The following is a 1,058,902-nucleotide window of genomic DNA, read 5'->3' on the forward strand; positions in this document are numbered from 1 at the left end:
AAATGGCCCTGGCTAAGGCAAACAAGTGCTTAAATCACTGCAGCTTGGTCTCTGCCAGGAAATTAAATATGTAAAATCTTCAGTATTATCATCCTTATATTCACATGCTGAGGCTGTATCATTTGATACAGCAGGGTTTTATGTCCTAAGGGTCACTCTCGGCACTGTGGTTCTTCCAATGGAGCCGTAATTTTGTACCTTTCAGCATAAAGTTATATAAAGATCTGTGTATTCTCCTGGAACTGTACTATTCCCAGCACCTTGATGCTTGTCTTTGGAGTGCTGTGGGTGAATCCTTACATGGATACAGGTAATTAGAGCTGGACCCAGAGACACACGTCCATACTGCGTTTTGCAAGTGTTAAAGGTCTTGACTTGGCTGTCATGCTACTGCTAAAGAAAAATTTTGAAATAATATTTCATATGTTCCCTTCCTGGGGGGTGGGAGGGGTAGGGAGAGAGAGAGAGAGGGAAATGGAACACTGAATATGCAGCTTGCCCACTGGTTCTTTCACTGGCAGTAATTCCTCCATGGAAGTGCTCAGTAATGTGTGTGAAGCCCAGAGTGTCTAGGAGCAGTAGCAGGGTGAACCGAGGTTAGGAGAGATCATTTTAATTGACCAAAGTTTATATGAATAAAAGCTTGGATTCTTCTCACCTGATTTTAAGTGCAAAATTTAGTATTTCAGGTAGTGAAATGTACATCCTAACCACCCTCTGTAACTGATGGAGAGAGATGGGCACCTCCATATCTTTGGAGTCGTTTAAAGGGAGGTGAATCCAGCCTGGATATCCATTGTGTCTCCTCTTTTTTCTCCCTCTAATTTCTCCACAGTTGCTTCCTTTCCCCCTTCTCCCCATGTCAAAATTTTAATGTACCTCAAACTATTGCAGGAGCTGACCTTTTGCCACTTTTTTTCTTCTTGGCTAACAGTCAACAGTGCGGATATTTTCCTATGGGTGCTTTAGTTCACCTGGAGTAATGGGTGTCAGTAGCTGGACTCATTTATGTAACAGTTATAGGATAGTACAATTTCTTGGAGGAATGAGGACTCTTCTGGTATATTTTTAAATATGTCCAGAAGATACCTGGACCCATCTTACTGCTATTCTTGACAGTTCAAACTTACTTTGCTTATTGCCTTCTTTGTCTGGCAGTAGACAAAGCTGAGACATTGCTAAAAAAGGACACCATGCTAAATTCAATCCCTGCTTAAGATTGAAGGCTACCTGGATTTGCTTTTGAAAACCACCACTGCAGTATACAAAAGGGCAATCATTACAACTCAGGGCTAAGTTGAGCACATATTGTGAAATCCTCCAAAATACTGTGAAATCTATTGAATTCATATTGCACATGACATCTCTAAATCTACCCTCACAAGCTCAAACAACTCACAAAAGTCTGCTTTTTTTAGCCTAACCAGTAACAAATTCCTACTGCTCTATATGGCCTATGCACACCTGAAGAGGAAGAATGGTTTTTTTCTGAGCCTAAAATGTGTCTCTCAGATCGTAGCTCAAGAACAGTACTTCTATACAGCTAGAACCTCTTGATTTTTGCAGCTAAATTGCAAAGTTAGATTCCTTATGATCTAGTAATTATTCTAACTAATAAAAATTTCTCAATTTAAAGAGACAAGAGATCCAGAAAGGCTCTATATTAAAGTCTACCTGTCTGAACAAATAAGTTTCTCACTGATGACCACAGAATACAGTAGGGAGATCAGCCTCATTTATGGATCAAGTATAAAACTCAAAACTGGTGGAAAATTCAGATTTTTATTCCTTATTCTAGTACTCTTAGCCCTGTGAATTCAACAGCCTACCTCACATCAGGTTCTGTTTATATTTTGTCTTCTTTTCTTTCAGTGTTTTTTAAGTTACACATTTTAACTAACTTGATTTTTAAGAGATCTTTTAACAGGCATCTCAATCTCCCTGTTCCCCTGGAGACAAGAAACGAGTGGCACAGAATCACCATATTTTCCTTTTCCTCTGTTTTACATCTGTCCCATACCAACTTGGATCTCTCTCCTAATGTTGGAAATACTGTTACATTGCCTAGAACTGTAGAATTGTGTGAGCTATTAAGATGGTCTCCGTTTTGTCCCAAATATATCCTGAAATTGCAGTATGAAATGTAGAAGGTATAAAAGCCTCAGTGAGCTCATCATCCAAAACAAACATACCAGCCACATGCCTCCAACTATGGTGACTTGATGGGTAAAGTCATTTATCCCCAGAGTCCTTCTGGGCTACATTGATTGTATCACTTTCAATATCTCTTATTTGGTTACAGGTGACTCCAGAGATTTCTCTCTCTACGTTGCCTAGCTTTGTCAATTCCAATTTATCTAGATATTCTTTTACCTTTTTTCTCAATAGCAAAGGTTTGTGATCGATAGTAAGCCTTATACAAGAACTAGAAACCATTGCTAAACCTTCTTTCTTGTGTTACCTATTACCCCTTTGGGTCTACAGGGGAGTGCTATCAAGCAGCTTGACTAGTTGGCAGGTACCATCTATACCCACCAATTACTTGGCATTCTCCCTTCCTTCCTAGCAGTGGCTTTATTCAATGTAGGGTTCCTTTTTTATTTCTTCTCTCACTTTGTCCCCTTTATGTATTTGGGAAAATTGAAAGGTGTCTCTCAGTATCTGGGGAACAGGCCACTGGCAATTTAACCACTGGAGATTACCTTGTTTTTCATTCCTACAGAAATTCAAATATGAACCCTACCTGCTGCACCCACTTGGTTTCAAAAACTGGTTTCTTCTTGTTCCTTTTACACTGTATGACTCAGAAATCCTATGAAGAATCAACAGATAAATTATCCCTTGAATTCTCTCAGAGTCTGAAATTGCTATGGCTAGCAAATCTTTTCATTAGCCACATATATGTTCAATATACTCTAGTGCATTCAATCATTCCAAAAGTTCCAATTTTGGATCAGATGTAATAAGAATAAGCCAGGGAAATCAAAAAGATGAACTCCCTGTGGTACACACTCGCATTCATGCACACAAATTCAGTTGAGCAGCTAAAACATTGTTCTGTAAAATTTGGTGCTCCAGAAGATATATAGGATCATAGAATCATACAATATGCTGAGTTGGAAGGGACTAATATGGATCAGAGTGTCCAACTTCTGGTCTTGTGCAGGACACCCCAATAATCTCACCGTGTGCCTGAGAGCATTGTCCGAACGCTTCCTGAACTCTGTCAGGATTGGCGCTGTGACCACTTCCCTGGGGAGGCTGTTCCAGTGCCCAGCCACCCTCTGGGTGAAACACTTTTTCCTGATATCCAACTTAACCCTCCCCCCAGCTCAGCTTCATGCTGTTTCCTTGAGTCACCACAGAGCAGAGATCAGCGCCTGCCCCTCCTCTTCCCCTCACAAGGAAGTTGTAACTGCAATGAGGTCTCCTCTCAGTGTCCTCCTCGCACGGCTTTCTCTCAAGGCCCTTCGCTGTCTTCATTGCCCTCCTTTGGAAAGTCCTAAATAGCTTAATGTCTTTTTTATTTTACAGTGACCAGAACTGAAACATTACTCAAGGTGAGGCAGCACCAGTGTAGAGTAGAGCAGGAGAATCAAAACTTAAATTTCTTTAAAATGTGAACTTTGCTTGTTATTTTGACACTAATGAATGAGTCTCTTCAGATCAAGATGTCATAAAACCATTGAGATTTTACTAAAATTTTGTCAGTTTAACTTTTCAAAAGTGAGCTAAATCGAGAAAGAAAAGTTCTGATGTGAAGGGAAATAAAACAAGTATTACACACTTTAACTTCAGCCTTTACAAAAAAAAAAAAAAATGCAATCAAACAAAACAATACAAAAAACCAAACCAACCAAACAAAACCCCAACACAAAACAAGCAGGAAAAAAAACCACAAAAAAAACCCAAAAAAACCCACAACAAAGCAAAACAAAAAAACCCCAACCAAACAAAAAAAAGCTCACCACCAAATGTGCAATTTCTACTTCACACTTACTTCCTATACACATGCACATTATGCTCCTAATCTTGACCTCATTTCAGGTAGGTAAATATTTCAGGGGGAAAAAAAAAGTATTATTATTGTTGCATAGATATAAATACGAAGCTAGGGGAGAAGTGGGAAATGAAAGGGCTTCCACCCACTGTGGTTTGGAGATCCAGTTGCTGGATTTCCTTTGGGAGATGTGTAGCACTCAACCACATATGAGGTAATAAAGGAGATGCTGGTGAGACCGAGCTGCTATCCAGCACTGGTTGTTAGATTGTTTGTCCTTCACACATTTAAAATAGAAAATGTAAACCACTTTCTTTCTGCCAGCCTTAACCACTGATCAATACCGACAGTTTCTTATAAGCAATGCTGTCATGGAGGAAGTGCAATATTCCTTCTCCCAGAGCAGTTACACTTCATGAAGAAAAAAAGAAAAAAAAAATTGAAGGTATGTGTTCATGCATGAATGTGGGCAAGACACATGAAAAAAAAAAAGGGAAAAAAACCTCCCAAACATTAACTGTGTTCCAGTCATGAAAAGATTCAGGTTATGATAACTTCCCACCATAAAACCAGAACTAATAAGCCTGTTTGTTTGTTCTTTCTCCAGTCACTGGAAATCAGTGCAATAATTTCTGTGAAGTCTTTTCCCACCTCTCTTCCTTTGACTGATGGGTCTGGTACTGTAAGATGCTGACTCTTCTCCGGTCACAAATGATGGTCCTTTCAATCTCCAGTGAAGTTCTTAGTACCTGGCATGCTTGACTTTTATTTACCCACTTCTGTTTTATTACCACCTCTGGGAATGGAGCCCAAAGAGTTGCAAGTGCTGACACCTTCATCAGCAGGACATAGATAGATTAAAAGCCATCAGTGACAAAATACACATAAATACCTGTCATGATTTCCAAATGTGTTCTAATTCTGGGCAAATTGAGACAATTTGAATTTGCCCTTTAATGAAAAATGCTTGGAAAAGGACATCTGACATGATCTGTCCAAAGGAATATTCCATACATTAGAATGCTCTGTGTATGAACTGGGGTAAGTTGTCTGGGAAGGGTCAATCACTGCTTGGGCATCAGACAGTGGGTGGTGAGAAATTGTATTGGGCATCACTTGTCTTTCTTTGGGTTTATTCCTCTCTTTTTATTTTTATTACTATTATAATAGCAATTATTATTCCCATCATCATTTTATTTTACTTTGTTTCATTATTAAACTGTTCTTATCTCAACCCATGAGTTTTACTCTTTTTCTGATTCTCCTCACCAGGGAGCAGGGACGAGAGTGAGCAAGATACTCAGTGGTACTTATTGGCTATCTGGGGTTAAATCATAACACTGCCATAGAAGAAATTTAGAAGCCTGAACCCCTGTTTGTTGTATGTAGTTCTTCATCACAGCGATGTCTTGGATCTGAAATTTTCTCATTTGGTTTTCCTGACTCTAGACCTGACAAACTGTTTTAGCTAAAGATTCCAAGTGAATATTCCCTGCAGTTTGTAGATAAAGCTCCCGAGGTCAGACCATGATTATCCAGAAAACAGAAGAAATTAGATACCTTCAGGAGCTCTGTAGCCATTTCAAGGATTTTTACGTGTCTGGGAATTTTGGACAAAAGGTGAAAGGAAAGTTGCTGGGCAAACATTCTTGAACAGAAGGACAGATAAAAAAACCACATCAGTCTTTGGGACAGCACTGAGTAAAACAACTGATTAATGACTTAAAGCCCGTATAGCCTTCAGAAAAGCATGTAATATGTTGAAGTTTATTGCTTAAACCTTTCACTGAATTCATGAAGTGTTCTAGTCACCATACCACTTTTTTTGCTGCTGTTTCAGCTGGGTTAAGTCATTAGTCACTTTGCACAAATGTGATGACACATCTTACAGAACAATTAAGAATTAGGAATCCATTTTCAAGTTCTATATTGATCCTCAGTCTATTAATTATAATATTAACTAAGGTTAAAATTAGAAAGCAAATGAGTATCACTTCTTGCTTTAGGACTTAGAAGTGTAGCATAGAAATCTGATATCTAGAGATTATTTCCTTCCACCCACTATAGCAAAAACCAGAGGGCAAGTATGTTGATAATTTAGGTAGCTCAGCTGAGCTACCAAAAGTCAGATGGAAGGACTTATTATTCATCTGTGACTAGAGTGTACTGGGAAAAGAATGTTTAATACCTTACAGGATCAGTGTCATCAGTTCTGAGAAGGGGGATGAAGCCAAGGAAGTTGGGTTTCTTCACTCCAAGTCACTTTTTCTGCTCCCCAGTGGGAAGAGAAATAGCCTTTGCAAGCCACTGAAGAGCTAGAGGCTGATTTATTTTGTCTCTCTCTTCCCCCCCCCTCCCCCCCCCGCCACAGTTAAAGTACAAATAAAATATCCAGGATAAGTGATTGGGTTCTGTTATCAGTGGAAAATTTCAATAACTGGTAAGCTGTCCAGTGAAACATGAATTTGCCACAGGGAAAAACTGCCGATCAGTAACGAACTATAGTTGTCACTCAACAAAAATGTTCTATAAAGACTCCAGTGAACTCTGAACATGGAATAATCTTATAGTTCTTATTTGATTTGGTTATTTTTCCCCCTCAAATTTCACTCAAGACTCAAAACTGAAATATATTCTTTCCCCTCAAACAAAAGAGCAGATTCATTAAGAGCACGAGGGATGACATGCTCAAAATATGACACTGCATCTTCACTCTCTGAACTGTGCATATGTACTGTGGCTTCTGGTAGTCTGAACGCTTGCGGTGAAATCATAGAATCATAGAATCATAAAGGTTGGAAAAGACCCCAAAGACCATCAAGTCCAACCTTTGACCAAACATCACCTTGTCAACTAAGCCATTACACTGAATGCCACATCCAGTCATTTCTTGAACAATTCATTTCTTGAACAAGTGGTGATGGTGACTTCACCACTTCCCTGGGCAGTTGCTTCCAATGCTCAACCACTGTTTCAGTGAAGAAATTCCTCCTCATGTCCATCCTGAACCTCCCCTGGTGCACCTTAAGACCAAGGGTTTAAGTCCTATCATAAGCTTATGTCCTCTTGTCCTATAATTTGTTGCCTTGGAGAAAAGCCTGACCCCCACCTGGCTACAACTTCCTTTCATGTATTTTTAGAGAGTGATAAGATTCCCTCTGAGCCTCCTTTTCTCCAGGCTGAACAACCTCAGCTCCCTCAGCCACTCCTCATAAGGTGATGATATAGGTACCAGCTTTTAGACGTCACAGAAAGTGCAGTTCCAAACTGAGAGTTCTTACCTTTCCCCCTAAAAAGCTACATTGGATCTGACCCAGACATTCCTCATTGACCTTTGAGTGACACAAGCATCAGTAGCCATGCTTAGACAAACAGTTCTGGCACCAGATTCAGAGTTGAAAGTACTAAGAGAAAATCCACCCTGAGGACCCTATCAGGGTTTAGGCATGACCTAAACATCAGGAAGTATCACAAAATAGATGCCCTGAGCTAGTGTGGCAAGCAAGACTACCTAAGTCCATGAAACTCAAACCAGAAAAGACAGATTTTGGTTTTTCAGGATCCTAATAAAAGCTAAATAACTACTGCATACCTAAGGTTCACCTGAGAGATAGCTCTTGGTGTTAGTGTACTTTATGTATATATCTGCAAGTGCATAAAAAACAGTGATTGACAAACAGTCTGGAAGGGGAATGATAATGCAATGCAAGATTATGTTTTACAGGTAAACAGTTTCTTTTTTTCTCTCTGATTGAAGGGTGTCAATTTGCCTTTTTTGGTTTGATCTTAATTTAATGTGATAGCTAGAAGTGGAGATAACAGAAAAACATTTTGGCTAGTTTGTTGACTAATGAAAAATACAATTCAGTATAAGCTTATTCACTGTAATTTTGGATAAACCTAGAGTGTGTCTCTTTCTCTTCTTTTTCCTTCCTTCCTTCCTCCCTCACTGCCTTCCTCACTCCTTTCCTCCCTTCCTTCCTTCCTTCCGTCCTTCCTTCCTTCCTTCCTTTCTTCCCTCCTACCTTCCTTCCTTCCATAATTTAAAAAACAATTATAAGTGACTAACTCAAATATTTTTCAAAATAGTGATGGTGATGTGAAAAAAAAAACAGTATGAGTCCAGGTACCCTCTGCTGTCAGGTTAGGTTCTCTGGAAAAATGAGGATTCCCGAATTCAAAACTGCATTTATTCATTGAATGAAATCACTAGTACCTACTTCTTTTCTGAATGTCTTCAAATGTGATTAGTGGAGCCCCTCCTTTAGGTTCCTGTTAGTGTTAGTGAGCAACAATTAAAGAAAACTTTAATTTCCTTCAGATTTTTGGAAGAGAAATACAGCCCACAGCTTCTATCCTTCTGCTGCATGGGCATTGGATCAAACTCACAGATAGTATGAGGAACTGGGACATGGTTGTCTTCCAGAGAGACACTGAACAGAGTGAAGGTGGTGACATATCTGATATGTGACTTCAAAGCTCATCAATTTTCTGATTAAATTTCAGAAACAGGAGGAACAGGCTGGAAGGGGCTTTTAAAACTGCTGTCAACAGGGGTAGAGAACAAGGTCTCAAGTTGCACCAGTGGAGGTTCAGGTTGGACATCAGTAAGAATTCTGCACTGAAAGGGTGGTCTGGCATTGGAAGGGGCTGCCCAGGGAGGTGGTGGAGTTACCATCCCTGGAGGTGTTCAAGAAATGACTGGATGGGGCACTCAGTGCTATGGTTTAGTTAACAAGGTGTGGTCAGTCAAAGGTTGGAGTCGATCCTGGAGGTCTTTTCCAGCCTAAATGACTCTGTGATTCTGTGTTTCTATGGCATATTGCTCTGTTACAACCAGTTGTCTAACATATGATCTGGGTGTCCAGCTGCCTTTACAAGTCAGGGTCACAACTGAGTATTGAGTACTGAAGAACTTGCGCTGCAGAGCACAGAATACTGAGTTCTGCTGCAGCTGTTTGCGTGGATTTCTATGGCAATCCCAAATTTGTTACACCATTTCTAAAATTTAAGGATCGCATCTGGAAAAGCATGCTCAAGGAACTTATCTAGGGCATCATCCTCTTAAAAGTTAACTTTACTGTGTCCAATGAATGAAATACTGAACAGCAGGTATATTATTTTTAAAAGGCATATAAAACAATAGCGAAGCACCGCCTGATTATATTACAGTATCTATCTTCTCATGTATCAGCAAAAACTAGCACTGAAGTATACCTAATTATCATATTTACAGTGGTACAGGTAGTAAAACAGTTATGTTTTGCATTGCTCAGGATGTTCAGGGTTGAAATAGATAAACTATGTGGGAGATTAGTAATAGGTAATTATTCTCTACTTACATATTCAGCTTCATATTTCTAAATTAAGGTAAGTGGAAAAAGCTTATAAAATATTCAGGGCTCTTTTATCTTTCCTCCTCCCTCTTATTAGAAACTGTGCATGAATTTGCATAGAATAAACTGAGCCCATAAATCATAGCAGAAACTGCAAGAACGCTCTTTGTAAGTTATAATTTAAGGTTAACTGTAGCACATTTTGCTTACTGTATTATTAATGACTTTAGTTCACTCATGACAAGATTACATACTAAAAATTGTTGGTAGACAAAACTCCAGTTCATAATCAATTTGCTTCCTAATGTTAGAAAGCCACTCACCGTGTTTTTATACTTCTAAAGAAGAAACCACCAGGCAGAAAGTTTATCAGGCAATGTTTTACATTGGTCCTGTTCTTCAGTAATTCTGATGCAACTGATCAGGAGATTTAGGTCCAAAACCTCACATGGAGCTTGAACTGTGTCCCTGTGACACATGGCAGCCTCGGAAATGACTACTGACTCCTGTGGTCTAGAACTTATGGCTATGCCTACAAGGAAAATTCTAGCAGAAACACCTGGACAGCTTCAGAGCATGGTGTTTAGTGTGCTACTTCTGCTTCCCATCCTAATCTTCTATGCTGAACAGGCATTAACCAGATAATCTCAGAACCACATTCGTTTACTTTACACATATTCACACCCCATGTTCTGTTCTATCTGCTAAGAGAAATCACTGGTACCTAGGCAATAATTAGTTCACTCCCGTATTCACTACTATCCTATAATTAAATACCTGCTGAAATCTAGAAATTGTTGTGTTTAACACTTCTTGTGCTTGACCATTACTAATAAATGTCAGATATTTACAAGAGTTGGACCATTAGTAACACATGCATCTGTTTGAAGCCTACGTAACAGCATGACTTTCCTTTCTTCATATTGTGGAACCCTGTCAAAGGATTTCTGTAACATTAATTTGGTAATTTAGTACATCATCATAGGATCTTCTTGGCCGGTTACACTGTTTACAATTGATGATTCTAAAAATACTGCATTTGACTTTCAGAGAATCAAAGAGGTAGTTTCTAACGACTACCTCCATGGTTTTCCAAGATCCACAATGAAAGACCAGGCTACCAGGTAGGCTAAATAAAAACCTAGTGAACACAAAAAAATATATAATCCTATTATTCTTATTTAGGGCTAACTTTCAGATAGCAAGATCTTTGGCATAGTACAATTTGTCTCACTTTTTTTTGGTGGTTTATTGTTGTTGTTGTGCTGGTGGTGCTGGTGGTTGTTGTTGTCATCGTTGTTGTCTTGCATTGTCAGCAATGCAAGAATTTGTCCTTGATACCATCCAAAAGAACAGCTTCCTGACATCAATCAAAATACTGTTTTTCTCCCTTGAATTTTGCAGAAACTATCCACTTTGTTTGACAAACCTGAAAGAAAAGGATAAATGGCATTCTTCCTTTGAAGATAGTTTCAATATCAAATAAATATTAACACTTAAAGTCCTTGAACCACAAATATTTTTCTTGTCAAATTTGTTTTAAACATAATATCAGAAGATTATCTTCTTTGGAAAATGCACACTAATAAAAATTAGCTTTTTATTTATTGTACAATCTTTTTCTACAATCCTAAAAAATACAAATGAGTTTTTATACTTTCTCCCCTCCTTTTCATTCTGATTTTTACTTTTCTTATTAGGAACAGTTAGGATTCAGATGAAATTTCTTTGTTAAGTACATTTTTGAAAATAAATGTTGCAAATGTCACATTGTGATGTCCTCAAACTGAAAATTTCTTCCTTCTAGATAAGAAATTACTTTTATTCAAAAATTAAGTGAAATATTACAGAAAAGAACTGAAGGTCAAGACAAAACATTAATGTTTAAATAGTTTGACAGACACAAGACCTTTTTGCCTTCACATTTTGAATAAAGAAAAGAGCTCTCAAAATGCTGACTTTTCAATAGTACTCGGAACAGGAAATATTTCAATAGTTTTCATTTTACAATTTTTTATGTAATACAAAAATTGTTGATAATCTCTTATTTACCCAGAGTAATATTTTCTTCTAAAAATTGATTTGTATAATTGGATTGGTTTAGTTTCTCAATGTCTTTAATCCTATATTCCCACAAATTTTCTGTATCTTTCTGGCATAAGAAAAGCAAAGTAACCAAATCAAACCAGATGTCTTCAAAATTCATAATTCTTTAAAGTGAACATAGGATTTTAGGTCATACCACTGTAGTCTCAAGAAAATAAATAAATAAGTGAAAGCTTTCATCAATTACACAGAAAAACGTAATATAACCTCCCACTAAAATAAAAATCATCACTGACCTGCAGACAAGTTGTTTAATGTTTGTAACGCAGAAAACGGACATCAAAGAATCAATTACACCGCAAGTAGATTGGAAATTGTAATATCTTTAATGTCTACATTCCAGAGGGAAAAAAAATGGTCCCGTGAATAAGATAAGTGTCCTTCATACTACACAAATTGAGTTGCAGGACTTTTTTTTTTAAGTGTCCTGTTTTTCAGAGAACAGATTTATTTTACAGGCGTGTGCTTGGGTTACTTAATAAGACAATATTTTTATACAATCTTTTTTAACACCGAAAGTGTGATGAAATGGGAAATTCAAAAGCATTCTGATGGCAAATCATCATTGCTCTTGTAAGGTGACACATTGTTTTACTTGTTCCTGATTAGCCCTCATTGTACCTCCCATTAATGGTAACCTCTTCTGCAATCACTGCTCTGTAGAGTAAAGACAGGTAAAGAACCTTTCGCAGTACTAATTAGAATGGGGTAGTTCTTAAAATATTCCAGCCCTGATATACAGGCAATCACTGGTGCATCTTGAACTGTGCATTAATCCCAGAATATGGTAGGTTGTTTACAGGCAGATACTGGCCTTTGAGGTAGCATTTGAACAAAATCAGCATAAAATGAGAATAAAGCAAACTGTATTCTTTCATACAAAGTGTTACCCATTTCTAAAGAGTAAAGTGAGATAGGATTGCATTTATAATGGAATGTGTGCATAAGAGTAATGTTGATCTATGTCAAATAAAAACACAGAAAATGGCAGAAATTTGGTTTCCAGACCTATTTATTAAATTGCTCCATAAACTAAACTCTCCTGCATCTGTTGCAAGACGGCAAGATTATTACAAAAAGAACTACATTGCCAGACCTTTCTTAGTACTGTGAAGAATGAAAGATTTCCTTATTTTCTCCTCTTTCCTGCCCTTAGAAAAAATCCTAATTTGGTCAAAAAATTCAGTATATTAATTAGAAATCTAAAAGTAATTATATAGTGGATTTTTCTGTAATCTTTCAAATACAAATATTTGTTGAAGGTATTTTTTTTTTTGAAAAATGTTCATAAGGCAATAATAAAAATAGTTTCTAATGTACAGATAATGTTTTGAGGCAGGTCTACTCAGAACGTCTTCAACTCTCTCTCTTCCTCACTCTCATCACTATGATTAATTGTGTAATAATAATGTGTAATAATATAAGCACAAATCACACAGTGAATAATAAAGGTGCTATATTATTGAATAGTTTAGCTGAACACTTACAGTCTGAGAAGAAGGAAGAGCTGTATTTTCTTTTCTTTAACAAAGTGTTCAGTGTTTGAGGCTCTGGGCTCAGATCTAGGTAGACAGACATGTAGAACAAGCTGGCAGAGCTTCAGCAGTCCAAAATGGCCACATTGTTTTATTCTTGCATTAATAATTGAAAGGTACAAGTGGACCTGAGAGTTAATAAGCTGAGGAAACTTTCGAACTAGGCATTACTAAATGGATTGGTTAATATAAGAAATATTTCAACCTTTCCTCCAGCAATGAACGTAACTCGCAATCAATCTTTTGATTCTGAGGTGTGTCTCACCACCATCCTCATGAATATGGGCCTCCGAGTGCTTTACTTTATCAGGAAAAAAGCAATACTGAAATAAGGTAACAGCGTCAGTTGTCAGGAGTCTTACCCAAAAGAATGACACATTACCAATCACGCTTTGTGAAAAGTCCATGACAGGACACCAGCAGCTATGCACATATCAGCGGTTTCCCTGTATATGGGGAATATTTATTAAATCTATATTTCATGTACATACACTCGCCTCCTTGTTTGTCAAAGTGGATTTACGAGTGATGGTTTATTCAGTCTGGAGAATTTAGGTTTTGGAAAGGAAAATGAGTTGAAAAACCTCTTTAGCATTACAGGAAAATATAAATTTAGGACACTCAGAGCTATTGCAGTGGTATATATCCTGCCTTTGGTCTTCTTCTCTCAAGTGAATTTACTGTGGCCCATTATGTGACAGTTGTAGCAACTAAATTACAGTAGCTCTCCATTAAATAACAAAGATATGATTAGTAGTGTACTTTACATTCTCAAGGCAGTTTTCTAACCCCCTAAGTGGATAATTGTCAGCTATTGCTTTCAAACAGTGAGCCTTGCATGACTTTATTAAAAGTTTCTGAGATTCAAAACATTAAGAAGGTAATAGCAACGTATAGAGGAGTGGTATATATACACCTCTGGTATAAGGAGGGACAAAATTCAGAAAAAGATAGGGACGTGTCAGGCTTCTAAGAAAGTCACATGTGTACCTTCTTTTTCAAGTGCCTCGTCCTTCAGATATCTGTGGAAGGACCAAAATTTTAGCTGAAAATCTTGTTTATATTATTCCTCTCTTTTCTCACTAGAATTCTCTCAGAATCTTGCCAACCAGCAAGTAATACCATCTATTCTTAAGTAGCTGATTTGAATTGAACACACATATAGTTTATGGGAACATAAGAGACCTGAAGACAAGAAGCAAAGATGGCAATTCATTAGATAACTTCATCCTAACATGGTAAATTATCAATGATATATCCACAAATATCATTATAAACAGAAATGGGTGTCCATATGCAGAAACACCTGATGTTGCAGACTGGCTCCTGGACATGCACTGGCCTTGACTACACAGCCTACTTTGTGATCTCCAAATCTATAGAGTGAAAGTATTTTTCAGTAGTCATTAAGAAGTTTCTATATTTTTTCCTTTTTTTTTCTTTTAAGATAGTAACTTAAACACATTCTCTCATTTTCTCTTTCATTTCGCTTTCATTCCTCCCTATAAGTTATTGTTTCTGTGCTGGAAACAATTCTTTTTGCAATCCCTCTTTGTGCTCTCTTTCTGCCTTTTGTAATATTTTACTGGCAGATCTCTTAGACATTACTACTCTTTTTTGCAAAGTAGCTTTCCAAACCATGGTCCCTCATAAGAACACAGCTGACAGTATTAGAGGTATTAGGTATTCAGGGATTCAACAAAACCAGAAGGAAATAACTTGCTGTTGTATATTTGTCTACTTAGATTAAAGGGAATTTCATGTTAACTATTCATGTCACAAGTACTCTAAGCTATCCCTCTATGTATCACAGAATCCCAGAATGGGTAAATTTGGAAGGGATAACAGTGGGTCATCTGATCCAGCCTCGCTGCTCAAGCAGGGTCATCCCAGAGCACGTGGCACGGGATTGTGTCCAGAGGGTCCTTGAACACCTCCAGTGAGGGAGACTCCACACCCTCTCTGGACAATCTGTTCCTGTGTGTGGTCAACTGAACAGTGAAGAAAGTGGAACCTCCTGTGCATCAGTTTCTGCCCGTTGCCTCTCACCTAATTCCTCAGCACCACTGAGAAGAGCCGGGTTGCAACGACTTGGTATCTTCCCTTCAGACTTGCAGACAGTAGTGAGGTCCCCTCTCAGCTGTCACTTCTCAAGACTGAACAGCCCAGACTCTCTCAGCCTTTCCTTGAAAGAGAGATGCTCCAGTCCCTTAGTGATCTTTGTTGCCCTTCACTGGATCCACTCCAAGAGCTCCACATCTCTCTTCTCCTGAAGAGCCCAGAATTGGACACAGTATCTATGTGTCTTAGCACACTTGATTGAATAAAACAAGCTTTTCTTCACTCAATCCCTTTGTTACTTGCTGGACTTTGAAATCTGTGTTAAATTCTAATTAACTATGTTTATGCTTTTCTTCTCCCTGATGTAATGAAAAGACAGGGTGATCTTGATTCCTTTCATTTTTTTTCTTGTAAGAAAAAAGTCTGTTGTGCACTATAAAATTATTATTCCTCAACCGTAAGAAACTATCACCCCCTGCTGTTACATATGAATACGTGGAACTCATTTACAGCTCAGTCATGGTCAGAAGTTGCATCAGGGAGATATGCACAATCATAAAATTATATAATCGCAGAGGCTGGAAATTACCTGAGTAGTTCAGCTCAAAGCAAGTCCAATTAAAACAGAGTATTCCAGGAATTATTTGTCGAAATTTTAAGTGTCTCCAAGGATGTAGCTCCGTGAACATTTCTTACTTGTCCATTGCCCCTCTACCTTCCACTGTACACCTCCAAGAACAGTCTGGTTTCAATTTCCCTACAGCCTCCCACTAGGTAGTTGCAGATGACCTGATCTACAGATCTCCCCTTAGCCTTCTCTAAAGCCTGAGTAATCACAGGTCCATAAGTTTTCCATCCTCATGAGGTTACTATTACCAGTAAAATTAGAATAAACATAATAGGAGGAAGTCAGCAAGAGAGGTAGGAGAGGTAGGAGAAAGATTTTTTTTTTTTTATTCCGAGTTTCTTCCATCCAAAATAGTCCTAAAAAGAGGTGATGATACATAGCATTCAGGTTGTAGAGTTTTAATCAATACTTGACTATACAAGAATGGGACAAGGGGCAAAGGGAATTATTTTTTTAGTATCATATAACAAATTTGAACTGTATGACTGCTTTCACTGCTGCAATATCCTCTGTACTAGAAATTTTTATTCAAGAGAATTGTTTTGGCATGGTGAGATCATAATAATTTTAGACATGGATCAAGAAACAGTGGCTTCAAAATATCCATTTATGGAAACTGTCTTTTACAGACTTGCAAAGAACATGCTCCATTTCAGAAAAACAGCAGGCCTACTGAATTGATAGAGAACTCATTTCTCTCTGAAAATTACTATGTTATCCATTAAAAGTCCAGACTTTGCCAGTGTTTCTTTGGTAAATCTGCTGGAGGAAGATATTTGTGTGTGTATGAATATAAGTATTTTAAAACTTATTTGTCTGACAGCTGAAAGACCAAAAAACAGGATGAAGAGAGGATGCAAATATTATCGTGTAGGTAACCAGTAAACAATGACTCATTATTTCATACAATGGAAAAAAGAACCAATGGAATGACTATAAAGCCAACTGAAAACAATTTTAAAAAAGTCATTAAAATTAAGAAATTCACTGCCATATTATGGTGTGGTAGCTAAAATCAAAAATGTATGGAGCAAATTTGTGAAGGATAAAGACATTACTGGCTATTGAGTTAGTCACCTTGAGAAGTTTGTCAGAAGAATGATAGAAACTGAAATGTTATTAGAGGAAAACATTAATTCTATATTTGCTCTGTCTTTTACAATCTTTCTGATTAGATTTCCTTTTTCTTTTTAATGGTGGTCATTTTCAGAAACCAGCTACCGGTCTAGAAGGGCCCTTGATTTAATGTTGGGATGATATAACTGAAAGCCTGCCACCTCTGGACTTTGCTGGGAAAATGTATCCCTGTTTTGCAGTCTGTGATCATGAAGACCATTTGTTGTCCTGTAGACCCCTCAGGATGCTGAGGTATGGTGATGAACAGTACTGCATGCTGGCAGGAGACATCACACAGGGGTATTATATTGACAGCCACTTACAAACTTGGACAAGCATATGCCATATTCTCTCTGAGCATTGTGGTCATGAGATTGAGGGAATTCTTGCTTATAGTGCCCTCAGATTACACTGAAACACTAAATTGTATTATATGTTGTGTGATCTGCATGTCCAGGTTAATAAAGGAAAAAAAGGAAAAAAATGCAGAGCTCACCTTGTGAAGAATGAGCACGTCGACATGAGAAACCCATGACTTCTTTTACTCACTGAACTTATACATGCAACTAACAGGCTGGTGTGTATTTTGCTCACTCCTGCTAAGCTTCATGCATGTATAAAACCCTTACACTCGGTAAGCCTAATGAAAACATGCAGAAAACTCTGAAGAGAGTCAAGTTTCTGAGACAGAGGCTCAGTTGCTTAGAGTACGGTGCCAATACATGCTCTAACCAAGGCCACAGGTTCAATCCCTGTACGAGACATTCATTAAGAGTTGGTCCCTTCCAATTCAAAAATATTTAGTGAAATCTGTGAAATTTTGTTCCCTGTTAACCCCAACCAAATGTGGCCTCAGTTCTCTTCATAGTAGGTAGAATCAAAGTAAGTACTACCTGAATTTGAATGCTCAGGGTTTCCTATCTAAAATGTGGATTTTTAAAAAAGAAAATTAACCTTGCTGAGCATCATTACATGACAGAGTTACTAAGAAACTCTCCGGAGTCCAACATTCATGATTTATGAATCTATCTGAGTTCAGACACCTGGAAAATAAAAAGCATCATGGTTAGGTCTTGTACAGTTTGCTAGTACATTAGTTATAATATTGTTGTCATTGAGAACCACATGTGTAGTTATGCTGTGGAAATAATACTTATTTCTACCAGCCAATTTAATTCAAATCGTATGTATCAGTAAAATCTCATGTATTATATCATAGAAAAAGGTGCAACAAAATTCTGGCATAACTCTTTGGCTAAGAAAGACTACCTATAAACATACAAAATTTAATTTGACAGCAAACAAAAAGTCTACCATATCCAAAATATGAATTCTTTTCTATTTTCACTGTTATTTCTCATGCCATTGTTATCACAGCTGTATCTAAGAACCTTTCAGTGAAAGGTTCAGCACATTGTTATCACCTTAATTTTCTCGTTTTATATATGTGCAAAGCTTATGGTAAATTATAAGGCAGACCTTGGTCTAAGTAGTAGACAACATAAGATGAAAACATGTCAAGGAGCAGGCTCACAACCAAATAGTCGGGACAAATGTGGGATAGTGCTTCTGCCTGTATCATGACCCTGAATTTACTGAAAATTGCCCCTTGTCAATAACAGCTGAAACATTAGGTTTTGTCTGCACATTTCTTAACATACTACAGAAAGTCAGACAGTATGGCAGGCCTTGGTCCTTGGAAAACCTGCATCAAGTACATGGGCAATGTAGAGTATGTTGTCATTCCCAGGTACATAATGTTGTCATTTATAAATATTTAAGGAAAAGAAGATTTTTAACTTTTAATAAGTGCTGGGAGTAAACCAGATTTTTGCATGTCTGAAGGATCTACCAGAAACACTGAACTACTGATTTACCTTACATGAACTGTCTGCCAAAGGGCAGACAGTTCCTGGGATACTTCTCTCTTCAAAGTATTTTCTTCTGATACCTACATGTGTTCTAACCTTCAGTCATCAAAACAGCCACATTTCAAACAGGGGCCACAATGAACTGTAGTAGAGAAAAAATACTCAAGTCAACTTTTTGCAAGTTACTTCAGTACTCTAACTTCTGTGGGACATCAAAATGGGTAATGACAACAATATGCTATGACAAAAATGTTCAGAAGTTGTTTTTTTTTCATATAAATTAAAATAGGAATAAAAGCACTTTTAATAAGAATATGTTCAAAAGTCAGGTCTGGATATTGTTGTAAACTATTTTTTTCAAATTTTTTGTTCATTTACATTTGGACCTAGTTCATTCTACCATCTGTTCTGTGAAAATGTTTCGTAGAAAAATTATTGTGATGCAGATGAACCTCACTGAAAACCTTCATTCTGTAAAGTTTTAGTTTATATCGATTACTTTTGAACCCATCTTCGCTTTTCTTATAGATTTTCAACCATTCTCTTTGGTGATGCTTTCAGTCTTTCCTGAGGAGTTCAAACTGGAACACTTGCGGACAAAGAAATATTGCCCTTGATTTCTCTATTTGAGCAGGGTTTGTGCAAATCTAAATAAGTACCCTTTTCTGCTCCGCAGAAATTTTTGAAATTGCATAAGACGTAAATTTGGAAATGTTACTCATTTACAGGCTAGTGTTTGCTATATTTTCAACACAAAAGTCACGAGTTCCCAGGAAACGCCACAGAATTACTGAGTACTCAAGCCTTTGAATCTCATCAAAGCACACAAGCACATAAGTGATCATTCTTGCATTTAAAAGTTGATCAAAAAACATAGCAAAGATGATAAATACGTCTGAAAAAGCAGTACTTGCATTGATTATCCATCATTTGCATCACAATCATGGGCAAATTTCACACCTCTATCCACTTTTGAATTTTAGTTAATTGCACCATCTATTTAAGTTCTGGCAATATTATCTGTGAGATGAATTTGCCCTAAAAACAACATCTGTAAAGAAAGGGAAAACAGAGTTGATGGCAATCCTCATGATTTTCTGGAACAACTTTTGTCCTCATATTTGTGTAAACCAATAGGAGATGTGAATGCCTATAGTGTATTAAACCATGTTCCAGCAAAATTTGTGTTCAAAGGACTCACAGTACTTCTGAGACTGTGTGTGCCATGGGCCTCCTTGTGTGCTCAGTGTGCAGATGCTCTGAGCTTAATTCAGTCCTAACAAAAGAACCCTGGAACTTGTGCTCAAGCTACAACTGTTTACACTTCCAGCTTCACTATATCTAGTTCAAGCCTTAAATGTCAGCCAAGATGGCAGCTATTACGTAAGTGGGGATTGAAACAAAGACCTTTTAGAATCAAAAGCATAGTCTTTACAATGCTGAATAAATCAAGCTTTTTAGGAGAACCTTGAATGTACATAATTATACAGTGATCCATATAATTATTTGGCACCATGCTAGAGGGGAGAATTGCATTCCCAACTGCATGTTTGTCCCTTTATAACAAGGTGGAGATGAAACTTTACAAAAAATTCCCTACTCTTTTCCTTTTCTTCATTAAAGTTATAGCTTTTATGATTCACCTTAGGTAAGTGTCTCCCTTTTTTCTACAAATTATCCCTAAAGAGGTCTCAATATTTTCATAAAATACTGTTCCTACTGGATATGGAAAATTTTGTTTGTCCATTTTCCATTCCAAATGTCATTGTCTAGCAATTAATGAATTTTCCCTAAGAAATACAATTTGCAGTTAGAAATATAACACTAAAATACTGAGATCTTTCACTGTGATAAGTTTCTTGCACAAAAGAGATCAGTTCTCAATAGAACAAGACTCTGGATGAAATGATCCATTTAAGCCAAGTGTTAACAGAACAACATAAGCCTATGCAGACTGATTAATTTCCAATCAAATTACAAATCTCAGTCTTGGTCTGTAACAAGGTTCAATTAATTAATTGATTTTGTGCATCTGAGCACTTCCAACCTGGATGTCCATATATTTAGGACAGGAAGTGTTGGGATGAATGTGTCACTCACACTTTCCCTTAAGATGTAAAAAAAACTATTTTCTTTGGGTTGTGTTTTTTTTTTAATTATTTGGTTTAGAATCTACCACAGAGAGACATTTTAGGTGCTATCATAATCCATATATTGCAGCTTTTTTCCTATGTAATATTCTGTTTAGATCTAACTCTAATTTCCTTACATATGTAGACAAATCAAAAGAGATAACAGAATGATAGAATCATAGAATGATAGAATCATAGAATGGCTTGGCTTGGAAGAGACATTAAAGATTGTTTAGTTCCAACCTGCTTTCCATGAACAGGGGTACCTTCCACCAGACCCGGTTGCTCAAAGACCCTCCAACCTGGCCTTGAACACTTGCAGTGATGGAGCATAAACAGCTGTTCTGGGCAACCTGTGTCAGTGCCTCAGCACCCTCACAGTAAATATTTTCTTCCTAATATCTAATCTAAACTTACTCTCTTTCAGTTTAAAGCCATTATCCCTTGTTCTTTGACTCCATGTCCTTGTAGAAAGTCCCTCTCCATCTCTCTTGTATGTCCCTTTAGGAACTGGAAGGTGATATAAGGTCTCCTAGAACCTTCCTCTTATCCAGCCTGTACAATCCCAACTCTCTCATCCTGTCTCCATAGCAGAGGTCATCCAGCTCTCTGAGTAGCTTTGTGGGCTACTCTGAGCTCACTCTAACAGGTTCACATCATCCTTTCACTGAGGTTCCTTCTCTCTAGAGCAGCAACCAATCACACTGCTTGGTATCATTTCCAAACTTGCTGAGAGTGCACTCAATCTCATTGTCCTTGTCCCTGACAGAGATGTAAAATAATACTGGTCCCGATATTGACCACCAAGGAATGCCCTTGAAATACTGTACTCCTCTTCATGGGAGAGAAAGTTTTGTTCAGACACTGTGAACTCCTTAAATTGAAATGTTTCACGAAAGCTCAACAAGTCATAGTTTGTTTGCTCCTGATAACAGATTTGCTGAGTTTTTAAATTCCAAAATTAGATGACCTAAACCAATAGACAAACAAATCTCCCCCCTATTCCTTTTTACAGAAGAAAAAAGACAGGTTAGCTGGATAATAGGAGGTCTGCTTTCAGCAGCATTGCATACGTTTCAACATCATCCCCTCCCTTAAACATCCTTATAAATCCCAATAGGCCTTTCTCTCATAACCTGTCCTCATACTTCCAACACGTTAAGGACTCCAGAGTAGCCACGGCAAGGTGGAAGAAGAGATTTCTCAAGATTCAGAGATATTCACACAGGTCTTCCAGCTTGATCTCAGTTCTCTGTACATACCTCTTCATTGCTAGGAAACATCATGTATTACAAATTGAGCAAAATGTTTACTCAGTCCTAATCATGAGTGTGAGTCAATGACTGAGGTCTCCAAATAAATCAATAGTGCTGGAATAGGCAAGCACCCCCTTCTGGGTAGATAGTCCAGGACAGTGAAAGCAAAGATGAAGGAGCCTTTATTGGTTCCCTTTCCGGCATGAAAAATCAAATGCAATTTGTCCATATTAGTGGGCTTAGTCTCTTTCTGATTATCTGGTGCCACAAAGATGTGACCCATGCCTATGCCTCTGATTTTTAATAAACACATTTGCTGGGTCCAATAGTTTGGCAATTTGTACAGAAAATTAAATGTAATTTGCCCTGAATGCCACTGGTTTCTCAGATAGTTCAAAACAACATCAGGCAATTCAGCAAATAACTACAACATCTCTGAAACCAAATCAGGCTGGAAACCAGATTTCCTTGCTGGAGCCCTCAGCTGCCTGCTTCAAATCGAGGTTCTCCTCTGCCTACAATTTCTATAGATGCCTACTCATCCTCTTCAGCCTTCCTCCACATTCCTCCTCCATGTCCTATTATTCCCTTTCTCCCTTACCACTCTTTCTTAGAAATGCTCAGTGTAAAGGGTCTGATGCAATGATAAATGAGCTTGTTTTTCCCATTGAGATCAAGGATGTTGGTGCAGACTCTCCAGCAAGTGTTCCCATGAAGGTCTACATGTGCTCTCTCAGGTCTGTGCCTACCCTTCCCTCTCTCTCCCCCTTCATTCATAGAGGTACCAACAGACCTAGGATACTTGCAACTTTTAGTGATCTGTCCTGAGAGACTAATAAAGAAATGAAAGTTGTGGTTTTGTTTTGGGGGTTTTTTTTGGCTTTTTACCATTTGCCAGTTCATTCTTCCCCCTTACGGACCAGTAAGGGACACGGATGGCTCCTAACTCTTCCAGTTAGCTTAAATAGCCAGTGGGAGCCTTTGGGGTTCTCAAAGAGGCTTCCTCTAGGCTTCTCAGTCCCATCCCCAAATAAAGTTAAAAAAAATTTGAAATATTATATGGAAAGTTTTCTCTAAAGAATCCCAGGTTCATGTGGGACAACTGTGAACCCTGCTCTCCTATTCCTGTCTCTATTTTTTTTCTTCCCTTTTTCCTTCTTTTCCCCTCAGAACCTTCTCCCCCCCCTTTCTTTCCTTTGTTTCTCTTCTTCATCTGCCATCTGCTCCTGTCTTACCTTTTTGTTTTTACCCTTCTCTGGCAATACAGATATCACCCCAGCCACTCCAAGAGCCATTCACTATTGTGCCAAATGGGGGTTGTTTCTCTGGCCACTGTTGTAGTAGCTTTCTTCTGCAATTTAAAGAGAAATTATGACAAAGATATAAACATTCAAATTAAATTTAAAAAGAGTATCTCAGAGAACAGGTATATTTTAATTTAAAGTAATAATAGAGCTAAATTCTCCTTAAATGTGGAATAGGAACCCCACAAGATTTCTGTAGAACAGAATAGATGGGGAGGAAATAAAAAAGACATCCCACCCTTTTTCTAGGTTATTTTTTTTTTCCTATAATTACCAATAACCCACTATTAGGCTTCAAGGACAAAAATAACTCTTAGGCTGTCTAGATATCAGATCAGAACTAGTCTTTTTCCCCCTGGCAGCAGTTTGGAGAGATGATTCCTTACAGCACCTGAAGTCTATAATTGTCAGATCACTCATTCCCATGGAGAAGTCCAGGCAGGTGGTATCTGCCCTGTGATTATTTCTCTTCCTTTTTTTTTTTTTTTTTACCTGGTTTCTGCAACATCCCCAAGCATCAGATGTGGTACAGTGGAATATCTGTAGTTTTGGGAGGGAAAGAGAAGGGTATTGCAATGGGTTAACTCTATCTAAGCTGGTGCAAACAATGCCAACTTCAACATCTAAACTCTCATTTCCAAACAGATGCTTGTGTGGGGTTTGTGATGTGTAGAGGCCCTAGGTGGGAGATGGGTCCCCATGTGCGAGGTGCTGTACAAACACATTAAATTCCCTGACTGGAAGATCTTACAGTGTAAGTAAAGAAGACCAGGGAGAGGCTGGAGGGTAGAGGCAGAATGAGTACAATCTTTGTTTTACAGCAAACAGCTAAATTAAATGGTGTCCCCAGTGGGCTGAAAGAAATCTAAGGTAGAAATGGACATTGAACATCGATTACCTGAACCTCAGTGTTTTGCTCATAAAGCAGTTTAGTCTTCAGGCAAAATCTGGCCGCAGGTTTGATCTTTCAATAACATTCTTTACTTTCTTATCATTTTCAGAAGCAATGGGCTTTCACACTGATGCATTGTAAGGTAGACCAGGCACAAAGGAAGAGCAATTCTCTGCCCATTCATATGCAGCCATCTCTTGTGCAGAGCACAGCAGGTATATAACAGCTACCTAGCCATACTGCCGACAATAAAGAAGACAGTGTTTAGCAGATACCTGGGTAGAATGACTAGCAGGTGGGGTCTAACCTTCATTCTTGAACAGAAGTGTTATCAGATTTTTAATGATCACAGAGCAGGCAAAGGACATACACAGATTCCCTCTCTCTTTTTCTCTGTATGCATCTGTGTGTGGGTATAAGATCATGTCTGTCTCTTGCAGTTGGGCCATGCCTAGGAGTGTAGAATAAGTTATCCACTAATAGAGAATAGTAAAAAGCTCCTTAAGATAAAAAGATAACAGTCTGTGACTTTTCTTTCTCTCTCTTTCTTTTTTTCTTTTTTTTTTAAGCAAAAGAAAAAAGGGGGTTCTATTCTCAGCTTTCCTGTCGAAGATGGGTGATTTGTCTCGTAATTGTGTTCGCTGACTGCAGCAGATGGATTCATTACTAGGGATGGTCAGAAATCTTTCAACACAATATGTTTTTGTGTGTGTGTGAAAATGATGAATCATCAAAACTGAAACTTTTCATGAAGATACAGCAGTGCCCAGGAAACTTTTCTCACAGAAGTTTTCTCAGCTCCCGACTGCGGCTTGCCATTAAAACCAAAAAAAAAGCAAAAGCTTCTCATCTTGGGATAGCCCAGAAGACAGGATATGTGGCCACTGAGGTTTTGAGTTTCCTTTCTGGTTATTCTGAACTGACTCCTTTCTGATGTGTGTTAGTTACTTTACCATCAAATCATTCAGCACATTTCTTTATATATCTGTGTATACATAAAGAAAAGTAAACAGAGTTTTAACTAGCTGAATTGAGAGATAGTGGTATGCTGAACACTATTAAGTGAATCCAGGTCATGTACCCTGTTAGAGCCACCATATGCCTTTTTGGAGTCAGAAAAGCTTTTGCTATCTTCGGAGGGAACAGCTTGCTCTTTGCGGACCCTTCCTCCCAAATTCACCAGATCCTGTTTGTTTTGTTTCAACAGAAATTACCAAAATAATCTAGAGGGACTAGTGCTCAAGGAAAAGTCTTGAAGGCAAAGTCACTTAGCTCATGACCGCAGCCGAAGAGTAACATTTTACAAGGAAAGGAGGTCATGAGCCTAGTTATCTGCTCATGTTTATACCCCGTAAAGACTTTTCCCCTCTGAGTATTTGTTTAACTTGTATATAAACCATTGCTGATTGTACTGCTGCCTTTGGGATCCAATCTTATGCATGACTTACCCTGCGCATAAAGAAGTTTGTCTTGGACCTCCTTAGCAAATGTTCAGTCTAGACTCTAATCAGCACAGAGAGAGAGACACTTCCAACAGGAGCTACAGCCAGCAAGAGGCCTATTTGGAAGACAGACAGGACACCAAATGCCTCTTTTAAATAGGGCAAGGCAGCTTGCTAATGGGCAGGAATTTGGCCCTGAGGTTTCGGCATATGACAGTCATGTAAATGCAATCCCGCTGTAGCAATGGGAAGAGAAAATCAATAACACTGTCATATCAGTGGGAACAATATTAGGGAACAAATAAAGGACAACTGTGCAGCAAAACATTTAACTGGGATTTATGTGAAGCAGAGAGGAAAGGAAGAGAAGGGAAAGATGTCGAAATTTATTTCCTAAAAGTAGCATGGGGGTCAATAAAAAGGTATCTTTGTAATGGAATAAGAGCAAGAAGATGCCAACAAAGTTTTCATCAAAGGTGAGATAAAGCTCACCAAAGCAAAGGAATAGTCCCAAATTACTACAGAGGTCCATTCTAGCTATCCATTAGCAGCCCTACCTCTTCTATTATTTCTTCCAGACCAGTCCTAGTGCAGTTGAGTATTTTCCACTGCTAGACTCTTTCACTCCTTCTGCAGTGACTTGTTTCTTACTTAGAAATATTTTCACTTTAACGAAAAGCAACCCTTAAACTTATAGCCATGAAATCTCCTTGCAGGACATCTGACAGGTACCATTTCTTCTCCAGGCAATTCATAATGTATAAATTGTAGCATATTGATTGTCTACATTGATTAACACATTGCAGTTCACAAAGGTGCACCTGTCTGTTACCTTGTCTAAGGTGAATAAATTATATTAATATTTGGTAATTTGAATTGCAAATAAGATTTTACTCCCATCCAGTTAACTTCTGCTCCTTTCTACTGGTTTCTTGAGACATTGAAAAAAAGTATATTCAGTGCATCATGACAGTTATAGGTCCATTTGTTAGTCATTTAAACTAGCTTTTTCAACCTTCTTTTAAATTCAAAGAACATCTTAAAAATGTGTAAGACATCTTACAAAGAGTTCTTACAATAGTTTTCATCTTAAAAAGAAATAAAAAATAGGTTAAATTGTGAATGTTTGATTATTGCTCCCTTATAACATCTTGTTTGTTTTCTTGCTTACATGTATGTGCATGTTTATATAATGTAATGATAAAAAATGTGAGGTTTTCATAGCCCATCCTTTTGATGTTTTATGAATCAGCTCAGAAAACAGACAGAGAAACACTGACTTACTGTTTATCTTTTACTGTAAAGTCAGCACAGGACTCATCACCCCCCCTTCACCCTAAGGTATATTTTTATAGCTATATCCAAATTTAAATGTCATGAGGTATTTGGCTTTCATCCATGTTTTCTTTGTGCTATCCCCTTTATAGTTAAGGGTGCCATCTAAAACCTGATTCTCTTCCATCAATTTATGTATTTATTTTGGCAGAAACTTATTAGTATACTGTGTCAGGACAAAACTTTGCACTATTAGATCACTTCTTATTTCCATTTTTAATAGTTCCCGTTAGACAGACTCTGAACTAATTAGCCAAGCATCCTGTTTCCTATTTTCAGAAATGGTTGAATAATAGCTGAAGCCCTACTAGAACAATTAAGTAGTAAGAAAAATACTGTGTTAAGATTGGCAACAGAATAGCTGCCATAAATCACTACAATAATGGCTTGCAGCTCACAATGTTTAAGTAGATAAAAAATTAACCCATGTTATTTTGTATGGTCTTTTTGTATGGTCTACAAAAAGACATATCCCAGATTAAAAACAAAAAGAAGGAAAAAGTCTATGTAATGTATATGAAGCCATTCCAGTTTTGTTCATTGGGAGGAAGAGGGGGGCATTTAGTCTTTATTGTGACATAAATCGATTTTCATTGCGTTTATATTACTTATAAATGTATGGCTTAAATACTAGTGAAAATTATTAAATACAGGCTTCTTAACCTAATCTTTAAAACCCTTGAAGTGTTTTGTTCCCTTTGATTGCAACACAGACACTTGGTGCCTAAGTCACTTCAAAGTCACGGATCATAGGAGTGTGATTCAGTTGCCCAAACACTGATCTCTTGCATTAGATATCCTAAATTATCCCACCTCCATTCAGCTACTGCTAGAAAATGAATTAAAGGGTGTTAGACATCCCTATTCAGGCAACTGATTTTCGCTGCTAGTAATTTTCATTCCTTTTCAGAACTTAATTCAGCACTTAGTTATAACATTTCTAACATCCAGAATGATAGAAGCTGCCAAAAGACGGTTGTGATTTTTTGTTTGTTTGTTTTCTTCAACTTTTTCTTCAACAAGTAAAACGTGTAATACATAATTTGGCCAACACAACCTTTGCCTTCGCATTCTGAGACATTACTTTGGTAAGATAATCAATAGAATGGAGAAAGTCCATATGATGGATTGAGTCATTAAGGATGACAAGTAGCCAAAAGAAAATCCAAAATAATTTTTTGTGAATTCTCAAATAACTTCCCCCCACTACTGGAATTTCATAATTCCCAAACAGTGAAAAACTAACAAAAATAAAATCAACACTTTTTATTGAATAATAAAAGGTATTCTAAATTCTCCATCAGTGTGGGAAAGTGTTAGTGGTTGAAATGGGTTCTTCTGGATATAGAAGTTTTCCTAGGAGGAATTTCCATAGGAGAATTAAAGTAACAAGCTGACACTGGCAAATAGGAAAAAAACATGGCCTTTTTTGAAAAGTTTTGGAAAATAAAGTAGAGCCATAGAATATCTCAAATGTTAAGGGACCCATAAGGATCATCAAGTCCAGCTTCCTGGACTTGATTCCTGAAGGGAGGCAGTGGAAGGAGAGTTGCTGATCTGCTTTCTCTCATGATCAGCGATTGCACATGGAAATGGAATGAAAGTGCATCAGGGGAAGTTCAGATTGGACGTTAGAAAAAGGTTCTTCACTGAGAGGGTCGTCAATCACTGGAACAGGCTTCCCAGGAAAGTGGTCATGTCACCAAGCCTGTCAGAGTTCAAGGAGCATCTGATTTTTCATTTTGCAATCCAGATCCCTCAAAGGGGCTTTTAATGTATTGGTATTTTAATGTATTTGCTTTTTCTTACTGTCTTTATGTCCTCCAAAATTCCTTACCACTACCTAACAAAGTCAAATACTTGATTTATAATATCAAATATATATTAAAGTTCATACTTTCTGTTTTCAGTTTCAGAAAATAAATTGAAAAAAATCTTAAAGAATATGTCCTCTGCAAAAAATAAGTGGAGGAAAATGGTATTTTCTAAAAATCTATAGCAATCTTTTAGCTTTTATTTTTAACTTTTACTAACTGAATTATTGATTTACCCCAGCCATCTAAGATTAGATTTTTGTACAATGAGCAAGAGAACGGTAAAATTTGGTTCCTGAAAATACATAATATCTTGCTTTACTTACCTCCATTACTACTTTGAATTTAGTTAACATTGTAATGAAACCAGTAATATGCTTAAAGCGATGGGACTAAATAATGGTATATTTATAAAAATAATGGAACTACTTGATTACTTAATGCTAAGAACCTCTACATTTAAAAATGTGGTCATACTATCTAACTAAGCACCAGCAAGAGATATAATATCTTTAAATATCTTTTACTCTAGAAATAGTATCATCATATTAACTACATCTCTGCATTGACATGCCATTAAAAAGCACCTTAGGACTTATTTCTAAAACCTAGAAAACCTAGGTTTTCTTTAATTTGTTTTTCTTCCTTGGTCTCTTTGTAAATTACAAGATTCTTCAAAAGAAGCAAGCATGAAAAATCCTTTAAAGAAATTCAGGTTTCAGGGTACATGATAACATAGCTAATCCCCTGATCTTCAAAAACATTCCCTGCAGGAATTTTGAACACAGCGCTGCGCTACAGTGGGGAAGGGGGGGGAGGGGGGGGGGGAAGAAGAGAGAATTCTTTTGTTCGCTTATTTGTTTGTTTGTAATTAAGAAGGTCGGATGTGCCGGCCGCGCCGCCGCCTCTATAAGCGCGGGCGCCGGGCAGGCGCGGGAGCTGCTGCTCCGTCGCTCCCGTCCGATCCCAGCCGGTCGCGCCCCGTCCCGTCAGGAGCACGTTCCAGAGCCCCGCACGCTGCCTCTGCTCGGCGCTGCCTCCCCTCTCCTGCGCCCCCGCCGCCTCGGCCTCCCGCCTGCCGCCGCCCCTCGGGTAACAGAGGGCAGCCCGCCCGCCCCGGGGGCGCCGCCCCGCACAGGGACTCTCTCCTGCACGCCATGGGTTGGGCAGTTCTACCTGCTTTGCTTCCGCGGTTCCTCAGCCGGTACCTGCAGCCGGTGAGCGATGGCTTGCAGGGGAAGGAGCAGGAGGGCACTCTGTGAGCCTAGGGAGCCCGGCTCTGGGCTGCCCTGCAGCAGTGGCACATCCAGCTCCTGCTGCTCTTGGCCCTCTGGTTTAGCCGCAGAAGAGCAGCCGACAGGAGAGCCCTTGAAGAGGAAAGGAGGAGGAAGAGGAAGTGGAGGTGGAGGAACTGGAGGAGGCTGTCTATCCCGATCAAGAGCACCCTCAGGAAGATGTTCAGAGGGATGAAGAAAATCTGGGGCTACATGAAGGAAATCAAGAAGAAGGTGGCAAGGGCAATAAAACCCTAATCAGAATCCTAGCCCTATCCCTAAACTTTAATCCTAACCCTAGGCCTAATCCACCCCATAACCATATTCATAAGATTTGCAAGAAGAACAGAATGATGCTGAGAGGAAGGCAATTCAGACCAGAAACTGACTCAAATCTCCCCCAAAAATGCCCCTAAACTGCTCTTCCTTCTCCTGTGGCCAAGGAGTCCGGCAGACAGCTTCTTTCTTTGCTGTTTTTAGGGTTTGTTGTCCTGCAGCGACCTCACAGTCGAGGTAGGAGACCTGCTGCACAGCTCTTAGTACTCAACCAATCTGAGACAGTTTAGCATGTTAACAGTTCACCCAATACATATTATTTTGGATTTTCTTTCTCATGCGAGGATTTTCTCATTCAAAAGCGAACAGTGATTAACTTTCAGGGCTCCAGGGCAGGCAGAAGAAAGCATCCTCCAGATCTAGGACAGCAAACTATTTTAGCTCTGGTGTCAATTTAGCCAGCAGTGTACATGGATCTGCCACTACGGGGTGCAAGCCCCCAGCCATCTCATTTATTGGTCTAAGATCTTGCACTATTTTATACTTCCCATCAGGTTCCTTTAGGGGTTCCCTGGTGGTCTGGTGGTTAGGATGCGGCGCTCTCACCACCGCAGCCCAGGTTCAATTCCCGGTCAGGGAACCCCTCCGGGCAGATTGAGCTTGTTTAGCCCTGTAAGGCCATCCATCTAAGACAAGGTCACTCTAAACAAACCTATGTCCTGAGGACCTCGCTGCCACCGTCCGAGCTCACTCAGCCCCGGCAGATGAACCTCAGGATTAAAGGGTGGGCTCAGTTCAGTGCACACTGTGTCTCACCTAAAAAAATCCACCGCGCAGGCTCGAAGGGTAAAGACCTTTCCCAAATCTTCGTTCACGAAGACTGGCCACAACAACAACAATTAAGAAAGACTTTTGTTTCTGTCCAAGCTGTAAAGCATTCTACTCACTCTGAAAATCGTATTAGAGAAATAATACACTTCAGTCCTGATTTATAACTCCCAGTTATGCCAGGACTCACCCTTGCATATATATTGGGTTTTATACTCAAAACATTCCTGTTGGACTCTGTCTTAGTCTGGCTCTTGTCTCTTCTCACACTGTGCTCTTGAAACACCTCTGCCCCAGCTTTCAGCATAAAGTTATTGTGAGACTCTTTTTGGGTACCTCAGCAGCAACCTGAAGCAAACTTTGCCTGCCTGCTCCAGTCACCATGGCATAGAAATGAGCATAAATGAGGATGTACTAAAGTCATTCTGAAGAGAAACTAGAGTCAGAATTTAAGCTTGGGTTTGGAGACGAAAGGCTGGTGAACTAACACATTGTGCTTGCCCGCCTGCTAGGAGACAATAACTTTCCCAAAACTTGCCCGATGCAGCCAAAAAAACAATGACATAGAAGCAGACGTGTTTGTTTCTTATCCACAGGGATCCTATTGCTGCAAGCTCCACAGTGTTTTGGGCTCTAGCTCTACTCATCAAACCATTGCTCTTGCTCCACGCGCCAAGCAGCTTACAGAAGGCAATTAAGTGTTGCATAGGCATTTGACTGTAAACAATTATGGAACTCAATGTCCTGTAGCTCAGAGGGGGGAAAAAAGCCTCCTACACTGCCTGAGCTGATAATCAATGACTTTGACAGTGGAGAACTCTGGCTCTGAAAGACAAACAAAGCTGTTTGAACAATCACCCCATCACCATATTCCACCACAAACTGTCTTCAATCAGGAGATTATTTCTTTTACAGGGTCTGGCAGTCAGTGAGATCCAAAATGCCAGGAAAGAACTGGCACAGACTTTTGACTGTTCAGCTTGACCACTGCAGTCTCTGTGCATTCAAAAAGGCATGTCGTGCTGTGGGCTCTTCTGAAGCTGACGGTGAGAGCCGAGCCACGGCGGGAGGCAAGAGAATGAGAGATGCGGCATTATTTGGACAGCCCACGAGGCTGGAATGTGCTGCACAGTGCACCAAAGATGGGATCCAGGCAGTTAAGCTTTGAGCAACATGGAAGCCTCATGTCAAGGAAAGGGAGCCTCAAAAAGCAGACTGGCAATCTGCGGAGTTTGGTAACGGCACAGAGTTCATGCTGAGAGCTTTGTCGGGGAAAGTGATGATGCATCATTTGACACAAGATGTTCAGTCAAAGCATAAAAAAAAAATCTCTTCATTAAACATCATGATGTCTTAGGAGCTCACAGCAGAGGTCCTTTTGCTCCGACATGAAGTGATCTCCTGGGTCAGACCAAATGCATTATTTGGTCTCTTTCGAAAACCTAATATATAACATGATACAACCTAACTGTAAACATTATAGTTACCAGATATGAATTTCTGTAAGTATTGCTTACCACATTTCAAAATGTTATTCTTATCACTTGGCCACAGACACTCATCTTTCACTTAAACTGAATGATCAAGTGTAATCTCTGGGGAGAAAAGAAAACTCTGTCATTACCTTACGGGTGAAAAATCCTGTGTTGCTTTTACTTAGAAATCATAAGTAACACCTTAATACTGGGCAGATGGTGTTAGTCCTTCCTTCAGATGAGAAAGGGAATCCAGTGATGGTATCTCAGACATCCATGTAGGTCCAGATTTACCTTTAACATCTAAAATTCTGTGACCGATACAGTAACCTCACCACAAGACGATCCAATCCATCCTAAAGCAGATATGCACCTAAAATGGAATGAGTCACATTTCTGTCATTTATTCTTACAATCTATAAAAGAATAAATAAGTAAATAAATAAACAAATAAATGAAGAGACTAGGTGACTAAAGCTGAAGGAGTTGAATAGCCTCCATAGTGATTAATATAAAGTCCTGAGAAGTCATTCAACAAATAACAACTGGACTCTGTGAACTGGCAGGAAATCAAGTCAATGCCAGTGCCTGAAGAGAAGCTTGGGATGAGATATTGGCTCCTGATGAGATCTGTGCTCCCCAGAATTCAGCAACACTGCCATTTACTTCAGCAAGGACAACTTTTCATGGAACCTCTCATCTTCCAGACCTAACCTATTAAAAGCTAAACAGATATTCATATCAAATCACCAAAGGCAGAAAAGGTGTTCTTGGGGTCAGAATGTGGGGTCATTTGGGAGCAAGGGGCAGGAATCAGCAGGAGGAGATCAGGGTAGGAGCAGGACATGATGTGAGGCACACGGTGAAGGAGGTGACCCAAGCTGTGAGGAGACACTGACCTTCAGTATATAGTGATGGCTGTTCCCAACCTTTCTCACCTCCTACCCCTCCCACGGATGCCTAGATCAAACACATCTGTGCCTCCTCTGGAATATACCCCTTCAACGTCTCCTTCCTCTCTTTATTTTTTTTAATGATTTTTCTTAACTTTTTTTAGATAGACAAATTGGAAAAGCAAAGAAGAGGAAAGGAAATGAGGAATAGGAAAATGTGTTATTGTTGAAGAAAGGGTCTCTGCTTTCAAAGATTTTTGTAAATATGAAGGTCACAAGCACACTTCAGACAGGAGAGAACTAAGTGAAATAAGGGAATAGGACAAGCATGGTCAGAATTGAAGCAGAGTTTTCAAGATCATCATGATGGTTCCTGATCATAAAAGATGAACATATAGTTTAGATGTTCAGGAGGAATGATTTTAGGACCACATTAAGGTTATCTTTAATTCCTGATGTAAAATTAAGCAAAGGATTTCATCAAGTTCATATTGCAAGTTCTTGCTCAGATCCTGATCTAGCACAAAATGGCATAGAACAGTATTACAATGACCTCAGTCAGCTGCATTTCTGTCCCAAGATTAGAAAATCAAAGTTGCATTTACTAGATGGAAAATTCTATTTTGAGAACTGTGATCTTGTAAAATACTTGAAAGAGAAAATGAGAATCAGTCATAGCTCATCAGCAGAATATGGGATCCAATGAGATGTTATGTTGCAGAGGAACAATATGATCCTTAAACACAAAAATGAAAATGTATCAGATGGGAGAAAGGAATCATTTTATTAGTTTGTACTTGGTATTGATATGACCATTTTGGGAAAACTGTCCAGTCTTTGTATCCACAGATGAGAAAACATATTGGAAAAGACTGGAAAGAGTTCAGAAAAGTTTCATAGGAATTATTACAGGTTTGAAAACACTGTGCAATGAAGTACTGCATGCTCTATTTAATTTTTCAAAAGGAAGATAAAGGTGTAACTAGACATGGTCTATAAATATCCATCGAAAGAATAAAAATGTGATAATAGAAGTTTCTCTTGAAAAGATCCAGTGGTTAGGGATTGAAACTTGGCAAACTGATTCTGCAAAGAAATATTCACTTTAGCAAAAGTGGTAGAAAACAGTAGAATGACTGGTCAAGAACCATAGTAGGTTTTTCATCATCTGGCACTTTCAAATAAGGAAATAAAGTTTCTGTTTGCTTGTAGACTGTATCATATGATCACAGAAATAAAACTGTAATTTCTTCATAAAAGTAATGTCTTTATCTGAAGTGCAGATAAAAATTAAACTACAATTAACTTATTCTAATATCAGAAATTTTGTGTTTTATCTAAGATAGCCATGTAAAAAGAGTTTTCTGCATATTCAGTGAAAAAAGACTAACACTTTCAGGTGGCTATTCACTCCATTTTCTTCAGACAGGGATCTTTGGTCAAAAGTATCACCCTCCAAAGGTACTTAGATTGTACAAGGAGTTTGTAGGTAAGAGTTTTCTGAACGAACATAGTTATCAACAGTTAGTCTTATCTGTAGTCTATCTTCTAGTCAAAACCAGACCTGGCATTTCTAAGGCATAATTCAACTTGCCCTAAGGAGAACTTCTAAGCAGGGTCAAGGAATTTTTTCCATAAAAATGCCTATTTATTGTACTGAATTGAAAGTGCTATTATTCCAGTTGCAGATCTTGTAGTCTCTTACAGTTTTAGTTGTATGAGGTGAATCCCATCCTAAATTAATACAATGATTTCTCATGGCCTTTAGGCTAACAGGAAATTCTATGAATAATTAAGCATTCAGATATAACAGTGATAGTCAATTTTACAATATTCGTGAAGATTCCTAGCTGGAACGCAAAGAAAAAGTGTTGGTCTCTCTGCCTCATTTAAATTTTGCTGAGTAACTGACATTTTCCTATGGCAGTTCTATTTTGTCATTGAGGGGAACTTTATTTTAAAGGACCAGGTCATGACTTTGGGTTATATTGCTTCATAGTAGGCAATCTCAGTTCTACCCAAAATACTTTATGTGTCTGAGGTCAGACTTGTAGACACCTCATTAGCACCTTCTTAATTTAAAGATGTCAAAACCCCATAGGTAAGATGAGACTTGGCATGGATAAAAGGAAACTTAATAAAGATTTAGCAATCATGTTATTGTCTCACACCTTTCATTCTATTACCCTAAGAACAGCCCTTGGTACCGTAAATCATATACCTATTTTGACTAAAAGGCACTGCATGATGAGTTGTGAGACTTATAAAAATCTAGTCAATATTAGAGGAAGTGTCTGAATGATAGACAGAGAGACAAAGTATAATCTTCATGATTCCCTGATGAAACATACACTGAGGCTTAACCTAATCCCTGAAGGAATGACAGCAAAAATAAGGTGAAAGACCAATTAGCCTTCTCCCACACTAATCCCCGGTTAGAGCAGCTTATTCTTTTTTATACTTGTAGAGACATTCAAAGTACCATGGAAAATCAAAATTGTACTGGCCATACCTTTTCTTCAGAATAATTTTGCTACAATAGCAGATGAGTCCTTGCTACCCATAGGTTTGTCACATGCCAGAGTTAAAAGATTTCTGATCCTATTGGAAGATTTGGTAGTGATAAGTCAAGAAGATAAGCCAGGCATGAAAATTAACCCTGGGTAGAATGATTTTAAGTTGATTCTATTCAAATTAAATGAAAGGATGAAAGTAGGTCTGTAACTAAGGTTTTCAGTAATAAAGGACAAAAGGAAATTAGGCAGAAAGTCAGCTGGGTGGAACAGATCCAGAACATGAATATAAAAAAGGTCTGTATATTTTCTTTTTTCAACATAGGAAAACTACTGAGAATTTCTGCCACAAGTAAAAACTAAACTCGAATAAAATGTTGCTAGACTATACTGAATAAAAAAAATTGTAACAGAAAAATCAGTAAGGAAAGAACAACTAATAAGAAATAGAAACCAAAAACACTTATAGCAAAATTATTTTGGACATTGAAAGGCCAGTACTCTTGAAGTGGTTCAAGACTCATTAGCAAGAGGGCAATATACACAAAATGAAAGAGACAAATATTAAGGCAAAAAATTATCATCCTTCAATAATGAATATATATTTTAGTTGTCAGGGGAAATTAAAATATTCAAGCAGCACTGAAGAAGAGAACTAGAATAAATATAAAACCAAAACTGTTTAAATGTATTTCAACCATATATTTTACCAATTCAACCTAATTCTGTGGAGGAAATAATGTATTCTAATTTAAAAAATAACAAAATGGCAGAGAGAAAAATCAACCTAGCAAGCACAAAAACCCCTCGCTTCTATAAATTCCAGTTCACATCAGAACAAATAACTTGAGGAAAACAAGATAATCAACTATCTGTGTCTGAATCTTCAATATCTTATGATATATTTAAGTTTAATTTATGATTATCATGAAGTCTGACATAACAAATTTTAATATGAGTGGTTTGTTTATTTTTTTCAGTGAAAATTCATAAAAGAACTTGCAACATTTGCATCATTTTTTGAGGTATGACATCTTTTTTAAACTTTATATTTGCCACATACCTCTTTGTAATAGAACTTTATTTAAAAAAATCTGTTTCAAAAAGAAAAGTTCATTAACAATGGATCCTAGGTAGCTTCAACTTCTATACTGTTTGAGGAGAAGCATAATCTACATAGAATTCTTTTTAATCTTTTTCATGTGTTGAATACTGACTAAATAATAAAGTTAAAACTGCCTCGGTCAAACAATATTTCAGTTAATAAATGCATCTAAATGAATTATGTTATTGTAATAATCTGTTATTCCTCACAGGAGAAAACAAACAAGACATACCACAGCATGTTCTTTCTTTGTGAGAAGAACCAGGACATCATGGCATTCATGTGATTGCAAGAACATCTTCAAGCTGGGGACAGACTAGAAGAGAATGAGAGTATGTGGTACCCAAACAACAGTGCCTGTAGTAATGACAATAACCCTACAGGCTTGGATTGTTTATGATTTGGAGTAAAAATACCTTAATGAACAGATGACATTTTTAACATATAATTCATTCTTGAAACTAGAAATCAATTCTGGAAGTGGGAAGGAAATAGTAACGCAGCCCAGCTAGGCAAGACGGGGAAGTCCACTCAGGGTTCAACACAGGTTGTAGGTTGTGAAGGAGTGAAAAACTTCATTAAAATGGCTCCCCCTTTTATAGGGGAGCTCAGAGAACTTTCTAGGGTATTACAAACAGGAGGAGGAGTTGGTAGAAAGAGGGGTAACCATTGGGTACGAAACACAAGGGGAGGGATTACAATAGGATATGGATGAGAGGAGAGGGGTGGAACTCTTGTAGGAACAAACCATTGTAAAAACAAGGATAAGAAGGTACCATTAAAACATGAACACTGGCATTAACTGGTCGTTTTACTCCGTTAAGTCTGTCTTAATTAAATAAGTCCATTTTTTCAAATACAATCCTCTTCTTCTGCAGCTTCCTTCAGGGCCACAGTCCATCGCTGGTAGGCTTCCTCTTCTCTTTCTTCTGTGTCCTCACCCATAAAATAGAAAACTCATCCCACCCTTAAGCAGATGCTTGAAACTGATAAAACAAGTTATCTCTCAAAATGTGCATTTCAGTCATCAATTGAACACACAGCCTAGAGGACTGATGTTAAACCTCCAGAAGATGTTAAACCTCCAGAATGGCAAAGGCAGTTGAGCTGAATGTCACTCCCATCTTCTGATTTTGAACAGTAAACCTCTAAGTAAACTTTCAAAATTTAAAATTAAATAACCATGGAAACTATTAAAGACACAAGGAAACTCAACAAGCTGTCTTGAAAAGCATGTTGTTGCATATCGTTGCTGCTTGAAAGATATTACTCTGCCCTCAAAAAAGTTCTACATTTGTTTGTGATACCAAAGTAGCGTGAATAGAGTGTCTTTCTGGTGCCTTAAACTTACTATTTCATCACATCTAAAGATCTCCGAGATTTCTATTACAAAAAATCTGTGATGAAAAATTCTTCCAGATTTGCTTCTCTAGGTTTTAATGGCAATACCTAAGCGCATACCTAAATTTGAAGTACACAGAAATTGCACAGACTTAAGATACAGTTTACTGTTTTCCCTGACTGGTACCTTAAACAGCAGCCTCAAAAGGTAAAACTCCATGAGACAAATTTAGTAGGTGTTAAGACTCCACCTCTGAAGACAACCTTACAGCTATTTTTCAATACAACAGCAAAAATCAGGCATCTTTAAAATTTATATCACACTTTCTCTTTGCCTCTGTTTTCCAACAGTAATTGCCACTAGATCAGTCACAAAATTGAGATGGCAGTGAGAACATCAACACAGATAGAATGTCCATTCATTGAGTCAGGGTATTTATGGATAGCACAAAATCATGTGGATGAAACTGTGGTAGCTGTGTACAGGATTTCTGGCACTGGTAGAAGCAGACTGGTGTGGAACTGCAGAGAAGAACTGCTGGGAGGAACTCCTGGTGGCCCCTTGCTACACCTTGAAGCTCAAAGCTAAACCAACTTAGATTGAGTTTTTCAATATCTTGTTGAGAATCTGTCTCAAATAACCTTATCACTCTCTACAGCTCCCAGAAGGGAGGTTGTAGCCAGGTGGGTACCTGTCCCTTCTCCCAGGCAACTGGCAGTAGGACAAGGACACATTCTCAAGCTGCAACAGGGGAGGTTCAGGTTAGACATTAGAAAGAAGTTCTTCACAGAAAGGGTGATTGGGTATTGGAATGGGCTGCCCAGGGAGGTGGAGTCACCATCCCTTGAAGCATTCAAGGAAAGAGTGGATGTGGCACTCGATGCCATGGTCTAGCTGACAAGGTGGTGTTGATTCATAGGTTGGACTTGATGATCTTAGAGGTCTTTTCCAACCTGGTTGATTCTATGATTTTGTGAAATCTAGCAAAGATTTTAATATCCACAAGTACATGAATTCCAAAAGTCTTGTTGAGTCTCCATTGAGAAACTACTAGGGAAAAAATAAAAATTAGAAGAAAATTAATAGAAAAAAATGCATAGCAAAGACGAAGGCCATTAGAACTCCTACTGGCTCTAAGGTGTCCAAATGGTTGCAGTAAATCTTGATCCCACTATGATCCTTGATATTTGAAATATACAAGACTTATTTCAAACACTGATTCACCCCTAAAGTACATCTATCAGTTTTTGACTCACTGTATGTGTAGTCAAAGTGGGTCACTGTTCTAACACCAGACCTTATAATGATGTACTGAGTCTGGCAGGAATGGAACTTAATTTTCTTCATAGGAGTCCCTATGATGATGTGTTGTGAATTTTTGGCTGGAACAGTGTTGATAACCCACAAATGATTTGTGTATTGATGAACAGTGCTTGCACATCAAGGCTGTTTGCCTTCTGCCCCCCCCCCCCCCCCCCCAGGAAGTAGTTTAGGGATGGGCAAGAACTTGGAGGGCTAAACAGACACAACAGTTGACCTGAATTGACCAAAAGTACATTCCATGCTATATCACGCTCCATGATTCAAAGTTGAAATGTGAGAGTCAGTGTCTTCCAAGGTCACTGTTGCTCAGAGGTAGTGAGAGATGGTGATGAATTGCCTTTGCATCACTGCTGATGGGTTTTATGCCTCTCTTTTCTTCATTTGTTAAGGTATCCGTATCTGAATCAATGAGTTTTCTCACTCTTCCTTTTCCTGTTTTCTTTCCTGTCCCACCATGGGGGTAGGACTGAGTGAGCAGCTGTGTGGATGCTTAGTTTTCATCTGAGCTGAATCCTCCACAAATGACCAGAAAACAGGACAGAACAGCAGCATGGAAGAATTGCCTTTTTTTTTTTTCCCTTCTTTATAAATATTTCTCTACCATCACATCCCTACTTGTCCAGATGAGTTTTACCACTCCCTCCATATAATATTGCTTTTACTTGATTCACACTCAGACACCTTAATTATGTTAAGGATCTCAAACACAGCCATACACTTTTTTATTCATATGTGTGCTATTTGAGTTTATAAATTTAATTCTTTGTGTTCAAGTTTTACACAGCAATTTCCTTAAGGAGAAAAAAGTGAAGAGTTGGTGTTATATATGAAACAGACAGGTAGGGTTTCACTCAAGGGAACACCTCCTCTAACGATTATAATTTATAAAACAAAATATCCTGAGTATGACACTAGTCAATTTAGTCTGATATAAAACAGGGCCTGTGTTTTCTTTCCTTTATATTTTTATGATACATAATGTCTTTATAATTTCCACCACTCACATCAAAGCTGCCAACTGCTGAGTGTCTAAATAAGTAGCATGCAAAGAAAATGAATGAATTGCTAAATGTCCCATTACGTCCATGGAGAATATCCTTACATTTGGAGTCAGGAATCTTAAAATTGAACTACAAATGAATGGTTTTCACTCCAGTGGAGTCAGGGTTTTGTCAGCGGCAATTCTATTATACTCTGTGTTTGAAAGGAAAGAGAAAAACAGAGACAGAGAGAGGAATGAATAAAACCAAACCCACAGAAACCTATTGCAATACCTCAACGCCAGCACTGAATGACAATTACTTCAAGAGAAAGAGAGAAAAATAAATTTGGTAGAACATGATGCATCCAGAAGTACGCTGTCTCAAAGGGATGGGAATTTTTGGGTTCTGTATATTCCACCTAGGAGTTGGGATATAGGAAGATGAGAATTTTTAACATTTCTGTTGTTTAATGAGGAATGTTTATCTGTTAATGCCTACACATGGCTGAATTCTTAGGCACTATAACTATGACTGTTAGATGAAATAATGCTCAGAAAGTCTCTCACGTGTGTCTGGCCATATTAGCGAGATATTAGGACTCTCTCTGGTCCAGTTTTGGTTCATAATAGATAACACATTGCCAAAACCAGGGACCATTTTAGGATATAGAAGTGCCCGCTCCCAGTAACTACTCCAGGTGCATTCACCCTTCTTAGAAGCTTAGTGAATTCCTCAGCATAGACACAAATATATTTTGCTACTTGACCCTAATGACCAGAAATGTTCCTAGTCCCTTTTAATTTCTCAGTATAGATATATTCTTAATGATTGTCATAAATTAGATGCTAAGAATAAAGTAAAATGGCCTAGACATAATTATCTACTGTCATTTGAGATGCCCTTGGGTGTCCCTTTTGGTTGCCAGTCCAAAAGAACAGAAGGATTTTGCCTACCTATAGACTGTGTCACATCTGCCAACCACACAGCATCTCAAATGACGTTACACACTTACATGTCTAGGCAACTAGATTGAGTAGTAAGGGTGAGTTTCAGCTCCAGATTCAGAAGGATACATATGGCAATGATGGTAAATTAATTCTTGTTGCAGTCAATGGTAATTCAGTCAATGCACTGAAAAATCCTAAGGGAAAAAAAACAACAATGTGGCTGTCTACTTTAGAGAAAGGTGTACATGTTGACCATAATCCCCTTCGACTCTAATGGGATCTCAGATAGTCAGCTCACATATGACACCTACAATGGAGATACCTACCTCTAACTGATGGAATCCTACGTGGTTAACACAACATCACCAGGAATGCTGTCATTACTAATCAAGGGCCAAACAGGCAGTGGAAGAAATAGTTTTCATAGGAAGAAAACAAGACCAGATTTCCAGATCTTTTGTTCTAGTTAAAAAGACTTTCCTCTCTATGAGACAAAGTCAGCATTAACCTGTCAAATTGTGATTGAAATTATTTAGTCCTGTCACACTCTATCACTGTTGGGATGAATGTTACCAAAAAAAGGCAAGAGGAAAGAACAGTTTTTTCTCCTTGGACATAAACGAGTATCTTACCACAATACCTGGAGAAAATCCCTCAATGTATTATGTTACAGTAAGTAACTATCCAATGGGTGAAAAAAAATTAAGTCTTAAATTATAATTCATGAAGTAAAACCAGGATGTCATGTTGTGTTAGGATACCCTGGGATATTATGTCTTATACAGTGTATATTAATGTGAATTGACAAAAGAAAACACTCATTGATTTATGTCACTAATTTTAGGACATGATGTTTTTTGGTTTTGCTGCTGCTCTTGTTTTTACTATTATTGTTACTGTTATTGTTATATTATCCTTGATCTATTACTGCCTTTTTTCACACCAAGATTTGACAGGTGGATAATGAATATTGTCTATTGTGCCATTACTATGATTAGGTGTGAATAGCAGTCGTTCTGCTATTGACTCATTTCTGCTATTGACAAGCTAATTCTGAATTTTTTTTTAGCTTATCAAGATATATTGTCAGCTGAAGTATATGTGTCTTGTGGTTAGCAAGCTGATCTTTTACTAAAACTGTAGGATCCAGATCATTAGTTCACCAGTCAATGCATATGGCATGTTTTATTCTATGCAATTATGCACTATGTTAGCATTCTAAGTCGTCAGTTGTGATCAAGGATGAGCGAGCCCCATACAAAGCAAACACCTTGGAATAATCCTGTCATCTTCAACTAGCCAGCAGCCTGTGTAGTCAAGGTGAAGTGACAAGCCATGTGTTCATTACCTAATCCAGCCTAACCTTCTAAGTTCCCTCTATAGTGGCTCCAGAGAACATTTCTTCCCACTTGTAACAGACACTTGTCTTTTGCTGAGGTGACTTAATTCTCTGTAGCTGTCCATGTCTCTCCAGTGAATGCAGAAAGAACCTGTTTAAATTCTTAGGGTGATTATAGGAGGTTTTGTGTTGGAACGGACCTCAAGTGGCCATTCTGTTCGAATTCTTGTTCAAAGCAGAGTCAGACAAGTTTCCTAGGGCTTCCATGAAAATCTTTGAGGATGAAGATTGCGCAGCCTTTTTGCCCAACCGTCTTGTCAACCTCAAGACTGCTGTCAATATCATACAGTATGATAGATATGTAAGAGGTATCCCTTAACATTTATAACTAAATGTGTTATTGACAATTTATAAAAATAAGGCATCTTAGTGAGCCACTCAAGTTTTGCTGGTTTGGCTTTTTTTTATATTTTTAGGTATGGGGGTTTTTTGATTTTTATTTTTTTTCTTTTTCTTCAGTATTGGCTATATTAACATAGGATATACTACTGCTGAAGTTCCAGCTTCTATGTAAAGCACATTTAGGGCAAAAAAGTCTTATTAAAGTGTATAGTAAAATATATAGTGAGCCAAGAGTTTTCAGTTTACAGGGCAAATTATTGTCCCTGTAAATGAAAAAGTAACCTCCAGTGGGCAATAATGCCTGAAGCTGAATTATATCCACTTTTTCATCCCATAAGTCAATAGCTTTCCACTATAAACATCAGCTCTAGTCAATATGATATGCTGCATACTGATATATTGACTAATGGTACTATTAAAAGCTCACAAAATGTCAGGAGCTGGAAATTTCTCATGCATATAGTTCTGCATTTCAGTAGATAAGGGTGCTCTATGTAACTTATAAATCCATGCCCAGTTGGGAACAGTCTTTGTAATACTCCCCTTTGTGTTATCCGTAAGGATGCACAAGTTCCCCAATGTCTCCATTCCCTCGTTTTTTTTTTTTTTCCTTCTTTTTGTAAAATAGACTTTCTTATTCTGTAAAAGAAGTCATCCAGAAAATTCTGTGTTGCAAGGTAACCAAAAGAGGTAACATACAATTATTCTTTCTCTTCTTCATATAAAACATGACATAGAGTGAAGTTTTTCTTTTTGTCTCCTAGAGTGAAGACACTGAGTCATATCTCCTTTGCTGACAGAGTGTCTCTGAAGAATGAATTTAGATGGCAGGTAAATGAAAAGCAACCTCCTAAGTTTTCAAGCTGTATTTGTTTAAGAAGTAATGCTCAAGGTCAAAGGTAACTTACGGGCTTTAGCGAAGAGCTGGGAAGACCCTTTTGGCCTGCGGAACACCTAGAGATCATTACCTCCAACCATTCATTTGTCCCAAAAAGATGCCTTATGTCAAGGTCATCTTTCTGTCTAAGGCAGAACAGAAACAAAATGTATGGTCAAGTAATTTACATTTACTTTGATCCAAAAATTTCTAGAGAAGTAAAATATTTTCTTCATTTTTGGTGGTTTTGTTGGGTTTTTAAAGCTTTCCAAAATTAACAAAAGACATGGATGCACAGAAACCAATTGAATTGACAAGAAAATTCATATACATACATGACTCAGGTGTTTTCAGTGCTTAGTAGATTTTTTGGCATATGAGGGTCCTATTTGCACCTACAATTGTATTAACAGTGTGAGTAAATTAGGAATGAAAATGCACATGCATTTGTGAACCTGGTCTGAAGTACCTGACAGTTTGTCAATCACTGTTCCAACATCTTGCAGTCTTGTTAGTCAGACAGATCATTTGAATTTTGTTCAGCTATACAAATGCCACTTTTCATCTCACTAGTGGCTGCTCACCATGCGTGTCATATGACATCATCTGTTGACAGTCTGAAAAGTCCTTCAGGATTAAGAACAGCAAGCAGAGGAACAGTGATGTTGGTTGTGTTATTAACCAGATGTGTTTTTCAAGAGAAATAACTAAAAGGTGTAAGCTAATAATGGCATTCTCATGAAAAAAAATGAGCTCATTTCTCATTTTTAGAATGTATTATTTCTCATTTTTAGAATGTATTTCTTTTCTCCAGTTGTTTCTATTGCAGGTTGGAAAACATTTCTGTGTGTGTTTTTAGTTCTGTCACTTTTCCTGCAAGCAGGTCATTTTTCCCTTTCATGGAAAACATATTTTTAATAGCATTTATTTATTAGAGTACAAGATTTTCATGCAAGCCAAGGACCTAGGAGCATGTACCATTTCAGAAACCTACATACACCATGTCTATTCTGACAAACCTGTGTTAGAAGATCTTTATCCTGTGCTTCTTGTGCATTGACAAATTAACTTTAACAGACACCCAAGAGGGAATAGCAGTTCACCACAGAAGTTTTAAATTGGATGATCAGTGTCTTGGAATGTTTAACAGAAATAGCAGCAGTCAGGAGAAAAAGGTTTTATCCCTATGACACATTCAGCATTTTTGGCACCCCACTTACAGAGCGTGGTTCAGCATGGAAATGCATGACCATGGAGGATTTTGGGAAACACCATTTACTTTCAGTACTCAGCTGACAGAGAATAATGAGAAGGTGGAGAGTAAGAACTATAAATCCTACTGCTCTGAAGACTTTTTCTAAATTCAAAGACTTTCAGGTTTAGATGAATATTTTTAAGCACTGATTTTTGTCCCTTTTGATTTTAAATGTATCTATTCCACTTATGAAAAGTTAAAATGTTTACGAAAAGAGAATCGTCTCAACTTCTTTTTAAAAAAACAGCTTAATTATAAATCCAGTTTTCTATCAAAGAGAGATTAGATAGAAATTTTTCAATCTAACCTATAAATAGCCATGATTTATACTGATGCATTTAACCTCACTTTATTAGTTGAAAAAAATAGGTATAATGATAATTATTGCTATTCTCACAGGAGCTGTGAGCATGAATGGACGTTCTTTAAGTATGCTAAGATGTGAAATGACGGATAATGGATGTGTCTAAAGTATCCTTTCTTTGGGTTATACCTGCCAAAGGCAAATGCAACAATGGGAATTACTACATACAATATCTCATTTTGGTATCAAACTTTTCTTATCAGCATGGTTTATAAAATAATTATCATAGACTTTAATTTTATTACCCAAGAAATATATTAAAAATGTAGATCTTTTATAATTTCTTCAATTAACAGTAGACACTTCTTGATTACTTTCTAATTAAATCATTTCACTCCAAGACTTGGTAATTACAACAAGAAGTTATTAAAATTAGAAAACATTTGCTAACTCAGTACTTTTGATTATTAAGCCTTTATCGCTTAATATCGCCAAACAGTCTATGAAGATATATGAGGTTGGAAACTGAATTTAATGTATTCAGCTATGATAATTAACCACAGGTGTTCCAAACAATGCAATGCCTCTTTCCTGTCAGATAGTTTCCTATGAAATCTATTGTTTCTGTCACTGAACTGATTTTTCATCTTATTAAGGTATCTGTCTATTGACAACATATTATTGTTCCTATTACAGAGAAGAATACTCTTGATACTATTCCATTCATCTGGAAGATATAGCAATGAATAATATAATTTATATGAATAATGAACAATATAATTCATATTAATCGGTCTCTATGTAGGATAAAACACACCATACATATTTACATACAATTTTCAAGTATAGTGTGTCCCCATGTACATGAAAAGGAGTCAACAAACAATGTGCTTAATAAGAGAGAATTCTGTTCAAGGACAGCATAATTAAAAAAAAAAAATTGCACTGAAGTAGAAGGAATATCTAGTATTCAATGTGCTCAGAGAAAAGAAGGGTCAGCAGCTTTCCAAAATCTCAAAGAAAGAAAGGGATGGAAGAAAGAGAAGGCAAAGAAAGGACAAGGTTTGGGAAGGTTTGGGAAGGGAAGGTTTGGGAAGGGAAGGGAAGGTTTGGGAAGGGAAGGGAAGGTTTGGGAAGGGAAGGTTTGGGAAGGGAAGGGGAAGGGAAGGTTTGGGAAGGTTTGGGAAGGTTTGGGAAGGTTTGGGAAGGTTTGGGAAGGGAAGGTTTGGGAAGGTTTGGGAAGGTTTGGGAAGGTTTGGGAAGTTTTGGGAAGGGAAGGTTTGGGAAGGGAAGGGAAGGGAAGGGAGGGGAAGGAAATTATAATATAAACAGCTTATATGCAACAACTTAACAATCATTTGACATGGCTGAAGAGCTGAGGTGACCCAGGACTGTCTCACATGGGAGTCTCCACTAAAAATGGGGAGAAATCTTCACTCTACAACAATAGATAAAATTTCCTACTGGAAATAGAGGACCAAGGAAACACCTTGGATTTTTAAGGCTACTGGCATCTTTCTAGATAAATTCTTCACAATCTAACTGAGCTTCAAAACGAAAACTCTTATTTCGACCATCATTGAAGTTGTTTGCAGTTAAATACTCTCAAGCTGGTAGGCTGATGGAAATGTTAAGTGAAGGAGTTAGCCACACATAAAGAGTTAGACTTGGATTAATCCTGCTAATTTGTGAAGCATCTGAGGGCTTTTAAGTTGGAATATAGTTGCCTTCAGCTCCCTGTCTAGTCAATGAAGAGAGATAACTCCCTTCACTAGTTAACTGAGATCAGAGGAAGGCTGAATTAACCTCCAGAGAAATTAAGCTCCTGCTTTTAACATCGCAGAGTATTTTGTATGATTATAACCAGTCAGGTGCTTAGGGAACAATGAATCTAGGCCTTTGTGAGTGTGCTCCTCAGTGTTTGGTTAGACAGCTTGGACAGGTCCTTCATTTTTATTTTTTTTTCTTTTCTTTTTTCCTCCCTTGGACAGCAAACATTGGAATCTGCTTGTGTTCAAAATTAAGAATCTTTCAGGATTTCAGGCAGCTCCTCTTTCCTTTCTATCATCATCTGATAAAGAAAGTCATCAAAGAAATTAAGTAATAGCAAATTTGGAAACAACCATTAAAAAAAAAAAAGAAGGAGATTCATAAATACTTCTGTTTACCAGAATTTTGAATACAAACCTCTGAGTGAATATAATCTGAACCAATGCACTTTTTTAAAACTATTTGAAAATCTTAGTGTAATTGGTTTAACTTTCTCATATTCATAGAGCATCAGCAAGTATTATCTGCCTTTTCTTATGGACCTCAATAAAAAGTCATAAGGCTTAATTAATGTGGATCATTTTAAGAACCTTAGATTAAAAGTGATATCTAAGTGAAAAAGCACTGCCATTAATGTTTATGTTCAATGCTTTGCAAGCTTGCCAGATGGCTTTATTTATTTTTTTATTTACTTATTTTTATAGGGAATTAGTCATAACAAAGAAAGTAAATAAATGCTGGCATTATGGCTATTTCTATATGACACAGATTTTACATCATTTCACCTAATGATCAGAATTCTTAAATGACCCTGCCATTACACAGTGTCCTTATGATACCTGTTTTCCAACAATCATCTTTACAGCCTCACCTAATGCTGAATTCTTCTACCCCTGTAACAGACCTCTGCAAACATGGCTCAGTAGTTTCCATTCTTTATTGTCCAGTATTAATTCCAGACCATTTATAAGCTGTTCTGCAGCAGAGCTTTGATAACTTCAGCAGAGTCACTCTAGCTAGGAAGTAACTGCGTGTTTCTGACGGCTACCCATAAGAATCCACAGAAAATCAACTCCAATTTTTTGCCTACTTGTGCATCATCAGTAGCAATCTTGCCCTAAGCAATAAAAGAATAAAAATATTTGAAAGTATGATAAATGGAGGACAAAACATCATATGTGAACTTCCTGTAAAAGAAAATCCAGTGTTGCTTTTATTTTTTGTTGTTTTTTTCTCCCCAAAACATCCAATTTGCCACACATTTTATGTCTCTTTCATTATGAAGCAAGAGCTTTCCCTGTCCACCATGTTTTAGAGGTTTTCCATAGCAGTAAGATATTGCCGAACAAAAATGTCAATGAATAAATCCCTTATTTGCACCTCTCTTACCACAAGGACACTGGACATTGGAGTGGGTCCAGTGGAGGCCACCAAGACAATCACAAAGATGGAGCAACTCTCCCACATGGAAAAGCTGAGAGAACTGGGTTTGTTCAATCTTGGAAAAAAAAGGCTTTGAGGTCACCTAATTGCAGCCTTCTGATTCGGAAGAGAGACTACAAGCAAGTTGGAGGACTTTTTACAAAAACATGTAGTAACAGAACAAGAGGGAACGGATTCAAACTGAGAGTAGGTTTATATTGGATATTATGAAGAAATTCTTTACTGTGAGGGCAGTGAGGCATTGGAACAGGTTGCCCAGAGAAGCTGTGGCTGCCCTGTCCCTGAAAGTGTTGAAGGCCAGGTTGGACAGCACTTGGACCAACGTGGTCTAGTGGAATATATCCCTGTCCATGGCAGGGGGCTTGGAACTATGTGATCTTTAAGGTCCCTTCCAACTCAGACCATTCTATGATATTATGATTCCATGATTCTATGAAACTAAATCCTTCCTTTTTGAACTAAAATATTGCTGAATTCACAGAATGAACCTTTCCTGTTCTGACATAATTTAACTGATAATGTTGGTGCCCTTACTACCTGAAAATTCAAAAGACATTTGATATTTCTGAAAGAAGGTATGGACTTGTCCTTAAAGAGGAACACTCACTTTCCTATACATAGGCATTCAGGACTTCCCCTTCCTTTCCTTTTAGCTGAAATTTCATGTGGGAGACTGAGCCTGAAAATCACACTTACTTTTAGTATGACCCAGCGATCCCATTGGCTCCCATGGGGTCAGATCTCTACAGCTACTTCAAGAGAAGGGCTTCTGGATCATTTACTAGAGCACAAATCTTGCTTCCTACTTGCCACCTCTCCACTTTAACTATCTCTCTACTAACAGGTAATCTCTTTCAGAATGGCTTGCTTGGCCTAAGATTATATTCTTATTGAGATTCACCTTTATCTTGCAGAGAGGTGACTCCTTTGATTTCAACATAATCAGACATATTGTAAGGTCTTGCTGGGCATGCATGTTCATAGCTCTTGTTTGAATTAGGGCTTTGAAGTTTCACCAGAAGATTGAGATTTGAGTCCAGGAAAAAGTGGTAGGCCTCATGAGATGGATTTTATACACCATCAAACTCATAACAACACTGAACTAAGAAATTATGGAGAAAAAGACAGTATGTAAGAGAATTATTTGACAATTAAGACAATAATTAAGAGAAACACTTTCTAACTTACTCTTTTGAAGGAACAGCTTGCTCAATCCTTTGCAGATATAAGAAATGGAGTCAAAAGTTGGACTCGATGATCTTGGAAGTCTTTTCCAACCTAAGTGATTCTGTGATTCAGTGAAAAAAAAAAAAACAAAAAAAAAAAGAAAAAAGAAAAAAAAAAGAAAAAAAGAAAAAAAAAAGAGAAAAGAAAAAAAAGAAAAAAGAAAAAAAAAAAGAAAAAAAGAAGAAAAGAAGATCTAGAACAGGGGAAAATCTGGGTTCTTATGTATGTGACATCGATTTTCCACAGCCATCCATATACACATTACACCACACAGCATTACACCATGTTACCCTTGTTTCAAAGATGCCCTTAAAAATCTGAAGTGTCTCTTGCTTAAAAATATCAAATCCCTGCTGAGATGCACTTAATGTGTTGCACCTGTCTATAAATACTCTTCCCTGCTCACCACTTTTTGCAGGCAGATGCTCCCTTGTATGATTATTGGAACTGATAGGAAATTTTTCAACATTTGTTGACATTGCTGTCAGAAAAGACTGATTCATTGAAACAAAAACTTTTCTCAGAAATTCAGCATATTTGGTGAATCCTAGCTATGTCAGGAAATAGTCACAGCTGCCCCATAAAATCCAATATTCCAATAATGATGGGAGACTCATGTTCAAATGTCTAGTCTGCTTATTTCCAAAAACAGACTGTTTCTCCCACATTAAATGAGGGCTTCACACACAGTATGCTGCAGTGTTAGGTCCTTCCAGTTGACTGTACTTGAGGAACTGAAAATATTCATCAGCTAGAATGTATGGCTGTTTGCTATCCAGTTCTTATCATGAGTGACTCTCAGGACAGAACTTCTAAACCTTATATTTTGCAGTCAATTGTTCTAGTATAATATGCTGAAAAAATGAACAATAAGTAAAATTATGCCCTGGGTCCTAACCTCAGGCTCTGTTTTTAACAACACCTGTAAAATCAATTTAATTTCTTCAAATTTACACAAATGTAATTGACAACAGAACTCAGCCTTTTATCTCTCCATGTATCATCGCTCTCAGTACTCCCCAAGTGCTAGTGCCACCACACTGCTACTGAGGATAGATCATCAGGGTGAAATGAATTTCTTCGCGATTTATTACACGATCCTGATGAAATACAACTCTCTGGTAAAGACATGGACCTTCCTTTCAGAGCCACAGATCTCAGCTGTGCTGCTGTGGTCTCCACACATTCATCAGCCTAAATTATTTGATACAATTTAATTAGTCTAATCAAAAGGCCCAGCATTTCTTGTAACTGCTCAAAAAGAGGAAAGGAAAAAAATCAGTGCTTTGTTTACTTACAATGTTGCTCCCGACGCATGAAGACACACCAAAATAACTGCTGTTTATTTTACAAGATGGAAAAAATATTGAACGCCCTCTGGTCATAGAAGCCATTTTCTTTTGGGATTACAAGTGCAGAGATGAATTAGGTACACTTAGGATCAATATCTGTTTCTCTTCTCGGCTCAAGATGGGATTTGTCAAAATTCGAGAGCAGCTTCTATTGAGTGTCAGCTACAAATCCTTCCAGTACTGAGTCATATACTCATTGAAAGTTGAAATATAAATGGCAAAGGGCTTTTTCAGCTACAATGTCTGAGGTCAGAATAGTAGATCACCTTTCTTCCTTCTTTTTAATGAGCTTTGGTTTGATGAAGTGACCTTGCAGGTCTGGAATGTAAGGACGTAAAGGGTCTTTACAACCTCTGACTATGTCAGGTTCCATGTAGCAACAGCTCCAGGAAGCAAAAGCACAACACAGTATAATGGAGCATTGATAACTGAAAGATACAGCACATACTGAGAGGATTTTAATTGAATCTTGAATGTGGTCTGAATGCAAGGGGAAGAAATAGCTATGGCTACCAGGTTTCAGCATGGTCAACAAGTGTTAACCAGCTGCATGACATACCTGGACACAGCATATGAAAAATGAGGGGGTGCTGCACTGCTGAGAATGTTAATGTCTATGGGAACACCCTCCTCTTTAGATGAGATGGGGTCCTAATACAGGAATCTTGAAAACAGATCATGCTCCAACAACTATTTGAAAACTGAAACAACCTCTGAACAGAACCAGGACAAAGAATCAAAAAGACTCATCCTTCCCGATTGGATTTTGCTGTGTAGTTTGGAAAAATTTATCTTTCCTAGAAGAACAAAACGCTCCCAGATTCCGCTTTACTACAGAATGTTGATCTGGCCATTGGCTTCTTGGCCAGGGTAAAAGTAGTAAGAACAAAGAAATGTAATCTAGACTCAAGTTTGGTTTTTTTGTTGTTTTGTTGATGTCATTGTTGTTTTTGTTTGTTTGTGGGGTTTGTTTGGGTTTTTTTTGGTTGGTGGTTTTTTTTTGTTTGTTGTTTTGTTGTTGTTTGGTTTTGTTAGTTCGTTTTTTAAATAAAATAAAATAATAATAATAATAATAATGATAAAAAAATTACTCAATTCCTTAGAAGTTTGAAAAGTTTCCAGTTTGTTTTGCTTTCTTTGGGATGTGTGTTCAATACTGACTTTATAAGAATTCCCTTTGGCGTTAAATATCTTTGTATGAGGGTGATCAGCTGCTATAAGGAGGGTGAGTCTGTAAAATAAGAGGTCGTTATGTAGATGGATAGACACAGACAATTTTTTAAGGGCACATATAACCATCAGGTTATGTATCCTAATATGCTGCAGAACACCATAAAATTCACCCAGTTCTGTCTGCAGATGAAGGGACAGAAAGATATTTCCCTGTAGTATCACTTTGCATGACTGAAGCAAATGCTGAATTACCTTTTCCACTTAGGATGATTGGATTCATACCTGGGACATCTGTGTGGCAGATGAGGCACTCTGTTTCAGAGGAGGCTGAGTTTTCAGCAAGTGTACTACATTGGTGCACCTCTAATTGTCAAAAACATTGAGTCTGTGTCTTATTTATGCATTATTACCTCAAAGAAATTAACTAAGGAATTTGGATTGAAGGACCTGATTCTTTTTGTTAAGTGGCAAAAATACTGTATAATTAATATTGAAGCCAATAACAAAGCAAAACTAGGCTTCTCATCCTTGAAACTTCACTGACTGGAAAAATTAGCCTTCTCTCCCTCTTGCTCACTCTCCCTCTCTTTTCTTCTCTCCGGTTTTTTTTTTTTAATTATAACTTGCTGAAGCACTCGATAATACCCTTTAATCTCCTTTAATAACTACCCTATCCTAGATTTTTCTAAGCATTCTTTTGCACAGCATCCACAAATCCAAGAATGAATTGCTGTTAAGATTGACTGACTGACTGATCTCTGAGCTCTGCCAATTTACTGATCCATGGCTTGTTCCTGTGGTTCCTTGTGTTCATTGTAGACTGAAGGATGGGAAGGGAATGGGGAAAGGCAGTTATTCTCTCCTGTAGAGCCGCCACCTGTACTCAGCTCATCTGACTCAGCCTTGTGAGTTGACAATAGCACTTTAAGGAGCCCACTGAAGTGAAAGGCAGGTTGACCTTGCAATGTCCAGAGATAGCAGAGTCATTTTTGCGTCTCCATAAAGGTATAGAGCAAGATAATGGAGACAGAGTGATAAAATAACTGACTTTATGGCCGTGGAGTTCTCTGACTACAATTTGCCTCCCTATATATCAAGAGGTGCTTGAATTAAAAAAGAAAGAAGTGGTATTTTTACATCTTTCCTCACTTTCATTCTTTCTGATTACTCATCTTAGTTAAAGTGTCTCTGAATAAGCAATGAGTAAGATAGAGAGTACTGGTTTTAATACATTTTGATTCTACATTTTGTCGATCAAATTAGTCAATATCTATTGTTGGTCATATTTCCTTAATTCGTTATCTCTATCCCATTTATTGTATAATTTTCTTAGATGTTTTATAAGACAGACATTTCCTCTCAAGGACCTCACTAAGTTTTCTTCCATTTTTGGTTACTGTGCTTACTAGGTAGAACCTTCTTATGAAACCATCCAAAACAGAACCCTACTAAAAATGATCCATATACAAAATTCTGCCCATAGATGTACTACAGTTGTTAGTTGCTAGCAATCCTGTAATCTACAACATTTTTGGATCTGATTCAATTCTGAGTTCTGCCTTGAAAATGCAGCAGGAAAATGGTGACATAATGAATGCAAGTAGTTAATATCTGCCATAAAGTTTGATTTGCAAAAAATGTATGACAAGTGGCTCAAGACAGAGAAGCAGGCATGCTAGAATCAAGATACTATGATATATGCAGATGGTCCAAATAGGTGGATTTTCTTCAATTTCCTGCTTATGATCTCCAATAAAAAGAACTTTGTTTAAAGCATTGAGTGAATAACAGGAGAACAGAGCATGAAGATGTAAGAGAGGTATCTGAGCTGACAAATCCTGTTCCTGAATATCAAATGCAATTACACCTTATAATACAATTATACATTTATTAGATCCCTCTTTAAAATTAGTCCATTTTCCACACTCATTTCTTCTATTATTATCATGCTATTCCAGAATATTTCTTTTCTTGTTGTTAGAGCATTTTATAACCAGATTAAAAATATGCATGGTCAGTGAATCTTTTTTTTTCCTAAGCAAAGGAAATGTGATTTTTTTTTTTTATTCAGGAATTTCAACAGTCAGTTGACATTTACGTAGATAGGTAGATAAAGACATAAGACTGTACACAGGACAGAACAAAACCAAACAACCGCCCCCTCCTCCCCAAAACTCTGCTCCCATATTGTCTCAGAAAATTACAACAGTCATGATAGAACATTTATATTTCACAACTCTGGTCATGTGTCCCTTCATTCTTTGCCAGATTGTTTCTCTGGTTAAGTCAAATGATATTTGGCACTGGGATATTCAGTACTTTCAATTATATATTATGAAGTTAAGTTAGTTGCCAAACAATTTTTTTTTCTGTAGTCCATAAAATGTTAAAAGCATGTTCAAAAATTATATCCAGATCTGTAGGTGCAAGGTGAAAAGTAAACCACATGAGAATGGGGACAGCTCTCTAGGAAACAGATAAAGTTAGCCTGCTTGGTAATCAGAAGCAAAAATGAAGAAAACGAGACTGAGTTGGTATATCTCAAGTATTTGACCAATCCCAACAGATTTGGGAATAAGTTTGTCATCGTAGTTCTGCCTTGGAACACATCTGCCTTGAGCTGAGTCCAAGCTGAGTTTAAGCCAGTCACAAAACTGACAAAGAATTATGATACCTATTTAGCGATGTTTAAAAGATGTGTCAAGTTAAGAGGTTCTAAATTAGGAACTTCATCAGCTTAGATTTTTTCTGGAGTCAGTAGAAGAGGAAAAGATGCTCCATAGACTCACTGAGCACACCTGAGATTTGAGGGACCTGCAGCTTTTGGATATTTTTTTCCATTTGACCAAAACAGGAAACAATGACAATTGTTCTTATTTGACCACCTAAAATTAAGAAACCAAAGCATATAGAGAAGTGGTTTTGTTCACTGTTGGTTTTCTTAGGAAATATTTTTTTCAAAGATGTGTGAGATATAGACATGTGCAAATGTTTAAGGGCATAAACATCTACGGAATAGAATCTTATGAATAAGCAGAAAGATCCTTCACCTTTTCAATAACAACGGATCTCCACCAAATTCAGAAAAAAAATCCATATGTAACTTAAAATTTATATTAGAAGTATACAGGAATGAGATGATTTCAATTTTTCATCAGGGAATTTTGTTTCTGATCATGGACTAAATGAAAAAGATTAAAAATCAAAGTATTTCAAGGCCTTGAAAAAAATTCAGAAGTTTGCAAAGGATCAGATCAAAACAACAAAAATTTCCAAACATAGTCAGAAAATTCAGGGAACCAGGCAAAGAGGCATGGGATTTCCAAACAAAGAGAGAAATAAACTAAATCAAACAAACAAGTAAAAAAACCCTCTTAATACGTTAAACAAAATCCTGAGAGTTCATTAAAGAACAATGCAGTACAACTGAGAGGTGTAGAATTCATATACAATTGCTTCATGACTTTTGTGAAGTGATTGATTATACGGATAACTAATGACAAAGAAAACTATTAGATTCAAAACTTAAGCATAACCTTGAATATTACTTAGAAGTGGTCAACCTATTACAGAACAAAAAATCTTACTTCATTTATGTATACTTTATAATTACATTTCAAGGAAGTTTTTGGGGCATCTACCTATGTGAACCATAGTGTGAACAGAATTTCAGTGCCAAAGAAACACCATTTCAAACCAGAAAACTTAAAAAATTCTTAGTATGAAGAAAAAAAATATTTTACTAATTCTCAACTATCTTAATAAAAATGTCTAATGAACTATCTTAAAATATATATAACTGTTGGTGGTACAAGATTATATTATTGAATAGAAGGCAAAGGATGATTTGTCTTTAAGTACGCTTTTTGATGTCAGTCCACAAACATTTGCTAGCCCATTTCTCAAATTTTGAGAAATTTCTCAGTTATGAATTTTCCCATCTTGAAAAGCAGTCACATTATTTTACATTATTATGATTAAAACCAAGCAGGCTATACAATGCCTGTAGATTTGCTCTCACTTCACTGTGTCAGCTATATCGCTGACTTTGGAATCTTTTAATATTTTCTAATATTGAATAACTGAATATTAATAACTATAGTAAATGGCATAGAACAAAACAACATATCAATAATAAAGTTGGGGATTCCTTTAAAAAGTGTTAATTCTACCACAAACAATAGCATTTGAGAAACAGGAATTGTGTGAGTCAAGAAAACTGAATTCAAATTTTTGCATAGGTGGAAGGCATGGGCTCCACTAACTTCTATCCTAGACCAAAAGAAAGGAGACAGATTTATTTCCTTACTTTTATTGTGGTGTGTTAATGGACAAGCTGCTTCACTGGCTCAGTTCTCTCTCTGGTTGATTATATTCAGACTGGCATTCTTCAAGGACATGCATCAATTCTGTATCTGCACAATGCCACCCTGAATCCAGTCATGGGCTTTTAGAAATGACTGAAATATAGATAGTAAGGAAAAAAAGGAGACTTACATCTCAACTGTAGTGGAGTGGGTTTAGTGTTCTGCAATGCTTGACTGCCTTATTATTAATTAACAAACAGCAGCACTATGTTCCTTCTTTCTTTTCCCCTCCTTGATATGAGTTGCAGCATGAAGGCAGCTCCTATACCAAAACCACTTTTTAATTTCATGGTATAAATTGGGGTTTTTACGCTAGTTAGCAATAAATAAACAAAGACTTTCTGAATGATTGAAATGGAATTCTGAAGGAAAAAGCAACAGATAATTAGACTTCTATATCACTAATTATTATTGGTGGCTTGAACAAAATTATATTTCTGGCCTATAGAATTTCTAATCAGTAAAGTCACAGCATCATAATATGATCTCTTCAAACAGATTTATTTTTCAGATGACTGGTTCCTAATGCCATTTGGGCATTGCACAATTCTGCAATGGTTGGTTATATTTGTCTCCTGCCTTTAAATATATTGTTTACTATTTTTACAAATTATTATTTGTAGCATGATAATGAATAGAAACTGTCATCGTATGTTAAGGGTGCAGCACACCAGGAATTATACTAAAGGAGAGTTAAATCCTGTCCCTGATGCAGATGTTGCAATTTAAGAAAATTATATAACATTTAGATATACTACAAGCCCTCATGTCTAAGCCATGCTTACCTATTATACTTATTCCATATATTTGTAAATGTCTGTGAAAAATAATCAAAGCAAGAAACTTGGGCTGGGGGGCGTTTTTGCACCCAACAACAAAGTAAAGAAATTGCACCTGGGAGGTCTCTAGTTAGTGATGCAAACATGGTTTCATCATGGTTAACACTAGACAGTCAAGGCTTTTAATTTAAAAGCCTGGTTACCACAGACGATGAATCAACCTTGAGGAGTGTCCATGAACTGCTAGGTCTTTTCTAAATGTGAGTGATTCAACAGAAAAGGAGCATGTAACGTTCTCCCTTATGTTGTTCACTTAGATGTAAACATGGAAAAACATCGTATCAAAATCATCCTTCATATTAAAGATTAATAGAGTTTATAAAGGTCAGTCAAAAAGCTAAATGTGGTTTGTGTCCCTTGATAATGCAGTTCAGCCCATTTTAGTTACAACTGAAAACTCAAAGTTTCCCACCTGGAAACTCAAAGTTTTCACTTGATTTTGATAAAAGAGAAAGCTGTTTAATCTTCAGTATGAACCTCTGTTATGAATGTGGTGATCAGTGTAACCAGAGACCACTGAGACGAATAAATAGGAAAATAGGATAGCTAGATAATAAATTTTGAGATGGTGACTAATGATAGGAAAATGGGATGACTAGCTTATAAATTTTGAGATGATGAAAGATGTTATGCCTTGGGATGACAAATATTTTGAATGTAAAGCTTGTGTACTTAAGCATATATGGATATTACAAGCATCCTTTTTTTTTTTTTTCAGCTCCATTCAGGACTGTTAAAGAAATGAAGAGCCAACACCAAATTAGGGTGAAATGGTGAGTGACAGATAGGTGGCAAGACACGGGTATGTTAGCAGGTGGTGGCGTCCTTTCAATCACATCTAATGAGACTGTGGTGTTCCTTGCTAAAAAGTGGTACAAATGGAAAAAAGATAACACAAATTGAAAGACTTAGGCTAAATACATAAAATATACACTTAGATCTTTCAGCTAAAGGCCACATCTGTGAATACAGAATTCTCTCAAAATGCTGGAGATTAGGAGACTTTTGAGCAAGTTTTCTACGAGCTGGAAGAGTATGAGAGAGTATCAGATATAGCGACCTGTTCCTGTGTTCTTCCCTAGGCATTTGCTTTTGGTCACTCACAGAGAAAACACATTGGCCAAGCTGACTGCTGATTCAATCCAGTCATGTTATCTCTATGTTTCTGTGGTCTGAGGCTGCATGGGGTGAAAGAGGGGAGCAGAGCAAAGCTGAGTGCACCTGGGGCATGAACAAACCCTTTTACTGAGAGGTGCCAGTAAGAAGATGGAAATGTGTCCATGTGGGAGTGTACTGCTGTGCCCAAAGTGAAGTAGCATAGAGGGGCTTCATGTCTCAAAACCTGTGGCATGGAGGTCCCATCAGGTGGAAAAGCCAGCACTTGCAGCAGTGCAGCAGATGTCATAAATACACATTGCAGACTCTGAAACCTTTCTGGAGAGCTTCATCAGAACAGAAGCAAGTGCTGCCAGCCATTCCCATACAAATGACTGTACCTGGCTGGGCTACAGTATACTAAACAACTGCAGAAAGCAACAAATCACCAGTCTGTTTGTGACAGGTCATCCCAGCTAAATCAAGTTGTCATTTATTTTTGACTTGCTCTTGCCCCAGGATCAGTAGCTGTTTCTTTCAGGTTGAGAATGGAGCAATTTGAAAGTGCAAAAGCCTATTAGAAAAAATGGCATGAAGGGTTAGTTATAGCAGTGGCGGTTGCACTTTGTCATCTGTAGTTAACCCTTTTGCCCCAGGGCTTCAGAGACTTTCTGTATGGTTCACAGGTCACTCAGAAGCTTTGCTGCAAGTAAGCATTTAAAGGTGAAACCTGGGAGCAAAGCTGCCATCAAGGCACGGGGGGTGGGGGGGGGGGGAGGTGTCTGTGTGTGTGGCAGAGGGGAGTGTTAATCCAGATAATATTGTAAATTAAAAGGAGCTCCCTAGAGGGAAAAAAAAATAAAATTTCTTGTTGTGTTTGGTAGCATAAAATGCCAATCAGTTAGGGGACATAGACACTTTCAAACAGTGTTTCAGTTGTTTCAGTTAGATTCCCTGCATCACTACTGCCTTTTGTAGTCTTATACAAGCCAGAGACCTCTGCTGAATCCTGAGATCAGTTGTATCAGGGGCTACGATAAAAAAAAAAAAAAAAAAAAAGGCAAAAATTATTTGTATGAAGTTTTTGTCAATTCTTCAGAAACAAGAGAAGGCAAGAGGAAGTGAAATGGTTTGTTCTGTAAGGAAACCAAACAACTCTTCTGTGGAGAGGAGGTTTAGATTAAATATTAGGAAGGAATTCTTTACTGTGAAGGTGGTGAGGCACTGGAATAGGTTGCCCTAAGAAGCTGTGGGTGCTCCACTCCCAGAAGTGTTTGAGGCCAGGCTAGATGAGGACTTGAAGCAACCCAGTCTAAAGGAAAGTGCTCTTGCCCAGAGGGGTTGGAACAAGATGATCTTTACGGTCACTTCCAACCCAAACTATTCTGTTTGAGGCCAGGCTAGATGAGATCCAGACTCAACCCAGTCTAAAGGAAAGTGCTCTTGCCCAGAGGGGTTGGAACAAGATGATCTTTACGGTCACTTCCAACCCAAACTATTCTGGGGTTCTATGATTCTATGATCCAGACTCATATCCAGAAAACCAGTGCCTGACATCTATATATAGAGCCAAGTGTTTAATGGAAAGGTTACTGAAACTGTGGCTTCAGTTTTGATTTAAACTAGGCTTTCTGCAGAACATACTGTTTATCTGCTGTGCTTCTTGTTCTGATTGCTTTTCTGAATACTTTAAAGATTGGCTATATTTGGCATATACCAATGGTAAGATTAGGTGAAAGATTTCCATCATTTTCTCATTACTGAACTAAAGATACCCAGTAAGACCTGTTTGTCCATTTGGATCAATGTGGTTGAAATAGCAGGATTGAGGAAGAAATTAAGTGTTTTCCTCATATGATCTGCTAGGCACTGAGCTGGCATTGATATGTGGATCTGTAATGCCAGCCTCAAGAAAAAAAAAAAGATTTTTGTGCATTTACCTGTCAAGATGGTATGTGTATTTCAGATATATAATAAGACTGAATAAAACAGTTCCTACTACTATACTATTTGGTTATTCAAACATTTCTGCAAAAGCACATGTCAGAAGGGCTTACCTTAACAGCGTTAGAATCACAGAATCATAGAATCAACTGGGTTGAAAAGACCTCCAAGATCATCAAGTCCAACCCTGGCTCCAACCCTGCCACGGTTACCAGACTATGGCACTGAGTGGCACATCCAGTCTCATTTCAAAAACTTCCAGAGATGGTGAATCCATCACCTCCCTGGGCCGTCCATTCCAATGTCTGATTACTCTCTCTGTAAAAAATTTCTTCCTAATATTCAACCTAAACTTCCCCTGGCAGAGCTTAAGACTGAACTCTCTTGTCCTACTGCTCATTGCCTGGGAGAAGAGACCAACCCCCACCTGGCTACAACCTCCTGTCAGGGAGTTGCAGAGACTGATGAGGTCTCTCCTGAGCCTCCTCTTCTCCAGGCTGAACAACCCCAGCTCCCTCAGCCTCTCCTCATAGGACCTGTGCTCCAGTCCCTTCACCAGCCTTGTTGCTCTTCCCTGGACTTGCTCCAGCACTTCAATATCCTTCCTGAACCGAGGGGCCCAGAACTGGACACAGCACTCCAGGTGTGGCCTCACCAGTGCTGAGTACAGGGCAAGAATCACTTCCCTGGACCTGCTGGCCACACTGTTCCTGATCCAGGCCAGGATGCCATTGGCCTTCTTGGCCACCTGGGCACACTCTGGCTCATGTTCAGCTTTCTGTCAATCCAAACTCCCAGGTCCCTTTCTACCTGGCTGCTCTCCAGCCACTCTGTGCCCAGCCTGTGGCACTGCATGGGGTTGTTGTGGCCAAAGTGCAGGACCCGGCACTTGGTCTTGTTGAACCTCATCCCATCAAAATCAACCCAACTCTCCAGTCTGTCCAAGTCCTTCTGAAGAGCCCTTCTACCTTCCAACAGATCAACACTGCCCCCTACTTGGTGTCATCTGCAGATGTTAATATGTTATTCTCTGTTACAGGATGCAGCCATTCCAAAAGCAGAGTCAGAATAATTACAAATTTACCCATGGTCGGTGTTGTGGAGTTTTTTGCCTTTCTTTTTTCTTTTTATTCAGGCTTCTTTGTGACACATAAACATGTAGAGTTCTACCTCTTACTCTGTTAGCCTGAGATATTGGTAATATCTTGGATATCCTAATCTGAAGAACTAAAACATTTCCTTCTCTATCTCCTACTGTTTCCCTGAGATCATGAATGCCTATACTGTGACAGTGCAAGTGTCTATATTGTTCCCCTTATGGCCTCAGTAAAACTTTGCTATAGCCTTTTTTTTGCCTTTCCACTTGGCTCTTCTAAATTTCCTTAGGTATCTTAAGTTTACTTTCAAAATAAAACAAGGCTGACAGATTTGGACTCATCTCTGATATCATGAGGAAGCAATAGGAGATAGAAAAGAACCTCTGACAATTCAGAACGAAGATTTTTTTTTGTTGCAAGCTTGATAATGTTGTGAGCTCAACCTTGGTCTCTCCTGAATTGTTAAACTGTGAAAAGCAACTTAGCTAAATGGGCAGTGAATGAGGGCAGCTGGATGCACAGTGCAAGCAAAGTGAAAACTATCAATCACCATCTATTACTCCACTCCTGGTATTTGAGCAGTGTTTCAGATGTTCTGGAGAGATTAGCTCAGAATAAGTAAATGCCAAAATGGAAACTGTCTACACATATCCATCCAGTGTGTCAGCCAAGCTAATCACACTGTGCTTTATAGACTGACCACTTCGGTCCCAGCTCTATCAGGGATCTCTCAGACATAAGTTTAGCAAGGTAGATGAAACTGGCTTGTCTTAGTTGAAAGTTCCATATCCTTCAAGCAAGTTGTCATGCAGATACAGAATGAAGATATCTGACTTGGAGATTTGACCTTCTAAACAGGCAAAGTAAATGAGAAGCTATGAAGATTTCCTGCAATCATTCCATGGATTATGTCTTGATTTCTAATACTTCATGGATCACAGGTTGAGAAGGACTGAGCTAGCTTAACAAGAAAGCTGTCATCTAAAGCAAAACTTGAGCCATGAGCCCACTCTCTGGATTTCACACATGATTAGAGGTGATATCCTCAGGCCTTAAAGTCAATTCCCGGTCATTTTACAGAACATTTTCAGTAAACAGTTCCTGATTCTTCATATTTTGTAGCTTTGAAGAATATTTTACTGGAGTAAATGGGACCTTCTCTCTGAAAAATCACTGCAATATTCCAGCTCAGCATAACAGGTTTTCACTCCATCCTGTTCAAAAGAACTAAAATGATACCTGGTTGCTCTGACCTCTTCTAGAGCAGGGGTCCTTTGGATCTCTCATTCAGTGAGGAATGGTCAGTCACTGTAATCATAGAATCATAGAATCATAGAATCATAGAATCATAGAATCGATTGGGTTGGAAAAGACCTCCGAGATCATCGAGTCCAACCCTTGGTCCAAATCCAGTCCATTTACTAGATCATGGTACTCAGTGCCACGTCCAATCTGCGTTTAAAAATCTCCAGGGATGGTGAATCCACCACCTCTCTGGGCAGCCCATTCCAACATGTAAACATAAAACAGAGGCAGCATGGAAACTATGAGTTCTCCTCATCTTGAGTATCATGCAATTGACACACAGTAGGCAGAGGAGTCACAAAAGGCCAAAGGGAAATGTCACTTGCTAGGGCATGTTTTCTCCTGCTGAAGAGACACCATGTACAGGCAATGACAGTGACAACTCTTAGCAGGGAAAATGTCAATGACTAAATGGTATCCCCAGGAGTGCAGGAGAGCCCCCCTGTGCTCAGGTGAGATTCACTTCTCATTCTCAAATAGAAAACAGCAGCAGTAGAAGAGAGACCGTCAGTTGAAGCAGATGCTGCAAAAATAGTCTTGGAGGCAGAGAGCAAGAGAGATGGTGGTGTAACGTAAGACCTGAGAGGATGCCAGGGGTAGAAGAGTCGCAACATTACAGCAGAAATGATAAAGAAAAGGAAGCAACTATATACTAGCAGAAGAATGACACAGGTGTAAGAGAAGCTGCAGTGAGACAGATTTAGTTGCAAGTATTCAAAAGACATAAAAAGAAATAATCACTGAAAGCAGAAAGCTACAGCCATGAAAAAGGGGGAGATTTTCCTCCTCATAAAGAAGAGAAGGCATTATGTGATGTAGAAGATGGAGGAACTGAACCAGAAGAAGAGAAGAAAAAAGCAGTCAGTGAAAAAGCAGGACCACGCCTGCACAGGTGGCCACTTCGGGGAATTGTTCATGTTCTTCTTTTTCTCTAAATAATCATAACAATCACACTCATGATGTGAAGCATGAGTTCATAATTACTATCCAACAACACCTGTAAAGGAATATGTGACAGCAAGGAGAACCCTCAAGCTGTATTTTAGCAACACATGTGCTTAAGTCTTCCAGCCTTTATCAAACTTCCTTTGCAAATGACTCTGATATTCAATCCTTTAAAAGATGGGGAAAATGAAGCATGAGAAGCAGGAATGCAACTGGTTCAAAGTCAGAAGTTTTTGAGTAAAAACAAGGAAAAAAAAAGATAGATTATCTAAGTCCAAAGTCTACAGAAAACCTATATGCATCTCATAAGAGAATCAACAAAGAACAGAATACAAAGAGGAAAAACTATGGTCTTTAAAATATTGCTCATAACCCATCCTTTGTTAAGGGTTAATAGGGTGTCAGTATTTCCTCACAGTTGTTTTGTTGTCTAAACCTTTAAACTACAGAGTTTTGAAAAGCTGAGGGCAAGCACAGCTGTGAAATGTAACTGGACTTCTGAGGCCCTGATGAGGCCAGTCTCTGGATATTCAGAGCAACGCAAAAACAAAAAGAGAAATTAGTGACTTTGTCTTCCATTTCAGGTTGGTCTTATTCGCTGAATGTTGATGCTTGACAATCACTCTGGATGATTTCTGTACCGCACTGCTGTATGAGATATCACATTTCATTACTTTCCTCCCAGCCAGTCACTCTCCATAAGTGTAAGCATTTTTACCAGGTGAACACCATTCTAGAGCAGTGTCCTTACCTGCAGGAGGGCTATGGAGATGCAGGACAGGGGAAGGAGGTTCAAGGTCGGGTGACTCAGTGCTGACACGTGGCAAAGCCAGAGCTTTTCTCTGTGCCAAAGCAATACCTGCTGATTCTATTCCATGCCACTCAGATTCCGAAGACTCCAAACTGGTAGTCAAACCACATCACATATGCAGATAACACGTGCGTGCATTCTGCATGTGCCCAGACACACACACCCCTTCACAAACACGCAGGGTTAAAAACCACATGAATCAGCAAGGGGATGAACTGAATGCATGACACAAGGCACCAAGAAATGAGGGGCTGTGCTTACATTAGCTTCGAGCTACTGAGCCAGATGCCTTTTGTATCACACTGGTTTAACATTGCTAAATGCTATTGCTCACAATGTAGTCATGTTTATTACAGTTGACTAGTCAAAATTAGTAGGGAAGTAGGCACACCAGCATTAGAGCTGTTTAAAAAATATAAGGCAATAATATTTGAAGGAAAAGTTGAAGTTTTAATAATCTAGAGATTTATACATATTTGTTCTCTATTGATTTTTAATTTCTTTTCCCATTCAGTTTTTTAATATATTTTTCCTTAGTGTTGTATACACTTCCTGAAAATTCTTTTTCTCACTGGTGTTATTTGGTTTTGGCTGTCGGCTTCTGAGTGAGAAGCCTAAAACCTATTGAGGGGCAAGAACAACCCGGTATTGCCATCTTGCAGTATATTGTGGCTCTCATTCTTTTAGAAGAGGACCACACAATAGGGACCAAAGATCCCATAGGCTTACTTTCAGGTGTTATGGCGGTATATATAGGGGAAATAAGTTCTTCCTGAAATCTAATTATCATATTGGTTTTGAGAAACTTCCAGAGGACAGTTTAGCCTTGGCAAAAAATCATCTAGAGGAAGCCTCAAGACAGGTAGGCCCTGGAAATGAACAGTGCGTACAGACAAAGGAAGGTCTAAGAAGAAACAGGAAAATAATTTCTTGAGTATCCTGATAAAACTATGTAGAGTTTGTTGAAACCCAAGAAACCACAGACAATTGAAGAACTGAAAATAAGTCTTCTGTCCCCCTCGAGAGAAAGCACTTATCCTACAAAGAAACAGGTTTGCTGACACAAACCAGATAAAACTCTAAATCAGAACTGGGAAGTTGTTGTGTGTTTCTCTGCTCACTATAAGAACCCAAGCTTGTGCCTCACTCAAGCTTATGCTTCTCTTTTTTCATGTTTAGATATTTCTTTTTTCTTTTTTTGCCTATTATTTTGACAAACTGTATTATTTCTCCGCCTCTGATTTGTGTGAAGCAGATCTGGGAAGAGATAGAAACACCCCACACTTCTCAAGATATTCTGTGCACTTGAAATCTCTTGGTCAGTTTTAGAGAGCAGTGATGTTTGAAAGAGAGATTACACTCATGCATTCAAATCCTCACAGATTTCAGTGAATTAAAAAAAACTAGGTTGTGTCTGGAGTCCCTAAACACGTATGAATCCCTACATAGTATCTTTCATTCTCCTAAACACTTGATTGCATCCATGCTACACATTTACACACCTAATTATGTGCACAAACAGGTACAGACTCATAAGTGATTTCTTTGGTAAACACATAGACAATATACAAAAATGCTGTAGTATACAGCACATGACAATGGTTCTAGGTGAAACCAAGTCAGAATTTAATTATTTATTTAATAATCAGTGAGAGCCATGAATACATGGAAAGGCAATCTTATCCCAGGTAAGAAAAATGACGTTTTCAAAATGCTCCAAAAATTGGTTGAATCTAAGTTCAATTATTTTTTAAGATACATTTTAATGCATTAACTTACATCTCAAAAGGCAAACTGCTTAAACCAGCTCCCCCAACTTAGGATTTTTGTTTTGTTTTGGCTTTCGTTTGTTTGTTTGCATTTTTTTGTTTAAGAAACAGCATATGTTTTAGCTGTTAAGCATTTTTCCCAATTTTGGCTTTCAAGCTGAGAGACTTCTATGTCTTGAATGCATTCCTTTTTATAGATGACTTTATTTATGACAAACTGGTATTTTCAGAAAACAATTTTTTAAAACTGACAATTCTCTGAGCCTTTCCTTTAACTGACAACTTTCAGGACTCTATGAATAAAGTTAAATAACTTTTGTTATTTTTATTTATAGCTAAGAATATCAGAATATTTGTTTTCTAATATGCAGCTACTCTGGGAAAACAAATATTTTGTGACAACATTTCCAAATTTAAGCAATGTAAATGGTTAAACAAGATTATTGACAAAGTGATAGAAAGTAAGCAAAGATCTTCAGGGCAAAATTAGCCAGTTGGGACAGCTGGAATTTCTTTCAGCATATTTTTCTGAAATGAAAAACACCGATTTCTCCAAATCACAACTTACTATGAAAACATATCACTTCAGCAGAACTTCAGGCTGGTCCAGGATGGGATCTGCAATAATGAATGACAGCTCCTTGCATAGATGGTTCAGTGCATCAGCTTTCTGGAGCTGATAAAATCCATCTCAAGCCCCTGCTCTGTCATATGCCAACACAAACTAGAATGAGGTTCCCTTTCTTCTTGGGCAGACACAATACCAGGCATAGAGTTCCTTTGCCACAATAACTTAAAATATATTCAGAAGACTCAGAAGATCAGAGGTAGAGCTAGAATTTGAATATCTTTCTTTCAGTCAGAGAGCTGGGTACCCACTAACAAACTATGGCTTGCAAGAGAGAGGCATCCAGTCTGTGGTAGTACCCTTGGCTCCCTCTGGCATCAAGGGGAAGACTGCCTGTAGCACAGGCAAGCATCTCTGATGGTTCAACAATGCCACCTAATAAAGCAACCAGAAAGTGCTAGACTACTTGAGAAGAGATGCCTCATTTAGCTGATGATAGCTGAGGTTAATTTTATCCTTGGTTTTCACTATTCTGAAGAAAATGACACCAAATCCTCGCTGGAGGTTCAGAAGGTTGTGGGTTTTTCTTCTTCATCTTCTTATTGTGTATCATCTCATTTTTCAGCAGCAGTGAATGCACAGAAAGGCTTAGCACACCAGAAAGTGCAACTCAGTGCCTCTTGCTCTTCAGCACCCATCATGTTACCCTATGAGATATAAATATGTGACCTTATTTTGAAAGGAAAATCCTTCCTAGCTGCTTTTCAGCTCCATCACTTATGCGTTATAGACTTTCTACTCAATTGCAGCATAATCTCATAGGAATTTATTATGCATCCTGTATATAAAACAGTATGTACCCTCTACAGAGAACATCAAAAAGTAGTTAATAGAGATGTTAAATTATTATTGGTTGAAAGGAGCTGATGCCCTAGAGTAATCAGATTCTCTCTTTCTCTCTCTCGCTTCATATACTATATATAATATATACAATTAATAGTGCACATATATCAGTCTCCAAATAGATCTCTATAAAGTGTGCTTGAATGTTGGAGGAACTGACGTATTAAACGTGTGGAACCAAGCAAAGATGCCACAATAAGGCACATTACAAATACTAGCAAATGTATTGATGGATAAGGCAAAGGAGACACTGTGAGTCCCAAGGATAAAAAAAAAAATAAAAAAAGCTTTATGTTTTTTCCTGCTCTCGCCATTTATTTGTGGGGGAAGACAGTAAAGGTGCTACTGACTGGAATGAATAGCTGCGCTGGTATTTATTAATGGTCAGGAGAAAATGTCAAATGCTTATACTGAACTAATTACTTATTGCCAAAGATCAGGAGAAGGTGTAATATGGAACTTACTACACAATGATTAGATTAATTGAGATGAGATTTAATTAGAATTGTGGTCTCTCAGATAAGGCTCTGAAATAGGAACCAGGAAACTTGTTCCATGCTATGGGTATATTATGAACCATTGCCTAAATTCATTCATCCCAATTTCTGATGTCCTCCTCAGAGTCTAATCACTTATTTTGGAGATTTGACTCTTTCCATGTCAGCAACATCTCAAACAAGTCTAGTACTTTAAAATAATGCTTGCTTTCGTAGTAAGTGATTCTTAAGTATCACCAGTAACAATTAGAGCAACTGGTGAAATCTAAATACTAAATACAGATTTATAAGTGTTTCATTAAGAGGTAATTTAAAATTTGAGAATTAAATTAGATTAATCCAAAATGTAAGATGTAGGACAGTGGAAAATGGAAGATAATGATTAGACTACATGATCTTAGAGACCTCTTTCAACCTTAATAACTCTGTGATTCAAAAATAACACATTAAATACCTATATATCTATATATTCTTAATGAGGAGAAAATAATGTAATCCAGTCAAACTTGGGTATCTGGATCCCTGATCATGCATTGGTCTGTAGCAAGATGTACATTTGCTTGGGGTGTTTCACGGCTTCCTTCTAAATTATCTGGGTCTACCTCATCCCCATGTAAATCATGTTGTTGTCATGAAGAAACACCCTGACAAGAAGAAAAATTATCTCACGGAAGATTTCCTATCTGCGTCATTCAGGAGTTACAAAAGGAAACTCAAATAGCAAGCTTGGACTCAAGTGACATGTTTGTGCTAACGAAGTCTGCCAAGGATATCCTGATGAATGACCAAGCACTGTGTTCTATATTGAATCTTGAAGTGGAAAAGTGTGCTTCAAGGCTCCCATCTTAGCTGACATAGTTAGTAACTTTCAGTGAGCAGATCTCTGAAAGACCTCCTAAAAATCCCTCTTGTAACTTTAAGCACGGTGTGGACTGCACTGAGGAGACCTGGCAGATCTCCAACAAGAACATGGTTTCTTAACATCTGGGAGAAATTAAAAATCTTCAAAAGCTGTTGTAACAGGCCTGAAGGAGAAAAAGGGGTGACAAGCTGGGGAAAATCATCCTCTTGTGTTCTTCCTATAGACTGGATATGATTACTACTGGGCTCCCAGGGGTAATGCCCAAGGTATGGATAGCAGAGCAACACTGAATACACATCCCAAATGACCCTCATTGTCCTTGATGTTATCATGTCATAAGATGGTATCACACAGCACAGCAACAAAGCAATCCTGATCCCTCTCCCTGCTCTGAGAAAGACCATCACAAGGAGTGCATGTTGCATACGCAGGAATATACACAAGGTTAGGTACCACAACCACATGAACAGACTAAGTGACATTGTGACCAGTAGCTCCTCACCTAATACAGCAAATCCTTAGATCAGATCTGCCTCCAACCCTCCCTGGGCACATCTGTCATTGTCTCAACCCTTCATGAGCAGCACTGGGTGCCAATGAATGCTGTTGTAATTTAGGAATGGTGTTCTTCAGTTTAGTGCTGTCATTAAACCACACTGCCTCTCACTCCCCCATCCCCCACCAATTGGAAGCACAAAAGGCAAAGATCACAGGTTGAGATAAGAACAACAATATTAATAATAGAAGTATAAGACAAAGGCACAACTTACAGAAAGCCCTCCGCAATAAACAAATACCTCTTCCCTGCCACATTTTCTCCCGACCAAAAGGAATGTCTCTCTTCTGGGAACCAAGAGAGAGTCCCATTCCCCTGACTCTGGAAATTATGTGAGGTGGTATCGAATTACATTAGGGTCCAGGCCATGCCTCAACCTAGCTAGTGCAAAAAATTAACCCTGTCCTGGCCAAGACCAGGACATCTCCAAAGCACAAATTTAATACTAGAAGACGAGCAGACAATGACTCACAATACACCCAATGCCTCTTCCTTTTAAAAAAACTCCAAATTTCACCTTTAATTTGGACTGAACATCCCAGTTCAAACCATATTAATAATTCATGTTGAAGACTGATAAAAGGTGGATTGATCTCATCTATCTTAAGACTTATACAATGCAGATATCCACGATTGACCGCATAGAAAGAACTAGGCATGAAGTGAAACACATTTAGTAAAAGCTTGTCTGCATGTACTAATAAGGCAATAAGGTTAAACAATAAACTCAGCTGCAGATGTCTACCTTGAAAACTTCTTAATGCATCCTGTGTTCTGTATCAAATGAGACTTTGTTCAAATGGCTTTGCCCAAAACAACTGAAGTCTGTTTAATTGGTGACAGTTCCACCTATCGTCATTTTGCAAGATATTAATTTAAAAAGCAAAACAAAAACAACTCTTGAAGATTTGAGCATTGCTAAAAATTCTGAATCATATTAGACTGCTGTTTTGTTGTGGTTTTTTCTTTTGTATATGTAACATATGTTTGGTGTCTTTAAACACAATTACTTTTGTATAATAAAAGTGTTGATTTGATGATGCAACGTTTTCTGCAAGTGTGTTTAAGACAGTTTATGTTTTCATAAGTTGCAATGAAACTCAATTATGTATGTGTAATAAGGCTCTTGATTGTTACACTTCTACTTTTCTGTATAATGAAGCCAGCAATTAGAATTTGGTTGCTCTATGTCATAGGAAAACACACTTGTTTTGTAGACAAAAGATCTTAATGAGCATCTTTAAAAAAAAAAAAGTGTTCCAAAAAAAGGTCAATAACTCAAACATGTAATCAGATTTCTTAACAAAAAGGATTTGTTCCCTGACAATAAAAAAAGATAACTCTAAGGGGCTAACGGTTGAGATTACATAAATGAACTTTTTTCCTACGGAAAGAGAAATTAATGAGAAAATATTTCACCGTTAAAGTTATTGCCTTTACATTGTTAACTTACATCTGTAAAATGTGTTATCTTGACTGCAGGTAAATGCACACAGTTTGGATGGTAATAAGCCCTAATCACACTTATTAGCAGATGCACCCACATTAGTGTTTTACTTCAGACCAGAAGTGTGCTTCTGAAGCAAATTTCCCAATTGTCTTCATTTACCATGCCTTGGTCTGCATTACGTGGCAGTCTTTGAGCGTGCACATTGTATTCCTTCTAGATTAAATTAGACCAGAAGATATATTCCAGGAGATCTTCAGATGCATTTTATTGGCAGCCTGCATGTTCAGGCTATGGCTGACCCTAAGCAAACACTCTTGAAGTGTCTGTAGTGTGGCAGTCAGGTGCTAAACACCATCTCTGTTCCTTACACATTAAATTTCTTTCATACACCCTACTAGACGTAACGGATAAAGATAATATCAAGGAGCTGATTTACAATTTTCCAGTGACTCCCCCCACTAGATGTTTATTTTTAATTCTTAGCCTTTTAGTGTAGGACTATAGAGTCAAACTGAGTCCAAATCAACCTGTTGCAACCGGTGGCTTTCTTGTACCATTAGCGCTACCTGTGCCCATTTATGGATGCTGTGATAGCAACGAACAATGGAAGCTGAGCAATGACTGGCACAGAGGAAGCAGGGTTGGGAAAAGAGACTAGTCATCTTGGAGTGCAGTGTGTAAGACAATAGAAGAGGTAGATCTCACTGAGTGTAATTATAGTTATCTGAATCTGATAAACACTAATCCAATTCTCTTAGGGTTTTTTACAGCCAAGTAGAGAAATATTTTAGTGTATGAGATGGACTGTGACAAAAGAGTTTCTTTTTCTTTCCATTGACTACAAGGGAGCATAGATGAACAGAACAGATGGAAATGCTTATGCTTAGACACATGAATGTTGTGTCTGGCCATTACCAAAGCAGAAAAAAGCCACGAGGATTTTCAATTTCTGGTGAAAGAAAGGGAACTCTAAACTGAGAAGTCTGACACGTAAGTGCCCACTGGAAAGACAGAAGGCAGAAACAGTCAATGGTGAATCTTCATTTGACTTTAAAGGAACTCATGTTTTACTATTCACCTTAACACAAAGAGTACAACTAAAATGTTGTCAATGCACTTCATCATGGTATCACAGTCACACGCAGTCAATGTGACTTCAGAAGTGCATACAACAACAGGGTCTCGAGGGATATACATGGTCATTTGGATCTACTTAATAGCAGCTAGAAATGACCAAGTATTTTACAGGTGGAATACCTGTCAAAAATCTGCTTTAAAATGTTTTTGTTCCTTTGAATAATAATAAAAAACATTTTTAAAAAAAATTTTTTAAAAAAATCAGTGTTACTGATATCGCAAGGGTTTTTGTCTGATTGATCTCATATCCATACTTTACAGGCAAAAAAAATGAAATCACAGTATTGTAAATGTATTTCACTACAGCTTAATTTGTCTTTCAAAAACAATTTTTTTTAGAGCTTAATAAAAATATCAATAAAAATATACCCTAGCTTAGGGTTGTCTTTGGGGCTTTTTTCAGTCTGTGAAATGCAAATTACTTCAAAATCCTGAATTAACTGATTTTAAATAATTTCCCCTATTTTTAAGTAGTTTTATGATTGTGCTTGCATTTAATTATGGTCCAAGAGGAACAAGCATTCTAATTATACTATTTTCCTTAGAAACATTGCTGAACCCACTCTTTTTCTATAAAGGCCAAGTGCTTTGATCTTCTTTTTTTTATTTTTTTTTCATATCACACTACAGTGCCTGACATAACCATCCAGGGTGGGCGTGTGACGTCACACTTTGTCTCCTTTGTGCTTGATAGAAGACCAAAAATAGCACAAAGGAAACCCCAAATGCTTGGAAACTGTGGTGTATTTATTCTTCCTTTTCAGGTTTTATGAACATGCATGTGAGATTACACCGACTACCACACTGAGAGCGTTGGTAAAGTGGTACCTTGCAACAGAGAGAGAGGTGAGGCTGGAGGAGTGGAGGGTGAGTTTTTTTTCACCCTGTGTTGCCAAAATTTTTGGCAACATAAGGCAGACCTCAGGTAATTCCACAAAACAAGATGTTAGTGTATCACAGGCAGGTAGCCCAAGATAGCTGTAGCTACCTCAGGGAAGCATAGCTGTGAATCTTATGGATCTCATGTACCAAAACCATGCTCTGGGGCCAGGGTAGGTGCCTGCGTTATTGTTATTTGAACTGACTAAATAAACCTGATCATGTCTGCATGTGTGCAGCAACTGACCCACCATATGGCAGTGTCATCACAACCTTAAACAGGTGTCTGGGCTTGAGTAAATCTAATTTGGGTCCAATCCAAAAGATATTTTGGAAGCATACGCATGTGTTAAACTGCTTAATCCCTTCACACACATCCACACACATGAAGAACACAGATTTCTTTGCCATAGTTTTTACATGATGAGCACAGAACATTATGCACTGGTTTTAAATACAGTGCCTGCCTGCTCTTTCTCAAATAAATGCAAGAAACATATTTTAGTTGTTGTTTTCTTTCTCTTGGTTCATCGTCTTCTTCATTTTTTTTTCCTTCCCTACCATCTGGGTTTCCACAATTAGAGATAGGATTCATCTCAACTAACCTTCGCTGTCTGAAAGGTGAATGGCCTAAAATAATCACCTAGGGTCTCTCTGCAGTGAGCAGAGAAAAACAGACAGCTCCAAGTAGTGATTTGTCCCAACTTAAGCCAGATGTCTGACACAGGCAGGACAAATCAGTCTCTGAGGTGCCCGTTTCTCTCCTCTGAATATAAACAGGGTCTGGTTATCTGCTTTGGACCAAGTATGTAATTTTTAGGCAACTCAAAGTAGGTGAAATAAATCCCGTCCTCAGCAACTTATGATGCTGTTGCATATTATTCTTTACACACCAGAGTAAAGTACTTATGTGAAATGGACTTCTTGTATAGGAATTCTTCTAAAAAGGAAAGTTAACATTTAGTAATAAAGAAAACTGAACAGTGAATGCAGAGATTTAAAATTAAATTGCAAGATTAATTGTCAGTGACTATAAGACTTCCTGTTTGACTCAGCAATACAATTACATAGCTGCAGCTAAACACTTTACACCTGGAAACATACATGCTTTTTTATCATCAAAAAAATTCCATTTTCCATTTCTGTGCACTTGGCCAATTAGATATATAATGATAGTAACATACAATGTAAATATTACAAGCAGATTCTCATTAAAGAAATATCATGACAATATATTTTTTAAAAATTGCATACATATTTTGTAAAAGTAATATTTTTAAAAGACAGTTTGAAGTTAGGTCACATGAAAAAATAATGTAATTATAGCCTTTCATAGTGGAAGGGACATGGTAAAATAAGAATTAATATGAAAAATTATTCCTTTTAAAAATTACTCCGTATTTCTGAGAAACAGCTCCTGAAGTACTGTAATAATAAATTGCTGTTCAGAGCAGTATATGTTTAAAAATGGTCTTCTAAATGTGCAATACTTGAATGCAGAAGACATCATTAAAATTTCACATGTATTATGCTAAGAGAATACTACCAAGCTGCAAACTTAAGTACTCAAAAATCAGTATTCTTTGTTTCGTAAAAAAGAAAAAAAAAAAGCTTACATAGACTAAACCATTTTGTAATAATAAATGCTCAGTCCTGAATCAATGACAGAGCTTCTGCCTGTTATATCAGTGTATAAACTGATCAATCAGGTAATAAACCCCACAGCTAAAAAACAGTCAAAATGTTCATCACATCTTCCTCTAATACATGAAATTTTTGCTTATAGTAAGAAGGATTTAGGGGGGAAGGATTATAAGGGAAGAGTAGGAGGAAGAGGAGGCTGAAGGGAAAGATAATGAGTTTATATTCCTCTCAAAGAGTTTTCATTGAAACATTACCTCTGAACCTTTCCTTTCAAAGTGTCTCTCATGTTGGGGTTTTTTTGTATTGGTTTAAAAAAAACAAAAGCACAAGTGTACTACACCACTTTACCAATATACATGACCTAAATGTGTTTCTGCCCATTGACTGTAGGGAAGTCCTGAACCAGCCACCTCATATATAAACATCTGTATTTTGTGAGATGAATTGCACTCTCTCTCCTGGCACTAATGATATTCTGACGGTTCATTAATGGTAGCAAAGGACTAAGTCACTGCAGTGAACTGAGGGTTATAAAAGTCTGCAGATGCTTCCAGTTCTGAGAGCCAATCACAGGAGGATTTAGAAACTCTCCCCAATACACGGACATCTATGCTCGTCCATTCGCAACTAACTACCTCAAATAAGACACCAGATGCCTTGAACAGCCATGAGCAGCAGCTTCCTTTCTGTGAGGTATAAAAATGAAATGAACAGCTGGGGTAAGTTTCTGTTTAATGAAACATTTTACATTTTTTAAGTATCCTTCCCCAATTCTACGTATAAATTTCCCTCCTATCTCATCCAGAAAAAGGGAAAATGCTTCCCAATCCTATACACCCCTGGTGCAACACTTCAGAAATTAAATAATGATACCCTCCAATAAGTAAGTGAATGGATAAACAAACTTCCAAGTCTTATAACAAGTGGTTGCACCACTAAGTAAAGGCCAAATGCTCCTTAAGGAATAATTTCAGGTAAAACTGTGTCATATCATACATATTTTACCTTTTCATCCACTATTCAATATTATAGAGAAGCTCCTCTGTTTCCTGATGCCTTGATTTTCAGGGCATGATGAAGTGGCGAAACGCGTCTATCTATGTTTTGCGGGGGGTTTTAAGTCAATTTAAGAGGTCTGAGTGCTTGTGTCCGAATCAGTCCAAGGTTTGTCTCCGCAGAGCACACAGGCATGTGCTTCAGAGCTGCTGACTTCAATAAGAACTGCCCGCTTGTTCTCGGCTCTTATTGAAGCCACTGGCTCTGAAGCACACACCTGTGTGTTTGGTGAATCAATGACTTGTGGGGACCCAGCCCTTCCCCAGAGGCGCTAGGTATTTCACCTCTTGTAGACTCTAGTGGGAGCAGGATGGTAATTTGCCACAGGAAACATGAAGAAGGTGAAAGTATGTTTTACCTCTCAGAGTCCTGTTAAACTACTGTGAATTTTATCTCCTTCAGCTCCTGAAACTGTGGTTGCTTCAGACATCTGCCAGTTTGTGGCAACTGCATTTGGACCGTGCATGCAGTTCCCTTATGGCCCCGTGACCTGTAAAATATGACATGTGATAGAACCATCAAGAATGCAAAGCCTCAGGAGAGATTCTGCATGCTCGTGTGTGTGTCTGGGCATTTATTGCCAGTGTACGTGTGTGAGCTCATTTTTATGCATGTCTATGTCTTAGTGTTCTCTAGCACCTTCCTTCTTGGGCTGTTTAAATTAGTATCTGATTTTCAAGAGCACTGAATTTATTGGAAAGAATTGCTAAAGAAGAAAGCTGGAAAAATAATGCTCAGAACACTAACAGCAGAAATTACCTCGTCTCACTTAAGGATATAATGGCCGCAGGGAGAATTATTTTATAATTATTTCAGACTAATGTTAATGTTTAAAAATTAGTATTTTAATGGAAATGTTTGATCCTGATGAAGCACAGAAATTGGCTCTGTCTTTTAAGTTGCCTTGCTCACACACCTCACATACAGACAGTAGACAGGCAGCATAATCCTCTCTGGGCCTTCAGGTACAAAACAAATCATTATAGTTTTCCCATGTATGCCAAGGTTAAATAAACACCTGTAATGCTCGGTAGCTTCAGCTTCTCCGTACACTGTATTAGTGGCAGCTTTCCTTAAGGATTTCACTAAGCATATGTCTACCCAGTAAAATGGAGACAAGATTTCAGAACAGATTGCCTTTGGCCTACTTGATATAGGTAAAGATAATAGCAGTGGCATGTTGACACAGGCTAGGAAAACTCAAAAGCACCCACCAAAGGCCCTGGGTAAATATTCAGGCTCCTAGTCCTCACGAGCAGACAGGATGCCGATCAGCGAGGACTGACAGGTCACAACTGACACAGGTTAGGGAAAGGCAGTCTAGGAAGTGCTACAGAACTCCGAAAGTTTGTGACCAAGGAAGGACAGTGAGGTTCATCAGCTTTGATACTGGCTTTCCTTTGTTCCTCAATTTAGCCGTGTAATCGCTTTGTATCTTTTCTTACTTTCACCTGGTCTGTCTGGTGGACTGCAGACTCTCCAGGGCAGTGGCTGCTGCTTTTGGTGCAGTTGTATTCCTTTTGCAGACATCATTGAAAGGTCAGCTCTAGCTTGGAAATTAATGGTAAAGGTTGATAGATTTATTGACAGTACAGTCTGTAAGCCTTTTTTTTTTTTTCTATTTGAGGTCCGATACCATCTTATCTATTTGTATGATTTTCTCTTCTTTGCAATATCCAAGGACTCTCTAATCATGCAGATACACAATCCTACAACAAGTTGTTTAGTTAGAGAGGCCAAAATATTATCATCAAGGCCTGCCTGGAATGTTTCTTCTCCCATGCATTTCAATAGAAAACTTTCTGTTCATTTCCAGGAATCACTGCTTCAGAGTCACTGCCTTCGTATTCAAATCTTTTCCATTTATACCTTTTACCCCCTTATAGCCATTTTTAACACCTACCCCAAACTGCCCTGCAGGCTTACCTGTTTCAAGACTGTCAGAAGACATTTGAACATGAAGGCTGATTTTTTTTTCCTTGTCACTGGCAGAAGATTTTTTTTTTTAAGAGAAGATTATTTGGGGAAAGGTACAAAAGAAGATAGATGCTACACAAATTAAAACTAAACTGCAATTGCTTGCTTTCCTAGTGGAGTAGTGTCCCAATGGAGGTAGGTAGCAGTAGTAGTGTTCATCAGAGTACAAAGGAACAAAGATTCCATAAAGAAAGAGTCACAACACAATTGTCATACCAGGTATTTAAAAGCACTGATACAGCTCCAGTGACTTCATTAAAGCAATAATCACTTACATCACCTAAAGGTCTGGTCCCCAGGGGAAATTGTCAGATTAATTATCCAATGGTGTTTTTCAGTCTCCCTCTCAATGTACTGGCCAGCAAAGATCAGCCTGCATAGTTTATCTCCTTTTTATTTACCTTGGTTCTGGTAGTATTGCCTAATTTAATGATTGAGTTGTTAAATTTTCCTGATTGGGCTGTATCTTCCTCTGATTTAGTGACGCCCTTCTTGAGTGCAGTTGTTGCACACTTTGCTGATTGAGATGCATAATTTAATTTAATAAATGGAGAGAGTTTACTATCATTTTTGCATATTTTATTATTAGGGAAGATTCATAGTTTTGAGCACTGGTTTATTCATTCCCCTTATTTATTTATTTTTGGCAAAACCAGCTGCACAGACAACGCTTGTTCAGCTGCAAAACTCCGCTGACCAAGCTCTACAATTCAGGAATTGAACTTTTGAATCTATTCCTTATTAAGGTGCATATTCTAGCAGTAGAAATTCCAGATGCTTTTTGCTTCAGCAGCCAGGGCTTATGTGTTAAGCTGTTGACAAATCTGTTGGGGATATCATTTGTTTTAAGACCACTAAAGTGCATTTTCTATAGTTTCAGCTACGGTTTTAGATTCTTTGATAAAGCAAATAAAGATGCAATCAGTTTCTTTGTAAATCTTCCTATTTTGCATATAGTAAGTGGCACAAGCTTTCCATAAGCAGCAGCTTCAATCTTTGAAGAATCATTTATCCTACTATTTGAAAGAAAACCTAAGCATTTTGCTATCTTAGATTCTGAAGACACAGCAGGTTGGAAATACTGTAATTCCTGTTCAGTTTATTTTGCATAATATATTGGGGGAAAAACAAGCTTGAAACTGGACTGGCAAATGCAGAATGTAATAGCTATATAAACAGTGATAATAGGCGGCTCAATCAGCAAAGAATGCAGCATGATTATGTATAAAATTTCATCCACTAAAGTTCACAGCGTGATCAGGAAAGGAGGCAGCCAATCAACAGAGCATAGAGCTCTACTGGGAATGAATATGTTTTGAAAACTCAGCTACCCAGAATATTCAATGGGATCAGCAAAGTTCTAAAAGGGGGCATTTGAAGATAATAATGGATATGGCATTATTAGTGAGTAGAATGACAACCCCTTAGCATGTCTGTTTCCGGTAGTGTGTTTAAAAGAATTTAAGTATTAGATTCCTGGGAATACAAGTTAATATTGTGCACGTCACTAATGGTGAGAGCCCTTGGCAGGACCAGTATAAAAATCTGCTACTGTTACGTGCTGAAGAATTCACTTCATTACATCCCTACTGTGTTTTAACTCTGTTCGTATTTGCAAAGGCTACCATCTTGACCAGTACCCTGAGAACTGAGCAAAGAACTAAAAAAAGGCGTGTATGAGACTTATTTTTTTTCTCTGTGAAGCAATAACAAGTTTATTGTCCTTGAGGAAAGGACACTCAGAAAAATTGCTAGCAGTTATCTGTATGTTACACAAGGTGCATCAGTCCCATTGAATGCTCAAAGCCTTGTCTGGCTCACAAAGCACATTTCTCACAGCATCAAAATTTCCATCTAGCTTGTAGTGTACGTAATTTGTTCAGAATATATGCCCAGATGATCTGGAGATGAACTGCGGGGACTACCAACATGGATGTCAGCTTGTATGCATACCCCAACACCCTAAGAAGCAGAAAGTCTAGAAATTTATTCCATATGGGCCACTCACTGACCACTGCAATCGTGGCTTTGACACACCATGAGATTGAAAATATCACTCTTTTCCGAGTTTCCTTTCATCTTTCTCTTTTTAATGTGAAAAGGAGGTATCGTAAACAACTTTCTGAGTACCCCAGGACACTGCTAGTCAGTGCCATCAGGTCTGCATCTGGAAGAACAGCTTCACACAGTCTAAATGTGTGACTTCATGCATGATATGTGGCAATATCCAGCTTCTTGTCTGCAACACAGCAGAGGAGAAGAAATTGAAGAGCCGAGGGTAGAAAGGTACCACAGCAAAAAATTCAGCTTTCATTTTTTGATAATTATTCAGACTGTAGATAAACCATGCCCTGTGGCTGACTTCAAAGCAGATTCCTTCCGGTGCAGGCTGAGACCAACAAAGCCTATTTGCTTAGAGATAAAGCTAAAGCAGTGCTTCTGAATTGAGGATGACTCTCCCTGTTTGCAGAACAGAGGTGCTTAGTCTCAGAGACATTTCACAGGCTGGGATGATGTGGAAATATTGAGGATGAATTTACATTAGCAAACAGAGTGATGTGACTTCAGTAGATATGCAGAATCAACTGCTGCTGAGGGCCCAATATCTACACTATATATCTTTTCAGAATTTTTTAATTCATACTAGCCCCAGGGTGCTCCCACAAGCACAAGGACAGAAGCATATTAGCTATTTTATTAAAGTTCATCACTGAGATCAGTTTTGTCAATAGAAGATCCCATTCAAACACTTCAAATTCACTTTGTCCAATTAATAATTGAAAAGATCAGAAGGTCCCTTCAGAAATACACTCCTGTTCCAAGCTGAATTGTCAAGGTAGGCACGCCCTGAGCCATGTCAGGTTCTTGGGCTTTTCGGTCAGCTAGAGCATGGAGCTCAGTTTCTCTCCTTTACACAGCAAGATTTCCAAAATACAAATGCTCTGGGCTGACATAATCAAAGGGCTCAGTACAAGCTAAGTTCTGTGTGGCTGGGGAGCAACTTCATTGAAAGTGATCTGGGAACAACAAGCAAAATATGCTTCAAAAGTGTGCCGCTGCAGCAACAAAGGCAAATCAAATCCTGGGCTGCATCTACAGGTAAAAAAAAGAGATACGGACGTATCGAACCACTCCACTTAGCCCACTTATGGCTGCCTCTGATCCAGCTTTGATCCTTACAGCTAGAAAAAGTTGTGGACAGACTGGTGAGGTTCCACTGAAGACCCACAAAGATGATCTAAAGGACTGGAGGAGCTGTCCCATGAGATGAGTGAAAAATTTAGGTCTTTTCACACTAGAGAAGAGAAGGCTCAGGAGCAACCTCGTCACTGTGTGCCTGACCATAAGGAATAGCTAGAAAGAGGACGGAGACTTCCTGTTCCCAAAGATTCATATGGAAAAGAAAAGGGGCAATGGGAACAAGTTGACCAGAAGTAGTTGCATCTTGATGTAATGAACGATGCAAGAAATTTTTTTATAGTGAGGGCAACCATTCAGAACAACCTCCACACTGACATGGTAAAACCCACATCAATGAAGGTTTTCAAGATGCAATTGGACAGGGTGCTAGATAATCTTATCTAGGCTCCCTTTCCCACAGAAGGTAGAATCAGATCATCTTTGGAGGTCCCTTCCAACCTGGGTTGTTGTAGGATTCCATGATTCTATGATGTTATGTGTGTTCATATATATATATATATATATATATATATATATGAATATGAGTATGAAATATTTACCTTCCCTTAAAAAAATAAATGCTTACATATATGTTATTTCCCAGCCCTTTCCATAGCCACCCCCACATTACCAGCAAACTGACTCTGAAAAGAGTTGACTCACATGTAGGCAGCACCAAAGAAGCCCAACACTTGCTGTAGTAATAGACTGTTATGTATCACAAGATATTGAGCCTGAGGTGAGAATTACTGGCTAAAATTCCGTGACAGGCACTAGGCAAGAGGTCAGAGCACATAATCATAATGTTCCCTTCCGGCCTTAAAATCTATTAATCTAAGGATTTCATTCTACTGGGTATTGAGCACAATTTGCTGCAACAAATACTGAATTCAATTCACCCAGGTCACACAGGAAAACAGTTGTTTTTAAGATTATACTTAGAAAAATTTTGCACATAGTATCAGATGAGTTCATGTACTAAAGAAAGGACCACAGCAATCTTTTCTCACCTTTTGCTTGGATCAGCATACTTTTTAAATCACTGAGAAATTTCAGTGACTTCAAAGGCTTGATGTTTTAAAAAGAAGAATCACTTGTTAAGCAAATAAATGTACACTGAACCTCTCAGGTTGATTTTTTTTGTTGTAGTTCTTTTTGTTTGTTTTTTGTTGTTTTGTTTTTTATTTCTGTGTTACTGAAAGGTCTGATAAAAGATAAGATTCTTTTCATCCCATTGTTTTTAACAATATGTTTGGTTATATCTGACTGTACTGAAAAACAGTTTAATCTTAAAATTATCACCATACAATATGAATAAAAGATATGCTAAATGGATTAAGACCTGGCTAACTGTCAGGTCTCAAAATGCAGTACTTAATGTTATATGATCCCAGGATTTAGGAGGGAGCTGTTTCTAATGTGGCTTAGTAACTGGTGTAGCATTATTCAATGTTTTCATCAATAAGTAAATAAGAAATCACTACAGCTAAAATCTGCAGATGGCACAGAGATTGACAGGATGACAACTAATGATAGGGACAGGAAAATCACCTGGCTATCTCATAAAATGGCAGTCATATAAAAATAAGTATCACTGTAACATGACTATACTTTGAAAAGGAAGGTCTAAAATGTCTTTACTTTCTTTAGAAAGAAAATCCTACACTTTGAAAAATTGAAACTCAGTGTTAAGGAAACCAGAATCGTTGCACACTCAACCAAGGAGTCACATTCATCCCACCCAAGCCTTTAACCTCTAGGACTTTGCAGGATAAGTACTAATCAATTTATTTCCTTTATATCTTTACACTTATAATGAATTCCCACGTTGATTTAAAAAAAAAAAAAAGAATGCAATATGCCTACATAAACTTTCATTCTGTGTCCAAATTGAGAAATAAGGAGTAGAGACTGGAAAATGATGATGTTTTCTGTAAATGTTACTGGTGAGACTAGAGGCATCACAGTCCTGAGAAATGTTTGGCTTAACCCCATCTGGCAACCAAGCCCCCCACAGCCATTTCCTCACTCCCCCACCAGCAGCATGGGGTAGAGAATCAGAAAAGTAAAAGTGGGAAAACTCAGGGATTGAGATAAAGACAGTCTCATAGGCTAAGAAAAAACCACATGTGCAAGCAAAGTGAAACAAGGAACTCATCCCAAGGGCAGGCAGGTGTTCAGTCATCCCCAGGAAAGCAGGGTTCCATCACGCATAACAGTGGCTTGGGAAGACAAACACCATCACTCTGAATGTCCCCCATTCCTTCTTCTTCCCTCAGCTTTGTAAGCTGAGGATGATATCTCATGGGCTGAAACATCCCTGTGGTCAGTGGGAGTCACCTGTCCCAGCTGTGTCCCTTCCGAAAGCCTTGAGAACTCCCAGCCCCCTCACTGGCAGGGCCCTGGTGCTGTGTAAGTGCTGCTCAGCAATAACAGAAACATCTCTCTGTTATCAACACTCTTTCCTGCTCAATCCAAAACACAGCCCCATACCAGCTACTATAAAGAAAATTAATTCTACCCCAGCAAAACCAGCACAGAAATAAAGTTGCTGACATAAAGCAAATTATAAAGAAGTCTTAAAAATTATCATAAGGTTTCCAATACGTTCTTAATGAAGGATTAAAATAAATCAATTCACTTAATTTTCTGAAATGAAAGCCAGAAGGTGACTAGATTACAACATAGGTAGGACAAGGTAGGATATGTAGTTTCATCTAATGCAATATGACAGAACAAGCAGAAATGATTGGACACATTCAAACTGGTAGACAATCAAATTTGTAGGAAGGTACAACTTTTTAATAGCTGGGGTCACAAACTATTGGAACAAATTACCCAAGTAAGTAATAGACTCCCCGTGTTTTGATGTCTTCAGAAGTAGTATGGATGCCTTTTGGGAAGGAATGTAATCAAATACATTGAATCCAATGCTGAGTAACTCTGTGACACTTAATAAATTGTGATGTGGAACTATCCACAGTAAGAGTGAATGTGAGTGTCCCTTCTGGCTTTATCATCTTTGCATGCATTATTTTGTATTATAATGGATGTCCCACAGGATTGTTGGCTGGAATTCTACTCTCCTTTTTATGATAGAAGGACATGCTGCAGACTAACTTTAAAAATAATAATAATAATAAAAGGAATTTAAGTCCTAATATTCCTTTTATTTCCACTTTCTCCATCCGTATCCTTCACAGCCATAATGGGACACATCTAGGTGTGTGTTACCACAAGATAACTCTCATCTTGGGTCATTGAAGGCGCTCCTCTTTGCCTTGTGTTTCACACTTCCCCAAAGGTATGCGTTATCTCAGTATAACACATGCCTTGTCGTGTCTTATTTCTCAGTTCCAGAAGAGACCTTGAAATTAAATAAATAAGTCACCAAACAGTATAAATGAGTCACCAAACAGGGAGGAATTGAAAGGGTATTTTCCCCCCAGTGTTTCTTTCTGTTTGAGTGTGGGTGTGGGGGGGTGTGTGGGCGTTATGTGTTCTCATGTGTGTGTGATGTATGACTTTTGGACTTCTTCAGGGGAGAGGAAGGGAGAAAACTCTGGAAGAAAGAGAGAATTAAGAATCGAAAGCACAGAGATAAAAAAATAAATGTTGGAACAGCAGCACAACTTAGCTATGTTGTTACATAGCAACAACATAGGTTTGTGATAATAGGTTCTGATGAAAGAGTCCCAAAATTATTATTAACACATTTGCACAGGCACACAAACTAACAAAAACATACATGAAGCAGGGGGGGTGGGGGAAGAACAAGTAAATGAAGTGAGAACAACCAACACTTGCCTAGAAAAGAAGTGCATCAAAACCTGGAAGCAGAAGAAAATAGAGATTTCAGAAATAGCCTGATTAGGAAATGCAAGCAGAAAACACATATTTACAGAATGTCACCTTCTCCCCTCTTTTCATATGTTGTGTTCCAATTGTGACAATAAGACAGACTGGATCATACACGTGAGTGAGGGGCAGCAGGGAGGTATTGCAGTGACAGTTGAAACATTTTTACATGGGTGAAAAAAAGAAGGCCAGAAACATATCTGCAGCTCATTTCTTCACAGTCTTTACTTCTTAAACTGGTTAGGGATGCCTTCTGTGGTCCTGTCAAAGGACGGTTGGCAGAAATGACTGCTATCTAGGAAGAAAATGTCTATCCAAATAATTAATTGAAAATACCAGAATTGTTTTCATGGTTGGTTTTTGTGGGTTTTTTCATCCATGACTCAGCCACTAACAGACTCAGGTCAGTAAATCAAGCTCTCCATATCACAAGGCTCATCAGCACTCACCAATAGGGTGTGATGAGGACAGCCTTGGGCTACTGTTGCCCATGACAGCTTCAGAGTTGGGACTAATCTTGCTGTATGAACAGAAGTCTGCATTCCAACTGCAAAGTTGAGCACCAGGACACATGGATTGGGGTGCAAAGCCACACTGATACAGATAGCCTGTTTCTGGATCCAGCTGTGCATCTTCACAAATTCCTAGGATGCACAACCTGAAGGAATCAATTTGGGGAGCATGTTGATATTGTTTTGAATGGGCAGTTGTACCAACTAGTAAACTCTTGGGAACTACAGAAGACAAAGTTTTTATGGAGGAGTGGAAGCTGCCATTTGTTCCCTATCAAGAAGTGTAATCGAGTTGGAAAGACCACTGAGTTGGACCTTTAACTACACAGCATCATTCTACTCTTCAGACTGGCAAACACAAATCCAATCCCATGTTTATGAAGCATCTTGGCTTAGGTTGGGAGGGACCTTAAAGTTCATCTAGTATCTCAGCTCACCCTGGAGTACCGTTTTGGAGCAAAGTCCATTGTTTTTTTTTAATGTTTGTGAAATGCTTAGAGTAAGGCAATCTCGGCCCACAAGTATTATTCCTTGAGTATTGGTGACAACTTACATCTCTTTAAAACTAGTCTACTGAGAAGCTACATTTTCTTTTGCAAGCATGAACAGGTGACCATGATGAAGAAAGAAGGGCTAGTCTTTTGCTTCTAAGACCAGTCCCCATCTCAGACTCATGGCAGTGAAGAAACTCTTTCTCCCCTACTTCATCTGAGATCAAATGACACATAGGTAGGTGTCAGGGTCCTGAGCCATCCACAGGTCTTGCTATCCCTGACCAGCCCCGCTGGGTGTCCTAGAGGGAGTGATCTAGGACACTTCTAAAAGGTCAATTTATGACAAAAGCTATGAGCAACCATTTACCTCATGAACTTCCAACCCTGTTGCTGACATCACTCAGTGTGACTTGATACAGCATTGATTTCATGCATGATTTATGTCAGCATAAGCCACTGTTTTCACTGAGAACACTCACCATGTCCTCATCCACCCCCTCCTACAACCTAATGCAAACCTTTGTGTCACCACACTAGAAATCAAGTCAAGGTAATTTTTTGGTTTAAGGTAAGCAAACAAAATACATCTGTTAGATCTATCTCTCCATGGCACCGTAGGAGTTTTTTCTTCAGAGCTAAAGAGGGGGAGACAAAGGAGCAGGAAAGAAAGGCTTTGAAGAGTGTGTCTGCTTTTTTCTCCACATCAATATTGTCCTGACAGAATGATAAATTATACACAAATCTGCAGTTTAAGTCAGCCCTGGTGTCCACATACAGCTAACAGCAGCTTCACGTGTGACCAAACACACAACCGTGTTCCTACAGACCAGCTGTATGTCTGTCAAAGCTGTGGTCAACAAGAATTTGCTGTTGCCACAGGGGAAAACATAATAATATTTGTCAGCTAGATCCACCAGAAAAACAGGATAGCAAATGGCTGCACTGAACGCAATATTTGGACGTAGAAAGCTATAATGGATAATGAGATCTAATGCAAAGCTTACTAGAGGTAATAAGGTGCCTTTTCACACGTCTCTGTTGGCTTTTGATTGTGAACAAGCATATCCCCTGCGTATTAACTGCTCTTTTCTAACTAGCACATAGCTGCACAGATCAGCTCGCAGATGAGTTCATTTTCTGGATCTTGGCTGCAGGTATAGCACTTCTGGGTACAAATCACCTGGTTCCTGCAGATGAAGAGTTCAGATGTCAGGGCTGTAGAGGAAAATGCCATCCATTTCAGGCTCCTCACGAGTTACCATAAGCGCAAGAACTAGAGGTATAGAATAAAAAAAAAAAAAAAAAAAAGACTTGTAGTCTGGGAGGTTTCCTAGCATTGGTGGAAAAGCGCTCGCTTCGGGCCATTGTAGACCAATAAACAGTTCATTTTTTCATTGTTCTAATTAATTTAATTAAGTTAACTTCCAAGGTGTGTTAAGAAGCAATGCCTTGGGTGATTAACTGTTCCCATATCAAGGTGTTTTCACAAACACATTTACCTTGATTAGTGTACACATTATTATGTAATTAAATACCTCACACAGAGGAATTTATTAGTGCCTCCTTGTCTCCTAACAAATAAAGCAGCCCTTGAAATTCTCTCTGAAAAGAGCTCTCCTAAGCTGGGTGAGAAGGACAAGCAGAAATGTGTGGAGAGAAAGATAATCATGGATTCATCATGCAAGTAGGTCCCTCACTGTCTCAGCAAGGCTCTGCATCTCTGTTTTTACAAGGACTGTGAATGTCTGCCTGGGTCTCCTGGAAACTTTCTGGATAATTAACCCACTTTTTATAGATCTAGTGGGCGTTTTTTTGACCAGCAGAATCATCACTGTCCCAGTTCAGTGGGACAAATTTTCTATGCAAAGCTTAATGCAGCTAAATAGAAAACCTCAATTTAAATTATTTACTTAAGAACATTCCAAATATGAAAAAAAAAATTACAAAGGAAACTTAAACAGTGTTTAAGAGCTCTTCCTACAGAACTTAGTGAGAGGAGTGAGGTGGCCTACCTTGGCCAGTTTCACTGAGAGTTTGCTCCTACTTTCTTTCATTTGTAGCCTACAATCATTCTAACTACAGTTCTAGACTTAAACATGTGCCTAAATATTTTGTTGAACTGAGGCCAAGGTTACTCCCATTGGCTTCAGCAAAGATTAGTGAATGAAGCTGAGATTAGTCTTTGCCCTATCTGCAGGCTGTACCTGCTATTTTATTAGGCGTGACCACAATATTTCAGCATTCTCTGCTGGGTTTGTCAGTAGATCATGAATTGCACTCACCATCTGATGAAGCAATAAGATTTGCTTTATGCCTCATTGGTCACTTTCCCGAGCATTAAAGCTTAGAATGAACAAAACTTGGATGGTTTGAAGGTTCAGTTTAGAGATTCGCCCAAACTTTATAAAAATGTATTTTGCAACTCTTGTGACTGTAAAATAAACGAGAAATTTTCATTAAATTTTGGTATTACTAATTATTTATTCCAGATCAGCGAAGCAGTTGGAACAAAAATTCTTCTAGGCAAGTAAAATATGATTATCAGGTTCCCTGTAGACCAGAAATTTAGTGCTAGAGTAGCAAGGTAGAAATTCAGTATCATTACCCCAGTTTATCTGTGAGAAGGGAATTTCAGACCTATATGAATAGTTCATATAATTTTCCTATACTATGAAAGTCCCTCTTGAGCTAAATTTTGAAGTCTAAGTTGCTGCCATTATAATCTTTATATGAATCTCATCTAGAATGAATACAATCTCTCTAGTTTTCTTCCCTCCTCCCCCCTATAAATAAAAGTGATTCTAGTTCCACATCAGTGTATCTTACTCTGACAAAAGACAGAAACAGAATATGTGTTCTTTCCAGTGTTTAAATGCTCAAATTTATTATTATTGGTTTTAGTCATTATCTATAATTCCTTTAAATACTAAAATATAAAAAAAAAATAAATAAAATTCCACGAAGTGGAAAATTGAAGAAATGTAGGAAATGAAGAGCAGGGTTAGACATCTGGCCAACTCCCTAGTAAGTAGAAGAAAGAACAGTTTGGATGACAGTCTAAAAAATGTTTACATTGCTTAGTGCTTGCAGTAGTGTTTGAAATTTCAAGACCTCTGATCCCTCCAACATTCTCTTACACAACCTGCTTCTAAAGCCAGGAATTTGCCAGTCTTGACTACACAATACCTGAAATGTGGGCACTGCCCTTTCATGACCTAATGTTGGCTGTGCCTGAGAGAAGTCAGCCAGCCATCCCCTCCATCCCCTTCCTGACCTCATGTCAGATTCAGCACATTGGTGACCACAAAGTGAATCTCATCAATTTACCTCTCTGACCAAAAATCAAACATTTAGGGTTTTTCTTTTTCCTGAAATTATTTTCAGCCAGAGCATTGAACTGCATCATCTCACTCCATGGTTGCATGATTTCTGGAACTCATATAAGGTAATAGCAGGAGATCACAGTCAGGAGCAGGGGATGGTTGAGATCACTCTTAGCCTGTAGCACAGTGTTAGATCAGTTCAGGCCAAGTGGAAAGAGGAATGTAACCTCCTGAAGCACTGTGTGCACCAGTAATCAAGACTGGTTTTTGAGGTGCAGGAGATGTGAGTCCCTACTCCCCACAGCACGGAAGGAACACTGAAAAAAGTCTTGCATTTTCTGGAAAAGTGCTCTCCCTAGCAGGTTTTGAGCACCAGCTCTGCCTCTAATGAGAAAAATGTGATGCAGATTCCTAATTATTGGAGCATTTCTAAGCTCCAAATACCAGCTTTCAAGATTTCAAGTCCCAAATTACAATAAGAACCTATGCAGAAGAGAGCACTGTAAATGCACTCCACTCTTTCACATATAATTAGCTAGTTACATATTCTGATGCTTAGGACTTGGCTATTTTGACTCCCTGTCTAGGACTAAGAATAATTTAAGGAGAAAAAAAAAAGAAGAAACAAACCCCTTTTTCTCCTATGCAGTGAGTATAGCAACTATGCTTCTGAGCCAGCACTCCAATTCTTGGAATTCAGTGGGCTTACATACCTTAATATTTTTCAGGACATTTTGTCCCAGAGGAAAAAAAAAGAAATCAATTCTCCAGTGTATAAGCTTTAAACAAGTAAGGCCCAGCTTTCATTCTGTGGTAAGTATAGGTCCTGGCTCACAATGGTGATGTAGTCCAGAACGATCCCTTTGAGTTGCCATTGGAATACAAATAATAAGGCTTACTGATTAACCTACTTGCTGACAGACACAAAAAGCCTGACTGAGTTAAAAGCACTCAAAAGCTTTTAACAGCCCTCCTTGTGTGCCTACCATTCCCCTTCCTCAAATCACATGCATGAAAGCCAATACAGGAACCAACAGGATCTTGTTTTCCATTCAGCTCTTAGAGTGTAATGTACTACTTGGAAAAAAACAAGTATTAGGGTACTCTAATATACAAGCATCACCACCCCTTTTAGAGAGGATGAATTAGGTGACATTTTCTGGGAATCTGGAAAATACTCCTGAATGCCAAGTGAATCAATGTTGAAATAAGAACAAATACAATCCCTACAAATGGGACAAGAGCTATCAGGTCTGTGGCAGTGAGAGAGAATTATGTTTGCCTGGGGCCAGCTCCTCAGGGAGTGAAGATTGATTCTTTATGATTGATGACTCGGCACTTGAATGCCAAGTCATCAATTCCCTGTGTTCATGGCATTGACTGCATCAAGATAACTTTTCCCTCGTGCCTAAGCATGGATATGGACCTCGCCTGGAGCGCAGCCTCAGAGGGCTCAGGTACAGAACCTGAGTTTGTTGCTTTAAATTAGAGACAGACAAAAAACTCCAAGTGCCTGGCTGCAAGAAACAGACAGCACTGAAAAATTAAGTGGGAACGGTGCAGGGAAAGCTTGGCTACCCCTTCACTGTATCACATTCAGATTATATATCCTAAAATGAATAGGCTTACATCATGCAGTTATTTACTCTGAAATGCAAAATATTTATTTTTTGGTTTGTCGGCAGTACTTCCAGCCTTTCTCTAGGAGAGCTGGATGCTCATGCCCCTGCAACATTGTAATCTCTGCAGCTCATGGCAGAGGAAAGTGGTAACCACAAATACGTACTTTTATCTGTATGTCTGATGGGGTGTTGTAAAATGCGCCTGTCCTATGGGTCTTGACAGGTATTGACAAGTTTTGAAAAACATACACAAAATAACCTATCCACTGATAAAGGAGGGACTCTGATTTTATTGTCAAAGAGCCTCTAAAAAAGAAACACAATAAAAACCCCACTTTATGTTTGGAAGAAAGTCCATTCCTTGTCTCATTTGCTCTGTCCCTAAAGTCCAAGCAAAGAAGTTAAGTGTCTAAGAAAAACTTAGGATAGCCTTGATTAACCCTCCCCCGACTGCTGTAGTGTTTTAAAGGATATCTCCAGCTGCTTTAAACTAGCCACTAAAATTTCCCCATCAGGGAAGGATCCACAGCTGACATAAAGGCCCCCAGGCTGGGGGCCATGTCAGTGATGTAGAAAGGAGGAGGAAGTAGAGCAGGACTGTGATGCCTCTCAGCTGAATTCAGGATGACAAAAATATTCAATCAGGGTATGTTAGATGAACTGTCTGGATGTTCTTTCACAGACTTCAGAATGTTTAAGCTTGGACAAGCCACCAACAGAGAAGGGAAAGAACTCCTCTGATGTAAAGTCACCCTTCAGTCTCACTTTCACGGGAAACCATCCCAGGTTTTTGTTTTCTTTTTTTTTTTTTTTTTTTTTTTTTTTTTTTTTTTTTTTTTTTTTTTTTTTTTTTTTTTTTTTTTTTTTTTTTTATTTGGCTACCTTTAATCCTGAAGAAACATAATGCTGTTTTCACTAGGTGTGTGGAAAAGTTTTGGTTCCTTTTCATTTGGTTGGTTGGTTGGTTGGTCTGGTTTTGTTGGTTTGTTTGGTTTTTTAATAACACAGTTTTAAGAACTCAGACTTTGAAAGCATTCCTTCCAAATTCAGATTGAGTTTTACAAATGATTGCATGAAAAAATAAGAAAACATCCTTATTTGGAACTTTCCCCCACCCTTTTCATTCTTTATTTGTAGCAGGACTAATGTATGATGCATTTGAAGTGTTAAAAATTCCTCAAAAAGTAATTAGAAACTTCAAAACCTCACAAATCTTACTAGTACTGTTTTTATTTTGGTCTAAAACAAAGCAAAATTTAAACAGAAAAGCAAATACTCTCTTCCACTTCCCCCAGACAAAATACCTGGTGACTCAGACTGGTCAGAAAGGCAGAGGAGTGGCAACAATAATAAAAAAATTATGGTGCAGATGCCAACTGTAGCCACGTGTAAAAACATGTTGTTCCTTCACATGTTTACTAACAATCCATGATCACTATTGCTTAATGTTTGTCGAGTGATTCCTCTTCCTTGATTAACAGTTAATAATGCTGATGTCAAAACCAGTTACAAGGGAGCATTTGTAATGCCAGCTTATTAATGTTTCGGGACATACAATATTACAATCATCCTTTTAATCACATCACACTGCATTTGTCCTATTCAAAAGCAAGGAGTTGCTTCACACCTCCTGCTAGAATCTTTTTGGCTCAGAGGTTATGTGCCATATGCAAAAGGGTCTATGTATAGAAATAGATGTGGGCTATTTCCAGCCTTCCCTCAAGCCTAGGTTGTTTGATTTCTACTCCTGGCTTATAAATATATGATGTGTTGTATGTTTAAGCTGCTTTCAAACTTGTTTTTAAGTGGAAAATACTTGAGGATGAAAAGCTGAGAGTTACATGGTGTGTTTTCCTCTACAAAGGAATAAAAGTGGTGATACCTTTTGAAGGTTGTGAAACCGCTGTTAATGATTTTCCATGAACTTTTGATGTAATGATAGAAGGAAAAAATACAGCATTATACTAAAAAGAGATGACCCGGTTCAGAAAAAATGTGGCCAGACAACCAAATCTATAGTCATCCACAGCCTGGCCATTCATACTAAACAAACCCAGCCCAGTTCCTTGTGAAACGTACAAACTTCATTTTCCCTGGATTGGACCCTCGCTGCCAATAAATCACCATAGATTTTTTTAATTTAATTATGCTATTTTTTGGAAACTCTAAAAGACTGTGAGGTCCCTTCTACTACCATTGCAAGGACATGATTTTTATTTTATATGTACATAACATTTATGTTACACGTCAGGTCTTGTGTTTGTTAAAGCAAGCTGTGTACATAACGAGCTTTACACAGGTAGACTGAGACATGGAGGTGCTTAGATATGTATAGAAACATGCACACAGGTATTTCAGCCCACAGAAAGTTCAGTTTCTTTGTTGGTTTGTAAGCATCCAGAAGTTTCAGAAGCTTGGACACATGCACAAAGTCTTGATCATCAAGTCCTAAAACTTCATTGCCAGGAGAGGCAAAGAGTCAAAGCTTCACTCTGTGCTTGTCTGATTTTTTACACACTTTCACAAAACAGATGTGGTTGGCCTGGGGTAGACTTGATGCTTTAGGCTAACAGGACTTTCTGTTTGACTCTGTATAAGGAAAATTTCCTAAGGAAAAGGTCATCCTGAAAAAAGCAATGGCCTTAGTGTATGCACAGATGCTCCCAGCTCCACTTTCCTAGTGGTTTTAGTACAAGTCACTAAGAGTCTTTGTCAATTTGTTGACAATTTTAATTACAACAAGACTTGATTATAACTACTTTGCAGACTCTGTTCAACGCTTCTCTTCATTAACATCTTATCAGCAGCATAATTGCAGGCTGGAGTGAACTCACAATGCTTTTTACCTTCTTCAAAGTTTCATTCAAAATGTGAACACAACATCCAATTCAGCCCTGTGAAGCTCAAGGAGACAACGTTCCTTCAAGCATTTTGTCAATCTGCTGTTAAAACAATAAACCTGAGCATGCACCTTTTGAACTGTCAAGATCATATAAGAATCATAATGGTAAAAGCACTTCACTGATTTAAATAATGGGATTCTTTTCCAGCACTTTAGCAACTGTATTTGCAATGGGAAAAGGGACTGAGTTATCTATTTCCTGGAAGATGACACAATTCAAAATTTTCTTGTTTCAAAAAATTTTTGGCCTCGAACTGTGTCAGGGGAGGTTCAGACTGGACATCAGGAAGAATTTCTTCACTGAAAGTGTGGTCAGGCATTGGAATTGGCTGCCCAGGGAGGTGGTGGAATCACCATCCAAAAAAGTGTTCAAGAAATGACTGGATGTGGCACTTTGTGCCATGGTCTAGTTAACAAGGGGGTGATCTGTCAAAGGTGGGACTAGATGATCTTGGAGGTCTTTACCAATGTTAAGGATTCTGTGACTCTATTCTACGATTCCGATTGGAGTGGAGATCAAACACAGTAAAAGTTTAGAAATCAAAAAAGTACATTTTCTTTTCTGACAATCTACAATAATAATAATAATAATTAAAAAAATTCTGTGGGCCAGTCAGGTCCTTTTTCCCCCTCCATTTAAAGTAAATTGTTTCACTTGTCTTAATGACAATATGTATTACCATTGTGTCCTTGCAGCATGCACATCTTGTTCTTCAAAACTACATTGGAGGATACCAAGCCTGGCTTGTTCTGAGTAAAGAGGACAGGACTGAATCTCACAAGCACAGTTCTTCTCTGAATGCCATGATGGCAAGTGACAGCATAATCTGTAGCTCTAATGTGCAACCATCATGGAGGAAACATCTTCTCTCCCAGTGTCTGGAGGCATGTGTCATCCTGAAGGATGTGTCAGGTTTTTTAATTTCTATCAGCAACACAGAAAGGAGAGAAGAAAAACTGTGGATCTTCCCTGTCACAGCCTCCCCAAGAAGAGGTGTTGACCCACCCTGACTTGTACCCAGATGCCGTGTCAAGAGTTCACCCTGTTTGACAAGCAGGGAGATGTTGTGATGACAACAATTTAACAACAAATAGTGAAGTTATGACCTATGATTTTTCTATTCAAATACAAAGAGTTCTAGCTAGAGAAGAAGGAGTCAAGCAACACTCTCCTCTTTCCTTCATTGTTTCAACCACTTTGTCTACCCAGGTCTGGTATTCCTCTATCAAAAAGTCAGATTCTGCTTCAGGATGTTTATTTATCATGTAGTAATTAAGTATATGTCTACCTAACTGCACTTAAGGTCACTTCTTACCAATTTAATTACAAAAGAAAGTTAATCACATTCAGGCTCTCCCAAGGTTTTTTTTAGGTTTTTGGTTTTTTTTTTTACTTCAATCATTTTTCCTCTGTGTTCAAAATTAATAAGTGCTAGCTAAAGAAAAAAAAACAAACTAGATTGACACCACACAGTCTGTTATTCCTCTATTCATTGAACAGGCACAGTGTGAACAAGATAAATTTTTTCACCCAGGTATCCTTTGTTGGAACTTTATTTATAAAAATAAATTTTATGTGTACATATTTTGGGGTCATTAGATATTGTAGTGCTTACCCACACTGCTCCCAGACTCAGGTGTGAATACCAAAATTCCTCCTAAAAAATCATTAAACAAGCTGAAAATTGTGAGAACGTACTGACACTTTACTGGTTCTCTCTGGTGGATTTGGTTTTGGGTTGTTTGGTTTTTTTCAGGATTCTTTTCTTACCATGTCCATAAACTTAATTTTGCAGCCACAGGGACTACAAATTACCTAAGAAAAGACAGACGTATAACCAGACATTATCCAAAACATGTATCCTCAAGAAAGCAGACATTTAAAGAGAAAAAATTATCACGAAAAAGGAACTGAAATCATGAGAGTTCACAATCAACTTGCAGAGTACAAGTAGGGAACTTCACACAGTAATTCATGTGCGGTACCTAATAAACATGTCATCTGAGACAAATGTCTTATCCATGTCTTCTGAGACAAATGCCTTATCCTGACTGAACAGTGGGTTTGCCCACAGATAAATCCATTGGAACCCATAGCCCTGAGTCACATCCACATGGCCTGGAGGTATCAGACCTTCCAGATCACTGCCATTTTTCACAGCTTCTTGGATTGTTACTGAGGATGCCAGTCTGGAAAGGTTTCATTTCTTATTTCTGCTTGGGATGCTTTCCCTTCTAGAAGGACAGGCACACACAATCTCTTTTCGTCTAGGTGAACCTTTTAAAGAGGAAATTTCCCAGCAAGATAGCCCTGGTTTTTTGTATCTTGCATGTTAATGCACAGATGTTTGAACCAGATCTTTTTTTTCCTCTGGATAAGAAGGACGTAAAATATTAGTGAAAATCCATTTATAAACTCTTCCTTCCTACCTCCTTGGAGAGCTGCTCTAAGTCTTTTCTTCCACTACAGAGCATTGTGTGTGAAGGTGACAAAATACCACTTTTAAATCTGCCCTCCAGGGTCCTTTTGTCCTCCATGTTCAAACAATAAAAATATAGAAGGAGAAAAAGAAAGGAGGAAAAGCAAAGATGAATAAGACAAAAAAAAAAAAAAAAAAAAAAAAACCAAACCAAAAACAACTAAGCAAAATAATGTGCTTAGAAAACACCCTCTAAAAAGCCTTTATATTGTATAAGGAGCTTCTGTTTCGGATAAGCTGTTTTGACACAAATGCACTGCAAAGTCACCTATACCTTTTAAGTAGAAAACATCCCGCCTTTCTTAAGTAGATAATTTGTTCTGGTCAGTATTGTCACACCTAACAATCATTTCAATAACAAAATAACTGACCAACATCCAGATTTTTCATTACTACAGTTACTTGGCCAGTTGTTAGTACCCTATTAGTCAGATAATAACAATACTGTGAATAACCTTAATAAATATTCTACACAATTGTGGCAGTTCTGAATAAAATAGCAAAGGAAAAAAATTCAATGAAAAGAAGGACAAAATATCCCAGTTGCTGAATCCTGAGCTATGACTGTGTGCTCTGCATTTGAAACTTCATCAAAAAGCAACAGGCATGGATCCAGGGGGGGAAAAAAGATATATAAGCTATAAGAAATATCAAAGGACACCTTTGTTGGTGGAAGATTTTTCATTATATCTTGACATTACAGAAGGCAGGATGGTGATCAGTAAAAATGAGTACAAGTATGAAACAAATAGAAAAGTCAATGAACACATAGAATGCATCAGGTATATTCAATAGATCATCAGCAAAGGAAATCAAAATGCAGCCCAGAGTATTTTCAACTCTCTGTCAGTCCATTTATGTATATATCTATTTATCCAAACATTATTCAACCAGAACAGGAAGGTCAAGAAGCCCAGCAGATTTAAAAGGGAATCTGTTGAATATACAGGGGTGTATTAGTCACATGTGTAGTCACCAGTGGTGGACAGATGGACCCAGTGAACTTGTTGGTCACTTTATCTCCTTTTGTCTCTGTTTCCTATGGTACATGTAAGTTCCTAAGAAATGCCTGATAGCACTAAACTCATTTTACTCAGTATATCCAAATACCTATGTCCATATCAGGATATAGCATCCAATCACTGCTTGAGATAATGAGTCTCTTAGACTGTAGGCTCTTGAATGATCAAACACACCACTAATTATAGAATTAACCGCTGGGATAAAACCCCAATGATTTCCCAAATGTCTAAAAAAATTGTTTTAAAGGAGAAGGAAAAAAGTTTGCAACTTGTGGGAAAGCAGATGAGAAAACAGGTCTATGTGCTAAATGGAGGTCCTCAGATCTCCATAATGCATGTTGATTTTTTTTTTTATATTAACTATTTCAAATTGGGAAATATTTCATTAGAAATCTTCCCATTTACTCTGCTTTTATATTTGTGCCACAGACAGCATAAAAAGTGGAGTAAAGTCTTAACCAGCAAAAAATAGGTAAATAAAGTCTCCTGAGATGACCATCCATTTCTGAAAGCCCTTCATAATGGTGAATGCCTGTGAAATGCACTGTAAGAGGAAAATTGCTCATTTAATCTCCACCTCTGCTTCAGACAACATTCTTGTTGAAGGTGTCAATGAAGAGTTAGTAGAGAAAATTGAAATTCATAAAGAACTTGAAAATCTTTTCCAAGATTCCTCAAATGTTTGCTAGGTTGCTTTGAGTTGGTCTTTGCCTATTGCTATACAACTGGTAGAAAGAGAAATGTGATTACCTTCTTGTTTCCCAAAGAGTAAGAAAATGTCCTGTCCTTATGAATGAATAGAGTTTATATAAATATAATCTGCAGTCACAGCTATATAAATTTAGGTCAGTGATTAGGTTGAGCCTGTCACTCACTGCAGAAGTATTTTCTCCTGTTTCTCTCTTACCCTTTTTTAACCACCCCTTAGTGTGGGTTTGAATTTCCTGTTACAAGTTTCCTGGATCAGTTAAATCCATGTTACCTGCACAGGAATTAAGAGTTCAAACCATTCTCCATGTCCCCTTCTTCCCCCACACTTGACAACTCTTGTCTGGAAAGCCTTCGTTTCCTTGATTCCCAGCTGGTATCAGAGATGGAGCAGAACAACGTGATCTCAGGGACCATCAGTCATCCCTGGTTAAAGCTGCAGCCCTGACATGACAGGCCTGGAGGTTTTTTCTTTTTTTCCTGTTAGTTTACCATGCTGAGTATGACTCAGTATTTTCTGCTGATGGTTCATCCTTGTCCTCCTGCCACACCAGGGAGCTTTTACCATCCATCTATCTCTAAAAAATACTTGCAAACAGAAAAGCATCAGGGTGCACATGACCCGAAGAATGCCAAACTGTGGTGTGACTATACTCTTCAACTCACTCAGCACTCCAGCCAGAGACATTTGTGAGGAGGTGTGTGTGATAATTATTATAGATTCCAACAGCAAGGATTGAAGCAGGTGCCACACAGCCTGAGATGGAGGTGTCTTCACAGCTGGAGCAAAAGAAGTAGTCACTTGACACGAGGTGGGCTACAAAATACCTGCTGCACAATGGGACATCCTAGTGCAGTGCTAGCGCATAAGATAAAAAAACAGGTTAAAGAAACCAATTTGTCTCTTTTGATAAATAATGAAAAATTGTTTTCTTTCCAAAGCTTTCCAATTATATTAAGCTAAGGTATTATTAATAATTTAATGAACTCTCCCCTATCCCTCCTGTCTCAGATGAATTGGAGAGTCTGACATCTCCAGACAAAAAACATCACTTTATCTTTAAAGAAACAACCCATATAACATACACAACAATCTTTCCTCGTTCACTTTCCTGTGAATGAGTAGTAATAAATTCATAATATTTTTTTTAATTTCTAGATTACTCCAGCTTCAGTCTAGTGGTTTGTACAATTTTGTCCCAATATACCAAGATCTCCTTAGGAGACTCAGTAATGATGTCTGTAAAAAAGAAGCTTCATTGATCATATCTGGACTGTGAGAATGAAACATAAAACGAACTACTCTATCCCTTTGCCAACACACACCAGTCAATGAAAAGTCTTGACTAGCTCATGAAAAGCAGTCTTCTGGGAGGTTATTTCCGTCTCATTTTTGGCCAGAGGTTTAGAAGAGTTATTTTTGTGCTATTGTTTTGAGAGTATTTGATACCAATACATAAAATTACTACTCTCCTATATGTTTTATTAGCAGATATTGTATTCAGACAGTTATAAGCACTAAAGAAAAATATATCATGCTGGATCCAGCTCAGTAGAGGTGAGGCTGTTACAGTTCAGCCAGCAGCAAGGATGAGGATGTATTCCCAGTGGATAGAAACATGCAGAGCACACACATACCCCACATTTATGTACCTATATACATATATATCTGGCCACATGGATCACAGACACTCAAAGCACTCACTCAAACACAGACAGCACCAACAGCTTCATCCTGCTTCCCTCACTTACCGAGGAGTACCAAGGTCCACTAGTGAGAACGTGTGGATATGTACATATGAACAGGGTGACTCTTGAAAACAACTGGCCTCAGACAGTCCTTCTGCCCAGTAGCTGTCCCTGGCTCCCAGTTCCCCAGCTACTGGCACCTGGACATATAAACCAGTCAGGTCACAGCCCTACACCAGTTGCTGCTACAGGCTATCACCACACACAGCTGGCTGGGATTCCTTCTCCTGGTCCCACGGCTGATGCCCCTGTGCAACTTCATCTACTCGTTCTCCCAACTGCTTGATGCTCTCTGGCACTCTCAACCTCACCCATACACCCACACCTGCTTCAGCTGCTGTCCATTGGACAGACTGGTCCACCCATGGTCTGATTCCAGCTTCTGGGCTCAAATCCCCTGTACACAGGCACACAGCATGGGCAGCTCTCCTTCAGGAGAGAGAAAAGAACTTAACAAGAATAAATAAATCGGTTGGTCCTTTTCAGAGATAAGGGGCTACACTGTATATATAAAGACCTTGAAGAGGCGGTCTGTGTGTTCCCAGAGGTTATCAGAGTGCCCTTCTGGCTATCACACAAAGTCGTAACTTGGCTGAGGCTCATACAAGGCTGTGTACAAAATACGAATTATTGATCCTTGAATTTCTAGATGCTGTTTGATGCCCTGGTAATGCTGAGGAATTGGTGTAGATCATCTGCTTGTGTTTGTATGGTTGTTTTACAGCCCTTTTTTAATTTATGTTGGAGTCCCATTCTGCCTTCAGACAAGTATCTCTCTAGGGGTGCATTCTGCCCTAAGTTACGCCACTAATGAGTTTTGTGGACTTGACAGTGCTAGGTTAAAGCTTTGACCTTAATGATGATCTTAATGGTCTTTTCCAACCAAAATGATTCTATGATTCTAAGAAAACAGGACAGATTGAGCTTCAGGCACAAGGCACAGTCAGACAAGTGCATTGACCAGTAAATTATTTACATGTGACCAGCCATTTTTTAGACTCTAATTCCTCCTTTTTCCTGAACTTTTTCCCTTCCTAAATCACCTAATCTCTAGATATCTCATAACAAGTCCAGTGTAATCCCAAAGTACTTTTCCTCTACATTCTATATCGTGTCCCACACATTTGGGCAGAAACTCTCTCTTTGTCTGGAAGTTGATCCCAAGACCTGCTCCTGATGGCTTGTGGTGATGGGTGTCACACCAGTACAGTGGAGCAAAGGCTTTATTTGGACAGCTGGGTGTCAAAGGGGCAGACAGAGTGTTGGAAATCCTTGATCTGGGTCCCTGTCTGGCAGTGTACTCCTGTGCTCCTCTGGGCCTGTGGAAATGAATGTTTAATGGATTGATGGACCCTGTGATGGGCATGGAAGTAACCTGGAAGCGTATCATTTTGGTTCCCCCACCTGCTATGCTCTCTCTGTGCTACTATGTGGGGGCCTGCAAAAGATCTTTTGTCATATAACCTAAAAATAACTGCTAAACCTAAGCCTCTGTAACTGAAATTGTCCCAGCATTGTGTTTACCTCCAGTTGTGGGTGAGATCTGTTTTTTTTCCTTCTAATTTTTGAACTCGTACAACAATGTTCATTATGACAACAGGAAACAAAAATACTACGATTTTTTTTCCCCCTCTGAATTACAAGTTGATCTGTTTTGGAAAAGATTAAATGCATCCATGATTTTGTCAAACTATGGATAAAATCTGGTGATCACAGAACATTCCCTTAACAGTAACCTATCTTCTTCTGGACAGCAAAGATTTCCCCAATATGGCAAATTCACATACATTTAAAAATGTCAGTCTTTACAGGTTGCATGGAAATAGATTCTTGCTGTCAAATACCTTAATCATTTTCTTTTTCTGTTGGGCAGGGTCTAGTCTGAACCTGAAATGCATTCTATTTTTTGTTACCTGGACTACAGTGAACTTAGTTTTGGATATGTTATCCAAACAGGGAAATGGTCTGTCTTCACTGTTTAGTAACTTTCTATTTATTTTAAAACACTGCGGAGAAATAAAAAGTCTCTGGTTGAACTCAGGGTGAGCTAGACCCAGAACTGGGTGATACACTTTGTCAAACAGAATGGACGGAATAAACCTGAGCCAGCTTTTGAATACCAAGTGGATAGGGAGTTGGAGCTGATAAGGCACGGTGCCCCTTAGAGTGGATTGGGACCAGGAATGAGGTAGATGAAGATCACTAAAATTTCAGCATGACTGAAGAAAACAAACGATAGGGGATGTGAGCTGTAAAAAGTTACAACAAGGATGCAGAAGAAACAGAAGACAGGGCCTCTCCAAGAAAAAAAAAAAAACCAAACAAACAAAAACAGAGCCGCAGGGACATGGAGCATACAAATATACTGTCATTTCTACTTTTGTCTGAGTTTCTGCTGGATTCACTGTGAGTCCATTCTTCACATATGTTTTCTTGCCCTCAGCTGTAAACGTCAAGATGAGACAGTCTGAGACTGTAGGCAAAAGAGAAAACCAACAGGTCGGCAGGGGCCAGAGATATGCTTATGCCATACCTGACAAAGAAGGAAGTTGGCATTATTTTTATCAGGGTTTTGGGGTTTTTTTTTCAGCTTAAAAAGTCTGCCTGGATGTCATGAGAAGGCCAAGGGTGAGAATTTCTCTTTAGTTCAAGGCCTTAAGAATCTCTGGTTCATTTTGTTCAAAATGCTGGATATATCCTGGTGGTTAGACAGGATTGTGAAGCTAAAAAAAAAAAATCCTATCCTTATCTTTTGTAAAAGGACATAGGGAGTTAAGGCAAGATGCTGACCTGTTTCTGAGATCAGGATTATACCTTGTGTGTGCTGCAAATGAAGATTTGAACTCCTCAGGTGTGGTCACTAATGGTTTCTATCTCGTTTTCTGGTGCCTGAATTCAGGCCCTGGTGTCTGATATGTAAAGGTGTGTGTTGCGTCAGAACAGTAATAAAGGAGAGGGGAACTGTGCACTCAGCATGTAAAGTATTACATGAAGAAAAAGTCCTGGTTGAGGGAGTAATTCAGTTCACTCAACTTAATGCACAGAACAACATCCCTGTACCCTCTCTCATGAACTGTTGAAGAATCTTTTTCTGGAGAGGACTCTCTCCTTCCAGAGGTGAGATGGGCTTGATAGCTCTGTGAGAAAACACTAATGCTGGAAGCTGGGTGACTGGAGCCCTCTTGCCTGTAGTGTGGATGTGTTACAGGAATAATTCAGGTCACATTACAAGGACCACCAGACTACCCCATAGGGCTGATAAAACCTCTCTGCTTGGAAGAGGGTTTAAAGACTATGTGCTAGATAACAGCTGGGGTCACAGGCATTGGGATGCATCCACAGTGTGGAGGGCTCTACCTGAGCTCGTCAAAGTCTCTTTATAGTCAAGGGAGAGAAGTACTTCTCCTTGGGGGGCAATTCATTTCACTCTAAAACACAGATTTAAAATGGGTCACCTCTTAAAACACCTCTTTCTTCTCTCTCTTTAGAGGGGAAGCCTGGAGCAGCTAGCTCAGATGTAAACATATACGTGTGGGATCCCTGCAAGGATGTGAGGTGAATCCTATGGTTGGTAATCAACGGTGGGAAAGCACATACAGGATCATTATGTACAAAATGAGACCTATTCAACCTGAGTGTTGAATGAGGCAGGACACCCATGGAGTGAACAACATGTCTTCATGTAATTAAAAGTGGTTTCATAATCAACAGCCACAATGAGAGAAAAGGTAAATAGCACTGGCAACCTTATTTCTGATAGTTACTGATGCCTGAGTGCTTGGCTTTATAAATTCCATAAGCAGTCTCTATGTATACATGTATATGTATTTAATAATGCAAATACTTAAAATTTTTGTTCAAATTTATCTCTGCATTTGTCATAAGTGAGATCCTTCCATGTAAAGAAGGCTAATTCTATTTTCATCCATACATTTATGACAGTTTCCCCTGACCGAAGAACTGATCTAGTTTCTGCTTTTTTTAAGTAACAGCAACATATAAAGTGAATCAATATTTCCACAGTTATGCTGATGCACCTCCACTTATAATTGCTGACAAGATCCAAAACTAAGTGACAGTCTCATGGTGAATGAGATAATTTTTCTTTTCTGTTTTCCTGAGCTTCTTCTTGCCTATTTGACTTAAAAATAAGTTCATACTGAGTGTAGTAAAACCAACTTTCACTTGTATTGGAAAGCTGACTGACTATAAGCAGTGCAACTTCTGAATGGGAGATATTGTAGTTAATACTAGCTTGAGATGAAGGAAAGAAGACATTTTCTTGCCAAAGGACTAAGAGAGTTGGATACAGTTATGAAACAACTGTTTGGTACATCTGCCTTGATGAGTTTTAGAAATAAAAAAACTGGAAGTTCTTCAAAGCCCCCAAAACTGAAGGAATGTTATTTAATGCTTCCAAGCAGCCCTAGGCAGAAAGAGATTGGCACTTAAATGTCTCCCTGCAGGACCCTATGCAATGTATTTTACATGTTGTTTCTCAAAGTCATGAATCTCATGGACCTAGGGACAGACTATTTGGTCCCTGGCTTTCACTTGACTTCTGCACACAGAGGACTACACGGTACCAATTTACACTACGTGCTGTTGGCTTCATTTAATATAGAGTTGTACTCTGGAATGTGACAGGGAAGAGGCCTTAGTCTAAAAGAGGGGCACTAACCTACCCTATAGCTACACACTGTGTTTTTACAGTCCAGATCTTAATCTTGTCTCCAGTATTTTTATAAAAAGAGAGTTACTAATTTCAGCCCAAAGTCCAAAGATTATCATTGCTCAAGGGTGTTCCACAAACAAATTAATGCTAGATATTTCTTTGAAAGCTTCTGGCTGCAGAAAAATAAAAACACTAGCAGAATTGGGTCATGCCACTGGTAAGAGATGTCCTGACTTTGTATACCTGAACATCTGACAGTAGGTGAGAGATACAGGGAGGACTGTCTCTCATGTCTGAGAGGTTGTTCCCATCAAAGGGATAATGATGGGTGGTACTGCTATCAACTCGATTAAAATTCTAAATTAAAGACTAACTCCCATTGAAGCTCCAGTCTTCCATTTCTAGCCACAAGGCAGTACTAATCATAGAGGACATGGCTGGAGGAATACTTACTCGACTTGGAGGAAGAGGGAATAGTAGCAGTAATGGTGGCCAGAGGAGTGCTTTGCTTTTCCCGATTTGCACAGAGAAGAGGAAGTCAAATCTTTAAAAATACTTCAAATACATTGTCATCCTTCATGAACAATGCTCGCAGAAAAATGCAGCAAGATCCTGCTGAAAATGACATATAACATCACCCTGCATTTTCCTGCATGTGAGACAGATCCCTTATAACCTTGCCTGTCTATGTTGGTTTAATCACTGAAGTATTCCAATGAGTTCAGTCTAGAGAGCTTCCCCATTGAAGAATCTTATGGTTTTGTCTACTGGCATCACATCTGCTGCAACATGAAATTGCACTCGTCTAAGTATGGCTTTTAAAGGCAATTCACAGTATTGCTCCTGCTCAGAGTCTGTGCTAGTGCTATGTAAGACAAAAACTCTCCTAGATCCTTGGTCTAATGCCAATTTACTTCAAACTACCAGTTTATTTCTCACAATTAAATTGTCCATTCAGCAGGTCTTTGCATTGTGCTCTGAATAATTTCTCCAAATCCTCTATTATGATTAATTTACTCTGAAAAAAATAAAACACAGAAATAAGGGGGAGGAAAAAAAAGGAGAATACAAAAAACCCCAAACCAAACAAAACAAAAAACCCGACCTGTTTTCTTTCTCATAGGCTCCATTCGAAAGTACTCCAATGTACTTTTTTTCACATTCCCCCTCACACCCAACAAAAACAGGTAACAGGTTTTATTGACTTCGATGTGAAGCTTTAGCACTCTTTAGATTCTCCTGAAAAACTTTCTGCTGTGCTGAAAAAGTGCTGAAAATTAATGATGAATTCTACGTTCAGTTTTGTTAAACATGGTCACACCTAGGTCTGTCTTATTCTGTGAAAGAAAGAATTGGAAAACAGGAAGTGTAGAAGCTTTTGTAAAAGATGCCCTAATAGATCTGTGTTTTGTCATCTGGACTCTTCCTTCTCTGATGAATAGTAGATTATTTAGAGAAAGTAGCAAGAAAAGCTACACTGGTAAGGCAGGGAAAGAAAAGTTCCCTAACAGCCTTCAGAGTTTAAGTTTAAAAAGGATAGTCTGACCATTTGCTCTCCTTTCCACTTTCATTCTTGCCAGAGTTGCTGCCGGTGTATATCTATGGTACCTCATTAATGGAAATGAAAAATGACAAGTTTTGATCCCAGTAAGGTCCAGGGGAAAACCATTCATCTAGTTCAATTAACTCAGGAATTCAAGTTACACCTTTTGAGTATGAAATCCAAAACTATCCTTTGCTCTGAATATAGCATTCTCAACAAAGCACAGTCTGGATGAGTGAGGACAGGAGAAAATAAGCTTCATGCTGTCTGTTTTGAATGTGATAGGTTAAATTCTCAGAGATGCTGCACATCTACAGCTCCCTTTGAGGTCTCCATAGCAAAAAGTTATCCTACTAAATGTCTAGCTTCTTCTAGTTTCCAGGATTTGGATCTTTCGTTCTATTTCAGAGAATCTGTGTTGGTAATGGCAGCTTGCATTCTGCTGAAAGGGAGAAAGCTAGTGTTTAAGCCTAGAAGCCTCAATGAGAGATGGTTTTTTTTGACTTGGTGTATGCAAAGTAAGATGTGAGATATGAGGATGGGTGTACACATGTACAAATATTATGAAAATGGGATCAGTATACTCTCAGATCCCTTTCATTTTGTCTAATTTTTTGTAGGTTTTTAGCTACATCCGTAATATAAAATTATCTTTTTTTTTAAATTCACGCCCCCCCTTCCTCCCACTGGGACATTTAGTGTCAACTGCTGTGTTGGATGCATCTTGGTGTTATGTATTTCATTGAAATTCTCTTAGTGTGAATTCTTATTCCCTTATCTAGGATAGAATTTTCCAAGAAGGACTTCTCTGAAGTACTTTTCAGTGATTCACTCTCACATTCTCTATCAGCAGTTTATCCAGTTTCCAGAAATGTTGGGCAGAGAAGTGGAACCACGAAAATTCACTCATGGACAATTTGTTGCTGTTGCTGTTGTTATTTTTGCCTAAGATTCTATTAGAGTTAAATTTGCTATGACAGCTGGAGGTCTAATCTTTTGGATATAAACGGCCAGATTTGAATATAACTACTGTAAAGAGGGAGGCGAAAATACAAATCTGAGGGTTAAATCTCTGATGGTGTATCTTATCTCAGTGGCTGAATGCATCTATAGTAGCTCTGTGAAAATTGTTTCATTTTCCTTGTTAATCAAAAAACAAACAGACAAAAAACTGTGATGATGGGGAATTGAATGCTGAAATGATTGCCTTATAAAATAATAATAAAAAAGCAAGGGGAAGAGCTCCCGTGTTCCTATTAAAATCACAGGTTTAAAACAATGCCAGGATTTTTTCAGGGCAGCCACATTTGCAATTCCAGATTTTGCTTGGTATGATGATGTGAGAAGCTCACTATTAAATGAAGCTCCCTATTCTTACATTCTGCATGCTTGATTAGAAAGGTCTATCACGGTACCTAAAGCCTCTTCGTAAATATATAAAGCATTTTTGCTGATGAAAGTTCAGTAATTATTCAGTTCTTTCCAAGGAAAACTTAAAGCAGAAAATATAGTGTCAGCATCTCACGCTTTTCAAAGATTTTGCATGTTCCTTTTTTTTTTTTTAAATAGCCACCCCAGCTCAGCACTGTCATTAAGTGAGATTGGAGGGAAAAAAAAGCAAAATCTTTTTTCTCTCTGTCCTTTTACTCAACGGTTTGGATAGATCACAGGAGTGACTTACCCTCTCTCTTTATGACAGGACAATGATGGAGGGCTCTTTAAATCCCCCTGCTTCTGGAAGAAAGCAAGATAGTGAAACAATAAGGTAAATAGAAATTACCTAAGCCAAAATATCAGAAGAGTGAAAAGATATTCCTTTTTATATTACATTTACCAAAGATCAGGGTAACTGATGGATTGAAATTGCTAGTATATCTTACCATGATACATCAAAGTATTTAGGATGTGTGAGATCATTAAATGTAACTAGTTTTAGTGAAGTCAATGGAACTATTAAGATAGTCCTGCTAGTTCAGACGGTTGAAAATATGTCCCTCAGTAGTTTGCTAGACTGAGTAATGTATGTTATGATAAATGAAAGAAAATGTCTAGGGAGAGGAAGATAGATGAGGCATAAATAGCAAATGTAAGAAAAATATAAAATATATACATATCTGAAATTTTTCTGAGCCTGACTCTTCCTCTGTTTTAGGTAGTCATTTCATTTACCCTGCCTCTCATGTGAAAACAAGGATAATAATTTTCCCATAATTTTACAATCAGGACTTTGTCAGGATAAAATCTCTTAAAGTCCAGATGCCATATTTATAAGATACCACATTTCTGTTGTATTTGTGATTTTCTTTTTACCTGACAATATTCTCTTTCATTTTGTTGTTCTGTTTAAAATGACAGATTCCCAAAATGATCATCATTGTCTCATATATGTTTCTTTTTGATATTTCTTAAGTGTTGCACATTATTTTCATTGTAAAATCCTTGAAATTGCATCATGTTCCAAATATAATGAATGGCACATTCTGAGTTTCAAAAGTTCTGTTCTTAATGTAGTACTTTAAGTTAGTAATCAGTCTATTTTGAATATACCGTGCCTACAGTACATATGAATATGCTAATCAGCTAAACGTAATAGTTCTCATTTGTATTAATGCAAATTAGGTGGCTGTACTTTCCACCAAATATTTTCCTCAGTATTTATTAGAGAAATCAAAATCTCTTTCCACCCATAATAAGTTCTAATATTTCATCTTAACACTTTAAAGGGCGTGTTCTATTTTAGCTTAATCTAATTTCATTGAACAAAATTGCATCTAAAGGCAATATAAAGTTACAATTTGTTCCATGTCAAATAATAAAAATGGCCTTTAAATTTTACATGAATTTGACCTTTTGGTTTGTGCATTTCAATTAAACCTCTCTCATAATCCAAATGGTATAACACACTTCATGTTCATTTGGTCTTGTATAGAGGTATCCAGCTGTATTCCTGCTGCCTCCTTCCCTGTAGCTATTGGCCTTTCTTAACCCCCAGACTCAACTTACTCCCATGAAGGAAGGTTGAAAGTTCTTCTGCTTATTCAAACAAGCCTTGCATGCATCTTGCTCTAACTGGAGTCAGAATTGAAGACATGTGGGATAGGATGTGTTCAGCTTTCCGAAAGGATTAGGGAATGGTGAACACTCACAAAAATCTGGTCTTGTTATTTACGAGGTTGCCTGTGGACCCCGAATCAGGAGCTGTTGGTTAACAACTTCAAGTTACCTTACTGAGCCCCAGGAGAGTCCTAGAGTTGAGATGTAGTCCAAAGAGACAATTTGTAAGAACTATGTAGAGCAACCACCTGTGTCATTCTAAGCACAGCAGCATGCCAGACCATGCCAAGGTCTCTTATGATCTTTGCCCATATAAATTTTGTTATTAATGGCAAAAATATTTTTGGTGTTAGTAACTTTCCTTTTTTTTTCATGAGAGAATTATAGGAAGGTGCCTTTTTATATCACCCTTCAGAATTATATTAATTTTATGTCAGGATCACACCAGCCATTCTCTTCTGAAGTAGAAAAATAAAAGTAACTTCACCATCAGTATTCAGAATGTTTCCAGAGTGCTAATGCCCTGCATGATGAAGGGCAAGACCTGAGCTGAAGGTAGCTCTCACCATCCTCAACACACGTGAAATACAACTTTGATGGGGGGACCATGACTGCTATATCTAACTCTGCACTTTCCAGTCTCTCCCCATCCTCATGTGCGACTTGTCTGATAAGGCCAAGACCAGCTATTATCCAGTGTTTATTCAGTGCCTAATTGCACAGTGGAGCCCCACACCTGATTGGCCCATAGGCACTGTTGTAATTAACATGATTAATAATATACGTTCTGCAGAGAAACAGCTGAGAGTGGTTTCCAAAGCTGGAAGCCTTGAACTTCTTTTGCAGCTTTAAATGTACTTTTAGACTCAATGGCTTGAAAACAACTCATTCAGTGTTCAGCAGAACTAACGAAGCCTGGTTTTCACTGGCTTTGTGTCTCGTGGTTAGACTGTGCCATGTGTCAGGGAAGGTGCAAACCCTGATCCTGTGGCTGAGATGTTCAAAAATGCATTTTTCTATGTGATCTCTTTCTAGTCTAATGAGAGTGGGCTCGCACTGCAGCCTGTCTTTAGCGGCCGTGCTCACAGAGTGTTTCTCTGCTACTCAGATGCCTCTTTTCTGAAGCTCATAGTAATTTAATATCCTTGACACCTCCAACCCTCAGCTAAATTTGATTGAAATGAGCTAATCAGTCTGTAAAGTGAGACAGACAGACAAATAGGCAGAGACGTGTGTGCTCTTTGACCATGATAAGCCTCATTTCCTTCAGAAACCAGGGTGAAAAGAATAAAATCCATGATGCTTTCGGTTTAATTTTGCCTTTTTTTTTTTTTCTTTCCCAGGGCAAACTAAGCCCAGCATTAAAAGCAGAGCAACCCCGATGTCAGATTTCAAGGAAAAAGAATGGGGTAAGCTATTCTGGGGAGGGGGAGAAAGAAAAGGAGACTTTGTTCCTGGGGTATTTTTTAGGGTTTTTTTCTTTTTTCTTTGTTTTTTTTTATATAACTGCAGTAGAAATCAAACTCCAGAGCTTTAATGGAAAAAAATCTCACATTTTTTTTCTAGGAAGAAGGAGAAGATGGGAGAGAGGAGAGGGAAAAAAAAAAAGCTAAGCGACTGTCAGATCAGCTCAGGATCTCCATTAGAATGCAGAGTGCTCCAGAGTAATTACAAAACAGCTGTAATGGAAAATTGGTAGTCAAACCCATTTTCCACCAACTAGAACGGTGAATGGGCTCCATTATGTTCCTAATTCTCATTAACTTAATTTGCATAGGAAACAATGAAGGAATACCTAATGAGTTAGACTCAGCTAGCAGCAGATCGATACCCCTGTGAACAGGGGTTCGACCCATAATTACAGGACATGTGGCAAAGCCAGAATGTTTCTCCTCTTACATAGGGGAGATGGAAAGGCTGGCCTCGCTGTTGTTATTTATTTAAAGCCTGGAAATGTGGTGCCTGCAGGGGTGGGAATTTGTTGCTGTTTGGAGGTGGTGGGGAGGGAGGGAGGGTTAGTATTTTTTCTTTCTCACTTTGTTCTGAGGCTTTTAGGAAGAAATGTATTATTCCACTTTCTCTGATACTTTAAAGAGGCACATTCTTAAAACCTGTTCTTGTGTCCAAAGTTTAATAGCTGGGATGCACTGATGCTGTACACTGAAGATTGCAGCCAGCACACTCACTGCATGTGGTCCAGGCCAAATAAAACCTGGATAAATACACATCATGTGTCATCATGCCCCAGACTTTTGAGCCCAGCCAAAAGGCAGAGCCTATTCACCTGGGCTCAGCTCTGTGCAAACGCAATCATGCAGTATTAGAGGACCAACAGATGTAAATACCGCTGGCTCAGGGTGCGTGTGTGTCTCTTTGCAGTGTAATCCGGGGAAGGTCTGTGTTCAATTCCCGTTCTTGGCAGCGTGACTGTATTTGCAGTCTTGGACATGAGCGTTCAGCTCTCTGGCCTTTAACTCCTGCATGTGGAACAAGGATAGCAAATCCCTGCTCTGATTTAGACCCTAAGCTGTCCAGGGAAGGGCCTGGATAATACAAAAATTAAGGTAACCGGAATGAGGAATATTTTCTCTGACAAGTAAAGACTGTGAGCAAGCTGGGATGCTGCTGCTTCTGTAAGTTAGGACAATTTTTCTGTTTTTCCTGATTTGCCAATCCTGTACCACAATAGCTAGATTATGCATATAGATATCAATACAGTTACTTGAAATGGTTGAATCTCTCCCAATGGTCTCACAGTTTAATTTAGTCTCTATTGTTCTTTCTGAGTGAAATTTCCCTTGTGAAGAAGACTTCTGAAAAAAAAAAAAAAAAGAGAAATTCCAAAAACAGCATTATGTGAGTCCTCAAAAGAGTTTTAAATTAATGTTACCATATTTTTGTATGTACTGCAGCTGTGCAGTCCTCACAATGCCAGAGGGAACACGCCATGGCAGATTCTGTAAGAAATGCACAAAAAGAAAAAGTGCCTGCTTAATGAGCTCACAATCCACCCAGATCAGGAAAACAGAGGAAATAGACCTATTCCCCTTTTAAAAGATAGAGGCCTGAGTCACTAGATGATTCATTTACAAGTCCAATGTCAGACTCAATCCCAGGTTGATGATTTATTACTGTAACATCTTTCACATATTATATTAGTAAAATTTAAAGGATGCATGGATTTTTGGTGTCCCATTGTGCTAAACTTTTTCCTTATGATATAAGAGGAAGAGGTGGCACTATGAAGGCACTATACTGTGAAGATATACTCTAGCTGCAGGAAGCTCTAGCAGATACTCTGTTCATAGGAGCTAAAGAAATCTTCGGGCTCATGTCAAGACTGTAAGTAAAGTTTGGATGTTGGAATAAACTTTTAGATTAAAAATGATTGCTTCGTAGGGTGGGTGCATGATTGTACAGTTGTGAGGTCTTCAGAGAAGGCAATAAATGGGAATAACTGGGAAAGTAGCTTCCTTAGATAATGTGTTACATGATGGAAAAGGGTAACAGGTTTGCTCTCCATGGGGTGGGGAGCATCTGCAGACTCAAAGGAGCAGGAGGTGACCAGTGGCTTCTGCTCTGTTTTCCCATGGCAGGGGTCAGCAGGTGGCACTCACACACAGCCTCAGGAGGTGCCAATGCCACTGGAGTAGTGGCAAGTTTCTCTTTTTAGAAATGCTGCATCATTCTTAGATCTTTGCTGCAGTTCCTTTGTGGGAAGCTGTGGCAAACAGCTCAGGAAGGAGTTTTTTTTCTGTCATAGCATTTCTGACTTAACACAGAATTGCACTTGGGGAAGTGGTTTGAAGTTCCCGAAAGCCGGATGGTCCAAACTCTGATTTGATCATTTTTGTTATACAAGTAACATATGTAATATCAATACATTATAAAGCTGAACCCTTCCATGGAGTCATGGATTTCTCCTTCAGCAGAAGACTAGCTGCAAGACTGAGATATCTGCCAGCAGTGAGAAGTAGCACTGTTCAAGTTTAATCAATCCCTTAAAAAAACTCTTAATTTTTTTCTTTACAAATTAATATTATTGTCCAATTTCCCATCTGTTTTAAAATAGAGAATCTTCTTGGAAGTCGCCAGTATTTTTTTCCCAATTTAAGAGCTGGTCATATGTGGTGACTGTAAGTTTTTAGCTGGGTCAAGAGAATACAACACTGCTCTGGGCCTCTAGAGAGCTGAGGTTCATCTCCTGTGTAATTGACTTAGTGAGGCTCCTTGGCTAACTTATTTTGTCATTCTTTGCTCCCCTTCTCCTTTCCAATTTTTTTCATCTTTTCTGTTCAGATGCTTCATGTTTTCATTCATCCTTACTTTATCTTATTTCACCGCAGCAAATAGAAAAATAATCATGATAATTTAAAATACATTATTCTAGGTTTTGAGTCAGGACAAAAGCCTTTTATGCAGCTTTAGACAGTTAGCTTTGATTTGAAGGAACTCTAAGCAATCACTACAGTTAAAAAGTTTATGAAAACCACAACACAAATCTTTTGTAAGACAAAGCCCTGAATTCACCCTTCACTGGTTAAACTAAATACAGGATCAATCGCTAGTACTTGCAAATTTCATCCTGAAATATCATTGCTTTGTATGACTAGTCGCATTTGTTTAATTAAAGTAACATATCTGTACAGTAAATAGCCTGTGATCAGGCAGTAACATAATACTGTACAAGCACAGCAGTAATTGGATAATGTAATGGAATGCATGGTGGTTTTTTTTAAAGAAAATATAATGAGATTTCATTATTTTATACACACAGGTAATTAGTTCTTAGAAATACTGGGAGAGCATATTATCTGCAGGTTTGAACTATCAGCAACTATTTTATACAGCCCAACTGAAAAGGTAAAAATGTTCTGGTTTAAATCTCTTGAAACTTAAACTAAAATGAGGCCAATATGAAATTAAGGCACTAGTAAAAGCTAAAATTATTCAGTTCAGCTCAGGCCATCTGCCATGATGACTGCCAAGGTTGTGAGTGAATTTGTGTGGGTGACAGCATGTTTCCCACTGCCTGAGTAGCACTGCACACAACTGAAAGCCATCACCCATCCAGATCACTGTGCATGAGCTTCCTCTGCTTTGGACTTTCCAGATTAACTTCTTTTTAAGCCTATTCACCAAATGTGTCACAGTTTTGTAGACACCTCCCATAAGCAGATGTTTTAAAACCAGGTCTTTGTGGTAATATGAATATGGTAGAAGAGTACAACCACCTGAAGTGCTTGTATCACTGATCAAAGGTTTGTCAATGTGTTATCCAGCACATGACAACCAAGCTGTGTAATTAGCATAGTTAGATGGGGGACCTGCTTGTCACAGGATGTCATGGAAGTCAGAAGCTCCCATGCATTCAAGGAAAAACAAATAATGGAAAACAGTTCAAGTAAGAGAGACTGAAGATGTAGAAAACACTTTGTATTCAGGATGCCATTCAGGAGGCTAGGAGATCATACAGAAGAAACATAGATAGATAGATAGATACCTTATTCTTTTCTTTTCTTACACTTATCCTTAGGCCCCCACTATTGGCAGCACTCAAAATTTGGGGCTGACAGATCTTAACTCTGATCTAGTACTTTATTATTTTTAAGACTAGTTGGGTAAAATCTTACTTGAAAAAAATCTTGGTAAAAAAATCTTGGGGAAAATCAGACTGGTTAGAGTTTGTTTCCTGGATTTGGCTCAGCTTCCCTTTGCCACACAGCAAAGGCAGCATCCTCAGCCACTGTCAGGTTGTTTAATTTGCACTAAGACCTATTTTGAGTGTCTGTCTTCTACTCTGAGCAAAACACCTGATGGCTCAAACGGAGACTCTGTAAAAGAAAAGTGTCAGCTTCTGGTCTGGAGCTGCAATCAGTTCAAGCCTGCTTCTGGACTAATATTGAATCTCTGTTCCTCACTTTTGGGAAATGAATGCTGTTCCCTTTCTGTTACAATCACGTCCTGATAGGGTAGAGCGCGGAGGGAGATAAAACACTAACACGGGTTAACATTCACAGAGTTAAGTAGCCAGGATCAGAAGTCAGGGGATGCAACTGCCTGCATTGTGTCCTGAAAACAATCCATCTCCCTGCTCAGACACTCCTGATGTTTAATTGATACATTTCCGCCTTCCCCTTCGTTGTTAATATTTAAGCAGGTGAGCACAGCGGGCAATGGGCTGCTTGCAGTAGCCAGGTGGCCCTGTCAGCAGCCTGCTGCACTGATCACCTTGCCTGAAATTTGCATTGCTTTTGTTCTTCTCCTCTGAATGTGCACCAACAGCCCCAATTTGAAAATGCAAACAAACAAACATACATGAAAACTTTCTCTGAAGGAAGCCTAACCCCCTTGAAGAAAGTTCCGCAGGGCCATCACTAGATTCTTTTATTCTTCTCTCTATATTTTTTTTCCCCTCTGCCTTTTTGTTTGGCTTTCACTCTTATTCTCAGTATTGCTTTCTTTCCTTTGTACTTTGATGTTTCTTTGGGGACGTGAGGAAGAAAAGCAACAACAAAACAAAACAAAACAAAAAGACTCTAAGGCATTTACAGTTTGTTTTCACATTGACTGCACCTGCCAAAAAACATGGGGGAGCGTGGAAAATGAGGGGAAGAAATATAACCGAGGAATCCAGAGGCGGGAAGATTGGGAGTACAGGGAACGATTATCCTTCTCTAGGGCCTCTGCCCTGGGAGCACAGACTTCCAATCATCCAGGGTGAAAGATGCCCTCCCTGACTTACTGGCTGGATCATTTGCTCCTCCCCCATCCCACTCTGGCTCTTTTCCAGAGCAGCAACCAGGTTGCAGGCAACTGATATATTTGCTCTTGTCTAAAGGACAGCTGGTTCAGGCTAAGAGCCTCCAGCGCTCAATGGTCAGCTGCTTGGTGCAGAGTTAGATTAATGAAAGTAGCCTGTGGTTAGTCTTTGCCCAGTTATCTCTAAAGTACCTGGGTCCAAATTCTCCATCATATAATACTTAGGCCCATAAGAGTCTGTCCTAAGCCTATCTGCTAGTACTATACCTCGACAGTACGGTTTTGGACATTGTGAACAGGTCTGAGCTCAAGTCCTCTGCTAGAAGCAGTGTCATTTTTTACAGATTTTTTAAATATTGAACGGGTTAAGAATGTACCCAAAAGCGTATTTGATCCAGGCAGTTTTGCTAGGATCTCTTCTTTGGCAGCCTAGGTAAAATGGAAAGATTGGCCTGAAGCTTTCTCAAATCGTTGGACTTTCTCAGTTCATTCACGAACACCTCTGAGAAATTCTGGGCACAAATGTAACATTTCCATGAATGAAACAATGTATTGTCTTGAAGCTAGTACAGTCATCCACAACTGAGGAGATCTGAATTTAAATCACTATAAACACACAGGGAACTGTGATCCAGCTACTGTCGTTACAGCAAACTTACAGTTACCAGACTTATAAGAGCATTGTAGGGAAGAAGGTGGCAATCATTCCAACAATCCAGAATTGGGCACCTGTTTTCCTGAGAAAGGCAGCTTTAAATAGACTGATTAGTTTACAAGCAACCTGCTCTGGGAACACGTACTCAAATATTCATCTTTCTTTACATATTCATTTAAACTTATTAAACTCTGTACCCTCAATGCATGCTGCAGTTTGATGTAAAACTGGTCCTGCTGTGTTCATCCTTCCAGAGATTGTATCCTTTGAAGTTCTAGAGCCCTGCAGGGAGTTAGAATTATTTTCAAAGACTTACAGAGCCTGAGATCTCCTGGTATCAAGGGTAAGTACTGTCCAAAGACCTGAGCATACTCTGGGTTATAGGCAGCTAGTCCTATTTCTTTTTCTGCTGTGATTTACCAAGTATCCTGGTGAGTCCTTGCCCTGACTGATCTAATGATGTGAAAGTAATTGTCTTTATGAATTTACTCATTGGTTTAGGGTTGGTTTGGGTTTTTTTGTGATTACATATAGCTTACTATTTAGCAAAAGATGTTCCTAATATTCCTGTCCTTGTTTGGCATAAGACACAGCTTAAAAAATATTGTCCTACCCAATTCTGGAGATCTACAAGGAGATAAAGACAGTTAAAGTCACCCATCTCTTCTTGTGGAATGCCAGATCATGACAAAGATGTTCCCATGGGTGTGTGAAAGTATATAAACCTAGATCAACCAAAATGGGAGAGGTTTTGGATTGAAAAAATGTCATTTGTAAAAATCTCAAGTTTTAATTTTCTGCCATATTTCTTCACTTTGCGACACAGAGCTTATACTGTTAAGGAGTTGGACAGAATTAGCAGAGGTGTTCTGACCTCTGTGGTTCCCTTGATGGTAGTTGAGAAGTAGATGGAAAGGGGCAGGAATTAGCAACCTGTTAGTGGGAGAGAGGACTGGAGTGGGATAAAGGAATGTCACAGAAATTTCACAGAATATTCTAAGCTGGAAGGCACCCATCATCGAGTCCAACTCTTAAGTGAACAGCCCATACAGGAATGTCCTCTGGTAATGCTGAGCTCGAGGAAACAGCTTTCAGAAAAGATGTTTGATCAATCCTCACACACTCTCCTATACTTCTGAATCTTCTGAAGAAATTTCTTTTCACAAGAAAGTAGAAAAATTTCTATGAGAAACAGACATCATCTAACTAAGAATATCAACTGAACTGAACATTCCCAGCTTTCTTATTAGTCAGGGATGACAACAGTGTATCAAGCCCTTCAGTACAAAAATCATTGTGATTTTATGTGTTTACTGTGCTTATACCAGAGACCTCCACATCTGAACTGCAAAACATCACTTTCACCACAGATCTATTTTATAAATCAGGCACTGGACAATAAAAGGTTCTTTTGTATTCCTTTTATTGCATCTTTCTGCATTCTCTAGTTCTTTGTATGAAGGCAATTTTGCCTGCACTATGTGCTTTGTCTACAATGAAGCGTCTTCCCCCATTCTTACATTGGGCTGCAGAAGGCATTTAAATAGCCCCATTTCTTTGACAAACAAAGAAAAGAAATAATAAACAGCAAGTGATTTATTTATATGGACAAAATGATTTGATGTTGTTCCTTGTTGACAGACTGATCTGGCCAGAATTACATTCTATTGATAAAACTGTGAAGGAATGCCATTCATCGACCACATGAAGTTAAGGGGTTGGGGAAAATGAATTTGTCCATAGAATTTTCTTTCCCAAGCTGTCAGATGTTTCTGGAGACTTGAACAGCCTTGTGTTCACAGTTGCGTTCACATCTATTTTATCTTTATTTATTTAACCATTTTGTCCTTACCGGCAGACATTTCTGTAAATGTAACAAAATTTGAACAGGCTGTTTTAGCAGTTAGCTACCAATATCTAATATTTGAGATTTTTGTCTTGGTGGATCTCCAGAATATTTTACACTTTCCCAATAACTAAATAAGTAAATCTCTAAAGAACACAGTAGTGATTTTTTGAAATGATGAAAGATTTCCTTTTTCATACACCAGAATACACAGTTTAAAGACTTGTGACCAGTTGCTTCTACAATAGGTTCTCCATGCATACTACAGTTATCCATGTCCCATGTGATTCTTATAGTTACTTTGCTGTCCTGAAAACAAACTGAAAGCCAAAAGACCTCCTCGCCCAGAACAAGAGACACAAATGCATTTCAAGAGGGTGGGAAACTCAAACAAGACTTAGTATCTGAAATCATTCATTATATTTATTTGCTCCTTTTCTCTACTTCTCTCTTGGGCTCTGTTCATGATCCTTCAGTAAAACATTTAGTCTCACAAACACACACACTCAGGGACCTGTCATTTTTAAATAAGGGGCCTACAGAGAAAGGAAAGTAGTTTTAATTTAGATCTGTCTTAACCAGAATTAAACCAAGCTTTAGATCCCATGTGGTGGTATAAGTTTGACATTTGCTTCTTGCTTTTTTCCAAGCTAGCGAGCACAAATGTGCTTCCTCTATAAAGTAACAGAAAAGCTAAGATTGAATGTAATTAAAATAAAATACAACAATATTAAAATAATATTAAAGGAAGGAAATGTAGTGCATAAACTAGTCATTAACCCCAGCATCCTCAATAGATTTAAATTTGAGTAACTGCTGGTTGATTTGCCTACTTATAATTCCCACTCTAGTTTTAGCTGGATATTATATTCTTTTTCATTCATTAAAGCTTTGCAGCTGCTTCCCACTCCAGTGAGGGGTGCACTGTCGTGCCGAAGGGAATGGTTCCTAGACAGAAAGAAGTTTTCAGTCCTTTGGGAGTTTCTACAATGATTCCAAAGGGGCCTAGGATTTTTACCCATAGGCTCATATCTATGCTATAGATTAACCTGGCATATTGCATCTAAATTCTCCTGAATCCTAATGAAGTCAGTTAAGTGAACTGTTAGTGTAAATAACTGCACAGACTATCAGAATATCCTGAAGCTGGATCTTTTACAACTATGACCCAAATTTGGATCCTGACACTGCATTACTGGCCTTTCCTCTCCACTGTGTGTGTATATACATAGATGTATATACGTGTATGTACATATAGCCTAGTAAGACATAATAAAATGTTTTAGGATGAAAGGTTCTGGATAACATGTAGTCATAAGATGTTATTTATGCAGTTTCCTTGGAGGAAGATTAATTGGGCTGAGGTATGTACACTAATGCATGAGTCAGCTGTGGTATCATCACTGCAGATACATGGCTGATTCAGATGATTTAAAACACACAGCCATACTACAAAGCAGCTCAGGACAGGAAGTTAAGAATGATTTCAAAGCCAGCAGATACTGCAGAAGAAATCTGAGCTGGTAGAATATAATTACACCAGTCAGCATGTTGTCCAGGCAAGTGAATGAATATTCTCCTTTCTGTGTGAGAGCCAGAGGCTTCTTTCAAATATCCATAACTCCAAGTTTAGACATGATTATGAGGATACTTTGGATTTAATATTGATTTAGAGAGCACAAGATATTGGATGCAGTCCTGCAAAGTAAATCTTAGGACCTGACAATCCCAGTAAAGGCTCTAGTCACCTGAGTGAGTTCTGAAACCTAGTCCTGCAGCTGCCTTCCTGCTCTGCAAGCTGTGCACCACCAATTATGGCACTTGACACAGTTACAGCACTTCCAGAAATGTATCAGTAGCCCACCAACCTCCAGAAGTTCAAGGACAGGGGCTCATAAGTATGAAGTGCCTCAATCACTTATCATAAAAACTGTACAATTAAATGGACAAGGCAGAAAAAGAAATTTTAACCCCCACCTTGGAGCAGGGACCATACAGAACTGTCAGGAGTCTATAAATGTGCTTCTGGATTCACCAGCCATTGGTAGAGCAGAGACAAAACCTGTGGCTCCAGAGTTCCTGGTGGTTTAGTTATAAAAGCATCCTTCCCTGACTTAATCAAGCAGCACATTTAACGAATTTAGCTGAAAAACCTCTCATGAGTCTGCAGTTTGAATAGTCGGGAGAATCCACCACGGGAGAGGGTGGGGATGGAGTTACAGGGAGGGGTGCAAAATGCATAATGGAGGTCAAAGACCAGCCCAAGGACCAGCCCTCCCAGCTACTTGTCTATAAAGTTGTCGCATCCCTTTTATTTATTCCTTGAGTTAACCAGAAGGCACTGGTATTCTTTTCTCCTCCCATCACACACCTTGTCGCCAGCCCCTTCTTGCTCCATTTCATGCCCAATCAATATTATTTGACAACATACAGGTCAGCAATGATGGCAGTTATATCAACAGCATGGAAATTACAAAAGAAACTATTGTTTGTCTTGAAATTAGGGGCTACTGAAATCAATAGTACATTTGAAAATTGATATCGATCACTCTGTGTGTGTGTGTGTGTGTGTGTGTATTTGCATGTTTATGTATAGGAAGAATTTTGGGGGTTAACTCCTCTTTCAGCTACATAATTTCTGTTTCTTTTTGACAAAGCCAATGAAATCAACCTAAAAATTATACATATACGAATCTTTTTGAAGCAATTGAAAGGAGAACAATATTGACATCTCATAATTGGATTTCCCCACTTATAATGGTAACAGCCACTGGTTTTGTGATTATTTTCCAGGGCTTGGGTGTTGGTTTATTGTTTTCGAGGTTTGCTCTGGGTTTTGTTTTATTTATTTAAAGGTTTCTATTCAAGTCATATCAAGGAGAGGGGAGGAATAATGTCTGCAAATGCCATTTGGATCAAACAAGCCAAGAATAGTAATAGTTATTGTTCGGCATGTTTGAGAGCTATTGTGTGACAAATAGATTTGGAGTCATCATTTGTTTAAAAAGGCAGTAAATGAAACTTTATGAGATAGGGACAGAGTAACGACACAAAATTACCCATCCAGAACTCCTGATGGTGATCAGTAAAATGAAATAGATTAACTGTTTGTTTTTCCCCCCTCCAAGACACCAAGAAAATAAGATGCAATCAAAAATATTTGTTATCCTTGACCCACAGTGAACCAAAAAATTGCATAGTAGTGGCTCATGACAGCAGAGTTTGATGGCTAATGATTGGATAACCAGAAGCAGATGAGAACATAACAAAAGGCCAACCAAGTATTGTCACAGTAACAACAAGGGTTTTTTGATGAGAAAAATTATACAGGTGTGAAGTATGACTGTTGTCTCCTGTTATATGCTAATCCTATGCTTCATGATTTCTTCTAACTACCTGAAAGGACAAGGTAAATGTTTTCTCTTCATCTTTTTCTCCACCTTTGTCTAATGAATAATTTGGTTTGTTCACCTTCTCTGAACTTCAGCTACAAATTATAAGCGAGAGCATTTCTATGAAACCTGTGAATGGTGCTGAAGTACCTCTTGGTTGTTTTACTTTTATGAGATGGATGTAAAACTCAGGGCTGGATCTGGGGACATGAACCTTTCCCCAGGAAAGTTACCAGACACAAAAGAATCCTGTTTGTTTTTTTGTTTTCTCTAATACTTCTTGTCTTCACTGGGTTTTTTGGGTGATCAGAGAAAGGAAACTGAACAAAGGATTAGTTTTAGAAGTCCTTGAAGAGGACTTGTTCTGTCTCAATTTCTTCCATCACTGAAAATTGAAAGATAACATAGAACATGAGGCTCATACAATATCTTGTGCATCAGATTATTTGAAATTATAAAGTTTTCCACAGACTGTGGGCAGAACCTCTGCACTTTCACTGGCAGGTCAAATATTGCACTGTTGTGCAAATGATATGGAGACAGACTCTTTACAGGGGAGATTACGGCAAATCAAGGTGATTGCCTTCATCTTTCCTTAGTTTGTCTTTTTGCTTAATTTCTCTGCTTTTCTTCTATCAATTGTCACTGTATGGAATTTCAAGAACTCAGTTATTTTTCTTGGAAATTCCACAAATGCTGTTTTCTAGCTGTTATTTAAAGCTACCTCTCAAATCCACACAAAAATAAATAAACAAATAAATAAACAAGAAAATAAATAAATAAAAGCCAAACCAACGAAACAAAAATCTACATTCCATCATTATTACTCGTACAATTGATCTGTTAGACCTATTTTGAGAGAAATGTGTTTACTTATATTTTAATTATCAAGACAATTCTTCACACAGATGATGTAAATATTGTTATTTATTGATTACGTGGCATGTGTCACCAGCCTGGAAGCATTTTCCCCTGAATTATAAAGTACTTGGCCAAATTTTGATCCCTCTTACACCACCTTTACATTACAGATCCCCAGACGGAAGACACTATAAAAAGAGTTCTAAGTTTGAAGAACATTCATTTGAACATTGACAGACAGCAAGAAGACTCTTTTCCAGGCCGTGGGCCAAACTGTGCTATGAAACTCACTGTTCCAAGCCTAGTGTAACTCCCCTGAGTCATCACCACTCTCAATATTTCGAGTCCCAACCTTTTCCCTGTAGGTCTATCTGCTCCTTAGCCTAATGAATCCTTTTCTAGCTTTTCTTTGCCTTCCTCGATAATCCCAAATCCTCACCCTTTCCCCTCAGTTCAAAATAAAACCGTGAGAAGTATTCCTTAATTTGAACAAATGTCCATTTCCTTCAAAATTAGATCCCCATTTAATTATATAAATGCAATAATTTCAGTTCACCAAAATTGCTGCAAATATTTTTGCTAATAAGAAATCTGACCCATAGATAAATTTAATAATGTTGAAAACATATTTTACTGAAAAACCAAGAAAATGTTTTTTTGGCAATCTACTTCAAATGTGTTGTATTGACCTGCTTCATTCAGCAATTCACAGTTTGCATCTTTTTCTATCCCTGTACGGTTTTTCTACAAAACAACTTCGTTCATCTTGAAGCTCGATGTTTATTCTAAAATTTCTCCTGAAAGATAAGTGGACATTCCTAGAGTCTGCTTTTTAGTTAAATCCTAATTGAAATGTGAAGACGCATCAGTCTTGGAAACTTGGAAGATGAAGTAGAAGGAGATAAATTCTAACAAAATCTTACATGGCTGCAGGAGTTTAAAAACTTTTTTTTTTTTTTTTTTTTTTTTTTTTTAGGAAATCAAGAAAACTTAATCTTCAAGTTTTTTCCTTTCAAACTTCTGATCTTGCAGATTTAGGAACTCCTGATGTACTTGGCAACAGGTTGGCGTACTCTAGCACTTACAGACTAAAAGGTCAACCTCTACCCTGAAACGGTTCTCCAAGTCCTCCTGGTTGTCAAATTATTGTTTCTCAATAAGCTCTTCTTTTTTGGTGTCCTCCCTTTGGAGCACACAATGGTGGCAGGGATCTCCCTAGATGGGAGATCAGCTGAGATTTGATATCTACATTATCACTTAGCTGGGCCAGAGCTGTTAAATAAATCCCACATCTAGGACTTTCTGTGACATACAGCAAGGGAATTCTGTCTTTTGGATTTGCAATTGTAACTTATGACAGAGACATTTTCCTGCCATATCCTGAAGAAATATACTTGCTCTAATAGGAGATATAACCTACTTACATAAATTTCATATATATTACTTATGGATTTTAATGTCAGTAAAAATCAGTGTTACATTACTGTTCATTATAACACATTTTATTTAATATTGTATCCCAAACAGTGAACTGGGGAAGTCTAATCACCATAAAAAGTATACCTAAATGAAATCTGGAAAAATAAAAAAGGAAGATTGAGCCAGGTAATGGAGGTAGTCTAGGAGTTTTTGATAGATTGATATTTTTTATTATGATGATTTTATTTTATTTTAGCTTGAAGAATTCAAGCTATAGAAAAATAATGGAGCATAATCCAACTTCCAAATAATAACAATAATGATAAAAATAAAAACTATGTGGGAGAAGTGGAGAACAAAACTGTTCAGCAGAAATGAGCGAGCAGCAGATTGGAAGTATGAACAAACCTGTCCAATGTCATAGCATGCCAATTTCTTGAAGAAGACAGATGGTAGAATTTTCTTTTACTGCATTCTACAGAAATACACAATAAAGCAAAATGCACCTCCTTCCTCTCCATCCTCTAGCAGGTCATTACTAGATTTCTTGAGACAGTACACCGATCCTCCCTTGGTTTTCCTTGACTTATTTTATTTTACATCATTTATCTTATTTTCCATATTTCTTTTTCTCCTCCGTCTTTTAGTGCCAGAATGTTCGTGTTTTAATTCTGTTCCCTGATATTAGAGCTTTATATATATATATATATATTTTAAAAAAGATTTGCTTTTTAATGAAAATTTTCATAAAAATGGTGAACATCAACATCTGTGGAAAGAGTTTTAATTTTTAATGTGGTCCACTCTTATATTTTCTTATTCCAGAGGCTATAGATTCTCTTTGGCAATAACTAACTTAGTGACATACCCACATTATCAATCTTTTATTATTTTTCTTCTCAGATGGCTTTACACATATGCATTTAATAAAACTCACCTGTATGGTGATGCTCTGTCACCAGCCATCACAGAGCTCCCCTGAGGGGACAGACAGGGAATGGCCACATTAATGAGAAACACTGTCTGGGAACATTCACAGACACTAGAAGATGATTACTGATACTACTAAATAGTACAGTTCCAGATATGGTTTAGGGTTATGACAATTATCAGCCTCCAAAGCTATTCCTTGGCATGATTTCGGCAAACAGTATGGGTCCGGGACTGTTCTTAGTAGGCACTTAAAATCCTGTTTTAAAAGCAAAGAAATTGCTATATTATGGATGAGAGCCATTCCATGACTTTCATTCATTAAGGAATGGACGAATAAGTGTTTAATTTACCTCTAATGACATTTTCTAAAGAGAGTTGTGAAGCATCTTCACACAGAAAACTGTGGGATATACCCACAAATGCCCTGAGGTGAGAATGGAGAATGAGGGAACAATTGCATGTATGTTTAGAACCAGTTCATATCCTCAAATGAGTGATACTGTGCTTCCACTTCTGTTGAGTGGAAAACACACTTTCATTTTGTTCTTCATGCTCTTTCTCAATTTTGTCTTTTTTCTACCTTCAAAAAGTAAGATTTTTCAGGGCAGGGACTATTTTTCACTGTGTTTATGACTAACTATTAGCACAAAACACCATATCTCTATAGTAGCTAAAGGAGTTATGACAATTCTCATTAACCTACAGACTTTCAACTTGATGTCTCATTTCCAAAACCATGGAATTATTAATACAAATAAAATGATCTTTCTAAAGATATTTATGGAAAGGCCTACATTAACGCTCAGCTTCTCATTCTTTGTCTTGTTTGGTAAGAAAACACCATCCTTCTCAAAAATATTTGCTAGACTACTCAATGGTTAATTTGAAGAGCTTTATAACTCCTTCTAATAACAAAATAGCTCTTCAAGATGGATTGCCAGCTCCTTCTTTCTGTCAAATAGTAAGAACCTAACAAAAATGCAGAGAAAAAGGGGACAGATAACACTTTTGCTGAAGGATTTCCAAGAAAATAATGCTGGTAAACTAGTTTTGGGAGAATGAATGAAGCATAGTGGTACAACAAACACATTAAAAAGTTGCCACACAAACAGAGATATATTTTATTTGTTTGTTTCTCTCCTTCTGGTGTCATCCGTGGCCTGTCCGTAGGCAAAGAGACTGACACTTGTAATATCCTCCCTCTCAAGCCGTCTGTCGGCTGGGAAATAATGAAGAGAATTGAGCTTGTTTCAGCAGAGATCAAGATTTCTAATGGGAAACTGGTGATGGAGATTGTCTGAGTGCTTGTGCCCTGAGCATGGATGAGTTAGTCAATGTCAAAACATAAACCATCACTCAGGGAATGAGGTATAAGCATGTTTGGCTCCACAGCTGCACGCTGTGTTGGGAAAACTCCATCATGGGCTATGCTTTTGTAATTATTATTTATTTTTAAAGGTAGCATTTTCTTTTGTAAATGTTCAATGACACAAGACATCATGTTAGGTATAGAAGTCTTGCTCACCATTTTGACATGTGAGGGTTATACAGGAGCCCCATAGGGACTTTTTTTCTTTTCTGCATATTATGTGTGCAATATGTAGTGGTGTTTGTTAACACAAGTTGTGGTCAGCTGGAGATTTGTTATAAGCCTTAAAAAAAAAAAAAAGAAAATAGATTAGGCTACTGCTAAAAAGGTTGAAATTCCATAAGCATAAAATAAACATGATTACACATTATTTCTCTTTCCTTGGGCTGCTTTTTCTGCAGAGACTGAAAGTTGTTTGGAACCAGAATCACTTCTTATGAGTTTGCACAGTGTCAGCAAGTGAGACTTTAATCTGACCTGTAGTCTCCAAATTCTGGTGTAATATATGTAAGTACATATATTACATATAAGTAATGTAAGTACATATGTAAGTACATGTAAGTACATGTAAGTACGTGTAAGTACATATGCAAGTAATATATCACTGGTCATTACTGAGAAAAAGAGATAGACAATCTTCTCTCGCAAATGGCTTAAGTAGTTGATCCTGCCTTGGGGAAAGAACTACATGGATTATACACCCTCTTAAGATCCTTATTAATGCTGTTTTTCTGTGATTGCATCTAATACATACTCTGTGGCCATTAAGACATTTAGAATCTAAAGTGGGACTTCTCCTTTAGAATAAAGGGAAGAGGGGATAAGTCCACATGAAAAAAAAAACACAAAAAAACCAAAAAAAAACCCCAAAACAAACAAACAAACCAAACTAAAACAAACCAAATCTTTATTTCTGAATTGGTTTAATTAAAAAAAAAAAAATCTTCCTGAGTCAGATGTTGTTCAGAAGCAGCCTTTTGGATTGCTGGATTGGATCTGTTTCCAATTGTACATCTATTGTTCTTTATTCCATTGAATATGTTACAGATATAAAATTCACTTGCTGTGTGCTTGGGTGGGGAGGTATGTGTCAGAAAGGGGAAACATGCTCATTTTTTGAAGGGAGTAGTAATACCTAAAAGCTTCTATAAGTCACTAATGCCACTGCCATAATTACAGAGATGATTCTGTCTATGTTCTTTCACTGGTTTCCTCATGTACTTTGCTTAGGTGTACTGCAGGTTTTCCATGGTTTCCAGGTGGCATTTCTCCAGTTTTACACCAAGCTGAAGACATAATATTTGATCTGCAGCAACCACCTATTGCTTTCCAGTTTTGTGTGAAGACCAATACATTTTCTTTTAAATTATCTAGTCAGAATTATACAGTGATGAACTGACTTCTGCTTAACCAGTAGAAGGGAGAATTAGAAGAATAAATATAAAAACTTAAAAGCTTGTCCAGATCTACTTAAGCTCTTGCTTCACCACTTAGATGAGTTAGAGGCCTCTATTTCTAAGTTACAGGAGAAAAAGAGTTGTTCTCTATTCTACAAGAAAATAGAGGAGACGTGGTGGGTCAACCACACAGAGAACATGTTCTCTCTTAAATATCAAACTCCTTGAGAATAATTTTTCTCAAAGAACCATCCTCCATGTCTGAGCTTTCACTACCCCAAAATCACAGAATGGGTCAGATTGGAAGGGACCACAGTGGGTTCATGTGGTGCAACCTCCGTGCTCAAGCAGGGCCATCCTAGAGCACATGGCACAGGATTGTGTCCAGAGTTCTTGATTATCGCCAGTGAGGGAGACTGTACAACCTCTCTGGAGAATCTGTTCCTGTGCTTGGAAGAGATTTCCTTGCACACAGGAAAGAAGTTTTTCCTCATATTCATTTGGAACTGCCTGTGCATCAGTTTCTGCCTGTTGCCTCTTGTCCCATTGTTAAGTAAAGCTTGTTCCATCGTCTTGACGCTCTCTCTTCAGATATGGATAGACTCTTCTTGAGACTGAACCTGCCCAGCTCCCTCAGCCTTTCCTCATAAGACAAATGCTCCAGTCCCCTAACCACCTTTGTAGCTCTTCACTGGATCAGCCCCAGGAGTTTCATGTCTCTCTTGTACTGCGGAGTGCAGAACTGGACACATCACTCTAGACAGGGCCTCACTATGCCCTCCATAATAACAAAATTCTTGGTTGCAAGTCCAAGACGTGAAATCTTCTTTTTTACTAGGACAGTCTGTTGTGTTGGTCAGACCATCAGATGACCTTGCACTGTCTTGGGTCACTACTCTGTGCTGTTTGGTATCTGAACTCAGCTTTTCCTACTGGCTTTTGAGCTCTGATTCTGCATCTGCAGATAAAGCATCTCTCTTAGCTTTAGCTCAGAAAACTTGCATAACAGTGCACACTATGAGCTATGGTTATACAGTCAGAACACCCTCCTCCTTGTGATCAGGCACTTCTCTGTCCTCCAGAAGAGATAAAGGACATCTCCTACAAAAATTTAAAATATACCTCATGAAATTGTCGTATGTTAATTGACCTCTTCAGATACTGATCTGCACTCTGGATTATTACAAAAACTACGACACTTTCTTTATCAGCACCCTCCAGTGTAACCTTTTGACTATGAAGTCCAGAAATGTGTGAGGTCTTTATATTTATTTATTTGTCTTTTGTGTCCATTTAGCAGATGTTCTTCTTAAGTACAATTCCTCACTTTCAGGGACTTCTTACTGCACAGGGTCTGAAAGCTCAACCACAACTCCTATAGGAAAAGACTTACATTCTCTTCTGTCCTTTTTGGATTGCTGGAAACTCTCTCATCCTTCGCTTAATAATAAATAATTGCAATAATTAGTATTATTAATAATGCAGGATCTCAGAGGGCATAAGCACTGGTAAAACAGAGCATCCAAAAGATTTCTGTGAGCATAGAAATGCCCCCCCAAGGAAATAAAGTAATCAAAGGGAAATATCTTGAAGCCAATGTAACTTTGGGAGAAATGTGGTGTTTCTAATATGCTTTTGGTGCTCTATGGAGCAACAAAAAATATTCCCATTAATTATTATAACTGTTGAATATTTGTTAGGCACTAAAACTACAGTCAGGGTAATGAATGATTTTTAATTTTCAAAGCTTTAGGATGCTTAAGTGAAAAGAGTTTGCTGGATTTCAGTCAGTCTCAGACTGAAGAGGTTACAGAGCACAAACACAGCACAGTGAACACTTCTTTCCACAGTACTATCTATAAACTGTGGACCAAATAAGACTGAGCAATTAATTTTCTCTTTTTTGTTGCCTGCCAGGAATACTTCAGCGTGGAACTCATTCTGTCCAGAATATCAGTGTCCAGACTATTTTGAGCATCTGAGTATAATTGGTAAGCTTTGGGCATCTATTCAATGAATAGATGAATTTCATCCAATAGAAGCAGGTATGAAATTCTACTTTCAAGGTCAAATCAAGAATTTTTGGAAAACATCCCAGAAGAAAACTACCCTGCTAGTCCAGAGATTACCCAGAATTTCATGTTCATATGGCCTCCCAGGTCTTTCCAGTGGTTACAGGCCTTCACTACCGTTTGTAAGACAGAAAAAAATGTACCCCAGAGGGGAACACATATTTCAGACCTAAATAGATTTAACAGAGAGACTACAGGCTGCCAAGGGATTATCACAGATTACCTCCAGTTTCATGAAGGCATGGAAAGACAGAGAAAAACCCTGAGTACATCTTGGAGCATAAAATAACTCTGACAGAAAGGACAAGGGAGGGAGCAACCTTCTGGATTGTGGTGAGGAACACAAGTGTGTTGCTCTTCCTGTTGAACTAGTCACCATCATGGCTCACAAATCAAGGCTGGAATTTGGAAAACTCCACAGCAAATGAATCTCCTATCTTTTAAGGTAAATAATCCAATTTCATTATGTACTTCTTGAATTGCCTCCCAAACTCTTCTGAACAAGACAAAGAGAGTGTTTTTATAAGCAAATGTGATTTTTCTGTTCATTGATGAACAGTACCCTTTAGTACCCCAGCCCCTTCATTCTTTGATCTCATACTGCATCCATGAATCTTAACCCCATTCTACTTTTCCCCTCCTCTGACCTCCTAGGAAGAGGTTTTTTTAAAGTAAAAACTCCTGTTTCAGCTGGCAAAGTGGTAACACTGGGCCTGATTGTCAGCCTTTCTGGGCTGGTGAGGTTTTTATGAAATTAGACATATTTGTCTTGATGTTTAGTAGAGAGCATGAAATTCAAATCTGAGTGTTTGGCATTCCACAGGCCAGCGCTTTAATATTCAATGACATAACTTCATTGCAGTTTTGACAACACTATATAGGAGTTGTGCTTACCATTGAAAATTAAAGCCACTGAAAGAGTTGACAACAGCAGAATTGTGAATGCTTCCAGGCTCCTGAAGTGATTGTTATTCCAGTTTGTCTAGAAGTGCTTATTGTGTTTGTAATACCGTCAGTTCCACTTAAGGGCTACTTGAAGTCAATGCAATACGGGTAAGTATTACAGAAATCTTTCTTTCTTCCTGAACATTTATAACTCTGTGGCTCATTTGCGTTTTCATTTGCCCATATGTTTATTGATTAGATTTTTTTTTTTCTTGAAATCTTACCCAGGATTAGTGTTTATATCTGTCTGTCCTATCTACCGAGATTCTTATCTGGTCCTTGTCTCCATCATATTTTAGCACCTCAGAATCACTCACAGGCTTTTATCTTCAGCTCTGAGGGAGGGAAGTGCTGTCTGTGTTCCAGAAATTGGAGATTTGTATGCAAGCCCACGAATTATGAAAACTCTCTATTCTAATTTCCTGTACATGATAGTTACACAGACTGCTCTTGCTATGGTTTCTGCAGTGAAAAGGGATTGTGTGCTGAGCATCCAACCTCTGTTCAAAAACCAATAGCAGTTGAAAACATTGTAAAAATCAACCTCCAAATCATAATAATTTCGAAGTAATACAACTATAGAGCTACAAAATTGATATGCATAAAAGTCAGGGAATTAAGAATTTTGCTTTTCTCAGTGACTTTAACATGCACATCACAAAGCAAAATTGTTCAGATTTACTCTGCTGATCTCATTTCGTCATATTGTATCTTGTAAGATCTCTTTGTCGATATGCAGAGCCAAGCTTAAATTTATTTTTAACCAACTTGAGGTATGTGAAACATCTCACCTTATCTCCATGCTCAGTGCAGAGCTTTGCTGACAGAACTTATTTCTCAAGAATGGCATTAAGACTCAACCCATGATCCTTTTAGTCTTACAAGCCTGAATCTTTCTTAGAAATTAATCTGAAATGCAATTTTCTTATTTTCATTAACTCTTCCTCCTGCAGGCCTGGAGACCCTTGAGGGCAGTGGTCAAATACCATTGAATATGACAGTTAACCAGAGTCTTCTATTAGGCAAGGTGGAACTTTCAATTGACTTGCACATATTCTGGCTTCTGATTTTGAATGTTAAAGCTTTCTCTAACTTAATTTAAACTGTTTAAAAATTCAGTGAAAATTTTTACTTCACTTAATGTAGTATGATACTCTGTCTGACTTTGTTGCAATAATATAAACATTTAAACAGTGAAATAAAAGAAATAAGCAATGAATATTCACACTAATGAGGAAAAATTATTAATACTCATAAAATTTGTGAAATACATTGAAATAAATTTATATGAACCAAATTCTGGTTGCACAGTCAGTACCACAGGAATGTAGAGAGTTTCTGTTCACAAAATGCAGGTATTAAATCAGAAATTTGCTTTCATTATATATTGAATTAAAATGGAATTAAGTTTCCTTTTCCTGATCCTCATATTAGGCTAGAAGATTCATATTCTGCACATCAACTGAAATTAGCTTTTTTTAAGATAGGAATGTTCTTTCCCTTTCCATCACACATTTATTCACTGTCAATTTACCCCCAGATACTCTTGTGTCCACAATATCTTTTAAGCGAATAATTTCTTCTTCCTCCCTGATGTTTATTTCCCTTTCCCCACGCTCCCAGGCATTCCAGAAAGCATCTAGATTTCTTCTCATCCTTCAAGTCATTCTTGAAGTCTTTCTCGGTTACACACTTATGCAAGTTTTGGGGAAGATTTCATATCACTAGTGATTTATTCAGTGCAAGTCACTTACCCAGTGATGATATCAATGGAAGAAACACCAAGTTCAATAATGGATTCAACCCAGGTTGGCAGCACTGTCCAAGATAAAACCTATAGATCACTGCACACATCCCTCTACTGAGTCTTGGCAGAACCTAGGTGAGCCATCTTAGATATATCATTTAAATGTAAAAAGCCTAGGTGAAATTCTGCCCTGTTCTCCCTGAAGACCACAGATGACTGTACATCCTTTTCCATTAATTGACTATATTTGGATGTTCCATATGAACAAAAGTAGATCATGCATAACAGAGGAATACAGGGCCCGTTCATCTGGCTCAGAACAAGAGTTAATGGTACAGTGCTCTGTCTCCCATGACAAGAAGCTTGACTGCCTCAAAAAAAACATCATAGGCATCAACACGGACAGAAAATAATAATAAATAAAAAAGAAAAGCAAACAAATAAAGCCGCAAACCCAAATAATAATAAAAAAAGGCTGTTACAGGTTACTGAATAACCTGCCCCCAGGACTATTCTTTTGTAAAGCCTTAAAGATGGTCATTGGTAAATACTTACTATAATTCTTTGTATTCATCTTGTCTGAGCATCTTTCTCATATTTTGAGTAATGACACCCTCTAGGAGAAACAGGCTATCCAGCCTTGTGGCCTTAATATTTCCATTTTTTTCTATTTCTAGTCCTTTTATTCCTTTGCTTAAGAAGCTACTATCTTGTTACTTGCTGCAGATGATCTCCTTGCCAAGATTTTTTTTTTCCCAAACATTGAATTGTTTGTGCACAAGCAAAGCATCTGAAATGGTCTTCAGGCATGAAAAGCACTTGCAATTCCCCAGCCACAGATAACTCAAACCATGAGATTTTAAACCATTTTGTCAAGAAAAAATAAGCCGAAAACTGTTCAGCTCAGAAAGTGAGGTGCATTTCAGCCTAGAGAAATCTTACCCATGCCTAAAAGTTTTCAAACTGCTAAAGATGCTAAGGCTACCCTGTAAGGGTCTTAGTTGGAGTTTAACCAGACAGTGCTCTCGTGAGGGGCACTGGAACTCTCTGCAGCAAATGATCAAGTTCAGAGCAGCTGGACATTTCTAGGCTCGTGAATATCCCTCTGCAGACTTCAAAAGCCCGGAAGCCTCAGAAACCTTGTGTTTTCAATCAATTTCTTTCCAAAAACATTTTAACAGAAAGTGGACACTAATTTCTCTTGTTGATGTAAGAGTTGCTCACATGGCTTTCACTTTCTTTTTCTCTGTCAATCTCTTCCCGGTGGTTCTACTGAATTATTTTAAATTCTTCTGATAAAAGCCTATGAAAACTCATTCCGCAGGTTGAGGGTTTTTTCTCCTGTTCAGAGACATAAAATGGTTGTAGTGTAGAAAAAGGATTCAGGCTTACATCTGGAGAGCTGGGTCCGATTCTGGGCTCCCCAGTTCAGAGGCACGGGCATATTGAAGCAAGTCTAGCAAAGGTTCACAATGATGATGAGGGATCTGGAGCACTTTATATATGAAGAGAAGCTGAGAGAGCTAGAACTGTTCATCCAGGAGGGGGAAAGGCTCGCAGAGATTTTATATCGATGTGCATAAATACTTCAGAAGAGACAGGAAAGAAGTCCCAGTAAACAGCACAAGAGGCAATGGTCACAAATCAAAACACAGGAGATTCTGTTCAATTCAAACGAATACAAAAAACTTTTTAACTGTGAGAGTAGCCAAACACTGCAACAAGTTACCCAGAGAGGTTAGAGAATCTCCATTCTTGAAGATGCTGGACTTACAAATGGATATGGTCCTGAGCAGCCTGCTTGAGGTGATCCTGCTGAGATGTGGGAAGGACTAGAGGAATGCCAGAGGTGCCTCCCAATCTCACCTGTTTTGTAACTTTATGATTGTTTCCTGCTTTGAATACTTAACATGTGCAGAGAGGAAATAGGTTTCAGTCTGCTTTTCTTTCCTGGGATAATGCTGTTATTCCTCCCGAATGGTTGATTCTGTCTTTGGACATTCATCTCTGTTCAGAAACATGGTGGCCCCAAGCTGGCAAATCCCAATTAGTTAACTTTTTCCTATGTGACTGTGCTGACAGTTTTTCTTCCTCAAAATCGTATTGTCAACATATCTTTCCTTATTTTTTTTTAGTTCTTCTTTAAATCAGCTTTAGATTCCTATGCTAATCAGCATTTTAGACTTAGTTCTTGTGTAGGACTTGATACTATCTGCTGCTTTTAAGCCTGAGTCATGTCAGTATTAATGATTCCTTCTCATTAGTCCACATAAGGTATGCAAGATTTGGTTCAACTTAAAAATCTGAAATAAATCCTAAATGGTTCAGGAAAGTCTTATGAATTAGCAGAATATATTTCATGAGTAAAGGCTGAGTAAATGTTTAGTGAATATGAGAAGTCATCCAGGAACATCTGAGCAGTCTTACAGTTTCAGACTGTTCTCACAGGAGCTACTTGTCATGAATTCTAGTCAGCAAGATTGCATTTGTATTTCATGTTGGTACATGCATGGTGCTTATCGAAGAAAAAGATCACTCTTCTGACACCAATCTCCAAGGCTTTGGTTTCCTGTCCAAACACTGACATGTTGACAGATATAAAGCTCCCCATTTCTCAGGTAATATTGTTCTGATCATGATGGTTTTGACGAAATTCCATCTTTATCCCCAATCCATTTTATTTTTTATCATGGCGATCGCTTCCTAGTTTCCCTCAGATTACTTAGTAGCTCAACATCAATAGACAGTGGTACTAAAGGGAATACACTTTAGTGCTTGTACAAAGACCATCCATCATGGAGAGATGGATTTGGGTATTTTTATAGGATTCTCCTCCATGGTTGGCTGAGTGCTGTTCTGCTGCTGTCTAACATGGAGGGATTATAGGTGTCTCTCTGTTGTACCTGCTGCTTTCATATTGCAAAGCAGGGGGGTTATTAATAGCGATTGTTTTCAGCTGGAGCTTTTAAAGCTTGTAATACCAAGACATAGGATTGAAAGTTATTAAATGAACTGCCAGTGCTGCAGCAGAGATGATAGTGTCTAGCTCTGGGCACTTTATTCCTCAGTTTCTTCTCTTTTTCCTGGGTAAGCAGACTTTATGTTGAATGCTTTTTCACCACAGCGCTCTCCTTTAGCAGATTGCTTTCTATATGTATGTTTCCAAACAATGCTAATCTTCCCTTAATTCCTTTTTTGACCTTTCACCATCTTTAATTCTCTGACAAATTATACACCTTGCATCAGGCTCTTCATCATCTTCCAGTTCACTCAGCCTGTCTTGTACATGACAGCTTTCTAAGGGGGTTGTCACCCTGAACTTCTTGCCTAGGGTTATTATCTGGAGATATTACTGTATCCTAGAACTTCTTGTCCCTTGCTTTCCTTTTTCCTCACATAAAGACCTCAGTATCAAGTTTTACTGATGAACACAGGATGAGAAATCTTCACTTTATTTATGCCATGATGGGCTCAGAACTAATTAGAAATGAGGTCTTGGGATGATAAAAGATAGTGCTAAGAAAGTATCATCTCACCTATAGTTAAATTTAGGAATGCAACAGAGCAAAAAGCACTGCAAGTCTGCAGCACCCCTACACACAATGCTGTGTGCAGTTCTACTTTTCCTCATCTCTTAGAGCAAATAAGAGAACTGGAGAGGATATGGAAAAAAAAGGCAACAAGAAAGACCACAGGTATAAAACAGTATCCATGCATGAAACTCTGCAGCCTAGATAAAGACATGACTGAAAGACCATATGATAAGTGTCTATGAAAACAATGTTTACTGTATCTTTCAAAATAAGCTAAGGCATGAAATGAAACTAGCAGGTGGGAATTTAGAAAAATTTTGAACAAAATGAACAAAAGGAAGTACTTCTTGGAGTTTCTTGCCATAGGATGTTGGGTATGCTAAAATTCCTATGGGTTTAAAAAAGAGAGAGAATAAGCTGAAAATCTGTTGGGAGTTATTACGCCCAAAGGTACTGGCCTTGGACCAGGAAAAGCCTGAAACAAGAAGTCCTCAGGGAATATTTAGGAAAAATAACATTAGATGCTTGTGCTCTTCTCATGCAACATTTTTCTCCCTGAAGCTCTTCAGCGGAACTGGTCAGAAAAAGATGTTTAAAACCAAATTCCATTAGAAATCTTTTTTCAATAGAAATACTCTTTGTATGTGCATATGCATGTACATCTGTATGAAATACTGCTGAAAATTTTTGCTCGAAGTACCTTAGGAGAAATTTTGAGTAGTACATTTTCTGTTTGAATGTCATAATAGATTATTTAAATTTAATATCCCAAAATGCAGTTGAACAAAAAATTATTTCATATGGAATACCCAAATGCACAGATAATCAGAATTAAGTTTTTTTAAAAAGTTTTGACAGATTTGAAGCAAGTATGTTTATGTGTGTTTCTAGGGGGGCATTCTTGAAAGTTTTTTTCAGGTCTTGTATTGATATCATATGGCACTGTTTCTCCTCAATAGCATTTTGTATACTGAAGACTTTACACTTGTTTCTGCATCAAAAAAATATTATTACCATATAATCTAGCAGACAGAGATCATAAGGACCTCACATTATTAAAATATTTCCGTTTCTCTCCCAGGGTAGGATTATTATCTGCAGTTACACTGTCTAGTGACTTTCTTCCATCTCTAGGTTTAAAAATCCGAGCAAATGAGTTTACTGAAAAAAAATAAAATAAAATAAAATAAGGCATAACACTGCTAAAACTATTTTTATGTAACTTTTTTTTTCCTGCCCGAAAATGCCATTTAAGTAAAACCAAAATGTTTCTGGAATGTGCTAATTTCAATAAAATTCTCCATGGAAATTTTTCTAAGCAGTTCCAGGTGGTAGGGATAGCTGTGTTTACTGTGCTTCTGACATTTCCTTCTGTAACTATTCTCTTTCACGTGAAATTCTGGTCTACATTTTGTTCTAAAATAAAATAAAACAAAAATACAAACAAAAAATCCCCAACCAACCAACCATCCAACCAAAACACATCCAAAAAAAAAAAAAAAAAAAAGATAGTGTTTAAGACTCAGAACCTTTCTGAAAATTCCATTTTTTGGTGAGTTCTACATATCACTTAAAGAATAAAGTATATTTATTAATGCTTTCCTTTTGCTTGATTATAAAGCACGATGAGATGAATTGCTTAACTGGTACAAATATGGGTGGCACATCCACCCATGAAAATTCCTTTCCAAAGGGTTTCATTCTCCCTATCACTGCCAGCTCTGTACAGAAAACAAAGTCTTTCTTATTTGTTTTTATCATTTTTGAGCTTATTCTTTCTAAATGAATTCATTTCACCTTTGCCTCTCCTACAGTTTGCCATGCTGTGAACCAGGTTTGCTGGAACCTCTGATGAGCCAGACCAGAGTCTCAGGTTAGACAACATTGCTTGAAGAGATTCCCAGACAACACTCAAGCACCTCTTCGACCTCTGAGCTTTGAATGTTTTTCTGTGCTCAAGAAAGTCCATGAAAAAAAACCAAAAACCAAGGTATCAGAGATTATATGGGTACAGACTGTAGATTATGCTAGGAAAGAAGATACAATTATAGACTGAGACCCCAGAGAGTCTGGCTTAACATGGAGAGAGATACCTCCACGTGAACAGAGACTAAGTAAGCCTGCGTTACAAACTGACTCTTTCTCTGATCCTCTGCAAAGCTTCATGGAAATTACATCTCTCCCCTTTCAAAAAAAAAAAAAAAGAAAAAAAATAAAATGGGTGCTGAGAGGAGAAGATAAAGTTTAAACAAAGATGTATCTGCAGTTACAGAATCACAGGACACAGGCCTAGCTGCACTCAAGGGAGGATGAGCAATGCAGTCTGGCACTGACACTGTCTAATCTCTTCCCCAAAAGATCCTGAGCAACAAAGTTTCATGACATTGAGCCTCCATCACAAGAAGTAATGACCTGACTTTCACTGAATGATCGTATCCCCATTCCCTTTCCTTTCCGATCCTTCATGTGAGATGGGGAAATGCTGTTAGCCTTGCTTTAGAGGAGACAGTGAAAAAATAAATGTTTTGGCCAACATCACACAGGAAGGAAGAGCAGAAAGCTGAAACCATTTTGCCTAAATGCCACTCTCTGATTCTCCTGTTCTTTCACAACTCTCTCTGCTTCTGAAACCTGACTATTATTATTACATTTCCTTCTTGCCTGCTGCTTTCAGTCCCTGTCATGGATAGAAGCATTTCACTTTTTTCCATTTGGGCATCCTCCCCAGGTTCCTGTGCGGATGCCCAGTGCCACAGCCCAGAGGGATCAGCAGAGCCGGAGCTCAGCCCTGTGATCAGCTGGAATACACCAAACCACACAAACCAGCCTAAGAATCAACTCTGATTTCTCTCCAACCTTCAGCTGAGGAATTCAGAGAAAGATGAAGTATCAGGATGGGGGCAAGGGGGAAAGGTGAGGCATTTTGTCATTAACAATATAGCCTCACTTATCACTTACAACTGGAAGAGCAGATAGCAGTTATTAAAAGATGTACCATTAGTACAAAAGCTCATTACCACGCTGTAATCCTTGTAAGCATTTGTGACTGATACCAATGAAGTTGGCAGTGTGTAGAGGGGTTTTTTTTCTTTTTTTTTTCCTCTTTTTTTTTCTCCTTTCTATTTTTTGTTAAATATAACTGGGATTGAGAAAGGAATCAGAGACTCAGGGATTGAAATACGCTTAGAGAAAATCCTGGTTTCAGCTTCATTAAAGAGAATGTTTATGGATCTATAAAAGGGCTGAGGAGTCATGTGTGAATATTTTCCATCCTCCATTAAAAGGACTAAATTTCCCTTTCTTATATGAGGTAACATCATCTAGAATAGTCCTTCTCACATTTTATTTTTTAAATATCTGACTTAACTTCTCCAACCACATTTGTCTCTTAGGTCCCAACTCTTTTCACTTCCTACCTGTTATTATGATGCTTTTCCTTCACCCATTTCCCCATATTCTTTCTTCTCATTTGAAAGAGAGTTTGCCATCTTAAAAAACAATTCTCAATACAAACCAGGGCACGTTTCCATGCATCTGACAAATTTACCTTGGAAACTGCTATTCTACTCTGTTGACCATTGAACCTCCTCTGACCTATGGTTTATTTCCAGCCATACCACTAACCTCCATTTTAACTGTTGGCAAATTATTTCATTTTTCTGTGCATTTCAGCGCCTCAGGAAAGCCAGGATAAGAACATTTCCTTGTTTTATGAAGTTCTCTAAGAAATAGACAAGAAAAAGCTATAAAAACCTAAGTAGTACTACTGGTAGTAATAATAACAATCATAATGGAGCTAAAATGAGCCTGTGTTCCAAACTTTGATGTTTTTTTTTTTCCTTGAAAATATCATTACAGAAATGGAAGGAGAAATAATGATAGAAAGGAAAATATATTTTGTTTTACTAACCCAGAAAAATAGATCTCCATGAGATTGGCTACCCAAAGCAATATTTTGTTCAGTCCAAGAGAGTATAGGTGGCAGTTAGCATTCAGACACCTGGATTTAGGTGTTACAAAAATGAACAGAAACATCATATATGCAAGTTTTATCTGCACATAAGTCACCTGGAAAATAGAGATCTCTTGGTTTCAAGGATTCCTCTGCACTGTAATTTAAGATCAATGGGTCAATTAAGTAAAATCACCTTGATTCAGGATGAAAAATAAAAATGCTGAGTTTTTTCCATTCTGAAGACACATACAGGACTGAGAAGGGAGAGACTCTATGACTTATACCCAACTACTTGCAGCTTGTTTCTCCTGTCTTCAGGAAAAAAAATGCATTTTCGTGGTTATGCACAAGTAAACTCCAAGGGAATATTTAATTCATGTCACCTTAATGGGTAGAAACACTCTTTGTGAGCTTGAATTTCAAACAAATAGTTGAGACCGCAAGGCTGCCAACACCTGACTGAAAGGCTGAAAGGCCACCACGGGTGAATTTTGGATGCAGATATAAATCTCATTAAATGTATTGATGTATTAAAGCTAATGTTTTGGCCAAAAAATATCCTTCAGGCTCAGCAAAAACAGGAAACAAACTGTTCTTTGTAGTATAACAGCTGGATTGTGTCAACGGCCTGAAACTAGAGTACTTGACAGGTTAGGTGATATGTAAAATGGAGGCTTGCCTGTACGTAAAAACAGTACCAAAAGCTACCAAAATCTATAGTACTCTTAAAACAGAAAGAAATAACCAAGAGGCTGTGAGAGTGAGCTCAAAAAAAGGCAGAAAGGGTCAGTGCTTCTTGCACAGAGAATGTCCCAGTGTGATGGACATACAGTTTGACAAATGCAACTGACTTTTATTTCTGATCCAATATTGCTTTAGGCACTGTATGCAAATAGTCTTCTCCAAGACTTTACCTGGCTGTGATCCCTGAGGTCTCAGCTCAGTCAGGGATAGCACTGTCAGTCCCCAAAGGCTGCCTAGCCCTGGAGGCAGGGTGTGAGAGGTGAGATGTGTGCTCAACTCCGATTTGTCCCCACCTGGCAGTACTGACAGATTCACCTCGGAGAAGATCCCACCCTGGGGAAAATCTCCAGTGCTCCAACAACACCAGCACTGGTCACTGCTGAAGGAAAATAAATGGCTTCAAAAGAGACATCATTGGGCAGGAATTCAGATACCCCTTGACACAGAGAAAAGCTTGGGGGCAAGCCACTGTGCTGTCCTTGTTTCCCAGCCTGGTAGGTGTGCTCACAGAACCCCGAGAGCTGTCATGTATCATCCTACCTTCCCTACACAGATGGCTCAGTAGCCCTTTCTGCCTTATCATCAGATCCCACAGCTCATACTTCTAATAATTTCTACAAGAGCCCTTCTCCTTCCTTCCCCTCAGTCTTTCCCTTCCTCCCCTCATTCCTCTGAATGATTCATGTTGAAGTTAGAAGGATTAAACAATATGTTATCTCAAATGCTGGTAATAGCTTCAGGTTAAAACCATGCAAGAGGCAAGAGGCACCTTGTTGCTTAAGTTATGCAGAGACCAGAGGCTCTGGAGCAATAGAATCTTTTTGCAGACTTTTATCATACCCACTCCTATAATGTATTATAAATCATTGCCTTCCCACTCAGCATCCTGGAGTCACCAATATTCAACAGCATGCTTTTCTTTTCCTGGAAATAAATTAATATATATTTTTAAAAAAATACTGACTGGATTTACTGTTTGGAAAAGTGAGCATTTGAGAAATGGTGTGAATGGATGTCTTGTGAATTCATACACAGCTCCAAAGTCCTTTCACCACCCTGTTGTCTGCTACAGTCCAGCTTCCTTCCCAATTCTTGCTTTTGGAGGCTATGTCATTCACCCCAGTACTGCTTTATTCTTTATTATTCTGCTCTTTTTCATCATTTCCCTTCAACCCTGTCAAAGCATTTGAAGTCAAAGCCTAATTCAAAGTCTAGTGAAGCCTACCGAGACTAATAGCAGTTTTTCATTTGATTTAAGTGGACTTTTGATATGGTCTTCAGTGCTGATTCAGAGGGACCTGGAAAAGCACAGGAAGTGGACCCATGGAAATTTCATGAGGTTTAACAGTACCAAGTGCAAGGTGCTACACTGGGGTCAGGGCAACCCCCAGTACCAACACAGGCTGGGGGATGAACAGATCAAGAGCAGCCCTGCTGAGAAGGACTTGGGGTGCTGGTGGGTGAGAGGCTGGACATGACCCAGCCATGTGCACTCACAGCCCAGAAACCAATCCTGTCCTGGGCTGCATCCAAAGCAGGATGGGCAGGAGGTGAGGGAGGGGATTCTGCCCCTCTGCTCTGCTGTGGTGAGACCCCACCTGGAGCACTGCATCCAACTCTGGGGTCCCCAGGGCAGGAAGGACATCAACCTGTTGGAGTAAGTCCAGAGGAGGGCACAAAGATAATTAGAGGGTTGAGAGTATTGGATTTATCCATTCTGGAGGGGACAAGGCTTCAGGGAAACCTAATTGCAGCCATCCAGTACCTGAAGGGAGCCCACAAGAAAGATGGAGAGGGGCTATTTAGAAGAGCATGGAGTGACAGGACAAGAGGAAATGGCTCTGAACCAAAAAAGAGCAGGTTTAGACTAGGTTTTGGGAAGAAATTCTTTCTGTGAGGGTGGAGAGGCCCTGGCAAACACTGCCCAGGGAAGTTGTGGATGTCCATCCCTGAGAGTGTCCAAGGCCAGGCTGGATGGAACTCTGAGTAACCTGGTCTAGTGGAAGGTGTCCCTGTCCACAGAAGGGGAGTTGGAACTAGTTAATCTTTAAGATTTATTCCAACTGAGGCCATTCTTTGATTCTGTGATACCCCTAACTATTTTTCCAGCACCCTTTATAACTTTTTTGCTTATACTTAGAACTCTTTAACTCCTGTGAGCTTTTTTAGTGGTCATGAAGCTTGTTCGTCATTGCTGAACCTCATTTTTAGTTCTTGATGAATCTACAACTCATGGAATCTGGGCAAAATCTATCGACATTTTCATTATTAACTTGTGCAAAACAGGTAAAAGATTTATAGATTTCTCTTTTTTAAACACTCCAAAAAAAGTGTACTGTTTTTAGTTCAACCCCATAATAATCTGAAGATTACTGCCTAGCAATGTTTATTTGTGGTGGTTTTTTTTTTCTTATGAATCCAATTAGTTTTGGGATTTTTGGTAGTTTAAACATGTTAGGTCAAATTTTCATCTTTTTTTCCCCCCTACAAACTTCTTCTGAAAAGATAAATAATGGTAGTACACAGAGGAAATAATTCTTAGAGTTTATATTCTGAGATAAATTTCAAAACTCCTGGAAATCTCATGAGATGGTGCTGACATTAAACTGTCAATATTCAGTCCATGTAAAGACAGTTGAGCAAGTTTGAATATAGACTACTTAAGAAAACCAGGTTGTGAGTCATTTTAAGCACACACAAAAAAATATCTTCCATATTTTGAAATACTGACTAGCACTTGACAGTACATAGTCTTAGTCCATGGTCAGTTTTCCTTCCCTCTATGGTCAGAGACGTCTACATTAATAGTGCAAACACTGCAAGTGTTGTGCTAAGTACTGTTGAAAGAGGAAGGAATTGGAGACTTTCAGTCTCAGACAGGTTCACTGTTGTGCCAGGTTAGAAGACCTATCTGAGTTAGACCTGTTTATTTCACAAATTCAGCATACAAGGAGTGTTTATCAAGCCTCACATAGTAGAAGGAGGAATATTTGTTAACCATTCCTTGGTGAAAATCAGTTGTTTCCAGTGTCTGAGACAGATCTCTGTAGAGGTATACACATAGTGCTGTCTTAAACTGCTTCAGGATTTCTTTGCATGATAAAACTACCCAGTCACCTTGTTCTGTCCCAAGATCCAGTTCCATTACTGGGTTCTATTACTTCTCTGTTACAAGGCAAAGGACAAGAAAAACAGGAGGGGGCAAATGTCTGCAACTAAAAAAATTAATTACCATTTACCAACCTGGTAAACTGTGGCATTAATTTGAGGGTTATCATAGTTTTTAACTTTGGGTAATGCCCTTGGGCCTACCTATTCCTGTTTAATTTTTTTTATATTTATCTTCTTTAGATGATTAACTACCCTATATCCCCCCAAATCTAAGAGAGAGACAAAGAGAAATCTCTGGAAAATGATCAGGATCTGGACTGGATTCTCAAGTCCTGGCATTGCCTCTGAGGAAAACCTGGGAAAATCCCACTCCTCACATGGACACTTCCTCAAAGTGGATGGATCCCCTGTGCTGCTTCATAGTGCCTCCATTTGCCTCTCTGAAATAGACTGCCCAGCTCCGGCCTGTGCTGATTAGTGCTCGGGGACCCTGACAGCACCAGGGGTGGGATGATTTGGTGTTTCTGCAACACCATTCTGCAATTCCCCTGCTGTTCTACCTTCCCCCAGTGTTTTCTACAGTGTTTTGTTGGAGTTTGTTTTGAAAGTGTTATTGCATGCAGTGCTGAGAATGGATTATCCCTTGTTATGAATTTATACAGCACCCTAAGGGTCCCTTGATTTGTACTGTAGAGTTTCTCATGAATAGATCTCAGCTGGGACCTGAGAGCTATGAAGTGAGGCCGAGCGGTTCGCTCTCTTCTAGATGAACTGTGAGCAGGGGACTCAATGATATACAGAGAGAAAGGCTCACTGCTGAGGGGAAGACTTGCAGGAGTCTCTTCTTAAGATACCAGCCAAGAAAGTACTCAAAACGTAATATGTATTCCTAGCCTTTTCCTTTGAGCAAATAACCACCCCCCCAGAAAAACCCACAAAAGAAACAACAACAAACACAAAACAAAACAAAACAAACAGAAAACACCAAAAAACCAAAACAACCCCTCCCAAAAAAAATTCAAAAAAATAAAAAAAACAAAACCAACCAAAAAACCCAACTAACCAAACAAAAAAACCCAAAACAACCAACAACAACAACAACAACAACAACAAAAACCAAGCTAAAACCAAACCAAAAACAAACAAAAAAAGGAACAAAAAAAACCCCCAAACCCAATCAACCAAACAACAACAACAACAACAACCAAAAAAACAAAAAAAAACAAAAACAAAAACACCATCATAACTCTGCAAACTAGCCTGTAAAGTTAAGGAATTAGAAACCTCCTATAGCAAGCTCAAATAGCAGCCAGCTGCTCCCATTCTATATATACATGCTCACCAACATATAACCAAGGAGTATGGTTGACTGGGTGACCTCGAAGATCAGAGGGAGCCTGTGGCTGGGAAGATGATACAATAGGTCATGGTAGAGACTTGGACCTGCTTCCTCCCTATGTGACGACCCCAAAAGGACTAAACCCATTCTAGTGAGCCACAGCCTAACTGCAAGATAGAAAGCCCTGAAAAGTAAAGGTCGTCTGTTTGGACTCTTCCACACAAAGTTTAAGTCACACGTTTCCTGAATACAAACTACTGAAAGTTTATTCTCCAAAGACATGCCCTAAGTGCTATATATGAAACCAGTGTTGCACTGGGAGTCAGGGAAGTGAGTTCTTCTCCCTGAGACTACTCTGTGTGTAACACTATGTCCTTATTTACTCTCTGACTCCACTGTCTAACAGGTCTCTAAACTCTTGAGGACATGGGCTGTCTCTGCCTCACAGCTGAGCTCAGTTGTCTTCTTTGGATATTGATTTTTCTGTAGGCATTACTTGCTATCGTCTCACAGAGAAATGGAGATGCAGAAGGCTAAAACTGGTATATAATTCCCTGAAAAATGACTGCTCGGTGAGACTAAAGTCATGCTTTCTTCAGCAGCTGCTAAGTAGCATAGGAAAGACAGCGGCACCTCTCAGCAAAGTCTTCCTAGTGATAGATTTTGATAGTTTAGAAATATGAGACTAAGAATGTCATACTGTAATAGCCAACCCTGAGTGCAAAAAGCTTTGCTAATAAAAGGACCAAGTTAAAAATACAAAGAAAAACTGAGAGTGGAATTTAGGTTTGGGGAGTTTTTTGGGGGTTTTTTTGAGATTTTTTGTTTGTTTGGTTGTTTGTTTACGTAATTTCTAATTATGTAGAGATTTCTGCCAGCACTTGAAGGGAGATCATATTTCATCATACTGGTAGTCAGCATAGCTGGCAAAGACCAAGTTCCCTCCTTCTCCAGGAAGAAAGGAATTCACAAAACAATTTGGAGAAAGAGCAAGAAACTGAGTTCAAATCTCTGATAATTGAGATGCTATATAGCAATCCAACTACACGGATTCTATCAGTTCTCTATCAATTTGGTCATCCTGCTCTCGAAAAAATGACAGAAGTGTTTGTTTCTGAAATGACTTTTGATGAATGCTGGGGAGCTTAATAAAGAAAAAAACAAATCTTGGTGATGCATTAGAATGAGAGTGTCAGGCCCATGTGTTGAATATATTCTGGCACAAATATTATCCTCACTAATGATGCTTCCATGAAAACATAAAGATCAAGGAAAGGAAAAGGAATAACAACATCTTTCATTGTGTTTCTGTGTGTCTGATAAAGTCATTAGGGAAAACATGAAAATGGCTTTTTGATGCTGATGCTGCATAAACATGTTTTCTGAAGGAAAATGTTTTCACATTATCCTAAGAGGTGAAAAAAAGGAGAGATTAAACTCCCAGGCTTCCTACACTGAGGGGTGATTTTCCTTAGCCCCACTGACAGAGGGGAGAATGGCTCAGATAAATGACAATAAGGGTGGATAAAGGGGTGCAATCATCCTCTCTGTCTGGAGGAAATACAGAGAAGGAACAGAATAGGGCACAAAGATCAGGGGAAAGCAGAGCTCGTGAAAAAAGCTACAGGGAAGCTAGGCAGCTGGGCATTTTACCTTGGGAGATTACCTGAACAGTAAAGGTTGAACAAGAATATCCTCATAAGGCTGGTACATCAGAGAACTTGCTTCAGTTCCTGGAACTTACACAAAGATACCTACAAAGATACCTTTCCTCTACTGGGAAAGGCTGGGTTCTAACCCACACCTTCCATTTTACATATGGAATCCATGCAGGCATGTACTGGGGTCAGGGTCTGAAGTTTCCCTGTAAGGGAACTTCCAAGAATGTTATGTTCTCTCAGACCAAGCTCTCACAAGGCACGCTGGCCAAACAGAAAATATGCAGTAGGGACTAAATGCCCTGTAACCCATCCTTTCTGAGCATGTCCTGAGCTCAGACCTTTTCAGTCAGTTTATGTGCTTTGAGTTCAAGTTATAGAGACAAACTGGTAGTGGGAAGACCAACTGCCTGACACTACTGAGACAGCAGTTCTACATGAGACCAGTACTTAAGGTTATATAGACTTCCTCTTGCTTTATATATCTGATCTTTTGTTATTCTGTGACACAAACTGATACCATGGCTTCTGGAACGTGGAATAAATTTGCAGGATAGTTATTACTTTGTGCAGTTTTTCTGTGCTGAGAATATTTTGTTTTGTGCTGCAACTTTCTGATTCATTCTAATTACAGATTACAGAATATTCTGAGTTGGAAGGGAGCCATGAGGGTTTTTAAGTCCAGCTCTTAAGTCAATGCCCCATACAGGGATTGAACCCCCAACCTTGGCATTATTAGCACCAGGCTTTAACCAGCTGAGCTAATGCATGTACGACGAATAAGGCATTTTGGCACAACTCCATGGAATGGATTCATCCCCTCGTTTTGACTCTATAGCTTGCATGTTTAATGCATTGTGGATGCAATAGCTGAGTCCTATAATGCTGTACCTCTTATTGTCGTAAATTAGATTATACCACACCATGAAACATATGTACTATTTCTTATTTTACGTCTACTGTGCTTAGACATTGCTTGGAGAATCTTTGGACCTCACTAGAAATGCTGAAATTATGAGACTTCACAGTGAAAAGGCTAACAGATTTAAAAGGTTTGCTATTTACGGAAATTTACTACCAAATCTGGATACACACACCCTCTCCAAAACAAAATAAAAAAATGGGTGAAAATTGATTTTCATATTTCAGTAAGTTGGCCTAAAATTCTATTAGAGTGAGTAACCCCAGGGACAAGCAAAAAACCCTGGCTATCAAAGCATTGGTTGGCCAATTAAACTCAACCAGATACTTTTTGTTTGCCTGCAAGAATGAGATGTGGGTGAGGTGAGCTTGAAGGAACTCTTTTAGGGGATTCTAAAAGAGTTGATCTCATTAACTTTTCCATGGGGGACAGAAGTTTTCTGTGTTATGTTATCTGATGCCCACAGTCCATGCCAGAAGTAACCTCTGTGCCACCTGCAGCTAGCAGGCTCTTTAGATCTTTAAAAGCACAAATTAGCTCTGTCACATTATAGGGGACTCTAGGAACAACTTTTCTTTAAAGGTATTTTAGTCTTCACTGTTTTTTTCTTTTTTTTTTTTTTCTTTCCTCCGAATCAAGCCTCAGCTTCCTCTCTTTTCTTCTTTTTTTTTTTTTTTTTCTCATCTTTAACCTCTTTCCTTTGCCTCTTTTTTTTTTTCTTCAACCTCATTTCGAAGGTCTGACAGCTTAGATCTGTAATGGGTTTTCCTGCTGGACAGCTTTATAATTGGGACTGCAGAGTTCTGAAAGCATGCCAGATGTGTCGTCATCAAACAGCAAAGTCCTCATTAGAGCCCAAGTTGTAAGTGCATGTGTATGTTTTCAGAGGAACTTTCCCATTAATGGCTAGTAGGTGTCCAGGAGCAAAGATCATTGTCTCTTTTGTAGATGGCCTTTATATAAAGGATTTTACCTCATGAAGTGAAATATTTTCTTTTGTCCCACTGTGTTTTCCCTTGTAATGGGGACTTGTCTATGTCATTTGGCTGCTGAAGTGGTGCTTGATATGACAAGAAACCACTCTCCAAATGCTAATTGCCCTTGGGTTGCATTATTTATGCAGGAGAAGCAAAAGTGGGATGTTCCACTAGTTTTTTTTCCTCGTGTTTCTTCAATTCTTCAACATGATAGCTTTCCCTTTACATTGGACATGGCTGAGTTCTAACATTTATCCAAAAAAAAAAGATTAATTTTCTTTTATTTTTAAAGACAGAAGCAGGGGTTCATAATGGTGACTTATTTGACAATACCTCAATCTATAGTCTTCATCAAACTCAAGTTTCATTTTTGTAAATTATTTAAAATCTCCACATCTTAATATGTTAGTGAGAAGATAAGCACAACTATATTAGTCTGCCCTTTGGAGCTGTTTTGAGAATAAGATATTATATATAAGGTAAAGTTCCTTCAATGGCAAAATATTTTTAGGTACCAGTCATTAAATATTTCTGTGGAAGAACTATAGTAGATAGGTGTCTAGAGAGAAGCCAAAGGAAGTGATCAGCTATTTTTTGGTGGGGTTCCTTTTCCTCTTTTAATATAATACAGAGATTTTAAAAGAAAACTAGCAGAATGTCCTCTACCAACCTTTCTTTCTTTCTTGAAGAAAATGCTTGTCAAAACTGCATGCTTGTGTGAAAATCTATCAATTCTAATAAAATTTCATTATGAAGAAATCCGAGAAGATTGTTCTGATGAGCTTGTAATAGAACAGAATGTTCAGATGTTTCCATTTCAGTACAGCCTTTTCTGTATCATTTTAAAGCTGCTCATAGTGTATAAAATCAAACATGAGCATTACAGTGAATCATTTCACTTTCTTTGAAAAAGAAAGTTTCAAATAAAAATCATTATTATTTTATTTCAGACTCGCATTCCCAAGTAAATTTCACATTTCTCCTATTATTATTATCCAGCTAAAAAGAGTGAAAATTATGGGAATAATGTAATTTTCTGTGAAACAGAAAATACATTTGCAGCCAGGTTCTACTTTTAAAAGTAAATTGGTCAAACCATGAGTGAGCAATTTTGTAGACACATGAAGTGAGGTTTATGTCATCTACTGTTAGACATGAACAGTTCTAAGAAAGTATCTAGACTATGTGATTCATGGAAAAAAACAGGTGTCACCAGAGGATTTATCTTATCTTAGCATGGGATGAAGTTATCATGACAGAAAGCTCACCACTCTCCTATAGTTAAATATATAGAGAGTTATATATTCTGGCTTTTTTCAGCAAAAAAATATCAAGAAAGGATTATAGTGAGAAATATTTATTTTTAATAACGATACAGGACAGGAAGGGTTCTGGGTGTTTTATTTTGGTCCTTTTCTTGTTGTAATTTTTCTCAGAACTTGAGATGGTTTATGTTATTTGTATTCCTTAGTACCCAGTTCTGCTGTTCTGGACCAGACCCCAAACTCTGCCTGATGTAATATAACAGAAGTCTGACTGCTGTTATCCTATCATTACAAGTTTCAGAAATCTCAGCTAGATTTAGTTTTATCATTTAGTACATGTTAAACAGAAATGAAAATGCCCGTGCTGTCCTCAGCCAACAGAGTAGAGGGAACAGGACGATTTCCCAATGTACAACAGGACGTGTCATTCACTCCTCCCACATGATTTTGATTCTGATCTCGACTGTAATAAGACAGAACTTCTCTGTAATGATTTTGGATTCACACAATAGCAAATAGGACCTATCAAATAGAAACTATCTATGCTTATTAATAAAAGCATATGTTTGATTCACAAAAGTGAAAGATATGGTCCATTGCTCTTTTTGTCTTTGTCCTTACTCTCTTTTCTTCTCTACTCTGTCCTTTCTGTCTCCCTTTTCCTCAATCCAGTTGTGATTTACTTCATTATAATTATATGTTGTCCTCTGACTACTAATAATTCCAACATCCTGTCCAGCCATGCAACAGTAATTATTAGCTATAAAGTGTTGCTCAAAACAAGGACAAACAGACTGTCTTTCCTTTTTTTTTTAAAGCTGTTTTTGAAGGCATTCTTGGTAATGATGCCTTTGCCTCATCCCCCAAGGAAACTAACAAAAAAAGAAAAGAATAAAACAAATGCCTACACAAAGGAAGAATGAGAATATAAAGAGGAAATTCAATACTGTGTATTAACTCACAAAGAGAAACAGTGAGTAAAGTGCTGGGCTTATCATTGACTGGAATGAAAAAAGATTACCCAACAAATCTATCCCTTCTGTTGATGCAGAGCTTTTCGTAGACTTGCACCAGAAATTAATCTGGACCTAAAAGTTTACTTGTATAAGAGAAGCACTAAAATAAAAACCAACAAACCACTTCAGAGTGGGATTATTTCTTTATTTTATGCATACATAAATGCAAAGATTAAAAAACTCGCATTATATTTACTCTTACAAATTTACATTTGTTGTAAGGAGTTTCACTTTTTTTCTTTCCATTCGGCTTAGAAGTTCAGATCTTAGTGATAGGGCAAGTGTCCAAAAAGCTTTACAGATTTAATTCTTTTAGAAAAACAGGTCCTTTTAATAATTCTAAAAGACTTTTCAAATTTGTCCCCCAGTGCCAAAATGGATTGATCCACAGGTCTGTGGTTAAAAATATCAAAACATGAGAGATTTCTTAAAACGAATTATTGAGAGCTTAATCTCAACTCCATTGAAAACAGTGGCAAATCTCCCAGTCACTTCAAATGTTTTTCCCCAAGCACCTTAGAAACTGTGACAGAACTCTGTGTGACGATATTTTGGAATACTTGAATCCATCAGACTATGTATCCTCTCTGTAATACTGACAATTAGTGGATGCCCAGGTAAGATAAACATATAGTGGCATTTAGTCAGAATACTCTTTCAGTTTCCAATGCAAACTACAATTTGCAGTACAGAGATTTCTAAGATAAGGGATGGCCTTTTTATGTTAGACTTGATGGCTTTTTCTTTCACGAAGGGCTTTTTATGAACCCATACAGATATTTAATCTTCAAATGTTCCTGCAGCAGGGAGTTCAACAACTCATCAGGCTTTTAGTCTTTACAATCAGAATACCCTTGATTTGTTAGATTTGTGTTTGCTTTTTAATGATTGAATTTGATGTCCTCTATTTTCTGTGTTGAAAAAAAGGTCATCAAATGTAATCTGTAGAGCATAAAGTCTGAAAATCTTCTTCTTGACCTCCATGTCCTTTGGATCGGGCTGGTAATAATTTCTGCTAGAGTATCTCAGAAGAGGTCCAGCATTATTATACAACAGAAAGCTCAATACTTGCCATTCGTTGTTTCTAAGACTGACTCTTCAATTAGAGAGAAGCAGACACCAGTTGATGAACAGTACTATGCTTAGACAAGCGAAGGTTCAGGACAGATTGGCTACAGCAGCTCTGAGATGGTGGAGTCAGGACCACGAGAGGATGTAAAAAAGAAAACAGCAGGATCACAAGCTTGGGCATTAGGTCAGCAGATTTTGACCTGTTCAGGAATCTGCTTGAAAAGATCCCAGGGGACACAGCCGTGGAGTCAAAATGTGTCCAGGAAAGCTGGTTTCAAAGACCACCTCCTCCAAGCACTAAAATAGTTCATTTCAACAAGCAAGAAGCCAAGAAAAGGCATCAGGAGGCCTGAATGGGTGCAAAATATCTTGGCAAAACTTAAGATACAAAAATCAAATGTACAAGAAGTTGATGCAGGTTTATGTGACCTCGGAGGACTGTAGAAACTGAGTTCATATTAATGGTGTTAGGAAAGGGCACTCAGTGGCATTGGCTCCTGCAGGAGACATGAAGAACAAAAAGAAAGCATTTTTCATCAATGAAAACAGGATTTATAGAACATTTAAGCCTGCTTCTGGATGGCATAGGAGATTTGCAATGTGGTGAAAGTTGAGGTACTCAACACTTTATTTGCCTTGGTCTTTACCAGTGAGATTTAACACTAGGACTTCCCAGGCCCGTGAGGTAACCTCAGCAACAGTGGAAAAGTCTGAGCAAGGAAGACTTACTCTTGGTGGAGAAGGATCAGCTTAAGGCATATTTTAATAGACCGGGCATACACAAGAACATGTGACCTGATGGGATGCACCCACAAATGTTGAGGATCCTTAAAGAGTGAGACTACTTTAAAATAATCTTTGAATTGTCATGGCAATTGGGGGAGGTTCCTGAGGAAGCAAACATTACCCTTATCATCAGGAAAGACAGTCAGGAGGATCTGAGGAATTGAAGGCTGCTCATGTTATATCTATGATGGGGAGATGATGGGGGAAATAAACAGGGAGCCAAATACACCAAGGATAAGGAGGTGATTGGAAGTAGTCAGTATGGACTTACAAAGGGGCAATCATGCCTGACAAACCTGATAACCATCTATGACGAAAAGAATAGTTATGTGGACAAGGACAGAGCTGAGAAACTTGTTTCTTCTTGACTGTGTCAAGGCTCATGACACAGCCTCCCATCGACAAACTGATGAAATATGGGACAGTTAATTAGACATTGGGGTGGGCTGAAAACTGCTTAACTTCAGTTCTCAAAGAATTTGTGATCAGCAAAATCCACAGAGGTCACTTACTTGTGGTATATCCCAAGGGTCTATAATGAGGGCCAATACTACTTAAAATCTATATTAGTGAATTGACTGCTGGGAAAATGTACCCTCAGCAAGTTTACATGATAGGCAATGGGCACAAATGGATATACAGGAAATTCCATTTAAGCGTAAAGAAAACTTATAATATGAGTGTGATCAAACATGACAATAAAATGCTTAGAGAAGAAGTTGTATAGTCTCTATCTATGGACGTACTCAAAATCTCTCTGGACCTGGTCTGACCCTGATTTGATCAGAGAGCTGGACTGGGCAATCTCTAGAGATTCCTGACAATCTCAGCTGTTTTGTGATTGAGTTAAGTTTCCAAGTGAGTATGGGTTTGTGTTACCTTTTTTTTTCTACCCATCTCAGACATAGGTTAAGGGGCTGGGCAGGGAATAAACAGCCCACATGATATGCTCTGGAGTGTTATTAATCCCCAGTTCATAAATGTTAATGACTTTCCTGCTCATGGCTAATCCAGACAGAGAAAAGTGGTTCTGAGATTAGAAGATAAATCCTTGCCTTCATGGCAAGCCCAAAGGATTCTGAAGCATTTGGGAAAATGACATGTTAACATCAACACCAATTCTGCATCAGGATGCACCAGCACAGATTTATGTTCCTGAGAGGCATCCCATTTATCACATGTGTGCTGCAAAATCCCTCTTTGCATAGGTTTTTCCACGAAAGTTCAAGCTGTGTTAGGGTTGAGAATACAAAGAGGAAAAATATCAAGAGAGATTCTGTAAGGTGAAATGACAGATTCCTCCTGTACCTGTTCTCTCACCACTTGTTTCATATCCTTTCACTTGTTACTTTGTCAGTGTGGGCTATATTCTTGCAGCCCCTCTGACAGCCCTTCGCGTGGACAGCTTTGGAAGGTACAGGCTTCTTTGAGCAACCTGAGAAGAATAACTTCAGGAAAACAAGTGTGTTTCTGCTTACATCTGAATAGACATTTAAGTAAATAGACCTAAATAGAGGTAGCTTTAACTAAGGAAAGTTAAAATTTCCAAACAGTTCATGCAGAAAGAGGGGAAGAAGTGGAGAAATATCAGAACGTACGTCAGAATGGTGCACATTCAATCTAAAATGACATATATGCATGTACATATTTTTGTATGTATATCTAGAAATACATGCACATACATATAAATATGCACATGTATGTATATAGAGAAAGAAGAGACATGCCATGTAAACATTTCCAAGTGTTACAATTAATGCCTATTCAGGCTACTACTATGCGGGTTTGTATATTTTTGAGGATTAGAGATCAAGTTTTTCAATGCCTTCAAATTTTACCTTCTCCCATTTCTGTCAAAGGGTTGAAAGTTATGCTGGGAAAAAGGAAAAAATATAAGAAATCACCACAGCAAAATAAAGCTATCCTAAACATCTGAAGTGCCCAGGCCCAAGAACTGGTATCACAGGACAGGCTTTGGTTTGCCACACTGCAATTTAAGGAAAATATTTTGTCATAATAATAAGAGGGGTCAAATTCTTGTGCCAATGGCTGTGTCTTCAAAATGTTTATCAATACAACCCTCAGGAAATGTTTAGCGTTGTTTCTGCTTTTGAGCTGCCAGCTAATGCCAACATTTCCTTTTTTAAATATTTATACATGAGCTTCAAGGGAACCAGGGTTGATGATGAGTAAGGATCATGCAGGAATCATGGAATCATAGAATTTTTTGAGTTGGAAGGGACCTTAGAGATCATATAGCTCCAAACCTTCTGCCATGGGCAAAGGTAGCTTCCAGGCTGCTCAGAATCACAGAACCTGTGCTTGAACACTTCCAGTTATGGGGGTCCACAACTTCTCTGGGATCTGGAAATGTTTCATGTTTAACGAAACTAGAACAGAAACTGAGGCTGCTTTCTGCAGAATGCAACAAGTAGATCAGTTTTAGCTTTCCAGATAGCCTTACAAATGAGTGTTTCCAATAACCAAAGCTCACTACACCCCATCTTTTCTCTTTCTACGTATGAAAATATTGTTGGATATAACATGAAAGGTTGGTCAAAAATATAAATAAAAAAAGGATTCCTAATCATAAATACCCATGTACTTTTTAAATTTTAGAACATATTTTGCACTATAGAAGCATCACAGTCAGAGCCACTACTCTTTTGTATGTTACAATATTCAGTTAGAAATTGAAATGCTTAAAAAACAAATATCTGGAACGGCTCAATCCTGGAGGCATTCCCAGTCCTTGTAGCAAACTGAGGTTCATCTGAACCTGGTATAGCCAACACTAACAGTATGTTAAGAGAATATCCCAAACATGTGTATTCTAGTCTGTCTGGAGCAGAAGCTAAAATGTAAAGAAAATTCATAAAGGTCTCAAGGAAAAAACATGTTTCTTGCAGGGCTCAGAACATGCAAGCAAAAACGAACAAGCAAGCAAAGCAAACAAGCAAACAGATAATTTTTCAAGTATAGTAGGAGTAGAAGAGATCTGAAGAGTGGGATATTTCCGTTACTAAAGAGTGATTAAAAAAAAAAATGACAATAAGGATGCAAAAAAAGATACATTTTCTATGAAAAGTTACCTTTCACATTTGAAAGTGGCAATGTGAACTTCTTGCAGCAGATGAGGTCAATAAAGCACTTTTCAGTCTCATGACTAGGCTTCGCGAACGAAGATTTGGGTACTTTTCAGTCTAGTAGCAACCAAAAAAGACAAAGAAACATTATTTCTGGGCATAGACATTTACAAATTGAGGGGCTGAAATTCTCATCTCAGGAACTTGAGTACAGGCTTTAAGTGCCTATCTTCCTGTTAATGTGAATTCGTAATAGTTTTTTCTAAAAAAAAAAAAAAAAAAGGCAAAACAAAAACAACATAGTGTTCTAGAAAAATAACAATTTTGTTCCATTACATTAAAAAAACAGTTTGATGTCAATTCTGGGTGAGACAATGGAAAATTTCACAAGGCACTCAGCAAATAGAAAACTCAAGTGGTAGAATATAATCAAAACCAATAATAATAATAAAGGGGTTTTATTGAAAATAGGTTCCATAAAGCAAACCTGGTTGCATGTTTGGAGGTGCTTAAAGGTTACTTGATAAAAATAATTCTGTTACTATGCTATACATTACAGTATTTCAGCACACCATTTTGATTAAAAATATGTGCTTCTGAGTATCAGCAAAGCACACACAGTTCTCTTGACTAACCTACCAGCTGTGAAAAAAATTGTTATCAATAAAGAATCACCAGTGAATACTAGCAGTTTAGAAAAAAAGGTTTTATACTCATCAACATTTTAAACAGGGAACTAGAAGGAAATATAAAGTTATTACTGCTGAAATATGCAGATGACAGAAAATATTTGTCCTTCCCTTAGTTGGTTGAGGGATAAATATTAGCAATATCCAAGCAGCCATGCAAAGGAATCTGTGTTTTTTAGTAAACTGGTCTCTGCTACACATGATAATTAGTTTTGCTGTGTTTGGTACTCTAAATGAAATAATATGTCTGGGAACAACCGATGCACCCCAGACACAGAATGCTGGAAACAGAAGATTTTGGTTAAGTGTTAACATTGTAGGTGTAATGATGATTTTAAGAGAGGACCTGATAGAAGTTTGTGTGTTCCTGGGCTGCATAAAAAGGAAGAATCAGGAAGGAATGAAGAAAATTTTTCATTTCAGCATTCAGCGTTCAGAGGACTGAGAGTGGAATACAATTTTGGCATCTGCATGAATAAAAATAAGGAGTTTATTTAAAAAAATGAGCTGGGTGCAGAAAAGAGCCATGGAAGTGATTTCAGGTCCAGACAAAATGCTTCACAGAGAGAGACTTAAAGAGCTCAATCTGTTTAGCCTATTAAAATGAAGACTGAGAGGTGACTGCAGTACAGTGTATCAGTACCTTCACAGGGGAAGAACACTGGGTATTAATGGGCTCTTTAATCTAGTGGGGAAAGGCGCATCAAGAACTAATGGCTGGGAGCTGAAGCCAGACAAATTCAAATTAGAAATTAGGCACAACGGAGGAGATGATTAACCAGCATCACAAACTACTGAGGGAAACAGTGTTTTCTCCATTGCTCGATATCTTCAAAATCAGAAAAGAGTTCTCTTTTTCAGATCTGTTTTGGCTGAAGTTTTATTTCTTAAGGAAAGGCATAGCTCAGCCCAGCTTTGTGCATTTTTGAGGAGGTACAGGTGGGTGGGAGAGCTCTCTTGAGATGCACTGAGATGACAAAAAGCTGAGTGAATGTAGTTAGCACAGCGATGGCTATGAGCTAATGAATCTGGTCCCTTTATTAAAACTTCAGTCTCAAGAGTCTTTTTTGCTTTCCAGTTGGCACAAGAAAACACAGCTTGTTCTTTTCTTATGTGAAGCACCCAACGAAAATATCCTTTCTTGTAAATAAGGATATGTTTCATAACCTTAAAGAGATACAATATTAACATACTTTGTCCTGGTGCAGAATCAAAAATTTAGTTTTGGGATTTACAGTTCATAGAGATCAGCCTTCCAATTTTAAGGATCAATATTTTACTTTAAATATATATGTATGTATAAGTAATTGAGTTCTAGATCTCCTTTCCGAGTTTTGTTTGTTTTCTGTTTTGTTCATTTTTAATGGAATTCAGGTAAAAAAAGTGGAACACAAAACGCGTAGGAACTCAAAAAAGAAATTTGAACAGATAAATAAAATGTGACCTGTGCTGCTTTTGAATAAAAGGACTGTGGTCATTTTCTCAACCAGTTATTCTAAGAATCTTATGTACCATGCACAAGTGTGGCATGAGTATTAATATGCAGCTAGACACTTGCTACTTTTCTCCTTACAAGCAGACACTTCACAGAAGTTAAGACATGTACTCGGTGTACCAGCCTGGAAGACACCAGGAATGATGATTATACAGATTATGCCTCCTTCTTTATTTCCAAATGTCTCTGTTTGTTCTTTGTTCTTTTTTTTGTCCTTAGAAACATGATGGTGAGGAAGATAGTTACCATGTCAAATAAGAACTATAGTTCACGTATATCAACACTGCACCTCTGTCTTTTGGAAAGATTTCTTTATTCTGGTGATCCTGCACTGCGAGTGTTTCCTTTTTTTTTTTTTTTTTTTTTGCAGATACCCCAGAGTTCTGTGTAGCCCTTCAGAAAGATGCATAGATGGGAAAACAAGAACCATCTGAAGTCCAAAGGCAAATTCATGGTCCTGTATCTGGAGAAGAACCCTGTTCACCCCGTGCACCAGCATAGGCTGGGGGCCGACCTGCTGGGAAGAAAAGAAGAAAAGCTGCTAAGAAAGGCACGGTGTCCTGGTGGACAACAGGCTGTCATGATCCAGCAGTGTGTCCTTGTGGACAAGAAGGCCAGTCATATCCTGGGGTGCATTAGGAAGAGCATTGCCAGCAGGTTCAGGGAGGTGATCCTGCCCCTCTGCTCATCCCTGTTTCATCCCAGGTGAGGCCTCACCTGGGGCATTGTGTCCAGACCTGGATGTCTTGGCACAAGTGAAACACGGAGCTCCTGGAGTGACTCCAGTGGATGGATACAAGGATGATGAGTGGACTGGAGCACCTCTGTTGTGAGGAAAGGCTGAGAGCACTGGACATGTTCAGCCTCAAGAAGAGATGACTGACAAGGAACCCTGTCAAAGTCTGTCAGTGTATGCAAAGAGGGACTAGAGGCTGAACTAGGCTCTGCTCAGGGGTGCTCAGCAACAGGACAAGAGGCAACAGGCAGGAACTGATACCCAGGAAGTTCTACCTGGATATGAGGAAGAACTTTCCTGTGCGGTGACCGCACACTGGAACAGATTGCCCAGAGGGGGTGTGGAGTCCCCCTCAATGGAGATATTCCAGAACCATCTGGACACAATCCTGTAATGTGCTCTGGGATAACCCACTGTGGTCCCTTCCAACCTCACCCATTTTATGATGCTACGAGAAAGCACAAGCCTGTTCTTAGTATCTAGATTTGGTATTTTCAGTGTGGTCACTATACAGCATCTTCCAGTAGATCTGGTTTGTTTGTTTTGTTTGTTTGTTTGTTTGTTTTTAAAAGGACAATATAAAGAAGTAGAAATAAATGAATACATGCTTCAACTTTACATTTATTTCTTTGTGTGTATTTAAAGAAGAAATGCATTCCTGTTCAAAAGTTGCTTAAAAATTCATTCAGCGTAGTTGTGATTTAGTCCAGCTGCTTAATTATTTTTTTTAGAAGTGCTCACTGTTTATGGTTGCCATTTCAATGAAAGGTAGCATTTATTACATTTCAGATATGTGGACAAGCAAAGTGTTAATGAGTCTGAGTTTGTTTTTTTTTTCCCCTTCTCGCTGCATTAGAAAGGATTCTGATTGCAGAATGGCCTTTTAAGATAAATAACACATTTTCCCTATTTTTTTTACCAGAATTCATGGTAAGTCATTTGAAACAATTGATGTCAAGGTTATAAAGAAATGATAAACAAGAGATCATGATAGGAATATGATTATGGCTGGAGTCCCCAGTTTGGTCTCACTCTCGTCTGAGCTATACCCAGACCAAACACTCACAATGCAGTGGTGACACTAAAGACTTTACAGATGAAGTAGAATTTCTTATTGCTAGACCTTATCAAAAGGCCAATTTCTACATGAACAAATCTTTGATTAAAAAGGTTTTGGATCAGGATTTCAATAAGAATTTACAATTAGCAACTTACTTTTGTGAAAAGCCTTTTGTCATGTCATTATTTTTTACCTTGCCTGAACGCCAGGTATTCACTAGGCCTGTACCCAATCTCCCTCCGGAGGGAAAGGGGAGGAGGAAAGGGGCAGAAGAAGGGAAAAAATAAGAAAACAGAAACTACCAAGAAAAGCGGATTTATATGTACACAGAGAGAAAAAAAATTATAAAACTATACACATAGAGAAGAACTAATAACAAAGACTACTTCCCCACAACAAACACTCTTTTCCCCCAAAGAAGTGGCCCATCCACCACTGTGCAGCTGCCTGGAAGAGAAGAAGGACCTTAAATCCTTCACATCTTTTATATCTGAGCTGATGTAACATAGTATGGAATATCTTATTGGTAAAATATAAATCAGGTGAACTATCCTAGGTCTGCTTCCCTTTCAGAGAGGGTAAAAAACCCATTACACATGTGGAGAATATATTTTCAAAAGACTAAAGCTTAGACTAAAGGGGTAAAAAAAAATGTAAAGGGTGATAGATGCTATCAACATTTTTTGCTTAGTTTTATTCAAATGTCTCATGATTTTCAGTAACACTGGAAAATACTTGAATAAGTTTCTCCTTGTTTCTAGCCTGTTTCACTTTATAAGTCCTCAGGGATGGTTTTCCAAGCAGTAAGGCAAACTCAGTGTGTTCCACAAAAATGAACTCATTTAAGCCTGAGAACTTCTACCTGAGATTATTTGTCCTGCACCAACTTGATGTAAAACTTTTTGAATTGACCCAAAAAGAACATGATGAAAAATTTATGCTGTTCAGTAAAACTTTGTCTAGAATTTACTATTTTACACCTCTTCCAATTAAATAAGAGAAAGTTTTATGATAGCATTAGTATTTTATTTTCTAAGTTTTTTTTTTTTTCATTTTGGCACATCATTCACTGTGCAGAGAACAAAAGCATCAAAGAACAGTCTATGTAAGTGAATGTGGAATTGCATCTATTAAACTTAAATTTTATCTAGAAAATATCAGAAAATATTTTTAAAAATAAATTAATTACAATAATTTGATAATATTTCTTTTACGAAGATTGAACTTTATTGGCAGTAGCAGTTATTATAAGAGAACCTCTGGAAGGGGCAGGTTGGACAGTGGAAAGATGTCCGCTGTTAGGGATTGTGCAACCCTGGATCTTATCATACAGGAAGTTGGAGGAGTCTCTATCCCTGGATGCTTTCAAGATCAGGCAGGTGAAGACAAGCCTGGCCTAATACAATGCTGGAAACCGTTTTACTTCAAATAGGCAGCTGGACTAGAGACTTCAAAAGATGCCTTCCAACCAATATGTTCTATAAGTAGCTAAATAATTGCAACATGTAACGGATCGCTTCTTTTTTTTCAAACTAAATCTGTTGATCAAGGCCTACTAAGTGATCTGAAATGTGTCATAAGAACACTATAATTTGTGCATTAAAGACTCTAAGCTCTTTTAATTCAGTACTCCATCACTTATGTTGCTTTATAGAAAGCATAAATATTTTTTATGAACAATTATTAATAATCTGGAATTAGAAGGAATTTCTGAGCCCAATAAAAAAACTTTTTATAGAATCATCGAGTGATTTAGGTTGGAAAAGACCTTTAAGGTCATTGTGTCCAACTGTAAGCCCAGCACTTCAAGTCCACCACTATGTTATGTCCCTAAGTCCCACATCTGTATGATGACACTTCCCTGGGCAGGCTGTTCCAACACTTGACAACCCTTTTGATGAACAGCTGTTTCCCTGACATCCAATCTAAACCTTCCCTGACTCAACTTGAGGCTATTTCCTCTCGTCCTATTACTTGTTACTTTTACGTGTGTTTGTTTTATTTTATTTTGGTATTATGAAAAAAAAAAATCGTCATCTGAATAAAAATAAAGTTTTAGTGCTGATTTTATTATGATACCATATTTTGACGTATTTTAGAACAAAACATTATGGCTTTCCATTTCCAAAATATCATTTCTGTAATTCCTTTGAAAGATTAATCCTCTCCTTCCTGCTGCGTCTTCAAATGAAAGAAAAAATTTAACTTTTTTATTTGAATATTTTCTTCAGTTTTCCATTTGTGGTTCTTTTCATTCTGTGTATACACATTTGAATGAAAATAAATTAAAATAATGAAAACAGTTTCATAGTGATATGTTTTCTTCCTTTCTAACTGTGTAGCTTTCTATTTCAACCTTCAAGTAAAAAGAAAAAAAAAAGGGTACACTTTTAGTAATCAGTTCCTTATTGCAAAATCCAAAACACTACCTGTTGACCTAAATCTTTTGAAAACTAATTTCTTTACTAGACTGACATGGAATGTGTCCTTAAAGCTTCTGCATCCACCTTCTAGAAAAAAAGAAAGATGGTACTTTTCTGGTACAGTCTTTCGAAATTTATACATTTAGAATGCTTAATATTATATAGAGTTATTTCTAATTTACAGCATTATGACTCTCCTAAATACAGTGCTTTTATTGTGATTTACACCACTGTTGCTGAACTCTGAATCACAACCATGTCTATATTTATGGTTTACACAATCCCTTTGGTTGTATGTAATTTTTACAGTTGAATAAAAATAGCAAATCCCTACTTAAAGGACCTTATCATCATAGATCCTTAATTACAACTATGTTAAAGTAACCTCTATGGTGGCCCACGAGCCAAAGCAACAATAAATAAAAAGGACTGTAAAGTGAGTAGCTCCTTCCAAAGGGAAATGTCAGCCTGCACATGGAAATGTCACCAGTGCAATAACATTTCCTGCTGCAGCACAGGGCACTGAGTGGGAATGGAGCAGAAAGAGGAGCTGGTGCCTTGGTAAAAGGTGTGCATGGTGAGAGGCTGTGGACAGACAGACAGAGCTCTCTGTCCACTGGGCAAAGGAGGAGAATCTACCAGGTGGATAATCAGAGCTTCCCAAGGAGGAAGTGGACTGTCAGACTGAGTCAAACTGTTGATTTTGGGCTTGACCCCTGGCTACTGCATCAGTTTGACACTGATGCCCTGCTTAAAGAATTATTTATTTTAACTTGAACACTACACAGTCTTATCTGGAAGCAGAAGAGCTTTTCTTCCACCAGATGTGTTCCTGTTTTAGCAGCAGCTGGCATAATGCTGTCAATCAAAAGGGAAGGGACATACCAGAACTTTACAAACCTCTGTCTTCTGGTTTAGGTGATCACATATGATTTTGTCTGGTAGGATGAGAACACAGTGGCAGACAGCAGCTGTCCTACAGAAAGTATTGTATACCAAAGAAAAAAAAAAATGGAGGAAGTTACCTCATTTTTCTCCAATCTATCTGCAGTATTTTGTTTCTTTCTAAAACCCTGCTTCCATCCCCTTTAAACCTTAAACTGGATTATGTTTTGCTCTGGATTTCGTTTGATTTTTCCCAGACACACGGGATGCGCACACAACCCTTTAGTCCTGGGTTTGAAGAACCACACCCTGGGCCAGACAGGTTCCCACTTTTGCTTCTCATGCATCTGCCTCTTGGGATGCTGGATCTCTAATTCCTTGTTATTTTTGTTGCAGAAAGAGGTCTTCTTGCTTCATTTGTTGAGTCTGAAAGACCATGCCTAACACAGTGTCTGGCTTTAATGAACTCAGTGATTATCTCTGTTCTGAGAGCAGCTGTAAGAGCTCTTGGTGCAGTAATACCAGTGCACAGACCACTCAGACCTGAAGGAAAAGGGAATCTGCTGATTCTAAGCGTTCATTAAGTTTTGTACCTGCAAAAAGCAGTAATAAGGCAGGTGAAATTTAGGGAACCATCTATGATATGAACTGAAACGTACTCAGCCACAACCCTAGGAAAGACTGTTAGTTTAGCTAGTAGGGGGAATGGATTTCCAGGCTGAAGATATGAATTTGCATAGTGAAACATAAATTGTATTGCATTATACACTACATATAAATGAGAACACCCCCAACCTCCACTCAACTACATAAGACATATGATTCCCTCCGCATATGGCTTTAGCAGTGAGTGTGAAAAGGTTTGCTGGGACTTTCTTTCCTTTTCTTCCACCAGCTGAACCCATTCAAAAGCAAAATGAGAATCAGACTCTGTGCTTAAGGGGAAATCAAATGGGAAATCAAACCAAGCAAATGCCTCTGGTCCTACCCCTCCACTCTGTGCCACATCATATTACTAAAAGATCCAGCCTTCTGTCTCAGAAGAATTCATCTTTTGATGTTTCTCATAGATGATATCTGCTGCCAATGGCCTTTACCAATTTTAACTGTCAGACTTCTAACCTGGAAGAAAGGGCTTCATTTTCCCAGCAGAGGTGAAACTTTTTCTTTTCTTCCTCCTCCTCCTTTCATCCCTAGCTCCTTTGCATCTTTTCAATTTACAGAATGCTTTGGGATCATTCTGGGAGAAAAACTCCATGCAGTATAACCATATTAGCTTGTAAAGCAAACAGAAAAAAATGGCCTCTTGGTCATAAACAAGCTGTCTGCAAATTTCTCGTATGCTATCTATGCACTGGATCTTATTCAGGACTGCAAGATGTGGTGGTTTGTTTTATACTGATGGGCACTGTTGCCAGGGATTCCATCCCAATATGGATGTTTGTAATACACATCGTGTGTCAGTCTCTTCAGTCAGTTGTTGGTAATAGAGTTTGAAAGGCATATAGTGACAGTACAAATGCATATGTTATATCTGAGTATTTTGTTAGAAGGATGATGGGTCCTGGCTGCTTAGGATGCTACATGGACTCCCATGCAACTTGCATTTTTACCAACTCTGTCTCCCAAACTGGAAACTCGAACAAGCCATACTGGGCTCCCTTTATTGCCAGTTGAGTGAAATCTGGAAGGCAATTCATCTGATCTCGCTTTTAACTTTATCTTAGAATGGGATGGACTTGTCTATGTATTTCTTTCCACTGACTATGAGAGCAAGCCTCAGGTGATAAGCCTGACAATTGGAACTCAATGCGATTGCTTAAACTTAGGCTCTGTGCTATTCTAGCCAACCTCTGGTTTCTGCGGAGCAGTATTCCCTTGATACTATGTGGTATCTGCCAGCCCTTTTAACTGTCTCAGTCTAGAACGTTTCAAGTGTTACTACTTCTGCATGAGCAGCTGGAAGTCCTAGGACAAGCTCAGTGCTAGGGGATTTTTTTAGTAGACAACAAACAGGCAACCTGTGTGACTTGAATTGTGGTAGGGTATGACATCTGACCTCCAGTGGCTGATGGCTTTAGACATCTCTCTAACATCCTGTACCACACACGCCAGCTCTGTGTGGGCATCTCCAAAGTGCAAGGACACTTCAAATGTTTTCAGATTTCTATTTTCAGGCGACTGACTCAAGCCACTATATGTCTAAATTTAGGTATTTACATATGAGCTAGGTGTCTAAGCTTAAAGATCTATTGGTTGACCAGATATAGACATTTGCTTCATCTCTTTCTAAACCACTAATTGTATTGACTAGACCTCTACTCTCTTTAATGGGTACTTGGGCATTTATCTCGCATGCGGACATCTAAAATTAGATGTCTTAATCCCTGAGCCTAATCACACCACTAACTTTTAGATTCCTAATTAAGATAAATTAATTGAAAACTACAGGACCTTTGCACCATTTTTGAGCCTTCTTATGCTTTCATTTGCCCTTAGTTGGAAAGTATAGCTGACCATACTGCTTTCTTCTTTGATGAAGAAATTCCTGCGCTATTCCTGCTTTAATGAATTGTAGGAATTAATATACATATATATATGTATATATATATATTAAAACAATCAGAAAATGTTCCTGGACTTCCTTGAAAAAAACATATACAGGGAGATTTGCTTTGTCATTCTGAATGGTTATGAAATATCAACCAAAACTTCAAAATATGGATTGCTCCGTTTTTTCTTCAGCGGTGACTAAGTGTGTCAGGGGAGGTTTACGTCAGATATTAGGAAAAAGTTCTTCACCCAAAGGGTGATTGGGCTCTTCAACAGTCTCCCCAGCAAAGAGTTCAGGGTGCTGAGCTTGTCAGAGTTCAGAAAGCATTTGGACAATGCTCTCAGAGACATGATGTGATTCTTGGGATTATCCTGCACAGGGCCAGGAGTTGGACTTGATGATCCTTTTGGGTCCCTTCCAACTCAGGATATTCCATGATTCTATGATTCTATTTAGAGATAGCTACTGGAGTGCCTCATTTTCTCCACCCAGACAATGGTACTGGCCAGATCTGACCAAGGATTTGAGCAACCTTACTACCAGATGTGCATACCAACACTTAGAAATCTTGTTAAGCTTGAGCAATAGCATCTGAATAAGACCTGCTTTGGCTAATCTGTCATGAGGGGTGAGTAAAGCAGTGTTCAGCTTTTTGCAGTTGCCAATGTAGACTTTATCTTGTTGAAAGTGTTTGCTCACGCTTTGGGGTTTTTTTAAGTTTTGGTTTTGTTGTGGTTTTTTAACTTAATTATTGCCGTGTTATTGGGGATTTTGTTTTTGTTTATTGTTGGATTTTTTGGGGGTTTGGTTGTTTTTTTAAGAAATACCCAGAGATCATTTGTTTTCTTGTTAAATAAAGGATATACAAAAGTTTGATTATCAGCTAGAGATAAGTTTGGTGAAGTTGAAAGACTGTAACTACCACATGAATACTAAAAATTTACAGGAAGCAGAACATGTACAGGAGAAGATAGGATGGAACACTCAAAAAGTATTTGAAAGATTGCATGAGAACTGAAAGTGCTCATTCTTTCCTAATTAAAGGCAATATGTAGTTTCCCTGCAGAAAATGTTCTCTGAATATTGGTGGTGTCAAAACCAAACAATGTTTATCTTGCTGTTTTTTTCAGAAATATGTGATTTGATTTCTTCAAAATGTAACATATTTTCCATTTCAACAGCTGTGGAGGCTACTGAGCATATTTGTTTCAATTTTACATGAAAGAAACTGAGACAGAGAGAGACAAACCAAAAAGGTATTTAACCTTCTACTTTCTTCTGAAATCATCATATACAAATACCTTCAGAGACGTAGCTATAAGGTTTAAAAGCAATACTCAGAGTACTCACTTTCACATCATAATGGCCAAAAATCAATTTCGTTGTTTCTATGCTGGCTGTTGAGCAGGGAGAGCTCCTGGTTCTCATGTCAGAAGCTCTGTGGGAACTGGTCAAGAGTCACCTATCACCTGTAGACATTTTTAAGGATGCACCTTCATTATAAAAATGGTTCACTCCTTGCCTTGGGACCTAACCCCCCCGGTTAATAGAGTCATAGGAATGGTTTGGGTTGGAAAGATCATCTCATTCCAAACCCTTGCCAAGGGAAAGGACACCTTCCACTAGACCAGGTTGCTCCAAGCCCATCCAATGTGGCCTTGAACACTTAGAGGGACGGGTCATCCACAGTTTTTCTGGGCAACCTGTGCCAGGGCCTCACCAACCTCACAGGGAAGAATTTCTTCCTAATGTGTAATTTAACCAGCCCTCATCACACTGAGTATACAATAGTTTGGTAGTACATGGAGGGATATGAAAGGTCTCTTTCCAGGATATTCAAAAATGTTATTGGGAGGATGCCAAACAGCAGAGGACTAAAACTGATGCACATAAAGTTCAGCTGCCCTCTACTTGCCACAGTCCCAGTTCTCAAAAGCAGAATGATGCTGTACCCTTCTAGGTTTCATTGCAAGTGATACACTTAATGGTCACAGACATACCTCTACAGAAAATACAGGCATAAATAAGTCTGTACCAATTAGCTGAGGGTCTGGTTTTGTTGGAGAGTTTTGCTTTTGTTTATCCTTGTTATGGACCATAACTTCTTTTGAAGTTGTACCTTGGTTTACAGAGAAGTGAGAGGCATTTCATGTGTAGAAATTGTTTCAAGAAGTTCATGTATGTGATGCACCTGATTGCACTCCAGTGCCTCAGGCCAAGCAACTCATGGTTTTCCTGTACTTTCTGAGGTCAGGCATCATGGAAATCTGCAGTGAGATTTGTGAGGCTCTAAGCTTAGACAATCCCTTGAAAACAGCTTCCTGGAATTTAAGGTTTTAAGTTCATTCAAAGCCCCATTTGGACACTGAAATAAACACTCTGGACCACATCTCAAGTGCTTTGTTCAAGGTCGTCTTAGAGGAGTTCAATGGATCTTGGAAATGAGCCCAGATCTCTGCTTAACTCTAGCCATAGATCCATCCATTTTCATTCCATAGCAGCATAATAGGGATTTGGAAAACTACTCTAAAACCTTGAGAACTGAATAGATATCAAAATCCTTCTATATGCATTTGGAACCATCCCACAGATTTCGTGGAGGACTATATTCTTTCTTATAACAAATTGAATTGCTAAATACCTATAGAAATCTCTCATTACTTGTTAAAGTAAGTACAGCTTTCTCATAAATATTGTAGAGATACATGCAGAGGGTTAAAAGCGACAGCTCAGTGGTCTGGAATTAAATCTGTTGCAGGTATATAATTTAGTGTGACGTTAATTGGGTAGTGGGGAAGCATAAATGAGGAACACAATGCGTATACATTGGAATTTTTTGTTAAAGATGGAACTCTGCTAGTGCTAACCTCAGCAGCCCAAAATCAAAGAGGGCAGGGAGGAGGGGGGAGAAGGAAAAAAAAAAACAAACAGCAAAACCCACAAAATACCAAACCCCACAGCAACACACAAAACAGTGTACAACCAAACAATTGTGTCTTGTTTCTTTGGGAAGAAGTTTAAATTAGCTACCGAGGATTGAGATTTTCAGCTAAAAGAGATGAGTTTAGCTCTGAAATTGTAGGTTTAGCTGATTCTAAGTCGCTGCAAATCAGCTCATCCTTGTAGCTATGAGCTCTCCTGATCTGGGACAAGTGGAGGGCAGCTGAACTTTATGTGCATCAGTTGTGGTCCTCTGTTGTTTGCCAGCCGAGGAAAACACGTGCAAACCTGCTGGTACTCAGATGAGTAAGCAAGGAAGTCTTCACGACCAATATTCAGTGATACACTCCAGCCTGTTGTAGTGATACACTGTGTCATAAGGGACAAATAGTGATACATAATGTCATAAATTGCCTCCTGTGTTTCGTTTCATCTCAGGGGAGCCCAGACACTCTTGTCCTTCTTTTATTATTATTTTTTTCTTTCCATGCCCCTACTCCCACAAGGCAACCCTTAAAAGCTGTGGATGTTAACAGGAGCTACTCCATTCCATCCAATCACAGGCTTTATCAAGCTCATCACAGACAGAAAGCCTTCACTTCATATTTATTCCTATTTTTGCAGTTTCAAGCTTGCTCAGTTGTGGTTTCATTTACCAATGAGTTTGTTAAAATGCAAGTAGCCCTTTTTTTGTTGCAAGATCAGTTTTTTCTCTTAAATGTTTTTGTCCATGAGCTCTGTTCAGGCTGTTTTGGGGCCTGGAAATGCATCACATTGGTTATGTGGTTAATTCTTAGCATTTTCATTATGAGACTGAGTCCAGTGGTGGCAAGCATCAGTACCAGAGCTATTTGTGCTACTTTACAGTCACTGAGAGTCCACATGGCTCACTGAGGTGTTTCTGGTCTGGTGTACCAGGAATTTCTCTCATGATATTCATCACTCAGCACTCTTCAATTTTCCCATTGACATGGTTTAACCCCAGCCAGCCACTAAGCCCCAGCAGCTGCTCTCTCACTCCCTCATCAGTGGGAGCAGGGAAAGAATCAGAAGAGTAAAAGCTGGAAAACTCATGGGTTGAGATAAAGACAGTTTAATAAAGAAAGCAAAAGCCATGCACATAAGCAAAGCAAAGAAAGAATTAATTCACTGCTTCCCATGGGCACGCAGGAGTTCAGACATCTCCAGGAAAACAAGGCCCCTTCACGTGTGATAATGACCTGGGAAGACAAATGTTATCACTCCAGACATTCCCCCGTCCTCCTTCTTCCCCCAGCTTTATATACTGAGCATGACGTCATGTGGTCTGGAAGATCCCCTTGGTCATCTGGTGCCACCTGTCCCAACTGTGTCTCCTCCCAGCCTCCCATGCACCTCCAGCCTCCTCACCAGTGTGGCAATACAAAAAGCAGAAAAGGCTTTGGCTCTTTGTAAGCCCTGCTCAAAACCCACAAAAACGTCTCTGTGTTACATCCCTGTGTTCAGCACAAATCCCAAACACATCCCCATACCAGCTACCATGAAGAAAATTCACCTTACACCAGCACACCCATTCTCTGTTTCACAGTCTTTGACTAACCAATATTGAGTTGTAGTAAATATGTGATGCATAGGTTAAACTTGTCAGAGTGGGTGAGATCTTATGGGAATTGAAGTGTCAAAGGAAACCTAGTAACCAGGTACCCCAGGTCATGTGAGGATCATAAGGAACATACACTTCAGTCTCCTCCTCCTGTCTCAGGAAAGCTTGTTTTAGCCACTTAAATCACATGAACATGATGTTAACAGAACATCTACTTCAAATGGAAAAAAAAAAAGGTATAAAATCCTTCCCACCATTGTATGATATCCTTACCTAGCTGGATCCCTGAACCACAAGAAACCAAAAGATACAAAACATGGAATTTGCTGCTGGAAAAGAGCAGAATATATTAAAAATATTGCTAGTGCCATAAGTCTCTTCTGCCCTGATGGTGTGTTATTCCTGGCCTAGGACAGATCTTCCTACGCTGTCTGTACTTCTCTGTCTTTATCTCTCACTCTGTTTTTTTAAGTCCTTAGAGACAGAATGCTCTGGTTTGATTATTCAATTGGGTATTCACGCACCGACCTGGATGATTAAGTCATTTCACCCATCTGCTGTGCCTCTGGGTTCTTCCTCGACTGTTATGTTCAGGCTAGGATCTGTCTCATGCATAATGGCTACTGCTCTGGGACCTTGGTCTCTGCTAGGGATGTTAAATGATGCTACAACACAGGCACTAAGTGTGCCTGCAGTTAGGCACAGGTAATCTTACACTGGAAAATAGGTAAAAGAATAAATTCAATACCTTACCATATTAATTTGCACAGTTGCAGTTTTGGAGATTAGTCTTAAATTATTTTGAATTGCAAATCTAACTGTCCTTTAATTATGATTACGACCTCTACTTTGTGGCACACAGTTCAATCTATACAGCCACAGTCTTCGGTAAATTACTATAATGTTGCTCTAGATGATGCACCATAGCACAGAGCCTTGCCCCATATCTGTAGACAAAGACATGCATGCACATTTTGACTTGCAACAACCTCCTAATAATACAGATTTATTCTCCTTTGGTTTTGCTTTTTTGGCTTCCCTTCCTTCCCCATATAGGGTAGCAAGGACTCAGTGACTCTAGAAGAAATCTGTAGAGTATGTTAATTTCTGTGGAACTTAGGCAGCCTCATAAGTCTTAGAGATTAATAAGAATCTGGGAAGTATCTATCTTCTGGTGATGCTTTCATTTGCGCAGTAATAAAGCTCGCCTTTCTTGTTTAATAAAAACAATGAGGAAACAAATGGGTGTGCAGGCATTGGAACTTTTGAGGAATTAATTCAAAAGCACGAAGGAAAGTTTTTTATCATGCTGTAAGCACCAGAAAGGTGAAAATTACTCTTCCCTGGAGCTCTTACCCTCTGTGTGCCTTATCTTCAAGTTACACCAAATTTAAGGAAAAATCCTCAGAAAGTGCTAAGTGTCTCTTAGAAAGTGTTGATCATTTTCCTGAAAGGTGGTGGGCACATTTCGCTGAGACCATCAGGAGCCCAGGAGAGTTTTGCGTAATTCACTTTCTTCCCTTGCCCACTGGAACAATTTCCTGGTAGAACATGGAATCTCCATCCAAGTGATGTTTCTGTGGAAATTTTCAAATCACTAACAAATTTCCAGCTTTTCTCTTTTCTTTTTTTTTTTTTTTTAATTTTAATTCTTTTTTTGGTTTTGGAGAGATGGTCGGGATTTTGCCTGGTTGTTCCCTTTATCCTCTCTCCCCCCACCCAAAGGTTCTTGTCAATTTAATTTTCTGTGCAGACAGGCAATTGATGGAAGCAGGAGCCTTGCAACAGGCAGGGGGCCAGGGGCTGAGCACCCAGCTCCCACCCAGCTCCCAGTCTCCCTGCAGCTCCAGCTGCCAGGGAGGCACAAGCCCAAGTTGCTTAGCATCCCCACATCTCCTACAACTCTGGCTGCCAGAGAGCTGGAACAGAGTGAGAACTTGTAAAAGCAATTTGCTTACCCCTCCAAAAAAGAACTTTGTAAGTTATGTCAGTTTTATTTCATTTAGGCATCAGGATTTAAGAAAAAAAAAAAAAAGTGTTTCAAAACTTTGTTTTCCCTAGACACACTTATATTAAAAAGAGCTTTGATGCCTGAAGAACTGTGCCCCTTTGACAGCTGGAGATACACACTGAGACAGTCCTGTGGTCAAGAACTGCCTGAGTCTCTCTGCAGCCACCAGTTCCCATGTTCTGTCTCAGGATGAGCACAACTGCCTACAGTGCCCAGACTCAGTACCAGGAATGAAAGGATGGTGCAGCAGTTACTTACTGAGGGTCCTGAACCTCCCTGTATTGCTGCTACGGCACTTGGTGGTCTAAGGAAATGCTCCTATCCTTGTGTTCCTACAGGGGGAATTTCTCTTAAAGCATACTGACCAATCTGATACTTGCCCTACTTCAAGCAAGGCATTATTTTCACCACTTATAGCCCACATAGATGGAATTGTAATATACAGAAGGTTGTTGCTTGATAGGTGCTGCATGCAGACATTAGTCTTTCCGGTTCAAGGATGGACTGGATGCTTGGGTTCTTCTCTCAGTGGCAGGTCATATAATCTCCCTGTCCCTGTCCCTGAAGTGAAATTTGTCTAAGTGGCAGTAAAAATTCCTGTTTATCTCACTTCAACAACCTGAGAAATAAATTCATTGGGATATTATTCTTCCCTGCAGCAGCTTCATCCAGCCTTATTCCGAATACCTAAAAAGATTACTTGATGGGCAGGCCTGTCCTGTGAGTTGCTGAGATTTGTTCTTATATGTTTTTCCAGCTGGATCCCATGTTACCTGCAGTCTTTATCCTCCACATAATTCGTGTTGTGGCACCTTTAAGGATGACCCAGCTTTGTCCGGGTGGAGAACATGCATAGTTCTTTACACTGGTAGGAACATAGTTTCAGTCAGGAGGTTGTACCTTTCCTTCTCTTCTGCAGTTGATACTGTGGCACAGGTGTGGGTCAGGATATTATGTTTGTAATCATATTACAGTGGACCTGTTTGGGCCCTGACTTTAACCCTCACTTAATAAAAATGTGTTCTAGCCACAGGCTATGAGATCTCATGACTAGTAAAGGTAGGGACCTTTGCAATGCAATAAAACAGGGAAGAAATATTGTGAGATATAGTACAGTTTCTGCTCTCCCCCTCCCATCTTCTTGCACCCTGAAGTGAAACCTTTGTTTTAGAAATAAACACTTTGGGACTTAAATCAGTTTTTCTTTAATCAAGTACAGTTTTTATATATTCTTAAATAAAATACTACTTAAAACGGGTAATTTTACATGAAGTGGGAGAGAGATAGTGCAAGAACCTACAGTATATCAGACAGAATTAGTTTTTCATGCTATAAGATGTAAACAAATCTATTTAATTAGAACATCTTGTTCTTATTGCATTCAGAGTCATTTTTTTACACAGGAAGAAAGAAAAAAAAGGTTTGGCAGCAAATTTCTGCAATACAAAAAAAAAAATAAATCTGAACTATGCATCTCCCTCACTAAAACAGATGTTTTTTCTGCACATTGTTGTTTGAATTGGGATGTTAAAGTCAAAGCCCCATCACAAACACGATCCCTGGACCAAGTACACTCATTCATAGAGGTCAGCTTTGATTTGACACCCTTCCTTTCTATTTCATCAGTGGAGATATAAGATGAATAGTCATAAAGGGAGAAGCTGGTCCTTCAAGTAACTTGTTTAGGTCATGTATACCAAGACCAGACTCCATTCCTGGGACTTCCTGCCTACACCAAGGCCATGAGATTTCTGTGCCTGCTCACTTCTGGGGCAATCTGTCAGAGTTTCACCATTATTTCATATGTGTAACCCAGAAACATTAATGAATTTCCCCTCTTTCCAGTTGTTTTCTCTACTTTATAAGGTAAAATGAAATCTGGAACAGTAACAGGAGGAAAAAGTGAGGCTGTGTGCTCAAGGGCTTTATTCAACCCCATAAACTCTAAGATCACCTTTCTCTTTCCTCACTGGAAGCCGTGCAAGGAGCCCAGTTGGCTATACAGGCTCATTAGTCACAACAGAAAGGCAGCACAAGGTCCCACAGTGACAAGCTGCCACCTAAATCTAGGTAATGTGCTGTGCTAAAATGCTGTACACTGGCTTGCAGCAAGATCTCAGTTCCTTGCTAATGTTTCCTTTTCTCTCTGAATTCCAGACCTGGATTTACCACCTTTGTGGCCCATCTTTTCCTGGATCCACATTTTAAAATGTGTAGCTTCCTGGCCACACATTTCCAAAGCCTCAAATGGGCAGTAGAGGCACACAAAAGTTACCTGGGAATATTATGCCAAATGCCAGACCTCTAGATCCGGTCACCTCATGGAGACTCTGAGGCCAACGCAGAGGTAGGCTTAGCTCTCCTCTGTGCATAGTAGCCAGAGGATACTGGTAGGATACAGTCCTACCAGATTGATACTACAAGAAAGATTCCTTGATTGTGTCGTGTTAGAAAGGTCTTATGGTGAGATCTTGGCAAAAAGCAAGGAGAGCTTTACTTCCTGAATAGTAGGAGCTCTGAGACAGTGTTCATCTGGGAGTTTTCCTGAGCTTCATGAGTGGCAGCTGCACACATGAATTTGGGCTGTTCTTAAGACAATGTCATGTTTGCTATGCCAATACAGCTGCCCAATAAAGACCACAAATGCTGCATGCTGTGGCTATGATTAATGGTGGGTAACAGTAATATTCTTCAAAAAAGAAGATAAATCCAAATTCAGGCAGGAACTGAAATCGTACCTTGGTAAAGTGCAACCAGACCAAAGTCATGAAATAATCATTTTCACTGGAATTAATCAGGGCTACAAAATCTCTCTCTCATTTTAATCAGATCCCTCAGGTCCTCTTTGTACCCTGTATTTTCATATAAAATATGAATTTTCCCAGTCCTTCCCTCTTACATGATGACCATTCAAACTTACCCATAAGAGTCTGAAGAATGCAGTGATCTCACCACGGGTCTGAGTGGGGCTGCACAATGCAGTCAAGGAAGCGTGGCTTCATCCCATAATGCCATCTGTTCTCTCTCCTAGTACACCAGACAGTCACGCTGCATCCTGGTGCCATAAGTCTGTGGAAGTAGGTTAAATAGAACTTTAGCAACTGTTCCTCTCTTGTCCAGAGACCTGCTGTGCCTCCTGGAACAAATATGTTTGTCTTTGTGGAAGGTGTCCCTTTTCATGGCAGTGGAGTTGGAACAGGATAATACTTAAGGTCCGTTTAAACCCGTCCTATATGACTTCTTTTTTCTCCTCCCACCTTTCCTCTGACCTACTCATTTATATGACCAGTTCTTCAGGACAACCTGTTTCATTTCACATCGATGTCCAGTGGGCCCCAATCTCATCTGAACTGTCTAGACATGACAGTTGCCTGTAATCACAATAATCACACTGAAAGCAAAATGCCAATATTTTTGCACCAATGTGAGGACTGTTTTGTATTCCTCTGGCTTTGTCCCCTACATTAATGATGCTGAGAGGCAAAACAAAAAGCCGATCTTCTTACCATTGTTAAATGTTAGTAACGACTTTTAAACAATTGTCAGCGAACTTAAGTGCTTGTGTAAGTGAGGAATTAATTGTCCCGACTTAATAAATATCTCAGGCACTGGTACACCACTTATGGGCAAACTGTCACTGATGTCTGGCCTCAAAAGTCTCCATCTGGAGAAGCAGCCAAGCAGCACGCAATGACACTCCTGTCTGAGCTATCCTCCTCGCTCTTGCCCAGGAACCACAGCTCACTTTGTTACTCCTTCACTCTACTCTCTGTAATCCACCTCTCTCCTCCCCCATTCCTATCCCAGTAACGTTTTTTTTCCCCTGGTTGCATCATATCCATCCCAAAAAATTCTGTCCACGTCCTTCTTAACACCTGCCCTTTTTTTTTTTTCCTGTTTCCTCCATCAGATAAATCTTCCAGGAAACACAACCACAGCACTCCTCTGTGCATCAAGACCAGAAGAGATTTACAGGATCAACATGATGTGGTCTAAAAACACATAATGCCCAGATGCTGTCCCAGTAGAAATGCTGTGTGCAGTTCTGGGCTCCTCAGTACAAGACAAGGAGCTACTGGAGAGGGTCCAGCAGAGGCCACAAAGTTGGTGAGAGGTTTGGAGTATCTCTCTTATGAGGAGAGGCTGGGGGAGATGGGCCTGTTTAGTCTGGAGAAGACTGAGAGGGGATCTCAATAATGAGTATAAATATCTTAAAGACGTGTGCCAAGTGGATGGTGACAGACCCTTTTCAGTGGTGCCCAGCGACAGGATGAGGAGAAATGACCATAAACTAAAACACAAGTAGTCCCACCTCAACATGAGGAAGAACTTCTTTACACTGAGGGTGACAGAGTGCTGGAACACGGTGCTCAGGGAGATCATGGAGTCTCCCTCTCTGGAGACGTTCAAAACTCACCTGGATGTATTCCTGTGTCACATGCTGTAGGTGACCCTGCCTCAGCAGAGGGTTTGAACTAGATGATCTCCAAATGTCCCTTCCAACCATAAAAATTCTGTGATTATGTGATTCTGTGAAATAGAAATCAGTGTGAGCTTATGATGAAATTTCTGACATGAATAGCACATCCTATTACTAAAGTCATGCAGCATAATAACATAATAATGTCACTAGAAAATGATGCCCCTATGTTAGATTATTCCCATTTGTGTGCCCTTTCCAAGCTCTGGAAAAGTAAATAAATGTTGTTACATCTGTTTCACAGGTCTCTACCTGTGAAACTTTGGTGTAGAAAGATTATTTTTTCCAGATTTATAAAAGATGCTTTATGGCAGAACAGAGACATTAATTCAGTTCTTTTTGCATCTTGATCACTGGTCTTTATTTCCTCTCTCTCTGTGATTTCTAGTCTCTAAATTTTCATTAGTTCCTAGGAGGTAAGATTATTTTGTGAGAAAAAAGATTGGTGTCTTTACTGGCTCTGTGAGAAACATGGTTTAGTCAGATGATTTTCAAAACAAATCCCAAATGCCTTCCAGAGACTTATTACTCTCCCTATGGTCTTCCTTCTGAGTATTTACCTCAGAAAACAAAAACCACTCATTTGCTCTTCTCGGTGGTCTCTTCAATCCTTCCCCCATGCTGCCCCTTCTACTTGGACCACATCCCTGAAATTGTTCTGTTGTCCCCTAACTATCCATCCATGCAAATATCTGCATTACCCCCAAGCAAGAAAATTTCTTTTCTTACAAGTGCAACAAGAAATAAAACCCAAATCTGAACAAAAACAATGGCCCTTTCCTACCGTGATGTGCAAAATACTTTCCTGAGGCTGGTATCAGCTCCCTCCATTTAAGAGACGCTCATTTGCAGTCACTTGCCTATTCATAGTGGATGGGCAGTGAGCAGAGCCAGGGCTCCCTGTCACCAAGATGGATAGACAGATGGCAGGGACAAAAGTGATCACATTTGGTCTGAGCCAGGGGTGCCATTTTTAAGGTCAGGTCTTCATCTTGTAGTGGTCAGGAGGAGGCATGTGATGATGATGATGATGACAGTACATTTGGAATGATACTGCTATTTGCTTATCATGGCTTTTGCACAGGAGGCACCAATTTTAGCAAACACAGGAGGAAAGCAATTGAGTTAGCCCTGCAGCAGGATCTGAGGATCTTCTTATCTGCATGGGTGACTCTCTTTTTACCCACTGCATATCAGAATTTAGGTACAAAAACAAAAGCAGTTTTCTTCCCTGGGGAAACAATGAGTACTTCTCAGATCTCACTGAATTTCTTTCCATCTCTTTTTGGGAAGAACCACCTGTATTTTCATCAGATTTACCTGCCAGTTTCTGCATTAATCAGAATGGCTGGATCCTTCCCTGATGCTTATCCCAGTGTCACAGACCTTTCATAGAAGTGGATTTGTTTGGAAGTTTTCCATGAACCTCAGATGATTGGGCATAGTTTTCCCTGGCTAAACTGAACACATAACAAAAATTACTTCTTCGCTCTTCTTCCCCATCTGCAACTCTGTGCAGACAGATGCTAGACCACTAAAACCTTCTTCAGGTAGTGAAACCTGATGCAGGTACTCAAAACATACGCATGATGTGTCGGTTTACCTTCAATTGAGATTCAGAGTATAAACAAGTTCTAAATATCTCCAACAAGTGCAAAGACCAGAATATAATTAGTTTTAACTTTACCAACAAGCCTAGAGCAGGGCATTAGAGCCCAGTGCATCTTCCTCATTAACTGGAGACTAAAACATGACTCAAACCAGAAAAAACATATTTATTTACAAGTTGGAGATATGCTTTAAATAGGAAATTAAAAGCCAATAGCCACATAATCTTATAAGAATAAATGAGCAGAAAGACTGATAAAAACAAAAGAAAAATAAAATTTCTCGCAGCTGTATTTCACATATGACCTCTTCAGAATATGGTTAAGAAATAAAAACAAACAAAACCCTTCCTTCTGGTATATGCTATGTACTTGTAAATAGCTTGGATCAGTGCTATGCTAACTCACTGCAAAACATGGATTTCTGTGCATGTATATTTAGCTTTAAATATTGGAAGTCAGGTTCAGCAATGCGATGTCAGGAAAAGAACGTCTTTCCAGAATTGGAATTAAATAAACTTATTGTGGTCCTGATGTGATCCTGGTGCTATGACAGCATAGAATATATTGAAATTGGAAATGGCCAAAATGTTGTGTGGCCTCTTTATAGCACAGGGTAAAGAAGGGAAAATAAAACACACTGTCTCTACTTCATTTTGTGCACATCCATCCCAATTACTTGTTTTACTGGACAGGTACCTGCAGTCTCTCTGTCTGACTGTCAGGACTAAAAGAGGAAAGAGGAACACCAGCCTGCTCAGGTAATACACAATCTCTTACTATGCCAGGCCTCACTTCTGTAGCTCATTGGAAGTGGAATAAAAGCAAGAACATACTTGGTGTGCTTGTAGTTGATCTGGAATTCCTTCCCTTGCTCTTCTGCAAGACACAAAGTGTAAACAAGACAGTGGACTGAGTCCATCTCTGCCTCCTTCGTGTAGAAGAGCACAATCCATTTTCTTCTAGTACAAGTCTATTCCCTTAGGTTGTGAGATTCTTTTTGTGAGAACTCCCCTTACCTGTGCCATACTGCCTGTAGCCCAATAGGCATATACTGACAGAAACCCAGAGCGACAGAATTGTCAAATACCAAACTGCTAGGTGCTGCATTTCCTTCTCTTCATCCTTCTTCTCTAGTGAATGGCTTCTCTCAATGATTTCCACTATAGGTCCTCCTACGTTCTTGGGCTTCACTGGGCATCACAACAATTTCTCCAAGGCAGGACAAGACCCTCTGGATGTGTGTTGTCATGACCACATGAGGAACAACTAGGGGAGTCCATTGACTCCACTCCAGTTGCTGAGGGAACAGTGGTGTTACCAGTGAGGTCAGCCTCACTTGATGCCTGGTGGTACCTGGCCCCGTGTGCATCTTGGCTACCACCTCCTGGTGGGAAAATGTTTTTATATGGAACAAAAACCGCTTCCTGGGGAGAGCATTATTGTCTCCTTGGACAAAGTCCAGTACCGGAGGAGGCTGCAGTTTATCAGCTCTGTCCTCACCACTCCACTCAAAGTGTCTGTGCCGTCAGGGGGATTGATGGAGTTGGGAAAGCCCCCAAAACCATATAACTTGACATTAAAGAGAGGTTGTGAAGCTCTAGCAACCAAAGAGTACCGTTCAGGGAGACATGCAGAGAAAACTACTCTGTCTCTTTGGTGAATGACTTTTATCGTGAAGCTGCACAAAGCCATTACTGAAGAAAGGCACAAATTTGCAGGAGCTTGGAGGGGGGAGGAAAGGAAAAAGAACCAACAACAATAAAAATAAGACACATGCTGCTCCCTTTTCTCTTCAGAGGCTTTTGGAGAAACTCCTGAGGACCAGAGGCAGCTGCAGAGATGTTGTAAGGAGGGAAACAGTGCACAGAACCCTCCTTTAATTTGACTCAGAGTGAGCACTGCAGTGGACAGTATCCTTGGGGTAGGAATATACATCCCACCCCAATAAAGTCCCCTTCATAACCCCTCCAAGAGTCCCTGTATTACAAATCAGTTTATTCTATCTGACTTAGGGCAGACAGCAAGGAGTGGAGGCAGCTGGGAACTCACGGCAGCTAATCCAGTGACTTGCAACATGGGCTCTTTTCTGAACTCTGAAATTATAAGCAGAGGCTGGTACTTGGTGAGCTTGATAGAACTGTGATTGGCTTGCTAACCATGTAAGAGTTTGCAGGCTGCTCAGGTCTACATTGGAGTGCTGCAACTCCAGCAGGTGGGTCTTGTACACCCTTCACCATGGGCAGCCTCGCATGCAGAGACTCACTGTCAAGACCATTGTGGTGCAGTGGTGTGGGTGAAAAGGGGAACTTTTTTTACTTACTGCATAAATAGAATCAAGGAAAATATAATGTAATATAAATAAAAACAAATGGCTCAGTCAACTCATCTTTAATGCTTTCCTGTGTGACATCTATTTTGTCTAATGGAATACGACTTTCATACACCAACTGGATATTTAACCTTGGCCAAAAGTTATGATGTACATTACAATACACTTTTATTATGTTACACTCTATTGTTGTTGTTTTTTTAATCTATTGCTAAGCCCTTAACAGTATGTCTGTGTCAATGAAACCCATCTGTCAAAAGCACAGTAGGGACATTATTATGTAAATGTAGTTGGGTCTTCCTTTTGTGGAATTGGGGGCAGGAATTTAATATATTGTCCTAATATTCCAGCCAGAGGGGGAAAAAATGTTTATGAAAAAGCTTTTTTTTTTTTTAAAGTAAGGAAAAAAGTCTAGTTGAATTTGGCTTTTAAAAAGTCAGATCTTTCTCTTCGTCCTTACCAGTCACATCTTTAGCACTAATGATACAGTTTCTAATAAAAAATAAAATAAAATACATGAGAGACTTTTTAAGTGCACCAGGAGACAGATAGATCATTAATATCAGCACTGCTATCTTTTCTATATTACACTCATATTTCAATAACCCACATTTTGGAGTTATTTTTTTTTTTAACAGGTGCCGTTTTGGATTATTTCTTTATTAGGGTTTGTTATAAAATATGCACAAAGATATGTAGATTTCTGGGGGAGGCGTGGGTGAGGAGGAGATTATTTATTACAGTTCTTAAATATCAGCCAAAATCTATCCATCTAAATTGTCCTGTCTTAGAAGCATTCTGTCATTATTTGCAAAATTAAGACATTTTGCCCTGTTCAGAAAAGGGGTTAAAACTGAAATAGCCACTATGGGAAATGAAATATCTACACAGCTCTCCCCTGGGCAAGCTCCCAACCTGAGGAGCAGGCTCCAGGAGGTTTGTCCCAATGTGATGCATGAAATGAAGTGTGTGTAGCTCTCTAAATCCAGATTACCAGCTGATTTCCTCCCCTAAATTTGAAGGCACCATCTGTTGAAATCACGACAGCCTCCACTGTGAGGATCTCTGAGATAGGAAAGTGTTGTCATCTCCTTTTTTGCAGATGGGGTGCTGAGGAGCAGAACAGCTGAGTGTGTGTTTGCACAAAAAAATTAAGGCATATTCACAGCATAAGGAAAGGCACACGCATGCTGGCTACATTTCCTTAGCACAGGTAATGGCAACAAGGAGCACATGACAGCATAAGGGCTATCATGGAGAACAAGTATTTATGGCCCTCTCACGTTCTGGATCATCTCTTGGATCCTGAGTCTTTCCTCCTGTTCAATGAGTTTGGCTGAAAGCTCCTCCTGTTTGGGGATCCTTTCTAATTTTTTTTTGCAAGGGAAAATGTGAGAACAGCCTGATTTGTTGAGAGACCTTTCCAAAGCTCATAGATGGCATTGTGGGGCAGTACAATGGGAAGTACAATGGGAAGTAGTAACATCAATAATGAGGCTATGCCTATCCCATAGGAATCAACCAGGAATTTAAGTGTCCGGTTCCAACACTGTAACCAAAAAAAAAAGTGATTTCATAACATCTTTCTTGTTTGATAAAAAAGCTTTTAAAGTGCATGATAAAAACCCTTTTGTTTGATACATTCACATGGGCATGAGAAAGACCAGGTTTTCCCCATCCACAGTAGACTCAAGCATCAGGTACCACCCAAGAAAAAAGCACCCTTTTACCCAGGCAAGCTCCAGGAGGAAACATCCATCACTGATCCCAATGGGCCACTGCATGAAAAGAAATGTAACAAACACTGATGATGTTAGTACCTGATGCTATTTTTGGCAGAAAAGTGAAAACATTCGACTTTGGAAATACTCTTCTAAGTCCAGAGATCTTGGAGCTCTTGGAAGGATCTTGTTTGATAATACAAATGCCACAGGATGACTATATGTGTTCCTAGACTTGGTCAAAAATGACTCGGTCTTGGGGATAGTAAATAGTTGAATGTCTGTTTCACATCTCAGTCACGTTCAATAGGCATCCTCAAAGCATTTGACAGATTCTACTGCCAGAGAAAGCTCTCTTTCATCCAGAGGTACAGCAAAGAAAGAGTTCACACAGGAATACAGTAACTAACTTTTAAGCCCTCAGTCTTTTTGAAGTGATTTGAAGCAATTTCTTTTCCTTTCCTGAAGCACGGACTAGGGTAATTGGAGATAGGTGGGATACCTGGTGTCCATGGTGGAAATATGTGATACCTTAGGGACTGAGAAAATCATAGAGAAAAATGGAAACCTTTCATTGTAGACCATGTTCCCATTTGTGAAGTTATTGTGTGGACAGGAATTTTATCTCAGTATTTGCATATTATGGTTCACAGAAATGGCAAAGTCATCATGTTCAGCTAGGTGGGCCCAGGTGTCAGGTCTTGAGTGTGCATTCAGTCTTCCATTTAAAATATGATACTGTGAAACACAGCCTTCCTGTGAGTGGTTGTATCTGGCAGTGAGTATCAAGGCTCTGGTTTAGACTGATGAGCTCAAAGAATCACCAAAAGGTTTGTGCTGGAAGGCACCTTTAAGGTTATTTAGTCCAACAATACACCAGCAAGGTGTTCCCTGTGAAACAGACTTTAAAAACCTTATCAGCCCGTCCTCTCTCCTCTGTGCTGCTGCTGCATGTCATACTCTCTGCCAAGGGAAGGTGAAGCTTAGTGCTGAATTAGGATAAACATAATGACTGAGTTTAATTGGGCAGCATACAGTGGAGACAAACATAGTGACTTTTCCTCATCCATAACTAAGTCTCGCTGCACTCAGCCACTAACATACTGAACTTGATCAGCAGAGCTAATTTTAATTAGCTGATTGAGCAGACTTAATGCATTCTTCAGCTCCTACTGCTCCCAGCTGCCTGCTGAAGGAGGTGCACTGAGTACAGGTCCTATCTCAGAAGGGTCAGCTCAGAAGGGAGCTGTATCAAGAGAGGAAAGATAACCAGCACTGCTCCTTTTGCATGCCTTCCTCTCCTGCTTTCCACAGACACCTACTTCTTCAGATATATCTTAATTTAAAGTTTAATCAAATTTTCTTTTAACATCTAAGTCCTTACGTGACATTAATATCTCTAAAGACTGAAATCCAGATCTATAGATATCTCCCAGTCTAAAAATACTTATCCACTGTTAGTCCAAAAAGTTAAATAACTATTAATTCTCCTTATTAATTCTCCTGGTATTGAACCGGGCTGTAGAGTTGCATTGTGTGGAGGAGGATGTGAAACACTGTCACGTGCCACTCATGGCACAGCACAAGGCAGAGAAGATAAAGTGTACTTTTTTAGCAGTGGGAAGACTCTGAACACTTGCTTGTGAATCTTTTAAAACTCTGAGCTAATTGACTGGGGCCCCCTTGGCAGGTGACAGTGAAAGAAATGGCAAGGGTGAGAGGATCCCTTTAGTACTACTGAAGTTGGTAAGAAAAATGGATTATATTCTAGGGTTTGTGGCTTTTCTTTGCTGATTTTTTTTTTCTGAAAAAGTTTTACAACCTTCTAAAAGTAAAGATCTGGAATTTTTTTTTATTTAGGATTTCACTTGTGTGTTTTGTATGAGTCACAAGTTCCACAGGTTTTGTGGAATTTTTCATGTGTTCATTCTCTTTAATTGGCTAAATTGTCTGATTGATCTACATTTCCCATTGGAGCTTCTACATGCTAAAAAGAGATACTTAGGCAAAAGACAGGGGGCAGTTGTCCCACAGATTTATTATCGGTGAATGAAAATTCAATGTTTTATTTGGAAAGAAGACTTCTGTAAAATATTACATTGAGATACATTAATAATACTTGTTTATTATTATGTATATGTATATTAATTTTTTTAACCACTGACAGCCAGCAACTTTGCTGCTTATCCTACATCTCAGATGGGAAATCTTATGTAAGACATTAGAGATCCAATGGTGAAAAAATTACTTTGATGACCATCTCAACTTTTCAGTGGGTCATTTCTCCACCTAAGTGCCTTTTGCACACCAAAGTAAGTGCCCTTATCCACAGGATGGAGCATAGTGCTGTCCTGAGGAACCAAGAGACGCCTTATCAGCAGCAGTCAGCAGGGAGGGATGGTGGAGAGGCTTCACCCTATGGCACGTGAAATTGTCTGGGCTGCAAAGGGTGCCTCAGGCACTTTCATGTTTACACGTGGGAGAGAAAGGATGGTGCTGCCTCAGTCTGGGGAGAGGGGACAGCTGCTCTGGGTTGGCAGCAGATAGGTGGCAGATTGAGAGGCGGATCGGTCCGTGGGGAAAGGAGCCCATCCCCAGTGGTCCTGTCTTTCAGGCCTTTGAAGATTTTTCCATACCCGAGTGAGCTGCAGCAGCCAGCCGCTGCTGGGTGTCCCAGAAGCCTCCTGTCAGTGCAGATCTTGATGACAGCAACTGCACATCTTTTTAAGCACTTCTGAGGCACATAGGCCATAAGGAGGTGGTACAGGGACAGTGCTGGAAGCAGAGATCAGCTTTCATAAGGTCAGCTGTGCTCTGTGATTGGCAGGGTGGCAGCTTCTGATCAATAACTGCAAGGGATTATTGATCCAGCCACCAATCTCAACTCTTAATTACTGATATTAAATGTCAGAAACTTTCAGACTTTAAGTCATATGACTGTAATCTCTTATTCCAGAAGCTCTGAGGTGGCAAGCTGTCATCAAACTTTGTGTGGCAAGGGTGTGCTCTCAGCTGCACATTTGGAGTGATGGAGCTGGCTTTGGTACGTCTGCTCTGGGTTTGCTTGGTGCGAGGGAGATTGCTGTTTGACTCATTGCATCTTTCTCCTGCATGTCACTCAAAACTAAAGAAGAATACAAAAGAAGAGCCCTCTTCTCCCACTAGCAGAAGCTGGAGTTCTCTATCCAGTGAAATCCTTTCCTTAAGCACCTCAAAAGTCAGGAACTGAAGCCTTCCTTGATAGCCCTATATAAATATATGCATGTATAAAGAGAGACAAAGCAGGTGTGCATTTCAATAGGTATTACTCTTATGTATGTATTATCAAGAAAAAGAAAATAAGTCACCATCATGCTTTATATGGACAGGTACATATCTGCTCACACAAGTTAAATGTGCGGGAGTGCTACACAGATACTGTTATAGTCTCTAGTAACTGCTTAAGTTGTCTTTCTGATGCTTAGTAGAGGTTCAAATCTTTTTCCTGGTCATATAGTTTCTTGCCTTCTAGGTCCGGTACTGTGAGAAATACTGAGAATTCATGTGCATTTTCCACTCTGCATGTCATTTGCAGACTTTAAACAATCATAGAATCTTTTAGGCTGGAGAAAACCTTTGAGATCAAGCTCAGCCATAAATCCAGCAATACCAAGTTCACCACATCCTAGAACAGTGTCTGTGTAGTTAGGAGTTTTCTCCCCCTTTTTAATTACTTTGTGTTTATCAGCATTGAATTTCACCTGCCATTTTGTTGCCCTGTCATTCAGCATCATGAGATCTGTGTTTCTGGGTGTCAGATTTATTTTTATTACTCTGACTATCTCAGTGCCATCAACAGATTTTGTCTTCATTGCAACAGAAAGGATCCCTGTGGGACTTGCTTGGTCACTTATCTCCAATACAAAATCTGACCATTTATTCTTATATTTCACATCTAGTTCTTTAGGCAGTTATTAACCCAAGAAAAGTATTTCATATTTCTTTCTGTAATAACCTAGATTTTTACAAGCCTTTGGTAAGGGACTTTTCAAAAATCCAAGTGTGTTTTTATCCATATGCTTGCTGACTCTTTAAAAGCACTATAATAAATTTTGTAAGGGATAACTACCTCCTATAAAAATTGTGTTGCCTCTTTCACATTACATTATATCCATCTACTTGTCTACCAGTTCTGTTCTTGATTACAGTTACTTCCAATTAACTTGACACTGTGTCACACTTGCTGGTTCGTAGTTCCCCATTTCTCAAACTGAAAAGAAAATCCCTGATAAAAAGAGTTCCTGTTTAGCAAGAACTAATCGTCAAACTAAAGATGACTATGGAGTACTCTTGACTACTGATAACACTTGTGAGTCTAGAAGGAAGAATTATTTCAAGTTCCTGGGTATAACTTCATTTTACTTAAAGTTTTTCAGGCTATTTATAATCTGAAGAAATTATTAAAGGTAGAAGCTAAATGTTAATATCTGTCTCTCTGGATGGTGAATCAGGGTGGATTCCCTTCATTCTTAAACTGGATTCTTTGTCTTGTCATAATTAAAAAAAAAAAAAAAAGAAAAATGGATGATTCTTTGCTATGATAATTTCATTCTCAGAAAAGGAGACTTACATTAAAAGCAAAAAAGTACACAAACTGAGTACTTCAGTCTCCAGCATATTTCTCTATAAAGGGTTTTTGAGAGATATTACCCCTTGGAGAGTCAGCTGACTCTTCAGGGAATCAAGTACTCTATTATCAAAATTAGTAGCAGACAAGTAATACTGTATCACAGGTAATTAAAATAATTTACAGATGGGCAAAATTCATTAAAGGGTTGGTGAATCCTATTTGGTGTATCATGGAGAACCGAAGCAATTTTTAAGTGAGCAAATATGACTAATCTTAAATAAATCCTATGAAACCAAAGAAAGCCTTTAAGTCAGTTAATCAAAAGAAGCCAGTCAAGCAGTTGTCTTGAGGCAGGCAAATCAATGAATATCAAGAACCTTAAATCTGTATTAAATCCCATTACTTATCTTTGTTTACCAAATTTTAGCCTCAATGCCCTCTCCAGGACAGGAATATATATTCTGAAAAAGCTGGCTTTCAAGAGTAGAACTTCTCAGCCATGTACATGACAGTAGCATTTCCACATCCCAGTAAAATTGTTCAAAGAGAATTTAAATTAAGTTCTGTGGCAAAGCTTTCCAGCTGCACATCACCTCTGTAAATGTCATCTCAGTGATGTCATCACATGGTAGGAATAATGCTGAGTTATTGAATACTGCTGTTTTATGTTGAGTTGTACTGTCTTTTGTTCTCAGTCCTTGTTCTTAGGTCTCTGGTTGCTGAAAACTCCCAGGAGTGAACTGGAAGAGCTGTTGGCCATACTATAAAGCTGAGCAGTAGGAGAGCTGCCTCTTTATTTTAGAGGCTTTTATAACCTTCTCTCTTACTTTAGGCAGGGAAAAATGTACATTTCTTTCAGGTTTGACTGGATTTAAAATCAGCTCCTCTCATCTACTCCTTAAAACCGCCATGGCTTTAGAAACATAGTTCAGGACTGTGCAGTCAATTTAATGCATATGTAGGACACTTACAACTAGCTTTTGTATGTATGTGTATCTGGTAAGAATGACTCAGAGTTCCTTTCAAGGCAACTTTTTGCATTTATTCGAGTCACTTAGTTTCATGAGGCTCAATACGAGCTGAAATTCTGCTTCCAGTAAATTGCAGTTAACTTCCCTTTTATAAAAGAGTAAGGGAACAGTCTAACACTTCTCATAAGAGTCTTTTAAGACTTGGTTTTCAGTGGGCTTTCCAAACTGAATGACCATGTAGGAACATTGCTATTTACCTTAGTAACCCCTGTGAACAAGCTTGAGCTCTTTTTTCCTTTGTTTTTCCCAGTTGGTAAGAAAAGCTACAGCTATAACATCAGTTGGAAGCAAGAAGAGTGGTTCGACTTTTCTGCTAAGTTGTCAGAACACATAAGATTTCTGTTAAAATACACTGATCCTAAATGAATAAGCAGCACTAAGAAGGAACACTACATTTTGTTCAGTAGAGCAACTATGCAACACACTTCTGCTGTGTCTGAACAATGGGCATAAGAAGCTCTCTTCTTCTTCAACCTAATCTTCAGCATAGATATACCTTAATTAGTACATTCAGTGATAAATAACAAATACATGGTCTTACTGAAGTATTCATCTGATACTGTGTACAATACATAATAGCATTCATTCTCATATTTCAAAGGTTTCCTGTTAAATAACCAGTCAAATTTCACAACTCCATGAGGCCAGATAAGGCTTCTGTAGGTTTCATAAGTAAAGATGATGAAACTAAACTTTACATGTTCCTAAATTTGTTTTCCTTCTGAAAACACAAGCTGAGCAGTCTCTCATTTCTCTGAGAGAAACAAATAAGCCTTTGAAGGCTGTTAAATAAAGCTAATGTCTCTGCAAGCTTAGTTGTTTTGGATAGCTGGACACAGTCTCCCCTCAGAAAGAACCCTGTGAGGATATCAGCCTTTTCCTGCTGACTTGCGGGAATGTTCACCTCACTTGTCTTCAGTTGGGTGGATTTTGGATCTCATTGGAATCGTCAGTTAAGATGCCCCCTATGTCAGATAGGTACTTGCAGAAGACTGTGCTTTGGTTGGCTTCATGTCATGTGCCAAACATTTAGATGACAAATGTTACAAGGGACAAAAACATCCTGTACTCATTGTAGGGGGAGCCTGTGAGGCTAGTTTACATTAGACTCCTTTCTCATGCATAGCGAAAATGTAGTAAAATTAATCCCAGTTTTATTTTACAATAACTGACTCAGTGACTGCTACATGAACAAACTAAAATATGATATTTACAGATAGATGTCTCAGAAGAATTTTACTATTTCATGGTTATCAGGAGATCAAAACAAAAAGCATCCATAAGAATAAAACACAAGTAATACAGAAGTAATCACCTTCTCTTTTAGAGCCTTTTGGAGCTATAAATGTATGTTTCTTAAGGTTCAAAGGCTTAGATCATTTTTAGAAGAAAACACATTCAATAAGAAATCATCAGGAAGTTTTGATTTTATTTCAACTAGAAGTTTTTTTATAGTGTGGAATGAGATCTGTTTGTGATATATTCTGTTAACATACTCTTACATTCCTCTTTGCTCTTTACATTTTTGAAAGTCAAGATTCTTTCTAAAGCATATTTTATAAAAATCTGTTTTTGTGAGATTATGATAATGTCTATACCAGCTGGATGTCTAGTACAAGGAGTCTTGTTCTTTGAGGAGACATTCATGTTAGTAGCTTGATTCTTGACCAAATGGTTCTTAGTTTTACAACTGCATTGCATTTACAACTTTATAATTATGAACTCTTATTAAATATTCTATACAAATCACGAAATGTAATGATTATATCAATTCCAGTTTAAGCTCTAGTTTAAATCTACTAAAAAGATGTTAATGATTTTCTTTTTGAAAGTTTTTTTTCCTAATTGCTATAAAATATTGAATGTTTATAAATATATTGCCAAGTATAGTTGAAAACAGTGAAAGCTAAAATATATTATAATTATACAAGCTGATTTTCAGCCTTCATATAATACTGGCTGTTCTGTAGCCTCTGGTATTATCCTCCTTTAACTTGTACAGCCTATTCTTGTATGAAAGTAAAGGACCAGTGTAGACTATTTTTAATTAGCTTGAATATTTGAATAGCCTGAATATTTTAGTAAAATACACACCCAGATACTTTTAAATCTATTTTAAACATAGGAGATTTAAAACAATTACAAAGCTATCTTAAAATTTTCCAGCAAGCTACTAACCACCCAGAGTAAATTCTGCTAAGATGTTTCAATGCTGTCTAGAGGTATTCAAGGATCAGCAGTGACTGCACTCCCCCTCTAGTATTCTGTTGTGGACTTGCATGTCTCAATGCCCTTTAGTACTGGGTTTAAATTCATTAAGCACAACTGGGAAAATGGAAACACAATGAGAGACAATGACTTGACAAATGGAACCTGGAGGCAAACCCAGAAATTTCCTCAGGACTGCCCCCATGTCTTGATGACAAAGATAGGTTAAATGTTTTGCATGGGGTCATGAAAAAAAGTCCATGATGGATATAGATGTTACAGCACAGGTCTGTAGAAATACAGATTTACTGGTTCAACAGTGCAGTTATTTGTTTCCCCAGTACTGGGCAAAGAGCTCTGAGTCCTTCAGACACAGCAATAAAGCAGTGTCTTCCAGCCTGTAAGATTTAGACATTTTACTTATTTAGATACCTACTCAAAAGCAAGGAAAAATTACATTTTATGTTTTCTGACAGTTGAAAATTTTCATGTGTTCTTCCCTTTGGATTGAATTAAACATATACTGAAAGGAATTAGAATATCTTGGAGATCTGAAGGTGGTGTTTTTCTTTTTGGGTAGAAAGATGGAATTGTGGTAGCTAGAGGGGAGAAAGAACACTAAAACTTTGTGTTTCTTTGTTTGTATAAAAAAGACTGTCATTTAAAAAAATCAATTTTTTTTTTTTTATGTTTTCAATGTCTGACTCAAAGAAAGAGCCACCAGTGCATATGGGAACTTAAACAGATATGCCACCAATAATGATATTCCTGGAAATACCTTTTCCTCTTGTATATATGTACCTGATATTATCTGAAGCATTCGAAAATGTGTTTGTGTACAGCAGCACTATAATAGGATTTTGTGAATTGTTCTTATCTAAGCCTTATATATGCATCCAGAGGGAAAACTTTACTTTAACCAGGTACATTATCAGAAAATAACAATCTGGGGCATAAACATCCCAAGTGTGCACCTTTTTTATGATGTCAAACAGAGCAAACAATACACATATTTTCCCATTATTTTATGTTTGATTTTTTTTCATTGTTATTATTATGTTAAGCCACCTGTGTTGGATTTGTAAATGGGCTATGACTGTTACACTGTGGCATCTGCTTTTCCAAACAAGCCTCTCCTGATAATGGTGCCCAGCAGTGCAGGTCATGAAGTGGCAATGGGGGATGAAAAAAAGGGTATGTCTTTGTCAGTGGCCACAGGTTTCACCTCTGGCTGATTTACATGAATGCAAGAAGCAATTCAACACAAGAGAGCTTTTTTCAAAAAGATATTTCCAATGGGAGAAGATGAATACAATCCCCTAAGCCGTCCAAAATTAGGATCAGAGAGAATACTGAAGGCTCTAAAGGTAATGATTCTTTCTGTTAAAAGTTGCATTCCTGCAAGAACAATGCACAGGAAACTAGAAGAAACAGGAATCAGCAACATGAGTAGACAAATGTAACATTCTTTCTATGCTTGCTATGTTCAGGGAACTTTTTTTTTCTCTGGCTTTGGCACTTCTCCACTGCAGTGTTACGTGCCATAGAAGACAAGCTGAGCACGTTTTCATCAAAATAAAGTTTGAAGAACTGCAGTGCAAGGGACAGAAAAACCGATCTAACTACTAAGATGAGAGAAAGACACTTATTTTACAGAACTTATGGATAAGCAATTATCATTTTCTTGGTGACAGTTCCTGTGTTTATCAGTTTTCCACCCAAAATTGGATTAGAGGCAAAGCAGGTTCATTACAGTCAACCCTTTAAAAAAATGATTTCTGTGAGTTCCAGAAACCAGATGCTAGAATCTTCTTGATCCAGATGATCAAGAAGAAAGGAGATAGAGACAGAAAGGAGATACAGAGAGGTGTGAATGGCCAAAAGTGGAAAGGATTCCATCAAGATCATCATAAATATAGCTTTTCACTTAACATTCTTGCTACAAAAAAACTTACACTTGACTTGAACCACAACTGTCACAGCCCCACTGTAACATTGCTTTTCATCAGCTGTAGAGGTAAGTTTCCCACTTTTCAGACTGAGGGCAGGTTGAACTCTTCTGCAAACCCAAGGGGTAAATTTAGTGTAAGAAATAAAGTAGATGTAAGATTCTCCATGTTTGAGAGAGCATACTTGTTTTTCCATACAGCTGAAGCAAGTATAGACTCCATGTCACACGTTCAGAAGGTACCTATTTCACTGCATGATAAGATTGTTTATACTCACTCACTCTTTACACTCATGAAAATTAACAGGATCCATTGAGGCTGAGGTGGTGAAAGCCATACATTCTCTGCACAGGATACTCTTCCACTTTAGTGTCCTTAGTCAGCTTGACTGCAACTGATATTTTACTTTTTGGTTGGTCTTTCATTTTCGACTTGGCATGGTAAGTTCCTGGTGAAATCGCCACCTTATCACAGCAGTTCCCATGCTAGAAGTTATCAGCTGGGAGAAAGATGCTTAGTATTCCTCCTCTCCCTTTGCAGTGGAACATTTGGAAATCACGGTGAAGTAACTGCATGTGGACTGCTAAGCAGTAATTTGACACCTTTACACCCTGCAAATACAGGGGTAGTTGGAGATGGTTGTCGAACTCCCATGATTGCTCAGTCCTGAGGCCAAGAAAAAAAAAAACACATGCAGGTAATTTATTACTTTTCATTGCTTGCATTTTCCTGAAGGGAAACTTTTATTCCCACATGCTGGTTTTAGGTAATTACCACATCTTCCTGTTCAAAAGAGGAGTTAAAACTTATCGTGTGGTGCTGTCTAGAAATGAAATCCTTTGCATTTGATGAGATGGACTGCAGTTGAACAGCCCTCAAAGCATGATGATAATACCTGGCATGAATCATTAGCTCTGGAGAGTAGAACCACCTTGAGAACTTCCACTGCATGTTAATAAGTCTTCTGTAGTCTATAAAGGAGTTTGGCTACCACAGGTTTTGATTCTATGACCCACATTCATAGCACAGTAGCATCAATGTCTCCATCCATTGACTTCTGTAACACTACTTTCCTAAGTAATTGTTATCCAAACTGGATAAAATCTTTAGAGTATGATCAGTGGTTTGTGAAGCTACTAAGTGCTTTGCAGTGGAGTTATAATACAGCTAAGACAAATGATGTAACCAAGATATCTATTTATATTTAAAAGTGATACTGTAAATAGTTAGAATTCTGTTTAATACATCGCAAAGTTAGGTAACATGAAAAACAACCTGATAACAGGTAGGCTTTCAAATCCACTAGGTGCATTTGAATATTGCATCCTCAATGTCCGTCTCTCTTACAGGACTTTACATGAGAGTACAAATATATAGGACTTAAAAAAGATTTGCTCTGAATAAAAAGACTAATAAAATAAAAGCTTACTGATTTTCTTTTTTAGCTATTCTTTCTTTTTCGTTTTAATCTTTATTTGACACTTTATTAGAAGTCTAGACCTTAGAATTTCAACCCCTGGTTAATCACCACTTAATCATTTGGCATACATTGAATACACATCTCTTCTCCATTGGTTTTCCCCCTATAATACTCTCCTGATTAAGCATTAGGCATGACTGTGTTTTCCCAATCATATCCCTAATTTAGGTGTGGTCAATCCACCTTCTAAAATAATGCCAAGTACAGATACTAGAGAAAACTACATGGAAACACGTCACTCTTGAAGCAGATGCAATCCTAAACTGCATTGTGAGCTCCAGAGCAAGGATACAGGAACGAACCACGGATAACTGAGTGTCTGATCTTGCTCACAGCATCACTTACATGACTGAAAGCCTCTAAACTTCAAGAAGTTTCTTTGTACCATGATTCATCTGGTGACTGAGGTAGATAAATTGGGAAGCTCTGTGAAACCATGTGAAGTTTCAAAATCCCACAATTGTATCTTGGAGTAATTGTTCACAAATATGTGTTTGGTCCACAATTAATAGATGGATGTTAAGAATCATGTTTTCCCACAGCACTGCAGAAGTAGTGCTGGAATCAGTTTTCCTTCCACCTAGCTTTTATTGCCTTGTCTACATGGCACTTCTCTCTCCTGTGAATTTCAGAATTAATTTCAGCAGCGATATGTGATTGGGGATGTAGGAAATCTTTGAGCCAAGATGGATGCTTGACATAATGAGTCGTGCAGCGACACCATGGAACTCGTCAACTGTGATCATCACTGGGGTGCTGAGAGCAGCCTGAGAGTTTGGGATATTTTCTGTAAACACACACATCTTTATTTTTCCATGTGTTTCACAAACCCGTATGGTGGAAGGCTTTTCACACTTTTAGCCTGCAGACTTTTATTGAGTGTGGAAGCAGAGTTTATAAATAGGATTTCTTCTCTTTTTTCTTTTAATGCCATTTAGATCTCATTTTAACAGAGTTTATAAACAAGCTACATTTGTTCTTTTTATTGGCTCAAGAGAACAGCTGTCTATCAAGCATTCCTGTTTACATGATCTTCTATGATAAGCCAGGCTTAGAGACCTTCTGTGGGTTATCAGGAGCTGTTATATAAATAACAGCATATTGGATGAAATCTGTGATATTATTTCATGTGCATTTTCTTCCCCTACACTGAAGTTCTCTTGAAGGCAGTGGTCCAGAACAAGATCTAATCACCTCTAAAATGTCTACAAAGTCCTTTTTACAGGTCCTATGTTAGGTCCTGGCAGACAGTGCCCCAGGGTTGCACAGATCATATGCTGGCTATCTGTAGAGGACTGAATTTCAGCCATAATGAATTAAGTGATTTCTTTCTTCAAAAATCAGGAGATGTTTGACAGAAAAGCTAAAAAAAACAGAGTGCCAAAGTGGGAGGTCTGTGCTGTCAAGAGGTGTCAAACTGACAGAGCTGGAGACCTAAACCTTCTGTTCCCCTACAGGGAAAAACAGATTTGAAACCACGTCACATACTAGAAGCACTGGCAATGGAAGCATTCATGTATGTTACCCACAATATAGAGGCACCAGATGCAGAGACGTGAGGAGATTTTAGTTGCCATCTCAATTCCAGCCTCAACTTTAAAGATCTGGAGTTTAGTTCCCCGGAACTTTGTCCAATACTGTATCTTTTATTTCGGTAACACTCTCCAACGCTCATCTCCAGTGCTCATTCAAATACAAGATTTTGGTTCCAAAGCAGTTGAAGATTCTACTTTCCATTGCCCAAACATTTTCCAATTATACAAATCAAGTAAAACTTTCAGCACATGTTTAAATCCATCTTTCAGAAGTAGTAAATGTTCAAATTCCTAAGGGCACAGCCCAAGATAAACATATGTTTAACCAACATCCTGACTCGGTTGTTGTCCTGCATGTAGGGGCTCAATGAAAAATAAAAAAAGAAATCGTAATTGTAACCCTGACTTTGGACCAGGATTTTATTGAAATATTTATAAATACAGACATGATGGTATTTAATTATTTAAGAAACAAACGGGTTGTTGAAATTTCACAGGGACATAAGGTCCTTGGACTTGTACAAGCGAGAAACTTGGCCCACTTTTCTGTGACTAATATATACAGTGTAGAATGAGAGAAAGGGGAAGGAAAAGCCATTTTCTTTCATAACAGGAACATACAATATTAAGAAAACTGAAAACTACATTTCTAAAATTGTTTCCATTTCAGAGTTCTTCTGCCTATGGAGAATCAATATGCCAGAAGAGCATAGCCTTAAACGTTAATATTACAGAATAAAATTTGTTTTTGACGGATTGATGGGCACATTTTCTTAAGGCCAAGAAATAATGAATACAGCCTTTTTTTCCTGATACTCTATCTTTCCCCTCTCCCTGCACAGATGATGTAGAGAATAATAGGATACCACTTGCCTGTATACAGAAACATCTGTTATTAGGCACCAAGAGGCTTCACTAGGATGCATGTCTTCACCCCCATATATCCAATTGTAACAGCAATGGAAAATCAGAATACAGAAAAATGCTGTTGTTTGCATTACTGCAGCTTCAGAGACCCAGTCATTCAAGAAAGGTTGGCTGATGTAATGGTGGCTAATAATTCCCAAAGGATTTTACTCTGCCCTAACTACACAGTCCCTAAGCATGTTGAGTTTAAAAGCAAATCTGTGTACACCCTGATTTCAACACACAGTTTTACATCATGTCACACTTGCTTTTCTTTCTGAATCAGCAATAACTAGCAAGTGCCTCCCTAGTAATTCTGATCTTACATACGGATCGAGCTTGAAAGATAATAATGTAGATATTGTTCTGACATTCTGTGGGTCTTTGCAGGGAGACAGCATGGACCCACTTTTCTAGGGCATTTCTAAATTCTTATGGCTCTGAGAGGTGCTTCCAGGGTCACTGGCTATGTATTTAATTAGAATTTCAAACTGAGTGTGTTTCACTGTCAGACACATTATTATTCACTTTTACACTTAGAGAGGGGTAAATGATTCCACAAATTCCTTCTTTTCCTTCCCATCTCTCTCCCACTTTATAATGTTGTATTTGGTACCCAAAGTCAAATCCCAGCATCCTTCAGAGGGAGAAAAAAACACTAGACCCAAGTAAAAAGAGCTTTTCTCAAGGTTGTTTTCCTATTCAAACATATTTTTACGGAGGTGCTTGGTTATGTGGAAAAGACAATTCTGCTCTCTTTTGGATAAGCCAAACTGCAGAAAGACATGATGTTAGCACATTATCATATGCAGTTTTACTCCATTATGACATCAGACTTCAGGAGAATTCAGAGAAAAGGTTTACTTTTCATTGCATGTCGCCTTATGACAACTCATTTTAGTTTTATCAGATTTTTAAACTGAGAGTAGGGAAGAGCATTGTTAGTCTGGTTCAATGGAAAACTATGGAGGCTCTGTCACAACTCCCTCCAGCATCTTCAGTTTTATACAGCCACTCTGACAGAGTCAAAATCAGTGGAAAAAATAAAATGGAAGAAAAAACCCTTCCTAAAACAAAAGTTAAAGTCGGTGTAAGAGTTCAGTTAGAAATCAGAATTGTGCAAGTCCACAACAACTTTGCCATCCCCTGAGATCCTTGGCAGCTTATCTAGCATCTCCCAGGATTTGTGCTCGCAAGTACAGAGCAGTCATTGATTGCATTTTATTATTGTATTCTGAGTGCTGACTGAAGGGCTGCATTAGTGCGGCAGACAATGAAACCTGACTCACCCAAAACTTACAATTGCCTTCAATGAGGTTAAAGATATCACCACAAAACTGTTTGTGTTAAGTTGCTGCTGAAAAGACCCAGGCCTTTGGCAAACTCTGAGGCGCTGTCTTGTGCATGGAACAGAGAAGGAACTTACCCTTAAGTCCCAAAGAGCTTACAAAAGAAAGCTTCCTTAAGGAGACTACAAGCTAAAACTTAATGCTGCAGTATTACATGTTGATTCGCAACAATATCAGCATTTGCACATTGTAATATGACTTAGGGATATGTTATTGATTTTCTTTCCCAACCATCCAGAAATCGACAGTTCTACTAAGATTCCTCTGTCTTCCATATGTTGTACAGCAAATCGTTGTACCTTTAGAGAACCAATCCTTTCTTATTTCTTTTTAGGTTATTGCAGCCTCCAGCCTGTGCCAGGTGCGTCCTAAAGAACAAAGCTTAGGAAATAGCTTTGAGATGTAGGTAAAAGCTCATTATCATGATATTTTTTTTCATTCTTCTTTATATTGAACTGTGCCTTTCAACTAGTGTAAATCAACAGAGTTAACAACTTGCACCAAAACTGGTCCTTTGTGAAACTTTTTCAAACTTTCTTTTCTCCCTGTTTTGAGTGGAGGAAGACAGAGGTTCACTGGTTGGTTGTTTAATGAAATTATCTTTGTTCATTTTTTCTTTTCGTTTTTTTTTTCCTCTAGACTAAACAGATGCTTTGTAGCTAAAAATACAGTATAATACATCACCATTCAAAGTCTTCTGAAATATATCTGTTCTTATTTAATTTTCTCTAAAACCATAAAGGTCCCAAATAATTTAAAGGAATCATATCTGAATCGCACCCAGAAATTGGGAATGAAATTTAAGTGGATGTCTTTGTGAGTCTTTCTATTTCTATCTATTTTGACTGAAGTTTGGAAACTCAGTACTAAAATATCTCCTACTCCCTATAAACTTCCTCCCTTTGGGCCCTTTGTGGACAGATCTTTTAGCTAAATGGCTATTTAGTGAGCACAATTTTGGCTTTCAATCTGTCTATTGTTAACAGTTGCTCCTTTTCCCTCCAGCTCATAATGCATTTTCTGTATCCCTGTCCTGGTTTTGTCTGGGATAACCTGGTTTCAGATAGGACAACTCTGTAGGCTCATCACACACTGAAATATAGATAATGATCAAATCAGAGTTTCTTCTAGCCTTGAAAATTAATTAAAAAGTAGATTATTACCTTTTTCCTTCTTACCCCAAAACATATAAGCACAGAGTACATCTTAATTAAAAAGTCTTAGCAATCAAGAACATTCCTACTGTCAGCTAGTTGGTACAGATGGAGTTAAAGCAGTTTCTAATTCAGAAACCCGAGGATCTCATATATCTATACACGTAGTTATTTATTTGCTTACTTATTACTGTATTTCTAAGAATCTTTACATACACATGAATTTCTTTGGGGGAAAATGTTACTCTTATGTAAAAGAAAAGTCTGGAAATCATTTCATCTAACTTCTGATATCAAGATTTATTCTATGACCTTTAATAAATCAAATCTTGATGTCTCAGTTTCCCCACTGGTAAGATTTTTATTAATAATGACCCTTGATATCATTTATGTAGTTCAGAACAGGGTGGTGAAAGTGAAGGCCTGGTCCCAACAACTTTTACTTCAGTAAGTAGCACTTACTCCTGAGAAACGTTTTATAAACCTCCATAGAGATTACTCAGCTGAGAAGTTTGTGTGAATAAGTATCACTTCTTTAATATCTGTCAACCTTTTCAATTCTTGAGGTTTAATGTGGCATTTAAATGAAAATTGTGTTTTCTTTATGAAGGTCTCATTTTAGCCCAGCATGCCTCATGACAACCCAAATAATTTAGTACCCTCTTCTAAGATGGAAGAGCTGTGATAGTTTTATGTCTCTTGGCTATGGTTTAGATACTTTTTATTTGGAGGTGGGGTGGGGAAGGACTTATTGTCTATGTGTCATTTTTACCAGCATGAGTTTTGCACCTTCAAGAAAAGACTCAAGCTGACCCATGACATTCCCAGCTAAGATAGATAGCAAGAGTCTTTCCAAAATCTAACTGCTATACAGTCAGATCCATGCAAAATTACTCATTCTTTATTGCAGTGGCATGCAAGATTGTTACCAGAGCTATGACAGTGTCCACAACAAAGGATGCACTCCAGATCTCTTTATCAGTGAGGGCAAAACCAGCAAAAATTAAAAGTCTAAGAAATATTCTTACCATTTCCTGGCTATTTTCAGGACTTCAGAAGGTCTCCCTTTTCACTCCAGGAATGAAACAAATTGTTCTTTAACATTTGAACAATGAAAACTCAGAAATTGTGACACATTTTTCTGTTTCAAAAAATGCATGTCTCAACAGCTTTTTCAAAATACATAGCAGAGGGGTTTTGATGTAGGTTCTTCCCACAAGTTCAGAACACTTTCTGTGGATAGCTCTGTAGGCATTTCAGGGAGAATTCTTGACTTCCTAGTGGGACAAATCTGTTTTTCTCTGTCACTGTGTAAATGCTGAAATCTTTATTAGGTGCAATGCAGTGAAGATTCAAGGTATGAGTCTCAAGCATTTTAATTTGATAAACTCATGTGCTAATTTTGCTCATAAAATTATCCAGAAGTTCCCTAATTATTATTTTGTAGTACTTTATCCATTATTTCAGTGCAGTTTTCCACTGGGCCTAGGAGGTGATAACTACCATGGTCATTCTTTTTCTTTTCTTCTTTTCAAAAATCAAAATTATACTCATTTTCTGCCCTTTCAGTTACCTCCCCAGATTTCCTATTACTTTTACAAAGTATTTTTCTTGGGTAAAATTAAACCAATTACTGTTGATCTTGACAAGTAATGACACATGCCCTATGAACTAGTAGCTCTTTCTGCGCTCTGAAAGTACACACCAAGAGCAAAGGTGTTTTATTTGCTCTTTTAATACTTCTTTTTCCACGAAATAGAAAACTACCATGCTTCTTGATATACCAGAAACCTCTTTTGCTGAACTTTCAGTATGACTTTCTATCAGACTGTGCTCATTACTAGTAAATTGTAGAGCTAGATATTTTGAACTTTTACAATTTTTTTTTCCCCTAAAATTCTTTACCCAGTAAGGATCTTAAGCACCTTCTTAACTTTAATCGCAGTAATGCTAGTATTGGTATAATGCTATCTTACAGACATAATTCTATATTAATATCATACACATATCTAGATGCTTTCTGAAGCTGAATTTGGTCACTTTGCCATATCACAATAAGTTAACCCAATATTTACCATCAAAGCAACCTGATCCAGTTGCAGTTTTCCCTGCTCACTGGAGGGGGATTGGACTAGGTGGCCTCTAAAAGGTCCATTCCAACTCAAACTATTCTGTGATTTTATTATCCTATTAAATCACACAACTATTTTTGCTTTTCATCATGACCTGTCTGGTCCATGGTGACAGGGCTGGGCTGAGCTTATGGGTGTAGGGGGAAGGATCAGGCTCAGAGAGAGTAACCAGTACCAGTCACAGCCCCAGCACTACCAGGCAGGACCTTGGGGACAGGATGGAATATCAGTACATGGTCTGAGATGCTGCAGCACAAGAACCATTTATACACTGAATCATCATGAAGGAAAATAATTTCTTGTTTCCAGAATGGGCGAAGTCACACTTTTCTTCCCTTCTGTATTTTCAAACCGAAATAAAACTTTTATTTTCTAAAAAGCTTCTTTGGTCATTTCAAGTAAGTTAAGAGATATGAAAACAAACCAAACTGGTCTTTTGTTTATTTCCAAGGGGTTTTGCTGGTTTTGGTTTTATTTTTTGGTTGATTTGTTGGTTGGTTGGTTTTTTTCAGTGATGAAAAGAAAGATCTTTTTGGGTCTACCAACCAAGTGAAAAATCAATTAGTTACACAGATCTGTCTATTTGTTAGGATTAGCCATCAAACAATGCATGCATTTTGTTAGTTAGTTTTTCCTCATAATAGGACATATCATGGAATACAATAGCATTGGAATTTTGTTAACACCTGTCCAGACAGAGTAGAATTTTTAGCACAATTCTTCAATGTGCAGACAAAAATAAGTGTAATAAAAGAGAAGAGGAGAAGAAGGAGAAGCAAGTCCATAAAGACATATATATAGCTTTTAAAAAAAAATTGTTGAAAGATAATCCTAAAAAATTCAGGACTCAGTTCTTTCTACATGAAACCTCAAGGTGAAACTCCATTTGACCTCCTTATTTAGTGAAATTCTGTTTGTCCACTTTCAAATTCAAGTTCTCACACCTTAGCTGGACTAATTTTTTTTCCTTCCCCTGACAAGGAGCCAATTAAAGGCTAAAGAATATCACATTATCTTCAGACAGGACTTGCCCAAGAATTCTGTATGATCTTTCTCTGTCCCCCTTCTTCTAATAACTACAAATGCATTCTCAAAACCTTTTTTCTTTTCTCTAGAATACTTTTAAGTTACAGCCTGTTAAGCATTTTAGGGTCCATATCTTGAAATAACCACCAAATACAGAATTAGTCCCAGTTATGTACATGAGTTTACAAGGTGAAAAGGTAATAGCATGTGGGCAAACCATGAGCTGCTATGAAGTAGCCCAGCTCCACTGAATTCAGCACAAGAGTTTCTGGTTATAACAGAGAGGATCTCATGCAAAGTCTTCTCTGCTGGGAGGCACTCAATAAGAGAAACCTACAAATAAAATGCATATTTAGGAGTACACTAAGGAAGGCAGCCTACAGATCAAATCAGATTTAAAAAAAAAATCCTATCACCGATGCCACCTGAGCTGTTCACTGTGCAAATATAACAACCGATGCACAGGGAAGTTGCCAAGGAAGAAAAGGAAGCACAACTTCTCATGAAAGCTGCCTTGGACTAGTTAATATTCATCAGGAAAGGTCAAGGCCTTAAACAGAAGGCTTATTTCAGGAAATTGTATTGAATAACAAGAGTCAGAATAGCCCAGAAATGTTGAACTTGGAATTCAAGGGTCAAGGTTTCCAACACCTGAAATTTCACGTGACTGGATGTTCAGATGTTAGATTGTTTTCGAATTGCTCTAAATTTTCTGGTTTTTTAGTCCGTGCACATAATCCTAAGAAATGGCATGTCTGAAAGACATATTAATAATTACCAGAATTCCATTGTATTATTAATTTATTTAGTGCTGATGGACTGAGGTAAAGACAGTCAAGGAGCAGTGATTGGCAGGAATAAACCAGTTCCACTGAATGGCGACAGGGAGGATTTTACTGAAGGAAATGGCAGTGAAACCCATCCTAACAAATAACCAAGCTGAGTTGACTTAAACACTTATAATGCCAGTGTCTGTGATAAGCAATGGAAACATTAATATAAAATGCTTCACCATAAATGAATACGGTAGAGTTCAGAATGATATATTGCAGCACAGCCATTCCTAGCATGGTATGTTTTTAAAGTGATGTTTATAAACGTTATTATTTTGGTAACAATAGGGTGAAAAAAGAACAGAACAGCAAAAATTGTTATCTGCTAAGAGGAACTGCAATAGCAAAATTTCCTGATAAGAACCTACATAAGGATTTAGCCACAGTGAGAGAACAACTGTGCTCAGATACAAATGCAGTAACTAGAAACATGGTTGTAGCTTGTTCATTTCTAATCCTAGCTGTATGTTACAGTCAGATGGTGAAAGCAGTCATTTCATGAAATAACTGAAATTTTCAGATATTTCATGAAATGACCAACATTATGGCTGTTCTACTACACTCTTAGACTGTTTCACTCCATCATTAAATTAAATGACTGGTGTTATTGTGAAAGTCACATTGGTGTGATTTTTATCCTTATATTTAGGCACCTGAACTTGGATGTACAGGTCAATTTAGTCTCTCACAGTCATTGAAGAAAAGGTGGCATGTTCAGTTGATAACCCAGCTGACCTGCCTCAGCTACCTGGTTTGGGACTAAATGAATCACCCTTTGCATATACAGCTCTCACTTTCATTTAATTATAAAAGGAGTTGAAGGTGATAGGTTTGGACAAAGATGTTTACCCATTCATTAATCCTCATGTCTCCTAGTCACTGTATTTCTTCGTATTATGGATGCTCACAACTGCTGTGGAAAGTATTTCTGTAATGACGTGCTCTTGGAGACATTCATTTTTCCTTCTGTGCTCTTTGCCGCAGGACACCCAAATGCTTTGGATCTATTTGTTCCCTCCTTTTGGCTTACATTTCCCTTTCCCAGTGTGCCATGTGGCCTACAGGGTAAAATTAGAATTGTATTCTTTTTTTTTGTTTTGATCAGAACAAATAACATGGTACATCTTTCTTTACCCAGTCTGGGACATTTATTAAAACTCTCCACAGTCAGGGCTTTCCTACAGTCCCTAGACTTAAAAATTTGCCCCTGTTGTGACAGTCAAATTCTAGTGACAGATGAGCATGTTAAATGCCTTTATTGCCTTGAAGAAATTCTGTCTCATATTCCTAGTAAATGCAGCATTTGTTGGTCCTTCTCCTTCCAGACCAGAAAAGACTAAGAGCCTGTCTTTCTAACTGCTTCCCTGGGAAGTGAAAAGTTCTATCTTCAGACAGCCATGATGAAGTGGTACCATTCACAGGGAAGACAATATTAGTTGAAGTATGGATGTGGTGAATGTCCATGAAGCTATATGACAGGTTCACTCTTTCCTAAAGAGAATCTGAGAGGCGCCAAGGGATTCTGCACATCAGATTAGGAATGTCCAATATGGTTCTGAAAGAACTGAGAGCCAGGAAACTACATCTAAAAACAACTTTCCTGGCTGCGAGTACATACGGTAGCAGGGGAAGTGCAGCTGTGGACTTTTTGGGACCTAGGAGGAGGGAAAAGCAGGTGCCAGCAACACAAAGGAGACCCTGATTCTCCAAGAGACTTACCATATCCCCCGAAATTATTAAAAAAGCAGTCCTCATCCCAGGGAAAAGCATAATTTAAATCTATAGGCTTGAGGTTTTGCATGAGGTCAAAGATCACTTCCCAGTTTGAGTCTTTCAGGTTTTCTAGGCTGTGATATATGAATAGAGTAAATATTAGTTACTACCTCATCTGCATATGAAACCCAGAGCATGATAGAAGGCACTGACCTTCACATCTGTTCATGTAAGTGGGTGCTCTGAATTTCTTAGGAACAGACTTTTCTAGTATGTACTCCTGAAACTTCTTTTGGCTCTGTGTTATTACATGGAAGAACAGTTGAAAAGATAAGAAGGACTTGGTTGTGGAGATCTATTGCCCTTCCTGCATAAAACTTTGCCACAAAGTCACACTCCAGAGGGGAGTAGGGGAGAGTTATAATGACATAATGAGAGGCCAGATGAGACTATTAGGGTATGTCACTACTCTTAAATGGAAACTGGAGAGTGAAACCTAGTGAATACTGGTCACTGAAGGGATATGTTTCTCACTTACCACACTTTAAATTATTTTACCAGATATAGGTTGTTATCATGAATATGTGCAGATATTTCAGAGCAATTTTGAACTGCTGGAGTACGTATCCATGTCAGCAAGCAACAGGTCTTGATAATCAAGTAGTCCAGCAGTCCCACTGAACACACTGCCCACAAAAGGTGAAGAAACAACTCAAAGTCACCTGACAGAAGTCACGCAATTCTGAGAAAAAGCACAAGCCCTTTGTGTTTTTTCCTAAGTGTGGTCCCAAAAGGTTCCTCCTTTCCATAGTCAAAATTTTAAAAAGAAATTGCCTTCTGATTTGGTCCTTTTTTCTTTTACAGTTCATCTTGAGAGAGAAATGTTTAGTTAAAACATCCTTTACAGACTTCATGGCTATGAAATAGTTGAGAGACTTGTCCTGTACTTCTGTAAAACTAGACATTTGAGAAAAGTTGAAATGTTGGATAACAAATGAGAATGTGATTCCAGACAAGAAACACAAATTGTCTCCCTGGTGTTGCTCCTAATGAAGTGAGAAACTTTAGCATTTGCTTGTTTTCACATCACGCACATATTTCACTAAATATTTCCCTTCTAAGTCCGTTTTTTTCACTTGAGTTTTCTAGGGCTTTTTTAAAGGCTCAACTAGTCTATTTAGAAAATAGCTCATGAAAGGATTAAACTGTAATTCACAGAGTTTGGTTTTTATTTATTTTACGTAATACTTTGAATCTTCCTGAGAGGTAAGTTTGTTGGTTTTGGTTTGGGTTACTTTAGAGAAAAAGTTAGTTTGTTTTTTGGGTTTTTTTTAATGTATTATTTAATTTGACCAATACTTTAATTTTATTTTGTTATGGACAGATTTCAACCATACGAATTTATAGTTATTTTCATGGTTATTATGGTTTTCAGTAAAGCATATACAATTAGACCTTTGCGTCAGTACCCATGCTGCCAGATAATTTGATTTGTGAACTCCAGCTTCAATATTTGTTGAGTATCGTCACGAATGGATTGTGAGATTTTTTCCCTTAATTTCTAATCAGAATTTCAGTCTCTGTAACCTGTGTCCACTACCTCTTGTCCTTTCCGTGTCTACCTCCAAAACCAGACTGGCTCCATCACGTTTTTAACTACCTAATGTGTATTTAATGGTATTTACTTATTCTGCTTTTCTTAAAATTGAATAAAACCAGCTCTCTCAGTTTCTCCTTCTGTCTCATGGTTGGGCACCTATACATCTTGTACCCTCTAGCTGTCTGTTGGACAAGCTTGAGTATCTCCCTCATACAGGGCAGATGTAGTACTCCAGGTTTGGTTTCAGTGGTATTGAATGGAATATAATAATAACTTCTTTCAACCTGCTGCCAATGGGCCTGCTAACGCATCCCAGTGTGTGGTTGCCAATCACCTCTGTAAGGACGCACTACTGGCTCATGTTCATCGTGGTGTCTACCAGGGACCCCCAAATCTATTCTGCACAGCTGTTCCCAAGGCAGTCAGTGCCCAGCTGGTGGGACACTGCAGAAGCTCTTGACCTACACAAAACCACCCCAATCTTGACAGCATTTGGTGGCCCCACACACCAAAATCCACAAACACCCTGCAAAGGAAATGGCTACACCTCTTTCAGCCTAATGAGCAATGTACATCCATCAGATCAGGGCAAAGACAGAGTAGTGGAAGGTGTATTCCTTTAAGGCACAGTTGCTTCAGGGTGAAATGAATTGAGGATAACAATTTCCTTCACAAGAATCTAAAACTTTAATATTGAGCTTCATTCACAATGGTAGAGACAGAGATTCAGTGAACTGGGATTGTGAGAATGATTTGTCTCAAAATAAACTGCAGACGTGGCAAAACAGTTGTGCATTTCCATGTGTTAATGAAATGCAATTATATATTTGAACTTAAAAGATGTACTATATAGGAATTTGTTTAAAACTATTAGAAACTGTGAAGGATAGTAAGAGTACTTGCTTGTTTTGCCCAAGCTTACAAAATCCTTAGTTATACTCAGATCTCCTCAATGGGCAGAAGAATAAATCTTCACTAGCAACTAATTAAGCTATCTTGAAAAATAATTCCAAAGGTATATCTATTTAACGAATGTTGGTATAGTCTTGCTAACTTTCGGGTAACCCAGAAGTTACATGATGACCCTCTCTGGAACTAAACAGGTGACCATCCATACCAATACAAAACCAAAATGAATCACTGGAAATCTTTAAAACACAAGATAAGGATCTCATATTCTTCTTATAAAAGCTTAAAGTCTAAAACGAGGATTTAAATTAAGAAACAAGATTGTGTAATCTCTACCTAAAGTAAACACGGAGAGAGATGTGACCCTCTCCAGAGGGTGTTGTGTGAATTGCTGAATGATGGTCTCGGGATATCCAGAGAGTGAGTAATCATGGGTGACAGAGCCTCTGAGACATGTCATTTACACGCAGAAATATCAGATAAAGAACATTCTTATCTTCTGTAGTTGACAGAAACAGGATGTATTTAGTATGTGTTATGACTGTATCTGTCATAAATAAAGAATCATAGTATAATTTGGGTTGGGAGGGACCTTTAAAGGTCATCTAATCCAAAACCCTACAGTAAGCAGGGGCATCTTCAACTGGATCAGCTTGCTCAAAGCCAAGTCCAGCCTGACCTAAAATGTTTTCATATATGGGGCATCGACCACATCTTTGGGCAACCTGTGCCAGTGTTTTACTACTCATGGTAAAAAACTTCTTCCGTATATCTAATCTAAAGCTACCCTCTTATTTTAAAACCATGACTCCATGTCCTGTTACTATGGGATCTACTAATAAATCTGTCCCCATCTTTATTATAAATATTTTAAGTACTGAAAGGTTGTTATAACCTCTCACTCCAGCCTTCTCTTCTCCAGGCTACACAATCCCAATTACTTCAGCCTTTCCTCACAGCAGAGGTGCTCCATCGCATCTTTGTGGCCTCCTCTGGACCCACTCCAACACATCCATGCCCTTCCTATGTTGGGGTAGATATTGACAAGTTGCTTAAAATGAAGCTTTAGGAAAAAAGGTTGATTTAATTTACAGTTCAATTTAAAGTAACATAGGAAGAATTCTCATGGCATTGTAATGTCCCTTTCCAGTCTCGATGGAACAAAAATTTGATATTTGTTTTGTAATATGGTTTTTATATTGCAATAATATTTTATCTTAGATGCTAATGTATAGACATGATTTTAATGACTTAATTAATGGAGGAACTTCATTATTTTGTTAAAGGAAAAACTTTTGAGATGAAATAATATTTCTCCTAATAAACATTTTTGGTGTATTTTATACAGTTAAGAAAAAAATAACTTCATCATCTCAGAAACTGTTGATGAAATGGAATGTGCCTCTTTTTCACACCTCTAGGTTATTTATTACACTATTCTTCATTCAAGATCTGGTACTTATTTTCAGCTGAAACTTTCATTGTTGTGATCGTTGATTACTCATACCAATTATTGCTGTTCTTCTGGTTGTACTCCATTTGAAAGCATAGGCAGAGCAAGCAAATGCATTATTACCTATTATGACATTTATTATGATTATTTATATGTGTAGGGAATATATGCAGAGTATTATTCATATGGTAATTAGATGGTTCCAGAATCTTGATATTTGCTACCTTTGATATCAGGCTACAACAGTTTCCCCATTTTATATATTAGAGATGGAAGGAAATAATAATTAAAAATCTTGCCCAAGGTTAAAGAGAGAAAATGAATTGGAGCAGGGACACAGAATCTTCTGGCTCTAATTGTTTCTGGAGCAATATGTTTGATTGGATTATTGAGACTAAATAGAACTAAGACTCATATAAAGAAAAGGTCGCAGTAGTAGATATTTGGCTTAGTTCTGCAGCCATATCACCAAAATAGATTGTCTTCTACATCACCAAAATCAGTTTAGGAAAATATTTGTCTGAAATCCAGAAGGGCTGAAAACATCAGTAAATACAGAATGGCCAGTTCTCAGAGAGTTTTCCAGACAATTTCTTTGGTTTGGAGGTTTGGTAGGTTTGCTTTTCCTTAAAATAAACTGAAATTGTTAAATCTGAGAGTGATGAAAGAGACTTGCCAGTATTGAAGATAATGGGGAAAGATTACATAAGTTGGTTTCCAGAAAGCCCTCTCATATGTTCATAATTATCTAGGATCCATATTCCCACAATGAAAGAACAGGGGGTTGATGAGCTATTCATGCCATTATATGTCAAACATTTGGAAGTGCTCTCTCATTCTCCTCAAAGACTGGGTCTGACTTTACTAGGTTAAATTAGGAGAAATGAACCCTGCTATACAGTCTAGTTCTGGGCTTGAAGCTATAAACAGGTCACCAGTGGTGAAAGAAATGGAACTTGGAGCTGACTGAAATCAAGCTTAAGGACAACAAAGATGTCAAAGACCAAATATCTAACATACAGAAAACATATTATGTACGGTAAACTGGGATGTAATATAAAGATGCAAACAAAGAAAAAAGAGCAATGTGTATAAGGATGTTAAAAATACAAAAACAGCCTATGCCAATTCCCTCAAAAAGGAGGAATAATGAAGAAAAAAATTAACATCGTATTTTTCCCATTTGTGAATTTGGAATAGTGAATGACCTGGTCCAATGTTCCTTTGCTTGAGGAAGATCGGTGGTGTAGGATCCAGAGTGACAGTGGAAGGGGGACCATAATGCTTGTGAAAGGGGTATGTACTACTGTGTGTGTAACATCTATATCTGATTTGCTGTATTACTGAGACTTTTTTCTCGTTAAAAAATATCCTTTATTTTCCTTTTCTGTAATAAATAAATCTGAACTGTCTGGTTTTACCATTATGATTTCAATTTTATTAATAATGAATTCTTGACTTCACGTATTCACCGTGTTTCCCTTTAGCACATAACGAGATTTTAAACATAATAAAAAGCTTAAAATTTTAACAGAAAAACAAGTTCCCATTTGACTAGTTTTCATAAAAGGGCTTCAAGAAGCAGCCAGGATGAACAGTAATGTTTGTTTTGTCTCATCTCATCTTTATTTCTTAGTGGAATTTACCACTAGCAAGCAAAAAGAATTTCTTCTGATCACAGTCAGTTACTCTGAAAAATATGTTTTATTACTTTTGAAAAAACCCACTTAAATGAAGGGAATTATAAAATCATTTTTGCAGGAGTCTTTGGATAATAAATTGTCAAGTCTTAAATATCATCAGATTCTTTTATCTGAGTTTATCTTGTCGGATGGATCAGAATGCTGTAATCAATCACTCAGCTTAGTCATAAAATGGCTTCATCATACATGTGTATTCTCTTCAAAATCAAGTTGTAACATTTGCACATAATAACTTATTGGGTTGCAAGGTTAGTCCAAGCCTGTGTTCGATATTATCTGACATTTTATTGGCTACTACACAAACTTTTGCCTAATACAGTCATTTTACTTAGAAATTTAATTGAAAGGTTGCCTGTAATAAAGCATTTTTTTTTTTTTTAATGTAGGAAGAGTAATGTAAAACTACTTGATGCATGGGAGGAAGAGGGGAGACAGTAAAATGTGGGAGAAAATGAAGGAGAAAAAAGGAAATGCTCATTCTAATGAGAAATGGAGTTTGAAGAGCAAGCTTCATAAGGATGAATTCATTCCCTAAGGGAGCTTAGTCTGCATTTGGTGCCTGGATCAGCACACCTTCCTAGATGAAAGGTATAAATCACACAGTTATGTGATGGATGATGTTTATTTAGAACGAGGCTTGTTAAAGAGGTGCTTAGCAGGAAACAGGCATCTTCTTTCGGGGAATGAGGTCTTGATGCAAGCATTTAGAGAACACGGAAAGGAAGGCAGGAAGCATGGGCTGGTAGGGGAAAACCTCAGCAGAGAATAAAAAAGGGCCATCCTCAACTTGTGACTATCTGGCCTTTGTCAGAGGAATATGACAAAGAGGCCCCCACGGGAGGTTTCAGACAAGCAATGGATCTAGTTTACATGTGAAACTCATGTTAACCTGCTTCATTTCAAAGGAATGAGGCTTTACAAAAAACTGAAATAAAACTCTACTTAAAAAACTACTTGATGTGTGGGATGATGAACATGCAAGAGGCAACAATCTAAATAGCAATATAATAACAACTAAACCTCATGTTTTCTCACATAGGTGCATTTTTTTTTCTTTCCATGTCTTAGAGGTCTACAACTGTTGAAGAAACCTTTACAAAGTCTTATTTTTAAAAAACTTTTCCTATCTATTCCCAGTTATACCTCTAGGATAGAAGGGAGACACACTCATTCGGAAGGGAGACAGTTCCAAAGAGAAGAAAAAGAAACACTTTCTGAATTTCCCTTATATTTGACATTGAATGAATATTCTAATACAAGTATATGTCAGTAAGGTATTGTGAAAAGCACACTAAAGAATGAATAAGCATGGACATTATTATTAAAGCTAGGTCTGTGGCCCCTAAGTTTACGTATAGGCATCTAACAGAGAATAGTAGTACATTTCTGGGGGAAAAAAAAACACAACAAAAAAAAGTCCCTAACTTCTAGAAGTGCTTCATCCTCATTATTGCTTGGTGGAAACTTCCTGAGGAATGATATTCCCTCAAGAGGTGATGATTCATGAAATATAAATATTTTATGAGAGCTGTTGAATTTTGACAGTCGTGTTGGAATCTAAGACTGGATTCCACTAAAAAAAATTGTCTTCTCTTTGGTCAGTGTCTCTCTCCATTTTCTCCATTAGTTGGCTGTGGGGATTGCTGAGATCCCACTGTGACTCTTTATTTAGAAGAGAAGACAGAAAATTCGGAAGCTATTGGATCTTCAGTTCCTAAATACCTTGGCCCCTCCTCATCTCACTACTTATCAAAAGTGATTTTCCATTTTAATGTGCAGGATAAGAGAAACAAAAAACTTGTGGAGCCTCTGTACAGCCACCCTCCCAAGAGCTTCCAGTATTCATACCTTCAGGATGGCTCTTCTGGTGGGTTTCCTGAGGACCATGACATTTTTTCTTTTACACAAAGAATTTGAAATGTGAGGTTCTCCTTCAGTTCATAACAAAGTCAGCTATTCTGAAATATCAAAGCCCTTTGTGAATTGGAATGACCTTTCCCTGGTTAGCTCCTGCCCTTTAGCAATGGGTGTTGCTGGTTGCTCGAAATTCACATACATGGCCATTTTTTGCAAAAAAGGCTATGAGAGGGCAAACTTTCTCCAAAAGGTCTTTAACTTAAAAAAGTCAACCCCAGGCATGAAAAAAAGAGAACCAGTTCTGCAGGCTATTCACCTCTTGGCCTCTTTACTGAAATTGCCAACAAGGAGAGGAGCTGCAATGAAGACTATTCATTTATCTCTGAAAATAATGTTGAATATCTGTCACTGCTTTGGGAAATGATTGACCTGATAATGATAGGTTTTATATCAGCAGGTCCTAGAGTGCCATTCTCAAAGTCACTATATGGGGTTTGAAAATTGACTTCTTAATGGTGACAATCCTGTGGAACGGAATGGAATTGCATTGCAGATGAATTTTCTGATGCAAGTGCATTGTCTTTTCTCTGCCCAGACTGATGCCCATGTGCTAAGTATGTTGCCAAGAGCAAAACTTTAGGGGAATTACAGTGCAATGACATTACACTGAGCCATATACCTTTAATGTAGTGAAATAATTTACTCTTAAGCATTTTCTTTTGACGGTGAATATAGTTCTTATTAAAAAAAAAAACAAAAAAAAAACAACCAAACATAGTTAACAAGAGAGTTATATTTAAATTTACGAGTATATAGTTTAGCCTTAAGAAAAAAAAATCTGAATTTGCCTCTTGTTTTTAAGTTTCATCACAGTCAAAGTTTCCTTCCAGAGAAGCATCTCACAAAGGTCAATAGAAATTACTGGGGATTAAGGATGGAATTTTCAAACGTGATTACTGCTGGCCTAAGTCTGATCTCACTGGCTTCAATGAACTACCATTAACTTTACTGTGAATACAGCTAGTCAAATGTCAAGAGCTTCTTGGAAACCCAGTATGAGTGACGTGTTATTCAGTTGACAGTGAGTCAAGAACAGAGTACAGGACCCTGAAAATATGTTATTTCCTCTCCTGTCCTCTTTCTTTTCTATGAAGTGTGGATATTAATTTCTTGGAAACATATAAATGTAATCGTAGCAAACAAATACGCAAACACAAAAAGAGGAAAAAAACCAAAGTGAATGAAATTCAGTGGCTGGGGAAAAAGGGGTTAACAAGGACAAATATAGATAAAAGTAAACAAATACAAATCCAATGAGATATTGCCTTGGAAAATTGCTACCTAATTTATTTCCTCATTAGCATTTTTGAAACTTAACTAGGCCCAATTTCCTAGTAAACAAGAAAAATGAATTGCAGATCCCAACTCTGTTTATGTTCAATTTCTATGCTGTGTTTTGTTCCCCCTGAATTAAAGGAAAAAATCTATCTTGTTTGCTCTTGAATTAATATTATAATCAGTGCAACTTTCCATGGTGTTTGCAGTTTGTCACTACTATTTATCAGATACAGTATGATGACACCTAAAGAACAACCAAGAGAGGATTTCCATTATGATAGGCAACACTGAGATACTACCCAGTCCCTTCTTTCCTATTTAAATGGTTCATTTTTAATAAGTAAAGAAGACAATACTCTTAGGTGCAGGAGAGAAGAATACATATCACACAGAAGTTAAGAAAATAATATCATGATTTGTAGACTTCAAACTATTCTTATATTTGTGGGCAACTTTGAACTGAAAATAGAAATTTTTCAACAATTTTCTAGGGAAATTAAGTCCTTGAGGTCAAAACCCATGAAAGTTAGATTTTTAATCTCTGCACAAGTAGATTTTGAATCCATTAACCAATTTCAGAAAAAAATCCAGAGGGATAGAAGCAACAAAACCCACCAAGTTTCTATACATTTAAAGAAACTGTTGGCCCAAACACAAAAAGGAAGCACTGAAAACGAAATCCTACTAACAGCTCTCATTAAATACCGGGGAATTCACACCAGGAAAGTTATAAAGCAGTAGCCTTTATCAAAACTACTCCTCTTGAAGCATCTTTAGTTGACCAATGTATGTATTCAATGATGGTAATTAAACAAATACGAACCTCTTCAGTCATTGACTTTATCACTCTTCACATACTGCATAGAGATTGAATAGGAATTCAGGAGGGACTTACCCATGGACAGGTAGACACCTCCATCTCTGTAGCTCTAAGGACCTCACTCCACTGTCAGTGCACAGCTATAGGAACCTATAGGATGTCCCTGACATCTAAAATATGATCAAGCAATCATATCCTCAGCCTGTGTGGATGAGTAATTTGGAGAAGCCCAAATTGTAGAAAACAGACATCAATGTAATAAATCCTTTTTGCCTATTATTTCATGCTCTATAAAGCAGGGTTGGCATATGAACTCAGAGTGTCTGGTTGTACTAATACAAGGTGGTGTAAAAAGAAAAAAAGTGTTATTTAGTTTCAGCAAGTGGGCATTCTTCTGACAGTTGTCTTTGCACAGAGAGTCAGGAGGAGGAATAGCTGCATCTTTATCCAGCAGGAAGAGAGAACCTGTTCAGCAATCCTGACTGGAAAAGTAAGACTGTGCTTTGTACATGGAATCATAGAATCACAAAATTATAGAATGGCCTGGATTAGAACGGACCTTAAAGATCCTCTCACTCCAACCTTTCACTAGACCAGGTTGCTCTGGCTCCCATCCAACCTGGACTTGAGCACTCCTAGAGATGGGGTACCCACACCTTCTTTGGGCAACCTGTTCTGGTACCTCACCAACTCCACAGTAAAGAGTTTTGTCTTTACATATAAACTAAACTTCTTCACTTTCAGTTTGAAGCCTTTCCTCCTTGTTCTGTTTCTACACGCCCTTGTAGAAAGTTCCTGTTCACCTTTCTTGTAGGGTCCCTTTAGGTACCGGAAGGCCACAATTAGGTCACTCTGATGCCTTTTCTATTCCAGGCTGAACAATCCTAATTTCCTCAGCCTTTCCTTATCACATATCCTGTTTTGTTCCCATATCAGTCATAAACATTTTTCATTTGTCTGGATACTTCACTTAAGGAGTACCACATACAAACTGAAGTTTGTACAGAGCAGATGATCCTACACCAGTTAGGACAGCATGTTAGTACGAACCTGTCCTTAAACAGCTGCTGGGGTCTATAATGTTTACTTATGTTGTAGCTTTATGTATGGTCCTGCATAGGTGAGTACATGTATATACATCTAAATTAGTAAATTACACTATATTTTCCAATTAAATCAGCTACACCAGCTTCTGATGCACAAAATCTAGTCCTTTTAACGTCTGATCTTTGGGCTGAGATTCAGCCATGCTGAAAATAATTCTCAGTATGAGACTACTGTTCTCTGATAGCTGTGGATGTTGTCTAGGGTAACTGCACTGCTAGCATGGGTGCCTTAGTACCTAGTGCATGGCAGTATGACACTGTTCTAGAGAGAAAGAAGGTTGTGTGTTAAATTGCTCTGGATTCCTGGGTACGTTTGGCTTGTTTGCTTTAGTACAACATGTATTTCCTCACCTGTGTAGCTAATCTGTTTCTCCTGTCATGGCATATTTTTTTTCTCCAATCAAATCTACTAGACCAAATTACTATAAGCACTGCAAAAATACATTTTATGTAAAAAAAAAAATCAGAATAGGTTCAGTCTTATTGCTGAACTGTTGCACATTAAATGTGGAGAAATTAATTTCCATAACAATTAATTTTACTAAATATAAATGGAATTCTGTTCCAAACATTTCAAAGCAAATATGTTTGGGTTTTTTTCTGGTTTTTTTTTTGGCATAACACAACCATTTATTCTACCAAATATAGCAAGTCTGCTTACAAGCACTCATTCCCTATATGATTCACTTACACAGGCATTAGCCTGTCTAGAAACTTTCATCTAAACATGTAAAAGCACTGAAAAATATCAGGTAATGACTTATAATTGCTACTTCTGATGGGCTATGGATTTTGTGTGATTAATTTTGTTCATCCTCACCAATCTCACATCTTTATTAGGACACTTTCGTTGCATATTTTCTTTCAGGCTGCAAATTCTGTGGAATAGAAATTGTATCATTTGATTTATTTTTACAGCATCTAACATAATGTGATACTAAATATGTCTGTATATAATCAGTGCTGTATCAGCGTTACTAATAAATAATAAAATCCCTGTGAGATTATTATCCACTGCTCAGGTAAAGAAGCGTTGAAATAAGTAAGTAGGCAACCACCCTGGGCTCCTCTACAAATCAAGGGCAGAAACAACCTTCCAAGCCAAAGTAGATTAAGATTCACTTCCAAGGCATGACAAAAGGATGTGTGTCTTTAAAAACACTGTTAAAAGGTTGACCTCATCCCCTGCATGTAACCAAGGGTGAGTTTCACAGCAGAACACTTCAGCTGACTTAAAATTTAGGTGTGTAATTTTCCTGTATAGTGGAGAGTGAGCAAAACCCACCTCCCAAAATAAATTCCTCCCAGCTCTCTCTCCTTGATGACTTGAGGGAATCAAGACAGCTCAGAAACTTCTGGATGTTAGGGCTCAACTCGCATGCACTGACATCTGATGATCCAAGGTATCCATGCTGGGCTGACAGATAGCATCCAGATGCCTTCTGTCTTGCAGTGTGAACCCAGAGATCAGGATCCTTTTCCAGGGAGAACCAGTGTATTTTGGAGAGTAATCAAGCTCTGCCTGAAGTAGGCATGGCATTTAATCAGAGGAATCCCTCTGTGGAGTCCCACAATTTTAGCAACTGGAGCTCAGAAAGCCAGCTCGTATGTAGACACTTACCCTGCAGTTAACTAAAATTAGGTGAAATGAATCCCAAATTCATAATTTTTAAATAGCTGTAGTTATATTAAATGCAAATGAGCCACTGAGCAGGGATCTGAAGTAATTTCTGATCAAAGATTCCAGAGTTGGGCTGGAAGATGATGGCTGCTAAAGTTCAGGAACAAGCTGTAAGAGGAAACTGGGGACCTCACACACGACTTAAAATGGTGCAAGCAGACACTTCCAATAGATGTGCCTCAAATCTATTTGACGGAAGGTATTTGGGGAGTATAAAACCTTTATGCTGGCACCAGAATTATGCAAAGAGGACTGGCTGATATTTTGCATATTTTTGTCTTTTTTTGAGAACTGTGTATCAGATTTCCACGCTTGAAAATGGTTTACTAATTGTAGAAAGGAACTCTTTGTGCTTAAAAATCTGATATGTTCCTTGCTCCGAAGAGCATAAGGTAGAGATCTGGATCAAGACATATTTAAAGAGACTATTTTTAAAGAAGACTGAGAAAGACTGTCAGACTGACAGGGCCTTGAATATGTTCCATCCCTATGGAATAAAGTATTGAGAAGAAAAAAACTGTAATACACATACATGAGAAAAAAACATATACATAATTAAGTGATATGATGAGGAACATTAGGAAGAGCCATGGTGCCATTCAGAATACTAGTTTGATGAAGTCAAATAAAGAGGAGAGGAAGACAGCATTTGTATGTCCCTCAAGGAAAAAAGTTCTGTTTTAGGCCAGTTGTCTGTAAACAAAAATATATTTTCAGTTAAAACTAGCTAAAAAAATAAGCAAACACTGTTCATGGGTAATTTAAATGGTTGGGAGTGGTTTTGTTTCCTATTTTCTTTTCCTGAACCATAATTAAGATAAAAATGTTGAGGTGTACACTTGCAAGTATGGGTTTCAGTAAACTGAAAAAAAAACCAAAAAAAACCAAAAACCAAACCAAACGAACAAATCCCCACCCCCCAAAAAAATAACCATTTCCAGGAAAGGAAAAAAAAAAAAAAAAAAAAAAAAAGAGGTAATTTTCATCCCAAAAGATTTGTGGGGTTTTGGTTTGGGCTTTGTTTTCAAATAAAACTTGCCTCCAAAGTTTAGTCTTGCCCTAAGAACAAGAAATGGTGAGTACCTGTAAATGGCCTAGATTTGTGGTTTAAACACAAACAATGAGAACTCCCGATTTCCTCCTCAGTTGTTCACCCTGACTTCGAATACCTTGAAAAGGAGCAATCCCTTTCAAGAAAGCCATAAAGGCTGCGGGTCTAGTTGTCTTATTTATGTAAATCGCTATGACGCTTTCTAACTTCAGTGGAATTATGACCATCAACATCAGCTGAAGATTTGGATAAACTGAACCTAAAGTATACGTGCTTGGTAATCCAAAGTTGTGACTGCCTTTCTTTCAGTGTAAGGTTAAACAGCTTTGTGCTGTAAAGGATCACTAGAGGCTCTGACACCTAGTCCAAATCTGGGGAACTAGATATTTGAATGGCTAGTCTACTGGAGATTACTGCTGTTGTTCCACGCCAGTAAAGTAGTTGCCTATAACTGCAAAACCAAGTAATGTCACATCTTGGGCCTACAGAAAAAATGTACAACTATAGGTGAACTTCTACAAATGTTTCCAAGATGCAGAGAGTAGGAAATGTGCCTTAACTACTACACTTGGCCCCGTGTTCTGCTGTGACTGCTGCTATACAAATTAAAAAAAGGCGAATGAGAAATGAAGTCATAAGAACAGATGTAGCCAAAAAAAGAGACATTTCACAAGTCTTAATTACAGTTAAAAATATTTCTATCATTCCCGAGTGAAGAATTCCTGCATCACTAAGATATAATTTTAGTCGTCTTATACCTACACTAACAGAACAGCAGTTCCTGACTATCTAAAGGTAGCAGAAGCCATGTTTTCCTAATTCTGGGGTTGTTTTTTTCCCCCACCAAATACAGTTGAAATAATAACAAAGCAGCCTCATTCCACCTCTACAACCCAGCAGCAAATCTAAATCCATCAGGGTGACAATAGGATTAAACTGTGGGCACTGCTTGCTTGTTAGTCTTCTCCCTTAAATAACTTCCATGTGAGATGGGAAATTAATGTTGCAATAAGTTGGTTCCTGTTGTGGGCCCAACAATAGAGCCTGCAATCCTCTTACCGTGGAGCATTACTTTTGCCTGTATGTCAGCTGGCTAAACTGTTCAGTCACCTTTTGTCTCCATAGGAGCACAATGTGCTGGTTGATTTGCCAAGTCCCAAATCCTATATTTAATAAAATTCCTTAATGTAATTTGAAAAATAAAAGTATGACTCTCCCTGAATACCATTAAAAAAAATTGAAGGGGAGGGGAGAGAAACAGGGGCACAAGCTCACATACAGATATTTTCACATTCATACCCCAAAGACTCAAGCTGTGTCTTTAGGAAGAAGGAGGCATGGACAGAAAGAAATACATTAATTGGACCATCTCAGGAGTAGGTCTTAAGTTATCACGGCTTATCTTCTTCCACTGCTTTCTCCTTGCTGTGATTTGAGACCATTTATTTGCTGCAGAGCTACATTAGCTCTGAAGACCAGTGGAGCAAGAGGACAGAGCCAGGTCTATTACTTTTCCTAACTAAACAGATATTCCTACACCTAAACCCAGCTGTATTGGGTTTTACATGTTCCTAGCTACCAAATCCAAGCCTGAATACATCCAATATGTTTAAGTCTATGACTAAGCCTAAGTCTTCATGAGGAAAAGGACCATACTGATGGAATAGTCTAGGATCTTGTACAGTTGAACCTTTGTTAGTCTTCAAACAGCTACCCGAAACAGGAGTAGTTGTCAATTCACATATGTTCCATGGGCTTACCAGACCTGATGGATTCATGTGTTGTAACTGAAACCTGTATTACTACAGCTTAATTTCTGCCAGTGTGAACAGCAGAGACTGGGGAGTCAGATCTGGAGGTTTTCAATCACTTTTTGGAGGTGTTTCTTTCTCTCTTTCTTTCTTCAGTGACAACAGAAGTCCACAGAACCTGCATTTCTAGTTTAGATGCCCTAAATTGGGCGGAGCACAGGATCCCTGCCATTTAAAATTCTTCAAAGCAATGTTGTCAGAATGCCTGCCTGGTGAGGAAAATTATATCTTTCAAAATGCTTAAAAATATTTTATTTTCTAGCAAATTTCATGTGATGAGGAAAACAAATGAAACATGACTATTATCCACTGGTGGTAGTCCAGGCTGGCAGTGAGGACATTAATCGAAGAAGTGCCAGGATAATTAAAAAAGACTTCAAAGCACTGGCTCAGTCAGTTCAGGGGACAGGAGCACAGGTGATATTTCCCTCAGTTCCTGTACTGTCTGTGATGGATGAGGAGTTAAATAAAGAGTGGAGTAAAAAAGCCCAGCTCCTCAACAGATGGCTAAAGGATTGGTGCCACCGTCAAAATTTTGGTTTCTTTGACCATGGGGCAAACTCCATGGTACCTAGTTTCTTAAAATCAGAGGGGATTCATCTTTCTAGGAAGAAGAAGAGGACTGTAGCCCATAAGTTAGCGAGGCTGATCAGGAGGGCTTTAAACTAGGTTTGAAGGGGAAAGGGGTTGAAACCAGGCTCTCCAGTGATCAGCCTAAGGATGGAAAGCCTGAGTTAAGAATTAAATCAACAGCCCACCTGAAGTGCATGTACACTAATGCACGCAGTATGGGTAACAAACAAGAGGAACTGGAAGCCATTGTGCAGCAGGAAGGCTATGATGTAGTCGCCATCACAGAAACGTGGTGGGATGACTCGCATGACTGGAGTGTTGCCATGGATGGTTACAAGCTCTTCAGAAAGAACAGGCAGGGTAGGAGAGGTGGAGGGGTGGTTTTATATGTTAGAGAGTCTCTTGACTCTGTTGAACTTGAGAACAGCAATGATAAGATTGAGTGCCTGTGGACCAGAATCAGGGGGAAGACCAACAAGGCCGACATCATCGTAGGTGTCTGTTACAGACCGCCCTACCAGGATGACGAAGGGGATGAAATATTCTACAAGCAGCTGGCGGATGTCTCGAAATCGTCAGCCCTTGTCCTTGTGGGTGACTTTAACCTGCCGGATATCTGCTGGGAGCTCAATACTGCAGAGAAGAGGCAGTCCAGGAATTTCTTGGAGTGTATAGAGGACAATTTCCTTCATCAACTGGTAAATGAACCTACCAGGGGTAAGGCCCTGCTAGACCTGCTGTTTGCAAACAGAGAAGGGCTGATGGGAGATGTAGTGGTTGAAGGCCGCCTGGGAAATAGTGACCATGAAATAATAGAATTTTCAATACTCAGAGATTCAAGGAGAAACAACAATAAAACCTCTACGCTGGACTTCTGGAGGGCAGATTTTGACCTATTCAGAAGTCTAGTCCGGAGCATACCCTGGGAAACAACCCTTGAAAACAAGGGGGTCCAGGAGGGATGGATGTGCTTCAAGCAGGAAGTTTTGAGTGCACAGGAACAGGCCGTACCGGTGTGCCGAAAGGCAAGCTGGAGGGGAAGACAACCAGCTTGGTTAAACAGGGAGATTCTGAAGGAAATCAGGGATAAAAAGAGAGTTTACCGACTGTGGAAGAAAGGGCTGGCTACTTACGAAGAATTCAGGAAGACAGCTAGATCATGCAGAAAGAAAATCAGGGATACAAAAGCGCAATTTGAAGTTAAATTAGCCACTTCTGTTAGGGATAACAAAAAGTCCTTCTATAAATACATTAATAACAAAAGGAGGGGCAAAGAAAACCTCCATTCTTTGAGGGACCTGGAGGGAAACATAGTTAATAGAGATGAGGAGAAGGTTGAGGTACTTAACACCTACTTTGCCTCAGTTTTTACCAGTAGGACAGGTGGCCCTCAAGGCAACTGGCCTCTGGAGCTGGTAGACAGAGATAGGAAACCAAATAGTCCCCTTGTATTCCAGGAGGAAATAGTGACTTACTGAGTCATCTGGATCCTCACAAGTCTATGGGACCAGACGGGATCCATCCTAGGGTAATGAGAGAGCTGGCAGAAGAGCTTGCCAAGCCGCTCTCCATCATCTTCCAACAATCCTGGCTCACTGGGGAGGTCCCATATGGCTGGAAGTTGGCAAATATCACCCCAATCCATAAAAAAGGCTGCAAGGCTGACCCTGGTAACTACAGGCCTGTCAGCCTGACCTCGGTGCCTGGCAGAGTTATGGAGCAGATTATCCTGTGTGAAATCACACAGCAGCTACAGGATGGACTAGGGATCAGACCCAGCCAACATGGGTTTAGGAAGGGCAGATCCTGTTTGACCAACCTGATCTCCTTTTACGATCAGGTGACCTGCCTGGTGGATGAGGGAAAGGCTGTGGATGTGTCTACCTGGACTTCAGCAAAGCCTTTGACACTGTCTCCCATAGCATACTCCTGGAAAAGCTGGCAGCCCACAGCTTGGACAGGGGCACTCTGTGCTGGGCCAGGAACAGGCTCGAGGGCCGGGCCCAGAGAGTGGTGGTGAACGGAGCTGCATCCAGCTGGCAGCCGGTCACCAGTGGTGTTCCCCAAGGGTCAGTGCTGGGCCCAGTCCTTTTTAACATCTTTACCGATGATTTAGATGAGGGGATTGAGTCCATCATCAGCAAATTTGCAGATGACACCAAGTTGGGAGGGAGTGTCGACCTGCCGGAAGGTAGGAGGGCTCTGCAGAGGGATCTGGATAGACTGAAGAGATGGGCTGACTCCAATGGAATGAAGTTCAACAAGGCCAAGTACCGGGTCCTGCACTTTGGCCACAACAACCCCCTGCAGCGCTACAGGCTGGGGACAGAGTGGCTGGAGAGCAGCCAGGTGGAAAGGGACCTGGGGGTACTGATTGACAGGAGGTTGAACATGAGCCAGCAGTGTGCCCAGGTGGCCAAGAAGGCCAATGGCATCCTGGCCTGGATCAGGAACAGTGTGGCCAGCAGGAGCAGGGAAGTGATCCTTCCCCTGTACTCTGCATTGGTGAGGCCACACCTTGAGTATTGTGTCCAGTTCTGGGCCCCTCAGTTCAGGAAGGACATGGAGGGGCTGGAGCAGGTCCAGGGAAGAGCAATGAGGCTGGTGAAGGGACTTGAGCACAAGTCCTATGAGGAGAGGCTGAGGGAGCTGGGGTTGTTTAGTCTGGAGAAGGTTTAGAGGCGACCTCATCACTCTCTTCAACTACCTGAAGGGAGGTTATAGCCAGGTGGGGGTTGGTCTCTTCTCCCAGACAACCAACAATAGGACAAGGGGACATGGGCTCAAGCTCTACCAGGGGAGGTTTAGGTTAGATGTTAGGAAGAAATTCCTTACAGAGAGGGTTATCAGGCATTGGAACGGCCTACCCAGAGAGGTGGTGGATTCACCATCCCTGGAGGTTTTTACAAAGAGATTGGACGTGGCCCTTAGTGCCATGATATAGTAATTGGAGTTGGATCAGGGGTTGGACTTGATGATCTTGGAGGTCTTTTCCAACCCAATCTATTCTATGATTCTATGATTCTATGATTCTATGATAATAATGGTGACAAAGTGTACTGTAGTAAAATATGGGATATTATATGGGATAACCCACATGGGATATTTCTTTTAAAATTTCAAAATACTTTAAAAAAACCATTGGTTTAGTGTATTAAAAAAGTCATATATAGTTTTACTTAGTACAGTAAAACATTTAGACTGACCTTCACTTTGTTCAATTTTTTTTCCCCCAGGGAATTTAATTTTGAAGCAACATGTTTATTATTTGTTCTAAAGGGTTTTTTTTATTGTTATTTTATGAATGGAAAAAGGAAAATCACAGATTTAGATTTTCCTATCATACAGGGAAATCTCTCTCTCCAGGTCCATCATCGTCCTGCCACTTTTCAGTAGAAAATTAATTTGGTACCCTCAGTTTGCCTCCCATGGGGCAAAAGGAATGTTTAGAACTGTCTCAGCACACAACAAGGAGGATGGAGGGTATTTTCAACTGTAAAATTCTGAGGTTTACTTGTGTTCCAACAAACTCCTTGAAAACCCCATATCCAGAACTGGGCACCATGGGTCTGCTCCTGCTCACACAGGTGACAAAAATTCTCCTGAATTTACAGTCAGGATGCAGAAAAGAGACAGATGAGAAAAGACCAGGGCACGTGGGCAAGGCAGGAGCAAGGGTAAGAGAGAAAAGAGCTACATTTCAGCTGGAAAATGGTGAGATTTTATTGATGATTGCATGACCAGTACAGTTACAAATCCTATGTCCTCGTCCGAGGCCATCACTTCAAGTTAGACCTCATGGGACAGGAGGAAATCTCAGGCTGTCTCCGTCCCATGCTAGAGATAAATAGATGACTACAATACTGAATTTACTTCAGCAAGAAAAAGCAAATGCATGTAATTTATTATACAGAGGGCATGAGGAATGCAGGCAGCATTGTCATGTTTTAAATACGGACAGAAGCTAAGCCCCACACAGCCACTCACTTACTACCCTACCTTGTAATGGGGATGGGGAGGGAATGGAAAGAGTAAAAGTGAGAAGACTCATGAGGTGAAGACAGGTAAAGCAAAAGCCACACACATAAGCAAAGCAAAGCAAGGAATTAATCCAACACTTCCCATCAGTTGGCAGGTGCTCAGCCATCCCCAGGAAAGCAGGACTCCATCATGCATAACGGTGACTTGGGAAGACAAACATCATTACTCCAAACTTCCCCCCCTTCCCTCCATCTACTTCTTTGTAGGTTGAGAATGTTGCTATGAGGTAGGTAATATCCCTGTGGTCACTTGAGATCAGTTGTCTCAGCTGTGTCTCCTCCCATCCTCTTGTGCACCCCCAGACCCCTCTCTGGTGGGGTGGGGTAAGAAGCAGAAAAATGCTTGACTCAGCGCAAGCACTGCCCAGCAACAATGACAACAGCTCTGTATTATCCCCATTGTCTCAGCAAAAAATCCAAAACACAGCCTCATAGTAGATACTATGAATAAAATTAAGTCCACCCCAGACAAAACCAGCACATGCATGAATCTCAGCCCAAAGTGCAGGAGACAATTTCCAATGTGAATAAACAGAAGGTTTCTGGAGCAGAGATGCATTCTCAAAGTGACTTTATAAAAGCTTTCTCCACACTCCAGTCTTCTCCCCCATTCAGCAGCCTCCTTGAGATCTCATGTATCATTGTTTTGTGCACACCGCTTTCCATGAGATGAGTTTAATAGCATTATAAAAGTCACATTGTGCACAAATTGGGAACTTCAGCACCTCAGTAACTGCTCTGATGCATACACACTTGCAAAGTTTTCAAAGCAGAAATGTTGAAGGCACTTCAAGGCACAAAAACATCCTTGGGTAAATTACTTCCTATTAGTATGTCACATATATCTTATATATGACTCTGGTTTCATGAAGTGACAGCCGCGCTTGACAATAAAACTTTGCACTCTTTTTTATTTATATTTTTCCTGATTTTTTTTGATTTCTTCCAAGTATATAATGTCTGATGCTAAACCACTCATCTTCCTGCTACCAGTGAGACCAACGCTGCCTACTTTACTTACCAATAAGCTGGAGCATTTCCACCTCACACCTCTGCCTGAAATATCAAGCAATTCTAATCACTGCTGGTTATCTCAGACAACAGAAAGAAACACGGATAGTTTTAAAAGGTGGGTAGGTTGCAAGTCCTGTGACCCATTTAATATTAAAAGGGGAAAACATGAAAGAAAAGCTGAGTATTTAAAAAAGAGATGTTTCCTTGTCTGGATAAATTCCACCTCAGATCACAGAACATCACCCTTTCTCCAAACTCATGAAGCTGTACAGCAATAACAAAATTACCAAGCCTTCCCTTCCACCTATAAAAAAGGAAAAGAGAGGCATAGCTGCTACCCATATGAATCCCTCAAAGTGTCTGCAACCCTCCCCCTTTACAGATAGTGATTCCAGAGTGAGTAATTTGGTTCTCAATTTTTTAATGAAGAGTCTGATCTCTTTTTTTTGTTGTTGTTGCGTTTTTATGTTTCCACATAATGGGACACTGAAATTGAAAAATCAGTTTAAGTTCAGGTTTACAATCTATTTCACTTCCTCATCTCCAATTACAATTTTGGAATATTTTGTTGTTTGCATTTAAGACATCATATAGAGATATTTAACACTTCAGATCTAGAAGGTTAAATGACACTTTTAATGTATGGTTAAAAAAGTTTAGAAATTCATAAAACTAGGAAAAAATAATTCAATTTTTTCCACTTTTCTGCCCCATGTTGCATTTATACATCACTTTGAAACAGAGAAATCACATCTCTTTAACAAGTTCTGATCATTTTGATAGCCCTGGTTTAATTTCCGTTAGAGCATATTTCTGAAATTTTATGGCTGAGAGAAAGATGGAGTAGATATAGCTAAATTACAGAAAACAGCAAGTATTAAACATATTAATCCTGAACTAAATTTACAGTGTCCATTTAACTAAGCTACAAACACTATGTTTACAACTATGACAAAACTTTTCTAAATGGTTCTCTTTCCAGTCAGATTTCTTAATGTGGTCACAGCTGGCCAGAGGAGTGTCAGTGGAGATGAAGGTGGGAAGGGGAAGATCAGTGATTAGCAAGGTTTTTTGAATCTTTCAAAAAACATTCAGACCTTCAAAAAAACATTCAAGTCTGAATCTAGGATTGAACTTCATGATTAAGTTTCATTTCCAAATGTACCTTTTCCATAAAACCCTGTAGTTTTGTCCACATTAAAAAACTTACAATAATTCATACTAATATTGAAAAAAAATAACCACAAAAAAACCAAAAGCAATCACTACCTTCAATATCATCACAAAGGAGATATCTTTTAGGTATGCAAGTTTTCTATTTTGAAATGGCAGTTTTAGTACTTTAAAATACTAACAAGATTAAAAACCATTAGTAGTCCTTCAAATAATTTAGTTTAATTTAGAATTACTGACTTATAATGATTTAAAAGAACTTTTTTTTTTTATTTTAGGAAGCAGAAAGATATTCGAACCCAGAAAAAACCTGTTGGAGTTTTATTTTTTCAAGATTATATGACATCATAAATCATATATAAACCAAATATCTGAAGCATAAATCTCCCGTTAGACACACTGGACAATGTAATTTCCTTCATTTAAGCTTCAAAGATTTAATTGTTACTCTTTTACAAGAATTTTAGTTCTGATTTAGGTAGTGACTGTCTAAATAAATCTTGCATAAATTGTTGGGAAAATCTTTGTTTGAAGGAAGGTAGAAAGACACATAAAGAAGAAAAAGAGGATTGAATAAAAAGAGAGAAGGAAGTCAAAAAGGGAAAGAGAGGAAGGAAGGTAGGAAGGAAGGAAAAAAGAAATGAAGAAAGGAAGAAAGAAAAGAAGAAAGGAAGGAAGGAAAAAAGAAATGAAGAAAGAAATGAAGAAAGAAAAGAAGGAAGGAAGGAAGGAAAAAAGAAATGAAGAAAGAAATGAAGAAAGAAAGAAAGAAAGGAAGGAAGAAAGAAAAGAAAAAAAGAAAGAAGGAAAGAAAGAAAGAAAGAAGGAAAGAAAGAAAGAAAGAAAGAAAGAGAAAGAAAGAAAGAAAAGAAAGAAAGAAAGAAAGAAGTAAAGAAAGAAAGAAAGAAAGAAGGAAAGAAAGAAAGAAAGAAAGAAAGAAAGAAAGAAAGAAAGAAAGAAAAGAAAGAAAGAAAAAGAAAGAGAGAAAAGAAAGAATCTCAGAGACAAGGCTGAATCCAGGGGGATTGCAATGGACTATAAGGCTAAACCTCATCAGAAAAAGCTTTATTCCCAAAGGGAGTTGCATTGAAAGGGAATAATTGACTACAGAACAGAAAGAACTGATTCATATTCTTTGAAGTCAAATCAAATTCCTCATCCTGAAAACTTCCTTTCAGAGATTAAGGGCCAAGTTTTCTTCTGCATTCTGTGAAGCACAATAAATTACCCTAGTATGAGTGAGAGGAAAACCCGTCTACAGGCATTTGATTCTTAGATCAAGGAAGCAGAATATTTTTATATGCATTGATTATTCTGTTCACCATTTCACTGTAGGAAATCTCTATATGACAATTCCTAATCTCTATTTTTCAGCATATTTATTCCTATATTCTCAAAAAAGAATTATTGCTCATTCAAATAACACCTCAAGGAGTGTGGCCATCAGGGTTAGTTAGGTCTGGGTCTTTCTTACTCTCTCTTCTGATAAGAAAATTGTAATTTTTTAAATGACTCTTTTATATCAAGACAGTGTGAGTTGTTTCTAAGAACAGCAGAAGGAATGCAGAAGTGCACTCGACACCCAGAGTGGAAAGTATTATGATTTATACAATGGCTCTTTCTTATTTCAGGAATTTGTTCCTGCAATCATGGTGTGGCAGCTTATAAAAAAAATCTCCTGTCTTCAGTACAATAAACACTTTGTAGTATGAAATCTGTCTTTACTGAGGACAGTTCCTTCTTTCGCATGAAGTCTTTTCACTAATTGGCTCAGGGTGTTTAATAGTCACCAGCTTGCCTTCCCAGAATTTGTAAAGTGAGGTTCAAGGCTCTGAATTCGATGTAAAAAAGAGGAGTAAAGAAGAGAGGACAAATAAAACAAATAAATGTTTTCCTTCCAGCAGCAAAAGGATAGATGTGGTGGTGACAGTAATCTTCCTCTATGAGCACAGATAGCTATATAGGGATGGTCACTATCAAAAAGGAGTTGGTTATATATCCTTGAAGCAAGGCAGAGTCTTACCTACCTTAACCTTGCACAATTTTTCCTGTGCTGACTTCATCAGGGCATCCAGTGGTATGGCACACTGCTCTCTGTACAAGCACGCCAAAATCTGGGCCGACACATCACAAGAAAAAAGGGACAACAGCTGTCTTAAGTAAAGCCAGAACCACATTACCAAGCTTGGGTCTTTGGGAAATTCAGTCCTTTTCCTACTGTTTGTGTGGCCTTTGACAATACAAGTTCACCTTTGCAAAAGACATTTTGCGACAGACAGTTCAGATTGCTGTCCTTTAAATCCAGACATTACAACCAGCTGGAAGTCTGCAGTGACCTCTTCCATGGTAGAGCAGAATAAATCAGTGACAAAGTGTTAGTATCACTGCAAGAACAAAAGAGATCCCTCCCTTCTAGAGCCTGTGAGTATTTTAACCTCTTTAGATGAGATTCTTGTTACCTTACATGGTCCTCTAAAAGGTAGACATCTAAGTCTAAGCCAGCCATTTATGATTCCTTAAGACTCAAGAGAAAGAAACACGAACCTACAAAAGGGCAGTTCACCTCATCCTAAAATAGCCTTTGGGAATGAGTCAGCAGTACTGCCCTCTGCATTACCCATATCTGTCCTTTGGCTATAATGGATGGTGAGGGCACCTCATACCTGTAAATTTTAGACACTGGATTTATATTTGAGGACTCACACTTTCTTTATGGTACTCTAGTTTTCATTCCTGCAGAATTATGCATCAAAGACAGGAAATGATGGAGGCCACATATTCAAGTCTTACCTCTTAGAAGTACTTGGCTAGGTAACGTAACCACAATATGAGTTGAGAACTGATTTGAATGGAGAAAAGACTTATGTTGGTCACCTTAGTTATTATGGAAAAAATGTACCATAAACATAAAGCAACAATATCAATCTCACTTTTATGTACACACACACACACACACACACACACAAAGAAAAGGAAACAAGGTAAATTTGGTCTCAATCTACGTAGATGGATAATAAGACTTTCAATTATTGTTGCATTATTTGTTAGTATGTGGATGAAAGATTAGGTGACAATATGCAAAATATATTTTCTGCATATTATAATATTTAGTAATGTCATTTGATTTTTTATATGTTTCATTAAATTGTTTTGTGGCTTTATTATCTACCCAGATGCACAGCTCAGAAATACAATTATTCAGATTTAGAAGCAATAAAATTTGGCATGCATTTACTTGTATTCAGAATTCCTGCACGTTAAAGAGAAATTACTGCATTCTTCCCACATAGCTCTGTTCTCATGCCTTCGCTGAACCATTCATTAGATGGAGCACATTATAGAAAACACACCATTTATGTTAAGGAACCCTCTGATAACAGATGTATTTGTACAAAGCAAATATTTCAATATATCATAGCCTTTTGATCATGACTATAATAGAAGCAAACCTATACACATTTTCTGTAATGCATATCTCTGTTATATGGTTATTGAGGGGGGGAAAAATGAGTGCTATAGATTATATGTTGTAAGAAAAGGCACCTGCAGACAGGGGCTGACAATCCTTTGAAAACATTATTGAATACAATAAAAATTGTTCCATTTTATAATAAATGTTTTGAGGTTGCATTAAAAGGCACGTCTCCTAGCTGAAGCACAGGGAGTTTTCCTGTAGACAAGTTGCTCCTACTTAGTTCTGCCTTTGCTACGTTTCATAAATCAAGCACTAGAATACAAGACACAATGTCCTGAAGTTGTCCCCTGTAGTTGCGACTGAGTCTGTTTATGATGGATAGCAGGGCAGAGAGTAAGTCTGTGGTCATGTCCTAATAGGGGCGGTTCCATCAATGGTGTCCACTGTGCTCTGTGAGGCCACACACAGGACCTTGGGTCCCTGCTTGGACCTCAGGAAATGATCCCGGCCAAAAGCATCCTGGATGCTTTTGTATGCTTTTTTGTAAAAGTCCCATCCATCCCAGATGGATGCTGTCTGTAGTACAGACCTTCTGGGCTGGAGTGAGTTGTAACTACTTATGAATATACAAATAAATATAATAAGGGGAGAGTGTTATAGCTCAGTGTGCATCCCTTCCCTTTCACTCCACCTTTCAACAGGAGCTGTAGTTCCACCATTGTGTAAGCACTTTCCTCCACCAGTCTGTTGCCTCTTACAACATCCCCACAACCTGGTGGAAGAGCACTAATTAACACTCCCATTTGCTGCCCAAGAGGAAATGGGAGAATGTTCAATGATAGGGTGACTCTCTATTCTGTCACCAGTATGGACTGGCAGTTCCATACTGGATCAGGTAACCCTGCCTCGTCTCTGCTCACTCTCAGTGTCAGTGACATTCTGAGGGACAAAAATCAACATTTTACATTTCAGGGAATCCGCAAAGGCAGTGTCACAGGCTACATTGAGGAGCCCAAGGCCTTTGGTCCCTCATTTATGCTATCAGGACTGTAACATAATTGGTGCTGCTTCAGATGGATACCTTGAAGTTGCATGTGTCTCATGGACTCAGATGCCTCCCATTTCTACCCACCCACCACACAGGCAAACTTTATCTTGTAAGTCTGCGTAAGAGAAGAGACAAGAACAACTTAATCAGGTGTAATTCAAGCTTTTCACAACTGAGGCACAACATGGTCATCTCCATGGGACAATCCCTAGTGATGTGGGAAGTACATGGAGCATCAGAAACTGAGGATACAAGAATTTTTCCTTTTTTTCTACTACTTTCTTCTAAAAGCAGAGGGGCCTGCAAGCAAAAATATTGGTCTGAATATTTCTGCTTTACAAAAGCCACAGATCTCATCCTTTTCTTTTTCTGCTGGAATTAATAAAATGTAGAATAGCATTTTATTTTTTAAATTAATAACTTCTACTTCAATGTTTCTGACTATGGTATAAGAGCTTTATTACATAAATTAAATCAGTATAATCTTTTTTGCCTAAATTTACACACATAATACGGATAACTTTACTTCCTCTTTCTGCAGAGGTATAGAATTTTTATTCTTTTATCCTAATAGATAGAATTTCAAGCAATTATGTTGTTTATATTTCATAGACTAAACTCTACTTATTTTTTTATGTTAATTTCGAATAACTCTATTGACTTAACAGAGTTACACTGGATTTACATTACTACAAATGGTAGTACATGCTAGCCCTTAAATGATTATGGGGATTTTGGATTACCCAATGGATTTGGAAAACCACATTCAATAATTTTGCTAAAAATGTCTTTATTCCTGAGGCCATTTAATATTTATGCACTTGTTTCAAACTTGTTTCTAAAGAGTACAATGATTTATTATGAACCAACACTTGCACAATAAGCTATAATAAAACAGCTATTTAGGTTTGCTTATGTTTACCACAAAATCAGTTCAAGGCATCTGAGAAGCTTCCTGGGTTAAAATAAAGTATGTCTAATATAATGGAGAAATGTGACTTGATATAACTCACAAGCTTGTAGGACAGAGAGCTAGCTGCCTTGACAGATGCCAGTGGATATTCTTTGACCATCATATTTTCCCTTCCTAGGCCTTCTCTGTTAATCTTCTCACTCCAAATACATTATCTTTTGAATCTGGGGATAAGTCTTACCAACAGTGAAGAAGCAGCAATCACCTTCTGTCTCTCGGCACACAGTTGAGTTATTTTACTTGAGGGGTAATGTTCTGGGTCCTTCTAAGGTGTAAGTTAAACAGATGCCTGTCATTTATGCCTTTCAATTTGTACCTTACAATCTTTCTTTTATTATTTTGGAAAAAAAAATTCTGAATAGCTTTTAATTTCTGCAAACCATGAATAACCTCTTTGAATATCTCTGCAGTTAACTTGGACAAGCACATTATCTCAAGGGAGAAGAAGCCTACACTGAGGTCATTGAACCTTCTTCCACTTCCACTGGATAATTGAGTAAGGGCTGAATGAGACCCTTAACAGAGCCAGGGGTAGAGAACAGAAAAATTTAGGAATATTTTATTTTATTTTAAATACTCTGAACCTAAATTATACAGATTCAGAAAAATATCCTATTGATCACTGACATTTAAACCAAAGGCACTGAAATCCAAGAAATCCCAGATTTCAGATGTCTCTCCTTTCTGACAAAAGCAGCTTTTTAGTAACCACAGATGCCTTTGATTTAATTTTTCACCATCTTTTATCCGCCCTATTTTGTTCTCCATCAAGAAAGAAAGATTAGTCATCACTCTATCAACAACACAAAAAAATGGCTAAAATAGAGGTCTGATATATGTATGTCAGCTGTTGTTATTCTTGTTGCAAGTCAAAAGAATGCAATTTCCACAAGTTTGCTTCGACTCATAAGATCTCATGCTCAGAGATACAGCTGGGCTTTTCAAAGCTACATCATGGCATAAGCCTTGTCACTATCATAAGAGGAGAAACATCGCACGAATCGTCAACACCTGCATTATGGATACCCACTTCCTTCCCTTTGACGACACCAACAAGACCCAAAACTGGCTCAACTTTCAGAAGGAGGTGATGTGGTTCTGCTGTAGGTGTTTGAGACAGAGAGAAATCAAGGGGAGAAACTCTCCACCTTCAGTCTATGCAGTAAGGCCACATGATCATAAGCTTGAAGCGTGTATGTATATATATATATATATACACACACACATATATATATGTCTATAAGTTAGTATTTCTGAATTTCTGTACTGTTGAGAGGGAAGAATTAGCAGGGCCCTATATGTATGGTTAACCTACAACACTTGCAAGATTCTTACTTCCCTTTCTTGATGCATACCACATGAACTACACTTTTTGTTTTTCACCATGGAAGCATTTACAATATTAAAGAGTAAAAAACAAAAACCAACGAGCAAAAAAAAGCATCATCCTTTCTTCAAGGTTTTCTACTTTCGATGATGTCACACAAGCAAAAGATTTATCATTTAGCAGAAATGCTTACTACATGGCAATTGTCACATTCTTGGGGAAAAAAGAAAAAAGAAACATAGGAGACCAACACAACTGTGGAAATGCATGAAGGAACAGAGCAGTTCTCAGAACACAGAAGAACTTTGAGGCCATTGCAGTCCTCAGGAAACAGAGTTTTTTGTTAAAGAGGAGACCAAAAGAAAAGCCAGTGTAGCCTTATTGCCATGACTGCTCAAGTGAGTAAATGGGGATGTTCAGGAGAATGAAATATCTCCTGTTTATAGGTGTTTGTAAATTGGACAGAGATGCAAAAACAAAGTGTCCTCCTATCCTTAAAGAGAAAAAATCAGATTAAAATAGGGAAAAAGAAAGGTTAGTTTTAATGCTAAATATTTTCTGCTTAAGAAGCAAGAACTTTTTGTCATGCATCTACAAAAGCCATACATCCCCACACGTTCAGGATATTGGTGGCATTATTTCCACACTCTGGCATTTAGGTTAGTTTCAACCCCTGACCCAGTTCCCTATAAACAAGTCACACTGTGGACAGCATAGAGGTTTGCATAGCTAGTTGTGATAGCTCTGCCATGGGAGGCCAGAACACCATAACTGAAGGCTTTGGGCAGCCTCAAACAATCTTGAACATGAAAATAAATACATTATTTCATTCAACATGTATTTAACTGAATTGCATAAGTCATCACTAGTCATTCTGCAGCAAAAGAAAGGGAAAATGCACAGTTGAGCAATACAGAAAGCTGTCCACCAGTCTGTCTATCCAAATCAGTGACAGGCAGAGAAGGCAACTGGATTCTAACATGCTACAAGTCTCAGGGAAGAACTGCAGACAGAACACATACTCTGAGGCACATGGTGTGACCCTTGGGGATGATCCTGTGCAGGGCTAAGAGTTGGACTCGGAGATCCTTGTGGGTCCCTTCTAACTCAGCATATTCTGTGATTCTGTTGTTCATAAGGGTACAGCCATAACATGCTCTAAGTGTGAAAGGCAGATGCTCAGGAGGGACATCTTTTACAGCAGCATGGTGAAAACTAAAAGTGAGCAGCACAGCATTCCAATGGTGCACTTAAATGGAGAGTAATGCTTTAGTCCGTGCATAAAGATGTAGCAAACAGCATATATTTATTTATAAGACACAGCCACTTCCATCTAGACCATACACCACATGCAACCATCTCATGACCTTCTTTCATCATGCTGGAAATCTTTGGGGGTTTGATATGATTTGCAAGCTAAAACTAAACTCTGCAGACAGCTGAAAGTTCAGTCCCTCTCTCTCAAACATCTACTGAAAGTGTGAAGGAACATAGTGCAGAGGTTTTCTCTGAGCTTGTTCTTTGATTTAGCACAAACAAATGCCTGAAAAAATTCATACTGTACTTGCTAAACAACAACTCTGAAAGAGAAATTGCACATCTCGGGAGGTAAAACATAATATCCCAGTCCTGGTGAGACACTACTAGGATGAGCAAGGTGGCTATGCTGTGTGGTGACAAGCATGTAGGATAAAAGTAACTAGTCCAGACTGTTTCCATTTTTTCTCCTTCATGACTGGACCCAGATATTGCAACTAATTATGGGGATCTACAAAGGCCAGTTAAGAATTGAAATGCCTAAGAGAAAGACCTATTCAAAAAAAAGCTAGACAAATATAAATTGACATTTAAGAAGCTGTCAAGAATTGCTATACATGGGGCAAATATAAGTCCAGTCCAAGCCAAAAAAAATCCAATGTCAGTGACTCAGAGAAAAAAAAAAGAAAAGGTTCTCTGGAACAAAGCTGACATAGGACTGATTATGCTGACAGGAAAAAAAATGTACTTGTTCTAGAATATTATTCTCACTTCCCTGAGAGCTTACCAGGAGACATAATGGCTAAATAGGTAATCAGACATGCCAAATCTATTTTTGCTAAATATAGTATACCTGCAATCAAAAAGTCTGACAGTGGGCTATAGTTTAGTAATTTACTGATGGGAATTAGTTGTCTCAAGCAGTAAAGAGGCCCCAAGTGTCCATCCTGTGGTTTAATGAAGTTGCATCCTTAGAACCACAGAATCACATAATTGTTTATATTGAAAAACACATTTAAGAACATGGAGAACAACCATTAACTCAGCACTGCCAACTCCATTGCTAAACCTAAGCGTTACACTACATGTCTTTTAAATAGCTACAGGGACAGTGACTCAACCACTTCTCTGGGCAGCCTATTCCAAAGCTTGAAATTTTTTCCGTAAAGAAATTTTTCCTAATATCTAATCTAAACCTCCTCTGGTACACCTTGAAGCCATTTCCTCTTGTCCTGTTGCTTGTTACTTGCTAGAAGAGACCAAACCCCACCTGGCTACAACCTCCTTTCAGGTACTTTTAGAGAGGGATAAGGTCATCCTGAACCTCCTTGTCTCCAAGCTGAACACCTACAACTCCCTCAGCTGTTCCTCATCAGACTTGTGCTCCAGACCCTTCTCCAGCTCCATTGTCCTTCTCTGAACTTGACCCAGCACCTCAATGTCTTTCTTGTTGTGAGGGCCCAGAACTGAACACAGCACTCAAGGTGGGGACTCACCAGTGCCCAGTACAGAGGGACAGTCACTGCCCTGGTCCTGCTGCCCACACTGTTGCTGACACAGGCCAGGGGCCATTGACCTTCTTGCCCACCTGGGCTCACTCTGGCTCATGTTCAGCCACTGCCATCCAGCACTCCCAGGTCCTTTCGCACCAAGCAGCTTTTCAGCCCCTCTGCCCCCAGCCTGGAGCACTGCAGGGGGTTGTTGTGACCCAAGGGCAGGACCTGGCACTTGGCCTTGCTGAGTCTCATAGGATTGGCCTCAGCCCATTGATCCAGCCTGTCCAGATCCCTCTGCAGAGCCCTCCTACCTTCCAGCAGATCAACACTCCCACCCAGCTTGGTATCATCTGCAAAGTGACTGAGGGTGCACTTGATAACCTCATCCAGATCACCAGGTCTGGCCCCAGCACTGAGCCCTGGGGAACACTGCTTAAGCACATGATAATGATCTGCTTCTACAGGTCTAAGATTTCATTCTGTAAGAATGTCCAGCCTTCCTGGACTCCTTTGACCCTCAGGACTGCCTCCCAGGGGAGTCCCTCAACCAGCCTCCTAAGCTGGCCAAAGTCTGCCCTCCAGAAGTCCAAGGTGGCAATGTTGATGGCCCCATCTTCTCACTTCTCCAAGAATCAAAAACCATATAATTTCTTGATTGCTATGCCCAAGGTAGCCTCCAACCATCACATCACTCTGGCTGCCTAACCAACCTAGTAGCCTTTTATGAGGAAGTGGCTACATAAGTGGACAAGGGAAGGGCTATAAATGTCATTTATCTGGACTTGTGTAAAGCCTTTGACGTGGTCTCCCACATCATCTTTCTCTCTAAATTGGAATGGATTTGATGGGTAAACTGTTAGATGGATAAGGAATTGGATGGGCAGTTACACTATTTGGTACGGGATGAGCTCGAAGCTTTGGCCCAGTCCTAGAGATCTGACATCACTGGTGTCAGTAAAACCTGGTGGTCCTGTGATTGGAGTTCCTTGTTGGATGATTAAAGGCTCTTTAGGAGGGATAGACAAGGCACAAGAGGCAGAGACATTGTATGCAGTGGAAGGCCTGGAATGCATGTAGCTCACAGTTGTCAAGGGCACAGTTGAAAGCCTCTGAGTAAGAATCAAGGGACAAAGAAATAATGCAGATGCCATCATGGGAGTCCACTATAGACTTTCTAGCCAGGACAATGTCCATGAGATCCTCATGCAGTTTAACAAGACAAAGGGCAAGGAGCTACACCTGCATCGGGGCAACCCCCAGTAACAATCCAGGCTGGGAGATGGACAGACTGAGAGCAGCCCTGGTGAGGAGGACTCGGGATGTTGGTGGATGAGAGGCTGGACATGACCTGGCCATGTGCACTCACAGCCCGGAAACCAATCCTGTCCTGGGCTGCATCCAAAGCAAGGTGGGCAGCAGGTGAGGGAGGGGATTCTGCCCCTCTGCTCTGCTCTGGTGAGACCCACCCAGAGCACTGCATCCAGCTCTGGGGTCTCAGAACAGGAAAGACATCAAACCTGTTGGAGCGAGTCCAGAGGAGGACACCAAGACTAATAGAGAGGTGGAGCACCTTTTGTATGAGGAAAGGCTGAGAAAACTGGTGTAGTGGGTTGGCTTTTGGGTTTTTTAGGCCTTCCTTAGCAACAAGGTCAGAAATCTAAGGAAGTATTCCATATCATCCTTTAGTGTAACACAGCATATAAATAAGGAGGAGATAAGAGAGCTCGCTCTCATCTCTTGCAGTGGCTGAAGGTGACAGGTCTCTCTGCAGACGGTCTTTGCTTGTATAGGTCAAGGCCTGCCTGCTCAGACCTGCCCTTGTCTCTGGTCCTTTCTGGAGGCATGGAGTTGGTTGGTGCTTCACACAGTTCTGTTGTCTCATTCAGGGGAGTATTTAATTTGTTTTTTTTTATTTGTTTGTTTGCTAGCTCTCTATTAGCAGTATATATTTGGAGGGTATTTGTTTTTAGTTTTTTATCCCTGTTTCCCCCTCGCTTTTTGGTTTTTTCCCCCCCTCAGGAGCTCCCTACTGTGCGTACAATATATTCAAATTGTAAATATAATTGTAAATATATGTAAATATATATACTTGATATAATCCCGTTTTCGTTCAGACTTCTTTGGTTTTTCTGTGGTTCGTTTTTTTTTTCCCTCGCTTGAGAGAGCGGGAGGGGGGAGGAGACAGCTCGGACTTGGTAAGAGAGCCAGGCCAAACTTACACAACTAGGTGTGTTCAGCCTTGTATAAAAGAAGGCATCACTGGGGAGACCTTACTATGGCCTTCCTGTACCTGAAAGGAACCTGCAAGGAAGATGGAGAGGGGCTTTTTACAAGGGCATGTAGAGAAAGGACAAGGGGGAATGGCTTCAAACTGAAAGAGAGTAGGTTTGGATTGGATATTGGGAAGAAATTCTTTACTGTGAGGGTGGTGAGGCTTCACCAGGGGAACAGGTTCCCCCTAGAGGGAGAACAGGTTGCCTAGAGAAGCTGTGTCTGCCCCATCCCTGGGAGTGTTCAAGACCAGGTTGGATGAAGCTCTGAGCAAGGTAGTATAGTGGAAGATATCCCTGCCCATGGCAGAGGGTTGAAACTAGGTGATCTTTAAGGTCCCTTCCAGCCTAGTCCATTCTATGGTTCTCGTTGTTATCTGCCTTGGCCTTCTCCCTGATTCTTACCCATAAAGTCTCAACCATCATTAAGCTCTACACAATCAAAACACTCCTTAACATACATGACTACTCCACCACCTCTCCTTCTGTGCCTCCTGAAGAGCTTAAAGCCATCCATTGCAACACTCAGTGGTTCAAGATGTCCAACTATGTTTTCTTCCTGTTTTTTCCCTCAGTATTCCCTGGTGTAGGAAGGATAGAGGAGAACACTACTTATGCTCCAGATCCCTTAACCAGTCTTCCTGAGGCCCTGAAGTATCTCTTGATTGCCTACATGCTTCTTATTGGAACTTCACTGCTGCCCACCTAGAACATCGGTAGCAGATAATGACATGAGATCTGCATCAGGGCAGGAAACTTTCCCATCACATTGTTACCCAGGCCCAAAGGAGGCAGCAGTCTTCCCTAAGGAATGGCTCCAGTCTGCACACTGGGCCTTCTGTTCCCTTGAGAAGGGGTCTCCTATGACAATGACCCATCCTATTTCTTTATGGAGCAATTTTGGTGAAGGACACAGGTCAATTTAACCTTGGGGACACGTCTGTGTTGGAGGAACCATCATCCTTCTTGTTGTTGGATTCCACTGGCAGAACCTCACACCTGTTGGCCCAGTGCACCTGGAGAAGTGGGGCAATCATGGACACACCTGCTGTGCTGAGCAGGAACCTATTCTCATTGTTCTCTGCCCATTAAGTCACTGTGTTTAATCTGGTGGGGAGAGGACAGGGACATGTGTCCTTTCTGTCTGTCAGACCTGTCCCAGGGAAGGCAGGATGTGATTCCAGTCTCTCTCTCATTCTCTAATACTCCTCAAACTACTCCTCTCCTCCTAGAGTGCTGTCACTAAACAGAGGAGCCTCTCTGTCTTTGTAACCTCCCACTGGCATAAGAGCAGGGACCACCCTGCAGCTGGCAGAGTGTTTCCCCCAGAGCTCTGCTTTGGCAGCTGCTTCAGTCAGAATGGATGTACAACTCAGAGAGTTCACATCTTTCTGCTGTGTGGAGACCATTGTTCCCTGGCTGAGCTCACAGGGCTGCAGTGCTCTTCTTGCATGCCCTTCTGCACAAACTGCCACCCAAACTACAGTGCCATGCCCTGACTGCTGTGTCATGCCCTGTTTTCCCACCCTGCTGGTGTCACTCTTGGTGTTTAGAACTCTCTAAAGTCTTTTTTCATAAGTTCAGGGGCTTGGCCACTATTGCTACTGACCCCATTTGGGTCATGTCATCCACTGTCACATGGTCTGTGGGCTTCCAGCTCTCTCGGCTCCACCTCAGCTTTCCCCAATTCGGGAAACTCTGTTGTGCCCTACACTAGAGTGCTCTGCTGCCAATCCTGACAGGACCAGAGCTGCTCACCTCAGCAGCCTTGGGAAGACTGAGCAGAAGACAGGTGCAGACAAAGAGGACATGGGAAAGAGGCAAAATAAAAAGGACATTTTGCCAAAGAAACCATCGCATGACCAGAAAACAGCAAAGAAAGGTATACCCAAAATTGTTGCTCACCCGGGCAGTTGGATCAGGTACCTCAGAGCAGCAGTGGCACATGTTAAAGTACTCAGTCCTGGACATTAGAGAAGACTGGTAAAAATAACATAAGTGAACAAGCACAGTTTCAAAGTACTGATAAAAGTCCCAATACTACCGATATCTAGGGGAAACTCTGTAATTTAAGCAACTAGAGAGGCATCAGTTATTTTAAAATTGTTAATAAATTAAATATGATAGTTACAGATATCTGTGACTGCATGCTATTTGCCCACATTTTATAAATTTGGGGTTGATTTCTTTTTTTTGTCTGTAACAGTAAAGCAGAACAAATGTTGGGAACTGCACCTTTCAATGGCAAACACGGGGATCGATTTATACCATCTCAGACACCTAAAATCGGGACCAAAATCTACTTTAGATAAGTTCCATTTCTGGCTAATGCAGAGAAACAGACACCTTCATGGAGTGCTTTTCCACACCTCAAGTCAGGAATCCAACCCTGGGAAAAGATTTTTCTCTCTCTGTGTCTCCATCTCTCCACGAGTTATACAGGGAATGGTGATGGGAAGTCAGGCCTAAGTGTCTTAACTGTGTGACATTTAGAATCAGGGTCACTGAATCCTGCCCTCAGCCTCAAGGATAACACTTGACTAACAGTGTCCATAGTAGGGAGCTGTTTTCAGCCAGGATTTCACACAAAGTTTTTTGATCACTTCACCAAGGACTCCTTCATGCTACACGAGTCAGCTCTATCACCCTTTTGTGACATTGGATCGATTTCCTTGAGAGTCTCTACTACAGTTAGTTTCAAGGTCCCAAGTTAATTTTCTTGCTATTTCCATTTCCACACCCCTTAAGAGTCCTCCTTTGCAGCAAACCAAAACCCAGGGAACAAAACCAGGGACAGGACATCTGCATTTCCCTTGGGTTTCATCTGTTCCCTCATGCATGTGGCTATTGGCTACAACTCTGTGCATATGAGATCAGATTGCTTTGCATAGTGTCTACCTCAGCACTAACACTCAGATCTGCACCTTTCCTTGTCCTCCGAAATGCAAACACCAGGGCACTCTCGAAAGGCAACTGGGTGGCTGCTGGGGCTGGAGAGAACGGCCTGGATTTCTGCATCCCATTTTGAATCTACTCCATGGTAGATAGCAAACAAGCATTGCTACCATCTGATGGTTGCTTGGGGAAGTGAGTTTAGATGCTGCAAATGTTCATCTCAGGGAAAAAAAAAAACACCACTCTCGGTTGCATCAAGAAGCACCGTGCTGGCAGCTTTCTGGCTTGCAACAAGAAAGCTTCACAGAACTTATGTTTTATTTCTAGCTCCTCTCACACGACTCTAAGGAAAACAGGCAGCATTGATGACTAGAACTGAAAACTGGAGTCTTTTATATAATTAAATACTCATGTGAAGGACAGAGGTGTATTTTTAACTTAGTCAGATATTTTGCTCCTGGGGAGCTTAAAAAAGCATTATATTAAAATGTTGGTTTAACAAAAAGGTGTCATTATTTTCATAAACCATCTTAATTTGGGGGGGGAGAGTGGGGAAGCACAAAAAAATCCCTTTTATTTCCTTTAAAAACATTTTTTTTAAAATTACCTTTCTTTTCAGTGCTTGAATAGATCAGTAGTTACATTACAACTCTTCAATGGCAAATGCTACATAGTGAGAAACTGAGGCAGTGGGATATTAAAGTTTAAAATCACAGGTACTATATGGAAAAATACCTACACCTGCCCTTACAGTGTGGCTCACCTTATACTGCATTTTGCATGTTCAAAATCCAGCTATGGTGAATTCATCTGTCACTGAAGACTCAGCATTTTCATCAATTAAAATAATTGCCTTTCTTGCACAGATTGTCTGTCCATAATGGGTTTCTGCCCCCCACCATAGCATCCATCCTCAGACCCTTCTTGTCTTCTTGTCCCACACCTCATTCAGTTTTAATTAGATGCATCAGCTAGTCCAGTCCACTTTTAGTTTCCCTCCTTTCCCTCTAATCAGTACCTAACTGCAGTTTCTTTTTCCGTTTTCACTACTTCTTCTCTGTTTCCTTCCTCAAAAATTTCTTGTCCTGAGCTGTTTCCAACATTCTCAAGCCAGATTTCTCTTTCTTATATGTGCAGCAAGCAATTTCCTCATCTTCTCCAACTCGACTCACTTGAGGAGAAGAGGAAGGATGTATACCAGGGAAAGCACAGGAGAGACGTTGCATTCAGGTACCGAAATGGTGAGTTCACAGCCCACCACTCAAACAGCAGTTGGAGCTGAAATTGAATTAAGCAGCTGAAATTTAAGATATCTCTTGGAGCTCAGTGAGCTTGTGAATTTTAGAGGCCTGTACATAAGTCAAGTCCTGGTGGCAACAAGTGACCCACTGAGATCTTGAATCTTTACTGCAGCTTATCAGAGCTTTAGAGCTTAATTAATAAAATATTACCAGAAATTTGTAGATAGGATAAGAAATATATTTTTCTCTAGTCGTATTCTCTGAAACAAAAAAAGCTAATGATTTTGAGTTTGGTTTGGTTTGCTGTTTTCTGTTGTTGTTTTTCAATTGTTGGTATGTTGTTTGTTTGCTTCTTTGTTTGCTTTCCCTAAGAGGATGAGTAAGCATCCAAGAGGTCAGAGCTGCAAGAAACTGGATAGAAGGCCATATAATGGGAAGTGTATGAACTTTAGGAGGAAACAGGGCAACTAGAGCTGCTTATCAGGGAGGAAAAGACCTATTTTTTTTGAGGTGACAAGACCTGAAAACATCTAGTGAATCTGTTATCTGGACTACTATCTGCTTTACAAAATGCCAAACTCTCTACTTAAGGAACATTTAAAGTTGCAAATTGTCATCGTTTGCGCAGTGTACAAATCACACAGTTTAAAAATCCTACCTATTGGAAGAGCAGAGACTTCCACATTGCCCACAAAATAGACGAATGCATGAGTCATGCTAGCTATCAAGAAATGGACATTTAAAGTGGTGCTACACTAAGAAACCAATTTTTGTATTTATTTCTCATCCTGATATTGGTACCTAAGTATGCACTGCAAAATAAGAAATGCCTGCAGCATAAATTCATTGTAAAATTAATATGTATGGGAAATCTCATTTAAGGTAAACTGGCATGTATTTTTTATACACATAATGATTTGTTCCTGAAGCAAATGCGTTTGTTTATGAGTTAAACAGAAAAAGGTGTAGTCATTCCTTTGCTTTTCTGTATCTAGATCTTTGCACATAATCTGAAAAGTGTCACTGTTTCATAGTTTGTTACAGAGTGGTTGTTCTTGCCATAATTGTATTTATGCATCTTATAATTTTTTTTTTTTTTTGTACCATTGTGCAGTTTTAAATTCTTCTCTCCTTATGAGCTCTGGAAATCTTCTTCTTCGTGTTAAAGTGAGAGGAAATTTTGACAAAAGAAAGCTTAATGACTTACCCATAGTGACACAGGCAGCACAGAAGGCAGCTGAACAGGGTTTTCTGTGTAATCTGCGACGAGGACAACACTTGTTCTCAATCCATAAGTCCTAGAAATAAAATATTTGCCCACTGGCTGGGCTCTACGTTTTTCAGGAATGTAGCAATGCCCTCACCTACTAAATGTGGCATAGCTTGGAGCCTTAGATGGAAAAACTAGAACCACTGTGCTGAAACCTACAGTTATTAAGCAGACTAAAACATAGCTCCTGAAGTCCTTGCATCTGACAGAAAGATCCATCACTACAGGTGTCATATGCTATAGTGCCATCTCTAAACTACTGTCAGACGGCAGAGGGTGACATACAGAGTTGTAGACAATTAAGGCTAACTATGAAATCACTCCTATTTACATCGATGTGTGAGACAGGAGTTAAAAAAAGAAATCCTAATGAGAAAATAACAGAATGGAATAATATGGACGTACATATGTTGCTACATGGTTAAGCTATAACTGTCCTCCAAAAGAAAAGTTAAAAGAACTGGTGTAGTTTGCCTAGAAAAGAAAGGACTAGTGGGTGCAAGGTAATGGTTCTTCAGTTCAAGAGTTGCCAAGGCAAGTGTGATGAATTATTTCTCAGAGTCACTCTGGACAGGAAAAGAGGGCACACACTTAAATTACAACAAAGATTTAAATTAGACACTAGTAATATGTTCTCCTGATGGAGAATAGTTAAGAAGCTGAGTAAACTGTTTGGGAAGCTTGTAACATCTCCATTTCTGGAGGTTCTTTAAAACACAGTGAACTGTCAGGCCCAAAACATTCTAATCCTGAGTTATCTCCCATGTCTTACTAACCAGAGTTGAATTTTGTTTCTTCTTAAACAGAAACCCTCCATAACATACAGAACCAGGAGATAAGTGTATGATCTAGTAAACTGAAGACCTAATTTGGAAAATATTCATGAGAATTCAAGGCTAGGATATTTGAGGCAAAAATAGAACCATTCTCTTCAATGATTTATAAGACTGCTTTAGAGAGACAGGGAAGAACATGCACAGTGATGTAGTGAGTGAAAACAAAAGTAATTTTTAACATGTTGCATTTTCAAGAGTAGCGGCACCATTTGCCCTCCTGAATTTTGTATTAGTACTTCCATGAGCTCTCCTGATCTGCACAGATGTGACTTTGGTGGGCCTGGGAAAGGCATGACCTCGGTTATTCCCTTGACCTAGAAATGTCAGGGTTAATCTGTTCTTCCACTTTATATATGGGTTGCCTGCCCTCCTTCCTGGGAGTGTTTGAAGACAAACACTAAGCAACCATGATCTAATCACTAAGCTTTCAATTCAAAACTCTCAGCTGCTGTCTTACCCTCTATTTGCCAAACTCATGAGTTTTCATAGATGTTAAGTCTTGCTTTGATTTTTGCCTACTGCATCAACCCCCTCAAATTAAGGGTTACTATTTCACGAGACTAAAATAACCCCATAGGGCATATGTCTCCAGTAACATAGCACAAACAAAATAGTAACCCTCTTCTACTTGCCTAATAAAAGAAATAGAATCACCTGGGCACATCACTGTAAGATGATTATGACCTACTAGGTAATAACAATTAGATGATGCCTCATTCTACATAAACCAGTTAAAAAGTTTTGTTGATTTTTTTTTAATCCTAAACTACTGCTGTGAACCTCCACCTAGGTTGCTTCTTCTCTAGAAGTTGATAGCCCTGTGTCTTGGAAATAATGGGAACCCTCTAAATATTCAAACAACTGATAATTAAATTTCCTCATTGTAGATGCACAGAGGGAACCTCTGAGTTTTCTGAAACTGTTTGCTAAAGGACCTTCAGCTTTTTGGGAGGACATAACACCAGCCATAAGTATGTGTGAACATCTCTACCATAGCTCCCAGAAACCTTACAAGTGGTCATAAAATACCTGTTTCAAGTCTGGGATTGAAACAGGTCTTCTGTCAAATGTTGATTCAAATGGTTTGAAAAACCAGACTGGAAGAAAATGATTTCTGCTGGTTCTGTCCCCCGGGATTTCACACATTTTTTTGTTGAGCCTATTTTCTCTACAAAAATGTGTGACTTTCTATGAGTCAAAATAGACTCAAAATGGGCCTATTTGGACATTTGAAATAATTCTTGATGAGGGCTAGAAAGGAGAGGAACATTGGGGGATATGTAGTTGCTTTGTTATAGATGTTAAATCTCAGTGCCAGTTGTGACTCTGCAGCACTCACTCTCATGTCTTTGGCCCATTTTTCTTCAGTGGTCAGTTAGATGTATTGTCCCTTTAACCTTCCTTATCTTTACCTGAGTTTTCTCCCTCGTTTTTCATGAGTCCTACAGTAGACTCCAGAACCTCAGAGGGATCAATAACTTTGGAAACCCTCTCACTCTCCCCCACAGCTCTCAGACATCTGTCTTTGGTCAGCAGTTCTCCACGACTGAGTTCCATCTCATCTCATTTTCTACAACCTTGTAATTCATCAAATATTATTTATTTGTTTTACTGCTGTGGTCAGGTTCAACCTAGAGAAGATCTTCACTGAGCTGTATGAACCGTGTAGGAGAGTTTCTGTTGCTGGAAAATTTATAGTCAAAAGAGACAAATAGTGAGGGAAACACAGTATTTTTGTCATATTTTACTGAGGTTGAGTGGGAACGTCAAACTATTGCCTTCTGTTCACACAGCAAATCTCTGGTGTTTTAAAATACTCTGAGTCCCTGCCTAGACTACAAAATCACCTTCCATTTCATCAAGGTTTTTGTATTATGCAAGTTACATATATTTAGAAGACATTGATATTTTAGAAGTTCCGATTCATTCTCAACCTTTAACTTTAAACAGATTTATTTGTTGGGTGTTTGTTTTTGGTTTTGGTTTGTTTGTCTGTTTATTTTTTTTCATTTTCCAAAATCGTTTGCTTTGATTTCATGTCGTGGAAAATAAAATCTATTATCACCTTTGCGTAACATTTGGTCTGTGTTCTTAATTTAGCAGTTTTCTCTGTGCATTGGCCACTAGAGGGTAGCACAAACAGCCTCCTGGAGCGAAGGTCCAAGTACCCCCAGGAAGACCACGGGGGACAGGAGAAGTGCATCAGGGTGGTGAAGCAGCAGTGAAGGGGTTCTGAAACAGAACAGCAAAGTTCACTCCTTGCCTCTGCTCAACTCAGCAGCGAAGCCACCTCTGAACTGACTGGATCATGGATGATCATTCCCATTAACCAAACCTAAGTGTGAGTTGGGGGAGGTAAGGAACGGTACTTACGAATATATATTAATGATTTGCAGCAGAGATTGGTTTTGTCTAAATGAGAATCTGTATATATTTAACCCTTTGAGCAGCAGACATATGGATCTGCATGAGAGTGCGCAGGACACTAATTGTAATGTTACAGGAACAGACTCTGGATAAATTCCAAGGTGGTGGAATTAATAAGTGCTACATTGAAAAAAAAAAAACCACATAAAATAAGTAGGTGTAACAGCAGTGTGTCTCTGTAAATTCCTATGTACAATAGCCCAGATTCTCTGAATTGTTCAGAAATCTTACTCCTACCAATAACATTTTGGCTTGTAAGTCACATAACTGCCACTTGACTTTGCCTTGAGAAATTCATTATATTTCAATCCAAGATCTTCACTGGATGAAAGGTTTACTAGCCTACATACCCCAGGCCTCGAGCATAACTTAAGACTGAGAAGAAAGGCAGGGGATAGAAGCTCTGTAGACAAACTAAATTTCATGTGCAGATAATAAGAAATAGGTCAGACCCGGTGTAAAAATTTTCTCCCCCCTAATGAAAATGAAAAATAATAAACTGTAATATCCAAGCTAGGATTCTGTCTACAGTGGCTGTCCAGATCAGAAAAGAGGGTGGAGAAGTCAAGTCAAAGAGAGTGAAAACACAGAAGAGCTGTTGTGCACGCTGACCTCCAGGTATCATGTAACTGCTGTACAAAAGTACAGAACACAGCAGCAAAATACTTTAGGAGTGATCCAGTACAGAACAGGATGCAACAGCTGAGGAAGGCCTATTATAAAGCAATTTTCATAAAGTCTCTACAGTAGGCCAAGGAACAGAGAAAAAAAAAAAAAAAAGATAAGAACAACAGACGGGAAAATTATATAACGGGTTGTAGATCATCAGTGACTTTTTCTTCTTCTCAGCAGCAATGAATCTGGTAGTAAAATCAGCAGAAAAGCAGTGTACAGGTCCTCTGATGGCAAGAATAAAGCAGACCCAGGGGAAAACCTAAATGGACAATAATTGCAGGTTATTATATACTGTGCTACAATACAGTGGAAAGCTGGTCAGCTATTAGCAAGTTTAAAAAGAATAATCAAGAGGACAGCGAAGAGAGTTTACAATCTTTCACATACAACAAGAGAAAGGTAAGGCTTTGGAGATGAGAGATGTGGAAAGAAACCAGTGATATGATGCACCAGGATTATATCTCCACTGATGAGGAAGGAATTTGTCAGAGTTTCTAAATATAATTAAAAATCACATGTAATCTACCATACTTTAACCATTTCATCCTTTGACTGTCCTTATGCCTGTCCCAAACTGGCAGCTAACAAACAATTTGGTGAAAAGCTGAAAGAAGAGGACAGAAAGAACAGGAAAAGTACATTTTAGGTTCAACACAAGTAGCTACAATATTTTCTCAGCAGAAATCTTCAACAGGGTATTTCTATATCTAATAGAATATTCCCTTTTAGCTTCTAAGTGGATTTCACAGAGATTGTCCTGGAGGGCCCATTTATTTACCTATTTCAAACACTTTGAGAAAAATTCAGTTTCTTCAACATAGACATCCACTCTCATGGCAAGAGCAGTGGGACATCCTACTCTGTCCTGGAAGTCCTGGAAGTCCATATATATCTTCCGTAACCACATGTCTTAGCTTACGCAGGGCATCCGAGTGATCACTGGATACTTGTGTTCAGACAACTTCATCCCATCCCCAGGTACATGGTTGCTGTGAGTTCAGTGGAAAATGACAAGCTGTTCCTGAAGGTGACTCACATCTCCAGCAGCCTCAATTGCCTTCTGCAGATGTCCATCCTTCTGCCTCTAACTTTCGTATCCTTGAATAAACCAAACTTCTTGGTTTCCTCAGGCAGGTGTCATAGTTAAGTGGGATGAGTCCGGACTGAGTGCCTCCCAGTCCTCAACGTATTTATCCTACCAACGTTCCTGTGAAGGAAAGAGATGCTATAATTCTTCCCTGACATATGGGTAGCAGAAACAGTCACGTAGAGAGTTCGTGCTTGAGAAGAAGATTGAGTTTCCATCTCCTAGATTGTAGCTGTTGAATTGTCCCCTCTTATGTTGTTAGAATTGGTTGCCTCCACAGCAGGCACGGATTTAAAAACAATATTACTATTAATTAGATTTTGCTGCATTCATTTATTTTAACACTGAAGATTATTTGTAACTTTTTTTTAGTGCGTCTTTGTCAAGTCTTTTATTTTTCTTTGACATATCTTGATTCAGTTGTGACATTAGGGAAGAAAAAAGGGAGACAAGCCCAACTTTTCTGCTGATTATTTCAACTCCCACTACACAGCAGATGACTGAGAAATCCTAAAGATGAGTCAGAGGGTAAATAGGAAGTGTGGAGAGATTGTCTTATATTAATGGGTGTGCTGAAAAAATATCTGAAAAGAAACCAAACCAAACCAAACCAACCAAACAAAAAGATATTCACGTTTCTAGATGAGTTGTCTTTAAAGGTTTTTCTCAATCACTAAAAGCATCAGTACATCTTCATGTGAAAGAGAAAAAAATTTGGGGAGTTGTATTTTTCTTGATTAATTTGAGTCAAAGACTGGAGAAAGAATTAAATCACTAAAATGTAATTCAGGAGAAACTTACATCACAAGGTATCATAGCTCAGTTTTAACTATGGCATTGCCACTAATGCAAGCTTAAGATAATACTTAGTTGGAGATCTGCAAGGGAAACACAGATGACTCAGGAAATGGGAATAAGTCAGTAAAAGACCACTTTCCTTTTCCACTTCATGCCAGTTACCAAGTAGGGCTCTGCTGAGGTCATGAAGGATACTGTGATCTTGCAGATGCCTTCCTTCAAAAGAGATATCAAAATCCAGTCCTGACCACTGGTGGTCACTGAAGTTCTCAGAGCCAAGTACAAACAGAATAATCTCATATACCCTCCATGATGCATTACCAGTGATGGGGAGGCTTTTCTTTGACCTCCAGGTCTAAAACCTTGCTGGGTTTCTTGATGTTGTTAAACAAACACTGTTCTCAACAATCTGTGGCCTCTTAGGACCACAATTTTACATTCTGTCTGTGAAAGACATTGCACTGCATTTCTGTGCTATTCATTCAACACAGAGAACTAAGCAGTGGAGATTTTCCAAAGGATCTGTCATGCGAAACGTGATGTTTTGTATACAAAATTCAAACATTTCAAGACATGCCTTTTAGATAATTCACAGTAATAGTTTAGTAAAAAATTTTAGCCCAGACTCAGATGCACAGAGTAGTGCACGAGAAATATTATATTATTCATGGGAAATAGGGACACAATATGTAGATTGCCAAAATGCTTTTTGCCAAGAGAGTGTTTTTCATCAGTGAATACCTGCAAGGGCCTGGGAGAGGCTAGGAAGTGGGAAACTATGGAAATGTACTGCTGCCAACTGTGGAAGCACGGGAGGATTTTGTTGGCTACGTAGTGTGATATTATGAAGCAAAGTCTCGGAGATCTTACTCCCAGATGATTGCTTGCAGAATGGCTTGGGTGTAAGCATTTAGCCTACCTGGCCTCTGGAGAGAATCGCTGTCGTGTGCTATTTTGCATGGATGTTTTCCAAGTCTTCTTTCAGCACTGCCTTGTCACATGCTGTGAGTTTTTGAATTATCCACTCCAAATAGGACAGGAACACCTTTCCCTTTACCTTCTACTGGATTCAAAGGAGTTTTGCTTGGGTGGGGACTGGTAAGATAAACTGATAAAAAGACTGGATAACTAGATTAGGGCAAATAGGATATAATTGATAATGACAGTGAATGAGAAGGCTGGCAACAGGACAGGGATAACAAGATTTATTGGGAAAACCAAATGTGAATTGAAATGTTTTTTGGCTTCCAAATGAGTTAAAACAAAAAAACGGGACACAAAGCTATGCCTTGAGAAAACCAAACTCTTGGGCCCAAGATAAAAGAAGAAGGGAGAAAGAGAAGAAATGATTGTTAATAGACTTGATAAAAGAGAGAAAAAGAAAGAAATCAAACCAAAACCAACTCACAGCTTAACAGGGGAGTAGGAGAATGAGATGAAATGATGACTGCTGAGTAGGAAAGGAAGAAGTGGAGCAAATCCTTTTGCTTGGGTTTGAGGCCAAGCTATGGAAACCAGGTGAATACCAGGCTTCATTATCTGCATTTTCTCTTGACCACAGTCATGCTGAAAGTGAGGAATATATATGGCGATATTGTTCATGTGTTTGTCTAATGGGAAAGCAAAAGCATAAAATGTAGCTTTCTTCTTCATCTCTGCATCTTGCAGGTCACCTGAGTCCAGTGGTTACTGAGCAAGAACAGCTGATTTCAGCTTCCTTAGCACACAGAAAAGATACCAGGCTGCAACATGTGCTTTATATGTGCTTGTCATTTTTTAGGTTGAGAAAAGTCTGTTGTCCTGTAGACCCTTTTACAAAGGTGACTATTACTTGTTTCCTCTTCCAGAGGGGAAATACATGATGGTGGTACCTGTTTTGTAGGGAGAATTATTTAAGCATAGGAATAAGGTGAGCTGGAAAAGAAAGAAGATAAATCTTCTTATTAATCAAGCCATATTGCTAAGGAAAACAAAACAAAACAAATGCCTAACAATAAATATTTCCTCACCAATCAGATTTCTTCAAGGCCTTCTACAAGCTCATGAAATGAGTTTTTTGGGTTTGGATTTCGGTGGTTGGTTTGTGTTTTGTTTTGGGTTTTTTTTCCTGCTTCACCTGTTGGTCTAATATATCTTCCTCTGGTTCTAGTGTTACAGGGAAGACCAGAAAACTGGAGTCCAAGATGAGTCACATCATACATTTAGATGGAGATTTTTCACAGGCTGAGGGGGTGGGCACAGGATCACAGTCTGGAGACAAACAGTGATATTCCATGTGCTATTATTTGGCCTTAAAAAAGACAGCGGCTTTATATTGTTTCCTTGAAAGACTCTGTGTGGGGGAGTGAAGCAAGGGAGAAATAAATCTCCTTATGATTCATTTCATCTAGCTCATGAAACACAAAGCAAAGTGGCCCACAGCTACCCCAGAGATCAGAACCAAAGAGTCAGTCCAAATCATCAGACTCCAGGTGTGAGACAACAGGCAATATTGCCTTGTCCTTTTACTGAGACTGTTTCTCTGGCATCTCTCACCAGTGCTAAACACATAAGGAGAAAGATAATAAAGAGCCCAAGTGGAGGGAAATAATGAAGACTTGTGAGGTTTTGTTCAGTTGCAACAATCTCGCATGTTTATTAATAGAAGGTCATCATGTATAAATATATAATTTGAGCTGGATATGGGTGGCATCTCTTTAATTATCTGTAGAAAGAGGGTATTCATTATGTAGATAGTAAAGGAACATCATTCACCAGAAAAGCGACAGAAAATTTCAAGCAAAGAAAGGCATGAACTGATATTTTTCCCTGTCTCTTGCTTGTCATTATGAGTCATTTCTACAGAGTCTCTCTGTGTATGTGCAAGCGTGTATATATTTTTACACATAAAACCATAATATCTGTATGACTTATATAAAATCATGTGTGCGCTTCCTTGGTAACTCCAAAGGCAGGCAGGAGCTGGAAATTCTGTTAAAAAAAAAAAGAAAAAGAAAAGTTAAATGAATACAGAGCTGACCCGGCTCAGTGTGCAGTGACTGAGGGTAAAATAGAATTTGGTTTCACAAATTGAACTTCCTTTCATAGCCAATGTGTCCTAAAGTGCTTTACATACAGTACAATGAGAGTGATGCCGGGAGTAGAGGCAAACACAGCAGTCATTGTAGGCACAAAAATAGCTCACATGTAGCCTTCTATATTAGAATCTGTTTCAGCAGGAGAATGCTCGTCTTGGGAACATTATTAACTCTAGATGTATCTGTTTCCTTGTTGCCAAGGGATGTTGAACTTCTCCCTGGACAGCCTCTGAGAGGATGGCTTCAAGAGTGTCACACCTTCCATTCTCTTTAAAAAACCACGCTATTATCGCATCCAAGTCCTCACATTTGACAGTGCATTTATGACTGTACCAGTCTTTGCTTTCTTTTCCTCCATCTTGGACCTTGTCTGAGACTGCACACGATTCCAGACTGTTATTCAATCAGAAGACTGGATAAGGGCCAACAACAGCATTACATTCAGCCTTTTGCATTCATTGTATGCATTGAGTTATATTGCAGAAGAGTGTTTCATTGTTTCTAAGATTCCCAGTCACCTCAGTCCACCATCATGCAAGTTATCTCCCAGGAAATTACTATGTCCAGGGAAACTGCTATTTGTTATATGGTATTTATACACTATAGTCACCTTTCCTCTGTGCATTTTTGACTGATTTCTGAACTTGGAACTGAAACTTTCCCACCTGGTTTTAGGAATTCACGTGAGCTAGTGACTACTCGTGAGTTTTTCCATGTTAATCTCTGTGTTTGTTAAAGGGATAAAAGCATCTCCACCTGCTAATTTTGACTAGACAGGAATAAAATGTCATCCAGAGATTCAATTGGAGGTTCACCTCTCTGCTTTTGGGGTCTGGTATGGGCCAAAATCTAAATTCATCAATTTGAAAAAAAACCAGAATGACTCTTCATTACTGAGTCTGTCACTCAGTGCAAATGGGAAACTGGAGGTCAGCATAGATAGATGAAGTCACTACTGTGAGCAGCACTAGATTCAGGAGTGAAACTAAGTTCTTATTCACATCCCTTCCTTCCAGCACAATGCAAATGTCAGAACCTTGGAAAGTCTACTGAATGCTTTAGGGTTCGGTTTAAGCCGAAATATATAAAGACTGCATCCAAACTGACTACCAAATACTTACTTATTTTGTTCCTTTCATTAAATCATCATTATTTTAATGCCCTGATTGCTCAAATCAGGGGGATCTGAAAAAATCACACAATAGTTTCCATCCAGACTGCGTGTCTCACTTTCCTTTCCATGGAAACCATGGTACAGGAGCCTTGATGCAGTCCTGAATCTCATCCTAATATGAGCTCAGGGACAGAGAAACACTGTTGGGTCTACAAGCTGTTCTGTACTCAGTTAAGTTTGGGAACTAACACTACTCAACCTGACCCCAACTTATATGTAAATGCACTTTATAAAAAAGTGTCTTCCAGTTACATGAGCTTAAGGACAAGAAGAATATGATCCTATTAATATCACCACAGTAATTAAAACCATTGAAATCTATATGTGGTAGAAATGTCTGTCCCAGAATACCAAGGCCAATATTAGGGTACACACTGAGATTGTTTGGCTGATGTACTGTTTTATCAGAAGGCACAATGCTCTCCTGAGCTCACCTGACGTTATTGAGTTTTGATTTCCAAGCCTTCAACATGTTCTATGGCAAGTATAGCAAAATCAAATGAAACATGATGGCTGGGGATGATTTGGCATATAATCTGTTGCTGACCAAATTAAGTGCTTTGAAAGAAAGGAAAGGGGATGTGACAGCCAAAAGAGTTCTTTAAAATGTATACTTATGTATTTGATGTGTACATTTGAGAGACCATAATAAAGAACTCTTTGCAGCTTTCAGTGCTTAAAACACTTGAGATGAATCTTTGTGCCTTGAAACCAAGAGGCATGGTGTAGGATATGGTGTTTTTTTGTCTTATGTGTTTAGGCAGTTTCACCCTCACTTAGTTCTTATTTTCATAAAAAATAGAACAGAGGTTTTCAACAACAACAATGGTTCTTATTTGTTTGGCACGAAAGAGCAGATCCTTACCTGATATGGACTAAGATATTTTACACCATCTTTAAAACAGAATTGCATTTATATGAAAGAGCTCTTGCTTTTAGATTAAAAAGCTGTGGTTTTTCTGGGATGGGCTGTGAAACCTGATCTAGATTTCCTATAAACCTCAGTAGAGGCAAAGACAGAGGGAACTGACTTCTTTGGGCAGCAGTATTTGCTCCTTTGGAAAGGAAATTCCTTGTTGAATACAGTCATCAAAAATCGTATCTACATCTTCAGTAAAGCAAAAACTACCGTGGATTCTGAAACCCAGGTCAGTTCACTTTCTGTAATGGAAACTCACAAGACACCAGCAAGGCTCTTGCCTTAATTTGAGCTCTTGAAGTGACTGTGGAAGACAACTTAGGCTTTCAGGCTCTTCCAGACTGATTGGATCACATATTGGTAGGAGAATCTTCCTCAAACCTGAGACTCACATGCTATTTGGAGTTACAGATATTCAACTGAATGAGCTGTGTGGTTGCAAAAAAATAAAAAAAAAAAAGATCACCTAGAGATAGACATCTCTTAGCTAAAAATGTTTCATCTCATAACAACTGAACCCCAAAGATACAAAATATGTTGCTATGTGCAAGATTGTGACCTCATTACATGACATTTTTCAACCACCTAAAATCTTTAAAGTAGATGATTTCCCCATGATCCTGATTCTTCAAGGGGTTAGAATTCTCTTACATGCATTTCTAAGGAAGCTGGCTTCCAACTGTATGTGAAGCTAATGTTGGCATATCTTAAGTCTCAATGTCAAAATATGCATGTAAATACATGTAGAAACTTCTCTGTTCATCTTATGTACTTTTTCAGTGTAGACAAGTTCACAAAGGTCATGACATCTTTACATTCATCCCATTATTTCCTGTCACAACATAGTAGATGATAGAGCTAGAAGGTTTCCATGAGGAGCCACTGCAGATGGAGCTGGAACATTTAGTTCAGATTCCTTGATTAATTCAAGACTGTGGAATTACGACAAGGTTCAGAGACCTGTTACTCCATTATGGACTGTGGGAACGCTTACGTATTTTTTGCCACTTCTCCCCATGCACAACCTCTTTGACTCAATGCTTTTACCCCTCCAAGCTCTTGAATCTAGTTTCCTTAAGTGCCTGTTCAGAGCTTCTCCAGAAAGGCAGCAGTTGCCTTACCCACCCAGTTCTTTTCTGATAACCTCTGCATTTCTTATCCCAACTCATTTCCTCATCACGACTTTTCTAGTTCTTCCTGGAAGCTGTAGTTCTTTTACCTTCTTCTGCCTTCACCGTGAGTTAGAGCTTTCCCTTCACCCCTGCATTCCCTCTTAGTTTCTCTCTCTTCCCCCCTCCTTTATTAGTCCCTCTTTTGAACTTTTCTAAACATTTTTCTCATCTGTTACCTCCTAGAGATCTGGCACTTCTACTTTCTGTATTCAAATCTACCATTTCCTCTTCAGCTAAAGGTCTGGAGGGATGAACAGCCCTCAATAACACCTATATTTCAGCATCAACTGCAGAGGTACCTGGGGCTCCTAGATTAAATGGATACATGCAGAAAGCACAAAAGATGAAAAATTTTCTGTTCTAATTTCAGGTCCAGCACAACCCACCAGCTGGAAATACAGGAAGAGACCTCTTCACCCTCGTATTGCAGTCAATGGAACAAATAGAGTTTGAATCTTTGTATTACACTGTCATTTGTACTATAACTATTACTTTTAGAACATAGGAAGGTACATGCAATGCACAATTTTCCTGAGATACTGGAAGGGTGTCTGAGAGAAAACCAGCTCCCAGGTGTAAAAGTAATTTTAAAGTGATGAAGACCCTACACTTTCCCAGAGAATGCACGTTTGGGTTAAGACACAGTAGACAGATGACCTCTGATTTTGTTCCATAAACTTATTAATGTGAGCTTGGCTCAGCATTTACCTAAAACCATAAGTATGCTCTCTCTTTGCTTTTGGAGCCTTGAACAGTTTGACTATCCTTGTTTATTTCCTTTGCTGTCCCCATCTGCACGTCTAGCCTTTAGAAGACAGACCACTCTATGGGTGATTTACTATCCTGTACATAAACAGACAAAATATATATATATATATATATATGTATAAGTTTAAAACAGTATAGGAACAGGTCTAAGTTTTATTACATTCATAAATTCTAGGATGGATTTAGAAATTTGGCTGTTAAGGAAACTGAACATATTTGCAACATCAGTAACAAATAATGCAGGTAGAGATATCATCTATCAGACAGGAAAGAACTGATATATTTGTAAAATATGTAGACAAACAGACAGAAAGGGAGCGAAACAGACAGAGAGACAGACAGAGAGAAAGAAAAAAAAATTCTTTAAAGATACTATGAAGTTATTATAAGAGAAAGCTGATAAGGACCATTTTTGCACATTTTGGCTGTAGAGTATCCTCTTTCTCTGTCTACAGTATTTCCACACATGTGCATGTGTGGATGCACTCACACGTGGTCTCACAGCCCCCAAACACACACACACACAGAGTCAACACTTGATCCCATGCCATGCATTTGTCAGAATGAGGCACGTGAAACCAGCAGCATTAATGCTGGACCTTGACTGTCATTCCCTCTGGCTACTTGGAGAATAAAATAGGAAAAGAATGTGGGTGTTTTTTTTTTAAACAAATATTCATCTATGCACACAAATAAAGTACTGAGACTGTACCTACAACATACATTGCTCAGAATGAGACTGGGTACATCTTCAGAAGTAAAACATGCCATGGGATATCACAGTCCTCTGAATCTGAGCACTGCCTTTGCCATTTTTTCCCCTGAGGCTCTAAAAGTCCATGTGAAAAGTGACCAGTGACTTGGGATACTAACGTCACATGCCTAATCTCCATGCTTCATTCTCTCTAAAGTTCAGCAAACATCTGCATGCCCAAATACGAATTAGCTGCTTAAGTCTTTTTCAGAGTTGGGCCTGATTTTCCGAGAATATGCACTGACTGTGACTACAATTCTGGGAAGACAACACTCTCCAAAAGCTGGCTTAAAATCCATCTTTAACCTTGTTAAATTAAGTTAAAGTCCCCAAATCCCAAACTGGATATATATTTAAAAAAAAAAAAAAGAGTGGGGGGGAGGGTTTTTTTTCCTTGCACACAAGCCCTAATTAAAAGGAAATTATTCTGGTTGCAAAGACAAGCACTTAAATATTAAGAGCTCCCAGAATTGAGGTTACGTGCACAACCTGGATTTTCCTTTGTTGTACAGATGCATTCTAATTCAGACTTTAATTACATGATCATTCACAGAGTAGATGGCATGTGCAGTGCTGTTTGTTGACTGTAGAGGACCGGGGGACTCTGCCTCACATTTCAAATACACAGAAGAGTGGAATTTTAGGGACAAATATTCTCTCAGACCATACCTCCAGTTCTTTTAACTCATCCTCCTCTCAGATCCACCCCTTCTCACTCTGTATTTCCTCTCTCTGTTCCAGTCCTGTGTCTGATTTCATTTTTTGGTTTTTTTTGTTTTTTTTTTTCTTGATTTGTCTCTTTTATCTTGCCTCAGTCTTTCAGTGGTCAGTTCCTGAGTTTACCAGCCTCAGAGCTCTCAGATCCTCTGCGTTTTACCAGAGTTTATTTTTAAATGTTTTCTTACATCACATTCAGTATTTTAACCCTTCTCTTTTCCTCATTATTGTACCACAGACAGTTGCCCTTTAGATTTGTCTCCCTTCCCATTTCTCTCCATTTTCCCAGATTCCTCCTACTGAGAAGCAGACTGCTGTGTCTCAGCACAACCTTTCCTCCAAAGCTCTCTGTGGCTAACTGGGTCAATGCAAATAAATAACTGGAGAATTCTTTAACCCTGGGTCCAAATGGCATGGCACCAAGAACCCATATGGCTAAATGCTCTTTTCCATAAAAAACACATTATCCTTGCCTGTAGTGCCTATTGAAAACTCCATGATGGTCTGTGATGACCTCCAAGCTGCACCCAGAAGGTGCCTAGGAGGCTAATGAGGACCAAACCCATGTCAAAGACTGTGCTAAGACAATTAATGCTTTTCTCAAACTTATACTCTGAACCTGGATCATTTCATGGTGCAGATACTATCTTTGAGTCTGAACTTCAGCTTGTTCCCCATTTGTGTCTCTTCTGAATCCTTTACAGTGATACACCAACCTCCTTGTTTTTCCAGCTTGCCTGAATTTCCCCCCAGCTGTTTTGTTTTAGTTTCTGCTCTAGTCTCACTGTTGAATCTCCCTGTCGGCCCCTGAAAGCACAGGGAAAACAGACTCCCTGCTTTTGTTTCAGGTATCCAGATTCTAATTTTTCCTGGCCTGTCCCGGCCCTGTGCTACAATGACAGGAATAACTCTTGTCTGCTGTAGCAAACCCGGTGAGAGCCGAGTCACTGGGGAATCTGGTTTTGGAAATCTGCATCTCTAGTGAGCATGTGAGAACTGCCATTTTCCCAAGGCTTTTAATTGGCCGCTTTGGGGCAGATTTTCCCAGAGATAGCAAAAAAACTTGAGAAAGAGCTTCACCTCCTGACAACTCTTAGTATCATGCTGTAAAGCATGGGGACAGGGGAGCTTTACAAACATCTCATCTGACTTAATTCAAACCAGTTCTCCTATGGGTTGTTCTCAAGGATTGACAAATAGTTCCAGATGAAATTTTCATGAAATAATTAAATACTTTGAACTGGATACTGGCGCCCAACTTAGAGTTTCAGCCAAAACACACAAAGTTTATCAATGCTGAACAGGATTTTATTATAGGAAGACTCAAGCAGCCTTTGTAATTGGTGGTGCTACCCGCTCCTAGTAAACCGCAATCTCCCTTCCTCACAGGGGCGCTGTGAGCATTAATTTGTTATTGATTGCACAATGATTTGATGATGAAAAGGTCCATATTAACATGAAGCATTATTGTCCCTACAATGCAAGCTTGCTTGCTTTCATTACTCATTATGTACAGGGACATACCTATTATGAAAAGGGATGTGGAGATAATAAACTTGATATTCTTTTCAAAGGACTAATACAGCATGTTTACAGTGTTTACAGCACAGGTAATAGGAATATTCTGGAGACCTCTGTTTAAATAGCAGAATCCATTGAGTGGAGTGTAGTGATGTATGTGCGTGCATCTGCACAAATCCTGTCTCTAAACACACATCAGAACACATGAATACACACTCTCTTCTATTTTTCTGTCCTGTTTTAACCCTGGGTTTCTATGCAGTCTTCACTTTGCCACCTCAAACACACCAGTGCTATTTAATAACAAAATGACTCCATAAACAAACTCTTTTTTTAAAACACTGATACCTTTTGTTGCCTATATCCTACAATCCTGTGCTAAACTCCTTTGGATACAAATAATTTTTCATTTCTCTCCTCAATCAACCTTCTTGATTCTAACTAAGGCAGAGGAGGAAAAAAAAAAGCAAACGACAACAACAAAAACTAAAACAAACAAACAAAGAAAAAACCAACCACACTGATTCAGGCATTAATTCAGGAACCAATCTTGCAAATGTTCACATGGGTAATCCTTCCTCAGATGAATAATCCTTCTGACCACAACAGACTGATTAACAGCAATGTAGATTAAGGTTTTCAGGATCGGGCCCATCCCCTGATGCCTGGGTTCTCACCCGAAGTTTAGTGGGTGATAGTCCCTCTCCTTTTGTTTGATGTATTAGGGGCCCACATGCAGCTCTCAATTATTTCATTTGATTACGTAGCTAATGTGTCCTGATCCTGTCAGCACTCCCTGCAAAGCCTAACAGGCTGAAGTAAACAATTCCAGCTGAGTTACAAGACTTGGCAGGATCGGGCCCTTTCATAGAACCTGAAAGCTATATCTGAATTGTGATTAGAATGTGTGTCTTTGCTATTAACAGTCTCATGTCACTTCAAGAAAAGTCTTAATAAAATAAGCTAGCAGAAAATCTGTAAATATATGAGCTGATATAGCTAGCTAGATCTGAAGAAGAATAGACTGCTATTTAAAAAAAAAAATCACACATATTGTTTATTTACTTGAAGCAAAACTTGCCTGCTATTTAGTTTATCTATTTAAGAATAAAATTCACACTTTTTTTTTGTCTTTTTGGAACAAAACTTGCCTGCAATTCTTTTTACGTGTTACAGCCACCGATGGGTTTGTGTGCTATGGGTCCAGGAGTTTGAAGTTCAGCAGAAGAATCCCCCTCCAGCAACCTTTCAGCCTATTCCTGCCTTTCTTCTTTACTTGCTCGTTTCCCGGAGAATGAAGACAGTCAGGACTGATGTATCACTGTGCCCCCCTTGCCTGCACCAAACGGTGTTCATTAAAAACTTGCTGCTAGCAAGGGCCTGATCCAGCCCTCCTGGAAGTCATTGGAAAGCTGTGTATTGACGTCATGGGGACGAGGAGCATACTAATGCATGCGAGTACCTTTACTTAATGCGGGCAGTCCTGTTAACAACACCGAAGTTGTTCACAGGATTAACAGCAATCAATCAAGCCCTTTGAAAGGCACATTAAAAGCCAAAGCCTGGTCTGCAAACCCTTTTTCATAGGAGGTGAGTGTATACCTGTGGCTGATCCTGCTGCATCCTTCTGCCCCTGGCCTGGCCATGTCAGTGCATTTTCCCAGCTGTGCTGATTTGGGGTAATATTTCTTCCGAAGGGGTAAAAATTGCTGGCAATCTACCCCCAAAATAAATAGTGTTTATGTTCTGAACAAAACAAACCAAACAAAAACACATAAACAAACCAAAACCTGAAAGACACTCACCGGAGTGAGAAGCAGGAGAAAATGGGGCTGCAAATGGTTTTGGAAGGGGACTGTTTTTTTCCCTGCAAGTAGGTACATTAAACAAAAAAAAAAAAAAAAAAAAAAAAAAAAAAGAAAAGTGCTTTCTTTGCTTTATTTTGGTTCCAAAGAGATAAATAATTTTTATTCTCTGGGAGAAACTGAAGCCTGATACAAAAGACCTTATTCTTACAAAATTTCTGTGGACTTCTTTGCTTATGGATTGCTGAACTGGACCCACTGTGATTACACAGGGAACATTTCTCACTTGGGAACTGTTCAGCAAAGGCTGGTTTATAGATAACAATTTCACTCCTCCTTTGCCTCTATCTTTTTAAAATCCACTACAGCCCCTTGTACATGTGTAAAGGTGCTTATGGGGTATAGCTTATTTCCACCCACAGCAGCAGCTGTGTTCATCTCCGAGCCCTTGTAGCAATATTTGTGTCTGTATTATTTCATCCTGCCACCCCTCACAGCTGTGCCTGTGCACCAGGGGGCTGTACTTGAACAGCATCCATTTCTAAATGACTATACTTACAGCGCTGTGAAAACAGGGCGTGGACCAGCTCAAAGTTTCAAAAAATAGAGATTGTTATAAAAGGGACACCCGCACTGAGCAGCAAAATTACTTTTTCTACCGTGCTATTCTTTTAATTGGCTTTCGTTTGGGATAAGCTATGATTGCAGGCAGAGTGGCCTGCTCGTGGACAGGGTGTTAACAGAGCTATCCCTGGGATGGATCAGTGCCGGATGCTGTTTCACTTTTCGCTGTAGTGGATATTCCCTCTTTAAAAAAAAAAGGTCTTTCTTTCACTGAGTCCTCCTAGCTCTATCATGGGTGTGGTTTTAGGGATCAGAAAGAGTGGATATTAGGATTGTTGATGTTGGTGTGTGTAGGGGGGCAACTGAAAGACTTTGTTTCATGTGGGTTTTGTTGTTGTTGTCATTCTTCTATCACAGTCCAAGGCACAAGGCAGGATTTGAAAACAAGTGAGTCACAGGGCTGGGAATTCGGGAGTGGGGCTGTCTTGAGAAGGGTTTTACCCTCCCAGCAGCTCCTGGGCTGTCAGATCTCCGCGTCTGTAGCCTTTAAAGGTTGCAGGTGGGGTGTGCGCCCAGGAAAGGAAGACGGACAAACTCTGCCCCCTCCCTCCAGCGCCGCTTGGACCCCAACACACTGCACGCCTGGCCAGGCGGCAGACAATGCGCGGTGCCTGCCACCAGCCCGGCACCCGGCGGCCGACGGCCGCTGCTGCCCGTCAGCGCCGGGAGATGTTTAGAGAGCGGTAAAAGGCGGCGCAGGGTGCCGGGGGCTCCGCATGAGTGTCGCCCCCAGGTGCGGACCCCGGGGAGGTGGGACGGGGAGGCTCCGCGGGGCCGGGCCCGTCCCGCCCCCCGCCCGCAGCGCTCCCCCCGCCGGGAGCGGCGGCAGCCCCGGGGAGGGGCACAGCCCCGCCGCCCCCCCGATCCACCCCCGCTCCTCTCCTGGCAGGGCACGGGAGCACTTTCAGGCACAGGAGTAGTTGGAATAGCCGAGCCACCTTCATTGGGGTGATTTTCTTTATTTATTTTCTTTCTTTATTTTTTTTTAAAGGGAGGCGGATGGGGGCGTGGGGGGGGGGGGGGGGGGGAATTGGTAGGATACTGCCTTGCCTCTCTGTTATTAAAAAAAAGCCAAATAAAGTGAAAAAAGTGGTAAAGCTTGCTCCTTTTTTTGTTTGTTTGTTTGTTTTTGAAACAGAAATTAAATATATATATATATATATATACATAAATTCCGATCAATAAAAGGAGCAGGAAGGTTTGAAATTTTAAACTAATAACCTCCTTTCCTCCGCGGCTGGCCCTTCCGTTTACAGTCACACGTGCTACCTGCGCTCCCGGGGGACGGGTGCCTGGGGTAGGGGGATCCCGCTCCCAGCCCGCCCCCCAAGCCCCCCTTCCCAACTCCCCGGGGCCGCCGCCGCCTCTGCCGCGGGGATCAGCCGGCGGCGCCGGGAACAATGGCCGGGTGGCCCCGAGGGGCCGAGGGGCTGCGGGGGGTTGCGGGCAGCCCCCTGGATACGGGGGGATAGTCGGGGGTCCGGTGGATGCAGCCTGGCCGGGAGGGGAGCGGGGGTTCAGGCCAGGTAACTCGTAGGCTGCTCCGAGCTCGCCTGCTGGTGTTTTTGCGAGCTTCATCCCCGCACAGCTTGCGCGGCAAGGCAGAGGAACGGGAGAAAAGGAAAACCGGGGGGGGGGGGGGGGGAAAAGGAACGAAAAAATTGCTCTGAGCACACGCAGAGCTTTGTTTTGTTACTGTCCGGATTACTGTTATTATTATTTGGGGGAGAAGGGGGAGTTGTGTCCTTAATCCGAGGCTCCCTGCCCTCCCCACCTCCAGATGCTATGAAAGAGCTGATTTCGTCTCCACCATACAGTACACTTTGTCTAGAGAGCATTGTTCGGACAAGCAACTCCCGATCACTGATGACTACAAAATGCGATTTATGTTTCCATCAGAGACAGACAGAATATCCTGATGGCTTGAAAGTCGGGCAAGAAAATCTTATCTAATCAATCCTTTTCCAATATACAAACGCACACACACACGCACATCACACACAGCCCGTATAGGAGATAACGCCCGCACTGACTGTACGTAAAATAAATATCAGCAGCAGGAAAATTAACAACAGTCATCTCGATATTTTTGTCTCCCTCCGAAGAGCTACAATAATATAGTTTGCGCTTTCCTAGCTTGATGTCATCATCAGCGGCATAATCTATTGAAAAAAAAAGCTTAAAGAGCATGCATTTTTTTTAGATGCAACAAGAACAGATATAGTAAAGAGAGCTTGTAACATCACAATCACAACAACAACAGCAAAAACAACCTCTAAGCCCGGGGATTCATCCTTATCTGAACTGCTTTTATTATCATTTGAGAAATTATAACAAGAGTAAATAATAAGTAAGAGACAACATAATAATAGAAAGAAGTCAGAACACCTTGGGTTTGTTTTTTTTTCCCCTCTCAAATAAAAAGGCAGATTACCCGATGATCACTGAAATTATAAGGACAGCGATTGATCGGAGGGCTTGCAAAGGAAAAGGAAAAAAAAAATCATCATCATTGGTCCTAAAAACGCAACCGTTCCCCTTTGCTCACTTGGCACAATAGAAATTGACTGTCTCTCAAAGAGCCATGCGCCTAGTGCTATTTATAGCCAGGGGCTGTGTTGGAAGATACCATTAAGCTTTTGTCGGGCAGACAGACAGGGGGGTGGTTGGATGGGAGGAGGGGGTTTAGCCAGAGTAGAGGCAAAAGCAATCCCCCACCCCTAGCCTCCCTTCCCAGTACACACACACATCCACACACTCACACCCCACCCCCTAGTCTGGCTGGGAATTTGAACCGATCCAGCCTGTTTAAACGGAAAGGACACAGATCTTCAATGTAAAAAAAAAATCAGATCAGACCCAGAGAGAGAGAGAGAGAGAGAGACAGAGAGGGAGGAGTGTGTGTGTGTGTGAGTGTGTGTGTGTGTGTGTGTGAAAGAGGGAGAGGGAGCGAGAGAGCGAGAGAGAGGGAGAGAGAGGGAGAGAGAGAGGGAGGGAGAGAGAAAAGAAGAGGGGGAAAAAAAGGAAAGAAGATTTTCTCTATGTATATAAAGATGGCCACGTTAGCAAACGGACAACCAGACAATACCAGCCTGAGTAGCAATCACAGCAACCCCAGCACCAACGGGCATATGAACGGATTAAACCATAGTCCCGGAAACCCATCCACCATCCCAATGAAGGACCACGATGCCATTAAGCTCTTTATTGGGCAGATCCCCCGTAACCTGGACGAGAAAGACCTCAAACCGCTCTTCGAGGAGTTCGGGAAGATCTATGAACTGACGGTGCTGAAGGACAGGTTCACTGGCATGCACAAAGGTGAGTTACCTCCTGAACTTTCCCGAGAGAGATCAGGAGAGGAAGGCAGGCTCCCTCTCCCTCCCTGACTCTCTCTTTCTCTCTTTCTTTCCTTTCAATTTCATTTCATTTTATTTCATTTTTGGTTGGCCCGGGGGCGGAGGCGGCAGGCTGGGGGGGCAGGGAAAGAAATAATAGACCCATCCTGGGAAGAGAAGAGCGAGAGGCAGGGCAGGGAGTCAGTTTCCTTTGGCTTATTTATTAGTATTTTTATTTCTTTCCCCGCTTTTTTGAGGGGTGAGAGGCTGCTCCCGGGGAGCGCCGGGCGAGCGGCGGCGCGGGCGCGGGGCCGACGGCAGCTGTCCGCGGTGCTGAAGCGGGAGCGGGTGCTCAGTATTTACCTTCGGGAGCCGCTCATCATCAGCCCAGGGGTGTGTGTGTCCGTCTGTCTGTCCCTGGGTTTGCTGGGAACCTCTATTTTACAACTGTTCTGCATCCGGCACCAGCGCCTTTCCTTTTTCTTTCTTTTCTTTTTTTCTTTTTTTTTTTTCTTTTTTTTTTTTTCTTTGATAATACTTATTTTTGCTACTGTTACAATTATTATTTGTAGTCCTCTAAAAAGCAAGAGGTGGAGGAGAGTGAGTTGCTCCGGGGGGTTATTTCATTTTGGCTCTATTCAGCATGGAAACAGGGATATAAACAACAATAAAGAAACCCATCTCAAGCGGGGCAGGGGTGTGTGCACAAAATCCCGAGATGTGTGTGTGTGTTTGAGAAGGCAAGCCAGTAGGGACAGGTGGCAGTTTAGTTCCAGAGGGGAGAAGTCCCTGAGCAGGCATATTCCAAGCACTACTTTAATGCGCCCAAAGTCCATCCCGGGAACTTTTTAGGTTTTCTTTAAAGGCAGCGGAGATGTACCCCCCAAGCCATGCCTCACTCGCTCCATCCCTGCCCGCTCATTTCCTTGCTTAGCTTAGGCTCTCCGGAGGTGCATTTCAGATTAGATGGTGCTACGTTTTGGGGGGTGGGGGAGGGTGTGTGTGATGGGGGAGAGATGCTTGGATCCTCGGGTAGGAAAGTAGGACTCTCAGGGAGGAAGTTGAAGGTAATTTGCATGGTAGCCCCGCTTAGAAGCAGGAGAGACCAGGGAGTGATATGACCCACCTTATTAACTTATATTCTGTATATGTGTGTGTGTGTGTGTGTTTATTTATGATATAGATATTTATTTTAAAAAAAGAAAAGGGAAAAGAAAAAAATTGCATCAGAAGTGATTGGGGTGTGACTCCAGATATAGTGCAGGAGGAGAAAGCGTTTCGCACGGGGCTACGAGGAGAGTGGAAGTTGCATCTTTAACAGGACAGCTTCAGTACCAGTATCTAGTCCAGCCTGGTAGACTCCTGGCAGTGACAGTCACGGGTAATGGCATTACTGGCTTCCCAGCTTTCCAGATGCCTTGGCGAGTTGTAAATCTTGAACTTAACGGCATGTTTAGCAGGCATCTCTTCCCCCTTCCCACTCACTCCCCTCCTCGCTTCCAGTCTCAGGAAATGTGAGTGAAAATATACCCTGACAGTGCAAAGTATCAGTTTTACACAGGCTAGAGAAAATGTTCAGGGCTCAGGGACCAGGTACTCAATCTAAGTTATAGGATATTTCTTCCATCCTTTCTTGCCGGTCGCTCCAAACACCACTCTCATATTTAAAATGATCAGTGTAGCTCTTTCGAACCTTGCTTTCTTTCCAGACTAGCTTCCTAGAAACCACATCAAGGTCTGATTGGCATCATTTAAACATGACACCCATACTATAATAATTATTCATAATAAAAGTAAAAATAATAGTAAGAAGTGCAGGGAAGGAAAGGTCCTGGGAGATTTTGTCTGATAGTGATAGTAGACACTGAGCTCGTGTGTGTGTACATGTGTTTTCAAAAAATCATCTAAAGCTTCTGTAAAATAAAAATAACAGCAGTAAAAGCTACACTGAGGAGAAACACTCAACATACTGTAGAGGAAATCTTTGAGCTAACATCTAGATAAAGTATTTTTTTTTTTTAGTGCTGGTGGGAGGTTATTCTGATTTGTTGATGAGATTTTATTCTTTTGTTATGTTTTATCTTAAAGCTGAAATTAATCAATCTATGCGCTAACTTTAATTTCTGTGTCATAGATGTGAATTCTCCTTCTTTCAGTTCAGTTCTGCTTTTACTGTATGTCTGTATTCACAGAGACAAACTCAAGAAGGGAGAGAGAGAGGGAGAGAGAGAGAGAGAGAGTAGAGAGAGGGATCATTTATCTTGCTTGGATGTGTTTAACACATATCCCTGAATTAAGCAAGATACTAACTTCATTTCCCTCATTTCATTTCTGTTCTAAAGCTGCAACCTAGAAAAAAAGCCAGGTGGGGAATCTTGTCACTTCATCAAACCAGATTGCATGAGTTCATCTCAAAACAAACAGTCATTTTTAACCTCCTAGAAGTTTTGGACTTTGGAAAGAAAAATGATGATGATGATTGTTATTTTGCAGGCTAGGGTTTGAGCAAAGCTTCAACAGACACCGAGTTGCCAGCATTTCAGAGATCGGTTTTATTTAGTACATCCGAGAAGAGTTTGAACTCCTTTCTAGCGATGTTGCTGATTTATTAGCTAATCCTGATAAAAATGTGCCTCTGGCTACCTGGAAAAAAATTACTTTCTTACCGGTAGTGATTAATTACTATTAAGTCAAAAAGCGTGATGGGGCTTTGAAGGATGAGGATTGTGTTTGGGTTTTTTTTTCTATTATTTTATTTCATTTTATTTCATTTTTAGTCTATTTTTTTCTCTTTTCCCTTCTGTGAATGCAGTCATGTGAAGCATTGTATTCACTCAGATCTCCTTATTTTGGCTTTGCTTTGCAGGCATAGGTGAAGAATTGCATAAAGATAGTCCAACTTGGCTCACAGGGGTAGGTTGGCAATACAAAACCCCAAGATGCTTTCCATAAGAGATGCATAATGCTTATACATTAATTGATCCATCACTCTCAGTTTATTTCATTCCTAATTCAGGGGATGAAGCTGTAGCAGTGGCATACTCTGAAGGGTTAATAGTAGGCTGTAGTTTATTTAAGTGTAAGGAGAGCAAACCTTGGGTGTGGAGGGGGAGAAAGTAGGTTTGTGCTGGGAGGAGGGAAGAGACAGAAATTAGCTTAAAGTAAAAACCCAGCAACCAGAGTAATTTCAGGTGTAAATCCATTGAAACGAGAGCAAAGGATGTGTATTCTTGAAAATATTATGAAGAGATCCTATTGCGGTGCCCCTGTATAGAAGGAGGAAATTGAAAATTAAGAACCTGAAGACAAAGTACGTGACTCTGCCCCCCTCCAAGAAAAACTATCACAAAAGGAGAGTGAAGTTCCAGGTTCTTTCACCAGCAGCTCTGGCTGATACCAGTACAGATACCAGGGAAGAGGCAGGGGATTATGATTCTCTTGCAGATACGCAAAGAGAGAAAGGGTACGGGGGAAGCAGCATGTGGGGAAAGGCGGGAAAGGCTTGCCAGATCCCCGAGAAAATAAGCTTTCATGGCACGAGCGTAGCTGCTGCATATTTCCCCCATCCTCATTTCTCTCCACACGGGGCAGGAACAGGCTCCTGCTGTGGTACTTTGCTCTAGTGTTGGGAAGAGGCTGTGTGCTGAGATCCACGGGCAGAAATCTGCTGGGGCTGAGCTGACCCACCCACACACACACATATACGCACACACATGCACGGAGTTAGCTAATCACACTTTAACAATTTAGCAAGACATTCATTCATAACTTCCCCCATCTTATCTAGCAGTGGAGTATGCTTAAAGGCTGAGTTACTGGGAGACATAAAGGTTAGTGCTCTCAGGACAGCCATATTATAATGCATTATCTTTGAAATCATTTAAGGCCAATTTAAGTGGTATTTAGTATAATATTTATGAATTAATGTAATCTAAATATAGGACTGTCCCCATAGGTTTAAACAGTCTTTTCTATTGAAGCTTGCTTGTACCCAAGGCCTGGAAAGTGTTTTAATTTAAAACACACAGGTCTCCATAATATTCTATTTAGGAAGTCAGAAGAGATCAGTATCCCACACTTAACTGAGATTTACTCAAACACACACGGGAGAGCGCACTTAAAGAGTGGAGATAGTGAGCAGTGGGAAAGCATGAGTCTTGCGCAGACTTGAGAGCAACAGCATTGTTTCAACCCTTTTCTAGGGGTGGAAAAAGCACAACCCCCCCAAACCCTTCTTGAAATCCACTACTGCAGTCCTATGGTTAGGATGTTTTTCCTACCTGACCCAAAACTCACTCCGCAAGCATTCAAGGCAGCTAGAAAAATACAGTATGAAGAGAATAGTTTAGTTCTTTCACTGCTTTGCCTTCTCAAAAGTATAAATAATTTTGAAATTTAAGACACCTCTGGGGTAGGGAAACAAGTCTTCCATTCATTATATTCTGTTCTGTTTGATTACAAAGATAGATGATAGAAAAATTAAAACCTTATTAAGTCTGAGATGTTTATGAAGGTTTTGGGTATGTCAGAAATTCAAAGGTGCAGTGAAAATGAGTATTCAGTTAAGATGATGTATTTGTATATATGTAGAAATGTATATATTTGTGTGTGTATACATACAGAAAAAGAGATGTATACACATTCATGTGTATAGCCTTTGGGAAATGGAAATTTAGTTGAAAAGAAGCACAACGCAATACAGGTGCTGAATAAACTCCTCCATAATTGAAACATAAGACTTGCCTGGCTGAAAGCAACACATACAGCATTTAGTATGGTAGTAAACCAAACAAGTTTTAGGGAGGTAAACGCACAAATAAACTGGAATAAAGCAGAGGAGACTTTATGCCTTAGGTCTAAAAAACAACCCCTTAAAACAATCAAAATGCAATTGGACAGCTTGATGGAAGAGAGGAAAAAAGCAACCCCCTGTACATTAAAATCTCCTGTAGAGATGAGTGTCTATGTGTTTTGATAATGTCAAACAGATAGCTCATATTGCTTCATAAATCAGAAGGGTATATGTTAACTCTTTTTTTCAGGGGTCTGGACATGGATTCTGGTTTCTAAAAGCAGCTGCAGCCAGTTATGATGCTGTTGTTACGGTTGTGTCAGCATTTCCAATACAAACTCCAATTTTCTGGAATCTCTTGCTTGGCTGTTAAGTTTTGCACTGAAAGCTGTTCTTCAGCTAGCCCCACCACCATATCAACTAATCATCCTTACAAGATGGATTTGTTTAAAAGTTTCACTGATGTGGAGAAAAGAACGAAATTAAAGTTTGTGTTTCTAGTGCTTTTGTTTCTTCTCTTACATTTCTCCAGGTCAGACTTATATTTTCTACACTTTCATGGATTGCAACTGTTTTTGTCCCTCAATATGTTCACATACTGGTGCCTTTGGGCATTTTATGGAACAAAAAAATAGGGACTTATTTTTTTCTTAAAAAAATTAATGAGCAACAAAAATAAAATTCCAAATTATTTACTTGGCCCTACCAAGGTTTTAATTAAAGAGTGATTCAGAAACTTACTAATTTCTGAAATATAACAATAGAAGGAGGGAACAGTTTGGTTTAGTTTTATGTTATTTTTTTTCCTACACCCAGCCAGAAAAGATCGGGAATTTCAGCACTGAAGTAGAGGGAAGAACTGAGGATCCTTGTCACCTTGGATGAAAAGCATGGTTCATCTGGTCCTGTATGCCACGTCGGCTGGTGGCCAGTGTCACAGACAGGGCTTTCTTTAGCTGAGGATTCCAATTGCATAGCATAATAAAAGCCAGGCAGCTGACGGAATAGTCTTTTGAAGGAAATTGTCAGAAACACCTGGAAATTTCATCTGAGTAGAAAGTGAGCGAGATCGCAGAAAGTGTCTTGTGCTCAACCGAAAAGTGGATTGTACCTGTCAAGGAGGGCAGGCAGAGGACTCTCTGCTCATGGTGGTCAAGAGCAAGGGATTGAAGGGGTTGGGTGGCCAAGGAGGGTCTCCCCTAGCCCTAAGAGCTGGAAACACGTAGCCACATTTCTCAGCAAGACATCAGGGTGTTTTTTATCATGCATACCCTGTGCGCGAGCATACCAGCCGCACTGACCCGACAGACCATAACGACACTAAAGGAGCTGTTACCGTCCCTCCCGTCAATCAAGTGTGAACCGAGGCGGGTTTATGCGACAGACAGTAATGGTTCCAAGGGAGAAAAAGTGGGGGAGATGATCTGGGCTGTTGGACCGCTTACCTGCATTTAAAGTAGAGAAAAAGCCTCAGATGCCCAAAGACTCATATAGGGATTGGCTATAGACTTAAAGTAATATTCCAAAAAAGCAGGAGACTGCGGAGCTCAACATGACCTGTCCATCAAGTGCTGTCTGGTTTCTGCCCTGTAAGCGTTTACACTAAGCAAGTGAGGTGTTAAGGGAACTAAGTTGAATCCCGACCTCAAGAAATAGGCTGGTGTTTCATTAAACCCTGCATCACCTTTACTTTGGGAGTGAAGGCCTGTTACCTGCTTGCTGGGCAGAACTCGGTGAGAATTTTGCCATCACTTTGGTGGGTTCATGTTTGGAAATCCTGGTACAGGCTTGCACTTACTCAGTGTTTCGCATTCCCTCTAAAATTCTGGATTGTGGATTTACATAGCAACCCACAACACTTGCAGCTAATGCCACTAATTTCTGTGCCTCTTGGCTTGTTCTTTAACTTAGCTTTCTCTCTGTAAGTGAAACTAAAATTAAAACAAATCTGAGGAACTGCCAAAAGCCCGATCTCCGCTGCATTTCTCACTCACTTAAATGCTCCACCGATGCTCATATGACTGTTGCCGGGGTTTGTCATGGTGGACTGACCCTTGTGTATTAAAATCTGCTGCAGAAGAGGGGAAAAATAATAACCATGGTGAGTAAAAATTATGGTTTTCTTCCACCACTGCTCCACTGAGTGTGCTGGGGTATATGTTGCAAGGGCCTCTCTCTCTGTCTACCTCCTTGAGATGCATCGTTGCATTTTGGGGATCGCAGGATCTATTGAGTCACTTTGTCTGTGCTGCATTGCTTGGTGTGGGCTCTAGTCAGGATGTCACCACAGAGATTGCATTTGTTTGCTTTTGTCCCTGTGAGCCACAGCCTGAATGCATATACAGGTGAATGCAGCTTTTAATGTGCATTCATTATATCCAACTGACATCCCCTTGAAGGAAGAGAGGGCTTATTATTGTCGCTCCTTAAAATAAAGATGGATGAGAGCTCTAAACCTCTCAAATAAAGTGCCTGACCATACGTAGAAGCTAAAAATAAATCATATACGGCCATCTATTCCATGTAAATGAATGGCAAGACATATAGATATAGACATTGTGTTAAGTTTGTCAAGCTGAAGCAGCCAAAAATATTGATCAAGGCAAGGGGGAAAAATTGATAATGAACTGGACTCCAAGAAGACTTTAATTGACAGTGACTTCTGTGAACCAGCTTTGGACAGTATATATAAACTGACCACGATGTAACTTTATTGCAATGCACTCTCCTGTAATTAATTGTCACCTTTGTTAAGACTGGCTACAGATCAAAGGTTTAAAGATACTTAACAGGTTCTTAGTAACAAACCCTTCAGATGCATTAGAAATATCCGACAGCTCAGCCAATGAGGCATGCAGATTTCGATCTACCTCACCCTTATCTGTTTATTTCTACCTCCTTTGTTGAACACAGACAGTCATTGTTTAACATTAACTATTTCATAGATGACTTTGTTGGCAATGTTGATTCCTCCAGGGTTGTATGGCTGAAGGGACGTTCACTGTCAGGTCTTTCAAAGTACTTTGCCGACACAAAGTTGCTTACGGTTTGGTAGACCACGGTGCAGTGCAGATACAGTTTGTAACACAGGCTGTTCTCATCCCTTTCTGTGGTTGAGGTGTGTAATTTCCTTATTTAAATCTGGAAAACACAAGAAGAACATAAAAACTTAAAAAAAAAAAACCATAAAAAAACATAGAGAAAAAGTTGAAAAGTGTAGCGGAGTATGAACTTTTATGTGCTAAGTGCATATGCAGTGATATAGAAGTGTGCCTGACATATTTGTATATCACATACATGCAATCATTTATTTTATATGTGTGTTAATGAAAACATGCATTTAGTACAGACAAGCTAATATAGGTCTGTAAATAATTCCTTTCTAAAAGACAGTACAGAAATCATATTCTTACGTGGAAGTGGCAGGTGACTAACAGGGTATTCCTGAATTATATGTAGAGTTTAATATGATACGTAACCATTTGTTCATTATACTAATTTAATGATATAGTCACACTTAATTAATTCATCTCTGGTTTATTTGTACATTGTATCTGAGTCTCCAAAATATTTTAGAGGCAACCAGGCTGCCTCCCCAGTGCACTGGGGCAGACAACTCTGGACATGAAGCTTCTTCAAACAGAATAAAAACGGCGCTTTGCAGACAGAGTTGGTCTGATGAGATCTGACTGTATATTTGGCCTGTTTCTAATTCAAATGCCTGTGTATATACTACACAGAGACTGTGTATGCATGCATGTATCGAAAAGGCAGACTTGCATTTGCACATAGTTCCTCTCCTTTCCAGTCCCAAAGGATAGATTCACATCACATAATATGCATCACTCACTGCAAACGCACACAAATATCTTTGTCGGATTCGGTAGCTTCTTGCAGGTAGATGTATAAAGCAGCATCAGCCTAATAATATCCCTATAAAACAGTGCTTCCTTCCTAGGATCCAGGGGGATGAAGGTTGTCAGAAGATCAAAAGATATATCACAGTGTGCTTGTTGAAATCCCCTGATTATGTTTCCTCTCTATAATGCTCTAATTCACTATTTGATCAATTGTAAAAGGCCCAATGCTTTAGGAGGGACAAAAAAAGTATTAGGTTACCAGATGCTTCAGGGTGAGTGAAAATCACACCTAAAATTATATGTAGCAATACAGTAATGAGCTTATCAATACTTCTTTGAGGAATCTGACAGCCCTATATGAGAGATTCAGTTCTGTGAGCAAAGGTCACAATATGGGTATTGCTTATTAAGGCTACTGATAGCCTAGTTGACCAATCTAACCAGAGCTTGTATAATGTACCTGCTGTTAACAGGCAGGGAGGAGAACTATGAAGAATTTACAGAATTGTCCACATGTAATATTAATAATATTGATTGATTCTAATAATATAATAAGGTAAAGATGCACTTCTTTGAAATGATATATGGAGGAAGCAGGGGGAGAGGGAGATACTTTTCCTGAGCAGATTGAATTGGTTTGCACCTCTCTGAAAGCTAAACTAGAGAAAACTCAGTTTTCTTGCCTGAGCTCTGTTTCTTGTCCATTATTTCTCCTGAGCCAGGCAGAAACTTGATTCCTCTTTCTCTAGGATCGGGTCTTTGCCTGGCAGGGGCACAGAAGGGACCTGAGAAACTTCCAGGAGCATTTTTGTCAACAAGTTCAGTCCACATCAAAACAGTATTAGTCCTAGAGAGCTCTTTTTCAACACAGAATTGCAATAAAGTGTTTGATTTTTTTCCCCACACCTTTTGTCAGCATTTAAGGGATGGGGGGAAAAACAGGGTGGAAGTAATATATATTCTGTGATACGTAAAATGTATAATTGACAAGAAAGGACTTTGCAGAGCAGCTACACACCTGCCCAAAATCCTGGTGAAGTCTTCAGAAAAACTCTATCTTGCCTGCAGCAGTGTTTGGATTGGGCCTGAATTTACGGGCAGTTCTGCAAGATGCCGCTGGTTGAAGCAGGAGCGGCCAATAGTACGTGATGCCTTAAGGTTGTTGCTCACCTAAAACCAGATACACAGACCTGAATACTTCTGAATTTCTTAACTACTCCCTCTTCAACAATAGGCTGCCTTATCTAGGTAAGCTAGTTCACTCCTGCTATACCATTCAGCTTCAAATGTCTCGTTCCAGTGTCCGTATGGTAGTTTCAAGATGGTTTGCATTTCATTACGCTTTTTTTTTTTCAGTTTACAGGGCAAGTGTTTTTCTTTTGTGAGCATTTAATTGCTTTTAAACACGATTTATTTGATCGTATTCCATCTTCAATAATACATGGATGAGGATGCAATTTTTCACCCTCTTTTATATTGTTATTCAATTATGTTATTCTGTGGGATTTGTTCTGGTTTGTGCATTCGGACGGAGCCTGGCCATTTTTTTACTTTACTTTCCTTCTTCCTATCTTTTTTTTTATTTATATGGTTCTATTTTTTTTTTTCCTTTTAGAAAAAGAAATCTCATTCAAGATACTGGCAGTAAATGAGAAAAGTAGGAGTGGAAGTGAGGAATGGGCAAGACAAGCAACAAAAATGCTTTGGCAAAGTCTTTAAAAGCATACCATTGCTTCATGTTTATTTGCAAGAGGGGATGCAGTCATTTTTGATACCAAAGAAAAGAGTATCTTAGAAATTATTTAGCTCCAGGTTTAGTCACTGACAGAGAAGGGAGAAAAAAAAGTGAGGCAACCCACAGAAGCACTGGCAGGAAAAGATCTTGCACATAAAGATCTTGCAGAAGAGAAGGGTGCTAGAGTGGTGCTAGTTTTTACATTCTACTATGGATTAGGGAAAGCTAACAACAAATTAAACAAACAAATAAATAAACAAGAAACACAAGTGTTGCCCTTCCTTGTGAATTATTTGTAATGGTTAATACACCTCAGAGCTGCTCCTTTTAAATTGCTGCCTGTGCCTGCAGCTTCATTCAAAGGAAGGGCATTATCTGGTGGGTGAGGGCGGGCGGTTAGGATGCCTCGGTTCTAATCACAGCGTGGATAATTACTCACCAACACTCTCTGATGGAGTCACTTAAGCTCGGTGCCTTCAGGCCTGATCTGAAACCTGTTGAATCAATGGAAAGATTCTCATTGGCTCCAGTGAGCTATTGATCTTTCATTTCCCCAACTGCAATATTAGTCCAGTCAGAGTTTATTTTATTTTATTTATTTTTTTGTTGGTTTTTTTTAGGTGGGAGAAGTTAATGGCATAAATTTGACATTTACTTTTTTCTACTTAAAGGTTTTAGTGTATCTCTGATGGTAAATGTATTACATCAGTCCCTTTCAGTGTAGACCCAGAATATATGCTTTCAAAAAACACTCAGTGAAGACACGGAAAATTAGCTTTGCTCATTTCACTTATAAATACATATTTGTCCCAGTTCTGCTAAGAAAGGGTCAATGGCAATTTTGTCAATTTTATTTTTGTGAGTAGGATTCAGCATCTGTGTACAGGAATATCATCATTCACTGATTCAGGATCTTGATTTGTATTTTTTTTCCTTCTTTTAGTGAATCACATACATACTCTTCATTGTTATGGCAACTGAGGGAGCTTCAAAGCAAGGATTTGATGAAGGGCTACATCCCACCTTTCTTCTTTAAGGCTTGATCCAAACTTGTTTGCAGCATGATTTGGATCAAACTGAAGGTACCTGCCTTCACGGGGTCAGTAAAAAGAGCAAGTTCCCTCTAGACAAGTGTTCTTCTGCCCTCACTACGGGCAGATGGAATTGGCAGTCGTCACCCATTTGCTGAGTACCGACCCAACACTCTCTGAAGTCAATAGTTAGACTCTGACCCAGCCTCACAAACAAGACAGACACTGTGTGAATCCTTAAACAGTGATGTGAATATCCCTGACTTTGGCAGAGCAAGGTAGTCCAGAAGGTAGCTTTCACTGCTGCTACCCAAGGTGTAGGTTATTGTGCGGAATAAACAATATACCACTGTCCTCAGGTATCCAGCCACAACAAACTTAATTTAGTAACATTTTCATTAAAGAGGAGGGTTTCAGGTTATCTCCTGCAGCGAAGATCTGACAAACAAATGAATCAGGCTCCTTGTTTGTTTGTTTGTTTGTTTTAATTATTATTTGAGTTATAGTTTTACTTAGTTCATCGATAGCAATGTATGTGGGATTTTTTTGTTTGTTTGTTTGAGGTCTTTTTTTGGTGTTTCCACCCCATCTGTGCTTATGTCTTTTATGAAATAAATGGAGAAGCTGGAGTGTGCATGTGGTTATGTGTGTGTGTAGAGTCGATTATCTAACCCCTAGTCTATTTGAAATCATCACAGTGCACTCAAGTCAATGATATTCTGTCAAAGGTGGAGAGGAAGCGTGCGTGCAGTGTGAGTGCGTGAACGTGATGCTGTTTGATTGCCTGAAATCCAACTAAGTCTCAGTTTCAAAGGCCCGGGGGCAGCAGAGAAAGTATTTGTTTGTTTAATTATTTATATATTTACTTAGCTTTACTGACAGTGTTTGCAGATTGGGGGGGGGGGGAGAGGAAAAAGCTGAAGAAGGAATGTTGGGTTCTTGTTTGGAGGGGAATGTGTGTTGTATTAGCCTCAATCTGTTCTCCTATATAACGTCTGCTTTGTGGTGTTGAATGATCATTTGTTACTGACCGGCTCATTGAAAAAGGCCAGATAGGTGCTGGTAGAATTAGATTTCGCGAGTTTATTCATAAAAGGAGTTGCACAATAGGTGTGTCACTCCCCTGTCTTTTCCCCTATACCGCTCCAGGGACAGGACTTCTGGCAGCAGCCTCTTAATTCAAAAAGAAATAGCTGAGCCACCAGCAAACTCAGTGACCCTGCTCCGTGCTGCCTGACAAAAGGCACAGGTCCAATGACCAGGTGAGCCCCCCATTCCTCTGGTTCAGGTCTCCATCCTTGTCCTCTGCACTTGCTGTTCAAGTGCAGCACCCAGGCTCTCACTGGCTGGGCTTCCATCCAGGACTAGTTCTTCACCCTCTCTTCCCAGCCTTCCTTATCTGGTTGCAGGTACAGGTGTGGGTGTGTGGACCAAAGGCTCAGATCCACCGCTGGGATCAGGTCCGTTCCCCAGGTGCCGCTCCAGGCTCACTGCCGATTTCCCACAATGTCCTTCTCTGCCTAGCTGTGCTCATGAGTCATTTATTTTCCATAGCCTACCTCTGCTGCTGCAGACCTCTTTCCTTGGCTCTCACCGTTGCTGTTCACACCACTCTTCCCTTGTTTCGGCTCTGCCCTCGCGCCATCGCTGGCTGTCACCCCTGTGGAGAGCACTTCACCAGTTCATGTTGCGAGTCACCACTTGGATTCTCTCAGACCACGTTAGCTGTCTCTCCTCTCCTTTCCCAGCTCTTTTCTAAACAGGTTTTGGGAAACGGAAACCATACTGTCCAAATATCTTCAGAAAGCAAAACAGCTCCGAGTAGCAGCAGAAAGACTCTCACTCACAAAATATGCACAAACACAGATACACAAACAGATATATTTCTGCACATAGACAGAAGAAGTGGGCTTTTTTTCCCCTCTTTTGAGGTTCAAAGGTCGATGTCGTCTTTCAAAGATAAAAAAAAAAAATAATGCTGTAAGTCTGTAATTTCGCCAAGGCGATTGCACCTCTTTATTTTTTAACATTTCTTGTTTCATTAAATCAGCAGCTGATTTCTCACACCTGAACAAAAATCCTACATACATTTTCCTTTGCGTTCTTCAAACCATGATCTTATTCATAACTACTCCTGGCAGTCCATTCTGGGACTACAGTTCACCTTCTTGCAAAAATATTTTTCCCTGCTGTTTTGAAACATAACTACCTCTCACTTCCAGGACCCCTCTCTAGCAACCCCAAATCAAAGCAAGAAGACAAAATAAGCCTTTGATGTGGTGCTGCATCAGAGTCTTCTTCATTCAAAGGTAGGTAGGAAGGGATTAGAAGCCTATTTCTAGCCCAGTCCTCTTACTAACCTTCCGTATCCTGCCAGATCCCTTTCCTAGACCTTGTTCTTCCTCAGTTTGCTATGTGTAAAGAAGAATTTGTGTTATCCAGCTTTGCAAAGAGCTTTGTGTGTGTTTAAGGCAGAAGTCATGCTGTAGCTTTAGCGGTGATGGTCTAAGGTTATAAATGAGAAAACATTTGTAAGGAGAGGTAATATCTTTTATTAGTCCAGCTGATACAGCTGAGGAAAAAAAAGACAGATTTCCTTGCATGCCTGAAAGTTTGTCTATTTTTTTTTCCAACTGTATCAGTTGGTCCAATAAAAGATATTACCTCTCCCAGCAATTCTTGTCTCATTTCAGGTATAAAGCATGTAGGCTGATTATTTAGGCCTGGTGTTTTTCTGTGTTGAGGAATTAGACATGTCCTCACCCAGCTGGCCAGGCAAAAAGCATCCCAGGTTGGTGTCCCCGTCTTTCACCTTCTATGATCAGCATCAGTGGCCATCTCACAGGTTTCGAAGGTGCAGAGAAACTCTGACAGGCCCTGTTTTCTGATCCTGAAGATGTCCTTTCTTTTCTGTTGTTCTGCTCCCTTCCAAAGCACCACATGCCCTCTCCTCACCCCTATGACTGTGATTTATTTATAAAATTGCTGCATGTATATGTGCGTGTATATGTGTGTGGGCAACCACACAAACATCCCCAAGCTGCCGAGCAAGCTGATGAGCATTTTCTAATGTATTTAGTAAGTAATAATGCAAACCACAAGCAAAAAGTACAGCAAGAAGAACAGGTAAAATTAAGCCAGGGAATACGTTGGAAGGAAGGGACTTTTTTCCACAGCTGTGAATAAATTGCAGCCCCCTCCATGGCTGGGAGAAGCATTTGGGCTTTTTTAGTTTGATTCATTTTCATTGTTGAAAATACTGGGCAACTGAAAAGAATCCAGAAGCAGGTAGCAGGTTTTCAGACACGGCAAAATCTGACTCGTATGCATAAGGCAGCGGTAGTCAGAGGACCGCTATTACTTATGCTTGGCTTTACTACCAGGGAAAGCGTCGGATCATCTATTCAGATCAGGATAGTCAGCTATGCCAAAGGTTTAATCAAATATTAAACATGGTCAGTAAACTTAAACCAATGTTAGACGTGCGGGAGTTCTGCTCCTTTTCAAGCAAGCACTCCAAGAGGGGAAAGTTTTCTTCTGTCTCTCTCTGATTGAGATCTTTTGCGGCTGGAGGGATTCTTTTTTCGTACAGGGATCCACACTCCTGTAAGTCTAGGTAAAAGATGTGCATGTGGGTGTTCTCATGTGTGTTTCTTGCCCTGTTAAGTTGTTTTTTTCCCCACAAGTCCATATCTTTCTCGCTCAGATCATTTCCCATACGCTGCTAATTGTTCACCCCATACATTTTGCTGTCCATCTGTCCCTCTCCAAATACAGTATTTTCTCTCTTGCACTCCCTCTCATCATCTGTTCAACAGAATTAGAAAGGTACGTGCATGTAGATGTTTGCATGTGCGTATTTGCAAACCCGTGCAGGTAAATGCGTGTGTCTGGCTGCTTATTGATAAATAATACACTTAGAAAGACACATCTGCCTCCTTCTTATGTACATTTGGGCTGTATTTACACCCTCCAGCCCTTATTTATTCTGGCTGAGGACAGCCAGAGGTAGAACATTTTGCAGGGAGTTATGGTTTACGATGATACCTCTCCCTTCTATTATTCATTCTCTCTGATTTTTATCTAATCTCTCTTTGATTGTCCTGGTGCAGCTTAAGAGACAAAGTGAATTTTTATTACATCATCAATATAATCTCCAGCTAATCAGCATCTGTGTGCATTACCATGCCCCCTTTGGCTTTTCATCTGTGTCCATAAATAATAAAAATAAGGGCCGGTTTTTGTGTGCGTGTGTGTGTTTTTGTGTGTGTGTGTTGGTATCAGGAGGAGAGTCCCAGCTGCACTTTTTCATTTCAGCCAGCTTGTTTTAGCAACATTGGACCCAGATTTGTGCAGATTGTCTTGACTATTGCCCAGATTAATTTCCTGGTGCCTAATGCTTAAATCATGGAAACAATTAAAGCGGACGAATCCATACAAATCTCGCAGCAACTGAACTTTACTGTTAACTTGTACACACATTTCCATGGTGTTACAGGCCCAGTGCCAGTGGAGTGTGACATAGGTAATGTATACCCCTACATGGGTGTTCAACCTCTAAATCTTTAGCGTGTACTTGATACACTTTCTTGGGTAGAAAGGATAGTACATTGCATGTCTTTGAACGGGAAGCTCGGAGACCAGATTTTTGGCTTTTGATTGCTGATATTTTTCCACAGCTTGCTGTGTAGCACTTAGCCTGCCACTCAGGTCCACAAATTTTGCAGAGTTGAGCTCCTATACATTTTTTTCTCCTCCCTTTCCAGCTCTGGAAGAACAATGAGGATAATACCTCCCCATAAAGTAAGACTTCTGCCGTACTTTGAAATTCTCATTCTCTGTACAGATGCATTGTGAATTTTAAACAGAATCATTCTGCTTTCTCTTTAAAATACCCTGATTTGGCAGAGCAAGGCAATGGCAGTGCCTCTCTGTTAAGCAGGCAGATTTCAGATTGGCTTCCCAGTGGCTTAGGGTGATACTCGCATCCGATACACAAACTGCAACGCTTGCGTCCCACTCTGCAGTGCCAGGATTAGTCCTTTACATGTTGTCCAAGACTGATCACAAACACTGTGCCAGAGTTCAATTAGATCCAACAAAGTCTTCAATGAAAAAAAGGCACATACACTTATGGACAAATTTCAGACCGATAAACTAAAGAGCAGCGAACCCTTTGGGAAAGAGCCTGGCCCTCTTCCAGATGAAATGTAGTTATGGTATAGAGCCGTCCATCTAGCAAAGTGTGCGCTTAATTCATATTGTGGAAAGCCTCCCAGAACGCAATAGGTTCTTAAAGTTGAGCAGGTGCTTAAATGCTTTGCTGGATCTGTGGAAATCTGCAGTTCAGATGAAATAATTAAGCGTAGGGGTGTTACAGAATCCAAGTGAAAAGCATAATTCTGTGACTCAGAAATACACTCCTTCATAGCCGTGACAGAACACTGAAATAATGAAAGAAACACTCTGTACCTTGAACACCTTGCAGTGAGGATCAGGTGGAGACCCCTCCTGTATTTCAAAATATTTCCTTTCTGAATTCTTTTTTCATGGACAGATTCTGATTAGATTTGGCTTGGGAATGGGATTTGCTCTGAGCAAACAGAAATACAGAATATTTTCAGTTCTCATCTTCTGTTTTCTTTTTTTATACCAAACCCTTTTCCCTGGCCCCTCCAGCTCCACTCCCTGTTTTGACAAACCAGCTCATTTATCAGATGGGAAAAGAAGATGGGGGGAACAGAAATATTTTTGGTTGCTTCTGTTTTGCATGATATAATCCCCCTCTCCGCTTAGCACCTCCGTAAATAGGAGTTCCAATCTGAAATTGGTCACAGTTTATCAAACTCAGAATGAGACCAGATTGGGTCCTGAGTCTCTATCAACCATGTAATAAAGAGACCAGAGTTTTACACTTCAGGAAGATAAAGCTGACACTTCATGTAATGTCTTCTTATTTTCCTGGATCCATTTTCTTTTTTTTTTTTTTTTTTTTCGTTTTTAATTTTTGACATTTTTGACATTATTTGCATGTGTACCACTACGTCTCTCTTTGTTGTTTCACTATTTATTTATGTCACCTTACCCCTTCTTACACCCTTTTTTTTGCCCAGATTCCCCAAACCCAGTGGCTAAATCCCCTGAGCAGGTATGAAACGAACATAATTCCTGGATAAAAATCTACCTTGAAGGATGAAGAGCATCCCCCGTTTGTAACTGGAAGCCATGAAAAAGAACACATCACTTATCTGAATTTGCTGTTCATCCAAGCACTGTTTATGGAGATTTACAGTACCTTGCCTGTGCAAAGAGCTCTATTGCATGGTGTCTGCTGGAGGATTTTAGGTAGCAGTATTAGCTGTGGTATTAAAAATGCATCGAAAGGCACGGGGTGGGAGATTAGTTGGATAGAAAGACCCATGAATGAAGGGTTAATTGCATTCAAAGAGGCCATCGTATGGAGCAGAAGAGGCAATAGGTTTCTTTTCTTCAAAATTTACTAAATAGCTGGAAACATGGTTTAATGAATTTTAATGGGATCTCTCTGAATCCTATGCATATTGCATCTGCTGACTGTAGGAAGTCAAAGTATTGTTGAAAGGGAGAGTATTGCCCTACTTTAGGTTTCACAGTTCTGTATTTAAAAAAAATATTCTGCAACAAGCACTTTATTCAATATATATTTTTCTCCTTATTTAATTCCAGTCCCCCCCCTCCCTTCATTGCAAGTGAGAAAGACTTTCGGGATCTGTGAGCCCTCAATGCCATAGATTATTCCTCTGTTATGTAACACGTGCTTTACATTTATTGAGCCATCTTGTGCTGTCAAGATAAAGGAGGCCTTAGTATTTTTCCTTGCTTAGGAACCATTGATGAAGACATGGTGATAAGTTCTCCTCTCGGTTATATCCATGTAAATCTAGAGGAACCGACTCCCATGAATTTCTTCCAGGATTACTGTGATATAATGAGACTGAGATTTGGCCCAGTCTGGTGGGAAAAGGAAAGGAGAGAAGGTGTTGGAGTTCTCTTTCTACCTTTGGAGTGTGTATGGGTTGGGATGGGATCTTGTGCTGTGCAACTCATTTCCACAGAAGCTCCAGCAGAGGCAGCAGAAAAGCCAATCTATTTGACTTCGATGCAACACAAGCCCAATATTCATTCACACTCTAGAAAGAGCAGGTGTAAATGGCAGTATGGCGGAAATCTTGACTGCAACATTTTCATAATGCTGATTTGCAGTGAGCCAGCATCACCTTCAGCCTTGAAATCAAAGGGAAACTGAGGCAGGGCACGCAGTGAATTTATCTCAGAGCAGCTGTGTCTGGATCCAGCACGTATTTTTTATGTCTGTCTTCTCTACACTGAGGTTTCCTATTGCCTTGGTAACTTGAATTTTCTCTGTCACTCTTTCTCAAAATGCCAGGCACCCTCTCAGACAGCTGATAGGATAAGGCTGCCCTACTTTTCATTAACCTGGGGCCCAGTTCTCCTTTGGGGTGCAGAGAGAATTGCTGAGACCCTCAGAAAAGAAGCTTTGAGGTTCCCTCGAAGCCAGCAGGAACTGACAGGGCTTGACATTTCGCACGATTGTGTTTAGGTCTGTGGAAGGAGAAAACTGCACCGCTTTAACTGCAGCAACATGATGGGGATGACAAAACTTCTGTGTTAGAGACATTACAATACCTGTATAGAAATGGTTACACTGACATATAAATACACACACATACACACACACAAATAGCAGAAGGAAAGTAAAAGCATGCTGGTATTAGGCATTTTTAAATCAATATGGCTGTGCCCACCCCCCGGGAGTCTACTGGGATAATATTTTCTGCGACAAGGTGGTGTTACACTGGCTCTGCAGATCCAGAGGGTGTCCCAGCACAGGAGCCAGACCTTCCTAAAAGCAGATGCAACCTTAGATCTGGATTTGCAGTGAGACTTTCCAGACTGAGAACAGCAGGAGGACTTTGCACCCAGGCTTTTGTGAAGAAGAAAGACAGGTATTTAAATGCACTTCTGCAGGACTTGAGACTGGCATGACTTTATAGTACAGAGTTGGTGTTGCTTTTGCCCCTTGTCTCCCCTCCCTCCCTCATGTATTTCAGATCTTTCCCTACTTATAAGCAGGCAGTGTGATGCTTGCTTTAATGGCACAGATAAGTTAGTTGTGCAACTTGGAACACCAGCCTTACACCACCTATCCTCCCTTTGATCTGGAATCAAAACAAAAGACGCCAGCATCACAACGATCCTTTGCCAGGTAATGGTTACTTTGTGCGCATTGCCTTAATTCAGCTGCAAGGAGCTCTCATCTCTTTGTATCGTGCCCAGATCTGCACTCGTCTTAATACTTTATCAATGTGCCAGCAAGCTGCTTCTATTGTGGATACAGCTGTGCAGAAGCTGTCAGCAGTTTTAAGTAAAGCATTAAACAATACTTCAGGTGACAGAAAATTGTTATTTCCTTACCCCTTCTCCAATTCTTCCCCCTTCTCCTCCCTCACCAAGCCTAGACGATGAAGCCCTTTTTTTTTTTTCTTTTTTCTTTTTTTCCCTGGTGGGACCCGTTTTCTCTCTAAGAGGTGGAGAAAAAGAGGCACAGAAATCCTTTAGAGAACCTGCAGTCTAAATGAACCTCACGAGCGAATGGCTTGTCTTGATGGCTCATTCCCCCTCTGTTCCAGGCTAGCTGCTGGGGTGAGCCCAGAAAAGCCATCCACCTCACCCAGGCCCTGCCACAGGCAGAGCCTGTAATTCACAGCCCTATCTAGACTTTTAACATGCAGTGTTGTTGAGAATTGGGAGTTAGGAGACATAGCATTTTTTTTTTCCTAGCTCAGCTGTTGGTTTACTCTGTAGACGCTGAGCAAGTAATTTCTAGAGAAAAATTAAAACTGGCTGTCACTTTTTTTAGTGCCTACTTGTTTTGTATGCTTGTTGTGTACATGCCTTGGGGAAGGGGGTCCCTACCGCAATTGGTGTTTCAAGCTGGACACTGTAAATTTGGGATTGATTTAAAAACCTCAGGATACTTAACTTGTTGGCATTGTCTTTCTGATCTTTGCTTTACAAAACTGGATAAATAAAACTTCCACATAAAGAACTTCGAGATTTTCTGAAAAGTTAGCATTTGACAGTCACTTGAAGTATCAGGGATCAGGCCTTGTTGGAATAGCACATACTGTGTAAACAGATATTTCCTAACAGGCAGTGCTTTGCCAGATTCTTGCTAAAAGGAGTTTAGCTTGTTCTGGTGAATAATAATCAAGCCACCCCATTTTTTTTTTTAAATTTTTTTTTTTTTTTTTTTTTTTGCTTCTTTTTCCTCTTCTCCAGAAGGGGTTAGTTCGGAGGCACCAACGCCTGGCAACAAAGCTTACTCCTTGTATGTTGCCTTCAGACCGACCCACTCCTAATAAATCAACTCCGGTTTGATACAGGCAGGACCAAGGTCAGGCTCGCTTGACTCTAGCTGTCTCTTCCGCACACCAGATACAATGCTGCCACGTTGTGGCTCCTTCCTATCTGTTCTGCCGCACGCACTCGCCCAGCGCTCGCATCCTGCAAGAGAGCATCCCGACTTTTTCCCCGGGGAGGGCTGTTGACTCTCCAGCTCTCTCGCTGCCTGCTCAGGGATGCCATCCAACCCCACTTGCTGCCACAACCGCCAGAGAACGAAAAAGACCCCCCTGCCAGCGATCATCAGTTATAAGCCCCTTGCGCACCCTCATAGTTTGTCTCCTGTGGTGGCAAGTGTTTACAACAAAGACTCTCTGAGTTGGAAGGGAGGGTGTAGGACTGCCAAGCTTAATTTCTCAGATAGACACCACCTGTTTTATGTTTTACCCCACTCTCCAGATTCTTATAGAGGTGGCTGATGTTTTTGGTGTGAGGAAAATATACTCAGGCCACTCTTTTCCTAAACATCCCTTCTCTTTATAATCTGACAAGTTCTTGATTCTCTTTATTTTTTCTGACATTGCTTTTTTCTTATTTCCTTCCTGTCTTTGAGAAAAAGAAAAACATATACACACAAAAACACAACAGGGCAGGAAATTAAACCTTTGCACAAAGATGCTTTGGTAAGATGCTGGCTTTTCACTCATTTATTTTAACTGATTTTTTTTATAGAGGAGAAGAGAGCAAGGGATGTCACAGAGAGGGCAACTGAGTAGAGGAAAGAAAGTCTTTTAATTTATTTGGAGATCTCAGTCACTGGCTTCTGGTTTTTTCTCTACACACATGAGAAAACCAAAAAAGCTTTAAACCCACCAGCAACACTCACATGAATGAAACGCCAGGTGGAACTGCTCCCATTTTCCTGATACGATAAGGATAATGGCTTCCTCCTGGTGAGATTCTCCCCACATCATCCTGGTTAAACAAGTCTTAGCTGTGTTGCAACACGACTAAGCATTCCAAGGTTCCTTTTAATTCAGTATATTAATCAATTGCTTTATACCAAAAAGTTGTTTCAAAATAAGGCCATGACAGTCCCTTCAAATCTGTCTTGCTCTTTTAGGGGGATATAAACCATTACAGCCAGGAAGCACTGGATGTCTCTGGTTACCTGTTTGTTCTCGGTGCTCCACAGACAGCATAGTTTGCCTCCGTGCAGTGAATCCTCAGAGGGGATCTGCCCCTTGAAGATATTGAGATCCAAAGAGCAGGAGGGCAGTACCACAAGTTTAGGAATTTATACTTAAAAAAAAAAAAAAAAGAATTATATCAAATATAGTTGCTATTTCAGAGGAAAATGTGCCCCAGACAGGAAGATTCCAGTGCTCGTCCATAGCAGTGTCTTAGTCTTCCTGGAAACAGGCTTAGATTTTGAGGCTGGCTTTTCATGTTCAAGTGCAATAAGAAACAGCTACTAATGAAGGATACACCTTCAGTTCTCACGCTGTGCAAACACTGCCATACACCTGCTGGTGTACCTGGTTTAAACAGTTTCTTATTCACAAAGATTCCATAACCATGAAAACACCGTGATCTTTGTGGTTCATTGGTTCTGTGTTCCTACTGGCGTGGAGGACCATGCATTGCCTGCTCTTACTGCAGCCTTAGGGTGCAGAATGCTGTTATCGGTACAGCAAACTTAGTGAGGAACAGGAGGAGGTGGCATAAAGGGGTGGTTTAGAAGCCAGAGTAGTGGAACTGTGACTCCCATCCCCAGAGACCTGTTTAAAGTCGGGATACTTGTAAATCTGACTGAAACAAGGGAACGTGAGTCTATTCCAGGGCAACATTTACTGGGATGTTTTGCTGTTTCAAGACCCAAGTGCTTATTTATGTATCTTTTGTCAGGAACAAAGTTCTGTGACTCAGTTTCCTGGACTGAAAAGTTAGCAATAATCCCATGTGTGGAAAGACAGGATGCATAGCCTAGTTCACATTTGTAAAATAATTGTGATGTTTTGAGGAAGGGTCACTAGAAGGGCTGAATAACTGAAAAGGCCACGGGAAATCAATGCACAGTAAAAGACACGGTGTTTGCTGATGTTTTTTAAAGCACAAGAGAACATTAACAAATAGATATTTTTTTAATTGTAGTTTAGCTCTCAGTATTTTAGGGTTATTTTTTGCAATTGTGATCACATTTGTACTATATTTTTTCGGCAACAGCTGAGATCAGAAGTGCCATGTGCTAGATGCTGTAGAGATGCATACAGACCTGCCATGTTCCAAATGGACACAAACAAGCACACATCCAGCAGAAGGAAAGAAGTACCAGATCATGATCAAATAGGTTTGGTTCCTAACCCTGAGTTGCACCAAGATTAAGACTCAGATCCTTAAAGGCACTTAGAGCCCAACTCCCATTAAAATCAATGGGTGTTAGATACCTAAATAGCTTTATGGATCCAAGCATAAATAACTTATCCAAGGGCAGAGCAGCAATCTACAGCTGGGTTGGGAATTAAACAGAGATTATACAAGTCCCAGTCTGATTTCTTAATCACAAAATCATCTTTTCTCTCCATATTTTGTGCAATAAATTCCTGGCGTTCACATCCCAACATGGATACATAATGCCTACTTCATCAAATCACTGGAAACCTGCAGTGACAAAAATGGTTTTCCTCAAACCAAGCCCAACTGCAGACACACCAGTACACTTTGTCTGTACTTGGGGTTGGCTTCTGCTCTCTCTTACACCATGGAAGCTTCCATGGCCTTCAGATTTGCCTTCCTACGTTTGCACCCAGGTGACAGAGAGCAGAATCCAACACCAGCACTACAAGTTCAAACATTTTTCACCCGGCTCTAGGGAGGGGATGGATTAGACAAACTGAACTTTCTGAAAAGATCAATATGGAACATCTCTTTCAATTACTCTCCAAGGCACTAAGCCTGTGAAGTCGGTTATGATGCATTTATAAATCTTTCCAGGAGGGGCTGTCTGACATCCTCCTCTCCCACCTTTACTCCCTGCAAGTAATCCCTTATTGCCTGGGATGGGCTGGCAGGGCAATGTTATTTACTACGACTGGCAGGGAAGGATCAGGCCTGAGTCTTTCAGAATCAGGACAGATGGGGACCTTTTCCATCTCCCTTCCCCAGGCACTAACATTCACATAATCAGAGAGGAAGCTACAGAACAACAGGAGGGGCCACATCCAAACCTTGTGAAAGCTCTGCAAAGTCACTGGAACCAGAAGACATTGCAGAAGCTGAACATGTGCGTTATACTCTCCAAAAAGACCACAGCCCTGATGGATTACTAGCTGGGATGCAATTATATAGGGGAATGGAGTGGGGGAGCCCTTATGCCAACACAGCTCCTTTGATTCAAGGAACAGGTTTAAAGCCTACCCAAAAAGTTATGCTGAAGGTTGATTTAAGTTCAGTCAAATCCTACAAGCCTGCTGGTTCCTGTCTGATACTTCAGAGCTGAAGTGAGGATTTGGAGCACACAGTGAGAGTTTTCTAAAGGACCCTGAGTCACTACACGGTAGCTACGGTTTTCTGTGCATTTACTTGCCAGGATGACAGGAAACCTGCCAGTTAAAAGAGCATCAGGGTCACTTGAGATGCAATCTGTGTCCCTAATTCTCCATCTCCAAACACCCCTGCTGAAGATCAGGCTGTCTAAAGTTTTATCTTACTTTCTTCCTTGGTGTCTGCTTAGGACCTTCTCTAGAGGCATCAGCTGAAAAACAGTAACAGGCTTGGGCAGCCAAGGCTGAGAGTGTTTAATACATATAAGCTGTTTAGACGTTGCTTCAACAAGGCTGCAGGATTAATTCATATTAATTTCCATCTTTCAAATCCTACTTTGGACCAGGCCTAAAGACACCGCTGCTGGGAGAACTGCCTACACTCCTGTGAGGCTGTTTGTTTCCTGTAGGGTGCAATGAGACGGCTTTTGGGGTGCACAGAGGATGAGCTCATATCTCCTCTTAGGGTGAGAGAAAACCCACGTGATGGTGTATAGAGAGGAAATAAATGCAGGGCAGCTCAGCCTCCTCTCTGCATTAAATGTACCTCTTGCTGCATGTGGCGTGGTGGCATCTTGGGATTGCCTTGGCTCTAGGCTAAAATGTGTCACCTTTGCTGGGGCTGAGAGTCCCACTGTGCTGCGTGACACACAGACGGGGGACAAAGAGACACCTCCAGCCTCAAGGTCCTGGAATGCCAGGCAGGGGACGAAAGACAGCAGATGGATACCAGCAGACAGGGGAAGTGTGAGTTGATGCTGAGACATTATTCGACAACGTGGCTGGCAGCCATCCCACCAACCCAGCCGCTTCAAGTTCCCGAGCAAGAGCCAGGAGCGAGAAGGGGCTCGGCAGCAGCTGAGGGGTTTTGGCTAATTAACCCAGCAAATGTGATAGTCATCCTGGGATATCTCCCACCAGGTCCTTTCTTGACCTTTTAACTCTTCCTTACCCCAGCTTGAGAAATGTCAGGAGGGAGGTAAGTCCTTGGATTTTGACTGCTTTTAGAGCAATGTTGGGGAGACTCCTGGCCTAGAACGGTCCGCTTTACTGGTGTATCTTCACAGAGCAGACACCTCTGCAGCCCTTGACCCCTGCTTTTAAGGAATCAGGAGTTGCAGATGCGGGCAGAGAAAAAGGGGGAGTTGGCATTGTGTGAGAAATGCTGCAAACATGTCTGGTAAAAGCGTTCTCCTCCGTTTCTTTCCTTCGAGATGACCAAATCCTCAGCAGCTTCCTCAGGGGGAAGCTCTTGATATTTCACCCACAGGATTTGACCCTGTGAGGATAGCCAGGAGGGACTTTTAGGCTCCAGTGTGGCATCTTTTCCTCACCATGCCTGAGGAGGCCGTGGCAGGCCAGAAGATGCCCTTGCTGCCTCTGGGTGGGAATAACGTTGTGGGACAGCAGCAGGGAAGACATTTCAGGAGCAGCTGCGGATGATGCCGAGGAAAACTGCCCATAACCTGATCCTAAATGCAGGATCAGGCTGCAGTGAGGTTGAAAAGGACCTGGCATCCTCGGTGACAGCATTCAGTGTAAGTGCCAGTCTTATTTTAACCCAGTTGGTGCTGTTAGTAAGGTGATGTATAGACAGCAAGGAAAATTTGCACACAGTGGCTGCATGGGAATTGACTCTTTTGGAGTGAAATTCCTAGCGTGAGGTAGTCTTGGTATATGTTATGAAGAATTAATATTTATAGACAATCTTTGCTGGAAATTTCTACATGGAGATACATTTGCATTTTTGGAAAAGAACTTTATATGAACTTTTTTCCCTTTATCACTAAGTAGAAATAACTTGTTGATACAGAGCATATAATATGAAAGAGTGACTTCTGTCACATTTACAGATGCTTGAGCAAAATGAATGCAATAGATGTATTTTTACATTGTAGTGGTTACATTATCTAGAAAAAACAGAAACATGCACATGACTACATTAAAGATTTAGGGCTCTATCCTGCACCATTTAAGTCAATGGGAGTTTTTCACTGATTTTAATGGAAGTTAGATAGAGGCTCATATGCCAAAGTAATGCAGTTGCTAAGGAATAAATATCGACACAGGTGGGTCAATATATTGGTGTCTTTTAAGTGCTAAAACTGTACTTTGAGATACCCATTGCATTTTTTATTTTTTTTTTTTTTTTTGCATATTCATTGTAACTGCAGTGCAGCCATCCTGCTGCTAAGGAGCAGGACATGGTGGGTACCAGTATTCATTGTGTAGTAGTGACACCTTCAGGTTACTACCAAAACCAGTCCCCTCTGTGCAAGGTGCTGCACATGTACGTGTGGGGAAAGAAATCTTTAGTGAGAGATTTGATGACTTGACCAAGGATGTAGGGTACAGTAGTGATGGAGGTTGTTGTGAAAGTCAGGGACTGCAGCTCCAGGGAGAAATTAGGACTGCACAGAGTTAATCAAGTCTTGCTTGGAAGGTTTGGGATATTTTTCACCAGTGGGAATAAAAAAAAATTAAAAAAACCCCCTATGTTAAGCTCAAAAATTAATTTATTTTCTATGGAAAAAAATCCCAGAACCTTCAAATTTATATTTTTTTTTAACACATCCATGTTGGGACATCTTCTATATTTTTCATAAAAAACAATAACAAAAACTAGTCACAACTATTTAAGAAATTATTCCCACAAATAAACTTTTTTTAAGATATTAAAAGGAAATGTTTTGACTTTATCTTTTTTATGTTCTGCTTGAAAAAACTTGCCAAATTTCCTCCAAATCTGCGAACAGCTTTCCTTCTTGCTAAGCTATTTTTCCTCTACAAATATCAGCTGACAAAAAAAATCGTGCAAGTCTAGTCATCAAGCTAACAGTCTGCTCTCAGTCTCTCCAAACTAAGCAAAAAGTATACAAAACAGAAAAGAAATTAAGAAAGAGCCAAAGAGGCCAGAACAAAAGCAAAAAGGCTTTCTTCTCTTAAAGCATCAGCTTGGAGTACGGCGATATTATTCCAAGATGCACAAGAACCACTAGAAACAGCCACCTCCATATGAACAGAGAGAGTGCTGTACTCTGACTCCATCTAATACATGAGATTTATAAGTGCTTCAGCTCCCCAGAGGCACTCAGGCATATTGCTATATATAGGACTGTTCCCAGATTACAGAATGCCTTCCCTTGACTGTAGCATTTTCAGACCACAGGGATTCTTTTGCTTCTTTTTATTTTCTTTTAAAATCAGCCCACTCCAAGCTGTTTCCCTTTGTTTGCTCCACCACCAGTGTTAATCATTGCATGGAAATGGGTTCAATGTCCGGTTCAAAACCAATCCTAGGCAAATATAGATAAACAGCCTCTCCCAGGAAGCGACAATATTTGTGCGGCACATAATGTGGACAATAGATTTGTTTTCTGAACGAGTTAGCTGGAAAATCAGTCAGGGCTCTGCGTCACATTGAGCTGTGTCTCCACTGAGGCCAGGGCTGGGCAGCAGCGGGGGCTGTAGATGCTGAGCTCGGAGCTGATGGAGGTCCACAGGGGTGGCTGGCATCACCCACGGAGGGTGTGATACGGTCCCAGCTCCCAGTTCCCACTCGGGATATTTAGCTCGGGAAGTCTTTGGTTTAATCAGAAGCGTTCACAGGGCCAGCAACCATCATCCCTGGAGGAATGGGAATTGGACAGGGACAGCTACTGTTCACATATGGCATGTGGTTTTACACCTTTTTGGGGAAGACGTGGACAGATCCTGCCAGAGTGCTGAGTTCCTCCTGTGCGGATCTGGTTTTCCTTTCCCTTTGAACTATGGGGAAATTAGTCTCTTTGCCCTTCCTCACTCTGAAACTGGTGTGTGATTTCATACATCTCTACTTCTGCAATCACTGGCCCCTCCTCCATTTCTTACTTCTTTTTTTTTTGTGTGTGCTTTCCTTCCCTGTCATTATTTTTGTCCAACAGCTATTTGTTCAGTAATCTCCCCCAAGAGATTAGCACACTAATAGGCAGTCAACAAAACAAGAAAGAAAGAAAGACACAGTACTTAAAGGATGAATACTTGGGAGAGAGCATCAGTCTTTTGATGTCCTGATTCCAGTCGGGTTTATTTGCTATATATATGTCTATAATAACTATACATCTTCGTACAGCTGTCCTACTGCTCAAACAAAGATTTCTGACTGCCTTGCAAACCTTATACCTCTCCTTTGCTTGCAGGGAGGGGGAAAACAACAACATTCCTAGTACCCAAAGGGTTACCTTGACACAGAGCAACCCACATATTTAGGGCAGCAGGATGGCTTAGCTGCAAAGTCAGTCCACCCATTACACACGTTTTCCTGCCCTCTGTACCAGCAGCCCATGTCCTGAAAATGTCTCCACACCTTCCGCTTTAACCCCATGGTTGTTCCCGTTCCCATTTGAGGAGTCCATGTCTCCTGATTGTTGGATAAATAACAGGGTGCAGAAACAGGGTCCCATCTCCAAACACCGACGTCGCATTTCGCTCAGTCATGGCCGATTAAAAGAATATCATCCGATCTTTAGTGACTCTACTGTGCTGAGTGGATAACAGCCAGGCATTTAATACAGACGCGGGAAAAGGCAGGGGAGTTCAGGAGGGAAAAGATGGCTGCAACTGTGTCACGTTTTGCAGCACGGTCTGAGAAGAGCTGCAAGTACACTTCTCAAAGAAAGTTTGGTTTTCCAGGCGTGTTCCTTCTTTGGTGGTTGCTCTAGCTTTGCTTTTCCTCAGACAAATTCTTCTTGTAAACTGGCAGTGAAAACTTACTTAGGACTGCATTAGAGGCTCTTGAAAACACCCTTTTTTTCTTCCCTGGAAATTGATACCACACACTTGGGCGATTTTATTTTTTTTAACAGATTGGTAGGCATTCTTTTCATTTCCCCCTTGTGATTTTATACAGAACACTTTTTCAAGCAGATCTTTTTGCACCCCTCCAAAGCAGTCAATGAAACCATTTGCGTGCATACAATTAAGCAGAAAGAGAGGGGGAGAAAAAAAAGCTACAGCTACAACAACCTAATAATTTCATCTGAAAAAATCCTCCAGATTGTTAATATTCTGAAGTAACAAATCCTTTTGAATAGAACTTCAAAAAGTCATGCGTGCCTCTAACAATCATTTTACATGCACACAAATTTGGAACATATGGAAGCTAATAATTTTAAAGTTAGAATAGCATCACGCATTCTACCTCCAGTTTTCCCTGATCCTGCACAGCTGAAGCTGGTAGGAGCTTTATTATTGACTTTGTCGAGCAAATGATAAAGTAGTTAGCGAGGTGCAGCCTCATTTGAGTCAAATGGATGCCCCTCCTGATTCTGACAACGTGTAACATAAAAAAGTCCCACCTAAGATACTCCAATATCCAGAAAACACAGAAGGAGAATATGGGAACCTGTATTTGAAGAGTAAAAATGCCAGAGGGTGGATCAGGAAGAGTAAATCTCAAATCTTTACAGTAATATAGGTATCTTAAGTATCCAATATCCTACGAGTCCCCTCAGAAGATCAGAGTGACATAGTTATACCCTGTGATTCCCAGTGTACACAGAAGAGGGAGTTGCTATTAGAATTTGGAAGGCCATGGAGTTGCGACTTTTGGTTTCAAAGGAAACAAGAAATTGGGGTTTGAATATAATAGGGCTTTATTGCCAGCTCTGACGCATTCAGAAAAAAAGAAGAGATCATCCAAAATTTTAATGCTGGATTAAAAATCTTTAGATAAAATACGTTCTATCACTTGAGCTCAAAAGAGTAAATTGGGAGGTTTATAATTGTTGTTTTGCAGTATTTCAAGCTTCAAGATTCAGATTTTCTTTGTTAACACATAGGCTGAAAAATGTACATTTGAAAAAAAAGAAAAGTTGAGATTCTCATATATTTTCACATGTTCTGGAGCTAGTTGTGAGGAAGCACAGCAAAGCACACCAGAACTTGGAGAAACTAAAAGAGACAACAATACCAAAAAAATGTAAAAATATTTTCTTTGAGTACTCACATAGGGCATACAGTTATTTGCATGGTCAAGTCTCAAAATCATCCTTTAAATTTTGCTTGGCTTGCTATTCATTCTCATTCACCTCCTCCTGGAGTCCAGTGAACACAGGGATCAGCTTTATAAACAAAGCTTCCATCCTTGAGGATTGCTTAGAAAATCTTTTCAGCATTAAAGATGTAACGGGAAAAAGAAAGAAACAGGAAAGAAAAGCATTACTTACTTAAGAACATAAGTACAGTCACACTGATTCAAAGATATGAAGCACACAATGCCACTCTGCACCCAGCAGTGGCCACAAACACCTGCCCAGAGAATAGTGAGAAGAGGGCAAGTGTATACAATACCTCCCTCAGACATTCTCCCAGGCTCTCACCATTTTCAGCCCAAGGGATTTCCAAAGCCTGATGCTGTTCACTTCTTCACATAATGAACTATAATGAGAAACTTCATCACTGTGCAGATCCAATCCACAGTTCTTGAAAACCCAGCACTGTAGGTACATGACATATTCCATTTATGTCTGTGCACCTGGTCAATAAAGAGAAGAAAAATAATTCAGAGGGCACAATAAAGCCTTGAGCAGAGTCTTCTGGAAACACCTAGGAGAAAATACCAGCCCAGAGACCTGTCTGGAGTACACAAGGTTTTAATATGTTTTTAAGGACTAGCCATAAGGATGTATAGCATTTATATAAGAAAAAGAACTATCACATAATTCTTTGATGAAACGGTACATCTGGAACCAGATTAATGTCTGCAATAAAAGCTGAATACATGTAAAACTCACATTTAAAGTTTCACTCTAAGCTTCAGGCTCAGCTAGATTAGAAGTAAAGTTCATACAATCTTTCAGATGAGCCTGAGGTTTGAAAGAAACGGGAAGGACTTTTGCTTTTGGAACACTGTCCTGCGGTGAGTCTTTAACTTGGAACCAGCTATCAGTCCTCAAAAAAACTTGAGAAAGCATGACTGGAGAGACCAGCAAATGATTTTTTTTTTCTTATTTTTATCATGCCTTTACAACATTTCCCAAATGAAAGGTTGGGGTATTAATAGTAGTGACCAAATTTACCAGCGCTTCTGTAACAGATATTTAGACCATATAATATCCTACAAGGAAAGAATAATTTCTATGGTTACCTTAAACAAACTGCTTGTTCAAAACTTTAATTCCCACTTTGTGCCTGTGAACAATGCAATAACGTCCTCTTACTTTTTTGTGTTTTCTGGCCCAGGCCAACATCAAAGTCAGCAGTATGAAATTAAGAAGTGCTTTGGGTTTCTATTCAAACCACTTTGTATTCCAAAGCCAAGCCCCTGCCTCCCCTCATCCCAGGTAGACATTTGCATCCTTTAAATGATCTTGTTTGTTCTGTGTGTCGGAATATAGTTATCTGAATATTAATTATGGTTTTAGTGAAGTTCATCGGTTGAGTGCAGGAATTGAGAATTCTTCCTTCAGTTGCAGCCACCTGCTTAGATTTCTGTGTTTATCTGCTTCACTGAGTTTAAATCAGTTTCTGTAAGTGAAAGTCTGTTGCTTTGAGCAGATGTTAATGCTCAGAAATGGTGTACAGTCTGCCATTAGCATATGTAGCATAATGCTAATAAATAGAGGCATGTACCACCCTTGAAGGTGATTCTGATTTCAATAGAGAAATCTTCCCCCCATCCTACCAGCCCCTTTCCTTAGGGAAGCCTCTGGCGTATACAGCTGTTATAAGTGAGGGATCTTCTTCCCACCCCCAGAAAGACCTTAGCAAATGGTCCATTCTGTTTATGCTACATTTGGATGATTAATGATACTGTATAGTGTAACTAAATTGTACTGCTATTATCATCAGGTCACTGCTGACAATTAGATATATCATCTCTGGGGTTCATATACAGATAACAATTTTAACTATGTGGATAACTAAAGGTTTGATGGTGTCCTAATGTTAATGTAAATGTTACCACATATTGGAAGTCAGTAATGCACCATATACAGGGATTGTGTTACACAACAGCAGCCACAGGGTAGCTGAAGGTGGTGAGATGCTTGCAATAGTGGTTTTCTACTTTATCCTCCTTGTTAATTTTTTTCCCTTCCCTAAGGATTTGGAATAATCCATCTGTAAAACATGACAACCACTTAGGCTCAAAGGGACCCAGCAGCTTTCAAAGCAAAAACTGTAATCAAACTGATTTGGGATGTCTTGGGTTTTGGGGGAGGAAGGAGTTCAGTTACCTCTGTGTTCTCCTGGCTTCCTGCTCAGTGCAGTGCTCGGAGCTCCAATACTAAAACAGAGCCACTGGAAGAAAAGTTATTGTTTGAGCATGGCCAGCTTAGCCATGAGAAGGAGAAAATCTGAGAAAATCAGGTCCTGAAAGTGTCTTTGTGTCTTGTCTCGAGAGCAGATCAGTGTTCCTAATCCTGACAGCTGCAAGTAACCATTTGAGAGAGAGGTCATATTAAGTAGAGATGAAAAATTTGAGAAAGGACTTATTGCGGAAATGCAACATTACAGCTTCTGGCTAAAGTTGAAAGTATATTGAAAAGGTTTGGAGGAGCAAGAATTCAAACTGAGCAAAGCCTCTGCCCCTTTTATTGTCCATCCATCAATAACTGGTACATGTCATGTTAGGGCACAGACTAGAAATTAATTTTCTCGCTAATATTAAGAAACTTTATTGCACCAACCCTTATCTTCATAAATCCCGATATATACCAAGAGCAAAGAACATGGAAGTCACTGCAATAATACCAGCAGAAAACTGGAGCATGATAAAAATCAGCTTTACAGGCCTTGCATTTCCATGAGTCTAATTCCCATTTCATAGGGAGGAAAACACAGCAGTCTGCACTCAAAAAAGAAGAGAATCATTGGATCAGAGCCCCCAGCTGATTTATACTCACAATTTCCTTCTCAGATAGCAGCAGTGGATGTGAAAAGCCAAGACTACCAGTAATTCTGTTCTCCTCCCGGCATGAGAAAGGAAAGATTTTCCTAAACTCAAGAAATTACTGGAGTCAGATTCATTGGACAGTGGTTATTTTTAAGTGGTTTGAGCTACCCGTTTCCATCATTTCAGGTGGGTGATATATTCCATTCTCCACAGAGGAAGACTTTAGAAAGGAGAGAGGTTTTGCAGAGAAATAAAGATGCAAGCCTGAGTTCCCAATTCAGTGACTATTGCACACCTTGTCTGCTAATTAAATAATGTGTTCTTAAATTAAAAAAAAACAAACCATACCAAGAATGAAAAAAAAAAAAAGAGAAAAACAAACAAACGAACAAAAAATCAACAACAACAACAAAAAAGGCAAATCCACAAAAGAAGAAACAATTACAAATGCAAGATAATGATGGCTCGTCCTCTTAGGGAGCTGAGCTGCAGGAGCAGATCTCTTGTTGGTAAATTTTTACAGATACTCAGAACCCGATTAAAAAAAAAAAAGCAGATCCCAAAGTACCCAGGAATGTGCTATATGAACAAGTGGAGCCTTGTGATATTAGTTTCCTACTAATCATCACAGATCAGAGCATCATTTAACATGACAGGCTGCACCTCCTGGACAAGGGATTAATCTTCTAGTCAGTGTTTGTGTCTGTGGGCAGAGGTTCCAATATCTGTGGGTCTCAGTGCAAAAAAGCAAATTCCTCCCTCCATTCCAAGCACACCTCTGCTGTAAAATCAGTCCATTCAACAATTGAAGGGTCAGAAAATAAGGACTGAATTATACCAATTCATTTTTATTCCACTGATGTTCCCTCACCCACTCTTTGCACTTATAGATCCACAACTAGTGGAGAAGGCCAGAAACAGGACAGGATAAAGCTAAACCCAAAAAGTGCTGCTGTTCTAGACTAGCATAAGACACATCTTGAAGCTGGAGGGCAGAGGAGGGACGAGGAAGTAGAGCAGCAAGAGAAAGGGAGAACAGAGAAAGGAAAAGAGAATTAGAGACAGAGCAAACAAGATTAAGTTTGATCTGACTTATTGGATGTACACTCGGAAAGCAAAAGGCGGGGAGAGGAAGGGCAGGGAGAGAGAACATGAACTGCAAGTTCTCTCCTGAGGCTCCATGCAATGCTTTTGTCAGAGACTCTCTGAGGCTGGTGCCACTTTGGATGATGTGTAGCTTTAATGAAAGAAGGAGGGGGGCAGGAGCGAAGGGAAAAAGAAAAAGTGACTGAGACTCTCTGTCTCTTCCTTGGTCTCTGTTTCAGAGACCTATTGGCCATAACTCTTACAGGGCAAATAACAAGCGTTCCCCATCCAAATGTAAGCACATTGGCACTTAATCCTATTTTATAAAGGTTATAGTTTTACATAAATCACTCGCTCTAAATGCACTTTAGTCATCCTCTTCATGTTAAGTTTCCCTTTAAGCCTAACTAGGCAAGGAGGATTTCTCCCACTGGCCCTCTGGACATGACGCCACCAAGATTGAACTATGCTCTCCATCTTTAATATCCCTGGAGGGATTCGTCTATAATGATGTCAGGGGCTAAGCATATTCCCTTGCCAGGGCGGGGGAATTAAATCTGTCCTTCCCCTGTCTCACTCAGGTCCAGCACAGCTAAAAACAAGTTGTTTGGAGAGCAGAGAAAACTGGTGATGTTTCACATTTGATGTCTCGCTCTTCAAGCAGATTCCCTAATGTCTACTAAAGGGTGAGCTTAGTAGCCTTTTCTTCAGTGATTTCACTATCAGCCAAACCATTAATGAAGTTTATAACAGTCTCTGAGACCTCTCCTCTCTGTCATATCATGCTGAATTTGCCCAGTGAGTTTCAGGGTTACGTTGGAAGGACAGGCTGACAGAGCCACCCTTAGACAGGCAGACAGCATAGATGCTTGAAAAAGCACATTTCACTAAGAAATCAGGTTAAAAGATAACAGTGGCATAATTGCTGCAATTCATCTGTTATGTGTTGTCACATAGAGGTACCCCCAATGAGAAAGGAACATTCCAGCTCCTACAGAATTTCTTAATGAGTTCTGTGTTTGTTTCATAGAAGGGTATGTGGAGTGTTGAATCATCAAGCACCCAAGGAACTTCATGAGCTTGGACCAAGTTAGGTACAATGATTTTAGTAAACTCAGAGCAGATGTACAGTTCTCCAGCTCCTGCCTTTGTTTTTTGTAGTCCATCAGGACAAACTGCCATAGACACTGGAGTTTCATGTGGCCAAAACAGAACTTGAGATCTTTCAGCTAACATGGTTGAGCCACCTCTGTGGTTTTTAACCAAGGTATCTTTGAGTTAAATGTCTCTTCTCTACTCAGATTACCCATTTTTGTAGCTTTTCTTTCAGTTTAGTCACTCAGATTTTCAACCTAGTCAAGTTATTTGAGGTTGAATATATTCAGAAATCATTGGATTGGAATAGTGGATAGCCAGAGACAGTAACACCACCATCATGGGCCTTGTCTTCTGAAAACTAATCTAAAAATACACTCTCTTTGCATGGAGAGAACGCAAGTGAGTAACATCAACTGACAGGAAGGTTGCCCCACTCAAGCTACCTTGATCTCTTTCTACAGATCAATCTCTCTCTTTGGTAGTCTGCAAAGGATAGAAGGCACCCTGAATTTCTTGTAAGCAAACCAGAAATCTTCTTTTGTTTTCCACTAATACAGAGTTTACCTAGCCTTTGTGTTCAAGAAATGATTAGTCATGTATGGATCTAAATGAGTGCCTCTGTCTAGCATTAGAAAAGAAGCTGATGCAAAAGGAAGCAGGTCTTTTGATCTTACTGGCCTTACATCAGCCAAGAGATGGTTTATATGACTTCCAGTCAACTGATGCAAAGCCAAGAGTCATTGAACTAAATTCCCAGTGTCTGATTCAAGACACGACTGTAAATGGATGATGTCCCACTGAAATCCATGCTGTTTAACTCTCCACACCAATCCTTTGTCTCTTCACACCAGCTCTGATTCTAGCTCCAAGCTGACATCACCAACACACGGTCCATCCTAACAGAAAGTTAAGGACATATAGGAGATTAAAACTCCTCTGCAGAGAGCAATGTCACACCTATGCAATCCTTAAGCCCCCTATGTCAGACTCAGCTTAAATAACTACATAAGCCTAAGCAGGGAGAAATGAATTTCACCCACAAACAAGATGAAGAGAAATTCTACTTGCCAGTCAGTGACGATTCATGCATTAGCAAATTCACAGGAAGTTCAAAGCTGCCTAGTTCTGTCACCAGCTTTGCACAGCTGGGAGAAACTCCATTTCCTTGCAATAGTAATGACATTTTACTACAAGAGTAAGAATAAATTTGTTTTCTATCAGACAACCAATAGAAATAATTCATAAGTTTGCCTTATGCAATATGGTGTAGTTTGGAAAGCTCAGCTGCAATCAGTGCCCCACAGTGCAAGGTGCTGTTCATTCTTTAACAAAAACACAAGCCAAAAGAAACAGAAGAGAGGAAGTCATACACTCAAGGCCGTGCAGCAACTCAGCAGCCAAGTGAAAAAATGAACTTAAGTTTTTTGATCACCAGCCCAGTGTTCCTTATGCTGCACCATTCCCTGTGCCATCAGTGAGGTCAGAAAGAGTTTTATACCCTTACGCACTTTAGACAATCATCATGCAAGAGTGCCTCACAACCTACGTTCCTATCTTGCCCCTCGAAAGTAAAAACTGCTTTTGTGCCCAGTTACATGAGAGGAATTGAGATATATGAAAAAGCCAGAGCTAGAGCCGTAAATAAATAAAAATACCTAAACCATCATTTGTGGCGCTTATGTCCCAACCTTAAAGCCCCTCAGTTTCCACTCAACCCCAAAAACATCTATTCCATCAGCATAAAAACACCTTCTCTACATATCCATATTTTGGAACAGAGCCCAGACCTGAAGTCTCCTCTGAGTCGCATAAATGCCCTTACCAGAGCATCGGTTTCTCAAATCTCTGGTCCAGAATTAAGACACAAGAAGCAACAAACATCTTTATCTCCTGTTAATGCAGCATCCAAAGCACCATCTTGGTTCTTCTTGGTGTACAGTGTTTGTTTTGGGAACAGCAGTAGCTGTCACATCAAATCACCACCACGAACTTGGTGGGACGCTCACTCACCCGTACTGGTCCAGAGAGCCACCTCCTGCACCAGCATCCCCCAGCTGTGCTCAGCACATGCAGGTCAGCTGTCTGCCCTCCTCTATTCCTGAGATCCCCAAGCAAAACCACTCTCTCTACACACACACACAGACACACACACACACACACACACACACACACACACACACACAAGACAAATGTTTATCCAAAACATTTAGGGCATTGGGTTTTCTGAGAATTCTCTGTTAAAATCTCCTTGGCACTAAAAACCAGCCTAGGTCATGGAAACACAAAGCTCGTAGTTTCTCTAACAGTTGACAGAAAAAAAAACCAACATTGCTTCTTTGCAGAGAAAAACAGGCTGGGGCCAAGGACAAAGAATCAAGTTGCTGTTTTCTAAAACATTGATTTGAACCTGCCTTACACTTAAAGCAAAGCAGAAAGACAATAAATCCTAAGACAGAATCAGCAAAAAACACAAGATATCTTAAAACTTACGGAGTTTTATAGTAAATCTAAACTACTTACATTAATATCTTCCTGCTGAAACAGCCTAGGAGGATTTTTCTCCTCAAGGGGATGCCAGAGTCACCAAGGTTAGCTTATCCCCCCCCCTCCCTGCAAACATCTCTGGAAAGTATCACAGCTGGAAGGTTGACGTAGATTTGAGACAGACACACACGCTGGACTGCTCATGCAAGAGACCCCACGCCGTTATAGTGACAGTCACACCTGCTCCATCCTTCCATGTGCAAGCCCAGACTGCTTCTGAACCACGTGGAACTGCTTCCATGTTTGGCTGCACAGCCACAGCCCAGAGCCACAAGGCAGGGCAGAGCAGTACATATGCTGTCTGGAAAACAAAGCAACAAAAACACAATGTCATCAGTGAAAAGCAGGAGGCTCTTCAGCACTGCTGAAAGGTGAGTGACAAAAGAGTCTTCTTCTTCCTTCCCCATATGCCAGAACAACATTGGTTCTCTCAATACAAAACCAGTAGGAAAGAAATATCTGTTTTGTGCAGTCACAGAACAAACACTAGGTTTAGAAAACACTGTCCACATGCTGTCAACAGATATTTTATGTCCATGCTCCTAAGCACTAAACATTTACATATCCTAAACACTATCCATTACATAATTCCCCCAGACCAGGTGTCCTCAGCCTTTGGAGTCAACACCTTTCCTTTTGTCTTGCTGTCTTAGGACTTTCTACTGTTTCCCCTAAAGCCCACCAACTCAGTTCCCAAAAATTGCTTTTCTCCCTGTCATGACGAGGAGCAACAACACAGGGTTAAGAGAAAAAGGGGTTCTTTCGTGTAGTTAGGAGAGGGGATACACCTATTTTGCTCACAAATTAAGGTGGGTTTTGGCAGGCTCCTCTGCAAAACTCTACTGCAGTTCCTGACAGCTCTCCAGGCTAAAGTGCCTGGAGAGGAGGTGCCATGGGGTCAGGAGCTCATTGCAAGATCAGACCTGGTTCCCATTCACTGCATTTGTCATGCAGGTTCTCAGCTAGTGTGAATTGGCATTGCTTTACCAAAGTCAATAAACCTACAGCTGAAATGTTAGTTGTAAAACCATTTTGATTTTCCTGAACTTTGTCCTTTTTAGAGCTATTCTACATGAATTGATGAACTATACACAAGTGAGGGTGCTGTAGAGTTGCATCTAAAAAGATATTTAGATATCAAACCTGCTGTTGAAATTCATTTGAAGATATATACCTGACTCTGGTTTTGAATTTGGCTCTTAGTTATTAAAGAGTAAATGCTTCCTGTTTCTTCATCTGTGAACAGAAGTTTATATGCTACCTAGAATGTAGTAGTCTAACTTTTTTCTTTCAGGAAGAATAGGAACTTTCCTCTGTGAGTAATTCCTTTACTGCTAAGGGAGGTATAAGCTCTGAAATTTACTTTCAACAGAAGCAAACACCACAACAGAAAAGTTAGTAAGTGGAAGAAGTATGTGCTGTTTTACTTACAGTAGTGTTTAAAAAGGCTTGGTTCCTGGAGTAGCCCCTTCCTGTCCACAACCCTTTAACACTCTCTATGTAAAAAAGTAGCAGAGGTTTTAGAAAACTGTACCAAAAATGTTGTCTCAGTAAGCCCTGCTTATAAGCTTAACAGACGTGCTTTCTCTGTGAGTCTTTCTTAGCTTTGTCACTATTGAAGTATCTATTTTTATTTCTTGGGGGGGGGGGGATAATCAAAACCCACTTAGAAAAAAAAAACAAACCACACCAATACCAAGACAACAAACCTCAAATCCTTTTCCTTCATTTATTGTATTAGAAGTAATAGCAATCATAGCAAATGCCTCCTGAGCACACTTAAAAATAATCTTTCCAATACTTATTAATTGTTTATATTTAATTTCCCCTGAAGACACTTGGAAAAGCAATTTACTCAAAAAGCAGGAGCACACAAGTTCAGGACAACACCAGAAGCATCACATAACAGCATCTACACAAGCCCCAGTGTCCTCTCTTTTTATCATTTCTTTCCCTCAGGCTGTATCTTGTTAAGGTTTCCCCTCAATGAGAGTTCTTTCTAGCCTGCCTTTTTGGGGGGATAACCCCTTAATCCAAGGAGTAGAAGCATTGTAAAGGACCAAGAGTCCATTTGCAGTAGGTAATAGACTGCTAAATCTCTTTGTTTCAGATTGTGAGTATCCTTAATTCTTGTTTGTAAGCCTTGAGTCGGATTGTGTGTTCTCAAACAAAGCTAGTTATGCCTTTCTCCCCCCCCTTCTTTAAAGCTTAGTAGTTATGTTTTTCTTTCCTAGCTGATTTTTTTTCTTCTGAAAATTGTTCCAACCTGCCTCCCTAACAAATCATCTGGAAGCAGACCAGATATGGAGGGGTTTTGTCTCCTGAAAGCTATAGATAGACCTGCTCTTGCACAGTTGCTTGAAAGTAATTCTCATTAATATAATATGTTAAATCCTGATCTCAAGAAGACTTTGATGTGTAGGCTTAGGAGATGTTCAGGATGGGATCTATCCATTAAGAAGGGCTTGCTTGGGACAATGAGTTTGTGTATTAGGGCCCAGAGCTGTTAGTTTAAACACAGGTAATAAGATGAGGTTATTCCTGGATGTAAGGCTATATATAGTACCACCTTTGCAGGCTTATGTTTTCATCTGAGCAACTGTCTTACTCCTAAATCCCTATGCCCCATTCCTGCACAGTTCTGGGGCATGGTTTTATCCCTCTAGGATGTTAATAAGCCTCACTGGCAAGGAAGAGAGCATTAGTCTTTGATGGGTAGGTAGATTAAATATGCACGCATAATAGTAAATATTTATTTAGGTACCTGAGCTATTCTGATTAATGGCTGCATTTTTCTTTTAAACGATTTGAGTACTTTTTAATGGCAATTAATTAGTATTTATGGCATGATTATTTAATTTATTTCACTCTTCTGCTGCTACTACTGTCAGGGAAGCTGGAAACTTCAGGTTTTTACAGTTTTTTCAGGTTGGTAAATATTAGAGTTTGCTTCTGTCTTCTGTGTGCCTGGGGATGCACAAACCAGCATGTCTCTGCTCTATTTCCTGGCACTTATTTACCAGCAGCAGAACTACCATCCAGGGAAATAGGGCTCTGATCCTGCAAGCACTTCATGAAGTTTTTTAACTTTAAGTACACAAATAAACTTGTTGTGGTCAGCAGTGGCATAAGGATTACATGCATAAGTTTCCAGAACTGGGACCTCTAGGTCTCTCTAGTGACCTGCTTAGCTTGCAGCAATAGCAGGGCAGCTCTCAAAGGACCGTGCACAGAGATACCCAATGCCATAATCTGGCTCTGTAGGTCCGATGTAAGTAGTAGCAATATGATTTATTTTTGGCCCTGATTATTGAAGTGCAAGGAAAATAAACAAAGGTTTCATGAAAAAGAACACAAAACCTCCTTCTCTACCAGGGGTGTCCACTGCAGAAGCTGTGAGCAAAGAGGGTATAGCAATGTGCATCTCCTTGCTTTGGACTGCCAGGTCAGCTGCAGTGATGCATCTCTTGGTCCTACCATCACTGTGCAGGGACCTTATCTTGGCTGAACCCAGGAAAAATCTCTATGTTATCCTTACAGAAACCTACTGACTTGAAAAACCACTATAACTTCTAATTTGGGTAAAGTCCTAGAAGTTGTATGGACTTTGCTGTTGGTCACATAAGCAGTTTGAATTCTCCTTTGGCTTGATGCACGCTTCGGCATCTTGATTTTTTTTTTTCTCCTGAGGCATGTGGGTTTGTAAATGAAACTAATACTGTAGTAAATCAAAACTTTGGAGCTTCCAGTCCTATTCCAGATTTGTCTGAGACAATTTCAGAGATGTGGGGCTCCTGAGCTGATCTGGGTACAGAAACCGCTGGCAGTGATAAGAAAACTTTGTCGCCTCACAAAGATTAAGGAGGGGCTCAGCACCTTGTCTGGATCAGGCAGGGTTGGAAGCTATCAACAGAGAGTCAGTTGATGGGAGAGGTCCTAATGAAGCAGTGGGTGAGACAATTAGCGGCAAGGGATAAATCTTACACAGACGGTTCTCTTATTCTCTCATCCCCCACACTCTCCTCCCTCGACAGCCCTGAGTCAAAGCAAAGCAAACAGATGGGGAAAAATACAATTAGTTGCAGAGCCACCAGAAATCCAAACAATATTCCATCACGGGTTCTAGGCCAGCACACTAATTTATCGAGTGCACGGTGCTATTGGAAGTGGCCCGGTGTGCTAACTCGGCAATAGATCATGATAAAAAATGTAAGTGATCCGTTATCGCCAGGTTAATGCGCTTTACTATGCAATTCTGCTAGCTCGACAGAAACATCATTACATAATGATAATGATGCTCTGCAAACAGAAGCTGGAGGAGGGGGAGGAGGGAAAAGAGACCTCAGGTTCCAGGATATTGCAGAAATTCCCGGGCAGAGAAAAGGGCTGCATTTCCAATTCATTTAAAAATAAAAATAGGAAACTGAAGTGAGTCAAATCTCAAAAAGCAAAGATGTTAAGGAATCATTAGTTCAAAGTAATGAATGCTTTTTTTTCCAGTTCATCTGCCTGATTAGGAGTGTTGATAACCATGAAATTCACCAGATATTTGCTATTGTTTCATTTCTCAAGAGCTGACAGGGCTGTTCAGATCTGGATGCACTTTGCTGATAATGTGGATGAATCAAAAAAACTCTCTTCCCGCCTGGCACATGGGCTCTTGCAAGCTTGAAAGAGAGTCTGATGGTAGCAGGCAGGAGGGAGGGAGGGAGAGGAAGAGCAAATTGCACACAGCGCCTGGGACATGGATGCAGGGAGAGCACATCAGTGTGCACAAGTGCGAGAGGCAGAGCTGGGCAGGATGTTGGACACCAAGATAGCGAGAGGAACGGGGAGAGAGGCAAAAATAAAGCACATGGAGGGTGTGTGAGTTGAGGGTGAGGAGTACATACAGGCAGTGCCCCGGGTGAGGAGTTCCTGAGGGTGGGGAGGAATGTGTGTGTGATGGAAAGCGAGCACACTGCCTGCTGTGAAGGCGCAGTGTAGTGAGTGACGTGGGTGATGCTCGTGACACAGCCGTGATGACAGGGGATGGGAGGGCGAGAAGTCATTGCATGGGCAGGGCCTAAGAGAGAAATTCTCCTGCCCCTTGATGCCTCCTTCATTGAGCCCTGTGTGTGGGACACAGACCTGGTCTCTCACAAGCTGCACTGCTTTACCCCCATCTTGCTCTGCTTCTGAATGTGACGTGTTTGTCTCTGGTGCTGTGGAAAGCTCTTGCAGTTGGTGTGCTTGCATGGGTATTTTTAGCAGGTGCTTTGCATTATAAATCCTGCCAGCTTTAACATTGCTGGGTAGACTTGGTATGATTTACCTTTGGTTTAGCAAGAAATAGGAGCTGACTCAGGGATTAAGGCGTGTCAAGTCAACACAAATAAAAAATAAAGCAGGGGAGGATTAGTCAGAGATGAATGCAACACGGGAGCTGCGTGTTAATTGTGGGAACAGTGTAAGGAAAGAAGAAATAAAACCTCCTTTATTTACCCCCTGCTTCTCTGAAGACACAGCCTGTCTTGGGGTCAGTATTGACAACACATCCTGTTGACATGAATCTCTGTAGTTTGCAGAGGTTGCAGCCCTTCCTGTGGAACATTTTCATTATAGCCCAGGTTTTGGAGTGGCATCTCTTAGATTAGGAAGTTCCTGCTTTGCTTCCTACACAGCAGGCAGGGTGGCAGCCCTCAGCTACATCTCGTGGCTTGCAGCTGCTCTGTGATGTGGCTGTGAGCAGAGGCTGGCTGCTGACAGGATGAATTGGGAGATGCCTGATTTGACACAGATTTCATTCTCTGGCTGCAGGATTTCCCTTACAGGCTACAAACAACTTAACCATACTGGGAAGTGGAATTTCTGAAGCATTCAAACTCTTCATGCAAACCTGTTGTGAGAGGCAGGATGCTCTTAGGTAAACCTAGATGTTATTAAATATAGGTTCCTGTGACTTTAGTGAAAGGTGAGCAGTGACTTGGCAGGACTGAAAAATCTGTGGAAAAAGGGATTGGCGTTTTCTAGCCAATCCCTATTCCTTTTGTGAAAGTAAAAAGACCCCAAAGGTTTCAGCACCTGAACAAATTATAAAACTTCTGTCTTCTCTGAGAGTGAAGTGAGTTATTCTGTTCAGACTGCTGGGGTTGGTGCCTTTGCCTGTGGTAAAGGCTCAGTGTTGAATCCTTCAATGACTTAAGGGTAAGCTACCTTACATTGTTATTCCCATTCAGCACTGCCCATATACACACATGGACTTTACAGTGAAGCCAGTATCACACGCTTTTTGTGTTGCCCTGTTAATATCCCACAGTTCATGGCCAGCATCAGGCTTTGACCAGAAGACAGCAGAAGTAAAGATGGCTCAGTAGTTTTTTGACACATGACATGCACACATGGACATAGACACATTCTCTCTCAAGGTAGTGTAAAATTTGTGATAAATTGTTTAGATTAGTTATGCTTCAAATTCCCAATCAAAATTAGATGTGTTTTATTCTAGTCACAGCAATTTCACACACACAAAAAGAATATCCCACTGTTCCTGACACTGTAGTCTGGCAGCAGACCCTGATAAGGATTGACTGGAGGCAGGAAGGGGCTGAGGTGTGCAAAATGCATAGAAGTCAGCACAGGACAGTAGCTTTGGATCTCTTCACTGCCATTGTGGTAGCCCAGGAATGATATTGCCTCACACTGCACGTGCAGAATCCCAGCAAGCAACAGGCTGGAAATTAGATCTTGCTGCTAGACTTCTCAACTTCTGTGAATACAGAAGCTTAAGATGCTCTGTACCAGATTATATCATGGAGTGGGTATCTGTGAATTGGGATTATGTGAATATTGGGCCAGAACACTCAGGGTACTGCTTCAAAATACTCCTTCCATCAGGTCTGGGCTTCTAAATTCTGTGTGGGAGTGTGGTGGCACTGTACAGGTTTGAGGTAGACACATAGTGTTAAGGACAGCTGGAATCCCTTCTATTAAGTCATTTAATCCCTCTCCTAGGCTAAATACAACCCTCCTGTCTTGAGTAATCACCTCTCTGGTGGTATGTGTGAGCCTAAGGGAAGGCATTGCTGTGATTCCATAAGAGAGTACATTTTTAAAATTCGTCTTCTTTAAGAAGAGCAAAGAAAGAGTGGAAACACTTGACATTTCTCCCCACCATGATGTCATGAAGAGGAGACAGGAAGGAGGGACAATGATAGTGCCAATGGAATATGAAGCCCCATCATTATACTTGAAGACTAAACCAATGAAAATCTCAGTCATACAAAATGCTTTATATCTGATTTTTCGCTGTAAATGTCACATAAAGAAAGGATCTCTGATATTTCAAGGAGCAGCAAAGTCTGTGATGACATGCTGGTATCAAGATTTGCATATTTATTATAGATAAGCTGTCAAAATGTATGTTGTCAATTTCACCTTATACTCAGAATTTAATGATGCACATAAAGGACAGAAAATCTTTAATATTAATATTAATATGATTTTAGATTATAAGACTTCATTGTGGATATCAATCACCTAACCCTTAAGGACGTGTCACTCAAGTTGATAGAGTTTATAGAAAATTAATGTGATCCATTCTATAAGATCTATTGCAGAATGGGGGGCTCAGAAGGTGGTACAGGGAGTAGGGTTGGCCATTCTTAGTCTGCATTATTTTTGTAGGTATGTTCATCTCTTTGAAGAGATTAACTCTCCCTGACCCGGGGCTTAATTGTTGTCTTTCCTGTAAGTGTTGAGGCGTTGTGCAACCTGTAACCTGTCAGGAGAATTTGCTGATGGCCCTGTGTCAGGTCAGTGCCTGCATAAGGAGATTGCATTTCATCAACAAGAGGTGCTCTTGGAGAAATATTTTACTTCCACTTGCTATTTAGCTACTCACACTAGCTTTAAAGGGGGTGGGTATTACAGCTTCCCAGAATCTGAATGGGAAGGGAACACAGGAAAGTAGTTGAGAGGTGTAAACTACTCCTATGATTGATATTGCTGGATAGGACCTGTAAAAAGAGGGTTGAGGCTGTCAAGTTTCTTAAATTTGATTGTTCTGATGTTCTGCTGAAATCACCCCAATATTTAGAGAAAAGTTTTAAAAATAGTCATAGGCCTTGATAGGGGTTATTTTCAGTATTTTCTTCCTCATGTTAAAAAAGGGTCATTTGTTTAAGACACTACCAAATCAACTTTCTTACACCTTCTTTGCATGGTCAGAAGCTTCCAGACAGAATTCAGAGAGAAATACGGAGGTTTGGATGTAGAGTGTCTGTTGCTGCAGTCCATTACCTACAACATCTGACACCAGCAGCTCCAGTGGAGTTCACATACAGGACCCTCAGGAGCAGACAAAACTTGGACCAGACAGCAACAACTAAATCTGTTTTCCTTTGAGCAGGGAGGCTGAACAGGACCATTGCCAGCTCTCTCTAGCAACTCTTGCATTATAGGAAAAAATAATTTGTGGGTGAACAGATTCAGGATCCGTTTCAAGCACTGTCACAGCTTGGGTAAAATCTATATACCCTAACAATGGTGACCCTTCGTGTGTGTAGCTCTGCCATCCTTCCCTTCCTTTACAAGCCTTATGTTGAGATTGCAGCTGTGCTGGGACACAGCTCTCTTTCATCACAAGTATACACAACACCTGGGTGTAGCCACACAATCTTAAGTTGCCAGTGACTCTGTAGCACATCTGATCATCTCCCCAGCCCTCACCTCCCTTGACCTTGGTTCCCAAGGAGGAAAGTGTTAAGCCTGATAATGAAACCATGTCTTCAGCTTGCTGTAGTGTTTCTGGGTCAAGAAGAAGTCGTCCAACTTTAGAAATTATCTGTTTTGTTGGGATTTTGTTTGAATTAAGTAACTGAAACTACCTCTGTTTGGGACTTTAGGAAGCAAAACACCTGATATCTACCTTTTGCATTGTCTTGTAAGCTGTGCATTTTTAGGGACACCTAAATTTATAAGAAGCTGTCTCTGGGCTGTGATATCATGGGGTGGGATGGGTGAGAAAGAAGTGGAAACTATCATCCTAAGATTCTCACCAGCGGAGAGAATGTGAAAGTTCAAGCATGAGATGAAGATGACGTGAATCTCTTTCCCCTATCCACTTCATAATACCTCCAGAAAACAGGTAGGGGAGCTCATATTTAGCACATGAAAGTACCAGGAAACCCTGGCGACATGGACTGGATCGATGTAGTTAGTTACTGCTGAAGTTTATACTCATACATACTCCTCTTATCTCTGAAAAAGACAGTATGCACAGGCTCGATAAATAAATAAAAAAAGGCATGTGAGAATGAGGAGGAGGGCAAAAGCGGCCTAAAATATCTGTAGCAGCAGTGCTTTAAAAACACCATCCTTCCACCATGGATTTTAACGGAGCTGAGTTCCTCCAGATCTTGTGCTAGCAGCTTGGTTTCTATCCCATATTGGAGCGGGGATGGAGAGATTGCATTGCTTCTTGATTGTATAAATTAATGGGCAAACACCCTGAGCATGTTTTCTTATCTTAAATAATACCAAAAATTCACTAGTACAACTTTCTCTGCACGTTGGTAAAATGCTGACTTGGGAGATCTTTCTCAACATGTTTATGCCTCTAGAGCAACTGTGAAAATGATAAATTCCAAAACCTGTTCTATTTTGATTGCTATTTACCTCTTTTTTTTTCTCCCCTTCTCTTCCCCCTCCCTACCTCTCTTCTCCTGCTTGCATATTTAGGACACTTACTCATCTGTGTAACTGTCTCATCAATTTCCTGTAGGCCTCCTGCATAGTAGTAGAAGCAATGAAATAACCTAATCAGCCAAACACGTGTGCTCTTTCTTGCCTTGTGCATTTTCTCCTAGTTGTATCTGTTTATCTCCTTGTCTCCAATATCTGCTTTTATCTATTAGTATGTCTTCTTTCCCATGTTTTATCCGTTAATACCTCTTGTTCAGCTGAGGATAAACTCAGTAATAATTGCACTATAAAATGAAGAGTACACTACATGTCTCTTATTGCTCAGGGGTCTGTTAATTGGAATTTATAAAGTTCAATAAACAGTAATCCAATAAGACCTAAACTCTTATTCATTTATCTTAGAGGTAATATCCAGGCTGCCAGCAGCAAGCTGGAAGTGGCTGAGCCACAAGCCTTGGTCACACATGCAGAATGGATTTGTCTTTTTAGCTCTCTGTAGTAGGTACCTGCAACTGTGAGTATCCCAGCAACCATGTCACCTTGGTGGAGTCTTAATGGTGGGAGATGTTTTTCCCCCTCTATGGGAAGCTTTGAAGAAATGTGGCAATAAGCAACTCGTACAAACCAGAAGGTAATAATGTTTTCCCTCGCATTTGGGCCTGTCTAGCAGATCCATGTGGAGGTAGTCAATCCTGTGACTTTCAGGCATTTTCCCTTTTTTTTTCAGCTGGACACTGCTGATCTAAAATACCATTCTACCCCACCCCTTTGAATTCTAGCTTTTAACCTTTAGCCAGCTAGTAGTGGTGTCTGCTCCACTCTCCTCCTTTACTCTGGCCTAAAGCACTGTTTATGAGTCACACTGGACATCACTGGCTCATTTTCAACTCAGCCTATGCTTTAAGGGAGGGCGAGAGCATGAAGCAGCTCTCTGACATTTCTTGGTACTGTGTAGAGAGTTCTCTGACAACAAGTACTAAGTTTTCTGCAATCCACTGTAGTGGCAACGAGTAGTGGAGTCCAGAAGACATAAATCAGGTCCTGTCCCTAAAGAAGTCTGGGAAAGCAATGCAGATGTGGGGTGAGACAGGGTCATGTTTCGAGGCCTCTTGTTGACTAGCATGGGGCTGATTGAATAGCCCTGAGTTTGGGTAGCAAACAATTAAGTGTTCCGTAATACAATCCCTGCAGATTGTTGTACCAAATATATCTCAGTGATAATGCAACTTAAATAGCAATGTATTGACTGGACAGACTAAACAGATAACATGATACCTGATTACTGGATCAGTTTGGGAGCAAAAAGCAATAGGACCTGAAAGTGATTTACACAGCTTTTTTGAGGAGCAGTACCACTGTGTGTTTGCTGCTAGCTGAAAGAGAGACTGCGTAAAAACAATTTGTGAAAAAATAGACTTTCATCCGATTTTCAGTCTCTTTTTTTTCTTTCTTTTAACCCTATGATAAGTTTGGGCTTTTAAGCTAAGTTCAATAAAACTAAATGTATTAGTTCGAAACCATCTCTGAAAATAATATTCCAGTATTTCAGTGTTTCCCAGGAAGCCCCACAGAAACCTTTCCAGGATGCAGCAGTGTCTTTACTCCTGTTAAATAGTTGCTGTAGATCTGACAGAAGATGTCTCATTGTTTCTTAACTCTTCTGCACCCTACCAGCCCCTTCATGAACAAAATGAGACTAATACTATTGGCTCCTCTTATCAGAAATACCCACATTGCTTCTGCATTTTACCCGGATTTTCAAAAAGTAGTTTGATCTTGGTTATGTGGCATTTTTACCTTTGCTTCCTGAAGCTGGAGTTTCCCTGGAGACTTTTTACTGATACCTATTTGTATCTTGCCATATGATACGAGCATCCTTCTAAGATTTTGAAGCAATGATATTATGGCAATGGTTTCTACATCATTGACTATGCACTAGTTTCTGCATCATTGCCTATCTGCAGCATGATGGGGTTGGTAGACATTTCCCATCTCAAAGTGACTAGGCAAATGTTCAGATAACTCCACTCAAGGAAATTTTTTAAAGTCTAAGGTTGCTACTTTGGAGTCAGCAAATCTTTGAGATGCGGATAGCAGAGGTTAGGAGAGTATACTAGGAAAAGAACATACGTATTTGTTCTGTTCTTGTGCTTTTTCACTTAATAGCCATTACTGACCACTGCCAGAGACAGGATACTGGGATAAATAGATGCTGGGCCTGACCCAGCAGGCTGTGGTTACAAACAGCCCTCCTGAGACCCCTCTCTCTGCATTCACTGGCTGCATAAATAACTTTGGACCATCACAGTCTGTTCTGAGAGCCTCAGCCATGTATCTAAAGTGACGTGGAAGGAATCTCTGTCTCTGCATTTATTCTAGTCGACTAAAAACTAAAACCATAATGGTGAACGGCAAATGCTCTCCAAACCCCAGAAGTGATGTTAGGCAGGGCAGGATATTTGCTTTGTCTCCTTTTGGTGATGAAAAACTATTTACTGAGGAAGACTAGACGTGTATAACCCTTAGTTCATCAGTGGGCAACTGCAACAATATATTTGATCCTTTCATACTTCGGTGTTGTAACAGCTTAATATTAGGTGTTAGAACAACATATGCCCCTGATTTAAGAGTATTCACCTTTTTTAAGGCTGTGGGAAAAAAATCACAGGCTCTGTGATAAGGAGAGAAAAGGGACCTCAATTTTAGCAGCTTTAGTACAGAAATAGACAAAAACCCTACCCTTGATTCAAAGCTTCAAAAGTGTAAAGTGAAGTCTCGTTATGACCTGTTCTGTCAAATGAAGAACAGTGGTTTCTCAGAGGTAATATCCTCATATATTATCATGCTTAAAAACAGGCAACGTCATAAACTTTTTGAAGCACCTAACATACTACAGAAGCTGCTCAGGCTGGTAAAGTCACTAGTTAACATCCCTAAATCACGTAAAGCTGGAAGTGCTATATTCTTTCCTGATGGGCTCAAGGTGACCTGCCATTCTCACTATAAACCGGATTTTTAATTTATTTTTTATTTAGAAGGGGAAATACATCTACTCTGGGGTGCTGCATAGCAGCTTTTTAACTATGTTGGGGCACTTTTCCTTAGCTGGTAAATAAGGACATCTGGCCTGACCAGAATAAAAACTGAAGAATTTGCTGGTAACCGTGATTGCAATATTGACATCATTTTCAGTAATAGAGGCACGTGCCTTTGTTTCCAGATTCCCTCATAACCAGGATGCATTGGTTTAGTCCAAACACAGGTAAGCACCATAGTACCTTCTGCAGATTTTACAGGTGCAGCAACAGATTGAATGCTATTCTTTTGAGGAGGGCAATAGTATTTGAAAAGCCAGGGGCAATGCTGGCCCTCTGTGGGCTGCCAAATCTTTTCTCAAAGACAGTACTTCCAGGAATAGACATTGAAATCTCTGTAGCTTATTTTTAAATAGGTGTTCAAAGTTAAATTTTTAATGCTCTATGTAGGAACCTAAGTGTGTGGCCAGGCTTTCAGAGACATCAAACACACAGCAGATCCCACTGAAATCAATGGTGGCATCTTTGTGCTCAGCAGTTCTGAAATTCCATAACAGTTTCAGAGGGAGTGTTGATTTCTCATTCCCAGAACACGTCATGGAAAAATATATCTAGACCAGGATCATATGGAGCTCAGTGTTTTTAACAGGAGCTTCTCTCCTGTTTGATCTACTCTGGCCACACTGTGGTTTGTACCAATCCACCCCTCAAACCCTCCTCCCTCTCTGAGTCTCAGTGCTGCTTCACTGACCACATCAAGGGTTCACTTTATTCCTATAGAAGTCTTTTCCAGTCTGGTTAATGTCACTTAGCGTTTGGCTACAGTGTTTATTTTGAATCAGATTAATTAGGTTTTCCATGACTGGTGTGTTAAGAGCTTCTTGATTCATGTGTTCTGAATATTGTCTCTGGACGTGTTTTGTGGATAGTCTTTAGAAATGCTCGTTCTGTGGTGGTGTTTGTTGCTAATTGCTGTGATTTGTTGAAACATGGGACAGTTGACTGATATCACTGTTAGCTAGGGCAGACAGAAAAATAGTAGATTTTATTCTGAGGTCAGAAAAAAACAGGAAACAAATGCATTGGAAGTTCTAACCAGACTTTCTCTGTGTACCAAATAATTACTTTGGAAGGTATTTAAACAAAAGGAACGTTTTGAAAACCAAACAAAAAATTTGTTTATGTTTTAGAAATAATAAACAAACTTACCAAAGAAACATATCTCTTTCCTGCAGCTATTTAATGGTGAAAGGTGTCTTTAAGCACCTACTTAAAGGTGCTTTAGAGGTGTACAATACATGAAAATGTCATTGTTTTTCAAACTCCCTTAGTAAAAATGAATTGTCAACAAGTTTAAGTATAACATCATTTCTAAAAACTCCAATGACTCCCAATGACTTCTAAAACTGTGCAGATAAAACTGTAGATCATGGCAACCCTGTTGCTCTCTGCTAAACTTAAATGAATATGTAAGAAGTCCCCTATTCCCCCTCCTATTAAGAATGCCTTCCCTTGAAGATACAGACTGTTTCTAGTGGCAATTTTTCCTTGTACTGATCAGATTGTCAAAACTGTGCCTAAAGATGAGGTTTGTGTCCAAAAATGTGTTCATCTCCATTCCCGAGAGGAATCTACTTCTCTGGCGTGTTTTGTCTCCATAGATCAGTTGTGCCCTTAATATCTGAAAACTGATGGCTTCTGATTGAAGGTTTTGGATTATAATCTGGATTATAGTGAGAGAAATTGGTGGGAAAAGTGCTGTTTATGAAGCACTGGGATGAAGAGTGGGGCTTTCTTCCAAATACTAAGGAAAGCAAACCTTATATTTTCCAGCTGCTGGTAGTCATAGAGGTTATGTTCATAATATAATAGATACAGAAATGGAGTTGGATATCCGAAGAGTCCAGAATTTCAACTTGGCAGATTGCTATGTATTAGTAGCTTTTTAATTTTGGTCATATTGTTGTCGGCTTGATGTATGTAAATTTGATAGTGTGCATCTTTCACACTCTCTGCTAGTTCACGGCTGCTGCCAGTGTGGTCAGGGTGACAGACTGTCATGATGTTCTGGGATAGATGCTTTTGTGGAGTTGGTGTTTCTCTAGCCTGTCAGCAATTCTTGGGGTTCCTGGTCTTGGCATCTTGCCCAGGCTCAGTCTTTTTTTACTGTTAAAATATCATTTTTGTTCAGAGATGTGTGCATACACCAGCCATTGTTTGGAGACTGTTTTGTCTGAACTGTGTTGTGTGAGGGCTGATCAAATTTGAGCAAGCCTAAATTCTTTTATAGGTGCTGCTTCTCACAGTGGGAAAAAGTCTTTTCTTCCCCCTTTGGTAGTCAGAACAAAAAACGTTTAATGATTCAGGACTTTCACACCAGCAGATACAGAGCAAGAAAAAGAATCATAGAATTGTAGAGTGGTTTGAGTTGAGAGGGACTCTTAAAATTCATATATTCTAACCACCCTACAATAAGCAGGGACATCGTCAACTGGATCAGTTTGTTCAGAGCCCTGTCCAATCCCATCATGGATGTTTCCAGGGATGCAGCATCCACCACCTCTTTGGGCAACCTATCCCAGTGCTTTACGACCATCATTTAAAAAATTTTTTTTCTTATGCCTCATCTAAATCTGCCTTCTTTTGGTTTAAAACCATGACCCTTTGTCCTTTCACAGCAGCCCCTACTAAAAAAGTTTCTCCCCATCTTTCTAGTAGGCCCCTGTCAAGTACTGAAAGGCCACAATAAGGTCTGGAAAGCAGGAATCCTGTCCTTTACTTCATATTATAAAAGTTACGCTGGCCTGCAAATTTATCCTGATTGTTCTTCCTCCTCCTCTTCTACACACTCCCTCTATTGTTATCAGGTACATATGGCATATACAATCTACTGTTCAGGTAAGGGTGGTCACACTGGATCACACAGTAAATGTCACCAGTGCTTTGTGGGGTTTTGACTCTGGAAGACATTCCAACGGTAGGATTTATGGATGTACTGGGAATATGGGGCCAGCACCCTTTCCTTTGCCATGGCTGCACACCTGCATGAAACTTACCCTACCAGAACCCAGATAATCTGCAACTCAAATCTCTTTTGTGTATCTGAAACAAATTGTGCTGGCCATTTGCCATGCAGTGAAATCACACAGTTTTTCATTACACTCTCAGAAGCCTTAATTAGTGAATAAGGCAGCTGTATGCTCTCAAAAATACATCTATCAGTACAAACTGCTGCCTGATGGTCCAAAAGAAAACATGCCAACATTCATTTCTTGCTTTCTCTTCTCTTAGAGCTCATGGGCAGGTAACCAGGGGGAGGGGTACCACTGAGGATTTTGTTACCTTTGTAATTTATGTTTATTCCCAATTAAGAAGAAAAGACAAAATGCATCTTTAAATTGTCTGTCTCATTAGAATTATCTGTCTCTGCGTGAAATTATAGTCCTTTCTGTCTCTCTAGTTATTCACCTGGTACCTTTTAACTCCTAGTTTTGTGGGCACTGCCTGCTTAGAGGAGAAGCTTTTTGATCTTTGCCTATTAGTTCCACAGTGCTGTTTGTCAGTGTAGAGAAAAAAGAATGCTTGTCTTGAGATATCTTAAGGAGAGCAAGGTTCTAGGGTGACCCTTACATGTCACAGGTAATTGACCAGAATGTACTGTTTTTCTAAAAAGGGACAAGAATTTTATAAAAAGTTGGCATGTGTCTCTTCACATAACTCTTGGTCTTTTTTTATTGACAAAATTGGCCCTGGGGACATGTACAGGCAATATTTCTTCGCCTGGAACTTTTGCTGGAATTTCTTCTTCGTTTTTACAGCAAACTTAGAAATGAGCTTGTGAAGTTTTTTTCATTAGACTGGGGGGAAAATAGCTCCCTCACCCATCTCCAAAGCTTTTCTAATAGAAAATTTCTACCAGCTTTGCATTGGAGCTGCTGAAGCATCACTGAGGTTCTGCACTCTCAAATTCCCTGTGGGACAGTGAAATGCAATGCTTGTTTTACAGAGGGGAGAAGAAAACAGACCTGTCACCTAGGAAGCTTTTGGTGAGGATGGGAATTGAACCCACATCGTTCACACAAGCAGGCACATGGTGTTGATCTCATGGAGTGATTGGCACAGCTTCAAGGAGGGAGAGGGATAGTTTAGGATGGAATCAAGGGGATGCAAGTTCACATTGATTCCTCTCATCTCCCTTATCTAGGAAACTGCCTAATGATGCAAACTTGCAGAAAGTGACAGAAAGCCCAAGGGAGAGGTATGGAAGTGGTAGAACTATTTCAAAATTTTCCGTAAAGAACCGGAAGGGTGGTGAGAAATCAGTCATGTTGAGAGTATTTTGTGTTATTTGTACTATTTTCTACAGCAGTTGTTGAAACATCCTGCTTGAGAGGCAGGGGGAGAAAACTCTTTTTTCTGAGTCAGGGGTTGATGTGTGGTAGAACAATGAAGTCTGACCTTCCCGCCTGTCTGCACCTGATATGTACTTATTCACTCTCTTTCTTTCTTCTTTTTGCATCCTTAGAAGATCCAACTACCTCTGCTTCATATCTCATTCAGATCAGTTCTGATCCATCTTCAACAAATTTCTAGTCTTAATCTTGTTCTCCTGCGTCTGTCTCAATATACAATTCAAGTGTGAGGCAGAGGCCCATCTAGACACTATCTGGGGCTTCTGCAGAAGACTCAAGGATCAATGTATGAGTCTAGCTTAGCCTGAGCTGGTGGAATGTCTCAGCTAGTCTGCACCTCAGGTTTTCTGTTCCTTTTGGAGATTTGTAGTTGGAAAAATATAGACTGAAAGAGTGCTAGTAACAAAAGAAAGTTCAGCTTTTTTCTTTCTTTTCGCTTGTATTAAGTGTGTACTCCTAGCAACTTTTAACTCTCAGTTACAGATCCTGGGAAATCTAATGTTCTTTTGTAGCACAGTGTGGGCAGAAAGACATCAAGTAACTTCAGGTGAACAAAACGTCCCATCTTTCTGCTTTTTGGACTGTATTGTGATGTTTTTTGATGTGGTTGGATGCTATGAACAAAGACCTTTGGTAGTCAACAGGACTCATAAATAGAGGGCACTGCTAATTGTGGTGTTCTTACCATTGAAATAAATAGTAGAATGAATTCCATGCATCTGAACTTCTCAGTGGGAAAGAAATACAGCCTTCTGTCCCTTAGCAGACTGGTAGCATCTCTCAGGTGTTACATTCCTGCTTGGAGGTCTTCAGTGGTGCGGGGAGGAGATACGCAAGAAGACTTTTCAGACTTCTATTTTGCCTGCAGATTTGATCCTCCTCCTGCCTGAAAAGGAGGCAATGTATAATAACAGAGTTATTCATGATGGCAGTAATACTATTAATGGCTGCCTTAATAGCCTGCGGGAAATGAGTGGGAGTAGGTATCTTACTATTTATGGTGAGCAGAGGGACACCATGAAGAAGCCTTTGACAGCTCCAGTGGTTTCTGCGGTTTGTGTTGTCCATGGTGTGTTTATCTGACCTCAAAATGCACTTTGGCTGGGGCAAGAGCTGATGGAAATGTGTCGCCTTCTACAAAGGAGGGCGAGGGAGGGCAAGATGGACAGGGAACTGATGTTGAGGAAGGTGGGTTTTCATACACCTCTTTGTTACCCCTCTTTTGGTTTACCTTGGCCAAGTCACTTCACGGTCCTCCAAGTATCTGTCATCCTATTAGCAGGTGGAGTAAAGATATTGACCGTAAATGCTTTGAGGTTTACTCATGAAAATAATTTCCAAGATCATGATGAGATTAACATGGTAGATTGGGAGCTACAGCTTCCTGTACCCCTCTGCTGGGTAAACAGGATGCAGTTCTCTCAGGCTGTCAATCCAGTAGCTGTCACTTGTCAGAAGCACTAAATTCAGATGCAAAATGTATAATTGCAGAAGAAGTTGAATGTACCAGGGTCAAAAGAAGGGGGTGGTGGGAAAATGAGATAAGTTGTTTATGTAGAGAGGGAAGGTACGCGTGTGGGGGGAAGTGTTTGGTGAACTTCGCAGACCGCATCTTCTGAGGGATGGAATCACTTTGCATGAAGATTCCAACTGCTAGCTTCTAGCAAAAAGCATTAGCTGCAAAAGAAGCCAAACCATATATTATGGAGCAGCACTTTCTGTAATTTTTTTTGAGGAACACATTTGTAAACACATCTAAAATTAGCGTTCAGCATCAGAACAATGAGTACTAGCTCTTCATATTTTTTGCTCTCAGATTTTGATGTTTTTTCCCCTCTCCAGATCATAATATAAGTGTGTGTGTATATAATTTATTTATATTTTTAAAAGGAACTTTCTATATTTCCATCTGTTCCAATTAGACTGAATGGAACAGCTTTTGTAAGTAAATGGAGAGAGGGGGAGGAAGAGAATGGAGTAAAGGGAAGAAAACTGCTTAAAAGACAAACCTTGAATGGAAGGAGAGAAAACATTTGTTGCTTAGCACCAAGATGAAAAATATTATCTTCTCTCTACAAAAATCAGGAAGCAAAATTCTTTTTCCCCCTCCTTCACCTTCCTTTCTCCCTTGAAGCACTTCCAGTCACTAGCAAGGAATATGGATTAAGAGAGTACACAGGGTCACACAAGCCTGGACATAGAAGAGCCTGGACATAGCATTGCTTCTGTGGCAGATGGTATTTTCCTAAATAGAGAATGTCTTTGGGGTCAGAACAGACCCTACATCAACTCTTCGTGTTTTGAGTGAGCTTATACAAACCAAGGAGAGGGAAGATCTTGGTCATCTTGGACACGATGACCTCCAGAATTCCCTTCTAGCCTCTGCTATTCTGTTACTCAAGGTGGTCATCAGCATGCATACTTTGGTTTTGACAGGGTTTAGTTTTGCTTTCTGTCCTGGTGACTTGCCCTGCGGAAATTTCCCACCAGAAACTCTAATTTCATGGTGAAGTATCTAAAAATTAGTCAGTCCACTTGGTTTGTTAAGTGATGATGAGAATAGACCAAGAGTACTGCAAAAGGATGAATGTTTTCTCAAACTTTTTCTTCTGTGTGATTTTTCTTTTTTTTACTAAATGTAATGCTTTTGAGTTGTTCTGATTAAAAACATGTATTTCTTTTTCTCCAGGCTTTTTGGTTGCTTTGTAACTTCACTTACAGGTGAACTGAGGTTTCTAAAGCTAGTAGAAGCTTCTCTGCATTTGTTCCTCTGAACCCTTTTTTTGAGGGTCTCAGCTTGAAGCTGAGCTACGAGCAGGGATGGAGACTGCTCTCATCCTGTTTCTCTCCTGGGATCCTGCCTCGAAGTGTGGTACTTGGAAGGTGCACCCATGCTAGATCCTCCATGCAACCAAGTGTGAAGCCCATCCAGGCTGTTCAAGCCCTTGTCACTCCGAGAGAGTGACCAGGACTTCTCTAATGGCTCAAAGTTGTATGTAGGTGGGAACCCATGTGGGTTTTAGGTTCATAACCCCCTCCTTCCTCTTCTCCCTCTTCCCATGTCAGTGTTTTGTTGCCATGGAGACAGTAATTACTCCAGGAGCTTTCTAGACTCTGCTGAAGCTCCCATCAGTCTCGCCTCCCACCTGGGGAGCTTCTGACATTGAGTTAAAGGTCAAGTCCTCATGTAAATGTTTTCCTTTCCAAAATGAAATATTTTACCTATTTTGGGTGACTGTGGCAGCAGCACAGAAAACAATTTGTCAAATCACTTACAAAGCCAGAGCCGGGACACTTAAATTCTATTCCCTTCAGGTACGTGGGAGTAGGGGTGGAAATGAACAGCCTCGTAAGTCATATTTTAGTCCAAGTTGAACGCTTGTTTTTCCCCCACCAAACACTGCACATGTGCTTTGCCATTCTCTTCCATCCCCCTCCTTCCAGCTTTTCAGAGCTTCTTGTTCTCATTACTTTGTTGTTTGCTCTCCTGCCTACACATAAAAGCTGGGATGAAATAATTTTTATTGACGTTAGTCATAGGCTGACACAGTCCTAGAAAGGATCCCCTGGGTCACTGAGTCTGTCCCCCCTGCTACTGCAGCAGGCAACCTCGTAATTTAATTCCTTTCATAAACTACCTGTTAAAAGCCACAATAATCCCTTTTTAAGTGACTGTGAGGAAGGTGGGGGAAGGAAAAAAACTCATCCCCTTATGTTTCTTGCATAGGGGGCAAAGAGATGGAGATGTGTTGTAAGAGCACTTAGAATAAGAAGCTAGGAGATGTGGATTTCTTGGTTTCCTTTCCCCAATGCAGTCACCTGCTTGGAGGTGTTACCCATGAGTGTCAGATCAGACAGGAGCAATGAACATCTGGTGTTGACACAACAGTCTTCTCTCAAGAGAAGACCAGTTTAAGATCCTGCTCTGACATTCTTCTTCTGCTTCTGGCTTTTTCTTGGAGTCTTCTTAAGTAACCCCAGACAAAGAATTTCCTTGACAAGGTCCTCACTGTCAGTCCATCCATGCTGCAGATTACCTGCAGCTTTCCAGGAAGGCCAAAGTAGAAATAAGCGAGTTTGTGATGGCTCCTTCAGAAGGAAAAGCTCTGCTGAGCAGTCCTCCGTCCAAGCTGCTGCCTGTGCTCTGCGCCGCTGGCACGAGTGACACAGAGGTCGACTGTGCTCTTGTCAGAGGCAGAATGGAAAGCAGCAAGTGTAATTTATGGAGGCTTGGCATGCAGTTAAGTGTAAAGTGATGGAGAGTGTGGTGGATCACTGCACTGGTGCACTTGACTTGTGCATCAGGCACATATCTATGCAAGTTCACGTTCAGTTCAAAGACAGTCCTGAAAGCATAAAAAATGGCAGCACTCCCTGCTACAGCATTGTCAGTGTCAGAGGATGCCATGAGGTTTTGCTCTTGATACCTTTCTGAGCTTCTCAGCAAAGCACACAGCTGTAATTAGTTGACAAGCTGGTTGTGAGGAAATTCTGGGCTTTTATAATACCCTTGCGTTTCGCTGAAACCCTTGATCCTCAAGTGTTTTACAAAACTCTGCACACACATAGAGGAGACCTTTAGCCTTGGCACTGACATTCAGCCAGTGCTGAGGTGATGTGCAGCAGGTGGGTGAACAAGCAGCAGTGCTGCCCAGCAGCAGCAGTGGGTGCTGGCGAAAAAAGCAGTAGTACACCAAAGCGGTTGAGGAGTTTTCGGTAGGCTGCTTGGGTGAGGTTGAGAACATGTCTGAGTGAATGGCATTTCCTCAGAAAACAATGGAAGGACCTTTCACAGTATGTTACTGCATTGTTTCTAAACCAACGAGTTGAGCTAGGAAGCTTGCAATCAAGCAAGGTAATTCTGGAGAATCAAGTGTACTTGGATAGTTTCTTTGAGAGAGTGACTCAAAGAACAGAGGGCCTTTTTTAACACCTAGAGCTCAGAATCCAGTGTAAACTCAGACGGTGAAGTTGACCTGATGGAGAAAACAACAACCCGTAAGCAGATCAAGGCTGAACTGTAGAGACAGCAACTTAACTCTGGTTGAGTATAAAATGTACGGGACTGGACCCCTAAAAGGATAACTCTTTAAGCAGATTTTTTTTTCTGTGAGACAAATGCCTGATTTAAACTTTTTTCTTCTCATTGTGGGACTGTTTACCCTGGAACACTGCAGCTTTCAGAATGGTCGTGAGCACACATCTGAAAATCCACACTTTGTATCTATTTGTTCTGAGAGTAAGTAGATATGGTAGAAAATGATGTGAAAGAGAGTCTGTCTTGAAGTGATAATGTGGTCTGGCCTACTGACAACCTGCTGTCAAGAAGAGCTTCCGTTACCTCAGGTCAGGGTTTGCTGGTCCTGTCAAGTGCTGTTCTTAGCAGTCAAGGACAAATGCTGACCTCAGGCTTCTCTTTCTCCCTGATTTTTTTAAGACCTTTGATCTATCAAGGTAGGACATGGATGCAGTAGCTATTGATTCGTATTCACACAAACTCAACCACTTGGGTGATCTTCAGTGAGTTCTGCAGTTAACACTATATCTTGATTTTCCCATTTAGCAAGCAAAGATAATGTCTTATTTTACTAGCAAGATCTGAGGAAAGGAAAAAGACCTTAGGTATGAACAAATATTTCCGTTGACTTGTATTACTGATGGAGAGCATCTTTTACCTCGGTGGAGAAGGCAGAAAGGTGGGTTTAACCCCTGAAGGTTTAGCCCCAGCATTGGCTGAAAGGCCTGAGCAATGCTGCTGCGGAGTGAAGCCGCTTCTTGGTACGTCAATCCAACACTGTGGGGAGGCAGGCACTGAGGTGGATTGCAACTTGCCTAGATCCAAAAGATGTAATCAGCAGCATTTCTGGCTTGGAGATGTTTGAGTTCCCAGAACTGCAGCCTGAAACTTTGGTCTCTCCCAAAACACAGTGTAAAGTCATTGGGCTGGACACAATATTAAACTCTCCTGCTTCACAAACTGTGATCCTCTCTGTGGTGTGGAGCCACAGTGCAGCACAGCAGCAGGCTGCTGTGTAGTAAATTCATTGTGTATTGTGCAAGGGACCATTAGTTAGCTTATTATTAATACATGTGTGGGCTTTAATATACTGGTACTGTATCTGTCAGCATCTCTACCAGGTTTGCTTTTGTCCTTTGTGTTTTCCCAAAACAAGCTTATACAATTAGTTTCTTCTTGTTTCCTAAATTATTTTTGCTGTTCCTAATTATTTCACACTCCATATAAAAGAATTATTGGGGTGGATAATGGGAGGCAAGGGATCATCTCGCCATTGCACTGCAGGCAGTGTGACGTTAAGGCAATTTGGATTTTTTTTTTTTGTACTTGTTTATATTTGGTTGGCTGCTTAAGACATAGGGGATATTTGGGATCGGATTTTGGAGGTCACAGGGTCGCTTTTCTGTTCAGAAGAAGAGGTCTACCAGATTCCTGTTGGTCTTTATGCCCAAGAAGGACGTTTGTTGAAAGAGGTTTAGACTGAATCACTCTCGGTTCATTCAGAGATTAGTGTTCTTGCCTGAGTATGTGGAGTTATTGTTTATTTCTCTGATTTCTTTTTGTGTACATACAATACTCCTCTCTTCCCATGTTTGGATATGTGTAAGTAGCATCCCCAAACATCCATAGCTATTTTCATCATGGACAGAATAAAAGACAGGATTCCGTTAAGATTGTCTTCTCATCCTCATGCAGATAGTGGAGAAGAAATGTGTAGGGAAGATGTGAATGAGATGAAGTTTACAGCTGGGCAGTTAAAATAATTCACATTTTTGATTGTTGAGAAGGCAGTCAGCCCCTTGAGTACTGGTTGACTGAGTCTGAACAGGCCAAATATTTCTTATTTCTTAAATGCTGGTGCAACCATCAGCCATCCTGGTTGGGATTCAGCATGCAGACCAGCAATGGAGATAGTTTGGAGAGCTTGTGTACAGAGTGCACTGCTGAACTGGAGATAGTGCCTCTTGCCCATCTAGGGTAGTGATCCATGTCCCTCACCAAGCATACCTGTGCTTGAAAATTTCTACCAGAACTGGAGTAGCAGCTGCGCTGTCCAAAGCTCTAGGGTAAACAGGGCCTCTAGTATACTCATTGCCAAGTCATGCTTGGATTGCGGTGGTTAAATGCTCAAACACCATCTGCTTATATACTTTTGCTGCCTTCCACAGAGCAGCACCCTTGCTAACGTTTGCTTTCTGCTAGAGACGAAGCATGTTTGCCTGTTCTTCCTCAGGTTGAACTAGAGCAAACACATCCATTTATTTTCCAACACAAAGATCCTTGCTTAAAATTTGAAGGTTTTTTTTCCTCGATGGACCTTTCCCTTCCAGTGATCACATCCTGCCTTCCTCCTGTCTAATCTCATGCAGCAAGACCCCTGAAAAAAATGTAATCACTGGGAGGTGAGTTCTGAATTGGGGTTCGTGAAGAGCTGGGGATGAAACTAAAGAAGGAGAAACCCTGTAATGAACATTATAGAGGATAGGGAGAACATACAAACTAATTCTGATAAATATGTTTCTCTTGGGGGGAAAAAAAAGCTTTTTTTTTTTTTTTTTTTTTTTTTTTGTGCTGAGTTGGGAGGTCTTTAAAGGGGGAGATGTAGTTTATCTGACTATTTATACCATAACTAAAGGCTATGGGCATCAGTTCCCCACTAGCAAGGGGTGGGCTGGGCTGGGTAGCAGGGCCCTCCCATTGCAAATGTCAATAAAACTCTTGTATTCTCAGTGTGAATGAGTCCTTGCTAAGGTGGAAGGGAACACCACAGGAAAAACAAGGGCATAAGCAGCCAAAACCTCTCTAAATAGAATATTTGTCAGTTTTCCATGAGGCACTAGTGGGTTTTTAAGCTCTTCCAAGCTTTGAACAAATTAAGACTGAGTGTAAAGTGTAGATATATTTATATTTGTTCCATCTCTTTTGGGTAAGTTGAGGATCTAGAGGAAGAGTCATCAATTCAAAGCATGTTCCATTAGAAACTTCTTGGGATTAGATCAGGTTAATGAAAGGAATAAATAGGGCTCTGACATGTTGTTTGGTTTTACAGGACTGTATTGTTTTATGATGTTTTATGAGAAGCACTTATACTACTCTTCGGGCAAGAGATTATTGTGCCTTTTATAAAAACTAAAAGAAAACCCACTTCTCTTTCTTTTTCTCTCTGTTGCTAAGTAGATGCTATGTTTGTGCACAGTCATTTCCCAGTAGAAATGTTATGTTCTGGAGCACTGCCTAGAAAGAAATGGCTTCAGAGCAGAGATTTCACAAGCAAAAGTGAGGTGGGACGTACCCAAATCATGAACACCCCAAAAAATCTTGGAGTAAATAAGTTGTCTTAGAAATAAGATGAATGAGCAGAGTCCCAGAGGAATACACCCAAACTCCAAAAGAACCCCCTTGGACTCCATTCTGATATATTGCTCTGATAACATTTTCTGCTTCTTTCGTATCTCAACAAACAATCGAAAACATTTTCCTGGCACCAAACCTCTGGCTGCGCAGAGAACATCTGAGGCAATGTCAGTGTTCAATTTGAATGGGTTAAGCTCAAGCTCTGGAAGTTTAAAATGCCTACATTCAAGAGCTGGTACTTTAGTCTTTCAGCATCCTGGTTAAAACGGGAGTTGATCTTTTGATTTGTTTTAAGGGTTTGGAGATTGTCATCCCAAATCAACAGGAGTACTTGCTAAGCTGCTTTGTCTCTGACTTCATACTATTCTGTTAGGGTTTTAATCTTTTCTGTAGGATTTTAAATGAAAACACAGTTAAAGTGTAAAACTGCATCCTAAGCTCCATCCTTTCTTGCTACTTTACTCTCCAGCTCAGCTGCTCCCTCCCAGTTTTCATATGCAGTGACACCAGTATTCTAGATAGTGTCATTTCCATTTGTAATATCCTTTCCCTTCCCCTGTGATGACAATCCCCAAGCGTTTGGTTTAACTTTCTAATCCTTCCAGCTCTTGGAGATGCACAGGACTTACTATTCCCTTGCAGATGAGAGGCAGAGCTGAAGAACAAAGCAGTGTGCTCAGAACCACAGACAGCTTGGGGTATGCACAGCCTTGAAGAGAGTCCTCTTGTAACCTTGGCTCCATCCGAGGCTCTAGGTTGTACTTGCAGGCTGTCACTGGTTTTGTGATATGGACAAATGTCTGTTAGGCCAGTGTGACTCACTTATGCTTGTAACCTAATGAAGCTTTGAGTACAGACCTTTCCTCAGAGGCAAAAGGCCAATGCACTCGCCTATGAAGTCTCTTCTCATTCACCTTTAATATTTTGTTGTTAATGGATCATGCTAAAAAGGATTAGCCATTTCAATTTACATTCTGCTGCTTTCTGCATTTAACATTCTCGCTGAAAGTGATGAATTATTGACTATTTAAATGTGACTACAAACAGTCTGAAAGAGAAGGTCTGCTTTACCATTTGCAATGCTGAACTCATACAGCACAGGTTAAGGTTTCACTTTCTCTTTTTAGTTACCCATTGGTGGGCTGCCTTCCCAGCTTTCACCTACTGTCCCAGTACCCCAAGCTGGTGTGCTGTCTGGTGTTTAACAGTCTAAGAAGAGGCCCCAGGGTTAAATATTGTTAAGCATGTGAAATTTAACCTATATTATTGATATTGGGTTCAGACCAAAGTGTCTGCAAAGTGGCTTAAAAGGAAGAGTTCATTATAGAATAAAGCACTTTGGCAGAAGACCAAATCCACATGCCCTTAAAATTGCTCTTGATTCCCCCTTCTTATTTAAATGTACGTAATTACAGAATCGGCCACTGTTCAGAAACCAAGATCTGTCCTTTGAAAACAAGCTGGAAGAGATCCTGGAGCAAGATGGGGTGCCATTACCTAGGACTTGATGCACTATCTCTCAAGCAGCTTTAGCAATGCAGTGTAGCTAAGAGATCACCATTTTTTCTGGGCCTGGAATAGTCTTATAGTGACAGAGTGCACGCATGAAGGCAACAGTGAGTGCAGAGGCTTCAGGCAACAGTTTTTATAGACTACAGGGATGTTCCAGATTTTCCCTGAAGAAAAGAAGGATTCATCCTTACCTTGCTCCTGCAAATCTCCTGCAAGGCATTTGTCCTTGGCCACGTCAGAGCTTAGAGGTGAATCATACAGCTCCAAGGTGAAAACCAAGATACTTGTTTCTTCTTGTTGGATTATTTTGGGGTGGGAAGGGAATCAGGAGACTAGGCATTGGTTTCCAAGGTTACAAGTTCTGGAGAATGGTAGAATTTCCTGATGACTGTCCAGTTCTTGCTTATAGATGATAATGGTGGAGGAACTGGGCAACCTCATCTTGCTGTGATTACATAGTGTGTTTACCATGTGATAGACAGTTTTTGTAACTTTGACATGCATCTCTCTTGCATGTTTCTTTATCTGGAGATGGGCAAAGAAGAGGGAAAACTTTTCAAGTGATCAAACTGAGAAAGCTCTAAACCATTTTCTATCAAGCCACTTTAAAATTTTTCCTTTCCCAGTTCTATTTCCATAATTGTTCTCTAGGCTCTGTACCATGAGAAGCTGTCCATATCTGGAAAGCAGCCTCCAAAAGGAAACCAAGGAAACCCCAACTGAAACAGGAAAACTGAAACAATTCTATAAAATAGGTTGCAGAAACCCCAAGATAAAAGTGAGAGGCAGGCACGTGTTGGTGCCGTAGGCAAGCTTTTACCCTCCGATATATTCAGCCATTTGAAAATAAAACAATTTTCCCAGAGTAGTTAGTCAGAAGAGCATGAAATGGCTAGGTATTTGGTGAACTCTGAGCACTCAGCCTTGTCCATTCTTATCTTCACAAGTGTACACGAGAAATACAAACTCCTGGTTAGAGGAGAAGGTAATGTCAACACAACCATACCCATCTGTTGGTTGAGTGTGACCCAACAGCACCAAGCATGGAACTTCTGGCTCCTCTTTCTGCCTGTGATATTTATGATTTGAGTCTTTCAACAGCTTTGGAGAACTTTTCAATTTTTTTTTTGCTAAAAGGCACTATATAAGTGCTAAGCATTACTGTTTCAGTACAATATTGCATATCTGTCTTTCTCCATGCATTTATATGCCTGGAGTGTCTTGAGTATAAATCCACAGGCATACAATATTACATAGTACTGTTAACAATAATCATGTAGATTTTTACAGGACTCTTTTTGTCTAAGGAGAACAAAACACTTAGAGCTTCTCTCACGCACATAAAAACCTGACATAGAAAGTTAGAAAAGTGTTGACAGAGTTTGAAACAACTCTATTCCATCTCTGTCAAGGTTTCTTTTAAGTTAAAGAAAAAATCTTCAGTGAAGGCTAATAATGTTTTTTGAAACCCACTGCAATCCCATGTTCTAAATACAACAAAATATAACGAAGTATTTGAAAAAGTGCACTGTTATGTTCAGATTCCATTAATGTTTTAAACCATCATTTTGATGTAGTGTTGCATCATCTGAAATCAGTGGGCCCATTGTACTAGTTACTAAAGAAAATAAATTCTAAATATATGTAAATGGAAGAGACAAGGAAAAACCAGCCAGAGACATTGCTCAAAGCGTGAAGTGATGTGGGAGTGCTTATTGAAATAGATAAATGACAGAAACTGCTCCTGTTGCTGCATGTTTGTGTTTAGTCCTAACAGTAACAAGCAACAGTTAAAAATGAAGGCAAGAATTATCTACGTGAATGCATTTTTTTTCATTAAGAGGAATTAGATCTGTTGGAGGAGGGACATCATTATTTTCAAGAGACACGCTGGCAGAAATGACTCAGTTCTGCAAATTTTCTTTTACTGCTTGTTGTTTTTAAAAAAAAAAAAACTAAGTTCTTTTGGTAATCAGGGACTTATTTTAAGAATTTTTACAGTTGTAAGAAAGGAAAAATGACAGACCTTCAAATCGTTCTGGGCCTTTCAGACTATGAAGCGTGATTTCTTAGCATATGGCTAGAGGAAGAGGGTCTGGATGTGCTCTGGAAAATAATTTTCCACAAGCAGTTGCCAACTCTGCAAAAGGACTTCCTGAACAGGGATTGAAAAGACGCTTCTGATTCCACGCAGGGCATTCTCTTTAATGGAAATGTCTAACTTGCTGCAGTAAACCTTGAAGTCCCCATGAAAAATTTGTGGAGGAGAGAAAGAAAGCCGAAGGACTGGCGTAGTGCTGCAGGAAGAGGCTGGCACTGAGGGTAGGTGACATGAGAAGTCCTGTGGCTCTGCCAGGTGGTGCCCTGGAAATAGCGAGAAGTCCAGCTCCTGTCATGCTCTTGAGTACTGCTGAGCTGGGAGAGAAGCATTGCAGATGAACTCAACCAGACCTTGTAATTTAACTGCCTTCCCTCTTTTTCAGCCTTGCTTTCTGTCTTGAGGAACTCCAGCCGTGAGAAGAACTCTTGACAGTTGATGTGAATAGTTTCCTTCTTCTTTTGGAAGGAAGACACACAAAAGTAGTTCCTAGCTTCCAACCCCATACAGTGCTTGTGCCTGGGAAAGAAAGCTGTCTTCCCTCTCTTCTGGACAAAATCTCAGTTCTGGATTCAGTTTAGTTCATTCAGTGTGAACTTAGTGTGAATTGAATTCAGTTCGTTCAGTGTGAATTCAATTCCGTGAAATTCACTCTTTGTGAAAGTGAATGTAAGAGAGAACTTTCTTGCATAGAATACGACAGGCAGTAGTGGAATTTAACTGTTCTTTTCCTTATGAAAGTGACCATAACTTTTTCTTGTTCTTATAGATGGAGTCTTGAAAGCAAAGTAATGATGTTGCAAGGCCCACTAATGGCATGCAAACGGCAATGGGGCAATAAAATTGCTGGAGTAGCAATTTGAGCAGTATGACTCTTATGACAAGGAATTTGCCTATAAAATTAAACCTAAAGAAAATAAATATAATTGTCCGAGGAGGAGTGGAGTGACATTTGAAAATAAGTCAAAAATAAGTGTACCCGCCTTCATTTGTGGGCAGCTGTGGGGGCTCTTCAGGTCTTGCTTAGCCACAACACAGGTTGTGTGGACATTCACATCCAGAAACAGAAGAAAGGTTTCTTTTGTGGTTTTCTGGCACATGAGAAGTTAAGAATATCCCTGGGGTCCAGTGATTGACATCATCAAATACACTTGCTGTTCAGAAGCTCTTGTCTGTCTCAGGCCTGTTTGGCAGCAGAGCCAAAGGTCAGAGAGAAATTAATCTGCTGTAAATGAAACTAAATGGATTGCAGGGTGCTGTTTGTGACAAGAGTAAGTGGTGGAAGACTTCAGCATGCAAAGGGCTGCAATTTAGACCTTGCCAGTGAACTGGGTCATTCATCTTTCCCATGTAAAGTGAGGTGAACCTAATCTTTCCAACAAAACAAGGATAACAAGCAAGATGGGTGTTTTTAGCAATTTAACCCTAGGGCAGCTACTATCTAAATAACTAACTATTAATGCACCTCTCCTGCCCCCTATCAAAAGACAGAAAAAGAATAATGCTCATATGAAAAAAGATAGTTAATTGTTGTCGTTCTAGATATCTCAGTTCTGACTGAACCCCTGGTAATCTGTTCTTTGTTCTCTAAAATTACTTGATGCTTGAGTGGCAATTATATCTGAGACGTGCTGTGGACCAGTGCTGAATGATGAAAAATCCAGGTGCTGCACCCTGATGGGTGATTTTGGATGGGGCAATCTGTTTCTGTCATACCATTATGGGACCTGGTGCAGGGATCCCTCAAATCTTTGTCCATTGGCTGATGTCATAGCCTGCTTCATGCAACCCTCCTGGAGTCCCGAGCTCTTCTTATTCCCTGTCTCCCTCTTCAGTATTTTATTTAGTCCTCTGAAAAGCAATTAAGACACATGTTGATATAAGAAGAAGCTTTGTGTTCAAGTTATCTGAATGTGCTCCCGGGTATGCACATGCCTCTTAACATGAAGAAAGCGCTGATTCTGGTTGAGATTTCTAGGTATTAGAAGGTATAAGTAAACTCCTCTTGCAAGGAAGTGAAATAAATGGGTGTACTTGTAGGGGAGCTAGCTTACTATTGAGAAACATATAATGATCCCAGCTTCTGTGGCAGCTGAGCCAAAATGTGTTTGTATATAAATGAATGTATATCTCAGTGCTTAGATACTCGAGTGATGGATGCTCTGGGAGAAGATAAAGTAGCCAGGAAGGTATGAATAAATGTCTCACCAGGGCCTATCAATAGGCAGTGACTGCTGCTGACATGCTGTGTCTCAGTGGGCAAACTGTAAGGGTTTTAAGTAAAAACAATTATTGAATATATGATGTCTAAGTCTATTAGTTGTATGCTATTATTGACTGATGTTAGATTAAAAAGCATGTCCTTATTACTCTCTCCTGTCATTAACTTGCCAGAAAAGGTCAGTCAAGAAGTATATTATTACTAAATTGTAGACTCACACATTTGTAGCTGCAGCAGGAATAAAGCCACGGAGGACTAGAGCCAAACTTTGGGCAGGCCCAGAGCCTAGTTTTGTTCTCACTCCGCACACCTTGTAACAAGACCAGCTGCTCCCCATCCAGATACACTGTTGCTTTGTCTATATTCTGTGCTGAAAACAAGAGGATTTGTATTACTGTAGCTTTTCCTTAAATGCCTCAGGGTACCTCTGCACTGTGTAAGGAAGCTGGATCTAAGCCCGCACTCGAGTTCCAACCTGCTGGCCATCAGTGCAAGGCGTGTGGAAGCCCATGGTGTGCTTGATCTAAGGGACAGAAGGAAAAGAAAGGGAATAAAGGCTTTGTGCTCAAAGTGTATATTTATCTGTGTCATGGAGGGACCAGTCTGCTGTGTCTGGCCTGTCTCGTTCTGTTATTTAATGTTTCCTGCAGCCATGGTGGTTGATCCACACCAAACAGTGGAGAAGATGCTGCCAAATCCTTCCTGAAAGAGCCTGACATCTGCTGCTGCAAAGCAGATGGGATCTGTAAGCAACCTGTCCTAAATCAACTTTCTGTCAGTGGACATCAGGAATCAAAGCCTCAAGCCAGAACACGGAAGGGTAGAGAGTGGGCAGGAAAGGAACTGGCCATCAACCTTTTTGCCAATCATCATGAGGGCAAATCCATAGTTTTGGTGACAAAGCATCCTCGTATCTTCTCTGATTTCAGTGGCAGCTATTCTGAAATGCCTGAACTTAAGTGCATGAACTCCCTCCACAAAAACAGTATTGAGCTAAATACCATACCACTTTGCAATGGCTTAAGTATTTGGATGTCTTTACTTGGTGTTTCATGTCACTGACATAAAATTGTATGATTGGGGGTTTATCTGACTTCATTTATTCCTTTTCTAAAGATTCCTCGGAATGGTCCTTCATCTGCTCAAGACTTAACACTAAGGTTTCAGAAAAAATCAGGCTCAGAGGTGAAAATGGAAATTATTCTTCGTCCACAATGTGGACTTACGGATGTAACAGCGGGTTACTGTTGCAGACGAAAAAAAATTTGCACTAAAATGAAGCTTTCTTTTGAGATTTTTGGTCCCTTTGCCTCCTGCCTTGGATAGAAATATTCATCACAGTCTTTTGATATAGAGAAAGGCTCCTTACAAACTTCAAATTTGTGACTCTTCTTTCAGGAAAAATGTCATTGTTTGGGCCTTGCACCTTCTTCCCTCTCTTTCCCTACTCCCAAATAGCCTTCCTGAAATCATCTGGGTTAGTATATATTTTTATTCTTGGACTCTTGCATGCCTAAGGGAATTGAGTCACAAATGACTTGTGTTCACAAAATTGGTGGAATAAAGCCCAAGCTTTAAAGATGCAGCTTGGCAGCTTTTAAAAGGGCATAAGTAAAGGCATAAAACATTGGGTGAAGTTTCCAGAGTGATTTGTGAAAGCGATTTCTAAATGAGTTAGGAAAATTTAAAGAAGATTCTGACATTCATTGTTTGTCTCCTAAAGATACAGAATGATGAGCCATTACACATACATTTAGGCATCTTTAAGCCTGCTTCAGAGTATATGTTATTCTGTTTGAGGAAGAACAGGGAGGAGGGGGGGTGCCTGTGTGTGTGTGTGTGTGATTCCAGAACAGGCTCATCTTTAAAGTAAAACTCGTGAATGTTGTGTGGTAGAAGTAAGAGGGAGCTAGGAAAAGACTTTGGCACTATAGTGTGAGGGAAGGAAGGAGTTGTTTGCTCTTCATGAAGGAGTTTATATGTTCAAGAACTATTTAGGTATATGAAAGTATCAGTTCTGTTAGAATAAAGACCAAGTAAAAGAGCATACAGACAAAAATAAAAGAGATTTGGTTGATCTGATGAATGAAAGCTGGTCATGCATCCTGTGAACTAAGAGGACAGGTTTTACAAAGGAAACCACCCCTGTTTCTTTACATGTAAAACCAAAGCACGGGGGACAAGGTGTGCAGACATTAATGTCTACCAGAGGATCATTCTTACTACTTTACATCCATCCTACTCTCTGAGGTTCCCTCCAACACGTCTGTATCTCTTTAGGTCTCAAAGCTTCTCTTTTTGACAACTTTGGAAAAAAGTTAAGTTTTTGAAGCTGCTTTTAAGGATTTTTATCTCTTTTAAACATCCTATCTCTAGTCTGCTATGTTTCAGAAGTGTCGCACCAAATCCTGAAGCGAATATTGAGAACACCAAGCTCTGCATAATGCAGGTGCCCAGGAGAGCAGTAGGCAGGCTGGTTGCTATAACAGCTTGTAGCTGTAGAACATCTTCCATTTCAGAAAAGATCCCAAATCTCTTTATGGACTCAGTTGAGAGAAGGTAAAATGCACTACGGACAAGTTGGGAAAAGCTGAAAGAGGCAAAATACCGGGTTTAACTTGGTATCTAGGATAAACAGCCCTGACCTACTAAGTACCCTATATGCACAGATGAGAAAGGTAGTCAGAGTTTTTCTGCTTTTTTCTAAACATTTTTTCAACATGTGTGAAGTGGGGATAGCGATTTCTCCCTTTTCAGTGGCACTGGTGCAGAAGAGGAACTAAAATTGCAAAAGAGTTTTTGCAACACGGCTAGAAACTCCTATGGTTTAGGAAGTTTAATGCACTGTTCTAGTCAGCTATTGTGCTTCTGTATAGAGGATACTCAAGTCAGAGATGAGAATTGACACCCTGGACCAGGTCTGTGCAGCCTATTTTTCTTCTGGAAATGACAGAAATGTGGAGGACTGTCCCTATGGCTTTAATAGTCATGATGAAGTGATCTAATTTGGGAAACATGGGCAGGAGACATTATTGGAGTGGTCAGACAAAAACCTACTGTGAATTGTTTGGTGAATCTAAGACACCCTTAAGATCTCTCAAGACACCAGCGGTACTTGCTCTATATTCTTATCAGAAAATAATTTCCCTTGCAGTGTGAGACTGCTTTGCATATCAAGACTGATCTTTCCTGGGAACTTTATCAGTTATCTTAAGGAAAAAATAATGGCTAATAACACTGCTGTTGGGGTAATCCTGGGACAGCTTTAACTTTGCAGAAGTGTAGCATAAGGCTTCTTTATTGAAAAAGGAGGAGTGGTTACATTTTAAATCTTCTCCACCTGCCACCCTAATACTCAATAGGATTCAGACTGAGGCAATTTATATTGCATTATGATTCCAAAATATAGATTCTTTTCATTTCTAGTGGTTTCTAGGGATGGATCGGACAAAAAATGTTAAATGCTTTACGTATTCTGCGCATTTTGGTGGCTGCTTGGCTGAGCTGACCTCCCAGGCTCCATTTCATAGTAATTGGTGTGAATTGACAGTTCTGTGATTCACCTACAACTGCTAGGCAGTCAAGAGTGCTGCTTTCAGTTTGTAGAGTTGAACAGAAAATATGGTTTGCATGACTAATATGTTTATCTAGATGTGTTATCTCTTGCAGCAAAAGTTACAAATGCATGGACTGATTTTTATTAAATATCAAAATCATTTTCTGCTTATATATTTATTTATCAAAATAGTGGAGTACTTTGCCCGAGCTTCCAGTAGAAATAATCTTTCCCTTCTTCCCCCCACCTTTATTTCAACAACAAATTTCCAAGTTTCTTATTTCCCACCATCTATAAAGATTTCTAGGGGCTTTCCCCCCCCTCTCTTTTTTTTCTTGTATTTTCAGTAGTAGATGTTCGCTTTCAATGTAAGTTCAAACCTATGCTTTTTGGAAAACATAAGCCAGTCCTGTTTTAGAATAAGGTGTTCTCTGTGATGCCTGGTAAATCACTGCACTGCAGCTGAGGATTTGGATTGACAGGATTTGGCCTGGAACACAGGACTGGGGGAAAATCCTGGCTCATCAGGATCTGTTCCCTACTGTTGCAGACAACCACATCACATAATCCCTTTCATAAGTTTATCGAGCCTCATCTTTAAACTAATTAGGTCGTTTGCTCTCACTATCCTTGTTGGAAAGCAGTTCCAGAGCATCGCTCCTCTGATGGTTAGAAACCTTTTTCTAATTCCCAAATCAAATTTATTCATGGTCAATTTATACTTATTTGTCCTTGTGCAACATTGTCCTTTATTTTAAATGCTTCTTTTCTCCTTGATATTTACTGTGGGGATGTAGCTAGCAATCCTATCTATGCGGGGCTTTTTTCCATTTTGCTAGACAGACAGAGCAGGCTCTTATTTCTTGCAGGAAACAGGGATTTGGTAACATCTCTCTGGCTCCAGGTTTTGTAATCCACCTATTGGAATACAGGTGTGGGGAATGCTACCCCCTCTTCCCGAAAGCCTTGTTAATGTCCATGGTGTTCTTTTCCCAGATTTTGAACATTCTTCTTGCCACAGGCCTTTTTACTAACTGCTGGAGGCAGCATTAGAACAACACACTGAGATTAAGCCACTGTCCTTTCCATAGTGCACCTGAAGGAAAGGATGTGAACAGATCTTAAGTGACCAGATTGGGACACCCTTAGATGTGCATTTCAAAGTGTCACAACATATCCTGTCACGTAATGCTCACTAGATGACCACTGACTTGCTACCTTTCCAAAGAGTCTCTGACCTTGCAAAGACCTAGATGAATCTTGAATGCTGACCAAAACCAGAACAAGCAGCAACTGCGAGTTGCTCTGTCTTACCCTTCCACTCACAAAGTGATACGCAGTGAGAAACCATGTGTAAGAGGGAAGACTGACGTCTTGTAGTTCCTCCTGGTATGGGACGTGAGCTGCAAGTAAAGCCTTTACAAGGGGAGTTCTTCTGGGGACACAAAGTTCCATGAGTTTGCAGGAATCATAGCCAAAGGGGCAGTGATATGGCTGCAGGGCATTCACTCAAAAACCGTGAAAGTCTTAGACATGGAAATGCAGAGTGGATGAAAGACTTTGTGGTTACCTGGCTGTACTCCATGGAGGCCAAAGACAAGAGGTAGTGTAAAAGTCATTATCTGCAAAGATCAGCCCCCAGTCCAGCATGTCAGCAGGTTGTCAATGAAGAGGGCTTTTCAGCTGGACAGATCTGTCCACGAATTATCAAATGTCATGTTAACGTACTGCTACATTAAATCGCACAAGCTATAGATGCTAAGTGTTATCTGTTCAGTTCTTAAATTTAGTAAGGCATTTAAAACTGAAGAATGCATCTACAAAACATGTCCTTATCATCTTTAGGCATGAAATTCTTTAAGCTTGCTTCTTGAGAAAGCAACTCTGAAATATTTTTGTAGAGAGAGGAGAGGAAAAAAAATGAAGTACTGCACAAGTAGAGTCTGAGTGGTGTGAAGAAGGGCTGTATGCATGTTGGGAGTTGGGAGGAAGATGTGGCCCTTTCAGAGATATTCAACATTTAGGCTGTTTAATAGCTGGACAAGAAGTTTCTTCTTTCCATTCTTCTGCCCCTTTCCTAAGGTAAGAATTCCTCCTGCCTCGGCTATAGCATAACATTCTGCATATCCTGACAAACTTAATCTGCTGCAATTAAATCTTATTGTATAATATCACATGTTTCGGTTCAGATGGAGAATTACTTCAGTTGTACTGGAGAAGGTGGCTGCATGCATTTATTTTGATGAGGCTGCTGATCTGCTGGGATTTGTACAAGTATGGAACAAAGACAGTCCAGTGACAGAAGCTAGAGTACAAAGACTGGGAAAATAGTCATATAACTGGCATCTTCTATAAGGCACACATATATTAGTATAGTTTTGCTCCAGGGGCAATTTAAATTCTGATATTTCTTGGCTTCTAATTTGCATTAAGAAAGGGAAAAAAAAAAAACAAACCACAAAATCTTGTATTTTCACTCTTAAAAATGTAAGGAGCATGCAGAGATTTTATAGCCCTTGGCTGGGGGGGGGGGGGGGGGGGGGGGGGTTGGGGATGGGGGGAATATGGAGAGGGGTAAGGAAGAGAAGTATATGTAAACTTTCTTTTTTTTCTGGGCATTGGAGAAATATTATTTAGCATTCCTGCAGGTATTATCCTATTACCATGCAGAAGGTATTATCATGAGAAATTTGGTTTATCAGCAGAGGTAGACTAGAGAAGAAACTCTGTGATAAATTAGTTCCCTATTGAGCAATGCTGCTTTAGTGGAACCAAAATATTTAAGAAATGCTTCAACTCAAAGCTTCTGCCAACTGATGTGCTTGGGTCTTGAAAGATTCCCTGATTGTCTGTAAATGAGTTGGTAAGATACTGGGAGCCCTGTAGGACACTTCTAAACCTATAACCTTTTGATTTGTCTTTTGGACTGCTCCATAAAATCAGATTATAGGTGGTCCTGGAAGAAGGCTCTTATGATGAATGTTTTTAAGACTGGAACTTGCTAGGCAGAAGTCTTCTACTTTTCCTATAAAACTTACTATAAATCAGAAGAAAACCCTCCAAAGAAACAAACAAGTACCTTTAAATCTGTTTACAGGAAAACACACAAACTGAAATTTTAAAATGTAGCAAAAGGCCGTGGAAAATGGGAGATTCAGTTTCATCAAGTGATTACTGTATATGCAGAGATCACATTTGGACCAGAAGTCCCCGAGCCACAAGGCTGGAAACTGAGAAGAATACCCAGAGGGGGCATGATGCACATCCTCTCCTCGTACTTGTTTCATAGCATCTACTTCTGCCTCCATTGGAGACAGGATATTGTAGGAGATGGACTTTGTCTGATCTGGTACCATCATCCTTATATAATGTTTTAGTCCACTACTTTTGAAGACAGCAGTAGTTGTTGTTTGGGATTTTTAAACTCATTAAGCTCTACTCTCCTACTTTCTGACATCAGCAGGGATTCTCCAGCGTGTTTAGCCTCCCAGAGATGCTCAGCAGCTGGCTAACTATTTTTAGCTTTCCTGGTAGAAAAAAAAAATAATAAAGTGTAACCACATCTCTAGTGTGTGTCTGCTCCCAGTTATCCACTATGCACTGATACACTGACTGGCAACAGGGAAAGTTTTGGTAGGTCACTGTGTTCATGAGGTAGCCTGGAAAGTTTCTTTCGTCCATCTTTTAATGTCTTGGTCAAAATGGCTTCCAATTGTCTCTTTTAAGGAGACTGCTCCACAGAGTGAACACTTTCACACCAGGAACTGTTTGCTGGCACTGTGTTAGTACAGACATGCTTTTCTATTCATTTGTGGTTTAGAGTTTCTCCAATCTATATTAAATCGGTGGAGAAAGAAATACCAATCAAGGTGCCATATTAAACTAAAAAAAAAAAAAAAAGGACGAAATCCCAGTAAAATTATAATAGATCATTTTATGATTGATTCTCATTTTTTCCCAAAAAAATTTATCCTCGTAAAACAAAAACAATCCACCACTCAGAAAACACTGGTGGGTGGCTGGCTGCTCAGCTCTGTCCAATCCCTTGAAAATTACTGACAATTGCCCAGGGATGGATTGTGTTTTAATGAAAATTTTATCCCACTCAGTTGACATTCTGATTTGTTTTCACCAAGAAAGGTTATTTAAACTGGTTTCTTAAAACAAAAAATGTGCTTTTTCTTTGGTTAGGCAGTGTATTAAACTTTTGGATACAATCATTAAAGTTAGAAATAGGGAGAAAGGGAAAAAATGAAGGCCCTTTGAATGTATTTGCTCTTGGATCAGTATTAACTTTTGTTTATGGTTTCAAGTCACTTAAGTAATAAAAGTTCCATGAAGGACTGATTTTCTCTAATGGCTGGGAGAGACAGTTAGTAATGTTTACTTTTACCTTCTGTAGGGTCATAAACTTCCATCTTATAGCTTGCAATTGTCCTAAATGGCATAAGAATCTGTGGTTGTGATACTGTTGCAGGGTTGCAAGAATTTCTCTTTATGCCTTATAGCAGAGTAGGGAGACAAAAACTTTATAAAGCAGTCAGATGGGAGAGTGACAGGAAAGGTGCTGGAAAATTACTGACTTAAAAGTTTTCACTGGGAGGGCTCCCTGCTCCCCATGTTGATTTAACTCCTCTGCCTTTTCCCTCCCTGCCTTTTCTATGCCCCTGCCTCCAACACACACAGACAAAGACACCCCTCAATCGTATTTAAGGAATTATTCCATACTATCCCTGAACTTATAGGATCCAGAAAGCCTTAGCTTATGTGGTCATACATGTAAACTTTAATAAAAATTCAATTAAATATATTCTCAACTAATAGATTGGTTACACGCAAAAGCCACTTTGAGGCTGTGCGGGAGGGGCGAACACCAATATTCAGAACAGTTAGGAAGCTTTCCCAAAGCTCAGACTAAACATTCTGATGTAGAATTTTATGTTGTTGCCCCTAGTTATTGTTCTCAGATATCAGCTCAAACAAACTTTCTCCATTCTTTGTGTTTACACCTTCAAGTCTTGTAGCTGATTATCATCTATCCCCCTGAGTCATCATTTACCCAAATTATACATATCTGGTTCTCTTAATTTTCTCTCATAAGTCAGTCCTCCCAGTCCATTATGAATTTCTATTACTCATCTCTGAAATCCGTTTTTCCTTTTCCTTTTTTTCCTTCCACGTGTTTCTGAACACTTTTAGGCGATTAGAGTTGACGGGATCATTTCAGATCTGGGTTTTCTATTGACACCAAAGGAGGGAGGTGTCTTTGGTCTGGAAGAGACATACACAGTATTGTATGTGATATTGTCCACTATCATCTGAAAGTGTCTTTTGACATTACTGCCTTTGAGCTTCACCTGTCCTGTTGAGCATTTGCCTCTGTGGCTATTCTTTACCTTCATTTTAAGAACTGAATCATTCAAGGTGCTAGGTAAGGCTAATCCTCCCTGGTAGGGATCCAGGTGACTGACCATGGTATTAAGGGGCTCAGCACCCTCCAGGATGTGTTGCAACTTATTCTCCCTTCCTCTTGATGTATGAAGTCTTCTTTGCTGTAGTTTAAATTTAAGATCAGAACTTCTGCTTTGCTAGATGGTTCTTCCATCTTGATACAATTGACACTTCCTGACTAACAAGTTCCTCCTGCCAGCACTCAGTGTTTTGTGGTCTACACTGATCTTCCAGTCTAATACAAGTTCAGTTCTAAAAGCAAAACTTTCTGCTATGAGCTACTTCAAAGGTTTAACCAAAACAATTTACAACATACTCAGCCTTCACTAATTTTTAAGTTGATTAACAAAAAATGTGATCAAAATACCTGTTTGATATTTAACTACTACACACTTTTCTTTGTGTTCTCTACTCATCAGGAAATTGTACCTCATTTACTTCACCCTGACAAGAGCCCTTCTTAAACCCAGTGCACTGAAGCTTTGTAAATTGCACAGATCTTGTTTTAATTAATTTCACTGTTTCTTTTTTCACTTCAAGGATTACATCTCTTATGTCTTTTGTAAAAATTTGAAGTTTTAGGCTAAAATTCACCGAGTTTGTTTTCAACTTGTTACTGAGGAACAGTAACAAGTAGTGGATGGGAAAATGCACCTGGACGCAAGGGACCGTAGTGTTTTCCTAATCTACCATTTTGGGATAATCTACTGGGGATGTAATGTATTTATGGGTCTACACAGGAATATGTCCACATTTAAGAACAGCAGGCTTATGGGTGTTCATAGCTCCAGGTAGAGTCTTGGGAGGTTTTTGTTTCAAGTTTGACCTTTAATACAAACTCTTTTTGTGGCTTTGGATAGGTGGTTAAATCTTTTTTCAGTCTCCACATGCCTTGTCTGGTTCCTAAATAATTAAAGTAAGCTTGTACCATGCAATGATGTCTCAGCTTGGAGCTTTTGCCAGGCAGTCAATGGAGACCCTTGTTCTTGGGACATACGTCTCTTCCTTTGTGCTGTAACTGATTAATAGGAACTTTGAGAGAAGTTTTCCGTCTTTCTCCTGCCATGCTTCCAGAGCACCTCAATTCACCTTGCTTTCTCTCTCATGCACACACAGAGAGTATGTCTTGAGGTTCTCAGCCCTAAGCAGATAGAGGTCTGTTGATTAGGAAGTTTACATCATCTCTGGCAGCTTGCAGAAGATCTTGGTCCTACTTCATGCCATTCCACTACCTATGCTCAAAGAACGAGCCAAATTGAGAAAGAAGGATAAGGAGGAAGAAATAGGCAGTAAGAGACAATATTTGTTTGCTCCCAACATCTCCTAGAGGATAGAAGCAGCCATTCAAAGTCAAAACATATGGAAAACAGCATCTGGTTATGGGAGCTTGGATGTTAATTGTTCTGACAGATGAAATTTGTCTCCAGAAATCTCATGAAGCCAGCTGGTATTGTAGAGTTTTCTCTGGCTCATATTGTGACTCTTACAAGTTTCTGGAGTCTTCCAGTCTCAGGGTGATCATCTTGTAGGAGCAGCTGCTGCTTAAAGATTTTCATTTCTATATCAGCTGGAATCAGGAAATATATTCTTTGGGGGGTTGGATTTGTTTTGTAACACAAAAATCCTAAGGTGACTTCAGAAGCACTTACCTGAATTCAAACTTAACAAGACCCTGTGAAACCTAGCAAAGAGTTTCTAATGTTGTCCTGTTTATGGCTCTTGCATACGAAGTGAGCAGAAAAACTTGATCATAAGTAGTAGATGAGTACTGAGGTTGATTTTGAGAGGCGTCTGAAAAGTTCCAGTCTGAATCTGAATTTCCTGAATTGGACAAATTTGGTAAGAGCAATAACTGGCAAACTTGGTAAGAGCAATAACTTTAGAGAGATATTTGCAATAGTCTGTTTCTGAATGGGCTAGGAGTTGTCTAATAATAGCTCTTTTCTGCACTTGTTTCAGTGCCTTTTGCTCTCAACCTTGAGCTGGAAATGTCAGAAGTCTATATTGACATATGTGCTCTGCCTGAGAGAAGAAAGAATATGAGGTTGTTTAGAGAGCGAACGAGTCTGTATTTAGAACAAGTTACATGTTTCTGAGATAAAAGCATAAATAACTAATCATTTGATGATGCTATCAACAAGATGTTTACTGCACGACCCTAACATTTCTTAAGGGTGAAAATACCAACTTTTCTTATGTAAAAATATGAACACATTTCCCGCACATAGACTTAATGTCATTTTCCAAGAAATGTCTGTTCCTCACCCTAGTGAAAGATAATGAGCAGTAAAAAAATAAAATAAAAAAAAAAATAACCGCAAATCACTCTATATAGATGCAGAAAATCAAGACCTGGACAAAGTTGTACGTGGCAGAACAGTCTAATTAGTCTAGAGATGGTTTTGTTTTAGCTTTATTTTGCTAAGATTCAAGACATTCAAAGTGATTGTTGTTTAACAGTAACATAACCTCTGGAGACTAGTTGAACATTCTTGAAGATGTCTCCCCAAAAGAAGTGAATAAAAAATCAAAACAAAAATGAAGAAGAGGAAAAGTTTCTGAAACAGCTAAATGTTTTAGAAAATCCACTGAGTTATTCATATGCTGCTAACAATAGAAAGAACTCAAAAGGCAGGACCCAGAACAGCAGGTACAGAGTCTAATTAATGCATGTACTCTAAGGAGGTTTAACCCATAACTGTCTGAATGCAGGAGGTACTGTTTCAACAGAAGGATTATTTCTAGGTATATACTTGACTTTAACTAGTGAATCACGAGACCAAAAGAAACCCCCAACTTCTATATTTTTTTTCTTTATCACCACACTGGAAACAAGAAATCTTGAGGGTTTCAAGCTTTTTTTCCCTGAGGCTTCAATGTAAAATGGGTAACACAAATATGCTGGAATTTCTTTGAAGTAATAGGTAGGTTGAAGCAAGTCAATTTAGAGGTGGTCAGGATATAACTTAAACTGGATGTCTTGGTGTCTCTTTAGGGAGTAGAAGCTGGAACCTACTTATTCTCATCCTTACTTGAGTGATCTCTAGATCTCTAGAGTTTTTGCATGACTTTCTCATCAGTGACAGAGTTTTGAAATATTGGGAACACTGTTGCTTGGTCTGGAAAACCAACTGATTATTATTTTCACCTTAATGTCAATCTTTTTATATTTTAAAATCAAAAGCACTCCCTAACTGTTTGAGGGGTAGGGCCTGAAGGCATACACCTCTCTTTTCAACATGGAGTCTACAGGTAGCAGGCAACAAATGAGAAACTGAAGTGAGGCTGGTCTGTTTAAAACTAAATTTTCTACTGTAATTTAAAGAATTTAATATTTGTAGGCCTTCCTGGGCATGCCAGGACTCTCTGTGGTAGACAACTACCTTAACCAGTAATCTACATTCTGTTTTGTTTGATGTGGGGTCTATTCTTTGACCACTTGTTGTGTGTATGGAAATTAGACATCTGTTCTTGGAAGTAAAATGTTCTGGGTGGTTGGTTAGACTTGCAGAAACTTGAGAAGTGGATCTTCAGTTGACTTGGACTCAGATGATTAAAATTATCCCAGAAATTTCAGGATCAAATTTAAAGCTGAAACACTGACAGTTGTGGAGAACAGGACCTGGTATGTGGTATGTCTAATCAATAGTTCATTCTACACCTAATTTTGAGTGTACCAGTAAGAAAAAGATGGTTCAAAGCAGCCTGCAAGGAACTTTCAAGACCGCAGGAGAAACTCATCTATGTGTGAATCAGAGCCAGAAACTGTTCCCTCAACCTGGGGAAGAAAGTTTGACAGATAAAAAGCTTTCCAGTTTTACAGTAGTATGGAGGCAAGGAAACTGTGGTGCTACTTAAAAAATAGACATGAAGGCTTGGGGGTCTGCCAGTGACAATGTGCTCTCCTGTGTCAAAGCCCTGCACTCAAGATCCTCTTTGCCTGATTCAGATGGGAGCCTGGACTACTGACTGTCCTGGAGTAAGTTACTCTTGCTGTAGGATCTGATCAAAAATTATATCAGAGGGCTGAGAAACACTTCTTGGTGAACTATTTCACTGAAAATTTCTATGAGAAATTTTGACTTTTAAAAACTACTGCTTTCATTAAAAACCTAAAAATCAGGATGAAACCATTGTCTGTTTTGTTGGAATACTTACATACACCAGTAGTTACCCCAGTCTGTCTGCTGTTTGCCTGGACACTGCTAAATATAATTAAACACCGTTTAGTCTGAGGAAAGACTCTGATTCGGACTGTGCATATGAATGTCTCATTTTGAACTATCATAAATGCATTTTTAAGTGAGCTACTATTCTGTAAATATGGTTAACTTCTGCATTTGCAGATTTGGCCCTTTAATTTGTTTTTTATATTGGTTCATGGGTGTACACAAGTGGGCCTTATGTGTGCTTTAAGACACAAAACCTTATCAAGTTATCTATAACAGGAATATTACAGCACCATAATAGTTAATGGAAAATAGCATAAGAGGAAAAAGAAAATTAACATTCCACACAGCAGGGCATTTCGGATGTTAATCTGCCTTGCAATATAATTGACAGGGAAGCTGATATCTGGGAAGATTTTTATTCCTATCTTTTTCTCTAAACAGTTAGTGTTCAGTTGTTGTGCAGCAGGGGAGATGGAGAAAAAGAAAGTTCTAGCCAAGTGAATGTTCTTTACCAGCAAAGATGTTAACTTTTGTCAGAAGGTAGTTAATCATTGAGAGAGAAACAGATGAAGAAATTGGATAAAACATTTCCAGTTCCAAAAGTCTTTATTGATTGTGTCTCCCTCAAGAAAATTCAGCTCAATCTCTGAAACCCTCAAGTGATTAAACCTTGGGCAGTCCACTGTAGACAGAGCAAATGAGAATTGTTTCAAAACCAGACATGTAGAGCTAGGATAGTTAAAGCGAGAAAAGATTTCTTTTTCACTTTGAAATCCTAGCTGGGAGACGTAACCTGAGATGTTGATTTTAAGGCAAGAATTTTCTTAAGTACCACAGTCTTGCTCTGTGTAACAGATCTCTGAATTTTGAAGCAATGAACTGTTTTATTTTCAGAGAATGAGCTCTCTTAAACACAAATCCAGAGTCTGGAAAATGGGGGACAGATTTCTGGTCCATCACAGATAACTTGTATACCTTGTTCTAATTTTTCCAAAGGTAGTTAGGGTACAGAGAGATTGAAGCATCACTAAATGAGATGCTAAGACCTGTTAACAGTTGAAAGTTCCTTTTTTTTCTCAGAGATGTGATGTTTTTGCTCTCAAACCATCTCCTCTAGAAGACTGTAGCTATTCTTAAATTGGAGTATGACCATTAGCATGTGATTCAAGGTATGCAATTTTCAGTATACAGCATGAAGGTCCTGGATAATTATGCTTGAATTACAGCTTGCTTTCTGGAAGTCCATAGTGTGCTGCTGAAGTAAAGCCCTTAGTTTCTCTGCTTTGGGGGTTTAGGATGTGGGGTGCATCAAAGACCTGTAACAAATGTGGATAGAGCCTTCCCAAATCTTTGTTCGCGAAGCCTAGTCATGACATGACATCAAAGACAGTAGGAAAAGGTCCCACAGTAGAAGACACTATGAGCTGATATCTGTTCTTTCTTGTGTTACACAAGAGTTTCTTTTCACTAGTTTATGTGCTGTACAGAAGTCTAACATAAAACAACACAGGAAGGCAAATTTAGGAAATCCACTGTTAAAGTCAAATAACATTTTTGTAACTAAAAAAAAGAAGGTATTTGACTCAAAGAAGAAAAGTCAACAAAAACCTGACAGCCTTGTGAAAGTTTTATCTTTTCCTGGGCAGTGATTCTGATTTTAGTTACACTTACAAGTATTGGACGGGTTGTAGTTTCAGAAGTTAGCACCTGTCAGCTGAGCTGTGATAATTGGTTGAGTGCATACTTTATAGTCACAAAAGTTTGTGAATCAAAAACTGGCTTAGATCACTTGAGTCAGCCTTCTCAAAACCTATGGTTATCCTAATTGTTCTGGATTATCTTGGCTGAGGTCAGCATCTGAGCCAAGGATTCTTCCAAGAGAGACAATGGACTACGGTTCAAATCATGAACCTAATTTCACATTGGTGTAATTACATAGCTGTGCTGAGTTTCATGTAAGTTCTTCCCTTGACTGGATTCACACCCCTGAGCTGAGAATCTGCTTTAGCTCTCAGATTTCATGCAAGAGTTTTAAAGCACCTATCAAACTTCCTAATTTTCCCCCATAAAGCCAAAGAGTAAACATAGGCTTAAGAAGGTTAAGGGATCATTCCCCAGAATCTGTTGAAGTATATATCCATTAGTTTTAAACAAGACCTTTTCATACCTTTTTTGGACAGACAGCAAACATCTGGAAATTGTCATGGTTATAGACTTACTCTTAGACTATGCCTCTAGATCTAGGTGTATGGAATATCTAAAGTCATGCTTTGTGTGAGGTTATGTTGTTCCAATAAAATCATAAGGTGTCACTGAAACAAATCATACAAAGAAAAGGTCATAAGTCTTCAATTTAAAAAATGGGCAAAAAATTGTGTCAGGATACCTGTGGCTGTCTGCCAGAATAAAACAAGAAAGGGTAAAAAAGCCTTTAATTAGAGTAATTCGTTAGATCTTCGGTACGCACCATCTTCATCCCCCACCATATATATAACAAGGAATAATTATGGTACAGATAACACATGTACTTGTGGTAGTTGAGAGGCTAAAGGTGCCAAGTGGAACCTAATCTTGGGAAAATGCAACCTTGACGCTAAAAGCCTGTACCTTAAAAGGTGGTGCATGGATCTTACACCAAGTGTAAAGGATAAATATTTCCAGAGGCTTATTCGTCTCCTACAGGCAAAGTCAAATGAATGTCTTATCGATGACGACAAGATTACTAATTTTAAATAATTAAATATGAATTAGGTGACCAGGGCCTTTTAACTGCTTTAAAGAAGATGAGAGTCAAGTGTTTCGCTTAAGTGATAAGCACAGAGGTATCAAGTAGAAAGACTCTGTTTTCACTTGTACCAGGACAAATGGAGTACTAGTGGGGTGAAGTAATTCATACAATCATAGATAGGACTTGAAAGACTACCTAGTTCCAACCTCCCTACCATGGACAGAGACACCTTCCATTAGACCAAGGCACCACGCCACATCCAACCTGGCCTTGAACATTTCCAGGGATGAGGCATCCACAACTTCTTTGGGCAACCTGTTCCAGTGCCTCATCACCTGCACAGCAGAGAATTTCTTCCAAATATCTGATCTAAATTTACCCTCTTAAGTTTGAAGCCATTCCCCCTTGTTCTGACATTACACAACCTTGTAAAAAGTCCCTCTCCAACTCTCTTGTAGCTTCTTAGGTAAGATGTCCCCAGAGCTTTCTTTTCTCCAAGCTGAACAAACTCAAGTCTCTCAGCCTGTCTTCACAGGAGAGTTGCTCCAGCTCCTCTGACAACCTTCATGGTTTCCCCTGGGCTCTCTCCAGAAGCTCCATGTCCTTCATCCTTCTCATAAGGGCTGCTCTCAATCCATTCCCTGCCCAGTCTCTATTTGTGTTGGGTTTGTCCCAACCCAGGTAAAGTTCTTTGCACTTGGTTTTGTTGAACTTCACAAGATTTACATGGTATTTACCACCCCTCAAGCCTGTCAAAGCCCCTCTGGGTGTCATCCCTTCCCTCGAGTGTCGACTGCACCACAAACTGGGTTTCTTGTTGGTAAACTTGCTGAGGGTGCCTTCAATCCCACTGTCCATGTCACCAGCAAAGGTGTTAAAGAGTAGTAGTCCAAATACAAAACCCTGAGGAATGTCACTCATCACTGCTCTCCACTTGGACATCAAGCCACTGACAGCAACCCTCCAAGTGAGACCATCCAGCTAATTCCTCTGGTCCATCCCTCAAATCCACGTCTCTCCATTTTAGAGACGTGTTGGAAAGAACAGTGTCAAATACTTTGCACAAATCCACGTAGATGTTGTCAGTTTCTCTGCCCTTTCCCATCAGTGTTGTAACCCCGTCAGAGAAGGCTACCAAATTTGTAAGGCACAATTTGCCATTTGTCAAGCCATGTTGGCTGTTACCAATCACATCCTTTTTTCCATGTGCCTTAGTGTGTTTTCCAGGAGGCTCTGCTCCATGGTCTTGCAGATATGGTCTGTAGTTGCATGGGTCTTCCTCCTTTCCCTTTTTAAAAACATGGATTTTTTTCCCTTTTTTAGTCAGTGGTAACTTCACTGGTCTGCCGATCTCAAGTATGATGGATAGGGGCTTAGCCACTTCACCTGCCAGTTCCCTCTGGACCCACAGATGCATCTCATCAGGTTCTACAGGCCTGTACATCTTCAAGTTCTTTAGATGGTCTCAAATCTGATCTTCTGCTGCAGTGGGTTTTTCTCCATTCTCCCGGTCCCTGACTTTGCTTTCTGCAACTCAGGTGGTTTCAGAATTATTCTGTTCAGTTCACAACATGTCCCCTGACTGCTTTGCTTCCTAGGCTCGTGCAAAATCTGGAGACTTACTGTGGAGCTGAAGTTGCTGTACCCACGACTATTATCCATCTGTATTCCATACAATTATTATTTGTACTCTTGAATTCTCTGGAGATAAAATTAAAATACAGCTTTTGTAATTTTTTTTTCCATCTCAAGCTTTTGTTTTTGTTTCCCCCTTCTCTTTAACAACCTTGTTTCCCAGGAGACCACTTGATATGTTTTCATGTTTCCAAGAGACTGCAGTTCAATAGGTTGAGAGTTAATTGGCAGCTGGGAGTTTCCAGATGTTTATATGCTTACCCAAAAAGCTGTCCACTGGTAGTAAATGAACAGCTGGAAAAACAATCCAAAAAAACATCTTTTAGCTGATTGACATATGTCTGGAAAACATGACATGTTTGAGAGAAATGGAATTGAAATTAGGAACAACTAAGAGCAAGTCCTTCATTATCAATAATTAGTCAATTAGATTTTTTGTTCAAATTCAGGAATAATTCACAAGCACTGCACTGACTCAGTCCTTACCACACATAGAAGTAGATGACAGAAATAATGCATAGGCTTTACACTAACTTTCCTTAGGAGATGTTTTGAGAAATGTTCATTATACAGCTGAACATTGGCAATTCAAAGGGGCTGGATGGTGAAAATTATTTATAATGCAATATGAAGTCTTTCACCCAAAAATCATGTTCACATCCAACTCAAACAGCTGATGGCAAGTGAGCTGTTAAGTTGAGCTATTTAAGAGCTTACTATCAAATACTTTTTTTCCCAGTGAAATAAGTGGTTCTGTACACAATCATAAGTTTCAGCAGGGAAAATTGATTGTTCTGAAATTGTTTTCCATCTGGGAAATCAAAATGAAAAAAAAAAAAAAAAAAAAAAAACAACCAACCAACCAACCAACCAAACAAAAAACCACAACCAAACCACTTTTTCCACCAGCTTCTTTTCTCTGTAAAAGCCAGTATATCTGCTCCATATGATATTATTTCTGGACTCAGTTGTTGAGTGTGTTGTATGCTGTAGTGTTCAGCTGAGCGTCCAGTGGTCTGTTCTTTAAGCAACAGTCTCCAGGAAGGAAGAGCCCTTTGGAGGGGCCATATGGACTCACATTGATAGAGGTAACCTAGGAAAAGTAACACTTGAAAGAGGTTCTACAGTTGTCATTCCATTAAATACAATACAAAGGACAGATCAATTATTTTGATGTTTTGGGGGTGAATGGGGGGAGTGGGCGGGGCAGGGTGGTTCAAGAAATAGTATTGCCTTTCATCCTAATGCAAAAGGAGCTGAAATATAGAAATACTTGCAGGACCAAATAATAGATATGTATTGTTTTATTAGAGACCACACTTTTCTGAAAAATACTATTTTAACTGATGGCTAATGCCATCAGGATATGTGCCTTAGAGAACAATTTTGTGGTAAGTAAATGGAAGACAAAAAATACGCATGAACTCTCTTTTTCAAGTTCAAGACCAGTTATGAACATTAAGCTCTACTTTATTCCGTTTGGCTACAGTTAGGATGGAACCTCTTACTGTCTCTAGGCAACAAGGTCTTACTTACAATAAATGAGATATTATTTTTCATTAAAATATCACTTTTTGCCCAACAAGAGTGGGACAGATTGTCATATATGTGCATGATGTATGAATGGGAAGTGACAATGAAACACTTCAACATTTGACCCTGGAAAGCAGGGTGGCTTTTTTGCCTGACCATATAAAAGGGTCGATTCCTTTTCCATTTCAGCATCTTTTTGTCCATAACACCGTGTTTGGGAAATCAGTGATGCTTGGACACATTCCACTAAGCATTGTTTCTAGAAGTTTGGCACTTCTACCACTTTCACCAACATGTTTGGAGAGGACTTAGTGGAGCTTTCTCCCTGATAAGAACTTGCCTCCGTACACACGCAGTGTGGATCTTGGAAGGGAAATTTGCTCCTTCAGAGCAGAGTCGTCTTCTGTCTACTCAGTCTGAATTACAGTCATGATACTGTAGGAGTTGCAGGACATTGTTAACCTGAACTGTCATCATGGCCATCACAATGAGGAGAAAAATACAGCTATCGTTATGGAATAGTGCATAGTTTATCTCTGTAGCAGCGTGCTATAATGTGCTTAATTAGACTGTATCAGCTGCTCCACGTCTGCTACTAAAGGGAGACTTTCTTATTGTGTCTAGTAAACAGAGAGCTCTCAGCCTGTGATTTAGCACTGAAATTAATTTAAGCATAGTTTCCCATTTGATTATTGAGCTATGGGTGACTTTTAAGGATCCTTTTCAATCCATTACTTTTGCTTGCTGCAAACTCTCTGCCACTCTTTCTTTGCTTTCTTTGGTAGATACAGACTAACTGAAAACTCACCCACTTAAAGGGAAAGAAATACAACATAATTCCAAGTCGAGTATGCAAACTTTTGCTTCTGCTCAGTCTCCTTCCTTGACTGTCACCTTCTGCTTCTGTCTCTCAATTACTGAAACAATGTGATTGGCTTGAATATGCTGAAAGTAACAAGGCCTCCAGAAAGTAATACAGTGTAAGAAATAGTGAAAAAAATTGTTCTTTTTTTTTTCATGCCAAAATGTATCTTTTTTGTGAGAGTAGTAGGGTGACTTCCACAAGACAATCTTTGAAAAAAAATAATGTATATTTGTAAGAAAAAAAATCTCCCTAGTCTCTCGTATGTACTAATCTATTAAAAGAATTGTAAGGAAGAAAAGAACAAGTGTGTATTTCTTCAGTAATGTTATCTAAGGAACCAGCTTGGGAAAAACAGTGGACAAAATGTCACAGTGGTAATCAAAGCTGAAAAGTTCATAGTATACTGTTTACTCACCTGTTACATACTTTATATGTGCATGGGGAGAAGGTGAGTGGGTCAAAATGAGATTATGGAACTTGTTTCTTTCTTTGGTAGTCTTTCTGTACTCGTGTTGCTCTTGAAAGGTACCCGCAGCTTGAGGGACATGCTGCCTGAACCTTGAAAGATAGGATTCCTCCATTTCAAGGAGCTGGAGAGGTGGCAGACATTCTGAAGTAATTTCAGAGAAAATGTCCTCTGCATAACAAGCACTTTTTTTGCTGCAGGGACTGGCAAGTTTTCAGTATACTGCAGTAAGAAGAAATAATTTGATCACATCAGGCTCACAACTGGAGTGAGACATTGCAACATCAACCAGTTTTATGAGAAGGCAAACATGTGTGGGGAGAGAAGGCAGAGCAGGGCCCTACCTTGACATGTTCTTGGCCTTTGTAGTTAATAAGACAATTTTTGGAAGAATCAAGGACACAATCCATTGGAGCATCTCTGAAGTGCTAATGATCTGTGTGTCAGGGAGGTTTTGGACTGGTTGCTTGGGCTGTGCTGTAATTGTGTGTAAGGGTGGGAGCCAGAGAGCAGTAGCTAGCACAGGGTGGAAGCCTTCTGGTGAGATGCAAATAGGGCAACTACTTGTGGGTGCAAGCCAGGCTAAACAATAGAAGTACTCTTCTGCAGTAGAAAGCTCCAAGCCCTTCTATACCCTCTACTGAAAATACTTGATACAAAAGGAGGGCATGAGACCTTCAACATGATATGGCAATAAAGTGCTTATTCCCAGTGCTGCTGCTGGAGCAGGAGCAGGATCTCATGCCCCACCTTACCATTACATGGAATCTTTGAGATCCTTAATTCTGTGCATCCTTCTGTCTCTGGCACTTAAATATGTGTTCAAAGAACAAGCAGTCCTAGGTACACTGTTGCTCACAGGCCTCAGAGGAAGCAATGATAGCTTCATTTCGTGATTCTTGATTACTCCCTTGCTAAGGAGAGATTTTTATGATTGATTTACTGGGAATGGTATGATGACAGGAAAATGGTTTGTTCTACATCTCAATTTTAAATGGATCTTCTCTGAAGCAGTGCTGTTACTGAGGTTATGCTTTTTTGTTTACAGGCTGTGCCTTCCTAACATACTGCGAAAGGGAGTCTGCTCTAAAGGCCCAGAGTGCACTGCATGAACAGAAGACACTGCCGGGGGTGAGTCCAGAATGATAACATTTTTTTTTTTTTTTAATCTAAAATGATTTACATATGGAGTTCTCATCTCAGATTTGGAAGCATAATGTCTCTGTTTGTTTGGATGATTCACTATTTGCATTGGGCTAATAAAATCAAGATACCACCAACCCACCCAAATGGTTTCCATGCACGAAAAAAATAAAAGGATTTTTGCTTTTATTGGTAGTCAGGAAAACAGTAATTAACTGGTTATGGGCTGGGTCCTACCAGCCTTACTCAGCTGAGGAAAGTCTTTAGGATTCTGACCACTACAATGAAACATTAGAAGTGCTCACCAGGTATTTCTTCATATTATTTTTCTTCTCTGAAGCAAGGTGTGACTGCAGGAAATCAAGAAACAGATCACATTATTGAGTTATCACAAAATGAAAACATATTCCTGATGACAAAGTGGTTTGACTCAGTTACTTTAGTATTCAAGCAGCTGTAGCAGATTGGAAAGGCGGTGAGACAAGGAGAAAAGAGAGAGAGGAAAGACGAACACAGGATAATGAGGAAAATTATTCACATGAGCAAGATCTAAGGTTCAGACAACACAAGCAAAGCTAAAAATAGAATCAGCATTATGTGGGGAAGACCTGCCCTGCTGGGATGGGTTTCTAGTTTAGCAGTTACCCGGCGGAGGGGAGCAGAGAGAGAGAGACTATTTAGATTCAACAAACGTACGTGGATTGGGAACAGCCAAGTCCTTCTGTAGCTAGAATAGGGCTGATTTCTCAATGACACAAAAGTCAGTGATCAAGTAATTAAGAGGGGGATCCTGAGGGTTCCAGGTTGCATCTAAAATGAGAGGAAATCTATCCAAAAGTCTGACCTTATTAGTTGGTGTTGAATGACTGAATCGTGCGTAACCATAACCTTTCCATCAGACCTGAGGCACATCCCTTGTTCTATGGTGCTGAAGAAAGTGTTGACTCTGCTCTGCTTGTTTCCATCATCCCAAGTCTATTTACCTATCTCTAAGACACCTTGCCAGTATGAAGATACCCACGCACTTGCTCATCTACATCTATCTTTGCTTAAAAGACCATACCTTATGTAAATATATACGTACTTCATTCCCTAAAAATATTTCTGTCAGCTGACGACTCCCTCTGAATAATTTTTTTTCATAGAAACTCCTTAGCAGCAGATTGAAAGTAACTTCAGTCTTGTTGGGGTTTAGGTTTTTCTTCCCCCTACGCCCCTATGATGTTTTCTTTTTACTCCTGTCTTTTCTGAATGATAGAACTGGATGTTCGAAAAATGAAAATGTGTTGAGTAAGGATATTTCAGGTTACATTTTAACTAATTTTTTTTTTAAATATGCTTGAAATCAAATATGTATTTATCAAAACTAGATATAGACATGTGTCATGTATTTAAAGAGATTAAATGAAATTCCAAATGTTTCCACTAAGACTGTTTGCTCTTCTCATTAGGAACTAGACCACTCACTTGCAGATGGAACCCTTATTTTCTCTGTGAGGCTAAAATCCCATCTTGAATTTGTATGATGCAAATATCTTCAAGAAGACAGTGAGATTGAAGGCTCATAGTTGGGAGGGAGGGCAAGTGATGTTTAGGATTTTTTTTTTCCTTTTTAGTTCTTTATAGGTCCACAGTTCTGAATGTCAATCTGTGTTTTAGGGACTTCAAATCACAAAAGTCTTAAAGTCAAAACTGTCATCTTGGGCAGTAGCAAAATTCGACCAGCTTTTGCTTTACGATCAAAACTTCCTGCAGAGGCTACAGTGATTGATTCCAGACTACAGGGAAACAATTTCTTTGGTTTGTGTAGTTTCTATTACATATACACCGTACTGACTTTAGAGGCTTTTTTTTTGTTTTCTTTTACACTTTCAGGAGACACATCAGGATCTGATAGAATCAGGAACAGTGAATCTTCTGTCTAAAATAGCAACCAGGTTTTTGAGAGTTCTGAACACTGAATTCTCCCTTCCCTTTCATTTCCAGTTCTATTTGTCTCAGGATAAAGGTTTACTTTCCACCAACAAACCCTCTGCATGCAGCTTTCTGCCAAGTTTCTGAACTCATCTTCTGAATGATGTCACTGTAGTTTATTTAAGGAAACCAGTCTTGTCTCTTGATAAACTATCATGCCTGGATACTGTTTTATAGTTCCTATGTGAGTAGCAGGGAATTATTTATTACTTACCTGTCTGTTCTTGATAACATGCGCCAACAATATCAACCATAGTTCATCAACATAAAATAAAAAGCACTTTTAAGGTCAGGGGTCTAAGTCCTCATTCACGTGAGTTCACGAATGACATATATATAATATCTTCTCTTGAGACTCCACTGCCTATGACACAAACAGCATTGAGGAGGTATCAAAAATAATTAACAGGCCTGGAAAAGGAAAAAGTAAATAGTACTAGAGTAAGCTATTCTTTCCCATCCCCCAGATAACAGTACATTTTCCTGCTCTTGCAATATTGCTGTTTGTGTTCTTTGTATTACAAAACACGGAAATGAGTCATTTTAAATAATATTCACATGAATGTTAATGTATGGAAATGGTGAGGCATGAGGAGTTTTTGTCCAGATTCAGACGCCTTGCCTCTTAGCTATGTATCACTTTGTTTTTAGTGGAGTGGCTACATGCACATATTTTACAGTAATTACTTTCTGGATGTGCTTTGTAAGATGACAGAAATATGTTTCACATATTTCTATGTTATATGTGGGGCATAAACTCATCTTGTGGAATAATCAAAAGACTTCCAAGCAGGTATGTGTTGATTAATAAAGTCTTTATGGCACTTTGTTTTTGGGTGGGAAGGAATCATGATAGATATTTTGAAGCAACTAGAATGGAATGTAAAACATAAAATTATCAGTTAGATCCTTTTCATCTGAATGACTGAATTAGGCTCTTTTGGACAGCTTGAAATTGTTTTGCCTAAAACAGAAGGTTAATGTAGCAGAGTACGTATGTGTGTGTAAAGAGCTCTTTGTAAGTTTTGGACAATCCAAATTCTAGCGTTTACTTGTGATTGTTTATTTTACAAATAATAGACTAGCTGGATGATGAAGTATATTAGTTCTTTAATAATTTATAGAAATGCTTTGATGTTGCAGTAATTACATTAAAGGTCACATATCAAAGGTAATTTGGTTGAGCAGCTGTGATGGTTTCTCAGAAGCAATCAATATTGCTGTCCATGGCGCTGATTTCACCAAGGGGACTGCCAGATTAAAGGAGGCTTATTACCAGACAGACAGACACCGGGGAAATCAAGAACAGATTGGAGAGATGCACTATTCTCTTTCCTCACCTATAATTAACACTGTTCGCCATAATCTGTGCTAATCCCTCATAGTGGGAAACCACCTTGGGTTGTTTTGTTTTGTTTTTGTTTTTTTTCCAAGAATTATAAAAAGTGAATCAGGCAAGGAAAAGTAATTTGGGGGAGCAGGAGAGAGAAAGTAGAAAAAGTAAAAGTTGATTCACCCCGGGGATTTCTGATGCTGATATATGCCTCAATGACAAAATGTGATAACAAAAACACAGCCTTATGGTCTTGGTGAAAGCATGGGGAGGGGGGAAAGTGATCTAGACAATGACAGTGCAACGTATGGGAGAATTATCTGCCTGCAGATTTGGTATAATATTATCTATTTGCCCCACAAAGCTCCACAGGAAATGAAGTCAGGGAAATAAAATTATGTTTTAAGTGTAGTCATTTTGGTTACAAATTATAGTGAAGCGAACTTTTTCTCCCCTTTCTTTTTTTCTTTCTGCAGTGAATGGCAGAGGATAATGCTGAGAAATGTAATTACGCTATCAAGATCTACTTTTATTTATAGCACAAATAAACTGAGCTCATGTATGATAAGCACAGCAGCAGTTTTTTTTCCTCTAGTTCTTTGTGGCTCTCTCAGGCAATGGGAGTGAACAGTCCATGTATACTTGGTTGGAGGCACTGTCTCTTTGCATAATGTTAAAACATTCTTGTAAGACTTGCAAAGAATAACTATGAAATTAAGTAGCTAAGAAACTGTTAACCTCAGCAATCTGCGGGGCTTATTCTGTCTGGGAAATAGACTGTGTTTTCTTGCTGTATCTGTTCCTCTTGAAAGGGAGAGTGGTACTTCTGGTATGCTAAATTTCTCAGTGCGTAACATAATTAGTCTTCTTCCTAACTGTTCTGATATCCTTTGTCTCTTCTGCCATCTAGAAAAAACACATTCTGTTTTATTCACTGTATGCAAAAATAAGCATCTCTAACATTAGAAGACAGGTAAGCTCATAAAACTCATATTAAACTGCTTTTAAAACAAACAAACCAAAAAATAAAAACCCCTCTCTAACTGAAATAAAGTTGCCCTTAGTTTAAAAAAAAAAAAAAAAAAAAAAAAAAGAAAGTTTTTCTATGTTACTGGTCATATCTGGCTCAAAATTTTACGTATATGTAAGGAAAGACCTGAACGTGGATGGGAGGGGGGAGAATGCCTTGCAAAGACTAGCCTCTCTTAAAACCTTGTAATAAGGCTTAAATGAGACATAAGTGTCATCTGGACTTCAGAAGTTCTACACATATAACATTGATTTCACTGTTCAAGCAGACTTTGAAATTTTACGATCTTATTGCCCTTTTTTTTTTTTTAAATGTTCCAAAGCTTTTTTCCAAAAGCTTGTTAGGAAACCATTAAACCACATATCACCCTGCATGCTGTATTATGCCAAAATTGGTATTATATTCCCTCAACTTCCCGTTTCAAAAGTTGTCTCTACTGATGTAAATTGCAATTTGGTCAGCAGTGGTAGGCTGGATGGGTTCCATTGATTAAAGTAGCCTGCTGAACACACAGCCTGCTCACCATGCCCTTTAGATTTTGAAAGAAAACACATTTAATTGTTCCCTTGGGAGAAACATGTCTGTTTTCTGAAGTTAAAAATGAAGATGAAAAGGAATAAAAACAGATTTGAGGGAAGAGACTTGCAAAAAAAAAAAAAAAAAAAAAAAAAAAAAAAAAAAAAAAAAAAAAAAAACCAAAAAAACCACCAACAAGAAACTAAATAAACCAACCAAAGAGACAAAAAATCCCAAACCAAAACAAAAAAGCCCCCAACTAGTCCTGTAGAAATTATCCAGAAATTGTCTCTAAAATCTTTGGATGTCAATGTCATGGTTAAAGAGACTTCTTTTATTTTTTTTTTACACCTTATTTCCTACTTCCTATTGACCAGCAAGTAAAGGGCCTTTTGGATCTTGCTTTGGGTTAAGGAGGGAGAGGAGAGGGAGAGGAAGCTATATGCACTTTCCATTTACTAAAAAACCCTGTAGTTTGACAGTGCTGTTCTGTTCACCAGATGAGATGAAACACCTGGGTCCTATCTGCTTGGTAAACATTAAAGTTCCATTTCACTAGTTAAAGATTGGCTTCTGTATCCCTATAAGGCAGCCTCTAGAATACAAAGTAAACTCTTTCTTTGCTGCCCAGTCCAAAGAGCTTTGAAGAAAAAGAATACAGTTCCAGCATCCTGACAGAACCAGTGTGTTGGATGCCTGCTGTTATCTCAGCTGAGACTGGTGTATTCATCACCTTTGTGAGGGTTAACCAAGCTCAGCTTGATATGCAAAATGGGAACGGGGCTTCTCAGCCCTGAGATTTGGTGGCATCTGAAAAATAATGCACAAAAAAATAAATTATAAAGGTAGCATTGTCTTGTCTTTTTAATTTGACAGCTTTTGGGTCTCTAAGGATGATTTCCAAGTTATTCAACAAAAGCTTTTGCTGGACCTTCATTTGCTTTATGTGTTATTCAATGACAACTTTTCTCTCTGACGTGTCTGCCATAGGAGGATCAATCTAATTTTATGTACAACTGTAAAGATGAATGATAAGTAGAAAGGATTCAGGCAAGTACAAGCTGAATAAATTATAAAGGGCAAATGATGACAGGGCTGGGGGTCCCAAGAGACAGTGATATGATAACAGAAACTAAAGACGAATTTATGATGGATGTAGTTAGCATGTACTGAGGCTGTTAATTCTTCAGGGTAGTTTTACAACTTCTTGTGATTGGAGCAATCAAAGTATTTCATTTTAAAGAGATGCTGTATATTTTCACTTGTCTGTTCTGCATATTTGTATGTATGTCCTCATTCACATGCATAGCAGTAAACTCCCATAGGCTAGTCAAGCTTACCTCCCATCAAAGGACCTCTATTCTCCAAACCATAATGCCACTGTTTATGCATAAATAAATAGATAATGTATAACAATTTGAGGGCAAAGCTGGATCTTAGGAAAAAAAAAAGTTTGCATTTTCATAGAACGCAGCAATCAAATTTTTTTACACCCTGCAAGCAGCTGAGCACCTTCAGCTACCTTCAAAGCCAAGCCTAGAGACTGAGTTAGCTCACAGATCCCTGATGAAAAATGCTATATAACAAGTTTCAGGTAGGTCAAATTTTGGGCTTAAGCTGCTTTAAGAGCAGCTGATGCAGCATCATAAAGTTAGAAGCAAATCTGATCTCAGAGCAGTTCTTGATTGCATTTCATTCATACTCTTATTTCTAACTCTTGTTCCTTATTATTAAGGATATTTGCATGAAAATGATCTTTTCTCCTTCCTCTGAAGAGTTATCTCTTGTCTGTGAGTAATGCTTACTCTGGCCTACATTTGTGAATGCCATGGCTTGATTCTGACTTCATTTACACAAGTGTAAATCAGCAGTGATCTGATCGAGGTCAAGGGATTTATATGGCGTAGGAAAGAGCAGACTCAGCTATATTTATCACTGCTGAAATGATGTCATCGTGAAAAGTACCATAGCTCTAAATGAGGAAACATATTTTTACCAAGAATCTTTGCATGCGAATATATGATCTCACAGAACTCTGAGCGTCCCTGACACCTGCTGGGCCATTCAATAGCTCCCATGGGCTTTTTACTAGAGAGAGGTCCCAGTTCTAAACTGTAGGAATTAAAGGTGGTTCAACATTAGATACTAATGAACCCTAAGCACTTCTATTCCAAGTTGCATAGCCCTACTGATTCAGCAGTGATGGGATACCGGGAATAACTTGCAAGCAACAAGCCTCGTCTCATCATCCCATGTTCCCAGTCACAAAGAGATAGAGGAAGAGGACAGGCACCCTTTAACACTTCATTCTTTCAGTCATATGGATGATAGAGTGTAACATTACCTAGTCCAGGAGTCATTGTTCATAGGCTAACCTTTCCACAAACACCCACTTCCCACGTTTGCACTACATAGTAATGGAGAATCATGTACTGGTTGTGATCTGTAGCACAAGGCCTATGTAAGCTTTTAGCAAAGCACTTAGTCAAAAATCCTGTATAACTACGGGATTTGGATTTCTACCTATGTAGATGGTGATATGCCCATCTATACTGTAGGTTTGCCAGGGACAGCTGTACTGCTCTCAGCCTACACTGGTGTAAGCTCTCTGTCCTACGTTTCTCATGCAGTGTATGCATACCTTAAAATCATTCAGATACTCAGTGACAAGAAAGTAATTTTTTTTTAAGTACAAAGGTTGAAGGCCACACACAAGAGTGATGGACGTATGTATACCTACCACCGAGATAATTATCGTTGAACCCCACAGACCCATGTCTTGGTCTAATTTAATTTAAATAGCACATATAATAGCAATGAAAACATGAAAACATGGGCTTGAATGCTGTGGAGCAACTACATTCCCTGACTGCAATTCCTAGAGGGTGTTTATGTAGTAAGGACTTGAATCTTGCCTGAAACATTATTTCTGTTAGTGCTACTTATGCTATGTAGGTTAAGAACATCTACGGATGCTGAAAACATTTCAGTTGCAGAGTAGACAGGCTGCAAGCCTTACTGTGTGAAATCCAGACACTGGCTGCAGATCTTTAAAAAAAAAAAAAAATTAAAAAGCTGTGTTTCCTATATTAAATAATCTAAAAGCATGATTCACGCATTAAACTTGAAACTGTTCTTTAAGTGAAGAACACCTTTTAAAGAACTATCTCAGCTGGAATGCTTTTGGGAGTGGCAAAAACTGTCCTGTCTCTCCACTTACGGATAACTTCTGATAGGACTTGACGTGATGTAACCCATTTAGCTTCTGTGTTTCCCTTCTGCTGCACTCTTACTTTGGCAGGGAGAAAGTGGTGGGGATCGACTGACCATGAGATTGCACTATCAGTTCAGGCAAGCAGGTATCTTAAGTGACTTTGCTCTGTTGAGTAGCTGCAGTGAGAGACTTACAGTGGCACCACATGTATGAGTTGCTGCACTTGGCAGGTTCCCAGCAATGTCAAATCTCTCTGATTAGTTTCTGTAAGTACAAGGACAAAATTAAGCCTAACCTATTTTTCAAAGAAGAAATGTGCATTTCCCATTTTTCTCTTTAATGGGAACTTCTTATATCTTGTTTCCCATACTTTTTCTCCCCTCCCCTTCCCACCATGTCATCCCTTTTAAAAAAAAAAAATCTTGTTAAAATACAATTTCTTGTAAAAACATGTGCCTTCTAATTTCTTTGATTTCTCTAACATATTTCAACCTTGATATGCATTCATTTTCAGCACCAAATGAATCCTGTCGTGCTAAGGTAGTTGTTCCCTTTCTTTCCCCTTAGGTGTGGTAAACTACAGTCCTCGAAGCCTCTGCTACTTTCTAGTGTGTATTTTCTTTGGCATGTTGTGAAAAATGACTGTTTTGATCACTGGCAGGTTTTGGCAGAGCAAGTCTTGTCCAGCTATAACTAATCCATTCCAAGTTTAGGTTGCTCCTTCAAACAGATGAAGAAAATTTATTTTCTCTTGTTCTTAGAACGACTCAGTAATTTCTATGCTAGTGCAGTGACTTTGCATGGTAAATACGTAACTGATAAGACATGCTGGCATGAGTTTCTTATTTCATTTATAGCTTTGATCACTGGAAGAGCATTTTGTTTTCAGGATGGTAAAACTGGAATCAGTTTTTTTCGGTCTTTTTATTTACGGTTAGCTTACTGTCAAGGTCTTCCTTGGTAAATATCTGAGATGTTGCTTCTGTCCTTTGCATTACTTTGTAGTGTCCTTTCTCAATAAAGTCACACTAGTGTCTCATGTCTGGCTGAACATCATTTTCTCCTTTTCTCCTCCATCCCATCTTATCCTGCACGTCTTTCCTTGCCATTTCTTATCTCCCTTGTAGATTTGCTGGAGACATTAGCCTATGTTCCTGTAATGCCTACTTGGTGAAATGAGTTGAGATTACAGCTGCTGAGGAGGAGCACCTTACTTCCCGTATATTTTTCCCAGACAAAAGTAGAGACTTAACTTGCTGATCCTGTTCACATTTTGTGGCGCCACACACATACAGACTGCAGAGTTGGCTTGTTCTAAATCTGATGTCTCTGAAAATTATGAGGCTTGGTGTATATAAGTTTTTCAATGTACATTTGTGTTGCCTAAGAGAAACAAGGCAGCCAGGAGAGGGTTGTACATGCTATGTTCTCTTGTCTATTCTTCCTTAGAGCAACTGGGGAGGGACTAGGGATTGATTTCTGTGTCCCTGCTTATCCTGCACAGGGGAAGGGAGGTGGGATGTATACAGGGGGGCAAACCTTGCAGGATAGCTGTTTTGGTGGTAGCAGCCTCCTACTCCCACCTTGTTATTTTTTCTGCTACTGCACCTTCACGTTGCTTGACATGACACATGCTTTCACCTGGGCGGGGAGAAGCTAAGACACTCCCGGGGAAGCTGGGCATGTGTCACTAGCATTCAACAAACACAGGGTTTCTGAGAAGATCCTGAGAAAATGCTTGCATCTGTGGGCTTTGTATGTTTTTTCTGGAAACTATAGTACAGGCTTTACAAATGTGGATATACTACAAAGAGTAAAATACAGATGTGACTCCCTTCAAAGGTAGTGTCTCCTGTCCCAGTCGAGGTCCCAAATTTATCTATATTGCTACGTGTTTCTCTTTTATTTTTATTCTATTAAGCCTTAAATCTTTTCCATCAGCACTCTGAACCCAAGCTGCCATAGCACAATGGTAATGCCTCTAAAGTGAGCCTGTCCAAACTAATTTAGCCGTCCTTGTTGAGTGAAGTGCAACAATTAAGCAGACAGCACAAATGGGTCCATATAAATCGAGTATTTACAATTATTCCGGTTTGGATAATCTAATGTGATATTCACTGTGAAGCTGAAAAATATGTTTTCCAGTGAGGAGGGGCTCTTATTCAGCACTCTTGTTGGCTGGATGTAAAGTCGAAGTAACTCCATGGGCTCTTGCGGAGTTTAAGCTTCTTTACATCAGTGCAGCTCAAATGAGAATCTCATCCTCTTTCTTTAGATGCTCTGTGAAGCTGCCTCCCTTCAGCTGTGCTTGCACTTTGGAGACACAACCAGGGAAGCTGGAAGGTCATTTTTTTTTTTTTCTTTCCCTTGGCCAGGGTTGAGTTGCGAACTCACTCACTTTGGGGAATCCAGCTTCCTTTGAGCACCTCTTCCCTCTCCAGCACTGAAACACTGACTGACAACTTGAGTTACTTTCCAGAGCTGGCATTGCTGCTGGCTTTCTGCATAGCATTGGATCAGACCCCCTCATTACTGGTGCCTCTCTTTCTTGGTAATAGCACCTTATGGCTGTGTCCTGCCTTTCCACTAATTTCAGCTGAAAACTCTAGCAATCCCAGTTGAAAGGCAGAGGATTTATGCCAGCAGAACTATGTTAAAAGGCAGATTGCTGCTACTTTCTGCTTCATTTCTTTTCAGGAAACATTGCTCCTCCTTCCCTCCTCCTGGTCCCTGCCTCTGCTCAAGCAACACACTGTGTTGCTGGGCAATTTTCACCAACTTAATCACATTTGGGCCCAGTGTTTTTCCTGCAGACCCTTGAGTGTGCAGTGCTTAGGCCTTGGTTATTAGTTTACACAATAAATGAAGCCCATTAGAGGAGGATAATCAGGGCTTGGAGAAGGCCACCTCACTCGTTATCTGAGGAGGTTATGTTAAGCCTCTGTAGTTATTAATCATACTTTCCCATGCAGATAGCTGAAGATTAAGAGTCACATTTATCCTCTTTGCTCCTCATTCTTTCACACTGATGTGCAAATGCTCCTTATAATCGTTATTATGATTGTTCATAGCCCATCCAGGCAGCCAGTCAGCTCCTGAGATGTCACTTGAAGTCTTGCACCTATCCGTGGTGGCCTGATGATACAGATCAGGGCCACTGGAGGTCTCTCCGTTTATAACTTGAAAAACATCCTTGAGAGTCCTAGAAAGTCTCTGCTAGCTATTATTGAATTGCAGTGTCTTGTCCAGAGGCCAAGAGAATTTTGAACAGAAGCCGACACTATTATAAGAGCCAAGTTTAACAGCAACCCTCTTGATTTCACTTGCTTTGCTTTTTAATACCAGCTCTAACCTTGAACTTTGACTAAGATGATATGCTACCTTGTGGTTTTTTGAAATCTAGCCTAGTGCCCTTCTAATCAGCACAAATGACCCTTTTTCCATTTTTAAAGCACTTAAGTCAACTGAGAGAAAAACAGATCTGTACCAGGTGGACTCAACATTGTTTAAAAAAATTGAAGCATTTCTTCCACCAGAGAAAATTATTTTTCAATTTTTTTTTTCCCCTTAGAAATATTTTCAGGGTTTTTTCTGTCTCTGTTATCACACTCACACAAAACAACTCCCCGGAAAATCTTAATCAAAACCCGGGTACTTGGGGAAAAGAGTTGAAGTCTTTTCTCCAATGACTTAAGTTGTAGAGCATTTGCTTCAATAAAATTACAGTTAAAGCAACAGTTAGCAACCAGCTCCATTCAGCATATAGAGACTGCACAACCCTTCAATTGCAGATCACATCAGTGTACAATTACTTTCATCTCCTTGCACGCCCATTACTTTTCTTTGTATCTACTACCAACTTTACAGAAAACTGTTTTTCCTGTGAGTGGGTTTAGCTTCTGAAGCAGTAGCCATGTCAGTGATAAACAGAAATCTTAAACCAGGGAGTCCACAGCATCTATCATGCAAATTACAAATCACCTGTTCATCCAGTTGCTAAAACCTAGATGTACTCTGAACCTGGAGTGTGAGTTACTATATATGTAAGTTTCTGTATCATAAAATTACTTTCCAGCCTGTCAGGAAAGTCAATGTTTCCAGAATGAACACTTCGCGTCATTTCTCCTTTGACTGAAGCAAATAGAACTCCAAAGCCTCATTTCTCCTTAAGTCTAAGCGAATCTGTTTCCCTCACACTTGGAATGATAACACTAATAGGCAATGCTTATCTTTCACAAATGCTGTGCTCAAATACTGATTCTGCATATCTAGGGGAAATCAACACCACTGTCTTGACTTGGAGGTGTACTAGTCTCTGTTATTCTGTTATTCATATCTGGTGTTTCCTTCTTTTTTTTTTTTTTTTTTTTTTTTGGTATTTTTGTCCTAACCTATACAGTGTGCTTGGTAATGTATAAGACTCTTGCCAGGGATTTATGCTTTTGGATTTAGTTTTGGGTGTTTTTTTTTTTGTTAGTTTGGTTTTTTTATTATTTATTTTTAATGAAAGTATTTTCTCTAGAAAATGTCAATTTGAGACCTTTCCATTTGAGGGATCATGGTGGGTTTGGTCATGCATTTATTTGAGACTGAGTTTTGGATCTGATAGAAAATTCTTGCTGAATTGAAAAGGCCAGAAAAGCAGAAATCAACCCAAACAGGCAGGCATGACATTTGCTTGACATACGGAGCTTCCCTGATACAAATCCCTGCCTTACCTAATTCAAACTAAAAAGTGAACAGGCGCAGGCTTTTCCCTGCCCTCCACAGTTAAATTTCCTGCTCACCCGGTTCTTGGCTGTTTGAAGATATTTGCACATGTGCTTCCTTTATTTTCTTCTCCCCTCCCTCTATTTTACAGAAATGCTAAGTAATTTACTGGAAATGCTAAGGACTTTTTTGAGTGGATGAAGATTTTGATATGGGTCATTGAGGCACAATATCAGACGTGGCTGATTTTAAGATGAGTATATAGGTTCTTGACATGTTGTAATGAGAGTGGACCAGGCATACAGACTGGGAGTTTGCTGTACCTGACCTCAGGTTTCATTAAGATGTTGGCAGCTCCTCAGTTGTCTTTCTAAAAACTGGTCTCCTTTGTCTTCCATTAAGTGGGAAAGTGAGGCTGTGAGAAAGTGTACAGAGAAAATACCTGTGATAAAGTGTAGTTTTGAGGGCTGAACTAGAACCAGGGTTTTAGAAATCTAGATTCAATACTTGCCCGTGGGACAGAAGTCAATGAACTCACCTTTGCCTGTATATCCTACCTACAAAATGGAGCTAATTAACCTTCCCCTGGTGTTATCTTTTTGATTAGTAGACATTTAGAGTTCTCCAGAGTAGGATTTTTCCTTTCATATGCATCTGTGTTTTCGTACAGTGCTTAGCAGTGACAGCTCCTGCTTTTGACTACAGTGTCCTAGACATTCCTGTGATGCTGACAAAGGATGATAACTGTTGGGAGGGAAAAGCTTTCTTCCAATGTAAGGTGATGGCTCAGGATGATTCTTGCCTTTCAGAAAGGGGCTGCCTCTCTTCTCTTGCTCATGATTGACCTGAAAATAAATAAGGGAAGAGTGACATCCTTACTATTGCTTTTTTTTTTCTTCTTTTTATTTAAATTTTCTCTTAGACTCATGCTGTACTTGTCCATACTGTGTTTGACATCTCTAATAAAATTTGGGTCAGATATACTTTTCAATAAAAAGAGGCATCCTACAAACAGTCCCATGCTTACGTTAGGATCATGTCAAGAATAATAGAGACTATTGTCATTGCAGTGAACCTCTGCATTGTATTAAGTATTCCTCACTTCTCTCCTCTCTGCTTCTCTCCAAAACATAATACAAGATGCCCATCGTGTTCTACCACATCTCTCCAAAGGGCGCAGAAAGGGAAGTTGGTTAGCAGGGAGCAAAGCTCCCTAAGTTACTCTAGCATCAATAAGCACGGGGAAAAAGTGAAGCATTTGCCTTGCCTTGCTCGATCGTATGTCTCCTCTTGCCTTATGTGAGTGAGACTTCCATGAAGAAAGAAAGTTTTTTGTCGAGGCAAATTTCAGGTTTTTCTTGTTATTCCTCATGGTTTTTTGTTGTTGGTTGTTGTTGTTGTTTTTCTGTGAATGAATAGTGTCCTGGAGAGAGATGAGGGAATCACATGTTGGCACATGAAAGAGATGGTCCTAGGCGACTTCCTTTCAGTATTATCTGCTCAAGGTCTCCCCTGCTGCTCAAAGGTCCACAAATTTCAGACTCCTGTATATAGAAGGGGTCCTATCTTTTGTCTTAGCACTGAGATTCCCTGCTATGTCTGTACGCTGTCCACCCACATAAGAAAAATTCATGTGATACCCAAACCTGCACCAACCTCTGACCTGTTTACATCTGGGGATGGCTCTTGGCCTCAATTGCCTCATACATCTTGGCCTGATAGCATTAAATCAACACCCACAGCAGTGTGATGGCTTTGTATACCACCTTTTTGTTTATCATCTGTTTCTAGCCCTCAGGAACACTTTCTACACTGAGCCTCAGTCAAACCTCTTCCAATTCAGATGAGACAATGGGAAATAAAGAGAAGGGACCACTGATTTCATTTCACTCAGATCTCACAAAAGGCTCTGAAGACAGAAGCTGCTCTGATATGCTTTTGTTGGACATTTTCTGCCCCCGAATAGTAGTTTCTGGGTTAGATGGTGAAATCTAGTTTCCCCCAAAGTGCAACACCTGCTCTCCTCTGTACAAAACCCGTTTTCACTTGACCAGTGTATCAAGAATTCAGTGTAATCTGCTTGGCACTGAACACCTTCCCTTTCTGTCTCTCCTCTCCCTTCTTTTTCCAAAGCCTAGTGACATCCTTTGCTATATTTGAGGTGCTAGCATAGATCAAAGTCCTCCCAGGATCAAACGACGTGCTGCATACAATCCTTACGGTTACAAACAAGGTCTTTCACTGACAGAAACACGTTTCTGTGCTGCATTTTCAGCAGCCTATCAGACTTGATTCAAGGGTAGCTTTTGATTTCACAAGGAAAATCTCTTCTGCCCTTCCCCCTCAGTTCTTCAGAAGGAGGAGGAGGGGAAAAACACTCAGTTTGTCTGGAAGAAAAAGGAAAAGGGCTTTCTTGAAATTTGGAGAGAGATTTAATATTCCCATGCTATCTACTTTATTTGCTGTATCAAGCAGAAGACAGGGAACTTTAACGAAGGATGAATGTATCTAATACAAAAAAGCAAGAATGAGAGGACTGAGACACTTGCCTGAGTGTCTCTTACGTCATTCTGATGGTATTTTTTAGTATCTTGTAGTCTTCACTTCCCAAAAAGATTCTTCCTGTTCAAATATCCCTTCAATAAGACCTTTGATGTTTGAAGTGACAGGTGGGTCCAGGATATGTTTTGAAAGTTGGATAAATGATTCTCATTACAGGATACTAGTTACTATGGGCAACTATTTCCTGTGAGTCTTTTCTTTGTACAGCTTCAAGCAAACCTTCAAAGGAGATGAAGTAAAAATATAAGTATTAATGTACAGTTTTCTGACTAGCTTGTATCTTTTGTATTCTATCTCTTGGGGGTTCTGAAAAGCTTTCTGAAAATTTAAGTGACGTAGAGGCTGAAAATTGAATGCAAATACTAATTTTGCAAATCCCATTTGTAGAGGTTCTCTTTAGTTTCCAGTACTCTGAAAACACACTTTGCTGCACAACTTGGGGTCTTGTTGTGGTTTTTTTCTTTTTTTTCCAGAACACTTGATAAAAATCCCTTTTATATTATTTTCAAAAGACAATTTTGTTTGGACCTTGGAAGAAAACCCAACAATATATTATCTTTGCCAGTTCTTATACAGTCAGAAAAATGCAAAAGTAAGGAGTGTAAAAAATAAATAATACACCTCTCCACACTAATGGAAGAAAAATCTATATTTTTGCTAGGGAAAATAATTGCTGATTAATATTTCTGAACGAATATATTCCATAATTCACATTCTATTATTAAAAAATCAATCAATAGAGAGCTCTTTTTAATAATTAAGTTCAGGAATGTTACTGTTTACTCATAGTGTTTCTGAGTTTGGAGCTGTTCTGGTTCATCTTGAATCATAGCAATGGAAAGAAGCACTTACTTATAAGAGGTATACGGATGAAACATATTGCTTTCAAGAAGAAAATTAGAAATCCTCCCTTGATGCTCACTTCATCAGGGTCTGTTTATTTGCCAGAAGAGTCTTAGTTGCATTCCTAGCTGATATTTCTTCTCTAATTTTGAGCATCCACTCTTCTTAGGTTACAAGTAGCTGGCTCACAGGTCCTCAGAAGATATGAAAAAATGTCGAGGACACATACTTTGAAAAACTGTTTTTCAGGAAGCAGAAACACGAACCCATTTCAATCTGTGATTACCCATTATGGGATCACACAGTCGCTGGCTTGCCTCAATGGCCTCTCTTCTGGAGAGCATGCAGGGTAAACAACTGTTAATTTCCTTGCTACATAAAGTGTATTTTCTGTCTTATCTGAAAAGAGGAGGTGCTAGTTTCCCTCTGAAGAGTTTCTTTGTTTATTGGTTTGCAGGAGACAATCAGGAGAGAAAGGTCTCTAATCACCACATGTTCAAGTGAGATGCAGTGTGCCTTTCTTTCCCACAGTTAATTACTTCAAATTCTTTCCTCACAAAGAAAAATATGCTAAGATCTAAGTTTCTTTAGCAAGAAAAATCCCCACTGATCATTACAGATAGCTGGTGTGGTAAGTCCGATGTGTAGCAGCACAGCACAGAGAAAAGGGTCAAATAATTATGAATTCACACAATGGAATGAAAGTTCAAACCTCCACAAAGCATGAAATGGTTACACAGAACAAATAGAAGTGTGTACCTATGCATTTTAATATGAGGAAATGTGCGTAATACATGGGAGGCATTGAAAGATTTGTTGTGGATTCTGACAAGTTCGCTGAAAATCTAACAAATTTTCAAATCCATTCTGCAGGTAATTATCCACCTCTGAATCCAAATCTCATCTCCTTGCCTATCTTCAAAGAAATAAATTCAAAATGAAGCCCAGGAAAAAAAAGTTTCATGGGAAATATGCTGGGGTTAAATGGAGTTAAAATTTGACTTTTTTTGAAAGGAATGCATTCATAGTTTTTCAAATTCTCTATGAAAATGAGCATTATAGAAATCTTCAAAAGTACACTGAAGAAATTTCATGTAATGAAAACAGCTTCATTTAAATGAAAATACTGGTGTAATTCTGATTAAGATTTAAATTTATGAAAAATAAGTAAAATAATCATTTTAGAGTAATTTAAAAGAATGATTTTAAAGTGACTTGAAAGAAAAGGAGGACCTCGCTAAACTGGAATACATCATGAAGTGCTCAAACAACTTTCAGTGAGGAAGGGCAAGATGCTAGCAGAAAGCGATTCATAAAATCCTGTTGCATTAAGCTCTCTAGATTATGACCTGTAGGGTGTGGACCAGCTCAGCACAGTCCTCAAAGGGCCGGCACAGGAAGCGTTGACAGCTTTTCTCCACAGGCTTATTAATCACCACAGGCAAACCTTTCCACTGGCCAGACCTAAAGCTGCTCTGCACAACTGAGGTTGCTGAGACATCTTTCTCACTAGCTGCCCATTTCCTTGATAAGGCTTAGGATGCTTGGCTGGGTGAACTATTTCATAGTGCTTAACTTTGGTCCCTGAGCATTCACAGAGTGCTTCAGGTGATTCAGGGCTGTGACCTCCGTGCTTGGTCTGGTCGTGACACCAGCCTTGGCTGTGTATGCAGTGATGTGAGGGACCACTTCTGCCTGGGGTAGGCGGGGAGCCACATGAGCATGCTGGAGCGTGTGAGATCTACTACAGAGTGATGATACATCCAGTAGCATATGGCCTGTGTGTACACATCTGCTCGCCACTGACTCACCGATGCCTCTGCAACCAGCACTCACGTGTCTGGGAGAGGTCCCCTCTCCGTGTGGTGAAGTCCTACTGTTGTTTATTTGATGTCATCCTGGGAGTCCATGGGTTTAAGCAGTTGTGTAGAAAAAAACTAGAGGCCTTAGGAAGCTGGAGTTAAAGCACAGTTTTGCTTTTCCAAAGGGAAGACAATGAGGAGGCTCTTCAGGCCTCTTACTCTCTGACTGGTTTGGATCTCTCTCTCTGTGGATTAGTCAATTACAAATGACTCACTTCTGTGCAGAGAATCCAACTTGGTACTAGGGGGGAGGGATGAAGTTGATTGCATTTTCTGGCAGTAGGTGGGTAGATTTTTCTTATATATGTGTTCAGTAACTGTTTTGTTCTGCTCCCTTTGGAACCAGTGAAAAATCTTCATCTGGATTCCCTGAAAGTAGATTTAAGTCAATGACACAACAAACCCCTCTCTTCATGTGAACTATCCATAATGTCCATTCTCAGCATGTGTGGGAGGAGGTGGAACGGGGTTTAGTGAGCGAACAGTAGAGCTCTTTTATTTTCAAGGACATTGTTTTTCTTATACTGGGAAGCTGGTGGGAGTTGTGCAGTGAGTAGGTGAATACAATTCTCAGAGGCTGGTTTGGTAGTGGCAGACGTGCAAGTTAAACTGGAAAATGCAGTCATGTGATTTGACTTTTAGATTAAGCTGAAGCAGGAGAGATCCTCTGGCATTGCAGTGTTTTTTTGTGAGCCTCTTCATCCAGATATTACCCTTACCTATCTCAATACCTCTCTCCCTGGGATTTGGTACTTTAGGTACTTTAGGTACAGCTAACCTAAAGTCCGTTATAGACATCCAAGGCCATCCTACGGTTTGCTGGGTGTATTCAGCATTAGCTTTTTCCCATGGGTCACTAACCCTTTTATAATGTAGAGAGACCTGATGCGTGATCCCACAGGGTCCTCTACGGAGCTGGAGTGGACAGGGTGAAGGAGATTATTACCCGTTGGTTTTGCAGCCTTACCTGAATGTCCCCAAACTCTCTTTGTGCATGAGCAGCTGGGTGGTTCGAGTTATTTAAATTGCTGATTTGTACAAACCAGAATAATCTGACCCTGAAAGCAAGATTACTGCCTCCCTGTAGCGTAGAGAGATGCCCAGGTGACTGTGGCACTGCTGTCCTGGGCTGGGTAGGGCTTTATAGTTCAGATGCTCATCTGTAGCTAGGCTGGCTAGAAGCTGCTCACCTTAGAGACCACAGATATCTGGATAGGCTTTTACTATAGTTTACTTCTCCAGAGCAGGTATTAACACTTTGAACTCTAGTTCTCAGACTTAATAACTCACGTTGACAGATGGTAGTGTTTCTTTTGGCGATGCCTGTCTGTATTTCCCGGGTGTCCTTCTGTGGGGAGGGGAAAGCAGGGAGCAATGTGGACATAGTATTTATTTCAAGTACCTATACAAAGGCTATCTGGAAATGAAAGATTCAAGCCAGACTTTCAAGAGAGTACTGGAAATAAAGCACTGGGACTTCAGCATTTCTTCTCTTGCTTGGCAATATAAAACTGACCATTCCTGTTCTGCAGTAAGTAGAAACAGTCAACCTATCCACTAATTTGGCTCCCAGTGATCCTGGGAGGGAATGCAACCCTATTCTGGGACTTCAGGTTTCGAGTTTGTTCCTAGGTTAACTATTAGAAATACAGACTATATTGGACAAAACACTTTGCCTTTCTGAGACTTGGGCTTTCACCCGTAAAAGGAAAACAAAGCTCTTGAACTCTTTTGTAAAAGTGGTGTAGAAAAATCATGTCTTTATTAGCCGGTCCACTGCTCCCCCTGCACAGGAAAAATCACATTATTTTTTCTTAACCATTTCACTATTGTCAGATGCTGGCAAGAACTGCTAAAACACCAAGTGTTTTTCCACCTCTTGGCTTTTAAAAACTTTAAGCCCTTAAAATAAATTCGAAAAACACCAACAAAGCAAAAACCTGAATTTATCATCACCTGGTAGGTCTGGATAGGGCTATTCATGAGAACAATCCAAAGGCCTTCACCTTGACTTCCCAACATAGTTTGATGTGATTTTAATCTGATTATTAGACTCTTGATACATCTTGCAAGCTTGTAAAAGACACATTGCTGGCAGAAACATTTTCGTTACTGGGGAAACTTTTTGTTGTTGTTGATGTATGTGTTGCCTGCCATAAATACTCATCTGAGAGCCAAAGGTCATTTGGTAGCTGCTTAGCAGCTTCACTTTCTGAAATGAAACTCGAGTGTGTTGGATCTGCAGCAGAAAGCTGGGGGTGTAATATAGATGAGGGAAGATCTGTTCCTTAGCATTGCAGCAGCCAGATTATTTTCTGGCTGCTTTTCTTTTTATTTTTTTTTAATCTTGATGTTGTGTTTTGTTGTTTTTCACTTTGTTCTCTGTTCTTCTTTAACGTTCAAGTTCCAGTATGAAGTACAGAAGGGATAGCCTTGCTAACCAAACCCTGAGTGTTTATTTACAGGTCTACACAGCACAGCCTGTGGCATTAAGGGTGCACTCCCAATGCCATGACCTTCTCCTGTACTAGCCCAGGGGATTTATCTGCAGAGCAGCAGATGCAAATTTGGGCTTGTTTTCTAGGCTAACCAGAACGATTTGGTAACCAAGGGCAGTGGGTAATCAAGCCTTGACTTAGGAATTTCATTATGTGTGCAGAAACAAGGCTGAAGATAAAGCTGAGATTCTGGCTTACACTTGGTGCACAACTTAAATGCACCTAAACAAACAAAAAAAAACAACCAACCAAAAACCACAAAAACACAAACAAACAAAAAACCCACCAAAATAAAAACAAATTAAAAAAAAATCTGTTTAACCCCATCTCCATTCAGTTTTCTGTTTATTTTTGTAAAGTCTACCTTAGTAGTTGCCAGTTTCTGCTAGGGTTTGCAATAGTTTTAAAAACTTCTGTGACCAACGAGACACAGTAAGTCAGATTGGGTGATATAACAGCAAGTGGTCACTCTAAATTTCTTTCTTTATTTTATTTGGGGCACCGGCTTGTGTCTCTCTAGATCTCTGAAATAGCCTCATACAGGATCATCTTGTTTCTGAACCTTCCACAATCTTGATTTGGTGTCAATACTGGGGCAAAAAAATTGGCACTGTTGTAGCCAACAGACCTGTTTGACCGTGGTGCGTAAATGGCATTCACTGCAACTGTAGAGGGACTCATTCATATGTATGTGTATGTGTCTATATATATAAATGAACAAAAACAAAACCCCAAAAAGCCTTAAATCTGTCATTTAGAGCAGGTTTTCACTAAAAATTCTTGAGAAGTTAGCAGTTTTGGTCATGAAAACAGGTGCAGTCAATGGTAGAGAGGGAGCTGCCAGAATAACTGCAGTTCCTGGCTACAGAACCAACATCTGCCATCTTCCAGGGTAAGTGGCCTGTGATGAGAAGCTACCTGTGTGCAGGATTTGTAGTACAGGCCAGATCTCTGTTAAGATTATTACTGCATTCTTTCCTGTTTAAAACACAAGACACTGCCAAATCTTATGAGCAGAGATGAAGGAAAAATAAGTAGACAAAACTTTTTATTCTCCTGGAAAGCACTGAAATGTTTTCTGAAACAATATTGCTTTCATCATATTTCTTATTATGATGGTGTCTCAGATTCATGACAGTAGTTTGACCACGATATTCTGTTTATTCTGTTTTGATGACATCTGGGATTACAAAACAAGTAAGTAAACCTGCTCTGAAACTGGTAGAACGCTTTCCCCTAAAATTGCATCTAATCACTGGATAATATGCAGTAATACTTCTTCTGTTAAAGTATCAGTTCTCTCTTCACAGGAGAGAAATATGCTTCAAAGCCTTGAAGTGTGTGTTAAATGGAGTGGTGTTTTTCTGGCCAGCCCTGGTTATGTGTGGTCACACAGATGCTCTCCAGCAGACTGACACTGCCAGGCAATTGTTGGTGCAGCTTGTGTGCTGCACACCTAAGCCATTGAACACAGGAAAAACTTCTCTGCTTGTAGGTGACCTACAATGACCCAAGCTGGCACAGTGATGCTGTTGGACAACTGGTGTCATCCAGTTACTAGAGCAACTATCAATCTGAACTGCTTTCTTTGTAGCATAACCCATAAGCTGTGCCTAGTTTTCTGGTTGTGTGAGGAAATTTACCACAACAGCAATTACTGTATTATGAAAAGAAAGGGTATGCCTGAGTGATAAAGTCACATTTTGTGCCCATGGTTATGTTTCGTCTTCCCTAATTTCAGCCTAACAAAGGTTAAATGTTTAAGGTTTTTTTTCTTACAGCCATTGCAGAGCAGTAGTTGAGTGTGGCTAGTCATCTCACCTTTTCTTTTTCATTGAACAGAAAGTGATCCAATGGTTAGGACTGCCTGGGTAATGCTAGGTGAAACTGCTCTGACAGCATGACTTGTGAATTAAATCTGATCCCCTGGACCTAAGCAAATCAGTAGCCAGTTCTCCAAAATGAAGCCAGTCAGAAAGTAGGTTTTCATCCTATTAACCCACATACTTAGAAGATTTAGCATTATGCAGCCTGTTATAAGCTCTTCACTGTTTTTATTAAACTATTTATCTGAGGTAACTTCATATTTTCTTTTAGGATAAACTGCAGATAATGCAATGTGCTTGTTTTAATTTGCAAGGTTAACTGATCTAATTATCTGAGGGTGTTTATTTAAATCCTTTTGAGCACTAGGCCTTTGCAGGTGGCTGCTTTGTTTTCCACCAACAGGAAATCTCTTAAAATGAGATGATATAGCTCAGTGGGTCTTCTTGTATAAAGGATTTTCTAATAATGTATGAATTTATTAAAGACAAAGATAAATAGAAGGCTTATTTACATTAAACAAATTCACTAAGGACCTATTTTTTCTTCAAACTTAGGAGAATAAATGACATCTACCTTTACTGTGCTAAAGGATTATCCATTTTCTACAACAATGTTAGACATCAGCATGTGGGTCAGACTTTTTGACAAACATTTCCTTTCTCATGTTGAGCAAGCTCTTCAGTGTTTGTGAGTTAATACTTTTGCAAGTCTCTGAATTCTGAAAACTTGGATACTTCATCAGCTCAGGAAGGAGCATCACAGTTCTAAACTTCTGATTCAGGTTGAAGGAGTACAACCTTTGCGCTGTTCTGTTTCTATATGCCCAGTAATTTAAAGAGAAGAAACATACTCCTACAGATATCTAGATAACATTTCAGCAAAATTGAAATAAAGGGAATATCTTTTTTTCTTTTACTCCTTACTCACACAGTGATGACAATATCCTCTTCTAGCTTTTACAAGATCACATGAAACCACAAGCCTTGTAGTTAAGTTCTCATCTTCTTTTCTTGCCTTTCATACACCTGAGTTCTTAAATGCTGAAGAGACTCCCACAATAGTTAACTTAGACATTCTAGCATGCTACTGTTTGCTGTATCTAGCTGAAGGAGTTAATCTGCATGGAGTGCCATCTGGGGAGGCTTGTCAGCTCAGGTGCTGCATGAATATGGCCAGATTCCCTTCAAATCAGAGAGAGCTCCACCCCCACATCCCTTTGTGTTTATGTTTAAACTTAAGGATTAGTTTGAACAGAGCTAGCTTGTGCCAGCCTGCTCTTGATGTTGTAGGGTCACCAGGGTTCTTGGATTTTATAGGACCAGATGATTTCATTTGTGCTGCAGAAAGCTTTCTCCTGGTAACTGTTCGTAGAGTCTGAATACTCCCCGTATTAATGAATTACCATGTTGCTCCTATCAGCTCACAAAGCCACCTTTGATAAACAGACTCATTTGCTCTGTTTCCTGACCAAGCGTTAGCTCGGTGGCTGAGCACATCCATCTTATCTTTTGGGAGCTTTGTCCACTACAGCAGAGCTGATTCTTGCTTCAGTTAAGCACCTGCCAGTGATAAACAGAAAAGAGACAGGTGCTAATCTCCCCGGGTCTGCCACTCCCCAGGGGAAAGAGCCCATTTGGTCACAGATATGAATTGCTGATGGATCACTCTATGATGCCACATCTCACCATAAAGGGAATTGGCTGAAGCCCTTCCCCTATTTGAGATGTTTTTAAAGCTTGGCTGGCTGGGGCTCTGCAGAATATGCTGCAGCAACAGTCATGTTTTGGCTAGCATGTAAAATAGCACTGGTTTCAGACGGAGTTGTGTATATGGAAGGGCTTACTTTTGCTGATCCTGCTTATGCTCCAGCCGGTCTTTTATAGGCTGTCAAAACACAGAGCCAAACTGAAGTGTTTCCTTGGATTATATGTGGTCTTTACTTGAGCAGAGCCTGCACTAAGTGAGCAAAATCTAAATAAGGCTGTCAAGGCTTTGACCTAGAGTATTTACTCACACGAGTCCCGGTGAGAATTGCAGGCTTTGTTCGGTGCAAATGTAAGCGTTTCAGTGCGTTCTCCTGTGCTCTGACAAAGTTAATTGTCTAATCTTGACACCAAGTGCCCTGTACTTTTTTAAGAGGTTTATGCATGAGACTAATTATGTGCTGTTAATTTGGCTGCTAGCAGCTTTCTGCTTTTAACATCCATTTGATTTGGGAACCAAACAGGGTGGCATTTGCATGTAACTAGTGCAAGAGCTGGATGCCTAAAGACAAAGGCAGCATATAACAGTGGAGCACTTGGAAAGAGGAGGAAAGTGTTGATTCCCTCAACCTTTGTCCTGGTGACCAGAAATACCAGGATGCAAGTGTGCTGCATAGAAAAATTTTGCCAGTGTATACATAATCTATTTGTGTAGATAAACTATACAAGGGAAGATTAGCATTTTTTCGTAAAAACATTCAAGTGCAAGGAAAGAGAATCTTGGTGCAAGGGAGGAGCAGGGAGGCTTAGGTAGGGACAGACTAGTTCCATCAGCATACTTGAAATTCCAGTTGCATCTAATGCACTGGAGGTACCTTTAAACTTAGTAATATCTTGGCATTCAAACTTTGAAATGAGACACGCTTGTGAGTTATCTAAATTCTTGAGGACGTGCTAGTCTGTCAAAGCTAAGGTGTCTCAAAAACTGAGCAGAGCCCTTGCACAGCTTTGGGAGACATTCAGTCCTATTTTTCATCCTCCCAGTTTTCATCAGACCTTCCAGTGCCTGCAAGTAAAAGGGAGAAAAGTCGCTTTAAACTCACTGTGCTTTTTGTTGTCCCTCTAGAAAATGCTGTGGAAAGCTAATCAACTATGTACCATAGGACCTTTACTGTGCTGTTTTCCCAAAGTAGATTCTCAAAGGTATAATGAAGAAATGACAAGGCACTTACAAAATTTCATAAATTAAAAAAAAAGAAAAAAGGTGGGGGAGGCAAACTGTTGTGGGAATCAGATTAATATGACAGAAATTTGTAGGTGTTTGGGATGGGGGGATGGTCTGAGCTCCTACTGAGTTACAATCATGCTTTTCATGTCATTTCTACCTGGAGTGTAACATTATGTCAAAGATCTTAAGACAACATTGTACTAATATAATACCTCAGGAGTGGAGGAAGGTGGCTATTCAGATGCTTTTATTTCAGCAGTGTTTGAGTAGATCAGAGCATTTGTAATTATTTGCGATCAGGAGCCACACAAATATGCATTAAGATTTTGCCAGGACAGTTTGATTTGCAGTTTGGGAGTTGGCAGACTGTGGGCTGTCCCATCACGTAACATTGATGGGTTTGGAAATGGTGAACCTTGATCTTGGGCTTCCAGTTCCCAGGGGCTCAGAGCTCTGCTCCAAAACCAGTGTTGTTCTCAGTGTGATGTAGCTCTGAGATAGCTGGTCTTTGTTATCAACCTCAGGCCTTCAGACAACAGGCCAAGACCTTTCTGAAACCCAAAGAACCAAAAGAAAGCAGGCTTCTCTGCAAAGAAAATGGTAAAAAGAATTTCTTAGGAGCTACTCTGACACTGTTGCCCTGATTGTTATGAGGACCTGTGACTGTGGAGTCTCTGAAATGACTACTCTTTGCATGGCAATTTCCCATCTGACATAGAAATCAGGTTGTCAACAGGCCTGGTTTTGATTAGAAGAGGAAAAAAAACCCAAAGAAATCTAGGTGATCCAGGTGTCACTAGTAAGGTATTAGGATCCCAAATTTTTAGTTAAATCTAGGGACCAAGAGCTGAAGAATATTTTTCTTCCCTCTGAGACGCTGTAGTGTCTTAAGGCTGAAAAGTTACCAGTTCCAACGCTGAGGAGTTATCACCACAGACCTGGGAGCTCTTTCAAGTCTGTAGGTGTACCTTTACCTAAGCAGAGGGGTAAAATAAATGCATATGTTGATGGATGCATAGCCAGTAAGTTTTGGTCTGTTGTTTTTTATTTTTCAAAGGAGCAAGTGCTGAATGAAGTCGGAAAGCAACAAAATGAGGAGGCTTAATTTCTGAAGATAGCTGTGCTGGGCAGGAGAAGAGCATAAGAGGGGGGCAGCTGGTACCTTGTGCTGAGAGGAAGAACAAAGAGGAGGCTCTGTGGAGGACAGAGGATAGTGAGCCTGCTCAAGCTGAGTGGGAGGCAGCAGGAGGAGGAAAGTTCACTGCCTGCTTAATTGCAGGGGGTGCCACAGTCCCACTGTGTACACAAAACCCTGTCAATAGCACTGAGGTGCCAGCCTGTTAATTAATGATTTACTTACACTGACCCTTAACCCTGAGGCAAATAAGGGGGATTTGTTTTGCTTCTATTAACTCCTCAGCTTGCTGAGCAGAGGCCCTTTAGTCCCCAGCATCACATGGCCACACAGGAGCTATGTGTGTCCTTTATTGTGAGAGGGTCCAGCTTGTGACAGAGGGGAAGGACTTCTCATGGGCTTCAGTAAAATAACAGTGTTCTGGGTCTTCTTTTCCCCGTGTTTAACCTAAAAGTGCATGTCGATGCAGCAGTGTGGGGGGTGGTAAAGGAAATGTATACAACAGTGTCTGCAGATCCGAATGTAATTTTCTAGCAGTAGAAATGGGGATAGAAGTCCCTCTACATCCTCAGGGGCACCTGCTGTAATTATCACACTCAGTTTGACCAAATGGCTTCCAGCAGAGCCTGGAGTCTGACCTGTGACTAGTGTCAAAACCAGCTTTCAGCCACAGCAATGTCTTCCTGTATGACCATGACCAAATCCCCTAGCCTCAAGCCCACATCAAGATTTAGGTCTCCAAGTCCCATGCCACAGGAAATGAAGATCTAAGTAAGCATTGGGAAAGCAAGAGAAACAGCACTGATCTCTCCTTCCCCTGAGTAGTAGGAGGATAAATACATTACAGAATGTAAAGAGCTTGATACTATGGAAATAAGAATTCTATAAGTTACTTAGTTCACACACATGCAACTCCCAGAGGGCGTAACTAGGGTTGTTCTGGTTTTTTAGTATTATTGCTTCAGGCATTACACCTGAAAATGCCAGATGTACTTAAATCAAGTCTGATGGTGTCACTGCATAGTAATAGTGTTTTATCAGGGGGATGAACTGGTCTGCTTTCTCTCTCAAGAGCGTTTGGAAGAGTATGATACAGAGTGGATTGGAAGGCAGATGGGTTCCTCTCTACTGGAGAATTACATTTTTATTAAAGTAGCTCGTTGTTGCTTCAGTGGAGGGCCAGTGGCGGCTGCTGTGATCAATAGAACTGTGCTTTTTATGTAAGATTTACTCTTGCTTGTCCCAGTTTTGCCGAGAATGTTCAGCTTGCAATCGATAACGAGCTGTGATGACAAAGTAGCTCGTTTCAATTGAATTTGATATCATTAAAAATGTTAAAAAAACTATTGTCTCTTCCACCTTTTTATAGAGAAAAGCTTTTCGGTGAGAAAATTTGGTACTGTCCTTGCAGCCCAGCAGGGTGAGAATAACCAGCCGTCCGTCTCACCCTTGACAGTGATGGTCTAGGGTTAGCATGGCTGAATTCAGAATCTTGTAGCACCACATTCAGGTTGGGTTGTGGCTGTAATTTCCCAGGGCCTATTACATCCCAACTACTGAGCTGTGCAGCAGCCTCCCTGTACTGCTTAATTTTCCTTCCCAGAAGAAAAAGACATTTTATTTTCAAATGAAAAACGTTTCTAGAAGGGGCAGGGGGTGGGTTGGGGGTGGAAAAATAATATCTCTTTGGTTTCGGGTGTTCTTCCCCTGTTCACACAGATTTTGTAGTTGAAAATTATTTCCTATAAGTTTTAAAAATACTTTATACTCTGAAAGAGGAGCCTAATGTTGAGGGGAGAAGATTCCTGATGGTGGGCTAGAATGTGACACCAGGCAGGTCACAAAGTAAGCTTAGCTAATACTGCTCTTACTTCTGGAATCAGGATTCTTTTGACCATTGATATTAGGAGTCTTGTAGTTAGAAAAGTAGCGTTATGATAACTTTAAACTCTGGAAGGTAACTGCTGCTATAGATCTCGTAATTTTCCATTTTCAAAGTCAGAACGTATTAAGCAAATATCCCTCTGGTGCCCAGAATGGGTGATTATCTTTCATTCTGACTTGAAGGAACCCTGATGCAGGGACTAACTTGCTCAAACTTTTGGAGAGCAGCCAGTTCTTCTGACTCTGACTGGAGCACAGTTGCATTTACTGGGTTAGTCTTGTGCCTTTCAGCTTGTTTAATTTCCTAATAAGTTCCTCTTCTTGGGTGAGGGAGTGAAATGACTTCTAGCTCTTCCAGGAAGTGGTATCATCCCCGGCCCATTGTGGTTCAGGTCATAGTGATGCAGCACGGAGGGATCCCAGCAGTAACTTTCCGCATCAAAATAAATGGCTGCAGAATTTAATTTAACTGGGAAGTGTTCCGAGCTGCAGATTTGAATTTTTCTCTCCAGTCTCCAGAGTTGTTTCTGTATTTAGAACACCTGGTATATACCAGGGAAAGCAGTCCTTAGAAATAAGCTTCCAACTGTTGGGGCTTTTTTGTTTTGTTTTGGGGTTTGTTTGGTTTTTTTTTTTTCTTTGTTCTGCATCCTGCTTTGAAAGCCCCCCTGCACCCAGAATGTGTTCCCAGCAGAAGAAACAAGCATTTTAACACCACAGCCAGGCAGGGAGAGATATGTGTGGTTGCAGGAGTGTCTGGTGCTTCCTCCCAGGTGAATCTGTTTGGTTAAGTATCTTCTCAGAGCAGGTGGTCCTCCTCAGAGAACTCCCCAGTAAGGGGCTGCAAAAGCAGAATAAGATGAAGGGGAACAGGATGAAATTCACAAAGGTCCAAACCATCTTGCTACCACCAGTTGGTACAGGAGAATACGCTTTTCAGATGGGCTTAGAGGTGGATAGAGCTGAAGGCTGACAAATGAGCTTGGAGACCCTGCTCTGTGCTTGGAGAAGGGGGAAGGAGGGATGAAGCAACTGTAGACCAAGCTGACAGACGGACTTTGTGTTGGTTGCTAGGCAAAGGCAACTCATGCCTGAGCCAGCAAACCTCAACCTCTCCTGAGGAGCGCCAGGGCTGAGGATGAAGGTTGCTGCTATTCCAGTGCCGAGGAACACTTTCTTTTGTTAAGAGCATGGTCCTGCTTTATTTGTTTCCCCTCCAGCTGCTGGGCATCGACAGCAAGCTTAACTCTGCCATATGTGGAGAGAATTCCTCGCTGCACCCTGCTTCACATCTTTTGGTTTTCTCTGTTATAATTTCATAACCTCAGCAACAAACTTCTCCCCCTCCTCCCTCTTTATTCCCCCTCTCTCCTCCTCCCCTTACTCCAGTGGTTTATGAGTTTTGTGCTCTGTGGCCTATTAAAGTTCAGTTCCCAGCCAGTAAAAATGAGGAATTGGTTCCTGCCATTCCACGCAAGGAGTTTTAATGCACTCGGTCTCCTGGAAGCCTAAATGCAATAGTTTTGTATCGGTGATAGTTGTGTAACATAAAGCCTTAATAAAGGTTTATAAGTGAAGGGATATGAAATGGTGCATATGGAGTTCAGCTCTGTCTGTGGCTCTATTGGGGAGTTAAACAAGGGAGAATGTGTTTTCAGAGGAGCTGGGGGGTACGTGATGTGTACAAACATCCACTGCTCTGATTCTCCCCAACCCAGCTGTATTGTCTCCTTCCTGTGACAACAAACTCCCAGTCCTCTGAACCTTGCAGGAAGGAAATGTGAAGCACTGGCCTGAAGAGCCACGATTGGTTTAGTCATATGGGTTTCCAGGGAGGACTCCTGTGTCTCATTCTGAGCTGGAGAACAGTCCTCTGCTGTCCGTCTGTCCAGAGTATTTGGAGCAGCACTTCCCTCCACAAGTTCTCCCTGGACTTGTGTGCAGGGAAGGTGCCATATGTAGAGTTAGCAGCTAGAGGGGCACCCTCTCGCTCTGCACCATACTCAATGATTCCCTTGGGCTGAAAAGTTGGGTTTTGCTTCCACTTCACCTTTTGCTTGATCTTTTGGCTGTGATCCTTGAAAAGCTACTCTCTGTCACTTCCTTTTGCTGCCACCTCCTTTTGCTGCCTTACCTTTTTTGGGCTGTAAGCTCTTCAAGATGCTGTCTGCCCCTGTGCAGCCCCTAGCACAGTCTTTCTTCAGTGGTCAGTGAGACACCTAACACACATATTTAATATTTAATAGTCTTGTGGGACTCAGATGGGAAATACAGAGCCAGCCTTCTACCCCTCTCTCATCTTTTCCCCTCTTACAGGGATGGTGCCACATGCAGTTATAACTGGCCTGCCCCTATCAACTGATAAAACACAAGCTTTTTATAAGCTTTCCCATCAAAAGTCCTGAAAGTAGGTGCATGGGAATGCATATAGTAGGGTTTGAGGGGTGCCCTTTGGCTGCCTTGTGGTACGAATACCTGAAGGTATTTTTCGTGGCTTTGTTCTTTAGCAGAGCAGCAAATCTTTTCCTCTTCTTTTTATTGAAATGCCTCATAAACATGAGCTTTTAAAGGGAAGGAGATGACAGGTTTTTGACATATAGGGAGTTTGGGTGTCTTCCCCCTCAGATCTCTAAACAAATGGAAACAAAAACATGAGAATGTATTTTCTTCTCAGTCAGACTTATGTTCTTAATATTTTAAGGTTTAACTTTCTGGAACTCTTAATGGTGGCAAGAAAGCCACTGTAATTTATTTTGCTGTTGCTGTTTTTCCCTGATCTCTAGACCCAGCCCCATTCCCTGTCACCCCAAATTCAGCTCTCAGTACAGGTTCCATTTTTGTGAAAAGGAGGAGACACATGTAGTTTACTTGAAAGACATACAGAAAAGTTTTTATGACTTTGAAGGAATTTTATTGTCTAGGTTTGGTTTCTTTTTTCCTCAATACTGTTTTTGCAATCATTTCACAACTTCAGAAATTTAAATTCAGATCTAATTGTAACTGATTTTATTGTCAATTTTTAATATACACATTTTCAGGCTTAGATCGCAAAACCAATAACGTTTAAATATATGTATGAGGTTTTGGGTTTGGTTTTGGTTTTGTTTTGTTTTGTTTTGTGTTGTTTTTAACGGGTTGTGCAAAATAAATACCTGAAAATGGTACATGAGGGATCTGCAGTCTAGTTCTTAATATTGCAATAAAAATGCAGGAAGGGTTTAACTAAGAATGACAGTGAACTGTCCTAAGTGATTAGAAATGGTGCTTCTGCAAGGCCTGAATTCCCCATAAATGTATTAAAGGATATTAACCATAAAGCCTAAAAGTGATGGATGAATATTGCAATGAACTTTTTCATTGCTGATCAGGTTAATAGATGGGGTGAAGAAGAAGGCTAGTATGAGGCCTTCTAAAGGTCCTCAGGAGTTATTGCAGAGGACAAAAAGCAGAGAGATGAAATAGAGAAAATAGATATGGATAATAACTGCTTCTGAACAGGTGTAGTTTTCTCCTGTGCAACAGAGGTGACAGAATAATAGCAAGTGATAACTAAATTGGTGTTTCAGTAATTGCAAAGTCTTGGTCCATGTCTTAGCATCCTGCTGCTGTCCTTGGGTTACTCTGATGAGAGGACAGAGTAGTCTTACATGAATGTACTTGTCTAATGATCAAACCCACTAAAAGAACATGGGGTTTTGTGAATGTTGATAGGCTGCCTCATGTGCTGTCCACCTGCAACCAGCACAGGACTGCTTTAGCTCACTTAGTTTCATCTCTGGACTTGCCCTGAATTACACAATTTGTCTTACTGTGTTTCTCAGCCTGAAACTTGATGTCCAAAAGAGGTTCAATCATTCATTGACCAATTTTGTCTGATGAATGTGTTTTTTTGGCTTGCCATAAACAACGTTTCCAGGGACACCATACATAGACTGGTGTGTGGTACCCACAGAAAAGGTGGTGACTTTAATATTGTGCCCAAGTTCATTTCCACTCTTTCAGCAAACTTCCTATTCAGCCTAGAACAAAATACTTTGTTTTACATTCAGAAGAATATCTGAGATGAGCAGCTCACATTGAAATCAATATAGTTGAATTGTAAATACAAGCTCTAGTTCCCACTTCATTTCCATGTATGTAAAATGGTGAGAATAGTAACCTCTACATCACAGAGCAGGAGGACAAAATACATTAAATACTGAAAGCAGCTCAAACGCCGTATGGGAAAGCACAGAAGCACCAAGTTGCAAATAGTTCAGACTAAAATGCCAGCAGGAAGAACAACTTCAGCATTGGAAGTAAGTCATCAGGGTATCTGCAAAGGGAAAAAAAAAAAAGTGCTTGAAAGAATCCCCTGAACAAATTAAATCTTGAGGCCTAAAGACAAAGGGAGAGAGAATTAATTTTTCTACAGATATGAAATGTTCTGAATCAGATAAGTCTTGTCATTAGAAAAGGCACTAAGCAGCAAATGTCTGGATAATACCGCCAGCTCCAAGCTTCTCTTGGAACCTCTAAATACATTAAATCCATAAAACTAAATGAAAGCAGCTGCAGTTTTATAGAAATAAAAGGCTCTCATATTAAAAAGCTAAGAGCTTATGAAATGAAAGAAAAAATAATAATAAAATTAGAATGGGGGAGGAGGAGAGTGAGAGAGAAGTGAAAGTTAGAAACATAGGTTCCTAGGAAAGGATGATGCAGAAAGCTCTAAGTTAATATGTGAGAATCCTTCTGAGACAAAATAACACGCATTCGGTGCTCAGTAAAAAAGAATAATAATTTTTTTTATCGAAATATTTTTTGGCTTTAAAGAGAAGTTCTAGTGTAAAAACGTCATCTTGCAATAAAACCCTTTTAGAGCATTGTGCCCTCTGAAAATTTGGGGGAGGCCCAGAGGGATTATCCTTTTTCTCATTTCTGCTTCAGTTTTCTGAACTGCAGCATTTTGACTTTCCACTTTGAAACGTTATTCTTCCTCTTTTTTAAGTTACAAAAAAAAGATAAGTCTTTTTGTCCCCCTTTTCCTTAAACTCATCAATGCATAGAAATAGCCAAGCACATTTTGCGAGAAATTTTTCTCTTTCTTCTTTTTATGGGAAATGGAAACAAGGTTTCTGTCCAGCAGTAATTCCTCGTGTCTTATGCATCCTTGAGGTTCTGAGAAGAGAATGAAACTGGAGGTGGGGGAATAGTGCGTGCAAAAATAACTTTCATTTGTATGCAAATTTGCTTTCATTAGGATTTTCAGTTCTTCTTTCTTAGATGTATTGCAGCAGTGTTTGGAGGCCTACTGTACAAACACATGAATTCTTCATTGCTAACATCCTTCTGTGCAAGAGCTGTTGAGCCACTTCTGTGTGATTTAAGCAGGACTGCCACTTGTTGTGTGTTGGTTGACTTTTGCAGAGCTGTTGGGGGAGATTCATGCCCAGTTTCCAGTGTTTGAAAGTCAACTGTCCATGGACCCAATGGGCTGTCTTGGACTCATTTTATAGCCAGAAAAGGGAAGGGCACCTTCAGAGACCTATTGCCCTTGGCGTGTTGGTCTGCATTACCTAAAAAAGAAATCTAAGCTGATTAACTCAAACTTGAAGTCAAAGCTTAGACCACTGACTCCCACTCTGATTCCCGAATGGGCTGAAACCACTCTGAGATGGATGTTTACTGATGAAGTAGCTCACCACAGTGAGCTACTTTGCCACCTACTCAGGAAAACAGACATGTGAGCTAGACAAATTAAAGCGTCCTTGATATGTGGTGATTTAGATATGTCTTCTCCTATTTGGATTGTTTTATTTCTTAATTTTAAGACATGGGAAGAATGAAGAGGGCAAAGCTGGTTCAACATTTTATTTATAGGAATAATTACTTTTGTAAGGTATTTGAAGGAAAAACAAAGAATTATTTAATTCTCACAAAGAGAAAGGCAAGAGTTGAGAAAATGAGACTTCAATGAATGCATATCAAACCAGCTGCCCTTAAGCAGAGAGTATGGACTAGTAGTTAGAACTGACCTAAGTTCTCTTCCTAACTGTGTCACTGGTTTGATAAAAGATGATAGGTGAAACATCCTTCTCCCATCAGTCATCTCACTTGAATAAAAGAAATAAAAGCTCAGATGTTATCAACAATGATTTCACGCACCAGACTCATTGACATTAATGATGCCTTACATATGTTAAAAAATAATGATGGTAATGCTCTGAAATCTTAAACTGGATGCTAGTTCTCAGCACAACAAAGTATTTTAAGTGCCACCATCCTTTAAATTCCTGTACTTTTTCACTCTTTGCCTTGTTCTGATGTGTCAAGCCTGTGGAGCAATGTTGTTTCCTAGTCCTTTTGCCTTGGCAGGAAGACACAAAGGCCAGGGAAAGTTGTGTGATTTATTCTAATTTCCCTTAGAACCTCTCTCCTGTTACGCTGAAACTCCAAGAGGGCAAATGCTGCCATCCAGGAAGGCAAAGCTTGTCAGGCGTTACCATGACAACCTGAGTGTAATTAAGGCCTGCTTCAGCTGCTAACAGCTGTGTGCATTTTATCTGTCTTGAAGATTATATATATATATATATACACATACATAGATAAATATATATCTACATGCAAGCTTACTGTGACGTCTGCATTTATCTAGCCGTACATAAACCCACACCTAAATTGCTGCCCCTGTACATGTCCATATTAATTGAGTTGGATATAGAAATTTGCAAAGCCCTTGCTGTTCTGAAGGATGCTGAAGTACCAGATCTTCTCTATTGCCTTTCCTTTCACAACCACCCATTTTAATGAAGTGTGGAAAAAAATATTCGCAGCCAAATAAAAGGGACCCCTGCTCCAGGGTTAGAGTTTCCAGCATCTTTTCAGGTTAGTGATAGAGACTGTAATTTTCATTTCTATTAAGGAGGAAATAGAAGCTGTTTCCTAGCATTAAATGTCTCTTGCAAACGCATCAAGTTCTGAAATAAGTCATTTAACCTTCAGGTAACTCTTCCTGTCTTACTGCAGGAAGCCATCCTCACATACGCTGCTTCTGCACTTGGAATAGTAAGTTTGTACTGTGGTGGGTCTTGATGCTGCTGCTTGGAGTCTTCAGGCTAGATGTGGAACTTCTGCATGTCAGAGCAAAGTCAGTGCTGCTCTGCCTGGTAAAGATCCGAGGTCCTTGGTGCAGTGTTCATTAGTTGTTGCATGTAGTCAGCTCACTGGAGAGGGAATGGGATCTTCACGAATGGATTTTCAGACCACTCAAAAACAGATACCAGACTGTGGCTGATGTCCCTTGGTAGCCAACAGGGATAAGAACCTTCTGAGAGCTACCTACAGCAGACAAGTTCACTGTCAGCTGAGAGGTCAGTGGCTTTCTCTTCCTGTGCAAGAGGCTGCATTGGGTCTGCTTGAAAGACCTTTCATTGTGTCGCTGTGAGTTACAGAACTGAGCATTAATAGGCAACTTTCAGCTGGTTATGCTGAAGGTAAACATGGTTGCTATGAGTTTGGCTCCTAAAGAATGTGGGGTTTTGTGAGATGCCACACGTAACTTGTCTGAGTCTGGGAATATATTAGACTCCCACACAAGTTTAGCTACACATCTTTTCTAGCAAAGGATTTTAACTCTTCGTGGAACCAGAAGTAATACAGTAAAGCATAGAAAACATAATAATTAATGTTCTTCTCTGATATCTGTATAAAGTGACACAGATAACACCAGTTTTGGTGGGAAACAATGGTCAAGGGCGTAAAGTCTCCCATTTGTGGAAAATAAAGAAAGATGAGGAGGTAAAAAAATTAAGAACTGCTCTCGGGAAACATGATTCACAAGGTAAATGCAGCGTAATAAGGCAAAGATGTTATTCCAAATTCAGTAAGCTGTGGACATATTTTCTAAGAGCTAGGTGGTTTGTTTGGGTTTTTTTTAATGTCCTCTAGGTTTGCACCTGCCATACACCATGCAAATGTGGATGTCCAGAGAGTGTTTGGCTGGCCTTTGTGGTTTTTTATTTGAAATTATAGTAGTCTGTGCTGGTGAATACAGCTGTGTTCTCCTGCTCTTTTCCTTTGTATCTGTGAAATTATAGATGCCAAGGGATCCTGTGAACTTTCTGTTTTGGGAAGGAATCACATTGTGATCTGCATTTTTGGGAATGCAGAATTTCCCCTGAGTAAGTGAGTGGGGTTATGTCCCTGAATGCTTTTTTGCCTGGGGGACAAGGTGGATGGAGGCTGGAGGCAGAGAAAGCAGCTGTATGTGATTATGTCCATAAGGTCCTGTGTCTAAGGCATGGTTCTCAGAGGCCAGATAACTCTCTGCAGCTCTGTTTTTGAATGCCTGGCTGTGGAAAGGCAAAGTCATCTGGTACCACTTTGCCTGAAATTCCTTGTCTCAATCCTGCACTCTCAACTGATCTCCTCAGTCACAGTGCTCCTGTTTCCATCATAAGCGATCGTGTCAGGAAAGTCAGGGGTTTTTTCTACAGGAAGAAAATTTGACATGATCATAAGACTTTATAAAATAAGTTAGAGGCTTTGATAAAAGATGCTTAATAATCCACTGAGAATACGTTGCATATGTGTGCATACACACTAGGTATCTCTAATTTTTATGTGGTCAGGCTTGGATAGGACAGTGCCCACATCCTAGGCACAGGTATCCTGCCTTGGGCACTGATAGGGGTTTAGCTAAAACTGCAAGATAAATTGGGAGTGGTGTCCTGTGAGTTAGCCTAAATCCAGAGAAACTAGAACAACCCAAATGCCATTCTGTACCTTTAGCAGGGGTCTGAACGGTTCCTCAGAGAAAAAATACATTCAGCATTTCATGGTATTTATTTGAGGGAAGTGCTGTTCAGGGAGAGGGGTGAGAGGAAGCTTTTAAACAAAAGAAATGGAATTTCATGAAGACATTTAAGAAGAGAAAATAAGTCAGAATGGTGGGAAGATTGGGGTGAAAGGGAGTAGGAAACCTTTGCCAAGGATGGAGCTTGTCATTAGAGGAATTTATATTGGTTCTGATTTGAGGAATTCTGTGAATGATCAAAATATATTCTGCTCCTCCCAGCCCCTTCCCCAAAAAAGCCTCACCAAACCAAACAAAAAGCTGATTATGAAAACTGTTCATTTTTGTTGAAATGATTCCAAACTCAAGATGTCAAAGAATGATTTTCAGATCCAACTCTTACATGTGAATAGCTCCAATTCCTAATTTCAAGTTGGCATATGCTTTATCAGACTGGAAAATCCATCTTTGAATGGAAGCGGAAGAAATAATAAACTGGTAATTGGGATAATATGATACCAAGATTAGCTTCCTACATAGCTGCAATGCCTCAAGTCATTTTCTTGAGACTGTGATATACCCAGTTATATCCACATTTATTTTGTCTTGATATATGTATATGATGTACTTGAATCCCTTGCTCATGTTTTTATAGCTGGGTAGCCATTTTGTGAACTGTAAAGCAAATGCCCTTAAAGGAAAACATCAGCACCACTATTTTTTTTGTGTATGCAATTTTTGGGTTTGTGCTGCCCTTCTCCTACCCCACAAGAGATGATGCCATGAGGAAGATGTTTCGCCGGCAGTTTGTGTGGAGAGAGAGAGAAGGTGAGGATGGGGTGTGCAAGGGACAGAGAGGTCAAATATTTACAGAACTAGGTCACATTTTCCAAGCTCAACTTCTGGATAGCAATCATAAAGAAAAAACTCATTCCTTCAGAAACCAGAATGTGCCCTGAATAAGGAGGAGTCGGTAAGAAAATGAAAAACATGCTTATCACACAGTCAAAGGATCTACTTGGAACTGGGAGATTCAGCAGTTTAAATGTGCCTTTGGACTGTAAATAGACCCAAAACCCTATCTACCAGTCAAACAGATTCCAGTCCTTTTTAACATAAGATTTGCTTTAATTACGAAAGCATATTACCATTTATCACCGCACTCTAATCCCTAACCATACACCTCCTTAGCCTCTCTTATCCGGTAACTTTACTTAGCCTATCTTAACTGATATAAATCTACATCTACATATCAAACATATTCATGAACCTCTGTCAAAAAAAAAAAAAAAAAGAGAAAAAGCAAACACCCCCTTCCCCCCGAGTGCAGGATTAAGCCAGCAGTGGTGTGCCTGTGCTTTTAATGCTCAGACTTACTCTGCTGCTGCTGAAGCTGCAGCTCCACCAGAGGTGCCTCTGTCCCACAACAAGGGACGGTCTCCCTGCCAGTCTTGCACGCTGGCCCATAAATCTCCTTTTTTTTTTTTCTCAGTGTGTAGGTGTTTGGTGTCACGGTGCTTTACGCATCTCCTCAGTTGCTGCTGAAGCTGCCTGAGGTCTGCGGCTACGGATCAGGGTTTTGATGTTGGTTTGCCTGTCTGTACACTTCGCTAATTAGAATAACAAAACTGGTAGCAAATCTTCAGGCATCAGCCATGCATTGCATCAATTAAAAACATCAAAAACAAAGTCTCTCCTGGTTCCTCTCCTTTCCACTTGATCTCTAACTCCATGGGATGATGTAAGTGTTTCCCTAAGTCCTTCTCCTAATTACTGTGTTCCTTCTTTTCTCTGTGAGCTTCCTTGCAGCCCCAATTCTCTCATGACATTTTATTTGCTTGCCCTTTCTTTTGCTGCTAGGGGACACTACTACTCTAATAGGGGAAAATATGCATTTGCTGAGCTTACATACTCTGACAGAAATGTAAGCATATGATTTTTAACTAACTTTGTCTTCTTGTTTAATTTGATGCTGACTTTTTAAATTTTCTTTAAAATATCAACTCTTGCAGCATTTCTTCCAAAGGATGGATAAGTTATCTCAGTTGCATGCAGGGTATTCTAGACACAAAAGTTTGAGTGAGATGAGCTCATACATTCTATTGGATAAATAGAGCAAATAGGTTTATATCTTAGGACATTGACAAAACATGATTGTATGGAATTTGGATAAAACACACTTAACATTAGCTTTGACAGAGCTTGGATTCGGCTTTGAACTCTGCACATTTAAACTCACTTCTCATGTTTAACTGATGCAGAAATATAATCTGCTTGGAGGAAGACTGAGACACTGCCCTAAATTTTTTCTTAGGCAGCTTAGTACGTGCAAAACAAAGCAGAGGGAGATGTCTCACTCTAAACATAATTCTTTGTGCAGAGTCTGAAAAATGAGATCATGGTATAAAGAGGCTACTTCCATACTGATGTAATTTCCTTATAGTCTTCTAATATAATTGTTTATTTTTCTTAGATTTCTTAAAAATAGTAAGAGTGCACTGAATATTTCAGATGATCCATAAATCGCACTGAAGCTATTTTGATCTTGTCATCTCACTTTGTCCAGCTTGAATTATATTTTGACACATGGTGAAAAAAAAACACTGCTGAGTAGAATTCAGCACCCAGTATACGGGCATAAACATAATCAACCCCACACACAAATATGAGATGACCCAAAATTCAGACCATCAATACCTTGGGGTTTTTTCCTCCTCATTTAATCTCTCTTTTGTTTTTATTTTGTGTACAAGTTTTTCCTCCTGACAATGACAATTGGGATGGAAAATTTCATGACAGAGGCTCACCATCATCATCTCCTTTTTGCTGACTCGGGCAGTTCAGAGAAGCATCTCAAACACAAGAATGTTTCTGAACCTGAACTCTCAGCCTTTTGTGCCTCACTTTTCAGTCTCCTTGCTCTGCTTTCAAAATGTTTGTTTGCTTGGCATTACCTTAAAACCTACCTTCACTGAGACTTCTTTTTAAATCTCCCTATCCCGTGACAGTGATGCACCTGTTTCCCTTTCCTCCTTCCTCTCACTCTCTTTATCTGTGAACACTTAGAGCTGCTGTTGGGGGAGTGACTTGTACCAGGGCAAACTGCATTTAATTCAAGTCACTCCTTATACCTACAGAGCTGCCTTCCTGCTGTTCAGCATATGTTATGCATCCCCTCACCGTGCCTGGTCCGTCCGCCTTGGCAATTTAATTCAAGTTGCACAGCGTCATGCTTAGAGTCTCCAGTTTACTCTCAAGTGTCAGCCAAGATGGCTGCTGTCATATTCACTTAAACATCCCATGTAGATGAGCCCTTTGTATGACAGGAGAAGGGATTTGGTGGGTCAAAACCGGCACGAACCAGGAGACACAGCATTTCCTATTTCTAGCTGAGCTATCCTGACATTTCTGACCAGACTTCACATGCCACAAAGGACTGACTGCAACACGCACTTTCTTGGTGAGCCTCTTTTTAGTGAATTATTTCTCTTCAGAGAAGTTGTGGGGTTTTGGTGTGTTGATACATGGTACTTGCAGTCAGCCCAAAGTAGAGCTGTGCCTTGAAGATTTTGGAGGATTCTTTATTCAAAATATCTAGAAGTGAAGCAAAAATCCCCAAAGATTGCAGGCCTTATAAACAAAGCACTGGGGACCAGAAAAGGCAAAATGTGAGCAGTGTTAGTGCATCTGACAACATGTAGCAGGATGCCTATTCTTGCATTCTTTGGTTAAATCAACCCAAAGTTACTGTCTAGAAGGAGAATAAAAGAAGGGGGGAAGGGGGAGAGATAGAGGATGAAGGTGGATAGGGAACAGGGGGAAAGAAAGAAAAAGAAAAATCAATTGAAGCTGAGTGAGATTTTGTTTGCCAAGTTTCCAGCTGCTGCTCAGAGTGAATTTTTATGGCCAAGTTATAAACCTTTGAAAATAGGAGTTTCTAATGGAAATGCTGACAGACCCTTTATATGGTGACATTAACACTGGCCGCTCTGCAATTGTCCTTGCCTTCTTTTATTTATTTTCCTCTCTTTGTCCTTAAGGTCCTATCACACTTACTGTGATCCTAGTGAAGAAACAAAGAGAGGGAGGTCAAAATCCCTTAGAAACAGGAACTCTTTGTAAGCTGATGAAGCAGGTTGGGGAAGGGTGATTTGACTGTGTGAGGACAGAAATGCTGCAAGTTATTGTACCCTCCCACCCCAAAGCCTTTTGTGATGCAAAATAGTGTTCAATCTCTCAATATATATTGCTTTATCTTTCTTCTTTTTTTTTTCTACTCCCAGTAGCTAAATGTCTTGTGAATGGTGTTCCTCCTCACAGCCAATTAATGAGGTAATTTTTTACACTAATAACAAAAGTTAGCTTGAGAGGAGGGGAAAAAAAAGGGAATCATACATTGCATTTTCCTTTTGGTGTTTTGTGTGTGTTCCAAATATTCAAGCATCTTTCTTAGCTGAAATTAAGTGGTCTTGTAGGGGGAAAATAGTCGTTCCTACCTGTTTATTGAGTAACTCGATTATATTCCTACAAGTTTTGGATTTACTTGAGAAAGTTTAAATTTCCTTGTGTCTAAATGGCCTTCAGATGAGCCTCAAGCTGTATTTCTGAAGGAAGCAGTCACCTCTGGTTTGCAGAAAAAAGAGTGGTCAGGAATATGACCTTGTCCATATTTGCTGCCACAAGCTTTTCCTTCGCATATGCAGGTTGGGATGTGGAGCATCCACTGACCAGCAGAAAACACAGTGAACTCTCTGTGGAGCCCACAAAGGGGTTAACAACCCTGAGGGCACTTGGGAACTCTGCAAAAGATGTGAAATCCTCAGGAAGGAAAGGGAGGAGAGGATGTGTAAGGAGGGAAACAGAATTCAGTCTTGGCCCTCTCATTTCCTTCTGCTGCCCCTTTGACTCACCAGACAAAAAAGGCAAGTTTCTGCATTATGTGAGATTTAGCCTGGTCTTATTATTCTTGGAGAAGTTAAGCATAAAGAAGTTCTCTGATTAGAGAGGAGGAAAAATATCTCTGATCTTACCTTTTAAATCCTGTTGCTCACCTTTTCTGGCCCTTGCTGATTTGACTTTCCATCAGCAAGCTGTTGTGTACACCAGTGCCTTGGCGGGTATGAGGAATCAGGATGTCACATTTGTAATGAGAGGTTTCTTATAAACTCCAGGCCATATGCAACTGCCTTGCATGCAAAGGCACTTCCCTGCTGTGGCGGGGGGGGTCCCAGGCTGGTCCCAGAGTGAGAGAGGCAAGCGTTCAGTCGAAGGATGAACATATGTAGTATCTCTTAAGTATCCTCAGTGAGAAAGGTGATGACGCCTCCTCCCAAGGGATGACGGATACTTCTCTCCAGCGAGGCAGCATGTTTGCCTGGTGGCACAACTCTCTAAAACCTGTGTGTCTGTACTTCAGGGTTTGTGCCCTGACTGGAGCTGTATGCACCTGCAGAGCATTTGGCCATCATTGGATTTAATAGATCTCAGTCATGCCTCCCTGCACTCCCCAGAAGGTGGAAGTCAAATACATGCCGCATGCTTCAGTGCTCTTCAAACACATGTTTAGCATCTTAACTTTATTTCTTGGTTTCCATTTTGATGGTACACAAAGGGTTTGATGTTTTCATTGTTATACACAGTAGCTTAATTTTTTTCCTTGTAGCCTCTGGGCTGTTGCACCACTGTTATGAGATCCCTCCTAGGAACAGCAGGGCAGAAATGTTCTTTGTTATGTGCTTGAATTTAACTTTCTTCCCCACCCTCCCTTCACTCCCCTCACAGTTTCATTTGCCTCTCTGGTTTTAATTAGCCTTGCTTTTCCAATTAACATCTCGGTCTGCTGCAGTGAGGCCAAAGAAGGGAACCAGAAAGGCATGGCAAGAACCCCCTTTTCTGAGAAAGACTCATGGCTGAGGCTTGGAGACTGAATTTTCCCAAGGTGGAGCTGCATTGACTGATTCTTAATAAAAGGAGAATTTGGGGCCCAGTGGCACTGTGGGTTTGTAACAGGCATTGTTCCTTGAAAATATTAAGCTCAGTAGGAAGCACATTCCCCCTTGGCCTCTTCTAGTCTCAGGTAGTGATATGGAAACTATCATCATATTTGGACCCCTTGCAACCTGTCCCTAGGTGGTAATGCTTTATGAATACCACTGAGCAAGCAAAAAGAAGAAAGGAAAAAAAAATAAAATAAAAGATTAAAAGCAAAACCTTTTGGCTTGTCCCCCAGCACAATCAGCTTGGTATTTTCATTAAAACAAAACCCAAAAATTTGGGGCTGAACAAATCCCTTAATTGGGACTTAAAGATTTTTTTTCAGATATTTATTGAAAGTATCAAACTGCTGTTAGTGTGACACCTTTTTCCTCTCTAGCATGACACTTGCTTCGGATGATGCGAGTCTGGGTTTACCTCCCTGGTAGCACCACTCCTGTAAATGTCCAGCAAATAGTGGGACACAGGCATGGTTGCAGTGTGGTGTCCTGGTCTAGCAAACCTCCCAAAGTGGTTCCCCTGGTCCCAGACCTTCCATAATGACCCCGTCCTTTCATAAGTGGTCACAGCAGGTCACAATCAGGGGAAAAGGAACCTGGATCATGTTTGTTCCCTGCAGGGAAAGGTGGTGATAGTGACTTCCTGGAAGTGATCTTCTGTCCAGCTTTCCTTTCTCTGTCCAGACTGTGCTCCCTGGCTGTAACAGTGTAGCTCTTTTAGGAAGAAATATAGCTGGGTGCTGATCTGCAGCCACGAAGTCCTTCATCCTAGTGTGTCTTAGCAGGAATCAAAGCTTTTCAGGAAAGAAATTTAGGCAGAAATTATATACGTGAATGTTTGTATTCAGAGTGGGTATTTTTGCATGCAAGTGCTATTTCTAGATAAATACAGTCTTTTTAGAATATCCCTTTCTAGAGAATATCTTTTGGTCTGATACAGCCAATATCTACTCATTGGCACAACCAAAGTGTGAAAAATGACTTTGATCAGGATGAAGAATCTACCTAAATAAGGACAAATTAACATTGCATAGAACACTTTTCCACTGGTGTTCTTGGGCAGAATAAACTATCAGAGCTTTAATTTTTTCTCTCTGTCCCCCTTCCTGTCTCTGCTCATTTTCCTAGCTGTGATCATGCATCCTTAATTCCATTCAGATTTCTTTCCTCTGAGAAGATGGTATTAAATTAATAGCTTTGCTGGAAATACAAAAAAGAACGTAGCCAATACATAAAGTACCTGGAGAATTAGCACTTTGCTGAAGAAATTAATAATTACAACAATATGAATCTCATTGCTTTGCCCAGCCCACCAAGAAATTAACAAGTCTCTTACCCTCTAGAGATAAAAATCTTATTTTAATCTGTCAGGAATACACTTTTGTTGCTTTTGCAATATCAATGTCAATGCTGGGGTGGGGGGTGGGGTAGAAGACCCTACATAATGGAATGGAATTTTAATCTAAATATTTGATCACATCATTCTCTGCTGAGATTTTATTTTTCTTTATGTTACTTCTAACAGTTTATTTTTCCCTCTTCTCAGTAGGATTGTGTAGGTTTAGTCACACTTCCAGAACAACTCTCTTTTAGATCCTGGATTCAGCCCTGGAAGGGTTATTATTAATAGTGATGTTTCTCAGTAAACTTGCCTCCCAAGGTTGCTCTAACCAAGATTGTTTAGAAAACTCCACTGGGATACTTGTAAGGGACACCTTGGGTCTAATGTACTAGTGTTTAATGGACAAATCTATTTAGGTCCCTGTGTTAATATAAAACTGTTTTGTTAGTTGTGAAGCAGGCACAAAGCACTACTAATAACAGCTGTGAAACAGAGCTAATTTGGGCATCAGTGGCCACCTGAATACTGGAAATTCGGGACGCTCTTAAAACCTCTCTGTTCTTGATGAGTAAAATTGGATTGATGTAAATTTCATTATTAAAACAGAAATGCTAACTTCCCATGAAATTTCCTTTTCTCTTCTTTGAAAGCAAAAATTACATTTTGCTAGAGAGGAAAGCACAATTTGACAGCTAGAGAGAAGAATATTCCCTGCTTTTCCATGACTTGTGTGGGAAGGCTTATCCCAGGCTGGTCTTGTAATTCAAAAGGATTTGGAGCCTGTACTAATGCGATGATGACAATATTGGTGCTATTAATTTTGTATTTCGCTCTGCCTTATCCTGCCATGCTGCAGCTGTAGGACTGCACAGACTTGGCTCCTGCTCTGTTGGGACAAGATGATCTCCCCAGCTCATGGGGGTACTTATTTTCCCTAGTAAAGTGTTGCGGTGACCAGAGCTGCAGCAGAAGCGGGGAGTCAGTGGAGATTTCTGAGCAAAGAGAGGCATTTTGTACCTTCAGCCCTGCAGGTTGCAATGTGGGATGAAATTGCCTCAGAGTCCAGCCAGCTCCCTGGCTTGCCTTGGTGTGACAAAGAGAAAGGAGGTTACTGAGAGTAGGGAGGAAGGGATAAGAGAAACACCAAACCATGACCTGGCCACTTTATTCCTACCCCAGGTTTTCTTCTATCCAGCTCTTTTTAAAATCACATTTCCTACCACAGGTCACAAAAACGGTCTTTGTCCTTTTCTTCCCACATTGAGTAATACCGTGGCTCTGGATTTCCTACTCGCAAGACTAAATACTCAAATGCTTGGTTCTGTTTCAGGATTTGGCTCAAGGGTTGCTTTGTGAGCACTATGGCAGGGAAAGTAACGACCCCATTTGGAGAGAAAGTGTGGGGTAAAAAAATAGAGGGTGTTTTTTATGAAATACTTCTGAAAGAAACCTTGTAGAAGGGCAACAAGTTTTAGATGATTTGGCATTTTTTTCTCTGGGACAACTGGATGGAGAAAAGTTTTTGAATAATGGGGAACTAGAGAACACTGGAATGTTGATGGTGTATAGGCGTTGGGTGGCAACACAGGCAAGATACAACACAAAGAGCAAAAGGTCAGCTGACCAGTGCACCCTCTGTTTCTTCACTGCTGTGCTTTTAAAGGATGCATTGCTTTGGTTTTTCTTTCTGCACTGTGTGGTGGGTAATGCCCACTTGTTGTGTGCTGCCCTGGTAACCTGTGTGCATCAGTGTAGCTTGCTGGGCTGTGACCCTGTGAATATCACTTTCAGTGGCATGGGTCCACCCTGTTGCTTTTGCCTCTATGGTGCCTTATAGGCTCTCCTGTAACTGACAGGTGCACTTCTCTGGGGACTTATTTGTCAACCTGGAATTTCCCTTCCTCTGCTTTAGCAAAAACCTATCGACACGATTAGCATGGGGACTGCTGATTCACCAAGTGGGAAACAAGAGGAGAATGTTTATTTGCTAATATCAGACGTCAGTTCAAAGTAGTCTTTGACCCTTGATCAGGTCTCAGGAAATGAAGCTAAGTGATACCTCGTCCAGTTTACTTTGACAAAAGAAGCAAAACATTTTTATAAACTATATAGAGGTTTAAAAACAAACAAATAAATAAACAAACAAAAACAAAACCCAAACAAAAACAAAACATGGAGAACCCTTCTACCTGGTGACAATTGGTAGCAAGGAATCTCCACGTATTGTCTCTTTGAAGATATCTTCATACATCTTTGTGACTTTTCACTTAAAACACTAACCTAATCCCTTTCAATTTTCAAGGAGAATTGAAAGAGGATATGAAAAAAACCACCACCAAAACAGCAGAAAGCCTTAATGCCAACAGACGGGTAAAAAGTGTATAAATTACACTGCCAAAAGACCTTACTGATGGCAAGTTGGTATTTCCCTGACAAAATAATATGAAAGGTGTTTCATTTGTGGGATAAATTAATTGTTGGCAGCATGAAAAATCCATAGTGTATAACAGAATCCACCAACCCTTTCCTCGGTTGGATTTTAAATCACATAAATCACAACGAACAAAAGTATTGTGGGCTTTTAATGGTGGCTAAACTAAGATTTTTACAGAGCTGATTACAATTTTCATGATATCTGTTCTTTATATAAACTGGATGAGAGTGGATGTGTTCTAAAGTCTGAGGCAGAAGATGACTGAAGTGTCTCCCTAAAACCCCTCTGAATTTTGTGGATACATTAAATTGTTGCCTAAAGTAGAGTCTTAATCAGTTGTTGGTGCAAATGCCTGGTGAACAGCCACCAGTTGATCCAAACCTCACTGATGTTAGCAGGGATCTTCCTATTACCTTCAGTGGCTTTGCACACAGGTCCCAGGGATGTTTTTTGGAAGAGCTAAACAAATCCCTTTATGGATTGTTGTCTCCCATGTAAAAATCTGTTTGGTCCCAGTAGATTTCCTCAAAGTACTTGAAATGTTGCTGATCTTGTGAGTGTATTTTGCCTTCTGCTTCCACTCCTACCTCTCTGGCATCTGGCACCTTCAAACAGTTACAGCAGAGGGTTCACACAGCTGTGAATGGCCCATGAAAGCAAGCAGCTTGGGATTTTCCTTCCCAGCTTAAAACCCACACAAAGGGACTAGCAAAAAAGGATCTCAGGGTCAATTTCCAGCTGAGGATCGTGTTCGTCTCTTGGAGAGCATTACTCCCGTGTCATTTTTCGTGTCTCTGGTCATCCATGTGTACTCCTGTCTTCTTGCCTTCCTGTGCTACCCATGAATGTGCAGCCCTTAAGTGGGAGTTTGGTCATGGTGCTCCCAGAGCAGAATCTCTCACCGCAGTAAGGGGAATGGAAGAGGTGTTGGGTAGATACACAGTGGCAGAAGTTCAGATAAATGAATCCTTGTCTGCTACACTTCCCTCCTAAATTTCCTTACTAGCATCCTGGTGAGCTGAGTCTCCATTTCTAGTCTGATGATAGAAACAGATGATCTTTTAATGGTTCCAGTGGTGGGAATGTTGTTCCCTTGTCTTCCAATGAGGAGTTTAGAAACCGACAGGTAATTAGCAGGAGCAGCTGTTCATATGAATAGACCTATGTCCAGGTTTCCCCTCTTCAACTGTTATGCTCTGTGGAAACAAGGAAAAATTATATCAGTGCAAGGGCAACTTCATTTCAAGTTCTTTTTCCTCTCCTCCATCACTTCGAGTAGTTCCAACAATACTGCTGTGGTGGCAAGTACTGTTTAAAGCTGAGACCTGCAAAAGAATGAGACCTTTGACATTTGTGTCAAAGGATGCGGAATTTATCCATTTTGCTATACTATATGGCACCTACATGCTTTTTCATCTCTTACTTGAAATCTAGAATTATGAAATTTCAGTTTGCAAGTGTTTTTGTCCAGAAAGTACAACTGAATGGGTTAAAACAATCTGTTGCATAGACAGCTCTAAATAGAAGAAGATAAAAGTAAATTTTTAAGAGTTCTTTGGGGGGGATTTTCTGCTTTGGTGTCTTCTATGTCAACATTTTGTGCGGCGGGTGGGAAAGGAAAGAAATACGCTAGAGGCTTCAGTATAAATTAAGACGTGCTTCCCAAATCATTAAAGGGAACTGTTAATATTCACAGACACTTCTAGGGGTCAGTTCAGCCTACCTAGGATCTGAATTGCCATCTGGCTATGCCAATCTCTGCTCATTCAATATATAGTGAACTTAGGGACTAGACTCCTAATACTAAGATGCTGTTTCCAATTCTGTATTAATATTCTACTCAGATGTGGAAGATTGTACTTCCATTAGAATCGTCTAATTCAGAGGGTGGTTTTTTTAATGTGTGCTGTTGCCTTGTCAAAACGAGTTCTACTGGTGATGTAGTAATTCAGGTTGTAAAGTTATGCATCAATAATTGCTGCTGGGTTCAGTGCGAGTCAGGACCCTACAGGGTTTAGTGTCTCATGAATGTACTGAGATGTCCTTTGCCTTTGAGATTTTTCCAGTTTGGGAAAGGGGTAGAGAGGGGTGGCAGAGAAGTGGGGTAAAGGAAGGCTTGTTCACCAGTAACTGTAGTACAGCTGTGAAGAGAACAGGTGATTCAGTCTTGTGTTTTTGACTGCTGGTTCCTGATTCACTCAAGCTGAGGTGTCAGGTTAGAAGCTAATCTCCTTCAGTTCACTCTGCAGTCAATGAAATCTCTTGAAGCGTTTCTGAAGGACAGGTTACTTAAGAGCCTGAAGTTAATGAGATAAATTGAACAGTTGGTGCCCCTTTAAGTTGCTGTCAGTTCTGCCCATTGAAATCTCCAACATGCTTTTGGTACGGCAGCATGACAAATCCTAGGCAACAGTAATGATGACTTTAGTCTCTCCAACACCAGTTAGCCAATATAATATAAAAGTGTTAGTACTAGGGGTTTTTGGGTTAGTTCTTTTGGTTAGATATGCAATTTCTCTAGCTGCAAGAAGTGCTCCATGCAAGAAGAGCTCCATCAATAGCTCTGGAAACCATACTCGGTTTTGTTAATTGGATCCTCTCTGTTTTCTAAATTAAGGGAGAAATGCTGGAGCTAAGGAAGAGGCTGAAGCACCCCTTTTCCCTATTCACTCTGCAGCACTTCTGCAGCTGCAACCATTGTTTTTCCAAGTAATTTCCAGGAACGCAGACAAAGGAGATTACGTGAGCACTACAGTGGCCTCTCTGAAGGGGCAGTGTGATTAAATATGTTGATTAGAAATTTGCTGCTAACCTCTGATAGCAGTTGCATGGGCCAAAGAGAAAAGTCAGCTGTAGGTGAAAAAAGCCGCCTTTTAAGAAGAATTGCAGGCACATTTCTGTCAAATACTTACAGGAGTATAACATAACTAACAAATGAGAAATGAGCTAAGAAGTTTTCTAGATAAGAGATTTACCATATAAAAAACACATGTGTGAATTTACATGTTCTGTGTCTATTCTGTTCCTGGACATTGTGGTAGCCCCTGCCTACTGTGCTGCTGACTACAGATGCTCAAATACATCGGTTGTCCTAGCCATGAGCAAATTTTTGACCTTCATATCTTCTGATCCACCTAGCAATATGGTCATTCTGGCAAACTGTAAAGGAGCTCAGTTTTTTCTTGGAGAGGAATATCTTTTTTACACTAAAGTGTATATTTAGAGTTTTATACTGTCCACTGCAGGAACATCGCTTATAAAGAACTGAGGTGAAGAACTAAGGGTCCCTGCAGCATTTGCAGAACACAATTAGATAGTCAACATGGAAGGGCTTCTCTCCTTGCAGCATATAAAGGATGACAGAGGAAGAAGTCTGGCTGGTGTACTTTTGCTCTTATGAAGCACAATATTTGTACATTTTCTGGAATTGGTAAAATCTAGAAACAGGTACATATTTTCAAAAGTCTCATTGGCAAGAGTTTAGACTATTTGTATTGCTTAGGTGTCATGATCGGTTGTACTTGTGGTTTTGTAAGCATTCAGTAGGAAATAATACTCTGATGCTTTCTTTTTTTTTTTTTCTTTTTAGTATATAGACAAATTCTACAGCAGCATGGTAAGGGAAACATTTTGAACATAATGTACTCTTCTGGCGTTGCCTCATTTTTCCTTCATGTTTATCTTCTCCTGATTTTGTACCTTGGACTCAAATTTCGAGCTATTCAGGCATCATGAATGTGTTTGCATGCTGGGGTTCTAGAATGAGCCAGAGGGCTGGGCGAGCTAACATATTATGCACAATAAATTTCCTCACATTATCTAGAGAAAACCTGTGATGATGCCAAGATTTTGAATATTATTTTCCCATGTCCCAGTGATTTAAGAGCAGAGTTGGACACTTCTGTTAAATTTTTAGGCCAAGAATTGTGTGGGAGATTAACTAATTTGGGTAAAATTTTATGCTTATTTTGGATAATAATGAGATATGAAATATGATACTAGGATGTCCATCTTGACAGAATATCACAATTTTCTGGCACTAGGTGGCCTCTATCTCAACAGAAATTTTACCATTCAACTAACTACCTGTGAATAAAAGATGCTTCACTAGGTCAACAGAACAGATCATAAGCTTTTGAACAAGACCAGACTAAGTTTGGTCCCTTGGGTTGCTGAATAATTGAGCAGACAGATGTGACAAAAATTGACAAAACACAACTTTTGAGGCTGTTGTCACTTTTGTTACACTGCACAGGAAAAGAGTGTTTTACATGAAGAGTTTTACAGAGAGAAGTACAGAAATTTTTATTTCTCCATGTGTTCCATTAGCAACAGTATTTTTTTTCTTTCGATTCGTTGTGGAACACCTACAGGCTCAATCCTTCTCCAGTGTGTCCCCACTGAAACCGGGAATTAAGCTGTCCTCCACAAGATAAACCCCGTTTGTCATGGCAGGTCTGTATGTGGCACTTTGAACTGTTGTGTATGGCCAGAGGCTCTTCTGTCTTGAAAGGAAGTGGATTTCCATCTTAGGCATGCAGAGTCTTTTTCATCCTAGACAGGACTCCTTGCTTTAGCGATGCCTTGACTTTTCCTGTTGCTGTATGTCTGCACTCCCAATGCTGCTTCCTAGTGCTTCACAGGCAAGGACGGGAACAGCCATGGTTACATATAATGCTACCAGTGGGGCTCAAGAGCTTCAAAGGCATTTAGAAAATATGCCAGGCCTAGAAGATCAGCGTGTACAATAACAAAAGAAGTGGATAAATGCACAAGAGTGTATAGGAGTCAGAAGACTACAGTGTCAGGATTCAGGAGCTGGCAATGTATGCAGCTCAACCAGTTAACCAGTATAGCCCATTATTTTGCTTTAAATTGTCATCCATTTTTCTTACTCATTTTTTAAATCTATTTACTTTCTATATTTTTCATTTTTTGTAAACAAATGAGTAAAATCAGAGCCAATATCATTATAGTGCAGAGGTCAAGAAGCTACACCTTCAAAAATAACGAGGATACTTTTTGATTCTTTCTTAAGTTTGATTTTATGAGAACATGAGTCTTAAACTTTTTGTATTGCAGCGCTATTTACCATTCTTGCCTTTTTTCCAATCCGTTGAACTGAGTGGCCAAGTTTCTCTCTCTCTCTCTCTTTTTTTTTTTCTTTTTCAGGAGTAAGCCCTCTCAAATGTATTCAGTTCTTACAAATTTAATGAAAATAAGGCTGTGGATAGAGGAGGGAAAGCCTGATTTCCACTGAGTTGAGATTAAGCACATTATTTTAACAGCAGAGAAAGCAAAGTGGGAGGGAGACTGGAAAAATTAATGTTCTGTAGTTCCACCACTGGTTCACCTAGTTGCAGAATTCCTAGCAATCTGCTCCTTCAGAAGCCTAATATTATTTAAAAACATAAAAAAATGGGGGGGGGGGGGGGGTTGAGTAGAAGGATGAGTAAAAGAACTGTATCAAAATTTTGGACAGAATTGGAGACATAATGTATCCATACTAGGGAAGAAATTGTACATATAACTTGAACAAAGTTCACTGAGGTCCCATCCAACCAATAGGAGCTGCTTGGTCCTTTTGCATCCCATACCTTTACAGAGAGCAGATCTGCTGATCTGACCTGAGTACAAGATATCTTTCACCACTGCTGCAGCAGGACTGCCAGGATATAGCTGCCATCAACAGAGACATCCATCCAATCCTTACTGGTAAATTGGAGCAGAGATCACATGCTTTTTCAGGCTAATGATGATATAAGGGTGTACAATCCACGGGTTGCCACTGCAGCAGCTCCAGGCAAGCACAGCCTCTGCTACTGAAAAAAGAGGGAGGAAGGAAATTTTCAAAATTCACCTAGTCTTTTCCCATCATAAGTGATCTTTCTCCTCCAGTGGCTTCACAGGTAATATCAAAGCCAAGTACTGCTGCCACTGAGACTTGGTAAACCTGCCATAGCACAGCTCAGTTTTCACTCAGTTACCTGGGCCTCTCATAGGTATAGTCAAAAGTGGGAAAATGTCTTGCAGTGGTCTGAATGCCTCTTTGTCCCTCAGCTCTCTGTCCAAGCAATGTAGCATCAATCTAGACAGAAAATCAACCTTTTAAACAAAAAAGAAGTAAAACCTGCAGAAGGATTTTTTTTTATCAGTGCTCTTACTACTTGGAGGAAAAGCATTTGTCTGAATTATGGCGCTGTAAGTCTCCTTTTCAAAGAGCTCTCTGAATATATTTGTGTTTTCCTTTCAGATGCTCATTGCTGAAAGTTAAGAAATCCCCAATAAACAGCAGTATTTATTTATTAAGTTATAGGTGTGAATGTGAAGAATAAAATGAATATTTAATGTACAGGAGCTCTTGCTTAATATATGTGGAATTGATTCTTTTTTTATTATTATTCTTGTCATAATGATCACTGCTTATTTCACATTGAAATCTGCTTCTGATGATTAGTTCTAAACAGACACTTTTTCTGTGATTAGCATCATTGGACATATCATTACAGGCAATCAAAGATTTTGATCTTAAATACTTTTTGATAATAAATTTGATGTTTTATTGAGTGTTATTGGCAGTGTGATAGATGCAGGAGACAAATTCTGCATTGTATATCATCAGGGAAAACATGGACTAAATAACTTAGCACAAAAAATATTTACTATTCAGAAAAAAACAAACAGCTATATTCAGAGGAAAAGTCTTTCTAACTAGTTCTTCTGTAATGTGCAATTTAGGATTGACATGCCATCTAATCTATAACAGTGGATTACACCACCTTCCTTACTGCTGCATTCAAATATTGAGCCTAGTTTGAAGTATTGATTCAGCTGCCTTCAGTCACTAGAAATATGACAGTTTATACCAGCTATCTGGTTAGTAATGTTTCCATAAAGTGATACATTTAAAAGATACACGCTTAAAAATAGTACTTTAATTTTTGCTTGCTTCTTAAAAAGACCATCATAGTTGTCATTAAATGAAAATAAAGTGTTCTAGTTCTGAAGGACAAGGTTTATAATTTTTTCTGCTGCCGTTGATCGGGTCAGATGTAGAGTCCTGGTGCAGCTGATACTCTTGTTACAGCCAACATTGTGGATGTCTTCATTTTGTTTGGATTTTTAAACAATCTTGCTCAAGGAAACTTTGCATAACGGGACCTGTATCCCATCATTGTGCAAGTTCACATCTGGGCTCTCACATTGAGGGGCTGATCTGTTTAAAAGCTCCCGTGTGTCAAAGCAGAGGAGAGAAATAGAAACACTAGGAATTATTCATACAGAGACAATGAGATTTCAAGGCAAAAAAAAAAAAAAATTCTGTCTTAATTTTTTGCACTGCGAAGTGGAGGCCAAGATGATCTTCCCACCAACAGATACACTGCCTGCACATGGCTTGTTTCTTCTGTAGTTCTTCTGGCATCATGTCTTGCTTCAAGCTTTGCTCCATCCCACTCCACTGAAGATAACCCAGAGACTGACGGATAGAGACATCACTGAAGGGAAAATCTCCCTGGGGGTCACACCGTGCTAATACCACATAAATAACAAAATCAAACCCAAACTTGTTAGTGGGTAGGTCACCCAGCCAACCCTTTTAAGATGACTTCTTGGTGCTAGGTGGAAAAGAATATGAATCAACAGGCAGGACAGAGACCCTGTTGCTGCTGAATGACTCATCCTGGGAGTGAACTGTCTTCATTAGCATAGTGTCACCCATTTGCTTTCCTCTGCAGAGCGAAAGGGCTTCACTTTCCTCCTTTTCTCACATAACCTTTTTCAAAGTTATTGTAGAAAACCGTTTGGAGATCCAGCACCTCTGCTGCTTGCTCGCTCTTTTTTCCTTTTTTTTTTTTTAATTTGACAATAAATGCTATTTTAAACCAGAATCTTTGTAGTCTGCTGGTTCTCTATTCTATTTAATTTCCTATGTCAGGGCTACATTATGACATTCTAATCAGGTTCCCACATCACACCCATTGCTGTTGAAGTGATTTTTATTTATTGTTTTTTTTTCCCTTCTCTCTTGTGCCCTCCTTCATAAGAAGGACGTTGGGGCTATCTGGGAAATGAAATGACTCACTCACTGAGAAATCCATTTGTGTCTTACAGGAAGGACAAAACAGATTTGCTTGGTTCCTTGCAGACTGTGAGGGCAAACCTTCCTGGTGGCTTTCCAGTGTCTTCTCTTGTGTTTCTAGCCCAGGAAACAAATAATCTGGGAAATTGCCTTTTCTAACTTTGTTTGGGTGTTTTCTCTCATATCTGTTTCTATGAGGTTACTTCCTACAGAAGGAGCACAGAGAGAGAACGCGGTAAGGGGTTGATGATAGAAAGGTAGGATGTAGACTTGGACAGAATCTGGAAAGATTACCCAGTCCATCTTTCTTATTCCAAAGAGGGATCAATTGTTCTTTTCTGCAGAATCTGAACAGGAGGATTTGTTGAATTCTGTGAGGCTGAATTTCTGTCCTGACTATTATCTAATCCCAACATGTGAGATTAAAATTGATAGCTCTAAAGATGAGAAATACATATGTGAGGAATGAAGCTTTTAGCTGTATTGATCAAACTACCAGTTTTATATGAGAATTAGTTGGTATTTAATCTATCTAGCAGCATATATAAAAATTACAACCTAAGGTTTTTAATACTTACAAAAAAAGTTGGGAGGGGAAGCTTGGGGAGATATAAATCAATGGGATAAACTGTAATTAGCTTTTTTTCTGATAGATTATAGTTCCTTTCCCGAAAAAGAACTCAGTACAGTCACTATATATATTTAAATTGCATTAACTATCCTAAGAGCTGTAAAATACCTGGAGCATGGGAGATGTCTAATATAATAAAGAAAATAGTAAGTAACAATATATAACTAGAAGCTAGTGTTGAATTTTTATGGGTCATGTTGTTTATAGGCTTATAACAGTGGCACTTTTTTGGAGCACGTACTAAGGAATACCTAACTAAGAATCAAGGAAAATACTCTGTCAGAAGATTTGCATGGGTCCTTTTCTTTTATAAACTCTAGTTTTTAACCATGTACTAATATGGTAGCCTTCTCATAAAATTTCAGGTAAAAAAAAGTAAAAATAAAAGAAAACTTTTCTCAAAATATACTTTTTTCGTGTTTAATAGATTATATACCAAGTATAAAGGACTAGAGATAATAACATAAATTAAAAAAAAAAAAATTGAACATTCCAGAAACATTGAATTCTATATTTCCATTACTATTTGTCATGACTTGTAAGTTCTAACAGCTGAGACTTGTTGTAACAGAAACTGCATTTTACTGGCAACTGAAACTGCGGCCAAAGAGAACATGAACATACAACTGGAGAATAAAGTTTGGGAGAAAGTTTTTGGCATTGATCAAGATGACATCTTTTGGATGGTGGGGGTTTTTTCATACACTTTCTTCATCACTAACATTTTCAAGGCTGTGCTAAAGAAAGCTCAGGCCAGTCTATAACAACCACCTTCAGCACACGTGCTCGCTAGTTTCGTAACTGCGGGTTGGCTTACTGACTTGTCCCTCATCTTCATTGCCACATTTATTTGGCTTCAGATCCTGAAAACCTTTTTCTTCGGTTCAAAGGGACTTTATCAGAATACCTATATGTGACTTGGTCTCATACCCATACCTATTTGAGGTGCATTCAGTAACACTTCTTTAAATCCTGGTACAGTCATAAAATCTTCCAAGAAGATTGCAGTTTAGCTCATCACCTTCTAATGGATGCCTTGTCCAGCCACTGAAGCAAAGAAAACACACATACTGTTCTGAAATACACCTTGGATTTGCTGTGCTTCTAGTCATCAAACATTAGCACCAAATGTTTGCAATTAGACTGCCTATTGTAGAAACTCAAGAGTTCTTTGAATATAGAGCAACAAATTGCTCCGAAATGATAGTAGACATTATCCCCCTGTAGGAGAGATCCTATTTTCAGTGACATGCTAGCTTAATTCTGTTTTACAGCTGCTGTGCAGAAGAAAAAAAAAAATGATGCTGGGTTTCAGTGCAATTCTGGGCATTTGGCTGTTGGTCTGCATCATGGTAAAGTTTAATTTACCCCCACTGCTGCCTTTTTTTCTTATGACAATGCATCCATCAGGACTTTCAGGTTAATTTAGGGATCTGCCTGCTTACACGTTTCTTATGAACCTCAATCAAGACATCAAATCATCTTCAAAAGTAGAAAAATCCTGGAAGCACTTAAGATGTAATCAAAATAAACACCTTTATGACCAAAAGGAGGAGGGAAAAGGTGAATGGCAGATGAGAATAGGCAGAGGGAAGTTTACATCTTTGTACTTTCCTTATGGTCCAGTGGACAGAATTTTAATTCCGCAAAGATCCAAGCCAACTCTGTTAATTTCCCTGGCTACAGCAGACATCCTACAGGACTTTAGAAGTTATTTAGCTTCTCTGTGGCTTTGTTCCTCTTCCTGTTTGCTTGCTTTTAAGGAGTAAATTGCTGATAGTAAGATACTCATTATTAGTGTCAGGGTAATAGGTAGGAATTGAACAGATGATCTGAGAGTGGTGACTTACCCCAGGGTGGTATGACAAGCCCTGACCAGTGCAGGAGTAATGCCAAGTCCTGTGAATGTTGGTGGCTTCCCAGTGACCCTTTCTGCTTGCTATGCTGTGCTGATTGACAGGAGAAAATTGGCACATTGGTTGATGTGCTTCAGGATTGGCTGGCTTATGTACACATACCACCACAAACGAATCAATTTGAAATATTTCTTGTTGTTGCTATCACTTGGATCTTGACGCAGCAGTGGGTGAAGACACTGAATATAAACATGGAATGAAAAATGTTGGGCAAGAATATCTGGTCTGAAAATTGACCTTGGTCTTGGAGAGTAATCCTGTTTGGTGCTCAGTGTGTTCATCTCCCCACCAGCTTCACCAGAATACGAGCAAGCTGTGTACCTTGAAGGATCACCCTCCTTAATTCGTATTTTAGCCTTTGGCAATGCATTAATTAAATGAGGATAATGCTTACTTTCCCCTTGAGGATATTGTGAGACTTGGTGTAGAGAGATATTTTGAGCCCTTCTCATGAAAGACACTGCACAGAGTAAATGCCAAGCGTTATGCACCTCTTGAGAATTAAAAGGTCACCCACTGAAGACCAGGCTAAATTCCCATTGATTTTGATGAGAACTCAGGGAGGAGACCAGAAAAGCAATCCCAAGGGCATGGACTGATCCTTCTGGCCTAGTCAGTACTGGGATCATGTAAGCTTTGATACTATATGGAACTAAATAATTCACTTCTTCCTTAATTTCACCATCATTAATTTAGCCTATCTTGAAGAGAAGCAATAGGTCAGTTGGATGGGGGGTAAGGAAGCCACATGGAACAGGCAAGGAGGAATTAATTAGGTATGCTGCTGGCAGTGTGCTGCTACCTTCTGTGGAAGCCACAATGCTTAGAGCTATGGAACTATGAGGGAATGAAAAATAAAGGGCTTTAGATTTACGATTCCCGCTCTTATGTGTTCTTGCCGTTGTTCATATGGATTAGGACTTAAGTTCAAACATTCCCTGTAGAAATGAGGGTTTGCTGACTTAGAACAAACAGCATTAGGAATACAGGTTAGGCAAACCCAGAGATATTCAGGTTCATCTTAAGTTTCAGCTGGAGTTGGTCTGAAGTGCTATATTTAATTTTTTTATTCTGGTGCAGAAATATTTGTAGGATGAACAGAAACTGTGGAGTCTATATTGTCAGTGTTTTTTCAGTGCTGTTTTGGGGGAGAAATTCAAACTAGACCTAACACTCAAACATTTTTATAATTCCTTTTCCTTGTCTGTTTCTATTTCTAGCTTCTTCCAAGATCTTTCCTTCCTACTGTTTCCAGTTTATTTCAGAATCTCCCACTGGACAGTGTTAGTGTTGAGAAGTCCAGGCATACCAGAGTGACAAATTCCTTCTTGAGCATCCATCTGACCAAGATGATGAAACTGGTATCTTGGTATCCAGCACTGAGGCAGTGCATAGAGGTCAATAATAAAGGCATCTCCATCCAAGTTAGACTTTACATAAACATAGCATGTGACATAGAAGCTGTAAGAGTTATATTAGTCAGATGAGGGGAAAATAAAATAATTAAATATAAGGTTAAAGGTAAGAAGTAGAAAAAAAGTTAAGAATGACAGACAAACAGAGCGTTGGCCTTTGTTGCATGGGAATCAGGCAGATGTGTTTCTATGGAGGTGGATAACTCCTCTGTTTGAACAGTCTACAACTACCACAGGGAACAGGAAGTTTCAATATACAGAAAAAGAGCTGCAGAAAGCTATTGAGATGTGAAACTGGCCAGCAAAGGTGTTAAGCACAAGGGTGGTATTTACTGTTGTTGTGCTATCCCAGTCTGTGTAGGTTGTGAAGATGATATTAGACAAGCATTCATGAATTACTGAATATTAATACTTCCTTCTGGATCAGTTGATCTTTTGGGATTCCTCACAGCTCTATTCACTAGCTTAAGAAACAGCAAGACTGATTTGACACCTGAACTTTGAACAAAAAAAGAGGAAGAAGGAAATATTCTGTACCTAGTAATAACATTGTACTTTTTGAGCTGGTCTGGAACCAAAGTCCAGACTTAAAATCACATAATAGCTGAAAATATGACTTTTAGCCTAAGTGCACAGTTTCTTTCTCATCTGGGGCCAACACTGTCCCCAGGGCTGTTTGATTTTGTTCTGCTTGATCCTGAGTACCAATTCCTCATTTTTCATAAATCCAAAAGACAGAGAAACAGATCATAAGGAAGGTGAATCCCATGTTCCAGGAAGCTAAATGGCTAGAAGGGATCATGAATTGTAAAACCACTCTCTAGTTATCCCACTGCTGAAATGACTTCTTTCCACTTCTCACCCTGCCTTGCACCTGTTCTGACCATGAATTTTGGGCCCATCCCAGCCTGTGTAGACACCAAATCAGCAGGAGCTAATTTCTTTCTCTCCACATCAGGCAAAACATTCACTGGTGTCATTAAACAGGGAGCCTCTTTCTGCAGCATCCCTCCTCTGGAAAGAGCCTTCTGATTTCTGCTTTGGGGAATGCATTAATGATGCCGATAGGGAACTCACTTGCAGGTTATTTCTTGCAGCATACAAGGATTTTACTCTATCAAAGGGTTTCTGGCTGTCTCTTAGGGCCCAGGCAGCATTGCTGCTCTAATTCCGGGGCCTGGTTTTCATTTAGTTTTTTTACTACTTCTACCCTGGTGTGACTCTACTGACCTGCAGAGGCTTTTCTCTGCTTCGTGATGGAGTAGCAGATTGTAGTTCACTCAGAGATCCAGAATTCACTCTTTCCTTCCTTTCTGTATCAGTTGTGATGGCCAGATGTTGATCTTGGTTTCATCACCTGAAATAACTGTGTGTACACCTGTTAAATATATTTAGGGACAAGACACCTTGGAGCTTGTCTGTATGAAGGGGCTCAAATGTCACCACTGAGCAGCTCTGGTTGTGAAGGGTCGTGCTAAAATTTTTGGTTGTGTGCGGTTTCCAATTTCACCACCTCAGCTGCAAAACTTCTCCTCTGGGGTCCTGGCTTAAAAGCTTTTTCTACAAAAGAAGGATGAGAGGGTGATATGGGCATATGTGCAAAAGCACCAGGTTTTGGGTGAGAATCTTGATAAAGCAAGGACATCACTTTAAATCAATTCATCTTTTGCACAAGATTCCTGAAAACTCTCTTACCTGACAAAACAAAACCAAAATTTTCTTCTAGCACATGCTATTTGATGTGAGGAGCTCCATTCCAAACACTTATTTGCTCAGAAGCTGATTTAGAAGTTGTGAGACCCGGCACCTAATCCCACATCCAAAGTGCTGTCACACCTATGAGGTTATTAGAACCCCGTGCCTCAGTTTCCCCAGTTACAAAAGGGAAATAGTTACCATTTTCCTATGCAAAATACCTTGGCGATTAGGCAAATTGCATAATAGAAAACGCCTGAAGTCCGTATGCTGTTAATAGGAGATTATTCTCCATATTACTTCAGATTCTCAGAAGCTAATTCAAAGTAGTAGGGTGTGTGTTAAGAAGGAAAGCAGTAAGAGCATTTATGAAAAAGATGAGCAGGCTTAAGGTAACTTTACCTGAAAAGCTGTCGTAAGCATAAGGGGTGGCTTGAATTGAATGACAGAGCTGTGAGTATGTTTATTTGTAGAAGTAAATGTAAAACATCTGTTGGACCCGTGTATTTAAACCTCCTGGGAGCCTCTTTGAAGCTATATCCCTCTGTGTCTACGCCTTTCCTTTTTCCAGGTTGGTGACTAAAGATGAAAAGAAATCAAAATATGCCTAAAACAATCTCACATGCCGATCAGGATGTGGTGTTTCAGGCGCTTGTTCAGATTGTAAGACTTATTTATGGTTTATTTTGTCACCAGCGATCTCCAATAAAAACCCTGGCCTTTTATCGCACACTTGGTTCTTGTTATATCCTAGGCAATTAGACAGCAGATCCCGGTATTGAACACACATTCCTTCACCAGCTATCTAAAATTAAAGGTAATCATAAAGACATTACGGAACACATCTAGATTTCCTTTATTACGACATTAATAAGACATTATGCATCGCACCCCATTTGATTAGCATATGGTGCCTCAGAGCAAATCAGTTAACACTGATGCATCTATTAAAGTGTCCAAGCAATATTCTGCATCTCCTAAGTGATGCACGATAAATATACCGCTGTGTGGCTGCCCTCACCCAGGCTCTTTGAGTCTGACACAGCTGTAAATCTCCGGTGATGAGCTGGATGTGGTGCTGATGCAACACTAGGATGCCATCACAAGGTTTGGAGGGCCCTTGCCAGAAAGAGGGAAGAAACCTAGGGGCAGATTTAAAGCCTGTGTAACCCAGCTAAGCTCTACTTAAAAGCAAAATTCTTTTAAACTATGAGTTTAGTGAGTGAAGAGTGAGTAAGGCTTTAGCCCTCCAAGACATTGTTGTTAAACTAACTTGTTTTATTGCATCCCAATAACCATGTAAGCATAGTTCTCTCATAAAATTAGTGATGTATCTCAGTGCCTTCCTCTGCAACTGTACACGTGAATCAGTTTCAAAACATTTCTCATATCCTTTGTTAGGGAATTATGGGGGACTAGTGCACATATTGTCCTGATCCTTATTACAGTCTATAAAAGCTGAAATAAATATATTCACTTTAAGTTTCGACAAATTTGAGTTTTGCCCTGTGACTCAGTGGTCAGAGATTTGGAGTGACTTCTCCTGCTCTTGGACTAAAATTCTTACTGCCTGATTCTGTCCTTTTACATTTTAAAATATGCTTTTATTTAGATTTTTTTTCCCCTGTTCTGTAATTCAGAATTTCTATTATTAATTTTGTATGATATTAGAGACATGCAGGAAGTATTACAAAAAATTCAATTTACCTTTAAAAAGTTATATTATTGTGGTAAAAAAGGAAACAAGAATGCTACTCTTTTTAGAGTTTAACAAATTTAATGATATTTAAGAAACAGAATAAATGCTAGTTTTTTTTGTTTGGGGGTTTGGTTTGGTTTTTTTTAGAAGTTCAGCCACAATCCCCAGCAAATACTAGTGGATAGTGTTCACATAACTTAACTGTAAGATTAAAGCAAACAATAAATAAATTATCTTTGTTTCCAGGATGGGAAAACTGCATCACAGGATAAGATACATGACATAACAGAGTAACAGTAATAGCCTGGATATTAAATACATAGTCTTGTTTGCCCTACATAAGGTCTCTGTGCATCTTTTTCTAGAGATTGTCTCTTGCTGAGCAGCTCCTATTGTTCACAGAGATATTCTGCCTGCAAGACTTGTCGCTTACTCTGTATAGTAAAGTAGGAGCTAAACACTTGAAACATTTTCTCTTTCACTATAACTTTCAGGCACTTCAGGAACATAAAGGACCATTTTTAAGTGTGGCACATCCTGTTTCTTTAAAAGAACAAGTCAAAATCTCTGATGTGCTTTTGAACTTCCCCAAATTTCACACCATGTTTTTTTTATTTGATGACTTTTACGCTGAGACAAGTTGAGGGAAGGTTGCCTGAGGTCAGCTGAATCAGACAGGAGTAAGCAGAACTATTTCTTGGCTAGTCTGTAGGGAGAGAATCACCCTGATAAGAGAGTTAGCCATGTGTGACCACCAGGCCCTTCTGTTCTGAGCTGACAACTGCCTGTCTTCCTCAGAATCAGCTTCTGTAATTTTTATTTTTTTTTTAGAGCAATAATAACCTTTCCTGCAGTGCTAACATGAATGATTTTTTTTTTCTATTATTGGTTTTTAAAATTAAATCCCTACTGGCAAGCAAGAAATATCAACTGGGAAAAGTTCAGTAAACTGTGAGTGCTGCAAATACTAGAGATACCCGTGAGTGTAGAGGCCACAGTCAAATAGGGAAGAAAGGCGAAGGTGAGAGTTAAGAACAGAGGAAGAAAAAGTAGGTACTTCAGTTTGATGAGAATCATCTGAGTTTCTCTTGATGTCGCCGCAGTTCTGCCTTCCACTGGTGTCTTTCATCAGCAGAGCTCCAAGTTGAGCCTCTTGTGCACTCCTGGAATTGCGGGCACGTAGCAAAGTTTTTAGAGCAGGGACAGTCTCAGTGTGTGGCACATGCTGTACATGCATTTTTTCTTGAACCCAGACTAAAAATGCACCTATTCAGACACATATACAAGAAGCCCATTCTTGGGCTTATCAAACCCTTTGGTTTTTCACAATATAAAGCTTGTGTTTAGCTTGAAGAAAGATAGAAAAAAAAGAAAATGCCTTTTTTATAGAAAGCTGTAAACTGCAAAGTATTTATTCAAGAGACAAGAGCTGTTCCCAAGAGCTATTCCAGTTTCTTTTAGAGCTGTCTCTGTGTTTCTCTTTGTGTGGAAGCATTTTAATATTTGTCCCCTTCTTTTTACTTTTAAATATAATGTAAGTGGATCTGTGACAGTTTGAACTCTTTGCTTACATTTTCCCTGACTGAAAGGGCTGCAGGAATATAAGATAAAATTTAGAGGCATGGGTCATGGTTTGATAAAACACGTTTCAAGAATTGCTGCTACAGGAATGTTACAGCTGAGATTTTCACAGCTAGTAAAATGTAATCTCAAATGTTTTTGCTTGCTTTGCCCAATAAGAAATTCATCAAAATGGGGTTAGATCCTAATTTAAAAAGCTAAAAAAGATGATTGTCAGAAGTGAGTTCAAGATGGGATGGGTTATTTCCCCACACCACTCACCCTCCCATTACATCTTCAACATGAGATCAGGTGAAGCATCTCAGCTACCCACTCCTCTCCTCTGCTAGTGCTGCTGCCATGGCACAGCCCTCGGTAAAGCTGTGTATTAATTCACTCAGGCTCTTCAAGACTTTTATTCCTCCATGGGTCACAAACCTTCAGGTCTAAGGGTGTTTGCAGCCTGTTTGCACCTATTAGTTTTTTTCCTGACGGTGTTATGCACGAGCAGCCCTGTGATCAGCGGTGCCCACCTTCTTTACTCTGTCCATTTAGATGCCCAGAGGCTCCTCTGATGAGGCTGTTTGTATTTGTGTGTAACTTCTCCAGCTACAGAGGTATCAGTGCCATCAGGGTTGTAAAATGGACACTGATGGTGGGCAATAGCGGACAAGGTTTTAGCTGCAGGGTGGTGTGGTGGGGGGAGAATGTGGTGTGGTAAAGAATGGGAGCCTGGACTTCTGATTCTTTGCTCTGGCACTGATTTCTCTGAAACTATGAGCAATTTGTTTTACCTTTGAATCCTCCTTTCTCTGAATCACAGTGCTTACCTGCTTTGAGGTCTAATCAAGGAAGCTGTGCAAGTGCCAGATACCGTATAAAAGCAAGAGGCAATTATTAAAAGTGGGCTTTGACTTTTTAAAGGTAGGATAACAGATGCTGGGTAATAAATCTCATTAACGATGATAAGGAAATTGTCTTACTTTTGAACACTGATGGTGTTTGTTTCCTAACTTTTGTTACTGTTTAATGCTTATTCTGGTTTCACTGTTTGTTTTCCAAAAGTGCTGGAAACAATCAGACGACACAATAAGTTATTTTTTTCCCCCAGGGTGTCCTACCACTTTCAGATCTGTGTTTGTGTTTAGAAATTATTGAAGCATATTGTTTTGATATGGCTTTAAGCAAAATGCTTGGCTTTCAAGTCTAACCAATGCTGAGATCTGAAATCTGTTGAGCAAAGTTTCAGGTTTTTTTAACGCAGTTTTGCAGTTTGGAATTTATACGAGATGTTTCACTGACCTAACATATTTGTCCTTATAGGTATATGCGTGTATGCTTGCCTACTGACAAAAATTATTGACTTAATAGGTTCTGATTTGTCTCTCTCAAATTGGGATGGGAAAAAAATGTCTCTTGTTTGCTCATGATGGGAAATCTGCTTCCTGTCCACTTATGTCAACAGCTCTGAATGTGGAGCTGCAAATCCATCTTGGACTTGACTGTTGTCAGAAGTTTTTCTGCAGTTAAAATGTTGCAGCATTGCACTTGGTTCCACATGAGGAGAATCAGATGTGCTTTAGGACTTATTTTGCTCTGCTATTGAATGTGCCTCAGCTCTTCAAGTTCAAAATGGTTTTGTATTTAAAGGTAGCTGCTGCACTTGACTCACCCACTGTTCTTCGTGGATGAATTCTATCCTGCAATGAGCAGAGGGACAGGAAATAAAGATCTAAGCTTGGGTCATCTTTTTTGTCTTGGAATGATGGATAAAGGGTTCACATTGAGATTAAAAAAAAAAAGCAACATAAAATAAGCAGAGCATAAAACACTTGCTTGAGAAGGAGATAAAAGTTTCAGTGATAAATTAAGCATCTACCTCAGTTTCCCTTTCTACATAATTCGGAAAATTTCACAGAAATGCTTCATGACATGCTTCAAAGAAGGAAGACAGCTCTGCACAATGGAGAAATATCCTTACTAAGGGTCATGAGAAACACTAATCATCAGAAAAAGTCCAGTGAAACAGAGGTTTGGGAGCATTTCTTTTGTTTTGAAAAAAAAAAAAACAAAACAAAACAAAACAAAAAGGTGTTGTTCTTGCAGAGGAAAAACTGTGACAAATAGACATGCAGGTGGTGTACTCATGTAGTCCTGGGCTTGTTGGAGATGCTGACCCACCCAGACATGAGCACATCTATCTGTCAGGCAGCTCCTCTCTGAGAAGTGTCCTGTGCTGATTCCCTGACTCATATTGTAAAGAGAGAGGGAGACCGGCCTCGTGCTTAGGATTTTATGATGGAGCGTAAATCAGGTCTGCCTGTACTTGACCAAGGTTGAAACCCACAGTGCTGCATGGTAATTAGATTTTTAAAAGATTTTTTTTTCCCTCTGGTTTATTTATATAGCAGTAATTACCTCCAGCACACAGTCAGAGTGACTGCTTGTCTTTCATGACCATACTTTTACCCTTTCATTTGACTGTCCTGTGCTTCTGTGGCTAATATAGAGCTTCATTCATTATCCCTGAGCCCCTTCCCCTGCCAGCCCTTGCACAGTGGCACAGCGGGGAGCACAAGGTTATTCTGTGGCAGCTTAAGTGGGAGTGGACATGAAGAGCTGAGCAGAGACATCTCCATCAGCACTGAGCCGGCAAGATTGCTCCCACACCTTCCTCAGAGTCATGGCATTCACAGGGGGAACAGGGCTTGCCTGAGGGCTAAGAGCCCATGTACCTCTTCTTGCTTATGTTTCCGGTGATTCTTGCATCCTTGGCCCTTTCTGGGGAAACTTAGCAGCTGTGCAGAAACACTCCTTAAAAAACGTCTCATTTTCCAGCAGTTCTTATAACAGAATCACTAGGGTTGGAAAAGACCTTTAAGATCACCAAGTCCAACCCAGTGCTGTCAATCCCACCGCTAATCCATGTCCACAAGTGCCATCTCTACATGGCTTTTAAATCCCTACAGAGCTGGTGACACCACCACTGCCCTGGACAGCTTATTTCAGTGCTTGACAACATTTCCAACAAAGAATTTTTCTAAATATCCAATCTGAACCTCCCCTGGCACATCTATCTCTCTCTTTGCCTCTCTTCTCCTTCTATCTCTTCCCACCTCCCCTTCCCATGAAATAACTTTTGAACTTGCTGCTGGATTTGAATTGAATTTGACAACACTTGCTTTATTGCTTTATAAAAGATATTTAGTTCTTACACATTTCATCTTAGTATGAGAGAGAGGATCCACGAGTTAGCTTCCTACAGAAAAAACAAACCCTTACTGTTTCAGCCTGGCTCCTGGCAGGACCTGGGGCCCCCGGAGAGAGCAGCCCAGGCTGGAGCAGATTTGCTGCCAGGACTTGTGAGCCTGTGTGGGACCCACACCGGAGCAGCCTGTTCCTGAAGAACCACACCGCTGTGGAAGGGATCCACACTGGGCCAGTTCATGGGAGTCTGTCTCCTGTTTGAGGAATGCCACGCTTGAGCAGCTGAAAAGTGTGAGGAGTTCAACACCTTTGGTGGAAGGAGCAGCAGAGGCAGCATGTGACGAACTGACTGCAGCTCCTATTCCCAGTCCTCCTGCACCGTCTGGGGGGGAGGAGGAGAGAATCATGAGTGATATTGAGCCCAGGAAGAAGAGAGGGGTGGAGGGAAGGTGTTTTAAGATCTGGTTTAATTTCTCCTTATCCCAGTCTGATTTGATTGGTAATAAATTAAACTAATTCCCCCAAGTCAAGTCCATTTTTGCTTGAGACAGTAACTGGTGAGTTATCTCTCTCTGACCTTATTTCAACCCATGAGCCTTTTGTTATATTTTGTCTCTTGTGTCCAGCTGAGGAGAGGAGTGACAGAGCAGCTTTGGTGGGCACTGGACATCCAGCCAGGGTGAACCCACCACGGCCTAACCTCTATGTGGCTGCAGTTTGGGAAGGTGATTCCCATGTGAGTCAGTTTTCCTGATGCCATAGGAGGATCTTAAAACCAGAGTCACTCTGCTAGACCAGTGTTTGAGATAGAAAGAACTGAAGTGGATGCCTGCTACAGCTCTGTGTGGCCACGCTCAGCCTGACAGGATGCAGAGGGATACTGTCTTTTCTCTGGAGGCTCTCAAGAGCTCTGGGTGTTCCTAGTTATTGTTGCTTAATGTACAACAGCTTGCTCCTAGCCCAGCAGAAGCATGGGGTTTCCTGGAGATATCTTTGTAGGAGTTGTCAGAAGTCTTCAAGTAAAACAGCTATGAAATGGAGCATTTTCAGTACAGGAACAAGGGAGAAGGAGCATGCTCAGCCACAAGAGGTGGTGATGCTGCCATCAGGCCACTGCAGTCAGGCAAACAAATGCAAGTCCCTTTACAGTGTGAAGAAAAATAGGTTTTAAGAGCATCACCATCCTCCCCAAAAGCAAACAATGTTGGCGAGTCAATAAATGATGGAGTTCATAAAGTGCCATTTACTTTCCCTTCTGTCTGCAGCAGTAAATTCAGATCAGACTCTCAGTAGCTGTCTGGCCTCACAGGGGTCTTGATTTCTTTTTGAGAACCATGGATGACAGTTGCTTTTCTTCCTCAAGCTGTCAAGAAGGAGCTGATATGGCTGTCAGAGGCACAGTGCATTTGATGTAAGCAGCATTTCTGTTTCCACCTTGCAATTGTAAACATAGCTGTTAACATTTGAATTCAGCCCATATCTGATAATTACAGTAACACTGAGCTGGAATTCTCTTTCCATGAAAATTTTCACTGTTTACAGAGTTTTCTATCAAGATCTTGAGTGAACAGGATCTGTCTGTAGCTATTTCTCAAGTCCTGGCTTCTAGTAGAGAGGGTCAATGAGTGGTCTACATCTGGAGGTAGGAGGCAGAGAGAGCACTGCTAAAAGGTGCTGGTGGCAGCATCTAGGCCTGTAATCTTTAAATATACTGACCAGCTGCCATCAAGTCTTCATGTCATTTGTTTGACCCATGAGCTCAGCTCCTTCAAAACCACCATAGCCACCCCCCTGGACCTTTCAAGGCTAGCGAATCATGTGTTTCTGCTGGCAGAATTAGAGCACTTGGAGCTTAGGAAGAACCAGGTCAAGAATTATAGAAGTATAGAATCATTTGGGTTGGAAGGGACCTTAAAGATCATCCAGTTCCAATGCCCCTATTATGGGTAGAAACACCTTTCACAAGAACAGATTTCTCAAAGCCCCATCCAGCCTAGCCTTGAACACTCCCAGGGATGGTGTACCCACAGCTTCTCTGGACAACCTGTGCCAATATTTCACCACCTTCATAGTAGAGGATTTTTTTCTCTTTTTCAGAATAAATCTATTCTCCCTTGTCCTGTCACTACATAGCCTTGTAAGAAGTCCCTCCCCAGCTTTCTTCTAAGCCCCCTGCAGATATTGAAACATGGTAATAAGGTCAGCCCAGAGCCTTCTCTTCTCCAGGTTGAACAGCCCAGACTCTCTCAGACAATCTTTGTAGGAAAGCTCCACCTGTCTGATCATCTTTCATGTCTCTTCTGGAGTCACTTCAACAGGTCAATGTCCTTCCTCTGCTGGGGGTCTCAGAACTGGACAGAGTGCTCCAGGTGCGGTGTCACCAGAGTGGAGTCAAGAGTTCCTTTTCTGTCTTACTCAAACTTCTCTCTTTCACCCCCTGCTATGGCATGAGATGCATGGCTCTCAGCACACCACAGACCTGTCCCAATACTACTTTCCAACAGTGACTACAGGCTGTGCTGGTTTTTTGGGGTTTTGTTTTGTTTTCTTGAGGTGCTAAAAGTGTGCAACTTCAGTGTGTGCAATTTGAGTTCCCAGTGTTATTTTTTTACCCTCTGTAAGATAGCGTTTCACATTACCATTCTTCTGCAAAAAGCCATTTTTAACAACTGCAGGTCAGGAGTCTGTTTTTCCTTCCCAGCCTCAGCCCACTGGGATTTTCATGATAACATTTAGTTTCAGAGCTATGTGCTCTATGGAGAAATGTGATTCAAGAGCTGCCCTTCCTGAACTGTGTCCTTAAAGTAGAAGCAAACCTTTTATAAAGCCAGGTGTTCCAGGAGGGGGAAAGGTTTGTATGTGTGTGAATGAGTTTATGTGTATATATAGGGGTCAGCCTTACGAACAAAAATTTTGCTCTGTTTCCTCAGATGACTTCTGATTTCCAAGTGCTGTACAAATCTTGGTCCCTGGTCCTTTTTCTGCAGAACCAATCTGTAAGCAGTGAGGGGAAGCAGTGACCTTTGGTAGCTGGAAACATTGGATCAGGGTGTAGGTGTAGAGAGAGTGAAACACACACTGTTCCACGTGGGACTGGCGGTCATTCCTACACCCTGGTAGACTTCTGCCTGTTTCAATGTCAGGGTCTCACCTTGTCCCTGCCTCGGCAGGGCTACACAACTGTGAAGGGACTGAGGATGGAAAGCAGTTGACTCCTAGATATGCTGAGGTACTCTCCAAATCATGCAACCTGGACTGTTACTCATCCAGTTTTCTTTGCTCTCTCAGTCCAAATGTGTGTTGTCCCTCTTTTGTTTGGTTGCTGGGGTTTTTTTGTTTGTTTGCTTCTTTGGTTTTTTGCTAGTCTCCTCCTTTCTACAGATTTTCCTTGTATGTGTAGTTTTTTTTAAAGCCAATTTGTTTCCTGTGCATCCTCCATCTGCCCCCCTAGTGAGGAGTTGGACCTATTCCCTTTTCACCCACAGATTCTGCTTCCCGTCGTCATTTGGTGTGCCAGTGTGTTTTAGGGTTCGTTTTAATTATCATTAGTGTCCTGAAATGACCTACACACATAAGCTGCTTTGCATTCCTGAAAGCTGGTGTGGAGTAATGCCTGGTCGGCTCCTCTCAGGCTGGGTAGGAGATCTGTGACTGATCACGGCTCAGCTCCTCGCCTCCCTCTCTGCCCTCCACCCACCCGCCTGCACCCAGGGGATCCTGCACAGAGCCGCCTTCCCTTGTCACCCCACAGCTGATTGAAAACCTTGCTCCATGGATTAAGACACAAAAGTCCTAAGTGAATTAAATTGCTCGGTCTCAGCTCTTTCCTTCGATGAGAGATTTCGGAGAACAAAAGCCTCTGTAGGTTTTCTTTTCACATGGTTCAGCACAATTGGGGCATCTTGCTCTGAACAAAAGAGATGTGAAGCCGAAGGGAAATTGCAGGGCTGGTTGTTGGACCCTGTCCTCCACCCTCCCCTTCCTGCTCTGCACCAAGTGCAAAGAGCTGAGGACGTGCTCCAGGATTATACATAATGTGGATCTGTGTGGGAGTCTTTTTTCCTGCACCTTGGCCTGAAGGTACAGAGGGTCCAGGACTGCCCTGGCCCGACGTGTGTATTCCCTGTCCCTACTATCCCTCGAATTAAAGACAGATGATTTTCACATCATTCCTGCCCTGGCAACATTAATCTGATGTGGCTTTCACAGCTTTAGTTGCAAATCCAATCACTTGATGGATGGGAATGTTTACCCACCCCAAATCTCAACTTTCCTGCCTTCCCCGCCTCCTAACTAGTGTCAGCCAAGTCAGCAAGATCTCTGTCTATAAAATATACCAAGCAAGCTGCAACTTTGCAGTCTTACTGAGATTTATGGACAGGCTTAAATGATAGGGATTTTTTTTTGTTTTTGTCCTTTTAGGCTTTTATAAACAAACGTTTTCCATGAGTAGCTTTGTTTTTCTGAGGGCCATGTCAAGCCAGTTCAGCTGATGCAGAGACCTTGCCCACCTTTCACAGCCACTCTAATTATAATGAGAATTGTGGGAAACAAAGAGGTGAATTTCATTTTCTGAAGCATGGAATAAAATTCTTGCAAATTACTTTGAAAACTTTAATCTCCTTTTCCTTGTCAAACCAAGAGAGAATTTGAATATTAGACAATATTGAGGCAGGTGTGTTGGGACAAAACAACAAAAAAATAACAAAATAAGCAGGCAGATCTTGATCTGTTTAGGCTGTAATAGGACTGTAGAGGGTTGAGCATTATTTCTTTTACTACTGACCTCCTCATGAGTATCTCAAATATTCTCCCTCTCTTAGCAAGTCAAGCAGTGCAATGTTTATTTGTGTTTGCACTTGGATGTCAATCTGTGCGACTGCACGATGTGTGGGGCAGAAGTATTGGTCATGACAGTACGCAAAGATTGATGTCACACAGAGTAATTAATCAAGGCCTTTGTAACCTCTTTTATTAGACAGAATGGGTCATACTGTCATGTCTAGTCCCTCTCTCCAACAGCCACAGGGATTTGGTAGCATCCTCCCTATGCTACCTAACCACTGTCCATAAAGCATTGGCTCTTCAATGCATGAGTATCCTCTTTATAATCTTTCTATACTCCCCTCTGTGACTTTCCTTGAAAGGACAATGTCAAGATAAAAATCAAATATTTACACTTGTAGGTGTAGACAAATCCTTTCTGTGTTACTTATAATGCTTCAGATTATGAAATTGTACATAATTTCAAACCTCTAATTGACCTGCCATCATTTAGGCTATTTACTTTATTTCTTGTGGTGCTCATAGCTTGGACAGTTCAGAGGAGGATATGGGAAGACAGATTTTGTGCATAAGTTAGGTGTCTTTAGTCCTCCTTTAGGCAGGAGGAACCTTTACATCAGGTGATAACACTGAAAGGAGCAAACTGACATCAGTTGTGAGTAAGCACAGTGCAGAATCACCTCCCTGAAAATGTTATCTTGTTTCTCTGGTCTCTCATTAAAGAACTACACAGTATAATTTGAGGAAATTTTTCATGTAAGTACTATCCTGAAAAACCTGGCTGCTAAGGTTTCATATTGATCCTTGATGTGCCTTTACTGAGAGAAATGCAGTTGATCGTGAGGATGTGAGCCACGTGCCCTGAAAGCTTCATTTGTGGGAGCAGTAAAGTCAAATGGACGATCTCTGTTGATTTCAGTGTTATCTCCCAAGCTTTATATTGGCCTGTGTTACTGGGTAATTCTGCTAATCCAAAGGATGAAAGGACGTTACTGGTCAGAGACTGTGTCCTCTATGATAGACATTGTAAGGCCCTTCATTTTTAGACATCACTGCTGAAGGATGGCCTTATGCCTGTGTGCTTCAGAGGTATGATACAGAAACTAACATGTTTCTACATTCTGCAAACCAATTTCTGGTAAACATATACAAGTCCCTTTGAGAGATCTTGGCTTAAATTTAACATCAAATCAGTTTTTCCTTGTCTTGGAACTTAATCACTCCCGCTGAAATTTTCTGGGGAGAGACTGAGAAGGGCAAAGTGAAGGCGAAAAACAAAACCCTTCAACCTTTCCAAAGGGTTGGGAGGTCAGAGGCCCTTTCGTATAAAACAAACCCAGCAATTTTCAGCAGGTATGTTCAGCAAGCACCCAGGGTGCTTGGTGACTGTGCACATCATTTATAGCACTCTCTGAAGACAGTGCTGTTGAATGATGAACATGGATAGACTCAAGCCTTCTGAGAGATCCAAGAACACTCGTGGGGTGCCGCAGCCTTTTTCTTAGGGCTAGACATTGCTGTTTGTTGGAATGGACAGGTGGCTACATTTACATCATTCACTCGTACAACAGTCACCCTTTTGGTCACCTCTAAGGACTGACTGATTGTCACCCTGGGGTGACACAGTGCAGTTTGGAGCGCCAGGAATGCAGCTAAGGGAGCATTTTGCCTACATCAGGCAGAGACGAGCTGCTTACAGCTTGCTCCACTGGACTATAGGAGAATTTGTGACAACAAATACTCCTGGCCTAGAGCTCACCATACACATAGGATTTAAGCAGAGCTTAGTGACTAATCACAATATATTTCACTGATAGTAGTTACTGTTAAAATGATTATTTTTACCTTCTGTCTAATGGCCATTGAGAGGTAGGCTGTGCACTGCACATGACAAGGTGTAAGTTAATGACTGTCATTTCAATTGCTTTTAATAGATATTGTGAAGATTTTAGTATGTTCCTTTTTCTTTCTAGTGTCTTTTCTCAAAGGCGGTAGGGTGACAATATTCAGATGTGACCGTCACTGCCCATGGTAGTAAATCCGTGATGGAGCCTTGATTACAATCCATCTCTTCAAATTTGTTGCCTGGTTCTCTAACTAGCTGACAGACAGAGTGGTATCAGCTGCAAGCATCAGATCGGATGGTGTGGGTATTACTTGTATCTTTGCTTCTGCTTTGCTTGGTGGCTTTGGCTGAGTCCATGATTTTGTCTGTTCCTGTGTTTCATCACTGGAGGATAAAACCTCTCATCTGCATGTTTTATTGTTGCAGGCTTTATATTCCAGTGACCAAACACATCAAAACACTAAAAGTCTTGTGCCTGCTGCTACAGTGGTGGGAACCTAAGAAGCTTTTGAGGGCAGATGTTTCTATTTTACTGATCTTTTTAACCAGTTTATTTCACAGATCAAGTCCTTACCTAACCAGTTGACTTCCTGGCAATTTGGGTACCAAACTGGTGTGCCAAAAGAGGAGTTTTCCATGGTAAAGTCTCACAAATAAAAGGAAAACAAGTGGCTTTTGCCAAATGGACTACTGAAATGAAAAGCATCATTTTGTTTCACTATGGATGTTCAGAAAGGGTAAAGATAAGGGGAGAGAAAACATAGTTAAAAATCTCAATCAGTGTGTAGTGGGTATGGACAGCTGAAGAGTTAAGTGACAGAGCCTTATTCACTCATATGAATTAATAATTGATTCAGTAACAAATCACTAATGTTGCAGTAGTCATGGTGAATAAGATAATAAATGTGTCCTGTCCAGGGAATGCAATGTTGTTAGAATTCATCTGAAATTATTCATAAATGTGCTACTTTTCCCCATCTCCAACTACTGCTAGTTTAGCTTTTCTTTTTAATCTTCCTAAGCTGTCACATTAGATGGTGGAGCTAGTCACATTCTATATACAGTGGAATATTAAGGAGAACTGTGGAGACATTATGTCAAATTTCAATAGATAATAGACACAAATTGAGAAACAAAGTGCCTCCATTCCTTTTTGTGCTCCTCGTCTAGCTTAATAAATAAATAAAATAGAAGCCCAAAGGCTATTTAATAGCTTTTGCATGTGACCCCTGCAGATTTTTTGCCTCCCTCCCTCTCTTTCTGTTTGTGGAAGGAGCTCCAAGGACTTCTGTAGTCTTTCAGTGAGATGTGCAGACTTCTGACTGAAGGGTCAAGGTATCTGGTATCTGACCTGCAGAGAAGATTCACAGTCCCTACACACCAGTGTGAAATGCCACCACAGGTCCTTGTCCCACTTCGCCAGGGCACTTTGGGGGGATGGGTGACAAGTGAGGGCTTGTAGTGGCATCTGGGACATTGGGAAAAAGGTTTTAGGGGTGGAGAATCACTCAGTGATCCACAAAGGAGAAGGTGAGGCAGATGGAGCAAGCTTGCAGAGGATGAGAAGTGCTTATGAGTTTCATGGCTTAGATGATGTGAAGAACAAAAATTCTCTAGCTTATCAGGGAAAATGACACCAAGGACTAACACCTGCAAAAGGAAGCAAGACAAAAATTATGAGTAAGGTGTGCTTTTTTTTTGTAATCAGTGAGTGTAATTGAACTTTGTCATTGCTTCAGATGGGTGAATTTTTCATTGCTTGAAGTTTTCGAATCAACATTTGGATGGCTTCCTAGAAAAGATGCTTTAGCCAAGAGCAAGGTGTTCAGTAAGTGAGTGGAAATTGTGGTGAGTGATGTCAGCGAGGTGAGAGAGAGAAATCTGTCCTTAAACTCTTTGAACACAATCTTTAAATACATCTGGAAAATGGCAACAGTATGAAACAAAAACCATCAGTGTAAAAATGAAGAATGCTGGAGAAATAGTCAAAGTGGTCAAACAGTGCAAAGAATAAAGATAGGAAACATGAACACAGGGCTAATGGCAAGCCTTAACGTCTGGAAATAAGGATAAGGATAATTTTCAGAACAACAGAGGGATAAGTGGTAAAACATAGGAGATTTCATATTAAAAGTGAGGAAAATTTGAGGAATTCACATGTCTACAATGTTTAGAACTAGTTTGAATTACAGTGGACAGCTTTGAACGGGAATGTAGGTCAGGAAGTCTTCAGTCCTGTTCTGTTCACATTTTTGCTACACTGACAGCACATCCCTCTGAGTCAGACAGATGACTAGGACTCAGTTAAGGAACAGAGACATCACCAAAGGATTGGTCAAAATTCTTGGAATACTGTGCCGAGAAAGAGAGGGGAGCACGGAAGAAATAAGTGAGTTCTTTAGAGAGGGATCTCTGCTCTCCCTAGTTTGATAGGCATACTTTGCTCATCTACAGCAATTCCATCCAAAATTCTAAAACTTGTTGCAAATTCATCTTTCTGTGCTGTCCCCAGATATTAGTAATTTTGACTCTGACCTCCTGTTGAGGTGTAGCTTGCACCAGGAGACTCTTGCTACAGTGCAGCAACAGGGCAACCCATCCCTGTCTGGAGATACAGCAGCCAGAGTGGGTTTATCCATACAGCGTGTGATTCCCCAGGCTGGATGCCAACCAGGATGACGTTGTCAGATCGCTTGTTTTCAAGAAACGCTGCCATGGGGGCCACAGTGATCACACAGTAAGAGGACCTCCCACCTCTGCCTCCCCATCCCCAGCTCCCTGGGTGCTACCAGGGAACACGAAAGCTCAGCAGAAGGAGCATCACTCCTCCTGTAATCACACAGGATGAGACATGCTGTCTCTGCCTCCCCCCCCAGGTTACCTAACCGGCGTGAGCTGTACGTGCCTCTCTGGGATTGATGTCACAGCAAGGCGTAGGGGGCTGGGGTTGTGCCACATGGCAAATCACATGCGGTGTATCTGTCTCCACGTCCTCCTCCAAACAGATCCGTGTTTACTCGCGCTCTGCAGCACACTACTCCTCTGTAAAAATGAAGCACAACTCACTGGGATGCCCAGGGCTTGGGGGACCAGGGTTCACACGTGTGTGTGCACGTGCCCCTGGATGGATATGCATGTATGTATGTGGACAGGCTGCATCAGACAGTGCTCTTCTCCTCCCTCGTTGTTTTAGTATCAGATTAGGGTCATGCTCTGCTCCTGAGGCTATGAGATCCCTTTAAGTGAAGCCTGAGCTCTTCTCCACACAGCAAGAGGGACAAATAAGGTGAGAATGGAGCTGGAGGGGAGTGGAGAGGACCAGAGTCCTTGGCTGGCTATTCGTCCTGTCTGCTTGTCCTCCCTCCACTTCTACATTCCCTCTTTCTCCTGCCACCCAGCCCTCCCCCTCCCTCCATACACATACACTCCTTTTATTCTCAGTAAGTTATTAAAAATGTAGACATCACTGGCTCCCAGGGTCAATATGTTGTTTTTAAATTTAAACATGAATTTCCATTTCATTGAGCCTTCAGGCCTAATGAGATGTGCTTTGACAGGAGCAGCTAGCTGGAAAAGGCATGATTGAGGGGCGAGCCAATAATATTAACTCACAGCAGAGTGTGCACACACAGCGCTGGAGCCACGAGCCTTGATTCGCTACTATCCAGGGCTCCGGATACAGCAGGCAAGGATTTCTGCTGCAGGCCCTGCAGTGAAATGTCAAATGCATTTAACCATCTGTGAGCTCTGCTTGCTAGGGCTGGCCCAAGTTGGACAACCAGAATGGAGTTTCTTTCAGCTGGGATGACAGACAGGGCCAGGAGGGCTCTGGAAGTTGGACTTGTCAGTTTAGAGGGCATCAGTTAAAACAAAGGGAAGAGCATAAAGCTGTGGAGAAGGGACTGGGATGAGACTTGGAAGATGTAGGCTTCCACTGACTTACTGCATGACCTGGGCAGAGCACTCCATCTTTCAAGAAAGATCAGAAAAGGGTGTTTGCATATCCTGGAGTTGGAGGTCTGTCCTTTCCCTGTATGGTTAGTAGGGAGTGCCACATTCTGCCTGGGGAAAGCTTTCAGAGCAGAAACTTGGTGATGTTTCCTGTGGAGATCATGATTTGTCCAGCCAAGTTTGTACAAAGTGTGTGTGGGAGTCTCAGGACTGCACTCTGGGAAGAGATAGCAACCCTAACTCCATTTCCACAGGGAAGACAAACTCCCTGTCAATTATAAGGTGGCTCATCCCTCTAGCACATTCCGAGTGCTAAGGGACTGTGGAGTCCTCAGCCTGGCTGTGTCACCAAATAAACTTGTCGCCACAAATGACATTTTCCCTTATTTCTGAAAGACAGCTCATTGGAGAATGGCCATTACAGACAGTACCTCTTACCCACTCCAAACCCCATGTTTTATTATTCCTAAGATGTGTAAGACCATAGATGTGGCAGAGCAGCAAGGCATGCTTGAGGATACAGTGAGCACTCATGCAACATGAGTGAGGTAGGTCTGATTTTGCCAGCTTTCTAGCAGAAAAATCATCAGTTGGAAAGAGTGAGGAAAGGACACCAAAAATGAAAAAGAGAATTATTCGTGAGTTGTCTCCAAATAAGGATTAGTGACCATGTTTTATCAGAGCTGTGTCTGGGAGAAATTAAGTATTTGACCTTTCTAGGTTTTTATGAGGACACTTTTTTTCCCCCCTGAAAATACTGATTTAGCATTGATAAATTAAAAGGGAGAGGTGAAGAAGAAAATCAAGTTTTGGGAAAAATAAAGTATTTTGATTTTCAATGAAAAATTGATGTTTCCCATAGACTCAATCCAATTAAAATGCTACTTTTTCAATCTTTCTTTTTCTTTATCTGAGTATATAGGAAAATCCATTTCCCAGCCAGACCTAATCCAGACCCCTGGTGACTAAAATTACTTAGAAGGTCTCCGTCAGGTGTGATTTGTAGGGCTTCCTGGGTTTTGTTGATCCAGAATTAAAATTGAGAAGAGTCTTTCTCATGATACCTTATTGGGTTTGTTCCTGCTGAAATCCACAACAGCAGATGATGATCTTTGTGTGCACGTTTATGAAACATGAGCAAGAAATGCAGCATGATATTAAATGAAAAGTAAATCAGAGTAATAATTAATAATAAAGGCTGCTGAATATTCCGAATCTTTGAAAAGGGTTGTTTTTCCCCCCTGGATCCAGTGAGCACTCACTCGTATGAATAACATTACATGCATGAGTAATCCCTTTGAACTCAATGAAACCCAAGTTAAGTATGTGCAGGAGACCCACGCAGGATGGGGACCAGGAGCTTTAGCACTGAGCTAAGGGAAGCTGTAGTGCTATGTTTGTACTGTTGCTCAATTGCAAAGCAGATGTAAATAGTAGGTCTCCCCAGTTCTAGTCTGTTTGGGCTTGGCTTGAAAAGATTCCCTTTTGGTACCTAAACCCTTCTGGACTCATGCATTTCTGGCCTTTAAAATGTGATATTTAGCTTTCAGAAAGCAAATAACAACCACTGTACACTTTTTTACACCTTCCTCCTGAGATTCTTCCAAAGCACTTTTGACAACATTAACTGTTGAGACCTGACGACTCCTCTGTTGAGGATAGCATTTCAAATTTGCCATTTCTCCTTCTCCCCTTCTCTGTTTCTGAACATAGTTTTCATTTTCTTGATGATATTTGGACCTTCCACAAAGCTTCACCTGCTAGAAACATGATTCTAGAAGTAGATGAGTTTCCATCTCACATCTTTTCTGGAAATAAATTTCCAACCTGTACACACTTATAATTAAGGAAAAAAGGCATAATTTATAAAAATCCTACATTTGGGAGGAAGCAGTTCAGTATGTCTTAATGTTTGTTTTTGGGAGTCCTGGGTGCTCAATTCTGATTTTATAGACAACTAGGTAGATAAAGGTGAAGTCTAATTTAGTGCATTGTGCCCGATATCACATAAATCATCAGTGTTAGAAGCAAGAGTAAGAAACCCAGAGTATCAAATCCATTGCTTTATGTCCCGCCTGACACTTGTAGTAGCAGAGACGCAAACTGCAGCAGCTGAGAAGGGTGTGAGGATTTGCTGCCTTAACATGTAGAACATTATCCATAAGCTGAGTTTCATGAGTCAGCTTTTCGGAGAGCAATAACTTACAGTAATAAACAGGGGAAGAACACCAAGTTTGTGTGGGTAAATTTGGTTTTAAAGTGAATGATGTACTTCATGGTAATCAGGTACAGTTGTGATTTGAACCCTTTAAAGCCTGTGAAATATGTTCCCTGTTGGATGATTCCAGCTTTTTTTTTTTCCTATCTTTTATTTTCAGTGGTTTTTTTTCCTTTCTCCCTCCCCTTCCCTCTAGCTTCAGCCGTCTTTAAGGACAGGTACCTCAGTGGGGTATTGTGCATTGCCACTACAGAAAAAGAGAATAGAGAGTGCAGCATGGAGAGGAAGAATTCAAATTTCCCCATTCATTATTGATTTTTGTGAGTTACAGAGGGAAGCTGCTGTGGCCTCTATATGGAGGCTGTAGGTGGGAAAGACGGAAAATGATAAAGCAGATTCAGGAACAGCAGTTCCATGTAAATTTCTACCCATCCTTGTGTCTTTCTGCTCAGTGGAGTCTTGGAGCGAATTCAGGCTTTTCATGTTCACAGAGAATTGGAAGCTTAGATCTCTGACCTTTTTAAAATCCATTTTGAGACTCATCTTTCAGAGATTTAAACAAAAGATTTTGACCTAAAGGGCCATTGTTTTACACTTTCTGATAGAGGGGATAAGAAATACTGAGAGGAAGGAGGGGAGAAACAGAGATTATCTGAAGCGGGACCTGCTGATTCTGGTGGTAATTTTTCAAGCAGGAGAGGGAGGGAGAGACCTGCAAAAGATGCAAGCTGCTGCTTTAAACCTATAGCAGGGAATGTGGCAAGAACATTTGGGGTACAGACAGATCCACTGTTGGGATAATACAGTTTTCCCTACTATAGTCAAGCTCAGCATTAGAGGAAAAGGATCCTCCTAATTCATTATTGCCATCATAATCAACTGCTTTTATTGCTTTTATATTTAGAACCTGAAAAAATATCTCAAATAGCAGAACTTCAGAGAGGGATAAGGTGTGTGATCCAACCACTGGGCATCATGGGGGCTGAGACCTCTCAGTATCTTAGCTTGAAATCTTCACTCCTGACGGTAATTTTTTTTTTTCTTGAAATTCATTCAACTTGAAAATTGGTAGTAACTATGAAAAGGTATCCCTCCAAGTTTTCTTTAGTTTCCTTCTCTCTCATTTTTCTTTCAAATATGTATGTTGCTGTTTGGAGCAGATTTTGTGTTGCATTTTGGCAAACAGACACGATTAAATTCTTCACACCCCTTCTTTTTCCTACTGACCTACCCAAATATCAACCCACTCAAAGAATTAAAAATGGAAATATGATGATAGGGAATCCTCCACAGTTGGTAACTTTGGGAGGGGATGTGTCATTTCCCTGCTCACTCTAGGTGGACCTTCGTGATACAGAAATGTGATATCACTGGAGTTTCATCTCTGCTCTTCCTCTTCTGAAGGAAACATCAGTGGGTGTAGAGAGAGGAGGCATCTGACACACCAGACGTAAGGGGGAGGAAGAATTTGCTCCTTAGTGATACTGTATGTAAGGGGCTTACCTCAGACTTCAGAAAAGGCTAGAGCTCTGCCTCCTCTTGCTCTTGCTTGCTCAGCTGCGGTAGCCTGTACACATGCAAGGATATTCAGCAAACATTCATGCTGCCTCTATTTGTAGGGTAGTCTGTTGGGAAGAATGGATTGAGGCAAACCTCCATTTTGCCTGGATTTGAGCTATGTTTTTGGTCTTGTTTCCAAAGAAAACACAGCTTATTCATTCACACAGTCCACCCACATCTGTTTGTTCACCTGCTTCCGCGCTACCCCCGTTTCCATCTGCACTCCCCCATGATATTTTTTAACCTATCAGCTGGTTTCAACAACATTTAAAACACCCTGAAAGTTTTTATGAGAGTTGCAGTTCCAGTAGTTGTGCAAAAATTGGCAGAGAAAAGGGGTACCAATGCACTTCCCTTCTGAGGATGCGGTGGGCAGAGCTCAGCCAGGGCAGCAGCTCCAATCTGCACCCCTGTACCAGCCAATGCAGCTGGCATGTGTTGTACCCTGCACCAGCCACAGAGCTCACAGGTTTTTGGACACAGTGGAGGAGGCTGGGTTGTCGAGATGGGAGAGCATGGGAGGCCTAAGATACAAATCTGTAGCAAGCCAAGCTTCATTAGCTTGGCTTCATACTTTGAGAAAGCAATTATTATTTCCAAAGCTGTCACGGTGTATGGAGGATGTGCTACTTAGCTTAGAAAAATGCCATGTCCTTGAAAAATACCAGTGTCATTGAAAGATCCAGGATAGGTACAGTCAGTCCTGACCACTTGGAGATAAAAGGATGAAAATTTAGCTAGGAACCAGCAAAGCAGTAACTTTGGGATAGCTTGGAGTAGAGACACTAAGACATAAGTATAAAGTGGAAGTTCCTCTGTTGAAAAGAAGAAATCTTCCCCAACCAATAAGCAAAATGTTGAACTAAATGCTTCAAGATATTGTGAAGATCAAGAGGCATTCCTGGAATGGAAGGTTTAAATAATTAAATAAATAAGAACACCAGGAGTATTCATTCTAGGCAAATTTCCAGAGAAGGTGCCTATGGTGACTCTCAGGTGTGGTTACCCGCCTAAAATATTTCTGAGAAATTTCCATAACTCTGATTTCCCAAGGATAAAAGGCTCTGGCCAGGAGGGAATGATTTGTTCTTTCTTCTTCTTTATCCACAAACATCTCCTAATTACTGTCTGAAATAGGTACTGGACTTGAGGAGTCATTAGCTGCATCTAACGCTACTGCATTCATTATTTCATCCTCATTTGTTGGGTATTCTGAGTGCTTCTAAGGGAAGGATGGAGTTTGAAACAAGATTCATTGGGAAAGAGCCATGGACAGATTGACAAAGCTGCTGTGGGATGGGAAACTGTTAATTGTAGCAGATTTATGATGACCTTTATAAACGGGCATTGGAACCTTGAATTCAATGAGGAAGCCATTAACCCTTTTGCAGACACTAAAAAATAATGTCACAGGGTATTTTAAATATGCAAGATTCTTCCTCCTGATGACATACTTTCCTTTGGGTCTGATCTGAAAAGCTTTAAATTCTCCCAGGGTCTAAGCTTCAAATAATAGAGAAGCGTGCAGGGAAAGAAGCTACTTTCACACTTCATAAAAGCAGGACATCTTTCCACCAGGGAGCCAGCAGGCAAGGTCCCAGCAGGACCTGAAAAGGTGTGTTTAAAACAGAAGTGAGACAGGTTAAGAAAAAACTGCAGTGATTACCACAGGGTCAAGTGTATAATAATCTGCTTATTGCAATAGTGACATCGACAGAGTTTCACTGATTTAGTCTGTCTGTGGTTCCACGCAGTTATTTCTTTGTGAAAACAAGAAAAATCTGATCATACAATTTTCTCACATTATAAAATATGTCAATACTCCAAAGTTATCTGAAATGTTAATGTTTTGGGAAAATGTGAAACATTTTACTTAAGAAAGGCAACTTGATAAGAATAGTAGCAGATTTCCTTAGGATTTGATGGCAACCGTAGTCTTCAGTATGCTGAGACTGTTAAAATTTTGGGGAGAGAGTGAAAATTTTTACTTCCCTAATGTGTGAATGGGGACACTGAGGAAATGAAGGTTGAAAGCACTTCCTAGGAGAGGTCTATGGTGAATTTCTGAGGGAAAAAGAAAAGCTTTTGCTGAGTTTAGAGTCTCCTATATCACTGTTGTAGCTAAATATAATTTTCTTTTCAAATTCAAGATGAAATTTTTTCGATTAAAACTCAAGGGGAGTGACTTGCAACTTGCTGCACAGTGATGAAGAACTACCAAGTAACTGTTGAGCAATATCCTGAGAGGCTTTGCATCACTGGAAGGAAAGGTGCCAACTGTTGTGTCACCTTTGTGCAGGATGGTGTTCACAGCTCCTTATAAGCTTTGAACTGATGCTTTCCGTTGAAAGCCCAGAGCTTCTCCAGGTACCCTTTGAAATCAGGATGACTTTTATTCCTGTGTCACGAAGTGCTTCACCCTGCCCTTGGGAACACACTGCTGGTGTGAAAAGTGCAGATGTTGTCTGGACCAGATGAAGGAAAGATAATAAAACCTGTTCCAGACAGCATAGATTGTATGACCTTATACAAACAGTTTTTCCTTATTTCCAGGGTAAATATATCTGCTATGAGGGTCTGTGTTGGTCACTTTTCTGATAGGAAGAACAGATTTTGGCTAATATCCATTGCTCTCCTGAACAACAACTCCACTTCAATGAAACTCTGCTTTCAACACATAGGACACAAAAAGTGTTCTCTGTCCTTGCAGGAAGGAGCAGGAGGGATAATTTTCCCCATTTAGGTTCTGGAGTTAGGATAACTGCTTTACCCTGGGATGTCTGATCAGTCACTTGGATGTCTTTGCTTCCACAGCTGCCCACAGAGGTGGTGGTGGAAAAGGAGAGAACAGTAGAGAATAAGCCTCTTCCAGCTTCTGTTCCTTTCCTTACTTTCCCCAGATACCATCTAGGTCACCTTGATGTAGTTGCTGGACATGTGCACAGGGACAGAGAAAGGTCAAGGCACAGAGTGGACTGCCTGGAGCTCCCCCAAAGCATGTCAGAGGAGACAGGTCTTTTCTTGTTCCAATCTTAGATACAAATATGGCTTGTCCATTGTAAGCAGAATGTTCCAACAACTCTGTGGTGCTGGGGCAAGCATCTGGCGTGTAAATGAAAATAGAGGCAGTAGTGTGGGACATTGAAGGAACAAGAACTTGTCATGAACACAAAAAGAATGACAGTTACTTTTATCTATTTGTCTTCATTTCAGTGGATTCTCCTTCACCCGTTCCCACCCTCCTCCAATCCCTTTCTTTTGGGTGAATAGCAGTTTTTGAACAATCTGATAGTAGTTGCCAGCTCAGCTCCTTTGCTTTTGAGTTGTATTTATTACTCATTTCCTGATTTCTTACAAAGTAGTTCTGCTGCCTCTGAGCAAAGAGGTCTCTTTTCTACAAGGAAAGGAAGAAGAAACACAGTGAAGACTTTTCTCAAATCTGGAAGAGGAAGAAGATTCTCCCTTGCCTTGTTGCTCTCTCTGACCTTCTTTCCAACTGTCGAGCAAATTAAAATCAGTTTTTTCTACCTATCCATCCCTTCTTGCTTTCTAGATCAGCTCTACATTGCAGATAATCATTATCAAGAAAACCCTAGTATAGTGTACTTGTTGGTAGGGATCTTGAAAATTTGTCTGTTCAGCTGCAAGGCAGGGCCAGACGTATCTAATTGATGCATAATTATAACCTACTTGGTTTTCAAAACTGCTGCTGCTGAAGCTTAGGTGGACTTAAGAAGGACTGGCTTCAGCATTCACAGTTGCCTGCTCAGGAATGCCTTGGCCAGACCCACAGTCTCCTTGGCTCAGGCTAATAGATATTAACCCTACTACTCTGGATTTTGGTTCCGATTCTTGACCTGTTTGTTTTTGGTAGCTGGCCTGCTCTGAGAGGACCTGGATGTGCCCATTAGTGGAGCGGGCCCTGGGACTCCAGAGAGCACAGTGCACAATGGGTTCTCCACTGGATGTTGTAGTGAGGGGGCTTTTAACCACCGTGACAAAAATGCTGGAGAAGCAGTCCCCAAGTGAGAGGTTTTGGGACTGCAGATAAGGAGGACAGCAGTGGAAATGTGTGGGAACTTCAGATGTAAAGAGTAGTGTGAACTGTGGGTGCAAGTCTGTGATGACTGCCTGGGAGAGGGCAGAAACATACGGGCCCCAAGAGGGACCTGACTGTCTTGATCAGTGGGAAATTTAACCTATCTGCACAAATAAATCCACTCTTTGTCCTGTGGCATGTGTTTCTGAGTGTATTTGAGCCCCTACAAAGTCCACATGTGAGCCAAGGAGGAATAGAGAGGGAGGCACAGAAGCACAGGTCATTCATTTACCTTTCACTCTGCCCTCTCTCATATGTTTGATTTAGCTCCAATAAAAACTACAGAGGTAAGATCTGACTTTTTACTTGCAAAACTGCTGAATTACAAAGATGGTGAATGGCTTAATATTACCACACAGTGACTGAGACACGAACGAATCCAAGCGTCCTGACTTCCCCAGCTCTTCATGATTTTCACCCTGTTCTCTCCCTTTCTGCAAAGTGGTTGTGCACTAAAGAGCATGGGAACCGCTGTGTTTTATATTCACTGAATTTAGCTTTTAAATTTGGTCTGGTAGACCTTTCTCCTGAGCACCTGCAATTTACAGTCCCTCCTCTCCACATTTAATTGTGTTTGTAAATACTCAGTATATCTTTTTGGTGGAAAAATAAAAGTGCAAAGGATGTGTTACAGGGCAGATTTGTAAACTAAATCTTTCTTCTGCAAAAAAGAGATAAAGGGGAGGAGTCCTTTGGTATTTTATTTCCTGCACAATTAAAAGGCTCTCATACTGCTGTAAATAAAACTCCAGTAACCATAGTCAGCTGGCACCATGTGGAAATCATTGATTTTCAAGCTGAACAAAACTGTCCTTTTGTACACCTCTGCCATTTGTTGGCACTGAGCCGAAACAGTTTGAGAGTGTGTGGAGTGGCAGCTGGCTCTTTGCTTTGTGCCTTGCCTGTATAGCACCCAACACAGAGATTTTCTGACTCAAAAAGAATATTTTGAGGACGTTGTAATGGTGAAAATATATAATTATGTGTTGGGTGGTAGGTCATTACTGTGCTGACTGCATTTGTTCCTTAAGCAGCCTGAGAGAAGCCAGTATATCCCAATAGCTAAGAAAGGATTTGCACGCCTGGCTGAGAATCTCAGTGCTTTATCTGCTCTAGTGAACCAAGCCTGCAGCTCCCTAAAATGCAGAGAAATGCAGTCACTCAGGACCTTTTCCTTTGTCACTGAGTTGCACAGTCTTAGACCAGAAGGGTATTTAAGTGGAGAAGGTGGGGACAGAGCCTAAGTCTGATTGTTCCCTAAAATAGTGTGCTCATTAGTTCCTATTAGTCCCTAGATCACCTTTTCTTTCTTTTTTTCTTTTTTTTTTTTTCTTTGAGTCAGATATTGGTGAAAATATTATGTTCTCTGTTACATCAATGTTTGCAGATTTTGATTATAAACATATAAATATAAGCATATTTTTCAGACTTTTTTAAATTTATTTTTGGTGTGTGTGGCTGGGAGGGAAAAAATATCAATGACTTGTATAAAACTAGTACGGCTTTATTTTCACATGAAGTTGCAGAGTGCCATTTCCTGTCTGCTGAATCTCTTGATGGAGGAACCAGCCTCCAGCACACCTGCCCTATGGGCTATGGAGAGATCCTTGCACAGTGTCAGTAGCAGGTCTGTGACACATAAAGTGGAAAGTGGCTCATCCTATTTTTTTCATTTTTGGCATCTTCTCACCAGTAAGATGTGGGCGAACTGAAGGAAGTTCAGACAAGAGCCACAAAAATGATGAAAAGCCTGTGAGGAGTTGACTTACGAGGAGAGATTAAAAGAACCAAATATGTGTGGCTTGGCTAAGGAATGACTGGGGGGGCGGGGGGGGGGAGGGAGGGTAGGTGATATTTATCTTCATATATTTACAAGGATGTAAATTCCAAGGCAGAAGATGAACTGCTTATGACAGTACAAAGGGAGATTTACTAGGAGTTGTAGTAGGAAATTAAGCAAAGGAAATTTTCTGAATATCAGGAGAATTTTGTTAAGGGTGAGATAACAAGGATAAATATTTATATAGTGTTTTAACAGTGAGAAGGGGCAAATGGTGACACAATGATTCCTGTACCCAGTGTCTCAAGGCAACAGGGAAACATCACTTTACACCCCATATTGCTATTTGATAAAAGGTTTAGGGCAGAAAAGGGAAAGCTTTCCCTCGAATATGTGAATTAGAGATGGCTAAAATTCTTGTCTAAGAGTAACTGGCTTTGGTACTCTGGCTGCACAGCTTGGCGAGACTTTGAACACTTTGTGGTCAAATGTTCGATAAGCCAGCTGTTGATCACCTATTGCTAACATTTCTAAAGACAAACAGACTGGTAGAACTTTTTCCTGGGTAGCTCAAGCACAAGATGTGGCTGCCTTCTTGCAGCAGGGGCTTATATTCAGAATAACATCGGAAAACACGATGTTTACTTGGTAAATAAACTGCATCGAATATCTCTGCTTTCCAGCCTGGGATCTATTAACTTCACAGCTCTATATTACTGCCTTCTGAACTTAACAGGAATTTTCTAACAGCAGCCCAAGGAAAGACATCTGCTTAGTAGGGTGGTGGTAAGCCGGCACTTGAGATCCTGGAGGCGGGAATACCAGAACGTGCTTTGCAAGAGACAATTCCATACAAATCTGGTAGGATCAAGTAGTGTGGAAAGCATCGGTGTCTTCTGTGTCTCATATCAATTACAGTGACCCCCATCTGATGCCCACAAAACCCACACAGGAATCTTTCACTTGCTTTTGTCAAATCATGGGGAATCCCAAAAATCTTCCAAACTTTACTCACTCTTCTAGAGAAAGATTTCACACAATTCAAAGCAAAAGCAGAGTACATCTCTCTCTCCTTTTTTTTTTAATGCAGTGTTCAGTGTCTGGGACACAAAAAAAGTATTGTCAGATGTGTAAATGCAAATTTAATGAGCGTGTAAAAAAATTCCCTCAAATCAATGCAAAAATATTCCACAGTGTAGTCATTTTGATTAAAAAAAAAAAAAAAAAGGAAGGGGGTGGAGGAGGTTGCCTGAAATAAGCAAAATTTCAGGCTAATGGGAATCTCATTCATTATTTAATCCACTCCTTATCTGAAATGTACAAAAATTGGAATCTAATATGGCGTATGTATGTTGTTGTCTTAGCAAAAAGACAGGGGCAAAGGCCTGCAATTTCATTTAATATATTAAAACCTACTGCAGGCTTTGAGCCAGATTAATAACTCTAGCGAGCTAGAAAATCCCAATATATATTTTTTTCTAGCTCCATGCATGATGCAGCTTGATTCATAAGCAGCTCTACTGCTGGGCTTTATTAAATACCAATAAAATATCTCTTCTGTTGCGAAAGCCCACAAGGTGACAGAAAGAGGAGAAGCAACTGTCTTTGCTAGTTAAAATGTATTTTCTTTGGCTTCCTCCTCCTTAACTCAGCCCCCAAGTCCCTGGTCCCTAGAATATTTATACTGTCATAACCCTGTGCATAGAATCCAGAGGGACAGACTGAAAGGAAAGAATTTGTTCCCGATCACTGGGGCACGCTTGTGCAAAAGACCCTGCAGTATTCCTACCCTCAAATGGACACGAGTCAATTTTATGCCCACTCAGGAGAAGAGTTTAAGCAGCCCAGTAGGCTTCCTTACAGTCTGGGACAGCTGTTTTGTGGCTGATTTAAGTGCGTTACCCAACAGCTCACTGGCAGCTCTGTCACTAAACCTGGGCTGGTGCCTTGTTTGCCAGGTGGTATGTTTGAATCCCAGTCTTGGAAAGTAAGAACAGTGTCAGGAAACTCAAAATCACCAGGCTGGTTTAAACACCATGAGACTGAAACTGAAAAGTATATAAGAGAGACCCTATATAATTTTAAGGTGGCTTTTCAAGCCTGTCCCCGCACATGCAGTGACAGCAAAACAAAGCATTTAGGAGAAAAAAGAAAATCAAAATCACATGAACAACATAGTACCATCTATAAATTGCAACAATAGTTTGGGAAATCAGTCCTTTTTTGGACAACACTGAAAAAGAAGGATTTACTCATGCACTTATAACCTTGTCCTAAATCTAGGCTTCTGTATACACAATATTCAAGTCCAAGTTCTTGGGGTCTGTATTGGAGTAAGTGGATAGGGCTTCCCAGAGAGTCAAATTGGATCCTATTACAACCCTTTGCTTTCATATCTTATAAAGACATTAAAAAACACATGAGTATGCCTGGACTTTAACAGCGGTGATCCCTTGTGTGACATCAGCAAAAATCCGGGAACACCAATCATTTTCATGGAGGTAGACCTGCTGAAGTAGATACATAGGAGTCAGATCCTTCTCTGGAGAGGTTAAGATAGAAGTAGGCAAGGGAATTAGTGGAGAAAGTGGAGAAAGATATTACCTGTTTTGCAGTGAGTAAAGCTGGACTGATATAGAACAGGGGAGAGGATACCTGCAAAAGCACTATGGAGGAAGAAGATGCCCTCTTCTTAAAGGCTTTTTTAAGCCATCACTTTATCTTTCTAAAACAAACAGAAGAATAAGATCTTATTTAACTTATTTCTCTGGAGAAAATGGAGCTTTACATGTACTGGAACAGGATAAAAAAACTTACTCAATTTAATTTCCCACCTATTTTTTTGTTCTCTTTTTTTTTTTTTAGATCTTAGATGACCAAAGGGGGTTGTTTTGTTTTAATTAAAGGAAGAAGAAAAACGGGGACTTCAGTTAGTGCTTCAGGTTTTCAGATATCTGGCGGTGAAATAAGAAAGTAGTGGATTTTATTGCTGAGGCTGTTTTTAGGGTGGGAAATTAGTGCAAAGTTATTTTTGAATCTACATTACTAACTTGATGGATTTTTCCACTCACTCCTGGCACAGACCCAAGGATTCCAGTCCTGACTGCACTGAACTGATGGAAGGGATGTCCAAAGGGACCAAGGACAAGGGCATGGCACAGGAGGAGGGTTGGTTTTCTGTCTGTGTCTGTGAGGTGTATGTTGTCCTCCTCGTTGGGGGCTACCACAGCACTGCTCTGGTGTCATTGCAGCGTCTCTACTGTGCTGCAAGGAACAGTAGGGGAGTGGATACCCTGGAGAAATTTAAGGCTGGCGTGGGCTACTCCAGTCGTACTTCACAGCTGGGCCAGTCCTCAGGACTGTTGTTGTTGTTGGCTCGTTAAAGTGTATGCTGCCATGGGCGCAGGAGGTATGATTTGAAGGTAAAAGACCTGGACTACTAAGTGCTTACCACATGCAAAATGAAAAGATGGTCCTTGACCTGAACTGCTCGGAGATGTGAACGCCTGAGAGAGGCCAGAGCAAACAGATGGAGGGAGAGCAAGGTAATATAGAGCGGATTATGATTTGGTTGGGAAGTTGCAGTGATAGCACACTGGCTGCCTCGTGGGTGTTGAGTGGTTTGGAAGTGTCACTGCAAAGGTGAGTTTCAAGGAGGGATGACGAGGCGGACTCTGTAGTAGATGCCTCTGATGTTGGCAGGACTTTCACATCCCTGGTACACAAAGGTCTCTGGACAGTAGAAACAGCTGACATAGCTTTGGGGTTAAGCCAACACTATCATGCTGTTAGGATGTTTATCTGAACCAACCGTCGCAAAAGGCTCTCCCATGCCTACCTCAATATTAGGTACTCAGAGGATTTTGAGGACAGAGCACATCATTTATCCTGACCTTCTGGATGTAATAGAGGCCACGGGATTACAGTGATTCCTGCACCAGGCCCCAGTCACTTGGGCTGAATCACGGCCGCTCTCAGGCATGCAAATCTAATAGAGAGCCTTGAGGGGAGATGGTCTCTCACTTTTATAGGGCCTGTGTACATGTTTGCACAGCATGTGAAATATAGTAAGCGTATATTTATGTGGGCGGGGTTTTTTTTTTTATTTTTTTTTTTTGTTTGCTTGTTTGTTTTTATTGTGGTTTTTTTTGATTGTTAGATGGGTTTAGGGGCCTTTCTGAAAAGCTCAGAGGTTTTGAGCACAATTGTGTACTGCAGAGGCAGCAACTGTAGGCTAATTTGAAAAATTCACACTGGACACTGGGCTTAGATGTGCCCTTTAAATGATGGTCAGTGACCCAGGAAGAATTTCCTGAGTGCAGGAGGACCTCAGCGGAATTGTTTCATGTCTGCAACTGTGTGGCTAAGCAGTTTAAATGGAAATAGTACTAAGGGTATATTGTTTTCCTTTGGCTTGCATTTAATGTGGTTATCCTGTACTTCAAATGCTCATGATTTTACATGAACTTTCATTCAGCAGAAACATTTACAAACGTCTAAAATATTTAAGTAATATTTCAAATACTTCTTTTAATTTTTTGATAGTTTTTCCCCCTTTTTTTTTTGCCTCAAATGCCCTGTTATTTCTTTCTTTTTCATTTCCGTTATATAGTCCTCCACATTTAAAGAATCCACAGATAACAAAGTTGGCTGTGAACTTAAGCAATGAGATTTTAGCTAAAGGAACAGGATTCAGGAGATGTTTTTTTCCTGTGCCACAATATTGCTTTAGAACCCTGATGGGACATGAGAACTTTATGAAAAAGAGCAGTTAGGGAGAGGGGAAGTATTTGGGTTCACAAATTCATTAGCTATTGTTTGGCTATATGCAGTGAATTGGGGGGGAATGAGTTTTCTTCTGGAAACAGTGTTGAATACAACAGAGTCCTAATCATTTATTGACACTCTAAATGCAAGTGGAAAATAAAAAATGACTATAAATCATAGGAGAATTTAAATAATCCCCAGAAATGATGGTGCTCATCCATTACAACTCCTTTTCTCTGTTGAGATCATGCCTGACTACTTTGTAAGCTCTGAGTATACAGTCCAAAACCACAGTTTCAGGGCCTGCTAAGAAATTGTGTTAGCACTAGGACAGAAAATTGATTAGTCCGTTTTCTCTGTTCCAACTTAAGAGAAGAGTGAAGCAGTAAATAGCGTTAATGCTGAAAAGTGAATTAGATTTCTAACACTGTTTCTGCTTTAATAGTTTTTTCCATTTGCTAATAGCCCAGATAATAGCAACTGCCCTTCAATAACACGTGTTGGTTTGTTTGTATCTTTCTTCTGACAGCATCTTTTTAAAACAACATGTTACAGCTCATTCATGAAATAGTTATCAATTCTGTCCTTGTTTGTTTCTCCAGGCAAGCTAAGTATGTCCTTGTTAACACTGGCTGTCGGGCATTGTGTACCTGCAGGCTGTGCTTAGCTCCCGCCTTTTAACCGTCTCTCAATCAATTAAAATTGCAGATACAAATTTCGGGTGCTTTGGAATAGGGCTTTCAAACCCAAATGCCGATTTCACACTTTGTTGGGAAGCAGAGCTGCACAGACATCCCTTGAACGCCAAAGATGCTGAGCCAGATTGGAGTCTGAGGTCTCCAAGCAGGATTGTTTTGGTATCACCTTTTCCAGAGCTGCTATCTTATTTATCTCAAATTCCTCCTTAAACATACTTTAACCAGACATGTTGTTCTCATCAATTCTGGTTTTCTTATCTACTCATTGCCATATCTAAACGCTTTTCAATATTGTCTAAACCAGTAGGGCTATTATGTCACCTGTAGCTAGTATTCTCTATCATCATCTCCTAACAGAGCAAGTGGGGTGATGTTCTAGTAGCGTTTCTCTTGTTTCTTTTGCAATCCATGTGCTGCTCCATGTGACCATTTGAAGGAGCAGGTTAAATTTGTTCTAAGAAATTGATGTGTCCAGAGTGCTCCTTTGTTCCTGTGTTTGTTCTGAAATACTATATTTGTCTTGAAAATTATGGTTCCTGGTTAAGTATCGCATATGGAGAAAAAGTCTGTTGAGCTTTCAGAGCCTGTCAAATACAGTCCATAATGTACAGCATTAGGACTCTTCCACATGCATAGTCTGTGCCTTTGAGGTGTTTCCCACGTGTCCTTTGATGATTAAGTGACAATTTGTGATTTGGTGTTGCCTAGCAAGCTCTTTTTCATTCATTGTGCCAGACTTTGCAACCCACCCCATTCTGCTTTATCCAAGCATTTCAATGACTAAATTGTTAGGAAACTAGGGCAGAGACCATTTACTTTGGGGTGTCTATTCAGTAGTTTTCCCAAGTATTTAATCTCAGATTGGCGACTGTAAAGCTACAGTAATTTGTAATTGCAATTACTGAGTGGTGACAGTTAAATGGTATGTAATAAGAGCCTTTTAGCTACATACTGAGTTTTATCCTAGTTTATCACTGACATTTCATTCAAAGAAAAAAAATCTCAAAAAGTTTAAGTTTTGTAGATACAGTCAGCTAGACCAGAAATATTTGCAGAGGTGTGCTAGTCATTTAGTTCTGTCATGTTACAGTTGGTAAAATACATCTTTAGTTACAAAATATTCTCTTAATGTATTAAGTAGTTCAAATACTTATGAGTTTGGTGGGGGGTTTTTTGGTTTTTTTTGGTTTTGTTTTTTTTTTTTGGTTTTGGGAGTTTTTTTGTTTGTTTCGGCTTTTGTTTTTTTAACTTGGAATTGCTATTGATTTGAATCTCAGAATATATGTCTGGCCTTTTTGTTAAATGAAATATCCTAGTTTGAATTTGTATCCTTAAAAAAAAAATTAATTACATTGGTATGGAGGAATTATTTGATTAGTGTGTCCTCAAATCCATTTAAATAGCCAAATTCCTTGTTCTGCAACAGTGTGCAAAGTCTGTACCTAATCCCTAGGTGAGAGAACTCACAATTATCTAGGTGGAAAAGATCCCTTGCCACGTATCCCTGGGAAGCACTCCTCTCCCCGTGGCTGTAATGACAGTTGTGATTGCTCGGCATTTTGTAAGAGTGGCTAATGCTCCCAGCACACACAATTCTCACTTAACAGAAGCTTTGACTTTCTGGTACTTTTACCCTTTTCAGATTTGTACTTTTTCCTTTGATTGAAACTTTTCGGAGCTGGGAAGCAAAGGCTGCTGCTGCAGGGATGCCTGATTCTTTTGTCCCCAAATGAGCCATCCATCCCTTCTGTGTTCTGCAGGGAAGCAAGTAGAGCTTGGCAAGAAGATGAGCATTAGAAAAAGTTTCTGGAGTGAAAGTGGAATGTTTGATAAATTACAGGCCAGTGTATTATTTGTTGTACTGTGATTGTGATTAGTCCAGACATCACCCTGGTTTTTTCTGAGGTTATTTCTTTGAGATTAAGCAAAGCATAATAGTGTGATGGAGTTGAAGTTTATAAGGGAAGAGGTTAGAACATTCATTAAACTTTTCTGTATTTATCTCACTCTTCTTGCAAGACAATTTCTTTTAAAGCCAAAGCCAGATAGTTGAATGAAAAATGACCCATCTCCTTAGTTCTCCTATCCACCACTTTTCATGAAAATTGACCTCTCCATTAGATCAACTAATCAGTGGAGCATAACCGAGGTTTAATGGCCGTCAAAGGGAAAACCAATTTAGTTTCAGCTGCTTTGACATGAGTGCATCTGCAGGACTTTGAGCAGACTGATCAGATGGGGTTTTTTTCTCGTTGTTGTGCCAAGTCTTTGCTGAATTTCAAGTAAAGATCTCTCACAACTGTCCCTTTACTTTGTGCTAAAAGTAAGTTACGGGGTGTTTCACAAGAGGTTCTGTCAAAGCCTGGACCTTACATGTATGCATGAGGATTATCATGTCACCCTCTTGGGGTACGGAGAAGGGACGTAGCCTTTCTTCAGGCTGCAGGAAGTCTTGCATTTCTTTTCAAATGTCAAAGAGGCATCAGCAACCATAATGAAACAACTTTCTCAAAGTATTGAAAGTATTGTCTTATATATACATAAACCATTTCTATCACAGAGTATATTCTAGAGTTACATAAGGTGTTTCACATGTGGCAATTACAGTGTACGTTATTTATTTATTTATTTAGCTAGCTCTATGTCATAGTTCCTCCCTATCAAAACTGACCTTTCCTAATGGATCCAGTCTTGAGTGTATCTGAGAGCTGCAATAATATGATAGGGGGAGGTGGTGGCTGGTTTTTTGGCTTTTTTTTTTGGTAGACCAGAGTTAATACTTAGATGTGGACCCAAGAAGAAGATTTGACAACCTCGAGATTGGCAAAATATGGGTAGATCCAGCTGATTGGTATTGTATTTTCCTGTGGGGTTTTGTTCAGCACTTGTCATGAGTAAGCTGAATATACCCTAACCTACATCTCCACGCCCCTGTAAGGTTTCAGTACAAAGTACTTCTTAATTCATATTAACCTCAATTTATAAGAGTTCCTGGTTGGTTTTCTTTCTTCTTTGCTCCTTCTACTGTAGCATCTCCTTCAGCTTACGAATGTGTTCTTCAACTTCATTGGCCTTGAGACAGGGTACAGGCTAAAAACTAAAAAAAGGTTTTATAGTTCATTTGAGACCCAGAGTAAACATGTTTCCCATTCTTGTTCCAGAGATATTTGTGTCTCTCTAGACTCTGATCTAGTGGAACTCATTGCTATATGAGTACAGTCAATGAGAATAATTTTTATAGGCTTTAAGCACAGAAAAGAAGAGAAAAATGCATGTAGAAACTAGTAAATAGGGGGGGAAAAAAGGAAACATATTAAGACAGAGTAATGCAAAGCTTTCAAAAGCATGAATTAAACCAACCTTTCAATGATTAGGCATTAGGATGAAAGTTTCCATGGGAACATATTATCTCATCAGTCTCTACTTCAGTGTTCCTTGTGTCCTCGATTGAAACAGCTGGAACCAGCTAAATTATTCCATTTTGTTTGTTCTCCATTGTATGAAACTTTTTTCTTTCTATGTTTCAACTGCAATACCAAAAAGTCAGTGTCTCTTTTTCTTCTCCTCCTTCTTTCTTGGCCAATGAATCTTTAATTATTTATACAAGTGGAATATCTCCAAATGAAGTGAGGGAGAGAAAAAGGAAGGGAGTAAAATGGAGAGAAATTGTTTTAGCTTTGCTGGTGTGGAGCTGATGCCAGTCTTGAAATAAATATCAGCCTTTTTGGACTTGATTATTTACCAGTTAGAAAAAAAAAAAAAAAAGAAGAGAAAAATCATGAACCTCTGATAAATAATTCAGGCTCCTCCATCTGTGAAAATGTTAGATTTGGCCTAATTTTTCTTATAAACAAAGACCATCATCTGCTCCAGAAAATAAAATCTGCAGAATTCAGGTTCTGAAGGGGCATTTTTTCCCTGCCAAGATCTGATATATTTTTCCCCACACACATGCAATTAAAAAGCCAAACCAGGAAATTATAACAGAAAATCAGGCAAGCTATCTTTCATCCCTGTTCTGGTAAAATGTCAGTCGCTTAGGGCTATGTTGTTGAAACACAGGTCAACAAGAAAGGAGTTGTTCAGCTTTGCCACGTTCTGCTATCTAGTGCCTAAGTCCCTTTGGCAGAGTTTGTTAGATACCTGATGCTGGTCTGGGAAGGAGAATCCATCGTGAAAGGTTGAGATGGAGCTTGAAGAAGGACAAGTAGCTCCACTTTGTCCTGTATCCTGTGTTGCACAGAATCGACATCCCTTTCAAATTTAAAATCCTTATGATGAATCATTTTAGTTATCCTGCCTCTCCCAGGATTTTTTTTCTTTAGAACAGTAGAGAAATGCCTGGGTGCAAGTATATATTATTATTTGCAGGTCACCTGAAATTAATAGAGACCAGGTGCAGCATTGAGTAGTTTCTGGGACAGAGGTTTCAGGTGGGAAAGAGCTGAGGATTAGGACAGCCTGAGGTTGAGGGACCTTATCATGGGTCAGTTTATAACCAAGAAATGGCTGAAGACTCATCTTCTGTATTCTACATCTAGAGTAGAAGTTGGACTGCAATGGCACGTGGCTGACTTTTCCAGGATTCAAGAGATCTGTGTGCTCAAGGGTGGGTAAATTCCAGGGGAACAGCCTGCAGGAAGCTGAGTTGGGAATGGAAGAAAGGTGTGCCAGGTTGTAGACCTTGATATATAATCTAGGAAACAGTGTTCAGATATAAATCTATAGACTTCAGATGGACAGGAAAGTTGCAAGGAAGGGAGCCTTGGTCCGCTGTTTAGCAAAATGCAGTAAGAAAAAATGGGTGAGGAAACTCTGGCATTGGGTACAAAATGTAGGGTCATGCTGGTAAATGTATCAACCCATGGCAAATCCTTCCTTACATTTGACTTCTTCCTTTGATTTCACAGAGGTTTGGGGGAGTGAAAAAACCTACACCAAGCCAAATTTGATCACAGCTTGTTTGGCAATTATTGTATTCATGTATGTGTGAAATTTCTGATGGGAACATCTCAGGGAGAGTTTGTGGCTAAATTATCATCATTTCTCTCCTAAAACTCTAAAAATGTTAATGAGGGTTGGTGTAAAACCTTGTAACTTCAAAATTAGATTAGTCCAATAGAAATGACCTGAAAGTGAGGTCTCTGACAGACAAACCAGAAAGCTCATGAGAGCAGAAGAGTGGCAGTGGTGAGCTGAGCTTTGCAACATCAGAATCAAATGCAGCTATCTAGCTCTGTCAGACAGGTGGGATATCTATCTACGCACACACATTTCTACTTAATAGTAAACATAAGTGACATAGAGGAAGAATCCATCAGAATCATAAAGTGTTTAGGGAAAAGAGAAAACAAAACTGAACAAAAGCAACAGGCTTCTCTTCTGGATTCCAATTTAAAAATAAATAAATAAAAGTCATATTATGAAATGAAATTTAAAGAGATATGGACTCTTGGAGTGCATCCAGCTTGGTGGACAGTGCTGAGTGTTGACATTACTTTAGAGGCAAAAAAAGAAAGTTACCATTTCTGATATATTTTTGATGCCTTTATGAATTAGCATTTCCAGTACAGACTGGAGACAAACGGTGATATCCAAAGGCCAGGCTGCTGAGGTCAGATGGAGTAAAGTGGTTGTGGCTGAGCACCAGGATGCCAGAAGGTCCTGAGGCTCACCCAAAGGAGCAACAGGCAGTGCGGAGGTGGAAAAAGAGAAGCCAAGAAGTGGAGATAGGGAAGGATAAGCAGGATTATTTGGTGGTGTTCATCCAGGTCTGCAGTTTCCACAGCTTTCCCTAGACAGCAGGTTAGCCTCTGCACTCCCCTCCTGCCCCGTGGAGGTGCAGTGAGCACTGTCTGGAGTTGCTGTACCATGAGAGGAAAGTGTTTATGTCACGTGGGTTAGAGCAACAAACCTGACTGAATTCCCCAAAGGGAACTGCACTTTCTGAGGCTTTCAGTGACCTGTTGGGAACATATTTTTTCCTATTCTCTTTCCTTCCAATGTTCCTCACAATCTGAACAGCATTTTAAAGAGCACTGGGCAGACTGCAGAAGCTTTCCTCAGGGTGTCCCTTCCACCAGAGCAGAGCAGCAACTACACTTGTTTCTTTGATAGGGTGAGAGGATTGAATGGAGACCTGCCATCCCCTTCCCTTGCCGAGCCAGACCCAGTCGTGCAGGGAAGAAAGAAAATGAAACTCGCTTTTGGGATCAGGGGAGTAAGATGGGAATAACTCCTCTTCACAGTTATTTCCAGCCCGAGATTAGCTAATTTCTGAACGATGACGCTCCATTAGACATTGGGGAATCGGGCTGTCCAGCTCTGCACTGCCAGAGCATCAGTCCTTTCACAACGATCAACCTACTTTTAATTCATCAGCAGACAAATCCCGGGGAACAGCTCTGTGTACACGCTTATATGTGTGTGCGAGATAGTTATGAAAGACCTGTCTTTGACCTCCTCACTTTCAGCAGAAGGTTATTGTCTTAAATAGCACATCCAGTTCGCAATTCCCTTTGATCCTCTGAAACTTCAGCTCAGCCACCTGATATAATTTTCATCCCCCTCTCCAACTCCTTGCAATCCCTCCTCCCCATCCACCTCCCCCCCAAACATTCGAAGACATTATAGCAGGAACTAATTTTGTCTGGACTATTATTAGATCATGAGATCAGGGCAACATAGAGGTCGTAAAATGTTTCATTCTCTCAGAATGGCCATCGTGCCCCTATCAGGTACCATAACGTTAGGTTTGCTTATTGTGCAGATTGCTTGAGTTGCAAATTGCACATTATCCAGCTTAAACACCTGGCATTTACATTCATTATAACCCTGACACCCCCCCTTTATGGCCTCCCGTGAGGGTCTTCCAATTGGTCAGAAGCGCAAATGAATGTTTTATGATTATGATGAATAATGTGAGGGGTTGTGGAGGAAAAAAAAAAAAAGGAAAAAGAAGAGAAAGGAAAAAAAAACAAGAATGAGATGTAGGCAGAAGAAGGACTTTATAGAGCGCTGTGACAATGCAGAGCTTTTTGTCAGAGACATGTAGTGATCTCTGTGGCTGGAAAAGGACTCGACGTAGCTGAATGGAGCTAAACCAGAAAAAAGTAGTTTTCAGAAAGGGATAAAGATGTGTCTTTGCTGAAAGAAGGTAAAGGTGTTGGAGTCCTGGCACTAAACAAAGATTTGGAGGGAGTGGGGTTCTGTTCCTGGTGGTGTTTCTTGTTTCTCAGTGATTTCAGGTCAATACCTGCATGTATTTCCATGCCTCAGTTTCCTCTTAAGCACACATCAGGAGTGGGTTTGGCACACTCTTCTCCTCCTCTCCTGCCCCCACCCAATCTCAGGGTGAGGACTATTGCACTGAAATAGTCCCTTCTCCACCATTTCCAGGCTTCATGCTTTCCCTAAGTAAAGGCACTCAGAGACTTGCTGGTAACTTGAGTCAGATCTAGATGCAGTTTTGAGATGGGTGACTGTAACATCCAAATCAAGAGCTATTCTTTCAGTGTTTTCCTGCCTCATTTGCTGGCGTGGAGAAGGGTCATAGCTTTGAATTAGGAAGCTGCAAACTAAATGTATGAAGCCATTTACTGCACTACTTCTTGGGTATTTGGCTTTTTATTGCCTCCTCCGTTTCTGCTGTCAGTGGCTGCTGGGCCAACTCTATCTCAAGAAGTCATGCTGCATTTTGAACTTGGGTGTTATATTTTCTATTTTATATCTCAGACAAGACCTAGTTCAACTCCCCTAATGCTGTTATGCCTCAAGACTGTTTTCCAAGGGGCAGCAGAAAGTGGACAAAGTTTATCTCTTGCCTCTGAGGCCATCTTCAAAGTTGAGGTGCCCTGACTATAATTTTTTTTGCAGGGAAGATGTAGCTATTTTGCCATTGACTTCAGTGGAGCCAGAACTTCGGGGTTTATTTCATAGGCTGTGGTCAGACAGAAAAGTTGGAAAAAACAGGCTCTCTCTTGTGGGTCTTTCTTAGCCTAACAAGAACCTGGAAATTGCCTCTGGGTTTGCTAGTGCCATGCCTTCCCTCAGGAGGCACACAGAGATCATTCCAGGATGCTCCAAACAGGGAGGAAGGAAAAAAAAAAAAAAAAAGAAAACCAACTGGAAAAAAAACAAACCTAAACAAAAAGTCTAAATGAGACTCTATGTCTCCAGAGATTGTTTCTGTGTCTTAAATGATTTTAATTAATAAATAAATAAATGGGATTGAAAGTTGCCCGGGAGAGAGACTGAGGTTCTGAGATATTTTTAACCCCTCGCTCTTCCCACCCGCACACCAGCCCCCCCGCCAATGTTGTTTTGCTTCATCTCTGAGCAGGATCTGCTGGTTGCTGGGTGCTCTTGTGTGTGTCTCAGTCTGGACTAATGAGACTTTAGCGTGATGGAAAGCTCACAGCAAGGGCAAAGATAGATTTGACTGCTGCTTTCAGGGCTTGTGTGCATTGCAGGGTACCAGCTGGGCTAGGAAGGGTGATTTTAAAGGTTGGTTTTGTTACAGCCTCACAATTTAGAAACAATCATGCAGCATACTGATAATGAGAATTTTTAAATGCAGTCTTGGGGTCTGCACAAAACTGAACTGGTCAAATGGCAAATTGCTCTGTCTTGCTTTCTCTCACTTTGTCTGTCATAGTTCGCTTGTTTATGATGTGAACTGAGCTTAAGGAAGACACCTACCCAACCTAAATCCACACAAACTTTAGAAGACTGAAGAGGAAGAAGAAAAGACAGGAATATATGCCAGACTAGCATGACATTCAGAATGGCTAGAAAAGGCACTGCTGGAGAGTCTTCTACCTGAGCTCTCTGCCCAATATAGCAGAGAGAAACATGTAGGGCAATGGGATAGATGTGGGCTGTTGTCCCTTACAAAGGACACGTATTTGTCAGTAGTCCTGTAGTCTACTGGTATGTAACCCAGGATCTCTCTGACTAAAACATAAATCTTCCTTGATTGTAGTGGAGGGTTCATCTCATTAACAGAAGCAGAAGTGGGCTCATAAGCCCAGACGGTGATTGAATCAGCAAGGAAGCTCAGTGCCAAGTCTTAGATGATTGTCAGCATATTGCAGTCTTCAAATCTATGCATGCTTTAATTTTTCAGAATAGTCTTTTAATTGAATTATCAGCCATTGATGAAAACATACCCTTTGCCTACCACAGGTGTAATGAGACCAATTCCACAGTACTCTTGACGTATCGTTTCTTATGGCAAAGTCCTACAAGACTCAATAGGAGTGAAATCATCAGGATTTTATAGAAACAACTCTGAGAGGCATATAATCCATTTGATAACGTTTTGATCTCATGGATAGATAGCTGTGATTGTTTCGATACCTCCTAAAGATTTTTCTAAGATCATATTCAATTCAATCCTATAGATGTGTGCACATCTCTCCTATATCCCTAGACAGTATGGATATCTGTTATACTCAAGATAGCTATGTAAGCAAAAAAGATTAATCCAAGGGAGGAGGGTACCTTGTGTGTTCACCAGTTACTGCAAAATTATTCTTCTGTAACTGAATCTTGTTAGAAGTGCTTGATTGAGCCAAGTGTCTGTTTCTACCTCTGCTCTGGGTGTTACAGGACAAGCACTAAAATCCACATAAGGGGTAAGTACAGAATAAACTGAGTTTCTTCTCAACTTTGTTCCCATGTGGTTGACTTATACCTAGAAGCAAGAGGGTTATTTCCCTAGCATTTCTTATTCAAGACAGTGCAACTGTGGATGTTCTCATTATGCATATAAATGTCTAATCCTATTTGGAATTATGGTAAGGTCTTGACTTTCGTGGAACCTTGTGGCAATTTGTTGCACAGGGTAATTATGCAGTGTAGTTAAAAAATAAATAAAAATCTTTTGTCTGCTTCATATTCATTCTCCTTTTAGTATACTGAGACTCTCTCTCAAACTGGTTATATATGCATATATATTTTATGCAGGATTTTCACAGAAAGACTGCTGATCAGGACAATGGCTTCTTGGAAGAATGAGGATTGTGCTTTCTGATCTCAGGAATCTGTTTCCAGACACCTGTTTCTTCAGATTTTGGGAATACTTGTTTGTTTGCCTGAATATCACTACTTCATTAAAAAATATATATATTTAGGAGCACACTCAGTTTATGTAACGTGATCCTGGAGCTGCAGGTTGTGATTAAGCAGAAAAAACAGGTGAAAAGGACGTGAAAGAATAAACAAAAGGGGATGCTGCTGGGCAGTCTATCTTGGAACATGATGGGTCTTCCATCAGTAGAGGACGTTCACATGAAAATTGGACTGTATTTTAAAATGTGCCGTATGCTAGACAAAATAGAGGGACATGATGCAGAAACTGTTGTGTAAGACTAAGAGAAGATTTTGTATATGAGGTCAGACTAAACCTCACAGTGCCTCCTTGTATTCCTAGAGTCTCTGAATCTGGTAGAAATGGGGAAAAATTATTTGTTTACGATTTTTAATTCATTTTGTTAGACCAATTTTATATTCACCTCTTGTTCCAAGTTCTTGAGCTGGTTTTGTCCCAGTTGTTATCGGCTTGGAAATTTACTGGTCGGTTAGGTTTTTTTGGGTCATACAACATTATTTTAAATAAAAGTGTTGCAGAAGTTGTTGTTGAGAATGTATTCCCCTTGAACTGAGTAGGATGTTATCAAATTTTAAGTTTTCTATAGAAAATGAGTCAATAAACCTCATGTTATAAAATAGAAATTAAAATCCTTTCAGGAGGAGTTTTCACTATTCTTATACGACATGAGAAACTTGGTGTGAATCTCTTTTGAATTTTATGATGTGGCTCAAAATATTTAGAGATGGCTGATAGTTTCCTGTTAAATTCTAACGAGTGGAGAAATGAGACAAAGATGGAGCCAGTGGAAGGAAGTGGAGGTCTTTTGCCTTCAGTGATTTATGTTAGCTGACGTCTTCCATTATAATTCAAATTTGCAATTTCCTCTTAATTGTTTTATAGAATCATTACCTTCAGAGTACCTTTTTCATGTCTATGTGTAGGGCAATTCACTGACTCCAGTCCTCTCTTTAAAGTTTGCCCTTTCTTAGTTATACTGTTCCTTCACTTTATCTGATTCCCATCTTGGTATCTGTGAGGGGCTGATGTTGTGTGAAGCTACAGGAACAGCACAAAGTTGCCACTCATAAAACGATTTTCAAACATGAGAAACAGAGCATTCAATTTTCCTGTCCAGAGCTGCATCCTTAAGTTGGCATTGATAAATCTGCTCTTTATTTGGTGTCACCGAAGCCAAGTCCAGAAAGATTTCCTGATGCTTCTGGATCTCTCCCTCTCCATCTGTGTGGTGGACAGACCTCTTCCTGCTGCGAACCATGAAAGTGCTGCACCACAGATGCTGGGTACTGGAGCACATCTGGTGATGAAAACCTGCTCCAGTGAGTGGGGCTGGGACACTTAATGCCAGCTGAGGGACAGCAGTGAATGGTGGACCTTGTTGGGACTTGTATTTTGGACACACTCAGGTCTTTTCCCCCAGGATTTCTTAGTATCCTCTTATTTCCTTCTCCCTTCCAAAAAAAAAAAAAAATATCCCAAACTACCAGAATGATGGTCTGTCTCACTCTGTCCTCCTCCTCCTCCTCCTTTCCCAACTAGATCATGCTGTGAGTCTGCAAAAGTTTAGCAATAATTAGTGCCGACCTCTAGCTGCTCACTGCTTGCTGGGAATCCGGGTTGTCAGCTCCGCCTGTCAGAGGGCTGTGAGGAAATGAAGCATTGGGAGGCACAGAGATGTGGGAAGGAGGAGGAGAGATGTCCCCGCGCTACAAAGCACATTGCTATTAAAGTGTCAGTTTTTTGGTTTACTGTTGCAGTTTGTGTGAAGAGTTTATGGATCAGCAGATAACAGTAATTATCACAGAGACTTTTCTGCTAAAGTCTAATCTAACCTTTTATAGTTTTGTACCACAGGGCCTCCTTCTCCTCACCCCCTCTTATTTTTTAAGAGCTTATTGGGTGATTTTATTATTTTATTTTTATTTTTTATGGCCTTTAAATCATCAAAGTTGACATCAGACACCTTCACACAAAAAAAGGATGCATAGATTAATTGAACGAGGGGGAGGATGGTAGGGTTTTATTAATAATACCAATCTAGAGAGTTTATTGTAGCAAAACCCAGGAAGATATTAACTGTATTAAAGCGAAAGAGAGGGGGGAGTAGAGAAGAGTGAAAAAAAATCTCAGAAATGTTAGTCAAGGTGAGATGTTGTCCTGAAATTTAAAACTCTTGAAAATTTATTGAATAACATTCAAGCCTTGCAAATACTGGTCCCAATCCAGAATCCTTCTGTCAAAGGCAATGCCTTTACTCTCACTTCAGGAACAGAATGGGGGGACTTGTTCAAAAAGTGGCGGTGAGGAAAAATTTAAAAAAAAAATCATTACTAACATTGCTTGGAAGGATTGAAAAACTACCACAATGTAACTTTTTACCAGTTCTATTTTCTTTAAAAAAAAAAAGGAAACTGTTTGAGATGGAAGTGTTGCAAACATTGCTGAGGTGTCTTGTGCTTTTATTTTGCTGAAATACAATTTTTCAATGAAAATACCTGATACACTTATAAAACATGACGTGTCATTTTAACAGAGGCACAACGACTTTCTTTATTTTTATTGCTGCCAACACAGAGTTTGCTGTGCAAGCATTATAAAGAGGTCCTGATGGGGTTAAACTCTCACTTTATAATAAGTTTCCCCCCCACCCCGCCTCTCTCACTCTCTCTTGTCACTCCCACTTTTCCAGAAGAAAAGAAGGAAAGGAGAAATATCTCCAGAAACCAATAACGCAAGAGACAAGGGGTGCATTTCCTTTCCCCGCCCTTTGTGTTTTCCTTCAAAACACTTCAGAGCTGTCAGCATGGGATTTTATTTTCTTTGTTCACCATTTCATAATATGGTAAAAATCATCCCCAAAAGGAGTACTTATTTTGGTTTGTTTTGACTATAGGTGTATGTTTTTGACAAGATCTTGATTCACAATTGTAATAGGGGTGGTTTGAAGACAACATACCAATAATCAGAGCCCCAGTACCGTAGGCACTATTCGAACATCTAGGAGGAGGTGAGCACTGCCCTAAAGAGCTTTCAAATTCAACAGGGAAGACTTGAAAAATTTCATTTTGAAGTGGAAAGTTGAGGCACAATGGGCGAGACACCTGGTCAAGTGTTGGTGCAGCATAAATGGGACTGACCATCCTAAAGATGGTCATGCTAAAGATGGTCAGTGCAGAGCATGATCCATAACTGTGTGAAACTCTTCAGACGTCAGAGCAAACCACAGCCCAGCTTTACCAGCCCTTTAGGACCCTGGAGTTTCTAGTCTTTTGGCAAACCATTGCACTTTCTGATCCCATTTCTGAACAGGCATCTGATGGTCATAGGGATTGGAGCAACATCTTTTGCATGCAAGATTTTAAGCTCTTCCATTCACATACAAGTTTCTTTTTTCTATGATGCTGCCAACATAGACAGCTTAGGGCTGGGGGCAACTGCTTGCTATTTCGGTGGGGAAAAGGAGAGATAACCCAATATGAGCCACACAGTCACAGACTCCCTGTAAGAAAAAACAGTAATTAATGAATTATACAGAGGGAACTATGAGTGCAAGGAAGCCTGGTGTGATAGTAACCAAGTCTTATTTAGCTAAAAGGTTTCCACATGCAACAGAAAGAATTAATTTTCTTAGCCATTGCCATCCACCAGCACAAAGACCTTTAGTGTGGTTGGTTAGGAGAAGCTAAAGACAAACCAAAGCATTATTAATACATCTGTTTGTCTAATGAAAAGTTACTAGGCAGGAGAGAGGCACAAATCATTATGGATCAATTTAACTTCAGCCAAAAATATGCAGTGTTATTAATTTCAGAATTTGAGCTAACATGAGCATTTTAAATACAGTGGAGTGCCAGGGCTGCCTTCTCACTGGCCTAGCCTTTAAGGAATTACAGTATTTCCTCTGCCAGTCTAAGAAGCAGTCATAATAGAGGATCCATCCAGTCTACAGCTCTGTATATCCAGATTTACTATGAATGACTGAGACTATGGTGAGATATATAATTTTTTTGTATGTGTGTTTCTTCACATGAATTGGCATTCCTTCTACTGATGGAGGACATATCTGGGTGAGCTTTTGTCTCTGTTGTGCCATGTATTTGAATCATGTCTGACTTAATTTAGGCATTTACTATTCCAAATCAAGTTTTCTCTATGAAAATGCCAAAACACCCTTGAGGGTTAAATTGTTTTGCACTTAAGGTACTAACCTGAGATTTGGGAGATCTGGTCCCCCTCTGTCACACTTCCTCCTTTATATTTGTTCTTGGATCCTGTTTGTAAAATAAGGGGATATTTCGGTACAGATGTCTTTGGATTTTAGTACACTAAAGAGCAAGGTTTATTTTGACAGCGTAACTCCATACAGCAACTCAGGCAGGTTCTCATGTTTTGTTTTGTATCTACGAAGGGCAGGTAGAATTTCAAGTCTCCAGAGATGTCCTGTTGGGGTACAAAGTACCAACTGATGTCTAACTTCCTGCAGGGACATCAAGGAACAGTCCTGAAAAGGCAATACCAAGACAAGATCTAGGCTACCATGTAGGGAAAAGCACCCTTTAAATTTATTTATTGTTTATTATTTATTTAAGTTTATTTATTGTTAGAGGAAAATAATGGCATTGGACCGCAGTCACTTTTCAGACGTGGAGGGTGTGGGTACACACAGGCTTGGTGCAGAAACCCATCGCTGTCCTGCCATGTCCTGCTCATCAATGGGGAATGTCCTCAACATACCAGCCTTCTGCTGGTGCTCAGCACAAGGATGAACTCACCTTGGAGGAATATTAGACGCCTGGATGCCAGGTATATCTCTAGTTTATCAATATTAAAAACAAACAAAAAAACAAACACCCCCCCCCCCCAAAAAAAACCAAACAAAAAGAAAAACCCACACCTAAAAAACCACAAACCAATACATACAACAAAATATCCCCCAAATTTTCACCTTCTTCCTTAAAGTGTATAAGACCAGTCCTCTTCAGCCTAAAACGACAGAGGAACGGCAGGAACAGTGAACATGAAAAGTAACAGTTCACTTAGCAAGAGAGCAGGCTCCTGGTGTTCGAGGTCTCTGAGAAGCCTCTGTCAAATGGCAGATGTTGCACTGGTGATCAGGCTTTCCTCTTGTTGGATTTAGCACAGTCAGAGGATTTCGACTGTTCTAGTCAACTGTGAAAGCAAAGTTTCCTTTTTTTTTGTTTTGTTGTAAATCTGAGAGGGAGAGAGGAAAATAAAATGCCCATCTTCGAGATACAGAGAAGTGCAGTTTTATTTATGTCATAATGGGAAATATTTTCATCTTGCAGATCCTTCTCTGGATGCCTCTGATTTTGACATTGTTTTTATAATCTCTATCCCTTTCCTTTGCCCCTCAGCAATATTCACTCTAGTTTATCTAAGCCCTTCTTCAGTCACCTGAATATATGTTTTAAAATTGAATTTCTTCCACAGAAGTAGCCCTATTATATTTTCTCTAAAAACTGGAAGGAAATTGCTTCCAAGAGGGTATATGGCAGCTTGGATTGCAAAGGCTACTGGCATCTTCTTTCTCGAGCTCCACAATATGTAGCCAGAGATGCCCTTATTGCTAGTGATCTTTTCATTTCTGAAATTAACCATGTAACCAAAGGCAGCAGCTCATTTCATGGCTTTGCTGGGAAGCAAAGGAGCCAGGGACAGATATCCAGGCATTTTTACTTTGGCTGCAAATTGATTTTAGCTCTTGCTCTGGAGTTTGCAGCTGGCCTTTGGCATCTGGAATAGCATTTGCTGAGGAGTATCCAGCAAAAATTAAGGGCTGTAAAAACTTTGTTTTGGACGTTCTCTCTGCAGGAGTGAATTTTACTTCCAGAAAGTGCAAAGGAGGGGTGGGAGGTTGACTTCTCAGACCTCTTGGTACTTCCTCCAGAGCCCCTTGCAACTCTCTCAGCTCCCAGGAGCAGCCTTTTGGGGGTTCATACTTTTAACCTCTCTTTAGAGTTAGGAATGACAGAGCTGCCTAGACATCATATTAGAGGCGTGGCATAAATGCTTTTTATTCATGGTTTGACACTCAAAGGCCACCCAAAGGCCTTAGGTTTGGTGATTGCAGACCTCAGAAGACCTATGAAGGTGTCTGAGCTTAAACACTCTGGTTTTGAAAGTTCTGTCCTAAGAGATTTAATGAAAGTGATGCTGCCATCTTGTTGATGGAAGCAGAGACAAAACCTAGGAATCTGGCTCTCCAGATGCCTGCCTTAAACATCAGTTACATTCTCTCTCCTGCTATACTACAGCAGATTATGGTAGCCTACAGGGTTATGGAAAAGTGCAGGGATTTCTGCTGAATTTGGCTAAGAGGAATTACACCTTTGGAAATCCAGTATATTTAGCATGGTTTTTTTTTCACATTTTAGGAAATTAGTTTCTTTGAATGTTGAGATGGGACAGTAGAAAAGCAAGCTAAAAAATCAGAATCATTTTTAAATAAAAAAATCCATCACCAAAAGGTCCACATCAGCTCTGTTTCCCACTGCCCTGAGGAATCTGCAAAGTGATCTCAGCTGTTAAATGTTAAAAGCAGGGAGATGTCAGCCCTATAATAAGCATCTCTCCTCTCATTGTCAGCTCTCTTCTCTGGCCACAGCAGAAGCCATGAAGCACCTTTCTGGGCAGGAGGAAGTATAATTTTCTATATATAAACATAGTGGTTCAGGAACCTCCCTCTGCAGTGGCATTTAGGAGCTGGAAGCCCCTTTAGATAGCAGTGCCTCTAAGGACCATTCAGTCTGTAAGCAGCAAACAAACTAGTTAACTCTTGCCTTTGTATTCTCTGGCATTCCATCTAACACTCTCCTTTACACCTGCAGCAGGGAGAGCACTGAGAAATGGTTGCCTTCATCCTGCTTTTTCTGCCGCTGCTCATACATGTGTTATCCCTTCTAAACCTGGTATGAACCATAACTTGCTCTGTCACAGTGTCCAAAAGCTCGTAGATTCCTCCAAGACTGGTCTTTTTACTGACTCCAGAGCTTCGTTTGGCCATTGTTACCTCATACAGAGGCAGATTCAATGCTTTCCAACTGATAAACCTCACAAGTTTTATCTAACTAAGCTCAGCCTTCTGCCTCCACCCCCACCAGCCCTTCCTGCAAGTTTCCACTGAGAAACAGAGAATTCTTGCTGTGAACGTTATTGGTGCCAGTAAGCTGGTTAATTCCTGGTGGCTGCAGTTCCCTGTTTCAGTTTGAAGACCACTTGAAAATACTAGAGAATCTGCGAATATCCTGAAAAAGAACAGGTCTGTTCCAGTTTGCTTAGATAAACAAAGTTATTTGAATTCTTTTCTGTCAGGCTAAAATTTTCTAGAGACAGATTTCATTAAAAGGAAAAAAGAAAAAAAAAAGGAAAAAAATTCTTGTTTTAGTCTAACGTATCTTTTTGTAACCATAGTACACTGAAGAAAAAGGCTTTTCCATCACTCCACACCTCTTGATTAGTTTGGATTATCAATACATCCTGATTATCTACATGGAATTGCTTCAAGAATTATCAGAGGTGACATTAAATTGATTAATCTACTAAAGCTTTTCTTGCAATTAGATTCATCCCATTTCCAATTACCTAAGCACTTGCCTGTTTTTTTTTCTGTGGTGGACGAGGAATCACTGAGATGTTCTCATACACTGGGTGTACTTTTCCCCCCTTTGCAGAGGAGTTTGTCTCAGAAATAGAAAATCACAATTCAGTGCTGTGTCTCCAACAGTGAGAGGTCACTGCTTCCAGACCTTTCAATGAGAGGGGCAGAGTTGAAAAAAATACCTGCTCCAAGTCAAAGTTGTAGAACACAGGCAAAGTTATCTTTTGACAAATCCAATTTCCCTATGGTCTTTTTGGTAATTTCCACTTGGAAAATGTACTAGTCTCTGGCCTATCCAGAGCAATGTTTTAAAGATGGTCACTGCTGCTTCATACTAGAGAGGTTCTGTGTTTGACTTGCTGGTTTACATTGCAGGAGATTTCTGGCTGATCCCAGGACAGTGATTCCATGTGAATCACCCCTTTCTGACTCTGTGCCATCTATAAAACACAGATAACAACTTTTCTCATGTACCCACACTTTTATCTGGTCCTTCTTGACAGTAAGCCTTTTGACTTCAGAGGAGCTGTACTGATTTACACCAACAGAGAGTACGCCTTGGAAAAGTTTTTGCCCTGTTTTCCAGCTCCGTGGGTTAAGAACATGCCAAGTTTCCCTGAAATTAGAGATGTGGGTGACTAGTTGGCTGTGTAAGAGTGGACTTCTTGTGAGATGCCCATCTCAAAGGGGGAAGAGCAAGCTGTTTTTCCACAACCCCATGCTGTGTATAAAACAGGACTCGATAGAGTGAGATGCTTATCAGCTGCAGTGAAAGAAGAGGAAGAGCAGTGGAAGCAGTAGGAGGGAATCTTCACAACAGCTTTAAAAGAAACACATTTGAAATACAATGAAAGGTCTCATTGGGCTGTAAAAAAATAGAGAAAGGGAGAGAAAACAGCAACCAACCCTGCTGTTGTATTGTCTTGTTAACAGTGTGTCACCGAATTTAGCAGAGGGAAGTTTCTCCCACACATCTCTCCTCACACAACCGCAACTGTCACAACCTCCCGAGCTCTGAAGCACAGCTTTGATCCTGTGCAGCTCTGCCCCAGTTCTGCAGCACACAGAAAGGAGAAGAAAGGGGAATCACCTAGCAGATTTTCTGGGGGAACGAAGGACACCGTTGCCAAGACAGGGTTAATTACCATGACAACAGCACTTCCCCAACATCTTTCCTGCCTCTGTCAGAAGGGCCCCCCCTCCTCGTGTCCTCCTCCCCTCGCTGCATGTGTTGTGTTAATCTAATTTGTTCAGCTCAGTGGCTAAACAAATAACTGCAAACCTGGTGCTCATTCAGATGCATGGCGAGAGGGGGCAGCTCTCCGAAATGATATTTACTTGCTTATCTGATGATACACAAGTTGTGTAAGAAAGGACAAGGCCTGGGAAGGGAGCAGACGGAGAGCAAGGTGAGATAAAAGTGAAGGGGCTCCCTAAGTGCCGACTGATTTGTGACTGTGTCCTGCTGCGGTTGGGCAGATTGTACTGAGCAAAGTTGGTCATCGGAGCGTGATGTGGAAAGGCTGTAGAGGAAATCTACTTCCAAGGATTTCCACTGAAGTCCCAGCAGCGATTGACAAAACTGCTAGAGAAAAGGAAAAAGGTTTCCTGGGATCACTGGGTCACAGAACAGAACTTGTAACAAAATCTGCTCCAGGCAAGACCTGGGCCTCTGAGCAACTTTTTGAGATTTGTGACCCAAAGAAGTGTTTGGCCTTTTCAGTTTATTTTCTGGTTTACTAATTCCACTTGTGACTATTAAACCTGTTTCCCTCTTTTTAGGTACTTTTTGAGTTCTCAGAAATCCTCAGGAATGCTCAGTCTTTCAGAACTGTCATTTGGTTGGCATAAATTTTGAGAATTTTCAATGAAATTTCTTCCCATAATGTCTTCTTCGCCTTGATTTCCAGAGGACATACATTCTTAGATTTAGTTCCGAAAATCAGAAATAAGCTCCTGGAGCCCAGCCCACATGGCCCAAACAGCCTGTGACCATATGCCTTACACTATGTGCATCTTTTCTGAAGTGTTAATGTTCTCTTTGGGGTGGAGCAGATCCCTCCCAGGAAGTGAGGCAGAGGGAGCACACAGGGGAGGGGTGCCAGGTATGGAATTGGGCACCTACATGCAAAAGTTGTCTTGCAAATTGCTGAGTGCCTTGAGCATTTGTTGCCAGTGTGGAGGGTGCAAGTACCTCCTCTTCTTTCTAAGCCACTCCTTTATATTTATTTTTGCCAATGAACATGAATTTGTTCATCAATCCAATAGAAACAGTGATATTTCCAACCAAACTGGTGAGCCATAATTGCAACCAGGCCATCCTCAGATTTCAAATGATTTTTCCAGTATGTTTGTGCTCCCTGGATTCACAACAATCTGAGGGACAAGGGAACAAAGCCCTGCTCTACAACCTCTCCCTCACCTACCTGCACTTTCTGAGCATCTGATTCTCCTGCTAACACAGCCTATTATACTCAGGATGAGCATTGACTGGGGTCCCAACAGTTGTTACAGCACTGTGTTATGTATTACTAGCAATAAATAGCAGACCACTGCAGCTAAATGCTAAATATGTTTTGTTTTCCTTAGTTTCACTAAGCAGAAGATACACCTATCAGGTCAGGTCTGTCCAGACCTGTAAGAAAGGACTTTCTTAATTTAATGTTAATGTGAAGTCTGCTGCAGTTAAAAATGATGCCTTGTTAGAAACACTGCACATTCAAGTAAAATCCAATGCTTCTCTGAGGACTGACATGTCCACACAGTTACACTAGTCTTATATTTTAAAAACAAGATGATCTACTCCCTGTCATATTTTGAGGGAAATTAACAAACCACAATGTTGGGCTTGGAATGGTTGATTTTTTAGTGCTTGTGGTTTGGTTGGTTTTTTTCCTGCCAGAATTACAGCTGTGTTCTCTGAGACCCTACTTTGTTTGAAGGTAGGTCTCTTTTCTGAGGAAAGAACCTGAGATGATACTTCAGCAGTTCTCCTTTCTTTCTTTCAGCTGTTTCATGTTTTGTTTTTATTCTCTCCTCTTTCAATATTTCTCCAATCATGTCAGATTTGGGGAAGATATGAAAACTTCCTCTGCAAATCTCCTGCTCCCCTTCCTTCTTTGCAGCATGGGATTTTGCCATCTCTGGCTTCATAGAGAGAGAGAGGTGACCAAAACATCAACATGCTAATCTCAGAGCCCCAGGCCATTTTTCTTACTGTTGCTAAAGAACACAGCCCCACTGGCTGTGCCCTGAAGCTCTTATAGCAAGGAACTGAATTTTGATACTCTCTTTCCCTCTCTTGCCCTTTTTTTCCCTGCCTTATTTTATAATTATATTTATTTGAAATTGAATTTTAAAGGTTCAGTCCCTAAAGGCAGTGAGATGTAATTTCTGGTGGATATTAAAACTGTATAAAACTGCTCATATATCCCCTCATGAAGAACAGCTGGTATTCAGAGAGGAGGAGAGAGAAAGAGACTGACTCTAACCGTCTTGCCAGCTATGCAAAAACCCAATAATAATAAATAAAAAGTTATTATTTTCCCTTGAAAAAAATAAAGCTGAGGTTACATGAAGCATAAATGTTTGCTGTTTAGATTAGAAACAGATATTCAACCATATAATTTAAAGTATTGCCATTAAATTCAGTGCCTTGATGTTGCCTTGTGCTGGTGAAAGGTCTTGCATGGAACAGCTCAAGCTGTTACTGTCTGAGAGTGCAGGATAAGGGGCAACCATGAAAACTGGGGCCTCACTGTACTGTGTACAGTGGAATCCAAGGCCACATTATTATCCAGGGTCCATATTCTGATGCCTGTATTTTTAGTTCATCTCTTTCTCAAAGAAGTATTGAAACAAAAGGGTGCAGATAAAAGTGTTAACCTGCATGTATGAGACAATAAGGCCTAGGGTTTACACTCATGCACACAGAGACAAAACAGACAAGAACAAGAAATACTGGGATACAGATTAATCAGTGGTGGTGTTCATTTGATCAAGGTAGATTAGGTCCATACGGTGTAGGCTTCTATTTCTCATTTCCCTTCATAGATAATGGAGAAGTGAGAAGGACAGATGGTGAGTTTTAGGGCATGACTCACATTGGCCTTGAGCAGATACCAGTGTTTAGTTGGACAAATTACACTCCAGACTGGTGTGGCTCTTGATTCCATCCCCAGTGGCTGTGAAGAGAGCCATGGATGAGACCTGCACAGGTTGTGCACTCTTATTGCTGACAGGTAGTTACATTGGCTAATACAGCCAGTGACCTGCTCAGTGTTTCAGTGGCAGAGACAAGAAAGGAGCTCAAATCTCTTGACTTTGAATCTTGTGTTTATCCTTCACCTGCTTCAACAACAGGGAAATTATTTTTCTGATTTGGAGTGGTGGTTATAACATTTTATCTCATATAGATGCATAGCTTTGGCTTTTTTTGTCCCCATTTCTGTTGCTTTTCAGTTAAATTAATGAGATTCATTTTGCACTGAGAAAGCAATAGAAAAACAACAGTGGCCTCTGCAGCCAAATACCCCATTAGTGTGAGGGCTGAAACATCTCCACTGGCCCTACCGGGCCAGGGGGCCACGAGTGTGACTTGGAAAGGACAGATTCCTAGAGGGCTGTGCAGATGTCTACTCGCCTGATCAATAATTCATTAGGTACAATTTGTAAATAAATGAGTGGAAAATATCCTTTCTTTTCTTCTAATCATTCCAACTAATCTGCTGATCCAGAGAACAGACAGCTTGATAGGGAATGTTATCTCACACTTCTTGTGTAGGAGGAAGAGGTCAGGCTTCTTTTTCAAGCCTCACCTCACGGACTTTGGATGGATTTTGGCCCAGAAGGTATCGCTTGAGCCATTCATCACCAACTTTAGCCTGATTTCCTTGACAAAGTGCTCCCCAAATCACTGTCCTGAGCATCTCACCATTTATTTTTAATATCTCAGCTCTTTACTCTTCTACAGAGGCCTGTAGAAATATCATATTCAATCCAGTGCAGCCATGGGAGAAGTGGAAAATTCAAACATGGTGAAGGAACAACCTTTTCAGTGTAGTGGATGAGGGTGTTCTCTGCCACTAATCCACTCTATAGCCATAGTCACATCTCTTAACTCCTTTTTCACCTTTCCCTTGCGTCATCTATTTTGACTATATTTTCTTGTACAGAACAGCTCAGCTACCACTACCAGCATGATATTGCAAATACAATCTGCCCCGTGTTACCCAGGAATGTATGAATCCCTTCCTCCTCCACATATACATGTATTTCCTGCTGAAAATGTCAATATTCTGCAGAAACCCAGTCTGTTTTTAGACCAGTCTGGTAGGATTTCACTACTGTAGGACAAAAGACAGGTTGGATAAAGAGGAACTTTTTGGCTCTCCAGCCAACAATCTCTAGAAGGAAGGTAAAAGCAAGACTTCTGTAGCTCCATGTTGAAGAAAAATGCTCAGCTTTTGGACATTAAGGTGACAGTCCCAACTGAGACCAGAGGAGAGGAGTAGGATCTGAGTAAGATGTTCTTCCTGACATTTGTGTGATTACTTTTTCCGCAAAAGATCTATAACAGAGCACAACCCTGTTTTTTTGGCACGTAAATAATTCTGGCCTACCAGTGCTATTCCTTGCCCTGCCTTACAAGGAGGGCAATGAATTAATTCCACAGTGGTAGTGTCTCTCTAACCTGATGCAGAACCGTAGAATCATTTAGGTTGGAAAAGACCTTTTTAAGATCAAACTCAACCATTAACACAGCACTTCCAAGTCCACCACAAAACCATGTCCCTAAGCCCCTTATTTACCCATCACAGCTATAAACAGCAGCCTGTGACATGCTTCACCCCTTTCTAGTCCCCTATGAGAGCTGGTTTCCTCCTCCATCGTTGCAGTCAGACTGGAAGTTGAAAGGAAGTGTGAAACCTCATATCTCATCCCCTGCTACCAAACAGTAAGACTGAACAGTATACAACGTTCTTGTATTTAAATATCTGTGTGTATTTCCATGCACATGAGCAAATGTACAGTGGCACAGACAAGGCACCATTTGCCCTTTGTATTCCAGTCACCTGACCTTCTTTTTCATTCCACTGATCTAGAAACACATAATATTATTTAATTAGAAATACATTTTTATCATCAACAATAATACTAAAAATATCAACTTGCTTCTTTATTCCCTTTGTTTTCTTGGAAAAGTTAAACTGTAAATTAAGTCCGATTTAGCTTTTCTGAGAAATTTTGCCACGGTGAAGATCTTGCAGTGACCTAAAGTAGCTCGCTCTGGTTTGAACTCTGCAGCCCCCAGTAGAAAATGTTTAATTACCTTCATTTTGCCAAAAGCCGATCTGTTTATCCTGCAGTTCTTGGAGATCTCTTGGACTCCCTCTGGTGGCTCATCTACCACGATGTGAAAGGAAGGGAAAAGAAAAGTTGTTTACTCGGTGCTTTACATCTGGGTGCTTTTTGTGCTACCGCTGTGGCTTGCATTAATCTCTCTTACTATTTCCTAGGGCTGTGTCATCCTCCCTCTGCCTAGTGATTTTCAGTCAAAATTCAGAAAGGGCGTGATCAGCTCAAGGTATTTTAATGCCTGGTTAGTGGAAATAACAAACCTAATCCTCAATTCCCCGTGGCATTAAAAAATAAAGAAATAAATGTCAACATGCACATGAATGCCCAGATGTTTGCATCAGTGCCTGGGGAAATCAGCTGGATAGTAAAGCTGTAAGGCAGGACTCAGGTTATTCCTGCACTACACAATCTCCTACTTACTGCCATTGTCCACAGCAGGATACTCCTGTGGTTTAAAACCCAAATGAAGAGTGTTATCCATGTACTCAGAGAATCTGGGAATTCATCTTGAATAATGATACAGGCAAACATACTTTTCTTTAATTTTGTTTTGCTGAAAGGAACTTTCTTCATGAAAACAAAAAACACTAGTGATATTTACAGCACAGCTGTTTTGCTTTGTTTGATACTTTCCCTTCCAAATTTTTAAGTCAGCTCTTTCTTTTCGTTGTTGTTGTTTTTGTTGTTGTTATCTTGGTTTGATGGTTTTGTGGTTTGTTTTTTTTTTTTTCTGGTTAGTTTTACATGAAACTGGATGCAGTTTTCTGTCGAACCCATCCTGTGTTGTGCAGCAGCTCAGATTCTGGTGAATCTGGCTTAGATCTGCATTTAAAGTCAGTGTACTCAGAGAGATATTAAAATATTCTGGTGATACATTCTTGTTTTTAGTTCTGATAATGCCAGTTCAATCTTATCCATGGTATGAGCCTTTACACAACTCAGAAACTAGGATAAGTTTCCTTGGCACAAACGCAGATGCAACAGTAAATCTGTTCAGGGTACGGGGATGGCCAAAGACTCCCTACATGAGCTCAATGAGCCCCTAAACTGACTGGAGTAGCTTCACCTGCATCACAGCAGGAATCAGGGATCTTCTACTTGTAGTGTTGCCCACAGAATTCTGCAGCACAAACAAAGCCTTTTCCACTTCCCCACTCAAGCTGAGTTTCAGGAACAGGGTTTGTTTAAATGTCTAAAAGACAGATATTTACATCTGAGCTGATTATCTCCACCCCTTCTGGGGTCAGTGGAGGGAATGAATAGCCTGTCTGTCCTTAAAATAATCATCTTAAATACTTGGTTCCAATGACAATCCATTCAAAATGATTTATCTGTAATGGGAAGACTATCTCAAATTCAAATATCAAATGTTTGGATGTCAGAGTATCTCAGAGGGGCCAAATGCTTATATTTAGGGAAAAAAAGTGACTTTTGCTTTCCAGTTCAGGATGAAGTGGAAAGTGTAAAATATATTTTTTATTAAATCTGCTCTATATCAACAGAATTTTACATTATATGATGCGTTGTCACCTAAGAGTATGAGTTGGTAAAATCACAAGTGTTCAGGGAAAACATTGTGAAGGAGGAGATATGCTCAGAATGAGCTTCCTTGACTGACCATTTAGCATGTCTGTGACAACACCTTAAGTGCTGAGAAAGGAAAGAGATACTCACACAATAAATGACACTTGCAGCACCTTGATTAAGTGCTATGAAAGAAGTCAGACTGGGCACTTGATTTTACATATATGTATAATTGAGAGATATATTTTTTTTTTTTCACTACAATAAGTACTTAGAGGTGTGGACTTTGCATATTGCCACCAATATACAAGTCCATTTGGCCCAAGGAATCTTTAACCTATTTTGTTACAGTAGTGTAATTTTTTTTTATATTTTCCTTTTCCAAAAAGAGGAAAATAAACACTCTGCAAATAAAAGTTCACATATATTTTAAGTAGTCCCTTTTGAGATCAAAACTGTGCAAAATACTTCATGGAAGGTATTGGGAGATACAGCAATGGCTCAACAGAACTTGTTGTCCAGAAGCTGCAGCCATGTTGTGTTCTTGCAGGGAATACTGTCTTCCTTCATTAGAGAAGCTCCTGAAATAGTTCTCCATTAATGTACTTTGGCCTGGTTTCATAGAAGTCAGTGCCATTGCACTGATTTATACATCTAATAATCATTCCATTGTCTATGAAGAAGATGACTCCTTATGGGCCTGAAGCTCCTGAAGACAGGGGACTTCAGAGGACTTATAAGCAGGCCCTTGTTAAGGTGCAGCTCATTATAAGCAGAGATGGAAATACCCAGTTCTCATTTCACATGAGCAGAAGCATAACTGGGACAAGGATTGAGGTTCTCACCATCGACTACTGATGCTGGTCATCTGGTGCCCCTTTCTTCTAACACAACAAATTCTACAGCAGGGTTTCTCCTCTTGTGGGGAATAACCTCACCCCAGGTCAGGGAAAGAATGCTAGAGGGAGAGTGGAGAGTCAAGCCCCACATTTGTAATCTCCAGACAGAGAAATGCATTTCTGTGTAACACAGAGTGGGCCATTAAACCGCTGGAGTCAGCTGCAAGTGCTGCTTGCAGCAGTTCCTGGTCACTGGCCAGTTGGTGGATTAAGAATGGCCAGTGTGACATGCTGTTTGCCACATACAAGGCTCCTTCCCCCACAGAGGGAAAGCCAGGGAACAAACCTAGTTCCCTGTACCAAATATCTGCATAACAATCAAACAGATCTATGGAAATGCCAAAATTGCACATGCAGATCCCTGGGAGCAGGCCTGGGGAGCGGAGGAGCAGCCACCCTCTCCGCCCTACTGTCTGCTACAAGGCAGACCTTGTCTGGTGAATTTTAAAGCATCTGCTGCCTTCGGAGAGGGAGACGTGAGAGGATTATTTTTCCCCATTTTCATTTGCTTTTAGGTTTCTCTTGAAGGCACTGGAAAAGTGCCTTGATACTCACTGTTGAGGCGTTGTTAGAGATTTCCCCCATGGCATGTGCCAGTTGTTTTTACATACCTGTCTGTTAACACAATGCAGGGAATCTCTTTGGTGGCTCAGGCTGAATCAAGAATGAAGACCCCAGTCTTTTCCTGCATAGTTATCAGAAAACAGATGGTGGGCAAAATACTTCTATGTGCACAGAGTTCTGCTTGTTCTGCTGATTGAGGGATACAGAGGACACTTTTTCAATCTGGGACTTACTGACTTAAACTCTGTTACCAGACAGTCAAAATAATTATCAAAATGGTCCATTCTATCTTGAAACACAACACCTAGGACCCATAGCTTGAGGATATCAGAGATGTAAGATCACAGCACAGTCTTTGTTGAAGATGACTAAGGTCATTCTTTATCAGATTTTCTTTGTGCAGTTTTGCATCCTTACTCCAACTGAGCTTAAAATGATCCCTCTCTCCCTTTCCTTTTCAGCCACCAAAAGCCTTACATCTTCCCTAGTCTAGTCAGATCTCACTGGAGTCAGTCTTTTAACAGATCTCAATTACAAGTCTTTAAGAAATACCCACAAAGTGACATGGTCATGGCCTTAAGCTATCTTCCATGCATTTCATTACACCTACTATCACGGAGAGAATTTCATGGATCTCCAGATACCTTTAGGATGATCATCAGTACTGGTTCAGGCACACAATTAATGTGGGATATTTAGAAGTATTTAATTGCATCTTTGGGGAACTGTTTATGTGTATCCCATATGTTCCCAGTCAAAGCAGACTTCACCTTCCCCAGCCAAAGTTCTTGTCCCTCTGAGTTGTATTTGAGTGCCAAGAACCACAAGCCGTCCAGCATGTCAGGTAGCTCAGATAAATGGAAACTATGGGTGGAAACTGTGTGATTCAATCCCTGAAGATGAAAGAGTCAGGACTTTCCTAAGGATCCCTGTACTCTGGTGAATTAGGGGTACAGGCTCGAGCACTGACAAGAAGGTGACTCTGCTTGAGCAGAGGAGTTGGACAAGATGACATTCAGAGTTCCCTTCCAACCTTAACTATCCTGTGATTCTGTGGCAAGGGTCTGTCCATGCTATTTTGCTGTTAGCATGCCCCTTGCTATGTTTTGTGTCCATGCTTATTATCACTCTGCCGTCATCCCCAGGTACAGTCTAAGGGATGACACAGATTGTTTCAGGCAAGTGGGACTCAGTCCATTCATTTTTGGGAAGAAGGTAGAAAGTTTAACTACACATGTGCAAGGATTTCATGTTTGCAAGGTCAAAGAACAGTCCATGGCCTTGTTTAGTTTATTAACGTAGATATATGGGAGCCCAGAAAAGTAGGTTTGAAAGATTTCCACTGGCTTATTTCTCCCTAAACCCAGGAATTCAGATTGCAAAGAGGTGCAGGCAGGGGCACAGCCTCGTGGTCAGGAGCATGAAGTCATAGAATGTGAGCCTTGGGTTGCACATAGGCTGTGTCTCCTCAAGGGATGTAGACAAAGTACAGCTCAAGCCAGACAGCCTTTACTATTTTCAAAGCTCATTTCAAGGGATCTGGGGAGAAGGAAATTGTCCTGTAACATACCTTGCAAGGGTAACTGGAGCTGGAGACCTCCTGCGTGCCTGTGCACAGGAGGGCAGAGGAGAGGTTTGTGGGGTGTTTGGACTTCTGCTCCTGAAGCACGCAGCCATAACTCAGCTTCTCTCCCCTGTGCATCTCTGTCACTCTTCACATGCAGATAGAAGCCTGTTCATCCACCGTGTGCCCTTCTTTCTCTCTTTCTGGTGCAAACATATGTGCATTTACATGCTCTGCTTTTTCTGCATCCTCCTCACAGCCCCTGCCCTCTCTCCCACCCACACGCTATAAAAATCTGCCACTGATCCAGTTAGTAAAAGGTGAATCTTTCCTGCCATCTGGGTGTTCAGTGGCACAGATTCTCTTGGCCTGCCTACACACACTTGCAGGCGCGTTACGCCCTCCTCTTTCCCCTTCCTCTTTCTCTCCCCCTCCCACGAGCTGGCAGCAAAAACAAAAGGGAAATCTTCAAAACCACTATGTCAGCTGCCTGTGTCAGTGTGGGTTGAGAGGACGGATCACAGCGCACTCATCTCCCAGTAGACAAAGGGGACTGTATTTCAATAAATTTACATACTACAGAAGACTGTGTAAGAGATTGCTTTGGGGAGCTCTCTGCCGAGTTGCTTTGGGGACGCCGAGCCCTTGACTTGCTCAGGAAGGGTTTGATGCCACCTGCTCTAAAACTCTCATGTTCTCCACATCCTTTTAATTTCAATACCAGTGTCCGTTGTTTGCTTCACAGCATAGTTTTGTTTTCTCCCAGTTTGAACGAAAGGCTGTTTATTTATAGATCTGGAAATGTTGGCTCTGGGCTTGCTCTCAGGGAAGAGCAGTGTTAGCTTTCCTCTGGGTAGATCCTGTACACACCTTGCTCCTGACCTGCTTGGGTCTCACTGAAAAATCAAGACCTATCTTGAGTGGATCACTCAACATCTCTGCCTTCCTTTAATTTTTTGCTTCTATTCTGGTTAAATACAGTAGAAATATTCTAACTTAGGAGAGCAATCTGGGAAAAATATAAGGTGTCACTGAAAATAGCATTTATGTGTTCATTTCACTTTTCTTGAACATTATGTATAATTTTTTCCTGTGAAAAGATAATATTGAAACACTTTTGCAACTGGCTGTTCAGTACCGATTACATCTTTTTGTTCAGAGAAGAAGAAGAAATTTTCCTTAGACATTTCTGCATTTAAGCATTTCTGAATTGCGTATTTTCACAAGACATGAGCAGTGGTTGCCTTTTTTTTCTTTTTTCTTGGCTTCAAGAGAAGGGGCAGCTGTAGAAATAGCAAAATTGCCTGTGTTTTCTGAATCCCTGTGCACCTCATGAAACATTACTTCCACTAGGACCTTAGCTGGACTGATCATAGGCCTAAATGCCATCCCACAACAGCACAAAACATAGGGACTGCCTTCCAGATAGTTGCTGCTATTGCTTATTGGAGGAGGTTGGTGTTTTTCCGGACCTATTGCACTTATCACCTCCAGATGGCACAGAGAAGACCATGACTGCGCAGTCTGATGAAGTGTAACTCACCTTTAGGCATAAGATATTCCTTTTCCATGTTCCTATGAGCTCAGACTGATGTCATGAAAAGCCATCCTACCATACTCCTCAAAGAGAGGAAGATTATCTTCACCTAGCGACACTCTTGGAATTTAGAGCTGGGAGTAGAAGGCTGGTTTAAGGAACATAAGGAAAGAGAGGAGCTCATCAACATTTCGTACGCCCGCTGCTGATATGAAAGTGGCTTCAAACTCCCTCTTAGGCATGAGTTTCCTGTGTGAGAGGCCAATAAGCCTCCCTGTGGCTCAATATCCAGTCTAAACAATGAGGATACAGCCCACAGTGGAGCAGAGAAGCAACAGTGCATGGATGCTGGTGACATGTGCCATGAGAAATGGGATGGGTGTATTGCTAAGAGTGGACAAAACAGGGGTTTTATCCAGTAGTAAAGTACCACATGAAACACACCTCCGAAAAGTAGTAGCAACCTGCTGCTTCAGTGTTTACGTGGCTCTGGAAGTGCATCATGTACCCAATCCATGGAAGGGCAAGGCCTGGAGCAAGAGGCTCTGAACCAGGTCATTTTAACACTTCCTGACAGAGGAGCATTCATTTAATGCAGAGAGAGAACAGCTGAGCAGCTGAGTTTAGAGAGAAACACCGTAATCTATTACAGGGCTTGGGCCACCATTGATCAATATGGCAAAGTCAATAATAGCTTTTGATTCCAGCATATTAGGCTGACTGTCAGATTCATGTTTATTAGAAGTTTTTACAAATAAGTCAGGCTTGAAGGAAAGAGAATATGAGTCAAAACTCCAGGTGGAAGGCTGATTTTCTTTTTTTTTTTTTCCCCTCAGGGTTACTGTAGAATCATGGAATCATAGAATGATTTAGGTTGGAAGGGACCTTAAATGCCATCTAATTCTAACACCCTGACATGCTGCACAGCTTTTTAAGGAGGGGGAAAAAAACTACCATTCCATACACAGAATAAAAAGCAAGTAAAATCCATTTGATTCAAGTTTTCAGTTAAGGAGAATGAAGATTATCTGAGGGTTAAATTTGTAATGACCAAAGCCTGATATCTAATTGTTTCCCCCTGAAAATTCCATCTCTGTAAATAAGTCAATGCCATTGGTGCCTCAAACTCTTCTTGAAAAGAAAGAAATAAAAGCCCAAAATACTTTAGGCATTCCACATAACATCAAAGAGAAGTTATAACTGTAACATGAATTTATTTTAAATTTCCAGAAAACATGAGGACTGTTATATAAATAAAACAATTAAAACAATACAGTATGTTTTAAAAGAAGAAATCTAGAATCCTTTTTAGATCCATCTCATATGTTACTACCTCTTAGTTTTAAACCAATGAATTTAGAATATTTTGACTGAAAAAAATGTTGTGAAAACACTAAATATATAAATACTTCAGTTATTACAGATATTATACTGGCAGGGGAAAGTGGAAGAATGAAGGTAAAAATATAGAACTGCTTGAATTTAATCTCCTCTATCTTTTTTAATCAAACATGTCCCAAAATACTTCCTGAGAGTTAAACAATACCAGTACAGAGACAGTGAATAAGAGAGAAAGGGAAATTAAAAGGTATAAGGAAAGGAAAGAAAACAGCTATAATAGAAACTAATGGGAATAGACAAGAAAAAAAGGGAGTTTTTGCCTGATGTCAGGAAATATGGAATATAGAAACAAGGCCTGAACACAGCAGTGACAAGATTGTTTTAGAGGCACACACAGAAGGTCTGTCTTGGATGAAATTAGAGCGATAGGAGCTAACAGAGACAAACGAGATTTGTATGATTGGTAGAGAAACACACACAGCAGCACTTCGATTTTAGTTCTTATTTTTTAATCATCAACAGAGGTCAGCAAAATTAAATCTCTCCATTGCAAGGAAAAGGCTCTTGAACGAACAAAGGGGTGAAACAAACCTACTGGAGAGCAAGTAAGTCTGTGCGCCAAAGTTCAGCCTTGAAGGAATATGTAAGAAGAGCTACTTTCGTCCTTATCTAAGTCTCCTCTGAGACGTTAGTGCATCCAATGCATTTTAAAATTTGATGGATTTCTGTGGTCCTTATCTTCTTTGTTCTGCTGGTGCTTTGCCCTTCTGCTTTCCTTTGATCACTGCTTAGGATCAGTTTTGTGTAACGCTACTGGGGCAGAGTGTGTTGGCCGCCTTGCTAGCCGATGACCCAGCAAGAGTGGTACAAGGACACTACATAGAGAAGAGTTTTTCAAGAGATGCTGGGTGAACAGGTTTATCATAATTTATGAACTCACAGAGAAGGGAGCTTTGAAATCTTCCTGTATCCAGCCCTTCAGTATGTAACTCACTAGGTTTATACATGTTGGTAGGCTCACGCATTTTGGTAAGATCTGACAGGCCTGGAGCTCAAATGGCATCCCAGAATAAAAACAACAGGCTCTCGCTATACGTCAGTGGTGGTTTTAGTCAAGGACCAAAGCCTGTTTGGAGTAACATTATCAAACTGCTCTTTCATTCTTAAGATGGAGAATGGCTTCCACCAGTACACATCAGCAATGCCTGATTTCACTGCTGGATTCTGTAACGTTTTTACACGCAAAACTTCTGCAAGACTGAGAAGTGAAAACCCGGGAAGTTTCTAAACTGCTGATTTCAGACACGAGAGTACAGCCAGGGGAAAGATCACTCTGTAATTGCCATGGGTTTATACACTTTCCCCAAACATCTGTTACAGGTCACTGTCAGAAACAGGTTATTTTGTTACAGACTTTTAGTCTGACTCAGGATGACAGTTTTTACGTTCTGATTAATAGCATTAATCCAACATCACCAACAACTCCTATAAATCCTCTTACCTGTTCTTCAGCTCTTACCTACAGAACCCCAAGAATGGGAACACTACAAAGAAAATTCTCCTTTTCCTTGCAGTGGGTATCTCTAAATCCAATCCAGTCTACCAGGTTTATCATTCATTCTTCTTTAAGCCTTGCCCTTATCTCTTGTCATTCCCCCTCTCTGATCCAGAGCATTTTGTGAAAGGATAGATGGTTGAAAACTAGAGTGAGGGCCAAGATGGTTGTCATTCCATCAGCAGAGGAGTACAGAGAGGTTTACATAGCACCACAGTACATTGTGTTTTCATTCCCATATTGTCATCATTCAACAGAGGGTAGCTTCCCCCCTTTTTTTTTTCTCCAAAGAAAACAGAGACATTATTTTTCAGCCTGCCAAACACATGTACTAAAGACAGGAAAGAAAACATGTTCATAACCCTACAATGCTTGGAAGGGTATAACACATATTTTCATACTGGAATAAAACCTAAGTTTGCATCTAAGGCTTATTGCTGTACCTATACCAGGATGTTTTCAAGCATGTATCTTGTGGGCGCAAAACTGTGTTCTGTAGCACTGGTGAGGCAAAGTGGATTAGTGCATTTTATTGTCTTGTGACTAAAAAAAAAATCATTCTATACATTTAATGTACATACATGAACTTGAAGCCAAATCCTTCCAGAGTTAGTCTTTCAAAATGATTAACAGGACTAGGTCAGTTTCTACATTGTGCTGTAAAACGAGATCTGGTGCTTCTTTTCCTTGTTTTAGTTGCAATTCTTTTCTATCTGATATTTTAGTGGAAAGAAGGAATATGAAGTTTTTGGTGGTTTTCTTCCTGATGCTGATGGGTTTGGTTGGTATACGTTCATATGACCTTTCTTCTTTTCTCCAAGTTCTATAGCCATCTACATGCAGAATGGCCTTTTTAGAGCATTTCTTGTGTGTTTAGCGCGACTGAGTCTCTGTTTAAGGTCCCCAACTACTAGCCTACAGGCAAGAATGAGAGGGAGAGAGAGAGAGTCCTTCTTTGTGGTAACTAACTCTTTACATAATGAGCCCTTTGCAAATTCTCCTTGCATACTTACCGACACCCCTGCAGTTACTTAAATGGGCATTATTGGTCACTAGGTCCCAAGGTCATTCAACAGAATGGGGTTGTTAAAAATAGGAATGAGGGTTCAAGGCACAGGGTCAAGAGAGATTAATTGAAAAATCTTCCGCAGGCCTGACATCATCTGTGGAATGGCAGTGCCCAGACACCTCCAGCTGCTGTTGCGTTTCTTGCGAATGTAAATGAATGGCTTCTTTTGTGGCAGTGGGGTGGTTTCCAGGCTGGGTTGTTCATTTTCTTTATGTTCTTTGCCTTTCATTTTATTTTTTCTTTCTTCCAGTTCATCTTCTTAAGTAGTCTTCTTCTCAGTGCCTTTTAGTCTTCCTTCCTGCCTTGTCCCCAGCTGTAACCTTTCAGCTTGTTGGACAGAGGCAATTAAACATAAAGTTCTGATCAGCTTTGTGAAATCAGGATCCAGAGTAGAGGAAATGGTGTTTCTTTTACCACCCAACTTCGTGAAAGGGATGTCTTAGCAGACAGTTCACCATCACTGACACTTGAAAAAAGATTTCACAAATCAAAGTGCATTACTTTTCTTGCAGACAGAATTGCTCACATTTGGAGGTGGGTGAGTATTGCTTTTCTTCAACCTATGTAAGACATCAAAAGTGTTTGCCTAAAAGGCTCTGTAAATCTATTCCTTCTTTAGTCAGCACTCATCCCTACTCTAACCTCCTGAGCTCTACTAGATCACGGCAAAAAATGAGTTCTGAAGGGAGTTCACATAGGTCACTAGAATCCCACCTTTGAGAACTAACCACAAACGAAATCATGGAAAGTTTAGATGTTTTGAGGAGGGTATCTTCTTTAGGGTGCCACAACTGGGGATTCATGGACAAATGTGTGTAATTAATACAAATCTGACCTAATTGCCTAAACTCTGTAGACAGAGAGTGGAGAGAAATAGGCAATTCCAGAGAGTGATTCTCCTGACATCTACATTTGAATTAAATGGATCGTTCTCTAGAATTGACTATTTCTCATGGGTTGTGAAGGTGACCTAGATGACTATCTCAGATGTAAATGCCAATACTGTAGATGACTAAATCTGTACCGATGATTCTGCTCCCAGCGTTCTGATGAAGATATGCCAGTACTGAATTGCTTCTGGCTATTTATGCCTTAGAAGAGCCTGAGATCAGGACTTGCATGCCAAGAGAACGCCCCTTCCCAATGTTGTTTTTTTGGTGACGAAACAAGACAAGCAAAAGAACATGCCCATTCAACGAATGTGTCCTAATTTATGCATCTTGCCCATGGTAACCTTGAAATTTTGGTACAGAATTGGTAATAAGACTGAAGTGTCCTCAGTCGTATTCCAGTACCTTACCCTTAAAATCAACTATTTTCAGAACATGTTATTTTCAGAGTTTGAAGTTAGAATAATTTAAATTTGAGGCTTCTCACAGAGCTGGACAGATTTTATACCACGATGGCTTTAAGAAGTGTTGAATTTATTCCTTTTCTGGTCAGAGAAGAGCTTTACCAGGGCAGAAGTCACAACACAAATGCCAAGTTCCCATCTAATTAGGGTATGGTTCTCAATCTGCCAGTCACAACTTTTATCAGTCACCTTCTCCTGCTCCGATCTGCTGTGGAGGATCACTTCTCTCTCTCTTTCTTCTTTAAAGGAAAAAATATTATTAGGCTTTGAGGGCTCAAAACTGTTGCTGCCTGCACATCGCTAAAAATAATATAAATCAGTGCCGAGGGACCACTTGTATTTTGGCTGCATGAGGAACTTTAACAGCAAAAGGAAAAGGGGAAAACTCATCAGTGCATAGATCTCAAAAACTAGGATGCTGTGTCTGCAGCCTTTCAGAAAGTTCAGAAACCCATTAAAAACTTTATTTTTTATTTTATTTCTTTTGGTTTTTTCTCTCTGGTAAGTTATTCAGCCTTAACACAGTTCTCATTCACACTTTTCACCAGGCTTGTAATATAGCAAACAGGATCATCTCAAAATGATTGCTCCTCTAGAAACAGGTATGAAAAAATTGCAGGAAGAGATGCAGGTTTTAATTCTGCTTTAGACTCTGATTTCATACTTAAAGCTTACAATCACAGGTATAGGCAGCAGTGGTACACCAGCCAAGAGTAGGTGCTGGAGGGATAAGTTGTGGTAATCATCATCTAAAGAGGAATACCAGAAAGGCAGCTTGAGGAGTGATAGAGAGGCAGAAGGAAGTCAGGCAACATCACCAGGACATGAAGAGTTAAACAGAGGTCCATTTGCTTCAGACTTGACCTCTTCAACTTTCTGCATTTTATCCATATCTGATGTGGCCTATGAAATTCACCTGGAAGAGCTGAACAGCTCTTCCAGGCATCTTCTTTATAGACTCATTTGTAAACACACATTTAAAAATTTCACACTGTTAATGATTCCCTTGATAAGCTGCTTGCTGAGGCAGCAGAGGATATTTAATGAATTTGAAATATTCCTCTATCCACCTCCATCCTCTTCCTCAGATGAAATATTGGCATTCAGGATCAGATCTGACCCACAATTTGGATCTATTAGAGCGAACTGTTGAACCAAGTTCTCCCCTGTGACAATACCAAATGAAGCAGAGGAATGAATATGTTTAACATGAACACGTCCATCTAGCCATTAAAGCACAGAAGATATTCTCTCACACATAAGCTTGAGATGCAGAAACAGTGATAAAAGCTAAACAATCCTTGAAGGCTAGATAGCAAAAAAATGGAATGATCAAGAAAAATACTCAGGTTGTCCCAACACCCTGCCCTGTGTCTTACCTACAAGACAGGCTTACTGACTGGATTTAGAGATCAAAGCCACTCACAGAGCTTCTTAGGGCTGTCTTAACCACACTTCTTAAATATCTTTTCTCATGGCTCATCCCTCCTTCATCCTTTTTTTTATTCAAACACACAGATCGTAAATCTGTTTAAGTAACATGATAATGACCAAAGGAATGGTTATGATGTCACTAAAATGAGCTATATATAACCAACCTAGTGTATTATTGGTGGCAGACAAGACAAGAAGATGGGAGAAAAGAGAGGGAGGGAAAGTGCTTGGAGTTAAATACAGATGTTTATTAGCTTCCTGCACAGAGTCACTACTTGAAAGGTAACAGATCGGTTTCCTTGCAGTTCTTCTGCCCCTTCACCTTCTGTTGCTGATGTATTAGAAGTTTAATTTTGATAGCAGAAGTATTCCCCCCATGCCCCCTTTGGTTTACACTAGAGATCTGCGCTGTCTGATCTGTTTCACTGACATAGCACTATGGAGATGCTGCTAAGAGATATTAAAGTCAGGTATTATCAGCTCGATGGCGTAATATTATTTTCATCTCATCCTCAATAGATTGTCCCATAGTGACATGCTGCCAATGTGAAATGAATGAATGGACCTGGAGAGGTTCATTGCACAGCAAGCACAGGAAATTAAATAAATAAAGGGGAGAGAAATCCAATGTTAAGTAGGAACAGGGAGACAGGATTTGGGAAGGTTGCATTTGCTGTTCTGCTAGAAATTGACCTAGTGATGGCACAGGGTTGGGTTTGTGTCTGGAGGACGTATGGCAGGAGTTTAAATTCTTCTTGACTAATGGAAATGGTTTGGTTTCATGGATAAATTAAGGAGAGAAAAGTAATAGCCCTGCTCCTGCTGTAAACTACCACTTGAAAGATCTGAGTTTGGTTCAAGGGAAAGCCTATGAAACCCTACACACAATCCTCCAAGCACTGAAGGATTGTACCAAACACCAAATCACCAATGTTTAAAATGTGGGGTATCATTGAATGTACTAAGCTGATATGTGGGAGATAAAGGTGGGTATATGCTGCAGTCTTTCTTCATTCCTTGAACAGTTCATGTAACCTGTTTTCCCTTTTTTCCTCATTTCACTCTCTCTCATTTGGGTTTAAACCTTGGTTCCTTCCCTGATGAGACTGAAATTTCTTAATGTTTGCCAGACATTTCCAAACTTTATAGGGCACTACACCCTTATACACACAGGTAGGGTCTGACCAAATGGTGGGAGGGGGGCAATTGTTGGTAAGGCACAGGCCGATCAGCTCATCTGAAGGTTGATCATGATAATTGTGTTTTCTCAACCTGTTTCACCGGAAAAATTATGTAGTACTGCCATGGAGATTCTTAAGTAGCTCTGACTTAATCTAAAACTGTAAATTTGGCTTCAAGGGGCAGGATCACAGTCTGTGTCTGTCCTTCAACTTTTGAACTCAGATGATTTCAGATATATTAAGAAGTGGGGGTAAAAAGATTCAAATACATTCTGTTCTAACATGAATTTTGGAAACGGGTAGAATGGTGGGTGAAAGGAACTCCCACTGCTTCCAGTGAAGAAATAGCTAATTGATGTTCTCCTGTATTAGACATCAGAGAATCCAGTCACAAGAAACCCATTGGCAAACAGTTCTCATTATTTTCATAAAGCCTGAAATTACTTGTTCCTGTTAAGGAACTAGGTTCAAATATTGAGGAAGGCGCTTCCAGCTCTATCTGTTATACCAGTAAACTGAAGTATACCACAGAAAATTAACAGCATTAACAATAAACCTTCTGCTAATGACCAGCAGCATAGGCAACTAATTTTATGGGCCTCTAGGCAGCACCTCAAACTGGCTTTACATATGTACTTGATTGAGCTTTGTGATGGATTTAGGCTGAAGAATCTCACTTCAAAGTATTTCTAACCTTTCTTTCCTCTCTCTGTGTGCTGCTTCATCTCTCTTGGTACCATTCACACAGATCACTGGAGAGAGTTGTCCATGGTTCAGGTTGCTACACTCAGCCAGGATCAATGCAAGCCAGTCCCATTTCCCTTGTTTTTACGGTCCAGTCTGTGCATCTGCTGTCCTCAGTTGGAAACACTTGTCTATCTTCACACCCTAGACTTGTTGCTTTGACTGAAACCTGTCAGAATTAAAACATTAAAGATGGAGCCTGCACCCAGTGAAACGCCAGTTGGTGCTTCACGCAGGTATTAAGCTCCATCAACCAGGCAGGGAAAACAGCAGAGGAAGGACCAACTTGCTTGATTAGGTCTCGATGAGCTACTCTACGAGCTTCAGAAAAGAAAACCTTACTCTTGTAACTCATCTAAATTAAAGTAAACAAACAACACAGTGTTCAAGTCCACACACACTTTTGCATCCTGGTTCTGTTCAGATAATTAAGATTCATATTTTCACTTTGTCATAGCTGTATAACCAGTGAATATTGCAGACTGCTCCCTGAGTCCCACAAGAAACTGATACCCACTTCCATTTGATGGGTGGAGACAAAGTAGAGACAGAAGCAAAGCTGCCTGTGCTCTATTGCATGAGGATGATGTCCTGAGTCACAAACATTTGGGCTTATAAAAGGACCAGTTAGATGTAAAATTTTCTTTAGTCTTATAGCAACATCCTTCAGTTGCTTTCAAATAAGGTGTGTTTAAAAAGTAAAATGAGTGGAGCCTCAAAATAGCTAGAGGATCTCTTAGCTGTCCCATAGAGGTGTTTATTCCTTTCCATCTATTTCCACAGCAGGTCAGTTTTGTTTCCAAGAGCCTAGATTTGACTGCAATGAAAGCATTCTACCCAATGACAGATTTTTTTGAGGATTCAACATGTTTTAACAGTTGTTTAGAGTAATATTAAGATCTCTCATATTTATTGACCACTAGGGGAAGGGTGGAGGAGGTAAATTCACCCACATGAGAGAGATTGAGTACTGACCAGTGGCTCACTGTATTTGTCTACGTGGCAGGAAAGCCTTTGCCTGCTCTTTTCTTCATTTGCTGAAGAACAATTTGAATCTGTGACCTCAGTCTTCCTAAATGAGTCCCCCAATGACAGAATTTTCATGCCTGCACCCATTTTCCCTACAAATGCTTCATTATTTATACAAGATAAAACTCTTTGAACTGTAAGGACTGACAGGTTAAGGTATACAGGATGTTAAAGCCTTGGGCAAAAGTTTCTGTTTTGTCTGTTATCTAGGTTTGAACCCAGGAATCTCACGAGTACCTTAACCATCTGTCTGTTCAAGGTCTCTCTGCCCGCCATCCATTTATTCTGGAATGAATAAAAGCAAACTAGACATCAGACACCAAATATAAAAATCCCAGGGGATATAAAAGTAAAACAATACCTGACTGATTTTAGCCATTTGTGTTTTTCTTATTTATGTTATTCAGGGGGGTGGAAGTAGGACCTGTTTGCCTTTTAATTGATCTTATTGACAGAAAATTAAAACTGTTGTTGAATTCTGTAATAAATCCTTTAAAATGCATGTACATATTTTGCCTTTCAGAATACACACGAGGTTTAATAATTTATATCTATAGAATTGGCTTTATTTGTGGTAAACTCTTCAAACTTTAAAGGACTTTTTCTTAAATCAAATAGTTGAAACCGTTAAATTTTATAAATATTTTCCATAAGGTTAAAGGACAGGGTAGACTTGCCAAAGGGAGCTATTTTTGTTCTCCTAGAGATGGTCCAAAATAAGAAGGACTAGAATAAGACTCTGTCACTGTTCATTTTTGTTGCCTGCTGCATTATTGATGCAGGGATGGAGAAGAGTAAGAAGTGGTGAGTTAAACAGGGATGTATCAGTTGGTCCTGATCTCTTACAGCCTGTCTTTCTGTCTAGGACTTTCAGCATCAGTCACACACTTTCAAAGAGTTTTAGAGCTCTATTCAAGGACAACTTACCACTGGATAATTAAAAAAAAAAATACCACCACTATTCAGCACTTTTAGTAGACTTCTGGAGTCACAGTAGTTCTAGGAAGTCATTGGATAAATTGAATTATGTTTCATCTTGCAGACGAAGCAAATACATATTTTCATGCTGACAAAACCAGTGACAATTGGTGATCTGCTGGTGCCCAAAGTACCACCTCTATCTCCAGAGTGAGAAATCTTCTAGGGCTTGGGAACCTCAGAGGAGGTAACGATTGCAAACACTTTGACCTTCATCCCAGTAAGGTGAGATGTCCAGATAACTGGCTTGGGAAAACTGAAGATCATTACTTGGGTCTGTACAGAAACAGAGGAGAGTCCCACACTTCACAGGGGAGTCCCACACTTCACAGGGCATGAGGAATTGAAATTCAGTGCATCTTTGAAAGAAAGCATCCATAGAGAAAAAAAAGAAAGAAAGAAAGCAAAACAGAAACCCCTCAACAGTCACTTCTCCAAAAAGACTTTCTTGACAAGGTGAATTGGATGTTGGTAAAGCTGGATGAGGGTGGTTTGAAGAAGAGTCTGCTGCCAGTTGTTGATCATCTGATGGAGCTGATGGGAACACTGGCTGAGCCTCTGCCCTCGTTGTGTTCATTAGCATTCACACCATTCACTGGCCACCCCCTTGCACCAAAGACATTTTCTGAGCTTGCTAATTTTCATGAAAGCAAGTGGGGTCACTTTCCACCTTTTTTCCTCATCTCGACAAGGCTTGTCCCCTAGAGAGCTGAGAAGAAAGGCGCTTTCTTGTTGTCATCTGTGCAATTATCAGCTTTGAACACGATGGCAATTTGTTGTTGTTGTTGATTTCCTTTGTTATGCAAATGTACCAACTCATTCTCTGAGTGCTTTTTTCCCCCACACAGCATAAAAAGGAATATTACACATTTAATTTCATGTTATCATTTGTTTCCCTCTGAGATTTCCTCCAGCCATTTTTTTGTCTTCTTCAGAAGGCTAGTGGGAGCTAAGCAGTGGCATTTTGAATTCTGACTTTGTCACTTCTATTTACTTTTTATCATAAAGGGGTATTGTCAATAGGTCTTATGTGGCTCCTATAAAACCCATTTAGGAATTTAAATCTCCACTAAAACACAGAATTTATGCTTCCTTTTATGATTTATGAGTAGAAGACTAAATTCTGCTTTTAATAGTCTTCCCATTTATATTCAAAGCAATCAGCTTACATGCTGCACGAGCCTTAAAGTTGTTAGTGCACAACTAAAGAGAATAAAAGCAGGAGGATGTAGAGAGAGGCCTAAGCCAGGAAGTTCAGAATAGAATTCAAATGAGGACTTCTCCAGGGCTTTAAGATGCTGTAACTCTCTGACTCTTATTATGGTTCAACTCCTCTATGCATCCTGTATATCACCCTTTGGGAAGAAAAGCAATATTTGAAATCAAGAAGAAGGAATCTTTTTTTTTTCTTTCTTTTTTTTTTTTTTTTGATCACATAACCAAACCTCAACTGATTCACTCACAAGTCTAAATCACTCAAGAAGCTGCACGCTTCTCTGACTCAGTTGTTCAAAACTTACCGGTCTGTACAGCTAAGGTGGAAAGTAGTCAAAACCAGACTTTTTTATGACATCTGTTCCTACTCATTTTCAGACAAATTTAGTAGTTTTAGTATTTACTTTTTTTTTTGAATCAAAGTGAGTAATAACATTGGCAATACTTGGCTGTAATAATGCTTACGATAAATGAAATAGACTGACTAGTACTTAGGTGTTTTCAGGTTTTTTGATTCATTTCATTTCTTTCCTCTGAATTTTGAGAAAGAGTAAGTGGAACAGGACAAAACTCTTACCTCGTCTGGCCAATTAATGGTAATTTGTACCTATCGATAACTGCAGATTCATATCTCTTGATTTACGTATTTGGAAGGCTATTTGTCGGATGTCAGTTTAATTTGTCTTCTTTTTGATCTCACTGGAATAAATCTAAAAGTCTTCAAATAAATTAATGACTCTGGAGTAACACTATCCTAACAAAAATTATATTGTGTCTAAGACATGCCTAAAATATCCCATATCTCTTAAGGGTTAGAGTATTAACCTAAATTTTTCCAGCATCCTGACATCCTTTGCTCTGATGTTATCATCATTGCATGCAGAGCAATCTCACAGACTGTACATCAAAAATGGGGCCCAGAAGTTATCTATTTATTACAGAATACCTTTTGCTGATGAACTCTGTTGCAAATGATTTTATGCCCGGTGGGTTTTAAAGGAGTTCTCACAGATCATTATTGAGGTTCTGAGGAATGAATATGAGAAAGAATGCATCAAAACGTGGCCAGCTGAAAAATATCTCCTACTATAAGTATTAGTATGTCTATTGATGAGCATTGTAGTGTGTATAGAAAGCTTTGTCTTTACTATAGATTTAGCAACATGCTATGCTGGAGCTGAAATAGGTTTCTTGATGAAACTGCGGTGAATTCAGTCAGCATACATAACAGCCTGGTCTGTCTCCCAGTCTGAAGTATGCAGAGCAGAAGCATGCAGCAAGATAGTTCCCTAAGTTCCTTTTAAACTCTCTGCGTTTCAGGCCCTTCCAAGAAAATAGTCAAAACCTACATATGGAACACCATGTGGGTAGCCAGGTTCCCTTGTGCTACTTACCAGTAATTGCACCATCCTGTTTGAGTTTTACTCTTAAGAGTGAGCAACAAAGCCTGTGGTGAAACTAATGTATTATTTCATTCACAGCCTTTTATGTGTTTGTTTAAGGTGGGTTTGGGGGTTTTGTTTGTTTGTTTGGGATTTTTTTCTTGTGTTTGGGTTTTGGGCTTTTGTTTTTTTTATTGTCTTCCTGGGAAGATATGATAGAATTCAGAGTGCTACCTAGCTACCTATATTTTTCCGTACAGAACTTCTAGTGCTGTGAATGTAGACCACAAGAGGCTTGGAGGTATTCTCCTTCCTTAGGCATAGCAATGGTTTGTGTGTGTCAGGTGAACCAGACTTGGATATCGGGAGAAACAAATGCAAGGCATGGACTGAGCACAGTGGCCAGTCTAAATCCTTGAGGGCAGCCCATAACGAAGTTGCCTCATAAAAAGAAGGGTATAATGGAGAGTGCCTGTATAGTTTGGCTAGCACAGGCTCAGAGCACTTCTTGTTTCCACTGATTCCAACTGTTTACAGGCTTCCACTTGAGGGATAGGTGTCTTGGGCCACTCAGCCTTTCATTAGCAGTGACAGATGGCAGAGACTGTCCACTTTCTGGATTTAAAAGGGAAGTAGAATTACTACATGCATACAAAAGGGCTAAATCTCTAATTCTGCTGCTTGCTGAACGTCTTTCACTGGGATTATGCCAAGGATGACTTTCACCTAAGTACAAAACTTTAAGAGATCCTAACTTACTGTGTCCATTGCTCTGCAGAGCTAATTCAGGCCCTTCTCCATACCTGCAGTGGAACAAGGATGGGGCTTACTAATTCCAGGACTCACAAAGCAGTAGATGAGGTCAGAATTTTACCCATTTCTCATTCCCAGTCATGTGCTGGGTACCAAAAATAGGTCATAACTGTTACCATCAATTTAGAAAGAAGATTTTTCTAACAGGGTAGCTAGGACTTACTTCCCTGGTGAATCTCTGCTTTGGATCTATATGCTCACTCTTCCAATTATGAGTGCTATGATAAAATGTCTTCACAAAGGACAACCTATTTCCATAGCATCAGTCAGTATCATTTAAACTCCAGTGCCCTTGCTGACTAGGTTTATAAAAATGACAGCTACAGGTCATCCCAAACTCTTGGATCAGAAGAAGCAGCTGACTCTGTGAACGGCCATTTTTTTTCTTATATTATGCTCAGAGGTATAAACAAAGCCCCTTTTGAAATATTCATACCACTGGCCCACCTGGGGTATAAAATATCCAGAAGGTAAATAATGAGCTAAGGTTTCACAAAATATATCCTCAGCCAGAATGGATCACACTAGTTTCTTACAAAGTCCCAGAAAAATAACTTCCTTAAACTTATTCCTGCTTTGGATAACAATGTGTTTTCAGGAGCAGGGGAAGTGGCTCAGTGTCCCAGGAGAGTGTAAATCTTTGACCCTGGAGATATCATATTTTAATGAAATACAACAATGAAATATTTTCCATATAGACCTCAGTTAGTACTCACACAGATTGGAGCTGGCCCAGTGCAAATCATCTCTAGGCTGTGTTGAGTTGCTTTACCATGTTGCTGACCTTGGCTTGTATCCCCTAATTTTCACTATAGCTATTTAGCTTGGAGTAAACTCTTGACCAACCATTGTTTACATGACTTTTTTTTTCAGGATTGGCATGTGCAGGGCCTGACATAGAATAGGTCATGGAAATTGTCTACCATCAACGTAGCACACATACACAAGGAAAACGAGAAATGCCCATGGAATCAAACCAATTGTTCATCAGTCCCTGTGTTCAGTCTTCAGCAGAAGCAGTAAGAGATCCTACTCAAGGAGAGTGAGCAAAACAAGTCACTGTCTGCAAACTATTCCTTTTGTGCTCCCACACCTCATCCTATTGGTCTCTATTTTACAGACTACTGCCTGTGAGCAACTAGTCCCTTTATAAACCAGCTGATATTGTCCTTCCACACAATCTCCTGCAGTAGCAAATTCCAGAGGTTCGCAACTTACTGCATAAAGAAGATTTTCTTTTTGGCAGTTTTAAACAAATCTACTGCTACTTTCATTTTTCCTCATTTCTTTTATTGCATGACCTGTTGAAATACATTTCCATGTTCAACTCATCCAGTGCTTTCACCTTTTGTAAACCTCTGCGATATTGCACCTCGGATTCCTGAATTGTCCCAGTCCTTCAATTTCCCCTCAGGAGGCAGCCACCGTATGACCCTGATCATTGTACTTGCCCTTCATTGTACCTTCCTTAACTTCAGTGTGTCTGTCTTGAGATGTGGAAGGCAGAAAAACACACAGTGTTCAAGATGTGGGTGCACCGTACCTTTAGAGAGAGGCAAAATTATGTATCCTGTCTCGTTATTGATACCTTCGTGATGGTGCCTGGTACCTCATTGGCTTTTTTCAGCTGACACTGCTCATTGAGTCAAATGTTTCAAACACCTGTCCACATGAAGCCAAGATTTCTTACCTGAACTAGAGCTGCCAGTTTCATGTTCAGCATTGTGAACCATCAGTGATTGTTTAGGGTTTTTTCACTTGCATTACTTTAGGTTTATCCACATTGGAGCTTATTTGTCAACCATGCGTACACTTTTATGCAGCTCCTAGTCAACACAAAAGTGATTATCATATCTACAAAGTTGGATATTCCTCTGCTTATTTTTTTACCAGATCATGGACAAAGACATTGAATAAAATTGCTTCCAGGACCAATCCCTATTGATTTGTCTCTTGAAAAGTCTCTTCTCTTTAATATTCCTTGCCTTTCATCCATGTGTTTACAGTCACCCTGCTAGAAATTCAGCAGGTTATTGAGGTGGGGTTTCCCTTCACAGGATCCGTGTTCCCCAACAGAAAATATAATTCATGTACTGTATGATTTTATTGTTTATTATAGACTCTGTCATCTTTCAAGGGATGGAAGTCAGACTCACCAGTCTGCAGTTCCTAAGATTCTCCCTGGAGTCCTATACACTCTGAGCGAGGTCAATCTTTGATTAGAAGTTATAGCCTGTCAGTATTGGTTTTGATAGCTGTGTTAGGAATCTCCTCCCATGGACTTTCTTGCACAGTTAGCCCCCGAAGTACAGTGAGAGAAATGTGCTTCCATTTGAAGAAAACTGACATTTTACTCTCCCCCAGTTTTTTTGAATGAGTGAAATAAAAAGGTAATGCTGATTTTGTCATTAAAAATACAGTGAAACAAATGTAGCTTTGTGTCATGCAAAAGGTAGGGGGAGGGGCACCACAAAAAAATATACAAAAAGTGCTTTCTCTCACTACAGTAGAATATCATGCAAAAATTTGCTCACGGGGTGTTTCTTTGGCTTTGTAGAATAAGGGTGTCATTCCTTATTCTGTTTCTGCTTTAGAAATAGCATATCTAGGACTTTCAGACTCTTAACACAAAAAAACATCTCTGTAATAAGCAGATGTGAAATATGAATGACTCTTTTCAACTGATTACTACTACAGGCATAAAGAGCTAGGACAGTCCAGCAAGACTGAGATATACCAGTCCTTTCCTAAGTATCTCATTTTGCTGATTCAAATGTCTCTGTAGTCAGGGTTGTTTGAACAGAATCAAATTTACTTGTAATGAGCCATATAGTGATTCTCTTGTCTTTTTTTTTCCCTTTTCTTTTCCTCTTGTCTTCACATTAATTTCTGAAAAAAAGTACATCTGATTTTGTAATGAGCCAAGCAACTGTTTCTCAATTACACCAAATTTTACTGCTCCTCAGTTGATGTTTAGAGGCATGGCAACTTCAATATCATCAAAGGTCTACCTCACCAAAAAAAAATCATAATAATTCTTCACCAGTTTAATGAAATTTTCAATATAAAATTGCTCAATGGATACTTGAGTAAGGAATACTTTCTACCAAATTCTTACAGTTGCTTCTAGAATACCATAGATCCGTGGCAATGAAATCCAAATTGCCCACAACAGTAAACTGACGATTGCCGCACACGTCTAAGTCCTGTTTTATAAGTTTCCTCTTTCTAATGCATCTTTTTTTAATGTATGATTTCAAAAGTGTGCTACGACTAGCAAGTGGTGCATGCATCTTTGGACATGAATAGAGCAGCAGTCGGATATGGGCGGTCCAAGGAGAGCAGTGCTGAACTAGGAACTACTTTATTGTGAATTATTAAAAAAAAAACAAAAAAGAAAGAAAAAAGAAAAAAAAAAAAAGGGCGATATTTGTTCTTTCTTTTGGTTTTCCTGTAACCTGTGTCCTTTCTACAGCAACTGTTTCGGGTCTCTTTATTTCTTAGACCCTCTCTGACTAACCGTCACTCAGTATGTGTCTTTCCCAGCCAGCTCATTCCAGTTTCTAAATCTCTCTCTGTCCTGCCCTCAACCCCCTGCCGCGATATTTCCATATGTATGAAGGACACAACTTTATTCCTATAGTTTCTCTCTTTCTTGTGCTTTTTGAGAATCTGGACTGGGAACTTTATTCCTTGCTGAGGGACTTCAAAGCACCGTGAGATGTTTATATATGAGCCAAGACTCTTGCGCTCAAATACTTGAGAAATGTGTATGTGAAGGAAGACGGGAGAAAATCCAATACGGTTACAGACCATAAAGAAAATGTCATCATATGGGAAAAGATCTCAACATGTCTTTGATTCATGTCAAGCTCGGTAGAAACAACAGATATTATATAGTTAAGTTTCTGTGCATGAGAGGCCATAGGGATTGATGTCCCAGTTCCTGCAGCTCGAGGAGAATCCATGCAGATCAGTCTGTACTTATAAGAACTGTTCCATCATTTAGCGATGACCATCAGTGGTGACAGTCACAGATTACTTTCTTCTCTCTCCATCAGGTATCTCTATCCTGAGCAAAATGAGTTTTCTTCTTGAAGCCAAAGTGTGAGACGTGTTAGTTACAGACAGGGTTGTCTTGCACCTTTGAATTTCCTGTTTAAGTTGGAAGGAAACATTGCCAGCAACCCCAGCAACTTATGCTAGTAATGTTCATAGCCACCCACCTTCATTACACTTTACTTTCCTTCTGTTTTTCCCAATATTTAAATTATTTTCTATGTTAAAAGGGAGGGGTATAAGAACCAGGCATTCCCATTTTTTCCTAGCAGTATGACGACCTACTCTCTGACATTGAAGATCAAGGCAATATGCTCTGGGCTGCAGAATCTTCCCAAACACCAACAGCCATTCATCATCTGTCCTGTGGCAGAAGCACTGGCATGAATCTCCACATCTGGCTGAATGTGGTGCCTCATTCAGTTCTGCTGGGTCTTAAATTGGTTTTCAACACATCTTTGTGAATCATGGGCAGCTAGAGAATCAAAAGTTTCTGTTGGAAACACCAAGGCAAAGAAACCCGAGTTTCACATAATTTTTGTTTATTTATTGGAAGACTAAATTCAGGAGAGACCCAAGTACTATAAATTGCAACCTAAGACATGTTTGAAAATAGTTTATCCTACCTTCCTCATGGCCTCTTCCCTTTCTGAGACTAAATGGGACTTGGTGACCAACATCAGTATCTCTGTTGCTCTTGGTAGAAATTAAAATCCTGTGAAGCTGCCACAGTGAAAGATATTTGTCAGCGAAAATACAGTATAAGAATACAAGTTTTTGCTGTTCCTGGACACAAAGCCCACTCAGCTGTCACGGGAGTAACCAGTGCAATGAAATTCATCTCCCTCAGAATAAGCTGAATAATGAGAGACCAGATTCCTGTGAATTCTTTACATTAAGAGTTTGGTATGACCTGTCAGAGCTCAGATGGTGCTTTCAGTGCAGCTGAGTTCACCTGGCTTTTCAGTGCTAAGACACTTTCCAGAATATGACAGGAACTTTCACCATCACAGCCTGGCTTCAGACATTCCCTGTGGATGTCTGTCACCTCCCTCTATGACCATACAGGCTCTACTTAAGATCTTTGCAGTGATGACAGTGCTGATGACCATTTTGACCTTTCTTAAGCTATTCATTCTTCCTTTCAGAGTTCCTTTTCCCTCTTTTTACCAGAGTGGTTATTTTTTTGGTTTAATTATACTAATGTTGTGCAGCCTATCAATTACCCAGAGATGGGTCCTTTAGAGAACAATATGAGAACAAGAGTTTGCAGCAAACCCTTTGTTGTAGAAAGAGGTACAAAATTCAAAACAAAATTCCCAGAGGAACTGTCAATGTGACAATTTGCACTTCCCCTACAACTCAAGAAGCTGCATCTTCTTGAGGCAGATAATGGCTAGAGAAACTGTGATCTTTGTGCACATTTTCTTTGCCAAATACATATTGGAGACAGTCCTTACAGCAGACAAACACTGTGGTTTATAAGCACTACAGAGAGGGAGGTGATCAGGAGCTGACAAGGGTGTGGACCATGCTTAAGTTTCTGTCTGACTTGTCAAAATACAGAAGGAGAAATGAGATGTCATTGTGTGAGCCTTGATTAACATTGAAGGAGAAAATGGTAGCGCTTCTAAGCAATTTTGATTGCTTTGACTTTTACCGCTAGAATGGAGACCCATTTAGGGTGAAGTTTCTGAGGAGATTTTCAGCATTTTGAACTCCTCATCGAACTGGAAACAGCCTAGAGCAGGGAATTCCCTTGGTGGTCTGGTGCTTGGATTCAAAGCATAGACAAGAGAGGCAAAGATCCCAAAAGTCTACATGTAATGGAGGCAAGAGGAGAGGCTGGGAAATCAATGCTAGTAAAGGGGCCTCAGAGCTGAGTATGAAAATGTTTGTTGTGAGTGTGAAGATCTCAACTGGTAGTCTTTAGTCTAAGACTTTTTCTTCTTTTTGTTATCCAACCCTAGATCTCTTTGCTCTACTCCCCTATACACTGCTTGAAATTTCTCATGGAAAACCACTTCTTTGGCTGCAGTGATATCGCACCGGCATAGCTGGGGGAGAAAGGACGGGAGCACAAGAAGACCAAAGGCAGACACTTTTATCCCCTTTCTGCCCCCATCTCTACATTCCCAGAAGTACTTTTTTCCAGGTCCAGTGATATTTATGCTGGGGCTGATGTACAACAACCTCTGAGAGGTCAAAAGAATGTTGCCGTTTACAGCAGTAAAAACACAATGATTGTCTGCTCCCAGACACGCAGTTTTTCTAGAAGTTCGGCTTTTCTCTTAAGCTATTAACTTTACATGGGGAATGTAGAAGCACAGAATAAACATCTTCAAGTGGGATGTGCCACAGAAAATACTAAGTCTCAGACTTCTCTGCCTCATATCCTCCTGTGCAAGGAAGAAGGTAAATCATAAAAGAGTAATGACGAACAACTTGAATTGGGATATGAGGTGGGTAGTGAAGTGAAACCTTCTGTTAATTTGAGGAAACATTGCGAGACCTCACCTAGCAAAGTTCCCATTTACTTTGCTGACTCCAGCAGGTACTTCCCAAAGTTTGAATCTTACATATTCAGGGCAGACCAGACACTTTCAAACCTTAAAACAATCTCCTTCATGTAGCAAAAAACTGCATGACAACTTAAAGCATTCTCATGCACTCTGAGAGTGCCCCAATATTTTCTGACAGCTGACAAACTAAAAAGGACGAGGCTGTCAAATGCAAAGAATGGGTCCCCTCCTTTTGGCTTCTGTCCCTCTGGTCTATTCAATTAGGATTGATCAAGCTGTGTCAAAGGTCCCTTCTCTGTTTCAGTGGTCACCAAGAGCTTTCATGATGACTAATGATAGGCTATCCTTAAAAAGAAAGGGGGAAAAAACAGAAAGGGTAATAGAAGGGTTTCTTTTTTCCTTTCTTTCTCCTATCCTTGTGTTTCAGTTAGGCACACTACCTTTATGGCACACTAGATGAAATTAATATATTTGTAATTGTCCAACCATATACCAGGCCCCTTTGCCTTCCAGCATCTGCCTCTCAAACAAAAACTATCACTCATTCAATCAAAAAGATGAGGTGGAGGATAAATGTTCTTCATCCTCTGGAAGATATGGAAAATATTTGAATTCAAATATGGATAGCAAGTGGAAACTGGGTAGCATTGCCAAGAAGAAACTTATACATTTCTTGGATGTCTTACATACCTTTAAGAAATGTTGGACTCTTCCACCCCTGGTACCAGAATCGACTTGTAGCAGGACATGGCCCCATTCTCCTCCAGCAGTTTCCATATGTGTTCATATCTCCCCTAAAGACAACTTTTTATGCCCTGTTTGCCTGTTTAATGATAACATTAAGGTTCCATTTACACTCAAAGGTAGATGTCATACTCTGCTTTGGAAGTGGATGTTAAGATTTTGGTCCACAGCAGCTATTTCCAGATTTTTATCATCTGTCAATCCTAAAACTGAATGTGAGTTGCAACGGATATTTCCTAGACGCTAAATTAGACCAGCACCGGAAAGACAGAATGATCTGTGCCAAAGAGTTTAGATGAAGGTGATGGGATGACACTATGAACAGAATATGAATTTATGAAGAAAATTCTTATTATTGCAATAGCAATATAAAAATTGCATCTATCTCATTATCCTCGAAACTAGACAAGGAATGCCAGCTTCCATCAAAGGCTTCCAGCACACATTAATTATTACAAAATTTAGGTCTCTATGTAGTTACAAATCCTTATTTATTTTTAAGGTTTAATTTTCTCTTAAAGCTAAAATATATAAAAGAAAGGAATGGGGAGATCTTAAGAGATTTGAAAAGCTAATAAAGCCTGAGAGCCAAAATCTGTTAGAGTAACACAGGTCTAGGGATTTTCCTTTCAAGTTCACACCGAACTTCCTGATTTTCACAACCCTATTCATATCTAGTATAAGTCTTTGGAAATTTCTACTTGGTCTTTAAAAATTATTTTTTTACCTGGGCATCTCAGTGAGTTCCAGTCACAACATGCCAGAAGGTGATCAGAACTGAGTATCACACTTCTAAAGATGCCTGACCTGGTGTTTGTGTTCTGCCACATAAACTGCTTCTTAGGATTGGAACCAGTGAATTTCTTGGTGTGCTCATGTTGAAATGTTAGAGATAAAAAATTCTTAAAATTCTGTTGTTTCTTTTCACAGATGGTTATGACACTTACTGTTGGTTGGTTTTTTTCCTACTCTGACCTGAAAGAAGAATCAATCATTTATTGCCAGAAAGTTTTATCAGATTTATGAATCCTTTTGTAATACTTAATAGTTTTCCAAAAGGATAGGAGGTGGTGAATTCTCATCTTCCAGTTAAACTCAGGGGTCACCCCCTTTTGCCTTTCCTTGAAGCCTTTGAAAATATGCTCCTAGATGCAAAAAAATACACTAATGTCAGAAACATAAATGAAATTTAAATACTGAGGTTGCACAGTATTTTGATTCTGTAACAACACAACACCGCATTTATCTTGAGCTTTTGCACTGAAGGATCCTAAACCATGATGCAAAGACTACAACTTTAGTCCTCAGTGCCTTGAAGCAGCAACTGAACAGTTGTTCAGCCAATAAGAAACTGAGGCAGACACAGGTTGAATTAATCCAGGTTCACAGACAGTCATGGAGGGTCCTGGCAATTTCGACAAATAAAAAGCTACAGGAATCACATGCAGAGAGGTCCTGGGAAGGTGAGAGGAAGAGACAGCTACCTAATTACTTACACAGATTATCACTTAAATCACTTATTATATGTGTTACTGGACCCCCAGAAGTCATCATCTGAGAAGATGCCATACCTGCGCATGGACAGAGTAGAGACCCTGTCTCACAGAGCATGCACTCTAAATCACTGGCTACTGATGCTGAAATGTAGCTCACTGGCATAAAATGAAGTCACAAATTCCAAGCTGATAAGATTTTCTGCCATTATTGACATTAACTCTCACGGAAACAGAACTGCCAGCCCCACCAGCAGGAGCTGTGGAGGTGGTGTTGCAAGACAAACAGGTTTTGGGAGCAGCAAAAAGTCATGGAGTAAGGGAAAAGAGGAGGAGGAGAAGATGGTGGCAGGGAGGTCCAGCTTAAAAAGCAAAAAGTGGGGAACAACATGTCCAAACGCACAAACAGATGAGGAGTGGGAGGGGAAGCAGAGAGAGAGGGGAAGGAGTTGAGCACAATTACATGATCACAAACAATATTTTTGCCACTGAAGAAGTCACCACCACCCTGGTGAGACACAGCAGCCAGCCAGACATACTATTATCGCACAGCAGACACCAAGGAAAAAGTCTGAGATGAAGGCACGTGTACAACCCTGTGATGGTGACTTGATACATAATGCACTGGCTTCTTGGTTCATGACCTTGTGGCCAGTCCTCAGAAGGAAGACTATATGCAGTAATAAAAGAGTCTTCAATCTAAGGGAACAAACATTGCAAGAAACAGAGACCAAAAGTTGAAATTAGATAAATGGATTTTTCTTTTTTAAGCAGATTATAATTGCCTGTTGAAAATCAACTGGTGTATTTTATATTAGTTTCTTAAAAAAGAGTAGAGTGCTCTTTCAGAAGACAAATTTCAGCTTAAAAAGTCATTGTAGTTAATAAAGATCTAATAGGGAAATTCAGTGCCCAGTGCTATGTAGAGGGTCAGACAAAAGCAGTGATAGAGAACTGTTGGCATTGGTGTTATGCCTGGCTCTGAGGGAGGCCTGGACTGACACCAGCTGGTCTGTGCTGCCATGCTTTAAGTAACTTTGGCAAGAGGCAACCTGAAACATTTACAGTTGCAGTTGAAGGATCTAGAGGTCTTCAGAATTTCTGAATGAATGCATTTACTTTCTGGAAACATAAGTATAATGTTTTGGTCAGGGTTCTTTTGGAAGGCTGTGGAAAGAGGAGCAGGCTTTAACAACAGACCAACATCTGTAAAACATATATCCAAATCCAATGCATTTGCAATTATAACAGGGACATCCTATCTGAAGGTTTAAATTACATTTATGTCTCTGTTACATGATTGTCTAGAAAGATTGATTTCTTGCTACAGCCAGTATTGTGGGGTAACTCTAGGGTTCATTTTGCCAAAATAAATAAAGAAATAAAGAAAAATTACTTCCTAGCTTTTGTGGCAGCTAACACTTCTTGGCTAGGCTTAGCTTTCCATTTCTGTATGTCATGGATCTGCACTCTGAATAATGTCAAATGACTTTAAAATATACATCAGAAAACTGCAGATCTGTTAAGATTTCTAATCTTTACTGGTGAGAATCAACTTTTCATTGCACACAGAGAAACCAATTCCCATCTCCTCTCCCTCCAGAAATTAGAATGTACAGTGGAAAGGCTCCAAGTCGCTGCTGTTTAATGGCAAATTGGCTTGGGGCACCAGCAGTACTAGTTCTAAAATCATTAAGTGAGCTGCCACCAATACATCTTTCACAGTCAAGCTGTAGATAAATGGATGGTGAGATTGTCAAAGATGGAATTCAAAGTTACCAATGAGTCCTATCCTCATTTTCTTATTTTGTTTCAAATAATATTATTTCCTATTATTCCCTTCAAGTAGATGTATTTTTTTCAAGGTGGAAGACAAAGGGCTGTGGTAGGAGAAAGCAGAGAATAATTTTCCTCTCTAAAACAATCAACCTCTCTCCCTACTCCCCTTTCCCCAAGACCAAACTCCATTAGTAGTTTGCTTTGATAGGAAGGGGTAAGATTTGTAAAAGCTTCTGGGATGAGGAGGAAGGAGACGAGAAAGGAAGAAAAATGATGCGTGTTTTTGTTGAGGGGAGGGCAGCATGGCCGAGACACTTGTGGCTCCGACAATATTGATCCTGAGGCAAAGGTACCCCTCAGAATTCCCAGGTTACAAATGAACATGTCTTTCCCCATCCTCATGCCCCATTAATCGAAACAAGCTCTCTTCTTGAATCACAGCTTTGCTTCTGCTTCAGGTCAGTAAAAAACATTGACAGAGGGTCGGGAAAAATCCATATCATGGGAAGTGACTTTTCTTCAGCTGCTGTGGATCACAGTCCAAGAAAGATGAGCACATTTTGTGAATGAGTGGTACACGAACTGATGAGTCTCCACATCTGTGATGGCGTGGTTTGATGACAGTGTCTGTTAGAGGGTTTTCATGCAAATTGTGTATTTGATGTTGTAGAAACCACATTAAAGGGTGTCTCCTCTCCTGAAAAGACTGTTTCCTAAAAGATACACAGAGGAATGAAAGGGAGAAATTCAGAGAAAGCATCGCTTTAGGTGTCTTTCTTATCTTTCTATGGAACTAAACTAGGTTTTCTCTTTACTAAAGAGGCTGAGAGAGTTATATACCAAAAATTACCTGTATTTCTGAGATATCACCAATTTTGGGAAGGAATAAATGTTCTTCATGGAGGTACAGATCCCTCTTTATTGATTAGAGTGTTGCCTTTAATGACTAGCTTAAAGGTTAAGCTTAAAATCTGAATAGCTTAGATGAGACACTCTTTCCTGTCTTCGCTGAATTTTACAAGAGAGAAAGCCAACCGCCTCAGTTTGTTTCCCCCCAAGGAGGTTCATAGCAAGAGAGTCACTGGTGATTTCACGCGAAAAATAACTGCACCTATGGCATTTTGTTACTCTAGGAGGGAATTTCATGACCAAACATATGGGTGAAATTGCACTATGCATGAGTCACAGGCGTAGAAGATAAATATCTGAGACTGCCAACAGAGTGGTCATTTCATGCCCTTACAGATATTAACTCCCACCATAGTTAAAGTCATTGCCTGCATAGAAACACTGTTTATTGGCAGGAAACATGTGGAAAATCTGAGTCATTTTACAGACTCCCGACATATGTAGGGTCCATGAGGGATGGCAGAGTTATAAAAGATGAGGCACCTCCAGCACAAGACATTTTTTATACCATGCACTGCATATCACAGGTTCTCAGCATCATCCAGAAATCTCTGATGGCGATTTGTGACTTGTTTGAAAGGGTTTCTTATTTAATGCAGCAAAAAGTTTTCCAGTCTTCTCTAAAGTCCGGTATATTTCTGATTGAAACTGTTCCAAAGAGGTATCCAGCTTCTCTGGAATATGACGATAAAGTGTCAGGTGGCTTTTTGCATAATCTTTTGTTATAAGTCTTTGGGATATTTAATATTTACTCCGCATGGTTTTATTCTTTTTTAGTTTATTGTTAATGGTTACACTCAATGATATTAAGGGTCTTTTCCAGCCTAAATTATTCTATGATTTCATTTTAATACTGCTCTTATGATTAATTGCAAAAGGATGTTATTAGAGTGCAGATTCACCCTTTTCTTCTTTACCTGTGTCAGGGAAACAAGTGACTTTTCCTTTACTAGAAGATAAAATTATGATGAATGTAATATAAGGAATAATTGAATTAGTGTCATAACAGCAGCACAGATTTCAATTAGAAAAAAATATTTCCATCGCGATAAAGTTCTGGCCATAAATTTCAGAAATCATACATTTTTGTAGCCTTATATTTCTTTGCTCGTGGGATGTCTGTCACTGAGAACCTTAGTATGACTGTAGAAATGAAAGGCTTCTCTTTATTGAAGAACAAAGGGGGAAGGAAAAAACCTGTCCTGTAAAGGAGATACCATTTTTAGGAATCAAGTTAAAACATAACAGCTGCCTTGCTTCCCAAGCATGCAGCTGTTCAGGTGTTAAGCTGGCAGACACAGAACTGGTACTCTGGGTGGTCACTTAGAGAAGATCTGGAAGGACTGGACCCCCGTAGCACACCATTGCCACTGTACAAACACACCATACAGCCCTGGCATTGCTAGGAATAAGTGTTGCTAGTACCTCTTATTAGTGTTTATTATCATAACTACTCATTGTATTGCCCATTATGTTAATGAATTAGAACAACAGACCTAAATGTTTGTTGTTGTATAAAGCTCATTAGTCTCTGAGAGGGAACTCAATGCAACATGAAGGTTGAGGAGCTGGGTTGCAGGAATATTACCAATTAAGTCCTATATGAACATGCAATTAGGTAGGATGACATGCTTGATTTACGTTGCTTTATGGCTAAGCTGGATAAACAGCGTATTGCTGAAGACGGGCAACCTGCTCCCCCTTTGCTCATCCCCACCCTGCTAGAACCTATTCTAATGTTTCCAGTGGGAGCACAGCACACAAGAACGGCTGGGCAAGGTTATCGGTGCCATCCTGAAGCGCATTTAACTCTCTGCTGGGCTAAAAGGGTGGGGGCAGCATGTGTTCACGTTATGGCACTTCTTAGTTTAGTTGCTCACCCCTTTCTCACTGATTTTTGGTCTTCATAGGATGTCTTTCTTCAGTACCTCGTGCAAGCCTGCGGTGGTAGTTTTACAAATGGCTTTATGTCACATCATACTTCTTCAAATAGGGAACTGGACTTAATTTAGATTTCTCTATCAGTTCTTTTCTTCTCTGAGAACACACACAGGTATTTATTATGCGGTACATAGTACAGCTTACACCACTGTGCATCATTCACACACCTTTATGGTGCATCAGCGTACACCAAGGGTTGTGATTCTTGTGAAACATCACTCTGCCTTAACTTTTTTTTCCCTAAATATGTACTTACATCATTATACACATTTATCGCAACTGAGGGGAGGTGCAATTGAAAGGCACTTTCAGAAGTTGTCACCTCCAGCTTCTCAGCCATAAATTGTTACCTCCCAACTGAGACTTGGTAACTGATCATATGAGCGCTTCTAATTGTTTCAGACCAAGGTGAAACTTCAATAATGAATTAAACTATGGAATCAGCAACCATTAAATAGCGGCATGTTGATGCCTTTTTTTTTTTTTTTTTTCCCAGTGTAAGGCATTTTATTTCCAAAATTAGAGGTTACATGTACAGGTAGAAACCCAACGGGAGCCAGGAGACTGCTAGTGAAAGACACAGGCAGCTGATCAGCAGTATCTTGCTTCTGTGTGAGGCACCTGTCTCTCACAAATGTATCTTTCAAAAAGCCACGTCTCCCCAGTCTTCTGGCTTACTCTGTGCCATCTTTGGCACCTGCACAATCAGTTGTTGACCTCTGTTTTCAATGACGCTGGCTTGGCACTGAAATAAAGCCGGAGCTACACAGAGGGCTTGATTTTGCATCTCTTTTTCTAGCTGATCTTGCTAGCAAGTAATGTGTTGCAACGTGCTAGGACATTTGTTGTGCGCATATCTAGTGTCTCAAAAATCAAGTTTACTCTCAGCATTGTACTGACCAGAACAATATAAATGTGCTGTGAGTCAGCTTTGTTATGAGAATAGGGAACTACACACCTTTTGCCCCTAACTATTCCTGTGTGCAAAATAGTAATGCACCATTTGCTGTTTCAGCTGTGTAGCAGCCTTTTGCATCCTGTATTTTTGCTAATACTGGGATAGAGGAGTCAAAGTCCAGTCCTGTTCTAAATTGTTGATGAATATTACAGCCTTCTCATAGTCTTTTTCCCTATTCAGCATGGAGAATTGTGCAGCTTCCACCATTGCATTGCTTTAAAGTTCAAAGTTCTATCATTTCTGCTGAAAAGTACTTAAAATAATAACAACCTTGAATTCATCAGTGGAGAAATCAGTCTGCAGGTAGCAATCTGGTTGGAATTGAAGTGAATACTGAAAAGAAACCTGAGAGGAGCAATATGTCAGTTTTCAGTGGAAGGGAGAAGTGGCTGGTAAGGGGAGATCAGGAAGATCAGAAGAATGATTCACTGGACACATACACACAAACAAACAAAAATCAAACCCAGCCCCTTAAATTTAAAAGAGAGGGAGGACCTACAGTCAGGGAAAGAGTTGAAAAGAAACAGGTAGTCCTGATGTAATGGTATGTTCATAGAGTCTCTTCCGGGCTCTTTCAGGGTGCCTGCAGGCAGAGAAGGAGGACCTGACAGGAAACTGCTGTACAGATTTTGCCTTCATTTGACACTAAGAGTATGGCTGGGGGGGATTTCTAAAGAAGATTTTGTTACTGTCCCACCTGTTGCTTTCCTAAATATCTTACCTGAGCATGTACTTGTTGATGAATGGTTTCACATTATCAATTTTGGAACCTAGTGTTCTCAACAGGCTACATTTCCCCAGACATCCACATTCAGGATGTCTCAGCCCCATCCTGAAGGACCTATCTTTAACATTGTGATTATCTAGTTGTCTTCTCTCCCACAGTCCCCCTGGGGCTTTGACAAGAGTGCAAAGTGATGTGAATTGTTAGGAGCAGAGGTGACTCAAGCGCTCTCCATTAGAAACTTTCCCATCTTCCTCCAGACAGGTCACTTCAATATTCCCATAGACTCTGCTAGTCACTTCAATCTGGATTCAAACAAATAATTCATGATTGCAAGCTTCGTAACAAGTGTGAAATATTCCAAGATCCCTTGCACTTTCCTCCATTTTACAAAGAAGCTTTCTAATGAAAAAAGACAGAAATAGAGACACTATTCTCCAATACTTCATGCAAAGGAGCGATGAAAGGTGAGAGGAAGGGTTATTGGTAGGAATGAAAAAGGAACTATGTTTTATTTATTTGTTTTATTTTCCATCTCCACGGAGGCTTTGCTGGAAGGATTGTTCCAATCTGACCCTGTAGATGCTAGATCAACTGTCCTATTCCATCTGCCTGCATTGGTTTTCCTTGATTGAATGGACTGAAGGTGAGAAACCTCTAATGTGAGCTGATGAAAGTGGAGCTGGCATTCCATAGCAATGGGATAAAGCTGGCAGGTCTGATTTTTCAAACTTGTCTGAAAACATCATTCCACTTTGTCTCATTTTTAACCTTCAGTTTCAAAGATGGGGTAAAGGCAAAGAGGAAGGGGTAAAGATACTTAAGTGCTACTTCTGAACAGTGATCTTCACATGCATAAACTCTTTGGAGGTCATTTACTTTTAGAAACTTTAAAAATCGGAATTTGTCTTCTACACTCTTACACGCAGATAAAGAAAGAGGAAAACTTAAAAAAATAAAATTTAAAAAAAACGTTGTCCCCCACCCCTGGCACTTTTGAAAGACATTGCACTGTGTCTCTGTAAAGGGGCAGAAATTTACCATCACCTTTGTTTCCAGATGTCATTCATGGGAGCTTATAAAATTGCCTTTGTCAGCTGTAATTTTTTTGCCATTTTTCCTTAGAGTTTGTTCGTTACTTGAAGCTTCTGCAAAATTTAGATCTTACTTTTTTGTCATACTAACAAACAATCCTAAACCAATATGTGATCCACAAGGATGTCTCTGTTGTAGGAGCTCTCCCTAGTTTTCTGGGACAAGGGCTCTAAGAAAGACATGAGTAAGACCAATTTGGAATGGAGTTGAGCTGTTTGCAATGTCTGGTTAATTATCAGGGGGTAGGAGGAGTAGGATAATCATTGCCACGTGCTTCCTAGAAAATTTGATATGAAAGAGAAGTGAATGAAAAAGGGTGCCAAGAGAGTCCTGAATATTAAAACTGATGCAGCAGCCTTTGAACTCTAAGGTTGCCTGTTTTCTGGAGATCAGGATCATTTGAGTTAAAGGTGGATATCAGATGGATTTGTGGCTTAGTCTCAACCCATCTATCTTTAGACAACTACCCGAGAAACTTATACTGGTTGCCTAATAACCCTAGTCTGTTAAAGGTTAAAAAGTCTGTTAAAGGGGTTAAATTCCAGAGGAAATACAGCCACTTGATATTTAAATTGCTTATTTTTTCTCCACTGACTACAGTGATAGCTCAGGATGGCTGCATTCTGAGCTTCAGTATCTTAGTTAAATATTTGAAGTTACATGGAAGGATCTGGGCCACTGTGTCCCATCACATCACTCTTGAACCTAGATGGATTTTATCCTGATTGTAATTCAGAACCAAGACCATTTCCAAATCACAAATCTGCACAAACTGCATGGCAAAGCACAGGGTGTAATTTGTGAGCTGAGCTGAACAGCAGGATCCTCTGTGATATCCACCAGTGAGGTGAGAGTACCTTTCAGTCACGGGACAAATACACTGGTGGTGAAGTAGAACAGCTTAGAAAGGAAAGGTCGTCTTCTTCAAAACCAAACTAACGGCGAACAAACTCACTGCCTTAATGCATACCGATTAAAAGGAAATCAGGATGGGTAATTAACTCCTCTCTCAAGTGTTTGTACAATTCACTTTCCCTCTGCTACATTTCCTGAGCACTCCTGGTGCTAAGCTCTGAAGATGTTGAATAATGACTTAGACCACTGAGTTAAAAGTTTATTTTCTTAAAAGATCTGTTCTCCCATTCAATCCATTTCACACATTGCCCTCCACCAAGCAGAACAATAAAATGAACTATAACCATAAATCCACGGGTGTTTTAAGGTAACCCATTCATAGTTTCTCAGCCTAACAATATGAGTCAGCCTGCAGCACCGGGGGAGATGTTAAATTTATGTTGTTAAATTTTCACTCTTACCTCTATGGTTTCTCTGAATCCTCCATTCTCTATTTAATACAGCCTACTAATCTGTTTTCTGTTTATTTTCAAACGCAGGCCTTCTGCCTCCTACCCCATTCAGCATCCCGCCCACCTCCCCTCCCCCTCTGACTTTCTCAGAGCAAACAGCGCATTCAGATCGAACCAGATTGACAGGTGTGTGACAGATGGATGGACAGAAAACTGGATCGGTCCAAACTCCTTGGCACTTGAAAAATTGACAACACAACCAAAGCAGCGTAACGGGGAGAGATAGATTGGCAAATGGAATAAATGGTCCCCGGAAAGTTTGTGATTAATCTTTGCCCTGTCAAGTAATGGCCTGATAATGCAGGAATTTAATGGGAACGACTTCTGCTAGTTCAGAGGCATCCATTAGTGTGGAGTAAAGCAGGAGACAGTAATAGGCATTGTTCCTTTTCTTAGCCTTTGCAAATGAGAGGAGATTATTAAGGCTGTACCATCTGCACCCCAGCTCCACTCTCCCAAATGACAAATTCACACCTTTCCACTCTTCTGTTCACAAGAGGTGACACTCATGAGTTTGCAGCTCCCCTCCTGGAAATATTCGGTCTTGTTTGATCTGTTACACACTTCTCCTCTCCAGCATGAACTCCGAACTACCTAATGAAGTTGGAACAGGAAGAGACAGACTGTGTTAACTAACAGGCTTATACTTTTCAGAAAGTGATCTGTTCTCAGATCACTTGCCTTGAAAAAATGAGGTCTTCCTATCTTTGTGCATCATTTAGCTCTGCCTCAGTTTCCTTAAGTATAGTAAGGCTGCTCTTTAGAAATAGGGCACTGTGGAGAATTCTGCTAGGTAAGTCCAGAAGGAAAATTTTGGGTCTAAACAAATGCTAGTGTTGCCTCAGGTCTAAATTGTGGCTTGAATGCTAGAGGTGTTGGTTTGTAGCATGCCATCTTAAGGGTAGGTCTGATTAAGGTGAGATCACGTGTCCATCTATCCTGATATTCTGTTTTTAAAAACAGTTGTGGGGACATAACATAAGAGTAGACAATGATTTTTCAACTGAAATTAATGTCATAAGAACTTCCTGTTCTGAAGTCATTCAGCTCAGTAGATTGTCCTGTGTATTTGTTTGATCTGTCTTTTTGAACTTTTCTGAACTTTGTTAGTTGCCTCAGCATCTCCTGCAACAAGTGATTTAATTCTGTACCACTTGAGGGGGAAAAAAAGTAGCTCTTACTTTCAACATGCTTGTCTGCTCACTTCATTAGCTTCAAGTATTCCAAGCAGGTGGTGGCACTTTTGTCTCCAGCCCTTCAATTCCAGCTAGGGGCTTATTGCACAAGATGTCAAGAGGGGAGGAAAAGGAGTTGTTGGGCAAAGGATCCCAAGAAAAGAGCAGGCAGATGTGTTGTGTCGGTGGGGTGGTGTTTACTCTCCAAGAAGCCTGGTACAGACTGAGATACCCCAGGCCTAACTGACATGAATAACTGAGTCACCTTCACGTTGGCAAGGAGGGGACTGGCTGGGGAGTGAGAGGGGAGCCCAAGTGCTCAGTCACATCAGTGCAGCTGTAGCACTGGGGGAGGGAGGATGCAGGGGGGCGGAAGAAGCTCATTATGACTGATAAATAGAGGGCTCCTGTTGTCAGCAATGTCATTGTGTTCACCTTTTTTTACAGTCCCCTCTTTCCAGCTGTGTAATTAATTAATGGATTGGAAGTGCTTAGTTTCCAGTGATCTACAGGTTGACCTTGCACCTTCCCCTGCTTGTCTGCAACTGTTGTCAGTAGGTCCAGCTTTCACCAAAGACATCTCCCTTTCTAACCATCTCTACATTGGTTATCCTCGGGATAGCAACAGTCAGTACTCAACTTTCCTCCCCATGCTTGCTTTCACAGTGCTAAGAAAGCAGCATCCTTCTTTTTTGCTAGCATTTTTACATTGTCTTTGCACTAGGATAAATGTTGGCACAAGGTGCAGGTCCTCATGAGCCAAAGGGTAGAATTAAGATCACAAGCATTTTACCTCCTGGAAGGAGGGATGATCATATCATTGGATTTCAGGCTGCTCAAAATAATGCATGCAATTCAAACTAGATTTTATGGTTCTTCTGCAGACAGTGATGAGAAAGGTGCCTCCATTCTCACACCTACTGCAGGTAACTGTCTCAGAATAGGACAAATCTCTTCCAAGAGAGGTGTTTTTCCTTATTTAAGCTAGGAAATCTATAGACAACTAGTTTAAATTAAATATTTTGTGTTCAAGGTAGCTAAAATTAGGTGAGACGTCTTTCATCCTCATTATCTCTGCCTTACACTTATAAATGAGATGAGTAGTTGCAATTCTTCACCTCTCATTTGTATCTTTAAGCATATGTGTAAAGTAAAGGCATATAATGCTACAGCAGTTAACCAGAAAATTACAGTTTTTAATGGGAACTGAAGAACTTGTACCAACAGGGACTTCATGGCTTCAGTCCATAACAGAACTCTTGCTTTTTGCAGTGTGTGAATAAAATATCATGAGCTTTACAAACAACACCATGAATGAAAGTCTGGGTAAGTACACTTGGTGACCTCGCTGGCAAATCTGCCTGACAATTTCCCAAAACAGACTTGGGCTATTGATCAAGTTGGCTGAAAGGGATCTTTTCACCTCAGGGTCTCCGGACTACATTTGACTTAGGGCAGTTAGGAGCAAAAGTGTCTGTTATCAAATGATAAGAGCAAGCTGAAGGTCTCAACCTAGTCTCTAGAGAAATAAGTCGAGGGTATGGAGATCTCAATCAATTTAAGTTATACTAGGGATGGCTGACTAGGTTCACATCACAAAACCAGTCTTCTCTTGGTTTTAGGACTGAATACATAGGAATACAGTGATTTAATCTCCCAGTCTGACATCAGATTGGAAGGTCTGAAAGACCATTAGAAAATCTATCCAGTTTATTGCTTCAATGTTTCAGCTTCTCTGTAAAAACAATTTTTTTTAACTAAACAGTCCCAACACTTACAGTCTAAAGCATTTAGCTGTCTTAATATTAAGTACATTAACTAATTCAAGACTCTATTCCCCAACCTCGCCTTCTCCAAGAGGAAATGTGCCATACATAGGAGCATATCTAATCAAGTTCCATGAATGTAACTGTAAGTACTAGGTCAGTCACTTACTACTCTAGTATAGAGCTGTCATGATTACCTACAGGCTTTGTCACCTAAGCAAAACCCCAGTTTTTCTAAGAAGAGCTTTACTGGCTTAGACTAAAACTCCATCTCATCCAGCAACTTCTTCTCCGACACTGACCATAAGTAAATGCTCAAATAAAGGTGTAAAAGGAAGGCAAACATATTCTGCTACACAGCGTCAGGACTCTTGCAGCAAATTCAGGCTCAGACAATTTTTGAGGGGAGACCTTTGCAGTTAGGAGCATTTCTTGAACCCTTCATAGTTTTTGGACTTATGCAGGTATTTTATAGCTGTGTCTAGAAGCAAAGTGATTCCTAAATACTGTATGAAGAATCAACTTCCTTTCTATATTTTGAGCCTACTATGTGCTGATTCTATACAACTAAATTTAAAGAGAAAACTAATTTTTTAAGGAAAGTCTTCCTTCTCCTTTTCTCTCTCTCTCTCCCTCTTTTTCTCTCTCGATTCCTCTCCTCCTTAGAAAGATGGTCTTCCCCTTACCCCTCCCCTCACTTGCCCCATTTCACTTCCCCCCCCTCTTCCCCCTCCCATCAATCTGTGAACTACAGGGAAATCCAACTCAGAAGAAAACCCGAGCCATAGAAAACACAAATCAGTCCACAGGAGAAAACAATCAGAACTCTAAAGCCAGTTTCTGAGACCAATTTCATTATGGTGCTGCCTTCTTTGCAGCCTGCAATTATGGTGCAATTATGGGATTTCGGGGGAAAGCATCTGGCAGCGGTTTCTCTCATACCCGCTCCATTCTCTCTCTGCACTGTTCTCTGCAATCTGAGTTAGATGCTGTTTGTATTCCTCCTCTTCAAATGTGCATCAGCATTTCAAATGAAACTTTGGACCACCGCCGTGGCAGCCTTTTAAAAGGATACAGCACGAGATTCCTCTGTCTCCTTTCCTCCGCTGGAGAGCAAAGGCAAACCAGAAGAGGGATATTAATGTGCAAATTAGCGCAACCTGACTGGCTCCAGATTGCTACTTAGAATTTGCATATTAATAAATGTTTTTGTGACAGCATTTAGCAGATCAAGAAGGGCAGAGATTAAAAAAAGCCAACAAGATTTTTAAGCTTTTCCTTTATATTCCCTTCTCCTCACACTCCCAGCCTCCTGTATATATCTATATCTCCTTATACCATATCCATATGTGCTTAGGCTGCATATCTATAGGTCAATGCATGTAAATCTGCCCAGCTCTTGACAGATGTGAGATTTGCAGAACTGCCCTGCGTGAAGTTAGACAAACAGTCCTGTGCTGGAAGAAGTGCAGGCAGCTTTGCCTGTGTGTATATTTGAACGAGTGTGTTTTATACACACGCACGCAGAGTTAGAAAGATAGATGTAGGACCTGGACAGTCTCCCTCCCCCATCCCCCTTTCAAATCTTTTTCCAACAGGCGCTTTTATCCCATTCAGCTGAATAAATTGGGACTCTTGAAACTGTGATCTTGACAGATGTGAGCTTTTTTTCTGAGCTGCATTTGGAAAAAGATAGATAGTGAAAACCTCCAGGGCATTTGGGCTTAGTGGAGCCAGTGAAAAGGGTTATTTCCAAGCGTGCTGAATAATGCATCCTTCTGAATTCCTTAGTTCTCTCTTTCTGTCCTCCTTTCTGTCTTTCGCTCTCTCTTCCTTTAAATGCTTTGTGGATGAAATGTTGAATACCCTCCCAGAGTTCTTCCACCACCACAGGAAAGTTGCGATCAAAATCTTACTGAGCAACGGGCTTTTAAAGTGTCTCATGTCTCATGTCTGGTGGTCAGAAAAAGAGGGTGAGAAAATGAAGGTATAAATAAACAGAGCAACTTACACATACATAACTGGTGAATTAAAGATATATTCCACATTTCAGTTAATTAGTTGTCACATCAGTCTTAAGCAGTGAAACTGGCTGATAGCCAGGCTTTTTTTTTTTTTTTTTTTTTTTTTTTTTTTTTTTTTTTTTTTTTTTTTCAGAAATCTCTGTGTCAAGAACATATGTTCAAAGAGACTCTCACCCCTATTAGATTTGTCTTCCTAGCTTACTTTTCTTTATTATGGAAAAAAGAAAAACAACTGCAAAATGAGAAGCAACTTGAAATGATCTCATTGTCAACCCTTTTCTTTGTTCTCCACAATTTTCTTAATACTTTCCCAGTTGGAATTTTGTGCTGGTTGGTCAAGGCAGGATTACAGTTTGGAGTGAGGAGAAACTCACTTTCAAATTAAACTGAATCAAAATGTACAATTTTTATGTGAAACAAAGAAAAAGATGTAACTTCTTTCAGGGTAAATCTGAAATGCTTTGTTCTTGCCTTGCTTCATACAGGGCAGAAGATGGAAAGTTAAGTAATTATCGTTTTGGATTTTATTTCCTAATTATACCTATTTTTGCCTCTTTCTTATTTTTTTTTCCACAAAGGCATTTTGAAAAGAAAAGCCCAATTTCCAAACCCAAAGGTTTTGTTTTTTCCTTTGGCATTTCCACCATGAAGCACTTTGTCTCTGACTGCATTGAAATGCAGTGTTTTGACATTTTGCTATGTGGATGTCGGGCTAAGTGTCTTGCCTGAAACCACAGAGGGAATTAAAACCACATCTCTTGAGCCTTCGGTTAGCCCTTAACCACTGGACCATCTTTTCTCCTAGAAACCCTCAGGAATTTTTGAGTAAAAGTGAACCCATGGACAACAACATGGAGAGGGACTCGTCCTTTTATCAGAGGCTCATGACCAGAGACGACCCCAAGCGATCTGTGGAGAGGAGAGGAGTAGGCACGTACCCCCCATGCTGGAGCTGGCATCATCTGTCTTCTTACTATGCCTGCACTATAAAAACAAAGATTTAAGAGAAGCACAACAGTGGCACACACACCCCCTTGGGCCACACATCAGTGAGTTTGCTGGCGAGAGCAAAGCTGCCGTGTCTCTGCAATGTTTTTGTCAGGATTATCTGACTCCCAGTCAAGGTGCAAACAAACCTGAGGTCTTCTGTCAATAACACTGTGTGAGTTGAGAATTCTCAATGTCTTCTGAAAGAAAGTTTGGGAGCTCTTAAAAAAAATAAATCTGAAAAGAGGTGGGGAAGGAAGCTAGGTTTCTCTACTAAAAATTGGAAAGTCACTGGAACAGTCACAGGGAAGTGAGGACAATGTGACAGTATCTCCTGATGTGTCTTTTCTAGTATTTTATTTGGTTTGGTTTTTAACATCTCAAGTAGTCTTCACCACTTCTCTCAGGAGCCTACTGTAACATCTCGTTTCCATGAATATTCCTGCAAGTATTCAGCCTGCATTTTCCCCTTTTTTCGTGTCATACCATCATGCATTGCAATAGCTCATCTTTGTTTGGTCCAAAGAATGTCCTGGTTCCTGGTTCTGTTTCTGAGTGACACTTGTGTGGTTGGGCTCAAGCATCCCAGTGCTGCTCTCCTCCAGCCCAACATCCCTCTCCACCTATTTGAAAAACAGTTACGTTTCCTCAACTCCTGAGAAATGAGAAAATTAGACACCACACACCCATACTAAGCCTGTGACACAACTGCAGGTTCAGGTGGTCCAATGACAGCACTGATTTCATTGATCCTAAGACCATTTATTTGGCCCCAAAAGAACTCATATATTAACCTTGCCACCTTATCCCTTCCTTATGCCCCGTTTCTTGCTTCTATGTTTCCATGTTTCTACTTCCCTTTCTACTTTTTCCTCTTTCCACAGTATCCTGGGGCATTTTGTTCCAGCTGCTCTTCATCAGCCTATCATCTACAGCAGTCCATAAGAAACATTTACCATAAAATCTTCAGAACAAAGTCTTTGCTCTCAACACAGGCTTCTCCATCAGGTGGAGGAGGTAGAAAAGACAGGGCATAGAGCATTTTTGACAGACATCAGTTATGTCTCTTTATTTATGGTTGGAATGCAGTTAAGGGCTGATGTTGAAAATAATATTGTGCAGCAGAAAGAATGGGGCTCGGTTTCCCACGTTATCCAATCTCCCTCCTTTCTCTCATCACATGCTCTTTGTAGATTCTCCAGTGTCTAATATAAAGAGGTGAACATACTTCAGTTTTCTCTCAAAAGAGGTTTACAAAGCTTTCCTTCACTCAGCTGTCTAGTCTCATAAACATCTGCGAAAAGTAATGTCTTTTTTTTGTCTTGAAGAATTTTCTTTCTCTCACTCTGTCAAATTTGGTTAAAATTGTCCAGCTGCTATAAGAAATATTGACAGAGAAAGAATGGGACAAGGAGTTAGGTAATAAACATAGCACAGCTCTGTAAACCCTGTTTCCTTACGAAAACTAGGTAGAACAGGATGTTCAGGATTCAACCTAGTCCTCTGGTGGGCTTGTTCACTGCCTCTGCTGATCCCTTGTGTGGAGAGCAGATGTCAGAGGTTGCCCTTGAAAGTGATGGCAACTGGGTGTGCTGGACAGATTCATTCTGTCTGATTGTGCTGGGGGCAACAGTAAAAAGTATTGTAGCCTTTCTCTTCAGATCCTTTTTTAAAGCTGCAACACTTCTGTTGTCCTGAAATGTATGCCTCTATGTCCTGAAACATACAGTATTTCAGTATGTCCTGAAAAGCTGTATAAGCTTTTTCTTCCCACTTTTCCAACCTCAGTTCCCCCTCCTCCTGTCTTCTTCCATCCCCAATCAGCCTCTCTTTCTCGCCTCTCTCTGGTGTTCGTCAATAAATATTCAATTAATGCTTTCCTATGATATAGATCTATGGGTGCCAGATAAGAACATCTTCACAGGATGAATGGTGCTGCTAAGTCTTCCGGCTAATTCTATGCAGATGCAGAAAGTCTGCTGGAAGTGACTTTACAAAATGGAGTGCTCAAGTGTCCCTGTTTTATTTTTTAATGCAGATGAGAATTTAAAAGCCTGTGTTTTCTACAATTAATTTTATGTACTATTCTTCTCAATTATTTATATTCCCTGAATGATAAATGGGCTGGTAGAGAGGAAAAGGAGACTCAAGGTAGCGGGAATCTGTAGTAAGAATCCGTTTTTCCTCATTAGTTATTTATTTATTTTAGACTGGAATAGGAGCCCAGATGATAATTAGGAGAACGTGGGCCCTAGATCAACAGGTGATAGGAGATCAGTTTAACACCTAGTAAGGCTCAGAGGAAAATGACAAAAACAGAGAATGGAGGTTTAGTCATAGTTTTGCCACAGATTTATTTAATGTGCTTTGGCAAATCCCTTAACTTCCCCACTAGTGAAAAGGAGGAGGTAGTTGCTTTTTGCCAAATAGCAGTAGATAGCACAAGTAAGCACAAATTCTGCAGCTGATGTAAAAGCCAAACTTCCATGGATTCAGCTTTCTCACATATGTCGGTGTTGATCCTGGACCAGGTCAAGGCTGTATTCATTACAGTCATTCTCATCCAAAGCCAGAAAAGTAACCCAGCAGAAACGAAGTGTTACAGAATCATAGAATCATTAAATGATTTGTCTTTGAAGTGACCATAGACCTCATCTAGTTCCAACCGCCCTGCCATGGGCAGAGACACCTTCCACTAGACCAGGTTGCTCAAAGCCCTATCCAGCCTGGCCTTGAACACTTTCAGGGGTGGGGCATCCGCAGCTTTCCTGGGGAACCTGTTCCAATGCATCATCCCCCTCATAGTAAAGAATTTCTCCCTGATATCTAATTTAAATCTGCTCTCCTTCAGCTTACAGCCACTGCCCTTTGTCCTTCTGAAAAGTCCCTCTCCAGCTCTCTTGTAACCCCTTTAGGTACTCAAAGATGCTATAAGGTCTCCCTGGAGTTTTCTCTTCTCCAGGCTGGACAACCCCAACTTTCTCAGCCTGTCTTCACAGGAAAGGTGCTCCACCCTTCTGATCAACTTCGTGACTCTCCTCTGGACTCGCTCCAACAGATCAATGTCTTTCTTGTGTTGGGAGCCCAGAATTGGGCACAGCACTCCACTTATTTTATTTTATATTTTATGCCTTCGTGCGAGTTCTTGGTGTAGCACTCATGCAGAAACATGAATGTGCTGAGGAGAGTAGCCTTCCTCAATAAAGTAAGTGCCCGCTTGAATCAGTGGGCATTGGAAACCTCTGGAGAGAGAGCCTGACCCTCTCTGATTTCCAGTCCATTTCCGAGGGTTTTGGAGAAGCAACAGGATGGCTTTTGGGGCACTTGAGAAATTGATTCTAAAGATGTAAGGGGTTTATTTTAGAGCAAAAGGGAGGAGACCCCATTAAAATAGCACTGAAATGGAGAGGAAGCTGAACAAATGGAGATGTGTTAGGCTGAGCGTTGTTTGAAGTGAGACATTTTCCTTGAGATATTGATTGGTTTTTTATGCCGTTCTTAACCTAAATCAGATCCTTAAAAACAAACAAAAGCAACCTCTTGGAAAAAAACCTCCCAACAAATAAAAAATATATAAAGGGTTATTTTAGGACTGAGAAAAACAGCCAGGCTTTTCTTTCTACACATTCTGCTTCCCCAAAATAGTAGTGCTTGCTTGTAAGAGAGACATCTTGGCAGTAATGGATATTATTTCCTTTCAAGTTCATTTATAAGGTTAAAATTGGAAGGTTTGCGAGTTTTGGATGGATTTTCTTTTTTTTTTTAAACTTTCTAAATTTATTTCATAACAAAGGAGATGAGTTGGAAGGAAAACAATGGGGATAAAAATTATGTGTTAGAAAAGTTTAGGGATAAAGGGGTAAAGCTACTTGAAAAATTGCCAACTTTCAGAGACAAATTCACACTAATTTTAGAAATTTCAAACACTTTCATGAATTTATTTTTATTCACATTGTTCTTTCATGGTTCTTCAAGGAATCAGGGCAAGGGGGGTGGAAGCTTGGTAGATCAGAGACCTCCTCCCAGTTTGAGAAAAATAAGGTAAGCAATTCAGTCCATTTTATAGAGATTAGAGTTTATAAAACTCACAATTAGAAAAATCAGTTCTCAGTTGAGAACTATAATATAAATATAAACTGGCTAGTCCCTTACAAGGTGTAGCCTCAGGGATATCTGGAGTAATCCTTCCACCATGACCTTCAGAGCTGAATGAAATTATGGCCTTTGATATACTACAACAGTTCCTTCAGGAAAAAAAAAAGACAAGAGGGAGTAACAAAAAAAAAAAAAGCGATCCATCAGACTTAAAGCATAAATGTTTGTCTTTGTCATAGAGGCTGCTAGATTAGTTCAGCTTCCATAATCTATTTAATTATTGTCTTTAATGGGACAGCCATTAAGCGAACTAGTTACTTTCTGTAAACATAATGAGAAAGATCTGCATTGTTTGCACCAGCCTGCCACCTTCTGAACCAAAATCGTGTGCTCCTTTCAGTGACATTCCACTCTTTCCAGAAGAGATGCTGTTGTGAGATGGAGAATAGGAATGATTTCACCACTCCTGTCTATTCCACTATTGAGCTCCAGTAGCAGTGGAAGATAACAGCTGGAAAGAAACTGGAGTCTTTGTCCTACTTTTCCCTTTTTCGAATCTATTGGCACCATTGTCAGTGCAATTTATGAGCGCTGTGTTGACACTGAGAAGGTAGGGATCAAGCTGAAGCTGCAGGTTCATTTTTCTAATGGAAAACAAGAGGGGTTAATGAAATACTGTTTTGCTGCTTATCTGTGTGGCTGAAGAAGGACCTGTTCCACTCAACTACTCAAAGCCCTCATTTGGTTTGGAGGTTCTGTGACTTTCCAGTGAAGTAATAATTTGGCAGAGAGAAATATTACCAAATGGAAGCTGGGAAATGTAACCAAATTCTGAATTGAGATCCAAATCCATAAAGCTTCTTTGAAACTCTTTTTGCTCAGAATTACTTTTCAATAAGTATTTTAAACTTTAAGAAAGGGGAGACTCTAGATCTCAGCAGAACCTGAACCTGACCTAAATCCCAATACACCACCAAAATTACTTATGACTTGTGGCACTTGTTTTTTCCCCTCTCTCCAAGTGTTCTTTCTCCTTGTATCTGCTCTTTTCTTTTCCTGCAGACTTTTTCCCATTTATTGTGCTCCTAGAATAAGAAGGGATCTGAAAATGTTCAACTCCTAGAAAGGGTTTTGACCCAGTGGTTGCTAGGTGATTAGATGTTTTGAAGATGGGAAGTCATATAGACTGATAGCAAATGTAGTATCCAAAATACACCACAAGCAAGTGTGAAAATATGTGGGTGATGAGCCTCTAATTTTACTCTCTTCATCTTTCCACATGAGGCTGTGAGTTTACAGCTTGCATGGATACTACCTAGATGCCTGTTGTATGAGGATGAGGGGTGTTGGAAAAAGGTAAGACTATCTTCAAAAATAATTCCGTAAATTCCCCTTAGCTCCAAGTTAGAGCAAGAAGGCAACCATTAGAGCTCCTAATGAGTGTGGAGGAAATTGGAGAAAATGAATAGCTCAAAATGATGCCCCATATGCCAAAATGGTTTCAAACACGCAGGTAGAAAACAATTTTCCAGAAATCTCTCTCCTTTTTTTTTCTTTTTTTCTCCCCCCCCCCCCCCCCCATGTCATATGTTCATCCTAATTCACCATTTATGAAGGAGGGAGCCATGAGGCAGAAGGAACACTACAATACCAGTTTGCTATTTCCTGCTGAGTAGCAACAGGCTGTGGAGTGGACATACAGCTTTTTCTGGATGTGGCAAAAGGTTTCTTTCAGCCCCTAATTTGCAGTGTCAGAGTAACCCATTATCAAGACGATTAAATTTAAAGAGACTGCAGTAAATGCTAGCATACAGAAGACATCAAGCATCATTAAAATGTAATTGGAAGCAAAGCTTAATGAGGTAAAAGGGAAAAAAATACCCAGAATCCTTTTGGGCTTTCTGCCCCCCCCCCCCTTCGCTTGCTTTGCCTGAGCCAGCAACTACTGTATTGAAAATTATAATTTGCAAGCTGCATTATTATTTGGTGTTCCTTGCAGCAGCTAAAAAGACATGTGCTTTAGTGTAGCTTTACAATGAGTGTATAAAGTTATATCCACTGTAATTTTAGACTAAAGGCGGGAATGCTCTTGCTTTCTCAAAGTCTAAAGTTTCTGGTAGAGGTAAAGCTAATCTGGTTTTGCTCATCTAAAGCAGACAATAATGGCCAAATGGAAACACGTGTCTGCAGCTTTGCACTGATCAGTAGAAGCATCAGTGTCCCAGATTCCTTCTTTCCTGAGGAAAACAAGGACAATGAAGCACAAGAGAACTAAAATCAAAAAGGATGGAGAGGGGAGCAGCAGCCATTGTGCCTGGAGAGCCAGGATGTAACTGCAGTGCCTGTGGTAGGGATGTGAATAGTAAATGTAATGTTTGTATAGGAGGTAATAGCTCAATAAGGCAGTGGGCTGGCTTCCCAGGTCCTTAAAGGATACCTGCTACAAAGCATCTGCAGTTCAGCTGTTACTATTGTGATATGTGCTGGTAGGACCCTCTGGAGAGGGACTTTCTCAGTCCATCTTTGTCTTGTGGCAAGGTTGAGGCCAAGTGTGGATTTTGTAAAGGCTGAGTTGGTGTGGGTCCAGCTTCCTTTTTGTTTTTAAATAATTTCTTTTTTTGTTGTTTTTTCTTTTCTCCCCATCGAATCAACAATCCTTTTTTTTTTTTTTTCTGGAGGAGAAAATAGACCATTTCAGTTGGTTGCCTATCACCATCCTGGGCTTGGGTTAGTGATTCCTCCCCTTGCACACAGCTGCAGATTTCCTGCAAGCATCACCATTCCAACTCAAGGCCCACACAGGAGTAGGTAAACAGAACAAATATTTTTCCCAAGCCATCTGATCCAGTTAAGATGCCAGGACTTTGCCCTTAAACTAGCCAGACATATTATTCTCAGTTGGGTTCATGATGCATTTTTGTTTTGGTGTTGTCCTTCAAATCAAAACTCTTTGGTCTCCAATGGTGACCCTAGGCACCTTTGTTGGAGAACAGAAAACTTGGCCTCTGGAGAAAGCTGTCTGAGCTACAAGTATAGCTCCAAGTCTGCAGCGCAGTTTGCAGCTCAGTCTTATCCCACACCATCCGCCATCCATAGTTTCAATTACAAAAATTCATACCCAGCCTTCTGCATTCATTTTTTTAAAACAGTTTCAAAACCAACAAAGTGACCTCAGAGCTTCAGAGTGATTTCCAAGCAACGGCTACACCAGAGGGGAACTCTGAGGTACAAATGCATGAGCTCATTTGGAGCCAGGAGATATGTCTACACAGCAGCAAACCCAGCTGTCCTGTCCTCTCATCCAGAACTGGTGTTTGCACCAGACTCCACTGTCCTCTGCATGACTATCAAAAGAACAGGTCCTTGAAAGCTTCTAGCATTTGAGCACTCTCTGATAACAATGCCCTTCAACTTTTGTCTTTGCTTTTATTGCTGTTCCTGTGCTCTGTCATGTCTGTTTTAATTTAAGTCCTCTAGGGACCAGACACTGTTCCTTATTAGGAGCTCGTACGATGTATAAAACAGCAGGGCTCTAATCTTGTGCACTCTAGGATCAAGCAAACAACCTGAAAAAGGAATTTTGTCAAAACATGTCAACAGAAGCTTGACCGAGTAGCACGTCTCACTACAGTGTAGGCAGTGTCCCTGATATACGAGATTACAGATGAATCACTGGTTGTTTTTGTCGAATAAGTTCCTCTTGTTTCCTTGCTCTGTCACATTTATTTTTTAATTGCAGATTCAGTGTCAACTTAATTCAATATGGGGAATGATTATTAGAGTATAACCCTCAACAACTGGACAGGTAGAGCGCTCTTAAGGATCATTAGCTGAGCTGTAGTTAAATAGAGGTCAGGCATTTGAATAAACTTCAGATTAAATTTTCCCTTCACTTTCTGAGTTGTTCTTATTGGCAAACTATTTTACACTGCCTAAAAATGTAAATCTTCAAGTCTCCAGCTGCTCAAACAAGACCTTTCACTGACACAGTGTTGTCTTTAGATTGAAAAAAATGCAGAGTTGCAGAAATCTGGTCACTGAATTTTTCATTTTCTTGGGTTTACTAGAAGAATATTTGCCTTATCATATAGAAGTACTGGGGGAAAAATATAAATATTGCTACATGATTTTTTATAACAGTGAATAAAAGTAGGGGTTTTGCATCTCAAAAGCCTTTTAGTAAGTTCTGCAAATGCTCTTTTCTTCAGTAAACATAACTGAAGTGCCATTGCCCTTTTTAGCCCCAATGTATATCTGCGAAAGACTGAGTCAAGTTTTCTGCTATCTGACCTTTCTGTGACAGTATCTTCCAAATAATTACAGGGAAGTGGGGGGAAGTTAGAACAATCATTCGTTGCCGAAGAACAAAAAGGAAACAACTTTTTTGCTGTGCTTTAGCCACACCCTTCACCAAGGCTGAGATTGTGATGCCAACACTTAACAAAGTTTGAGGCTTGAATTATTTGGTTTTGGACAATATTAGTAAGTAAAAGGGGATGAGTTGACATCTTCACTGCTTCTTCATTGACTGCACAGGGCTCTCTGGTTTCAACAGTTTTAAGAAGATAGTGTATGTCTTCAAATTGAATGTGCTTTTGCTGCACATAACCAAAGAGAGTCTCTCCTTTCTTATACAAATGAGATCCAAAGGATCTCTGCAAATAATACGGCAAAGTTCTGTGTCTCAGTGTGCTGATTATTTTTACACGTCATGCTTAGCTTTGTAGGGCAATCCTCACTCTACTACACTTCTTGCTAAAAATAGGAATATTGTGTACTAGAAAACTGTAGCTGACATGTGTGATTTTTTTTTTCCCCATCAAAAATACGTTTGACTTTTTAAAGGGGAAGATGAGGGATGGAGCTGGATGTTTGTTGTCTTTTCAGGGGCAGCTGAGACATTTTAGATTTCAGCTTCCTGTTTCATGTTAATTTTCAAAACTTTCATTAGAAATAGGAATGGAGGGACAAAGAGAACATAATTGTGGATCAACCTGTGTAAAAGGGAAATAAGCACTAAGTTTAACTACATAGACATAAACAGGTTTCTATGTGGTACTAAAACACATAGATAGATGGCTCAAACACAAGTGCTGTCAGTTTTGGATGGAGTCTGCAAAATTATTTGGTTTCTTATTATAACATTTTGCAATTTTATAGGGTGAAACTCCAGATTTCAATTTCAATCACTATGTATTTATGGGAATTCTTGGAGGCTGAAACCATTTTATTCCTGGAATTCAGCACCAGAGGTTTTGCTGCAGTTTGAAAGTATTTTGGGATATCTTGGGATTTTCATTTTGCCAACCTAGTTCTTTATAGAGATTAACAATTGTACATTCATGATTTGCAATGGCAACACTGAGTCTTATACCACTCACTTATAGATAAGGTTTCAGCCCCTAAAAGTGGCCTTTCAAAACTGAAGTTGCATAGTAACACCTAGGGCTATGGGTAGACTCTCTAGAAATATTTAGAAGAAAGATAAGAGGTGAAGGAGAGGAAAGGGGATAACAGTCAGGAATCACTCTCGTCTTCCTTTCCCACCCAACCCTACCAAAAAAAAAAAAAAAAAAAAAAAAAAAAAAAAATAAAACCCCTGTATACACATTATCATAGAAATAGATTGCCCTGCAGCTGCTCCACTCCAGATATATTAACAGCTCTGGGATTCAAGAAACCATCGTACAAGCATAAGCTTAAAGCCATCAGAGTGACCGCAACGGACTTTTTCATTAACAACAGGATCACAGAGGAAGGATTTACTCAGGCGGAACAATTAAAAAGCATGGGGCTGCAATAAAAGGGAATGAGACTTCAACCCTTCCTCTGCCTCTGTCTTTAGGACTCTTTCTCCCTTCCTGTCTCTCTTTTCCTCCTTCTCCCTTTTGTATTGTTGTTCTAATCCGGGGCTCCCAATGGTCTAGCATTACATCTTCCCTTGAATTAGCATTCCCATTCCCCCCGGGAGGGCTGCTGTGGTGATGACTAAGGGAAGGGGTGATAAATGTTAACAGAAACACTTTTGCAGAGTGCTGATTTTTCTGTTTGTAAAGCACGCACCTGCACAAAAGATGCCGAGTGAGAGAAAATAGCTCCATCTCGATGGGAGAGAAGCGCACCCGGAGACACACACTTACTTAACATACATTACAGGGATGCCCCGTAGTAGTATCACAGTGGGAGTTGTGTGGCAGAACAGAAAGGGGGAGAGGGGAGGAGCAGTGCAGGGTTAAGAGGATGTTTGATTTGGGGTTAAGGCTATAGATCAAGTTTTGTATCACTGGCACACAACACCCCTACCCCTTCCTTTCCCGACTTTCTGCATCTCACTTTCTTGCTTTTTGTCTCAGTTTGTCAGCACCAGTGTGGTCCATGAAGTGTGGGTAGACAGCTCAGGCAAAGGGAGCTTGAGTCCCTGAATATCAGCCACATTCCAACTACACATTCACCTTTTCAGAGCAGTTCAGTTCATTTCTGAATTCTCACATTAGAGGATTTTACACATGGAATTTAAGGTGAAGTAGGGAGCCTATAAGTGATAAATTGGAAGCTGGAGTGGTTCCAGTGCTGTGGGGTGTATATTTGGAGATTAAAATGAGTAAACTAGAGCACTGTCCCATCCAAAACTCCATGAGTTGTTCCTTCCTCACACCATGAGCCATAACACAGAGATGTACCAGGACATGTATCCTCATAACACAACCTGACTGAGGAAAGCAAGGAGAGTGGGATCCTGGGCTCACACTTGGGTGTGCTTATCTTCAAGCTAGTTTGCTGCAGAGATTGTTACTTTTTAAATAAATACAGTAGATTCTGCTTTGGTATTGGAATAAAAATGATAAATATGAGCAACACATCTACATTTGATGAATTGCAGGGCTAAATGTTCTCATGCATATGTCTGAACCACTTCCTGAGTCACCTGTTCTTGGCAACATCAACTTTTGGGCTCTCTATTATTCATGGCCATACTGTATTTGCTGCATTTTTAGCTGAATGGACAAAGTAAGGCCATGGACATTTTCTGGGAGAAAGGTCAGTGCACTTCCCATACTGTAGATTTGTAAAAGAGTAAAAAATTTGTTCAGGCCAGTGGTAGATGCACAGAAACTCGGGAGAAGTCTGGTTTACTTGTGATTATAACTATGTTAAGGATTTGTCTAAGGATATTACATTACAAGAAACTACTAGGCTGCCACAAACTTTGGATTAGTTTGAAAGCCTGTGACGAACCTTTTTATGATAGTACTGAATTTTGGTCTTTTTCTGGAGTTACTATTGAAAGCCATAATGTTATATTGTGGGGGAAATATTGATTATTTTTTTCTTCTGTGTATGAGTCACCTACAGCAAGGACAAACCACGGAGGTGGTTTTACCAATTAGCAGATTGCAAAAGCAGAAAAGGCTAAATCTTCCTTTCTTTAGTGGAATATCATCTGCATTTACTTTTTCACTGCCCTTAAGAAGATGTGTGTACAACTTGATTCTAGTGTCCTCTCATGAGGCAGAAACTCAGATCCTCAACATTGTTGTACATGACTGAAAGAAGGAAGGAATCAAGCAAGCAAGCAAGGAAGGAAGGAAGGAAAATATTTTCTAATCTGTTTCCACTTCCTCATGCTATCAGGCTGGTTCTTCAGCAATGGTGGACATGGAGTAATAAGGAGAGGACAGGACAACAAAGACCCAATCTCCTGCTACATAGCAAGGCAGGCTCATCAGTCAGTTGGCTTGAACAGTCCAAAGTTATGGCAAGTGTTCCGACTCTTCTTTATGTGAAAAGCTGGGATGAAAGAACAAATTCAGAGCAAGAGCTATATCACTGAAATGTTCCAGCCAGCAAATTTGCTTTAAGATCCATAAACACTATACGTAGCACATTCCTTCAGAGGTTCTTGGAGAATGTTGCATGAGCAGATGTTTGAAAGGACTTGGGTATGCCTGAGAATCATAGAGTCCCTTGGCTTTCAAGGTGTCTTAAGAAGAGAAGCCAGGGTGCCATTCTCTGGGTTTCAAGCTGCAGATCATGCTGTTGTGAGATGCTGGTAAAGACATCTAAACACCCTGCTCAGAAGGAGTTTCAATCCCTGACAAATAGCAAACATTCTGAGCCAGCAAAGCCACTGACTTCATCCAGAGAGGGGAGGGGAAGAGAGGCAAAGGCAATGTTTAATTAGGAAGCTAATTTCATGACATCATGCCTCCTGGCCTTTATTCCATTAATGAAGCTGAAAGTAGGCCACAAACTACAGGGATTTATTCTTCCCTATTGGGACCATGTTATATCTGTCTGTCTGCTTGCATGGAAAATGCAACATCATTCCCAGTTGTTAACTTATTCCATAAACATTCACCATTCACTCTGCTCTTCCTGTAGTCTCATTTATACTGCATGCCTAATGCCCTGTATAAATTGCCTTTCTCTGTATACTAATGTGGGTATTTTTTTTGTTATGTTTTCTTAAAGCAGTGGGCATAGAAAGAGTGGAAACAGCCACCTCTGAGGGTTTACCTGTGGGCTAAGTTCAGAGTATAAGGGCTGTGTCCCATGATACCGAGAGGTGCTGAAATAGAAATTGTGAGATGGGAGAGCAAAGAATTAATGTTGGTTTTACCTGTATCGTGGGATGAATACAGAGGATCTGATAACTCAGTCCTTATGTGGAGCGGGAAGAGGGAGAGGAGGACCCTGAAAATTAGCTGGAAGTGTGATGGGATAGTGCAGATCAAAACGCCTCAGGACCTGGCCCGTGTTCTGACTCAAGGCTCCTGGTGTTTTATGATAACGAATCCGTAGTGGTGCCTGTCTCCCCCTCTCCCCAGCGTCTGCTGCTCCCTACAGACAAGGCAGCAGAGCAGAAGGCACGTCTGCTCCATGCTGCTACTGCTCACAGCCCGGGGTCCTAACACAACATGCAACAGATGCCAGGTCTGGTTCCTGCTGGAGCCATCCTCTGTCAAGACATTGGAAAAGGAAGCGGCTTCAGTCCTGCAGTCACTGTTGAGGCACTTAGCTGGGCTAGAGGGGAGCAGTGTCTGGAGTCAGCCCCATATCAATCACCTAAGTCAGGACAGCAAAGGACATGTTCTGATGATATAAGTAAATAGCTCCAATGGCGAGCTGCCACAAAAAGGGGCAATGTCATTCCCTGCCCTTATCTGCATGTTTGTGTTCTCTCTGCTGCACCAGTGTAGCACTCATCAGGCTTGAGGTGTTTATCACAATCACAGAATCATAGAATATCCAGAGTTGGAAGGGACCCACAAGGATCATCAAGTCCAGCTCCTGAAGAGTTCCTGAGGTGAACCAGCTCATGCAGCTGGTATGACCAGGCCTGGTGTAATACCCGTGTGGAGTCAGACAAGCACCAGTATCATCCCGAAAAAAGGGTAGGAAAAAAGAAAGTATCTCCTGCTGCCAAGAAAAGCTGTTCCATTGATCTGCAGTGACACTGAAGTCCTGTATCCCTTTCCCAGACTGCACAGAAACCAAAGGGAAGGTTGGGAAAGTAAGCAAAGGCTGCCATATGAACACAGCATCTCAGCACTGAAAACTGTGAGTTGTAACAAAAAAAATGCAGTGTCTTAAGTCAGGCATGCACCCATCCTCTGTGTCTGCATCAGCACACATTACACCGAGGCACTCCAAAGGCCTGCTCAGCAATCAGCTGGGTATATTCATAGATGTTAAAGCCCCGAGGACTACTGTGATAATCTGCTTTGACCTACATAACATGGGCTGGAGAAATTCACCCAGTATTTCCTGGAGTGAAAGGAATTGTTCTTCCCGGAGTGATTCCATTCAAAGTAGGACTGAGTTGATTGTGTGTTTGTATACGCTTGTGTTTAGCTATGCATTATGTTGTGTCTCCTTTTAATTCTTTCTTCATCTCCCATTAGTGGTCCCTTCCCTTCTTCTGAATGCTTAAGCCCTTGAGGATTTAATTCAGATAATGCAAAATTCAAAACTGTGAGTATGACAACTGAAAATATCACCACAAAAATATGTTTCGTTCACCCCAGAAGACAGGGCCATAATAGCATATGTCATATTCTGACCAACCACAGTGAAAAGCTGTGGTTCAGATTTCAGATCTCCACCTTCGAAACCGGTTGAATAAACATGACTCTTGTTTGGTGCTTGACTACCTAGGAACACTAGCAAACACTGATGAAGTCAGCACTGATGCTCTGTGGCATGGATTCCCTGTATTCAGTGAAAAGGTACAGTCTCAGATAGCACAGTCATTGCACAGTCATATTTTGTCATGAGTTTCCTTTATGGTTGGCATCTATGTATCCAAAGCAGAGCACTTTTCCCCATCTGCCCTTCTCTGGTTATGGGATCAGCTGTCCAACATCTGCATGTGGGATCCAATCCAGTGGCTCCAGATTTGGGAAACCTCTATGTCTTTAAAGCTGGCAGATACCAAGGGATGTATTTAGGTTGAGATGAAAAATATTTCAGTCTGTTTAGGCTCTGACCACAGAGACTGTGTGAGTGAAGTTTGCAAATTGTACTTTATGTGCAGAAGGCTCCCTTCTTTGCAAGGACATATGTTGTCTTGAGAGATGATGAGCTGGGCGTGACTATCACTTGCTAAGTGACTGCTAGAAGGATTAACTCCTGCATGCCAAGGTAGCCCGATGCATCATCTATTTTTTGGGAAAATCCTATTAAAGTTGTAGCACAGAGCTCTATTCTTTTTCCTTTCACAATGTCTAAGCTACCTTTTGGCTTATGCTTACAAATTGTCCTTCATATAGGTACTGCCCTGCTGCTTCCTGGACCTAAGTATATTTACAGAACAGTGTTGTTGCTTCTCCCTTTTCCTTGGACTTTCTCTGTCAGCCACAGGTGTCTGATCAAGCTGTGGTCCACTGAGCAGCAGTCAAGGTCCCAGAGCAGGAAAGATGACATCATGCCACGTAGGGTTTCTAGTGAAGGCTCCTAAGCTGAAAAATCCTTTTTACCTGGTCCCTACCTCACATCAACCCTAAGATGTAGGACCTTCCTCTTGGGTGACCCCAAGACCCTCTGTCCATGACAGGGTGTAGAATTCAACAGGCACCTCACATGCATCTCTCTCCATCCTCCTTATAGACCTTCATTCCACAGCACATCCTCTACACTGACTGACTGTTTTCCCCCTTCCCATCCCCAAGTCCAAGCTCTGACCAGCCATCTCCTACCCTGCTCCTGTCTTGGAGTGAGAGCAGTGAGGACAGCGAATCCAGCGCAGGCCCCTCTGCTCAGCAGTGCAGAGTGCTACTACGGGGTCAACCAGCCTGGCCCTTGCGCGTTGTTTTATAAATACATCCTCCAGTCACCAGGTCAGCCACATAAAGACTTCTCTCTGAAATATGGGAGCCTGACAAGTGCTTAGCAGACGGCCCGACATCCTGAATCCGGTCTCTGTGAGATTCTCCTCTCAGCAGCGCCGGCACATGCTGTTCTGATGGTGCGGTGCCAAGTGACTTCTGGGTCAGTGCTGATCTTTGGAAATAAGTCTCAGTGGGGGATTGATGACAGAGTTCTTCTGACCTGAGGGAAATCGGTAGGAGGAAGGCACCAGACGTGGAGTTGGTCTGCAGGAGGGGGCGAGGGGGAGAAGGGGCGGGCAGAGGGGAAGGGGGGGATGGTGAGGGAGGATGCAAGACTAGCGACTTGAATGTTAAATCCTCTTGAGCCGGGGAGCATGGTGAGGCAGCCGAGCCTTTAGCTCCCTTCCTCATGGGCTGTTTTCCAGGGAAAGAAAACAGCTTTAATCTGTTAGAAGAATCCCAATTTATGTTTGAAAGCATATGTTTGCGCTGGGAATCCAGCAAATGGCACTGCAGTGCTTAACTAGTAGGTCAATGCCGTGGACTGGGAATTCAGATCTGCCTTCAGTGTGGAGAGTTTATCTATACAGATCTGAGCTGCTCCAGTACTGAGAAGCAGCATTTGCATGAGGAAGGCCCGGAGGTCACTGGCTCTCCCTTAAGGCTTACCTGGGTACCTGCCTTTACTCTGAGAGGGTTTGTGGGAACCACCCAGACCCTCACTGCTTTTACCGGGGAACTGGGACCCTCCTTCTGCCTGGACTGGGGATACTGGCTGGATTCAGCTCTGACATTAAAGAGTTGTTGGTTGAACAGAGGAAAGGGAGGCAGCCCTTTGGCAATATTAGCAAGTGTGACCTCAGGCTGGACCCTACATTCTCCCCTCCCAAAACTATGAGGAGTATGTAGAAGTCTCAGGAGTCTTTTTGATATGACAGGTCTGGATCTTGCACAGCTTTTGTGGATGAAAACCAGTGCTGTCCTTGGGAGGGAACAGCCCACAACAGCTCCTGGGGTAGACCCTGTGTGTGTATGCTACAGGTGAACAAATGCTGCAGTCATGATGCACAGAGCAAATTCATCTTTCACCCCTCTGCCCCTGACATGGTCTCTGAAGAATGCACCTTTTCCTACAAACCGGAGCAATACTTTACTCTGGTTTCTCATTTGAATCAGCAGGGTTCTACAAATGGTTTCTCCAAATGGAGAAACAAGAAACGGAAGAGGTTAATGTAAGATGTGAATTATGTTAGGCTGACCTACAACACAACCTCTGAGTTGACCTAACTGTTTGTCTTCACTGGGCTCATTTTAGTTACTTAGGGACAGCCTCATTTGTGACAATGAGCAAATATTTACATTGGGGGTTTTTATCAAGCAGGCAAAACCTAACTTTTTTTTTTTTTAAATAGAAAACAAAAACCAAATAATATGAATTATCTCATTGTATCTTTACTATAGAAAGAAAAAGCTGAAGCTATGATGCCCCCCCCCATCCTATGTGAGAACACAGAACAGCACTGTACATGGAAGCACAATAAAACAGTAACTCTATTACTCCTCTACTCTCCAAATTATCCCTAACTTTGTCTCATAATACCATCCTTTATATTCAAAAGTGTGAGTACAGGAACAGAGTCTCAGCATTTCCATAAAAATTGTATAGACAGGTACAATCTGCTGCAGGCAAGACAAGGAGTAGGTTATTCTCTCTTTATTTGATTTGTCCAGGCTATTTCTCTGCATAAGATGAGACAAGGCAGGAGTTTCCTTCACCTGTCGTAGTATGAAGCAAGCATGCATCACCTGAAGAAGAGTTTGTGACCATCTCCAGCTTTTTACCTCTTGAACACTGAGTATGTGCTGGGGAAGACCTCTGGGGGAAACATCACCCACTGGGATAGAGAGGTTTACAATGTGGCTTGGTTGCTTCAGCAGAGGCAGAACACCAGAGAGGGAGTGAGATGTCGTGGCTGAAATCTGAAGTGACACTGCTGCATCTCTCTTTGGCAAGATCTCTCTGCAGAGACTGGGGAAGTTTGGTTGCTTTAGGACACTTGGAAGCCAAAATTGTAGCTTAGGCTTCAGGTAACTGATGAGTTCACATCCAACATACTAAATCTCCTTAACTGCATGGTGAGTTTTAAAGAGTCCAGGCCAAGTCCCATGATATCATGGGAATATATTAGTTGACAGCTAGGGAGAGAGGATTAATCCCAAGGCTTGAAGGCCTGGTGGTGTCTACTCCCAAACTTATTAATCAGACTTGGAGTTACTTGTGTTTGGCATTAGGAAAGGTGCACTGAGACATAATCGGCTTCTTCTCACTCCATCCCATAATGGGAGAACAAGGGGTGACTTGGTGAAATTAATGGCTGGTAAATTTAGAATAAATAAAAAGAACCACTATGCCATGTGCCAGTCCCCTGTGGGATTTACAGCCACGGGAGGTCATTGAGACAAATACTGTGGCTGTATTATTAAAACAGGCTAGATAATTTTATTACCATTAATAACGTTTACAGTTATGTAAGCTGAGATAATGAGCCTAATCAAATCTCATGCTTCAGGGCATAAACTGATTGCCTACAGGGGTCAGGAAGAAGTTTCTTTTTCCCCACATGCAGCACTGCACAATTGGCTAAGTGCCGTGTATGGGGGGTTGCCTTTGCTGGGACATGCTGGCTATCACTGGAGTGGGTGACTAAGCCAAGGATCATGGCAGTCTCCATGCCTTGCTGCCATCTCTCCTTCCTCCATGTGTTCCTGCTGCTTTGGTTCTGACCCCATCTCCTGGTGTGCCTCTCCTCACCATTCCCTGAGCATCCTCTGCGTTCCCACTCCGTGCCCCACATTCCTCTCACTGTCTCCACCTCTCTCTTTCCATGCTATTCCATGCACTTTCCCACCTCCCCCACCACCCACACCTTGCCTCTGCACCCTGCCACGAGCTACAGCGCGCTGGCTGGGAGCCCAGGCTAATAAGCCTGGCTCAATTTGTCTGAGCCTGTCCAAAGCTGACCCTCTGTGGAACAAGAAAATGTGTTTGTGTGAGGTCTGGGGTTCATGGTAGAGGTTGTGAACCTGTGATATTTCGTACAGTTTCTTTGTAGCTTTATTTTAATGACTAAGTGCAGTCCCTGGTAACATTCAGTATCCTCTGCTGAAAAGTTTTTTGTAAGCAACCTGACCAAAGTGAGGGCATGTTCACTGAATGTCCAGAAAAAAAAAAAAAAAAAAAACCCTCTTGGTGTATGGACAGACTCTGAGGAGAAAGGAGAGGTGGTAAGTAGAAAGGAAGTGCTTTTGGATATCTCTTCTGGGGAGCAGGTGAAAATAGCAGTCATGTCTTTATTTTGGGTGAGACGGGGAAAGGAGAAGCGAGGGAGAAAGTGGCATCTAAGTCACATGTAGTGTTTTGGATCTGCAGTGATTACTCATGCAGATATCTGTGCTGGCATCTGACAGGCAGATGAACAGGCTTTGGGCTTGCAGAGCTGTAAGCAGAGAAGTCAAACTCCAGGTGAAGAGGCTTGAGATGTTCACTGTGCTGTTATTAGTTTGGCCAAAGCAGCCCAGTACCTGATAGCCCCAGGGGCAGTCCTTCCTTCCCTCTGGCAGGCAGAGAGGGGCAGGATGGAATCGAGGGCTGCATATGTCCTTGATGTAGCAGAACAACCTGATGTGTGTGCTTTGAAAGGGTCTCTAATGTAGGTACAACATGGGGGTGACATCATCACTGAGAAAATCTCTTACTGAACCACTATTTATTGATGTAGACAGGTGCAGAATGCACCTTTCAATACCCCTTTCTAGCTGAATGCACTGAAAACTACTAGTGCTTTATGTAAGTCCGCTGGGGGCCACTGAGATTTCAGTTTTGCAATTAGATACTATAACATATATACATAAAAGTATACTATGGAGATGGATTTTTTTCCCCTCTTCCTTCTCTTTAATTAATCCTTCTTCCCTTAGATTTCTCTTGCCTACCTGCCTCCACTACTTCCATAACACATTGCCCTCATGTCTAGGTTCACTTAATCATCTCCCAGGAATGGTACTGCCAGTCCCAGGAATGTGAATTCCAAGAATCTTTTGCTGGGACTGTAGATGTTAGACACCTTTTTCTGCAAACAAATAATGGTCCTAGGCATTATTACCACTCATCTGGTAGCATGCTTTTCTTCCTCTTGTCCATCTATATCCTTGGGATATAGATTGTTCTGATAGCTGGTATACCTTAGAGGATTACCCAGTGAGAAAAAACTATTTGATTTCGTAGCTAAAGTTTACTGATTAACAGAAATGTGAGGTTTAATCTTGATGCAGTGGGGTTAATTCTTAAATATTTTAAAACCAGGTTTTCTTGTAAGAGGCCTTGATTTAAATTTATGGTCCACTTTCGCACATAAAATGGTAGATAGGGGATTTTGTACACTAAAAATTGGCCTGAAAAGCAGGAGGGTTTGGTTTAGAACTAGGAATTTAGAGAGAGCTGGACACTAAGGTTATCCTCTCTTAAAAATAAAGAAAAAATATATATAAAAAAATGTTGTTTCACAGAGCTGGGGTAGACTAGAGACTCACTATAAGCAGCAGTAGGGTGTAATTGCCCCACTGCAACCCCTAGGTAGACAGACTAAACTGCTCTTCACAACGATGGTGTTTACTCCAATTTTCAGCTCCACTGGTGCAAATACACCAGAGGTTGCACTGTTAGAGCTATCCTGGTGGCTGCTGAATAGACAACCTGCCTCCTTTTGTCCTCCCCAGGATGGAAAATAACTTCGCATCCAACCCCACCAAAAGCTCTTTTTCTTACAAAACCATCGTCTGAGAAGTTCGCTGGAAGATTAAACACCTCCTTCTGCTATCGCCCTCCCCTCTTTATATTTTTATCGCTCTGGATGGCCCAACCTTTCCCTCTTAAAGCTGTGCTCAGTGGTAATATAAAACCCAGACGAAAGCACAGAAGCACCGAAGACAGCAGCCAAGTTAGAATTTAGGTTGCGTCCTCTGAGCTCTTTTTCAGAATACTGCAGGCTTAATTTGTTGTTTGAGCATCTCCCATATTTATAATAATATCCTCTATTAAACAACATGCCGTTAGCCATAATTTCCTGTGTGATTTACATATTTATTATTTTTATTTTTATATATACAGAGGGTGATTTTGTCTCTTAGAATCTACAGCTCTCAGATGGCTGTGTTTCTTGCATTATTATTTTTTTCCATACTTTACAAAGTGATCAGAGACAGATTGCAGTTTTTTTGTTGCCTTTTTTTTTTTTAATAGGGTGGCCTGGCTAAAGATGGGTAGAGTGAAAATGGGTGCAATGCAGTAAACCTGGAATCGACACAAGGAACCCAGAAGGTCTGTTAGGTTCTTGCCTCATTAAGAACTCCATATCTGCTCACTGACTAACCTTGCAAATGAGTTCACGCTCAGTAAAGGAAATTGATTACTTTCCATTGCAATTAACATCTGGTCCTGGGTCAGATCATTAGGATAATTTGTTATAGAAAAAACCAAAGAAGCTAGCTACAGGGTAATAAAGTTTCTTCTGGACCCAATTAAAGATGCATTCTCTGGTTATTTTGCGGGACATCAGCCATCTCTTGGGGGTATTACCAGGGAGAAGGAGGCATACGGAGTGGACAATAGGTGGTGGAATGCCATATATGAGAAAGAGATATCAGGGGAATCATTTACTCCTGCCTCTAGGAAATGCTCCCATTTGCAGTCTGAGTTTCAGAAATGATGTATGACATCTATTTGGTGAGGAATGCAGGGCTGAAGGGTTAGCAGGGACTGTGAATCTCTAGGGGTTCTGCTCAGAAGAGGCTATGTTCCAGTTTCAGACAGGTTCATAGATAAAAATAATAATAATAAAAAAACCCAACCCTCTTTTTGAATTTCACATCCCTGTTTACTCTGAGACTCATAAAGATGTTGGGTTTCACTGGCAGAGTTTTCCCGGTTTGAAACATAACTCTGAACCTTGCCCAAGAACTAATAAAAGGTTTTGTTGGATCTGAGACCTACTTTTTTTTTTTTTTTTTTTTAATCAAACTCAGGAGTCTCTAAGCATAACAGGAGCCAAATTTCATCCCCATGTGTTGATCAGGTTAAAAAAATAGCAAACACCACCACCTAAGAAACCTGGTTTTCATTCATTTTCTTGCAACAACAGGTTTGCACGGCTCCAGGGAAAACATTTTGTGAACCATGCTGCAGTTAGAAATAGAAACAATGCTGTTCATATTCCTAGCAGCAAATGCTTTTGTAACAGACCTGTTGGTGTCTCTGACTTCGTGGTGTTTCTTATGCTTCTTTCTGTACCTGCTTAGAATTTCATGGTGACAGGAAGGCTCGAAAAATAGGTCTTCCTGCAGCACAAGCGGTACCCCCTACCACTGAGTTCAAGGAGAATCTTCATTAGCAGCAGAATGGATAAATAACGTTATTATAATTATATATCCGAAACTGGGCAGTGGCACATCAGAGTTGAATGGGTATTGTTTTTTTTTCCCCTTGGAGCAGAGTTATGGAGATTGCTTTTCATATAATATTTTGTGTTCCAGTTGTGATGAAAGTGAAATTGGGAAAATACGGCAAATAAATATTTTGAAAAATCAGATTGAATCAGGTGAATGTGTTTAAGAATCATGAGTTTAAGCTGTTTAATTTGCTTTTTGTCTTACTATGTTTATTAGTCCTTTACTTCTTAACTGCATTTTCAAAGCAAAAAGTAATTTTCTAGTGACACTCACCCAACTTTTGTTGTCTTAAAATTATTGATTCATTATTAATTTGAAATTATAGAAGTGGGGGGGTCTATTATTTTATTATTGGGGGTTTTATTTCCCTTCCAGTTTTCTCTGCACAAGTTGAGAGACTTTCTTTTGTAGCAGATTTTTCTTGCAAATATTTTCAGTTCTGACCAACAAAACACCAAATTGTGATGGAATGAAAAAAATCAGATCACAATTACCCAATGAGAGAATATAATGTTGAGGTATAAAGCTTTATTATGTGCTTTTCTTTCTATTTACTTCATTGTCGTAAGAAATAAGCGAACTCTCAACGATAAAATAAGAACCAATCTTAATTCTTTTTTCCTGAAAATTTGAGCCAGATATTGCTGATGGCTACAATAGTTTGGGTTGATCTCATTGCAGCACAAGATGTGAGAGAGCAGAGCCCGGCTGAGTGCTTAGGTAGGACTCAAGTGATGCATAGACTTCATGATGGCTCTGTGCAGGAGATGTAAATATTGGACTCCAGTGGCTTTGAAGCATCTTGCTGATAATTCATATGGCTACAGATCTATAAACCTGCTGGTTCTCAGGCACCTTTGCCACAGCTATCCATGTTAATGGGAATGGGAAATGAAGCATATATTTTTCTAGTAATGGATAAACATCAGGAGGTCCAGGGAGTTTGAATTCTTATTAGAGAAGACTACTCTACTTGTGAAAAGCCCTTCCAACTCTGGAAGAGTTTAGATCTAGATTCACTGAACTCTTCAGAAGTGATACCTATTTCTCTTATGGGTTGGGTCTCCAAATTCAAAGCCTCTGAAAGCTGCAAGAGGCTGTCATTTTTAAAATCTGGCTTTGGAACTCAGTATTACAGTCTGACATCAGCTCCTCTGCTATTACCTTATATTTCATGTTTTGTGGTCAAGATCAGTCTACACTTGTGGTCATTGATATGAGACCTCAGTCTCAACACAGTGAAATAGTCTAATAGAAGTTCATTAGATGTCCAAGCTATTCATTTAAAGAGTTTGTTTCATTGAGTCAAATGGTAGCCAGACTATCTAGGCTGGGATTCCTCCTAGCAAAGGTAGACATCATGATACCTATATCTCTAAACAACCTCTTTGGTCCATCACTAGCACTTGCAAGATGATTTTCACATTAAAGGAGAAACATCTTGAAGGTGGCACCTTTCCCATCCTGCAAGGTACCTGTTTTCCTCTATTGTCTATAATGTCACCAGCACAGCAGAAAAAATTATATATATGGTAAAAAGGTCAAGTAGAATACTATCCAAAAAGAGTGGCCTGCCTAGAATATTTATATATCTTCATGTGACCCAATGTTGATTTAGAGTCTGTGGGCAGGGAAACAGGCCAGTTACTGACTTTTACACCACAGTTCATCTCACCCCAAAGTGGACACTCACATTTCATCATGTGAATAGGGTGAAGAGAATTCCACTCAGTAAAGGAAAAGCTTAGACGTCTACCTTCCAGACACCCTTAACTTAAGTGGCAGGAATCTTACCTAGCATCAGAGAATCATAGAATTATATTCCAACCCCCCCGCCAAGGGCAGAAATACCTTCCAGTAGATCAGGTTGCTCACAGCCCCATCCAACCTGGCCTTGAACACTTCCAGGGTTGAGGCATCCACAGCTTCTCCGGGCAACCTGTTCCAATGCCTTAGCACTCTCATAGCGAAAAATTTCTTCCTAATGTGTAATCTAAACCTACCCTCTTTCAGATTAAAGTCATTCCCCCTCATCCTATCATTCCACACCCTTATCAAAAGTCCCTCTCCAGCTCTCTTAGACTCTCTTGAGGTACAGGACAGTGCTATAGGCTTTCCCTGGAAGCTTTCTCTTCTCAAGCCCAAATCTCAGTCTGTCTTCACAGGAGAGGTCCTCCATCTGTCTGATCATCTTTGTGGTCTCCTCTGGGCTCACTCTAGCGGGTCCACATCATTCCGATAACTAAAAGTCTTGGCTAAAATCGGTGGACGGTGAGATAGGCTACATTTAAATCCTCTGCTGGAAGGAGGAGTGGGTGAGGTGTCTGTTTCAGAGGGATTTGAATTTGGGTGGGCTATGGAGGCTTATAAATGAGCTTAGAACAGTTTTATCACTATCTTGGTAATTCCTCAATAAATAAAATTAATGAGTTCTGTTGTCATCCACATCCCCACTGAAGAGGATTCAGATTCTCCTATCTCTGAAACCAGTCTAGGAGTCTTGCTCCTCATGTGCTTGCTGATGATATTTTCTTTTAAAGAAAGGTCCATTTAATATGTTCCTCCCCAAAAAGTATTTGCAATTAATTCTTATCAAGGGCAACAGCTGATTTGTAAGATTACTTCTAAATTGGTAATTAATTAACCTATTACCAAAGGAGGGAGGGGTGCCCTGATTGTCAAGGGGTTAGAGCTGATAAGTGATGAATGGTTGAGTTATATCAGGACCTTGGCTCCCCTCTCTGATCACTTTGGATGTTACCTAACCATGCATTATATTTGAACATGAATCACGGCTCCTCAGTCTTTATATTTCCTAAGCCAAAGCCTGACACACAGAACTATGGGTAGATCTCATTTATTATTGCTTAATTAAAGGCTCAATGCACAAAGAGACGCCTCTTGCTTCACTTTAGCTAGCCAGCAAGATCATAATTGTACTGATGTCGAGGCCGGCTTTCTAAGTAGCTATTGGAAGTCACAGCGAGGAAGATCTGAGCTATTCTGTGGGGAATTCTACACAACAAAAGTTACATTCATAATTTTTAATTAAGAAATTACTTTTTTTTTTCCTACTGGGCTGCGACATTGATTCCTTCTCATTCCTCTCATGGTTCCACACTGGAGCATTACAAGTAGCAAGAAATAATTAGTTATTTTTTCTTGGTTTTATTTTTTGTGACTGGGAAAACATGATTTTTAAAATGTTTGGATTGACCCAAACAGTTTCTCGTAGCCCTGCTAGTATAACAGCTGTATGTTCCCTCAGCACAGTAAATTAAATATTTCAATCCACCTGTGATATAGTCTTACGGTTTTATAATACAGTATTATAATAAAGTATTATAATAATGATAAAAAAATAAAATGGCAGGTTTATATGACTCAACTGTAAAATATCTCAAACAAAAATAATTCCAATTGTTCTGTTTTTTTGTCTGCCTTTTTAGTAAAAATAATTTTCTCTTGGTGAAATAGGTTCAAAGAAGTATTGTATGTAGCCTCCTAATGTTGTCTGAAAGAAATTTCATAGGTTTGCAAGGCGACAGACAATATGTAAGGATGAAAATGATCAAACTGCATGTTTTTTGGCAGAATTGTTCTCCTCTAAGATGATGTAAGAGTTGGATAATACATGACCCATCCTTAGGGGAGTGTGCCAGAGCTGAGTTGGAAATGAAAAAAAAAATATTTTTGACTTAACAAACTCAACCTGGAAATGTTAGAAGAGAGAATAAAATATGGAAAGCCCAGATGGCATTTTATACAGAGTCACTTTTCCTGACTGTGAGCATGTTTTAAGGAATTGTCCTGCACTCCAGGATGCCATAAATCCAACTTGATATAGTACCACATTGCTCAGTTACTGTTACTGTCTGAAAACTTGCATCCTTGTTTTTTCAGTGGTGGGGCTTGGGGTTTGGTTTTGTTTTCCATCATAAAGAAATAGGAGGTTTTTGTGTGTGAGACAGGAAGAAGGCAGGCAGGAAGCATCTTCTCCTTGTTTCCCCCGCTCTGCTGTGCTCCCCAACAAGTAAAATATCTTCATCACATGCAAATAATGATAGGCTAGTCATTCCTGAGGAAAGCAGGCAGAGGATAGAGGTCTGATGAGTAGTATAACTTCATGGAAGTCAAGCTAAAAGCTGCTTTCAGCTTTAGAAGTTCTTTGCTTGCACTGCTAAGCGTGACCGGGTGTCCCCATGTGAGGCAGTGCCGTGGAGGCAGGCTCTGCTCATCCAGGCAGACCAGACGGGCAGGAAAGGTGTTTTTGTTCTCTGAAAGCACAGGTGTGTGTTCTGAAAGAGCAGCATCACAATGTCAGAGACTTCTGTCATTCCCCTGCTATCTGTCCCTGATGGTTGCTTTTTGGTTTAGCAGACACCACAGGTGAACTTAGAGCCTGAGGTGTCCACAACTCAGGAAACTGCTGGGAGAAAACAATGGAGATTTCCTGCATCCTTGAGCTTATCAGTTCCTTATCCTGATCCCTACCACGGGGAAGGCTCTCAGTAGCTACAAGCAATTCTGCAGCCCACCAAAGCTTTTCCCTTAGATTTAAAATTGTAGAAATATGCTTCTTTCTGTGTGTTGGTGTGTACATATAAAAGTGGATGAATATGGACATACATACAGTTACAAATCCACACATTTGTACACACCAATATTGTTGTGATCCAATCAGTGAGAGGTGCCTCTGCCTGTCAGTAATACAGTAATACAGATTTTATTTAACAGTGTGAGGTAGAGAGAGAGAAAGAAATAGAAAAGAAGGAGCAGAGAGAGAGCAAGAGAGATCAAGCAGAAGATAGTCATCACTTGTGGATCCAGCAGTGTCCTGTTGGTCCTTCTTCCCCCTGGGCTTCTTGGTGGTGGGGATCCTGAGTTGTTCTTCTCGGGGCACCACCTTTATATAGTCCAAGTTCTGGTACCCATTGGGTGGTCACAATGCAGTTCTCATAACTTGGGGTGATATGTGTTTGAGCAGCTTCTTCCTTTCCTACAGTTTGCCACAGTGGGAATTTTTGCCTGGATCTCACTTCCACCAGGCTTGTAATGAAAGCCTTCCTGTCGCAAATTCCTCCCTTCTGTGCTTCTCTCAAGCTCCCACTGTGGTGGCTTATCTTACGGCAAATTCCTTCTATGGCCTTGACAGTGAGACAGGCAACTGTGCTCTTTAAGTTCTTACAAACATGTATAAATATACTGAGAGATAACAATGTAGTTTCATGATTGCTCTTTTGCTACCCAAAGTCAATACATTAAGAAGAATATGTACTTAAAAATAAATAAATTGATGTAATCCTTGGAACAAAAAGGGAAGGATGTCTGTGAGACTCTGAAGTATTTAGTCTTAAGCTGAGACATAAAACAGGAGTCCTAGTGAATGAATGATAAAAGTAATAATAACAGAAGGGAAATTAATTGACTTCATGGAGCTGTATCTGCAGCATTGCAGAGATCTCCTCAAGACTTAGAAGTGGTTTTGGAGAGGTGAGTCCCTGCATAGTCTCTCAGGGTGCAAATGGTCCATCTTGCACAGTGTTGCGCTAATTTGCAAATCCTAGAGGATTTGTTCCAAATTTTTACCAACCCCTCTCCTATGCAAACAAGGCCTGTGGTTCTGTGTACTTGCTGTTGCATTCAGTGCTGTAAAACAAACCAATACCAGATGTGTTGGCAGATTTTAAAAGTGTGTTTGTCAGGAAAGTGCATTGGAAGCCTAAACACAATTTAATTTGTTTTTTTTTTTATTTTTTAATTTTAAAAAATTATTTTATTATTAAAATAATAAATCTTATTTTTTCCCACAGAATGTACAAGGATTTTTCTTATTATTATTTATCAAGTCAGTAATAAGGAATACTGAGCCTTATGAACATTTTTACTTCAAATAAACTGTTTTGTACCCCCAAAGTAATAAACGACATTTTTCTGTGCTTTCAGAGTACTACCAGAGATAACCCCTGTGGCTTGGAGGTACCAGCAGTCAGTGGTTCTGGGCAATTGGGAAATTGGGCAGGCAGGGAAAGCTGGACTGGGAATTTAGAGGCAATGATGGCATATTCAAAAATTTACAATTATTTTCTGAAGTGTTTTTTATGTGAGCAGAAGCCAGTGGCCCACAGGTGAAAAAACACTGACCAGCTCTCATGATTTAACCCCTGTCAGCAGCAACTAAGCTTCACATGGCTGTTTGCCTGCTCCCATACCCCAGCAGGATGTGGCAGGGGCAGAACCAAAAGAGTAAAAGTGAGAAAGCTTGTGGTTTGAGATAAAGAAAGTTAATCAGACCAAAAAAGCCACAAACCCCAAAAAAACAAAACACCAATGCTAGTAATAATAATAATAATAATAATAACAATAATAACAATAATCATAATAATAATAATTTCTATTATTTCTCACTACTCTCTTACTGATGTCCAGCCACAGTTGCCAAGCAGCAGCCCCCCAGGGTCATCTTTTCCCCGCAGTTTATATGCTGGGCCTAATGTTCTACAGTATGGAATATCCCTTTGGCCAGTTTGGGTCAGTTCTCCTGGCCATGGTACCTCATGTCTTCTTGTGCACCTGCTCACTGGCAGAGCATGGGACACTGAAAAGTCCCTGACTAGAGTGAGCGCTAGTGAGCAACAACTGCAACATCAGTGTGTTATCAACATTATCCTCCGATTAAAAACAGAATAAACACTATTCCAGCCACAAGGAAGAAAATTACCCCGGCAGAAAGCAGTACACCAGCTTACTCTGGAAAGACTTTCCTGTGTAGACAAACCCTAAGGAAAAGGTGGTTTCAGTCTTTGATAACATCTCTGCACTACCAAGCCTCTGCACCTCTTCCTTTAGCTAAAACTTAGCAGAGCTAACTGCATCACCAAGTGCCTCAAAAAAACTACGCAATGACAAAAGATTGCTTGTCTATATGCAAGTAAGGTTTCATTTAGGAGAGATTTCTGCTTGAAGGATTTTTTGTAAGTTGCCACATATTCAAATACCATCTGAAATTTATGTCAGCTCTTCCAAAAGCATTCCTAGCATAGTTCAGAGGACAACGGCCATTGGTTTCCAAGTGCGTCTGCCCAGGATTCCCTAGCAGGACACAGCACGCTGACCTAGTACCCTGATTTAGTTTTAGTGAAAACACTAAGCTTTTTGCGAATCTGGTGTACTTAAACTGTATCTGTGGTCACCATAATGCTCTCTGTTTCATTTTCTGAAACTTGGGATAACTAACTTTATGATAGTGATGTTGAGTAGCCATTAATTCTCATTTCTTTCAGCTATTCCTCAACTCCAGCTTATGAGTTCTTCAATAAAAATCTCCCAAAGTTACCTTGGCGACTCATACGTTTGCCAAGCTGACAGATTTATGACAGTTACATATATAAATATTTATATGCTGCGGCAATGCAATTTTTAAAGGCAGATATATACACTCTCACCGAGACTTTCAAACAAGGCAAAACGAACTCGCACAATGTGACATAACTGTATGCAAGTCAGTGAGTATCAATACGTGCCTGAACACACAGATACACACGCTAATGATCATACAGACTTTCTGACAAGCATGCAGACTTTGTACTCAAAGACTTTTCAGCAGCCAGAGCATGCTAACAGATGTGTGGCTGTAATACACATCCATATGTTCCTTGGACACCAGAATAAAACCTCCTACACCCTGCACTTTGCTGGACAAGGCAGCACAGGAACACACTTCCCCCAGGAACTTAATCCTGACTTTTACATACTGGCATGCTCACTGAAAGAACAATTTGTAGACCTAAACCTGGCTTCTCCATACCAGCACATTCACTGTTTCCCAATAAAGTTGGACATAGGACATCAAAGAATCTCCTACTCAACAAAGCCAACTTCAACTATATATTCATGACCATGCATATACAAGGCATATATCTGGTAGTGACTATAGATGAATTATCACTGGAAATAATTCTCTTTAATTTTACCCTGTCACATGCTCATGTACACCTTCTTTTTAGACCTGACGGAACCTCTTTGTAATCCATTGCCCTAGGCTGGTGACCAGAGCAAATCCTCAGCCTATAAATTCTGGTGATGAGTTCAGCTGTTTTATTTTCTAGCAGAATAGATGGAGATGATACGAAGTCCAAAGGAAAAAAAAAAAAAAAGAGGAGGTAGCTAAATAGAGGGGTGTCATTTTTATGTAAACGACCCAGCAATTTATGGGAGAAACCAGGGATCTTTTGGTTTTGTAAGACTGAGGGCTAGCATAGTCAGCATCACATTAACCTAAGACATACTCTGAAGGTACCATTTTACTAGCTCCATCTTCCCTTTCTTTGTCTGAAAGTCTAAATATAAAATCACTTCCCCCCCCTCCTTTTCTTGCTTTAAAAATAGAACTGAGATGAAGTCTTCCTCCTCCCCTGCTTTTGATGGGGAAATCTCAGTGGCTGTTTAGATTTTGCTTGTACATTAATAAAACATTGCAGGGAAGTAGTAGAAGAGAGAGCAGAAATCTTTCCTGTGACATCAAAATGCCTTTCTGTTCTGCTGTTGCCACTTGAATTCACTGCTGCTTCTTCTAATCTCCAAAACTTTGGCTTAGTGTGAAATGTGCACAAAGGGGAAGGTTATATATGTGCATATATTTTTGGTATGTGTTGTGTCTCCCAGTCCCTTGCATGCACTGTGGGTGAAGTGATGTGACAAAGGATTCAAGAGAGCCTTCCCTCATATCAGGTCTCCTCTTGCCACATCTGTCATGTCTAGGCAGCTGTGGATGATAGAGCAACAAAAGTTGGCAGGTTCCTAATTAAAATCCCAGCCCTGGAGCTTTTTCCCTGTGCTTATGGCAGACTCAAAACTTTGAGCAATATCTGTCAAGGTGGGTTCCAATTTTATGTGCTTTAAAGTGGGACGCTTGAGGTGAAAGTAACAGAACACAAACCACTGCAGAGAAAAGACAGTGTGAGATTCTGAGAAGCAACAGGAATATCAGGAAAGAAAGAAGTCAGGACAATCAGTGGCTTTAGAAGACTCAAACTGGGCATCCCAAACTACAGTCAAAACCCGTAAAACTAATTCTCTTGGCCTCATTTTCCCGTCTGCAATCTCAGAAGCAGATTTCTGTAATACGGTTATCTACTGCGTCTTTTATGCTGTGAGTTTGAGCAGTACGGGTAGAATGAGCTGCTCACTATCCTGACTACTGACAGCAAGCAAAGAGCCATAGCAGCCTGACTGCAAGTTTGCCTACCTGGGTTATCCTCAGCCTAAGCCAAATCACATAGGGTAAGAACTAGACAGTGCTGACATCAAATATTTGTGCCATTTTGTTCTCACCTGCATGTATCTTTCCAGATATTACGCACTTCCAACCATCATAGGCAAAACTATTTTTGCTAAATAAAGACTTTTCCGTTATTTGTAGCTCGCTTTTTTGGTTTTGTTTTTTGTTTGTTTGTTCCTGGTGGGATTTTTTTGGTTTTGGTTTTGGTTGGTTGGTTGGTTTTGGTTTCTGTTGATCTTTTCCTAGCATCCAGGCCATCGCCTGTGCAAAGTCACCTCCTCTTTCTCCGACTTTTGAAGGTCTGGGGTTCATTCATGAGCCTTCCAACCTGTTTCCCAGTTCTGCAGCCACAGCTTTCCTTGGGATCTGATCCAAATCCCTTTAATCCCAAGGAAAAGCTTCAATAGACATGTTTTTTATGCTCTGTACAGACATCTAAAAAAGTTCTCCAGTTTTCCTTCCTTGTCTGTATGACATTAGGAAATTTACACTCTCTCTCTTCTTTCATTTTTCCATTTTTCTTTTTTGTATTTAAGGGAAATCATATTCATGGCTTCTCTTTTGCATTACTGCAGTATTATACAACATGCATGTATGTATATTTTATATATACGTATATGTGTGTGTGTATATATATATAATTAATATATAGGTGGTCACATATACAATTCAGCAACCAACTTCTCCTGACTCCATGGCAAAGAATAGTTTTAAAAGTTTAATTCTACTTCATATTAAATATGAAGCCTCAACAAGGCTCCAAGTCTTACCAAAATGTTCAAATCTAGGAACAGGGCCATGTTTGAATGGCTTGCTGGAAGTCATTGTTAGGAATGTTCTCATCTTAAATCACTTTCTAGGAATTAAAAATGATCATGTACTGTAAGTGCCCATTGTACTTTTGAGGTTTGGAAATTAAGGAAGTACAATAAATATACTGAATGGGGTCTACTGTTTCTTGTCTTATTTTCTTCAGGGTAGTGAATCTTAAAATATACTGCCACGTTTGCTGAATCTGTTTGTGTGTGTGTGTGTATAGCCATTTTGAAGTAGGAACAGAAGTACAGAGAATCCTTTAGGAATTTACTGTAAGTCAGTAATGGATTTTGCTTGTTTTCAGGCCTGGTTTTAAAATGTCTTGTAAAAAAATAATATCCCCAATGCATATTGTGCAGGAATTAATGTGGAACTAGAGCAAAATTACTCTGCCTCTTATGCATTAAAAAAATCCCAGTGACACTAGGTTCAAAACATTGCAAAAATGTGTTTCTCTCTCCTTCTCTCTGTCTAATATTTTAGCAACTCAGTATAATTCTTCATTATTGTGCTGTTTGATATATAGGAAAAGGGACCTGGAACATAGAATAAGTGCTTCTAGTACAGCTGTAAGATATGGGATCTGCAAAGCATAATATTACATAAGCCTGATAAAGCAGAATGTTTTTAAGCCATTAACCAAAGCAGGTTTTGTAGCAACAGAGGTTTAATTCAGTGGTGTACCACTGATTTTATACTGGTTTAACACCATCACCCATATAAGGAAAAGCCATAGATAAACCTCATCTTTGTGGGTAGACAAGATTTTTACCTTTGAAGGCTTTAATTTTTTCCCTTTTATCATGGCACAGTTGCATTAAAAAAATAAGCATTCCACACTTACAGAAAATACATTTATCAAAGGACTGAAGGTATAAAAAAAAAATCATCTTTATATTATATAAATATATATATGTGTTAAGGAAGGGACCCTGATCCCAGTTGGCACTGCTTCAACTGGAGCTTGGACCAGATGACCCTCTTCCAAACAATATGATTCTGATATTTTGCAACCCTGAGGGCTGAACTGTACTGTTTTAAGGATTGCACTCAATTCTGAGATCAGTCCACTATTTCTGCACACAGCATAAGCTTGCAGTGACCTACCAGTGTAGGTCCAGGGTTTTGAATAAAATTATTTGGAAAATCCTTTCATTCACTGGATTTTGTTGTTGTCCTTACTCTTGGGAGATCTAGACTTTATCCTTTCTCAGTTTCTGATTTACAGTGAGGCTCTATGGAAGATGCTTTATTTTTTCCATCCATAGAAAAGAACCTATTTGAGCCTGGCTTTGAGATGAATTGAGGAAAAGGTTGGGGGATAATTATACATGGTTCTACTCAAGGTTAAATTTTACTTGAACCAAACACTGTCAAGACTTGTCAAAACAGGACTCTTGTCACCAACAAGACCCATACAAGAGGACCCCCATCTATCTCTTCTGTTTTCTTCACACAGGAATAATTCATTTCCTAGAAATATTGTAACTGAGGTAAGCAAACAGAGCAGCCACTTTATGATTCTGTGGGAGATGGTGTTTAGAGTAGGAGGATGACTAGAGGATATAAGATTAAGTTAAGCGAGGGAAAATTAAGACTGAACATCAGGAGAAATGTTTTTCCCATATTAAATTTTGAGAAGCTGTGATTGCAATTTCATAATCCAAGGGAAGTAGTGGGGGGGTTCGTGGTGTCTTTGAATGACAAAGCATACCAGAAAATATGTTTCTGTTTCTATTTACTGGACTCCCAAGTACACTGTGATCTGGTCTGGCTTGAATTACACAGTCTAATTAAAACAGACCCTGATTTAATGGGCTAGAGACACAGAACATTTAGGTACACAAATGCTGGTGTAAGCTTTGCATGCAGTTGCATTAATTTGCCTGCCCAGTTACAAGAGTTCTGTGTAGAAATTGGTTAATTGCACCAATTGAATCGCTGATTGGGCATAATACCCTGCACAATAGCCTGATTTGCATATGCATTGATACAGACTTGCATGTACAGTTATGTGTGTAACGGTGCTCATATTTTGTATATATAAGAGTGCATGTAAATTGCTTGAAAATCTGTCCCTGTAGATCTCTTCCATCTCTACTTTAGATCATTTTTGTTTGCTAAGCAGTAGATCATCCCACTCTGATATGAAAATGCATCAGCTCAGAGAGTGAGTATCAATTAAATGAGTAAATAAAATGCTGCCAAAGGTGTATTTTTGTCTTTTATCTAAAAAACTCCTTTTTCGCAGCTATCATAACTAAAATTCTGGATTGTTTTAGGGCCCTTTTCTGGCTGTGAAAGGCAGATTGTTCTTTCAGTAATTTATTTATTAGCCCCTTTTCACATAGATTTATTAAAGTATAAGCCTGATTGAATTCCATATAAGGCACACCCATGCTATTCCCACTAAATTTCATAGGATATGAGTTTAATTGGAATCAAGGCCTTATAGTATTGGGAGCTATCAAACTGATAATATGCTTTTCAAGACTAAGATCTATTCTGAGGCAGTTATATTGGACAGTAAACAACTTCCAACCTGCAGGCTCCAAAGAAAATCGATAATATTTTTCTTGAAGCAACAAAAAACATCTCTGTTTATCTTTGCTTTGATTATTTTTATTTATTTTTTTTGGGGGGTAGGGCAACTGAGTCACAGAATGCAAAGGTCACCTAGAATGCTATTAAGGAAACCACATGTCCCAGTGAACAAGATCTTTGTTCAGTGGCAAGTCTCTTAGTACCCCCTGCCCTCTCCTGTCTCCAGACAACAGCGAACTGGCCTGCTCATTCTCTTCTCTTCAGCTCTTCGCTGGCTGTAGAAAGTAATGAGCCCTCCTGTGACTTTGTTGAGGTGTCTCATTCTTCCTTAGCAAAGCAACACACACTGTCCAAGGAAAAGAGATGGGAAGAGTTATCCCAAACTTTTAATGTAACACAACAAGGGTACAGGACAAACTAACAGAGCACATTGGAATGTTCACCTGTTCATTCTCCTTTCTCATTAGAAGTGTAGATAAGGATTTGGGAGAGTCCTGAAGAAAAGACAGTTTTCTGAGGAAAGCTGAGTTTCAGACAAGTGATTCCAAAAGGTTTGGTATTATGCTTGGGCTCTAGTCTCAGCACACAAATTGAAGGCCCTGGTTTCTTGGTTTTTTACCTATTTCCACATTAAGAAGAGAAATCCTGGAGAAGGAGGAATATAGTGTTGAGACGGGACAATGCCTGGACAAGTCTAGAGAAACCTTCCATTGCTTATAACTTGAATTCTGCTTCCCATACCTCCATCAGGAGATACATGAGGAAGAGCTGCACTGCCACACCACATTCCTCCTCCTATGAGAGAGCTGAGGTATTTCTTACTCAAGAATTTCCACCCTTCATAAAATTATTTCAGATTTCCAGAGTGGATTGATAGGATTGTCAGGAGTTGGACCTGATGGACTTACTGCAGTAGTACAAGACAGCATTACTTATAAGTAGAATGACTTCATGTAAGGGGCCTGATGCTCTTAAAAGGAATACATTAATTTGAACTTTAAAATACAAAACAGTTTGCAGAACAGTTTCCAAGCAATGAGTGTCCCAGAATAGCTAAAATTTGTCACATGTCAGGTGAATGAAATATCAGCTCCCTGAAGATGGGGGCAGCGAGAAAGTGGAGCATGCTTAACGGATTAAACATGAATTGAGTCTCAGAACTTCCAGGTGTAGTCCCATTATTGCAGAGAAAAATTAAAATTCAAGGGTGATTAGAAGGGAATTTGTGCTGAAGAAAGTAAGAGAAACTCTGCTGTTTAGAGAATGAGTCAAAGTTAGAAGACTCCCTCACCAGTAGAAAAAAACAGTTAGTATTTGATAAATAGAAAAGTGAAAACCAAGAGGGAGTAAACTGGGGCTCAGATCTTAGCACATATTTAAAGCGAGCAAAGCTCTTTAAATGAGATACTGAGATCCAGGGACTGTGGGGAAAGAGAATCTGAATAAGCAGTGGTACACCAAAAAAGAAAAAGAGATCTGACCATATTCTTTTCATTGGAGTTGATGTGTCTAAGGCAGGTAACAACATTTTCCACTAGTTTGTTATGCTCCCTGTCATGAAAAACAAATCTACTCCAGCACTGGCCCTCTGTCCTATAAAAAGTCAACTCCTGTCATCCAAGCTCATGTCTTTGAATAATGAATCCTGAAAACAGCCAAGAATTCATAGCAAAACCTACCTAGCTTTCCCAGATGCCAGACTTCCAGGTTCAGATATAGTCAAGAGTTTTGAGAAGCTCAGGTAAAGAAAGAGGAAGTGGAAAGCTTCATTATTATTGCTTGTTGTGGCTAGAGGTACAGAGAACTAGTCAGCTAGCAGCAGAAAATTGACAGCTTTTCAAATCCCCTCTAAAAAATTGAAGGTGCTTTGCAGGATTTTTTTGTTCATTCCAGTGCTATCTTCTCTGTTATTCTGTGTGTTTTGCTATTTCCACTTAGGCTGGTGCTATAGTAATAGAAATGATTGTTCTTGAAGGCCAAACCTTCAGATAATGGCAAAGTAGGGGAAATAATATTTCCATCAAGAAAACAGGGTAAAAGGAAATACCTTAAGCTCCCAAGATAATGCCATATATGATGAATGCATCTCTTGATCACATTAAAGTGTTTGATTCATGTGAAATTACAAAGGCATGAAAATGAGCAGGATTCCTTTTGAAGTCAAGACAGTTTACGTCACCTTGGTGGTCATTTCTCAGGGACACAAGTCTGGATTCATTGATAATGAAGCAGAGAACTGAGAGGGAAGGTTTTGTATTTTTGTGGGTTGGGTTTTTGGCTTTTTGGTTTGTTTGTTTTTTTTACTTCATAGAAGAAACAACCTAAATCACTCGGACTATGGAGTATTCTGGCATCTAGAAACACTGACATCCCCTGAAATAGCCCTGAAATTCCTATTTACTCAAAGAAATTCTTGTCCCACTCACTTCCATAATCACCAGGATAATTTTCTCTCAACCTAAGTCCCTGTTGCCCCTCAGGCAGCAGGCTGTAACCCTGTCCCTGCTGTGTTCCACAAGTTTCCACATAGCCTTTACCCACTGCCAGAAGCAGTAGTCATATACACCACCAAAAGTTCGGGACTGTTCCACGCTGTTGGGTATTTTCTGAGACAAAACTATGGCAATAGTATGATGTGAGTGTCTGAGACACCAGGGACTTTAAGAGATCTTGGCTTGTGCCTTGCATGTCTGCAGAAGGAAGGTTTGAGTTCAGTGTAGGACAGCCCAACTTGGCACAAGTGGGGTCGAGGTGAGATTTGCATTAAGAGAGATGACAGCACGTAGTATGAGAGATAACAGCATAGAGTATGCTGTTTAAAGACATAAAAAGTAAATGGGAAGGTGTATTCATCACTGAAAGGAGGAGTCAAACATAGAGTTTTGTGACCTGAGCAGCAGTGGTCCAGCGATTAAATTAATGAAGTTTTTTCTCTGGACATCCTCAATGGCACTTAGCAGACCCCATTGGTAAACTAGAAAATTGATCGATATATTTAGAAATAACTCAAAGATTTTGATGCCTAAGTTAAGTGAATGAAATTCCACACCATTCTGACAAGTTTACAAAAGACCTCTCCAGAGTAGTGTTAGAGAGCTAGGAAGAAATTGCAGGAGTCCTTAGTCCCATACTCTCTTTTCCCCCTGTATTAAAGATCTATAGTCTTTCCATGCTAAAGAAAAAATACTACCCGGGATGAGACCCATCTGTCCTAAAGCTGAAGGCCAAATGAGAGACATCAAAGTCTGGACTAGTTATGCTAGACTCCCTTTATGGTCAGTGGAGAGAAATAGTCCTCTCCCGAGAGTGATTCATCACATCCTGAGATACACACCTCAGTTAACTCAACTGCGTGTTTCCAGGGCTTGCTTGTTTCTTTCCATTGACTATAAACAAAAAGTCCTGACTGACTGACTGACTGCAGAAGTCTTAGTGCAAGTGAGATTCTTGTTACCTGAGAAGTCCCAAAACTTCACCCTTTCAGATACTATGTCTTTAGTCATTTCGGTCTTCTCCAACATCATCCATCCCAAATAGTAGCAGCATTTATGCTTAGAAATGGCACTGGAGTGAGACAACCTATATACAAGCCAAATCATATTCGAAAAGTGTCTCACCCACCAACACAGTATTTCTGAGGAATCTGAGCAGCAGATGTCCTCAGATGGAAGTTCACACTGGACGTTTAGGTGAAACTATTTCTGGTTTCTCTGTGTGTGTGTGTACGTGAGTACGTCTGTCATAGCACATATGACAACGTAGTGTGTATGGGAAGAATGGGTGAACTTTACCATTTCATCCAAGCATTGTGTGCTACAGTAAATATCAGAGATAATGATATTGACTTTAAGGTATTGCAGCTCCAAATGTCAGTTCTACTCTATCTAACACTCTGTTGGATTTGATTTACATCTCTTCCTCCCACTCCAAAAGCTGCCAAAGGAGGATGTTGGCAAGAGGGACTCGACGCAGACACACTTTGTCTCTGTTTTCTGCCTCTTCTTTTGGTAATTTTTGTGTTGCATATTTTTGACCAGGGCTGAAGAACTAACTCAATAACCCTTTTTCTCATGCTTTAATTCTGATAGTAAATAACTGTGCTCCAGGCTCAGGGGTAAATCAAATGGATGAAATATCATCAGCCTCAAAAGTGAGTTCTCTTGCCAAAGGTACTGCAGTTGAATCAAAAGGTCAAGGAATTATTAGTAACAGTTTGAACAGAAATTAAGCTAGCCCCAAAAACCAAAGAGCTCGTAAGAATAACATTTAAACAGCACTTCTTGGCCCTTTTCAGGCATCAGCTAAGAAATCCTCATTGCACTCTGGTGATATAATGAGAAATATGATGGTGGTAGAGATACTGAAGATTTGCGCTTTGCAACCATATCTACACCCTATAATTGAGTTGAAATCCTATATTTTAGATCCTTATAAATTGCAAAATATTGACTTAAAACTTAATGTGAGCAGGAAACAGATTGTTCATCCAGTGAGAATTTTGCTTTTTTCTGAGCCTAGATAAGAGAAGTTTTGATATAGCTAATTTGCAGGAAGGGGACAGCACAGAAAGAGCCCAAGTATTTGATTCAGTGTGGGTATTTTGCCTTAATAGTCCTGAAATGCTTAATTTTCTTTTCAGGTCCTTGGTTTTATTTTGTCTTTTAGAGGGTTGTTGCAACATATCATTCACAGTGTAGGTTACTAGGGTTACTAAGGAGGCCAGTTCAATGAGAGTCACTTTTCCAAAGATCCTAAAAGGAAACAGTACCAGAGGACATCCTCAGTTATGGTTTTAAGTTTACTGGATGGATTCGGTCACTTTACTGTAAAACCTTTTATTTCAGCGTTTTCTTCTAACACCCTTACCCTTTCACTTAATGGTAAAGCTTATCCATTTTAACTATTCTTTGTGTTTATAGGTAGAGCAAATTACCTTGATAGCTCTGTGCTTTTCAGAACAGGAAGGATTACCTCAAGTGGTAGAGGTCTAGACATCTCCTCTGTATCTTGAGGATGAAGGTGCTGAATGATTGTGTTTTTCTTAAAGGATGCTTAATAGGACAAGAAATAAATACACAAACTTGAAGGGGAAAGTTGCCAATGATGGAAGGAATTATTTAGAATGGTCCACAGAGATATAACTAAGAGTAATGGAACACAATTAAGCAAAGAAAAACACACAATATATATCAGGACTAAAACACTTACTGTCAGTGAAGTATATCAAGCTATGGTCTCCCTCCCAAAGGAAAGGATGGAAAATCCATTGCCAAGGAGACTTCAAGGCACATTGGGCAAAAGAGGGGAACATATGCAGGAAGGCACATTCGGACACTGGCACCAGAAATGGCTGGATGACCTACAAAAATATAGGTCTTTTTCTGTTTCTTACTCCTGGTCCTGGCAATTACCATCCTATAAATCTAACTTCTCTCCCCATTAAAATAATGGAATGTAAAGACAGAGAAAATATCATGAAACTTCTAGAGGACAATGGGATCGTGAGCCGTGAGCAAGATGGGGTTGAGAATTAATAACGTCGGTGTAAAGACAAAGCAGGGGGAAGGTTATGTGATAGGATTTTAGTAATAAGTTTGATACAGTGCATCTGAAAATCTTCAACTCAAAAGGTCATTTAGATGCCTAAGACACCACCACTTCTTTGTTAGGACTGTCTGTGAGGGAAGGTGATGATAAACAGCAGAGTTTCTAATGATGGAGACTGGTCTGAAAGTATATTGCAGTGCCTTTTCCCTTGTGGTGTCTTCATTCCTGATGCAGAAAAGAACCAGCATGATAATGATGTTTCCTACTAACAGAAAGTTAATCTTAGTCCTAAATGCCTGCCATGGCAAAGAAAAGTTTCTAAGGGATATACCCAGATTTGCAGTACCTTTTGCTTGAAGGAATGTTATTTCAAAATTGTTCATTTTTAGGCTGCTCACACTTTCAATTATTCTGGACAGTGCTAGTCATAGCTGCTGGTAATATACTTCTGTAATTTAGAGGAACATAGTTTTTCATATTATTGCTACACTGTCTTCTTTTTTTTCTTTTTAACTAGAAAAAGTGAAGCACAAAGAGGTCATTTCACTTAAACATAGTGAGGTTGATATAGCTGGGAACAGACAGTCTAACTTTCAGGGCCCTAAAGGACCTCTGAGATCCCCTTATATCATTGCAGTGGTGCTCACTCATATGTGTGTAAATGAAGAAGCTGGGGTGGGATTTCTTTAACTGATCATTATAAATCTAAATGGTTAAAACCTCTACCCAGTACAGTTGTCCAGACTGGTCAGATGTGTGAAATTTTCTGTTCCTCTTCTTTGACTATAAAGTAAAACTAGAGCATTGCTTCAAATATAGATACAGAAAAAAGATGGTGAGTTGACTCTCAGTCTTGTAACCAAGTCCTGTGAATCATCACCTTGCTCTTGTAGTTCTTCTAGAACAGTGTCTGCAACCTCCAAAGAATGTCTTTATGTGCCCAGTATTACCATGCAGTTTTGCTGGCTTTTTTTTCAAAGCAGCTGTATTTCTAAACATATCCCTTATGGCACTGGTAAAAGTCCTGCTTTTTAGGTGTACTTCTATGGGCTACAGGAGGTTCTTGTAGTTAGTTCTTAGACTCTTAGTCTGGCCATTCCCCATCTCCTCACTCCTTCCTGACCCAGAGTTATTATGCTGTCTGATAACTAGATCCATATGGGCCAGCAATGTCATGTAACCTTGTGAGAGCCCTACTAGGAAGACCCTTCAGTCCTTCCAAAGTTGGTAATTCAGATCACAGACTCCTTAGGGACGAACTTGGTCTTTCCTACTTAGTATTTTGCCAATTGGATTCTCATCATATCTAGGACCTGGATGCACTTTATGCCCAAGGGGCAGCTGAAGCATCACTGAGGAGAAAAGCTGCCTTCCTACTCTTCTTCCATGACTCCTGCTCCTGATTCCACAGAGAATGACCCAAGTGGAGCGGGTAGCAGGGAGCATGTTTCAATCTGAGCAGACATTCCTTGCTTCGCTGTGCTGCTCTCCGATTCCAGACATTTCCCAGCCTTGGTGGTCTGTGCTGGATTCAATCTGAAAGGTCAGCTGGAGAGGGGAGACCAGATGGCCGCAGAGACCCAGCGTGTCGGAACACTATGTTTAATTACACACAAATTTACTGCAGCATGTCAGGAGGGAGACAGGGAGCTTGTCCCATGGAAAGGTCAGGCATTGTGTGGTGGTTTTACCTAAATTATACTAGGAGGAATGGAAGTGAGACCCTGACCTTGTATAATGAATATACAGCTAGACCCCAGCGGGCACAGTGCATTCATGTGTTCAGTTCATCTCACCGCCTTCTCTTTGCTTCCCCAGACAAAGCAAAAGTAAATTTTTTTTCCATACTTACTAAAATTTTCCTTTTCTGAAGAAGGGATAATATTTCAGACTACAAGACACTATATATATTAGGATATTAAAAAAAAAATAAAACAAACAAACAAAAAAACTAAACCACCAAGGCATTTTTTGGCCAAGCAAAACCACCTGTATATGATATGGATATATGAAAGAAGCCAGGAAACCAAAGTCCAGAGAAGAGTTTATAGAGTCAGGATGCAGAATTTCTTCCTTCAGGGTAATTTGATGGGGCTTAACTCTCTTTGAATTTTAAATTCTCCAACCTTGATATCTGAAGATCTCTCTTTTTTTTTTAAATCCTTTTCTTGGTATAAAAATCTGAACAGGGAATGGATTGGTTTTTTTAATTTATGTATTTATTTAGCCTGGTTTAGTGTTTGTTGCTTTGCTTGTTTGTTTCTGGTGGAGGAGAAGATGGAACGAGGGAGGCAGGATAGCAGTTTAGCTGTTACTGTTGATCTGAATTTCAGTAGCACCTCATGGTCACCATCAAAATGAAGATCCCAATGTTCCAAGTGCTGTATGTGCATTCATTCATGAATAGTCCTCACTGAAGGACAGTTCACTTCCAAGTAAATGTAACAAGGATTAAGACAGGGAATCAAAGAAGAAGATGGGAGAAATTAATTTTTTTTCCCAAGATTACGGTTGATAACTGACAAACCGGACCAGAACTTTGTTCTCCTGATTTCCAGTCTATTTCTAGTGTTAGCAGAGGCTTATTCAAAGACATGAATATGATGCTAACACTTATCTGGGGAAAGTGCCCATTAGAAATTCTTGTAGGTAACTCACAGTGGTTAGGTTGCAGGTTACATTAATAGCTTGACATGATTTAACTGCTTCTGTAACTAACAAAATCTAATGGAGCCTATAGATTTCCTTTTCCTTGGAATAAAAAATCATAGACTGATCTCATTTTATTCAAAGCAGTTGTTCTACTACTGCCTTAAACAATGAGTTTTATATCATTATTTGTCAGCTTGGCCTCCTGGGATCTTCCTTTAGTTTTCTTAAATGAGAAATGAAGAACAGATAGCAATGGTGAGACTAGTGCTATATTTCTGTATCCTACCATCCTACTGGTATTTACTTTGCAGAAGAAGGGACTTGTCACTTATAAATGAAAGTGTTCAGGACCAGTAAGGAATTTATTTCTGTGGGTTTTTTTAACTTACACATTCTATGAATAAATGCAAGGATAACTCATTTCACCAATCTCATTCCTGATTAGCTATAGGAATTTAGGTAACTCCATAAAGAGAAGTGATGGTATGAGAAGGAAAAATTTCACAAAGAGTTAGAATAGATTGCACAGTAAGGAAAAATAAAACAAATAGCAATAAATAAATAAAAAACAATAGATGGGGACTATATATCCAAAGAAAGTTCTCCCTAAGCACCATCACACAGGCCAGGAACTATCAAAGCTGGAACTTCAAGTTTTTTGTTTGCTTTGAAATGACAGCGTTATATTTTTGGGGAACAACACTGCATTAGCTGAAGGTTGGACTGTATGACTTCATAAAATGTATCTGTTTCTTTTTCTTGAGATTACTTCTGACTCCATATGCTCAATTTTGTTTAGTTTCATGGGGTTTTAGCACTTTCCTGCCCTTCAGATTTTAAGAGGCCTGGGACACTTTCAGCAATTCAGTTCAATACAGTTGTATGCCAGCTCAGTGAGAGAAGGTGTGTTTTCCCATGCAATCACAAAAAGGGCATGTGCTTATGTTGCTGGCATATGAACAAGACAGCTATGTGTGTTATGGGGTTGTGAAACATTATCTAAACATGTAGAGGTCAAGACGACAGTTCAAAGGCCTTTTTGTTGAAGATTGTATATTTATATAATGGACAGATAGCTCCAGTACAATACAGTTTTTAATGTCCAGATTCATTCCACTTGACAAAGGAGTCTGACATTCTCAGAGGATGTTTCAGACCCTGGACTGAATAGGTCCCTGGAGAGGCCTAATTCTCACCATCTTTCTCCATTTTTGATGAAGCCAAATGGTGGAAACTTGTCCCCTTTAGCTAGAAAGGGCAAAACAAGTCAAATCTTTTCATTCTTCTGATACTGTCTAAAATAGCGGTGTCATCGCTGGGTATGTGAGCATCTCAAAATCATTAAATGTTCTGGTTATGGAAATGCTATTCCTCTACTTTATAGCGTGTTGGGGGGGAGGATGAAAGAGGGAGGGACTGGTTCCCAAAAGTTCAGACGTGCTAGGCATCCAGGATCATGAGTTCTCTGCTTATGTATCTGTACATTATCAACACTTATGCCAGCAGAGCAGACTCTCCAGTCTAGACACAGGAAAGGGTAGAACTCAGTTTCATTGATGTAAGATATGAAGATAAATTCTTTCACAATATTGCTATCAACAGTTAATTTGGAGTTCATTTCAGCTAACTTGACAGTCTGTGAGTTAGTTATGTGGAAGAACTCATCAACAGAGAGAAACAGTTGTGTGACATTCGTATGGACTCTTTCGTTTATGAGATTCATGTGTCCTTCGTCTACCACTGCGGGAACTGTGCCCTAGAAACACCATTTCTCTCCTGAACACAGAGTTTAATTTACACCCTTTCTGTAAGCACAGAATCATAGAATAGTTTGGGTTGCAAAGGACCTTAAAGACTATCTAGTTCCAACCTCCCTGCCATGGACAGGGATGTCACCCACTAGACCAGGTTGCTTAATGAATCTGGTCAACTTTTAGTATCTCACTGATTGCACTGATTACTCACAGACCTTCTCATTCCATTCCAATCTCTCATCAGAATTAGTCCTTATATATTTTTACGTGCCTGAGGTCGTAAGTTAGAGTTAGTGGCAATCTGAATCCATAACCCCCTACAAGGCTACCTGGGAGGTATGACAGTCTGTCATGTACCTGTGCAGTGATGGTGAGAACGGCCTAAGAGAGATGTCAGTCCTAACCTCAGTTTGCAACAGCCAGGGGTAAATACAGCCCTCTGGCTCTTTTCTGGGACTGACACATTTGGAAAAAAATGTCAGGAAGGGATCACAGGTTCCTTATGCTACTTAAATGTTACACTTTGAAAGTTAAAAAACAAAGCAAAACCAAAAACCCGAAGCTATCAAAGAACATAAAGCACAGAAACAACAAAACCAAACATGTTCACAGACATGCGCACAAAATGCTCCTCCAGCACAGAGCCAACGCTGAATTTAATATTGAGAACTTTTTTTTTCGTTTTAAACTGAAATCTCCAATAATTGCCTAGTGTTCGCAGGAATGTAAATTACTCTTTTTGGTCTCTATGTGGGAAGCAAGGAGATGAATGGGAGTCTAAATTGGTTTTGCTTCCTGTTCCCCATAGTGGTTGCAGGATTAGTCCACTGTGCCTCTTTGCCCTTCCATTTCCTTGAAGACATGGGAAAACCTTCATTTTACCAGGAGTTACTTACTCATTAAAATGAATCAAACAAGCCAGATTGTAGCAGGCATTTGAAAACCTGCTATCTGTCAAGAATTTTAAATTTAAAATTAACATTGAGTCCTCCTTTAAGACAAAAACCTTGACCTTAAGTTGTGTAGTGATTGGCAAGCACTCCCCATCCCCTGACTCGATTAACATTTAAATGCCATTTTGTGTGAATATGAGTGGCGCCTTTGGAACAAACAAATTACTAATGTCTTCCTGCAGGAATGGAGCATCAGAAGTGCCTTATTAATTTGATGTCTAATTGAAAATCCCTTCCTATTCCAAAGAGGTCTGTGTGGCCTAGGAGAAATAGCCAAGGGGTAATTTTGGCCCCTACAGATGATATCTCTATTAGACTATTCTTCCTTTATTTGTGTTTCTGGGCTTGGTCTGCAGTGGGACAACGAGGAACACAAGAGAAGACTTATCTTAAAGAGAGAATGTATATTTTTTGTGTTTGATTCTTCTGAGAATGACTTATAAGGAACAACTTATGACCATGAAAATTTAGAGCCTGTAGTACAGCACCCAAATGCTGAATCAATGAATAAACAGGGCTACTGAGAAATTCAAGTCCTTCATGCAAACTGACATGAACAGACCAAAGCTGGAAGCTGAACTCAAAAGTTCTGATTTTTGGACTATTGAGCAGTTGGGGTGTTGGTGCTTTGGGGGATGAACACTTTGCAGCCCTAACCACTACCCATACCACATGTTCAGCTCATCCATGGTGCTGGACCTCACACACCTCTTTGTAGCCCATGCAGGTTAGAATCTAAATAGAATCATAGAACCTTTAAGGTTTGGAAAGAACACCAAGATCATAAAGTCTAACCTTTGACAAAGTACCACCATGCCAACTAAATCATATCATGAAGTGCCATGTCTACTTGTTTTTTGATCACTTCCAGGGATGGTGACTTAATCATTTCCCTGGGGAGTCTGTTCCAAGTGTTCCAATATGTACACCTTGTTGGTCAGTACACATTAGATGTTCCCCCACCCTGTTTGATCCACAGAGAATAGCTACACAAAAAAATTATGACCCAATATTTGCAAGTTAGCCCATCAGTGATGCGCTCTTGCTTTGTGTTTCAACAAGATATCTGAGACCTGTGCTGTTGGCACAGGGGAAAGAAGAGAATGCTTCACCAGCCAGTACATTTATCTGCCAGCACTAATTGTGCAAATGGGGAGAAATTTGTAAGATGCAAAGGTGCCTCTCAGAGAACAGCAGAATTTGCTGCTATATCGGATAAATAAATATGCATATGCAAATTAGAAATAGGATGCTTTTTCTTTTTTTTTTTCCTAGGATAATGCCCGCCATCTCCTTCAAATTATGTCAATTTGACATTGTAAATTTGCAAGGTACACACAGGAATCCTGATACACCAAATCTAGCGCTAGTTCTGTTTTGAGTGTTTTTCCCCCCATCTCATTAACTCTGTCAGTTAATTGTTGTTCAGCCACTTTGCCATATTCTATATTTAAATTTTGAATAAGAAAAGACGAGATTTTATTTAATTACTCCCTTGTCCCACCTTTTCTTACTAGAATTCCCATTACAGTCTGCTGTACACACATGCTACACATCATTTCTAGCTACAGAGATTTTATTTTTTTTTTACATCCGTTTGAGCTAATCAGCATGGCCTTCTGTTGTGGTCAGTAGAGAGAAGTACGCTCTTTTGTGGTGTGATTCCTCTCATCCTAATGTTGAAATCTAGAACCAGTCAAATGAATTGTGTCCCAAAAGCACACATTTCTCTTTGTTGATTACAGAGAAAATCAAAAGTGACTTGCTCAGATGGAGTAATCTATGTTCAATGCCCACACCTGGCTGGATGAACTTAAACTCACTCTGTCCTCCTGGAGGAGAAATATTCTTGAGGCACCAAACCCAAAATATTATCATCTCCTACTCCCAAGCAGCACTCTTTAGCACATTACAGTACTGTGATATCCATGGTGTTAGATGTTAATTTATGCCTAGAAATAGGTGAAGGCGCAGCTTCATCTGTATATGAAAAAAAATATGTAGACATTTCCTAGGTACTTCTCTGTCTTCCGCTTTTATCAAAAAGGGTTGGAGATGTTTTTTTGAGCTTGCCTTCATCTTGTAAAGATATACATCCGACTGTGTGGTGACAGTGTGATCGTCATTTTAATGTTCAGGTCCCCACCCCCTGCCAGTTCAAGGATGCTTGCTCCAAAGAATATTTAATCTCCAGCTATCTTCTTCATACCTTTAAGAAGCAGTGTGATGAAAAGCTCCTCCTGACCTAAGAGTTATGCAAAAGGCTTAGGAGAAATATGTTCTTACAAGACTTCTAACTCAGTCTGATTGAAACATTTATTTTTTATATAAAGAATGCATCACAACTTTACAGGTGTTCAGTCTTTCAGCTGCCATTTCTTCCCATGTTAAAAAAAAAAAAAAAGATATGAACTATATATTGATCTGTGCCCACCTGGACCGTGTGATGTTAAAGTACAGTAAGAGTTCATCTGCCTGACTTCAGAATATGACTCTGATTCACAAGTGCTGAAGAAAATACTGGTATCTGAGCACTTTGGGGGTTGACCCGTCAGCATTTCTACTGTTTTCTGGAAATCTTGGGCTTGTTTTCCTGACACAGAGGTGGTAAATCAGTGCATAGAGTGCAGGTGACCTGGTCAAAGGTGTGTGGTTAATGCAGTTAATCACCTGTTCTGCTCTTCATCATGTGATAGTGTAATTTATAAGATCACTGCTGTAAATCTATTGAAAAACATGCATGCAGTGCCATTAGTGTTATAGACCCACAAAATATGGGTAACAGAATCTAAAAAAGGTGTCCCTATGAAGTTGGTTTTTTATGAGCTGGATATACATAATGTAGCTTACTGTGCTAAAAGATGTTAACTTAACCTTTTAAATAAAATAAAAGCATAAAGGGGTTTCTTCGGCCTCTAAGCAGGATGATTTGGAATGAAGGGGGAGTTCTGTGGAGAGGGTCATAATGAGTAAGTATCCAGTAATATGGTTGTGGACAGCCATATTCAGAAGCTATGTACGATCTCAACACTCCTTAAAAAAAAAAAAAAAAAAAAAAAGAGCTGGGAGGATGGATTAGGTGATGTAGGATGCTATTTCGCCAATTGTTTTCTCTTATGTATCTCTTCTGGATCTGTCTGATTGAGTATTCAGGATCCTAAATAAAAGAGCTTTCTTTATTTCCCAGGGTGGTTACAACCTAATATACTTTTCATTTAAGAAAATACTCCTTGGCATCTACGTCTTTCATTTTTCTTTCTGTATTTGTGTGTAACTCTGTCAGCAGATGATCTGTTCAAAACTGATGGCATTTTGGAACCCAGGACAGCATTTTACTCCTGTAGCATGGTCAGCCAGTAGTAAAAAGCTCTGAAACAGATCATTGGCTTCCTTTAAGGTTTGATCTTTCATCAGTTTCCAAAGCAATGTGACAGTGGGCCAGAAGTCTGAGTGGGAAGTATCTTTATAGACTTGGACGCTGTAACTTCATCTGTCTGTGGAATAGTCCATTTTGAAGAATTGCCAGTATATGGAGAACAGCACAGGAAAATACAAAGCAAATCAGAAAACAGCACATGCTGTTCTCTTACTCTCTTTTCAAGAAAAATGTATTTTTCCCACACAAAATATTGGTAATTATACTAAGGATTCCTTTTTACGAAAGAAGGGAGAAAGCATGATCTCAAAACTATCCTCTTTAAAATTGAAAAATTTCTAAAAAATCTTTATGTTATGTTTGCTTTATTTTCAAGAAATTTATTCCACAAAGAGAAACCTGATGGGGAAAAAAAATACTAAACTTTCAGGAAAATAAGGAGGCTCCTGTGTTTCTTCAGGTTTAATAAAAAACAAATAAACTTAGTACAGTTTCTATCATACCTATTAGCATTCTGGTGCTGTTTTTTCTTAGATATACCACAAATTGTTAGGTTTTCATAGAAGATGAAAATAAAGTAGTGGTGTATGCTATGAAATAGAGGGCAGAAGTCTGAGTGTGCAAATACCTGCAGCGGGAAGAGGCAGAAAGATCAGGGAGAGGTTTTGAAATGAGTCTGCTTTTATTCAATCACTTGCCCAGCATCTTTCTTAGTGCTTCAGAAAGCTTTCAATAAAAAACAAATAAAATGCATAATAAAATACGGACTCCCAACAAAAATTTAAATGACCATCCCAGTACAAACCCATAAATAAAAGATTCAGCTAGTGAGACACCCACAAAATACATTTTCAAAAGGCTTTTAAACTGATTAAGGAAGTTGACTTCATGTATATTGATAGTGGAGAGTACATTTTCCTACAAAGAACAGGCAGGCAAGGAATGGTATACCAGGGTAACCCAGGCTCCAGCTTTGCAAAGCTATAAAACCAGCTCTCCCAACAGGTTGTTCTTAGAAGTAGACTGTCATTAAGTCTTAAAGAAAGATTTAAGTATGTGTTCCTTTTCTTTTCTTCCTCCTCTATCTATTTTAATTCCAAAAAGTTTTACAATACTCACTGTAATAGCTCATCTATCTGCAAAATAAAACAGAATTTATTCTGCAAGTCGTGCAAAATTCCTCTGAATTTGTGTCTTGATGATGAGATTTTTCAGATGTCTGAAAAGGTGTGTGCAGTGGCAAATCTTTGCTTGTGGCCAAGATGTTCATGATGATTCTCACTAGTGTGGATTCTGTGTTGTCTAATGCTGTCTAGTGTAAGCTACTAGCATGACCCTTCCCCTCAGAGTCAGCACTAACTTGTGTTGTTTAAGGCTTTTCTTTTTTTTTTTTCCTTGATGTATGTTGAGCTAAATCATGCAATAATGTAATCAGGAAAGAGTCATAGGCTAACACAAGCACAACTTGACCACATTAACTTCATTTCTTTAGAAAACTTTGCTCTACTTACAAAAAAAGGACCCTGGCAATCATTTCAAACTACAGTTGTGTCCAAGAACCAAAGATTTTATTCTGTCTTGGCTTTAAATTTGTCTGATGTTTTAGGGAAGATTGATTAGACATTTTAAAATCCCCTAAAATGAAAATGTTGCATTTTTAATGAAGTATAAGAACAGCATTCTAGCATTTCTAGATACTGTTATCCAAAATTGTTGCAATAACATCAAACAATGTATTCGTAACACCAGTATAAAAGTATTACCTGTGTACATGGGTGGGGAGGGTTTCGGTAAACTTTCAGTCTCTACCATTATCACCCTGGTTAAATTCTTGTTCCCATCCCATCTGACCTTGCTGTGGTGACAAGTTTGGGCTCCATATTACTAAAAGTTATATTTTTGGCAATCACATGGCTATATGATACAATGAAGCTGGCTGTCTTTCCCAGTTTCTTGTGGATTCAGCATGAAGGATGGATGTGGGAATGCAGTGAAGGCTACTGACTATGCAGACACTACATATCAGAAACCCTCTAAACTGAAAATTATCGGAGTTTAGGAAGATTAATCAGGATAAATATAATCTTTCTTACCTACCTTTGCCCTATGCACCAACTCCGATGAGAGGAGTTTTAGCTGGGCGGACTGATCCAGTCCTTTGTCTGATCCAGTAGAACTGCTCTTAGTCCTTAAAAATTTGTAATAACATTTACTGTCATGAGTCTCCTGTGACAGAAGCATAGTATGCATCACCATAGGAAATGAGCTGAAGGGAAACCTCAGGATTCCAACTTCATGCCAAGTACACACACAGGGTAGAGTTGCATGCAGTGGGTATGTCCAGGATTGCGGAATGTCCAGATTAAAGTGCCAAAGTCCTCTAATACCATGTGTCTACAATAATGTGTTTGAAACAAATGTATGTTGGAGACACAATAGCCCTTCAAAAACTCTTTTCTACATCCTCATTTACTTACTGTTTTTTGTATATTCAGTGGGAGAGTTTTTGCCATGTGATGTAGGAATGTCCAGCTCTTATCCTATTGCACTATAGCACACAAGGCACTTACAACCCAAAGAACTCAAAATATGAAATAAGACAGGCACAGAGTGGAGAATTTAAGCACGGGAAGATTAAATGACTTGCCCACAAGCATCTCAGGAGACTGTAGCAGAGCTACCCCTTTTTTCTAGCTCTACCTCTTGCTTCAGTCCATCACTTGCTTTGTTTTCATGTTTTTATCTGGCCCTTCTATCCCTAAGGGCAGAGAAATTTCCCAACTCACTGGATCATTTTGTCAAGGGAGATAGATAACTTTCCAGTTCCTCCCTCTCCCCACCCTCTTCCCCCCATTAGCCAATCCAATTATAGAAAATCAAATATCTTGCTAGAGCCAGCCAAATTCAATTACACAGGTACTTCTGGGTAAATTTTGGCAGTGAATAGTTTGCTGGCTTTACCCAGACTTTTCTCTTTAATAAAATGCTCCCAGTTAGCCAATACATCTTGTTATAAAATAAAACAAAACCCCACATATACATGCAACCATAGATAAGCAGAGACACATCCTTCAGATACTTTCTGGGTATAGATTTTCAGCTATCTCCCAGGACCTCTATACCACTTTGGATCTGAACTGTTAAATCCTGTCCACCTCCACATGATTAAATGGCAGGATGGGAAGTCCTGCCTTTCAAAGTCAAAACTCAGCAGGCAAATACCTAAATTACATCTGCTCAAAATATGTGCCCCTTTCACCTGAAAACAATACCACATTTCATGTACAAGTACATTTCAAAAATAAGGTATTTCATTTGAAAGCTGCAATTTTTTATTAAAGATTGTTGGAGCAACACCTGGTGGGAGTTCGAATTACTCATATTTTCATTTACCTCCGTAGGCTTAACTCTGTCTTTAGGTACCACCCTTGTCTCCTCTGCTTTAAAAGGGTCAAATCATCACCAGACACAAAGTCCATCTGGGGATCACTGCTCATAGAGGAGAAAGGAAACCTCTGGCAATTACCCTCTAGCTCACTGGAACAGACCTTTACCACAATATTTGTGCTCTTCAGTAAAAACTCTGGGAGTCAAAAATAGATTTTCCTTAGGAGGCAAATTGTTGTTTATAAGGTTTTAGAGATGACCAAATTAATGGTTGCACAAGATAAAGGACATACCATTTTAACAAAGTGAACCAAAAAATGTAGTGCCTCAAAAAACAGTACCTCATACTATTTCTTTAGGGATCCCTGGACCAATATTCAAACCTCCACATACAATTCAAGGTTCTGTGAAATGCAAACAGGAAGCATTGGCCAAACTAACCAAACCTCAACTGTCTGGCAATCATAAGATATTACCTAAAAAATGGGAGGTTTGTGTTTCTAAACTTTTTGAAGCTTCATGCAGAAAAATACTACCAATATCCTCTCTCCTTGAGCCTTGTCGTTGTATTCTTGACCTTACACAATTCATTCAGTAAAATGGGACACTGGACTGGCATTTGAAATGAGTCAGACCTGATGAATCTCCTTTTTCTCTTGCATAATACCTCTTCCTCTTCCTCTCAGTAAAACCTTGTATTATTCAAATGGGGTGTAGAGACAGCGGCCCAGCCAAGAAACATGCACTTAAGATGTCTGAAATACAGAATGCTAAACATGTCCCCTGGATCCCTGCCAGGCTGGTTTAGTTACTAGACTTGTCTCATAAAGGAAATGGGTGCTAAGTGTGAAAAGTGAAAATACATGGAAGAGCTACATTTTTCAAGCTACTTAATGATTACAGCCAGATAGCACAAAATTGGTCATCTCTGATTTCAGTGACTGAAACAATTCCTCTCCCTCATTTGCTCAAGGTTGTGGAGAACTGTGTGAGCTATTACACGGGTTTCTCAGTCCTGCCCAAGCAAAAGTTTTGGTTTAAAAAAAAAAAAACCCAAACCAACAAAAAACAAACTAGTACTTCAGACCAAAATTTTGACAGTTTAGGAGGAGGAGGGGAAGGGAGAGAATGGGATTAGACTTCTATTAGGTAGCAGGAACATCCAGATTTACTACTGTGAGGATTTATAAAAAAAAAATAAAATCCCAGAGCTTCAGAGTGCATAAAAGCTTTCTTGCTTCAGCGCCTAAACCAACTTCTAATTAATGGGGTTTAGGAAACCGTTGTCCTTATGAGTATGTTATCCCCACAGCTGCCCACTGAAGGGTGCCCTGCCTGTTGCAGAAAAGCAGATGGTATTGACCACTGTCTGAGACAGCTATTGAACTAAGACTGACTGTTGCTCTGGTCCACTATGTCTGTGCTGTTTTAATCTAATCTCATCTAATCTAATCCTAATGCATTTTTCTTGCATGTCTCAGAAACTCCCAGGTATATACATAAAATCTTTCTTAAACTCTTCAATTCCATTTGGAAGTGGCCTTCTGCTTTGAGATACCCTACCACGTTATCAATCCAACTATGAAATCTTTGACCTAAACAGTGATGTCATTTGTTATGGGTATGAAATTTCCACCCAGAACAAGCAGCTGTCCAATGTAGGGATCAATTACAAATGCTTTGATTTCAGAAGAAACTCTCCTGTGGTTTGGGGGCCAAAAGTGGGGGGTTGTCCAGAGAAAGTGCAGGGTGGCACACAAGCGTGTTTCAGTGTTGTAGAGTCAAGATGAGCCATCTGTGACAAGCTGTATGAGGACACTGCAGACTATAGATGAGTGATCATCCCACGGACACAAGATATAGAGGAGAGTCTGTGACTCGTACACCTGGGAATAAATCATGCCACGATTTTTTTTTCTTCCACCAGTCAAACAGTCAGTGTTTTAAAGAAGACTTTGTCATATTTAATAGTGCTGTCAACCTTGCAGTTTTGCTGGCCTATTAATAAGAAATTCCAAAATGACACTATTAACTACTATTCTCCCAGAGCTGAGCACAGCCAGCCATTACAGAGTCTCACTTGAGGTGGGATGGAAGCCTTCACGGTGCAAAAATGATAAACTGAAGTCACCCCCAGGGTAAAACTTCAAGAGATTTGGGAAGCCATTCTGCCACCTGCCTTGATAACAACAGTTACAAGAGAGGGAATTTTAACCCTCATATGCTGATATAGGTGTTGAGGCAAACACAGGTTGAAGTCCTTCTCAGAGTAAATCATTTATATTCTATATATTGCTACCCCTTTTTTTTTCCTTTTTTCCCCCCTCTGTGTGCCATCTCTGTGTGAAAATAAACAGTTGGCAGGAAATAACCTCTCAAAACAGAGCAAAAAAAGCCTTGAGGAACTTGATAGATAAAATTATTCTTATATTTCCCCACTCTGCTGAGAGATTTACCCTGCAATAAAAAGTATGCCAGAAGCTCAGACAGATGAGTCCAGACTAATGTCAAACTCCTGCCAGAGCAACTAAATGATCTGACCATGCAGAATCTACTTCCCAATTTGTGAGAGATGACTGCCCTAACAGATGACTTAGTTTTAATATTTGCTTTTAAGAAGCTGTAACAATAAGTTAGTGGGTGTTTGCCCTGTATACACAGCCAGTTTCTATTGTGTTTGTGTATCTACTTGCACCCTCTTAACCAAGTCATCTTTCAATATAGACAGAAAAGTAAAATAAAAAAATCCCTCTCTGTCCAGATGGTCCAAAAAGCAACTCACAGCTGGTTGAGTCACAAGGGTTAGGGCTGTTGATTTTGTTAAACCATGCACTCTAAAACATATATTCCTCTCCTTCAAACTCTTCTGTTTCAGTCTTTTGATGCCAATGATTTGACCTTATGGGGGGGGGTGGGGGGGGGGAGGGCAAGTGTTTGTTGAGAGATAAGGATGTTTTGGGAATCAGAGGCATCTAAACAACTGATTTCAACTTCTATGGAGTCTTCCCTGATGCCAGCTTTAATTTTTATTCATCACAGTGTTGACCTGGTTAATTGTGCATTGAAAGCAGCACCGTTTGCACCATTAACATTGGGCTCATCTGTTCTATCAACAGAGGAACATAGCTCAAATGGATGTAAAGCACCTTTCAGTTGAAACTCGTCATGTGAGATCTGGTTCCAAGGGACATTATCCAGAGTTTTGAAGAAAATAGGGCGCGCAAAAGTAAAGAATGGTTTCCCCCTTGCAAAAGCACAGAGCAACTCACAATGCCAATAATAAATAGAAAAGGGGAGCAGAGTGGAATTTTGCTGCTGTTCAGATAATTCCACAAATGTTTGATCCAGCATTCTCTTAAGTCAGCAGGATTCTTCCCATTCCCCCCCCTTGTCCAATTGCAGCATCATTAGCCACATTACTTCTAACTGTTGGGCATCTACATCTAGTGTTGCCCTCTCAATTGCAGCAAATAAAAATAGAAAATTAGGGAACTCAGCTTTCCATATCAGCACCTGAGGAAGGGGACTGAGCGAAATTTCCACCTCACTCACCCAGTTACCTTCATGGCCAGATGCACAAGGTTTTGATCACCTTTCTGTCAGTTCGGGAAGCATTATTTGCTGTGCAATGTTTGCCAGGTGATGTTGTAAATGGTAGAACTTCTTAGGCAAGATGCTGGGTGCACGGATGTTGCTCCTGAAGCTGTAACCTTTGCGTTTCCTGTCTTCTTCCCCCGCTTCACATTTGCAGCATTAACATTGCATTAACATAGGGATGGGATGTTTAATATGGGTGTGCAGTCGTTTGCAAATCAGTTTGCAAGGCACTTTGGGATCCTTCTGGATTAAAGGTACTATATAAGTGTCAGTCATTATTACTATCATTATTATCATTATTATCATTATAAGTTCACAAGGAGACAAACAGCTGCATTAGAATAACACTGGGGGTAGATTTTCCAAAGCCACAGTGGAGACTTGAGTTGTGTGTGAGTGCCATGAATACACAGTTGATGGGAGTTCTAATGGATTACTCAGCATGGAGAGCTTTGGCCTTGTGCAAAGGAAGGGTACTTTCAGAACTACAGCTCTAGTCCTTAAAACGGCACGTTTAGGTAACACCAGGGAATTTCTGCTTCTTCTCTTCCTGCTGTGAAAGATGATTCATATCAGGGCATGTGGTGGGGAATGTTGGGAGAACTGGTGGGAGGAAGATTTGTGGAAGGCCTGGAAAGCTGAGGCTGCATCAGGATTTGCAGCAGGGTTTGACCATGTTGCACGGTATTCATATTCCAGGATAGCACTAGAGAAAATCACCTTCTCCATAATTCTGTGCAAATTCATCACAGGGCAAAAACCTTTCCTCTGGGTGGGTGAGAAAAGAAAATCAAGAAGGACTGCTCCTGGTAGTTTGAAAGCTAGAATGTGTGTCAGAATAGACAACAATTTTCTGGACTCTCAGAAAGAGGTTACATACATAACTATCATATATTACCAATCTTCTGTGTTAGTGTCTCCTGTCCTCACCACTGTTGTGCAAGGGGTTACTGCCCTTCTCATTCCTACCAACAAAAGTGCTTGTTTGGATGAGCTTTAAATTAAATTTATTGCTGATGACATTCCTACTTAACACTGGGGGGCCTTGAGGGTGTGGGGTTTTGTGGTTTTAATTTATTTTTTTAAATACTTATTATTTTGCTAATGGATGATTTTACAAGCAGTTCAATTGAGACCTTTTCTGGGGAGTCTCTATAGATGGTCCTGGTTTTACTCTTAATATTGCAATTTCGTGCCACTATCTTTCTTTCTCTTGGGAAGGCTGAAAGCAAAGTGTTTGGCTCAAATCAGACATGACATTTTAAAGCATAATTATAAAGTAATTGACTGAAACCAGAAGTTATTGTTAGCAGGTTGCGCGGCTGAAGTGGAAATGACCATAAAGCATATCTCATCTTATGACGTAACAGTCCCTAATGATACACCAGAACTGAATTTGGTATATCAGAACCTGGTTTTGACAACACTAACAGAAACAGCTACTGTCCTAACCATATGTGTTAGCGTTCAGGCACCTACTTCCAAACAAAATTAACCCTCGATCTGGATTTTAAAACACCTAATTTTAGTCTAGTTTCTTAAGAAACAGAATTTATGCAATCAGCCTCTTTGTGTTCCTGTCCATCTGTTCCTCCTCCTCAGGAACTGTGGAACCACTGAAATTTGACTGATCTGTGGCATATTTGGGGTCTCCAGTTAGGTCTTGGATTTTGAAGTCAGTGGAGCTAAAGCAGCATGAAATTTGGCCCTTTTGAGTGACTTGGCTTGCTTCTTAGTTTAAAGGACAGACAGATCATGTTATTCTGTGTGCTAATGAAAAGACAGATGCTATGAATATCCTGCTGCTTTACTGGGCAGGAGCATCCCAGACCACATTCCTCATAGCCTACACTAAAGAAAGAGAATTTAGTATGAGTGGTGCCTGTGGCATTTGCCTCATTGAAGTAAATCAAGGCATACACCCATTTCCTCAGATTACCAGGGAACTTCTTTCCTTTTCACTAAATCAGGAGAGATTAGGATCCAAATGGATATCATACAGTCAAAAGAAAGGGAAAGAACAAATTAACTTTTACTCATGTTATTTTTTGTGATAATCCACCTGTCCACTATTATTGTCTTATAATTAAGATGAAAGCCACTTGAGACAGCAATTTTCTTTCCTTTTTTTTTCTTTATGGTGCTGATTATAATGGGGTTTTGGTTCACGTTTGGATGTCTATGTGTTCTTTTGATATAAATAATTTAGATTTTTTTTTTTTAAATAGGCTCATTTAACCCTCTGTCTCTTAGTTTTCCAATCTGCAAGTTAGAGCTAATAAAAACCTCCTATTTACAGAACTGCTATTCAAAATTAACATTTCTACCACTGATTTGCAGAGAAAAACCCTTTGCAAGTGAACAGCAATTATTGAAGATGCATTTACAGATATATGATGACAGACAACTGTACATGAAAATCCAGCTGCAAATCCTAAATGCAACTATTTAGCAATAGCATACTTCTCTAGTAAGATTTATGGATTAAGAGACCAAAAGGGATTTGGATTTGGAATGGATCAAGTCCCTCCAAAGTTCTTATTGGCCATGTATTTCTAAAATAATCCCACTGTCATCACTGTATCTTCATGTTCAGCTTGAAAAACAACAATTTTCATCTCTTGAAAGATTCCTGGACTGTAAGGTTGTTGATTACAATTCAGATGTTAATTGAGGAACTGAAGGCTGAATGTAGGTTGTTTGTTTGTTTGTTTGTTATTTTGGTGGATTTTTTTTTTTTTGCAATGGAATATTTTTGCTGGAGAAAAGAGGTGGCAAAGGATGTTTTTGACAAATAGATGCCAATTTCATACTGCTACGTATACTATTCCTACTTTCCCCTTCAGGGGCTTCCTTTTACAGTCCCACAATGTGCTAGTTTCCAGAGGCTATGCCTCTGATTATCTCAAAGTTGACAGCATTTCAAACAGTCAGCAACCCTGTTTTAAATGAAGCTGTGGTGATTGGTTGAAAAAGACAGCCTGAAGGCCTCCTGATCCAGGAAGCCACTTACACATATGACATCTTCCCCATACCCTTACTTCTTAAGATCCACTCAATACCAGTTTCTACCATGATAGTGCCCTCGGGAAATCAAACAATTAATAATGGCTGAGAAAAATGCAAAGTTAATTGATGCTTGTTCTATTATTCAATGAAAATTGTGGTTACCCATGATAGATCTGCAATAGTATTTCTCTTCCTGTGTCTTCCCTTTTGGCACTGTTAAATCTTTGGGTCAGGGAAAGTGATTCTCATATGTATTTGTTAAGTTTCTGGACTAAATTAACACTTTTGTTGGGGAAAAAAAAGCCTTCACTCTAATGCATAATTCTTTTTTTGCTTCATATCTTGAATATGACTTGTAGAAAATTAAAGTTGATTTAAAGATTTTAAGACTCAGAAAGTTGACTCAGTCAAAATAAACTATACTGCAATTTTAGACTTAGTTTGTCTAGAGTGATATTTTGCAGTGTCTTTACTTCCTAAACTAAAACACCCTCTGCCATCAGGTATTTTTTCTTCTAGTAGGTAATAATAAAGGGCAACAAACTTTTCCTAACCTCCATTTGTGGAAGCTACATATACAGTAGCCTTAAATCCATTTCTGAAATAAGGGTTTAAAGTCCTCAACTCTTTTTTTTTTTTATTTTTAACCCTTCCAGAGCCTTCATTTTTTATCAGTATTCAGTTTGTAAAAGGGGCAGTCGGAAAAGGCACTGTTTTTAAGTAACACCCTCAGTAAATCCATATGGATAAGTCACATTTATTACATTTTCCTCATTAAGACTTTACTCTTGAAACTCACAGTCCTCTTCATCCAGGGCATCACACAGGGAATTTGCCATTCTGGAAGTACAACCTGAATTCTTCATGTGTGTTGCTGCCGATGTGTTCTGGATATATACTGCTGCTTTCTTCCCATTAGAGTTGTGAGAATGCACTTGGGGAAAGGAGGGAAGGTGAATGCAGGACCTTCAGGAAGAAAGGAACGTTTGAAGGAGCAGAACGTGGAGACAGGATGTTCCCAGCATAACAGAGACATAAAAAGGAATGAAACATCATTTTGGACAAGCAGAAAGGGGGAGAGAAGACAAAAATGTCGAGTCGTTGGCAAGCACTAAATCAAAGAGGGGGGCCTTGAAGTCAAGGGCAATGCCTTCCATTATATCAATACAATTAATGGCATCCTTATGTTCACTTATTTGCATTAACAGCAAAGTTAATGCCGGCAGAGATCAATGCTGAGATTAGTGATGTCCAAATCAACATGCTTTTAAGCAAATTATTTCCACTGTGTGGGTCCCTCCCCTAGTTAGTAGCATGAATCTTTAGTGGTGTCTGCAGCTCCATCAGCAGATGCCTCTTAAGGGTTGCTGTCTCTTAAATATGGTCCTCCTAATGTTAGTACCACTTGCACAGTAAGCAGGAATATCAGGTCAATAGATCCACTCAATGTGGGTGTCTTGTACATCGGCAATGGTGGCCAAAGCGAAATGTTCCTTTTGCGTTAATTAACACTATTATTATTTTTGGGAATGTTTTAATTTCCTTTTCCCTCTGTTCCTCTGTCACACAACCCGATCTGCTTATTCCTTCTAACAAAACGACACTGTTGTCTTGGAGCATCGAACCTAAATAAATAAACCACACCAAATCCCATGAGCCACCTCCATCATGGTGCAAAGGCAAAGCAATCAGCCAGCTGTGGTCAGCAGTAGCTTCATAATGCGATGACAACCTGCTTCCTGCCAACAGGAGGCCTAGGGGCTTGGGGCCTTCAGGAGCAGATTCAGAAAGATGCCATTGGCTGAAAGCGGGTGAGAATAAAGCTAAATCTGGATATTTCAAACTATCCCAAAAATTTCTTAAGGAAAATATCCTTGAAAGCAGTGACCCAAAATATTCTGCATTATTACTTGGTCTTGAGTAGCTGGCTGAGTACTGATCCCCATTCAGTTATTCCTATATATTCTTCTCTGCCTTTGGGCCCTCTTACAGAACTTAGAATTTGTCCAAGTTGGGTTCTGCCCCTGCAAACATCTAGAGTTGACAGACACCGAGTGCCTTTTGGCACTAGGAACGGTGCACGGTAGCCGACAATGGTGCTCCACCGAGAGCACGCCCAGATTACTCGTTGTAGCTGCCGGCAACTCTGGACTGGAAAGATGTTGGAAAGGACTGATCAAAGTAATTTAGACAACGTTTTTCTACTGAAAAATCATGTTTTCAAAAAAATGCCTCTTTTTTTTTTTTTCCCACAGAAAGAAATCATCAGGGAAGTCTCTTAGATTCAGGCTTGAATTTCTTTTGAAAATTAGTGACAGAGGGAGAGAAGGAGACCTCTGGAATAGCAGGCTTTCAGGAAGGCATCCAAATAATTCCCTTTTTGCTGATCAGTCAGCTATTCCCTAGCATTTTCTTCTCTCTTTTTTAATCATTACAATAAATCTGTGTACTTTGCAAATCAAATTTTCAGTTTGTTAACAACTCTGAAGTTAGAAAATTGAAGAGGATTCTATTAGAAACACCTTCTTAAATACCATTCTGTTGAAAGGCATGAAATCAAATTCATCTGAAGTACAGACCATTGGCAAGATAGTTTTGCTGGGAATAAGAAAACAAAGTTTAGATGATACAGCAAAGATACAAAAAATGTGTCCAGAGCCTTGAATCTGTATGTGAATGGACCAGCAGTGGTATCAGTAAACTTTCTGTTGGCTGGATAGGCAGGTGGACAATGATGTGCAATATTTTTGGCTCTCAGGTAGTACTGGATAAGCATTTCACAAATCTACTGTAATTAAATACTGTGGGTTTGGCACCTTGAAGAACTGTATAACCTACTTGGATTCTAATTTCTTTAATTTCTAGAGATCCTGTCACCTCCGTCACAACACAGCAACATTTTCCCTGCTACACATGATATTTCATGACACTAAGACATAGTGTCAGACAAACTGAGTGCTTTCTTGCAACCCTCTTCTTTCCTGATAGCCCTCAATCCTTGCTAGACTATTAAGGAAAGCCAGAGGAAGGTGAAGAGAAAGTCTTTGGGCTCTGGTTTAATTCAGAGCACCTGCTGTCTTCCTGGGTGCCAGAATTGCATAGCCTTGTTGGGAGCCAGGATGTAATAGCTGTGCCTGATAAATAGCAGCACTAAACGTGCTACAGCAAAGGTTTCCTGTACTATAATAATTGTAGGTGCTGACTTGGTGCAATATATCTTTGCCAGCATGTAGTGATAGAATAAATAGCTGTTTTTAACTATAGGATCAGGCAAAGCTAATGCCATGATTGAGGGAAAGTATCCAGCTAAATGTAGTCTATCTTTGTTATGCCGTCCTTCCAGCCCAGTCCTACCTGTGTTGGGGGGATGACTGATGGATTCTGGCCACGTTGGCTCCTCCTGCTCCCAGCAGGGCAGGTTCACACCTGGGGTGCATTGCCAGGGCTGTATCTGCCCCCATGATGGCTCCTGGGCAAAAAGGAGGAGACTGAGAAACCAAACGTTCCAGGAAGCTGTTGGAGGGGAAACAAATCAAGGTCACGAGTTCACAGTCTTTGCAATCTGGTCTGTCTTTGCTGGCCAGGAGAAAATTAATGTGAGTCCAGCCCAGCTCCTGGCAGGATTTCCCTCCCATAGAAGGGTGCCAGAATGGTTGGTCACCATGTTGACAGTCCTGTAGGGACCAGGATTGAGAGGGGTCTGGTATCTAAGCCAATGTCAACCATTTTTTCCTGCCCATACCTGGGATATTTTATCTTACTCAGGTGGTTGTAGGATATTTCACACAGTCACTTTCTTCCCTATTGTATTTTTTTCCGGAAATAAAATAAACACACTACCAGAGAAGAGCTCACATTAATACCATGCTCCAAGGCAACAGCCATCAGAAAAAAAATCAGACTTTGCAAAGTGGTGTCAGGGCAGAGACTCGATTGTGGAGGGTCTCCTAGGGGTATAAGAGGTAAATATTTTCCTTCTTTGGCTCTGCAGTTTTACACAACTCAATTTCTCTCAAAAGGCTTAGTTACATGAAGAATATATCCAATCACCTCTGAGCCCCCCAGCCTCTCAGGGGGTCCAATTTCAAACTATGACAACTAGTAAGGGACCTTTGGAGCATGGGTAAGCACAGAAGGGGAGAGCTTGACTTCCACTGCAACTGGCAAGGTGAAATGGGGGCCAAGGCAGGTGAAGCCTTCTGCTTCCATCCAGGTGCTGATCCAAGATGAGGGCTCCCTCCCACCATTTCCAGTGCAGTGTTGCATTTACTCTGCCCTGCTTTGCAGATTATTTTTCCTTCTACCTCTCTCATTTCTATGGCTTTGTCGGTTCTTGCTTGTACTCTTGTACTGAGAGTACACTTTGCATAATTTATCTCTTTCCTAATGAGGAGATGAAGTCCTGGCTGCAGCTAATGGCACTGAATTAGCTCACCTGCAGTCTGGATCTCATTTACCAAATCTGCTCTGAGTGCATGGGAGCCCCTGCCAGCATTTGAGGTACAGACCTTGGAGCTCTGTGGCTGTGGGGTCAAAAGAGTATTCAGGAGGGAAGAGTCTTTAGTAAGATGAGACTTGGGTGTTTGAATTTTAAGTCGATTCTTCTGCTACAGTGAATGCCATATTCTTCTGAGTCATCATCAGGTGGAATCACAAACAAGCTACCCTCATCCAGGACTAGTAGACCCAGAAAGAAAAGGTCTGCTTGAACAGCAGATCTGGTAATCACTGTACACGTGTCCTTTTCATGCAGATAAGCAGTGTGTTTCAGGCAGGTCAAGGAAAAGGAAGCCTGTACATTGCTAGAGTTTTAACAAGTTTTAGTGACTTGTAAATGTGTTTCTCCTGCACAAAAAAAAAAAAAAAAAAAAAAAAAAAAAAAAAAAAAAAAGAAAGAAGACAGAGAGAACAAAAGAAAATTCACTGAGGTTGGGTTTTGGAACTTTCATGAGAAAACAAAACAAACCCAAACAAAAAGACCTAAAAGGCAACCAAATCCTTTCAGCTGCATTTCCTCTGCAGGGCATTAAAACTTATGGATGATCCTAGGAACACTTTAAAAGGCAGGAAATGACTCCATGTTGAACTTGGCTACTGTGACTTTACTCAGGACATCAAACTTTTCATGACTTTTGTAAAAGAGTGCAGGAGTCTCAGGGTTCCGTAGGGTATTTAAAACGCAGGTGTTGATTCCTGGATGATCCTTACACACTGTCTATGGAGCAAGGGATTGCAAATGAAATACAGTTTCATGTTCATGCTGCACACATCAGTCCAAAGTAAATTCAGTGGTATTCTAGCAGGGCTTTTCATGTAAGAACATGTGTAGAGTCCTAAAGATTCACAGAGTAGCATACTGCCTATGGCAAGTGGCAGATACTCAGGGAAAAGGTGTCAAAAAAGCACAAGTGATGGCACTGATTCGTGAAACACCTATGTGCCCTCATGCCTGGAAAGGGTCCTTGTCATCACACACAAAAATTAGGCATGTTGACTAAACTTGCTCTACGGGCAGTGAAATGACAGTGAAATCTCAAGAAAGTAGGAGTTTTCTTACCCTATAATATGTAGCCTTTCCAGGTAAAAAGCATCTTATAATTTACCTGAAACATCTTCATAACTGAACAAATGTTTTTCTGAGCAAAGTGCTTTACATATTCTAATACTATTTTCATTACCCTTACACATTCTTTACTGCCACACTCTAAGCAGGCACAATTCTTTCAACTGTTTCTTGTGGATAGTGTTTTCTCAGCCTCTAATCCACCCTCCTCTGAATCCACTGATCTATCCACACATTTCTTCAAGTAGAGTGCCCAAACCTCAGTTCAGCTGAGGCTTTTTCAGTGCAAAAGGAGTGCAAAAACTGTTCTCCACTTTTTGTCTCCCATAGTCAAGTTCTAGCCACTCAGGCTAGGAGGCACAGTGAACAGTGTTAATGCACTGCCCTGTGCTTAGAGACTGCGCCACTAGAGGATATTAAATATTTCATTGTTTGTTCTTGTTTCTTTTCTCATCATACTGTACAATTTCAGCATGTTGTGCAGCCCAACAGAGCTTGCTTTAGATAATAAAGACTGGCTAATGGAAGGCAGAAAAACTCCTGGATTGATCCAGTGGTCTTTTCTGGCCTTATTTTTTTTTAATCTTTTAATGTCTTTGCTTGTCTTTCTCATCCATATATACGCATCCATGTGTGTGATGCATCTTAATGCAGACAACTACCTGTGTAATTACCCTTATAGCAATCATTCCAGACACTTATGTGATTGCATTTACACATAAATCCATGTGTATCTGGGTATGTGAAAAACATTTGCAGAGATAACACTTGAAAGCACCCAAGTGTTTTATGCTGCAAGGATGAGAGGTTGGGTTTGGCCAGGCTGTTTCTGTCACAGGAGGGAAGGACTGGAACTGGAGGAAGATCCCTGAAAAACTGATCTTTCTCCTCACCTTTGCAGTCAGCAGACAAAAAGTGTTGGCTGCAGGGTGAGTGTAACATCTCTCCAACACACCCATCGTGTCCCCAGCCTAGAGCAGGCAAACTGAGGGCCAGAGATATTTTGATGCCCCTAGCAACGTTATTGTCTGGGCAAGCGACCAGATTTATGGCCAGAGCCATCCCTACATACACCTGTGAGTGTTTAGATAGGAATTTCATCACACCATATCAGTGAAAACAATCCTCCAGGACAAACGTGCAGAAGAGCAGCAATCCCAAAAGCGGCCTAAATACCAGGAAAATTGCCAGATCCTGCTGCATACTAGACATATGCTTGAAAGGGTCTCTAGACCATGGCAAGATCCATGAATCCCTGGGCTTCATTTGCTTCCATGTCCCCTGTTCATGAGCTCACTGGCTTTCAACCTAGGTCTAGTTCTCCCCTTTCAGTTCTCCTTACCAAGGCGAGAGAACCACAGATGTTCTAAATTCACAGATTCCTGTTTATTCTCGAGTTTGAAAGAAAATGTTGGAAAATGAAAACCATTTCTGGCTCTGGATGGTCTCTCTGGTTGCTCATTTGGGTTTTTTTTGGTTCCCTGTCACCAACTCCACCCTGTCGCTCTCCTCCTCCTCCTCTCCACCCTTTGGGACTAAAATCTCTAAGCATGGAGACAAAAAGTGTACTGGAAATCAGCAACTGGGCACTTTCTCTGTAAATATCACATGCTGATGCAGTTCTGTGTTAGCCAAAAATAGCAACAAAAATAACAACAACAATAAAAGAAAAAAAGAAAATGTTTAATGCAAATCACTTGCCACTGACTCTTTTCCAAAGACTCTTTTACTCTATAGTGTAATGCAGCTGGATGCTGGCCCCCTGTGGAGAGCTCTGACTATGGTACCATTTAGAAACAATTTGGCTGATCCATCATATGTATTTTTGGCAGATCTTGTCTCTCATTTCTTTCTTACTAAGAAATTATGACAGATGAGCTTCAGATACAGAGATCTGATGCCAATAATCATCTTCTAGAGGATAATTTTAAACCTAGACCACCTGTAGATGTCCTATTCATCCTCTGGATGCTTGTCCCAAGCTCAGACAACCAGTGGCAATCCTATCTGTAAACTCCAGAGCACCTCTTCTGGGCTTCTCCAATACTGGTATAATTCAAGCTCTGCTGAAATAAGTGGCAAAGTTCAGGCAACACTTTATGCCCAAACCCTCTTTATCCACAGGATGATCTCAAATTATCCAGATCCACATTACACGATTTGTTTATTTATTCATTTAGTCTTCACAGGAACTTTCTTCTCATCAAACTTGATCGTGTATTTCTAAGTGAGGTCAGTATTAGGTTTCCTTACACTTCACACGTAGAAAGGACACTCAAGTTGCAATTCAATCCCTTAGCAATTTGACTCATTCTCAAGAGGTGCTGTTATTTTGTCAGATAACTGCAGAAGGAGCCTGGTACAACTAACTTAGATGTCTTACCTAATGAAAGCCGTGGTTAAATTCAAATCCTTAGGGAAACAAGGCTTTGTCCAACACCCTCCCTTTCCTCTCCAGCTGCCCATTGCTGCAGTGTCTCTATCTTCACAGTACTAAGTTGAAAAAAAATGTTCATCTGTTGTGACCTTCAGGTAGTCACTAAATCTCATTGCTAGAGCTCCTGTAACTGTCCGTTCTTTCCTATCCATCATCTCTGCTTACACTGTGAAGTCTTTAGGCAGCTTAAGCTTTCTGGTAGCACTAAAACACAAGTAATAAATTTTAATAAGGTCATCTATGTTCTCTAATATTGTATTTAAACAAAACATACATAGTTTTTCTGCTGCTTTTCAACCACTGTTATCTTAGCCATTTCAGGCTAAAACAAGAGCTCTTGCTGGATTGGATTCTACACAAACTTTAAATGTCTCTAAGTAAGGTACTGAGGTTAATCTGGTCGTCTAGGCCTTTCTATAGACAGTGGAGAAAAAGAACCATCACAAAATAAAGTTTGCCTTCTATATCTTCAAGCTAAAACAAAGAACAAAAGAAATGTCTCTTTGAAGGTATGTACATTTCCATATTTGATCGTGGAAGGAGTTAGAATGATTAGGTTAAACTAAATGCTATACCGTTAAAGTTCAGATTGATAGAGATTAAATGAATCATATACTGCTTGCACACACTTTTTACTACGTCTACTTTTGATCCAATGCCCTGGATAAGCATGATAGTGCCTTTTTTTTTTTTCCTGATCCAGTCAAATGCATTTTTCTTCTTGATCATCTTCTCTTTCCCACACAAGCACAGGACAGTATGGTGGGAAATCTCATTTTTTAAATGAGACTTTCTGAACAGGTGTTGTCATAACAGACCCTAAGATATAAAACGCAGTTCTAAAGATGTCATGCAAGGGTGGAAATGCCTGTAATTGTGCAATCATGAAACATTTCTTCTCATCCTGAGCATACCATGCATTTCGGGTGCAGTGGTAGCCTAAAATTTCTTTGTGCTAGCTTTCCTATTAAATTAAAATGGCCCATTTACCCATCTCTGTTTCCCTCTCAAAAACATTTTTGTTGAAGTGTTTGAAACTTTAGGATCACGTTGATCTTTCTGAAGGTTGAGAAATTACCCCTGTTTTACCAAAGTCACTCTAAGGATATCTGCTATTTTTGTTTCATTTCACACATCATGTGGTGATTCTTGAAGGTGTAGTCTATGACATATAGTGACATGATTATGCAAAGATTGCCAAATATGTTTTAGACAAAGATTCATTACCAAGAAGCTCGAATACTCTTTCATGACAGATAGTGAGATAAAATATTTCTAAGATTTTGATTTAAAATAATTAGATTTTAGAGGTGGCTGCATATGTATACACACGCATAGCATTTTGCACACAATTCTTTCAGTGAACTCAAAAAGGAGAAATGTATTGTCCAAAACCCACTGATATTAAAGAGAAGCTGTCTTACTTGAAACCAACCTGCCTCGACAAGAATGAACATGTTAATTTCACATTTTTACTGTTCTGCTTTCTTTCTTTTCTTTTCGCATGTGATCCTTCTCTCTCATCTTCTGTTTGAAAAATACAGTCTAATAAGATTTACAATTTTTTTCTTTGTTTTTTTGTTTTTCTTCTGTTAACTTATTGTCTGGCTATAAACTCATGATAAATTTGAGACATAAAATGTGCCAAAGTCTACAAACTCAGTGGATCACCACATGGGACAAATAAAAGGCAGAAGTGCTATTTATCTGCCCTTGGAACTAATTAGTAACTGCAGCTCATGGCTCCCTTATACTCTGGATACTCAGACACGAACAAAAGACAGTTATATTTCAGGGTGTCTACTTATGTCTCACTTATTATTAATTTCTCTCTAAAAAGCTTCTCTTTGCTCCAAGCTGTAGATCAAAGTGATTCCACTGTTACCTGGATTCTCCTAAGTTCCAGGTAGCAATATGGGAAGGGCTAACTGCAGCCCTACACATCATACAGATCTCCTGCCCACCAGCAGAGAAAACATGCATCTTTACCAGCTTATCTTGAGTTGATTCTGCCTTGTACTGGGGAAAACTGACCTTTGGATCTCCCTTCCAACCCTGTTCTCTCTGACTTCCTTCTGGGAAAAGGAAGCTATCCAAAGCAATTTAGGGTGGCGTCTCTGGAGAATGCAGACACTTTCTGCAAAGGGCAAAGCAAAGAAGAACTCATTCTACTAAAGTTATTCAATGCTATCCCCTGCCAACATTTACTTAATTATCTTTCTGTTCTATAATGGCAATTGAGTTACGGCTCTTTCCTGGAACTTCTATATCCTTCCCTAGTGAATGTGTTTGTGTGTGTGTTTTAAAGAAGAATAAATTGAGTCCAATCAGTTCTGCTTTGCTCAAGGCAGAATTTATGATGGCCTTGTTGGAGAAAGAAGCCACGAGGCAGGACAGAACAGTACTGCTGCTATATTTTAGCTGTTAAATATGCATCATAAACTGAATGCTCTTTTCTCCATACTCTTCAAAATCTGTCTCAGGGATATTGCTGCCACTTGTCAGGATCATGCACTGCCTCAATGTTTCATTCCCCTGTACTCACTCAGCTTTTCCAGGTCACCTTAGTGCTTGTGGACTGCATTCACCCGGACCTCAGGCACACAGATGTTTGATGTTTCAAGTCCATTCCCTCACTGCAGAGAATGGTTTGATGGCCATATAAAAAAGGAAAGGTGATCCCTTGCACAGCATGTTCTGCCTGGTGAACTGAAAGCATAATTTTCTCTACTATCCGCTTTCTCTTGTGTTACTTTGGAGAACGCAGCTAGATGGGAATCTTCTCAGCTAATTTTAGCTCTAGTAAAAGGGAAGGTAGTCAGTCTAAGTTACTATTCTTGGCTCTCTCAGTAGTCAATAGGGAGACACAGGCACCTTCGTAAGCCAGTGGACACCAGCTCCTGCAGCAGAGAGTGAGTCACTGCATGGGGCATCTGACTCCCTGTCGATAATACAGCAAGTGGAGATGCCTGGAACAAACCTGGTGTCTGAATTTTGCTGCTTAGATTTAAGTGAGATGAATTTGTCACTTGACTTCAGCTATGTACCTGGCAAATGAGAATAAGATGACTTCTCCAGAGACTTTTCAAGGATAGGTACACTCCAAATTGTTGCTCACTTGGCATTTCAATGGTATCATAGTAGATGCTGAGGAATCATAACTTTTTTCTTCCAAGAGCTTTTCCCAAGATCTCCTAGTTAACACCACAAGTTGCTATCAAAGTCAATTTGCTCCTCATTCCCATTGCCTACACGGATATAATTACAGAAACACTGTTCCTGCAACAACCCTAGGAAAGTCATCGGCCATCAGCTGAATATATGAGTAACAGCGCAAAAGAACAAAAATTACAATTTCTTTCCTTGCAACAGACTTTTGAAACTTAGGACACATGGGAACCCTAAATTTCAAGTTTTAGAGGCTTCTTCCACTGCTAATTTTTCAAGAGGTTTTTCATATGTTGTTGTTACTCATCTCTGCAACAAGAAGAGACTCCAGGTTGGGATAAAAGTCTGCCATGCTGCTCTCTCCAAAAAGAGAATGCAGTCATGGCAACATAATTAAGTAGGGAGAGAAAAGGAGGTGAAATATTTTGCCAGTGACTGATTGTGTGATCAGGAAAATAACCTGCCATTTAAAGAAACACTTGACAACATTCTCTCCAACTCCCTAGTAGCGAATAATTTCCAGCTCCCAAATAAGAAAACACAGGACAGAATGTGACTGAATATAGGCCCAAGGTGCCTTTGCACTAATCCTCATATCCTAGGGTTATTTGACTTTAGTTTTATTTAGTGTCAAGTTTTACTTCTATAAAGAGAAAAGAAAAAAAAAAAAATTAAAAAAAAAAAAAAGGAGCTGATGAATTTTCCTCTTCCTATGGAATGAAATGCCAATACCTGTTGAGCTGCATCTTCATCGCTGCCTTGGGGGTATTTGATTTCATGAATCTGATTAAATTATTCTGCTTTCAGTATTTCTTTAATATTGCTTTATAAAATATACTCCTAGTGGCTTCAGTAGTGAGAGTACTTGCTGTACTTTCTTTAAAGCTTGCATGGTCCCTCCTGAGACCAGGGGGAAGAACCCTTATTAAAGAGTTCAGTCATAAAAGCTTCTTCCTCTAGGAGAAGTACTTTGAAACAACTGAAACACACACATACTTTCTTGCTGTGATTACAGAGGCACCCATACTGATGCCTCTCAGGGTATGATATGACCATCTCTGATTTCACTGGCAGAAATCCTCTATCTGCAGAAATTTCAGAACATTGTCATCTGGTCAGAGATGCTATCTGATAGGAGCCTGTTTACCCCCACAGTGGTGAATACCTGGAATTTGCTCTGTGGTGAAATGCTGCTGGTTTTATATAATGGGGGTTTCTGAGGCCCTGACCTTAGGTAGGGTAAAGCACTGCATGAACAGTAGGGAGGGACTGTCCTTGTAACAAGGACCACGTAGACCTCATGAGCAGCATGGATAAAATCAAAGTGGATGGAAAAAAGTCCAGAGAAGGAATTAAGTAAGGCCATGCCAACAGTGAGTGGCAGAGCTGAGGGGAAAAAACCTCCCCTCCACCACTTGCCCAGTACTTCTGCCTTGTCACTAGTTAAGGGTCCTGTTTTAATAGAAAATTAGCTGCCCTGCTGCTGTACTGTGCCCCTTGATCTGCTATCACCTCTGGCCATGGGGGCTTAAGACACCGGGTTTTCAAAATCACATAAGAGTTTTAGGAGCAAAAATCACAAGGCAAGTCTTTGAAGCTGCAACTGAAGAACCCAGACATTTTCTTTTCTGTTCATTACCCACAGAGCACGTACAGCATGAGCAAAATACTATATACCATGACAAAATAGTATATACTGCACTGTTACCATCAGAAAAAGTCAAAAATACAAAAATAACACTTCTGATCAGTCTCTTTCTGCCTCAGTCTGATCATGTGTTCATAGAAATTTCTGTTCTTTATATCACTTGGATGCATGCAGTGTGATGTTCAAGGAAACATAACCTCGTCTTCTACCTAGTTCCTAATCGAGAAATCATTCATAGGGTTGCTGATGATGAAAGCCCTTTATTGCTATTAAATGTTTGCAAATAACACCTAAATTGCATTGCTTCTCTGAGAGGTACTTATTATATACGTATATAAACTTATATAATAATTGTTAGGAGCAACTCACACATCTACTGCTGGTTTGCAAGATAAATGACATTAATCAACAGGATGCCTACAGAACTTTTGGTGAGTCATTTGTTATGCTAATTGAGCCACTTAAAGTAAACTGTCAATGAACAGAGATTTTTGACAGCTGAGATGAGACGTGGGGCTAATTAGTCAGTTTCCATAAAAAAAAGCCTGCCCAATTTTAATAATGTAATATTTAAGAGAGAAGATAATGTTAATCATCTGACCAGACCTCTCTCCCAGAGGATATAGTAGCAAAAGGCATAGCCCGTCATGAAAATCAAGTTTCTCCAGTAAGCAAGCAAAACAAATGGCTGGCTGCACAGAGATGACAGCCTTTGCAAGAGAGCTGATACGTCCCATAGGTTACAGAGAACTTTTTAATTAATACACAAAAGCCCAACTTCTGCTCTAAATTACCTGTGTCCTTTTAGATCAATCCCCTTGTTTTTACTCAAAGCATTTTGCATTCATGCTAGCAGCAATGAGATCATTGGGTCTGACTGTAAGGCTTAGTCCTAACCTACAAATCAAATGGATTGACCGGATACACACACTGTCTAGAAGGCAAGAGCAGCATTTTGGCAGCCCTTTGGAGCTGGGTTGTAGAAGATGTAACCGTATGAAGTTATGGCTGAGATCACAGGAGAAACTTCAGGATGTTGCATCTCTCTTCCTGTGATAGTTTTGAGAGCTTGTAATTGCTTCCATTGTTTTACAGTGCTACCACTTTCACTCTGGAAAATGTGCAAGCTACAGGGAGCGAGCTTTCTCCTGGAACTGCCCAGCATGGCATCAGGAGGCTCTGGAGAAGAAGCCTTTTGGTCTTAGAGCATAACAGAAACTTTTTAATTCTAACAGACTTAGAAATACTTTAAAAGAAATTACTGTTCCTTATGTACCCACTTGCTGTATAGAATATGTAATTAATCTCGATTCCACTGAGGACAGGCTGAAACCCCTGTTGCCTTAAACTGGGACTTACAGCTGCTGGTGCATTCCACCCCAAGGTGATGCAATTCCATAGCAGGTGAGCAGTGACTCCAGTACTATAGCAAATGTCAGTAGCAATCACCAGTTATCAACTTCCCACTAAAATCCTCCCTTCTATGCTTACTGAAAACTTCCTCAAAACCTTGCATTTACCTTTTATTGCAAATTTCCCTTCTTAAAGACAGCCAGAAATATTGTGTGAAATAAGACCTGCCTCCTTTGCTCAGTGCAAGCTTTGGAAGGAAAATAAAATGAGCTAACCAGTCACTCATCTGAAATGTTGTCATCCAAATTTTGCTTAAAAATATAGAGTGAAATAAAGGCATATTCCTGAATGTCCTGAAGGAAAAAAGCATTGTTACCGGCGTTAATTTCTATCAAAAGTAAGTGTGAGCCAGAAACTTCAGCCTTGATTTCTTTCTGGATTTTTTTCCTGTTCTTAGAAATTACTAGACTTCGAAAAGCATGTTGTTTGGAAGAAAATTATTTTTGTAATTTTAAATTTTCAGGCTTTTAAAATTAACCACACGGTACAGGTACCTGAAGTTAATACTTATCAATAACCAAGGGAAAAGTGTTCAAATCAGCTTTTCAAAGTTCTAAGCAACAAGAAAAATATTACTTAATGTATCACATAAAATGTTAGCACTACTGTTAAATGGTTAGGTCTTCTCTTCCTTTTCTTAGCCTATGTGTGTACATGCACCCATGTCTCTACCATGATAATACCTATAACATTTTAATAATGTTATGTGCCATAACATTATTAAAACTTTAAAGAAAATATTTCTGTGGGTTGGCTTTTGCCATTTTTCTGTCACTCTGATGTCCCCTTTGAACACATTCACACACAAAGCCATGCATATTCATGTTATTCAACAGATTTTGACTAATACACAATGAACTGCATTTCCAGGAGCACTAGAAACAACACTCGTTTTTAGCATCAATCCAGGTTTACCTGTAATTCTGTGACATGGATATCACAAATGTCACAAATTAGGAGCTGGTACTTTCAGAAGCCCAAAGTGCTGAGATCTTTTTTGCTGCTGCTTATAGATGGAGCTAGAGTGATACAGACTTCACTATGAGGGAATATTCAGCTTTCTCCAAGGCAATTCAGCTTAAGCAAGCATGAAGCCCAAGTCCGATCACCCAGACCTCCAGACCTGCTTAATCTGACAGGTCTGAAATAGATCAAAGCCTACCAGCTCTTTCTTTTCTCTCTGCTTTCTGGTGTCCTGGCACTTAATGTCTTGCCCTGTCTAGAGCAGCGTTTGAGTTGGAGTGGGTGATGTCCTGTGAATTGAAGGGTTAGTGAGGGCTGGGAAATGTGAAGTGGACATGGCAAGCCTTTATATTGAGTTAACAAACTGAACTATCCCTGAGGCAAGGAAAACCAAAAAAAAAAAAAGAAAAGTGACAGTTTCAGAAGTACTGAAGCCTCAAGTTGCGAGCAGCATCTCACAACCTGCCCATCTCCCCTCTACGCTGACTCTAAAGAGAGGAGAAAGTACTGTAGGATGGGTCTCAGGCAGACACTCAGGCAGGACCCAAAATCTGTTCTGGATCCAGGTGATTTGTTGAGTACATCCTATGCTGGGGCTTGCTCAGAGTTCAGGCATGGGCTTCAATTGCTTAGGACAGGTTTCTTGACCAGAGCCCAGTTGATTTCTTGAGGACATTTCAAATCCAATTTTACGTGATTCTGTGCAGGAAGATTTATCTCAGTGACTCTCCTACTTTCGCCTTTTAATCAACAGAAGATACAAATCTTTCAAGGCCTCCTCTGGCTATTTGTCTCTGGTTTTAGGAATATATATTTTCAGCTTTTGACATCTGCATTGTGCTTTTCCAAATGACAGCTATTGGAAGAACAAAGAAAAAATGTGGCTATTTTAAGCTCTCCTTACATTCTTCCTCTATGCTAAAGCAGTTTCATGCTGTATTAGCTCTTGAAAATTGTTGTTTAAATGTTGTTTCAAAGACAGTTCAAATTCCACACTTTTCCATCTAAAGAAAAAAAAAAGTCCCACACAGAATTTTGGTTTGGAAAACCACTAATTTCTTTTCTTTTTTTTTTTTAAAGACCAATTTGGCTGATTCTTATTCAGAACTGCAAACCCCAGCTCTCATCTATACTTTGTTTTCTTGCTTTTCCACTAATGCTGAGCATCTTTGAAAGAGATTCATGAACATATTGTGCTGGGGAATAGGAAACCCAGGGCAGAAGGCAGAGGTGTTCATGTGTGGAGTAGGAAATGAGATTTCCCTCACCTTTGCAGAGTACAGGAATTTTAAATCCAAAGGTTGGCATCTATATGTGTTGGGAGGATCCTGCCTAAGAACATTCTTCTAGAAAACTCCAAATACTTCTTTAACTGAACTCGAGACTTATAATGTATGCATCAGAAGTGAGCCTATGCCTCAGATTCTGGGTGGGGTTGGAGTCTGAACTAGCCTTAATCTCTTTAATGACCTCAACCCTCCCAAATTTTGCTGAGAAAAAAAAAAAAGGGTGTGAAAAAAGATCCAATTTTACAGCCTTGACCTATTTCTAATCCTGTTCTGATTGCTATTTACTGGGCTCCTTTCCAAACATACTGTTTACTTTAGGGCTGATTTTTCTCCATCCAGATTAAAATTCCAGTGAGTTTCCTTCATTCCTTTAGACTGTAACCCCAAATGGGCCGTGGTATTTTATTCAGAATATAGTAGCTGGATAATGATGCTCTCAGCAACCCACGGAAACCTGGCAGTTTGTATATGAGAAGCTTGTATGCACACACAGGAGCACACGGGAGCTCATGCATACGACCCTGCACATCGCCTCATATACACACATACAGATAAGTGTGCTCCATGAGCATGCTCATGGCTCCTTCTATGCTATGCACATATGGACTAAACAATTACACTCACCTATGAGCCTGTCATAAGGCAACAGAAATGCCAGCTGCCTTTGAAGTTTCCCGAAGAGCAGGAAAACGAGTCAACAGTGCTGGCCAACATCACATCATTAATCATCTATTAGCTGAGGTCGTGTGCTCCTGTCACCTGTCACTTTGTAATGCATGCAAATCACTCCAAGAGTAACATTTTCAGCCTGACATTTCCAGGGCCAGAGCTGGGATCAACCTGCTCTTTGTATTCAAGATGAAAAGGAAGTGCAGAAACAAGTGGTGAGATTGTTGGAAGGAGACAGAGAAAATGAAGGAAATAAGAAAGGTTATGAAAAATTGGTCAGTAGAGTTGAATTTAAAAATATAAAGTTAAAATTGTGAGGTTTTGCATATGACTAAGAAACGCTCAGCTTAAAATCATCTCTCTGCTCTATAGCTCTTAAAAGAGAGTGAACCATAGAGATGACACTGTTTTCCTGCTAAACTCTGCAGAAAGAAAGTACACTTCTTACGCTTTTTTATTACTATTATTTTTAACTTACTAATTTTAAATCTAATCTAACTTTAGAAATCTGCATCTGAATTGATGGTTCATATGGAACTGTAAGTTCCCATTATGGTCAACATATGAAAATAAGATTTCTTTCTTATACAGTTCCCTGATCTCTGGTTTAGATACGTACATTAAGAGGAAATTAATTGTTGAAGTGCATGGAAGTGTCTAATTCGCTCTTTTGTCTAACAAGGGAGTTGAAGGTGACTAGGTAAGCTATACACAGGTATCTATGTTTACTGAGTTGAATCTCATCCATATTAATTTTTAACTCAGTTTGATTTCTGATTATTCAGAAGAGACAGAAAGGGTGATATGAAACTTCCTCTATTATTTTTGTCATGACTATTGAAAAGATAGGATAATATAAACTCCTCATATCCCAGATCTGACCAACCTAAAAATGCCACATTAAGTCTTGAATATCCTTATTATGTATTATATTCATTAACCAGGAACCTTTTCAGTAAGTTAATGTTGCATGACCAGCTTCTCCAGAAAGGCCCACTCTTCTACTTACCAGCCTCCCCTGCCATAATGAAGACAGCTTAAATTCTCTTTGGATAGGTTATATCTGAACAAAGGTCAGTGCCAAGACAGTGTTTATTTGTGCCGATCCACAACAGCCTGTGAAGAGAAAAGGATGAGTTTAGGGTTAAATAAATCCCACTGTTAAACAAATACCTGGGATAAATCAGCTGGAGATGTCCAGTAGTTCAGGTGGAACAGGACTGTATCTCTTTAGAAAGCAAGAAGTTCCCACTTTCACATCTGTATTTCACAAAACACTCATGACATATATCTCTCCAGCCTCCTTCTTCATTGCTATCATTCTTTTCCTTTTCATTATTTTCATTTCTCCCTCTTTTGGCCCCCTTTGTCAAAATGTGTCTGCCCTTTTCCATGTTCATTTTTATGTGGATGAATATGGAAAACATCCTTACATGGATGAACATGGTTTCACCTTCTGACACCCTCTGACTGAAAAACTGCAGGAGTCATAGTCTTTTCTCCTGTGGCTCCCCTCTGGAAGGGATGGGGGTGCTCTGTGCCATACCACATCTCATAACCCCAGGAAGGCAGCCACAGTTTAATCCTGCATGTACTGGGGGGGAGACAATACTGGGAAACCAAAATAGGTAGTCAACAGTCCTCACCAAGATTCAGCTACCTGTCTTTGTCTTTGGAGAAAGCAGAGTACAGAAATTTTCTTTCCCATTTAGAGCCTAAATTTCCCTTCTTTTCTCTACTGAGATAAATCAGCTTTATTCTTTAAATCCTTTGCTGGGTGTGAAAGGGGCTATATTTCTGCAGGGATCAGCAGGGAGACATCCCCTCTATGGAGTCTAAATTAGGGTGCAACACTCCAGGGATGGAGGGCCAATATCCTCAGACAGCCTATAGGATATGTATTTGCAGGAGATTTTGAGGCTTATTTCTTTGGATAGATAAACTGCAGATCATGAAGGCAATTAATCATGGACTCATGGACGAGTACATCTGGAAGGGACTTCAAGAGGTCATCTCATCCATCCCCCAGCACGAAGGCAGGATAAATGTGCACAGACCATCCCTGACAGATGTGTGTCTGCTTCTCTCTGCTTCCACTCTGGATGCTCACACACTATTATCCATCTAGTGAAGAAACCTATTTGAAGTTATGAGGAGAAGCTGAAAATATCACTTTTTAAGCCTGAAGATTTCCCCCTTACTGTTTCTTGGGGTCTGAATCCAGTTTTTGGCAAGAAGAAGATCCAATCCTCAATGTAAAATCTTATGAAGGGAAGGCAGTGTGAGCAATTTGCTCGTTTTGTAGCCCAGGTTCTGTTCCAAGATGTAAGACCTTTTTCATTGCTTGTTCAGTAAGAAAGCTCAAAATTAAATCTTATCTGGAAGTATGCATATGCTAAAAAAAAAAAAAAAAAGAGAGAGAGCAAAAGAGGAGGAGAAAAAAATTAAGTAAAAGACGAGCGAGCGGAAAGAGATAGAAGGGACAGAGAGGAAGATACAATGTGTAAGACAAAAGGGAAAAGGCAGAGAGGGGCAGGGACTGACTTGAAAGGAGGAATGAAAAAACAGAAGGAACAGAGGACATACAGGCTGAAGTGAGAATGTGGAGAGAATCTGTTTCTTAAGCTGGCCATTTCTAACAGAGAGATCAGAAAGACTTTTTGTTGTTGTTGTCCTTAAGTGACTTCTCCCACTGGCTAACATCTCATTTTATGGCAGGTAAATAAGCCTGCCTAATTGGTCCCTTGTTCAAGAATGGGAATATTGAGCTGAGCCTGCTCCTTCTGAAGTGGGATCTTGTCCAATTTATGGTCTTAGCAGATGTGATCTCTTCAGGGTTCCACTGTAATGATAAATTGAAACATTTGAATGCTGCGTTCCCAGGTCTGGGCATCCAGCTTTGTGAGTGGGGAGAGAGGATCTGATCAAGTTTCCTTCCGAAATGACAAATTGTGGTTTCCAGAAACATGACTTAGTCCCATTTGCAAGCCTAACAACTGTGGAGGCCAAGAGTGGGTTGGGTGAAGAAGGATGTACCAAGGTCACTTGAATCTGAAGGACTCAGGTCTGGGAAACAAGATCTTCTTGAAGGAAAGTCTGGAAGTGCACCTTGACTCAGAAGCTCTTTAAATTAAGGTGACACTTACAAACACTTTATTAATAATTAATAAGTAATTAATGAAAATTACTTTTTAGCTGATAAATTGCTCGAAGACACATTAGAGCATGTTTCAGAAAGACGGGGATAAATATTTTTATGCATTCCTCTTTATAAATGCTTAGTAATGGGCTCTCAACTTTCAGGTGCCTCTGCATCATTTATCCCCATCATCCCGGTGGCATGCCATAGAAACATCTTATAATCATTTATTTTCAGAATTTGTTCCTATTAATCATGTATTAATTATTATAAAGAAAACATTTGTGCACACTTCTCTTAATCTGAATTCTTGCTTGACTGGTTTTCCTAGAAGTGTGAAGGAGCACCCAGCTTACACAGCTCTCATCATGTACTCTAGAGCCGGGCAGGGGTAAAGTGCTAGTTCATAAGACTGCCTCAATTTACTCTAGCTAAGGATTGAGTCTAGTCTGCTCTGCTCTTGCTGAGGTTTGTCCTGTGAAGTAAAGAAAGGATCTACAAGGATGTATGTACATGGCTGCTGTTTCTGCAGTGTCTGGGCACTACACAGGGGGAATGCATTACTGAAATCCACCCTCCTGTGAAACAGACCAGTAGGTTTTCTTCCTATCTAGTGGGTGGCAAACCAAGGCACAGATGTACAGAAGTCCGGATGCTGGAAACTTTTTAGGCACCTATGGAAATTAATGAGCTAGCAGCTGAAAATGGCTAATGACTTACCTGCAGCTCAGTCCCATGCTGGTTCTTTACCTACTGGGTTGTTCTGCTGCAAGGTCAGGATTGATCTGTCAGTGAAGTGTATACAGAGAGAGGGAAGAGATGGGCTTTGTAGATCCTTTACACTGGGCTTTGTCTGAATCTGTTCCTCCATAAAAGTTAGAAAAGTATGAAGGCTCATGTTATTTTTATTAGCCTTAAAGATTGAAAAGACAAAGGGATACCTTAGTCAGTCATGAGGTTGACTGTAAAGTTGGCCCTAAATCACTGAATGAATTTCTGGAGCTAGACTGATTATTTCACTAACCAGCAATAGAGCAGTAGACGACTACTTGACTGATGAGTTTAGGCCAGTGGTTCCTAAGCCTGAGTCCAGAGTCTGTTGCCTCTAAGACCCCTCAATATCATTCTGACTAAAGTAGCAACCTGCTAAGACGAAGTACTGGAGACAAGACTTGCCCATACCTTGATCTTCCAGGCAGCAAAGGGCTGAAAGATATCTGTTCTGTCCTACATGGACAAAGTAAATCACAAATAGCAGCCATCTTAGCTTATAACTTACTTCAAATAAGGATCTCAATTTATTCACTATATATTTAATGGTGAGAGAAGGCAATACTCAAAAACATCTCCACTTCCCCAGGAAAGTTTTTTCAAAAACACGCATTTCTTGGAAAATGAAAAAAACAGCAGAGCCTATTTCCCTACAGCATCGTGTGATTACTTTCTCTTGTGTCTATCAAGCTGCAAATTCACCCTCCTGTGCCAATTGGTTCAAAGTTATTGAGGGAAGAGGAAAAGAGAGAGAGAGGCAAATAGACATTAAGATACAGAATAATCACAAAATCCTGCCTTTCTTTAGGAAACCAAACTAAAAATAATTTGAAAATTAAAGTTTCCTATGTCTGTCCCTGGAGCCTATGCAGAACTCTGTGACAACAGACCATTGTACAGGACACAATAGCCCTGTGACTCCCGAATTGAATTTGTTCTGCCTGTTCATGGACAGTTTGCACTCAATTTTTATGCCTGTTGCATAGAAGAAGCATTTTTCACAGACAATGATTTCTCCATGAGCCGCTGTGGAATATGCACAGTGCAGTGACTTGCTGAATTCATAATTATGAATGCTCCTACTGGAAACACACAACTGCAAAAGTTATGCTCTTCCAGGCAGAGAACACAAACAATTTATCTGCCTGCCTAGGTGCTTGTACTCCCTGTGCCAGGCTGTGGAGTGCCTCTTGATTATTACTTGACATACTGCCTCAAAAACTTTGGAAAATCAGAAAAGTACTAACTTGGTGGCCAGTTGTGGGGAATTAGAGACAGGACAAGCAACTTGGCGGACTAGAATTGAAATAAGTTCTAAAATAGTGTATCCATACTGCCAGCTAAACTCCTTGCCTGATCAAAACCATCCACTACAACTGGGTATTGAATGTTTTGCTTTGATGACAAATGGCTACCACTTGGCTGTAGTCCAGAAAATGTCTCTCCCATGTTCCTTTGTGAATAGCTCTTAAAAAAAATAGTCAGTACCTACTCAAAAAATAATTTGGCAAGAGAATATGTATGAGGAAAAAAAAATAAATCTCAAAAAGTCTCTCAATCCTTTTCTCAACTCCACAGTTGTGACTTATTTTTAAAATACCAGTAATACCTATAATATGAGTATTACAGCACACTATGCTGCCTAGAAAGTAGAGGAAAAATATAAAAAAAGTAAATCTGGATTCTGTTCCCACTTTTTTTTTTTTTCCATTGGGCATGCTGCATGACTTGCGTTATTCATTTTCCCTCTGCCTACCTGTAAAATTAAGGTAATTTGGGGAAATTTGCTGAAAACTACTTCCCACAGAAGGTGTGTAAGGCATGTGTGTTGTTAATCACACCCATCTGGAGCTGTTATGAAAGGATGAGGGAAGGGCGGGCTCACAGAGATAAAGAAATGCACGTGGTGCATACACGTGGAGAGCTTGGGAGGCACATGGGTCTGGGGTTGTCTCAGTGCAGCAGCTACAAGGAGGAAGCGGGGATCGTGAGACAAGAGGGAGAGATTTAAAGGTCTCTTACAGTCACGCAGCTCAGTCACACCATGGCTGCTGACACTGTGATCCCTCCTGTAGAGTAGCCATCACACATTGCCTCTCCAGGCAAATGCTGCAAGTGCCTGGTTTGAACTCCCTCCTGCTTTATCAGGGCTGACACATGCTCCAGTCCAAAACCACCTGAATGCCAGAGGCTGGAAAACCCTTACATCCTTTATAAGATGCTCTGGGAGTAGCTAGCAGTATGTCTTGTCTCTGCAGGTATTATGAGAAAAGAAGCAGAGACACAGGTGATTACAAATAGATTCAGAGATATAACTTTCCATCCAATTCCATCAGCCCCAGCTCTCTTTAATATTTAGCTATTTCTCAATAAACTAAAATGACAGCAGAGTCTCTCCTGCTGAGTCTTTAAAATATATGTGTATACATTATATCGAGATTGCTCCTTATTTCTTTGCCTCCTTATATCATTAAACTGGTGTTGTGTCTGCTGCTCTGTAAATGTGTAAATGGCAGCTTCTCTTACTGATAGTGGAAAAGTTTGAATAGTGTGGTTTTGCCATAGATGAAGGAAGGGAGAGGGAAGAGGAGGACTGTCTGCATGTCTTATGGGTGATGAGTGCGTGGTTGTGGGTGTTAAAGAAGAAATTATTTCCTCAGAGTCTTGGTGGTATGTTCTTTGACAGCCTCCTACACCCATGAAAATGTTTATGTGTTCAAATTCTTCTTTAGGACCCTAATCTTCCTTCCTCATGTTGGGCATAAAATATCTAAATAAAAGGACCTTTATGTCTTCTCAGATCACTCAAGTTTCTCCCCTCCCAGTGTGCTAATTTTTATACACGGGGTCTTATCATGGATCAGAGGTGCAGAACTGCCTGAGGAGCACACAAACGTGCAGAGGGATGTGTGATTGTTCTGCTGAGGCACATCACAAGAGCAATTGGCTGTGCACAGCATCATTACTGGGCAGCATGCCTATCAGAGGAGCTCCTGCTCCAAGCAAGGAGTCAGACTAGGAGATACACCACCCTGCAGGGGTTCTGTGGCACACTGCACAAACAGAGACACACCCTGCAGTCCACGGCAGGTCAGACTTTGACAGAGCGCAGGGAAACACTAAGCAGGAAAGAGTTTGGGGCATTTCAGTGTACTGGCATAATGTTGTGTGCAACAGAGAACAACCATTGCATGTGAGATGGATGAGTCACCTGAGCTGTGACTGAGAGTGGATTTGTCAGCCTTTGGGAGTCTGGGCATGGCTCTACTTCATAAAGACTGCAGGACTCTTCTAAATCAAAGGGGTGCTGCCCATACTCCTGGGATGCTGTAATTCCACATGTGTAGATATTCCCCTGTATATCCAATCAGAGAAAACAGCTGACAAAAGCTTCCCAAATAATTAAGTCCACAATGAGCTATCAATCAATACAGAAAACCATACCTGCTCAGCCTCCTTGGGAGAGACATACCCAAGACCCATCTGTTCAATGATCTAAAAGTGAATGCTTAGAAGAAGCATTTAAGAAACAGGTGTAGCATGGAGTGACGCTTGCCTGCATTAACCCACTCCAAGGTTCTGGCAACCACTAAACCAAAGGGCATCCAAAGCCTCTTCCATTTATGTCACAGAAAGTAAAATATTTCTTGTGAGATCATCAAGAAACACTGCTCCCACCTTCTAAACTTCATAGCATTTGTTCTTTAACTTTTGAGCATGGATTAAAGTTTGTGTTTAAATTTGGACCTGAAGTAGCCTCAGTTTGTACATGCAAGTATTATTTAGAGTCATGACAAGCTTCTCAGCTTCTACTGAAAGCCTCTGGTCGGCAAAGAAAGTGAGGGGAATTCAGGTGCTAGGAAGAGGTTTTGTAGAGGGAGGTGCTCCAAAGAGAAGGTGAAGAAGCCACTCTGTCCTGGGGCCAAATTCTGAGGCTGGAATAACTCTAATTTCATGTACACTCTGATGTTTCATTTCTGATTCCAGGAGGCTTTCCTAATATTCCACCTTTGCCTGTTCATTTTAGTAGCTCTAGTTATAATTAAACTCTTGCTTTAACAAGATACCAATTCCAGCCTACAAAAAATGTTCATCGAGAAGCTTCCATCTGTGTTAGCAAAGATTTCCATTAACTTTGTGTCCTGCCTCACCCCATACCCTCTGAACAAGAGGTGTCTTTCAGTAGCCTTCAGTGTGTTCACAAGGAGACTTCATCTTTCTCTGGGTAATTTTAGCCTCACGGCAGCTGAGAATTATGAATATTGAAGGGGCTGGGGTTGTTGCTTGAACTGCTGTGGAGGCAGAAATGTAGGTCTGATGTAGGTCAGAGAAGAGCTGTGTGTGTGCCAAGTGGTCTCATGGTTTAACCCTTTCACATGTTCGATCACCAAGTGTTTGCAAGGCCTTTCTGACCAAGTGGCCTCTTGCACTGCTCTACTGAAATCTGATTTTTTGCTGAAGGCAAAGCTGAGGGGCAGCCTCACAGGCAGTAGTTTTCCAGGCATGGACTGTCTGGATGCAATTAGGAAGGTGTCCAGGGATGCTGGGGGAGTGAAAATAGGATGACTATTAACCCTTCTCCCTCGGAGCCAAATATGCTTGTCCTTGTGTTAACATTGTCCATTACGCAGTTGACAGTAATGATTCCAAAGGCTTGCTTTGAAAACATCTGTTCCTCATGTGGGGCTAAAAAAACTCAACAGAATAACTCCACTGACTTCAACAGAGTTGTGTCATTCCATGCCAAATGAGCAACAACATAGAGAGGTCTTGGAGCAGCTTGAGAGGCTGGAAAATCACAAATTCTTTATTCTGTCTGAAGAGTTCACCGACCTAAGGGGAAGACTGGAAGTCATTGTCTTCAGAGTCAGGATATTTACCCATTTCCAAGGATAGTCAGTACTGTCTGTATCAGGACAAATGCATCACACTGTAGTGTTGTCATCCACTGTGAGAGACGTGGGTCTTACTGCTGTCACCAGGGTGGGACAGACAGTCAGTGATGTGTCAATATTCAGGCTACACGGGGAGAGTTACATTCAATGCCCACCTGGCTTGTACGTGCACATCCCTGTTTCTGAGTGTGTGGAGGTTTTCTCTCTGGGAAGGGAGTGCTTCTCAGACCTGGTAGAGAGGAGAGGTAAAAAGGAGAGAGAGAAACAATATCTGTGTATATATTGTTCTTCTAACTCCACTGTCAAACAGGACAGGCCTACTTTCCCTTTCTTCCAGCAGTCTGTGATTCTTTGCTAGCTATTGCATCACTGCCTTTAGAAGCACTTTTTACACTGTTTTCATAAATTTCTTAAGGTTTTCTTGTACCTAGTTATAACTTTGGTCCCCACAAGATTCTGTGGCAAAAAATTCCTCCAGTAAAATATACGTGGCATAAAACCAAACATAAAAACCAAATAATTCTTATTTTGATTTCAAACTTGTTCCCAGATAGTTTAACTTTTTTTTTTATTATTACAATAAGTGACTCTTAACTGCCTATTTAAAAATATTTCTGAAATTTTATTTGCGTTTTTATATAGATCAATTTGATTTCTACTCTGTTTTGTCATTTCTGTTGGGGCATCTAGGCCATTTCATCTTCTCTGTCCTGTAGAAACTATGCTTTCCCTCCAATCTTTAAAGCCATCCTTTTCTCTGGCCTTTCTAGTTCTACTTTACTCTTTTTCCAGCTTTCTGGTGAACTCCATGCACCATCATAGGAGACAGAGTCAAACTCATTTAAGGATTATGACTTTGGAATATAATTTTGTTGCCCTTCTAATTCTGTTAAAGGACTCTATGCTCATAGTTCACCTTCCAGAGGGGAGGAAAAAAAATAGCAAAAACGTGTGGGGTTTATTTTTGTTTTCAATCAGTTATTTAAAAGAAAAGAAAAAAAAAACAAACACGAACAACCAAAAGGGAAATCCACCCCAAAAAACTAACCCCAGCTTCTGTCTTGGATGGATTGGTGTTTTCACTGTCAGGCTAAAGCTGAATGCACAGCTCCAGGGCATTGCTCCAATATTTCAGTTCTTCAGCTAGGTGATACTTCTCAAGTGTTTGCACAAGAGATGCATCACGGAGTGGGGGAAGGAGGGGTGGAGAGGGAAGAGTCTGTCAGCAAGAGGCCCCATGCTAATCTTCTCCTTCAAGATGGGGGCCTTTTGGAAACCTGTTTTAATATTCATGGTCTTTAGGTAAATAGTCTCTGAGTCAGGCTGTCAGTTTCTGCAAATGTGGCTGTCTTGCTGAAGCTACTGCACATTTATCAGTGAGTAAACAGTGACAGGAGTAGGGGGATTAGAGAATTAAATTAGTGTGTAACCACTCTCCTTCTCAAGTTTTTGGCATTACCTCGTGTGTGTTTTGTTCCAAGAAGTTTTTTCTAGGTTGTTTTTTTTTTTTAAATCTCTCTCTCTTTCTCCCTTCCTTCCTTCACACACACCCATGCCACATACTTATTTAAAATCTCTGAGATTAGCTTGTTCTCCATTTTTTTTTTTTAAATTGTGGGGGTTTTAATTTAATTTTCTATCAAAAGGAGGTTTTTGAAATAGCAATGAGGCAGGTTGTAGAAAAGGATCAGGAGATGCTTGCTGATGCTGACCAGTTCTGCTTTTTCCCTCCTGGTCCTTTTAAGTTTTTCTGGCTGGGTTTCCCAATTGAACAGCTCTGTTCCAGCAAGAAGAGCTGGCACTTCCCATCTGCACCAGTCTTATTTTTTCCTCCTTTCTTTCCCTTCCCTCCCCACTCCCCACAGGGCATGACATAGACTCTGCCACCTGCCTTGTACTCATCAGGTTATAAGCCAAATATGCAAGCCCCTTGGCAGCGCCACGTTCTTGACATCCTTTGTTGCCATCCCCTGACACCGACACACAGACACGCGGTGGTCACCCCTTCCCCCATCCCATCTGTGAAAGGAGGAGACAGTTTACTCTCTCCTGGCAGCCGGAGTCAGACCGATCGCAGAGGATGCCAATTAGGCCTTGGAGACACTAACCAGGTCATGTCCAGCAAATTTCACACCAGCCCTTGCAGGGGTGTTGGCCCTGGTGTGGATGCTGGGGAGGCTCCTGGTGGAAACAGACTTCTGATGTTTGGACAGCAGGAGCCCGGTTCATCAGTGTCGTAAAGCACCGTGGACAATTTGGGGTGTCAGCATCCCAGGTAGTGCTTACATCAGTCCCATAACGTCTGCCCCTGTGTCGTAGCACAAACAGAGCATATGTTGAGCATCCTCTTGTGTTTGCTGTACCAAAGAACCACGGACATGGCACCAGCTTCCAGATTCCCTTCCCAGCTCAGAGCAGTAAAGAAAAAAAGTGGGAAGGAAGAAGAAAATCAACCGCTTCCCCATGTATCTCCTTGCCTTGTGTTAGGCTGATATCCGCTGGCGTGTGCACTGCCACAGATGGGACAACAGTACCTTGTTGTGTATCCAGCCCACAGAGTCTGACTTGTATGTGCGTCTGCTCGGTTCAGCTGGGTTCGCCAAGGTGGGTGGCGAGGAGCCAGTGCTGTAGCTCTTTGGATTTATTATTAACACCCAGCGTGAATCGATGCAGGCTCCTCTTACAAACCTCATAGTAAGCTTTCTCAGGCAAAGGTTTCTTTACTAAGTAGAAACTCTTCCCCGTTCTGTAGAATGTTCTTACTTCAAATTCGGGGATTGTTGATGAGATTGGGACTGCTCTTGCATGCAAGTCATTTGGACTAAAACCTGTAATAGCCACTGCATATGGTAGTTTGTGTACGATCTGTCCTTTAGCTGTAAGGGCTGGCCCATTCTCTGTTCTGTTGGAGGACTGGGGTGGCAGATGGGGCAGTTAAATTTGCTGCTGATGGGCAGAGGAGGCTGCTGCAGGTCTCCATGGGGCTTCTGAATCCTTTACAAGGGGTAGGGTAGGGTGAACTACTTCATCTGCCCCCACTCACCCTATAAATATGAGCACTTTACAGATTGGTAGTGGATGTTTCTGCAGGAAAAATACATAGATGGAATAAGGAGAACAACTGCAAATAAATAAGGGGGTTTTGGCATTTTCATCCCTCTGAACACCTACCAAAGCATTAAGAGCTGTGTAACAAGCCTCTGAAATAGATAGGAATCCCATTTTGGCAAATTTGCTATTGACCATGTGGACATCCCTGTGACTTTTCCTACACTCCCTCTCCATCACCATCAACCTCCTGCAGGGCAGGTCATCACTGAGGGGGAGGAAAAGATGGTCCCACAGATGGCCTGAGTTCAGAGGGTCTGTGGGAGCAAGATAACTCACTTCCAGATGTCAGTGGAAGAAATAAAAAAATAAAAAATAAAATAGAATAAAATGAAATAAAATGAAATAAAATAAAATAAAACAGATAAAGTGGAAGGCACCCATGAAGCCCTCTCCCTCCACACCCTCACTTGCATACACATTATCCTGGTAATGACAACCACCCTTGGGGGCTTTACCATTTGGAAATTCCACAGTACATGGAGAATGCAGCTGCTGCCCCCCAAGCAAGTGCCCAGGCCAAACAAATGGACCTGCTGCCATGGTGTAAAGGCCTCCAAGATGTGCATGTGCTCCCTGCCCAGGATACACTCCTCCTCATGACACATGGCACATCTCGCTAACAGCAAACACGCATAGATGCCATCCAGCTGGGATGGGAACAGGAGCAGATGCTCCTATTAAAAAGGCTGTAAGACTCAGTGCCCCTGTGCCCTGTTCAAAGGGAAAGTCCAAAGTGGCTTGTACAAACAGAGGCTCTTTTCCTTCTGTCGCCTCCTCCTCCCTGGGGTTGAGTGCGAAAATCAGCCATCCCCAAAGATATTTCTGCTTAGTTTCATGCTTTGCAGGACATCATTTATTGTCACGGATCTTGTCTCTGTGTTTGTAATGGTGGAAGCTGCTGCCAGGACTTCCCATGTTGGGGATGTTTTTTTAATTTGGCTGTTAGATCTCAGAAAACGTCCTAGCTGGGGAAGGACGGGATTATTTTTTGGGGGGCTGCGTGTCCTGCTTATTTACAGGAGACCAGTCATGGATGCATATTTGAACCTCAACTATGGCATAAACAAAGAATGAGAACTTTCCAGTGGTATCAGAAGGAAACCCTTTATTCCTTGGCACAGAGAAGTGTCTCTCCCACAGGTGTTTTGGGAGAGGAGACTGAGATCAGGTGCATGGTGTGTCATCTCAGAAGATGTGTATTTCTCATGTGCTCCCCTGGGCTTCCTAAGGAGGGACTGTGTCAACAAGACTGTGTTTTTTTCTTTCCCTGTACACTCCCATAATGGCTCAAGGGAAGAGTTACAGATTCCCAAAGCTCCAGATCTCCCAAGTGAATATGGTCTCAGAGAGCTTGTTTTCCTCTCATTAATGACCAGTCTTGCTACACTGGGTGAGAACGAGGTTGTGGGGATGCCCTGTCACCTAGCACACACCTAATCAGGATTGAACTGTGCCCTCAGAAAGGGCTTGAAGGTGCAGACAGCAATCCTCCCTGTGAAATTCTTTCTTCACGTCAGGGAGGAAAATCAGGGTAGAAAAGGAGAGAGCCGGTGCACTGCTTCCCATCCCGTGTGTCGCAGTTAGCTCTTTCACCCCCCCTGCTTTGAGAGCAAGCAGCAAAGGGAGATTATGAGCAGGGCTCTTCTTCGTTGATCAGTGTTTCTCTTAGAGATGGGAGATGATAAAATACCATCTCCATCTTCTCTCAGAACTTCCTTGCTGCTTGTGGTTATCTCAAGGTTAACCACAACCCAGCTAGTCAGCCCCTAAAACAAAGCCTGTACATAGTGCTGCAACCTGAAAAATAGCCTGGGACGGTGCTGTAGCCTAGGGATGGCTCTTAATGTGATGCATTTGAGAGAAAACAGACCTCTGGCATAACCAGCAATATGATTAAGGGGTTTCTTTGCTTCCAGTAATGCAATATTCCAGGCTAACACATGCAGGATTAATCAGCCTCTTCCTGTAGACTGGGAGCAGGACATGTGTAAGAAGTTACAGCCCTCGTTTAAACACAACTGCAGAGGATTTTGCGGGGTTTTTGCTCGTTCTTCTCGTCTGCAAAATGCCACTTTGGTGGTTTATGTCAGTCGTAACAGCACCACATAATGTTTTCTGAGCCCAGCTGGCCCTTATTTAGAGATCAGGAGGTAATGAAGGCACAGTGGAATGACATCGATGCGGCTGCTGAAAATTTTCAGGGTTGGATTGCAATTTGCTGGAGAGGGAGCCCCCGGAGAGGGGATAACGGTGTGTTAACCCTTTCCATCTCATCGTCCTCCTCATCCCAGCCAGCCTCCAGTCCCTGGCAGTCAAAGTGAGCTAGTGAGAAGCTTGTTTGTAGTATTTCACAGACTGTAAGAGGTGCCTTGACTTTTGGCTTGTCACTGTTTTGCCACGTGGACTCAAGGCCAATTTGTAGGGGATGCCCCCAGTGCCGGGACTGAACTTGCTGGGTGCACCCAGCCAGCTCAGCTTGCCTTTAGTCCTCCCTTAACCTCCTAGGATAGTAGAGAGAGCAAGATAGAAAGCAATGACTCGAGCTCCTCCAGTTGATTGGATTAGCAGGAGCGATTGGATTAGCTGCTAATGAGTCGTTGTCACTCGAGCTGATGCTACATCACAGAATTACTAAACCACCATCAGCTGCCCTCTGCACACTTTCCCCGGTTTAAGCTCCATTTACTTCCTAGTTTAACCAAAACTAGTAATTTTGGGAGTGCAGAGGGGATAAATGTGGGTGCAAAACTCAGTGTATCTTCAGAGGGGTGCAGAAGACAGCACAGAGCTGCAGGCTGAGTGAAAGCCTCAGGAAGAAAAGGTAAAGCAGCACATGCCATTGCATATTTCTGGGTATTGGACGTTAATATGTTGGGAAGGAAACCATGTAATACACAGGAACTAGCACATTTCCTGCAGTTCAGGGGTTTGGGGATTCCTTTGGATTTTTTTTATTGGATTTCTCAAAAGCTGCCTAACCTTGTCTTTCCTGTAATTCAGCTCATTCTGATGGTGATTCAATTGAAAAGGAAAAAAAAAAAATCTTTCCTCTAGCTAAAGGGGGGAATCAGCGGGTTGTATGTGTGAGTTGTCAGGAGCCACTCACATGAGCTCACGGCAACTCACACACACCCTCCTCTTTGGTACAAACACCTAAATCTGGCAATTAACATGACAGATAAGATTAGGGTGAACTGTTGGGTAGACACAGCAGATAGCTTTCTTTTTCCTGCCATAAGTTTTGCTCTTTCCACACTTCTAGAGCTTTTATTTTCACAGTTTCAATATATTTTTCACTCTGCCTGATTTTTCACTGTGCTAGTTTTTACTCTTTTACGTCCTTCCCCCACACACTCTCTTCTCCTTTGCTCACTGCTTCTCTTAATCAGAACATGAACTCAATAGTTTTAGAGATTGATCTGAAATGTTCAAATCACGATATTTACTGCCTTTGAAATTAAGAAAAAAATATTCTCCCCACCTCCCAAGCTCGTGAGAAAGTCTGGTAGATTTTGTATCATAACAAGCCGAAAAGCTCTTTTCCCAGTGTCATTTTGAGTGAGCGTTTGTTAGGAAAAAAAAAGGTTGACTTTCTTTTATTGTGTTCTGTGCTAACTCCACTCAGAACTGAAATTCATGAATCCTTTTCCTCATGGTAAAAGTTGTATATGGAAAACAGATGCCAAGGGAGAGAAAATAAGATAGGCAAATGCAGAGAAATTCCATCAGTTTCCACAAAAAAACCCTGTCCTCTCACTTCCCTTCCGAAATGAAAGATACAGCTATAGCAAAGCATCTTGCAAGGCAAACAGGTGGCCAATGTGTTGGCTGGACCAAAAAGGAGCGTAGGAAGTGTTGCAAGCCTGGTTATAATTATTTCCTTGCTCTTTCCTGCTTACCCTGTTTCCCTTACGTATGCCTTAGCTTTCCAGCCCTCTCTCTACCTGCTCAGCCTTGCACATTTATTTGGACCTAAGATGCAGAGTGTGATAACACAATCCCACTTACCAGCACGCGGCCTCTACAAATTGCAGGAACTGCTTCATGGGGTTTTGGGTGCCCAGTTTTGTCATCTTGTGGCACTAATCTCTACCACTACTTGTTAAACTAAAGGAAAAAAAAAATTCACATTTCAGTCATCTTTTTTCCTTATCGGATTCATGCACAAATTCCAGGTTTGCATGATTACCCTGCTGAGGAAGAGACCTTTGGTGCAAAGTGATAAGGGTTTGGCCCATATTGAGGAGAGCAAGGGAGGCAAGATAAGGTCAGGAAGGGGAACTGAGCATAAACACCATGGTTACTGTTTCTGAAGCACTATTTGCCCAGATTAATACAATTTGTGAAATGACAATCCCTGCGGTGGCTTTGTCCCAGCAAACGTTTGCTTTTCGGATTAAGCCTCATTTGATTTTATTTTCTATTTCCTTCTCCAAGAGCCCTGTGCCCATCTCCGAATCCTGCTGACAGACTCAGGGACTCTTTGTGCTGCTTCTTCCTCACTGAAGTGGAACAGGGAGAATTGCATTTCCTTGCTTTTCCTCCTGCTGCCCTGGAAGAGGAGAGCAGATGGAGGGGGCTGGGGACAGCCTTTTCTCATACAGATATCAGTGGTCTTTATAGTCTTTTCTAGTTTGTGAGAATTTGAAGCAAAGACCCTTATACTTATAGATTCTCTTTTTTCCATTCATGTGTGCATACACGAATACACTACATATATATGTATTTAAATGAAACACCTCTGTGTAAGATAACTACATAAATATAAACACATTTTAATCTCAGTCTGACAAAGTGACGCATGGGAATTTGCTCTTATAAAGCAGCGGCCCAAATTAATTATTTGAAACTCTAAAAATATTCCCTTCTCACCAGTCACTGTTCTTTTAAGATCTGACTTTCTTTCCTTCTCCCTTCCCTAGAAATACCGATTTCTAGCCTGGACACACACATTCTTGTGAAATAAATTTATCCCTCCCAACCATCCCCAGATCTTTCCTTGTGCTTCATCTTTTGGGTGTCGCAAGTGTGACATACCATTTAAGATCAGTCCTTATCCCCTTATTCCTATCTTATTCCCCTGACTAGCTAGATTCATCTTAGCTCCATCAGGCTACCTTGCTTTCAGACTGGAAGACACACAACAGTTACTAGAGAATCACAGAAGATGATGGGGAAAGAAAAAGGGGGAGTGCCACCCTAGTGAGGGTGTGCTGCGAATCAGAGGGTAGTAGGTACATAATAAAACTTCTAATCCTTCCCCAAGAAGATCTTTTTCCTCTAGGAAGGACTTCAGGAATACTCATTCCTCTTGCCTTGGCTTTACCCACGCCCTGGAGGCTGATGCCACTTCCCTGCTGCCAGCCCTGCCTTGCAGAGGTGTCTCAGGGAGGGCATCATGCTGCTGTGCCAGCAAGGCCCCAAACCTCTGTCCCAGGAAGGCTGCTGGAAGATGGCATCCAGGGCACAGGGCTTGAAGGCAGGGAGAGAGGAGAGAGCCGGGTGGCAATTTCTGCCCCATTAACTCCCTTCTCCCTGCAGTGAGGATTTACGTAAGAGGGGATGGCGTGTGCCCGAATAGGATGGGCAGGACATCTGGACTCCTCTGCCTCTGGAGCGGTATTGTTTTGAACGATGTAACCAGGTAAATGCCTTGATAGACTAGACCAAATCGCCAAGATAGCATTACTAATTTGATTATGTCACTGTGACATTATTAACCCACTCAACCATCCTTTAGATGCTTCGCTGCATCCTGAACTTGCGCTGCTTTTCCTTCCCAGTGACGGGCTAAGGGTTCTTTTTCCCTAATCTATTGTTCTACACGACTACTACTTTACACAATAATTTCTCATAATACTCAGCTTTCCTCAGAGCTAGCAAGCTCTCTGTTTTTTTCTTTTATATTTCTGTTTGTCTGCCTCTTTCTGTCTTTCTCTACCTGTCTAATCGTACTGTCTTCTATAACAATTGCATAAAACATTTCTTTCTTATTTTGTAACCATATACATAGGGTATGTTCTTGAAGAATAGCCCAGCTCTCTTGCACTCTTCTTTAAAGAAATAAATCTCTGAATGTATTTTACATGAAATCAGCATTGGATAAAAGGCAAATACATTAAATTTCCCACTGAAAAGTGTGCTGTCTAATCTCTGAGCTGTGGAGATATACCCTTGTCGCTCCCCTTTCTTCTGCTCTACATATTCTTTCTGTCTTTTCTCACCAATTTCACAGTATTAGGAGGCAGAGGGTACAATTCTCTCTCCTTTCTCACAGTGTAGCGGATAGCCTGGTGGAAAGGAACTTTTCTCAAGAGCAGAGCTTGAGTCCCCTTCGAGCCAAGAAAGAGACTCAGCAGAAATCTCCCATACATGGGCGATCATCTCATCCTTGTACTGTCTATGCTCTTTCAGCATGAAGCAGATGATACCCTATGAGGAAGGTCTCCCCATGTTGTGTGTAGCAAAGGGGTGGCCACTAAAGAGAAGGCTCTCAGGCAGCCTCAGTAATTTTTTGTGCCTACGTCTGCACTCTCCTCGGGTGTAAGCTGTTCTGTGCTCTGGTGCAGTTTTTGAAAGCCATAGCGTACACACAGAAGTAAGCGTCACTTGAGATGGTGAGGCTCAAATGCATTTTTAAGTCTGTGCTAAATCAGGACCTCAGAGTGTTCCTGGGAGGGGATTTCTTCTCTAAGGCGTTGTGCGGAGCTGTCTCTTCCTATCATATGAATAACCAGGATATTGGGTTCTAAGTGCTGGAGATGCCTTCCTCTTCTAGTTGTGCCGTGGAATCATTTTACTGGGATCTTGGTTCCCCAGACATCTCCCTTTTGCTCTGTTTTTCTACACCACATCTATGTTTTGCAGCAGCAGTAGCAATATGTAGCAACAGCAGTAGCAGCACAGGGACTGAGGTTCCACGTAAGGACCTAGATCCTCCCTCATTTGTGGTGAGTGGGTCACAAAGAAAACAATTCACTCCATTTGCAGTACATCCCTATGGCTCTTTGCATTGTAGTTCATTTTTCTAGTGCCCTGCAGTATATTTTGTGTGTGTTTAAGTACAGGTTTTCTCTTGTCCATCCTGAGTTGACTCTCTGGTGACCTACTGCCCTTGTGCCCATGGGGACATGGACACACTCCCATCTGCTCAATCTCGGACACTAATTGTCATGACCCATTTCAGAAACCAATCTCTTGGAAGCTGGTGCCACTCCACTGCATCTGGTTGGGATTACGCAGGAGGTTTGAGGCAGGTTGAGGGGAGGGGGAGAGAGCAGGGCATGCTTGCACATGTGGTTGGTGGGCAGATCATGCTCCTCCTCTCTACGGACTAAGGATGATTTCACCCCACACTGCCTATAACTTTCCTGTACAGTCAAAACTCAAGCTCAAGCTGTCATTGAAAGGTGCAGAAGCTGGGTCCTCTATGGGGACACATGCTATATCCCCTCCATGGTATTATCTCCTCTGGGCAATATCAGCTCACTGAATTGATAGAAATTAACAGGACAGTAGTGGGGTAAAAAAAAAAAGTAAATAAAAAGAGGGAATAACTTTTTACAGGGCTAACAGGTTGAACCATCTCTGTGTCTTACAGGCACCAAAACTGGTTTGGGTGAGGGTGGCAGGACCCCACAGTGTCAGGCTGTTGGAGGACGGGAACTGGCCTCGTCCAGTGGTGGCAGGGAGCTGTTACACAGGTATCACTCCACTGCACAGCTGTATTCTAAAACAGAAGGGTTCAGGCATGAAAAGGAAAGCAAAGGAACAACACTGTGGCGTGGACTGCGGTGAAAAATAACACCTCAGTACACAGAGAGCTTCGCCCCTGTGCTGTTTTTTGCTTTTAAGCTTTTGGGGGCTTTATGTTTGAGGAAATGCAGCACCAAAATGAGCCCTGACTGGAACACAATGCAAATATGAAACAATGATGACTAATATTAAAATTAATCTGGACAAAGCACTGAGAGAGTAATCCATGAGGGAATAATCTTGCATCAATTCCTTGGAGCCCCAATGCGGCAACTTATTAGCTCTTTTATAGCTGGGGAAAAAAAAAAAAAAGAAAAGGAAAAAATCTAAGATTCCCTTAGCCAATTTGACTATGAAGTAATTTAATAATAGTAACAATTATAAACGTAGTGGTAGGAGTAATAAAAATAACAATACTAAGGTAACTTCTAAGAAAAAAAGGGAAATAGTTTCTTTACACACTCCTTCAAACACCACTGTATGTAAAACAGTAACATTTGTACCATTGCATCTCTTTGTTCACCAGCAGCCACCAAGAAAAGTACCTACCCTCACTGACCATAAGAAAAAGAAAGGAGACACTGGAGATGTCTGTCGATCCCAGCTTTTATTTTGAATAGCTGATTTCTCAAGCATGTGCATTCTGGGCTCTGTCTCATTTGCAGAATGCTCTGAGGGATCAGCCCTAATGCATTCAGTGACCTGGCCCATAACAATGCACGGGGGGGAATAAAGGAGACTTTATATTATTTACAAAAACGAGTGAATCCATGTCAGGTATTGGTGAGCAGCCCAGCTGTTTCTGCAGGTGCCGCACTCTCTGCTGAGCTGCAAGGAAAGTCAGCAATGGGGTTGGATTTTTTTCCATCCTTATTTCTCCCCCTCAGTGCTGACGTGCTGCAGGATGGGGCTGAATGTTACCAATTCCCCCTCCCCACACTCACTGCTGCAGTGGGCTGTGTCTGCCCAAAACCAGCTGTATGTGCCCTCCACCATGTCCATGCATGCATAAATCACACGCTCCACAGAAACATGAGACATGGGAGTGCTGATGCACACACGCTTCCTGCCACACCACAGAGCCAAGCCAGCACGGCTATGTCCAGGATGGCCATGCAGGCACAGTTTGCCTGAATGATTAACACCCCACCAAGGCACAGACACACTTTGCTTCATGCCATCGGGTCCTCAAGCCACGAGAGATACCCACATGCTTATAGTGGGCTGTGATAGCTATACAGCTTGCCACAGCACAACAAAAATAGTACACACTGCACCTAAGATCACTTTCGCCTGGAATTGCTTGCTGTTTCACAGTAGAGCCAAACCTCTGCACCCTGCACACGTGTGCCTCAGCCACATAACCTCTAGGTGTTCATGTAACCCGTGTGTGTGCACGCTGCTCACACAGCACACACACGTGCACACCCTGCACACTGCTTTGCTTCCCTTCTGCTTTGGTCCATCAGGCCCGCAACACGTCTTCACATACTTGCAGCTGCAGCACACATGGAGTTCAAACAGGTGTATCACACCCACAACCTCAACGGACAACAGGTTCATGTGCTGCACACACCCCAAAAAGAGCAGCACAAACGTGAGCACATACACCTGTGAATAAGGGAAAAAAGGGGGGGGGGGGGGAAAGCAGTGCACTAAGGGGAAAAAAACACTAGCACAGGCTAGATGAAGAGGCATGTGCTCTCCTCTGCTTCCTGAAGGGCTTTCATTTGAAATCTTGGAAATGTTAATAAGAGTTAACCAGGTGAGACCGTCAACAGAAGGGACAGTGGCTGTGTTGGAGGCTGCTCGAAACACCTGTCCCCTCTTACAACAAGCACTGCTCCCTGCTCCTTATTCTTCTCCACGGGCAAGGGAGAAAGCAGATTCCGGTACAGATTTCTCGTTTAATTGCTCTATAATGCCATCTTGTGGCTTCTTCACTCATAAAGCTGGTTTTTTGTTATATTTTCCCCAAATGAGGTGATTACCCTGTAAAGACGAGAATGGAGAGGGAAAGAAAGAAAGAGAAAAGTAAAGGGAGCAACTTAGGGGCATTTACTCATGTGTCAGGGGCATGGATGGCTGTAGGTGGTACTATAATGTAAATTGTGATGGAACCCAGTTGAGGTTCTGAAAGCACCTGCATCCAGCACACCTAAGCAGATTTCTTCAAAACAGTTTTCACATCACTTGGAGGACCGGGTGGTATGTTAAAAATATATTATTATTATTATTAATAATAATAATTATTATTATTATTATTATTTAGCAGAAGGTCAAGCTCAGATAATTCAGGTCTTTTGTGGCATGGGAGTGTAGAGGGATCCCATTTCCTAAGAAAAAGTGGTGTTTGATTTCTTTCATTTGTGGCAGGACTGATGCTAGTGTGGGGCTTTCGAAACAGATGGAGTCAGAGAGGAACAATGCCCAGAGCACGCTGGTCACTATTGTGAAAGATGACTTGTGAAGGAATCTAGATCTGAAATGCTGGACAAGTCAGGCAACTCACACAGATTTCTTTGTTAATGCTACATACACAGCAAAGTGAGGTAAAAATATGAGTAAGGAAATGAACACGGCAAGAAATGACATCACTCAGTCATTGGTGTCAGAATCTGCTCCTCTGAGTGATGAAGCCAAACTCTGAACAGAATCTTTTGACTATAGGTGCAAGTCTAGGGAGATTTGTGGCAGAGGTCCCCTACGTGTGACTGTGGTGTCTTGTGAATTGATGTAAAGATACCCCAGGAATACCATTCTTAAGCTGTTTCAAAAATTCACCCTTCATTTCCAAACTAAAAGCAAGAACTGAAGTCTGCTGTCTGTTGTCAAATTCAACATAAGGATACCAAAAGCAGAATACACTGACCAGAGCTGAGATGCTTCCTCACCCTAAGAAAACCCCACTGGTGCCATAAGTGTGCTTTAATTCTGATAACTCCTAGCAAAAACAGGAAGGTAGGACTCCATCCTGGGTGGAAGAAGGTTCTGATACCTTTGAGACCATGTGTGCTGGCTCCCTTTATGGCTCAGTTTAACTGGTACCTGTGTTGGGATGCACTGCTAGGATCCACCACTGTCTGCACCATGGATCCAAACTGTGCCAAAGGCCCTGGTGGGCTTCTGTAAAATCAATCACTGTGGGTTTGCTAAACAGAGGTACTCAGAACACAAAACCTTCTCCATCTTTCCTCTCCATCCCCTACCCCTGTTTCCCATTAGTTTTGACAAGTGAAGCCTCTCATAAGCAATGGGGTTTTTTATGAGATTTGAGACGGCAATGGTAGCAGAAATCACCATGTGGAAAGTTGGCTTTATTCAAGGGGAAAGGAGTCTTGAAAGGTGATATTTGAGACAAATTAGAGGAAAAGAGTATAAAGAGAACCCTCACTCCTGAATAAGTGTCTGCTTCTTCCTTATTTAAACAAACCCCTTGATTCACCTCTGTTCATTACAGGAATAGTGGATAAAAATAGATTAATTAAGGAGAGAAGAGAAACACTGTCATCTTTAGGTCTTAAATTCAAATTAACAGGGAAGATGCAGTTCTTCATTATCCCAACATAAACCAAGGAGTACTGCAAAAGGAATTTCAAAGGAAAGTATCTGTATTTTTATGGCAGTAGTTGTAAACAGTTTCCATCAAGAAAGTGTTTTATTAACAGATTGTTGCAAGAATTGTCCTATTTGACCTGCAGTGGACTCCATGCATCATCTCATTCAGTCACATCCTTTTGTGTCAGATAACCTTCATGCAAGTGTTCTGTTGCATCTAAAAACTCTTAGGGATTTGTTGCTGAATATTTTTTTGTTACTCTTTTTTTTTTTGTTTTATTTCATCTCACCTAACTTTAACCACCTACAGTGTAAATGTTTCTGTCTCAGTTACCTTGGGCTCTTACAGCAAAGGGAAAAAATAGGTGTTTCTGGACTGTGATTCATCTGGTCTATTTTGGATGCCTCATTAGGGTGAGATGATTCATAAGCGATGCTTAATTCTCTCGATCGAATTGAAGGGGCCTGGCTCTGTTATAGGCATCTGCATTTGTTCAGGTCACTCCCATTCTTTGTTCTGTTTTGGAAGGCTTTTCCACATCTCCATCTCTTCTTCATTTCTAGACTAAATTTATTCACAGTCAGTCCATGCCTGTTAGTTTAAACAGAGACACTCTCCCTCAATTTGGGCAGCCAAGGAGCTCCATTGTGCTATCAGCCTTTGTCAGCTTTGGGGCAGGTCAAGAGAGAAATGTTATCAAGTGCTTGGGAGAGACAATGGCCAAGGATGGGTGTATTTCCCCGTGTGCTGCATGTCCATATAACCTCATGGAATCTTTATTGCCCAGATTAGGTCCTTTGCTAAAAAAAAAAACAAAAAAACAAACAAACCAAAAAAACACGAGGTGGGGGACATCATCTGCTGTGTCTAAATGGTGAACAAGTATGATGAAATGAAGCGTTAACCTCAGAACGTAATTTTTTTTAAGAGGTTTTTTTTTCTTCTTGGGTACAAATCTGGCTTCTCCTAGCAAACTACCTGTGAATTACCTATGAACCAGCCAAAAAGCCTACTTACCGCCTGTACCTAACCACAGGAGCAGGGAATTTGGCACTTCTCCAGTGAGAACAAACACTGAGGACAAAATCATTTATAGGGTAGCTCTAGTCAGAGCTGTCTTGGTCTCTTGTTTGCAACTGAGAGATTATACGGTGTTGAAACCAAACATAGGCTGGGAAGTAATAGGCCTTGTTATCAGCAGCAGCAGAAGAAAGGGTTTTGTTGTTGTTGGTTTGGGAGGTTTTTTAAGTGTTTTTCTCATGTAGATCTTACTATGGGATTTATTGAGAACCTGCTCAATCCTTCAAATTAAACGCAAGATAAACCAAACCACTGTTCAAATGGAATAAAATAAAATACAACCCATGAAATTGTCCGAATATGGTTTAGTATTTCTTTTCATTCCAAATCAGACCCAGTATCACAGCCCAGCAGACTGAAGCTGTCTGGTGCAGCCACAGTAACTGTAAATGCTCCATTGCACTGGGTTATAAATGCTCCTTTACAAGGTGGAAGATGGGGCAGTTCTCTGTGCTTTATCTAATCCTTCTCCCAGTGGTGTGCCTGCCAGCAGCAATGCTGGTTGTTAGTAAATGTGAGAGTGACTTAGTCCTCTCAGGTACATTGTCCATGGGGTCCTGGCAACGGCAATCAAACTCCTGCCTTTGCAACTGCAAACTTATCAGGCAGTAAAAAAATGCTACATTAATTTCTGGTCATTTTTTGGAGTCAGAGGAGTGAGAGCTGTGCAGAAGCTGTTCTTGAGACATGAAGTTTCTGGACACTTCGCTCCACACTCTTCTTGCCTGCCTTAAGGTGGTTGTTCCTGGCACCTGCAGGTTTATATTTTCGTGCCCTAAACCCTACATGATGCTTGCCTTTATGGCTACTACAACATCAGCTGCCACTGTCCGCCTTGCTGACCTCCCATGTCATCAATCCTTTCACTGAAAGGAGTCCTGCATTGTAAACTGTGCATTTCTGCACTGATATTCCAGATTTCAGTTGTGGTCCCCCCTTTCCTGCAATGAGCATAGTGAAAAGGGAGGCAATCCGTGGGTGAAACAACATGTGTAAAGCCTTTGCTGAATTTTTCCACTGTGGGATAGAAAAGGAGAGAGGAAAATGCACTTAGGTCCTGCCCTGTGTGTTGGCATCCCGCTGCATTATCAGGGAGTTTTGGACTTGGTATTAGGAGTATAGACTCAGAGTGGAGGCCTAGTTTGGTTAGTCAGCACTACCTTAGTTAGCAGGCTTGTGGAGTGAGAGAGGACAGCACATATTCCACATGGGTCTGGCTGCAGCAGCAGGCTACTGGGTACATTTTAGTTGTAGGTGCTGGTAGGATCACCAGTTAGTCTGATTAAATCCAACGGATCCCAATTTGATTCACCCAGGTGAGCAAGTAAAAGGGTTTAGCTCAATAATAAGGACATACCATCTGGCATCCTTAGCCCAGGACTCACTGTCTTTGCCAACCCAGACTTGCAGTAGGGACGTGGTAGGGCTGCTGGCTTTCCCAGATGACTCATGTCCTCAGAGAAAGCACCTCTTCAGGGGCTGATATGAATAATAAAGACATGGACCCTGCAAAGGCAGCATCCTGAGGGTGTTTTTCTTTTTTTGAGAGTCCTCTGGAAGTGCAGGATGTTCCCTTCATACCCTGAAGAGCACTGACTGCTTCACTCCCTCCTTCTTCCCTCTTAAATTTGTTCTCCTCCCCACTTATTGCATTTAGCATCCCGTGAAGTAGCACTTCAGCACTGCCAATGAAATAAACTGCCTGCCACCTGCCTACCTATCTGCAGGTCCATTTTTTCCCTTCTCCTGGCTGTAAATATGTTGGTCAGAATCAGAGCTGGCCCCTACCATCTGCATCAGATTGTATTTCAGCATCGCCCAGGCTTGTTGCAGTGAGGGCTTCTGACTTAGGGCTGAGAAGAACAATAACTCTGAGCTCCAGAGAAAGAAGCATGAATCAGGATATTAGTTATTTCTCTGCTCTTCTGGAAACTGGGGTGTGAAGAAAGATGCCTGCTTTCTTTCAGATTAATCCCACCATCACAGTGTAAACTAAGGAGGTGAAATTTTAAAGCTCGAGATGAACCAAGGATCTGAAACTGTTGCTTGTCTGAGTGTACAAATGGTGGTAGGTGTTAAGCAGTTTCCTCAGAAAGTGTCGTCTGGCAGGGCAAACCACAAGAAAAACAGAGTAGGGATCAAGGTGTGCTTTTTTCCACTGGAGCTTCTCTATGTGTAGGTGATTTTCCAAACCAGGAGTCCTCAGAACTTCTGCACTGCTCTAAGTCAGCATGATTTCCAAGGGCTGCCTGCCACTGAAGCAGACATCTCTGCCTGTGCTTCTCCATGGGGGACTTCACTCATTCAGTAGAGTAGCAAACAAAAAACACTCAGGCAGGTATGGTCTGGTTAACGTGAGGAGCAGAGCAGAGGGGCACATGGATGCTTACAAGCCACACAGGGAGCACAAGATTTATTGAGCCATGCTCCCAATGAGGGATGGAGCACTAGTGAGGGATACAGGATACAGAGTTAAACAGCATTATCCTTGTATGATGCCCCAGTGACATGGTGAACTGCTTTCCTTTACAGTGGCTGAAGAACAAGTAAGCAACTGCTCTCCTGAAGGTCACTATGCCCGGGATCTGTACTCTCCTGAGCATGGGACACTGTCCTTCAGGCCTGATTACACAGACTGAATTCCTCCTAGGCAAAAGTGGGAACATGGCCTGTTTTGTATTAGCCTAAAATATGAGAATCACTTTAGACCAGTAAGATACCACCGGAGACTGAGACCATAGTGCAGATACCAGTATTGGGTCAGGTTAGTTCAGTTTCCCCCTACTCCATCGTGGGGACAGCTGAGATTTTGCAGGAATATTATATTTCTGAGATGAGATGACAGGGAGTGGCCTTGTAAGAAGGCAGGGGTGAAATCTGAAGCACACAGCTGTGGGTCTGCATGCTTGCAGTCCTTAGTGCTTGTACAAGGCACTTGTGCTTGTCTGTGGGGCCAGCTTTGCTCCTAAAGACGCACAGCTAGCAGCAGGCTGGCTAGTACTTTGCTGTGGGCATTATCTCATTCTTCTCCTTATTTCCTATTTCCCTCATTGTTCCATTTCTTCTTTCCCTTATTCTTGTCTTCTTGCTTTCTCCTTTTTTCCCCCTTTCTTTCTCCTCTTTTTCTCCTCCTTCTGGTTGATTCTCCCTCTCCATTCCTTCATTCTCTTTTTTCCTCTCTTCTCTCATTTATTTGTTTAGAGAACATTTTCAAATCTATAAACCCATTACAGCAAAGAGACTGTGTTGAGGCAGCCTCTGAGCCTGCAGATGTGGTGGGTCCTGGATTCCAATAACAGAACTTATTTGGAAAAAAACATTATCTATAATGTGGAAATGGTTTGGCTTGAGGCTAAAATTTATCATCATTACCCTAATATCATCTCCTGGATTCCAATAACAGAACTTATTTGGAAAAAAACATTATCTATAATGTGGAAATGGTTTGGCTTGAGGCTAAAATTTATCATCATTACCCTAATATCATCTCAAGCCTCAGCTCTGGCAGCAGCTAAAGAAAACACCAAGGCTTAATTCAGTCAGTGCAAGGAAAGAAAGACAGAGGATGGAAAATATGATTTATGATGGAAATCAATGCAATCATAATACTTTATGCTTGTAAAATTGGGCTGTTCCAACAGTGCTCACAGATTGTATAGGCAGCTCTCCACCAAAAAAAATCATGGCAACATAGAACGCAGTCTTATGATGGTGCAGCTGGCATAAAGGGATAATATTGAGGGTTTGGGGTATGAATAGAACAGGTTTTGTTTTGCTGGAGTTTTGTTTTCCTTCCTTCTCCAAGAATCTGGCAACATCACTCAGCTGAGTTCTCTCTCTACAGGACAATAGAAAGCTGTCCTGCAGCTCCCAGAGGGTGCAGGAAGGGGAAAAGGGAAGGGAAGGATGACAATCTGGAATATGAAAGGAACGCTGACTAGTTCTCCAAGTAAATGGCAAGATCCTGGCAGGAGCGGTATCCCCAGTGTAAAAGTGAAAGCAACAACGTGACTCATTCCTCTGCAGTGCGGAGTACCTCTCAGAGACCAGCTGAAGTATATTTACAAAAATTTGAATCAGGCTGTTCACCTCAGCTAAAGACAGGCAAGGGAGGGAGGTTTGTATCTGATGCAGAAAACCAAAAAGCATCTGAACTTTCAAATTTGACCAAATCACGACTCCTTTCAACCCATAAATAAAATAAAAGTTGCAGAGATCATGGTCAAACTGCTGATGTAAAGTTGAGTTAGCTCTTCTGTAGTGTAAAGAACATGACTTGTCAAAATGTTATATGCAATTTCTCTGAACAATGCTTGAAGGACATTTTGCAGTTTGGTTATATGGTTGGGAATATACCCCTGCAGCATTGCCTGTCCCTGGAGAAACAGGACAGCTTAGCATCCCCAGCAGCCAGGATGAGAAAATACAGTTATTCTTAGGGAATGCAAAGAAAAATATTTATTTATTCATATAATTTCATCAAAGGTGAAATACTTGATACTAGGACTTGTAATTCAATGTAAGCTCTGTCAAAATGATGGTCAAAAGACAGCAATTGCAATATTCTTTTTTAATGGAAAATATCTTTCTAAACAGACTTGTCTTTAGTAAGATGCTTTTGAAATTCTTTTGATATTTCCCGATATCTGGAGAAAACTGTGTGTTTAAAAGTTGGAAAAAAATTTTTTCAGGATTTCACCTTAAAAATAACCAGAATTTCCAGATATCAATTTGTGAATTTGTGATTCCTCCCTCTTCTCTTCCCTCTCCTCACAGTAGACGCATACAGTGATTTAGATCTACAGCCCGTGCAGATTATCAACTTGTAACACAACATATTTTGACCCTGGTGCTGGTCTGGAGAATCACATCTCACAGTGCCAATGTCCCTCAAGAACTCTGCAGATACATAATGCCAGATCCTTCCTCTCAGCCCAGCTGCCCTGATTCCCAAAGAAAATGTTGTGGAGGGCTGACACAGTGGAATACATTGTAATATGGAGTTCTGAGCACCACACATACACAGAAAGAAGGGATGTGCTGGAGCACACCCCTCACTAGACACCAGACAATCCAAACAGGGTCAGGACTCATGGTACAAACCATTACGAAGACAGGCTTTGTTGTCTTGAGAGCTCACAGGGAGTTTTTTCTGTAAATGCTGTGGCCGGAAAAGGCAGTCTCCCTGTCCCTTTCCAGGTCTAAGTAACTCCACAAGAGTTACACAGTGCCCACCAACACTGAAGACACCTAGAACCAGCTGAGAGGAAACATTGCTTAGGGTGACTCCATACCTGAACTTTCATCAGGCAAGCTGAGGGGGACCTGCTGGCACAGATGGCTCCCAAAACACTCAGCTGCAGACAGGTTTGCATTTCCAGGAGGACCATCACAATGAAAAGACCATCACTGTACCATAGTAATACAGTGCACCTTCCACTCCCAAGGCCAGAACTAGGGTTACCAAGGACTTTGTCTTGGTATCACATCTGTGATTTTAAATGTTTAAAGCTTCCAAGCACTGTTCTTTTTGCGGGTATGGATAAAGAAATAAAAGGACAAGGGAGCCTTTACTCTATTCTTCATCAAATCCCACTGGTATCTACAAGGACATTGATAGATGAGACTCTGTGATGCCAGAGAATTTCTGTACCTCTCTGAGCTCAGTTTTTCAAATGAAACCAAGAGAAGGCTGGTTTATAGCAGAGGTTGTGTTTTACTCTTTTGGATACTCTGTTATATACCATCAGGATCTGGCTGTCATTATTGTTACCTCCCAACCCAAAGCTCACTAGCTAGTCCTCTTTCTTGTCCTCTCCCCTGCATCCACAGCTTTCCACGACTACCCCATGCATCCACACACAGAGCACACACACCTGTTTCCCAGAGATCTCTTTGTGAAGCAGGTTGTTGTCTGATGGCCTAATTTCCCCCATGGATTAACAAATGACTCTACCACCTTCTGTAATTCTATCACATTGTCCCCACACTCTTTCTTGCTTCTGGAAAAGTTTGACAGCGGTAGCAAGGGACTGGAGAGCAAAAGGTCCACTGAATGAAACCGAATTAAAAGTCTTGGACACCTGCAGTGTCAGTGTTGGACAGCCATCTGTCCCTCATTTGAAAGCACCATTACTGTCTGCCATACCTAATGTTGCTTGTCCCAGACAAATGTTAAGATTCTGCATGAACTAAGTTGATGTACAGGGCCTTGCTTTGCAAAACTATCCTTTATTTTAGAGACAGGAGGAAAGGCATTTCACTGCTTTGTCTTCTGGTACATTACTGAGATCAGAAGAGTCACACTAACTCCTTCTTATTTAACTCACACCTCTTTCTATCTGCACACTGCCTAAAGTACAAAAACACTAGACCAAGTATGACCATATTCCCTCTTCATATATACATGTCCTCTCCACAAATATGTATATATATATACACATATGTATATGAAATTATTTAAAATATGCTAGACTGATGCATATGCATACCCTCACACATGCACACACATCCTTCACACACATAAGTGATGAAACTTTTCAAGAGACCAATGTGCTGGGAGCAAAAAGGAGCAAGAAAAAGCTTTTTTGATGCTAAATTCTGGAGCATACTATCCACCCAAGAAAAGAAGAAATAGGTCTGTAAGGACCTGATAGATCTGAACATTCATCCGCTAACAATGAAATATTAGTTCAGCAAGAGAAAAGCTTCACAGGCTCGTAAAGGAAGCACAAACTGATATAATACATGTTTTTAGCTTCTTTATTTAAGGAAAAACTGGTTATCCATCTCTTCCCAAAATTATTTTTCTGTATGTTAGTTGAATTGGCAGAAGAACAACCGTTTTTTGGTAGGAGACACAGAAAACTAGATTCTCTTTGACGGTGTGCTTGAGAACTGTCTTTTGCTACTGAAACTGATAATGTTTCCCTGTCTGTGATGATATTGAAACCAAGAGATCTCAAAAGCTAAGAGAAATGGTAGTCAACAATTCATCTACAAACACTGTAGGGCCTTTGCTATAAATTGGAAAATGCATGTTGCAAAGCAAAATTTACTACCATTGGGTTTTTTTCTTCAGAGGACTTCCTATATTTCTAAAAACTCATCCAGACACAAATCAGAATCAGAGTAGGAATAAAGGGGGGAAGTTTCATAGTCTTTGCCACGTAAAAAGTCAAACTGTGTAGATCCAGTCAATTTGACAAGTCAGTGGTGTTGAGTCAAACCACATCCTTGGTAAATAAATGCCCACATCATATAACCATCACCATATTCAGCATTCAACAGTGATTTTTGTTTACTTCTAATCACAGTGGTTAAGATGGAATGTTCAGAGCAGCTGTTACATCTTCACATCCTGGGAGATAAATGTTCAGTCATAACAGAAAGGGGAGGAACATGAAGGTCTCATTGGTCAGTAGAGAACCACAGATTCTGTGAGTTTAACATGTTTCTCTGCTGAAGTCATGAATATAGAACTGATTTGAGTGGTTAGTATTTTATTTTCTATCACTTCAGTTTTTAAAATCATTTTGCAGCAGCTCAGGAATCAGGTGATCAGTAAAACCAGAGGTAAGGTGCTTCTTGCACCAGGTCCTCACAGAGATCTCTTGGGGAAGAAGCAACAGCATCAATATGGCTGAGCAAAGAGGGGCGTGTCAATGTTTGCAGAAGATTTTTTCGGGAGGGGGTGTTTGTTTTTTTTGTTGGTATAGGCAGGAAGCTTAAGATGTTATCTGCAGGCTACAATGTGTGCCATTTTAAACACACTGCTCTTAATAAATACCGACAGCAAATCAGGACAAGAACAGACGCAAGTTGTTTCAGGCGACTTCTGTCAAGTGAACAGTAATGCGCCAGGATTAGTGGCAATCCTCTCCATATTGAAGAGAGCAAGTCGCCTGCAGATGAAGTGCTCCAGGCATTGCAGTGGGTTTATCAAGGGGTCCTTGATATTCTGGAGCAGACGTACAGGCTGCAGCAGTATCAGTAGCTTTTCAATTCAGCCATCTCGTGCTGAAAACTGGGTGCCAGTAGTGGTGGCGGTGGGAGGCACTTGTTTTTAATTCCAGAAGCATCCTAAAGAACCCACATCCCAGTGGTTCCCAGACTGCTGCCTTCACTCCTGCGATGTTGCTAATGCAACTAGACTTGCTCTTAATAACTGAAATGTTAAAAGCACAATATCGGCAGGGCAACAGTTTGAGCCAGTGAACCATTAACTTCCATTCCATCGTGTGCAATCAAAGTCAAAGTTCAGTGGGGCTCAAAAAGGCAACAGCAACTACCCCCAGTGTCAACATCCTCCCTTATAGCATGTGTCCCTTGAAAATGCCAGCTCTGAGGACAACCTTTTCTGGTATAATTTTATTAAATGAGTGCTAATATCTTGAGGCACATTATTCTTCTCTCCATTCCAAGAAAGGGAAAAGGTGTATGGATTAGCTCTTTATGTATAAAGGCACCTCTTGCATACTCCTGAATAAAGATCTCTTTGGACAGACAGTGCTGAAGACCTATTCTTCCTTTACCTTTCATCAGCTTTATGCCATGCTACTAGCTTAAGGCTGCCTAAAAATTAGGACTAACCAATTTTATTGAGTTACCATGAAGGAACCCTCATAACAGAGCCAGCTGTGGCTTTTTCTAATAACACCATCAAGGCTGGTTTCCAGAAGAATCTATCTGATCACTGGCATCTGGTTTGAATTGCTTTGTACATCAGCACTGAGAGCTGACTCAGTCTCTGGGCACCTCAAAGGTCACTTTCAGGCATAGGTTGGTTTGCTTGCTAGATCCTTGTCCACAGTTGAGCATATAAATTTGTATTTCCAATTCAATTTAAAGGAAATATCCTAAGAAAAATCTGTCCCTGTAAGACCTATAGGCTGGAAAATAATGAAAAACCAGGAAATTAAGGTAAAAGCAGCATCTCACTTTCCATGGAAGCCATTTCTTAAAAAAACTGTCACTGCTTCTTCTGGGATTTAGATGTGCAGCAGTTCTTGTTAAGAGTTTTAAAAGAGGCAATTAACAAAATACATATTATGGTCTCTTTGAAGCTGCATGGTGGGTCTTGCTCTAATAACTTTCTCTGTGGAGCTCCTGTGTTGCCCCACGTCCATTTTGAGCTCAGAAAACATAAGTAAAAGAAAGACAGGCTGGAATTCCTCCCCAAATGAACTTCTAGCACAGCAAAAGGGTTTATATGAACTTGGAAGGTTTTCTCCTGCTCATTCTGAGTTTATACCTAACAGGAACTTTTCTTCCCTTTTTTTTACCCCCCCCCCCCCTTTTTTTTTTTGCCTCATTAGCCTTCCAGCAAAAATGCTGCATTACACATGATTCTGAAATGGTCTGTATTCTCCATGCAGTTTTTATGCAGTATATAAAATAGCTTAATCAAACACATACCAAAGGAGGCATACACATGCACAGGGTGAGAGACAGCAGGCACACCTGAGACTGAAGTGCATCCTGTTCATAAAGGGAGATATAGTGCTGATGGCATTTCACACTGAGGTATCCAGGGACCATCACATGGCTTGATGAGACCAAGGAAGCTCAATAGACTTTCCAAACCTAATTAGTACTTAATGATCTGGAGAGACACGAATGTCCATCACCTCTGCTTCAGCCCCTCTGTTCTTCCTCAAATTCTTAATTAACCTTTAAGGAGATGATGTGCTGATGAGTTTCCTAGGATATTGCATTGATTTTTTTCACACACGCACACATACACACTTGTGCACGGGCTCATACACACCACACACTCCAGCTCACATATTAAAGAAGCTCTGATACAATTTCTCAGCTCCAATGCACTCCACACAAGGGCTCTGCTGATCAGTGTTTATTAATGAAGCGCTGCCTCGAAAATTGTTAATTGATGGCAATGTACAGAACGTTGTCTGGAATTTAACCTTATTCATCATTTAAGTATGTTGGAAACTAGAGCGTGGTGTTAATTAATAGTGTAAGAACAAAGTTGGATCGTTCTGCTGTGGATCTGAAAAACAAAATCGTACAAGCAAAGAGAGGGAGAAAAAAGCTGTGATTAAATATAAAACCAGAGCAAAAAAGTGAGAGAAAATGGAGCCAAAGCCAGTGTCATATTCAAGATGACTCACTTTGTGCCGATAATGAAATAAAAATTTTCTTGTGAGCTTATATAATATTTTACTGTTGTGTCATATTTAATCAACTCTGAGTTTTAACAAGCTAAGTAGAAGGTGGGGGGAAGCTGCTACCAATGAAGTGAAAACAGATTAATAAGTTTTGAAAACTTAATAGCCAAATTTTCAGATTAAAAAAAAAAAGTGAATCAATGTTGGTAGCTGAATTCACCAGGGGGGAAAATGACAAATGGAGGATGCCTTACTTAAAGTTCACTTAATAACAATCTAAATATATGGTGATAATGTAGTTTGCAATGCTAACAGCTGCACTCTTCCAGGCTTGTCTAGATGTTTTCAAGGCTGCTTGTTCTACACGTCATATGCGTGATCAATGAAAACATATCTACCCACATATTCATTTAAATGAATTATTACCGCAGAGTCAACGTGCTGCCATTTGAGTGCATGTAACGCTGTAGTGACGTTGCCTTCCACAGGACTGTTCCCCTTGCACTTGAAGCACTTGAGTTTGGGCTCAAAATTCCAGTGCACAAGCTTCAGCCAGTTGTATTCAGGAAAATGGACCACTGTTGTGAACCAATCTTCTGGTCCGTGCAGGAGTTTCTCTGCCAGTTTGCCCCGGATCATACTCAACATACAGGGTAACAGGCAGATAGCTTGGACATTCCTGGCTGTGCTGAAAAGTCACAGTACTGTGCCCTTATAGACTAAAGCCCAGTTTCTGCCTGAAATCACATGACAAAGTCTGTGTAGAGCAGCGGCTGAAATCTTGCATCTCATTGGACCTGTCTTTGTGTGCAATTTCTGTGGGGTCTTACCCCTAAAGAGATATATCAGTGACTCTTGGGTTTGAAAATGCGGAGGATGTTGTGAACATGCTGTGTGTTCTCCGCTCCAGAAATCCTATCTCCTAAAATGAGATGATGGTCTGAGGAAATAGAGGAAATGAAAGACAAAAATCTTTTTTTTTTTTTTTAAGAAGAAAACATATTGAGAGAGAAGAAAAGGTACTGCCAGATTTTCCTGAATTTCAGGAGAATGCTGCTCAGGGGTTAATCCAGTCCTCTCCCTTTCAGTTTAAAAGAAAAAAACCTGTCATTTTGAAAAAAGGATAAATCCCATCCATTTTCTTTATTTCCAAACTCTTTTCTCCCTTATATCCCAGAAAGTATTCTGGATGTTGACCAAATTTCTAACTTATTCAGATCCCCATAAAACTTAATTTTCAATTGACTTTTCTAGGTTTTTTTAATGTATTTCTTAATTTTTATTTGGGAGGCTAAGCCATAAAATGATAAAATGTGGAACCCCCAAAAGTTGTTTAACCTACCTTCAGGCCCCAAATTAGGATTAGTTCTGTCTGTGTAATCCCTTGAACCTGTAACTCTGGAATCAGTTGGCTGTTGTTGTGATGGGAATGGATAAGTACATAAAGCCTAGAGGAGAATGGGAAATGGATGGTATGGAAGCTGGAGCACAGGAGAGGACAGTGCAGAGGCATTAGGGGCCATGGAGGAAGTCAATGACTAATGGATACCATGGGAAGGAAGAGATACTGTCTTGCCCAGATCTCTGAAGATGAGAAGCAAGGTCCTGGCATTGCATGTGGGATTTGAATTAAGCCCAGATTCCCTCTGATGTAATTAGTGACTGCTCGTGTGCGGCACACTCTAATGGTTGGGAGTGGGAAGGTATCCAAAGAGCATGGAAAGTTTCAGAGGTATCTGGAGTATGTCGGTAGCAGGATGGTGTTTTGCAGGAAGCACAAGAGAACATTTCCTGTTCTGCACTTCATGACCTCTAGCTGAGATCTGGTTGTCCTGATATCACTCTACTTTAAGCTTTCCCTGAGAGCTGATTCAGGCTTTGTTCCCTCTTCTTCCATTACATGCCTGGGGGCATAAAGGACACCCCCCTACCCACACTAAACATGCAACCTGACATGTAGTTGTGTAAATACCCCATCTCTCAGCCAGGACATTTCTGGTGTGGGTGGCAAGAGTGCTCTGTTATTAATGGCTGTTAAGTGAAGTCAGGTAGCTTATTTTTTCTTCTGAGAGCCAAAAGCAAACAAATGCCCCATGGACCAGGATCATCTTCGTTCCTATCTTATGGGCAACCCTGACTACAGAACCTGGCAGCATCTGGACAAGTAGAGGTCAGCTATTTTTTCCATCTTTCTCTAGTCACTTTCTTCTACTTCTTACTGAGAAGAAAGTTTTTCTTCTAGCTGTGAAAATTGGTTTAGATGAGCAATGAAAGGGAAAATACATTGCTTAAATCTAGGACCATAGGTGACTAATTAAAAAGAACAATGGTCTTAAATTTAGGAAGATTGCTTAATTGTGGGCCAGAGCATCTTTTAGTTCTAGAAAATCGAATTAATAAACAAATAAATAAATAAATTAAAAGGAAAGAAACTCACCTGCTCACTCTCTGGAATCTCAGGGGTTTTAGAGGGTCAGGGGTGACCATCTAGATCACCAAAGGCGACCCAAAGCTGGCAGCTTAGTGACTGTGTTCTTAGCAGTGCTTACGCCCAGCCCTGGACATTAGAATCTGTTTAACTGAGCAAAATAAACATATTAATCGTGATCCTGGGGATTAGCTTGTAGTCTGCTTGAAAATCGCTGCATCATTTTTGGCCACCAGAGCTGCTCTTTATCGGAGCCGGTTTCACGCAGAGATTAGGCCCCAGCAGGGCCCTTGGAAGTGTACCCAGCAAACTCCCAAGGGATTTTGGGGTCAGTGGTGAAGTACCTTGCAAACAAGCTCCTGGCATGGGTCTCCCAAAGTGGCCTCTCCTGATCTAACAGGGAGAGTGTTAAACTGTGGATTGCTGTCCTTGCTTCACCCCCATGAGCGATATGAATGTGAAGGGGTCTGTTGTGTTCCCCCTCTTCTCCCAGCTATCACCTGTGTAGGTTACATAATTTTTTGCATCAATGTTTGTCTCTTGTATTTAACACACTTCTCCTTGGCAGGGAGAAGGTACTGCCTTGGTGGGAGTTTGTTTCTGGGGCACAGGCACAAGGCAGAGCCAGTTCACTCTTACCTCCAGCATGAGTCAACCCCACCAGAGAAGCCCTGCAGAAGACAGTGCTCAGCATCTGCCAGGAGCTAGAGGAGCTGGAGAGTGGTGAGGCACTGGCACAGGTTGCCCAGAGAAGTTGTAAATGCCCCATGGCTGCAAGTGCTCAAGGCCAGGCTGGGTGGGGCTCTGAGCAACATAGTCTAGAGAAAGGTGTCCCTGCCCACAGCAGAGAGGTTGGAACTGGCGATCTTTAAGGTCACTTCCAGTTCAAGTCATTCTATGATTCCATGATTCTATGATTCTGTGACTACATAGTGGGATATTCACTGCCTTCTTAACCCTGAGAGAGAAGTCCTCCCTATCTGTTCCAGTTAACTCCTGCACTAGTGATCTTTGCTTTCCACTGTGGGTGAGTGAGAAGAGACTTTTGATTCTGCAACCAGGTGAACTACCAATGACAACATTCAGCTTTCACTGGCTTGACTAGGGACCATGTCTTTACACAAAAAAATCCTTTCTCAAATAACTTTTAGTAAGCACTTAGCCTTGGAAAGACAGAACTTGGAAAGAAAGGCTTTGTCTCCTAGACCTAGGAAAGATGTGCACAGGGGCAATCAGAGTGGAGTCATGAAGCAGATGATTGAAGCTCCTGTTCTGCTTTGTTGACAAATATGTGGCACTACCTGTTTGGTGCACAGTAGGACCCACTCAGCTCTCTGGGAGACATTCACATACTAGTTTGAGTATCTCACCTGTCACTAGCAGGTGCTTGTTATGAAACAGGGCTCATTCCACTCACTGTAGTTAGCCTTTCTACAACACTGTCGTGCACATAAGACATTCACTCCATCCTTCCTATTTCTTGGTGTCTTCTTCCAGTGATCAAACTTCTGCATACCTATTAGCAAACAGCCTCAACATCCCATAGTGTTATTTGAATGACAATACGATAAAATAATAATTAAAAAAAAAGAATTAAAAAATATCCAAACCTGACTGGGGAATCTTTAGGGAACTTTTCTCTGTCCTTCTGCCTTGACATGTAACGTGTTGATTTCATTCCTTTCCTTCTCCTGCCATATCTGTGCCTGCTTCCTTTCTCCCTCTTTTCCTCCCCACTCATTCCTACAGGTAAAAATAACCCAAAAAACATGTAGCAAACAATGCTGTGTCAGCTCCTGCTGTGCCACATGCTGCCTCCTTGCCACATGCTGCACGTTGGACACACATTCTCACTCTGTGAGTTGGATGGGTTGTATGCCCGTGCTTGAAATTAGGCACATGCTGGAGCCCTCTGCTGAATGAGGGACCTAGGTTGTGACATTGATGGTGTACAGACAATTCCCCTTTTACAAGTTGGGACCAGAATCCCCTTCCAAATGCAAATGCTGAGTATTTATAAGACTAATAGGCACAGGTGTAAGAGTCTTTGAAACAGCAATGTCAAGAGCTGTCTGGTGTCAGTGTAGAAAGAGGTCTCTGATATTCCTGTGACCAGGCTAAAGGCTTGTGTAAGCCCAAAATGCATGTTGATTCAATTTCACATCCCTGTCCTGAATTTCCTTTGGAAATGGAGCATTTGCTGAAATGAAACAAAGCAGTCATTACAAATGCTAGTCATTAACAGTGTGAACCTTCATATTCACCTGCCAAGACATTGGTAGCAACTCAGCAATGTTGTTCCCTGAGCACCGACTGTTGGGTTTTAATGACATTGTTCTATTAGAGCTGTTCAAAGCAACCATTTGAGAGCTGTCTGGCTGCTGTAGTAAAAAAAATAATAATAATTTGACCTTGACATCCTCTTCCATCTCATCATCCTAGTACTCTTTGGGGGCAATCATTCATATAGTATATATCTTGTATATAATCTGTCACTCTTCCTCCTGCAGTCCTGGTGGGATAAATGTGCAAGCTCCTTTATGTTGCACTAACTTTACTCAGCACTTAAATACTTCTATTTCCATGCGTGCTTTGTAAATGCCTATGTGCCAGTGTTTCCTACTATGGCTCTACACCTGTGAGAACTGGGCTCTCATGTGTTACCTCCTTCATGCTTTACTACTTTGACTATGTATGTCTTTATTAACATGTGACTAATAGTACTTAAATTCTGTCTGCTCACCCATCTACTTGAATGCAATAGAGTCTCCTAGTTGTCACATGCAAAAACCTTCCAAAATGTCGAGATTAGACCATCAGGACTGTGTAGTTCCCTTATGATCAGAATAAGTCTGCTTTTCCACTTTACATCACTAAGCCAGGGCTAATGAAAGGCAGATGGACAAGTCTGTAGAAGTCAAAAGACAAGTTCATTCTGGTCTCTCATGGCAAACCTCCCTGAGAAGTTACTATCTTCATCTCATCTGACATCATCTTGTCAGTCAATGATAGTGTCCAGGTTTTTACAGTGAAATGAAGACTTGATTGGACTGATCCCCAAGCCCCAAAAGATGGTTTTATAAGTAGTGGCCAATTCTGTTACCAGTCTTCCAAGATATTGCAGCAGGAAATTGAGTTCAAGCATAGAAACAGCTTACTGCAACATTATCTCTTAACAAGGGTTTAAATACCACATCAGTAGCAACACAAATAGAGAGAAATTAGGTCTGTAGTAAAAATGTAAACAATTTCATTTATGCTACCTTTCCTCATAAAAAAAAAAAAAAAAAGTTGACAAAAACAATTGTATAAGGTCCTTAAAATTTTTCCATCGAATATTTTGATTCCATGGAAAAATAGTAAGTGAATGCATATATAAATATTTATATTTTAAAAGGCCACCATGCTGTGAATAGCAATTTGGGTAACTGATGCTTATATCTTCTTCCATACACCATAATCTTAAATTAGACTCCATGGATATGGTACGTATAATAGTCTCTAGTCTTAGTGGAAAAAAGGAGTTCATCATGGGAACTTTTGCCTACAGAGTATCCTGAGAGGCTTGGTATGTCTGGGGAAGCCATCTCGCAGCAGAGAACGATGGCAGGGAAATGAAAACACACTCCCTCTGGCAGCATCTTCAGCCTGAAATCTTTGGGGTGTTCAGGATTTGAAAGGAAAAAAAAAAAAAAGATTCTCCATAGACACCACATTTGTTTCATGAAAAAAACATAGAGCTCAAACACTAAATTTCTCCGAAGAAACAGCCTGATTTCACACTAAATGGTGATTAAGACCCAAGAGGAGAGGTTTTCTCCAGAATGCAGCCACCCACCCGTCCCCCGGATTTCTTTAGCCAAAGAAGTGCTATGAGGAATAAGATCGTCACGACCTTGTGGAGGAGTCTCAATGAGATCCTTGTGATCATTCTGTTTGGCTCCAAGTCATATATATGCAGTAGCAATGTCTTCCTGTTTTCTCCCCAGCCATATTCCCAAGGGCAGTCAGGGAGACCACAAGGAAAATGAGCATTTTGTACAACTGCTGCTGATGTCCAATATTCACATGTGGCACCTCCCTGTCACCAGAAAGGCGATCTAGTTTTTCATTTGTTACTGACTTGAATTTAATTCTGAGAAGTGCCCCTGAGGGGAGGAAAAAACACAAAACCCACCACCAAAAAAACCTGTGTCTCTCCCATTACTATCCCTTCGGTTATCCTATCCTCTAGTGCTGCAAGAGACCTGCCACTAGCAAATTCCCAAACCATTCATTTATTTCCAGGGTTGTGCTCTGAAGCCTCATTCTTCAAACATAACAAATCCAACAGCTTCATGAGTTGAGCTATTGTGGATTTTTCCCTGTGACTGCAAATGGGAATGGTCTGTACAAATGAAAGCCCAGATCTCTCTGCTATTACAAGTAAAAGAGTCTGGGTGAAATATCTGCTGAAGAATATATTTTATGTGTTTTCTTTAACTGTCCATCCAAAAGTGCTGAGTGATGGTCGGGTGCTGTTAGGAGGCACTGATAATGGCCTTACATTTATAAAGTACCAACCATCCAGATGGACTCCCAAAGTACTTTATAAACTTTACTAACTGGTTGTTCCAGCTCCACACGTCACCTTATATCTATCCATCTGTTCACAGCTATAGCCTTATACAGAGTATTTCTCCTACCACGAAAGGGTGGCTATTCCGGGTTTGGGATGTAACTGATGTTTAAGAGCTCACATCAATGTGGAGTAACAACTCCATGGCTTAGCCTTTGCTTCTCTTCCATACCTCTGTTGACTTCAGCATGAATTAAAACTAGGGAGCATGAAATGAAGCTGCTAAGGAATCAGGTCAAAAGAAAGACAAGGAGGTGATTTTTGTGCAGTAGAGCAGAGTAAGGCATCTCACTGCTGCCAGCTGCTTAGATGTAAAAGTTTACATAGATTGTGGGGAAGTTCACAAGTTCGTGGAAAATGTTGATCCCACACCCACCTCTGCCACAGAGATGTGCAATGGGTCTGGACACATTGCTGTCAGCAGCCCTAGACCTCTTCATGTCAGAGCTGGATTTTGTGTGTCTGTGTGAATTTTCCCTATAACAATGTCCATGCAGAGGACCCAGCAGCAGGGCTCCTTGTTTAGGTGGTGACTCGCCCAACTGGACATCATCAGGGGGGTGTTGGCTCTGTGATCTCTCACTGGCTTATTGAAAGGAATTTGCCCAGATTTTAATCCCTCTTTACCTCCTTGTACTGCTGTAAAGTCCTGAGTTGAAGCTGCGATTGCACCAGTACAGAACAGGGAGACAGTAGCTGGGGCAATCAGTTTGCAGTTAAAATACCTAGTCAGGGACTAATGAAGGAAAAGACACAGTGAAGGGAGAAGGAGGCAGTGAGGGTGTATTGCTACTCTCCCCAGGTGAGATGGAAAAGGTTTACCCAGTGCTTCCTCATCCCAGAAATTTTTAAACAAGGAGCACACGTGTCACTTCAAACAGCCCTTTGACAGTTCAGTTCACATTTGGTTTGGGTTTAGATCAAAATTAGATTCTGTTAAATTCCAGTTTGCATGTGGCTGTAGGAGGCATTTAGATTAGGCAGCCTCTGCTCTCCTGAAATATACCCAAAGATCTGACATGATCGTGCCTGGGCAGACTATGATTTTTTTTTTTTCTTTTTAGTCCAGAGGATATGTTCAGACAGCAATCTATATTTGTGCGAAATTAGGGTCCATTCAGCACCCTGTAAAAAATCTGAACTAAAAGATTAATTGTTAGCCATGATTACCATATTATTTATTATTGTGTGATGTTGAGACTATGTTTGGAACAGATGGGAATCCAATTAGCTTAGTTCTGCCTTTGTCCGTTGGATAAGACATTAATTTCAGGGCCACTCTCCACCTTGTCTGAATAGCTTCAAGAAAAGAAATATGCTTATGGAACTTTGTGTTTTTGAGACTGTTTGTCACATATATTTTGTTTTCTCATGAAAGGACACTACTGGCTGCTAAGCAACAGAATAGTTGTGTTTACATGTACATTTATCTATATATATGCACATACAGGCAGACACGGGGAGTTGTTTACTCAAGGACAAGAGTCCTCATCAGGCTGACTTTCAACTGAGAGTAATTCTATTAATTAGGGCTGCAGTCACCATCCCCCTTCTGCTTCCCCCACCTTACCCCTCCTTTTCTTTCCTCTGTTGCAACTATTACTATTTTTAATTAACGTGCCAAAATGTTCACTTCTAACTATAACAAGAAAAGAGAAAGACAAAAGGGCAGAAGCAGGGAGAGGAGCTCTGGAGAGAAAGACAATTTGTTTGACTAACCCTTTCAGAAAAAGACAGGCATGTCAATGATTTCTCTTCAGGATTGTATCCCATAACCAGGGGAGGGTGCAGAAAAGCTTTTTAATGGGCTTTTCTCCCAGCCAGGAATAATCATGCCTTCAGAGAAGTCTTAGAGCAGCCTTCTGCTTGGAGGCAGTTCTGTTGCACATCTCAGTGGTATTTCTTTTTTTCCTTTTTAACCTCTCCCTTTTTTTTTTCTATTTTTTAAGGTGTTATGAATCCTTAGTCTAGGAATTATCTCTCAGTCCATCTATATATTTTGTACTGTATTGATCATTAGGTTATTTCTCCATCACAAATCCCTATCCCTGGATTTTAAATGTTGCAACTTTTGATGTAATCTCCATACTTCAAAACTGATATCCAGACATCAAAGTAAATGTTTAGGGTTCAAGGTTGCCTCTCTGTTCTTCATCTTTAAAACAGTTTAAAATGATTAATTGAATATCTGTGAAGGGGAAAGGTGATTAAGGTTGTTCATTGTAGGGAAAATGAGGTATAAACGACCATACTGGGGTTGAGATGTAAACAGCATCCACACTGGAAAAAATGTTGATTGAAATTGGACATGTATGAATATGAAACTTGGCTTTTCAGCCACAACAGGCACTATGAAATGCATGCCTTCATTGTTGCTGTTTTATTTAAGCTGATGTTGTTTGGGTCTTGATGAAATACCAGGGGAGGTGAGTTCAGGAAAGAAAATCAGCTTTTAACTAAAGGAATAATGGCTTTGCATTTTCAAATGTTAACATTCTGTATGGATGACAATAATAATAATAGCTAAATGCTTGCCAGGAACGGGAAAAAATAATTTGCAGGTTTAAGTCTTATGTTGAATATTTCTCCTCCTCAGCCTCTTCCCTAACCCTTCCCAAAATATGTGTGGGGAAACTAAAAGCATCAGAAACTGGTGTGTTTGGAGCCCTGTCCTTTCCAGTTCTGAGTGTGAGTTTTTAAATCCTCCAGCTGGCATCTGCCAGCCTTTCAAGACAAGCTGTGGATCTGGAGCCCACCGCTCCAGAGGTCTCTGATTCAAACTCAGTGGCTTTGTCAAGAGGGTGGTGACTACTTTTGCACGCACACAAATTGGCAGTTTTCTGAACCACTGTGCGGCAGAAATCCTTGACTCCCATTCATATGCGTCAGGCGCTGTCTCTCATTTCAAATGACATCGGCTTATTTGACTTTCAAATGAGAAAACTAAGTATCGTGAACAGATGAAGAGATAATCAAAACATCTTTGTTCAGGTTTTTGGAAACTGGTTTTGAAAACTGAAACTCCTGAGCCGCTCTGCCAGTTCTCACAATATTTCTATCATTAAAAAACAACAACAATAATATTTGCTAATCGGTTTCCTAAATCTCCTGCCTTTGGAGGCATGTGAATTGGTGCTGATTCACCTTAATAATAATTAAATGTAACTTATGTTTCTATCAACCCATATTTGTAGAAAAGCTTGAACAACATTTACTTTCAAATGAAGAATTCAAAATCTGAGCTATTTCTAAGCCAAGCCTCAGAGCTGACAACAGAATTGCAGGAGGCACTCTTGCTTTGATAGCATTGGCATAAAATCAAAAGTAAAATAAAAAAGGGGGAAACACACGATCGTGAAAGACATTCCTGGTTCAGCAAGTTTGATCCCTTGCCACTGCATGAACTTGTCAAGGTCCATCTGAACATGTTCTTGTATCTTGCTCCTCAGTTTTTCTGCTGGGTTAGGACTGCATAGTGTTGATGAGAGATAATCCTTCTCCTAATTTCTAGGCTAAATATATTCATAGCTGGTTGGTTTATTTCCTCATCCCAAAGAATTTATATTAATGATTGCCTAATTGTTAATTCACCCTTTGTAATTATTCTTAACTATAAGTTGCATTTTCTCTCCCTTTTTGCATATTTGAATTGTTATCTATGCATATTCACTCTCCAGGCTGTTTTGGTGAGTTATGATTGATCAGCAAAATCATATGGTGAATGTGTTCAATAAGCAGACACATATCTGTGTGAAACTGGAACACACAGCTTCCTTTAATATTTGTATATATCTTGGAAATTGGGGGCTTTTTTTGAATATTCATTGCTATAGAGCACAACTGTTTAAATGTTCTTAGAAAGTGCACAAAATAGGTAAAGAAAAAATTATAAGCAATTCAGTCCTGTTGTTTGAATACAGAATTTACTGTCTACCATGGCTCTTACCATGTTACCTTCCAAAATGGCTGCATTCAGCAATACCATGCAGGAATTTCTTATGAATTCAACATCCTGTAAAGTACCACAGGACATTTTGGGATGTGGTTGTGGGTGTAGTTTGGTTTTGTCTAGACTGGTATTTTTTAAATAAACATCGGGGAATGGAATATCCTCAAGATAATAACATTTCATAAGGATGGGTGGATGCTGTCGAGATAAGAAGGACTAGCAGCATTTCCTAAGGGATTTCAGTGTCTTTGCCAGGCAATTCCAGAACTTCAGGCCTTGTTTGCTTATGTTTTTAGTTTAATTATCCGGAGTGAAAGGACATCTTTGCTTTGTATTTGAACAGCAACACATCACCTGCCCTCTCTAACCTCAGCTAACAGCATTATCTCCTCAGGTCAAGTGAGAAAGGCCAGTGCTCTTGTTGCTGTGGGTGACAGGTTCAAACCCTTATAATCATCCATGACAGCACTTGTTATACTTCTTTTTTTATGAGACTTTTTCAACCTCTCTCTTTCAGCTCCTTTATACCGCAAGTCTTTGGTTCTTACTTTTCATTTTACATAATTTCCCTCATCCTTCATCGGCAGTTTTGTACTTCAATATTCTTGTAAGCCTTGAACAGTTTTCCTTCAGGATTTAATTCACATGTTAATGGTCAAACTTTCAAATCCATAGTGTTAATCTGGATTTGAGGTAAAGCCAGAAGCAAGCACACACAGATCTCTCCTGCTTGGCATCTTTTTCTCCAGCCAGGGAGCTGGAGAAAGGCACACAAACACAAATGCACACACACCCAGGGCACAGACATGTCCTGGTCCTTCAGCTCTATCTTCAGCACTATCAAAATTATGAAGCAGCCACCTTAATCCTGCTCGCTCATCACAAGGCCCTCTTGTTCCTGCAGATCTGCAGCTACTGGCCTCTTGTCTTGGAGGTGAAGTAAATAAAAGAAAGACAAAAGAAAAAAAAACAAAACGACACATTTCTACTCTTGCATAAGCTTCACACTAACCTCCTTGTTATTGTTATGTGATTTAAGGTGCTGTTTGGCAATGAAAAAGTCACAGTGACAATAAGATGATCTCTGGCTTTGGCAATTCCTGGCAAATTATTGTGCATCTCTGATTGGACACAGCTTCTCTCACTTTCTGCTTAGAATGGGGCATGCTGATACCTTGGATCAAAGGGTGAAGTATCCCAGGGTAATCCCTTACGTTCACTAATAGTGTTTTGTTAACTGATACAGGGCCTTCTCCCCAAGATTCTCTCTTGCCATTACCTCTACTTTGGCTGGGGTTTGCTCTGCAAGGAGCAAAGGGAGGCATAAATGTGAGATTTGACATTTTCTAGCCAGGAAAGAAAGGATATCTCAGGAATTGCACTGGCTGGCAGAACTCCACTTGCTGGTACCTCGTCTGAGCTGTTGGATGGAGACACACCAGGGAGAATATCAGTACGAAACAGACAGGTGATGCTGGAGGGGATGAGGGCACTGGAGAGATAGCATGCTTTGGTGAAGGCTGTTCCCAGGATAGGGTGTCAGCATGGTCTTCTTGGGAATGAACGTGATCCGATCTTCCTGTGGAAAGTGAAGTTCGACCACATGAATGAAGTCTGCTACTTTGCAGTGGGTGAGGAGATTTTGTTGCCTGTGCCACCACATCGTTGTTTGTGTCAGGAGGTAGTGTGTTGCATTATGTTGTTCCTGTTCTGTTGTTTTAATCTTTCACAGAAGATTATATAAAACAGCCTCTCCATGAACCAGAACACATCTCTGGGGAACATGATGACAACATCCATATCTTAAAAAGCCATAAAGTAGAGACGCACTGTAGGAAGTAGTCATTCCCAGTAATAAGTGCAGTATGACATCCAGGAAAGATACCCTATTGTGACAAGTTTGAACACTAGTGCAAATCTGAAGAAAAGTACATTTAAAACCACAGATATTGCCAAGCTTGTTATTTTAAAGGATTTTCTTTCCCTAAATTACTCCTGCAACCAGAACAAAGCCCTTTAACCCCTTGCAGACCACAGCCCTTTACTGATGCTCCTCAGCTGTGAATCTTAAACTGATTCCTCTTGAAGCCTGCATCACATCCTCCCTTGAAATAGCAGCTCCCCTGCATTTTGCAGGACTAGTACATTGGTGTACTCCAGCCTATGTGGACCCTGACCTTGATGGGTGAACAAGCTAATAAAGGGTCTTCTTCTTCCCTGATCTCACGCAGAGATTAATTTCTGGACTATATATAGTAGATGTGAGGCCTGATAGCAGGCTTCTTTCAGGTCTTGCAGGAACTGAAGAGAGGCTAACCAGAGTTCTATGACTGCTCATTCACTGAGGGACAGAAACAGTCTTTAACTTTACATTTGCAAAGTGTGCTGCATCCCACAGCAGGGTACTCGTTAGGTATTGCTGCACTTGTACCTGGAGGTGCAATCCTGCTGCATCACCCATGCTGCAGCCCTGGAGATGGAGTGGGAAAGAGTTTTCTTTCTGTGCTACTCCACTAATCTGTTAGGAGAATTCAGGCCACTGAGCTTTAACTTGTACCTTGGGCCGCACTTAGAGAGCTGAAATGTCACCTATATCCCTGCAGCTAGTTAGTGAAAGAACAAGAGACTCCCAAGTGTGATTGAGAGTGCCTAAGCAGGGTGATGTGCAGGGTACTGTTTAGAGCCAGCAAATGGAAAGCCCTGGGCACAGTGCAGGTCAGCCTTTCTAAATATGATGCTGTGTGCCTCAGTTTCCCCTCACTGATCAGTGAGGGGAATTATGCCAGCATCCACTGCCCTCGGTTGGGTTTTGTAAATGAACTCTGGGACCAATAAGTCAATAGATCCTGGAGAAGCGGCACTATTACAACCATCTAAGGCAAGGGAAAGCACATTCCCAAGCAGGGGCAGTGTGGAAGGCCTAATGAACACTAAGCAGAGCACTTGTTTCACTCTGGCTTTGTCACTGCTGGGCAGCCTTGTCCTGACAGAGCTCCTGTCCAACCAGGGACGTACATCCATTCATCATTAGTCCTAATGCAAGCTTGGGAGTTTTAAAGCCAGGGCTAAATCAGACCATCTTAATTTGCAGGCTTAATGCATTGCATATTACCCATATCCTTCCTATGGGATTTATCTTGATTAAGTGCTAATTTGTAACTGGTGGTATACCCAGTGAAGTGAGTGATGAGAAGGGTGCCTGGGTAGAGAGTCTGTGTTTTGGCAGTGGTGCAGACTGGGGATGGAAAGTGCTGTTCCCACTGCAGACACAGAGGCAGGCAGCACGTTTTATGCACATTCCCATCAGCCTAACTGTCCAGAAAGGTTTAACTTGGGTTATTCTTCAGCTGTGATGGAAGCCAGAGGTCTGACCTAAGAGGGAGGTGACCAGTCCTATAAAGGCTTCTGGCTGTACTTAAAAAGTCTACCCCTGTGCTGTTGAACAGCCCTGTCTGGGCAGAACAGTACAGGTCAGAACAGGTGTAGATGCTTCAGATAACCAGGCATGGGCAGCTGTTTACATACCCCAGCCTGGACATCTTTGGTTGCCTATTGAATCCCTCCTATCCATGCCCAGAGCTGAGCTGCCTGCCCCATCCCCTGCAGCCCCTGCCCAGCCCTCTATCTCACTGCTTCTGCTCTGTGACCACCAAGAACCTGCTGGTAAAATGAGACCATTTTAAGCATAATAATCATAATCCTGATTTGACCACAAAACAGCTGGCAGAGCCTATCAGCAACATGAAAAAGTCTTTTTAAATTGGGCAGGGCTTTTCCAAGGAGCTCTATTTCAGGATACTTTTTCTCTACTGACCTTCATTTTGGAGTCAGAAACAAACCTTCCACCTTCACTAGACACACCAAATCTCAGATCAATCTACATCAGCATGTAGATTTTACAGGGTTTGAGGAGAAGTGACCTTTAAGCAGAAATGAGTTCTCAACTCTTGCTATCACAGCACTGGCATTTCACTAAAATAAAAGCCTTTATTTCATCTGGCACTTTGGTATCTGAAACTGTGTCTGGTTCAGAAATCACCTGTCCCCCCCAGTTCATAAAAGCATACTGAATGTGTGCTTTAAACAAGTCTTACACATAGAAACACACATAGAGAAGTCAGGTGAAGCTGTTTCATAGGCCTTTTTTACACGAGAGTAAAATGAAACTTTATTCAACTTTCTTTGCTGTGGTAATAGTAAACGTAAAGAAGGCATTCAAAAGTCTTAGTTTCTCTTTTAAACTGAACAAAAGTGTTCCAAATTAGCATTTATACTTTTGGTTGTTTTTCCTAACACTGAAAATAGTGGACAGTTTCTCAGCTGATGGGTACTGCTTCCTTTTACTTGAGTAACTAATGACAGCAGTTGAAGAGGAAGGGGGGCTTTGTGTAGAAAGAAGTTAATTAATTTCAGGGGTTTTAATCTCTTTTCTTTTGTACCAAACCATAAAACAAAAATTCTTCAGGAGCCAGAACATGTACCTCCAGTAATCGAAAGAGAGGCAAGGATCTGACTAATAGATATTACGTTCCATTATATGGTCTTGAAGTCAATAAACATTAGGTTACCTTCATGCAGTGAAAAAAGACCAGATTTATTAAAAAATCTTATCTGGAGGGTTTGCATTTCAATAGGATGTGAATTTGCATATTTTAACAATAACCTCCCATCATTCTGTCTGATCTGTGCTCAGTTGGCCATACAGATCACTTTATCTTGAATAGATTATCACCGGTTTAATAAACCCTTCATAATATGCAGGTATAACAATGGTACTTCATTGGATAAAGAAGGTATTAAAGTTCTTTTTCTGGAAATAGGGGTGGCCCAGCTAGTGATTAACTTTATACCTCTGTACATCCCTGTGCTGAATACCGATTGAAGGAGAGTATTCCCATTATTCACATTCAAAACGGACCAGCTCTTCAGAGCTCTCGTTAACTCTTCCTTGCCCATGGCAGCTGTGCTGACGTGGGAGTTAACAAAGGCGAGGCTGCAGAGATGTTATCTCCATCACTGTCCACTACCTGAAACATCAGGAAAAGCCAGCACTCTGCCCCCAAGCTGAGTCCTTCTCAATGCACAGTGTGATCAGTGTCGAGATGTTTCATGAGGAAGGCACTGTCTTAGTGCTAGAGGGAAGTAGGGTCAATGCACTGCTCAGCAAAGGGCCAAAAAGGCACCTAGGCAGAAATCTTAGATAACTTGTTTTCAATGAAACAGCAGCATTATTCTTCCTTGTCTCCTTTCCTAGGCTTTGAATTCCTGTCTGCTTCCACTTTCCCCACAGACACTCATTTTCCACTCATTGCCTTTTCACAAGAGATGGGTCCATCCCACAGCTCCTGTGTCCTGGCTTGTCATCTCAAAATGTTTGTTTGGGAGCAGCATGCTCAGACCCTCTGCAGAAGCACCAAAGAGTCTCTGCCAAACCACAGGGCTAGCTTTTGCCTCCTGCAGTTTCCACAGAGACAGACTATTATTTACATATACCTGCAGTTCCAGGCTCCTGACCGCTCTTCTCATGAGACACAGGGCAGACCATTAGTACCAGTGCAGTAGTGACAGGGGCAAATATAATTTTCATGGGGTCCTGCAATTTTTGATTTCTTCATTTCTGTTTCTTTGTTGATATTTGCACCCTGACTTATAAAAAACCTGATACTCTTCCTCTCCTGGGTACTCAGTACAGAGCAGGCAGCTGTGAGCATTAACTCTCCACACACAGAGCTTAGACAACCCGCAGGCTACTGTGGCATTAAGCCCGAGCTTGTAGACCTTAATGAGAGATAATGTTTGCTCAGGACGGCTCTGTGGTCACGCAGCCCTGGGATCTGGACTGCCTCACATCTGACCAGCTGGGAGCACAAGAATAATGAATTTTGGGGCTGAATGCACATGCATGTATGAGAGAGAGAGAGAATGTCACACATGCGTTCCCCAAGACACTCTTGAGTGCAACTAGAACTTTTCACACTCCCTCCCTCCCCTGTTTTCTTTTTCTCTGCTCAAGCTGTGTTCGTGCTTGCTTTTCCAAAGCTCCCATCAGGAGCTTTTTACTTTGCGAGAGCCAACATGCCGGTGTGCTGCCTGACAGTGGGAGCACAGCAAGGCTAGTGAATAATGGAAAGTTATTGACCTATAATAACCTGGCATTATTGACCATAAATGATTTAGTTAAAGCACACACACACACACACACACACACATATGCAGGCACACCACCTCACATGAAGGAGCTGAATTTTGAATTCCCTTTGTTCAGCGCAGGCTCAACGGAGCTTACTGCAGGGGCATTTTGGCCTGGCATGAAATTAATGTTTATTGAAATATCTCTGATGTTCCTCTAAATAAGATTCTTGTTGGGAACAAGCACAATACCTGGAGCCACAAACAGGTTGTCCTGAGTCTTTACTTGAGAGTCCCTGAGAGCACAAACCTTTCCTGAACTCCAGAAAAGTTCACAGATTTTAAGGCTGAGGAGGACAATTTTCATCAAGCAGCCTGACCCCTGCCATAAGGCAGTCTAGAATCTAACAACTACCAGGACCAATAACCTGCCACCCAACCAGAGCACAACATATAGGGAGAAAGAAAAACATCCACTTTTGATGTTAGACTTCCCACTCTCCTATTATTTTTTGTTTCTGCTGAACCAGCTCTTCCCCCCTGAAGTGCTGACATCAGCTCCTTTGGAGCCACAAAGTGTCGGTCCCCCTGCTGGAAAACATTCTCAGGGTTCGTGGTTCCTGTCATGTGGTTGGATCTCCCCCATCAGGCACCCTCCCCAAGTACCATCTCTGATGAAACCCCGACACCTTCCTGTTCCTGAATGGAGGCCTGTGGAAGTGCACACATCTGACCTGGTGAGCTTGGCTGGGTCAGATAAAGATGTGAGTCAGTAACTGCTTAGTTGAGCCAGATTTCTCAACAAGGTATAAGCCCAGCCACTAGCACAATTGCCATATGCCCTCCTAAACTGCCAGTGTTTGTGTCAGCATCTGAATTTTATGACTGGCCCTTATTATAGAAAGTTTCTGCCCAGCCTCTTATAGACGAAACTTTGCAGCTTGGACCTGTTCCTTGTTATCTATCAGTGCTCTACCAACAGCCATAAAAGCTTCTCGTTAGCTTTGTGGGTAGTGTTCTTTAGGTACAGAATAGCCAGGCTAGCTGTGCCTGGCCTTCTTTGTTTTCTCAGGGTCAGTTGGATGAAAGAAAGGATTGCTTTGGTTTCAGATTTGCCTGACTTGGAGCTCTTGAGAGATGATGCAAAAACAAAATTTTAGCTCTCAGTGGCACTGACCCATGGTACAGAAGCAGCTAGGACCTGGTACTTACAGCACAGAAGAGTGTCAAGAGGGAGGGATTCTTTCCCTTTCTTTTCAGGGCAATTTTTTGCTACTGACTCCAGCACTTAGTGGAAGCACCTGGAGCTGCTCCCGCAGTCCAAAATCACTGCAGACAGGCAATCACTGGAGTCAAAGGTGCGATCCAGTCTGTGTACTGAAGTAACTAACTTTTGAGTACATTTTAAGTACCTAATGAAGCAGGCTTCCCGGAGTAAATCCTTAATTTCTCCATCTAGGAAATTGGGTTTGCATAATTTAGTTGTTTAAATTTAGGCAGCCAAGAGCTCCCTCTGGAGGTCTCCAAGCAGCCCGTTCCTCTGCGTGGGCACGGCCAGGCACTTGCTTCAGAATGGCAATTTCACGAAATACCTGTGATTTCCGTACAAGTTAAGACTTTCCATTTAGCAAATAGGATCATTCCCCCCAGCCTACAAAGTTTTCCAATTTTTCTTCCACTATTAGAGCTAAATTAGAGGGCAGAGACATCTGGAAAGAAACAATAGAGTTTCTCTCTAAAATCAGGCAAGGTGCATGATATCCTAGGGTAGAGCCTCCTTGTCTCTGTGAGCAGTGGCAGAAGCCCAGAGTCTTATCTGTATGTGCACACCATTGCTTATTTGTGCATACCGCTGAGACCAGCCCAAAATATCTGACTACAGCTGTACATGACACCAGACCATAACTTTGTCGTGGAGGGGCAGAGGATGGGAGTGCTGATCTCCTCTCTCTGGTCACCAGAGACAGGGACATGGAAATTCAATAAATCTACATCAGGGGAGGTTCAGCCTGGACATTAGGAAAAGGTTCTTGTCTGAGTGGATCACTGGAACAGGCTCACCCGAGCATCCAAGTTCAGGGAGCATCTAAACAATGCTCCTAGTCAAACGGACCAGTCTTAGGTAGCCCGGCAAGGAGCAGGGATTTGGACATAATAATTCTTATGAGTCCCTTCCAGTTTAAGATTTTCTGTGATTCCATGTCTTTCAGCTCTGTCCTTCCTTCTTTTCTGTATAACTGACTATATACAGGCATTATCTGCGCCTTGATACCTTGGATTTATGCAGCTTCTAACAAATATAAATTCCCCTTTGCACACACCCCATTTAATCAAAACCTTGCTGGTTTAAGCAGTCTGTTTTATTAAATTACCAACCTATGAAGCCATTAACTCAATTAGAAGCAGCAGTTCTGTAGTCTTGAACAACCAAGGGGTGATATTGCAGTGGTATACGTTATGAAGGTATGGCACGTTATAATAACACTGAGAGCTTATATAGCATTTTAGAACTTCACAATTTTGTAGGAATAATATCTAATTAATCCTCACAATGGGCGCTGAAGATAAAGATTACTGTCTAACCCCTTTTTCCTTGGGGTAAACTTAGTGGGGAAGAAGATGATAGGTAATAGACTTTGTAAAAGAGTACAAGGCTGTATCTTTCCACAACGTGGGTTCACAGTAAGTAGACTTCCCAAATTGCTGTTTTCCTTCTGAGAAAATCAACATCAAGTGACCATTATCACCTTTCATATCTCCATATTGTAATGCATAATGGGCTGAGTTTATTTTAAAACTTTTTTATTTGGGGGGAGGGGTGTAAAAGTAAATAATACAAAAGTATTACTAAAAGTTAATAAGTTAAAACTATTATTAAAAGTAAATTATACAGAAGCAGAGACAATAAATAGGCACAGGAACTGGACTTGATTTGAATTTGAAAAAGAAAATGACAGCTTTAGGATAAGTATCTGCTTTAAGCAAAATGCAGACAGGAATAAAAACAGCTTAAAACAGTGAAAATCAAATAATGCTTCTAATAATTACTGTTACCTACTGAAAAGATGCATCAGTAATAAATTATCTCAAGCTATCATGGATGATATGTTAATATAAATAAGAGATATTTTATTTTCATGTATTCATTTTCTTTGAGCTATATTTTGAGCACTAAAAATTGTCTTTTATTCTGGAATCAAAACTCCTGTTAAAAAGTTGCTAGGGTCCAGAAGTTGGGGATTTAAGGAAAGCACCATATGTCAGGAGACTGATGGTAAAACCCCAAAAGCCAGAAACACTGGCAGTGCTTGTAAGCAGGGCTAGAGGAGGGTTACCTTTAAATACATTATACCCTTATTCAAAGAATTAATGAGTAGGTTTTTTTTAAGTAGATGACAGGGGAAAAAAAAAACAAAACAAACTCTACGATTGTTCTCAGTGGTGATGGCTCCATTTTATCTCCTTTCATATTTACACCATGTAGCACCCAATTCACACTGCAAGAGAGAGAAAGTACAATCTGGCCCAAATTTTCAAATATGCTCAGCACCCAGTGGACCAAAATTTTTTAATTATCTCTCTATGTATTCAAAAACATCCTGAGTTTGAAACAGAAGGTTCCTTAAGTAGTGTGATTTCTTGCTTGGTTTCCCTCTCTGCAATTTTTTTATTTATTTTTTTTTTTACTCTCAGCATCACGTCTTGAGACTGTTTCTCTGCTGTGATTTAGGAAAGATGCTGCTAAGAAGCAGCAAGCCTTGTTCTCCTCCGCGCTGTTTCAAACATGTCAGTGTTGCTTAGGCTTGCTACCGATCTACCCAGGAGCATCAGACCCTGGGAGTTCAGACTCATACTGCAAAAGGTTAATGGCTACGACCGCCGGAAAGTTTATAGCTGAACTTCTCGTGTCTCTGATCAGCGCTCCCTCTTTAATCAAGTGCCACAGCACAAGGAGGGGAAGGAAGGAAGGAGGAAAATGCAGTTGGATGAGTTGTCGCTTCTCAACAACACCTCTCTGGTTTGCCTCTTCCAGCTTTGTCCAAGCTGGACATGCTGTGCAAGGAAGTGAGGGGGTCAAGCTTGCAAGCAAGTGAAAAGCAAATGGGGTTGATGAGGAAGGGAATAAATAACTTGGAGCTGTGGGCTGTGATGCCAGAGGTGGCATGCTGCTTCCGGCCACTAACAGATGTGGACAGGTGAACCTTTCCACCAAATCAATCATCATATTTATTCTAATTGTATCGTAATAGTCCCCCAGGAGCTCAGTTCAAATGAGCTTGACATTATTAAAATTTTAATGCCCAGTTTTCATAGCTGAATGAATATTTAAAGGGTATGTCCCAGGCTTAAGTTATGATGATGAAGAAATTAATGGAATGTCTTGTTTAATGCTTTGGTACATGTTGATGTAAAAAAAAAAAAAAAAGAAAAAAGAAAAGAAAAGAAATAAAAAAAGTGTTTGTTCAGGGTGGAAAAGAAAGAAAGGCAATGTTTATGCATAATTGGAGTAGGAAAGCATCAGTGATGCATTAGTATCAGACACCAGTTTTTTTGGACAGCTCTCAGCAGAGAGGAAATATTTAATCATTCAGGAGGGGGGAAGTCAGGGTGTGGTCAAGGACCAGAAGAGAAGTAGCTCCACATGAATGACAGTTCAGAAGTGAATATCTGGGAGTCTCTGACCACATCCCTCCATAGTAGAATGAGCTTGCTAGCCTTTGTTGGCTGGAACAAACACAGAAAATCACCTTTGTTACCCAACCAGGGTGTTTGTTTATTGTAAGTACCCAGATCAACTTTGAAGGATGGCATAATTAATCAGCAAAGCTCATAAGTCTGCTAATTATGTTACAGATAATTGTCAAAACATAGGACCAGATGATACCAGTTATACATAGATGGGAGTGAGAGGTAGCTCATTTTGCATTGGAGGGTCTGATTCTGTAAGGACTGAAACCAGTAAAGAGAATTGCACTAACCTTGAGTTTCTCGAATCTGGAAAGATTGTGGGGTTTTGTTTCATTGATTTTGTTTGGGTCTTTTTTTTTAAAGTGTTCCATGGTTTACCCTATTCAAGAAATGTTTGGGAATTTTGTTTTCCCTTCTTTTTGAAGGCTCTACTATAATTTGCAAGGTTCCAGCTTGTGTTTATTCATTTGCTGTTAGGAACTGAGGACTAATTTGAGCAGCTGGATGGGCTTAAAATCACAACCAGTATGCATTTCCTAGCTGTGAAGGAGGACAGAAGAAAAATTTAGTGCTCTAAGTCCTTTTGCAGAAGATTTTCTTTAAAGGGGTACTATCAAGATTAAGATAGTCTTATTCCTTCTCTGAGTCTTTCCTTGTTTGTTTTCTTTTTTGTAAAATTACTTTTTATTTTCCAGTTCAGGAGCTGCAGCCCTGATCCAGTGCACAGCTAAGGGGTTTATGATCAGACGAAGTATTCACACATCTACTTTGAGGTGTGATTTCAAACCAGTTTAGAGAAATCAGTGGATAAGGTTGCATGGCTGCTGGGGTTTTTTCTGCTCAAATGGGACTTGTTTCAGGTTATCTTAAAATAATTAGATTATATTTGTTAATAGAACTGAAAGGAGAGCGCAACCATACCACCTGTATAGGATAGGGATACACCTTGAGAAAGAAACTCTTATCTTTAGAAATGCTGCAGCATCTTGCTTGGAATAGGTTTAGATCTGATCCTCCTGGGGTTCAGGACTGAGGTAATGGAGTGCTCTCTGTTATACTGCAGCACACTCACCCCACAGATGACTTTAACCCTTGGGAGAAAGGAAATTAGGATAGGAGGAAGAGAGTAAACACATTACCTTTGAAAGCATGACCAGTGGTGGGGGGAAACCACTTCCTGTCTCAGAGTGGGTCTAGCCCAGTACCAAGGGGTAGCATGGGTACCATGCTTCCAGTCTTAGCCTGGTGATAGCCTTTTTCAGTTCCTGTGGAGGCTGTGTTCTAAGTCATGCTCTGAGGCTACCTACACATTTAGATCAATGAGAGAGCCTGTATTTCATGGGCCTGGCAGTGGGTGAAAGCAGCTAGTTAATTTACGCTGCTTACTCAGTTGTTTGTTAAATGGCAGTGCTGTGGAAAGCATTTCTCCATGGGCAAAAGGGCTGGATGTGGTTCTTATCTTTGTGGCCAGGCATATGAAGCTACAAGCACAGAAGGTCTAATCTTCTTGGATGGACAGTGGCCAATCTCTTTTTACAATCAAAGCACCGAAGTCAATGGAGCTTGGCCTTGCCTAAAGTCTGTAGAGTCAGGCCAAGCAACCATTAGTGGCAAAGGCAATGTTTGGGTCTTGCTTCAGAAGAAGAGATAAAGCCTAGAGAGTGAAGAGCACATCAGGGAAGTGCCAATAGCCAGAGGTCATGGGCTCAGGATAAGGAAAAGACGAGACAGATGTTCATCTCTTAGTGGGGGAACAGGGGTTATGTCTGTAATGCCTTCAGGGATACATCTGTCTCTCTGGCCTCACGTCTGTGCCGAAGAGTCCTCTGGGCTCTATGTGCCCATGACGTGTCCCATATGCAGAGAACACCCTACCTTCCCAACAGACAGCAACAGACTAACACTGAGAGCATCTGTGAGAAAACTCAGATGTGGGGTCTGAGGGCAGGCTTTCACCTAGGCACTGCAGGCAGAGACAGACCTACAAGCACAAACGCCTGAGCTAAGCACACACTGCAAAACTGAACCAGGACCCTCAGCACACGTTCTCATCACTCGTTTAAGTTCTGTGATGCCTTCTGTGTGCATTAACTTATTAGCCATTCTCAGTAGTCTAAGGCTTCATGCCAGTTAGCCTAAGGCTGTCTTGGTCGGTGAAGAACAAGGGGAAATGGCCTAAGTTATGACAAGAGAGGTTTTGGATGTTAGGAAAAATTTCTTCCCCAAAAGGGCAGTCAAGGACTGAAACAAGCTGCCAAGGGAAATGGGGGACTCACCATCCCTAAACAGGTTCAAAAAACTTATAGATGTAGCAGTTCGGGACATGGTTTAGTGGTGCACTTGGCAGTGCCGTGTTAACAGCTGACTTGGTGATCTTAGAGATCTTTTCCAACATTAACAATTCTCTGATTCTATGGCTATGCTCTTGCTCTGTCCTGAAGGAGTTTGGTATCAAAATATCTAGAGAATGAGGTTGCTTTCTACTCAATGCATGTGGAGTCAGCTAATAGAAAAAGTTAGGAATTGAGAAGAATGATTTTAGATAAAAGGTGTTTGGGGCACATTTTAAAATTGGATGTAAATTATCTCGAAATAAACTCAAGAGGGAAATTAGAAGAAAGATGAGATTGTGGAAAAGCTTATCCCTACTGATATTAGGGAAGAAGGGGGGAAAGGACAAAAAAAGATTGACTTAGTTTTGTATTAGAATTTGATGTGTTTATGAACAGAATTTCACATTGTGGTTGCTCATGGTAGCAGCAGGGAACTGGATTTAATGAGCAGAATGTCCATTCAAGAGTTATACCTCTGCTGTCAGGATACATAGACAAATAGACCCTTTTATATAGCTTAGAACAAACAGTGGGCCAGTCCTGAGACTCTTTACTTGCTGGAGCGTACTCACTAAATGTCCTAGGACTTCTCACATGCATAAGGGGTCTTGGACTACAGACTCATTTCCCAAGGTAAAGTCGTCATCCAGAAGACCCCCTTCTTTTCAAGGGAGGAAAGGTCAAGTACATGAGCCAAGCAAGATCGATGAGTGCAATAAATACCCATCTGGATGATCAGGGCACCAGTACCTCAGGTCACTGAGGTACTGTGTGTGAGGAGGCACAGTGAATATAGACCTTTCAAATATCATTTTTACTGTGTGACTGCCCAAAGCTTTAAGGGGATCTCCTGCTGTCTCCTTCACATGCAGATTTGCACAGGAAACAATATTCATAAGATATAAATACTAAAAAAAAAAAAAAAAAAAAAGGCAGTGTTGTCTCTCTTGTTTTGGAAAATGATTCTTTGTTCCAAACATCCTGTGCTTTGTCCTCAAACCAGCTGAGGACTGAGTTCTCCCTTTACCCTTTCCCACATCATTTAAAACCAGAGCTACTGTAAGGTTGAACACTACATGCTCAGCTATCCTGGGGACAAACTCAGAGTTATTTGTACTGGAAAGGTTCTGTTTGGCTATTGACAAGATAAGCAGTTTCTTCAAACTCAAGCCTAAACTATGGGGAGTTCTATGGGGAGAGAGTTTTGTATTTGAAGCCACAGGCTTGTGCATGTGAATCTAAACTGAACTGAAGCCCTCTCTAGGTTCATCTATACGCAGGAGAAAAGGAGAAAGATGAATCAATAGTTAGACAGATGGATTACGATGTGGTTTATATGATATATAGAAAATGCCCTCAGAGTGCAGGGATGGCCGGTAGCAATCATTCTCAGGGGTAGGCACCAGAGCATGGACTGATTTGTAAAGGTCAGACCCTTCAATGTGTTTTTTTCTTTTTCATATCTCGCACATTCCTGTTTCAGGTCTTCTCATCTGTTTGTGTACACATCTGTGACACATATCTCATCAGGCAGGGAAGTGGGTGATGGGGAGGAATTAAGAGTCCTTTACCCAGACAAGGTTTGAGATTGTCATTTCAGATGTGTTGTATTACTAATGAGTAATTCTCACAAGGCAAACCAATATGATTTGTTTCTTTTTTTACTAAACTTTTTAAAATATTTCCTTTTCCTAGTCTTTCATTTTAATCCAACATTGTACCAATCTGTAGTGCCCATGGTAAGTGTAGTTAATGTGTAATTACATGGCAATACATGCAAACACAGCACTTACCTCTATTCCCATAGAAGCAGGTTTTTGCTCTATGAACTACAGCTGAATTATACAGATACGGGGGCTGGTCGTGCAGCTAACCTGTGTTGAAGCAGCCTTCCTTATTCTGTAACATTCAGAGAAATTTCCCTGAACCTGAGCCTTGACTTCGTGGTTTTTCTTCAGAGAGAGGAGATTGCTTTGGATTCACGCTTATGGCTATCTAGTTTAGATCACTGTAATTCAATTATGTCACTCAGAATCAGGTATGGAGTGATTTACTTGAATTTTGCAATTACACATACACAATTCAATTGTAGATGATTTTCTTGGCCTTTCCAACTTTGACACTAATATACTTTGCATTTCCTTAGGGCCCTCGATCAGGGCAGATTTTGTTCAATGCTTTAAAAATTATGACCCAGTCCTACAAACACATTCCTGCCAATACCTTTACTCACATAAATTGCTGTATTGAATTCAGAGGAATTACTATTGTGTTCTTGGCACATTTGAAAACAGGCTCATGGCAGACTCAGTCGGCAGAAGTGATAAAATGAAATTCCTCTTAGTGCTTTGTGGAGAGATTTTAAACATAGTACACAGGTTTTCTGGAAATTTCAGAGCAGTTCATACCTCCAATTAACATCTGAGCTATGCCATGAGATTGTCAAGAACCGCATAACATTTTTAGGAAGGAAGTTGCTCTGGGATGGGGTTTGTTTTCCAATAGGCTAACCAGCATCTATAGAGATGCAGTAGTGCCCAACAAGCATTTGCTAAGATCTCCTAACTCACATCAGCATCCTATTCTTCATGATTAGGTCACAGCATTGATTTAGGGGGCTGCTGCCTGAAAAATACCAAACACAACAGAACATCAGTGAGCAAAAAGAGTTTGTCATTTGCCCCCATAATGTTCACGTAATTCAGGTGTAGAAAAAACTGGATGATTGTTCCCTTTTCTATTTAACACTAGACTTTAGATACATTTTTTTTTCATCAGCCACCTTCATGGTACATTATGGTAACTTTACCTTTATTGTAGAGAAGAAAGAGCTAAGAAAGAGGTAATGATGTGTCCAAAGTCACCCAGAAGGCCAGTGGAGTAGCACCTCTACTTTTTACACTTTTTGGGAACTTCAGGAAATATGGACAGCAGAATTTCTTTCATCACAGATTTTTATACAAATCAAAGACCCATTCTGTTCTCAGGGAGAATTCAAATTTTTTAAGACCTCTAAGGAGTGGTGGAAAGGCTATTCGTTATTATCCAAATGATTACCAGGATCATCTTCTATAGTTTTATAGAACATATAAGTTCTAGAATAACCTTTTTTCTCCTGAAATTTTGTAATCCTTAAGCATAATCAGCAGATTATCTCCGGTATAGCTTTCTTCTGCTTGGATATACTCTTTCTAACCATAACTGACATTTCAGTGATCTTCAGTACTCTCCTTATCTCCTCACCTTTCCTTCCCATCTCAGATCACATTTTAAGCTATTCAGTATATCTCCATGCTTTTTGATTTTTTTTTTTCCTTTTCCTCTTTTTTTAATCTCTGCATTTGTCCATTCCCAAGCCTGGTAGAGTCTTAGTCTTGGCTAGAAACACCAGATATATTAATGAGCAATGAAAAACGGAGTGAGAAAAGAAAGAAAGGACTAGTAGGAACAGTGAGAAGAAGAAAGATGGAGACGGTGAGAAATCAGCTGTCTCTACTTCACACTCTTCTTTCCCAGGTGATCCTTCTACCTCCTCTAAATTAATATCAAAGCCAGAGGGAGAAGAAGAGGGTTGGTGGGGGAGAAAACGACAACCTTAGGAAAAGAAAAATCATGATGCAGAAAAGCGTCTGTCCCCTGTCTAATTCCTGCAGTGGCCTGTAGCTGATGGTGCTGAGAAAAATACAGCAGCAAGCTCTGACATTTCATTTCTGTGGAGAATTGAAAAAGGGCTTGCTATAATTCATCGCTTCTTGTAACTCAAACCCTTTTTGACAGGAGTACCTGCGCTGTCTTTTAACAGTGGCACCACAGTGGCTGTAATTGGACATGAAAAATGATGTTGTGTTTCTACTTGCTGGGAGAATTGGAGTGGGGGTAGGTGGGGCAGTGGCAATTTGGTGTGAGATGGTGATATCTGGCATGATTTGAATGGGTTGGTTTTAGGGAAAAAAAAAAAAAAAGGAAGAAAAAACCAAATTGAAGGGTATGAAGTGTAACAAGTAGGATCATCTTGTCCAAGGTATGCAAAAGTGATAGTAAAGGCGGTTTTCAGCAGAGATGAATGTGTAAAGTATCAAAGTAAAATGAGAAGTGTGATGCATGTGAAGTTCTGACTTCTCCATAAACCCAAACATTTATGGCACTTGTGGGAAAAGGACATACAACCCCCCCTTCCTGAAAGGGACTGATTCACAGCTGCAGTGGTACCCAGTACCCATAGTTCCTAGTACAGATGTGGAGCATGAGTAACAGGCTTTTCCTGAGTCCACACTGGGAACACAATTGTGAATAAACCCCTGTTTTGCCACCTGCTTGCCACCTCTTGGAAAACTGGGTCTGTCATATGTAACCAAACACCTAAATTATTTTTTTTGGCACTTGCCTAAACCTCTTTGTGCCCCAGTGGCTCTCAGCACATCTTTGCTACAAAATTGCTGTTGAGGGAGGCACTTCAAAGCAAATATTTGACCAAACAAGATTTTGAAAAATTAATGAGGATACACATTGTCCTTATTTATAATGGTTTCATACCTATTGAGCATTCTGGTTCCTCAAAGTCAGGCATCTTCATGTTATGTAGACAATAAAAAATTTTAGTCAAGTCCTAAAGATTGAGAGAGAGGCTAAAGAGGAGATAAACACTTTCTGGGTTAACTAATGGTAAAACAGTATCCTTCTTTTGCAGTGGCAGCCCAATAGGAATGATACCGAATAGGGAACCATGATCATATTTCAAAGGAGAGCACAGAGAGGGTCCATGGGCAGAGGAAAGAGTGACCGCTGAATGAACAGAAGTGTAGCACATCCTAGAGGAAAGCCTAACAGATTACATCCACTCCATCTGTTAGATCAAATGCTGGCTTAGCCTGCCCAGTTCTTTTCTCATGTTGCCAAACCTCTTTTGAAGTCTTCTATAGGCAGGGTGCAACAAAAATCTTACAGCCACATCTGTAATTCCAATGATCCCATGTGGACTTCCGTGGTATAATTCAGATTTGCTGCCTGATTTCTTCTATCATACTCGCAGGGTACATCATGACAGGACAGATATTAAAGATGTCCATTTCAGTATTCCCCCAAAAACTCTGCAGAAGGCTGCTTTGGTTTCATTTCATTAAACCCATGGCAATTTCCAGATGAAGAATATACAGGGAGCTTGAAGCTCTAAATTCCCTTCTCCTCAAGAAGGCATTTTCCCAGACTGGGAAAGCTACATCTTTCTACCATTTTATTTCCCCACTTAGCCTTTTTCTGGTCCCTGTGGCAGCTCCTTGCTCCCGGAGTGTCTGTGTAAAAAAAAAAAAAAAAAAAAAAAAATTTCCATAGATGGAGAGAGGAAACTTAATTATTTTCCTCTCAGTGTTTCTCCCTATAATTGGTGTCTTTCATGTCAAGATGATCTCAATTTGTATTATGGGCTCTGTGCAGGCAGCACTTTCTCTCTGGTCTGTAAAGAAATTGTCAAGTGTATAAATCATAGTGTACATTAAATTACACTAGACTTTTACTTATTAATTCCCCCAGTTTTTAGTTCCTTTGTTGGATGCTCATTCCCTTCCTCTTTTTTTTTTTCCCTCTTGGGGATTGTCTTCTTTTTCATATGCCCCAATCCAAAAGAAACCCAAAAAAACCCCAAAAAACCAAACCAAACCAAAAACAATCAAACAAACCAACCTCCCCCCCAAAATTTTGTGTCCTTTAATTTTTGCCAAAAAATCTGATGATCTTCTCTGCCTTTTGCAGGCTGATCACATCCAACTCAACAAGTGGGAAGAGCTCTGTCTTGCTTTTCTAAAGATTGGCTCCAGAGCTTACTCGAGTTCAGTGGGAATTTTCATAGACTTTAACATTCTTCAGATAAGCCCCTATGTTGGTAGATTTATGGGGTGTTCTGCGTCACAAGGCTGTGTCCATTTTGGATTCATGACCTTGTCTCTCAAGGTCTGTGTGCTGCACATCTATAAATTCCTGTCTACCATGACTCCTGCTGGCTGCTTGGAATGCAGGTTCTGGCTGCCGTGGAGTGAGCACCAGGGGCCTCTGACCACCCTCCTCTGACCACAGGAGTTAGATTAGCTATCAGGACCACATTAGGAACCCATAATATTTAACAGGAGTGCAAGTGTCAAAAGTCAGATCTTGGTATGTGGACAGTGTCAACACCAACCTGCTACAAACACAAACCAGTCACAGAGGTTGAGTAGCTGAGGGAAGTAACGGGGCAATTTGGTTTCATTATCCTGCACATGAGAGCCAAGATGGGGTTTATCTGGCATAAGTCCAATAAAGGTGAAAGTCACCTAGATGCACAGACTATCTTTGTGATCACCAGAGAGGAACAGGCACTTCAGAAGACCATACATCCTTTTCATTTCAGACGCCAGCTTAAGAGTGGCTTAAAATTACAGTTTTTGTACGTTTGGAGTTACATGACATAAATTACCCTCCTCATCTCTGTGATGTCAGATCTTTAAATGTCTGTAATAGCTAACTGCTTACATGTTACAGGAGCCCTATGGCAGGATGTCTGTCCTGCTGCTGCTAAATATATTGCCTCTGGCCCTGCTAATATCTTGTGATACCTATGTGAGTGATGGGTCTTTATAGCTGCAGAAGCAGGGGCTGATACAAGCTTTATCTGGTACCAGATCCTCTGTTGGTTTTAGTAGAGCAGAAACTGCTCAGTAGTGTCTGGAACCACTGATCCTTCTCTCCCAGAGTGTGAGTCTAACTGTAGTCAGTTTATGGATAAGTACATTTTCCTCCAGAGACAACAGTGCAGCAGGATCTGCTAGGGTTTTCATCATCTTAACCTACTTGTCAGCCAGCTTGATAACTTGTTATTACTAAATATGTGTGCAGAGCAATTAGAATAAATCCAAGTTATTATGAACTACTTTCAAAAAAAAAAAATAAAGAAAAAATTTTAAAAAGAGGGAATTAAGGGGGGCGGGGGGGGGGGAGGAAGAGTAAAACTAATGGCCTTGCTACCCAACTGTGATTAGCCACAAATAAGGAATGACTAGTATCCCCTGAAGGCACCCTGTGACATTCATCAGCCAATTTGTGATCCAACTTTATTTGGGAAGACATATGTTGGGAGATTCCTATTGTCTTCTGACCTTCTGCTCCTTGTGATACTTGTTTGAACTTGTACTTTGTTGGTTGAAAAATCAAAAAGATATTTTCATTCCACTCAGACATGGTCACACATAGAAAGACATTTTGAATAGTCCTTCTGCACAGCGTATGTGACAAGGAGTAAGAGGCAAATAAGAGTTTTCAGATTAAAATCTCAGCTGGTTCTGATCCAATCTGCATCTCTGGCTACTGACAGGAGGGGTACAGCCTCACCCCTGCTAATCAGACACCCACATCATGTAGGCACTGCCAATGAAGTCCATTGTAGACATCTGTTGCCCTCCTGAGAGTGAGCAGCTCTGGGGATAGTGATGGTCCCTGATGCTTTTGTTGACTGCCAAAGGGATAATTTTGATAACAGAAGTCCTATTCACAGCACAGTGGCAAGGTTTTTATGCTTATTTATATTCTGATGTGAGAAAGGAAGAACATACCTGAAAAAGTAACAGAGGGAGAAATTTTATATATACTGTCCTCTACTCCACCAAAAAATCACAGTATCCAGCACTCCTGCAGCATGTAGACAAATCAGATTCAAACCCCACTCCCCAAATGTGAAATGGAGTCTGCTATGTTACAGGTGACTATCCAACTGAGCTAACAGTAGAAGTGGAATTCACTTTTCAATTTTCTTTTCATCATGCCAACCTCAAGATATCTTTACAATTAAAGTCTCACTGATCCTGATATTCTGACAAGGCACTTCTACTCTCACATAGTAGTGTTTCCAGAAGAAACTATTAGAAATTTTAAAAGTTATGTTTAAAATTTCATGACCTGTGTGAAATGAGTCAGATCCCTCTCCTAATGTGATTCAACAGAGCTCCTGTCAGGTAAATGGAGTGACACTGATTTATTTACCTCAGACCAAGCAGCAGCCTTTGCTCCATGGTTACTTCTTTGTTTACTAATTGCTTTCCCCCCCACCTTGTGGAGTACATTCTGGTGCTAATTATGACGTATGGTAAAAAAACAAAGCGAGCCTCTGTATATGAATGTTTGATTCCTCCATTAATTACATGTTTCTCTTTGTTCTTCCTTGCAGATGAACAGACCGATCCAGGTGAAACCAGCGGACAGCGAAAGCCGAGGAGGTAGTTGACTGCATTGCTTTCAGCCACAGTGCTAAGTATAATTGTTGTCTCTGGCTTCTCTCAGGCAATGTGCTGATCAATTAGTAACGTAATCACTGCCAAAGAAATTCCCTCCGCAGCAAAGATTCTCTTTATTAAATCTCCTTTACTTCATCTCACTTTCCTCATATTCAATTATTATTTGATTTTAAAAGGCAGGCAGGTGCCAGCGATTGCCTGAGAAACAAATAACTGCCTCGTTAAGAAGTGAAGCATCAGGCACTGACTTAACAAAGTTTAGCAGCAGTGACAGCAATGTGGGTTTTTTCAGACCTACATTGTGCTGAGCTGCAGAGGTGTTTAACTTGGTTAAGATAAAGCAGATATTTTATGGTTTCTCTGACCGTGTTGTTTCTGCTTGCACTGAAGCAATTCTGCTTTTGGAAAAAGCAAATTCTGAGCTGGTAGAGTTTTCTGCACCTGTATCAGCTTATCTGGATAAACCTGTTGTGGAAACTGAAGACTTCTCTCAGACCCAGGGAGTTATTCAGGATTTGCACAGGTGTAGCTGAAATCAGGAGCTGGTCTTTTGCTTTTCCATCCTGCACAGTGGATTTGGAAGGCTTTGTTAAGTGATTGTTCAATAGATCACCAGTGATAAGGCGTTTCCTGTAAAAGGTTTTCAACCTGAACTGATGTGGTGATACTTCACCGTACTCTTCTAATAGGAGTCTGTTTGTCAGATCAAACACAGAGCTCACTGAGAAAGTGTGAGATGGTCTGTTATGCTGGATAAATTACCATCCACTATTTTTTTCTTGTATCTGTACATTTATATATATACACGCACATATATAATGACATGTTTCTTTCCTCTCTATCCCTATCTCTTTGGGAAAAAATAGAGAGGCTTTTCCTCATCTATGCAATAAAAACCTCTAGTGCTTATGCATCAGATAAATGTGGGAGTAAGGTTTGTCATTTAGTAATGATGTGGCTCTTAGATGTCTGAAAACTTTTCAATTTCCACCATAAATATAAACTCTTCCTCATTTGTGAGATGACTATCTTTGTGCTGGCATTTGTGGAAATCTCCAGCAACAACTACTTAAAAGGAGTAAAATGCCTCACAGAGAGAAGACACCATGTTCTCTTTCTATTTGAAAGCTGTGGATTCCAGAGGCTTTGACTGTGTCAGTGTGAGGCTGAAACTCTCCAGTGACTCAAGTCATTGGAAGACTGTAGCTTGTAGTTAAAGGGATGGTGTTATGGAGTGGCAAAACCAGCAGGTTGAGAGAGGCTCTGTAAGGAAGGGCTGTGGTGCCATGTAATTGCAGAGAAGGAGAGGAACTGAGTGCTGGGAAAACACTAGAAATCTCAGGGATAAATACTGCAGTTTTAGAGCCCCCCCTTAAAGAAAATTTGAGGGAATTTGGCCAATACTGGGCAGAAAGTATCTGATGCGATCTGGGATGGCGAGTTCTGCTTTGAAGGACCACGGCATATTTCTAACCTGCAAAAAAGGCATATCACATTGTGCAGCACTGTCCAGTAGTTTTTAGCAGAACCAGGTCAATTTCCCCCTTTTCCCTCCCTATCTGATGATCTGGCTGTGTCTGAGTAGGACTGGGTAAGCCATGGGCGGTTGTCAACGCCAGTCTCCTAGGGGAAAAGGGAAAGGCTCAGCTGCCTGGGCAAATGAGGGGACATTATGCACATTCCAGTGGAGCTCGTGCCAACAGCGAGAGTTAAGGGAGGGCCTTTTGTCTATTTAATTAGACATACCAAAAAAATAATAATTAGGCTGGCCAATTTGCTTAGTGCGCCTACAGGGTATGTAGCTCCCAATCACTCTTTTTTTTTTTTTTTTTTAAATGCAAATCAGTAATAGAGAACACATGCCTGGCTTTCTGGGAAGGGTTTTCAAACTCCTTTGCTAAGAGCAGCTGCTTTAAGGGATGGTGGTTTGAACTGCAAAGGGCTCCAGTGGCAGTTTGATTCCACATTATCCGTCACACCAGTGGTTCCCTCCCTATTGTGTTTTAGCTAATTATCTCCCCATCTTGCACAAACCTCATCTTTTCCCATCCAGTCTGCTCCCATATTGCTTCTGTCGGTGGTGGTCACAATGCAGAGGCCAAGCGGGTGTGCTCATCATTGGTGTGAAAGACACGTTGTCCTAATTCCCCACTGACAAGCTGCTTCTGGGCTGGTGATGTTTCAGGACGGCATGACTCAAGGGCAACTATGGGAGAAGAGAACAATCGGCACCCAAGGGAGGCATTGTATGAAAACTTACGTTCTTCAAGAGCCCACCGGTTAAAGCAGGCTCTGCAAACAGAATGCTAAAAAGGAGGCCGTGTATCTTAGGAGCACATCAAAAGACTTCATTAGGGCTGCAAGATAAAGGTCAACTTCAACAACAAAGAAACTTAAATTGTAGCTTATTATACCCTGTCCGAGTATTGGGTTGGGACATGAGGGAAGAGGGGGGCTTGGAAGACAAAGGAGTTCTTCTGCACAGCACGAGTCTTTTGGTCTGCCCAAAGTCCACGCTCTGAATACACCTCTATCTCCTGAATGATGAGGAATTTTGGTGCCAGACCACCATGATAATGAAAGAATGCAGTGCTCTTTGAAACTGTAGTTTGCAAGGAGGTTTTTACTGAAAGTCGTGAGCAGTATTCTTGAGGAAGTGATATTGTGTTTTACTTACGAGCAAATACTTGCATTTTGCTAAAACATTAATCGTTGAATTTTCCAGCAAGTTCTGGCACAGTTAAAAGGTGATGAGAATCCCAAATTTATTTTCTCCCTCACTCAGATTCTGCTCAGTCCTTTTTCCTGTTGTTCTTCTGGAGTCTGGATTTTGTCAGTCTTTAACCCTTCCCGTGTACTGATTCTTGGTTGAACCAAAATAGCATGTTATCATTTAGTGTGTGTGAACAAGAATTTAGAGTATCAGGCCATCTAGGTTTGAGGAAGAATTCAAAATGTTGCTTGGCACAAATTACACTCAACCCTCCAAAATGGAAATGCTGAGAGCCTCTTATTAGCTTTGCCTGTTTTGTTATTTTTTTTTGTTAATCTCCATATTGGAGCAAGACAGAGAGTGAAAAACTTTTCAACAAAAACTGTCATTATTTACATTTGCCTAATCTTACAGGAACTAGAAATGAATGTGTCCTCAATATATTTCTCTAGGGAAACAGTCAAAATTAATGGGAAAATTTTGCAATTTACATTCCATCCTGTTTGTGCATATGTGTTGTATAGTCAAGCTACAAAATGTTTCATAGGGCTACTCCTTCCACAAAATACTTCATGAAGCCTCAAATGCCTGATCAGAAAGTCAGAGTCCTTTGAGATTTTACAGAGACTTTAGGTGTAGTGGAATTGATAGAACATGATAAAAAGGGAACAATTCATTATTTTGTTCCGAAAAATCACAGTGTAATTCTAGCTTTATTAAGGATATCTTAAAAATTCTCATTGACCTTTGTTTTGGTCAAATTTTGACTTCGCTATATGGAAGTTATTTTGCCAGAGATTAGTTATTCCTACATATTTTTAGAGATGTAAGTTATAAGTCCACATTAAAATTTTGAACATGACATATCCCAATTAAACTGTTAGAATTCTCTATTATTTTCATCTTGGTGAAGTTGTTTTTTCTTGGTTCCTTGTCTCATGTACAGCTCTAAAAATAGCCCATAGATATCCATGTCTTAAAGTTTCTCAAACTCAGAGAAAGACTTCAAGTCTGTTTTGTGGTTTGGGGCAAAAGTTTGGAGCCATTTCTTATTTTATCCACAATATCTCCAGCTCTCACTAGACAACTCTCACTGCAGCTGGCAGGGTTAACCTATGATAAACGCAGCCCTGAGGTCCCACTATGTTGTACAGGCAGTAACATTTTTTAAAAGGAAAGGACTCTCCTGCTGCTCTAGTTGCAGTCCGTTAGCAATGCTTAGATGCTCCACTGCTCCACATTCCTCTCAAAGGACAGAGGAAAGTCTGTAAAGGAAGGCATGCAAAGATGCACATGGTGTGCTGCCCAGACCCAGTGTTAATGTCACTACCAAGAGGCACTTCACAGTGGGTTTTGAGGTCCTCCAGCATCTTGTGGAAGAGAAACAGAAGGTTCCTGGACTAAAGAAAATAGAAAGGAAAAGTAGAAAGTGATTTAGAGTTTAGGGTTCAGTGTCCTGCAGAGAGGGTGTTGGGAGATTTACAGGAGAGGCTGTGATGCATCATATTGCAGTGCTTTCTGCATGCAAGAAATCTAGTAAAGCTTCTATCTGTGTTTATGCTTTCAGGTAGATTGTTTTTGTGGATGTTTGAGGGAGGCAAATTAACTGGTTTTTTGTCTGCTGTTTGGTAGCTAGAAGGCTTGGACTTCATATTTCAACAAACTTGCTGCATTTCTCTACCCGTTACTTGACCTGCAGGCTCTGAATCTATCTGTTTGTTTATGGTTTATTCCAGATTCAGAGCAAAATGTTCAAGAACTCCATTACAGTTAACAGTAAAACAGTGATGCCTTGCTCATGCACTATGACCTGTTTCTTTTTATGCCTTCAGCTTAGTAACAATGATGGGATCAGAATGGCCTCTCCACAGTTTCTAAGCTCTATTTGCATTTGGGACAAAAGTCTAATTCTTGTTTCATCCAGGTCTTTTCTAGCTCACTAGCTCTCTGCTGCAGGTGGCAAGGTAGTTTGTGACAAACACAGCCCAAGGTCCCAGTAATTTTTTGACATTAACTGATCAGAATTCCATGGCTTGTGTAGATGGTCAAAACCTCTCAGGAGGTTTCCTACACAGGTACCAGCCAGATCCAGGTCTATTTAGGAGCTGCAGTCAAGCAAGGGTGGTTTCTTTCAGTTTTGTTGGCTTCACACCGGTATAACAATGCTGCATGGGATGATTTCCTTCTTCCTTGGAAGCCCTTTGTAAAGAGTAGGTTTGTTTGCTTAGACCTTCAGGCCAGAAAGGTCTGAAGAAGAGAGAAAAGGGTAAGTAAGGAGAGAGCAATCTTGACAGAGCTCATCATCATCTCTTCTCCTCTGCTGAATGTTGGGCTATGGCGGCACCCAAGAAATCCTGAATCTGGGGTATAAACATGTTGGAGTTGTACCTTTGTAATTCTCATGTCTTCCTTATTTCTGAGCCACATGTTGCCTGTAACATCAACCTCTGTGGAAGAAACTTTACCAGTGGTTCCCTATCTTCTGCTTTTGCTGAGATTCTTTAAAAGACTTCCCAACCCAGAACCTGGAGAGCAGGCTGAGGGAATGTCCAGTTTTGAGGTGGTAATCCACACAACCCACCTCTATGTGGTTTGCCACAGCTTTTTCTTGAACTGCTCATCTTTTTTTCTTTTATTATCTCCACGCCCATTTAGCAGGCAACACTGGGAAACAATCTAGGGAAGCAGATAATGTTCTCCCTTCTCACAGCTCCATTAACTCTTCAAACATCATCATGAGCACAATATGATGCAACTTGATCTTCTATAGCTGAGGTAGAGAATGGCACAGACAGGAACTTGCAAAAGTCCCACAACACAGGAATGCCAGCCTTCACTGACAACATTGCAATGGCAATGCTGACTACTAGCTGGAGAGCAACAGCTCCTCTCTTCACATTTTGTGGTGTCTGGACTCAAGACCTCTAGAAAAAACATTTACCACACCTAGGTCTCATATTCCCATTTTTTCCCTTGGTGTGCACAACAGTTTAAACAACATCCCTCTCCCTTCTTGTCATTCCTTGCAGTTTGAAAGGTGATCTTTAACTCCATGTGAAATCCTCCTCCTAAGTCTCATACATGCCCTCCTCCAGAGGTTTGTCCCAAGCATTATCAGCTGGTTTTGACCCTTCTTCCCGGAGGCACCATCACACCCAAACCTAAATATTTTTTCTTGATTAATTGCATATCCAATATTATCCACTGATAATGAGTTGCACTATCTCTGTGTGAAGGGCAAAGAGAAGGAATGACTGTTTAAAAATAAACTAATATTCTGTTAAAAAATCCACCAGAAGTGGAGATGAGCTCGTGAGTCAAAGGAAAAAAAAAAAAAAAAAAAGAAAAAACAAGAACCTAAGAAAAGACTTTGATATTAAACTGGGAGGCAGGTTTCTTGCCTTAGAGGCTGGGGAAATGTCAGGACCAGCAGAAAACCTCGGTGTCACTGACAGGGTGGCGTTCCTGAGGATTGGCTGTTGGACATGCTATAGTACTAGGAGAGATGTCAATGCCTTGAAACATGTTTACCAGTCTGTTTGTATAGTCAAAAGCTGGGGAAAGAGCTGGACCCAGGACCACAACAGCCACTTAAGGCATCCTACAGTCTTGAGCATCAATCTGGACTCTTCTGTCCTATATGTCCTGGTGTCCTTCCCGTGGAATAGGAAAGCATAAGGTCCAGGGCAGGATCAAAAAACTCATTTAGATTTTAACAGTTTTCCTTTCTGCCAATTCAGGTGAAAGTAAACCCGAGCTTTAGACCCTGTTGTGTGTTAAGCATCTTTCTACAACAATATCCAAGGCTGTTGAGTTCAAAGAGAACATGTCCATTGAATTTTATTTCAGGTCTGAACATCTGTTAAAATCTGTGGTGTTTTTCCTTTAGGCCTAAGATAAACTTCATCTAGAAAGAGCATTTTAGTTCTCATGAAAATCTTCTCTTTCTAGCTGTAGCTGGTTGTGGAACTGATTACATCAATGGGAAACGAAAATCTCTTGGTTTATTGTGGAATTTCAGGACTGCATGACCCTACTGACAGCTGACACCCTGTTGTCCTCAGAAGGCTCTATTTTCAAGCAGACAGAATGTACCAGCATGCAAATGCATCAGTTAATTCAAAGTAGCCCTGGGTGACCCCATTCATGCTTTCCGCTCTCTGGTAAAACTCAGTTCTGGGGGAGAAAAAAGGCTCCGGCAGATCCTCATGTGTAGTGTTTGATATTTGATGACTCTGCTGAAGGCTGATGTGCTCCATTCCATACTCAACTGCTGAAAGAATATAAGGGACATCAAACTTTTGTTCACGTCTGCCCTTTCCATCGTGATTGAAATCGATGGAAGTGTGCCCATCAATAGGAACTGGAAAAGATCCACAGGACATTGTGTTCTAGCACATGTCCTAAGGACAACCTTTTAAAATCAAGGGAATAAAAGGAAAAGAAAAAAAAAATAAAACAAAATCACACTGCACATTTTTCATAAAGCATCTGTAACCTAACAATTTACTGACAGGAAGGAGGAGAGACCAGAGCAGAGCCTGGGGAGAGATTGGTGAGCTTATGCTTATTGCCTTGAGGTTTTGATATCAGTTCTGCTTCTTGCTAAGACAAAACTTTTGATCAGTTATGTAACTTTGATTATCTTCTCCTTCACGCCTTTCTTTTATTACCTGCTTAGGTTGTGATATGCTTTAATTTGCTCATTTTTTGTGGCTAGTGCCTTTGGCACTCGTGCATGTCAGGCTGTCAGTGCCATAGGGTTAAGACACCAGTGGAAGCCTGTAGCTGTGCCCAGAATGATCGATACAGGGCCAAAAATCAAGTGATTGAGGGCCCTCACACCGCAGTGTGATATTTGGACTTTTTTCAATAGCAAGGCAAAAATGGAAGAAGTGGTAGGAGGAGAAGAGTGGAGGAAATAAAAAATGTAACCCTATAAAAAAATCCTACCTTTGGAAATACATCTCAACCTCCTAGGTGAACTCAGGGACATATAACAATCCCAGTATCTTTTTTTTTAGTGTAAAAGTTGCTTGTCAATGGGTTTTTATACAGCATTAATAATACATTTATAGATACGCTCCACAATTAATTGCAAAGCATTTATGGTACTGAACAGTTAGAATGCATTATGATAATCACTCCTCGTGCATTGACTTTATTGTAAAGGTTTTGCTGATCACTGTAATTGGCTTGTTATTACACAGGAATATAATAACACCTCTCTGTATAGTAGTTTATAGCACATCAATAGCAAATGCATTCCCTTTATTGAAAGCAATGTGCATTTTATTAGAATATAGCTGAATAAGTGCAATCTGCGTAGACAAATGAAGTTTCTAATGACCTGTCTCAAAAAAGAGTCGAAATAACAAGCCATTTATTATGTACTTTTTCCATTGATGAACTTGTTGTTATGGTTACACAGACATTTCTTTAAAAAACATAACACACATTTTGCTGTTCTTTCAAAGAAGAATTTGGGGGAAAATAAACATATAGTCCATTTTTATGCCTGATGTTGAATACAGTATGGGTGAATGATGCTCACACCTTAGAGATTTAATTTGCTTGTTGAGATTTTCCAAGCTTCTTCCCTGTGTGTTTGGTCTCACATTCACAGAAAATCAAAACATTCTCACTCTGAGCCCAAGCACAGCTCTTGAGTGCTGTACTAACATCCCCTACACCATCACCAATGCATCAGATATGAGGGCTGGGTGCTGTCCTTACTCTTGTTGTATGGGTTCTTTTTCTTTATTTTAAAAACAGGCATGTTTTATAGTTAACAACAAAGAAAAATTAAGAAGGTACCCAGAGTTATTTTCCTACCTGCCATCATTGCTCTGAATTTCAGTTCTTTCTGGGAACTCAGAGTTGCACCCATCTGGCATACACATGTAATTGATGTGTATTCGTTTGTTCATCTAACCCCAAGTGTAATCAATGTCAGTCAAGTCCCTTAACACCTTTGAAACCTTGAATCTGGATAGAGAACATTATTGTTTCCAGATCTGGTACAGTTCATATAGTTACACTGCTGTGCAGAGTATAAGCTGAGTCCAGTTTTCTGCACATAAAGATGTGTGCCTGCTTCTTCTCAGCTGTCACTTGTTTATTGCAGGCTTGAAAATACCTTTGATTCTAGAGTAATCCAGAGTTTTTCTGGACAGTAGGAGCTAGGAAATGTCTGGACTATAGGCAGTACCCTCAGCTGTTGGCACACAGACTGCCTCAACCCTGTGGTTTTGATGCAGACTGAACTCTCCTCTCTGACTGGGAATTTCAGTGAGAAGGGTTTTGCCTCTTGCCTGCCGAGATCCTAGATTACACTATCACAGCTTTCAAGAAGTTTCAAGGCTCTGGAAATGCTGGAGGTCAAGAAAACTTTTCTTCGTGGCACACACAGCATTTTCCAACCTCTCTCTGTATATTACAAGTGTGTACGTGAAATCAGTTTGGGAGGCAGAAAATCTCTATGTAAATAATGTAGCTCTCTGAGTAAACTGTATCTAGTTCTTTTACTCAGAATCTGGGCCACTTAGCAGCCTTAGACTTAGAGACAGAAGAAATGTTGAATAAGGCTACTATGGCACCGTTCTTAGAATGCTTTTTCAGGCAGGATTCACTTTACCTAGCTTTAGCACCTAAATACTAAGCATATTGTCTAAGTTAGTCATCTAGTCTCCTCCTGTGGACAGTGCATTGAGACAGGTGCTTCAAACTGTGATTCACCCCATCCTAAGACAGATGGGATAAATGGTACTTCAAAGTCCCTTCTCTCTTTCTTCACTGAATCAGGAATGAACCTGTGACAATTAACTCAGATTTAGGTATTCTCACTTATAGACACCTAAAGGGAGGTAAGATGAATCGCAACTTTCACCTTTTCATTCCACAGTTTTCTATCTGTATCACATGAATGATGATACTGGACTTTTTTGAAATCCTGGGTAAGATCTATGAGTAAAAATTGCTATATAAAAACTATGAATTGTAGAAGAAGTTGGGGTATTGTCCTAAAAAGAGAAGACATCTTTCTCCGTTAATGTGTTTGCTTCATAACATCAGGGGAAGAATAGGAGGGGTTGCATCCCAATCAGCCCAAGCAATAGAGATAATCTGATCAATTTTAATTTCTTTTTAAAGTCGATTTTCATTTGTATTTTTGTATTTCAGTTTGCTACCACTCCCATTCTCGCAGTAGAAAGCGAACTCAAAAAAAACCCAAAAGCTTCAAAGTAGTGTGCAACATCAGTGTCTTTAAAATGTGTTTTCATAATTAAGAAAAATATTTTTATCTTTAAAACCAGCTTGCTTTGGAATCTGTGATAGAAAATGAATATGGCCCCTTGTAATATCATTTGTAGAAAGGTAATTTTCAAGGCAGCACTGCACTGAAACATTTTCCCCCAGGGAGGATAAACAGTTGGCTTCAATTAGTGAGGAACTGTTTCCTTTCTTTTCAATTTTAAGGACAGTCTTGCAGTTGGATCCTGCACAGAGGAAAAGAAAGCTCTACACAGGGCAATAGACTGCAGCTTGGAAGACTGAGGCTTAAATTCTTGCCTTGCCACAGATATTCTCCTCGACCTTGAAGAGGTTACTTAGGGTCAGCCTATTATTTTCACTCCATTTCTATCTGGTGACTATTATTATCTTTGACTGAATATACACGTAAAATTGGCCGAACATCTTGCTCTGACTCCAGTTTCCTTCTATAAAATAATATTGGTGCTGCAAGGATACATGCATTAAAGATTATTAGGTGCTCAGGCTCTCTAATAATTAGTTCCACAGAAGTAACTTGGTTAGATAAATAGAGGTGTTCAAAAGTGTCAAATGTATTTCACTGCTCAAATCTCACATAAAGTCAATGGGCCTTGGGTGTCTAAATATTCCCTTTGAAAATCTCCACAAATAATGATGTTCTTCCAAATAGTTGGAGACAGCTTCGTGGGGCTGATTTCTTACACTTTTACAGTGGAATCAATTCGAACTTGTTCCCCTAAGAGAAGCTGCCTATTGGTGCTTGTGGCAGCTGAAGAGGACATGTTCCATGCCAAGGCAGGTTTCTTTCATACCACAAGATTGCCCAATGCAAGGGACTAAAAGAGTGTTAAAAATAAGAGAAAAGCAACTTAAATATGTTAGGACTAGTCTTGGTGAGGGGATGCTTTTCTTGTAGCATCAAACCTATGATGCAGGAATTCATAGTTAGTAATATAATTCCTGCCCATGCACTGCCATAAGAATGGTAATTAATTCCCCCAAATCTTTATTTTATCCATTTCTTGGGTCACTAATGAATGGCCAGAATGCATTGATTATAAACCACAAAATATTGACACTTCCAAGCAGGCATGCAGTTAACACGAAATTATATTACCACAATGTAAGGTACATTGGATGAGTTGCTTTCTTGGATTCTTCTTTTTTTTTTTTTTCCCTAAAATGACTATAACTATTATTATTATGAATAGCTAATGAAAAAGAGGTGTGAAAGAGTGGGCCAGAACCACAGGCAAGGGGGAATGAAGATAGTATGAGTTTAATGACTTTAGAGATCAGAGTAAACCAAAGCAGGCTCTCTACTACCTAGATCAGAAATCTAATTATTTGCTATCTATCCTGTGGCAGTGCCTGGGAGACTGGTCATGAACCATCACACCAGGTTCACTGTACAACACTGAGCTGATGGAGACCATCTTTTCCTTAAAAGATTACTCTCTAAAGATAAGACCAGATGTACTGTCTGAATGCAAAGCTCTCATATAGTGTCTTCACAGATGCAAAAAAAACCCCATTGTGCTGGGTTGCACTATTGGGAGTGAAACTAGTCTTTCGGGTCAGGGGCTGTGGAGTTAGGATCTACCTGGGGCAAGAAAACAGTAGGATGACCTTCAAGCAAAGCTCCTTTTGGTGAAACATCCTCTCAGACAAAGCAAGTGACATCTTGAAGAACATACACAAGAACTTAAGCTAATAATAGCATGGCCTCCTTCTTGACAAGGACCATTCTCCTGCACACTCACACCACGTGGTTGGCAGATTTGATCACACCCAGGGCCAAACAGCTACCTTTAGTGTACAAGTTTGCTAGTGGAAAAGAAACTTAGGTTCAGTAGATGCCTCAGGGACAGAGGACTGGCAGGCAGCCTGTTATGCCACTGTGCCACTCACTACGGAGGTCTGTGGGTGCAAGGATATAGATGTCCCTGAACACTAAGTGTATCTTTACAGAGAGCTCTTCAAAGACACCAGAGACACCTAAAGCAAAACAGAGGTCAAAAATCATGTCTCACAACAGAGAATCAAATCCGAATGCAAGTAAATTCTCCGGTGTTTGCAGTGAGCTGAATTTACCCCTGTCTCTCCTTGATCTCAGTGTGTGATCCTGCACTCTTCCTTGGTATTCCAGGCAATGTGGTTTTTATTAGAGCCTCTAATGTTCCCTTATTGAAGTTTGGGCTTTGAGAGGAAAGGCCAAAGCACTGGAGCACTAGCCATTCTTCTAGTGTTTCTGCCTAGATTAAAAGGAAATGAATACGGTTTAGATCTGGACAGAATCGTTAGATCTCATTTAACCTCTTGCATAAACTGACTGTAAAATTTCACCCAGACGGTCTGTGCTGAGACTTCTGACTTGCATTTGACTGAAGAATAAAGAAATTTAGCCAGGGAGTGCCTCTTTTGAGGCTTCAGTACAACTTTGATATCAAACAGGTTGGAATTGTGGAGATGAACCTTCTAAAAGGCTTTTAATAATTTAGCAAATCAGTTCAATTAGTAAGGATACATTTTGGTTATCAATTACGTGTAACAAGTAGAGATAGTAGGATACATTTTTCAATTAAAAAATTAAATACATATACTTTCCCCACTCTTCTGCACACAAAACGACAAGGGGCGATCTTTTCCTGGGGCAAAATTTTCCAGATTTTTCTAAAGAGACCCTTGAAAAGGCACAACAGCGTGATTATCCTAAAACTGAACAAGTGGAAATATTCCTGGTGTCTATGGATGCAAGGGAGTTCATTCAAAACACCTTTTTTCCCTCCTGAAAGGCAGATATTCATGTGCAGAGGAAGCAACCTGCATAACTCTTCCTGTGCAGTCCAAGTGCTGTCATTTCCTTCTTGCAACATTTCCATAACAACGCAACTGTTTTTTCTTCTTGAGTTTCTAACTTCCTGGTCTGACCATGTGCCAAAAGGGTGAGACATGTCCAGTGCTTTTCAGAAAATTGTGCTGTCCCCAACTAAAAAGAAATGTCTCACCTGCCTTATCCAGTGACCACAGAAATGGTTGTTACTGCATGTCAACAGGCATTGTAGAGCGACAGAATTTCCATGGGCAAATAATCAGAGGAGAAAAATCCTCCATTTTGCAGACATCAGTAACATGCTGACCTTTAACAATATCATGAGTCTTCACTCTCCTTTTAAAGTATTATATCCATCCTTAGGGGGAAAAAAATTGTAGCTAAGGATTGAAATCAGCAGTGGATCATAATGCTGGCTGTGCTATTCAATTGCCCTGCTGTATTTAGGATCCATTTATTTCTAGCTATTTTTTTTCTGTCTTGAATCTAAAAAAAGAAGTGACCAGGCTGGCAGTGACATGTGATTAATAGATTGCACCTTTAGAAAAAGTTAGCAGAAGGAGATTAGCATTGCAGCCTATTATTTATTAATTAAATGCAGACACCCTATTTATACCAATGCTGATGACATTAGTTCACGTCCATGCTTTGGGACTGCATTATCCATCCGGTCTCCCAGCATAGTAATGATTGTTATTAAGCCTGTGGATGTTGCTGGGCTCTTTCTGTCACTTGCTTCTGTTATCAGCAGGAAAGGACAGCCAAGAAGTTAAAGGTCCAATCTGAACTTTTTGTTCAGGTGTCTGCTCTGTCTCTAACAGCCTGAATTACCTTGGCCATATCTCTTGGCTCCTTTGGGACATCACTGTTTCCTTTCTGCATCTGTACCTCCTTGTAGCTCAGGGCGCGTTGAAAATTTAGTGTGCAAGGCAGTATGTTGTGTGAGACCTTTTCTATTGCCTACAGGAGAAAGGATGATTTTAGTGGATATATATTGCACCTGCTGCTGCTATTTCAATTAACAAAAAGGGAAAGAGTTATCTCAAGTATTGTTCTTTAGCAGTGCCATGACAGAACATTACACTTCACATGACTCTTGTTTGATAAGCTTGTATTCTTGCCTACAGCGTGTTCAAGGAAAGCTACAAAGCCAATCCAACCCTGAGGTTTCCATTATTCCCGGTAGCTGTTTTCAAGATCCTACCATTAAAGGCAGGGAAAACAACTAATAGGTTGCAGATCTCTCCCTGATCCCACCTCAGGGATATCCATGGGCTTCTCTACCACACATGATAAGCAGATTTGTATACAACTACCCTGTCCTGCAATTTGAAAAAGAGAAAGACACTGTGGTGCAGGACACAATTCTGTTTGTTTTATATCAGGAAATAGCTCTTTACCAGCTCCAGGCAGATCATAAATTAATACATGGTGCTTGGTTGGACTGTCTGTGGTCATATGAGCCAGCAGAGTCAATAGACCACATATGTTTTACCTTCAGAGTAAAGATGAGAGTCCAGGAAAATCTTCACATTCACTGGTTGGTATGCTTGAAAAATTACATTTTGGGTATCCATAATCCAAATGTTCAGTTACCCCTGCAGAAGCATGTCATAAATATTTAGATGTGGTAGGGTTTCTTGACAAGCTGTGATGTGCACTCTCTTTTGTGACTTTGTCTAACTCTCTTTTTCCACACATTAAAGGACAAGCAAAATACATGAACTAGTCTCTTAACAGCATCTTCTCCATGTAAGCAACTGCTCTCACTGTCAGCAGCACATTCTGCAACCAGGGCAGGAAGTCCAGTCATGACTGGGGGTAGGGTTTTCTTTCTGCTCTGTGAAAATTCCTAAGTCACCAGAGGTACAAAGACAAGTTTTGAAAACAGTGTGTACTCATGAAACTATTTAGGGTTTGGTCCAAGGCCTACTCAGAAGGCTTTGGAGCAATACCACCGTGGGAGGGTTCCTCTAGAGCACTCTGAGTACCTGAGCCTTAAGCATCCTCTCACCATCATTTTGGTGTTTGCTGATTTGAATTTTCTTCAGCTATCATGTTGACTCTCTGAAAGCTGAGCATTGTAACAACCAATAATTGAAAGTGAATATTGAAGTGTCTTTCAGCATTATCTGTGCCATGATACAATCTGAACACATGCAAAAGACATTCAAAAGATGAATGGAGGGAGTGAATGGGCTGATTATCCTGGACTGTTTCTCATGGTGTGAAGTCTGCCTTTCACAGCCTGATGAAGTGCAGAGACAGTTAGTGGATTTGCTACCAGGAAGGGCACACATTCATTTCTCTTCGTGCAAATGTATTTAGAGCTGAAATGTGAGCATAGGAAAAATTACAGCAAAAAAAGCAACCACTGAAAGTGCAAACTATCATTTACTTTGGCAAGTTAGTGTTAAAAGGAATAAATTGAGGGTAGTAGAAACTGGCATAGAAATTGCACAGAAGGGTTTCTCCCTGTGTGTATATGCTTCCAAATGGTTGTTGTTTTTTCTTCTTTTCCTTTTTCTGTCCTCCATTTGTTGTAACTTTCCACAGTTAGACATTGCTTCCTACAGACATTTCTCAAATACTACACCAGCTGTGAACACATCCACTCCTAACCTTAGTTAAAAACAGAGTTGGGTGTAAAGTGAAACTGCAGTTCCTTCCCATCCCCATTGCTGTAGCAGCAACATAAAGCACCTCATCTTTATCCAGAAAGGGTAGAAAGATGGCTTTAAAATGGATGCTGCTCTGCTAGATGATGTAGATAATATTAGCCCTTCTGAATCTCTGTCAGTGGCTCTCAAAGCCTCTTTCAGATGTAATCAGCCTCCTCACCTTGCTCAATGTACGGACAAAGAAACTGAGGAACTGTGAGTAATGTGTTTTGGGAACAGCACATCGCTACACAGCTTGCAGCTGAAGTCATGTCTTCTAAATCCTGTTCAGCACTCTACTTAAATTTGGTCTTTGTTTTATCCTCACTTCAGCTTTGCATCAGTCCTCTGACTTTTGTAAATGTGCTAGAAAGTGAATCAAAGGGCATAGGAGAACAGAGGGGTGGGGAGTTTGCAAGGGAGTTCCCCCTGGTCCCAGCCTGTCAGGATCTTAACACCCACCTATGTGCATCTTCCCTGTGGATGGGGAGCAACTTGCTCCTGGCACTGAAGGAAGAGAAGTAAAAGGTGCTGCTATAATGCTGGAGAGTATGTAGCCCCATTCCTGACCTCCCTGCATCCTCTGTGCTGTAGGAATTTGTCATCACTCACCTGTCAGTTATATTATCTCCCACATGCAGCCGTGCAAACATGCAGCATAACACATACAAATATCTGGTCACAAAAGGCTCAGCAACAGCTCTGACCAAATAAAATCTCCCAAACAGACAGTGGGTTGGGATATTGTCCTTTTGAAGCTCCTTTGAAGGTTTGATTTCCTCCCTCTCCCCTTTTTATGTAAATCTGTTCTACCTACAACACCCAAATGCCAGGAAATCTTAGAACAGTAAATACCCCTGCAGCACAAACAAAAATCATCCTTCAGAGAAATTGTTTGGCTTCTCAAAGTTGCTGCCTTGCCCTTTAAAATGAAGGGCATGCTTCTGAAAAGCTCTCCTTTCCTTGCAGACCTTTGTTTTCAGCGTGCTTGCAGTGGTACTGCCTTCACCAGTGATGGTACCATAGCTTCTCGAGTTCAGCAAGGACACTCAACACAGAGAGACATTAAAGTGATGTCTCCAAACTCCAGAAGGTGTTTTGCCATTGAGTTGATAATAAAACAACCTCTTCAGAAACCAATACTGGCCAATTTGATACAAGTTATCCCATCTGTTGGCTAGGCCCTACAAAACCCCTGTTCCTTCTTTCTGAAGGAAGCCAGACTTCTACAGTCAAGCAATTGTGTGTGCGTGCCTGGGCCCATCCATCAGTCAATATGTCAGGGGTTCCTCCTTATAGCTTTGAACCCGCTGGGTAATTTAACCTATCGTTGATGGGGTGGAAGAGGTCCCAAAGCTACTCCTATAAATTTCATGAAAATGGGCAGCCAAGCAGAGCAGAGCGTTCTCATTAGTGTTCATAAGCCCATCTTTTATTAGACATCAGTGAACTCATGGGGGTAGGGACATTGGAAGAGGGTTTTACACATTTGGCTGCCCATGAAGCAACTTGTTTCAGTGTGTGCACTCTGATACCCTGTCAAGAGGCCTCCTGTAGTAACAGCTTCTTGGTTTTAACAGGATGTCAGACAGATTTCTTAGCTCCTTTCTGCTGATTTCAACAATGCTTCACACAGCAGCAAAGTCAGCCTGCTTGTTGCATTTCCCTTCCCTCCTCAGTCAAAGCCACCCGAGAGAGTTCCTGCACAATGTTTAATAAGTAGCATAACATCAAAGGTGGCTGCTTTTCAGTGAGGAGTACCTGAAGGTAACAAGAAAAATGGTACAGGCTTATGAAATTTTTCTGTATATCAGCATAAAAAAGTAATATTCAAGCATAAACGGTTATCTGTTGTTCAATCATATCTTCAAGTTGTCTAGACAGACTTCAGGATTATGAAAGTGTGTCAACAAACTTTAATTCCATTTAACATGGTCTGGACTGTATCAATTCCTCTTCCAAACCCCTTTGCATTAGTAGTGTTGATTTTTTTTTCTGTTTGTCCTGTGGAATAACGAAACCTGAACTGTTGCTCAAAGCATGTAGGTTCAAAACAAAGTGCAGGAAAACACACTCTGAGGCAGACCTCCAAAGCCCCAGATGTGTGGCAGTATATCTAGCAGCAGGAGAGATGGTTCTTCAACCTTAGTTCTGAAATCCTCATGCTTTCCTGCATGGATATCAAATCTCTGGCCACTACCCAAACATGCAGTGCAATTTACTACAGACAAACCATAGGTGAGGCCCTCTAACAAAAATTTTTGATGTATATTTGATAAAGCTTGGCTAAGAAGTTAAAGTAATCGGTGGCATTAAAAAACATATACATATACATAAAAAGTGTTTTTGCAGGAACAGCACTGAATGACAACAGGAATATACCCCCAGCTGGTACTAGTCATATGGAAACCTGTGTTTCAAAGAAAGGCAACTTAAAATTAACGTCATGTCAGAGTTACTGCTTTTCATGAACACCAGAAAATGCTCTGTCTCATTATTTCTGTAGATCAAGATTTTTTTACATGTGTACTTACATTATTTGTTCTCATTGTAGCATTCTGGATAAAAGAAAAGTCAGTTTAATTCCTCCTTTCAAAGAAAATCACACTAATTTGAATACGTGGATTGCACATAACTAGGTACTTTGTGGGTTGTGTGTGCACATGTATTGTTCAGGTCCTATGTCTTTTTAGATTTCTTAAAAGTCAGTGGCAATTTTACAGAAAAATTATTGGGTTTATTTTCAATTTGTCAAAGTATTGGGGTTTTTTCCTTAGACTTCATTTCTATATTCTTTTTACTGTAAGTACAATGTCTTATTTTCTTCCTTTCTTACCTTCTTTATTTCCTTCGGTTTTGTCTTTCTTCCTTTCTTTCCTCCTGCCTGCCTGTGTCTCTCTTAGGTAATATCACCATAATTTCTAGAATTTATAACAAGCAGGCAAAAGAATAGGACCAGACTTTCTTCTTTTTAAATGTTGGTGACTAAGCAGTAACTTCACAAAAGTTCCTAAAAGTCAGTTTGATTTACTGTGGGGTACATTAGAGCAGGCTTTCGTACACGTTATCCTGCTGTAGAAGTTGCTTATATGTATGGAAGACCAACAAGATGAAACCTAAAAAAAAAAAAGAAACTCAGATTCTGTCCCTTTTCAATGAACAGAAACAAAACAAGAGAAAAAAGGAAACAGGGGGAGTGAGGGAGAGACAACTCCATCAGGTGTCAAGGAGGGCATGTCTGCTGGCGAGGATTCTGCCTCTCATGGCACGGACCACCCTCTCTGTAGCTGGATGTGTGCAAAGTGATGAACCAGACAAGAGAGGGCAACTTGGCAGCAGGACGTGTTACCAAAGTGGTCTTATGCAGAAGCTGAGATTTTTTTGCTGAGGGTAAGTCCCTTTCTGTGGTCACTACTCCCCACCAACTTCACAATCAGGTTATTTGGTCCTAATAATCTCATTTTCCTCATGTGAAACATCAAGCTAGAAATCAGGCGAGGAATGTCTCAAGTGTCTCTAGTGCTTCCTGACTCCTTGAAGAAGCAAGTCAAGAGGAGGATAGAGATTTACAGAGTTACTTCCAGTTACTTAAACCTTTTGATTATTCCTTTTAGCTTAGCCTCACATTTGGCAGAATGACTGCAGAGCAATGTCCCAGCCAAGCAGGATCAGATTATAGCCTTTACCATCTAGCAGCACAGCCAACACAGGGGAAAATCACCTCTGCACTCAGCTGATGTTAAAACAGTAATATTACTTGTCTTGTTCTTTGGTATGTCGCAAGGGTAGTGTTCACCAGCCCCTGTGAGATGTTCTGTGACAAAGGGACAGGACCACAAACGCACCTGTCTCCATACAGCAGACAAAATCCCTTTGCCATCCAGTACCTGGAAGAGCTCCTGAAATAAGACGGGGGGTGGGGGAAAAAGGCTGGGGCCTTGGGAAAATTTTGTAGAGCTCCTTTACACAGTTCATGCAAGTCCCTCTTCCCAGTTCCCAATCTTACAGTGAGTCTTCGAACACACTGCTGAGGTAGGAAACCAGGGGCAATGCCACAGCCACCACAAGCATTTCCTCAGGCCATGCTTGTCTGTACCCGTTCTGATGTCAGATCAAGCACATCATTTTTTAGTGGGAATGCTTATTTCCTAAGAGTAACCGATCCCTAGGGTAATTGAGACTAGAATTTTACAGGTCAGGCTTTAGTCTGGTCTTAGTCTCCGACAAATATTATTCAGATTGCCTGAACAATAGTTATTAATTAATCGTGCCTTCTAATAGCTATTTTTTTCACTCCTGGCAGTATACCTGCAGAAGGAGTTTGTTCATTAACTCAAGCGGTGAAGTCCTGGCTTGCAGCCCCAGAGCCTCCTTACTCCTCCATGGTGACCTACAACAAGTATCTTTGCAGTGGAAGGTTATATCCATTTCCAGGTCTCTTGCTTCATTAAGGATGAAATCAGCTGGGACTTGGAAACAAGTCTTTCACTCACTTGGCTTTTGTTTGGTTTGCTGAAACTCACAAGTAAGGTCTGGAACCAGTGAGCACTTTGAGTCTGGGATGGGCAACATTTCTTGATTTGGACGGCTAATAAGCCTTTTGTCTTCTGGTGATGTAAGCAATGAATTAGACACAGAAATCTGTGTCTGGAGTGATCTATCCTAGTGATGATCTTTATTTCTTTATTTTTGAATGTAAAATGCATAGTTCTCTCCCAAATTATTCAGCTTCTATAATTCACTAAAAAAAGTTCCATCTGCGTGGGATGAGGATTTCTCTCTCTTGACACGATCTGGCTTTCATTTAATATTCTTTCTAATTTTTCTCATGGGCAAGGGTGGAAAACAAAGATCTCACTCGACACCCAGTGCACATCACGTTAATGTCACTGTGGATATCAGTGAGCCCAAAAAGTTTTGCAAAATATCTTGGTGTACACATGCCTGTTGGAGTTCTAGGGATACTCCTGGGAAATTTTGATCTTGTTATTGATAAAATGCAATAAACTGTTATTACTGAAGTGGAACCCTCTTAACTGTCAGAGAAGTTGTTAGTAAAGAACTTAAGGATTAATATCTATGTGTGTGTGTGAGAGTGTATCAAGGTGAATAATAATAACCACTTTAGTCGGGTGCTCTTTTCAATTCCTTTCTTTATGTCAGCTCTTCTGTAGGTTTTAATATTTTTTTACCTTCAGGGGATATTTAAGTATGAGGCACTGTTAGCTAAAAAGAAGTAAAATGAATGCAAACCCAAATACTATTTGAAAACAGCATTCATTCCCAGTGGGTTGTGGCGAATGGAATTTACCTAACTTTTCTATGTCTTCAATTATTATTATTTTGTAGAATTTAAACAGGAACATTTGCTCCAAGAAAAAAACAATAACAAAGATGATGCCCTGACTCAGCTGTTCATAAGAAGTATCTTTATTCTCATTTCCTGCAAGAAGGAAATAAAGGTCTGAGAGCTACCAAGTTTGGGTGACCTAGATCAACAGATTGAATGCTTTCTCCTTCTGTTCTTCCCACACACTCAGATACTTCAATCCATAACAAAAACCCACTGAAAGTGTGACTCTGGGCTTCGAGCCACACTCGTCCCTGAACCTGGTTTAATCATGCTGAGGGGATGTCATCGGGACTGTGTATTTCCATTCTCTGGAAGTTTTCCACCCTCTACACCCCCAAGACCAATTTCTTTTTGTTTTAAACAAAACAGCTACTGGATAACTGTTTCCCAACAGTGTGAATTCCAGTTTTGTCTCTGTGGTTCATCAGAAGTTGCATGCCAGATCTGGAAATGTTGATTGGACACAAAAAACATAACCCACGGGCAAAATAGAGACTGCTGATCCACATATGATAGCTGGCTACAGGGTTAACCCATGCCTGAGGGAGCAGTCTGGTGAATACTCTACAAGGGGAATGTTTCAGTTCCACCTCTTCCCCAAATGAATTTTATTCTTTCATGTATGGGAGCTAATCAGTCTGAGAGAGAGGCATTAGTCAATGAAGCAGCTTTCTGAAGAAATACTCATTGTTCAAGCCATTTAAAAATTGGCTGGACAATGATCTACTTGAATGTAGGGATTCATTTCACTCCATCCAAGGAGCAGAGTGAGCATGTGGGATAGAAGAATTAATAAGCCTTTTCTGTTGCTAATTACTGTAATTCTGAGAAAGAAAATGGGATGAGACCACTGCAGCAGGAGAGCCAGGAGACCCCTGGACAGGAGGGGTTAACACTTGTCATTCTTAATCACACAGTTACAGTCTGGTGACAGAGGACTGCGAGGGGTACAAACACAGACAGCTCACGTGAATCCATTTTCCCCACTGGCACCACCTCTTTATGACTTATTGTGTTAATTAGCTTGCCTACTCTGTTCCACAGCAGAGCTAAGTGTGCAGTGACTGTCACCAGAGGAGGAGAGAGGGGACTCTGTGCCCAGCTCCAGCGACTTTGCTGTTCTACAAAACCATGGCTTTCAAAGAGGCAGTTTTCCAGTCATCCCCAGGGGAACAGAATCTGTACAGCTGACAAACAGTAGGGTCCTTCCCTTCCCTCTGCTTCTCTGAGACTATTCCTGGGGCTTGCTGGTCTCCACTGGGGCCTGGGGAGCTGCAGTCCAGTCTGGGAATTTGTCCCTGCAACAACCAGGTCTCTGGTTCCCCAGAGATTTTGTCATTGGCTTCAAACTGATGTGCTATAGGCCTGGAGGGTGGTGATTGTTTCTTTGTTTAGTTTTAAAATAAAACTAATGTCATGAAGATCACTGTTTCCTCATTAAGCTAAAAATATAATATCTTTTCCACCCCCCATCGTTTCCTAAAAAAAAAAAAAAAGTCATCTCAGACTCAACTGAACTGAGTCCTGTCCTAAGGAGAGAGGATGTGTCAGCTTAGTACAGGAATAAGTGTGGCTCAGGGGAAGGAGTGTCCCAGCCAGAGGATTGAAGGTTGTTATACAAATTAATGTAGTAATTACAGTATCATCTGGAGAAAGCAACTGTGACTGTGTCCCTGTTCTGCTAAGTACTGTAAGCACTGTAATAGAAAAGAAGTCCTGGCATGGTTATAATCTCAGCAGACAATTCAGAAAAAAAAATAAAAATCCTTTATTACTGTGTCATAGATAAGAACCCAAGGCCCAGAGACATTTTAAAGGTGTAATTATTACCAAGTCACCATCACCCCTGGCATTGTTTGGCAAGACTATGTGCAAGACTAAATTAAAATTCTTGACAGAGGAAAGGTTCATCCACAAATGCTGTGAGTCAAAGCCAGAGAAATTTTAAAAATGAAAATGTCTTCCAAATTAATTTTTTCCTAAGTTTCCTAATAATCACTGAAAATGAAAAGAAAAGCTCTACCTTCTTCATTTATCTTTTGTTTTAGAGAGAAGGGATTTTATCTCAAATTTCAGTAGAGAGAATGGATAGAAAAGATTCTTTCTAAAAACAAACACAAATCATAGTGGGAAAAAAATCAGGGCTAAGAAAAGACACCTAAAATCACACTTTTTGATTAATAAGATATATGTCGCTTAGGTCCAACTGTGTCCCTCCAAAACATCTGCCTATGAGTAATTTGTAGAATGTCACATAGAGAGGCTTTGTCAGAGAAGTCTTGTTTGAATTCTGTTTTAATAAAGAAAATAATGTTAGTAAAATATCAAATAAGCAATCCTAAAAATGTGTTAGCATCGAGGCAAAAATTGTAAGTATGTGAGGAAGGGGAGGATTAAAATCAACTTCCACCCATGCCAAAACAACCCTATTACAAACAAAAAGGACATTAGGCGGAGATTATTAAAAAATAATCCATTGTTCAGCAATGGCAAACATTTCACACCTCGTAAGGCAGAAGCAATAAATCCCATTGATTCTTCCGAGACAATTTACAATTAAATACTGATTTGCAAATAAATAAATAAATAAATAAAGGCAGAATTCATTGTGGCACCTTGCACCGCCAAATCAAAGCAATTGGAGTGGAATTGAGAATAATTACCAGATGTGTTGCTTTGTGCTCAAAACGGCATCCATTATTTACAACTACCAATGATGTTCCTTATTTATTCCTCCTGCTGGTCTAATGACTATTGCCATTCAGTGTTCTTTTATTTAATCATCAACATCCAAAAAAAGAAGCATCTTTTTTTTCTGCCTCCCTCTTTTTTTTTTTTGTTTTGGCAGCAGCAGGAAAGGAGAATTTTTCTAAACCCCAACAATAGAAAATTGCTCTGGAGGAATGCATCATTTTTTCAGATTGGCCTGTAATGTAATTATGTGCATTGCCTTCAATTTATTGGCCTTTTACAGATGTGCAATCCAAATGGATGTTACTTTAACTCCTGAAGTAATGAATATTTGTTTTCTCCTTGCCTATTTCATGTCTTTTCTATGGAAGATATTTCTGGATGGAAATTGACTGGCGGTCATAAGCATTAAGAGAGTTTGAAGCTCCCCAGGGGAACCCAGTGCAGTTATAAAGTTGTAGTACATGTAGCCATGCACACACAGAAAGAAAAGTGTTTGCAGGTGAAGAGACTCTGGGGAGAAGGATTTTTTTCTTTATTCTTCTGTTTGTTTCAAACCCATTTGCAGGCTGGGTGCTCTCCTGGCTTATTCTAGGTAAGGACAAAGGGAATTCCTTGAGGAAGGAAGAATTGATAAGTAGATATTAGCAGACGACTATATAATCTGGTCCTTCAAACACTATGTCCATAATGGATACCCCCACACTTTTTCTAGGATGTATTTACGTGGATCTCTCGATTGACGTAGAGAAGAATTTCTGAAGGAGTAGATGAAGATGTGCTGAACTGTCCCAGCTGCAGGCTATACTAGAAAATGTCCCTTTTCCATTGTCATTTCATCATTTCCAGGGGTAAAACTTTCGGGACGCCCCTTTTCCCCGGAGAGTTTACAGACTGAACATAATTTCTTCTATTTTTTCCTCCTTTTTTGGCTATTCAAAAGGAATCCTAGTGGTTATAAAGGGATTGGCATGCTTTCAGGCCCTTGTACATCTTTCAAGCAAATCACATCTTAAAGGACAATGAGTTTTTATCATTGCAGGTTTCCTCCAGGGAGCTCCCCAGGAGAGGCAAGTCCCAGCAGGTCTAACTTCACAGGAAGAGCGAATGAACACATACAAGGAAGATCTGGCAGGTTCTTCCCTTCCCATCTACCCCTGTGGTCAGTCACTGCTCTTCCACTGTAAGGAGAGTATGACCACAGTACACCTGCAAAAGTGTCCACCCAGTTATCACAGTAAAAGAGTTTGTACACAATAAACTGGAAGCCAGACAACACTGGAGAAAGACACCAGGTAGAAGAAAGTAATGGTACTTCTGTCACTTCCAGTTTTCTCCCAGGAATACTGAAGGTGGAAAGAGTGTGAAAGGCATTTTGTAGGTAATAAGGATTACAGAAGGCATCACAGAAGGGCTACAGAAAAGCACATACACACCCTTTAGTGTCCAAATTCTGCATAACAGGCTCTCTGAAGAGTTAAGGGTGCAGATCACAGATTCTGTGCCCTTTGATGGTTTTTTATATGTCTAAAAGGTTACAGAAGCAGGACAGTCACTGTCTAAGAAACGTACAGCAAGTTTCAGCGTACACACACAGAGATTCCTGAATGGTTCAAAATTTCCTGTCAGCTGGGTACTCTCAGTGAAGACAGACATCACTACTTCTTGTTCTGTGCCTTTAATCTTCCGTTTTGCTCATTCTGCTCTTTAATCATCAGACGACTCCTGACAGTAATTGTGGATGTCCCTGGATAGCTCAGTAATAAATGTATCCTGAACAAACATGCCTGTCAGACTCTATTTAGCCTAGAGCATCAAGCTTATGACCTCATGAAAGAGAATCTTTCTTAAGTTCTCTAAACAACTCTCAAAGTTAATCTCTACTCCTTATAATCATTATCTATTTTTTGCTATTTTCCTCAAGAATTCAGGATAGGACCCTGGAAATTACATAGGTGCCAAACTTTGGACCCCAGACAACACCTCTGTGTTCAAGTCTTAATGTCTGGACCATTGCATTCTGCCACTTCTTCAAATCTGCCTTTTGGGAAGAGCAATAGCAACAGAAAAACAGAACGTTGCAGGATATTGTTAATAGAAGTGCATTTCTCCCCCCAAAGATTGCTGCAGCAGCATGGAGAACAAGCTGTTTTTCTTTATTCAGCTTTGAGCAAAGTACATTTGCTGTGAGAGTTTCACAGAGTAAAGTAGTAGAGTTGGAGAGGAGTTTCTTTCATTGTTAATTATTTGTGCTTCTGGGCTAGTGACCCAAACTATATTTAGCTCCCCATCAAAACCAAAACCTGAAAATTAAATGGACTGGAATGGAAAGGTGGTCTCTGTGTCACTCTCTGGTTTCTGTTTCACAAGATGCAATCTTCCTCGATTTCCAAAACCAATTTTCTCCCATCATCTTATGAAAGTAGAGGTCATCCTGTGAAATGTGATATCTCACCGGTTTTCATAAAGGAATGTGCCCTTCCCCATGAAAGCAGGGTTCATTAAATCATGCAGCTGATCAGATTGCTAAAGCCTTGATTGGCCGGCAGCCAGGGTGAAGAAATCCATGGGGAAGAGGCACATGGCACCATCCAAATAGGTTGGACCTGAACTAGGGTATTTTAATCACACTGTTATAGAGAAGAAGGGGAATCTCAAAGAAGGACAGTATGGGAGCTTTATTGACTTTTAGGGTCAACAGAAGATGGGAAATAATCAGCCAGCCACATCTGAGTTCCACAGTTTAGTGTTTATTCCCAGACACCACTTTACGGCTAATTAGAGTTCAAAAATAATGCGCAACCCACCTCTGCCCTTGTTGCGTGACTTCTGTCCATAGTGTCCTCATAGCAGCTGGCAGAATGCTGTTTGAAGCTGGTACCAAAAGGCAGCTGCTTCTGGAGTGGGTCATAGCAACAATGAGAAACATTTCCTGCAAGACTGGAAGCTCAGTAATTTCTGAGAGCAGATCCCTGGTCTCTGACAAACTTAAGGCAAAATGATGCCTTGGAGTAACAGACTGGACAAAAAACCTTGTGAGTGCGAGGTAGAACATGAAGAAGTTTGCAGGAACGAGTAAGATTAAGGAGGTATAGTTTATGTTTCAGTTGGGCATCAGGGTTGGATTTCTTCAATGTTAGATGATTTAGAATGAGTGTTTAGATCTAGAGTTATAGGGCTCATTTGTTCCCCAAGCTCCACATGGAATGAAAATGGACTGGATTTAGGCAATACCCTAATTTCCTTTTAAAGGTGATCAGGTAAAATGCAGAGCCATAGCTGGTGACTCAAAGAGTAGTCAGGTCTGAATCAAAAACCAAGAGCCTATCTGTTTTGGATTTGCAAGGCATAGATAACCTGCATCTATGAAAGGATAAAGAGAGCACAAGAAAGCATCCCCAGTATTCATCACAGCTGCCTGGAACTCTGAGACAAAATGTGCTGGGGACTTTCTTTATATCAGCTGAGGAGTATTGACAGGGCATTCTCAATTCAAATAACCATTCCTCAGGCTTGACGGTTTAGTTCATATGAGCAACCTCACTTCTGGCTTTTGATCTGAGTCTATCCTTTTGATCTGAACGAATTCCCCTCTGTCCAAACTGGCCTTGCCCACTTTTCCTTCCTAGAGTGTTATTAGAAACATCCCTAGACTGAGTGGGTTTGCAGGTCCCAGCTTCCAATGTCAGGAGAGGTTTAGGTTGGATATTAGAAAGAGGTTCTTCACCCAGAAGCTGTTTGGGCGCTGGAACAGGCTCCCCAGGGAAGTGGTCACAGCACCAAGCCTGACAGAGTTCAAGAAGCATTTGGATGGTATTCTCAGGCATATGGTGTGATTCATGGGGATGGTCGTGCAGGGCTAAGAGTTGAACTCAATGAACCTTGTAGGTCCCTTCCAACTTGGCTTATTCTGTGATTCTGTTAAATGTCTGTGTTCAGGTCCTCTGAAAATCACACCATTCATTCTGAGACTTAAAATTTGAAAATACAGATTTGTGTATCAACTAATATCTATAAACAACCAATGCATTGCTTTGTATCCATTCTTTGTTTTACAAGTGAGAAACTGAGGCACAGAAAGGCATACGTCTTGGCCTAAGATGTAGGACTGAAAAATAAAGCTGTCAGAATTGACAAGGGTCTCTGTTAGGTGGTAAGAGGTACAAAAGGGTCCTGTTCAACTAAGCAACCTGAAAACTGTAAATTCAAGGTAGCTGACCCTTCATTCACAGGAATCAGCACATCTCTACCCTAGGGCGAGGCGTTCAAAGGCCAAATGCCTTGCTGATCAGCTGTTGTCTGAGAAGTTTTTCAACTCTTTGGAGAATATTGATATTGATTGTGGAAAACAAGAGTTAATCTGGAGAGACAGACCAACACACATAAATAAAGTGCATTTGAGTTTAAAGAAAAAAAGTTAGCGTCATGCCAATGAACTATTGACAAGGCTGTCACAAATATCATCTTGTCTCCGTGTAAATAAACAAGCTTAGTGCTGTTATTTTCGAATAAAAGGCCGGAATAGGTTTTGTATTGACTTTCTAATACCCACTCAAGAGTTGGAAGAAGAAAATTAAAGATAATAAAGTAAAAGTGCAAACCATAAAAGTATAGACAGCCAGTGCATAGCAAACTGTGAATGTGAGTCCTCTTCAGTTCAGGAAACCAATTGTGTAACTCAGAAAAGGTCAGCAGCAAAGATAAGTTGAGCTTGTCAGTGGATCCCCTTCTATATTTGGAAGGATGACGACTGCAGGATGATACGATCTGGGTCTGTAGTGATTCAAAGACTGGTACCCGTGTCCTACCCTTTCTGCATGCATTTGAGAGCTGAGTGGTGTTCCTGGGCCCTGTCACACTCATTTGAAGTTGACTTGCTCCTGGGAAGCTTATCCAATCCACTGGGCAACGACGATAGTGTGAACTGGTAATACCATCTTAACTCTGTTCAGTGACAGAGATATTTATAACTCCCTACAATAGAGTCAGGTGTGATCCTATGCTCTCTGCATCTGCCTTTCTTACAAAAAAGATGCACAGATGCTACAGAAATTACACAGTATCTCTTTTTGGAGCTCATCTCACTGTGGTCAAATTCAGCCCTTATTTTGGGTAGGGGTTATTCCTAGAATAACCCCATCATCTTTATCAGGTTCTTCTAAGAGCTCCTTTCACTGGGAGCTGTCCCAGCTTCTGTGATACTTTTGTGGACTTTCTCACTTCCTTTTTTCATCTTAAGTGAAAGAGGATAGAAGGATTTAAAAAGATAAGAAAGGACTGGAAAGAGAAATTTGATACCCTGAGTCCAGCAGCCCTCTCAGGAAGGACAACTGTTTTGTCCTTTGTCCCATCTCAGTATGCTTTGAGCAAACTATGAATGAGATGCTAGACCTGCAGGCCCAAGATGCTCCTCTTAAGGACAGGAAACAATGTGTGGGAACCACACATTCCATTTGGCAAGTACTGTAGTGCTCAATGAGTGAAGTTAAAGGCAAAGAAGGGGTCATAATTGGAGGGGGAAAAGAGAGTGCATAAAGGACCGATTTTGAATGATGGTGAATTTGATGAGGATGAGAATATGAGGAAGAACTTCTTTACTGTTCAGGTGGCTGATCACTGGAACAGATTGCCCAGAAAGGTTATGGAGTCTCCCTCATGGGAAATATCCAAGAATTGTCTGGATACAATCCTGTGCCACGTGCTCTGGGATGACCCTACTAGAATAGGGAGGTTGTACCAGACGGCCCTCTGTGGTCTCTTCCAACCTGACCCATTCTGCGATTCTGTGATTTTGGACATAGGGTCCAAAGATGGGACAGGGCAAGAGCCAGTGCAGAGATTTGTTCCGACCTCTTACAAACAGCAGATGTGGAAGACATTAACAGCACTAATGACTGTAGACTGCTGCTCCAAGGGCATAAAAGCCATCTCTGTCTAAGTATCCCGTCATCCATGTGACCAAGGGATGAACAAGGCTTTCACTGAACATGACTGGTACGAGTGATTTTGAATCAAATCAGAACATACTGTGGGTCTGAAGTATTTCAGACCTCAGGTTCTGCCTTGTTCAGCTCCATGAGTTTTCAATGATGTTGCCTCATAACATCCAGCATGTCAAACTCATACAATTAGGGGGTGTAATGGCCCATGAGTTGTTGGATACACGCAATGTATTCATACAATCATTTAGTTTTAATCTAATTGGTTGCTGTGTCCAAATAATGCCATTTAAATAGACTTCTTTGACGTTCCTTTCCAAATTCCTTTGAGATGGAAAGTCAAATGTGAGGCAGAGAGGAGCTGTTTGCTCTGCTTTCAGTTTTAAGGGAGAAACTTTGGATGGAAAACTCAGAAAATCCAGATCTATGTAGAAGCTTCAACTCCTTGGTCAGAAAAGATATGGAGCTGCAATTGTATGGATAAGCTCTAGTCTCTTGTACTGGGAGTATAAAGCAAAGGTCTGATGCAAGTAATGACAACACTTGCAATTTTTGCACTTCTTCCATGGAGGTTTGAAAGCAGGAGTAGCCTTTGACACTTGTACCTGGCCTCATGCACAGTGCTGAACTTCAGCTGGTGACTTGCTCAAAGCAAGATAGAGGTTGCCACATCCCTGGTCTCAATGCTTAATTACCCTCACTGGTTAATTATTCTCACTAATTCCTTTCAGTGACAACGAGGTGGCCATAAGGGTTTTGGTGGGGGTTTTTCCTACTGAATTTAGTTTCTCTGAGCCTCAGCTTCACCTTTGTTAAAATGAAAGTGATAAATGAAGAGCTGGATCATCCCCCAATGTAAATTAACACTACTGAGCACAAAAACACCTTTCCTACTCTTTTCCAAACAGCCTTTGCACAATGAATTTAATTGCCTTCTTGGGCTTTCCAACTCCTGCTTAAACCTACTTGATTTGGGGTTAGAGTCCTTTGAAAATCCTACCTGTGTCACTCTGTACTTTTGGTAGGCAGGATGCAAAAGTCCTGAACATGACATTGCCTGTGAAATGATGCAAGCCCACTATCTCTGCAGCATTGTTCTTACGAACGTGTATGATATCAATAAAAGATTATCCGAGTTCAGGAATGAAAAAATAAAAATGAAGGAGAAAAGGATTGGGAATCATTCACAGCAGGTCATTTTGGTTGGACTGCAATCAACTTGCCAGGCTTGATAAGACAGGTATTTGAGAGAGTATTGATCTCAGATGTTTTCTCTTTTTAATTTCATTTTTTGTATTTGTTTATACTTAATGTTTAATAAGCTCCTTGCATCTTGCTTTCTGGTTACATGCAACCTCTGGCTTGTGTACTTGCTGCTTCTAGAAAATTGTGTAAAATTTCTGCATCTACTGGGCCAGCCTCGATTTTTGTATCACAGGAAAGGGCTCAGCTCAGCTTTTCATACCTCTCTCCGGTTTGTTTTGGCTTGATTAAGTAAACCCTGGAGTTTGCAAGACCAGTGCAATTCCCCCACTACGTTGTCATTTTGAAAGATTTTTGCAATAGGGATCATGCCTTGGTACTCTAGTTTCTCTCCTAGAGACTTTGTGCATCTGTGGGCTCAGCATTGCTATTTTCTTTCTTGAAACTATTCCAGGTGCCCTCTGCAAGTGGTTTGAGGAGCCCAAGCAGTACACTTACACCTCATAAGATGCAGTAGTTCTTGATCTTCACATTTTGCCAGGCAACAAAGAGAAGATGAGAGGGGAAACAGAGGCACAGAGGTGAAAAAGACTTTTCCAAGGTCCTATTGCCGACCATCTCAGAGCCTGCCAAGACCCCAGTGCTCTCAGTCACTCCCTAGTGAGTTATCTCCAGCACCAGAAAACCTCTCCAGGGTGATTTAGAGGGGTGTGATTTTAACCAACCTCAAGGCCCAGCAGTCTAATGAATCTTCTCCCAGCAACTGGCATGCACATAATTCATCTCGTTTTTCAGGCTTTTGTGACTATTACGAGAGCTGTTCACCCTAACCTGCCTGTATGATTCATCTGTGTTTTGTACAGCTTTTGTTACTCAAACTGTAACTCTCAAGTGCAAGGGGTAAAAACAAAATTAAAGAGTGATATCTGACAGCAGATGAAGATTTAACAATATGGAGAGTAAAGACTTTTCCTGGATCTTGTTCCAAGTTGTACCAGTGTTTAAGATGGTTAGACTTGGGCCAAAAATAACAAAAACATTGAAATGAGAACTCAGATCTGAACATTTTTTTACTGGGTTTATATCCAGTATTTCTTGAGAGGGTCAGTCTCCGTTAGGATGGTATTGTGCTAGGATAGATTCATAGAATCATAGAATTGTTTAAAGGTTGGAAAAAAACTTTAAAATCATTGAGTCCAACTCTTAACCAACAGTGTCAATTCAACCAGTAAACCATGTCCTAAGCTCCACATCTACACATCTTTTAAATATGTCCAGGGGATGGTAACTCCACAGTTTCCCTGGACTTCCCTGGGAAAGGATGCTTGACCACCCTGTCGGTGAAAAAATTCTTCCTGATGTCAAACCAGAACCTCTCCTGGTGCAGCTTGAGGCCACATCGTCTCATCCTGTCACTGGTTGCTTGGGAGCGGAGCCTGACCCCCACCTGAGTACACCCTCCTTTCAGGCAGTTGTACAGAAGGATAAGGTCCTCCCTCAGCCTCCTTTTCTCCGGGTGAAACACCCCAGCTCCCTCAGCTACTGCTTATAAAACTTGTGCTCCAGACCCTGCCCCAGCGCTGCTACCCCTTCTCTGGACACACTCCAGCACCTCAAATAGTGAGAGGAGGCAGGTAGGTTGTTTCCACTGTGAGTTAAACCCTGTTTCATTTCCAAATTTGGGGTCTGTTCCCAATAACAGGCTACAGGTGTGACGTGAAAAAGGTATTCCAAAGAAAGGACTATCTTAGAGCTGTACATCCATTTCTACCTGATTTTTGGTTTGGCACCAAAATTCTTGAATGTATTTGAAATTTTCCTGCTGCCTTCTTCCCTCAGGCAAATAAATCACCACTCTATTTTTTTATTTAATCAGCTTGATAGGATGATTAAAAGTTAAAATGTACAACAAGTGTGTTCTGCTTTAATGTTCTGGGTTTCTTGTTTAAACTCTGCTTTCAGAAGGTGTTGGTTTAAAGGAATATAATAACTCCTGCATTAATTTAAATCCTTCCTTTTGTTGAGGAGGTGCCCATGAATGCTATTTATTTTTTTCATTGTTATTATTATTATTAACCAAAGTCAGTTTGGTTTTGAATTAGCCGTTTCACTCTAGAAGAGAGTCTGATCAAGCTGCAGGCTGACAGATGTAGGAAAACATAGTTTAAACACTCAGTGACTTTTTTTATTACCAAGTATGAAGCTGTCCACTCCAAACAGGAGCACTGAGCTCAGCTTTGCTGTCCTCCACCAGCTGCCCTTTCCAGTAATGACTTCATGACTGGTAGTTAGCAGAAGGAATTTTATTTAGGACTCATGTTTTGATAAGATTTAAGAATATTAAAAAAAAAACAAATGACAAACATTGCTAAGTAGGTGGTTAGCCAGTTACAAAGCACAGATCTAAAGCAATACACATTTTCAGAGAAACTGCACAATGTAAGCCCTTGGGGGACAGGCTCAAGTAAAATGAAATGAGGTTTGCAAATTCATTGAAATTAGGTGAAACATTCGAGAACCATCACCATTTAAAGAAATTGATGAGCCCTTGTCTGTATGCGCAAGTCCATAGCATTAATCATTCACACAGACAGGAATGGACTGTAGTTTTCAGACAGGATTTGCTGAGGGGAGTTGGGTGGTTTTGAAGATCTGTTTTTATAGCTGGTGCTGCACACAGTGAAGTACAGGTGTATGTATACAGCTGTCACAGGTCTCCCTACACCCTATTACTACAGCACATGTATCTCATCCGGTAGGCAGCTCTGTTTGCAGCTGACATTGGCCAGCTCTTGAGACTTTCATCAGTTCAGCTGGTACCTTCCTGTGCAAAGAAAGGCTGAGGTTAAGATGTCAGTCTGAATGCAAACTCTCTACAGCAAGTCATGCCTCAGTTTCCTGAACTATGCAAAGTACAGGAGATATGTATAGATCTGTCTTGGAGAGCTGTCGCAAGAGAAGGGGGAAAAAAAAACATTTGCAAGATTAAATTAATAAAAAGTCCCACTGGATTTCATTTACTATTGGATTTGTGGGATGTCCAGGCCAGTTGTTATGTTTTTAGCTTTCAACTCCAGTGTGCATTTCTCGACTCCTTCCTCTCCCATCATTAAGGTCTGATCCTGCCAATTTTGCTAGCAAGAGTAAACACTACCCTTTGAAAGTGTGACATTGATTGACATGTAAAAACTTCACATTACACAGGGTGTTGAGAGTGAATAAAGATTTCAGGCTCAGATTTACAAAGGATCAAGTAGAGATGGCTGAGTGAGAGCTGTCTGCTCCCATCCCTCAGCACCTGGCTGCCCCAGAGTGCAGGTCTGCATCCTCAGGACTGGTGTCCTTCAGATAAGCCATTCACCAGCACTCCCTTGTCCTACCCTGTCTCTTTTGTGCTGTCCAAAAAGAGCTTAAAAAGATTCAGGTGTAACTTTCCCACAAGCAGTGTCACCTCAATGTCTTTGCCAAAGTTTCCCTCTCCCTGTAACAAAAGGCTCACATGTAAGCTGAGTGCATGACAACTTCCAGGATTTAACTATGCAGGGGCAAATTGTGTCCTTGGTTTACAGACTGCACAGAGATAAACCTCCTCCCTGTCACCACTGTCACCAAACATCACCTCATGCAGTGTCTGAGTGGCGATCCATGGGATGAAGCTCAGTCTCGAAGCCAGGCTTCTCTGGCACCAATTTGAGGATCCTCTGCATTGAGTCTGCATTAAGATGTCACCTGGTTGCAAAGTCTGGGCATCTCCTTGTCCAAAAAAAAAAAAAAAAAAAAAAAGATATGCTGAGGTACCAGGTAACTCAGCATCAATTTAAATCCTTATAACTCAGCATCGATCTAAATCCTTATCCCTTACCCCTGTGAATTCCGTGTGCTGCACTTGCTCCATCCTCTTCTTCTCATTTCCTCACTCATCTAGCTCTTCCTCAGCATGAGTGAGCTCTGGAGCAGAAAGCAAAGATAAGGGAGATCCCATGCTCTGTTCTCCCCTTCACCATGCAGCACTGGTATAGCCTATCCGTACTGGAGATAGGTTACTAAATGTGCACCTTTATAACCCTGCTTTATTGCAGCAGCACTTTAGTAGGAGGGCATCTTATAGTCACCAATTCCCCTTTTTGTTCCCCAAATCATAAGATCCTCTCCCTCCTTCTCCTCCTCTCCCTCCTCTCTCAGACAAGGAGAAGAGTGTCTGCCTCAACAACCACAGCAGTTGGCTGTGGTGTCACAGATTAACTGCTCCAGCTCTCTGCCTTATTGCTATTCAGATTCGTTTCCCCATCCCATCAGGCAGTAATCCAGTAAAAGATGTCAGCTGGTTAGCAGAATCATCTGGGAAAAGTTGGGAGACCCTTAACAGACTTCTCCTTCCCATTGCCAGCCCCCTGCTACTAATTCAAATAGTCCCCAAAGCACTTTGTTGTGGTTTGTATTTTTTTTCTTGTTTCCTTTCTCTTTGTCTGTTTTCTTGGTTTTGTTTTTGGTTCAGAGGGGTTTTTTTGATTTTTTTTCTCCTGGACCCAGCTGCATCTCTGCTAATTCGATCTCCAAAATGGAAGCTTGGCTGAGCTGGAAGCTGTCAGCACCGATGGTTAGTAGCTGGCTGCTGCCTCTTGCCAGGGAAAGAGGAAGATGAGTCCCTAGGCATTGAGGCGGCATGAAAAGTGACTACATCTAAATACTTCAGCACATGATTTCTTTCCCATTACTTTGATTCAAATCTCCCTTAATCCTCAGCTGCCTTAATGCAGTTAGTAGGTTATGAGTGCTGCATGTGGATGCCACTGGATTTGAGTCCTTCACACAATTGGCTGGTAAATAATTTAGTACCAGTTTTGCCTGGAACAGAACCTGAAAATAGCCAGTCTGCTTATAGTTCCTGCTTCCTCCCTTCCCACTTTTTTTCCCTTCATAAGCACTGAGGGGTTGTTTGTGCAAGCACAGCCTGCCAGAGACTGCCATTTTACATGTCACAGCTTCCTCCTGTCCCTGCTCGTCAGAATCTTTCTAAATTTATTTTCTAGAAGAGAGGGGAGGGGAAGAGTGGGGTCAGGCCAGAGACCTGGAGCTACACACAGAAAAGCAACTGAACACTCCTGACTTGGAGTCTGCAAACAGTAAGAATTTGCCCAAAATTCTGTGACTAAACTAGGTTTTTCCTTTATATCTGCTGCTTTTGAAATAGTGGTATATTTGCTGAGATTTCAGCACTTCTTAAACTCAGGCTAAGGTCGACATGGCAAAGACAGAAAATGGTAATAACAAGGAAGGAATTTTTGAGTTTAGGAAAAGGTCCTGGATGAGCAAGGAAACAAGAATTCTACTGAAATGTCCAGACTATCTGGAATGGATCAAATTCAAGTGCTGTGATTTTCTTTAGGCACAGCAGTAATAGTATCCGTAATAATGTCCTTTGTCCCATTTCTTGACATACTTCTTTGTCTTCTTACATGGTACTGGCCACAATGTCTACTGTTTCTCATGTTACTGCTTCATACCAGACATCACCCTCTTCATCCACGTGGGGCTGACCTTCAGCCAGCAGATGTGGAGCAGACTATGAGTCCCTTTAGCTCACCATTGCTCCTGGTTCAGATGATGTTCTTCTTGATCTGAACTGCAGAGAATTTTCCCTCTCCTAACCTCATAGCTGATTATATGAGACCCAACTGATTGATATCTGTGGAAGCAGTGTGGGGGACAGGAGAAACCAGGGAAAAAATTTGCTGTTGAATGTTCTCCTAAAGAGAGGTTCTGCTTCAAACAACTTGTACGTAAAAGGTGACAGGTGAAATATTTCATTTTGTGGTATTCAGAAGATTGTACTAGATGAAAGATGCAGATTCTTGACTTTCTGGTGGCTGGTAAAGTAAATGCTTCTGGGACTTCTCTCGATCACTGAGACCAACTGACACAGAGCACCTTGTGTTACTGAAGTCTGTTACAGAACAGGGTGTTCGTATCACGCCACACATTGAGTGATGAGCTTTGTCCTGTCTTAATTACCTAACCATCCAGATTGTTTAGGAGAATGCTGGATAGTGTAGACAAAAATACATGGCCCCGTGGTCCATTGTAACAGGGTAAGAATATGAATTATCAAGTTTCGGTGGAAGGGACGATATCTGATCACTATTTGTTATACTTCAATATGTCCCAAGCACTTTGGAGTCAGGTATTCAGGATGACAGACCAATGCATTCATGTTTGCACAGCCCTAGACCTGATAATCCCACAAGAGCAGGCTGGGGGCCATACTCCCTTCCTCAGACGCAAATTGTCCTAACACATTGCATTTTGGTCAGTCTGCCTTCCAAGCTGCAAATAAACCTGTTAACCAGAGCCCAGAACTCTTCATCCTTACACCAGATGTTTTTTTGGAATCCCTTTGAATTTCATAACTGCCTGTGAGCCCCTGCCTCCCCACCCCAGCCCCCACACATGATTTTCCAAATGCCTTTTATAGGACTCTGCACTGGCATATGAAGTTAGCACGGTTTTGTCTGTGAGATGTCATTTATTAATACGAGGGTTTAATGATATGGCACAGTCACAAAAAAAATGAAAGCTGCTTATGCCCTGCAGTGCCCCAGTGCCACGTTATTGAGTGCCAGTGCTTTCACTTGCTTTTGCCTGCTTTGCCACCCTGTTTTGCCTCTTTTCTGCTGCAGTTTCTTTCACCCAAGCAGTCTGGTTGTTTTGCAGACCCGCTGCAGGTGAGATCCCCACGCTCAGTAAAATGCAATATTATTTCGTAAAAGGGAACATCAAAGAAATTAAAGTCAGAAAGTTCGTCCTCAGGTGCCTAAATTCAGCAAACTTCCTCAGTATTTAGGGACCAGACAGGTGACCTGATTGCCAGAGGTTGTACCACCACGTTTGGAGATGGTACCTCTGCATGTTCGCAGATCCCATTGGCTCTGATACGAGCAATGGTTGCTTAGCAACTTCAAGATGAAGGCCAACTATTTTGTTGTCTGAATAAGGATTCAGACATTTAATTTCAGGGACCCACATTTGAAATCACTGGTTTAGTAAAATAGATGAAGGTCACCAGTAGAGATGGCAGCTGAGCGCGAAGCAGATGGCGGCAGAGCCAAGCTTGCTCCTCAACGCCCGTTTCAGTCAGAAGCAACCATTTACTCCCCCTCCAGAGATATTTTGGACCTTTGGTGTTCGGAATCACCCTTTCCGTCCTAGCACGGCCAAAGCTGGCTCCTGGGAATGGAGTATTTGTGTAAATGGGCCAGGTGAGTGTTTGGAATGTCTGTCCGCCCTAGGTGCCTGCATCCAAAGCTGGTATCCTCACCAATGCCCTTGGTGACATGGGGACGAGGGGTGGTGGGGCACTGAGTTGCTCATTAGGAGTCTTCAGCTTGACTCCCAGACCCTTCTCAAGGGTCACACTTTTGCCCAGTCTGCAAAATGGGAATAGTGAGGCTTCAACCACCTTTGCCAAGAGCTCTGAGAGGCTCGTTTCCATCCTACAAATGCTATGCAAGATCTAAATAGCAGTGTTATTTCTAGTGTGTTATCCTGATATAGCGTGAGAGGCATAAACAAGATCCGCATTTGCTGATGGTGACTCACTGTGAGCCTTTGAGGGTTGTGTGGAAAGGCTTGCTCTGATGTTTTTGCTGCTCTGAGATAGATTATTGATTCTCTTTATCTGGTGTTCGTCTTACAAACCCAAGGTGATGAGCATCCTGTTAGTTTCAAGAGCACTGGTGCTATTTTTCTACAGCTTCAAGGGACACAGAATATGATCCAAGTACCCTCAGATGAGCAAAAAAACCAGGTCAACCTGGTTCACATCAATTAAACTGCCAACTCCAAGGGAAGGCTGAAAAGTAAGATTGGATAACAAAAGCAGACCTTGTCCAGTGAGAGGGTCAGAAATTTTCCGTTAAATTGTACTTTGTTTGGCTTGGGTTGGCTTCTTTTGTCACTAAGTTTGTTAGGAAATGCCTGATAATTGAAAACAGTGTCTTTCATCTGGAAAAAAAAGTAATCCAGAGAAAAATCTCAGAGAAGTGTCAAAATCTTGTATTTTGACATTGCTGCCAAAGAAAAAAATTGTGATCTTTCCCATTACAAAAGAATTTGTTATTTTAGAAATGTAATCTTATTCCCAGGTAATTAATGTAAGAAAATGCGTAGAATCTAACAGATCTATATATACAGCTGTCAAGATACAAAAATAAGGCTTTGGCTTTCACACAATAGGGATTTTGATGTTCTTCTCAATCCATAGCAGAAAAAGGTCTCTCCAGCAGCAGCTGCAATGTCAACATTCCTTTCTTTGCGGCAAACCCTCCAGCCAAAAAATGCTAGATGCAAAATTTACCACATCTCTTTAAAAAAAGCCTGTCTTGGCTCTCTCCCTCACCCCACCTTCTGCCTTTCTTGAAAGCCATAAATATGAAGAGGCCAGCTGAAGTTAACTGCAAAATACCCACTTGCAAACAGGTGTAACAAAGGAGTGAGTCTGAAATGAATACTCTGCAGAAAAGAGAGGGAGAGAGGAGGTGGGTGGGAGGTGGGAAGTGGGGAAAGGGAAAAAAATAAAACCACTGTATGACTGAAGGCCTTATAAATGTAAATGGTTTGACAGAAAGGGTTTAGCAGCCCTGGGTAGAAGATTGCACTTGCTGTTCCAAGGCCCTTATTTTCAAAATCGCATCGCTGGATCCCTTTCGAGGCTGGTCCCTGTGTTTGCTTTTTCAATCAGTGAATATCAGATTGTCTCTCTTTTTTTTTTTTTTTTTTTTAATTCTCTGCACTCAGATGTGCCAGGTTTAAATGAAACCTCAAAGAGAGAGAGAGAGAATATGAGCTGTGTTCTGGACCTTTAAAAGAGCTCATCCCTGCTGCCTTTATTGCTACTTAGTTATGAATCTCCCATCTCCCCCACCTGACCCCCCCTTCCTCACCAGCCTCCATCCCTTGTTTTCCTGGAGCAAATCCCACCTTACCTTTTGGATGTTTTTTGCTTTTCCCCCCCTACACTACATTTATCTATATATTTTACACCCAGTAAGTCAATCAGTTTCAAATTATTGGTCCCTGAGACAGATGTTTGGTGAGTCATTTAGCTGCGCGAAGTTCTTCAGACGGTTTGCTCTTCCACCTCCTGTTCATTTAAAGCATCTTTTGAGGCTGATTTTTCCTTTTCAAAATGTCTTTAACTGCCGAACGTTTGCTCCCACCGGGCAGTCTAATGATGTTGGACACAATATGTGTGAACATCTCTTTAGAGGCCATCTCCCCTAGGCTACATTCTTGCCTATAAAATCATTGTTTATTTAGTCCTTAGGCCTAGGAACCATCTGCAGTCCCCATGGCTCCTGTTGTTTTTAAAGTCCTATTAAGTTTCTGCACTTCTCCTCAGAGCATTATTTTATTTCTAAACAACCACGGACAACTTCCTGTCAACGCAGTTTCTGCCAGGCAAATTAGAGATGACAGTTTCATTCTTCTGACTATGGTGAGCTCTCATCTGATGTTATTTAATGTGAAAAACAACTGTTATATAGAGAGTGATTTAAAAACAATAAGAAAAAAATAATAATAGTAATAATAGTAATAATAATTTTAAAAGAGAAGATGGGAAAGGGTGGCCCCGAGACTCTGGGTTAAGGTGCTCAGACAGTGACTTTGCCGTTCTGGAAAATCTAAGGGATTGGAAGGCTCTGTATAATGGTTATAACAAAAGAGAATCAATGAGTTCTGACTTGATGTCATTTTCAATATTTCTTTTCCTGACAGGAACTGAAAACATTTTTGTATGGTTTGGTAGGGTTTATTTTTGCTTTCCCTCCTTGCTGTCTTTCCCCACCTCCCATTCTCCTGCTTTGCTGAGTAAGCACTCAAAGCCAGGGACAGTGGCTCAGCCCTGTCCCCTGAGGGAGGACACCTCCTGCTCGGCTGCTCCTGGCTTCATCATCCAGGACCTGTGAGTCAACAGTGGAGACACCAAAATCAACCCCCTCAGTTGACCAGCATCTCAAAAGCAGGATGTTCTTGGCATTGGGAGGCATCTTCCCCTTGCAAAGCTCTCAGTGTAGGACTTTGTGTCTTAGCAGAGGTACCTCACTTAAACAGCTCTGGCTAGAAAGAGGTGAAGTCACTACCATGATGTTAGTGCCAGGGATGTCTGAGCAGCTACCTCTGCTGTCATCACAGACCTCCTCTTGCTCTGCGGGCAAGTGAACCAGTGTAAATCATGCCCAATTTCTAGACATATTCTTCTCCCTAAAACTAAATGGCATCATCCATTTGTCCTACTGGGAAAGGTATCTGGCTTGTGGTACATTCCAAATCATGTCCAGGTATTGACTGTGAGAGTCTGCTAGTCTGTACATCTGTAACAAAACAGTAGGGACAACAGGAGCAAAACACTGAGCCCAAACTCCCTTCTTGGACAACGATATGACCATGGTGTTTTGACCTTCCCCAGCTCCTAGAACTACCCTTAGGAAGCTGCTGGCTGTGGCATCATGCTGACTGCTGCTGATAAAAGTGTAATCAGGGAGAAAGTGAAAAATCAGGAAGAAAAAGAGGTAAACCTGTGTGATGTCTGTGAACCAGCCAACATCTTACTGCATCAGTTTTGCCACCTGCTGATCAGCTGTGATAGTTGGGTAGGGAGGCTGCATTCGGTTGCGTTCTTAAGGCTCTTCAAGACATGCAGGGAGAGGACTGTAAATGGAAATGGTCATAAGGGGCCGTTATGTTTTTAGGAGTACTGCTGTGTATTGCAGTACAGTAATGCTGTGGCTTCAGAGTGAAACACTGACGTCAGGCAAGGAGGTAAAGTTTGCTTCTGTAATCTTAACTCTGCCTTCTTCTGTATGTTCAGCACTAGGCTGTCAATGAAACCCTTGCTTGGTGGAGGCCTGTGTAACTCCATTGAAGTTTTAAAAAGTCTGAAATTACGTTGCATTATATTAGCAAAGAAATAGCACATTACACGACTGTGAAAAGAAGCTGACATCAATGGAGCTATGCTGATTGACACCAGATGAATAGCTGCCTTTTACAGCAATCACAGGTTGGTTTTTCAGATAGTATGATATCACTTCAGGTGAGTGTTTCTGCAAACCATAGCTGTTGCCATATTTCTACAACCCATTTGTCTCCTTGAATGCTCACACTGGTTTTGCTCTGTCAGAGCAGTCTATGCTATTCTTATCAACTTAGATGGTTTATCTTTTCCCTATGGCTTGTATTCTAGTCACCTGGGCACCTACCATCTACTCTGAATTTGCTTTTGAAACGGCAGGGTAGCCTTACAGAGGTACGATTCAGGGGGATATGGCAATTCCATGACTGCGAAGCTCATTTACTGCATACTTGGGTGGTCTATATACTCTAGTGAATTTTCCCTGTTTATGCTGTTGCTGTGAATAATCTCCTGAGTGCTGTTCTGTTCCAGATAGATTTTCATCCCATCCTCAGCACCAGCATACTAGAGTACCTTCCAGTCAGGCATTAAGCAATATGACCAGTTTCTCTCCAGTGCAGTCTCTTCTGACATTTTCTTCTTGGGGGGCAAATTTAGATACATGATCACTTTGATTTTGTTGGATTTGTTTTTGCAGTCTGCCTCAATATCTACACTTGGGGTATACAGTAGAGAAGGTACGATGAGGAGGTGTCACTAGTTCTGTGACTGAAATATGTCTGCAGTCCCTGATGGCCATATTTTTTTGTGGGAGCTGCTTCTACAAAGCCCTTGAGAAACTTTTGGCTGCGCTGCAAGCCTTTGGTGTTTCAGACCTGAAACTGTCATTCAGTGTCTCTAACTCCAGTGGGAAGTTGTTGCTCATGTGGCTCCAGCTGAATATGCAGGGTATTTGGAGACCCCAAATGCATGTAGGCTAAGGAGTGCAAATAATGGGGCTCTTCTGGGGCTCCTCAGAAGAGTTGTGAACCTCAGGCCCTGGGGTCAAGCTCAGAAAAGTTGGTCATTCCAAAGGAAGAGATAGTGGAGTGGAGGATATTTGCATAACTAACTCTCTTTCCACTACTTGTTCCTCTACCCCAAAGGTGTAGGAGCCCTTCACAGGAACAGAGTGGGATCAGAAAAACTGGTTTCATTCCTTGAAGTGTGCTCACATTCAGTCCTTCCCTCTGCAACAGCCTCTTCAAATGGCCCTGACAAGTCTCTTAAGGCAGAGTTTATCCAGTTAAATTTGGGTATTTGTGACTGAGCTAGTCACCTATGGCTCCTTTAAAAGCCAGCAGAGAGGAAAGGTAATTCCAGATAGCAATTCATCTGCTTGAAAAAAGACAGAGCAATTGACTTCTGGAGGAGCCTGTTTCACTCCACAGTGGTGTAAATCACAAGCTATAACTTGGAGATGAAGGGCTGAATCTCAGACATGGACCCTTTTGTGAGACTTACTACATGGAGAGCAGATCACGGGGTTCTATCTCAGTCAGGGTTTAAGGAGAAGAAATTTTTGGAGAGAAAAGGAGTACATTCCCTTTCCAGGAGGGAGCTGTGGAGAGGATGAATTAGTGTATCCATATCCAAAAGAGCTTGGGTATGTTTTGAGGATCAGGAGGGAATGCTGTAATGAGTAGTTGAGTGGTTCTATCCCACTGCTCAGAGAAATGGTAGATGTGACCTCAAACGAGCTTCTCCAGATATCAGGGATGTCTCCACACTGGACATCCAGTTGTTCCTTTTGTACAGGAGAGAAGAGAGGAGGAAAGAAGAGGAGAAATGGGAAGGGAAGAAAATTAGTTGGAGCCATTACAATTGAACCCAGACAGTATTTGGATGTGACTCCAATTAAAATGGAAGGTCTTTTATATGTAGGAAAGAAATCCTGGCTCTTAGAGTCCATGGAGAATGCAGTATTCAGTAACCACAGAGGCAGGCATACATTATAAATACATCTGTAACTACTGGGATAGGTGTGAAAATGTAATTAACTGGAAACCTACTGAGTTTAAATGGACTTTTAGTTGTTTCAGGTTTTTTTTTCTTCTTCTTCTTTAGCCCTCCCTCCTCCCATTCTTAAGTTAAGTTTAGACTTGTGGGTCCTCTAACTCCCACTGGCACAGTGTAATTTAGCAAAGGTTGTTCCAGCCGAATTTGAAATTAATAATTTCAAATAGGCAAATCAATGATATTTAAAAGCTCCCTCCTGTGTGTTTGTACAATCTGCACAGGTATAAAAGCTAATCACATCTTGCTGGGGAAGAACATTTGTTATCGGTTTTAAGTAGAGCTTGGCAGTTTGGCGGGATCAAACACCATGTTTCTTTCCAAAGCGTGCATGTGCCTCTGTAATTTAATATTTCTCATTAACTTAATGCTGGGAAAAGGTGTCAATGCCGACAGGGAGAGGCCAGCCAGTCCCCTGAGAGACCATCTATTTTGCATCACCGTGAGATTTGCAAAGAGAAGGAAGGGGACATAGCAGGGATCATGCAGGATCAGAAAGAGGGAGTTAAAAATAAGGTTTCTGAGGGTATTACTTCTTTGGAGAGTGAAAGTCTAGGTTTGGCTCATCTAGAAGATATCCAGGAAGATGCCAAAACACAGACTTCCTTCAAATATCCCTGTAAATGCCATATTAGATCAGCTGCAGCAGTACTTGTTGTCCTTTGTTATGATCATAGCACTTTCAAATATAATATACCTCATGAAAAAATATCAGAAAAAAATTACAGACTCTACATTTTTCATAACAGCATTTCTTTCTAACACCAGTAATTTATTTTTAGTATCCACTTGGAACTAAGATGTTGCAAAACCACTCCCCACATTTTCTCTGTTTAGTATAATTTTGAATGCTATTACCATCTGCAAATCATAGAATCATAGACTCATAAAATGGCTTAGGTTGGAAGGGACCTTAAAGACATCTAGTTCCAAATACTACCCCCTTTCTTAGTCCTTGAAGACCTTCAGCTGCAATAATTTCTTGCAGCAAGGAGTTCCATAGGTCAACTCTACAGAAGGCAAAATATATGCTATTTCTATGCCAACTCCAATGTATAATTTATTTTCTGGATTAGTATTTTGCCTGTGCTTCTACATGAAAAGATCCTATTCAGCCCAGCGCTGTCTCATATGGAGAAGAAAAGCCAGCTGGCTGGGCTGAAATACTCTTTCAAAAAGTTCCAAGAAGGAGGAAGAGTCTCACATTTGTATTCTCCTTGCAACATCTCTTAATAATTTAATTCCCATTAGAAGTGCCTGTGTTGTAGGGGGGAAAGATTTATAGAGAGATTTCACTCCAGGTTGGGTTTTTGTCTTTCTGTGTTTTCTTGGCATTTATCATGCATGTTTTAATTTGGATCTGAGTCTTGCTACCATCTGGTCATTATTGCAAAGAAATATTCATTTTCTCTGAGTGACATGGGCTTCATTCATCATGGAACTAGCTGATTGCCCCTCAATTTTTTTTCCCATTACTTGGAATGAAGTCTGAAGATACTTAGCACCAGACATAGCAGTAGTCAATAAAGTTTGCAAAGTTAGTGGCAGCTGGCAACTGGGCGCTGGAAAAATTAAGAGACGCTTTTCAGACCCTGATCCCTCAATTCTTTTCCACACATTATGCATGAGAAGTGCAGCATTAGAGGCCAAGGCAGCATTGCAAAGGATGGAAAGTGAACTAACAACTCCACTTCCCTTCTACTATCCAACTGTGAAGTGCTGTCACCATCAGAGTGAAACTAGGAGGTTTTTGCTGTCACCTAAACAGAGAGAAGACAAAAAGGAGACAATTTACCAGAGGAATGTTGAAACAGCTATGTTCTGTTTCTCTCACAAAGGGAAAATACTTCCAAGAGTGACAGCTTCAGAAACAGTGCAAGTTCTTCATGAAAAGGTCTCAAAAGCCATAAGTCAAGCTTTGGAGAGAAATTAGACATGATCACTTCTAGGCTCCTACCCTGCAAGAACCTTCCCTGGATGCCTGTCATTGCAGACAATGGGCACAGGAAGTGGGAGCAAAGAGACTCTTAAGTAGTTTTTAAGGTTATTCGGCATGGGCAATGACCCACAGCTGCATCTGCACACCCTCTTCAAATAAATTGCTTGTGACTATTCTTTCCCTTTCCCTGGTACTTCCCACACCCTGTTATGTAGATCCCTGGGCTAATCCTCCTTTGATTCCTTTTGTTTACAAACAATTCGTTGTAGCAGTTACTGCAAAGAGGGAGGCTGCTTGTGTGATGGGGAGTCATGTGCCTCGATCTCTGCAGGCTGTGAAAGCCAAGTGTCGGTCAAAGGGCTGGACTAGGCAGTCTGAAGGACTGACATCCCTTAGCATCATCGTGTTCCTGTCCAAATGGGGTACAGCTAAAAAAAGGCCGGCCAGAGGCAGATGGCAACTTGGGATCAGTCAGGAGCAGAGACAGATGGCAACGTGCGACTGGTTGGAAGACAAATTATTGCATGAGATTAGCTGGAAAAGGATGGGAATTGTAAAGTGGGACTGGTTGGGAATGTAATTCTGCACAGCCATTTGCAAAGCACTGAAAATTAGACCACCATCCTAGCTCCCTTGGCAGTCTTGGACCTACTTCAGAACCACACAGATCCGCAGAAAGCTAAGTGATCTCCCAGGGATAAGATCTGGCCAACATGATCTCACTACGACCTCTGGATTTGGTCCTAGAGATTAGCTTTTGGAGAGAACAGGACCACTGGTACCAAGCATTGCAGTTTAGTGTTCATCAACAGTTGTCACTGTGCCCAAGGAAATATGTTTAACAGTTTTTGGACACACAGCACATTCTGTTGCACCATGTCTAGGGTGGTTTCAAATGGAGCAGCCAACAACTGGAGAAGGTGATGGAACAGCTTGCTTCAATTTGGACCATCTGTGACAGTGAGACTTTGGGGTTATGAATATCCAGTCCTCCTCCAGCCTAGCAAGGCAGAGGGAAAGAGAAAGTGGGAACATCTGTGAATTTGCTGGAGGGTAAAACTAAGCCTTATATTGGGTAGAGCATCCTCAAAACACTGAAATGACCAGAAAAAAATTTGTTGTTGATCAAAATTAATTTCTACCCTTCCTAATAGGAGGCTTGTTTGGAGTTTCTGCTCCTGCTCAAAGTGATTTGAAGTTGGTCAGGTCCCTATACTCCTGGTGAAATCTGTCATGATCTATTCTAACACAGGCAGGAGGCTAAGCAGAGTATTTATTTATTTACTTGATGTCAAAGAAGAAGAGTAGCAGAATCATCCAACAGTAAGGGTGGATGAGTAGGAGAGAACCAGGGGCAAGAGAGGCAATAAAAATAGAAGGCAGTCCAGATGTTTACTGCACACTAAAATACTGCCTTTCCTCTCTACTGATAGCACCGAATGTTATTTTGTTTCTTTGGAATTCATTTTCTGAAAGTGTCTGCATGAGGAACATCTGCTCCCTCAAATCCAGACCTACAATTTGAATAAATTATCAATATCTGGCAGAGCCCGTTATTAATGGCTAGAGTTTTATAAGATTCTCCAGTATAATAATAGCAAAACTAGCGGCTGGCATTCCTCCCAGAGGGACTCTTATTTGTTCCATTTTATTCTGTTCTGTTTTCCTTTCTTTTATTTTTTTTTTCTTCTCTGAATCGGAGTGTCATCAGTTGATTTTTACCATGGCTCTTGGCTCAAAAAAAAATTAAGGAAAAAAAAAGGGAAAAAAGGAGAAAAACCATTAGTATCCTATAAATCAAAAAGAAAAATGACATCCTAAACCATAAAAGACTCCCTTGAGTGTTTTGTTATTATTACCTGTACAAGGTTGCACATGTGGCTTCAGAAACATCTTCTTCCATCAGGAATCATCAAGTAGTAAGATTTCTGACTTCCATGCAAGAGACGAGTTTTATTAACTTCCCATTCAGCATATACCCTGGTAATTAATGATGCAGAGCACCTTTGAGGTACCCTAATGTAGGCCGTTTATCAAATACTGCAACTGTGTAGAAAGAGGACTATGTTCTTTCAATATGATAAATCCAGGCGCGTGCTGGGGTGTTCTACATCTCTCTTTTAAGTGCAGCCACTCCTTATAATTGCAGGGTTTGACTTTCATAGTGAGTTCTGACAAATCACCTCCTGGTGGAGAGGTCCTGCCATGCATGTGAGGATGGCCATGCACCAGGGAGAAAAGCTCATTGCTTCCCACAGTCAGCAGAACATATGCCTAAACCCACGGGAAGATTGTGCAGCTTAATTTTTGGTGCCACTCTGGGGAGCCTGTGGCAAAAGTCATTTGTCTCTGAGTTTTCTATGCCAGTGGAGAAGAAGGAGAATCCAGCAGGGTGCCTCCATGGGCTTTCTGCCCTCTGCTGTCCGCTAAACCTAGCTTCTGATGCTTTGCTCTGTGTATTCCCCAGATCTTAGCAGTGGGAGATGCCTGTTAAGGTCTTAAGTGCAGGGTCAAGACCTGTGCCACTGAAGTCATCATTGCAGGTCTGGGTTTTTGGCAGGATTAAAGCAGTTCTCCCAAGTTGTTTGCAGAGAGGGTGGAGGTATTTGACCCATAGATATGCCTATTGCAAAAAAGGGCAGAAAACAAACTTCAAGGTGCTTTGGATTGGGTCCTAATGCAAAAGTTCTATCATTCCATAAGAAAAGGAAAAATATAGAACAAAAAAATATAATCATGTCAGCAAATACATGGAGCCTACAGTCAATTCCACAGATTGCCCTTTGCCACTGTTGTGATTTGCTTAGAAAGGCTGGTGTCAGCCTAAACACAAGGAAGGGCAGATTTCACAGGAGTATTCCTCACATGCAGATTCTGACAACCGACCTGAATCGAGCAGCACCCAGTTTCCATTGTTTCCACCAGCTCCCACTGACGACAGAGAACGGCTTTGAATGGATATGTAGGTCCTATAGGTGTGGAGAAACTGATAAGGCTGGCAGACCCTCCCCAGCACCCTCCAAGTACCCAGAGGACCAGGGATTCAGGAGAACACAGGGATAGCCTTGTAGAGGGGAGTCACTAGAACAGGGTCTCCACACTATCCCTCTCCTCGTGCATAGGCAGAACTTTTGGGTGTTTCTTGGGATACCACGTGCCAGCATTTTCATAGTAAATACTCCTTTAGTTAAACAGCACTGCTCCCAATACCGAACCCTGAGGAGCATCACCCGTCACTGTTCTCCACTTCAACATCGAGCCATTGACCACAACTCTCTGAGTGCAATCATCCAGCCAGCTTCTTATTCACTGGGTGGTCCATCTGTTAAATCTGTGTCTCTCCAGTTTAGATGAAGAGGTTGTGTGGGACACTGTCAAATGTTTTGCACAAATCTAGGTAGGTGATGTCAGTCACTCTTCCCTTATCCACCAAGGCTGTAATCCCACTGTAGAAGGCTACCAAATACGTAAGGCGCAATTTGCCCTTAGTGAAGACATGTTAGCTATCACCAATCACCTCATTATTTTCCACATGCCTTAGCATAGTTTCCAGGAGAATCTGCTCTGTGAACTTTCTGGGCATAGAAATGAGCCTGCCTGGTCTGTGGTTCTCGAGGTCTTCCTTTTTTCCCTTTTTAAGTGGGGTTGTATTTACCCTTTTCAGGTTGGTAGGAATTTCACCAGACTGCCACAGTTTCTGAAATAAGATGGACAGTGGCTTAGCCACTTCATCTATCAGTTTCTTCTGAAACTGCACCATCAGGTTCCTTAGATGTTCTCAAATCTGCACATATTCATGCACAAGGCCATAAGACAGACCTGTCCTTAGGTCAGGTCAGTTGTTTTTCACCCAAAATCAGTCCCACCTGGGAACAGTGTCAGTTGTGAATACATGAGCCCCTAGTGCTGCCTCAGTGAAAAGCTCCATCTCATGCAGGGATGGTGAAGATGAATTAGTTAATTATGTAAAGTGCTTTGGAGATGAAAAGTGACAACTGAGTGCCAGGTATTACTATTAATAACAAAACATATACCACCTACCAGGTATTATTTCTTCATTTTCCCCTAAAAAATATAGTTCTGAAATTCAGATAACACCAGCACAAGTCAGTAGGAAAGCATAAGATTTTAAGCAAATAAGTATTTCAATCCAAGCAATTCAGAATTTCAGAGGAGCCCATTTTCTCTGGTTCTGTCTGTATTACCACCTCTGTACTGCAATGTCTCAGTACCAATATCGAATCCTAACAGATCACAAGTCTTGCATAAAAATCTACCCTTCCTTACTCTGGTCTTTTGTGCGGACACCTGAAGCACTCTGTTCAAAGTCAAGGAAGGCATCTCTGTAAGGTTAACAATATGCTTGACTCCTCTTCAGCAAATCACTTATATATGTACTTAAATTAAAGCATACATTTTAGGCTTGAGAGAGCTGGATGCCAAACTCGTGGTGGAGCCACAGTTTTACTGAAAGCCGGAGGGGATGGGAAGGAGAGAGAGAGGAGAAATTTTCTCTGAAAATTCAACCTCACATGAAATTCCAGATTGTGGCATATGAAATGAGAGGAAAAGTCTACAAAACAGAAAATTTTGTACTGTACCAGGCAGAGTATAACCTGTATTTCAGACTTGTGTTGCTCTTTAAACCTGTTTTGTATGTCCTTGCTCGATCCCTTCAAAACTGGACCTCCATGGCCAAAACAGATGGTCCTTATTTATTTTGGCCTATTACAATATTTCAAGAGAAAGACTCCAAAGGTGTTTTGTGAGACAACAGATAAGTGACAAACTCTGTAACAATGCAGCAATTAGTAATGTAGTAATTGCTGTAGCAATGTGCCTTATTAAAAAGGATGCATATGTGGTAACCAAGGCCAATATTATTGAACAACTCCAAACACTGCAGTGTGTTTCTGCAAGGGGAAAGTTCTTTGCATGCACCATACAGCAAGCCAAATGTAATATATTTTGAGAATGAAGCAATTTGTTGAATGCACATCTTTGTCCTCTTCTCTCCCCCCCTCCTCCTTTTCCTCTCTCCTTGCACGAAATTTGAAGGCATTCATGTAAAATGGCTCTTAGGAATATCACACACAGTTTTATTTATGGTAAATTTATTATAATAAGGATGTTCTCTGTCATTGTCTGAGAGATTTATTTATTGTATCACACTTTTGAAACTGCTGATATTGATTGTTTCAAGAGTTTGCCTTAAAGGAAAAGGGGAGAAAAACGACAAAAAAAGCCTCACAAATGAAAAGAAATGGCCATGTTGCTATCAATTATTTCATAATGAGATATGAGGGGAGAATTTTAAACATTATCTCTAGCATTACAGTTGAACAAACAATATATTTACTGGAAATTATACTTCAATGATGAATGGCTTGTTTTAAAATAGAGACTTCTCTAATGGGGGCTCTTCTGAGAAGCAGTGACACACAGTCCAACTCACAATTATTACTGCATTTTAATCGAAACTGAACTCCGTATTTCTGCCAGAGAGTGAGAAGAGTGAATCCTATTTGCAAATATCTCTCTCCTAATGATCCCCAAACAATAACAAATTCTGAGCTGTCCAAAAATATTCTAGCGATAACTCCATTTGCCAGTAATTCATCTTTTTTCCTCCTGCTACAACCCCTCTTTTGCTTTCTTTCTCAGTGTCCAGGTACGTTTTCAATTGCAAAGATTCAATAAAAAGGAGTATAACACTAGCTTTTCCCACCACCACCAAACGAGTGCACCCTTCCCCCGCCACCACCTCATCTTATGTAGAAGAGGGAATTGAATATTACTCACTGCAGTTTCTAGCTATGACAGACAGTAATTTACCATTTTATTGTGATTCAGTGCTTTGGACAGAGGCACACATTGCCTGTCATGCTGTGTTCATCACCGACTGTAGAGACAAGCATTGCTTGTCAAATAGTAGAGCCCCTATAATGAGGACACCTAGGTGTAACATAAAAGATTCACAGGCAAAAGGACTTCTTATGGAGGGCTTAAAGCCTCTAAAGCAGTATGAGCTAGTTAGATAATACACAAACTTTAGAAGTGCTACAGACAGATATTTCCTCCTTATATCTCTTAGGCATACCAAAAACGTTATCAACAGAACAATATGTAAACGTTTGTGCAAAGTAGGCAGAGCAATTTATTTGCATTATCTCACCACCCTGTAGAAGGGAGGAAGGAGAAGGTGTGGGTGTATGTGTAGGACATGCACAACAAAACCTCACAACCTAAACCAGGTGTGTGCGAGGGAAAGCGAAAAACCTTCTACCTTTCAGCGAAGCTGTTGGATGGTCACTAATGAGATTTCCAATTATTTTCATTTGTCTTCATTTCTACCAAGCTTGACTCTGCATGGCATTTTTTCATAAAGCAAAAGGTAAGGTGGGCCAGCAGGTTACTGCACACGCGTCACGCTGTAAGCAGCTGTCAGGGGGCAGAACACTGACACTTGAGATTGGATTAATCCTCCATCAAACCTAATTGGAAATAATGGACTGGATCCTCAGCTGGGGTAAATGGACACAAAACCAGTGTTTTTCAGTGAGGCTGTTCTCTTTTGTGTCCATCATGAAGCTGCCCAACCCATGCATTGGCAGTGTGACTGCCTGCCTGTCATTGCCCGTATGTCTCCCAAGGCTGGAGATGGTCCCCTGAAGTTTGAGGTGTTTGGGGTGTTTGGGGCATCAGCACCCTCTTGGTCATATAGGGAAGGGTCTGCACAAAACATGAAGGTGGTGAGGCACTGAAACAGGTTGCCCAGATGCTCCATCCCTGGAAGTGTTCAAGGCCGGGTTGGACAGGGATTGGAGCACCCTGATCTCCTGGGAAGTGTCCCTGCCCATGGCAAGAGGGGCTGGAACTAGGTGATCTTTAAGATCCTTTCCAACCCAAACTATTTGGAGATTCTATGCTTCTACAAAAGTTTCCAGAGCATGCAGGCAATACCTCCTCTCCTCTGCAGATGCAGTTCTGGCCCAGGCTTTGCTCAGGGATATAGGCAGTCTTGTCAACAGGACAGAGCTGAGACCACGTAAGGGGTCTGAGAAGTTGAGTGTAAAGCCAGAGCTATGCTTGTCTTCAGACATTTGGCTCCAGTGTGGACTCAAAGCAACCTCTGAAGTGCAGAGAGTTCTTTACAAATCAGGGGCCTCTGTGGGTAAAGTTACCTCTTGCATTTTATTCCCTCCCACCCCAGTCTAAGTGGGCTTGGTTAGCCTGAGATTGCAAAACATCCTTGGAGTGTACACTTTCAAGGGTAAGCAGAGACATACCACTTATGCAGTGGTCCTGTGTGAAGACCATACACTTGCCTGAGTGGGAGAAGACAGAGTAAGAGATCCATGAGCTGTCTTTTCCAGATAGGATTTCTCCAGGATACCCCACAACTGAAAACCACACAAGTAAACCCATGTCAGCTTTTCCCTGGCCAAAGGGACAATGCCCTTCCTCAGCAGTCCTTCCCCTGGATACCCTCTGGGAGGTAGGAGTTTTCTCCACTCTCCTCTGTGTACTCTGCCCTCCCTTGTCTGGGATAGGGAGATGGAAAAAACAAAGCTGGATGCAAATGCTGCTGGGTGGAAGCTGTACTATATGTTTTTATACTTTCTTATTTGCACAGTAATGTGAGCACACACAAGTTCACCAGTGCATTACAATACGCACATTTTCAGTCTTCAATGTTGTGTTACAGAAATCTGCCTCCGCATACAGTTCAACATCTCATTTGCAGGCAAGGTTATGTTTTCCTTTAAGGGTAGTTAGAAACACAACCAATTTTAGGTACTAATACTAATTTAGGAAAGTGCATGTTCTAATAAAGGTAGTTTAAATGTATTTAGAGGCTGAGGAGTACTTGAACTTTAATATTGCCAGTTTCAGATATACATTTGAATATTAGTGAAGCTAAACTGATTGATTGAATTACTTTAGGGAAGGGTGAGACACAAATGCAACATTTTAGTTAGTCTTATTACATTTTCATTTAGCTTAAGGGAAATTGTAACTGCTTGAAGACTGGATATTAAAAATACCCGGGTAAATTTTTGCAAGATTTTGCTTTATCACTACGTGCATATGTCACATGCTGACATTCATTTGCTAATGCTCTTTCCCATCTTTTGTCCCACTTCTCCTAAAAAAGAAAACAAGATGTGAAATTGAAAAATGGTGCTCACTGAGGGGTTTAAAGACATTTGAAATTTGGAATATATTTTAAAGGTCAATTTCAGCAGTAATTATGTTATAATGGTGAAGCTTTTAGAGAATGCGAAACGCAAGATTAATATGTTGCCAGATAAAAAGTGGCAGAAGACTCTATCTTGTGTGTGTGTGTGTGAGTGAGTGAGAGACTACGTGTGTACATGCACATGTTGCACATGTTAAACGTTACAGGCTCCAGCAACACATCAGAACAAGTTTCACAGTTACAGGAAACATCACTAGGCTTTGTACATGTACAAAACTTCCACTGTTATCAAGGACCCTTACACTGAACACAGGCTCATACTTTTAGTCCCAGAAAGGGGCTACCAATTTTCTGTTCCAGCTAATGCCAACAGCAGCAGCAGCAACTGATCCACACTTGAAATGAGAGTCCAGTGTGCAAGGTGCTGTATGGCCAGAGAATAAAACCCATAAAGCTATTTATGCACGTTTATTTAGTCAAGACAAAGGGAGACTTTTCACACATTTTGAGAGGAATTAGAGATGTCGTTAGATAAAATTAAGTGTTCTGATTTACAATGTGTATCTACATAAAAACCAGACATATTTCAGTCTTTTTAAATTCTGAGATTTGTGCTTTAACTACAGGATCATATATGTAGTTTTGTATTTTGACAGATGCTTTTCTGGCTCATTGTGTGCTTCTTGTTGCCTGATAACTTAATGTACCTCAGCATACTCAATCAAAAAAAGAAACCTCTGAGTCATGACAATGCCAAACATCACATGAGTTTTCAGCTCTTCTAGAGCGAGTTGTATAAGAATGTTTAGATCCTCTGATGGAAATTACTCCATAAACCACAGTGTAGGCAACAAATGTTTTTGTTGCAAAACCCATTCTGCTGGAGGCAATACTACCACTCCATGAATGGCATTATTACAAAACTCAGTCTTGGCTTTTCACCGAGGCCTGCTACAGACGGGGACTTTCATCCCAACAAAGTTTTTCTGGCTTCTTTTTGGAAATCCAAGCCTGACAGCACATTTCTAAGAAGGAAAGTCACACGGATGGATCAAAGCCTGAACACAGAGGGGAGTGTTCATACTGTCCAGCTGTAGCTATCTGAAGCAAATCCTGTGAAATCTGGAGGCCCTTGTGTATCTCTATTCATTATATAGGAGTGGGATTCCTATCTTTTATTTTTAACATTTAGAAGTCAGGAGAAGAGGTCTGAGCTTCCCTGATTTTCTTTTAGGTCCAGCAGAGAAAAACGGGCAGGCAATAAGTGTGACTCACCTAACTGTTTCTAGGTGGATATTCAGGTTGTTATTGCTCTCCTCTCACTGCATAGGGAAGCTAAGGACAAGCTCAGGGTAGGCATCTAACTCTTAGGCACTTAATCCTTAGATGAACCTCAATTGCACACTGCTCACTCCATTTACATTTAAATTAGGTGCCTAAAGACCACAGGAAGATGGTAAGCTCCCATCTCCCCAGCGACAGAGTGAATATGAAGGCAGAGCCCCCATAGCAAGGGCTGTGATTGCTCTGGAATCTGCAAGGCACCTGGCCACTGCAGAAAGGCAGAGTAAAACAATAAACCCAAACACGATGTATACTGAGAGAACTAGTAATTTCCCAAAGCACATCATAAATAGTATATTTATAACATTAGTTAAATGTCTGCAACTAAAATTATTTATAATAGAGATGTGAGAACTCAATAGACTATTAGTGAAGTCAACTTGTTTCATTCCAGAAGGACTGGACAAAGACTTATTACACTGTATATGAAAGTCTTAAAGAGTTGTTGGCTTAGAAAAGTTTCTTTCCAAGATGTCTTCATAAAAATAATGAATGTGTTATAGAGCATAGCTTATGAGAGAAAACCTAGTTTGTCTTGACTCCTCTCTGACATATTTCCCATATAAACAAGGAGAAAAAAAAATATGTACTTGTATCCTAATGAAATAATAGCATACAATGTTAAAGAGAGCTCCAGAAAACCTACACCACAGTATCTTTTGCCTTTGAGTTTCTCCACAGTGTGTAAAGCAAAGAGTGAGTGAAGGCCAACAGGTTGCTGCCTTTATGGGCAACAATACCTACATCTCTATCTGTAAATACAATGCCAGGATGTTGGCATGTGCCCTGCCCTTCAGTTTCCCACACTGCAGAACCATTAGCACATGCCTTGACAGTTTTGGTCTGTGTCCAGACTGATCACTGGTCCCTACATGAAAGCGCACATCAAGGACCATTCCCAAAAGTAGTGTGAATAAATATCTGCCAGGTTTGTCTCCTTCCACCCTACCCTGCCCACTGTGTTTCCAGCAGGCTCTCCATGCTCATGGGTGCTGATACATCCTTATGCCGCACCTCATGGCATTAAGCACATCCCCTCATTTCCAGGCTTGGCTAACACTGGTCTGTTATAAGGGGCTTCTCTCCCGCTCCTCTGAGCAGAGCCCACACAAAATAACAGATCTACTTTCTGTGAATGTGGTTCAGACTGTGTCTGTTGGTTGTGGAGCTGGAGAATTGTTCCTAAACCTGTTTTATTTAGTCACAAAGACGTGTTCAGTGCCTCTGCTGCTTTTGGGAATGAAGGACTAGTTTTCAGCAGCAGAAAATCTGTATCTTTGAGCACGGATAAGGTTTTCTGTTCCTTCTCCAACTGTGATCTTGATCTTGGAGGCTCAAGAGCTGGTTACTCAGAGCGGATCAGGTCATTCTCTCTTCATACAACAGCATTCACTCAGCTGGACCAGTCAACAAATAACCAGGGAGAAGAAACAGGAGGTGGTAAGGGCTGTTATTATCACCTGTTGCTTTTGTGACTTGGATCCCATTTTAAGAGGCTATGAAAAACCACCAGCCAGCTCAAATTAAAAATATAACAGGTCACTGCCAAACTCCATTCTTTTACCCTCCTTTCTGAGGTTTTTTTGGAGTGATCATACCCGCTTCTTGTTGTTTCTTTGTCGTCAAGGTCATGCATTATGAAGATTTCTTTTCACTCAATACACTGAAGGATAAATAAATCAGGATAAATCAACTCCCTCCATCCCCCTCAAGGAGGAAATTTGCCCTCTGCAACTTCTCCTGGTCCTCTTCGTTGTTGTTGTCCATTTAATAAACACTGCAGCAAGGCAGTGTCTCTTTGTCATCTCCCTTCAGATTCCAAGACTCTGTGTTGCGCATTAAAGGTTTGGAGCCACAGGGTGTGCCAAAAGCTGGGTCATATGTTTTGCTGTGATGTTTCTACTATTTCAGCTTTGTCTAGAAAGGGCAAATGGTCAATCATCTTCCTGAGAGTTAATGGAGCATTTCTGCATCAAGAGGAAAAAGTGAAAAAGTTTTAAAAGAGTGGCTTATTATCTCAGTAAACCAAAATTCACCTGGCCTGTCACCTGCCTAGGAGTCTTCATTTTCATTTCTTTTTTTCCTCACAATTTTTTTTCCTTTGCTTTCCTTCACTTTTTAAGTTTTTCTGTAATTCTGTTGCTTCAGTTTCAGTTCCACACCCATTTCCAGTTCTCCAATTATAATATTTTGAACTTTAACATTAAAACTGGGATACCTGTCTAACATCTATCCTGTGTAGGTTTCTAAGCTCTTTGCAGACAGTAATTAACAGAATCTGACAAAAATTCTGAAAGTTTAGGTTAGTGGAGGCACAGAGTGCCTGAGTGGTCAGATGCTTAATTAGTGGCAGAGCTAGAAAGAGAGCCTGGGAGTCCTGACACCTCATTCCTTGATTTGACCATCTGATGTTGTCTCACACAAAGCATAGGAAAATATGGATCAGACTATATCTCTCCCCATCCCTCTTTATCTTATTGTAATACTGTCCATATTTAATCTACTTTGTCAATGCCAAATACCCCACCAGTCTACCTTGGGAAACACTCTGTGATTCTCTGGTTACTCTGTAATATTCTGTCTTCTGGTCCCAACCTTTCCCTGGAGATACACCCCCCTGCCTCCTGTAGCACAGGAGGCTGTTAGTGATATTAAAGGCTCACCTTCAGCTACATCAACCATTGAATCCAGTCAAATAAGAAAATATTTTTTCTGTCTCCATCAACAGGGACATAGAATCACAGAATCATAGCATCATAGAATCATGGAATCACAGAATAGTTTGGGCTGAAAGGGACCATTAGAGGTCATCCAGTCCAATGTCCCTGCAATGAGCAGGGACATCGTCACCTAGATCAGGTTTTTCAGACCCCGGTTCAACCTGACCTTGAATGTTTCCTGGGAGGTGGCTTGTTGAGCATTGCAGGACTCTTTGTTTGTGGTGAGGTTTACAAGCACATCGGGGCTGATATTTCCTCCAGCATGTGCCCAAAGTTTACACCTATCCTAAACCACTGCTAAGCACCACCTCTGAGCAGTCAACCTGACAAATGTAAGTTTTTCTCTGACTTCAGGTAGGGACAGCATCTTATGAGAAGGCATACATCCATTTCCCATCTATCCCATATACTTGTATGGCTCCCAACATATTGTTTTTTAGGTTAAGCTCTCATGCTTCCTTCTATGTGCTTAGGAAGGACTAGGAGCCAGATGTAGGGATGGGGAGCTGGTCTTGCCAGGATGGCAAGAGCACAGGTCAGTGGGCTCCGGACACACACACATTCTTCACATCTTCACAAAGACACATTTCAAATTACCTTGTCCACAGCTGCAAAGGAAACCATAGCAGAACTCGTGACTGGTTCCCTGCTATTGCTTCACGAGGTGTCTTGTTACTGGTGGGGTTCAACCTTCACCTGCTCCATTCAGGTATTTCTGTACAGCTGGGGGCAACCAACCCTTGCACGTACTGAATCTGCCTGTCTCAGTGTCTGCACTGTTTCTACTGTTCATCATCCCGCCCCATGCTGCCATCTCCCTGACTAATTAATAAGTGAGTCATCTTCTCCCGTGGCCTCGAAATGCATTCAAGCTGTCGGTGGGACATTTATTTATTTATTTCGTTGTGGTTAAAGGCCTACTCTCCTAAACAATGAAAGGATAAGTAAAATCAACTCAGACAAGGTTATTTCACATTCCTAATTTCCAACATTTTTTTTCTTTTTGCTGAAGTCCCACAATGCTTGTTCGTGTTTTCCTCCCTTCCCTCTCCCACCTGCTAACAAAAAAAACCAAAATACATTTTCGAATCAAGATAAAGCCATCAAAGAACTAACTAAACATGATTAGAAAGGACCTCTCCTTAATGGGAAAAAAATCATGATTTAGACCTGGCTGCTTTCCAAATATCCCTGTGCAATCAACCAAAGAAACACATTTTAGAAAACAGAATTGTAAAAGTAACTTTGAAGAATTGGTTGCCATGGAAACAGATCTGTAAATACTTAACTGCAAACATTAAGTGACACAGTGATATTCCAGAGCCCAGGATGCTTTAAAAGGATGGCAAATTTCACCCGGCTCTTTAAATAATCAACTCGGCTGTGCTTTGATTTTCCTTCTTTTTTTTCCCTTTCTCCTTTCTTTTTTTCACACTATTCAGTGCAATCGCATCCCTGTTCTCAGGCATGTGTGATAATGGAAATGCCAGAACTATTTTATAAAAGAGAGCCCTGATCTTTTATAACATGGAAGCAGAGAGGGAGGATGCGGCACCAAATAGAGAGTCAGAGCAACCTGTGGAGTCTGAAAATATAGCTCAGACTCATTCTGTTTCCCTGTAACTGCAGGGTCAGAAGAAAGAGTGATTGATTGTGGCTTTTCACTGCAAGAAAAACCGCAAACGACCAGCAATTTCTTGTCATCTGCCAGGGAAGAATCAGATGCAAGGAAATAAAAGGGTTGTGGGCAATTTTAATTTAAACAAGTGGGTGCATTTATGTTGTGCCCTAGCCTTAAATCTTTGCTTAGACTTAACTCACTCCTGGGTTCCCCAGTACATTTCAAGGCCCAGCTCCTGTTGAATTCAGTGCAATAAGAGTTTCCTTATTCCTTGGGGAGTCAGAGCCCATTTCCTTTCTTCTTATGGAGCATCCATGCCCCACATGCTTAGCTGGTTCTGCAAAGAAGGTGACTTCTTTTGAAATCCTCAGGTGTTTGAAAGGCAAAACCTCTCTCGCCCTACTAAGATCAGAAAAGTCAACAGCATTTGTGTTTCCTCCTGGGAGAGCAGTGAGGGGTGGCTGCTGACAGACCTTTCACTGGCTGCAGGCATTGACTATGGAAGACTTTTTGCAAGCCTGCTTTCCTGAGATTTTGAATGACTGAATTTTCAGACATAGTTGCAAAGGTCTACATGTTCTCCCTAGCCTCAAGGGAGGTGAGATGGGTCATCAGTACCATAGCGTGAAGGATAACTTCAGGGATGACCATGACCCAGTGCATGAGAACGCAGTGAACTGCGGTTATACACCTGGTCCCATCAGATGCTTCTTAATAGCCTTGCTCATCTGTTTGAAGTTTGGCAATATAGGTTTTGCTGCAGTTTTGAAACCTAACATGGGCAGAAGCTGACTGCAGGTTAATTTAACTTGTAGAAGTCTTATGGGCAAGGTGATTCCTCTTTGGTTTCTGACAGACTGTGCTCAGAGCCTATGAGCATCCCTACACTGCTAAAATAGCATATGGCTTTTCCGGAGTAAGGGGCTAGGAGGGAGGAGAGGATATTTTCCCACTACAACCCTGCTGTTGGCAAGCACTTGGATTTGAACCAGAGATCCTCACTGCTGAGCAACAGCCTGTGAGTATCTGCAAACACGGGTTTAGCTGTCGCTTTAGGAGGACCTTTAATAACCTGCTTGTTTTCATCGTTCTGGTTGGGTTTGAGGTTTTCTCTTCCCAGTGGGCCGGCTGTGTTATCCTACTGAAAGCTGAGCAGTATTATCCTTTAAGCTGATTTTTCTGCCCAGCTTAGGAAAAGAAGGGACAGGCAGAGGAAGGAAAAAAACATAGAGGCCAAGGATGCAAGAAAAAACAGGAGGGGACAGAGAAAAGCAGTTTGAAAGGAACCCTGATCTCCAGAGTGATCACCTTTAACTTACACATTTTATTTGCTGGGAGTCTGTATAACTGTAAGGGATTCACCTCTCCTCTGTCTAGTCTTGGGGTTAGCAAAATAAACAGTGAAACACAGATAGAGGGATAAACCTAGATATAGATAAGTTGGCAATCAATTTATATATATAGATATATCATTTTTTTAAGAGGTGCCTTTATCTCATATAGCTGAAAAGTTCCCACCTGGATCTCTCCTCTGCACAACCTGCTTATCCCTGTATCTCACATATATACCATCTGTCTGGAAACCTTTGAGAGAAACCTGTGTGATCTTTGTGGAGGGAAAGTGAGGAAAAGCACATTTTCCTTTGCCTTTCTCCACTCCCTGCTCCCTCCTCTGGGTGCATGCTTCAAGGAGATGTGTGTATGTCAGGCAGAACCCGACACAGGGCAGGGAGAGGAGAGGTGGCTCTCATTTGCAAAATCTGCAGTGTTTTCATCCTTGGCATGGTGGTGATGGGGTGGGGGAGAGGAAGGGGGTATGGCATGTCACTTCACTTTATCACTGCCTGGGCTCTCGCCTTGTCATTCGGCACTTGCCATGAATCTAAAGAGAGTTTGGCCTTAATAACTTCACACAAGTACTGCATTGCCAGTGACTTTAGAGACGGGTGACAGCAAGCAAGGAATTATAATGAATTGCTGCAAATGCCTTCTTCACACAGATTACAGTTATTTTCCTCTGAGCCTGCATGCCTTCCAACATCAGGATTTCGGTTCAGAAGATAGGGTTGGGTGGTTTTGTGTCTAAGGAGACAGGCACACATTTAGCCACCTCACTTGGGCCCCTTCACCCATTTTTTCTCCTACTGCCTACCTGGTGTTTTTTTGCTAGTTGATTTGTTTCAGATTTTTTTTTCTCTTATGCAGTCAGAAAACTGATTTTCCTACTGAAAGCAGTATGCTGATCACAAGCCACCCTGTGCTTTGACAGGGAGTAGAAGGAAGTTTGGCCCTTATTGTGACTGAAACAATTTAATTTGGGGTTAACATCTTTGCCTGCCACCATAGTCATGTAGATTGGACTGTGAAGGTCTCCCCACTATCTCCTCCAGCCAGAACACGTCACCTGGCTGTTTGTCCATCCTGATGTTTCCTGATGAAGGTGCTCTCAAACATCATTCTTGTCTTCATCAGGGCAGCTCTTTTGGTCTCAGTAGAATGAGCAACTGTCCTTGCAAGCATTGCTCAGCACCCAAAGTGCCTGTGACTGGTTCAGGTTGACTGTCACTGTTGCCTATAAGTAGACTTAGCTTAGTCTGTGGTGCATTTGGGTTTTGATTATTGTACGAAAGAGGGTAAGGGTCACCCAAATACAGCATGACATTTTTAAAATTGATGCTAATGGCCAGTACATGGCCAGAATATGGCCCATAACCATTTCTCACTTCTCCATTAGTCACCATTGTTTTCCTTAACAGATATTTAACAGTAGCGAAGTGATGTAGTACTCGGCATTGCTAAGAAGAAATTGTCTGCACAGATAGGTAAACGGCCCTAAAAATCTCCTTGGTGCTAACACTAGCCAAACTCTCCATCTTTATGCTCATTCTGGAGATTTCTTTGCTAGGGTTCAGAATATAACTATTCTTGGGCTGAGGACAGCAGATTGTCTTGTTTTGTCACTCTCCACTCCAAACAGAACGCTGGAGGTGGAACTGTCTCGATGTCACCTTCTCTGTTCAGGTGATTTCAGTGGTGGTCTGCAGAGAGCGGAGGATAAACGCCACACAAAATCAAGAATAGCCTTCAGTAAGGTGTGAAAAGAGAACTGTTAGGCAGTCACTTTGTGCAGCTCTGCAAGGGTCACTTCTGTTCTGGCAGAACATCTCCCAAAATCACTAGAGTAAATGGGAAGATTTGCTTTCACTGCCCTGTTTTTTGCTACAGTTTGAGAACACAAGATAGTTTCTCCACATGAGTTAGAAGTATAACTCTAAGTGCACTTCAACCCATCAACTTTAGGTATTTAAAAGAATCCTTAAAGAGCTTTGTTTGAGGCCCCAGGTCAGCTGAGCTTTGTACAGTGCAGGCAGCTTTCTCAGCCTAATTATCCATAAAAGGAGGCCTTGTTTCAACTATTCAGTTCCTAGATTGGCTTTAAAAGACATTATTTGTGTTATTGCCCGTGTTACTTGTTTAGTTAGCAGCTGTCATATGTCAGGATCAACTGAGACACGGCAATGCGTGGCAAAAATATTTCAATTATACATGGAGCTATTCTTAAGCATTTAAAAAAGAGGCATGTCTGTCACTTAAGTCCATGTTATCCTGGAGGTGCACACCTGCTGCTCCTGGGTCTCAGGTGCACTTGGGACAGGCATTTGATCTTCTGTTTTCATTGGTAATGAGTTAGTTGTTGTGAGGGCAGAGAAAGTCTGGTTACAAAATGCTCTGAGAAACAGGGGACTGAAAAGCAATATTGTTAAAGAGTGAGCTATTTCAGTAAAGGCTCTGAGAGCAGCACGCTTGCATTTTCTGTAATCCGGTGTGTCTTTGCATCGCCACCAACTTGGTTACTGGCAGGGAGAGTCTGTTGCTACCAGCTCTGCGGTGTCAATGCAGTTAAAGGGACACTGCCAACATGCTCTACCTCCTCAGGAACAAAATGTGAATTACAAGTAGTTTCAGGTGCTATGTTTGCCCTTGAGTACCCTTTGCTGATTTCTGTTGTCTCACAAACATGTTTTGGAATGCCTTTCCTTCCCTTGCTGCAATGCAAGAGCCCAACAACAGACTGTCGGTCGCCAAAGGGGTGTCTCAAAGTCCATCCCTGGCAGAAGGGTGGTAGCTTCACTTTGTCAGTCTCCCTGTAAAAAAAGTGTGTGGTGATGGTACTTTGCGTCATGCGCCTTGTCAATAAATTTATCAATTAAGTTTCAAGGTAAGGAGGACACCCCCAGGCTTTATCAGCACCTGCTCTTACAGAGTTTTTCCACATCTTCCACTGCTGGCCTTTGTCAGAGACAGGACATTCTGCCTGGATCCACAGGCTCTGCCTGTGCAGCAATTTGCAGGTTATGAAGTATGACATGTTTATTTTTTCACAGTTATGCCAAAAACTGAGCCGGCTTCTTTAGTGTTCTGATCACAATTGAATTGGACAGGGTTAGCAGCTAAGAAAATCTATATTTAACTTGTAGGTGACTAAACATTACTGGTGCCATCTCACAGGTATCTGATATTGCAGTTACTTTTGTCCATGACTCTAAGATCAGGAATGAATCTCAATTTTCATCTGTAACAGGTTTGTACCAGAGTAAGCACACTGGATGGAAGTATGGCCGCATGGCCTAAAATTGTTGTGCTACCATTCCTAATGGGTTGCCATCCACTTTTTGGGCTTCTCATGGCTTCTTCTGCCTGCAGGGGTGGTAGAGCAAAGGACACTTATTTGATGAGCTATATCAGGTCAACTAACAGAGGACAATTGATTATATATAGCACCAAAATCTTTAGTACAGGAGCTATGCACTCAGCACTGTGGTGTTAATTTATCCACATCAGGTGTGAACACACTATCAAATTACATCAGTGAACTAGCTAGCTCTGCTAAAATGTTCAAGTTTTAACATTAGTTTTACATAGAAGAATAGAAAATGGATTTTCTACAAATGGGCATTAATCCCAGATTCTATCTGAACCCTAGGCTCAGTCTGAAACTTTTTGAGACACAGTTAAAGCATCAAAATACATCAAAGACATTTGAAGCAGCAGTATCTAAGATCAGCACTTTATTTCATGTGCTCGAAGCTTTTGTGATCCTTTAGCTGGTGCCATGTACTTGGATTGCTGTAATATTTAACCACGGCCTTACTTAAAATAGTTAAAGCAAACACTATTATTCCTTTAAGAGGGCAACAGATTCCACCTTATTTTTAAACTTCCTAAATGAACTAAAGAGAGGTCTAAATGCCCTCACAGTCTTCTGCTTTACTCTAACAAAACGAACCTAAATAGGAAAGCTGACTTAAGCAATTACAGTTTTGTCAACATTTGTGTTTTTTCTGGATTGGAATGTAAAGGCAGAATATCAAAACCCATCTTGGCACAAGGAGTTCCAGAAACACTGAAACTTTTTAGTCTGACATCTTTGATTGAAGAAGAACATTTAGGCTTTTCTCAAATTGAAATTCAATTTCCAAGCGGCCAGACCTGAGCTGTCGCGGTGCCTCAGGCAAATGCTGTGGATGGGGGGCACCATGGGATTTGTAGCCTGGCAGGGGAGCCCAACCCTGTGAAGGTTGGGGATGTAAGACAGCTAAACTATTGCTCTCACAAGAAATGGCTTTCAGAACTATTATTTGAATTGTGGGAAAATTTCACTTTCATCAGAAGTCCTTCAATTATCTTTTTTCAAACAACAGATAATTGTCTGCATTTAAGGGAGAAAATGATCTGTGGGTTTAGCAGAGAAAAGGGGACATTGACCTAAAACACACTCTTGAAAGGTGGAGTTAAGTGTTCTGTGCATAATTTTGAAGGGAAAAAAAAAAAATAACCACAAAACCAAAGCAAAACCACAGCACCCCCCCACACACCCCTGTCCCTACCCCGCACCCAACACACCCACACAATAAAACACAAACCTTGGTTTATTCGATGTGAAGTTTGTGATTTCAGTTAGTTTGACCAGCATTCTTCCATAAAGAATTTACTAGTCTACTAGATTTTGAGACATCACAACTTATTTTCTGTTGCACAATTTATGATTATATGTAATTACTAATTAAATGCAATAATAATAATGAATGCATTCCTCAGGCTTGAGCAAACTCAGTGACTTGAGCAATTCAGGTTGCATTGTTTAATAAGTCTTTGTCCAAAACAAAAAGAAAAAACCAAACTAAACCAAACAAACAAAACCAAACAAACAAACAAACAAAACAAAACCAAACCAAAAAAAACCAACATCCTGATGTTTCATTAAAAAAAAAAAAAAAGGAAGTGAGGAGCTTCAGAGTTGTAGATGTACATCATACACAATTATATGTCCTGAATGCATTAATTCAGGAGAGGGGAAAACAGGAGTAGTTGCAAGTGGATTAAAACAGCTCTCTAGTTAAAAACCTGTCTTCTTTATAGAGGAACCTTGCTCTATGCCTCTTTTAATTCTTTCTCTATTTCTTTTTCATTTGATATTTCCATTAAGTGGAAGTGGTAAAAAAACTGACCTGTGCATTGTCCTCTTCTGCCTTCTCCATATTGGGTCAGCCGGGATTATACCACCACACAGGCAGACTGGTGGTGATGGTGGTTTTAAGGATGGGATTTTAAGGAAATAGGAAAGGAAACGGCGAAGAGCTGGGTGGGTTGGAAAACATTTTTAGGAACACAAACGCATAGAAACACAGATTTGTGAAAGAAACTTAGAGGTGTATTGGGTGGCTCAAGAGGGAGACAGACACATTAGATCAGCTTTCTCTCCAATTTATCCTACTGCATGGCTGAAGTCCAATCATCAGTGAGGAACAGGGAAAGTTGAGCCTGCTGTTGAGAGGGCAGTAGGGATGCTCAGCCCTAGATGGAAATCAGGCAGAGGAGATGCTTGGTCAGCTTAGCTTTAAATGAGAAAGAGAAGGCAAGAGAGAGAAAGAAGGAGAGACAATGTTTGATGCTTTGTTAATTTAAAAGTGCAGTAGCACTGGAGACCCTGTACTTGATGTCACCGATATGAATTTCAGGCCTTTCCTTCTCAGAGAGCATCAGGGAAGGAAACAAGAAAGGCAGAGGTGACCTTCAACCTTTCCCTCCCTAAAGAGCAGAGGGAAAGGGCTGTCAGATGTGAGGAGGTCAGAGGAGCTCTGACTGTTACCACCCACCACTGGGAGAAAGGCTCATCCCTGCTTGTGTTTCAAACAGCACAAAGAAATCTTGATGGAAAGAAAACCTATTACATATCTTGCTGTAATGGTTTTTAAATGTTTTTATTTACCAGCAGTGGCAATAACTTTCTGTTGGTATCAAGACATCACCAGCTAAAGATAAAGGAATCTTTCAACTGACAGTGCCTGGGGTCAGGAAATAATTCTCCTGCTCTCTCTGTCTATCTCTGCATAATTGACCCTGTGAATTATGGGGGTGAAATGGGGAGAACACAGTCTTCCAAGGCAACAAGCACTACCTGGCAGAAGACAAGGACCAACACTATAAAGTTCAGTACAGTAAATTCTGTTGTTTTTTTTAATACCCACAATATTTCACCTGTAGAGACATCAACCAACATTCAAAATGTTTAATGCTGAAGCAGACAAGTCTACAGTTCTTTTCCATGCTTTATCTCATCCTTGCTAGAAGGAAATCAGATCAGTGGTGTAAATCCAAATTCCTTGTCTTGAGAACACTTGCTGACAAATTGGACATGAAATTATCTCAGTTTTATTTCTAGCAAGTTTTATAAGCTGAAATGCTATGAAACATATGTAGCATGGCTAGTTCCTTGTCCCCCCTCCCCAGCTTAGTTCCTGAAGATAGTTCAACTAGAGTCACTTTACTACAGAATAGTTGGGGTTAGAAGTGATCTCTGGAGTTCATCTAGTTCAGCACCAGGTGGGGTTGGAGCTTTTTTTGATTCATAACATAAACTACTAGAACAAAGAGATGGGAGCCAGCTACATTTTGCTGCCTTTGTTTGTGGTTAGTAAAGAGAAGGTTTCCTTGTCACATATCCCACATTTCATTTAGAAAACAAAAATTCTGGCTTTTCCAAACTAGAATTTCTGTCTTCCTATTCCTGTGAAATGGGGGATCCTAAAAGTCAGTGGCAGACAGCAGTGGAATGACTGCTTCGGATTCTGAAGCACATGATTTTTCAAGCAAAGGGTAGAGGGTTCAGAAAGTTTAGGTGTGGAGTGCAGGAGCTCATGTCTGAATACACAGTCTTGATTTTGGCTTTGGCTGAGATACAAGATGGTGCACATCTTAGCAGTTCCTTAACTCTGGTCCCAGAAATGATGACCCCAGCTTCCCAAAGCCTTTCCTACTTTTAGGAATGTGGTTAGGTCCTTCACTGGAGGGAGCTATTACCACAATCATGTCTTCTCTACACGTATGATCTTTCCCAAACCTACCTGTGGGGCTCAGAGAGAGCCTGGACTCCATTTGTCTTCCTTGGCAGTCAGAGGAAGATGGTTTCCTCACGATAAGCTTTTGTCTTTGACACCCTTTGGATCCTGAAAAGTCCTTGGAACTAGTTCTTTGTATTACAGTCAGTGCTGTTTTCATTGGGCATGTGAATTCCCTAACTGCTGTACAACTGATGAGAGGAAATGACAGAAATCTTGGCATTCTATGAGAAAAAGCTCCAAAGTGTTTCGTGGTTTCACTACTGTGCCAGCATACAAATGGTCAAAAGTGATGAATAAGACCCCCTAAAAACATCCGGGTTCTTTTCCTTTTCCTTTTCCTTTTCCCTTTCCTTTTCCTTTTCCTTTTCCTTTTCCTTTTCCTTTTCCTTTTCCTTTTCCTTTTCCTTTTTTCTTCTTTTTTTTTCTTTTTCTTTTTTTCTTTTTATTTTTCTTTTTTCTTTTTTCTTTTCTTTTTTTTCCCCAATAGTTACATTTGCAGCTTCTTTTCACTTCTCTCAAAGTTTTCAAGTCTCCAGAGCTCAGGACCTGGTTTATATTTTCAGGCTTTTGTTGTTCACAACAATTCATGTCTGGAAAGGTATTTATTTTTTAACTGAAACCTGTGATTTGCACACAAAACAGCAGAACTCTGGGAGGAGTCATGGATCAACATAAAATATCCTGACACTCAAAACAATGATGGAGTTGGTAATATGGATTCATTACTGCTGTTCTAGTGCTTCTTTGAAACTAGTCTGTATGTTTTTAAGGATGTTAGAAATTCAAGCAGGAAAAAAAATCTTGATAAAAGAAGCTAGTAGCAAATAGCTGGTCTGCTATGACAAAGATGGTTCTTAAACTCTGTAAGGATGTGTGGGAAATCATTTTTCATGAGGTATGTGCTAGTGATCTCTTTGATGCTTGCATCCCTGAGGAGGATATGTACATCTTTTAAAGTGTTCCTGGAGATATTCCCTGTGAATTCATGCAAGAATTCACAAAGTTTAGCATCAATTTTCTTTAGCTCTAAGCAACCTCTCAGATGTATCTCACTTGCATTCTAAGTATAAAAGGCAATGGCCACTCAACGAAGCTGGGAGGTGGGGGTCTTGGATATATTTTTTTTTACCTCATTGCTAAAAAGAAAGGGTTTCCTCATGTAAAACAGCTCAGAAAAAGCTGAAGAAGATAAGACAAAGCCTATGCAACATGCAGCAAAGATTCCTCTGAGAGGACCCAGTGGCTTAAGAAAGACCCTTTGAATGATCAATTCCCTTATGTTGTTCATTGATTTTCTCCTGGTTTTCCCTTATCTTTCCTTTCCTGTTGATATCTCTTTAATTGATTCCTGATTACAGATTACACCAGTTACACACTGTTATTTGTCAAACAATGGAGCCAGTCTTCTCTCTGTGGCTTGGGAAAACACATGCAGCTTTTGATAGTTTTAGGAGGTTCAAACTGAACAAACTGTAGAGAACATAAGATGATCTGATGGTAATTGGCAAAGAAAGAATCTGTACAGACTCTTCTTCAAGCAACTACCTTGTTTACACTCCTATATGGCTAGGAAATCCTGTATCCTGCAAGAATTACAATGCAGCAGAATCTGCAACTGAGTTCAAAATGTGCTTCTTGGACTCATTATCAACTTCAGCTCTGTTTGCAATGCTTAGCATATAAATTATTTAAATTAAACTAACTATATAAATTATTCAAGTTTCTTTCCCCCCCCCTTATCTCTAACAGACACTGCAGAAAGTTCAGTGCTAGTGGTGTCACACTTCACTGCCAATCAGATGGGAGTGTTAAAGGCATCTTACAACATTGGCAGTGCCCAAATGACCATGAGACTCTTAGGAGGCAGCTACCAAAAGCTGAATGACAGTGACGCTGGAACAACTCATCACCAGTGATGTGCTGCATCATGCTCACCAGTGTAAACAAGGATGGAGTTACAAAGGGAATTACAGGAGAAATAAATGTTCTGGAAGTGGTATAAGCTAATCCTGTTAAATTTTTTCTGTTTTGCTTTTGGATGCACCCAGGACTCATTGCTCCTGCTATTAGGAACCCAAGGTGGTCAACAGCCATGCTGTGAGCAAGCCCAGTGCAGTGTTAAGGAACTTAACGCATTATCCTGACCTGGATCCCTTATTCCCTGGTGAAGTACTTACGAGGATCAGCAGGAATGTGGTCTTGATATCTTTGGTTTCCTCCTTTCGTGTCATCTGCTGTATCAGCTTCATAGCCAAAGTCCACAGTGTCTAGAATGAAGCTCTGACTTGAAGGTGTGTGCAAGCACTTTCTTTAGGGCCTCAGCCAGGCATCTGTTTAGGTGCCTCTCATAGACAGGTATGGATCCCAGCTACAGGGGAGCAATAAACTAAAGGGACTGCTTAGAGGGAAGGCTGCCAAGGGCCACTTTGTAGGCAGTCATGAAAGAGAGGCAGGAATAAAGTGTAATTACAATAGCAAACCTGAACAGAGCCCTTCGTTTCGGTGAAACCTGTCTGAATTGCCCTCTATACATAGGTCTTTTCTTTCATTTTTTTTTCCTATTTTCTTAATTTCACATTTCAAATATGATTTAAGAAAGCAGCCTCCACCAGGCCTCCTGATTTTGCTCTGATTGATTTGTAAATCTGTGAGGAGGTGGTTGGGTTAGATTTCTGAGTATGTCCAGACATTGTGATACATCACAGCTGTAGGGTTTGTGGGGGCCATATTTTAGCTGTAGGGAAACAAATAAATTCTTTTGTTCATCACAGTCCCCGTGGACCATCCTTGTGATGGTTCAATACTGGTCCAAATAATAGAAGATAAAATCCGAGATATTGATGACTACCTGTTTAGTCTTGAGTTAGTGTTTTTGTCAAGGACCGATATCAATCCAGGGTGTAGGGGAGTAAGACAGATAAACATATAATAAATATATTAACTCATTTGAAGAATGTATGGATGGGCACAGCATGATCCTTGTTGAGGGGAGGGGGCAGTACAGATGATATGACAGGAAGACATGATGATAAGAGCTATCTGCTGAGACGTTTTGTGAAGTATCAGAGCAGCATCCCCTTCATCTCATGGCTTGAGCATCCCTACAGACCAGGCAGCAGTACCATAAGAGAAAGATATGGCCTGTTTTGCCACTGCAGTGAATTTGAACCTGCTAGAAAGGCAGGCTCAAGGCTCAAATGATTTGAGTGTGATGGAGAGTAGACTGCCACCCTTGTGACTCCACAGTGAGTCTCATGGTACTCGGTGTTTTCCAATTACCTGCAGCCCTTAAAACTGTCTGTGCATACAACAACCTGTTTTTCTCTAATTTAAAAAGAGTAAAAGATTACATCTTGATCACAGGTTCTGGAGAACTGATGGCAAACCTGAATCCTTAAAGCATAGAAGAACAGAAAGAAAACAAAATTACCCAAAGTAATCCTTAAAAAAACAAAGCAGAACAAAAACTACTTTAATCCATCCTCATGATTCAGGGCAAACAAGAAGAACAAATTCTCCCATTTCCTTTTTCAGCAGTTTGGAGTTGCTAAAATACAAGCAGGTGAGAGATATGTCGTATTCATTAAAATGGATACAGCACACTTCTTTCTTTTTAGGCCACCAAGAGATGACATTCTGTGTGTGGTGATAACTGCGAGGATAAGATGGTGTTTCTATTGGTTTCATACTTGCGTGTATTGGACTAGATAGAGGCAATCACCCTGGAGATACTGTATTTACTTCTCTTTCCTTATTTACTTTGTTTCTTTTATTTCACTTTAGGGGACTAGGCTGGAATTGACATTTCTTTCTCTTCAGCAGCAGCCTCCTCTCTCAATGCCAAGTCTCTGGGCACTGAGTTAAGCCAGACAGTGGAATGGACCTGCTGTAAATAGTGTTGATAAATTGGGTAGATAACACAGCGTGGCCTGCTTTACCCCAGTGCACAGAGTAATAAAAAGGAACTTCTGCCTCTGAAAGGTCATCCTATTGACAAGGGGAACGATTGTGGGAATGGCAGTTGTGAGACGCCTGTCGCTGTGGTCACTTTTCCACAAGAGATGCTGAAGGCCTTTTCCTCACTGCCCTCACCCCTGAGGTCGTTTTATTTAGCAGTGCAGGGAAGCTGAGGATTCCTGGTGCCAAACAGAACTGGGCTTCAAAGGTCTCCGAACCTCTCATGATCCAGCTAAGACCAAAATGACCAGCTACTGAGGGGCTTTTCCAACTTGAACAAGATGAGGTAGACTTCACAGGTCTACCCCTTCATCCTTAAATGTTTTGTCACTTCATCCTGTGTAGCCATGAGGTCTTAGTGAGAGGGATAGTATGGTGCTACCAATATGTCAAAATTCTCCCAAGTAGTTCAGTGGTTTCTTTTGGTAGTTATAAAAACATCCTATTTTACTCTGTGTTTTGCATTTATCAGTGCATACAGGGGAGAAAAATAAAATAGCCAACAGAGAACCCACCCAGTAGCCATCACTGAAACATCATTTGGGAGGTGCCAGATCACTCATGGGTCACAGACATTGAGCAGAACTTGGATCATTTGTGTTTGTCACAGAGAAGGCACAATGGAGATCATCCAAAGGAATAGCTCCAATGGATAATTAGAAGTCTCAGACAACTTTGAGGAAACCCACACCCAGAAATCTGGACCTAAAAAACCCTGCCTTCCCCTTTGAGCAGTCAAAGCAAATGTTGTGTATTTGAAAGCACCAAATCACAGATGACAGAACAGAGAGTGCGGTTGTGTTGACATGTGTCCACAAACAACAGCAAATTGAATAATCTCTAATGTCTTGCCTAGACTTGCAGTCCTCTTCATGTCACAGCACTTTTAAACAGCTTTCCCGTTAATATGCCCAATATCAGTACTGGAAATTCAGGTCTAATAAGGTCTCATTAAAAAGCAAGGCATACAGCCCACCAACTGAATGTGGTGGACCCTGCCAATTGGCACTGGAATGTGATATGATTATATAATAATGGCCATTCTGTGTCTATTGAAGGTCCTTGTAGTCCAACAACCTTCTCCAATGCTGGCCATGCTTAAAAGAAGCGTGGTTAAAAAAAATAAAATAAAATTTAAGAATAAAGTGCTTGTACAATGATTTTTGCCCCAGTTGCTCTTCCAGCCTCCAGCGCTCCAGAGCTTATGGGATTCCTAAATCATACTTGTACATAAAGCACTTTGTACATCAATGAAAAAGTATCCACAAAGTGAAGGCAGTGCTACATGGTGGGGGAAAACATTTGTTCTCCCCAAAGAAGCTAAACAAGTATGACAAAATATTGATTCTATCATTTTATTTCAAGAGTGATGCCCATGGTGTATTAGGAGTGTTTCTACAGTAGAGTGAGTTTCTTAGCTCTATAATGTATTGTGCTGCCCTAATGGTATTATAACAGATGTGGTTTTCTGAATGGGAGGAGAAATGGTTATTGCAACTTTCTCTGTCTTTTGACTACTTACTACAAAGTTGGTTTAGTAGCAGATTTCAACAACACTCATGGCCTACTCCCAGCTAAATATTGAATTCTTGTGTGTTTTTTTATAGATGAGAATGAGGTTTTGGGGACATTCCTATTTTGCATTGAGAATTGGCCCACACAGAGACCTAGAGTTTGATGTATCATCAATTTGTGTCACTTACTACCATTCCAAATTCAAAGTGACATGGATTTGGAAACCTCGCCAGATGCAGAACTGTGGGGAGAGGGCAGAGTTTGGCTGGAGTGGAAGATTGTAATGCCTTGAGAAGATGACAGTAAACTGGCTCAGGGGATGTTTAAGCAAGACCCAAACAATGCCCTTTGAAAAGGCGATCTAATGATTTAATATCGCTGTTCCTGGATAGTGGTGTCATGAAGCCCAGAATGGCAAACCTTGCTTTGGCCACACAGCACAGTCTTCCAGGGAGCCAAGATCAGCTCATTAGATGGCAAGATCTGTGCTCCTTGCAAGGAGCTGGTCCCCATCCAGTACTGACAGCCTCAGCCAGCCTGTGCCATCTGGCTGGGACAGCTCCCCAAACACACAGCAAAGCCTTTCTCGGAGCTCCAGCCACATGGAGGGAACATTTCAGAGCGCTGGAAATGGTGGTCACTGTCAAGTGTAGCATCTTTTGGCCCCAATGGCCACTTTGTCACAGATGTTGCTGGGGTCTGTTGTGATTTCCAGGCACTTCTGGAAGGCACAAAAAAATTCAGTAGTCACAAAATTAGAGCAGAAGTAGAAAACTAGAATTGGTAAGCACCCCATCTCTCCCCTGGCTCTGACTGCAAAACGCTCCCCTCAATCAGCAGAATGACCTGGACCTGGGGTCCTCTGAAGTGAAGTTAGTTTGGTTTAGTCTTGCAGGAGGCTCTGGGCTCTGACTGACGATGGGAAGTGAGATAATAGGGCCCTCAGCAACTCACCCTCACCTTAGCCTCGTCTACTGGGCACATATGGGCTAATGCATTCTGCTCCTATTGCTAAGCAAGTCAGGGTTATAAACATGATTTTCATAATTGGGTTTTAACATACACAGAAACCATCCAGCAGCGATGATAGCTCTGCACTAGAAGAGCCTTAAGACAGAGGAGAACAGCTTCTCCGAAGTGTTAAGAATCCCAGCATATTTATCTTAATAAGTTTTATTACAGCCTGCCAGTTTAAACCTAATGACTAATTTATCGTACAAAATACCAGCAATATATTTTTTGATTTTGCTAATTAATTATCTCAAACAAAGGTGATATTTATAAAACTGTCCAGAAATGGTATGTGCATTAAAATTGCCTTGCAGCAGGAGATGAAATTATTACTAATATGGGATCAAATTATTACTGTATTGACTTAGTTATTTTATTACCTCATAATGGATTTCTTCATTATTTTCCCCGGGATTGTAGCATTCATGATTGCATTAAAGTCTGTTAATCTATGCAAATATCATTAGGAGCTACTAATAACCATGGCAACTTTCTTCAATTTCAAGGAATGTGGTAAGTACTCCCAACACATTGTTATGTTCTGTTAGTGTGATGGGATTAACTCAACCCATGAGTCCTTGGGACAGTGGGTGGGCAGCAGATCCCTGTGAGCCTTTCCTTCCTTTAGGGTAGATGAAGTGGAAGGCGGGAATTTGTTCTTCTGCTTAAGAGGTAGCACCATTCCCAGCTCCACCACTGTAACCCTGACTGATGTCAAACAAATCACCTGTTAGTTTGCAAAAGGGCCACATCATGTAACTTCCCCCTGTATTTCTAGCTCTGTTCTTTATCCTGAAAAACAACAGAGCACCCCATGACCACAGGTTTTAAAACTGCATTGGGAACCAGTCATTTTCTAAAGGTCAGGTGGATGAGGTGGTGACTTTTCTACATGGAGGACAAGGCAGACACAAATAGGGAAGGTGAATTTTCAACAATGGGCACAGCTTTTGAGCGTCTCATGTGATCTAATGCCTTCACGCTGATGTTTCAGAGGCGCTCAGTGAACCATTTTCAGGAGGACTGAGATTGCTGCAGAGCTGTGCGTGTGTCAGCGTTTGTATCGACCACTTAAAAAAAAATGCAGACAAATATTAAGCCTTGAATGTTTCCCTTTTCAACAGCATTGAAAACTGAAGGATGCATGCATAAGTAGAAGAATAGGTAAGGGGAAGTACATAGTTGCTGAGTGGTGTAACTATTTATCTCTATTACCTATTAGTCTAATTTCACATTTCCCATGCTTAGGTAATGAGGTTACAGACACCTTTATAGTAATGCACAGAAAATTAAATAGAAGAAAATCAGGTTAAATTAGATCACTGAGTGACAAGGATGGAATTTCACCTCCTTACCCATATCTGTCTGTCTGACTATCTGTCAGTCTAAATAATCTAGATCCATAGCTTATGCTCAAGCAAGACAATCCAGACAGCAACTTTTCTGCAATGATTTCCAACTGATCAGTGCTACATTATTCCTGCAATATTAGGGCTTATATCGGGCTCTCCTGTCATTTCTGAATGGCACCTGAAGCTTCCTCTTAGAATTGATCTCAGATTGAAATCAGTTTTGTTCCAATTATAAGAGCTACTGAACTCTGGGTGCCCTTGTTTTGCTCCATCAGCATGTGCACCACAACTGAGAGGAAGACAGGCTTTGAAAATGTTAAAGGCTTCAGTTTTTGACACAAAAACTGCATTCTGAACTATAAACAAGCAAAACAGTCTTGAGACGTTGGTAAGCAACCTCATAGCCCCAGGGATTCCCAGGATTCCTGTCTTCTCCCTTAAACAGTAACAAGAGTCTCCCTTCCAAAATCTCTTAAAAAAAAACAGACAGCCCAACAACACTACTGTGTTGTCAGAGCAAACCAGTGTTGGATTAGGCATTTGCACCTCTGTAAATGCATTAACAAAATGTGATTGTTTGGTGTTTGGCTGTCAATCTGCATTTGGCTCAGAGGGGATAATTTTTATTCGGAATGTGTTAAAAAGTAATTCTGTAGATGGAAGCAGTCTTGGACCCTGTGAAACTCTCAGCTTTTGTGCTGATGAGCCGACCTTGTTCTGTTAAATAAGAAGATTCCCAAAACAGTGTTCAGGGAGGGAAAAAGTAGGGTGAATCCAGGGAAAACAAAACCAAAACAAAAACCCCAAACAACAACAACAACAAAAAAAAAAAGCAGAACAAAAGAAAACAAAAAAAAAATCATGCTATATTTTCTGTATTCTTTCGTTTTTTGGCTTGTTTGTTTTTTAAATGAGTGTCTTTTCTTCGTGGTGAGAAGAAAAAATAAAGGGAAAAGCAAACCCAGAAAAAATGCAGGCAGTAAATTAGATGGATTGGTTGAAGCTGTTATGCATTGATTGCATTTCAGGATCAGCTGGGCCCATTCTTCACCAGGCAGCAGAGCCCCAGTCTGCTGGGGGGGCTGAACAAAGGACAGAACAAAGCAGCATAAAGGGTCCTGTCCAGGGTCTCTCTAGGTCGTTTTCTTTCCCAGCCTGTTGCAAAGTACGAGCTCATTAATTCTTTGAATTTAAACAGGTTCTGACAGAAAAGATTCTTTTGCAAAATTTCCAACTTGAACTAGTTGGGAGTTTTGAGACTAGAAATACAGGGGTTCTGCTTGGGTTGTTCACCAGGCTCAGTGATGTGGTTTCACCCCAGCTGGCAACAAAGCCCCACACGGCCTCTCACTCAGGTCAGCCCTGCAGATTTAGATGTAAGGAGCCAGACATGGCAGGAGGATAAATATCTACATATTTCTACCTGAGGCATTAATTTGGAAGGAGATGGGTCCCATCAGAGGGTAGTTTGGCTCTTCTGTGCTCAACATCCCTTTTATGCCATGCAGAGAGTGAAGTGGTTTAACCCAAAATGTGGTGTAAAAGCATCTGCCTTGGACTGATGTGAAAGTGGGAGGCAAGGCTTTCTCCTTGTTACTTAGGCTTTCCTTGGAGGGTCTGATATTGGTTCCAGATAGCTGATACCTACTAATAAAAGGCGTGCTTTCAATCTAACAGGGTGGCTTTAATGTAATTTGGAATTTATAAAAAGTCTATATTCCAGTGATGATCCCAATGCTGTCATCTTCAGGCCATAGCAGGGGGGGGGCATAATTATGCGGTGTAAATCAGAACAGCTCAACTGACGGTGCTGATTTACACCATCTGAGGACCTGGCTTAGCTATGTTATGGCAGTGATCTGCACTGCCTAACCTCCCTGAATCCCCTGCATGAATTGTACACATCAGTTAACTTCAGGCAAGACTTTCTCACATTGTCTGAATGCTAATTGCGCTTCTGTGCTGCAGCTTATATTAAAATTAATATATAATTCCACAAAAATAGAGATAATTGAACTGACCCAAAATATAACCCCTTTCCTTATTTCTTAAGCACTTGAGTTTTAGCGCAAATCTCTTTTACTGCAGGGGCTTATGTTGTGCCGTCAGCAAAAGCAAAGAGCAATTAAACATTTAACATGATCACAAGGAGAAGAGGAAAGCTGCTGTTTAAATGCATCAAGGGGAAAAAAAATAAGCCCAGGAAAACAGCCCCTTGGCTCTAATGTAAGACTAAGAAAAAATTGCACTAATGTCAATTCAATTCAACAGCTTTGTTTATTGGGGATCTAGTATATTATTTTTAAAAGCAAAATTCTTACTTTGCTGAGCTCCTTAGAAGGAGTTCCAAACAATTCTGGTACCACAGAGAAGCCAGGTTGAAGCAAATGCTTTCTAGAGGGTAAGCATTATGATTTTCACCTTCTCTTTGTTGTCCTTACTTGGGAGGGTTACCTGGAGCTTGGAGAATATCTGCTTCTAGAAAGGACTGTACTGCATTTCCTCAAAAGAAGAAGAAAAGAAACAACAGACTTCAAAACTCTGCAGCCCTACTGACATCCCTCATTTTTCCGTTTCACACATTTTCCTGTTCTGCCAAAAGCACGTAATCCAACCTATGAGTCATCTTGGTCAGTGATGCTGCCTGTACTCAAAGTATTAATAAGAGGAATTAGTCCTGTTTGTCAGTCTGTCTGTGAATGAGAGACGTGGGATTAAGTCGCTAGATGATATTTGTTTTCCGTAGCTTATAGAGAATGTTTATTCAGTTGCCATAAGGACATCGGGGTCATGCAGCCTGATATGCAGCGTGAGCAGGTAACTGCATTGTACAGCCCCATTCATGGGGGACTTGAGCCCCTATCAGAGAAAGCAATCCTGATTTGACTCTCTGGTTGTCCGAGGGTCCTGCCTTAAAAATGCCCTTGGAGTTCATTTCCCCAGCACAAAGGGAGGAACAGCAACACACACTCAAAGAGGCCTCACTCCCTGTTAAGGGGTGGATGGGGAGAGCAGATAAGTGATGTGACTCCAAGGCTGATGTCAATCTAACAACGCCTTAACAAAGATACAGAGGAATTTTGGGGGCCTTAATTTAATAAGACTTGTCAGGTCTTTTCATGGGACATTGCTGTTTTCAATTAAGTATTTATCAGGACAGTCTTGTCAGTTCTGGTGGTGGTAGAGAAAGGGGACCAATGTGAGAAAGCCAGACAAATAGGTAGTCAGGTTGCTCATCCCTTCTGTGGGGTATCAGGGTATAAACTGCTAAGAGAATCTTTTTGGAAGTGTCTGACACAGAGAAATTCTGAAATGGGGTGCTGGTCACCAGGGAGCCCACCAGGTCCTCAGAGCAGGCACTCCCCAGAGTGTGACACAGTGGGAGAACAACGATCTGAAGCCAGTTCCCTACATTTTAGGAGGACATCTAAATGTCAGAAAATGGACTCTCTTTCTTCATGCTTTGAGATTTTTAAGGGTTTAGGATTTAGAGTGTTGCCTTTTTTTTTTTTTTAATGGAAACAGCTTAAAGAGTTTTTAGGTTGAATTTAGAGAAAGTGGGAAAACTGCTCAAATACTAGGTCCTTCTGTCTGAAAAAGCATTTTCTTCGCACCTCTTGCATTAACACCTAGACTCAGGCATGCCTGTGACACAGAGAGGCTATTTGCCACCTCAATTTTTTCTGGGGTTGCAATATCAGACACAAAGCAACATTTTCTCTAGTAGATTGTGCCACTAATACAATAAGGGTCTAATATATTAATGAATAAGGATCTGTAATATGCTAATATTTCTGCATTACATTAATATTCTATTAGACTAATGCATTATTATGCTAATAGGTCTATTAAAAATGCAAAATATAATTATACGTTCTGTATGGTTCCACTGTTGAAACCTGATTCCTGCCCTAGACACACTTGTGTGTGTATTTCTAGAAATTGTATTACCTGCTGTGCAAAGTTAGCTTGATCTACACCTGGTGTCTTTCATCACACGCCCCAAGCAGCAGAGACAGGATTTCATACCCCCAAACCCATTAACAGGTGAAGCAGATTAAGTACTTTGGTAGGTCTGCCCTTCAGCCATGGGAAAGACAGGCTGACAGCCATGCTTTACACACACCTCCTTCTCTCTTGCTTCAGAGCCTGGAATTTACCTTTCCTTTCACAGAGCAGCTGCTTGAGCGGGGACCCTGCTCTGAGTGGGCGTGTTGTGCAAGAAGAGGCTCATGCACCTAAAGCCTGGCAGGCCAATCCCCTAACAAAGGGTGGTATCTGACGCCTGTTTAGAGATGGGGTTTAAGAGATCCCTTTCTCTTCAGGGTTTTGTTTTGGCAAGTTTTGGCAGCTCCGTGTTCAGTGTGCCTTTTCTATACTTTGTACTTTAATGCCTAATTTCCCCTGACACCATCAAGGGAGCTTAAGCCACAGGCATAGCAGGCTGTGATTTCCCCCAGACAACTAATCCCCAACGCTGGGGCACCGTGATGCCTACATCCCTCCGTAGTCCCAGCCCTGGCTACGCTCCTCTTTCTCTGTCACCGTCGAGAGAGAATTTGCAGAGTGCCTCCCACTCTCCATAAACATATCCACACTCCTGCACACTCCTGAATAATGGCATTTGGAGGAGAGGTCTCCTGCAGTTCTTTCTACACAGCTAAATGTTCACTTGATTGCTTTTAGATGGGCCAATTAAGAATGAAAAGGGAAAGTGAACAGCATGGTTTTGTTTTGTTTTAAAAATGTCATGTTTGCCAAGTTTATTAAGCAGGAGCTCAGAACGAATATTGAATTTTCAAAGGCTGGCTCTGATAAAGTTTGGAAAAGGAAAGTGGGAGGACATGTCCTTCCCCTTGTCCCTGTCAGGATAACTTGCTGCCCTGTATCAATGTCTGCATCTTGTGGCACCCGCCATTTAATGGGTGTTACAACAGACATCTTTAATGAGAGAACAGAGTTTCTGTTACTTGTCTGAAGACCTATTCACTTCCTTATTGCCACTGGAAAGAGGCAGAAAATTGACTGGAGAAAGATTCTGACTAGGAGAAATCCTTTTTAATGGTGAGGAAAGAAGCTGTGTAGATAAAACTGGTAGTCTGGGCAGGCTGAGGCTTTTTGTCACTAGAGGCAGATTAAAAATGAGAGAAATGTATCTTTCAGTAATACCACAGTCAAAGGTGATCTTGCAGTGTGCTATGTGAGCTGGGAGCCTCTCCAGGTTCCTGCCAAACCTTTGCTATAGTTCTGGCCCTCCTTTCACAGGCAGCAGACCCAAGGTTTTTGAAGACCCTTACTGCCCTCAGGGTTTGTTTGGTACTTGAAGAGCAAAGAAGTTGGGATGGCATAGAATTGTCCTTAAGTGTGGAATAGGAGGAACAGCTTATAAGTGCATCATAAAACAGAACTCACAGTCTGTGGAAGTGAAAATCCAAGTATTTCAGCATTATTTTCTATGAGTATTCGGTATGTTATGTATGCCTGAGTGATACTTTACATATATGACACCCTGACTTGAATTTGTCGTAACAGGTGTGGCAAATGAGTTAGGGACTCAATTACACAAGATCTGAAATAGTTTTATTTTTATTGTATCATATCATTCATCTTACTTCACTATTTCACTATTTTCAAAACAGCAGCAGAATGATCTTTTACTCAGTGAAGATACACAAAGCATTGAATTCCCAAATTTGGTCCACAGACCAGGAAACTCATACTCAAATCTTTATTCATGTTTTCAACTTGCTGGTGGTGTTTCAGAGGCCCCATAGCAAATTCCATTTATGCCATTGCTGTTATTACCATTATTATTTTTAAACATAACCTGTGCATAAACATCTCCTATGGATTCTCCAAGATTATTGTCAGGTGGTTTCAATCTGCTTCATCAACTTGAAGTTCATTGGAGCTACACTGATTTACATCAGCTGAGAATTTAGCCCAAAGTCCCAACTGAAAGTGACAGAAAGCTTTTTACTGGGCTGTCTATCCCTTGGAAAGATAACGCTTTTCACAGGAAAGCTGTTGTTTGGTGTGTTCCCTTATGTAACAGCACTGTTGGTAGTGTAAAGGGACCAAAAAAGATGAGGACACTACTACTCATCGAAAGGCTCAGGGTGCTGAGTGACCAGTCTCTCTGCAGCATGATGCTGTGCTGTTGTTGGATGAGTTCACAGAAATAATGGAGGGTTATGGAAATCTATTCTTCACTTTCTGTGGATACCTTCAATCTGAATTTGTGTGGAACAAAGGTTTAAATGTAAATTATTACTCCAGCTTTTGATTATGCCTGTGTTAATCTGCGTAGCAAAAATCTCCCTGTCATGCCCTCCACCTATATTTCTGTTACCATGCGTATCTAAAATGTTCCTTCTCCTTCTCTAACCACAATCAGACTAGAGGGCAGTTGTGTTGGTTGGCTTCCTGTTAAAGTGTCATGTTGGATATTTTATAGCTTTCCTTGACCTCTAATTGGTCCATCCACAAAGTAACATTTGGATTTTTCCCTATATCAGAAAGCAACTCCATTGGCGTGTGCACAATTGGAAATGCAGAGCTCAACTCATTCTTGGAGATAAAGGCACATGAAATCTAAACTGCAACTGTGCTTCATGTCTCTAGTGATCCCAGGAACTCCCATCTAGGCAGTTCAATGGAGACAGTGGCTCCTCTTTTTCTAGCCTAACTTTTTGCAATAATGTGCGTTTTCTGTATGGCCAAGCAGTGCAATATATATAGACCCTCCTGCTACCTTAAGACCTCTCATAACATACTAGGAACCTTCTCATGCTGTCCTGTCACAGAACATGAGCACAGATGGACAAAAGTGCCCTCATGTTCTTGAGGTATAACTTTAGATCTGCTGAATAAGTTCACAGGTGTTTCAGTGTTGGTATTTGTTGAACCATCGCCATCTTTAAGTGTTTGGGCTAAAGAGCAAGAAAAGCCTTGTAAAGGGAGGATCATGTCACATACCTCTGTCTTAAAGCCCAACCCAGAGGTTCCTGTGCAAGCCTCTGAAGTGAGAGTCTGCTGCAAGAACTTCAAGCTGCAGAAGCCTGGTAGCTCATTGTGTCTTCTCCTCTTGGGCTTGCTTCATTCCAGGATTAATAAGCAAAGATTGGCCTGTAAAACTTCCACAGATTGCAATAAAGCTTCTCCTTTTAAAGGAGAAGGTCTTTTTTCCCCTCTAACTTCCTCAATTTTTCTCTCTCTTGATCTTTTCTGCAGTCTGAATGCAGGCATGTGTAAAAAATCAGGGTGAGAGAATTTGGTCTCTAGGCAAAGAAAACACCGGAGGTTAATTAAAAACAAAAGGAAGCATAACAAACAATTCCCTCTCTCTCCTCCTCTCTCCCCACATGGACCCTTCAAACCCTGGGTTTCGTGCAGGAGTGGAGTTAGCCAGGACCACGGTGGAGGCAAGAGCCCTGGAGGAGAAAAAGGTTTTGCAATCTTTGAACAAAAGTAAGGGTGGGGGAAGACCTTCCCATCAATGTAATCCCAGTGGCAATTTCATCTAGGCCCAATGTTTCTTAATGAGCTTTTATTCATCTTTAACTTGACGTGTCTTCTTTCTCAAATGAGGGCTAAGATAGCAAGGGGAAGGAGAAACACAGCAGTAGGGCAGAGAGCCAGCCCTCTGACAATATTTTTTTTTTCAATTGTTTCTTTCTCTCTTAACCGATTGCTAAAATGTCTTTCTAACACATTCCTCTGTCCTTTTACTAATATTATGGTTTTTTTTCAAATTATGTGTTCTACATAAACACAGGGAAATAAGAACAGCTGCATCAAGCAAGTCTATCTAGCCCAGTGCCATCTCTCCACAGGAGCCAAAAGCAGTTAAGAGTGTAAGAATGAGAAAGACATACTGCTCTGCTTTCCCTGTGATGTAGGCTCAGGATTTCCTTGGAGTTACTTTTCCAGAGTGGATTTTTCCACTCCTGAATTTCTTTAGTTATTTTTTGCACCCATATAAACTTTTACCATTTGTGACTCCTTACAGCAATGGGACCAACTACACTTTGGGTTAGCAGTGGTTTTTTTGCCTGTTCATCAGTATGCCCCCATGCCAACAGACATTTGGAGGTTAATTTAGAGGTGACTAGAGTGAGTAGGCAATGGATATGTTTTGAGCATGGACAGCTGAATTAATTTTTTTTTTTTTGTCACGTCGTCATTATTATTTTATCTTTTCTTTGTGAAGTTGTTTTGGGCTGGGTTTTTCCTCTCTTCCACAGATTCCTCTGTTTCTGTTTGTCCTCTCTCATTTTCTGGGCATTGCTCAGATATGGAGAGCAGCAAACTAGAGACTCAAATGGGAAAAAACTATTTAGCACTAGTCTCCAAATACCAAATTAAATTAAGAAAGCAGATGCAAAGGTTTGATACAGTGCTCAAAGTTTTGTTCAGCGTGAGAGTGAGGCAGGAAGTCCAGACCTGGCCAGTTGAACCCAGGTAGCAAGCAACATCAAAATAGTTAATAAAAAGACTAGGAGGAAAATAAACATCTTATCTTTCTTTTGTTTTCTTTCTTTCTTTCTCTCTCTCCTTCTCTCTTTCTTTCTCTCATTCTCCTTCCTTCCTTCCCTCCTTCCTTTCTTTCCTCTCTCCTTCTCTCCCTCCCTCCCTCCCTTTCTTTCTATTTTTAGGAGGTAGGACTTCAGTAAGGATAGAAACCTATCTTGGTTTTCTGGCTCATATCTCTTGGATTGTATCTAACTTGTTAGATCAAGCCACAGTAGTATTTAAAGGGAAAAGTCATGAAGTTCTTACACCAAGGAACTGGCATGTCAGGGCAGGATGAGCTTGGGGGATGTCCAGTCTTGGCATCATGGTTTAAAAGGGATCTGGTCCTTTTGATAAAGGGCAGAGGCGACTTTGAACAAAAGCATTTGTCACAAATTGGAGTCCAAGATAAAGTGAAGAGCACGGTTGTCCATTTATGTTGCTGGGGTTTCACATCTCTCTTCCTCTCCCTCTTTCAGCCATACACAGGCACACCAACAGAGAGGTAAACTTTGAATGAAATATTTTGCACATCTCTACCACGGCATTACATCCTGCTGGCCATGTCTTGCAGGCTGCATCAGTCAATAATGATGTAATATTAAAGGGTAACGACACAGCCATGCAGAGTAATGAGAGAAAGCAATTCCTCTCACTATTTATCCATTTACCAATCAACTGAATTCATCATGTCAAAAACATATGGAGTGGGATAAGTCCATGAGAGGCTAACGTGTGCCTATTGTGTAGTGGTTCTGCTCAGCTGGCTGACAAAGAAAGTCTAAGCAAATATATTAAGTCAAATTCTGCCCAGGGTGCGAAGACAGAGCAGAGGGAGGAAACAAGTCTGGACATGGATCTGGAGAGTGAAAAAAATATTATTAAGAAATAAGGAAATGAAAGAATGTAAAAGAATACAGTTTGGGTCCACGCAGTGAGCAGTAGTTGAGACATGTGTGTTGTTTCAGCAGAGTAATTAATACAGGTGTGTCTATTACTATAGACTCTCTCAAGAGAGCAACTCCACTTTGCAATCATTCCTCTGAGAGTCTCTACAGGCTCAGAAAACATCTGTGGTTCTCACAAGCTGCCCCCAGAGAAGATTAGGATGGACAAACTTCATTTACAATCAGGCAGAAAGTGAAACCCAGATAAATCCTTACATTAAGCAGAACGAGGACAAGACCTGCATTCCTTCTTTGTGAAACAGGGGAAAGGCCTGGATCTTCCACAGGCAAAGCTTAAAGACCAGATGTGTCCACGAAAATTACGTTTGGAAGAAGTGGGAGACAGATTTTATGCATAAATTGGTAAGGAATTCCCAGGAATTCCAGAAGCAGAGAGTCTTCCAGCAGCACAGTCACTATTTTGGCTTATTCCACCAGGCAACTTCAGGCTGATGTGATGGAACCCTTCTGCACCTTCAATGTCTCTGATACCCATTTGTAGGTATCGATATTCCCTCCTCTGAAAAGCAAATTGGATGTACCTTTCTAACACTACTACTCTTATTTGCAAAGAAATTGACAGAGCAGACGGTGCAAAAGTTGCACAGATCTTGGAGCAGCCCATTAGAAAGAAAGGTGGCAAAGTCTGCATCTGGCTGATTGTCACCTGATGAAGTGTTTGGCTTTACTAAGCCACAGGCATCCTGCACAAGCTGCACACACACGGGAAAAAGGAAAATACATACCATATCCCCAGAGCAGTCATATGAGAGGTACTGCCCTAAAATACTGTGCTGAAGTAACTGGGCAAGGCTGTGGAGAAGGATAAGGTGGAGAGAGGAGTTATTATTACTGAAACTCCAGCAAAGATGGGTATTCAGAGGTCTTGGGCCAGGGAGGTGTGGAACTCAGGGCATGGAGAAAGGAGAGGGATGAGGAGGTGGAGAAGTATTTCTTGGTTTTATTTTCTTTTCTCAGAGCTGTTTATAGGTATAATCCTACAACTGCAGAGTGTAAATCCTACACAAGCCCAAGTGATTATTGCAGCTGGAGGCTCTGGGTGGTTTTGTAACCTCTCTGCTCTGCTTCAGCTGCTGAAAACCAGGAGGGGAAGGAAGGGAAGAAAGGGAGGGGAAAGGGGGAAAATTTGCCCCTGGCAAAAATCCTGATCCAAAAGCCAAACTATTTTCCCAGCACTTAAAGCCTCATGAATGCTGTCCAAAAGGGGGAAGGAGGTACTGATTTCTGGGCTGCATCAAAAGCAGTGTGATCAGCAGGTCAAGAGAGATGATTCTCCCCCTCTGCACTTGTGAGACTCCACCCGAAGTGCTGCATGCAGCTCTGGGGCCCTCAGCACAGGAAAGATCTGTTAGAGCAAGTCCAGAGGAGGACCACAAAGTTGACCAGAGGGTTGGAGCACCTCTGCTATGGAGACAGGCTGAGAGAGTTAAGGTTGTTCAGCCAGGAGAAGTCTTTGGGGTGACCTGTAGCACCTTCCAGTACCTAAAGGGTCTAAAAGAGAACTGGAAATGGGCTTTTTATAAGTGCATGTAGAGACAGGACAAGTGATGGCTTTAAACTGAAAGGGGAGAGGTTTAGATTGGACATTAGGAAGAAATTCTAATTTCTAATTTTTCTAATTCCTGTGAGGCACAGGAAGAGGTTACCCAGAGAAGCTGTGGATACCCTATCCCTAAAAGTGTTCAAGGCCAGGCTGGATAGGGCTCTGAGCAACCTGGGATAGTAGAAGGTGACCCTTCCCATGGCAGGGTGTTGGAATGAGACGATCTTTAAACTCTCTTCCAGCCCAAACTATTCTGTGACTCTATGATTCCTCCAAAACTCCTTTCCTCTCATGATACCCCCCTAAACTGGGCATGGAGGAAAATGATGTGTGATGTGGTACAGCCCTGAATGCTGATATAATGGCCCAGACTGCTGTCAGCAGGAGCTGGCTGCAGTGTTTAACTCCAGCTGTCCTAGCTCACAAGCATGCCCACCTGGCACACAGCAGCACTCTTGCCTGCAGCACAGCCAGGCTGGGACCAGCTTGTCCCTTACCATGCAGCCCTGACAACTTTGGTGAACTGTGTTATAGCCTAGATGGGGAGGCTGCCCAGGCAGATCAACCAGTCTGTCAGACACAGAAAGCCACATTCAGGAGTCAAATGGTTCCTTCTGGCCTAATACTTTCAAACCTCAATCGTTTAAAATTGTTTTATTTCCATTTTCCTTTCTTTTTCCTTTATTGAGATCAATTAATGATGGAAGAGCATGGCAATCTTTGGGACTTGCTCGTAGAGTGTTCCCAGCTGCCTGACCTCACAAGGGCACCTCTGCTGCTCTCTCTGGTTGCTTTGGTGGAGCTTCCAAAGGAAGACAGGGGATATGGGAGTGGAGGGAGGACATATTTTTGTCAGTAGAGTGTGATGATTTCTTCAAGTGATGCAAATGAAGAACGCAGAGGCAGTCTTCTGCCAGCATTGCTGCATGCAGGGCAGGATTTTGCCTATGGAATGGTGCCAGCTTGGAGAGGAGGGGACATGAGCACATCCCTGCAGTCTCCTTAGCTAAATGGCCTGCTCATGCCCTGGGATGTGTCTGTACAGCACCTAACCCAGTGGGGCTTCTAACTGGGACTGTAATAGAAATAACACCCAGTAATAAAGTAAATAGACAGTAAAGCTGTCTTCTATAATGTTGTCCTCCAGGTGAAATGAGATGCCAAAAACGAACAAACAGCCTCCAAATGATATTAAAATGTCTTTCACTTTTAATAATTTAAGGGACGTACTAGTGAGAAAGATAAGGAAACTTTAAAATATATCATTTTTCAGGCTGATGATCTCTTCCTCACACTCTCTCCTGTCTGATCCGCTGAGGACTCATTGACATATGCTAAGCTGAAGCAGAGCATTTTAATAAGTTACTGGGACAAAAAGTTTTCCTCTTCATTTTATTTACTAAGTTTGCCTTTAGAAAAAACAATTTAGCTTTGGGGGGTTTTATTCTATAAATAAATTTCCTTCTTCCTTCCCTCCCTGCCTCCCTCCTTCTGTTCTTCATCCCTTCCTCCCATCCCGTTTTTTGCTCCCTTACCTCCATTCCCTCCACCCCCTCCCTCCTTCCATCTCTCTTTCTCCCTCTCTCTCTTTCTTTCTCTCATTCTTTTTCCTGGTTCAAAAAGCCCTAGACTGTCTCCTTGAGTGTTAAGGACAAACTGGCAATAATTTATGTTATAGCGTGATATGAAAAAAATTACATTACACTATAAATTATAATATGAAGGGTGAAATGCCAGGAAGGATGCCAAATGCTGGTGGAAGTCCCATTAGACAACAGAGTTCTATTGCCTACCACTCCCCGCAGAAATCTTAGAAGGTTTACATGAAACTGTTTGCTGTGAAGGGAGTAAGGCTGGAGGGGGGGAGGAAGAAGAAATATAATATAAAAGATAAAATATATAATCAGTCAACTGAAAATAGGAAATTTTTACTAATGCCCAAAAAGAAAGGTGACTTTTGTACAGAGCTATAGCAATTACAAATCTGACCACCTGGGATAATGCTGCCTCAAGCTGGAACAGAGGCTGTGGGGAGGCGCTGTTATGTGTGTGTTGTGCTGTTGTCTGAGAGGCTCTTGGATTTTACCCTCCCAGACAAATTCCTGTGGAAGTGACAGAGATTCTGTGGGTTTTCAGGTATCCCTGTTCATTGTTGTAGGCCCAGAAGGGTGTTTGAGGCTGTGCCAAGGGCTATCTTAAACCACATCACTCTGTGGTGCTTGTTGTCTAAGAATGGGGTGGAAATTAAAAAGGGCTGTAAGAGAAAAATTGCACCAAGGGCAAGTTAGAGTGTGGAGCCCATCTCTGACCTTGTGATGAACTATTGTTCATGGAGTTAGATGGCTGGAGGGGCACGGAAGAAGGGTGATTTCATTCTTGTTGGTACACGACTTCTCTTAACACTCACCACTACCCAGGCCATGAGACAGATCTGTGGAGTCACCCTCACCTCCCAGTGTACTGCCTGTCTCCTCACTCTTGTTTAATTCAGGCCACCTAAAGATCTTCACATGCTGTCCATTCCACTGGATCTCAGCCTGTGTCCTTCTCCTTAGATATGATGGCATCAAAAATAGAAGTTGAAACAAATGGACTATTTTGTGCAACAGGCTGTAGGTTGTCAGTACAGAAAAAGACAATTTACCCTAGGGTAGAACGGATCGTGAAGCTGCTGTTTCATTCCTGTCTCTTGTCTGGTGAAAATAACTGTTTGAATCCAAGACTATCAGTCAGATTTTATAACACTGCAGTGTTAGTGGAGAAGCTAGAGTCCTTTCTGGAAGATCAGGTAATGAAACAGGATTTCATTTAAAGAAAGGGAATATTTTTGTGATGGACTTGAGAAAATGTCTATTTTTCTCTAAAGATAAAAGAAATACAAGGAAAAAACCCCACAGATTATTATTTTATTTTCGAAAAAACTAGAAAAGCTAAAACCATACCAAACATCCCAATCAATGGAGAGAAAAGCAGCTTTGAGTGCCTTATTGAACTGACCTACAGAAAAAGCTTCAGAGTTTCAAGCCCAAACAAGTCCCTGATAAGATGTGAAATGCAATGGAAAAATCATTTAGGGGAAACAACAGAGAAGCTGATTTTGCTCTAGTTTTACAGGTCGGTTCAATAAAGGTTCCTGAACTCTCTTTTCTGTGTAATTCTAAAGAAGGGTCATTTAATTAATATATTTATCTGCAGAAAGAAAAAAAAAAAAAGGAGACTAAGGGAGGGAGAAAAACAAACTTAAAACAAAGGCTATTTCACACCAAGCATTGCAGGTTTTGGTTGAGTTTGTCTAGCACACGAGCTCTCTGGGTACCCACAACCTTTCCTTCCACATGGTTGCTCTCTTAGCTTCATTCTTTAATTTGGTGTATAAATTATCACAAAAATGATGGAACCCAGAGAGGAGAAACACATTTAAGCACATTTCTTACTCATATTTTTCTTCTTTAGCTCCCTGTGATTCATTTACTGCACTTTCAACCAGCCCTCCTGGTTTTATGAGAAGTTGAAAGACAGCGCTAGCATTTTATTATCTCGCTGCCAGCCTCCAGAAGAGTATCTGGCAGTGCTCAGGATACCCCCTGCAGTGCAACTTGTGAATGTAAAACGGCGGGGCTCAGTCCTCGGCTCTGCAACATCACTCATCCCCTGTCCCTGCCGTTGCTGTGCGTCCTCCCGGGCATGGCACAGCTGTGCAAACCTCAGCGCACCGCACACTCCCAGTGGCCTCTGGTGGAGACACCTCGGGCTGGAGCTGTCTCGCCAGCTCTTGACAGCTCTATTTCTCATGCAGCCAGGGCTGCTGAGGGGGGCATGCAGCAAAAGAGTTCACCCTCCCCTAACTTTGAGGATTCCATGCCCCTCTCTCGGTGTTTAGCCCAGGGCATTAAATGGGTGAGTTTGTTGGCAAAGACCTTGTGTCTGCAGAAGACCTTGATTAATCTGGGCGCTAGAGCCTCATAACTCTGCAGGTCTAGTCCTGCCTCAAAGAGACAAAAACTTTGTGCAGACTCAAGTCACCTAAGAGAGCACCCTGTGTAGTACCCTCTGAGCTATCTAGACCACTGGTTAGGAGCTGCAGTAAAGTAAGGTTTTTTGTGCTAGAGAAGGGCAAAACCACTTCAAATAGTGTGTGGGCCCTCTAGTGGTGCTCCTAACTTGAGAGCCGTGTTGGTGAAGGCAGCAGTGCATCTGGAGCTAGGACTGGCATGTTTGTGTGCAGGTTATAAACAGTTATTGTTGCCATCTGTGTTCTTATGGCTTTTCCATGTTATTTTTGTATCACTGAAAGATGAAGACCACTCCCCCTGCTCCCTTCCTAACAGCACTTTTATTAAAAGGGTGTTCTGCGCAGAGGGAGGAGAAGGGTTAACAGAAAAACTTTTCAAGGTGAGGGAGAGCTAAGCCTTCATGCTCTTGGGAAATTGAACTGTGGAGAAGTGTGGGAAAAGGCTTTCTTCCCCTGCCCCACCACAATGCAGTCTGTCTCAAAAAAAAAAAAAAACCTGTAAGATTTTTTTTTCATGTTCTTCCAAATATCACTTCTGCTTGTCACAATATTTATAAAAACCCTCTTGCTATCTCAAGCTGCACAGCCTTTGGCTCAGGTTCCTGCTTATGCAAAACAGGGTCATAAACATGTCACTGTGTATTTGATAAATCCATCTTCCTCTTGTCATTGTCACCAAGAAGCTGAGATGACGGGAGATTACTCCGTCAAATCGCCGTGGAAACGCCTGCAGAGTTTATGAATTTTCATAGGATGTAAGTCCTCTTTAATGGGAAGTGGGGCCCAGTGAAAGCTTGCTATTTTTAAGGAAAACTGCATGCATCTGTATGTCTTCATCGGTGTGTGGGAATATACTGTATGGCCAAAACTTTACCTACCATAAATTAGGAGTTACACCAATGAATCCCACTTGAGAGCATCGTTGTGAGTTTGTGCCCATTTCCTTGCATCTATTTCTCTTTCTGTGACCCCAATTCACATTTATATTAAGGCTCCCCTAAGCCATGCTGAATGTGTAAAAGAGATGTTAAATAAGTGCAAATGCCATTAGAGTGTATTTACTGATCTAACATATTTCCTGTGAGCATTTTCATTACCACATTTTGACATGCTTGTCTCTGCCCTTGCCTCCTCCTTTTGCTGCAATCTAGTGAAGAAACCAACCCATCTTCAGTGAGAATTGCATCTATGTCAGGGTTCAAAGGCCAACTGGGTTTCTCTTTCTGTAGCAAAGCTTAAAAGCAAACACATTTCACAGTTTTCCATATAGGAAAAGTGCCCTTTTGTCATTCCTCACTAGAGTAACAAAAAGGCTGACAGTATTACGGCCAAATTTTAGCAAAATAGGATAAAATGAATAAATACGGATGTTAACCTTCAGGTATGAAGCTCGATCGAGCCAGGAGCTGAGCTCTGCTGAGAAACCAAGAGGAGCTTTGGTGTGGTGGCACAACACTCAGTGCAGGACCCAGCTCCCCTCCCAGAGGATGTCAGTGCATCACATTGAATGGCCAGCTGGTGGACACAAATCAGAGGGATCTGGCTGCCTCCTTGTTGGATAAGGAGATGTCAACCGAAATATCATAGGAAATTCACTGGACTGTTGGTGAGAAGAGACATCCAAAGGTCTCCGGTCCAACTTCTTCAAGCCAGTGCTGATGCCCACACATAGTCAAGTTAGAGGTCTTGATCCGTCTGAGTCTCAAGAGTACATGGACGGGATTTACAGAGTTCATAGGTGTTTTACAGGAATTCAGTACAGTCAGGTACATGAGACCCTACCCCTTACCTCTCTTGGCACACTGGAGAGGGGGAGCATGTCTGTTCACAGGCCCGAGGGGACCTCAGGCCTCAGGGTCATGCAGTGCAGCCATGCTTAAAGCACTGCACAGGTCACTCAAGCTGAACTGCTGCCTGCAATGCAGAGGTGCAGCCTATGTGGCCTGTGTACCTGAGTTTGCAGGTACCACTGGAAGCTGAGTTCTGCAGAAACTCAGGACACACTAGGACCTGGTGACTCCTTCAGCTGTTCAATGGGATTTTTTGCAACTTCCCACTGCCATACATGCTGCTGCAATTGAACAGCTAATGCCCAACCTGGGAAGCTTACAGCTAGCTCTGATACGTAGATTTTCTTTGTGTATTTAGTTTTTATTTATGACCTATGGTAATGTCTCCTGTGATCCAAGAGCCTTCTCTTTGTATCAAAGCTGTTTTGCCTTCCCTTTCCAGCATGTTCAAGTAGTTCAACCTCCTGCTGAGTTGTTGTTGCTTAACCCCAGTCAGCAGCTCATTCCCATACAGCTGCTCACTCACTCCCTGCCAGTGAAATGGAGGAGAGAATCAGAAGAGTAAAAGTGAGAAAACTCATGGGTTGAAATAAAGACAGTTTATTAAGTAAAGAAAATCTGCACACAGAAGCGAAGCAAAACAAGCAATTCATCCAGCATTCTCATGGACAGGCAGATGTTCGGTCATCTCCCCAAAAGCAGGGGTCCATCACATGTAATGGTGACTTGGGAAGAAAAATGTCATCACCCTGATTATGCTCCCTTCCTTCTTCTTTCCTCAGCTTTATAAGCTGAGCATGAGGTCATATGGTATGGAATATCCCTTGGGTCAGCTGGGGTCAGCTGTCCTAGACGTGTCCCCTCTCAACTTCTTGTGTACCCCCAGACACCTCTCTGGGAGCAGAAAAGGGCTCAACGCTGTGCAGTGCTTACACAGCAATAACTAAAACATCCCTGTATTCTCAATGCCAAGTGTTTTTTAGAAACATCTGACCGCTTTATATTTTATATTTTTCTTTTGGGATGAGGGCATACAGCATAAAGAAGTCTAATAAAAGCCTTGATTCGGTAATTTAAAATTTTCTGCTCTACAATGAAGGCTGCAATTCTGTCTCATTGTTTTGCAAGCAAACTACAGCTCATTCTTCTGAAACTTAGCATTCTTACTTTTGGAGGAGAAAGAAATTTTCAGAGAATTTACAAGAGGAACCTGTTCATTAGCTTATAAGTTAAAATTATTTAAAAATTGGATTCTTTAAGAAATGTAACGTCTGTGCTCACATTCTCTTCATCCAAATGATGTCGATAGGAGAATAGCTCAGACTTCAAACTTTCTGTATAGTTGCAGTTAATTGAATTCTTATGCTTGGGGTATTCTTGAAGAAATTAGGAAGTAATTAGGCTATGCTATTAACAATTGTATCTAATTGATCTGATTATATAGCCAACAAACAGGCCAAGGTCAACAGCTTATTCAGCTCTTAAACCTCATGTGTTCTCAGAGATGATGCTCCATTCCCTCCTCTGCTGTGGATTTGCTTGCTGGAATTCTGCTGGCTGTTCTGCTCGGAGTTACGGCATTTTTTTTCAGGTCAAATCTATCTTTTGTTATAAAAAAGACAGCACTGCGTGCCAGGTTGGGCATCTGTGCTTGGGAGACTTTATATGGCCTTGTACCTCAGTAGGCAGCATTGCTTCAGCTCCTCAACTCTACCCACAGTATGTTATCCCACAGCAGGTTATCCCACAGCCCCTTTGGGCAGGTCTGAACCAGGTCCCTGCTCGTAGGGCTAAAACAAGCAGGCAACTCCCAGTGCATAAACAAACTGTGTCAGTGGAAAGGGACGTCCCAGGCCTTCAGCTGCTGCTAACACACATTACCCAGTCACTAAAAAGGCATCCAAAAAGTGAAGGCTAAATTCAGTGGTAGAGTTTGGCTGCTTGCATGGCTGTAGCTCTGAGCAGCAGTTACAAATCCAGTTTAACAGGCCAGTGCTCTGACTCTTTGCATTGATCCAGCACACCGGTGGATTTGTTCTTAAAGAATGAAGTCAAAAATCCCTTTGGCTTTGCCAGGGTCTGGCTTTCACCCTGCAGAGCTACAAATCAATAGAAGCAATGGAAGGCAGAATTCACTGTAAATGCCTCTGAAAGGGGAGGTATGGAAAATGCAATTACCCAGAGAAGGAAATAACAAGTTTTTTTTTTATTTGCCCTTTTTTTTTCATCTCCTTTTCCTCTCTTGGCAGAGAATGCTATTGCAGGAACAGTCAAGAAAAAAACATTTTGAGAATTTTATAGTTTTTCTAAGCTGAATACAGGAAATTTATTTACGGACAGAAGTACAAAGATGCAGATGTGTGACAACATAGTACTTTTCAGTACTTTTCAAAAACTACATTATTAGAAAAAAGCATGTATCTATAAAAACATGTATCCTAATGTGGGATTAGAAGAACATGACTCAGTTACTTCATGGTGCCACTGATAACCAAGCACCAGTGTTAGTAGTGGGTATAGCACAATAATTGTCTTCAAGTGCCTTAAAAATTAATTGCTACTAGGGTTGTGATGGCACCCCTTTAAGAATATTAATGTGAAGTTTCATATTAGAACATATATAGTCTTATATAGATATATATTCTGGTATATATATTCTTAGTTTTAAAATAATTTTAGTAGGGATCTTGGTTTCTTGGGTGCTGTTCTGCTTTGCCTTTGTACACAGGTTGCAGTGAGCTGCTTTGGTATTGCTGTTCTTCACTCAGGGGTAGCTCTTCTTTGGTCCCTCTGGAAATGGAAAGAGCACAGGACACTGTTTTCTCCACATACATAGCTTGGTTCCTGCGTTCTAAATGCAGCTACCTCTGGGGTTAAACACGACAGCACTTTAACAACTTTCAGTCATGAAGGATAGCTTCTGCAAGTCAAACTGATTGAGGGCTATCTGACAAGGGGAAGGGGGAAGCAAACACCATGAATTATAGATGGCAATCTGTCTATTTTACCATTACATATCCACAGTAGGAGCAGATTCATTCCTCTTGCACCTCCCATTGTGCAGTCATCCCCATTGTGCATTCATTTCCATTGTTTCTCCTTCCATGTATTGTACATTCAGACCCTGTCTCAACTGTACATTCAAGCTCCGTTGCAGGAGATCCATCCATGGGCTCAGCTGTTTCACAAACAGATCTAATAGCTGTAGTGTGCTCAGATGAGCATGATGGGTAATAGCAGAGCAGATTGAACTGTATTGTCCCAGGAGTTCATATATTTTTATACACTCGTAGGGTACACATCATCTTGCTATGACAATGAGGCTAAGTCAAGCATCTCGGGAATGCAATAAAGCAGGTTACAATACCATTCTTTCACTCATTTTCAGTACACTTCCCCTCCCACTTTCTTTTAACGACGTTAATCAATGCCAGGCTGCTTCACACGCAATTCCCAAATCGTGGCTTGCTCTGTGTTCTCCCTACTTTCCTCCCAAAAAATATTTAGCGATGATCCCTCCTGAAACAGGCTTCCATGGAGATAAAACTCAGAATTTGTTAAATATCAAAGAAAGTTAAGGACATGAATTTTAGCAGAAAAACTCCCAGCAATTCAGGCTTAAAAATGGCAAGGTTAATAATTCTTTCCCTCCCCAAGCCATGTCACATTATTAAGTGAAATAAAGCTGACAAAGGATGTGATATTCAAATAGCCAGCGTTCTCATTTACTGCATTATTATTACCATACACCTTTCTCATGCAGTCATGGCAGGCAATTAAGAGCCTAATTATCCCCTCAGATACAGGCAAGGGGCTCCCCAGCATCTTGGAATAAGCTATGGATGTTCTTTCAGAGGGTGAAGATGTGACCCCAGGTGGGTGAATCACAAACTTAGCCAAAAGCTGGAGAACACTCGTGTCCTCTCCCCAGTCTGTGCCCACTTAACCAAATGACAGCTGCATTCTTCTCCTGTCATCTGATGCTTTGTTTGTCTTGTCTGCTTCCAGCTTGGGCAGGGTAATACCCAGTGCATCAAGCAGGGAAATTGGCCCACGCTTTTCTTTCTATCTCCCACAGTAGTATTCCTCATCCCAAACATTTAAAATCAGGAGTCAAGCCTTACAGAAGCACAAAAGTTGCTTACATTCTTGAGATGCTTTTTAACAGACATGTATGGCATTCTTTGAGTTTGCATCATGTATTGCCTTACCTGTTCATTTTAATTCATTCCCCCAAGGGCTGAGAGGTGGAGGAAGACAGAGGTCCAGTGATTATGGTGCTTCAAAACTCAATGTAAAAATAAGTATGCAATGCTCCCTTTATTCCAGGATTCCAGATGCTACTTTAAAAAATTGCTAAAAGTGGTAACATTTATGACACAGTGAAATTTACTCATGCCAACAACACACACTGTAAAATGGCAAAGTCCATGAAAATCTGAAATTCTTTGTTCACACAGGGCACAGCCTCTCCAGGACTACAGACCCAAAAGAGCAGGTTAGACAAACTTTTGTCCATAACCACATAGATAAAGCTGATCCTGTCTTCTCACAAGAAAAATGAGCTCTTTCTAGGTGCCTTCGAGCCCAACAGTTGTGACAGTCTGCGAGCTCAATTCCACTTTGTATTCAGATAGTCCTTCCCACCTTGAAATATCCCACTGAGTGCAGCAAACCATATATAAGGAAACATATCTTCCCAACACTGACATCCGTCCGTCCCGAGGTAGCCACAAGCATCTATCTTAATGACCCGCAACACCACCAGACAACAAATATCAGAGAGAGTCTGAGATGATGGGCTGGTGTAAAATGAGCCAGAGAAGGCTCTGTATAGATTTCACCACTAGAAAGTCAGAACCAGGGACAGAAAATCGTTACTACATGCTATGGAAAGTAAATGTGTGCCTTGGAAGGCCAAATACTGCACTGGAACTGGAGATTAATTGTAACACGGATGAGGCTTTAGAAAATGTATCTTAAGGTACAATCGTCCTTAATGATATTGACTCCTCTCACAAGGGTGCTGTGAAGCTTTTTGTGATTGCATCAGTGAGGGGTTCAGAGATGCTCCACAAGCAGGAGCCATAGGAGTACAACTCAGAAGGGACTCTGCATTCATCTTCATGTTCCTAGTAATAAAGAAAAAGAGAGAAAAAGATAAATCTTAAAATGACGGAGGAATAGTCTAGTTTGACAAGTTGACTGTGATTTCGTCTCTTTCTTTTCTACCCTCTCTTTACTATACCACTCATTTTTTGCTTCTGGACCCAATGGGACAAACACAGAAGTGTCAATTCCCCTGTTACATATCTCTTTTCCTCCCTTTATTAAAAGGAGGGTTTTCTGTTCAGAGTAAAACATATGTCAAATCTGTACCAGATAGAAACTAAGCCATATCCAGATTCAGGAGAACTCAGAGTAAAAGCTGAGCCTCAACTTGGTGAATATTCTCCTGAGCAGTTTTGCCAAAATCTTGTCTAACCTCTGGTTCCAAAGTGACAGAAGCTTCCCGATACCATGAGGATAGCCAGTCAAGGTTAGCAGGTTTTGTGAGACTCTTACTGGATATGGGGCAAGTGGATACAAATAGACAAGCCAGTGTTCCTTTGCCCATCTTTGATTCAGGCCACATTTTTAACACTCACAGTGGAGTTGGAGCGCTGCTTTAACCCAAACACTAGTCAGTAAAGTCAAATATTTCAATTAAGTCAACAGAGTCAATAAAAAAGTCAAATATGAAGATTTGAGACAAATAAGTGCAAATAATTGTCAATCTCATTTCCCCCTCCTTCTCCTCCCTTTAGTGAACCCTCCCCACATGTTATAGTTTATTTCATTAACAAGAGGTACTTTGGAATTCTGGAGAAAGAAAAGATCTTGATTTTTTTAGTGGTAAATTCAGTGTATGTTCAAGAAGACCTGGCTTCCCTAATCCCTTGTGCCTCACACAGCTAAGTCACTCCTGGATGCCAGCTGCTGGCCAGAGCTACCTTCATTACACTCTACACACTGGTTTTCTGACCACAGTTTTGTACCTCACCAGCTTCCCTGTAACCAGGCTGACTCTGTCTTGCTGACATCGAGGTGTTTAGGCTTCTTGTATCTATCAGACATGGATTTCCATTTGGTCTGTTGTGCCTGAGATGGATGTGCAGGCTGCACTACTTCAGTACTCTCCTCTGATTGTTAATGTTTCATTTCCAACACAGAAGCACTGGATATGCTATTTTAGTTTAGTTTAGTTTAGTTTAGTCTTTTCTTTTTTAAGACCATCTGACTTTGCTTCCTAAATCAGATGTGACAGGCAAGGATTGCATCATGGTTTCAAAACCACTCGTTCACTCGCTTGTTGTGCTGCTGAATGTTTAGTTAGGCTGGAGCAGAGGCAGCACTGATTATATCCAAGCCCCACAGTTCCTCTAAGCAAAGAACCCAGCATTTTTCAAAACCATTTCCAGGCATCCAGTTGGAAGCTACATAGTGCATGTTAACTGGGTTTTGCGAAGGAGGGAAGATAGGGGAAAGAAATACGAAAGTGAACTGTAAGATACGGGAGAGTCACAGCGAGCTGGACTGAGGAAGATACTGTTATCTTTAAACTTTCATGTCTCGCTGTCCTGTTATCATTACCACACGATGCAATCTTAAAACATATATCTACTCCAGCAAATTAAACCAGCCAAGGCCCATTTTCTGGCCCACAGAACAAGAGACACAGTACAACTTTTATTCACGTGTCTAAAATCTCTTCCACCCAGAGCAGAGCGAGTGAAACAGAATTTTCTCCAGGAAAGGATGCCTGGCCCATAACAGTCTGTATAGCCACAACATAGTACCTGTGTCTAGGACTTGTTCTCGTTTAGCTGATAGAGACAAAATCCAGTATTAAGTCCTTGTACCCATTTCAAATTTGGGGAAAGGAGAAAAAGCCCATCCAACTATCTTTCATATCTGTGAACTTCTCTCCAACTTATATCCAGTATTAAGCTGTAAACTCAAGAAAACTCCAAACTTCATATGAGAACAGTTTCAAGAAGATGAAAATGTCATGGAAAGAAAGGATTCGTGTTGTGCTTCAATCCTGATTATTAAAAGAAGAAAGGAACCTAAACCATATCCATATAGAGATTTGAAGCCCCAACCTACGGGTACCCTGGGCTTTATATTTCTTCCTGTTATAAAGAACTGAGAGCAGAATGGGACTGCAGCCCAGAAATATGCATATCTACTGAAGATCAGAGATGTTTGAGCCTGAAAACTGGCTCTTTCATTGAAATCACCCTGTATAAAAAAGCCACTGTATGTGAATATCACACTGTGTCTTGCTCCTGGGCAGGAGAGTGTTAGAGAAAGGGCAGATACCCACAAATCTCTCAACAAGCAGAAAAGAATGAATTGTAGTGAGGGGCCGAGGTAACAGTAAATTCAGAACAAGGGAAAATATTATTATGGTAAAAACAGTTCAGGCAATGGACTGATGTGTGAGGGAATGGAAGAACCTCTTGGAGCTCAGTTTTTCAGCTGAGGCTGGTCACTGTGTCAACACAAATCCTGCCACTGTGAAGAAGTGAGGTGCTCAGGTGAGCACCACCTAACCCTGCCAGCCCTAAAGTCTGCCTAAGCCACTCCCAGGTGCTGGATCTTTGCATCCCGGGGAAGTTGCCCATTTCCAAAAAATTGTAGAATTTACTACAGGGAGAAAAAAAATGGAACCCGAGTACCATTAACAGGATCTATGGCAGCATTCTGTAATACATCAGTCCTACTTATAACATAATAGCCGTATAACTCATACAAGGCTCTGGCTCATGTGAGGCATGGAGGTCTACATTACACAGGGGAGGAATAAGCAATGCAGTCACATATCCTGTAGCTGGGTAAGATTGCAACACAAGCAGCAAGCTTTCCAGGTCTTAAATGCTGGAGGAAAGGACAAGGCATAGGAACAGTTTGATCTCTGATTTTTATGAAAGCTAGAGTATTTTCATTGCAGAACTGCAGCGATTCTCTGCAAATCTGTCTGAGTATGTGTGTGTGATCAGCAGTAATTGTTAGTTGCCTTAGCAGTGAAAGTAAGGAACGAATCGGCGATGGGAACTAAATCTGCCTTTTTGTTCTCTCAAGAGGTGATGCCGTCAGTATCAGTGAATCGAGAGGTGAAATGAGACATATTCTCAGATGTGGTAAATTGCTACTGCTCAGCTGAAGTTAAGGGAGCTGTGTTCTTTTATACCAGCTGAGTAGATATTAAAGAACAAAAATATGAGGAAAACTTTATTGTTACAGACCAGGTTTCTTTAAGGAATAAGAGAGCTCTGGACTTCCAATATGACAGCTTTTTTGCAGCCCCCAATTCACATGGTTAGTCATAGTAGGGTGACCAACTTCAGATCAGCCACAAAACATTTACAGTCTAAATCCAGTTCTTGACTTTTCTATTTATTTTAAGACCTGAATTCAAAGCTTTGGTCTTCCAGTACGGCGGGTGATGAACATTACAAGTAGCTACAACTGAACCTTTAAAAGGTTTGAGCCTTTAAGAGAAAGCAACCTTTGCCTTGGAGACTCAGTATCAGACCTCAATAATTCATGCATTTTAAGCCCAAAAGAGACTGGTATGACAATCTAAGCTAGCCTGCTATATATAACAGGCCTTCAGACTTCTCTGAATTATTTCCCATTTCGAGTCCAAGAGTTATTGTCAAAGTAAAGTATGTATTTTTGAAAAACACCTAACCCCATTTTAAAGTAGCTAATGACAGGTTAACTTCTACAGTCCTTGGTAAAGATTTCTAATAGTTATTTACTCTTAAAAAGTGGCACCTTATGTCCTCTTTGCATGTCAGACTTTGTCTTCTAGGATTTGGTTCTTTCTACCTCCCCATCCACTAAAATAAAGAGCCCTGTATTCTCATATTTTTGTTTCATAGAGAGTGATTAAATAAACCCTTAGTTTTCATTTTGAGGAGCTAACTGGTGCTTTTGGTCTCTCCTGATAAAACTGGATTATGACAGATGTATGTAAAACTGAGTGTCTCAGGGAAGCTGAACAGAGAATAGTCATTCACTGCTTCTACCAGTGTAACAACTGGGGGCGATCAGAAAAAAATCGTCAGGCAGCAGACTTAAAATGGATCCAGGGAAATTCATTTTCAATGGAACTAAGTCAGGTGGTGTAACCCTTTTCTGCAGAACAAGTAAAGAGTCCCAAAAAGTCATTAGGTGTGTTCTTCTTGCCATGTTTTCATCCCTTACCCCATATATCTGTTCCTGTCAATCCTACATCAGTGTCACATGTACCTCCATTTATCTGTAGGTTTACATGTCTTGTGGGTCAGGTCCTAACTTCAAATTGGGAAATGCTTCAATAACAGATAATGAAAAAGAAGGGTAAGTATCTTTAACAGGATTAGTTCTAGTATTTTCCAAATGTTCAAAGTAGCACAAGTAGCAATGGCGAGGCTCCTTTCCATGCTCAGAATTTCATGGCTCAGGTCCAGCCCCCAAGATCTGAGTAGAGGTTAAAGCTTCAGTGGGAAGTTTGAGGTACTGAGTAGGAGGAGAGAATTATGTGCCTTCATGGACATGAGCTGCAGACCCTATCCAAAAAGATATTGCTCGTGAATTTTCTTCTGCAGCACGGGGCTTCCCTTGAGGGTCCCCACTGGCAGCCTGGATCAGGTGTGAGTACACCTACATTGCAACTGGCCAGAGTGAACATGCACAAGTGGAGAAGAATTAGTCTCATCACTCTCCATTTCCAGCCTGTGTCATGGGGAGGGTGTATTAGAGCAACAGAGGTTAAAAACTAGAAAGCCTACACTGAAATTAAGCCATAAGGTCTGACTGGACAGGGAGAGAAAGAGGGGGGTATGGATAATTGCACCCATAGGGCAATTAGAGTTACAAGAAGCAGAGAAGCTACTCTGCAGTCCCAAGAGTGTGATTAATTGGCACTAACAACCCCCTTGGAGTTGCCTTATTGCTATTATGAAGACAAGTCTTTATTTTTTATTTTATTACTTTTTATTTATAAATGAAATATTTAAGTGCATGACTTTGATCGCCAGGATCTGCTAGTTAGTGCCGGCTTCAGCCACAAGGTGCCAAGATTAAAGATTCATCAAAGGAAAAGGATTAACCCACCCTACTGGAATGCCAAGTAGCTAGTCGGGAAGAGGATGCCGCACTAAAGCCTTGAGAAGCCCCTCTTTGCTTAGCTTGCTCTCTAAGGCTGTGGATTTGGAGTTTCCCCCTTGCCTCAGCCCTTGCTTAGCTCATTTACTCTTCTGTACCTGTGTAACTTGCCTAGGAGGAAGCGGTTGGTATCAACGTTAAAAAATACAAGTGCTCTGCTAACACAGAGTGTTCTCCTTCTAAAGAGAGACAGTGCAAAAGTGACATCTCCAATGTCTAGGGGTGGGACACAACCTCCTCTCTCTCAGCATCTTATGGAGAAAGGGCTCAGGTGACTCTGCGACTGGTCGTCTTTTCAAAACCAGCCAGAAAGGAGACAGTAGGAACCCCATCATCTCTCTTAAGTAAGGATTACCACATATCCACGTTTTTCATTAGGTATCTGCTTTGTGTCTATGTGGAGATAGAATCTGAGGCTGCTGGACATTTGTCTAAGATTTCTGAGTGCTTTGAAGTATGGACATGTGCACTGTTATGGTCACACCAATTGTGAATCAATGCTGAGGTTAACAACCAAGCTCTATGGCTGTAAAGTAATCCATGACAGAGCAATGGCAATTTGTTTAGCAGTCTAAATTTCTTTTGAATCCTTCTTCCCAACTTAAGACTGATGGTTCAGGGAACAGGCATTCACATGCCAAGATTCACAGAAGTTATTGGTAGCTTTTTAGTCCTTGTTTTTATTCTCAGACATATTAAAGTGGCATCACTATCATGAGAGTGTGTTTTGTGACTTTTGGAAGTCCAAACCATCACTGGAGTTTTAAGATGCAAATTTAAAATTATTCTCCCTCCTTTAAACCCCCACCTGCTAAGTCCTAGCAAACACTAAATTGTTTCAACAAGTGCCCTCACCCCAGAAGCTCACTGGAAAGCAGAGCTGTGTAAGCATCCACTCCCTTGAAACAGGACTCAGCAAACCAGTTAGCTCACTGTTCAACTGAATGGGATTTGTCAAGAGATGGAACAAATGGGGCAGGAGAGAAGCTGCCTTGGAAGTACACGAGTTCATCCCAGTAAGCTCTGTCTGTCTGACTACTGCCCGTCTGTCCACCTGCACCACTGGGGCCCATTGCAGGAGGAGGATAAATACATCAACTTCTTCCTTCTCGCATGGCAGTTCTCCTCTCCTCTCCTCTCCTCTCCTCTCCTCTCCTCTCCTCTCCTCTCCTCTCCTCTCCTCTCCTCTCCTCTCCTCTCCTCTCCTCTCCTCTCCTCTCCTCTCCTCTCCTCTCCTCTCCTCTCCTCTCCTCTCCTCTCCTCTCCTCTCCTCTCCTCGCCTCTCCTCTCCTCTCCTCTCCTCTCCTCTCCTCTCCTCTCCTCTCCTCTCCTCTCCTCTCCTCTCCTCTCCTCTCCTCTCCTCTCCTCTCCTCTCCTCTCCTCTCCTCTCCTCTCCTCTCCTCTCCTCTCCTCTCCTCTCCTCTCCTCTCCTCTCCTCTCCTCTCCTCTCCTCTCCTCTCCTCTCCTCTCCTCTCCTCTCCTCTCCTCTCCTCTCCTCTCCTCTCCTCTCCGCTCCTCTCCTCTCCTCTCCTCTCCTCTCCTCTCCTCTCCTCTCCTCTCCTCTCCTCTCCTCTCCTCTCCTCTCCTCTCCTCTCCTCTCCTCTCCTCTCCTCTCCTCTCCTCTCCTCTCCTCTCCTCTCCTCTCCTCTCCTCTCCTCTCCTCTCCTCGCCTCTCCTCTCCTCTCCTCTCCTCTCCTCTCCTCTCCTCTCCTCTCCTCTCCTCTCCTCTCCTCTCCTCTCCTCTCCTCGCCTCCTCTCCTCTCCTCTCCGACCCTCTCCTCTCCTCTCCTCTCCGACCCTCTCCGACCCTCTCCTCTCCGACCCTCTCCTCTCCTCTCCGACCCTCTCCGACCCTCTCCTCTCCATTGCTGCCAAATCAAAGTAACTGGCACACTTTTGGAAGACTAGATATTTTTCTGGCATCTGGTTAGATAAGGTTCCCTTCTCTATTGCACTTCCCATCTCTCTTGTATGATATAGCTAAGGAGCCCAGCAATCTACCTTCCCTGCCAGATACCATCATGCAATTGGAAATACTATTGTTTTCTTTAGGCAGATGGTTAGATCCTTTGATCCCTTCACTAAACTCATTAGAAAACCTGGCCTCAGATCAAAACTTAAAAAAAAGAAAAATTCAGAGGGAAAAATAAACCCTATGGTGATGAGGACAGTGTGTAAGATGCAGTATAAAACAGAATAGAAACATTTATTTTCTCTCTGCCTTTGTAAGAGGGCTTTTTATTCTCTGCAACATTTTCTAACACTAATCAGATCACACTGGTCTTTGTACACATGCATGTACATGTGCATATGAATGTTTGTGTGTGTTTGTGCGTGTAGAAGTAATTAAAGTTATCTTCACTAGCTCCAGTCCATGTGTGGACTATGGGACTTGCTGCACAGGACCTTGTATTCTTCTGTTCACTTTGCTATATGTTGGTAAGGGCTCTGGTATGTTTCTCATTTTGAAAATAAAGGGTATTTTAAGTGATTTGGGCCATAAGAAGTAGAATAAATTGCAGCAAAGTGATAGCTGACATAGTGTCCGTGCTTATTAGCCTTGGTCTAAGCCCTCTACACCAGGCAGTGCAAAGTGGGCACAAAGGGAGTGCCCAGATACAAGTTATCAGTATCGCTCAGTGCCCCTCCCTTGTGTAGAGACAGGTTTATCGGGCTGTGCAGAGGAAAGGTCCCAGGTGTGTATTTGAGAGAGGAGGTGCACACAGAAGGAAGTTGAGCACTACACTTCTGCTCTTCATTTTGTCTGTTGGAACACCAGGACACCCTAAAAATGGGACCACTCTGATGTGACAGTAATGAACAACAGCATAAAGGGCTACGGATGTGTTGAAGCAGGAGATGTTGCAACACAGCCTGCTTTGAACAGAACCTATTCACATAAAGTGAAGTGGATTTGTGTGACTTTGCAATTTGAACTATGTGAGAGTAGTGGTCCCCACACTTTCTCTTTTCTGTTGAAGCAGGGAGGGAAAGACGGAGGAAGATCCTCAGATCCCCTAAGAGGAAACAAATCCACCTCTCCCAGAGGCAGTCAGTGGCTACCTGTATGGTACTGCCTTTCCTAGACTGAATTAAGAACTGCTAGACATCACCAGATCCCACCAGTGGGGGCACAGCCATGTCATTCTTCCAAAATACTAACCTGGTGGAGTTTTCTCTGTAACACAGGGTTGGAGTCAAATAGTGTGACTGGACTTTTTTTATTTTATTTTATTTTTTAATGGATTGTATAATTTTGTGACTGTCAAGATGAACAAATAATTTGCAATGAATAATTTATCCAACAGATTTTGATTCTTTTGCAGCTTACTGAATATCCATGAGCAGACCTCGATTTCAGCTGGCTTATTTATTGTTTGAATTTATTTGACATGTTCCCCTTTCTTCTTTTTTTTTTTTTTTCAAAAACACTATCAACTGATCTGAGACAGCTCCTGAAAAGGTTTGATAGTCTGCAACTGAAAGTAGTTGTAGCAGCCATGAATCAGGGAGTGGACAGTCCAATGCGTAGAAATTTCACTTGAGAAATTTGGAATTAATTCTCAGACCTTTTACAGACTTCCAATGTGACCTTGATAAAGGAAGCTGGGAACAATGTTACCACTAAAAAGTTGTCCCTGAATGACTAGTTCAAGGTCTGAGGTAGAGAGGAACGCGAGAATGACAAGTGTAGCGTAGCACATCTACCTTGCCTGATGATCAGTCTTTGACTATGGACAAGAGTATATACCTAAAACAAAATGTAAAATCATGGCAAGCAGGCAGCGATTCTTCCCTAAAGTATTTATCCCATCTCCCACAATTTGTGGTTCAAAAGATTTCTGAGCCAAAGATGGTGTCTTTCTGTTTGGTAGCCCTTGATGTATTTTTGTTTCGTACTAGGGGCATGAACCTGAGACTGGGGAAGACACTGATCGCTGGTGTAAACTGTGTCTTATTCTGTCACAGACTACCTGGGTTACCTTGATCCAGCCAATTAAGACGAGATTTATTTACCTTACCTAACATTGTCTATTTAAAAGAAAGATCTCAGTATGAGCTACCTTTCTAGCTAAAGATGGGGGTGTATTCAGCTGGTGCGGTTAAGGGACCATCACAAACCCATGAGACTGGTGACTGCCTGGGAGCATCAGGGTGCAGACAGAGCTCCGCTCATTACAAGAGGGAGGATGCTCCCCTCCTCCAGAGATTCTGATTATCCTCGTGTCAGGGGTACATAACAAGTAAGTGGAACAAACAAACAAGGCAAGATAACACACTGAACAATACTGGGAGGGAACTGAATCCAGGATTACGTCTGGCTTTGCCCATGAGAGGCAGCAGTGTTTTGAAGGCATTGAAGCAAAAGGTAGATTTTAATTCAGGTTCTTTCCATACACAGGCTCTCTGCTGAGATGAAGGAGGTATTTTAATCCCCTGGGAGCAGAGCTATCAAATTGGCTGGATGGCTCCCTCTGTCACAAACAGAATATTTTATGAAATGTACCCACACTCTGACCGGTTATGGTAAATCAGCTTTTTTTTCTCTGATATTGTGTGCGGTTTTAGGTTGTTGGGTGGAGGGAAAGAGGGAGGAATGACTTAGGTGAACAGAGATGTAAAACACTTTCTTGTCCATAAGACAGGAATAACTGCTTGTGAACAGGTGGGATTGAATAACACTTGATGTAAGATCTCTACACTGGCTGTTCAGGGTAGCCCTGAGAGCTCAAGACCAGGAAATCACCCTCTGTGCAGATAATGAGCCTTCAAGAATGGCCCAAGGTGTGTCAAGTGTACTCCAGCCACACTGCACAAGACCTCACATGCCCAGGGATACCTGGAGGGCTAGAGTGCTACCAGGCAGGCCCAAACAAACTCTCCACAGGCAGGCAGTCTGCAGGAGGTGGAGTGTGCCATGTTTCCTGCTGCTCCAGATGGTGCCCTTTCAGAGTAATGTAGATGTAGCCACTGAGGTCCTGCCGAGAGACAGCCCTCTCCTGCTGGGCAGCTGCACATGAGATCAGCAGTGCTTTCTAAAGAACTTGTGCACTGGCCAGTCTGCTCTTGTTCCACTCAGGGGGACTTGCTACCAACCCTCTCCCTGGGAGCACTATCAGGACAGCACAGGTTGCTCTTGGGAAAGAAAAGTGGCCCTGTCGGCCTCAAAACATGAGATCCTCTCATTCAGGCGTCTGTTTTCACAAGGACAGAAAGGAGAAGGGAAATAGCAGATTTTATTCTTATCTTGGGGCACAAGGCTGGGGGGGTTTCTTGAGTAAATACCAGGGTGGAAATACTGGCTGTTGCTTTTATTGTCCTTTCTCTACTGACAACAAAGGGGACTATTTGCACCAGAATCACAGCTGGAGTTCTCTAGTCTTATATGGTTTTCAGACTCCCTGTAGGCTCAGCTGAGATCAGAGATGCCAAACTCAGTGTGCTTTCTTCTCTCTTTCCTTGTCTTTCTGGACTCCCATTTAGCTTTATTTTAAGATCTCAAATGGCTAGAGTAACTCAAGCCTCCTCAGCACTTCCCTCTACACCCTCTCCTCCTGGAACCATCCTTCTTCGCATGTTTTTCTATCTATAAGAAGTACAGCTACGCTCAGTGACCCAACCATCCCTCCAGCACAAGGCAGCACTTTTCTTCCAGGCTGGTGTATTTCTTTTGGAGGTTGTCTTGATTCAGGTGAAAGTGTTTGTGGCCTGAATCTATCAGCTACTCAGTGTCGCTCAAATTACTTTCAAAAAGTAATTTGTTGCTGATTCCCACATCCAAAAACTTATTGTCAATCTCATGTTCTTGGTGACCGTCTCAGTAAAAGATAGTCACGTATCCAAAATTAGAACCCGGCTGTTGCAAGCTCTGGGGAAATAAACCTGAGGTGCAAATGAAAGAGAGGTGTTTAGAGACAAATATAGTCTTTTTCCAGTGCTCTCTTTGATGACTTGCTAGAAAGAAGTCTCCATACTTTCTGGCCCTTCAGCAATACTCCTAAGCAAGTTATCCATTGCAAGTGTCATCCTATGGTTTTCTCCCCACTGCTCTCAGATATAAAGACTCATGGTCTTATTTGCCCATGAACAATGTCCAGGAGCCAGCAGATTTAAGGGGATCAGGCAGAGCAATGACCATATGTATATCTATAACAGGGTTTGAGGGAAACTTCTACCAGTCCAATTGGGGCAAGATTTATCTTTCCTGATGTCCTAAAAACCAGATGTCTAGTTGGGGTTAGTCATGACAGGCTTTTCTTATTATAAATACAGAAGAATGGGCATCTCCAGAGGTCATTTCGTTGCAGCCAAAGATAAGTGTGTAAGAAAAAATATATTAATTGCCCTCAGGATATGTTTATTATCCAAAATAACAACAAAGGAAGCTTAGACATCTGACTTTTAAACATTTTTAGTTGGAAAAGGTGGATAGCACATGCTATTGGAAAATCTAGTTGTCCAAACCAAAGCAGTTCTAGGCAAAATGTTGCTTTCAACATATTTCCCAGTGCAAAAGATACCAAGTGGAAATTATGCCAATTTCTTCTTTCAGTACTGAAATATATATATATATATATATATATATGCATGTTTGAATTGACTTGGGTTACTGAAAGAAGCTTAGACAATTGCACCAGAAATGTGCTAGAAATACGTGAAATGCAAACAAAGCTTCAGGGAAGTAGGGAAGAAAAGGTTATCATAAAAAGGCCAAAATATGTAAAAAGTTAATGGTGTAGTACAGCATTCTAGTGTTCACACAGTTATGAAGATAGAAAGTCTCATGAGCCTAAGCTGAGAAACATTTCTTTCTTATTCTTCAGTTTTGTTCTTACAGAAGTTTAGCAAAAATATTGTACCTTGATCCCAACCCAGTAAATGGAAAAATTTCTGAAATCTCTAGAACTTAACTCATTCCTAATTTTCCTGGTTTTCTTTAACAATTACCTCTAATCACAGAGGGTAGCAGATTCATTGCCTTATAAAACATTTCTGGTAGGTATTACAGATAGATTATGAGTATTATGCTTTCCATTGGTGATACAAATTTTCAGTTAGAGCAGGGTCTTTTTTACCACACAAGATTAGGAAGTTTTTCTGAAAATCACATTTACTTATAACTGGAGGAAGGGAAATATGTCTTCAACAATATTTGGACACTTTGCTGGAAAAACTTGTCCATTAAAAGGCTGGACTTTGATTGAAAAAACATGAGTGAAAATGGCAAAAACGTGTACATAGAGTCTGCGCTGAGGGAATTGTAGCAGTAAACTGCAGAGCTGAAGCAATGTGGACCCAAGGTCCATCACTTATGCTTAGCTTGTGATGTTGGCATACTGGAGGTATTTAAATATTTAAATATATCACAGGAGGCAATACGGAGGGGGGAATTGCCTTCTCTTCTTCTTTCATCTTAAAACCCAATAGGTTGTTATTGCTCCTGCTGACATCAGTGCTGGGAAGAGGCAAAACAAAAACCCCACTCAAGGGCAGTGCTCAGCTCTCTCTGGCACAGTCAAAGTCCATCTCTGTCTGTCCTCCCAGCAAGAATTGACCTTGTCATTTAAAAATCAAAACTATTAAAATCCACCAGTAACATTTACGCTGCTGTATCCATCCATCCATCCATCCATCTCAGAGGGTCAGGGGCCACTCGTAGTACTGATCTGCTTAATCTCTCTGATAATGCAGAGCAGACCTGTCAGCCAGCACCAAAAATAAAGATGGTTCTCCTTTACAGTGAAGAAGTTACATTTGCAGGGTGAAAATGAGTGAAAAGCAGAACAGACTTGTCCATTGTGGAATCACCCAGTTTGTCACAGGCTGTCTGTTCTTTTGCAGGTGACAGAGGTTTTTGGTCTGATCCAATATACTGATCCAAACTTACTGTTGCTATTTTCATTTGCCATCAGTGTCTTGCCCCAGAAGAAGCTCCACTCCCTGCAGCCCTAGTTCCAAGTCTATGTTCATCAGGCGAGCAAGGAGGAAATTTGGGAGGGAACAAAAGTAGCTTTGAGGCTAAACAGGATTTATGTGAATCAAATTAAAGAGCAGTAGGAAGTTGTACCACCTACTGATCCCTTGAAAATGCTCCTATAGCAAAAGCTACCTTTGGTTCTTTTACTGATCAAAAAAACTACTTTTCTCAGACAGGGCTATTTTGCCAACCTCACAAAAAAACCCACCCTTCCTCTGAGTTTTGCTTTACTTGTACGCTTCAAGAAGCATGCTATTTATGTTTCCAAAAATGTGGGAGTATGTACATATATGTACCTTGCACAGTATCATCTCGCCTGCATAGGAAGAAGCATAAGATTGGCCTTGTTCCAAATCATGTTGAACACGCCACCTGGAAGGAACAGAGACATCTGGAAAATCATTCCACGATCTCTGAGGAAATTACAGGAGAAATACCGGATGATTGGAAGAACAGCCCTTTGTGGGATTCTTACTTTATCAGCCAATTTCACTTAGATTTTTTTTTCCTAAGTAGCATATGTTCAGAACTTTAATAAGAAATCTTTGAGTTCTGCGGGGTTTATTTATTTGTTTATTTCATTTTCCTCGTAAATGAAAAAAGTTTTAGACATTTCAGAGGTAGCATGGCAGAGGGTGGGGAAATAAAAAAGAAAAGAAATATTTAATAGTTCACATGCTAGAGTGCAATAGTGGGGAGGATCACTCCATTGCCTGGTGTGTGGAGCAGATTCACAGAGCCCACAAGTCTTAACACATCTGAACTTAAGAACTCCAATTTTAAATATCTCTAATGGAATTAAGTGTCTCTGTTGAAAATGTTGGTAAAGATAGGTGTGTTATTCCCTCCTCAGTCACTTAGTTAGATATGGGGAATTGTGTGGTATTTAACTTAGATGCCCTCGGCAATAACAGTTAAATTCTACTCTTCCCATTACTGTTGTGTGGTGAATATCAGAGAAAACATTAGCTGAGGTCATGGAGGCGTCTGAGGAATCCAAGCGATGTAAAATGTAAGACAATCACAGGGATCTCCACTTGAGCCTTACTTTGATTCTACACTTAGTAATTCCTACAATTTAGTAGGCTTTCTGCATTATGTCTATTCATCTCACCTCAAGATTTACCTAAATATTCTGGTATCTTCTGGTGCTGTTTCTAATTGACTCACAGTGCTGTTCTGGTTTGTATATCTTTGCTCCAGTAACCTGAATAACTTTCTGACATGAAGTTCATATTATACCTCTATATCTGAGGCTGGAATCACACTCAAGAGTGAGGAGTTCCACTCTTTCTACTGGTAATAGAGAGAGTTTGCATAGTTCAATTTGTCTTTGTTCCAAATTGTTAGATGTTTGTGTCAGGTGAAAAGAGTTTCAGAGATTCTCACTTAAAGAGTTTGGACTTTCTTTTAAAGCCAGCGGGGATGAAGGAAAGAGTCCATTAACCAAATCAGACTTTGAACTAACCCCTCAGCAAATTCAAGGTTTATTTTCCTTCTCCAAGGAAGGAATCTCCAAGGCCATTACTCACACAAACACCTCCTCAAACTTTAACCATGTTCATGGCACAGCAAAGGAACCAGGTCCCATATCCACCCCCAGTGTTTTTAAGGAACATATTTGTACCAACAGCAAGAACAGACACCTATCCTGGAAGAAGAGAGGATGCCTTAGTCTGCAGCTCTGCTCACTAACATGCCCATTGTGTTCCTTGCAAACTCTGAAACCTGGAAGCACAATGTATGGACTGGGACAAATGCTAATCTTTATGTGTCACATAGCTGCCGACACACAGCTTTGGAGAGGGGAATGTGCTGCGTGGAGCTAGGGAATAATGGCACGGCTGTAGGATGAAGTACTTTGGACAAGGAAAAGGCATTGGAATCCTTTATCCTCTCTGAGAAAACCCAAAGGAAGCAAGAGAAAGGGTGCTAGCTGAACAACTCATCCAAAGGACAGTCTTTCTCAGTGCACAGGGACCCTCCAGTAGCAGAAGTGCGAGCCCATTTAAGATGACACCAGCCACTGAGGTACACACTCCTTTTGGCAAAGCTCTTTTCTTCCCTTCCTCTTCCTTGACTTTGACATTCAGTTCCTTGTGAAATAATGTAGAAGCATCTGTTATCTCTTTCATTTAATTTGTAAATACACTCCCAGAGGGCTGGCAGAGCACATGCAACCCTGAGAGGCTGTTAGGGCGTCAGTTCTTGCTTCCAAATTCAGGAATGCAGGCTCTTGTCCACACAGGAGATATACCCTCCATCCTCACAGGAGCCTGCCCACTGTACATTTGCTGGAAAGGCACTTAAAAAGGAGCTGGGAAAATTTGTCCACATGCCTGGTGTGTGGAGGTGGCTGAGGGGCAGCTGTACGAATGCCTCAGATGCTCTTGCATAGCTGGACACAGGGAATAACACACATCTCTACTGGGCTCAAATACGTTATACCAGATATATTTGGCCGAACAAGCTGTAACCTTGTCTGTGAACTACAGTCATATCTGTTTTAGACAAAATTAGTAACCCAAAAAACTCACCCATCTATTCTTACTAGCTTGCATGCTAAAGATTACTAAGCATGGAGGGAAGGGAGAAGACAAAATTTGGGAGTACATAAGCACTTACTCAGGTGTATTAGCTAAAGCAAGGAGGCTCTTTGCATTCCCTTTGCCATATTATTATTTCAGTCCTTGGGCTGCAGTTCAGTCATTTACTCCATCCTTGAGATCACAAACTTGCCACCAGCTTATGTGGTCGTTCTGCCCCACAGCAGACTGTTAGAGGCCTCAAGGTTTCACCCATGATTGTTATGATTACTATAAATTATCTTTTTATTGCACATTGAAATCCTCAGACACCGAGCACCTACAAAATCATGTTTCTTTCAGCAGCAGGTGCAGGCTTTCAGTTCCTGAACTGCCTCTTACGGCTGAGAAGACAGCTGAGACAGCCATCTGGAGACGCGGCAAGCAGCGTACCTGGTTCTCCAGCTCCTCGGCTCTCTCACTGTCTTCACGCCTGACAGAAACAAGTCTTTCCTCTGCCTGGCAGCACACAGACCTCGTGGGTGACATGGCTTGTTCTTCTGGGTGCATTCCCTGCCACAAATCCAGAGGCAGCATCTTTCACACACAGATTGCACTGACCAAAAATGGGGCCAGAAGTCTGTTTTCCCATTCTTTAACACTAATTATCAAACCCTTGGAAAATGGCCCTCTTCCTTTTGAAGTGGGGGAAATATCAAATCAATATAGACTCTGTCATTTAGCTCTTGATCATTTTTCCTTGATCATTTTTCATTTCCAGTATTAACTGAGGGTACGTAGTGCTGATGGGACATTTTAAAAGAACCATGTTAATCACCTGTTGACAATGTCATAACATGTTTCATAACATTCTGCTATGTTTGGTTTGCCCTGGGCTTAATCTTCATTCCTCAGTCCTAGCACAGGGCAGGTGACTGAAGCACAGAAGCATGGGGCAGCTTGCCCAAGATGAGCTACCAGGAAGGTGACTGAGCCAGTTTTAAAAGTCAGGAGTTCAAACCCCTTAACATGGTCAAGCACTTTGCTCCCCTAAGCTCTCACCTGTTTATTTCAGTTTGTAGCCTGCCTGCCAGTCCTATAAAGTCAGAAGCCCAGTGGACCTATGAGGAAAAACCTTCACGCAGCAGTGTATTTGCTGCCCTCTCCCTCCTTGCAACCGAAAAACATATTGCAATAAACACGTAGAGACAATCAGCATCTCTACAGACAGGCCTCCATACCAAGAGTGATTTCATCCTTGCCTGCTGCTCTAGGTTGGGCTGATTGGCAAAGATGGGTAAATCCCTACCCTTTGTTTAACAAGATGGGAGAGTGATGGAAAGCAAGAAACACCCACAACCCTCCCAGGTATGAGTGCTCAGGCTGATTCAAGCCCTTTCAAGTGGTTTTTTCTCCAACGATTTGCACTTTCCTGCCTCCCAGCCCTTTCCCACATTCCCATTCCTGCTCCCAACTCGGTCTTGCCAAGTCCTTCCCCCGCTGTTATTATTTGTGAAGCGTGAGGAGAGTTATGACAAGGGAGGGATGTCATTAAACCACGCCGGGAGGAGATGTCACTCGCCATGCAAACATCTTCCTGACACTCCACTTTCAAACGATTTCAGAAACTGCACTCAGATGATTTCAGGTTGGGTAGGCCTGTCAGCTTGGATGGACGACACGCGTTGCTCTGGTGCCGGAGACAGCTCCGGAGCCTCTCAGCCGGCTGTTGCGCACACGCGTACGCAGCCCCGTCCCCCCACACACACACACAACTGCACATCATTATTTTTATGCCATTCCAAGACAGATATCCTTGAATGCCGCTGGAAGCGTCAAACTTTCACTGCCAGAGAAAGCTTTAACATTTAGAGGGTTCTTGTGTAATGCAAATGAACCGGAAAGGTAGGAAGGCATCCCAAATGCCACTCAATGCATTTATAAAAAGATAAGGTGACTTTGTCCTACCCTGCCATATCACTTCATTACCAAGTGTCAGGAAGGAGCCTGGCAGCTGGATTGGTTGATGAAATCACATGACCCAAATGTTATCTTGCAAAAACACATGAAATTACTAAGCTTGAACAGCAGAGAAGTATAAATATCCCTACAGTTTATTCCCAACAACCATTAAAAGACTATGTATCTCTTTATTTCCTTTCATTTTTTCCTCCCATTGGGGGTGAAAAAAGAAATTCCCCATCTAATTTATAATTCAAGATATTTTTCTATCTAATATATTTATGTTATTTTCTTCAATATCTAATTGAAGTGCTTTGTTAATGCATTATTCATTTGATCTTTGTTTTCCATCCTTATTGTTAACTTCCAATGCAATTTTAATAGGCTCATGGTCAGAGATCAGGGTGGCAGACACTTTGATGCCGCGTTAACTCACTGGCAAAAGGGCAGGAAAGAAATGTGAGTAAGGAAGACTTTAAAGCCGTCATTTCTGATCTACATCTGAGCTGTACCATGTTGGCATGTGCCAAATTTTCACAGGGGCATATTCCCTGGCTTTGCTGTGGTAGCCAGTTAGGTGTTTGGGTGTCACACTACCAGCAAGCAGAAAGAAAAATGTAATAGCTTGAGCTTCTGCAGGTGTGGGACATTAGCCAGTGCCTGCTGAGGTCTGTGGAAATAGCACATTCTGCTGCTCTTCATCCTTTCAATGTCTCTGCTGACTCGTTCACACAAGTAAACAGAGGTGGAGGTGATGGATGTGGTGTGTTAGACAGGAAAATGGGCTGGTTTTCAAGATTTTCTAGTGCCTGGGCCAGTGCTGCACAACCAGGAGTGCACAACTAAACTCAACACACTGCTCTGTAGGCTGTGACTCAGCCACTGGACAACACAGTCTGCTGTGTGCCTGGACAACACAGTCTGCTGTGTGCCTGACCAGGACCAGGTATGGCCTTTTCTGTCAAGGCACAGGGATCTCAGCTGGGGCTCCACCTGTTGAATGTCTCCTGGGCATGAATTTTTTTATGCAGTCACTTATCGACCCACAGCTAAGCTGTCTTCCACAAGCAAAAATTCAGCATTTCTCTCTTTGCTGAAACATTGCAGCCCAACCCTGTTGAGACATGAAAGATTCAGGTTCAGTTCTCACTCTAACCAAAAGCTTACTTTCAGTTTTGTGCTTTTCTTCTCAGCTGATCTCAGCAAAGACATCTTGCGGTAGACAAAGGGTTAAAAACAGTGGAGAAACTATAATTCAGCCTAGAAAAATAATTTATGGATATTTTTGGCATTTCTGGATTTCAGCACAGCTGTAGCTCTGTCTTACCCATGAACAAGTATTCTTGGCCTAGACACAGGCTCACACAGCCCCTTAAAAGTCTTCTGTAGGAAGGAGAGCATGCAGCAAGCAATGCTAAGCCGAGTTTACAACTGCTGCCCACTGAAAGTTGGCATGGACAGGTAGTAGAAGTATTAAGTGATAAAAGACATAGAGCATTGAAAGTGACAGGCAGCAGATGTAAATAGAGGTAATTTCGTGCAATAACCCACCAAATTCCATTTTAATGAACTTAGCTCTCCAGTCTCCATGAGATGAGACATTGCTAGACAAGAGAGAGTGAGAGCGAGGTCCAAAAATAGTGTCATGAAGACAGAGGCTGCTAAAAAGTTGCAGCAGGAATCCAACAGAGCACACACTCCTGTGAGTAAACCCACCAGCCAGCTTCGGTTTGCACTGGTGACAGGAACGGCAGCAGCACCAAGGATGCCTACAGAAGAATCTGTACTCACAGGATGATGTAAGGGGAGACATGAGGAGTAAATTATGCACTGCACATTCTAACAAGGAACCTGGCAGCAGATGATGGAAATAAGGGAGAGCTGTGGGGGCGATGTTTGCCTGGTACCAGCGTGCCTTTGACTTCCTTCTTTCCTTTGTTATTCTTCTTGAATTAACTCATGGAAGAGAAACAGATGCCATTAGGATTTAAACCAGCATTTTCTGTAGCTTGAAACTAGTGCTTTCGTGGAGGATGTCAGCATTTCCTCTGAATTGCACAAATCAGTGGTATTGTAACAAGGCTATTGTTTATAGTTTTTTTTTATTAGAGATTCTTCAGGTCAGTTGCTTACAAATGTTTTTCAGAAAAAAATGGAACTACTTCAGAAATTCTCTCTTGTCTAATGATACATAATTTTCAAAACTTGTAAATAAAATATGCCAGGTGTTCTGGAGTTTCACAATGAAATAAAGCTCCATGTTTTCTGGAACAGAAATTCCTGACTTTGATTCCCTTTCCTTCATATTTGACTGACAACCATTGACACACTGTTGTGAATGAAGAGTTTCTGTCTATCTGAACTCAACGGCCTCAGACTTTCCCCTAGATGATTCATGTTATTCAAATGATCAGAAATCTATAAATCTCAGAATTGAAAAATGCAGAAATGGTATCTTCATTATTCTTCTGGTTCTTCTTTCTCATCAAGAATATAAGAGTCAGATTTTCCGATGCAGTTGCTGCTTCAGATTCAGCATTTTCACCCTCAGTGTTTGAAATTACTTCACGTTAATCTGTGCATGTAGTTAGAAGAGATGGCCATGAAATCTCTGTTAGAAAATATTTTTGTACAAAATGCATCAAAATATTCTCATATAAACTCTTTCTATCTACTTCAGAACCACATTGACAAGTTAGTTCTGAATACAGGGAAGAGGCACAGCAGCTGACAGGCTTACTGTGGGGAAAAAAAGCAAACAAAATGAAAACATCAGTGAAAATATTATCCATGTCTCTGGAAAATGTAATTTCAACTCATCTTCTATCTGTTGTGAAATCAACTGCTTTAATAAGGCCACATTCTTCTAAATCTGGACAACATTGGAAATTTAATTTTTTATCTCAAAATAGTTTTGATGGAAAATTTTCAGCCCACCCTGAAACAGTAAGTGTGGTGAGACAGCTCCCTTAGTCGAGCCCCTGTTTGTGCTGGGTCGTTCTTAAATGCCATTAGTGGCAGTGCAAAAGAGTCCCAGGTTTGACATGTAAGAGGGGAAAAATCATCAGATGCTCCACGTGTGAACAGAAAAGGGATTTCCTGCTTTCCCCGTGGATCTGGTCCTTTCTCAGGGTTCAAAAGAATTTGACTACATGGTGGGGAAAAATCTTTCTAACATGAGAGAAGGAGTAAGAGGGGGGAACAAAAAGACACAGAAAAGGAAAAAAATTCTACTTGATTAGCTTCTTAGCATCAGTTGGATGTGACAACTCTTTGAATATGGATGAAGTCTACAAGAGGGATCATCTGCCAGCAGTAGTTGTTACCAAGGAAGTAAGTGATGCTGGAGGTCGGAGGGCACCTGTCTCGCCAGCTAATGAAAGAATTGTGGGAGACAGAGCTTTTCTATCTGATTAATATAAGGGCTGTAATTCCTGTCTTTCCCACCCCCACACCTTCTCTGGTCTCTCTTTTAAAATGATACCAAGGCTATTGTTGTTATTGTAAGTAGGGTGTGAAAGAGACTGTCCTAGGAAGAGCTTTGCCTCTCTTAAGTGATATTTTGACCAATAACTTCTGCCAATCTCATCCTCCCACTCAGATTCTGGAAGGGAAAAGCAACTCTTTTCTTTAATCTCTGCCAGACTTTTTTCCCAATCATGCTGGGATCTGAAAGTCACCCTTGATTTTCAAGGGGGAGAAATGCAGTTGCTAGAATAGATTGATTAAGCAGGAATGAATATAGGGGGGTGGGAGTGTTAGAAGAAATTACTCAGGAATGCTTTATCCTTAAAGGTAACAAAGACATTTTAGGATATAAGTTTTTGTAAAGCCTCTGATCACAGAGAAAGGTAATACAGTACCTTTTATCAAGCAGTGGCCAGTATATGTATAACAAAAGTATATAAAAATTAGGGGAAATATTACGAGTGTTCTGAGGTATGTCTTCTCTGTTTAGGGAGCTTTTAATATGGATAGTGCAACCATACCATGGGAAAAAGTTTAAGTCCTCAGCTAGAATATATCACCGTAGGCAAGAACTTCATTCATATCACTGTAGGTGCATTCCCTGTGCACAATGAGAGATGTTTGCATGCTCACGCTGACAGTGCTAAGCTCTCCTTCAACAAACAAAAAAAAAAAAAAAGGGGTGCACATATCCATGCTGCAGACAGCAGTAGTTTTTGGCCTCATCCATCCCCCAGACCATATCTGGATGAGGTTCATAACGGTAGTGAACAACACTGTGCTAACAACAGATTTTTGACAATCACAGGATATTGCCTCAGACCATTTTTCTCACCCAATTTACCGTAGAGGTAACCTAAATAATCATGTAGTTAGTCCTCCTTTCAGTTCTCCTGAGAACACCATCCTCACCCCTCCACAAATCCCACAGGAGCAAAGAGACCTTCAGGCAGAACCATGGACACAGACCAAAAACTGGCAATGTGAGGGCCAAGTGCCTGAAAGTCTGACTTGAAAGCAGATTTGGGCATCTAGCATCATACACTGTCCAGTGCACAGCAAACACAGGAAGACAGAACATATAAGAAAAAAGAGCTCAGAAAAGAAAATGGACCTAGGACTCATGGGGTCAGCCTATGTTTTCCAAGGCAAGGCATAAACCGGAGCCTTCGGGTCCCAGGAGGAAGGTCCCTCTGGTTATCTCTACTGCTGTCACTCTCTGGCTCAGACTTTCTCTCGGATGCAAATTCTTTGCAGAAGCTCATCATCTCAGGGCATAAATCAGTAAGTTTCAGTACAGCTATGGTGGTTTTCAAGAGCAGATAACTTGGCCTACGTATTTCACAGGCAGACCAAAGGTTTTGCTTGACCTCTCTAAAGCAGTGCTGGTTTGATCCTCTTATTTATTTACAAAGTAAATGCCAGTCAGTGAATTTAAAGTGTTGCCAGAGAGTATGAATCTACACACAGATCTCCCACAGCAGTATCAAGTTTCACAGAGTTTAACTAATGCTGAGGACAAGACATTTTCCCTTCCACTAACAGAGGAAAGAGAGAGGGATTCTGGAACTTCTCCATTGTTGAGCTATCACTCAAAAACTTTGATACACCATCAATCAGTACCATGCAATTGAGAAAAGATGCATATAACCAGACAGTTACTTCCATGACAACATCCAAGCATGGATGGTTATATGAGGCTATAGTGAAAGACACATCTATCCCAAGGTATTGTGACTGAAGTGTCCTTCTTCAAATCGCTGCGAAAGGTGCGGAGAAATGCCCAAAACCCCTTCCCCCAACCCAGGTCCACCAAAAAATTGTCGCTCCTGTTGAGGATGGGTATAGTTTAATCTCCAGGTATAACATTTTATTGGCTCACACTTTCAAAGATATTGTAGCAGAGCTTATTAACAGAATTTACACTCTATTGATGTGAAAGACTTCACTTGCCAGCTGATAAAGGCAAAAGCTGGAAGAGGGTTATGGATTGCATTTTGAAGTGGATTTTATCTTTTGCAAATATATATATATGTGTACTTTACCTCTTTTGAGTGCGTTTTCTTATGTAAGTTTGGGTGTGGGGAGAAAGCAAGCTGTTTATATCTTACTTCTCATTTTTCTATGCATTTTAAAGTATTGATAGTATTAAAAGAATGAATATGAGTTCAGTGGAGAAGGGATACAGCTAATAGTGTTTCCTCCACAGAGTGGGTATTTGTAATTGCAAATAAATTGTGCACTATTGTGCACATTTGGTGCCTCTGCCTCTGCCCATAGGCATTCAATCTGAAATTAGAAGCATTTATTTCCATGTGCTGTTGCACAGCCAGCTTTAGGGAAACCATAGCCTTGTAAGGTGCTGCATAATCCTGTTAGCATCCTGAACAGCTTTAAAGAAGAAACTCACTTTTAAACTAGTTGGTCATGTTTAATATTCCCCAAATTTTCCCATATCTAAGTCATGTAATTAAAATGCAGATCCTTCCAAAGATCCTTCCAAGTCAGCCAAGGCTTTCAATATAGAACATGGAGCAAAAAGTGGTTTTTTTAGGGGAAGTGTGATTTGGCTGAAGTTAGATGACTATTTTATGACAAGACTTGTGCCCTCAACTTTGCAGAGTAGACACCTGTTAACTACAGAGAAAGGTTAAGGGCGATTATCTCAGATAAAGGCGCGTTTATAGTAAACACTTAAATTTCTTCCAAATGCATCCAAATTTCTTCCAAATGCATCCCACCCCTTCAAAAGCAAAATTCTAAATCTGCATAATATTGAAGTCAATATTTAGTTTTCTTAGCAGACATAACAAAAATGCTATTTGGTATTACAAGTGAGGAAGGATTTTGAACAAATAATTTATTCACTGGGGAAAAAAATAGTTAAGGATTGAATGAAAATATATGCATGCTCCTATCAAATAATAAGATACCACAATCAGTTTACTTGATTGAAAATATGAAAAAATTTGCTGATGAGGTATTTTTTAAACAAAGCTATTTCTTTTCCTTTTTCTCAATTTCCTTTATTAATCTGCTTGCTTTTGATGAAAAGGGAATAAAACATAAAATGAAAAGTTGTTACATTTTGGATGAGGAGAGACGCTCTTGCAAACTAGAAGTATTTTTTTTAGTTATTTTGTTGATGTGTGTTTTGGACAGTGAAGAAAACAGTACTCAGACACACCTCAGTCCATTTGTATGACTGCCAGCACCCGTCCACAGACCTGGGGAACAGCTGCATCCCCAGGGCAGCCTTTAAGGATAGTGAAGGTCAGGGGTGTGCAGAGTCAGGGAAGTCAGGTTCAAACAGATATATTAGATATATTAGATATTATATTTAGATTGGATATTAGGAAAAATTTCTTCATTGAAAGTGTGATCAGGCATTGGAAGAATCTACGCAGGGCAGTGGTAGAATCACTATCCCTGGAAATGTTCAGGAGGCGTGTGGATGTCACACCTGAGGGATATGGTTTGGTGGTAATATGGTGGTGCTGGGTTAACAACTAGACTCAGTGATCTCAGAGGTCTTTTCCAGCCTAGACAATTGTATGATTCTATGTGGATGCTGAGTGTGATTCTCTATGGATGCTGAGTGGATAGCTATAAGAGGAAAAGAAAAATCATTCCCTGGGCAGTTTTACCTATCAGTTCCCTTCCCCATATGAAGGTATAGTTTGCCACAGCAGATGGGACCAGTGATCCATCCAGTCAGGTACAGCGCCTCCAGCAATGGCCTGTGCTTGGTGGGTGTGAAGCCCTCCCTCTTGGCAGCACCTGGCCAAACGCATGGTGGTGGACAGAAAGGACAAATTTCTCCTCAGGCCCTGCAGCACTGATCTGATGTCCTATTGACACACACAAAAATAAATGATCTGTCCAAATCTTTGGCTGTTGCAGGTCACCTTTGAGCCTGCAGAGTCAAGAGAACTCCTTAGGTAATGTCTAGGCATAACACCTAAGTGAAGTCAAGGAAGTCTGCAGATAAAAGCCATCTATGGGGACTGAAACATGGCCTGTAGGAAGAGCCTGCTGCAGAGGACAGCCCAGACCAAGGACATCTCCCTCCATCATGGGAGGGATGATCACAGCTCATAGCAGGCGGCCTTGACATGAAGGGTGAACCTACCCTTGATTTAGATTCTGCAAGGCACCATCTCTCTGCTTTAGATTTTGGGATGGTTGAAATATCTGGGTACTGCCACTCATTTTCAGTGAATGAACCTCCACCTCTATGCACTTACCTGAATTTGAATGGCGAAAGCCCAGGGACCTGTGTAGACAGCAGGCAGAGCACCAGAGAGGGAGAGGAGATGGACCCTGTCCAAACCCACAAAGCCTAGTACTAGCTCCCTCTGTGGATGCCAGGACCAAATACATTAGTGTTGGATGTTCATTATGAAAGCCTTGTTAGGAACCCCTTGAGCAACTGGGGGAAGGTTTGAAGAAGAGAGAATCATGCAGTCATATGTTCTGAGCTGGAAGGGATCCACAAGGATCATGGCCCTGCACAGGACAGAGGAAGGAAACTGGAGATCCAGATCTGCTGGACATGGAAGAAGAGAATGGCTTTCTTGGTCATTTTATCAGACCCCTAAATTAGTAGGGGGTTTTGGAAAAATTAAAAAAGGTATTTAAATAAGAATAAAAAGGGGGGAAAAAAATGGAAAGCTAGCCATTCAGGATTTCAGCTCCAGATCTCCATAACACTTTCAAATGAAGGCATTACTACAGAGCACATTTTATTCCCAGAGACACTCTTGAGCTTGAGCAGGGGGGATTTGCATCTGTAAAAAGGACAGAGAGAAGGAGACAGCAAGGCTTAGCCTTTGTATCCATCGCCAAAGCTGGAGGAGGGGAAAGCCCAAGGAAGGGGGTGTTTGACCCTCACCTGGGTAGCAAAGAGATTGGAGACAAACATTTTACTCCAACAGGCCCACCTTCTTTTTGTTCCCCCAACCCTTGCAGAAAAATCAGTTGAAATCTCCTGTTCTCTGGGGCTAATACATAAATATATAAAGGCCTAGATAAGATAACAACAGCCACAACAACAACAAGATGTGTAGCAGCATCAGGGGCAGGAAGGATCAGCATCTGCTTTAATTAAAAATCTGCCTCCATTGATTTTTTTTTTAAAGGAACATATTTGTAGGATATGAAGAAAATGCTTCCATCCCATCTTAGTTCAATGAGTGGAGTACGTCTGCTCTTAGCTACAAATAAGCCTTTGATCATTTTATCGCTGTCTGTAAAACTAAAATAATTTTCCTGTGTATTTTCCTTTTTTTTTTTCTTTTAAATTGGGAGCTTAAGGAGGGGAGTGGCAATAGAGAGATCTACTTGGGAAACCTCTGAATGAGGGTGGGGGAGAGAGCAGGGAGAGGAGAAAGAGAATAAACACACAAAGCTGCATCTAGCAAGGAAGGATCAAACTGCCAGAGCCCAGGGGCTGAAACAACGAACTGTACCAGCCTCAGCTAAGAAAAAACAAAATACTGTGCCTGCTTTTCCCAGCTGCCTACACTATTCTCCAAACATAACAATTAGAAGCATGTTGTTGTATTAAAATTGCAAGAAAGTATGTATTTGAGCCCAAATTCAACTGGAGTGCTTCATCATGCTCACCCTCACAGGAAAACTGGGAGATGAGGGAAGAGGCAGTGTGGAAAATTCTGGTCCATGTGGAGGGGGTACAGGGGGGACACAGTTTTTCTTGCAGGAGGTGGCACTCAGCAGTGCAAATCCAAGCACATAAAGATGGGGATGGCAGGCAAAGAGCTGCCCTCCTGCCCAAAGCGAGAGCCTTGGTAGGTGCAGCGTGGGTCCCACCTCTACTGCCAGCTTGCACAATATTTGTATGGAAATCACTCGTGTTTCCTGCTGTAAAATGAGCTTAACACCACTTTCCCTGCCTCCCAGGGCCTCCTGAGGGTAAGCAGATTAAAGGTTTGGAAGTGTGCGGGCGCCACGGCAGTGGGGAGCAGAGGCCAGCGCGACACACAGCCGGGGCTTGGGGGGATGCAGAGCTGATTGCAACCACCAGGGTTGGGTCCTGCTGCCTCCACCACGGCCACGAGTCACTGAAGTGTGAGAAGCCCTTGCAGGTGGAGGCAAAGTAGGCTTGTTGCCTGGTCAAGAAGGGATTTTAATGCAGCCTCTATTTGCCTCCCTCCTCCCGCCCCGGCAGCAGCAGCTGACTTGGCATGATGGGACTGTCTCTGCTGCTTTGTGCAAAATCCTTCCCCGTACTCCTGATAGCATCAGTGAGCCATCCTAGGGCTGGCCACACTCCTCTATTTTAAGGGGAGAGCAGAAAAAAATCAGTTTGTCCTAAACTGCTGAGGACTCTGGAGCTGGCGTTGGTGCAAAGGCATGGGGAGCAGACAGGAGGCAGGAGGGGATGAAGTGGGGACTGTGTGGTGGCACAGACCTCTCCAAGATCCCAAGGAGCAGCTGTCTTGTGTCCCTTTTGTCTGTGGGTGTCTTTTTGCACGGTAATTTTCCATGGATGTACATCATCATGACTGTCAGCCCGTTACTTCCCAAGGGTTTGGGAGGTGCACAGAGTAGGAAGTGGGTGCCAGCAAAGAGTTGCAGCTTCCTACCTTTAATCTCTGTGCCTCAGAGCTCAGTTTTTCCTAGTGGTTATTGCCAAGAAGAGGAGTAGGAAGTTTTTTCTTGCCCCAGAGGCACTGTGGCATGGGACACACATATCACAGAGTCAGAGCACCGGACCTTGCTCCTATGTGGCCTCGTGTCCACTGGCTTCACATCTCCCACTCATGGGCAGCAATGACAGCATGAGAGGGTGCCTGCATGTGCATGTGTACCCACTGTATTAATACATATGTATGTGTATTTTTACATATCAGTTCTATAGGGCTCAGCAACATCAAAAGGAACCTGGATAATCAGAGCAGAAGATATAAAAGATCAAACAGAATATCTTTTAAACAGATCTGAGAAGCTTAATTTTCATCCAATGTTACTGCAGGAGCTTTTCCTTCTTTTTTTTTCTCCCTCTTTCCTTTTTTTTCCCACTTCCATGAGTTTCTTTGATCTGTTTTGATGTCTTTTTCAGCTCCTCTTTCAAAAAAATTCTTTTAAAACCTTCCTTTTTTTTTTTTTTTTTGCTTTTCCTTTCCCCGAAAGTCATGAAGGCTTCTAAGAGTAAGAAACTAGCTACATGCAGCATCTCCCCACACACTTTCCTCCCTACAATGCACATGCACTCCACAGTCCCTGTTCTCTGACTCCAGGGCAGAGGGATGAAATTAAAACTGCACAGAGTGAAATGTTATTTCCTTCATGTCAAGGGTTTTCAACTCGGTCACTTTTGAGTCTTGTTCAGGGTTTGAATTGGACTACATTTGTGGCAAAAGCTGTTCCCTCAGTTGTATGTCTAGCAAAAGGCCAACTTCACAGAGAGAAACCCAGCAGGCTTCATTTCAGACCTGTGCTATCAGTTCCCATTGACATGGATGTGAGTGTAGGGTCAGGTCACCTGAGTTTTTCCTTTGATTTCCTGAAGGCCTGGACAAAGTTACTTAACTTTTCAGCCTAACTACTGAAGAAGTTACTAACTTCTGCAAATCTGCTATGCCTATAGGCAACAAGGAAAAATTAAATTTCACCCATGGATGAAAGTCACCAGAGAGGAAAAGCTCTCTTCCCAGCTCTGTGGCACATTTTTCACTCTGGTTGTGGGCACACCAGAACATCTCCCCTTAACTCTCCCAGGTGATTTGATATCTGTTGTCCTTTTAGCTCACATGCTCCCAATACCCTGCAGTACCAAGCTCCCACACACAGCATTGTCCCATGCCTTGCTCAGATATACCAGCCCACCCCAGCATTGCATCCCAACATTTCTCTTCATCTCACCTGGCCATATGTGGGGCAGCTGGTACTCCCCTCTCCCAGCCACCTATCCCATTCCTGCTCTAACTCCCTTTGCTATCGGACACACTACCGAAAATCCCTTCGCCAGTGAAAGGAGCTCTCACCAGCACTTCAGAGCAGGCTCTCCACAGCAGGCACCAAGCACAGGCAAGAGCAAAACAACATCAGCTGAGTGAAGTCAGTGGCAGGCCACTGTAAGGGTTGAATGTCTGCTGGGCATAGGGCAGATAAAGCCAAAACTCTTTTCCACTAGCCTTAAGCAGACTGCAAGCAAGGTCCCAGGAAGCCAAGGCTCACATTCCTGTACAAAGGCTCTCCCTCAACAGCCAGTGCCAGAGCAGTAGGAATGCTGGTCTTGTTCTTCTAATTAGTATGATTTCGGTCTCTCAGAGTGTCCTCAGAGCCCAGATAAAATGTGGAAAGTGTAAATACTGTACACAGACACACAGGCTCACAAGAATGTCTCATCTTTCAAGCCCAGATAATCTTTCTTGCAAGCAAGTAGATGAGCTCAGAGGAACTGGGAAAAAGAGACTGAACTATTACAGCAGAAGTTTTGTGTGAAACCAAAACTGCCCTGCAGATTGGAAATCTATTTTCAGTCATTCCAGTTCCTTCCAAAATACTAATAATAATAATTGAAGTTCTAAGGCTTTTCAAGTAATTTTTATCCACCAGCCTCCTCCGAAGTACAAAGCCAACTCATGCCTGTCAGGCCAGCTGGGCTGAGCTCAATCCGAGACACAGGGTGCCAGAAATTTAATCCTGAATTTCCCAAATCTAATCGAAACGGCACAAGCCGTGATTAATAATTCACTACTTTATTACTGATACGATGCCTCGGACTATCACAGAGTCTGAATAATTGATTTGCCAAGAGGGGCGACATGTCCTTTCCTAAAGCAGAGAAAGTTTGACCGAAGAGTTGCCGTGTAAAGCTGGCTAAATGTTTTTAAATAGTTTGAGACTAGATCTCTGACATTCACTTGCTGTCTAAGGACAAGCTGGGAAGAGGCAGATGGGAAGTTTTATGCCATCCTCCACAGTGCAGGTCTAGAAGCATGGTCAAAGGGAAAGAAAGGTGAAGAAGAAAAAGAAATAAAGTTACCAGAAGGAAAAATCTTTATCCTACACACCTTTGCATGGTATGAATATTCACTACCTCTAGATTTGATCCATTAGGACTATGTCCCCTTTCTCCCACACTGATCCCTGCTTTGATTAACGATGGTTCAGATCCCCTGAGTCTAATGAATGGTGAATGACAGTAGAAGAGCTGAGCAAAACCTGGAGTAACACAGCCCAAGTTGGTATTTTCTCCTCCTGGAAGGCTGAGAAAAATCTGGATTACGGTCCTGCTTGCCTTGGGATTAGAGGCAAATTTGGGCTAGAAATGGTGTTTCTAAGTTCTCCAGAACTGACAGTCCCATATCTGAGCCTTGAAACTCCCTAAAAATTAGCAGTCAGTATTTCAGCTTAAACAGTGAACAAAATTTCCATATCCGATCAAAACTGGACCTCAGTTTACCCATTTGTAAAACAGAGACATTGAGAGCTGGTGCACTGTTTTCCATGCATTTCTCTGGAAAGGGAAGAATTCAGAGTAAAAGTAAAACCGCTATAATTTTGATTGTTGTGGGATAGAGACAAAATTATGTAGGTAGAGTTTTGAAGCATCAGAGAGGCCCTGGTAAGGGCCCCATCATGGCTTACTGCGACCCTTTCATTTAAAAACTATGATTTGAACTGTTTTATCTCGTGTCGTGTATGCAAGGTGATAGGTCTACCACAAAGCAGCCCCATCTTCGTGCAGTTTTCTTGAGATTTTCGGAGCAAATGGCAGCCTCTGGCACTTTCAGGAAGCAAAACACAACAAAACAAAGCGTTTTAGCTGCTAGCTGAAAAACCACTGCTCTGCCATTTTCTTCTCCTGTTTATTTTAATACAGAATTTTGTACCTGTAAAGTCCCATACCAAGCTAGTAGCAAAGGGGTTAACATAATTGGGGCTGTTTTCTTCCCCCCTCCACTTTGCCTTTGGTAGTTAAATTGAAAGCAAGTGGTACTGCCTTATTACTATCATTGTGCCAAGATATTGCATTAAAGGAGTTGAGGGTTTCAAATTGAATGTCAAATATAATATCACAGTGGAAACTTGAAGTGTGCAGCTGAGCTGCTCAGCTCCAGAGGGTTAACGCCGCCCGCCTCTCTGCCCAATAGAACTCCCAGCCAGTGATCTCCATTTCAGCCCAGTGAGCTATCTTCAGATGCTCACCAGGACTTGCAGGCAGGAGAAGGGGGCCCTGATGGATGTCAGGCAGCTGCAGATGGAGGGAAAGAGAGTTCAGTGTAACGAATTGATTGCTGGGGAATTGATTGGAGTTCTGTATTGCCTCAGCTGTAGCAGCCGATCATAACTAATCAACCCTTTGTCACTTCAAACTGGAGCACCATCATGCGTGGATCAGGGATGGAGAGAATGTCTTTCATTTTCCTTGGTAGAAAAGTTCCTTGTTGGAAAAGAACCATGGCCATCGCCGAATGATTTTTCTACCTCAGTGCTTAGAAGCTGAATAGTTTCAGGTTTGGAGTCATTTTCTGGGGGCATAGACACAATATTGTCAATGCCTTCTTCTAGTTCTTACATATTTTTTTTTTTACTTTCTTGGTCTGATTTATCCTTTTTCTGCAGGGGACATTAACAATGTATGCTATATGATGGAAAAAATGCATAGTACCACATACAGGCTTAATACTGGAAACCTGTTTTTATCCTCTTGTTAATGTGAACTAAAGTGTATTAAATCAAATCACTGAGAAAAGCAGATTAGACCTATTCACAGTTTGGAGGAATCCCTATGTAACTCAGAGAGCAAATTCCCATTGAAGCAAATTTTCGTTCAGTGCAACGAGTTGTCACAGTAATGAGTTCTTGGGGTAAATACTTTACTCTGGCACCTTTTCTTAAGTCTTTGGAAGAATGCTAGAGTAGTTTATCTTTCCAGCCTCACTGACATCATTGCAGTTATGTCCTCCTCATACCGAAAGTAGAGTTGTTTAGAAAACTGATCTGGCACAACAAAACTGTCCTTCAAGTGCTGTGAAAATCTTAGACTTAGCCTATGCTTTTAGCTTGCTGAAATAATTTGAAAATGCCTTAGAAATCTTGTTCATAATTTTTGTGTATGATCAATATGAGAATCAAGAAAACTCTCTTCTCATCCTCCGTCTCTCCCTACTTTCCTCATAAGACCTCGTTGCAGTTACATCTTTCTCAGGAGGGGAAGAGGAGGGGCAGGCACTGGTCTCTTCTCTGTAGTGACCACCGACAGAATCTGAGGGAACGACCTGAGGTTGTGTCATGGGAGGTTTAGGTCAGATATTAGGAAAACAGACTTTATGCTGGACTCCAAGTGTATGCTGCTTCACACTCAACTTTAGGACAGGCTTCAAGTCACCCATGTATCTCCCTGCTTTGCTGAATAGGAAAGTCAGGCTTCCCTTGGGAAGAAATATTGTTAAGTACCAAAAAGTACTTTTGCACTTGGCCTCATCTTTTGATTATAAAAAATATCTACAAACAATTATCAAAATAAAGTCCACTCATCACATGAACTGTGGTTAACACACTGTTAACCCATTGCAAATATAAAGAAAATTTTGTTAAAGTAAATGTCTAAAAGAGATAGACCATCCCCAAAGCAGGTGGAAATGTATAGATAGAGCTACAGAGCAAGTCTACTGAGAGTGAGAACGCCTCGCGTAGGAAAGTTTTGGACCAACTCCACAAGTGTGATACAGCTTTTACCTTTTATCACTCCGTGTCCTTGGAGTACAATGAAGAAAGATGGTAACTTTAGTTGATGCTGTGTCTTTGTGTTTGTTTACTGTGTTGCACATTATATCGCAAAAGATTAAAAAGAAAAGAAACCTAAAAACCTGCGGGGTTAAGTTAGAATTTTATAGCCCTATTGGGAAATAACATGGCAGGAGCAGCAGGCTCATCCTACAGATGCATTATATTTTGTGACAAACCCTGGTGCATGCAGAACATCCATCAATCATTGAGATAATTTTCCATCTCATCAATTATGCAAATTAAACCAGAAAAACTATGTTCAAATAACGCTAAGGGCCTGACATAAACCCAGGAAAGCGAGGCAGCTTGGAGCGAAGGTTGAAATCCTACTCTCCCTTTGCCCTGCCTTGCGCTGGCTTTTCAGGAGACACACTGCGCATGACTGCTGTGGCAAAGTGGTCTTTTTGTTCCTGCCAGCAGCTTAAGCATCAGCAAACCATGTCTTGGCTTCTTGAGGGACAGAGCCTCAGATTCCTTTGGCTGATATTCAGTGTCCATTCTTTCCAGCCTGATTAAGGCCAGGGCCCACCTAAGGTGGTTATGGGGGTGCACCATGACCTTTAGCTCCATGGTGCTGAATACTGTGATGCAGATGGACAGACGGAGCCATGACCCACTCACTGGGTTTGTGAGGTCAGAGGGTGGAGGGAACAACCTCAGCTCTCAGTAGCTGAGTTTATCACCCAAAGAAATGCCAACAGAATGAAACTCCTGCTATGCGGTGGTCCCACACCTCTCACATAACTGACTCCTACCTTTCTAGTTTTTCTCTACCATGACATGACTTAGTGAATTGAGTCACACTTGGGGAGAGGAAATTCATCCATTTTGAAAGAGTGGCGTTGGGCTCACACAGGTAGCAGCCACTGCCCACGTGAAGATATTCTCCTCGCCGATATTCCACAAAGGCAGAGTAGCACAGCGAGAGTTAAATATCTCAGACCTCAAAGCTCAAAGTGACAGGAATGACAGTGGATAAGACATTTGTTAGCTTTTCAGGGCTTTGAAGCAATCTCACAATCAAAACTGCTGTCTTCTCGTTGATGCCACGTTGTCACCATGAAGCCTGGAGGAACTACAAACGTGAATGCCGACAGTGTAAAGTAACTGTAGAGTTATGGAATAAGGAACTCTCACCAATATGCTGGTTGTTATTATTATTATTATTATTATTACAATATTACAATATTAAAAATATGCAGTGCTGGGCTTCATCTTCCTTAATTTTGTTTGCTTCAAAATAAAGTCAGTGATTTCCTTTGGTTGATTATGTGCATCTGCAGGGTATACATCTGTACCCGAGCAAATCTCTCTTGGCTGCCTCTATAGTTGACAATGAGTTAGGCACTATGGTCAGTGGAGTTTGAACAAGATTCATTTCAGACTAAAGTTCTATCTTTTTGTCACAAGAATTGTACCCTAAATAATAGTGACTATATTGATGAAATCTCAGTTTTTGTTAAGACATCTGAACACTGTTTGGAGAACGTCTCAAATATTCACACCTACCCTATAAAACCTGCTGTTAGTTGGGATCCATACCATGATTGTTCCAGGTCTGAAACATCTAGTTTCAAGCACTCTCAGAGTTATCTGAAACTATAGAGAGAACACATCAGTGATTGTGGGATCCCTTTGTTTCTGCAGCACTCTACTCTTGGAAATTTGAACATTTTTCCAGTTTCCAGAAAATTCATTAGTTTCCATCAACAGTAGAATGACACCATCTCAGATTGTATACAGAGCAGTTTTACTGCAAGAATAGTCAAAATAAAATGTACAGAGAAGTAAATGTTATCCAGCAAAAAAAGAAAATATTTGCAGATAGAAGGAAGAAACAGTGTAGTTCCCTTTCCAAAGGACAAAATGTTTGTTAATTCCAAATGCAAGCATCATAAGACAAAAATTCCATTTAAAAAACACTCTATTTATCTAGCTAGTCATCTATTTATCTATCTATCTATCTACCAGAAAACTGGTAGGAAAAAATATAGACATTCGGAGAGATTACTTTTATCAGTACACCCACACCACAAAACTTATTTTATCCTCCATATTATTACTAGTGAAGCTTTTTGCTTGGCTTTTTCCTCCTGCACCTCCATTTCTGCTCACAAATGCATTGCTTGTACTCCCTGTTGGTTACACTCCACATTTGGTATGCGACCATCAGCTCTTAAATGTAAGTGAAGAACTATACTCCACTGATTTGTGTCAGTGAAGCTGTGTTTGGGAGATAATTGTTCACTGGGTTTATTTATTACAGTCACTCTCACAGGATCTGCATCACAGTATGGTCACAGCATGTCTCTGGAAATAAAGCAAAATGAATTGTATAAATAAATCGGGTACATTAACTCAACATGAGCTTTGCAGGAGCAATATAGTCAATAGAACATACTAGTAAAAGTGACAGGACATTATATATTCAATGACACATGCTAACGAAGGTAACCAGAAGCATTTATTCCATAGAGCATACAAATATCATGTGGAGACAGAGGAAGTTTGAGTCACATCCAATTAAAATGGCTTGTTTCTGGCAGGTCAACTGCACTTGACAGATGTCCTCATATACAGCAGCACCTTGCAATGATCTTTGTACCCAGCCCAACTCATCTCTCATTAGCAAGACATTTCATTACCACTCTGTAAGACCATCCTCTCAGAATTGCTGATTTTTGTCTGCCCAGCAGAAATGCTACCTAAGCCAAGAGCTTCCTGTAGGTGACTGTCTAGCCAGAGAATGAACTTGGCACCTAGTAAAACCGACCTACTCGGGAGGCACCTGAGGCACTTGCAGTCACATTTCCTGAATATTACCCACTGCTCTCTTTTCTGAGAAGGTAGTTCTACAACTTGTAAGATAATTTCTTTCACTTTTGGGGTTTTTTTCCTTTATTTTTCACTGTCTGTCCCTCCTTCCCCTACTCTTTACCTCAGGAAAACCTCCTAGAAAGATTCTGATACCTATTTTTCCTTGTGGAGAATATCAGCTGACAGTAAGATCTTTTGTGCTGAGTGGAGAGCATGGGAATAGGTGGAGGAAGATATAAATGTTCTGTTTCTCTCTCTGGCAAACAATCCCTTTCTTTTACATAACTGTCCAGTTATGTAAAGAGTTACCACAGGAAAGAAGGGGGAACTTCTCAAGTGCTAGTTTGTCAGGTAGAAATACATATCATCTCTGCAATGACTTATGACTACGTTCAAAGATACAAACATACTGAGGTGGTTCTTTGCTTCTACAGGACTTTTTCAAAAGAATTTAATTCTGGGAGAGCTGCCAGTGACCACAGTAGCACCCTCACACTCACCAGCAAATTAAATAAGAAAAGAGCCTATTTGTGCATCGGTTTTGCCAGAATGCTGGAGGGTCCATGTAGTTTAGCTAGTAGACCATAAAAAGTACTTAGCAATTCTTTCATTCTCTTTCTTCATACTCAGCTTGATTCTCTCAGCCACAGGTTTTAATTAGACAAAAACTTTGTTTTGACTGTTTTCAGGCCATGAAAATTTTGTAGAAGTAGAACTGAAGTGATTAGGGACTCAGTGAAGGAATGCATGGTGGTACGGTAAAGGAAGTTTTTGAGTGTGCACAAATGTACTAATGTAGCTGACATAACTCAGGTGGAAATAAAAGCATCAAAAACATCCTGCTGCAGCTCCAACCAGGAAAAAACATAATTTTATGTTATTTAGACAGCATACAAAATATATATAGTAGGTTTAATCTCACTATTTCTCATTCTTTCCCTTTTCTCATGATTCCTTTTAAGAAGTGGTTAGCTTTTGATTCACAGACTGATGAGCAAAGATATGATTTCAAGGATTACATTTCCATTGTATACTTAATGTATACCACAGTATTAAGCCCAGGGAAATCTTTATCCCATTAATTAATGAATGGCTCAGTGAGTCACCTTTTAGGTAGATGTCCATGACTAACATTCTCCATTTTACATCCCTGCTACCTCCAACACTCTTCCCTCAAACAGCTACTTTGGTCAAGTCCAGGGGCACCTGCTCTTGAGCACACCATTAAGGGAGAAAGCTGACTCCTGTTTCCACGCCCTTTTAGCCAAATGATACCACACATCTCTTTCATTAGAAAGTCTTCCCAGAACCACTACTGCTGGTGAAATCGACCTGTGATTTATGTTCATTAACATCATGACTATGAAATTTTTCACCCTGGCACTGTCGTTTTCCAGCAATAAAAAGCGAATGACTTCCACCAAAAACTCTTTTGTCATAGCAACAGGAAAGCCATTTTCTAAAAATGTGGTTACTCTGCCTTTGCTTGGAGCAGAAGTCAATGGATGCAGCTCTCTAGATTTATAAGCATTTTTTAGAATTAATTTATCTGTGAAGCCTAACATCTTCAATGTAGTTGTAACTGTCAGATACAAATGATTCAGCTATGCAAGATGAAATCCCAATATATTGATATGTTCTACTGTAGAAACAGGTTATTTTTCTTACCCCTTTTTTCAATATTAGATAACTAAGTCTCCATCCAGATACAAAGAAACAAAAGAAACCACACAATATACCAAATAGCATTCAAGTGCAATGTCTAATAGTAGCCTGGCCAATGGGATGAGAAATTCTAATGAGGGCAATGATGTTTTTCAGCATCTCAGCTCTGCATGCTTTTCCAAACACTCATAAATATCTCTGTTGTCCTGGTGATATTTGTATCTCTCTGGCCCAAACTGAGACACGTTCATCCTGTGGCTCTATTCCTTTCTCACACTTTTCCCTTGGGGTTTTTTTGGTGGGTTTTTGTTGTTATTTTTCATTTTTTACACAGTAGAGTTGTGGTGACTGGAGGATTGTAGCAGATATGGTTTGATCTTACAGGGCTTTTTTATTAATTTACAGCAGCAAAGTTAAGATCTCATATTGCGATTTGTAGGAGGTAATCTTCAGAAATGAAATTTGCTGAACGTTCATTTTATATCCTTCTTATGTCAGATGCAAGAAGGAGATGGAGCACCTTGTATCCACTTCTGTAAGAGTCTAAGATTAGATGGAAAAGATACTGCTCATATTTCCATTTCATTTTCATTTGTTCCAGCCTTTGAGGTCAGTTTGTCTTCTGTCATTCCACAAACACATCAACAGTGAACCATGAAGCAATAAAAGGGTTTTGGAAAAGCTACCCCCGATTTTAGCATCTCCATAATAAATATGTGGCATATGCAGAACAAAGGTTCAGTTCTGTGTAGCTGTGATGTTACTCAGTGTGTAGATTGAACTCTTCCGAAGGCCAAAATAAAAGAAGTATAACTGAACACATGAGTAAGAGAAAGACATAGGAAAAGTTTTCAAGGAGAGGTACTTATCACTTCAAGCAACTCTGTATGAATGGGAAGGGGTAAATTGAAGATGTGGCGTTCTTGTCAGCTCCAAATAAATTGCAATTAAAAGAAGGCTGAAAATTAAGAAAACCTCAGAGAGAATATGACAATTATGAGATTTTCTTCTGATGGTGGAAGAATGGTCCATCCAGTGAAGTGGCAGAGTCTCTTCTGATTATCTTGTCTAATTTGAAACTGTATTGGATAAAGTAGCTAACTTCCAGTAACAACAAGCTGTGTTTAAACCTCAGTGAGTCGAATTATTCTAATGGGCTTTGGGGACAGAAAGAGGGAAGAGTCTACCCTAATGATCAAAGAGTTCTAGTTTGGGCATCACTGTGCAACAAATTGTTCATTAAAACAGTAATTACTTCTGTCTAATCATTATGCTTAAACATTTCTGAGCACCAACTAGAAAAAGTCCTGTTGGCATTTTTCACCCCAAACACCTGCAATAGAAAGTGAACTCTGATCTCAATAGCTACACTGACCATCTAAAAGTAGCCCTTCTTGCTCAATCTCAGCATTTACACAGTCATATCCTGTCTGAGGAAAGTCTGATGCCACTACCAGCCTATCACTTAATAATGAGGAAAGTGAGAGAAAAACACATGGTTAGTGGAGTTGAAGCCATAATAATAATAAATTACTTCCCTTAAAGATTATGATTTTAAGATCAAAACGTACATTATAAACATTCAACTATTAAAGTGGCACAGGCTTTGATAACATGTGTTCTCAGGATTTGCATTCTGTACTGCTTATTACTAACACTATTAATAATACTATTTTGCATTTGAGCAGCAAATAGAGATCTTAATCAGGGCCTGGAGGCCCCTTTCACTAGATCTCACAAACATATATCATTAAAACAATGACTAGTTTCAGACCTACAGCTTTACAGGGTTTGGGTGGGATTTATCTCACCTTTCACTATCTAAAAGCAGGGATCACAAGGTTGCAAAATGAGCATGACTGTCCTAGTTAGCAGCAGACAAGCTGTTTTTCTGTCATCCACAACTTACTGGGCTTCTGCAAGGAAATAATCATGTGGTTTAGGATATCCAGGGACTGAGATAATATGTTGTTACCAGTCTAAGGACTTTAAATGTCGTAAATCCTTGAAATGCAGCAGTTTGATTTGTTGGTATGTGTGTGTGTGTGTGTGTGTACTTGAAGATGTTTGTGTGTCCATCTGCATACAGAGAGAAATATATATACAGATAGATGGATATTTTTATATTGCCATTCCTTAATGGATGCTATTTGCTTCTTTTGAAACCACCCCTGACTAGCATATCAATCCATATTATGTAGACATCATTGAAAGAGGCATAACAAGAAGCAATGGCTTGAATCCTAAAAAGGAAACATTTAGCTTAGACATTAGTTAAAAAAAAAATCCTAATGATAAGGCCAATTAGGCACCAGAATGAGGCACTGGAGGTGTTTTCAGAGGAGGTTAAAAAAGAGACTTACATCAGGGGTGAGAAAGAAAATTATACCTGTAATAGAAGCATTTCAGGGAGATGATAGATAGATAGATAGATAGATAGATAGATAGATAGATAGATAGATAGATAGATAGATGGACAGACAAATAGACAGACACACAGACGTGTGTGTGTGTGCACGTGTGCATATATATATATGTAACATGCATAAACATCATTGTGTACTTTGTATATATGTTCACACATGTATACATATATATGCACAGATTTGTAGAAAAAATAGGCCCTACCTGAATTGGCCCACTAAATATTTGTGCAATGTAACCTACAAAATCAAGTAAAGCAGAAGCTTTTATTTGTTTGCCCGTCTGGTTCTTCCAGAGCTTTTTTTATACTTGATAAAAAACAAAGTTTATGAAGTTTGAATGAAGTGTGGTGAAGCAGCACCTGTAGCTCTTGGTTACCAAGCAATGACTTCTTCAGTGGTTAATGTTGTCTGTAAGGGTACTCTTAGTCCATATCTACAGCAACTCTGTTAGAAATCTCCTAGTTTGACCTTCAGCATTTGTCCACATCGATGCTGTAAGCCCAGTTTGGTTACCAACGCTGAAATAACCCTCTGATATTTGACTTACTAGCCCTGTTTCTCTCTATCTTTGCATTCTTCAAAAAAGGGGGTTTCTTCTCTCCCCTCTTTCCTCTATGTGGGATAGAGGCAAGCATAGACAGAGAAACATTTTCTCTGCAATTCGGAAGTAGGTATTGGATGAGTAGCTGAGGAAACATGATGAAGCGCATTGCTCTACATGAGTTTACAGTAGGAAGAAACTTTCATATAGATTTTATGTACCTGTGAAGACTACCATTCTTTGGGCCCAAGCTTTGTTGTGGTCTTTATGAAACAATTTTGTAATCTTGGCATGTTTTGTGATACCAAAACAGTTCAAAAAGGTGTTGCAAGATGTGAAGAAGGTGCTTTTATGCACCTGCTTCAGTATAACTTCCATCTGAAAATATCCAAATGGGACCTACTCAAATTCCATCCACTTCCAGCTCAGCTTCAAGGCTCAGGATGTTGAACAAATCTTCCCTGGCCTAGCCAAGCATGTATACACATACTGCACTTCAGGGCTAGAGTAAATCCTGTTGGTTTCCAAGAGGAAATGAGTAGAGCTGGTCTCAAAAAAGCAAAAAAAGCAGGGTGCCCCAGGCCTCAGAAATTTGTGTCAGAACCAGAGCTAATTCCAAACCTTCCCAAACCCCCAAATACTGCCATAACTGCTGGAAGGCATATGTTATGCTATAGAAAAGGGCCATGTTGTTTGACTATGACCAACACTGAGTATGATAGCATAGTGGGAAGGTGAAGGAAGAAAGTTCTGCTTACTTGAAATCAATCCCTTTCCTTGAAAATGAGGTGGGCTGTGTAGATGCTCATGGCCTTCCTAGACAATCTTTCCCAAACAGCCAGCCTTTCCATGCCAGTGGAATCTGATGCCCATCACTGCTTCACTCTGGTTTTCTTGGAAAAGGAGAGACAAAAACCAAAAATCTCTGGGTGGCAGCCTCTGGCACTCAGCTCTTCATATTTCCTTCACTTACTCTTCCCATCTCTCTCTTCTCTTCTTTTCATTTCTTTTGGACTGTAAGTTTCATTCCAGCTGGAAAAGACCAAAGTACAACTGTTGGATATGCACAGAAAAGGCCACCATTGTTGACTTAAAAAAACCCATACAGAAATAAAGACACACCTTTGGGCTCTGCCAGACTAAACACTGGGGTTTTTTCTGTGTGCCCATTCATAGGGAACATGTGTACACATTGGCACGTGTCCACAGGTGCCATTTAATTTTTCAAAGCAGAAACAAACAGGCTTCACATTTCCCCTCCCTCTCTCTGGTAACTCCCAGCCCCAGTGCACTGGTGTCCTCCATCAGCATATTCAGCGAGCAGTAACAGTGTCTCCTCTACACTATTTCCCACCAGTTTACCTGTACTCCTTGGTAATCCAGAGGAATATGATGAGACATGGACAAAGCCAAGTCAAGGCTCTTGGTCTCCTTGCTGGGACTGGCAAAAAGGATGTTAATATGCTGAGGAAATTTTGGGAATACTCTTCCTCTGAAAATTAAGCTTACATAGGATGAAAGCCTAGTGTCATCTTTGGATTAAGTTCTCCATTAGAGCAGAGTTTTGTGCCACCTAATCCAAACAATGATTCCTCTACCAGAGAACAGAGATGTGCAGCCTTGGTCCCTGAGCTTCCCTGTACTGAGGCAGGCTGAGAACCTGGGAGATCCTTTTATCCTTAATAGTTAACACATTTATCTAATTAACTAGACAATGTAGTGGAAAATACACCTTTAGAGACCATAAAAGTGCCTATGAAAGATGCTTCCTTCCTTGAACTATTTGTTTAGGCTGGTGTAGATCCAGCTCAACTACCCTGAAATCAGTGGTGATGTTCCAGATTTACACCTCGGCAGTACATAGTCCTGTCATGGGAGATGAAATTCAGGATGGGCTTCAATGAGTGCATAGGTAGCATAGGAAGCCTTAGAAAGGATGGATTTGGTCAGATTGACAGGTTTGTTTTACTGCTTACCTATAACACCTGGACAACAAATATATTTCAGAAGGAAACTCTGGGATTAATTTCATCACCACATTTTCTATAATTTCCTGGCAGGAACTAGACAGTTTTCTGTATTTTTGAGTAAAGGTGATGGAGACAGGTGACTTTGGGGTGGTGTGAAAGCTGGGAAGCAGAGGTCTGATACAGCTTTGCATGATGAGACCATTGTGTGGTTTCCTCCTGCAAACAACTCTTCTGCCCAGCTTGCAAGGCATGGCCTATGCTTCAGTCACACTCTAACCCTCAGGGGTCAGTTTCGGCGAGATACTTCTGTCTTTCCTTCTCCCAAAATCATATTGTGAAAAACTGATGAGAAACCACAGCAAAAGCTGCAAAATTGCCCAGTGCTTCACTATGCAGGCAGTGGCTCACCTTAGGGTGTTTTTTTTCAGCACAAAGTGAGACTTCTGAAATGGCCTAAGAAATTTTTTCTTCCCTTCTCTGCCCATTTGGATTCACGTGGACCCAAAGAGGAGCACTTCTCTCTGACAGAGAACTAATTACACCCCACTAATTACACTGCCCAACACTGCAATTCTTCTGATGCAGATCTACTTTCTATAAGGAAGATTAATAAGCAAACCCTGCCTCAGTTGGGGTCTTTACTTTGGCTTCCTTTCCCTCTGTCTTTAATGTTATTTTCTGTAATAGATGTTTTAAATTATTTGGGAACTTGGTAAATTAGATTCATTTATAGTGCCACTTAAAATAACTAAATAAATGTGCTGAGCACTTCTTAAGAAAGAGCTAGACCATGTCTTCCCAAACTCTGACAGGGCTAAGCTCTGTGAAACTCAGACGAGCTGATATTTTAGTTAATGGAAGAGCTGGGGTTTCTAGATACAGTTTTTTTTCAAATGATTATGATACCCTATATTTGCCTAGTCCATTCCACTCCAGCATTCCCCATAGCATATCCCAAATGTCTTGTCAACTCCCAAAGCACAGATTCTTTATTCCTATTCAGCTAAATCTTTCTTCTCTGCCATGGGCTTTTGCTTGAGTTAAGACTTCAAACCATGCTCCTATGTACACTCTGGTTTTGCTTTATAAGGTACTCAGAGGCAGTTTCCTCCGGGATGTAATACATCAGCTGTTTCAGCAAGGGAAAGCCACATATCTGCCAAGGGGTCTGCTCTCCAGCTGCTATAAGTCAATGGAGATGCTCCACTGGGCAGAAGAGGAATCCCTTAAACACGACATGAGGAACAAAGCAGGGAAGCCTTTGCAGCCTGCATAGTAAGGGCTTTTTTGTGTTAATTTTCCTCCTGCCCAACAAGCCACCTGCCTAGAAGACCTGCCAGGAGGCTTGAGGGGATTTAGGTAATTCAATTTGGACGATATCTTCCACCTTGGCTTGAGCTGGTAGGAAAACTTCCACATTTTTGATTAATTTTTTCCCCTCTCAAAAGCTTGTCTTCCAATTAGACATTGCAGAAATATCCTCGCTGAAGTTCTTGCAATCATAAACTTCTTTTTTTCATCAACCTCCTCTCAGCATGAGAAACAGTGTCGGTATTTTCCTCTCCCTCAGCCAGTTTAAGCCCCTTTGTTTAAGGGCAGGTGTCCTCCAAGGAGAGAATGCAAAGCCCAGGAAGACCAATGAGCAGCATTTGGTTGTTTGCAGAGCAGCGTCAGGCATCAATAGGCTCTGAAAGGGGGAACAAGTGAGAGCAGTGCCAAAAGAAGCCTGTTCTCTATCTGTCTCCAATGTCTGACGCTTCTCCCTCCTGCTTTCACCCATCTCTCAGTAAAACCTCTTTTTTAACACAAATTAATTGCTACTGCAAAAAGCACTGATAGAGACAGTTAGTTGACCCTAGTGCACAAATCAGCTTCACTGGGATGGAACGGGAATAAAAAAAGCAAAAGTCTCAGAAGGGTGATCTTACAGACTGCTTTCAGCAAGTCCTCAGGACAACTGCCTTTTGGCACATCCCTGTCACAGCCAGGGCCTGCACCAATTTGGAAAGAAGGGCAGTCTGTGCTTTATCCACATCTGCACAGCGAGCTGGAGAGGATGTGACACTGTGGGTGGAAGAAAATTTCATTTCTTGTATTCCTCTCGCTCTCCTTACTCTCACAGAAAAGGGAACTCTGTGACAGGTCAAATTGAAAAGCTTCCCCACATCTTCTTGAGCTGTTAGGATAGGCATCCTCTTCTGGAAATATCCCCCAGAATGGTCTGTCCTTCGGCCAAATAAGAAATATCATGTTGCCTGTCCTGTCTCTGGTTTCTTAAGGGCCAGTACAGCTACAAACACTTCCTGCTGTCATGTCACCTCAAATTGTCACCCTTCTCATCTCAGAAATGCAAATGACTGCAAACCCAAGTGCTGACCTGTCATTCCCCTGATATACCGGGAAGCAAATGATACAGACATCTGCATTCTTGTCTGCTGCCACCTCTGCCACAGTTTGCTGCAGAGGGGAAGAAAAAACATAGATATCTTGTTTATAGCCCTCCTTATAACCCTCCTTTCATCTTGCAGCTTGGGTGAATCTGGAGCCTCTTGGAAGCTCTGTGGTTACTAACTGAGCCAAACAAACTTCAGAGGGAATAAAAAGGGTCGTGCAGGATTTTAGGAGTCTCTCCACACCTTCACTGAACCAAAGGTCACCCCTCCCGCTATATATTGGATCCTGGGGTTTGATGCAGCTTTCCACAGACAGTCAAGCAATTTACTCTCAAATTTAAAGTTTTGGGCATTTTTAAGGGTAAAAGAAACCAGTAGAGGAACTTAAATACACAAAGACACAGACCCTTGTGTGATTGAAACTAGTTTACAGCTAGTGAAATAATACCTCTGAATGCCTGTGCTTCCCCTGGTTTCCTTCATGCTGCTGGGAATATGCAACATATTAGTTATGTTCTCATTAGTGTAGCTCGGAGATGTGTTTGTGTTCTCCATTTAGCTCAGCCTTTTATGTCTGGTTCTCTGTAGCTCCACGCTCATGCTGAGCAGGTTCAAATCCTTCATTGCTGGGCAGGAATGTGGGAGAGGAATTACAACTACCTTTTGTAGGAGCACTGCTGTCCTCATCAGGAATCCCCATGCTCCGGAAAATGAATGAAAGGACTGGATATATGCCCCATTTGAATATGTCTTTGCCCTCATTTGCCCTTTCCCATGTGCTGAGGGGGAACTAACTCAATGGCCTTTGGAAACTGGAGTTAGGAGACAAGTGACACAAACAGATACTCTGTATGCCAAGAGCTAAGGAATGTATTTTTTTTTAAGTATTATTTTCTTTTTTTTTTTTAATGAAAGTTGGGTTGGAAATCCAGCAATGTTTGTTTCTAATTCAGGGCTCAACAGAAGTGCCGGAGTCTAGTTTCTCCACGACATAGCTTGACACTTCTGATCTGCTTACATCTCATCAGCAAAGCAGTGTTAAATCTGGCCAAGGCAGAACAGGGAGTGCTTCAGGGGGAGAAACACTGTTACTGTAGAAATCATAGTTGGTCAATGACTGTGCACCACTTCCCTTGTGCACTTCTCCAGAACAGTACTGGGAACACTTCTGGGGTGTAAAACACAAGTCCTGGGTAGTGCTTCAAAGGCTTCTCTTTTCATATTCTTTATGATCTGAGCTATGCTCCAGCTTGGGCTACTGTATTTTGCCAGTTGTATGTGCAATAGCGTTGAAATTTTTTGTTTATTTTCCTGCAAAAAAATACAGAACTGTAATACATTATAGTGTATCCTCTGATGCCCTGCCATAGAAGATCCACATTTTTCAGGAGGTGGTCCTCTGAGTAAGGAGCTACAATCTGAAGGAAAGAAAAGCTCAGGAACTGCCTCAACCCATGTAATTTGTGAATGCAGCCATGAGTAACTCTTGCACCCGAGAAACCCTTTAAGTTTGATCCATGTAAGGGATGTGTGCATCTGCCTTCACTAAAAATCATTTTGAGGTTTGAGAGTTTATTTCTGCTCCAAAAGTATTTGCTAACAGCTCGTTGCAGGCAGCCTGCACAACACCCAGGACATAGCATCATGCTGAAAACATAGGGAAAGAAAAAAGTCAACACTGGATGTCTGCAGGACAAAGTGGCCCATTTCCTTCCCTTTTCCAAATACTTGGTACTCTCATATGTGCCATCTTAATTCTGCCGGTTGTTATCTTGAGACCAGCCTCTGTGGGTGTTCTGTTTTTTCCTGCATAGTTAAAAAAAAGAAAAAAAAAGAAACTACAAAACCAAAACCAAACAAACAAAAATACAAAAACAAACAAACGAAAACTAGCAAGAAATAATGCCCAAGAGTTAAGCTCCTCTTAGTGCAGGAGTGGCAGGATTGTCCCAACCTTCTCAGCACTGTGCAAAAAAAACCCACTCTGCAGCCTAAACTTCTTTCTTTCCAACATCAAGGTGGCAAATGCAAGGTCTAAGCATTTATTTATCAAAATCACTGTAGATATTTTCTTCACTGGGAGGCTCAGTACTTTAGGCTGAAATCATCCATCACAACCAGGGAAAGGAAAAAAAAGGCTTTTCACCTTCATGGATTTCCCCCCTCCCTTCATCTCACCTTATTCATGTTTAAATGGGTAGAAATTCATCTTTTTTCTCCAAAGATCCAGCTGGCTGCAACATACTCTGTGCTTAAACAAGCTGCCTGCATTGGAAGCATTTTTCAGGCTCTCTGTCTCTCTCTCTCTCCCCCTCCCCATCCCCCTGGGCCCTGATTGACATCTCATCTCATTTTTATGTTTGACACCTCAAAAAAAACAGCTTAAAAGAATAGCCCTTATTTGTAAAAGAAAAGTAACTTTTCTCAGAGACAAAACAGGTTTCTCACTAGGAGGTGTTCACATTCCTCAGTAAATGCTCTTTGCTACCAGCCTTGATAGCATGGACAGTGTGTGTGTGTGTGTGTGTGTGTGTGTGTGTGTGCAGCTATCCTTGCATGCAACGTGTGTATGTTTGAGCACATCCCCATGTTTGCATCCTGTGTTATGTTTAATTCTGCCTTTCCTTAAAGCTGATATGGAAAAGCAAACACGCAGCAAGTTGCATGACTGACTACTCTGCAGCTCAGAGAGTGGGGTGTCTCTTTTATGGTAACAGCTTTGATAAAGCTGCCAGCACCTTCTCATGTAGTATCCATTAATGCATCTGAGTCCTCAGAGCACGAGCTTTCGGGACAGGTCACCCAAAATATGCTCAGATTGTGTGGCAAACCCACTCTGAACTGGGAAACATGAGTTTTTCTCAGTTCACTTCAGCCATAGAGTGACTAGAAACTGCTGAAGGATGTGGGTTTATGCTGACAAACCTGACGGTGCAATGGGACCACTGAGGCTTCAGCTGTCTCTGTGGAGAGAGTAGGGCAGATCAAAGTCACTGTTTTTACTTCAGCAGCCATGAAATGGAGCCTGTAGACTTGATCAGTTATGAGAGGTGATGGCATCCACATTTATTGCACTAGGTCGGAAATTATCTCTCAGCAAGGGAAAAACTGGAAAAAAGTAGGATTGACAGGCTTCTCTTAGGGAACATAGGAGGTGCTTTGAGAAATGAGGCCATTGCAAAGCACCTCTATTCCCATCTTTCCCCATGCCTGCTTCTGTTTTGAAGGGTTAGTCAACCTTTTCACGCTTGAGGTGAGATTGCCTTCCTCGTATTTGTGTAGGTCCTGGAGAAAGGAGTCCTGAGAGCCTTACAGCTTCTCACAACAAACAAGTTCTTCCTTTCAGATCTGGGGCTATCTGGGTTTTTAAAGATCTGGATGGAGGCTTTGATTCCCTTAGATCCACATAAACAAGTGTTATACCTCTTTTTCAGTTCCCAATCCACTACCTGTAAAAGAGGTACTGAGATTGGAACAGTGATATTCAAACATGCTGGGCTTCCTCATGCTGACAGAAGTTCCCTGTGTCATCCCTTCATTCATACACAGTGCAGTACTGAGTCTGATGAGCTATTAATATGTCAGCACAGACAAATCGGACTATCTGAATCAAATGCCAGGACTCTCTAAGAGATGAAGAAGCAACAACAAATGCATCTTCTCCATCTTTGATCTCAGATGATTACAAACAATGAAGCTTCCGACTTTATAGAAAGCAGTGTTCATAGCTTCAGTGAAACAGCTCAGTGCCTAATTCCTTGGCACAGCCTACAGCCTATAACCATAAGCGTGTGGCCGTTACAGACATGGCACTTTTGGGAAGGCTGAAATAGTTTACGTGTTTTCCAGAGCCAAATTCCAATTTCAGAGGTCCATTATACCTACCTACATACCCATTCAGCATCACACAACCACAGCAACTGGCTACGAAATCCCACGTTGCATCCTCCCCTAAACACTTGGTTATGGTGGTGCAAAGTATTGCTGCAACTCCCACAGAAGGAACTGAGTTTTTAGGCAAGAGTGGTTAATCCTGAGAGAACAGAGCACCCACTGTATAGATATCAAAGTTACCTACATCTTCTCTGCTTTCCTCCAGAGCAATTCTGCACAAATTCATGTGATCCCAGATGCCCAAATGGGGAATATCACTTTAGATGGAGCTAACTGAGCTGACTTTCCTAACAAGGAGAAGAGGTGGAACCTCAGACATCCATATACTAATCGTTATCAAATGTATACCTTTAATGGGGCATTTCACACTTTTCTTTGAGGCATTGATCTCTGCTGGATACATAATAATGCTAGATCAGAAAGCCTGAAAGTCTTTGTGGTTTACATCTCTCTGCTTATTTCGGCTAAAATGATATGAATCTCCAGAACACTAGAGAGTGATCTCTAGAGTGAGTCTGTCTTTTTCGTCCCTTTTTTTTCTTTTGCTTTTGGGTCAACCCAAAATGTACTTTTTACATGAAATATCCTAAACCATTTGTGCTCTTTTAGAATTCAGGTCAAATTTTAGATAAAAATTTAAATATTACTTTGAAGCAAGGAACCACCAACAGTTGTGCTTTGACGCAGGATCTAATATTTGCTCTGAGAAGGGCAATATTTTCAGTTAAGACTTGTAAGTGTTCCTTGATCCGAAATCACACATGATTTAAATTTTGACACAAAGTTCTTCTCTCCATTGAATGCAGTAATGGGCAAAAAAACCCACAAATTCTCAGCCAGCCATATGCCATATGTCCTTGGGTTTGCATATCTTGCTAATTTGCATATCTTGCATATCTTACTTTTACTGTACCATGATTACTGAGAGGTAGTCGGGTCTAACTTCACAATGTTCTCAAACCTAGACTTCCTCCCACATTTGAACATTCTGGTAGACCATGTCCACTGAGGTGTGCTGGTTATTTTACATGCAGATCCGAGGATACATGCAGCAATCATGGTGAATACTTCACAACAATTCTGTTTAATACTAATACTAATACTAATACCCTAATACTAGGGTGTAATTTTCGGTTGGTGTAATTCTTCGCATAACCTTTAAGTGTGCAAAATTTCCACCTATTCAAACCAGATGAAGATCTCGACCTTGATTCTGGTTTAACTGCTTGGTCGTTAAATTAGGAGCTTTCCAGCGGGGATGCGATTCTATTTGCAGCACTAATGCCTATTCACTCATATAGGCTACCGGAGATCGCTGACTTCAAAAGGCTCCTCATGCAAACAGCACTGTGAAATGCCCAAATTGCACTCTGTAAATTCTGTAAACCGAGAGCAAGTGTCTTTGTTAAGTCCACGAGGAAGTGCACAAAAATCCTATTTGCTGACGTGCAAAGGCTTTGTAAGGCAGAGCCCCTAGCCTGAAATCGCTTGATTTGTGGATCCTTGCGATTAAGTTGAACTGAATGACATGCAAAGCTGGCAATTGAGATAAAGAATCACTCCAGGCTAAGGAAGGGAGGCAGCTAAGAGATGAAAACAAAGGATGTTAATCTCACGCTCATCATCTTTAAACAGCGCACGTTAAAGGAGCAGGTAAGGCTCAGCCGATGCCTTCAGATTACTGGACGGGATGTTGTCTTTTGTCTTCGCAAAACTCATTTTGATCCAAATGCTGACAATTCTCCCCCCTCCTTTCCTCCCCCACTTCCATCCCCTCAGGCGGAACATCTCATCCCAGCGGAGTCTCTGCCTCAGCTCCGCTCTTCAGCTCATAGGCACGAGAGAAAGCCTATCCACATCACGGAAAGTTTTCTTACAGTTCCCAGCCTCTCCCAGGAGCGCAACTTCTTTGTCTCTCTACCCCTTCGCCTACCTGGGCTCAGTGGGTCCTGCCCAGACAGCATTTTGCACACAAACATGACACCTTGCTGTAGGGCATGTGGCTAATCCGTCTGTCAAAATCCAGATATAATATAAAATGCCCCATAAAAACAAAGACATTTGTCCAAAATAGATGTGGGCAGGCTGGAGTTGAATCCCATTCCCAGAGTTAGGTGAGACTCTTATTTCTCGAAGACCTGTAATTGTGCTGCAGGCTTGTACTTCAGCATCCCTACCTAATACCCCGGATCTCAAGGTCCATCACTCAGCATAGCTTGTCACAGGTGGTCACAGAAGTCTGTGGACAACAAATATTGTCCTTGTGTAAATTAACACCATGGTAGGCTCTGGCAACATCCAGCCACAGCAGAGTAATCGGCAAAGGGAGATGCATTTAAACAGTATTGGAAACAGAAACATTCCAGCACTGCAGGTTAAAAACTGCTCCAAGATTGCAAGTTCGGCATTTTAGGGATCAGTGGGAGATTTCTCTGGAGATTAAGAGCAATTGAAAAGATCGACTTCCTCTCTATAGAGAAGTTTTAATAAGGCTGAAAATAAAATGCTGTCTCCCTCAGCCTTCCTGGCAGAGGAGATCCAACGCGCCCCCCTGTTGTTTCAATAATTCAAACTTCAGCTTTCGCCAGCCAAATAGGCCTGAAATTCACCTGCGAAGGTTCATGAGGCTAAGTGGGATTCAGAACAAACTCCTCTTGTTTCCAAACTCATGTATAATGCAGTGAGGAACTTTGCTCAAAGCTAAGCTTTGGCTTGCTGTTATATCTAAGATGCTCCAAGAGAAAGTGCAGGAGGCAAATGGATAACACCACATGAGAGGCAGCAGAGTGGGAGGGGAAGGGAAAGAGCACAGCCGCCAATTTATGATAAGCTGACATTCATCTGTAGCTGGGCAGCACCTAAATCTACCTCTTCTCCCTCCTCAAACTAAGATTGCTGTGCTGCCCAAAAACAGAGAAGAGATCTGAGTTCGCCAGCAGAGAACAAGATAAATAGACAAGGCAAGCACCAAAGGAAGAAAGAAGGAATACAGTGAGGAGGGTTGTTTCATTAGCCAGAGAAAACTGAAGCTGAACACGAGTATTGCAAGCCTATCATTTTGTTTACACAGATGAAGACACAAAGGTGTGTTGAAGTCAAGCTCTCCATCTGTCAGTGCTGTCGGTGTGCTGGAGAGTCCCGGGGCTGGCTCTGGGGTGACACAGGTACCCCTGGCAGAAGGCATTTGCCAAAGTGTGACCATGGAGTACCATGGCCAGGTGGTATTGGACTGGCAATGCCACTGGAAATTTCAGCTTCAGCCAGCTTTGTTTCAGAAAGAGTGATTCAGATAGTACAACATGCACCGCAGTGTTTTTTCCACCAACACCATGCAGTAGACTGGGAGCAGGTCCCATCTAAATTCACTTCCCTGTTGGCTAGGATGGGTGACTTACCCTGTTTGTTTTAAAACCCCATCCTCAGACTGTAAACAGATTTCTGGAAACCTACAGCTATTGCCTATAGACAAAATAGACATAACAATTTTAGGTATCTAGTATTGACTTGGCTAAATCCATGACAGAGGTGTGGCTCTTGGGGATGGTCCTGTGCAGGGCTAAGGGTTGGACTCGATGATCTCTGTGGGTCCCTTCCAACTCAGCATATTCTGGATTCTATGATTCTATGAATCAGTTTTTTTTATTTCTACTTCATTGTTTCACTGAGGAAATATATACAATGGTTATGTCTAATCATGAATTCCAGTGCTGATCAGAGATCTTTTCTCTTTCCTTCCCTCCCTTCTCTCTTTAATTACCTCACTTTTGCCAAGATGTTTGTTGTTGTTTTTTTTATTTCAAGTATCTGATTTTTTGCAGCTTTCTGGGACTGGAGTAACTGAAGTGCAATGTGATTCATTTCAAATAGTAAATATTTAACTACTAAATGGCACCCTGTTTTTCTAGATTCCCATGTTCCTTCTAACTCTATTCATACTATATACACTATACTCTCTCTATGTTATACCATATATATATGCTGATCAGCATATTAATTTGTATTTATATTTATATATATTAGTGTTTTTGATACATCTATTTAAAGACACTGAGGTGTGTGTGTCCACAGGAGAGCAATGAAGTTGGTGAAAGGTCTGGAGCACAAGTCTGATGAGGAGCAGCTGAGGGAGCTTGATGTGTTTTAACTGGAGAAAAGGAGGCTCAGGGGGGATCTTATCATTCTCTACAATCACCTGAAAAGAGAGTGTAGGGGGGGTTGGTCTCTTCTCCCAAGTAACAAGTGACAGGGCAAAAGGAAATCAGTTGCACCAGGAGAGGTTTAGATTGGATTTGAGGAAAAAAATTCTTCACTGAAACGGTGGTCAGGCACTGGAACAGGCCGCCCAGGGCTGTGGTGGAATCACCATCCCTGGTTTCAAAAGACATGTGGATATGGTACTTAGCCACATGGTTTAGTGGTGGACTTCACAATCCTGAGTTAATGGTTGGACTCAATGATCTTAGAGGCCTTTTCCAACCTTCATGAGTCTATGACATTTGCTTTAGAAGTACAAAGTGACATTAGAAAAAGATAAATATTACAAAATTTTCTCTGAAAATGTTTGACAATGCCAATATGAGGCTGTCCCAGGCAAATTTAGTTCTTCTTAACTGTATTTCTATTTTTTTATTTCATTACTCAGTGTTTGATTGCTTAATTACATGGGGGTTTTTGAGCTGACAGTACAGTGAGTGAATCAACTTGGTGTGTTCATTCTGAAAAGCACAGGCATCTTAGGTTGTGCTGGACACCATTTCCCAAATCAAAACAGTCATTACTTTTTGAAATTATTCTATTATCGATACCTTGAAGGCTGCAGTACATCAAAGTTGCAACCTCTGCAGTTCTAGGACCATGATCAGCTGGATGGGCTTTGAGTAATGTTTGCCTCCTTTGCACCAGGCTGTTTGCTGTTACTCTGGCTGGTTGTTTTGAATGTAGACTATATTTACAACTTTATTAAGCGCATTAGGGAAAAAGAATGAAAAATTATGTTTCAGAATATATAGGTGCTAAAAGCTGAGGACATAGTGCAGAATTAATTTTGGTGGAAACTTGTGAGAAGTAGGAATGTTGCATTTATGTTTCTTGATGAAACTCTGTTTCCTGCAACATTTACTGCATTACAGTTAATGGAATTTATGAGAACAGCTTGTGATTCTCCAGAACTACCTGGTGCGGTCATTTCAGCCAACACAATGTGAATTATGCAATAAGCCATCACCTTAATTAAAACAAATTGCATTTACTGTATCAGTCCGTACTATGAATCATTCCCTAGGGCCCCTCTTCAAGGTTTGCGCTTGGCCTATTCTTGAGAAATGTTGACAGCAGCCTCCATTACCAAAAACATTTTTGAGCATTTTGTTCTAACATCCTTCTCCACGATCCAGCTCTTGAGCTCACTGCCCTGATACACAAAACAAATTTTACCCAAAAACCAAGGCAGAAATCACGTGAAAACGACAGAATATCTCATTTTCCCTTTCTCTTGCAGCATGCACTTTGGTAGACTGTGGCAGAGGAAGATAAATTTTATTAATTGAAATAATGATAATAATAAAAGCCAAAAAGGGAAAGCTGCAGACTAATTGTTTTCATCCAAAGTTAGGAGTCACATGGGATTCCTCACACTCCCTACTATAATTAGACTGAACAACAAGACAACCAGATTATTAGTCCTTTGTGTATCTCCAGTTTAATAAAGAGAATGACCATTGGGTATTTATATTCATTTGAGCTCAAAGCAGCTTAAAGTACAGCGCTAAATACAGTGTATCATACTGCAGGGTGAAGTAACTCGCCTTTTAGGAAGAAAACATCATCATCTCTGTGACCTCTGATGTGGGGGGAAAGATTTTTACTTCATTCAGTTTTGGATCAGGCTGCTGAGACCATTCAGCTCTACCTGATGTTTAAGCCAGTGTGTTTGGCCAGGTTTCCTTGCTTTGAAAGTTGAAATAGAGTAGTTAAGTTCTTTGCTCAAAATGTGTATAGTTAAGAGTTCCCTGAGTTAGAATATTAGACTCAAAGTGGTGATTTCTGCATTTAGCTGTGTTTGAGAGGTACTATTGCAAGTCTGAAGGAGGTGCTGTTTAAGGCAGCCTTGCACAGGTTAAAATGCACAGGGGAATCCTAACAGAAGGCTAATGCAAATTTAAAAATCTCAAGCAAGATTTCATAGCCCCTTTTGCAGGAGTTGCTTAACTCTCACTAATTTGGGGGATCCTGTAGGTGGAGCTGCTTTTGCAAAATTTATGAGGAAAGTGAACCATTTATATCTAACACTGTTTGGCAACTCCAGCTACTTTGAAATTACTGAAACCTCATCATGAACAACTGGGTCATTGAACATAAAATAAGACCCTAGAGCCTGATTGGAAAGCCATTAAAGTCAATGAAAAGGGACCCACTGGCTGGAGCCAACATTGGAGCAGATCCGCAGAGAATAATCTAAACTGAATCTGTCTCCATATTTATTTTCGTCTTGATATATACCTAAAAGAAGCCCAGGTAGATTTGCAGCAGCCTTTCACAACTTGTTTATTGTGAAGATTATTTCACTTTACATCAAAGCAAGTGTCCATCTCACCCAGCAGACTCATACTGATGTTATTTAGGTCTTCCAATGAAAGCCTCTGTCACATAAACAAGCAAACATATTGAAGGAGCAGGTTTAAGCATTGAGAAGGAAACAAGACAATACACATTTTCTTTCCCTGAAAAGAAAAGTAGACACAATTGGATGCAGCATATGCCCAGACTGTGACGCCTGTTCCTCAGCCAAAATGAAGTCTGAAAATAATTGGCATCAATAAGTATTATCAAGGACCATCTGGAACACACATATTCTGAAAAGTGAGAAAATACCTTCAGAACAGTGGATAAATACATTAGTTTTGTTTCTCATATATTTGTTGCGTGGCTAAGACCGTTTGGCTTATGAATTCAAAAGGCATTTATTGATGCTGTAGTAAGGGCCCACTGCACAAAGCTCAGGAAATTCAAAATGCTGAAGCCAGCAAAAAAGGTCCTTCAACCTCCAACAAGCATAAGTACATTTTCCATCTCTTACTGTTAGGCTTGCACTGCTTCTGAACAGTTTACAATTTCTCATTGTCTTTAATCTTTTTTCGTTGCCTAAATTAATGACAATTAAGAGGTGTCTCATGGACCATGTAGTCGCTGTAATTTTTTGTGTTACAGGGTGCTCAAAATACATACCTACTTTTTCTTTTTCATGATCAAAAATACTTTTGGTTTGCGGTTTTTTTCCTGAAGTTTTGATAACTCCAAAAGAGCTGTGGAGATTAACTTCCAACTTTCTAAATAAATTCACTGCTGGCCTGTTAATAAGAAAGCATGAGAAAATTCCAACCCTCAGAGGTAATTTTGGGGGAAAGTTATAAACCACTGAAAACAGCAGCTTATAATGAAAGTGTCATCTCAACCATAAAAGGTACCTCAATGCACTGAACAGGCACCGTAAAACATGATTGAAAGGGAGTTTAGAGATATTGCTAATGGCTCCGACATAAGGAGTGTAGCCATAAAAGATGAAAAGATGCATGGCTAAAACTGCCCACCACCAGTCTTTGAAGAGCATCTAACTACCCAGGCATGCCAGGGACGTGCGATTGCTAACGGAACTGGTCATGCAGATCTGCTCAGACAGAGAGACCTTCAAACACTTCACGCTTTTACTTCCTCTCAAAGTAATGCAGCTGTTCAGCAGAGAGGCAGCTCATGTCCCCAGGCTCATCTCGGGGGCGCTGGATGGCATTTGAAGGATGGGGATGGCCAACAGTGAGGCTGGACTGTGGCACTCAGCCTCTAACTCTGGAGGAGTAATGTGACCTGTGGTTAGGAACTCACAATGTCTCTTTCTGTCTCAGAAATTGACTTTCTAGGTTACAACAGTTTTGTACCACTTTCATGAAATTGTGTCATTTCAGTTGGAATGGAACTCTGGAGAACATGCAGTCTAGCCTCCTGCTCACAGCAGGCAAACTTCAAAGTTAGTTTTGAAGTAGTTCTGCTATTCCTATTTAAGCCAGGTGATCTAAAGTTTAATTAATATGTGCAAAATACTTCAACAAGCTGAAAGTCATTTCATGGACTTTCAGAGTTTGCATTTGGCCATGCTTATTTTGCAACATGGTCCTTATGATACCTTTAGTGAAACGGGTGTTGGTCTGTGCTGAGATTCAGTCAGGAGGACTGTTTGGTTAAATTTATCCTACCCTTCAGGGAGCAAATTCTGACTAGGAGCTATATTTTGAATATCTGTAGGTCAAGGTTATGCATGACCATGACTATGCATTTTTTTTTAGGCCATTTCAAGAAGTGGATTGTAAGGTAAAGCTGTTTTGAAGACTATGAGGAAGAATTTTTTTTTTAATTACTGGTCAACAGCTGAAATAATAACAATAAGGAGAGCTGCGTTTTGAGGGAAAACTGCTCTTACTTCAATGCTTTCTGCCTGACACCCCTCTCCTTCTTGTTCTTACTTACTCCATGTTAGATATATAAAAACAATTAATGCTTTTTAAAGGCTTAAAGTGTAGTGGATTGACCCTGGCTGCGCACCAGCTGCTAAACAAGTCATCCTATAACTCCCCTCCTCAGCTGGAAGGGAGAGAGAGAAAAGGTTTTTGAGTCAAAATAAGGATGGGGGAGATCACACTGGCAAAACAGACTCAGCTCAGGGAAATTAATTTCATTTATTACCAACAAAATCAGAATAGGGCAATGTTAAATGAAAAACCAAACTTAAAGCAACTTCACCCCATCCCTCCTTTTTTTCCTGGACTTAACTTCACTCCCTATTTCTGTCTGCGGTCAGTTAATCTCACATTGTCTCTGCTGCTCCTTCTTCCTCCAGGGCTGGATTCCTCCCACTCTCCCCTGCTCCAGGACAGGGTTCCTGCCCACAGGAGACAGTCTTCCAAGAACTGCTCCAGTGCGGGTTCTTCCCACAAGCTGCAGTTCTTTCCAAACTGTTCCATTGTGGGTTTCCCCTCCAGGGTCAGTCCTTCAGGAACAGATTTCCCCAGCATGGGTCCCACATGGGGTTACAAGTCCTGCCAGAAAACCTCCAGTGTGGGTTCTTCTCTCCACGGGACCACAGGTCCTGCCAGGAGCCTGTTCCAGCACGAGTCTCCGTGGGGTCACGGCTTCTTTCGGGTGTGGGATCTTCCACGTGTTGCAGGTGGATCTCTGTACCCCCATGGACCTCCGTGGACTGCAGGGGCACAGCTGCCTCACCATGGGCTGCACCTCAGGCTGCAGGGGAATCTCTGCATCACCTGGGACACCTCCTACCCCTCCTGCACTGACCTTAGTCTTTGTGTACCTGTTTCTCTCACTCTCCTCTCCTCTGGCTGCTGTTGTGCAGCAGTTTTTCCCCCTTTCCTCTCAAATTCGTTATGCCAGAGGTGTTCCCACCATCTCTAGTGGGCTCAGTGTTGGCCAGTGGCAGGTCCATCTTGGAGCCAGCTGGAATTGGCTCTATTAGATGTAGGGAAGCTTCTGACACCTTCTCACAGAAAGTAGCCCTGCAGCCGCCCACTACCAGAACCTTGCCACTCAAACCCAATATAGCCTGACTTTGCAAAACCCTTTCTTGTACACAAGCTGTCCAAACTTGAAAATGCAGAGAATTTTCCAAGGTTTCCAAATGTTGACAAGTATATTTCTGAATGTTCTCAAATAATATCTGAGCTGAGGATCAAAGCCCCAGATATTTCCTTGGTGTTTATTAGCAACTTCAAGGACTCAGAAAATATAAGTCAGACCTAAAGATGCCGAGAGGTTTTTACTTATTTAATAATAGAGTTGAGGTTCCTGTATTTGTCTCCTGCTGAGCCTTTAGCTTGAACTTGGGTCACTTTCAAACTTTGGTACACTCCTGAGGTCTAGTAAACCAGGGATTTATTGAACAAGAAAGAAAAAAAATCTCAAGTGTGCACATGACAGCAGAGGGCAAGGCCTCAAACAGCTTGAGATTGCTGTAAAAATCCTGATGGGTTTCTAAGCCCTATCATTGCTGCAACCCTCTAGCAGGCACTACTCCTTGTAGCCAGCTACATTCCTCGTGGGAGGCTGCAGAGCACGCAGCCTTTCCCCAGGGCCAAGTGGTGAGTGTCTCAGGCAAGATGTTAGCTTGACTTTTTTTAGAACAATTTCATACGAATTCTTCAAAGACAAAAAGAAATAGAAGAATAACTAAATGTAAAACTAATTCTATTTTTCAAACAGTTTCTGAGCTTTCCCTTGCTCTCCATCTTTGTAGTTAGCACCTCCTTCTCTTCCTCTCCTGGGCGAGGATGGTGCCTCACACTGAAGAGGATCTATGCTATTTCCCTCCAGCCTAGTGAGGGAGATGAAGGAGCAGGGCCAGGAGAAGACTCTTGATTCACTAATGAAAGCACCTCTGAAAAGCTGTAAAGGTGGTTTCATTTTTTAGGTGATGGTGTGCTTCTCGGGTTGTGCTGGGTGCTTCTGAGAGGCTGTCCAGGTCACAAGGATATTCGAAGGCTGAGTATTCCATGGTGTGAGCATGCCCTTCAAGAGGTGCTCAGCTGTCAGGAATCACCTACTGTTCTCCCACCTATTTCCCATTTCCTGCAGCAGCAGGAGGCGCTTTGGGACCAAATCATCTTCTGCCTATCTTCACACCCGCAGGTCTCATATACCTGGGCTGAGAGAGGATAACTGGGAGACGCTATTTTCTTGCAAACCTTGGGAGATTGCTTTCCACTGCTATAAAGTCACCTCCTCCCCAGCCCCAGGGCTAAGCTGTTCACGGAGGTGAGCTTGTCATCGCAACAGCCATGTTCCAGTCTGCACCAAGTTATCCATGATTACCAGGGTGGGTTGACATGGAGGTGAGAAGCACTCTGCCTCTCCAAGCTCTCTTCTTTTCAGCAGTGTCTTCCACACCTTGGTCTTGTACCCAAGTCCTTCTGCTGGGAGAGCAAGATTTTGCCAGTATGAAACTCTTTTATAGAAACATAGAATCATTAAGGTTGGAAAAGGTCTCTAAGGTCATCAAGTTCAGCCATTTACCCAGCACCAAACCACCACTAAACCATGTCACCAAGTGCCACATCCGCGTGCCTTTTGAACACTTCCAGGAATGGTGATTCCACAACTGCCCTGGACAGCCTGTCCCAATGCCTGACCCCACTTTCAGTGAAGAATTTTTCCTAATATGCAATCTAAACCTCTCCTGGTGCAGCTTGAGCCTGATTTCCTCTTGTCCTGTCTCTTGTTACCTGGGAGAAGAGTCCAACCCCCACCCGTCTACAACCTCCTTTCAGGTACTTGTAGAGAAGTGAGAAGGTCCCCTCTAAGACTCCTTTTCTCCAGGCTAAACACCTCAAGCTCCCTCAGCTGCTCCTCATTGGGCTTGTGCTCCAAACCCTTCCCTATCTTTTGCCCTTCTCTGGGCCCACTGCAGCACCTCAATGTCTTTCTTGTCATGAGAGGTCCAAAACTGAAGCCAGGATTCAAGGCGAGAGTTTTGTCAGTATGACCAGAGTGAAAGGATAGATATGCACTTCGAGCACAGTCTGTGCTCCTCCCCGTCAGACAAGGTAGCAGGGCACTGACAGCTTGCCAGGTGCTTGGAGGTGCTCAGGAGAAAGAGGCAGCCCAGTGCAACTCTTTTTTATTCTGTGTTTTATTCTCAAAAGGAAACCCACGCGTCCTTCTTGAAAACCTCCTCTGCAAACCCGCATGCCTCTCTAATTGAAACAGGGCAGGGTCTGAAACCATAGGAGTCCACAGCTGCTATTTCTATTGTGCATGTCTGAGTCAAGGTGAAGAGAAAAGTCAGCGAAATATCCCACAGGGTGAATCCTCCATGTGCCAAGAAAGCTGACTCCACATTAAAGGTGAGAGCCAGAGCTTGCAAAACAACGATGGCCTGGGAAGACAGAGGCCTTGATTCCCTCCAGCATCCTCCAAGTGTTATTCCCATTAACATTGGCACTAGCCATCACCCTGAATACCCCATGCACCAAAAGACTAGTGAAAGAGAGCAGGAGGGAGGGAGGGAGGTGATAAAGTTGTCAGGCTGTAGACAAGGCTATGGCCGCTGAGGACTGACAGGGACTGTGTCGTTTAGAGATACATCCTGGGATGTATTTTAAGGGTAGATGGGAGACACTCAGGATAAGGGTGAGTTTGCTGATCTTGCAGAGTTTTCATCTTTGGTCAGTCTTAGTTCATAGCACCAGATAATCAGGGCTCTGCCTTTTTCTTCTCCTCTATCTGCATTACCAGGAGAAGAAAGGCTCTATGTGGCACAAAGATGTCTGAGACAGTAAAACCACTTACATTATCTTCCCACAGGTGATAAATATCAGCAGTCAATGACTGCTATATGTTGCTAACCCTGTGGTTCACAAGACATCTGCCCTGCATGCTTCCAGGGCCAAAAACATTTTCAGGCCCCTACCAGCAAATAAAATCGGTCTTAAAGAACACAGCACCCAGCCAGATTGTGCCATGGGGAGAAAGGAGGGAGGATCACTTTTGCACTGGACCTCTGCTTTGGTGTTGAAAGAGCAGCACCTAGGTAAAAACCAAAGCTGCAGACAGAATGGTGTGTTTCTGCCACAAACAAGTCTGCAAGCCACAAAGAAATCAAAAAGATCCTTGTTAGCAAAGACAGGACCCAAACTTTAGCAACTGATGCAGAATCTACAAGTGAGTCATTCCTCCTTCTCTCTTTTTTCTCCTCTTCCTCCCACCTTGGCACCAAAGTGTGTTAAGAAAACAAGATGTCTGAAAGACATCTCTTGGATCGTTGCTGCTCCTCCAGCATCTTGTCTGCCTTCAGGCTCTGGTGTCAAGTAGTGATCAGCCTCCTTCCTCCAGCCCTGAAGTAGCAGTTTTCAGACGTGACCTTCCACCTCTTCACGGCTCCCTGTGTCTCTGAAATGTCCAGAGGTCAGCCCCTCGCTGCCTCCACAAGGAGACCTGTTATGGAGATTCCTGCCTCGCATCAGCCCCACGTCATGTCCCTGTCATCTCCCATCATGTTACCAAACTGAAGGGGATACCAGGAGCTTAGATGGTGTCCTCCACTGTGACATGGACTCATCATTTCACTATTTGTTGGGGAATGGCAGCTGTGCACTGCTCGTGGAAAGGTAGGCTTGACTGACTAGCTAAAAATTGGAGGTGACCTAGCTGTACAACTTACTGCTCGGGAACAATGTGACAAACTTCATCTTTCTTCACTGCTAGCCTCTAAGGTTAGAGAGGGCCACTAGCTGTCATAGTGGGGAGAAGAGAGACAGGTCTATGGATGTGTGTGTCTGTGCATGTGGAGGGGGGAGAGGAGGCATATGCTCTTATTCTTTCTTTCCTACTTCGTTATATTGATTTTCAGTGGCTTGCACGCTTGGAATGCAATAAGGGAGCAATTCCCTCCTATACTGGCTAGTAAACATTGCCTGTAACTTTATTCTGGGTCAGGAAAGTCAGCACTTAAAATTAAAAGTGGTTCCAGAGGAGGCAAGCCATATTTTAGGAAATTCCAGCTGGGGGTTCCTTGTTACTGTACTTAATTTTAAAATGCAGAGTGTCATGTCGTGTCGTGTCATATGTGCCTTTAGAAAAGCATTTAACTGATATATATTCTCGTCTGCTCTTTACTCACAATATTTCAAGCAGAAAATATTTTTTAAAAATTAGTTCTCTGGCTCTTCAAATTTACAGCAGAGGCCACAGACTATAAAGTGGAAGGAGTTGAAATTAGGCCCAGGGGAGAGAGAAGTGCACTAGAGAGAAAAGCTTGTGTGCCAGGTGCTTAAACACATGCATAGTTTAAATGCTGTGCTGTCTCCCCAAAGCCAATGGAGCTGCTCTTGTATTTAAGACTAACACACCTGGCTTAAGTTCTGGGACCTTAATCTCTAAAAGAATGTGTGTAATGCTGGCGTACAGACTATGATGCCCATAAGCTGTTCCAGGTCGAAGGTACAGTCTGCTGTGGGAGTTTCTTTTCTCTATGTAGAGCTCCCTGCTCGGGTCTTGGGAAGCCAAAGGGGTTCCCCAAGGCAGGAAAACATGTCCTGGACAGTCAGCTTGAGGAATGAGTGCCCTTGCTGACATGTGGTTCCCAGACGAGAATCCAAGCTGGGATTTGGGTGCTTAGGATGAGTCTTTTTGCTAGTGAAGTTCCTCCCAGCAAAGGCTTATTTCCTGAGTGCTGGCTATTTTAGCTGGAAAGCTTCCTTCTTATGGAGCAAGCTCTCACAACAGGTGTTTCACATGTAGTTAGACAGCAGCACTGAAAACATGGAGCATTACTTTTTAGTTGGATAGGCAGGCATTTTAGAGAGCTCTGCTCCTGCCTCTGTAAAAGTAGAGTGCTGTAGGAAAACACCCAATGTTGGAAGTAGGACCAGTGGTGTGGGGTGCTACTCTGTGGGGTGCTGCTCTATGGGGTGCCACATGCTTCACCAAAGCAAGTACCCCCAGTCCCCAACTTGCATTCTGTCCTGCTGCAAAAAAGTCCCTGCAAATCCCCTCTCTGCTCTGCTGTATATCCAGCAGCCTGGCAGCAGGGCTGTCACCACTTTGTCAGGTCTTGGGGATGTCTGCGGCTGCAAACCCCACCGGGGAGAGGAGGGAAGCCTGGACAGTTTACGAGATGGCAGGAGGCAAAGTACATCTACCTGGCCCTGAACTCTGATGCATGGTCTCTCTTGCTCCCTGCTTGACATTTACAAACGGTGACAAGCCCTGTCACCTGCTACCTGATGCGACCACCCCGAAAGCTGGGAAAACCAGACGTGCTGATAACAACTACGGCTACCCCAGGGAAAGCCCTAGAGAATTATGACAAGGAACTGCCTTGACTCAGGCCAGATGCATTCATGTTAGGAAACCTCCACAGCTGGCTCCCTCAGTGAAACAGCCCCAGAGAACGGAGACCAGAATGGCAAGCAGGCAAAAGGAAAGATGTGGTGCTGGTGTCTCACCCCAGCTCTCCTCCTCCTGCCTTCTCTTTCTACAAGAGGAGAAACCCCTAGCTGAGAGATTCCCAATTCTGGAAGCAGCATGAGCTGCTGCAATTCCCTACCCCACCCCTGGCCATGGCTTCCATGGAAAAGCTTGCTGCTTTTTCTGCTTTCCCCTGGTCAGTCTCCTCTAACCACAGCGAGGGCCCATGGAAGCTCAGACGTCAGCACAAACAGGTCATCTGAGCACCTTCCTGGGGTCTCAGCCTGCTGTGGCTTCATCACTCTTGGTAACCAGATTGTTATTTCTTGATGGTAAAATCACAAACTGCATTTTAGGGGCTAGAAAAGTTTGGTTGCTACCTCTCATAGGAGAGCAAATCTGTAGATTTTCAAATCTTTGCTGTCAGCAAAAGACCTCCTAAATTTCCTAGATTTCACGATTCTCAAACAAATTTCACAGAATATCTACTTTCAAGATACATTTTTCAGGATGTTGCTGTTACTCAAATCTCCATCTAAGCAGTCATGCAACAAGCATCACTTTCAAACAATGGTCTATTGATTAGTTGCTTCATTAACAATGATGCAATTCCCTGGAGAGGTTTATTACTCTTGTCTTGTATTATTTTGTGCCTTATGATTTGGCCATTAATGGGTACACTGGCATTTCATTTCATTGTGACTGACTTTCCTGGGAGGAATTCTCAATGCAGTCCAAGAACCTCCATGAATAAATGTTTACTGTCAGGAGATATGAGTGTGTTTCAGGGCTCTGTGGATGTTTTCATCCTGAAGATGCAGCAGTAAATCAATTAAAAACATGATTGATTGTAAAATTGGTGCAAACTTGCTTTTGCTTTGGGATTTCACATGACCTAAATTAGTCTGTATAAATCTAACAATGTATTACTCATACGGTGATCATCTTGCTGGTATCTACAGTGAGAACTGCTATGCGCACAGCTAAGGCAAGAGCAAGGGCTAAACCTGGCCCTGGCATATTCTGCAGCTCTTCTTCCACACAGCGCACAGAGCCTCGTCCCACTGGTGATTTAACTCCTTTTGGCAACATTTGACTAGAATTCCCTTTACCAGAGGATGAAATAAATCGAAAGGGCTCTTGAAAGGGCTCTCTATCCAGATACGTTCGTTCAGATTAGGGTATAGTTTACATTTAGCAAGGAATAGCTTTTCTTAATTAATTCCCTGTCTAGTTGCTTTTTTTTCAGTCAGACTACTGTAGCCCAAATTAGATTAATCGACTTTGGATATTCTAGCTAACTATTACTTTCTCTTATTAAGCACTATTAATATTAGTTATTAGAAACTGATGACTCCAGAATAACTCCCCACATTTAGTTCTATCCCAAAGTCTCTAGTGGCATACAATGGCCAGTGTTCTCTGACTTGAGCAGAAGTCCCCGCATTCCCAGTTTAAAGAGTTTACCAAAATAATAGAAATAAAAAATGAATTAATAACATAAATAGTAATAGTTTCTATTTTAAAATCAGTTTAGAAATCTTCTGTCTTAATCTTCTGCAGTAAAGTAAACCTATTTGTAACATGACCATATTCAGGAGTCATTGCTCAGCACACAATGATGCAGGAGAAATCTGATGCAAGGAACAAAAGAGCCCAAAAAGACACAAGCTAAGGACGAAAATCACATCCCTGTCTTCCATATACCCATCCAGGGCTTCATCCAAAACCCAGAAATGCCGATGTAAATCCTTCTGTGGGCTCTGAGTGCAGACCAGGGGAACTGCTGCATCTCCATGTGTGCAAGCCTGCAGAAAAGCAATCTGCGTGACTGTGTGCTCAAACAGAGATTTACAGAGACAGTGTGCATAAATCTAGATAATTTATACTGTGCCACAAATACAAACAGAAACGGGCACCCCTCTCCTTTCACAAACTCATATACACAAATGCACCTCGAGTGTGAATAATGCAATGACAAAGTGAGCTGCCTTTGTATGGACATCATTGGTATCAGCAGTTAGGAATAATAGTTGTCTAATTGTAGTCTTTCATTGTGTGCTGTGTCAAAGCGTGGGCGAGTAATTGCAACCATCAAAACCCTTTCAGAGTGTGTGCAAAGCCCCGACCCCCATCACCTGCTATCAAGACTATCTGATCCACCACACACATGCATTTACTGGGCAGATGAATTAGCTTGATGGGCTGTTCTCTTTTTTTATTATTATTATTTTCCCTTTTGTTTTGTGTTTTCCTTCCCTCAAGGTTGTGTCTGGGTTGTGAAGGGTTGTTAGACTTTTTTTTATTATTATTGTTATTCTTATTTTTTGGGGTTGGGGGTGTGTGTGTCTGTGTGTGAGATGGCTTTTTTGGTGAGATAATTTAGATGACAGACATCAACAATTATACAAAATAATACGGTAACCAGAAACCCAAAAAAAAAGTAATAATTGATTCTCGTGCGCTGCTGAGTGTTACAATTTGAATGTCTTTCTATTAAAATCCTTGTAATAGACACAGGGAGAAAGCAGGGAGGAGGGAGAGAGAAAGAGAGAGAGAGAAAGCAGTTCTTTTTCAAATATTACTCATAAGATGGAATAGAAGATATTTTCAGAATGCAAGTGGGACTGATTTCCATTAACATAATCCCATTTCCAGTATTTTTTATTAATATAAACATCTTGGCTCTGGGAATGCCTCCTGGATCATATATACCTGCTGTATTTTGCATTGAGTTTAGGGGAAAATCAAGGAGAGCACTAAAAAAAAAAAAAATAAAAATTGAACCTATTTGTTATATTCATTCTGAATTGCCAGCTGTACAGTACCCGAGCGGAGAAGCAGATTTGATTATCAAATACAATTAAGGCCTGGTTTTGTCGATGTGGAGCACCATGTAAGTGCATATTGTAAATATCTGTCTAGAAGACAGGAACAGCATAATCGTGTGGTCTACATACTCTGTCTTGCTGCTGGAGACGACTTGCAGTGATTTTCTCTGGTTCAGCCTGCCACAGTAAGGCAAGCATCTCAGTGCTGTAACAACTATTACAGAGACCACATCCTATACAAGGAGCACATATCTTCATGGGTGGATACCCACTTTAAACCTTCAGAAGGTCTGAACTTTGTGATTTTTCTGGTGTCTGCCTTTGTGTGAAAAACCATATCTATTTATTAATATAAATGTCCCTTTTGCTGGAAGTATCTGTTGTTGCATAAGGACTTGCGTGGTTTTCATGGTTGGCAAACATGGGATTGGATGGAACATCTGTGTCCGCTGGAATTTCTGCAACAGGACAATTTAGAGGTCCGTAATTAAGCTCTCCAAGGAAGTAAGGGAAGCCCCATTTTTGTGCAAAATTCAAGTAAAGGGGAATTTCATGGAATCATAGAATCATTTAAGTTGGAACAAACCTTTAAGATAATCAAGTCCAACAATATTTATAAAATGTATACAAAGTTCAATGAAGAAATTACTCATTGTGAATTTTCTCAAATTGTGGATGATGGCCCCAAGAGGAGGAGATGTTACTTGTTAATTAGAACATTTAAAATCAGGATAGGCAATCTATTTTTGAAAATAAAGTGGGGAGATGTGCCATCTCATCAAAGAGCCACATAACCTAAGAAACCTTTTCCATTATTTATTACTGTAAGTCATCTCCAGTAGTGTTATTTGACACTACTGTCCTCATTCTGCACACTTAGAATCTGCTTCTGTCTTTGGATGAGACAAATTCAGATGTATCAAAGTACGTATATTTTATAAGACCTCAAAGCCATCAGAAATGGTGGTGGTATTGAAGATACTGCAAAATATGTGATTGGAAATGTTATAGGCTATGGATTTTTTTTCAGAATTGCCACTGGAGAGGTCATCATTGGTCAGACAGCAGAACATGAATGTGAAAATAATAAGAGCAGAATTCTGGTCTTATTCTTGCTCTAATATTTGGGGCAAGTCATTTGGGGGTGGAGTATGTACATCTCTGACAGCTTCTGTCTTAGCAGTATTAGGTGGTAATTCTTAGCTATTCATCAGAGATGCTTCAGCAGTCAGTAAAGAAGAAAAGAGGTTTTCCCATGTGGTCATTCATTCACTCCTAAAACAGGTGAGATGATCCACTTCATGGAATTTCACTTGTATTTATCCACATTTCCTGTAGAGTCTGGCCAGCTCATTTTCAGTAAATTCCTAGACAACAAAAGTTAGAGGAAAAGAATACATCCCTTAAAACCTCTCCGTGCTGGAGAAATTCCATTTAACAAAAATGTTGGATATGAAGAACTATAACCAGCTTTCTCCCATCAATAAACGGTTAGAGTTTTACTTCCTACCACAAGAAGTGGGTTCATCTCTTTTGATGGATTTTCATCATGATCTTGATATAAGGATTTCTTCCCTTATTATAATTGTTCTGAAGGGTTAACTGGACCATACCTTCACCTTAAAAAAGTTATAAATGCTTTTTTCTTATTCAAAGAGAGGTGTTATCAATTTTCAGTTCCATTACCCACTGTTCTTTGCCAGCAACATTTGGTCTGCATGTGTTGAAGTATTGTGCTAGAATGCAACTTTCCTAAATACTTATTATCCACACGATAATTAGGACTGACTGAGATAATTTTTCAGGCAAAAATGGTAATTTTTTGTGATTCAGACTTTGAGGACAAAAGTAGTGGATTCAGTAAAACTTTTATTGAACAGTTTTCTGAGGTCCAGGATGGACTTTGTGCAGTAGCAAGTGCTCCAACATGTTGGCATGGGTCACCTGTGCTGCTGAGTTATCGTGATTTCTGTGCTCATGGGTGTTCAGGAGGGGAAGAGTGATGATGTCAGTCCAAGCATATTTTAAAGGTCATTGGTGCGGAACAAAAATTATGTATGAAAACATGACATTTTCTGCTAAATGGAATTCTTGTTTCCCACCTCACCCTAATTAAGATAGTGCTGAAAAACGCTTGTAGTGAGGAAGGGCTGTACATTTTAGAGAAGCACACTCAACTCCAAACTTTTGACAGTGCAGGATTAGTAAAGGAGAAGAAGAAGTAAAAACAGCAAATAGAGCTGAGAAAACTCTACATTTCATAGCAAGAGGGGAAGTGATTTCAACAGACGTGCGGTTACAGTGTTGTCAAAGTCATATGTGAACATCATAGCAAGAGGGACCACTCTTGGAGAAATTTCAGGGAACATCCTGAGATGGGATTGCAATTCTCTTTCAGGAGCTCCTACTATGCATGAAGGGGCAGCATGGGAGAAACCAATGAGATACTTGTCTGCAAAATTCAATTACTGGCTGATAGAGGATGTTATCACAGGATAACCAACGATGGGAACTGGCATTACAAAAGCAAATTAGAGATGTGAGGTAGCGGGGGAGATAGGCTGTGAGGAGCCTTTCAGAGGTCCCTGTATGGACATTGAACCATAACAGCCACTCATCAGTGTTATAAAACTACCAGGAGCAGTATCCCCAGGCTGGGAAAGACTCTTCTTGGCAAGCTTGTGTACCACACTGTGCCATCGGATAGAGCCCATCTTATTGAAAACTGAATCCCTTTGAGTTCCCTGGAACAGTAGCAGCTGGAGGGGAAATAACAGTAAAATTCTATGGCCATAATAAAACGCATTAGCCATCTGAACACTCATTTCAATCAAATAATGCAGCCTATTCATATTTAAACAGGAAATATTGTTTAATGTTTATGATAATGATCAAATCAAATTTTAAAAATTAAACACGAAATTAAACATTAAAGTGAGGTTCCAGCATTTGGCACTTGGGACACTGTTTCCAGCTCACAGCTGATGATTGCAATCAGCAGGTTCTATCCTCACACCTTTGTTTAGTGCAGCTTCTTGAGGAGGATGCTAGAAGGAGGCTTTGATGTCACAGAAATGACCACAGCTGGTGCAGGGTGGCTGATTTTGAGTTGATTGTTCCATTCTCCCCTTCCATCCATGTGGCTTTCCATGCCAATGACAAATAATGGTTGTTGAGGGGGAAGTGGATACTTAAAGGAAAAGTCTTTTCATCTGGAAGAAGCTAAATGGGACTTGTTTTTCATTTAAGTGGAAGCCAGTCACGTGTTCCTATTAAAATATATTTTGGTCTCTAACTTTTTCCCAAAGAGAAAAGGGAGAAGAAAACTTACAGAGGTTTCTTCAAAGCACTATTAAAACAGAAGTAGGAAATGCCACTGTGAAACAGCAAGTCCTCAGCTGAACATGGTGGTCATAGAAGGCAAAAATACAAAATAAATAACACCTAGTTGCTCTTTAAGTACTGTTCCTTAGGGGTAGAGCACAGCAGGTCTTACAAACCACAGCACACAACGATTTCTGTAGTGGCAGTAACTGGTGAAGAGCTTCAGATTTCAAAAAATTATCAATTTACACCAGTGGAGTCATAAGCACAGCTGATTAATTTAAGGTTTTGACAGAACTGTCCAAGTTTGTGTTTAATGAAGACCTTGGAGTGATGGCTAACAATTAGAGTATTGCATTTAGACCATATCCTGTGTTATAGTAAACTCAGAGCCAGGAAACAACTTTCTCCCACACTGAATCTGTAGTAATTTTATTGATACTAAGCCTAGCAGTCTTTTTTCCCAGCTCTCTCCATTTGAAGTCAACAGAAAAGCAAAGTTTGAAACTGAAAAGGGTAGAAACAGACCCATCGTCTCTAATATTCCTATGCATTTTGGCCATGGACCTTATTTGTGCTGTAAACCTGTGCTTCAGATTCTTGAGCCACGCAGTGAGGTTAACCTTTTGCTCCAAGAGTTGCATCTTTCAAGGGATTATATCTTCAGTGCAAATTAATATCAAATTAGTATAAATTAATATCAAATTAACAAAGCTTTGGACTACCAATGAACTGCATGTTGTTCCCTAGAGTGAAAAAATAAAACATCGCAAAAGGTAGAATCAATCTGTCATTTCCCATTCTTATGGCAACAGCTTGTCCAAATTTATTATGGAAGGAGCATGCACAGAAATTTCCATACTATGAAAAAATAAATAAAAAGACTGAATAAATTATCTGGGAAAGCGCAGGAAAACAGCAAGATTTATCTTAACCTGTGTCTACTGCTCTCATCCCTGTGCCATGCACTTTAAATTGGATTGGTATCCTATAAGAGACTGTCAAGGATTTCATTTGTTCTGCTTGACATACAGATGTACAATTGGTAAAACTGCATCTTATCTTAGTAATTGTCTACAGTGCTGAGGCTGTACCTAGTTATTGACTTCAAAAGTCAGGTTTCGTCTGTGCAGTTCCCTGATCCAACATCAGTCCAACCACCTCGAGCACTATCTGTTCATCTTTCAGCTCACCTTCCCGAGTTAAACTACCTTTCTCTTTGCAATAGCTGCTTTTCAGCTTTTTGTAATCAATCAAGACTGGAGTGTGAGGGTAGAGGAGTGAATAGCCTAGTTCCTTGTTTCGGGTAGCATCCTTGTGTATCTAAAAAAAGTCACTGTGAGCTGGTGCTTGAGAACTTAGAGAATATTTTGAGGGCTTTTAAAGCAAGAAGGGTTTTTCTAGAGTTTGGAGGGGGTTGCTAACTAACTCTACTGGAAATTCTGCTTATTAGACAAGTTGCAGAGTTTAGTGATCACAGAGAGAAATTTCTGTCTGTCTGATGGTCTTTAAGCACATTCTGTTACAAATCCAGATTAGCATGCTGACTCTGTAATGATTCAACAAAGTGTTTTTTCAGACTTGCAGCAACCTTTCCTTTTCACAGACACATGCTGCAAATAGACCTGCTTGTAAAACAGGGAATTTTATTCCTGCACACCCAAAGAATTCCTTCTAAACTAGTTACTTGTTTTCCACTTCCAGTGGGAAAGAGCTTTAAGTTTTGAGTTTACATTTTAAAAAATAAATAAACCTCCAGATTTTTTCTGGGAAGAAAAAAAAATTCTAAATGCTGGGCATTTCATCTGCAAGTATTCTTCGTGGCAACTTTTTGAGGAACTGTTGGGAGATGAATGTCAGAAAGAAAACCTTCTTTTCTTTCAGTTTTCCACCAGCTCAGTAAACTGTAGTGCTGTAGAACCAGTCTTGTCTTGCACCTGATTTAGCCCATTCCCTGTTCCTCACAATGTGAGCAATGACAATTATGTGGCATGGCAACAACTTTGCCATGGTGAAACAGTCTGGTGGGGACTGTTCTCCGTGGGGTGCTGCAATAATCCCCCATTCCCAACTGTGTGGATTCACTTGTTCCGGGGAAAACAGGAAAAAATATAAGAACATAGAACAACTATAGTCAGTAAGACCAGCAGTCATTCACACACATATCCCATCTCCTAGATCAGTCAGTCATAAAGCAGAGGGAAAATTGCAAGATCAATATACTCTCCTAGCTTCCTGCAATTGGCAGCTCAGGGATTTCCCGAGTCAGGGGTACATTCTTTGTATCAGTAGTTTTCAGTGGATTTTTCTTCCGTGAGTTGTCCTGTTGTTTTGAGTTCATGTGGGTGTTTCAGATGCTGGTTTTGCATCACTGGCATTTCTTATTGTTTGAGCAGGACCGTTTGTCCCTGGAGAAGGCAGAAGTTAGTCAAAGAACCTCAAGACTGACAACTTGTACAATCATAAAATAAAGCACTGAAATCTCACTTTCCAAAATGCTGTCAGCTAAAGGGTAGATATAGATAGCATGGCAGTTTCAGAGAGATGAGCCATGAATCCTGGCTGCACAGGGTGATGGAGCTTACCAGATGTCCTCACTCAAGATAGAATCCCAAGTCAGCGGTGTTTCAAGCTTTGTAGGAGAGCTGCAAACTGCAGGAGTTCAGCAGCTGTTGTACAAACATCTGTAATAGCCCTGCAAGAGGAAGGAACCTCCAAGACAAGGTTGGGTGAAAGTGCAGGTGAACCAGTCCCACACTCCAGAGTTAAAGCCATCTCCAGCCATAAGTGAGAGCTGCAAGACAAAGAGGTATTCAGAATACCTCCAGGTGTTCAGAAGGACCTGTGTCACATTTGCCATGTGCCAAGCAGTCCAGAAGCTTGTGTTTTCTAACAGCTGGTGAGCAATGCCAGCAATAGGGATGGCAGGCTGGGCCTGCACCTCCTGAAAACTGCCAGCTCACAGTGAGGAAATTCCTCTGTTCTTAGGAAGAGATGGATAGTTGTCACGTTTTTCTGGGGGGAGATGAGGTGGTTTTTTCTCCTGTTTTTCTCCTCTTGTTTGGTTTTCAAGCTCTTCTACAGGATCCGTGTTTGCAATAAAATGGAACAATGCAAAGGTGATTGGAAGGATCTGCACAAGCAGATGACCTTGTAAACAAAGATAGTAATTAGAATAGGAGGCAGATCTGGGGTTGTTTGTTACACCAAGAGCTGTGTTCACCACATGTCATCTTAACTTATGGCCCTCCTCTCTGAGAAATCCTTATTTCAGGACTTCCTAGGAAATGCAATATGGCTTTTGTTGTTTGCAATTTTTTTACATTATACTTTTTTTTGATTCTTTGATTCCTTTATGGACCCCCCAGGTGCCTATAACAATGTGGCAATCAACAGGGATATGCACAGCAGCAGAACTTCCCCTTTACAAGTGAATCTATGCAAATATGACAATCTACCTCAGAGTATTTCAAACCTGGAGGAAAAAAAGGCAGGGAACAAATTGTGTGATGCTTCAGACAGAGTTTGTAGACATTGCTCACCTGACTTTGGAGGTTCCTCTCACTTTTCTCTCTCTCTTCTCTCTTACCCTCTCTCCTAAATATATTTCCAGAAAGGTGAGTAAATTTGGCATGTGCTGCCTTCAGGGATCCTGTATGCTGCCCAGCAGTTGAGGTCCATCCCCAGAGGAGTGGTGTGCAGGAGGGAGCTCAGGGATATGTCCTGTTTTTAGACGTCTACACACACCTGTTGCTGGCCTCAGCTGGGAACTCCCTGCAGGCACAGCTGAGGGGTGGATTTGAAACTAAGCCTCTATTAAAATAAAATATAATGTGTGACATCTCTGGAAAACGGAGAGCCTGGGACTGCACACATCCAAGAGCGTTGCATGATGCAGACCCAAGGCAGGATTTGGCTTTGAAAGAGTCTCACAATCCTCTGTCCTCTGGGCTTGCCACCCACACAACTGATTTCCTCAGCCAAGATTTTGCAAAAAAAGGAGGACATATCTTAACCTTCACAGCAAACTGAGTGTCTTCTCAGTCAGGTTTAGATGCCCAGGAGGAAATGTAGGGAGGCAGGTTCTGCCCCACTGACTAACACAATAAGGGCAAAGTGTCTGTGTGGGGCCACAGGTGAGGGGGTAATCACAGACCCCTGCAGAGGTGACCTTGGGGAACATCTGACATCCAGCTTTCTCTAAGCTACAGGGGAGATGCCTTCCTGGAGTGAAGCGGGAGCTGTCTTGGCCGACATCAACCCAAAATTCTCCTGTGTGATGACCCATACCAGATCCAATTACTGTCTCTGTAGCTTGGGGGAGGCTACAACAGAAAAGAGAATATTAAAATATTCTAATAGAGGCTGAGCTACCATTACTAGGGGAAATTGGTGAGGTCTAATACCATTTGACACGAATATACTGGGAAGACTGTGAAAGAGCATGCAGATACCCAGACCAAGCACAGCTTTGAAGGGACACAACTGGGATCTTACAGGGCAAAAATAGCTTTCCAAATCCCAGTGCAGTAGAACAAAATGTATAATACTTAAATATAGATAATTTTCACCAAAAATTCATCAAGACACACTGTTGAAGCACAGATTGCCAAAAACAAAGGTACCACATAGAGAGGCATTTCCTATAAAGAAAAAAGCCAAACAGAATGTCATTGAATGGAATAATCTGAAGGAATTTAGTTTAGATGAAAACAATCAATAACTTCCTCTTGAAATGCTTTCAAAATGCATCACCCACCCTATGAAGGATCTTCATCACTTGAAGGAGAAAGGGGACCACCAGGTGCCCCTGCAGAAGCCCCTGAGCTCTGACAGCTCCAGTGCCTCCTCCATACACAAACGTTAGCTCTGATTACTGCCTGTGCTTGCCACGTGTCATCCCTTTTTCTTCACTGTCATTTACATGTGGCAGGTTGACTTTTTATTAAGGTAAGAGTAGGCTGAAGATTTCAGATGTGGGCGCTTGAGAGACCCTCCCCTTCACGGCGAGCTCAGCTTTCTCAGTTTTAGCTCAGGCTGACATTATATCAAACTGTGCTTCTCCCCAGTGGGGACAACCACGGGTTATTTACAAGATACAACAGGCAAGTCACACTAAATGAAGACGAAAGATGTGCAGGAAGCGTGATTGCTGCCTGTGCCTTCTGGAGAACTGCTTATTAAGGAAATCGTCCTTTTAAGCAGCAAAGAGCCACCAGAACTGGTCGTGTTCGATACCGGGGCAGGGTCTGGCCTGCCAACCAACACTGTCTATCGACAGCGTTCCTCCTGTGGTAACGATGCAGATCCTAATGAGCATATTAATAATAAATAGCACTGTGTGCATTTATCATGTCCCCTATTCAAAGGGGGGAAAATGCTTTACCAACTAGAAAGTGTGAAGTCCCAGGGCAGCTCTTTTCTCTGTGTGGAGCCTATTGTTACCCTAAGCAAAGGGACTTTTGTCATCTGGGTTAGCAAAGAGAAGTGGCAGTGGAACCATTGGATTCCAGTCACTACGGCTCTGCTGATTCGTGGTGTGAACTTGGGGGAGTTATTTCGCTGCTCTGAGTCTCAAGTTCACCATCTGTAAAATCAAGATAATTATATTTACAGTGCTTATTTCATAGAGCTGCTGTGAAGATTAATTAATGCATATATATTTACAAAGTGCTTTGAGATCTTCAGGTGAAACCTGCTGCATATGTGCAAAATATTAATTCTCTAAAATACCTTGAAACCTCAGGAGCTGCAGTGTCTTGCCAGCTATCACCACATTTTGTAATGCTTTTGTTCTTTGTCTAAGAAAGTTGTTTTGCAGGTAGCAATTATATATTGTGTTAATGGTGTGATACTTTGAAAATAGGAGTTTTTCCCCATTCTTTTTGTCTTGTTCTTCTCCTCATGCACCATGTGCAGACAGTAATTTTAGCTCATTATTAGGACACATATTTTAAACATATTTTTTCTTTTTACCTCCGTAGACCTTATCACAAAGAAAACCTCTGTTTATTTGACCTTGGCTATTCCAGCTATGTTGGTGGTTTGTGATCAGTCAGGTAAACTATGATATGTATGATCCAGCAAGAAGATATGTGGAGGCATACCTAGGGACTGAGGATTATGTGTGCTTAATTAGTCTCCCCTAAATTTAGCCATCTGAATACTAATCATTAAGTCTAAAGCAGGTATTTGAACTTCATACTTATTAGAAAGAGAGATGGGAACTTGCTCAGAGCAGTTTGCCTGACTTTTCTTAGATAACAGTGTTGATGGGATGAATCAGCCTTTGGAGGCACAAATATCTCTGTTTGCTGTGAAGGGACATGGGAGTGATGTACTCAGATTTAGAAGTCTTAAGTGATATTAGAGGGCTGATTCCTGTCCTGCAGACCCTAGCCCAGGCAGGAAAAGCAGCGCTGCTTTTCAGTGAAGTAGAGGATGGCTTGTTTGAGCAGCGACACAGACCCAGGCTGAGACACTTGAGTTGTTTTCCAGATGTGGGTGTCTACATGAGAGTGAGGAGCCTGCATTGACATTGCAGTCAATGGAGACCTTGACAGTTCAGCACAGAGTCTAGAGATCAGTGCAGCTGACTGAATATAGGTGTCTACCACAGACTAAATGGAAGAGTCCCCTGAGCTCCCCTAACTGTACAACTACCTCTCCACTGGCTTTGCAAATCTAAATGGCCAGACTATCTGTAGGTTAAAAATGTGGGTGTTTTAACCTGCAATTTAAATCTCACCTCAGAAGTATGGCTTCATTAAGAGGATGAATACTGAATTATTTGATGCAGGCAGATACGCTGAGAGTGCCACATTTCTTACAGATGAACAACGATAGCTTCTGCAGTGCTGAGCAGTCTGTAAGCACCTCAGTGTTTGTAAATCAAGTTCAAAGAACAGCAGGATTTGATAATGTGAAACCCATACACATTCATCAGTTCTTATCTCTGCCTATTTCAGCTGTTCCATGACTGTGCATGTTGGTTGTATGGTGTTTAAAGTTCTCAAACTGTGAAATTTTCACATCTTTTCTTTTAAGGTAATTCTTCAGTTTTAGGAACTCAAAGTCAAGAAACTATTCAGTGGAAGTTTTCTTCCTTAATTTCTCTCTCAAACATGCAGTCAAAGCATGCAGTCAAAGCCCCATGAGTCACATAATTCAATTCTTGCATCTGTTGATTCTTACATATATGCCTCCAGTTAGCTGTCCCATCCATACACACAAGCTTTCTCCCTAATCTTTGCCCATTTTAGTCACTTTTGAAAAAATTCTGTATCCAAGGTCTATAAGGGAGTGAAAAGAACATTTAGACATGCTCACACCTATATCCACAAAAGTCAAAGCATCCAGCTTACACATGCAGGAAGCAAACAGGTAATGACTGTTTAAGCATCTTCACAAAGTGGACCTTTACCATTGAGTACCAGCTGACAATCTGCCTTAGTATGCACATGTACACACAGACCTACATATGTATGTTCAGATAGATATAGAGATACAGAAATTTACTTTGGAGTCCTGGGAGAAGAATTCTTTTGATTTTCTCCAGACATCTGATGTTCCTTAAGGCACTTGTCATTCTACATTAATTTGCCTTGTTCTGCCTCAGCTCACTCTTTTTTGTCTTAAATGCCATATTAGAAAATGTTTACAAGCCCCCTGCCTCCTTTGTCATACCCACAATCCACCTGGGCATCTAGGGAAGCATGCCATGATCCTTCCTGACACATGTCAGCAAACATCTCATCAGGGGCTCAGCTGTGTCACCCCTGATGATATTGCATGGCAAGATCAGTCGTTGGCTACAATTACACCCAATCCTGCCCCCAGGGGAGGTGGGAAGGACTATGCTAATTGGTTCTGACCCTCCGAGGTCGTGGAGGGAAATTGCCTTCATCCAGTGCAAAGCACCAAATCTGTTCAATGGAAACCAGGTTGCTGCAATGAGCATAAAACCTGCCAGTGCCTTTACAAGATGGCAGAAACCTTTGCCTGTGTGTGTGTGGTGAGATGATATGCAATGAGAGTTACATAAGCAACTCACCTGGAGTTATTTCCAGTAAACACAAGAGCATCTTCCCATTCACAACACAGGTACATTTCTCAGCCCGGCTGTGGGGTTATAAAAACAGGTGCTTGGGCCCTGCTGCATAGGTGTTGCTTCAGTGCCCTTCAAGAACCCTACAAAAGATCTGGATTCTCCCTCCAGGGATCCCGAGAGCCAGTGGGCCTGTCTATGAAATTGAGGAAAACCAGAGCAAATCACTACATTTCAACATACCCTGCCTATTCTTTACTTTCTTGAAAGAAGGGAGGTTTTCTAGTTTGTTAGAATCATAGAATGTTTTGGATTGAAACAGACCTTAAGTATCACTTAGTTCAACCCCGCTGCCATGGGCAGGGACACTTTCCACTAGCCCAGATTGCTCCAAGTCCCATCCAATTTTTTTTTGAACACTTCCAGGAAGGAGGCATCCACAGCTTCCCTGGGCAACCTGTGTCAATGCCTCACAACCCTCAAAGAATTTCTTCGTAATACCTTCTTAATAGAAGGTATCACCTATTCTGCACAGCCAACAGAGTATAAAATTTAGGGAGACCCAGGAGTCTCTCTTCAGCCTCTGAAGAGAGAGTCAGTGGGCCAGCAGACCAGCAAGGGGAATGAAAGAACCAATTGTTCCCTGACCAGGCTCTGTATGTCCCCATCATCAGACACAGAGATCTTCATGCCCCTTGCCACTATTCTGAAAGAGAAATGTAGGACTGAGGCCTGCAATCATTCCCCCATCACATTCATTCTTTTCTTTTTCTCTTTCTCTTGTTTTCTTTCTTTCCAGTACTCCTTTTGCTGCTTTAATCACACCCCGCTAAACTCTGTGCATTTGTGCATCTCATGCCAGATAATGTGCACGGGTTTGTGGCTTTATGTTTCCTTGGTGTGCAGATTTTGTCCTTGGCCTTTGCTGGCCATGAATCTCAAAGTCATCGTCTCCAATGGAACCAGATCCCTTTTTCAGCTCATGCGTGCTTCATTGCAGAAACATCTCAGAGTGGAAATAGAGGTGTGCAATTATGTGAAATAGAGCAACACTGGGTAAAGAAAACAGAAACTGAATTTTGTAGCCTGTTTTCAATCCAGCTTTCAGAAGCACCAGGTGCTCTAGAAGAAGCAGAAGGCAATTTTAAGATAGCCTTACACTAAACCAGTTCCTTGCCATCTTTCCTGAATTAGACATTGGCTTTCATCCTGTGTGATAGATATTTTGTCTCTTTCCAAGTCCCAGAAACAGCTAGTCCTCGTGGAGCAAAATCTAGCACTGAAAACTCCTTTGCACTACGTGACAAGGCAAGCAACTCATTCTGCAACTCAAAATGGGGAAGTAGGGGGTTGGTAGGACCTTAATACAAGCTGGTGGGGGGTGTTGTAGGGGTTTTTTATTTGGTTATCAAAGGGACACTGAGTAGGTGGTGCCAGATTTTGCTTGAACTGCTGGGATTTAAGTGCACACACGAGTACAGGCTCATGAGCACATGAAAATGGCAGGGTGAGGGGAAGGGGGTGGGAATGCAGAGCTGTCAGGACGATGTCATGGCAAAGGCATCCCATCAGCTAGAGGGAGAGATTTTCTGGGCCTCGGTTTGAGAAGCAGACAGATGACTGACAGGGGTTAAAAGCTTCCCGCTTTCTTTCCCACATTGCCTCCTTGATGGTAAAGAGTTCCCTGTCCCTCACACAGAAGGTGCTCTGCGATTTCAAAGCATTTTGCTAGAAATACTGTACAGACTATAACAAGCTATTGTAACCCATGGCAGAGATGCCCAGCTGAGCCTAATTCCCCATATCCTTAACTCATCAGCCTCTGATCATAATGCAGGTTCAGCACCCTACAGGACCATTAAATAAAAAAATACATACACAAAAACCCAATTAGTACATTTCATGATGGTGAGAGATGTCAGACTTCACACGCTAGGCATAGCAGTCCTCTGCTTAGTCACAAAACAGGCAGTGTAACTTACCCCACAGTCTCCTGACCCAGAGGACCTGAAACCAAGGGGTAGACAGGAGCATAGGATCCTTCACTCTTTCACTTTTTGGCTGCATGGCCAAGGCTGTCACAGGCAGATATGGTCAGTTTGGCACTCAAGGCACCATCATTCGCTTGTGCAAGGAACAGAGCACAGCCACCACAACCTTAAACACTGGCAGCAAGGAGGGAAAATATACTAATTGTGCAGGATAGCAAGGGAAATTGTGTGAAGGATATCCAAATGAAAAGAAAGAAAAATGCGTTTTTAAGTGGCTGTGATGCTCTTGATGATCATTGCTGGAGACAGTGAAAAAAGTGGTGACACTCAGCTCTGAAACTGGTCAAAATTACACAACAACAATAATAAAAAGCATCTGAGATTTCATGCACAGCCAAAGAAAGTTTGGTACTCAACTTTTCCTGAAATCGCTCACATTCCCTATAGGTCCTTTTGCAAACTCCCTTCAGAGAAATTAATTGTCTACCTGGCATTAACCTCTCCAGAAGAGGTCTGGGCTTGCTCCATCCATGCCTCATTTTAGCTTGGAGCTGTAACAGCAGTCCTGTTGTCTAGCATCACTTTCCTTAAAAGAGACTTCATCAAACTTTCCAGAAGAAGATGCAGGAAAGTTCACAGATTTCTCAGACATGGGAGAGTATGACCTCTCAAAGGTCTCATTGGTTCATCAAGCCTGAAGTTGAGACATCATTACGACACTTGTGCTACAAACACCTAAATAGATGAGATCTCAGTTCAAAAATCACACCTCTGAGCTTCATTATTTAAATATTTCTATGCCTGAAAATAATTATGCCGGACAACTATCGTGAAAATAACTTGTCCTTAGCCAGGAGACAGTCTAATGGGCAGCAGTAAATCAGTGGCCATGATTTTTTGCTCCCAAGCCTAGTTGTGAGGTTCCTGCCTAGTCGTTGCGTTACCTGTTGCCACCTCCAGGTGAAAGTAGGGTGGTTCACACATTCCTCTTGGTCTTCAGCAATGTCAAGATGAGCTTTGACAGCGAATGATGTCTTTGCTAGGGAAACACAGGTGCAACTCAACAGCACATGGATAAATGTAGACTGACCCACTGAGTGGGATTAAATGGGTCTCACTTGGTTACAGCATATTAGACCCATTTTTTGCAGTTTGAAAAACATAACACCCAATTAAAGAAACAGAAAGAGGAAATGAATAAACATTATGCTTCTGTGGTTTTATTCTGTCAGTACATTCAATTGGTTTTTCCTAATAAACAAGATCCATTCAGGATCAACAGGTTTCAGGACTGATTTTATTTTATTATCATCAAGGGAACTGGCTTTGTTGTTAACCTTTCCCTTTATTTAAAATGCCCTGGATTTCATATTCAATTTTTATGCTCCCTCTTTCTGATTGTTTCCTTGAAATGGGAACTTCAAGGACTTTGATAAATGGATTGAAAGGTTGCCTTATTTCTCTGTCACTTCTGCCTTTGCGTCCTCTACAAAATGCTGCTTTGCAAATCAGAAAACTGGGGATTGCAGCAAGTATTCATGAGAGGGTTGTAGGGGCAGAACAGATTAGATAGTCCCGGTGAGCTGCCAGAAGCAAGAGCTGGTGGGAAATAGTTGTGAGCTGAAATTAGAACAAGCAGACATAAGCTGGACATAAGTATAGTCTTTTTGGCGTTGGTACCCATGGGCTGAAAGAAGTTTTCCATTGCTGCGGTCTGTGGTAGTCTGGGAGCCATGGAAAAGGGTCTTCAGTGGTTTTGTGAAACTGTTGAAGAATTTGTTTTCTTATTTGGAACTAATTTACACCCTTTTTATAGTAATTCCAATTGAAATAGTGCTGATACAGGTATGTGTCAGACTGTGAGAGAGACTGATAGTTATCCATCGCTGCACAAATTGTCACCTAAACTGCAAATGGCAACACTTGTCACACACACACAGCCCCACACCGTCCCTACGCAGGATCACCATTGTTGGGGTATTCCATACCCCTTTGAATAACGCACTGGAAATAACTGACTTCCTCAGAACAGGTTTTCTTGAGTCTCAGCTAATAGATTTAAGCACAAAGTCCTGATATTTTCCTCATTCAAAACACCAGCATACCCAAGCAGCAGCCCCCTCTAAACAGTCAAACTCAGGACTTAGGTAACTGCAGAAAAAGAAACCTTAAGCACCGAATAGGTTATTTCTCTCCTGGATGAGCTGAAATTGGATTTCTGTCCCTCCTGCATCATTGCAGTCATTGCACTGGAGTCCACATTGGGAGCACCTGGAGATCTTGCCAAACATCACCGTGACTGGTCACTTCATAGTGGAGTCAGTCGAAAAGAAACATCCCCATGTCCCCAGACAGGAGGGCTCCCTGCAGGGCAAACCCCTGGGACTGCTGGCTCCTCCTCTGTTCCACTCCTGTGCTCAGCTTGAGCCCCCAGAGCCCCTCTGTCCCCTTTCCGCCTTCTGAGCTCTCCCAGGCCCACTGCAAAGGGCATCCCACAGGGACTGCTGAGCTGAGAGGTGACTGAACCCTCAGCCCACAGCACTTCACAAGGAGCTGCCTCCTCAGAGGGATGTGACTGCCCTTCAGCGCCGGCGCTAACGCAGCCGGTGGGGAGAACGCAGAGACCTTTCGGATGATTCAAATGTGTGATTGTCACACTTGTCCCTTCACACACCTCCGTAAGGGCAGCCAGGCCCCATGTTGCTTCTGGCTCTGCGCTTTTCGCTCCCTTCCTTTGTGGTACTGTGGCGAGGGAAATGTTCAGCTCCCGGCTCTGAGTCATTACCGCCCTCCCAAAAACAGACATGTCCTGGACTGCTCTTTCACAGGAGCTGCCAAGCACGCATCCCGGTGTTCACCCCAGTTTCCTTGGAGGCTACAGACTACAACTTGTAACAGGAACCATTAATACTATTAATAACCCCTTTTTACATGAGACCTTTTCAAACCGCAGGATCCAAAAGCACTTGACGCATTGCATTACCTACGTGTTGCAAATCCACATCCTCCTAGGAATTTCACATCCATTGCTGATGCAGACTGAGCTCCTCATACCTGAAAAGCAACATCACAAACAGACCTCAGGTTATCCTGCCCCAAACTCATAAATGTGTCACCCTACAAAGGAACAAGAGGTCCTTTGCAGCGTGACACCTCCCTACCATGCTTTGATGTACCACCAAACAGCTTCACTGCTGAGCACTACTGTTCACTGGAGCATTGAGTATGCAAGCTTCCATCTTCCTGGAAGAAGAAGCAGCAAAATGCTGGAGCTGTTCAGCTCAGACCAGCAGACTTATTGCTTAACATTGCATCCAAGAGATTCAAGAGATACAGAGTGTAATCCCTTTTAGAGCGTGAGTACCTTCTGGAGAAATGATTTCCTGTGTAGTCTGTTTGCCATTACATGCAACTGTCTGTCCAGCCAGCCAGTCAGCCAGCCTTTCACATAGCCACCTTTATACTCATTATCGGTGAGCACCTACATTTCCATGGAAAGAGCAATGCACATTTGTTCATCGATGGCCATTTCATCTCACTTTGATTTATTTAGGAGGCAGGCCTATTCTTTTTGCTTGCTTTCACTTTGGATGCTGCAGCCATCACTGACTTAGCTGAGCGTCTCTGACCTTTACTGCCCATGACCATTTTCCACCAAATACCTCCTCTGAAAGGGCTTGATTTTATAAAGAGACCATTTGCTCTAGGGAATAATGAATTTCTTGGCCTTTGCTTTCCCACTTGTGTACTGGGGAGAGGTGGTTTCAGTAGGACCACTGTGCTGTGCCCTGGGGTTTGAGACTGAGTGAAGCTGGTCTGCATCAGGGTGAGACTGATTGTAAGGGAGGGAGGGAGGGAAGGGGGAGATGGAGATGCAAGAAACTGCGTCACTTCCACAACTGCTACTTCTCGGGAGAAAGGAGCAAAAGAAATATATATCTACTTGCCTATTAATTTAAATCTAGACCCAGGAAGAAGTCAATGAACTGTAATTTATGAGCTGTCAAAGCCTGAAAAATTCCTTTTGACACTGTATTTTCAGTTATTACATGCTTTCCTGCAAGACGACAGCGTAATTCAGTAGGGAGTCTTCCAGTGAGCAGCACAATGGCAGAGGGCAGTGGGGGCTTTCTTATTATCTCTTCTTCCCCCTTTCTTCTTCTCTCCCCACTCCTTTCAATCATCCCCCCTTTCCTACCTTGTTGCTTACCCAAACAGTAGCAAGGAAGTAAATCAGCAGCAGTCCCCATCCTGCCAACCCTTCAACACCTCCAAGGCAGTGCTCAGTGCTGGGCTGGATCTGGCACCATGCAGAGGTTTCTGAGGACTCACTGGGTAATGGGACTGGAGACAGGGCCATGACCTCAACTCCACTAAAGACAAGGAAAAAATAATCTCTCACACTCTCTCAGGCATTTTAAACACTTAAGTTGGTTTCCTCCTGTCCATGCTAGGCACCCACCGTTCTTGTTGGTACACCTTTGGTTGAATCCCTCTCACTTCTGTCAGCATTAATTGACAGCTGTCAGCTCCCTCAGATACCCAGAAGTTGACAGCACTGACTGCCTGGCTCCCTGCTTTTCCATGAAGTGAGCCAGGGCAATGGAGAGTCCTACCAGGGTCCTGGGTCACAGGTGCTCTCCTGGAGCAGTTCCTCCTCTTTCCCAAGCTTTCATGAAGCTTTGCTCCTTGGAAGGCAGTGCTAGGATCCTGGGATGGACATGGACCACACATAAAGCAGAAGGTGGGGTGGCATTTTGGTGGTAGCATTTGCTGGAAGGGAAGGCATGAGAGGGCCCATGGGCACCTGTCCACATCTCCATCAAGTTGTGGGGACACACAGGTTTGGAGAGTGATGACAGTGGCACCTTTGCCTAGTGCATTTAAGGGGGGAACTCAAGCTAACATCAGATGAAGCTTGACCTGAAAATGTTTTTGTTGCCTGAATCCAACCTGAAGTTCCCCTGGCATCTTCATTTTCTTATCACTTGGGGACAGGAGTGGGGGAGGCATTTCACAACAAATGTCATTTATCCCTGTTTTTTATCCAAAGCTTCCTTTTTCTTACACACACATTTGCTTTTTAATTTGAGTTGCTGGTGGTAGTGGTAAGGTTGTCTTATTGCTTTATTTTTCTCTTCCCAGCTTTGGTTTCTCACTTACAGCTCAGAGAACCCTTTTAAGGTCTATTCTCTGTGATAGGCACTTTGCCTCACATTTAGGGAATCACTCCCACACACCGCACGCATCCATATGCAAACACGCAGACATACACACGCTTTTTCTGGGTGAACTGAGCTACAAATCTTGTGCTTTAATATAATTTAGGCAGCCTGTGCAAAGCTCTCTGAAGTCAGGATTATGGACTAGTGTTCTGAAAGTGCTGTAGAAAAATCCAGACCCAGAGGAAAGGACTGTACTTTCTGCTGGATTGTGCTGCAAGGTAAATGCTCACAACTCTCAAAGTCTGTTCCAGGCTGCATCTCTTTAACTTCACCAGACCTCAGTTACCCCAAGCCTGAACTGGGGCCAACACCACCACCCACTATTACTTGGGCAGAGTTTGAATGAGTATGCTAGGGCTGTGTTATGTCTCCTCTATCATCACTGTGATAGCATCTTCTTTCAGAATTGGGTATCAAAACAACCAAGGCCAAAATTCCCCTGGATTGCAGATGGAGAGATGAAAAAAAAAAAAAAAAGAAAACAAAGAGATTTTCCCAGAACTACTGTCATATCTAACAGCAGAAACAGTGAGATAAAAGGCCATCTCTTGAATGTAGGATGAGTACCTAGGGAGCTGGGGGCAAACTCTTGTGTCTTACTCATGAGTGGGTTATTGGCAGGCAAACTTTCAGTGTCTTTTTTAAAATTCAGGAAAGCCTACACCAAATCATTCAAGCCACTACTCCTTGCATCCTTGCTTCTGCTTAGACAAGGCGTGAGCTGCTACCTGAAGTAGGTGCCTGTAATACGAAGGATCACCAAATCACCTTCCTCAGCCTGGGACAAAGTGGCTTGAACAGGGCAAAGATGAGTCAGGGCAAGCCAATAGTTAAACAGCGGAAGAGACAAAACAGGGTTCAGTGCATGTTCCCTGACATCTTTTGGTTAACATTACATATGCTAAATAAATGTCATCCCAACTGGGACCTGGGCTTTGTTTCTAGCTCAGAGAAATGTTCAGGGAAGCTGAATGATAAGAACCCTATGCCTTTACGTTGCTTCACTGTGCAGGGAAATCTCTGAGTATATTCAATAGAATTACTTCTGCTCCCAGGAAAAAGATGTTGAGGTGGGAAAAGGAAAAAAAACTGTCCTGTGTTTCCCCTTGCATGAAACACTCTTAGGAATTGTGACTTTGTTTTCCTCTATTTGCTGGTCTCTCCAGCTCTCACACTCTCTGTGGGAGTAGCTTGTAGAGGGTATTTAGTCCCAGGGACCGGCAGACATAACAGTGACAAGAATATAATAAAGAAGAACAGGGTCCTTCTTAGGGTGGTTGAGTTACTGTATTTGCAAATATAACATCTACATACACATAGCAAACACAACCTGTGAGTGAACCAGTCATTAAAAATAAGCCACAATAATCAAGAGCAAAGAGCAGAAATAACTGAGGTTGGTGCCCAACTTTTATAGCAATATCTGGGGAAAGGAAAATACAGTATTTCTTAACTGCTGGAGTTAGAGAACTGTGCTGCAGCAGAGTTGAAGTCCTGCTGTTCAAGTTGGGAGGAGGAACAATGCCAGAGGCAAGGGAAGGGAGAAGAGGGGCTATGTATCTTTGAGATCTTATCTTCCCTCTGGCAAAATTGACTGATTGAGTTTTCCATATCAGTAGAAGCTATCTTGAGCTGCAAAGGTTGGATCTCTAGAATTGGAACTTCCCTGTAGTTCCTGCTGAGTACAGCGTTCAAGAGGGTGGACATTAAATGGATTAAGAAGTGGGTAATGGACAAATCTCAAAATGCAGTTGTCAAAGAGAAAGCATGATAGAGTGAGGGTATTTGTAGCAGGGTTCTACACGGATCAGTAACCAGCTCTGATGCTAGTCAGCATTGTCATGAATGATGTGGAATTAAATATCCTGGCTGATAAAATCTGTGGATAACACAAAATGGAAAATTGTAAGGACAGAACTCTGATACAGAGTCATCTGAGTCACTTAGGTCACTCTGAATGAGCTTTGGCTGGCTGAGGCATTATGTGCGTGTTTCTGCAGAACCAAATCTAAGCTGACTCATGGAGGAATAAGGCTAAAAAACAGGCCTAAAGAGCGAGGGGTTATATTTCATAAGACAGTGACCTAGAAAAGTACCTAGGCAATGACCTAGAAAAGTGGTTAGCACAGCTGAAGAAGCCAACATTACCTCCCGGCTTGGTGGTGGGCAAAATCATCTGATGGGACCTCTTGCTATACAAACAAAGAAACTGGAGGACAAAGATGGCTTTTTAGTAGGTAGCATTGGTGGAGAGAGTACTCTGGAAAACTGATCTCAGCCTGGCATTCATCTTTTAAAAACTGTAGTAGATTTTTAAGACCTGCATAAATGAAACAGATGTCTCCAAGTGTCAGGCTTAAAGAGTTGTGCTCATCCTTGCCTGAGAGAGCTCCAACAGACTTGGGTCTTTATGGAAGTATCTTTTCTGGGAAAACAGCCTGTATACTAAAGAGCATTTTAATCAGCAGGAGAGAGGCTGAACTTTCCCCTGAAACTTTTCTAATTTGAATGCGACGCCAAACACAATAAAGTCAGAAGTCAGAGACGGGCTTTTGTCACAAAAGGATGCACATCAAAGCAAACTATGATGCTGCCGGTTGCTTTGCCTGTTGTCCTTGTAGTAAGACTTGGCCCCTCCCCAGGACACACATTTTTGGGCAAAATACAACCTGTGGGGACAGCTGCGAGGCAGCAGCAGAATGGCTTTGGCGTGGTGGTTCAGACCTGGGTTGGGAGGCCCCCCGGGGGGGCAGCTCTGTGGACATCTCTGGTACAGAGGGGGAGAGACCAGACCACTACAAATCACTTTTCGAAGAATCAGGCATGTGAGAGCCTCTGACTAATCTGGGGTTAAGGGGGTTTGGGGAGAAAGGAGTAGTCGTCACTGCTGTGTGTTTGCCTGTGCAATGCCTATCATTGCCTCCTGACCGATGCTGCAGATCACCGAAGAGGGTCTTTAGCACGGGGAGCGCGCCGAGCCCGGGCTCTGGCTCTGTGTGTCAGTGTTATCGCTCGCTGTCACACTTCGAAAGAGGAAGCGAGTCTGTGCCACGCACGCAGAGAACAAAGCCCTCGCCAAGCCGAGTGAGAGTTACAACTTGTCAGCACGTCTCTCAGCCTGCCGAGGGCCAAACATGAAACACAAAAAAGGCCTGAAATGAGGGAAAAAGGGGAAATAATAGCACAGTGAGCTCTCAAGCTCAGAAAAAGGCTTGCTATAAAACAGCACCTTCGCTCTCTGTCTCTCTCTGTTTCTCTGAGTCCCAGCTACTGATGAAGGGAAGAGATGACTCCCCTTAGCACAGTTACAGTACTGTTGCAGTAATAGGGACTGCAGCCAGGTTTAAATCTGGCTTGCACAGCCCTGCTTTCTCCACACACCCCAAAAAGTATTGTTAGCCAAAAAGCATTATTAGTAGTGATGAAATCTGAGGTGGAAAGAGCCTGCTGAGGGTCATTTTTTCCTATGTGGACAGCAAAGACCTAGTAGCTGGAAATTCACCTTTCTGAGACTTCGATTTTGCCTTGAATTAGGGAATTAATTTCTCCAGTTGCTACTATTGAGTAGGAATGGGATAACTGGTTTTTTTGTTTGCTGATCTTGCCATAGCTGTGTTGGTGGGAGAAATAATTCTATCACTGAATGGTGTATGAGTGTAATGTTGATTTATACCTACTAAAGATCAGGAAGCTTTTAGATTTATGCTTACTAATTGTTTGGTCCAGGTGTATAATTTTCCATTTCAAATACTTTTGACATGGCCAGAGAAAGACAATAGCATGTCCAGCATGGTGCAGTGGTAGGATGATATACCAACTTCAGTGCACTTCTGTGAAAAAACAGAGACACACCTATACAGAGTGGAGAAAATTGGCTGAAAACAGGAGACAAATATCCCCACTTTGCATGGACTCAGTCTTATATTGCCAGTTGTTGTTAGTATAGTTGGTAGTATGTGCATCCTTCAGGCTCTCTGGTCTAATTAAAATTAGATGAAGCAGAGCACTGTCAATAGAAAATTACTTAATAAATATTTGTCTTGTTCTCATCGCGGCATTGCTGCATCTCCTTCTTCTGATACTCAAACTGCTAAGGTATTGAGTTCCCTCCTTTAAGACTCATCTGCTGTTAAAATTAAAGACCATCTAGTTCAGCCCTCTCTGCCACAGGCAGGATCACCTCCCACCAGACCAGGCTGCTCAAAGCCCCACCCAACCTGGCCTTGAACACTTGAGTCTTCTGTATAGACTGAGAGACGCCCCTTCTCTTGCAGCTCTTGTATAGAAGTGCATGGTCTTTGGTCCCCAACTCTTCCTGTTTGCTCTCCTTCATGAGTTGCATAGCACAGGGTCTCAGGTAGGAGCTTAGGAGTGGTATGTGTAAGATCAAACTGTAGTTTAAAGCTAAGATTTTATCTAACTCTTGACAAAGGAGGTGACAAAGTCATAAAGCCTGAAGGAAAACAAAAGGACAATAGCGGTCCTTCAGATAGGTCAGCACCACTCAGTGATACTACTTTTACAGAAGCAGAGCCCTGGGTCAGACAGTAAGAATTACTAGGCAGTGTTGGGCTGAGCTGCAAGGGATTTAAAAAGACCAGTGGAAAAACAAACTCAGCAAGGATTTGGCCTGGAGCACTTCCATCTTCCTGCATGCTTCGGAAGGTGGTGGAGAAAAGCTTTACTGGTGCAAGCCACTAATATATCATATAAGTCCACTACAGCCAATGCATGTTTGCTGTGAATTCAACCACAGCAGCCAAGATCAGAGTCACGGGACTGTCCCCACAGGCAGGGATGACTCAGCCATGTGAATGAGGTGGTCCCATCCCTTTTCCTGACCAATCCTCCCCCTGAAACCCACCTGCCCACAGGACTGCCAGCAACACCAGTGCCTGGACTAAACTGCCTCTGCAGCAGGAGGCTGTTTATGAACTATTCTTTACTGCTGGCATAGCACCCGGCTCGTTTTCACCTTTCTTAAAGGTTAACCTCATTTCCTTCTATTAGTTGGTTTTAGCGAATGCCATTCGGCGCGGCAGTTAAAGAGCTCTGTCAGCGGATGGAAATGACAGTGGCATTTAAAGCCAGTTGGAGTTGAGAGCTGGGGGGGTGGGAGGGTGGGTGGAAGAAATAATCTTTAATAAAATGTTTGCAGGGGGGTGCTAAGTGACATCAAAGGAATCTCGCTTTCCCCAGTGAGAGGAGAAATCTTTGTCTCAATGCACTGAGTGGGATGGGTCTCCCCTGAGTCTGAAATCAGGCCAAATCCAGGGAGATAAAGAGCCTGAGGGGCTCCAGAACAGGGCACAGGATATCCCACCTCTATGAGTAGCTTCTTTCTCAGCCCAGCAGGTCCTGCTTCAAGACAAGTGTGTGCTGAATATTACTTTCACTAAAGGAAAGTTCCTCTGTGAATGTGTTGGTTATAAATTCTATTGCAAACCCTGCCTGATCCCAATTTTTCTGCATTCCCTCACTGCTCTGCACTGCTGTTTTAAAACCTGTGGTCAGACCTGCAGGAAAGTCTTCTACTCATAGGAAGGAGGAGTTTTCCCTGTGCAGATTTCACAGGGATTTTGGTTTTTTTCCTTATTGCAACAGAGAGGTGACAGGAGCCCAAGGAAATTGGCTGAATCAGGGAAATACACTCGGACGCCCAAACCCTGGCACACAAAAGGTGTGATGGGGATTGCTCAGGCTCTGCTGTCCTTCTGCTCCATCCCCTCCAGATTTCTCCTGGCACGGGTGTAACACGCTGTTTTGCATCAGGGAGAATCTGCAATACCCAGCAGTGGTAGGGACATACTAAGCAGCTCTTCAGCAAATCAAGAGTCTGATCCAAAGCCTGCAAGGCTCTGTGGCACTCTTTTTCATTAACTTCAATAAGCTTCAGCTCTAACCCTGAATCCCCGATGTTTATTTCAAGCACTGGTGTAACATCACTGGAATATAATGTTCCTTCTCACACGCACCTTAGGGTAACAGTCTAAATGAGCATGTGGATGAATCAAGACAGATGCTGCTGGGCAGCATCCTGAAGCAGACCCATTCATTTCCTGGGTCATTTGTTGAGCTGGCCAAAGCATTTCGAAGAAACAGTTATCTAGCCCAACATGTAGTTTTGTAACAGGCAAAGCATTCCCCTGGAACAGCTTCATTTCAATAAGATTTTTGCCAGGGGACATTTATTTTTTTTAAATTAATGTATTGAGTTCTTGTTTCAGGAGGTACAAATCTGTCATTTTAACAGGATCTTTTTGATTTAATTTTGTTTCAAGTCTGTATTGTATTAAACCACTAGCTTCCGTTTTGAGTTAGACCAAAGGTTTGTCTAGTCCAGCATCCTCTGCTCCAGCAGTGCCCATTTAGAAACAGTAAGAATAGGGTTTTTATGAAGAGTGATCCTCCACTTAATACCCTCTGGTTTCCAGCAGACAGAGGTTTAGTGACTAAGTTAGATTTTTCATCTGGATATTCATGTTTCATAGCATTGAGTGGACATAACCACCACTAATCTGTCTCATTTGCCTTGCAGCTAATTTATGACTTTTGCATTCAGCAACATCCCATGACAGAAATGTCTTTCATTTATTCATATAGTGTGTGAAAACATACTTTCTTTTGTCTGGCTGAAAACCACAGCCATTCTGCTTTATATATTTTATGTTTTGAGGTTATTAAGACAAAGGCTTTTTATTCCTCCGAGACAATACCCTGTAATGTTTCACAAGTGGAGAATTTCCATTTCGCAAGAACTTTGGCCTCTCCAATTCAAAGTGAAAGCACATTTTTTGAGACATCAGTATTTGCTATAGAAAGAAAATTCCATTTTTCATCCTGTTTCAGTCATTTCATTATATCAGTGTAATTGAGGGTGACAGCAACAAAAATAATAATAGCAAAAAAACCACCAAAACAACAAAAAACCTACTTAGACACCCTGTGAAGAACTGGTAAGAATGAATGACAGATTCACAGTAGCAGCTTCTTCCTCCCAGCTGGACGAGGAGAGTTACAAGGGCAGGTTAGGGGCGTCAGACACCCCAGCCTAATCACACTGGCACCATGTTATGCCCCTCCACTTTATTGTTCAACTGCCCATAAGGCAGGTGGTATTCTGTACAGCAGCGGAGTCCAGTTCCCACCTTCATTTTTGCCTATTAAATCCCCAGAGTGTGACTGGTTTAAGCAAAGATCTACCTTCTTTTTAGGTGATCTGTCTTGAGGGGAAAAAAAAGTCACTGTTAAGGTGTCCTAGCAGCCAGTGGGGTGCCTGAAGGATTAAATGGGTGGATCCTGTTTGAGTTCAGACCTTGTACTAATCACCTGCAACTGGCCATATGCACTGCATGCCCAGTTTCACTGCTCACATCCATAAGCAAATCCTCACAGGATTTCAGCTCCTGCTATGTAAAGCAGGGTGATATTATATTTCCTTTTTTCCAATCTCCTTATTTTTCTCCTTACAGTTACAGGCAGGACTGTATCTTTCCATGCACACACACAGCCTGGCACACTCCACTTTTGATTTTAGCTGAGGATTCCAGGTACAAGAATCAAACAAATAATACACAAAACTTCTTTGTGAAATACAGCTTCATAACTGAAGTGAGCGTTAGGCTCGGAGCTGTATGATGTAGGAAAGGTGTTATTGAGACCTATGAGATGTGCTGCTTGGATTCCTTTATTATTATTGTTTTCTTTTCCCTTTTCTTTATTTTCTTTGTTTGTAGATGAGGGGATGGAGAGGAAGAAAGCCAGCAAGTTTATAAAAGCAATAGAGAAGGGAGTTGTGGAGATCTTTAATAGCATTCTGTATAATTTGAAAGTGGGGAGAAAAGGGGGGAGACAAAAAAGGAATTAGCAAAAAAACTGGCAAAAGAAAAGTGGAATGTGGAGAGAAGCGTGTGGATGAATTTTAATGCAATCAGAAAGCTGTAATAATGGTAATAAAGGAATATATTCAGACGTCAAGAGAGGGAGAAGGGAACAGGACCCGCGACACCAGAATTTAAATTAGACATAGGCGTATAATTCTCTTTTCTCCCCCCCCTCTTTCTTCAAATGAAGAAAATGGAATTTTTAAGCACAGCGAAAGAGGGATTAACAATTGGCAGGTTTTCAGCCCTTTGTCTTTTGGTGAATCCCATTTAATCACCGTCTTTAATATTAAGGAGGCTGTGGCCGTGCGGGGCTGTCGCAGGCTTGGGGGAAAAGGGATGATATACAGAGGAAAAGAGAGATAACACTTAGGTTCAGGCAATTGTGAGGAAGTGTTTCAATTACCTCCACTGAAGTCTTTAAAAACTGAAGTTTAATTTGATCTGAAATGTCGTCCCAGCTCCTGCAAGAGAAAATATGTCCTTCCCACCCCCCTTCCTGCCCATGCCTATGCTGTTTCAATAGTCCTCCGTGCTCAAGGCTGGAGTGCTACCACGGATTAATGTCTTGGCCTTCTAGGCTTCTGCAAAGGGTTTCAAAGCCCCAACAGGTCACCAGTGAGATAAGTTTGGGAACTGAAACTTATTTTCCTGACATACCAGGCTTGACATCACTGACCCTGCGGAGTTTGTCAAGAAGCTTCTAAGCTTTGCTCTGAATGAGCGTGAAAACCAAATGGCCCTTCGGGCTCAGCCTCAACCTTGTGTGGCCACAGAGTTAAAAGGGGATGTTACACATAAGAATTAAGATCTGTTAAATTCCCCAGAACCAAAGGCTGTAGGAGTTGCATTCAAAACTGAGCTGCCTCTGAAAGATGAGTGTAAAAGCATGATTCGGTGTTCATTTGAGGTGTCATTTGAGAGTACAAGACAGTCTTCTCCTTCACCTCCTTCTTCTTCAGGAAATCTGTCAACCTGGGCTAGGGAAACATTCATGGATTCACAGGAGGAAGGAGCCTAGACAGTCATGCAAAATCCTGTGAAGTTTAGTCACAGCACAGCTGCACACCTCCACTCTTTGATGCTGGGACTCCTCCTTAGGTGAATGTTTCCAGAGGTATTCTCAGAAAATGGGAACTATAAGAACAGGCTGCTAATTTCCAGGGAAAGAGGCATGACTTTTGCTTTTTTTCATGATTGTAAGGCTGATTTGAATTCAGATATTCTTCCTATAGCGGAGAGCTGGTGCAAAGAAAGTGTGTATTTAGGCTGTATGTTGAGTTTAGAAAGATCACATTTTGACTCCTGAATCTTTTCCTAAAAAGCATTGACTCATGAATAATTCTCAGAAATATTCCAGTTGTGTGTTTCAGATAATGAATAAACTTGGAAGAATTATGAACTGCCAGGCACAAATTGGGCAGAGTCTCTGTTCTTTGCCTGACACAGGGTTTTAAACTGCTCTCACCAACTTCCCTAAGCAAGGGCTACAAATAGAATGGGTGTTTGCAAGTTGTTTTCCCAGCTCAATATCAAACACCATAAAACCTGTCATTGAAAATCTGCACAGGGAATGGCATCTCTTGGCAATGGACAGTTGTGACGGCGCTGTTCAGCAAGTCAGAACTACTGATATTTGTCTTGGGGTTATAATATTCTCAGCTGTACAAGAGGGGTGGTGGTCTTAGAATTATTTAGGCTATGTCTTCATGGCAGAGTTTGCTTGGCCGGTGGCCAAAGTTTCGTTCACACACTATCTGGATAGATGAAGCCTGAGTGTGCTTTAATCTGAACTGTCCGGATGAGGATGTAGGTTTAAGGTTGGATTTCACTTTAGTGCAGATGTTGCTACAGCAGCACAGACCAGTCAAGCCCAAAACACATTCAGTCTCTTGTTCTGAACCATCCTCTCCTTCTATTTTTCATCATGGCTCTGCACTTCATCCATCCTGCCCATCCTATTGCTCTATTAGATGATTTCTGGATGTGGCTTAGCAGCTGATGCACACTGAGGACCTCTTCCAGTTCCCTGTAAAGCAGGTCTTTGCTCAGGAGAATAGGACTGTAGTATGGACAAGGACACTGAAAGTAGAGAATAGGCCAAGTCACTTTTAATTTAAAAACACAATCTTAGGTTTTGGATTCACCATCTGGCAACAAGTTAATTTTCTTTCCAGTTTATCATAGGGCCAACAGCAGCCAGCATCTGTGTTCTCTTGAACACATGTACCTACATCACTGCAATGCTGTCTTTAGGCATCATATTGCTGCAGGACATGAAAATCTCTCCCTGGAAGATAACTCCAAGATCCACAGTCACTGTCATTTGCAAATATGGGCTTTCATTCAGGACTAAACCCTACCTTGACTTACCCTGTCATGGACTCCTCTTCCATGAAAAAGGAGTTGGGAAAGCTCCAGCCACTTATATCTGAAACAAACCACCATAAGGTGCAGGCATAGATCTGACCACCAGCCTGCCAGGTATCTTTCATTATTACTACAAGAGCTCCCTGAGTTCCTGGAGTGTGCAAACCTCACCAATGCCCAGTTTTGCCTGTTACAAACACCAATTAGTCTTTTTGTAGGTGGGGAAACTGAGGTTGCCTTTTGCACTAGTTAATTTATGTAGCCCATATTTCCACTGAGGCCGCTGTCCTTGGCAGAGATGTATTGTAAGTATTTAATAACAGTAACTGCACAGTCATCCATCTCTTTGGTACCAGGAATAACAAATCACTCTAAGGGAAAAGTGATTTTCCCTTCCACATTTTCCAGAGCATGGATTGAGATGGGACCCAGGAGTCACAAATACCAGTCTGAAATGCACGAAAAAGAGGTTCAGACAAGCTCCTGAATATCCTCATGGGTCCACTCTTCCATAACTGGATCAGGAGTGATTTCCACTCTTTTCCAGAGCAAGATCTAGGTTCTATCTATTGAAAATGGTTAGTGACATGTTCAAAATAAACAGTAGGAGGAAGTTCCTAACTCAGTTCATGCTTAAGCTGCAGAAAGTCTTGCTGCAGGATGTGGTGGATGCTTGCAACTTGTGTGGGTTCATAAGTCCACTGAACAATTACATCAAATAAAGACACTTCAGAAACTACTACATATGAAAAAAAAAAAAAAATCAAAAAAAACCCCCACTGCATACTCCAGGATTCCTTAAACTGCAGAGCACTGAATTCTAGGAGAATATTTTGGGGGAATAATATAATTGTTTCCCCGTTTCTTTTAGTCTTCCCCAGACATCCACAACTGGCGATTGCCAGAGACAGCAGACCGAATCAGACAGACCCTCTGTCTCTTTTTCAGCTGTTCTTCACTCTGTTTACAGGAACCATGTCCAAGTCAGGGCTCAGAGTGGAGCCAAGCAATTAAATAAGAGAAATCCTTCAAACTAAGTTTTTCTCAGATGCAGCAGTGGAGAGTAACGCACCTGTGGGATGAAGTTTCCTTCTTTGTGCAGGAGAATTATGCTCCCACACCTGGGCTTATATTCCTTTGTGCTTGTCCCCATCACACAGCTGTTCAGATTAGCTGTTATTCTCTCTAGCCCGGGTGTCTCAAAGCCTCTGCCTCCAGCACTAGGAGACCACCAGCTGTGCAATCGTATCTACTAACGCATGCGATATAAAGAATCTGTTGAGTAAAACCAAACCGGGGAGGGAGGAGGGGAAGGAGATCAGCACAAAGTCACTCCTGCTAAAACGTGATTAGGGATGCCCCACAACACCCAGCTGCTAGGAACAGGTGAACTCAGCAAACACTTTAAAGCCTGCAGTAGAATTTGCCCCTTGAGGGTGCTGTTATATATGGGGAGGAGGAGGGAAAAAGGGTGAATTAGGAGCCAGTGCAGGTTGAAGGAGGGTTCATTTGCTGTTATTTGGAGTTAGGCAGCAGTTAGGCAGCTGTTTCCAGAACAACAGGTTGGGCTTTTGATTCTTGGTGGTGGTTTCCCCCCCGCCCCATCCTAATTTTTGAAACACCTCTATTTTACAAGGTTCATGTATTTTCCAGCAAGGTATCATGGAGAAGATAATTAGCTAATTTACAATTAGCTACAACAGAATTCGTAATCACTTCCCCCGTGGAAAGGGCGATAATCATCATCACATAGCTGTAGAACTGCTGTGAAAATGGTAGTAGCAGTGTGAAGCCCAGGACCTGGGAAATGCCCTGCTTTTAGCCTATTGATCGCCTGAATTAGCACGGGTTGAGTGGAGTGGTGGGACACTCTGGCTCGAGAGGGGGGCAGGTTTGAGCTTGCAGGTTTGAGTTCAGAGCTAAAACCAAACTTTTGTAGTGTTCAGGGCACCTGCAGCTCGCCCTTCCACTCTATAGCTCCTTATTTCTTCTTTGACCTGAGGAGGATACCTTGTTCATAGCAGTCTGAAAGAAACCTAGGTGTATAGTTCTTTTTCACCATTGTGAGTCTGGCATATTCCTGATCCCACTACTCGGAGTTGGGGGCACTGACGGATGCAAGTCTGGATATGAGTCAGCAATGCACTCTTTCAGCCCAGAAACCAAGCATGTCATGGACTGCATCAAAAGAAAGTTGGGGGAGGTGATTCTGCCCCTCTATTCTGCTTTTGTAAGATCCCCACATGAAGTGCTACATCCAGCTACATCCATCTGGGCCCCCAGCATAAGAAAGGTGTGGACCTGTTGGAGAGTGTTCAGAGGAGGCCACAAAGCTGATTAGAGGACTGAACTACCTCTGCTACAAAGACAAGCTAAGAGAGTTGGAGTTGTTCAGCCTGTTGAAGAGAAGGCAGCAGGGAGACCTTGTTTGGCTCTTTCAGTACTTTAATAAGAGAGATGGGGACAGACTATTGAATATAGCCCATATCAATAGGACACAGACTCATGCTTTTTGACTAAAAGAGGGCAGATTCACACTACTTACAAGGAATGTTTCTTTTACCGTGAGGGTGGGGAAACACTGGCACAGGCTGCCCAGAGGGGTGGTAGATGTCCCAGCCCTGGAAACGTGGGAGATCAAGTTAGACAAAGCACTGAGCAGCCTGCTATAGTTGAAGATGCCCCTGCTCACTGCTGGGGAGTTAGACAAGATAAACATTTAAAGGTTCCTCTCAACCCAAATCATTCTATGATTCTGTATGTTTCTGCAATGAACACCCTCAGAACTGTCTCCTCTCCCCTGTCTGCCAAGGATAAGTCAGGAGAGTGGGCAAAGAAGACCCACTCTGCCTCCTGCATCCTCTGTGGTAAATGTACCACTTGGTCCTATGCACCAGCACTTCTTCTTACCCACACGTGCACAGAAAACCTCTCTAGGCTGCTCGTTTGTTCTGTCATGGTGCCAAGGAGATAAGCCTAAAGGCCTTCCCAGTGCCTGGACCATGGCACTGCAGATGGTCCCCCACTGTGTGTGCAAGCAATGTTTGGGGAGGAGGGGAATTACAGCAGGGACAAATAATTATTAGCAATATAAATAATGGAATTAATTAGCATCTGCTTTCTGAAACTAAGCCATACAACAACCTGGTCCTGATGCTTAGAAAGCCAAAGGCATTGAGTAACATCAGAGGGCTGCTCTGGTGAATACCGTGCACACACAGAAGATGCTCATTCCCACACAGAATTAAAAAAAGGCTAGTTTTACTCTTGCATAAAGAAGCATACACACTATCCATGTGTGATGCTCTGGCAATGAACCTGGGATGAAATAGGGAGGCTCATAGGTTTTGGAATAAGTGGGTTTGTGGCTAGAAGGGACTGTAGTGATCTTCTGGTTTGACCTCCTCATTAGCCTGGGCCACTATGGTGGTAAATCTGTCCCTCTTTATTTCCGGGGCTTTGAATGCGATGTTCTAGACAGTAAAGCTGGCTTATGCTTCCCTGATACAAGGATTCACCCTCTTTGTTTTGCATGAGGAATATGAGAACACGTGTATTTATATACTCTTATCTAAATGTACCCCCACGCACACACATACATTAGCGAGAGCTATCTGGATAAACACAATCCCATGTCATGTCTCCCTGTGAGTGACCCTAATTTTCCCCCAGTCCCTCCACAATTGCTGTGATTCTTGTTCTTGTCCTCTTGCTCCACAGAGGGTCAAACATCCTGCATCTCATTGTCCCTTCTGTCTCTTTAATTAGTGCCCGTCCTCCCCCTTCTCCCCCTCGCTCCCAGATCCCTCCTTCCCGTCTCCTCTCAGCACTTGGTTTCCAGAGCTCTATTATTTCACCTTTCACGTGTGTTGTCTCCTTCGCCCGGGCCCATCTGACACCTCAGCCTTACGCTTATCATAGAAACATAACATTTAAATACAAGTAGAACAGGGAATAATTTAACCCCTATTTGCACCAGGGAAAGTGCTGAGGTTTCCTGTAAACATAGCAGGGAGATTTATAGACACTGTATATTTATCTGACAAGTTGCATTTCTTCATCACTGTGTCTTGCAGCCCGGTTTTCCTGACGAACACAAGCCTCCATCCCTGGCAGAGTAGTTGAGAAGAGGGAAGCCTGGTTGCATGGGGATATTGGGAATGTCACCAAAGGGACAACTCTGGGAACCCTGGTTTGCCATTGCTGTGGTCTTTCTCTCCCAGTCTGTCCTTCTGGAAGGAACTGCTGCCTTCTGTTGTTGTGGTGGTTTGTTTACAGCAAAATGGGTAGACTTGGGAGAAATTTAATTTTCAGTGTCATCAGAGTGCACCAGCAAAAACCTCCTTGTCTCTCCTGGGTACCACCACACACAGAAATATCCACCTGTGGCTGGATATTTCCATGGCGAAGCAGGCGTGATAGACTCAGCTTGTGGGCAAAGACCAATAATGGGGTGAACAATAATGAGGGAACTCAAAAACATGGGTAGAAGAGGCTCACATGAACACCACATTCGGTCACAACACTGCAGGACTGTCACTGCTCACAGTGCTGCTGCTTTAAGGCCTGACCCTGCAGCAAGGTTAACGAGGTGTCTTCACCAACGTGTAACATTTGGATGTGAGATAGAATCAGAAATAGTCACTTTGGGGTACTTAATAGACAGGAATTTGGACAGGTCCTTCTTGACAAAAGCAGAGGAAGATGCTCAGATGTGGATCAATATTTGATGCACAGTCATGTGTGGCCTGGAGGAGGCTACGTGGGATCGGCTTCTTTCATCACACCTGTTCTTGTACATGCTGAGTAAGCTCAGTGTCTTGATTTCCTTCATAGAGAGGAGATAGGGGATGCTCCTGGCGGCTGCCCATTTCTGTTGTGCAAGACAGTATGGTGCTGTGAGGTACCCTCTCTAGGGCCATGGGCCAGTTGAGGCTGGAGCACATGGTCATGCCCATGGCTCAGGCTGGGGACATCCCAGATCATGGGCTTATGCCTGACCTCTTTTTGTCCTCTGCTTCTGCCTTGGACAGTGTTATTTCTGTACTCCTTAACTGTATTCACTTTCCCCTGGGACCCAGGTCTTAGGGAACCTGGTCTGAAGGTTTTTACCCCTCAGTCCCACAGTCTGAAATGAGGATGATAGCACTGAACTTTGCAACGGAGGCCGCAGAGAACTGAGTCTTCCCAGTTCTCTGACATTCAGGCATGGATCCTGAGACACATAGATTTGGGAAAGTGTCTCACTGAAAGAAGAGAAAGCATGGAACTCGTGCAGGTGATATGGGTGGACCATGGTTGGTATGGATGGACCCTACAGGCAGGCAGAATTAAGGGACAGCTTGATCTGTGGCTGCTCCAGATTTGTGTGCAGCCTAAAACTTTGATTTTTTGCAGGATGTAGATCCCCCAACTCTCATTAGAGGACACTGGAATCATCTGGTGGGGGGCACCTGTGGCATCCATAGTGCTCAAGACACATCCCACTGACATCAGCGCATTCCTCTTCACTTTATTCTGACAGCTTCATGGTCTTTTTTTAGACATCTTTTAAAATCAGAAGTCGTTGTCTTGATGCATGGCATGTTAGTTTTTTATTTGAGATGTGGAAGAGCAGTGTATGATGATACTCAGGGTGTAAGAGGCTCATACAAGACCATCAGTGCGTAAACTCATTAGCCAAGACCTGGAACATGCTGAATGATCCCATCTGCTGGACCCTTCCCTCTCTCTTCCCACCCAAGATGTGTGAGGGGTGTCATTAAAACACACTTCTGAGTCCCCTGAAAGAGCTGGGGTGTGAGAGGCAAATGAAGCACTTTGTTATAAGAGCCACTCAGAGTAAAAAACTTGTTAAACTGACTCATTTTTTATCAGTCAAGTGTGTGTGTCAATTTCTGTGATGGCAGGCATGACTAATGATTCCCCCAACAACACAAGGCACTGTTTTTCAGGATGGAGACAGGACACTGACTTGGAGATGGGATTGGAGGTGATGTCCAAGCAGCTGAGTCCTGGCTGTCCATGAGGGTCCCCTTTGTGCCACCTGCCCTGTAGTGACCAGACCAGCAGCTCCCGGGGAAGGTTGTCCTCACCTTTGGCAGAGCCTGTTCCTGGTGGTCTGACAACCAGCTTATGGGTAGCTCACCAAAGCACCACATTGTCTGCCAGCTAGCTCTGGGGACCAGCACCACCACTGCCAGTGTAGTGCAGAGATGCAGGGAGAAAAAATACAATAACAAAAAAAAAATAAAATAAAATTGAATGGTTCCTAGAACCCTGGGTTTAGCTTTGCATAAAGTAGACCAAACAAGGCAGTTTCAGGCCAGTTCCACACTAGAGAGTTTTGCTGACAGAGGAGGGATGTGACTTTTTTTAAAAAATGATACATTTATATTAGCAAAAAGTCTAGTGAAAACACAGTTACACAGCTATAGGAGTGTTTTTGCTGATGCAGCTTATTTGAAACAGGGGAAGCAATATAAAATACAATATAACAAATGCTTCTGTTGTGCTGGAAGTCTTTACTAGACACAAAGTTTCTACGTAAAACCTTTTGCCAGCGCTGTTCCTAGTTCATTCCCACTACTCTGCTCCCTTCCTAAAATACCTCCCATCTTGCAGGGCAGTTGGTCTCATTTGCTGGGTGGGCTTTCCTCCAATATTTGGACAACCTTTGGACTTAGGACAGGATTCTTTTTCTAAGGCTCTGTCATGCCCTGGACTGAAAGATGTCCCCCAGAGTGCACAGTGGTGAACTTCAGTCGTTGCCTCTCTAAGGCTTATACCTCATGTCTTGGAGGGATGTCCTTTTGCAGGACACTTTACCAACGAGAAAGAAACCTTTTCACATGTCTAAATCACCTCCTCGTGAGGTGAGGACAACCTCCATGGTGTTAGGGATCTGTGCATCATTAAAGTCTGAACGCTGTGTTGTCAGCAAAGACCACAAAATGCCTCTCTGCTTAATCAGTTCCAACATAAAGTAGGAACATTTCTTGCTTTGACATGTCTGTCTGAAGGCTATTTCTGTTTTTCTCACCTATTAGAAGTGCACATATACCCTCCTAAACCTATTTCTTCTACCAGTTCATCAGCCTAACTGAAGGCAACATAACTCCTTGTTTTCTGTGGGTAGTTCACTTTTTGCTGCCGTGGATAACTCGACTGCAGGGTTGAAAGCTCCTAATATCCCCACTCAATAGCCACTGCATGAAAAATTATTCACATCCAAGGCTGTAAAGTAATTTGCCAATGTGCAGGTGCATCTTGGAGAGGGGAATTTTGATCAAACACTGGTTGAAGCAGAACAGATTGCCTACACCAGTGATTTCTCGGTGAACAAAAGTGACATAAATTGCCCAATTAGTCAGCCAGAAAAGGATTGTTGCAAACCAGTGTTTTGTTCAGCTGTAGGTTAACCAGTACATTAAAAAATAAATTAAATAAAAAATAAAATTATTTATATATTTACATATATTTATTCAAATTGGTTACATCTGCTCTGTAAAGTGCTCTGAATAAAAACCTCTTGGTTCACACATTTACATAGTGTTTAATGAATGATAAATAAGACATTTATGAATCATGTGCAAATGGCCTGTTTACATACACGGTGTAAACTATGTAAATTTCCTTTTTTTTTCTTGGTGCAGTGGTGTTAGTCTCTGAATGGAAACCTGATCTCCAGGCATAACTCAGCACCCTCTGACATATTTCTGACAATCATAAATTTAGTCCGTTTTCACCAATATTTTCTGAAGGTGTCTCATGAAGATCCCCAAACTTGGTTTAAATCTGAGTATAAATCATAAAATGGTTTGGGTTGAAAGGGACCTTAAACATCATGTGGTTCCAACCCACACTCTGGTCTCACTCCAACAGGCCCACATCTTTCCTATGTTGTGGACCCCAGAGCTGGATGTAACACTCTGGGTGGGCTCTCACAAGAGCAGAGCAGAGGGGCAGAATCACATCCCTCGACCTACTGCCCACCCTGCTTTTGTTCTAGGCCAGGACATGGTTGGCTTTCTGGGCTGCAAGTGCACACTACTGGGTTACACTGAGCATCCTTGTTCAAAATACAATTATCTACTGACAGATAATGTCCTGCTGTGGCATGAAATACCACCTGCTCAAGTTACCTTAGACATTAGCAATCACATAAGTTAACTTTATGTTTCAAAAAACAATTTATGTTTCAAAAACTTTGGGCCTGTTTCAAGTGAACTTTATGAATATATTAAAAAACCTCATCCAAACTTTTAGATACATGTTTCTGAGTGGGCTTGAATGACAAATCTCCAATTTACAGGCTGTGACTTCCGTTATATCCTGATTTAAAAAAGCTTATGTTAAACATTTTTTTCCTGCAACTTATTTAGTATTGCAAGGGCCACTAACTTATTTTATTTTTCATTTGGACTTGGTTTCTATATGCTATCTTTATCCATATTCCTCTTGGATTGCAGTCTGAGCAATGTTGTCATTTAAGTTACTGCAAGCTGACTGCAAAAATTGATCAGAAGAAGCTGATTTGGAACACTTTGCTGCCTGGATTTTAAGAGGCAGTTAGAGATTTTATATATAACAAAATCACTGTTGTTTGTTGTTTGGTGGTTTGGTTTTTTAAAATTTTCTGGATTATTTTCAAGTACTCATTGAAAGTCAGAGGCTATTAAGGTTTTTCGAGCCAGCCACCTGAAAAGATTAGCAGCTCCTGAAATGTGTCACCCCAATGAAATCACCGTTTGTTTTGCATGTGATGCTGAGACATCTTGGCTCTCGTATCCCTCCTGAAATATGGTAAGCATCTCTTTATTTTGTTCCAGAAGACAGAAAACTCTTTGTGGGCATGCTCAATAAGCAGCAGTCGGAAGACGATGTGCGCAGGCTATTCGAGGCGTTTGGCAACATTGAGGAGTGCACGATCCTTCGGGGACCCGATGGCAACAGCAAAGGTGAGGTGATGGCCTGTGTCAAGTGGACTTAGTGCCATTTTCTGGTATGACAGAAGTACCATGTAGCCTCTAGAACAGCATGTCTTACTTTAGGAAGGGGTCACATTTGCAATGGGAAGGCTGTACTTTGCTGGTCACTCTGTGCATGAGGGGAAAAATTGCATTTTAAAACACGCCTCTCCAAAGAACTATGTCTCAGCATGTGCAAACTGATGCCTATTATTGCTTGGACAGACCTCCCCTCTGAACAGGCCTTTGTATTCGCTCGAGACATAATCTCTCCACCCCATTGAACAGGATGATTCTTTCTTTAAAAGAAGACACAATTGATACTTTATATCTTGACTCACTGGCTCCATCATCATCTCTGCTTATTTCCCATCCATCAGTCTCAGGTCTTCCTCTTCTCCACCTAGTCTTTTTTGTGTGGACTCCTATCAGTCAGTGATCGCAACCACAAGGCTACAGGTACCAATTTAAATATTACACTTGGTAGATATTTACCGTTTGAAGCATGCAAATGCTTCACTGCAAAACTAGGTGCCTTTGCCTCTTTTTGGCATCACTTCTTACCTGGATAGCACAAAAGATCCTCTACTACAGGCCAAGTATAAAAATAAGGCCTCCCTCTCAAGCAGGAATGTCATTTTTTGTCCCCATCAGTCTCTAGACAAAGTAACTTCAATCTAAATAGGAAGTTTTCTTCTTTTAACAGTATTGTGTGTCCATTAAATATTGATCTGCATATAATATAGTATAAACTGTTCTGGAATGTTCAACACCAGAGAACAGACCAGTCCTGCTGACACAGTTCATATCTCACTCGGTATTTTGACAAGTGACAACATCAACCAGGATATTTTGCAACAGGGAGGTAAAAAATCCAAATCACAGGGATACACTGGAGCACGATATTGTTGTTCCATAAAATCACTGGTAACCAAAAAAAAACTAAATCACACCAGTGTTATAGGGCAGCAGTTCAATATACATCAGCACAGCTCAGCCTTCCTGATATAAATGACTGAAAATAGGCTGAAAAGTGGGCACCTTTCTTCAATTGTGTACTTAAGTTCCACAACACCCAGAGACAGGGGCTGCCCCACTGGAAACAGTAGGCTAGAATGGCCTAGAGCAGCTCCAATCGTCATAACAGCAAGCAGTTAAGCAGTTCATTCACTGAACAAATCAGTAAATTGGGGAAAAGCAAAAAATATATGTCTGTCTGCTTCTACCTGGAACTGTATGGAAAAAAGTCTAATGACAAAGGAGTTAAAGAGAGTAAAAATAAAGGCAACAAAGTCTGAGATCTGTAAGAAACAAATTCCAGAGGAGATCCAAACCACAGACTTGTCTTCATGCTTGCTCTATTTTTTTTTCTTTTCTTCTTAAACAATTTCATTATAAGACAGAATCTGAGTGGCAGCTCCATATTGCTAACCAGTTTAATTATTAGTGCTAGCAGGCTGCAGTCTCAGGCTGGCGTTTCACTGAGCTGCTCAGGATCAATACTGAGCTTTGACAGAGTTAATATTACCAGCTTCCATTTGCTGGTGCTATTTACTGAGAATGTGAAGCTCCTAATTTACACACACACAGTTTCGTACATGCACACACCACACAGAGCAGTCAATCCAATGGAAAACTTAAGGCTAGTGCCCTTATCTTAGGAGACAGTCAGGCAAGCCACAACTCCCACAAAGTTATTCCCAGTCTGTAATGTTTTCCATCTGCTAGAAACCTATATGTGACACACATTGCTTGTGAGCTTCTTATTTTGGGTAAAACCCATAAGGCTTGAATTCTACATCAGTTGAGATTTAAGCAGATTGCCTAAATTCCAGATAGCAATCAGATCCCATAGACTTCAATCCTACCCAACCCACTGTGTAAAGCCCCACAAGGCATCCCTGTGGTAAGCCTCTAAGTCCTTCAGGTAGCTCAGTGCTCTCAGAAGGTAGGTTGCAGATTCTCAGTTTAATGCCATCACAGCCCAGTCACAGCCAAAAAGCTGCTGAGCCTTGCCTGAAGCCATGGGTGATGTCCTGAGCCATGAGGCATGCCCTTCAGGGTCTGCAGAAACACCTCCTGCTGAGTCACTCAGCAGCAGGCACAGTGGCTGGACTAGGTAACCAGGTGGAAGAAGAGCTGTGACTGAGGAGTTTCTCTGCCTGAAGGGGAGTGCAGCACCTGTCTTTGCTGGGAGAGGGTGGAGTGATTCTACATCCCACCAGGTAAAGCTCACCATTGTGCAGCCAGGAGTCCAGGACTCCTCAAGTGAGGGAGCTCAAGTGGATCCAGTTCAGCAGGCCAGAAGGACCCACAGAATCTGCATTGCTGCTGCTCTCTGTACATCTGTCCCTTCCCTCCCTTCCCCCCCCCCCCTTTTTTTCCCCATTAAGCAGTTGTATGCCTTGATAACTCAGAAAATAAAAATTTCCCACAGCACCCTCCACAAGAGGAGTCTAGGCACCCTCTGCAATCATAATCCTAGGGCCTGACTGCAGTCTCCTCCAAGTTGACAAGACAGTCAGAGCAGCCCTTCCAGCTCTGTAATCTGGACGTTAGGAAACAAGAAAAACTTAAGCACATATATCACCCTGTTCAGCACAGGTTGTATCTCTCTGTTTGTCAAAATCCCTTCACATTCCAGGTTTGCTTCTGTCTAAGTGACACTATTGTTCTGAGAAGAGTGGCCGGACTCTCATCCTCACCTCATAAGCTCCTGGAGTCAGTTCTGGTGAAATGGGAAGGAAGGTTATGTGCACTTTTGATGTTATGTACAGAAGCCATCCCATTGAAGATGCAAACAAAATGGACAAAATGTTGGGATCTCTGCTATTGCCTTGCCACCATACACCAGTAAAAACTGAGTTTTCACTTGAGCTGCTACCTCAAAACCTACTGGAAGCAGTAGGAGGGATCCCATTAATATCTTGGGCATTAACCAAGATAAATGCCTGCTACTCCCTTCATTCCCACCTTTATCCAGCTCCACTGATCCATCAGGACCCTCAGCGTACGGGTGAATTTCACCTGAAAAGAGTGAAACCTTCAATATGACAACAACACTGCAGCCAAAAATCCTGCACTAAATGCAATGGGTGGCTGGAACTGGAAAGCTTTTGTGTATTTGCTAATCAGCATCTTCTTTTTAGAGGCAGAAAGTACAAAAGAATCTCTGCAAATAATTAAACACCCTAATTCTGGATTATCTCTGATTAATGAAGAGGAAAACGCAGTATCTCAGGAGCCCGGGAATGCTGGGCTGCGATTATGTCATAATTGATCCCTATAGTTTCCAGCTGAAGTTATCTATCTCATTTTCTCATGATTGTTTCCTCTCAGCTCCTTATAAATTAGATCCAACTACTAGCAATAATCGTTGGGCTTTTCCTGAAATACAGTCTGAGCACGGTGCTGAGAAGGTAACGCAAATTGAAGGGCTCCTAACTGTAAACTAATTTCATAAATGTGTATTATTTTCAGAAAGGACTATCACTGCTTTCTTCAATCTCACTTCTATCAGCCTGCAGTGATGATATGAGGGACCTTTGGGGCTCATTCTTACAGTTTGCAAGTTCTATTGCTTCATTTTTCACCCTGCACTTGTAGGGGTCCATAATGGTGTCCGGACCCTCTGAAGATGCTGCGAAGGGAATGAAGGAGAGACATCCCATTATCAAGACTGGCATCCCCTCTGGACCCCTTCGGGGAAAGAGTGAGGGCTTTGCAAATTGATTAAAAGCTCGGAAGTATCTGGTAGTAATAGAAGGGGATGGAAGCCAGAACTTCTCAGATCTCTCCCAGTCTGTTCCAAAAACCGCCTTAGCATATGGAAATTACCCTTCCTCTCTCTGAGTCAGTTTGCTTGTAGCTAGGAGTGTTGGCAATACATTCCCCCACTCTAGTAGTGCATGTCACCCTTTGAAGTGTTGATCATTTCTGCACTCCAGCACATATTCATAAATGCACCTTTCTATCCTAAAACCTTATATAAGAGTTCAGCATGAGATTCCTCACATGGCAATGCAGGCCAGAGAAGCACTGCCTACATTTCTCTAATGTCCAGAAGAGAACACCTACACTGGCACTGGCTTTGCCAGTTTTATGAAAAACTAAGATTCAAAGTTTGGTGGTGACAAGAAGGTAATCATCACTTTTACCTCTCCCATCCCTGCTACTTCATCAGAAGCTGTTTCGTGCTTTGTCAGACCAAAGTTGTTTGGAGCCAGGACAAGCTCTGGGCAGTGTCTCATGGAGCTCTAGCAGACAGTGATATGATAAGGTACCTCATGGATTTGGAGTAACCCTGAATGCCTTCTGTATATTTGACCTGTGGTTGCTTGTAAAAAGTATGTGTGTGTAGCTTTTTGATAATGTAAACACTCTTCTGTACCATATCTCATAACCACAGAGGGCAGAACACTCAGTATTAAGTCTAATATGAATGAAAGAAAAGTCTTTTTCACCCAATAAATTGTAAAATTTTGCAAGATTCTGCCATGTAAAGCTGTGGAGGTCAAATTCAAGATGTATTTGCTGAGTTTGTGTCTGTCAATGCTCATTACAAGCAATGTGGGAATTCTGGTTGCAGCTTTGCCTTAAGTGGTCCTCAGGCTGCTGACAACTGGACTTTGGAAAGGATCAGGGCACATCTGTTTGTTATAGTTTCTCCACAGCCATATTTATTGGCCACTTCTGAGGACAGGATACTCAGCTAGATGGACTTTCATGACATCCATGCAACCTTTCTTACACTCTTCTTTTTCCTCTTCCAGGGTGTGCATTTGTGAAATACTCTTCACATGCAGAGGCCCAAGCTGCCATCAATGCCTTGCATGGCAGCCAGACAATGCCGGTGAGTAGCTCTGTAACATTGGCAAGGGAGAATTGGTCCAGCCTTGGCTGTCCTGTGGCCTGATGGAGGAGGAGGGATGATTTATCTCTGCTCTGCAACTCATCATCCAGAAGGCTCAGGGCCTTGGATGTGCTTAACTCATCAGTGGAAGGGCTAGGATGACACTGTCATTCCTCACAGGCACAGGACCCCAAGGGGTGCTGTATCCTGTCACCAACAGTTTAGAAGACTTGATAAAAAGTCATATGGTTCACAGATGCCAAAAACTTTGGGTCAGACTCACCATGAGTGTAATCTTTCAAGTTTCAAAGGGAAGAATCAAGTAGAAACTTATGTCTGAGAGTTTCTTTGTTTTCTCTCCTCAAAGAGTCTCTTTGATAAAGGATAAAGAACTTTTTGCCAGTGTTCAGGTGAGAGCAGCATGTTCAGATGAAGCATTAGGAGACAGAGACAAATCACACAGTGATGGGCCTCTCTCATTGCTACCACAAAAGAACCTACCTAGGCATAAATGTGGTCCCCTATCTCTGACTTTTGAAAGTCTCAGACCAGCTACTCGATCTTCCAGGAAGATCCACTTGTACAAATATCCACTAATATGGGGTTTCGAGATTGATAGTTCAAGAACATAGCAAGGTAGATGTATTTTTTAGGCAAACAGATATTTGTACATCATCATAAGACAGAGAGGAATGTAAGGCATTCCGCTGTCAGAAGGGAAAGACAATCTGGTACAACATGTTTTGGTTTATTATAATAGTATATTATTTTTATTACTAATTATTCACAGTGTAAATCATGAAAGGCTAAGAAGCATGCCGACAACTTGGAAAGGATACAAGAAAGCTCAATTAAAAATATTTGAGAGTGTAAAATCTCCCTTTAAGTAAGAGACTCTAATGTAAATTCCTGAATTTATCCAAATAAGTTTAAAAGTGGGCCCAACAGATTTTCTCTAGATTTTTGCAGGGATGAAAATGGAGAATTCTTTACAAGGCAAAAGGTTTCTAAAACTAGCAAATCATCAAGATCTCATTTTTTGGAACCCCATCTTAGACAAATCAGTTTAAAAATGTTTACCAGTGATGCTACTGAAAAAAGTCTCCTTAAAGATGTAGGTCTCAAATTTTTTAAGTACTTCAATGCTTTTAAGAGTAACCTAAAAGGTTCCTCCTAACAAAACCAGATATTGGGCTTGATGCTAACATCCCATAGTCAAATACTATGGACATCTTTCCTGAAACATGTTGAAGAGGTACTTTTAGTGACTTCCTTTCAAACTTTGACCCAAAGTAATAGTGTCTATAAGCTGATGTCAGGAATTTCAATTCCATAAGGTGTGGTACCACAAAAAGGTTTAATAAAATGTCAGTCTCCATCCCAATAATCTTGCAAACTCCTATAACAAATGTGACAGGAAGATGGGAGAAAACAGACAAAACTCAAGGAGAGTTGAAAATATTTCCAGATTTAGTATACCCAAAATATTATTATTCTTTCCCAGTCCTTTCCCTTCCTACTTTCAGAACACTTTGGATAAGAAAAAAGTACTCATTTCTTGACCACGTGGGAACAAATTACTGTTCCATCCCGGTGATATCGCCTGAGCTTAGGATGTACAAAACACTTGAGAATTTCGTTATTTCATGGGTCAATTTTAAGGGACCATTTTTCCTCTTGACATATCTGACTCAAATAGCTGCTATAGAATGTTCTTGAATAACCAGAACAGGGCATGCGGAAAAGAATCACAATTTAACCTTTACTAGATGCCCATCCCAGACTCACAATCAAGTTTCCATGGCTTCACAAGTGTCCGTGAATTGGTTGAACCTCAGCAGCATTCCAAGTACGTACTGTTGGTTCACAGGAAATGCAAGAAGGGAATTATTAATGTCCTTCTCTTTATTATAAGCTAAGTTACATGGCATTGCCTTGTATCTCCTATGAGCTACAAGCAGGCACAGAAACACAGTCAGCTACCATCTCTTAGCAGACCCGTGAGGACCTGCCAAGTGACCGACACTCAACGAACACATGGAGCAAAAGAGGTTTTTCCCAGAGAGTCTCAAAATTTCTAAGGCTCTTTGAAGAGATAGGCCAAATCCTACAAGGGCAGGATCTCTGCTCCCACTCTTGGTTTTCATGGCACATCGGAGTGTGCAGCATCATTCAGGGCTTGGATGTTCACAGGGAAATGCAGCCACCTCGTGGTGAGATGGCAACGCAGCCGTCGTCCTTGGGAAAGAAGAGGGCACTGCTGCCATCTTCCTTCAGTCCCTTCCATTTCTCCCACCACTCGGACTGGTCTCATTTGTCCTGTTGTAATGCCAACTCAATGTTTTTCCTGTGGTTCAGCCAATTTAAGCGTCTACTGGTTTGTCCTCTTGTACCACCAACAGGGCATCCATCATCATTCTTGTCAGGTCTCGAGCCATTCATTCCTGCAGCAGACTCCTGTTCCTCCACAGCTGTCAGGATTATTGCTCTACTGTGACTTCCTGTTCACACAACATATGTTGCCTAATAGTTTCAAAATGCAACTTTCTTTTATGAAAGTTCTTTTCTTCTTTTTTTTTAATTAACCTTACCTTGGACAGGTGCCTGACCACCGTCCACCACAAGCTCATTTTCCTGTGCAAGGCCCTTTTTATTCCTAGGAGTCCACCAAACAGGTCTAAAGCTTTCCAATTTTTAAACAATCATTTCCTTTAGAAATAAGTTACCCAAAATCCCTTGCTTTTGAGCAGGCCCAAAGTTCCTTCTGTACCTACCTGTCAAGAGAGTTTCTTTTTTTTTCTTTTTAGATAATTTTGCCTATGAGCTCATCAACTTCATGATAGTGTTTTACTTGATCTCTGTATCCTCCTTTTTAAGAGATCATAATTTTCATGTACTCTTGCATGTATTTATGATATATTTATAACAATTATACGCCCCGTACTTTTAGCTTTGCTTACTCCATCCCCTCCTGTCTCTGTTTTCTATCCATATGGGGACATAAACAGGTCTTTTCATATCATCCTCTTCTCTTCCTCATGCAAGTCTTGTCCCTAACAGCCTTATCCACCAAAACAAATTCAGCTCCTATTGCTACAGTGACAGGTTGCAGATCTAGCTTCTCTACTGCAGGACTGACTCCTGTCCAAACCAAAATTTTGGACTGCTTTTCCAGCTTCTCCTGGTGGATGTTTAGCTATCAGATCAAGCTCAATATGTATAAAACAGAGCTCTTCTTTTTTTCCTCCCAAAACCTTCCTTTTCTTTCCTCCACCTCCATTCTCAATCACTGTGGACAATATTATCATCGTACCTGTCAGTCATGCTCCCTCCTAGGCATCATCTTCAGCTTGGTTTTCTCCTTCTCTCCATGTCTTCGTATCTGGGCAACAGCCAAGTGTTGGAGAGTCATTCTGCACAACATATTTACAAATCCAAGATGTGGCCTTGTCCATCCACCCACACAGAATAAACTCTCTACACTTCATAGAACCATCATAGAATAGTTTGGGTTGGAAGGATCATCCAGTTTCAATCTCCCTGCCATGGGCAGAGATACCTTCCACTAGACTAGATTGCTCAGAGCCCCATCCAACCTGGCCTTGAGCACTGCTAGGGATGGGGCATCCACAAATTCTCTGGGCAATCTGTGCCAGTGCCTCACCACCCTCACAAAAAGTAATTTCTTCCTAATATCTGACCTAAACCTACTCTCTTTCACTTTGAAGCCATTACCCCTTGTACTGTCACTCGAGGCCCTTATCCAAAATCCCTCTCCAGTTCTTTTATAGCCCTTTTAGGTACTGGAAGGTGCCTAAGATCATTCAGAAGCCTTGTCTCCTCCAGGCTGAACAACACCAGCTCTCTCAGCCTGTCTTCAGAGGAAAGGTGCTTCAACCCTGTGAGCATCTTTGTGGCCTTCCATGGACTCAATCCAGCAGGTCCATGTCCTTCTTATGTTGGGACCCCCAGAGCTGGAAGCAGCACTGCAGGTGGGGTCTCAAGAGAGAGGAGTAGAGGGGTAGAATCATGCATACCTAAATCACATCAGCCTCCATCCTATGCAGAAGTTACACAGGATTAAAAAATGTAGTATTGTTGCACCTTTTTCACCATCTCACCTACTGTGGCAGCTCAGGATTTCTTTGGTTATGAATTAATTCCTGGATGGGGTAGAACAATACTGTTATGTACATTTTCTGCATAGGGGTGAGAAGAAGTGAAGAGTGATTCATCTGACTTAGGCTTAACAGCCTAAAAGTTTCTGATCTATTCTAAATATCTTCTAGGATTCCTATAGAAGGGAGAGAGAGAAAGACATTTCCAGAGATTTGTGCATTCTTCCCTTTGTCTATCTGTGCTAGGATGGGCAATATAACCCTCTGGGCATGCCTGTCCCTTTATAATGGATAACTCAATAACAACCTTAGACTGAATATCTGAAATGGGACTCATCTCACTTAATTTGAGACATCCAGAAGTTAAGAAACTATGTCTGAAGGGTTTGTCATCTAAGTTTCTATTATAATCAATAGAGGGAAATAGATACCTCTGACGGAATTTTATTTTATAAAGATAGATTTTGAAACCTGTCAAACCAAAGCCCAAATAGAAGTGTGCTTTTTAGATAATTTTAGGCGTCAGTTTGCTATGGACCGCCAGTTCCAAAATAGTCATTCTTCATCGAAAGTGCAACTTAGCAACTTAGAATGGAAAAGGACCAGTAGTGCTTACAAACAAAAGCTAAAAACAGTGCAGCTTAGGGTGAATACTTAACTTCATGTCCAGTGTGAGGAGACCGGAAACCTTGCCTGGATATTTGCTGCCCTAATAAAGCAATTTGGGATTCAGAAACCAGGCATCCTGCAGTAGAGTTTCCTGACATGTGCTGTGAACTTGCTTAACACACGAATTATCAGCACTATGTTCATTCTATATCGTTCTTTAATTAATGATATTTAAGGCCATTAAGACATCCAGAATGCTGTAAGGTGGGTTCCCCCACCACAGAGGTAACATCCGCTTTTGTTTTAGTATAAACGTCTGCAGCAGCTTGGTCAAAGCACTGCATTTCTTCTGTCCCCAGGCAATAGCATCCCAAGTCTATCCATGCTTGGCTGAACATCTTCCATGAAAATGACTTTTCAAATAGAATCCTTGGTTTTGTGAAAAGAAGGGAAAATGTGAGACTTGGATACAAGAACTGAACAGACGTCTGCCTTTCAGAGAAAGATTTGGTTTAGCTGAACTTTGAAAAACCAGAAGTACTGCAACCCAAAACTTTGTTAATTTAGCGGCTTTCATTTCAACACTTTTCTCTGCAGCTCCTATCAACACAAATGACAAAGAAAAACTTCTAATCTCTGTTCAGGCATCACCTATCTCAATCTATGCAATTATTTCTCAGTGTTATTAGATGACAGATTGATTAGATCTCTAGTTATGGCGTTTAAAACATTTTATTAATCAAGAAAATATGAATGACACAACACTTTGAACAAGGTTGACTTCCAGCATCTGCCCACCATTACTCTTTGGAAGTCCACCAATAGCACAAAAAATCCCAGACAAACACAGTCAGGTGAAAGAATTGTATTCTTTCCTTAGACAATGTACTATCTACCCTCTCATACCATAAGAGGTTTTTTCCCATTAGTTAAGCTGAAGGAATTTCTCACCTGTTTGTTTTATCAGGCAACAGTGACTCAAATATGAGATTATCAAAAATTGCCCCAAGAATCGTAGAATCACATTTGGTTTGGAAGGGACTTTAAAGATCATCTAGTTCCAATCCCCTGTCACGAGCAGGGATGCCACCCACTAGACCAGGACTTACAAGTGTCTTTGTCAGAATGTCACATGCAGCAGCCTCTCAGACCAATGGCAAACAGAGCAGTGGTTCTCATCTTCCTGGCTTTGGGTGCGCAGGCACCCCACCAAAGAAACCAACCCCAGCTAGCATTAATGACTACTGGTGTCACTGCTGTGCACTCCTACGGCACACTTATGACTTTGCAAAGCTGCCTCCAGACACAGCCCCGTTACAGAACCCGGCCGAGCAGCTGTGCTCACCCCCTGTCAGCACGACAGAGGAGCATTTCTGTGAGTTAGGGATGGAGCAGAGAGCAGTGAGAGTCTGCAGAAGGAGCTCTGAGCAGGTGGAGGAGGGAAGGGAATCAGGCCTTTGTGGGCATGATGAAGTTGTAGCGCGGGCACCGCGCCCGCAGAGCAGCAGGGAAGCAGGTACTGTGTGTGAGCACACGGGCACCAGAGCGCTGAGTCAGCAGAAAATCCCTGGGAGGAGCAGCGTGGTGGCTCCGGTGAGTGGGGGGCCACGGTGCCATAGATCAGCAGAGGTATTTTTAACAATTATTTTGATATAAACAGCTCTGAACTTGAGGAGCTCCATGTAAATGGGAAGCAGTGGGGCTTGTAATTAGATTTGTGTACACTTTCATAAATTGCTGGAAAACATCAAAGCCGTGATAGAAGGCTGTGGTGCACTTTATTTCCTTCTTCTGTTCTTCTGTTAATTGAATGGTTGATGTGTGGATAGGAAGTGTTGGCTTCGCAGAGTACTATTTACAGACCCGCTGACAGCTGCACTGTGAAAATTAACAGGAACAGAGCAGCCTCTGTCACAGCTCTTCCCATGAGGGACTTGCTTCAAATTAGATCATTTCTTTCATAGGAGAAACTTTCCTCGTCGCTCCTCCCGTCTTCGCAGATACGCACACACATCCAGCTGCACACTCCCCTTCTCCCTGCAGGCTCATGGCAGCCTTTAGCGCTCAGAAGAAGGGCTTGTCATTTCCACAAAGTTGAGGTAGTTGGGCTGCTGTTTAAAACTTTTAACGCATTCCACTTCCAGCAAGACACATCCTTCAGGAAGCCATCCAAATCTGCGAGCTGGGTGCATGGAGCCACAGCTTCATGCTTCCAGGTCTCACCTCAACTAAAACACTCTTTTCGCCCTCTTAGAAACATTAGTAGATGTTCTCTCAGACTACTACTGTTGGAAATGTGGTTATTGTTGGTCTTAGATGAAATTCTTGTGTGTTAAACACCATACAAACCTCTGACAGGACAGTTCCCACACTCAGCAGTTTGCTAACTAAAGGCCAGGGTTAACCTGGCTGGATGAATTATGCCAAAGTGTTGTTCAAAGTGGGAAACTTCAGGGTCATCTGTAGTCTTGCCATCTGCAGTTTTGCTACAGTTGACGGAGAGAGATTAGGACCTCAGAGAGATATCTCACTGTCTTGAGTTACTGAGGATTTAGAATAGATGCCCAAAATGGCTGCAATTAGGTCATCTGAGTGCCTAAGGGACAAGACACAAGAGATAAGCAAAAGAAGCAACAATGCAATGTCTGTGAGTGAACTAGTCTTATACATAATTAATCTACATATTTAGCCAGTTCTTAGCCAAAGTGACAGCAATTCTTGCTCCTGTTTCCAGCAGAGAAGTAATAACCAGTGAATACTTGAGCATCTAAATCTTAATTTTTGATACCATATAAAAATATAGAATTACGAACACCAAGCTTGAAGCCATCACTTCACCACCTCACTTCTGAAAAATGTCTTCAAAATATCCTGGTAACATAAACAGAACCATAGACAAGCTCATAGTGTAAGCAGATAACAATTAAAGAGTTTTAAAGTATTAATTAACCAACAGAATTTACTACTATTGATATTCCAGTATGGACTCAAGTTCTCAATTAATAAAAGCCACTTTATGAGAGTCAGTAGACATAGAGTCACTGATCCTCTCAGGCTGTCGGGGTAAATAAAATTATAGAATCAACAAGGTTGGAAGAGACCATCCAAGTCCAACTGTCCACCCAGAACTGCCATTGTACTCTAAACCACCAAGGCACACCACTCAGCACCAGATCCAGACACCTCTTAAACACTTCAAGAGATGGTGACTCCACCACTTCCCTGGACAAACTATTCCAACATCTGACCACCCTAACAGTGAAATTTTTTTCTCTCACATCTAATCTGAATATCCCGTCTCAGCTTAAGACCATTTCCTCTGGTCCTCTTACTGCAGGCACAGTGGAAGAGACCAGTCTCCACCTCACCACAGCCTCCTTTCAGGTAGCTCTAGAGAGTGATGAGGTCCCTTCTAAGCCTTCTCTTCTTGAGACTAAAATAGGAAACAAAAAAGTCATCAGACTTCAGTTTTACATGACCACAGAAACATAAAGGGGAGATTTTCAAAGGTGAAAGTTGATGGAAGTCCAGCATCTGCAGCCCCTTCATGACTTACAGCTGCCTTTGCCCTAAAGTTACTTACCCGAAGTCACAAAGTCTAGGGCAGTGTGGGGTCCAGTGCAAGTCCATCTGTTTAAATCAATGCAGAAGGCTGAGACCTAGTTCTACGCTGCTGATGCTGGAGAAGCTGATGGATGAGAAAAGAGATGCCAACTCTGACACATTTTTTTCTCTTTACTGTTGATCTTGTGCTCTCTAAAGAACAACCACTCCTTGCAATGTCTTTGTATAACACACAGGCTGGCTTGTTTAACTCAAGGCAAAGCACAGCACATCCATTCCTTCTATTAAAAAGTAATAATACCTTAGAAACCCATTTATAACTCACCAGCAGCAAGCCTGTCTCTCCTCACAGTAATGAATGATTTTTCTGAATATGCTACCTCAACACCATTTATAAAGGCATGCATTGTCTTTTAGGATGAAAAAAGCACTGGACATGTAATACCGAGGTGTTAATTTGCAGACATTTCTTCCATCAAAGTCCAATGACTTTTGATAGCTCAGCTTTCCTTTCCTTTGGGCAGTGGGTTCTGGATAAAGAGGGAGGACTCAAAGGCCATCCCATCCCACTACTGACATCCAGACAGCTGATTCTACAAGCTTTGGGACAGCAGCTTCCCAGTGTTACCATAATTTCCCTTAATTCTTTCTAGAAAAAAATAAAATTGTGAGACTGTATTTCCTGCCTCTCCACCAGTTTCATAAATGAACTAATTAATCATATCTTTCTGAGTCCCAGAATAGAAACCCAGGCAGCCCAGCTGCTTGACAGGGGGTATGAATCATGCTGGCACCAAAGATGGCCTTCACTTCTCTAGTCACATTTCCACAGCCACACAGTCACCCAGCAGGACAGTGAAGTGACCTGTGGGACATGACAGGCTTCACTCAACATCTTCCCTGGGCTTCCTTGCTCCCCCTAGATCAAAGCCTTCATCACCTCCAAATGAGATACCAATGATAACTGCTCGTGAGCCACATGATCTCGCTCTGGACAAATGGATTTAGTTGCCACCGCAGTGTCTCCTTATGGGCCCGAGGGGAGGTAGGCACTAAATCAGCAGCTGTGGAGGCAGCCACGGGAAAGCAGGAGCAGGACTATGCCACCACTGAGAGTTGCCCGAGTCCTGGTGCTGGCAGTAGCCCCTGAAATTCTCACTGCACTCAACTCCTGCATAGTCTGGATGAGATTAGGACTTGTGGGGGCTAAAATAATTCCCAAGCACTGACCTTTCTGGGATATCGGAGATATTGATGAGCCTCCAACCTGGGAGACATAAAATGCACCCTGCCTGCCGGGGGAGTTCTCAGCCTACTGGAGGGAGCTCCACCAGGCATTACCACCTTCCTCTAATAAGGATTAAAGATGTCAGTGTTGTCTTTACATCTCTGCTTGCTTTGGGGGCATTTCTTTTTTCTCCTTTTCCCTTCCTGTATTTTTGATCTAAACATCATTTATATCAGTGGGATCTTCCTACATAGTTAAGTAGGCTCTGGATCAGCATTAAATCACTCTTGATGTTTCTCATTTTTTCCTTTTAATTCACACCTTTCCAGCTGCTCAGGTGTGTGGTCTGGGTTGATAACACACCTTCTTGTGAGGAAAACAGAAAGACCTTAGTAACTGGTAGATTGCTATCCAAGACATAGCATTAGGTGATTCAGTAGCTATTACCAAAATGGGTTCTACAAAGATCAAAAGGAATCTTTAGAGGGCAAAGATGTATTTAGATCAAAACTATGACTTTCAGATAAGAGCCTCAACTGAAGTTCCCAAAAATTCATAAATGAATGTGAAGTATCCTACCAGACACCAATGTCTTTGTCTCAGATGTCCACTGGCAAGTGAAATCTAGTAGGAGAACAAGCTTGATTTCCCATAGCAAAGGTCTGGGTGATACAGGAACAGTGGTTGTGAAGTCTCACCCAGCAGCAAGGGGACATGTTTCAGTCTTAGTACAGTGGAATGATCCTTCAGTGTAAACCAACTTCTTATTTCACCAAAAAACAATACAGCTTCACTGAATTTACAGTACTTCATAGCTAGAGTTGACCACCTATTTTCACTATACTGAAGCATGGGTGATACCTCCCTGAAAGCAGAATATTTTCTCAAATAATTATAGAAACATGAAATAGTTTGGGTTGGAAGGGACCTTGAAAGATCATCTGGTTCAACCCCATGGCTGGCCAGTGCTTGAAAATCTTCAGTTTAAAAATGTTGCAAAAATTCAAATTTTCTTCTTATCTCAGTTGAGCAAGATGCTTTACACCACAACATCCTAGAGCCAAGCAGCATGACAGGGATTTGGGATGCCCAGTTATGTGAAGCATGTTTGGAACTCAGTGCCATGGAAATGTTCTTTCATGTCACGTGCACAGCTGAAATGTATCTGCCCAGCTTGCAAGTCCTTTCTCTACATCTGCTTCTTTCCAAGTCATCTTAGGCTATTCATGTCCCCATCTCAAACTGCCAAAGAAGCATGGAGCTCGTGTGAGCAGAGTCCTGAAGCATCAGGAGCTCCATACCTGGTTGCGACTTTTCCTCAATTTGACAATAGGCAATTTATTTTATGACTCTGGAATTATTCCACTTCTCTTATTTTCATTCGTGCTTGTTTAACTAAAAGGAAATGTCATTCAGACACTACATTTATGAGGCTCAATGCTGCAGCCATCAAAGATTTTCTTAGTAGTAGTAATAATTTATAAAAAAATTATGTCATTTTTTTTTGCTGTAAGAATATTTTCAGAGGAAGTATATTTTTTAGTTAGTACAAAGCTAATCATACCTAGTCTTCCAAACCATGTTACTCTTACTGGAAAGGGGAAACTTATAACAATCTCTTCTGAATTCTGGATTTTAAATTTTTTCTTCAAATAACATAAAAATAATTATTTGTTGCTTTCATATTCCTAAATAGCTGGTAAGAATTTCCATTCTGTTGATATAACAATATTTTTCACTTCATAACACCTTAGGGAAGGTGAATGATTCTGTGAGGACTTTTATCATTCATAGACTGAGCTGAAAAATGCAGAGGCGCTTGAAGAACTCTGCTTTTAAGTTTAGGTTTTTCAGATAACTGGCTTTGATTTGAGGGGTATACTAACACCTGGGTTATATATTGAGTTCTTCCTAATTAGAAATGGGTACAGTGACACCAGGACTCAATGATTCTGTTGCCCTGTGGAAAGCAATAACTTTAGCTCTGAGAGACACCTGCTAAGTAGTGTATGGGAAGTAAAATCTAAATCAAGCTTCCACTCCAAATAAATTACGGCTCCGGAGACCTGTGAAGGGAAGTACCTGCAGCAACTCTCTCTGCTTAGACATTTCATGAAGAATCTTCTCTACTGAGGGAGCAGCATTATCAAAGGGTCCATCACTAAAGTCCTGGATGAATGCCTTCTTTCCCCTCTCCATCTCTGTCGCTCTCAAGTGTGCCTAAACCAGCTCCCAGAGTAGGACTGCTGTCCTACTCATCTTTCAGATGAGACATGAAATTGAAGCCCTGAGTACAGAAAAACAACATATTTCACAAGATAGGAGGGATGTAAGTCCCCCTCTTCTGGCCATCTTCCAGCCTGGGTAATTACATTTCTACCTACCTAAAATTCCCTTTGCTCTATGGTTTTAATTGGACAGTAGTTTCTTTTCTGCTTGTCTAAAACCTCAGGCTGGGGTCAAATCCCACTGACTAATTCAGCAGACTGACTTTCAGTAAAGCTGCACAGGCATTTAAAACAAAAATCCAAATTTGTTTTCAAACTTAGGGAAAACATTCCAAACGGCCTGAGCTGACAGAGTCCGAAGCAAAGAATCCTTCCTCTGGCTCTCAGGCCGTAACAACAAGGATCCTTGTGTCCTAATACTTAGCCTGATTGTCTTGCTGAGGATCAGCATCCTCCCAGCTCTGCTTTACAGTAGCAAAGGGAGTGCTAAAGCAGAATTTCCACCACAAGAAAAACCATTCATGTGGTGACACTTAGGAATGCAGCACCTATTCATTTAAGCATCTTAGTTTGTGTCTACAGCTAACATTTCGGAAGGTAGTTTATGGGATTTGCACATTCAGATCTCTTATATTCAAGGGCTCAGTCACTGGAACTTTAATGTAACAAACCTTTTTTCAATATTTTTTGCCCAGAGTTTTTGACTGGCTCTATTTGAGCTAACCAAGATACAAAGGTCCACCTGTATGAGAGAGACACCCTTGTGTTAAAAGTGCTTAAGTGTATGCTTACCTCCAATATGTCAGTCACTAAGCTTAAAGTGAAACATTACCTAAAGACTTTTACAAATTAGGCCCAGATCCATCAGTTTTGCAAGAAAAAGATGTCTAACCATCTGTGGGGATTGGTAACCTACTGAGTTAGAGGAGACTTATAGGGCTATCAGGAAAAGGAAATTCAGGCATATATTCTACAAGGCAACACCTTCACAAAACTTTTCCTATAAATATTGTTCTAGGGAGAAACAACTTTCCCTGATGCTGTGCAGTAATATTTGGCCTCCTGAAAAGTTTTTGCTTAATTTGTGTATGCACTCCATTTGGAAGATCATGTCTAATGGGAAACAGTTCCAACAGCCAGGCAAAGGATTTTTTTCTCCTTTGCCTTTAAATGAAATATCAATGGATGGATATTTTATTTTTAGCTGAATATGAAATTTCACAAGCGACCTGTCAAGCTCCTGTTTTCAAGAATGACTTTATTTCACACGTCAAGACAGGCTGGGAAATTAGTTTTTCCCACAGAGGACTCTGATTAGGGATTACAAAGTGAGTGTGGCGCAGAGTGATTTTTCCTCCATCTTTTCACTCGCACCGCCAGCCTAGAGAGTATCAGACTCTGCTGACTAAGGGGAGCAATTCATTACCATGTGAGGGAGGGGGACTGGAAGCAAGATAGTCATATTAAGTAGACTTGCTGGCCCAAGAGAGAATAGGAAAAGCATAATAATACTTAGACCTCCATTATTCTTTTCATCAGTAGATATCAAAGTACTTGAAAAAGGAGGTTGATTTGATGGAAAAGGAGATAAATGCCAATTCCAAGCAGCCCATTGCAGAGGCACCAGCAGGAATGCTCACTTTCATGATGGTCTCTTCTGACTATGGGTCTGCAGGGTAGTGAAATAAACAGGTCTTTTCCTCACTGTAATGCAGAAGTACATTTCAAACATTATTGACTTACCCACTGTAACTCTCTTGGGGTTTGGCAAAATATAAGGTCCAGTCCAACAACCAGAGAGAGCAAGAAGGAGATTATGTATTACTAATAAATGACTGAGCAGACAGGACCTATTGCCTTTGTCAGCAGACAACAGATGATTTACACCACAGTTTAGCTGCTTGCGGAAGCAATAAATAGTCCAGATGAAGGGCTCTAGGGTTTTTACCCTATGGAAAATCTGGCCCATTCTGGGGCATTTCTGTTGTTATTCAGTGGAGTAGTAGTCACTGGAGTAAGAGGTAGCCTTGTTCTGCTGTAGATGAACAGCAGTGTTTGGCTCCACGGCTAAAAGTCCTGCACTGGCAGATCTGATAGCATTTACTGCCTGATCTCCTTTGGGCCACATGAAAGAGCTGCACATGAGGAACCACACACAGAAAGCATCAATCCCAAGGTCGATCTTCATATTCAAGAACATTGCAGCATTTCTACTGGCTACACATCTCTAACCACTCGCACTCTTAAAAAAACCTTCTTTTTCTCTTCTTTCTTTGTAGAGTGTGCTCTAGCTTGTATTTATTTGCCAATGGCCTTTCTGCTCTGTGTATGTGATAGAGATGTTCAAAGGGGCCTGAAGTCCTGCTGCAACAGGCAACCCAGAAAAACGTCTCATAAGAGGCAATACGAGATCCCATTGGGTCAAACAGCTGCTGTGCAGTCACTATGACTCATGTCAGGAGGGAAGAACACTCCAGGGGCAAGCACTTCACGTGGAGGTTACCCATGTTTTCATGATGCCATCTACAATAATAGCTTGGTTTTCAACAGTGTGAAGCATCAGCAAATGCCTGAGGCAGTTCTTGCCCTAAGCCTTCCAGGGCAAATAGAGTTAGAAATAAAAGAGGAAGGAAGAAGACACCAACTTTTATTTACACTTCTCTGTCCTTCTAACAAGAGCAGGTCATATCTTCTAAACCTCTTTGCAGAGCTGAATACTCATGTGCCTGTTTCAGTTTCAAAATCCTCCATCCTGCGTTGTGCCCACAGTGCTGCAGCCTCTGCTCTGCAAATCACAACAGCACCTCTGAACAGCCCAATCTGCTGTGGACCAGTGCCTCCCTCCAATACAGCTGCAAATAGGTTTAAATCATTAGATTCAAGTTACCAAACAGTCTCTTGGATCAGGGTTAATTAAATGAGTGTTGAAATCTAATTAAGAACTAGTCCAGGTGATAATTAGCAGGAAATGTATGCATTAAAATATTCATTTGTCGATGAGCTGCAATTAAGAGTGTGATTTGGGGAAGGATCAATAACTCCATCATGTGATGTAAAAAAAAAATGAAAAGTCATCTAGCCTTCAACAGAAATGCAGGGGAATTTTGGCTAGATTTTTTTCCTCTCCCCCTTCCACTCCCCCTTCTGTTTTGGTTTTTTAATAACTTCTGAAGATTGCTCTCCATCCTTGAATGGAGCATTCATCTCTCCGTCCCTTTGTTTTCCTGAAGCACTTTTTTCAAAACCTTGCTCTTCACCACATTGTGTTAGCAGGTTATAGATTTATTAGAGAGAGACTAACGGGTCAAAAAAAAAGATTCCTTACCAATGAAAATCACTTTCTCCCAGAACAGACTGCTAATCCGGGGGAACATCGCTCATTGTGTGGCCTTAGATTGTTGGGGTCTTTTTTTAGCAAGTTAATTCCTCAAGTCTTTATTCATAACCGAGGATCTGGAGAGGCTATTGAATATGTATAGCTCAGACTTATATATATGTACATGCATATCTGTGGTTTACTACATTCTTCCCAGTTTGTAGCAGAGCAACTCTGCTTTCACAGAGACTATTTTTTGTGCTTGCAGTTACATAGAAGTGCGTGCAAGCCAGTTAATAATATTGTTCCTGTACAGCCTGAGAAAATCCACCTCTGTTAGAAAAAAGAGGGTCCTGAGATATCTCAGCTCCTCTGGCATGGAGCTGGTCTTCCTCTAGTGCCACAGCCGGAGGCTGAGCTGGTAATTTCCGACTGACTATATTTCCAACAATGAATACCAGTTTGTCAAAAGGGAAGTATACCATGGGAGCACAATGATTTCAGCTGCCTTTTGTCAGCCTCCTGACAGCTCACCTGTTCTCCCCAGGCTTGATGGCAGCCCAGGTACAGAGGCAACTGTCCCCTGCTGCCAGGGCAGTGGCCAGATTCTCCCCTCTCTGCATCTCCTCCATCCTCAGGGAGAACACCCTGTGGGGAGTCAACCAACCCATGAAGTTGGGACTTCCTTGGAGCAAGACAAAAAAATACCAGTGCCTTCCTTCCTAAGTAGATCTGTTTCTTCCCATCTCTGTCTCCTATTAGAAATGTAAGGATTGCAGCTACTGACCTTTCATCTCATTCTGGGAAGGAGAGGGATTTCTTTCATCCCCAAAAGCACTATGTTTTTCACAGTTTTCTGCAGGCAATTCTGATGGTCATCTGTAGTTCTGCACTGGTGTTGACTGTAGACAAAATCCTAATATCATAAAGCTTTCCTGGAGATGTGTAACTTTAAATGTGGGGGTTTGTGTAGTAGTCACTATTTTCTAAGAGGAAACTCAGGTCCATCAGGTACTATTTTTCCTCCCCTAATTTAACAGTGCAGAACAGATGTTGTTTCATGATGATACATACACTCTGCCCATGATACTGACTCTCACCTCCAAGGCTGGGCAGAGATTTCTCACTATGGGTTACAAGAGAGCAGCATGAAAGCATGATCCAGTTCAGGGGTCTAGAATGCAGAAACCTCGCACATTCCACCAAAACAAATTGGTCCACAAATCCTACCTCATTCATTCAGCAAAGCCTCTTACATTTTGCTGCACTGAGTTCAGATCTTTGTCCTCTGATGAGGACAACCTAATGGGCCTGAAGGTTGAAAGAATAAGGCAAAAACTTTTACAGAGGGAACATGAACGACAGGCTAGGACTTTGAATTTAAGAGGAAATTAGGAAACAGGCTGCTGGCATTCACCCTCCTGGGTCCTTTACTTCCTTCCTGATGCTCTCAGCCCCTTGCAAGGGTCAAATTCAAAAACCTGATTTTTTTTTGCATGGAAAAAGTCAGCTCCAGCGGAATTTTGTTGTACCAAGTCTGTGTTACACGTATGGGTTGGTGAGCAAGTGTGTATCTAGCTCATTTCCTCTTGTGTGTCCTTTTGTTTCCTGTCCTGCAGGGAGCCTCTTCAAGCCTGGTGGTGAAGTTTGCGGACACGGACAAGGAGCGTACAATGAGGCGCATGCAGCAAATGGCAGGACAAATGGGCATGTTCAACCCCATGGCCATCCAGTTTGGGGCTTATGGCGCCTATGCACAGGCAGTAAGTATAGACCCTGACTCTACACATGTTCATGGAATTGGGAATATTATCCAGGGCAGACAAGGGAATCTCCCAGGCAAATCTCAGAGGTGCAGTAGCCAGTTCTAGCAGTAGCCAATTCTAGCAGTAACCACACCATGATCATGTGTGGACCCATGCAAAACACTTCCTATGGGGTATAAGCCATTGCTATAAAATAAAAGCACAACTAGCCTTTGAGCATTTGGATAAAATAAGCCTGAATTCAGTTTATCCTAGTTCTCTGCCTCATGTCATCATGTGGCTTCTGGGTACCTTGGGGTGACCACAGGATGAAATGGCAGTTGTTGACAGAAATGTTTTTAGGTTCATGAAAGCATGCTAGATAATAACAAAATGGACAAGCAGATATGCACATATACAGTGTTGGCTTCCCAAAACAGTATGATCTAAGTGCACTGGGAAAAAGTCCTGTTGAAGTTGCTTCAGGTACTTTATGTACATACCAAACCTGGACACTGGGCCGCTGAGAAGATGTGATTGTACAGGGAGCTGGGCTTTTGATGATGCTCTGAAATTGATGTCTCTGGCATTAGTACTATTTCTTAGGCTACAGTTAACAAGGACCTGCAAGACAAGGTTGGGTTCAGGTAACTTGGACTCTCTGTCACGTATTTCAGAGGCAGGTAGAGGTGATGCCTGCAGGAGGCAGACACAATAGACACAATACTGCCCAGTGATTTTGTTGCCTCCTCTAGAGCACATTTGCAGGCAGTGTATCTGAGTGCTTCATTTGTTTGGTGGCAAAATGTGGTCCCCTTGTACTCTGCAAGATTTGTGTACAGGAGGGAAGTACCATTTTCCAGAGTAACATATTCCTGAACAAGAGACCAAATGCCTTGCCTGAGGTGTACAGGGCCAGCTCAGGAATCACACTCTGCTGTACCCATACTTCCTTCAGTGCACTGACCACCAGGCTTTGCTTTCTTCCCTGACTGTTTCTTTCTCATTTGTTGGTACCATGTATTTCCCATCACATGCCCATGTTTGTTTGTTAACTTGAAGATCTGAAAATTTCTGTCCTTCTCTGGGGGTCCTGAGCCTCACTGAACCCTTGGTACAACCCCGTCTACCCCTTGTGTGAGCCATGCAGAGGTGTGAGGATGTGCTGTAGAGCTCCACAGAAGTTCCCCCTCTCCTCCCAGCTTCACCTCTTGATGCAGTTCTGGACTTTTTATTTCACTCTTGTCTAGAAAAATGTTTACTTCTTTTTTTTTGTCTCCATTTTTACTCCCAGACGAAGTCAATCTCTGTCTCTTCCTTTGTCCCCTTCTCCCTTCCTCATATGATAGAAGAACTGTTCCCTCCCCAGTCTGCCTGTGTTTAACTGTCCTCCTGGCCAGGGAAGGCTGCAGGAATTGGAAAAGAGACAGTAAATCCCATCTGAGCCCAGGTCAGTGGTCAGCAGCCTGGCAGAGGGATGCAGGATTTTTGCCCCTTCATATCAGAGAGATTAACAGGAGGCAACCCACGAGTATCTTGGGATGAACATTTGCAGAGGTTGTCAGGCAGGAGATGTGGCTTCAGTGTTACTCTACAGGCATTGGTCAGGCAGCTGGAGAGATGGTAAAGACGCCACTGTCCTGATGCTCTGGTCCAAAAACTCTTCTTGCATTATTTTTAATCTAGAGTAACTCTTCTAATTTCCAACCTAGGTTAATCCTGATATGAGAGAATGCAAGTCTGTTCCCTGACATGACAAAAGTTTCCTCCATTTCTCACCAGATAATACAGGTATTTTATGATGGTAGGCGAGGATTTATGGCTGAAGGAAGAGTGAAAACAATTCCTGGTCTGCTCTCACCCATTGAAACAAATTAATATTTTTCATATTGATTTCTGTGAAAGCAGAATTGGACCCATTATCTTTTTTTTTCCCCTGATAAATATGCTAACAATGGGGAAAGAATAAGTTTTAGATCTTGACCCATTGGATATGACAAGCTGGTGACACCAATTACCCTGGGGACTTCAGAGCTGTCTAAATGATGGGATCACATTCCTGTTTGGCGCCTGTACACCCAGAGTGTGCTCAGATGCTGTCTCTCAATCAGCCTCCCTATCTGTTTCATCTCACAGTCTCACATAAAAGGGAAGGAAGGGAGCTTCGAGGCTCTGTGGCATTCCCTCGGTCCTGATTAATCCACCTCAGACTGCTGGCTCTTATATATCAAGGTGATTGGCACCTCACAAATGCCAGCAGGAGATGGAGGGATCGATAAGGAAAAGGAAAAGGGAGAGAGCAGTTTTATTCGGCCCAGAATGGAGTCAAAGAGCTAATGCAAGTCAAGAGGAGGGAAGGTGAAACATCAGGATCAGGACTGTCATGATGGGTGATGCCACGGCCACCAGCGACTCTTGTGATACTCAGTGAATTACTTGACTCCCTGACCTTGTTTCCACATGTACAAGTAAAGCTGATGATCAGATTTATTTATTTCCTCTTCTCCCTCAGGGACACGGCTCTCTCTTGCGCAGTCCCTCCGAGTTTTCACACAGTGGTAGGGCAGTAACACAAGTGCAAGAAGTGCCTCAGTGCTTGGTAGTAAGGTCAGAACAAGCAGGAGACATTAGGCTCTCTAATTCATACTTGTAGTCTGTACTCTAAGCTATGCCCCTACAGTCCACACCTGACTCATGTCTCCATGTAAGACTTCTCAAGCAATCCCATGACAGCAGTTTATCAATAGTTTCTAATGGTCTGCCCCCAGAGAGGAAGCTGTTCAAGTCCCATATGCTGCAGTTTCTTGCTGTATTTGCCCCAGAGAAGCATCTTGCACATCACTGTGACTGGATTAGCTCCTGCAAAAAGGTCTCAATCCATCAAGGTGGCCGGTGCATCAGAAACACACATGATAGATTGATGGGCACCTGTAGGTTTGCAAACCCTCTGAGGAGAAGCAACGAGGATCTCAATCCATCAGTGTTTGTCTTCAATGTTGCCATCAGGACTGATTTGGGCCCCAGCTCCTCCCTAAGTTACCTGCCTTACAGCTCAGCAACTGGCCATGTCACAGTTCACTCCCTACTGCTGTTGCACGCTGTCAACCCACTTAGCCTCAGCTTAAACAACTTTAACCTTGATAGCAGTGGCAGCCTCACATCAGCCAAGCAACCAGTCCTCGGTTTCAGCAGCCATATGGCCTCAGACCCAGAGGTAAAAAATATGAGGAAGCAAAGGGACTTCTCCACTGTGTGCGGTTTTCCATCCTGTCCTCATGTGCCACCTGCAAGCAGACCAGACAAAGCTTGGCACCAACCCTGTGCACTGTTTCAGTGACACAGAAAGCCACACCAGACTCACTTCAACTCTTTTGTATGCAGCTCAAGGCAAGTCAAATTTCATGGCTTCCTAAAGCTCCCAGAGGCCCTACACTAATTTGTTTCAGAGTCTGGTGGTTTGTTCTTTTTGTTTGGTTGGTTTGGTTTGGTGGGGTTTTTTGGAATTGTTTTTTTGGGGGTTTTTTGTTTGTTTGTTTGTTTTAGGTTTTTTCTTTTTAGCAATATCTTCCCATACTCATTTAACTTCTCCTTTTATGGGGCAATTATTTTTTTTATTTCACACATGTACAGAGCATCAGCTCTTTTTGGTGTCGGGTTACTGTGAATATACACCAGCTGGGTGTTGATAGCTGTTTCTGCAGTCTAAGTTAAGCCCAGATTGAGTTATAGATTTGAACTCAGTCTGGAGAGGAGAGTGATGCTAGCTGGCACCACCTTGATTTGCTGCCAGACAAGAATGAACCTGCAGGGACACACTCCACCTCAGAGGAGCGCAGCACACCTTCTTAGATCTTGGTAAAAGGTGGGATGGCCAAGCCCAAAATCACAAGCAGTGAAAATCAAAACAGACTGTGAATAGTGGTAGTACAATCCTGGCCCAAACAAACAATGGTGGCAAAAGTTCCTGTAGGTCTTTCTGTGCAGAAAGTGGCAAGGAATAGTTAGGAGCTGTCTCGTGTCAGTGACACCCCACCACACAGAAAGGAAATGTTCACAGATCAAAAAAGGGTTAGGGAGATGGGAAAATGCAGAAGAGCAAAGCAAGAACAAAGGAAAGAGCCTTGGAAAGTGACAGATACATTATAAATTATTTAATTTTTAAATTATTTAAGATAAGATCAAAGTCGTAAATCAAGTTTGCATAAAAAATGGGGTGGGAGTGTTAGCCATGGTCTTCTGGCCAAACTCCAGCCTTGGGACTGATTGCACCCTGCGGCAGGGATAGGCATAGAGTTTGTGAGTAAAAACAGACAGATTGGGACAGAGACAACATAGGCAATACTAGCATTTACTCTCTGGCCTGGAGCAAGTCCTTTCCCATCGGTAAATCCCGGCTCCCCTCACTCTGAAAAAGTACAAATGGCTGCTGCTCCCAAACTCCAGACAAAAACTGCAACAAATCTGGGAATGTCCAGCACAGCAGAGCTATCATCACAGCTGGTCTTCTTGGGAAGTTAGGGCAGCAATGACTACCATACTGACCACAAAAGCCTAGGTGTCCCCTTCTACCTCGCTGTCCAGCTCCTGTGGAGATGAAGGGATATTTCTGCTAAATAATCTGAGGTAGTGCTGATGGGAAGGATCTCTTCTTCCTAAATTTATTCAGTTTGTGCTGTGAAATTATTTCGGAAAGATACTTTAAAAAAAAATCAGCTACCCCCATGAAATTGGGGGAAAATTACTGACTATAGGCTATCTTCTGGATATAATAGTTATTACATTTAAATAGACAAAATGAGATGGTATATCTGGTAAATACTACCTGGTACGCAAATCACTTGCTCTGATCTGTTCCAGGAGAGGAAGCTATTTTGAGGCCATAATACTCTGTAGCAGTGCTAATACCATGTTTCTGACCACCAGCTCCCTGGTAATTCAGAAATAATGAACACTCACATTTGGGCTCTCTGTACAATCTTTTTTAGGCTTTGGGGTTTTTCCACAGTTCACAGGAAATCAGAAACCTGAACTGTTGTGTATCAGACTGGAAAGACACTACGGCACATGAATACAGGTGTTGCACATTTGTTTGATTTTTAAAAAAAAATTTAATTAAATTTAAATTTTATTTTCAAAACAGAAATTTCTGTTTTCTTGAAGACATTAAAAATGTATGAAAGACTATTTTGGCTTTTTTACCAATCATCTTCTGCCTGTTTGAAGGCTTGAAAGGTATTTTTAGTTTTACCTCCTAATGGCCAGTTAGGTAAAACAGACATGAATTTGCCAATTCTGTGACTTTACCAGATATGAGTCCTCTTGCTGCTTGGTTGATCACTTTGCTTAGCTCTTTCTATCACAGAGTTAGTATGAGGATTCATTAGCTAAGTGTCTATATAGATTGTTATATGTGGGAAGTGTGGAATGCTGTTATTACTTTTATTATACTAAATGAAGAATGTTAAAAGTCAAAAAAAATCATGTCGTTCAGAGACAAGGATGGCAAATAACACTGAAAAAAAAGGGGAAGGTCATCACATCATTCAGAGTAAGACCTCTCCAAGGGCAATGATCACACTATTTCAAAAAGAGTTCATCGGAAATAATCCTCCTTTCTCCTCTTCCCCTTTTCATTGTCACACGCATTTCTTTTGGGGGCTGAGCAAGGCAGGCTGTGCTTTCTTGTCCTATTTCCAGCAGGAGTTTTTGACCTTGAGAAAGTTCCTTCATGTCTCCATGCAATTGTTCCTCCTGTAAGAAAAAGGAGAGTATTTCTTGCCCTTGAGTACAGCTGCAACTCAAGGTAGTAAAAAGATGTGTGAGACAAATCCTTCCATCTCCCTCTATTGATCAACCATCATTGCCACCCCTTCCCATGGTTTGGATGGCTTTACCAGTGCCTCTCCACCTGCCCCACCAGTTCTCAAGCATTGGGATGGCAACTGCAGGTTCTCTACCTCTTGAGGTGCTGTCTTGAGGTGTGGCAGGAACCAGTCTGGTAGCACCTCCCGGTCTCCTCAGGAGATAAATATTTGAGCAAAAGAAAAGTTAGCAGGAAAGAAGGAATGAACCTTTAAAATGGATGGGAAAAGGCTCTAAATGCTGAGGCAAAGGTCATGCCAAGGAAGTAAGAGAAGCAAAAGGAAATACGTCCTTTCAGCTAAGGGAGGGAAAAGCTCCTCTACATCCCCTTGGATCAAGTCTGAGACAATAAGGCTGCTGTCTTCCTGATTAGTGCTCTGTAGCCCCAGCCCAGGCAGGGAAAATCTGCATTTCAAATGGCATATTTTAAAGTACACAATACCCAGGGGCCCTGCTGCTATTGATTTGCCTCTGGTGGGGTCACTGCCTCACTTTCTACAGTTTTATTAACTGGGACCATACGCTGGGTCTCTTTCAAAGTGAAAAGAGAGTGGATGGGACATTTGTCTTCCGGGGGAGCTGGGAAAGGAGTGGGGTGACTTTCACTGGGAATGCCCTGGAGGTTTTATAAGGAAGACTGGTGACCCTTACAGGACTCTTCTTTTATAAATTTCCCTGGAGCCATCCTGGGAGGGGAGGAGGTAGATCTTATCCTGTCAACTTCTTCCGATGTGACTGAGTTCCTGTCCTCCTACCTGCATTGTGCCACTGCACTCAGTCAGGCTTTGACCACTGGGCTGAGTGGGAGCTCCCTCTTCTTTCCCCTTAACCTTCACCCCTGAGCACATCCAACAAGAGCAGGACAGGTGTGAATGGGACCTGTGACCTTAGAAAGGAGACAGGAGGGTTGTCAAAAGTTGAAATGTCCAGACAGTTTTAGGACAAGTGGAGGTCCACTCTCTAGCCAAAGTAGCAAAGCCAGTTAACAGGGGTACACATCTGTGTTCAGATGTGGGAAGCTCTACTCCTCCCAGCTCCAGGTAACCCTAGGTTAACCCAGAGACTGCAGCGAGCTCTGTGTCTTTTGGGTCATGATATGAAGGGTTCCAGCTTATTTCAGCATGCTAGTTTTCTAGGACATCTTGGAGAGTACCTCCACAGAGCACTGAGCATAACAGAAAGTGGGTGACTGCTCTCTGCAGGATCTCTGTTGTAGCCAAAGCACTTGATCTAGTTTACCAAAACACAGCTTAGGACTTTATTTTTTCTGCATTAGCTTTTTAACCCTAAGCTAAATTTAACCTCTTTGTTCCTCACAGTCCTAATTCAGTCTCTGTGGGAGTATGGCCAGTTTTAAGTGACCATTTCACTGAAATTCACCAGGCTTTAGACTGCAGACCCTGCACCTTCAGCACAGATCAGTAGATTAGGAACATCTAGTTCTTCTCATAAGGAGAGAGAAAATACCTTCTTCTCTCCAAAGGTCTGTGACAGAAGGGCATGAATGACATTGCACTGCAAAAAGGAACATGAATGTAGCCAAGGCATACCCTGCAAACATGCACCTTCCAGTGCAAATTTATAATCCCTCCGAAAGCACAAGAAGTGACACACTGAGGTTACCTGATTTGCAAACAGGAGGAGCACCTGCCATTGTTAACTCTGAACAGCTTAGAGACATTTATAAGCAGGAGAAAAAGTTGCATAAGCCATAATTAATGTCACAAGTGACTGCGTAGCTCTGCTGAGTGCAAAATGGAGATTTTCTTTGGAGCACTAGAATCATTTGTACTACTATTGCCAATGCAGCAACTTTTTAGATAGAGCCCTGTTTCTCAGCAGCACAGGTGAAACTCAAAAAATGGGATTAACACTTTTCTTTTAAATGGATGTGAACCAAATTCCAAAAATATCTGCTGAGGACCAGTTAAGGGGTGGAAATTATTTCATCTGACTGTGTTGGTAGGTGCAGCTGAACCAATCAATTGAGGTTCCACATCCAGTCCACAGGGAGAAACAAAGCTGCAATCCATCTGCCCAGAGGCATTTGGGTACAGAAGGGAGAGATGAATCTTGGCCTAGATTCCTCTACCTGTTTTCACATCAACCATGGTGGGAGACCAGCTCACAGCAAACCCGATCTGTATTTAGTTTACTGAACCTGACAGTGGGAAATGCCAAAAACATAGTCCTCTGCCTGCTCTAGAATGTCTCTGGTTCAAATACCAGGCTGATATCTGCCAGCAAGACTATGGTACACATACAACCAACCATACATCACTCTCTGTTCTGAGGTGGTCTTGTTCATGCAGCTCTGGTCACTTTTGGAGAAAAGCAGAGAAAACTTGACAAGGTCCAGACTGGGAATGTTCCCAGCCCTTGCAACTGCATCCATCTCAGAGAGGTGTTACTTGGGTCTGCAGAGCTACAGAGATCCTATAGGCATAGATCTCAGCCATCATTTCTGCAACCAGCCTCCTCAGTCCTGGGTAAAAATACCCAGCACAGAAAATGAGATATGAGTCAGCACACCTAGTGCTGGAGTCAATCCAGTGTTAAAGATGGATGGATTTCCCCTTCCTCATTCACTTCATTGGCATACTTTCTAAAATCACCTGCTCAGTACCTTCCCTGCAGAATAAACCCAAATAATATCTAGAAACAAATGTATTCCTTAAAGGGGAATCAGCATTGTGCTATAATAGAAAAGATTGTCTAATCACTCCATCAGTAATTACAAAGAACAGGATATCACTAATTAAAATGTGAAAGTGTCTTATGCAGGGTATAATAAAAAAGGGTAATTAACAATCAAAGGAAAAGCCACCACTTTGCCTCCAATCTGCATTAGGCTTCAAAAAATAATAATACTCAACTCCAATACAACACTTTTTATCTGTAGATCTGAAGGCACTCCTGCGTGGGGAGGCAGGTATCCTGTGTCCCATTTTATTGCTGGAGAAACCAAGGCAAGTTTCCACAACATGTTCATGGTTATTCAGCAGGTCAATGGCACAGCACCCTTTACTGGTGGTGACAAGTTTCAGTATTTGAATGAGTACAGTTCATTTTCAAGGGTTCATTCAAGGCACTCATTGGTTTCTTTTAGTGCGTATGTGTATGAATAGCTAATTTAGCTGTTATTTCTGTATTAAAGCTAACAGTAGGGAACAGCGTGTTCCTTGCCATGACTTTTGAGATCTGTTTAATGCTGAGAAGCATGTCCCATGTGCTTAAAAAACAGCATCAGAAGGTGATTTCTTGATGGGAGAGAGAGTAAAATGACAGACAGCAGCAAAACAGAGTTACTCCAATTCTGGAGACAGCACAGACATGAGTCACTTCTAAAATCACTACAGGAAAACATTTTTCTTTTCCACTATTATCATCAAGGCACAGATTACCAGAGGTTCGGCAACGTACAGAGTAAGGTTTTACTCTCTGTGCATCTTCTTTCCCCCATACCATCTCTAAACATCCACCACTGGTCACTGCTGGGGATTGGATACTAGGATGTACCCTGTCTGACTCTTTGTACAGCTACAGGGAAGGAGACAAGAGGTAGCTTCAACCAAACTGTCTTATCCTTCACACCAGGAACATTTTATAAGCCCACTGCAGCCATACTGTACACATGAACTGCACCATCTGTGTGCTAGGTTTGGAGTGTAACATAATGATAACAAAGTCTGGTTTTAATGAAAGAAGCATTTCCAGCATGTACAACCATTCACCAGCCTTCTGCTTCAAAATTTTTACCCCCAGAATGCCTGAAAATATAGCCTGGGTTACTTATTTCTGCTTTTGGTAGGTGCCCTGAAACAAGTAGTGTTTTGACCACTTTCTGGAAAAAAATTAATAGAGGAAGTCAGCCCAGATCAAAACCATGGGAAAGGGGTTTTCCCATTAGGCAATATTAATCTTGCTAAAGTAGGGGAGCTCTCTTCTCTTGTACAGCTTTTCTGGAGGTCTCTGCTTGGTTGTATTGGAAATATGTGCCATAATCTGGTCAAAAGGTTTGGTCATGGTTTTGCTCTGTACCCACCATACACTTCCTAGCAGCCTCAGAAAAAGTGATTTTTCTCACTGACAGATGGAAAAAAATCAGGTTATCCCTAGAGAACTAGCCAGGCTTGCTGCTTTCGAGAAGGAATCCACTTTCCCTACATACACTGGTCTCCCATCACTAACCACCAGGGCTTTCCCAGAACTTTGATATAAGCAATGTAAGCCATGAAACCTCTTTGCTCAGGTAGTATAAAGTCTTTTGTCTGCCCTTCTTATCAGAAAAGTAGCAGGGAGTCAGAGGATTGTGTCCAGCTCACGGGAGATGAGATCTCCACACTGGGGGAACACATGGAGGGGATGGGGACCACAAAGACTCCAAGATGAAAAGATAACCTTTGCCTCCAGCTCCTGTAGCGAGGAGGAAGGCCAAGCCTGGGGGGTACCACAGGCACAGTGTGCTGACATCTCAAAAGAGAGGGGTGCATCACACCCTCACCAGGCCCACACCCTGATGCTGGTGCCACAGGCTGCCCAGCCAGTGACCGCGTGATATTTTTTCCCTGCTCTCTTTGTTCCAGCTGATGCAGCAGCAGGCCGCGATCATGGCCTCGGTGGCGCAGGGCGGATACCTGAACCCCATGGCAGCCTTTGCCGCGGCCCAGATGCAGCAGATGGCAGCTCTGAACATGAACGGCCTGGCAGCCGCCCCCATGACACCAACCTCAGGTAAGGGGACAGAGGGGTGGAGAGGGAAAAGGGTGGGAAGATTTGGTCCCATCCCAGAGGAGACCTGGCGGGACATATTAGCTCTCCGTTATAGCCACCTGCAGCCAGGCGAGCATCGATCTCTTCTCCCAGGTTACAAGTGACAGGACCAGAGTAAAGTTCCACCAGGGGAGGTTTGGACTGGGTATTGGAAAAGATTTCTTTGTAACAGGCTGCCCTTGGCAGTGGTTGAGTGTCCATCCCTGGAGATGTTTAAAAGACGTGTAGGTGTGGCACTTTAGGACTTGGTTTAGTGGTGGGCTTGGCAGTGCTGGGTTAATGGTTGGACTCTGTGATCTCAGACGTCTTTTCCAACCTTAACAATTCTATGATTCTGTGACACTTCCTTCTCAGTTTTATCCCACACACAACTTTTCTTTGTGTCTGAGCACCCTCCAAATGTCATAAAACATTCTGCAGTGTCCTGCACTGGTTTATTGGTGTATATATGTGTCCAGCTGGTCAGTGCTGGTGCTGTCACAGCCAGGCTGGTCTAAAGACAAACAAAATAGGGTTGGTGGTGAGATGCATTATCATTAACAAGATGAGTTTTGCCTTTGGGACACATAAGCCATTTCCCTATTATGAGATAGGACAGTAGGTATTTAGGGAAGATATCTGGTCCTATCTGGAATGAAGACCTTTGGTGAGAGGGTTTCAGGTTGCTGAAATAGAGATGGGTAGTCAGTGAAGGGCTGCCAGGGTCTGTCTAGGCTGTGAGAAGCCCATTCTAGGAGCTGCAATATGTAGTTCCATGGGCAGAGAAATAAGCTGAGATGCAAACAGGTCTGTCTTTCCTGGGACTTGAAGCACAGGGATATCATTTGGGCAGGAAGAGGTCAAGGAATGATCAAGACTGGTAGTCATGGAGTGATACATGGCCTAACAGCAGTGAAGTAGGAAAGTAGGAAAGTGGGACCAAATCTTGAAAGACATAAGAATTTGGAAAGCCTTGCAATCTACCAGAGTCTGGTAGGGGAGCAGAGCTCTCAAAGGTACGTCTTCAGAGGACCATTTCTAAGAGACAGGCTGGGATAAAAGGGTCCTTGGGGTGACATAGCTTGTTTCTATGAGAGGTACAGGGAATAGGACTGTACTCAGAAAGATGTGGCATACCAGTGCCCTTGTGTGAACCTGGAAGCATCCAGCTGGCCTGTAGAGGACCAGCTTCACAAAGGTTTGGGATGAGACATGGAAGGAGTGAGATATGTCTGAGCCTGCTATGGTGCAGGCAGTGTTGGGCAGACCAGGAACTGGGACTCCAGAGCAGAGCAGTAAGAGAGGAAAAAGGCAGCTTCATTGCTGAATATAGAGAGATCTGCACCAGCCCCGGAGTGGGAAAGTGCCATCTGACAAAGCAGTCAGGAAAGATGCCTGATGGTTGAGAAACATTGGATGGCAGGGAATTAAGGTACCAAAGCAATGCAGGTTTGGGCACTGTTCCTAATGAACTGAGCTGTGCTAACCTGTCTGCCAAAGGAAATATCCCTGGCTGCACACAGCATCTCTCAGCAATCTGTAGCTGGGAACAGCATCAGCAGCTACTGGATCATATACATATCTTTTCCTTTGCTTGTATTAGAATATAAGTGGGGGGGAGAGGAAGAGAAAGGAAGACAGATCTCATTCCACATGAACTTATGGAGACCCAAGGAAAAGCACTTGACTCAAAAATCTTATACCACACACATTTCGAAATATATGTTTACACAATGATAAAAGTATAAACAATGAGTCGATGGAGCTACTGCAAAACCAAACAGAAAAGTGGCTTAATTATATGTGCACCCTTTAAACCCACTGCTGGAAAGATTATCATATTTGCATTAGCTAGATTTGTTTTGTGTTGGTGGGAGCAGAAAGAACATCAAACAAAGACTGTCTGGAATTCAAATGTTGTCAGGGCCTGGAAAGCTGAATCCAGGCAGTGGTTTGTGATGGACCCACCACAAAAGAGCACAAGCTCTTTTGCATATATATAAGTCTTGAAAACGACTGAGTTTTATGCAATAGATGCAAAAATACCTGTAAAACAGCCAAATTATGTGCCTACCATGATATCCAGCACACAAAAAGCATCCTAGCTCTTCTTTGCTATAAACTGCTCCTCTTCTGCTGTCACCAGTGCCTTTCAGAGTCACAGAATCTTAGATCACCTAGGTTGTAAAAAATCTTTAAGATCATCAAGTCCAACCATTAACCCAGCACTACCATGTTCCCCATTAAATTGTGTCCCTAAACATCACGTCTACACGTTTTAAATATCTCCAGGAATGGTGACTCCATCACTTCTCTGGGCAGGCAGTTTCAGTGTTTGACAGGATGAGGGGACTGTTAAACTCTCACTGTCAGAATACAGGAGAGGAAACTCATGTTTTTTACATGCTCTCTGGATCACTCATGACTGGTCATTATTGAAAATAAGATGCTGGTTTAGATGATCCCCTGATGTCTTTCATGGTGGCCAATTTTGCACTCTCCTAATGACATATTTTCAATCAGAGAGCCTATTCACTTTGGTATTATTGCAGATTTACCTTGAATGAGTAACTTCCTTCATGAAAAACCTCTGTGGTGGGTTGTGGAAATATCCATTGACAATTATTCCTTAGGAGAAATGTTTAGACTTTGAAATTACTCCTTGTATTACTACAACACTCACAAAGCATGTTATAAGATGCATAGAAAATGTTTCACATAATTTCTGAGCAAGCAAGCCTACAACACTAGCAGCGATTTCTGAGTGGCCAGGAGATATCTGAAGCCTAACATGAATTCTCCTGCTGGTTTTTGTTAGCATTCAGAAAGCCAAATGGAAAATGATCATTCTGCTTCATAGCAGGATTTCTAGTCATTGAAGTATATCTTTGTTCTGCCTTGGAATGAAAATGAAATATTTCAAAGTTCTCTGGAAAAAAAAAAAAAAAACAGGCGTCAGAAAAACTGTTTGGAACATTGAAAAAGTAAAAAGGAAGTGTTTTGATCTTTCCTAAGCAAAAGAAAAATTGTACTAGAAAAAAAGATGCTGGTAACCCAGGAGTCCTAGAAGCATTGGAGGTATTGGCTCAGCCTCTATGCTGATATCTTCAGGGCTCCTACTCCAGCTGGTTTCCTGTGTGTCCCACCTCTAGGAGAGAGGGTTCCTTGCGACATGGCCATGACTTCATTCAGGCTTACGGGACCTACAAACTCAGAGAGTTTTGGATCCAGCCAAATCTAACAGATGAGAGACAGTATCCATCTTATCCGGCTGTGACCATGCAAAAGTCAGACCTCTCATTTAATATAGTCACCTGGCTGGCCTGCAGTCAGTGTGGGTGGTGATAGGCAGTCCCAGTGGGTAATTCAGACCAGAAAAAAGTTAATGCTGTTTGCTGCCATTTTAACAGTTCCCCATCAAGACTCAGGTTTATCTCACACACCACCCATAGTAGTGAGGCAATTAATTTAACATCTCTGAAAGTCTGGTTCAGGTTTTACATTTCTCCCATCTCTGCTACAATCTGGGTGAAAAGTGGGTCTGGCAGAGGATCTACTACTCTGTTAACTGCAAAGAGACTTTAGAAATGAAATTTCATTTAGGCTTTCCTTCCTTCCTTCTCTTCTCCCTCCCTGCGTCCCTCCCTCCCTCCCTCTGTGTTGTAAATCTGCACCTGGTGTAGCTGCAGCAAGAGATCTCAAACGAGGGATGAAATCCACAACTGGCATCCACCACCACCATTTGTTCTCTGCAGTGGCATTATGCCAGTTTTACTCCAGCTACAGATCTGACCTCTCCAGGGGGGTTCTTTATAAGAAGAAAATTAAAAAATTCCAATGAATGTGCCTAAATTTCCTTAGACATGCACAAAATAGCTAGCACAAATCCCTTGTTGCAATTTTAGAAAAAAATTACTTACATTTTCTATGCAAATAAAGGAGAGATCCAGAAAAGCAACTGAAATTTTAAGTAGCCTTTGTGATTTGCAAGCTGATGGCATATGCTAAGAGCATTGCCTTTGGACTTCAGTTGCCACTGCTGGCTCCCTGTACCTCCACAGAGGGCATTTTTAAAGGCCAACACCATTTAAATAAGCAAAGGGGAAGCAGCAGCTTGTCTGCTCAGGGTATAAGAAATGAGTTGAAATACTGCCTATTTTTTGGGCTACTCAAATCTGAACATATTAAACCACCTCATCCATTTGTATTGGCTTTCTTAAAGCACCAACACAGATTTAAGCTGTCATTAAATTGTGTTACCGGACTTACCCATCATGGAATGCTCTTGTGGTGAAGAAAATATCTGCAATTGGTTTAAAAAAGAGGTTACTGCAAAAATGGGGTTTTCTACCAGTAGTATACCCTGACACAGAAAGATATTGCTAAAGATTATATAGTTAAACTACCCACACACAGCCACCAAGAGAAAAATACTATTTCAGCATGTTTGAAAACTCATTTTTGGTCCCTAAAACTATCCTATGTCAGAAGAAGAACAGACTGTCCAGTCATTTTAAACATAGATACAGGAGCAGACAATGAGGTAGCAGAGGGATTTAATTCTATCCCCAGAAATTCAAGAATTCTCTACCAGTGGGTGACAAGATCTCACCCAAAACATAAAGACTAATTTGTTCTTCTGAAACAGCAGCATTAGAGTCCCCGATAGGATGCATCAGAAAAGAAAGAAAGGAGTATGATTCCATGATAGAACAAACCTAGCCCAAAATTTGCCCCTATTCACTGGGAGAAGTCTGTCAAAACTCTATAAAGTCAAGTTTGAGCCAAAGAGTGACATTTAAAAAAAGTATCGCTGGCTACCTTTAGGTTGTGAATCAACTTGCCAAGCCTTGTAAGGATCCCTAGTGCTGAGAAAGTTCAGAATGAGTTTGTATGTGAAAGGTGTATCCTGGGAGTCTGCAGAGAGAGTAGTCCTGGAAGTCAGTACACACACAGAGCTCCAAAGGGAAATTGAGAGGAACTGCTGTAGAAAGGTAGAGCTGAGAAATTTTGAAAGATTTGCAAGCCTTTCTTAAATGCTTCCTGAACAGAGGAGCAATGGCAAGCAGTCCCTTCACTTGCTCAACAGCTTGGAAGATTTTTCATTTCTTGGATTATCGGGAGGTTTCTGTCTGGTGGTCACAGCTGTTGTGTCAGCAGTTTTCTCCGTGTAGTTGTTGTTGTTTCCAGTACTCCAGCTCTGACATTGTGTCCTCCCTGTTTGCAGGTGGAAGCACGCCTCCTGGCATAACTGCACCAGCTGTGCCTAGCATCCCATCTCCAATTGGGGTGAATGGTTTCACTGGCCTCCCGCCGCAGGCTAATGGGCAGCCAGCTGCAGAAGCCGTGTTTGCTAATGGCATTCACCCTTATCCAGGTAAGCCAGACCCATGCTGTGCCCACAACCTGCTCCCTCAGTGTTAGGGAAGGCTGTCCACATCCACAGGCTTTGTCCAACAAGAGAGACCTCAGAGGGATTATGCCTCACACCATCAGGACTCACCCCCACATCGCTGTTCGAGGTCTTACGCAGCTACAGTAGTTAAAAAGTTCAATCTGGATGATAAACATCAAGGGCATGTTGGAGGTGAAAAAACTCGGTTCTGAATATTTGAGTGCTCAGTTGCTGGATAGCGTGTCTGGTGAATATAGTCAGGACAACCAGCATGTTTTGCTTCAGCTGAAAATTGCGCTTAGTCCTGACCAGTTCATGCTGGTAGATCTCCTGGTGTTACACCCAAGGGTCTTGCTCCTGAGTGGCCTCGAAAGAGCTGTGCTAAGCCTGTTTGCATCTGCTAGCACCCACCATTGGTAACTCTTCCTGGAATTCCTCTGCAGCCAGATGGCTCTGGGAGGATGAGTCCAAAGGGTCCACATGTCTGCTGACCCAAACTGCTCCATGTGTGCAGAGAGCAGGTATTGGTCTCTGAATTGCTCACTGCATCCAAATCCTGTTGCCTTACCAGGCCTGGAGACTGAAGCTCCATTAAGTATAGCCACTGAATGGTCTCAGGTTCACCTTTTTGTGTCACACTGCCAGAGAACTACTGCTGGGATTCAGACTGTGCCTAGCTCAAAGATGCCAGCACTGAAGGAGTGATTTTGCAAGCACTGGCAGTCATGGATGAAGGAGGGAGGTTAAAGGACATGTATCTGCCTCTGTTTACAAAGATATGGACAGTCTAAGGCTGCAATCACCAAGAACTCAGGAGTTTACCATTTCTTCATGTGCACCTGCATTTTTTCGATATTCTGAAGATTTGCAATAGCCCTCTCCCTTCTTCCTTCTACTAGGAAGACATTTTTTACCATTGCTGTATACATACTAATCATAGCAATAAAAATTTAAGTAAATGTTACTAATTGATCCTAATCACCAGCTGGCAAAGGAGTATATTACCCTGGGGTGCTCATAGATTGATCTAGACTGTTAGAAAATCAAATACTGAGTCAGATGCTCCAACCAAAAAGCCCAAAAAAACCCTGAGAAAAAAAAATAATTATTTAGATCTCTGTCAGTCCTGAAAACTCAGAAGAGTCATCATCACAGGGGATTTTATGTGCCAAAAGGAAAAATACCACATAACATAGAAACACAAAAGCCTTACCTACGTATTGACAAATAAATATCCTCCTCCCAACAAACACTTTGCAAATATGTAGCTGTGAGTTCATCTCTAAGCAGAATTGAAATCAAGGGACTTACTCTGCTGAAAGTTGTAGGCATGTATATATGTTTTTGTAGCAGCTTAAGGGCAGGGGAGATTTTGGAGTCTTGTGAAGGCACCAGAAGATTGCAAAGAGCCTTTAGAATGCTCAGTGAGCTCAACCACAGCATCAAGAAAGCTGTCTTTAAGGTTACATAAACAACCATCTGTTCTACCGTCCATTTATTTCAGTTTCTACCTGTTTGCCAGTCTATCATCTCTCTGTTTATTCATCCATTTATGTGTCTGTCTTTTTTCCTGGTTTATCTAGCTCCTTTTAGCTAATCTTCCATGATCCATTACTGTGGATATCAGAGAAAAGATGTTCTTTCTAGATGAATCTTAATGACTTGAGCTTTTGTTACTACCCCCAACTATCCCCATAATTAAAGAAGCCTTTCAGTTAGGTATTTCATCCATGATTATATAAAAGTCAATGGCCTTAATCTGATTCTCTCTGAGTTTCAGAGAGACTTGCTCAGCCAGCAATTCACAGTAAGTCCCTGCACAAACACCAAAAGCCCAACACACTAAAAGGTAACAGCCATCCTTGCTCCTCTTCACTGCAGGCAGAGAGACTCCTTCCTGCCAGTAAAGCTGACATCTAAATAGGCTGCTCTGTGTAAAGTTTGAATTTATCTCAGCATGTCTTCAGCAATATATTTGTCTTTCTCGGTGCTCAGCTTCCCCATAACTTAGTGACATCTTAAGTTATAGCAGAGGTGTAAAGGGAACAGTGGCAGGTCAAACACTCACCTCTCATTTTACTTTTGTCTGTCCCTGAAACACTGAAAGCAAGCCCATGTAGCTTACATCATGTGTTTGCTCCATCTAATTCTCTTCCTTCTCATGAGCGTTTATGCACTCTCCAAAACTCTACTCCTTGCCACAGGCTTTATTGAGTCCTGGAGCTTAGTAGCATAAAAAATAAAAGGATTAGTCATTTATATTGGTAATGAGAACATCCACAGCCATATTAGACTGGATAAAATGTAGATAGGACACAAAACTTCATGCTTTATAATATAAGCCAGCCACTAATTGCTTGGGGTTAGAAAGAAATTTTCATCACTGGGCAGCTTATTCCATCATTGTTCATTATGGGATTTTTTACACTTTCCTCTGTTGCATCTGTTACTGGCACTGCCCTGTAGTTCTGCATGTCTCTGTTTCTAAATGCAAGGGTAAAAATAAAATATTACAACCAAGCAACACTATAGAGAAGAAAAGAACATGACAGTCCCCGTCCAAAGTCAGCATCTTCCAAACAACTTTCCTTTATGGTATGTCTCTCATTCTGAAAGTGGCTAAGACTGCTGCAGTATTATGTACATAATCATAGTCTTGCTATGGTTATGACTCGCCATATATTGTTTAAAGCCTGAATGTTGCTCTCACGCTCCACAAAAAAATCCTCAAATGTGGGTTCACACCATTATATCCTGTAGTAGAATGTTCTTTGTTGTCTGAAAATAGCAAAACAGGACAATGAACATCTATAGAGGCATGACATCCATACCATTCCGACCCAAATAAATTCAATTAAATGTGCAGTTTGTCTACATGTTCACCTTTGTGACTAGCTGTAATATTTTTGATGCTGCATCTAAAGGACTCCAGAATTCCACAATATTTGTAAAAACATGTCCACATGATGCAGCTGTATTTACTCTTTAATTTCAATTTTTTTTCTCTGTCTTCCCCTATGCTCTTTTTTTAAGATTCCCTCTGACTGCAGAAGGGACATGCATGGTATCATTTGAGTTAGACTATCAAACCATCCATGGCTTTGTGGCAAAGGCCAGAGTAGGTAGAATATCCCTACTCACCAGGTCTTTCATCACAGCCCTTGTCCCTGCAGGAATTAGCTTTTTCTGTGCATCTGATCAGTCTATGGATTCATGCAGTAGCACTAGAAAACCATTCTATGGATTCATGCAGTAGCACTAGAAAACCATTCCTCTTTGTAAGCCAAGGTCTCACCTTCTCCAAGATCAGCCAGTACATAATGCCTCAGTGCACTTTTTGGCATGGAGTGAATAACAAGGCAGCAAGTATTTCCCTTTTCACTAGCCTGAGCTCCTTTGGAGATTTGACCTTTTTGTATATTAATTCCTGCCCTTTAATCTTTCAGCTTGCAGAGCTATTGAACGTGGCAATGTGTCACAATATATAGTGGGGACAAAGAGCATAATCTGTTGTGCCATGATACTGTGAGTCACTTTGCAGCAGCACAAGAGCTTTTGCCATTTCCACATTAGTCATAGTAGCAGGGATTGTGCTCTTCTGCCAAAGCTTCTTAGCCACCCAGAGCCCAGAGCCTCTCTTGTAACCATGTGTGATGTACAATAACAGTAGAGACCATCTGCAATGGTTTCTGCAGTGTCTCACCTCATCAGAATTCTGCTTTCTGGTAACAGGTCCTGCCCTACTGAATTGCATTGTGAGGGAATGCCCAAAATGCTCTCTTCAAAGATAAAGCCTCTTTGGAAAGAGAAATGGGGGGAGAGACGAGAAAATCATGAGACCAAAGGGCAGCAAACAAGAGAGAGAAGGGATTGGCTGTCAAAGAATCAGTGAAATGAGGAAACTGGAAGAGGGAACAAAGCAGAGCTCCCAGAAAAGTGAAGACTGCTCCATGATATTCCAGTGATGTGCCCAGAAAAATGTGGAAATACACCACATAACATCCTACAACCTTATTCCTTCTGAGCTGAGGGATCTACAGCTTAACCAGAGCCAGGAATGGATCAGTGGTGTGTCAGCTTTGTGAAGCCTTAGATGGGGAATGCTTTCACAGATGCTGAGTTCTTTATCTTCCTTGTGAGGGGATGTAGAGGGCCAGGCACTGATCTCTTCTCTCTGGTCACCAGCGGCAGGACCCGAGGGAACAGCATGAAGCTGTGTCAGGGGAGGTTTAGGTTGGATATCATGAAAAAGTTCTTTACCCAGAGGGTGGCTGGGCACTGCAACAGGCTTTCCAGGAAAGTGATCACAGCACCAAGCCTGACATACATCAAGAAGCATTTGGACAGTGCTCTAAGGCCCATAGTGTGATTCTTGGGGTTCTCCTGTGTAGGGCCAGGAGCTGGATTTTGATGATCCTTATCCTTTCAGCTCAGGATGTTCTATGATTCTGATTCAGTGCATTTGTTCTGGGTTTCGGTTGCTGAGGAAAACAAAAGCTAAGTTCCCTCAGTTCCTCATAATACATTAAAAACTTATCATCTCATTTACTATTTTCAGGCACACTGTGGTTCTCTTTCTGACTGCCCACCACTGACAGGACTAGCTCTATGTCTCCTCTCTGCAGACATAGCGGAAGTTTCTCCACCAACCCCCTCCTTTGGCTGCACAGTGGGTACATCTGGGCTAGCAAGACAGCAGTCTCCACTTCATACCCTGTTTGGGGTCCAGCCCTCTCTTGTGAGCACTAGCTCTCAGTACAGGACAAGCCTTTATGCCCACATGTTTCCAAGCCACTGCTGAGACTGGCAGTAAGGGTGTCCCCCACTGAGTTCTGCAGGAACTCATGTCTTAGTAACTGAACCAAGACCATCAATTCATTTTAGCTGGGTCAATGAAGAGATATCAGGCAGTCACTTACTTCAGCCATTGCCAGCAGAGACAGGATTCAAATTCCAAGTGTAATTATTATTTTCATCCAAACTAATTCTGTAGGGGAGGAGTGCCCAGCATGATAATATGACAGCCTTATCTATTAGCTTGTCAATGACTAGTAGCACTGCTGGTGGGCAAGCTGCTGCTCCAGACAAGTGAGTCCAGTGTCAGTCCTGATCATCCATCCAGTGGCACTGGGCAAGATTAGGACTTTGCTTGTGCAGAGAAAGAAAAGAAATGGCTTCCCACACCCCGATATCTACCCTGACATTTCAGACCCAAAAGATGTCAGCCAACATCTTTTCAGATAGTTTAGATACAAGAGTTTAGATACAAGATGAATCAGGAGAACAGAAAAAGAGTTACCCACCTGCACCTTTAGAAGGTCCAGGATGAAAATCAAACCCCACAACATTTGGTCCAGGCACACACTATGCCCTAGAATTGTGCCTGGCTCGGCTACCCTGGGGCTAACTTCTTCACTACAGGAAATCTCTGGCTGTGTTCTGTTTGTCCACCCTAAATCTCCAGATGAGAGCTTTCCTGTTCATATTTTGTATCAGCAGTTCCAAAACTGCAACAGAGAGCACCTGAGACATCATTATGACTAGAAAGCATTTATTTGACCCATTTGTAACAATCTGCCTTGTGCCATAAACCACACTTTACTGGTAAAATAAATAAGTGAAGGAATGCACTCATTAAAAATATAATAACAAGTTGCCATCTTCAATTGTAGTCTAAGCTACTTTAATGATGCCATGTACTTCCAATGACCGTGCTGCAACTGTAATGAATGAGGTTGTTTAAGGCTGTTGTGTAAGCCTTTCCAGAGCCAAAGTGTTTTCTCCTCTGATCTGGAAAAAGTTTAAACACAAATCAGGTTCTGTGCTGTGTTTTCAGTAGCATCTATGTGAGTTAAAACCTTGAGCTTTTTTTTAAAGATGACTTAAACAAAGCTCCCCAAAAATATGGATTTAGAGTGCCTTAATAGCTTTTAAAACCTGACCCTGACTTCTGAGATTATGGCCTTAGACAAAGAGAGGGATGTCTGGCCCTGGCTTTGCTATTGATTTAGTTCATCACCTTGACTAGCCACGTCCACCTGTCTGCATTTCTGGGTCTTCTGTGTCTTTCTTACTTTGCTCACTGAAAGCTCTTCATTGCCAGACATGTCTCCTGTCATGTTTTTGTTTGGCCTCCATCTCAGAAGGGACCCAATTAGGGATGGGGCTTGGAGGTGGGACTATCAAGAAAATAATAAAAATACCCCTGGTTTCCAAAATTGAACTATATGAATTTTATAGTAGGACTATATGTTGTCCTAAACAAGCATCTACAATACCTGGGGATGCTACCAAAATGGCTTTTCCTATTAACAGGATGAAGCAGAGGGCACAAAAGCCCTCAATTTCTTTGCTCTTTTGATGCGTAGGGGAAGAGACAGTGGGACAACATGACTTTAACTGAGTGGTGTCCACCCCTAAATGGCAAAACGAGACTATAAAACACGGGATCAGCCTCTGTTTTCTGCCAGATCAGCACATTCTTTCCGTTATTGCAGTTATTGTTGTGTCTGAATACCTAATTAATTACAACAGTAAACGCTGGCTTCTTTAATCACAGCATCAGCTGTCCTAATCAATCTTAATAATATGGAATCTGTACTATGGCACCCATGAATTTTAATCTACATAAATTTCTTAAGACCTCTCGCAGGCTTGTTGTACGAAATGATATAATTATGGATATAGATTAGGGCTGTAGAGAGTGATTTAAATTGGATTTAAGGAGAAGGTGAATAGAGCCCTCCCACTCAGTTATTTATTTATTTTAATCCTGGCCTTCACATAGATTTTTTTTCCCTCTCATTATGTTATTAACCCCCACACTAACTAAACAACACTGCCTCTCTTTGATCACCCTCCTCCCCTATCCACCTTCCCAAAGGTGATAGTGGCCAAGCTGCAGCTCCTGGGAGAGGTGTAAAATACCTTTGAGACAGTAGGAGGAAAGAATAGATGGGGCAGACCACAAAGCTGTGGATCCAGTTGATAACTTGCTGTTTCAGACCCCTATAGGAAGCATCTCTTCAGAACAGAGTGAAATAGATGGAATTGAGCATGTCTGTCAAAAAATGCACAAACTGTCAGAAGCAGGGAGTGGAGAGAGTATCATACAGTTGTAAGCTGACTCCTTCCACCAAAATGAAGTCCCAAGGTGCCTTAGGGGCCTAAAATGAGCCAGACCCTGCTTTTGTCTCTCAGAAGGACTGACCCCTTCTGGTTTCAGAGAGCAGATCACTTTGGCTTTCTCATACCCTGAGCTGGGACAGGGAGGCTGTCCCATAGTCCACTGAGGGGTATGGAGGACCCCCTTTTGATGCCTCAGACCATCATCCTTTTTTCTCACCAGCCCACTGGTTTAGGTGCAGATCTTCCTGATTTACACTCCCGACTGTCACAGCAGACTCCAACCCTCTGTCCCCTGCAGCCATTTTCACTTGAAGCACCCATATAACAGCTTGTCTTGGCCAGACACTGTAGCAGGGCTACTGACATCTAAGGAGAGATTCTTTATAGAACATCACTTAAACCAATTTTATTTATTTTTAACAACGTGCTTCATTCTGCCACCTCCATTCATTCACTCTCTGACAAAAGCTAAATGTCAGGCCCAACAATAACTAAATGCCCCTTTAAAAAGTTGGATTTCAATCTAGAGATATATCAGTAGTAAGAAACCTTCCTGGTCTTAATTTTAAAGCACTGGTATTTCATGCTGACTTGGGAAATCATCCTCACTTTTTGGCATCAGGCAGAGGATTTGGAAAGTGACATTAACAGATCTACTTTCTTTGAAGGACTTGGGAGTCATTTCTTGACTTCTGCCTAATGAATAAGTACTGCCTTCGTTAAATTTATATTTATGACCATATAGTAGGTCATTGGCTTGTTTTATGTCTCCAGGTTTATGGAAGGTTATCTGCCATGGTCACCTTGTGGCATCTTGGCCGGGATCATCTTGCAAAGAGACAATTGTATCTGAGCAGGATTTTTCCCGTGGAGATATGGAAATGATCAAATTAATATAGAGGAGATGTCCAGGGATAAGGCTCTTGCCCTGAGCTGACAAATGAAGTTACTATTAGCATCTGTTTTCACAGTATACCTTTAGTTTGCCCTAGCAAGGCCAGATCTTCAGCTCCTGCAAAGCAGCAAGGCCACAGGGACTTCAGCAGAGCTGACGTGATTGATAGTTGTCCTCTGGCCTCTCAGGAACCTCTCTGCATTTTTCCTTTCACCGGGTGATCCTCAGCATGTACATTACATCACCCATAATCTCAGAAACGTCCGTATGTTGGACATCTCCATGAGTCTGGCCAGAAGGAAAGCTGCTTCAGATGTTATCCGTAGACGTATTTACACAGAGAGTCACCAGCACATCCGAGGTTTTTGGATGATGTCACAACTTAGAGACATGCTAGTTCTGGCCCAAAAGCCCCTTCAAGGTGCTTTATGTAATCCATGTCCCTCATCTACTGCCTCCTACATCCCTATAGCTCTTACCAGCTCTTACTGAGTTATTTACCTTACGGGCCACTGTGGGGTCACAGCCTAGCACAGGCAGCACACAGAGCTGAGGAGCTGAGGTCTGTTCCCAGTCCCACATGCTTGTGTTCAACTATTATTTGCAGTAATAAAGAAGACTGGCAAGCTGGATGGGGAGAAAGGGTGGCTGAGACAGGGTAACTCTCCTACCTAATGATCTATGTGAAGGCCACAGGGGCACACAACCTATGACGTGTATCTTATGAAGGAATAAAGCAACTTTTAACTCATGGTTCTCCTTGTGTTGGGACACAGAAATGACTCATATCTCCCCATCACTTTGAATTTTAGCACATGGTGTGCTACAGCCATACAAAACCTCTGCAATGGGTTGACTCTCATACATCTCCTACATCTGAGCCCCTGCTGAACTTCTCATGGATCATTAGTATGTAAGAAGGCTGTCACTTTACTGAACACAGTAGGGACACAACATCCTCAAACGTCTAATCTGTGTCTTGAGATTTCTGGATCAATATCAACTGTTGGCTTCATATATGCTACAGCTGGGAGTGCAGGCAGTTATGCCCTTTCCTAGGTTTAATTCCTCTGGCAGAGTGAGCAGCAGCATGAAGATATGCTCATGGCTGCCCAAGATGCCTTGGCTTCCTACCAGGGTGTCCAGCCAACACTGGAGTCTGTGTCCCTGCATCTTCATAGGCCATATTGGCCAGCATGGACACATCCACTGTACTGGAGACACATCTTCATTTGCTCAGTAAACACAATCATCAGGCTAAGGAAGGAGACTTCTGCAGTGAGCAGAGATAATCACTTTTGTTTTTAAGAACTGCCAAGTTAAATTCCTGCTGGCTGTGACTTACCACAACTACTTCTCCCAAGTGGCCAAAGGTAGGGTATGAGACTACACGTAAAACACAGAGCCCCAAGCCACAAGTTGCTGCCTCCCCAGAGGTGCTTTAAATTCTCTCCTTTTCAAGAGCATCCAGGACAGTCTGGGTCAGTGTAAGAGCCCTGTGTGTTAGAACAGCCACTTTGCATCTTCTTTTCCTATGAGGAAGTGATTTCCAACTTGGAGCAAAACTGACTGAAACCAGGGCAGAGTCTTCCTACTGGCTTGCATGTGCTGTGAGCCAAGACGAAATTCCATGCATGATCTGGGGCATGAGGCACCCTCGCGAGAAAGAAACACCCATTTAGATGCTACCTTTGATGACAAGTCATTAATATTCAGGAAAATAGTTAACTCTAAAAGCTTTAATGTGGAAGGGGGAAAGGCTGCATTTAATGTCCTGTTGTCCCAAACATTTTAAATAAAGTATTTGTCCAGTTCTAATATTTAATCTTAAAGATGAACCATGGTTTTCAGTGTATATATCCTAAGCAGAGTGTCGTAGTTCTGATGGTCAAAGTGAGGTTCCAAAGGCAGGTGAGATATCCACAGGTGGGGTAAGGAAGGAGAGCAGCTCTCCAGTGAGCCACGTGGTCCAGTTCAGCACAGTCTCAGCTGTAGCTGGGAGATTGGGCAGTTCCCATATGTTCCCAGATGAGGCAAGAAATCAAGGAAAGGACCACAGTCAGACAGGTCCTGCTTAGTGACTTCTCCTGAGTCAGTGAAGCAACAGCCATCGCTAATTGTCAGGAGGTCAGAGAGAGAACAAACGTGCCCAAACCAGACTCATTTGGAAAGGAATGAAATGCTGTAACTGTATTTCCTGGGCAGCAAAGACAATTTCTTCTTCTAGCTCTACAAACAGATGAGTGCAAAGAAGGAAGGGCAGTTGCCTTTGGAGCAGAGATGGGAGATCATTTCCTTTACTGCAATCTGCAAAACCATAGCTGTCTCAGAAAGATTTGCTTATTTCACCACAGGTTCCCTCACCTTTCTCAGGAGATATCTTCTACCTGACAGGACTTGGTTATTTTGGAGGGTCCAAGTTATTATGATACATTCTCCCAAAGGGGTGTGGGAACTGGTGTATGACTCAACCTTTCATAGCTGTTGAGCTTTCTTCTGGAGCAATATGATCAGCATTCTGTTTTTTGAGGAAAACTATTTTGAGCAGAGGTTAAAAAGAATAGACTTTATTTGGTTTCTTCTTCAAGAGTGCAGGAGTAAGTGGAAACAATTTTTATATTTTCCAACCACTTCCTCCAGTTTCCTGGAACAACTACTCCTTAGAAATGTAGCTTTATGTCTCTACTATGCCCTCCACTGATCTCCCACAGGTTTTAATATATCCTCCTCACACCCCTTTGTAAGAAGTGAAAATCCCTACAGTGGGGCAGTGCTTTCCCATTTCACATACACACGTATTGAGGGACTTGCCAAAAGTCATCTAGGTAATTATTTCAACCTAAGGCTGCAATCCCACTTATTTCTTCCTGTGACTACCTCATTCTCAAAGCCCACGTGTCCAGTAATGTCTGTAATGAACAGAAGCCTCCAAGCTTTAGCCAGCTAATTGGGTTTGCTGCCTCAAAGTTTGGTCTTCTCATCATTCCTCCTTGTATTTTGGGAGAAAAGTGCAACACCTTGCAAGCTTCTAACATGACCAATGGTTATCTTTAAAGTTAAGTTTCAAGCTGGTATATCTATCTGTAAGAAAACACTTAATCCATGTTCCTTGGGTCTGTAATACTCACGTTTGACAACCTCCCCCACACTTTGCCATACAGTCAGTGTCTCTCCTTGGATAGGTGTATGGCACCAGATTTCCTTCCAAGAGGCCCCCACCTTTGCATCCTCCAAGCCTTGCCTCCAGCCACACCTCTGTGCGGGTAAGAAGGAAAAAGGTGGGATGGATGTGGGAAAGTGGCAGCTCCCTAAGGGATCATCCTACAAGGAATAAGCCGAAGGGACTGTGTAAATGTAGAACTGTGCAGCACCAATAAATACAAATTAAACTCATAACAAGAAGTGAAATATTAGGGCCAAGGTGACATTTGGACTGGAGGTTCAGCCAAGCTTTGCTTTAAATTTTTTATTGCTGCAGATAAAGAAAGAGCTTATCCAACACGTTTCTCTCTTTTTTCCTCCCTATCAACCAAAGGAGAAAAAGAAAAAAAAAAATCTTAACTAGCTTTGGTTGTATTTGAGCAAGACTTCAAAGTTTCACAAAAATAAACAGTTTTAGTGGGGAGGAATGCTCACTTGTAAAGAGAGAAAATGCACTTTGAAGCCAGCAAGAGACTGCATGCCTTATGGAGAGATTCACAGCATCCTCCCTGGAGCAGACAAGTGGTGTCCCCTGCCCCCCCCCCCGCCCCCCCAACCAGCTTCTTCTCTCTCACAGGGGGCTGCCTGGCAGCAACACAGTCCTTCGAAGGGATGTGGGGATGACAGGAGCCACTGCTTTGTTCTCTTCTCCTTCCTCCTGCTATGCCCCTGTTGTTTTCTGCTCTGATTGAAAGTTTCATGTGACTGTAGCTGTCACTGAGATCTGAGTTTGCACAGCACCTAGCACAGTGTCGGTCCTGGCTTAAGATGAGGGCTCTTTGGGGTTGATTACTGCAATGCCAAAAATCTGCATGCTCAGTGCAGATCCATAATTTAAGTTTGGGAAAGGAGGATAGAGGTTTATTTGCCCTCTGCTCCAAGGTCTCACAGGGTGATGGCTGGGGGACAGAACCCTCTTGTCCATGCTGGGGGGCTCTGTGCAGTCCTGTCCATAGGGCAAGGCAAGCTGCTCCTCTTCCGCAACCCTCAGCCCCTGGGTCTGTCTCACAACACGTTGATGATGAAAGAGAAAGGGAGAGTGCCTATCATATTTTAACCCCTTAATTCCTTCTGTCTCTTATGTCTCCACAGCACAGAGCCCCACTGCAGCAGACCCCTTGCAGCAAGCCTACGCTGGAGTGCAGCAGTACGCAGGTCGTTAGTATTAACACTTTCTCCCAATAAACCTTTCTCTTCTGTAAAGCCATTAATCTCTGAACACACCTCAGGGGGCTGAGAGAAGGGAGGTGTTTACTAATACAGGGGCAAGCTGGGGGTCACAGGCTCCCAGATTAGGTTTGCACAAACACCAAGCCCAGGGTCTTCTCCCACAGAGGAAGCAACCTCCTCCTTTTTCCCAGGGAATTGGTCCCACTGGCCTGTACCTCAGTGAAACTTGATCAGCAGGACTGTGTCTGGTTTGCCTTAGCACAATTCATAAGTCCAAAATCAGGCCACTGCTTTGGAGGCCACTTGCTACAACAGGTCTCCTGAATGCTGTAGCAAAGAGAGAAAATAGGCAGCCAGGCCCTGCAAAGCCACTGCTGCTGTGCCTGGCACGGTATGTAATGCCTGCACATACCCATTTTTTTAGGGTATGTGTACTGGCCATTCCCCAGTTAGTTAGTCTGAGACTTACTTAGGAGATACACAGACATCCTCCCAGCTTCCCAGCAGATTTCTCCACAGCTCCCAGTGGATCAGCCTCCACTCGTGTTGCCCTGTATGCTGAGCAGCTCCTTTGCAGTTGATGGACTGACACCAACCAAAGTGACCTGGTGCAGACCACGACCCCGCCGTGTTCAGCCTCCCCTCACGAGGTGTCCATGGCCAACGTTGCGAGGAAGCTGCCACCCCAAAGTCATTATTTCCTGTGGTAACTGGAGCGATCATGGGCTCCCGCTGAGGAATGGCTATTATCTCATGTCAGCGCTGTATCTGGAAACTTAATTTAATTCTCCATGTAGGGCTTCATTTGCCGGTGTTTTAGTTATTGTCATTTATTGCTTGTGAGGTTTGATAGATGGGAAGCAGCTCAACCCTTTGAGCTGTTAATTAACCCCTCTGCACACACATGGCCCCTATCCCCTTCTCTCTGGTCTCGCAGCCGACCCATACTCCGTATTTTTAGCAGCAAGACACATCATCTACCATCTGTGGTAGTGAATGGCTCCCCTTGTTTGCTTGGTGGGAGAGCTGAGTTGGGGAAAATTGTTTAATTGCTGCTCACTGTTTCCACTGTGTTTGTGTGAGAGAGAGGAGGTCTCTATGGACATGAAAGAAAATGTATATCCAAGGGTGTATGTGCAACTCTGTCCGTACAGTGTGTGGGCATATGAAGGCAGGAAACATGCATGTGGATTGTTTTTACGAGCACGGGAATTAATCAGGGTACAAGGGAGATTACACAGGGGAAACGTGTGCTCGCTCTCTGCACGTGGCTGTCAGCATGGGCCCCTCTATGCTGAGCTCGAGAATGGATGTGTTTGTGTCACCATCTGGAATGGTTGCGCATGTCTTCTGGGAAAGATCTCAGCAGAGACCCCCATTTACACCGCATGGCTCTCCTCGGTGTTACTGCTGACGAAGCTGAAGGGAGGGTGGGTGCTCAAGGCCATGTGGCACCTCCTGGAGCACAGCCATGGTTCTTCTGCCACATCTCAGCCTGCACGAGATGGCCCCTCACAGAGCCAAAAGGCAGGGTGAAAGCCCACCTCTAGCTTGGTATGGTGGCTTGGAGTGAAAGTTCCTCGCTTCCCAGCACTGAAATCTGTCCTTCTTTCTTCTCTCCCTTTCTCTCCCCTGTAGCTGCTTATCCTGCTGCTTATGGCCAGATTAGCCAAGCGTTCCCACAGCCACCTCCCATGATCCCACAGCAACAGAGAGAAGGTGAGTAAAAGTGACGTCTTCCTTTGTGACCCCAGCAAGCCATCCCCATCACGTGGATTCCCCTCCTTGTACACCTAGAGTATCCATTAAACGCCTAATTGCTTTGGATCCCTGGTCCACTGAGTGTTTCTCCATTTCCGTATATGGCACAACATCGTTGTCACAAAGGATAATATGGAGAAACATGCTCTTGGGGAATTGCTGATGATATGTCCTCAGTCCCCAGGGAGAAGAGAACGCTGATGTGCACAGGCCATGGAAAGACCTGCTAGCAACATAGGCAATAACGTCCAGTGGGGGTCTGTGTCTGAGAATACATACAAAAATGCAATTGCATTGAAATAAAGAACTTTGTAGGAAACTCCTTCATTAAAAGCCAGTAACATGATTTCAGACACCTGCTATTTGGAGATCAAGGACCTGCTATTTAAAGTAGCTTATCCAGTCCTTTCAGCCTCCACTGGTAATCTGGAAACAGAAATCAGATCCTGTAGAGCACAATTTCTATATCAGGATGAGAAAAATCATGTAGTAAGGGTACCTATTTCTTTACATTGACTATCAGAGGAGCCTGAGTAATCTAGTTCACAGTATTGGATGGCTTCACTGAAGACACGAAAAGTAAGGAGAGGTAAATGTAACATTATTGCATGTAAACACTTTGGGAGACAACTGTGCCATGTAATTTTCCCTTTAGAGTCAGTGGGGAGCAGTGGAATCCTCAGAGGCAACCCACTTGGGTAGCTCCAGTTGTCCTCCAAGGAGTCCACTGCTCCCTTTTGACAAGAAAAAGGGACTGCTTGCCTAAGTGAGGCTTTAAAGTCAGGTGCTCCAGCTTAGCAACCCTCATTTTAAATAGTTACAATTTAAATTTTATCCTCTATAAGATCACTAAGTCAGATATATTCTATATTATATGTGTTATTATATATATGTAATTACATTTAATGTTTTAATATAGTGTAAGAGTCAGAATGAAATGGATCAAGATTACACTATCAAGCTAAAACATTCTGATGGCCTAGAACTACTTTCAGGGAGAAAACTCATTTTGTAAGAAAATTAGAAATGTTGGCATTTCCATCTAATTTGGAATTAATTTTTTTCCTATGTCAGAATTTCCTGGGGAACACAACTTCCAGCTCCTGATTAGCTCCAGTGCATGTCCCTGCTGTGAGAACAGATGCACAGACCTATCATATCATTACAGAGATGTTTCCCCCATGCTGAAGGACTTTGCTTTTTATTACTTACTGGGGCTAGATTAAGCACAGGACAAAATGGCGAGCAGATCATTGCTCAGCACAGCACAGTGCCAGGAACTGTCAGGAGCAGGGGAAAGCTGTGGTGCACTCTTTGAAGACCCTCTGCCTGAAGATCCCTGTGTTCATAAGGCATGGTGTGTCTCTGTGGGTTGGGAGTGAGTGTCACCCAGTGGACAAGTTATCTCATAACTCTTCACTCCTTGTAAGCAGCTGGTATTGAGGCTGAAGGTGGTTGGGGGCCAGAGATGAGAGATGTACGACCAGTCCAATGCAGGTTGGCACTCCCAGTGTCCCTCATTTTCCTGCAGTGTTAGGATGCTGTGGCATTCTCTGCTGCTAGAGGATAATCTGTGAGACGCAACACTCCATTTTAGCAGAGGGTCAAGACCTTTAAGAATCTTTAACCTCTAACAGGAAAACACAGCAAGAGGGAACTCTAATAATGACGGTAATGCCCAGTGCTGAGAAGAGTACTTTATGTTTGCAAGGATGTGCATAAACATTGATTCGTTAGTGAACCAGCCCTACCACAACAGTAACACCAATGATCACATTGATAATAACAATGCTAAACTCTCCGCTCCTGGATCCCAGTTGGATAACAAGCCCAGAAACGTTTGGCTGCTGGAACCTTCCTGTAGAGATTAGTCATTACTTCCACACAAGCACTGAGGCTGACGGCAGCTGACAGGGCGCATGGGGTGGAATAGATCCAAAGCTATCAAAACTTGAGATGAAATCTTGATTCAGGCCATGTCAACCACAGAAAACTTGGAGGTAATTTTACATTTGAATGGTATTACTCATCTTAATGTAATTTCTGAAACTCAGAAGTACACTTACACATTAAAATAAAGTGGTACAGGCTTGTGACTCTCACGTGCCCTGTTCGCAAACACTCTGGGGACTGAATAGGAAGCAAATGCAGAAGAGGCAATGAAATTCCAGCCTCTGAGTGTTTGCTGGAGAGGTGAGGTGTGCAGCTGACCAAAGTGCTGCAGGCTAACTTCACACAATCTTACAGGACAGCCCAGTTTTAGTTACTGTTGGAAAACAAGTCTAATCATAGCCTTTCCTTGTGACATTGCCTCACGGTGTTAGGGATGCAATGATACATAGTTGATATCTGAACAGGTATGTGGAGTTAACTCATGTTGACAGTGGGCACCAAGGGATAGGCTGGGTCTGTAGCTGTCCCGGTGCTAAAAAACTAACAATGAGCTGAAGTGTGAAGAGCATGGACAGAGCAATGGCTTAGCAGTTCAGGTCCAACCAAGCCAAATCAACCATGTGGTTCTGTGCCCTGAGTAACAGGTTTTTCCATTATCCAGCGTGGTTCCCCTGTAATCTACAAATGATTCATAAACTGTGAGCTCCTTAAAACTCTTCTTTCTTTTTTGTCCAAATCAAGGCTACCTGTGCTTCTTGTGTATAAATGTACAGAAATATATATAACTTAAATTCATAAAACCAAGAGCCATGGTAGACATCAGTGCAAAAATGAAACTTCATTTTCTTCTCATAATGTGTCATGAGGGTGAGATTTCAAGTTGGCTCAGAGCCCTTTTAAAAAGAAAAGTGAAGCCTGTGGTAAATAATTTTATTACTGTATTCAGCCCTGAACTGCCAAGTATGCTGATCTCCAACAATCCATTAACTCTGTTCAAAACCAGAACTTTCTCTCCAGCAAGTTAGTTGGAGTCTTCAGTAGGGTTTTTCCATGCCCACTGGGATTTTCCTCTTGCTCCAGTGATTTGAACAAGTCTCTCAAAACTCATCGCATTTGTGCACTGAGAACTAACTTAGATTTTCATAGAATTCTGAGATGAACAACTCACAGAATCATAGAATAATTTGGGTTGGAAGGGACCTTAAAAACCCTAGGTCCAACACCCTGCCACAGGCAGAGTCACCTTCCACTAGACCAGGCTGCTCAAAGCCTCATCCAACCTGGCCTTGAACACTTCCAGGGATGGGGCATCCACAGCTTCTCTGAGCAGCCTGTGACAGTGCCTCACCACCCTCATAGTGAAGAATTTCTTCCTGATGTCTTGTCTTCGGTTTCTTAAAAATATACATGTATATACGACGAGACAGCCACATACACAAAACCATAGTCTACTATGGAGTGCCTATATTAACTTGCAGCAGGCAAAAAAATCCAACAAGGTAGAATGGTTGAGGCAGACAGATCATGTTTTTTGAATTCTTTACCAAGGACTCTAACTACAACAGGTAACTTACAGATGGATTCAACAAAAAATTGCTTATTAAACTCCAATGGCAGAATTTTCATATGTGAGGGGGACAAAACAAGTCAAACTATCCCAATGTTTTTTTTTCTCAGAAGCAGGTGGCATTTTCAGTACTGGAAATTAGCCAAAAACCCTCTGTAGTTGGGAACAAAGTGAGTTCAGCCTTGCATGTCTGAGTCAATATGGGAAGCCACAGCACAGGTTTCCTAGCCACATTTCAGAGCTGAGCTGGGCTTTGGGGATGGTCCCTGCTTTTTCACACCCTCACTGGTCTCTTACTCTTGGTCTTTGAGTCGTGTGAGGAAAAGTTGATTTCAAGGTGACCTAAGGGTTGTTCTCTCCTTGAGCCCAGCCTCTAAACATGGTCTAGATGAAGTTGTGTGCCTCCTGGTCTGCCTTATGCCTTGGTAGGTGTTTCTCAGCACACACAGGCAGAATCCATACTCATGCACAACGAGTCCAAGACCCCAGGAAATGCAGCTGGTATTTTTGAAAGAATTGGCCAGTTTTACAGAGCAAACTGCTGGCTCTGGTGATGTCAGTGGGAATTTTGCCACCAATTGCAGCAAAGCCAAGATTTTACCCATTCTATTATAATGTGGATCTCAAATCCCACAGCAGAAGTGCTCTGGGGCATGTTCAGATGAAGGAATGAATTTTTTCCCTGTTATTCTGGACCATGGTCTTCTCCTGGGCAGAATTTTCTCAATTGTAACAGGCATCTAAGGGGGTTGGTGTTTGTTTAACACTTTCAGACTGTTTCATATCTAGCTTACCATGCCAATAACTCTGTATTGTGTGGAAGCAAATGGCAGCAAGGATTGGAGAAGGGATAGTTGCTCAGTAAAGAGACTAAAGAAGAGGCAGACAGGAGGTGGGGGGAAACTGGAAAAGCTTGGCATGAAATAGGGGAGCCTGACTGTGGGCCACTGAGGTTCAAAAGTAATTTAGCTAAGCAGATGACCGGGTGCCTAATTAGTTAATTATCCCACCATACCACTATCCCCCACATTTGGAAGAAACCCTGTTACCATCCCCATGACCTTTAGGAAATGCACAAGATGCAAAGGATCAGCTGTTCCTTCATGACAGTCCTTTTAGCAAATTAGTGGGGAAAATTGTGCTTAGCAAATATTCATTAGGGCTTCATTTTCCATTAATCCAAAAGGAAATGTGGAGAGCCTGTGACTTCAATCATGCTGAGGCCCAGGAATTTTAATGAGCTTTAAATGGGCATCTGCCAGAATTCTGACTTCACCGTACTTCTCCTGCCAGCCGGGGGGATGAGTAATGGCTAATAAAAGGTGGGAGCATCTAGGCGAACTCCTCTCCCTAACAGGAAAGGCAAAGTTGTAATTTGCTGTGTTATGACACTGTAATTATGCCCTGATGAAGAAAACGAGAGTATTAAAAAACCCTTTCCTTCCCCACAGACATAAAAGGGGGAAAGTTGACTGAGTCAGGTCACAGGGTTGCAGGCACATGGACTAGGGGGAAGGAGGAAACCTTCCTTCTCTCTGAGCTCTTATACTTTTGGCAAAGGGCGTGCACTGTATCCCCTCTCAGCAAAGCAGGGCTGGAGTTACCTCTCGAGGCCAATGCAAAGCTGGGCATCACCTGGAAATACCTTTGGAAATAAGACGATTAAAAAAAGAATCCCTGTCTCTTCAAACTGTACAGTTTTCTGCTATTGAACACTGTACAGGTGTTAAGTGTTTAATTTTTTCAACAAAACTTCTTGGACAGACCTGCCCCCCTTAGACTGTTGCTCAAAGACACTATGCTTAAAAATAAAAGCCAGGTTGAAGAGTTTCATTCTAGACTATTTGACCAGAGGCAGGTTCTCCCTCTTCTGTCCCAAAATACAATTTCAACAGAACATTTTTTGAAGGTCTCTACTTTAACAGAACGTCATATTCCAACTAACTCCTCTCTGGATATTTTCCCAAGTACCTTTTGAAATCTGTAAGAGAATATGTTACAGCATTGAAGCAAAAAAGCCAATCCCTATTGTCTAGTAATCTGGATTTACATCCATCTCTCTGGAGATGGAGATGGTTCTGCAGTCTCTCCTGCAGAACCCTCTAGAATGGAGAACATGGCCAAACTGTCCTGATCTGGGGGAGTTATCAAGATGAGTCACACTGGGGGCTGAATGCAAAATTCTACAGAACAAAATGACCCTGTGGGTTACAAGGAACAAAAGAAAATTATGAACCATATTCTTTCATTCTTGTGTTACTATTCCTCCATTCTGCCTTTCCATAGCCACATGTGCCAGTGCATTCCTCTGTCTCTATATTTTATCCTGCTGTCTGTCCTGGGAAGGTTAATGAAGTTACCATAGCCTGTAGGTAACTTTTTGAGTTCCTGGTCTTGTGCTTTGTCATTCCTCTGAAAGTCTACAAGCTGCTTCCTGGAGGTGACCCTTCACCAGTCAGAGAGAGAGGATGCCAAAGTAAATGTCCACCATGTGCTTTCTCGTATCCTATTTCTCTTCATTCATGAGTCTTCTTTTTCTCTTGATAGGACCAGAGGGCTGTAACCTGTTTATCTACCATCTGCCCCAGGAGTTTGGGGATGCTGAGCTGATGCAGATGTTCCTGCCTTTCGGTAATGTCATCTCCTCGAAAGTGTTTGTGGATCGGGCGACAAACCAAAGTAAATGCTTTGGTGGGTAAAGATAACAAAACAATTAGATTCATCCAGGAAAGGGCTTTCTCTGAATACTTTACCTTTCAAACTGCTTTCTTTCTGCTTAAGCTTTATGATTTCTCTCAACTTACTCCTGTCAATACTTTCCCCCTTCCCACTTTCTCTCCTGATTGTCTCATGTTCAGAGTTGTGTGCGCTGCTTAGAGGTGAAGGTTTGGCGTTTCACCAGCAGCAAGATGCTGCAGCTGCTGGTGGTGGGCTGGAAAATATCCCCCCATGTAAGGGCAGGTGGGGATGGTATAGGAAAGACTAAAGAACCTGGGGCAAAAGGGCAGAACTGGGGGCTAGGTGAAGTATTGATGAGATCAGCAGAGGGAGCATGTGGCAGAAGGGGAGTTTCTGTACCTAAGTCAAAAAGACAAACATGGGGTCATGGGGTTGAAGGGAAGACAGAGCTGTGGGGGCAGCTTTTCAACAGCTGTGATGCATTAGACTGCAAGGGGATAAGGGCTGACCATCAGCTGAAATCCTGGTCTTATGGGGGATGGGGGGGCTGAGGGGGATGCAGGAGGGAAAGGGAGGGGAGGGGAGGGCAGGGGAGGGCAGGGGAGGGGAGGGCAGGGGAGGGGAGGGCAGGGGAGGGGAGGGGAGGGGGAGAGGGGAGGAGGGGATGGGAGGGGAGAAAGGGGGGGGGGGGAGGCGAGGGGGAGGCGAGGCGAGGGGATGGGAGGGGAGGGAAGGGAAGGATGGCTGCTTGAAGGATCACAGTAAGACATGCTCTGAGCCCACTGGACCCAAGGCAGCACCCCAGCAGATACAGATAGACCAAGGTAACCCTGTGCCTCGCTGACAGGCTGTGCTAGAGGCTGGGTTTGAAAGCTGCACCGGGATCACATAGCTCTGGCCTCATCACTGGCTCAACCTCGCCAGCTGGAGCAGGAAAAGAGCACAGACTGAGCTGCCTGTGGGGCAGCAAGCAGGAATACCCTGAGGGTGGGCTCAACCAGCCAAGAGCCATGGGGTAATGTGTGTATGGGGTTTCAGTGGTATGCTGCTGTTTGCAAACGTTCACTTGTGGCAGTGCAGCAGAATGGGGACCCTGTCACATTTGATCCCATCCCACCTGGTGGACAGGGTATCTCCCCCATCCATGTGCCCACCACTGGGATCTGTAATTTCTCTGCCATTCTGCACTCTTTGCAGACCTTCCCTGAGAAGTGCAACAGAACAAACTATTGCTTTTCTTTTCCTGTTACTTGCAGCTAATCTGGACTCTGTCTCTCAGGCAAACTTCCAGAGTTAAGACTCATTGGAGTTTCATTTGATTTTACAGCCACTCTCAATCTCCACACTATGCTTCCCTTCCATGCTGCCTTCCCCTTTCCCCTCCTGAACAGCCCACCTCCCAAAACTCTTACCTCATCCCCTGCTAGCTATGGTGCATGTCAGACAGTACTTCAAGAGTTTTGTGCCCTTTCTCTATGCACAGTTCCTCCTACACATCCATAGAGGCTCTGGATAGGATATTTTCCCCTCTGTTTGAAGGAGCCCTGACCCCTGATGAGAGGGACACAGAGCTCCCCTTCATCAGGAGTCACTGGGTTGCTGCACGCTCAAGCACCGGAGGAATGAAGGACAAAAAGTTTGGTGTGTAGAGGCAGTTGGGAAATTCAAATTAGAATCCAAAACTATGAATTAGCCCTGTTGTCTCCAGAGCTCACCTGCTTTATAGAGCTCCTACCATATAAGAGCTCGTAACAAGATAAATAGACCACCAAAGATCCAGGTGACATCGAAAACTAACGCTCCAAGGAGATCCACAGATTAGAAACGGACTTTTGGCAGTGAAATTGTCATCAATATTTAGAGGAATACTGAGCCTGGTTCTCCACATATTGACAAGTGGGAAGACCAAAGGTATATGGAGAAACGAGGTAGGAGTTGAATGTAGAAAGACAGAATGTCTTGTGCTGGACAGGTATTATCCTTATCCCAGCTCAGCTCAAAGGCTGATAACTACAAGATTTCATGAGGATAGCCACACATACCCAGTTTGTGGGGCAGGGTTTTGGGGCTGCATTTATTGCTGTTCCCAAGGTACTGCGAGATCAAGGTTGATAAGTGAGTAGGAATTGAGGGATCTTAGCAGAAATTTTTCTTAATATTGAGTCTCATTGGGAAAGACTAAACATCAGCTTGTTGGATGAAGTAAACTCCAAAACTAACTGTGGGATATTGAAGCCTGGAATAAGAAGGTGCCCTTTGGAAGTGTCGGCTCAAGCTCACAGGCCAGTGAAAGAAGGAATTAGAGATTGCTAGTGGATCTTTGTCACCTTATATTATCTTCTGAAACACAAAAAGTTAGTGTTAGTTAGTTTTGGGTCCCAGGTGTCAAGCCTCAGTTTTCTTTGGATTTAACTTAATTACCCATAGAGCTGAGTGCCTGCTGTGATGGTTGGTCTCAGACAAACATGTTGTCTATGCTGCCATGTGCACCAACTCCAGAAGGATAGAAATAGCAGAAGCACAGGTATCCAGTTATCACTGCTATGTCATGATGCTTTTCAAAACCCCCCATCCTGCTTTAAAGCAATGTAAAAATGTAAAGGGAGAGTACAGAAAATCAAGCCTTTCATTTGTTTTTGCTAAGTCTGCTGAAGCTGGTACTGATTGTAAATTTTTGTTCAGGAAGTAAATTTAAATAAAAAAATAAATTACTTTTTCCTAAAGGAATAAAAGGCATTTTATTAACTTTGAAAATAAGAAAACTCCTTCCTTTTCTGCTTAAACATTTCCCAAAACTCAACATGTAAGAACATAGCATTTGCATTCTGTTTCACTTTTTTTTTAACCCAGCTAAGCTCTCCAACTGCTAGCCTGGGGGGACAATTCTGTCTGGCCCCAGAAAGATATTCCACCATTATATGACCTTTTAAAATATATCTGCTATGCAGATCCCAAATAAATTGCTGTAACAGAGTCTAGCCCCAGGTTGTCGAGAAATTGTCAAGAAGTCCTGCTTTAGACAAACTTAAAAAACTCTATGAAGAAAAATGTCACCATGTTTTTTTCCATAGGAATAGAAAAAACTTCATTTTTTGCTTTTGCCTCACTGTTGAACCACATGTAAGCAGTTGGCCCAAACTGAATGAGTCAGTAGAGCAGCATGTCAAAATAGAATTTTGGAGGGCCACAATGATTATCAGGGGCTGAAGCACCTCTCCTATGGAGAGAGTTGGTATTGGTCAGCCTGGAGAATAGAAGATACTGGGGAAACTTTATTGCACCTTCCAGTATCTAAAGGAGATACAAGATAGCTGGAGTTGGATTTTTAAAAGAATATTTAGTGATAGAACAAGGAGGAATGGCTTTAAAATGAAAGAGGAGAGATTTAGCTTAGATATGGGGAAGAAATTCTTGGCTGTGAGGGTGGTGAGGCACTGGCATAGGTTGGTTGCCCAGGGAAACTGTGGCTGCCCCACCCCTGGAAGTGTTCAAGGGCAGGCTGGGTGGGACTTTGAGCAACCTGGTCTAGTGGAAGGTGTCTTGCCCACAGCAGGGGGGTTGGAATGAGATGATCTTTAAGGTCCCTTCCAACCCAAACCATTCTATTATTCTGTCATTCTATGATTTTATTCCTTATTATTTGGCTCTGATTTCTCCCCTGCATTTCAAGTACAAATTTATCTCCTTTGGTGACTACTGGCAGGATGGGCAATTGTGGGCATATTAGAAAGAAGGTGAGATCAGCCACAAGCCTTTCTCCTGGTTTCTGGAGTCCCTGACCCTGCAAAGAACCACTAGAACCTGCATGTGCTAAAGAAACCATGCCTGGTCAGGAAGCCTTTGACTTTCCCAATTCAGAGGCAAACAGCAAACATCAATATATATAAAACACCAATATAATGTATAAAAAACCACTGATATCATATATAAAATGTGAAAGTGCTTAAAATATGTCTGTGCTTTTCCATAGTGGGACTGCCTGCTGTAGTGTGTAAGATTGCCTGAGAAACCACCCTGACTTCTCACTGAAAAAAAGTCATTTAAACTGGAAGGCTTCTTTGCCTTTGACTTTTCTTCTACTGCACAAATCCAGGCTAGATCCAAATCCTTCACTTTCTCTTACCATTTTTCCAACCTCTGGCTTTTATTTTCCCTCCACCCCTACCCTGATGCAGCTGTAACATGGCCAATGCAGACCACCCTTCTCTTTTCCATTCAACAACACCCTGTCTATCCCCATGGCCTGAGCCTCCACCACACCAACCATATCAGCATCTCCTTGGGTCTCTCCTCAGGTTCTGCCTTGTCCACATTCTTGTATTCAGAATTACTGATTTCACCTTCACAGCTCTTTGATGCTCTGCCCTTCTCTCGCCTCTCTCACTAGCCCTTCACTCAATGCCCAGCTGGTACATGCACCTCTTTTGCAGCCAACATATTTCTCCTACTGAGCCATGCTGTATATTCCCACTGAAATAGCAGTGCCACAGCAGATATCATTGTCTCACTCAGGGAAAAATTACACTGAGTCGGATATTCCTTGAAGACAGTGACTCCCATTCTCACAGTAGGCTGGTCCAGGAAGTCTTGCATGGAGGTACAGTGTGCACACAGCCTGAATGTCAACATCTGCAGGACCCCAGAGCTTGTCTCTGCACAAGGCAGAGATTGCACTGGGTCTCCCACCTTCCCACTACACATATGTAGGTTGTTCTGTGTGTAGGTATGCTAAATGTCAGAGGATGTGAAAAACATCTTTGTGCTGGTCTCAATGGTTCTCGTGATAATTTTCCTCTCAGTTATGCAGATAGTTTAAATGTGAGCAGTTTGTGTACAAGGATTAAAGAAAACTCCAGTAAAAAATGACACTATTAAGGCTGCTAAGACAAGAAAGCAATCTGAGAAGAGCTATTCTTCACCATGCTCACACATGGCTAACTCTACCTCTGTCATAGGGTGATGCAACAATACAGCCAGGGATCACTCACTGTTGTCCCATAAGACACATTTTAAGAAAGTATTTTAAGACATTAAATTAGTGAAATACAGAGACAGACATCTTCTAGAAAAATTTCTTAACAGAGAAGAGAGAGAAAAAGATAGGTTTGGGAAATATTAATTAGAAAGGCATGACAGAAATTAGAAAAACGAGAACATGGATGGAGCAGAAGAGGTCAAATGGTTATCCCAAAGTGTCAAATAAGATGTAGATAAATTAAAGCTGGAGGAATTGCTTCACCGGAACACTTAGAAATTCATTCCTCAAGTCACCTCTTTCAGAAAGCAATAAGCACCTGGATCTGCCAGCTTTTTGCACACCATTGAACAGTAGACACTGACAGGCCAGTTCTGCTCCATGTTCCCCACATGTCTCCTTGGCATGCGCCTGTTTCCCATACCCAGTGGTGTGGCAGCTTCAGCTTTTCTCCATGGGCCAGTGACTCCAGAAGGATGTCAACAACCTGCCTTACGCCCAGAGAGACACTGTGTTTTCCCTCCATTCAGCTCGACATGCTCTGACACCCCAGGTGTAAGCTACCACAACCGCCAGATGTTTTCCTCCTTTTCTGTGCACTCCAGACGCACTTTCCCATCAGCAGAAGGGATGTCCCACCTGTTTTTGAAATGTCCCACAATAAACAAAGCAAGGAGCATTCTAGATTTGACTACAAAATACAAGGACTTCTTAGGACCATAGATTTACACATCCTAAAGGAAATATCTTGTTTGACTCCTCTTACAACGTGAACATCTAGTTTCATTCCAAATTTCTGCAGGCTCTGCAGGAAAGTTGAAAGTTACTAATGGGCCACCTCATTTGGAAAAGCATCCAATCTTCTCTGAAGATGCCAAAATAGAGAAAATAACATCACTTGATGAGAGTCATAACAGTTAATTAAGTTTGCTGTTAAATATTTCTATTACCTACTAAACTCCTCCTAGCTTATGAAGAGAAACTGAAGAGACAAAGGAGAGAGATTAAAAGTGAGAAAAGCAGTGAGAAATGAGAACTGAACACAGGAGGGGGCGAAGCTCAGGAGAAGGGCTGAGGGATGGGTAGAGCTTGTATCATGTTATTAAAAACATGCTGTGCCAGTTAAATGCTGCAGTGTGGTGGTAAAAAGGTGAAGTGGGAGATGCAAGGCAGCAGGCAGGTCATGATGATCTACAGGGTTTCAATCTGGAAGCTGAAACAAAAAGAAGAAAGACGCATCAAGAGACTAGGACACTGACAAAGCTATGCAGGGCCCTGGGACCAGGGGCATTGCATATTAGGTCTAAAGTGCATTGGCAGCACTCCATAAGACATAGGAGTGGAACAAGGGACCCAGAGGTACATTAGAAAAATATTGTTCAGCACCTGCTGACAATGTGCCTCCAATATGCCCTGCCAAATGTGGCACTTTCTCATTTAATAAAAAAAATATTAAAAAAAAAAAGCCAACAATTCTCCTTGGGTTCATCCAGAGAAATGAGCAGGTGCAGGAATAAGGTGTTGTAAGGGAAAGAAATTCCAGTTGCATGTTCCTACCCCATATAGGTGATCATGGGTCAACCTAGCAGTGTTGCTTGGGTTCCTCTTCTTGTAGCAGTACGCTGACTCCTTTGCACAGCGTTTTAGGATGCATAGATGAAGAGAGTTATTTATCAGATCAGAGGTTTGGGTTTTTTTTTTTCTGACTCTTCTTTTGGTAAACAGAAATTCTTACCAGATAGATACATTATTAGAAAGGACTTGAGAGAGGTATAGCTCTGTTTGCTGCTGTTACAAGTACTATGATGAAGTTTATTTTTTTACAGTTAAACTGATTTCAAATTTCCTCTGGAAAGTCTCTACCTGATTCTTTCTCCCTTTAGCTCATAGAATTAGGCTCTCTTCTTTACTTTTCATGATCTAGTGGCAATACATTTTGTTTCAGGTCCTTGGAAAATCTCAGATTGTCATTCTCATATAGGTACAGCCTGCAGATCAAAGCTCAGAATGCAATGGAAGAAGCCACTAATTTGAATGCCTGAGCCAAGACAATACCAAAACAATTTTCCAGGCACACTAAACATCCCAGACCCCTGGTATGTTTTGGTTCAGATCAGCACTAATTTGTTGTGGTCCTCTCCATTCTGAAGGACCTGGCACAGGCGGACAGCCAAGGAGAAGATCATGAGGTGTCCAGCTTAGTGGAAACTGATCCAGGGGGAGGAGGACATTGTTGGTGTGCTTTGAGCTCCCAGAGGAAAGGGAAAGGAGGCACAAAAGTTTAATATTTGCTAGCTACTCTCTCTCTTATACTCCAAAGCAGCCAGGCTCTGAGACTTCAGGTCTGCAAAGTAAGGATGGAACTCCTTTCCAGCTGATAAGGGGAAGAGTTTTGTGAGTAAGAAAGAGAAGGAGCTGTTCATCAAGCTTACTGCACAGCACCTCCAGCCATTGCAGTTGGTTGGGGGAGGCTTTAGGGGGAGGAGGAGGAGCGGGAGAAGTATTAGGGCTGTGAGCCACTATTCATTTACAAACTATAATTAATTTGATGTTTAGATTAATTTCTGATGCACTCTCAAAGGTGCACTGAAAGCATTTTTCCTTTATTATAATGTTGATTGCTTATTGGGGAGATAAATCTAACTGTCAGTTATGCACTGACTTACCAAAACTTTCAGACCAAGCAAGCATGTATGCATAAGGAACAGCTGTTTGCAGTTCTCCAGTTAAAGGGACAGCTCTGTCTTTTCCCAATAACTCACATTAAAGAAAATCTATACATTGTACACAGGGACTTCTGCTTTCTTTTGTAGCTCAACAATTTATTAGACAAGGATATGTTAGCGGAATCTGTCTTCTGTTTATCTGACTGTCCATGTGTCTATCACTGTTCTATTCATCTCTTCCCACAAGTGATAAAGTCTATCCAAATTTTTTTTTAAAGTTATGGATAGGTGCATACCGACTGATATGCACACTTACACAACAATTTTAGATGTTCTTACTCCTGAGGTAATTAGATGGAGGAATTCATTACTGCAGGGTCATTGTGGCTAGCTCTTTAATGACCTTCAAAGGGGAAATGTTCACTATGTGGCTAATACAAATGACCAATGTCAAGAGTTAACACCAGAAGAAAGTAAAGAGAGGAAAGAATGAAAAAAAAAACCCAGACCTTTCAAAATAGTTTAAAAGCTTAATGTTCTGAGCTTCAAATCAATGCATCAGCACAGGAGAAGAACCCGACTGGGCTCTTGTGTGCCTGCACAGAGTGGAATCTGCAGCCACCTCTTCTAAAAACTCTATGATATTAGATAGAGTAGATGAAATTGAATTGTGTACAGCTGGTCCTACACATGCTCCAAGGATATTATAGTTTCACATGTAAACACCCTCAGGTTTGGAAATGCCAGAGGAGGGAGTTTAGTGTTGCTTTCATTATGGTCACAAGCTTCTGTTAGAAGTCATAATAATGACCCCTCCAGGGGGCAAGCCCATTTCTGAACTCAAAGTCATGGATTTGCAGAGTGCAGATTCAACACATCCTACTCTTGTGAAACTGCAGACCCACTATAGTATTTTGTCTACATATTATATCTGATTTATTTTTTGTTTTCCCAAGATCTCTCTGACACAGGTCAAACTCAAGCTGTAGAGTGGATGAGTCTCTATCGGTCTATCCAACCATCCAACCATCCTATGCATATATATCTATCTTCAACTTCTCTATAGCTATCTATCCATCCTTTCTTATCCACTGCACAGGACTGTGCTTCAGCGTCTTGAAGTCTTTTGGCTAGATAGTCATGAGCAGCTTTTCAATAGATCCCTGTGCTTGGCCTCAGGCCTTCCTTCCACAAGATATCCAAACCCTGCTACAAATGTGAATTTATTATTATTTCCTCATCTCTTTTCTTAAGGCCCTTCCCAGCAGAGCACTTGAAAGATCCACAGAGCTAAGTAACAGCATTATGACAGTGCTCATGGTGTCTTCATTTCACCAAGGGGCTCACAAGGCAGAGAAAGATATCCAAGACCATTTGTTAATCTTGGATTCCTAATCTGAGATGCCGCAAGCCTGGTCAGTCTGTTTGCTTGTTTTCTCTAAGTATTTAGCACAGTGCAGGGCATGCTGTGTTTATGTTTGCTTCAGATACAGGTACAGGCAGCAGCCCTTCTGCCAGAGAAACCTCAGGTCATGCATCAAACACCAAGGAAAGAAGAACACACAGTAGAGCTTCATCTTCACTGGCAAACTAAAGAGGCCTCACGTATCTGGTCAAATGCTATGCCATAATTATACATGTATTTTTAACTTTTTTTAAACACCATTGTCTTGACTTGGGCCATGACAACTCACGGCTGGACGTTGCTTGGGCATGACTAAGCAATGACTGTCTCTTGGCCACCCTCTTTTGAGAGAAAAGAGAGTTAAGTGATGCAGATTCAAGCCACAGTATACCACTGGCACTCAGAGCCTGCTCTATTTTGCTTAATAGTAAAAAAACAGTTTAGGAGATCTCATTAAAGGAATTTTGTGATATATGATATACTCAGCATAAATGGGATGTCACGGCAGAAATAGGGAAAAATCCTAGTTTTCCAAGGCAGCATCTGGTTGTACAACTACAAAACTATCCTTTCCCTGCCTTATTTACTGCCTACATTCCAACACTTGCAATAATGAGTCTGATACATTGCCATTTTCTCACCCTGTTATGTTATTCATTCTCAACAGTAATTAAAACAAGGATGCCATGAAAGAGAAAAATACAGAAATGTGTGGTTAGAAGCAATGCCTTTATGCATACACAAAACAATACAGAATTAAAATTTTATAGGTAACATAATTTCATGCATTTCTAACTCGAGTGCTTCATTTTGCAACCTTATCATTGTTTAAATGTATGGGCACATGTGATATCTTCCGTTTTCAAGTAAGTAAACCAAAATCAAAAAGATCTCCAGACAAGATTAGTATCTTCAAATAATATACATTGACATATTCAAAGACTGTCAGCAAGGTAACAACTTGCAGATCCCCATAAAAACGGGTATCATTTTCTTAACCATTTCTGGTATCATCTTTCTCAAATCCCCCCAAAAATTCAGTATCAGCTCCTCTCTCTCCACAGTGTTGATTTGTCATATCACATATGTACAAGTATGTGCACCATATACATACTAGATATATATTTCTGCAATAACAAACTGCAGATACAAGTTATTAAAACCAATGAAAATTGCTGAACAAGTGGTTTGAATCTGGGCAACCTGCTCCAATGTTTGCTGGCCTTCAAGCTGAAAAGCTTCTCCTTGTATTCAGTCTGAACCCCAGTTGTTTCCATTTATATCCCATCTCTCATTCTACCACTGTGCACGACTGTGAATCCTAGAATGTCTCAAGTTAGAAGGGACCCATAAGGACCATACCACTTTCACCAGTTGAACTTCAGTGCCCTTGATATTTAGCCAAGCATCTTTACTGTTCTAAAAGGGAGGAGGTGCATCTAACATCTAAGAGGGGTTGCTGTCTTTGGCGACTTCATAGGCAACAGATTTTTCCCGTTTTGACAACATGACCTACAAATTTGATTGTGTTCTGACCATGTAAAGGTGAAATTAGATGACTTTTCTAAAGACAGGTCTCTACCGACCCTTTAAAATCATTCCCTAGAAGGATTTCCAGAAATTGTAAAGCCTAGTCATTGTGTCTCTTCTGACATGGCTGAACAGATGCCAGAAGGATTATTGTGTTACTGGGCTTTTAAAAATATTTATAAGAGAATTTTTGCTACTGGATTTTTTAATTCAGTGCAAGAGCGACTTCTTTTTTTAGGGGTGACTCATATTTTTCCCCATCTCTTCAAACTAAGATTCCTGTCCTGATTATCAATAAACGTCATGCCTTTCTCAGGTCTTCAATTTGTCTATTCAAAGGCATTTTCATAAACATATTTTCAAGCAATAATTCTCTCCTCCTATTTCACTAATTAATACACAAGCTTATTTTCCCATCTCCTAACCAAGGGTGAATCAAGAGCTCAGACAGATCATTGGGCAGGGGCCCCAGAAGACAGAACTAGATCAAGATTTAGTCAATCTGTGATATGATTCAAGTCCCTCAGACTGAATGTAACTCTTCTGAGGAACTGCAGGTGGGTTTTCACTGAGATCTCTAGGATTCAGGATACTCTTTTGAAGACCATTAATGGTGGATGCTCTGCTGGCAAACCACAGGAATCTATCAGCAGCTATACTATAATATGATGGTGTCTCATTCCCATTGATGTTGTTGAAAAAAGAAGCCAGATGATCGTTTCCTTGTCCATTGTGGGTAGTTGAAAACATGGAGGTCTTACATTAACACTGAAAGGACCACAGATGTTACAGCTAGTTGGATCTAGAAGAGATATTATCTTCCAGTTCAAAACATAGCTGTACAACTCTTTCCCTTCCCCTCTTGCTACCCAGCATAGGTCAGTGCCAGTTCACAATATTAAGAGATGTTTTTCTTTCCTTTCCCCTCCCAGTGACTCACTGCATACGAGGAGGTTTTTTTTCCTTTGAGTTCACTTTTAGTTCTGTTAGCTGGTTTTCACACAGAAAGTAAAATATTGGTTTGAAAATTGTGGCCAAAAACTGTTCATCATCACTTCTGGCTTCTGAACAGAAACTTCCAGACTGTCCCACCAGAGAAGTTTCAGGTCTTTTTATTGGGTTGCCCCAAACTACCCATAATGAGGTATCAGGTGTTAACGACATGGAGGGAAGAGCTGTCCATCTAAGTAACAGTCAGCAAGAGCAAGATGGGGAGATTCTGTGCATTGATGCATCAAGAATGGATTTATTTCAGGGAGTTTCTGGGACATGAGAGAACTTACAAAAATAGTCACTAGTACAGTTCACAGTATACCTTCTTGGTAGGATTTCCTGGTTTGTTTGGGTGTTTTGGGGTTTGGGTTTTTTTCTTTGATGAGTCCAGGAAGGAATTTTCTTCACTGCAACAAAATATTTTCAAAAGAAGAGGTCACCTTTTATGACACTTGTCTCTTATAGACCAAGAAGGATGACTGGCGATTTCAGTAGCTGCAGTGTTCATACATGGCTTCCGTATCAAAAGTCACAAATTAGGTAGGATCCAAGAGAGAACCTGGGAGAAAAGAAATTAGATTAAGATGAGAAATAGATTGTGACATGGCTGGTGGGAACTTCAGTAATTATTTTCACTTGTTTATATTGGAAATTCCAACAAAACAAATGTAAAAATAGCATTTAATGTGTAAAACCTACATTAAACTAATTATTTGTCTCTGATTTTCCATTGGAGAAGAACATCTCCTCAAAAGTTTACCTTCTTTTTCCAAACATGTACTTTCCCCATAAATGTTGTATTGACATATCATGCCATCAAATGTTTACAAGAAGACTCAGAAAGCAAGTCAAGAAGAGTTCCATTCATGTCTGAAAGCAGTTAGGAAATTGCTTCAGTTCTACTCATCATTCAAAAAGGAAACAAATATTATTTACTCATCTATGGGTAATTCGTCACTGGCTACTTTGTTCCTTGTGAGAAAAATAATCATCATCACCTGGGCTGGAACATTATATTTCTTACAGAAGAACCACAAAGGTTTTTGTCCACAGCAGACACGTGTGTGTATTGGTCCAGTATTTGATTAATGGGGGCTCCAAAGAACGGCTCAAGTCTGAATCCTTCACTTCTTCCATCAATTTATTGGATAACTTCAACTTCTACTTATAAGAATGGGTAGACCACAGTCCATAGCATCAGACAAGCAATTGCTCATCCTTTAGACAAGTTCTGTTTACAGGAAAAAGAGTTTTTAATGTTAGCTCCATTCTTATGATGAGATCTGTTGCGGTTTTCTATATCAGATTTTTACTTCTTTTCATCTTTTTGGAAAAATTTGATCCTGATCATGTGCCCAGATGTATGCATGAGCCAAAACCAACACCAAATCATAGAATTATTTAGGTTGGACCTTAAAGATCATCTCATTCCAACCCCCCTGCCATGGGCAAGGACACTTTCCACTAGACCTTATCACCCTTATAGTAAAGAATTTCTTTCATATATCTGATCTGAATTTCCCCTCTTTCAGTTTGAACCTTAATCTGATCTGACCATGCAGTACTTTAAATTGTCAAAATTCTAATCTAATCTTGAATCCTAACCTTGCGTTTTCAATGTGAGTCATGACAGTAATTTTGCTATGAAAAATAACCTAACACCATATAGATTGCGAAAATGAAGACTCATAGGAAGAAAAGTCCTTCTTGGTCTTAAGGATCATATTCAGGGTCAGCATCTGTAGCACTCTACTTTCTTCAGAGAAGATACTGCTTCTCTCTACCTCTCCAGACAGAGGTACTCTCTGGAGAGCGTCCAGCAGACACTGAACAAAAACAGAGACCAACTTCCCCTCACACTCCAGCTCACACTGACTCGATGTATGGAGGTAGATTCATACACAGGAAGATGGGAAGGTGACATAAAGAAAATGCTTGTGTATTTCAAGCTACCTTCTGCATTGGGTGTTGTGACCTTTAGAGAAAGTTAATCATGCCATCTACTTTCACTCTTCATTTAATCTCCCCTTCCCATCTGTTCAGTTTCTCTCAGCTGGAAGCAAGATGAAGAACGAGTACCAGTCAGCTGTCTCAGTGGTCTGCAGCCCACACTTTGGGGCCATTTATTATAAGGCATTAACATCAATTGTCACCTCTATCATGACTGTTACCTCAATCCATGCCAGATTAGTAGGCAAGAACTGATTTTCTAAATATCTGAAATGCAAAATGAACAACAGACAGACAGACAGATATGCAGTATCAGAAGGGACTGTTCTCATCCTTCAGACTGAACTCTGAAATAACATATGCCAGATTCCTCAGCTCATGTGACAGGGTAAAACCTTCTGCTTGAGTCATAGCATTCTTTTTAGAAAAATCTCTCAATCAATATTTCATGTAGATAGGTGCTCTACCCTACTGCTAAACAAGATGTTTCCAAAATAGTTCATTACCTTCACTATTTAAAAAATACAGACTCAATGTCTTATTTCCACTTCAGATTTGTCAAATGTCTGCTTCCATCTAGAAGAAATCATCAAGCTCTTCTTTTTTTTACCCATTCTAAATCCCCCATATGTTTTATTAGGTATTATTTATAGCCTATGGTCGGAAGACTTTAACCTTCTCTTCAGTAAACTATGGCCACTCCCATTACTCTTTCAGACCTAGAATTATTCTTCTAGTCCAGAATAATTATTAAAACTTATTTGTTTAGTAGAGAAATCACCAGAACAGAAAATGCAGAATTCCAGTAAAAACCTTTCCTGAGCCATGCTGAGAGGTAACATTACCTTGTCCTGGGACTTTGAGTATTTCAGCACAATCCTGAGAGCTCATGAATTTGGCTGTTATCACAACATTCATCTTCTCTTGAGAAGCACTGTTTTCTATTGAAGATTTCCTCTTTTTATGAGTGACCCACTTGCTTTTTCCTGTGGATACTTAATTTTGCATTTGATTGGATTAAAATGGAACTCTCTACCTGAGTCCAGCCCATGCAGTGACCCACGTCAACATGACTTACCTCTGTCATTATTTCACTGTTTTTATTTGATAGGCCAATTTTACCAGTAATTACTTCAAATGTCTTCCAGGTAATATTAGAGAAGCTGAATAGCACAGAGATTTCAGCACATTGGTGAAGGAACCTACTAGAATCTCTGCAATTTTGTTTATCATAATTCACGATTTTTTTAGTGTTCTCATTTCTGGGCTAATTTCACTTTTTGTAAAGAAGGAGTCTCTCAAATTCTTCAGTAAAGTTTAAGTACACTTTATGATAACTTACTTTATTCACTAAACTTGCAATTTCATGCAATCAGTTTCATTTGACAGTTGCTATTTTCCATGAAACCATGATGATTGGTACTAATTGTATATCTTTAAATTCTTTGTCATATTATCTCATATAAAAGTTCTGATAATTTTTCTCAGACTTATGAAAATTTAACTAAGTTTACCAGGTCATCTAGTTTACATCCTTAAAAATTAATATCAGAATTTTTTTCCTGGAACACTTTGAAGGTTTTCTAATATTCCATAAATTTCTAAAATGAACATTAGTGGTTCAGCAAATTTCTGAGCCAATTCTTCGAATATTCTGAGTTTTCAATTATCTCATCCTGCAGATGTGAAATATTTTATAGTAGTTGTTTAGCATAGTCGTCAGTTACTGACTGTTCATACATTAAAAAAATAAATGGATGGATGGATAGGATGGATAACTGGATAGACAGATCCCTCTTGGACATGATTAAACATCAGGGGAAGGTTAAATATTCCAAAAAGTCATCCAACCCTATTAGACACCGGAAAACAGCTGAAGTGCTATGCCCTTGATCTGCAGACGTACTCCTTTATTGAGTATTCCAGTACCCATAAATCACCTTACAATACAATACCTTCCAATGCACATATACATTATAGAGCTACTTACATACAGATTGTATCCTGAAATTCTCTACAGCACTAAAAAATTGCAAGACAGCAGCTAGTACATTGTGTAAAGAACACAGCAAGGTAAAGACCTTGCAAGGCAATTAAAGCAAAACCTCCATTCTCTGATAAGACTAATAAACACAGAGAAAAGCAAACTGAGCAGTTGTAAGGCTGAAATGGACTGAAGTAGCAGGGAAGTTCTGAGGAGTAGGTGGCCAGGTCCTGATGGGATAGAAGGACAGGAGCTCCTCCCCGGCATCATTCTCACAGAAACACTGCTCTGGTGTGAGCACCTTATTGCTGCCTTCACAGCCAAAAATGCCTCCCTGCTGTTCCTAGATCTCACCCATCACTGATCAGTAACAAAAACAAGGAAGCCATGCACTAAAAGGACAGCTATATTAATAATCAATTATATCAATAACTAATTCCTTAATTACTCACTCGAATGCTTGAGGGAAGGACAGGAGAGCAAGGACTTTGATCTAATCAATTGTCAGTGCTTTCTGTTTCTTCTTCCATTTTAGTATGCTCTCAGACACATGGTGTGCCTCATAAGGCTGTCCTGTGTAGGGCTGGGAGCTGGGCTCAGTGATCCTTGTGGGTCCCTTTCAGCTCAGGGTATTCTATGATTTTATGGCTCTAGTCTGGCCAAGGTTTCTTCTTATAGCCTGGGTAGAAGCATTTTGGACACAAGGGAAGCAAGAGACATGGACTTCTCCAGTGCAAGTGCCCAGGCCACTTGCATGGCATTTCTTCTCTTTCACTGTATCAGAATATGCCTTCCACAGACTGAGCAGCAGATTCTTGCTCTTCCGTTATTCTTATTTCCCTCCAGTAAGAAAAATGTGGGTTGAATGTCAAGAGGAAAACATTCAGAAGAACGAAATTCTCTCCTTAGCTAATGACTTTTGTAACTGAATAAACAAGAAATACCAAGAAAGATCTTTCATGGCAGTCAGACAAATACTCTGACAGCCAGAACCAGAACAAACAAACAAAAAAAAAAAAACTATATCTGGCCTAAAAAAGCTAGTAAGCACTAATCCCTACTTGTCTCTGTTGCAATCTCTCACAAACTGCATCTCTGAGATGGTAGAAAGTATCTGGAACATAGATTAAAACACTCTTCTTAGCTTTACGACAAGTTAAACATTTGGGTTTTTGAGGTCCTTCTTCTCCTTTCCATTGCCTGAAGGCAGCCTAGTTACATGAATGGACCTGCTGTAGGACCATCTGCCCTGAGTTCAGGGGTTTGGATTAAAAGCTTGCATCTGCACCTCATTCGTGGTCATGACTCCTGATTTAGGGGATGCTCAGCATAGTTACCAAGCACTGAGCTCCATCCAGAGGAAAGCTTCAACTGAAGAGAGACAATATATTATTCCAGCCTGGTAACAGATCATCAAAAGGCTGTTTTGCACGTTAACCACTAATTCCTCTTGCTGGATGCAAAGAGAAACAGAAAACTCAGAAAAACCAATTAAGGATGGGCTTGTTCAGTACTGCACTTAGTGCACAAAATAATTCATGGACATGCAAAGACAATACTCACTGTGAACTAAAAGGTTACAATTCCAAAATAGTCTTCAAATGTACTCTGAGGTAGACTGTGCATTCTGTCCTTTATCATCCCAGATGATTAAAACAGAAAAACAGCCCTTAAGTAATAGCTTACATAAAGCCATTGGTGATCATGCTGATGTCATGAGAAAGGCATAAAGCTCCCTCTGCAAGCTTCACCAACAGAACTTCCTATGGAAGAAAGGGGGACAAAATAAAACAATTTGAAGATGCTACCCCAGTTTCTGTCTGCTAATAGTTTATATAGTCCTGCAGGAAAAGATCAGGCCAGGAGAAGTCATGCACTTCAACATCACTACCTTCCTGGAAGAAGTTGTGCAGAATCAGAAAGTTTAGATGCCCTCAGTTGCCATCCTAGCAGCTTTCTCCCTCCTTTGCTGCTTTGATAAATCATTTATTAGGACAGCCTTTTTAGATAATCCCTGGGGCTGGGGGAGGGGTTAGGGGGGACGAGGAAGAAAAGAAAAAACACCAACATCCCCCCCATAAAATAGATTTATCACAAAATGCTGTCCTCCTACCAACCATCTTCAGATCAGAACATATATTTCTCTGATTATTAATTAACTGATGCACAGAAAGAGCTTCAAGCTTTTTAACCTCTCCCTTTCTTTTTTGTCCTTCAAGAGTGTAGATGACAATGCAGGGGTGGTGTTAAAAACACAGATAGCAGGTGCAGTACTACCATTATGCTTTGAGCCCATGGGCTCAAACATTAAAGCCATTTAGGAAACAAGTATTTAAGTTGTTCTCCCAGTACACACATTCTGTTCCCAGTCATACATGTTTAAATCTCTCACAGCACCATTAACCCTGCTGACATAGATGAGAAGAAACCTAGATGCTTAACTGGCAATAGTGCCAATATAACAACAAAAAAAGTCAAATCTGCCAGTAAGTATTTGACCTGAGAAAAGAAAGGAATATGCCCATTATCTGCCCATCCCTTATAATTGTGCCATCTAAACTCTCAGAATAAGCCATCCTCTCTTTGGAGTTAGTTAATCTAAATACCTTCAACGATATGAAGCACAACTCCACACAAATAACAGGAAGCAGGAGAGTTGGATGGACCAGCAACTTCTGAGCGTATCAGGCCCCCTAAAAATTAAAACAGTGAAAAGAAGCTAGAGGAGTTAGCTCTGTCTCTAGAATGTGCTCACAAGGAAAGTGCACAGTTATTAGCATTTGCCCTTCTCCTTCTCTTTCACCAGGCCTCCCATCTCATCTCCTCTATCAGGAGGAGATTTTTATATTGCATCAGTGGATATCAGAACAACCAAGGAGAAAAATTCTGGTCCAAATCTGCAGGCAACTAATACCAAAATCAGAGTACAACTCCCAGCTTCATTATCTGGTCTAAATGAAATATAGTGAGCAAATGCACTTCTGATCTCTCTTATTAGTCCCATTTGTTAAAATGCGGCATTATTTACAGCTTTGCACAGAATGAGGAAATGGGTTAGAATTCCATTTCAAAAGCAAAGTGATGATAAAAACTAGTGTAGCATTGTGAGCTTATCTCACAGCAAGGTTCTTGCAGAGGTATGACTATATGAGCATCTCAGCACCAGGGCTTGTCATCCCACTAAGGTCTAGTCATGGCAAAAGTAAACAAATAGTCTGTCATACTGGGCAACATTTCTGGAGGGGGTTGCATACATTAGGAGTTTGATTAACATCACTTTGGGGAGTGCCTCACCCAAGCACTAGGCAGTTAACAACATCTTACCTTGAGATATCACTCCTAGTTATGGAACCAGGTAAATCCTACAATAGAGGTACCTTGATTTAAGCTAAGGTGCCTGCCTTCATTGCAGCCAGCACTGGTCCCTCATACACAGCCAAGTGGGACTTGATTCATTTGAGCACAGCTAAGAGTACCCTGAAAAAAGAGAGAAATATTGTTCTACACTCCATTGACTAGATCTCCACTGATTATTGTAGGGTCCTAAGGTGTTCTGTTCACAAGTGGATGAACATGTAGGCACAATCTAGTCAGTAGGAGGGATGTTAAAACAGGAGTAGTTACAAGAGTAGAAATTAAAGTTCCCAGGCAAGATAGGTTCTCTAAAGACATGATCTAAGCAATTATTCTGCTGCAGTCAACTAGGTCTTGGTATTTGATCACTACATAAATATTAGTGCAGTAAACATACCTGGTACTTTCCCCTAGAACTGGGAACAGCTGGCACAAAATGGCCCACACCCAAATTATTAAATTTTCTCACTTAGAGTATCATGGCCACATCCAAGTTAACTTCTGAAAACAACCTCTGTTCTGTGCTAATACTCAGGCTTTGTCTAGGAATTCTTTGGAGTTAAGCGCAAGTCAAAAAATTCAGCAGTACAGATTATTAGGTTCCCGTTTCTCTGAAATTCTTTGGCACAGTTTTAGTCTACTGATGCAGCTGATGTCTGTTGGTCACGAATATTAGCAATCCAAACATGATCTTAAAAAGAAATGGCTTTCACTATATCCTATATTCAGATATGAGGTATCCAGACAACATATTTAAAGCTGGAGATCAACTAAAGCACTCTCAAGGGAGTCTGAATGAACTGGGTGAAATCAGGAGGTGTTTAGTTTATTCTTTCACTGAAATTGAATCATAGGACTTTGTTGACTAATAGATTATTCAACTAGTCAGATGCAAACTGGGAACATTACCAGGCAACATTAAGTGATTGCAAGAGCACATCCACTGCAATTGAATAATACCCCAGCTCATTACTCTCCAGTTTTCTGCCTAGGAATTGATGATTGCTGTGAGGCTTGTGCATTACTTTTTATGACATCTTCTAAGCTGCCATGCTGGTACCCCCTCAAAGAGGGATATCTGTTTATTCCATGTGCCTCCCTTGTAAAACCACATGTGCCATACTCAGTACACCTGAGCTATCTCACTTGGAGTCTAAGACCTGTCATGAAGTTACATTATTAGCCAAAGGCACAGCTGGAATCCAGGAGTGAGAAGGTGCCCTTCCATATGCAGCTCTGTCATTTTCAAATGGAAGCCACCCTGTGAGACTTGTTTTCAAGGAGGAACTGGACCAGGGAGGAGGTGCTGCTGAATGCATTCACAGTGCAGCCCAAGGCTGTAAGCCAGGCCTGGTGCTGTTGTCAGGAGCAGGTGTATACCTGGCAGCAAACGCTCAGCATTAGCTTTTTGAGGGGCTCAGAAACTGTCTCTTCATTTCAGGCTGTCTGTTGAGAGACACTAGGTTCCTAGGACTGGTTTGTGCTGCCAGAGCCTTGCAGGGGTGGGTAAGCAGATGGCTTTGTCTGGAGTGCAGGCTGGTCCGGGCTAGTCTCACCCAGGGTTTGTGCTCAGAAATGTTGTTGGCACACAGGGACGTTTCTGGCAAAGATAGCAGAGGCAATTCTTGTACAGCGTGATGACCCCCTGCCTCACTAATGTCTCAGACCCATGGTCACTCAAGCTACAGTCATACACAGAACGAACAAATTAGGCTTTTTTTTAGATCTAACATTAAAAAAAAAATCAACCCACACCAAAAACCCTTCCCGAGCTAAATTCATTAGAGCCATTGCATCCTCTGTGTTTCTGACCTATCTTGACTTGTCAGATTGCCAGAGAACTAGTCTTCCATTGAGACAAAGAATGTCATTTTAAGTGGCCCATAGATACAACATTCAGTCACTGTAGTTTCTACTCCTGAATATGCTCTGTGGTTGATTGGATGATTTGCTGGTAAAGTAGGAAACTACTTAGGGAAACCATGTTAGGAAGGTACTAGTGTTCATCTCTCTCAACTGCAGAGTCAACATAAAGTCTGAAGAAATTACCAGTTATTAAAGGTCTTTATATTGCTTAGCTGGCCAATAATCAAACTATTCATGCCAATATCATAATGGAGAACTTATTAAATTCACATTTTACTTATATTGTCATAATAAGGAAGTAACAGTAGGTATATCAGATTCCCCTCCTCGTTAAGATTGGAAGGCAAAGGAAAATTTATGCTGGCAAGTTAAGAAGGGTCTAGAGGCTTACCCCAATCATGATAGAGGGAAAGAGAGTAAGACAGAGTGCCTTGAGACCATGCGTTACATCTGCTGACTCCCAGCTCAAAGGTGACCCAAATTTTGTGTGTGCTGGTTCAGTGGCACCAACATTTGGATCCCTGTGCTTCACATAGTGTTGTGTTCAAACTAGCACTCAGACCAGGCACTGTGTCCTGGGACACTGATCTGTAACAACCCCTCCTATCCTTTGTCCCACATTGGCAACCATCCTCTCCTCACTCTCCTGACCACCCGCCCACCCTCCTACCTGCTCACCTCCCCCCTCTCAGAGCCCTCACCCCCCTCCCCATGTTCATTCTCAGTGGTCGTTGCATGTACGTGCCTTGGCACCCTTCAGCTCATTAAGCCCCCTGCCTTGCCTCATGTTTTGACAGGTTTTGTGAGTTTTGACAATCCTGCCAGTGCCCAAGCTGCTATCCAGGCCATGAATGGATTCCAGATTGGCATGAAGAGGCTGAAGGTGCAGCTGAAGAGGCCAAAGGATGCTAATCGTCCCTACTGAAGAATTGTGGGAACCATTGGATACAAAGCACTAGCACAGGTAACTGCATGGGGAAAGGGGTGTCAGCTACAGTTGTAGCGTCTCTCTGTGTTGTAGACCCTCAGAAATATACAGTTCTGTGACTCTCTAGCTTCTGCCTTTTTCACTCTGGCTAGAGCCACTCTTCACAGACACACACCCACACATAAACTAGGGACTGTTTGTGTGTGTATGTCTGTAGAAAAAGAGGTGGAAGGATGCTTAACAAGGGATGAGCCAAGTTACTCACCCCAGCGGCATCCTGCATCTCTAGAAAGTGTTTCTGGTCACTAGAGGAGAGTCAGCAACTGTGCTAATTCTCCTTGCTCAGCCAAAGAGAGCATTTTTAGTGCCTGAAGAAAATCTGCAGTTGAGAGGTGGGACTGGGCTGCGGTTTAATCCCAGGTGACTGGACTGGGACAGTGTCTGTCTCAATAGCTCTGTGTTGCAAACGTTTCAAAGCATTCTTCATTCTTCATGCGGTAAAGTCTGTATCCAATTTCATCCCAGCATAATAACTTAATGTAAATATGTCTCCCTAACAACCAAATAACTCCTAATTTATTTCTTCCCAAACCCAAGAAATAATTAGAGGGATCCATATTCACTTCTTCCTGAGTTGTTTTAAATTTCTGTGTGTAGATAAAACCCAACCAAAGCCAAGGAAGTTTAGCTCAAGCGAGGACCTAGGGTCTCACTGTTAGACTCATGTACTATGTGTTGCTGGAAAGAAGCCAGCTTGATGCTCCAAGGGAACTTATAATACATGTAACAGCATCAAAAGTATCAGAAGCAGCAGGTTGGAATCCCAACCTATCACCAATAACAAAAATGGAGATATTTCCAAAAATGGAATTATTTTCCACCACTGGCTGACTCTTCCATTAGATAATTATTTGAGAAACAGAAATATTGACCCCTAATTTTTTTGTTTGCAGAGACAGGAAGTCTCCCTATTGTTAAGACAGTTCCACACCAGATAAACGCAGCACCTAGGAAGGCCCTAAGCTGTAGCAAGCAATTTGTATTCCTGAATTAGTGATAAAGAGATGGGTTAGGTGACCTTTCTATGCCATTTTAGCTGTAATGTCTAAGATTCCGTGATTTTGATTCAGGCCCTTTTTGACTCATCTAAGACAGGCAGGAAATCCCTATCTTCAACCTTCCCAAAGAAAAATGGAGTGGTTTAATTTTTCACTGGTATCTCTAATATCTTTGAAAAATGTATTTTTCCAGTCTTCAGAGCAGTACCCTGTTCCCAAGGAATTAAGGAATGGGATCAAAATGTTTTTGAAAGAGGTGCTGCACTGAAGACAACGTAAAAGAGATTAAGAAACCTTCCAATAAACATATCTTGCACGTGCAAGAAACAGGTCCGTAGTTTAGACTCTCCTTTATATGTGACCATATGAAGATAACTGTCAATGCATTTTCCCTCTTCGAATACCTCTTTTCTTTTCCTTGCTTATGAAAAGGCCTCTTGGAAGCTTGAAACCAAAATATGTTTCCATATCCAAACGCTTTTTGCTTCATCACACTGGCTTTGTACTGCAGGCTTTGCTGGGGGAGAGCGGGAGATGCATGCATGCGATTTTGTTAAAGCAAGGACTGTCTTTGTCAGGAAGGTTTTCAGTAGCACCTGCAAAGGGATCAAGGAACACAGAAGTGTCCCTAGTTAGGCACCAAGAAATAGTTTTATATTATAGCATAGCTGTGATCACTGAGGATATGGTTGTTTCTTAAGTGTGTAAGAAGATCCAGGGCTGTGGACACCTGTGCTGTTAAAGATTTATCAGCCTAAGGCTATGGTATTCTTATTATCATGGATCATTATGAAGTGCTCTTCTTCTGCATGATCAGGCTGATGCTGAGGTCTCAGCTTGTTTTCCCGTAAAAGGATAACTCACTAGTAGGACTGAGATTTGTTGTTTGCGTTATTTTTTTCCCCAACAAATTATATAAAAAGGTCTGAGTAGGTAAAATGGTAATAAAATTCCATATGTCTCCCTTAGAGAGTTTTTCCCCTTTCCTTTGCTTCTACAAAGCAGAAGAGTCTTGAAGTATTGCCTCTAAGTAGGAAGTCCTTTAGCCTTCCTGGCTTTTATTTTGATTTTAATGCTTTGCAAAATCATTCAGTTGTTACCACCATGTCACTTCCATACTTGGCTTACAGGAGAGTTTTTTAGAGACCCTGCCAAAATGGAGTAAATGTGTCTCAGAGGTCCTTATTCTCTTGTATACTCACACCTTGGTGAGACCTTTGCAGGAGCTGTACCTGGCTTTTAGAAAAGGAGAAAAAGGGTTTGTGTATGTATTTTTGCACCTAACAAAGGGAATTGCTGAGTGCTTGTGGCCCCAGGAGGACATTGCAGGAGCATATCCCAGGGAAGGATTTTGTTTAGCACAGGAAGTACCTTACTGCATTAGACTGGAGAGAACACCTGGTGACAGCAAGGGTACCCAAAAGATCAGAAGGGCTTAAACCCAGCTCTTCCTTCAGCTCATCTGCTTTCCAGTGCTTGGAAACATCGATACCAGCACCTTGGTAGCAGACAGTGCTCTTACTCATGGTGTTCACAGGTCAGTTTCCCACCAGGGCTGGGCAATAGCTGTCAGCACTTGCTAAGCACTCAGTTGCTAAGCCTGACTCAGAGATAGGTCAGTTGTTCCTGGCTCGGCATGGTGTTACTGTACCCCCACGGGGGTTTGATTTGCAACTTCCTTTAACTGATAGAAACACAATAACTCCAGTATGGTTTTTTATCTATCTTTACTTTCGCCGCAGCTCTTCAGGGTCTTTAATTCCAATTTGAAGCATGTGTATAACCATATTGACATCAGGGCAATTACTCATGTGCTTCAAGAAACTTTTTAATTGGGTTTTTTTTAAGGAAGGACCTCGTTTTATTGAATTCCTTTCAAAATAAGAAGATGCCAACAACAACAAAAACAACAAAAAAGTTGCACCCAGTTTGATGTAATTCACCAGACTGCTTATTTCCTAACTTAGAGAGAAAGATCTTCACTCAATTTTAATTCTGGATGCACTTCTTTAAAAAAAAAAAAAGTAAAAATCTCCCTTTTGGGGCACAAGCAGTCTAGGCCACAGTGATTTGAACTCCTTTGTTTTCATTGCAAGTGCTCTAAAGTTGCTGTCAAACACTGAAAGGGTCTCTGTGATGTGGCAGATAAGCTGCAGCAAGCAAAGCTCTGAAGAATTTAGATGGCAAAATGTTTCCAAAATGGCTGCCTCTGTTCTCTTTTTTCTTTCTAATTAAAGAGGTGGTTGTGGGAAATCAAAAGGGAGGGTGGGAGGGGAGGGAGGGGGTAGAGAAAGGGTGGGCTGGGAGAAAGCAAAAGAGAGGAGGATCATTTGAGGCAACTCTGCCAGAATCAATATATTCTATTACCAATCCCCCCTCAGGACTAGGAGGCAAAGATTCAGAGGCATTTTGTGTGTCTTTCATATAGAAAATGCACAAAATAATTAAGAAAAAATCAACCTGAAATCCACAGCTCCCTTGGGTGGCCATTCCTAGGAGCCCTTCAGTACCCTGTGCTGTGAACAAAGTTTCAGGTACAACTTGCAGTGTCTGGGTCTGTGTGTGAGCCCCCTGCACGGCCAGTGCCAGGGAGCACTGCTGGGACAGGCAGAGAGAAGAGCTCTCCTCTGTTCCTCCCCATGGGAGCAGATGTGATCAGTTCAATTCCAGCCCTCTGCACTGGGTCTGGGAGCTCGTTGTGGTGCCCCATCCATGCTCAGTCAGTATTATCCACGGTAGGATAATGCTGCCCAGAAGACTGCACAGGTCACAGCTCTTTTTAAGGACATAACACAGAGCAGCCCAGAACCATCCAGCTGATAGATCAATAAAAGACAGTACACACAAGAGCAGTGAAAATCCTGTCCATTCCCCTTCTGTGGCTTCATTACAGTGACTGATCATTAGCAAAGAGATGTTTTCCACCTTGGACAGATACTCTGCTGTTGAAGTTTTATTTAAAGCTAAAGGTGGAGGGACATTTGGGTGAGACTGACTGGGAACACTGGCATGAAACTGAGAGAGACAAAGTGAGTGTGAGTGAGACAGACTGAGTGAGGTAAAAGGGAAACAGAAGAGTGGAGATGAAAAAGGCCAACAATTTTCTTAGCTGTGCTCCTAAGAATAGTGACAAAACATTAAACGAATGCAGTGTCCAGGCAACCCGCTTCTCCAAAACGCCAGGGGAAATAACATAGGCCAAAGTTCAAACACACAAAAAAAAAAACCAAAAAAAAAGATGTTCACGTCCTCCTTCACAGCTTCTTGAACCTGTGTGGTTTATTGCAGAATGTGTGAAACTGGAAAACTTTGCGTTTTTCTCTTTCAGCTCCCTAATAAGAGAAAAAAACCAACCAACAAAAAAAAAAAAAAAAAAGCCAAACCAAAACAAACAAACAAAAAAACCCCTTCATTTTATAGTAAGTAGACACTATCAGCCAAAAATAAAACAAACAAGCAAAATTCCAAATGCCCATAAACAAACAGATGTGAATGGAAAATTTCTGGCTTCTCTTGTCATTTCAGATGACTTCAATGCAAAGTCTAATGAAAGTGTATTTTTTACTGATTTTTTTTTTGCTGCTTATGCCTCTCAGATAAGTTTCTATTACCTCCAGTGAGAGGCTATTCTGCAGCTGCATTGATCTCACTGTTTTCCATTAGACTGTTCATCTTGAGATTCATACCAAATATCTTTTATCAGGATAAAATCCCATTTTTTGTAGTTATGCCTCCTACAATCATGCTAACCAGCTCCTCTTCCACCTGCACAGATTATTGTTGTTTCCCTCCTTTAGTCATCACTTAGATCATTTAGGACTTGCTTACATTATGGAAATTTGCACTAGTATAATTGCATCAAAACAGTACTCCAGCACAAGCTTAATGTGACTGAATAAAGAGAGAAAAAATTTAGGAAAGTCTGTTTAGGTACTGGAAAAACATCACGTCAGCCAATATTTTTTTCTAATCTTTGGATTACTTTTGTTCTTCATTTCCACTGACAACTGAGATAAAATTAAGCATCTCTCACTGTGTTTGCAACCCCAGCTTTGTGTTGCTGTGCTTGTACTGAGAGAAAGGACATGAATTTTGGTGGGAGAGGCTGAAACAGAGCTCCTGAAGATGTTTGCAAAACTGACAAGGAAACTCTTTACTGGCTGATAGTTTTTAACCTGCCTGCCCATTTAAATTACTTATAACTTTAATATGGTAAAATTCTCATGTCTGTTCTATAAACCACAGTTTCGATACCAGAGCATGCAAAATCCCATTTGCTAATTATTGTATTCTAAGATTGGCATACAATATAATGCACTGATGGAAAACGACAATAATTAATTACTGAATTTACTCCAAAATTACAATCAGTAATTACTGCTCTGAGACTGAGTTCCATTCAGCAATATTTGGAACTTGTTCTTCCTCAAAGCAGGGCAGCTTTTCAGGAGTATTGCTGTGTTTGCATCTAAATGAGTCCATGTAGGTCACTAACGGATCCGCGCTATTTGTCATGGGACTGATAGAGCAGCACAATGCAATACCATAACACTTTCCCTCAGTTCAGAGCAGGAATTCTTCATTAAAACCCATGTGCCCCCCCCTTTTTTTTTTTAACGTTAGATAATATAATTATTTCAGTACTAAATAATAGATGTGAAAGCAGCCTCCCATTTCTCATCCCACTGTGATGCTCTTGGTTCCTATGATCTGAAGTAAAATTTTGGAGTCTTGTGAGAACTTTTGCCAATGACTCAGCCAACAAAGAGCCTTCTGACTTGTCTGTGCTGTGAAAAGACCAGGAGCTTGTTATGATTGTGCCCTCTTCAAAGACTTCCAACAGCAAAACATGCAAAATTGTAGGGTTGACTGAAGGGTGGTAGTGTCAAATTCAACAACTTGACCAACAAGATTAGTATGGGAGCTCATGTGGACAATGTCACACAGATTATCTGAATAAGTCAGATTTTAGAGCCTCTTGAGCTTAGTGTGAGCTTCAATTGTGTTAGTTAATGGGCAGCTGCAGTAATCTGAAAACAGCAGCCTTTGAAGGAACCTTTTACTACATTCATTCAGCACAGAGATTTGCTAGGCCAGTGTACAAGGGACTGCAACTTGAAGAAAAGCTGGAAAATATAAGAAAAGGAAAGGGCAGGTGTTTTAAACAGCCATGATTTGAAATAAGGGTCAAAGAGATGGAAAAGCACAGGAGACACCCATAGCCAAAATGTTTGTTTCAGCAGCAGCAGCAGCAAACACTGGCAGAATGAATCTTCTGCTAAACAAAATATGTACAAAGAGAATGATAGAAGGGAAAGACCCACAGTGAAAGAGGCTTATGAAAATTCAGGATGAGTCTTAAAAAACCAAGCATGGTCATTTTCCTGCAAGACCATCAAATAAGGCTACTTGGGGAGAGAGCAAAGGGCAAGTCATTTGAAGCTCATTTTATGGAATCAGAAAGGTCTAGGGCTTTAGAGATGTTCCTCTCAGATGGCCCCATATTTGAAGGCAAATAGAGCTGTCTGTGGTGAGTTTAGTTAATGAAAACATGAGCATCATGAATATGCTTTTTTTTGTCCAGGTAGGGATAATGTGGACAGTATAGGACAAAGGCAGGGCGCAGCCCTCTGGCTCTAAGTAGAAGTGAACAGCAGAGAAGGTTAACACAGGAAACTGGAAACTCTCAATAAATTTAGAGTTACAAGTCAGCCTCAACATGTGGTTCACAGGCCTCAGGTCACTTGTGCAGCATTGATCAGTAAGCTGAAAATGATCCCATCTTTTTGTCACTGACCTTTGAGAGCTACTGCAGAACCATGAATTGAAGCTGTATGGGGTAGTGTTTGGCACTTACACTGTAGAGATAAAGAAAAGGGAGGCTAAAAAAACTCCATGAAATTTACTCTGCAGGGGAAAACTGCTACAGGAGTTGGCAAGAATCTTAATAAGGGGTTGCAGAGTACTCCATCAATGTGAGCACCTTAAATTGATGTCCTTATGGTTTGGAAGGCATATACAATCAGCTGCACTAGGACACTGTTTCTCTTTCCCACGGTTATACCCAGTGATATATCAAATGCAATAATTGCATATTTGAATAATTCATGGGTACGGTAACTTTGGCCAGATACAAGTGAATATCAAAACTCTGGTCTCTGAAGTGTTTGATTCAGCTGTAGCAGAGAATTGAAGGTTTACGGTACAAACCCTGCTTCTCAAGTGTCTTTCATCCTGCCCTGTGACTGCAGTTAGAAAAAAAAAAAAAAAAGAGAGTTTTCATTTCAAACGGTTCGTTTTTCCACTTAGCTGAGCTTCATCCAACCTTTTTGAAATATTTGGTAGAAGGCTGAGCTGGAGGGAAAAGTAGAACAGCAGTTAAGTCATTCCCCAAGCAAGAAGCAGAGTAAATTAAAACTCAATGCTCTGTCTGGAAAGGTACTAACCACAACCATGATCGGGCTAAGTTCTCAGGCAGCGTCAATCACCAGCTTCTCTGAAGTCAGTGAAGTGACACTGATTTATGGCAGCCAAGGATTCAGGCCCACCATTACTTATTTAGCTCTAAATGTTCTCCCAGCAGAGATGTTTCAATTATTTGCAATTCTAGAGGGAGGCACAATGTCACCATTCTGGCCATTGTGGTCTTCTTAGAGCAGAGAGACTGTGGAATGATCATGCCTATCTCCAAACATCTCTGTGGCTTATTTTAAAATCCCCTTATACAATAATGACTGACAAACAGAAGAAATTCTCTTGCACCCCTGGAAAGCTGCAGTTTCACTCTCCAGTAATCCTCTCCAGAAGGCAGATTTCTCCCATTATTGGGAGATACATTTTCCTTCCCCACCTTTTCAGATATCCACTTTTTCCTATGTAAGAAACATCCATCTGTTCTATGCAAAGCAGGGTAACACTTTAAAATCCTCGCAGTGACAAGATGCCTACCTTTGAGATTTCTGGTTATATGAGGCCCAGTCCTTGAAGCCAGTAGGTATCTGTTGGTTGATTTGGATGTGCTGTGGACCATGGCCCTGGTTGTTATGGTAGAGTCTGAAAAAGCAGGTTGTTCCACAAGAAAACAGGGGTTTACCACCTTGATTTCCAAGGATTTGGAAATGATTGGGCCATTAAACCCAAGGGCTTTGCAGTCAGCTACAAATGTGTCTTTGTTGGAAAAGATTCTCTATTTTTCTTTACTCTCTTGAAACTTTTCCACTCACGAGTAGAGGTTGCATCCCATTTCCCATAGCATATGAGAAGTGAATGCTTTCCATGCTCTTTATTTTTCTCTGTGCATTTTCCTTGTATGGTATGTATTTCTCCACCATGACGGACTGGACACTGGGAAAGGGAACCGGGCAGGCAGCCCAATTCCAGCTTTAGGAAACTGGGCTCTTACATGTCATTTTTTAAGAGACTTGGCATTTTCAAAGGGGGATTATCTGAGAGTCTTCTGTCTTCTACTCTTATCTTGCAAGAGCATTATTTTGTACAGACCGTACAGACCCTGTTACAAAAAATCCCGACAGGAATTCCTATAGGTCTTGTTCCCGTTACCTGTGAAGCACTTTGTAATGCAATTTAGAGAAGGGTGTACAGATCGTCATCAGGAGTAAAGGAATATCTCACTCCTGGAGAACTATTCCTACACTTAAACCTGAATGAAGGAATTAATGTCTCAGTAGATGGCTTTGCTGAGGAGCATGCTAAAGGGCTGTTAGTAAAGGCACACAGACTGGCACCAGGGTTCTCTCTGGGGTCTTCTCTCTTTCACAGACCTAATTCCTGACAGCCTGACTTCTGATACTCACCAGGGATCTCTGGAAGTAACCCCAGAATGCTTATTAGGATTAAAATGCAAACAATTTCTTTGTTCAGAAATGCTCTAGAATAAAGGAGTTGTCCCGAAGTTCACAGGTATCTGGACAAGTGCTGGGCCTGTCCTTCACCTGGGAAAAGAGTAGGCATTAACAGAGTGATGATGATTTGTGCCAGCTAAAGACTTGTGGGATTTGGCCACTTATTCTCAGGGAGCAGAAATCTTCTGCTTTTTCTCTTCTAATCTTTCAAATTGCCTCTGTAATTTTTCCCCAAGTTACATGTGCTCAGTGTGTTCTGTCGAGGTGAGAAGTGGTAATGTCACTCTGCTCAGAGTTTTATGGTTCACAGAAGGTAGGATTTGTATTGAGATAGACAGATAGATGGATGTCTGGTGCCTGAACACAAGGTATTACAGAGATTGACCCAAAATTTTCAATGCTAAAATCCCAAATGATAGACTAAGGGAATATCTGTCTAGGAGATTTCAGATGGATGTTATCTCTTATTTCTGATTAACACAAACCTTTAAAAGCATATCATCCCTGTCCCTTTGCCCAAATAATTGGAGAAGATCAGAGTAAAGAAGGATCAATAGCAAATAAGTGGTCCACATTTTCTCAGGTGTCAACGTAAAGGAGGTCAAATATGCCATACTGGGAAGGGAAGGACACACAGTTAGGGCAGTCTGGTTTGCATTCAGATAGGGACCATTCATCATGATGAAGGTGGTGGCAAGCCCTGTTGCCCACGTCCAACACAGGAAAGGTAGCAGTGATGCTCATGTCCCCTGGACAAACCAGGCTCAGGGCCACCCTGAAATCTGGGCTCTCTCTGTGCGTGAGAGGGAAATGGAAAGGAGCAGAATTGCTGGCTGACAGGAGCAGTAGGGACACCATCCTGCCAAGCTGCCTGCGGAGCCTGGAGCTGCCTCCTAATGAAGGCAAGCGGCTGGTCACAACTGGAGGCGAGCTGTTCCCCATTTGTTTGTGCTCCTTGGAGTGGCAGGGATCCGCTCTCCATCAGAATAATCCAATTGAACAAAATGATTCATATTAGCAGGCACATCTGTCTGAGGCCAAAGCAGAACCCTGGTGTTAGTTTAATAAATGGTGTTCATTAAACTCAGCCGAAAATATAATCTGAAGAGACTGATGGGGTGAACAGAGCAAAGAATAAGCAAAAGGAGTTAGCAATTATCAGATGTCATTTGTTCTACTGGTACCACGGAATTGGAACTTGTTTGCTGAAATCTTAATTTCATTTTGCTGAGGCAGAATTCATCAGAGAAGCTTATGCTGCAGCTATGATTCCTGTTTGTTAGATCTCGGTAGGGAATGGGGCATTTTTTCTTTCCTTCTTTTCTACCAAAGCACTGAAGAAGCATGTCCCATCAGAGAACCCAAGGATAGGAGAGGTGGAGGGAGCAGCCTTGCCTTTGCCATGGAAAGAGGGCCGAGTGAAGTTCCTTGCGTTGCAATGGAGAGAACATGGGCAGTGCTTTGGGGCAGGAACTTTGGACATTTCCAATGCAGCACAAGTCATAGATCTTCCCAGCTCCTCTGCCATTTCTCCTCTGTACCAAGAGGGTGTATAAACTCTTCTCATTTGACTTCAGAAGCATTTTACACTGTAAAGGGTAGGGGCCACTGGCAAGTGTTTCCCTCTTTTCAGACTCTGCAAAGGCTGGATTCTTCTTGTTGGTCAGGTCAGGGAAACTCCCGCAGCTGTGGACTGGTGGCTGTTCAAGGCAACACAGGGGAGGAGGCACAGGTACTGAGGTGCTCAAGGCAGCCCACACGGTCAGAGCTTAACCTTGATGGTCACAAGCTGCTTCCTTCAGGCACAGCTCTCACCCTGTTGCCAGCTAGGCCAGTTCAGTTATTTGGCGTTAGCATTCCTGGCCATAAGTCTTTACACAAAACATTGAATCCAGAGGGATTGCTCTTAGGAGGGAGAGCTGCCTTTCCCAATTCCTGTTGAGCAGAGACAAGCTTCTTGGGACTGACTTACAGAATGGTCACCATTTGAAGATTGGCTGGACAACCTGTTTCTTGTGAGTTGCTTTGATTTTGTTGAGTTTTAACTTCTCCCTGAAGGTATTCAAATGGTCTTTGGTGAGTTCCAGAAGAAGGCAAGAAAGGATTTTATATTTACAGACTTGGCAGGGCAGTCTATTGAGTCCCAGCCAGTCAGAAAAAATCAGAAGAATAATGGAGGAGAGGGGAAACCTTGACCTCATAAGCTTTCAGTGTTGATTAGTTTGTTGGTGTCAGGAACCTTTTCCTGTTTGGGGCAGACTAACTGTGAAATAACTTTTTTTCTGCTACTCTTTAATCTGTCTCCTGTATTCCCAAGGGGAAGGAGGAGCCAAAACCTGCCTTCCTGGAGTTCTGCTTCAGAGGAATCAAGTGAATGAACTTGCACACCAGCAGTGAGGGGCTGCTGGGTTATTTCTTTTCCTGAGACTCATCTTCTCAATGTGCCCTTTGTCAAGAGGCTGAGCACATTCAATTTCCCTCGAAATTCTGTAAGAATCAGTGGTGGACATGAGCCATTGTGGAGATGGTCAGAGGTTTTTCTTGCCCTGATGAGTGCAGGAGAAGGAAGGAGAGTTGCAGAGATGGGCAGCATCTTTCTGAAGTTTGCCCTGGACTCCACCATCACTGGCAGATTTCCTTCACAGCCATGGAAGTGGGTGGGACATGCACTTAATCCCACCTCTACTGGACCACTATCCCTCAGTCAGACTAATCCCTAGCCCTTAGGCACAGGGAGGAGCATAAAGGCTTAGGTTAATGTGATCCTGTCATTTGTATGAGACTGGTGAGGAACTTGCTGAATTTGCCCAGTTCAGCTCTGTGGATCAGGGGACGATAGCAATCCAAAGCCAGCACTGTTGCAGGAACGAGGGGACATGCCTCATAAGCACAGGCTGCCTGAGGTGACAAAGAACCAGAAACTCGAAGGACTGAGACTGATCAAACTCAACTGGATGTAAATACAATTTGGGATTTATTTTCAGTACTCTTTGGCAAGTACATTGAAGTAATCTTATGAACCAGACATCATGGGAATCAGAACATTGGTTTTCAGTGCTTTCCCAAAAAAAAATTGTTTTGTTTTGGATTTCTTTTTAAGTTCTCAGACAAAAAGTTTTTGATTATTTTTTAAGCAATCATAATTTTTGACTGATTACCTGCATTTTCCACTAAGAAAGGTTTGGAACAAAAATGTGATACAACTCTAAATTAGGACCATATAAATACCTCAGCTATAGCAGTGAAATGAGTCACAGACACAAGTCACATGCATAAGTGTTTTCAGAATCAAACTCTGAGATACTAAAATTTGCCGAGTGATGTGAATTCTTCAGATGGAAACTGCTCCAATTATATGTAGGAATTCTTGCCTTATCTTTCTCCAACTCAGAAAGAGTTATAATCTCAGTGAAAATATCTTCTTTCAGAAGCATCATGCAGAATGTGGCTTCAAGAAGGTTTTTGAGCTTTTTAACAAAAAATTAATAACATTTAATAATTAATAGAACTGTGTAAGCTTATGGAATTGTCCTGGGCTTTAATCAATTTGAAATATTTGGGGCACCAGTTTCCACCTAACTGCTCCTCGCTGGAGGTACATTAGAGTTTTAGTGCAATTAAAACGAAGCAGGAAATATTTTTAGCTAATTGCACTGTGCACCTTGAAGGTAATTTGAAGCTGCAGGCAAAAAAAATAAAATATCAGAAGGAGTAATTGAGTGTTGCAAGCTGGGAGTATGTGTTCCTGGCTGCATTCTGATTTAGAGGGGTACAGCAGCTAGGTGAGGTGCTGAACAGGCTTGGCAGAAGAAGAGTGAAGTCTCACTTCTGGGGAACAGTCCCAGTATATATATGGCACAGGACCAGCTTTGGGAGAGTCACTGAGGACCCTGACAGAGATTTCAGGCAGGGAGAAGAGCTGGGGTCTCCTTCTTTCTTGGATGCAACCCCACACAAACACCACTCCAACACATCTTTCCTGTACCTGGTGAGCAACTACAGACCAAATTCTTACCCCAGAGCCTGGCAGACAGCTGTGGGCTATTGTGTCTTGTGTTAGGTACTTGAGCCCCAGGCAGGATGTATCAGGCAACCTACCAGGAGGTCACAGGCAGCTTAATCGTTCCTGCTGAGATCCATCAGCTGGGCTTGTCTGGGGTCTTGAGATCATCCCAGGAGGATGGTGAGGAAAGCAAGAGGAGAGTGAGCATCCCAATCTAACTGTCAGCAACAAAAACAGGAGAGTGTAGCGCTGGGTTCATCAGCATTTTGATAAGCTCTAATCACTCTATAAAGGCACCAGAAGAGAGTGGGCACTGAGGCTTTCTTACAGCTTCCCAATTAGACTTAGTTCTCAGCCATGTACATTTTTTTAATTAAACTGCTGGAACAATGCTCAGGAGATAGTAAACTCCTTGAGGCCCCCTTGTAATAAAGAACCTTTCATTATGTGCAGAAAGGCAGCTACCACCAAGCCTAATTTCCTCTCTCACCTAATGTTCACCTGCAGCAAAAGCAGGGGTGAGGACTCCTTATGAGGCAGGAAAAATGCTCCTCAGGGCACAGGACCCACTGAGATGGCCATCAGGAGGGAAAGAGGCTTCAGGCTTTGCTGGAAAAGTAGCCATATGGCATTCATTTGACCTTTACCATCACTACCACTCTGCTTCCCAAAATGACCTGAGTTCATTGCACTGATCTTTGCCTGCAAAGCTCTTGGTTGGCAAAACACAGCTGAGAGAGGAACACAGCTTACAGCTATGTTTGCATGAGCAAGTAAATTCTGGGTGTGGCTGAGGAAGGTGAATAGGGCTGTGACCACTCAGCCCTTACCAACCTTATCAACCTTATTGCTCCCAGCAGCAACCCTGGTGCCAGGCAGACCGAAGCCCCCTCCTGCACCAGCCCACCCTGCACTCCCATTCTGCCCAGCCCAGCCTTTCCTCCTGTCACACACCTTCACATCTCTTTTGAGATGCCTCCCACCTCACTGTGATCCTCACCACACTGTGACCACCTCTTCTGCCACTGCTTGGGGACAGTGAGAAAAGGCAACACCACTCAGGGAGCCAGTGACATTTTCTGACCATCCGGGATGGCTCCTCCAGGAGCAGCTGCTCCGTTGTGGTGCTTTTTCATCCGCTGCTTGAGACTAATGGCTCTAGAAAAATAGATAAATCAGAGGTGACACAGCTATTGCTGCTTGACAATTTTTCATCAAACCAGCTGGGGGAGGAGTGGGTGCCCAAAAAGTGACATTTTGACCAAACTGGATGTTTCCACAACAAATTTTCATTCTAGTAGATTAAAAAAGAAATGCAGACAGGAAAAAATAATAATAAAAAAAAAAAAATCTTGATTAAAAATATTGGCTTCAAAACACTAAATTCCTGTTAAAATTGGACTGGTTTTCAGATTGATTAAAAAAAAGGCAAAAATTAATCTATTTCTCTGGCCACCTCCCCCACCCCAGATTTGTTTTGTTTATTAACTAAAATGTTCACAGGAAAGAATGCCAAACTAATGACAATTTTCCCCTGGAAAATAATTGTCATTTTTCAACTAGCTTTTAACGTAACATAGTTAAATGAGAGCAACCCTAGTAACAACACTGCACAGCAAGTAAGTCATACAATTATTTGAAAGAAGGACATTGCAATTTAAGAGCTAATTTCTATCATCACCTTAAATTTATAAATTAGAAAAATGAGGCAGGGTCATCAAGCATATTAACAAAAAAAAAATACAGAAAACATTTGCATTTGAAATGCTGGACTCCCATCTCCCTGTTAGATCACATTGGCTTCTCTGTCTGTGTATGTGTATTTGTCTCTGCTAATATATATGTATATGTAATACCTCTGTACATATACATATGTAGGACATGTTTGTGTGCATATTCATGTATATAAAGATTCATATATACAATCTGTCTCCTCTTCAACCTTCAGATGTTAGAATCGAAGCATCTGACAAAAGCATTCTTCCTCCCCCCCCTCCCAAAAATAGCATCCCAAGAGTCCAGGTAAATGTGTTGTTGTCTAGTATAAATTATCAGGCTTCTTTCAATCCCAGCATGGATGCAAATTCCCCTTCACTGCACTGCCCTTCCCACTCTAAGATATTTGGTCTCCTGATCTTGGACTCTCCACAACAGCCTTAAAAGTGGTTGTCATAGGGATGGAATCTGTTTTGGAGAACCCTGCCTCCTTTATCCAGCTCTGCAGGCAGTCTGGCCAGGAGCTGGGGAGAAGGGGATCTGTGTGGGTTAGTATTGGGGTGCAGTCGAAAGGAGGGCTGAGGCAGAGGAAAAGCAGAGCCATCCAGCTTTGGAAGCAAGTTAACGCAGAGACAAAAACAGAGATTGAAATTGCTGTAGAAACAGTACAAAAAGTAAGGGAGAAAAACACGGGCTGGAATTTTAATAATATTGATTAGCTTCAGAGGCAATAGCTGTGAAGATCTGCCACCTGTAGAAAAAAACATCTCCAGTTCCTTCCAGTAGGTGTGCTTGGGCACAGGATCCAGCAGAGAGAAGGTCAGGATCCTGACTGTGATTTTGGGTGGAATGGAGGCACACATGTGTCTGTGTCTAAATGGAGAATAATGTGCATTGCATAAAGGTGAAGAAGTCTGCATATGCCATGATCAGAGGCTTAAGTGTGAGCAGAGGAGGCTGCCACTTTGGTGCCGGCAGAAGTGAGGGCCTTTGGATTTCTTCAGGGAGAGGCTTCTCACCTCCAAGACAAGAATAAAGAGGTAGAGATGATCAGTGGAGACTTGAGTAACAACGACTCAGGGGAGAGACATGGCAGAAATGACGAGGAATTGGAGGCAGTAGATTTCTGCAGAGGAAGAAGAATTTCAACTTGGTAGCCCACCATGATGGTGGCAGTGCTGGACGGTTTGTGTGGTCCTGTGAAGGCACACAGCAAGCTTGCTCCTAAAGCTGGCTGCATTTGCAAGCTTAGCAGATATATAGTGACAGCTCCTGTGCTGTGGCATTCACCATACAGTCTCGGTTCTGTTGGGCTTGTGCAACATCTTGTGCACACCTCTTAGGTCATCTACCTGCTGCAAGGGCATCATAGAGTCATAGCATATATTAGGTGGTAAAAAAACCCTAAGAACACTGAGTCCAGCCATTAACCCAGCACTGACAAGTCCACCACTAAACTGTGGATCTAAGCACTGCATCTACACAACTTTTAAATACCTCCAGAGCTGGTGACACCACCACATCCCTGGGCATCCAGTTCCAGTGCTTGACAATCCTTTTGGTGAAGGAATTTTTTCTAATATCCAATCTAAGCCACCCCTAATGCAATTTGAGGCTGTTGGCTCTTGTTCTGTCTCTTGTTACCTGGGAAAAGAGACTGCCACCTGTCTTCAACACCCTTTCATGCAGACAGCAATAAGGTTTCCCCTCAGCCTCCCACTGGCCCCAGTACTGAGTCCTGGGGAACACCACTAGTGACTGGCCCCAGCTGAATATAATTCCATGCACCAGCACTCTCTGGCCTCACCCATCAGCCAGTTTTTTAGCCAGGGAACAGAGCATCCATCCAAGCCATAAGGAGCTAGTTTCTCCAGGAGAATGCTGTGTCAAAGGCTTTACTGAAGTCCAGGAAGTCAACATCCACAGCCTTTCCCTCATTCACTGAGCAGGTCACCTTGTCATAGAAGGAGATCAGGTTGGTGAAGCAGGACTTGCCTTTCCTAAACCCCTGCTGGCTGGGCCTGATCCCCTGGTTCTCCTGTGCATGCTGTGTGATGGCACTCAGAATGATCTCTTCATGACCGTCCCCAGCATCGAGGTCAGACTGACAGACCTGTAGTCCCCTGGATCCTCCTTCATTCTGGCCCTTCTTGTGCATGGGCATCACACTGGCTAACCTAAATCAACTGGAACTTCCCCAGTTACCCAGGACTGCTGATAAATGATGGAGAGCTGCTTTATGAGAACCTACACCAGCTCTCTCAGTACCCAGTACCTCAGTACACGGGCACTGAATCTGTCCTACAATCCAGAGCTTATCCTTACAGTCCAATCAGAAGCTGCTGTCAAAAGCTTCCCCGCAACAGAGATGTTCATAGCATTAGGACTACTTTGCTGACAGCACAGGTTACAAGGACATGACTAGATTTATGTTTGTCTAACCAAGGCTTTAACTGAGATTCATTTCCCCTGATGGTATAGACCTACACCATAGCTGTCTCCTTCACAGTTAGTCAGTCAAGGTCCTCATTGTAATATGAGAGATACCAGCTCTTTGTGGCCATGACTCACAGTCTTATCTGGAACAGTCCCTGAGGATAAATGAATTGGTTCCTACCGTCCCTCTGTGTCTCCACTAATACTGGCTTAGAGTGATCTACTTAGATGGAGGTGTCTTCATCTTGAATCCCATCTTTAAAACTTCAAGCCATTATGTCTATCCAATGTTCAAGAACAGTCTCAGGCCCCACTTCTGTGCTTCAAAGAAGAAGCTGGGCATTTGCCAGATTTATTTGGTTATAGTTTGCTCAGTGGAACAAGTTCTTGGACACGTCCCTGGAGACTGCCAAAGGGTCTTCTCCCTTTCACTGACAGGGTAGATGCTGTAGACCCCTGCTTTAGAAGGACAGCTTTCATTTGGTGCTTGAAATACAGACCCAAGTTAGGCAGAGAGGATGACCACATGTAACTTTTGTTTGAAAGAACATTTTCAAGTGTTTTTTGTTGTTCTTTTAGCCTCAGCAAGTCCTAATCCTTCATTTGTACATATATGTGTGTGTGTGTGTGTGTGTGTTTCATCCAGTGTCTGAGGATGTCTGTGGAGGACAGTCAGAGGGATGGTAGTATCACCTGCAAAGCAGTGGTCACTGACAGACCAGCCTGGTCCTTCCCATTGTGCACATAAAATGTTTTCCCCAGTAAGGTTATGCCAAAGAACCTCTTCTCAGCTTGAGAGTTGCCTGGGTCTAGCATCCACGTGTAAACCCATTGTCCACTGAGCTCCTACCCCTGACCTGGCAGACGGTGTTATCCCATACTCCAACCCCAGACAGGAGATGCATGTTGTTGCTACTTCCAGGAATAGAGCAGGATGGTGTTTGTTCCAACAGATGTCTCCCATTCCTGTTGCCTCCTTGGTCTATTCAGGGAAGCAAAGCCTGTTAACCCTTTCTTTTCCTGCTGGCACAGCTGAGGTAAGGAAAGAGATAGGTCTTGCTGTGGTGCTGACAGATGTCCTTCCTGTCCCAGCTGCTTGTTTTCCTGTGTTATGACATGGCCAGAAAGCCCAGAGGGGTAAGAGAGATCCTAGAAGCCTGTTCCTCTTCCTCATGCACAGCCAGAAGCTGCATAGCTGACACTACTTGTTCTTAAGTACCTGGGGACACAGATGACAATTCTAACCTGGGCCTTCTTGAAAAAGATAGTTTTCTCTCTGTTGGCTTGTGAAATAACTGCAGACATAGATCTTGCATCTGCCTTGGGAGTACCAGCCTACTGTCTTCGCTCAAACCCCAGGAAGCTCAGGTTGACACTTCCAGACCATTGAAGGGCAGGACTTTGGGGCCAAGCCATCAAGGAGGAGTCAGCTTTAACCAAGACAGCAACCAACTGTGGGAAAAGTGTGGAGCTGAAGTCAGTGCTCGGATCAGAGGCTTAGTTCAGCATCGCCTCTTATCAGCTGAGCATAGCTGCTGCAGCCAGAAAGCATGTTTCAGTTCACAGAAACAGTGAAGATATCCCAAACAAACAAACAAACAAAAAGCCAAAAAATTTTCTCTAGTCAGCATGCATGACTTCAGGATCAGAACTGCCAACAGTATTCTTGTGACACCCCAAAACAAGGTGAAATTTCAGTCGTGTGCAGTGACTTTTCAGAAATAGGCTGGGAGGAGAGATATGAGTCCTGCCAAGGGGACAGAAAGGCTATACCTGAGGAACAGGGTGCAGAGCTGCTGACTGAGACAAGCGTACAGTGATTTTTAGTGTTTACTGAGGCAAAATTCTGTGGGCCAGTAAAGGGACATTTTTGCTTGTAGGGAAGGAACAGGGTGTTTCTACAGATTGTAGCAACCAGCCTCTGGCAGGTTTTTTTCTTCTTTTTTTTTCTTTTTCTTTTTTTTTCTTTTTCTTTTTGTTTCTTTTCTCCTTTATGCCCTTCTTCTCTTCTCTTCTCTTCTCTTCTCTTCTCTTCTCTTCTCTTCTCTTCTCTTCTCTTCTCTTCTCTTCTCTTCTCTTCTCTTCTCTTCTCTTCTCTTCTCTTCTCTTCTCTTCTCTTCTCTTCTCTTCTCTTCTCTTCTCTTCTCTTCTCTTCTCTTCTCTTCTCTTCTCTTCTCTTCTCTTCTCTTCTCTTCTCTTCTCTTCTCTTCTCTTCTCCGAACCTCTCCAAACCTCTCCTCTCCGACCCTCTCCTCTCCGACCCTCTCCTCTCCGACCCTCTCCTCTCTCCTCCCTTTCTCTTATCCCTTTTATTTTCCATTATCTTTTAAATTCAGGCCAAAGCTAAATGCCAAAGGAGTAAATGTCCTTCTTTTAATGATGCTGATTTAGGGACCATCGTATCATCCAAGTCCTCCTACAAGTCTGCTTCCCACACCATACCAGCACTGCTGTTTCGGAGTCCACCGTCCTGTGAACTGATAAATGGACATATAGCAACCAGCAGTAGCTGCTTTTTTTTTTATTTTTTATTTTTTTTTAATATTCTCAGTAGCCAAAGCAGCTCTTGGCCTATTACACCCCCCACGACTTCAAACTTTGAATGTAACCAGATTAGAGCGGTACCTGCTCCGGAGCCCATCCGAGGCTACGGGAAGGCTCCTGGAGGACTTTGGCTAGCCATCCAGCAAAGCATCCAGGATGCTGGGGGTGGTGTGGGAGAGGCCGGTGCTAACGAAAGCATTCTGGTTGGCAGTGAATGTGTTTATTTTCCAGACTTCGCAAACCGATCTGTGTCTGCGCTCACCCATTCAGTGCATGCTCTCCTCAACAGCCGCTGCATAACGCTCTGTTCCTGTTCGCTGTTGACCGTGTGTCTACATTTAAGTGTGTGTTTTATGTGTGTGTGTCTCTGGCTAGGCCTCCTCCATCCTTTTTTTTTTTTTTTTTTTTCCTCCTCCTTCCTTTTTTTTTTTTTTTTTTCATTTTTTTTTTAATTCCTTTCTTCTTCCTTTCTTTTCTTTCCGTTCGGTTAGTTTGTTTTGCTCTCATTCTTGTTTCATTTTCTATAGTTTAATGGCAAGTATTTCCATTGGAATTTTTTTAATTGATGCTGTGTTTGTAACATTTTTTTTAATTATTATTTTTATATATATCTTCTTTCCCCACCTTTCCCTTTTTCCACACTATATATAAATATATATATATAAAAAATCTTTTCTTCTTTTGTCATTCAATCAAATTCCAACCAAGAGCCAGTCAAATCCACCACAGTCTCGCGCTGAGCTAGGAAAAAAGTTCTCGTAATGACATGAAAGTGGAGAATACAGTCCCCCAGGCCGTAAGTTCAAATCAACTCGAAGTTGAAAGTGTGACATGATGGCGTCATGTAACAAGCTAAGAATTGGTTGCATGACATGCCGTCAAGTTTCGTGCAGGTGCCGTGATTGAAGCATTTTTCTTGGATGTTGTATCAGTTGATGATTGGCCAGTCATGATCACATGTGCCTTTTTTGACTTTGTGCTGCCACAATTTTTTGCTGTGCTCATTTTCGTTTCGTTTTTGGTGCTTGCAGTGGTTTCTTTATTTGTCGTTTGATTTCTCGTCAGCGTTTTATGCTTCTTTAGATGTCACATAGAAGGAAAAAAAAAAGATGGATTCCTAATTCTTTAGAAAAAAAAATGGGATTGTTATAACTACAGATAATTTGGAAAAAAATAGAGAGAAAAAATGTGTGGTTAATTTTTTGCACTGGAAATCTTGTGATTATTTTTTTTTTCCGGAGAATTGGGGCCTTTTTCAATTGACACCTTTTTTTTCCCCCTTAGGATATTTCAAATCACCTTCTAAAAATTAAAAAAAAAATAACAAAACCAAAACCAAAACCAAACCAAACCAAAACCAAAAAGAGTAATGATAGTAACAGTAGTTTGAAAACTATAGCAATCAAAAAAAAGCAACCCCAAGAAAAGCCTCATTGTATGTCTTTTCAAGAATTCCTAATTCTAAGGTGCCGTATTGCAGCAACTCCAGCAAAAATTATTTGCTTAGAGGGAGGGAGGGATTGAGTGGGAAAAAACCCCATCCAGATCAAAAAGCAAAATGCATCTTTTTGTTTACAACTGAAAAAGGGTCCTTGACGAGTGTTTTTTATTTTTTTATTATATTATTATTTTTGGTGTTGTAATTGTTTAGACTGCTGTGTACGGTTTGCTGTTTGTTGAACCAACAGTGTGAAAACCTGCCAGCATGGATTGATATTCCGCATGACACTTTTCCACCAGAGTGGACCTTTTGCAGTTTCTAAGTTTCTTGATGTAATAAATCACCGAGTGTATAAGAAGAACCTGCTTGCTAGAAGGAGATAAGAGCTAATCCTTAATGATTAAGCATCCTACTTAAATGTCAAGCCTAGTCGGATCATGATTATTTTTTTTAAATAATTTTTTTTTATTTAAGAAATGTTAGCTTTACATTTTTTTTTTCAAAAATAAGTTTATTCCAACAGCCTTTTTTATTTAACCTCCTATAAATTGCCTGTTCAAAGTCCTACTTTCTGACATTCACAAAGGAGTAGATGTTATTGGCAGCTACGTCTCCACAGAAAGCTCATACACTGTCATAGATGGCACCCCATTAAAATATAGAACTACACTTTCTTGATGCCTTTCACACTCAAAAGCCTGCCAAGCAAGATTGTGATCTGGCATTGTAAAGTGGCACTTAAAAATAACTAAAATGCCGCTATCTGCACATACGTAGTGATACAGATTTACATAGACATGTCCTAATATTATTTTGATTTATTATTACTGCTATTAGGAACAATTGTGTTTTTCTTTATCATGATCGTGACTACCTTGCTCACTTTGGGTTTGATCCGGTTCCCACTGAAGTCAAGGGGAATCTTTCTGTTGATGCTAAGTGGGAGCAGAATCAGAGCCAATGCCTCCAAAATCAAAACACCAAAGCAGAAGCCCCATCCTGTCCCAATTGAAGGGAGAAGAAAACACCCATTATACTTTCAACAGGAGCAGGATTGGGCCCAAAAGAACAGGCTTGATTTTAATTTCATTTTCATTTTTAGGTCTTTTTTCCCCCCCCGTCTCAAATATTTCCCCCACACCTTCCCTACTTCCCCCTCCCCTTTTTGATTTAATTTGCAATGATCTTCTTCATTTTTTAGGGCAGCAGCTGAATGGGCCACATTTAGGAAAAAAAAAAAAAAAGTATATATATATTAAAAAAAAAAAATCGTGAACTGTTGGATTACACCTTTGACATATCAGCAAATATCAGTCAAGCTGAAGACTTCAGACCTATTCTCTCTTTGATTGTTTAGACTGTAACATTTCTTCAAGAAAAGTATCACATCTGCTGACTTCGAAGGACATGCGCTTGAAAACAAACAAACACATAAGTAAAATCAGAACAGGAGGAAGATTCAACCGGGATTTCTGAAGAGACACTGATATCACCACAGCGGCTTTTCTTCAAACAGGAGATGCAAACCTGGATTCTGGCAAAGGAGTGCCTGTTTGCCACCAAGGATGCGGTTACCATGCGAGAACCCGTGGTAACAGTCACTGAGCATCTTTATCTGTCATTCCTTAGCTATATAGGGACCAAAGGACAAAACTTTTTACCGCAGACTTGTAGCTGTATGTAAAATATGGAAGTTCTTTCCTTTTCTCTGAGCTGTTCCTAAAACAGTTTTTGAGAGCGATTATATGAAATATGTAAAATTAAAAAAAAAAAAAAATCAAATGCTTAAATGCTTTTAAAACGGCAAGATAATAGTTCTTTGATACTTTGGGAGGTTCTTTGGTTATACATTAATTAGAGTCTATGAAGCTTTCATATGGTTTTCTGTATAATACGCAAGGATTGCGTTGTTAAAGGCAGGTAAGATGGATATCTATGAAAAGCAAAAAAAAAGTAAATAAATAAATACATAAATAAGTACATAAAAAGGCATAGAAAAAGAGAAAGGAAAGATGGTTGATATTAAATGGAAAACAAAAAGGTTTGTAAATGCTTCTAACTCTCCCCATTTAAAATCCTAATAGTTGTACAGAATTTAAAAAAAGAAAGTTTAAAATACCTATATAATAGAAAAAATTAGACAACATAAAAATAAAAAAAAAAAAACAAAAAAAAGCAAAAAAAAAATAATACTACATAGAAGTTAGCGTTAATGCTAAAAACAAAGATGTTGTAGAACTGTAATTTTTGTAGAGTTTAGATTGAGCATAAATTCCTACTCTCTGCCAATTGCTGTTGGATGCTGTTATTTATCGAGGAAAAAAAGGAGAAAAATGGCTATTTTGGCAGCTTTTTTAACTGCAAGCATTCCAGCTATTAAAAAATAAACAAGACAAGACTCAATTCTGTAGACAATGCAAATGGGAAAAAAAAAACAGCTGTCTTTTTATCAGACGTTAGTTCTATCTTGAACAACAAAACACAGCTAAACGCTTCATGTCTTCATGATCTGCTGTCCGCAAAATTCCCATCATCCTATGCTTCAGTAGCTTCCATATTTGCTCTAGAAACCTTCAGGGCAAGGGATTAGCCTAGTACCTTAATCTTAAAAAACAAAAAAAAAGAAAAAAAAAACCAAAAAATCTTTAAAAAAGCTTAAAAAAAAAAAAACATAAAAATAAACTAAAGAAACAATCTCTTTGAAGAATTTCTGAAACTGTTTACAAGGAATTTTGAAAAACAGGGGGATGTTTAAAAAAAAAAAAGATGCTGGCTCTGTTTTCTGTAAATAAATTTGCATATTTTGTAGGACTTTTAATTGTAATGATAGAGAAAAAACAAGGAAAACTATTTAATGAAAGCACGATATTTATCTTTGGTAAATGACTTTAGAGCAGTTAAAAATAAGACATTGCTTTAAAAAATCTGACTCAGAAAAAACAATGAATTATTTAAGAACACATATATTTTAAAGTATATCATATTTATTATAATTTATTTTCACAGTCTTAAAACTTGATTTACATCATTCTCACACTTGTTTGCATCGATTGAGCAGTGTGATAATTGTTTTTTGATTATTTATTTGGTTTTACTCTTGTTTAATATTCTTGTTTCTTTCTCTTTGTATTTTTTATCTCGATCTTGAACTTTTTTCTTTTTTTTTCTTTTTCCTTTTTTTTTTTTTTTTGTTTTTGTTTTTGTTTTTGTTTTTTTTTTTTAAGGTTAATTTTGATTATATATTGGGCCGAACCGTGCAGTCCTTACTCTTCCAAAACTCTCATGGGGATATAACGAGCATTTTGCCAGAGTAAGGACTGAAGCAAACTGAGCCCACAGCTAGGAAGTACAGATGTGTAACGCAGCTGCAGTTCCATACAACTGCTCTTTCACTCTCAATTCCCTAAAACTCCTTGTAATCTTCTGTAATTATTGAATGACGCTTTCCAGCTTAGCCCTAAATAAAGCACAGTTTAAAAAAAAAAAAAAAAAAAAAAGCCGTGTTCTTTACTTCTTGATGGCTTCCCTTAATGTGTTTGCTTTGAGAACAAAATGAATCTATTTCGACTCTTTCATTAATATACATTGTTTGAGTATCAGAACAAATCCCTTTGTTATATAAAACGTATCTCATTGGATTGAATTAATGACACTGTTTCATTTAATGTCTGCTTGATATTCCAGTGTGGTTTACCTTAAACCTAGTAGGTTAGAAGATCAAATAATGGTACATACAAATTAGAGTCATTGTAGCTCCCATTTGAAGCCTGTTGTTTGATTTCACGCTCATGGTTTTTTCATGCTGATAAGTATAGAGGCCAAAGCTCGGGACATTGTTCCTTTTGCTGCTTTGGGAAAACCTTGTGAAATTCAGCAATCTCCAGAGATGAGGCTCAATTTCTTCCTGAGCATGCCTCACATCTTGCCTTTTGAACGGTTATTTTTTCCCCCTGAAATGGCTGTAGCAGATCGGCTGAGCTGGGGCTCGGGTTGAAACCAGGAGCCTTTGCATTTTCTTCCTGATTCTTGCAGCCACATCTGGATTTGGATAAGTTGCACCAGCTAAATCCACCTCTAAATGGGACTAATGGTGCTTGTCCATAATTTGCAGTCCACAGACGGAAGGAGCTCTATTAGTACAAACTCCTATTATTAATACTAAGAGTATTAATGCTCAAACTGCCACATTATTTTATGTCTGTTCGGGGCAATAGAAACAAATTAAATATAAATCAGATGATGAATACAAGGAGGGAACATGATCAGTATTTGCCTTTCATCCGAAGGTAAAGGCAAATACAGAACAGCACATACACCAATCCCATCTCTGCCTTTGGACAGAGGAGATGCTCCGTAGAGGGCTGAGTAGGCTAAAGATGTGCAAACTGATCTCAGACATCACTGAGATAGAACTAGGTCTCCAGTAAGAAGAGGTTTCTGTGCCAAAGGCTATTCAGCATCCTGTTCTGATCTGCAGGGATGAAGAGGACAAACAGAGGCTCAACCTCTTACCTGGGCCGGGTTGAGAACTAAGGTGGGGGCGGAGGGCTGAGGGAAGGTGAAGATCTCTACTTGAAGGGGGAAAGCCCCACAACAAACAAGAAAGGCTCAATTTCCCAAAGTGGCATAGCAAAGGGAGCACTAAGCAAAGGGAACAAGTACTGCCTAAATCCCTCCTCACTACTCAGGCCACCTTCCCCACCCTACTTTGTGACCTTCAAGCTCCTCAGAGCTCTCCCCTACCCTCCCTGAGGTAGAAGCTGTGTCTCTGCAGTGTGAGGTACATCCTCATGTACCTGCAAGAACATGGCCATGTTGTCTGAGCAGGATGGGCTGCATTCCTGGGGCATCCAGCTGGGGACACTTCTGGCCAATGAGAAAGAGTTGGGGGCTGTTGACTGACGATTGTAAGACAAGATTTTAGAATCTTGTTTCAGGTACCCTGCAATAAACAGGAGATAAAATATCCAGTGTTGGAGAGCAACCAGCTCCCAAGAGGAGACCAGAAAACACTATTAAAGCTGCCTCTGTGGCTTACATCAGTACCCCTAAAAATATTTGACTTTGCAGAGACACTATTGGGGTTCCTGAATTGGGGAATCCAGATATGAGGATCAGCAGGGACAACCAGTGACACAGGAGGGACCATGCCTGGCCCTGACCTTTCTCCCAGCACATCCCCACGCATTACATGCCAGCTCAAAGGCTGGTCAGATCTCCAAGTTCACTCCCCAATAAAGAGGGAGGCACCACAACAGGAGTCAGCCCGCTGGAGGGTCATTTACAATGGTGTGCTGGGGAATAAAGCACTGCTGTGACCACATTGCTGCCTAAACTAAGTGATGGGTACTTCACATACTCAGCTCCCTGGTTATGGTAGAGACACAGACTGAAACAGAGTGGGCTGAAGGACAAATGTAGACGTGGCCTTATGGTTGATAAAGGCACCCCTCTGTGGGTTGTACAGATACACCAGCCCTGACTTAACATTTAGGTACTTGCCTTACGGAGACTCCATGCTTCTCTCCAAAGGAAGTCCACCCATTTACACTGCAGGTGCTGTAAAGCAAAACAAGCTGCAGCATGATCCTGTTTCAGCATGGGACTGTGTTGCTGGGGCAGGCAATTAGCAAAACAAACACCCCCATCTGAAGCAACGAAAATGAAGAAAGAGGCCAAGTCAACTTGAGAGCCTGTAGCTGCCTGTCTGTGTGCACCAGCATGCAGCAGCATCAGATCAGGAACACTCTATTACAGAGGTTCAAAAGCCACTGGATATTTGATGCCGGCTTCTCTCTCTTATTTGTAGCTGCTAAATCACATTACATGAAACTAAAGGTTTTTTTAAAGGTCAAACATCCATCCTTTGCCAATGTGCTCCTTGGCACCACTGTGATTATAGTAAACTGCAATCCCATCCTCATGAGTAGCTGAGGGCAACCTTTGGTACAAGAACAGGGCATGGTTTGCTGCCATTCTTTATGGAGTCCCATGGAGACACTGCTACTAATAATCACATTTTTGTGTCTCTAAGAAAGCAGTACATCCCTTCCTGGAGTCACTTTTCCATATCAGTGTTTCTTGATGTAGCCACTGAGACACTCCTCCTTTGCACACAAGAGGAAACAATTCCTTTTCCCACTTCCATCACATCCCTACTCCAGGCAGATGTCCATTACAAAATTTTCTTTTATTAGAAGATGATATGGACTTTGAACAAGGCTACAAGAGCTCTGCCTGTTTCCCTTTGTAAAAAACACTGAAATAACATTTGGAAATGTTCTTGCAAATCAAGCTGAGACTTTTCCACCTTCAATATTCCAGATTTCAACAGCACATTTCTCCCAGTCCCAGGTATGACCCGCGAGCAATGACCATCCCATGGGTCTAGAACCATGCGAGGTATTTGTGTTTGTGGTCCCAGGGATATCTCACACATCACAGGGGTTTGGCAGATGGGGAAACACGTCACCGATTGCTCCAGAGCAATGTGCCAACCCTGCCCAAGCAGCTTGTGCAAGCTTTTGTACTGCCCCACTTGGAGAAGGAAGCTGCTGATGCTGTTTCCTAGTAATGTCCCTTAGCAAACTTAATTTGGAAACACCTGACTTGTCCTGGCCACTCCGGAGCTGATGAAATGGGAATAGGCCACAGTCTCAAGGCAGCCAAATATTGATTCTGGAGATGCCTTTTGGAATAGCACTGCTGTTCTACTTGCTGAGGAAATCGGTTTTTGAAACAGGTTTCAATTGCACAGCTTCTCTTTCACTACAAACACATCCCCAAAAAAACACTCAGAAGGTTCCAAATCAGAGCCTTTGTGTTTCATTTATTAAGGGTACGAGGTCACTCTGATGCCTCACAGAGCGATGGAATTTTTTGAGTTGGGAAGAACCTTTAAAGGTCATCAAGTGCAACCCCCCTGCAGTGAGCAGGAGATCAACTGGACCAGCTTGCTCAGAACCTCATCTCTTTGCCCACTTGCCCTCATCATTTTATAAGCTCTTGTTAGCGCCCACCCAACCTTAAACCTTCCCCACATCACTGCTGAGGAACCCGTACAACGACACTCCTGGTAAACAACCAATTCTGGTGGCAAAAAAACACTTTGGTATCAAACACCCTCTCACCACGGCACTCATAAACCACCCTGAATTCTGGGTCTCCATCTGGTAAGTTCTGAGCTTGGCGTGGAGCACCTCAAACGAGCACAGACCAGGGAAGGCGGTTCCCTGCACACGTACAGGTAAGATGCCCTTCTCCTGGGAGCAGCAGCCTCACAGGGTGCAGTGCATTCACATGAGATATGACAAGAGCAGGTTCAGACTCTTCCCTTGTCCAGATGGAAGCTGAGATTTGCCCCCTGAGACTCCCATGACACAGAAGATGGCCCTGATTACACAATCAGGGCAGTCCAGGGATGGCAGTCCAGGGAGGTATTCACAACTCCTCCCGTTGACCTGCCTTGTCTTGTTTAAAAGGGTGGAAATAAAAATGGAATTGGGGGACAAGTGACTCCATAACATCTCCTAGGATACCCAGGCTCCTAACATCACTCCCGTGAACGTGATGTACATAGTACAGGACACCTCACTGGAAGAAAGGGACAGCAACTCTCCTGTGGGTACACCTCGGTCTGCTCCTCCTGGCAGTTTCTTGGGGTGTAACCTTTGCTGTGTTGCAGTTATTGCTTTCAGCTCTTAAGAAGAGATACAAACACTCAGTTTGCAGTCAGCTGGTGAGTGGGCGGGTTAACTCTCCCCAGTGGGGAGCCACAGCATGACATCCCAAAAATGGGTGTCTCTCCTCGGAGAGACAGAGGCCCTAAACTCCTCCTCACACTTTGAGCCAGAGAAGATCATGTGGTTGTTTTTTTTTTTTTTTCCGTACACAGCCCAGAAAATGCAATTGCCTAATTCAGTGTGGTGAGTCCTACCAGAGAGCAAAACACCCACAAATTAGGCATCATGACTGTGATGCCTCCTTTGTGAGTCCCTCCTACAGAGGGTAAGAGAGACGATTCCACTTCAGTGAGCTACAGAACAGGCTCCAAAACTGAAACAGTTGAACGAAGGCATATTGTACACAGATCCTCCTACCAACTCCTACAAGAAAAGATTACCTTCTTTCAGCTAGAACAAAGAGCTATTAAGTGAGACAATGGGCCTAGGAGCATTGGTGAACCATCTGTCATCAAGTGTTAGACACTAGCAATGTCTTTCTTAGCCAAGCCAAAAGAAGCCCCCAGCCACTGTTACAATGGCATATAAGCACAGACGAAAAGTGTCAGCCCAATTTTGCCTTGTTTTAACTCCCTCCACTCAGTGTGTTCTGTTACTGCTGCTTCCTGTAGCAGCCCCAGAGCAGGCTGGACTACATGAATTTCTCTCAATAATCATCAAATTACACTTTGCATCACATTTGACACAAGTGCACTGCAGTTGACTCTGGGGACGAGGCTTGTTTGGTTGGGGAACCAGGAAACTGATAATAAAGAGACACATGCCCCTCTGGACCCAACTCTCCTAACCTCAAGGGACAGTTATCCAGAACACCTATATTTGCATTGCAAAGCCCAAATGCCGAAGACAAAGAGGGTCTGAGTCCCTGTGCATAACTCTGATAGCTGATAAGCAGCAAGCAGCTGAGTTTAGGGTAAGACAAGAAACATGAGATAAGACTGATTCACATAAAAGCCTGAGGAGAGCAGGCTGGCCCTAAGTGTGGGACACTATTAGCCTCCTCTGCCCAGTCTGAGCATCCCACTCAGGAGGTGGCTCAGCGGGTGAATGTCAAAATTCCTGCTCTGATGACGGTGTTGTACAGAGCAGTCCAAGCCAAAACAAGATAAAGAGCTAGAGAGCTACCTGTCTCTGCAGATTACGCTCTCTAGTTTAAGCAGGAGTTGTCCTTTATCTGGCTTATTTATACCTTTCAGTTTCCAGCCCAAAAGCCTGATCTTAAAGCTTTACTAAGTAAATATTTTCTCTCCTTGAATACCAAGCTTTTGCAGGGCTGGGAGGGAGCTGAGTTTGAGTGAAATACTGGACATTTAAGGTGGTTTATTTTTCTAGAAGTAGGGAAGCCACATAAAGCAACACACTTTCCTAAAAGGCTTACAGTCCAAATCCAGTTTAATCGGAGACTGGGGAATTTTTCCTTCCATGAAGGGACGGATACCACCAAATGCAAATTTTAGGATCAGTTTTGATACATCAGATTTAAAAGAGCACTCCTGCCCCACAAACTGCAAATGGTGAAGAACAGCAGGCAGAGGTCTGCACCTTGTGCTGGAGGACAAACTTGGCCTGCCTGGACCTCGTTTTTCTTCTATCCAGGTCACAGTGGAAGCTACTTGCCATCAGCTGCTCAGCAAGCCTTCCCATGTGGAATCTGCAGTGGTCCTGGATCAGAGGGGTTTCTATCACTGCTTATGAACCCAGGTGGTGCTTTTGTTGCACTTTTAGCTGGGGACCCACAAATGAGTGAGATGCCACCTCTTGGGGGTTCCTCCTCCAGGGCCTGAGCTTGCGGAGCCGCCTTGTCTGTCCCACAGGTGACGGACGGATGGTCACGGCCAAGCATCACACCTGGCTAAATTAGGAAACAGTTTCCGTGCAGATGGAAACCAGTAAATCTCAGTTGGGAGGCAGCAACTGAGAGAAGCCAAGTGAAGCGGGAAGTAAAACAGATTAGCCATGGTTTGTACTCACCATTTGAAACAGCCTCAGAGAGTGCACACATGGTCAGGCGCTGCACACTGAGGAGGAGCGCGGGTGTTCGTGTGCGCCAGCGCTCTACCCTGAGCTGAGCAGCAGCAGCTTCCAGCCAACAAAGAGGTGTGTTAAGGCAAAGAGACCATAGGTTCACACAGAAAGCAGGCTCCAGGGCTGTCAATCCAGCTTCTCTCACGCTCTGGAAATGTAAATTCAAAGGCAAATATAGAACAGTTCAATAGAACAAAACTGGAGTTCGAGCCAGAGGGGCAGTTATTGGTTAGTGTCAGACGGCAAGAACAAAAATGATGTGGAACAGAGGCTTTGAGGTCTTCAGCCATTTCACTGCACGACTAAACTGTACAGATATGTGACAGATATGGAGACTAAGTAGGTGTGACTGTGGCATGCATCACTGCACATGCTAAATAGATAGCAAGGCTCTTATATGACCTGCCCTGGTCACTGTGAAGTGGCACAATCTTCATGGTAACTGGCAATGCAAATTAAGAGGGAATTCTGCTCCAGAAGATTTTCCAGTGCTGGTCCTTTGTACAGCTCCTCCCATGTTTTTTCCAAGTGGGGTTGTCAAAAGCATTCAGCAATGGCCTCTTTTCTGCAGCAAAATAAGTTAATAGGAACATTTACAACTGTTTTCAGTTAACACCTTACAAAAGTCAACAAGAAATTGCAATTTTAGTGTGTCAAAGGAGCCAGAATATCCTGCCCCAACATGCCCATCTTTTACTCAATAAAAACCACAATTGGTGTGACAAGTTGTAATAGACAAACAGCTATGCTCTGTCATTCTTCTGTGTGAAAACACCTTTAGCCCCTTGCTTTATCAGGCCTAAAGTCATTTCTTTGGCAATAAGATCAACAGAAACCTCTGCATTTTTCTTCCAACAGTTAAATTATTTATGAGCTTTGAAAATAATCCCACTTTGTCTTCTAACCCTAGTTTTGCATATATACGTGTCGACCCCTGTGAATTCCTCAGCTAAAATATGCATTCATTACAAAAGCATTTCAGGGTATTTTTTCTCTCCACTTTATCTACTTGTTTGAATATGTTGTAAACTTGATTAATGTTGCCTTCTAATCTCTTTCTTTCTAGAGAGAACACCTGGAGTTCTTTTAACCTGCCTCAAATAAAAAATAAAACCCAAGAGACAAACAACCCAAGTGGCAATGTCACACTTTCACAACCCTTTCCTTTCCCTGGTCATCCCTTGCTCCTCTCCTAAGAGGGTGGACACACAGGCAAAACTTGTGTCAGTGAACCTACAGAGCCATGGGTTTCTTCTAAAGTCCCCTTTCTTATACTCCTTGTAACCTGCTTACTTTTAAGCCTCAGACTGGAATAGTTTGGGGAGATTTATGACAGCAATTCTTCTGGTTCCTTTCACAATGTGTTTTCCGCTATTCTCATCTATCGCTCTGCCAACATGCATCATTTATTTAATACCAGTCACTAGACACATTAAGCTTTTCTTTTCTTTTCTTTTCTTTTCTTTTTTTTTTTTTTTTTTTTTTTTTTTTTTTTTTTTTTTTTTTTTGGAGGACATTTCCTCCCATACCTGGAGAAATCGTGCAGGTAAATAACATCTGAGCCAACAGTCTTGGACCTGCCTTTTCTGCCTGAATCCAAAGCTTTCCATGGGTATCAATCATCCTCGAACTAGGATTCTTCTCATTTTAATTATGCTAATATCGCCATAATTTCATTCTCGTTAACAGCAATTGAGTTTCAGTCTCTGCAGATGGTGGAGCTGGACAGTTACCAAGCCACATGCCATCCTGAGAGGAGGTTATGGACCAGTGCTTAGCCTGTGGCATTGCTACTCAGCACCGTTTCTGGGTTGCATCACTTCACTTTACCCATTTGTGACATGACATATGTCTTCGCCTCATACTGGTTTTGAGATTTACAAAGGACGTTTTTATAAAAATAAAGAAGAGTCCATTGCCCAGCTAGCTCGTTCTTGTTACAATACAGCTTTGCCTGCCTTGATAATTTCAGGTGAAGGCTGTAGAGGAATTATGCTAGTGATTTAAAGTGGCTACAAAGAGGACAGAGACTCTCCCTTCACAAGGAGCCATAGGATGAAGACAAGGGAGAACAAGCACAAGTTGCACTGGGAGAAGTTTCTTCTCAGTTTAAGAAAGACATTTTTTACAGTGAAAACTGTCAATCACTGGAACAACCTCCCCAGTGATGCAGTAGAGTCCACATTGCTGGGGGTTTCCAAGGTACAATTGTATTGCACTGGGTGCTAGATAATCTCATCTAAGATCCCTTTCCCACAAAAATTTGGACCAGGTGGTCCTTCTAGGTCCAACATGGGTTCTTGCATGATTCTGTGGTTCTGTGATTGCTGTAGATGTGCATAGATCTCTGGGTATGTCACTGCAATAGACACCAGCCCTCTGAACCACCCCAACAGAGCAGGTGTAGAACCCAAATCATGGCAGTGCTGATGGGAAGGACCTCTGTGGTTTTCTCATCCAGTCTCCTACTCAAAGCTGGTCTGCCTTCTGGCCATGTCCCTTGTTATTCTCATGAAATAAAGCTATCAGAGGCTACAAAAAGTCGATACAGCATAAACCAAACCACACCAGTCCTGCAGGAAGGGCCTGACATTGTGTCTGCAAGTGTGGAGTGATTTTACATGGATTTGATGTCTGGCTTTTTTGTTTAATCTGAGTGCAGAGTCTGGTAAGGCCGACAGAAATCATGAGGGACTATTGCATCCTTCTGGGCTGGAAAACATATTAAAATCTCTTCAGGAGGTTATATCTGACCAGCTTATGCTACTGTTGCCTCCTCCTACTCCATTTGACAGCAGACCTCTCGGATAATCCGGTAAAACACAGATGGCAGCTGCACAGCTGAGGTAAACATGAAATGGTCTCTGTGACAGCCCAGAAGAGTCATTGTTTTCCCATTCCTAAATCAGATGGTGATCTAGGATCCCAGCCAGACCTATCTTCCCCCAGGCATTAAAAGCACACAAGAAATGAAGAGGTACCACCGTTGGAAGGGTGAGAAACAGTTTCACTCAGATTTTGCGTAGCAGTAGGTCTTCTGCTGATACTTTTAGGGTATATTTTTAATCCATGGCAAGGACTTTGATTTTCTTTAATTATTTCATACATTGGTGGAGATTTAATTAAAATATGAGAGAGAGTCACTTTTTAAGGGCAAAAGGTTTTGAATTCTCCTTGCTGATCAGGATCGCAACAGTATTTATGCTGATGGCCACAAAGGGCATTTCTGACTCCAATTCCATTTCCAGAAAACATTAACGTTGCCTCACGGTGCATTATTTGAATCAGTGCACGTCGCCAGGGGTTGAATAAGACAGTTTCTCCACACTCCACGACAGAGTACCGACACTTCCTAAATTATGCTGTTAAATACTGTAGTATGGCTATAAAATACAATGAAGGCCCATGGAAAGATGCCAGCCCCTTTCTGAGAGAGAGAGCTCTTTTTGGAACCCTGCCTGTGGCCTGTAATTTTCACTTCCTCCCACTACAGTGTGAAGTGACATGAAAGGACTTGTAAAGTCAAGTCCAGGAGGCTGGTGGGGATTTGAAGGAGTAAAGATAAAGTTAGAACATTGATAGCATTTGACCTACTTGAACTTTGTGGGGAAAGAGGGAAGGAACCAAACCTCCCACATATCTCCAAAGCAGACCTCACCAAAAAAAAAAAAAAAAAAAAAAAAAAAAGATATAAATTAATTTCAGCCTGAAAAATCTACATTTTTCAGCCCAGATGGGGCCAAAACATTCAAAGTGTAGAAACTTTTAATGAAGAAAACTGTTCAATCAAAAGGAGCAACTTTCCAGAAAAGTTGCCATCTAGCAAGATATTTCAGTATTTCATGGGAAATGGCATTCGGTGAAGGAAAAGAAACACTGGCAGAGGTTGGAAGCATGTCTTACACAAACTAGGTCTTCTGTCAGATACTGCAGCAATTCACATGGACCCTGACACATGAACACTATAAAGAAGTCCTTTAAGTCCAGCAGGCTCAAAATTAAATGTGGTTTTTTTCCCCAGTAAATACTAAGGAGATGGAGGACAGAGGAGGAGTCAAGACAGACTTGTCTTTCTGAGGAATATTTCAGCAGCAAAGATTTGCCCTTCTCCAGTGGTCATAATCTGACTTGTCACACTCTATGGGTGCCTAAAACCCTTCACTGCAGGAACACAGACCAACTGGTGGTGCCTGACCCACAAAGCTTGAAAAAGGAACTGAGGTACAACAACAATGAAAACAATAGATGTCAACTGTTCCAATAAACAGAGAAAAACCTTGAGACAGTGCCTGACAGACAACAGACACAATATTCTGCCCTCCTGTTTGCTACCACAATTTTACAGAGGGTGCACTAAAACTAACAATCAGAGGAACAGAATAATGAGGTGGAGATGGGTGAGCAAAACTGCACAGGAATTTTTGTCTACCTAGGTCCACAGATCATATTCATGTATTTCTTACATTCTTGCAAATTTATACTCAAATCCAGCCAACCACTCAGTTTAAAATGTGTGTCCTTAGTTGTCTCGGGTGTAAACTTTCAGCAGATGGTCAAAACCAGAGAGCAGTAGCATTTTCTTCGTGACAGTGTTTAAAGGGAGAAAAACTTGGATGTACCCAAAACACTCTGTATTCATTTTCTGGTCCTGGTGTTAGCTGGAGGTAATTCTTTGTTACACACTGTCTCCAGAGCAGACCAAGCTTGAGGCATGATCTTCAAATTCATTAAAAATTCAGAACAGCTCTGGTGGCTGCAGAAACCCTTCACATGGTTCCTAGGGATAACTCCTGTCAGCAAAGCTCAGAGCTACCTTATTCCAGCCAAGCTACTTCTTAAAACTCTGTCCAGTCCAGGCACATGTGGACAGTGATTGCCAGAACTACTTCTTAGGGAAAAGGATTTGAAAGGAGCTATTAAACCCATGGATACAGGGCAGCCTGGAGAGGTCCTGCCCAGCCCCTCCTGCCATTACTATGGAGGGAAGCACCCCTAGAAAGCTCTTTGCCTAAGTGTCAGGAAGCCCGACATTCACAAAACACGCACATACCACGCAGGGGAACACCACCAGCTTCCAGAGAGTGCAGGCTCTGATGAGCGAACTTGAAATGCAGGAAATAGCATTAAGGAAGAAGCCTTGTCACCCGAAATAAAGTTTATGTCAAAGAAAATCCCCCGTGGTAGCAGCATAGGAGTCACTTTCTTTCCCACCCTTTAGCTTCTTCCTCATCTCCACTGCACTTTTGGAGCAAAATTCTCAGTGCAGTTAGTCACAGCAGTTCAGCTGGGGACAGGAATGAGTATCAGGAGAGGAACAAAATACACAGAAGGATTCCTTTTACATTTTCAGAGACACAGACTGTATTTTCCCCTTTCCCTCAGGCTCCGTCACGTCACTTTCAACTCCTACAAGTAGTGCTTGAAGAGCAAAGAACGTGGGGGAGAGGTGTGAGAAAGCAAAGCCGTTCGCCTGCAGGAGAACTGGGATTCAGGGCACTGGCAGATGAGCTCTGCAAACATTGCCATGGTGTCCTCAGGTCCTGCCATGTGCTCCTGCATCCTCAGCCCCTGCCATGGGCACATCAAGAGGGGATGAAGGAAAGTCCTGGAGTGTTGATCAAGGAAAATCAATGAGATGACAGACTTCCAGAGACAGGCAGAGGTTTCCCTCTCTGCTGCAGAATGAAGGGTTGGTGATAAATTGCTGGGGATAAATGGCAGCACCTTCCCCACTGCTGCTGTCTCCTTGAGCAAGTGTTGAACCATGAAAGTGAGGGCAGAAAGACGGATTTTGTGAACAACTACGGCCTCTCTGATGGCACAAATCAAAACCACTCCCCCGCACCAGCTGTCTCTAGACAGGACCAGTCTTGGTCCATGGTTTCTCTGGCTGTAAGAGGTCATTTGTTTCTCTACCTCATACTTTCCAACTCAACAAATTTCTTTTCAAATTAAAGCCTTTCTTTCACCTCCTCCTCCCCACTATAAATATATGAGAAACAAACACCAATCAACCCAACAACTCTCCACATAAATCCTGTTGTCTTGGGTTTCTTGACAAATACAGGTTAGTGTTTCTTTATCCCTCACCTTTCTCCTCTCCACAAACTCTAAACCAGACTTTCTGCCAACACTCAGCTCTTGAGTCTTCTCCATGAAGCACCTCAGGGTGAGTCACTGTGCTGAAGCTGGGGCAGGGGAACTCTGCCTGAGGAGAGTGCACAAGAGAGGGAATGGGCATCTGCCCAGGACACTGCAGTGTGGTCTATCTGTAGATATTGTTTTACTTCATTGCAAGCACTGCTTCAAACACTGTCACAGTGGAAATGGTCCCATCTATCTTTCAATGCAAGCATCTGAGCCAGAGGTCATCACCATTTGGGTCAGCAGAGGTCCAGTCAACAGATCTGATTGCATCATCTGATTGCACACACAAAACCTGTGACAAAGAGCAGAACCGAGCTCCAAATCCCAAACCCTTGTTTCCTCCTTGAGTGCTGCAGCCACGAGGCTGCCCCTTTCTGCTCTTCTTGGCTGCAGGCTGAGATGCAATATTGAACTGCCCATCTGAATCAACCCTTTCTCAGAGGATTTGACACCAGGGCAGCCCATGCAGTGTGAAACTGCAACCAAGCACTTCCCTCTACTTGCCAGAGTTGGCAGTAAAGTAGACGTAGTCAGAACACAGAGCACACACGAATAAGAGGGGAGTAAGCCCACAGAGGAAAGGAGGTCCATGCCCCTGGTATTGAGGGCTTAACAGAGTTGCTCAGGGTCCAAGTGGATGTAGTCAACAGTTTTGGATCCCCTACCGAAATTCAAACTGAGCTTACAGATCTCACTGGCACAGAGGACAGAAGCAGAGGAATACTTTCGCTGGGACTCAACCTAAGTTCTGGGCAGTGAATTAAGGAAACACCTGAACTCCTGCCCAGCCAGTTGGGAGGGTCAGGTGTTTTTCAAGGCTTCAGAGAGACTTCTTTTACTGAAGCTGTCAGACAGGGTCTTAAAAATAACACCCTCTCAGATGGCTGGCTAGCAAATACCACTGGCCCCACCAGGGCACTAGCCACCTAAAATACAGATGCAAGGCTGATGCCTAAGCCAGGCAGACCTCTTAATGCTCAGCTTTTGCATTTCAACCTCTAGAGAAGCCCCTGCTGTGGTTAAATATATGGGGCAGCAGAGCACGGCAGCAGAGCTAAAACCCATAGATCATGAAGTTAAATATTCTACTGTGGGCTAAAAGTGAGCGTGCACAGTTTCAGCCCATGTGTTGGTTGAAGTTATGAGCACACGAGAAAGGGGGATTTATAATGAGAACGGCAATTCAACCTCAATTATAGTGCACGACTGTCTGCACACTATAAACTGAAGGTTTAATAATGAGGCAAGTAGGCTGAAGGAGAGAATTTCATTGTGTCTGTTTCACAGCCTGGAATTCTTACTAAATTCATCAGATTACTTGAGTTCTCCTGACAACTGTAGCAGTATAACTAATTTTAAAGTGGTTTATTGTATATTAAGACTGCAACAGAAGATACAGGCAGAGAAAACCTCATAGCAAAAGAGAACTCCAGATTGAGGACTATAATGTATATGAGGTTTGAAAGAAGTAAGTGCTAAAAGATGTAGACAGCAGTTTTTCAGGGTCCTTAACCTTGATGAATAAATGAATAAAATCCCTTAAAAAATTGCAGTGTTTCTTTCAAGTGGTTTCCAGCATGTTAATGATCAAGAGAAGCTGAGAAAATTGCTGGGAAAGGAGATGACTTTCCTCAATATGCTTTTACCACAGAGACTATGAGACAGACATGAATTGTAAGCAAATAATACGCAAAATATGACAGAGAGAGAAGAACAGAGGCTCTTTAGCTGTCCATAATGCATTTGCATACAGATGTGTTGAGTGCAAGACTTTGTGATGCTGCCAAATCAAAGCTTTAATGGAGATTTGGAGCCTTCCAATTCTTCCATATTCAGGTCCTTAGACAAGGCTTTCCTGTATCATATTTGTTTACCTTACTAAGCCAAAAGAAAAAGATTGAAAAGGGACACAGAGAATACACAGAAGCCTTTATCCACCACCATAAGCATCCCACTCCAGTTAATAATGAATGCCAAAGGGATCTGAGTTGCCCATCCCTATCATTTCTATCATCAAAGCCTCCTAGGTATTGCAGAAAAAGCTAAAGACACAGCAGTAGAATACAGTACAGAAAAGGGGCATCTCCCCACCTCCTGTCAGACAGGAAGGGAATGTGATGTTGGTGTCCTGGCATGGCCTTACATGAGGGGACTGAGGGAAGGGAGTAACTGAGAGAGGGAGCATCAGGCACTGATGGGCAACTTGTCTCCTAAAAAATGTCCCAGATTTTACAAGCCGTAAAACAGCAAATGAGAAAGGGGTGCTGAAGACTGAAATTTTGAAGGTATCATCTCCAGCAATGTTTTCACCCCTCAATTTTACTGTCTGACAGTGCTGGCAGACAATGCTCTTGCCTCTCCCTGTCTTTGAACTCTCCCCAGCACCTACATCACCCACACACCCCTTTTCTCTCCTGGCCCCACCAACCTCCAGCTAATAATGTTGCTGATTAGATCTTTCATCATTTTTATTGTTATCCACCCGCAGATTAATAAAACAGCGCTCCGGCTGTTTCTGGCTGACCACATTCCCTAATTTATCATAAAGGCTTCGCCTGAAATACTTCTGTGTGACATGTGGGGAGAGCTGCAGCCCCTCCCAGCCAAGCACAGCTGCGAGAGAGCCCAGCACCAGGGTCCGCAGCAGTGCCGCCCGTGCTCTCCCCTCACAGAGCACAAGTTAACGCGCCGCAGCCAAGCTGCTAAAGCAAAATTACCAGGGATTGGCACCGGAGCCACAGAGGTGGAAAAACGGGGAGTTAACTCCAGCTCACTGGAGCACACTGCTTCATACCTGTACTGTCTCTTAATATGAGGGAATATGCTTTTAAAGCACTCAACGTTTTCTGTTTAAAGACAGTAATTGCAAGGGTGACTTAACATGGCCTCAGGGACTATCCTGCAAGAATTGGAAGGCTTGATCCCTTAAAAGTCAAGCTGTGGGAATCATGAAACCTGCATTGGAATTCCTACACATATACATTTTCTCCTTCTTGTCCCCTCCCATCCTCTGCCATTCTCTTTACCCTCCCATCCTCTGCCATATCCCTTCCCTTCCCCCTTTCCCTTCCTCCTTTTTAGGGTGCCAGTTTAAACTCTGTAGAAACTAAAAGCTCAAACGTCTTGAAGTCCAAAGGAGGATCTAAGCTCACAAACTCAGAAACAATTCTGTCAAAATTACACAGAGCTCTATTAAACTAATGGCCTCATCCATTTACTTGGAGCACATGACATTGACTAGGTGAAAGTGGGTTTGTCTTTGTGTGGCCAGTGTTATACTGGGAGCAACTTTGACCCATTCATCGTTTTACAACACAAAGAAAGGAAGAACTTCTGTCAGGTAGACATTTCTGGAGGATTTTTCCTGTTTTGAGCTGAACAACATGAAGAATTTTCAGGTTACCAACAGAGGAAAGGAAACCAAAGAGGTAAACAACCTTTTATTAAATAAAAAAGTGGAAAATTTTGACAGAACTGATAATGTTTCATAGAAAGATTCCATTTAATGAAAAGAAGTCCATCTTCTGATGAGAAATATTTTCAAGGGATACATTTCAGTCAGGGCTGTCAGCTGTTACCTGCCTTTCAATCACTGACTGATGCCCTAGCTCACATCCCCCTGCTAGATGCTGTGCAAAGACACAATAAAGCAATCTTTGGCTTACAGAGCTGGAGTCTCATTTTGGGAAGAGCCGAGTGTAACAAGTAGCAGGGTGAAGGTGCAATAGCAAGATCAACAGATACGACAGTCACCAGAGAGAACAACCCAAGGGCAGAGCATGGTTTGAAAACAGCTGCCCCACAGCCAAGTATGCCTTGGCTGACTCCGTCAAGGTTACTCAAAAAACATTCTGCTCACTTGGATCAGTTTCTGGTGTTATGCATTTCTTCCTTCTCAATTTCATTTTCTGCTGTTCCTTTGTCCCCTCCTCATTTTCAGCTGAACCACCCAAAATAAGACTTTCTGTGAGCTGAAGAACCAAGACTGGTCTCCCATGACTCAACGCACTGTCCTTTTGTGTGTGTGTGTGTGTGTGTGTGTGTGTGTATGTGTTTATGTGTTTGTCTTTCTTTGTCTTATGGAATTCTGTGCCATGACGGGATAGTACTTGTGAATGCCGGGAGCAGTACAGAGGATATCCTTCCTCCATGGAGATGCCTTTTTTCACAAAACATACAGGAGCTTAATAACTTTGAGATTTCTTTCTCCTCTACCTAAACCTTCCTCAAGGGAGTTAAAAGGGCATTAGAGGGGCACCAACCAGCAGAATGGCACATGCAGTACAATTCCATTAACCCTTCCATCCTTAAGAAGCCAGACCTCCATGACATATATCCCCTCCTCCTTCTGCCTGATAGTTCAAGCATCCTGCCTGGCTGCCTCCAGGCCTGAGTTATCATATATCCTACGTCAGTCTCACCTCTTCCTCCCTTCCCCTCTGCCCCCCCAAAAGCCACCTGAGACAGGAAATAGCAGTTAAAGAGATTACCAGGAGGTGGTTTTTGGAACAGGTATCTAAGCAACAAGTCCCTCATGAACAAGTGACACTTCGCCTGACCAAGTCCAAAGAAAACCTGACAAAGTCAGCCTAAAATGGACCAAATGCAGCTTTGCTTTGCTTCCCCAGTCAAGGGAGGACATGGGTCTAATTTGCAGCTCACAGCCCAGCAGTGACAGATGCTGCCTGGAACTGAAGGAGAAATGATGATGCAGGGCCGTTCCCTTCGAGACGCCGCACTGTCACCATGGAGGCAGACAGCGTGCTCTCAACAAGTTTATCTGCAAAGTAACATGAAAATTCCTCACAGCAGGAGAGATTTGACGGGACGTGCCTAGCACAGCTTTATAAAAAGGTTTCTTCAAATGTTTCCAAATCCCATGGATCTTTTCCTTGCTTTATCATCCTTTTCAACATCCTCCTTTCTCTTGCTTTTTCTCTTTTTTAAGGCCTTCACAAGGCACGTTTATCAACATCAAAGCACATTCTCTTACAGTTCATTTTTTTTCCCCTCTGAATCCACACTTGCAAAGTCCAAACTACTCTTTCTCCCCACACCCACTGTCTTCACAAAGAGCAAAACTTGCCTCTGTGTGTGAAATCTCCTTCAAAGTCTGGGCAGTATTGAGATCCTTATGCAGGAACTGAGATGCTTTACACACAAGTGAATTCCTCTGAGACAGATCATTTGTTTTTGATGCTCCTGTAGACCCCACTGTGCCCTAAATTTTGATGACGGTCCCATCTCTGAATTTTTCCTATCTCCCAAAGCAAATCTGAGGTGCACAGTGGGTGATATTTATAAGCTGCATTCAAGATGCTCAGCCCAGACAAACAAGGGCTCTAGCTCCTTGCTGTTGTCACCAGAGAGATGCTGAAGGCTTGGACTTGTGGCCACCACACTGTCCTGTAGGTAGCCTGAGCTCAGGCTACCTGCAGGTCACCTCTGCCAAAAGGGTAATTAATTATCGAGTCCTTTCAGACCAGTTTCCTGACCAATCTGGTGTTTCCTTCCCACATAGCCCTCAGGTTCCCTCAAGTGACAGTTACTCCAGGAATATGTATCTACACATCTGACATGAAGGCAAACTTGGACCCAAGGACAGGATCTTCATCCCCCAACCTTTCTCCTCTGTCCTTCTTACAGCACATGGCTTGGCTTTGTCACTCCAGTGTCTTCATCCCAGGAAAACAGGTTTCTCCTCCTGCCATTCTCACCTTGCAGAGTCTTACATCTCGTCTCCTTGGCACCAGCACTGCTGTGGGGACAGACTGGGCACAGGGGCAGCTTCAGATCAGCTTTCTCCACCTTTTGGCAAATTTCATTTGGCAGTTAGCCATGGGAAAGATGGAAACTGAGTTAAAGGATGTATAGTCACTCCTCAGTGTGTAAAGGGCTGTGTGCGTTGGGGTGGCAATGGGAGAAGAGAAGGTGAAAGGGGAGTTGGAACTGTGAAGTTTGAAGGTGAAAAAAGTCTTTATATCTGGATTAGTGGAGTCCTGGGGCCTTCAAAAATAGTTAAAATTCCCTTTTTTGAGTAATGGAGAAGTAGTTTGCATTGATCTTAAGAATTTGCTTATAGTTTTCCCTGGAGTTCAATGTACTGGGGAGTGCAAAGCTGACACAGCTCAAAAGTTTTATGAACCTCAGGTAACAGCGTGAAAGGAAATTTTAATAAATATTACATTTATTTAAATTTAATTTTTTTCCTTGTTAATAATAAAAGCCAACCTTGGTCTTCTGGGCTTTTCTCATATGCCTGCTTAATACAGCAGCCAAATCGTGGAATTATTTATATTTTAACTTCATTTTCAGTAAATCGTCAATCATTCACCTTTCAAAAGCATTAAATTCAGAGACGAACAGCAGGGGAGAGGGAGACTGAAAAATAAATATTGACTTTCAGGGGTTTGTTTTGGGTTTTTTTAAACACAAGGTTAGAAATAGAAGCTGTTGTGGGTGATGAGTAAAAGCACAAAAAAGGGAAAAGACATTTGTGCCTATAGATTTCTCCCCATCATAGACCTGCAAATCTATTTCTTCTTTGTTTGCAGGAAGCTAGAGCAGTACCTATGGGTAGTGGTCCTTGCTGGCTTAAAGAAGTATTTGGCTGAAAATCTGGGGTCTGGTCATCACTGGGTGAATGATCTTCCTTACGGAGGGGACCTGGTACTAGCCATGGATTACCGGTATTGTCAGCAACAGCTGAGATCCAAGGAAAACCCAGGCAAAAGAGGCATGACAGGACTGAGAAATCCACCAGCATTGCAATACGCAATATTGCAATACACTCATGCTATGTGAAGATGCCAAGGATTCTTCCTTTTAAGTAGCCCAATCAATGCCTAAAGACAATGACAGCCTCTTGTCCCCTGAGACAGAAAAACTACAACCAGCCAGCTGCCCCTTGGGTGCTCCAGTACCTTTCTGTAGGGTTCTTGCCCTTATGCGAATGGCAGCACCTCTTCAATCCATCTGTGACATCCACCCTCTCACCTGCTACTCCCCCTACCGAGTCACCTGAAATCCCAGCCTGTACAGGCTAAACTACACTGAGAGAGGCTAAACACGGCCTGTCAGATCTTGGACATCACAGGGCATAGTACCCCAGTGAGTCACCTGACAGGCTGGGTTCAACTACGGTCGCATAGCCTTGATTCAAAGACCCCAGTAGGTGAAATCTCTACCAAAACCTTTAGAAATTTGTTCCTAGAGACACTGACCAACAAAACAGGTGCCTGGATCCCTGCTCACATCTACTTGTGTTCAGCTTGTGGGCACTGGTCTGTCTTGTGCCTTTCTTTCTCTTGAGATTTAAGAGTCCTCTGTAGCAGGTGCACACACACAGGAACTCACCACTTGAGCTTGTTGATGAGCTAAGCAAATTGCTCTCTTGGAAGCATTTTCTCCAGTCCAGATTTCTGTGGGCTTCTGCATCCTCTCCAATTTCTTGTTTTCCCTAACAAAACACATGTCCCCAAACTGGAGATGGCTTTCTCTTATCTGATCCCTTCTGAGGTAGAATTAGTCCTGTCCTTTCACCAGTCTCCTTCAAGCTGACATCAGCTGGTCCCACCACCACACTGAGTACATGAAGAACCTTCCTTTAGGACCTTTCAATCTCCTTCAGAGTCACTGCCTTCCAGAAGGAGTCTGCACACTGGGACTGGCCAGCTGGAAAGCAGTTTGGAGAAAAGGACCTGACGGTCCTGGTGAACACCAAGCTGACCCTGAGCCATCAACGTGCCCTTGTCACAGACAAGGCCAGCAGGCTCCTGGGCTGCATTAGGCAGATCTTTGCCAGCAGATGGAGGGAGGAGATCCTTCTCCTCTACTCAGCACTGGTGAGCCACATCTGGAGTGCTGTGTCCAGCTCTGGGCTCCCCAGTGCACAAGTCCAGCAAAGGGCCACAAAAACAATGAACTGGGGCATCTGATGTGTGAGCGAAGACTAAGAGCTACCACTGGCCAGTGTGTTGAAGAGAAGGAGATCTTAAAAAGATCTTACCTATATGTATACATATGTGGTGGGAGCAAGCAATAAAGACATATCCAGATTCTTCTCCGTGGTGCCCGCAAAAGACCAAGAAGCATAAACTGAAACATAGGAATTTCCATTTAAATTTAATAAAAAGCTTTTTTTAAACTGTGATGATCCTAAAATCCTGCAACAAGTCGCCAGAGAGGTTATAGAGTCTCCATCCTTGGACGTATTCCAAATGCAACTGGATGTGGTCCTGAGCAACCTGCTCTGGCTGACCCTATTCTGAGCAGAAGGGGTTGGAGTGGATGACCTCCAAAGATGCCGTCCAACCTCAGCTGCTCCTGTGATGCTGATGTTCACCACTCCATAGCTTCAACTTATCTTCTTGGTTCCTATTCTGCCTCCCAATTTAACACTATGAAAATGTATGTTCTATGTGCCTGGACTGCTGATGTCCTTTGCACATATTCTCAAGCCATATCAACCAATCCTTAAAACTTCAGGTTATTTGTACAATTTACCCAACAGCATTGTTTTTATTTATTTCTAGACCATTGATGGAAACATTAAATTGCATCTAAGCTACGACTTGCTTCTCAGGAATGCCATAGGAAAGTGCTCATTAAACAGATTTCCTCCTCTTAATTTCTGTCCAAGATCTGTCAACTACCCCTCACCAATCTATCAAATATCAGCAACACAAAAGAATTTTAGAATAGATTTCCAGTCCATATAGTCTTTATGTCTTTTCTCTATCCATTAACAGCAACAGACACCTAGGAAATGGCTGCAAGAACTGCGACACATCCAAGCCCCCACATATTCTCCCTGCTTCTGACAGCTGGATGTTTAGGAGCAGAGACAGCAACCAAACCCTTGTGTCCTATGGTCAGCAGTGGACTTGAATTATTGAATTACTGTACTACTTCTTAACCTATTTGCATGTCAGCTGTTCACTTTCACAATCAGTTCTCTAACAGGATTGTATGGCCCAAGAAAAACTACCTCCTGTTTTTTGTTTTAAACTTATGTGGTGTTTTCACTGGACGTCCTCTCCTCTCTGCCATATGGGGGTGGTTTTGCTGTCTTTACGTAATCTGTAGTACTTCAGATTTCACAGCCTTCCACTCAGGCCACCTTGCTGAGATTTGTCAATCACCTTGTGACAGACTTATTTCCAGGGAAAACCTTCTATCCTTCCCACTGCTTCTTCAGAGCTGGTGTTAGACCTCTGCAGAGAGCCAAGCAGGGCTTTATCCTTTGCTGCCAGCCCACCACACTGGCTTTGCAGCTCCTGCTATCCTCAAACCACCTCTCTCTGGCTTGCATCCACTTGGGACAACACATACAACACATTTACTAAGGATGCAGGACAAGGAACCTCTCTGGTTCACAAGGAAACAGAGGCTGAAGCCCTTACAATCTTCTTCCCTTTGCTAGAAAAGCATTCTCCTTCCCTGCTGCCCTCCCCAGGCATGCAGGCAGGCAGGCAGCAGCTCACCATGCGAGCAAGCAAGCGAAAGAGGAAACAAAAATTAAACAGAGGTTAAGGGAATAGGAGAAGAAAAACAGATGACCCCCCGGAGTCTGGGGCTGAGCGGCACGAACAGTTAGAGCCCCTGGAAGCCAACTCATCCATGCACACTGCCCTTGCTGCCTTCCAGTTCCCAGGAGGGGGCCTAATAAATTTTACAAAAGAGCAAACAGCTGAAAAATGCTCGTATTTAAAAATATATTGAGAGAATTTGCATGTTGTTCCCTTTTGTGTGGGGATGGCATTTATACACCCAGCGTTTCAGCAGCACCGCATCTCAGAGCACTTTACATAGCAATTAATTACACACTGGTAGTGGAGTGACTGTCTACAGGCAAACTCATCAGCCATTATCCACTCAGCAACATCCAGAGTACAGCTGTGAACATTTGCATTAGCAGAAAGTCATCTCTGCTGCCATTAGCAAGGTGCGGGATGTCAGGGAGGATGGCAGGGGTCGGCTCACCCCCACTCCTTCCCCAAAAGCCTTTAACAGCTACTGTCACAGCTTTCACAGTCAAACCTGTGACCCTCCCCTCGTTTCACCCCACGTTTGGAGCAGGGAGATGCCATCAACCTACGGAACGCTGCAGTTCAGATCCCCAACAACAATGCCAGCTTTTCCTATAACATAGGAAACACTCTTGGATGAGAGACTTCTGAGACAGCACATAAAAGCAAAATCACCAAATCTATCGAGGGGATGGCTTTATGGTATGAACTATGCCCACAGCTTCTGTTTCATATCCTTCATGCAGCCAGCCACAGTGCTGCCCTCATGCTCCAGGATTATTTTCAGCACTCCCCTGGTCTCTCCATAAATCAATCCGGAAAGACACTGCAGACCTGAAAGACCAGCTTCTGACAACTCCCATGGCCTCAACACTATTCTGAAGTACTTTCATTGCCAGATTCTCTCTGGAGTCCCCTTTGCCTCTGCTTTGCCCACACCATGGCAAAACCATGTGTGTGTTACTGCAACTGGGAGATCAGAGGAAACTTATGGGTGATGGGTAATGGGAATAATCCCAGCAGTGCACTGACCTTCAGAGGGAACCTGAGGACAAGAGACCAATCAGCACTACTCACAGAGAACCCAGAGATACTGTAGATAAAGCATTAAAATAAACTCCTATAGTACATCTTTACCACCAGAATGAACAGTTGTGAAAATATCCCTGGACATTAGAACTCGATCTTCTGTATTGCAAGTTGTTAAAACACTACCTGGCATGTTTTTGGCACAATCTAGCTAGCATGTTCCCAAATGATGCCTAGACACAGCCTGGGAATTAGCACAGACTAGTGCCCATTCTCAGTAGGCAATTTGGATACAACCCCCCTTTTTTGGAGGGTGAGAGAATTTAATAGTACAGATGCAGGATATCCTGTGCCAGCTGGCCTCTGTGCAAGAGAGCAGACCTAGCTACAGTTAATTTACAGGTATAGACGCAGCCTCAGAATCCTGGACAACATCCAGCTGATGATTGCATCCTCCTCCTTTCAATTCCACCAGCCTGAAATGCAAAAGAAAGCCACAATGCTTCTAATCTTTAATTGCTGCTATGGACCACTGAAATGCTGCTGTCTTTTGATCCTGGATAAGGTGATCGTTGAATTTCCGAAAGTTAAAGAGTGTAGGCAGTTTCTGGTGACCCTTTGAAGGCCCACAGGAGATACGACTGCAAGCACAAACCAGTAGGGTCTTTTCTTTCTATCTTACTTGTGTTTCATGTGTGCTAAAATATTCAAAAACATTGTTCATTTTGCAAGCCTGGCATGTCTTTCTTGCTGAGCCCACCAAGCCAGCTCTAGTCACCCTAGGACCACAGGGAGCCAACAACCAGAATCATTATTGCCATTTGGCAGAAAACAAATCTTATGCAAGACATTGGAACCATCTCTTGAAACCTGTGTCATGGTAGCACAGATCTCTTTCCAGTTTATAAGAACACAAGTTGGGTGGACAAGAAAGATCTAAAGGACTTATAAGGATAAATATGGTCTTACAAAAGATGACTTTTGAAACCCAGCTCTCCAGCTTTGGGTTTTCTCTCACTGAAAGCTCAATAAACCAGGTAGGCAGGACCACTGCCTGAATGCAGAACAGGTCACCTTGCTCAACTCCATGGCCTGCACTTGCTCTCCAGGGTCTGCAGGATCTGTGGCACTAGAGGTGAGCAGACATGGTCTCATCCCAGACCCTTCTGCAAAGAAGAGAAGGGAATCAGTGTTTCCATGTCTGGAGAGGGATGACATTCTTCCAAATGGCTGGTTTACAGCAAAACCACAAAGATTTTGGAAACAGAATCTTTCTGGTGTTTCCTTTATATTGTCTTTCCAGCCAATTTCCTGATTTCTAACATCTCCTTAAGTATGGACAGACACATTTTAATGATTTTTTTGGGAGACAGGGTACTAATCCCACTCTTTAGGGGAGGCTGGATCCCATTCTGACCTTGTTTGCTGTCAAATTTGTCTGCCTTTTAATTACTCACTTGTTTCCTGTGTAACTTCCCAGCTTCTTCCCTAAACGCATCCCAAACCCTAAACTTACTTCAAAACCCTGGCAACCCACAGCAATTGCTACCTGCCTTTTGAGGTTTCAGAGATGTGTCACTGTTCAGGGACTTCAACACAGGCAGTGAAACAAGTCAGGAAATTGAAAAGAATATTCCTGACAAGAGAAGAAATGTGAAGAGTAAAGCCCACAGCTATCTGTCCTCAGATGTCCACGAAGACTTCCCCTGAGCCACCAGCCACCACACTTGTCTTGGCAGGACCCACCTTGGCTTGGGGAGTTCACTTCCCTTGGGCTCCTGGAAGTTTCTGCAGCCAGAGCAACTTTTTTCACGTTAACACTATAGGAACCTTTATTAGTCTTGTGCATTTTTTTGCCATCCCACAGCTGTAGGGAAGGGTGGTTTATCCCCTGGCCCTGGTTGGTCCCCCTGACCTGCTGCTGAAATCCCTCTCCATGGCTGTCTTCCAGGCAGAGGGGCAGAGAAGAAACTGCTTTTTCTGTGATGTCCTGGGAAGCGGAGCTGCAAACCGCAGGGCAATTTTGCAGATTCCACTAGAGACCATTTCAGAGAAGTCACTGGGTTTGATAATGCTGATTTACACAGCAGTGCAGCTTCCCCTCACCGTGGGAATTGCTGCGTAGCGTTCCCTGGCCTGCACGATGCCGGAGGTCAGGCTGCTGATCAGAGTGGTCCCATCTGGCCTGAAAAATCTATAAATTCAGATCTGGATGAAATTGGGCAATTTTGGATTTGGATAAGCATTCATGAATTTAAATGAATAAATAATAATATAATAATAAATCATTCATCTCGCTGTCTAGCGTGCGAGTCCCCTCGAAGACCTGCAGTTCAGATGCAGCCAAAGTTTGACTACCTCTGCAATTAGAGCCAATGAATTTCAAATGAGGGGGAAGGAGGGGTAAAAAAACCAGAAGAAATTAAATATTGGGTGGGACCATTTATCCAAAGTGACTTCTCCCCCCCTGCAGGCCACACAAGGACTGGATGATAACAAACTCATCCCACTGCTGGCTCAGGGTAGTGGCACTGGTGAAAGCTTCCATCTCCCAGTACTTATAATCACAGCAAGCAAGACCCATAAATCCAGCTAGTTCCAGATCTGCTATGCCAATAGAAAGCTGGCTCACTGGGCTAGGCTCAAGACTCCCTGATTCAAGTACATTTCCCCTTGGTTGGTTATTATGGAAAAGAGCTTTAGGATAGAGCTATTCTGTCCTGATTTTCCCTGGTAAGTTTCATAGCTATTCTTTGCTCTGCTCAGAGTCAGGCTCTTTCCCACAAGCCGGAGGTAAATTCATGGGCAGTCACCATGGTGGAGAGGAGGCAAGTGGGATACACCTCTGATGGATAACCTGCACACCTGATCTCTCTCACCCAGAGCTGTTTCCTCATTCCTACTCACAGGCCTTCGCCAGCCACACTCAATAGGCCAAATGCCCAGCACTGTTTTATCCTCCTTCTCCTCACCCCTTTGACTGTTATATCCCCTTGAACCATCCCCAAACCAATCCTGTCCTGATTCTCCCTCTGCCCTCCCCAAACCTTCGTGTTTAATCTTCTCTCTAAACCAGCTCTTGCAGCTTTCCCCAGTTTAGCCTCCTCCACTCATTTCATTAACATGCTGTTTACTTCTGCTTGTAGATCATTAGCAGCAATATTAAACAACTGGCAGCTTGCCCAGGAGGCTGTGATCTCTGGGGTTGATGACTTGTTTTATTTTCCCTCCCTGAGAGAGCAGCAAAAGCACCAGAGATGGGCGGACATGGAAAAGCTTGAGCCACAAGTAGAGATGAGAGGCAGCTTTCTTGCCTTTCCTAGTAAATCTCCCATTCTGCTTTGCCTTTAAACTCCCCACTCAGGTCCTTCTCTCATGGGCATGCTTCTGACACTTTTATGTGGACCTTTTGCTTGAAATAAGCCTTTGGCACCCTTCCTCCCCTTAAAATCCCTTGGTTTGGAACCAGCAAGTCCACATCTAGGGCTGAATTTTGGGTCAAGCTCTTTTCAGGCCCCTTGTATCACAAATTCCTTCTCTTTTCTGGCTGAAAGCTGAGCCAACAAACTTATTGACTAATATCTGTGTAAGATCTCACCTGCTCTGGCACGAGGATTCGAATCCTTCCAGAAGAATTCTCCTCTACAACTCAGACTCTTGAGGTTCTCATACCCTTCACTCAGAAAATTGCTCTAAGGAACTTTTCAGGGATGGGAAAAGTTTACAGTCAACTCCGGGACTCAGAAAATCTTTTCAGTAACCCAGACCGAGTACAAAATGAGCCCAGGCAATCTGTGGGGCAAGGAGGAAGCTCAGACAAGGGCAAAGGGGCTTTGGTGCCTTGCAACAGCTATTCTGTACTGAACAGAGCAAAGAACTGGTTGGAAATTTTCATTAAATATTCATTCTTTTTCCCCTAATATGATATTTTTTTTCTGTCAGGAAAAGCTGAAGGGAAGGAAGGGTGAAAGGAAATTGGCCCATTCAAAATCTTCCAATATCTGGCAAGAATGTCAACAGAAAAGTCACTTGAAAATTCTAATCCAGACAATTTTGACTCATCTCTAATCACATTTCCAGTGCCTCCACACTGGCCCCTTGGGCTGCTGGCCATCTTCTCTTTGGATACCTGGACCCTAAGTACTATCTGCTTAGGACTTGCAGGGAGCCGCTCTTGAACCCATTCAGGCCCTGTTATCACTATGAGAATTTCAAATGCTAGTACAGAACTATCTTCAGAATATGCTCCTTCTTTGCTCCTTCTCCTTTCCAGATGAGGTTGTTGCCAGCCATCATCACAAAAGGGCTGGAAAATTATCTCTAGATTCCTCACACAAGACACGTTTACACCAGTTTGTTTCTGCTCTAACATTGCCTTAGAGATTTTCTCATCCACTCTGCTCACAGGGGTCCTTCTGGGGAACCTCTGGATCCCCTCTTGGCCCCCAGTTAGCTGGGTTAAGGAAACCAAACTCTTTAGATCCTCTCTACCTGAAGTAACATGACTCCCTTTATAGCTCTCCTTGTAGCAGATCCTGCCATTAGGAATTGACATAGTGAATTGGAATAAAAAGCCTCTTTTCTGTTCAAGTAACTCCCTCCTCCTGATGCACTGCTATTTCAGACAGGCTTGGAAGTGTTTTGCACTCAAAGGCCTTCCATCAAAGGCCACTCACGTGGGGCACAGACTATTTTGTGGTTTTTCTGGGATTACTTATGATTTTACGCTTCCCCCACCTTGCTGCCTGCCTTCCCAACACCTTCCTGGCCAAAGGCATCACATACTATTCCAGATGTGTGCTCCTGTGTCCCTCACTCTGCAGACACAGACTGCTGTGTCCCCACTTTCAGGAGTTTACAGCTGAAATGCATGACAGAAGCTGAATTTGCTCTTCACCCACAGGCACCTAATGTCCCCACGTGGCCATTTGTCTCTGCTTCCCTGCCCAGTTGTAGTCATATTATTCCCAAGCCAAACATCAAGCTGTAATTCTCTGCTTGTCTTTCCAGCCTCCCCAGACCTTTTTGTTTTACTTCCACTGTCCAAACCAGCCCCTCTGGCTCCTCCCAGTTTGGCTTTACCCACACGTTTCATTAACGTGCTGTTTATTTCCACTTCTAGATGATTAGCGAAGACATTAAACGACTGGCAGCCTGCCCAGAGAGGCCATTACCTTTGGGGTTGATGACTTGTTTTATGTGTCTCTCAGAGAGCAGCAGAGATGGGCAGGTCTGGAAGGTGCTGAGCTGCAGGGGGAAGATCCAGCGGAAGATACACATCTCCGCATGTTCGCATTTTCAGTGAATCTGTGCTTTTCCCCATTTGAGCCTTTTCCCACCATTTTGAGCCACCACATGCCCTGGGAAAGCCCCAGGTGGGAGCACTTTTAAGTGGGGGCGAGAGGACGTGAAGAATAGAGCTGGGAGAGGATGCGACTCTTCGTCGGGGATTTTTCTGCTCCCCAAAACTGGGGGAAAACAAGGGCGGCAACTAAACAAAAGCATACAGGACATCCTCTGGCAATGCCACAGAGTGCCCTCATCACCTGTAAGAGGTGGGGAACGATGTGACAGCGTGATGTTTGTAAACTCATTTAAACGCCACATTTCAGAGCGTGTTTTAGCTCTGACTGAAGTGAAAATAGTTCTTTAGAGAAAATACCAACCAAGAACCAACGTCTTCCCAAAAACTGGAGAGCTGGGTAAAATCCTCTCATAGACCCTCTTCATCAGTCCAAGTTTCAGCAGGGCCAAAAGCTGTCCTGTACATATTGTCCTAGGATAACCCTGAGAGCTGACACCCTGACAAGCTGCTCCCAGGTCACTTCCGCAGCAGGAAAGACACTTTCCCCTGGAAGAGATCCCCTTGCCAAAGCAGCGCTCATCACTGAAAACCCTCCAGAAGGCAACTTACAGCTAGGCAACCCATTTTCTGATGGTCACTTTAGCAGATTCAGTGGTCTTTGGAGACCCTCGGCCTTCCAAATTAGTCTGGACAGTCACTGGAGTGTCTCAGAGCAATGATTTTGCTCAGCAGCTCTGACTATAACAGTGGTTCCAGACCAGAGCCCTTCCACCCACAAGAAGTCACATTTCCACCAGCCAGGCTGCCTTCAGCGTGAGGAAGATGCTGGTCACCCTTACAGAAAAGGACTCTTTTTTGGGGCTTTTAAAAATACAGATCTTACCTGCCTTTTACACTCCTTTAAAGAACAAGATGCAAAGCGATCTCTTCCCCAATGAATAAAATCACTGAATTGAGAAAGGAAATGTACCAGGTGGCTCCCACTCTTTCCCACCTTTAAAAAAAAAAAAAAAAAAGAAGAAGAAAAGAAAGTAAGAAAAAAGGCTTTGAGCCGTTCTTCAAAGGCTGTCTGATTTGCTTTGAATAATATAAAATGATGATGGAGGGAAAAAAGAGAATATTAAACTCAAGGCTGTAAAAGCTCTGTGCTCAGGCTCAGCCGCTGAAAAAGATCCACGTACACTCTTCATGAAATAACCACAATGATCCCTTCTTGTCTCTGTAACAGCTGGGGGATCAGGAGCAATGCAAAGCTGGGTCCAAACACAGAATGAATAACAAAAGCTGGGGTATATCTTCCCTGGAAATGTTTCTGCTCCTGGATACATCCAAATGCCCCACACCTCGCTGTGGGTTTCTGCACCAGCCTGCCCTGTGTGCACCTTTCCTGGGTCAGAGCTCCCAGAGACAGGAGGCCAGATGCAGGGAAGTGAGAAAGAAAGGAAACACAGAAAGAGGGGGAGAAATGAACGAAAAAGTATTTTCTTCTGAGCTCCCCTGAGAAAATTAGTGTGAAGCTGGAAGGAGCTGATTGCTGTCAAGGCCTGCCAGAGCCCAGATAGCCAGCTGCAGTCCCCAGGCACAAATGTGATAATAGCCAACAAGCTAAAATCATTAACAGTAACGAATGCCTCTGGAAAGACCCCAACACCTAGGAGGAAAAACCAGTGACAGGAGAGGGAGGAAAAAAAATTAAAAAGGGAGCAATTGTAATTTCCTCTCAGCATTTCTGCACTCTGTTTTCCATAACCCTCTGATCCCAATAAAGACTGCCTCACCTAGCTTATGGCTCAGTCTGACTTTCCCCAGCTGGACTCCAATGAGCATTTCTTCTCTCTTTATTTGCTGGTGGGAGAGCAGGGGGAATGAAGGCGAGGGAGGAGAGGGAAATACCTGGTGAAAACAGCCATCACCTTTAGTTGGCTCTTACGGGTGTTAACTGCTTTAAAAAGGGGTTCTTATAGCTCTTGACTGGAAGAGCCAACCCTACATGAAAAACATCTGGGTTGTCCCCACAGCTCATGGCATGTAACTCAGAGGGAGGGGAAAAAACTAGTTTCTACAGCAGATCTTTAAAACTGCCAATGAAATACTGCAGTGCTCTGTTCTGGGACCAGTCCAGATTCACTCCTTCAGCAACGACTTGGAGGATGCATGAGACTTCACAGGTGATGCCAGAATTAGGGAACTACTCTGAGCTAGGCTGAGACAAGAGAGGTTTGGGATGGATATAAGGAAAAGCTTCTTCCCCATGAAGACAGCTGAGCATAGGAGAAGGCTGCTCAGACAGCCTGACCATCTCAGAGCCAACGTCATCTCCACTCCTGGAGGTTTACAAGACCCAACAGGATAAAGCCCTGAGCAACCTGGTCCAATCTCATAGCTGACCCTGCTTTTAGGAGGGTAAAGTAGACACCTCCCTTCCAACCTGAATCATCCTGTGATCCAAATCAGATGCTGGTGCCTCTCCTCTCTGGTGACAAAGCCAGCTTCACCACACTTGCTCCTTCAGGACATCTCTGTCTACTCCAACATCCTAATGCTCCTGGGCATGGCTCTTTCCTCCTGAGGAATTTTTTCTGTGACAACCAGAACTGAGAAGCAGACCATAATGAATCTGTGTGCTCCTCCTGCTCTGTGTCAAAATGAAACATCTTCAGCTAAGCCCCTTAAATCTTTGGCAATTCATGTCCCAATCTGCCAAATCTCCAAAAATTTCTTTTTGCTTCCCAACTCCCTACCCTTTTCAGGCCTTCTCTTTTCTCTACCTTATCTCAAAGCAAACTCCATGCAAGAGGCCTTTGGTCAATCAACTGCTTCTACAAGGAAAAGAAAATAACATCAACTTTTAAAAGTAAAAGCAACAGGCTTCGGCTCCAGTTTCATTAGGAAGAACATTTTAGGACAAGAGGGCACGGTCTTAAGTTGTGCCAGGGGAGGTTTAGGTTGGATATTAGGAAAAAATTTTTTACAGAGAGGGTAATCAGACATTGGAATGGGCTGCCCGGGAAGGTGGTGGATTCACCATCCCTGGAGGTTTTTAAGGTGAGACTGGATGTGGCATCAGTGCCATGGTCTGGTAACCACAGCAGGGTTGGATCAAGGGTTGGACTTAATGATCTCAGAGGTCTTTTCCAACCTGGTCAATTCTGTGATTTACCTGGCACTGAGGCACGGGATTTCATGCTTTATCTTGGTACAGTCCTGTGTACCAAGCAGGTGTGTCCCATCCAGGGGTAGATGTGCCTGGGGAGGGTCAGAGGGAAAATTATGACTCTGCTCCTGAAGCACATGACCCAGAGCACACTCTGCACAAGGCACAGCTAATACTAGAGGGAGGGCAGTACCTCCACCCGAAAAATCCCCAGTATAACTCAAGGCTACATTTACTATGTTCTCTTTGGACTCATTTGCCTTTTTGCAAAAAATTCTCTGCAAAGCCGTGGCTGACATTCAGGAAAGAGCAACGAAGTGGAGCACCAGCAGCTTTTTGCACCAGCCAGTGAGCCCATTGCTAAGCTGCTTTGTGCAGAAGTTGTAGAAATCACATCCCATGCTGACGCTCACCTTCTTGGGGAGCTGGCAGGGAGGACTGTGTTCCCTTCCAGAGATTGTCAGGGCTCAGAGAAGCATTTAGCAAAGCCACACTGAACCTGTTCGGATGCAGCTGGAGTTTGTAAAATAGGGAACTCTTCTTCCAAAATTAATTCCTGGCTTTGGATTCGCCTGATGTAAAGAGTTTAATTTTCCAGCTCAGAAAACTCTGTGCTGTTCCTTTAGTGAAGGGATAGGAGGGTCTGCAGCCTCTCTGCCCAGGACCTGTAAGAACACCAATTCCTGGGCTGTTCCTGGGAGGTTTCCTCCTGCAGCATATCTTCCCCACAGGATATCCTCAAATGTCCTTCAGTGCCAGGCTCAGTCTTGTGCTAGGAGAACATTGTACCAGTTCAGCAGGAATGACCAAGGGACAGGCTGGGTGACCCACAGGCCTCCTGTGAAAGCAGGCAACGACCTAAGGGGTCTGTTCAAGCTCCCCGCGGACCTGATAAATGACCTTTAGCACATCACGCTGTCCTTAGCACCCCCACCTCCTCAAAGAACTTGTCAGTGCAGCACACCCTACCCAGGGGTTTCAGAGACCCTGCCAGACCCCACAATCCACACAGCTCTCCAGTGATCTTGGCACACTCCACCTTGGGAGCTCCAGTTCTCCAAAGGACCACAAAGGCTGGCCCAGACCTCTTCTTGGCATTTTCCAGAAGGAGCTTGGGTAGTTCTTCTGCAAAGTACCCCATCTGGTGTCTCACATTGCCTTCTGGGTTTTTAATCAAGTTGCGTTCAAGTGGGTTTTTGGGTGGCATGATGTTTTGTGGAATCTGAACTTTACATTAAGGCCCACTGGCAGGTTCATGACATGGGTGGATCTTGAGCTCCGAGCTACAGGATGCTCCTCAGACATCCCACATGCACTCAGGAATTTAACAGCTTTGTTTGGATATTAGGAAAATCCTATGTCAATACACACTGGCATGATGCTTGAAGGAACAGTTTCATGAGCTTCCCTACTCTCACTACACCCTGAACACCTCTGCTGCAGAAAAGCAAGTTGGCCAGTTCTCCTCTTAAACAGAAGTGTCCATGGATATTTTACAGAGTGTATCCAAGGCGCTGAGAGTCAATCACATGTCAGATCCCCAGCTGGAAGAAAACAGAAAGGAGGGAAAGAAAACTATAAAAGTAAACAGAAAACTTCTCATATTCTGAAATGGGAACGAACAGGTGAAAAACCCCCTCACCAGCGACTCCATTCAGAAATCTTGGCAGGGTTTCAGACATCAGACTTCACAGCCAAGTTACTGATGGCAGAGATAAGAATAAGAAACTGTCAGAAATGTACATAGTGCACACATCACCTTGGTATCTAATTAGCTAAATGAGTCTGAGTCTTTACTCAAAAGTAAACTTTTCCCAGTGTACACAAAAGCTGATTAAACTTTAACCTCCTCCCCCATAGATCAACAAAGAAGAGACCCCCAATCAAAGTCATATGGGACAAAACTTGGTCAGATAGCAAATGTTTTGGAGCTCTCATCTCTAGTTTATCTTCTCTGTTGAAAGACTTCTCTTGATGAAAGACTTGCAATTTTGGTGGTTTTTTTAAAGAGTATGTCTTTTGCTAAGCCTGTAAAAGCTCCATGGCATCACTGGACTCTGAACAGACCAAGAATGATTGTCTCATTTTATAGAGCAACCTGCTTCTTACATACCACCTGTGCCCTCACAAAACAGCTGGGAAGGCAGATATTTTCACTATGGTCACGCCCAGTCTCAACATCTCAGGGCTTGTCTACACTAGGTTGCTCAGTCTGAATTAAATATATGTAAAAATGACTGGTCACATCACACCAGCAGCTCCTTGGGCACTTTCATTTGATGTCAAAGAGGTCTCTCATCTCTTTTGGTTAATTGAAGGGGTCTTACTTCAACTTATCTTAATTCTCAGTGTTGAAACAGAGTCCTGATGCAGTTTAATTAATCCCCTTTAAAAATGAATTTGAGTTAATTCTCCCATGGGTCTCAAAGCAGAGAGGTGCCCAGAAATCACCACGTCGCTTAATGTTTAGCATGAGATGAAACTCTTACAGGGTGAGCTACTAAACCCTACCTGAAGATTTCATTTTCCTTATTATTGGAGATTGGAGGAAATATTTTAATTCAGGAAGCAATTATGGGCAGTGATGCCGTACCCATGGTTTGATCATAAGCTGGATGATGAAGGTCACAGCTCTTGGAGTCAAGTGGCAGAACGATATTCCCACATGCCACATAAGTTTGTAACTGTAACAAACATTGAAAAAAGCTTTGAAGTGTGATCATAAAAGCAAAAACAAGACCTCAAATGTATTAGTATTTTTCCAAATCGCACATTTTTCATACTTGTGTTTGGCAGTATAACATCCAACAGCATCTGCAAAACACTAAGTACTATTTGAACAGACCAAATGCTTAGGAGGGGAGCCAGAAAAATGTTCACAGCAAAATTTACCAGCCCTTAAATTTAATTACAAATCCAGAACTAAAACTGTGTTCAATGAAAAATTCACTGTGGTGAGTGCAGTAGAGATGGACCTGGGCCAAAAGGGAGCAAAGAAGCACACCCAGACCTCAGGAGCCTGGACATTGTTTTGAACTTCACAACTGTGAAACAGGACTGAAAGACCTGGACCTGACCACCATTCAGTTGGGAGAACTCAAAACCTGTCAGTTACCCTGGGTGGCCAAATGGCATTTTCAGAGCCAAAGAGCCCAGGTGCCCTGCCTGCACCACCTCACTCCCACAGGTGCCACCTCCAGCTCCGATGGGGATTGCCAGGGACACTGCAAATTTGAAATTCAGCAGCACCACATGCACAGAGTGGGCAGACAAGTGAGATCTGGCATGTACCAACAAATCCACACTGAGAAACTTTTTTGAAGCAGTCCTTGCCAACAAAAATCTGGCTTTTCCTGGCTCTTTCTTTTTCCATCTCTCCAGTACCTGCCCACCTCCCACCTCATGGCCAAATCCACAAGCCCTTCATTGACTTCCAGGAGAAAACTCTTTTATTTCTCTTATTCCCAGTGTCTCTGTTCAGGGTAGTTCAAATAAGAAAATGAAAAACCAGAGGCAGCCCCTCTGCCCATGGCAGCTGCTGAGCCTCAGCTGTGGATAACACTGGGAGCTGGGTCACGTGCAGTCCTGTGGTGCAGAAACTGTCCAGCAGGATAGATGGTCTTGTAGCTTCACAAGACTGTCTACATTTATTAAGTGAAATCACTGCCTGTTTTCTGCAGCATTAAAAGTGAGCTGGAGTACAATATATTTATCGATTGCTACTAAACACACCCTGGGCCTCCCTCCAGCTTCCTCTCTCCTGTTTATCCAAGCAGAGCTCAAAGCACACAGAGACACCTGCATCCCCTGGATGGACTGTCCCCTGTCCATGGAACAGGGGACACAAAATTGCTGTCCAAACTTCTGTGGTTAATCTCTCAGCAGTGGTGGACTTACATGGGGGAGTTGAAGTCATCAGGCAGGAGAGGGAGAGAGAAGCTGGCGATGAAACTGCTGCTGGGCAGGCAGGACACAGCTCCTGGAACTGGAGAGGAGGAGACAATGGGTGTTGGACCCCTGGGATTAAAAGGAGAAACACAAACGAGGAGGAACCAGCACAGAGGCTGATGCAGGTATCTCTACAGCATATTTCTGGGCTAGATATCAGGTGCAAGAGTCCTGCAGCAGGAACAAAAGCCGGAAAGAAAACACTGCACTGCACAGGGTGGAGAGGGCAGAGCAGAGAAGCCCAGGTTCAGGCACAGCCCATAAGGCAGTGAATCCCACTTTGTTACTGCTCCTTGACACCCTGGGGACCCAAGGCAGAGAAACGAGTCCCAGGATTTATCCCCCTTTTCCAATTAGCCTCATTTCCCCTCCTCCTCTCCCTCCGCCCTGCTGGAATCAATCCTCGTCCTGGCATTTTAAAGGGCAATGTGCACGTTTTATGGCTGTCCCCTATAAAACCATTCTACATGATAACACATCCAGCCCTTTATTAGGGACGTTTGGCAAGTTTATTGGCCAGACATTTTTCTGCACTGACAGATGAGGTCCTGCCATCACTTCTGTGAGCACGAGAGGCCCTCTCTTGTCCCCTCCTCCCCTCTCCTGAGCTGTCCAACCTCATGAAGCCAGCAGCCCACAGGCATCCTCAGTGCACTACCAGCACCCTCCCTGGGCAGCTGAAGTCCTCAGTGTCCTACATCTCACCTGCAGCCAGAAGGAGCAGCAGCAGGGCCACCCCATTTCCCCAGAAAACTAGCACCATTTAACTACCCTCTGCTACTGTCACCTCCACCAAAGACTCATTAACCCTTTATAGCCAGGGAAATGCTCTTGTCTCCATACACAGGCATCCGGGGGGGCTGATTTTAACATTAAGGCAGGACAGCTGCTCTCTTCTCTACAGCGAGGCTGTGCCTTGGGGAGCTGGAAGGACTTTTGTATCTCCTGTGGGGTAACCATTCTTGTTAGATAGCAGGAAACCAACTGGCCTTTGCCCTTTTGGGCACCATGATGCTTTGCCCTACTCAACCCTGATCCTAAGATCACCACAAACATAAGACCCCGTTCCTGTAGCACTCTGGAAGTGGGCTGGGACACAGGGGTTCAGCAGATGTTACATGGGGCAGAGGAGCTCTGCTTCCCCAGAAAGCCACAACTGCACTGCCAAAGTGGATTTGTCTCAGACCTCAGCTGACACCACCCAGCCTGACCCTGTGACAGCCCACAGGGGCCCCTGTGAAGCTGGGAGGATTTGATGTAAAGCCAGATGCAAGTTTTATGGTGAGTGTTCGCAGTCGTCCGTGTGTGTAACGGTGAGCAGGAGGGTCAGCAGGGGTTTAATGGGGGGTCAAGGATTAAGAACAGAGACCAAAATTTATCAGAGTGCTCACCTGATGCCTCCTCGTGGCACTTCAGGGCCACTGGCCACCGCTGAGGGGTCTGCTCCCCACCACCACCACAGCCAGGGCAGACAAGCTCCCTGGGAAAAGGCTGTGGCGGGTTTCCCAGGTGAGGAAGAGGAGGAAGACCCCAGGCTGGGAAGCAAACCTCTGGCTCAAGTCCTGCTCCAATTTGGGTCACCCTCCCAGGTCACTGCAGATGGTCCTTGTCACTGTTCAGGTGAAGGCATGCTGCACGTTCAAATGGAAGGAAAGACAAGACCGTGTTGATGTTCCCACCCCGCACAGGGAGCTTCCCACCGGGCTGTTGGTTTCACTCGCTGATCTTGACCCGTTGTTGCTGTTTAACTCTCAGCAGTGCCACCAGGAGCACTGGTGGTCTCCCTGCACCTTCCAGCCCCCTGCCCCATGTTGGTTCACATGTCACATTTCTAGGCTGTGTTATTCTTAAGTGCTGTAAATCTCTCACTATTATTCTCCCACTTGATGTAGTGAGCTGTGTCATTTTGAAAGGAAATACAGAACAGTATATTAAAGAAATCATGGATCTCCTCATTCATGTTTAAAACAAATTTATTACAATGTAAGAAACCCTGAATAGCATGAATTTATTATAATGATTTAAGGCTCCTGGCACTTGAGTTAAAAATGTCTCTCAATAAATAACTTTCCCTTGAAAACACAGCAAATTAATATAGTTTACCATTTCCAAAGTTATATAAATCCAAGAGGTTTAAATCAACAGTACGCTGGATAAGATTACTATTGCTCAGCCAGAGACTGGTATTGCAGCTCAGAAGGATGGAAAGAGTAGTGAAAAAATGGATGGAATGGATAGCTTTTTCTTTTTTTTTGGTCACCTTTCTCTCCCTTCCACCACCCTAGGCTATGTCTGTTCTGTGAAAGTCAGACTAATGTGAAACGGATGACAGCAGCTGTGGCCTTTGCACACAGGTATCATTAAAACAGAGCGGCTACTCCACCACCAGACTCAACAAGCACCGCTCTGATATTTCCCCAAAGTGCCTCAAACAAACACAGCCCCATTGCTTTCGGTAGCTGTGTTTTAATTTGACTGCAAGCCAGGAACTGGGATGTCTCCAGCTTGGCTGCCTCCAGCTCTGCTGCAGTCTCTCAAGTCCAGAGCAAAGCTGAGGCTCTAAAAAACTGCTTGAACACTGACCCTGGCCCAGGTGCAGGAATACCCGTGGGTGAGGCTGCCTGTCCCTCAGGGCTGGATCCCACTGCACTGGGGCAGCAGGAAGGGAAGCGAAACCCCACACGTGGCTGCAGCTGTCAGTGGGATGGCAGGTTTCTGTCTGGCACAGAACTTGCTCCAAGAGCTGTCAGTGGAGCTCAGCAGCTGTTGGGGACAACAGCCTGTGCACATCTGTGTGTCTTGGAGAGCAGAGGTTTTGCTCAGCTGCGTGCACAGATGGGTGCCAGCTCATAGAGAAAAATGCTCACATTTGCTCCCTCCCCAGGGACCTTCCTACTGCACAGGCCACCCTGTGGGCAGCAGGAAAAGCTCAGCATCATCAGCTGAACAACCAGGGAGCCCTTCCCAATCAGCCCTGCTCTCTGCAAGGTCTTCTATGGCTTTTTATTTTATGAAGGTCTAATTTTTTTCCCTTTACTGTCATCATGTCAATTTTTTCCCACAACATGGCTGATGACTACTTTTTTAAATAGAGGACAGTACCAGTGACATTCTGACATTGCCAATACAGCCAGAGTACACCCACCTGAGCTTTTCAACATGGGAAGTTAGGGCTGTTAAGAGTCAGATTGACAGCCTTGGTAAATTCAAATCCTCCCTATAGCAGGCAACAAGGAGTTATTAGAAACAGACAAGGCTTTCAGGTCACCAAGTCCATCTCCCACCCCACCTTTTAATTGTCTCTCTCACCCATGCTATAAATATCTGACTTTTCTCATCTTGTTTCCTCATTATGTCAATTCTAGCAGTCCCTGATCATTTTTATTACTCCTCACTGAAATCTCTCCAATCTGCCAGTAAACTCTCTGGTAATGAGATCCCTGTGCTAAAGGCACTAGTTCAAATAGAGGGGCACCAGCTCCACTGACAAGGAGCCATTTACTCTGCAATTCAGAGATGTCATCGCCTCCGCACCTGCAGCTCAAAGTCTTCTTGTCTGTTTTTACTGCTTCGTGCTTTGTTCACTTGTCCCCTTCTGAGAGTTTGTGTTGTCTGGGTCTCACCCATCCCATCAACCATGTGTCTGTCAGACTGTTTTCAAGGTGTCTGAGTTCACAGGTGCTGCACCCACACGTTTATGCTCCATCCCAAATTGAATCCTACAATCTTTTTCTTTCTGCCTCGTATTTCTACTTCACACGATTCCTTCGTCTTCAACTCTTCTAAATTTAGCAGGGTCTCCTGGTTTCACTTAACAGAATTTCTGCTTCAAGAAATAGGGCCATGATCAGAAGTGCAACCAGACCAGGTACTGTGGCACTAAACCTGCATTATATGGGAAAACTGTTGTTTAAACATGTCTTAAAATGGCTTTTGGTGGTCTCTTTGCAAACACGTGTTTCTTCTTCGCAAGACCCCCCACGGTAGTGTTATCTCAGGAATGTCCTGGGAAGATGTCCTAAGGTGTTTCACTGGACCTTGTTAACCCCTTCCTGTGATTGGGTGTTCCTGTAAGCCCCTTGAGACTTCTAATTGGTTACTTTGTGAATCCTCCTAAACCCTATAAATGTTACATCCCCAACAATAAACGCTCTCTTGCCTCCTCTCCACGCTGGTGTGCTGTCTCTGTACCAACCATGGGACCACGTGCGTGGGGGGAGGGGAGGGCACCTCTCCCCTCCAGGCTCGGGGCCTGAGAAACCCCTGGTGCTGGAGTTCCCTTTCCCCGTCCCTCAAGACGTCGGAATGGTTCTTCAGATGGAGATGGAACTAGAACTGGGCCTCCCCACGTCGTGGGTGGGGAAAGGGATCCAGAAAGGTACCCAGCCCAACACCTCCAAAAAAGGCTCCTGAAAGTGCCAAAATGGAAATGCTGTGCAGAATGAGGCCACGCTGTCACCATTTCACATCAACAGCAGCTGGAACTGGGCATTCTGCTCTAGTGTAAACCCTTCAAGATGCATAAATGATAAAGTTCAGAAACAGGCACCCCAAATCACCCAGGAGCTGGAAAGCAAACATTAGGACACAAGGCGTAAAGGATGCCATCTCAGCAAAGAGAAGGCTGGACCAGGAGTTTATCACTCCCTTTGGGTTACTCACTGTCTGACAACATGGGAACTTTGCAATCCTGCTTCCAAAGGCACAACAAAGTTCAGCAGCTGTAAATTCAAGGTAGATAACCCCAGCCTCAAAATAAGGCAGTTTCGCAGCAGGAAGAATAATTGAATGCTGGAAGATTTTAACGGGGCGCTTTTAAAATTTCAATGCAACTTCCTCGCAGTCAACCCTAACTTGAGAAAGAACCAGCTTTTGTGTCTGTGAATTCATCTTGTCCTTTCCTTCCTTATCAGGTCTAGCAGAGGAGAGGAGTTCCCACACTGTCCTTAATGCTCACGATATTCAACACTCTGTGTTTGGATAACTGCTTTAATCTAATGCATGCTTCAAGGTTTTAAGGTAGTTGCCAGTAAGCAACCAGGAAAGATAACTTTTTCCAACTTTTCACTCTCCTCTTGTCTGCAGAGAGGAGACCAGAAAGAATGAACTTACACTCCCAGACATGCCATGAGCGAAAAGTTATTTTTACGTACTCAGGATGACTCCCAAATTAAGGAAACTAAGAAGTTATGGCTGTCACTGCAGCTTATGGATTAGTTTGTCTGCTGGGACCATCTGTGCATCTCTTACCTTACATATGTTAGGGCCTCACCAGTCAGTGACATCCGAGTTTCTCCAGCTTAGCTTCCCAGAGCCTGAAATGACCCCTTCAAGCCTCAAAATACATGAAGTCTGAGAGCTTCAGCTTCTGTTCCATGGCAATAACTGGCCTACACGCTTCTGCTCTTACAGCTTTCATTTCACAGACAAATTGTTGGTGGATACATCCAACATGTTCTGCTATGGGCCCTAATATAAGTCAGAGCCCCTCTGAGATCTGGTGGTAAAACACACTTCACCAAGAGAACCTGCTGTAGAGGGAGGCAAAGTGGCTCCCCCAGAGCTGGGAAACAAAGCCAATTCCCCCACATCCCCAGCCCTGTGCCGCAGTTGGGGTGCTGTACCACCCCCTGTGAACTGTGGAGTCATCAAGCACCAAAACTGACCAGGCCAGGTTCTTGCTCTTTTTTAGCTGAATTCTGCTTCCAAACACCAAGGATCACCAAGAAATCTCTGCTACATAGCCATGCCAAAGATGCTTAAGGTAGTTGTCTCTCATCTACATGGAGTCACAATACTGTAAAACATTTATTGTCATTGTGAGCAGACAAGCCTTCAAGTGATGCAGGGAGTGGAGCACATATGGATCACAAGAGGCACTTTCCAGAGGAAAGCCACCCAGTCAGAGCTGACTTCACTGCTTCTGCTGGTTTAAATCACCTCATTCAATATTCTGTGTTGTCTTATGTAGCATGCAGTTATGTAAATTTATAAATCATACACTAATTAGCACACAATTTCGTAAATTTAGTAACAGTGAAAAAGGAGGTTTCTAACTAACCAGGCTGTGCTCTCTCCCCCACAGATAGTGCAAATTCAAACACAGCCTGGAGGTCGTATTTCAGAAAATCTCTGCTGCAACTTTTAGAGTTTAACCCCAGGCTCACGGGCACTTTCAAGCGATATCTCAGGCTCAATTTCTCTGAAGTGCAGCTAAGCCCTTTCCTCTTCTTCCTTAACACCAAACCTCCACAGATCATTGGATCACTGCAAATTTTGTTTTGTTTATTTCTCCCTTATTCAGATTCTTGCTACATTCAGTCTTATAGTCTTCTGTCATCTAAGTCACCATACCTTGCTGGCAACTAAATTCAGTCCATGCCCTCAGTTATACACTTGTTCTGCACTACTGCACTCCTTGTGCTCTGGCCTCCTTGTCCAGCTACTCTAAAGGGGAGCAACTAAGTTAGGTCAAGGTCATTTTTCCTTCTTTCCCTCATTTGCCAAGTATCCCTTGGACAGTGGCTCCCCAATGCAGGAACATGATCTAGAAAAGGGGTATGGAGTCATAAACCTCTAAGGGAACCTGTGCTTGAAGACATTTCTCACTCCAAGACATAAACACACAATTCTCCTTCATCTGCTTACTATAGTTTAACAACACAGCCCCACCCTCTGGCTCACCTCCACTTCACCTACACCTTTAGTCATCCTTTGGTACAGTTCTCTGCCTTGCATCTTTATCCTTGCTTGCTTTCACTTCATTCTTTCTTCCTTACTCTTTAATTCCACCTTTTTGTCCAAAGCATGGTGCTGGCTCTCCCATTCTCTTCTCTTTTGTATTTTGAGACCTTTCCCCTACTTCTTGCTGCAAAAGAGGTCTTGCTTCTTCTCATAGCAAGACTGGTGTCCTGGAGAGGAAGAGGAGGCTTAAAATGAGCTCCTCATGTATCTTAGCAAACTGGAGACTCACAACATACATGATGTGATGATGTGGGAAGTGGAACAAATTGTCAACGGCAGTATTGATGTCTGAGCTGGACAAAAACAAGAAGATAAGCCAAATAAAAGTCTGGAAGGATAAATGAAACTCCCAGATAATTTATTAGATTAAGACCTCACATACATATATAAATATGTACTCAGGATGGGATTCAACAGCAACACTGGAGAGGCTAGACATGGAAAAGGTGTGATTACTACAGGTCCATGGTGTGCAAAGTGCACAAAAGCAGTAACTACACAAACAGACATCAAGTGTGTGTACGAACATCTGAGGAAGGACAAAAATTGAAGGCCTGGGTGGGAGCCTTAGAAAAGCCACGTCACTCCACAAAGCCTCACGTAAAACACATCCACATGTGTAGCTGGAGAATATTCACTGGGGACACTCTGGACAAACAGTCCATGGCTGGACTAACTTGGCAGCTCCCAATATAGGAGCTTAAACTTAAAAGGACACTGTCAAGTGATTGCTTTTGCTAGCTTAATTTTTGCATTTCCTCCACTGTTTTAGCAGATGGAAAACAATTCCCCTCCCAGTCCCAACTACTGATTTTGTCCTTTCCTATTTGACAATCATTGATTTTTTTTTTCTAAGGCTATAAATGTTTTAATAACTTCAACTTTGTAGTGCCTCATGGCAAAATATCTTTGCTTGCACTGACTGCTAAACACTATTCCTAATGTACTGCTGATAACTAGAGCAAGAGCCAGCATTATAAAAAATGATTTTCCACAGGGTCTATGAAATTAATAGGTTTTGTTTCTTTGTTCACATCTCACAGAGAATTAAAGCATACAGGTCTTCAGCCATCAGACGTTTTAACCATCTTTATTCTAGAAACCTTTGCTTTGTGAAGATATGCCTCCCGTGTAGCTCTGACTGATGGACAGCACCTTAAGCATAGAGCCCACAAACTTGACAATGTCCTTTCAAAAAGAGCTACAACCAAAATACAGATTCAAGTCAAAAATCACCTTCATAACTACAAATTCTTATGGACAAAATGGATCATAAGGAATCTAAAGTAGTTAAATATTGGCACCCACAAAAGAACCAAAGAAGAGAATGCTCCCAACGTAGTGTTCTCGACTGGGTACACAAAGGCACCTTTCAAGAAATAGACATGTATTTTTTGCTGTTTCGAAAGGTCAGTTAGCACTTATTAGAAAAGGCAATTAAAGTTTCAGTCAAACTGGAAAAGAGAAGAGAAGAAATTGGACTGAAATCAGAGAACTGTTTCTTTATAAATGCCAAACCTTAACGAAAAAAAACACTAACAAAACTAAAAAACTCCATAAAGAAACCCCAAACTTTAAGATTTATGTGACAGTCATTTCTTCATGGTTATCCCCAGTTTTCCTGCTGGTCTTTGTACATTTTTATCTTTTTTCTCCTCCTTTTTCCTGCCCTTTTCAAGGGCTGGCTGACTACTCAGCCAGCAGAATGAGAAAACTTATTTCCCCACTCGCTATACTCGGGTCAGGGCACTGAATACATCTTTGGGGCTCTTAGCACAAACCTGTGCCTTCACAGGCTCAGGGAGTAGAACGAGCGGGACACTCAACAGCAGATGGACATATTCCAAAGAACTGTAATACGTAACTAAAACCAGGACAGACCACACAGGGGCTTTCCACAGTAGTAATTTTCTGGTCCAGCAATGCTGCTTCCCTCCTTTAAACTCCTCCAAGCAGCTTTTAAGATTCAGCTGGGATGCACAAAAACGGTATCACCTAATTTGTGATTAAGAACTGGGCCTGAGCGAAGCAGCCCAGAGTAACCTGAGGTTCTTCTTCCCCTTCATCCTCCTTTTGTTTTGTTGCCATGAGAGCACAGTGCTGCCAGGGGCAGGTACACCAATGCTCTCATTGTGCTCCCAAGCCTTGTGAGCTCCTTGCAGAGCATTGCACAGGAGTCAGCGTGAGGGAGGCAGGCAGCAGCCATACCCCAAGGATCAGCACAGCAACCCCCTGCCATTAAGATAAGCAGGGTTGCCTAAAGAGACCATCTGAAAAGCGGTACTGGCCCACGAAATGGAGTTTGGGAGCAAATGGCCTAGAACTTGCCCGCGCTGGCTCAATTCTACCTTTCCCTCGCTGCAATTTTACTGTGCAAAATGAGTATTTTAGCCTCATATTTCTAGGAACACATGCCGGTGGCTACTGTTACAATAAAATATGAACACTGCATTGTGGAGAAAATGACCATTAATCCTGTAATCTGCAGTCATTTTTACCAATTCGGCACATTTCTTTAAATAACCAAGTACATGCAGTAGATGGAAGTGCATTTAAATAAACTGAAATAGATACAGCATGAATAATTAAAGCCGTCAGGAAAATGTGCTTCGCGAGCCGCTAGTGGAAATAATTACTGATTTGTCTTATTTACAATGGAGCCTGGATACAGGATCAAAATAGTGCAAGTTAGTGAAAATGTCTTAAGACTGCTCTTATACTACAACTACTATGTATTTCATCTTGAAAAGTACATCAAATAGGTTTTGGACCTCTACAACGTCTGACTCTGTTCTGCTATTTCAGGGTTAGGTTACCAAGCACATAAACTCTGTCAAATAGCACTGATTTAAAGAGAAATATAATTCAAACGGGTGCCTAGTACATCAACCTGTAACATCATCTACTAACATTATCAGACACTGTAGAGTTGAGCTTACGATATATCCCCTAAAAACTCAGTGTTAAATATCAGAATGTTGAAGAAAAAAGTAGATCATAAAAATCAGTGAAAAAGTAATAAAGTGCTTGTACCTTTATAATATGCCAGGTTTTAAACAGACTTGTTTAATTAGAAAATAATCTACTTCGAACATGCTGGTTCTTGAATGTTAGGCAGTTCTTGCAAACTGCTTTAGAGCCAAAAAATCGATAATGAAATATACTTCCGATATGAGGCTGGCAAAACTGTGACTTCAATCTATTAGAAAATGTTGTAGATTAAAAAAAATTCTATTTTAAATTGATTACTTGGCACATGAAAGGTTTAGAGAAAAAAGCTAACGCTTTTGGACTGGCCTACCCCAACAATATACTTGCATCATGATTACTAAATCCAAAATGAAACTGGATGATAATTAGCTATGTTTTAGAAGAGGAAAAACAAGCAGTTGTCACTCAAATAATTTAAAAATTGGCTGTAGACCAATGAGTTGTATCAAATGAAAAAAATCTCCTCGAGGAGCCGGCTCTCCTCCATCTCCTCTGCTCTGCTCCTGGAGCTGCCAGGGCTCTGGTGCCATGATGATGACAGCCTGTGGCTCGCACGACGAGGCGTGTGCATTTTGTTCCTGCCGTCAGGTTCTCTGCAGAGGTGTCCCGGGGCAGATATCGGACTCATCGCTTCAACCAGGTCCAGAAGACAGGCTTCGCACCTACAGTCACACCAAGAAAACAGAGCTCCATTAAGATCACAGCACCATGCAGGAATTGAATCCAGTCTTCCTGCCTCCATAAATCAGACTAGACCTGCATTTGTCTGATGGGGGCCACCAGCACAGAACGAATTTTGCTGTATGGGCTCCTGTCAGTAATGACAGCACAGAGGTAGTGGAAAAGAGGTGAGCAAACCATGGGTGCTCAGGTTATTTTAAGCTGTTTCATCAGCTTTTCCATTTGAGGTGTGCAATGTCTTAGTCACACTCTGGAGACTGAACACAGACCTCAGAGATATGACAGCCAAACACACAGAGTGGGTAAAAGGCAGACCCACACCAGTAACGGTAAAGCAACATGCTGCACCTTTTTTTTGAATAGACCTCTACACTTGATTTAGTTTCCCAGGGATTTGAAAACAGCAGGAGACTTTATTACTATTGCCACAAACTGCATGTGCTTCCTGTAAATCTCTATGTACTATATGGAGTCTGTCTGGTGGAAGCACTGGAGGAATAGGATCTAAGCAAGGTAATACAAAGACACCCAGAGAAAAGGCAAAGGTGTAAGCATTACTCAGGCTGTCCTTTAAGTGGGAGTACAGATGTGGGGGAAGGTTGCAAGCCAGTGTTATCTGCTAATGCACACTGAATAATGGCAGTTACTTCAGACAGAGACTTCCTATTAATATTCACACGAGACAAGACCTGATCTAAATACCAGCACAGGATTGATCATTACAATATATTTCCTCCTGTCCAATTTTAAATGTCTTAAACAATACCATTTCCACTGCTTCCCCAGGGAGGCTGTTCTCTGGTGCTATCTAAGTGATAACTAAGAGTGATATCCAAGAGATAGCACTCCAGAGTTTTACCCAAAAGTCTCCTTTGTTCCATCCTGTTGTTAGCACTAATCTGCCTGATGTTCCCAACCCTGAAGTAACTCACACATTCAAAGACTATCAGGCACAGAACATTATTCACAGCATCCAACTGAAAGCTGGTGCTGTGGATTGGATCCATAGGGTCTTTCTCTTGGAAGCAAAAGAGTTAATTCATAGCATGAGAAAACACCTCAAGCTGTTCCCTGCTTTGAGAAAATCCCCTGTTTCTCCTTTCATGACAGTAGGAACATAGAAAGACTAAGCAAATAATACAGCTGGGGTAGGTCTGTCAACTCAGATGGGATGAAAAATTCTTAAGAACATTCACAACAGTTTATTGATGTGAAAGATTAGCAGTGGCCAAAGTATATCCCAAAGGCAGACAGACCCCCACTCACGCAGCAGCAGCAGGCAAAAGGTTCTCCTTCCCTAAACTAGCCATGCCATGCAAAACACTCTTCATTTTCTCCAGCAGCGGGTGCTATGTCCCATCCGTCCTCAGAAAACTGTCACAGAATCACTTAGGCTGGAAAAGACTTCTAAGATCATCGAGTCCAATCTGTGACCGATCACTGCCCTGTCAACCAGACCACGGCACTCTGTGCCATGTGCAGCAGTTTCCTGAATGCCACCAGGGATGGTGACTCCACCACAGGCTCCCTGGGTAGCCTGTTCCAATTCCTGACATGACAGATGCTTGTCCTCAACCAGGTAACTCGCTGTTATGTCTGAGACACAGAACTACTTCCTTGGCTCAAAGGAGTTAACAGTGGTACTCATCTCATGGTTTTATACCAGTGTTAATGGTGACCACTGAAGTTATTCTATAAATGTTTTTATTTCCTTCCATTTTTATTGTTTCTTCTAGTCTGATGGCCACCATCATTTCTAACACAGACCAGCTTGACATTACTGCCTCACAGAGCTCTCTCCTCTGTTTGATTATAGATTGTTTTATTTTCCTTCAAATGTACTAGCTTGCATGTCACTCAATCAAAAACCCAATTTGCAAATTTCTTTTTCACATTTAAAGCTATGTGTCTTTCTATTATCTCTCTGTTTAAATCACCACTAATAGCAAAAAATTAGTAACTCAAACAAAAAAAAAAAACACCAGCTTTTCTTTCAAATGGACCTTGTAAGAGGCTAACCCTAAGCAAGCATGATGTCTTTCCGTTACCCCAGCCAAAAAGTTCAGAAGGACATGGGAGTTTTGGGTAGTCAAACGAGACCATTTTAGAGGCCTCTGTAAGTTTGTATTAGCATTCAGAAATACCCTTTAAAAAACCGAAGCTTCTTAAAGATATCTCCAACGTAAAATGGAATAAGCTGCACTGATAGTGAGAACTAGCACACAGATATACGAGACTTTTTACACAAAGTTTTGGACTAGACTCTGTATAGATACAGACATATGCTTTGAACTCCCAAAGAAACCCAGTTAACACATAGGCTGGTTTCATTAGCCACACCTAAAAGTTCCTTTTAGATTAATCTAGTCTAGCATACAAATGCTTATCTCCTCTGACGGCAGTGCTATCATAAAATTTCAATTTCTCCAGCAGCCACATTCAATCACAGATTAGGCAGGGGGAAACCAAACCAGCCAGCACGTTTATAGCAAATGTGCAGGCCCTAGATTTCAGCAGTACCTTCGAGTTCATTTCTTCTGCAGGTTTATCTAAGTTTTACAGCATTTCTGCTATCAGGAAGGCTAAATGATTTGGCAGATTACAAGTGCAGCAAATAGCAAAGATTATTTAAAAGACCAGGTGTTGTAAATCAGTCTATTTGACACCACAGTTATATATGCAATAAAGTGAATGAACTCTGCTAACAGAGACTATCTGATAAAGAGAATGCTCCTTGCAGGTATTTAGTGTTTAATCCCAGGATAATGGTTTGCCCTGGTTTGTCTAGGCAACATCAGACAGCATCTGGCTGGAGGCAACAGAGTAGACCTAGAATGGTTTGAAACTTGCAAAGACAATTTTCTCACCTTTTTTTTTGTATCCTAATATTTAAAAGACACAGTCAGAATGCTCAAATCCTGTAATGAAACTTTCTCTAAAAGCAGGAGATGTATTCTTTGCATGACTTGAATAAATGCATAAGTAAAAACAGGCTTCATTATTATTATTAATACAACACTTAATGGCTTCAGTGAAGTCAAAGCTGCAGAATCAGGCACTCAGAAGTCAGAACACTTCAGACAGGAAAACTGATCTGGCAAACTTGGCTTATGAATAGTGAATGCTCTTTTAATGCAAACGAACAGCCAAGGGTCCCCTTGTACTGTTCATGCTTCCCAAGGAGAAAAAATTCCCAAAAGTTCTGCGGAAGTACCAGCACTGTACATTAAGCCACATACAGAAACTCCTCACATCTAGATGTTCAACCAAGCAAAGAAATGTTCCATCAGTGCTAGATGCTTACACTCATTTGCTTTGATGGGTTTTGCCCTCTCAACAGAAGGAAAACGACACGGGCAACTGTCCCTTTAAGGATGGTGATAATTCGGTCTGTCCTCACCTTTTTGGTACATTTGCTAGTGGGCTGGAAAGAGCATCTCCGCAACAGACTGGAAAATAATCTTTTTTCTAAGTCTGGCTTTGACACTTTCCCCATGTATACTTTTTCATCTAACTTTCATGAGCTTGAAAGTCTGCATGTTTCATCACAAGAGAGGAAAATTTGTAAGGTCTACGAGTTTGGATTAGAACTCTAACTACTTAGACAGACAAAGTCTGGTGAAAGTAATGATCATAAAGTCTCCAAAAATGCCATCAGGAGATGGAACACAAAGAACTAGTGTACGAAGCAGGAGGAAGGCAGGGCCACATGGAAGAGGACAGAGACGAGAGCAGAGAGAACAGACCGAGCTAAGACTTGAAGCTCTCTTCCAATGAAGACACTTCACCTTTGCTTTTATTGTAGAACATAAAACTCCAAATACAGCTCAGAAAGCAGCACAGAGATGACCAAACTATCTGAGAGGTTTGAACCACTGGGAGCAAGCTGGTATAGCTGGGTCAGTGCAGAACTGTGACCTGGGTGGCTAAATCTATCCTGGTCAGGCATTGCATAGTGCTGAGACAGGATTCCCTTAATCTCCTCTGCACTACTAACACAGGCTGCTGGAAATTTGTCTCCTCAGCCCCTAAAGCCCTTGTGGAAATTTTATTAGAAACTTTCAGCGCCAGCTCTTAATTAAATAAGTATCTAGTGGAGTTTGCAAATTCTTAATGTAAAGGAGTTTTGTAGTCTATCACTAAGGTAACAGGAAACATCATCAACCATTATGATTCAGAACAGATCATTAAACATTCACATTTTAAAAAGGAAAACAGTACAAAAATAAATACAAGATGGCACAAAGCCAAATCCTTCATTTCACAGTATTTGTGTTTCACTGCCTGTGCAGCAGAGTACAGCTCTCTGAACATCTACATGTGCATCTTGCTTTGTCTTGTGTTTCCAAATCAAAAGGGAAGGAAGACTTTCACATTTCTGTGACAAACACACGAATGTGGCTGATGCTCTGGGAACCATAAGAACACTTATTTCCCAGGATGGTTGCTGAGAAATCACCTGAAACCACTTGGTATTCTTTCTAATAAAACCTATGGGGCAATGAGAGCTCAGAGAGTCCCACAGTGTACAGTACCTAAAAAATGGTCAAATTATGCAAGAATGATGCACAGGACTCATAACTGTGCAGGATATTAGAAAGAACAGTGCTCTTGAAGGGAACCACTGAGCATCCTTGCCTCAATTGGCTGAACAATGATGCTTGTGTATTTATTTAGACATTTGGGATACACCATTGAATTTTTAACGTTTTTCTATTTCCCATTGCTAGTAAAATATATTATAATTCTTACACAATGTCCGATTTTTAAACTACACTAATGTATTTTCATATTGTGCAGTCCCATTTAACTAATAATATTATTTGTTCCTTCCTGAAAAAACCAGCACAACCTCAACAAGTTTGATATTTGGAGGAGCAGGAATTTCCCCATGAGGCAAAATAACTAAACTTATTAGAGTCATAAATACTCTGGCAGTAAGATATATGTATATTTCTTTAAACAAGCAGTGTCAGATATTACTTGATCACTATATTAAGAGATATCTTTTCATTTACAGTCTCTGAAAATTTATTCTTCAACCATAAATGTGTACAAAACACATGGAATGTCTCTTTGAAAGGTGATGGCATTTCAACAAAGCAACTGGCAATACGGCTTTGGAGATTAGTAGCTGTATAGGCTTACTTTATTTAACTGTATATACCAGAGGAAATAAAAAGGTTTATTTTTATACTACTGCTTATATTTTCAACATAAAGTTCACAGTGATTTACTAATGTTACATGAATTGCCTCTGAATTACGGTACAGTATTGTGCCTAAGTACAAAGCCTAACACTATTTTGTATTCATAAAACACAGCCTGCCCCTGAGCACCTTACAAATGCTAAATACAGCTAAAAACACATTCAAGGGGTAGGGAACAGACCCATTTTACAGAAAATTAAACAGTTTATTGTTATGATAGAGCAAATATCGAATCCCCTGTTTGACTGGAACAAACAGGGCAAATAAAAGCAGAGAAATAACAGATGCAGATAAGAAGTGGCCTCAGCAGCCAAAACTACCTGAAACCTGGAAGACACCACACTAGAGATACAACCCCAGGTTATCTGGAAGAAACACCTGTGATGATCGATTGATCACCCATGCCCAAGTTAATCCAAGCTCCACAGGCAAAGGGAAGAACTCCACTCAAATTTGAGTCCTAACCACTCTCTGCCATCTTTATTCTTGCATCCATAATTATTGCATAAGGGATGCTAGATTTATCTCTATGGCTTGTCCTTCCAACATCCATATACCAACCCACTGTCCATAAATTTGACTAATTCCTTTTTCAGCCTGCAGCTTCCACAATGTCCCGTGACAGCCTGCTCAGGAAGTTCATTGTTATCGAAAGACAAACTTTTGTTTTCTGTTTTAACCTCATGTCTTACTAGTGTTGTAAGTGCTTTTTTAAGGATTGACTGCAGTTAGTCTCTCTTACATGGTGGAACCTGGCAAAAAACAGTTCACATTCAACTTACCCATCACCTTCACAACTCTGCAAACCCCGATCATTTCTTATTCAGTCTTTTCCTATCCAAAATCATAGCTTCTTGATCTCTCCTTAAATGGCAGCTGCTTCATCCTGCTGATCAAATTAATTGTCCAGTGCACATTTCCCAGCCTCCACTACATCTTTCTTGAGAAGCAAAGAACCAACCAGAATCAAAATGCAGGTACACCAAGACTTGTGTATCCTCAAGATCTGTGAAGTTCTAGGAAGCTTTGACCTCCACAAATCCTAACCTCCTGCTCTGAGTTCAGTATCACATAGGCATGGTGTTGATGACCCTTCCCTAGGTAAATTACAGTTTCATTCACTGCTTTTTTTTTTTTATTTTCTTGCTATTGACATGTTCATTGGACCACGTGAAAGAACCAACAAATTTATTAGGTCACCCAGGAGATTTTCCTGTTCCCTTCTTACTCCAGCTCCCCGGTGAAGAACCAGCTCAGTGGGTTCCTGTGGGACCCCAGTGCTGACTTTTCTTCATCATGATAAATGAATATTAAGTCACTTTGCCTGCTATCATTTAATCACCAGTAAATCCATGGAAGGACTTGTCCTCCAATCCTGCAGAAACTTGATTTCTTTGACAACTTTTGGTGTGGAACCTTGGGCAAAGTCCTTTTGAAAATCCAAACACATAATGTCCACTAGATCAGGATCCACAGGTCTGAGCTGGTACCTCCTATTCTTTCTTATCCCCTCCCAGCTCTATGAATATAATCCAGGTTTTAACCAGCATGCAATATATTTGGCCCAGCAAACTTGAATATGTCAATGAACATGAGAGGCTGATTGGGAAGGAAATGAAAGCTGAGAAAGAAAAGCTGACTTTGCAGTCATTTCCTGAAAGGCCACAAGTCAGGATAGGGGACCCTGAACTCCAGTGTGAACTCCATCTTCAGTGACCAAAACACACCCTGGGGGGATATTCCCATGTAGTGAGTGTCAAGACACCAAAACAGAAAAAAGGAACACAAACAAGGGCAATTCTTGAGGCCGAAACATCACAAGAACGAACAAGATTTAAGTCGAGAATCAGAAACAAAGGGATTGTGACAGCCTGAGATTCCCATTTTACTTTCAGGCAGGCTGGGACTCAGAGTAGATACTTCACTGTGGGATACAGGAGGAGGCAAATTCAACACTGCTTCACTGTATTTAAACCAACTCCAGGTGGGGACGTATTTCTCACCTGTAAGAGGTCTGTATTTTCCAAGAGCATCTCAAAGTTTCTTAATTCTTAAAGAAAAAGATCAGACTGCAGAATATTTCAAAGCAATTAAAAAAAGATCTGAGCCTTTTATTTAAAATATATCACACAACGTAAAACAGAATATATTTATACAGTGTCCTCAGCAAGAGCCTCCCGAAGGGCTGCAAAACCCACACCCAGTAAGAGAGAGCTTACAGTATCAGAGACTTTTAGAGAGCTCTCCGAGGCAGAATTCACAGAATCATAACCTAGAGAAGGAAAAGACTTATTAGATCATCCAGCCCTCTCCCTGCTGACAGAACTGTTCCCTACAGTGTGCTTCCTCACATTTGCTGCTAACAATCAGCCTCTCTCTGCTCTCCTTGGGAAGCCATTGCACAGCTAAATATATCTCATGCTATCATTACCATTATTACTTATTTATGGGCCACGGTATAACCTAAAGGGCCTTGATCAGGATCAAGGGGACCAACTCTACTACCACTTGTAAGAGCAGTCCTCTCTCCAAAAGAGCACACAGTCAAAATAGATAAGCCAAAGCCCAATGGGAAATATATAACATACCATTAAAGAGAACAGAGTAGTATGGGAAGTGCCACAAATGTTCCATGAATTTTTGCTTCAGAGTTTGGTAGGAGGAAAAGGTATGTGTCACGAATAAGAACATGTTTCTGATAGTCAGCGAGAGATAAATAAAGTGGATTTTCTTCCTCCCAGCTTCACCCTATTAGTTGTGGCTAAAGATCTGGCATGGTACTAAGAAATTAGCCTTCTTTTTTGGTGCAAATACACCGTAAGTATTTGAACAATATTACACTTCTCTGTTCTGCTCCGGTCTCAGTCAACATTTATCTGAGCCACACGTATTTTAATCTTCTCTCATAAATCAATACCTCTAGCATAGCAACAGATTTTGCCACTCTCCTTCCATCTTTGACGTTTTTTTTCCAGTAAGCAATCACCCAGAAATAAGCACCATATCCCCTGGAGGGGTTACACTGAAACAGAGAGGAGATCAGCTCCCTCCAGCACTCACGCAATGCTTCTCTGTACACACTCAGACTTTCTGCTGCTGCTTCCTTGCTCCACAGGTCCCTCTCTTAAGTGTATATGATGCAAAGCAGTGTATCAACACATCACCATGTACTGCAAGACCTACAACACTGATGAATTCAATGCCTCTTTTTCCAGGGTTACTCACAATTATCACTAAATCTTGTGGAAAATGGCATCAGAGATTACGGTTTTTGCACAGGAGAATTTGGAGAGAGGCAGCAGAATTGAGTAACAGCATCACACCTTTGCTAACCAAAATGTGCTGTGCTTGGCAATGTTGAGGGACAAGCCTCCCTCCCCAGCGTGATAAACAGTAGTAAAGAGTTAAAGACGACTTAGTCTTGAAAGGGGCTGAGCATTGCTGGTTTGCCCCTGGCCCTTTGCATACCAAGCAGAGTCAGTGCACTAAAGGACAACAGGTCTAGGAATGGCATCTCAGAAAACTTGAGCCCTAAGGCAGGCCTGATAAAGAGATATTTCTTCCCCAGCTTTCACCCTCGCTTCACCTGTGATCTCATCCAACCAGCTGTCATTACCAAAATAAGAGTTGCTGCTGCTCTCAATCCTCCTTGCTACACAAACAGGCCATTCTCACCTACCTGCTGGTCAGAGACCAACACCTGCTTTCCTCACCTTTCCACACTTCCATCTCAATGCTCCCAGTCTTCAGTTATCCTACCTCTTTGTTCCTGGTACTTCAGCCTTTTCTATTATTTCCTCATCGGCCCTTCACTCATACCCTGCTAGCCTGTTACCAACCTGTCAAACACAATTCAAAGGGCCTCTTTATTGTTTTTGTCTCTGTGTGTTTTTAGTAGCTAAATTATAAGTAAATAAGTGAACTCCAGGAACAAGAAACACCACAGATCATTTCTTTTAAGGTATGGCTGCGGGCTGCAGCTGAATTGGCATAACTGAGCTTGTAATAATTCTGGAAAGGGGAGGGTGAACAAAGACATGAGTGCTGGGAAGTAAAGAAACCTTTTAAATCAGATCTGCCACTGACAGAAGAATAATTTAGAATGAAGTTTTTGTATAAAAGAGAGAAATTACAGAACCAGGGAACTACCATGGAGTTTAACAACCACCTTCCGCAATCACTCTGTTTGTATTGTCCTTCTCTCCCCTCCCACACACCCGTTTCTCTCTCATCAAGTCTGAAAGCTCTTCAGATCAGAAAATGAACCTCGGTATATGTACAGCACCTGGGGCCCTGATTCTGCTGTGATATTACATAATAACTTTGCACTTCAGAGCACGCTTAGCTTTTATTCCCTTTAAGCACTCTGTCATCACAGCATATCTTCAGTAAGATCTTCACCCTTTATTGTTCTGGGCCAAAACTAAGCTGTCATCATCTTTTCTGCCATACCTCATCCCCCTACATCTCCTGCCTTAACAGCCTTTCTTCTCAATTTTTTGCTCTTACAAGTTTGTCCCCAAGCACCTTTCCCCTCAAAGCAAACTCTAATTCAATGAATCATCTTAAAAATTGTGCTTTTTCTTTTATAATGTACTAAAGCCTCTGACAAAGGGTTGCATATGTATGTCACAGTGCAACTCTGCATTTCCTCTCTGCCAGTCTTGGTGTTGCTCCTAAGTTTTGATTTCTTTTCCGTGTCTCATCTCTTCTTCCCAGCATGCTTTCAGCAAAATTGGGACAACCTTATACCCTAGAACTCTGTGGGTATTAAATAAGTACAAAACAATTTTAAGGGGCATGGCTTAGGGGGAAAAGAACCCCACTACATACAGCTTGCAAAGTCTATAACCATTTACATGGATTAGCAACCTGTCTTTTTCACAAGCTCAGTCCAAAGTCCCAGCCTGCCAGCTAATAAATCAACTTTGTACAGTTGTACAGTCACTGGGAGATCTGCATAGTTTTAGGTCAAGCACTTATAACCATTTTATGATTCCAAAGCTTCTTACCTTGTCATTTAGTTACTGAACTGTGAGCTTTCATTGACTTTCTAACCATTGTGGCAAGAACTGCAACTAGCTGTGCAAGATTTAAAACCTCATTGAGCAGAGGAGCAAAATCAGGCTGCAGTAGTTTTAAGTATATATTGGGGTGGAATCATGACCCTATGGAAGCCAATGGAAGTTCTGCCACCACTTCACTGGGGTTGGCTTTCTTCCCTGCCTGCTGCCATTTGTTGTATTGGGGTGTATTGGGGTGCAAGCTCTCTATTCCACACCCTGGAAATAAGATGCCTCAGTGAATGCTTGGAAATAGTTTATTTTACCTTTTTTTTTTTTTTCTCTCTCTATCCTGGTAACATATTTTACAGTCAACTGCTGTACCTAAACAGCAACTCTTCTTGTGGATCTGCATGATTCTTCCTATCCTGCTTGTCAGCTTAATTTCTTCTGCTGTGGCATGGAGTGTGTAATAGCAAATCTAGCACTCAAATTCTTCTGTTTCTTAATTATCTCTGCCCTGTCAGCTATATCACTGAAAACAAGTTGCCATTTGACAATTCAGATACAAGTAAACATCAAGTTGTGATAATATAGAGTCCTGTATTACTGTCATTATGGAAAAAGCTGTTTCAAGGAGGCTTAAAAAATTAAATAAGCCCAGCACTTGTAAATGGCCAAAAACCTAAAGATACCTGAATTATTCTTCAATATCTTAATCATTCCGTAGAATCATGATCTTGTATAATGGCCACTTTAAATGAAACGTTTGCTGCTCTGCACAGTTGCCACTTCCTTCTAATTGTGAATTAAAGCATAATTTAGGGTGGCTCTATGCCAGCATGACTAGAAAAATTTAGACACTAACTCTGGTTGAAATAGGGAGGGAAAAGCAGATTTCTTTAAGTAATAGAAAATCACTCATCAAGTTGTACTTTAAAACAAAACACTAGAGCTTGAAGTTGACAAACTGACTTGAATTAAGCCACATAAAAAAGTGCTTGCACTGTAAATCTTACAGGGCAAAAGTGATGGTAGGTTATCATTCTGTTTATTAGCATGCACTTTGGAGAGTTCAGGGCAAGTATGGATACGCATTCATTCCATTTTATGCCGCACATTACTGAAAACACATTCCCCATAAATAATTCATAAGTGCATTGTCTGAAATTTCAGATTCCAAAAATACAACACAGTTTTCAACTTTATGGTTGCTTGGTCTTCAAAACAGAAATAGACAATTGGATGGATGGACTTAGCAAACCTGATAAGAACCCATCAGTCAGAATTACACTCCAGAGGTAAATGCAAACCTCTCCCAGCTCCTGATCCCTGGAAGCAAGGCTATGGTGATAGACTCTGTGCTTGTGCTAGCAGTTCCTTAGTAGGGAACATGAAGAAAAGGAGAAAGGGTAGAAGTAACTAAGTAATGAGTGTGGTGAAGAGCTAATAGGTTGAAATTGTGTAGAAATCCAGAGGAATTTAAGGTATAGCAACAGTCAAAATACAGATACTGGACATACTTTGCCTTGCTAAAAGCCCATTTTTATGATCAGACTGCACTGCAAACTTGAGCTCTGCTTGTTGCTCTCGGCTTTTTATTGGTATCAGTTTGTTAATGACATAGTAACTGGCATCATCTTTATGCCAGCTATGCTAACATAAGAGAGGCAAATAGGATCTTGAAACTCATCTAAAGTCTAATTCCTGCACGTAGCAGAGTGACCGCAACACCCACTGAAGAAACTGAAGTATGCTTCATAGGCTAGAGTGCTTAAGGTTTATATGCACTGTGATTCTGTATCTTGCTGACATTATATATGTAGCTTATGCTCAGTTGCTTCTGTTTTCTTCATACTGTGCTCAGAAGACTGACATCAGATAGCAATGGCTTCCCAGCCAGATTTGCATTCGCTTGCTCTGTTCTACTCACCTCCCAGTGACAGGCACACACAGTTTTGGGTACCTTATCTAGAGAAACCTTTGGTGCCCAGCTCCTAACAGAACAGCCCATAATCTCCCTATGCACGAGCTCTGTATCTGAACTCACTCCCTCCGATTTGCTTGAGAACAAACACTGCAACTGAGCTCATTGGCATCCCAACATACTGACTGCTTGGGTGCAGACCATATGTGAAAAAACAATGCTCTAATAAAAATTGTATTCCATCACCCAACTGCTGTAAAACTGCCTACTCGGTGCTCCAATATGGAAAGGTTGGGACTATCTGTCACTTCGTTCATTTCCAGGTGTGCTGAACTCTCTGGGGTAATCTTTAAATCAGCTGAGATTTCATACATCAAAGATGAGGATACATAATTCAAGAGGAGCCACTGAGATAAAACAGTAGCTGTAAAAATTACGACATGTTGGTGGTGCCTGGTTTCGCATGTCAAAGAAGGGCTGCACACAGCCAGCACCAGAGCAGGTTGTGTGGCAAAGCAGGTAGAGAGGTAGAGTCCTCGTAAGCTTCACAGGAACACAGGCACAGAACAGGTCTGACACTGTGCAAGTACCGGGTTGTAAGGCACCCTACAGAAAAAACCAGCAGTAGGGCTCAGAGTGTGAGGCGCTCAGGCCTGGTGTCCCTTGGCTGCAGTCATTGCACGCTAACAACCTCTTTCAAAAACTTTACACAGGTGGTAGCTGTCCCACTGAGATAAATTACCTACTTTCAGCTGCTGAACAGATGGGCAGGGAAGTGAAATTTTAGTTTGTTCATTCCCAGCAGTAACTAGCAAAGATGATCTCGGCCGCTGCAGGATTACTTTTCGATAACCACACACCTGCGGACAGTCATGATTCTGTTAGAAACTACATAAGGTCATTAATAGGCTACAAAATAAGGCAGGGCATTGAACAGCTCAAGAAACTAAGTCTCTCAGTCCCATATTCTTCAGAATATATCTTAGATTGAGAGAGGCCAAAAAGTGTGCAGAGAGGGACCTCAGCAGGCAGGAGAAATGGGCCCACAAGAATATCACAACATGCAACAACAGGAAACTTCAGGTCCTGTACTTTGGGAGAAACAACTGCAGGCACCAGCACAGGCCAGATTTGACTGCTCCAAACAGGGACTCGGAGGGTGCCTTCCAACCTCAGCTACTCTGTGACTTTGTAGTGAAGTACTGTTCATCAACACAGACAAAAGAGCAAGGACAGACTATCAAGGACTGGACACTGACCTCCCCCTGCAACACAAGCATGGTACAAGCAACGAAGCTTAGAAGACCAATGCCTGCAAACCAGGAAGCTCCATAAACCAATCCAAACATAAACCAAGGACTTCTGGCTAGAAAGGTTTGCAACTCATTAAAACTAGGATTATTGGATAATTGGATTATTGATATATTTAAACAAGGGTTTTCCCTCCCTTTCCCACATATTTCACCAAATCACTTGCATGTATTCATATACAAATTTATCGTAGTGTAGTCCAAAACCCCATACAAGCTTTTCCTTTTTAATAAAATGGTCATAGCCATGCTGTAAAAATCTTAGTAAAAATAGTTCTAGTATTTCAGCTTGCAAATATTTTCCTGGTAGAAATCCCGAGCTAACTTTTCAGCAAGATCTCTCAAAAGAAATAGAACTTAAAAAAAAAAAAAAAACCAACAAAAAAACCAACAGCAAAAAACCCCTCCCAAAAAATACACTACAAAATGAATGTGACCCAGGGACTTACCCTTCTATGCAACAACACGATCAGAGTGCACAGAGACAGTGAAGTCCGCAGGGCGTGAAATTAAAATTTTCACACAGATACAATGAAGTAATGATACAATGTTACAACCTTGGCACAAAAATCTTCTGGTTTGAGTAAAGTCAATGTCATGTGATGTTACGGTTTGTGCACTGCTAGAAACAGTCTGCTGCTAAAAAGTTCATAACAAAACAGAAGGAGAGAAAGCAAGAAAAATGTACAGATAATTACAATAGGCCTGTACATTCTAGTGATGTGGACGTCCCTTAAGATGCTCTTCACAGTTGTATCTAGCTGTCAATGCAAGCTGAGTTAAGAAAACACACTTTTCTTTCATGCCTGGAAATCTAGATGCTGAGAGGCCATTAGGAGATATGAAAAAGACTGAAAGAGATTTGAACTTGGCAAGGAAAGGGGAGGGAGAGGGAGAGGACAACTCTCTTATGAGGTCGGTTTGTTGCCTACAAACGAGGCAGATATACACGTTCAAAATTCCAAGCATATGGATAAGAACAGGGATGCACAGAGCAATTAACAGAGTCAAGCAGAAGCTGGGATGAGCAGCAGCTGGAGCCCTGTTAAAGTCCTTCTAGGAATTGCTTCACCTGTTACAGTAAAAAGAAAAGGCAGCGCTGGAAGAACATAGGCTCCTCAGCAAAGACAAGGTCATTGGAACAAGAGAGGAGCTTGAAAAATTCTGGGCAGAAGTTGGGACAGGGGCACAAACACTTACAAGACTGTGACACATCAGACCGGAGTCTTGCAAAGCCAGTTACAGACCCTTCATACTGCACCCTTCATACTACAGATACACCAACATAGTGCCACAGGGAATTAACAGATAATCTGCAAGAAGCCCAAAGCATTTTATTTCTAAGACTATGAAAAAGTCTGCAAACTCATAAATCATAAAGCTGCTTGTATATTATGATGTCTCACAGATACCCAACAGACTGAAGGACATACACGTATTCTACAAAATATATTTACAGGTTTGAACTATGGGGGGAAAAAAAATTCAAAAATCAGAATTCAGTCCTACTGCTCATCTCAAACCACAATTTTGTGATCACAGGCACAGAAGTTAACTCATGTGAGAACTACTGGTAACGCGTTTCCAGTAACTCTTCTGGAAATGTAACAGAAAAAGTCAGCCTAACAGTGCAAAGGTCATTCTTTACAAGACATGTTTCTCATCCTACTGATCCAAGACAGTACACACAGAGAGAAACATACAGCCAAATGTGACTTAATAAAAACTTCAAGTTTTTAGCTTATTAATTTTTTTTAAATTTTTCTCATTTCATTCCAGTGATTTCATTAGGTTAGCCTTCTTCATCTTTATTAAAAAATAATCAGAACTGAAATGTTTCAATAAACCCAATTTCTGTTTTAAGTAGTAAAAGATGATTCAACACAGATGAAGCAAAAACGAAAGTTAAAAGTACAATGGCATTAGAGGCTTTGAGAATATCTTTTAAAAGCTGTTAAATACATAAATTATATATTAGTACTGTAGAATGTCTTTGGTTGTTTTTTAGAGGGAAAGAAAAAAAGAACTGTAACAGCAATTTTTTTCACAGAATCACAGAATAGTTTGGGTCAGAAGGGCCTTTAAAGGTCATCCAGTACAACTCCCTGCAATAAGCAGGGACATCTTCAACTAGATCATTTTCACTAGCAGTATGTAACAAAGCAAAATACTTTGAAACTCATGGGTGGAAAGAACCAAAGGTGAAAAACAACACTTAAGGCACCACTATTAAACCGACAGAGCTAAGTTAGTACAGGGCAGAAAAAAGATACAATATTATTTTCAGTAAAAGGTTTAGTTTTCCATCATGTTTCAAAATTACTTCCCTCCCGACACATTCAGACTAAAAGAAATAACGTTCCCCCAGCCCCCTAGAGGGCCATAAACTAAGCACCATGCCATAAACAACACAGAACAGAACAAAATTAACATACATGGCCCCAAATTACCTGGGAGCTAGGAGAACATTGCATTGGGAAATTTAAATTTTAAATATAAGCAGTATCTACAATTAAATAAATGGTGAAAAAACTCACCAAAATACTGTTTTCCTTTAAGATTATCTAAATGTTGAAGAGCTATCTTTAGTGCTCTAGCCACGGCCCATCACAAAGCCAAACCTAACAATGATCCATAGTATGTGTTTTTGAAAAGGAAATGTGGCCTAGGAACAGAAAAAAGTCACACCTACAGTAAAAATGAGTGCACCCAGCTTGAACAAAGATCTGTAACCAGAGACTACACCACCAACTCTGTTTCCTTCAAGTCTGCATTAGAAAGCTAGAAGGTATATTACACCATTCAGGGTTTCCCAAAGTAATGCTGGGAAGCCTAAAAAATAAAAACACATTTAGTTCAATAGTTCAAAGTTCAATATTCTTCACACTGAAACACTACCATGACTTTCCTACCCAAATGTGGAAGATACCTTGGTTCTTTCATTACCTTACCCAGGAAAAAAATCAGGGCCCAAATCTTCTGTTATTATGTCCTATCTGACTAGTGACAGATATGTAACATTGTAAGATTGAGATGCAAACCCAGTTACTGGGGTTTTCCCCAATCAGATACATCTTAACAAGGATGTTAAGAGATGATAGTTATTTAAAAATAAACTGTTAATTAAAAATCGTCATTATAATCCATATATTAAGGAAGACTTCAGCTATAGAGCTGTGGAAGTTAGAGAAAACTACAATGTCAGTCTCCGAGTATGTGGAATTAAGAACATAATAATGATAACAGGTCAGGATATGAGCTCACTGGTCTTCTGGTCTCTTATCTCTATGCTACATGCTCTGAATGTGCCACCTCACAATTCTGTTTGATGGCCACCAGCTTCTCCAGTAGACAAGACAATAAAGAATTGTTCCATACTCATTTTCTGCAGGTCACGTTTGATTTTATGAACTTCTAATAATATCCTAAACTTAGCCACCTCTTTTCCAAGCTGAAGAGTCCTTGTCTGTTGTGCTGTTCCTTCCACAAAATCTCTCACACATCAGTAGTCCACTGCACTGCCTAGATGTGACAACCAATGCAGTATGTACTGTTGACCAAAAATTTGCTACAGCAGCCTTTCACTTCACAAGTGGAAACAATATAAAAATAAGAAAGGTTGTTAAAAATAACTATCATACTAAGGCTCTGAAAATGAAGATTCAACCTATGGAGAAACACTTCCGAAGGATGAAATGGAGCCATACCAGTTTCAGTGGAATAGTAAACTGTTATGCCCAGTCAGGTAGAAATAAAGAAAATGGAAAGAACAAACTGACAGATCAACAAGGGAGGAAAAAACAAACAAAAAGCCCAAAGAGATAAAAACACAAAAAAGCAAACCCACAACTAAAAAAAATCCCCCAAAATCAAAGCCAACAAAACATTCCAGTCAAAGATAAGGGTTATCCTGCTGAAAGCATAAGGTCTAATAACAAATCCCACTTTTAAGTAGATCAAAAAATAGGAAGTCTAAGTATCTGTAAAAGCTAAGAGGAAATGAAGTTATAAAGGAGCAGGTAAGGATGATAAGGCCACAGCAGAAAAGCTCAGTGAGCTGAACATATATTGATGAAGCAGGAACGTACAAAGTTTCTGAAGCTACAGAAGACATGGTGGAAGACCTTTCAAAGTTGAAATGTCGTGCAAATAAATTACAGAACAAATCGAGATGAATGAACAATAATAAATTGCTGGGATCAGCTGGTACTTGCTCAAACTTCTGAAGGAGCTCAGGTATGAAATAGCTGAACTATTAACTGTAGCGTGTAACTAATTGCCTAAAACTGCTTCAGTTCTGGGGCAAAAACAGGGTTCTTTTTAAGCGATCTGGAAAGACGCAGAAATCTACAAATTAAGAGGTCTAATGTTTAGAACAAGCAGATTGACAGAAACTATAATAAAGAAACAACAAACTTGATATGTTAGCAGAGACTTCATATTAAGTCTTTAATCACCAGGGACCTTTACAAGATTCGTAAGATTATTTTGCATCTGAAAGATGCAGTTTAAGTAGTCTATCTGGAGTTCCAAAAGGCCTCCAGCAAATCCATTACCAAAGACTTAAAAGTTGTCATAACAAAGAGAAAAATCCATTAATGGATAGACAACTGGTTAAAACTCAGGAAATTAAGAGAAAACATTAAAATTAGTCTGCAATAAAGTGGCCAGAGAGGTCACCAGTGGAGCATCACAGAAATCTGTTAGGGTCTCAACTCTTTAATGCATTCATAAGTGGCCTAGAGAAAGGACAAATAAGGAAGAGACATTTGCTGCTGATACTATGCTATTCATGGTAGCACGAACAAAAGCCGGGTGTCCTTATTGAAGCAGAGAACTGGAATATCACAAAGGGTTAAAAAAGTGCATTAAAAACCGGAAACACGGCAAATAGGGTAGTATAAAGTACTGGTTACTGTCCTTAAGTGACAAAAGAGGCACGAATTTATTTTTTAAGTAGGCAACTCATCAGGTGGAAATAACTGAGAATACAGAGCTGTGTCCACCTGCTGAGACCATCTCCTGATGCACAGAATGTTATCTGGCAGAAATGGGACACGACTGGATCGAGGCCCTGCTCAAACCTCAGAAACACTGCAGTACCATGGTCACCTGTATTTGAGTTACAGGGCACCACCAGGCCATGACACTTCTAAAAAGGACTCCCCCACGCAGTCAAACTTCCATCACCACGATTTTTATTAAGCACTTTATCACGTCACAAGCTCACATGCTACTGAGGAAGATGCTGTATGTTCACAATCATGCATATACACTCCCTCTCCCAGAGTGGGGGCTTTATATCTTTGGTATCTAAGCCCTTTGATTTATAATGTGAGCATTAAAGGTATATTAATAATCAGGGCACTGACCATGCAGCACCTAGGTTAACCCTGCATTTACCTCCAATCCATAATGAAAATACAAACGACAAACAATTTATTTTAAGTTCCACATATTCAGCTACAAGAGGGATAAGGTATCAGTGTACATTCCTCCAGGATTATTTTACAGGTCACAGGATGACAGGTATTACCAAAAGGATAGTTAGCTGATTCTAAAATAATTCATTGACCATAAAAGGAGCTAAGGGTAACTAGCTCAGTTGTCTCAAGATAAGCAAGATGAATTCCACCCTAACTATACTATCATCACAGTTAATCATCGTTATTACAGGGACCAACCAACCACGGAGATGTACCATGGCAAGATCCTGCCCTAAAGAGCCTGAAAAGCCCAGGCAGGTGAAGGAGAGAAGAAAAGGGTAGTATTCTAACACGTAAGCAATATGGTAGAAATATGGCAAAGCATCTTTAGGGATAAAGCCTTCTTAAAGTACGATGCAATTGTCCTGCATGTATTATTCACCAATTCCTCCCACCTAAAAAAAAAAAAAACCTCTCCAAAAAACCAAGAGGAAATGCCTCTGAGAGAGAAGAACAGAAATTAACACCATCCTAGGAACAGAAGAGCTGCTTAGAGAACCATGAAGACAGAAACCAAGACTTGCCAAGCTTTGTAGAAATTGCCATCACAGTAATTCTAAGAATATGCTTAAAAGTAAAATGCAGAGCACTCAAGGTATCAGTGGAGTAAAAAAAACACAGTCAAATCATTTTTTTTGACAAAGGAGTAGAGCAAGGAACAGAAGGAACTTGAAAATATTTTGAGGCTAAGTTTTCATAGCTGTGATTACAAATGCAAACAGAAATCACATCCAATGAACCAACATTCACTTAAGATTTAACATGGTATTTAAGAACATACAAATGCACATGGAGAAAAAATTGTAAAAAAAAGTAATTAAGATAACAATGAAAATTATGTAAAGTCAGTTTCATAATATGATTTCTACTCTATTTTCCTTTGCTTACTATTACTTTCAAACTACAATCAAGTTATTGTCATACCCCTGAATGATGGAAACCTTGCCAACTACTTCAAAACTGACACGTTTTCTGTTTCACTGAACATTCCCAGAAGACATTTTCTCTCATTTTAATACAAAATCCTGTCAGACCCACAGAGCTGAAAAAAAAATGTGTAAAGGATATGTAGCTGTAATAGACCTCCCCCAACTAGTCAAAGTTTGGAATAAAAGACGATCAAAAAAGACTCAAAGATCCAGTGCTAGATTAATGCAAATATCTGCTTGTTTGCAAGTGTACTTTTTGATTAAACTGGCATACATCAAGTACAATTAGAAGAGTTATTTATAACTAAGAAATACATAATTCTGCATTTTAATGAGGGTGACAATTACAGCCAACAGTTGGCAATTAACATTAATCCTTTTGCACTGCAAATCAGAATTTCCCAATATGATTTTCTTTGTCAGCAATGGACACACCAAAACTGTTACTGCAAAGCAGCTATTTATTAGGTAGGCTGCTTTGACACAAATAGGTGTTCCGGTTACACACAGTAAGGAAAGAAGCCAATGATGTGTTAAATTTGATAACCTCAGATGTAAATACAGAATGTCACTTCAAAATTTACTTGATGTCTACAACACAAAATATAATCAAGGCTTATCATTTTCACGGCTGAACCCAATTCCAAGTTTCCCAAGAGCCAGGCTTCACAGGTGAAATCTGATTTCAATACAGGCTTGAAAGCTCCCATTGTTAAATTTGGTTTAGATCCCAGCCCTGGGTTCACATCTGCATTTCACCCCTGAGATTTCAAAGCTTTTAGTGGTTGTAACCGAACAGGGTAGATAAGGAGTAGTGTTTGCCCAGTCGGTATCAGTTTCCAAAGCAGAACTCTGGAGCAACTACTGAAGACAAGAATAATTACTACTGAAGGATTTGCTACGTTAGCATAGCCTTACTGCAAATTCTTTCCTAATGCAGGTTATCAATAAAATTTTGGTTCTCAAAACCACTGAATTTTAAATACCAATCTTCCCAAGTTGTTCTAACATATTTCTATTCATTGAGCAAAAATTTCTCTGTAAATAAATGCCATGTCTATAACAAATGTTGACCTAATTAAACACTACTATTTCTGATATCCGTGATCCTCAAAGAGAGATGATTTAGATTTGCTAAGTGTGTCTTTCTAAAAAAGGAGTTCTCTCTGTTTTAGCCTCTCAGCCATTGTCTTTTCAGACAAAAGCACTGGAAAACTACCTAACTAGCCTCTTGTCATACTGGTCTCTTTAACAGGAAGAGAGACCTGGTCCAAATCCTATCTAAGGCACAAGATCAAAATGCAGCCTCTAGAAGAGTGCTGAGGTGTTCACCACCTAGGTCAGGCAATTGCAGTGGGATCAGTGTCAAGACATAACTAAATGAGAAGGCAGGAAAGGAGAACGATGAGCATTAAGCCAAGAAACCTACAATGTACTTCTTACAAAGCGCTGTAAAATTCACATTTATTTTGTAAGTATGAGATAGATGGGTTATTTCTACATACAGAGGTGCCCAACTAAAATCAAGATAAGTGATATTAATGTCCTATGGTCAGTATTATTGAACCTCGAAAGCAATAAACTATGAGTCGATAAATATTACATTTGCAACATAGTTAACATTCTTCTACTGTCTCTGGCACTTATTACACATTGTAACCGCAAGTCTACAATACATTATTCATATTTGGGGTGTCACTGAGTGATGGATTGCTGTAAGAGAGGCTGTCCTTTAAATAAATCAACAAATAAAAATGCAAATGTTAACATTTTCAGCCACAACTTTTTCCATCTTGAATGGGGAATGAAAATTTCACATTATATCGACAGCCAGCAGAGAGAACAATTAACAACCTACACGGTGAATAAGAGAGATTAATTTGCCAATGTCTGGTTTTATCACTTGCATATGGAACTACATTGGACTTTTTGTGCTGCTGGCTTTCTCAGGGAGTAGGCAAAACTTGCGTCTCCTACCACGTTCATAAACTAACTCACCACCCCGCTCCAAACACACTTTTAATCTCTTTAAATGTTCCTAAGTTAAATCTGGAATTAAAGTTTCTTGCTCCCTTTGAATCTTGTATGGTGTCTGATCCTAAGGGGGAAAAATAATTCTATTTCTTTGTCAGTGCTTGCTTGGAGTCTACAGCAGAAGGAACCTCATAGATCGTCTTAAGTCGATATCCATATTTAAGCATCCAATATGCGCAGATCTGAAAAGCAACTACCATCTAAGTAAGGCAAAAGCTTAAATCTCTTCACTGTCATACTTCCTAACACTCAGGATAACAGATCTACTCTAGACTATTCCAGTGTGCATTATTAAGTATACAACACTGCACATTATATTTTACATCAGATATTAATTTGCTTAAAAGCCCCTGAATGCACATTCACCTGAGATGTGCTGGGCAACTGGGTAAATAGTTTTGTTTTTAAAATGTCCCTAAACACAAATTTACACAATACAATCTGTTTATAAAAACTCCAACAGGCCACTGTAGTCTAACAGATAATAATACAGCTCAAATATAGCATTTGTATTGCAAGAACATCTAAATCACTTATTTTAATGGCTAAAAGAAACTTCACTCAAAGACAATGCATTCAGCAAGCATTAAAGCTTTGATTTGAAACTGCAACAAGAAAACACATGCTTAATGCTGAAATCCCAGACTATCACTCAATCCCTTAATTTACCTAACTGTTCTTAAACTCACTTCTTTGATGTCCAAAGTGAAAAATGTTACAGGAGAATTATCTGTTTCCATGGTGAGCAGAACAACCTTTGCCTGTGTCTTTTTAAGTGCTTGATTATCCGCAGTATTATAGGACTTATTGTGCCAAACTCAACACTACAACAGTTTCTGCGTGGGGAGAGCCTGACAATTGCAACAGGGCTGTAATCAAATTAAATGGTCTTTCAGAATGTACAGTTTGTAATTTTCTTTTTTTTTTTTTTTTCAAAAATAGCTGAATACTTTAATTTAGAGCAGTTTCTCTTCTGTGTGCACCACAACACTTGTTTTGCTGAAATCAGTACCTGATTATGGCTAAGGTAAGATCTAGCTTATGTAAAAACTTCTTAATTAGTAAATGAAAGCATCAATATGCCACTGCTTCCCCTTTCCACTGTCCCTCCAGCTCAAAAGCAAAAATACAGACCCTTTCTTCTAGGCAAATGCCAGTTATGAGAAAGGTGCCCCTGATCACCAAAAAGGAAATGTTTAAGACAATCAGAATAATTATGCTTTAGGGGTAAGGAACAAACTTACTCTTCCAAATTTGCCCAGCCCTAACCTCGCCTGTGATTTTTTTGGTCTAGATAAATAAGCACATGGAGTAGAAAAGCTTTCCAGACCCGCTGTGAACATAATTCTAAGGGCTTCATGCAGGTGTAGACACTTGGTTTAATAACATTGGGTAGCCAAACTTTCAGCTTGGCTCTATTAGGGAAGGCAGTGACAGGCAGGCATAGAAGCATGATGGGCAAGCAAATTCACTATTAGCCTATTTCTGGATGCCACATAAAGAAAGGTTGGGTTTCTTTTTTTCTTTCAGAGATATCACTGAAATCACCTTGTGCACATTCATCTTTCAAGTCTGGTCCTTCTACAGGTGTAGCACTAGGGCTCTTAAGGTTCACGTTTACCTTCTAGGGACACTTATTTCTTGCTCCAGACATGATTCATCCCGAGACAGAGAAGGATGTAGGACTGCAGCAGTTCTTCCTCAAGCAGGAGGTAGCTGTAACACACTGAAGCCTCCAGTTGAGTACTGCCAAGACAGGCTATCACGCCAACACATCTTCTACCTGCCATGCCTGCTTATCCAGCCAGCCCTTCCCAGAAGCTGTGCTAGCACCCTGATGCCTCACGCTGCCAGGGAGCTTATGTCGCTTTCCAACACCTTCTCCCTGGCAGGCTTTCCGTTGCTGCTGCTGCCTGGTGCCAGGGTTTGAGCTAGTTAAAGCTGGCACAAACATGAGTTGAATCTAGTCCTATAAATTTAAATAGTCAAAAGTAATTAGGTTTACATGTACTGCTGAATAAATAAATTTGCTCTTAGGCTAGGGCTTTGTGTTGCAAGTTTCAGATCCATGCCAACTGTTGTGGTTAAGCTGTTAACCCCCCCAAATCACAGATCATAATGAACATGCTGACAAACCCTAACTTTAGTGGTACAATAGCAGCAATAACTCTCAATATTGATTAATTTAGTTAGTTAAACCTGCAGTCTAAGCTTATAACCATTCCGTGATAAATTGAGACTGACCTGCTGCCCAAGCAGGTTTTTTGATGAAGGACAGAATCAGCTTTAGGTTTCCCCAGAAATACTTGTCCATTTACCATTTTCAATTAGAGAAGGCCATGAGTAAGGGAAAGCACAACATGGCTGCTTATGGTCAATTATAGCTACAGCACCAGTGGAAGGAAAGCAAATGAGGAAGTATGGGAGAAAGCACTCCAAAAATACAGGATTTTTCAAAATTTGTCATCAACTGGTAAAATAAGCCTTTAAGGATGACAGCTAATCAGACTCCTTTTACTGATCACTTTACCTGGTATGATTTCTAACAGCATATTTCAACAAATATTTTACTCCCCTCTGTGGAAAAGAATAGATCATCAATCCTCTTGAATAAAATTCCTTTTTCTGAGCAGTTGTCATATGATGTGAATAATTATATCTGCTTCTCAGTGCTTGAATGGAATCTCAACTTAGCACCATTAGACAGCATCAAGCACTATCTTTACACACACTTTATCTGCTATGACTGGCTTGCAAAGGTAACCCTTCCTTTTAAGAGAAATGCTTAGGCAATCTTGTGGTTTCTGTTAGTTTAAACATACAGCTACTTGTGGGAAACAGAGCCTAATCTAGCTTAGTTTTTAAATCCTCCCAGAATTATCAACTCTCCCATCAGAAGGGAAAAAAAAAAGTGTTTCCATAGCAAGAAAGTACAATTTTGTCAATATTGATAGTGGTTTTTCACCTATTATATATCGCAAGTTCCTTCAGAAGATAGAAATAAACTGCCAGCTTCTGCCAAGAATACAGGGATGATATCAAGCATACATTTTCCCAGTCCACTGGGCCAAGAGAAGATTAAATCTGACTCTAGCCCTCTCATCCTCCAAGAAACATTTAACTCTTCTTAAGAATGGCTGCACATTCTTGTTACACCACCTCACAGTTACCTAACTATAGTGGTGTCAAATACTGCAAATTCATACTTCAATCTGCATTTATTTTGTTGCTTAACTAAAGATTTTATTATGAGAAAACATAGGATATGACAAAGAAAAGCAGGGATTGTGTGCTGTTCTTCTAGGCATTTACCACTAGAGATGTAATCCTGCCTAAAGAAGGCAAGTTGTTTTCAGACTCGTAACCGTAACAACAATGCTGCTTTCAGTTTTTTCATTGGAGCAGAAGCTATAATGCTGCTTTTCCAGTGCATTTAGTGCAGATATATAGTATAATCAGGAATTGCTGACTTAATGTGATTTTGTTGCTTGCCATTAAACATAAAATAACTCTCATACAAAACGTTTTAAAAGAAATGCCATTTGATAAAATATGGGGTTGGGGGAAGAGGCAGGCAAATGCAGAGGGATTAAAATCTTCACGTGGATGTAAAACCTAACAGGGTTAACAGCGTCCATACAAATTATTTACAAAGGCATTTAATGTGTCAGGACTTGCAACATAAAATACTTTCTGTTCAAAATCTAAGTAAAATTAAAATGTTAGAACTTGGCATATTCCTGCTTTTCTTATTCTAAAAAGCAACTTAAGGCTTACTATAAATGTCAAAAGGATATGGCAGGTTTTAGTTTATATCATCCAGCTAGCGCGAACATGAAACATCATAGAAATTCAGCCACTTCCCTGCATCTAGGAGAATTTGATGGTTGTGTTTGCAGAATCTTAAACCAGAGATTACCCTACAGCTTACCGTGAAGTGTCATGCTGGATCGGTGATATGCCTGTGGTTGCAAGCGCTTTGCTGCTGCCCATCAACCCAGGAGATGTGCCTGCATCCTTCCTAGGTCCTGAAGTTGTCCCTGTGGAATGAAGTGAAGACAAGCCAGACATCAGAGGCTATTTATTTTGGGACAGATGTCTCACGATTCTGCATTATCACAGAACACTGGGACTAAAAGTTGAAACCTTTTGGAGTGCCAGACATATACAGAGAAATGCCAATCAGAGAACTCATCAGTGGACACTACTGTGCACAGCATCCATTTCAGGACCAGATAGGATCAAATCTGTACAATAAAACACACACTACAGCCTCCATCTTACTGCCCAAAGTTTGACAGACTTGCACTGTTATCATTTCTTACAGTCATCCACAGGATTTGGCTTGTTTCACAGATGCAGCTCCCAAGACGTGCTATAAGATGTTATTTCTCCAAGTGTAAATACAACAGTATTTTGCTTTCAATAAAATAGAACTGATACTCCATTCTTTCTTCTACTCTCCAAATAGATAGGATTTAGTTACACAAATAGCATAGAGGTAAAGGCAATATGAAAATTAGGAGTAATATGATCTACTACACAAAAGCCTGTGGGTTTGAGCTTTTTTATCTAGCCTAATTAGTTCTGTGCAACCAACATCATTTAACTAAACAGTTAGTATAGGAAAAACCGCAAGTATCAGCAAAAATTAAAGTCAAACCAGTGTTTAGCTCTTTATGTAATTCTGTCATGACTAAATATTTCTCAGCTCTGCGAACAGCAACATTATCTATCATCCATGCTGAAACATGAAGCAACAAGGCTGTAATTCCAGCGTCAGCACAAAATTTACAGATGTCCAAGGATTAAGTTTATTTAAAATACTGCACTGATTTAAGGTTTATACAAATATATAAAATTTAGTAAACCCCTATGTTTTAAGGTGCACTTTAGGGAGGCTAATAAAAAAATGGGTTCTTATCACTCTGCTCTAATGAATCGTGCTTCAGTACCAGGCAGTGAAAAAAATCTCACCTAACAAAGAGTTAATTATCAGTGAAGGAACTCCTGAAAATATCATGGGGATATATGCTGATTGTGTGTCCCTGGTAACTTGATAGTGTGCCAATCCATGATGAGAAGAGTGGGTATGCATGTAAAGACTGGAAGGCTCTTGCTTAGACTTCTGGTTTTATGATCGAACAAGAGATATTTAGAAATCATTTCACATGACAGCGGAATGAGGCAGCTGGATTTTAAGAAACTAATACTAAAGTAATAAAAACCTGGTGAACACGGGAGAATATATTCAATTCCTAATATAAGAAAAGGCTGGTACATTGTCAACATACTACCTTCATAGCAAACTAGATGTATTTCTGCAAAAAAGAAAATATATGGACTCAGAAGTGGCCAACACAGACTCAGGGGGACTGTTCAAAGACCTAAGTTTGAAAATATTACCAGGGCTAGAAACAGAAAACAAGAAAAGAAACTAAGCAGGAATATACTGAGGCTGTTAAGCTGCACAGAGAAAAAACAAGGGTAGCAAGAAATCCCAAATAAGTGCATATCTAAACAAAAAAAGTTTAAAAATACATCTTGATAAAAGCATGCAAGTCGATTGAGGGAAAAGAAATGCCAAAAAACAAGTGAATATACAAAGATGATTAAATCAATAATGATCCCAAAAATGTCCAAGCTACTAATAATTTTAAAAGATACTATGAGAAAAAATAAAGGAAAAGAAAATTGGCAAGTAGAAGATAATGAAGACCCTGTTGATGTATAATACCTGCCTATATGAAGCTGATGAAAAAAAACTATCAGGGGAAAAAAAAAGATACAAAGTCTTTAGTCTGAAGGATATATATTTCAGGGCTAAAGGGAATTAGTTAATGAATTTATGAAGTGACTGGTAATTATTTATGAAAAGTCATAGAGAACTGGGGTGATACAAATGACAGCAAATTAATTAGATTTGCAGGTGTTGGAAGACGGTATGAGACTGGAGACATTGCAGATGATCTAAAGGAGCAAGAACCAGGGAAAAAGAATAGACAAATTTACCCTTGGAAAAAAGAAAAAGCTCTTACATGGTGTGATAATCCGACACCAATGGAAAGAACCTGGAGCAGCAAATAATAGCAAAAAACAAACTTGCAAGGCAAGGTACCCCCAAAGCAATTATAGATGTCTTCTAAATGGTAATGTTAAGAATACTATTTTCAATTTGGCTAACTTGGTACAAGACTGACTTAAAGCAGATTAAAGAATCATTTGAGACAACTCAAATAGTTGTATATTTCTGCTTGAGAAACAGACAACTAAACTGGGGAAATATAGCAGTCTATATTTTGGAAGTGTAAACACTAAGAATGAAGAAATACAGCTGAGGTTGGTTCAAGCAGCAATGGGATGAAAGTAAGCAAAGGGAAATCTAGGTTGATAATCATAAAAGAAATCTTTATGACTTGAATAATAGTAATATTCATAAGACTTAACATTTATATAGTACTTCACATCTTCAAAGCACTTCGCTAATATTAACTAATTGCTCTATTCGATTGTAGGGAAGAGTCTTCCCTCAAGGGAAGAAGTGCCAGATCCTGAATCCCTAAGAAGCTACATTAGAAAAACTACTGAAAAATAAACATTATACAGAAAAATCAGCCCCTGGAAAAGTACAGGGCTAAAATGAGCTAAAATAATTTTCCTTCTCTGGCTCTTTCTTTTACATATGGAAAGGAAAGTTGTGCATGCTATACAACACCAAGCATATATTACGTCCAACAAAGACGCAAAGGGAAAAATAGTTCTTTCTTTTGTTTCAATTCAGAGGTATTTCAGGAAAGGGGTAAAGAGGAGTACTTTAAACAGAAAAACAGAAAGGTGCCCAATATTGCAGAGTGTAATGGGTAGAATCTAGTTTAAGTTTCCCAGCCCCAAAGAAAAATTTTCCAAAGCAGAAAGGAAGGGAAGCACACATTTCTGTACTCCAGTGCTTTTTAACCAGACAAGTTGTTAGATTTTAGTACACTTTGACATAGCTAGTGGTGACACCAATAAAAACAATTTACTGCTTAAAGGATCTAAGACTCCAGGTTTGCTTCGACTGCTTAAAGTTTTGCTGGTAAAACTAAAAAAGTTTGACTGCAAGACACAAACATCTGCTAAAGCACGGGAATAAAAATTAAGGACCAAACTGAAACAGGAGACAAAAAGCAACAGTGAGGGAATAAAAACTGATTGTTTAAGTTGATCCAGTAATTTTCTACCCTGAAAAACGAGCAGAAGTGACCCTTTCCACTCCATGAGGTGATGGGGCCAGGTTAACAATACTCCTCTCCCCATTACTAAACATCTTCAGGGAGAAAGGAAAAGTGGGTTTGTTAGGAAATCACCCTTTCCAAACTCAGTATACTCACAGTAAGTGAGCAGTCTTGTGGGCAGAAAAGCCTTCCACTATTCCAGGATGGGAACAGTTTCACAATTAATAATTTTATACCTGATGCAAGTGTCTATGTTGCTCTGGAGAGACATTACCATGAGTTGCACCATTTCCTTGGTACAGTCACCATTTCCAGTGGTATAGCAAGATAATATAGTGAGCCCAAAGTCCCACATCAGCACTGGCACTGCACTAAGGTGTTCTTGGAGAGAGTCATCATCTTGAAGAACATGTAATTCAAACAGACCAGACCGATCAAGGCATGAGAAAAATAGGTCAACAGGTCAACATCTAACAACTATCACGAATTTTTCAATTGAATCTGTTTCTGTATACAGTATCCAGCAGTGCTGTGTTCTGACTAAAAGGCCACCTTAAGGTGTGCGACTAAATAACACTAACTTTCATGCCTCAAGATGTCACCTTGTTTACTTCATTCCCCTTTCCCACAGTGCATTGAAGCAGAAATCCCAGGTCAGCAGCAGATGGGAATATCCAGCAAAAACAAGGACAGAGTCCAGGCTAGCTAGAATTAAAAAACTTGACACTTGGTCATGATGATCCCCAAAGATGGATAAAAACACTTTACAAGTGTGTGTGTATGCTTGCTAAAGGAGTCCAAATCATATAACAGAAGGAAGCCAGTTAAAAGGTACTAAAATACAGAAGATTTCAACTTCAGTGATTAGTGCCAGGTAATTTGCCTTGTGATAAACAACCATTCAAATCAGTAATAGACCTGAGGTTGTTCCACAGCTTGAAAGCATTCCTCTGAACTTTATCTCGTATCACAGCAAGTGCCAATATTTATAAGTCAAATTTTGCCACACAGCTCTACATCTTCAAAGCTAGCAAACCCAGTAAGTGTATGCAAAAGATACCCACCATCCTCAGAGATCATGCTGACCACTGCAATCACTAAATCAGCATAGGTGCAGCTCAGTTGCTATGTGCAATAGCCAGATGTAGCTTGTAACTTCTCCTAAGTACTACAAAATTAAATGAATGAATGAAGAAGAGGCCAGGTTGATTTTTTTTTTCCCCCTGAATCTGTGGCAAATAAATTACGTTTTTGGGACTATCGCCATCCAAGGAACAAAACCCATCATCCAGCTGTGAAAAATCTCAATTTCATCACTGCAGTACTGAGAAGGAGGGGGCAGAAGGAAGAGGAAAAGAGAAGGAAAAAAAAAAAGATAGCTGAAAAAAAAACCATAAAAGAAAACCATCAGTGAAAATTGCCCCTGAAACTTTGCAGAATTGTAACGGCTTTCTCTTGCTTAAATTGATTGGTGTAGCAATGTTATAAAATGACTATTAGGATTCATTGTGCACAACAGAAAGTGTGAAATGTCAGCAGACTATACAGCAAAAGTAATGGGTCCTGAACCCCTGTTAGTCAAAAATGATTTTGTTTCAAATTAGAAATTGATTTTTTTGGACACAAGCCCTTTACAGGCTTCCAACTTTTGTAGCTGTGTCTTGGAAGAGATTAACCTCAGCCACTGTTTGGGTCCTGGCTGATGATACCCTTTTGAAAGTTTCTTCACAGGGACTGCTTTCTAATGTTGGTATGGTCTTAACCAATAACATAAGTTATTTGTTCCTTTGAGAACTGCACCACATTTCTTCTCATTTTGCCATTTTCTTTATTTTTATGCTGACATATACAGCAAACTGGCTGACAAGTTAAAATAAAAAAAACAAACCTGGTTCATAAGTGAACCAAGGATTATGTTCAAGGCTCAGCAGTGAAACATCCAAGCAGCTTTTGTTCCCAACCTTTTCTCTTCCTAAGAAAGACTTTGCTCCTCTGCTCCTTAAGTGGAGGTACTAAGCTAAGGGCAGGATAGGTTCCAGCAATACAGATCTCCCTTGTGTGGCAAAATAGCAGGTTGTGATGGAGAAGTCAACACTTGAGCAGGAAAGGAACGCAAAGAGGATTACATTTAAAGAGCAAACCCCACTGCACTTTTGGGAAACAAAATAATAAATCGTTGAAGCAGCTTTTTGAGACTAAAGGGCTATTTTTATCTTTTCACCAGGAACAGCAGCCAAGACCATCACTTGTTATTGAAAATGGTTTTTATTGCTTTAAATGTAGTTACCTTTTCTTAGGTTGTTTTAAACAACCTGCAATCCTCTCCCTTTTATTGTGCATTTTACTGATAATACTCTTGAATACACATATGCATAACTTCTAAATGCCACCAGCACACTCATGGCCCTGCAATGCAGTATTGCTTCTCCTTACCTTTCCTGGACTTGGTGCCTTCCCTCTTGGTCTGCATCAGAAGGGTTTTCCCATCTTCCACGTTTGCACCAAAACCAACTATTTTCTTTCCCGAACTGCTCCCACGACTGCTCCCTCGTGTTCTGGAGTTCTTGCTCACTGGAGGTGTCCTCAGTAAATAATCTTCATGTTTCAACATCGCGACACTGGGAGGAAAGAAATATCAAGCTATTGCATGATGCATTCAGCCCACTAATGGTGCACCCAGCCCTCTACCCTACTTTCTCTCTCCAGGAGCATGAACACCATGCTGCTGGTTGAGCTCTTGCTGAATCCATTTATCATTTCTGAAAGCAGGATGCCTAAGGCTTGAAGAGTAACCAACCCACTTTATCAGAAGTTTTTGGTTAGCAGCAGCCAGCAGCACTCTGACAATTGTATTTGGAATTTTGTAGCATTGGGCACATTCCCTAAAACGTTAGATCCCAGATTTCTCAAGTGGTTAGGACAGAACAAGTGGGATGAAGACATGCAAAGTACTTTCTCCAGCACAATGGACCTCAAATGTAAGAAAGAGTAGTTTAAAAAACGCTCACTCTGCTAGAATCAAGGGGAAACAGAGAAGACTATGTGAAGAGAAATCTGAAAGTGTAGTTTGCAAAAGGAAAGAAGATCATAGAATCACAGAATCATTTGTGTTGGAAAAGACCTTTGAGATCATCGAGTTCAACTATAAAGCAGCATTGCCAAGGCCACCACTAAACCATGTCCCAAAATTCCACATCTACATATCTTTTAAAAGCCTTGTCATGGTTTGAGAGCCCCAAAAATCCAATTCCCTAGTCCAAGCCCCCTCCCACATCTCAACCCAGTGTGAGATGGTTTTTCCAGACACTACACAAGACTCAAAATGGGGGAAAGGGAATATATTACAATGACTGTATAAAATAAACACTACAATACATTATATACAATCTTAATTATCTCTACCATGACATAAGTATTTACAATGGATCAAATCTCTTCTCCCCTCCAAATAAAAGTCCAGGAGGGAAGAAAGAAAAGATCCCTTTCTACTCTCAGAGAAGCAATGTCTCTAAGGCAGCAGGCATCTATCCTCTTCTCATGCAGCAGTAGCTGGATCTCTGCCAGTACACATGAGAGGGTATCCAAGCCCTCTCGGCCACTCGTCTTCAAACGAGGGTCTTCTTTTCTGTGGGCTGTGTTTCCCAGGACAAGGGCGCTATTACCACGTCATATCACGAAGCCCAGGGGTCTTCGTGACAGTCCTTATCTTCAGGGGAATCAAGTTCCCTGCAGAGCTCTGTGCTCTGTCTCAAGCAGCAGAGGGGGCCAAGGTCACCCCCTCCACATTCTTTCTCGGAGCTTTTTAGCTCCTCTCTGCAGTGCTGCTGCAGTTTTAGGACTTCCATTCAGTAGGAGTCCATCCTTTCCACTTAGGAAAGGTCACAAAAGGAGTTTGGGGTTTTTGGTTCAGTTTCTTACCCCAACTCTGTCTCTGTTTGAGCTTAGTTCTCTCTCTCTGCTGCTGGCTCTCTCTCGGCTCTCTCAGACAACTCTGTGTCTTCCTTGGCTGCATGTTTGTTGCTGCTTCTTCAGTTATCTCTTGGCTCTTAGCCACAATCTCTGGACGCTGCTTCTGCTGCTGCTCTGTCTCTGCTCACTCACGGTGGAGAAAACTTCTTTAGCTTCTCAGTCACAGACCTCAGTCCAGTTTAACACTGTTTCTGAGTTTCTATGACCCCAGTCGGGGGCCCCTAGAGGGGCTCTTGCCCCTTCAGCTTTTGGCTTTAGAACATGGCTACTTCTTCCACAACAACTACAACTACCTTCTCTTCCGTTCTGCTTGTGATATGTTTATATTTTGCAGAAGCGCTCATTGGGTAAAACCTCAAAACTTCAAGGGTCACCACCCCCTGGGGTTTTACCATTTTATAACTTCAGGGGGAAAACTGTTTCCCCCCACCACAGCCTCCAGGGATGGTGACAAGTTGATTCAAGAAGAAAACGGATGAGAGGAGGGGAGACAAAAAGATGAGATGAATGAACAGAGGTACTTTTAAGGAGGATAGAGAATATGCAAGCAAACTGGTGGGAGAGCATCTGGTGCAACAAGTGCAGCACGTTGACTGAAGTAAGAAAAGAGAAAGTTAACCAGAACCATTATGGTTCTATATGAACTTCAGCACAAGATTGTAAACAATTGCATAGATAGAGCCAGGAGGCAGATCTGGTGACAAGGAGGAAGCATGACTTCAGTCTCTGCAGACACAGCAATCTCAAGACATTCTGGGCAGACAAGAGGTTATGGAGACCCATCTTTCTCTCAGTAAAGACAACCTACTGCTTTCAAATTCTGTTCTCTGGTTTAAACTACTGGTTTAAATGAGGATTCCCAACACGTACACATCATCAGTTCCCATCATAAAAAGCCCCATTATAAAAAGAAATTAAAACCATAAAAAAGTGTCTTTTGCATTGGCAACCCAAAGACTGTCACTGAGTTTGGGATACAGCTTTGTGGAGTTGAATCACATGAATCTTTTACCTAAAAGCTTACAGGACTGAAGTTATTGTAGATCTGAGGGAAAGTCAGAAAATGATAGCTAAATTAAAAGTTTCAAATCAATGTGCTGTATAAGACATTGTTTAATAGGGCCCACTGAGCCTGTTGGACAATTAGTATTACTCCTGTATTATTAATGCAGAACAGTATATAATAGCTTATGACCTATAATAACTGGCTGAAGTGTTGGATATAACTTCTCTGAATAACCTCCGTTTACTTTAGGGCTTCAAACCATGTGACTACTAATAATACAGCAAAGTGTTTTTAAAATTTATGGTGAACTAAATTAGTATCTTATTTGAATTATATGAAATTATTAACCTACTAATACCTGCAACCCCAAGTAAAGCAAGAGGTGGTTTTAGATCCTGGTAGTTGCTTAAAGAGGCTTACAGGTCTAATACTTGACCAGATTTCTCTGATAATACAGGACCTGAAATTCCATTTGCCTGGACTTGGATGATTAACAGCACTTAAAAACAGTGAGGTTGTCATTATTTGGATGCTTTCTGAGTTTTTAAAGCACATTTAATTACAACCTACAGTCCTCCTGTGAAGACAGTGACCTTTGGCTTGCAGATAAGGGAGATGATACCACATACACCTTTTACATGGTGCAGTTACCTCTAGAATACTGAATTCTGCTTTAAAATAATGCAATGACAGAGGCAATTCAAACAGAAACAGACACCATGAAGAAGTTAGAGAAGCTAATTTATGGCAAATACCATAAACAAATGTATTTGCATTTATAGGCTCAATAAGCAACTATTTAGAGCCTCATTGTTTAGTATTTAACACAAGATAGCTCACGCTGAAGTTTTGCTCAAGGAAGGATAGTGTGTCAAATCTTAAAATGACACTTAACCTGAAGGGTGTGCAGACCAAGAAGGGAAAGGGATAGTGCAATAATTAACTATGTGCCACAATTAAACAAAGAAAACATAAGGGAAAAAAATCTGTTTCAGAACATAGTTACTCATTCACCTGTGGAATAATTAGTAAAATGAATGATGTGACTATTGCAACCTGGAAATTGAAACTTAACATATGGTCCAAAGGAATCAGTTATTTATATCTAGAGAGATTTAGAGACAAAAGAGGTTCTTGTCTATTTTCAAATCCAACAATCCTTTGTATCACTCAAAAGCACCGTGGTTGGAAGGACTTCCTGCAGGGCACCACAATACCCAATGAATTTTCATGCTATTCCCTGAAACTACACAACAGAGAAGACCGTCTTAAGTAAGACCTTATTAACCTACCTAACCTACACACCAAGGCAGGAGTTGTAGTGTCGCCAGAAAAGAAGCAAGTCTCAGCACTGCTGCCTCATTATGAATGTTGAAGTACACCACCAACAAAGGGAAACACACCTTGAACGTTCTTTCCTCTTTGCCTGAACCTCATATCGCGATATCCCTGCTGAGCGTGAATGGCAAATTTTAAATGTCATTCAGGACCCATTGAATACTGCTAGTATTTGCATTCCTTAAAAAGTAGAAAAACATTAACCTTTTGTTTTATTGAATTAAAATGCCATGGAAATGCTGATGTAGTCTTCAGAGACTGAAATACTTTTACAAAGAAGAATAGCTGTCATTTATTAGACACAAAGAACAATTACTTGATAGGATGCTTTCTGACAAAAAGCAGATTGGTATTCTCATCATAGAAAAGGCATTGTAAAAAAACCCAGCACAGACCTCTGAGACTTGAATAATTTAAAGCTGCATTTGGTGCAATTTGAATTTTTCTTTAGGGAGGCAAAGTTAAATACCTTTAATTTGTTCTAATTATTTCAAATTTGCAAGTTAATTATGGCTGATCATTAAATAACAAAAAGGACTATCGTCTCCATAGAGTTTTACCTCCTACCCTCTGCATTACTTAAGCTAGATTTTAGTATGCATGAATTAACTTTCTAAATAATCACACGGTTTGACTAAATGGCTCAGTAAAATGAGCTCTGATCCTCAGAATAAGCATTAATGGACATTAGAAAGGCTATTGGGACCCATGTTACTTACATTATAAGTATTTTTAATGGGGTCTTATTTACTAATCTTTATGTACTGTTCAAGTTAGGGCACCATATAGATACATTATTCTGCTTTAATAGAGGAAAGTCAGTTCTTCAAGATACTAAAATAAATGTCCACTTAGAGCCAACTAAATTCATTTTTAAACTAATGCAAGAAAACTCTGATAGAATATAACTTGTTTTAGCTGCTGATCTTGATGAATCAATCCAACATAATGGCAGCCTTGGTCTGCAAATGGAGTTTTGCAGATCTATTGAATTGCTAAGCAACCCCAGCAGCTCAGGCTCTTGCCAGAGTCCCATTTACTATCAGCATGTGCACGCCCACGAGCTTCCGTCTCTTCCACGCTCCACACCCGGCGCTCCTCTGACGGGTTCCCAGCCTTCGATCCCAGTTTTGGGTGCTCACCTTTCACTGAACTCTCATCTTTCGACGCGTTTTTCAGTGCAGATCAGTGGCATTCAGAGAAACAAGACTACATTACACCTACTCGGAAACCCAGAACGTGAGGCAATTCATGCCTCCAGTACTGTATGTTCAACAGATGGCTGCCTTAATGGTACCCTACTGCACTCTGCTGAGGCAAGGGCTTGCGAGTTTAACCATTATCAAACTAACAGATTGCCGTGGTAGGTTAGCTCCAAAAGCAAACATGTTGGAATGTTATTTTCCTGTTCCGTAATTTCTGTTTTAAAAATAAAATAATTAACAGTTCATGTGTGCAATCTGCTGCAATTATATCGGGCCAAGAATGCATAACACTTAATGATGCAAAACTGGTGATAAGTAGACAACCCAAGCAATACGTTTTTGTAGCTGGAACCTGAATTGCCATTTCAGATGCAGTTTGACAAACAGGCTGAAAATTGCTTCCTCCCCTGCCACTTTGGCTGGGAGTGTTTTGAGCCAGATCAGCTTGGTACAAAGCAGCAGTATTACAAGCGCTGGGACAAAGGATGAGGTGTCAATGTATCACAAGATCATCTTTTCTGCAGGGGTCCAAATTTAGATCAGTTTACATCAAGTTATCAAACCACACTTTTGAAAACCACCCGCTCCAAAGCGGGGTTGTTTGGGAAGTCGGCTGTCTGCATGGCAAACAGAAAAATATCTGCAGGGGGAAAAGAAGCACTCTAGCCTTTGGATGAGTGCATCAGAAAACAAATGGTAGTGGTCTACTGAGCAACCACAGCTCTTTCAGTCCTCTCAAGTGGAGCTGAGGAGAAACACGTCAGAGTGGCTGAGCCAGCAGAGCAGCACATGGGAACGAGGAGGGAGATTGGTCTACTAGCTACTGCTTCATGTAGGGGGTACAAATCCACAGGATGGCTCGGTAGAGCTGGAAGGGAAGTAAGAGGGATGCAGGTGAGGAGGAGAAGCACAGCGTGACCTTCAGGACAATCTCTCATCTCTGAATGTCATCACCCTTCTGTTCCTCACCACAAAACCGATCTTCTCTCGTCAGATGATCAACCACCTTAAAAACACATTCTTAAAAATCTAAAGCCTATCTAATTGAAACATAGAGCGGTAGGGGAAAAAAAGATCTAAGATTAACACTTTCTTCCTCCCTTTAAGAAGCAGGAAAAAATCCTTTTATAATACGGACCTTGAAGACCATATTCAAGCCTAGAGTGAGATTTCATGGGCCAATTATGAAACCTGGCATTTTGAGGCTTATGTTAGATGCATCAGCATGTTAATGGCACTGCTGGGATCCAGTGCATGTTAATAAGAAACAGCTGCTTTCCTTTCTAGAGAGCATATTCATTTAAAGCTTTGAGATCACAGAATCATAGAACAGTTTTTGGTTAGAAGGGACCTTTTAAAAGTCACCTGGTCCAACTCCCCTGCAATGAGCAGGGACATCTTTAACTACAGCAGGTTGCTCAGAGCCCATTCAGAGAGACCTTCAATGTTTCCACGGTTGGGGCATCCACTACCTCTCTGAGCAACCTATCACCACTCTCATGGGGAAAAATTGCTTCATCTTATCTAATTTAAATATGTCCTTTTAGTTGAGAAGCTATAGGCCCTGTTAAAAAGTCTGTCCCCATCTTTCTTAAAAGACCCCTTTAAGCATAAAAAGCCGCAATCAGATCTCCCCAGGGCCTTCTCTCCTCCAGGCTAAAGAACACCAACTGTCTTCAGGACCACGTCCATCTCCTTTCTCACATATTTTTTAGGCAAGAGGGCAGGGACAGGTAGGGAAACACTACACTACAACAGCAAAAGAGAGTACTGGAACTGAAATATAAATATTATCAAATCTGCTTGTAATAAAAGGATTTTTCATCACAGAAAATAGACAGTGATTGCCTACAATCTACATGTTATTATGCAGACAATATATTGCTGGGGAGTGATGTAGATTTCATCTCTTACAGCACCCTTCAGGCTCAATGCCCTCGAATCCAGTAATGCCCACGGCTGTGTCGGGTTTCTCCGTTGTTTTGGGGGTTTTTTCCCTGTTGAACAGTCTCTCTTGGACTTACTGCATTTGGTTTATTTTTCTCTCATCTTGGAGGAGTTATAGTGCTAACTGTGATAAAAACACTTCCATATTTCACTCAAGCTGTACCAGGGTACAGCAATCCATAGCATGGTTTCTCCAGACCACTCTTTCAGAGAACAGTTCCTTTCCCATTCCCTCAGTGACTAGTGCTCAGATATTTAATTCCGCCAGAAAGAACTGAGGCTACATATGCTCTTAATTAGCAATGACCTATTAGATCATACCAGCCATAGGTGAAACCCTGGCCCCATTGAATCAATCAGAATACTGTCTTTATCTTCAATGAAGTCAAGGCTTCACTTAATATACACAGTTAGAGGTCCATTTGAAGCAAGTACTAAGCTAAATTTAACCTAGAATTATATTCATGCCTTCCCTTTGAAGCCCTGTCCTTCCTCTGTTCACTACATTTCAGCTCCCTACCAGCACGTTTCCCACATGTATGAGTTGTCCTAATAAACAGTGAAATGAGCTGGGATTGCTTTTCTCTCTTCTGAATTCAAAGAAAATTCCAGCAGAAAGGTTTTCAGACAGTCACAGAGAAATGGCCACAGGAAACAGACTGGCCAAGCTTTAGCAGGGTAAAATGCTGTGATTGTGTGTTTGGCCTTTCTTATAGAGCAGAGCAGAGCAGCTGTCGTTCCAGCAAGCACTGCTGTCAGCCTTCACAAAAGGAAGTCATGTAAATGTCAAGTCATAGGTATAAAAACAATCCTTCCAAACAGTGTCTGTATATCTGAAAAGCCTTCCTGGCTGTCACCAGTGAAAGGATCACAAGGAATGATGCAAAAACCTGTTTAGGACAAAGTTTTTGAACTAAATCCAAACTTCTTCAGTACATCAAGCCGCATCACTCTTTCCTTCAGAAGGAGAATCACATGCTCTTCAGCAAAGTGAATGCCTTAGTGCCTTGTCCAGCCTCACTAGTGTTTGGCTGAGAGCCAGCCCCATTCACAAGATACCTATCATGCACCAGATTGGATTGCAATTTGGTTGTGATAAAAGCACAGAAGAAGAAGAACAATCTCTTTTCCACTTGGCTCATCCAGAACAAAAGGCTTCACAGGAGATGAGCTGCACTGCAAAACAGGTTGTGGCCAAGATTGGTCTGATGTGCAGGTGTTAACCACCCCATGTTTTCCTTCGCTCACACTATCAGTACAGAAGCATTCTCTCCTCTGCAGAAGTTTCCAGACAGGCTGATAGGTGTTGATAACAGGAGCTTTCAGTAAATGAGCAGCAATTGCAAAAGCCCTTTTTCTGATCATGGACACATCATGGAGCAATCATTTGCTAAGGATAAGTGACAATACAGCACAGGAGGGACACAATAAGAATTGAAAAGTAGATACTCACAAGGTTTCCAGTATGCCCTACTAATAAGATACTTTGAAGAAATTCCTAATTAGAGCAACAGATACTTAAGATTACACTCTTGTGTGCAGGTATTATGAAGAGAATGTATATGCACAGAAAATTTGCAGTTTTGGAGGATCAGAACAGTTAAAGACAGTTGCTTCTGTTCATGGACAGAGTTACACTTGATAGATGCTAACTTTAAATACTCAGGATACCAGCAAGGATAAATTATCACTCCTGGTTTCTAAGTGAGCAAATGAAGAAATGTAAAGTTTCAAACTTTTTTCACTAATAGCAGTGAAAATTAATAACCACTAACGTGGGCAAACACACATACCCCTAAGGATCCTGAGGTGACCTTCTGGGCCCTAAATGTTGCAGGGAAAGTGTTCCATAAATGCATCGAAGTGCATAATACACATAAATAGAGTTTTTGTATTGTCTGTTCTTCTGAGGCTGCTGTCCTTGAATCTGATTTCTCTAAACAGGAACCATTACCACTGAAGCCAACATGGGAGTACCCTTACAGGATCCATCTTCTATGAAATTTCTGTCCTCTTATTCTAATCACCTTTATCTGTATCCCATGATGATTGAATCAAGTATGCTAAGCACAGGTTACTACAGGTTTTTAGGTTATAGGGTTATAGGTCAGTTAGTGTCAAAATCTTACAAATCTTGGGGCTAGTGAATCTGGAGGATGCAATGCTTTTCTTATTCCAAAAAGCCATTAATCACACAGGGTCCTCAGCCAAAGACAAACCTGACATGAGTTTTGATTTGTCTTTAAAGTAATAAAAACAATCACATGTTAGAATTTTGCCAGGTCTGTAACTACAAATGTACATGAGATCCTAAATACTCTCATACTACACCACCTTTTAAAATGGTGTCATACACTATTACAGATCTCTTGGTAACACCCCTCCTGATGCACTTTCACACTGCAGACTTTTTTCCATGATTAAATCACATCTGTGGGACATGGTCACTCTATGATTAAAGAGTATATTAATGATTTACCACTACACTAGTACTCATCTATATTATATTGCTTAGTAAAATGAAAACACTGAGATTGTTTATTGATCTGCTTAAAAAAAAAAATCCTATAGCCTGAAGAGAAATAAATAGAGAAGTTAGACTTTGGACTTTACTCAGATTAGTGGATTACCATGCCCAACAGATGCAGATTTGACAGGGTAGCTCTTGGTAAAGATTTAAGATATCAATTCTGGCCAGTTCAGTTGCCTTAAATCCACTGAAGGTACATATTTCACAGAGCATGTTTGATGGCTAGTGATTGAAAAATCAGGTATTTATTGCAAGTCCAATACAGACTTGGATGCCTAAATGGTGGCATACAACTATAAAAGCCATGGCCTGGGCCCCACAAAAAAAGCTCAACACACTAAAGATTTCCTTTCAATGCATGTATTTTATGTGAATTTGACAGCACCACCAAATATTGACTCAACCAGGATGTTTACAGAGCAGATGGAACATGTTTTTGCACTCAAATTCAGAATATATTCAGATATAATAGAATTGAAACTAGACAGAAAGTATTGCCTCACAAGAGGCACATATCACTGAAATATGTATTGGCATGCTCTGATGTCCAGTACCAAGAGAAAGAACAAAGGGAAGACATCCCGGCACGAGGTTGTGTGCAGTGAAAACTGTGGGCTCTGGGCTGCCAGTTCCCAGCCTCTGGAAACCCTTTTGGTCCAGATATAAGTGATTCTTAGAGCTACCATGACTGATTTTTGGACTTGGAAGTCTACCTTTGCATAAGTTTGTTATAAGTTTGTCCAAAGCAGATGCCACCAATGCCACTCTGACACTGACGTGGGTCCAGAGGTTTGCATTATTTATGTTGTCGAACCATCTCGGCACTGCTGAGTCCACAGCTGATATATAAATTTAGCCCATCTCTCAGAGACATGATTTACTCAAAAAGGATGCAAGAGGTAAATAGAGATTAAGGGAATACAGAGTTAAAAGAAAAAAAAGGATTGACTACGCATTGATCAAACTGAAGGGCACGGAGTTACACTGAGAGGTGAAGCCTGGCACTATTGACAGAAGACTGAGGACATTTGGACATTGTTTTATTCCAAACTCTTGTGTGTGCTAGAAGCCATATGAAAACTCTTCTACAAAGAAGACCTGATGATTTGTCACTGCAGTTCAATTGTAATACTTTTATCTCTAGGTCACCAGTGATATCTTTTCAATAAGATTTAGTTTTTGGGTGGATTTACCAGGCAAAGACCATCCTTGTGGTCAGTGCAAAGACATATATTAGTCTGAAACTCACTAAATTAGGATTGAGGGAAGGGAGGGAAAAAAGCACTCGAACTTTTTCAGAGTTTAGGGGGGAAGAAAAAGGCTCAAAGAGTTAAAATGTAAAACACGAAAGACATTGTCAGAACAGACAGATGGAGGCAGAAGCAGCCATGACATGACTCAGTGGTTCCAAAAGACAGAATTAGGGAATGTGGTAAGAGTGCATGGCTGAAAGTTCATCCAACATCCAACAAAACTTTGACACATGACTGAAGAACTAAAGAAGAGATGGTGGCAGAGAAAATAAAATAAGAAACACCTTTATGACTTTTAACAGACTGATACTGTGGACAACTGGTCAGAGAGGTTTCAGAGAAGTAAGGGTGACAAGATCTGAATAAACAGCCAAGATACCCACTTGGAAAACTTATTTTGAAGGAAGTGAATGACTATTGAGCAGTGAAAGACAACTTTAGAGAAGTCAAGGTGCAAGATGAAGGAAGGACTAGAGCAAGGGGTTAACTGTTGACACGCTGAAAGGATGTTTTAGCTGCAAAGAAGAAGGAAGCTGCAATAGCTGTCAGCAGCCCAGATGCATACAGAGAAGAGGAGTGACCCCGAGGTTAGGAGTCTGATTGGCAGGGAGGATGTGGCGTTATCAAAATCAGAAGTGAAGAGAGATTTGGAAGAAAAAGTAAGGAGTTCTGTTTTGGCCAGATTAGGAATGATCTGAAGGCAAAACAACTGGGATTATATGTCAGGGAGGCAGTCAGATATGCACGACTAGACGGAACAGAGCAGAGGGTTTAAGAGTTATTGGCAGAGAGATGATAGCCAAATCCGTGTAACAGGATGTTGTCATCCAGTGGGTACAGAAATCTCCAGGCAAATCAAGGAGTAACTAAATCCCTTCCCTGACACCTCACAGAGTTTCCTACCTAGTTTCAAATGAAATTATCTAAAATAGTGCTGCAAAAACATGCATAAAAAAACCTGTCTCTCCATAAAATCTAAAGATCATACTGTTTCTAAAACTAGGGCAACCACTAAATGAAAGTTAACCCGAACAATAACTTTAGCTAAACTTCAGGTCACATGCATTTAATATAATGAGATGAGGAATATGAAAAGGCCATTCATAATGGAATTCATCGAGTTAGGAATGCCATGCTTAGCTGCCTTATAGCATATAATTAATGATCCTATAAAAATCCAGCAGTACGAACTCTCCCGGCTGCCCGCAGAACTGTTCTTTATGCTGGGTAGGGCAAGCAAGCATCTGCTTCCACAAATACTGCCCTTTGAGAAGCTGAAAAGGTTTTTTTCCCCTGCTCCATCAGGGACCACACTGCCATTTCCATGACACGCTGAGCTTTGAACCATTACCCAAATCAGACTATAGCATTTGGCAACCCAGTACACATCTGTCATGATAGACTGGTTATTGGTCAAATGTTAAAGAAAAAGTCATTAACTCTTTTCCACTGCTTCTAATACCCCACCTTCCTCCAGATTATTTATAATCCCCACTAAACCCACCCTCTGTTTATAGTCTTCTAACACCATAGAGAAATATATACTGTCTGGAGATCTGTCTCGCCTTATACCACTCCCAACCATTTGGTACAACAAAAGACGTTCTCTCTCCATCAAAAGGCCTGATCCCTCCTGAAGCCTTGATGCTCGCATTCAAGGTTAAAGGATTAAGGCCTGAAGCACTGAGTACCAGAGGAAATGAAGCCAAATATCAAAAGAAACACAAAAATCAATCCTCTTCACCGCAGGAGCAGTGTGAAGAACAAATCAGCTGGGCTGAATCTAAAATTTTCTCTGTGTGGCTCTCAAAAATTAGCACTGTTATAAATATAATGGGTAGTTCTGCAAAGCCTCAGCACCCATGCCAAGGCACAGAGTTCAACTCAATACACAGTACGGTCGGGGAAGTTTTATGTCAGAATAATTCAGTGGCAAATACACCAAGTCCACATCACAGACAGCGAGAGCTGGAGCGCAAGCGAGAGCACGTGTGCCGTTATCTTTACATGTAGTCTGCACATCTGCAAGTGGCAGAACCTAACATTTACTGAAGTTCGCCTTTTGCTTCAATTCTCTGTGTGCTGAAGTGCAGCCAAGGTCACAAGAGGGGCGGGGGAGTGGGTTTTAGCTTAGTGCAGCTGTGATCATGGCCAGAACAGCAGGGTACAGAGGATTTCTCGCTTAACTTTGCAATACCAATAGCTTTTGTTCTTAGTCCTGCCCCATCAGTTCTGATATAAGCTTTTAAATGGCATGAAAGTTGTGCGGGTGGGTTTAGAATTTCCTGATCTAAAACTGTCTTCCAGAACATTTTGTTTTATAAGATTTTTCCTAACTTTTCCAAGTCATAAATTTCTGGGACATATGAATATCTAAATCAAACATAATTTTCTCTTCACCCAAGATTACATATAAAAATAAAAAGTAACAAAATTATATGTCTGAAAAAGTAATCCACTCCAATTTATAAAAATAGAATTCAGGTTTTCAAAATTCAATTCAGGCAGTAAACTAACAGTGTCTACATTTTCCTGTAAAGGAGGCATCTGCAAATGACTTGCAAAAATGTCTCTCACTGTCTGCAAGCGTTGGCAAGGAACAAACTCCTTCAGGAGATGCATGCATTTTAAATATTTCAACCCAAAGGACAAAAAAAAAAATCTCTGAGCATTTCCAGTTTTGATGTGTGCTATTGCAGAACTATACCCATGCAGAAGCCTGGCAAGAAATGCAAGTTTTGTGAAAACACCAAAGCGCTTGAGTGTTAACAAGCCTGTTTTCACTGACTGCCCTCCTATGCTTAGCAGTGTTTCTAACACCTGAGCTTCTGTGCTTTTGGAAGATCTCACCTACAGGTTGAGAGGCTGTAGGCTGCATCTGCCTACAGAAACTACCTATGGTGTCTCCCGCTTAGATCTTATACCTCTGGTCTGTCAGTAGGCTTCCTGCTCAAGGTTACTCTGGACTGCAATGGAAATGATGTAATACTGCTGTGTGCAGCAGACGTGATCATGAGAACAGAATCAGCATAATTCAGGTAAATGTTAGACAGGCAGCTTGAAATCACTGTCGCAGTTGAAAGTAAACCTGAAAATTAGATTAGTGAAGGAACCAGGTCAGCAGAAATGAGCTCCCTTCTCCCTGGTCAGATAAGGATCACTGCCTACCCTAACAAAAAAACAATTAAATGCATGCATAGATATAAGTAAAAAATTGCCACACCCCCCCCCCCCCATTCAGCAGTAAGCTTTCAGTAACCACATCAGAACAAAAGCCTTCGCCCTGAGCAAGAAAAGGTACTACCTTCGGAGTCTGCACGTGGCACTAATGAAGCAAAAATGTGTGTCTGACTCTGACTGTACTCTCCCATACGTCACAGCAGACTCCGGCAGCCATCTGTTGGAAGGATGCTGTACCTATATATAGCCAGACAACACCACGAGAGAAAGAAAAACTCATATCTGCACCTAATTCAGCATGCGCACTATTGGCAGATCCGCAAGCACTTTTTTTTACCGGCCAAACAAGTGTTCACTCCACAAATATCCAATCTAAAAATGATGCAAACTTCAATGTAAAATTATCTGGAACAAGAAAGTAACTTGGGTGTTAAAAGGAGCACTAACAAGTGGGTAAGCAGCTTCCAGATACACAGATTTTATGGGCCATTTGCAAGCACGGTTGATTTCATCCCAATTTAATGTGCCAGTCTGCCAAAGCAGCAAATAGATGAAAAAAAATTCCAACAAACTGCATACAGTACATTCCTAAAAGTTGACCAAGTCCTATATAGACACACCTCAAGAGACAAGGACAACTCATAGATGACCTGGAGCCTGGAAGGTCTTGGCCAACAAGCCAGATGCAGCTCTGATGATGATTCCTCCTCCAGAGGTTCAGGATAAGAGTAGCAGGAGGTGACACCCACCAGAATGAGGAACTGACAAGAAAGCTGCAAACAGGAAACAAAATGGGTGCTACTATTGTTTCTAAAAATCTGTTCTCAAAAACAGGAGTAATGGGGCCAGCACAAGTCAGGTCAGAGGCAGCAGTGCCATGAGATTTCATGTGATTTTCATTTTATTTTTAAATTAATTAGAAGGAAGTATTGTGTGAACAAACCTGGATATGCCTGGGACAGTAGGGGGAGCTGCAAGTCTGTGTTCCTCTGCAGGTCTGTTTAATTGCATTGAATATTTGAACAAAAGCATGTAAGTGTGCTTGCACATCACCACAGAAAGATTTCTGCACGTCTAACAAGCCTCAGAAAAAAGAGAGTTCGTAACAAAGCATTAAACAAGGAGCAACAGATAATTGTCACCTTCTCTTACTAGATAATAAAAATAGTTACACCATAAACATAAAAATCTTTTGAAAGACCCCTGACAGCATTCCCTCCTGGAACTATCACCATAGCAATGAGCATCCAAGTAGAGGGGAAGTACTACTGAATTCTGTATTTGATATTTTCAACTAACTAAAAATACAAACTGGAAAAA

At 40.9% G+C, this 1,058,902-nt stretch overlaps 2 protein-coding genes and 2 long non-coding RNA genes across 18 annotated transcripts; 2 read left to right on the forward strand and 2 right to left on the reverse strand.

The window, feature by feature from the left end:
• The first annotated feature begins 265,491 nt into the window (after positions 1-265,491).
• LOC114003380 (CUGBP Elav-like family member 4) lies at positions 265,492-965,358 on the forward strand. Of its 15 annotated transcripts, XR_003546206.2 has the most exons (15): positions 265,493-266,049; positions 356,822-356,904; positions 660,274-660,322; positions 861,934-862,062; positions 866,844-866,923; positions 883,606-883,749; positions 894,180-894,327; positions 899,573-899,722; positions 910,946-911,026; positions 912,057-912,122; positions 913,773-913,853; positions 919,903-920,046; positions 941,555-941,721; positions 962,013-962,100; positions 963,947-965,358. XR_003546206.2 is itself a non-coding variant. In XM_027750321.2 (14 exons), the coding sequence occupies exons 1-13, from the start codon at positions 265,770-265,772 to the stop codon at positions 941,680-941,682; spliced, it is 1,560 nt and encodes a 519-aa protein (XP_027606122.1). In that variant the 5' UTR covers positions 265,492-265,769; the 3' UTR covers positions 941,683-941,721; positions 963,947-965,358. The 15 variants fall into 15 exon arrangements, 14 of the variants coding, with proteins under 14 accessions (XP_027606122.1, XP_027606117.1, XP_027606118.1 ...); XM_027750321.2 differs by lacking the exon at positions 962,013-962,100 and having other exon boundaries at positions 265,492-266,049; positions 912,057-912,119; XM_027750316.2 differs by lacking the exon at positions 962,013-962,100.
• LOC114003382 lies at positions 693,290-695,156 on the reverse strand. Its single transcript, XR_003546208.2, has 4 exons — positions 695,063-695,156; positions 694,870-694,955; positions 694,627-694,760; positions 693,290-693,831 (listed from the first exon to the last, which is right to left on the reverse strand). It is a non-coding gene; the product is annotated as an uncharacterized LOC114003382 (long non-coding RNA).
• Positions 718,294-730,205, forward strand: LOC114003385. Its single transcript, XR_003546211.2, has 2 exons — positions 718,294-718,512; positions 729,953-730,205. It is a non-coding gene; the product is annotated as an uncharacterized LOC114003385 (long non-coding RNA).
• A 43,348-nt stretch (positions 965,359-1,008,706) lies between the features above and the next one.
• LOC114003386 (protein hinderin-like) lies at positions 1,008,707-1,043,768 on the reverse strand. Its single transcript, XM_027750335.2, has 3 exons — positions 1,043,588-1,043,768; positions 1,037,872-1,037,980; positions 1,008,707-1,012,022 (listed from the first exon to the last, which is right to left on the reverse strand). The coding sequence occupies exons 1-3, from the start codon at positions 1,043,763-1,043,765 to the stop codon at positions 1,011,806-1,011,808; spliced, it is 504 nt and encodes a 167-aa protein (XP_027606136.1). The 5' UTR covers positions 1,043,766-1,043,768; the 3' UTR covers positions 1,008,707-1,011,805.
• Positions 1,043,769-1,058,902: the final 15,134 nt, after the last annotated feature.

Source organism: Pipra filicauda, unplaced genomic scaffold, assembly GCF_003945595.2.
Source record: "Pipra filicauda isolate LSUMZ 115617 unplaced genomic scaffold, ASM394559v2 scaffold158_size1702193_pilon, whole genome shotgun sequence".
Taxonomy (NCBI): Eukaryota; Metazoa; Chordata; class Aves; order Passeriformes; family Pipridae; genus Pipra; species Pipra filicauda.

Coding starts and splice junctions, on each gene's coding strand:
- LOC114003380 (XM_027750316.2), top strand. CDS start 265,770: ATGTATATAAAGATGGCCACGTTAGCAAACGGACAACCAGACAATACC. Junction 266,050..356,821: donor GTTCACTGGCATGCACAAAG/GTGAGTTACCTC, acceptor TTTTGTTTACAG/GCTGTGCCTTCCTAACATAC. Junction 862,063..866,843: donor ACCCGATGGCAACAGCAAAG/GTGAGGTGATGG, acceptor TTCCTCTTCCAG/GGTGTGCATTTGTGAAATAC.
- LOC114003386 (XM_027750335.2), bottom strand. CDS start 1,043,765: ATGTTGAAACATGAAGATTATTTACTGAGGACACCTCCAGTGAGCAAG. Junction 1,037,981..1,043,587: donor AGGCACCAAGTCCAGGAAAG/GTAAGGAGAAGC, acceptor TTCATTCCACAG/GGACAACTTCAGGACCTAGG. Junction 1,012,023..1,037,871: donor ATCCAGCATGACACTTCACG/GTAAGCTGTAGG, acceptor GTGTGACTGTAG/GTGCGAAGCCTGTCTTCTGG.